General features: G+C 38.9%; 13 protein-coding genes across 32 annotated transcripts; 8 read left to right on the top strand and 5 right to left on the bottom strand.

Annotated features, from left to right (window-relative positions):
- Positions 1-299,160: 299,160 nt before the first annotated feature.
- On the top strand, positions 299,161-322,814 carry TMPO (thymopoietin). 5 transcript variants are annotated; one of them, XM_082308649.1, is made up of 11 exons: positions 299,163-299,705; positions 309,261-309,387; positions 311,035-311,193; positions 312,702-312,802; positions 317,302-317,421; positions 317,527-317,622; positions 318,175-318,285; positions 319,182-319,271; positions 319,354-319,419; positions 319,580-319,674; positions 320,953-322,813. In XM_082308649.1, exons 1-11 carry the CDS (start codon positions 299,466-299,468, stop codon positions 321,242-321,244), a joined length of 1,497 nt encoding a protein of 498 aa, XP_082164775.1. In that variant the 5' UTR covers positions 299,163-299,465; the 3' UTR covers positions 321,245-322,813. The 5 variants fall into 5 exon arrangements, with proteins under 5 accessions (XP_082164778.1, XP_082164775.1, XP_082164776.1 ...); XM_082308650.1 differs by lacking the exon at positions 317,302-317,421 and having other exon boundaries at positions 320,953-322,814; XM_082308652.1 differs by lacking the exons at positions 317,302-317,421; positions 317,527-317,622 and having other exon boundaries at positions 299,161-299,705; positions 320,953-322,814.
- Positions 322,815-327,632: 4,818 nt separating this feature from the next.
- SLC25A3 (solute carrier family 25 member 3) lies at positions 327,633-336,678 on the top strand. Of its 2 annotated transcripts, none has more exons than XM_082308218.1 (8): positions 327,633-327,762; positions 327,902-328,055; positions 331,156-331,277; positions 334,174-334,353; positions 334,471-334,652; positions 335,387-335,559; positions 336,123-336,233; positions 336,344-336,678. In XM_082308218.1, exons 2-8 carry the CDS (start codon positions 327,908-327,910, stop codon positions 336,502-336,504), a joined length of 1,077 nt encoding a protein of 358 aa, XP_082164344.1. In that variant the 5' UTR covers positions 327,633-327,762; positions 327,902-327,907; the 3' UTR covers positions 336,505-336,678. The 2 variants fall into 2 exon arrangements, with proteins under 2 accessions (XP_082164344.1, XP_082164343.1); XM_082308217.1 differs by lacking the exon at positions 331,156-331,277 and adding an exon at positions 331,443-331,564 and having other exon boundaries at positions 327,644-327,762.
- A 125-nt stretch (positions 336,679-336,803) lies between these two features.
- On the bottom strand, positions 336,804-349,625 carry LOC309588662 (inhibitor of nuclear factor kappa-B kinase-interacting protein-like). The gene is made up of 2 exons (XM_082308219.1): positions 349,538-349,625; positions 336,804-343,379 (listed from the first exon to the last, which is right to left on the bottom strand). The coding sequence occupies exon 2, from the start codon at positions 343,356-343,358 to the stop codon at positions 342,624-342,626; it is 735 nt and encodes a 244-aa protein (XP_082164345.1). The 5' UTR covers positions 343,359-343,379; positions 349,538-349,625; the 3' UTR covers positions 336,804-342,623.
- IKBIP (IKBKB interacting protein) lies at positions 343,388-351,676 on the bottom strand. 5 transcript variants are annotated; one of them, XM_082308215.1, is made up of 4 exons: positions 351,602-351,676; positions 349,542-349,770; positions 347,806-347,923; positions 343,388-346,921 (listed from the first exon to the last, which is right to left on the bottom strand). In XM_082308215.1, the coding sequence occupies exons 2-4, from the start codon at positions 349,733-349,735 to the stop codon at positions 346,094-346,096; spliced, it is 1,140 nt and encodes a 379-aa protein (XP_082164341.1). In that variant the 5' UTR covers positions 349,736-349,770; positions 351,602-351,676; the 3' UTR covers positions 343,388-346,093. The 5 variants fall into 5 exon arrangements, with proteins under 5 accessions (XP_082164341.1, XP_082164338.1, XP_082164340.1 ...); XM_082308212.1 differs by lacking the exon at positions 351,602-351,676 and adding an exon at positions 351,509-351,597; XM_082308214.1 differs by lacking the exon at positions 351,602-351,676 and adding an exon at positions 351,426-351,514.
- Positions 351,677-351,685: 9 nt separating this feature from the next.
- On the top strand, positions 351,686-390,699 carry APAF1 (apoptotic peptidase activating factor 1). Of its 7 annotated transcripts, none has more exons than XM_082308198.1 (27): positions 351,688-351,881; positions 353,703-353,844; positions 354,140-354,329; positions 355,600-355,797; positions 356,833-357,016; positions 360,852-360,964; positions 361,499-361,630; positions 362,033-362,271; positions 362,818-362,985; positions 363,821-363,952; positions 367,452-367,565; positions 368,158-368,336; positions 370,257-370,383; positions 372,463-372,588; positions 373,247-373,378; positions 375,325-375,450; positions 376,569-376,730; positions 377,041-377,169; positions 377,962-378,087; positions 378,952-379,071; positions 381,578-381,703; positions 382,068-382,193; positions 383,897-384,016; positions 384,347-384,472; positions 385,231-385,356; positions 385,800-385,946; positions 389,063-390,698. In XM_082308198.1, exons 2-27 carry the CDS (start codon positions 353,707-353,709, stop codon positions 389,204-389,206), a joined length of 3,750 nt encoding a protein of 1,249 aa, XP_082164324.1. In that variant the 5' UTR covers positions 351,688-351,881; positions 353,703-353,706; the 3' UTR covers positions 389,207-390,698. The 7 variants fall into 7 exon arrangements, with proteins under 7 accessions (XP_082164329.1, XP_082164328.1, XP_082164327.1 ...); XM_082308200.1 differs by lacking the exon at positions 351,688-351,881 and adding an exon at positions 351,920-352,159; XM_082308199.1 differs by lacking the exon at positions 351,688-351,881 and adding an exon at positions 351,920-352,176.
- Positions 390,700-406,357: 15,658 nt separating this feature from the next.
- On the bottom strand, positions 406,358-848,816 carry ANKS1B (ankyrin repeat and sterile alpha motif domain containing 1B; the record flags this gene model as incomplete). The annotated part of the gene is given in 28 exon segments (XM_082308774.1): positions 406,358-406,468; positions 407,684-407,851; positions 415,482-415,619; positions 420,182-420,268; positions 430,243-430,314; positions 434,498-434,626; positions 439,930-440,004; positions 442,590-442,637; positions 442,639-442,668; positions 453,357-453,536; positions 458,867-458,974; positions 564,429-564,581; positions 577,908-578,006; positions 604,811-604,917; positions 628,683-628,755; positions 630,795-631,378; positions 675,159-675,339; positions 690,671-690,807; positions 717,561-717,726; positions 740,394-740,534; positions 762,274-762,449; positions 765,526-765,636; positions 774,158-774,259; positions 776,499-776,574; positions 784,375-784,671; positions 795,331-795,487; positions 799,662-799,742; positions 848,683-848,816. Coding segments are annotated over 28 exon segments (3,921 nt in total).
- A 16,622-nt stretch (positions 848,817-865,438) lies between these two features.
- Positions 865,439-923,919, bottom strand: BLTP3B (bridge-like lipid transfer protein family member 3B). The gene is made up of 21 exons (XM_082309711.1): positions 923,778-923,919; positions 906,541-906,703; positions 905,403-905,441; positions 902,181-902,272; positions 900,449-900,638; positions 897,999-898,139; positions 897,261-897,431; positions 895,769-895,949; positions 894,316-894,399; positions 889,241-889,423; positions 889,019-889,137; positions 887,007-887,148; positions 886,062-886,255; positions 882,559-884,057; positions 881,947-882,122; positions 880,383-880,519; positions 878,643-878,793; positions 873,290-873,546; positions 871,006-871,114; positions 868,157-868,326; positions 865,439-867,433 (listed from the first exon to the last, which is right to left on the bottom strand). The coding sequence occupies exons 1-21, from the start codon at positions 923,819-923,821 to the stop codon at positions 867,308-867,310; spliced, it is 4,368 nt and encodes a 1,455-aa protein (XP_082165837.1). The 5' UTR covers positions 923,822-923,919; the 3' UTR covers positions 865,439-867,307.
- Positions 923,920-930,236: 6,317 nt separating this feature from the next.
- On the top strand, positions 930,237-940,914 carry ACTR6 (actin related protein 6). 3 transcript variants are annotated; one of them, XM_082310608.1, is made up of 12 exons: positions 930,237-930,480; positions 931,109-931,226; positions 932,414-932,482; positions 933,517-933,640; positions 934,455-934,590; positions 934,681-934,737; positions 935,424-935,522; positions 935,710-935,788; positions 936,498-936,669; positions 937,610-937,748; positions 939,089-939,218; positions 940,762-940,914. In XM_082310608.1, exons 1-11 carry the CDS (start codon positions 930,413-930,415, stop codon positions 939,216-939,218), a joined length of 1,191 nt encoding a protein of 396 aa, XP_082166734.1. In that variant the 5' UTR covers positions 930,237-930,412; the 3' UTR covers positions 940,762-940,914. The 3 variants fall into 3 exon arrangements, with proteins under 3 accessions (XP_082166734.1, XP_082166735.1, XP_082166733.1); XM_082310609.1 differs by lacking the exon at positions 939,089-939,218; XM_082310607.1 differs by lacking the exon at positions 940,762-940,914 and having other exon boundaries at positions 939,089-939,581.
- A 3,097-nt stretch (positions 940,915-944,011) lies between these two features.
- On the bottom strand, positions 944,012-957,001 carry DEPDC4 (DEP domain containing 4; the record flags this gene model as incomplete). The annotated part of the gene is made up of 9 exons (XM_082308563.1): positions 944,012-944,258; positions 946,640-946,718; positions 948,197-948,322; positions 948,542-948,684; positions 951,547-951,773; positions 954,093-954,279; positions 954,792-954,946; positions 955,476-955,902; positions 956,917-957,001. The coding sequence occupies 9 exons, from the start codon at positions 956,999-957,001 to the stop codon at positions 944,041-944,043; spliced, it is 1,647 nt and encodes a 548-aa protein (XP_082164689.1). The 3' UTR covers positions 944,012-944,040.
- A 74-nt stretch (positions 957,002-957,075) lies between these two features.
- On the top strand, positions 957,076-993,070 carry SCYL2 (SCY1 like pseudokinase 2). 2 transcript variants are annotated; one of them, XM_082311285.1, is made up of 18 exons: positions 957,076-957,276; positions 962,271-962,475; positions 970,227-970,384; positions 974,747-974,891; positions 975,481-975,630; positions 976,245-976,466; positions 977,347-977,463; positions 979,722-979,847; positions 981,328-981,504; positions 985,245-985,367; positions 985,953-986,066; positions 986,565-986,697; positions 988,519-988,637; positions 989,285-989,385; positions 990,147-990,213; positions 990,335-990,424; positions 991,513-991,632; positions 992,229-993,070. In XM_082311285.1, the coding sequence occupies exons 2-18, from the start codon at positions 962,299-962,301 to the stop codon at positions 992,877-992,879; spliced, it is 2,790 nt and encodes a 929-aa protein (XP_082167411.1). In that variant the 5' UTR covers positions 957,076-957,276; positions 962,271-962,298; the 3' UTR covers positions 992,880-993,070. The 2 variants fall into 2 exon arrangements, with proteins under 2 accessions (XP_082167411.1, XP_082167412.1); XM_082311286.1 differs by lacking the exon at positions 977,347-977,463.
- Positions 993,071-1,010,111: 17,041 nt separating this feature from the next.
- On the top strand, positions 1,010,112-1,035,083 carry SLC17A8 (solute carrier family 17 member 8; the record flags this gene model as incomplete). Its single annotated transcript, XM_082308089.1, has 12 exons — positions 1,010,112-1,010,254; positions 1,017,464-1,017,716; positions 1,018,624-1,018,742; positions 1,023,607-1,023,721; positions 1,024,195-1,024,282; positions 1,027,111-1,027,197; positions 1,028,116-1,028,255; positions 1,029,847-1,029,996; positions 1,031,074-1,031,206; positions 1,032,501-1,032,611; positions 1,033,999-1,034,126; positions 1,034,745-1,035,083. 12 exons carry the CDS (start codon positions 1,010,112-1,010,114, stop codon positions 1,035,081-1,035,083), a joined length of 1,806 nt encoding a protein of 601 aa, XP_082164215.1.
- A 25,743-nt stretch (positions 1,035,084-1,060,826) lies between these two features.
- On the top strand, positions 1,060,827-1,095,214 carry NR1H4 (nuclear receptor subfamily 1 group H member 4; the record flags this gene model as incomplete). Of its 2 annotated transcripts, none has more annotated exons than XM_082308408.1 (9): positions 1,060,827-1,060,911; positions 1,070,907-1,071,269; positions 1,076,840-1,076,980; positions 1,080,607-1,080,740; positions 1,081,257-1,081,355; positions 1,082,950-1,083,049; positions 1,084,892-1,085,038; positions 1,093,514-1,093,627; positions 1,094,976-1,095,214. In XM_082308408.1, 9 exons carry the CDS (start codon positions 1,060,827-1,060,829, stop codon positions 1,095,212-1,095,214), a joined length of 1,422 nt encoding a protein of 473 aa, XP_082164534.1. The 2 variants fall into 2 exon arrangements, with proteins under 2 accessions (XP_082164534.1, XP_082164533.1); XM_082308407.1 differs by having other exon boundaries at positions 1,076,840-1,076,992.
- A 7,034-nt stretch (positions 1,095,215-1,102,248) lies between these two features.
- GAS2L3 (growth arrest specific 2 like 3) lies at positions 1,102,249-1,115,204 on the top strand (the record flags this gene model as incomplete). Its single annotated transcript, XM_082308976.1, has 8 exons — positions 1,102,249-1,102,288; positions 1,103,244-1,103,412; positions 1,103,826-1,103,944; positions 1,105,760-1,105,901; positions 1,109,596-1,109,659; positions 1,111,584-1,111,722; positions 1,112,985-1,113,092; positions 1,113,816-1,115,204. The coding sequence occupies exons 1-8, from the start codon at positions 1,102,259-1,102,261 to the stop codon at positions 1,115,202-1,115,204; spliced, it is 2,160 nt and encodes a 719-aa protein (XP_082165102.1). The 5' UTR covers positions 1,102,249-1,102,258.
- Between the last annotated feature and the right edge of the window lie 38,229 nt (positions 1,115,205-1,153,433).

Here is a 1,153,433-nt window from a genome sequence, read left to right as displayed (position 1 = left end):
TTCAGGTAAGCCTACAGTGCTTTTAAGAGTTGTGTTGTCATCTACAGCTTTTAAAAATCGAGATAGCTTGCCAAAAGTTAACCTGTTCATGTGTCCATAGCCTAAGTAGTCAGGAAGGGTGGAACAGCAACTAAAGGGATGAATGCCACTTGTGTGAGACTGGAGTCAGAGAGGGTCCCCACTTGTCTGGTACAGTTGCACATCCCTGGTTTGGATTTTGCCAGTTCGGAGCAACTTGGTTGACTAATGGCTGCCTCCACTCCTCCCTCATCTCTGGTGGATACTGTACGTATTTTGAACCTGTTGTATTGGGTTTTTTTTTCTACCTGACACCAAAACCAGTTTTTATCAGAAAGCCCACTTCACAGTTGTAGCAATCAGGGTGGTACTCAGGGTAGTAGTGATCACACAGCATTAATGGAAAGTCTTGCTGATCTGTACCGTGGGGGTCCCAGAGGTTTTGAATCCACTCTATTGCCCTGTGCTAGCATGACGAAGCAGGAACAAGCACAGCTGGAGCTGTCAGGCTGTTTTAGTCTAGCTAGGTGCAAGCAGCAATGATAATGGCCAATCAAAACCAGGGAAATGGCTTTTTTAAACACCGAATATTGTCTACTCCTAATTTTACAGTATCTAGCACAGCTTCATTTCTCCAGGAAGGACAGCTATCCAGCTGTTGAAAGCTGTTCTTGGTGACCATGCGTACACTATGCTGGAGAGACAGCACAGCTAGGGTAGCTGCTCTTCTCTTTCTTCTTTCTGGCTAGGCAAAGTGGAGGAATGTGGGGAAGGGACTCAATCTCTTGCCAAGGCAGTGAAAGTTGTTCAAAATTCACTAGAAACAGGTGAAGCTTTACTTCCAGTAGAAAGCAAATGCTCCTTGAACAGTGATGGGGTTGTTCTACTGCACTTAACAAAGCAGGTCATTGTATGCCTGGTCACTTCAAGCAAGTGTTACTGGATTTTAAAGAATCTTCAGAAAACTAAAACCCAAAGGTAGCCCAGAACCTGATGCCCTACCACTCCAGCCACCTCAGGTTAGCATCTAGCAGCTAGATACACTGGGAGGGTATCAGAGAAACATTTCTTGTTTTGTTCTTTCTCAGCTGATGCAATCTAAGTTGGGCATGAATTTTGAAAGGTGCCACAGCCCCCTATTGCTTGCCCTGAAGAGTTGTTTCAGTGGTTAGAAAAGGGAAGCAGCTGCACCACGTCCTGAACAGCCTTTGCTCCGAACCTCTGACTCTGGCAGTCCCAAGAAGGGCTATTTAGAGCAGGGAAGACCCAGAATTTTAAGAGGAAGGCATGAAATCTGGTAAGAGAAACAGAAGTTGTTATAAGGAAAAGCCAGTACCATTTGTACATCGTTGAGACTGGACTGAATCTCTGCTGTTTGGAGTAGATTGCTTGTTTGGGTTTTTGAGGTTTTTTCTTACAGTTGTATAAGTAGCTATGTTTCCATTTAGAGAGGCTGACTGTTCAAGAGTTATGCCATGGAAAAGGAATTTATAGAGGGAGTATGGGATTTTGGTTATGGAAGAACACAGAGTGCAGCTTTGTAAGATCATTCCCCTTCCTGCGTGGGAGTGGCCATTTAGGGACCCACAGGGTCCGTACCACCCAGAAAGCCATCGCTCTGCAGAGCTGAGACTGGTGCTGAGAGATCCCTGCGGTCGTGCTCCCATGTCACCACTGTCATGATCTGCAAGCTCACCAGCTTTCTCTCCAAACTCTTCCCTCACCCCCTTCTGTGTGTATGTGTGCAGGTATATACAGAAATAATATCAGCAAACATAAACATAAAATAATTAAACACAGCAATAGTGAAAAATAGTGGTGGGAACTACTTTGCCAACCCTGATTTAGTCCTTTGTGAATTCCCAAGTATCCATATTTTACTAGCATTAGCTTGATCCCTGAAAAGGGACTTAAAGTGGGTTCTTTTTTTTTTTTTGCACTTGACTAATTTCCTGTGCAGTATTTTCAGCCTGCACCAAATGAGACGGCTGTTCCTTTACTTTTCAGCTGCAGAAGTTCAGCCTAAAGTTAGAGTTAGGCTCAGTTTTCCTGAGTCATCACTGGAAATATCAGTTTGGCTGGCAAAAGGGCAGTGACACCTGAGTAACCTCACAGACATCCAGGGTTTGTCCATGTGTGACAGGCTGGAACCTGGCAAGCAATTCAGATGGCAATGTGGTGTGATGTGGAGAGAAGAGCGCCCATCCATTCCTCCATCTGCCTGTCTGTCTCTTTTGATGTTGGGACTTCAAGGAAAGTAACAATGCTTTTTAAGTTTACATAAGTGGAAAGTGCCCATTTTGGGTAGCCATTTCCTGAATGAGAGCGCATTTTGATTCCAGGTTCCTTATTAGAGGAACACTAAGATAGGTCTAATCAGTGTTGTGTTTCGGGGGGCAGGGTGGGGGAGAGTTAAAACATTACACCTTTATTTATTTATTGCCTGTCTATGTATGTATCCACACATTATGCAGGAGTAACTTAGTTTTGCTTCCAATTGTTTTTTACTGGAAACTTAGAAGCCACACTGCACAGCTGGAATGAAGAGTAACTTTTAATTATTCATCACCTTGATTCCATCAAGAAAAATGTATGCTTTCTTTTATAATAATACAGTACCTTTGAAAGAAGTAATAATATGTTGAATATTTTTATGCCAAATAAAAAACTGGCATTTTATAACATTGTGATCACAAAATATCTGTATTATGTTAAAAAAAAAGTTTTACACTCATGAATGCATTCATTTACAGGAAACTTTGTTAAATACTTTGTGTTGGCACAGGCTGTTTTCTGCTGCTTTGTTAGAAGATATCCATTGCAGCCACTTCAACTTTTGATGTAGCTCTTATTTTAATCCCCCAAATGTTGTTGGCAGGGTTCTTTACCCTGAATCAAGGTTATCATTAAAAAAATTCCACAATTCTGCCAATGAGAATGAGATAGTAAGCTATCTTGGCAGGCTAATTTAGGTAACTTTTCAGGTATGCTTATTTAAACAAGAGATGCATGAGAAATGTGAAAAATGCTAGCACTTATCGGAAATGCAAATGTGGCATTTGTTCAGCTTAATATGAATGTCTCTGCACCAGGCAACAACACCAGTAGTGCCAATTAGGATGCAGTCATGGTTCCAAAAATTCACCCTTTCTTTTCAGCTAATATGACATTTATGTGTCGGGTCTTTTTCTTTTGAAGAGTGGCTGTGCTTCAACTTACCTGCACAGAAATGCCAGTCTGGCTTGAATTTTATTTTAACTAAAAACCTGTTATTGTGCCAGGCATCAATACAGAACTGTTATGCCTGTAATGTGTTTTATTACGGCTAGAATTTAAAGAGCTGTGCCATATAGGTCAATCAGTGTTACGAATGACAGCAGTTGTTATCTGCTAGTGAGGACAGCAGTATAATAATAATGTTTATTGCACATCATTTTTCAATGATTTTATGCTATCATTTAGGAGATGAATGAAATGGCTCTCTAGCAGACATGAATGTAAATAAATTAAACATTAAGAACCAGTGAGTTCTAATCATCTTTCTTTAAGATTGCACTAAATGGTTGCAATCAGTGAAATAGATGAGAGATTGCATTAAATTGCTCTTCCAGATACTATATCATGCCAGCTCAAACAAGGTTCACATGCATTACAAAACAGCTCAGGTTGAAGGAGCAGCTGGAATGCCTTATAGGCATGCATTAGCTGAGAGTAATGCACTGGTTGCGTACCGCTGCTTACAGTCTTTTATATTAACATTCACAGAGTGACAAAGAGAAACCCAAACAAATAAACAAGGGAAAACCTGTCCTGTTTTGTTCCAGGGCTTTACTCTTATTATAGATTTATATTAATATATGCCATGGTTTAGGGGATTATTCAGGAGCATAACATCGGTTGCAGTATTTTCTCAGCTCTTTCATTCAGCCTCTGCTGGTTTTTTAGGACGTTATTGGAAATTCACAGGGCGAAAAGATGACAGGTTGGAGAATGAAGGGAGGTTTGTTACTGCTATGAGGAGAGAATACAGGCGCTGTGATATGGGTAGCAGATAGGCAATATCTGAGAAGCTGTCAACAGGACATGTTAAGACTGGGTTTTCAGGAGCTGACCTCTTATTCTGCCAGCACAAATCCACAAATTAAATTGTGCGAGCAGTTAGGTCATAGAGAGGGAGACACTTCTGTATCCATCTGACCCAAGGTACACGCACGAAAGTGAACCTGAAATAGGGAGGGCCTCAGGGTCAGCAAAGACAGATTGGAAATCTGTCTCTTCAAGTCTTTAAACTGCAGCATGGTGAGTACGATTAAAATTGTGATCGTTCAGGTCCTCTGCTGCCAACAGTAGGAGCAGTGTCCCTTTTCATTTAAGGATAATAACGGCCCCAAGTTATTTCGTTACTGATAGTGTGCGGCGCTACCTTGGTGGGATGCTCCAGCACCCCTCCAGCAGCTGCTCTGGAGCCGGCTGCAGCACCAGCCCTTAGCACAAGGCTGTGCTGGGAGGAAAGGGAGAATATGGCATTTCCCAGCTTCTGTGTTCAAGTCCTGTTGGACAGTTGTCTTATTAAGAATAAAAAAAAATCCGTATTTCTAGATTTTCTTCCCTCCCTCCCCAGGCAGCTGCTGTTGACTGAATACTACTCACCTTCCTCCTCAGCCCTCTTACTTTCAGTACAGGAATATTCCCCAGCTCACTGCACATTGTGTGTTTCGAGAGGATTTTCCTGGAGTGCAGAGAAGAAGGCGGGAGTTAGCAGCGTACAAACCACCTGAGGTTTGGCATTCACCTCTTCCCTGAAACGTGCCTTGAACTTGCTCTCATGCTCTGCTGCTGCCTCTGAGGGATGCTGGCTTCACCCTGGACAGAAACACTCCTTTTGGGGAGGTTAAAATCTGGCATTTCAGTTTGTCTGGTTTTTGACATCTTCACCTTGATCCATAGTTCTAGACCAAATTCTGAATCCAGATGACCTGGTGCTCAGGTATCTGAAGACATGACTTGTGGCTTTGTCAAGTGTAGAAAAATGTGTTAATATTCCTATATTGTTTGTCTTAGTGCTTATTCATAGCATTTAATGAGAAAGGAAAAGAAGTCTGAGAACAAAGGGAACACTTCTTGAGACATTTTTTGTGAATGAGATATGTGTGAGAACGCTAAGGACCACCTAAAAACTGGCTGACACCCCCCCAAAAAAAGATTTTGCCTTTTTTTATATCACTGTGTTCTTTGTTTTCAATGCTTTTACACTTTTTCCTGTTATCCATCTCACTAACATTCATTTTGGTCTAGATTGGTGATTCAAACCTGTGTCAAACTTCAGTGCTGACTGGAGCACTGGGTGCTGGGGGCTCTCGGGTGGCAGGAGGAGCTGTGCTGGGCTCCGCACCCACCGCTGCTTCTAGTACAGAGCTACAGAAGCCAGTAGCGGGAGAGAGATGTGCTCTGCCCACTGTCCGGTACAGCCTGGTTTACAGTAATTAAACACTTCTTTTCCTGGACTTTCATTTTTAGTGTTTGATATCTCTTCCAACAGGAAAACCAAACATACTGCTGAAACATTCCTTGAATGTGCTACGCTGACATGCTATTTATCACCTAACTGAAATAATGAGTTTGTGGTGAATACTTGGATGTAGTATCTCTTCACCGCAGTAAGAGAAAAGAGTAGATGAAAGAAAAAGCTCCATCCTCGGGTTTTATCCAGTCTTTTCAGTGACTACTTAAATTGTAAAGCACTTTTTTTGTTTGTTGGGTTTGGTTTTGTTGGTTTTGCTATTTTTGTTGTACTGCACATTCATTGAGTAGCTTTTACTCAGGAGTAGACAGGAACCATCCAGGTCATATCCTACACAAATATCAGAAACAATCACTTGAGTCAGCATCTGGATATGTACCTTGTAATTGCTTGCTCTTCACAGTTCAATATCTTTTTCAAAGAGTGGCATCAAAATCTTTCTTTAAATGCCTTAAGATTCAATAAAGAAGACCTGCAATATGATAGCTCTTTCAAGCCACAGTGGGAGACAAAAGGAATGATTCTGGATTATTTTGTAGTATTACTCATCCTTATGAGTGGGCCAAAATTTATGGCAAGGAGCAGCAAGGTTAACAGAGGACTTCACCAAGTGTTTCCGAACAGATACTGACTCACTCCTCAAAGGGGAAAAACTTAATTCTTATCTCACAACTGCAGGGAAAAAAAGATGGGAACCCCTAAGTTCTCCCCGCAGCTCTGAACTTCACTTGTGATCACTGCAAACCTCCTTATCACTGAGTGGCTGCAGTGCCTGGTGCTTTTAAAATCCTGAAATACTCCCACTAAAAGTGCTTTTCTGAACCCAGCAAGAATTTTCTTTCCAGATTCAGAGTCTTCGGGCTACAGAGGATTTCCTTTCATGAACTTTCTGGCACAGGTGGTGTCTGAGGCGTGAAGAAGTTGGTGGACTATGTTGCAAGAAGACATCATCTGCATTTGGTAAGTGACAGCTGAACCTGTCACCTACTGAGGAATACAACATTTTGCCTGTCGCTTTCATATATGAGGTGAAATTTTCAGTGCTGCAGAAAGCTTCTGACTCCAGTCTCTAAAATGGGAAGTTTTAGACCCTGAATTCTCACTGAGGTAAATGGAAGGTGTGAGAGACCTGTACTTTAGAAAAATTCTGGTACCCAAGGGGTACTGAAACTTTTGTTACCTTTCCATTAATGCTAGCTATCACACTTGGGTGGCCTGCTGTCCTTTGGTTTATTTAAGTATTTAATCTTTTAACTTACAGGCAAAAATATGTGTTAGTCCTAAGCATGAAAGCTGGCTACATAACCAGTACCACTTGACTCATATAGATGACAGTTAGCTATCCACTGAAGGGAGACAGGACAGATAATCATAACACCTTTTAAATTTTTTTTTAAAAATAAATTTTTCCAGAATTTAACTGCAGAAGTTAGAGACTTCACCCCAGCAGGTATAGCCAGCACTGTTCAAGTGCGATTCTGCTCCTATTTCTTAAGTACTTTCTCATATTCCATTGAATTTCAGAGGTTTATTGCTTTAATCACTGATCGGGTAAATGAGATCAAAACTAGAACAATAGTGTGATGTGTAGAGGAATTCCAAGATGATTCTCTTTGAATCGTTAGTGAATATTTGGGATAACGGCTGTAGTCCTGAGCAGGAGGATGCAACATAGGCTCGATGGATGTGGCGACTGAGACTGAGATTCAGATTCCATGGCTGTTAAAGTTCTCAACAGAACCTCTAAAAAAGTAAGAATCACCAATTCCCAGTGTAGCTAAGAGCAGCCTCTCTTTCTGCATTTCCATGTCACTTACTTACTTTGGAAGTCTTATATTTTTGTTGTTGCAGTTTGTCATTATTTGAATGGTTTCTAAATCCTGTCTAGGTCAATTTTGATGCTAGTTACCCATATTACCATAGTCAGCAATTTGAAGGTGGTGCCTGTGGTCTGCAAAGGGAGCTTTTCAGCCAAACCCCACTCCAAGGGAGAAGTACACTGAAAATTATGGAAGGCACCCCAGCAAGATAAGACAGCCCATCTTTCATTTACCTGCGTAACACATAGGAAGAGAGCGGAGGGAATCAAGGATATTGCCAGTGTCTTGTGTCCCTGTAGTAGAAGTGATTTTGATAAGTGAAACTGTGGTTACGCTACAACAGAGGAGTAAAAGAAGGGTGGATATTGCTTGAAACTACGTACAGGTTTTGCTGACTGATATTCTAAGGGCATTGTGATACACATCTGGGTACTTGAGGCTGTAGCTAGACAACTAAAGGGAAAATGTGTAAAAAGGGATATACAATTTCTGTCCCCTTTTCAAAGCAGGTGGAAAGCAGTGAAATGGAATCTGGTGATGAAAACCTGTTTGTACAGTGCTAAAGAACTTGAAATATAGAAATGGAAGTAGATCTGTGTCTAGCTAGAAAGACAGACTAACAATGCATATATATAATTCTTCAAAATGATGATGGGGACAAGGCACCATCTCAGCTTGCAACTTCACAGTGCAAAACCTTTGCTAACAAACCAGGATAATGCCCCCCCAAAGGGTGTGTCCTCCTCTCCAGTAGTGCCAGCTCAACTGCTTGCATGTGGCCGCTCTGTGAGTTGAGGCAAAAGACCCAACAGCTTTCTCTTCCTCTTCACTTTCTGGGTTAATTTTTCAACCGATTAACCCCCACGCTGGTTTGCTGTGTGGTGCAGAAACAGCTGGGCTGATAATGCTGAAATGTGCGTGTGTGATTAGGTTGGGAGGTGGCCAGGAGAGCTGTGACTCTGTTTCAGGGATGTTGGCACCAGTCATCCTCCCTTGTGCACTCCCAGCTGGCCTGAGGTCCACAAAAGCAAAACGTCATCAGTTTTTGTGTAATGTGTATTGCTTATGTTGTTCTAGGCTTCCATTTGACTGCAGTTTTTTAATTGCTGTAACGCTGTCTGGTAGGGATATGAGATTTTGTCTCCCAAAGTTGTAACTCCAAGCACAGATACCATTAGACCAGCACCACAGTACCTTCTGCCAGTATGGTTTATTACCCTGTGGGAATTAAAACCAAAATCACTTGTGCTGACAAAGGCATTTTCTGTGGATGCATCTGTGTTCATGCCCAGTTTTGACCCTAGAGTATTAAGACCACACACGTGTCAGGGCTTTATCCTTTTATCCCCGAATGACTGTCAGGTTGCCTCACACTGCTGGGAAACTGCATTAACCTTTTATGGTGAAAAGAACAGTCCCTGGCAGTGTCACAAGGGGTGAGTGATATCTGCTGGGGATGCTGTTTTCAGGGTGAGCCTAGTGCTAAGGCTGAGACCCAGGTCAGCTGTGACTGGTAAAGAAGATGCAATTGTAATGTTGATGCCATGCTCTGAGATGACCAGTCCAGGCATGTTAGAAGTGCAACAGTTGTAAATACAACTGAGATAGATGCCCTGGAGAATGCTATTGGCTCAAGGACCATTGCCATTCCTCACAATTCAGAACCCCAGGAACCCTTATTTTCCAAAGTTTCTATAACCTCCTGCAGAGGCATTAGACATTTCTATGGAGTAGCTGCAAATGACCTATAGCTGGTGTCTGCATCACCACTGGTTTGCAGTCCACAGCCTGGAGGCACTGCTCTCTTGGTACTGTGCTTGCAGATCTGAAAGTCATCACACTTAGGACTGTCCTGAGACGTCTTTAAGATCCAGAGACCTTCACATTTCATCTCACCAAAGGAAAATGAGAGACCTGGAGGCTGCATGATTAACCTGGAAAAGATTCATGTCTCACACTGTTTTCAGAGTAGTAGAAGTCAAAGCTAAAATCAGTGACGGATATTCTAGAGGGAAAAACAGCAGGGGTTGTGTTATATGAGGGTACCAAAGCAATGTTTCTGCTAGCTTGGGTAAGTTACTATTGTAAGTACTCCAAACCCATCATCATGATGCCCTCAAAAGCTACTAAATATCCCCATAATCTTTAAAAAAAATTATTTGAGTGGGTCAAATTAAATCCAGTGACTTCGGGACAATTTACTGATTGTCATTAACTAAAATACAGAGTTCTGTTTCAGGTATCTCTTGCTTCTGAAATTTGTTTATCTTGAAAACAGATGGAGAGAGAGAGAAAGAAAGAAACACTTTCCACTGTTTTATGGAATGAAGGTCCTTGCAAATAATTACTTTGTCGACTAATTGCACATTTTCCATGGGGTTATTGTTGAGAAACAGTAGGTTTTGGTACCAAATATTTTAAATGCAAGGAATGTGAAATGTATTGCTAAACCACAGGCTTTGCTATTTTGTTGCACCAACACTGGGAAATTATGCTGGATGGGTGAAGGAAATTATATTTTGAAGACAAGCAATAGTGCTAGTAAAGGAACTGAAGCTTTACGCTGTTAAAGATGTTTCTCTCTACTGCTTGCTAAAGAATAAAAGGTGGGAATTGGAAGCTCCACAAGTCATCAGCTGGAATTATCTTCCTGGAGATCCAGGAGAAAATAGAAGTCTGCGGGCAAGACCACTTCTAACAGAACTGAACACTAAAAGCTAACTGAACAGGCTATTTTCCTTGCTGGTAAAAATGTTTTCTTCTAAAAGAGTTTTATTTCATCATCTCTTGTTCCTGATTTTTCTCTTGATTGAGCAGCTATTTTTCAAGGGGCAAATGAGAATAAACTGGTCTTTTATTTTGCTTTGATGATGGTTATCTTTACTCAACAATAATCTGTGTGTAGCCGGAATATAGACGTTCTCAAACATTTTACTCTTAAATCAATAAAAAGAATAAGGAAAAGTCTTAGAGCAGACAATGAAAATGGCTGGAGGACTGGTGGCAAGTATACCCTCTCCCTCACTGTAGTCATTTTGAGATTTTGATAATACGTTGTTAAATCTGCATTTTTCTTCACTCTGTCACAGTAGTCAAGGATTCCAAGGATGCAATGTTTTAAAGGGGGTATTAATGGCTTCTGATATTTTGAATTGTTTACACAGAATGGAAGGGCTGTGACGGTAAACACTGGAGGTAATTTCAGCGAGAACCTTGAGTGGAGCCAAGTTACACGGAGCAGATGAACAGAGGCTGATGTGGTGTCCCCCAAGACCGGGAGAGTTGACTCTCCTGCTCAGCTTTGGGACTCAGCTTTTGGATATCAGTAGCAAAAGTGCAGATACAATGAAGGATATAAGCAAATTCTTAATGGCTTGACCTTTCAGGAGACTGTATCTATGTGACTTTTGCCCTTTTCATTGTGACCATTCAGTAGCCTTTCCTTAGAAAAGAAAACTAAAAAAAAGATTCTGGGACAAAACAAACAAACCCTGAATTAATTAATGTGTATATGACAAGTTATAGGATGATCTCCTGGGAGCCAGGCAGAGATATGGCTGGGATTTTGAAGCATCTTGCTTGCATGTAAAGCACGACAATTTGCACAGTCCTCATCATTGCATATGATGAACTTTGTATCCAGGCTTAATGAGACTGTGTTTGGCTTTTGTGTTTGTTGGTTTGTTTGGTTTTTTTTTACAGAAACAGTTAGTAGAAATATAGAGGGAAGAAAGGAGCAACAAGGAAAGTCAGAACCCAACTATTTAAGAGAGAGAACCTGAGCAGAGCCCTAATGGACTTTGGCATGGGGCTTTTTCAATAACCAAAGGCAGACTCACAGAGGTTTCCTCTGACACAAATCCATAGCTTAGGGTTTCTTCACACACATCATTCCTCTCTGAGCATTTGGACTGAGAGCAGGCACAGCAGGACAGACTTTCCACCCTAAAGCATTTGCTAGCATAGTAGGATATGCCAGCCAAAACCCAACTAAATTCCTGTAAAATTTTTCCAATGATGTTTAACATTGTTCAAGTGTTTGTAAAAATAGAAACCTAGTGGATCCTCTGCGGACTTCTCTTAGTAAAAGCAGCCATCAGTGAAAATCCATACCCTATAAGTATATATCCTATAAAATGTAGCATGGGACACTGAAAGACGATGTAGCTAAACTCCTAGGAAATGGGCTGCAGGTTGACAGCAGCATGGTAAGGGGTAAATCGGTTGTGACAGGCAGCAGGCAGCAGGACAAAAGAGATGTACTGTGAGAGGTGTCGATGAGGTTTGATAATGGTATTTCCCATATAGTACTTGGAATATCCGAGCATCAAGGGAAGGAAACAATTGCTTATGACATTAAAAAAGGGCAGTAATGCTATCAAATAGGGGGCTGGAAAATTCTGTCTGACTCCTTGTAAATGCTGATTCTAGCAGCCATACCAGATGAGGGAATGACCTTTCGAGAAGCAGCATAGGATTGTTGTTGTATGGGCCATTTACAGTTATAAACAGGCACTTGGCACTATAGAATCGAATACAGAATTCTGTACAGTATTTCCCTTTATTTTTCAGGGATTAACTCTGAGAGCCACGATGATATACCACCTGAGATTTTCTCTGATGCTAAATCAATTTTCTTTTGCTCATATTTTATTGTTGTAGTTATTGGTTCTGAATAACCTCTGAAAGCTTACTGCCATACATGAAACTTTCCTTCATTAGTGTCTGACGATCCACAGGGATATTTTCACGGAAACTTCCACATCTTGACCTGTAATTTTTCTGGGATTTGAACAATCTTAATGTGAGCAAAAAACTCTGCTACTACAGGGAGGGGGAATTATTTATTTGTAGAGTCAGCAATGACTTTACTGCTAAGCTATAATAAAACTGTTAAAACCAAGTGTTCAGTAACTTCCCAGCTAGGAAACATTTTCTGAACCTTTCCCTGTATAGTTTTCTGTGGTTTGAATTATCATTTGTTAAATGTATTATGACATACTATTTACCACAGACCGCAGCTTTGAGACCTTTGTGTGGCTATGTCCCCCAGGAATTTCATAAATAAATCACTGAAAACTAGACATATACTTCAATCCCTTTTGCTGTATTTTTCGTCTTCTGAATGATATCTGCTTTGACTTGGATGAGACCAGGTTTATTAATGTTACTTTATCAGTTGCTAAGGGCTGTGATGTGTTGAAGTGGAATTCGGACATTGCTGCTTCTTAGCATGTGTGGCTTGTAGACCATAAAGCTATTATCCCAGCTGGAGGGAAAAAAAAAGGGGGGGAAAAAAAAAAAAGAAAGGGAAAAAAAGGTACTTATTATTCAAGACAGCTGAGCAAATTGAAAACTCTTGGTTCATCTGAAAACCTCTACTGAACTTTCCCCAAATAGGAAAATTAATGAAATGCTGCTTGACTATTTGGCTTTTTCTGCATTTTATTTTGACATTAATTTGATCTGAAATTTCATCTTGACTAATAGTCAGCATCCTTCATATTCATATTGCTTTGGTGGCCCAGGTCTGTGCACTCAAGGATTTGCTGCTGAAATAGCAGTGTTTTGTAAAAGTCAGTGCTTTTCCTTGGTTGCTTACAGAAAGTAAATTTAATAGAATTGGTCTATTACTGGATGTGCATCTGATTCTGAGTCAGTGAGAGCCGTAGATGTTCAGCATTTCTCATTATTGAGCTATACAAATAAGGAGGCACCTCAGACTAGCTCGTGATGGCTTTTGAAAAGAAAAAAGAAAAATTCCCTCATTCTGGGCAGCTCTGTTCAAATCTTCCTGCTTATCCTTCAGGCATCGTCCATGCAATAATGTAGCTTTATCATACAATACATTTAAACGCATATCTAATGGAGCCTTAATTCTTACTTTGGTGCAATACTGCATATGGATAGGCCTAAAGGATGGGGGTTTAGATCTTGTTGCTGGAGCATATGTGAACTCTACACAAGTAAGGCTCAGAACAGTGCTAACAAATGCCCGTGCTTACTGCCGTGCCACACTGGGACCAATTGCTGTCACCCTGTCCTGTAAAATGCATTCCCTGTCCTGATTTTGTTTGAATTCAATATGATGCCTTTTGCACAACTTTTGTCATATTCATTTTGTGAGCAAAAGAACAATTTTTAATCTGAGTGGCCTTTTTTGTCCTACCTCCATTAAATAACCAGCTGAAAATAAACCTGTTTAGAAGTTATGCTTATTTTTATAATAAAAATTAGACGTGATCCTTAGCTACCGTAATTATTTTTTAATCATGCATCATGCTATGGACCTCTTTGGCCATATAGAGACTCTTTGGCTATATTTATATACATATATATATATATATATTATGTATTTCAGCTATACTGAAATAGAAATTTTTAAGTTATTCTAATTCTTGTTACATAAAAATATTTTACTATTTTTCATGTCTAAATTTGGGAAGTTCTTTTTGTAAATCAGCTTATTGTATTGTTACTTTATATATTTCAGCAGAAGTCATACCGAAGTACTTTGGGCTGCAGTGTACTGAGATCAGCCATCCACTTATGAAATGCCCTCCTGGCATTTAGAAGCAGTATCCATTCTGCAAGAGCAACAATGTGTGAAAACCTGTAGGAAGGAACATAAATAATGGTTTATCCAGTTGAAACATAGAGCCACTGGTTTGTAAATACGACAGATGTAACTAATGTGCTACAATTTGGATGCTACTCTGTCAGAAAGCCAACTAACTTTTGCCATGTTTGAGACATGTATGTCACATAGTGTATCACCTGCTTCATACTCTATAGATGGTGGATCACCTTCAGTGATCTCTGAGAAATTAATTATTAGATCTAAGGGCTTTATGAGATTAGATAAATTCTCAAGCTGAAATACAACATCCCTAGCATATCTCCCTCTGTCTTGGGCCCTCTGAGTTGTCTCTCAAATAATAAATATCCTATTTATTCTTAATTACAAACAGGTGACATGTATTTGCATTAACCTTTGTTTATTCTGCCATTGGAGGAAGTAAATTAGTGGCACTGAGACTATAACCTTTATTAAACAGTGTAGCCAACTGATCTGCTGTAATCTCACAGTGCGAAGCTGACAAAGGTGTTCATGGAAACTTGCCGAGATTTTAAAACTTAACAGTAGAGAATTAAGCTTTTTGTGTGCTGTGGAATAATTTGTCTTGTAATTTAGCTTTAATTCACATTTTCACAATTAATTAAACATCAACCTAATCATTATACACATAAAGCATTTAAATTGATGTATGAAGAATGATGGGGAATGAATAATGCTTTGAAGATCCATTTCAAATTAGTTGTTTGATTAATGAATATTCCACAAGGGCATTTGTGTGATGACCTCTGTTGATGACTTAAGGAAAGGCATGTCTGTTTAGATAATGAGAAGACAAAGTGAGTGAGAGTTATCTCTGCAAGTAAGCAGTGTAGAATTACAAGGATTAATCTATACGAAGCATATTACTTCTTTGCATTGCTTGTAAGAGATAAAATAGAACTGTAAGTTCAGTAAATAAGTTTGGCATTTGAAAGATGCTCCTTAATGATAAAATGCACTAGCTGTATATGCCGATTGTCTTTCTCTGGTTAAGGAGGACGATAGTGGAGGGCTGTTCTCTCTTCCTAAGCCCATTACGATCCTTCACAGTACCTGACCTTTCAATTTCTTGCATGCAACAGAAGTAAAATGTTTCACACTGTAGCTCAGTCACTTCCCATTGCTTCTATAGTTATAAAGATGAAATACAAATGTTTTACCTGGTAACCTTACTTAATAGATTGGGTTTCCAGCCGTTTTACTTCAGCAGTGTACAAAATGTATGTATAAAAGTAGTGGTAATCTTATATATCAGAAATGCAGTGCACTTTGGCACCTAGAAGCATTTCCATGGTGCAGGGTTCCTGCGCGTGGCTCGGCACCCTTTGAGCTGCTGACTGTTTAAGGATACAGGATACAGCACTGGAGGGGCCAAGCAGGAGTTCAGTCTGGTCATGCCTACCTTCCACGACAACAAAAATGTTGGGAAGAAAATGTTGCTGGGTATCAGTTTGACCATTTTTTTATGTTTATTGCAAGATCCCCATGAAATATTTCATAAATATCTTGGGCAGCAGTTAGCCATGTCTCTGCTCCCTGCATTCAGTTCATAGCATTGGGGCAATGTAGGGACAATGAAGCCCTTTGGAGACCGCTCCTGAAAGCGATGGAGCCTGAGGAGCTCTTCAATGGGCAAGGGGTACATGGTGGGCACCCTGGCGTGTCCACCACTTCCCAGGTGCCATTTCCAGTGCTGTTGGCGTCACTTGCTGCTAGCGCGGCTGCCTTCAGTGATCTTACGGAAGGTGTAATTCAGGCAGAAAACCCAGTGGTATCAGCTTTTCCTTACTTTCCCTTCCCCTCAGCTGTCCTGACTGTGAAAAGTGGGTGCTGTTTCTAAGCAAGAATTCAGCAGGGTTAAGAAAAATTCAGTCCAGCCCCTCTTGAGGATACCTCTGAGTCCCCCAGCTGACAAGAATGTGGGCATTAGATCTGGTCATGAGTCTTTTCATAAAGCACTTTTTTTATTGTAAAATGCAGATCTGATGAAATAGGATTTTTTCTGCATGACTAGCCAAGATTTACCAATTAAATCTATTTCTTTTTTAAGAGATGTTTCTCGGGTCCAGGATAGAGCTTGCAGTCCAACCCTGACCCTCTGAGAACACAGAAAAGGATGCAATGGCTGAGACCAAAATACCCCAAATCCAATAGTCTATCTATCTCCATCAATGGCTAGTAGAGGATCAAGGGAATGCTAAACAGCTAGTTTATACTTCCTGAGCTTCCAGGAGGCTGGAGGTTTCCTTCAGCAAAGGTGATATCTTTGTGTTTAAAAAGATATATAGCCTGCTTGGTTCAGTCAGAGATTAGGATGGGATCTCCCACATCCTAGTCAATAATATTTGTATTCAATCTTTCCCTTTAGTTCAGGGAATACTGGGTAATGAAAAGAAAACCAGAATGCACAGATTGATCTAGAACAAAGGCATGAATGTCAGTTTCAGGCACCTTGTCTCTCTTTTTTTTGCCTTTCCCCTGAGTCCCTTTCTTCCAGCATCTTTTGTTCTCTTACTTGTAGTCTCTGCAAAAACTGAAAGAAAATTCTAATATTTCATCTTAACCCAGGCAGTCATGGAGCAGCCAGGTTTATTCTCTTGTCCCTTCCCCCTGAAGTAGAGAGGGCAGCCAGCACAAGCATGGCACCTTATCTCCTCTCCAGCTCATTCAAGCTTGAGTTGACAGCTTGGCGAAGATGTTTCAAATTTACTATCAAACGTAACATTTTTTCCTTAACCTGTGTGATTTCAAGTGCCACATCTGAGAATCTGAAAGGGGTCATGAGGGGTGGGGACCAGGACAGGGACAGGGTGCTCGTGGATTGAACATCCGCAGCTTTTAAACCATTCCATCAGAGAAAAATCCCATCTTTCTCAGGTGCTTATGCTCCCTACTTCCTCAGCACAACTGTAAAACTTTGCCTGGACCTGCACATCCACAGGTCTCTTGATTGGGAGGTAATATTTCAAACAACAGTTAATCCTGCTAGGATGACTCCTTGCATATCGGATGGGTTCTGAGATGATGCATTAGAACAAGACAGATCCTCTCCTCTTCCCCTTGGCATAACATCTCCTGCCTGCTGGCATCCCTGCTTTCTCAGGGCCTGGGCAGGAGGGACTTCTGCAAACTCTGGGTACAGGGAGAGCAAGAGCTCCCATTTCCCCAACTTAGACATTATCAAAAATAATTAGAAGGCAAATTAAATCAGACTTGAAGTAAGGGATAATGCAGTGAAAATGGTGAAATAAATTTAGAAGTAGAGAATATCAGCACACAGATGTCAATCACAGCAGGATAAACTGCAGTATTTACACAAAAGAAATCAGAATCATGCCCACTGTGCTGTCTGCCAATATGCTCCTTTGGAAAGGCACTATTTATAGCACAGTACTGTTACTACCAGTAGAAGCCTGTAAATATTAGTACTTAAAATACAGAATACTTTCCAGTCATCAATGGATAATCATTAATTGAAGTTTATACCCTTAAAAGTGATCTCTTTGAGCTTTGTCATTATTCTTTGATATATTTTTGAATTTTGTTGTTGATAAAATTAATTCTTATGATTGCAGTGAGTAAGTGAGAATGACAGGAAAATATATTTATTAATGAGTTCTTTTTAAATAACACTTTGAATCAATAAGTGCAGATGAAGCTGAACTTACACAGAACATTAAGCTGTGACCAGATGAAGATTTAAAAATAATATGACAACAATGTTAACGTAATAATTTGTTCACTGCTAACATTCATTTTGCATTGGGCCATAGATAAGGTATTCAGAATCATCTAAATCTACTTTTCAATACAATGAGCACTTAAAAGCTTATGACTGACTTTTGGTGAGACTTAAGGGCATATAGGATAAATTTCTTCTGCAACTGGGACACAAACTCATAAGTAAGATACTAACTTTAATCTTTACCTGGATTCTGATATAGAGTCCCTCAACAAAAATTAGGAAGTTACTACATTGTGGAAGTTAGAAAAGACACCTGCAATGAGATGCTAGCAAGTAGACGTGTTAGGCAAGGGAAATGCCATTTCTTGATTCACGCCGAACACCTGATTGCATCTAGTGTAATGTATGGCCTGTCATGTGGTATTGATTAAATTAAAAGTGTATCACTAGTTAAATAAAATGTCTTTAAAACATTCTGTATAATTAGTTCATTTCTAATGATCCATGTAGCCTACAGGAAAAATCCCAGGAAAGAAATAAGGAATCTTCTCCCTCAAGAAAAGAGAAAGTGAGTGCTCCACTCCCAGTCCTCAGCTGGTGTAAATCAGTGTCCTCCACTGACTTCACTGCTTGGGGATTTGTCGCATTATGTATTTGTCTTTGCTTGTGGTATAGCTGAAGTGAAAAGAAGGCAATTGTTTATCTCTAAGCTTCTTATCTTGTGAACAATATGCTGGGGGATGTGTGTGTATGTGTCTGTGTAGATTCAAAGTTATCATTGGAATAATTAAACTATCATTAACCAGAGAAGATTATTATAAAATTTTAATGCCCCCCTCCCTGCAAAAAACCCCACCCACTAAGTGTTACTAAAGCCCCATGATAGAAGATGAATGGAAAGATGAATGGAAGTTTTCAGCTCCCAGTGCCCAGTGGCAGCTGACCCTCACATGAATTACCCTCCTGGTCTCCCCAGGAGAGATGACTCCAGCAGGAGCAATTGGAGCAATCTGGCTCGGCTCAGCCAGCAGCCTGGAGTAACAACGGGCTGGCATTAATATGCCTTCACTAAAGGGTGAAACTCTTCGGCAGTTTCTTTGCCACGTCTGTATGTGATTTTTTTTTTTTTCCCTATACAGGTTTTTCATTAGCGTCCTAGAAAGAAATAGCCTTTCTGTGAAAATAAGATGTTGAAACTCTACTTCTAAGTGTGCACTGTTCCACCCTTGCATTTTCAGTGGTGAAAACCGGCTGTTACATCTACAGCTGAACCCTTCAAAATCCTGAGCTTATTGAAAGAAAAGGGATCAATTTTGAAACTGTGCTGGAAAAAAAAAAAAAAAAAAAGAGAGAAAGTATTCAATGACAAGGCATCCAGCCGTGCAAAGATGTTTGGAGGGTAGAGCTGCTGCCTTTATTCTTGAATGGCACAATTCAGAGAGCTTTTACAGCAATAAAATCACACCTTTGACAATCACGAGGGATGATTTCTGCACAGAAGTGTTGTAATGTAAAAATCTAGGCGATGGACCTTAGGCTTGTTTTCTCAGTCCACCCTGAGGGATCTGAGTTGTTGTTTATGCATCGCTGTCCTGGTTCTCCAAAGTTACCCACAGAAGCTATTCATTTCCAAAGAGCTGGGAGGTTCACCACCTGCATGCAGGGCCAGGTATGATCTACTTCTGCACTTTGCAAACCCTGGTACCAGCAAATTTTCAGCTTTCCAAGAAGGTGGATTCCTAAATTCTCATCCAAACTTTCACTGTGTTTTTGGTTTAACCAAAGGTAATATAGCAAAACGAAATTCAGCAAAGTAATAGCTTTATTTTGCCCAGTCTCATTTAAACACTGTTTGGACCATGAAGCACATGGTCTGTCAGGTACCTGTCTCTCAGAAGAGAATAAACTGTAGCTCCTGTGAAGCACTGTGGCAGTTCAAGGAAAGATTAATGTTGAACTGTCCTGAGACAAGATATTTTAATTGTATTTAGCAAACTAAATTAGTTCTGCATGGATCAATCCAACCTAAGCCAATCTGTTTAATTTTCATTTTGCATGTCAGAAATTGAAACATGACAGAAAAATTTCAATTCTCCCAAATTTGCTTTCTATTAAAACAAAGTTTTCCCCCTCAAATTCTCTACAAAATTCTCAACTGACATGTAATATTTACTTTTTCCTGCTCATGGCTGAAAGCCAACTTCCTTCAAGGTTACTGTTTGCAAAATCCTTTTGCTGGTGGAAGACATGCAAAGATCAAAGCTGTCCCTGAACTGCCTGGTTTCATCAGGGAAAGGTGCCTCTCCAGTTCATCAAAACATGCACTCTAAAACTGGGCAAACAGCTCAGAATAAATATTGTATGATGATTTCACTCAAAGGGGCAGTTTTGGGGTTGGAGCCATGCTGCCATGAACATGGATAGCTTTTGGTCAGATTGGACAGTGGGTTAATTGTGCTTGCTTCTGTCTGCAGTGAAATGAGCTGTTTTGAGGAATCACAAGCCAGCAAATTCAACAGCGGGAAGGAGAGAGAGAGGGCATTGCGGAGTCGTTGCACAAGGACTGGTAGCTGCTTACTGGTGAGAGCCATTCCAGACCTTATGCTTGTAATTGGCACTCTAAGATGCTTTTGCTTTTTATGTTTCCAAGTGAGCCATTCAGCTAACGCTAATTTCATTCAATGGCAATAAAGGTGAAATCTCTCTAAAAATAATTCTCTTCCTTTGCATCAAGATATGATCCCTAAGTAAACAGGCTTTAATTAATGGTAGAGAGTATCCTGTCAGCTAGCAACACTCCCTTCCTCTGTGGAGCTACACAGAATTCATGGAGCTTTTAAAATGATTCCTCAGACACAGTACCACTGTTTCTCTTTCTTCCTCCCGCCCAACACCCCTCTCTGCAGTGAGACGCAATGGTTTTGAGTGATATGATACAAAAATAGCACCTAAGCAGCTGAACTAAGTGAGTCTGCTGTGCCATTAGAAAGGAGAAAATCCTTCAGTTTGCTTTGTGGAGGTTTGTACAGTGGTGACATTTCAATATTTTTTAAAAACCTCTCATCTTTTTTCATGCCTATACTGAGAGGTGAACATGGTGTGCATACCATTGGTGGCCTTGTTTAGGAGTTATCCTCACCAGAAATCAGGGAATGAGGTTGTTTTGATGACTCACAGATTAGGTAAAATACTGTTGTACTTTTCATCAGCTGTGGGTTGTCTCTGTCTTGCCTTGGTGCTACGGGGACTGGAGAGACAGAGGAAGGGTCATCTTAGCCCTCAAAAGTGTTTGGCAGCAACCTGCTCCTGGCCCAATATATCCCACTTCCAGCTGCCTTTCCCTCCCCCGTGTGCCTGCAAGTTGGGTAGTGCAGACACTGGTGTTTCCAAGCATTTTCTCACTGCTTACAGCTATTTCAAATTAGCTCTCTGTGCTGATAATATTTCTGAACTGATGGTTGCCTGCTTGCTAGAGCACTGCTTAGTGCATGCAACTTGTCTTGCAAAATGTTGCTGGAAGGGTCCTATCTGTCAACACTGATGGAACCAAGCCATGCAAGCTCCCCTCTGCTGTGGAGGACCCATGTAATGCAAGGGAAAGGGCTTTGGGAAGTACTGCATCCCTGAAGACTTCAACACCTCCCCTCTGTTATGTCTCTGTAAAGGCACCTCATTGACAACCTGTGTGTGTTACCCGCTAGCGAGGTTGATCTCTACTCTGTGTCAGAAAGATGCTTAATTATCATTCAGGTTAATTTCCAAATGTCCTTGTGATATCTTGCAGGGAGGAAGACAAACAGTGGTTTTGCTATATTTAACTGGGTTTCGTGAGAGGTTTATTTTGCTGGTAGATCAAGTCAGTGAAGAAATGTTTGCCAGCAGTTATGACCTCATTGATGCCATTGAGCAAACGGAAGGATGGCTATTTATGTTGACCTGCTTGAGCGGGTGCTGGCACTTCTCCCTCTGCACAGAGAAATAGAGGCATTAGTGGTAAGTGGAGCTTAAGCCTTTACACACTAAAGAATTCATAGAATCATAGAATCATTAGGTTGGAAAAGACCTTTAAGATCATCGAGTCCAACCATTAACCTAGCACTGCCAAGTCCACCATTAAACCATGTCCCTAAGCACCACATCTACACATCTTTTAAATTCCTCCAGGGATGGGTTGCTTGCTTAGAAACACAAGAAAGGAGACAGAACTTCAATTATAGAGAGGACAATGAAAATCAAATAGGTGACAGGCAGCGTCCTGTGGGCACAGAGTGCTGAACAGCTTTTCTGTGGCCACACCAGCACAAGCAGTAGCTGCCCTTGCTGCTGGCTCTTGCCCTGTGTTTCATGCCTTTCTCCTCATCCCACAGTCTCATGCTGGCACAGCTTTTTTTCCAGGCAGACAGTGAAGCAGGCTGGAAAGTAAACACTCTTGTTCATTTTCTTCCAGAGGTTATTTTTCAGCTGGATCAAGTTTCTCTAGCCTACCTGACCACAGGGACACAAAGATTCACAGCCAGGAGCAAGCTGTTGGAAAGGACAGCTGGATGGGGCAGTAACTGGCCTGACGAGACCTGCCACCAAATGCCAGGCCACGGCTTCGGACCAGGCAGTATCATGGAAATGCTCTGTCTATTGATTTAACATGCAAAAACCTGCAAGGTAGAAATTATGCCAATTCACTAGCTGGATTTCTGGAAAGGAGCCCCTATTGTATCTTAAAGAACTTTGATCATACAGTCAAAGGAGCATATACGCATAGCTTTGGCTCTCCAGTATCTTTTCCCAGCAAAGAATCAATATAATTGCTGCAGATTTTCAAAGGAAAATGATAACTCCATGGCAACTGGTTGCTTGTAAAAATGTTTTATGGTGGATCTTGCCTTGCTTGACTGTGATGAATAATGAAGAGTTGGTTCTTGCCTTGCTTGACTATTACAAGTAATGAAGAGATGTATCCACCACACTGTTAATTGAGGAATTCTCTGGAGTTGCAGGTAGGCTCCTTGTCTGGTCCTCCCAGCGCCACAGGGAGCATCCCCTCATCCCACAATCGCATTACGGCCACTGGGCAGAGGTCAGGCCAGAGGGCTGTGAGGAAAACCTGACATCTCCTTATTCCCAGGCCAGGCCAGAAATCACAAACTGGGACTGTTTAAAACAAAAACTAAATATTAAATGAAAGCAAACCATAAAAATGGCTCTCTCCCACTTTGTACAGAAGACTGCAGAGGAGTTTAAAGGGGTCATTCACAGATGGCATAATCACCACATGGTGAAATAAACCAAAATTGCGGCTTTAATATCAGAGATATAATCAAGATTTGGCCTACTTGTTGCACATTTTGTTTTATAGGCAGAAGTTATGGGTTTATGTACTGGAACTCTCTTTATAACAGCTTACCAAAAGTGCTTCACATGAACATATGTTTTCCCATGGTTGCGTTTTCCGAGCATGCTGAACAATTTAGTAATACCAGCTAATGATGCAAAATGGGTTTCAATAGCAATTTTAGTGGCTAAATGAATCATACTTAGATAAGGGAAATCTGAAACATTCCAATTTATGCAAAATTGCTAAATGACCTATCCAACATATCTCTGAGGAGAAGTTAACACAGGGTGGTACATAGAACTGGAAAAATACAGCAGTGTTTTCTCCTTTACAAATGAATGGGATTTTAAAGAGAACTTTAACATGCAATACCAACTATTTTCTTTATGCTTGTTATCTGTAAAAAGATTCATGTAAGTCTTTGGAGATGAATTCTTTTCTTCCTTTTTGCATGTAATCTGCTGAAATACTGGTTTATTGTAATTTGTTTTCTTTTTCCTTTGATTTCTGTGTCTTTTTCTCTTTCTTCTTTCTCATTAGATATTAATAAATAGAGGAAAACAGAAAAATACAAGTGATGTGACTAGGCAAACAAATGCTGTAGTGCATATTTTATCCTACTTTATTTCATACACCTATCAAGTGAGGTGATTTCCTCCAAAAAGAGTTTTTCAAATCTGCTTAGGAAGTATGAGAAGATTTCTTACACAGTTTTGGACATGCCAGAGTTGATTAACAAACGCATTCATATTTGTGCAACTAAAATCAAATTACCATAAAACCTACAGAAAAGAAAAATGGAATTAGCTGAGTTCCATGCCATGATTTGTGTCAGAAAAGTATTTGGACTATCCGTCTGCTTTGTCCTTTTCCTAGGTCCCTATCCAAAAGAGGTGTTCTACTTGCTTGTTTGGGGAAACAATAAAAAAGGAAGGGACAGTAAACCAATGGAAAATCTTGTTGACAAAATACAAGACCAGCTGTCCAGAAAAGTAAGTGTTACTCTTGAGACACTAATCACTAAAGATGTTCATGGTATGTGAATTTCATTCAGTCTTGTAGTATCGGTAGATTGTATTTCTCAAAATGGTGCCTGAAAAAGTGCTTTATTAAGGAAGCATATACTATTTACTGCAGCACTGGGTAGCATTTTATATTGCAAAACACTTCTTAACTTTTAAATAAATTTTATCCCTGGTGACAAGTTAATAGATATCACACTAGGCTATTTGCTATGAATTGATTTATGTTCGTTGTAGGCAGAAACGGTAGCCTTCTTGTTCTGAGAGAAAATTGGGAGTGGGATGTGGAGGAGGAAGTAGAGGAAAAATGAATTTTATAGTGATCTTAATTAGAAAAATATTACACCACCAGGGTCACACAAAGGGAGTGAAACATTGTTCTACTTTATGGCAGAAAGATTGATAGATTCTGCCTAGGATTTGCGGCAAAAGCCCATTGTAAATTGTCATAAACTACAAATAAAAATTACAGCCAGAAACAATTTTTTTGTGTAACTGGCCTGCACAATCAGGATTTTTTTTTCTTTTTTAGGATGCTTCATATACACCTATCTAAGGAATCTCTGTATTTTCAAACCAGTCTCTGTTAAGACATGAAAAAACTAGCAATAGAATATAGGACTTAAAATGAGTCCGTGAGGGTAAGTTATCCTCAGTGCACACAATGAGAAAAATAGAATATTTAAAGTTGATGTTGCCCTATTTTAATTATTTATGTGCTTCTCAGACATTGAAACGTGAAGTTTGGGACCCGCGGCACTGAGAATGTGTCCTCTCAATAGGTTGGAAGTGTGCTCAGGGACTCCATTCAAGTGTAAAGGAACATTATAGGGTGGCACAATAACTGATAGAAGATTACAGATTCTGATTAAATTACTGCAAGCCAAAAGCAGTGAAAATAGAGCAAGAAATTAATTTACAGAAAGATTGGTTTTGAAATGTTCTCAAACAACACTAATTTAAGCTTTTCATTGCTTTGAAGAAATGATGTTGCATGAAACTCAGAACGCATTTCAAAGGCCTTCAAAACCCTATAGAGGCTAAAATGATTTTCAAATCACAGCCCTTCCTACCTCTCTTTTCTTTTGGTGTCACTTAGGAGCATGGTGGAAAGGTGGAGATCTGCATCAGGATAAGGTGCCTATACTTATTGTGTCTAGGAAGTAAAAAAAATCTCCTAGAAATCTCTGAGCCCTAGACCTAGGCACATCAAGTAATACTGTCAAATATTAAATCTGACTGCCAGATAAGAAAACAAATGTCAGCAAATAGCTCCATGACAGGAAAATTAAGCAAATTCATTATTTTTGTGGGCTTCAAATCTTTTTTTTCTCAAGGTTGCAACTTGCATTACTTCAAACATAACATGCCCAGGCCAGATCCTTGTTTTGTTCGGTGTACCTCCATGTGACACACTGCAGCATGTCACGCCCACAGTCCTAGTCTCTCTACTTTGTCTCTAAGAAAAGGGCATCTCAAATGGGAGATAATTTAGAGGATCGTGTTCTGAGGTAGTGGATACCTTAGACAGATGGAATGTAACCAGTATAAAGTCAGGTTCCTTCATTTAAACACCTAACTTCATATGGCTAATTGTTACCACGTGCTTCAAGGGAAAGGTTAGGGATTTCTTCCCGTGGTAGGCACGGGATATTCTGCCCTAATAATTTCCCTGTCTGCTTCCAACAGCGGCATCTAACCCCCACCTTGAAGCCTATTCCTTGCCTCCAAGATGCTTTTTATTTTTCAAGTCTTCTATAAGTTAAACGTTCATTGTGTGGAAAGGATTTCTCCTTGAATTTTTTAAATTTGATGTTATCATATTCCCATTCTTTCTTTCTCTTTGTGATTATTTTAATACCTGAAACATAGAAGCTTACAAAACAGGTTATTGCAATGATTCTGTATTGATATATTTCCAGAGAAAAAGGACGCCTTTGAATGCCAGAACAGAAATTGAGAGACAGAGTATATTATATATATATATTACATATATTGAGAGTAGAATATGTTTTAATGTAAATCTAATGATTAGTTCTAAAATCAGGAATTAAATACATTTCTTAGGAAACAGATTTACAATGTCAGTAACAGCTAATTGTACAGTGTTTATATTCTTACTCTCTTAAAGTAAATTGTTTTCTTTAATTTTTTTTTTAAGTCTCAAAGCAGCAACTGTCTAAAAAGAAGACTTACATTTTGCTTGAAAATTAATCCTGGGCATAGCAAATATTAGAAAAATGATAAAAAGCAAGATTGCATCCCCTTTTTTTTCCCCACTGTGAAATTATACAAACGACATTACAACATTTCAGAGTGTTTTTTATAAATAATTTTCACTTTACATTGAATATTTGCACATTAATAACTTGGGGATTTTGTCATTTTCAGTGTGCTCTTCTTTCATGAACACTGTGTGGTTATTCATAATGAGCAGCCGGTGTCTTTGAAAGTACTGTAGACTGTGCAAGTAAGATAAAAAAAATTATTTTTGTAGTGACTGCAAATGAAAGACCTCATTAATCAACTAGATTCCATTTAAGCATTAGCATTAGAAACTTCAGTATGTCATCATTATATGTTTAACCCCTTAAAAGCTGCACCCCTCAAAGTCACCCCCTGGAACCTGTGCAACAGCGTTGCACAGAGAATATGTACCCTGAGTTAACAAAATGTGTGCTCCAGACCAAAAGCAGAGCTGAAGCCTCCTCCTCGATGCATTCTCAGACCTCTCACTGTGTTTACTCAAAGCACTATTTGACCACTGATGGGAGAAACAGCTCCCTTTCCAAAGCATTTGGATGGGTTAAGAAACTGCTGATTCCCCAGTAAAGGGTATTTATGAAGCTAATGTGGATGGATTTTTGTATTATAAAGTTAGCCCAGTAATGCTGACTGCATTTGCCTTTCTCTGTGTGCGTGTGTGTATTAGCATCCAATTTTATAGCTCTTTGAAGAAATATTTGAAGTATTATAGAAATATACCACTTTTCTCTGAGGAAGCTATGGAGGTATCTGCTGCAGTCTGTGGTTAAAGCTGAGACGCATTTTGCATTTATTAGCCATTCAGCCCCTGTTAATTCTGAAATGTATATTTTGGAACCATATTCTGGAAACACCATAAGCGAAAGGGAAAACAGCCTGAAACTGTGTATCTTTCAACTCAGTTTAATCAGGAGATATGAGCGTAAACCACAAAGTCCCCTACTTGCAAATTATTACAGGGTGTCAGCAGAGATATTGCTTGCTTTATTTTTTTTTTTTAAAGAAAGTAAACCTGCTGGAGGCATAAAAGAAAAACAAACAAACTAAAAACTTCTATATTTTTCTCAGTTTAATGTGTTGCATCTGTATATGTTATACTCATCTGCTTTTTCCTGAACACTGCTGAGCCCCACTGGATTCAAGGTTGGATTTTGCCAGCCATTGCATCCCCACAAGAGACAGTTACTTCAGAGGGCCAAGGGCTCGGAGATCATCGAGCTCATAACTTGGTTTCTGCTTGCTTAGGGCCCTAAGGAAAAGAACAGAGACCTGAAACAGTGTCAGGCTAAAGAAACACTTGCTGTTGGTTAGGTAGCCACTGCCAATGGTGCAGTACTGCATTAGAGTCAGATCAAGCTGAGCAAAGCTGTAGCTTCCCTGGAGACCTCAGTACTTTTGAGGACGGAAGATTACTGTGATCCATGTGTGGTAGCATAGGACATGCACTATCATACCTGCTAATATAAAACTCGTATTGCTGTGTGATCTCAAGGTGCTGGTTGTAAGTTAGATTCTCTTAAAATCTTTATTTATACTAACTTCAGCTGGACTCTGCAGCTGAGAAGCTGCTGGGCAGAGAAGTCCATGACCCCAAGGCAACCCATAAACCATGCCTCTTGCACTGGAATAGGTGGGAGCTGGGACAAACATTGTCCTCACACCCTCCCCAAGGGAGCACACTTACCTGCATCACCCACGCAGTGTCATTTCCTCCTCTGCATTAACTTCCCACATTATGAGACAACAGAAGTGTCCATGCAGACAGGCAACTTGTGCTTGATTTATTGTCGCTGATGCTGACACAAGTAATAAATTCAAAAGAAGATGAAAATTGCCTAGCAAGAATGATTCAAATAACACCTGCGTTCCTGGGCAAAGGAGCACTTATTTGCTTCTCCTCCACTGACAACATACTCACTGACCTTTACAGGAATGGTGAAAACTGCACACATGCCAATATTTAAGAAATTAATGCCTTTTTATATCTTGTCTCTAAACAAACATAAAGGAAAGAGCAGGATCTGTGCTCTGGCACTTATTATATGGCAAAAATATGAAGATTAACTCTCCTACCAACAAAGGCTAGAAATACTATTTACTTAATAAAAATTTAAAGAGGTATTAGAATGATGTAGAAGATGTATCAGTTCTGAAATGATGAAAATTTTGAAATGATGTGTTGAATAAGTGCTTTTTGTAACTGCCAGTGCTCTCAGAAAAATGCCAATAAAAGTTTCTCTCCACATATTAAGTGCAAGTTGCAATTCTCCCAAGTGAATGAAATTAAGATTTGAAGTTGAAGAGCAATTTGCATCTTAAAACCACTATACCTCATTAAGCACAGTTGATAGTAGCATTCTGCCTATTTGCACACTTTCTGGGTTTCAAGACAGGAAATAATTGTTGGAAATGTAGTACGTCATTCTGCATCTTTATAGCTGGAGATGCTCCTACATAAAAATATAGACTAATACTCTTTTACACCCAAAGGCCTGCAGAGATGGTGGTATCTCCATGCCAGAGATTCAAAACTGAAGTTGAGAAGGCCTTGAGCAACGTTCCTTCACTGGACCCCCTTTGAGTGGGAGGCTGGATCAGAAGACCTCTGGAGATCCCTTCCAGCTACTTTACTCTGTGAGTTCGTGAAACACTTTGGGCTTCCTTGCCAGTTCATGCATGCATTGCTTTAAGAATTGTGTGATTTCTGAAGGAGTTAAAGGGCTAATAGATGATGCAAAGAAGGGGTGAGGGGAGAAGTCAAAGGCACAGATTTGTTAGGGTTAGGGCTGTCAACACTTCTAGTACCTCTCTACCCCGTTTTTTAATTAGGGCCAAAGTCTGGAACTGAACCTCTCCAAGAGAGTATAGAACAGTGTTGTGTAAAAGGTGTAATATAGATATGTGAAGCTCTCTTCAGGATGATGCTGTTGGTGGGGAGTACTTATCTTCTGGACTGGTCTAACTGAGAGCTCAGTGGAGAAGCAGCAATGGAGAATGCTGAGCTCTGGCATGTCATACACCCAAGAGCGGTCCTTCGAGGAGTGAGATAACCAGCATGTCACATAGATGCCTTACGGGCTGATACGCTTCCTGCCGTGTCCCAAAGCAGCAGGCAAAGGAAGGCAGAAAGATCACCAGGACTTTTATTTGTTCTCCTCTTCTCAATTGCACCGTGACTAAGAGGGTCAGCTTCAGCCATTAAAAGGCGGTCTAGTAATTTTATTTCGTCTTATAGGGACCCTGTCTTTACTAGGTGTATTCTTTTAATGCATAGATTTGTTAAAGGTGTTTCTTTGAAAGCAGAGTACTGTTTGGCTATTTTCTTTCTTCTTTTCTTTTTTTACCCTCCAGGATTTAGGTCAACACAACTATAGTCATGTACAAGCATTTAGGCAATTAGCACCAGGTATGTTTTAAAATAAATGGCAGTATGTTGGCTCAAGGTAGAAACACCGGCATAGAGACATTCAGGTATGGGTGGTACAAAGCAAAACTCAAAATATTTTTTACTATTTTATGATAAGATAGTACAATTTGAGGGAAATCTCTGTAGTTGGGTCCCTATCCCTTTCAGTTGTGAGAGCTTGAGATGGCTAGCGCACCAAAATGAAAAGAAATGGGCTGCCAATCTCTCCAGTCCCAAGAGGGTTGGATATGAACAGCTCTTCACACAGCTACAGCTGCGCACCAGGCACATGCTTTTCTTCATCTAGCACTTGGGACTGACCAAACCCGGAGTCTGATGGACTGCTCAGTAGATGAGTATAAAAGTTCTTCTTTATCATAATTTGCACTGCACTGTTTGGTCAGCTTCCATTATAACTGTCTCCTATGATGATAGATAGCCCATAACATTTGAGTCACCAAATATTTCTTCCCAAATTAAGTAAAGGAGGGAAAGAGCTTAAAATATTTATAATGAAAGCCTGCATATCAAGTTATAGATAACCTCAGTTCTGAGATGGACTCAGATATCCTCATTTTTCTTGTGTAATTCTGGACATTTTGGTATGAGTCTGACACAGGTCATAGCCCATGGGTTTCTGAGCAGGAGGTTGATAACACTATAAGTTGTGACTGTGGGACCGAGAGATAGGAATATCCTTTAAAGTGTGAGTAATAGACAGGAATGTTTTCTACAATGACCAAATATTATTTTTCATCAGCCCTCTAAAAAGTTTCAACCTGTCCTAATTTTCTCCATTGAATCTAATAGAACTGGATTAAACTACAGGGGAGATGAGAACATAAATTTGATTCCTTTCATTCCATGTAATATTAGGGTTTGTATTCTTTCAAGCTGTAATAACCTCTAGACTTCAGCAAAATTGAAAACCTTTAAATAGCCTTTCACAACCTTTCAGCGTAGTAATGAAGTTTTAAGTGCTCACTGGGGATTTTCAGTTCAGAAAAATCTAAGCAGCAGTAGATATTAAAATCTAATGTTTACTTCAACTCTTTTACAGCCTAATGGGTTTTTCTGACAGTGTAATTTTTAAAAGGTTGTGTTTCATTTATTAATATAGTATACTCACCCTGGAAATCTTTCTTCTTTAAGGACTCTGGTGGGAGCCTTATACTTACACTTTGTTGGAGCACCTGAAAAGCCAGCTAGAACAGGGAAAAGAGAAACTTGCTAAGACCCAACTAGAACAACAAGCAGGTTAAAAAAAAAAAAAGCCTCATGATTTAAACACCACAGGAGGCAAAAAACAAATTAAGGATGTAGATTCCCTGTGTGCACATAATTACAAGTATGTGAGTCACTGGAGTCAGCACGGTTGCTCATCTACCTAAAGACCTAGAGAGGATGTCTGGCTGCACTCAACTCGGGGAGCAGCTAAACGGATTTTATTTATTTATTTATTAAGCTGTTGCTCAAGGGGGTAGCAGTGGGGAGAGAAAATTGCAGGGTGAATTTACACTGATTAAAGAAACGCAATCTGTGTACACAGGCATTTCTGAGGCACAGTGTGGGACTGGAAGGATTCTGGTTTCGTGTGCTGCTAAATTAGTGGAGAAAAGAGGTTCTGAATTTCGTTGAGACAATAATAGTATAAGTCCCAGAGGGATATTTTTCATTGCTGTATCACTCTATATACAATGTTTTATACATATATATTTTTATTATGCATACAAACAGTTATTAGTATTTGCTGGGAACATATAGTAATGTGACTAGGAGCTTTGCATCCTTTTATAATAACGCATTCAGATGGCACTTAGATATCTTTTGTTGATAGTTTTTCATCTTCTTCTTAAATCATAAAATAAAAGCGGAAGGAAATACATAAATAAGGACAGAAGGAAATGATCTAAAATTCTTGTATCTGACAGATAAAAGCCCAGTGCTTCTAAAGCAACAAATTACAGTATATTTTCATTAAGAAAATAAACATGTAGGAGAGAGAGGTTTTGCTTATGAATATCTCTTAAGTATATAAACACATGCAAATGAAAAGAAACAGGTCCCAACACAGACATATATGTAATAGCAAAACATCCCATGGTTGGTTTCTAATTTCTAGCTAATTTTGACTCCTCAGTGTGTGCTTAACTTTAAGAGCATGTTTATTTCTATTGGTTAAACAAAATGCTATCGGGCTAACTACCAGTGCAATGCCCCAAGCCACCTACCGAAATCTCTGTTACAGGTCCTTGTTTACCCATTCGGGCCAGTGGCGTCTTCTCAGGGAAAGGAGCTTCCTGACTTGTCTATGATGCTCTGCTGTTGCACTCAGCCTATACTTCATGGAGAAGTACGAAGAGAGTCACAGATTGGTGGTCACAAGTAAGAGCTAAAGACTATTACTGAAGAACAGGAATGCCTGTGCTCAGCAACTTGCTCTTCCAGTTCCTGGAAGACATACTTAAACTATTCAGCACTCCTTGCTCAACAACAGCAAAGTGTTAGCATCTCAGAGGATGTCAATTGTCGAGCAGCACAAAATGGCACAACTCTTCAATCTTCCCACGTTGAAAAGAGACTAGAGACTTTAGATAAAGGGAAAAGCTAAGAAGCCAGAGAAGTGTTCACAATATGGGGAGAAAAGCATGAGAGAGCGAGGAAGAGAGGGAAAGCATACACTGAAAGAGGTTTGAGAGAGAGATTGCTGGTTCAGAAAATGCAATCATACAAACATTGCAGGGAAAGTTACTTCATGAGAAAGTCTAAGAGACTGAAATGTGGAATTTCCCATTTCATGTGTCATGTGATACTGAGGATTAAATACTTTTGTTAGCTGAGACATTTCCAAGGAGTCTTTTGAGCCCCTGTTATGGGTATGGTTGGGGCTGCTGCTTCTGCAAGGGACAAAAATCTCTGGTCAGCTTTCCTCCCTGTTTCCAGAGATATGAACTCTTTCTGACCACGTGAGTGTAGTTTTCTGCAGCATGTATGTTATAAAAGTGCCGTGCCAGTGGAGCAAGTCACTTGCTTTTAGTCTTTGCAGGCAAAAGTCTCATTCAAATGACTTTCCCGTGGATTTATTTAAATCAGTCTGGGACAGATAGCAGAAGGAAGAAAACAAAAGGTTAGGAGCAAGAGGGAATGTTGACAAAGAAGTAAAGCAGGTTAGAAAGAATAATTGAGACCTAGAAGAAAAAAATGACAAAATGGATTACCCACACCTCTGTTCTCACACAGTAACAGAAGGAAGCAGGGGAATGAACAAAAGGGAAAATGCAATGCAAAGAAATGATAGTCAAGGGATACAAAAAGCTCCGAACAGCTGGTAATACATGCTGGGCTAGCTCCCTCACTTGGTGTAACTCCACTAATTTTGTAGGTATTTGGAAGTGGCTTTACCAGAGCAGGCATGTGTGTCAGACCCACAGAGGGGAGCAAGCCCAGGTCTACTTCTAGAGAAGTCAAGATGAAGTCCTGGCCTTAGAGTTAAGACAGTGGTGTTCGGTCCCTGCTCTTGCAAGATTTGTGTGCCTCTGCCATTCCCCACTGGTCTCCAGCCTTGTGCCCCAATGGAGCAAAGCATGAAATTCAGTCAGAAAAAAATGAAAGCACCAGGCAGCACAGTGGCAAATGAAAACACTGCCGATGAAGACAGGCTAATGAACTTCAGAGAGAATAATCTGAGGTATTCATGCACATTGCTGCTTTGAAATTAGCAGGATGTCACTGTGGACAGGTCACTGTAAACCTTTGCTGAATATGCAAATATAAAGCATTAGATTAAGAAGCAACCCAGCCAAACTGGGTATCTGAGGAACTGGATACAGAATAATACTGAAAACATTGACAGTGCCATGATTTGAAAAGATTCCCTTCTCCCTCCAACTCTATGCTGTTCCTCAGCTCAAGCAACTCTGTCTTGGAAAGATATAACAAGAGAGAGAGGCTTCAAAAGACAAATTGCTGGCACAGTTTAAGACAGAGTGGGATTTTGGTTTGACCATATGATCTTTCAAGGTCACTTCCAACCTGGGCTGTTCTATGATTCTATGATTTTGAAATGAGAACAGGCTGAAAAATATCAGGACTGTTATGTATGGAAAGGGCATTGCCCAGGAAAGGTAGTTTACTCCTGTATCCCCTTTTGCTTAAAAACATATGTGAGAAGAGAAAGTAAAGCTGAAAAAATGAACTTAAAAAAAAAAAGATTATTTTAAGCAGTATATCCAGTCACTAAAGATCCTTCCAGATCCTGGGAGCTGAAACAAGAACTGAACATTTGCATGGGCAATGAAAAACTCCATCCTATCTCCAGATATACCATTCTTTTTACACAGTTCTTATTAATTTGGATTATAAATACTGAAGCTGTTGGGCATGAACCAACTCTCAGGGGCATGTCTCCATTGCAGGCGGGAGTTCTGTGCAGATATGATCAAATTAACTGAGCAAGAGGTGGACAGAATTGCACTCTGTGTCACTCCAGGCACTTGAGATTGCTATGTTTATAGAGAGTTGGGGTACGTCTTCATGGCACTGCACTGTGCCTGCTGCCTTAAAAGTGGCAATGCTAGATACAAACTTCTCTTGTCAGAGATTGACTCATACGCCTTGCACCATTGTCTGATTTTAGAATCATGTGAAAAGACAGACTGAGAAAAGAGTTCAAGATCATCCTAGTCTGTCTCTCTGACAGAGCTGGACCAACAAAGCCACGTGTCCTCATGCACATTTATCTATCTTTTAGGCCAATGCATGGACATTCCACAGCCTGCTCATTCACCACTGCCACGAAAAATAGACTATTTATTTTCTTTCTTTTTAAAGAAGCCTTTTTTCGGTGCTTGCTATTGTCTCTTTCAGTCTCATGAAATGATCCATTGTAGAACGTTTCCATTTCCCTTTCCAAATGCTCTCCAATAGTGTACAGTTTTCTTTAGTTTCTTCAAAACTTGGCATGGCATTTTAGCTGGAGATTCTTCAGTGCTGGATGATTATTTTGTAAGCATCTCTCTATGCTTCTTGACCTCTTATGACAGCATTTTTGAAACAACAGAGCTTTGGTTATTCACATTAGTAAGGTGGTATTCTTTTTAAGTTTTACACTCTGTTCTGTCATGCAGGTGGTTAATGGAAATATCAGAGAACAGCAGACTCAGGTGCAATGCACTGCAGAGCCCTGCTTGATACAGTCCTCTGTTTGATAATCAGTCACTGGTAGCTACATTTAAACTATGTTTTTCCGGCAGTTATACCCAGCCTGAAATAATTTCACACAGAACAGTTTTCCCTAGCTTTCTCATGAGACGGTGTCAAAAGCCTTACTGAAGAGAAGGTGTGTGACATCTACTATAGCTTCCATATCCACTAGTCATTCTCCTGTCGCAGGAAGAAATTGAATTGTTTTGATGTGATTGTTCCTGACAAATCAACTCAGACTGTTGCTTATCTTGTTTTCTTTTCAGGGCTTATGAAAAGTCCTTTGTTTAATTGTTTGTTCCACTGCTTTTTGGGGATTTGAAATTGAGCTGGTAATGCTCTGGCTCCTCCTGTATAAATATCAGCTTTCTGTTGGACCTTCACAGTTTTCTAATATCTCACTAGTCACCCATGAATCCTCAAAGATAGTGGGTAATGATTCTGACACTGCTTCAGCCAGATCTTCAAATACAATAACTGAGATCATTACTTTTTAACCTCTTATTTGCCTGCATTAACCTGAGGTATTACCCCACTGTCATTGGTATTGCTGGCTACCATATCGTAGCTGGCCTGTGTAGTAGACAGATACAAAAAAGCAGTAAGCTTTGGTCTTCTCATCACTACTTGTTGATAGTTTTTCCTTTACAATTTGTGTTCCAACACATTTTTTCATCTCTTAGTATTACCGATGTTCTTGGATGATTTCTAGTTATGCACCATGTCACTTCATAGTTGTATCTCATTTCATGCTTTTGTGAATCTCTCTCTATTGTCTTTTGCTATTTCTGTAAGCCTGTCTGTAAGCTGACAGAATTTTTGCCTCCTGTATGTCTTCAAGTATTCCTGGTAAGTGAAAAGATTATTGTTTACTGAACTCTCTCTGTTAGTTTCTCCTTATTACAGTTTGCATTTGTGTCCTTAGTACAGCCATGTTGAGGAACTGCTGTTCCTCCTTGACTATTTTTCCGTTTCAGCTTAGTTCCTGGAGGGCTGAGCAATTTTTTGAGGTTATCAATATCTTGAAGTCCATCGGTTTCTGTTTTGTTGTTCTTTCTCCATAATGATGCTCACTTGAACTGTTTTCTATATTCAGGTTCTCAAATGACTCATGCCATTAGTTAGAATCAAATGGAGAAATACTTTATTTCTGGAGGTTTCTCTGCCATCTGTATCAAGTAGTTGTTGCCAGAGCATCTGAAGGAGAATGGGATTCTGTGTCCTGGTATAGCCAGTTTCCATTAATCGCCTGCGTAGCTGAAATGTTTGCGTGCTGCCAAGTCCTTTCATTTAAATGATTCTGCTTATTGCTCATAAAAGTCTCTTCCGCTAGATCATCCTGTTTTGGTGAACTTTAATAGGTTCTCCACCACATGTATTTCCCTTTAATCATTACTTATGAGCTCTTCAGCTGCTCAAAAACCCTCTGCATTCTGGGATCTTAGAGCAAATAAATATGTCCTTAATATTTGAAATATCAGATCCTTCCTTTTTCCTCTAGCTGTGCTTCTTGAGCAAGTTTCGTATCACCTCATATGCTAGTTCTGAGAATGTGATTGAGTTAAGCCTCTTAGGCTAAGTCACGAATAATTTTGATCATGTATGAAGACTTCGGTCTTCACTTGTTTATTCCACATACTTGTGTATTGGTATGCACACGTCTAATATAATCACTGAATTTGATCCATTATTCTCTTTGTCTTATCTCTGATCCTATTTTCAATAGATCCACCCCGCCCCAAATGTTATGGCCTGACCAGATAACTCCTGTTAATACACATGTACCCATCGTGTCTTGCTTGCTTTGTCACCTCTCTCTCTCAGTTCCAAAGACTGGCTCATGTGCAAAATTTGACCTCTGACAGATTGGAGGGGCTACTGATGTGACCCATTTGGGCTGTTCCTGTATCTCCTATATATCTTTATACTTTGGAGCTGAGGTTCCTGAGAGTGGCAGGGGAGACTCCACTTGGTGTTTTCTGCGTCTGTATGAGCTGGATCCTGATGGCTCCACATGTGATCTGTCAAAGTCTCACTACTTCATTCGTCTTGAAATATAAACCTGAAAGTTTCAGATATGTTTTATTTATAAGCACAGCCCAGGGAGGGAAGTGTGGCAAGTGGGAAGCCAGGAGGAAATAACTTCTCTGCAGCTGCATTGGATGTCCTTCTGCGTCACCCATTCATCAAATCAAAAGTGCTGGTTACTTGTGGAAGAGCTTGTGAGTAGATGGCTGGACATCACGACATGGTCTTGAGCTTGCAATGTAGGCTCAGAACTTGGTCCTTCTCAGACTACCAGGCAGCCCAGTGGAAGAGGAAGACATGGGGATGGAGGAGGAGGTTAGCTCTTGCCCAAGTGCCTCATGGTGAGAGCGGTCACCTCGTCCTGGAGGGGTTTCCTTATGTCAGCAGAGAGAGGAGAGGAATCCAGGAACCTCTTTTCTCCCACTGTCTTTTTCAACCAAGAAACATTCCCCTCTCACCTGCTCGCTAGTTTTGGAGGGGTTTTGCATCTTTTTTTTTTTTTTCCTGAAAGTTACATGATTTCTTTAGAAGTATTGATTTTTCACTGAGGGATGCTGAGAAGCATATCCAAGTGCAGGAGTTGGGTGGACATGAAACTGCTGCTAGTCCTCTTTTAACTTTGTCTTCCTGCTGTTAGAGATTTATTTTTAAAATTGTGTGTAAATACATTTCACATGCTACTGTGAAAAATTGAGTTAGTTAAGAACTGCATGAGCTGCTTTTATATTACAGACTTATCTTGGACAAATAAGGGGAAATTCTGGGGCTGGGGAGTGGTGGTGGGAGAGGCCAAATTACAGGCAGTAAAAGTAACTGTTGCCAAATCCTATACATTTTAAACAACAAAAAATGATCTTTTTAAGCTCTTTTCTTTTGGCAGTGCATTGTGTTGAAGTGTTCTGATGGACGAGACTACAAAGCCATGGGGAAATTCTTCAAAGGTCTGGCACAATCTGGAGCCTTGGTGTGCTTTGATGAATTTAATCGTATAGAGCTGGAGGTAATTGTAGTACCAGTTTCTTAGCAAAGTTGGTATTCAACGAAAGTGACAAGCTTGACAACTTCATTAACAGTACTGACATTAAACAACATTGACTGAAGCTTACTGTTAAATGAAAAAAAAAATACAATTTTAGTACATTTTAATCAAACTCAACTTAGTTGTCTATGCCAAATCTGTCCTTGTGATTTTTTTATGGTTTCTGCATTCTCTACTGTAAATGTAGCCAGAGAAATATTGCTGTTGCAACCTTCTGAGCACAGTGACAGAGGGAGGTTTGTGGGGAGACATTGTATTTTGTTCGTGACAGATTAGCGGCGAGATTTCTCTTCCGCACTGGTATGCAACCTGCCACTCATAGTGTTTTGAAAGACAGGAGTTAACTTTCATCTACAGAAAGCTCACAGCCAGGGAGAGAGACTGCTTTAATACCACATTTATTAACTTGTTGGGGAGTGGGGGACAACAAAAAACCAAAAAGCAACCCTGCAAAGAGGAATCTGCAACAAATGAGAGCTCTGGGTGTTTTTTTTTTTTCATTCTTCAAAATAGTGTTTAAGAAGGTAATTTATTACACCTGCACAAAGCATAATTAAATGTCCATATAGGGAAATACTGCATAACCTATTTTGTTGTATAAACTGAGGTGATCTGGTTGATCTTTTATAGCTCCTGCATTTTTCTGATTTTTTTTTTTCTTTCTTTTTAAATCACAGCTCCTGGTAACCCTTGGTAGAAGGTATTGACATTGAATTACGTTATAACTATTCATTTAAATTTCTGCTTCTGAGGTAGCACAGAAATAGCCTTTAAAAATACAATATGCTTGCTGTATTTTCCATTATCTTGTATTAGACCATTAGAGATACATAGCTATTTCTGGAAGATGCTATGGCTTTAGCATTTTCATTCATTTACCAGGTTATCATTTGATGCATAGGGAATTTTCCAATGCATTGGGCAATTTATTAGCTTAAGAGTGTGATGGATTTTTGTTTTTATTACATTTAGTAGCACATTAAAATGTCTTTTTAAAGTTTAAAAACAAATGTACTGGTGTTTTCAAATCAAAAGTGTGTCGAAGTGCTCACTTTGCACTTCCCTGCAATGCTCTTTGTAGCTGTTCAGCAAATGTTGACCCTTAGGGCACCAGGTCTGATCAGGTGCAGGTGTAGGAAGATATGTCTGGACTTACCCCCCCACTATGTTAATTATCAGCAAGTTGGGTGGGCTGGCAGAGTGGAGCTGTCAAACAATCCAGAAGGAATAATAGTATAACAACTTTGCTAGGGTGGACAAAATTATAGGATCATTTCTTCCTTATCGCTGTTTGCTCCTCTGCTAGACTTTAGAAAGATTTTCTCACTAGATTGTGGTACCATAAAGAGCAACTGTGCCTGCGTTGGTTCTTTTTCAATAAAAGGGCAGCGTGCACTCCTTTTTATATTAGAGTGCAGCATACACCAAGTAAATGCCTGAGTGAAATCTCCTTTGCCTTTGTGCACTTTTTTCCTTTGCCGACTGACAGGAGATCCCTCAAGACCAGCACTAAGCTCCTCTTCATTAGAACCCAGTTTTCAATTTAAATTTTAATTAGAATGGATGACTAGAATACTTACCATTTGCTGTAATTTCTGCATGCCACTAATCAACAACCAGAAGAATACTTCTTGGTTTTATTTCTGAAAACCGAGTTCCTTTTCTGTAAAAGGTTTGTTGCTGGCAGTTAAAATTATTTTAGCTCATCCCATAGAGTTTCATTTCTGAATGGGATTTGTGCTTGCAAAGGGACATTTCTTTTTCATTCTTTCAACGTAAGGTCACTTAGAACCTGGATTCTTGCATTAACTTAGGGCTAGGGTGCAGTTAAGGTTAGGGTTAAACTGCATAAAAGTGCAGTCCTAAATGTGAATTTTAGCACTTTTATGATCCATTATGATATATTATATTATGTTTTATTAATACATTATCGTACACTGGATGTAATAATATACACTTGATGAGATTCAACTGGAGGATTACACCTCTCCGGTGTTGATTTTACTTGTCTTTTTTATCATTATTTTTTGTCTGTTTTTCTTCTGAGACCTAGCCTGAATTCTAGATATCTTCAAACTGGAAAATAAACCATTAGGAGATCTAAATATTACTTATGTGGTATTTTTGGTCCTCAAACTGCTGAAGAAACTTATTTCCAAAGAAAGAAATGCCATATAAATGGGAAAGAATTTTATCTAACCAAAAGGCAATACACCTGATTAGGGAATTTCTCAGCCTCTGGCACCCAGAGGCTGCCACAGGAGGAGCAAGCTGGTACGGGATATCTTTGGTAGAGGCCACCCAAATGGCCTGATATCATTCGAAGGCTTTTATAGCATATTTAGAACAGTGTCTGGAAATCCATCAGAGGCCAGTAGGTATTTTCTTCTGGTTCAGGTTGCTGGTCAATCCCCACAATCATTCCCAGCCACCACTCACTATCACTGTAATTGCCTGACAGTAAGATAGTTGTGTCTGTGTCGGAGCGCTAACATCAGAGCTGTGAGTCAGGAAAGACTTTGGGGGTTCTGAGGCTTTTTCATGTCCTAAAAAGAGCTCAGATCTTAGTCCTAGCAGCTCCTAGTCTGTAGACTTCAACTGCAAAAAAATATCATCTTTACAACATGTCAGGTTTCTTTCCTCAATCCAATACCGTGATGTCGGTCTCTGGACAAGCTCAGCTACGCCACTATCATCCACTCTTGAATGTAGAAATTCACAAAGTTATTCATTCCTCTGTAAGTGTCAAAATGGATGAGATAAAAACACAGAGACTGTAAATGTCCTGTAGGGAGAACCATTGGGAATTCTACTGGGAATTTTGCCATTAAAGTGAGCAGATCCAAAATTTTGCCTCATCATCTTTAATTGCTCTTCAAAGGCTCTAATACTGTCACTCTTAATTTTGTAGGAGTATTTGCACAACAACATTCAGAATACACAGTGGGTTTTTTGAAATTTCTAAATATTTTTAAAGTCACACACTTGAAAATTTTCTTAATGACACACTGTAGGAAAGAACAAATGGCAGAAATGTGAAATATAATATTCCCTTAGAATTCTGAGTACTAAGATCTAAATGTCTATAAGTTCACCACTGCTGTTGTACAGGGCCTGAAACTGTGTCACAGGGATAAGTATTTACAAGAATTTCAGACTGTAGAGGAATCTCGCTAATATGCCACCACATCAGGCCAGATATTACATTATAATGGATCACACAATTCAAATAACTTCAGAATTTCTCTCATTTCATAGAAAGATATTATGCTGCTTCTGCATGGTTAAAGAAAGTACACTTTGACACAGCTATAATCACAAGAAAAGTAATACTCTAACAGGAAAATGAAATAGGACATTATCATGCTGCTCAATAGCAAAAGAAGTGAACTCATCTTTTCTGCAAGTGCATTCCCCAAACTAGAGATAAAAACAGTGATTTAATTTCTGTAATAAATATTCTAAGAGAGAGAAATCCAACCTTTTGCTTTCTGACCCCAACAATATTTGTTATTCATAATAAAGTGTTTGGATTACTAGCCTCAGCTATTTTTCCTTTTTTTCTTTAATCTGTTCCTTTGTGTTCTGGTTTTTTGGTTTTGTTTTTTTGTTGTTGTTGTTGTTGTTGTTTTTTCTTTTTTTTTTTTTTTTTACAGTGCCTGAATAAGTAATACAATTCCAAGTGTGCAAACAGTAGCTTTGAGGGAGCTGTAGAGAAATAAGCAATACAGTCTTATAGTATATATCAATAGTATTTCTTTGTCATTCTCCTTCTGGAGCTCCCATAGAGTGCCACCCACCCTAAGGGTACCACCCACCCAGGTGCCCCGCTTGGACATAAGGGGGAAGGAGGCATTGCATCAGGCCATGAGATCACCATGAAGAGAGCACACCTGAATGAATCTGGTTTTGTCCAGATAGCCAACAGAAATAGAGGACAGGTGTGAAAGCTGTTTCACACACACTTTGGCTAAGCTAGTGCAAAGATCGTCACGTTATGAAGTATTCTTGAAGCAGGTGGTATCCACCAATGCAAAAATTTCTTCAGCCAATCATTGAGCTAGTGGTTGGTCTCAAGGTATCTAATATCTGCTTTACTATTGGCATTTATAAGTAAGAGAAATTGGTGGAATTATCTTAAAGGAGGGCTTTACTCCCAATTCACATCAGGTAAAACGGGAAATAAGTCTCTTCTTTTTGCCTCCCGACACCTGCTTGACTTGCACCCCATCATGTAATTTTCATCATTGCCAATTTTTGTATACCCATGTCCAGCAGCACACTTCTCTTCCTAGCTTCCTAACCTCACCTGCCCAGTCTCTGCCACTGATTAAAGTCTGTTTTGAGTTCCTTATTTCTAAACTGTAGAAGCTGAACCATGCACACAGGTTCAGATTTAACAGTATCTTCATAGCTATGTGCTCTATTGTGGGACAATGATAGAAATGTTAATTGGAAATTTGAGGGCCCTCAAATGATAACTTAGTAGTGCTACTTTCCACATCTGAGGAAAAAGACAGATTCTGCTTGATGCAACCTCCCCTCTCTGTTGCCCCAGGGCAAGTCTCTGCTCCCAGGGGTTTAATTCAAGCTGTCACACTGAGGTCTACAAGAGTGACCTGTGTTGCATGCAAAGAGTTTTGTACTGCAAGATCATCTCTCACTTTTTGAAACATTAATTTTTAGAAACACAAATGCTGTTTACTGGGAGAGGCTCACTTCCAGCCTGAGTCTTCCAGACCAAAATCAACAAGACTAAGACAGCTCATATTTTTTCCTTTGCTGAGACAGAGGTAAGGGAAGATCGATCCTGCTTTCAAGTGTGATTTCCTAATCTGTAACTAGTTCCCTCACTTGCAACCCGCTCTGGCACACTGATCTTTGTGCATTCAAAATATTGTTGAAATAGATTCCAGTACCATCCCCAGCTTTTCCGCCATCCTTAAAAGATATGACACCCTCGAAATATAGGATGTGGCTAGTTGAAGGCATTGAGTTGAGCAGGCAGAGTGCTAAGGGAATCTTGTACCATACCCATACACTGCCCAATGTTGTCCTGTAAATTTTGTGCATGAATTCTTTAAAAAATGTGCTTTTCCCATCAGTCAAACATCTTGTGGTGTGTATCATCTCTGTATATCAGTGATGGTTGTCTATCGTTTGTTAATTTTATAATACTTGTTTATTTTATGATAGCTTGCAAGGCTGTTCAATTTTCACTGCTGTTATTTGACATTCTCTGCTGCAAAGTAGCTCTTTGCTATTGTTCAGGGATGTTTTTGGTTTGTTTTTTTTTTTTTATTTTCACGTGTTCACACAGCAGCCTTGAGAAGAGTATGCCGTGATTGTTTTTCCTTACAAATGGAAGGAATGGCTGACTTTTCCTATTCATTTTCCAAATGTCACTTCATAAATTCAGCTGGTTTGTAACCACTGAAACCATCCTGGGTAGGTTCTGCTGTTTACTTATCTCCATAAGAAAACTTTTAAACTCATTTGTCCTGTTTCTAACATTTTCAATACTCCTTCTTTGAAACCTTCAAAGAAGACCCAGGATAATTAATTTAAATGCTGAAATCCCATTTTTTCTTACGGGTTGTCTTGATATTCATGACTATGGGGATGAAACTTCTACAGTTTATAGACTTTTTTCCAAAAAAATGAAGTACAAAAACATTTATTTTATTCTTAAAAACTAATTACACTTAAAAATAATCTTTTACCATACCCTCCTAAAATTCTCATGCAATGTACCTCTCACTATCTTTTATACCAAATGTGTTCAGTTTAGAATACTGAACACCAAACATCTTAAGATCTAACATCTGAAGATGGATCTGGACTTTTTTCTGCTACTTAAAATTTTATGCAGTGTAAAAAGTGCACTCCAGGAATGCTTGCCAGCACCTTTGCTAACAATGCAGAAGGCAGAAGAGGATTTAGATCATTCCTCCAAAGCTCTACAGCAGCTCTGCAGTACTAGTCTTGGTAAAAATATTTAACATATATGTAGTATAGCAACTTGAAATCCTGACCTTACAGCAGCCAAAGAAAGCCTCACCATTAATTTTGAAGGCATTATATGTGCCCTCTTTACTCCAATTGGATTACTTGACTGGGGCTTGGTTCTGTGCAGATTTCAAAACATATAAAATATATGTGCTTTTAAATTGCTTTTTCCCTTGTGACTACAGTCATATAAAATATTGAATCTTTATTGGAAAGTTGTTTTGTTTAGGATGGTCTTATCTTTAATTGCACAATTCACATGTCAGAGTGGTATTTTCTTCATGGACATATTGCCAAATTCATATCAAAATCCACTTTAAAATCTATTCTTCCCTCACTATATTTTTGCATATTTATTTTATGTGCAAGGAGTAGGTATTCTGAGTGGCCCAAAGATGATATTGTAGCAGAATTGTTCATTACCCTGGCCATTTTAGATGTAACTGCACACTAATTTTTCAAAAATTTTGATTATTTGTCATTAGAAGTATATGAAAGTTTCACTTGGGTAGTGGGACCGATATGTTTATAACATGTAAAAGACTCACTTGCATTTCAAATATGTATTTGACTACGCTGATATTTATTTCAAGTATATAAATTTCCCAAATTGATGACCACACATCTGTGTATATATTTCATCCTGATGAAAGCTTGCAATATTTTCCCCAAAGAAAATACATCCCATATTTCATTTCCTCATGCAGCTAATATTAGAGACTTGTTGGTTTTTTTTTTAAACTAAGGGTTCAAGACAATGATTATTTTCTTATTTGTTTATTTGTTTAAAAGAAGAGTTAGGTCACTATACTTAAGTGTACTGCCCTGTTTCTTTGAAAGTGACTGGAAAAACAAGCTTCTAGTTAAGTTGAATGTTTGAAAGGATTTCTTCTGAAAAGGAGGATTCTTCTGTTGGAATCTTATATTTCCTTACCTTCAGCAGGGCCAGACTTTAAAGGCCTGAAAGCAGTTCCCATTGATTTTTCTGAAAGTCCCTAATCAAGTATCCAAGAAAGAAATTTGACCCTAAATAGGGATTTCTAGGGCAAGGGGGATTTGTTTGGGCAGTCTACTTCTGAAGGAAGAAAGCTGTATTCTTTCCTCTCTTGAAAGGCAGTTGATGAAAGAAACATAAGGAACTGCTCCGCAAAAGGAAAACAAAAAGGTTCTAAACTGCAGGTAGAAACAATATATCTTTTGATAAAGCTAATGTTGCTTTGTGTTAAAAGCAGAGTTCAGATTGCCGGGAGTTACACTCTTTGTGTGATGATTTCCTGTCTCACCCCATCAAAGACTCACAAGCACCATGGTGAATAACTACCACTCGAAAAGAAAACCAGGAGAAAAAAAAACCCTGAAGGTGAGAGATGATGAACAGGTGTTGCACTGTCTTTTACAGAGAGAGTGATGCAGATCTCGAAGAGCAAGGTGATGGGGGCAGAGACATGGTGGGGTGGCATGTTTCAGCCACCGCAGTGGCTTGCCTCAGAGCAGAAATGCAGCACGCCTTTGAAACACTGGTCTGATGCTCAAGCAAAAAGCCTCCAAACCACCGCTACCCCAGAGAGAAAGTAAAAGAAGTGTTTGGACTTGGATTTTTGTGCAGAACAAGGACGGACCATACCCTACCCCAGCCCAGAGCAGCCTCTGGTTGGCCGTCCTGCCCCAGGGGGCTGTGCCCCCAAACCAGGCAGGGGACTGAGCCCTCTCCCCTACCTCCAGGCAGGATGGCTTTGGAGGTGTCACCCTGCCGTTGCAGGTGCCTTCCCTATGGCATGGAGACAGCCACTGCCGATGACACCAGAGAGAGGAATGACACCCTGAAGGCAGCAGGAGGAAAGTGTGGTACTGCACTGGAGGCTGCAGAGGTATACCCACAGAGATACCCAGCCCCAACCAAGTAGTTGCCTGTTTCCCTTTTTTTTAATGGTTGCTTGCTGTTTGTGGGAGTTTTTTTCTTCTTTTTTTAAACCACATTCCTAACCAAGGTAGTTTGTGATGTAAAAATCAACAAAACAAAATCCCAAACTTCTGAGTAAATTTTCTATCTGCTACTCCAGCTTCAATAAGCTAATAGCTCCATTTCAAGTAAGTCCTTTATTTTTGCCTGTTACAGTTTTAAGAAATAGGTTATATTTAGCATGCTTATATTAAAAAGGGACTGTTTATCTGTGTGTTATTTTTAATACAATATGGGGAAAGTTATTAAAACTCAAAATAAAATGGAATATTTATTATTTTGCCCATCTGTTAGTTACATTTGGTTTTTGCATCCCCGGACAGAATGGAAAACAAGTTTGCATTAATTAATTCAAGAAATTCTCTGTTCTATTATCCAAACATGATGTCTAATATTTGCAGCCTATTTCAGGTCTCAAAATGGGTGAAGGGGAAAGATACAGATATATTTGAACAGGTGTAGTTATAACTTAGCAGGGGATCTTTTAGGGGTGAGGGCAGTTGTGGTTTGGGGTTTTTTTTGGTTTGGCTTTGGTGTTGTTTTTTTTATTTCCTGGTGTAACTGCCTTCACACACACACACACACACAAAAACCCTGTAAAAATAATCACTGAACTTCCTCCTTGCTATCTGCAATTAAGTTGGAAACAATGCATTGTCTGTAGTTCTTGCCCCTGCCCTGTATGACAGCACTATATCTTTGATGCTAGATTTCCAGTAGGTAACCTTGTTACTTTGATGAAATGTCTTTGAGAGGTGGGTTCACAGTAGAGAGTTCGCTAGTCTTACTGTCATAAAATGGGAATTTTAAAAGAAACAACAAGAAGGTAAACTGCTTGCTCTTTAGGCTTAGGGAAGGCTTTGTTTCACTCCAAAGCCTGTAGATTTCATGCATAACCCAAATAGAAATAATTTTCCTATTAGCTAGGTCTCTTTTTCTGACCATTTTACTTTATTTTATTTTATTTTGTTTTATTTTATTTTATTTCTTACTGGCTCATTTCAGAGCTGTGTCCAGCAGCCTAGTATAGAGAGCAAGGCACATCACCACTTCTCTCCAAATGCCACTGCCACTCCCTAGGTTGGAAGAAGAAAAGGAGCCAGTATGGCTCCTACTGGGATCCTACCAATCCCCAGGAGGATGTCAGGATGGTCTACTGGTGAGGGTTGAAAATGTGGGAGTCAGCAGACTTCTAGTATCTATTGTAAACAAAGACACCATTTCATTACGTGGCTTGTGGCAACTCACCAGCTTTTCTTTTTAGCAGTCAACCTTGCTGTTAAATTGTGGAAAAACAAAACCTTTTGGAAAAGCAAATATTTCATCTAAGTTGAATTGTCCCTGGTAAATAAATTTTTTAAAGGTAATTTGCTTGAGGTTTGCCATTATATTCAGGAGAGATTTATCAAACCTTTTTCTTGTTTCTATGTGTAATTTTAGAAACTCCAACTAGTGAAACATTTTTACAGCTAAATAAGTAGCTCAGTTTCACTGGGGAGTAGGCTATGGAGACTGCAAGCGCTGACAGTTTTGCTGAGATAGTTTCATGGCCCTCTAGCACAAAGTGATGAGCAAAGAAAACACCAACTCTTGATTAAAAAGAAATCCACTTATTTAACATTCTTGCTTTTAATATCAATTTAGCCTTCAAGTAGCCAGTGTGAAAGCAGATGCAACATTGCGTGTCTTGCTGGTATGCATTAAGCCCTTGAATGCTTTCATTTTAATTTGAAGCTGAAGTTTGACCTAATTTAAAGTTTTCCAGTCTTATAATTATAAATTGGATGTATTCCAATGGCTAGTGCTATATCAGATATACTTTTAAAATGAGTTCCAGATTTTTAGTTCTTGTCACAAGATCTGTCTTTGCAACCCAATCTGTCCTTGTCCTCACTGGAAATCTGAAAGTTCATTTTCAGACATAGGAAGTGTTGGTTCCCAGCAAAACAATCTGCAATGTCAGCTTGCCAAAATTAACTCTTCATGATGGTAGCAGAGGGCATTTTACTTGGAGGCATCTATTTTATACTCACATTCTCTATTGTCTGCTTGTTCTGAAGAGGAACTGGTGGAGTGACAGAGCCAACTTCCTGCTGCCCCACTGCTGAAATGCCTTTTCTGACCATTATGGAGAAAATAGCTCTGTGAAACTATTTCAGTTACAAGTGTGTTAACACATTCAATCGTGACATATCAACTACTTCTTTACAATAGAAAGCTTCCTAGAATGTTTATGCTGTGTTTTTGCATTGCAAACGAGCTTCCTTTTTACACGTTAATTCATAGATTTAGCTTAAAAAAACTCTTAAAAAACTTAAAAAAACATGCAGAGGGCTGAGGGTTTCTGGGGTGCCGGGCTGGGAAGCGGGGAGCAAATGCCCTCCCACAGGAGCACTGACCACCTCCTCACCTACTACTCCAGGGCAAAACGTGCCTCTTGGACCTCTTGGCCCCTGACACAAGCACAGAGCAACGTGTGTTTAAAACCAGAACCAAACCAAAGGCCCTGACAAAACTGAGTGCTCCACTGCACTCCCTGCTCTCCCCCTGGAGAGAAGAGCAGACAGGGAATAAAACATAAATGGCAGGTATCACATGTGGTGCTGAACACGTGGCTGGAGGGTATGCCTATGAGAGCTATACTGTATACTGATAGAGAATATAAATACATAGTATATAATAAAATGATACATATAAATATATATTAACAATATGTTTGATTTCATATTTATGCTGTGCAGTAATATTATTGTTAAAAAACTAGTATGATATGTTGTTTAAAAATGAAAAGCAGGCATGTTTTGTCAGGATGATTTAAGACCATATACAGTAAAAACAATCTATCATAGAGAAGAATTAATCTTTGGCTGGAGACGAGACTAGCATGCGATCATCAGAGGTTAAGTACTGGCAGTGTAACGTGTTGCCACCTGTCAGAGGAGCTGCCCCAATTGGCCCTGTGTGCAGGGTGAGCCTGGCTGAACTGGGAGGTGAAGTGGGTTAGTCCAAACCTCAATAAAATAGGCTGAGGTTAATGCAGTTCGGAGGAAGTTTCAGCCGCTGCATTTTGGCTCATCGTTGGGGAAGGCTCCATCAAATCAAAGTTGGGGTTTGGTTGCTCAACGGAGAGGCAGTAAGTTGTTGTAATTCAGTCTCGTTCACTTGAGAGGTTGCGTCTGTCAGTGCCACTGTGGGTGGTTGAGAACCGACTCGCCTGTCCTGTGGATGCTGAGCACAACATGAGTGTGCAATGCTGCTGTTTCTTACAGCCTACCAACTCATACAAGGTTTCTTAGACCTCTTTTTTTTTCATTTGTTTTACTACTGTTGTTCCCCCACTTGTTTTTGGACAACTAAGAATATGTTTCTAGGTGTTATTCTCTGGGGAAATCTGCAGAAGGTTTTCTGGGAGGAGAACCATCCTAGCAAGTCACTGGGGAAAAAAACGTGCCTCTTTTAGATGAGCCAAATCCTGAACTGGGATTTCCACTATATTTAAACAAGCTATGATCTCCACATATCAGAAATCACATCTCAGTGGAGACTTTATCAGACATACTCAGTATGGCCCATTATGGTTGGCAATATGACCCTTTAAATCAAAATTATTTTAGGAGGCTATTTGTTGCTGGAAATGAAAAGTGATATATTCTAAATGGGCTTTTAAACTAGGGAAATAAAAGACTCAGTGCTTCATTGCTGGATTTGGAAATTCTCCAAGGAAGATTTTTAAAGTTTATATCCTGTTTGTAGTGTGTTCTCACTCACGTATCAGATAAAATGTTATGTTTTCTTACCTTAGCAGTTACTGATGAAAAAGTTTAACAGCCTAACACAGGAATATATGAAAAAAAATGTACAGAAGGATATAGAACACAGTTCTATCCAAGATGAACAGTGTAGCTCATCAGAGTAAAAGCATTTCATTTTATTTATTTTTACCATCAGTTTGGATGTAAATTCATGAGGATAACACCAAGTTTGAATTTGGTTCACTTTGTCTTATCTTTTTTTTAAAACAAGAAAATGAGAACAAAGCCATTAATATCTCTGGTTCATGTTTTCCCCAGTTTATAATGACATACCAAGAGACTCATAAGGACTAGAAATAAATGTCTGCAAAAAACCTCTGTGTTCTTTTTCTTCTTAGCAGGCAATTGTACAGTCAGAGGTGACTTTTTACTTCAATTGGTGTATGAAAAAAACCCTGTATAAAACATTGAAGATTCAATTCTAAAATCAATCAAGCATTTTGCCAACATGAAACCCCCGGTTCAGATCCACCTTATGTTGGAAATGATAAAGCAGGAGCAATTCCACTCTCTTGTTACAGTTTTGAAAAAAATTGTGAACTCTACGCAATGAGGTTTTAGCACCTACGTTCTGAAGGTGTAATCCTACAGGAGTTGCAATTTGCCAAAATTGAATAATTTTTATTTTTTTTTAATAGAGCTGGTGTTTTTTGTTTGTTTTGCACTCTGAAAGTGAGAGATGCAAATGATGATGGAAAGGGGTTGTCCCTTATAGTTGTAGCTGTACTATATTTATGAAGCCTTCTAAACCCAGTATGTACAGAGCCATCTTTTCAACTATTAAAAAGTTGCTGGTAAGCGGCCAACAATTACCACATAGACATGCAGACTAGAAAGTGGGCAAGGGTTGCTCTATCCAGGCTGAAAAGTGAACAAATGTGGGGTTTGTGGAACAGGTGGGGCACTATCCAAAGGATTTTTGTTACTTACAGATCTCCCTAACCTTGAGTGCATGCATAATAAACTGCGTCTGGTTAAAGAATCTCTTTGCTGAGCATATATTCCTTGTTTGTAACATAAGAAGTACATGATTTCTGGGTTAAATACAGGCTTGTTGGTATCTATTGTCAATTCTATTTACAAACACATGGCTGTTGGTTTGTTTTAGCTTGGCCAGACTTGGAAAGGTGCATCTTTTGGGCCGGGAACATCAGGCACAGCATTCTCAATAGAAGTAGCTAGAGCATTTTTTTTTATGTGATGCCTCTTTAAATCCTTATAGATTTTTAAGGTGAGACTTTGCAAGGAGGCTCTATTTATAAACAGATTATAAAAGATTAATGGCTTTTTTTACCTAGTGGTTAACCAAATTTTACAGCATACCTCCTGACAGGTTACTTATGTTGATTCTGTTTATGTCCTTGTGACCATTTGTACTGTGCAGCTGCCCTTTTCGTCACCTCATAAACATGTGGGACACTTTACGCTCATGCATCAAGTACACTGAACCATTAAGCTATCCAGTAATCTCTTCCAACTTGTATGTAAAAATGGGACCATGATGTACTCTGGATGCACTGACCCCCCTGAGATTCACCCCAAATAATTCTATGGCAATAATAGAATTATGAAGACCCACCTATAGATAATTTATAATAAAATCTTCTCTGATTTTGAAAGATACTGTAAATTCTGTATTAGAAACATTTTAAGTGATGATAATGTAAAAAAAACCCAAAAAACAACAACAAACAAAACTGCTACCAAACACTATATAAATCAAGTGTTTTTACTGCAAAATGCTCTCTAACTTTTCAATATGAGGAAATCATTGTCTAGTTAACCAGGCAGCAATGCTGGAGCATAAAAAATTTACATTATATAAGTACTACTTGAAACAATGGCTGTTGCTCCATTTTGAACTGGGGAAGAGAAAGAATAGTCTAGTATCTAGATGGGCTTGGAAAGATGAGATCTTTTTCCCGGTATTGCACTTTAGGTAAATCACTTGGGCTGGGCTACTTTTCGTCTGACTCTGATCTAATATTAAGATGTCTAAGTTTGAGCTGATGACTTTGCACTGCCCTGGCAGGAGAGGTAGAGACAGGGATATTTCCAGAGGGTTATTCAGTGGATGAGCCTGGGGTGACATCTAACTTTAGCTACTCAAATTAGGGCAGACAAACATTGTGCTTTGTTTCTGTGACTCATAGGATAATGGCACAGAGAGGCTGGGGAGTAAACGTGTTTAGTACAGAGAGGTACCCAGGAAGCCTGCTGTTGGAGGCAATATCAATATCTCAAATGGATAGACAGACAGATTTTGCCAGGACATTCCCAGACAGGAGAGCACTTCCAGGGGTTCTGGGATTTGTTCTGGTATATTTTTAGGGTTTGTTTGTTCAAAGTATGAGTGAGGCTGTAATTGAGTGGGAACTTGGGAGAATAAAGCTCCTTAGGTAAAATAATTAACTTTACTTCAATTAATGTTGAGTAATTAATGTTACTTTAATGTTAAGTGAGAGAAAAGAAATTTACTGCTCATGTGCTTTTTATGAATTAACCGCTTTTGTGGGAACTTTAAAGAAATGTTCACAATTTCATTAAGAATGTAAGTCTGAAGCTGCTGAGCTGCTGTGAACTGACTCACCTGGAAGTGGGGAAAATGAATCAGCAGTGCCAGATTTGCACTGATCTGGCTCTTCTTTATTATTCACATACCTGGTTAATTTACGAAGTTCCCACCCCACAGCCAAAGAAAATTCCTTTTAGAATAGGTGTTATCAGATTTATAATAACTGAAAGCACATCGCAGTGTTCACAGAAAGCTAGGATTTTTATTTTAGATAAATATTAAATAGAAAGTATAGCATTTAACATTTCAGTTTGTATACATTTTTATATCACCATTTTATTACCATTTTTGATATCCCTGTGAAGCTGTTCCAAGAAAAACCTTTATTTCCGTTGGAATTCATTTTTCTTCTCGATTTGCATGGTAAGAGGCATGGTTACTTGTATTAAACATGAGTATTCATAGCAACAGATTTCAACTTCACAAGGAAATTCCAAGTATCTATAAGGAACCTTAATACGATATACTTAAAATTCTGAGGAGGGCACTACTAGTCTGAAGCACAGTTTAGTGGTTCTGGAGAATAAATTGATAGAAATAAATTAAAAGTTAACTGAATTTTATTTAATTATCATGTCGCTAAAGTTTTAAATGGCAGATGTCACTTGTAATAGATCCTATTCTCCAGATCCACAATCAAAATAATCAATAAAACATATTCGCTTCAATGCTTTCTCTGCATGTAGAAAATAGAAATTGTCTCTCATCTGCAAGGTGCAGCTCCTGATTCTTATGTGTTAAAGGTGCTGTTTTCCATGATGAAAATGAAGAGGAAGAAGAAAACATTTTCTATATACCCAGCTATTTGAGCCTGCTCCAAGGAGCTGACTGGAACCAGCATTTTCACACAGGTGCAGGCAGCGATAGTCAGATGGCTCCGTAAGAGCTGCTGCTCAGTTTTGGGTGCAGTTCTGGCCGCGCTCAGGCTGTGATTTTTCTGTACAACAGCACTGTCCCTTATCACCTATATAAATCCCAGAAGGAGTAAGAAGGGATAAGTGGGAGAGGGGTATACATGCTCAGGATTTCATGGGAATAGCAGCCATTTCTATCCTATCTATCTGTCTTAAAATGGAGACCAGTCAGGGTTTGCTCGTTCTACAGAGAGATAATTTTCTGCTTGAGATCCTGCAAATTAATTGCCAAGTGTCTCAGCTATCCCAGGAGAGGCAGCTGAAGGTGTATTGATAGTACCTGCAGATAGCCGGGAGAGATGAGCAGTTAATGGGATTCACCAAGTCACCTCCCCAATGGGGGAACGTGCTTCTGGTCTTAACTTAAAAATCAAATTCACCCATTGGAGAAGCTCTCCAGCTTTGCAGGCTAAGCGTTTCCCTCCATACTCAGGATTTCTAGGCTTAACCGCATGATTTCTGCACAAAGAGGGGGGACTTTGTCAGGCCTCGTCCCTGTCACCGCAGTGCAAGTCCTTGGGATAGCCAGAGGAGATTGCCCTGCTAAAGGTCCTTTCTGACCTAGTCCTGGGGATGTGGTTTGGGAAGGGGTGGGAAAATTCCCTGCGGTGATGATACATGCTGTAAACGATGGACTTAACCAGGTATATGTTTCAGGGCTATCTAAGCAATGTGCAATGCTGCAGCCAGCTGCACTGAAGGAACTGCTGGACTCCCCGCCGTGTGTTGCCGCAGCGGGTGGGAGCGCTGCCTCTATTCCTCATCAGTCCCAGGGATATATCAATTAAAAGCTAGGAAACTACTGTCTCATGAGACTTTACTGGCGAGGCTTGTAAAGTGAATGGAGTGTCTCCCATTTTAGCACACTGGTGCCTGTGAAATCTGCAACGTCTTAAGAATCAGGGTAATTTTGCATAGCCTCTGCCCCGCTAGGTTGTGGAATTAATTCCCCACATACATAAACCCGGTGCTGCTGCAGACTCCAGCAGATTTCAATGGCAGGGTCACATGTTTTGGGAAGGTTTAAAGAACAGTGGAAGCATCTGCAGGCACAGGGCTGACAGCCAGACAACAAGGTAAGGTGCTAACGTCTGCAGGTTGTATTCAGCTGTGCAATTCAGTAGAGAGCAACCTGAGAGAGTTCAGCAAACTGTGGAGTAAGGAGGTGTTGAGCATTCAGGTAAAGTATGTGCAGTTCGGCAGAAAAGCCCATGTAGCAGTGATTTGGGTGAAAACACGTATGCTACAGACTCCTTGTTCACAAATTTTACTCAGAAAAATATACATGAAAGCAAGGTCACTGTCAACAACTAATTCAAGCAGAATGAAAGCCTTAAGAATTAAGAAATCAAGATTGTTTCTTGGATAACAAATAAGAGGCTTTTCTCAGTATTTTTATTAATGCCAATGAGTTTGGGTGTCTGGGGCTGAGAGACAGGGGTGATAGACACTAGATTGGATCAGCTGAACATACGTAGAGAAATGCTGCAAATCAGTTTTCCTTAAAACATGGACACATATACTAAGTTCTATAATATTGTCACCCCAAATGAGTGCCTGTAAGGCTTAGCAAATACTGCACTTACCTGTGTGTGTGGATGCTCAATGTGTCTGATGAAATAAGAAACGTTACGAGCTCTCATCTGCAAGTGAAAATGAAGTAAAGTCTTTCTCAAGTTTGAAAAGTTCAATTCTATGAATTTTTCAAATCATCATTGCCTTTTCAAACCATTCTGCACCATCAGGTAAGGGGGATTAAAAATGTTCACCGTCTCACAGTTAAGCTTGTTTACATGAGATTTAAGGTTGGTGTTACAGGTCCAAGGGGCTCAGCTAATCATCTGGACCATGTAGTGAAACTACCTCCGAACTGTTAGAAGTGCACTGATTGCTACTCAGCAGCAACACTAATGGGTACGATTATGTCTTTGTTTTCAGCTGGGGAGGGGGGCAGCCGTACTTGGCTCTGTGCTGTGTTTCGTACCATGCCACGCACGATGGGGTCCCTGCACCAGGATCTCTGAATCCCCCACCAAGTCTTTCTCTCTGCTTCCAGCCACCTTCCTTGCCTGCTCTCCTGGCTCTTCCCAGCTTCTGCTTCCAGCTCCGAGGCTGTTGTTAGTCCCAGCTGGGGGACTCCACACCTCATGGGCCCCAGCCAGGGTGTTTCAATTACTAAAGGTAACAGCTGATTTAGCACATTTGCCAATTACGATGTGCAAAGATGTCACGCAAAGCAACCCCCAAACTCCGTAAAAATTTTGCTTTTACAGAAATAGCAATGGAAGGAGCAAAACCTTCCAAGAGGCAGGAAAGGGGACATGGGATTGAGGCTGATGAGAGAGGTGTGAGGGGATGGAGCAGGACTGTACATCTGATCTGACTTACCTTGCACGACGGCTGGGCTGTGCAAGGTGTCCGAATGCCACCTCTCTATCAGCCATTCCAGCAGCTGCTTTTGAGATATGTGGGGAGAAGGACATTTTAAATGTCTTAGACTATTTCCTGCATGGAAAATTAATAGATCTTGGAAATTTCAGATCGGGTCTGTGAAGAACCTTGCTAGCTTCTTCCCTAATCACCCTCTTTCACACCCATCTCCTCCAGAGACCCCTTTGTATTTGGATCTTCCCCGCCAATGGGCTAAGGTTGGAGTTATATATGTATTTGGTAAATAAAGGCATGATTGCCATTGTATCAGAGAGCACAAGCAGTGGCTCTTCACAGAAAGTTACCTACTTGATACAAAAGGCCAGGGGGGAAACAGTGGGAAGAAGCCATTTCAACGGGGCTTAGCCACATCTTCCGACAAACAAAGAAAGCATACGTAAATATAACTAATTACAGAAAGAGGACCCTAATATTTGCCTAATTGGGAGGTGAAGTTCCTTGGAAAAAGGGGAAACAAACTGGGATGAATCTAGAGAAGGGAAGCAGACTATATTAATGCATCCTTAATAGACAACCCCCCCAACAGATGAATAAGAGAATCTATTTTCTTGCTCAGATATATATTGTCTATATGTATGTATATATAAATATAATCAAAGTTTTATACCCTACCATTCCATGTTCTCCTAATACAATTGCCTACTACAGTCCTACCAAATTCCTGCCTGCAGCTCTTGCTCTCTTCCCTCCCTGAGAAATATGGATTTGCAATGTCAGACAGGTCCACGTTGACTTTAACAGAATTAATTCCAGTCTATGCTGGCATCGATGAGAGGGACGTCTTGTCCTTTTCTGTGCCTATTGTCAGCAAAAAATCTTTCTTTCATAGTTACTACAATATGTGGATGAGGAGCGTCTGGGATACTGTTGCAGATATTGGGAATTCGAAAGTGAAAGGGTTTTACCTATGTGAATCTAGTCAGCCTAATCTATAAGAGAAATAGAACATAGAATTTCTTTGCTGATCAAACTTAATTTCATTAGCTAATGAGTCATGTAATTAAAAACAATGTGTCCATTTTCCTGTCTGGCCAGACAGCTCCTGGTAGGTGTCGCTGACGCCACCAAATTAAGGGGACCACTGAGAGCACAAAACTAGTTAGAGAGGAACTGAATACTGATGGCCTCATTGCAAGTCTAGTTCTCTACACTGTAGACACCTATAGCTTCTTTTTATGAAGTATGATCTCCGTGCTGGGCACCTTGTCCAATGATAATCCTTAATTTAAGAAGCATGCTGTCACAAGAGAGTGGAGTGAATAGGAAATTGCTACAGATATTCTCTCTTCCTAAAACAAGAGGTATTTTACTGTGAGAGAGATGTAAGTCACAGCACGGAAATTGGCCAACAAAACTACCAGGGGTCTAGGTCTGGGGAGGAATTAAAGTTAGTCTCTTTATTACATGCCTTATGAAGGTGCAACATTTGAGATGCAGCTACAAGGATGGCAACGTCATGTCTCCTGCGCCCACAGTCACACCAAGCTGCTCCTCTGGTCCCTCTTGGAGTGCCGGCTGCCCTGCAGGCTAGCTGCCTCAGGATGTGCTAGCCTCCCCAGGGGCTTCCTACTTGCTTGGACAGAAAGTCAGGTCCCAAGGGGAGCTCCAAGCCAACTTTTGTAAGACAGTCCAATTTCCCATAGATCCTGCAGCTTGCAGTGCCTCCAACCTGCTGCTGCCAGGGCCATGGAGCAAAAAGCGAAAAGTTTGTTTTCTGTACCCTTAGCCAACAGAGTCCTAAAGACATATTTTTTACCTTTTTGTGATCTTGCACAGAAGGACATGACTTGCAAATATGTCCCCCTATGCTAAATTCTATTTCTTTATTTCCATGACGTTCTGCATTGTGTATTTGCCAAGTAATTCCAGGTTGTAATTCATTGAAAACAAAGGGGTTTGTGTGGTGTTTATTCTTTAATGATTGGACAGTGGATTAGAGCAGACTTTTGGCAGAGATCCTTCAAACTTGTTTACATTTCCATCTGTCTCTGCATCTTCTTGAGGTTTTTCAGGTTATTGTGCATGTACCTTATTTCATATTCCTAAGAGGAACAGGCTTTTTAAAAATAGAAGTAAATTAGATATTTCAGGTTTTGAAATTTCACACTTAGGTATTCCTCAGTGTCTAACAGGCAGTTTTTTAGTTGCCTTAGAATTCTGAACACTTTTGTTTCTTCTACAGCTAATTTATTATGCCCTCCTTGAGAGAACCAGATTGCTTGTTTTTTAGCCTTTAAATGCTTTCGTATAGCTTTTAGTCGTTGTCTTGCATTAATGCGGTGGATCTATAGTTAGGAAGACTAAGAAATATTTCACTTTCATGTGTTGGTTTCAACACTTTGAAAAATAGATCTTAGACTTGGTGTTTCATATTCATCTCCATTTTGCTTTTGAACACGCATGGAAAAGTGGCATGGTAATTTAAGTTGTTTTGGCAGGAAATTTGCTAGTAGCCTTTACTCCTTGAAATGCATTTGGAAATGCTTTTTTATTGTTTGAAAAATCTCAAAGCATCATTACAGCCTTGTAGAGTTATTAAATATATATTTTAATGGAAGCTATGAACTGTTATTTTCCCGTAGATGCACATCTGTATGTGTGTGGGGTGGGGGGATTGACAGGCTTTTCTTCTGGAAGTTGCCATTCTCCTTGTTGATGTGAATTATGTTTATCGTGTAATAAATTTCTTCTTTTTTATGGTATGAAACCTTCCTTCAGTGTGTTTATACTGTCTTGCAGCCACCTGAGTGTTTTAAATGTCACAGTAAGCAGTTTAGTTCAAGGTATCTATGCGATTTGATCACAGAGTAGTTTTCAGCTCGCTCTTTTGGGCATGACTGCAACCCAATCTCTGATAGGACTAAAGGCACGCTGACAAACAAGATGGTTTTTTGCCATTTGAAATTTGAATTTTAGAGATTTTTGTGTGTTGAAGTAATATGGCATTTATGATCTTAGAAATGTGAATAATGTCACTTTTACATACTTTAGCTGAAATAGTAGCATTCTTTCAAACTACCTGTTTATGAAACCCATTCCAGAGGGTTAGTCTAGTCTACCTAGTCTTGTCTCAAGAGCAGAGATCAAATTAGGACATCTCAGAAAGCTAACTGTTCCAATCAAGTCTATTTAAATGCTATTAAACTGAACAACCAGAAACAAGTCACTGTTGAGAGTCTTTGGCATGTATATCCAACATACAATACACACGTACACTGTGTTTTGCTCTTTGTCCTTGCATATAAAGGTACATCATTTAACAGAGATACACAGCATATACACAGCATATACATAACATGTATACACAGCATATACTTCTGTACTGCAGTGGTAGAAACAAGAGATATGTCTGTTCAGGTATCCCGCTGAAAAACAACATCTTGCTGGTGCCGGCCATCTTCCATAGCTGCAATATCATCGCTAAAGTATCCTTAGCTTGTTTAATGGTCTCAGGGGATGCCCCTCCAGGGTCCCTCTCTGTGCAAGCGGTTGTCAGCAGGAGGGAGCGTCCCCTCCCATTCCCTACCTCTGCCTCATTCCAGTGCTGCACATTGGGAGGATGAGGCTGGAAACTAAGGAGCAGAGACAGGCACCAAAGAGGTGGTTTGTCTGAATCCAGGGAGGGTGTCATCTGCTTTCAAAGCCACAGGAGGAAAACTGTCCAAAATGCAGAAACTTTCTGGTTCAATTTCAAACATACTGTTGAAGAGAGACTGAGTATTTGACTGAGTGGACTGATCAAGAGTAGATTAATTTATTTACCTGGGTGCATACATCTATATATATATATACAATAAGAACAATAGAAATGACAAAGAGTAATGATGTGTCCTCTCATGTTAAAACAATACCATGTCCTAAATCTCTCAAGGCAGCACCACTGCTCACTGTAGGTCATTCTGATGGCAACAAGTTTAGAAGAAATATCCTTTATGGAGGGAAAAAAGGACAAACTTTTAGATGCACAGGTTCTTTTGTGGTTCTGAAACAGAATCAGGAAAGGGTCTCTTTTACACCTGTTGTTATTGTTAAGGTGTTTGGGCTGGGTTTTTTTTTTATGTATTCCCTCCAGAAACTATTACTAAACAACATTCAAAGGTGGAAGAGGTAGTCCTGGCTATACAACAGATAAAAAAAAAAAACAAAACAAAACAAAAAAATCAGATTAAAAGCAAATATGTAGAGAAGAATGGAAAATATCTTTTTTCCTATGGCAGTGCAACTCTGGAGCTGGTCCATGGTGCCTGCAGCACACTAGTGTCTTTTCACTAGCCTCTGGCTTTGGTCAGAAGGGTGACCCCATTTTGTAGCCCTTTTGACTCTTCCCTGCTCTGTTTGCCTTCAGTGTTACAGTCTCTCAGGCAGGCTAGTGAGCAGAGGGGGCTCTGTGCCCCCCAGGGGTGGCAGTGCCTACATGTCCCCTACTCACCCCACTGGCACCTTCCCATCCCTGGGCAGAGCGGCACTAGCTCCTTGGCCAGAGGTCTTCAGTAGCCAGAGATATCCAAGCAAGGCTTGTCCCACAGTACATCACCTCACCTGGAAGCCAGGCTGGAAGAAAAACAGAGGATGCAATATTTTTCTGATGGGACTGGCTGCATTCCCTCAGCTCCCAGTGCACAGGCTGAGACCAGCACGGGTCTGTGTTACTCTAAGAAAAGGAAGGCACACAGGCTCTCACCTTCCTTATGTACCGCGTCAGGCTTATCTCTGTATATTAAACAGGACTTTGTTTAGCAATCCAAGGCTGTGAAAACAGCCTTTTTGTGTGAGTTGCATGTGCAAATATCTCATCTGGGTCTAAAAGAGCACAAAATACGTGTATGCACAGTTCCTTTATTACATTGTTTTTATTGTCATTGCTGTTATGAGAGTCCACGTTTAACATTAATTTGGGGTTATTTCCCTGTACGTATTGCTTCCACCCTTCCATGTACCCAGTCTGTCTGACACTATTAGGTATGAGAAAGATAATTTTTGCACCTTTAATGGGTTACCTTTTATTTTAAATGAAAAATTATTTTCCAAAATAGATGGAACGCTTACTCTCTTTGATGCAGCTCAGTATACTACTGAGTATCATCTTGGCTTATATCTTCACTACTCTGTGGTGGGATTTTGACAATAAACTGTTAATTTTTGGCTGTTTTTTAACTTGTCACCCTCAGAGATGTTTGAAAGATACTTTTGATTCACAAAGTTTTATATATATTTTAGATGATGAAAGGCCAGAATTTTACTTTTATGTTTCAGCAATAAATGCGGAACCCTCTGAACTTCTTTTAAATAGCAAATCTTATTAATTGTAGAGGAAGGATTAAAGGAGAATTAAATAAGAGAAGCTAAAATGATTTGTTAGTGGTGGCCCTGGCCGCACATTCCTTATCTGTTTTTTTTTGTTTTTTTTTTTAATTTTCTGTGCCTGTCCCACAGCATTCTGTTCTCTGATAGCATCATTTCTGACCTCTTCCCAGGGGTTGTTTTACCAGCTCCTGACCATGGCATCCTGAAGGTATCCATCAGGGAAATCATACAGAAAATGAATCTGCAGCTGGTTCCCTGGTTCATTGGTTAGATAATACAAACCAGGACATCTTTCTATTTAATACTTTAAAATGTGAATGCAGAATTCTTTGGTTTCAGAAAATAATGTGAAAGCATTTCGGTGGAATCATACATAGCCTTTCATATCTTTGAACAGTTATTGTTTTGAACTATGTATATGCACTGTTTAAGCAAGATGATAAATGGACCTCTAGGGCAAAAGCTTTAGAAATGAAAAAGGGTATCCCTGGAGATAACGAACCTTTCCTTTAAATCCAGCCTTCTCTCCTTCCCTCCCCAGTATCCCACTCTTTATTTAGGAAAGTTGCAATATATTCCTTAGTGGATCTGCTACCTTTGTATATTTTTTGATATATTGAATCAATTTTATGTATTGCATGTTATAACTTTAGGGGTGTACTACCGGTCCTTCTGCCATCCTCCATTAGAGAACAAACAAACAAACAGATTCTTTTTTAGGGCATAATATAAATCTTGTCTTTTTAGGGGGGAATTTAGACTATGCATAGGAACTGCTGTCATGGAAAACTGAATGATCTCTTGGTGAAACATTTTTCCCCATAAATAAATGTGATTTTTTTTTTGTCTTTGAAAGGTCTATGAATGAGTGCTGGTTTGGTATGGTTTTATGTTGGTGGGAAGCCCTTTAGGGTGCAAAAACCTCTGCTTTGAAAGTACTTGCTGGATTCTTGAACAGCAGGAATGAAAAGGTCTAATGGATGAACATAGAGTAGAGCATGTTTTCATGCGCCCAAGAACTATCACTATGGAGCAGTTGTATAGCAGATTTGATCCAATTTCACATGAATGGAGCAATGGCTGGTGTTTCAGAGAGCAGAACAGGGCTCCTGTAGTGAAAACTACTAACCACTTTAATTATATTTTCATGCGTGGCCTATTTTATAGCGCAATTTTCCTGAAAGGCTTACAATTTGATTTTTCAGACTCAGGAGATTAGTTTGGTTAGGGTTTTCTTTGAAAACTAATGGACACCTGGCAAGATTTTTTTTCTTTTGCTTCATGTGTGAACATATGTTACAAATAAACCTTACAAATAAACCCTTAAAACTGTTTTTAAATGTGATAATGAGTAAAAGGGCAGTCTTAACCATCAGTGTTCAATGTGTGTAAGTGAACTACGGAAGACTGAGGCGCTGGTTGTGAAGAAGTGCTTGGCTACTGTTCACCTTGGTTCAGAAATTGTCTTTGTGGTGCAGGACTGAAGCAGGCAGGATGACTGTAAGCATACATGTGCATATCTATCAGTCGGTAAAGCAATGGCCTGGCCTTTCTGGATGGTTCCTGCTCTGACTTACAGGCTGCTGTGTCCCTGAGTAATAGCACAGTTAAGCGAGTTGAAGATCTGAACAGGATTTGGCTATGGGGTGGAGAATAAATTCTAAGTCCATGTTTCTGGCTGTATAAATACTGGAGGGAAAACTGTTATGGACCTACTCTATTTACAGAATGCATCTTCCTTTCAGTACAGTCCCTGTTAGTATTTGCTGTGAATTGGATAGTATAAAGAGATTATTTTGCAGTAAAGTTTAATCTGTTTCTGAAACAAACTGTCATAAGGGAGCACAATGCAGAAGCTGTCCAGAGATATCAAAAAGACAGACATTTAGCCAACATGATTTTCCAAAAGGAAAACAAAATTGTGTCTTGAATCAGTAGTGTATAATCATGAACAGACTCGTTTTCATAATGTCCTTGAAACAAATCTGCCATATGAGATAAAAACATAATGTATAAAGATACTGTGGCAAATGCAATACAACAAGCTACTTCAGTATAACCTGGGTCCAGGAACCTGAAACTACACTAAATAACAATATTAACATATAAAATGATATTGCTGAGAGAAAGGAAAAAGAATTAAGGAGGGCAAGGGAGAGAACATGTTGCCAGCAGTGAACTGAAGTGAGATAGAAAATGGGTGAGACAGATGATATAGGAAGAAGTTTCTCGCAGATGGTGGGAGTGTGGTGGGGAGGGGGGGGGTGAATGCTCCTGAGAGTAGCAGGCATTTCAGCAAAGGGGGGATGGCAGTGCCAGCTTAGTGGAGGGAAGGAGAGCACAACAGCAGAAAATAATTCCACATTCTACTATATGCACATTAAAAAACTGGCTCTGGTGTAATTTTGTGGCATGTCTGTGTGTTCATCAATGAAGACCCTGGTTTTAGTTTTGTAGGGGCAGCTGCTCAGGCTCTCAATAGTTCTCCTGCATGAGGATTGCCCGCTCACAAAGAACTGCAAATAATAATAGAATTTTTTTTCTCACTTTTTCAGGAAGATAAAAATCCATGGAGAACATGTTCATTATAACGAGGTCACAGGTTTGCCAATAGGACCGCTCTGAGACTTATTTGGCAAGAAATGGTTTGTTTGATGCAGGTCTTTTTTTTTCTGCCCCAGACTGCTCACCTGCTCTCAGTTTTTCAGCCAGCTAGGACTTCATTACCCACTTCCATACTGCTGGGCAAAGTGGCTTACCTTTTCTCATGTTGCAGTTCAGGGCACCCAACATGTTTCTTCAGCTCCAGTTTAGCGGGGCAGACCATGTGTTTCATACTGCCAGACTATGTAGAGTAGGGCAGAAGGACCTGACACAGTAACTTATGTGCAGCAGCAGTCTGCCCACTGCCTGCTGCAGTTTCCTCTGGGTCAACTTATCCTGCCAGCATGGGAGCTTCTCCCCCCTAACCAAATGGACATTTTCTAGACCTCTAGTCTTTAAGTGACTTGATTAAATTTTTCTCAGGAGTCTGTACGGATCCTGCCTTCAAGACCAAAAAAACCTTCATTTGTTCTTACTTTGAGGAATCTGTTCCATTCTTCTCCACTTCTCTCTTCTCAAGGATCATTGAGATGTACGATCTCAATGATCATACAACACAGATGCAGTAAGAGTAGCTATCAGCAGAGATGTCTGTCCTCAAGAAGGTTTCCAGAAATTCTAGAGCAGATACAGTAAAGCAGACCAGTACAATGCAAGGAGACATGACACAACGAGACAAAAAAAAGACAATTCAGAGACAGCAAGACAAGGAAAAAACAATTCAGAGGAAGAGATGATCCCAAAGATGAAGAGGAGGCCACAAAACCAGTTTTCTTCATGTGAGAAAAATCTCACTAAAGAGAATTAAAATCTGTAAATACTTCTATAATATGTCTATTCTGCACACACAGCTACTGCAAGTGCTCCAGGGATGTTGTGTAATCATGACTGGGAGGCTGGGAAAGAGGGTGATCGCTCTATTAGAATGTGGCCCACACTGTGAGAAAATAATAATAAATGGATTGCTGCATCTTCAACTCTTAATTTAATTTAATTTAATTGCGTTTAATTAATATGATTTTTTAATCAAGAAGCAAAATCTAATGTACGATAATAACTCTGCTCTTCAGGAGAGCCTGTGAAAATCATGCATCTTGTTTGTAGATGGTACCAAAAGCTGTTTAGCCTGGGGGATAGATGCCTTATATTTCAAGGATATTGAGTTCAAACCCTATGTAGTTTGTACTTTCATTAAAATTTCTATTAACTTTTTCCATTGGTATAGGACTTATGATTTAATTCTTTCTATTTTTTCCAAAACAGAAATTGATTTATAAGCTAGCTTATTTCTCATGTAAGAGAGATGATAAATTAACCGAGAGGCAAAGTAACTGTTCATCAGCTAGTGACTATCTTTATGCCATTTTGGTAATTTATTTGTTTATTTCCAATATTCAGGTTTCTTTTAATACATTAACCATTCTTTAAAATACTCAGAAAAGCTAAGATCTGATTCAGATGTTGTTCTGCTTTTTATCTTCTCATGCTATAAAGTCCACAACTCCACATTTGTATAAATATATATCATGGGAGTGAGGTGTCCAATACCTAAACTAAAATGCTGTAATGCTGAAATGCTGAACAAATAGCTTCACTTCATACCCTGGAACAGGACGGACTGTCAGTGAAAATCATATGTGATACTTCTTCTGTCTTTTTTCCTTGAACACAGTGAAATGATAAACCTTCAGAATGCTAATAAAGTCTGTAGGATGTGTTCTGCACTTGCTGCATTTGCTGACACCAAACTGTGAATTTTCATTACCATGGGGCAAATGCCAAGTCCACATTTGTGAAGCTCTTTTCTGGCTATGTAGATGAACATCCTGGTGGGGACAATTTGGCCTACAGCACCCACAACACACTTTAGAATTCTGTTCCATATGGCCCAGTTGCCTGGAGCTAAAATATCAATATAGAGCTGTAGGATGTCTTGTCCAGATGACAAGGGTGTTATTAACATGTTAGAAGAATAATAATAACTAAGTATTCAGTGCTGAGACAGTTCTTCTCATATACTATGGATAACTTTTTATTATTGTTGATATTTAAAAATGTACCTTTCAGGCTTGGTCCGGATTCTATTTGTCACATCATTGCTGGTTTTCAAGGTCTCTTTTTCCTACACTGATGTATTACTCTCCAGTGTCATGGTTTAACCCCAGCCAGCAACTAAGCACCACACAGCCAATCGTTCACTCCCCCGCAGTGGGATGGGGGAGAGAATCGGAATGGTAAAAGTGAGAAAACTCATGGGTTGAGATAAAGACAGTTTAATAGGTAAAGCAAAAGCCGCACACGCAAGCAAAGCAAACCAAGGAATTCATTCACTGCTTCCCACTGGCAGGCAGGTGTTCAACCATGTCCAGAAAAGCAGGGCTCCATCATGCGTAACGGCTACTTGGGAAGACAAATGCCATCACCCTGAATGTCCCCCCCCTTCCTTCTTCTTCCCCCAGCTTTATATGCTGAGCATGACGTCATATGGCATGGAATAGCCCTTTGGTCAGTTGGGGTCAGCTGTCCCAGCTGTGTCCCCTCCCAATTTCTTGTGCCCCCCCAGCCTCCTCGCTGGTGGGGTGGTGTGAGAAGCAGAAAAGGCCTTGACTCTGTGTGAGCACTGCTCAGCAGTAACTAAAACACCCCTGCGTTATCACCCCTGTTTTCAGTACAAATCCAAAACATAGTCCCATACAAGTTACTATGGAAAAAATGAACTCTATCCCAGTCAAAACCAGCACATCCAGTCTGAAAAGTAATTGCAAGACCTTGAGGCTCATAAGGGATTTGAATCCTTTGCTGACTAAGGATGTGATTTAAATAACTGCTGATCATTAAGCAGGTATGTAGAAGCTGTGTTACACTGGAATCTCAATATGTGCTCTAAGTGGAATTTGGTACTATAAAGCACAAAGATATTTTTCACAAAAGGACTCTTCTTGGAAAGGTCTCACATGAAGAAGAAATGAGTAAGAACTGAACTTTCTGAACCGCTCTTTCATAATCCTCCGTCTGTCCTTTCACTCCTCTCATCTTTAAAAGAAGTGACACAATTACCATTTTATTGCACTGTGAACAAAAAATGGCTAAACTCATCTTGTTTTCTCTGGATGTGGCAGACCAGCAATGTATGTATCTTCAGAACACAGGACCTGCACAGCCAGGGTGACCTTTGGCCACTCGTTAGCCCTTCAGGTTAGAGTTCCCTTCTCCAGGTAAATGCAGCAATGTTTTGTGGTTTGTGCTGCCCGTTCGTATTAAACATATACAAGGGTGCTGGGTATTAATATTATTATTATTATTCAGCTTTCCACCCACCCACACCCCTGCTGGTTTTCTCTGTTGTCTCTGTGGCTTTTCAGAACTGTCAGCAGCAATTTTGGCTAGTCTGTGAGGAGAGCACCACTCTACGCCTGGCATCAGGTGAAGCAACCTGCAAGAAAATGTTCTTCTCAACAACTTTGCTGAAAAATGCCCCTTATTGTTCTAAACACACGAAAGGGTGGTTAGGATGCAAAACAGATGACCCAGCCACGTACACGTGCACTGGTTCTCTCCCTGACATTTGATCACTGGCATTGCTCCTTTCTCTTCTGCCTGCAGGCTTTATAAAGCCAGAGAAGAGACAAGTCCCTCAGCTGCAGACTCTCTGGTTCTTTCCCTCTTTGGCACTGTAGTACTGGCTGCTCAAAGAACTGGGTCCTCAGTGACCACAGTGAAGCACGTGCTTATCCCTCCACAGCATAGTGGCATAGGGTAAAGCTCAGCTGCCCCTTCCTCTCTACCTCTGCTGTGTTCCATTTGCTCTGCTCAAGCTGTCCTCATGTTCTCCTCCTTCCCCTGCTAAATCTATGGTTCTCCCTACAGTGCTCAAATCCTGACTTTGGTTTTGCTTGGAAAAACATTAACGTGCCTCTGAGTACACGCCTGATATCTAGCAAGCAGCTGTCAAATGCAACAAGTTTTGCTGAACCTCTATGATAGTCATTGCTATTTGCAGTGAGTTCAGCAGAGTCAGGGGAAAGACCCCAGTCGTCAAATGCTCCTTGGTGTCCAGTTGTGGAAAGTCCAGAGGACTGGGACCGCAATTTCCCGTGTCAAACAGATCTGACCAAAGAGCAATGTCCCTTAGTAACTTACAGCCTCTCTCTATCACCTCACCGTACCTTTTCTTTTTCTTTCAGATGCCTGGCTCTAAGATAGTTAAATCACCTAAATGTCTTGGCATACTCCATTGCTACGACACCAGCTACCGTAGCCGTCGGGCCCTGAGATGTCAGGTAGAGGCATGGGGCTGTCAGCTGCAAGGGAGTACAGATCTCAGGTGAGGTTTCTGCATTTGGATACTAAACTGGTGGTGATGCTTTCAGGGGTAACTACTGGGCATGCTTAATTTTTACATTTCTTTTAATTTCAAGCTGCCTCAGCTAACCTGAAGATCCACAACTAGAGTAATTTCTGTCTGTGCTTGGACCTCAGGGAAGGTAGTGCTGCAATTTCATAGTGGTTTCTTTCAGCTTTTCTTGCATTCAGTCTTAAAAGCTCTTGCTGCTGCTGCTATGACCAATAGCTGAAGGAGACTGTGGGATAGGCATTGACTATGTGATTTGTATCTAGATCATTAAACCGTCTCTTTCCCATACTTTAAATGCATCCCAGAGATTCTCTAGGCTAATGGTATCTTGACCCTGGTTTCCTCCAGAAACAAGGTTTCTGTGATGCTGTCTGCATGTTTCTATGTCTAATGACTAGTGAACCAGTCGGTCAATGTCAATCAGATCTGCCATAGAGGCACAGGGATCAGAGAACACATTCACAGATTCACGCTTTCCTGCCCATGCGCGATACAGCCTGACCTGTGATCCTCGTACAAGAACAGGAATTCACCTTTTCTCCCTCCATACGGATTTTATTTCTGAGCCCAGGTGTTGCCCTGATGCATGGCACACTTGCACCAGAGACCATGAAGGGCTTCTGTGTTTCATGCTCCAGACAGGAAAAAAAAAATCATAAAATCCTTCAAGTTTTATGCAAATAGAAGGAGCAGGATAGGACCAAGATTTCTGGAGTGGCTCACATGGAGGGAAGGCTGTGTCATGATCCCATCCTGTGCTAGACTTCAGCAAATCTGTGCAAGTGAGATGTCCTCGCAGCATGCCATGCATGCATAACCCTCCCAGCTGCAGGGAAAGCTTTGCTTGCAGCTTGCACTTTGTTAGCCACTGGGCAGACCAAGCAGAAGCACCAAATATGTTGGAAACTCGTCTTCATTAGTTCTGCTGTTCACAAATACTTGTCTGAAGGAAGAAAAGCACAACACTGTTTCCTTCCTTCTTTCTTCCAACTCATATGGTTTTACTTTCTCACTGTGCTAGCCCTAAGCCTCAGCATGTGCAATATTTTGTTAGAGACTATAACTGTTTTAGAGGCTGAAAGTCAAAAGCTCTTGAGATTTAACCTCAAGCAATGTTTTCTTGGGAAAGGGGAAACTTTCAAAGGGCCTGAATGAACAGCAGAATTAGGTATTAGAAGTTAAATTTATTGAATTATTATACACAAAAAATCATTCTGGTAACTTCTATAAGTTTTCTCTTCCCTCAAGGCCTATAAAATAGCATTGGAGCATTAAAACATCTCCTGCTTTATAAATAAGTAGGTGGGAAAACAGTGTATTTAAAAAGCAGTGATTCAAAACATTTCTGAAACAGGTAATCTCTAAACTATGTATGTGGTTTATATAAAAAATGTATTAGTAAAGAATGATGTGTCAGTCTAGAAACTGGGACTGGAAACCAGAGGTTCCTTATCTGGGGCTAGAGCTGAGAAAAGTAGGGTCAGAAGAAAGCCCAAGGTGGACTGGGGACATTTCAGGATAAATTAGACTTTGTGCCCTGCCAGAAAGTTGCTAGGCAGCCATTTTCTCTGAGTGAGTTACAAACAACAGATTCCTCCTCTTGAAATACAGAAAGTTCCCAGTTTGATACTGCTAACAAAAATAACCCAAACAGGTATTTGCATTTTAAGTTGAGCACCCAGACAAATCTCATGAGCAGAAGCTCATGTAAGTAAAAGTAAATAGTTTTGTCTGCAAAGATTGACATGTGCAGAAAACAGAGCATGGGCCCATAGGGTGACGGCTGAGGATGCTGAATTTGGTCTTTGGTTAAAACCAGATTTCCTCGATCCTCATACTTGCAGGGTGGTTGCCTGAGGGTCATGTCCCTGCTAGGAGCAGGTCTCATGGCTGGGTCACCTCCATTCCAACATGGCCAGGGAACAGTCCTGGATGGGGTTTTCAGCCCCAGCTGTGCATTGGGACAGAGGTACTGGGACATCCTTTGCTCAGCCAGAACGTATGGAGGTCAACAAAGGAATAAACTTCCATTTCATTAAAAGCAAAAGTAGTTCCACTGAAAGGGCAATACACAGAAAGAGGAAGAATTTTTGTGGTTCAAGTTCAAACAACTTTATGGAGTCATTTACTTTACTGCTATGAACTTGTCTCTGTGACATTAACATTCTTTTAATATCCAGTTTATGTATGTGTAAAAGATGTGTGTGCATATGCACACATGCATGCATGTGTTAATATAAATACATTACTACAGTCATTTTCAATCATTTTCATACTGCTAGATATGCATAGGTATAGAGAGACGATCGATAAATCAAGGAGAAATAGTGCTGATGATAACAAGCAAGATCACCCCAGGGTAGAAGATGAGAAAAGGTGTTGCAATAGCTTAGGCAGAGAATAAACATGGAAAATTATTTAAAATTTCTTTGAGATTAAAGGAAAGAAAGAACAAGATAGAAAAAATAGTGTGGGATGAGTAGGATGTAGTCAAAGAATATAGAGTTTATTCAATAGAAGATTTGCTAACTAAAGTTTGTAATGAAATATAACCAGACTGCCCGTGAGGCAAGAGAAGGTGTGTACCAAGATCTAACCCTGACTTGCATCAGTGCCTATTATGTACAGGTCACAGGCTGATGATCCTTGGCCCTCAGACTTTATTTACCTTGCTTAGAGATTTTCAGTCCTACCCCTGTCCTCCTTTCAGCACTGCTCTGGGCTCCTCAGACACATGCAGTGGCTTTAATTTCGGTCCATTGGCTTGAAAGTTATTCTTATTCTTGTTTGGACGTGTGGCCAGAAGGATTATATTCTGCTATCTCCTATCATATGTCTTCACCTCTTGAAATACAGAAAACAGAAGGAAAAAAAAAAAAAAGGAAAAAGGAACATAAAAGTTGCGAAGTCCAGCATTAAAAAGTTAGGCAATGTCAGACTGAATTTCTCAAGGCATCCTTAATTTTGCCTCCTGGTGAATATGCATTATGATACAGTTTTAATTACAAGGTTGCATACTATTACTTTTCCCCAGGACACCTGCTTCAGCAGGGCACAGGATGGATGGTGCTCACTTAATGAGCAGCTATTCAATATGTTCTTTTATCCTCGTTGCTTGGCGTTTGGCCCCAGGCCTTATTTACTGCACACTGCTCAGGCATGGCTCTAAAGACAGAATTATTTATCTCCTACTCGACTGTTCTGCAGTTCTTCTCACTCTATCTGAACATGTTACAAACTTTAATGAATCTTTACAATGCCCTAGGAAGAGCAGGGTCAGCTGACCCCCTTTTATAGGTAGGGACCTGCAACATGTCCACTTAACCTTGGTTTTAACATTCATTTCAATTGCTTTCTTCTCCCTCCTTTCAAGAGAAATGTTTGGGGGTTTTTTTCAAGATGGGCAAGTCTTCTCCCCACATCTTATTTGCTGAATGTTGTGACTGAAAATTTCAAAAACCAGTGCAATTTGAGGTAGCAATCCCACACAGAGCAATAAGCTCTGTGAAAACACTGCACTGTCTCTGCAAGACACAAGAGTGACAGGAGTCACTCTCAGTTGCAGAAGCTGTGACTAGCCTTTACTGTAGTATTTATATAGGTGACAATTTATGTACGTGTGCATGAGATGTGACATGCAGACATCCATGTACAGGGGTACATATAGAAAGTCCTATGTACAGAGAAACAAAGGGAGTATATACAGAAACAAGGCTGAACTCTTCCCCAAGCAGCCCTTCCCTAGGCTTCAGCACAGCTTTGCCAAGTCCCTCCAGCTGAGGAGCTGGTCAGCGACTTCATGGCTGCTTCCTTAATGGTATAATGGACAGATTTGCTTACAAAATCTAAACCTCATGAATTATATTTATTTTAAACCCTGGACTCTTTGCCTGCATATTACACTCTAAAGCCTTCTATAGCATGCCTGTTTCTAGTAACATGTAGTTTTAAACCACCTTTGTCTAAAAAGAAAAGGAAACTGGGCACAAAAATTGGATCTTCCCTTTCCTTGCTTAACCTCTTCTGTTTACCACATAAAAGCAGTGAGTTAAAATAAAGACCTGGTGATATTCTACCCTGGGCCAGTGAAATTCAATATCCAATATCCTTTGGTGGATTTTTTGGCTTAAGAAGGTGGCAGTTTGCAGGTGCTTCAGAGAGATTAGTCTTGTTTAGGAATCACTGAGAGGAAATGGTAGAAATGATAGCAGAAAGAATCTCTTTGGTGTGCAGCTGGAAGAAGATTAAAACATTGACAAATTACTTAAGCACTGATGTATTTTTTTATTTTCTTTCATAGAAATTGGTACAGGCCAGTTGGGTAAGTTGTACAATTTTTTAGCTGAATATGTTTGCTGAAGTTCAGCAGAGAACTCAGCTAAATTGAGATTAGCTGAAGAATTACTGGCATGCAAGATGAGAAACCCTGAACCTCCAGAACCAGGTGATCAGCTTTTTTAATAAGCAGGTAGACAGGCATGAGGTTCAAAGCCAACAGCTTTTTGCCATTTTTCCTCTTTTATTTTTTTTCCTTTTGGCTGGTCAGAGCCTTCAAGCACTTTGAATATCCTGATCCATCTTCTCTGCATTCATCATGCCAGTCTGTGAATCTATGCTTTTAAATAGACCATTCTCATTGATGGTTTTCTGAACTTTGTTCTCTGTATAAGAATATATTCTTTTTCTAGACTATATGAATCTACCTAGTAGGAGAGGAGGATCCACTAGGTTACGGAATACTGTCTGTAGATAAACTTTTTGACTGTTCATGAATGCCCATATCTGATACTGCAGTTTTGAGTATCTCAGAGTTCAGATGCGAATTCAGATGTTCCCAGGTTCTGGTTAGTGCATACAAGTTTTGGAAATCAGTATTTGTTTGAAAGTCATAAAAGCATTCCTGGAGAGAGGACCCCAAAACAGCCCTACCCTCCATGGCCTTTGTGCAAGGATTTTGTAGTCACTTTGGTTTTCCAGTGGAGGACCTCTCCTCTTCTCTTTTGGCACTGAGGATATGTTGACATTTTTTTAGCTTTGGCAACTAATGAACACTGTCTTCTGAAATGCTATGAGATCAAGGAGAGAACTTTGGGTGAACTAGATTAATCAGAACTGTGTTGTTTTTCCCTTTTCCGGTTCATGGCATATTCTCATTTAGTTCACAGTGCAAGATGAATGGGCAAAATACAATTACAGGACACTGAATTTTCTTTCTTCTCTTGTCTGATATTTGTTGTGTGTACATTCTCTTTCTTTCCTGCTCTTAGGCTCAAAGAGAAACTGAATCTTTCCTGAGGAACTGATGAGAGAAGGAAAGTCTGTTCTCCTTAACACAAATGTATATTCAAAGACTTCACTAAAAATTTCTTAGACTGTAATTACAATTAAAAATAAACTGCACAATATGTGTAATTTGATTTTTGGATAGTTTGGACTTCCAGTTGGAACAAGAATATCAGATGTGCTCCATCTTGTTCTGTTGTGTCCCGTTCCATGCACATCTTTCTTTGATCATCTGCTGAACTACTTTTCAGAATGGCGGCCCAGATATTTTTGGCTTTTATTTTTCCTTTTTTTCCCCTTGGATTCTTAACAGCCTGTTTTTTAAATTATAGGGTATGTAACCTGGTTAGACAATAACCTCAGTTTGGATAGTAATATAATTTGCACTGATTCTGCACTATTAAATATAATATAGAGTATCACTGTAGTAGAGAAAAGGACTTTTGCTCCATAAGACTTCCTGGTATTTCTTTGTCCTTCACCATCAAAGATGTTCACACCCAGTTTGTTCAAATACCAAGGAAATGGCAAAATAGAGGAATAGTGATTGACAGGAACCTGGAAATTAAAAGGCAGCTTCATTGGACAGGTACTTCACTGCTCTGCTCTCCCTTTGATAAGCCTTAGCAAGTAAGTGCCTCCAACAGCAATAGGTTATTCTTAACATTGATCACCTCCCTCTACTTCTATAACTGTTTAAATCTTCAATATGTTTATCCCAAACTTTGCCATAAGAGTTTCAGCAGACTCCATTTGCAAGGAACTCAATCTGTTTTCTGTAATTAATACAATTCTGATACCAGGTATGCCTGGTTTTTATTTGAAAGAGGAATACATTAATCTGTCATAATACTTCTTTTTCACCTAAACAATGAGAGAAAAACAGATGCTGCGAAGGAAGGGGAAAAGTTCCTGTCCTTGTACCTCCCCTCTGGGGATGCTCCAAGCAACAAGATTCAAAAGATACTCTGAAAAATCCAGCAAGTTCAACATCAATTATCTTCCTGTGGCGTTTTCCCCATCCTGGTGGCTGGTGGCACACAATATGGTGCCAGAAAGTCATCAGTCTGGCAGCTGGGGTGTTTTTGTTTTGTTTTGCTTTGCTTTGCTTTGCTTTTCTAACACTGATCCAGTAAATATTTGCTGGGCCATTTGCACCATCTGCCATGCAAATGTTAGTCCAAGGAAGAATGGCAGACATAGGGGAATATCTATGTTAAAGCACCATTTAAAGTGGAAATGCTGGTGCCAGTGGCAGGAAACTATGAGAACAAAGAAGCTGAGCAAGAAATACAGAGGACAAAAGGACACAGCCTGTGCAGCTTTTTAGAGAATCATCTGCTTCCCAGCACCTCTGACAAAAGTAGGGACCAAGCATTTAACATGGTCCTGTTTCCCCAAGATATTATGAACATGGAAAACCAAGAACCTGCATGTGAGTGGCTTGGCAGTAGGAGAGGACAAACTGGTTTGGCTCAATTAAAAAACAAACTGAGCCTTTGTCCAATATCTGCAACTAAAAATACAAATTTAAGTAAGTGGCTCAAAACCATTTTGGTTTCTGTCTTTTGCTGTTGTGTGCTCAGGGGTTGCTGTCTGAGTCAGAAGCTGGAGGAGGCGTGATTTACAGCCAAGTAGGGATCATCTTGATCTTATGGCAGTGTTGTTATAAACAAAACACCATGAGATGCATTGATGTAATGAAATGCCCGTGTTGCCTCAGGCCAAAGAGGAGAACTTGTGATATTCTTATGATAAGTACCTGGGTTTTGGTCCCCTCCTCAATTGCGTGAGTCAGCTCCGCATTTAATAGATGAAAAACTCATGTTTCTGAATGCTTTTCCTCTTAATGGAACCAGCTTCCTTTTGAGTTTCTTTGATACCCACTGGATCACTGCAGATGAACTCTCAAAAAAAAAAAGGGAAGAAAATACACCTTCCTTTTTTTTGACCTGCTGTATAAAGAAAGGGGAAGAGACCATGATATCGATTTTCAGATGGCGCATACCTCACCACAGGTCAAGTCAGTTTACAGTAAAAGACAAGGATCTGTGTAACACAAAAGGAAACAATAAAAGGTGATTTCCTGGGCATCAGCTACTCACTGTTATTGTTGCTGCAGCCATACAAAACCCTGTGTACTCCTGATGCTTGACCTTCAATCACTGTAACGATGACGTGTGGTTATGAAAGTGCCAGATTTCACTTTCTTCCATTGTAGCATTCTCCAGTGGCATTTGTGACAGGCATGATTGCTGTCAGAGAAAATGAGGTGTCAAGATGCTTGGACAAACCCTCACAGACATCCATAGTGTTAGGAAATCACATAAACAAACCAACGATGTCATGACCAGTGTACATTAATGGAAGAATGATTGTTTCAACAGGGGGAAATAAAAACAACCCTCAAACCAGAAAACATCTTTCTTCTTTGGCAAAGTGATGAAGTAATTACCAGTGTTGTTGTTCTTATTAGTGACTCCTGCTTATATATTTCAAGCTAATATTTGATGCATTTTTGCAGCCTGGTGGTATTTCTGGTCATTTTTCTTCACTGTGGTGAAATCAAAAGGATACCTCTGTGCAACAAAATGCAAAGTACCAACCTTCTAGCTCAGCTCAGGTCATGGTGAGAGTTCACAAACAAAGGGACACCGATCAGCTGCATCTTTTGATGTTTCAATGGAAAGTAAAACCAAAACCAAGTAATCCTCCCCATTGGAAGAAAGTATAATAAATCAGAGTCTGGAAAGCCAGGGTTAAATGAACTTATTTACTTTTATTGCATAAACAATAAAATTGTTTTCCATATGCTTGACTGGATTGGGTTGATATTTCTCATTTGTATGCATGTGACAGTGAGAGAGAGTTCTAATTTTTTCTTTCCCATCCATTTTCTCAGCGAATTCACTGACTCTTTCAAATCTAAAAAATACAAATTATACTGTCAGAAGGGAAATCAGATGGCATGTCTTGCTTCCAGACTTTCTTTGCTGCCATGTAGGTTATGCTTGCCTGTGTTGGAATGGGGAGCATTATATGCTGTATCAGTGATGGAGTTGCTGTTGTAGATTTGCAAAAAGACAGTGATGTGAGTGAATCTGAAACTGTCATCTTTTTATTGTTTGGTGAGACAAAAGGTAATTTTTAACTCAGTCCCATGTGTCATTCACATGTGTTCAGCATTCTCTGCAGCACCATCCATCTGCCACCTTCACCCAACCTGAGGACTAGGAAGCCCACTTCTAGCAAATGGAAAGCATACATTAAAAATAATGAGCACTGGTTTTGCAGCATTCCAGAGCAATTTCTTCACTGATGTCTATGTGCAGGCTTATTTATTTCAATTGAATCTTGTTTCTATTGTTTGACTTTCATAATAGATATACCAGCTATCAACTGTTAATTGATTCGTCATAGATGCATCAATTAATCACAGATGTCGAAGAAGGTCAGTGACCAGCCTTTTCCACTTTTAATTCCAAATGATGACTTTTACCGTCTTGATTTAGTGGGCTCCCACTATATCCAGTTCTTTGTGTCTTGCTATGAGAGGGACGCATCTTCCTTTCCTTTCAAGCTGATTGACAGCCACTTCCAGGCAGGAGACAGCAGCTGCAGCAAACTCACATTCTTGTCTTCCTTGTTTGCCCCAAATGAGATGAAACTATATAAAGGGAGTTTATTCTCTGAGATCACTGACACTGAGACTTGGGGCACTGTTCTCTCATGTGCCACAGGGCTGCCACAGATAAGCCCTATAGTTTTCAGAGACAAAATTTCACCTGCTTTTCTGAAAGGGATTTAAAGTTTTGGAAAGATGAAACATTTCTGAAGGTACCTGTGTAATGATCAGATCTAGGAAGATGACTTTCATAAAGGGCATATTGTTACGTTAGATTTTGCGGTGTCATTGCTACTGGGACACTATAGATGTACGCAGTACTTCAAAGGGCCTGCATAGTTTAGCGGCTCACATATATGCATTTCTCAGAGCAATTGCCTGTTGCCTGAGGAGAAATTTACTATATTAAGCAATAAATATAATGTGTAATTGTGTCTAAATGTAAACTCATATTTTCATGTTATCCTTTTTTTTGAACAGGACACCCTGAAGGTAATAATCAATTATAAAGAATGACTGGACATCAGGAATGACTTTATGAAATTCTGAGACATCCCATGATATTCAAAATCTGTTGGTTTGTGGTGCCTGCACATGCCTGTTTTTCATTTCCTCACTTTTTCTGGATATCTAAGTTGGGGATGAACTGAACAACACATGATATCAATTGCAGACATACACAAGGTGCCAGAGCGCCAGAGCATTTAACCTTGTCAATGTGAGATCTATGGCAGGAAAGACAGCACTGTGAGGATCAGGTAGAGCATTTGGCATTTGTTCTGTGCCTGTGCCACTTCTGCATGCTTGTTTTGCCTTTCAGACAGATGGACCACAGCACAGCTTCGTTTAGGCCAGACTCCAACGTTTATATTCTCCAGGTAGGTTCTCACTCTCCGCAGCCCTCATCTTGGCTCTTGAGAAAAGTCACTCACACTACCCTTATTAACAACAGGAGTAGCTGAGGATGCAGCAAGGTTTCCCCTGTTCCGAGACTACATGCTATCATAGAATCATAGAATCATAGAATCGTTAAGGTTGGAAAAGACCCTTAAGATCATCGACTCCAACCGTTGGCATCCATCAGCATCATGGAGTTTCTAAAGGTGTACACGCTTGTCTTCGCTGGTTGGGTGATGTGGCAAAGTAATCTCTTGCCAACAGTGTAGACCTTTGGCTCAGTGCCGATATTGGACTTTTCCAAGAGCTGTGCTGTCAACTTCGAAGGTAGAAAGAGAGAATTGCAGGACTTCTGGCTCCTTTCTCCAGAGGGGAAACTCAGGGACTGGAGCTGACATGCCAGAACTTGATGGGGCTTTCTAGATGGCATGCTAACAAAAAAAAAAACTTCTTCACTGAGAGGGTGGTCAAGCATTGGAACAGGCTGCCCAGGGAAGTGGTTGAGTCTCCATCCCTGGAGGTATTTAAAGAATGGATAGATACGGTGCTCGAAGACATGGTATAGATGGACTTGGCAGTGATAGGTTAACAGTTGGACTCGATGATCTTAAGGGTCTTTTCCACCCTTTACGATTCTATGATTCTATGAGTCTAAGAAGGAAGAGGTAATTAGTATTAAGCCTTCAGGAAGTAAGTTAACTGAGTTAGGTTAAACAGTAGTATTTCTCAAACTATTTTGTTTCCTGATACCAATCAAGCATAATTAATCTGTATGTAAATATTATAGTTATGTGGGAAGATAAGGATACATGAATTGCACCTAGCTGAAGAGTTTTCTCTGAAATATTTCTTAAGAAATAAGTCCTTTTTCTAGTGCGTTTCTTTTTTGCTTGAAAATCAATTTTTATTCATGTCTGAGAAGGTGGGGAAAGGTGACTGAAATAATTGTTGACATTTTTTCTTTTATTCAGTGTATTTGCCTTGATTGAATCTAGTCAGTGAGCAAGCCACAGGTGACTCAGAGACTGGCTGTATGGAAATGGATGCTGTTGCTGGGAGGAAGTGTTTCTGAAGCAGGGGGACGGGAGTCTCATGTAAGTACAACTGCTCACATCCTGGTGTCTTTGAAGTTCTGGGCTTCCGTCTGTTACGTATTGCAACCTGCAAGGCAGATCATTTAGCAGCTGATGGAATTCGTTAGAGTAGAACAATGATGACATTTCTATTGGCAGCTGTCTAGCAGCAAATATTTTAGTTTCATGCTAAGCATGATCAAGCCAAACAGGAATTGATTATAAACCCAAGTCAATATTTTGCTGGCAAAAGTAAAGTATTCAGCGAGAAAAAAGTGGCCACTTTTCAGAGAAACTTATTGTAATGTATTATTAATGCAAAGATGATCAGATAAAAACTGGAACTTGGCAAGCTGTCAAAAACTCAGAGTGAATCAAAAATTTATAAAACGCTATTGAGTTATAACAATCCTATTATAGATCCCAGCAATCATTTTTGCTGAAGCACGCTTCTTAGATTATTTTACTGTTGAGACATTAGGATACAAGGATTTAAAGCTTTGAAGCTTCCCTCTCTCTCTCATTCACTCTCTTTTCTTTTGGAATAGCATAAAATTAAAAATGAAATTTACACAGTAAATTATTTAGCTTCAGTTCACATTTGGATTGAATAAGAACAATAGAGTTTAAAATAATGGCAGTATTTTTCCTTTATGGATTGTATTTTGCTGACTTACATGAAAAATTACTGCTATTACATTCAAGCAGAATGAATTGCTTTATGAAATCTGTAAACTTAATTTGTACATGCACTCAACCACTAGCTGCAGACATGATGCTTTCAGGAAAAAAAAAATAACCCTGGTGAAACACTTCTCCGTCTATGGATTTTCTCTGCTTGTGAATGTTTTAAATTTTTATTACCTGTGTCATTCTTATATATGAGATCCATTCTTCCCAAATGCTGGGCAGTGACATTAGGTGGATACATTCTGAAACAGGCACCTATAACCGTCCATATCTCTGAGTGTCTGTCCCTCTTTTTATGGGAATTTCTAAAGTGCCTATATCACTCTTGTATTTAAGCTTCATTTTTCTTGCAGATAGCTCAAAGCAAGGGATGTCTTGAAATATCAGTTCTTTTGCTAGATTTCAGCTTTGTCTGTCTCCCTTAGAACTAAGTAATTTTTGTTCCCTAAAAGTAAGGCCAGCCCTGAAGGTTTGCCAGTTTAAAGCAATGTAGTTCTGAAATAAGGATAAAACTTCACTTTCTTTCTTAACACAGGTGTCTCAGAGCAGAACATGAGCTTACCAGGTCTCGTCAGTCCTAGATACTGCAATACAACTGTCATAAATGGATAGAAGGGGGAAGGTGTTACCTGTACTTTCCTCTGCTGGGTTTTTGTCAGATTGCCAGCTCTTTCAATTTATATTCATATATTAATTTTTCTAAGTGATAAGGTAGCTGCTTTGTAATAATTGGCTTTCAGCATAGGGAGCAAGATGTTTAGAAGGGACCTGGAAGATCTTTCTTTTAAACAGCAGTTCTCCAAATGGCTAAGGCACGCCGTCACAGGAGAGTGCAGGCAGACATGGGCGAGGGTTTTCTGTGGGGTGCAAAACGGTTCCCATACAAAACGCAGGAAGCCACGTTGGCACGATACTGAGACTGAGCCAATGTCGCAGCTTCCCCAGCTGGCTGGCTAACCACCTTCAATGCCACGGTAGCCACGGGCTCCCAGCATCCTGTTCTGGGTTAATGCAGGCTCAGACAGCAAGCAGAGCCCACCAGCATTTGCCTGCCCCCCACTGTGCAGACCATCTTGTGTTCTCATTTTAGGAATGTGGGGAAAATAGAGACTCTTTGTAGGTATTTGAATAATTGATAATCTTAAAATGGAATAGATTAAGCTTTTCTTCACTTACCAGCTCACCTAACGTCTGAATGCCAGAGCAGCTTTCGTCTGCTCACAGACATAAAGTAATGAAACCACAGTTGATACTGTGACCCATGAATTGTTATTTTTAACTTGACATTTCTTTCACGTCACTGCAGATGTTTTGAGGAATGGGAAATAAATGAAATTACTGGGTTCTTTTGAACTAACAGTCTATTGTCAGGTTTATCATGTTACAGTGGTAACAGCAATTGCCTTAAGTGATTTTTAATGGATAACAGTACACATCAAGTTATGATCTTGTCAGATGTGAAAACTAACCAGGGTTAAGTTTCATCAATATTTGAATAGAAAACTAAAGAAAATCCTGAGGGCACAAGAAAACTGGGAGAACAAAAGGTTATTAGGAAAAGAAAATAACAACAGGAAAACTTATTACAGCTAATTAAAATTAATTGACCATACTGTTTTCAAAAAAATTAATGTGATTGCAGCTGTTTATGCAAAATACGGATGATTACTTTGTAATTAAGAAGAACAGAAATTTGATAAACACAGTCACAATTACTTCATTTACATATATATGTGTGTGTGTGTATATACATATATATATGATTGGCTTCATATTCTCCAGTCTGACTTTTGCCAGGTGAAGATGTCACACTGCAATTCTACGTATACACATCATGAAGAGCCAAGTTCTGCTGTTCTGACATCATATAGGATCTAATATATAACCAGTAGCTTAAGATCAGGAATATAAACTTGTATAGTGACGTAGTCCAAAAAGCCAATTGGTTCCTGGATCCCATTATGCTAGATTCTGGCAAGCATAAAAAAGAAACTATCCCCAGCTTTTCCAGTCAGACAGAGGCAAGGGGCCTGGAGATAGACTGTACAAACAAAGAAAGAAGAAGAAGAAGAATTAACTTCTGCTAATTTGCATGAATTACAATTTTGCTCATTTTTAACTAGGATTAATAAGGGCAAGAGAATAAGGGCAGCCACAAAGGAGAAGAGAAATAGTCACAGTGCATGATGTTTAGTTTAAGACGCCTAAATTTAGGTGGCTACATGTAAGTGTCTCTTCATCTGCTCTGCGTGTCTAAGCTACTGCTGTGTTCAGTGGTGATTTAGCTGAGACAGGGGAATCCAAAGAGACATTCAGCTTGCAGGTTTATCAGCCAGATTGCTCCCAGAGACAGTGCTAGGGACATGGAAAGGAAAGAACTTACTCCTGCACTGGAAGGGACTTACTCTTCCAGTAAACCATTATACTGAGTATGGTAATCACCTTCCTACCTGAATGCATTGCTTCGTAACATTCAAAATGCCCTTAATTTATTTTCTTAGTTGAGGCAATATTTGTATGAGGGAATATCTATGACATGGCTGCAGTATCACAGAGGCTTTCCTCTCATACTATGAGATGAAAGAGATCCAGCTCAGCCATAAAAATCTTCCCCAACCCTTCCAGAGCACAGGTGTGAATTTCTGTTTTGGATGTAACTGCTCATTTTTATTTATTTGACCTTTATTTTGTCTTATTTGGACTGCTCACTTGAATGACGTTCCACACATGTAAACTTAAAGAAGCTTTTTTTATTTGGGCTTTTCAAAAACACTCTTTGCTCTCAGCATCTGAACTCGGCACCCATGCAGAGTGAGTGAGCAGGAAACAATCTCCTGGAGTCATTTTAAGACCCTTTCTGTAAATGATATTGCACCAGTTACCTAACAGTGCATGAAAGCTACATAAAACTGGAGATGCTCTTACCAACGTTTCTGTGTAATCACAGCATTAGGACGTCAGCTCTTTGGGCTTGAACTTTTTGAGTGGCATAGTATAGTTCAAGTATCACTTGATGCTCAGGCCTGAGTCACCTTCCTTCTGTGCAGCAAGTGGCATTAAAGTCATGGCAGGATTGTAGTTGGTTTTCTCAGATGTTGTTTCAGCATCATGAATCAGATTTTTATAGGGAGAGAAGAATAGTTGCATGGCCAGAGCTGCCTTCTAACATTTGAGATTAATCTTGGTTCTCTCCATTTCCTACCTATATTAAAGATAAAGTTAATTGTTCCATGGGTACTGTTTCCACACAAGGATGCCACCAGCTACATCATTATCTCTGAGTTACCTAGAACCATGTTGTAGTTTCTTGAATGATCATGCTGCGCTTGCTGCCTCCTTCCCCCCTCTGCTCCCCTCTGTCCTATTTGGCTGTTATTTGCAGATCTGGGCTGTAGAAGGGGCCTACCACAGGACTTATGAGTAGAGTTTTCAGCTTATTAGCATCTCAGCCAGTAAAGCATCTGATTCCATAAGGGCTTGTCAGTAAACCTAAAGGAAGGTCTTGTCTGCATTAGTATCTGTTTGGCTATTTGTAAGTGTTGGCCAGCCCATTAAATTATCAGTAATAAGAACTACCAGCTGCATTTGAAGCCCTAGTACTTTACAAATCTTCAACATTCCTCCAACATGTATGGTGACCCATTATCTCAAATGAGCTCATCACAAATACAGCGTTTGGTGACTATTACCTCAGTGTGATTCACTAGAGCGCTGGCTAATGTGTTGCTTACTTCTGTTAGTTTCAAAAGAACAACTGTAATAATCAATTATCAGCGGGCGGTGGTTTCCTCCATGTTCAAATACATCAATTGCCAGTTGCTGCCAAACTCTGCTGGGTGCATCACAAATTGTCATAGCCTCCCGGTGCTTCTGTCTCTGGTACTTTGCACAGTGGCAATGATTTCTGACCATTTTTACTGTCTGTGCATTCATGTTGGCCCAATAAAGTCTGCTTGTTGCCCAGTCTTTTGCATAATGGCATCTGAGGTGTCCTCATGAATCTTTTTCAGACTCTTGGTGCATTTTAATTGGAGCCTCTGTTTTCCCCTCTTTCTGCACTTGCTCATTCTCTCAGTCACCTCTGGGTTTTTTCCATTCCAAAAGTCTCTGGTAGTCAAGGGAACTAGTTTCTGTGCAGCCCAGTCTGAGCTTATTATTTCTTTTAAAGGACTCATTGCATTGTCACTCTCAGTTTCTCTCTGTTTTTCAACTCGCATGTTTTGCAGATCTGGTAACCATTACAGCAGCGTGTGTGCTTGTTCTTCCAAATACTTTTCTTTGGCTTTTTTTTTCATTTTGTTCTGTTCTGCATTTTGTCCTTCTTTGAAATTACTCAGTTTTCTATTTCACATTTGAGATGTACTTTTATAACTCTAGCACCGAGCACGGAAATCACTGTGGTACAAAAGACAAAGGTTTGTCAAGAATGTCCGTGTATTCACATTAAATAATATAAGAGCAGCCAGACTGGGTTGAGCAAAGGTCTATCCAGGCCAGTATCTTACCCCTGGCAATGGCTGACAGCAGATGCCAAAGGACGAGTTTGAAAAGCTGTTGGCCATCTATGATAATACTGAAACATTCTCCTAGTGTCCTACAAGTTGCAGGTCAGTGGTTTCCTAAACTAATATATTGGGGGGTTTGGGGTGAGTTTTTTATTTATTTATTTTGCATTTAATTACCCTTGAACAATTTTTCTTCTCTTAATTGGACTGGTTGCTTTTTGAATCTACATAAACTTCTCTGTAAATCCCCAACAATCTGAAGCAAGAAATTCTGCAGCTGAAGTATAATCTGTGTGAAGAACAACTTTCTTTCTTTTTTTTTTTTTGTGAACCTACCACTTCCTAGTACCAATTGATGCTTTCTTGTTCTTGTACAGGAATAGATGGCAAATAGTTCTTTCCCAGCTGGTCTCTCCCTGCCCTTCACAATTTCATAATCTTCTATTATATACCTCCCTCACTCATTGCTTTTCAAAGCACAATGTTATTTTCCGTTTTGTTCCGTGTTCTTTTCCTGATAATTCTTTATGTTGTCTTTTTATTTTTTTAACCATAACTCCACACGTTGCCAACATTTTCAAGGAATTTTCTACTTATCCATTAGAAGCCTAGGATCTTGGTCCTGAATGTAAGATCAGATAAAATTGCACAGTTACATATCAGAAGTTTTTCCTCATTTTCCTGATTGTACATTTCTCTACATTGAGTTCTGACGTCCAGTCATTCAGCTTTAAGAGGTCCTTATACAGTTTTCTACTCTTGGTCTTCAACTTTTCTACCCTGAATAACCCAGTATTCTCAGTAAAGTTTGTCACTTCACCTCCCACCCTCTGTTTCACACCATTTAAGAATATGTTAAACAGCATGAGTCCCAGCACAGTCCCTGTGGGGCTCCATTGGTGACCTCCCTCCACTGTGAAAATTGGCCATTTACCCTTACCCTTTCTTCCAATTGTTTAATCAATTATTTATTCATGCAACAACCTTCCTTTTTATCCCATGCCTGTTTAGTTACTTTAGGAGCCTTTGTAGAAGGACCTTGCTGAATGTCTTTTGGAAATCCATGTAGACTGTGTCAGCCAGATCTCTTTTATCCACGTGAATGAAATAAGCAGTTTTTAAAGTGTGAATAATCTGACCTATTTCCAGTCACCTACATTAGGATGAAATGAAGTTACCCTTAGAGTGCTTTTTCACTCCATTGACTTGAGAGGGAATCTAGACATACAGCCATTGGCTTCAGTGAGCTTTCCACTAGGTACCACAGGTATCCCTGCCTTTCTGTATAAAACGTATGAGGTGATATGTCTCCAACTTCCTGGCCGACCGATCATTATCCATTGCTGGCCCACAGAAGTCAGCTCTTCTCTCCAAGTCCAGTTTTCTGAAATAGCTCTTGCTCCAGAATCCATCCATTTGTTCTCCTGTTCCTCTTGGTACCCAAATTTTGCCATTTTTCTGACTTTATGCCTTATTTGCTTTGAATGCTCACCAAAATGGAGAATTCCAAGCAGGACAGGGAAAACTAACGGAGAAATTTTAATAGGCCTTTTAAAGACTGATTTCACTCTTATCAGTTCAGATCCATACACCCGGACACAGAAGAAGAAGCAGGATCCCAAGACACTTCCTTTGGGCCCTCGAGGGTTCCCATCTGGCAACTTGTCACGTAATGCTGTCTGAACACATGTACTTTGCATTATTTAATATGTTTATTTTCAAAACTGTGGGGCTTGGTTTTAAACTGGCTTTTTGGTTTCTCTAGCTTGCCTTTTTTTGCATAGACTGTCTAATTTTCTTCCAGAATGACCCTTTTCCATGAATGAAAAGGTACAGATTAGCATGTTCAATGTCTAGCTTAAATATTTCATCTGCTTATATAAATTGAGAGAAGTATTGATATATCTGTCAGATATTCTTATTGTAACAGAGAAATAACCATTCATTTAATTCATTGTATTACTACAACAGCTATTACTATTTGACCTTGTGAATATGTTTCTGTAGATGCTTGTCATTTGAGAGTTTCTTTATTCAAAGGTTTCAAATGGTTGTTAGAATTAACCCAATCAGTTTTCCTTTATGTTAATGATATTAATTATTAGAACTCGGATAGCTGTGCTTCTCTGTCTGTATCATTTTAGCATATCAATTCAGATTTATGTAACAGTTTGGCTGGCTGAATTTCCACTGATAAAGAATTTGTGTGGAACAGCTCCTTGGTCCTTCTGGTCCACTGTCTTTTTTGTTTTCAGTTTCCTAACAGTGCCTGCTTATTATTTATATTTTGTTTTCCTTAATCTGCTGAATTTATTATTTAATATGATTAATTCTGAAGTATTTTCTTCCATATCTCAGGTCATATAGTAGTACCTATTTCAAAAGCTTGCTGGCAGTTTGTGATTAGGTAATTTTAGTTTGAATGAGCTTAAAGTCTTATATGTTATTCTTAGGCAACAACTACAGCTGTCTTTCTTGATTTAGACTAAATGCCTATAATTCTATAGCTAATTAAATTAAATCTTTGAATGCCCTATCTCTAGACTTAAATATCAGACTACTTTAGAATTATGAATATTTTAGGGGGTTAAAATTAGATGATTTGTCGTAATGTATCTGGGGATTTTATTATGCCTTCTTTGAAATACATAACATTATTTAATTCCAGATTAATATGTCTAGCAGCAAGTCCCTCAGTATTTCTGACTTGTCTTCACAAGCCCTTGTTCTAACATCTGGCTACTGTTGCTCTTGCCCATGCTCCCAGATCAGGCCTGTCAAATGTCACTTATTTTTGGCCTTGACCTCACACTCTTTCATGGTGGTATTTCTTCCTCACATGTTTGCATTATAGTGCTGAGGCATCTCTCCTGCTTTTGAGTCTCAGCAACAGCTGTGGAGCCTGGGTCTTCTAGCAAAGTGTGCCTGACACAGGGACCTCCTTTCAGGAATAGATATCAGTGCAGAGCTCCAGCCTCCAGCAGGACTTTCCTTGTCAGGATCACCCCTGCGGGTACTCCCTGTGGTGCCTGTCACTCTCTACTATGTGCGCTCCCACATGCACAGAACATGGTGCTTAGTCCCATCACATTGCACCAGCCTCAGAAGGTGGTTCCCCAGAGCAGGGACAGCTCCCACCAAGGGTAGGGCCACATCAGGATGGATGTGTACAAACACACCACATTACATTCCATTTTCTGCTTGTTTGACAAAGTAGGCAAAGGCTAGAGGAAATGGAGGCTGGTTGCTGCTATGTGTGTCATGAGAGAAGCAGAGTTATGGAGAGATGGACTTGCTTTCCCACTATTGCATGGGAAGCATGTGGCAGAGTGGGGAGTTAAACCCAGACCTCCCAACTGCCCAACAGTGTCCTAGCCATAAGACTGAATGTCTCCACTGTGATGATGAACTGCTTTTCAGATGAGTTGCAAAGCAGTTAGCTTGCTCCTCTGCAGTCATTAAAGATCCCAAGATTGCTTTTCATGAGCTTCCAGTAGCATTACTTAGCTGAGTGTCCTGGCTACAGTCCAGCCTGGCTTACTGCAGACTGCGTCTCTAGACTGCCGTCATTTCAGCTGTGTAACATAAACCATCTTAACACGTCACTCAGCGCTGCTGATGCTGCTAAGAAGTTACAAAGGGTTGCTCCATAGCCACTGTAAAGCCATGAAGTGAAGCAATCCTTCTATGCAAATGCTGTATGCAAAGTATAGTCTGTCTGTCTGCATTTCCAGTGCATGGAATTTTTTATTGTTTTTACTGTCATTGTTGTTATCATGTACATTCATATATAATCTCATGGAGCAAGGAGCTCTGTGAAATGGCAGTCTTTTGCCCTGAACTTGGAACTGATTATATACACAGAAGTCAAGGCTGTGTTTCAATAACGGCTTTTTTGGAAACTCTGGATACAGACAGAAAGGGGTGAATAATTGTGATGGTTCTTCAGACACTTAGGCAGAGTCCTAAGAAATTTCTGAGCACCTCTTGAGAATTTTCTCTTCATTTTTGTATTAAAACACCCATAGGGTCTGAATTTATCTTCTTCCTTTTCTGCCAGATGGTCCTCTCCAGACAAGCAATGCCAAGTTCTGTATGTGTGATCCTGGGGCATTCAGATCCAGTAGATCTGTTGTGTAGTTTTCTAGCTTTGACTGGCCTGTCTAATGCCAAGGTGAAGTCCCACATGGTCAACGATTTTCACTTTTCCATTCTTTGCTAATGGGGCAAGGCTGCATATTCAACACTTCATCTCCTTAGGGAGATAGTCAGGAAACAAGTCCCAACACAGGGTACAGCCTCCTTGGCTATAACCCGTACCAGGCACACCTTAGGCCAGCATTTACCAATTGCTCGCAACATGTATGCTAACCCCAGAACATATTATAAGCTTTGTATTTGTTTGTAGTTTTATTAGTTTTTAAAATACATCATGCTAATTTTATGAAAGTATTGCATTGACTCCATCTGAAAGTTTTTCATAGTCTGCTCTTAAGCACCAGCAAGATATTCATCAGCCTTCTTAAGAACTTTTGCCCACTTTCCATGCAGAGACTTTTGCCTCCCACTGCTTAAAATAGTGTTCAGGTTCAGCTTGAGTTTCTTCCATGGATTTTTCCACCATTCTATTTTTATGTACTCATTTCAAAGCCAGTATAGTTCTTTTTCAGATATGTAGAGAGGGCAAAAAATTCTCCAAGTGCAAGACCATCAATAGACTTCAGCTGCTTGCCTTCTTTCAAGCTAAGTGTATATAATTTGTCAACACTGGTTTGGGTTGTAAAGCCCTGTGTATGTTAAGCTGTTTTAGATTATCTGATTTTATTGCCTTCGTTCTTTCAGAGTCTAATCCATTATACTAATGCTGTATGATATGACTGGAATAGCATGTAAGACTTGATTGGAATATTAATTGTCCCTGAGAGTTATTTCTTTTCTGGGACAAAGATTTTGAAACTTTTCTGCATAAGAAGTGGTTGGTAATTTTTTCTTATTATCTTATTCCAATTGTATTTCTTACATTAGTCAGAAGTGTGAGTTAATATTTGAGACCTCTCAATAGGTCTTTTCACTTTCTAGAACCCTGACAAAGGTGCAATGGCATTGTCAGCCTGCCTTTTTGTTATACATCCTCAAAAAATTTGCCAAAAATATCCATTCTGGTTAAATGAAATCCAACATTTGTTATATATACTCACAGAAATGTGCTCTAGAAATTGCAAAATATAGCCAACTTGAGAAAATGAAATCAATCAGTACCTCATCCACTAGATTATCAGAGCTTGATTAAAAAAAAAAAAAAAAAAAAAAACAAAAAAACAAAAAAACACGCAGTTGCTAAAAAGAAAGGCCCAGAAAACCAAAACGTAAATTCCCCTTGTCATGTTCCTGTGTTATTGGCAGATGCCCCAGGCAACTCTGTTTTCCCTATCTCAGAAAGTAGAAACTATTACCCTAGTGCACAGTGTCTGAAGAGATCTCGGAGCTCAGATAAACTCCAGGGCGGCAGACTTGGTTAACAGGGATGAGGGAAGATGAGGGCAAGGATTTCCAAATCCCACCACCTGCAGTTCTCTTTTATTGGAAGCCTGAATGCTTGGGTGCATGTTTCAGTTTCAATACATTCTCTCCATGGCCAAAGAGGGTATCGAGCTGTTCACGGCTGTCGACTCAACCAGCTCTGTCTGTCCTTCTGTGCTGTTTGTCCTCCCAGCAGAACAAGCTAGGGACAAGCGTTGCTGACTAATGGCAACAATTTGCTCTTAATACCACATTTCTTCCATCCGCTCTTTATGCTCTGTCCTTCCAGAGAATACGAGTCTGCTTTCTTCAATCCATCTGCAGTAATTTGTGATGACACCAGATTCCATGTGGGGGGAGCAAGCATGACCCCACTGCAGGACTCTGGCTCCTGCCTAGCAACAGCATCCACTGGCGTGCTGATGGTGTGCTCTTCCTCCCCTCGCTAGAAGAACAAATGCTAATATTCTTCACATGTGACTCCAGAAACTGAATAATAGGAGCTGACCTGACCAGAAAAGCCAGGATCACAAAGTCTCAGGAGTTTAGTCGCTAGCATAATGCATCATTACGCTGGTGAACCAAACTCCTTGCTTGCTGTTTGCAACCACATTAAATATAAATAAGAGAAATAAACAAACCACTGAAAAATAGTCTAATTAAATTGTGCAGTGAGCTAGGCCCATGGCTTTTAGTGCTTTTAATTCCCCATGAAAAAAAATAAAACCCTATGCTCTTTCCTTCTTTTTCATGACATTTGTTCCCACACAGAAAACTAAAAGCAGCTGATGTTGGCTTGTTGTTAACAAAGGACTTTCTCCTGTGAACTTGCCTGTGAATGACTTTGCAGGGTTAAGCAAAGCATCTGCAGGACCAAAACAAGACTTAAATCAACAGTGAATATGATCAAACTTCATTTGTGTGCCCGCTGATCTCCTCTGCAGAATAACCCCAGTGTCTGGAAGGGCTCTTTGCTCTCTGGCCTGAAGAAGGAGGAAAGTCAGGGGCACAGCAGGTACGGCACGGCACGGCATGGCACGGCATGGCACACTGCCACTGTGCCAGGTCCTCTTCTCTGTCCAGGCTGAAGACCATGCTCAGTTGAAAACACGTCCTTTGGGATTCAGTGTTACTACTCACAGGCTGAAAGATAAGCAGGTGCCTAAGTGCTGTGTAAGCCTAGGTCTAATTGGGAGTACTTATATCTCCTCCATATGAAGCATTTCCTTTACAACTTTTATGAAAGTTAAAAGTGAAAGGCTCCATAAGTAGCACTTACAGTCTTTTAATTTTCAGTGCTCCCTCTCAATTGAAGGATTCGTAAAACAACTTTCTTCAGTTCTAGCTGTCTGCACTTCTCCCTAAAGCAGAAGTATCTATTAAACTTTTTATGATGTGTAAACAAGTTCATTTCCTTTAAAAATGACAGTGTTTTCACAAACAATGCCTCAGTCCCTGGCTTTAGCTCGAGAGAGGTATTTCATGGAAAATACCTTCCAGTCACTCTGCTTCTGATTACAATAGCAGATCTGAAAAATGGCCACTTGCCACATAGTCCTCCAAGCACTCGTAATATCCCCCATCTCCCAAATCAAATGTATTTGAATTTCTTTGCCTCATACAATCCAGCAGGTTTTTTGGGTGAGGAAAAACATGTATTCTGGAAAACGAGAGGCCGAATATTTCCCTCTGGAATCAGGTTGATAAATATTAAAGAATGGCAGCAGTTCTGATTTGCAGAGAAGAAAAAAGACACTACTCCAATCTCCTGAGCCATATTGGAAAGCTTATTTTATTTAGCAAAGAGAGTGATGAAAATTGCACTGGAGACGTCAACACTTTGGTAGCCCTGAAGCATTTTGGCACCCTCCGATCACAGGAACTGAATCGAGAGAGACTGCCCCATTGCTGTGCTCGCTGCCTGTCCTAACAGGTGTATCAGGGTACGTTTGCCAAAAAGGCGGAGAATGGTGCATTCCTGATGAGCCAGTGGATGCCATTTGGCCGGAGAAGTAGCTTGATGATAATAATATGTAAAAACACAAGCAAAACATAACCTTGTGTGAATCTCTGAGTGCTGTTGTTTTCCTGCAGTCTGTAGCCTCTTGAAAATATTAGGATTAGGCAATGTATTTTAAATCACATCAACAGCTGGTTTTAGAAAAGAACACGCTGTCTAGGCTCTACAGCTCACCAATCACATAACATGAAATAGGCCACAAACACCCAAACCAAACCCCTCTTTCAGTCCTTAATCAAAATGTATAGCATTTTGAAATTCTCTAGCTACAGTGTTTCTGAAAATAGACATTTAGGCCATCAGCACAGAGTGTTCTTCTAACCTTTTCAAGTGTTTGCAAATGACAAAATTGTTCCTATTGTAATTAATGGCATTATGTTGAGGAATATTGGGGAAACATACCTAAAGGCTCTGACAATAATTTTGTTACTAATATATTCCCCTGGTTTCCCTTTGAACTCTGTCATTCCTTGCCTTGCAGCTGTGTTTAATGAGTGGTGAGATTATTCAAATGAGCCCACAGCAGAACATTGTTTTCTTAGTTCCTAGATCTTGAGAAGACATCTCCTGCCACAGTCAGTAGGTAAAACCCAAATCACAACCTTAGCATCGAATTCAATTTTATGCTTAAGGGTTTGTAAGTACCTTTGTACCCTATAAATATAATTGCTCTCAGTTGTGATGGAGCTGATCTCTACTTACAGCAGCTGCCAATGAGCCAGCAATAAAACAAAGGGAGAAACAGCTCAGCCTGTCACCGATGAGTGAGAAGCCAAATGTGACTGTACTTATGCTGTGGTATACAAGCTTCTGTGAGTAGATTGCAAAGAGAGCTTACAGGATGCTGGGATGCAGCAGATTTGTATATGGGAGCTTGTTGCCATCTGTTATTTCCCATTCTTAACCACTGGTTTTAGTCCCTGGGAGAGAAAAGGGAGACAGAAAGAAATCTAATTCCCTACGAAGATATATTGCATGAGGGATATTTTCCAGCATGGAAAAAAATTAATAAGATCCAATTTAAAACTGATAAATAGTCAATTTAGTATGGTAGGATTAAGGATTTTTCCTAAGGAATTTACAGAGAGATAAGCATCTCATGAATAAATAAATTCAGCTGCAGCACACTAACATATTTATTGATTCACAAGCCATTTGTTTGAGAGTTTGCCCCTGAGGAGCAGAAGGTACCCTATTATTATTGATAATATAAGAGTTACAGTTATATTCAGAAACGACAAACTACATTTAAATGATGTCTCGGGGTTAGAACAAGAACCCACCCAAGCTAGGAAATTCAAAGTCTGACACTATGTCAGACTGCATGGTGTCAGGAAAAATGACAGTTGTGTCTTTGCATATCTTGGCTTCTGTGGTTTATATCTCAATTTTAATGGCATAGAAGTAATATAATTTCCCTCTAAATTCATTTTTGTTTTACTTTATCATAAATAAAAAAGAACCGTGCAGGACTCTGAATACGGAAACAGGCCACAACAGCTCTCCTAGGGTAATACCTGCCTGTGGTAGAAATTACTCTTTACCAGCTGTCTGAAGACCTACTTTCCAAATTGATTATTATTTATTAGTTGCATGTTTGCCTGGTTAAACAACTTGCTGATAGCTTTTGCAAGCAGATATAAGGACAAAATACTTGTCCAAGAAGCTCGTAGAGAGGACAGGCAACAGAAAAATGAGGCTTGCTAGGGAGGCAAGCAAAACCATGTGAGTGTGGCTCTGAGCGGTGCTGGGACTTTGAGCTTTTTCAGAGACAGAAAGATTTTTTTTTTTTTTTTCTGGTTATCCCTTTTGCTAACATTTGTTGGGGGAAAACACCTTAAAAACAACATTCACCGTCCTGGAGACTCAAATGTCACATCCACGCTCTGCCTTGAACAGCGGCTGCTGGTGCTCCTGTGTCCAGTTAGCTGCTGTACAGTCAGGGCAGCTGAGCTGGTTTGTACTGGCTGTCTTCACCAAGGAGCGCATACCCTCGCCTGAGGGGGTGTCAGGGGAGATCTTGCGAGAGACCTTTCATCTTTTCATAATCCACATCCTTAAAGGAAGAGAAGGATCTCCTGCCCGTGTACTAGCTAGCTGTGCTGTAGGTGTCATTTCCTTGCGGGTGGAAAAGGTTTAGCTAAAACTATGTTTTAATAGGTAGGGAAAAACCCGCATTTGCCTTTACTGTGCCCTGGGAGGCAATTCATGAAGCTTAAATTATAATTGGTAGGAATATGATACACTCCTAATCCTCTTTATTCGTGTATCCATCAGGGGTCTCTGAGGTTACATAAACTTTTACCCTTCTATATCTCAGCTCCTGGATCCAAACGAGAAACCTAGAGCTGTTTACACAGTGAATTTGTTGCATGTTGCAGAGGACGCTACATCTGTTCATCAATGGCGGGATTATATTCACAGATCAATGTATTCACAGAAATTACAAAGGTTACACTCCAGCTTAACTTCCAGGCAGCAAGTGGGGAATCCATCCACTTTAGGGATGATGGTTCAGGAATGCTGAACTATTTAAAGAGCTGACATAAGAAGTGTTCAATAGGTTGTTTTTCACATGTATGGCAAAACTGACAACCTAGACCCTTTCATGTATCTCAGTGCACTAAAAGATGCAAGGTAGATGTCCAAGTGAGGATCCTCTGTTTGAATATGAGGCCAAATAATTATATTTCCCTTGAAGGTACCCCAGGAGAGGTTTGCTATCAAAAACAAGCACTGTATATATTTTTTTCCCCACAGTGGGCAAATTGACAGGTAGCAGCTCTTCTGAGATGTTTATGGTGATGTTGACAAAAATCCATCACAGTAATAATTAGATTTTTCTCAGAGGTTGAAGAAATAAAGCCACGGATGTGATGAATTTCAGGTGGCCGTTAATAGTTTGAACTTGGCTAAGTTACAAAACTGCCAGAAATTCTCACCAAAAAAAAATATGAAAAGCTGGTGCAGGTGAGATCTGTTAGATCTGTTTATTGGAAGCAGGGTGGGAGATAATGTTCTTTGAAGGCAATTTTACAAATAATTTCTCCCTGCTAGACTTGGTCAGCATTTCAGCATGTGACTAATAACTAGGCTCACGGACAGGGTCTTTTTTTTTTTATCCCTGATACCCTTACAGCAGTAATCATGCATCTTCTCAGTTGTTATAAAGACAAATGTACTCCATTGCTGTACTGTCAGCGCATTTCAGTACAAGCAGAAGGGTAGCACAGCACACCTGTTAGATATGTGGAATATACCATTTGTCTTGTCATAACTGCAGAATCAGGTATACCCTGAGATGACAGGATCTTCAGCCCGGGAAAAAATTAGGTCTGCTCTTTACGTTGCCGTTGACCATTCTGCTGCCATCTGTGCACCTCCTCAAGGCTCTTCAATAAGGTAGGAGATAGGGAGCGAGATTCTATTCAAAACCGTTACTTTTTGCATGCGGAAAAATCTTACCTTTTAAGTTGGCACACATCACATCATAGAAAACCAATGAGCTATATATTCATTATGAAATACATGCAGTGTGACTTGGAGACAGAAGTTCATGATCGTGACCTTTCTTCTTTTATTACATTCAGCTTTTGAAGAAACAGATGGGGTTTAGCTTAACTGTTAACATAAATTGCCATATGGAACAAAACACAGCTGATTATTATATTAACACTGATTTTAATATGTTTCATCATGTTATTGCGGCTCCAGTTGTCATGCTATTCTGTTCAGTATATTCATTCAAGAAATTTAATGTTGTATCTTACAAATTGAGATCCTATTACAAACATATGGTGTATAAATAGATTTTGCCACCTGGTGACTGTTAAAAATCTGTAAGGAAGAGATTGCCATAGTGTTAACTCCTCCCTGCTGGAAGTCAATTTTCCAATTGTAGACATTTTAAAGAAACACTAAGAGGTGGAAACTCTTGATTTGCTGCTGTGACAAAGGGTTAATTGTGCTAATTGCATTGTAATACCTGCTCAGTTTAAAGTCTTTCCCCGTTGTGATTGTCTTGGGAGTCAAATTGTTTTTAAATTGGTTTGTCACTTGAATGCATTTGGAACTTTGTGATTAGGGTTGTGGAAACCGAGATAATGTCTAAGTTATATAACAGTTCCTTCCATAATCAATCACTGTCTCATTTTAGATCTACCTAAGAAGGTTCCTGCACACATGGGAATACGCCAATTGATGTAATGGATGAGGTAAGCTAGCTGCTTGCTGGCTGTGAATGTTTGCATTTCTTTCCACCAGTGAGTGCTGTATGGAATATTTGTGGGCTTTCTGCTTTCTAGAGTCAGGCCCATGACCTCCATGAGTTATGGTACACCATGAAATGAGCAGTTAAAAAAACCTTCTCTCCTAAATCTTAAGAATGTTTGCTTAATTGTGTTGCTCTTGTCTGCTCTAACAAACAAAGAAATAGGCAACAGACCCTATTCATTGACCACTCAAGTCAATGGACCGATTTTTATGGTCCATGTACCAGGTCTGGGGATCTGGCAATCTGCAAAGCAGGTGGGGAGCGTTGTTACTCATGCCAGCCTGTCCAGCTCTGCCCAGCAGAAAGTACCTACAAGTCCTGCAGACTTGTTGCTTTGTTTATAGATTGGTAAAGGTATTGAAATCCATATATGAGCTAGTGAGAAAGGGATAGGCTACTAGTAAGAATATCTAATTAATGGGTTGAGTTTTAAGGAAGTAGCTCCAATGGTAATTGGAGATCTTGGGAAAGGTAGCGGTGCCTATGCTCTGTAATGACCTGAGCGCCATAAACGCTGAAGATAGATGGGTAGACTTGATAGGAATACAGTTACTCCAACAGTGTTATAGGGGCCAAGTAAAGGGCAAGTAATTCCCTAGGGAGGAAACTGATAAAAGGCATCAGGGTAGATTGATGGAAGGAACAAGAAATGGGTTAACTGAAATTTATTGCAGACCTGGGCAGTGCTTGCTGTGGATAGAGTGGAAATATGAAAGAGAATCGAGTGGCAGTAACAGCCAGATAGACAAAGCGGAAGTGGCTAACAGGGAAAGGAGACTGAAGAGGTGATTCAGCTACTGGATGGAGAAATATGTATAGGTGGGAGCTGGGTGCACAAAAGGCAGGTGTGGGAGGCTGGGACATGGGGGATGAGCAGTTGAATGGGACATGGGTGGGGGTTCAGGGGCATGTGGGGATGAGCAGCGAAGAAGGGAGCAATGATGAAAGGGGACAGTGAGCGTTGCGAGTAGGCTGTGAATGTAGTGAGCTGTGATAGGGATAGAGGGATGAATTGAAAACTGTAGCATCCTTAGCATGCTGGGGACAAGGGGTAGGAAACACTTTCTCTTAGGTCTGTGTGCAGCTGAGGTGATGGGGCCTTTGCCCATGGCTATGGGGTGCCTAATAAAAAGTCATTGCCTTAGGTACAGACTGCTGAAAACACGGGGATAGTCAGCAGCAAAAGGTAAAGCAATAGCAATACAGAGAAGTGAATTCTCTTCCCAGCACATTCTCGATTCACTGCGCAGTCAGCCTCCTTAAACCAGCTGTGCCAGGTGACTAACAGGAGGACTATGGAAAAATTACCAAAGCTTTTTGTATCTAAAGCAAGTATCAGATGTGCTATCAGGGCTGGAAACAAAATGGATAAGACACAGAGGACTTGTCAGGCCATTCATGTGTCCCACTCCAATGCATTTGCGTCCAGTTGTTGCGTCACAGCAGCTTCTGGTTACCCAATGATCCTTGTTACCCAGTGATGCATGTTCATTGCGTTTCCTTGGCTGTTAACCCACAACTGAAGGGAAAGTCTAAAGATCATCAGAATTTCTGTCATAGCTTTGCAATAATCAGATCTCTCTCTGTTTTGATCTTTCTATGGACAATCTAGTCTAATTTTCACTACTGCAAGCAGGAGTATGTTTTTATTTGTTCTTTTTCTTACCTGCTCTGGACCTGGTTATTTTCCCTTGGCTTAGACTTTGTTGAAAATAGGAGCAAGTTTCTGCTGCAACCTTCTGTTGTGCATCTGACCCTACTTATGCTAATTCTTTTTCCTGTAGAAATGTTTAAATCACTACAGTAGTTGTTAATGATGAAAATATTATATAACATGATATCACGATGATCACATAGAATTTTACAATCAAGATAAATTACTGTCAGTATTTTTTCTAGTATTTTTTGTCAGATATAAAGTGCATATAACACAACTTATTAGTGAGACAGAAATGTACTGTATCCAGCTACTGTTCTGTGGCTTCCAAATGACTTTAAATCACGGTGTATCCGATAATTACTAATGCTCCATTAAAGATCGGAAAGGCAATTTATTAGGAACTCCCAAAAGTCTTCTTTAAGCAGTGCAATCTGTGTTTGGTTAAAAGTTTACATAAAATCAATACAAAATTATAGCAGCATAAATAGTTAAACAGCTCTCAGTTAATGTTGTACTTGAATCTGTTCTGCTCTTGACAGTTTGGAAAACGTAAGTTACAGAGGAAGGGTAGCTGAGATCTCACGGAAGGAGGATGCAAATGATTTTGCTGTTCTGAATGCCATGTGGAATGGAAGACCATCAATCTATTTCTTGCCAGTGATGTCTTTGTAGTCTTTTTTTCATCTCCTGGAGGAATCTTGAAAGTGTCATCAAAATAATAGCAAGAGAAAGTTTTTACTGCATGCTAGTTCTTGCTAGCAAAATGTTTAATATCATTCTGTGGTAAGAAGTGATTCCAATTTTAATTAAGGTCCAAATCATCTCCTCTCTACACAAAAATAAGAACAGTAAAGCAGCAGGTGCTGAGGCTGGGGAATAAGTGTTTCATCCCTTAAAATAAAATTGAGGACAAATAAACCCTCCAAACAAACCACAAGTGAAAAATAAACTAAGGAAAATTACTTTCACCTCCACCTACTCTGCCAATTTATTCACTAGGTCATTATTTACCTCTGTCTAAAAGTCTTATAACCTTAAAAAAAAAAAAAAAAAGAAAGGCTAAACGACTCATCAATTTTCCAGCCTTGCAGGGTAATTTCAGCTGTTTGATTATGAATTGAACGTATGTTCTACTTACTGAACTAAAGCAGTGGATTAGTCATAGCTGGTGTTGAAAGTTGTTTGTGTTTACAAAGTGGTGGTGGTGGGTATATCTAAAGAAAGACTCCCAAAAGTCACATTTGTACCACAAGCAAACAGTTCAAATCTCAAGCTGGAAACATACATATTAATTCTCTTTCTCTTCTTGGCAAGTAACATAAAAGAAATCATCTTGAAAGTCAGTTTGGAGCACTGTTGTTAAGAGGGACATAACAACTGTACAAAACAGAGCAGAGGCAGAGGCGGGTAGTCTGTTGATTCCCATTGTATTACTCAAGAATAAAGGAGGGCTGTTTTGTATCTGATTTGGAAGGGCATAAGCAGCAAAGTACTTGCAAAGGATTTAACCAGTTCCCCATATCACATGTGTCCCATTTGTTTCTCTAGCTGGGTGTTTGAAAGCCACCACTGTTGAGAAACCCAGGCAAAAGGACTTCCATTCTTTAGGGCTTTTCATCCTACCCAAAAGCAAAGCGACCTGTGGCTTTGCTCCACAGCAAGTTTCCATAACTATCTTCATGTGCATAACTTCTCTTGCCCATCAGTACTCTAGACACCACAGAGACATACGATTTTATGGCGAGTGAAGGACATGCAAAAGCGTTGCTTTTCTGGTAAAGCAGGCTGAAAGCCATGGTGTAATGAACTTGCTTGGTTTACCACAGATCAACCTTAGGAAGAAAAATCTATATTTAGGATTTATGAAAAAATCAGCAGTCCTTCCCTACCTGAACATCCTATTAGCTTTAGACATAAAATCTAATTTCTTAATGAGGGTATGTGTGGATCTTATCAACCTGCAGTTAATGATAAAAGCAAATCTTATAAACAGGCAGACTTTAAATAACACATTAAAGCTTATCACTGATGATATCTTTAATTATAGTAAAGCAAATTGTAAGACAGTCTAATGGGAAATACAAATTACTTGTTAAAATTATTAACAGAGTTAATGTGCTTACATTTGTTTATGTGTACAGGAATCATTTCAAATATTTGACTGCAATGACAATATGTGTAAAGATCAATTAAAAGTCAGGAAGATGAGATATTGGATTTTCAGACCTTAATAGGATTTCATCTGCACTTGTTATATTATGTTATCCACTTATAATTGAGCTTCCATCATATCATAGAATCTGTCACTTCACCAATTTATATTTCTAACCTCTAACGAAACTTCTATTTGCTAAGGAGAATTTTTGAAACCCATGATCCTGGTGTTGTCTGGTACAAGCATTAATCTACCTCACTCTGAGACTGGGGGTTCAGGCTTTCAACATGAAAAACAAACATAGCAGAGGCAATGCCTAGGTAGTTGCCTACTTCACAAGCATCGCTACTCTCGCAAGTTGATCTAATAAATATCTTAGGTGGAATAAAAGGCAGTTTTATGTATAACAAGCAAGGTAAACTGGTAATATGAAAATTGCCAGGAGTCTGCCTAATGTTAGTTTATTAAATTCAGCAGAATGAAAATAACCACTACAAATTCAACTAAAATACTTTTGTTTACTACGCTGTTGAGTCAGTCCTGCCCCAGCTGAAGCTTCGTCCCTGGAATGGGTCTGTGCTAATCCATCAGCACCATTTTGAGGGGTCCACTTGGAGTTGCTCAAACTCACTGGTGGTTTCCAGCAATGCGACATTGATGGGGATCCGCTACAAGCCATGGCCATGGCCTCACTTCATCCAGTCCTGCCTATCCTTTGCACTGGCCGACGAGATGCAGTCGCTCCAGTAGAGCGATCTTTTGGCACTTTGACTGGGGAAGCGTGAATGTTAGGATGAGCCCCCTGTTACATGAACACAGACTGAAAAATAGCGTAAAGTCAGGGTCTTTCAGTGTTCTCAGACTGAAGCTATTGTAAACAAAAGTTATTGCTCTAAACAAATATCCTTGTAATTTAGCTTATCTTTTCTTCTTGTTTCCATGCAGTATTCCAAGACAATAATTTGTGCATAAAGTGGACCTTGGCCAAGGTATTTCTACAGAGAGCCAACATTTTAGCAGTACTTTACTGTAACAGCAAGCTTAACCTTGAAACCAACAGATGTTGCTTTGAAACGATCTGATGTAGGGTAGTCTGTAAAGCCAAGCTTAAATGATAATGAAGAGAAAAACACCAGACACAGAGGATATACTGATGCTGTGTTTGAAAGCACCTATCCATATTAAATTTCCTGGCCAAACAATATATATATATTTAAAAACTTTTCAGAAAGCAGAAGAATTTAAGTTTTTCCTGACATCAGTCTGACCCTTATTTAAACTCTCCACTGCTAGAGATTGACTCAAGTGATTACACCAGGGACATTAAGCAATGTGCTACAAAGATACCACATTCCACTCTGTCTTCTCTGATATTTTGTAGAGTTGCTTAAAATAAAGAAATATTTTTTCAGAAAAAAAGCAGGAGGGAAAAAAAAAAAAAAAGGGGGGGAGAGAATATGAAAGAATATATGCCAGGTTCTCTGGCGGTATAAACTGGTATGGCTCCTAGTCTAGCCTCGGGTTTATTTACACAGCCAAATACTGCTGCTGAGCTGATTTTTAATGACATGAGAAAAAACTAAATAGAAATAGACTTGCAAAATAAGCCAAACCACATACAATTAAAACTACAACAACTTTTCTGAAAACAAGTCTCACACCATGGGTTGTCCATGCTGACCGGCGAGCATTCCCTGTGGTGCCCTGGTCACCAGCTGTATTGCTATTACCCAAGTGAACAATAACCCCATTTTAAACACTAAACATAGAGCAGCAAATGGTTTTTTATGAATGTAGGCACCCGCAGCCACGAGGAGCAGTTGTGTGCACGCTCATCCCCTAGCAGATGAGGTCAGGGAGGGCTCTGAAAGCCAGCAGGAACATCCCAGACCACCAGGCAGCCTCCCAATGCTCTGATTTAGGCCTGTCCTTTCTGAAATATTGGGGTCCTCATTCCCAGGTGAGTGTCCTGAGCACCACAGTTGCTCTGGGAGGTTAACAACTCAGCTCCCAGTGATGTTCCCCCCAGCCTGGGTGAGCACCCCACATTGCCTGTCACCTCACCACAGTGCTCCCTGTCTGGGCCTCTGGGGCAGAGACCCTTGTCCCAGGGATCATCCTTTTGGCATCTCACTGTCCCCCATGCTGGCAGGCTTGGGATGCTCCCTTCTTGTCCACTGCCTTTTTTCAGGCAACCTAGTCTCACCATGTCAGCTGCAACAGTTTAAGGTGCTGAGTTTTCTTCTGGCACCAAATGGGACTTCACGTTTCAAGCACAGGTCTCTGATTTTCCCGAGGCAGTACAAAACCCTACTCTGTTCCTTTTGTTGGTTTCACTCTAATTGACCTAATTGCTTTGGAAATGCCAAGCTATGCATCCGCATCCATTTCCACAAGAATGTGTTATTTGAAAATCTTTTCATTACCATTTTTGCACTGAAATTTCCTGATTTGGTGTGCTTTGCTTTTTGGCCTTAGTTTTCTTTTAATAAAGCATTTTGAATGGAGCTATCTAGGTTTTTAGAAAAAGAAAAAAAAACATCTCCACTCTTTGCAGGACTAGGTTCTGGGTGATGCTCAAATACCCATCTTGTGCGGCATGGGGCTCACTGGGGCAATTGATCCTGCACTCCTCTGAGTGCTAAAAATGATCGTATGGGGGAAATCAGGATCATGCACATCTCACATGTTGCAGGTGTAGGCATGAGTTAGAGTTGCCTCAGAGTGTACAAAGTGTTGAACTTTCAGAGCCAATAGGCTGAAATTTGTAGTTTCCCCCTTAAAAACAAGGAGCTCCTTTCATTATTTTATTTGCTGGCTTGTTACTATGGCAACATATATATGAATAATTCATTCCTTCTTCAACTTTATCTTAACAAAGTCAAAGTCTGCATCCTAAATATCAAAGCAGACCAAACTCTTTTTTTTTTCTTTCACTTTTTCCTGCTAAAATGGCATTGCTATCCTTTAGTATTATTATGCTTGAGACAAGTATTATTCTCAATTATTATTGGTCATGGCCTGAAATTATTAAGCATTCAGTCCTTTCCGTGATGCTTGCACTTAGAGATTATTTTAGTCTATTCTTTTTGTTAATTGATCTTCTTTATCCAAAACATTTTAAAAAATTATATTATGTGTGATATTAGCCTTTAAAAACCCTATAATTTCTCTGAGTTATTTTTCCCTTGCTGATATTTGCTAATTTAATGAGAAAGACTAGCCAGACATGGTCACTGAAAGCCCCAAATTTCGCTTTGACTATGAAATGCATCCCTGCATCTGCAGTGAAACTGCTAAATGTGTCAGACAGCAGCTGCCTTTGATCACACCAAGTCGGCCAGGAGAGATGCACTACAAAGCTCCAGGTACCTCAGAAAATGACACGGACCTAGCCAGCAGCTGAAGGGAAAATGATTTTGCAGAGGAAGCGAATAGTCTGGCACAGGACTTGGCAGCAAAGCTGGCATCAGAGGGGCAAAAGGCTTAAAGAAAAGCAGGAGAGATTCCCCCTGAGACCAGCCTGTGGGCAATCACCACGGTGGGACCACAGCACAAAGGTAGAAGGTGGGTGGCATCATGCAGTGGTCACAGAAACCCAGCATCCTGGTTACCACCTTGGGTTGCACTTTGACAACATCCTAAATTTTCTGTTGGTTTTAATTTACTGACTTTTTTCACCAGAAAACTCACAGGATTGCTAGGAGGGCCTTTTGCCCCCTGCTAAAATATTTCAAAGCCACTCGTACCTACAGTCAGAGGAGAAAGATGAACTCTTCAGATTGCATTTTGCAAAATATTTTTACTGTTGAAGGGATGTGGAGCTGTTTCAAAGATTTTTTGAGTGATTTCCAGTGTCTCAAAAATTTTGTTCTAATTTAGTAGATCTTTGAAAAGAAGCAATTCACTTGATGACTCTTCAGTTGTTTCACTTTTCATCCCATTTCCTCTGCATATAGCCTGATATTTATTGACTTAAAATCATACAAAAAAAAAAAAGATTTGCTGAACTTTCCTAGAGTTGCAAATGAGAAAGCCTGTCAATACTTTTCATAATCTAGAAAAAAGCCACTTAGGGATAGCTGACATTTTATAAAATCAAAACAACTCTTCTGCTATATTTTTAAAGATCTGGACAACTCCTGAAAAGAAAAATGGGGAAAAGTACTCCTGATTCTGAGTGAATACAGATTTTTTTTTTAATGACATTCTCAGTCAATTTCCTATGTAATATGAATGATCAGCAAGCAGAGTTGTCTGATTTTTGTCATATTTATTAATGATGTACAATACTAGCATGGTACCCTGTGCAAATTATAAGCTGATTTGTTTTCAGCCATGTCAGCTAGTACTTTGATCCTATCTGAATTGATATGCTAAGCAAGGAGAAACTAAATCATTGCTTAGGTGGAAGCCTATATCAATACCACATGCTTCTTAGCAAGGCAGGAGAGGAACAACATATAGTTCATCTGTTTCTTGTGCTTGAGCCTGCCCAGCCAGAGCTGGCTCAGGTACACTGAGCACTGTCAGCCTCTGCTGCATAAGCGTAGAGAAGAAACATCTCCGTGCTGCAGAAAACAGTGATGGACATTTGGTAGGTCCAGGCTGAGTCCAAAGTCCAAATGGCAGCAGAGATTGTGCTGCTGGAAATGCTCTGGTTTAACTGCGCCATGAAGCTTTGTGCAGTGCAGACAGCTTTGTCTTCAAGCCTCTGACTATTAATCCTGACGGCTTTGCCATATCTTGGTTTGTGACCCGTTTGCTACCTGCAGCTCCCCCTGTAGCCAAGCCCCCAACTTCTTAAAATTAATGTGCTTGACTGCATGCCATTAAATAGTTGCAAGATTTAACCCTCAAAGGTCATGTTTTATCGGTAGGCAGGGCACTTCTGTTGACAGCTTGAGTTAGGCAATGTGTGTATGCACATCTGGGCTTGCATATGTCTATGATGAAGTGCTGTGAGCAAGATACAACCATAATGCTGGGCAAAGGTTCAAAAAACTAGTCTCTGTTCTTTAGGTCAAAGCAACACTGTGCTTTAATGTAGCATTATAAAAGTGTGACACAGATAACTAGATTAAGAATCAGAACTTGAAACTAACTACTATAATTCAATAGTTATTTGAATTATAATACTGTGAAGATACATACCATGTCTTGTGACAGAAAAGAGAAAGGCTTTAATAGTTTCTATTTAACAACTGCAACACATCCTACAATTTAACTCTTCTTATTATGGCTTTTATTTTAATGCATTGTACAATATTTTCCTGTGAGAGACTCTGTATACCTGTGTGTATGAAATAAGGTGATGGCTTTACAAATATTTCATTCTGGCTGCATCCTGCAAATCATTGTGCAGAGAGGGAAGAAAGAAGGAGCAGATGAGTTGCATGGGAAATGACGGTAGAGCATAATCTTTTAAAGCACCTTGTCACAGAAGCACAGTTAGGACTGTATTGATCGCAAAACTCACTGCCTTGTAGGAATGATGCAGGATATGCTAAGGCATTGCAAACAATGGGAAATGAAACTTTCCATTATTAGACAAATGGTTTTATTATTCTTTAATGCTTTGTGGAAAACAAATAGGCTTTTTGTTGGGGTGGGAAAGGAAGGCAACAGAAAACACATTGTATTCTCATCATCAGATGAGGCCATCGTGTTTATTTCTCTTATTTTATGTGTTACAGTTTCAGTCTGCTGATACTTTCTCTGTTGAGAGGGCAGACCCAAAATGGATCTGCACCGAATATGAAAGCCCTTGATATATTTCTTTGCTCTGTTGGGTGCCTATAGTGAAGAGCATTTTATTTTTTAGTCATCTATGTTATACACAAGACTCCAATTTGGTGAAGTTTTCTTACTCAGAAAGCCATATAGGTATGGAGTTTAATCAACAGGATTTAAAGTGGGCTTTAATATAAGTCTTTAATAGTGTAGTCCTAGAGAGCAATGTAAATGGACTTCAATATATACATAAATGTATTCCTGAGCTAAAAATATAATTCACATGAGGAATCTCTGAGAAAACCAGTAAGCTCTCAGCTGCAGTTCTGTCCTCCGTAAAATGGGAGTAATTGTACTGATAGCATGAGCCTTTCGGGAAATCTGTGATATAACGTTGAAAACAGCTTGCATACAGCAGCCTCCCGAGGGACATGATTCCCTTTGCTGTCAGAGTGAAAGACATGCTCCCGAGGTGCCGACAACATTGCAGATTGCACGTGAGGATATGAACACGTATGACATAGGAGTGGGACACAGAGCAAGGGAGCCTGGCTTCAGAAACAAGGGGTATGAAATTTTGCCACTGGTGGTCCCAGAGCTGCCCTCCCTGACATTTTTAGCCACAACTGCTTTCCAAGCCTCCTTATCAGAAGCTGCTCCTACAGAAGGGAGGGAGGGTGACCGACTTTGCCTTTTGCTTGCTCTTTCTAGTGCCTTGCTGATGAGGCTTGGCTTATTCACTGAGAAGTGCTGGTTGAGGAATTGGGAAAGTAATGGAGGTGTAATTACAAATTTCCTTCTCAGTGGGAACTTGGTGTGTTACTTCCTCAAAAGAACCTGTTGGATCCATCTCGTCTGCAGCAGCTGGAGCAGGAAATCTCTGCTGGAGGGATTCAGTCTCCTTGTTCCTGGAAGGCATATGCACCGGCGGGAGCCAGCAGGGACACAGTGGAGGTCAAAATGAGCTGTTATATCAACTGCTGTCAAGTGGGGTACTGCTTGCCTGGCAGCCACATAATCTGTGAAGAAATCCAGAGATTTAAAATTTTGCTGACATCTTCTTGGTAACTTCTAAATTTAATTTTAAAATAAAATCTTGAGTCTGGATTCTGTAATTATTGTTTAGGAGTCAATTAGTATCCCAGACACTGTATTTTTCACAGAGGAACATCTAGGTTCAAACACAATGTCTGAGGGACCTAAATGGGATGCCTGTGGGATAGGCTAGTAATAACACTGTCCTTCAGTATATGCATATAGAGACAGGAAAAAAAAATTATACCTTTTCCAGACAATTTCTACATCATTTCTCATTCGCTGTGACCATGCTGATCCCATCACTTATTCTTCAGTATCATAAACAAGTCATAATATATTAGTGAAACCAGTTGCAAAGAGTTCATATAGCTGACAGGAATCCTGAGAAATAGGTTATACAGCATTGATCTCCCAGGAGGCCTTAAATAACAGTCTAAAATGTATGGGACGGTGATCACTGGGTTTGTTTCTGCCATTTCAGCTTTGTATTTTGCAATTTATAGTTTCTTGATAAATTGGAATCCATTCAGCTGGTTCATATTATGTGGAACTATGGAACTATCTACGTTACACTGAAGAATTAAAGTGAGATGCAAATGACTTGGAGGTGTCTAATGACTTTGCTTAGCAAATTAATGTAGATCTGAAATCATCTCTGCCCCGTTAGAAAGAATAAAATGCTACAAAACATCAACATGCAGACAATGCATTAGCACAGGGTGCCTTTCCACTCCAAGAGGACATTCCAGCCCCTATTTTCAGGATTTCCTACTTGATTGTTTGAAACTATTGCCTTAGGCTAAAACTTGTATTTGTAAAACAAGGTTTCAGGTTGGTGATATATTATTTTCCAGTCACATTTTTAACATTGCAGAAGCGGGTGGGGGTTGAAAATCAAGTTGTCATTCAATTTGTAATGCTCTGGGAGTATAAAAAGGAATACTTGCAGTTTGAAATGTACTTTTCCCTCATAATTAGTTTCTGGATGTTGGTAACAATCTGAATTTTCTGTTAAAGAATTCCACTGGTACAAGTGGACATACCATGAAACGTTTGCAAAATATTTTGGAAGGTTATGCTTTTCAAGCCAGCATCTTTGAGACTCCTAAGATTGAACAGGGATTGATGCCTTGGGAAAAGTTGGCTAAAAACATAAAAGTTGACAGTCTTTTTGTTTGAAAATCATTCTCCTACATGTGAGTGATAATTTTCTTTCAATGTGAAATACTTATGTATTTCGTGTGTTCAATATGGAAGCTTTTGCAGAATGTAACTAGTGATCTGCCACCATCAAGGGTTTGCAGAGTTCCTCTCTGCAGAAAGGACTCATTCCCTGACCCCAACACTCAGCGCAGCAGGACTGACTTTTAGGTGTCTCTGTCTTGTCACTTTGGGGACATCCTGCTGCTGGAGCAACTGACTGTCACTATCATTTCATTTTGTCCTCCTTTGCACAGCCACTGCACTGAAAATCCATTTGGCTGCTTTCCCACAGAAGTCATGTGGACAAAACCCACCCAGCAGCTGTTGCCCATCATTTGGAGCAGAGCAATATTTTGAGTAGATTTTTCTGCTTGGTTATTTTTAATTTAGATCATTTCAGCAACCTGTTTTACAACCTGGCTGCACAAAGAGAGGTGCCAGGACAGCCCTGGAGCAGCACTGGGAGGGCTGGCTGCCCTCCTGGGAGCAGAGGGAGAGCAGCAGGAGGTCTGGTGCCTTCAGACCATGGTACTTGACTAGAACTAAGCTGAAGCACCTTCACTTCCCCAAACGATGTACTGAAGATGTCAGATCTTCAGTACCATCCGTTTCGTTCTACAGGTCTGGTCCCATGCCACAACCTGGTAATTACAGGTGTAGCCAACAGCAAGTTTTGGCTGCTGTTATTGAGAAAAAAGTAAAAATGCTGAAAAATTGTAGTCTTTTTAAAGTAAGCGCTGTGCCACTCAGTTGAAGTATCCAGCTGGTCTTGCCATAATGCTACTGCAGAATTGGCATATTGCTAGTGACAGCACACTACCTATGAAGCTCTAATGGATTAAAAGCAATGTCTCTGATGAGTGTTTTGCTCATTTAGATATGTAGTTACTAGAAACCTCTCTTCCCTGGTTCTGTAATGATTCCTCTGCTTTCCTGCAGCCTCTTTATGCAGCGGTGCACTCTTGACTAGCACCACTCAGAGACAGTATACAGGACTCGGGACAGATGTAAAAGGCACGCCACTGGCAGGACTCTCACATGGAGTGGAAGTTGGGGTCAAGGTCATTTCCTTTCTTCCTGTTTCATCCTCTCCCCAGCGTGAAGGAGGTCACTCCCCCTTCATCTTCTCCATACAATTCATGTCTCTGTAGGCTTTAATCTTACCACCCCTCAGCCGACTCTCTTCCAGGCTGAGAAATTCTCATCTATTCGTCTCTTCTTGAAAGGATGACATAGCCTGGTTCTCTGTTTTCTTCTTCCTCCTTGTGTTAGCCAGTTCTCTCACATTGCTTCTGAGGTGACTAAAATTTCACATAGTCATAAAAATGTGTGTGCACCCTGAATTCATAAGTGACATAAGGTCTTTTCTGTTTTGCTCTGATAACTTTTCCAATAACTCTGAATATCTGATTTGCCTTTTTTACCCATCATTGTGCTGAGGTGCTTACAAATCCAGTAGCTCTTTCTGAGTAATAATTGCTAAGTTAGAGCTCATCCCTGTACATGTATAGTTTGGGTTATTTTCCACACACATACTCTGCTTCATATTTATTACCACGGAATGTCATTTGCTGTTTTATCACTCAGCCACATAATATCAGCAGATCCTTCTGCAATTATTCACAATCAACCGTAGTCTGCAAATGTGGTCACCTCGTTCCCATTTATAGCTCAGTTTCAAATATGCTGAAGGGCACAGATGCATCTGGGACCTCACAGTAACATTCCTGCACTGTGAAAACTAGGCATCTGGTACTTACCTTCTAGTACTTTGTTTCCGAGTACTAACTTTACCTTTTCATCTCAGATAATAACTTGCAGAAACTTAAAGCAATTTCATATCAAAATGATTGTAGCTCCTTGCCTCCAATTTGGAAGGCTGAGCCTGGGACTTCTGCTTGTAAGTGTTTTTCTGGGTTCCTCTCTAGGTTTTCTGGTATTTGTTTGAAATTCTGAGACTTGTTTGGGACTTCTTAATGATTTCTGCAAAGCTGCATTTTTATAAAGAAACAAAAGAAAGTATTTTTGTACTTTTGTGATGCAATGTACACGTATAGTTTTTATCAGGTTTCTAATATTATTATCATTATTATAAGTAGTTCCATGACTTGCAGAAATCATGCAGCCTCTTTTTTGTAGATTCTCCTAGGTCTAATAAGGATTGCCTTTATTAGTCTTTCAGTGGGATTACTGGTAAGGCTTCCTTCTGCATAGCTGTTTGTCTTTGCAAACCTTGTGGGAGATTAAAAACCTCTTTTTGTCTTTGTCAAATTTAGTTGAAATTGGGTTCAAAAGTTGCATGGGAAAGACAGATACACAGACATGTGCATGCATTGTGACAGCATGAGTCCTTTCCTTAGGCAGCTGGGCTAAAAGCAAAGTACAGAGGACGTACTCTGAATTGTCCTGTAGTCTCATATGCTCGCTCCATTGCCATGCATCTGGCTTTTTGTAGTCTTTGTCAGAAATCTGACATCTCTGGGTATGCATAATGCATACTTCAAGAAAAGACAAAAACCGCGTTGCTATATATATACAAGCATATAATAACAGTGATACATTAATTGTTTTGTGAGCTTCCAAAAGTATTTCTATAGTGTCAACTAATGTTGAATGGAATAATGTGAGTTTAAGCAAAAGCAGTTTCCATGGTTACACTGGAGGTATTCTAAATATAGCAGATGATGTAATCAGTTACAGGGACTAGATACAAGATTGCTGTGTATTTCAGTAAGAAGTTTCTTCTCTGGAGATACCTGTGAGAAAGTGTCTATATTACTTGAGAATACTATTTTTCAAATTATTTCTGTTGTCCCATGATTTTCTGCTCCTCAGAGCCTTTCCATTTTTCCATTTACAGGCTGGTAGCTTCTTTATAGTTATTATAAATCATATACACCAGATCACTTTAATGCTTTTACAGAATTCTTAACAGCAAATGCAACATTCCAGAAAACAGTTTCCACATCTGGCCAGAGGAAGATTGTAGTTTTTGTAATCTCTTCTACCCCATATATTAAAACCCTGTTATCAGAATCTGTCATATCTGTCTATCCATCTTATCTGTGTATATGTCCATCTATCTTTGCTCCCGTTGCTGTCATGTCTCCAGTGCCCTCTGATCTGATTTTGTCCAGAGAGAAAAGAATGGCTTAATGATCCAGACACATCTCCTTTTCCAAGATGTGTAATAAAACATTCCCCTTCCTCACCCCCAACTGAGCAATTATTTCCCAATGGAAAAAATTTCACTCCGTGAAATTCGGACTAACTACTTAGCACGCAATACACAAGAATGAGTAAATAGGTAGGAAGAAGATTTGTTGTCACTGGGGGGGAACAGGGGGCAGGAGAAAATATTCAGGGAATTTATTCACAGTTGTTTGTCCAGCTCTCCTTTGTGTCACCTTTCTGGCCTTACTGAGTCCTGTTAAAATTCTGATTTCTCTCTGAGAGTGTAATTCAGAGTAAGTGCTAAGGGAAAGTAAGTCAGTTGCCACAGAGAGAGCAGTTGTTTTCCACAGCAAGCTTTTTTAGTATATCTAGCTTCAGTCATTTCTGTTTTAATCGCGAATTCCTTTCCATTCCCACTGTTTCTTTTACTGTTCTACTCCATTTCAACCTTAATTCATTTTAAAAATGACACACTGCATTTCAGGAGTGCTAAAAAAATATGGTAGGTTAGATAAACTGGAAAAAATGTCCTTCTCAGAAAGCACTGCTATACTCCGACTCAGGATTTCATTGTTTATTAATAGCAACTGGTCAACAATTACTTGTCTTCTCAGAGCAGAGTGTTGTGAACGTGCCACGTTTCCAGTAGCAGCAGAAACAGCATTCCTGTTTTCGACAGGCAAAGAGTGCCAATGTATGTAACATGCTGCATTAACAGCTAGAGGCTAGAAATCATGCATCCTATTGCATTTTCACCCCTTCCAATAAACCTGTTATTAATTTTAGTTCCTAAACATTTTTTTTCTGGTGCAGATAGCCTGAAGATGATGATGTGACAGTGACGAAAGACTGCAATAAAGGGCAGCTGAAACTTTTTGGGGAGAAGTTTCTACTTTCACAAGGCAATAGGCAGTGGCAGCATTCAATGAACAGAAATGAATTTTATTTTTAAAATATGAAAGCTCATAGAATTATGGAAGAAAAAGATATATTGGGTCATCTTTTCCATACTGGAGGCTGTGGCAGCTTTGTCCCTGCCTTATAAGGTACTTTCTGAGTCTAGTTTTAAGGTCTCAGGAGACAGGGCTTAATGGCTTACTGTGAAAAACTCTTCTCCTATACAGCAAGTTCAATTATCAAAGCTTGGTTTTCTATTTAGCTGTGAATGTATCATTTCTGAAAAGTTGATTCTACTATTGCTCCTGCTTTTACCTCTGATACCACTTTAATCAATTCCTTTCCATCCTTAGTGTTCAGCTGTTTCTGGTACTTCTGGATGGTTCATGTGTCCTCCCACTCATTCTTGGTGCTCAGCCAACCTAGTCATATTTAGTTTTCTCACCTTTCCATATAAGTCAGGCCCTCTGATTGTCAATTAACCTGTCTTCGGAAATGCCTCTTCTTCCAGATAGGTTATTGACACAGTTGAGTAAGATTTTTACCTGAGAGTAAAATTGTTTCTGCAGCAGAGTTAACCACATTGAAGGCTACAGCCAGTGCCATATTCCTGACTGGAAGTTGACAGTAGTAGATTTGAGGGGAATGAAATGTAAAAAGTACCTGAGTATGGTAAATGTCAATTAAACTGATTCACTGGGTGAAATCCTAATGCCACTGAAGTCAAAGACAAGCTGCAACTGGCTATGATGTCTCTTTGCACTTGTAATCAAAGCAGAGCTGACTCTGAGGACTCCTTTTTCAAAAACGTTGTTCGATCAAGTCCAAATTACAGCTGTTAGGTGAGGACCTGTCTGCCACTGATCACTTTCAAAAACAATCCCTTTTTGTTTTGCTCATTCTTTTGAAGGCTTCCTGATCCTGCCTCTCCATATGTGTCAAAATGCCTGATTTGGCATTTGGCCCCCTGGAGAGGAGGATGAACAGGATGGATGGAGAACTGTCAAAGGCGGTCCTCCCCGATGGAATAGAGACTTCCTCCAGCAGCTGCCGATCTGCCCCAGAAAACTCCCAATGCAAACCACCGAGTCTCCATCCCTTTCCCTCCTGTAGCTGTGCCAGTTCAGCAGTTTATGTGGTTGAACTGTGAAGGGACAGAGAGAATACCTGTAATTTTCATGTTTTGTGGTGAGATTTTTTTTCAGTTGTGCCTACCAGGCAAAATTAACAACGCTAGTGTAAGTTAACTCACTTGGTTCTCTTACAGTCTGTATACTTGATTCAAAACCAGTGGGACTCATTTAGTGGCTTGTAACCTAGCAGTGATTTCTCTAAAACTTACCTATGGCTCCCACATGTGGAGTTTTGCCACTAATTTCAGCAGGATAATCGTGCACTCTACTGTGTGTCAGTTGAGTGAATTCTGCTCTCATTCTGGAGTCTGTGCAGAAAAGGTAATCAGAGTCATTGTGCAAATCTATACGAGAAGATGGCCCAGGAACCCTCTAAATGGACTGGCCATATGAGAGTTGGATGGGGATGAAATTGGGTACCTGGCCCTTTCTGCCCAGCTAGCACATTTGTACAACAGCCAGCAAGGAGTTTGGGAACATATTATCAGCCTTGGAAGGGAGCTGAGAAAGAGAATCATCCTTCCCCTCCAGTCTTTCAATGTTTCAGAGGCTCAGGATAAGATGAGAGATACATGGTTTAGGCAGCAAGTTTATTACCTTTCCTCATCATCATTAAGGAACCCAGGAATGGCTCTACAGTATAGGTCAGCCATCCTCCTTCATTAATTTCAGCCAATTTGAGGGCTGCTGCATCCACTCTTCAGGCATCACGCTAACCTGTTGTCGGTATCCCATTTTCCTCTCTTCATGCATGACTCATCAGGCTGGAGAGAGGGGGTTTTCTTCTTGTTTTGAAAGCAGAGCAAAAGAGTTTGGTACGGGGCAGGAGTCTACCTGTGGTGAGACAGAGGAAAAAGGAAGGAAGGGAAATGCTTGTTATGCTCAGGAGAAATTGATTAAATAGCAACAAACAGGGGTTTGCAGCAGAGACGGGGCAATGCAAGGCCATGGCACTTAGAGGCACGGAGAAGTTTCCAGAATGGCCCCATCCCTGTCCTCCTGCTATGCACAGCAACAGATAGGGGTCTCACCAAGCAATTGGGATATTTCTTTGCTCAGTGTGTTCCCTTAGTCCTCCCTTGCACAGGGTCTCAATTGGCAAAATGTTATCATGGACTTCAACTACACACAGGTCAATGGTGAAACTGCCAACCTAAAACGAGTTTCCTGCTACCACATGTGAGGTGGGCATTGGGAGACTCTAGGGGGTAATAGTGACCCTCTCCTCTATGAAGATGAGCGCACCAAAGCCCCCGAAACTGCTCTGCATCCTCTAAAGTTCCAGAGCCATGCAGGCTGCTGCAGCTCCATAGGACTAAATACTCATCCTCCTGGCACAAAATGTCCTCCCAGTATGGAGGGAATGAACTAGGCTACTACCTATGGGCAACAGCTGTGAGAAATATCCCTTGGAAGCATGCTTTCCATTTCCTGCAGATCAGGGACTGAAGGTATGTGAAGGCACTGGTGTGCGTGAAGACAGGCGTGCCGAGGGGCCTTAGCTTGTCTCTGATCTTATGCAACCTGTCTATTTGCAGTCCTGCCCTAACCCTTCCCATGCTACTCCTGGATGCATGTGAGTTTCAAGTCCTGGAATATTATAACCATCCTATAAGTCTCTGTCAAGGATTTCCTACAACTACTCTACATAAACCCAATGTCTGACTCTCATAAAAGTAGCCTATAGTTGCAACCTCACTCTCCTTCTCTTACTTCTCCATCTGTTGTGAAACCCAAGAGGCTAAGACTTGGGCTGGGAGGGCATTTTTCTATTGACAGCAAAGCCTGTGTTACCATTTCAGAAGTCCCAAGTTGGTGTAGTTATGGTTTTGGCACAACTAATAAAATATCAAGTACTGTGTTGATGGCCAAGATGGGGGCCAGACATACAGAAGTGGAGGGCAGGTCATGAGAGGCATGGGTCTGCTTCAAACTCTTTGCTTTTTGCAGATGTACAGGGTGTGAGCTCAAAGGAGGTGCAATGTTTTTGCATGGTTCGGTGTACACCTGCATCTGGCAGGCAAGTGGTGAGACTGAGAGCAACGTTCCTGCGTGTTGCTGGAAGCTGGGCACCCCAAACCACTGCTCTTCTGGCAGCTAGGGTGAACAGAGTACAGACAGCAGCTATCCCAGTTATCTTCTTGACCAGGGCTGTGGAGAAAAGGGATGCCAGAAAGCTGGAAGGGACCTTCTTCAAAAAGAAAATAATGGAAAGGGTGCTTCATGGAAAATAGTCTTTTCCAGAGGAAAAGAATGAAGTGGAAATTTCCAAGCAGGTCTAGTGTTTTTACCCATCAACTTTCTTCTGCTGTTTCATCTGTGGGTTATTTTTCTTTTCTATATGCACTTTGCTGTTTCTGACTCCTTAAAGCCCGTCTCTCTGTTCTGCTGTGCAAAGCATCAGAGATGCATGGCAAGTTGATTATCCTCGTGAAGCAGCCACCATAACATTGAGATTCAGGCATTTGCTTTATCATTAGCCTAACAAAGCATATAGAGTTGTAGCTAACTGGAAAGATACCGTACATTATTATTGTTATTATTTCCATTTTTGAAAACCAGGACATCATGGTGTGGGGAGGGGGTGGGCTGCATGAGTGCATAGACAGACAGTCATTTAATCTGAAATGGAGAGCAAAATGTAATTGGTAGGCTTAGACTCATTAGTATGCTGCAGCCTGGATCTATGATTCCTATTAGAAAAAATATTAAAGGGCCACTGTTCAGGGAATTGAAGGTGGCACAAACAATTTAGTGGAGTTTTTCATCAATATCTTCCAGAGGGGTTGCACCTTTTTGACTTTTAAGACTAGAATGCAATATTTAAGGAGAATGTACTCCATCAGCTGTACTTGCAACATAACACGTCATCCTTTGAAATATAAATCTTTTGAAAACAGAATAATTTCTTTGTTAGTCTTCAGTCTGTATCCTTGGGCTGGAATAGTTATTTGGGCTTTTGTTTTTATGTGGCTTATGTGCACCAAAGTAAAATACAAACAAAACAAAAAAACAAAGGGAAATGCCATTCATGTTCTTACAATCAGACAGAAAGAAAAAACATTAAAAAATCCAGATGTGTATGTTTCTTTTACATACTTCTAATCAGAAAATAGGGTGAATTATAATCTTTTCATTAAAACAGTGGTGCAAAGAAAACTTCAAGGCTTCAGACAAAATTAAACTCTTTTCTTTATAAAAATATGAAGTATTTAAAAGAGTTGAATTCTTTATGTATTATTTATAGTCAATAGTTCCATTTTTAATTGTGACTGAGTTGTTAGATTTGTTGCCAGACTTAATGATGAGCCGCTTAAAACGAGATATTTTCTCAGTGTGTTACAAATGATCGTAAACTCCCTGCTCTCCTGAGAAAAATAAGTCTATAAAAAACTTTACGTATATGATGGTAGTGGAGATACATGGTATTCAAGCACTTCATTGAACTGGTGTTATAAGGTAAGTTTGTTTTAATACACCAAGGTATGACTTAAAAGAGAGCAAATGAGAAAATTCTATATTAAGTCCCCAAAGATAGAATGTACGCATGCCAAAAGTCGCAGTTCAGAAGCTATAAAAGGATGGTATAGTTTCTTCCCTATTAATTATTTACATGTTTTAATGGTAAGTTTTATTTGGAAGAAACCCCTTCCAATTTTCCGAAACTATCACATATGCAGTTGCTAAAATATGTTTTAAAAACCCCCACACAAGCAAAGACTAAAGAATCACCCTAATTCCGTTCTAATACAGAGATGCCAGCAGAGACATTTTACTATGTTACATTTAATCACAGTATTGTAATCCATTCACCTAGAAATTCATTAATCATAATTCATGCTGCAAGAAAGCATATTAAAATATAGTGACAGTGGGCAAGCAAGACCTATGTTCACAGCAGTGTTATTTAAACAACTGTATACACTTGTAGTTATGCAATTAACCTTCAGTAATAATCTTTGTTACTACTATTATACATACCTCATCTGGAAGATGCCCTAAGCTCACAGTATAAATATCACTGAACTAATGGTTTTACCTCACCTGGTACACTATTTCTTCCCTGTAAATTGAACAGGCAACTTTTGGGGACCCCTGAACTCCTCATGTTTAGGCAGAGTTTTGGTCCCACTCATTTCAGGCTCTAACCCTGAGCCTGAAACAGAAGTGCTTACAGCTCATGGGTCAGAGATTCAGATACAATAGAAAGAAGGATACTTTTGCTTCTTTTGGTTTCTGTTTATACTTTTCTTTTTTATGATGTTTTTCATTTAGTACGGATAAGGCTTCTATCTGCCTATTTGGCTAGAATGAAAATGACAATTGTGAAAATTGTGAATAGTATTGTCATGTCATTAGGAACATTATGAATTATTTATATAGCATGCACAGGGTGCTAGACATTTTACATGCACATAATCAGACAACTCCCCATTCCTAAAGTCAGGAGTTGTTACTGAGGAGTTATTACTAATAAGTAAGAGGAGGCTGGGACAGGATACAAGCATACAAACCCATGACTGAAATATTTACTGTAAATTCTGTAGTCTTTTTCCTTTTGCCTTTTTCATGATTCTCTCTCATTTGCCCATCCCAGATAATTTCACAGCCAGCTGTGTACACAGCTGCCCCCATACTCGGTGAAAGCAGCCAGCAGATACCATAGCAGTGCACTGCTGGTCCCAGCTCTTTAGAGTGCTTTTGAGGCACTGAGGTTGCTCTGGGGTGTCCTATGGGATGATAAGTTTCTAACAAATGTCGTCTTTTTGCTCAGGAGATGCTGAACTGGTTCAGATCGTTGTGTTGGAGGCAGGAGCTAAGACCACGCCTAGGGGATCCGCGATCTCCACCACTCATTTCCAGTACTGGATCTCACAGCAGAGTCTAGAGGTACATCTTTATGGTGGGTGTACCACAGCATCCAGCTCACACAAGTGCTGGCACAGGCCTTCCTCTCTGTGTCAACCACACCAGCGTGTGCTGAGGCCGAAGCCCACCACAAGCAGCTCCTGTGAGCAGAGGAGATGAAGCAATGTCGCTGGCATGCAAAAGGGGTGGGGTGATGTTCAGCTCCAGAGCCCTGAGGACCTGAGGTGCTCAGGTAGCTCCAAGCACTTAGGTGGGAGCTTGTTACTCTGAGCTGAGAGAAGAAGAACAAAAAGCTTGTTCCCTTGGTAGCGTGACAAAGTAGGCTTGTGCCTCTCCCAGAAACTGTATGCTAGTAGGGTGGTTGACATTTAGTTTATTTGCAGAGACGATCTTTTTGCTGCTGCTGCTGGTCAATGGGGCACACTTCAAATGCTGCCTGTAGACCTAGAGGTGCTTTGTAATAGGTGACTCCTGTAAAAAATGACAGAAAACTCATTTGCTGACAGCTGTGGGAACAGAGGTTTTTAATAGAATAGCAGTTTCACAATACATTGCTTATCAAGTAATTCTTCTGTAATTATTATTTACAGTCAAGGAAATCAGCATTCAGCATCTAGCCAAACATGGGAGGCATCATATGATACTGGCGTGAGGAGGGGAGAATCTGACATTTCAGGAGCATCAGGCTGGTGCAGGCTTGACCAGGAGGCAGCGTGGTAAGCCTGACAGCAAGGCAAATATGAGGTGCCAAAAGATGTAGGCTGGGTTGTTCTTTTTGCACCAGTTGGCTACAAAAAGCCCTCCACAAATGCAAGTACCAAAACTCTGTATATGATATGAAAATCCAACAGATATTGTGGTAATTTCAGTGTGGGCGCAGGTGTGGAGGTGACTCAGGTGCAGCACTTGCAGCAGAGATCCAAGCATTCCCAACATTTTCTCTGTGAAAGCTTGCAGAAAATGCCGGACCCTGGGGTAGAACTGTCAGGGCCCTGTGCGGGCTGGGGCTCTCCGTGGGAGAGCCAGGGCCCGTCCCACTGCTCCAGCCAGGAGCAGGGCAGCCAGGGAGCACCGGGGCAGCCCCAGGCCTGGCCATCGGGCACCTCCCCGGAGACAGGTCAAGGCCAGACCAGGACATTAGCCTGTGGGTGGGGGTCAGGATCTGGGCTCAGACACAGCCCCAGGGTGGCCACACAGGGCCATGGGGAAGGGCCAAGGCCAGGCTGAGGCGTGGGCCTGCAAGTGGGTCTAGCTCAGGGGTCCTGCTGTGGCCTCCATGGGGCAGGGACTGACTGGGGCAGCGGGCTGAAATTTGGTCCTGGGACCTGGGCAGGGGGAACCCCAGGGGTCCAGACAGGGACAGCTGGTGCTGGGGGTGCCCTCAGGGCACTGGCAATAGTCACTCGCAGCTCTCTGTGTGTATGTAAGCACCCAATCTCTGGTTACAAACCAGACTCAGAAGTACGACTGTGAGCGCTTAGAAGCAATGGTATGGTGGGAAAATCGCTGTATGCTGCTATTTAGTCCTGTCTCTCCTGACTGGAAAGCACCTATTTTGACTGAGAGAGTAATTTATGTGCTTATGTTTGAAGGAAAAACACCTTGAGTGTATGCGTGCTGTTTAGATAGCGTATACATAAAAGCTTGTGATTCAAGGAGCTGACTGTCTAGCTGAGATAGGCACTACCAGAAGAAGCAGCATTAAACTAAGAGATGAGATAGCATGCAATAATGCAAAGGGAGACAAGCAAAATCCTCTTGGCGAGTGTATGCTGTGGGTGCAGATGTTGCGGCGTTAAGCTTACACTTCCCAGGTTTCCTTACGTATGGGCTGATAGACAAGTCTGGCACTGCAGTGATAGCAGAGGTTGTCCAGGGAACGGAGCACTGCGCTGGCTGAGAGGACCTGAACCGTAACCACAAGACTACTGTGCCCAGCGGAAGAGAGAAGATATTCAAATGACAAAAAGCACTGTTAGCAAAAGTTCAGGCATCTCAAATAGGAAGGGGAATAAGAACCGATACTTGATAAAATATTACGACTGTGAAGTTGCAGAGAAGGAGATGCAGAGAGTAAAAATAGAAAGAGTCCAGAAGAGAAGTCTGAGACAGCCGATGTAGAGGGATCTCTCAGGGACTGAAGGTCCCTGGATGTCTGGTTTACAGACAGGAGAGTCACTTGCAAAGGGTAGATTTTGTGGTTGGCTGTCAAAATGAGTATCAGCTTTGCTAAGGAAGGAATGTAGGGGTCAGTGAGAAAAAGAAAAGCTGCAGCAGATGTTGTTATGAGGATGACCTAGTAGGTCATCCTAGTACCTGGGGTGGGATACAAAGGAGGAAAAGAGAAGAAAATACATGAGGGGTACAGTCTCCCTCAGAGCAATGAGAACCAGCCTGGTGGGGCCTGCAGCTAAAACCAGAGCAGAGCACAGTAGATCAGACAGGCTGGGAAAGCTGGCAATAGAACATCACTGTATCTAAAATTAAAAAAAAAAAAAAAAAGACAGCTGTAAATGTGCTTTTGACAATTGATTTAACTGCTCACTTTTAATTATATTTTGTCATTTGAAGTGAAATGTATTCCCTTGAAATATTTTATCCACATAGCTCTTAGCCTTTCTTCCAATTACATCGCACCCATCCTCTTAAAGATTAACAAGCTTTAATGAACTCTATTGTTGCTAATTCATCTCCCTTTTATTTTGACAGTGTGACTTTTGTTTACAATTAGTACAGCTAACGTTATGCAGGGTCATGTGGGTCAAAATAAGATTTCTATTCAACATTGTAAGAAAACAAATGAGTCCTTTCCTCTGGAGTGCTTGTTAGTTTTGTTTTGTTTTGTTTTTAATGAAGAAAAATCTCCCAGAAATAGATCTTCTGGTGCAACTTAATCAAACTTGAGCATCCGATTCAAAAGATACTTTGAAAACTCCCCCTCACTGCGACCTACCTCTGGAAGTACCTAAGCTTCATAGGTACTGCGGATTTTTGCCTAGTTTCTTAAGGAAGTAAGACTGATGTGATCATCCAGTATACGTTTGTTTTACCTACAGATTGTCTTCAAGTACATTTTGAACTCATTATTTAGTTTCAAGTAGATTTGAAAGTGGAATGACAGTCTTAAATATATTAAATTCCACACATTTGATGAAAATAAACAGCTGTCTAGAGTAAGACTTTAATTAGGGTGCCCACTATGAGAATGCCTGCAGCATGAGCTTAATCCTTATTAGACACTGAGACTCTATGAGAGAGAGAAGGAGGGAATAACAAATCCCAGCTGTGGTCTCGGAAGTCTCCAGTCAGAACTCATATTCTATCAGAGAGTAGATAATCCAAGAAAGAAACCTGCTTTTGGATGCATTGCTTGCAGAATTTCTCCTTTTACTCTATTATTACTTTAGTTAATTATTTTATTTATTTGACTCTGAAAATGCCTAAAGACTGATTGATCCCTATCAACTTCCTCCAGTTTTGAAAGAGCTGAGCAGCCCATCCCCAGCCTGAGATCAAACCCAGAGGAGACTTTCCCTCTGAAGAGTCATTTGTGGGCCAGCCTGACCAGCCTTCGGAGATCATGGGCAGCCAGACTGGGCTCACTGGGGAGGCCAACCCAGCTGAATCCTCCTTCAGAACAGCTCTGAGAGCACCTGCTTCCTCTTTCCCTTAGTGTACAAGTATTGCTTATGGTTACTGTGCTCATCTGCCAAGTGGTCAACCGACCACTGCTCAGTTCTGCTTTGCCTGAAGGACCCTCTGAAATCCTCTAACCTTCAGGCCCAGGACTGCTCTGGGGCAAGGACAGAGGTGCTTCTGAGATTGTGCCAGTGTGCACTGAACAAGTTCACAGATAATGCCCGTAGACTGTGTATGATGCTATAGACTGCTAGTTCAGAAACTCACTTGGGGTGACAAACACTACACTTTGGTCCTTGTTCTGGGGTTGTTGGATTAAACAGTGCTGGAACCCAGGCCTCTCTTCTCACAGGTGAGCGTCTTTTCCTTAAGCTATGGGGTTTATATTTTCTTCAAGTTTGCTCTTTAAATACCTCTCGGCAGCCCCTTTTTACTGGTTCCTGTACCTATCTTGCATTATTTTTATATAGTGGCACACCTTCAACATAGGGGCTGCTTAGCATCCTTTCCTAAGCTAGCCTACAGCTTCTTGGTTTTGTCTTTGTCTAAGGAGTAAGGAGAATAATAAGTAATAAGAATTACCTCAGCAGTGGAATTGACATCAAGAACTCAGATCCTGCTCAGGCATTGGGAAGAAAGAAAGAGTACAGATGTCAGTCTTCAAGAGAGAGTTCCAGTGGTGACTTCTGCCTGAGGGACAGGACTTAAGACTTACTGTTGTCATTAGCTACATGTGTCAATTAGTCCTAGGCAGCTTCCTGCCCAGCATGCTGGTTATTTCTGAACCCGTGTTGCATCTGAGAATGCCTGTGACGCATGGTTTTGTGGTGCCATTGGAGACCAGGCTGGATGCACTCTCAATTGGGGAAATTGTGCTGTGTGTCATGCAGTCAGGGTGTAGTTATTGTGCAGGGCACTCCATGGCCATCTGAGTCTCTACCATGCTATGTTGGATCTGGATCTGTTGTTTACCCACTGCAGTGCAGAAGCACTGTAGCTCATGCCCATTTGCCCTCTTTCTCAAGGCTGCTTCAAATTCTGGAGATAGCTGAGAGAAACTTTGCATGGTGTTGCACTGCATGATGATGACATACAAGATCACCTATGCCAGCAGCCTTTTAGGTTGCATGAGGGATCTGGAATCTCAGAGGGAGAAGGCAACTAAGAGTTCAGCACTGTGAGATCTGGCTTTAGTCCATTTTATTTTGAACCTAACTTTTAGTCTTTGTCATTGCCTATCTGTCTTTTCATCAATTATTTTGGGTGTTCTGAAACTCCTTAATCTGTCAGTCTTTGTAGTTGTATAAGGAATTTAAACCTCCTGTAATTCAACCTGAAGAACTATAAATAGATTTTACTTTGGACTGCCTTTCATTTTCAGCAAGCCCAGTATTTGTGGCTAACTGATTGCTGTCTGCATTTTTACCTCTGAATATAATCAAGTAGGTACCATGTTCTCATTCCCTTATTGTTTCTGCTGGTGTTCTGCATTCTCACGCAGGGAGAAGTCTTTGCTCTAGTACAAGTGATAACAGTGCATCTTTTTCCCTGGCACGCTGCTGACTATTCAGGAATGCATGGGTCATACAGTCCTACAGCATCACTTCATAGGTCACACGCACACAGAGGTTCTGCGAGGTGCTGAGCTCCTTTAGTTCCTGCTGGAGCCCTGGTGTTTAAATTTGATGGGGGTGGGGAGCTGGCACTTCAACAGAGCGCCCCAGGGTAAATAATGATCACAAGGAGCACAAGTATGTGGCTTTCCAAACCTCTTCCAGATAATGTGAGAGGCTGATGAATGTAATCTCTTTCTCTTTAATGTTCAACTATCCTTGGCATTAAATCTTCTCAGGCCTATGGCGTCATGGAGGTGTCTGACTCAGAACAGTGAATAGCATGAAAAATGCAACATTCACAACTTCTTTTTTTATGCATTCCTGCAGAGGATGTACCTTTAGATTCCTCTGGTGGCTGGTGAAATCTAAACATAAAACAGTTCCTGTCTTTGATAAAGTCAAATATCAGACTCCTGAACTGAGATCAGACTCCACAGAGGAACATTTAGATGTAGGCACACACAACTTTGTTTGTTGTAAGTTTTCTCCCAGGAAAAAAGGAGATAATCGGTGGTTTCAAACTGAGCATAGATTTTAATTGCTTAGTTATTTGCCAGGAGGTAGTAGTCACTAATATGTGACTGCACTATACAAATTACTTCCATAAAGTAAACTGGTATTTTTACAGGAACGTGAATGAGATGCTCAAAGTGCATTTGAATAGAATTGGAGCAGCTGACTCCTCAAATCCCTTGTGAAAAGCATGGGCATAGCCTATTACCACTGTACCACAGCATGTTGGGAACGCTAAGGATTGGGATTTTTTTCAGAACATGCATACCGTTAAGTTTGAGCCATTTCCCATTCTGTGACAGCAAAACAGATTAATTGTATCTCAGGCTCCATTTTCAGTATGTTTGTCACCAGATTGGGTGAATAGGATCGTAATCCTTCTATTCAGCTGAACTGCAGCTTACTGCATGACCTTTTCAACAAATGTATTTTAATTAGCTGTATGTTCACCTTCTTCCTACTGCTGAAAGCAGGAAAAATGGATTATCGACAGTACGGGGTATTATATATTTAACCTTTCAGGCTGAGAATTTGGGCTGGAGTGAAACCAATCTGTAAGGACAGCTACCAATATTGTACAGGTCAAACTGTGGCTAATTCACAGCTTAATTTTATACACACAGGTGTATACAGTGCACATCTTTAGAGCCACAAAACATCTGTGGTAATTAAATAGTCTTTGGAGTTTTCTGTCCTTCCCTGATTCTTCTCTTTCCCCTTTTCTGTGGCAGCCTCAAGCTCTGCACCTAAAGGGCACAACAAGAGTCCCTGGTATGTGATTTGTGCAGGGGTGAGGCAATATACAAAACATTTGCCCATCTGCAAGGTTGTCTAATTCCAGCCCGTCGGTAATGTACAGCCCGGCCCAGGGCCAGCTTCTGGTCAGGGAGGGAGCTGATTAGACAGACAGTACTTCAGGACACACTCCAAACAGGACTAATTCATTTTTTTACTAAAACAGGTGGGAATCGCAGAGAAGAGGCCATATTCTACTGCTGGAGTGTTGGCGTCCTGCTTCCTCTTCAATCTACAGCTTTAAAAAGCTTCAAAGGCTTCTTGTTAAAATAAAAAGGACGTTGTTAGATCCCTATCCACGGGTGTATTTTGTATATTTGGCCATGGCTTTCTATAAATGTTACAGACATCCTCACTTAAGGATAGTAGGTGCAGCGCAAATGCATTGTCAGTGCTAATCCAGGACAAACAAGGGAGGAGGCCTGAGTGGTTTGACCTCCACCGAAGAAAGAGTTCATATGAAAAATACAGCATTACATGAGAGTTTTCTTTGTTCAGTCCTCTGCATTTCCACACCTTGACCTAAGTTACTGTACCAGAGCCCACACTGGCTGCTCGGAGGTTTGGTAGCTGTGCTGTAGTCAGGCTGAGCTGGAAGGAGAGACGCCAGCTCACACACTGGACCGGGCAGTGCAGCCATGGCACTGCATGCAGCCCTGGACAGCCAGAGAAAATGAGGTACTCACAGCCATGGTTGCTCAAAGCACAATTTGGACCCCAGTAGAGGGGACTGTGAATAGCTTCTGGTTTTCAGGAAACATAAGTGACAAGCTATCAACCCCAGCAATTGGTTTCTATCAGCTTACATTGGTTACATTTTCAAAGCTATGTTCAAAAGGAAAAGGGCAGGAAACATAATGCTTCAATGATACTGCCATTTGCTAGATTCCCTTAATAAGCCAGCTGTGAATAGATGAAATTGCTTTGTGAACCTGCTGCATGAAGCACACATTCCTTGTAGCTTTCTCATGCAGAGGAATAGCTGCTCAGGTTAGAAAATGCCCCGTGGATCAACAGAACAATTCTGCCACCAATACCCCAAGTTAAGGTAACACCTTTGGAAGGGTGTGAAGGAAGAGTGTGAGCAATGAGGTCATTTTGACCTCTCTCCAGCCAGACGCATGCACCTATAGCAGCGATGAGGGCAGGAGGCTAACCCAGATAAGGGAGAACAAAATAAGTGCCAGTTTGATATACGAGTACATACCAAGCTTTAAGCCTGGCTCCTGCCCTTTTCTGTGTGTGATAAATGAAATGACCTTCCAGTTAAAGTGTAAGAGGTTGGAAAAGACAAAGCAGAGCAGCAAGGCCCTTTTTCCCAGTGTATACTCGCATTAGAATTCTGTTCTCACACTCTTGCAAAGGAAAACTGTAGCTTGAAGAGAAAACAACATAGCATTAAGCCATCCTGGTGTCAAATATTGTAAAAGAAAACAGTTAACGACACTGCATTCTCATTACCAGCTTTGGGTATAATAGCTTCCCTCCCTCAATACCAAACAGGATTTCTTAGTGCTCTTTTGTGCTTAAGTCTCCAACTTGGCAATTCCACCCGGCCTGCTGCTCATAAACTGTAACTCCTTTGTCATTCCCAGGTATTTTCTGTGGTTTTTGCTTTTATTGTGACTCAAAACTATCCTATGACCGAGTTCTATTGTTGTTCTGTGTACAGTGGGTAATGAAACACCTTTATCTGCATCTTTTGGTTCTTTCTTTTATTCTCCCAGCTTAATGACATTACTGTGAGCACCACTGGGACTGTTATGCAGATGTACTGCGTACCAGAGAAGTTGCTGCTTCAGGATAAGCCATTACTTTTTGTTGCCCCCACAGGCCTGGGAAAGATAGCTATTACAAACAACTTCCTGCGACAGTTACCTCATGAAAAATATGTTGTATGTCAAATTAACTTCTCAGCACAGGCCTCAGCTAATCATACCCAGGACATCTTCCTAACGAAACTCGAAAGGCACCCAGAGTTTTAATTAAAATCAAATATGTAATTGCGCTTAGTTTACTCCACAGAGATTATCCACAAAATAATATGAAATGCTCTCCTTCCACTTCTGACAGAACAAATGAAAGCTGATTTGTTTCTCCATGTAATGTTTATTACCGGGGAAACTACACTTTAATTGATGTTGACAAATATTCTGATTTATGGGGTATATAGAACAGCACACAGTCCGGAATGCACGTCTACTTAACTTTATCTTCTTAGCTGTTTTTGCTTTAGGAGAATGAATCAGCTGCCTGTCCCTGGATATTCTTCAGTCTAAAGCATATTAAAGGGAATCACCAGATTGGGTCCCAACTAGTAAAGAGAGCCATCTGTTAGGGAAAGATCTGAGCAGTAGGCTATATATGGTACTCGCCAACACACGGAGGGCAAAAAGATCAACTGGAAGAATGGCAGCATCCAGGGGATTATATCTAGAAAATGGCTAGCTCTCCAGCATCTAAATCATGCATTTTTAATTCATCACATGGCAGGCAAACAAGTCAAACATTAATTGGCATGATAAAAGGGAGCTCATACCGTATTCTGCACCTTCCAATATGAAGAGCATTGCTCGCCAGCCAGCGCAGGCAAAACTTGGAACTTTGTATTTGCAAGCACCAGAAATGAGATCTGTGGGCAACAACATATATCAATTAATGCAAAAATAAATAAATAAATAAATAAATAAATGAAAGTAAGGAGGAAGTGCTGAAAGTGCTCAGTGTGGGCAGGAGTCGTTAAGAACATTATAGATGATATTTTTGGTGTTAAAACTTACTGTAATAATTGCAGCTTCCCTGAGCAAACAAAACTAAGAATTTGACTCAGCTGTAACATAAATAGTTCAACTACATAAAGGATACATTTTTGTGCACACTGGAGTTTGATAAATGCTATTATGAAAACTGACAGACTCTAGTGAATGAAGAAATATATCCTACCAACAGTACAAAGGACTAGAAAATGCCATGAGGGTATTTGCTGAGGGGCTCACAAGTCATGAACATTTTCATCTCTGGATAGTCAAGATAAAACCGCTTGCTCAATATATTTTTATTTATATTTGTATTTTTCTTTAAGCTGTGCTTCCAAACTTCTGTCATCAGAGAGGATGTTAAGGTAGTCTATGCAGAAGATTTGGAATAACTAGACACCCAAAAATGATCAGTTCCAATCCTAGCAAGGTCACTATAATCTTGTGCTCTCTGAGGCAGGCAGCTGCACTGTTGTGCTGGTTTTGGCTGGGGTAGAGTTAATTTTCTTCCTAGTAGCTGGTATAGTACTGTGTTTTGGATTTAAGATGAGAATAATGTTGATAACACACCGATGTTTTAGTTGCTGCTGAGCAGTGCTTACACTGAGGAGGCTGAGGAGACAGGAGGTTCACAAGAATCTGAGAAAGGACACAGCCAGGACAACTGACCCAAACTGGCCAAAGGGATACTCCATACCATATGACGTCGTGCTGAACAAAAAAATGGGGAGGTTGGCCGAGGGGGCACAGCCACTCCTCGGGAACCGGCTGGGCATCGGTCAGCAGGTGGTGAGCAACTGCATTGTGCATCACTTGTTTTGTATACACTTTTATCATTAGTATTTTTTTCCCTTCCTTTTCTGTCCTATTAAATTGTGTTTATCTCAACCCATGAGTTTTACCTTTTTTTCTGATTCTCTCCCCCATCCTACTGGGGGAGAGTGAGCAAACAGCTGTGTGGTGTTTAGCTGCCTGCCGGGTTAAACCACAACAGCCCCTTTTGGTGCCCAACATGGGGCTCAAACGGTTTGAGATAGCAACAGATTTTATTGGAATGTGCTAGATTGAATTTATAACTGTTATTGCTGTTTAGCTGTTATTAATCAGCAGGCTTCTGTGCTTGCCATGGGGCTTGCTTGCCTTTCTGTATATTAGAGTCTAGTGCTCGTTAGTGGCTGCTTTTTGCTTTTGCTGTTTGTTGTACTGCTTATCATCTTACTCTACTGTGCCTGGGAAATTTTGATAACAGCAGTGGCCATGTGCCTGGACTGGCAGATGGCCAGGCCATTGCTGCTGTTTCTGTGCTGCTGTACTGGACAGGCTGGAACTCCGGTGTGAACTTGAGTCGAAGAGGCTGCAACCTGTGGGTAAGTCCATGCAGGAACAGGATGCCTCAAAGCATCTGTGGCTGTGGATAAGCCCGTGCCAGAGCAGGTACATCTCGAAGTGCCTGTGGCCATGGTTATGTCTGTGCTGCAGCAGGTATACTTCTGAAGGGACTGTGGCCCAAGGATAAGTCCACACTGGAGAAGGGACACCTGGAAGCATCTGTGGCTGTGGATAAGTCCATGCTGCAGCAGGTGCACCTTGAAGCATTGGTGGCTGTGCATGAGGTCATGCTGGAGCACCTCAAAACATGTGGCCATGGATAAGCCCATGACAGAGCAGGTACAACCCTGGAGGGAATGCAGCCATGGATAAGGCCGTGTTGGAGCAGGTTTACTTTTGAAGGGATTGTGGCTGTGTGTAAGGCCACACTGGAGCAGCTATATCTCTGAAGGCATAGTGGCCCACGTTGGAACAGGTGCACTTCAAAGTGACTGTGGCTATGGATAAGTCAATGCCACAGCAGGTATACCCCTCGAGAGACTGTGGCTCATAGAAGAGGCTCCACTTGGAGCAGGTACACCCCTCAGGGACTGCAGTCCAAGCCAGAGCAGGGGCAAGGGGAAGAGTTCATTGCAATGTTAAACCCTATAACCTGGCCCAAAGGGAGCAGGGGTGGAGACTGTAATGGATATACCTTTAAATTGTTGTAACCTGGGATTTGGGTTGCATGTTATACGAATTACTATAGCAGGAACCACCTGAACCAATGGAGGACGAGCCTTACAAGAAGCAGTGAAAGTGCAGCAGTAACCTGACCTGAACTGGCTTTGGTGCCCAGTAACTCCGTGCAACACACCACCTCTCCTCTCCTGAGTGACCACCATAACAGATGGAGCCCAAAGTCATGGGCTAAATTAACTCAGTGGACATCTATGGACATTTTACAGACATTTCATAGAGGTGGTCCATAGACTAAGGGAATGATATCTGTGTACTGTATCAAAGGATGGGGGGGTGCAGGGGGGGAGTAATGAGGATGTATTGGATAGTGTGGGACCTGAGCATGACGTAAATGGTATGGCAATAACTGAAACATCCCTGTATTATCAACACTGTTTCCAGCACAAATCCAAAACATAGCCCCATACTAAAAGGACTATTGTGCTTTAACCCATCAGGCAGCTAAACACCACAAAGCTATTTGCTCACTCCCCCCCAGTGGGATGGGGGAGAGAATCAGAAAAAAAGGTAAAACTCATGGGTTGAGATAAACACAATTTAATAGGACAGAAAAGGAAGGGAAAAAAATACTAATGATAAAAGTGTATACAAAACAAGTGATGCACAATGCAGTTGCTCACCACCTGCTGACCGATGCCCAGCCGGTTCCCGAGCAGTGGCTGTGCCCCCACGGCCAACCTCCCCATTTTTTTATTCAGCACGACGTCATATGGTATGGAGTATCCCTTTGGCCAGTTTGGGTCAGTTGTCCTGGCTGTGTCCCTTCTCAGATTCTTGTGAACCTCCTGTCTCCTCAGCCTCCTCAGTGTAAGCACTGCTCAGCAGCAACTAAAACATCGGTGTGTTATCAACATTATTCTCATCTTAAATCCAAAACACAGTACTATACCATCTGCTAGGAAGAAAATTAACTCTACCTCAGCCAAAACCAGCATATCTGTTCTAGCCCACACTAAAAAAGGGATTTTTTCTCAAATGAGGAAAATTCTCAGGAGGGGATTGTTTTCAATTTATATAAAGTACATATGCAATGCCACAAGAAAGCCAATCCAGCTAGAGTTTATCTTATCTTAAATGAATAGTATGCAAAGAAAGATTGACAAAACTTGAGATTAAAAAAAAAAAAAGCCTAGTATGCATACATTAAAATACATTTTCCTCCCTTCCAGTACCTCTTCCCTTGGGTCCTGTCCTCATGCTTTCCATCACACACACACACACTGACTGCCTTGTTTGTGACCCAGCATATTTCTAAGTAAGGATGCTAACGAGTTGCATTACAGCACTCTGGATAGGCTACTCCTCTGGGTCTGGTTATAACTATAGAACTTGAGCAGATTCTAGGAAAGTGCTAGTTCAACACAGAGATGGTAAAAAATTGCCAATTTTTGATTACTCGCATTTTGATTTTCCAGTTCATAAAAATTATTTGAAAAGTCTATCTGTTTGGGTGATGCATTGCAGTGGACTAGCTGTGAAAAGAGGACATGAAGATTCTGAAAAATGTAATATATGTTTGGAAAAACTGTTAAATATTTTGAAAAAAATGCCTTTCATCCTCTTTTTATATCTGCTTCTGAGCCAAAAGATGCTGAAGAACCTGAAATGTGGTGTTCTAAAACTGTGTGAAAGAAATGTACTTTTTTTGAATGAGAAACACCAGCTACTCAGCTTAGATAGTTTTATGGACTAGATGAGATTTCTTCCCTGATTATGCCTGGCCAGGATCACTCGGGGTTATTTGTTAGAGGCCAGGATCATAGTGGTACAACTTGTAGCATAGTTTCCCAGAGTTACTTTCGCCCCCTTAACTGAAGCAGATTGTGAACATTTCAGAAATATTTACTCAAAGTGAGTGAAACTTTAATGTATGTGTCTACGAGCACTTCCTGGGAATGAAATCAAACTGTAGTACAGATGTTGCAGAGCTTCATTTTAAGGTTTCCAGTTGATCACAGAGACTTGTAAAAGCAAAGAACAGAGAAACTATTCTTGTAAGAAAGGTCATTGTTTGTATTTTATTAACTTTTTAATTGCTAAACATCTGCCACTAAAGGAAGCCAAAGTAACAAACCATGTTGCATTTTATGTACAAATCAACACAAACTAGTGTAGTAAAAGTCAATAATGGAATGACACAGCACCCAACTTGGTCCACATGGTATAGGTAGCTGTCATCGTGAGGCGGGTGCTGTGAAAGTTACATGTGTGGAAACACAGGTAGCCATTTGGAAAATGCAGCCTAGCTATTAAGGGAAGGCTATGGTTGGTCATGGCATCAGTGGAACCCCCACAAAACATCTCTAATGCAGATGTTCATGGGGGAGGACGAAAGGGAGCCTGGACAGGGTGCAGGGCTCTCCTGGGGGCACAGAAGTACTGGAGTAAGATGAAGGAAGCCAAATGAATACAGGTCCATCCAGACAGTCATCAGCTGAGACCAGGGAGGAGAGAGGTGGTGGTCCCAGAGGAGGCAGCAGGAGGGAGTCAGTCATACATGGTTTTCAGGCAGAGTGGAGGCAGCAGGTGGCTGTGACGGTGGTGCACAGTGTATCATCTTCAGCGTAACAAACACTGCCAAACTGCCTGATCAAAGATGCGCTTAAGTTACATACAGCACAAAGCAACTTTCTGGTCTATAAAGAAATCAGCTAAAGGAGAACCCATCCTGGATCTGTCAGAGTGATTCAGACAGTGATTATTTCAGTGGAGTATTTGATCAAATGACTCAAACTTCTAGGCATTTTGTCAGCTGACTGAAAATGAACACCAGACGTCTGACTACATGCCTGAAGTCACGTACTGAATTAAGCAGTCAAATAAATAAGGGGACTAACAGTTAGTGCACAGTGTGCTCTCAAAAATGAGATTTCTTTCATCCCCTGATGACAAAGATTGGACTGCCCGTCTTTGAACTGATGGAGGAGGAAGGACACCCTGTACTTCTTTGCTCGTGTCTGCTTGGTTTGTAACTTGTCGAAACCCTCTGCTGAAGGGCAGTGAGGGGGAGGCGAGGGCTGCAGTGTACCCGCTTCAGTGTCAGTCAAAATACTCTGGCCTGGAACATGAGGTGGGGAAAGATGGTCTTCAGGGGCTGGAGAAGCAACTTCATCTTCTTCCGTGGAGCTTTTCTTGTGCTGCCTCTCTCCGAGCAGATTGCATTTACCCACCTGCTGGAGCAAATCTGGGTTGAGTGATTTTCGTAGTTTGATTACAGCTTCTGTTTTGAAGTTCTTTGCCTGAGCTGTTTCACCATTCCTTGGTGACCACATTTAATTAATTCTTGAAAAAAAGGAGGTAGATCTTTGCCAAGTAACTTCTCTCACAGACAGGGTCTTTTCAGGGTGTAGACTGAGGCCCCTGAGTGGAAACTTAGCTGCTTGCAGCAATATTTTCCATCAGGGCGTATAGGCAGGTTGCACTGTTAAGCACATCACTTCACGCCTGGTTGGGGAATGTGAAGTGCTGTACTGAAAGGCAAGGAGCGAACTAGCAGTTTTCCATGCTTGTCTGCACAGCCCTCTGGTGAGCGAAGGGAACTCCAGATCCAAGTTCTCCCTGGAGAGTTAGTGATTAACGCAAACCTTTCTTGTGCTTCCTCCAGGAGAGGGATGAAGAAAAGAGACTGTCCTTACCAGCATCACTGGGCCCATCGGGCACTGCCGGAGCTGATGCGTGCTGCTGGCCCAGAGACGCAGCCTTATGAGAGATTAGAATATATTAAGAAGCTTCGTGGCAGATTTCCCAACATGCAGAAATCCAAAAAGGTACTTTAAGAACAGAAAATGAAACATGTCTGTCTTTGGGAGAAGGCTTTGCTTATCTAAGCATATTCCTGTGGATTTGTTTTGTGCTCAGCTTCAAGCAGGAAACAGCTTGCAGGAACCCTCCGAACTCCCAATCCCCCTTTTCCTTCGATGCAAAGAAACTGCCTGAGAATCCGTGGCTGTCCAGCTCTTCCACACGGAGTAAAAATGACCTGCTCTGAGTACTGCAGGCAGTTTCCTTCATTGCTAGAGAGAAGCCCCTCACAAATGGCATCCTGTTGATGTTCCTGCAGGACTCCCTCATCCAGAAGGTTTCAGAACAGATCTTACTCATCTGTATGAGTTACTGCTTCCATTTATTTCAGGCAAGAGGCCTAAGTTAAAATGGAAATTAATGTGTTTGTTAACTTCCCTCTCATTTATGTCTGTTAGCTTTTCTCTTATGCACAGTGTATATTACAATAAATTAAAAAATAATAATAGCTAATCACGGCCTGGCAGGGATTTTTAATGGATTTAATTTTTCTCTATCGTACTTACATGTAATCTCTAACATTCAGTGTTTTATGGGCTTGTTATCATTCTAGTAGTGCTTGCAGAGTGTGCCTGGAGTGCTTGCAGAATAACTGCGGGAAATACAAGCTCCCCCAAGACCAACAGGTGCTGGTTCCCATTCCCAAGCCAAGCAGCACATGTCCTGTGTCTGGATGGCTGATTTAGCATGATTCACATCATAGGGGGTTTTGTCTTTCCCACATCCACTTTGAGGGAAGGGAGCATTTAATGGAATGACTTACATCAGATAATCGGTAGGTGGCCTGGAAACACGCGCAGGCTCAGCCCTTGAACTGCCCTTGTTGTGCTGAAGCTGACAGACTCTGCATGCTTTTTGTCAAAATGAAAGGTGGCTACCTTTCATTACGTTGTGACATATTACATACGAAATTATGACATTATTACACATGAAATAGTAGAACCTGAATGTTGCCTATGTGGGTATGAATGATGTACATGTCAGCTGCACAGGGGATCAGGACCAGCTGGGGTTGTTCACTCTCCCCACACAGGTCCTGCCACTGCCTGGGGGGTATATTTAGGTTTCGCCACTCAGATTCTTTTTATAAAGCATGAATCCATTGTAATGCTCCAAAATAGTGAGATTTGTTGGTCCGTGCAGTGCAGGAAGCACTGTTGCTATGGTAACCAGTCCTGCATCATTTTTTGTGTGTTTCTGTAATAAAAAACAATATATATATATATGTGTGTGTGTGCATTACTTACATTAGATTATTGTACCTTTGAAAAGCATTGCTCAGCTTTCTACCTCAGAATCAACAGTTTAATTTCAGACTGGGTCGGTACCAAAATGATGATCATTATTATTCCAGATGCTTTTTTGGTGGCCTTTGTGAATTTACTGATGGTCCCAGCTCAATAGATAGTGACAGGTGTCTACACTATTAGTGTCTACTACAATTAGCACTAATTGGTACCTCTATTGGCAGCTGAGGTTGGCTAGGGATTTAATGGAGATGAGAGATGAACATGCTTTCTCTGTGTTCTTCCCTTCTTTCCCCAAATATAGAGCAAAACACATCTGAAATAAGTCCTCATGGTCAAAGTAAAGAAGAGAGAAAGTTTCAATATTTGTTACTTGGTTTGTTCCTGAGTGGTGCCTTAATGGAAGCATTCAATCTCTGAGACTTCCAATTTGGCACTTTTCAGGTGAAATTTTCATTACTAGCCTAATTTTTTCCAGGTGCACTTCTGCAGCTGCAATGTATTGTGCCATAATTCAGCACCTGCAGTTCTTTCTAAAAGCAAGAATTTCCAACCAGGAAAACAAAGGTTGGGTCCAGCCTTGATTTAAATAAATAAAATTAAAAAAACAACCCCATCGTGAAAAGAGCAACAACAAGCTGTTTTTAAAGAAGGTTTAATCAAGCAAAAGCGTTAGTGATACAATACTCTTTGCTGATAAGCATTAACAAAAAGAGGAAGGAATCTCTGTGTATTGCATTTTAAAGGATTTTCTACAAGACTGTTCGTTTGCTTAATTGTTACTTCCCTTTGTAGAAAAATCTCCCTCATTTGTTAATTTGTTTCTTTTCTTCTTATGCCTGACAAACAGCTCTAACCATGTTAAATTGTTCGCTTGTGATAGGGGAAAGGTTTTTTTTATTTATGCCTGTGAAGTTAGTTGAAAGTCTTAGAAACGTGAAATTTATAGCAAGTTCAAAACAGGTGAATTACACTCCAAGTAAGTGTTGGCAGCTCTTTATCTTTTCCTTGTTTTCCATATTTAATTCCACCCTTGAAAGATGGAATATGCATCATTTCCCCATCGTCTCTCTCTGGTTCACATTGAGTGAAGTGTTTTGAATTAATTATGTTAAATTATTAATAGCTCAAGATTTGAAAACATTACAGGATTCGAGTAATGTTTTATCAGGCGGTAGCTGTATGATAATTCTGACGTTTTCATACAGTAGAGTACACTTCCAGCTGATAGGTAAAAATTATGACTATATGCTGGAAGCACTGAATTCAGTTCATTGTGAAGTATAACAAGGTAATGAACGTTTAAGCTGCATATTAGAAAAAAAACCTCCTGTTAATGAATAGACTCCGGGAGAAACAATGAAAGCAGCATTTCTTAGGTCATGTAAAATGAACCGTACAGAAATATAGAATGCAAAAGAGCTCCATATTGGTAAAGACATGAATGACAGAAGAAGCCTTTTCTGCATCTAATTCCTGTGATTCTCTGATACAAAATATTATCTGATATATCACCTCTATCTGTCACTAATTAACTGATGGCTAACTAACAGTTCATTTGTCAGGGAAAAGGAAAAATACGGTTAACATTAGGCCCTGAAAACAAGGCATTGAGCTGCTAGAATTATTCTAGCGTAAAGGGCCAAATACAAAGTTTATCTTCTGTTAAACCTCCCTGACATTTTAACTAGGGCTATAAAATAAATGGTCATCTAAATCAAGCTGTGCTAATTTCAAGTATTATTTTGAACCTGTTTTATGGTACCACAGCCATCCAACACCGTTTAAGGGAGAGGCAAGACAGCTGAAAAAAGACCCAAGAATTAGTTCTATAATTATTTGCACAAGGAAAATGGCTTCTTTCCACATTCAGCCCACAGTGTAGTTCTTGATACATTTCATCGGCCTCACGTAATAAACCCTGTGGAGGAATTAAAGAGCCAGGAAATATAGGTTAGACTCACAAGACAGACGCTGGCACTTAGCGCTCATTTCAGCCCCCTGGCACACTTGCAGCCCTCCTCCCCTGCTCTGCCTCTGGCTCCCCAGATGCCTGCGCTTCGCCAGGTGGGAGCCAGGGGACCCGAGCTCAGGGCACCCCTCCACGTGGGCAGGGATTGATGCCATTTCTCAGGAGAGCTGCCCTACCCAGGGCATTTTCCTGGGGTTGGCACAGTTCCTGTTTCTTGTACCAAGTGACAAGCTATTACATGGGCTGATGAGAAATGAGAGCAGATAGGTGCCTAACTCTCCTTAAAAAAGTGGGATTTCGTCTTGCTCTGATACTTGCAGTCTCCTGGTGGATAAGGTCCTTGGATGGTGGCATTGGCAGGCAGTGGCTCTGAACCTGTTCTTCTCCCCACTGTATGGAGAAACCTCGAGCATCCAGCTTCGGGCTGTGGTTTCCTTAGGAAGGCAGAGTGCCTAAAAACTGTGTGCAGCATGACCTAAATCTTCCCTGTGGATCTAGACCTATCTGAGTAACGAGCCTTAGTGTGAGAGACAAAATATGTATACATCTGTCCTCATATATCTAACCATAAAGGGTTGTATTTCCTAAGGTATTTAGACATCTGTTGAGTCACGTAACTGCTAGAGTGATTTTCAAATGTACCTTAGTAGGTTTGACAGCCAGTTCTTATTTCAAAGTGTTATTTAGACAGCCAGCAAGATTTTCAAAGAGTTTATCTATTTGTCTGAGTATTGCACATCTACTGAAAACCCAGCCCACTGTCTTTTGCACAGAGAAGAATTATGCTATTCCTATGCATCTATAACATTAAAATACCCATTCACTGACTATTTTGTAATATATTCTATAAGCCTTGGTGTCTGATTCAGTGCTTGCAAGGACTCCTGCAGGACTGGGCTTCACTAAGATGACCTATGTCTTCTCCGAAATAAGCAAATGCTTTACTCCTCCTCCAGCCAGTAGGTTTTCAGGTTGTTTCACTGCTTTCAGTCTTGGTAGCTGGTATTTCAACACTATCTCCTGTCCTTGCATTGCCCAAACCTCCTGTCTCTTAGGTATGTCAGGTATTTCCCAGGGACTCAGCACAACAAGTCCAGCTTGAGTAGAAGTAGAACCAACGTCTTATTTTTGAATCCTTAGCTTACCTAGTACACACGCTGGAGCACAGTATCCTTTTGCAGACAGCCCAACCAGGTACTTTTGAGGGGGAAAACAAGGGGGAAATTCTTGCAAGGCCTACAATTAAAATCTGTTGTCATACTACATGCTGAAATGCAGGGTGTCATATCTCAGCTCTCTTCCATTTATGCTGTTATTTCACAGTGTCACAAGTGTTCATGGCGCAATCAGGATACAGACTGGCAGAACTGAAGCAATCTGCTCTATAGTTGCCTTTAGTTCAAGTTCTCATTGTCTTGTAATTAGCCGGAGTGAATGCGGCTCCCCAGCAGCACACTGCGCACCGTGACATGCTTTGGAACAAGGCACAGGGCTGGAAATAAAAGCATTTCACTCAGGGTGCCAAAGTGCCTACTGTAGGTGCAACACCGAAATTCGCTTATTATAATCCCTCTTGCCTAATTAATTCCATTGATAGCCATTCACATTCATCAGAGTTTTGTTGACAGTCTTTAACAAAGATTTTTTCTTTTCTTTTCCTTTTTTTTTTTTTTGTTTAAACTGGAATAGTTTTATTAGCTTGTTTACTTCAGAACAACGTGCCACCTTTGATTAAACTCCATGTGGATTTATAACTATGTCCTCCCCATGTTTCTGTGACCTTTACGGCACATCTGATAAAAATAAAAGGTCATGGATTCCAAAAGAACCGGTTCTAATAATAATGTCAGGCAGGCTCCCCTGAAAGTGTGTGATTTCCCTTCCTTCTTTCTTCTTTTCTTTTCTTCTCTTCCCCTCTCTCTCTCTCTTTTTCTGCTTTTTCAAACTACGATGAAAATTAACATGAATAAAATTAATGGTTTAATTTTGCGGGAGAAAGAAGAGGGTTTACAGTGCTCCACTGGGGAAAAGGGCTTTTGTCTTTGTTGATGACCTAAACATGCCTGCCAAGGAGAAATATGGTGCCCAGCCTCCCATTGAACTGCTGCAGCAATGGATTGACCATGGCTACTGGTTTGACAGGTGCAATAAATATTAATTAGTGTGCTTGGCTACAGAGGAGTAATGATATACACTGTTTCTCTGAAGCGTTAAATTGTAGTGTTAGTCTTTTATAATTCCTCATCTTCTCAGTCACAACAGGAAAACACTCCGAGTTACATGACTCCCTGTATAGGAAAAGGAATAAAGGCTTATATGTTGCAGTGAATTACAGCATGAGAAAGGCAAGCCTATGTGGGAGAGAGGCACAACATACATTTTCGTGTTTTTGAGAAAACATCATCAGTATTTAAGCCAGCACAAAACAGTTTCAAATAAATTTTTAGTTCTTGGTTGTTAAGGACTAAAACAAAACCATTTGTCTTTCAGCGAATGACTTCGAGGTTAAAATGCAGTTGAAGATGCTTTTCTAACATGCAGTCAGTGTTTAGAGGAAGAGTGTGTAATAGACTCAGGCACTTTTCTGCATGATTCATGTTAATACTGGTTGTTAGAAAGACTTCAAATTCTCCCTTGTTTATGTCTCGTATGTCTGAATTTAAAAGAAGTTTCTGTTGTTTAAGAGCAAACTTAGTTATTCTGCAGCTTTAAAAAAAATCTAGATTTGAACAGAAGAAGTAAAATAGCACTGAGCCATGGAGGCTCCATTCCAGTGCTCAATTATTAGACAAATGTAACCATACTTTGTGATATACTTAATTATATACACCTAAGGTATAAAGCAGCTGCACTTTTACCAAAAGAATGGGCCATTAATTAAGAACTGGTACTTTTTCATATTTTATTATTATTATGGTTCACAGCTATGCTTAAACCAGTCATTATACCCATTACTGAAGATTTTGTTTTCCAGTAATACGTGTTTAACACTGTATTACAACTTTACCTGGCAGTCTCAGCCTATGTTCCCTCTGTGCTTTTCAAAAGAGAGGCATGAAAGTTGGCAGGTAGTGTCTGCATTTCAATTGGAACTCCTACCTTTCTCTTTACCCTTAACCAAATAAAATAAAGTCTTCAGCTTTTCTGTAGTACAATACAAAAGAGCAAGGAAATAAAAGAGGAGAAATGTGGGTGTTTTCAAGTCTGATGTTTTCTCAAAACTATGGAATATTTCTTAATATTTGCAAAATGAAATTGCACTAGAAGCTTAAAGCATTAGGTAGAATCTTTTTATCATTTTATACTGAACTTAGGAAACAGTGATTGAAATGCATGTAATTTTCCTGCTCCAAAATCCCTCATTTTCTAACGAATACAGCAGAGTTTCTTTCCTTTTAGGAACAATAAGGCTTTTCATTTTCAGAAATGTTCATACTGCCCTCCCCTCTGTATAAACCACGAGATGGAGGTTGGGAAGAAGCAGGTGGGGACAATGAGAAAATAAACTCATGCCATTTAAAATACAAAGGTTTCGCTCCTTTATATACTCAGAATTACTTCTGCTTGTGGGTGCAGCTTGTCACTTGTCAGCCTGTCTGGATGAGCAATATACACAGAAAGAACAATTCAAGGAAGATGGTCTTCGCTGGATAAACAACAAAGCATTAGTTACCTGGAAGGCAAGAAGACTGGCATGTTTTTTCCCCCAATGACAGTCTATAACAAGCAAATATTTGCTGATAATGTCTGACAATATAGCCACAGGAAGAAGCAGCTGAGGTAATTCGAGGTAGTATCCTTTACTGTCAGAGGGATCCATGGCTTTCTAAGGTGATTAAACTGTTGGCAGCAAAGCCATTGAGGATGCTAAATAGGAAAGATTTGCTAGTAAAAGACCCACTACTGCCTCAGAGCCTGCTTTCTGTCACACTATCTGCATGGTTACTGCAGACAACGATAAAGGTTCCTGATTTCATGCAGGTAAGAAGTCCCAAGGAAATCATGCTCTTGTGTTTGCATTGTCTGTCAACCCCTGCTCCCTGGCAACTCGTGAACCAGTTTTGACACAGCTACTGCAGTCTCTCTCAGAGATGTAAAAGCATCCTCAACACATGAGGTGTGACCCCAGCGAGGGAAGGACAGGAGTGGTGCAGGAGCAGGCCCAACATGTAGTGTGCAGTGGGGTATTGGTGTGGGAGGGCTATGGGGGACCTGCTAGGGAACCTGAAGCTGTAGTGTTGTGTGAAGGGGCAAAAGCTCCCCTGGTTTCCCAGTCCATGAAACAAGTTCTTTTTTATAATAAATAGTCAAGAGAGCTTTGCAGCTGCTTGCCTGGACAATCTGCTTCATGGCATATATTCATTTCTCTACTGGTCTAAGGCCTTCTATAAATTTCAGTCTCCTAAAGACCCTTCTCCAGATTGCTGGAGCCCAACATATCAAGCTCTGCACTCAGACTGCCTTGAACATGCCCAAATACCTGTGTTGGAGGGAAAAGCAGATGGTGTTAACTTATTCATACCAGAATTATCCCACATGAAGGCTCCTCAGAGAATTCCCAGCTGGATGTGAGTAGCTCCATCACCTTTGCACCACCCAAGCAGAACGAAGGAGCAGGAGCCAGGAGCTAATATCTGACCTCTGGAATAGCTCCATCTGGCAGAAAACCACAGTTGAGCGTCTTTTGGTAAAGCTCCCTTCATGGCATGAGGAACACAACACTCTTTAAAGGGGATCATGAACTGCCAGAACAAAGTAACAAACAAGACTCCCTTTCTTACAACTAAAGCTGTTATGACTTTTAATCTCCTTTCTGGGAATTTGTTTAAAACCTGTTGCAAACCCACAAGGTATACTTGTGTTTGCTCATCTAGGTTTATTTGTTTGCGTCTGTGTGTATTGCATTCAAGTCTACTGAGGGTATGTCTTGAATACGCTAATGAAATGCTTTGATGAACATGTAGATGCCCTGTGCAAATGAGGTGTGGGAGGGGGAGCCACAAGTGCACTAATGAGGGAAGGAAGATCTAAGCTTAGTTTTGGATGAGGAAGCCTCGCTGGCTGGAGCCATACATATCGCCAGCAGAAGACAGGTGTGCTCCACAGGAGAAGCAGAATAAATCTGATTCTGAGCAGTATCATCATCATTTTGTATCCACAGCACGTTCATCCCCACGTTCGTTTGTGCATCTGTTGTATACTTAGATCTTTGTACTCCAGCAAGCCTTAAGTTATGTAAGCGGTTGCACGTTTGCACCTAATAGACCATATGTTACAAAATGGCTCTGAGGTGACAAAATAAGGATGGGCTCAACATGAAGCAGAGAGCTTAACTGCACTAGGAGTGGAGAAATGGAGGGGATGTGTAGCAATAAAAAGGAACAAATCCTGTCTTAAGATATGTACTGTGAGGCAGGTAGCTTTTCCCATGATGACACAACCCTATTATTTCCTGACGCTAGGAAAAAAAAGAAAGAAGAATGACCAGTTTTGTGAATCTCTCTTTCTCCCTCTTCCTCTCTCCCTTGTCTTCCTCCCCATACATGGGCATTGATTGCTTTATTTACCAATACTGTCCCTGAGGAAAGACTGTATTAAAAAGGTTAATTTTAAATGCAGTACAGCTCAGTCTGATTTCTTTCAGAAGCAGGTCCTACAGCCAGTGCTTGACCAGATGGCCTTGTGTCCTCAATTTACATCACTTTAAAACTACGGCTTTTCAGTGGCACAACTCTAGTGATCGATGAGAAACTTAGTGGATGTGTTTCTTAGATGGATCAGTCCTGATTTTGGAAGTTTTTTCATTAAGCAGGACTTGGCCTTTGAACTTGGTGTGAAGGAATGTGTAATTGGAGAATTTTATAAAGAAAGATGAGATGTGTTCACTTGGCCCTTTGTAGATCATATGGGTCGTTGAATTACTGGGCTGTTTGACTCAATCCATCTGAGACAGTCATGTTCAGCTCTAGGTAGAGTAAGAATCTGTGCTGCCTCCCAGGGCAGGCAAATGGATGGACAGCAGTTCTTGCTGGGGATGAGCAAATGAAAGTATGTCAGCCAGGCAGACAACAGAAGGCTTTCCTCACCAATCTTCTTCATCCAGGTATCCCATAAGACCCAGAAGATATTACACATTTGACAAAGGTCAGGATTCTGGCACATTTAGTGTAGTATATTCTGTTTCTGTAAATATCGTACATTTCCTGGATTAATCAAGAACCAGCTGATTCATCTGTCCACTGCTTGCTTCTAACCACTTTAAGGAAAAAGGCACATGCACATATATATTTCTCTCTCTCTCTGTCTCTGTGTATGCATATATATATATGTATGTACATACGAATATAGATAAATATAGTTAATATAATATCATACAGATAGCAAGTAGTTTTCTGGATTTTTTATGCCATTTTATGTAGATATGGACACAGTAGGGAAGCAGTCCATCATGTGGGGCTTTCCGTTATAACAGTTGTTCATCAAATCAGCATTTTTTCTTTCATTTGTCTCATTAGGAAAAGTCTTTGCCTCCTCCATGCCCATCGCTCAAGAATTCTGTGGCTTTGGTTGTTTGAACTCTGAAGACAGCAGTAGAGTCTAACCCAGATATCGCTGCAGGCTGTTCATTTTTGTAAGGGATGGAAAAATCCTAACTCACCAGCCATGCTGGATGAGGACAAGAGGTCTAGAGCATTACAGTTTGCATTACAGACCTGTGCGACTGTACTCTGAAGAGTCAGGCAGTGCCACTCTGCACTGCTGTCAGGTCTAAGCCTAAGGGCTGACTGCCTGGGCTGGCGCCACTGATGCTCACTTGAAGCAGCTTGAAGCTATGGGAAGGGCAGTCATGGCAACACAGGGCTTTGCATGGGCTTTGCATGAGCTGCAAATCCTTCCTGAAAATCAGTGCAAATGCTTAGTTGTTTGTGCCAATTTGTTGTCTGTGCTGCTTGTGCTGTCCCAGTTAAATAGTATTACCCAAGCTAACTCATCTGAGTTCAAGCATGTCTCTGGAGACAGTAGTCACGGCAGTATCTGTGGAGCAGAGCAATCCTAAGGATATACATATCTGGGGTTTGGGGTTTTGGTTCTGCTAATGAACAAAAAAGGTCATGAAATGTGGAAAACTTGGGTGGAGATTGGCTGACTTCTCTGCAACTTTTTGTCTCCTACATCCTGTCTCTATACCCATTGTTCCTCTGTTCCTACCCTGTCAATTTTCCCCCTTGTTTCCTTTTCAACCTCTATTTTTAAAAAATGAACCCTGAGTCACACTTTTTCAATTTTAGATCTAACATTTCATACTCTTCTATCTCAGGTAGTTCTGAGAAGTCATAGACATGTGAAACCAACAACATTTGGTCCCTGGCAGTTGTCCTTACCTTCTCCAGGCTGCACTCAGCCCAGAGTATTAAATCCCCAATGCAGACAGAGAAAACGAGGTGAGCTACCTGCAAAAGGACCACTGTAAATGGTTTGGCTTCTCTGTAGGGCACTGGGAGCAGGCACAGAAGGAAAAGAGAAAACGTCTTCCCCTTACTCCTCACGTGGTAGATGGTAAGAATCTTGCTACAGTAATAAAATATTCTGCCAGCACCTGAAGATGCATAACAGAGTGTATAATTTATTATTTCTTCATACAGTCATACTTATCATGAGATTATAAAGTTAAATTTATGTATATCATATTTTCAAAATTACCAGAGCCAACTGTGAGGGCTATTTATACATGATCTATTAATGAGAGAACTCACTTGGCAGGCACAAAATAAGAAAAGAAAAATATGTTTCAGTCCTTTCTTGGATTCTAGATTTCGGAGAGAATTTACACGTAGAAAAGTTTCAGAGCTTTAATCTTTTTAATCCCCCGTCATCTAGTGTGTTATTTTAGAAGGGCGGGAGGGAAGAGAGCGCACTGTTCTTCTCATGATCACAGTCCCCCCCTTAGAAAGCTGGTTCAAACTGTGCAAAGGACAGGAATGGGGAGACAAGATTAAGCTCAGAAACCCCTTTCTTTGGCTTGATTTGTACCTTGCCATTGCACTTGCGAAGTCTTTGTGTACATCACAGAACACCTCCAATAGGGAACTGTATAGTGGAAACACATGCATCTCTGTGGATTCCTTAATTGGTGATTTACAGGAGGTTTGAATGGATTTGTCCATCACCGCCTATCATGATAGAGCTTATACAGACTGTATGAGATTTAGCTGTGTGTTTTCCTTCTGCCCCTCTTCTCAGTGGCCTTATCCCACACAAATCCTTCCTTACATGATGCAAGATGACACTCTTTCTATGTGCTGTCCTGGCTGATTCTTCAGATAGCTGCCAGGCAGTTACTGACTGTTTCTTCCCCTCAAATGTAACCCCCAAAGGGCCCCTTGGTCCTTCAGACACTCATTGCAAAACTTTCCGTGGAGCCTAGGCAAGGATCCTAGCTGTATTTCTCTCTCTCCTTCTCTTGCTCTCGAATTCTTTCTCTATACCCACCACTCCTTGAACGATAGTTACTTCCCACTGTGTCTTACTGTCACTCCACAGTTTGAAAACACAGACTCCTGGAGGACACCAATGAATGAATGGAGTTTAAAAGTTATGTATAAAATCCAGAACTGTTGTTTCTGAAATGGTGGTATCAGAAGTGTTAGTCTAACATTTTGGGAGTGTTGCCATTTCTACTCCTTACATCAGTGCTCTTGGAAAACAGCATGTGCATTTAACAGAAAATTGAGATGCGCAAACAAGACCATATCCTTGGCCCTATCACTATTATTTTAGTTCTATTACTCACTGAATAAGACCATCAGTGTCAGACATTTCTAACAGCAAAAAAAGTTCTTGCCAAGAAATTAAGATGCTTTTTTAAAGAAGTGAGGACTTTTATTTCTCAGTCAGAAGTGCTCCCAAACTCAATAGTACAATTATATGTATAGCCTATACCCATCATGCAACTCACATTTTGAGTCAGGGCCTTGTTTAGCTTCTCCAGTGTGTTTTCATCTTCAGCTTGGGAACATTTCAGAGACAAAGAAGGGGACTGACCACGGAGAAAGGTTACACTTTGATAATTTTCTGTTGAAATGAAGCATTCTTGGTCAGAGGGTAGCCAGCTTAAAAAAGTCAATCCACTTATAGCCTCATAACATGGTGGGGGATTTCAATGAGCCTTCCTAGGGACAAAGGAGCCTGATGGGAAACCATGAAGGACAGGTTTATTCCACAGCCCAAGAAGAGAAGGAGGCAGGAGGAGCCCCAAGGATGGCAGATAAGATGCCTCCCGAATGCTTTAAAAGAGTCTGACACTTTAGACTGGTAAGGAAACTGCATTGGGGAAAAGCAGGTAGGAGTTCGACTATTTTGCATGTATTTCTTTATTTTCTGTGCAGTCTTGACATATAAGAGCAAAGCCTGTTGGATTTTTTGATTATTGCACATTTGTGGAGAACTAAATGGCAAATCAAAGAGCCTGCAAGACTTGAACACTGGTAAAATCTTGGGTTAAGTAGTGGAGAGGCTATCAGTGGCCCTGAGAGCATGGCGTTCACACCCCAGGTCCCTACCTCTGTAAGGGGCAAGAAGGAGCCTGTGCAGAGGAAGCCTGACAAGGAATCAGAAGACAGGGAGTTACCAAGCGCAGTCAAAGCAGGAGTGAACATTTCCATTCATTTTATTTGTAAATTCTTCCCAACTGTTAATAGCAATTTTCAGGGGAAGAATAGTTGCCCGACAAACACAGATGACTGGGAATCTTGTGTATCAGTGAAGAAAACAACATTGCTCTCTCACCCCCATTCAGGTTTTGCTGCCCCTCTCTCGCTGCTCTCTGCCTCTTGTCCCCGTAGGCTGGGGTGACACTCAGACTGTCAGTGGCATCAGACAGCACCACGTTTCTGATCACAGCGGCGACCCTCTGTCTTCTGCTTTTTTTCATGCATGAATGGAGCCGTGCTATTCTCTCACAGCAAGTCATAAAGAAGCTGAACCACCAGATGGACTGATCTAGCACCAGTCACGCTGTACTTTTCTAAGGCTCAGGCTTCATCCACTTCAGCCCCCCCATCCCACCCCCCCTAGGGTAGTAGCTTTACGAACTGGAACAAAAATGTGATGAGACTTTCAAGCTGCAGTCCAGGCTCTTTCCTTGCCCACTGCACATTTTCAGTTGAAATTTAGCAGCAGTTGTTTGGAGAATAGAGTTTGAGATCTGTGACATGGACACATTTCAATGACTTAAGATGGGCAACACATTGTTACTGTGGCAGCAGGGAGAAGGGGTGACATAAAGAAAAGTTGCGCTGAGCAGAGAGGAAAGGGACAGTGAGTTGACAGAATTACTGCCAAGGCTGTTTAAACAAAATAAAAGAAGCAAGCAAAACAAAAGCAAGGCAGAAGTACTGATTTTCAAGAGGGAGCCTGCGAATTGTCAGTAAACCAGGGACTAAGTCTCTGCTCTGTTAGTTCGGTGTAGCTGCGGGCACTGGTGGTGGCAAAGGCACCTAAGCAAAGTTCCAGAGGAAGGAGTCAGCTCCAGTGTACGAGCAGAGGGAAAGGAGGCTGCTGGGCTAGTGCAAACACTGAGGAAATGTTGCACATACGGACTGTTCCCTGCGACTATTACTGCATGTTACAAAAGAATGCCCTTTTTGGGGGAATAGTGCCTATCTCGGAGGACAAACCTGGATAAAGCATGTTCTCCTGGGGTGGTGGGTCTGTCCGTCTGGAGGCAGGCAGGAGGATTGGAGACAGCAATTTATTCCTTTAATGTTTTTCCTCTGCCTGATTGGCAGACCAGAGATTGGGCCTGTTCCAGTAATTTCTCTGAGAATGCAAATCTTAATTTGCTGTTTGTTAAATGCTTAACTAAAGTCTGAGGTCACTATTTTAAACTCAGACTGTTAGAATAAACAGTCAGGCATCCATTTGCTTTAGAGAATAGCTCTTCCTGACAGCAGTGGAGATACAGACAGTTACCTTTTAATACCAGGCTGTGAAAAGCTCACCCCCCAGCCCAGCCCCACTGCTTTCATTTGCAGTAAACGGCATAGCCTGTCCTTATTTTGTGCTGACTCTGTTCTGCTTTCTGAGGTGCACTTAATAGCAGAGGGATAGCGTGGGGTGCTTTACACTGTCCATTAAAGAGAGTTTGTGGAGGGAGAGCGGGCAAATTCATTGGGTTTGGGGGTTTGGCAACGACATGAAAAAAAATTAAGTCATTTTTGGTTTTGATGTAGGAAGACAGGGGTGTGGTACATCAAGGACATGCTCTTGGTTGCAGCTACGGCCCCTCCTGGTGGCAGAAGACATACAGAGTCTCCTCAGTCTCCCTGTCGTTTTTTGGTGTAATCTCCACAGATTTCTTCCCTAACGAAAACAGGACAAGTATCTTTCCATGAGGAGCTGATTGAGCATTTTGATGCGGAGTGTGACGCTTTTCTGAAATCATATCCAAGCTTAAAAGCTTAGTAACTATGTATCTTGCCTTCCCTGACCCTATTGACAGCAATATGAGCCAAATCCTGTGCCAAGGATTTGCACCCCAAGGAAGGGAATGGGACTTCTGCATTTGCCAGGGAAAAAGAAAACAGCACTATGATTATACTATTTTTTCCAATAAAAATAACAAAAAGCCCTTATATGACTTTGTTAAAATAATTTTCCAATGACTTCCAGGGCTGTAAGTCATGTATTGGCTTTTTCCTACATTTAGGTCAGAACCAAGGTCTGTTTAATGTGCTATTCTAGATCCAAAAGTAACTAAGAGCAAGTGTTTTGATAGGAAGGGATAAGACTTTCGCTGTAGGCAAACGCAGCATGCCCTGCTAAGCTCTTAGCTAACTTGATATATAGCCCTGTTCAGGAAAAGGGAATTGTCACTAAATTGTTGCCTTATTTTACCCTTCAGTAGGAATAAAATTGGCCTATAAGAATGAAAAATTTTAATACATCTCTATTACAATACACTCTCCTAATTGGTATTGATCTTCCCTGTGGTACCTGAAATGCAAGAAATTATTTCAGCGAGATTTGAGCTAACACAAATGGGAAATGGAGAGAAAGATTGACACCGAAGAAGGTGGTGGGGAGGGGTAGGTGCTGGCAGGATGTATGGCTTCAGCAGCAAATAAAGAAAATGCTTTTTACAAGGGAAGCAAGTATAAAGCAGTCTGAGATTGAAACTGCAATGATAAATAGCTTTAATAGGAGAGAAATAGAATAAAATATGGAGTAAGGAAAAAAAAATTAAGAGTCTCTAAAGAGGAAGGACATCTTTTCAGTGAGCTAGCTAGGTGGACAAGCTTCAGGAATGGATTTAGTTGGGAATGTAGTTCATGTCCAGCAAGATCGGATGAGGTGCGACAACTCCCTATTGGCAGGTCAGAGGCTCAGAAAAGCAGCCAGTGCCAGAACCCTGCCAAGAAATGCTTCTGCAGGTGGCAGTGACCTACAAAGAGGTAGGATTAAAGGAATTCTTGAGCTTAGTTGAAGCACATATGTCTTGGGATTTTTCTTTAGTTTGTGTTGCATCCCCTTCAGTTTACGAAGTTCAAATTATCCTAAACTCCATTGTGCCAAACAAGCAGAGATGCTCTCCTCTAATGCAAGCGGTGCTTGACAGCCCAATGGACTGCATACAAGATAATGATGTTGTTTGCTAATAATACAACCCCAAATGTATTCATCTTACAACAGAGCACCAGGTAAGTAATTAATTAAAAAGTTGATACATACAGCTCTCTTGAGAGAACAGCATTAGTTCTGAAACATAAGATTTGTTATTTAGTGAAGATATTCAATGTTCTGTGGAAAGCCTGGTTAATCACAGTTTTTCAAAAGTCTAGTCCCATCGTCGTAAACAGAACAGAGTAATAATGAGGCTCTCTGTCACTGTGTCATAATGGAGCAAGGAGGGCAAAACTTCATTACACTCTTTTGACTCACCTTCCATCAATGTGAGTGAGATAAACACAGGGACTCAAAATAGTCCATCAGTTTCCGGATGTGTAATTTAGTTCCTTGGTTGAAAGTTCTTCATTCTTCTTCAGCAAGTGAGGGAGAAATCACTGAGACAGTATAACCCTCAAACCCAAGCAAACTCGGCTGTATATAATTTTTCACAAAGTGTTATGCAGCTTTGAAGTGCAGGTCTTAAACAACTTGAACATGATGCATTTTTTTTGCCTGATTAACCTTATTTGCATGTATTCATCCACATTCTTCTGCAGTTGTACAGCTGCATTGGAGATGGTACTCCAGCTAGAATACAGGTGCTGAGTTTTGTCTCTGAAACCTTCCTGAATTGAATTTGGGCACAGCCCAAAGTGACATAGAATAAATTTGGTTCTCAGCCTTCATTCAGTATTCAACAGCATTAGGACATGAAAGGTCTGAATTATTTCTCTTCTTTGCCAGGTAAACTTCAAACTCTCTAAATTATTTCTAACTGGTGTGAATGTAAAGGAAGGGAAAGCAATTTTGGCATGCACACTCAAAAAGGAGAAATCGTGTTTTGCAAAGAGTTCAAAATTATACGGCTCATTTTTTTGTGATATTCCCAGGCTGCATGCAGTGAAGGTGCTTATTCAGGACCTAATTTTCATTTGCAAGACAACTGTAACACTGTATTTTGGGATATCATCTGGCCTCTAACTCTACCAGAGCTTCCCCACCCCCCGCCCCCCCACCCCCCAAAAAAAAAAAAAAAAAATCAATGCAATCCCTGGCTTTGCACGTCCTTGTTTGGGGACGCTGACATCCAGCCAACAGAGGGAGCACTAGTTTAATTAGCAAACCCAATTTCCAGCACTGCCAATGTTGCTGCTGGCTGCACAGGTAAGGAGGTCATTATAGAAAAGCTATGCAAGCCTTTTCCCCTAAGAACTGGAGAAGGACAAAACGATTGACAATTGTACAAAAAGCAAATCTAGTGAGGAATCGTTTTCAAGCCATTGTGTGGATTTGACAAAAAAAAAAAAAAGGACGGGGGGAACAAAAATCTGAAGCATTACCCATTAAAACAAAAGGCACTTCCCAGGGTGCAGCCCAGTCCTGGGGTTCAGCTGCTACATGTGAACAAGCAGAGCCCCCTGAGCCAGTACAACCTTGTATTGAATCTGGGGCCATCTGTCACCTCATTTATTAGAACTGGTTAAAAAAAGATGGAATTCTTTGCAAAGAGTCCTGCTGGTGAATTTTGGCATTTTTTTCAATGAGGACTTAATTGCAAATCTTATTTATCCAGTCTACAGATCTGTGACTCTCTTTCTACATGGTAATATGGCAGTACGCTGCTACTGTGAGCTGGAAAACCAAACGAAGCCAAATAAAGTTTTGTATGCTTCTTTGTTTTCTTCTTTCTAAAAAAGGTCTCTGGCACTGTTTTGACAGGGAGTTGTATTCAAAGATTTCATCTCCCGTAATATTTTTTCTTGTTCAGGGTTTACTTGCCTGCGTCTTTAAACTCAGGTTTATTCTTTCCATAGCTCTGAAGAAGAAATTAAATACAACAAATCTGTACTTAAATATATATATATACACACACACATACATATATATATATATATCTCCTAAGAACTGTGGTTGCATGAAATGAAGAACTTTTAACAAGGCAAACTCTCTGGTCCTGAATCCTACTGTGGAAATGAATACAGAAACTTTTCACAGAGGAGTCCCAACACTGCAGAGAGAGAAACACGCTTATGTCAAAAGAGCCCTGCGGACACTCATCTCTGCTTGCCTGGCTTTTTTTGTGGTGTAGGCCACTGCACAAAATAACCTGAGTAGGAGAATAAGACCCTGAGATAATAAGGCAACTGCAAATGGCCAGCCCTGAGGAAAAGTTAGGTTTTATTTGGATTTTCAGTCTTTCAGAAAAACCTTCCCTCCTGCTGATTAAAGGCTTATATCTCTGGCTTCTCTAGTGTACCTTTTCCAGTCTTTCCTGGCTGTAAAGGCTGGTAGAACCCTTAAAAATACCTGGAAAACATAAAAGGAGAAGGAAAAATGGGGAAGTTGCAAACAGACTTCGGTAATGTAGGAAGCAACACCTAAGAACAATGAAAATAGCAGAGGAAACCATGGATAAATTAGAAAGATAAAGTAATCATCACATTAATTTTTTATTTCTTTTTATCATTTACTTCTTCAAATTGATTCCCTTTCTCTTGTGTTTTGATTACATCCATGTTTAGTCCTGTTGTCTGATCCAACTTAGAGCTTCTCTGGCTTGATTGTCCAGAAATATGATCAAAGGACAGAAGTTTATAACTCCAGAAAGTTTCCTTTCACACAAGTTTATTGCTCTCCTTGGAGGCCAAGGACACAGGAAATGCAGGCTACGTCCAAGCTCACTTTATCACCAAAGGATTTCTAAGAACTGCATGCGCTCAGAAACAAGATTTAGCTGAACTCTTGACTGACAGGCTGGAGCTGCTGTTTGATATCAGTGTATCCAGTTTCCTGCTGATAAACCTGAGCTCTAATGTGGTGCTCTGAAACATCAATATAGGTGTGCTTTTAAATTTTTATTTTATTTTATTCTTAAAGTCTTCTCTTATTCCATTTCTCACCTTACCTTTATTCCACAACAGTTTTGGGCAACAACATACATGAATGAGCAAGCTGTGGCTGCCGTTTATGTAAACTTTTTACAGCTTCCCCAGAAGGGATTTTTCAGCATACTTTCTGGGTAGCATGTTCAGTTTGAAATAGTTAAATGTAATGCATGTGAAAATATTTTTGTGGCTCTGTAAAGATGTAAGTAGAAATTTGTATTCCCAAGGGAAAAAAAAAAGGCAGGATTGTTGGGTGGAAGAGGTTTTTTGTAAGGTGCTTTTTATATTCCTGGATCTGAGCATACTCAAAGGGATGAAATTGCAGAGCAGTTTAGGGTCCATTTTAAGTCATGCTTCACCAGCATATGGAGGACTGGGTTGCTGAGGGTGTCTACTCCGTTATGCTGTACTTGGAAATGGTCAAAACCACGGAAGGTCAATGTTGTGTACCTGGTCTTTCAGTTTTATGCACCAAGCCAATAGAAAGTAAGAACGTCAGAAACCAAGGCTAGACGTGAACAACCACTGCTGCTGCAGTGGGGGCAAATGTGAAAAGACACACTTTTGTGCCAGCCATCCTTATCTCCCGTCATTTCCTACTGCCAAACTTTTAGTACTTTCTTTGTAGGAAAGCAAAAGAATGCGAGTGTGGAGCTCAGAATGAGTGCTAAGAAAGACTTTACGAAATTCAGTCATAGCCTGCAAACATCTCAGATACAGAAAAGCCTCTGTATTTGAAAAGGTTGTACAGTTACATGGAAATTATTTGATATCTTGGAATTTGAAGACTGCAGGCTTCTTAAAAACACATGACATCGATGTATTATTTAGGAAGCAGTGCATTCCCTAGAGCACCCACCAGCTAACTTCCTAATATGTCTGAAAAACATTGTGAAGGAGTACCCCAGCCCTTCACCCAAGGGACTAGCTCCTCGCCGAACATGAACTTTCCAAGCTGCTTTCAGCTTGCATTGTTGCAATCATATCTAACTAGCCTCGTGATTTTTCCTTCTGTAAGGCTGCTTCATGAATCCTCTTTGTACCACATAAATGGCTAGTGTGAGGGGTTAGCACTCACATATGCTGTTTTGTTCTTTGCCACCTTGTCTGAACTCTGCCATTTCAATAGGCAGCCAGCAGTAGAAAGTTTTTGATCAAACTGAAAATCCTTGCATTTAAGTAGAGCCTGTTTTGTGAAAGCTGAGGGAATAGGCTGAGGAGTTAATACACCCACTCATCATCTAATCTTGACAGTGGTTCATACAAAAGTACAAGTGAATAAAACTGCATCATTTTCTGCTGGTTTCTGGAGGTTTTGAGATCATGGGTCTTGGGATTCACTTTGACACTCTGGCTGTCACTAGCATACTTGTGTAATTATTGTACATATTATCGATTTTGAGAGATTCATATTCTCTGCTTTTTTTATTGATCGGTAAGGGGTGATTTTATTGAAGGCAGAACAAGTACCTCAAGCTACTGAAGGAACACGAAAATTAATGCAACTATGGGTACAGGAAGTCTACTGGGTCCTTTATGATAAAGTTGTAGACAGTCAAACCTGGTAGAGAAGGAACTTTCCTTCCAGACTCTGAAGGTAATGAGAAAATCAGCTAATGATTTCAGGCAATTCTTGAAAGCCTTGGAGCTTCTAAAGGTAGAAATATTATGAAAGATGCACTGACTTTTCTTTCTTTTGCTTGCTTGATCTTTAACTTGATAAGCCCCAAATATGTTCAGGTTAATGAAATTCTGCCCTTGGAACATACATTGTACAATGCAAAGTCAAAATTGCTAATGGTAGTGTAGAAATGAGGTGTTCGGTCTAGCTGCCTGTAAGCTTAATTTCATTTCACAGGTGATTACTGCTAGTCTGCTCTCTGGTTTCTGAGACAGAAGTAGTCACCCATTCATTTAGCTTATAATAATAAGCAAAGTTTATATTTGATGTTATTCAGAATTTGCTTTGAACTGTTAAACGGTCAACAGTTACCATGCAACTGAAAGGCGATAACTTCCCCGTGATTCTTGTTTTAAAGGAAGAGAAATTCTTTGGTTTTAACTTAGTGATGCTGTTTGTGAAACATTCAGCTAAAGGTGTGAGCTATGAAATTCCCTCCCCTGCTGAGGACAAAGAGTCAACAAACACTGCAACCACACAGCCTCTTTCAGTCACGTGTGAAACAAAGCCTCTTCAGCTCTGTCAAGAGGATGTGTTCAGTGTTCAAAACAGGTTAAAATAGGAGAAAGAGTTCATCTCATTTTTTGGTAGTTCTTGCAGTGGAGCTTAGCATCATGCAATGATGCAGGAAGAGACCAGCAACATGAGAAAAAAATATATCTGAAGAGAATTCGTGTCTTCAGGCAAGCTCACTGCCAAGAAATGAAAGCAGGCATGTGCACTTTGTGAAGGTCCGGAGGGCCCTTTTTGAAGAATGAATAATGGGGCAACATCAAAAGTAGATTCCTGGAAATTATGGAACACCTGATTCAGGTTCCTGCATTTTGGAGATTTCATTATATTCAAGAGAGATTTTTTATGAAAAGTGAGTTGACACCATATTCATAACTCACCAGTGATGACCTGTGTTCTACTGAGCAAACACACTGAAGCTAGCGGGCCCTCAGGTCGCCATCAAATTTGCTCACTGGCAGATCACAGAATTACAGAATGGTTTGGGTTGGAAGGGACCCTCAAAGACAATCTAGTCCAACCCCCCTGCCATGGGCAGGGACATCTTTCACCAGATCAGGTTGCTCAAAGCCCTGTCCAGCCTGGCTTTGCCTTCCAGGGATGGGGCATCCACAGCTTCTCTGGGACACCTACTCCAGTGTCTCATCACCCTCATTATAAAAAATTTTTTGCTTATATCCAATCTAAATCTACCATCTTTCAGTTTAAAACTGTTGCTCCTTGTCCTGTCGCTACAGGTCCTGGTCAAAAACCTTTCTCCATGTTTTCTATAAGCCCCCTATGTATACTGAAAGGCAGCAATAAGGTCTCCCCAGAGCCTTCTCTTCTCCAGGCTGAACAACCCCAATTCTCTCAGCCTTTCTTCATGGGAGAGGTGTTCCAGGCCTCTGATCATTTTCGTGGCCCTCCTCTGGACCCACTCTAACAGATCCATGTCTTTCTTGTGCTGGGGACCCCACAGCTGGATGCAATACTCCAGCTGGGGTCTCACCAGAGCAGAGTAGAGGGGCAGAATCACCTCCTTCAACCTGCTGGCCACGCTTCTTTTGATGCAGCCCAGAGTACAGTTGGCTTTCTGGGCTGCAAGCGCACATTGCTGGCTTATACCAGCAACATTAACAGTGGAGAAGGTGTCGTGAAGCTGTGATTCTTTTTAATGAGCATTCTTTTTAATGGGCATATTCTCTGAAATTATTTTCTCTGATATTTTCTTTTCTCCCCTCCTTCGAATCTTGCTGCTTTTCTACCTCTGCTTTTTCCTCTCCATTCATCACCTCTCCAACAACCTGGTCCCCTTTAAAGAATGGGGTCTCATTTCTTCTGCTTTTAAGGTGTAGCAGCATTTTGTGGTTGTAAGGGAATCATTTCCCTGCAATGGAAAGTTGACAGATACTAGTAGACTGAGCTGCAGATATACACGGATATGGCTGTTCCTCATCCTAGTGGCTTGACAGCCACGTGATAGCTCTGCAATTATGTATCACTGGGGCTTTTTGGCAAGACGATGACTTTATCACAATGATGCCATTCCTCTACTTGTGCTTTAAGTCTTTTGTCTCATCCAAGATATGGGGGAAACAGGGTGGACCTATGACTAGAGATCCACCACAAGTATTGCCATAGAGATTAAAGGTTACCACCATTTTGCTAAAAGGCAGTCCCTTGAGGTTAACTGTTGTTTTAGCTGTGTTCTGGGCTTGATGGCTGGGTAATAGTGACAGTGAAATTCTCTGGGAGTCCATCACTGGATTCTTGAGACCTCCTGGAAGTTGCTTAGTCACCCATGCAACCATTGAACGAGGAGGACAACTCAGTTCATCTAGCAAAGTCACATAGCATGAATATGGTAAGGCATGCAGTAGGGCCTAGCAGGAAGCCTTCAGCTTTTGAAGTGCTACTGAAAAGCCAAGTCAATCTTATCTGAAAAAAAAAAAAAGTAAGGAAAAGTACTCTGAAAACCCCAAATAAAATGTCTCTGAAAGACAGTGTACAAGTATGGAAAAAGAAATAAGAACACACCAAAGCTGAGGCTGGATATAAAACCAGTCAAGGGGAGTCAGAAGGGCCTGTCTCTCTATGCCAGCAGAGCAGAAAGGGTTGACAGTGGGGCACATGGTCCTTCCAGGGCAACACCACTGATGGGAAAGAAATGTAATTACTACTCACAGTTTATTACAGACCTAGTCTTCTCTCCTCCTAGGTATGTCAACACCGCAAAATGGCAAGGGGAAGTACTGGAACCTGCATTATTTTATTAAGATATTTCACCCAGCTTGATTGATAGACTCTGTTTTTTAGAAGCAAATTAATGGTTCCAGCCAAAGTTTTCCGTTTTGCACAAGTAAGTACACTGGCATTCACAAGCGTAAGATTCATTTGCACGGCTTAGCTGGCAACATTCATGCTCCTGGTGATTAAATCTTAGCTGTAAAACCCCTACCATTGTAATACACTATAGCTCGTAATTGTGTCTGGGTGCGTGTGTCAAGAGCAGTCTCAGGCATGTCCATGTACTTTTCATCCCTTTATTGATTCCTTTGCACCTAAAAAGTCACAGCTGCTTCCATTTCAGGAGATGTACTATAGTTCTTCTTTTAAAACAGTATGACACAGTTCAGTAGCTGGAATGTGCCACAGAGCTGGGACTGCTAGATAGCTTGTTTTTAATTTTCTCCACAGGAAAGAGTAATGTGTAACTTCTCAGCAGAGTAACTGTCACAAAGAAAGAGGATAGAATAAAAGGCATATTTTGGCTCATGTCAAGATAAAACTGAACCAAAAAAAAAAAAAAATTCTTTCTCGCAGTTCTGTCTTTATAACTCTGAAACAGAATTTATATCAAGATTTCTGGTTCGAATGAGAAATCGGCCTCAGACACTCATTGGAGACATTGAGACAATTAGAACTTCCCAAGACTTTCAGTCTGTTGGTTTCGAGTATTTTGATTCAAACAGATCTCTAATTAATACTGTAAAAAATTCCTGTAAAGAAACCACTATCAGCAGAGAGTGCTGATGCAAGCATAGGGAAGAATAGTTAATTGGGGAAAAACTTCATTACACTTTTACATCTTGCAAACTGCCTTTCACAAATACCTGGGTAGCAATCTTAGCACTTGTGAGCAATGGCTAGGGGGGCACTCTGAAGCAATAGGAACTTGACCTCAGTGCTTTTATTTGCTAAAAATGTTTAACAACTGCTTTTAGATATTCTGCTAGCCTTGGAAGTAGTGATTTCTTTTTAATTAAAATCTCCTAAAAACTGATGTGACAGGGTTCTCGGAAAGAAAAAAAAAAAAAAAAAAAAAAAAAAAGAAAAGAAAAGAACTGGCAAATTAATTAACTAAACTAGAAGGTCAGTTTTAAAATCCTACTGCAGACTAATTAAATCCTAGACACCGACATTTTTGGCTAAAAATTGCAACCATAGTAATTAGTGTTGCAGGAAATTTCCATATGCCATTGTGCCAAATGAATGAGAGTATTTCATAATTGTTCCTGTAGGACTTCTTGCAAATAGCTGGGAGGGACATGATCCTATTGTAGGAAATATGCAAAGGCATTGTAGTTCTTTCATTCCAGTAATAGTAGCTCCCCAGGTCAGTTGTGTGAAGGAGGGAGAAGTCTGACCAATGTTAGGATTATTATAAATTACTATTATAGCAGTCTCTCCTTCTTGTTGCCTAACACTTTTACAAATACTGCTATTTAAAGAAACAACCACTACTTAAATAAATAGGGCAAGCTGTTAGTCAAAAGACTGTGGATAAATACATGCTGAATATGCAATTAAAAATCATCATAGTGAACAATTTTATATGATAAAACAAAAGGTGCTGCTAATTATTTTATTTGCATATATTTAAGTTAACTATGCAGAGAGATTTCTTTTTTTTTAATCATTAACTTTTTCAGGACTGCTAAGGATTTGTTAAATGTCAGGCAGTAAAATTAAAATGTCAGTATATGACATAAGGGTCAAGTAGACTTAATAAACCTGAACTACATCATTCCACATTTATTTCCATATTTTCTTTTTCTACTGGAAAATGTGGTAAAAATGTGAAATGTTTTTTTACAGCCCATGTGCCTTTTGGATACAATAGACTGAGTTATTCAGACCTTTTTCTTTTCAGAACGTTGTGCAAACTTCGCTCAAAGGGAAAAAGACTGCTCCCATCTCGAGGGGCATTGATACAAGATGGTGATTTGGGTAGCTTTTTCTTCAATAAATCTGTCTCTTCAAAGAAAATTAAAATGCCAGAATAAGAAAATGACCAATTTACCCAATAATTAAAATGAGTAAAAGATAAATGACTGTTTCAGATGAGAAGCTTAAAGAGATAGTGCTGCTGTGCTGAAGGACCAGCCTGAAGGACTGGGCAGCCTGGGCTCATATACCTTGCATGTGTGCCTGAAATGGTGCTCTCAGATGGGCCAGCTTCATCCTCTTGTTCCAGGGCACTGCTCGTTCCTGTTATGCCCCTCTTTTATTCTCCACAAAAGTGTCATGATTAGCACTTGGAAAAATAGTTGACAGTCTCCTCTGTGGCCAGCTAAACTGCAAAATGCTCAGCAGTGCCGCACGATATGAGCGGGGAGAGAAACTTTCAGAGTGTCTCCAAGCCCTGCTGGCCTAATGTCCTCAAGTCTCTGCAGTTAGTCTGCAGTTTCTTCTTTCAAAGACTAATCTGATGGTCTGTGACTGACTGCAGCAATCAAAGAGCATTCAGGTGCATGTAGAGAACAATTTTCTGGTTGATGTGTTCTTTCAAGTGAACTCATTCAGTAAAATGACATTTCATACTTCTCTTAGAAAATTTCAGTATTTTTTATTTTATTACAGGTGGAGAATATATGTCTTTCAAGCTATTGTTTCAGGCTCTATGCAAACTTAAGTCCTCTCATGGTAAAACTCAGGGTGAGAATGAATAGCAGGGGGATATAATCCAGGCTCTTAATGGCAGAACTTCAGACACATGCAGTCTTATAAAACTGGTCACCTGCACAGTGACCAGAGGGCAAGGCTGTTCCAAATCCCGAGTGCCCCAAGTTTTGCACAGGAACTTGAAGTCTTGGGGGATTGACACAAAGCCTGCTCCACAGGGTTGTCCAGTCTGTCCACTGAACCTCAGAGTGGGTTGGCTTTGGGGATGTGCCTGCTAAAGTGATGGGCTTCCTTTGCATTGCAGAAATGTAGTTTGGGGTAAAAAAAAAGTGTGTTCCAAGGCTAAATACTGTACAAACATACATACATACAAACAAACATAAAGTAGGAATAAATATAGAAACATATGATTAAAATACTTTTTTGGGCCTCTCCTGAACAATGTGACAAGCCTGGACAGGTTTTACAAATATAATGGTACCTATTTTTTCTGGGTGGCTCAGCATTGGTTTTCACTTGGGGGAACTTACTTCAGCAACGACCTCCCCCACCACCTGTGACACACATGTCCATCACATCCTCTGCTAGGTCAGTGGGACATTATCCTTCCACAAAGGAAAAGAAACACTAAATTGTAAGGAAATTTCAAGTGTTTTGCTGTAAGGATTTCAAAATCTCAACAAAAAGGGGCTTGTGATCTGCAGGGGCACAGGAGTCCTGTATTCAGGACCAAACTTGTAATAACAGGCATTTGTCGAGTGGCAAATGTTGCTGTTAACTTGATTTAGCTGTCTGTGTAGACATCATCACTGGAATGCATTTGTGTCAGCCATTTAGGAATATTTGATTAGGACACAGAGCAAGGAAATTTTTTATAGATCTGCTGCAGAACACTAGGATAGGTACCTCGCATCTCTGGGGTTTATTTCCTCAGCCCTAAATGGCAATACTGATGCAAAGCCATCCCTGCAACATAAACAGTATGTGTATGATGAGGGTACCTATACTGTTTTCACAGGTTTTGAAGTTTGGGAGGAGAAGACCATGGGAGGTCTTTGTAATGCACAATTTGTCCTTTTGCAGCTTTCAGAACACAACAGTATATTTTCACAAATGACCTGTTGTCATTTGTGTCCAAAAACATTTTCAGCACAAGTGTATATCTGGCATAGGCATGGTGGTATAGCCTCTGGATTTTGAATGCATATTTAAATGGCCTTTCAATATCTTCAAATAGCAGCAGGATGCTGGATAATTTACATTGTGCCTCATGCAGGCAGGCATATAATCCAGCACCCTGAATTTGTGCATGCCACACACCGAGTACTAAGAAGTTACTTGTGCTCGTAGCATGTCTGAGAGGAGAGACTGGTAAACTCAGCGCTTTTCTCAAGGCAGAATTCATCCTTTCTAAAGGCTTTGGAGCGGATGAAGCTGAGCTAATCATCAAGAAACCCTCTAATCTCTATCATTACTTAGGTTTTCATGTTAGGCATTGTGACAGCTTTTCCCCCTTGTCATCAGGAGGAGAAAGCAGTGGTTGGTGTTCTCTGGCGAGACTGGAGCCATTTATGGCAGGCTGTTTTTCCAAGTTAGTATTCAGGAGTCATACGCAGTCGGTGAATGGAAAGACGATCTCAAAAAGGTGTCGCGAAGGGCCTGGCACAATGGGGGAGCTTACGTCACGTTCCTCTCAGCTGATTGTCAAACAAAGGTAGAGCCAGCCATTACCGAAATGTATTAATTTGTGGAGAAATACAAAAATAAACTGGCTACTTAGGGCACTAACTGTTACAGGCAGAGAAATAATACCATAAATCACTGAAATGAAGAAATGTGGCAAGAGCCACTGAAAACTGAGAGATATTTTGTCACTAAATTGCAGCATTAATAGTGTTTTGAAGCTTCACATTTAAATTGCCTATTTCTGACATTCAAAATGCACATTAGGAAAATGATGCTTATTTTATAGTTACTCATTAAAAGGAAGGGGATAAATAAGATGGAGTTTTAAACTATAAATCTCTTTCATAACAAACAACCAATAAGAAAGCGTGGGGCAGCCACATAAATGGATAGTGAAAGAATGATTTTTAAAATGCTTTTGTAATCTGGGGTATAAATGAGTAACTGTCTCATCTGATCTAGGATGAGTCATTTTTAGAAGATCTGAGTATGATCCCGAAGGCGGGAGATATTCATATGTTACTTGATAATGAAGAAGAACTAGAAATAATAGAAAAGGTTATTTCTTTTCTGTTGCAATAATTCAAGCATCGTGCAATTATACTGTTTGTCTCTTCTTTACATGATTGCAATTCTACATGTATTTCCCCACCTACAGATACATCTTTCCCCAACTAACAAGGCATAACTTCAGATTACCTCATATAGCCTGTATGACAAATTCAAGGGAAAAATCAGAAGGAACTTATACATCACCATGGCATTTAGTCTTATTGGAAAGGTCTTTCATGATCACCTGTGTAACTTTCCAGCACTCGTTAATGGCTGCTCAGTAGCCTGCTGCTGATCGACTATTTGCATAGCATCTGCATTTCTCTAATCTTTATTTATTTTTTAAAGACTGCAGAGTTACAGCTCATTTGCAGTGCTTCAGGATTTGAGTATTAAACAAAAATGCAAATACAGCAGTAAGCCCTTAATGAGATGTATCCAGCTCATTTTTTTCGGCATTAACTCCATTCTTTATCTTGTTTGAGCATCCACAGTATAAACTATTCATCAGCTCCAAAACTTCATTTTATTATATCATCAGCTGCTGCCATATATTTTACAAGTTTAAATTCTAATTTTATCCACAATAAGAATAATAATGATGTTTCAAACTGGCATTTATAGTCCAAAGGAAAATAGTTGAAAAACTGTAAGAAACCATCTTTTCTTCTGCACCTTAGAGAGTTACCAAGCCAAAATGCAAGGATATGCACTCCTGGCTTGGTGGTACTTGACTGCTACTTTGCACTGACTTGAAAGATGGTGAACTCACAAGGTAAGGGAGATGCTAGTTCCACACACTTGTGGCTATAAAAGGAGGTCTGCTTGAGGCAATTTAGATGCCCTGAGGGAAGTTCCTACCTTTGGAAGTGTGTGAGCATACACCACATTTTAGCTCCTGATTTTAATCTTCTGAAGCAAATAGTATAAAACAAACTTTTGCCTCCAAGAAAAGGGAACACAGTTCTCTGCTTAATACTGCGGTGTGGACAAAACCCTCAGGTCCGGGCCACTGGATCGCTTGTGTTCCTGTGTCAAAAGCTGTGTCTCACCCCTGGAGCTCTGCTTAGCTTCCAGGTGTGCAGCAGCCCTTCCCCAGAGCCCTCAGAGATCTCCTTCACCACCTTCACTTTTCAGCTGGATTACCGGGGGTAAGGAGAAGGGATGAAAGGGAACATGGCTTCCTCTCTCTTCAGTACTAATATTTAGTTTTTGTCACTCCTGAGACATTAACTGTCCTGGAGAGAACAGCCTGCAGTTCAGGTCACCCATAAATATGACTTGTCAGTATCATTAGGGGCCAGAGCCTCTCCCCAGCCCTGCCAACAGCACCCATCTTTTTTCAGCCCCTTGAAAGCTGTGTGAGAGTCATGGCACCCATAAGGCAGTTTGCTGCCACTGCTGCAGAGTCACCCATGCCCAGAAGGATGACAACAAGTCTTTCATGTCTGGCTTTCTCAGCATTTCCTCTGTGATGATGTGGCCTGCAACAAGGACCATCGATCTCTCCACCAGCTTTGGGACATCAGGTCTGTCTCTGACCATATTGATGGTCCTTATTCTGCTGCTTTTTCCCCCCAAATCGAAAATGAAAGACAAACTTCAGAGCTAAAAAATACCTGAGTGTTTCATGAATGCTTCTATTGCAGCAATGATGCCAGTAAGCTTCCATGCCAAAGTGAACTCCACTGTGAGCTACAGAAACTCTTATTTTTTCCTCAGAAACTGTGCCCACATTCATTAGGGTTCAGTTTTATCTTTAATTTTTTAAAAACTCCATCCCCATTCTTCCTGTTGCCTCTATGTCTTGTGCTTTAATCTGCGGGTTTGTACATACTGCAGTTTTGATGAACAGGCTACAAGGTCCGGTGTGCATATTGCTCTGCATGCCTCATACCAAATTTCTATTCACATTAATTACAAGCAAAGGCTATAGGGCTCTATAGGTTTTTCTTGCAATTTTAAAACATTTTCATATGAGTTACTGAATTTTATGCCCAGGTTGGCTTTTATTGTTAATGGGTTTATTTGGGCAACAGAGGCCAAAACTTTGTCACTGTGACAACTCTTATAGCATCTTTGGTATCTTGCTTGGGAAAGAACAAGGTTTTGCAATAGCGGGTTGTTGGTCTTAAAATCCTCAAGACAAAGACTTCATCAGCGCATCAACTATAAAGCTGATACTATAATATATATGGTAATATAATAATACAATAAATATCGTAACATAAGTAATAAAATAAAGACGGTAATATAATACAATTCTGGGGGTTTTAATCTTCTACATTTTCTTTGGATGTTACAATGTTTCTGAATTTTCACAGTGGAAAATTTTATAAGTGGCTTGTCTTTATTGTTAGTTCATTTGCACTAAAGAATTATCAGCTTCACAAACTTCTTTGTAGCTCCCAGTGGAACTACTGCAATTATAAAGTTGTGCCAATTTGGCTTCTTAGCAGAAGGTATCTATTGGAAGAAAACAAATCTCTACATTAGATTCCATCATGAACAAACAAATCGTTTTAATTGGCTGCGTAATGAGATGGCCTTTCGTAAAGCACATACTTGGAAAGTTCACTGTTAAAGTGGATCTCAAGTTCTGCACAGGATGAGCGTTACAGCAAAACTAATTGTATGAAGTACAGCATGGCTATGTTTCAGCTTTTGAAATGTAGATCATTCATGTATTGCTTTTTATTATCTGTTTAGCTAATTTTAATAATTTAACAGGCTCTGAAATTCCACTATTTTACAACATTATGTACTTGGTCTTTATTTGTTTAAGAGAAAATGGTGAAGTGTTATACTGCAGTTATAGGTCAGCTTCATTTTAAAAGGACGTTATATTTAATTGATTCTTAAAACATAACTAATTTTAAACAGATAACTTCAGAGTTTCTAAGACATTATGTTTAGACTGCTTATTTCTACTGCAACCTTTTCTTTCTGTAGATGACTTTACTAATTGTGCAAACCGGTATCTTTCTGGTCGCGGAGCAGGGGCAGCTCTTTCTTACCTTTGAGATTATGGAATTCATCCACACAATAACTTCATCACCCCTTGTAATATCTTTCTTACTCCCCCCTTGTGGTGAGCGTGGCTGATGCCCATGTCAGCATCCAGCTCACAACACAACACAGCAGATGTGGCAGCACACCCACAGTGGCAAATTCCCTGGCTATCCCCAAGGTCACAGATGTGGGCATGTGCAGCTTGGGCTGAATGAAAGGAGGCTTTTAGGATATAATTAGAAGGTCCCAAAACCCCATCTGTCCTGTGATTTTGTTGGTGAGGTAAGCGGTAAGTATTTCTTGTATAACTGAGTCCTTCAGCTGTCAGTGAAGCTGAACAAAGTAGATTAGCTTTGTGTTGGAAAACAAGTTCAATAAACGTATTGCAGAGCTCTTGTGCATTTGTGTGCCTGTGTGGTAGGTAGCCCTTATTGGGCATTTTCTTGGCTGTCCCCAACCTCATAGAGATGGGCCTGTGGCAACTTGGCTGGAGCTTGAAAAGGGGTCACAGAAGAAAGTTAGAAGGGTCTTTACAGGATGTAAAGGAACATTTTGTCTGTTTTCCAAAGTCTAACCACTAGATATTTTTGTCTTGATAGGGTTATTGTTCTAATTAAAAACTCTACTGTTGTTTTGTACAACTTATGCCCTTGAACTTTGTTTGTGTAAAGCATATGCACATGCTCACAAACATCTACGACTGTTGAGATCCCCACCAGCTAAAACGTTTCAGCACCAGCACTGTGGTGGATAAGCATGGTCTCAGAAGACACAACCACAAAATCTTTCTGGGGTAAAGGCTTAGAAATGTCTAAATAATGAGAATGTGTCAAGGGAATTAAAAATGGAGTTGTACTTTTAATGCAAGTACTTCCATCCAGCTTTTAAAACATTTTCATAAGGTATCTTAAGATATCACATTTCTCTTTTCATTATGAACAATGTATCAGAAATTTTTAAACTTCTGCTTTACTATATATTTTTTGCTACTTTTCTATACTCACTTTTAATACTTAGAAGACATTGTCCCTGCTTGGGCTTTTTTGCCTTCTTAAGGAGGTGCTGCAGAACATAAAAGTAGAAAGCGGGAAAGCCATACTTGAAAACAAGATCTTTAAGGCAGAGATCTCAGTCAAGTCCTGATCCACTGAGACACTTAAACACATATATCTGTAAGCGCATGAACGGTCCCATTAACACCAAAGAGCATATGTGTGTGCTTAAGCTTAGTTTGAAGCTTTGCTGGTTCAGAAGCAGGTGGTGTTCAGGTTTGGGTTTTCAGCTGTAGCCTAAGTTGATGTCAACAACCAATTGTTATTTTTCTGTGAATATTTTAGTGCCATGTCAGAAATGGGATTGCTTGCTTCATATCATTGCAGAAATTGGCTTGCAAAATAAACCCCACTACCACAATCTGCATTAGTTAGTGCCTTTTTAGTAGAAAAGTCAAAAATTAGATGGGCCATAGAAATGAGGAACTTTTATGCCTTCAAAGTTGCTCCAGGTCAGCTGGCAGGACACTGCTGGGGTGGCCTGGCTGCTACCTTTGCTGTATTCAGCTGGCACCTTTGGTGCATTTGTTCTGTGGGGGGAAAAAAAAGAAGTCAGTTTCCATTGCAGTGTCTTTCAAAAGCACTGTGTTCACCAACATTAAAGATCTCTCTGTTTTATTTCAAAAGTACCTGTTCCTGTGGTAACTAAATGCAATACCCACCGTCATACTTAGCATTCAGCACATGCTTGCCTTGACCTCACCTCTCCAAGCATCCAAGGTTCATTCTTCTCCTTTGTATCCACCACACATCTCATAGCCTTTTGCAAAACCCCAGCTAAGCTTCTTGCTTGACAAACGCATCCTTTTCCCTTCAGTAGTGGTTAGATACAGGTATGAAGTTTGCATTGAAACTGAAAGATTGTTTGAGCCATACTAATATTGAGTTGCTGTATTGCTGCCAAAGCCAAGGTTGCACCCTGCCTGACGCTGGCACAGAGGTGCCTGGGCCACCAGGTCACTTCTTGGCCCTGAAAGTTCCCAGTGAAGCAGCAGTCCCTGTTGCAGCCCCAGGGCTTCTGAAGAGGCAGAAATCTAGGAACTGGTAACCCAGTCTCCATTTTGTATGAAATTACTTCTACGGGGTGTTTGGATGTGTTTTCATGAGTCAGATATGTTTGAATTATTTACAGAATGTGCTAGCTTCAAAGAACCTAATTAGAGTAGAGTAGAGTAGCATGTTTGAGGACCTAAAAAAGCAAGCTCTGCTCCTGTAAGTAATTACTGCTCTAATGAACAAACTCAGCAAAGTGAAATGCATAAACAGATTCTGTGGGATCAGGGCACAGAACATATTTTCAAGTCCAAGGAGTTTGCCAGTGTAATATCTATGAAATGTTACAAATATTTGAGGCAAAAGAAATAACAGTACTAAAACTTTATAGTGCAATATAGTCTATTCAACATCAAAGAGGCAAGTATCTTTTTTCAGTATGAATTAATACAAACCCAGTATTTACTCACCTAGAATGGAATTCAAATATTTGCAGAAAATACTATATTTGAATTTTACATCAAAATGGATTATATTTAGTCTCTGTGCTGCTGACACACCGGTTATCTCAAGTTCTTTGTCTTCATTTCAGCAGTCACAAACTCTACCATAAACCTTAAGGACTTTCATATTCCATAATTCAATTTATAGCAGCTTCAGTTACCATAAGAACTGTCCTTATAAAAATGACATCCAAACATTCCCTACATATTTCTGCACCATAAATTCCATATGAAATTCACTTGGTTTTAAAGTCAATTCAAGATTCTTTGATCAGGAGTGGAGATTCAGCCTGGTAGCTTCGAGTTAAACTGCGTTATTTCTGTACTTTATGTATCATTGCTGACTATAAAATTGTAGAATAAGAACTTAACTGGAAATTCTCCAGGGAAGTGTTTGAGACAGAATGCAGTATGTTCATGTGTAGCTATATTGCCTCTACTCTGGTGACAGAAAGAAAAATATGTTTTTTTCAGTGAACTGAATGCATATCTCTCAAAAGTCTCACAGGGAATGGGTATTTATAACACCAACCTGCCATTTTAAGATGGATACCTTTTTTTGGTTTTTGACTGCCACCAATAATAAGGATACCAGGCAGCAAATCAGATCCCATAATGAATATTTTACCACTTTCGTTCTTGTCAGTGTTTTAGAACGTAATCTTGAACTTCTGTTGAAATACTAAGGCTGAAATTTGCACCAGTTCTTGTCGTTAAAAACCCCTGGTCCTAAACATATTAGGTCTGTAAAATACTGCTATATTAGCGATCAAAAAACCCTCACCTGTGGACAGCTGTAAACCTATTTACTTATTACTGTTCTTAAATCCCTGCAGGGTGAAAGAGAAATGAAAGATGTCATAGCTCTCCCCTTTGTTTTATTTGTGGCATATCTGACCTGTACCTCAGCCCTTCAGTTGTGATTTTACTGTGCACTATTTACTAAGCACAGGTAACAGCAGCCTACCTTGTATACTCCCAATCAAAATCAAAGGACCTTCTGTATGTCAGGGATATTCTGCTATTAAACCCCAACGTTATTAGTTTTTCTTTCCTTTTGACAACAGATATAGAAACATGTCAGTGAGAGAAACTCTTCAATTATCTGGATTTTTTTGAAGGGCAGATCTGAGCCTTCTGAACCGTATCCTATTTTTAACAGAGTTTGCTACAAATAGGGAAGAAGTGGCCTGGCTGCTTGCCAAATCCTTCAGATCCAACTGAAACACCCCTTCCCTCTCACTGGCTTTGTCTAGACTAGGATCTGTAGGGGGTTCGTTTGCAAATGTTTGCTAACCCCTTCTAATCTGTGTGAAAATTCAGGCACTTTTAAGGCAGATTGCCTTTAACAATTACTGATCTGATCTGATCTAGCTAAAACTTCCCAGACATCCGTGGCCATGGTCAGCCACTGAAGCAGTGGCTGTGAGGGCTTCAGGCATTACTGCCTGGCAGCTCCTTGTTCCTATGCTGCTGAAAACATTACATCAGTGGCTTTTTCTCCCTCCGAGTGCAACATCAGCTCAAGCTACCACTAAATGCTGTTCAAAATAAGCCAGCAGATATTGCACTGAGGCAGACGAGAAGCATGGACATTGACTGCACATGACTCAACAGCAAAAAAGTCTTTGTGTGGTGGCTGTTTGATTAGCCTTGCAAAATCCTTAGATCTCAGTGAGGGTTCTCTCTGAGGCAGAACTGCAGGACTGTACCTGAACCAAATATTTGGGAAAAGAAAGCCCTCAAAGAACACAGGGGGACACACGTGCAGCCAGGGAGGAGATTCAGAAAAAGCGCACGTGATGCTCTGTCTTGCGATGTGCATGATCCTTGGGGATTCATTTAGGCACCCTTCACACAGAGCCAGACTCTGGGTCTCCTGAAGGTCATATTCAAAGCCTGCAGGTACCTAGCTTGCAGAAACTGTAAATGTTGAGCTGAAGGTCAGTTTCCATGTTTTACTGCGAGTTTCTGGTATTTCTCTTGAAAACATGGCCTAGTTATTAAATTCTTATCACAGGTACTTGTTCCTAAACATTAAGGGATGTTTATAGTCTCTGTCCACTACCATTGCCCTTAGGATCCCAGTATATAGAAACAGGCTTTGTCAGGATGGTGTATAAGGTTTTTCTTCCTTATGAAGAATCTCACTGATGTGAGTGGGGAGATGTTTATCACTGCCATGCAGAAACCCTCCTGCCAAAGAGAAAATTGCTTGCTGACTACCAAAGCCAGAGGAACAGGGAGAGATGGATCGATGGAGGAGTGAAGAAAGGGAGAGGGAGATGCCAGCCCCGAGAAAGATGTCGTTCTTTTCCATTGTGAAAGACACACTCGTTATTTTTGGAGTCCAAACAGTTACATAGCAGGACATTCTCTTGACCAGCTTTTACCTCATTTTTAAAATACAACTTTGATTACGTGTTAGAGCTCATACAATATTCATAAACACAAGTGTCTGCATTGCTTCCCCTCTGACCTCACCTTCAAGCTGCTGAAGTGGAAATTAGGTTTTGTTCTTGTTGCTGTTTTTAATTTGGCATAATGTTTGCAAATGATACTTTCTGGATTTGCTGAGGTGCAGAAGACTGGCTCTGCGGATCACACCTTCACTCCAGAATGGAAAGGATGGGCCAAACAAAAGCGGGGCACAGGAAACCTTTGTTTCTCTGACAGAGATAATTGTCACTCCAGCATGAAATTTTGGCTCATCCTCTACTTTGAACAAGTGGACAGATTCTTTGAATCCCTGCTGAGAAAAAAACTTACATGATTCTGACTCCTTACCTTGAATTAATTAAAAGTTTTTAAAAATGTTGGAACATAAGGCTTGAGTTGCTAACTAAGACACATGGTTAAGACTTCAAATATTATACTTTTCTGCTTTGCAAATATATCTGAAAGGTTAGCATTCAGTGAAGCATGCAGGGTCATCTTATAAAAACAAAATCTGAGGTGCATCCATAGAGATTTTTGGCCAAATTAAGACCTGATGTTTAAGCAGGTGCAGCTTCCCCATTTTGTGGATAGCATTTGCCATAAACTGCAGCCTAGAGTTATTGACATTAAAAAGCAGGTGGAATAAGTTTATCCTGGTTTAATTGGACTATAATATTCTCTCATTAGAAAACAAAGCAGCCACCTTGGCATCACAGGCACAGAAATCATCACGACTTTCTGCTGCCCAGAAAGGCTAGAAAGGTGCTGCTTTTTTGTTTTCTTGTCTTTTGATCAGGTATTTAGAACAGAAAGCGCATATTGTGGTTCTTTCTCTCACAGACCTGGTGACTTTTAATACAATTTTTCCACAGGCTGTGAAGCCTGAGCTCTTTTCTGGAAGAAAAGAGTAACCATTGTCTCTTGGTGACTATTGAGGCATGTCTGCAGATTGTGTTGCTGTACCCAAATTACCTTGACCTGAGATACTGGGCAAATTCTTGAAATACCATGTACTCATTCTCTGAATTAAGAATCCATTGGTGGTGTTTAATTTATGTAGGTGTCTTTTTATGTACAGATATTTATACTTTCATATACTGATGATATCTGAAAGGCGAGAAATGGTTTGAGTGTGAAGAATGTGACTGAGACTCGGGGGATCTGTGTCCTCCTCCTCCCCACCGCTACTCATTTCTCATCTGACTTTTGAGCAAGTCATTTACATCTCTTTGCATCAGTTTCCCAGTGCACATAAAGGAGATTTTACTGCTGCTTCAGAATAATTCATTAATAACACTAATATTATTTCCTATCATCTTCACCTATATTGTTCCATTGGGATACAGACTCTGTGCCTACACAGTAACTGGCAGGAGAAACCTGGTTGTAATTGGGGCTCTTTAAGTGTTTGTAAGTATCCAATTAGTAAAAGCTGGTTTGCCTAAACTACCCTGCCACATACGCAGATGTGGCACATGATCTGGCAATGAGACACCTCAGAAAGATGGCGATTCTCCAACATTGCTCATCATTCATCTGCCTCTGTTCTGCTTTCAACCTCCCTTCCAGTGGTAAGCCGGGAGACAACCCCTCCCATTTATAGCAAGTATGGGCTACAGACACAGAGTGCACATGTTTCCAGTTTCCATGCTACAACAACTGTAATGAACAACCACTTCTGACCTCCTACAGTGCTGTGTGCTCTCCGCTCCACATGAGGATGGAGAAAACTCAGTGTTTCTTTGGAGTCCTTCAATACCTTTCAGGTTTGTCCCCTTGGCAATTAATGGATGGCTTGAAAGCTTGCTAGAAAATGTGGTTCTTTAGCACTGCAGCAGTTCTTCATTTAGTACTTTGCAAGTGAGTTGTAAAAATTTGCCCTGGAGACAGGGAAATGCAAATATAAATTAGATGGAGCACTAATAACATTACATTACAGAACAATGCAAACCGTTTTGGACACCCCACAGAGAAGAAATCCATGCATTCCTTTCTGAATCATCTTTATGGAAATTTCTGTAAACGTGCTGTTATTAAAAGAGAGTAGCAATTATTTCCTTCTTTGGTTCATCAGTTGCAGGGAGGGGGAGAATCGGCAGGGGAATTAATTTTGTTTTCTTCCCTCGTCTTCTCTTTTTCTTCCATGTGCTTGTTGGAGAGCTCTCACACGACAGGAACCGACAGCGCGGAAGCCTCCACTGGTAGAAGGGAGCAAGAAGGACGGGAGAAGTGGTCAACATCGTTACAGATGGGGCTCCGTAGGTGGAAGTAGTTAAAAGAGTAGCAGAAGCAGACAAGGTTGCAGCTAACAAGGCTACTCAGGAAGCCAAAGCCATTAAGATATGTTGACATAACATTTGCAAGCTTCACAGGGGCCATCATTATAAATTAGATTTAGTATTGATCAGACAGTTCAGCATCAGGGCTGCCGCAAAACTGGACACAGAGTTCTTTACAAAATTGGCATTTCAGATTCTGCTTTCTGATTAACAAAGAAGAGCAGAAAACCCCCATCTCCTCACTGACCTCAAATGGTGTGACTGCTGTCCTCTTCCTGGGGGCAGTCAGAAAGTTGCAGTCATTTGGAGTCAGTATAATCTTTCAAAATTGCAGTTGCAGTCATAACAAGGACATTTAAAACGTGCCTGTAAGATACAAGTTACATCCAACACGTCTGCAAATGCTAGCAACTCCTGGCTAATGAGGCCTACTGGAGATTTTGCAAGCGTATCATTCAGGATGAAAACCAGCTGGCTGTGTGTTACAAGGTGTACAGGGGAAGGGATCTGGTGATTTAACACACAGGGAGAAAGCAGCTTGTGAGGCTCGTTAGATCAATGGGGATTCCAGCCTTATACCTCAAATTATATGCCCTCTCTTCTAACACTCACCTTTTGCTGTGCAACGCCCACGCCTTCCTCTTTTTTTCTCTTTTCTCTTTTTTTTGTCTTCTTTTGTTCCAGCAGTGTATTTTCATGCCTTTCCAGTGAGCACCACCAGAGCAGAAAATACTCGAGGTTTATAAGGAAGCCACAGGTAATTCACTGCAGCGGAAAGCTTCTTTGTCCAAAATGAAGGTTTCGTTGCTCTCTATATCACTTGGCAGTGTTTAAATTCCCAAAGAAAATTGCTGCCAACAGCTTGACAAGCTGCTCCACACCAGCCTCCCGCCCGGGTCCTGCAGCATGCAGGGACCAAGTACTCTCACCATACTGAGCCCCGCATGAAATGCAGCTGGCAGGGGGAGGTGATGGTGATCCACATCACCCTGCTCTCATCACCCAGTGGCCAAATACCCCTCCTGTGGTGCTCGAGACTGGTTCAGACTTTTTCCCCTGTCCAACTGACTTGAGTTCAAGCCCCAGATTTCTGAGGTGTGTGCAGGAGTGCAATGGTACTCCCGCCGCTTGCTTCTTCCTCATGCAAGAAAACAGCAACATTGTCCCAGGTGAGAGCACCATGGCACCCCCCTGCCTGCGACGTTTCTGGGTGGTTGGCCTTGGCATCTCATCATCAGACGGTAGGTCTTGTTGGTTCCATTTCTAACACTCAAATCACGGTTTGTTTGGGCATCCCAAACCACGCTGGCTGTGTAGGGGTTGCATGTTGTGTTCATGGCGTCCCCCTGTGTGTCCAGCCCTCCGTGGCTTGCTCTTCCCACCTCTTCCCATTCCCAGAGGTGGCACAGGGCATCTCTGTCCCTGAGCAGGTGTTCGTGGTCTCCTGGGCAGGACTGGCACTGGCTCTTCCTTACGCCTCTCACTTCACCCTTCTGGACTGCTGCCTCCACACAAACATCCTGTGTTTTAAAACACTTCATGTCCATTGGCAGCCAAGAGTCAGTGTTTGCTCTTAGGCAGCTGTGAGCTGCTACTGGGTCCCTGGAAGCAGCTGCTGTTAAAACGGAGAAACCCCAGATGCCATGTCAGCATTTAGCGATCAATACTTAATGAAGTATAACCTTCCTTTTCCTTGCCGGTGAGGAGAGATGAAGCTCCATGGACAGTGAGGCCCTGCTGGGCTTAGCCCTGGTTCCTGGGGATCTTGCCAGGCCACTGCCGCTGCCTTTCATCTGCTCCTCCAACCTCTGCTTGCAGGAGAAAGCGTCTTCCCAGAGTCGCTTCCCACCTCTGGGGTCTCTGGTGGGGAAGGGAAAGTGGGAAATGCCCTTTTGAAGACACACAGAGGAAACCAGGGCTGCTCTGGGGACCTGAGGGGTGGCTCAAAAGTAAATTAAACCCTTTAATTAGGAGGGACTGACTCTCTGCCGATCCCTACCGCATCAGGCTTCAATAAACCTTATGGTGTATTTTTAAACATCCCCTTGGCTTCAGAGAAGTGCAGGATGCTGGCGGCCGTGGCCTGGAGCCGGGGAGGGGGCCAGCACCGGGGCATGGGGTGGCCACCTCCTTGGGGAGCCAGGGGGCACATGCAGTTTCTCCAGAAGCGGAGGAGATCATCTCCCTCCGCCTGCGAGCCGAGGCGATGAATTATAGCTGAGCGGCATGGGGAAGCAGCAGGCGAGCAGGGGACAAAGGCTGGCAGCGGGAGAGGGGCCGCCAGCATCCTCCCACCGCTGCATTGTGGTGGCGCGAATGGGGGCTCGAATGCCCGACCGCAGAGAGGGCTGGGAGAAAGAGGGTCTTTAAGTGAGACTATTCAAGCCTTTATGTCTTGTCTCTTCACCCGCAGTGCCCCAGTAAGGAGCAGAGACTGCCCATAAATTGCAGTTTAAATCCATAATACCCCTGCACTAAACTGTCATCAAATGGTTACAGGTAAAATAACGAGACAAAAATGAAGGCTGGAGAAGGATTTTTATTGCTTTTAAAAGGTCTTTCTTGCAAGATGCTTGCCTTTTATTTCAAAGATGGTGCTGAAGAGTATTAAGAAGGCGGGGGGAAATAAAGCCCCCACGTTTGAAGTGGGGAAAAAACAATACTTTAATCACCACTCCTATTTATAACGTAATCTTTCCTACATTTTGTTTCAGGGTGTTTTATTCAGTACATCTTTCGTAACCATTTCTCTTTCGACTTTCTGGAAGATTATGCTAAATGTCAAAATGTCTCTTTGGGCTCATAAAATGATGCCATAATAAAGCATCATTTTAACTTAGAATGGGTAAAACAACCTATAAAATAAAATGGAACATTTTGACATTAATTGAAAAAGTTACCTGCTTTTCTAGTTTCAGCAGATTCATGTCAGCATTAAAAAAAATAAATTAGGTTACAGTTTATTACAACATGCGATGACCTTTAAGTAATTTTATAGCACTTTATGGTTCTGTTGCAGTGTTCTAATCAGCATTGTGTCTGAAGGAAATGATAAGCAGACTTTTTCCTTCCTCCAAAGTTCTGTTAATTTTAATCCCTATGCACAGAACAGGATTCCTGCTGCAGCCAGGTGAGTCAGTTTATTTTACAGTTATTTGAGCCTTATAATGTCCTCCTGATTACTTTTTTTTTTTTACATTTGTTAACTTTTGAGAGTTTCAGAGCTGTTTTATTGCCAACTAAATGTGAGTAAAAACCAAATGTGGCCACTACAGCATTCAGACCTGTTCCTCTAAATTTGAACACCAGTAAATAGTTCTGTTAGAAAGTGTGCATAATTTTCCATCGGAAGACTTCCTTGTACTAGCTGCCATTTATACAATGAATGTACCCTCAAGGTAAATTTATACCGGCAGTCTTGACGCATGTTTACAAAATGCACAACACCACACAAGCACATACACAGAAACACACACTAGGAGGGTGTTTTAATAAGGCTACAAAATTATTTTAGAAAATCTCTGCAGAAAGACACCCTGCAAGTTTTCCTAAGTGGGTTTTGCAAATTATATTTTTTTAAAAAGGAGAGAAAAATACATTAACCAAATGCTTGTAGTTTAAATTAAAATGTCCATGATACATTGCTTGAGGATAATAAATTTACCCCTTCTGTTTTTCCTGTGATCTAGTTATAACTGTCTTAGAATATAACAGAGGATACATGATTGAAATTAAAGAGGTCAGAATTGTACATTTTGGATAGTTCAATAAGAAGGAAAATAAAGCGGTGATGAAAAACAGCACAGCAAAGAAACCAGCAACCAAAAAGCCAGCAAGGGTGCTTCTGCCACCTTCTTGGTACAGGCTGGTAGCGGCTCCTAAGCCAAGGGAAACCTCAGCTGACTGCTTAGATCAGTTTTCTTCCCAGCATATCTCTCATCATTTCTGTTCATGTGTTAGATCTATTATTATAAAGCATTGTAATTTCCAGTCATACGACTAAGAGAAAATATTTCTAAAGCTTAGCAGTAAGAACACGTAATAGTTTAGATTCTATTGTCGTCTTTAATCTGCTGAAGCATTTAATTCCTTTTGTTATAACGAAAATACTATATTTCTGTTATCGTGTCCAGAGAATTCTGGTGGAAATTATAAGTTTTCTCAGACAAAGTTGTGTTTGACTATTTCTCTGACGAGGTGAAAGGTCAATTTGCTTATAGTTTCCATGCTTCATTAAAATTCAGCTTCTGTGCTGTGTAATGTGGGTAATATTAATTTTCTAAACATTGATGTACAGCAGCTGCTAACTAATTTCCATAATGGTTGTTCTATTCTAAGGGCATTAAACCTGAAACAAGGTGGATCCAAATGGAAAAAAATGTAGATGATTACTGGCCATCTGCCAAAAAGACGCTTGGGGATGTGAAATTTCTGGAATCACTGAAGGTTCATTTTGATCAAATATTCATATTCTGAGCCATGTGTCAACAATTTTACTATTTAAAGACAAGGAGGTTGTGGAGGGGAATATTGACACCATCCTTCACGTGGGAGTTTGCTTTCAGACTTCTTATATAAAGGAGAATATGTTGCTAAAGAAGAATGGAGTCAACCTTAAAAACATTAAGATGTGTTCAAAGGAAGGTGCAAAAGTAACGGAGACACGAATTTCTTCTCTTGGGAAAATGGAGTGTGGGAGGAGACAGGTCATAGTAATGCACTCAGCTTTGAAGTCAAGCATAACCATATGCGTGACCATTTGGGAAATGCTTCATGTATTTTCATTTCCACAGATTCATTATACTAATGCCAGTAGACAGGACTATGTTTTTTAACTGAGGAAGCCACAGTCCTACATTAATAGATTCACATGCCCAGGTGGAGTCCCAGGCTTGGGGGCCTGAACTGGTAAACCAGCTAGCACCTTCTGATTGCATCTACTCTGTAATACTTTACTGCTCTGCTCCCAAAAGGCACCTCCTTCTGGGCAAAATGGCCTACTCCGGCCCATTCAGTCCCGTTTTGCTTATTGCCAAACAGTTTACCAAGCTCCGTCTGCAATCAGCAATGAGGTTTTCCAGCAGACTATTTTTCTATTGCTGAGCATTTCACAAACCACCCCTCATTTTCTCAAGGGTATTTGATAAGCAATGTTACTCAAATATACATCAGCTCACGAGCTATGCATAGTGCGGTTGTGCGATTCGTCTTCATTACTGCTCCAGTTTGACTGCACATCTTGGTTATGTGGCACCGCACATGACAGAGCGTTTTCTTCTTGGTAAGCTAAGCCAAAATGTTATAATCCAGGGAAGCTCTGTACGCAAATGAAATGGTGATGAGGGCTGTTCTGCCAGCAGAGGATTGATTAGTGCTCCACCTATGCTAGGCCTGCTTTCTTATCACTTCCATGTCCTCAACGTATGTGCTATGAATATAATAGTGTGAAAAATTTAGTAAAAAGACAGCTACAGATGAAAGAATTCCTACCACTGGGAGATCCCTCTGGGCTTACCAAATACCAGTTGCAGTGTTGATTTCTTTGCTGGGAGCAATGGGAACCAAGACAGGGTTAGGCATTTGGGGCTATCCCTAGAAGAGGGTGATGGCATTCCCAGGGCTTATTAGCTTGGATTCATCACAGAGATAACCCACCTTCCACATCAGACCATGGGCAGAAATGAGGTTTTATACCTGCTCCTGACAGTGCAGACCTGTTCTAAACTGCCAGGGGTTTGCATGTGGGAAATGTCAAATACAGGTTGGTAGTGGTTTAATTTTTACCTTTAGTTTCCCTGCTGTCTAGGCTCCCCTGATTTCAGCCTTGCTCTCCCTCCCTTATCCCCATCCCAGCAATGATTAAGTTAGCCATGGTTAGGATTCAGCTGTGTGTAACCCATGATGAGAAAGGTTTAATGAACATCAGGAACAACTACCCAGCCTGTCTGGGAGCTGCACTCCCCACTTCTGAATATTTCTGTGGCTTTCTAACTCACTTGTCAAGGCCTTTCCCTGCACATGTGCAGACCTAACGAGAAGTTTCTCCATTGCCCATCTTCTTCTCTAACCTAGACAGAGCTGTGTGTTGCAGTGTGAAACACGGACTTCATACTCTGGGCCCTTAATGGTGTGCCTAGCAGCAACAACCCAGCTCTTCTGATGCAATACGTGCCAATGACATCCCCATGACAAATACTTTTAAAAGCTGGGTTTGGTTCCCCGTGCTCTGGTCTTATAAGATAAAAATGCCAAGCTGCATCCCATGGTGCATCTAGACCAGCTCCGTCTGGTCTAAAGCAAGATTAAATCAAGGCAAGAACCAAGTGATATTTCAGTTTCCAGTTGTCTTAGTGACTTAGCTTAGCCAAAAACTGAATTAGCACCTTTGTGATTAACAGTCCTTCATAGATGTTTCTTTTGTTAATTTATCTAACTGCCTTTTCAACTGCTTTATACTTGGGTCCCAGTGAAATGAAACGGGAAATGAAGACTGTCTTTATTAATGAGAATCTTCACTCTCTTATTTTTTTATATTGATATCATTTAAACACAAGTGTAACACTTTTTTTTTTTAAATCCTTCAGAATAGCTCATTTCTGAAATTAGGAGAAACATCCCAATTCCCAGCCAAAAAAGTAGTATTTTAGGAAAGCTGCATGTTGATGTAAATAAGGGCTTGGAACAAGAGGGAAAAAAAGAATTCTTAGCTTTAAATATAGCACTGTAATGAAAGATTATCACGTAGACAATTAATGACTGCATTTTACCAAGCTGAACTGACTCTCACCTTCTACCCTCAGAGTGGCCATTTGATTTTAACCCTACTAAGAGCACTACATAAATAATTAAAGCTACCTGTTGGGAGGAGCCTGAGGAAAGGGCAATGGGCAGGCAGGGCTGGGGACACTGCTCCCGCCCTGTATGGCTGCATCCCCACTGCTCTCTCCAGATATGAAGGACTTGGGGACTGCTCCCCATCAGCCCTTAATCTACCTCCTCTCCCTCCAGGGCAAGACAAGTCCGGAAATAATATCCTCATTTCAGGTAGGGAAAACTGAGTTTTCAATGTTTCTCACAGGAAAATAAGGACGAGCCGCGCAGGCATTACTTCGGCAGAAAATTAACAAGCTGGGAATGCCAGCACCCGTTGTGAAAGCTGTGCTCATGATCTACTCAAAATAAAGGTGTTATGAAAGGAGAGAGAGAGCATGGTTTTGTGTTCTCCATTAAAAGTGTTGTTATGGTGCTCCCTGTTCTGTTACACATTTTATTAGGATAATAATTTCAGTAAACTACATCTGGCTTTCCTGAGGGCTGTACCCTCAGGTTAAACAGGCTGTCTAAAAATATCTCCCTTTTTTTTTTTAATGTTCCTCCTTTTTATCTTCCTTTTGATGGCTTTTCATTTGAATTATTTCTCTTTTTTTTAAGATTACATTAGCACGTTTTTCCCCTTAATTCTATAATCTTTTCAACTCTAGGATCCTTTGTACTTTGTGCTTTTGTACCCTTTTCTTCTCAAGTCCTTTTCATGTTTCCTCCCTTTTGTTTTTCCCTGGGAGCCTTTATTGTCATTTTATCCTTTATTTTTAGTCTTGAGCTGTACAGTAGGAAGTAATGCTAAGAAAATTGAAAAGGAAAAAGCTGCATAAGCCAATGTAGGAAAGAACAGTCATATACTGAGCCATAGGAGAACTTACAAATGAAGGCATGGTGGTGAAGCCCATATACTTTTGGTCTCTGTGGTGCAATGCCCATGAAAAATAAAACAGTGACATTTCCCTTAAAAACAAAAAAGGCAAGCCAATAAACAAATAAAAATCCCACACCTGTGTGTGTCTATGACTTTGCTATAAAAATGGCCTGGAAATGGACCTCTTTGCGATGAGAATCTGAGCTAAATCCCCCACGCATTGAGATAAAACTATTTTTAAGGCACAGATGTGAGAGAATTTGCCTGGAGACTCCTACCAAGTGAGCAGAACCTGACAGTGCCTGATTTTGGCTTGTGTTGGAAGCAGACTTACTGTTTTATGAGTTGACAACTTATTGTTTAAATACTTTAATGCTGATTTATGCCAAGATTGCCTGCTTTGTATAAAGAGGTATAAAACCAGCTATCTTTTATATAAATCACATTCCTGAGAAAGTCTCTTTTGCACTGAGGAGATAAACGTGGCCAATTAATATTGGGAATTTAACAGATTGTTGCCACCATTAAACTGAACTATCTCTGCGTGCATCAAATCCCTTCCTCCTATTTTACTTTTCCATGCTGCAACTAAAATTGAAGAACAATAGAAGTTAAAAAGGGGAGACGCCTAGCAGCAGCTCTCATGGATGAGCTCTGCGTGCATGGTGCTGAGTATTTGTGCAGGCTCCCACCCTCACCCACCATGCAGATGCGAAGAGGAGCTGAGGACACCCAGCGCCTGCCCAGAGCACCGGGACTGGTCTCTCACTAGCTCTGATCTCACCAGGGCTAACAGAAAGACCTTGTTTTGTTTCTTGATTATTGTTTTTGTGCCCCTCCTTGTGAATTGCGACGTTGGTGCTGTTGGTTCCCACCAAGCCCAGAGACGTGGGCAGGTCCAGCCTCCACTCCCCTTGGCAGAGCTATTCCTTTACTCCTGTAGTCTGTGAAGGCCTTTGTGTCAGAGCTTATTTTTAAGTATTTGATAACATTAAGTATTGTTAAGATATATACGAAAATTTTCTCACTGTTTCAGTATGACTGGGTGCAAAACTATTAGCTGAAACTATGAACTGGGAGGAAAGAATGGAATTGGGTTTTGTAGTAAAGTCAATTCAAGTATTTTCTCATCAGTGTTTCAACCATAAAGACCAGACAGGTTCTAGATATATTTAAAGCAATAGGCAGGGAGCCTGGACTGGGATTCAGCTTCCAGTGTCTAGAAAGAGTCACTCACCAGCCACAGTACTGGCATTTGTAGCCAGCAGGGCAATGTCGAGGTAGAGCCAGTGTCCCATCCACAGGCTTGAGCTGGAGCTCGCGCTCAGGCTTGTAACCACTCCACTGCTCATCCCTTTTTGCACCAGGCCACTGTGGGAGGCAGGAGGCACAAAATGTCCAAAAAAAAATCTAAATGTCTGATGCTATGGATGTGTGGGGCTGATGTGATTAGCCACCTGCAACCAGCTGTTCTACAAATATTTTCCCCCCCACCTAAAAATCATAAATAACCATCTAAGTTAAAGTCTTCAGTCAGAAGCCCTGGCAAAATGACGCTGTCATAAATTTTTATGGAGACATAACCAGGGATGATGCGTTCTTGTGATGTTTATTAAAGTGTTTATTGGAACCTTGTGGTACAGTAACAAATGATATCATAAAACAAATTGCGCTGTTTCTAATCACCAAAACAACACAAAACTGGGATATCTGAGGCAGACTCATTTCTTCTTTTCTTTCAATTTCCATTCCATTAAAAATTACTGATATCTTTCTGAAATCTTTTCGATAACGTGGAATTTAGAGCAGTGTACTAGCAAGAATGTTCTTTCTCCTATCCTATATATTTCACCACCTATTCTGTAATTATCTTGGTCTGCTTCAGAGGTGACACATCCCTGCAGACAACCCCTCTGTCTCTGTTTTGAAAGCCTAAAATTTTTAATAGTCATAGCTTATAAACCCAGAGGGGACCACTGTGGATATTTAATGTTTTAATATTTTATTCAGACTGTAATGTCCTAAATTATTTTTCATGTGAGCTAGGTGTTTAGAGGGTTAAATTCAACCTTTTCGAGGATCACATGGTCTATCATAAAATCTTGGTAACCCTGCTTTCTGTGAGTGATGGTCTCCTAGCCATACCCTGTTCTTTTTGTGATGCAGGTCCATCTTAGCACATCTAGCTCTGAAGACATTACCGATGTCCTCTCTGTTGGGCTGTCATATTTCTTCTCTCTGCTTTCCTGTTTCCCTTCTCACAAGCCTCTGCTCATCCTGTCTGCTGAGACTGTAAATTCTTTGTCGCAGCGGCTTTCATGGCCAGAGCTTTTGTCAGCTTTGCACGGCTGGCATCACGGTGCTGTGGGGCTGCTGCACAGCTGACAGCTTTGGTTTGCTCCCCTTGGCCTTGCAGCGAGAGCTCGGGGTGGCAGCAGCTGTGCCAGTGCACGGGCAGAGCTAAGACACAGGGGGTTGGAGAAAAGGAGTACTTTGCTCAGAGTTCAGGAATGTTTATGTCAAGTGCTTAGGTAGAGGCATGCAAACCCAGAGTGAAAAGGGACAACTGGGTGCAGCATAGGGATTGTGGGGAAAGGTATGTGTCAGTTGGGGAAGAGAGGTATCAGGGACCAGGAATGGGAAATGCCTGGGGAGAAGGGAGAGAAGGAAGAGGCCTCAGTGGTGCAGAAGGTTGGAACATTTCAGTAGTTTGGGGAGGTTAGGGGAGACTACAAAAGACTTTTGGTGGTGCTAGGTGACAGTATAGGTCTGTTCCCTCTCCTCCCTTTTCCCTGTGAAGCTGTGCCCTCGCACAAATGGCATGGGGAAGAGGGGAAAGGTAAAGACATGGAGACTGGCAGTGCAACGAGCCTGTCCCTCTCTTCCAACCCTGGAGAAATCCCCCCTCCAGCACCACACCCTGACCCCAACCACAGGGCAGTGGCACATCCAGCTATGTAGGGAGAGAGAGGCGTCCACTCTGAGGGTAGCTCGGGTGGCTCAGACAGCCGGTCCCCATCCCTTCCAGGAGAAAGGACAGGCAAAAGCAGGCAAAAGAGCCAAAGTTGCCACAGCCAGGGCTGATCATAATTTTACAGCCACTAACAGTTAGCCATCCAAGGCAGCTACCTGCTCTGCCTGTGCCTGAGCTTTGCCCCAGCTGATCTCAAGGTGAAAGGATGATTCAAAATGATAAACTGTGTATGTGTATCTACTCGTAATAAGGGATATCTTTTAGTTTTGGAGATTGATGAGTGAGCTGAGGAAAATAAATAACATGAGATGTAGAAGCATATTTTATCTATTTATCAGCATTTAATCTAAACCTACTTATATCTATTTCTGAATAGCTACAGATGCAGAATTGAGGCTTAGAAGGAGTGGTGGTTTAGGCTGAGCCTGTTTGTCCTAAAACACCTCATCTTCCCCACAAACCACCCCTTCAAAATGCAAATCTGTGGAAAGAAGGTTCATGCTCACCCCAGCATGAACAAATGCTGAAGCTGCTGTCACACGCACTGTCACATCTCCAGCCACAGTCTTGCACCAGTACACAGGGCTCATTTTTCAGCCACAACTTTTACAATTTCCTGCCTAACACAAGTGTGACAGGGAATATCTTCCTTTGACATGCAGATTTTCTGTTTACATAGGTAACTTTTACCTTGGAGACCAGGGGGGTTCATCCCCATCAGAATTTTATAAATCTTGCTAAGATTTTTGCATTACCTCTCTGTCTTAATGGTAATATAAATAATGCCATGGAGGTAACTACAAGCTTCATTCAAACTTGTTGCAACAGGTAACAGTTTACAGCATGTAATAACTATTATAACATATAACAAAACTTCCATAGTTTTCCTTTTCCCTTTTTATTTTTAAGAGGCTGGAAGGCGTTAGTGAGTTCTCATGAGTTTGTGCACTGGCACAGTAGTCTTCAGTGGGAATTTTACTGGTTAATCCTTGCAGAGATTAACATGTGGTGACAGGGGCTGAGCATGAAAAGGAGCACATATTGGAGAAAGTTAAGATGCTAAAGGCCTTTTTTTTTTTTTTTCTCACATATAACAATTGAATATGTAACCTGTAGAGAATGGCTTTTCTTGCGCTCTGTGCCAGAGCTCTCTTGAATATCCTTGGAGTTCAACATGCAGACACACAAACACACCAAAAATTTTCAGTTGCAATCCCTACCAGCTAAATATTGTCTTTGTCCATGAGTCTGCTCTAGTGAGAAGTGAAGAAGATGTACAAAACTCAGGTTGAAATTTGGCTAGAAGGCAGCACCTTCTAACTGAGCAGAGAGGCCAATGCCAGCAACCTCTCCATGGAGAGAGATGTTTGATTTTTCTTAACTTGGACAACAAGTTAGTCAACCAGGAGGCTCAGGGCTGGCCCAGAGATACCATGTGAATATGTCATTAAAAGACAAACTTTTGATAACACTTGTTTTTAGCACTGCAGATAGAAAGACTTGGGAAATCATAGCAATATTTGTACATGTTATTCTCTAAATATTTCCTCACTACCACAATACAGTCGTACCTGTAATTTACTGCCCTCTCCAACAAAAGACAAGACTGGCCTTTTTTCACAAAATGAGGGCAGGGGATGGAAGGCAGGGACATAACTGACAAAAATAGAGAAAGGAGAAAGTTGTACGTCGAGTCCAAGACACAAGGCAAGAGCTTGCAGAGGCAATTAAGAGCTGGGGGTTGCAGCATGGGGCTCCCCCGTGGAGGTGGCATGGGGAGAGGCATGGGTGAGCCAGACAGGACTAAACAGCTACATTTGAGATGGTCCAGAGGGGAGGGAGTGTAATCACTGTTAATTAATTACACTGTGTTTATTTTTACTCTGTTATTCGGTGCCCCAGGTGCTTTACTGGTGGAGAGGGAGGGCACACTAATAAATTGGTATTGCTGCTTATTATTATGTACTAATTTGTAGCAGCAGTTTGTGGGCTTTTTTTTTAAAGCAAGTCAATAAAGATAATATTCCTCAAAGGTGATTTCCAGATAAGAAGGCAGTTTATCAGTACTCCCAAATTTCAGCCAGCTGTCATTAAGTGTGTCTCCTCAGCTTGTGAAGGGCTTTGTAGCTGGGTCAGGGCTGCTGGAGCCGGCTGCAAGGTTGCTAAGGGAACCGCTCTGTCCTGAGATTCTTCTTATGCATCAAACTTTCATCTTGCAAATTTCTGTAGGCAAATCACTGTGAGATGAATGCTAATATGCTGCACAACTGGGACAAGTGGGCTGAGGTAGCTAGAAGGACTGAGTCACATTTGTTTGATTTCATTTTTGTACTAGGTGTGTGCACAGATGCATACCTGAGAGGACATAAATATATGGTATTACACATGCATTTGTGCTTCTGCTATACTGTACTATAGGGATTGTCGTCAATATTTGGGTTTGGGGGGACACACCTAGGGTTTTTTCGAAAGTGCTGCACCAAAAAAAATCAATATAAAGGTTACAAGAACAACCTTAATTTTGATGGGCTTTGGATCAGGCTGAAGCACAGGTAGTCTCACTGGAGCATTTCTGTCTCTAAAACAGGAGGCAATTGTCACTCAGACGAGCGATATAGATTGAACTGCACAACTCTTGGATCTGAAAAATTTTGGCCAAGAATTTGAAACAAACTTACTTACCCTTAAGAAAAAGGCAATAAGCCCTTTAATGTGTGCAGAGAGTAGATCACATGTCTCTTTTTCAGGTCTCACCTTATCAGAGTGGTCCATAGATAGTCTAGCACACTGCACACCATTTATCTACCTCAAAAAGTGGAAGGGTTGAGTCAGCCCTGCTGGGATTTAAACCTTTGTTTCCAGGGTGTCTGGATATTTCAAAGCTGATACTTAGACTACTAAGCCAACCCCTCTGGCTTAGTTCATTATACAGTGGAGCAGCTTATAGTGAACTCTGACCTATAGTGAAACTGTTGAAAGTGAAAATCCAGAATAGTTCCAGTGATGGTGCTGGCTTCCAGCAAGAGTATAATTGGTTTATAAACAACTACCGAAGTTACAGAGTTTAGTGTACTTTAACTATTGCTTGCTGCAATCCTTCTTTAATGCAATATTTGAATTTTACAGAAGCCTTCATCTTAAATTAGTCTTACATTGAAATGACATGTTTATAACATGGGACACAGTCCATCAAGAGAGGACTGTGATTTGGTTTTGGCCTCAGAATTTCTGTTGTATTTCCAGCAACTAGCCAATGGGCTGATTTAAGATCAGTAAAAAATTAAAAATTAAATGTTTGAAAAGATTTCTTGTCAACCAAGATCACTAACCCTGAAGAATACTGGCTTGACAGACCATCTGACTATTATAAATTGCTCCGCTCTGCAATTTCCAGGAGCACAGAAGTCTGCTACAACATAGTCTTGTTTGTGTTTGTACTGACGAGTCTGAGATTGATGCAGTTCATAAAGACAGATAACTTTCAATGGCTGACTTCTTACATCAGCCTTCAGCAGACTGTAAGAAAGAGGTAAGTTTTGACCTATATCAGGATTAAGACCTGCAGCATTCCAAATTAGAGTAAATTAAACTTTTGTCATATCATCTGGCTCCACTAGAAAATTCAGTTTACAGGCAGAGTCTGGGCATGCACCTCCATATAGGGAAATGGGTGGTAGTGGAAGACAGGATTATGCATTTTTCTTTGAAAACATGGTTCTTTGAAATTATGTAATTCAGAAAAGTGTCATTGTTGTTGTAGCATGATAATCTATGGATACAAATGAGGCAAGGTTTGTGGGGGGAGATAATATCTTTTATTAGACCTAGCAGATTGTTGGAAAAAACCAGCCTTTCAGCTACAAGAGCCATTTTTCAAGGCTGAAATAAAAGCAGCATCTTTGGTGTTAAAGGCAACTGAACAGTTGGTCTAAGTTTAACTTGATTATGTTAAATAGTTAGACTATCTGGGTGAGAAAGTGGTTGGTTCCTGTGGAGCATGAGTGGTGTGAGCAAGGAAAAAGTTGATAAGGTCATTAGCTCCTATCGGGCAAAAAGAGAGAAAGACAGGTAATTCATTGTCTGTGAAAGATGAAGGGGCTTGAGGAAGGAATTACAATGTGCCATAAAGCCAATCTCCCTATTTAGTCTGTAAGTTTTAGTGTCCAGCAGGGGTGTGCATTTTAGTTCCCACACTCCTCTTCTGAAGGTGCTTTGTACACCTCCCCAGGGTTATGCCTGAGCATTTGCAGATATAGTGGCTATTTTGTGAAAAAAACCTTCTGCTAACCGAGAGCTTCTGTCCTTTACTGATGATCTCTGTGAGTTTTTGCAGTGTGTGGTTATTGTTATTTTACTGCCATGGAAACTGTGTGGTATCTATCTCACTGGCCAGTACATAGCGTATTCTGGGATGTGCTTGTGCAGGAGCCAGAGGTTTTGATGTTTCTGTAGCGGTGTATTTATCATGGTGGTCATGGAGACATGTTGGCAAGTCTTGCATGTATTGCTCAGATGCAGTATGGTTCACAGAGCCACTGAAATTTTGATTGGAAGAGTGCTCACTTAGTTCAGAGTCCTGCTTAAGCAGGTCTATTGCAAACACTATATCAGACTTTGTGGCTCTGTCTAGCCAAGCAAGTATTGAAAACTTGCAAAGGCAGAGATTCACCACCTTTCTGGGAAGCCTGTTCCACTGTTGCCCTATGCTCCTAGTCAATAAGTCATTCCTGATGTCCACTCTGAACCTTCAAAGCTGTGATTTGCGGTCATTGCACGTTTTTATACCATCTGCTGTCTACTAGAAGACTTTGGCTCTGTTGGCTTTGTAACTCTTCTTCAAGCTGTTGTAGGCTGCTCTTAGATTCTCCCCTTATGGATCCTCTTTATCAGACTAAACAAACCCAGCTCCTTCAGCCCCTTTTCATTGGCCATATGCCCCAAGCTCACGACTGTCATGGTGCACTCCACCAAACCTTCCACAGCTTTTTGAAGGTGCATTTTGTGTCATGACCCATGTTGCTGATGAAGATATTGGACAGTATCAGCCTCATTATCAAACCCTTGGGCACTCTGCTGCTGGCTGCTGTCTTGACCTTGAGCCATTGATTACTGTCTTTTCAGCCTGGTGGCCCAGACAATTTTCAGTTCTCCTAGGAGTCCATTTGTCAAGCCCATACTTCTTCAGTTTCCAGACAAGAATGATACAAGCCTATATTCACCACCATCCCCTCATCCATGCTGTCAGTCCTTTCACCACAGAAAGGAATCAGATTTTCTGAACACAGAATCAGAAAAACATTGAAAGGTTTCAGTTGGAAGTGAATTCAAGGTCACATAGTCCAAACTGCTGCTCAAAGCAGGGCTAACTTCAAAACTGAGATTAGATTGGTCAGGGGCTTTGGTCCAACTGTTCTTTGAATATTTCTGGTCATTCCAGTGACCAAAATTGCCTTCACTATAGCACCTACTTTTGCTACCTGTTTGTCTCTGCCTTCTCTATACTTTCCCATTAGGCAGTAGAAATCAACAATCAATCAGACCTCCCTGTAGTTTTCTCTTCTCCAGGTTGAACTAGCTGTGCTTCTCCCAGTCATTCTGGTGACCCTCCCCAAGACTCACTTTAATATATCAGTATTTTCTTTATAGTGAGGACATAGGGGAGAAACGGGGTGGTCAAACTGGTGTTCCAGATGTGGCCTCACAAGTGGCAAATAGAGGGAAATAATCAGCACCCCACCTCAATCGGCTGGCTGCAATCATTTAATGCAGCTCAGTACTCAGTCCAACTTCATCTCCATAAATGTGATTTGCTTTGATAAATCTGTTGACTGCTCCTAATTACCACCTGTCCTTCATGTGTTCAGAAATGGATGTGCTATTTTTCTAAGGACTGAAGTGGGGCTGATCAGCCTACAATTCCCTAGATCCTCCTTCTGGCCTTTCTTATAGTTGGGCGTAACATCAGCTCAGTCATCAGGGACCTCCCCCAACCCTCATGATTTTTCACAAATTATGGCAGCCTCTGAAGCATATCAGCCATATCTTTCAGCACCTGCTGAGGAGTCCCATCCAGCCCTATGGATTTCCTCCTTCCCATATAGCACTAGTGTGTGCAGAGATCTGGGAACAGGTTTTTCTGAGACAAAAAGTCATTGAGTACTTCAGCCTTTTCCATACTGTCCATCACTAGGTTTTCTCTCATTCAGAAATGGACATGCCTTTTCTCTGAGTTTCCTTTCACTTCTGTCATGCTTGTAAAATCGCATCTTGTTACCTTTTATGTTCCTCTCCAGTTTTAGCTCCAACTGGGCTTTGGTCTTTCTGGTTTTGTCCCAACATGTCTGAGCAGTACTTTTATATTTTTCCTTTGTTGTCTGCCCTTGTTTCCACTTCTTATGTGGTTTGCATTTTAGTTCATTAAGAAGCTCCTTGCTTAGCCAAGTGGGCCTCTGTCCAAAAGTCCCAGTCTTCCTGAACAATGCCGTGAACAAGTGGTGCATGTTGATCTCCAGGAAACTTGCTTTGGGCAATGAACTTAGTGAGACTGGAGGGGGTGGAGGTGTGGGAGGGAATGTGCTGCCAATTTATTTTCCAAGGAAGGAAATAAATTCCAACTTTCTTCCAGTATGGATGATTGATAATTCAGTATTATTTTCAAGGCTGGGATGTTACCCAGGCAGCTGCATACATTTGGTGTGACTTTTTAAATGAAGAGAGTTTGTATATGGCAGTGTGGTGGTTTGGTTAAACATGGGGGTCTATTTTCACAGAATTGCCTCACAGGTGATGATCCTGTTTTGGTAGCTCTGGGGGGATTTGGGTAGATATTGTGAGATTTCCTCAAAGCTCATACACCAGTGTTTCAGGATCTGAGTGTATACCCCAACCTTTGTGTTTTATTTTAAATGATTGATTGGTGATTAAATGATTGCAGATGTAGGTGCACTGGTCTTGGTTCCGGATGTATTCTATCTATTATTTTTTATGTTGCTGGTTGTGACTAGGAGATTAGTGTTTGTACAGAAAGTGATTAAAGAAGCTGTGGTGGAAATCAATAGGGATTCTAGGTTTTCAGTCCAGATGATGAAACTTGCTTAGGTTAGTTGGTAGTTATTTAGAATCTCTTTTTCATAGTGACTTCTACAGCATATTGTGGGTGCACATTGTTCTTCTGGCTGTGAAAATGTCTGAAGAAAGTGATTGTTATTGAAGGCAGAGTTTGGGAGGCTAACGGTAAAACGTATGAGCTGGTCTTGGTGTTGAAGTGCTCTTTCCATCCTACAGATGCTTCTCTGTTCTAGTCTAGGATTCTTCCTTGCTCTGAAAGTACCTACTACCTTTTTCCACTGCTAAATATAAACATGAAATTTAGAGCAATTGTTCTCTACTTGTTTTCTGTTTTGAAGAGCACTACTTCTCTTTCAAACCTAATAAATGATATATCTGTTTTTCTCTTCCAGCTGTATCAGTTGATCTAGTAAAATGTATTACTTCTCTCTACAATCCTCTTCTTCCTCTGGCTCAAAGAACATAGTGGAATGGATTTGAATAGCTGCTCAAATCTGCTCCTTCATTTGTATCTCCTCTCATTTAGCCACTTGCAGGACAAGAATAGTAAAATCACAGAATCACAGCATACTTTAAGTTGGGGGATTTCTTGAGGTCATCTGTTCCAATCAATTACTCAAAGTAGACCTAACTCAGGTTAGCTAAAGACCTTGTCCAGTTGTTTTAAATATCTCTCATTTTCTCCATGTTCCACAACTTTCTGAGCAACCTGTCCCATGTCTTATTACTCTCACTGTAGATTTTTTCCCTAATATCCAGTCAGAATTTGCATTACTGCAACTCATGTCTATTGCTTCTCGCCTGCCACTAAGCACCTCTGAGAAATCTGGTCCATCTTCTCTGTACACTTCCCCTAGGTAGATGAAGGCTGCACTAAGATCACCAGGTAGCCTTCTTGTCTTCAGAATTGACAAATGCATCTCTCTCAGCCTGTCATACATCATGTGCTCCAGTACCCAATCATCTTAGCAATCCTTCTCTGTCACAATCTTTCTCGTACTGGAGATTTCAAAACTGGATACAGTACTGCAAATATGGCCTCACTGGTACTAAGTATGGGGAGACAATAGCTTCACTTTCTAGTCTTGCTAGCTACACCCTTGCTAGTACAGCCTGTATGTGGTTGGTGTTTGAGGGCTCACTGCTGACTCATGTTCAACTTCTTGGTCACCAAAGCCCACAAGTCCTTTCCTGCAAAGCTGCTTTTTGTCCATTTGGTCCCTAGCCAGTACAGGACTTGTGCAGGGGATTATTCACTCCCAGATGCAGGACTTCTTTGCACTTACCTACCTTGAAATTCATGAGGTTCCCCTCAGCCCATTTCTCCAGCCTGTCCAGGTCTCTGAGCAGCAGCCCTGCTCCCCAGCATATCAGCCACCCTCCTGCTCCCCATTTATTGTCATCTATAAACTTGCTGAGGATGCACTCCATCCTAGTGACCAGGTTGTTAATGAAGACATTAAACGGTCTTAGCACCAGTATCAATTTCTGTGGGACTCCACCAGTAAGAGACCACCATTTGGACTTTGTACTGTTGATCACAACTCTCTAAGCCCAGCAGTCCAGTCAATTTTTTATTCACCGTACTGTGCACTTATGCCATCTGTTTTTCCCCAGTTTGGCTGTAAGGATACTATGGGAGACAATGTAAACAACCTCCACTGCTTTCAGCTCATCCATAGATCTATTCATGTCTTCATAAAAAAAAAATCAGGTTGGTTAGGCACAGTTTTCCCTTAGTGAATCCCTGCTGTTCTCAGTCACCTTCTCATCTTGCCTGTGCTCAGAAATGACAGAATCCTTCCAGGAGAATTTGCTTCATAATCTTCCCAGGGACTGAGGTGAGGCTGCCTGGCCTCTAGTTACATGGATCCCCCTTGCCCTTCTTGAAGACAGGTGTGACATTGGCCAGTCATTAAGAAGTCCCTCTGATCAAAGCCTTTGAAGGGTGATGGAGTCAGACGTCAGACAGACCTCTTGGCACCTTCACTTGCATCCCATCTGGCCATATACCTGGAAAATCACTTCTGAGCATGCTTGTATCTTCAGCTAAATATAAGCAGAATTAAGACAAGTCACTGAAAACAGTCCCTGAGACAATTCACAGGATGATAATGTAGATGTCTCATTGCACGCACACATGAAAGAATGCTTTGTCTTAAAGAAGTGAGAACGGTTTTCTGTAATAAACCACACTACTTTTATTTATATTCTTTAGCAATTTGTAAACTCTAACGGTGGCACTGGGATTTGGAGAGAGAGAGAGAAGGGGTGTTGTTGGTTTGTTTTTTTTTAAGTTAATAATTCAGTGTCTCTTCTATTTTAAAGGAAACCCTATAAGGGAATTTCAGCTCAGGCTAAAAAAGCTAACAGCCAAAAGGAGAAACCTGTGACATGGATCTGAGGATCATTGTAGCTCATGTTAGCATATAGAGACCCCTGGCATAACAAGAGCCTGGATTTTATTTCAGTCTGCATTATCAATATGTTTCTATGTCCACCGCTTTTCTGTCTTCTTGACTTTGTGATGCCCTTTCCTTACTGCTAACCACCTCCTCCAGTTTGAGGGCTGCATGAATCTGCCCAGTCCTGTCACGAGGGTGCCACAGGTAGAAATGAATGTCCTCTCACTGCATGCTAGAGCACAAAGTTGTTTTCTCCCCATTGCACCTACACTCCTTTGGAACAGAGTAGAAACCTTTCATCAAGTATTTCAAGGTTAAGCAAGCAGTGGTCTGCTGGCAAGACATTTAAGCTCAGATTTCCATGACTATTTCCTTTTTGGTTTGGCTGCCAAAATTATAACAAAGCCAAAAACTTCGAAAAGGCAAGCCAGATGGCATATGGGCTTACAGACTTCTGCTATGATGCTGGTCATAGCTGATGCCAAATGGTTGTGCCTTAATTGTCTGAAGTGGCTACCTTGCAGAGAGCGTATATGCTCAGTTCCAAACCTTGATAGGAACCAGAAATGAAGGAAATGTATCTCCTGAATCAGAAGCCAGCTGGCTTTATTTTGCATTCTGCAATTAGAACTTCAGTGTCTGTCATCCCAAGTTTGGAGGATGACTTCGTCCCATTAAAGGGGCTTCAAGCAGGTAGCTGCAAGATATGGCTGGCACCAGCTGAAAAGTCCCTGGAATCAACTAATTGCTTGACTGTGGACATGGGATATTCAGTCCCTTGCTGTGAGCTCTATGGATTGTCCTGCTTCCCATGCCACCCATCCACCTTTGGTCTTGCAAGCCTCAGCCTGCTCACCTGCTCTGATGCCAGGAGGTCAGTGTGGACAGATGACCTCATTCAGCACCATAGTCATTCATTCAAGGCTGTATAAGACTGTTACAGGTAAGCGTGTTGCAGACCACTTACAGAGAGGACAAATGCAAGAAGGTCCTTGCTAACAGTGATGTAAGTTGTTCTGGGATAGATATGAGACTTGTTGGAAGCCCAGATGGCTTGCAGCATGAATACAGATGAGGTACCCCAGAGGCACTGCAGGCCTGCAGGAAGAGCATGAATGATCATCTCCAGTGTGCTGTGTTGGCCATCAAAAGTAATCTCACAGGTGCCTTCATACCCACACACAAAAATGTCTGCCTGAAAGCACCACCACATACCCAAGCGTGCCAAAAAACTGTCAGTGCCTCCATTTTAAGTCAGAATTACCTGAGTATCTAAGCAAAAGCTTACAAATGTACTAAAAAAACATCATGTGTCAAGAGAAATAAACCTCCACTCCAGGCTCATTGCACTTCTGAAATAATTCATCTTTACTCCTCAAGGAGGCTGCAGCAGATTAGCTGTGGTAGCGCTCCAGGTTCACTTGAACTATGGTGAGTTCAATTAAATTCACAGCTGTGTCCACCTTTGGCATAGTGGTTGGTGCCGGGCAACTCCCCATCTGGAGCACAGGAGAGCTCCCAGGCAGGAGCCCAGGTTGTGCACTGCTCCCCTGGAGAAATTCTCTTCAGAGGACATTAGGAGCCACCTCAGTTCCCATTCAGCCAAAAAGCTCTCTCTGATAGCTTCTCCTGGGGCTGTGCACTCAAGACTTGTTCAGTCCATTTGGTGCTTCTTCTCTCTGCTTCATCCTTTTTCCAGCTGTCACTGCTTCTCTCTTCTTCCTCTGCTTCTCATGCAGAGACCATTGCAGCATGGAAAGCTGCAAATCCCCCTCGCCTTACACACGAAGCATGTGCTTTTGTTCTGGCTGATGCCACGTGTTGATGTTTGCAGCAGAGGCTGATGGTATTTTCAGGCCCTGGGTCTGCAGGACAGCTTAGCTGTTCCTTACAATTATCCTCAGTGAAGGCTAATGGTTAAGCCTATGTAATAATATTAAGCAATGACAGCTCTGTCTCTTCTCACTTCTGGTTTTAAAAAATAAATAAATAAACTCAAGTAAATGGAATGCAAAAAATGTCCCTGCAGTGTAAGATTGTGCAGTTAAGTTCTCCAAAAAGGCAGAATTTAACTTTCCAGGTTGACTGAGCCCTGCTACACATCTACTTTTCCTGCTTTTTCTAGTACTCAGTAAATATATTTTGTAACATCTACAATACTTCTCTATTAAAATTTTAAGAAATGCCCATGCATTTAAGCATCACAGTTCACCAAGTTATTGCTTATCTACCCGCAGCTGCAGTACAGAACATATGAAAAAGGTACAGTAAATAAAAAATGGTAATAAATTATCAGTCCCACTGCCACACATTTAATCCTATATTCTGACTACATGTGCTCCTCTCTAAAAGTTTATCATATATTCAATCCACAGTCAGACTGCTGTGCCTTTCTGGTTAAATTAAAGCAAAGAAAGATGGTTCATTTCCATCTATAAATTAATATACAAGGCAAATCAGAAGGTAGGATAATGCTTTCTGTTAAAGACCTGGGAGATATAAGAAGCAACAACATATTGAACAACCTGGCTAAAATTCTGTGTGTTTGCCTTCAAAAAGAAGCAAAAAATAATGTAAATAGCTCTCAGTTAAAAGAATAATAAAGTTTGTCATTTATAGTTGTATAATTACCCAGTTTTCTCCAACTTGGGCCATTCTCTAACTGTCTTTCATTGTTTGGCATGACTGACACATTGGATATTGATAGAACAGTATCTCCTGGAAAATCGCTTTAATTGTTCCACAGATAATGTAAACACATGCCAGATTTTGAGATCATTTACTTGGTTTTCACTAATTTGGTTTCTTTTAAATAGGATTTTTAAAACCCACATCAGAATACATTAATGAAGGAAATCCAGAATTGCTTCTCAAGCTTGTATGTCATTCTGGGCAAGAGATAATTGCTTTCTACATATATTTTCAAGAGCACTGCAAAGCAACAGTGACTGGAAGTTCAGAAAAACTATCTTAAACACACAGACAAATGAAAACAAACGAGACGCCAGTGGCACTCGTAGGGACTGAGTGGTGAAGTAGTGTCCTCCAGGCCCAGCTCTCTTGGATGCCCTCAGAGAAGAATACTGGGGGAAAACATTGAACTGAAAAAGTAAGTGATTTACAACCTCATTCTCATAAAATGACTGTCATTGTTCTCGCAGCTAAAAAACTAGAGCAAGCACAATGGGCCACTGAGCTAAAAATGCAGTACAAATGAATTTCTGTAATCACAGCCAGAAAAATCCTGCAGCTGGGAATATCTAACTTAGTCTTGCAAAGTATTAGGCTACCTTTGATATAGATATCATGTATCCATTGAATGAAATGGTACTTCAAAAATACCTTTTTAGTGTAGAGAAACCACAGGCAGGACTTGGAGATAAGGGAAAACATTAGAATTAATTTTGTGTTCTTTCACGTTCATTTCGTTTGGACTTTCTCTGCCATTCTTCTCCTTCTCAATGACTTGGGCACTACAAACCAGTGTAGTAATTTACACTATTTTGGTATGGTTTCCATAGATTTTTTCTCCCGTCTATAATCTGCATGTCTCACAGACAATGCCTGAATCCCCAGCCTTTCCTCTCAACAGCATAGTTTAAAAACAAACCATCAAACAAAACAGTTACTTCAGTATTGCTTTATTGTATGTGTCAATAGTGTTTAATCCGCTGCCATCCATTGAACTGCTGAATTTGGGCTTGGAAAAAAAATATAAGATTATCTGGTGTAAAACATATGAACCAAACAGTAATGATAACAAAAAAAGAGCATCAAAACCACCCCAAACCAAATATTTCCTTGTGGTCCCTATGGAGCTTCTGCTCCTCAAGCTTTACCAGAGATTTTTTCTTTGCGTCATTCCTGCAGCCTATCCCAGTTTACTGTTTCAGTTCTTTCATATAACACAGCTATTCACGTTGCTTCAGATCCTGCTGATTTCTTATTAGTGCACCTGCAGATCTTTAAATCTGCCATCACAGAGACCCAATGAGCAACTGATTGCTTTGCAGATTCGTAGACAGATTTTTATTTTAGGTGCCTAAAAATGCAGATGGGTATCATCTAGTGGGATTTTCAAACGCCCATTGTCACCTAGCTGCCATAGCTGTTATAATTTCTTCTGTATTTTCAGAAGACAGTTTATTTCTTTGGCAGGCCTCCAAGGTCAAGCTGGTACACAAATTAAAAACACAGGGGGAAATTAAAATCCATTTCTGCAAAGCTGATGATATTTGAACTTTGGAGCTTCTATTTAGGCACGGTTAAAAATGGAAATGCCCTATGTCTATTAAGCCATATTGTTTACCTAATAAATAATATGCAACTTCTGGTTTTAGAAGAAATTCCAATTTTCTTACAGTTTCTCATAGTATCTGACTTCCTGCAGACCTGCTGCATTGTTCATCCAAACACAAAACCCACATAAAGCAGCAAAAGAAAACATAAGTACATGAGTAATCAGAACTGCGCTTATTAAATCACTAGAAATTGTCCATCTGCTGATGACAAAGAGTTGATGTAACTTGGAGGGTTGCACTTTGGCATATATCATGAGAAGCCTACGTTCTGCAAATGTGTAACCGGAACTTCTTACAACAATAGAAAAAAATCCATGAATAAATTTCTGCAGATTAGGACCATATAAAATGCACAGGTTTTTGTGAAGTCTTACAAAGGGACATAACTAGCTTGTACTGCAGTCTCTCAGCTACTGAAGTAGGCAGAAGGTTGAACATGCTTTGGACCACCAGACCTTTACAACAATTACTGCTCTTTTTGTAGCATGTTAGGATGGTACCTGGCAAACCCTGGTACTTAACTAATGAATAGCAACCACCCCATTTAATTTTGTATAGACTCCCTGAAACATTGCGTTAAGTCCTGGGCACAGTTTCAGCTGACAGGTCTTTCCTTTGACATCTCTGGGTGTCAGCTCCTTTTTCCTCTCCAGCCAGTCAGTGAGGAAACTGTTGAGCTTGGTAGTAATTGAGCACTGAATGAAAGAGATTAATACAATCAAGCATGAAATATCAATGCAATTGAACAGAGTGGTCTAATTTCACTCCTGCCTTCAAACATACCAAGCATATGCAATATTTAAGTCTAAAATTCTTCTTTTTAGCTTGGTTTTCCCAGGAAATGAAGCTTCTGCAAATACACTACATCTTCAGATACATTTCCTCCTCTCTCTCCAAACAGCGTTGAACCCCATAGGCTAAATGTATTTAATAATAATCATATCTAACAGAAAGATAGTGATCTCAAAGCATTCAGCTTTGGTAAGAAGAAAGACTCCACTATCAAGTCTCTGGGGAAGGACTGCAGTGAACCTGCTCCTCCCTACGGAGAGGGGCAATCCCATGCCTGTGGCAATCCCATGCCTGTGGTTCCTTCCCTGGTCCTCTGCCAACGTGCCACCGGGCCAGAGTTTACCTGGAAACCTCTCCTCTCCAATGGGTTTGGATCACCAATAGTTAAGGAGAAAGATTTTCCTCAGACCTACCATAGGAGTTTTCTTTTCAATTGGCAATTTCATTTTCTGGAAATTTCAAACAAGTGAAAAGTTCAGTATTGGACTATTTTCTGCCAAAAGAATGCAGAGAATGTAAGCAAAACAATTCAGACAGGGTAGAAAATATTGCTATGTTAGGCACATTACTCCCAGGCTTCCAGGAGCATTAATTTATTTTAAACATGGTATTGCAAAATAAGTGTACAGGAGCTCATTCCTAATGTTTCTTTTGCCTCTTGGCTTGACTGCTCCTTGCATTGTCCTTCAGTTTCCTTGCACCATCACAAGATGGAGCGCCGCAAATTACATCCACCAACAGACAGTCAATTCCAGATGCTAACAGCTACTAATTAGTAAAGGAGAACGCTGTTTTGCTACCTGTTGCCATAGTATTTAATAGACTCTGCTCCCTCGAACCCCACAGTTTTCCATCCCTCCTGCTCCCCAGGTGCCATTAGTGGAGAATAATGGTTCCCAAACTGAGGTCTGCAGATCACAGATGGGCTGCAAAGCCACACTTTGAAAGGCTTCCTAATTGGTAGCACACACATCTTTTCCTGGCTGCAGCAGAGTATTAATGCTCCCTCCCTGGCTGGGTGAAAGCAGGTATATTCTCCAGCATGTGAAAGGCCCACGTTAGGTCCAGCTGTTACTTACTGGTCTGGGGAACTAATAGCAGAGGAGTTCAATAGATGAATTTCTTGTTGAGCAGTAATATGTTGCTGCAATACAAAGTTGTATCTAGAGGCAGTACTTCAAAAGTTTCCCAGTTCCTGTTATAAGCTTTCAAAACTATCAAACCAGGACAAAATATTTATGTTGTCACATACTTTTAAAACACACTAACAGCATTTCTGAAACATACGACTACTGTTTGTTCGTGCATTTGGGTTTTGACTTTGTGTCTGTGTTTGCTGAACATCCACTTGTACCCAGGGAAAGTGATATTTATTTGAAGGAAGCTTATTGCTGAAAGTCAGGGTAATCCTGCCAGATGGTGAGACTTCAAAACAGAGAGGAAAGACGTAGCTATTACTGTCATGTCCAGCGACACCATGAAATCTTTCTTCTACAGAATTGGTTTACCTGGAAAAGATGAATTCAGTTATGTGTTAGGAAATTCAAAGGCTGGCCTGTTTTCTATATTTATTCACTGACACTGGTCCCTGCTACTGTTTTCTATACAGAAGATGGAACATACCTGTTTCAAAATGCTTATCTTAATTGCATTTGCACAGTAGCAAGAATTTTGTGAGAAATACTAGCCACAAAGAAATACTAAAAAAGACCAGGAAATCCTTAACAACTTTTATCACCAGGAAAAAATGGACAGCATGTAACTTTATCTAATAAACCTGTTTTATTATTCTGAAGACATATCTATTATAAACATAACTGCTATAAATGGAGTGCATTATATTCATCACTTTGCATGAAGCAATTTGCTTCTCTAATTTTTCAGTGTATCAAATGCCTAACTTTTCAGACTATATTTTTATATTGCTGTGACCAGGTAAAATTTGCACCACTTCAAAGAATATTTTAAAGAAAAGTTGTTGATCGAGACTGTATCATCCTCTAAAATCCTGCACAAATTTTCCTTCTATATTAAATGGGTAATTAGGGCAAGAAATGGCCTTCTTCCTCCAGTCCCTGCAACACAGTTTGGATATGTAACTGCAGCTTTCCCTGTCACTGCAGACACAGCGGTGTTCTTGGCAGTCACAGCAGAGGACAGAGGGATTTCCATCTTTTCCCATCCATTCTCTATTCTGGTTTTATGTCTCCAGTTCCCACTTTGTTGCATGATAATTTCATCCACTCCCCTTTGTCTTACTATAACCATTCATTCTCTCATTCTTTTCCCTTTCTCCTGTTCCTCTTCACCTGCGTGCACCTTCAATCACTCACCTTCTTTTTTTATCATAAACCCATGGGCCTTGGGCGGTCCAAGGTCCTCTCATGCCCTCTGTGGCTTCTCTGGTCTCTCGGCACATGTCCATGCAACACTGAGGGCACAGTCACCACGCATTGCGGGAAGCTGAGGCACATAAGCACAGGAATAAACAACTTCATGACACTGATTTTAAGAGTCAGCTGATAACAACAACTGCTTGCCTTCCCCAAATCTCAGACCCAAGTGTCAGCTGTGATAATTCTGGTTTTTAATCAGCTAACTTTGCTGAAAAGGTTAGCTGAGTCCAAGACAGTTGCTCAGGAGAAAAGGATGCCAGTGCTACCTATCTTAACATTGGAGCTGACAAGAAAACACTGGAGTTTCAGGAGATGCCTAGGCTATTACAAGTGAAAACAAGCCCCACTCATCGCAGCAGTGAAATCCGTTAAGGAAAATCTTATGCTATAGCTTTTCACTGTGTTGCAAATCTCTTATAAACATTATGGGGTAGGCTGATGAGCTGTCAAGAAAGAAGGAAACAGTGTCAAATTCGGATCATGTCTCCAAATTCCTGTCTGCTGGGAAGCTTTTCAAGATGATGACAAACGGCCACTCTGCACGGAAAACTAGCCTCAGCCAGTATCCCATACCCAGGTTTGGGACGACGCACGACAAGAAAGAAAAAACATCACCTCCATAAAGTTCAAGAGCCCTCTTTTACCCACTAAATGCCTGCATTCCTGCTGAAGGGTGTGGGTGCAAAATGGCGCTGGCTGACTTGGGCGTCAGCCCCATGGGTTTTCATCCCTAGTGAGCAGCAATACAATACAGCTGGAAACATCTACCAATTCAGAAGGCGAGAGCTTTTTACCAAATCTCTTCATTTAGGTACCAGGACATTAATCTCTTGGAGTCTTTCCTTTCAGTAAAGCAACACCCGCTCCCACCTGACGGGACACTGCAGAAGGCCATCTCCTAAAGCCGCAATCAGGCAGTCAGCAGTCATCCAGTTTCACAGGGCTGTGTTTCAATCAATGTAATTACCCTTCTCATGCCAGGAGCTCCCACTGCATCGAGTACTTTAAATCTAGGGGCCAGCCTCCTGTGTTGCAGGTGTTGTGCTGCCATCCCACGCCCTGAGGTTTAAAAAGAAGGTAAACATCCAAAGTTGAGAAAAAAAAAAATTTCTAGAGCATTGTGAGTGGATGTAATACACTGACGAACAAAAATCAAGTCACATTCTCAGAGAAGAGGAGAACACTTTTCATCATCTGCTGATGCAAAGGAAACATTTTCTGCTCCCTGTCTTTTTTTTTTCTTATGCCAAATATACGATCTCAGTTTTCAATTAAAATGTTTCACTTATTTCTGCTCACTGCTTAGAAATAAAAGCAATGCATTGTATCGATTTAAAGGGGGGAAAAAAAAACAATGCTTGACAAGCACAGGACTGTCGAAATTAGTTCATTAGGCTCCATTCAAATGATGTTTCTTGCTATGCTAAGCAACCAAAGTGGTTTAAGGCTTTTGAAATAAACTTGTTAATTGTTTGCTTTTTTTTCCCCCCCTTCTGATACATTTTTGCTTTGATAGTTTGGGAACACGATGCTAATTGAAAACTTTTCAGAGGAACTCAATTCTACTCTATAGTCTGTGAAGCTGAGACAGACATTTAAACAAAGTGAAATGGAACACATCCAGTTGGGGAAAGGCTGTTATTCATTACAGCAGGGATTTCAAGCACCACATGACCACCCATCTCCAAAATCCTCATTATCTGCCTGAAGTATCTGACAAAGTATGTTTTCTCTATACAAGTTACTAGGAAAGGAAATCACAGGGACTAATCACATACTGTTGTTGTTGCAAAATTCTCGATAGAACAGATAGAAAGGAGAAATTATTCAAGAAGGGGGTAAAAAGAAAAAAAGGAAAGGAATAAGTAGCTGGAGACTATTGTTTAGGAGTTACAGAAAAAGGCAGAGCAGAACACTAAAGCTGAAAGGCATAACCAGGATGGTGGTGATGGCAACAAAGCGATGCACGCAGAAAGTATAAAGTGCTCAGTGTTTTGTTGGGGGAGCAAAAGAGGAGAGATAATGTTTGGAAGAACATATAAAAGTGTGCTTCATAAAAAGCATTATGGGTTCTTAGAATTAAAGACTATAGACTCTTTCCAGGGGCTAAAAGGCTGAGTTGCTTCTCTGCAGTGGAGGTCCAACAGTTAGGGTTGGGATACATAAGAGACTTTCAAAGCTGAAAATTTGGAGCAGCAATACTGAAAACATAGAAAAACTCTTGCTTTTTTAACAACTGTGTGCACCCATCGTGGCGCTGTGCATCTACCTTGTGTATAAAATAACCCAACATGCAAGGGCAGAGAGTGTCTGTGCATAATGAGGGAGCGGGGAGGGCATAGAGACAAAATATCTGTGATTCCTTCCCAGCTCTGGAAGCACAAACATATTCACTCCATTGCATAGCACCAGAAGCACCAAACCTGACTATTCTGACTCCGAAAACATCCTGGAATTACAAAAAGAAAAGAAAAAAAAGTAAACTGTGTATAGAAGGAAATCTTTTTTTAATTGTTTCAGTTTTAATTATTTCCAGTTGCTGTGACTAACCCAAGCAAATGCAATTTAGAAACATTTTCCCCTTTAACACAGTGTTTAATGTTAATCTGCTATTCTCGTCACTATATGGTGTTAATGGATACACCATCTAGTGTGTTTTATGGTACATTTAAACCAGACATCTGGAGAAATAGCCATCAGAGTACTTATCTCTAACACCTATTGTAAAAACAGACTTAATAAAATGAGAACAAATAACAGTGCTGGCAATTACCCTTATCGTGTGTATTCTGGCAAGAAAGGTCAAAAGGTTGTTGGTCTGTATATATATGAACTGATTTTCTCTAATACAGTTTCTCACCTGATTTCCCATAGGTTTTTAGAGGCTTTTTGTTTGAGGGAAAAGGGGGAGGGAAAGTTGGGTTAAGCTACAATATGCTAGACAATAATCGTGTAACTAATATGAGAATCTGGTCCCCCTACCAAGTAGTCATTTATGTTAACAAAGAGAGAAAGAACCTGTCAGAGTCTCAGAAGATAAAAGGTTCAGCAATTTCATGGATTTCACAGATATGTACAGTTGTGGACAGGGAAGTCACAGTCTCAGCTGCCATGCACTACTATCACACCAAACTTCAGCTATGATTTTAATATTATTTTTTGTTATAGATCTGTTCCAGGGAACATAATTTTATTGTTTTCACTTATTTTTTTTCTGATGGGTTCAGTACAGAGCTTATGTCTGTTGTATGCAGCTCCAAGCATCCTGATGCTCAATAACTCCAGAAGTATAACCAGATAGGAACTGAAGTAGTAAATACAAGGAAATAAGTTTAAATCAGTACACAGGTTGTTCTCCTTTTCTCGTAGTTCAGACCCAGGTTTAGAGGAACTACTACGAAGTCCTTTTCCTAAAAACAAAAAGTATGTTTTTTTCCAGGATGCCTGTAAGGAAATGAATCTGGATTAAATGCAGGCATGAGCAGAATGTGGAACAAGTTTGTGAGACTATTTCCCTTATGTATACACTCTAATTCTGCAATAAGAATGCCCTTTTTCTGTTTGATATTAACCCAGCATCTGTGTGGAGAATTAATCCAGAATAGCTATCGTAGTTAGTTTCCCCTGGTAGACATGCCCCAAACAAAAGAAATTATCTTTTCTTATAAATTGCATGTAAAGAGAGAAAGAATAGATCCTTTTTCCATATATTATATCTTAGAAAACTTAAGCCCTCCATCTAATGCAAGTTTATTTCTCTCTAGAACCCATCTAGAATACAAATACTTCTCTGCATTCATGCTAATACTTCTTTACCTTTGTTTTTAAAACAATACTATGAACATCACAGCGCATCCTCATATTGCATGGGCTAAGAAATATCTCACGGCCCCACGAAAATAGAAACTAGTTCTTAAATAAATATTCCAGCAGACTAGCCTACAGGTACACAAGGTTTAATTGCAAGTTTGATGAATATGTTGGTGAACTAAAAAAGAAAGCAAAGCAAAAAGCTCTTATCAGATGAACTTTGTCTAGCATTTACACTACTCTGAACTTAGTGCCTAAAATGGTCCGGAATTTCACCAATGGATTTTTGAAAGTTATAATCTATTTTAATATCCCTTTATACAAACCAACCAAAACCAGGATGTTATTACACAGCAGCCTTATTCAGATGATGTTCATGTTTCTTGAATTTTTTTTTTCCTTGATTTTACAGAAAAGAGGCAAAAGAACTAGATTAAATTTGGGGAGAATTCTCATTGTTGCAAGGAAACATCCTGGAGGACGAATGAGCTATTGACATTCTCTCCTCAAGCAAGAAGATGTCCCAGGAGATCCATAAGAAACAAGAAATAACAACAAAGACTGAAAAACAAATTGATGAAACCAGAGATGGCTGCAGACCTGTAAATAGCTTTTCACACTGTCGCAGTTACTGTTTGAATTGAATAGTTTAGATTTGCAAATTGATGGAGAAATCCACTCACTTCTTAAAAAAAAATCCTTGTGAAGAACAGATTTCACATTAAATCCAATTATAAAACAAATACCAATGCTTACATTTAGTCTGCAAAATCATACCTAGTGTAATATTACGGAGTGTTGAGAGGACAAACCATGGCAGAATTTGAAACATTGTTTTTAATACTTCAGCTGGGATTCATTGTTTCAGTGTTCATAAGTTTGGTTTCCAATGTTTTCTATAGGATTAGACTGTAAATCACTCACGCATGTTAATTAGCTTCTCCTCTAACCTGCTTTACATCAATTCCATGTATCAATACTCTTTGGCTTGGTTTATTAATCTCGCATCAGTCCTATTTACAACAGTGAAAAGTCTAATTCATTACACAGAGGATCAGCGACATTAAAGATCATTATACATACAGATGTATTTAAACATACATACCATTATAGCAAATTTGGGAAATCAAAGAGCTTGTAACTATTGAAGCCTTTAGCAGACATTAAAAATGCAAATATTTCATGAAAATTATTTAAAACTGAGCAGTGATTAAACTATATCAGGATTTGTCCTTGGTGAAGCCTGCTGTCGCAAGCACCGCCCTTTAATTCTTTGTTGCTCTCCTCACTGCAGGCTGCTGTCGATGTGCAGGTTCAAGTCATAAGCTTCAGCATCACTATGAATATTTCCCTCCTCACAAAGGACACCTTCACGTAAGAAATCTTCTCAACATTCCAAAATATTACAAAGACACAATAATTATGGCTAATTACTCACTCCCAGTACACTTATTTGTGGTCTACAATTTCAAAAGAGTGAATAGAAGACAGGTGCATAAAATAAGCTTAATGAGAACACTAGAAAATAGTTGCTTTAGCTGTAAATTACTACTTTTACATGCTGCATTTTATTTTTAAAAGTGAATGTGTTGCTCATAAAAGATATAAAATTAGTAGGGCTAGAAACTGAGTTCTTTTATTTCACCCCAGAAAAGGCATAACATACTGCCAGTGGTACTGAAAGCTCGCTAATGACATAATATTAATATTCACTAATACCTGGTGGGGTAAATTAATATTGCTTGGCATCAGCTGTAACAAGCACTGAGTCCCACTGTCTCTCTTAAAGAGTTTCATTCACCTTCTGCATTTAGTGCTTGCTGTTATGGTGCAAACTACATCGTTTCTCCCACTATGATTATTTTTCCTTCCCTAACTGAGAAACTCTTTCTTGGTCTGTCTTTCCTTTTGGTCTTATATTCTAAGCAGGGATACCACTCTCTTCTGCTTTTTCCTTCCAAGGAAATCCTTCATTCAAGATTACATTTCTGCCTTTCTCCTGGCTCAGAGGGTCCCTTCCTTCACAATATATAATTTCACTTCCTATTCTGTGGCCCCTATAAATACTGGACTTTTTCACAATGCTCCCACCTTCAGGCTCTTCCTCTTTTACCTAGCAAGGGACAAAGCCTTTAGACCGCATGCTCATGCCTTCCTCTCCTTCCTGGCACTGAGTATAAGCTACCGATGTAGAGGGAAGCGATTCCCCTTTGCCTCCTGGCTTTGTTATGCCTCATTTTGCAGGGTGTCTCTGACTGTCAGCTAGATGCTAGATCAGACAACATGAGATGAGAGACAGCAGCTGAAAGCAAAAAAGCTTTAACCTGTGTTGGGAGGCTTGCCTTTTAGCTGCAGATAATTCCTCCTTGCCTTCCTCGTTCTCCTGTTTGAGCACTTCTGCAGCCTCAGGTCAGATCTGTAGATGCAAAAACCTAGCCTTCGTCATCGAGCAAAGGCCTGAGACAAAAACATTCTCTTGCCTTCCGAGGATAAAAAATGTATTTTGATCACTGTTAATCTGAGCCAGACTCAAAAACTCTTCCCAAAAGATAGAAGACTCTTCAATTTTATCAGCTATACTGAAACTGTCTTAACTTTTTCTTTTTTGCTTATGTAGTTACTAATAAGATAGATTAACTTTGTCCCCCTTTTGGGGGAAGGTGCTAACATCTCCTGAAATCATCATGAAAACATTGCATAGCTGAATGCCTGCTTAGTGAGCTGGAGATCCCCTGCTCCCAGCCAAGGATGAAGGATCCTAAGATGTAGGAACTACTGCCTGAAATTCCCTGCTTATGGTCCTGGTGTTGGCCTGGGTGACCAGAAAAACACTACACTGGTCCCCAGGTTCATGCAGGTAGGTAATAGTCCTTGATTAAAAAGAAGCAATGAATTACCAGGAAAATTATGAAGACTGCAGCCTGGTTTAGTACCTCCAGCTGTGTCCCATGCACTCCTGGTTACTTGATGTGGCTGCAAGTCTTCCTCATTAATGTTGATGATGGATTATCTTTAAAGCTTCCTGTATTTTATGTTGTCCTGGTTTCAGCTGGGATAGAGTTAATTTTCGTCTTGGTAGCCGGTATGGGGCTGTGTTTTGGGTTTAGGATGAGAACAATGTCGATGATACACTGATGCTTTGGTTCTTGCTAAGTAGTGCTAAGCTGTCTCTAAATAGGTGCTAAGTGGCGCTCACACTGGTCAAGGACTTTTCAGCTTCCCCTGCTCTGCCGGGGGCACAAGAAGCTGGGAGGGGGCACAGCCAGGGGGAGGGCTGACCCAGACTGGCCCAAGGGCTATTCCATACCATATGACGTCATGCTCAGTATATATAAGCTGGGGGAAGAAGAAGGAAGGGGGGATATTGGGTATGATGGCGTTTGTCCTCCCAAGTAACCATTATGCGTGATGGAGCCCTGCTTTTCTGGAGCTGGCTGAACACCTGCCTGCCGATGGGAAGCAGCGAATGAATTCCTTGTTTTGTTTTGTTTGCGTGCACGGTTTTCGCTTTGCCTATTTAACTGTTCTAATTTATTTTACTTCAATTATTAAACTGTTCTTATCTCAACCCATGAGTTTTCTCCCTTTTACCCTTCTGATTCTTCCCCCATCCCACTGGTGGGGAGCGAGCGAGCGGCTGCGTGGTGCTTAGTTGCTGGCTGGGGTTAAACCACGACATATGTATATATGTATAAGTATGTGTCTGTGTGTGTTACTTTTTCCCTAAACTATGTTCTCTCTCAGAACAGTAAGCACTTGAGGTTTAGTTTTATTACAACACTCTCTTCTGACTATCTACCATCACATAATACCTCTGAACTTCGTTAGGCAACCAGTTAGATTTAGGATTCACTTTTCTCTCTCTGCCATACAGACCTGGTATTGCTTCTTCAGCATTTCTATCCCTCAGCAAAAGTAGCAATGAATTATGTCCTCTTAACTATAAGTAACCTTTCTTAAATTTTTATACATAATTCAAAATTCTAGTCTCTTTTAAATTGTAGTCTGTCTGGATATTTAATTGGTCCTAGATTTTAAAGAGTTTATCATCTTCAACACTGGATATTTGATAGATCCCAAGAGTCTTGTTGTTGGCAGCAAGAACTCTTTGCCTTGTGTATACTCAGGCTTAAATAATATCTTTCTAATTGCTTTTTTCCTTTAACTTAACTTCGATTGAAGAAAGTCTGTGGCGTAATTTGGAAAATAATTTCCTATCCTAATTCCTTATGGCCAGCCTCTTGTGGCTTACAGATTAGCGGTTGTGGTGGGTTGACATTGGCTGGATGCCAGGTGCCCACCAAGCCGCTCTATCACTCCTCTCCTCAGCAAGACAGGGGCAGGGAGAAAATAGGATGGGAAAAACTTGTGGGTCAAGATAAAGGCAGTTTAAGAAAGCAAAAGCAAAGGCCGCACATGGAAGCAAAGGAAAACAAAAGATTTATTCTCTACTTTCCATCAGCAGGTGATGTCCAGCCACTTGCTGGGAAGTAGGGCTTCAATACGTGTAGCGGTTGCTCTGGAAGACAAATGTTGTAATAACAAATGCCCCCCACCCCCCCTTTCTCTTTTATTGCTGAGCAGACGTCACATGGTATGGAATATCCCTTGGGTCAGTTTGGGTCAGCTGTCCTGGCTATGTCCCCTCCCAAGATCTTGCCCACCCCCAGCCTACTGGTTGAGGCAGGGGGAGTGTTGGAGAGACAGCCTTGATGCTGTGTGAACACTGCTCAGCAGTAGCCAAAACACTGATATGTCATCAACACCTTTTCTAGCTACCAGTACAAAGCACAGCACTATGAGGGCTGCTATGGGAAAAATTAACTCCATCTCAGCCAGCCCCAATACAGTGGTTGACCAATAGTTTGAATGTGTTAGAAATTCTCAATACAATGAATAAGGAAGACAGAAACAAATACTGCGTTCCCAGCTATTTCCTAGATTAATCTAGGAAAAAAGTGTAATGTCAATATATTCTATGGTAGTTGTATAAGTCTATCTGAAACAGATCCTAGAGGATGAAAAACATCAGGTAGGTGCAAGTACTGACAACATTTCAGCAAAATTCTCTTAGCTTAGGTACTATATAGCTGTTCTAGACCTCTAATACACTCCTTGCCATAATATCTCATTACTAAATACATACTCTTTCTCTGTTTCCCTTGCAAAAGCAAGCCAAATCCAAATTCTTCTGGACTTCATTTCAGGATGCAATTTCCAGATGTCATTGTCACATGCTCCTGGTTTCTTCTATCAGCCATTCCAGATAAGAGGGAAGTCTGTCCTGTCCTGAAGCTTTCTGCATGCCTGGAAAAGGATACCAGAGGCCCCCAGGCTTATAAAGGTACGTACGACTAGTCTGAAGCATGGGGATTGCCCCAGTATGCTCCAGAGGACCAGATAACGCAGATGTAAATACTCGGGAGGGTGTATCGGGATCTCAGCCCAAGTGGCATCAGGTTTGTGCAGGGTGTCCTCAGCAGTCTTGGCTTCTCTGCACACTGCTGAGGTGCAGCCAGTCAGGACCTGATTATCTGGAACATCTTCTTTCATGGCATCATGTTTCACTGTCTGATTTACTTTACTGTGCTAAGGACATTCTTATTTTTTTCTATTTTTAGTACCAATGTGACCATCAGGAGGGAGAGTTTCCTATAAGGAAGGATAAAGGTTAGAGGTCTGATAAAAATTAACTCCAAATGCTGCACGAGGCTCTCTGATTTGTCCTTATGTATGTTGTGACCTATTAAATGTCACTCCAGTAGCTTGTAAAAAGCTCATAGACTCTAGCTTTACATATCCCACAGAAAGCCATGCTGTGGGTCACAGAGGGAAGCGGCTGAGATCTCCCGGCTACCCAGGACTGACAAGAGCAAGGATGGATTCAGAGAAAAGCCCTCATAACCACGGCTAAGCCAAGCCCCAGACTGTAAAGAGAGAGTCCTCCACTCCTCCAGCCTCCCCAAAATACTCCTTCCCAGGCTTGACCTGGCCATTGCAGCCACCCAGATGAGCGGGCAGGCGCCTAGAGGGAGGCTGTGCACCCCTGCAAAGCAGCAGCCCGTCCATTCGGGTCCTGCCTCCAGTGTGGCAGGGTGAATAACGAGCCATGCTTCACTGCAAAGGCACACCAGAAACCAAAGAACAAAAATATTTAAAGAAATCAAATGTAGCCCAAGAGGAAAATTTCCTTATTTACCTTGCAGGTGAGCATCTGAACCTAAGCTTTTCAAAATTATTTTTGCCTGCATGTGGAGCTGTAAGCACCGGTGCCTCAAAGGGAGGGGAGAAACAGAGGGTCATGCATCCCCAGGTCCCAAGGCCAGGAATAAATAACCAGCCCACCTCTGTTCCTTCATAAAAAAATCAGAGCCAGGCATTTTAAAATTTGGGATTTCAAAATCAGATGATCAATTTTAAACAGCAGCTTGAGCTCGAGGTAGTCATGTACAGGAAAAAAGGGAATTCATTTCTTTCTTCCTCCTCCATGTGCCACTCAGGAGTTGTTTCAAATAGGATTATTTTGTCATTCAAGTTTCAAGGTTAATATTTGCTCCTATTTATGACTGCAACTCTAAAACCCTTCAAACCAGTAAACTATCACAGTAATTCCAGAAACAAAGGATGCATAATGAAAAAACTGAACTGAGAATTGAGAATCCTGTGGGCCACGAGAAGTGGAATATATTAACATTCACCTCTAAATGCTTTCCTTGGTTGCTTATATATTAAAAATATAATAATAAAAAAAAAATCCTTGAAGCATCTATGAGATTGCGTGTCTCCTTGTGAGAAACACAAATTACTCTTTATATTTCTTCTCTGTGAGGGTTTGCAGCAGAACAAAGGCCCAGTAAACAGTGATGAATGGCTCTTCCTTCTCCCTGGGGGAGCAGCTTTGGAGAGCCCACATGCTAATCCTGCCCTTACCTGGCTGAAAGATAAATCGCGGGGTGAAATTCTCTGACTTTCAACCCTACCAACCTCCTCTGGCTGAATGAGCCGCTTCTGTTCACATGTGAGTTGTTAAAGCATTTTGTTTTCCTCTTTCATTTTTTGCCTTTGAAGAGGGAGTAAATTGCAACTACCCATGCCTATTATTAAGACCTGAAGAGAAAATGTTTAAATTAAAGATTGTACAAACATTCAAGCAGCAGTGTAATAAGCTCCATTTGGGAGGCAATGTAGCAAATTCTGTATTTTTTATTTGGTTCATTACTTAAAACTAAATAACAATTGCTAGTTTTATTGCTGCCATTTAACAATGCTGGGATTTTCTCTGTTGGTGTTGAAATGTAGTATGATTTCAAATTTTTTTCTCCTTGACATTTTACTCTACTAGTTTAATATTGATCAGCAGATACATATTGTAATCCTTGCTTTCTGCGAGCTGTAACAAAGCAAGAAAACACAAAAAAATACCCTCTAGAGGAAGCCTAACCACATTGTTCTTTATTGTAAAATAAGGCTTACATCTGAGACTACTATATCCCTCAGGCTTTATCTCACTTGTTACCTTGAGTGAATTACTTAATGATGGGAGGCAAACCTTTGCTAAAAGGTAATGTGGTGATTAAATAGTTGGACCAAAATTCTAGCAAACTACACTTATTATTTCTGAAAAGGACTGTAAAAGGAAGTGCCATCTTCCAAAGCTGCTATTTTGAAATATGTTAGAAACAGATCAGAGTAAAAGACCAATTTTATCATCCGCCCATTTGTCTGTCTATACATTTCTGTCTGTCTGTTTACTTCTCAGAAGCAAACATTCATTCATTCTAGTTCTCAGAAAGAAAATAGCATTTGTTCACTTAGAAATGTTTTTCTTGCACCAAACACTTGCCATGATCCCAAACATTTAAACAGAGACACTGACAGAGATGCAGGATTACCTTGGCTTGGGTTATGAAATGGAGTGCCATGAATGGCTACCTGGAATAGCCCCTCTTTCATGCAAGATGCTGCAGGTGACCCAAGGACAATTTGTGCCTGCAGTGACTCTCTGAGACCTCCAGAGTCAGCAGCAATTTTATTACTTTCATGGATATTGTATAGATGGAAAAGTGAAACTTCAGCACAATGCAAGCTAGCTAGGGGATTGGGACAAACTAAAATATTTCTGGGTCTCTTTCTTGCTTTCTTTTTTGCTGGGACCATAGGCAAGACACTAGGTGTGCATGGCAAAGCTGGGGGATGTTTGAGTGCGGCACCCAGCAGGAGAGCCAGGAGGAGGGATGGTGCCAGGAGGTGTGGACTCGGTGCTCAGAAGTAGCACCCATTTAATGTAAATGACTTAGCAGGAAGGAGATGGTTCTTTTGGGGTAGTTTGTTCAGAAGTCAGAATTCCTGAAACCTTGCAACTTTGGGCAAATATTCTAGAAGGCTCGTGGAGTCCTTCTTACCATTTTAACCTGCTTGTTGAAATCTCAGTGCTGGTAATACCAGAAATCATCTGAGACAAAGTCAGTTTGTTTTTCCAAAACTTTTGTTCAAATATAGCACTACCAAAATTTCTCAGAACGCATTCCCTTCCTGAAGCCTTCAGTGGAAACCACCATAGAAAGCACTGTTTGATGTGGTACAAGAGACAGTGGTTTGGGAACTACTAGAATAAGTGATTTAATTTTAGGCAAAGAGGGAATGAATGAACAATGGCCATAACTAAGAATTTGTTGTTCTAGTTAGAAGGCAGGCAGGCTGAGAGAGACCTAGTGCTCCTCTGCCCTAAGAACAGCAAAGTCATTCCTTGCAGGACTTCTCTGGACTGTAAATCATTTTATAAACACAAAATGCCTCGGCGCATTCCCAGAACAGAACAGTTCTTGCTACGAGGAGCTATCAACTTGCTTTGCAAAGAAGAACTTGACATCTGGGATAGTCTATAAACACCAAGAAGAACAAGCTGAGAGTGCAACCAAAAGCACAAACCCATTCTTGCGAAGTACAGATGGGGCCTACAGAAATATCAAAGCAGAAGGATTGAATAAGTAAGTTACTCCTCTCTCTCACCCTCTCCCCCTCTATCTGTCTCTGTTTTTAACAATCCTGAGCTTTAGAAATGCCAGCTTTTTTAATCTATAAAACCATCTGTGTAGCTTTTCTCAGTGGTATCCTTTCACTTACAGCCTGTGTCATTGGTGTGTCTGTCTCTCTTGATGTTGATAATGTTGTTGGCAGCTTCTCTTGAAGTTTCCTATGAGCATACTTTGAATGACAAAGGGGGGGGGGGGGAGGACAGGCAATGCAAAGCGAGTACAGAGCTGATTTTTATAGCCTTGTGCATATAGATAGGTTTAGTTCTGTCTTGGTCCATTTTTCTTCAGCAGCAAAATTTTTAAACCACAGAAAATTTTGCAAGAACGGGCAGCTTCCCCCCAGCCACTTCCCCTCTGCCCTGCAGCAGGCTCCTTGGGGAGGACCTCGAAGCGCTGCAGAAGTCTGGTTATTGTGATACCATTGTCGGTTGTGTGATTATTTGACAAGTAAGTCTCCACGATGCTTTCACAAGCTTTGTAAGAAGAGGGCCCTTTGCTAACCACCTGAGGCAGGGGATGCTCTTAAAATCAGGGCGGTTTCTTTTAAATAACAAATTAACTGTTTAGTTGTCATGTAATCCTGACATTTAAATAATACTTCCTGAGCTACTCCTCTTTATGTCAAGTCTTTCTTTTTGCACAGACTAAGTGCCCCAAAGCCACTTAACTTTAGCCTGAAGTCTAAGGGGACTAAAATCCCTTTATTTCCCCCACCCTGCCAGGAATTCACACTAGCACTTTTCCTTTAAAATCGCTCATTTTGCTGTTTATGTCTCTCTGGTGAAGAAACTGTGCTGGTTGTGTGAGGAGTAGTTAATTCCACAGTTAACCTCTCTTGCTCTTTCTGCCACAGCAGAGGAGTCGGCCTCAAGATCAGGAGGCCAGGGAATAGGATGGTGAAGCAGCTATCAGCTTTAAAAATATACTGTTCTGTTCAGTTCTGTTCTGTTCTCTTCACGCCATGCCATTTCCACGCCATCCAGTCTGTATCATCAGCCTGGTGACTTAACCCTTCCTGATCAATCTCCCTTTAGCCCTTGGCAAAATTAGTAAGTCAGACAACTGCAGTCGGTCCAGCAACTGTGTCAGGGCTGGGCAGCCTCCTCCACAGAGAGGCAATAAAACAGGAATAGTGAAGCTGTCCAGAAGAATAGCTGGGCATCTTTATCACTGATAATCCCTGTTTCAAAGAATAATAGAGGACAAGACCCCTTTGCTGTCTCTCATTCCAGCACTGGGAGGTCTGTGCACCCCTGGAGCAGGACTGAGCTGCCTGGGGCACCGGGCACAGACAGGCAGCTGATGGCAGGTGTCCTGCCCAGCGCCAAGCCTACAGGCAGCCCCTCCACTTACCCTCCTGTCCCTGCAGCACCAGCGTCTAGGACAGATGTTCACTGCTGGACATGGATGTTGCTCCAAGCCCATCTCCTTGCTGCTCCTGGCACATGTGGAGTGTGTCTCACTGTGTCTCAGCCTGCATTTTCCCTGCCAAGAAACAGACACTTCTTTGAGGAAATAATAAACTACCTGCTTTCTGTGTCTTCAGCTGGCTACGGGCAGATGAAAACATAGACAGACAAGAAAAGATTTGGCCGGTGTTTTCTCTGTCTTGGGTATCTCCCAGTCTCCTGCAATGTTCATGCTTGCTGTAAGGAGTCTGAGACTGGACAGATAGGCAGAAAGACTCCTCACTCTCCCTCCATCTCTACGGTTCTCTCCCTATTTTTTCCCTGAGTTTTATAATAAACTTAGGAAACTGTTTCTACCTCATTGGCTAGGAAATAAGATCATTCTCATGGGAATGACCTACCACAAGGTCTTCAAACTCAGCAACCCAGGGAAGTCAAGATTGGCTTTCAACAGCAGGGACTCACAAAGGGTTTTCTGAGGCCCCTTCTGCAATGGCAGAAACTTGGGAAGTCACTCGGGAAGTGATTTGGGGGTCCTCATCCATCCCCCTGCACAGTTGCTGGTAGCCAAGAGCATGAAGGAAAGCAGGGTCTCTGTGGGGTGCCTACAATTCACAGAGAAAAACACTTCGCTTGTCGCACATATCCACAAATTCAGGAAGCTCAGGAACTCTTCTCCAACACGCAACAACAACAATAGCATGGCTGAAGGTTATTCAAAGCCACTGTGCTGTCCTGAAGGATACCACAGAGATAGGTCTCCTGATGGACAATTGCACATTAGCCTACACCACAGCAGGCAGACTGGTGGGATGTATTGCACATATCTTATCCATGCATTGCCAAATGATCTACCAAAAGAGATAGGCAAGAGTTTTGGCAAATGAACAGTTATACTCCATGTTTTTTATCTCAGAAATTGCCATACAACAGGGCAATTTCAAAGGGTAAGAAGAATCTGGTCTTTTTCCCTGAAGAAGTCTAAAAATAGGCAACTATTCCTCATCCTTGCATGTACCAAAGTAAAAAATGAAAAAAAGGTAATTCAAATAATGCCACAGCGATCCTGAGTTATTCTCTGAGGCAACGGATGCCACCTTCCTATGCCCTAACATTTAGGAACATCTCCTAAAATACAGTGTTCCTCTTTGTCCTCAGCTGGAGCAATCTGTACACTTAACAACTCGCTTCCTAAGAAATCTTATCCAAACAGGATAGTTTAAAGTTGCAATTATTGCACACAGGGGCTGATGCTGTGTCTCCACAGTATTCCATAATGGGAACACACCCTCTTTTTCTAGACCTAGGGACAAAACTAAGGCCCTGAAACCTTGCTGTCCTGACATATTTAGAGTCCTTGCAGCCCTCCACTATCAGAAGTCCATGGCCTTTTTCCTTGCTTCCCATTCACCCCTACAGTCTAGGTTTTGCAGTGAAAAGATCCAGCTGTCCTCACAGGCATCACAGAGTGCAGAATTTCAACCCTCACGTTGCCTTCGCACTGTGTCTTCAAACACCTGTCTGATCTTTCCTGGCAATACTGTTGTTACAAGTCTCCAGTCGTGTAGTTATCAGCCACGTATTTAATTAGAACGTGCTGGTTTAAATTCAGCTTCTATCTGCATGCCTGCCATTGTACTTCCACAACTAATTGTGAACACAAATACTGTTGCTCAGCAGTTAACAAAACTGATTGCACCAGCACAAATTCATTTTAAAATTCATTAAAAATCAGGATCATTAATGTGTTGCATATTTTTGCACAGCCTGGAAACCTTCTGCTGGCACAACATTGTGCTGGGCAAAACAAACCCCATGCAACAGCTTCTGTAACTTTGCTGACTGGTCCTTCCCTCCCCCTGCAAAACTGTACTCCTAGCTCTGATGCGATGTCCTTCAACAAGAAGAGCAGATGAGATATCTCATATTTGTGGGTGCAGAAGGGAGGGAGATGGAGGGTTTTCCTGTAAAAGGCAGGTATTTGCAGTTGGTTCTTGACAATGATTTCCGCAATAGTTTTCTGGCAATAATTTGTCTAGTCAAAAAAAGCTGAAAAAAAGAAGCGCAGAAAAGCAAAAGTCTCTGGCCTGCCCATCTGTAGATAAGCAGCAAAACTCATCCTGGTTTGAGCAGTGCAAACTCACCCTAATATTACTGATTGTGGGATACAGGCTCTCCTCCACTGACAGAGTCCAAACTCGGAGCGCTTGCTTCCCCAAAATGGTATTATTTTATCTACTAAATTGAAGTTCCTCCCATTTGAAAGAATTGCTCCAGCTTAATGTGACATTGCGTGTCACACCCACAATGCTGTGGGATCCAGTTAATCCAGTTAATTCCCTTCTTCTGTGGAGAAGGATGGAGGCAGATGGACAATGAAATCCAAGGAAGCAGGGTAGGGCTGTGGTTTTCCAAAAACTATCTTGCTTAATGATAATCTGAGAAATGAGCCAGGTGTTACGTGTCATAGTAGAGGGTAAATATCCTGTTCTTCAGGCAAGTAACCAAAAAGAAAAAAAGGGGATAGAGAGTCTCCCCTTGGGCACAGTGACAGTACAGGGATGACCTCAGAAGCACAGGACAGAGTTAAGCACAGGACAGAGGTCACAGTTTAAAATAGCTTTGACTCATCTTCTCATCATTCCCATTTTGAGCTTTCCAGAAGCCAGAGGGACTTACCTGGGATCCCCTGGTGAGACCCCAGTATGATCCCCACTGCATCAGGGGCTCCCAAGCGCTGCAGCCCCATGCCACCACGTCCAGCCTGGACACTTCACCCCTGAGCAACTTGCATCCACCACGCTTTGGTCATCTCAGGAGCAACGCCAGCCGCTTCGCTAAACAACACCCGGCTCCTTGAGCCCAGGTGGACTCACGCAGAGGAGGCAGTGGCAGGCACAATGCAAACTTACGGGTAGCCATAAAGGAGCTGTCGGGACCTCAGTGTACTCTAAGCCCAAAGAGGCTTTTGAGGTCAGTGCCTGTGACCAGAGTGCTGCTGACAGGCTCATCAGTAAATAAACTACGTGAAGGGCAAAAACTGTTATCATTCTGCAAAAATAAGGCTCCTAAAAATTAATGATCATGCTAGGAAGATAAGAGATGTTGTGTCAGGATCTGATCTTCCTGCCTTGCATTTATAGCCTGTATTGCTCACCGTCTTCAGACCCAAGGGTCTAGTCTGCCTTTTTAACTTGTAATTCCCTAACATACATACAGCTCAATGAATATTTGAGATCTCCTATCAGAATTTAGTGATGTTATCCTACTGATGTCTAAACGTTGCTATAACTTGTATATGTTCATCTGCAGGAGGTAAAAGCATACAGGCACTTAGCAGTGAGAGACACTTGGATTTGAGAGCATCTCAACAGTTCTCTGCATTGAAATCTCAGAGCTGCAATCCAAACTAAGGTTTTAAAGTACTGAACAACTTTATTATTCTTCAGTTTGTTTCATTAGCAGGAAAATGCAAGTTCTTTCATGTAGAGTTACTGATAACAAAAGCTGGCTAGTGCCGAATGCCCCGCTGAATTCACAGTGGGGTTTGTGGAACGGGATTGTATAGCAACAAATGCCAACTGCTTAATGTCTCACTGAATTATGGATTTTGGAAGACTGTTTAATAAGAAGGAAAACAGTTAAGATGGTTTCCACTGAATTTTACACATGTATAAAAAGTATGGGACTGGCATTGACAATATATCTCAGGAGGATTAAATTATTGTTTCACACTTTGTAAATTTGAGCCCTTACTGATACACACATTACCCCCACTTAGATTATGTATAAAGATACAATTAATATACAAAACATCTGGCAGGTCACTTTTTTAAAAGGCCTAACACTGTTTTTTTTCCATAGGCAAATGATTTTTTTTTTCTCCATGTCTCATGATTTTTCCTCCGAAGGTGTTACCACGTTTCCAAAAGAGGAATGACTGCAGTGAGTTCCTTCACTTTGTACTAAAGATGTTTGTATCATTCTGTGTTTACCATTTAAATTCAATTAATTTGAATTAGGCCACAACATGAAGCTTTAAGCAATTCTGCATTGGTGAAACATGAGGAGGTCCCAGCTCGTTCAGGATCCCATCCATCACTGGGGTGGGAGTCACCTTCTGCCGCAGTAGGTATGCTCAGCACGGTGCACAATTAATGCCATGGTATTCCTCTGGATTTATTCAGCATTGCCTTTTGATGGGTTCTGCTCTCACTGGATGAAAACTTACACCAATTTTATACAAACTCCTGCCGTTTCCATCCGCTCAGGATTAAAGCAAACTGTCTGCAAGATTAAGCTCTACAGAAAAGAACAAGTAAAATAAATGAGAGGGCATCCAGCGTTGTGCTAATTATTGTGCTTGTGTATGCGCACGTAGTCTGTGTGTGGGTGCATACATGCGTGTATATGCCTTCTTATTAGCAGCAAGGCCACTACAAGAACTACTCAATAGTAAAGTCATCCAGGATTTCCCTGCTTCATCTTGCTAACAATTTTGCTAGACTTTAACCTGTTGGGGCAGATTTCCCTGCAGGCTATATACTTAGGGAAAGATCCAAATCCACACTGTTCATGTTTTTTCTAAGAACAAGTTTAAGGAAAAATACATACCCTGGCCTTGTCTTCTTGGAAGGTTAACAGGTCATTTGCTACTCCTGTGCAAATCAACCCAAATTTGCCCGTGTTACACGCCTTCCTAAGATCACAGTCCGAGCACACTTAGCACAGGAAAGCAGTTAAATTCCTCAGTCTGTGCCCTCTGGGCATGGTCCCCCTGGAGTGCCTCGGCATCGCCCAGCAGCTGCTGCCCAAGGCTGCTGCCACCTGGCTGGGGACAGTCACCAGGGCTGGCAGCAGAGTCCCTGCTTGGCTTGCTTTCGGTGGCACAAGGATGAAACTGCCCTCTTCAGCTGGAGGCAAGGGTGGGAGTGGGGGAGCCGGCTGCCCACAGATCACTGTGCTGTGGAAGGGATCAGCAGACGGGCCCGTGTCTGTCTACAGCACATGTGCCTCAAAGGGTTTGGGAGGTGCTCAGGGCTCCACTGCCTCCCCCATCAGAAAATAGCTGGGACAGGCACTCATGAGGCTTTGTTAGCACTGGACCATATAAAGGCTATTGCTAACGCTATCAGCTTTCCACAAGGGTAATTAGCAGACATCTTTTTGGTGGCTGAAATTAGTGGAACCTCTGGACTTTAATCTTCCTGCCTCTTTTCGTTCCACCTGAAAAATGAAGATAACAATGTCCCCTCATCTCAGACACAGAAAACAGAATTCACCGCTATTCGCAAGCCACTTGAAAACAATAGCAGTGACTGCCACCAAAAAGCTGCTGATGAAATTAATAATTATGTATCCAGAGCACAGCTTGAATAGAGTGCAATACCCGAGACATGGGGCCACGTGCTGAACTATGAAGATAAAACAGAATATTGAAAAGCTGCCCAGCAAGTGATCCTAATCCATCCCAGGCACCTGTGGGTAAAAAAACATGTAGCTGTACGATCAAACACTCATCGTAATGCAAAAAGAGAACAGAACTCAATTAAACATGCAGAGGCAAACTTGATTCTGGCATTTCCTCAGTTTTAAGAGCTTGATTTTGCAAACAATCATATCTTTTCAACATGTATTTTTGAGCATGATATATGTATAGGTTTTGTGGTGTGTAAGCACACTTACTTCTCTGATTTGGCTTCTACCTCATTCTGTAAAAAAATATTGCCTACAAGTTATTCCTATGAGAGAGACACAGAGAGAGAGAGAGAGAGAGAGAGAGAGAAAGAAAGAAAGAAAGAAAGAAAGAAAGAAAGGCAAAGGAAGAAAGGGAAAGAAAGAAAGAAAGAAAGAAAGAAAGAAAGAAAGAAAGAAAGAAAGAAAGAAAGAAAGAAAGAAAGAAAGAAAGAAAGAAAGAAAGAAAGAGAAAGAAAGAAAGAGAAAGAAAGAGAGAGAAAGAGAGAAAGAGAGAAGAGAGAAAGAGAGAAAGAGAGAAAGAGAGAAAGAGAGAAAGAGAGAAAGAAAGAAAGAAAGAAAGAAAGAAAGAAAGAAAGAAAGAAAGAAAGAAAGAAAGAAAGAAAGAAAGAAAGAAAGAAAGAAAGAGAAAGAAAGAAAGAAAGAAAGAAGGAAGGAAGGAAGGAAGGAAGGAAGGAAGGAAGGAAGGAAGGAAGGAAGGAGTAGACGGTACTACTCGACCTATTAAAGTGAACAGTACAGCTAGTGATCTCCAGTGCTTTAAACAAAGTAAGGGATTAACAAGAGTGCTTATTTGCATGTTCAGCCTCCTTCCAAAGCCAGACATACTACGTGCCTGGGCATATACTTACCAACCTGATTATCATAGCAATCTCAAAATCTTGATCACACACTAAATCGGTGCAACTATCATGAATATCCTTGGGTGCACAGTTGCTTATGCCAGTAATTTTGAAGTTCAGCACATCTTTAATTTCAGTACACTGAAGACCACCAGGACAATCACTTTCAGCTGTAGAGACAGTTCATCCTGTGCAATTGAAACCATCTCAGTAGATTGTGTTTGCAACCCTCCTAAAAATTCCCCAAATTGGGGTGCTTGTTTTAGCTACTTGCAAAATCAGTCTTGGGAGAAATTGAACTCTTCTCTGGGTTTTGCTGCAGGGCAGCAGTGGCAGATTAGCCATCTGCAGCAGAAAATTGCCAGCTATTGTAGCTAAGGCAGCAGTAACACAAAGAGAGAGAGTTTGAAGGAAGAGTCCAAGTGTGCCTGCAGGGGTCCTGAAGTATGTAGATCCACTGACTAAAAATCAGTAAAGCATTCGCTATTCACAGTCACTGCCACAGTGGTTTTGCTGGGTTTCACAAGTTGCAGAGGAGGGATTTATTCTTGACTTGACCCCACTTCTGTCAACTCTGCAGAATCCTGGTTAATGTGCTGCTAAGTATCTCATTAGTGACCACCTCAAACACTATGGGGACATCCTCGGTCTGCTGCCCACAGTGTATTTGTGGAAGAGGACACCTACAAACATACACCACCCTAAACGACCACACCTGTGGGAACCGAGAAAATACCATCCCAACACAATTTTTTCCTTGCCAGAATCCTCTAACTGGCTGTAAATGAAACTGTATTAAGGAAAATGGACCAAAATAAAAAATCAAAGTAATTATTTTGAACATTTTAATGATTTAGGATTACTAAGACATTTGGACAAGATGAGTTCACTGCAGGCAGTAAGTTAAATGCAGTTTTCTACTACTGAAGCAAGCCAAACCTTTTGGTCAGGAAGAATTCACAAATACCCATAGCAAGTACATACCTGCCTTGCAATCCTGATGTTCTCTACAGTACTGAAGTATCTAGCACTTGAAGCAGAAATGACATGGCAGTGCTGTCCTTGCTGAAAATTACTGCCTGGGTAGGTTTGTCCAAAGATTCCCGGTGAAAATGCTGACCATCCTATAGTCCAAATATGTTTGCATTAAATCCTAAAGCCGCCTTCATTATTGGAAAAAGAAGAAATCCTTCCTTTTTCTTTTAGACAGGAATTAAAGCTTACCTTGTAAACACCACTGAGGATTTATTATCTAAATGAGTTCTACTGTGGTGAACTTCTCAGTGACCTGCCTGTCAATACTAATGAAATCAACCCATCTTTCTAGTTTTGAGCAGTGCCTTTAAATTCCTAATTGAGTCCTTACGGCCATGTACCATGCCTGACCAGTCAAAGCTCCTATCTCTAATGAGTTTAGACCATTTCAAACTTTGAAAACCGGTACAGTAGCTACCTCTGAACTTGGTGAAGGCAATAAAGTTGAAAAAAAATCTAAAATAAATCTGGTTACTTTGTCCGCCTGAAACGATTCTTGATATTCCTAGCATGAATGTCACAGATCTTTCAAAGGTAAAATATAGACAAATCATTGTAAGATTCCTTATCAGGAAGCTAATACTCCATGCTAAACAATGGAGCAATTTTTACACCTGAATAATGAAAGTGGGTAGTGAGAACACCTACAAATCAAGAATATTTTCTTAAGCAGACGTCTTCTGATAAGGTAGAGATTACACTAGTTTCTGGCTTCACTCACTATAGCTAAGTATAAATGTAATGTGAGGATATCTGATTTACAGTTATTTGGGTCTATAATTGATACCCCCTCCAGAGAAGGATTAATATATCAGAAGAAAATGAAAAGACTCTATTGATTTGTAAGTTGTTTGAAATATAATGATTTTTCCAAGTTGCCCAACTCCTTATTCCATATGTTGCTATTACAAAAGCATGTATAATGTGAATTAGAGAAAGAAAAAGAGGGTTGTATTCACATCCAGACTTCTAACTGTTACCATTTAAAAGGACCATGAGGTACCTGTAGGTACAACTCATTCTTTTTCCACCAGTGCATTTAGCAGTTTATTCATCTTGGGGAGAGTTTATTTGTTATTTTGCAGGCTGGACTACACTGGAACTTTGCAGGTTGCTATTCTGAGTGGAGTTTGATTTCCTGCTGTCTCTCTTCATCACCTCTGTCCTTTTGTATATTCCCCTGCCATTCTCCCGCTTGTATCTCTGAACAGTGGGCATGCTTTTCATTTTAAAAATTACTCCTACTGTGAGCTCACTTAACGGGATTGAACATTCGTGATTTCGCTCTTCAGAAGGTCTTTCCGCTTTTGAAGAAGAGTTCAGGGCTAGCCACTGTGTTCCGGCCATTGCTGCTTCCCTCCAAAATGAACTTCATTTACACTTTTTTTCCCCTGCTGCCTCCTTGTCTCATCGGTTTTGAGAAGTGCCAATGTTTCTGGTAGGCTGTACATGCAGACATTTGTTTTGCCTTTTAATTCTGACTCTCTACCCAAGAGACCCCCTGTTCGTGGCAGACACCTGCTGGGCCTGGTAGCCAGCAGCACGGGGACATCACATTGGCAGTCCTGTGCAGTGGAGCCTTTCCAGGCTTAGGACTGCTATGGAGACAATGATGTAACTAGTTTTGGGTTTTCTGACCGCAGCACCTGGGTGCTCCCCCTGCGAGGGAGCGTGGTTCTGACAACCCCTGGCGTGGCACTTCTTGCCCGGTATTGTACTGTAACCCTGCTGTACAAATGTACTTTGATGCCCTAAAAAACCATGTACTGCTGCTCTTAAGAAGCAGTATCACTTCTCAAATGACAGTTTGTGGTCATTCCTCATTGAATGCAGTATCAGGCAGTGAGAGCTGGCAAAATTGCTATTGTTTGCTCTACCTACTGGACTACCACTCAGTGCCCTACTGGTGGTAAATACAGCCTGGTAAAGCACCTTAGTCCTCTGTGAATAACTTTTATCCTGCTCTTTTGGTCCTTCCTTTATTCACTGTAAAGTCTAGCACACTCCTCAGTCAATGCTCAGTTGTCCTCCTCAGCCTAATATGCTTACATAGGATGAAGTTTTTGATTTGCTGCGTCTCTTGAAAGAAATATCGGAGCCTTAGAGCAGAGATATCCTTTCACCCCACCTTTTACTTATTGCATTGCAATGCTATTTCCATGGGGGTATTGCAGTGTTCTTTAAAATTCAGAAATGTGGGTTTCCTTTCGGACCTTTCGGAGTCAGGAACATGCTCCTGGGAATGCAGAGGTCTCACAGGGAGTGCTATGCACTGGGAGCACTGTGATTCGGCAAGTTTCAATCCCAGGTAGAGAGAGCTCTGAACTGTTATGCCCAAGTCCTGAATAGGAAATTAAAATTACAGTAGCACTATGCCAAGTGGAACAATTTAATTCTCTTAAATATCCTCCTACTGTACCTGTGCATTTCCCTTCTTTATGAAATAGAAACCTTTCCTAACAGTTAGGAAGGTGAAGAAAAATTAGAATGTGGAAGATGAAGGATAACAGAAGAAATCTCAAATAATAGTTTATCCCTTTTCATCCTCATGGAGTGATGTGCTCCCTCATGATGAAGGCGAGGGATTGTTATTGCCCTTGTTTGCACGAATATAGGTGGAATAGCATGGGGAAAGTCCTCTTCCACAGCCGTAGCGAGGCATGAGTTCAGAGGGTTCTGAACCATACTTAGACAGCACCTCTCCTAAATAATGGTCGTTATGGGAAGAGAGTTGTCAGCTACATTATCAAGTACCACATAGTACAGTGGAAAGAAATAAACTGGGAACTGTGAATTACATGTTACTTGTCACCTCCAGGCCACATATTCAGGCAGTTCTTTAGCTTACCAAGTGGTTTCTGAAAGGTCAAAATTAAGCTGGATGTTTCCACCCCTTTTACAGTAATATTACAAACTTCAGTGCAATTTAAGGGGATCTAGCCCTGCTCTCTGCAGGCTTAGGATGTAAAATTACAATATTTTGACTTTTATACGCCACTTACATTAAGAGTAACACTGGGGTACTGACACTGTTTTTGAAACCTTCTACTGGAAGGTCTACAGCCTCAGTCATCAGGCTTTTACATTACCCAGGAGAAAGTAACTACAAATGCAGAGGTATGAGTTGTATTAGGGACAAGATCAGAAGAAAAGCCTCTGCTCTTCATTGCATTCTCAGCTGCTGACTTTAAGCAGCACCCACGCTAAGGGATTGCTCCCTAGGGCTCCCTGGCATGTGGGAGCAAGAAAGATGTCTGAGGATACACACTTCAGAGAAACAGCAAGGAGGGGTTTGGGACTGCAAGTATAATGAGCTGAACTTGCCTTTGTTACACCAGTACAACTTCCTCGGTTGCACAAGTGTAACAGGAAGCTGAGCACTGCACTTTGCACGTTAGCAGTGAAATTTGTTGCTCCAAAAGGAACTTGTAGGAAGAGATGATTAGACAAGGTATAAAGCTTATTTTGAAAAGAGAGAGATTTTTGAAAGCTAGGCTAGAGGTTACCACAAATAAGAGCAGCATCGAGACGCAATAGCTATAGAAAGATAAAGAAAAGCTGAAGATGTGATAAAAGAAGATAGATGTACAGTAGAAAGCTGACTCCTAGTGCAGTGCCACATGAGGAGGCTAAGAATACTTTACCGCACAATTAAAGTTACAAAGGATAAGGCAAAAGTAGTTTAGTGTGCTTCAAGTCAAAGCTAAAGATGGTGTCCATGATCACAAATGATATCACTCCTCCTCGGAAATAAGATTTAGGGGAGACTTTTAATAGGTCTGCTCTGGAGCATTCTGCTAAAATAAGCACAGAAAAATCAGGTTGTCCTGTTTTTTTCAGAGGTGCTCTTGTCTTTTTACAGAAAAGCACTCCTTGTCCTTCCTCAAATTGTTATTTTCTGTCATTGGCCACTGCCATTTAAAAAGCAGAGTGTTTCTCTTAAGTGCTTTTTGTTCCCAGAGCACCTTGAACCTAAAAGAAATGGAGGCCTTTAGAAAGCTAATGGAACTTTCAGGTGCTCAACACCTGTGAAGAGAAGGCTCTGGTTTTCTAGTTTCTCTCAACTCCCCTTTAAGCTATACTTTTAATAAAAACATAATGTTGAACTGTTCACACTAATGTACACACACAGCATCCCTGGTTCAGCCATGATTCTTGTCTTTTGTTTCTGATGTTTGTGATATGGCCCTTTATTTCTGTTTCAGAAAGCTGAGGGGCAAGAGTGAGACACAACAACACAGAGCGTAACAACACAGAAAAGACAGGAATGTTAAAAGCTGTACAACAGATTCAAAATAGACAGTCACCTGATGCCTGTTCCATTCCTGGATTTATGCTGAAATATGAGGAAAAGTGCCAATGCATTTGTTGAATGCATAAAATCTGTGAGGCTGTCTGTCAGGTGGGAATCAGTCAGGAAGCCTGGAGCAAGGATACCCATAATTATGCCGTCAAAAGGCTTGCAATAAGCAGCAGAATATTCTATTTGCTGTCAATCCTACAAAAAGTCTTTTATAACATCTGTGTCAGCAGATTCCAGGTCCCAAGAGGTGCCACTTTTTGAAAGCAGCAGAGAGCTCAGTAAGGGTTTGTGGTGTGTTTGCCAAGTACATTTAGTGGAAAACCTCACTGGTTTAATGAAGTTACAGGTGGCAGAGGATATCTCAGGTTTTGTCTGCATTTGAGGCATTAATTGTTTCTCAAGGTGAGCTGGACTTTCACATTGATTGATGCTCAGTTAATTTTCATTGTTAGTGACGCCTGTTATCTATTACTTGTGCTTCAATAGCAGCTAAACCCTTTGGTCAACCCCCTCTCACCCCAGTGCTCTGCAGTGTGCAAACACCTAAGAAAAGACACCTCAAAGCTTGGGAAAGGACGTGCTGGCGGGGCACTGCACCATATGGTCATTTCCCCTAGCTAGCAGAGTCCCGAGCCAAAACCCCCACATGGGGATGCTGTCTATATTTACCAACTAAGGTTATTTCCGTGAGCTGCAGCGCCATGGCCTACCTACATCACCTCTGGGTGCACAGTGGCTTGCATCTGATGAGTGTGCATCCCTCTGTATGCCACATCCTTCTGCATGTTCAGTGCTGGAGATAGCCCAAAGGAAGCCAGTATTTCCGAATTAGCCATGCCTGCTGAGATGCTTTGCCAGAGTAGAGTGCTCTAACACAGGCACCATGAAATAGCCTGAAAGTCCAGTTACCAGCACTATTTACCGGAACATTGTTTTTGGCACAGAAGACAGTTCTTTGCCCTTTCTCTTTCTGGTATTGCAAGGCGCATCTGCATTAGTAAATAGGGATCGTTCTCTGGCCCTGAGGTCCACTGGCACAGCACCGCTCTGATCCATATGGCTAAACTCCTTTTCAAAACAGGGGGCCACATCTGGCCTGCAGTCGGGCAGGTCCTTAGCTTGTGCTAACCCTTGGGCTGTGCCTGAAACCTGGGGGGGACGCTAACTGCCCAAAACCATGTCAGGGACCTTGCTATGCAACTTCCAGTATGGATGATCCCAGGCCAACACGCAGACCCATGCCCTGGCCTGGTCTACTAGTGTAGACAAAGCCATATAATGTCACTTAGTGAACCTTCTGGTTCTGCTGTGCTCATGCACAGCAGGAGCTTGAAAATCTGGACCTTCCATTTTGGTGACTGTAAATCAAAACATCCCACCTCATCTTGAAGAAGTTGAAAAGAAGTTGAAAAACACAGCTTACCGTTTGCATTCAGAGTACTCGTATCTCTCTTAATTTATTTCTCCTGCCTTGATAAACCACTCTGGGGTCAATAGTATCTAATTCAGCTAAATTGTGTTATAAAACGTCTCTTATGACAATTTGTAGTTACGATGCAATTATCTTAATTTTGTATCTGATGAGTCTCTTTCACCAATTGAGGTTTTGATCGACTGTATCCATGCCTAAAAAGAAAAAAAAACGCAGCCATGCCTTGCTGAAGCTTTTTTCACTGGCTGTTTCATATGGTGCCTGCTCACTGGAGGTCTGTAAGTGATATGTGAAGCAAAAGATTCTGCTTGTCAGCCTGCTTCACAAATCCACTGAAAATAAACACATCAGATGCTGAGCTGAGCTAATGGCACACTTGCTTCTGGTTGCTCATTTTTGTTTCGGGTTAATGTCATGCCCCTGCATGTACCATCTGGAAAGGGGAAAGAAAGATTTAATCAAAAATAAAAATAGCTGGTTTAGGTTTAAGTTTTTCTTTTGTACTATGAAGTGCAGGAAGGGAAAATGAAAGGGTGTCATTTGCTGTGACCATTGAATAGAATAAGAGCTGTGAATGCCAGCAGGTCTGCTTCTCACCCATGAATCCAGCACTTCATTTGTTTGGGGGAAAAAGCTCCGCACATCTTTCCACTGAACCTCAGCAGTGCTTCTCGGTATAAACAATAGCTCATATTGTTGAGGAGGCTTATCGAGAAAGTTATGTCAGTAATGATGGGGATTTTCAGCTGGCGTTCCCCGGGATTTGTGAAGCATTTGCTGCCCGTAAGTGTGCTGTTAAGCTGCTCGCTGATTAGAATATTCTATCTGCAGTGCAATTGGGCTCCGTTTCTCTGACATGTCTCCTCTGTGTCTTAAAAATACCACTAGCACATCAACAGCTTATCACAAGAAGCTGTATGAATTCAGAACATGATTCTTTTGCAAGATCATTCAGGTTAGGTGTCAGCATAGACCGAAAAAACAAGGCGCTAGCAAGAGGTGAACATAACAAGCATATCTCATAATCTTTCGGTGTTCTAGCTCTCATTCTCTCATTCCTGTGCTTTTTGAATATTTGTAGCCTTCGCTATCCTGGTGTCTGCTTTTGACTGTAGGCTCCTCAGGGCAAGTGTGTCTTTGTGTCAGTAATACACTCTACCCACTAATGGCACTGCATGAGCAGTGATGAGTGAGGCCACTACAAGCAGCTGCAAATACAAGTAATAGCAATAGTCCGGATGCTCTGCTCAGTATCTAGACGCTTAAAACAGGAAATGAATCACCTGATTGCTCATCTGAATAATCACACGGAGGACCTGTATGTTTAACAAGTCTAACGCAAATCCACGAGCAGTCGTGCAGGAGACTCTCCCATCCTGATGATGGTGTCTAATGACAGAAGAGCTCTGAACGACTGCAGAGATGACTCCCGCAGGGAAAGCTGCCGTGCCTAAAACAATCATCACTGTCTGAGTTCACTGGGACGTTGTGGTGGACACTGCTGGGCTCTTGAAAACTTCACTGCTTCTTTTTTTTGTAGGTGTGGAGAAGGCCAAGGAGAAAAGGATGTGCACACCAACACACCCTCGGCACTTGTCGATGTCTTTTTCAGTTGCAAAGATAAAACGTTCCCAGTGTTGAAGCCCTCGTCTCAGTAGCTAATAGCTGCTCACTGTTAGGGCTTTCATTCCCTTTTTAAAAGCTCTTTTAAAATTGGTAGAATTTTGCTTCAGAATTGAAACTGTCATAATATCTTTGTTAGGCGAGGGGCAGAGTCTAGCAACGAAGCTTTCCTGTGTTGTCTTCACAGCAAATGTCTTCTTGTACAAATCTAGTTAAAATACATTGAAAACACTCATTTTAACCACATGTATGTTTAAAAACTCTGCATTTGCCATGTGTGTGTACAGAAAAACAGATTGGCCCAGTCAGATACCTAAGGTTCCATTTTATCTGCTGTATTTTATCTGCTATATTTATATTTTATATAATTCCTGCAATTTTGGGTATATCCAGGTTCTCTGGAGCCTGTAGGGTGGGTATTTACCTCATCCTTTACCTCTGAGGGCACTGAAGTCCTAACTTGGATATGTGGAATAGCCACGGGGTCATGTTGTAACTCAAATAACCTCAGTTCAGTTCCCTCTTTGTCTTTTCCTTCAAGCAGAGGGACCTTGGGCCAGCCCTGGAAGCAGTGAAGAGGATTTCCCGTGCCAGACCAGCAGGGATAGCCGCCTTGTAGCAGCAATACAGAGCGAATTCCCTTCTCTTCCCCGCCCCTGTGCAGAGCCCTGATGAGAGAGCTGCCTTCCTCCAGCCAGTTATATAAGGGATCGAGAGAGGAAGAAATACCCTGATATGAAGGGCCCACACAACAGAGGAAGAGATACCCTATTTCTTTCTCAGTATAAGCTGAAATTTCTTCAGTATTTTTTTTTTCCTCAGACTGCTCAGGCCAGAATTTCCATGAATTGCAATATGAATTTTTATTGTATAAAATACTAAGGGCCTGTCTCATCACTATTTGTATGCCCATTAAAGTACTTGTGCAGGAAAAACATTTAAGACAGTATCTCAAAACTACTTTTAAATTATTGGTTCTGGTTTTGAAACACTTTTAAATAGGCTCTGTTTTAGTGTCATGAAGACAAAAACCTTTGAAGAAGTTTTTTTTCTGTGAAAAGTGTGTTTCATTTAGCTAAGGGAACCTTAGAGCTTCATTTATTAGTGTACTTGTTAATGGCAAGCGCAAGCACCTGTACCTGCAGCAGAGCTATCACGAACAACAGCATCGATATACCCTAAAGCAATTTAGTTCAGCTGAAGTGGAGTGGGGGAGGACAAGTCATCTCTGACTGATACGTAGACTTCTTTTGTGGGAATGAAATTAGGATGCGTTGACTGCACAAGGAACAAGACCGGCTCCCTCTGTTAAACCTTTTTACCTACTCAGTGGCTGTAAGAAGAATTTAGGCTGTTCTCTATGCTCTTTTCTCATCTTGCCTGAGGTCTTGGGAACTTCTGCCCGGAGTTGGAGTGGCCCAGGTATAAATGAGATGCTTAACCATCAAACCCTTTCTTCTTCCCTTTGTTTGTAGTTGTAAGATCAAGGTAATCTTTCCATTAATGAGTTACCCCTGCAATCGAACAAAAAAAATCCTTTTATTTTCCAGAAAGCAGAGGGATAGATCTATACAAGCACTGAAATCCTGCTTCCAAAACTCAGGTCTTTGTAAACCCCATTCCCTTTACTCCAGAAGCACCTGAAGGCTGTAGCTTTTACGGTTTGAACATCACCTTTTTCTAGTCCAGTATCCGACTCTGCCTCTTCCCAGAGAAGCCTCTCTCCCAGCCCTGGTGAGCAGCTCAGCTCTGTCTCAGACAGGGGTGCAGTTGGAACCCCCAAACTAGGGGCTGCACTCTTCTGCAGGGCTTGCTGCAGTGGAGGTTCCCAGGAGTGTTTTTTCTAGCAGCACCAGTGCCCTGTTTCAGGGATTCAGCTGGGTTGTTGCCATCACTCACCTGTACCAGAAGGGATTAACTCATCGCACTGCCCAACAACCCTGAGGCAGCCCTAACCGCAGGCAGTTTGGACTAACTAACTCTGCTCTGGGCAAGTTGTGCTCTGCACAGAATAATCAAATACTTGTTGGAAACGGGAGAGGGAAAGGCAGCACTTGATACTCTCTTCGTGTTCTTCAGCTCTTCTTTGAAAGCAGAAGGGATGTGGTCTGAGGTCCCAGTTAGGGACGTAGTATTTTATAGTCAGTATCCAATAAGAGCCTGGGAGCAAGCTACCCAGAGCATCCTGCTATTTAGTAGCTTGAATGCAGGTTTCACGAACAGGGGAGACTCGACAGCCTGTCTCCAGAAAGGAAGAGCCTTCCTGAATGCTCAAGTTCAAGGGAGGAACAAAATTTAGACATGTGCACTATTTCTTAGTATTTGCTGTTGCCTATCTTCATCTTCTCACAGCAGAGCAGCTCCTTGGACTCCATCTCGAGGCAAGCACTTCTATGCATGTGCTGTATAGGGAGCCTTACACAGATCTAGAGGATGCTACAAGGCGACTAGGAGCGAGGCAATACAGTACTTGCGCTGTGATTCCCAAGTACACCTTTTGGCACCAGAAATACTTCTTATAGTGTTTTGAAAGCTTGTCAATGTTATGTGCATTTTCACAGTTTTCTCAACTTCAGTAAATGGTGGATGACATTTTTATATTTCATTTTTCCTGTCTATATGAGAAGGCGATAATTTCTAGACCCACATGATCATCAGTATATATTGTTAGATTAATATTCACGCAATATGCATTCAACGGAGCAGTTATCTGAGCTCTGAAATATTACCATGCACACAGCAATCATTTTTAAAAGAACAGAGGGCTTTTAGCTTGAATCTCTTTGAATCAAAATTACTTATCTGCAAAACTGGATACTACGTTTCAGAAAATGTAATTGCAATTGCAAAACTATTTACAAAAAATTAGAACTGGGTTTATTTTTCACAATGACTACATGACTTTAGCTCTTGTTTTGTGAATTGTTGGCAAACAACATAGAAGTTTTTCACCTCAATGTAATTCACTGCTAGAATTCATTTGTCATATAATTTGAGCATATATTCTTGATTTATAGTTTGTTCAAGAGAAATTTACAGCAGCATTCAACATTCTTTGTTGAGCTGTGTTGGTTAATATTGATTGATAGTGCATATCAGATGACAGTTTTCTGTTCCCTGATTAGATGACATTCTTATAGTAAGAGTTTTCCAATGCCAACTCTAATGCTTTTTAATTCCAAAATTACTTTCGATGAGAATTCTCTTGTAATCATTCAAAATGTCACTTGTTTCCCCTATCACTCTTGCTAGCTAATATATATCATAGAGTATTCAAACAAGGAAAGTAAAAAGGGAGCAAGCACATCTGAAACATGCTAATGGAATTTGCTGCATTTTTCACCTCTACTGAAAAAAACCACTCCACTTATTCACATCAGTGTACACATTCATAAGGTTTCAGAATTCTGGATTTAATGTCCTCCCAAAAAACCTCTACATGGAGAAGAACAATTTCCCCTTCAACTCTTTACGAAAGGAGTACTTACTTATAAGGGGAATTACTCAAGAGCATAAAAAAGTTCATATAAACCACAGATAGCAGTTTTCACCCAAGAGGGCATGAGTTGGGTGTGAAGAGTCCCTGAATCTTAAACACCTGATCAAACCCTAAACTAGGAGGGGGAGAGAATTCTGGCTCTGGCCTGAGCGCAGCTGAAAACCCAGTGAAAGGAGGATGCTTGTGAAGTTCTAGCCCAACTTGACAGTAATCGCATGAGAGAAGCTGATGCAAGTGCAAGCTGATGCAAAGCGAAACATCTTGCAAAACAGCACTGTAAAGCCACCGATCCCTAAATCCCACGCAGATCACGCCCGAGCCTCTTCCCTGTACGTCTCCCCAACTTCGGAGGGAGAAAACCATGGATGCGCTAGGCTCCCCGCTGAGGACCGGGAAGGGAGCTGGGTTTCACGGGGATGAGTGCTGTCGCATTACCTCAGCAGGTCGTTTCAGTTACCTGGGGGTTTTGCTTCATTTTTTTACACACACACCCCCTTTCCGGAGGTACGGCACCGGCGCTGCCCGCCCCGGGCTGCTGCGGGCGGCGCCGCCGGCTGCGGGCGGGGCCGGGCGCGGCGGCCGGGCGGGCAGCGCCCCCTGCTGCCCAGCGGCCCCGCCGCAGCAGCGCCGCCCCCGGCCCCGCCGCTGACGGCGCCCGCGCAGCTCCGGCGCCCGCCAAAGCCCTTTTGTCCTCCACAAACGCCTCTTCCCGGCGGACGGGCGCCTAGGGCTGAGCTGCGACAGATTCAGCCGAGGCTCCTCAGCTCCTCCGGGCTTTTTGCGGTGGGGAGTACCACACAGAAACAAATTGTTTCAGCTTGTTTAGGCTTTGTAGTTTTGCTTGCGTTGCTGGTTTCAGTTTGTGGTAACGAATGGGTTTTTAACTGCCAGCTGTGCACAGTCCCACATCGATCTTTTCTGAATGAGAGCCTCATATGGCCATGATAAACTTGACTCCAAAAGGTAATTTAATAACAACTAACCTGTTCTGCATGTTTGCCAGCCTAGAAGGCAATTTTAAATAAACAGAGTCTTTACAAACAGAGTGGAGATGCTTTTGGAAAACTGTGGTCCCATCTTGCAACCTAATAACCTGATCGTATTGAGTCCTGAGCAGCTCATCCCACCTCTGGAGCTGGGATGGAAACAGAGTCAGGGCTGATGAGGGCCATGAAGCTGCAGAAGGCAGCACAGCCCTGCAGAACTGTTGTGTCCCCCGTCCCCCTCCTTTTTACCCTCTGTGTAGAGTACCGCAATCTGCACTGCTACAGGCAGCAGTGGGTGCACAGGACCGGACCAGACTGGCAGAGGGTAGCTTTCTGCCGTGACAGTCACATGGAAAATCATCATTCAGGGACAAATGGCATAGGAGCCCTGCCACAGGAACACAATGCCATTTCTCCTCAGGGCTGGAGACGAGCCTGCCTGAGATGGTCCAGATGCTGGACTTTGTCAGCTAATGATGCCAGACCGAGAGTGGGGCATCAAAAAGCGAAGCGTGGAAGGAAAGCGGCCTGTGAAAGGGCAGTCATTTGTTGGTCAATCAGGCAGCTGAGAAGAGGGAGACGAAAGACTGCTGGAAGTTACTGTGTAGGCAGATGTTTCACATGTTATTTGTACAGCTGAACCATTGATTTGCTGCTGCTGCTGTTGTTGTTTTTCCCTAAATTAATGCTCCTTTCCTCCTCCTGTTAAAATTGTCTTTGTTTCAAACACAGGCTCATCATTCGCAAAGGGGAAAGTGTTTCTCAAGGGACACCAAAGAAGATACTTGTTTTTCCCAGTGTCAGAAGTTGGATGTCAGGCTGAAGACAACTGTTAACTTTTTGAGGCCAGCTCTACACTGCTGCTGCGTGGGTTACCCTTGTCATTCAGCCAGGGTCATCCTCCTAGAGGATGGGCTTCTGCAGCAGATCCCTCCAAAAGGCCTGATGGGCTGTAGAAAAATTGCCAATATCCAAGGACATCCATGTGCTGTGCTAGAAGCCATATGCTGTGGTTGTCTCCATGCAACAGTTCACTACCCCTTTATAGCCCTTTGTGCTTAAGAAACCTGTTGTCATGGGTTTCCTCTCTCAACCATCCTGAGCCTTCTGCCAAAGTTGTCCTTGTTCTTGACTCTAGGCCATGGCTTTTTGCCCATCTAGCAAACTTCTTAAACAGCTCCCGATTTTCAGGCATTTTTTTCTGCCTTGTATCGACCCTCTGGTCAAATTCTCTTAATATACCTTAATGATGTGAAGTTCAGTTCTGTGAAGCTCCAGATATAAATATTACTAGTTAGGACTGTCCTTTGTTTGTCCATAATGAATGTAACCATAAGCCTTAGGCAATCAACAACTCATAGTCCTAGAATTAACCTATTATCTGTTAGAATGAGTCTCCAAATAGATAGCTGTCAAGTGCAATCTCCTTTTGTGGAGAGAAAAAGAAAGGGAAAAAAAAAAAAGATTTATATCTCTGAAACTCGTCATGTTTTACTACCAGCTGCATGAGATCTTCTAAACTTAAGTTCCCTACAATAATGCAATTTTCACTCTACAGTGCAGACAGATGCTTTAGGAGTAATTCATCCTACTTTCTGGTTTGATTCAGTGTTTTGTAGCAGACATCATCTCTTCATTCCCCGTCACTCCCCCAGCATCCCTTCTGGAGTTTATCGTTTGCATGTCTTCACACTCCTCCAGCTACTGATCACTTTAAAAGGGGGTAGTGCAGGGTGCCATCCCTCCCCCTCAGTCCTACCTACAAGAACTATACCCTGAGATTTGGACATTTCGCTCACATGAATGACCCTATTAATGCTCTGCAATGACAGTTACATCAGACCTCCTCTCGTCAACGAGAATTTCCAAGTCCTTTTGCACAATAACTATCCAGCTAGTATTAGCGCATGAACTATTCAATTTCTTCCCTTCTCAGCCAGCTCCATCACTGTTCAATACAAACGTGACTTCCTGAGACTGAACTACATTTTCCTTCCTAGTATCCTTCATCTTTCACGCCCTCCTAGTTTCTTCCCTGATTAGACTATCCCTTTCCCCTTTCTTGCTATATTTTCTTGTCCAGGGGGAAAGTAGCACTGCAACCCTAAGGCATGATAGCTGCTGTGGGAGAGCAGCTCTATAGCTGGCGGGGAAGGGTTGCCCATGTCCCCGCTTGTAGATTTTGGGAGGCTACCCGACAGCAAAGCTAGTGAATACTCTCTTTGTCAGCACAGGGCAAAGCTAATAGCTGTGCTTTCCTGCTGAGGCAGAATGTTGTGCGTGGCACACATGGTATGCTGGGCTACTCCACTGAGAGTAAAGCTGTGAGAGTGCAGTGTGGTTATCTGTATCTTTGGGAGAGGCTCCGGTCCCAGAGCTCAGACTCTTCCTTTCGTTAGGCAGTGCATGGGAGGAAAGGGAAAGCGCAGCAGCTCGTCCGTCGTGCCCCAGGACCCCGAGTCTGCTCTGCCACTCCAGGCTGTCAGCAGCTCCCTCCGAGGCTGCCGACACCAGCTCTCTGCTCTACTTCCAGTCTTTGTAGTTTCTGCTCAGGAGGCCATGGGGGAATTAATGCCATTCCTGATACAGCACTGCCCAGGGCTAAGCAGCCTCTTGCAACATGATGCAAAATTATCAATTTGCAAATATACATTCAACTATAAACCGCTTGTGGTTAGAGGAGTCCCCTGAGAAACTGTGGAAAGTGTGTAATGCCTTACATCCTGCATAAGCAGGCAATGGGGGAGCTTGTAGGGACCCTCAAGGCAGCTGTGTAGAGAGGGATCAGGGACTCATCATGAGAAGGGAAAGATGGTAGGACAGACCTGTGGGGAAGACCACGGGATTCAGTCCACCAGCCCCCTTTTGGGAGAAAAGGGCTTTCCTGTCCTCCCCTCCTTGCCACCTCTGATGCTCCCTGCACAAAAGAGAGCAGAAAGGCTGCCTCCTCAGCAGAGGCACATCGAACCTATGGCAATTAAATCTTCCCGTTGGCGGATCCCAAAGGGTGAGTAACATTTAGCCTGACCAGCACAAGCAGAGCAAGACTAAACATGGCAGATGACAACTCGCTGTCTCTACACACAACTTCTCTGCTGCTGGGGTAAACAGGGTCTATTTGGCTTCCTAGGAATCTGAGTCCTTCTGAGATCCTCAGAAAATGGTGGTTTGGAGGTTTCTGGGTAGGCTATTGTGCCCTCAAAAAGGCAGTTCTTCAAAGTGATACCCATGTCTGTTTCCTTGGCTTTTAGTAGCTGGTACTCTATAGATAGGGTATGACCAAGACACAGCTAGTGCCTGAGGGACATTACTGTTTGAGCTGCAGTGGTGGCAGCACAGACCTTTGGATTGAGTTTGACACTTTGGATCCTCAATATGATCTATTCTATTCAGAAAAACTTCCTTGAACTATTCAGTAGTATTTTAAAGTTTAGTGTAAAGGTTTATTTTAGACTCACATTAAAAAATATTTCATCATGCAGGAAAAAGAAATTCAGAATTCATTCATTTTCCCTGTCCTGGCTGTAAGTCAGCTCTTCCGCAGTGGGATTTTCAGAGCCTTATTATGTTTCCCTGCCCTCTTCTCTGTGGTCACTTGACTGAAGCAGCTCCCTAGCTTCACATTTACATTTTTCACCTCTTTAGAGTTCCATTTGCCTTTAATTAGCTTCATGGAAACACTGCAGTCTTCTGTGAATGTACACAAGCAATGATATCTAGTAACCCCTCAGAAATCTCCAAGAGAAATGAGCAAAGAGGCCAATTTAGATAATCCAGACTGTGGATTTAAGGCCATGATGGATGAACGCACTACAGCTGGCGGTGTAGTAAATCCTCCAGCCTACCATCAAATTGTTTTGTATCCTATGATGGTTTTAGTTTCTGACATTCTGGGTGTCCAGAAGCTTGTTATTATGAAAAGAAGATATCTTCATTTGGTGCAAGTGTCAATACTTCTTGAAAGCTTCCCAGTGAAGCAAATGAAGGCCCTAACCTTCTCTACAGGCAGTTTTATTTATTCAGCTATTGTTTTCTGTGGTGTCCAACTTGGAAGAGCTGAGAGGACTTCAGCAGCTAACGTCTCCTGAGATTTCTGAATGGATGAAAGCATAGTTTTGTATCAATAGAGACTAGAGAGCTGGGACTCCTGGGCTCCACTGCTTCCTGAGGGAGGTGAAGCATAGGGGTCGAACAGGGAATCAACATTATGCTTTATTTTTACATCTGACAACAGTCTGGATCTGTTGATCTGAGTGACTTTGTAGCTGGTCACCCTCCTTTTCTGGGCATCAGATAATGGCAATAATAAAGACACTTCAGAGGACGTGTTAATTAGCACCTACTCATCTTCCAGCAAAGCAACCTCTTATGACTTCTGCTTTGGAAGCTGAATTCTGCCCCATATCTTCATGAGATGCAGCAGCTCTCAGGATGGTCCACGTAAGCATTTGGATTTCAGATCAGTTTCAGAAGTTGGCTGTTAACAGGCTACTCTCAGACTTAATTGTGGAGCTGTTTGTTACTGCCCTGCTGCAAGACTAAAGCTTTAAATAATGAATGTACAACAAAACACACACATGTCCTTGGGTATATGCAAAATAAATACAGAAAATATCTCACATTTTCATGGTAATAGGACGTATGTGAATACCACTCCACAATGAGATGACTGCTGCTGGTTAAAACATGCATTTTTTCCCATAATATTTTCCTAGTGTTTGATAATTCATTTTAAGAGAAAAATATGTCAAGTGAATTTGGATATGTTGGAAATTTGCATTTGAGCACCATTCTACATAAAAGTCCTTCCAAAGCCCTTGAATATAAATGAACCTAAGTTATTTCCATAACACGTTGAACCATTATGCCAATGAATGAAAAGCTCCTCCTAATGCTGTCAATTTATGTTCCAGATTGTGTAACAGGAGAGTAATCATACTGCAAAAGTTTCTGAAGCAGGAATACCCACATACACAGTGCTGTATGTTAGCCTAGTTTAAAATGGATTTTACTTATTCTTGTGCTGATAGAACTGCACCTTGCTGTAAATATTTCTGCAGTGATGGAGAATTTCTGTTAACCACTTTATGATCAGTCACATAAGATTCGGAAGATAGACTATTTCTGATTTTTCCCATCCAAAACAATAATCCTATCAGGCTTATCAGTAAATATTTTGAACATTTTTTTTTTCAGAAATTACCTGTGACACCTGAAGTATGTTCTCACGTATAAGAAGCAATAACATTGTCACTAGAAGCAACTTATTAATAGTGCTTCATGTAATGCAGAGTTATATTTATTACAATTTTGTGATACACTCCTATCTATTAGTCTAAAAGTAAAATCAGGAAAGGTATTTAAAATATATCTTCAGCTGAAATAATCTGCATCCTGGATTATTAAATGCAGTTTTCTGAATAACAATGCTAAGTCCAATCTTGTTTTATAGCCTCTGGGGCTATTCTGTCAGAAGTTCAGCTCTGATAAATCAGCTTAACCATACTTGTAGGTCCCAGGGATGAAGAAAATATAGGGAACTTTGTTTAAGTCTGCCAGCACAAGACCAGATATACTATCTTGTCCTGCAACCTCAGCTCTGCTATACAGCTTAAGAAGCTGGGATTAGGACTTTGTGTTAGGAGACTTGGGGAAATGGCAACTTTCTAAACGTTTATTGATTAGTTCACTTTAACCTTCCTTCCTGCAGATTCTGTTTATGTTCCCGATAAATTTCTTTTCTCCATTAAATCTGGTTCTCTGCTGAGACATCATTTCTCTTCAGAGATTTATTTCACTTATTTGACTGTCATTAACTTTGTTGTTCATTCACTTTATTACACTGTTTTCCAGTTTTTTCTATTACCATTAAGTCCGCAAAGCCTAACACTCCAAATCCATCTTCAAAGACTCATTCCTGAGGCAAATGACAAATCCTATGGTCTGGAAAGTCATTCGATCAGGACACCGAGAGCCATTCCAAATTTACCACTTGAACAAGATGCGATATGCTCTTCCACCAAGTGGCTAAGGAAATTATTACCTCCAGATGCCCCCTTTGCGGGATCTGGTAGCATGGTCTAGCATGGTCTCTTTGCCCATCTATGATTTACCCATTTTTCATAATTACCATAACAAGTGAGGTTACTAACTTTTTAAATAATCACTGCTGGACCCCAAGAGGACTTCTTGGGCAAAGTGAGGAGGGTGAGAGGCTGAGGGCTAATGAATCCAGCAAGGATTCTGCACCAGAGCTTTCCCATACCAGTTTTGGAGGCAGCTGCCCATCAGCCAAAAGGCCAGTTCTTGTCTCTCACTTCTGGATGCAGGGTCAGCTGTCTCAGCAATGCTGCCCTCAGGGTTTGACCATGATTCTGCTCTTCACTACAAGAGTGCAAGTGGGAGGCTCTGTTGACTCTCCTGTCACCATTCTCCAGTTCCTGCCTGACCAGGAAAACACCCATCCCCAAATCTCTCCTCTTTTCCCTTTAGGACAACACCAATGAATCAAGACTACAACCAGCCTGTCTTCCCAAAGGGCATATGAGGAAACTCAGTTTTGCTGTCACAATAAAGCCTCCAGTAGCCAGTATTTTACCAAGAAGAGTCTTCTCCTTCAGTCTGAGATTTGTATAATCTTCTTACTTATCTTTGTACACATAAATCTTTTGGCATAAATCTATTTTTATGGAATCTATCTTCCATGGGCCAGATGGCCTTTGTGTGTATTTTAGCACTAGTGCCAACAATCTCGGGAACTGGACAGAAATGAAACTCCTTTTCACAACTCCTATCAGTGCATTTTAATGATGTAAAGCTTCTAAAAAGCATCTATGATCAGATGGAACAAGGTTGGTCAGAGTTTTCTGAAGAAAAAAAGAGCATATTCATGAAGAGGAGGAAGGTACATGACACCTAGACTGTGCACCATCTATCATTGCTTCTGGTACACTTTCAGAAAGGAAATTGAAAATGGGCTTACTTTTGCATAAAGATTTTTCAGCCAGCATCATGCATTAGTCCCCAGGCTAGACAATCATCAAAAAACCTGACTATCAACCGTAATAAATGTCTTAAATTAGGATAAAAATACCTTGAAAAATATTTGGTTTTCCTAAGCTTTAATATGTCTGAAAGGGGCAGGTAGCAATTCTGATGGGTGCAGAAAAAATGATGAAATCATAGAACAGAACTGAATTAAAGCCTTGACTACCTGAAAAAAAAAACCAAACCAACCCTACAGTACCCCAGGGTCTGATTTGTTAAAACCATTTCAGTTTAACGCTAAATTATCTAGATTTTAAAAAGGCAATACAAATAAGATATGATCAAGAATAACAGGAAGAATATATTTGTTTGGGATATTAATGTAGACATTTCCTGCAATTCAGCAATTTGTAAGCAACAAAATAGGTCCCATTTGCATTGAGCTTCTGACCTGCAATATAGCTATAAAGATACCTTTGAGATTTGTCTGTTCTCCTGGAGCTAATCTGCTGGCTTGATTCCTGAAGTTTGTTAAGGAACATGATATGTATTGCACGATAAACACCACATAGAGGGTTTCCTGAGAAAGCTCTGTCTCAAAAATAAAATAGTGACATTTTAAATGCCAAGGATTATCAACAGGTGGGAAATAATAAGTTAAGATATCACTCTGTTTGGATTTCTTTAGTGCCTTTAATCCAGCAATGAAAATTCAGGACAGAGGTATATGGTTGAGTAAAAAAGGAGAAGCCTGATTCTTTAGCAAAAAATCTAGGTGAAACCTTTCTACATGCCATTCTTCTTGAAGAATGTTTAATATCCATTTACTTGATGTGCAGAGAAATCCTAAAGTACCTGGGGAAAAAAAAGGTTCTTATTTCTAACCTGATCGGAATTGGAATTACTAGGAATGCTATGAGAGAGCTTGTACTCAGGAGATCTGTGGACTGATGTCTTACCTGAAGAGGTCCAGAGAAGAGAATTAGAATTAGCCATAGACCTTCTGAACACCTGCCCAAATAAACCTCCAAACGTTTGGAGATTTGTCTATTCCTGTTTAAATATGACAAGACCTGCAATGGAAAGACATATATCAAGGCAAAAAAAAAGTCACAATTAATACTGATTAACATCACGTTTAGTTATCTGAGCAGATTCATTAGAATCTGACTAATCTTGGAGAATGAATTAACTTTTCAGACCAAGCATTCTTAGTCTGTCCAGTGTTGAGAAGCCTTCAGACCCCTGCACTTCACTCATTCTTGGTCTGGACTAAAGGACTTCAGACTGCAGGGTGACTGCCTGGTTCCACCAAAACTGGTGGCAAAGCTCTCACCGACTTCTGTGGAGCCAGAATTTCAGACTGGGGATCTCTACCACCATTTATGCACAGCATACTGCTGCTTACCTACATTTACAGACACGCACACATGCACAGCTGCACTGACTTTGTACAAAGGTGTACTACAGATTGGAACATTACTGGCCAGACAGAAAAATGCCTGGGTTTCTAAGGCAGCAAATTTCCTGAAGTCCAGCAAAAACAAAATATTGGCATCCTGAAACTGTTGCTTTTGATTTGTGTTTCAGCCAAAGCTAGGAGCTGCCTTGTTTCCTGGTTAGCTTTTAAAATGGGAAGCTTGAAGGGCAACAGTATGTCTGCATAAGAACCCAAGGCAGGGCTTGTCACAGTAAGGATGAGAGTCCTTCTGCCCTGCGACAATTTCCCACATCACTCAGTGCTCTGACTTCAGAGATCAGCCCCATTAGCATGCATACCACCTGTACACATTTTATTTGGAGAAGTAATGTAGAAGCAGAAAATGCATAGGTTCTCTGCTTGGGGAAAGGAGAGGGTGTGCTCTTCAATGCATTCAAATTATACTGCCTTTATGGACAGAAGTCCTACTTGTGTAATAAAAGGCAGGGCATTTATCAATGTTCCTCTTTCCTATTGCTATTCAATCCTTTATGAAACTCAGCCTGGAAACATCTGCTGAAACTTTCTCCCTTTTGCAATTTACCTGTTTTAAATAAAAAGAACTTTGGATAGAGCTAAACCATTTTCTTCTTTCATTGTTAATACTGACTTTTGCTTTCCAATTGCTGAAATCTGCAGCTCACTGCTTTCCTTTCTGAACATCTAGTTCCAAGACCTCCTTTTTTAACCAAAGAAGATTCACCTGGGGACTGTCTCCTAGGAGATTTAGATGAAGATTTAAGCAGAACATCACATTTTAATCAGATTTCTGCACTTTGCATACAAATAAACTGTCATGTAACAATGAAGGTCTTTCTATTAATAAGAAAATCTATTAATGTTAAAATGGAAAATACTAGCACAAGAGGCTGGCAGACATTTAGATCTTATTAAAAATTAAAGCAATCAACAAGTTCACAGTTATTCCAGAGTGGGAATCTGATTTAAATCGAGTTTTGATCTAATGCAATACCACTAACGTCTTTATGTGCAAAATAAGCCAATGAGTAGTATTTATAAGACAGTCCTGTATGCAACACTTTGGCCAGGTAAATACAAAAGGAACTAATTGAACTAAACCTAATATTCCTGGTTATTTAGTGGTTTTATTGTATTTGCTGGGTTTTATTTCATTTTCCATTTGACAAAAAATTCTGTTAGTTAAGTAAAAGACTCTGCTGGCGGAAAAAATATTAAAATAGCACATATCTGTGAAAAGGGTTTTAAAAGACGCTAGAGGTTTTGTTAGTATGAGGGTAATGAAGTTGTCGTTATAGCTTTTTTACCTGTTTTTTTATGATCTGCTCATAGCTACCGTTGGATTAAAAAGGGATTTTGCTTTGAATTGCCTGTTTTCCCTCTGCAAAATTGGCTCCCTATGCCTCTGCAGTCTGAAACAAAACCCCTTCTGAACAGGAATTCCAAATCTTCCAAATCACATTAGGAAGGAAGAACTTGGTATCAAAAGGCCAAGCTGCCACTATTTCTTCCTGATGACTCTCATTTAACAGCCATTAAAATGCAAATAGAACTATGATTTTCAGATCACAAAATTAACATTAACAGCTGGAATGATTGATTAAAGGTCATGGCAAACTGTATAACTTAATTTCTTACATAATTGTGTTCAGTTTTCTGCAGATTGTTTGGATTTGTGAATTAATTTTAGCTGTTGCTGAACACTGACAGGTGCATTTATTGGTCTCTCATTTTTGTTAATATCTTCCTGTGTGAATGATTCCCTTCTTTCCGGGAACCAGAAGAGTACCCAGAGGGGACACTCCAGAATTACTATCTTCAACTAACAGGTTTTGCAGCGTATTAGCAGATCTCTCAGAAGTTTTTTATTGACCCAGACAAGACCAAAATGACAATTCATGTGTAGCTAACAAGTTACTCCTCCAGGAGCTTTCTCATGCATGTGTTTACAGAACTGAATAAAAATGGCACATAAGTTCCCAAGAGGCTTTGAGCTAACGGCTCAGATCCTATCTGAGCAGACCATCTTAGATCTGGCTTGCTTTAATGGATTAAATAAGCCACAGGTAGACCAACTTTCATATTACTTTTGAGTCAAGACATCGATAGGATGAGAAAGGAAAGATTTCCGGCAGCACCTGGCTGTACTGTTCCTTAGATGTGCAAAAATGAAACTCAGCTGTAATTCTTATTCTACAGCAAGAGTCAGAGTCATTTTTCAAAAGCTCTCAGAGCAAGATCTGCAAATACTCACCACCCACAAATGCAGCCAGAATTTCAGAATAATCCAGCCCAAGAGGTTGAGCTTTTTTGAAATCTACCTGCTTATTTCAGTGCTCAACTGGAAGCACATCTAAAAAATCAGATCCCAGTGACAGGTGCTAAGCATTTACAAAAATACGACCCTAGTGAATATGACTTGAGGCCAGAGAGAGTCTAAGCTAGCATAACTTGTACCTGATCTCACTCCCACACCCCAGCAAGAACATGACATCAGATCCAACGCCCGCACCTCTCCCCAGTGAGAGCTCCGTTCACCCTCTTCGGTTGCTCAGTCCCGAGCCTGCCTGCTAAGACATGCAGTTGTTGTGTCTGTTGGGAGCTAGAAGAGATTACCAAAATATTTCAGCATTTGAAAAGATACGGGGAGTGTGTCAGTCTGAAATCAGGGCAAGACAAAGTGGCGCGGAGATAAAACATGACATATTTTATTTTTTATTTCCCTTGGTATCGCTGGGGACAGACCTCTTTCAGGAGCATTCAGACATTCTCACCTGACAAACTCCTTGTTTTTGGAAAAATGCAAGGCAGTGCTGATGCACCCGCTCCCTTCCTGGGGCAAAGAGTAGCTTCGCAGGCTTCTGCTCTTTCTACTGAAGCTTGCTATAGAGTATCAGAGAAGGATTATAGAGCGCAGGGGAGGCAAAGATCCCGGGCAGTGTGTGCACCTGCAGGCGACTTCTGATCCCGTACTGGGCTTTTTAGTCTTACATCTTCCTGACAAACTCCGTCTCACACCCTGTCTTTTCAGAAGGAGAAAAAGCAAATCTAGAACATCTGCATCAGGGCAGGGAGTGTTGCAACAGCAGTAAGCTAAGCAATCCCCCACATGGGGGAAGATGTTGGATAGCTTTTATTTTTGTAGGCTTCTGCAGCCCTTCAAGTATGAAGGTTTAGCTGTAAAAATCCAAGCCGCTTCAGCAATGCCCAAAGGTCTAATTGTTGTTAAAATCAGGAAACAGAGAGCCTGAAATTACCCTGTTCAGGCAAATGAGAGCAAACAGGAATTAGAACGGTTAGTTTTCCACAGGCAGACAAAAGGACTGAAATGAAATTAGCCTTTAAAGTTTTGTCACAGACAGCAGGATAATGAGTCCTTTTCTGTTTAAATGAACTGAGTGTTCTCACAGCAAAAGTCTCATCTCAAAGCCACATCACTGCTCTCATAGTCATTATTCTCTGCTACACACCTTCTGAGATGGCTCATGCATGAGGGAGAACAGAGTATCTTGACACGTATGAGAAGAGGATTTTACCTTGTGGGTTTACAACTAGCACATGTAAAAACCTGAACTTCTGCCCTTGAAATTCTTTGTTTGTCAGTCAAATACAGATTGCATGAGGAGCATGGCAAAAGCAGTCCCGTAGCCATTGTCCACATAGCATTATCCCAGTACAGAAGGGCTGTCTCTAGTGAGGAGAAGGTAATTATTTTCAGACACACTAAGTCTTGACTTCTATAGCAAAATTGCCAAAGGGGGGGCATCAATATAGGTTATAATGGACTTGATGGCTCCCACATCCCATCTTTTACGTATGCTATTCAACAGCTGTCAGATGGGATCCTTTTGGGTTATACAACATTATCATGGATAAACCAGCCTCTCTTCATGTGAAATTCAAATAAATCAGTCACATTTTTCAGGAGTTCATTAACATATAGAAAATTCCACCCTTTCACAAAATTAAATGTTATTGTCGTACATACTTTTCATTATGCAGCTGTCAGACAATGTTAGTAAAGTACCATAGTGGCTTTAGCTCACATCAATGTAGTTTCATAGACATATCTCACATTACACCTTTTATATATATATAAAAATTAGTTTTTAAAAATTATTTTTAATTAATTTTTAAAATATCAATTATTAATACATAGGGAGAATTGATCTGGATAAAAATAGCTTTGAATTTTTACAGTACTGCAGTTAGTGGACAAAAGGACATGTACTTTTGTCTGCATGGAAATACTTGGCAAAAATACACTTGTGAAAAATGTGCTTACTGGCCCAAGAATATTTTGCGTGTAGCAAGCAAAAGACAGTGAGAGCACCTAAAAACATGCCTGAAAAGAGATGGTTCAGGAACACAGAAAAACTTAAAGAAAACTGTCATTTCAGGATATGAGATCAGTACTGGATAACATAGAATTTTCTCTAAGTGCAGAGCAATGCTTTGCTCAGTATCAGTACAAATGTAAAATACAGTTTTAAGAATCATCCCAATTCAATGAAAATGTCCTTCTGGCTTAATCCGTCTGAGTAAATGATTCCTCATTTGCAGAAATGGTAAGGCTAAAATTATGCAAAAAGGTGCAGTTATATATACATATTAGAACAACTGGAAGGATTAATTAGCTGTTAGTAGAGCACTCTTGTGGAGCCAGAAATATGGATGATTCAGACCCAGAAAGGGAAGTTTTTAATATCCTAATATGAAATCCAATAACCTTTTGATACGCATGTTGACAATGCTCCTTTTTCTTCAGTCACAATTTTGCTAAGCTGCACTAGTACTGAGCCCTTGGCAAAAATGTTTCCTTCGTTATGTAAGTGATAAGTAGTCATATTATTATTCATTGAGATTCCCCAAATGGTTTTATTTTTGCAAGCACCTGCTTGCTTTGAAATATGCTTCTCCCTTTGTTTTGCCAATATATTCAGTACCTGTGGGTTTTCTGTGTATGTGGGGGAAAGTTTTCATATGGCAAGCATTTGGGTGGTTTGGATGTTTTATTGCTTTTCTTCGGTACTCTTACATATTTCATCTATACTCCTGCAATATCTCTCTTTCTAATTGAATCTATAACTCGGAAGTTTAAGTGCATTTATAGTACACTTTATACATATCATCATCTTGCTGCTACTTGCTTTCAATTAAGACAAAAAGCCCATATCTTTGTGTTGTTGGTAATGGTTCATGTTTCTGGAATTGTACATATTTTCATTTAAGGTTTTGACACTCTTCTGAAACACTAACTGAAGCCTCACAACCATTCCAGAAAGAAATGAAGACTATAAAGTAGAAATACCTTGCCCAAATTTACAGACTTGAGATTAGATGCCCTGGTTTCAGTCCCATGCCACCGAAGCCTGCAGATGACCTGCCATTGATTTCCTTTGGCTTTTGACCAGGTTTTGTATCATCTGTCTCTTCTCACTCTGATTTCATATGGTTCATTACTGTAATCTTGCTAGGGGTTATGAACTTCACTCTTTTCTAACATTGCAGTTAGTGCATGCCTGTGTTATGAGTCTTCAACTACTAGGTAAAAACAAAAAAATTTTTAAAAATTTAAACTGGTCCTTGCATGGATGGAAACAACCCTGGCTTAAATGGAGGGTACCGCAACCACACCAGGTAATGTAGGAGTGTGCATTTTACTAGCCACTGCTAGCGAAGGCTGTTGAAGCTTTCTTTCACTTTGCTGGTAATTCTGAAGCTGATCCCGCCTCTGAGCACCAAACTATTCTTGCAAGTGGAGAAGATATATATAATTTTTTCCCTTGTTATTATTTGACTATGGATTTCTTGAATGTATGCATTATTTCAAACACTATATACACTTCCTCAAAAAATAACTCCCCGTCTGCAGTTTATGCTTGAGTAATCCATAGAAGGGATTCACTGTTTGAAATGTCATGTTCTAACTCTTTGGAATGAGCACATAGTTTTCTTGGCATATTTTTATGCCCTGATTACATATTATAATTTTTAGACGAGTATTTCTACTTTAAAAGCTCACACTTTTTAAATCCAGTATTTTTTTTACTTATGAATTTATTTGTCAGTTTATGAAAATTGACTTAAAATATGAGCTTTCAATAAGCAATCTTGAAGGAAAGTTCAGTGGCCAAAGTTTCAATTTTGAATGATTATTCCGGCTGTAAGGTTTTAAACAGAGACTAAGGAGTTGAATAGTAAGGTTGCTAATACACATCAAAAAGTTTTAGGGACATTTACTCAACCCTCTTAGCTATATAAAGTACCAAAGCCACTATTAGAGATGATAGATTTCCATGCTGGCTCTAAGAGAGAGGACTTTTTTTTGCAGCAGATGCCTCTGCAGAATGAATTATAGAAGCGTATCAGAAATATAACTGAATCTTTTGACATCACAGAAATAGGATCAGAGTGATTTGATTCCTCTCTTCCATCTAAAACAAAGCACTTGTAGAAGTTAGAGAAACTAAAAGCTTTATGCAGCCCTATCTTGGGGAATATATAGTGGTAACATTAAATCAATTTTTTCATAGTGGTTCTTATAATTGGGAAAAGAGAGTATTTGTGTGTGAGAGAGACAGGAGACAGGGAGAAAGGAGGGAAATTCTGCAAACATTTGTTCCAAAGCCAGTAAACCCCCTGTGTTTCATGCTTATATTGTAACTTCTTTGAAGTTCAGACTATCACTTAGTTGTATGTTTTCACTATATTTTGAACGCTGAAAGAATATTAACACTGTCACACAATGAGTTATTATTAACAATAATAAGCAAACCCAAATTTGATTCATATGATTTGCCAATCTGACATCTTTGCTGTCAGTAAATATTCATGCAGTCAAGCTTCACTTCCACTGATGTTCAAAACATTGATTTTCACCTTTGCATTCTGAGATATTCAGAAAACAAACAAAAACCCCACATGTAAGTTTGATGATTGTCAATTTTCATTGACATGGTTGATTACCTAAGTCACTCAATCAGAGAGCAGACACTATGCATGTGACTTACATAATTAACACCAGGCTGGATAGTAGTAAATGTTTGTGACACCTCTTTGTGAGCTAGTCCAACACAGAAAAGATTTTGGGAAGAAATTCTTAACTGTTAGAAACATATGAAAAGTAGACCCCACTTACTCCCTTTTGTTCTCTGATCTTTCTCTGGATTAACAGAAATCCTGGTAGAGCTAGCCATGAAGTAGTCAATCACCCTTCTAATTTGCTTCAAATTTTTAAAACAACAGGGTTTCTCCACGTTGCTTAATAAAGACTGAGCTCCCAAAGGACCCTGTGTCTCAACCTTGCAATTGGCAGGGGCTAGGAGCCACTAAAGCTGTTTGAAAAGAGGCAGCTGCTGGCATCACATAACCTGCCATGACCAGCTGCTCCCATTATGCAAACAAGAGTGTCCCTTGGCAAAGCAATCCAACAGGCTCCAGAGTGTATGGCTGTGTTTCAGCTGGTAGCTTTGAATGAAAAAAAAAAAAAAAAAAAAAAAAGTTGTTGAAAGGAAAAGGTGCTGTGTATAAGTAGTTTTCACCTATACTCTCTCCAGTGTTGGCTGGTGAATGTGGCTCCAACCTTTTGCTGGAAAAGAGAGCTATTAATTACAGGCATCAAAGGGTTGTCCTGCAAAGCCAGCATGGACCACACGCTGGTCTGAGGAGTGAACCATCTTCGGAGCACCTTAGCTGTGACTGTAGTCACAGTGATCTGTTAATTTTCTCATGAGAAATACCTTAAAACCATTTCTCTCTCCTGTGAGGCTCTTACAGAACTGCTAACAAGAAGTGCGAATGTGTGATGATCAACCTTCCCCAGACCCACCAAACTCCAGACAAGCTGATATAAAGGCAACATTTTAGTGGGGCAATAAGACACCCACTGATCCCCCTTCTCAGTTTCCAGCATAAAAATTAAGCAACTGCTGAAAGTCATGGTGGCAATAAACGGTGTAGTTTGAATGGAAAACTGAGAAATACAGGAAAAGGAAAAGCAAGATGTAGTAGAGGTCTGGATTCACTGAACAAGATTGTCTTTTTCCTGCCTAGAATAATCTAATTTTTTAAACAATATTTCCCTAACAATCCCCTAACCCCACAAGTACGATTACTAGAGCTGCCCTAGAGAGTTATCCGGGCAATCCCCAGTGGCTTCAATAGACCTGTTGGCAAATCCATCATGAGCATAATTTTGTACAAAAAGATTGAGTTGCTATCAAGAACCAAGGTGCAAATTCCTTACATGGAGTAGGGCTAATCAATAGAAGCTTTTCCCTCTTGATGCTTTGCCTCAGACCACTCCTCAGACAGGCTAATGCTGGTAATGCACAAGAAAACTTGTTCTAGCATTTCAGTGTTATCAACATGCATTTTTACCTCTCGCTGTCCTGATCAGTGAAGGTGTTTTGTTTGTTTATGCAGCACGACAGGCATGTGGCACCTCACAGAACAGAAAAATAGAATCAAAAGATCGAGATTCCTGCTGATGGAGCTTTCAGGAACCACTGGAGCACTATCCTCTAGCTCTCCCAGGGCATCAGTTCAAATTCTGTTGCCACTTAAACATCCCAAACCAGGCTGTGATTGTGTACACTGAGTATGTCTAACACTAGGTTCTCCAAAGAGTGTATCCTCTTTGGTTTAAGAAAAAAAAAAAATACTGACTACTCTGTTATGAAAATAGGCAGGCGTATTCTAACACACACATTTCTTAGACATGATATAGTAATTTTCCCTTCGTTCATATGAGAAAAAGTTCCTCAGATCCAAAATAAAGCCTTCCTAAATATATGAACCTCTTTGCTTGTTCTTTCGTCTCTCATCATCATTCATAAGTCATAATGTAACAGATGCTGTTCCCTGTAGCTCCAGACTTAAAGATGTTTTTCACTTTCACAACAATTTTTTAAATTCTAAAAATGCTGAAGCTGGTTATTTTAAATCTCCCACTTACTTTCAAAGTTGCTGAGGCTGCAGAATCAATCTCTACAATGGTTACCTTCTTCAAGTCTCTCCCATATATCAGCAGAACAGGTATACAGTCTTCTCTTTATTCTGTTGAGTCTGGAATTAAGGTGGAAATTAGGCTTTCTTTATAGATTTACAGCTAAAGTCTTTTTCAAGATGTTGTCAAACAAAGCTAAGAAAGAGTACAATTCCACTGGGTGTTTAGAGAAGCCATTTATTGTATTAAAATTTAAGGGATTGTTTTTAAAAACATGAACTGCTAAGTGGTATCACAGCTAGAGATTATGCCACTGCTGGAGATGATATACTATAGCAAAACAGACAGCAACCAGAAATCTTGTCTACTCTGAAAACTGGATGCGAATCCAAAATCACTGGTATAAGCAGGAGAACAGCAGTGAGAGAGGGGACGCAACCACTTAGTGTTTGATTCTCTGACACTTTTCAGAGAAACTGCTTGAGCCACCTTCTCTTTATAAACCTGACAGAGGTTCTCTGCCAAAAAAACATTTTTGTAGGTCCATTTTGCAAAATTGTGTGTGAACCAATATCATGAAAGCAGGAAACAGCAAAATAAAGGACAGTTTAATGGACACTGTTGCAAGGATGTAAAAAGAAATGGATGAAAGCATTTTGCTAGGAAATGAAGATGCATAAAATAGCTGTGAAGGCTTTTGTTTTCTAGTAAAACACACAGTTTCTGCTGACAAAATAACCAAATCCAAAAATATTCCCTTTCAGCTTTCAAGACATTTGGTCTTTGGCTTACAAAACCCAAAAACATCCTCTCCATTTTAAAAGTTTTCTAAGGAATCCTTCTCTTTTTTCTTTCCCATGGGGAAAACCAAGCTTCTGCCAAGGCATAAAATATTTGATATTTCCCATGTTTTAATTTGCAGTGCAACTAAGAAAACAAAAAGTCAGCTTTCTTGTGAACGCTTTCAAGCTTCGAGCTCTCTCTGCCTCCCATTCTTGGTGCAGAAGGACTGGCCTCATGGGATTTCCTGGGAAATTTGCCTCTGACCTCAGTGTGCACAAGGTTTCACATTCCACCTCTTTTGCTCCTCTGTTCACAAGAATTTTTGTCTTCCCCATCTCCTTGCGAGGTGATCTTCTTGTTCCTCTCACAGCTGTCACAAGGCAGGGAAGGGACGTATTTCTGACATGCCCTCATTGCCCACAGCCTCCCTTTCTGGTCAAAGAGAAGAAAAGCTGCAGAAAGACTTGTCTGTCTGCATCAGTTTGACACTGAGTGGTGGATGGGACAGAGCGCCTTGTGGTGGGTGGCATAATGCATGGGATGAAGGTGTGGGGCAGACCAGAGGGCTCAGCAGAGGAGCCACTGCTGCCCAACTTTGAAGAACCATAGTCTGGAGTCCTGCTGACACCTTCCAGCCCTTGCTCAGCCTCAAAGCAAGGGGGCTGGGCTGGCATTTGCTAATGACAATTCCCTTCAGTCAGCTCTTCCATTAAAAGGTCTTTGTAGAAGATACTGGTGTCAACATCCCTGACACCCAGAGGTGTCACACTTTGAGGAGAGAAGCACCATTTTCCTAAAGCAGCCTGGAGGGGAAACACCCGTCCTGCATTAAAGAGGATAACTCTCTTCTAATCTCAATCTTTGTGCAGAGCTGATGAGCCAACAGCTGATGAAGCAAAGGAAGACTTTGTCTAGAAGGTCAATCATTCCCTGATTATCACATTTCTTGAAGCTTCCCTCAAAGCCTCAGGCATGGAGTAGCTGTCAGGTCCTGGAACAGCTGAGTCTCCATCTTGGCAGTCCTTCTGTCCACCCAGCTCTACAAGCACACAGCACTAAACAGTATCCTAGGTCTTATGTGTCCTCCCGTGCAGTCTTGCTCTTCCTTCTTCTTTTCCCATTATTTGATGAGCTCTTGGATTTGACAACTATTATCCCTAAACCGATGTCAGTACACAGAAAATTAACAAATCCAATGTGGAGAAAGTATCAGGATATTGTCATATTCGATAAGAAATAAATGCAATTTCTCAAGTCACTTTGATGTCATTAATATTGGCAAAAAATGTTAATAGTGACAATTTATATGATGATTTCACTGCATTTTCAAATCTGTCTATCATCTCCCCTACATCTAGTTGACTTCATAGGACAATAAAATTACCACACTGAAAAATTCTAGTCTCGTTTTACGTACTGCTTTACAGTGCCTCTGGACCACTTCTGTGTTTGGCGATGATGTACTACAGAAGGTTTCCCTCTAAGAAACTCTGAGTACTGCCTCTTAGAATATTTATACCGGGACATTAATTTCCCAAAGTTGTTTTGATTTTTGTAATTCCACAGGAAATACAGTGCTTATATCCAGAAGCTTGTCATAAGTGAGTAGAAATGTTTTCCAGATATGTTATTTTAAGTGCCCTCCTTCTAAAGTCACCCCCAACTTTTACTTCTGGAAGTACTGTTCTTCGTTGTTCTCTGTGTTTCCTTAATTTCATTTTCTTGCTGAGAGCTGATTATGTGCTGCTGCAGGGAGGGTATTTTAGAAATGTATTCTTTAACGACAGGAGAAAATTACCAGTTTGTTTGCCTTACCACAAATAGTGGGGAAAGTCTTACGCTCTTTATTCAGGAAAAGTCCTGATGACTTCAGTAAGAGGTTTGCTAAAATGTGAAATTGAAGGTACCATATTTTGGAAGTCTGCCTAATCTGAGCCCACCACAACATACTGAAAGAACTCCACTGTTGACATATAAGCTTGATGCTGAAGACTTAAATCTGCATGATTAGCTTCAAGCATATGCATAGTTAATTCAGGAACTATTCAATACTTGAAGGGATACACCGGGACAACTCTCATTGTGATTTGTACCCACATGTGTCAATATGCAGTCTGTCCTGATTTAAGGTCCCAAAATAAAATATTCCATTTTGATCCAGAGAGGCAAACTTTGATATTTTTGCAAAAGAAAAAAAATTACTTAAATCTTTTGTTATTTCAGTAGCACAAAGTATTCCCCTTTCCCTGCCAAAGAAGTCCTATCTGATTTTGGGCAGGGCATTTAGACTAAAATGTTAATAGGTGATCACTATTTGTGTGTTCCACATATACAGAGTGTGTAATCTGAATTCCTGGGGCCACATCTGCATGCATAGCTGCAGCTGTATATTAGACCTATGGCTTGAACTCACTCATTTCAATAAAATCACACACTGAAAAAAGTCAGGGCCCTGGGTATTTTGAGCAGCTTATGCAAACGGCTGTTGAGTGCTGTTGAGACTTACCCTTTCTGTATGACTGACGTACTGCATCAGCCAAGAACCTGAGCTCCTAGGCCGTCAACAGATGCTTGTTAACAAAAACCTGTTTATGATATACCCTGTAAAACATATTTGGGTAAAGTGTTCAGGGTTTTAACAATCTGCTTTAATTGCATGAACACTTAAAATAATTTTTAAAATATTTCCTTTTTTAAATAATTGACTTAAATATATGCAAACCGATGAAAGTCCTGTCAAAACAAATATTCACACTCAGATTACTAACACCTGAAGCAATAGTTCCTTAGAGAAATGGTGACCTTAGTAATGAATTTCAGTGACACAAATGGTATCACTATGCTACTGCTAGGACTAGGTTACATCATTTTCTCAGCACGGGCTAGGGATTGTAAGTCTAATTTATTTTCTGCCTTACTGCCTGGCCGTACCTCAGTTTTGTGTTATAACAGTTTATGTACTTTTGTAGCATGTCATCGTTCATGATTAAAAAAGGTGGAAGTGCCAAGTTTGAAATGGCTTGATCAAATACAGATTCACCTTCTGAATTTAGCTCTACACAGCAGCAAAGTAAAAGAAGTGATGCACTTCCTAGACACAAGCTTGTGTACAGCATAAGAATGCCTGTCAGTATCAGAGAAGTAAAATATAAGAGCACTTTAATTCTCTAAGAGAGCTATTACAAAGTTAGGGAACACATTGTAAGACTAAACTGAGAATGCTTGAAAGTGGAAATGGTGTTCAGGTGTAGTTCTAACCTTAGCTCTCTTCCACAGCGACACTAGGCTTTCAGTCCTCTCTCTGTACCTTTTTATCTGTTACACAAAATCTGCTAGGAGCATTCTCTATGATCCTTAGAAGTAAAGCAGAGGATTCAAAGGCTGTGCAAATATAGGAATGAGATTGGATTTTTCCCATATAGAGCAATTCCGAATTCTCTGAGGACAGGTATGAAAAGCTTGTTGCTCAAAACCAGTGGCAGAGTAGGAAACATATCCATTCCTGAATGACTGCAGCATCAAGAAATATCTCAAGAGACAATTCTCCTCCAAAGGAGTCAGTTTCCTCAGACCCGGTAAACACCATATTAAATTGGCCCAGATAGGAAGGAACGTACTGTAAACCTGATTCCCACAATTACTACTGAAACCTGCACTGAAACAAGAAACAAAGAAAGATTTATGAATAATTTCCTTTGAACAGTGATTTTCTGTTTTCTAGCCTGGTATATGCCATACCTGTCAGGTATGTGCTGGCCAGCAACAGATAACAAAAGCAGGTGTATGGTGAGAAAGGAGACTTTTGTAACATGGTAAGTGAAGCAAACTAAATATCATCAGTGATTTTTAGTGTTTTGCTTTTTCACAATAAATACTTCTAATGATCAGGATTCTTCAACTTTCTGATTTCATATTGCCTCCCAAAGTGTTACATTTTTCTTTTTAAAAGAAAAAAAAAAAGTGAATGGATATGCCACCTTAGCTCTCTAAGCATTCAGCATTTTCTTTTTGAGCCATGTTGGTCAGCTGTAATTTGCCAGCCAAGTCACCCGATTTGTGCTGTGCTTGTTTCCTAGCCGAATCCAGGTGTGAGTGCTCTCAGCATGAATACTGACAGATGAGTGTAAAAAATTGCTTCCTGAGAATACCTGCACCTGTCACTGTGTTACTTGTCACTAGGTTTTCATTTTCTGAAAATGTTCAGAAATGTTAGGTGAATTTCCACTGCAGGCAAACGTAAAGAAAGAAGGGTAAATTCAGCTGGCAGACCTTCACTTCCCATTTTACCTGAGCCTTTCAGCCCCAGCACATGATGCCCTCGGGGTCTTGAATTTCACAGAAAGTTTCACAGAGGAGACACGGCAAAGTGTGGCAAAATAAGTTAAAACATATTTTAACACCCAAGTATCCATAGACCTGAACCAAATGGATACCTTGCCTAACTTATCTGAAATGTGAACAAAACACCTTTCTTTGCTACTCGTTGTGGGCCCAATGTGTGAAAGAGGAATGGTCTTTACTGAGAATTTCAGAGGTGAGGCCAAGATTGAGTTTATAATGAAAAACAAGTTTCGACCTTAGCTACGCAGAGCCAGTAGCCTCTCCATAATACAACTGTCAGTTCAATTTTTGTCAGTGATATAAACATGGAATTGAAATAAGTGTTAGACTAGGATCTGGATGAAAGTTTTAATCAGATGAGCACCTGCACTCAAAATTTTATTAAACCGTTGAGACTGAAATTGTGTGTGAAACATTGCCATCCAGTGGCTGCTCATACAATTTCCAACCCTACCAAAAAACATTTGTGGAAGAGAAAAACGTTACAGATTATGGCATTTCTCCTCTTCTCTTTTATGAACCCACAGTGGTCTCTGCATTAGCACCGCAATTCTAGACAGAAAGTTCAAATACCGAGGGTCTGCAGTTCTTTCAAGTTGTGCACTTTTAAAGTAAACATTCGTTTCCTATAGCAAAGCACTGTATTGACATTTAGGTCTCAGAAAAAAATTTTCACTTCTGCATCTACGCTGTATCCCTTAAAAGAGGAGTCTGCAACTGAGGGGTGAAAGCCCAAAGGAATGAAGTGGCCAGCCAAAGGCCATGCAGCCCAGATCCTGAAATCACAACAAAACATCATTTTTCTAGCTGAATGTCATTGCTCACTCGCCTTTATCCCATCCTGCCAGTTCTGTGCCTTGGGTCCCCTGGAGTTTCCTCCTTCCTGAAAGCTCCACCACTGATTTTTCCCTCTTATAGGGGATTGAAACTTTTGAAAGCTCCACACGCTGCCCCTGGGAACTAACTCTTCTGCTTTACCAAAGGACATCTACAGTATGGGCAGATAGTGACTTTCCTTCTGCCACCTTGTCACCCACACTCAGCACTAATCTAGAGGGACCACATTTGGTCTTTGTCTCTAATAAGCCCTCTGGCCCTCTGTGGAGCTACCCTGGGATTTTCATAGGGCCAGAGGGAGTTAGAGGCACAGCTGCAGAAATTCAACCAAGGGCTTAATTTCTGTGGAGCACACTGCTGGTTGTCAGCAGCAGTAGCCACATCTTTGCAATGGAAGTGCTAATCCATAGGAAATGAGATTGAGAATAGCTGTGTTAGTTATTACTATGACTCAGTTCCTTTGCGTTATGGCCCACACTGGGTGGAAATTAAGAAGCTCTGCTCTTCTCCCAGGTCCGTAAACCACCTGGTTCTACTTTCTTCTTATCATCACATTCATCTGTGTAGATCTGTTTTCTCATTGCACACCGACAGTCATCGTGTTGCTATTTCTGGAATCCCATGACAATGAAATCCTGATCCCCATTAAGGAAAACTGATGCCCACAAGTACAGCCATCAAAGCAGTCCTTGTAGCATAAGATTAAAGCTTGTTCCTCAGCTCTATAGAGTTGCAGTATTTGGACTGGATGGTACATATCCCAAGGGACACAAGACCTTTGAGGGTAAATATTCGCTTTGTCTGCGGTATCAGGCTGGACGGTATATGGCAGCTAAGTTAAAGGTCACACTTATTACTAAAGATAAAAGGGTTAGTACAAAAATGTAGTTTATTTTGTTAAAAATAAAAGTAACTATAGGATTGCAATACTCAGGCAAGTAAAACAAAGAAATTAAAAGCTTTGAAATAGGCCTGTACTCCCAAACTTTTTCAAGTTTTTCCTTTTGGAGATCTGCCCTGGCTAGCCAAACTCAGGAGCAGTCTGACAGTCCTACTAAATGTTATGTTCATGGAATAAATCAAAAGAACACTAAATAACATGTAGCTCTGGGACTGATTCATGAAGCATTACCCTGTCTTATAAGTATGCCTTATAGATTATTCAGCTATGCATCTAAAGAGTCAAAATCACCAAGCAATAACCCATCCCCTACATTCTGCCATAAAGAAGAGGGATCCGTGAGTCTCGCTGTAAATCTGCAGAACATCAGAGGATTATAGTATTTAAACAAATCATCAGAGCCTTTCTAGGCTCTCTGCTTTCTTTGCTTTGCTAATTAACTTTTATGTAACTCATTGTATTACCTAGCTGCAACAGGGAGCTGGCACACTAATCCATCTGCAAGGTGACCCCTGTTGTGTGCTATGCAGATTGGGATATTGATATGCTGTTGTGGACTGCAAGACATATCTGTTTCTGTCCCTTGCCTGTCATTTGTAGATACAAAGCAGGGAATGGTTGAGAGTCTAACAGGAGAGCTTGATCCTACCATATCTCTAGACTAATGCAGGGAACAATGAGACTGGGATAACCATCCTCACTTAGACATTATGGTGATTGGCTTCGTTACCGTGCCTATGATTGATCTGTACTTTGAGAGATTTAGTCAAATCAAAGCTCTAAATAGATACAGCTTTTGTGATTGTTAATTTTAAGGCAGGATTCAGTGCTTTTTAGCTCCTGGGCTTATCTTGCTCTCTCTGCATTTGAATCTATATAATCAAAGCCCCTTTGGGAGCTGTGACTTATTGCAGTCAGACTCACTGCAGTTATGAAGGCCCACAGAAAAGATCAACACTTTTTCTTAAGTCCTCTGGACTTATTGTAAAGGCATCTGAAATGATGATCACTATAAATATTTTTCAGCGGGATTTACTCTGCTGTGAAAAAAAGGCAGGTGTTAAAGTTATTGGAAGTACGTCAAAAGTTTGCCACTTAATACCAGCCTAGACGTATGTTTACCAATGATAACACCAAAAATGAGAAAAAAGTTCTACAGGAATTAGGATTTGTCAGGTTATTTCAGAAAGTTTGGGATCATTTTGGGAAAACCAATTTTTAGAAGAGAAGGCTATATGAAAGCAGCATTTCAGCAATCAGACTCTCTAAATCCAAAATGTAGGAAACCTTTCTTGCATGAAATAGTGTGTTTCAGTTTCTAGTGATATCTTTTTTTAAAGAGTCAGTCAAAGATTATAGAGTTTACTTGCCCTGGGATCCCCAGGTGACAGCAGAAGTGTGGACAATGACTTTTAAAAAGTCATCTTTCACCTGCACAGAGCCCCTGCAGCACCAAGAATTTCCTGCCATTTCCAACACACCATTTAGAATTTGCATCTGAACCTCCTCCTTGCTCGTACAGCACCCTGCATGCTTTTATGCCTGCCAAAGAAACAGGAGTAATAACAGATTTGAGAGCCTGTTTGCCATTACATACAAATTATTCCCATATATATTATGTCCCATCAAAACAGTACTGCATATTCTTCTGTCCCCAGGTCAAAAAAAAAAAAAAAAGAAAAAAAAAAAAAGAAAAGCGTATTAATTCAAAAAGAGCTATGCGCAGATTTCTAGTGGTGTTGAGTTTTCCTGCTGCGATTGCTACAGCAGTCTTTTGAGCAGCCCAAATTTTGTAACCAGTTGCAGGGGGAGGAGGTTAAAAGCCAGAGAGATGTAAATTAATTGTCTGGAAAGTTCCTCAGTGGGTTTTTGAGTGTAGATTTCCAAGAATGTGCTCTTTTAGAGAAAGAAGTGATTTTTGCTGAGAGCAGCGAGTGTTACTGATTTACTAAAGTTGATATTGGCTAGCTGCCTGGTTACAGTCCCAGACACAGAATTATTTGCCTTCCAGGCTGCCAGCATTAAGTCCTTCAGCTCATCTCTATTTACTTCAGACACAGCCCAGGAGGTAGGAAAATAGATGCAGGCTTTCAAAAAGGAGTCAGGCCGCAGACAAGCTGGGGAAACAATGGTTACATTCACTGGCAGTCCCAGTTTTCACAGGTTTGTTCCAGATCCCGCAAGTCCATGTCCTGATCCTATGGAAGAGAACAGAGGGGAGTATTGCTGTGTCTCAGAGAGAAGTGGGGTGTCATGCAAGCAGCTCTTTTTAGGTTGTGCTTATCATGGGAACTAACCTGGTAGTCTGAAAAACCTTCACAACGCCAAGGATATTAGAACTTCATAACATGAAGGTATTCCTGCACACTGCAGTGGCCCATATCAAGATGAGGACCTGATAACACCATGCACTGATGAAGCTTCAGAGTTTGAAGAGGCTTTTGTCGCAGAGGTAACCCTGCAGTTCTTACTGGCATTCCTACTGTAGGCTTGGAAAGGATCTGATGACATTCACTACAGCCTCCTGTCGTGAAGAGGCACGCATTTATATACCCTACTCTGAAAAATTTTAGTAGAAGACATAACATCCCTCTATAACCTGTTCCAGAACATTAACACCTTTATAGCTGATGTTTTTTCCTAATATTTAGCCAAAGTAGCGTTTGCTGAAACTTGAGCTGCTATTTTCCTTGGTCTGCGCTGATGAGCAGAGAGAATGATTGATCACTGTCCTCTTTATAACAATCTTTTAAATTTTACAGGGTTGAAAGGTTATCAGCATTGCCTCTCCCCAGTCACAGTCATCTCTTTTCTGAAAGCAACAAATCCTTTCCTCTTTCATTTCTCACAGATAATGTTTTGTAAATGCCTCTGACTATTCTCATTGCTCTTTTTGGCAATGTCTTCCTTTTAACGTGTGGTGCTTTGACCTCTCCAAATGATGTCACACCAGCACTGCAAAAACTAAATTCTGTTCGGTTCAGTGACACTCTTGCTAATACATCCCAGAGGGAGACTGATTTTCTATGCAGCAGTATCTCACTGACTGATTTTTTTTCAGTTTGTGATCCAGTATAAACCCCAGACCATGTTCTGCATCTCTGCTATCTTGCCAGGCATTGGCCATTTTGTGCTTGATTTCACCTTATTATCATCTTCTACGTTTACTTCTACTAAACTTCACTTTGTTGACTTTAGATCTTGAGTTTCTTCACTCAGGCTGCTTCTCCAGTTAGTACAAAGCCATCAATTACAGTTGCAGGCACTGTTTTTACCTGTAGAGACTGCTGGTCAGCAAGTGTCCCAGCAAAGCAGGACCAAGACTGGAGTGGAGCTCTCCAGGATTAGGGCCCCTCATTAAGGAAGGCCCCCCAGAAGCACACAGAGGAGAAACAGCAATAATGTTACAGATGCAAGACTTTCTATCAATGTATTATTTCCTTTCGTTGCACCTCTAACAGCAAAAAAAGAAAAAAACCACAAACCCCACCTTCTTTCTTCTGCTGGTAACATCCCTCAAATGCTTTGGTCTTTCAAATATTAGCATCTGCCTGCAAACAAAGGGCTGGGTCCCATGCATGCTCAGTAGGTCACAGCTGAACTGATCCCTTTTAACTGGCAGCCTTCCGAAAGCGGTTCTCATGCTAATGCAAGAGAAAGAATGTCATAGACCAGGAAAGTCTTTGTAACTCGATGCACCTATCAACTCTTGAAAGCACACTTTATTGTACTCATGAGTAGAACGGGTTGCTTTTAAAATATGACTGTTGTTAAGACCTGTAGATACCAAATTAGAGTTAATGTACAATGCTTTTCAAAAGGGTATAAACCAGCAGATGCATAAATTAAAAATAATATTGACGCATGTATTCAGCAGATCTTTGGATTCTAGGAGAATGGAGCTTCCATCAAAGAGCAACAGTAGAGAAAAGATATTCTTGGACTTTGTGAAAAGACACAAGTTGAATAATATTACAGTCATAGGCAGGAATCAGCCTAGATTACTGTCCCAGTGGCCAAGTGATGATGCTTAATAAAATGCCTGCATAGATACCATGTCATAGCAGATGACATGAATATTTCACAGCGCTGAATGTTCTCTTTCTCCACCCCACAGCAAAAAAAGATACTGCTTACTTAGGTACTTATTACATTTGAACTACGCTCACTCAAGACTAAAGGAAAGCCTTTTTCCTCTTCTGACTCATCCTAACCTCCTTGTATTGTCTTTAATAATAGCTACCTTCAGGCATGTCCTGTACATAAGTACTTGAGCCAAGTGCGTTTGACCAAGTGGGCAGAGTATTCATTTTATGAAGACAATTTATAAATAAAAAGTTATGCATATGTTTCCTTTCATTTATAAAATGTGCCACAATTTAGTCTTTTAGGACCGCGTTACATTGGCCTAAGATCCTACAAAGTGAAAAGCTATCCAGAACTGCATTTTACTTTATCACAGAGAATATCCCTGGTATAAGAAGGGGATTTCCAACACTATCTCTGTTCCTCATGACTTCCCTTCATTCACTGTCTAGGATAGACAGTAAAGGATTCACGCATAGTACTGTTCTACTTTTAATTTTCTATAGCGTGCTTTGGAGTCTGACTCTTGTTTGGATCATAGACCGAATTCTCTGCATCTGGTAGCAACTGAAATTCCAGTGCAGCCGGAGGAGAATACCTGCTTTTGCACCAGACAGGGGCTTGATATGCCCCATGAAACAAGGACTCAGACACTTCTTGATATGCATGCTCTGCACACACACCATCACTCCTTCTAGTTAGAATGCGTATTAAGAATGGTATGAATTTTATTTTATGGATCAATCGTTATTAAAAATAATTACACAGCATTAGGCAGCAGCCACTTTCAAAAATGTCATTATCACAACTGCTGGATTCATCTAAAAAGGAATGCCAAAGTGATTCATTTACATTATGGAGGAATAGGCTGCAAGCTTTGATTTCAAAAATCAATTTTTTTATACAGAGAAATAAAACAAATGTATTAAAGTGCAGTGGCTTGTTACAAAACAGTTCTGATGACACATCATTAACACAGATGAGAAGAGCCTGGTCTGTGGTCCGCTCCAGCCATCAGTACCCATGCAGGCAGTACTCTGGGACCAGCAGCAGTGGCAAACGTTTTCCGAAAAATCATTGTGCAGGTTCAAATACACCAAAGGGCTCTGATTTGCAATTTATGGGGAGTTTCAGTCTCACAGATCTCCGTCCCATAACCTTCTGGAAGATTGTTTCCCACAGGTGAGACAACAGAAGCAGCTGTGTGATGGCTCTCAGCCATTGCACTTCAGACTCTGGTACAGCAGCTTAAACTATTCCTATCATTTACCTAAAACTGTGCAAAGTGATGTATTAGGCCATGAACCACATCAGCTGGGAAGCCATAACATACCATATCCTGAGCTACACTGTGCCCACTGATCTGAAACAACTGCAACAGCTATGTCTGCCACGGCACCGGTATCACTTCATGCTTTAGGGTCTTGTGCTATTATGGTGGTAAGGGGTGGCAAAAACTGCAGGATGGATATAACAGAAGTCAGATTAAAGGTGAGCTAAATCAGTGCAGTTATCTCCCTACCTGTAGGGGATTAGCAGTATAGTATGAAACAATATTTTTCCTGTGAAAGCACATAGATTCAAACCACATACAACTGTACGCTGCAGACATTTGAATGCTGTCTAGTTTTGATTCATAGGCCAAATATATTACAACATGCACAGAATCTGTTATACAATACTTGAGACAGAACTGTTAAATTTTACACATTCCTTTCAGTATAGATGTGCAAGACACAAAGAAAGCCATTCCCTAACTTTAGTGGGATATAAGATATACCTAAAGATACATTTGTGCCATGACTGTGCAAAATAAGTCTATTTTCTGTTGCAAATGTGATTAGATATGTGTTTAAAACGTGGATATTGATAGATATGCTCTGTATGTCAATAAGTCGGGCAAAAACAGACTATCAGGGAAGCTACTGTTCCCTGCAACTGGAAGAATTTTCGTTTCATTGCAGTTTGGTCTGGTTTCACATTTGTTTTTCTAGCCCCTACGGTTGCCCTTCTTGCCCTGGCAAAAGACCACCTGCGGATTACTCTTATTTCATCTCATAATGAAATATACAATATCTCACTCTGAGGAGAGAAATGTATACAACCTGCTCTAGAAGCAAACTGTGCAGACTGAAACAAAATGGTTTAAGATACAAACATCGGAAGAAGAAACTAAAAACAGTCCTGGAATTTAAATTATTTCTCACCATTGAGAAAAACACACATGGTTTTGGGGAGCCTACGGAATGATAAACAGAGAGGACTAGAACTGAAATAAGGCCAAAGGGCTTGTTAGTGGGATAGTCTTTCCACCTGCAAAATAAGCAAAAAGATTCTAATTTTAAAAACCCAACTCAAAGCTTAATATTCAAAGATCAAAGACAAACCAAGAAAATGTTGCATTTCAGTATTATATGAGGAGTTCTAACAGTAGAAAATGGGTATAATATTAAAAAACCTGAAACAGGAAATAGAAGATAATGCAGCCATAAAACAAAATTGCCCATGTTCCTGTACGCATACCAGTATTAGAGGCAAATCTTGTTTGTCTCCCTTAAGCTAGTTCTGTTTACTGAAACTGAATCCTGGATGGAAGTAGGCTGAGCAGAAATTTTCTTTTCATTGGTATTATTGTGCATATTTTTCCAGACATTAATAACAACTCCTACTTCTTCAGCAGCTGAGCTACATCTGTACAGAATTCTAAAGGAATGTTCAAGTTATTTTAAGCTGCAAGGATGAAGATTTCAAGGTGGTCTCTCAGGCAGCAGCAATGTCCATCAGAAGACTCGCTTCTGATTTCTGTCCACAATTCTCAGCTGTACAGTGCAGTAGGAGCTGGACATGCTGCTAAGGGCACATCATGTCAGCAAAATTCATGACCACTAAGTATAATACTGGTGTTACTGTAATTACTTCTGCCCTACTGTGGTAGTGCCTGTAGCCTCGGGATCTCGTTGCGTTAGGTATTGTATAAGAATATGAAAATTAGATGGACAGGTGTTTACATCATGTTATTACAGGTGGTGGCACAGGGGAGTGCAAGGAAAGAGTTAGATTGTAGTACTCACTGAAATAAAAGGTGTCCACAGTACAGTGGATGTCTGCCCAATCTTGGGATTTGCAGCAAAGAACTTAAGACAGGATTGTGGGGTAGAATTTTAAACGAAATGCCTTTGGACAACAAATGACCTAATGTAGCATCATCCCAACAAATTTATCTCTATTTTATTGAGCTGATATATCAAAATAAATGTTTGATTGCAGTGATTAAAACAGTCAAGTGTGCATCTGCTTACTCCATGTATAGAATTCAATTGAGATAAAACACAAGGCTCTGCATTTCTTCCATATTTGTTTTTGTCTAATCCATAAAAAGCAGACTTTACCAAGTTCAGTCAGCATGTCCTTCATGTGACTGATCTCACCTTTCTACACTAGACTGTCAAAATGTGGCAGCTGATCATTCTTAATCTATTTTTGGAAACATATAAAATCGATAAAAAACAGCCTCATTGTGGTAGACTTTGCACAAACACAATGCAGATACTCCTTGACCCAAAAGGGCATGTGAAGAATGGGGAGAAAGCATACAGACAGTTAAGTGCAGGTTTAGCTAATACCTTTTAAAGCACAGAGCAGGGCTTTCTGCTACCTGCTCCTAGAAAAGCCCAGCATGCTTTTCACTGCTGTTCCTTCATTTTGCTCTTTTCCTCCATCCTTCTCTTTTCCCTTTGGACATGTTTACCCAGTGGATTTTGAGGATTTGCTGTATTTGTTTTCGATTTCCATGTGTCAGGGTAGACAGAATTGGTGGGACACTGGTGCACACGGTCCAAAAGGAAAGCTGTGAGTAGAAATCTTAGTGATTTCCCATAGTATGAGCGTACTGTGCCGGTCCCTGTGCAACGTCCGTGCAGCACATATTCAGTGTGTCTGACATGAGTAGCGATGGTACCTGCAAACCTCTTTCTGCAGAGGACATCCCAGGCAGACACATGACAGTCCCATCCCTGATAAATTATTGCTTTTTTCTTCCTGTTCCTGACACTGCCAAGTGCCCAGTGCATGTCGGTGTGGGGACAGGAGGACGAACGCAGAAGACTGGTGACACCATTAGCTCTGATGGGACTTTGCAGGCAGGCAGCCCCGGGGACTCACTGCGCAGGCCACCAAACGGCACTGCTTTCAGTGCGGCCCAGCTGCCTCCTGCCCCCGGTTACCCCTACAGCACCTGAATGGGCCCGTTCGGCCTGGTCCCCTTTCGGCCTGGCCCCGTTCAGCTCGGCGCCCTGCGAGGCCAGCCCGGGTAAAGCCTGTGTGACCACGCTGCAGGCCCTGTTCTCGGTTCACAGTCATAATCCCACTAATTAGACTGTGATTATTGAATGCTAACAGCGTCCAGCTCCGGAGGCTTTGTCCCACTCCCCTGCCTCGGTTACATTTTCAAGGCAGGTTTTTATCCCTGCGTCCTGATGCGAGCTGCAGGACCGCCTGCTTCCCCACTGACACGAAACGCCCCCCACACGGAGCAACTTTGTTCAGGCTGACGGCTGCGGCTCCCAGGTGTACGTCAAGGAGAGAATAAATCCCTGTCAATGAACGCTGATCGCCGAAACGCAATTTTTCAGAAGCCCTGGGCACCTGCAGCTCCCGGACCTCAGCTGGGAACATGGATTCCCAGCTCGCTTCCCTGCCAGCCTCGCTTCACCGAGCGGACACCAGCGCCAGCTGACTGGAGGCTGCTCCTCTCTGTCAGATGTGGCTGAGCGCATTTGGGGGCTTCCCAGTTGCCAGGCAGGGCCGCGGCGAGTGTCTGGCTCGCCGGAGGAGCGGAGGGCTGCCAGCCTGCTGGGAGAGGGCGAGTTTTCCGCGCTGACCACAAGATGTCCTCCCTACCCCAACACAAGCCCTGCAACGCCGTGCCAGAACGCCAGCCTCAAAGGGGTTTTCACGCAGAGGCGGGGAGCTCTCAAAATCGTCTTAGAGCTGGACTAACTCTTCAGTGTAATATTTTTGATGATTTTTTTTTTCTTTACTGTTGTCCAGTCTGGGTTTTTGTATGCTGAAAACACGGGCAGCCTCTAGCTGGCGGGTTGCAGGCCCGGTCGCCAGGACTGCATGCTCCCCAGAGTACCTCAGGTGCTGCCGCTCACTTAAACAGTGCTGCATGGCTTTGAACATCTAATCAGATAAAAGAAAGACTTTATACTAAAAATAATAAACAGATAGAGAGCAAATAGTGTATTTGCAGTACTAACATTTTGGCAAAATGTTAATCGTGTTATTAATTAACTCTGATTTCCATTCATCTCCAGAGTTCGCCAATAAGGCTGGTAGGCACCGTGCATGCCGTCTCCCTTCCCATTCCTCCACGCTGACCATCAGCACCGGCCCGAGCCACAGAGGTGAAAATTTCAGTATAAAACCAGAGACAACCTGTGACAGGCAGAGGGGACAGCACAAAACCAAGAAACACAACCCCTCTGTACATTGGGTCATCTCACAACCACCACATAAGAGTGACAAGAAAAGTAATGAGAGCGTGCTGAAGGTCAGTGTCAACGCAGGCCACCATCTGTTTTAAATTCCAGTTTTAAGTTAACACTGCTTGGCTTCTGTACTCAGCAACCAGACTTTTCTGTCCCCGCAGGCAGATACAAGTAGGTGGAGGAAAGTACGTCAGTTATTTTTGGATATGGTCCAGCGAGTTCAAGCCCAAAATGAATGACGTCCGCTGACTGTGAACTGATCAATTTTATGTATTCAAACAAAAAAAAAAAAAGGTACTTCTGCCTAACCTTTTTAGATGATTCTCCCACATCTATGGAAATGCCACCACATTAGATTTAGCTCCAGCGCAGAGGTCACATGTCGTTACATGACATTCACAGCATTGGCTTTCTTTGAAAAACTTATTTGCATTCAAGGATAGAAAAGGGAATATAGGTGATACTAAAATAGTAAAATATGCCCAACTGTTTTATAATTTGGGAGTCAAATATCATTCACTATTGAGGAAAATGCAGAAATGTAGTTTCGTTATCCCAAATTTAAACACAAATTTGAATACGACTGACAATATTTCAGCTGTAAAAGCCCAGTAGTAACAACACTTACACAGATGTAAGAGTATCACGGGCAATATGAAAATGAATCATTTAATTACTAGAAAGATAGAAAGGGAAGTTATAAAATTTAAATTCACCTTTGAACTTTAAAGGGCTTCATTCTAGCTCCTGCTATGCCGGTATTAAATTCCACATATAATTAACCTTTAAGGACCTAATAAGCTATTTTCTGAATAAGTACTTTCCAAAATCCTGGTTGAGAGAAGAACCTCATGGCCTGACATGGACTGTGGAAATTTTGATTCCTATTAAAGAAGCAGAATCTAGACCAAAAGTGAAGAACCACTATATACTCTTCTGCTTCTCCATACAGGCTTCTAGGTTCATGAAAAGATAGGAATACTGCTCATTTTAAACACCAATACCATGCAAACTCTGTCTTTAGACATTCATAAACTTCGGATTATCAGAAGCCAGGAGCATGTACTGGGAACTACAGTTCTTCACATGCACTTTTATCACATTCCTTCCCAATTTGCCACTGCACAAACCAGCATTTTTTGGCCAATCAAGAATGAAAATTCATGTGTTATTTCCCAGCATACTTCAAGGAATGGCTGATAATCACGGCAGGCTTTTCAGTATGACTGTGTGGTGGTTGGGAAAGCAATATGAAATTAGAGTAAACCAATGGCCAGCAGCCTCAGGAAAGTGAGCGGCCCCCTTTTGATACTTGTTGCTCCTCTTCTGAGGTTAGCCACTACAGTCTGCCTCCTGGCACTTTACACTTTACTTTGCTTGTAGGGACAGGAGGACAAGTCTGAGAGGAGGCACTGGTCCATTCTGTATCAATCAAATTTTCACTCTACTGATCAGAGTACCTAAATACTGAAAGTTTCAAGTCCTAGCAAACACAATACTGTAGTCTAGCCAAGCCTTACATCATCACGTTGCTTTAAAAGAGATATAGAGCTGCAGGGGAAAAAAAGAAGACACTCATCCTGGGTGAGTTATACAAGTATTATCTTAGTGGTATAATTATGCTAGTGTAATTATGTAGACAAGTCCTTAGGTTGCCTTTGTCAGTGTCTCTTTTCTTTTATATAACTCCTCCCTATAAAACACTATTCAAACCAATGCTTTATAGTTCAGAGTATGTTGAATAGTAGGAGGTTGAGGTTTGGCTGCCAAGCAAATTAGAGAGATGAGTACTCTCCCTGGGTAAGAACAAAGGAGTCAGTTCAATAGCAAGCTTGTTCAGGGAATTGAGAGTAGTTATTTCACAGCTTCTGACCCTAGATCTTTAGAGTCACTGTTCAGGGGAACAGAGCAGATGCTCTGTTTGTGCTTTGTCCAAAGGCAAATACAACAAGGTGAAACTGCAAGTCTTAAATGTAGCAACCCAGAGCTGGAAAGAGTGGGACAGGGGTGTGTATGTACCCCAAAATTCCCGAGAATGGCATCTATTAATGCATGCATTCTTAGATTCCTTTCATAAAGCGGTGTAACGGCAATGTGGGATTTCTATTTGGCTACTACATACCATGCTGCTGCCTTAGCATTTTCCCTTGGTGACTGCTGCTGTGTGTCTCAGAACCTGTATTTCCATGTTTGAAACAGGTAGCGTTTAAGAAGGCCTGTGGAGACAGCTTCGGAAATGGGAAGCTAATGTTGTATACATACATTTGCAGGTATTATTGTCTAGAGACAGGAATTTTTCTGCTGAGAGAATGTAGAAAAGCCTCTTCTCTTTCAGACTAAAAACTCAAGTTGTCACAGCAAAGAAATCCTGAAATCACGGTTTTCAAAAGTACAGATCTCTCTGTATTTTTATCTTTCCACAAAGTTCCCTTATGCTCCCCAAGACTTTCTACAACAACGTCTAGGGCTGAACACTGAGGGTTTCCCCATTGCTGGCTCCTGGCAGCCCTGAGGTGAGATATACTTAAAAACTGAGAACAGAAAAGCTGAGTTTGCAAGGAGCCACAAGCCTGGCTCCAGGGCTGCATGCTCTCAACTTGCCGTTGCCCCTTGCTTAGTCAAACTTGCAGGTTCTCACACATGCCGCCTCAGCAGACAGCTCTATTCAATTTTTGCTAAAACATCTTCCCACAAAACACTTCAGTTTTGATAAGTCAGCGCTTTCAGATGAAAAATAGTTCTACCTAAAAATAAACAACTAGCTTCAGCTTTGAGAGATGTAGATTAGTTAATTGTATCAGCGAGTGCTGACTTTGAAGCTTAGATATAAACACATCCTTAATACCCAACCAAGCTCTGCTAAGAAGAAAGGATGATTTATAGAGTAATGCAGAAGCTGGCAGAGCCTGAGGCTTGAGATTAAGCCCTAGCTTAATACTTGTTGATATTACTGCATCCTACGCCTCCCCGAAGGGATGATACAATACAGCAGAGAGGGACCAGCTTTTAGTCATGTTGTTTTCTGTTCCTGTTAATTATCTCCCAGGTCAAGGTGTTTGTACTCCTCACATGTGTCTGCTAATGACAAAGGATCTGTTACGGTCACACTAAAAACATTTAGCAACCTGTCCTGAGTAATAAGCTAGAGCAATGTTTTGTCTTGTTTCCCGAAGAATGTGCTTCAGTTCAGGTTCACTTTACAAATTACATTCTAAATGTTTTTATCACACTATTTTGATCTCTAAAAGTGAACTCTAAAATTCATAGCTGTCTTCCTCTCCCATTTCAACTAAAATGCTTTCTTCATGTGCCTTCTTTGTATGCCACCTTTGAGCAGGTTTCATGGGAAACCGTGACAAGCTATTTGTATTAGAAACAGTTAAAAGGACACCTGGAAGGTTTAAAGTTCATGCCACCTGGCCACCGTGTGGGTTTTATTCTTAACATCATGAATGTAAGGTAGGGAAAATGCACCAAGAGCAGCTGAATATCTGATCCAGATTCCCCCCGGTTTTATGCAACCCTGCACAGAACAGGGAGCACAGTCAAAGCCACTGCAGCCCTTCGCTCCAACAGACACCAATGCCAAGAGTATGTGAAACTGCATTGGCATCATATTGGCTCAAAAAGTGGAGGTTAGGCATATATAGCCCTATGACTGTGAACATAGAGAGAGTGCTACTAGGGCAGTGGTTGGAATTTATAAACTCTGGAATATTTCTGTCAACTGCTCTGATCCCATAACTGCAAGTTGTGCAGCTAACTGGCTACATGTCCCAGTGCTGGCATTTTCTGCTTGGATAATAGGCAAAAGTCAAGTTTTCCTAATCATCCAACATTTTCAACTGTTTTTAATTTCAAAATAAATACAATTAAAATTGAATTTGGCAATATCATATGAGGTTTTCTTAATCAAATGCAAAATCTATTATATACATTATTCAGTGTGCGTAATCTCTCAGAGTCCACAAGCAGCATATCAAAATCTCCATATTGCAAAGAGCAACCCCCATGACAGCTGAAGAGAAGAGACATTCAGCACTGGTCCATAGACAGGTGGTTACAGTAGATACACAAGGTTCCACCGCCTCCTTCTCCCAGTTGAGGCTGGATTAGACAGACAGCCAAATCCTTCTGTGGCCCAGGATTGTCTGTCCCACCACATTGCTCCAGTGGCTGAGGGTTCAGGTCACCACACAGGCTCATTGCCAGTGCTACCCCATAACTCGCCACAGGACATAGCAGCAGCAGAGCAACTTCACTTCAATAGCTCATGAGCTGCCCAAGGCTCAAAAATCACATTTGGACAGTCTGGACAGAGGATGTGCATTATGAGAAGTTTGGGAGCTCAAGCTGGTGTTAGTACTCACTAACAAGCAATTTCCCAGCTGAACACTAGGCAAAGGACAGAAGGAGAAATTTTCTGTCCCAAAGCATCCTGTAGTTCAGCCTACCCACAGAAGCTGCACCAGTCTAAAGGCTGGAGTAGTCACTTTGGTGACATTATTTCTTTAGAAAAATCTCAAGGGAATTTGATAAGCTTCTCTGGCTGCCATCATCCTCAAGTTTGTCACAAGACAATCTTCTTCCAATCCCTGTAAGCTATGGCAAGGCAGTGTGTGCTGCTTAGGTGACACTCACATGCCAAGGCCCTTTGGGACTGTGCACAGTAGCCTATCTTATCCTCATTGCACAGCAAAGCTACATCACTTGCTGCACCTGCTGCAATCATAAAGAACGGCTTGCGCTGAAGCATACTTTGATCTCTGTTGCTATTTTTTCTTTCTTTATTCAGAAATTTGTTTTTCTTTCTCCCAGATTGCAAATCTCTCCTAACTACTGTCTGCAAGTGTAACTACTGAACAATTTAACTATCCCTCTGCAACATTTTTGAAGCTATTAAAGCACGCAGAGATTCAAAAAAGGGAAGAAAATCTGGTCCAGGAAATGGGAGGACTGTTGGAATTACAGTGTCATATTTTGAAATTCTCCTTGGAGAAAATATGTTGTTGGGAACAGCAAATGTATGTGCTAGTTATTTAAGAACTCCCCCCTTACATATCTTTCCCCCTGCCAGTTAATACACTCAAGTTTAATTAGATTCTTATTAAACATTGCTACTTTCTTGCCCAAATCATATTAAAACTTAATTGGCAATGCTTCTTTCCTACATATTTTTATTTATCCTATTTTTCTCTTCCTCCAGGCCAGCTGGGTTTAGCCATAGAGCCCCATTACCCTAACCTCAAAACCAACCAATTCCTTTTTACGTCTTCATTTTTTCCTGTTATTATGCACTTTTATCCTGTTGTGTTTTTATTCCTCTCCAGCTACTGTGTAATTTTTCCTGAGCACCAGCATTACACGGGCTTGATTCTTGACATAAATGTAATAACTCCAGAGAGTTTGTACATGCAGATCTGTGTTCTGAGGCTTTAATCTAGAAACGAGCACCAAATTTAGAACAAATCGATTACACAAATCAGCTGTTCATATAACCTTTTCCTAGTATCCTGAGACAGTGGTGCCATATGCAATCAGTAGAAGCCAGTTATCTCTCTGACACTCGCTGCAGGTGAATAAAAAACAGGAGAAACACACTGAGATCTCATTTTCTCCTCCTCATCATCCATGTCAGTGGCGAAGAACTGGTTATAATTAGAACCCTTAGATCTTCTGAATGTAAGTGTTGAAAGACTCTTTAGAGCTTTGGAAGGAGTTGTCTGGAAGGAGTTGAGAAAGAGCTGGGGAATAGTCCTTCCTCCCTATAGCTTGTTAACTAGTACCGCTATGGAGGGAAAGCATTCCATGCTGGTAAAGATCTATATGTACCTTCTGTTCTCCCCAGACGCCTGGGTGAATATTGAAATCCTGACTCAGCCACACAGGGGAATGGTGAAATTCTTAAACCATGTCTGAAGCCACTGGTACCTGAGGAATTAAAGGCTTTTTCTTGACCAGAACCAAAAGTAATTACTTTAGTAAAACATTATATAAAAAATATATAAATGCAAAACCTTAAGACATATTTATGATAGAAAGCAGGGACCCACATCCCTGTACATAGGTGACATTATTAAGTTTCCTTGTTAAAAAGCTGCAGTTTGGTTCAATCCAAATTATTTGGGTTTTTCAGTCTACAGATCTTGATTACAAAGCACTTTGCACCAAAGAATGCCTGACAATGCTTGATCATTTATTTGCCTTCCAATAATCTTCAAGGTCAAATGAAGAGCTATCTGTTTCCCTAAGTTAAAAATCAAAATTGTTCAGTCTTGGCTCGGAGTAGAATATTGATCTACCATGTCACAAGAAAGATGCTGCATGACCTCAATCCCCTCATAACTTGGATCAGATGAAAGGGTTTTGGAAGTTGACCCAAATACCCACCAATAAGTATATGTAGGCTGAATGTGTACTTGGATTCGTAGTGGCTGAACATGGATTGGCTTCCTTAGAATTTGTCTTTCTATCATTTCCATTAACATTTTCTGTTTGTCAGGTACAGCATTCGCATATAGTGCCCTATAACACATTTGCAATATAATGAGGCTAATGTACACCGAAGTACTTTAGCAACTTCATCTATTGTGCTTTCACCCTTTGACAGATAATTGCCATAATGGAGCACTTTACTATTTTGATCTTGTAGAACATGAAGTTCCATTACAATTGTACACTAATCAGGGCTGTCTATCAGTCCTTGCGCACATGAATAACTGTTTACAGACTCTGTTCCAAAATACTTTGACCCATGCTTTCTCTTCCTGTGGTTTCTGCTACTTCCACCTCCCTTTTCCTAATCATAAGATTTTAATGTAATTTACTGAAATGAAACATTAGTTTCTTCCTATGCCATACCTCTCTTCTCACCCCCCTTAAACAGTCTTCAAGTCACCCAAGGAGGGCAGGGGAGAGGAAGGTTTTCAGAAATAACTTCACAGGATCAGAGGATAATGCAGGTTGGAAGGGACCTTCAGAAGCTCTCTAGTGCAACCTCCTCATCAAACAAGGGGCAGCTGTGAGATCAGACCAGGTTGCTCAGGGGTTTATTCAGTCAGGTCTTGAAAACCTTCAAGGATAATGGCTACACAGCCTCTCTGGGCTCCTGTCCCACTTGGCTGTTTTCACAGGGAAAATAGCTTTCCTTACGTTCAGTCTGAACCTCTCTTGTTTCAATTGACAGCCCTTGTCTCCTGGCTTTCCACCATCCACTGCTATGAAGATCCTGGCTTCACCTCCTTAATCACCTCCTTGTAGGGAAGGCTGCTTTTAAGTCCCCTGAACCCATCTCTTCTCCAGGCTGAACAAGCCCCATTCCTTCAACTTCAGCTCACAGGGCAGGTCCTTCAGCCTGACTGCCATGGTGACATTTTGCTGAACTTGCTTGAGTTTATCAACGTCTTTTGTTTTGAAGAGCCCAAAACATGTACTATCTAGGTGTGATCTGGTAGAGGGAGATAAACACTCTTCAGTCTGCAAGCTGTGCTCCTGTTAATACAGGTCAGGATGCTTTCTCTGGTGCTAGGGCACACCACTGGCTCATGTTCAGCTTTCTGACTGCCAGTACCTTCAGGTCCTTCTTGCACAGAGTTCCTCCCAGCCTGTCAGTCCCCAGCTTGCATTCTTGCCTGTGGTTTGTCCTTCCCAGATGCAAGACTTTGCACTTGTCCTTGTTGAGGTTCATAAGGTTCCTGTTGGTCCGTCCCTCCAGCCCATCAGAACAGCAGCCCAGCTCTCAAGTGTACTGAACAGCCCCCTCGATCTGGTGTGATCTGCAAACTTGATGAGGATGCAGTCTGTCCCCTCTACAAGTCTGAAACGCAATCTGAGGACATGGCTGGAAATGAGTACAGAAAGATACTGCTGGGAAAGGTCTGAAGAAAAGCCATGAGACTGAGAGAAGATTTTAGACTTTGGGATATTTATATCTAATTATTATGTTCGGGACTCCTAAGGGCTACATATACAAGGGGGCATGGCAGGATGATGCAGCTGTTTTTCTGAGGACTGATATATTTTGCTATGTTTTTCTGGAGATTTATAGCATTGTAAGTAGGTGGAGTCCTGCACCAAGAACTGTTTTGTCTCAAGAAATCAGTAAAATTACTTGAGAAGACACTGAGCTCATTGTCCTTAAGGAAACAAGCAAGACTCTCTATTTTCTGATCACTTCAGTCTTGTGATGTTCATTTCAGTATCGTGGACTAACACTTCAACTTTGTCGTGACCCCTCAGGAGCTCTGACTAGAGGCCATTTGTCAATGATTTTTGTCAATACTCTGGTTCATACACCTCTTTCTTCTCATTAAGCATCAGCTTAGCCTCTCCCAAGTACGTCAGGAAGATGACGCAGAAGATTTGGGGAGCTGAAATTCATATTTGCAGAGAACTATCTCCCTAATGTTTCCACTTCAGAAGTACTGTGGCAGTACAATTAAAAATCAATGGCTAGCAACAGAATAAATTTCACAAAATGTACTTAACCAATATCTCAGCCATGGAGAATTTTTATATGAGGCCTCAAGGTGTCATGGTTTGTAATGAGAGATAACATCTTTTATTTTTGCAATTCATATAGCTGGAAAAAATTGAGACATTTTCAGACAACATAAGCCTTTCTTTTGGTCTGAAATCATGTCGGCAGAAGACCCACTGTTGCTGCCTGATGGAGGTATTCATATTTAATGACAAGTTCTGAGTGCCAGAAGTCAAAGATGTGAACTTCAGTCTTGGTGTTTTCTCCTTCAGTGGCTGAAACGGGGCTAAACAGAAACTCCCCATTTCAGATGTCTTAGCTGCAGAGAGGGAGGGATGAGGCACACAGACTTGCTCATGACCTGGAAGCCTGTCTTTACATTGTGCTAGAGCAATCGTCCGAGCTGACAATGTCTCCTCACCTGCTCTGCAGCTCTTATACAGCCTTCATGACCCTGCTGTAGGGTATGGTTCCTACCTGTCAATTGTTTTAAATCCTGTGATAAACTCTCTGTTTCCTGCTGACACTGTTGCCCCACTTGTTTTGCAGTGCCTTTATTGAGCATATCTCTAAGGGTCCTTGAGTGCATCCCCCCCCATCCGCAGATCTGGCAGTGGAGCTCAGGGCCAAGACAGAGCCAGCGCAGCCCCTTCCCACTGGTGCCCGTGGGGAGAGGCCCTGGCTGGCCATCCCAGGCGTGTGTCTGACCCCAGAGCTCCTCACCAGGCCTGATCCTGACCCACAACCATTGGCTGACGTCCCAGCACGGCCTCGGCCCATCCCCACAGAGGTGCCCAGAGCCCAGGGCTGGGGCTGCCCCAGTGCCCCCCGGCTGCCCTGCTCCTGGCTGGGGCGGTGGGACAGGCCTGGGCTGCCAGGCCCTGCTCTGCCACATCCCCAACCCCCACGGGGAGCCCCCAGCACCCTGGACCCAGGGAGCCACCTGCCCTTGTGGAGCACAGACAATATCCACTCAAATACAGCTTCTTATCTATATTATCTTATCTATATCCGGTCAAATACAGCTGTTGATCGATATTGCAGGGATGGCTTTTCCATGGAATCCACAGTCTGGCTGATTGAACAATTGAGTTCCTCTTCTTCTGCACATTCGGATACAAATTTCACATTTGGTGGAAGTTTCAGGTTCAATGGAAGCATATGTGTCCTCAGCCACTGCAAATACCATGAATGGCAGTAAAATGTATTTGCTGTCATCTTCTCATCTTAATTCTTCATGGCCATCTCCAAATACAAAGTCAACTGCTGCTCATGCCTCATGTTGCTGTCAGTCCAACACTGCTGGTGATCTGAGTTCCATCACACTGCTTTGCTCTGCTGTTAGCAAATACTGCTTTACTGTTCTCCTCCTTGCTGCTGGCTTCACAAGACTGAGTTCAGTCCCAGGGGTTGATGGGCTTTGTGCAAGCTAATAACATGAGGAGCCCTTAAAACTAAAGGCTCTTAAAACTGAACTGTAGAACTGTTAAATATTAGTGTGAGGTTTGCTTATTTGGTAGATCTTACCTTAGTGCCTGAATTTCACTGTTAATACAGTGCTACAACCTCTCTCACCTTCTGCACTCATGTAGGCAAATGCAGTTCTTTGGCGATCTCAGTATGAGCTGTATTTCAGGCCTGGGGTCCTGGAAAGAAAAAGATGCAACAGTATTGCATTGTAGCTCTTATATTCCTTGTCCCTGCATCGAAATTAGGCCCTGACAAGCACTGGCAAATGCAGCACCTCAGCTCTTCCTCTGTAAAATGACCAATACACCCAGCACATGCACCATGTCATGTACTTACATCCCTGAGCTCTCCATCACATGCCACCTTCTGTACCCCATCCCACACCAACATGGAGTCACAAACACACTGGGTCTCCAGGAAAATGAGAAATGGTTTGTAGGACTACTTAAAGAAATGTTGTAAATGGAGTACTCTTGCAGCACACCAGTTGTCTGCCTTTCCCATGCCTTCTCCAAACCCTTCCTCCTCTAAGATGTACTCCTCCTGTGAGTTCGTCATAAATGGCTATACCTAGGAGAAAATGATGCTGTCTGCAGAACAACAACAAAATCCTCTCCCATTGCAGGCTGTAGAAAAGCAAATAGTGGGTATATAAAAGGTTAACTATTTTAAGGCACTTCAAAAGACGATGAAAAATCTCTTCCCTTCAGAAAAATCTAGGAACCATCGCTAGATGCATGATAGAAGAACTCTTTGCAATAAAAATACCTCTAAGACCTCTTAGTCTTTAGTCTTTCTTCTGATGTTACCTTCTGCTACAAACTTTTTCTCTATTCCAGTTTATCTGCATTTAGAAAGCAAGGAATAGATAGTCATGTAATGAAATTAAGTCATATCACATCTTTAGGTGCTTGAAAGCAGTCTCATCTATGAAAAGCCATCTCATCTATGAAAATGTATTTGTACTCTATAAATTTATTTTTACAATTTGCAAAGATGGTGAGATGCATGCATCTTTCTGAGAACAATGCAGTTCAGTGGCTCTTCAGCGGCTGCTATTAGGCATCTGCTGTACAAATGACACTATCACTTGCATAAAACAATCAGTCCAGCAAGCCAAGAGTTTCTATGTCCTTTGGATAAGGTCTTTGATGAATAGACCCTCTTATCCTTCATTTCCAATCTATTATTAATAACATTCTCTGTGATCATCCAGACACAAAGAATTAAGACAATAACTCAGTAAGTGAATACCAGAGCCTTAGCTTGCCCAATGGAATAACAGTCATTAAGTTTCTGCCAGAAGACCATTGCTTCAGACATAATGATAAGCAATTACCGTACAGGCTTGGAAGGTGTTTATACATAGTATATTAAGTAAAAATATTCCCTTTTCTTGGGAATTGCCTTGTGGTAGCACCAAACCTATCAATTAAATTACCTAATGAAACACATTTCAATATAAAACAATCTTCATTCCCAGTGTAACCATCTCTTTAGCAATACTATAACAAGAATGTAAATTAAAGCTTTTGTCTATGGCCATCTTCCTGTAGACAAACTTAATGAAATAAAAAAATGGGTCAGGGTAGATAATATTTCTGTGTTGCTGAAATAATGAAAAACTTTTGGAACTAACTTCTTGGGACAAGGAGGGGGATATGAAACAACCAGGAACAACAATTTCCTAGTCAAACAAGCTTACCTTTATCCCACCTGACTTTGGACACTGTAGGCAGCCCAGAGTAACACTGTGCTAGCCTAACACTGAAAGGATGTCTCTGTCTCTCTGCTATGTCATGGTTTAACCCCAGGCGGCAACTAAGCACCCCACAGCCGCTCGCTCACTCCCCCGTGGTGGGATGGGGTAGAATCAGAAGAGCGAAGTGAGAAAACTCATGGGTTGAGATAAAGACAGTTTAATAAGTAAAGCAAAAGCCACGCACACAAACAAAGCAAACCAAGGAATTCATTCACTGCTTCCCATCGGGAGGCGGGTGTTCAGCCATCTCCAGGAAAGCAGGGCTCCTTCACGGGTAACAGTTACCTGGGAAGACAAACGCCATCACTCCAAACGTCCCCCCCGCCGCCTTCTTCCCCCAGCTTTTATATTGTTGAGCATGACGTCATATGGTGTGGGATATCCCTTTGGTCAGTTGGGGTCAGCTGTCCCAGCTGTGTCCCCTCCCAACTGCTTCTGCACCCCCAGCCTCCTCGCTGCTGGGGTGGGGTGAGAAGCAGCAAAGGCCTTGACTCTGTGTGAGCACTGCTCAGCAGGAACTAAAACATCCCTGTGTTATCAACCCTGTTTTCAGCACACATCCAAAACATAGCTCCATACCAGCTACTGTGAAGAAAATTAACTCTATCCCAGCCAAAACCGGTACAACTGACTATATAGGGAGGGAGTGTTCACGGTATTCTCATTAAGTATTGCAGTTAGGAGTTAGGAGGTAAGTGATTGCAATTTGGGCATGGCCGTTATGTGCATGCAGAGGGAGAAGATGAATGTAGGCACAAGAGCCTGGCGAGCTGCTGAGATCGCTGACCAGTAAACTTTTGGCAACGTGCATGGCATGCCTGCTGTTGTTGGACTGCCCTGATACCATCACCCATCCCCATCCTTTCTTTGTACCATATCCAAGTATTTAGGACTAGCCATGAAACTGCCATTCTTGATGCGTAACTTCATGCTGTTTTCCCTTTCAGAAAGGGACCTGGCAAAGGGAGAGAGCACACTGCACAATTACTGTCTCTTGGCTGTATCCTTTGAACACATGAAGAAAATGTTGTGGTTTATGGGCTGCAGAAACTGTAGTCGCAGCCTTTCAAATTTCATATCCTCTTTCCATGAGTTCTGTGCATATTTTCCTCTATAAACATAGCCTTCACTACCTCGTCTTTTCAAAAGCCATGAATTCTCTTTATTTCACTCACCAAAATCTCAAACTAAGTAATTGTTTTACCACAGAGGAAGTTTAAATATGGAACTAGCACAAGGCAACACCCAAATTCTGAATGCATCCTGAAACACAAAGGTATTCAAATCTGAGATATGTATCTATCCACAACATCCTTCTCCCGAATATCTCAGCTGAAGTTCTGCATCCGGTCTGCAGAACTGCAATGCTCTTCTGTCCCTCCTTAAATTGTAGGCAAACTCAGATCTAGATCTGAACTTTACACACAAGCATGTCTCCAGTTAAGAGAACAGGGGATATTATTAATTGGCCCAGTAGTGCCCATTTTTGAGTACAGTTGTTCTTTCACTTCCAAATATAGGGAAAACAGATTGCTACACTCTGCAGTTACAGGAGGTAGCATATGATAAGAATGGGTGTTGTGATAGGATATCCAAAATTCATTTACCTAAAAAAGCTGTATCGTTTTGGTATCTTAATCTTTCATCCTATGAAAATACAATGTTATTCTACAGGGATGGTCAGACTTTAGGAACTCTGTCACGTGCATACTAAGGATTTTTTTCTGAATAAAAGTGATGACCAGAAGATTGATTGATTAATCCATCAATCTATCTTCTGATATATCTTCTGCCCTGAATATACATCTTTTAGTCACATTCCCAGACTGATCTAAATAGTCTTGCAAATCTGCATCCCATCAACTTTGAAATCTTCTAGGGAATTGTACCAGATGATGGGCACTGTAAAAGTGATTCCGTTCCCAGGTTTAAGGACTGACACACCCCTAAGAGTTGAATGCCTTGGTGCTTGCCAATTATCCTGAAATTATCTTTAATATAACCCAGATTAAGACAGAAGCAAAACTAAAAAGCTTGGTTTCAGCGTCGTATTGGAATGGAGTCCCTCTGCAAACTGTTTGCTTTCACTCCTTTTTTTAAAAAAAAAAGCCTTCAGGAAAATATACATTCTAAATGTATTAATCATTATTTATTTAACGGGAGGGTGTGGAGGGGTATTTATTAGTAGTAAATAACTGCTATTAAAAATACTAATATAATTATTTGTTAGAAGTAAATTTTTAAAGCATTATGAGTTTACATTTTTAAGTCTCTATAGGAAGCAGAGTTGCTTTACAAATAGTTAGAAAGTTAAAATTTTACCTGCTTTAGCTTCTTTTGCCCCAATTTTACAATTTTGTATATGTCAGCAATTTGAACATGTTTTCCGGCTTCTAAATATTATCGTCACTCTTCATCCCTTTTCTTGTACTGTACAGGCTTCATTAACATGCACCTAATCTAGGAATGTACTAACAGTCAGGTTCTCTCATCAACGCATATTGCTCTTGACAGTGCTTAGCTATAAATAGTCAAGCTCAGCTTTTAATCATATGATGTAGAGTTATGAATGACTTTCTATTCTTAATGCACAGTTTCAATCATTTTTGCCTTTTAAACACAGCTGAAATTTCTTATATTCTTTCTTGGCTTAGAAGCCAGCTTTATTTAAAAATTGGTAACTTATTACTGGTTCAATTGATTTTAAAAACAAAAAGGCATTGTCCAAAACTAGTGAGTTTTGTAGATGTAAAACAAACACACATTGTGGAAATGTCAGGTAAAGAACTTGCTGAATAATAAAGGACTTCCTCATATGAAGAAATAAGATTTAGTAATACTAAAGTTCATATTAAATGTTTTAGAATAACATGCTGACACATGCAATATCTGGCTTATCTGATGGTGTGTGTCTTACAGGTTAAAGAAATGTTCGGAGAACTTGCAGGTGTGCAGAATTATGTAAATAGGCCTTAGGAATGCCAAGCTATTATGCTTAAATATACTAGTAAGTGAATCATAGAAAATTCTTCATTCTGTGGTAGACAAATATACACTATTCACAGATGTACAGCTTTTACTCATAGTATTGCCAGTTGTGGGGTTTTTTTTAAAAACTGAAATAACCTGTCTGAAATAATTCTGAAAAGCTGAAGTTTCAGACTCAGTAGACCAATAAGTTCATTAAAAAGTTATATAATAAGTTTGTTTAAATTCTTTTGCTTAAGCAGAAAAGTTTGTAGAATCAGGATTTTGCCCATGTCAGACTGGGCAAAATGTTGATATCTTCAGCTGAATTTTGTCAGAAGTGCAAAATATTATTGGTATTTAGCACTGAAGTCCTTTCAAAAAGCTTAGTCTTTGTGCCATTTAGAAAACAATTGTTCTAAAAAATATCTTTAGCATTTCCCTTTTTACTTTTCTTAAACTATGTCAGAAAAGATTATGGCCTCCTCATCCATTTAAACAGAAGATCCTAGACAATTTCTTCCAATAAGAGTAGTTAATCTACAGAAAACCTTGACTTTTTCCTGTTTTTTCCTTTTCATGGTTTCTACAGTGCTATAATTAAAAGTATATCAGTGTATCAACCCAAGAATGTTCATACAGGAGAGTCAAACTGACCAAAAAATACTCTACCTCTCTGGTTCCAGGCAATAGTCTTTGTACTCTCAGTTATTATTAAGTAAAAGAAGGGGCAAGAGCATTCATTCGTTTGGGAAACCTACCATGTTCAGTAAAGAGGACTTAAGCTGCAGAAATAGGGGACTGGGATGCAGTGGTGATGCAACTTTAATAATTTTCTTCCTCTCGGTCAGTCTTGCTACACTGAGAGTGGGCAACTGCAGAGTTACCCAACTCTAGGCGAAAGGGTTAGTTTCATCTTTTGCAAAATCCCCAAAATGTGGGTCCTTCCCACGTGCATAAATAGGGGAAATGATCTAACTGCTTCCCCATTTCCTGCTCCTCTTTATCCTTTCTTTCCTCTCTTTTCTGTATTCATTATTAATAACAAATGGACAAAACCAGGCATTAACTGCACATCTGGTTCAGCTCTGGCAAGAACTCTCAGGATGCAAGTGACCATAGCTGCCAAGCGCCTTAATTTCAAAATGGAAATTCTCCTATTAAAACTTTCTGTAAGAGACTGATTGGTTTTTGCTGCCAAGTGAAACAGGCCAGTTCCATAGTTAAGAAATTGTTGTAACTCCTCTCCTTTCCAAACACATACTAGCAAAATGCTATCCATGAATTCAGTTAAGAGAATATGAGGGAGAGGAAATGAATGATGTTTTCTCCAGCCATTTTGACCCAGATTGCTGGATTTTGATTTTATGAGCTGATTTTGTGTAAGCTGAATTGGATTTAAGAGAGATGATTATTTGTTTCTTCTATTTTTAATGTAACAATTGCATAAAATAGTAACCTCAAATTTCTGCTATCAAACTAATTTTGAATCAGTAATTTTACTGAACTATAAAGTAGAGCATTTCAGAATGCCACCAGAGGGAGCCAATGCAATTGCAAACTTGAAATTCTAGTTCTTTTGCAAAAAAAAACCCAAAACAACAAAACTTACGGAAAGATCATTATCCTGCAAAATAGCAGACAGTAAAAGAAATAAAGATTATGGCTCTGAAACACAGTGTTTGTGCCTTTTGAAGTAACAATCTCCACATTCCAATCACACATAATGAGGAACACTATTGTAAATGAAAAAAAAATTGCTTATATTTTTTTCCCAGGAATAGATGCATTATTTTGCATTGCATTGCACTGCACTTTAATAACCCCTTATTTTAATTGTTTATTATCACCTTAACAATATCTCCCTTCACATTTTGCCTCACACCAATTCCTCAGCCTTTTTCTCATCTCTTTAAACTGACATCTCCAAATCAGTGATTGCAGATCACCATCTCCCATCCTTATCATCTGCGAGAAAGCTGTAGAATGTCCTGTGTTCTCTGAATCTGACTCTACCTAGCAATGCATCTGATATTTTTTCTCTTGCTGCTTTTTCTTGGATTTTACTAGAATTAAGAGTAATTTTGTGATTGTCAGGCAATGTATTGCAGATACACAGTAGGGTTAAGCTCTTACTTCCAGCAGCTGTGCTCTAGGCACATCATTCTCAACAGTTCCTCATTTGTGGTTTTGGCTATTCAACTGACTTTAAATATTCATCCCTTGTTTCAAATTTAAAGTGCACTGTGATTCATTTCTGCATCTTTTTTTAAGTGTCAGGCTTTTACAATTGAGCGAGATGGTTAACCATCCATTACATCTTGAACAGTCTCTGGTGAATGTGCACATTTGCTTTTCTCTATCGTGAATAACATTGGAAATGGCAATTAATTTCTGTAAGGGCTTTTTAATGTTTTATTTTATACCATCTTCCTTCTTCCATCTGCTAAATCTAAAAACTTATCCACTTCCCTTCTATTGCTTGTCCACCCACTGAAAATTGTGTCAGAAGGAAAAGAAGCCAATCCCAGGACCTTCTCCTGTCACTGATGAACAGGACCAGCAGTTTTCTCCAGCCTTCAGGTCACTCTTTTGCACTCCCATAACTTGGACAAGACATGGGGCATCCTGTTTTTCCTCAAGGAGAAGGAGTAAAACAAAAAAAAAGGGAGGGGGGAAAGAAGAATAGTGAAAAGGAAGACAAAAAGACTGCAGAATGGAGAAGCCAGAAGTAGGAATAATAGTACAACACATGGCAAGGATAAAAACTAACTACTGAAATGAGAATTAAGCCTTACTGGGTTTTGTTAGTCACAAAGACCACTTGGGGTTTCTCAAGATTTCCCTGTGCACATGGATTACTGCAATCATTGGAGTACACCCCTGAGTAAGGAAAAGAAGAATGTGGTGTCCATGCCATGTGGCCCTTGTATTCTAAGGAAAGGAGAAGGGAGGAAACTATTACCCCATCAAGCCATAGTTTTGTCTAGAAAGGGAGCTATGCTTTTGTTCCCCATGCACAACACGATGAAGTAGTAAATGGTGGTGACTGGAGGACCAGGAATGCACAGTGAAGCCAGCACTGCAACAAATTGCTAGAGTGCTGGTAGCTTTGATCTAGTGCTTGGTTGTTAAAATAAATGAGTTGTCAACTTCATCTTTTGCTGAGACTATTCTTAGCACTTTTGGTTTTTTAACATTTATCATAATCTTTTTTTCAAAACATTCATCAAGCTCTGAAGGTCTTCTCTAATTGAACTGTTAGGGGAAGGTTGCTAACAGACATTATATTGTTCATATAAGCTTCAGTAACTCAGATGCCATTTAGAAGATTCCAAACTGTCATTTGTTATGCTTTCTACTTAATACCAAATGCTTTCACAGACCAAATGTACCTTGATGATGCACTATGATGCTTCAGTATCTGCTCACAATGCTGCTTTCTCTCTCAGCTACAGTGTTTTCTAAACTCTGGATTTTGTGAGTCATCAATACATTTTTCAGTGATGCATATCTGTCTGTCATGCTGACACTTCTCAAAACCTTCACAAAAGCAGCGAAATATACATAAATTTCCCTATATACTTCCATGACACATTCTGATAGTGTTTTCAAGGTGAGGTCAGTTTCCCTTGTGTTAACTACTAGATAAAAACTAAACTGACTTCTATTAATTCTTGGCTCAGCACACTGACTTTTTTTTTACCCACTGATTTTTCAGTACTACAGCAGTACAATCTGTCAAATGTAGAGAATAGCAAGCACTATTCAAGGTCTGGGGCATTAGAGAGTTCTGATGTGGGAGCATACGATTTCTTTTCAAGTCTTCTGCAGGATCTTTTCTGTATTTCTAATTTCATACCTTAAGCAAGCACAGAGGTTTTGGTTTTAATAGCACCTCCTCCCTATGCTCATCTTTGGTTTTGATGTCTGGTTTCCCCATCATAATTACTTGGCCTGCACTTGTCCATGATGTCTATATTGAGTGAGCATCGGAATGCATAAAAGAAGTTTAAGATGATCAGCTTTCTAAGATAAAGTTAAATTCATTGCATATTCCCTCATTTATAGTTTTGTAAAACCAATACCTTTAAATATCTCCCTATGCTCTTTACAGTATAATCAATTTCTTTCTGTGATGCCTTTATCTCATGACATCTTTGGTTTGGACACCTAACTTCAGTCTATGGTGCTTTTTCCTGTATTACTTTCTGTGGGTTTTCTATCCCATGTTTTTCCTGTCTCTACACTTTGTTTTGCTTTATTACATTCATGATCCCTTTTTGTTGAATGACAGTTGTTTATTCCTAGAACTGATATGATGAGAGAGTCAGACCTGATGATTATATTATAGCTGTATATGACAGTATTTGATTTTTTTCACGTTTGTCTCTAGAATTTTCCTTCTTAGGCACTACATGATTGGTCTCTTTTGAAGCAAATTATTGACAATTTCAAGATTCTCAGAAATGCCATATTTCAGACCAAGTCAGACCAATGGTGAAATTGTTTGGGTCCACTGCACAGCTAGAAAGTTATGACTGTTCTTGTCATATGGCAGGCATATTCAAGTATCAAGAACTGCATTACACAGGAATACTTACATTACTACACAATCTATTTGGGTTTTGGAGTGTCCTGATATGCCTCTAGAGGCTTTGCTGCATAAACAATCTTTTGAGATCACTCCAAAACAATACATCTCATACACCAAGAGAGGTGTATTCTGCATACAAACTTGATTAGTCGTCTTCCTTTTAATTACTGAGTCCTATCCTCTGATTTCTAAGCAGGACACCTCTCAGTTTTTGCTGTTCTAAAGTTGAAATTATTCATTAAAACCAGCCAGCCTCCACTTTTCCTGGTTTGAATTTTCCAGTTTTTTATGGTATCTCTTCAGTACATTTGCTTGGCAATCCCTTTTGAGGGGAAAAGTGATCAGGATGCAGATTCTCTCTGAGAAGGAGTTTATTCTTATTGTGAGTATCCATTGGATTTAAACCATGCTATAGGAATAGAAATGGCTAGATTCAACTATTCAACTTTTCTTTCAGAGTGCTTTTTACCTGAACAGAAAATGCAGTTCTGCCTGGGCACTTCTTGTCTATTTTATTTCACATTCTTAGGACATAAATTTTCAAGCCCTGAGATTCCTCCAACAAGTTTTTAAAAGGCTCCATTTATTAGACAGTTCACATGATGCAACACAGAGAGGAAGCTGCCCAGCTGTGTGGCTGCATTTAGTACTGTATAAACTATACTAGGCATGCTAATAGGGGAATGCCCCTTAAGTCCCTCCTCCCACTAATCCACCAGGCACTGACATACAATGTCACAGTCCCCTTTACCTTGAATTTCTTCAGCTCTTCAGCTGTTGATTTTACACAGGATGTCTGATCACTCATTCCCTGAAGTGATGTAAATTGATTTTTCTAATAACTTCTAAAACTTTGTTTTAGCTTGATCAAAATCCGTTAGCACAGAAAGAGATCACTAAGTCATACAGACCACAGAACAAATCCATTACACTGGACAGAAATTATATAAGGCAAAAAAATACACAGAAAGAAGTCCTGTAACTTAATATGCCATTTGATAACTCATACATTATTACTGAAAAGCTCATTAAATCCTGTGCTGCAAACTTCACAGGGTGAGGGTACAGACAAAAATTAAATGGAAAATAGAACACAAAGAGCAGACAGAGCGTTGGATTTGTGTGAATGGGCAGCCATAAGAGCGTACAAAATAGCTAGGAAGAGTAATCAGAATCAAATGTATTCAATTTGCAGCAGCTCTTCTGGACTGGGGCATCCTAAAGACCACACCAGTGAAGGGCTTCGCTTCTCAACTAGGGTTTGTGTTTTTACATTGATTTAGAAGTATTAATTTCTGCAGTTATAGATGTCTCCCCCCCCCCCCCCCCCCCCCCCGAATATAAAATTACAGTCATTGGGCTGAAATGACTTGTGCCATTTTACGGTCTGGCAAGGAGATGAGGACCTGACTTACTGATCACAAAATTTATCTGTCAGCAACTGCTGGTTCTGAGGACTGTCCTCATTTCTTTCAGGGCACCCGGATCCTTGTGGCAACTACAGCTAGGAGGGAACTGCTGGTGCAAGGAGCTGCCGTAACAACATTTTGTCCTACACTTAGCATATTCCCCCTGCTGACACCTTCCAGATCACTCCATAAACTGCAGGAGAGGCAAAATCACTTCTGTAGCTTTTAAAATTTTCCTCAGTGTGGACCCTTAACATTTTTCTAATGGGCTTATAGAACTCTGTACAACAAATCTAAACCCAATGACAATTGGTTTGCTTTCCCTAGCTTCCTTCATGGACTCTGGTTTCAAAAACCCAGAAGATAACTCTTCTGTATCAGGGCAGTTCTCCAGAAGGCTGTAATGCTTTGGGGGTGACACTGAGCAGGTGTCACTCAGTACTCACCTTGACTAATCTGAAGCAGATATATTTTTAAGTATGAATATATTTTAAGTTAACCAAAAGCTACCTCAAGAAAATGGAAAGTAATCACAATATCAAATAGCTTCCTATTTGTATAAAACGTGGTCATCAATACAGTTGTTTATGTGAAAGAGAAAGCTTAACATATTTAATAGAAGGCATCATTTTGAGAGTATGGTTCAACAAGCAGTTTATACTGAGAGACGCCCTAGTGTCAGAGGCTTGATCTAGTTCAAGACACTGTTACATGGCCAAATTTTAAGTGGCTTCTTCAAATTAGCGATAGTACCTTGACTTTGTACCAGTGTGATCCATGAGCATGTTGCTGGTATCCTGCATCGCACTGTGTCAAATCCACTGCTTATGGACTCTGGGATGCCAGCGCAGCTGCACTGTGAGGATATTTTGTGCAGCCCAGCCTTCTGCCCGTGGGACCAGGCAGTGCCTCCAAGGCAGCACTGCTGCACTTCACAGTTTGCATCTCCGATCTGCAAAAGGAAACCATGGCCTCAGCATCGCGCCTCAGCAACCACAGTGCTAGAAGCATGGGTAGTTAGTTCTACATGGCAGGAGGAGTATGAACAGCTGCCATAGCATGGATCCATCCCAGATCACGCTGCCAAGGATATCAATCAGCTGTGCTGAACCTCAACATGCCAATAACAATATATGTTCCTTGTCAAGGCAAATAAGTATCAGCAGGTGACACAGGTGGATGACATCAAATTGAGGGGAGTGGCTGATACACTCAAAGGCAGGGCTGTCATTCAGCTGGACTTTGAAAGGCTGGAGAAATGGGCCAACACGAATGTCTTCCAATTGAATGAAGGCAAATGTAAAATCCCGCACCTTGGATATAATAAACGCATACAAGAGCCAGGGGCTGACTGGGTAAACAGCAGCTTTGCAGAAAAGGTTTCTTTGCAGTGCAGTTCTTCACTTCTTTGCAGTGAAGAACAAGGACGGACTTGAGTGAGCAGTTGCTGTCATAGCAATGAAAGCTAATCATTGCTTTAGTAACTGCTGCATTAGTAACAGCATAGCCAGCAGATCAAGGGAAATGATTACTGCCCTTACCCCCATCTGGCATTTGTGAGACTGCCTATGGAGTGCTGTGCGCAGGCTGGGGCACTGCGATACAAGAAAGATATCAACAAACTAGAATGAGTCCAATGGAGGGTCACCAAAAGAATAGGGAGCTGGAGCAGGTGGCAAACGAGGAGATGCTGAGAGAGCTGGGTTTGTTGAGACTGAAAAAGGGAAGGCTACAGGACGATTGTTGTCTTCAGCTACCCAGTGGTAGGGAATAGAGAAGATGGAGCCGCACTCTTCTTGGAAGTGCACAGCAAAATGACAAAAGGCTGATGAAGTTGCAACACGACAAATTCCGAGTAGATATAAGGGAGGGAAAAATTCTTCACAGTGAGGGTGGACAACCTGTTGTGGCAAAGAGGTTGTGGAATCTCCCATCCATAAGGATATTCAAAACTCAACTGGACAAGTTGCAAGCTGAGCTCCAGCTAAGCAAGCTGAAGGAGAGGTAACTAGCTTCCAGTTACAATGATGCACTAGATCCCAGCCTTACTCCTGCTTGTGGTCATAAAGGGCCTCTTGCAGGTGGCTGTTGCTCCAAGGAGCAGGTTGTTAGTGGCTGCTGACCACAAAGCTGGTGCAATGATGAGGAAAGCATGGAACAAGATTGTTAGGACTGGACATGTGGAATAGCTGCATGCGACTCCTGAGGAGAAGGCAGATGCTTCACAGACTTTGGAACACTGATACTGGTTCCTAATACCTGTTCTGCTTTGTGCTTACATGTCTCTGTGACAAATCAACAGGGAATGCATGTGCTCTGTAACTGCGAGTCATTGCAGCCTTATAATAGTCCATCCACTTCAAAACGGCACTTTTGCTCTGCTGACTCATACCTCAATGTCTCTTCTTGCTCCCCTTCTTAGTCAGCTTCGGATAAATCATCTTCTTGGTTGGGGTACACAATGATGTCTTTGAAAGTCTGGCTTCAGAAATGCATATAGTCTTCACTGAGAAAACAAAGGCAGTCATTGTTTTCACCATAGCAGGACAGTTGGTTAACCCTTCTTTAAGGTTGTTTAAGAATTGCCATCACCAGTTCAGGTCGTAGTAGGTATTTTCAATAGATATGCTTGCTCTCCCTGCCAAACGGGGAGTGGGAGGAAGTTGTGCAAGAGCATGAGCCAGCACATTGGCTGGCACTTTTGGTTCAGGGTTGCCCTGGTTGGAAAAAGGTGTGGAGAATGTACAAGATGGCTGATGCAGTCAGAAGTAGCTGTCCCAAAATGGGAGTGGGTGTGCAGAAGCAGAGCAGTGAGTTGAGGCATAACCAAGGACTCTCGTTACTAAACTAGCTGCTTTCTGATAAAAACATCCTTAGCACTGTACTGAGATACTGAAAACAATGCTTTGAGAATCTGTCACACCATAGGCTTTCCCCATATCTCCAGCAGGTCCAGAACTCCCAGCCAGATCTGCTTTTGCCCCCATGGACAAAGTGAAGAACACAACAAAATGTCTACACAACTTATTGTGAGCCTGACTTCGGTATTGTGAAAGTGCTTAGCAATGCCAAAAATTTGCAAGAGGTGTTATGGAGATAGCAGAAGTCCTGTTCCAAGAGAAGACAGCCCAAGGATGTGCAGGAACCTGAGGCAAAACTAGCTCTGAGGTAAAGGGCAGCAGCTAAGGAAGGTCTGACTGCAGCAAGCACCACCACTCAGGCAAGCGGTCACATCTCAGCTACCTGGCCGCAGGGGTCAAGGAACAGACGGAACTGAGAAGTGACTGGCAAAAAGGTCTAAATTAGCTAAGTGCGAGTGGTCCCACAAAATGCAAACAAGCAACGGTTGATCCACCAGAAAGTTTCCCAGCTTAAAGTTAACCATCAACATCTTTTGAATGAAATTTCAACCTGCACAGCAGGTTTAGACCAGCCTAGCAGCACGGGTTTTGATCCCGCTCCGGGAGGTTTAAAGCCTATCACCTGATCACAGCCCTACCCGTTCATCTCATTACACTACCTCTAAAGTAATGAAATTGTTTACGAGACTTTAGTTGTTATTTGTCACTTGTCAGGACAAAATTTGAATCTGTTGCATCCACTGAGAAACACATGTTTATATTCAAATGCTTAAACGAGTAGGCCAATTTTTAGAAATGCTTCGCTTACAGGTCACTCATATTTAGATGTCTATGTTCTGTACGTAGACAATACACACAGCAATCTATTTGCTGTTTGTTCTTTAACTATGCTTGTCTGAAAAAGCTAAGTTGGGGTCCTTTTATCCACAGAAACATTAGCAGTAGCAGAGACCAACAAAAGAGAACACCGTTTGTTCCAATCACTTGTTTATTGTATGGCATTAATTCTTCATCTAACAAGCTAGCAAATTAAATACAGTTTCCTGTCTAATGTCACTGCGGTACAAACTTAGGGCCACGTTACTGCTGACCGAGTCAGCATCAAGCCGTATGGTCAGTATGTGTCCTTCTGCCTTTTACTCTCAAAGTAATTGGTTTCCATTTCTCTCGTTGCCTTTTTAGGTAGGTAAGAAGCAGGTGCTCGAGTCCCTTCACCCCAAGGACTGCTGACTCCGGGGCTTCTCAGGTTCCCGTAAAAAGAAACTGGCTGCGTGAACGAGATGCAAAAATACAAACGCAAAGACATCCGAGCCGCCGCTTTGCTCCGCACCGCCTGCAGCCGGGCAGCTCCCTTGCACCGCAGTTTTCACGGATCGGAGGGCGCAGGCCGCGGAGGGGGGAGGGACGGCAGGGGCTGCGGTGGGGGCCGCCACACCGCGCCCGCGGCCCCCAAGGACCCAGGCACACGCGGGCCGGGCCTGCAGCGCACAACGCACGCCCTTGGGCTTCTGCACATCGCGGCCGAGCCCAGGCGAAGGGCGGGAAGGGGGGCGCGGGGGGCTGCGGTGAGCCCCGAGAGCCTCCGGCGGCACCGGCCCCTCCCCGCGGAGCGGCGGGCAGGGCGGGGGCCCCGCGGCTCCTCGTTAGTATAGTGGTGAGTATCCCCGCCTGTCACGCGGGAGACCGGGGTTCGATTCCCCGACGGGGAGAGGCGCGCCAGAGCGCGCTTTTTTGTTTTCCCGCCTTTCCCGGCGCGAGCAGCTGCGAGGCCGGTCGGGGGCCCCCGGCGGCAAAATGCGCCCGCCGCGCCCTTCCGGAGATAAAAATGGTAGCCACGGCCTCCCCGTCGGGGAATCGAACCCCGGTCTCCCGCGTGACAGGCGGGGATACTCACCACTATACTAACGAGGAGCTGCCTCAAGAGAGGTCTTCGCGGGGCTGCCTTTATGGGCCATCCCACGCACCCCCTCCCCGCCGGCGGGCGATGGTAACGGAGGGGTCCGGGCGGAGGGGGCGATCTCCAGGAAGCGGGATCCGGGATCCACGAGCGCGCGTACGGCGGCGGTGTCGCGGGAGGCGAGCTCGGCCTGGCTGCCAGGGGCCAGTAGCGGGTGTGTGGGTGGGGAGAGTTAACCTGCTCGCGCGGGAAGGCGGGAAACGGAGCCGTGGCGGTGGAGGGGGGCCGGCGCGGGGGGTGGGGTTTTAATCGGTGCGGTTGCCGCAGCGGGTGAGAAGGGTCCTCGCCCGCGCCGTCCCCGCCCCCGCCCCCCCCCAGTCCCCGGCCCGGCCCCGCGGGGGCGGGGGCGGCGCGGCCGGCGCTGGGCGAGTTCTAACACCCTGCTTGCGGCTGCCCAGCAGGACCTCGTGGCGCAACGGTAGCGCGTCTGACTCCAGATCAGAAGGCTGCGTGTTCGAATCACGTCGGGGTCACTTCGTTTTCGTTTTGTTTCCTTTGTTTCGCCTTCAGCGGCTTCAGCTCGGAGGAAACGGAGGGACGTTAATTTTCTTTTTCCTTCCCTACAGCTTAGGGTCCCTTCCTTTTGCTTGAGCCTGAGAGGGAGAGCAGAAGTATAAAACGGGGTCCGTCTGAACAGTGTCACCGACGAGGCAGCCTGCGGAGAGAAACACCAGAAACAGGTGTTTGAAAGCATCTGGCTTTCAGATGTCGGCAGCAGCGGTTTGGGGAAGAGCTGGGGCGAAACAGAGCCAGGAGGGGAGAGGGAAGGAGGAAACGAGGCCGGGCGTGGGGGGCCCGGGGCGGCGCAGGATTCCTGCTGGGTCGGAGTAATCACAGAGATCCCGCGGGATAAAGGGGACGTGCCTTTGCGCTGGGTGTTTGTGTAGAGGGGGCTTTCTAACATCACGCTTGAACACAGAAGGCAAGAACGTGTCAAAGATCTGCTTTTAGGTTTTACAAAGACAACCCACTATGTGGAAATGATGAGAAAAAGTCAGAAAGATGTATAGAAAGAATAACTTTAAATTTTAAATGAGACAGAGGCCCAAAAAATGGCAGGGAGACCCTGTTTGCAGTAGAGAAGCTCGCGTGAAAAGGAGTGGCAGTAAAGGCAGGGGAAGCAAGTGGTCCGGGGGAGCCAAGGGCTTGGACGGACGCGGTGTTGAGAGCCCTGAAGGCGAAGGAAACCCTGGCGGGAAGGGAGCGGGGTGCGGGGTGCGGGGTGGGCGCCTCAGAGGGCAGGGGGTTCAGGCTGTGGAACAGAAGAGTTTTAGGAGGGAAACAGAATAGTTTGTCAAGGGCCTGAATTTGAGGGACAGAGAGAAACATGCCAGAGATACAATTCTAAGTTTGTCAGAATTGATTATTACTGTTGTAAACTATGGCAGAAAATGAAGAGAATACAGAAGTCTTAGAAACCAGAACCAGCAGAGTCATCAAATTACATGTGGGTTTTTTTTTAAGATAAATATTTTTGTTTTTACAGGCTAATATTTGTTCCATACACCCTTAAAACCTTTCAAATACAGAAATTCTGCATCTTCCTTAAGTGCTCTATTCCAGTGCTTTGCTATCTTTACAGTTATGAAGCCACTATGTGTAGTTTAACCCTGATGTCTCTTTTGCTGTAACTTAAATCCAGCCCTCGTGCTATTGCACTGGAGAACAGTTTATTCCCTTCCTTTTTATAGGTACTTCTTACATATTTGAAATTCGTTATGCCTCTCCATAGCTGTTCTAGAGTAACAGACCGTGTTTGCTGGGTCTCTGATTATTTGCATAGCTTGCCTCTGGAGCCTTTCCAAATGAGTTGCATTTTTAAGTACCCAGAACTGGTCACAGTATTTCAGCTGACTCAGATTTTCTATGATTCTACCAGGTGTGAATCGAAGAGGAGGACTGCCTCACGTGCTATGCTGACTGGACTTCCATTTATGTGGTTAGTCCTTTTTTTTTTATGCATAATCTGTTAGATGGATGCTTTTCTTTTATTGGATGCATAATCTGTTAGATGCTTCCCTGGTACCACATAATATATATATATACATAAATATCTTATGTCTCTGCCTTACCATCCATCAGGGATCTGGATGTAGGAAGCGGTGGCAATCTGCTTGCATTCCTGTACCACTGCCAAGGCAGGTGCGCTGCTCTAAGCATTCCAGCTTGTTGCCAGACAACATCTCTGGCTTGCAGTACGGGGGTTCATTTAATGACGATACAGAAGATCTATTAACAGGAGTCCAAGTTTTCAGGGTGTGGTTTCACACTAATACACCTAACGGAACGTGAGCGCAGGCTGTCACAGAATGGTCAGTCTCACTCTGCCCTGTCCATCCCCGCCTGTGTTTCCCCCGTTCCACTTGGCTCACGTCTTGCAGTTGTGCAGGAGCAGCTGCTGGCTCAGCAGGCAGATCTGGCAGCACAACTACTAGATCCAACACGAGGAAAGTGTCAGGAACGCGTGGCCTGGGACAGGACAGAGAGCAGGATCATCCCTTTCAACAACAACCACAGCTACCAATGGTTCGGTTAAATTTTTTGTCAGTTGTTCTTTGGAGGGAAAGCTTACTGTCCCTAAATCAAAATAGTGTAGTGATGTTTCAAAACTAGATGAAATAATTAAATGCGCCTTAGCTATGTGCAAACTCTCCCTCTCAATCTCCTGTTGGTAAAATGGGGATAATAATTCTCTTTAATTCCACAGCTGTTTTGTGGAGTTTACTCCGTTAATTCCAAGGCACTCAAGTATGCTGGTGGGTATTTGTCTCTCACCAGCACTTCTACAGTACATGTGCTTTTGTCCCTTTCTAACTTTTAAATACTTCATTTTGTAACCTGACTGATCTCTTAACACAGATGTTTTTTCTTATGAAATTGTTACCAGCTAAGTACAAACAATAACTTAAATCCACATAAGGTTCAAAAATCTTGGAGCTGAAGTAATAGCTTACATATGGTAAATATAGCTTCTGCAATATCTCTGTCTGTATATGATAAAAATAGATATCCAAATAATTCTTGTTTGGAAATGATTCGGTGTGGGAAAGTGCCTGGTAAATTGTCCTTTTCTGTCAGTTACTTCTGTTTTCAGTCCTTGTTGGTACCGGCCTTTGTCTATCACAATGTCAGCGGTAAGAAGTTTTAAAACAGTTGTACCACTCAAGTTGTACACCTTTTTTTCCCTGCCTGGGGACAGAGTCGTACAGACCACCCACAGCCTGGGCTCCCCTGTATTCACAACAAGGGCAACCACCCCTCTGTTTGCCACATCAGGCGACACAGATACAGCAGCATTCCCCAGCGAGTGCCAGTGAGAGCGCAGTCACCTGGCCTGTCCCCCTGGTGAAACTACAGCCATTGTCAAATTCAGCAGGAGATGTAAGTTTTTCTGTAAGAGCATTGCTCTAGAAGTGTGCTTTTTTCTTATCACTTTGCCATTTCAACTTGCATTATGCTTAAAAAGACATTTCTGATAAGCTAGAGCAGTTAAAAAGCCACCTAATTTTTCTAAATCAAGAATGTGAAGAAATGAGTGATTCTAGAAAGTACAGTTACACTGTGCCATAATGATTAGGCAACTGCTTATTTTATTTATAGTAATGCCTTCCAGTTTCTATTGCCTTTCTGAGAGGGAGTAGTATTTTGAAACTTGCTGTGCACCAAGACTGAATTAATACTTCATATAGGTTTTTTACATTTCCTTTAGCTAAGATTTCCATATCAGCTCAGTCTAAGACAAGGGCACGTCTGTAGTACTTCCTTAAATGCCATTGCCATGAAGGGATTTATAGCCTTCACAATTTTACTATGTATTATGAGGCAAATATTACATGTGAATGCAAATCATACATCTGTACTTCATTATGGATTCAATGTTATCCAAACTCTCCATTAAATTTAGGATACTTTTTTGAACACATAGATATAGAATTTTTTTTTTTTTCAGCGTAGCGCAGCATAAACTACCTGTCTCATTTTTATAGGTGGCATTAGAAGTTAGGAATCCTAAACTTGGGGAAACTCAAAGCTAGAAATCTGAGATAATTTAGAAGGCATTCAGTGTTTTCACATCAAAGACGACTGTATGACTGAAAAGCTCTTTCTCACACTTAAGGAAAGCTAACAAATTCCAGACATTTGGGAGGGTCCTACAAAGGAAGGATTTTTGGCTTCTGCTTTCAGCATATTTCACATTTTTAGGCAAGCTTACAGCAGTTTTTCAACCACTGAAAACAGCCATGGTGTTACACCATTTGCACTTTTTTCCTAAACTTTCCTTTTGTCGCTGTTTATACTGACAAGAGGTGAAATGTGACTACCTGTTTCTCAGGTAGAAGCAGGTATTCTGATCTTTGAAAACCAGAACTTGCTGTTAGGGATAAACATTTAAGTACTGGAATGCTTCACAGAAGGCAAGGCAAAACAACAGTTTTGTACGCCAACCTTTAAGATGCAAATAGTCTAATAGGCACATGGACACCTCGTGGTTTTTTTTCCCTGTAAAAACATTAGAAAGATCTTTTGAGCTCGTTGTTCCCTTATCCCCCTTGACTGCTGCCATTGGGCTACAAAATGCAAGCTTTCTTTCCTTCAAACAAAACAAACAATAAAGGTGCAGATCCTCATCTGTATTGAGGTCTAATTGTGGTGATAATTGCAGGTTTGCAGGTTGCAGTGTTAATCATTTTGTATATGCACACTTTGGCGCTTTCTCATGTTACTTTCCCTATCTTTACCTTGCCTGGAGAATGCCAATTGTTCCCAAGGAGCGACAATGAAAAGTGTAGAGCCAGGGAATAAAGGACAGTTTTGTGCCAAGGATTTTTTATGGACTTCCGCTTCCCAGAGAAGTCTACTGCTCTGAAATAGGGTGACACTAAAGTGTTATATGGTGCTTTTTTAGCTTTTGTCACTTTGGAAGCAGCTAAATGTAAGCCAATAAAAGCCCAGCGTCCATGCAAGGAAGTTATGTCAGTGTAAAAATGTAACTGAGAAAATCATTCATGAAAGATAATACATATTTCTATAGTTGGGGAAATAACTCTCAAAACGTAAGTGGACTGTAAATATGAACTGTAAGTAATGTCAACCTGAGGCTGTGGCCCCACAACCACTATATTGGATTTTGAACAATGAGCCAAAACATACGATGCTGAGTTTCTGCTGTCTTTCTGCTTCTATACCAGTTTTGCCTGACAGCAAAAAGACAAAAAATACAGATCCAGGATAAAGCCAGCTAACCCATCCATTTGTTATGACCAAAGCTGAGCTCGGAGTGTTCACACAAGTGTATCACAAAAGTGTAATTTTGTAGTGATTTACTACTTCATACCATACTGCATTTTTTATGCTACCCTTAATGCATTAAAACCAGACTTAGCATCAACGTACTTACATTGAAAGGTGTAAACTGACTTCAAGCTCAAGTTTTTGTTCCTTCCACTCCTAAGGATCACTCACAAGAAAAGCGAGCACCAACTGTATTGCATGTTCTGAACAGTACAATGCGTTGTAAATGGAGGCTGCGCTCCTCTAAGAAGCCGTGACAGAAAACAAGCTTCAGGCCTGAAGTATGATGTTATTGTCCATGGGGATGTTAGATGGTGTCTGCACCAATTTTTTAGATGGCATTTCCACTGTTAACTGGTTAAAATTTCCCAGACCCAGTTCCCCCTTACACTGCTTTAAAACTTTTTTACTTGATACGAATCGAGGTTGTTAGTTTTTACATTAGTATGATAGCTGAAGAATCTCTTCGCTGCTGCCTTTCTGAAGTATGCTGTGTCTGTCTGCAGCTGGTTTCATATCTGAATAAGATGCAAATTCTTAAAGATGGGTGAAGGATCTATTTTCCAAGGCACGACATACTATCTACACTTTAAATTATTACTATCAAATTTGGAGAGGAATTCAGTTTCCTTTAAGCATTTCCAAAACACTTGTCACATGATAGCCAAGTTCCAGGAAAAAGTTTGTGTAAGATATGCTGAAAAATAAACAGAACCGTCTAATTTGTTCTATTTGGGCTTACACGTGGTAGTCAATCCACATTGGCATACGAGTATTTGCTTTGTATGCATATGCTATCAATGGAAGGAAGATGTTTCTACCCACCGTTCAGCATCATTGCCTAACAAACTGAACAGGTAAAGTATATACAACACCAAGAACCAACTACTTTCAGATATAAATTGTAATGAACTGCAGATGATGGCCACATCATATCACTACTTGCACTACAAGGTAAATTCCCCAAGCAAAGCTTCTCCCTTGTATTAATTACTTTGTTACACCACACCAGTTCCTCAGTTGGAAGCATCAGGCTTCTTGTGGGTGGGTTCTTGGTTTGCCTCGAAATTACCTTTCACAAAAATAGCCCCCAGCACCTTCATCGAGCCGATACAGTGGTAATGGCTAGGTAAACAGGAATGACAGCCACCGTTTTCAGTGATGGAGCAAATCATAGCAGAGGAAATCCTTTTCCTCAACAGCAATTTAGAACTCTTTTTGGAACATAAAGAGCAGTGGGTGCAAACACTAACAATCCTGTTTCATGTCCCTGATTGACGGGCAAATTAAAATAGTCACATTTCAATTAATATCTCTGATACTGTAACACAGTTCTCAAAAGCATAGGATAGCCAGATCTAAATATTAAACCGTTCCCATCATAAAATACAGGAAAATTTTTAGCAGTGTATGTTCCCAGCAAGGAGCGTGTAAACACAGAGAGATTTAACTCGTTTGTTTAAAGACCGCGCAGTCTTAGACTCAGTCCTACTTCCCGAGCAGGGACACGCTTCTGAAATTTTTGCAGTCAGCTCAATAAAATGACTATGCGCCTTTCAAATTTTGCAGTACTATAGAAGCGATTCAATTTTTGTTTGTTTGTTTTTAAACGTTTAAGCCATCACAACGGCAGCAGTTACACTAACAGATCAGCTACCGATTTCGCGGTTGGGTTTCTTCTGAAGCCTGATAACGCGTGCCGTGAAGTGAGGCACTCGGCGGGCGATCGCAGCAAGTTCGGTTACCCTGGGCGAAAACTCCTGTCAGCGTACTTGCGAGGCAGCCGCCGCAGGAAACTGAAGGAAAGCCCGCGCAAGCCCTGCGAGCTGATCGCGCCGGGGAAGCCGGTGCCTGAGCCGCAGCGGCGGGGACAGAGCCGGTGGCGGTGTCACAGCAGGTCACGGGGATCACAGCAGGTCACGGGGAGCTCCTTAACCGCCGGCCACCCCCCGCCCCGCCCCACGGGGCCGGGCCCGAACCGCCATCCCGGCGGGGCGCTCCCGCCAGGGGAAAACCGCCCGCCGCTTCCTTATCAGCGGAAAGGGCGGCGGGGGGACGCCGGGAAGACCCCGGCGGTGGCGTTAAAGGGAGAAGCGCCGTTGCGAGGGCCCCGCCTCGGCGGGCGGGGGCAGGGCGGGGGCGGCAGCTGCCGCCGGGGGCAGCGCCCCCTCCCGCGCGCACGAGGGCCGCCCCTCGCGCCTCTCCCGCCTGAGCCGAATTTAAACTGCGTTACTCTCCCTCGCGCAAAGCACTAACGCTGGTGGGTCCCGCGCGCCTCTCCTCTTTTCCGCCCGGCAGCCAATAGAAGGGCCGCTTCGTTCTCCTCTCCGCCAATCGGGGCGCGGTTTATTGCTGGCTGGGAGAAGCGGTCGGTGCGCGCGCCTGTCCGCTGTGGAGCTGGGTCCCTGGCGCGGGGCAGGCGAGCCCTCCCTCCTCCTCCCCCGCCCCCTCTCCCTCTCCCCGCGCTTTGTTGGTGCCTCTCCCGGGAGGGCGGTGGCGGCGGCCGGCGGCGATGCCCGAGTTCCTGGCGGATCCGTCGGTGCTGACCAAGGAGAAGCTGAAGAGCGAGCTGATCGCTAACAATGTGAGCCTGCCGGGCGGCGAGCAGCGCAAGGACGTGTATGTGCAGCTCTACCTGCAGCACCTCACCGCCCGCAACCCGCCCGCCGTCGCGCAGCCCGACTTCTCCAGCGACGAGGAGCGGGAGCCCACGCCTCTGGGCGCCAGGAACCGCGGCGCTGCCGCCGGGCGGGTGAGTACAGCCGCCCCTCGCCCGCGCTCCCTCGGCTTCCCGGCGGCCTCGGGCCCGCTTTCCCGCCCGAACGGGTCCGTCCGGCCGCGGCTCGGAGGCTGGCGTGAGGCGCTGCGGCCCCCCGCGCGTTCTCCCGCCTGGCGCCGGGGACGGCTCCGCCTCGCCTCACTTGAGGCGCGGCCCGGCTCGGCTGAGGGCGCGATCGTGCCCGGCGGGGCCGGTCCGTGTCGGCTGGGGCACAGGGCAGGGGCGCGCTGCAGGCGTCCCCCCCGGGAGGCGAGCCGGGACCCGCCGTGTCGGTGCCGGGCAGCCGCCGGCTTCCCCTCCGGGTCGCGTCCCGCGTGTGCGCTTCTCGGCGGCGGCGGCTCCGGAGCGGTTCGGCCGCCGGGGGGGGGCGGGCTGCGCGATCGCGTGTGGAGCGTGAGACACATCCCCCGCCGGCAAGTTGGGAAGCCTTTACTTTGATTTGGCGGGAGGTCGCATAAGTGAAATACTTAGGTGTTGGAAGAATAAAGCAAGAGAAACTCTGCACGAGGCTGCAACTTTAGAAAGACGACTGCCATCAGCTGTCTCAGTTGTACTGAAGCAACGCTACTCTGTGTAAATACCTCCGGATGAAAGGATGAAGCTGTGAAGGAACAGCTTGTTTGTTTCGTTTAGTGAAGTGGACTGCTTAGTGTAAAGAGGGTCTGCTTAATGTAGCTGTCTCCCTCATACCTCTAAGCATATGTTTTATAGCAAAGTGCCTCTGCTGCATGTTCAGTCGGTCCACTGTGACTTGCTTTCTCAGACATACTTTCTCTTATCATGTAAGGAAAGAGGGGGGAAGCTGATGCCACTTGGAATTTTTCCCTTTTGGAAAATGTGATTTCCCCTTTAATTTTTAATAAGTGGTCTGCAAATTTGCATATATTGTGAAAGCAATCTTTTCATTCATAATTCTAAGCTGTTTGGTCTCGCGTGAAGGCTTGTATGATGATCGCCAGCTACCGGAGTTGTAATATGTGTGTGATATTACAAGTATTTAATGATAGTATCTGAAATACTGTTTTTCAAAGCTCATTTGTAAAGAGAGTTCAGGAAAGTGGACTTCTTTGAAGGTCTTTGATACTTTAATCTTTAAAATACCCAACAAACAGTTCTTGAATTAAGAAACTGAAAACTGCAACTAAAAGAGGAAAAGACTTCCAACCAAATTATTTATCTCTTTTTAACGTTTGTCTAATTCAAATACTTAACTGGCATTCACTGGAGAAACTTTACTGTGAACTAGACACTTCTCTGACTATAATGGTCTGCCTGTAGCATTCGTAAAGTGCTTGTGAGTAAAATAGGATGAGTTTGAATCGTGTTTCACGCTTGTAGGAGAAAGGAAGTCTCATAACTGCTGAAGTTCCTAGATCTGATTTTTCCTTTCCCCAGTGCTTAAGTTTAAACGATTACGGGTGACTTTTTTTTTTTTTTTTTTTTTATGTTTACAGAATGGGTGGTACTCTTACACTTTTCTTAACAGTGTCTGGAAGGCTCTAGCTCTTTCTGCTAGTCTTGTGTGTTACTATCAGAGCAGTGTATCATCATAACTGGCAAAACTTCAGCGAATATTTTAGTGACAGTTGCTTGGATTTGGGTCCATTGTGCGGCCCCCCCCCCCCCCCCTCCCCCCCCAAACCTCAGTTGATGTATGCTTGTTGTCTGCTTAGTACAACTTAGGTAGTTCTGAAACTGCTTGTAGCCTAAGTAGCTGTTGTCCCTGTTAATGCATTCTGGCGTAAGGGTGCTTCTCTGATCTGCTCTCCTTCCAAGAGAGTAACGTACAGGTCTCCAGAGTGACTTGCCCCCAAAACAGTTGGAAGGGAGAGGCAGAGGGAAAGAAGTCTGACATCCAGGGGAGTGGGATTCTGGTATGGAAACAAAGTGTAATATCTTGGTAAGATTAAGAGAGGACAGGAGGGAAAGCACTCAGACCTCTGGAAGAGAAGAAACTAGAAGAGGCAAAGGGAGGGAGCTGGGACTGCAAGGCGTTATGGGAAGGAGGAATACAATAAAGGAATCCTATATTTCCTGTAAGTCATTTTGTAGGCTCTGGAAACAAAGGTGGATTCAGCAACCTCTGTCTTTTACTCCTCTGTGTAACTTCATTGTTTTATCTTAAGTATTTCTTTTATGTGTATGTTTAAAAGGACCAGAAAACAATTTGCACTGGGTGCATGAAAGTGCTTTATAACAGGTACTGGTATAATAACATGGCTCTTTTCTGTTGTTAGGTGGAGATCTGAGTAACAAAATTGCAATGCTTTATTAGTTCTGTTTTTATGTACATTACAGGTCTTAGAAATTGTAGTATTGGTTTGTGTACATTGGGGGGTGTAAACCAGCTGTTGCAAACTTCTAGGCAATCAACTACTTAATGTTTCTAGAACACCAAAATACCTTACTATGTTACAAAGGTATCTTCTGTGGGATAAAAAAACTTGTGCTGCTCTATTCTGTGTTTCCTGTATCACTAAAAATTTTAATACCGCTTAACTTGAAAATTGGAAAAAGTCTCTTCAATCCAGATGACTCTGTCAAGGCTAGTATTAACTTGCACTTAAATAAGTTTGCATTTTGGAGGGTTCTGTCCCACTGTGCTTTCTGCGATTCCTTATTTTTGTTATTTCTTTGGATATAGCTTTATACTATATGATTCTTTAAAAAAAAAAAAAACAAAAAAAAAACCCACCAACCCACATTTTCTGGGGAATGATTTGGGAATGAAGACTCGCTCCCATTGCTGGGATGAATGAATGAATGCTGGATGCATAGAGGAAGAGGTAGAAAAGGGCCAGAATCACTCTTAGAGCAAAGAAATGGGTGCTTTTGAATAGAGATGAGCAACACAAATGAGAGATGTAATCTCTTTCTTCTTAAGTTTCTGCTTATTCAGTAGTAATACCAACACAACAGTTGTGAGTGCTGAACTTTTTGCGTGCCTGCCTGCTGAAGTCCAAGTGCCCCGAGTGAGCAGTCGTCTCGGTTGCTCAAGTCCTCTGAAAGGATTGGGATCACAGTCAAAAGGCAGGCTGTCCTTACTTCGTGGGCACAGGCTATCAAAGATGTGCAAAATACGTTGTTTAATATGGCTTTTAGTGTGAAAAATCGATCGTAATCGGGATACCACATTGGGCTGAGTGAGGGCGGTGCGGCCTTGCGGTCGCTGGGGCTTTGCTGGTGGCTGAGCCCGGGGTGAGGGGCCGGGCTGGCCGCCAGGGGGCGCCGCGGGGCCGCCGCCTCCCCCCGCCCCCGGGGGCGCGGCTCCCTCCGCACCCTCCGAGTAGGGGGCGGGGGGTGAGGCGGGGGGCTCGGTTTGGGGGGGGAGTAGCGGGTGCTCCTGTTTTTGAATCAATACCTTACTTGATCTGTCAGCTGACTTACGCATGCTGAAGGGGGGGAGAGCGGTGTTTTTCTTAAAATGGGCATGAGAAACGAGTTCAGGGGAATATACTATGAATATCTGTGTTGCAGTCATTGAAAAGACAGTAAAGTTAAACCAGGTCTCTTGATACTGACAGTTAATGTTTTGACATTGCTGTAGTCATTAGTAATTTTAAACTGTCTACACTGTCATTTTAGTGTTCTTTTTTCTAAGTTCTGGGCATTTGATAATGCATTTAGGTGCACATTTTCTATTGATAAAAGCTGTGCAGCAATGAGACAAAGCTCCATAGTTTTAATTCTACTACAAATTATGTCTTTTAAATCCATCATTCTTCCAGCACAGCTCTATCAATACTGCATTCAATCTATACCTCTCTTGGAACAAATAAAAACCTTATTATGCTAGTGATGTAAAGTTGATGTATTGTGAGACAAGTGTCATGCATCCATAGTGATGCTGCTGCTGTTTCATTCATATTTGTGTGGGTTTATTTTGACCTGTTTTTTTTAAGTCTGATACAGTAGTGAACATACAGATGATTAACATGCATGTATGAGCAGATCAAAACTTACAGGGGTTTTGTTCTGACTGCATTGTTTTCAGGCCTTGAAACCATCATGCTTTGAAACAGCAAATTCTTTAGGTAGTGAGCATTTTTTTGGCACCTAAAGCTAAAAATTAAACTATTTTACTGTACTAAGATCTTACTTCCCCTCGGTGAAACTCCGACGGCATTTTGTGCTTTGTAATTGATGCAGCAAAACCCCCTCCTGTTGTATAAAATGCAGTCTGCTTTGTAGAAGACAACTTCAAATGCTGTCAAATACATAAAATTCACTAAATCAAAGTAAGATTAAATGTTAGCCCAACTATATATATATATATATATATTTTTTTAAAGAGCTTTCCTGTGAAATATTTGAAAGTATCACTTCTCTAGATGTAATACTTCTCTGGGGGAGGAAGGGCTCACTTTGACTATGTACTTTTACCAGGAGAGGAAAAGCTTTTAAAATCATGCTTGTTTGGGCCTCAGTCTGTTAATATTGTCTGGAAGAGCCAGCTTCTCCAGCTCTGCTAATGTTTTTGAGCAACTTTTTTTTTTTTCTATGCCTGTTTAGCATAGTGGTGTGGGAGGACAGTGGCTGGTATGTGAGACACCTTTTTACTGCAGGGGGAACTATCTGCATCTGGATGCTCCTGGTCCTGGTCAGTTATGGGCTGAATATCAGGACAGATAGCTCAAGGGAAAAATAACTATGAAATGGCATTTTTGCCTCTTTAGGAGCGTTGTTTTAAAGCACATACCAAAAATATCATCTTGACACTGTTGACAAACAGGAGCTTGGAATGTGTAGGGTTTTATGACTTAGCTTATTGGTGCATTTCACGTCCTGGAAGAATCTCTTCTAAAACACTGAGTGATATTTTTTTACCTTCAAAGTGGTGATTTGAAAAAGATCAGTCAGCTGTCTCCTCCTCACTTCTGTTAATTAAGGTATAATGAGAGCATCTGGACCCAAAAGGCCTGTTTGAAAGTTTATAGAAGAGACCTATCAGGTAAAGATGGGGTTTGGGTTTGTTTTTTGTTTGTTTGTTTGTTTTAATCAAGTAGCTAAGTAAATTGAGAGGTAGCTGCAGCTCTTTATGGTCAGAATGGTGTGGTAGTGATAATATCTGTAGCTGAGGTAACTGTATGGTTTCAACCCCTTCCCTGTTGGAAATGGGAAAGTAATAGTAAAACTGGTAGTTTATGAAAATTAGGGGTGTGGAAGGTGAAACTGCATGCTCGGATAGGTGGGAGAATGTAAAGCATATATGCTACCTGCTGAAGGAAGAGAATCTGTGCAGTGTTTTTTATGATGTGCTGTAGAAATGTGACCCAGAATACAGATTAACACCTTTGTGGCCTTTTAAATGGCACTCATCTGCTGTCTGAGTGACAGCTGTGGGCAGTAGGGGTGAGGTGAGTGAGTAATTCCCACTGCAGTGAGAGGTCCTGCCATGCTGTTTTGCAGCTTCAGACTTTCTGCAGTTCTAGACTTATGAACTAGGGAGGCATGCTTGTTAGAGTGCTGGTGTAATAACGGTGGTTATATTTAAATAAAATAGTCCTGTTGAAGTAATTTTGGTTTAGTAATGTGTGTCAGTTGTTCAGCAGGGGCACATACACAAGCCAGATCTCCAGGTCAGCATTCACTTGATTGAGCCATGAGACCATCTGTTAGTTTGGTTTCTTGATTCGGTTTTTGTTGTGAATTTTTACTCAGGTTCTCTGGAAACAACTCTTCATTATGCGGCATTCATCCATTTTCAGAATGGGCACGTTCCCTTCACTGAGTAGCATGGGATTGAGTGTCTGGGAGGAAGGAGGGGGTGGAAGGGTTAGTTAGTCCCTGATCTTATAATTTAGGACTGTTACCATACATAGGCTTGGAAATTATAAGTCTGGCACTTACTAACTAAGGTTAAAAGGTAGAGAATTCTTGATGTTGAGTGTATCAGGATCTCTGAATTACTGCTGCATAATTTCCTTTTCATTGTTTATTTTGTCTGTCCTGTAGCTTTTGGTAAATATTCTCTGGAGGTGTTTGAGGTTAAACAGTTCAGTAGGACTCGGTTTTTAAAAAAAAAAAAAAAATTTACTGCAGGAAATGTTTGTGTATGATAGAATAAAAAGTGCAAGGGGAATAAAGACTGCTGTATTTCACCGTGTAAGTCTATTATTGAGACTTGGCATGCGCAGTTCCTTATCTTCCCTTCCCCTAAGAGAGATACTGTTATTTCTTACCAGAGAGGACACTGTACAAACCAGAGAATTAAAGAGCATTCTGTTGGCGTGATTTGGGCTTTCTTAGCCTGTCTTAACCTCATTCAGAGAAATAGTAAAGAAGCCCTGAGCCTTTCTGCTTCTAGTGATGAAGCTGCACCTGTTTGGGATTAAAGTCCTTGAATATCCTAATGTAGGTGCCATTTAACTTGGGACTTGAAAATGCTTCTTTTGGTGATATCCAATAGTTGTCATTTTATTTAATAGCTTCTTCAAGATGTTACTTATGCTTGTGTTTGGTGGAGTAGTGCTAGAACTAGTAAAGGTAGCCATAAAGTTAGTTTGATAAACTGGTCTGTGGCTGTTGGATTTCTGTCCAGCAGGAATGCCAAAGATGAGGTAAGGGATAGCTTCCAGGTCTGAATTCTCATCACTTGCATTTTTCTGCTCCTTTCATTAGTGAAAGAAAGTGAAAGCTTTTTTGCTGTGGAGAGATGACACTCTGAGGTAAACTCCTCTTGCACTCTGGTTTTCCGGTGGCCCTAGAACTGAGAATGCTGTGTGGGAGCCCCATGCCTATAATTCACTTCAGTACTTGTTTGAAGGGTTGGGTCCTAGTTGATCTGAAACAGAGCCTGACAGACAGCACTACCAAATTGCCATCCCTTTGGTGTGAACAAATCTCTCAAGTGAGGTATGCAGATCCTCTGGTATCTTCTGTTTTCTAGAAAATGGCAATGAGTAGAAACTTTTTTTTTTTTGTACTGCTAGCTCTGGATGGAATTAGATGATCTTCAGAAGGATTTAGTGGTCTGGGTATAGTTTTGCAAGAATATTTACATTTCATGCAAAGTGGTCAGCTGCACCACCTTACTTCAGCAAATCCTGGTGTTTGCCACAATTTCATTTTAAGCACTTCATCTCTGTACCACAATAAGACAACTTCAATTTTACTGATGGTCACCAGATCAGGAAAATGTGGATGTGTTTGGTTTTTTCTTTTTTTTTGTTTAGTTTTAATTTGCAGTGATAAATTTTAAAGGTAGCTCTTGTGATCTGTCTCACAAGGTAGTCCCATGGATAAGTTGTGACGATGCACAGAAAGTGTAGTGGTGTGTACTATGATAGTAGTGGTAATTAAAGCTAATGTTCTTGCTGAGGTTAATGCTGTCATACCACAGCCAATGTATGAGAGAAATTCTTCTCTCCTGCCTTATGCTTCTAGGAACTGATCTTGTGTTCCAGTGAGTGGTTACATGGCAGCTTTCTACTTGTACGAGTGAAGTCATTTGCTTCTGCTTTGATGAGAATAGGTATTCAAAAGTAAAAGTTGAAGACCTCGCAGAACACAAGGTAATCAATGCACCTGGCTATATTATTGAAGAACACAGATTACCTTCAACTTTTCAGCCCCTCCCTGACCTTTTTTCTCTGCTGAAACTGACTATTCTCATGGTATCAATGTGTGGTAATAAAAAAAAAAAAAAAAGGGTACTTGAGGAAAAAAAAAATTCTTCTGAAATATGGAAGTAGCATCTTAGTTAACCTGCTTGGTGATGTGTGCAAACACCAGAGCTGTCAATAATCTAAACAGATCCCAACAAGAAAATGCGGCATGTGTTTTGGAACTTTTTTCCATTGTTTCGACAGTTCAGTAGTCCAGAAAAAAATGCACTGAATATGAAGTTCTTTTTAATATGATACTTAACTTGAACTTGAAATACTGTTACGACCAACGCATTCAAAAGTAAATACAAGTCTCCTATAGCTGCAGGTTGGTTGTTTTTTGTGTACTAGGTAAGTAGACTCAGTTGCTTCAAAAAATAAGTAGATTTTTATGTGATAAAGGAATGGAATGATTGATAAAGTGAGCTGTAAATCTGTGACTAGTCAAATCTGCCACTTTAGTGATCCTATCCTTTCTTCAGACTGCTTGGAGTCTATTTCTTAGAATTAAGAAATAGCATAAGTTCTTGGAGATCCTGTTGCTTTTCAACAGCTGATAAGTTCATCATGCTGTTTTTTTTTTTCCACAATCCAGGAGTTAGAGGAAAATCTAATTTAATTAAGAAGTCAGTTATATTTGAGAAATCCTCATACAGTCCCTCTATAGCTTTTAAATATCAAGACACTTAAGGCAAGACAAAGCTTGCATGCAAACCAATATTGAACTGGCATTAATGGCTAGCTAGATACTGTTGACTCATGTCAGTCATCTTATAGTCTTTTAGTACTATCTTACTAAAGACAACAAGAACAAAACCTGTTAATTGTGACCGAGTGTTATAACGTATTTGTATTTGGAATTTTATTCTTTAGTAGGTACCAGAAAACCCAGATAGGCCCTCTGGGCAACCAAGCTGAGAAACATGTTAAGCATAGAAGTTGTATCTGTTTATATCCTACAACTTTGAGGTACAAATATGACTTATTTAAAAGCAGTATCAAGATCTTTCTTAGTTGAGAGCAAGCAGATCCTAAGCATATTTTTTCTGTCTTACCTCCTCACTCTCTTGCAGATCTTGGAGCTTGAAATGTCTATTGTAGTAATAAAGGCTTCCCAAGTTGAACAAATGTTATGATCACTCTGTTCGGATATAGTGGAAACTGCTAATTTAGGAGTAGCATCTTGGCAGATTATTTTGATAACCATCTGTATGTGGTGGTGGTGTGTTGCCAACTGTTCAAGCAGTGTTGCCAGAGTTGGGTTTAGGATTTGTTAGAGCTACAATAGCAGCGGCCTGAGCAGACAGGCAGGATTTTGAAAAAGTAAGGGTGTTTCTAGTTTTGCCTTTCCTGCACTCGGTTTGTAACATCATGTAATCTTACGGAGAACACCAGGATAAGTGGGAATGGGGATTTTGGGAACTTGGCTCAGAGGGTGTGGGTACTGAAGAACTTGTTCCATATCATTAGAGGAAAGAACTATTGACCTACTGGGTAGAAGAAAAATGTGAAGAAATGCCAATGGAACGTATATGTTTGTAATTTAGAGTAGTGATGGTGAAACAGCTAGAAGCTTACCTCTCCAGTCATAAGAAAGAAATCCTTTCCTGTTGTATACTTGAACTTCAAATTAAACCACAGGATCAGAATAATGAGCAAGGTATTTTTTTTTATATAGAGGAGGCTTGTAATGGATATTTCCTTATATAAGTAGGAAACTCATGTATGTTTGTTTAGTAGGTGTAAATGTTTGAAGTGTTTCACATAGGCGTTACAGTGGGAGGGATAGGGAGAATATAATTACTTTTCTGGTTTTGTATGTTTAGGACTCTCATATCTTCCAGTTCCCTTAGAAGAAAAAGATGTGTTCTGTATTAACTGGAAACGCTCTGTCTCTTGTTTGTCCCTCACACACTCGCAGAAAGCCACGAAGAAAACTGACAAACCCAGGGCAGAGGAGAAGGATGACCTAGATATAACAGAAATGAGTAATGAAGATCTTCAAGAGCAACTTGTGAAGTATGGACTAAATCCTGGCCCGATTGTAGGTAGGTCAACTGACCTGGCAAATATTCATCTGTTCAACATATTTCTCACTAAACCTCTGTTCTGAGTACTCTAAGCTTCTCTGATACAGTTGCTTATTAAGTTTAGTATCAATACTGTTACAATCCTGCTTCCCACTTACGATGTTTTCATTGAACTATTTACATTGAGAAGACTTGAAGCATTGCAGGGTAGGTAAGTCCACAGTTTGTTCCTTTTGTGTTCTGGGCCAGCTGGAGATGTTCCAACTTCTGTTCTGAAGCTGTGTAACTGTTAGTTAAAGCTCAGTGCTGGGGTAATTAGGTCTTCTGATACAGAGGTTGAGGTCTGAGGCCTGCTTAAACAGAAAATACATCTTACGTAATAAGCTAATAGCATTGAGAGCAGAATGAGAACATGGAACTTCCCCTTCCCTAGAGCATTTCCTACTCACTGTATTGCGCAGTAATGTTTTCCTTTCGATAATTTTTTTTTCTGGCCCCAAGAACCTAGTGTTCTGTCCTGCATGCTAACCTATGTCAGGAGAAGTCCTGACCCCAGCTTAATCTCCTGCCTTGGGCACTCACCTGTGATGGGGGATCAAAGCTCCTTGCCTTTCAGATTGTGCACTAGCCTAATGGCAAGGGACTTTGATTTCACAGCACTTCAAAGAAAGATGGTCACATGTAGTGTGCTGAGCCTGCTGTGGAATGTTCTTGAACTCCTGGCTGGAAGTGTCAGTGATGGAGCCTGGAGTCCTGTGTGCAGTCAGTCTTATGCGTAATATTTTCTGTTAGCTGTTTCTGTATGCCTTCCCATTCAACCTGTTCCTCTTGGATAGCACTCGAGTCTTCTGAAAAATTCAAGTACCTATGCAGTCTGCTGGGAAGATGTTCAAATTTGGTCTAAGTAAAAGCTTTAGTTCTTACAGAGTATGGATTCTGTTTCTTTTGAGAGTCTGCCACTTCTTTTCGAGGGTGGCTTCCTCTTACTTGAAATCGTCTAAGGTTAGACTTTTCTGCAGCTAAGAGCTCAGGCACCAGTCACCTCTATAGATTTTTGCCAGCACAGTAGTGGTGTGGAAGTATGTGTTAGACTTGATCTAAGAGGACAGCTGTTCAAAGGTATCAAGTGAGCCAACCTGATGGCTAGATGCAGCAAACGGGAAGTTCTGTTGTTTCTGCTTACTTGCAACGCCTTTCATGCTGCTTATTGGACTGAATTTGCCAACAGGGCAAAGGTTAAACTACAGGGGAAAGGGTGTTAATTCCAGGGTAAATCGATTAAGAGGATAATAGTTGAATCTGCCTGGAAACCATTGCCCTTGCAATATCAATCTCACTAATTTTTTTGTGAGGGCATAACTTGTGTATTGCAGCATATGAAACAAAACGTCTAAGAAGCAGGTAAGTTCCCTTTCCATAGATAAATGCTTGTAACTTCCAGTGTATTAACAGGTCTAAGTTTGTTTTAAGAATTCTCTTAAACCAAAAAGTTAGAAGCCTTAGAGGCAGAGTTATATACCTAGAGGTATATGGGCCATACAAATGGATTAAAAATAAAAAACATATGTTCAGAGATTCCTAAGGAATATACAACAGCCAAGTTCCAGCAATCAAGTCAGGAAAGATGAAAACTGTATCTTTAGCATGTATCCTTCCTTGTTCTAGCTACTACTAGGAAACTTTATGAGAAAAAGCTGTTGAAACTGATGGAACAAGGTCCAGAACCGAAGGCACCTGTGCCTCTCCCAGCAATTTCTTCAACTGCTGAGAACACCAGACAGAATGGAAATAATGATTCTGACCAGTACAGTGACAATGAAGAAGGTAAGACTTAAGTGGAACTTGCACGTGAACTATTCAAATTATACATCAGTAATAATTGCAGTCGAAGAAATATCTAAAGAGGGCATGATCCTGCTGTTAGCTGAGGCTTTAAGATACTGTTGTAGACCATGTGAGTCATGTACTTGATCATGCAGTACTAGCACAGTGATCCAGGTGCCTCTTCTGGGAAAGGAAACTTTTTGCTACTAAACTGTTCCCTTTTGTCCATTTTTCCCAGATTGGAACCTGTAAATCTGATAGGTAGGAGAACTGCGTATGAAGTGTTCCAGTGCTCTTTACGCTTCATCTTTAAGTGCAAATGCAATTTTGTCTCATGGTGCTTACAGTAGTTATCTTTACTGTAGGATAGTGTATGAATGTTTGTTTATTAAACTTCTGTACTTCTTAAATGTTGTTTAATGTCTCTCATGTATGACTCAATCCCTTTTATGCTCTGTTTCTTGTGGATTTAGTTTGGCGTGGGTTGATGTATTGGTCTTGGGTGTGGTTTTTGCAGTTTTAGTATCAAGTTTATATTAAAAAAAAAAGTATAGGAGTGGGGGAAGTGGAACCTAAAACACACCATCATACATCTTACAAAAAGTAAAAACAGTGTAGGCTTTAAAGAGTGTCTTGAGTGGAATGTTAGAAGGTGGTTATTTTGTGTGGTTTTGTTTCAGGGGTGGTTTGGTTTTGTTTTTACAAGAACTTCCAGGTCAAAATATAGCTAGGAACTCGATGGATCTCCCTTGCATATTTGGGCTTGTTTTTGAACTTTAATCTCTTGCACTTTTGGAGGGGGGAGGGATGTTAGAGATCTATTAATTTATTTTTAGGGCAGCCAAGAGCCCAGTCACAACTGATAGCTATCTCCTTATATTTACATATGCTTCATCTAATTACAAAAAAACAAAACCAAACAAACACTCCCCCCTGCCAAAAAAAAAAAAGGTTTCTATAAATAAACTCTAAATATGTTAGTGTAATGCTATTAGAATTTTAGAAAGGGGGTAGAAGATAATACATCCTCTTACTGGTAAGATGAGTGCTAACCACTCACCCTTCATCTGCATCAAAAAGGAGTTTTTATATAAGAGGACCTATTTTAAAGGAGATGAAACTAACAGCTTGAACAATGTTGAAAAGCTTCATTACCCTTACTACAATCAATAGTATAGTGGTACTTTGGTTAAAGGAATTGCAACTTGATACCAGTTTCTAAATGGAACTACTGGATTGGTCAAAGCTTATCTGAAATATAGGGTTTTTAGGACAAAACTGAAATACTCGGGTCAGTGATTAAAAATATTTTTTTAAGGTTATTCTTCAAGTCTTTGTTCTTTTACATTCAATGCAGAAACTTAACTGTATCTCACAACTTTTTAAGGAAATGGTAACTCAGAGTTACGTTGCCTCTTAAAATGAATTTTTATTAAAATACAATTGGTTTAAACTAGTACAACAACTAGTAGTATTATAGAAACTAGTTGTATTAAAACCGGTTACAGATCCGAAGACTGAGCTGAGGCTTGAGAAGAGAGAACCATTGAAAGCCAGGATGAAGACTCCAGTAGCACTCAAACAAAGAAGAGTTGTTGAACACAACCAGGTATGTTGAGTGGCATCTGGAATTGCTACTAACTGCAGGTGATGTGCTCACTAAACACTGTACTACTTTTAACATAATCCTATTTGACTAAGTGGGCTATGCTGTTTTTCAAAAGTTCTTTCAGAAAGCCTCTTCTAATACAGCATGAAAATCTTGTGAACTAACTATAGTTGCTGGTTTTAGCCTGTCTGATAACATTCAAAATTATGGTCTGCTAAAAGCTGTTTGTCTGACTTGCCAGCTGCTGTAGCACCTCTTAGAGAAAAATAATAGGCAACCTTAACATGTTTAGTTTTGGAATCCTGACAGGTTTTTAAGTCAGATGGGCTGATGTCATCCTGTTGGATGTTTGTAAACAACTTGATTCAATAAAAGAAGCAGTTTCTCAAAAAAAAAAAAGTTTGGAAAAAGGTTATTTTTTCATTATGTGGGTTTTTTTTTCTTTTTTTGGGTTTTTTTAGAATATATACACATATATTTTTGTCTATCTGGTTTTATATCTATAGATGTATCTATGCATTTTAAATACATCTGTTTAATGACTGTGATTTAAATATAGTACATGAAGTAATGTACTTCTGTATATGTCTATATATATAGAAGTGTGTGTATATGTGTACACACATGCACTAGCTATCTATGTAATATTTTTTCCTCAAATATGCTTGTAGCAGCAGTACTAGAGTAGACATTAATTTGTTGGAAAGCTTCTCCTAAGAAGAAAAATAATAAATAACAAGTTTTAAATCTTGCTGTATATACAGCTGTATGCTGTCTTGTCCTTTACTTATAAATAATATTAGTTCTGTTGTCTTGGTGAAAGAGGGATTTTACAGAAGCACCTCAGGTTTTCAAACTGCAGGCTGAATACTGGATTTGGTAGTTGGTGGCTGATCTGTCCTTATGATGTGACAGTGTCACTAAATACCCTGTTCCCCAGCTTAGGTTACTTACACAAAATATTCCTTAATTTATTCAGGCAACTTCTGCTCATGATGGTCTTTATAATGGGAATCTGAATCTTGAGGTTCTTGTATTTCAAGGATTACTGTTTTCTAAATTGCTATTCACCCACAAATCCCTGTCAGCCTCAGTGTAACAGAGGTATTTAATTCAGCTATCAACAAACAAAGCTTCTGAGTCTTTAGGAACCTATGTACAGAATAAAAAGGAAGAGATACAGTGATGTCTTTTTGTGTCATTTTCAAGCAATGAGTGCTTGCTCAATTTTTTGTCATCCAATTTCACTGTAATAACATTAGGTCATTACTGTAGTTTGTCTTGCAATCTTTTACATGTGCAGTATAGATGTAATATTTTGCAGCTTGCGTATTTTAATTACCAGTAGTTAATCAAAGGAATATCCCTTGATTAATCAAAAAATGATCTAATTTCAAAATGATGCCAAATTCTTCAGGAGCTCTACCTGTGTAGCTTGTTAAACCTTTTATCTTTCAACTCTTGACTGCTGTGTTTAAAAAAAAAAAAAAAAAAAAAAAAAAAAAAAAGGAAAACCCAACCAACCAAACAAAAAAATCCACCAACAAAAATTTACAGCTGCTTGAAGCCAAGAACAACTCAATGTTTTTGGTTAGCAAATGTGTGTAGTCATATATTTTGCTGAGAATAGAAGTGGAAGATGGGGAAGATGTTATCTTTTTTCTTCCTTCGTCCTGTGAAATTAGATCTTAAGTTTGCAGCTGATGTGTTAAGTGACCATACTGATTCTGCAGAATTATATGCGACTGTCATGCACTGTGTGGCATTGGCTCAAAGATTATGAGGCTCTGAAGAGTGGTGGGGCTGAATTGTTTGGTAGTGTGGTGTGAGCAGACTTGTTAGTCACATCTGGGTCCTATCCAACACTAGTCTTAGTCCAGATGTACACAGCTGAAAGGATTGTCTGTCATTTGGCACAGATGGGTGTTGCTGCTCTCTTAAGAAAAGAGTGCAAATAGATAGTCTTTAAGCAGTGTGGTGCAAAAGAAATTGGGTAGGGAGGTTGAGCAGGGTTATGGGTCTTATCAGCCAGTTAGCAGTAGAGGGCTAGATGAATTTGAGCTTGGCTGTTTGTGCTTAATTGTCTCCTCATAGAACTGGAAAAGTTGGAAGAAAACCCTAATTTGAATGCCCCCTTGCAAACAGGTATGTGAATATAGAGTTAGAGTTCAAAACTGAGCCTAAGGCCTCATAGTAGATGGCACTGAACAGAAAGAGGTGGGCTGAACAACTTACATGTTAAGGACTCCTAGCAACATAGAACTAGTCTCTCTGCTTGAGACTTTGTATAGTGACATTCTGCATGTGCTGTGGTCTTCTACTTCTTCTACTTCTCCCTGCATATCTGGGCTTCTTAAAAATAAAACATGCAGCATTGCAGCTGCTGGCGTACAAATTTCATGTGGCATACGCCCAATAAAAAACTTGGTAAGTGATGGCTGCGGTAAACTCATAATCTATAGCTTCACTGCTCATGAGTAATATGACAGCTAAAAGCACATGCTGAATAGTACTTGTGTACCACACCATTGTAACTTTCTGTGGTTATATACAGGGTGTTGGTATACTGAAATGTATTACATTCTAATAGGGTTTATTTAGTTCAGATATTTCTGGGATAAGCAGACAAGGCCTGCTCAATTGACAGTGAGGATAACTGTAACTGTAGACAACAATTTTTATTTTATTTTTTTTTTTTTAAATTTTGTCTGCTGAAGTCTGGATGGGTCTTAGGCAGTAGATTCTGTGTTTTTCCTAGTCTTTTCATACAAGAAAAAACTTGAAGCTTGGTACTTAAAACACATGACTGACAAGCATCCGAAGAACTAAGGAGAGAGGCGGTTATTTACTGAAGTACTTCTAACTTTTCATTAGAAGAATACCAGTTCCTAGTCAAACAGCAGGGGAGCTCTCCATTAGAAGGATGAGGGAATTGCCTTACTGCTTTCTTGAGTGGAATGTGTTTGAGTGGAACCACTCTGAAATTAGTGTTTTTCTGTAAGCTTGTAAAGAACACCTCTCAAATAGAAAGTGTATGGGTGTGAGGTGGGGAGCCATGATTAAGGTTGTGGGTTAAGCTTTTCTTAATAGGGAAGAGAAGCTAGTGTCTGAATATAAAGGGGTTGGGAGATGTTTCATCAGAAGTCTGTTTAAATTGAAAAGAATATTGGAGACTTACGCTGAAATCTACAATTCTATTTGAAACATCTGAATCTGTTTGGACTTGAGGTCTGTGCATAAATATACATCATTTGGTCTTCAAAGTATTTCAGTGACTTTGGAGTAAAGCGAAACACTTGTGCTCCCTCTGCTGGATATGTAGCAGCTGTAATACAGAACTTACATTAAGAATCATAAAGCTGCTCAGCTTCTAGTTTCACTGGAGTAACTTTGAAGATACAAGTGGGAATGGATAAGGGCATTGTTAGACTTTTTTTTTTTTTTTTTTCCTCCCCTTCTCAGTAAATAGATGCTTTCCTGCCTGCTCTCTTAATATGTTGTTTTGGGGCTAATACTGTTCCAGTGAAGTTATTTCTGCTGTTAGACCTGTAATTGACAATTGCACCAGTCTATATAACTTCCATCAGCACAGAGTGTTAACTTCCAAAAACTTGGTAATACATCAGTGCATGAGGTGTTAATGTGCAAAGATTTCAGTATTAACAAAGTAATAATTTTTATTTTTATTTCCAAACTTAACCAAATAAAAATGAAAATCTTGTATATAATTTAGAAGAAGCAGGCCCTCATCTCCCTTTCCCTCCAGGTCTACGTTTGGAATTAGTTTTGAGGAGGTTTTCTTTCAGTATAAAACTTGAAATAAGGCATAGGGAATGATCTGTGTTTGTTAATTGCTATAAAAGTTTGGTGTTTCATGTTGTTACTTAGATTTGTAAAGATCGGTGTCAGGCTTGATCATTTAAACCCACTGGTATGTGAAAATTGTGTGAGTTTCATCTCTTTATGTGGAAACTTCTAAGATTATAAAACATCTCCCCCTGCCCCCTGTGGCTGGAGATTAGTTCCTGTTGAAATGTCGGTGGCTGTGCCTAAACTATTCCCATCTCTGCTCGAGAGAATAGATCCCTGTCTGGGTAGAGAACAAGGTGATGCTTTCTGCTTATGCTTATAGATTAATATTTTATGTGTAGGCAGGTAATGGGCCTGAAAACTAGCTTATCTGCTGTCCATGACTTGCTGTAACTACTTGTGGCATTAGTTATTTCACGCTATTGCAGTGAGCAGATTATCAGTTTTTACTGTTGGGCATTGTCTAGTCAGCTCTGTATTTGAAAAATAATATGCTCTAACGTAAGTATTGTGGTCGATGCTACTAATCTAGCTAGCTATTCATTACTGAATGTATTCGGATTCAAAAGTTTTTTTGGATTGTAGACGCTGCTTCTGGAGTTTGCATGCTATTCTGGCTTTTGGTTGTGGGTATTCAATGTTGAGAGCTGGCTTTCATGTATTTGATCATGTGTTTGATGCTTAAATAGACCTATTCTCAAGATGGAGTTACTGAGACTGTCTGGACAAGTGGATCTTCAAAAAGTGGACCTCTGCAGGCATTTTCTAGGGAGTCTACAAGAGTGTCAAGAAGAACACCAAGGAAAAGGGTGATGAGAGGCTTATTATAATTAGACAAGCTTTTTTTTCTCACTGTTAGGGTCCCAGTGGCTATTTTATTCAATTGTTTTCTTTTGTTTGTTTTAAACAAACAGGTGGAAGCTACAGCACAGTTGCCTGTAGATGATGCTGTATTAACAGAGAGTACTCCCATAGCTGAAACTATATTGACTGCAAGCAACGAGACCCTAGTAAATATGCTTAGTAAATATGTTTAATAAATCATGCAAGTGGTATTCTTCTGTAATATATCTTTACTGACAGAATCATTCTGTTTTGAACAGATAGTCTTACTTTCCTTAAAAGGCTCTTCTATTCAGTAGTCTTTGAAACCATATATTCAGTATCTGTATTAGTACCTAATGCTGTTCGCTTTGAGATGGGACTAGATAGACACCTAGGTCCCATCTAATGTCTTTTTTGGGGGAGGGTTGAGAAGAACCGCTTTAAAAGCTCAGATCTTTATTTAAGTACATGCAGAATATCTGCTTTTAAGTTTGGCTTTTCTTGCGAACTAAATAGCCTTTATGTTTCTAAATGGCTTAAAAGAAACTACTTGGAATGATAAGCAATGTGTTTCCTGTGCTTATTTCAGGGTATCTGTTACATAACCTTCTTGAGTTAATTCCTAACATGCACATATGCAATGCACATAAAGGGTTTGTTGTTTGGTTCTGCCCCCTTCTCCCTTTTATTTTGTATTTTGGCTGATTCTGAGTTTGAACAATTTTGAATCTCGGCAGGTTGTCAATAGGGTGCCTGGAAATTTCAAGCATGCAGCTCCTACACTGTCAATCAGTGAACTCTCAGACATGCCCAGAAGAACACCAAAGAAACCATTGATGACAGCTGAAGTAAATAAATTAAAACTTAGATTGCTCTTGCTTACTCTTTGTGGACAAGATTCTTGTGTGTATGTGCTTACTCATTAGTACAAAAGGGGTGGAGGATGTCACTGCCCAGGTGGCACCAGTTAAAACAGACTAGCATAAAAGAGAGAATATAAACTTATTTTTATTTTCTCCTTTCAGATTTGGGAGGTGTGTGTGTGTGGAGATCCTGCTTTTCTCTCCCCGCCCCCCCCCCCCCCCCCCCCCCCGTTTTGATTTGTTCTTTCTCCTTGTGCTGCTATTTTTCTGTACAAAATGTAGAGGTTTTTTTCCTTTTAAATTCTTTGAATGACTCAAAGACAGAGCAAAATTGGCTTATCTATCTTTGATCTTGTAAATCAGCCTATCCTGAAAAACAACAACGTACCTTAATTTAGGGAATCAGAGAGTAGGATTACTTTAGACCAAAAGCCTGAATTTAAAAAGCATCTGTAGATTCCTGTCAGTTATCAAGCAAGAAAATACTTCTTTTACTGTTAACCTATTCAAGCTGTCAAAATTATATACATCCTGGAGAACTGTCTAAAGCACTTGCAAGTATACGTAGTATATGTAACGTATTAACGTAGTACTGTAATATTGTGGAAATTTACATTACAAGATAATACTTAGCTGAATTTAAATGGAGGTCATTGCTTCATGTAGTTACCGTAGATAAAACTTGTATTAACACTTGTGAAGCCTACTCTACCAGTGGGTCTGAGATATATGAAATAGGTTGCTTTATTTGCTTCTAACATGACTGCAATGTAGACTTAGTTGTCAAATAGAAGGCTGTGGGAAAACTTGATATTCTATTTCAGAGTGCGTAAGTTTTTTTCAGTTAGTATTCTACTGTACTGTGGCATTGTTTATTACAGCAAGAAGAAACAGATTGCCCACATCAATACTTTTTTAATCATGTTGGCTACAACCAGTCCTGTGATCTGCTCAACACAGCCATGATAGAGGTGATGGTTAAGTTTTTTTGATCATCTACATCATTGGCTGGCAGGTGTATTATATTTATACAACGTATTCTTTATCTTAAAGGAAACTGAGGAGAGCACCGAATACTTTAAGACACCAAAAGTGACCAGACAGCTGCCACTAACAAAGGTTAAACTAACTTTTAAAACCCAAGAAGTAAACTTCTTGAATGTCACTGGGTGACTCATTCATTCTTACAAATTGCACATGGTTATGGTCACTGAGATAGCTATGCAGGAGCTTTTTGTTTTGCGGTCTGTTAGGCCTATAACTGTGTTTTGTTTCCTAGGTGCTGGAGGGAACTCATACAGAAGAACGAAGAGTAGAAAGGGATATTCTTAAGGAAATGTTCCCTTACGAAGTATCAACACCTACAGGAATTAGGTATTACTAAGGTTTTCGGGGGCTTGTTTCTTGGTTCTTGTAAACCTGTTTAGGCTGAGATGTATCTTTTGATTATATTGCTAGATTTGTGAGGAACAGTTTTTGCACTCTGGCTCAATGACAGTTGAGATGACCACCTAGCTCTTTTGTTCTATGTACATAGTTTTGTTAGCCAAAACAGTCTCTTCTTTCTTTAAATTGGAGGTGGGAAGACAGAATAGTACTATAGTAGGAATTATTACTGGAACTTCTGGAAGGGGCTTCTCTGTGGTAATGGCTCACAATATTTAAGTTTTTGGCTAGATGCAACTGCTTTAAGTCTGCTGTTAAATTAAGGAAAGATCTTCCAGCATAGATTTGCGCTTTCTTTTTGAAAGCAAAAAAGAACTTTTGAATGCCCTATTTTTTCCTTTAAGTAGCAGTCCTGTTGTAGTCAAAGATTACCCTTAGCATGAATAAGGATGGCATCTAGGAAGGGCTGTTACATTTTTTTCTTTGCAAATTTCTATTTAAACAAAAATTGAAGCAACCCTCTGGATAATTAAGGAATTCACAAAACTTTGTTCTGTTTAGAGAATATGAGGAAAAGTTAAGATGTGAAATCAACTCCTGTGCTTCCAACATGTTTATTATAGCTTCAGTTTAAACTGAAATTGCATAAAGTCTTACCATAAGGAGAATATATGGTACCAGTTACTACTACTGTGGCGTATCTGCTTACCACTTAGCTTGCTTCTCTCTTGTTTTGAGGTCTATCAGTATAGTTAAGTCTATGCCACTTTTTAAAATAAAAATCATGCATGTGTACTCCTTGTATATAAGAAACCCACGTACGTTGCCAAGTCCTTAACCCTTACTGCTTTGTCTTCTGGCTCTGTGTGTTGCCTTAGCCATCAGTAGATATTTTAATGTCCAGGGACAGTCTTGGGTTTAAAAATCCCAGTGGGGCTGCATAAGTGATCATTAAAGATGCAGACAGAGAGAGACACTTCCTAGACTTTTATTGCCAGTTATGATCCATTGATTATGTGGATAGGGTGAAGTAAAGTGGCTTTTGAGTTTTTTTAAGGGGTGTTCAAACAAACACCGAATGATTAACTTTAAAAATAGAAAAAATAAAAATAATAGCCATGCTGGAGTTTGAGACAGATATTTCAGGTACTGCATTCACTAGAAATAACTTTTAGTTCTTCAATTATACTAAAAATTTCCTGTATACCTTAGATTGCTCTTTTAAGTATGCAATATTTTAATTTTTTTTTTTTTTTAAATTAACAGTGCTAGCTGCCGTAGACCAATCAAAGGAGCTGCTAGCCGGCCTATAGAGCACAGTGACTTCAGAATGGAGGAAAGTTTCTCTAAGTATGCTCCAAAATATGGTACCTCAACTGACATTAAGTCAGAGAAACCACCAACAAAAAAAGAACGCTCCATTCCCCTGTGGATAAAAATTCTTCTCTTTGTTGTCGTTTCAGTCTTCTTGTTTTTGGTTTATCAGTCTATGGAAACTAATCAAGGAAATCCTTTCTCTAAATATCTGAGTCTTGTCTCTCAGGACGGTGCCAAATGAGTATCTTTCTGAAAGGCACACCCGATTTGATCTCCTATTTTTAATTGTAGAGAACTCTTCTGCCCTCTCATTGGCTCAAGGACTTCTTACAAATAATGTGATTGGAACCTGATAAATTGGATAAATGAAGCAAGATAATATTAAATGGACATCGGTAACTTTCTGGACTTTGGACTAGTAGGAGATCACTTTGCCATAGGAGTAACATTTTTTTAGATCTTTGAACTTTTTGTAGGCTTTATTTTTTTAATGTGGACATCCTTTAAATTCATTTTTGAGAAACTGTATATTTGTTTTTGCAAGAACTTGGAAGCTGAGAAGGGCAAAAATGTAGTAAAATGTGAAGCTGTGTTTTTAAAGCTTTTCCTTTGTACAGAAGAGAAGTTGTACTTTTGTCTCTATAGATTATTGTGGAGAAGGATCGTAACAGAGGTGATAAAGGGAAATGCATTTTTGTATGCATTTTTTCAGTAACAACATAACTGAATTTGATCTCTTTTAGGATGTAGACAGAGTACAACGACAACCTTTTCTGTAGTTTACTGTAACTTTTTACTAAATGTAACTGTAAACCTGTTTGCATTTCTGTAAAAGTCTTAGTATCATATTAGTAACTCCGTTTAAGCGTAACATCATTTAAATGTATCCCTTCATTTTAGTGCTTACAGTGTTGTAGGAGCTGAATACAAATCTAATTGGCAAGAGATGTCTTAGAGGAACTTATTTATTAGTAATATGCGTGGAAAATAAAAATTGCATCAATATAATTTGCTACTAAAATACTTTTTTGGGTCAAGGTTGTTATCTGAAGTAGTCTAAATTCTGCCTTTAGCAGTGGTCTTTTTTCTTTTTAAAAAAAGCGAGGTCTTTCCAGTACAGCTTTATGTGATTATCTTTGAATATTCATGTAGAGAAGTATTCTCAAAGCGTGAAAATTCCATATGAAGTTTTATTCTTGTATGAAGAGGGCATTGCTGCATTTTCTGCTACCGTTTCATCTTCTAAGGTGAGATATACTACTTTCATACAGTTGAACATTTTTCTCAGTGGAAGCATGCTGAAACACTCTATTGTGTAACTTAGTTGAGCAGGCAGCTGACTTCACTACTACCAATGAAGAGTGATAAGCAACAATTTTTTTAAAGTGAATGTATACGTTTTGGTGTGCTTAAATCTGCAGCATACAGATGTTCAGTCTTATTGCTTGGTACAAGATCGCAATAAATCATACTACTTATTCTTTAAGTGCTACTTATAAAAAGCTGAGAACATTAGTTAATAGTCAATATCTTTTTACTCTAGGTACAATTATTGTGTAGACTATAGCTATGGGGAAGCTTTACTTTCTGTGAACTTTGGGACAAACATGATAATTTGTAGCAAAGCAATAGGGTTTTTTTTCTGTTAAGATTAATGTTTTTTTCCTTTTAATCTGCTTTTTTGAGTAATCCAAATCGCTAAACTTGTGTCCATCCTATAGAAAATTGTAATGTAAGACATTCACTTTTGGTGTCAAAATGCAGAAAATAAAAATGATTTTAATGTGTGTGGATTTTCCTTATCAAAATAAATGCATTGCTGAAAAGCAGCAAAAGCAAGACAACTGAGGTATCAGTGGTGTCATTTTGTGCTGCTACAGTCTTCCATGTTTAAAAACAAACAATCAGAAAATCTGACAGTAAAAACAGAGCAGTTTATGTCAGCACTTGGTAGGAGGAGTATTCGTACTTGCACTATAATAATAGTTTTGCACCATAATCCTTTAGGCTATGTTAGGCCTTTAATTTGGATGGGGGAGAAGCTACTCTTCATTTGCTTTTCAATGCTTAAGGAACTTCCTTTTCCCTCTAAATTATTTGTCACCCCACTTTGCTATATGTTTTAACATGAAATATATCTTTCTCTTCTAGTTACATGAAATACTTTCAGTTGACCTCCTTCAGGGATACTATTAGCATCATTAAAAAAACAAACAAACCCCAAACTGAACTGCAATGCAATTAAATGTCATCATTCTTTCATTTATGCCCTGTTTTGGAGAATCCTCTCAACTTCAGTGTTACTTCAGAGAAGGTAAAGACTCTTCTACGTAAGTCCTCAAAGTAACCGACATGTAGCTGAGTTGTAGTTGGAAGACAACGCATCTTCGAGAAATGAATGAGCTTCTCATACTTGAGGCAGTGAATGGTGTGAGGTAGCCTTAAGAGTAATCTCTTCCTTCTTTATTCCCTCTCTTCCTTCCTCCCCCAGCCCCAAATATGGATTTACCAGCGTTCTTAAAGCTATTCACATTATTCTAACGGTAACACATGTAGTAATAATGCTACTAGCTGAATAGTTGCATGTGCTTAAAGCCTTCTAAGTACTGCTGTGTAAGTTACACTGAAGTATACTATAGTCTTTGTATCAAAGTGCTGAAGCAACAGAAACTGTTTCTTGTGTTGTGGGTGTTTTGTTTTGGTTTTAAATAATCTCACTCTGGTTCCATTAGCTTATCTTGGCTTCTAGACAGAGCCAGGTTAAACTTTCAGAACCAATCACAAAATACAGCAATTTTGTGGACTGATATTAGTATCCAAATTCCAGTTGCAAAAATCAGTTGAGTTCTGCTATAGTAAATATTGCTTAAGTCCCTTTCAGGGCAAGGGCTACAAAAGGTCTGGAGAAAGGCCTGTGTAAGTTAATAGGCATGACAATGTGTTTTGGTTTCGGTGGGTTTTGTTCTCATTGGTCATGCTGTGCTGAAAACATGGCAGATGTTGATCTGCCTGTCTGAATTACAGCTTTCTAACACAGAGCTTGCGCTTTTCCCTTTAAATTGTGTCCTGATCTTTTAACATGAACCCAGTCTCAGGAGCCTGGTATCAGGCTGCGAGTCACTGGAGGGTATAACTTGCAGTGTTGAAACTTAATTTTATGGCACCTGATCCATGGTAAGGCTGTGAGAGCTTACCTAGTGTCTGAGACAAGAAACTCAAGGAAGATCTTAAATTTAAATTCTGTGTGTGTTTTGAAACCTTGATTTGTATTTAAGTAGGAAACAGTGTGAAGGAACTTTTTCTTCTCCAAGTTTGCTTGCTAGCAGTATGCTCACTACTGCCCTACAGAATGATTTCAGGTCCCTCCTAGGCTTGATATATGTGCGTTTTAGTTTGTTTCTTGCGGCACAACTTAGGAAAATCTTTATGGTATTAAAATCCTCATTTCTTGCTAATTACCTTCTCAAAGGGTTCTGTGGACAAAATATCTTTTAAAAAAAACAAAACAAAAAAAACCAACTAGTGTGTGCAGAGTTAAATCAGAAAAGCTGAGTACAAAAAGAATGCCTTTAAATAATAGAGCTCCAAAAGGAGGCTCTTCAGCAGAAAAAAATGTATAATTGTAGATGAAGCTTGTAAAATTGTGTGGCATGTCTTGTGCGTGGTATTTCTGGCTTGCTTTGATATGGCTGAAGTTGCATATTGGGCTGAAAAGCTTTTGAAAAAAAAATGTAAAACTTTCATCTGACTGATCAAAATAGATACAGGGGTGGGTTGTGATGTATAATTTTAGATCTTGTGTTTACAAACTTGGGCATTTCAGCATACCTGCATTGTTAATAGAGCTTTGACTGTATGTTTGGTAAATTACCTATGTTTGTCTAAAACTTTCCTATGACTTTTGCTTTTCTTTTTCTGTAGGGAGTATACCAGGTTGCTTTGCACCAGTGCAACAGCAAGCTACGACAGATGTATGCATACATGCATGTGTTCATACAGCACAGGGTCTACAAGTTAATTCAACTTGTAAAATAGTCCTAAGGTGCCATATATGCTTTTAAGTAGTATGTATATATTGATAGCTAAAAGAATAATTCCTCACATGTTCTGTTCTGCCTCACTTTGAAATTCTTTGTCAGGATTGGTAGTTTGTGGTTAAAAAGTATATTTGCATTGCCTTCTTTATTTAAGAAAAAATGTGATGTTTTATGGAGGAAAAACATGTAATGTCTGGGGAGAATTTAGATTAGAAAAGATTATCAGACAAGGACATTTATGGCAGTGACTAATAAGAATAGGAGAGGTTTCACTACTTCCTGGGTTCAGAGGATGCGACTGCTGTAGTTCAACCTAGTTAGCTGGGATCCTGTTGAAGGAGATGCTGCAGTGTTAAGGCTTCCCTTGGGCTGTGAAACCTACTTACAGCTTGAATTGATCTGTTACTGATTCTCTAGAATCACGGTCTAGTAGCTCTGGCGTTGAGACAATGAATGAGTACGTTTAAGATACGCTTAAAACAGGAGCAGATGCTGCTTGGGCTAACCTGATTAACAGAGGTGTGGATGGTTGTTTCATTCTCTCATTGTATATTTTTGAAAACAGTAAGTCACCTGGAGAACAAGCTTATAAGAGCTATGATTTTTACTTAGAGGCTTCACCAAAATGTTAGAACAGTGAAAAATCATTGTAAGACAGGAACTAGTCTGCTTGGGGGTGGGGAGGGAGGGAGGGGGTGTGTGGTGGGTGTTAATAGCAGAAGGAGAGATGTAATTAGGAAAACTTTGGAGTTGCCAAACTGACGTTTTCCTAAACTCCCAAAATTTGAAAAGCTACTGATTAAAAAGATGGATTTAATTTACAATAGCTCTTTTTACTGTGAATCTGATGGAGGTGGACACCAAAAGGTAACGTCTTTCAAGTCTTCATCTATTACTACCTTCAGTGTGTGTCAGAAATCAGATTAATCTAGATGGTTTGAATTACAGGCTATTGCTATTTTATTCTTTCACATCTGGGAAAAGTTGAGGATATTTTCTATGTAAAATGATATGCACTCAGCAGGAACATATATTATCCCTGTATTTTCACAGGGATATGTTAGACTGCTGTTTAATAGTACTTAGTAGTACAGCTGTTGTAAGTTAATTGTCAGCTAAAACCAAAGAAACAGATTGTTCCACAGACTGTAACTCTAAGTGACAGTACTAGTTGTGCACACAAATTGCCATTAGATCTATATAAATAAATATAGTCACATGTTAATCCTTTGTAATTGGAAGGAGCAGAGGTTTTCTGTATGTTAAAAATCAGAAATATAGCAAGTAGAGCCAAGCCCTAAGGCTGGTGTAGCAGGTCGTCCTCCAGGGAGGTTTGATAGGAGCCACTGAGCTGACCGAAGGGGTGTTCCTTCAGCGTGGTGGTGCAGGTGTGCTATCACTTGCGTTATGGCTCTGTGCCCAGAAGTAGTAGCTGGGATATTCGGTATGCGCCTCCTGCTTTGCTGTTTTCTGTGCTTACGTTGTTATGGAGGACGGCAGTGGAAGGGATGTGATCAAGATGGTGAAAACTTGGGAGTTCTTACCTCTTAAGGAACTGGAGAGCTGAACTGTGCTGTGTCAGTTTTGTACTATGTAAATCCACTAAAATGAGTGAACTCGCACTATGTTAGAAAAGGCGTAGTTTAAGGTAGTTAAGGCCAAGCATGGGTGCCGTGTTAAGTAACATTCTACTTTTAACAAACCAGTAACTAGCAATTCTGTGAGCAGCTGCAGCCGTCGTAGATGATGGCCATGTCAAGACGCGTTGCAAGCTTGTCCTCCAAAGGTGAGAGGCAGCTGTAGAGGCTGCAGCCAGTGCGTTTGGCGGCCTGCTTCCCGACCACGCTCTGTCTTAAACCGTGCTGGGGTGGGAGCCAGCTGAGAGGGGCAAACCTTTTGTTAAGAGTTGGTCTGTGAATAGAAAGTATTACTAGATGCTAGTAAACGGAACTGGAATCCGGGGCGATACTGAGGACTTTAACTTTAAACTTGTCTTAAAAACTGGGTGTGACTGGAAGTACAGCTGCTGCAGAGCCAGGAGCAGGCCGCTGCCGGGAGCGGGCTGCCGCCACACGGGGACGGTGCCTGTAGAGCAGGACCTGGGGCCCGTCGGCGGTTTGACATTGCCCGGGGCTGTAACAGCTGCCGGAAGGCTGCGGGAGGCACCCGGAGACGGGCGGTAAGAGGGATGAGAGGCCCTAGGCCCAGGGCTCGGCGCGGTGGCGCACCCCCCTGACTGCCCGGAAAGAAACGCCTCCCCGCCGCCGGGCCCCCAGCCAGAAGTCACCCCTCTCTCCGGCCTGTCGCTGCTGAGGCGCCAGCCTGACCTCGGCGAGGGCAAGGGCAGCCGGCGGCCGGACCGGGAGCCGAGGGGCAGCCGTGGGACGCTGACAGCGCGCTCGTACCGGCCCCCTCCTCAGGGCCTCTGCTCGCCGAGCCCCCGCCCGGGGCGCGGCCCGGCCCCGGGGACGGGCGGTGACCGCCCCTCCCCCAGCGCGGGGGCGCGGTGCGCAGGCGCGGGGGCAGGGCGTTGGCTCGGGCTGCGCGCGCGCGGTAGTGCCGGTTGGCAGCGCGCCTCCGCCAATCGCCCTGCAGCTTCTTGGGCCGTGGCTCCGCCCCTTGCGCCGGCGAAGGACAAAGTGACGGAGCGGGGCCCGCGGTCAGCCTCTGCGCCGAGCTGCCGCCCGAGCAGCGGTTCCGCGCGCTGCCGCCATCTTAGGAGGTGAGTCGGGGCGGCACGGGGGGGGGATCGGTCGTTCGCCCGAGGGCGACGGGGCCGCCTCGCGGGTGCGGGGCCATCGCGGCCGGGCCCGCGCGGGCCTCTCCGTCCCACGCCGCTCTGCTCTTCTCGCCCGCCGCAGGTCGCCATGTTCTCGTCCATCGCGCCGCTCGCCCGGCTCAACCCCTTCTACGCGCCGCACTTCCAGCTGGTCCAGGACGGGGTGAGGAAGCGCGCGGAGCCGGCGGGGGCGCCTACCACGCGGCGGAGCTTGGCGGCCGCGTCCGCCGCTGAAGGTGAGAGCGGGCGGGAGGGGGGGGCGGCGGAGGCGAGGCCGGTGGGCGGCGGAGGCGCCGGTGCCCGCGCTGCCTCCGCTGGCGCGGGCCGGTGCCCGTCGGGGTGGCGGAGGGAGGGTGGGGGCTCAGCGAGGCTCGGCCGGGCCGGGGAGGAGCCGGCGCTGGGCCTAGGCCCCCGCTTGGAGGACGAGGAAGGGCACGGGCGGGGGAGGCGCTGGCAGCCTCTTCCGCTCCCCGTGCGGCGTGTGCTGAGCGGCAGCAAGGAGCCGGTGTTAGCGGGAAAGGACACGGGAAGGTTCTGGTTCAGCGTAATTACAGAGACCCCTCCGATGGAGTCTTGTGGATAAGAGCGTGCTTTTCCTGGCTCTGCGGGGCCTGCAGCCTCGGGGACTAAGGCTGTAGGGCCGTACTTACTTCTTCCGTGGTGAAGAGCAGCATGTGAATCTGGATGGATTTGAAGGAAGATATCTCCCATCTTTTCGTCTCTTCTCCCCCCCCCCCCCCCCCCCCCCCCCGTTCATTCACAGCTGGACATCTGAACATCCAGACACATTAGAGGTGCCTGCAGCTGTTTTGTTTTTTGTTATTTTTTTTTTTTTTATTTTATTTTCTCCTTTGTAGTTGTGGGGCATACACCAGATAGCTCTGCTGTCTAAGGTGCAGTGGTGCATTTTAGATTTAAGTGTAACTGCTTTCCTGTAATTTTCCTCATCACTGTCATGACTTCCAAAGGTCAGACCTTGATGATACTCCTAATAGTGGAGGTAGATGTTAAAATCCTAATTCTTTTAAGCTGTCAATAACTTAAAAGCACCTTTCTGCTTGTCTTTAAAAAAAATGAAGTGCTTTCAGTAAGATATGTCTACTGAAGTATGTTAGTGCGCTTGCATGAACATTCATGTAATATGTGAAAGAGAGACAGGATTAGTTTTTAAAATCCAGTGTTGGATTTTATTAAGTTTTCAAGAAAATACTTCTGGCTTTCAGTGTAGTAACGTAAGCTTGTTGCTAGCTAACTAAAGCCCTGAATCACTCTCTGGTATGCTAAATATGTTCAGTATGTGCACTTATTTCTTAAAAGCATTATGTTAAATCTTCATCCTGTTTGTAGGCAGATGCTATCAAATGGGACCAGAGTTTCTTAGTCTTTCTAGTCTCTTCTGCTGTGTTCATTATGTCACATACCAGTTGGTTCCCTGGCCTTTGTGTTGGGAGAGTAACACGTTGCAGAAGATATCTGAGCTTATGCAAGGTCACACAAAGTCAGTACAAACCACAAGACCTTTTGGGTTCAGCTCAGGGCACAGCTCAGAGACAAAGTGTTTTATGATCAGCCCGTGGAATTTGTCCTTGTTAACGTGTCAGATCAGAAGGAAAGAAATGAAATAGTTCTGTCTTAACGGAGTAGGCGTGTTTTTGTGCTGTGCATTTATATTTGAGTAGCTTCAGGGTGTCAGGGTCTAGGTATGTTAGAATAACTTTCTTGCCCTCTGTACTCCATGTTTAGCCAGTTCTCTTCAGGTAACAGTTTTTAGGAAATTCAACTCTACTGAAATAGAAAGTCTGGGATTTACTATGGGTTTTTTTCCTAATACTGCTATATGACTACGAACTTAAGTACCTATAAAGAGCTCAAGCCTAATTGATACTGGCTTGCTTTTCTTTACTGTTTTTGAACACCTAGCCGACAGGTCAGTCCGAATACCATTGTAATAAAGCAGACACATAAAGCTCTACTTTTCTGTGGCTTCTACAAATGTCTGTCAGTTGAGGGGTATGACTTCTAACATTAAATTGTTGTGAAAAAGGGAGTGTGAACAAATGCTTCTGGTATCTGGGCAGCATGGTAACTACTGCAGTACTGTTGTGCTGCAGGCCAAAGATGCAGCGAGACAGAGCTGCCCCACTGTAGACTCAGAGTCTGTTCTCTGATTACACCTGCATAGAAAGCCTTGTTTGTGTTTGTTTAACCAGTCATTCTGGCAAGTTGTAAACAGAATATTACTGCTGTCTGCAAGCCTGCTAGCATAACTAAGCTATTTTAGAGGCATGTGTAAGTCCCAGACTAGCATATTTACAATCTTCAGCAGTATCTCAATTTAAAAAATTCTCATAGCTTGTGCATTATTCTGACTGTTAACTGATTCCTCGCTTTAAGTTTAGGCTTAAACCAGTGTATTTGTTATTTTAGAATAAAGAAAAAAAATGACATTTTTATTGTCTTGGTGATGCATTTTGAAGAGTAAGGTGAGAAATGTGAATGTAAAATGCAGTGTAAAATCTGGAACATTTGGGGGAAGAAATTCCCTTATAATAGTGAGGTTATGAGCTGGATAAGCCTGCTAGTGCTAACTGGTGCTCTGTAGATGCTGTTAAAATTAAATGTGATCTGAAAGATTCTTTAAAAAACCTTGTTTATGGGCATTGAATGTGATGATTGATTTAATAAAATTCTGCAATTTCATTAAACAAGCTGTATAAATCTGAGTTCTGTATTTGAAAGAAAATTTAAAAAAAAAAACAACCTGTATAAAGAAATCTAAAAAATTCCTGAATATATATATATATATGTATGTATATATACACACACACACATAAAGAAGAATCCAATACTGATCTTGTAGATCTGTATGGTCTCTACTTAAATACAGAAGTTGCACTATCACAGAATATTTAACCAAAGAATCTTTGTCTCCAGAATACTAGAGAAACACTCTCCTTGCTTAATTAATTCCTTGATATAGGAAAATGTTGGATGTTGCAACTTTGAGTGATAATTTCTACTAGCAGCTTCTGGGAATCATTTCTATGTTTTCAGTGTGGTGTGACCTAAAACTTGAGTGTTTCTTCCATTGCTTTTCTTAAAGGAGCAAACTTGATTCGGAAGGCCTAGAATCAAATCTTGTCAGCCCAAAAGGTGTTAATTTAAAGCAAGGGAATGATTTTTGAGTATAACACTACAGTTGAATAATATAGTGTGGGAGATTTATTTCAGCTTAATACTTTTGAGAAAGTAGCAGTCAATTTTATTTCTCTTCTGATCTTTGTTAACCATTTATGATTGATCCTATATATGTAATTTTTTTTTTCAATTAACTAGAATACAGCTGTGCATATGGCTCAGGCAGATTCTTTATGCTCTGTGGCCTTGGTGGGATTATTAGCTGTGGAACAACGCATACAGCACTGGTTCCTCTAGACCTGGTTAAATGCAGAATGCAGGTTGGTTCTACATGTTGGTATGTGGTGACATTTGACAAAGCATGTTTAGTGTGGTATAATTAATCTACTAATGAATTGGAGGCATAAACTATCCCCTGGACATCATTGTGCAACAGTGCATGGAGTTTATGTAAAAGCATGGTGTGTCTTTATTTTTTGCTGCAGAATACAGTTGCGAATATGGCTCGCTCAAGTTTTATGCTCTCTGTGGCGTTGGTGGGGTCCTAAGTTGTGGCTTGACACACACTGCTGTTGTACCTCTGGATTTAGTGAAATGTCGTATGCAGGTTCGTATTAACTTAAACATTTCTTAAACTTTTTCTCTATGTAGCCAGCCTATTAAGAGTTTATAGTAGGGATGCAGTCTTTTCTGGATGACAGGAAGTGAGTAAATTTGAATGCTACTTGATCAATTCTACTGCCGTGAGACTAACAAAATACTACTTTCAAGAGAAGCAGAGGCATTTAGGATAATCTGGATGAGTTATTTTTGACTACGTTTAAGGCACGTTTGACTGACTATATTTGCTAAAAGGCACCCACCACAATGTTACTCTTTGCTGTCTGGTAGGCTATCTAGCACTATTTGTGTCCTTTTGTAAGAAGGAAATACATCTTTGGTGTTTTCAAGATCTACGTTTTTTAGCCTGGAGTGACGTGCATGTATAATTTGAGCCATTAACATTGTGGATATCAACTGCATGGCTTATGTATTAGATACTTTCTAATGATGCCACTTGAATAGAATGGGTAAAACTTGAAATGGTCTTGGTAAGGCCATCAGTGCTTGTGGCTAGTTTCCGTGAAGTGGTTCTTGATTGAACTGAAAGGAGTGTCATTACATTGCACTCTAATTTGCAATACCAGCTTCCGCATTGAAATCATCTAGTGAACAGCCACGGATAAAAACGTACTCATGGATGTATTCAGGCAAATCTGTGCCTCAAGAATTAAGCAAATTAAAGCACACTTCTAAATTTCTGAAAATACAGGAGTTAATGACTTCCCTGTTGCATATGCTGATGCTGATTACAAAAGTGGTGATTTTGTAATGATAGAACTCCTGAAGTTAGGAGGAAACTATGAATTAGTCAGACCTACTGGTCAGACTAGGAGTACTACATGTGATATTCTTTAAAATTGTGTTCTTCTGGAAGGCCTTTATTTAGTATTCTTTACAAGAGAGGCTTTTTCACATACTTGAGAACACCTGAAATTCTGGTCTCAAACTAGTAATTCTGTAACACATCGGACAAACGCAGGGTGCATCAAATGAGGGCAACGTACTGCTTCCTACAAAATTTGCATCGAGACCAGGCTAACTGTGTAGGAATTCCCTATTTCTACTGGTAGGGAATAGCAGTAGCTGAGTATGTGTTTTATTTCTGAACATGTAGCTTAACTGCACTCTTCTGTTATTAAGGATTTCAAGATTGGTAGCTTGACTACCCATGCCTAAGGTTGAGTTTCCTGAGAAGGAGGAGATTGGTTGTGGGTAAAGAGGACGTAGTATCCCAAACAGTTCTTAATCTAACTGCAAATTGGGTTAATGGACACAAGGCCTGAGAGCTTTACAGTGCTGCATGTGCAACTGGGAGCAAGGCCTCATACTTCCCAGGCTTCAGCTGCTTGGTAGGTATGTTTGGCTTGGGCTACCAGTCCTGGGCTTCTTATGTGGTAAGGGTGGTGATACTTCCCCTTCCTTCTCCAGCACTAAGAGGAAGGTGCAAGAGGAGGGTTCTATGTGGATTCCAGGTGTGACCTTGTAGAACCTGTCAGCATTTATCTCTTTACGGATCTAGTACAGAGCATGTTACTAATCCTTCCTAGGTTGTCCAGGAAGAAACCTGTTGCCTGCCCTCTCATGTCTTTTTAAGAAGAGGTTACCTTTTATGTAGATAATTAAACGTGGTTCTGACATGAATATAGTCTCATTTTACAGTGCCTGATTTAAATATCCAATTTTCTGAAATTCTGAATATTTTAAAATTGACATGTTTAGGTGAACTAGTTCTCAAGTTCGTTGTTGACAGACCGCAAGACAAAATATCAGTCAGTGCAGTTTGGCATGCACATCCCATAGCTCTTTCTGAAAGCTTTGGTTGACTTCTAATTTGATATCTTTCTTATCCCTTTGAGGAAATGTTGGATGATGTCAAATATGAAAAGTAACAGTGTGATGTGACTTAAAATTTGTCAGAATGACCTGTTTAAGAATTTCTGTTAAATGGTTTCCTTTCACATGAAAGAAAATTATTCAAGTTTGCCTTTTTAAAATTTCTGACAAGTTATTAATGAAATATCACTCAACGTTCTGTGTGCAGAAAATATTTTGTATGTAGACTTTACTGTGAAGTCAGAGGACAAGCGTAGAAGTTCTTGAGTACTCTTTGATCTCCTTTGCTCCATCTGCCTTAGTCTGTGTGGAGGGATCAAACTAACAGTGGACGAATAACCTTTTCTGATTAAGAATCAAGTGAATCATCAGGTTTGGTTTGTGGTGACACTTGGTTGTACATAGGTGCAACGTGTAGAGTGGATGAGATTGCTGACAGAGGCTGTCAAATTTTTAAAGACTCTGGAATAGTGATTTCAGTAAATCTTTTGATAGATAAAATTTATTGTTGATTTGGAGAACTAATGTAAAGCAAAATTTAGACAGTTTGGTGGTTCCCGAGTATTGAGGAACATACTGGCTGTTAAAATAAGTTAGAATTTGAGACTAGCCAGTGACTATTACAGTTACATTAGTGTAACCTTGTGGTGAGTACATTGTCTGTCCAGGGAACCTTGGGAAGCCAGCTGTATGAGGAATTTAAGAATATTGTATTTCGGATGGTGGTGTGAGAAAGGAAATAGTAAGCTATGTAAGCAATTAACTGCCTATTCTGTTTAGGTTGATCCACAAAAATACAAGAGTATCTTCAATGGATTTTCAGTGACAGTCAAAGAAGATGGCGTTCGTGGCTTGGCTAAAGGATGGGCTCCAACCTTTATTGGCTATTCCATGCAGGGGCTTTGTAAATTTGGTTTCTATGAAGTTTTCAAAATCCTATATGGCAACATGCTGGGAGAGGTAAGCCTTAAGTGGTTTACACGAGGCTACATGCCTGCAACATAATGGTATTAGTAACGCAGGGTAATCACAAAAGCACGATCCATTAATAAAAATGTATGTTTAAATTCACTTCAGGAAAATGCATATTTGTGGCGTACTTCGCTATATTTAGCTGCATCTGCCAGTGCGGAGTTTTTTGCTGACATTGCTCTGGCTCCAATGGAAGCTGCTAAAGTTCGTATTCAGACACAGCCTGGATATGCTAACACTCTGCGTCAGGCTGTACCTAAAATGTTTGGAGAAGAAGGCATCTGGGCGTAAGTATCTCTTGATTTTAATTTTAATTTTTATTCAGGTTCTTGATGTGAGTATTTTTTCCTAATGAAAGACTGTTGTTAAAACTAACTGTGGCTTTAGCTTTTAATACTTTTTGGTCTTTGTACTTTAAGATAACAACTTAACATACTTTAAGGAATCTGTGCTGAACTGGCTGTTAATTCCACATGCTCCTTAGATCCATCTTTGTGAGTATCTTTGTGCTGAGTTCTGCTGGATAACTTCAGTTTCTAGCAGTTCCAGTCAGGGATACTCAGCAACTTTTTGGTTGTACAGTCAAAGATGCTTGAGTCATTGGCATGTAAGAGTAATACAACTGCATGTTAGCTTTCTGTTCTGATAGAAGTGGCTGTAAACGTACAAGTCATTTATCACTATCGGGACTTGGCTGGTATGCAGACATGTGCCTTGCTGCACTTGTAGTATCAGTACTACATTACTGCAACGCATTGTAATTTGAAAAGTGACTACAAAAACAGTTGTGCAGCATAGGGATCAGGTAAATTCTAGTTTGTGTTGCTGTTTTAAGTTAGTACTTGGGAACTAATAAAACTTAAATTTCTGTTCTGAAGGTATTGAGACAGTTAAGTCTTACAGTGTCAGTATTTAGAAGTTGTATTCCTGATAGCAATAATAAGCTAACGTTTTTTCAAGTTAGAAAGGTTCCTTAAATACTGGAGAAAATGAAACTGAGTTTGTCTGTTCTCTGGTTAAGTTTCTATAAAGGTGTTGCACCACTATGGATGAGACAGATTCCATACACCATGATGAAATTTGCCTGCTTTGAACGTACTGTTGAAGCTCTCTACAAGTACGTCGTTCCCAAGCCACGAAGTGAATGTACAAAAGCAGAACAGCTGGTAGTCACATTTATTGCAGGCTATATTGGTAAGGAATCTTTAAGTCCTATACTTCATTAATGGACTACTGCAACTCTAGAAGCCTTTTCAGAATATCAAATAGATGTACCTAGAATGGGAGAATTTACTTGTAACTTTAAAATGTGTAGGGGGAAAAAAACTATATTCAATCTGTAAGTGGACAGTGGGTCTGTAGTAGGACAATACTCTTAATTGTTCCTATGTATTACCAATGTTAATGTCCGAGTTTAGAAATTGCAGCTGATTTAAGTGAAAAAACTTGCATCTTTGCTAGGCTGGGGAAGGTTGAAGGAAGGAGAGAGAAATCTGGATGGAAGGGGGATTTTCAATATCCAGACATTCAGAAGGAGTTTTAGTAGAAGAGGTGCTGCAAGAGCAGAACCGAGGTGTTTTCTAATATTCACATCATATTATTAGTATGTACCTGCTGTCCTTTTAGGATACCAGGAGGCTTGGGGTAACTTCCGTGCAATTTATTAGAAGGTGTGGTTTCAGTTGTTGTTGTACGTAGTGTACACAGTAATGGTACAGCTAAAACACTACCAAACTAATGTCAAATTATTCTTTTAGCTGGAGTGTTCTGTGCAATTGTTTCCCATCCTGCTGACTCCGTGGTGTCCGTGTTGAACAAAGAAAAGGGCAGTTCTGCTTCACAGGTTCTTATGAGGCTTGGATTCAAAGGTACCTCCTTAGTTTCATGTATTTTGGATCAAGCTTTTGTGGTGTTTTGGGGAGGATTTCTTTTTTTCCTGGCTTCTTGCGCTACTCATGCTTTATGTTTTGCTCTGCAGGTGTATGGAAAGGTCTGTTTGCTCGTATCATTATGATTGGTACCCTGACTGCACTACAGTGGTTCATCTATGATTCTGTGAAGGTTTATTTCAGACTCCCTCGTCCACCTCCACCTGAAATGCCAGAATCTCTGAAGAAGAAGCTTGGTCTAACTGAATAGACAACTCATGGACTGACTATGCTGGCTGTCCCAGTGATGAGTTTCATGAAACTTTTATATATTTGACTATGTAGAAAACAAACTCTATATGACTTCATTATTGGCTGTGCCCTCATCCCACATGAGGGTTTAAATTCTACCGCTGTCATTGCCTGAAATAAATGAGAAACAGAGTGCTTAGTGTCTGTTTACTAGTTTACTACTGCGTATGTAAGCTTCATTTCACAGCGGCAAATACCTCAAATACTTCCTTCCCCCCTCCCCCCCACCCCCAATTAACCTATTCTACACTTTAGGAACTAGAGAATTATGAAACAATTGTAACAAAAATAGACTTTCACTGTTTCCAGAGAAGTGCCAAGAACCTATCCTTGCAGAACTGCAGTTCTATGCACTTTGAGTCCACTGTTTTATTTGCCTATAATAAGCTGTTACTGTAGAATAGCTGAACTCTTGAATGGCTGAGATGAGACTGCAGTCTGATAGGGCATCCTAGTGATAAATAGGTGTTCTCCATGGAGATAAAAGGAACCTTATGCATAATAGAGCTATTTCTGCTTTGGGGTGGTCATCCCAACATAATTAACTTATGCTTACTTGACTAATTTCTGCTTCTGTTGGCTTTGAACCGCACCAAAGAATTCAGTCCTTTTGGTTGTACTGTGGAATTAAACAGTAGCTGCTACCTTAACAAAAGAAAAGCTGATGTTAATAAAGATTCTCAAAGATATCCGACCACTAAAAGCTTACTACAGCTTCAGAGTAAAATAAAAACGGCTTGCCTCTTGTAGAGTTTGACAAACTTGACAGCTTTTCTCTACACTTGGTACTCCTGTAGTTTATTTTTTTTTTTTTTCTGAATTAGTATAACTAATGCTGAGTTTTGGTTGAACCATGCACTTCTGCAGTGCAAGAAGCCACACCAGTTTTTTTGGACCTTACTTGATGTGAAGAAATCTAGGCTCCTAGGTGTGCAAGAAGAGACCTCAGTCATGCAATGTTTTGTTAAGGCAATGAATTTGTTTTTTTCCAGTCTTTTACAGAAAGGCAAGCATGCTGCCTTCTGCGTTCTGCCTGTTCAAGAACCCACAGTTGATAATCACATTGAGAAAAATCCAGAAAATGCCTAGTAGTATATAAAGGGTTCACTGTATCCAGTACTACTTTGTTCACTCAGTAGAGCTGGAGCTTAAGTGTCTTTTGTGTAAAACTGGATATGCTGCCTTTCAGCATCTGAGCTAATGAGATTGAACTTAGCTTGGCGTTCATGTATGTTGTGCTGCTCATAGTTGTGTTGTCTTTCATAGTCAAAAAGGACAATTAAAGCAGGTGCCATGGGAGTAGCATAAATACACTGACCGCTGCATCTTACTGGAGTCTGATGTTCCTGCTACCATTTTACATAGCACTGAGCTTCTCACCCCCTGGGAAAATCCTCCAACTTCCAAGGTTTTGGATGGTTAAGCTAAGCAAGCAAGCTGAGCCTTACTTTGAATGGCTGCCTTTCAAAATGTGGAGTAAAATCTAAAACTGCTTTATTTCCTTGTCACCATGACACTAAACACACTCTTAGAGTGGTTGGTGTCAGCTGCATTATACAACAAAGACAAATTCCATAAGTCTAAATAAAACATTTGTACAAGTACTTTGGTGTTGAATATATTTCATGATATAAGTATTTACATCTTGTTGCGCCATCGTGAGTGGGAAGCTTTGAAATTATTTAACGAATCATTAAATGCTCCTAAGAGCTTCCTTTGAGAAGAGCATTAACTGACTTGATCTTGCATCAAGACCGTTGATGTTAAATCAGCTTTTGAAGTTAACTTTTGTACGTGGTTCAGCTTGTTAGAAAAAGCAGTATCACTTTTGTGTACTGAATATCATGGCTTCCTTAAAGGTGTGTTTTAACTCAGTAGACTTTTGTTTGCCAATCCTGGGAAAGTGAAGCACTTTTGTCAACTTTTAAAGGCTGGCAGAAGAGTGAGAAACTCGGCTCATACAGTGAGACTACAGGTAGTCTGATTGTCAAGTAGTCCAGTGACAAGCTAAATTTCTCAAGACTCTTGTCATTCTACGTGTGGAGCAAAATCACACAATTTTTGTCTAGAATTGGGTCACCTTTGTGCAGCTGTTTTAAATGTGTGCAGTAAGTAATAAGAGAATCTTAAATCCATTTTCTTACTGCTCAAGGGTAGACCTGACACTATCTTAAAGATGCTTAGATAATTTTACAGAGGTAGATCTGAGATAAGACTACAAGGGTCAGCTAGCTGTTCTTCTGTAACTGAGAAAGGGAAAATGTACTTAGTGCTACTTCCAGTGTTGTGTTTTGGTGGAAAATCCGAGAGGGGGAGAGAGTTGCCTGGCAGCTGCTGACGCTTCATTGACGTTCAGCCATAGGCTTGTTCGGATGCTTGCGATGAAGGGGTTTAACATATAAAATGCTGTTACTTAGAGGGTCACCCACTGGTATTTTAAATAAGCTTCAGCGGGAAAACTCTAGTATTAAAATGCATTTAAAAGGCCAACTTTGTTATTGATAACCGTGCTTTGTAGCACGATGCGTGGTATGTTTTCTGAAAGCTGAGAACGTGGGGCAGGGGAGCCGCGGTGCTTCAGATGGACTTGCGCTTTCACTGCCAGGAAAGTCCTGTATCGAAAAGGAGGACTCCATTTTGAACCAAGTATAACTTCGATAACTCCAGGCCAGTCGCTAAACCTAAAAGTGCTTTGTAAAATGTGGATTATGTATATGCTGCTTGCGTGTATTGTTTTATGAAGGAGAAAACATCCTTTCTTGCTATTGCTGGAGCGGAGATCAGCTTTCTGGTTTAAAGCATACTGTCTATATAAATTTGGAATAACAACTCCATTCACACCCTGTGTTTGTATCAGATTGTGCTACAGGTCAAATATGCTGATGTTGCCGATACTTGCTGAAATGCTTGTTACATATCATTTTAAAATGAGCTGTAATAATACAAATAGTTGTAATTCATTTGCATTTCTACATAGAAATTATGTAGTTCACAGTGAAAACAATAAACATCCTGCTTTTTTATAGCAAAGATGAGTACCTTGGATAGCTGAGCTTAGTAAGTACGTGGCGTTGTTACAGGATACGATTTTTGTGGCTCAAGTGATGTGGGAGAAGGATGTCGCTAGCAGAAACTTCTTGGTTGAGCTGATGATCCAGTGTCTAAAAGTGGATTTTAACATGCTGGGATTACTTTGCTTGTGTCATTTTTCAGCACTGATCACTTAATGCTGTTGCTGGTTTTGGGTTTTTTTGTTTTTTTTCCTTGTGAGTTGCTGGCTAGGATATAATTGGCCAGTTCTGTACCTGCATACTGAGTTAAAAGCAAAGATGTCCTGAGTATCACTACAAGTTGGGCTGCAAGGGGTGATATGGTTTAAGTAGCATAGCTGTAATTTTCTTTATTACCTGAATCTCTCAATCACTTAATAAAATCGTAGAGAGTATCGTTGAGTGCCCCTAGAAATGAGCTAAGTAAGGGGTTGTAGTTTTACTGGGTTGATATTCTCCCCACCGCTGGCGGGAGGCGAGATTAGTAGTCTCCTTTAAATTTATGAAAAGTACCTCACTCTCTGCCTCATCCACTGTAGAAAGAGCTTTTCCTCTGTCCTTAGACCACTTTAAGTACAAAACAACTCTAAAACGTGCACTTAATTTTTTAGCACAGTGGAGGTGTGTGCTTGATTTCCGCCCCCCCGGTAAACTTTACCTCTGTGACTTAAACTTTCTCTCTTGCTTGTAGCAACGAAGTTTGTGAAAGGATCATAATGCTTTGGACCTGCACTTCCTCGGAAGGAAGGGTGGGTGGTCTGTATACATCTATAGATAAATTAATGGTTCTGTAACATTTTTCGTATGCTTAACTTTCCATGGAGACCATGAACAGGACCGTATACTCTGCTTTTCACTGGTAGATGTATCCTAAGATTTAGAGGTTATTGATTTGGGGGTTGAAAGTGAAATCAACAGTTGTTTATCCTGGCTTATTTTCTGGTTACTGTTCCAAAGAGAGTATGCTCTTTTCATCCAGAAAGACCTCTTTACTGGGTCGTGACTTCTCTGATTAACTGAGCAGCTGGAATGTATTTTCCACTTCTCTTTGCTTGCGTAGATTGTGCTCTACTGGTTCTCCAGTTCTGCCTCTCCGGATTCTTTTTGGCTACTGACTGCAAATGATTCATTCATTAAATTGAAAACAGAATAAATAAAATTACTATAGCCCGTGATGCAATCAATCCACTGGTAACGGTTAGCTCTGTCACATGGGCCATAGTGAAAGACAGATTTCTCGCACAGCTGTGTCCATGTTCTTTTGGCAGCCATGTCTGTTGTGCCAAGCGCTCTCCCTGACGGCACTAACGTGAGCTTGCACACCCCTCCGCCCCCAGGATTGGAGTCAGTGAATATCAGGCTTTACTGTACAAATGAGATGTATTTATTATGTAACACCCAAACTCCTATGGTGTACGTATGTGCATATGTGTATATATATATTTTCAGGTACAATACACAACGCATGCTTTAGCATGGCTGATCATTCTGGATGTTCTTTAATTTTTCTGTCTCCTTCAAATGCCATTTGGTTATTTTCAGGGGCTTGCTTAAGAATTGTGTGAAAGAGCAAAGGGAAACTGGTTGGTAAATAGTATCTGTGGATGCTTTCTAGGAAAACTTGTCTTTTGCAGTCTGTCAGGTGGACTGGAAAGGGGTAAAAGAAAATTGGGAGGTAGGAATGGACCTATACCAAAAAGAGAAAAACTTGATGAAACAAAGCATTCGAGGTTGACCGAGGGCAATGAAGCAAGCAAGGTACGGAAGAACAGCAACATGAAGCAGGCCAAAAGATGGGGAATGCTGAATGAGGAGGAGAATAGCAAGGGAGGGGAGTGGTTATACCTTCCATATGATCAACAGTCTGGCAGCTGCAAGATGTTCAGGTATGACCGACTAAAACAACTGAGAAGTTATAAAGGCCTTACTGTATGCTTATACTTCTTGATGTAATTTCATTTATAGGGATTTTCTTAATAGCTGTATCTCTCCTAATTGGTTTTTATAGTCATTTTTATTCCTATTTAATGCACTTTTCCTCCTTTACTCTGCTAAACCCATTCCCATTATCTTGTCACTTCAGTCTACCGCCTACTGCATTTAAGATCTCTTAAACTCTTGCTCTTCACCGCAGAAATGCTGCCAGCGGCTCCTGTCAGTCTAACCTTTTGGGACCTAAGTAGCTTCTCTTTGCTAATTCTGCTGCTCACTATAGTATTTTACAGGCTAAGAAACAATGAATAATGAATAACACTGTTACGATTCCTCAACAGATACCATGACACTGGGTGAAATCCATCAGTAGGCTCAGTAGGTCTTTCAGAGCATTGTCCCCGTGTAGAGTTCTGTGTTTTAAAGACATAACGGTGCTGCACAGTAATTATAATTATAAAGCCTCACAGAAAACCTTATACAAATTATTCCATCTAAATGTGTGACAAACTTTTTGCAAGGCATCGGCAATATTTCTGGGCATTGTTTGCTTCACTGCATTTATCTCTTTAAATATTATTTAAAAAAAAAAAGGAAAGTGCTATAGTTTACAAAAATCATAGAGTGACTATATTGAGACAAATACTAAATTGCTACTGCAGTTTGACTAACTCTTGTTTAACTCTATCTGGAAACCACAATTTTCTTCTTTCCTTTGGAGCACGAAAGGAAAGCTGAAGATCTGTCAGTCTTGGGTCCTGCTTTCTTCATGAAAGCAAACTCTAAAGGTAAGAACATTTTATGCTTTAACACTGTTTTATTGTAGAAAACAAATGATTTATTAAATATAGCACGTCATCCTTCAGAAAGACAAATACACGCACAGAGACCTGTTTTTTGCTCACCTTATAGCTTGGCCCTTGAAATCAGTATGACTTTTCTGTCCTTTTCAAAGGAACAGGACAAATCTCTAGTTGAATTTCGGTGTGCTTCTAAGAGAAGCCTTTAAATATTGTCTTTCTTCTTAGTACTACACGTGATGGAGCTAAGACTCCTTGAACACTACTATTCTTTGGGCAGTGACATTTCACAGTGATCAATTCATGTCTGAAATCTTGGATATTTCATCTTTCATACCTTTGATCTCAGTTTGAACTCTTGTTAGATTGGCCAGGTTCTCATTCAGTAAAGCAATTTCCTTCTCCCGTTGTAATACATCCTCCACTAATCTTCCTATTCTCAGTGTTAGGTCATTTATTAATGGTTCCAAGATGGCAAAATCCTTTTTAAGTTTGTACATCTTGGGTTTTAAATCATTTGCAAATGTAACCGTCTTCAGAACTTTTGCTCTGTCACCTTCGAGATTCAAAAGTCTATCCGAATGCTTGTTAAAATCACTCCTTAACTCAGATAATGCCGTCTTAATTTGCTCAATTTTTCTTGCGTTACTGGATGCCAAGCTTTGTAGTTTTGTACTTCGGTCAATGCTACTGGTAAGCAGGTCACCTATGTTTTTTACTATCTTCTTTTCACCTTTTTCTACTTTATCTTCTAGTGTTTGCAAAGAATCTGTCAACGCAGTCGCATCTGAGACTAGGCCTGAAATGCGCCTTACGTCAGTTTTTACTGTCACGATCGTCAAAGTTACGTTTTTTACTACAGAAGCTGCATTCTGTTCAACACTCGAAACTGCATGAAAGAGAGTTGTTAAATTCTTCTGCAGTTCTTCTTGTTTTTTAATTATGCTGCTAGACCATGTTTTCATTGTATAAATATCTTCCTGCAGGTGTTTAATGTGAGAAATTATTGGAAGATCTTCCAGCTGTTCCATTAAGTTCCAAGTCTTTTCACACTAGAGGGATACAAATAAAAATATTTGACAAGATTTCTAGCTTAACAACTCGCATCAAAATTAAAGCAATGCTCTACTGAAATATCTTACTATTCTGATACTGAAATTGAGCGCAAACTCTGTCTTTAGGAAATAAACTTCTGTTGCAACAGAACCAAAATTTTCATTTTTTTTCCTTTCAGTATACATAACAAATTCAAATGTTACTACTTTTTCTACTGTAACTATTTCTATTATAACAAAAATAACAGGAAGGTGCTATATGACTTTCTGAAAACGCAAATCATAAAATACAATCTTCTTCTGATTTACAGAAATTTTTGTCTTAAGTCTATAACCTGCGTGACCCAGAAAGACACATGTAGAAAGATGCCTACTTTAAAATTCTCTTTGGTAACCATAATATGTATTTTGAACGTGACATTCACAGAAGAAAAAGCCAAAGGAATTAGGCATGGTTCCCTTTTGTTTAAACAGCCACCAAAATTTCACAGGAAAAGCATTACTTAAACAGCCTGCCTCCATAAAACCTACGTTAATATTGGATTTTTGGATGAATTTTCTAGTTCACTTTTTTTTTTGTTTGATTCTTGGTTTTCAAATTTGAGAGGAAGAAAGGAAAATATCCGAGTGATACTATTCTGCTCAATTCCCAAGAACTCAATTCTCAAGAACTTGGAGAAAAAACACCAAATGGGCAAGCTGAAACACATTCTAAGAGGCTATAATTAGTTTCATACTAATCCTTTTCCTGATACTAGTAGTAAAAATATCACCAGAGAAACAAATGTTTTTAACTTTTTGATGGTGTTGGTCATTCCTCACTAGCACAGAACTGTTTGGTTAAAAACAAAATCCCAAAATTTACATTGTAGAGAGTTGTGCTGGTTTCTTAAGTAATGCCCTCTAAGGATGAGGATTACCTGTTCAATCTTGTGTACATTCAGCTTTCACTAGGGTTGATGAAAGACATTAAATTGGGGAGCATACCACTGGTAATTTAGCCACCCTTCCCCAAAAATATATGAAGTAGAAACACACTGGAACGCACTTGTGAAAAGTACTTAAACATTTCTGTATAGAAGAGTATTTCTTAATGGAACACTGAACACTCAAGTATTTATTCCATACCCTTTCTGGAAGAGCAATTTATTTTGAACTAGATTATGCACCAGGACAGGGCAATCCACTACAATATATTTTTATTGAAAATTACTGTAAACAGATACAAATCTATACATAAGTAATAAATATATGAAACTGACAGACGTTGTAACATTGAGAAATGGTGGTTTAATAGTCTCTTGAATGGGCAGCAGTAACTGTTTAGTGAAGATTTTAGTAGCGTTCTAGATAAATGAATGTACAAAACCAGAATAACTTAACTTAAGCCTGATTAAGTCATAAATGTTGTGGGTTCATACTGTCTACTAAGCAATCTCCTTTTCTGAGTTCAGAAATCAGGAATCGGAAATTATCAAGACATAAGTCTGTAGACACAAATTTACAGTGGACTGGAGATCCAAGTTTCAATGAACACCTACCAGGCCTATTAAGTAGTACTATGTCCCGTGTAAGCAGATCTATTAGATCTAGGAATAAATCAGATATTCCCTGCCCCCAAGTATATAACTCCATGGCTTTCATTAATTGCTTTTGCAGCTTTTGGTTCACCAAACTTTGGGAAACAATGCCAGTGATGCTGCTAAGTTTTTTTCCCTTTGAAATGCAAAGCAATACCAGACATGCCACGTAATGCCTAACAGAGAACATTCTGCAGAAGAAAAGGTTAAAACTTGTTTCTAACAGCACCGAAATAAACAAACAAACCCACCCCCCCAAACTAATACAGTGACTGATCACACCAAACTTGCAAATTAAATGATGGAAGAATCAAACAGGAATATCTGTTAGTAAGAACTTCAGTCTCTATGTAATCCAATGACTTCAACGGCAGAACAAAACTACGCCAGTGATTTTAGAAAGTTTGAAAAGGCTGGAAGTGAGACCTAAGGAGGCTATTTGCATGGGGTCAAAGAAATAAAAGATAATGCCCGCTGCTATGAAACCCCCTGCATATTAATACCAGTACAAGAGAAGGTTCTCAGTAAGGGGTACTTTACTACTGTTTTCTGTAATGCAGCTGTATATAAGCTTCAGCTGTTAAAGGTGTACTTGCTGCTTTCCTGCACATAAAATATGTAGATCCCAGTAACAACTCTGACATTGACAAGTCTGTACCGTAACCACAAACACATTATGGTATATAATACATTAAAAGCAAGGTACGTGTATATCTGCCTAGAGATATGAACTTAATTGTTCATTGTGTTACAAGTCCATAGAATATAATACAAAAAGTAAAAATATAAAAAAAAAAACGTAGTGAGAACTAAATATAAATTTTAATCTGATGTCTCCAGGTTTTTTTTCTTAAATCTAAGTACTTTGCTTCAAATTCCATTTTAATAAAAACGATCTTTTAATAAATAAGCTGAAAATAATCCTTAATTTATTTAAGAAAATACTCCTTGCCTCCTCCAACACAGTATTTCTTGCTCTCTATCCTCTTTATTCTGAGTTTGCCTTTCAGTCTGATCCAATGCCTATTTAAATTAATGACAATATTTCAGCTGTCCTTAACATACATTGGAGTCACATTATTTATAATAAATTAAAGTGCTCTTTCATCAATGAAAACCTTAAGTCCAAATTCATTTATCCCCATTCTGGTCATTTTCAAAGTTACAGCGTTCTAAAGTTATTTCTTTTGCTTTTGAAGATACTTTTATGTCATGCACTACTTCTAAAACCACTATTTCATTTTGCACTTTCAATATGCTGTCATTGTACTGTATGCCTTCAAGAACTTTTTGCATTGCCATTGTATCAGAAACAGTTTTCAGCATATCATTTTCCACAGTATATAGCTGTGTTGTCAAGTCCTCTATCTTTTTCTCCGTACTTAGCAATTCACTTGATAATCTAAGAATAGAGTGAATAGCATTTTCAATTGTTGGCAAATGGGTCTTGCACTCCTCAATTTTAGGTTCATAGTTCGCAAGTTTCTGATTCAGGTCTGCGTCCTTGGCTACCAGACTATTCTGTTCTTCTTCTAGCTTTTCAACTGCCTTTGCATATAAGTCCAACTTTTGTTCAACTCTAGAGAATTCATCATCTTCTTGCCTTTTTAGTGTTTTAATATTTCTGGCTGTACTGTCTTCCAAATCTCTTACTCTTTCTGAAAGGGATTTAATTCTTTGGTCAACTTCATTAATTTGGGAAGTAACTTCGGTATGTATGAACTTCGCTTCAGATTTTAAACCACTAGTGTTTGTGTTCATTTCATCCAAGCTGCTTCTCCACGAATTGGTAACATTTTGGAACTTCTCATTAATGCTCTGCATCTTTATAGAGAGAGTCTGTTCATTGTTCTGAATATCATTTATGATGTTATGAAGAGAAGATATTTCCTGCTCAAACTCAGTCATCACAGAGATGGATGAGGCAGCTTCTCGTAGAATACTTTCAGAAGACTCAAGCTGCATTTATAACACAAAACAATGTCTATGTCTACTTAACAAAAGTAAGAACAGAAAACCACTTGCATTTATTGAACAGAGAATAAAGTCCCTTAGAAGCTACTTTACTTGTTACAAAGTTCCTATAAGATCTGTTTCCATATTTTATCTTTAAAATATTGTTGATTAAACTAGCATGAAAAAGTCACAGAAAAGGGTATGTTTGTTGTTGATTTTCTACAGGATACATGCCATTTTCTTTGTTGTCAATCCCCTATTTTCCATGGTGGTTTTGTGGTGGTTTTTTTTTTTTTTTTTTTTTTTTTTTTTTTGTAAAATATATCACACTACCTAGATCCCATGCAACATTTTGCAATCTGTAGTATATAAATATCCAAATTACATCATGTATAAATGACATAATTATGAGATCAGTGCTAAAACAACATCACTGGCATAAGCCATGCTGTACTCCCATTGTTATCTGTAAGATATAGGGGATAATTCGGTAGCCAGCCCAAGTTTTCTAGTTGATAATATCACACATAAATAAGAAAATAAATAGCAATGAAAAAATATTACTATCACTTCATTATGTCTTTTATATTATTAGAACAGGTCTTCTACATAAAAATGCCTGTAAATTTTCTTCAATATATATTTTTAAAAATAGTTTAGCATCTAAAAAATAATACTGAGATACAACCACTACATTCACATACTCGAACAATGGTATGGATTGACACATTTAGTCACATGAAATATTCTCCAAAAGTCTATTCACAGGGAAGTAGAACACATTATGAAAAATTATTTTAAAATAGTCAAATTTAACTAAATGACAACAAAGTAAAACAATGGCAAATGTTCACCAGAGATTATCCAATTAAGTTGTTAATGATTACCTTTTCAGAAATTAAGTTAACTTTATTTTCCATGTCCAGGAATTTTTCAGCTTCTTGCTGTAAAAAATTGTACTTTTTTTCCATATCAGCAAATTGACCTGACTGCTGAAATAGGAACCTGCAAATTACAAGTAAATAAATAGTAAACATAACTACATAACATGACCAGAGTCACAGCAATCTGTTACTGCAGGGATTTGTATTCACAGAATTTGCTAGATCAATACATGAGAGAAAAAAAAAAAATTAGGATTTAATGAAGTTGATCTGTCTTCATACTGCGGTTACCTTCCAATAGAGATGGAAAAATAAGGAAACATCCATAGATGTGCTTTGTTTTTACATTGTATGCCATTCAAACAGGAAAAACTTCCGATAAGACTGCTGACATAGGGAGGCCGTTACATGCTTGTAATGCATTGCCTCACAATGTATTTTATGGGTAAAGTATTATTTAACCAGTGGAAATAAAACACAAAAATATAATTTGTACTTTCTTGCAAAGCATCACAAATCATGCATAGAAGCCTTTGGATTTAGAAAGGCTGGTTAACTCTAACGTTGTTTAATTGTAACCATTCAAGAACATACAGTGCATTGTGGCAAAGCTTGCATAGCTACTGTTAGGATGATGCTAGCTTTGTGAACAGACAGCAGAGATCTCAATCCTGTACTTTATGTACATTCTATATTTATTTACAGTGAACTTAGGAGCTTTCTGAACTGTAAGCACTTCATACAGTTAAGAAGGAAATGAGACAACCAAACGAGAACCCTGAATTTTGCTGGATGTTTATTAATCCCAAAACAAGGTTTATTGTAGACTATGCAGGGGTCCTCTCAGTAGTAAGAACAATGTTATCTAGCACAATAGAGTTTATTTAAAATACTTGTGTTTTCATTAATTGATATTTATTAGTATATTGCATAGCAATTAGAAGTTTCAAAAGATGTACAACAGTCTATACAGATTAAGTTAGGCAATAAAAGCTAAAATGCTAGCTATAGACACATGCAAAACAGACATAAACAGATATACATAAAACAGTGAGCAGAAGCATCACTAAGCATTTTATTCTACTATGTTGCTCTGTTTCTCAAAGATTTAGATAATGAAGTCTGGGTGATGTTAAAATAAGAACAATTTTACCTCAATTTTCAGATTGATGTCTAGAGTGTAATAATCCAGACTAATTTCTTGCACTAGAGTGCTGAGAATTTCATATCATTTCTGCAAGAAGCTCTGTTTCTGATGGAACTAAGGTACCGATGCTGCTAAGATATTCTAAAATGTCTTTTACAAAGATATTTGACCTTTACTTGAAGACTCCACCTGATGAACAATTTACCACACTGCTGAGCAAACTATTTACAGAAAACTACTTCACTTCTGCTGTTATTTATTTATTACCTGCCAAATGAGCCTTGTTGTACTTATTGTGAGATTAAGTTGCTCTTCACAGTCAGATATAGTCTCCAAAGCAGGTATTTATAATTCATGAGCAAGGTACCTTTTAAACTTTCAACATGATAGAACAGATTAAGCTTCTATAATCCCTCACTGTATGCCAATGTTTCCACATTTGTCAATACTACTATTCTTTTCTTGATCCTTCTAGCTTTAATAAGTTTCTACGGTCACTTAACCCAAACGCTATATTCAGATGTAACTAATCATATTGCCTGTGACAATATACAAAAGACAATATTAAAATCCACTTTAGAGGCTTACCTACCAGGTCAGCACTAGGCAAACAGCAAGGGAAATTATGCTCAAGCTTGTCCGTGAGTCCACCCCAAAGGAACACCGATTATTGCTGGTCCGAGGACTTGCCAGCTTCTCACAATTACTGTGCTTCTCAACCTTTTGTGAACCTTCACTGATCTTGGATGAAGACGTACCTTTTTTCCTCTGTTTAACTTCAGACATTTTGTGTTTTTAAAAAGCAGAAGCAAAAGAGAGAGCTAGGGAAAAAAAAAAACCAAACCAAGAGACTAGTTACTTCTAAACATCCCCAAATATAACCTTTTGCCCTTTAGTTACACAAATACACCCCCAAAAATGTTTCCTTCAGTGTTTATTATGTTTTCTAGTTACATGAACTTTTGTAAAGTGTCATAATACTTTCATAAGATTTTGTGAAAAATTGTTTTCTATACTATAGAGCACTGCTTTCGTATTTTCTCAAACTGAACTGACTTTTCAAACTGTAGCTAATTTCACTTTTCCAGAAATATTTCCTCTGTTGTACAATAAGCCATTTTGAAGATACATTTAAAATCACAAGGACTGAAAGAATATTTCTTTTTATAGCTGATTATTGTCACAATTTCATCAGCAATTTCACTATCCTGTTTTACTGGTATTTATTTTTTTAAAATAATTTTTACTGCTATTTAAAATTTTTTTTTAAATTATTACCTACTCCAGATTAAAGGGGAAAATAAATTTTCTCATTTTAAAAAAAATGGGATTGCAAATCAAGATTTAATTTAGCAATAGTTCTGTTGTAATGGTTTCAGGTCATCTGTAAAACCATAGACATCAGTTAATAGGAAGCCATTAATAGCAAAATACAGAAGATTAATGAAATAATGCATCTAGATAAAAGAAAAGCTGTAACTTGCTCTTTGCTAAAATTAAGGTTAGAACAGATTCAGGCAAAATGAATCTCCAGTTTCAGGCAAGATGAATCTCCAGTTTCAAAGAGTGCAAGAGCTCATATTCTAACCAAGCGGAAGTGCAGAGTGGAATTTTTAAGCCTAAAATCTTCCACTATACTGCTCAAAGTAGACTAGATCCTTGGTGGATTCAGTTTAGCACAATTTGAGTCAAAAATGTTGTGCTTCTTACTGGATCATTTTGCAGTATTGCCACTTAGTCACATGCCAAAATATAAATATTTAAATATTAGACACTTACATAGTCACATACATGCGTAAAAGGCATTGTTTAAAATCTAAGTCTGTCACAAAAGCATGAAGCTTAGAGCTGTTTGTGAGTCACAGTACTAGGAAGCATGCCCTGATGAAGTATGTAGGAAAAAAACACCTCTTGCTCTCCAAAAAAATAGCAAAAATTCTATTTTGTAACTTTTAAAACGCCTTCGGGATTGAGAGCACATATTATGAAGTTAAAATTAAAAAAAAAAAAAAAAAAGAGGGATCTGAATGGTAGTTAGGGAAATAGTTTACTACAGGAACAACTCAGCTCCAATAAGGACAACTTCAGAGCGCAGGCCGGCGCAGCGCAGCGGACCGAGCCGCAGCCCCCCGCAGCCCCTCCCGCACCCCTCCTCGCCCCTCTCCCCCCGGGACGGCCCTGCCTGCGCTCGGCCCGGGGCACCGACAGCCACCGCCTGCCCCCTCCCCTGCAGGGCACCTCCACCGCCCTCGGGGCTCCCGGGAAACCCCCCGCCCGCCCGCCCGCCCTCGGAGCAGGCCTGCGGGCCGCCAGCCGGCCCCGGCGATACCCCTTCTCCCGCCGCCCCGTTGCTCCCGCCGCCCGCGGCGCCACCGACCCCCAGCGCTTCGGGCCGCCTTTCCCCCTCCGGCGGCGGCAGCAGCCCCGCACCCGCTCCAGCCGCTGCCGCGCTCCTCCGCCGGGCCACCCTCCCTACCCTCAGCGCTGCCTCCGGCCTCAGCTGCAAGGCGGAGGGGGTGGGGAGGGCCGCTACCACGTTTACACGCCGCGGAGCCCCACCTCCGGCCCGGGCGCGGGCCCGGCCCAGCGCCTCGCCCGTTGCAGCCGTTGGCTGCCGCTGCCGCTCCCCCAGCCTGTGGCGCGGCGCCCCACCTCTGGCGCTGCTGCCTCCACCGAGGCGGCCGAGCCTCTGCGCCGGCGCGGGAGCGACGGGCTTTGTTCCGTGCGGGGCAGGCGGGGGCCGGGCTGCTGCCGGCCGCCGGGGAGGGCAGCGGGCCGCCCCGGCCCGGCCCGGCCCTTCGCCCGCCCCCGGCGCCGGAAGGAGGAAGTGCTGGCGGCGCGCCGCTTCCCCGGTGCGGGGCAGGGGCTTCTCCTCAGGGCGAGGCGAGGGCTTGTTGCCGGCGGCCCCTGGCGGCCCCGCGCTGTCGGCCAGGTGAGCGGCCGTGGCCGTGGCGGGGGCAGGGGACGAGGAAGGGCCGTGCCCGGGCGGTTTGCCCGCGGCGCCCCTGAGGCTGACTCCAGCCCGCGGCTCCGGAGCCCTCCGCGGGGGAGGCGGCTTGCGCCCCCCGCCTGGGGGGGAGAGTTGCGGAGGTGGCCGGGCAGAGCCCCCCGGCCCGGCCCGGCGGCGTGGGAGTCGGCGGCGGGCGGGCGGCTGCTCGGAGCGCTCCGGTTTCTCTTTCGTTCTCCCTGCGGCCGGTAACGGCGGCTCCGGTGAGGCGTGGCTGGGGGTGAGGTGGCCCTTTGTTTTGTGTGTCGGTGGCTTGTGTTTGTGGCGTGTTTTCTTTCTGAAGTTGCTTTACCTATATATTATTATTATTTTTAACGTGGGCATTTTTCGACTGGGAGTAGTGGAGAGCTTTCACGTCCCCTTCCTAAGCGGTGCGGTGGGGTAAGGGTAGGGTGGGAGACTTTCCTGACCACGTAATTTTCAGGGAAAATAGGTAATTCTGTCAGTACGCGGGCTTATCCAAAGGCAGCTGTTGGGCATCGACCCAGCCTCTGAAGGAGGGGGTGGAGGAACAGGCGAGCGCTTCTGCAGCGTTGCTCTGTGCAGGAGCTTGCAGTTGCCTGCGGAGCCTTGGGTCCTGCTTGCGCAGGAGCGTGGTCGGAGAGATCGTTTTGATAGTTAGGGACTCCCAGGGGCAGCTGGTCAGTACTGAAAAACCTTTGCATGGGAGAGAATAGTTTTCACCTTATATCGTCTTCAGGCAAATTTTTTTCCTGTGATGTGGAGGAAGAATGCAAATTTATAGTTGTCTATCAGATGCTGACAAAGGAAGGTATAGCTCAGGCATTGGGTGCTCCATCTTCCATCGTGTGTAGAGATCCGAGTGTACTTGTGCGGAGTCCTGGAGTTGGAGACAAAATTGAGTTTATCTTGTAGGATTTGATACATAGGGAGTTTATTTTCTGTTGTTATTCTATCCAGTGCTGTCGGCCACAAGACCGATCCTCTTTCTCGTCCTGTTGTCCCAATCACATGATCCTAGGATTTCAAAAATTTGAGGGATGTAGTGGGAGGGGAGAAGACTTTTCATAGAGACATTTAGCAAGTTTCTAGCGTAGGAGAAGCTTGCACAGACTGTGATTCTTTAGTTCTGCAAGTGTTTGTAAGCATAAATTCATAGAAATGTGGAAAAGTACTCAGATTTTTTTTTTTTTCCTCCATAAATTAGAGGTACATATCTGCTTTTTTAATGAGAACTTCCATTCATGTAGTGAGCACAAGAGTTTTACTATGAGTCTAATTAGTTGTTAAAGATTTAAATTCTTTTTATACCTGCTTTATATGCCTCCAAGTTTTTATTAAACATAATAGCATATGGCATCTAAATAATATTTCAAGAATACTATTCATATTCACAGTAGCTTATGAACTATTACAACTTAACTATTAATATGCCTTTTTTTACTCTATTGAAAACGAATTATATTAGATTGTCCCAGTGTTTTCGTGATGATACTGTACTGTCCAGCCAAGTTGGACTAGTGGGTCATAAACAGTGTAAGTAAATTCATATAGCAATAGTATGAAAGTCTCTTTATAAAGACAGAAAGTAAAAAAAACAACTAAATTTTTTAGCTTTCTGCAGTTTGTAGTATGAGCTTGCCTGAAACTTCACTGTTGTCCACTAATGCAGCTGCTCTGCTGCTTTTTCTGACTTTAAAACCAAAATTCATAAGCTATTTTAAAACTCTTTTCCTTGTAAGTTATGTTCTGATTCTGCCTTGACTTTTATTTTAAATGCTGAAGAAATATGGATGTGAAGAGTAGGAATTATTTACTTAAGAATCGCCAAGCATTGGAAAAAGACATCAAGACCTCTTATATTATGGATCGTATGATTTCTGACGAAGTTCTGACATTACAGGAGGAGGAGAAAGTGAAACAACAGGTAGAATTGTCTCTCACTGGTTTTTATTTTCCTAGTCTGCTCATGTGTTTTATCGTTCTTTTAAAAAATAATACTTTCTGTCTATCTCATTCCTGGATTCAGCAAATTCTTAAGCATATGCCTAGCATGCAGTTCTTATCACACTTTGTAAGGTCCAGATAAGGGCGTGGTCAAGTTGAAGGCTCTTTCACAGTTGAAGGCTATAAACACAGTCTGTAATTGACAGAGTGATAGATTAGATGATTTCTAAGGTCTCTTAAGTTTTTTATAACATCTCTTTTGATGTTTTTTCTAGAATACACAGAAGGAACGAGCAGCTATGCTAATAAACATTATTCTTACAAAAGATAATAATTCATATAGATCTTTTTATAATGCACTACTTCATGAAGGGTACAGAGATCTTGCTGCGCTTCTTCAGGACGGCATCCCTGCCATCTCCTCTGGTAACAGAAAGAGTTCAATGGATGGAATGACTTCATATGGTCAGTATAACTACAGCAGCCCTGTGCTTGAAAGTAAAGACAAGTTGTAATTTTTATTCCTTACTAAGTGACTATCTATAATACCTGTTCCAATGAAAAAGGACTAGTTGGTGCATTCACTTGTTTTGGTAGTGTAGTAGTCAGTATTTCTGTATTTCATGTATTTAATATGGCAGGAGAGTTACAGCAATTATGACTTTCATAGGTCATCTTGAAAATGTTCATATTTAGTAATGTCTATTTTAAAAGACAGGAAATGCAAAGTTCTCACAGATTTCTCTAAATTGTAACATTTTTGTTGTACGTGAAAGAATGACTCTTATTTGTATATATTAAAGAAGTTGAATCTAACATAAAAAATTGTAGCCTCCAAAATCCTGACATTTCCCTTGAAGAGTAATCTGTAATCTCTCAGTCTACATTTCAATAGTTGATCTAGTTATTAGGTTGCTTAATTCTCTCCACCAGATCTTCTAATTACCCTGTGTAAGTTCCTAACTTTTATCTACATTGTCATCAGTGTCATCTTTAATTGACATGAAATAAATTGGTAGTTTCTAATGGGATGAACCTTCTAACTGCATATTACTAAATGCCATATTTACTGTCACTCTACACTTCAAGAAGTGTCGTAGACATGGGGAATTTTGCTTACTTGAGTAAGATTTCCCAAAGCTTACCAGTATAACAGGGCACTGCATATGGCCGCTTTGTGGACAGCAGTGAACAGATAAAGTGCACATTTCCTTTCCTGCTATGCTTTACCTGCTCTATTGTAAGTTGTGCTATCTTAGCTGAAATCAAAGGAAGTCTTGCTTGGACCACAATGCTGTGCTGTTAACTACAAAGTAAAAGCCTTACACAGCATGCTTTCTTTTCTGCTGCATCCATTGGGGCAGTAACTTATGGCTGAGAAGGTGACTTGACAGTTCGGTATCGTAATGTTGAGCTCCTGTGTTTCTTTGCCACAGTTTCTACTGCAGCTGTTATCTTTTCACTTCTAGGGACTGATGTAACTAGCTGGCAGAAAATGTAGTAATTAATTGGGACGCTATTTTAGGTGGGAAGCTAGTTACCTGTTAAGTAATTTATTTCCAAAAAGCAGTATTTTTTCAGTGTTGTGAGTCCAGTAGTTTTTAGAGCCTTTGTATGGGACACAAGTCTGGTGGGGGAGCCCACTAGTTATTTGGTGTGGGGAGTTGTTTGGTTTGAAGAGACATCGCATTTACAAATTACTTTTTATTTTCATGTTTCTTGTTTTTAACTTTAGTTAAGACAATTCTCTGCGAAGGAGGTGTACCCCAGAGACCGGTTGTGTTTGTCACTCGGCCAAAACTGGTAGATGCTATTAAACAGAAACTGTGCTGCTTGGGAGGTGATCCAGGCTGGGTCACAGTTTATGGAATGGCAGGTTGTGGGAAGACTGTTTTAACAGCAGAAGCTTTAAGGGATCATCAGCTCTTGGAAGGTACTTCTAGGAAAACGTCTGTATTTTTAGAAAAATTGGTACAGGTACACGCGTATTGAACATATACGGATAAGTATCTTATGTCATCTTGAAAGTAATTTAGGATATAGGCTTCTAAATTCCTTAGGTTCTTCTGAAATATTGACTTGCAACTCATAGCTTTCATAACCATTTAGTGGTGTAGGGCCACTAAATATTTTACTAATTTATGGGAAAAGATTCTGAATAGCTTTTCACCTTGGAATCTGCTTTGGTTTTTGAGAGTAGATACATCCTTAATTAACTTGAAATTGTTATTTCTGTTAGTGCAAAATAATCATATTTAGTTTATATTTCTTCTGGGCATTTCTTGTTAAGTCCTTAGACTCCTCGCTTTGCTATGTGGGTTTAAAAAATCTTGCTCTAACTTTTGCATATATTTTAATAATCACAGGCATTTGTGGAGTGATTACACCAGTATCACTTCAGCTTAAAGCAGATCATAAATTAAACCATTTAATGATTTTTTTCCCCCCACCCCCGCTGCATAGAACACTTGGAGGCAAAAGTGGGACTTGGGTATTGGAAAACATGATGTAGGGATAGAAACTACAGCATCCTCTGCTGCAGTTGACTCTTCTTGATGCCTTCTTGTTCACTGTTTTGAGATAATTTTCACATCCCAGACTCCGAACTCCTGCAATAGTACATGGTGAAAAAAGTAAACATTAGGTCAGGCTAGCAGGAAAATGGATGCAGAAGGGGTTGTTGAGGGACAGGCAGGAAGGCATGTAGAGGGGAGAGATGACAGCATCAGTGGCAGTGTGAGTTTTCTGTGGGAACTTGCCATACAGAGCCTGTTCCTTTAAAAATAAAATATAGTGGTCTTGTAGAACCATCCTTCTGTGTTAATGGTAGAGTTGCAAGATTGGCTTGCAATAGACTTTACAGTTTTATATTTTAATTGAAATTGAGTTATTGATTGCTATTGTAAGCTGCTATTAAATATTTTTGATTTTAAATGTATAGCATAATTGATATCGCTTTTCTTGTTAGATTACTTTCCAGGAGGAGTTCACTGGATCTCTGTTGGAAAACAGGACAAAGCAGGGCTCCTAATAAAACTTCAGAATCTCTGTAGTAGATTAGAACATGACTCTACTCTTTCACAAAGGCCACCACTTAACATTGAGGAGGCTAAAGATCGTCTTCGTTTGCTGATGCTACGCAAATATCCCAGGTGATGTCAGTAAATTAAACGCTCTTCTTTTAACTGATAAAACTTTGCAGAGTATCTTTGGTCTAATTGTCTAAGGTGTCTGTGTTGTGGTTACATGTCTCTGTGGTGTGGGGTTTTGTTTGTTTGTTTGTTTGCTTTAAAAAACCAACTTCCTAACTCTTCCACTTTTTGCTTCCCTTTCACTTCAAGGTGAAGCTAACAATACTTCTAGAATTTTAATTCTTGTGTAGGGGTTCCTGTTAAAATTTTCTAAATTACTGACTTGCATATGATAAAAGAATAAGTTCAGGTAAGTGTGCAAAAGCTGAAGGGTAAATAGTTGCTAGAGGCAGGTGTATAATATACATAGTATAACTCTGTCCCTGTTTAGATTTTTTTTTTTTTTTTTTTAAAAATGGAGTAACTTAAGGGACACACTGTAGGCTTGTCCTGGATATGAATATATTTCGTAGGCTAATAAGGCTTCTGCTAACAAAATATGTTTAACTAGCTGTGCAAGTGTCACATTCGCTTGAAAAGTTATTAGTCGCTGAATAATGAAGATTAGGAATGAACAGCTGGAAATAAGAATTGCTCTAACTTTCAGTGTTCTCATTGTGTATGTAGAATGCTTCCCTGATGTGAGGATCATACAGCAGTAAAAGGATGTGTATCACTGCAGAAAACTTTTCCTTTCCAGAACAGCTTATGCCTTTTTAAAGTGTTTGGTCTCGAGTTATCAAAGCAAAAGCAAGTTTTTGTGATATGATCAATTATCACCAAGAAGCCAATTGCTTTCAGACCTTAGGAGAAGTGACTTGATTTAGTCAACCAGCGTCTTAGTCGCTGTGTAGCTTTTTTTCATCTTTGAGGAATAGTTTTTGTTATTTGTTGAGGATTTCATTACTCTCTGGGAAAATCTGTACTAAACTAAATGAGCCTGCACCCGAGTGAGATATCTCGGGAATAATACTCCAACCTTGTGATCTTTATAGATGACATAAAGTAGAAGAATACTGGCGTTTTTGTACAGGGGGAAAAGTGCAAACAAGACACTTTCAACTGAAAGTGCAGGTTTCCCTGAAGTATGTTAAGTGGTTATCTCCATTGACACAATTCTTACTATTTTTTTGTGCATTAACAAACAAAACAAAACTCTTCAATACAGAAAAATTTGGTTGTTTAATTCATGCACAACCTTACAGTCTCTTCTAAGTAGAAGGGAGAACTGTGTGCTATTTTCTGGTAAGATGTATCCCTATGGCATCATGAACTGTTCCAGAAGTTGGCAGCTACTGTATAGCCAACTGTCATGACAACCTAACATGGTTAATATACTGTGCTATGCTATATTGACTTTAGTGCACAAAGTGAACCATTTAAGGGATACTTACTGTGTTTTGTCAAAAGAGCACCTGTATGCTGAGGAAACTAAGGGGAAAAGAGAGAATGCCAGCTTTGGAAACAATTAAGCACTTGGTTTTATTTGAGGGCATTTCAATGCCAGCCATGGCAGTGTCTTCCTTATAGACTGCCAGATATCTCATGTAGGGTGCTGTTGACCTGGCAATGTTCATTAATCTGTTTCAAGATAAAGTAACAGATGTTAGATAGGAGTATTGCAGAGAATGACTGCACCTCAAGGAAAAGGGACAAGAATTGATTATAAAACTTTTCTAGTCTTGACTGCTTTTTGTAATTTCGAAACCATGTTAATGTGATCACTCTGTTCATCTTAGTCCTGTTTATCCTTTCCCTCCTCCTCCTCCGTCCTAAACAGTTTGGACAAATTGACTCTAAAGGTAGGAACTTTGTATCTTTGAAAATTCTCTAAGTTTAAGAAAATTGACGGTTGGATAAAGAAGAGAAATGCAAGTAGGTGCCTTCAGTGTCAAAAAGGAGTATACAGAATGAATTGAAGGGAAACATATTTTGTTGTCTTGCTAATTGGCCAGCTTGGATACGTGAGCTGGGAACAGGCTACAGCCTGCCCAGTTAGGTATATGTGAGAATGTCGTAAGAACAAACTGAAAGTCTTGCTGATGATGGGTTGTCTGGGAAATCATAACAGGCATGGGAGGAGGTAGAGGGGAATGTACTGGAGAGTGAGGTTCATATGGTGCAAGTGTATTGGAAACCAGGCTTCAGGAGTTCTGCAGCTTGTGGAACTTGCTCTGCACTGGAATTCTCTTTGGTAACAAAAAGTCATTTCAGCTATTTCTGGATTCAAATAGTCAACCCAGTACATTTCTTGGGAATAAAGTATTAGTCAAAAGATTCAAATTGTGAATCCAGTACATTTCTTGGGATTAAATGATTAGTCAAATGAAAACTTTCAGAGCACAATAGCATTATGTATTTTGTTGGATTATGGTTGAAGAAATTGAAGCTATGATATTCTTTAAAGTAAGAAATTTCAGATTTAAATCTCCTGTGATTGTTATCACAGTGTTTTGCGGTTTTTGGTTTGTTTTTTTGGGAGGTTTTATTTGGGTTTTTTTGTTTTTGTTTTTTTTTGTTCTTTTTTTAAAATTTTTTTTTAATAATCCTAATTAGGATTTAATATTTGTTAGTGTGGTTGAGGAAGAAAGTCACTGGTACCAAAAGACTGGGAGGACTTTGAAGTTCTCAGACTAATTAAAAACATAAAATCAGGCTGTAATTCATGCTCCCCAACATATTTTCAAGTGTGAAAGTACCACAAGATCAGTAATTTATGGCTATGATAGTATTCTTGTAAAACCTCTGATTTATCAAAAGGATGTTAATAGAGGAATTACATAAAAATGAAATATAGGTATCCAATACTTATACCACATTTTCAAAGTTGCATATAATGTGTATGCACTTGTTTATGAAGGATAAAGTCCTTGTTTATAGGCATTGATGGAACAAGCATTATTTAGCTGAAGAAAAATGTGGAAGTCTTGGCAGGCTTCAGTGGGAATTGGACAATTTAACCAATGATTAGTGTAGCTGAAAAGTCCATCCCTTTTTTTTTTTTTTTTTTTTAAAAAAAAAAAAGAGGCAGTAAATGTAAACAATTTACAGGATTGGATTTCAATAACTTTCTTTCCTCCACAAAACACACAGAATGCAGACAACTGATATTTCTTTTCATAAATCTACTTGCCAGCCAATCTTTTTGACTTCTTGCTCCCTTGGAACCAACCTTTAAAACCAGTTTTCAGTAACTTCTTTGTCAGATATAGGCAGGGGTAGGGAAGTCTACTATACATTATTCTGGTGAGATTCCATGTAGTAACCTACAAACATGACTAGCCATAGGATTTGAATATGTAGTCATTATAAAATGCTGTTTATGTAAAAAGAGCCTCATCATCCAAGACAATTCCTCCGCAAGAGGATTAATTTCATATAGCTTTCCAAAGATACAAAAACAGAACTGAAAACTCTCAAGTCAAAAGGAAACTGAAATGGTTTCTCCCACAAAGCTTATCACTAGCCTGTGTCAAGCAGAGTTATTATCTAGTCCTATACAACTTTTTCTTCATTTATGGTATCTGATGACATGAAAAACGAAGTAAATATTTCTGTTTTTCCTGGCATCTACTAATGGAAATACTTCTCAAAACTTTATTGTTTACGCTTCAATTGTAGCTATAAAGCAATAAATGGTAAAAACTTTTTTTTTTGAGATACTTGCATTCAGCTCAGTCTTAGCTTTCTTGGACAGTGTTTAATGCCCTCTTTAAGATATTTTACATGTTAATATAAAAAAATTATGCAGTGATACATTTTAAATTCTGAAAACATTCTTTCATTATTAAAATTAAATACTGTATTTTAGCACTAATAGTTGATCTGAAATCTTCAATATTTCTTCTTGCACTAGATCTCTTTTGATCCTGGATGACATTTGGGATTCCTGGGTATTAAAAGCATTTGATAATCAATGTCAGGTTCTTATCACCAGCAGGGACAGGAGTGTAACAGATGCTGTGGCTGGTAAGGAACAGTTTCCTCTCTTGCACCACAGATTGTGTGTATATGTATGCAATTTGTTCTTGTGAACTTTTAAAAGAATCTGATAGAATCTATGTCTATTAACTTGTGCACAAGTGGCAAAGTTTTAGAATTGTGCTCTGTAAGACTTTATGCTCTACGTGAAATAATGTTATATGTTATTCTGAAAGTTATATGTCTAAATTGAAGAGTGGAATGATTCTTAACAGGATAAATTAACGTGTGTGACACTGCTGCTGTTGGACTGATTATCTCTATGCTATTAAGCAGTCACTGCTATGACATGCCCATAATGCATTTTTAATTATTAGATTATTGTCTAATTTTTTTTGTCTCTCTAGTGCAAACTTGGTTCTGATAAGTAGAATTTATACTCTTCTTAGTACTAAGCATATAAAATACTATGCATAAAATAATGAGCCAGGTCCTTTGCTCCAGATTTTACTTGGAAAATACTCTCAATTTCTACAGGATTTTTCACATTTTTAAAAATTTTTTCCATGTTTCTATGTCTAGGTAATAAATATGAGGTTCATGTCGAAAGTGGACTAGCGCATGAGAAAGGACTGGAGATTTTATCCCTATTTGTGAATATGAAAATATCAGAACTGCCAGAACAAGCTAACTGCCTTGTAAGGGAATGCAAAGGTATACTTGCCAATCTTTAACGTACCGTTTACCACCTAATGTATTTTTTTTCTTCTAGGTTTTGACCTAGAAAGAGGAGAGAACGTTCTTTAATACTGTATGCCTTAAGTAAAACACAAGTGTTTGCTAAATGCTTTTGGTTTTTTAAACTAAACAGAAATGTCTCATTTTGATTTTTAAGTAGTTTTCTTCAGTGTATCTTCCTCCCACCTCCCTGTTACACTTAAATTTGGTGAGTTTGCAGATGTCTACGTGGATGACGTGTTTTGTTTGCCTGTTCTCCACACCTCAAGAATTTAATCAATGTATTGGGAAATTTACCTGATTTATTCAACTGCTTGACTAAACTATTGGATCGTGTTCCTTGAAAACCTCTAAGATTAATTTAATCTTTTCCTTCAGGTTCTCCTCTTGTGATATCCTTGATAGGTGCATTGTTACGAGACTTCCCTAGTCGTTGGGAATACTATCTCAAACAGCTGCAGAATAAGCAGTTTAAAAGAATAAGAAAGTCGTCGTCTTATGATTATGAAGCCCTTGATGAAGCAATGTCCATAAGTGTTGAGCAACTGAATGACAATTATAAAGACTACTATAAAGACCTCTCTATCCTCCCAAAAGATGTTAAAGTACCTACTAAGGTAATAACAGCAATGCAGAAATTTCATTGTTTTTAGTGAGATACAAGCAATAACTTTAAAGAATTCATAAAATTTATAATTTTTGTGTGTAACTTATGTTGTATGTAACTTAGTGGTAATTGCTAGATTGGGTAGGTCAGGTCCATTATTGTAACATGACTTTTATTGTAGTGAAACTTTTTAAAAAATTGTAACTGAATAAAGGTATTCATAATGTTAGTTTAATGTGCATTCCATATATAGCTCTTTAATTAGATAGTAATTGAGCTCTCTGAAGGCTTAAAAACTGTCATGTGAAATTCGTTTCCTTTAAGAAGAAGGTATGATCACCATAAATCAGCACAAATAAACAAAAGATGGGATAACTTGTATTATCTGTCCTATAGTTTGGTAGGGAAGAATTGGTAACTTACTGAATTTATTACCATTTGTAGTATGTCTGTATTTGTTAGAATGTGTTTTGTTGTCAGTTAATTGGTAGCCTTTTATGATATTCATACAGTATGTACAGTTCTGATTCTTTTCTGTCTTAATGTGCTTTTTTAGGTTCTCTGTATTCTTTGGGATATGGAAACTGAAGAAGTTGAAGATATACTACAGGAATTTGTTAACAAATCGCTATTGTTCTGTGATCGTAATGGGAAGTCATTCCATTATTATTTACATGATCTTCAACTTGACTTTCTTACAGAGAAGAATCACAACCAGCTTCAGGTAGGGTATTGACTAATCTACTTTTAACTTTACTCTCCAGAGCTGGGCATTCTTCAGAAAATACTCCTCTGTTTAAGTAGTATCCAGAATGCCTTCATAGAATAGGTCCACAATGCAGTTAAATTTAATGGTGACTAATTAAAAACATTTATTTTCAACTTGAAACTGTGGAGTGATTTCATGATGGTTCCATTTGGAGTTAAGAAACTAAACTGAGAGAAGACTCTATATCCATTATTTCTCAAAGACAGCAGGAGGTGGAATGTTCCACTGATGATTCCAAAGGCATCAAGACCCTACCAGAATAGAAGTTTCTTCTTTAATACAGAGAAGGGCTTTCTATTCCTTTTTTTTTTTTTTCAATTTAAGGCAATACTGGCAGGGAGAAGACCTGTAAGTCGGGCCCAATAAGTCTATCAGTTCTGAAGGACTGGGCAGAAAGAGTAGATATGAAGAAAAAGCAAGTGTTTAGACTTGCTTTAGATCTAAATATGTAAGGGTCCTTTTTTGTTGGCTATCCACATTTAATGTGAAGAGTGACTTGATAGTTGTTCTCAACTTAAGAAGGAAGTTTAACAGCTTGCTTTTCTGTCTTTTAATATCCAGAGAATGTTTCTGGAGAAGTTTTAAGCAATAAATTAGGTTAAGTGTACAGTTTTGGAAGGTAAGCTTTTCTTATTTCATTTGTTGACATATAACGATTGAGAAATAATAATATTATTCCTCAATACTATGTACAATATAATATTAATAATAATTATAATTTCTCAATACTGAAACCAGTCCATATCTTGGTATAGTATTAACTGAAAATGCGTTTTGATTCACGTTGCAGGAGCTACATAAAAACATAGTAAAACAGTACAAGAAATATTACAAACTTAGTACGCCTGTTCCATCTCAAGAGGATTGCATGTACTGGTATAACTTTCTTGCATATCACATGGCTGGTGCCAACATGCAGCAGGTGAGTTCTGACTAGTGTCCTGTGTTTCTCTTCTTGACCCACCCTTACCCCTGCCTTTCCCCCCAGGCTTCTTCCCACTTGAACCTCTCTTCTCCCAGGCTTTTGTGCCGATAGGTAAATGCTCGACATAGAGTCCTTTGGGGACTCCACTGGTAATCAATGTCTGTTATGAAAACTACTTTATTTCTACCCTTTGTGTCTTGTCTTTTCAACCAGTTCTTGAGAAGATTTCTTATTTTGTATCATAATAGCTTGTGTTTTTCTTTTCCTTTTGAAGAAGCTTTGATAAGAAATCTCTAAACTTTTTTGAAAACCCAAGCTTGCTTTATTGTATGATAATACAAGTAAATTGATTTCTTCAGAGAATTTGAATGGATTAGTTACTTTTTTCTACAGAAGTCTTGTTAGTTTTTTTTTCCCTGTCATACTGATTTTATGTGTAAAAGTTCATTCTATGTATTACCAGATTTTAACAGCAATAAAAAAATCTAGCAAGAGTTAGATGGGCAAACCTCTTGTTCCCAGGATTGCCTTGGTGCCTTTAAAAAATTGCTGTAATTTTTTACCACCTACTGTTCTTTAGGTACTGAGTTAGTATAAGACGCGAATCATGCAGCAAGATTAATACTTCAGTAGTTTCACTTGAATGTCTTTAGAATTCTTGCCTTGAATAGCATTTGGTCCTGGTTGCTAATTGCTTTATTTCACATGTACTCAAACCTTTTCAGCTGAACCTCTTTTGAGATGGTTTGTCTGACTCATCATACAAAATATACTTTGTGTACTTATATCTTATAGGAACCTTCATAATTAATGTGGGCTACAGATCTAGGGTTTTTGGATCATACTTATTTCATTATCTCAGTCTCTTTAATTTCAATGTATTGGAAAAATGTTTTTATTATCAGCCTTTCTACATTTTGTAGAATTAGCTTCTGAGAGTTCTTTACCCTGTCTCATTACGACTGTATGCTTCCCAGAGTTTACGCTCTTTATATTACTTATTTCTCATTATTTAAACATGATTTCTATTTGTTGGAAGGCTAATAAAGACAGTAGGTATTCTTTTTATTTGTTTAACCATGATAATCTTTTAATCCTTCTGGTATTTACTGATTTTAAATTGTAATGTACTTTGAGCCTGTGTAGTGTTGGCTCTAAGCAGTTTTTCTGATCTTAGCAAGTATGTTTTTTTTTTTTTTAACAAGAAGGGCTTTTTTACATATGTTAATAGCAAGAGGAGGTCTAAAGAAAACATTGGACTGATACTTGTTGAAGATGGCCATCTGACTAATAGGGGTGAAAAAAAGTGGAGGCACTCAATGCTTTTTTTGCCTCAGTCTTTAATAACACTGACAGACCTTGGGCTGCCCCGTTCCCCTGAGCCAGAGGGCCACAAGTGTGGGAACAGTGACTTTCCATTTATGGACACTGAAATTGTAAGGGACCAGCTGTGTCAGCTGAATGTTCACAAGTCCATGGGGCCTGATGGGATTCATCCCAGAGTACTGAAGGAGCTAGCGGATATTATGGCAGGACCCTTCTCGATCATCTACCAAAGGTCTTGAGAGTCTGGGGAGGTCCCCGCTGACTGGAAGCGAGCCAGTGTTATTCCAGTCTGCAAAAAGGGTGTGAGGGAAGACCCAGGAAACTACAGACCTATTAGTCTAACGTCAGTTCCTGGAAAAATTATGGAGAAGATTATACTGGGTACTATTGAAAAGCATTTAAAGAATAATGCAATCATCAGGCACGGTCAACGTGGGTTCACAAAGGGAAAGTCCTGTTTAACTAATTTGATATCCTTCTATGATAAGGCCACCCCCTTAGTGGATGAAGGGAAGGAGGTGGATATAGTTTTTCTGGACTTCAGTAAGGCTTTTGATGCTGTTCCTCACAGCATCCTTCTGGACAAGTTGTCCAACTGCGGGATGAGAGGGCTCACGGCACGCTGGGTGAAGAACTGGCTGAATGGCAGGGCTCAAAGGGTTGTAGCAAATGGGGCTACATCCAGCTGGCAACCAGCCACCAGCTGTGTTCCTTGGGGTTCAATTCTAGGTCCAGTTCTGTTCAATATATTTATCAACGATCTGGATGCAGGAGTTGAATGCACCATTAGCAAGTTTGCTGATGATACCAAACTGGGAGGTGCTGTTGACTCTCTTGAGGGACAAGAGGCCTGGCAGAGGGATCTAGGTAGATTGGAGCATTGGGTAATTATTAATGGGATGAAATTTAATAAGTCCAAATGCCAGATTCTGTGCCTGGGACGGAGTAACACTGGGCACAAGTATAGACTGGGAGAGGAGTGGCTGGAGAGCAGCCCTGCAGAAAGGGATCTGGGGGTGCTGGTCGACAGCAGACAGCAGGCTCGGTACGAGTCAGCAGCGTGCCCTCGCAGCCCAGAGGGCAAACCGCCTCCTGGGGTGCATCAAACGCAGCATAATCAGTCCATCAAAAGAGGTGATCATCCTGCTGTACTCAGCGTTGGTGTGGCCTCACCTGGAGTACTGTGTGCAGTTCTGGGCCCCACAGTTTAAGAAGGATGTGAAGGTCCTTGCATGCATCCAGAGGAGGGCAACAAAGCTGGAGAAAGGGCTGGAAGGCAAGTCCTGTGAGGAGCGGCTAAGGACTGTGGGCTTGTCTAGTTTGGAGAAAAGGAGACTGAGGGGTGACCCCATTGCTCTCTTCCTGAGGAGGGGAAGTGGAGAGGGAGGTGCTGAGCTCTTCTCCCTGGTATCCAGTGATGGAACATGTGGGAATCGTTCAAAGCTGTGCTAGGGGAGGCTCAGACTTGACATTAGGAAGCATTTCTTTACCAAGAGGGTGGTGAGACACTGGGGCAGGCTTCCTAGAGAGGTGTTCAGTACCCCAAGCCTGCCAGTGTTTGAGGCATTTGAACAATGCCCTCAGTAACATGCTCTAGCTTTTGGTCAGCCCTGAAGTGGTCAGGCAGTTGGACTAGGTGATCATTGTAGGTCCTTTCCAACTGAAATAGTGTATTCTATTCTAATAATTCTGTTTGTAGTTTCTGATTGCCTTTTAAGGAGCTTTCTCATTTTTAAGTGAAACACAACTATACCAGATCTTTTTGTTTTCATTCAAATTCAGCATCTGTTAGGAAGAACAACAGGTCACTATTAGCAGAGTGATCTTTGACAGACTGGACTAGAAGAAGCTTTTTCAGAGTTGTATCTTAAACCAGGTCTTGTGTGCTATGAAAGTCAAGATTTGCTTTGTACCTCCATCCCTTCTTTCACTAGCTGTATCAAAGAGTAGTCCTTTGCATTAAACCAACAAGCTTAGCCTTCTATACCCAGAATTTTCATACCTGATCGAGTAAGATGCAGGAAACAGAAAACTGCCTAAGTTTTTAAGGGGACACAATTGTCCCAAAGCATATTAAATGCCTAATGTATTTCCTGTGCTTTTCTTTTTACCTTTAAGTAGATTCTGTTGTGGAACTCATGCTCTGAACTTAAATTTGTATTTCTTGTAGGAACTCCATGATCTTATGTTTTCTTTAGATTGGATTAAAGCTAAAACAGAATTGCTAGGGCCTGCTCATCTGATTCATGAATATGTAGAATATAGTTCAATCCTGGATCAAAAGGTATGATACTAAAAGGTAAATGATTAGTCTGTTCAAAATATATTTTTCCATGTTTAATTGCATTTTGTTGGATGTATGCATATATGAGAGAGATATAGGAACCTTAAAAAACTGAAACATAAAAACAGTACCAAGTTAAACTTTAACTTGGAGAAGAGAAAAATTAAGAAAACTTAGTTTTCAGTTTTAGTTGTAACTTCAGTGTGTACCCAAGTAATTGACCATGGAACTCAATTAACTAAGGTGAACAACAATAACTAATGGTGGGTTCATATGGTACTCTGCTTTTGAGGAGGGGTAGAATTTTGTTCATCACTTGGAATAGTCTTTCTGATACTTCACACTGACTGCTTATTGAGTAAATCACTGTTGCCAATATCCTTTATTTGAAAAATAAGGATAATATGCTTTCCTGAATAGGATAATGAAATATTTCAGTCTATGAGATGTACTTGCTAGTAGAACTAAATAGAAAAATAGAACTAAGTGCTTCTGTAAGAATATTAGCTGTATAGAAAATTTAAAAAGCAAAGAGCACTTATGAAATAAATCCACTTTTGATGTTATCAAATATTATCTGCTCTGTACATAGAATAGCACAGTACGTGAGAACTTCCAGGAATTTCTGTCTTTAAATGGGCACCTTCTTGGACGGCAACCGTTTCCTGACATTATACAGCTGGGTCTTTGCCAACCAGAGACATCAGAGGTGTATCAACAAGCCAAGCTACATGCTCAAAGAGAAACAGGAGCATTTTACTTGGAATGGATGTAAGTAGCTGCATTCAATCTGCTGATATGCTCATCCCTTGATCCAAGAAAATACTTTAATGTACACCTAAATACAATGTATGTCTAATATAAGGACCTTTTTAAGAACTGCTCTGTTTTTTCTGGGGCAAGAAAGTGAAATAATTTTCAAGAACTTATGGGAGGAGGGGAACTCTGGATATGTAAGGCCACAAATTAGTAATAATTACATGTGAATGTATTCCTCTCTTTCTTTCTTTCTGTACTCAACGATTGTTCCTTTTAAGTAACTATACAAAGATGAAAGTAAGATACTTTGAAACTTCTCTAAATACATGGATTTGGGGGCGCTTTTTTGAAATAAGTTAGAATTGTAGTGCAAGTATTGGGTATGTTACAGTATGGTTTTAGGTTTTCTAGTAAAATGTACACTTTAAAAAGGAGAGCATTTGTGTTAACTTGCAAAGTTTTTGAAAGTAGCAAGATGGGAAATACTAAAAGGCTCTGTCATCTCTACCCAATCTTGAAATTTCTCCTATTTAAATAATTGTTTGCTGGTTTCATATTTTTGGAAGTTGTTTAAGGAAAAAATATACATATCAAAACATTTTTCCAGCATAGTTCAGTAGCTATCTGACCATGTAACTGTCTCTGTTAGATTCTTCTGTTTGGTGTTTCTGTTCCGATATCTGCAGTACTTGGTGGTAAAAAACCAGAATGACTCAATGTCAGGTAATTATGGTAATAACCAGGCAGATTAATCCAGGCATACTTGAATTCAGGTCTTCTCTTTGAATATTTGGCTATTTCATTTTGCATAGCTAACAGAATTCTAACAAAAATGCTTGGCAGTTGCACAATTCAGGAGAGTCAATCTCCAGGTAGTTCAGGGCTTTCACCTCGGATGTGGGAGACTTATGCTGAAGAACAGAGTGAACTTATGACTGAAATCAACAGAACAGACTCATATGTTTTTTGTCTCCCATCCTAGGGCAAGGTTCTAAAAATGGTTTGTAGGATATGTAGGTGGATACACTGCTCTCTTGGCCAGCAATTTTAGCTTTATTAAAATACAAAAAAAAAATATGTTGCCTTAGATGAGTCAGTATTTTGCAGTGAAAAATTGCTTTCGTTCCAAAGCGCAGCTACTTTGAGATGTTTTACCCATTATTTAAATGCTAAGCCTGAAGATTGAAACTGGTAATGATCAAAAGTTGAAGTACATTGTTTCATTTTGACTCTAGAAAAAAATTAATCTTGTAACAATCTATTCATCACCAAAAATCATCTTATTACAGTGACAGCTTTCTGTGTTACGATCTAGCTAAACAGGATGATTATGATTGCTACTAATTCTAAGTTTTTGTTAAAGTGAGGCAAGAGTAATCTAAGGTGTGTTAGATTCTGTGCTTAATCTCTGATTGAAATGCAGTGATAGTCGTAGATTTCATTTAAGTATCTAGTGATAAGAATCGAGTCATTGCTGTGAAAATTAAGTATACTAAGATCTAAACAAATTTACAAGTATTTTTGAGTAGGCTTGAAAAGGAACCTGCAGGAGAACAAGAATTCTCAGGAAAAAATTTATATTTGGAAATAGTGCATATCAGATCATAAAATGTCATCAGGCAGTCTGTGTCTTACTTTATGGGCAAAGCTGTTGCACTGCATCATGTTAATTTCTCATGCATGTATTATCTTTCTTGATCTCTAAGCTGTAATATTGGAGTGCAGTAAAAACTCTGAGTGAATGTTGGAATTTGTTTCCCTTATTACTTCAGTGGAAAGGCTGAGAAGTAAGGTATAGTCGGTTGGTTGGTTTGTTATAAAGCTTGCTGCTCAAGGTGTGTGAAAAAATGTTATCTTTTTATAGAGGATTTTGACTAATAAAAAGGTACTATGAAATCCTACTCATCTAAAATCAACTGTCTTACCCTGTAGAAACAAAAAATCCTTGAAAAACCTCTACCGTCTGGTTGTTCGTCCACATAGAGATGCAGTTTATCATGCCTGCTTTTCTAAGGATAGACAAAGAATAGCATCATGTGGAGCTGATAAAACACTTCAGGTAAGATACGTATGCATGAGTGAAAAGAGATGCTGTGTACTATTTTGGTAACATTTGTTAACAGTCCTTTCGCTTTTCTTGTGCTGTTATGTAGAGATAGAAAGGATCTAGAACATACTGGAGACAAATGATTGAGCAGGATGTATTATTACACAAGCATCAAGCTGCATGTTTAGAATAGTAAGCATTATCTTCTAGTTCAAAAGCTAAACTGTGTGATTTCAGGGTTTATACCCTTACCAGTGTAATACATGAATGTGAAACGCCTTTTAATGATACAAAAAAGCTCACAGCCTAAGTAATGCGCCCCAGCGTATTTAATACTTGCCTAAAAAATGTTATTTCCAGTCACAGTAGACCTTCTACAGAACGGAGAAACAGTAAGACGTTCTAGTTATAGCTTTACTATTTCCATGGAATGGTAATGGACATTATGCTACTTTGGTGCTTAATTAGTAAATTGTCATATGCAAAAGAAATAAATCTGGGGAGAAAAATGAACCCCTGAAGTTGAGGACAGTATTAGTTTGGAAACGGGCCCAAAGTGCTTAGGAAATGGATTAGGGGAGACAGAGAGGAAAGTGACTAATATAAATTTGCCAGCAGTCTGCCTGGAGGGGAGCCAGCCAGCTCTCAAGAAAACTAGCAATCAGCCAGCCAGTAACCTGGTAAAGTATCCGTATTCCAGACAGCCAAAGGTAAGGGAAAAGAACAACTTTTCTGCAAGCCTTTGGTATTGTTTTGGGTGCTTGATAAGTTGAATACTAAAGTAATAATATTAGTGGTGCTTAGTTGCTGTTCATTTGGCTACTTAATGTGGTGTTATTGTGGTTTTATTTATTTATTTTTTTTGCTGGCTTCTACAGTATTATGATCATGGCATCCACTTAAGGAGATGCCTGGTGGATGTACCCATTTTATGCTGTGCTGAAGTTACTGTGCTGGGCTTCTGTATTTAATGGCCTCATTATTGACACTGCAGATTGCTTATTTTTCCCTTCATTTTCTGCCCAAAAAAGTAAAATCTGTGGATTGTGATTGCATTTAAACTAAACTTTTGTTGAAGAAGTAATAGGAAAATTAGCAATAATCCTTTTTCATTGTTTAGCTTTGAACTTATTCATGTTTTTTCTAATAGTTACCTAAGCTTTTCAGTTTTCAAGGCTACTTCTACTGTTTCTATAAAATAAAAAAATAATGATTGCTACATTAAGAACAGATATTCTGCAGAATTTACTGTAAATGTAGATTTTCTGTTACTTCAGTATTTATGTTCTTATTTGAACAAATACCAACCATTTCATTGTCATTGATATTCCCATTCAATGAAAAAGGAAAAAACAGGGACTTCACAACTGCAGTATCCCGAACGCTGCTGTAAAGAACACTTTGTGATTTGTTTTAATAATTAAGAATATGTAACCTAAGGAGGAAAGGGAGACCTGATTTCCCCCCTGCATCACCCCACCATTTTAAAGTTAAATCCCAGAATTTTGGGAAATTGATTAATATGTGACACTTTTCCTCATCTGCCTTTTTATTGCCTATGACTAGCTCAAGACTGAGACTTCTGTCATCCTGTATGACTTTTCACTACTTCTTTTTTCTAGTTTGTCCCCCAAATCATCAATTGCTGCTGAAATTCTTACTTTCCACAGAAGGATATCATATATACATAAACCTGGAATTGGTAGTTTTAAGAATAGTTTAGATTTTGTTAATAGGTACAGTGTTTTGCAGTACTATTAAAAAATACTGAGAAAGGACATGGATTTAGGCTTGAAGAGTGAGGGTAGAAAAAGTCGTTAATGAAACACACATTGCATACAGAAATATTTTTTTTAAATCAGTTTTCACTATTTCTCTCCCTAACAATTTCTATCATCCTTACAAAATTGAAGCTCAAATTAAATATTTTTATAATTATTGTGTTAATTTCCCTGAAATTATAAATGCTTTCAAAAGTAAACCATTTTTATGAAGAGCTTATATAAAGAGAGCTGTTTGAGAGAAAACAAACTTATATTTGTGTTTTAAAATTGTATGTGAGTTACAAGATTTTATTGTTTATTGTTTTAGGTGTTTAAAGCAGAAAGTGGAGAGAGACTCCTGGAAATAAGTGCCCATGATGATGAAATACTTTGTTGCGCTTTCTCTGCAGATGGTGAATTTGTAGCAACTTGTTCAGCTGATAAAAAAGTGAAGGTAAGGAAATGGGCAGCAGACAATTTTTTTTTCAAATTAATAATCCTAATTTCATTTTTAACCAACTCAGGCAGAGCAGATTGTTAAGACTAAAGGTTTTTTTAACTGTCTTAAATCTTATGTGGATACTTCACTACTTAACCAACCGACAAACAGAAAAGCCCCACTTGTTACATAACGTAAAAGATGCTTAATGTTAAGATCATACTTACAGAAAGATGCGTAATGTTAACATCATACTTACAGAATTACCACTTATTTTACTTGTATTATCAGATGATTCTTTTTAAGTAGAACATAATGTGTGAGTCCAATCCTGTCCATCACATGAGATGAATGTATCCATAATTCTTTTTTTTATGTTTTTTTTTTTTTTCTGTTACATGTAAATTATTTGGAATTTTTAATTCCTCGGTATTGTAGCAAAACCTTCGTGAAATTCCAGTATTTATCAGATTCTAATCTGAATGATGACCTTTCCTCTCATAACTTCTTGTAATTGTAAATAAATATGCTTTCCCTTTTATCTTCAAAACATTTTTGAGGTGTTATTAAGATGTTTTAGGCCTTTATCTGTATTTCAACATAGTTTAGATTTTTTAAATTAAGTACTTTAAATACATTTAAAAGTCTTTTTTCATTCTTCAATTCTATCTAGATCTGGAATTCAAGAACAGGCCAGTGTAGGTGTGTATATGAAGAACACACAGAGCAGGTCAATTGCTGCCAGTTCAATAACAGAAGTGGTCAGTATCTTTTAGCCACCTGCTCAAACGACACTTTCATCAAAGTAAGTGGAAAAGGTTGAGATTATTCTCATGCTGCTTATCATAACAGGATAATTATTGATGTATAAATATGTTTAAACACTATAAATTAAGTTTTTTTTAATGAGCCTGGTAGAAGAGAGACGGCAACAGAGTAAGAGTACTGACTACAGCTCTGTAATCAGATTTCAACAAGGCAGACCAGGAATGTTTGCGCTCAGCGAAGGAGAATGGGCAAGTCCTCTATTGGTAGGGCATGAAGGTGAGGGCTTTGGCAAAGCTTTTGGAGGGTGGAATGGGAATGGGAGCATATGGGAGTGAAATACCTGATTAAAAACAGCATAAGAAAAATGAAGACAGAAATTTAGGGTTGAAAACATTAATAACGTAAAAAACTGGACGTGGAAAGATTGGGGGGGGGGGGGGGGGAAAGCACTATGGAAGTGTAGCAAGTACATTTTTTTTATTAAAATGGTTGGACATAATAAAGAAATGAAGGTGGAAGCCAACAAAATAACAGTAATCAAAGCAAGAGGTTTGTCAGGTTAACCAGCTGGCACTGTTCAGATTGGGAGGCAGTATGTATACACAGAAAGAACAGAAACCAGGCAACTGAAGTCTGCATCTGAGGGAAGGGGGAAAACAGAAGAATCAAGTAAGACCTAGATTGTGGCAAATAAGAGTGCAATTTCACAGTACAACTAAGCAAATCATGTAGTTAACTGACACTGAAGATGATGGTCCTACTGCCCTGGCTGCATATTCTTGCCTTTGTTGCAGTGCATGTGCTGATCTGCAGTGGTATGGTCCAAGGAGCCAACTTGGCAAAACCCTCTGTTTGGTGGGATTGGTTTTCTGCTTGTTTAGTTCCCTGTAGTGGCTGAATCGTCCAGTTCCAGTGCAAGAGAACTGTTGCGGGTAGACAGCAAGGAGTGAGATTGTTAGTGGGGGGGGGCAACTGTCTCTTCCAGCTGTAGCTAGCAGGATGTGAGGTGTTTTAATTGTAATGTGAAGTCTCATCTGAAGAGGTCTTGCAAGAGCTTCTGTTTGTGTGTAAACCAGAGGTAAAATACAGTTACGATCTGATGTCAGGGTGGAAAGAAGAGGCTTTCATGCTGACCTCCTGGATGTCTCAGGAGATGCATTTGCTGTCTGAGACTGACACCTTGGAACAGGTAGATTTAGAAGGGACTTGTTTAAAATGATGATTTTTATACTGTAAATGTGGTTAAGATTTTAGACAGTGTTTGACACTTTCATGAGTAATGAATAACAGAACTGAAGTATGCACAGTAATCCAAAGGGCCTGATTTTTTTTAGAGAACACCGTACAAGTGACTATTCTTGTTGAGCTCTCACTTGAACAGTCACATGCATGATTTTTTTTTTTTTTTTCTGTAGGAGAAAGGGAAAAAAAATTGGAAACAGAGAATGGAAGTGTGGGCTATAGGCTTGGAAAATAGTGTGTGTCACAGGGGTGGGGAGGAGGAGCCCTTAACAAAAAACCATGGAACGTTCTTTTAACTTTGTTAGTGTTGATGTGGCAGGAATGATATTCAGACTGTCCAAGACTAACCTGAGGGACTTCATTTTTTTTTTTATGTATAAGCCACATAAGTCTGAACTTCAAAGTTGAAAGGGAATAGAGGCAAGAGGAAGCTTCTTCCTCAGTCTGAGGAAACTTTCCGTAACTTTGTGCCATTCAAGGGCCTTGTCTGCACTGTACAGAAAGTTTAACTAACTAGTTCTATGTAATTCTGATGTTAATAGTTTTCATGCACATTAGCAGATGGAGGTAAATTGTGGGGTAGCCTGGGGCGCAGGATCAAGTCCATGAGCATGTGGGTAAAACTAAGAAAAAAGAATTGAGGTTTTGGTTGCCAGTGCATGATTTTGAGAAGAACATGAACAATTTGTCTTTGAATAATCCATGAATATAATGATATTTATATGTTTATTTCTCATGCAGCTTTGGGATTTGAACAAAAAGTATTGTAGAAATACGATGATGGGTCATGTAAATTCCGTCAGTCACTGTAGATTTTCACCAAATGATGAGTATGTTGCTAGCTGCTCAACAGATGGAACAGTAAAGGTACGCAGTGTATTTTTAAATCAACTGTTTGTTTTGATGATGGATTTTTTGTTTTATAAAATGCAAAATATGTATAAGAAAACTCTGTGTCTGCATGGTCAGTTTTAATGAATTAAATACTGAAAGAGTTGATTATTGGTCCCATTTTTAATGCAAGATTTTGAAATGAATTGTCCAGTACCAGGGAAAAACAGTTGGGTGCCTGTAGTTGTAAATAAATCCTAGCTAGCATCATTTTGAATCCTTTACTTTTCACCATCTTTTTTTTCCTTCCCCCCCCCCCCCCCCCCAATGTACTTAGGGGAAGAAACTTGGGGGAGGGAATGAAACTTGTTTAAAAAAAAAAAAAACAAACCACTTTTAGATTAATTGAAAGTTCTGTCATCTCTGAAAATGAATATCAGTAGACATAAAAGTTAAAAGCAATTTCTATGTGCCATTTTTCACGTATGCACTAGAAGAGACTTGAGAGGTTTATGTTTTGTTTTTCCTCAGAAAGTAAATATTCTTTTTATTGCCATTGGTTGCAACAGAACTATGCTATTTCAGAATTGCAGTTCTTAAAACACTGTTATCTTTCTGTAGAGTTGCTAAATCAGGAAAGAAGAGTTGCTGTAGTTGTCATTCAGAAGGAAAATTGTAGTGGAGGGAACAGAAATATTCAGTAGACTTTTGACAGGTGTCTCAATGAAATTAGGGTGCAAAGTTAGATGTATACCAGATTTCTCATGGTGAGCGGGCTTTTAATAGAGTTGCAGAGCAGGTGTTATTTTTGTTTTTATTCTTCTGTTAAGAGACAGTATTGTAGCTGGAATGATAGGAGGGAAAAACCCAGGGAGAGTGCTACTCTTTGTTTTTTTTGGTTTTGTTGGGTTCTTTTTCTATGTTGGTTGTTTTTTTTTGTTTGTTTGTTTGGTTGGTTTTTTGTCTAAGCTGTCTGGGCTTGTGAATATTCTAATGCTATTTCTTGACTGGGAAAAATAGCAAAGGATTTTTTGTATTCTATCCCCATCTTCCTTCTTCCTTAGAAGTGGTTGGGAGTTAGCTCTCCCCTGTTGTATCCTGTATCCACATCAGTAAAAAGAGATTTTGTGTATTTCCTTTACTTTTTATTGCAGCTTTGGGAAGCGCGCTCAGCAAATGAACTGAAAAGTATTGAGATAAAAGATTTCTTCAAAAATGCAGATGAGTCACCAGATGATGTGGATGTTTTAGTAAAATGTTGTGCTTGGTCCAGAAACGGTGACATGATTTTGGTAGTTGCCAAAAATAAGCTTTTGGTAAGTACCTCACTTCAATAATTTTCTTGAGGTAGTATAGAGTCATAGAATGGTTTGGGTTGGAATGGACCTTAAAGACCATCTAGTTAGAAATTATGATTAAAGATAAAATTCTAGGCCATTAAGATGTTTCAAATAGAAGGTGCCTGGTTTCAAGTGTGTGTAAAGTAAAAATATGTGGGCAACAAACTTGTTGACCAAGAGAAACACCTTCTAAATTCAAGAATGTATGCTGTTGAGCATATAACCTATTTGTGTATAGTGAAGTCATACAGACTGGGTGCTAACTGATGTAATTATGTGTTCACAGCTTTTTGATGTTAAAACATGCAATTTGTTAACTGAAGTCATCGTAAGTCATCACAGTACAATCCAATACTGTGACTTTTGTCCTGGTGATGAGTTAGTAGCAGTTGCTTTGTCTCACTGTTCTGTTGAGGTAAGTGATTGTCTTTGCTAGAGTATACCAGGAAAGACTATTTGTAATATAAAATGTTATGTTTGTCTTAATACTTTCTTGTATGCAGAGGTAAAACAAACATAGCTATTTTAGCAGGCTTTCAATGTACTTCATTCTTTTTAATAGTTTGTTTCTGAAATGTAAAATATCAATTGGGAAATAACGTTTCGAAGTTGTACATTCGTTTTGAACAACACAACTCACATTTACATAAAAAGACTAGGCTACTAAATTTCTTTAAAGTTACTGTTGTCACTCTCATGAGTATAGGCCTTCCCATTGCTTAACTCAAACAAAACCCCCTCTCCTTCTATATGCTGCTACAGAATATGGCAACTCATTACAAAGGAATAAAACAGCTAGAATGAGTTTGTGATTAGCACAGCTAGAGTAAGCCTGTACAAGTATCAGTTTTGGGGTTGTTTTTTTTTTTGTTGTTGTTTGGGTTTTTTTTGTTTCTGCACTCTACATGGTCAGTTGAACTTGTGTGTGGTCTTTTGTTGTTGTTTTTTCATTGTGAGTGATTTTTAATTTTCTCCCCCCGCCCCCCCCCCCCCCCTTTTAAAATTATAGCAGTCAAAGAGGCTGCTGATTCAATTTCCCTGACCATCGAAATGTGATAAGCAGGCACAATTCTTGTTACACCTGATTTCAGAATGAAAAGAAAATATTAGAAGAAATAGTAATTAAGTATACTACTTGTTTTGCACTGTTTTCCCTGTAAATGCCATCTAAATCCATTTGAGTTCTTCCTTCATATTTTTGTTGTAGTTATGGAATATTAAATCTTTATCGAAAGTAGCATATTGCAGGGGACACATGAGCTGGGTTCACTGTGTGACATTTTCACCAGATGGATCTTTATTTCTAACATCATCTGATGACCAGACAATACGCGTAAGACGACATCTTTCTTTTTCGAAAAATGTGTATTTATATAGATATTATTAAGTTATTCATTTAAGGAATAGGTTATTATAAAATTACATAATATATTATGTTTATATTATATATGATATATATTTAGTATTTATGTATGTTTATAAATTTAAATATTTTTTATAAAATTATAAAATTATATATACAGTAAAATGAACTGGCTTTTTCACTTCATTTACCGTATATCTAAATTTACTGTATATCTATATGATTTTATTAAGTCCAGTGACTGTTCAAGAGTAATTGTAACCTCCTATTTTGTTTTAGATTTTATCTGAATCAGGAATTATGAAGTTTTTTTTGAGGATCCTATCAGATTTGATATTACTTTCATTGTTAGATATATTTGCATGTTAATATTTAGGATAGATTTCTGTAATTGTAATGCCTCATTAAAACCTGTCAAAGTAGAACTATCATTTACCAAAGTAACCTTTCCTTTTCTCCCAAGTTAATACTTACATTCTTGGAATTTTGAAAGCAGTTAAAGTATAGAAATCTGTACTTTGTATTTTTTGTAATTGGATTTTAATGCTCTTCTTTGCATGAGAAAATTGTGGACTTTATAGCTATGACCCTAAACACAGGGAAGTCTGCTAGTCAGCCTGGAAAAAATTAGTTCTGTTTCATTTTTTGGAATCACTATAGTAATTGCACAACTTTCCCTAGTAAATAAAAATAGCAGAAGCATAATTTTCGTGGATTTAAAAAAATCAGTGTTACTTGCAAGCTTATAAGACTTTGGTTTACAGGTACTCTTACTCAGTAAGTTTTATATCTTGTTCTTTAATAAAACTAATGAAATACTGTGTTCTTTAACAGATTTGGGAAACAAAGAAGGTGTGCAAGTCTTCTGATGCAGTGCTAAAAAGTGAACTAGATGTTGTATTTCACAATGATGAAGTGATGATTTTAGCAATTTACAATCAGAAGCATTTACAAGTAAGCCGTATTTCTCAATATGTTAGTACATTTGAATGTTATCTGCAAATCTCAATTGGAAATGGAGGAAGCACTGAAAGAACTGCTTGTTCATGGCTTTCAACAGTTGAATCTGTAGCAGATGACTCTTAATGTATGATAACATTTTTATATTTAGAGGCTCTGCCTGGTTTAGTAAGCAAAAAATGAAGTTTGAGGGGAAATTTCCACATAGATGCCAAAACTAAAGCTGGATGCAGAGGAACAAAACTGTTTTCTCTTCACGACTGGGGAGGCTGTGTGCCCTCCAAGTGGCTTAGCTGTGTGTAGCAGTGTGTAACGTGTGCAGCGCGTATCAACCAGGTGTTACGCAGCACATGTACGTAATGCATCAGAGCTACTGTGTGACAGCTGAAGGAATCGTCTCAAATTGGGGGAATGAAAGGTGTGAGCCAAGGTCTACCTATAGCCTTAGGAGAGCATGGGGTCTTTTATAGCCTAAAGAAAATACTAATAGTGGATACACTCTTACTACTTGGTGGAGTGGTCCACAGTAATAAGTACACTAACATCCAAAATATATTTTTCCATTCCATGACAGCAAATGCATGCACATCTTTTTTGTACCGTGATTCTCTAATAACATCAAATAAAGTCAGCTGAGAGGACTTTCTTTGAAGTGAAGGCAATACAGTTCATTCAGATTATGCTTCTACCTGGTTGTAACTGTTTAAAAGCAGAAACACTTTAATATTTGTTGCAGAATGCTGCTTACGCAAACAGATTGCGTGTTAACCCACAAAATGGGCAATGCCATATCTTTGGCCACGAGGTAGCTATTTCAGGTGTTTAGCCTAAAGCAGCATCTGAATAGGAATAAACCTTTGTTCTGGACTGTGAAAGCAATGAATTCTTACTGCTGGATGTATAGGTGAGTGTTGGAATAGATTCTGCTGCTTTGCACTGAGCGACACTGTGCAGATAATCTTTCTGTGTAGGGTCACGTCCCTTCTCCTAATTTGGCCGAAGGCAAACATGTAAGCTATATAACCCTGGCTAATCAGCATGACCGCTGCCTTTATTTCTAGTCCTAAGAGATGCTCACCTTTTCCTAGGCTGTTATTAGAATGAGAGCTTCCTTTGCAGAAACTTTTTTTCTTGTTTGCCCTGTACTTCCTGTTTCTCTCTTCCTGATTATTTTCTGTCCTCCTTCTTTTGTCTGTCCTGTCAATAAATTAGCCTGTTCTTTACCTAAAAATCATATTAAAAAAAAAAACTTAAGTGGAATGGTGATGATATTTGAATAGTGGGGAATATAGATGTGGAAATAGTTAGCGTCTCCAGTGGAGCCTTGGCAATACAAAGATTTCAGACTTTGAGCCAACAGAAAGCGGTCAATGTTGAAACTAAAATTTATGTGAACAAATAATATGTGAGAAAAGAGAAGCTGCATCTGTTGCAGTGAAGAGATGGGAGAAACCACAGCAAAAGGAGTTACACCTGTTTATGTGTGGGGAGCAGTTTAGGATCATCACTACTTTTTAATGTTCCTGAATTGTAAAATCTGTAGCAACTACTATGTAATGGTGTAGTCTGGCTCTCATTTGAATTAGTAGACCCAATCTGTTTGTTTATGATTAGTATGTTTCTATTGTAACTTTACTTGAACCATTTCCTAGATGGAAAGATGGTGCTTAGATTTTCTGCCCTAAATACAGTATTCTGATATCCTGTAGAGGTGCAGTCATGAGAGAAGACTCCATTGTAGACAGAGAATAGATTTTTTTCACTCTTGTGCAAGAAGGGAAATTGACTGAAAAGACTGTTCAGCATGTGTACTGTAATTTTACAGTATATATCTGCTATCACATTTCTAAAAGTAGTTTTTCTTGCAACCATGAGGTTTTACCCTTGGTAATTTGTAATCTCTCAGAATTGGGGTCCTAGTCACCTTTTGATGTGCAGTGTGTTCATTTTTAGAAAGCTACCAGTGTCAAGTGTTTAAACTTAAACTTTGTTTGTAAATCATTGTATTCTAAAGATTTTTTTTCTTTTCCCCCCCGGGGAACTGATTTGAGGGCAATACTGAGTTGAGATTTGGTGTATTGTGTGTGCTAGTAAGTTTAAAGTCATGCTTACAGGAGGCACTTAAAATATTTTATGCTTCATTTGAATTGACCTGTAGAATCTGGCTGGCAAGGTAAATTTGAGCGTGAAGCTCGCTATATGGCTTTTGAAATTTGGGAGTAGCATTTTGAGTTACTGTTTTCTGTAGTCAGACAAACTTTAAAATGCCTTCTAATACTGAGATGTTTCCTTCTGCCAATTTGTCCTGTTCAGAGAGCGTTCTATGAAGATAGTTGCACTGACCTTCAAAGCAATTGGTTTATGAAAGTAACTGATCCTTGTAACTCAAAGTTTGAAACTGGTACACTGTTCTCTTTAGCATTTGTAGCTCTGTATTGTAATTTATTTAAGTTTAAATTTTAAAATATTGTAATAACTTAGTTAACTTCCAATCTTGCAGCTTATCAATGGAAATACAGACAGTGTTGTTATGCATACAGCAGCTCAAGAATCCCCCATTTCCTGCTGTTGCTTAAGTGGAGATCTTAAATTTGCAGCTTTTGGACAGGAGAGTGGAACAATAAAGGTATTAAATCCTGAATTTGATTTTTAAAATAGTAGGAAAACAACCTTATTGGTGCTTTTTCTTTTTAAAGAAATGTCATTTGATTGACTTTGTACAATAATATTCTTCAACATAGTACATTAAAGTTTTTACATTTGTGAGTGATGCCTAAATGACAATAATTTAAAGCTAATGCTAATAATGTAGCTCTGAATTTCATTTTACCAAGGACTAAGCTAATATGAATTTTTGGTTGTTCCAATCCATTGACCAAGAATCATGTATTTACAATCTCGTGTTATTTCAAAAAGAATTTGCATGTTCTTTTCTTCCTTTTCCTCAAGTATGTAAAATAAATGTAATTATTGCATTCTTCATTGTAAAGGTATTACAGTTGTTGGATGGGAAAGTTCTGAAGTCCCAGGAGGCCTACAGGACATCTGTGCAGCATTGTCGATTTACCTCTGACTGTCAGACTCTCATTTCAAGTGCTCATGATTCAGTTATACAGGTTTGGAAGATATTTAAAAAGATTATGTTGTAACTTACTCTATAATTTATTTAAAAATATCTTATATACTATAGGTAATGTGAACTCAGTAAATGACTACTGTATTCTGTATTGCTCCATCTTGGGCCAAGGGACTGTAGAAACTGTAGCCTCTATTTATACCTTATGTGATAATGAATGTTACACAATTTCTGTTTCTAATGCTGTGGATTACAGAAAGGCACCAACTATTTTAAGACAGAGGAAAGGAACGTTAATTTTCAAACCAGATAACTCAACAGTTCTGAGTGCATAAGTGAGGGGTTTGGGATGTGACCCAGCACTGTCTCTATATGGTAGGTCTGTCAGTGGGCTTGCTTACACTGTCTGAAGGAATGAGGTAAAAAGACCTGTCTCTAAGCGGGCTGGTGTGTCTACCTAGTCCAGTACAGTGCTGAATACAGATACTAGCTAGAAGTAGAATGGCTGCACTAATGTAGTCTCAAATTAATAAGCTCTGCCTCTCAGCAAGGTAGATTGGCTCCAGAGAAGCATTCTGGTGTGTCTATATTAGCATTTTAGCTCACCTCAGGGATGCACTTTTGAAGTGGACGTCTTGATCGTTTATGCTTACTGTGCTTTAGTTTGCACTGCAGCGCCGTTGCAGGCATGCTGACAGGATTCCTAAACTAGAGCACATGCTCCAGCTACTAATAAGCATTCAGTCCACACAACAAAAGTTGAGCTGGTTTGAAGTAAAACCTCCAAAACATGTGTGGGTGCTGGTCCTCAGCACTGTTTTGCGCACCAAATCTGTTCCAACTTCAGTGTTGTACCTACTTGCTGATATAAGTGTAACCTATGCTGCATCTCACGTTGGTGTTTGTTTCACTCTAACTCTGCATTGAACTCGTGGATCTGAAGCTAGCTTGAGTGCCATCACTGTGGTCAATTAAGCAGTACAGACAGCTCACCAGTTTATGAGCTTTTGGATCCATCTTTCAGGTCCACCGTGGGTAGCTTTTCTTCTGGGTCCTCAGCTCCCTCTAGTGGACAGTGCCTCAGTTAAGCCTCCAGATTGTCATCTGAATACCTCTGCTTTCTGTTCTTTCTTTGATGCAGAAAACCTATTAATTTGAAAACTCTTAAATCATTGTCGTTTAAATTGATGCTCAATAGCTTCTGTAAAATAAAATGACATGTCTTCAGTTTTCAGTGAATAGTTGAATTAAAAATAGAAGTATCATTTTGTTATGAAAATGCGAACCAAAATGGCATTTCATTAAAAATATGCTTTAAAAATATAAAATACAGTTAATTTAAGTATGGAAAATATGAGGTCTACCAGATGATGGAAGTCTATTTGTTGCAATAATCAAAGGTTTAAAACCCAAAACTTCTGGGGTGTCTAGAAAATTATTGGTTTGCTGCTTCTTTTTAAATTAGCAGTGAATTTTAAGCATCAAATTCACTTTGAAGGTCAGATTATGTGTGTATTATAAGGAACTCTCTCATAGGTTGACTATTAAATACTATGGCATTCTCAATCTTCAGCGTCTCTGCTATGGCTATCTTCAATATCTAACCTTTTAATTAGTTGTCACCTCCATAAGAACGTTTTATTATTCCTGTGACTTAAAAATCAATCAGTTAGTTCATTCTTCTTAACTTATGTTTGCCATTAAAATTTTTTTTTTTTAAAAGTATTCCATCTTTATGATTAGGTATGGAATTGGCAGTTGAACGAATGTATATTTCTAAGAGGGCACAAGGAAGCAATCAAGGATTTTAGACTTCTGGAAGATTCAAAACTTCTTTCTTGGTCATTTGATGGAACCGTTAAGGTAAATAAAAGGCTGTGAACTGACAAATTGCATAAAATACATTTTACTGTCCCTTCTAACATTTGATATTTCTTGCACTTCATGTTGACTCACTTTTTATTGGATTGATCCTAAAGTGTAAGCTGACTTTTAAGTCACAATTTTGCATTTTCTATTTCTAGTAAGATTTACATTCTTGTTGTATTTTAACTATGCCAGTAAGTATAGCAAGATGTTGGCCATGTTAGAACCGTGTAGCTGAGCTTTGTCTCCTATATTGTGTAAGAGGCAGGTTTTTTAACCCATTTACAGTGTTACAAAAGTAACCTGTTTTTCCTATATATTTGGTAGGTTTGGAATATCACTACTGGAAACATAGAAAAAGATTTTGCTTGCCATGGAGGTGCTGTTCTTTCCTGTGCTGTTTCACCTGATGGTAGTAAATTTTCATCTACCTCTGCTGACAAAACTGCAAAGGTCGGTTACTTTCTGTATAAATATAAAAATGGTGCCTTATTTGTGCTGAAATGTGTGCTATATTTTTTTATTATGAGGTAATTATTATTTAAGTTCTCCTGTTGTATTTCTAGTGTTAAATTTCCTGTATCTGTGAACACGTTTCTAAAGCCATTAGTCATTCACAATTGATCTTGGATATAACTTGAGGCTGTCCTGGTGACTTCTGTACAAATAAAATGCATGTTTAATGCACAAGTTTGTACAGAACACTTTTTTTAGTTCTCCGTATTGAGTTGTTAATAGCCTAACATTCTTAATTTGGAAACCTAAGTTAAGAAAAATTTCTGGAACTTCCAGTGAAAGTGCTGTCCATAGTTTCTGGTAATCCTGTTCAGAAGCAAGGTGCAAAAAGAAGTGAACTGTGTAATATTTTGGGGCTGCCCCATTAGAATTTTAAAATATAGCTTTAAATTGATTGATGAATCCTTTTTCTATTAGCAGCTTTAAACTTTATTGTAAATGAATCCGTTTCATTACAGAGTATATTCCAAAGAAAAAAATACACTCGCAGTTGGTTCAGTAATTTGTAGCAAATGCGTTCTTGTGTGATTCAGATAGTAAAAACAGACTACAGTATAATACATACATAAATGCACACACATATATGCATATATACAAAAAGTCTCGTACTTTTGAATACTAATGCCTTTTTAGAAAGCAGTCATCATTGTTCTTGAACTTTTGTTTTTCACTCTTCTGTAATGTTTTCCATTTAGATATGGAGCTTTGAAAGTTCATCTGTTCTTCATGAGCTGAAAGGTCATGAAGCCTGTGTGCGGTGCTGTATTTTCTCTCCTAATAACAAATTATTGGCCACTGGAGATGACAAAGGAGAAATAAGGGTACTGCTTTAACCTTGCTGTTTATTTTATAATTCAACTGATAGTCAGTTCACAGTTAGAAGAGTTCTCACAGTTTGTGTTCTGCCTGTCTGATTCGTTAGCATTGTGGTGAACATCAGGGAGTTGAAAATAGCAAAGTTTGCCACATGAGACAGTAGTTTGTAACCATATTGATAGATTTATGTTCCATGAATGCTCAGGAACTGATTCACATGATTTACTAATAATTCTACTGTGAATTGCATGTGTGATTAAATCCTCCATATATGATACATTTCTAAGAGAAGAATTAATTTTTTGGATTATTCTGTCACTTCAAGTAGAATGCTTATTTACAAGGCTTTTTTTTTCTCTAATATAGAAAAATAAATTTCAGCTTTCCTTACTGGAGATTTTTTTCCCCATTAAGTTTACTTATATACATAATCTTCTCTCTCTTTTAGATTTGGGATATTTTAACAGGTACATTACTTCACTTCTGCTCCCCGGTTACGGTAGATGAAGAAGAACCAACACATGGTGGCTGGGTAACAGACGTCTCCTTTTCTCCTGACAGTGAAATGCTTGTGTCATCTGGAGGCTATCTTAAGGTAAGCCTTGAAATAATAAAATATCTTAACATACCTAATTAAATGGCAATACTCTGATAATTCTAAAGGAAAATGCAGACTAATTCAAAGAAAAAAAAACTGAAACATTTTACTTCACACAAAGCTGCTCAGTTTTCATGACTGTCTAGCAGTTTTCACTCCTTTTCTTTCCAAATATGAAAGCCCCCTGAAAAGGTCTCTTAAGAATTCAGACTTCAGGCTTGCAGTTTGTTTTTGAACTCCATATATTCCATTTTTATTAGCTTCAGATTTCTATTAGCAATGTCCTTCATCAATATCTTTAATATTAAAAGATCCCAGTATTTTTTTGTCTTCCTTAACAATCACACAATTTCAGCAGCAATTGTGTTCTTTATAATGAGCAGAAAAATGCTCTATGTCAGGCTTTTTTTTTTTTTTTTTAAAGATACAGAGTTTTAAATTTTTTCATAAATAGAAATTCAGAAGGAATTGCAAGTGACAGTTTTCTGCCTGGAAAGACATTCTGTAAGTAATCTTTGGAAGAGGGCATGTTGAAACTGAGGAAATCAGCCTTGTCATCAGTCTTTCATAGGTTCAGACGTCTACTGGGCATATGATTTTCTGGGAAGGGGAAGAGGTGGTCTGTCTTTCAGTCTGTGAATTGGTTCTTCATAATTGTAAATTTCTTATGATGTTGTGGGTTGGTTGGTTTGTTTGTTTTGTTTTGTTTTGTTGTTTTTTTTTTCCCCCCCCTCATGCGATGGCTAATACCTGTTAGTAGAAACTGTGTGTGTATGTGAAATGACAGGTTGTGGAGTTCTCATCTCCTGAGTGCTGGAGGCTGGTTGATGGTCAGTGTTTAGCTGTTGGACATGCTGCCAGACTAATTCTTCGAAGTCAGTTAGTAACCATTTAACAAAGACCGTTGAATTTTCTAATTTAGCATTGAAAACATCTTCTGACGTTCATTTCATATTAAAGAACAAGACATGCATCGTGTTTCTAGCTTCATTCCCATTTTGTCTTGTGGTTACACAGTATGGTGTTGTGATGCTTCTTAGAGTCATAGAATGGTTTAGGACATTACGGACTTCTGGAACTCATCTAGTCCAGCCCCTTGCTAGAAGCAGTTTGCAGAGTTAGGTGAAGTTGCTTAGGGCCTGGCCCCATCAAGTTTTGGCCCCCACTCCAACAGGGGTGCCTCTGGGCCCTGAGAGGAGAGTCTGACTCTGTCATCTGTAACCCTCTTTTTGGTAGCTGAAGACAGCACTTAGCAGCCTTCTCTTTAGGCTAAACACATTCAGTGCTCTGTCTGTCTTCTATGAGACCTGTTCTAGGTGTCCAGCCATCTCAGTGACCATGTGCTGGGCTTGCTCCAGTTTGTCAGTGTCTTTCTTGTACTAGTGTGGGGCTCAACACACAGTGACTGAACTGCTGACTACTACTTTTTGAATCCAGCAGCCACCCCAGTTTGTTACCTACCTTGTATTCCACCCATCCAGTCTCTATCTCTCCAGTTTGACTATAGGGACACTATGGGAGACCATGCTGAAGGCTTAGCTAAAGTCAAGGGTAATCACATCCACTGCTTTTGTCATGCGGTTTGCAGAGCCACCATTATTGTCAGTAGAAGTCAATTGGGTGGTTCAGCATGATTTACCTTTGGTGAATCTGTGCTAGTTGTTCGTGATCACCTTCTTGTCCTTCACGTGAGTTGAAATGGCTTCCAGAAAACTTGTTGCATAATAATCACAGACACTGGAGTGAAGATTACTGGCCTGTAGTTCCCAGCATATTCTTTGCCCTTTGTGAAAATAGGTATGGCATTTGCCTTTTTCCAGTCATTGGGACCAGATTCAATCACCACGTCTTCTCAAAGTGTTGTATTTCTACTTTTCTTTCAAGATCTACAGATGGACGTGTATGATGTGCATGAAAGCGCGCACACACGCATGCACCCCTTTTGTAGGGAGATACTAGTCGGTGAAAGTCTAAAACATTTCAGAAGTTTGGACCTCTAGAAACTGGACTGAGTTGGATTGTAGAGTTACATGGAAGACAGCTTTAAACAAATGAGTCATCTTATTCATAGATGAGGTGCATCCAGCTATGTACTGTTGAATTTGCTGTGTGAGTGGTACCCACTGGCCCAGCACCTGATCGTTTATCCACCAAAAAAGGTTCAGGAGCTAATTAAGATCCTCCTTCCCCCCTTCCCACCCTGGGTGTCCATCAAATAACAGACACTTTAGGAAAGGTGTTTTTAATCAGAACATTATAGCTGTGTAGTTGCAAATTTGTGTTATGCACACAATTATGATGATACATATTTCATGGGATGAGTAAGCTAAAAAGTAGTAATACCACCTGCTTTTATACATGATCAAAGCTGAAGGTAATTTGTTTCGCTGTTTTGCTACTGCACTCAGATGTTGCAAGAATAGAGGGTAGACTTCTTATTGGAACAATCAAGTAACAGCTTTGTGCTGGGTTGCATTTGGTTCAGTTTTGCATTGGTCTACGTTTTTTCTGAGAAATGTGAAATTTCAGTCTACAGTCATGGACTAAACTGATGGTCGAAGGTTTCTCTGTATCTTTGTTATTAGTGCTTACTGTATATTCTAAAAAAAAAAAAAATTCTAGTCTCACTGGAAAAAAGTCTGTCCTACTAACAAAACTGCAAATGGTTTCAACTGTGTACATCACTGATCCTCTTAGGAGTCCAGCTATTTTTTTCAAATCCAGCTATAGTTTCAATTATATTGTCTGGCAATGTGTTTCATGTATTCATTTGGTTATATAAAAATACATAATTTTTTGCATTTTGGACGTGTTACAGTTTACGTCTGATCTCATTTTGTGATGGGGTAAGGGGCAGTACCTGAATTTATTATTTTGTATGCTTTCCTGAAATTGAACAGCTTCTGTCTTTTTGAAGTTTGTTTTCATCTGAAAGTCTTATATCTCTAGTAACTGGTCCTAAACATTTTCTACTTAAGATTGCTTGTATTTTTATTTTTAATTCTACCTCTTTGGGGAAAGCAGTCAACTGGGTTTGTCATGCTAAGCCTGTTTATAGAATTTATTCTAAGCTTCTTTCAGCTAATTGAAAGTGTGTTGTTATTTTTTTATAGTGGTGGAATGTAACTACTGGAGAATCCTTACAAACCTTCTACACAAATGGAACGAACCTCAAGTCGATACATGTGTCCCCTAATTTCGAAGTGTACGTGACTGTTGATAATCTTGGCATTCTGTATGTATTACAGAAGTTGTGATTAACGCGCTGAACGCTGCAAAGATAATTCATTTTTTTGAGCTGGAAACAAAATTCTGCTAAATGTTTGTCTGACACTCATTAAGCTGTGAATTATATTTCATTGTTGAATTCATGATGCTTTCATGTATATTTATGTACATTTATGCATGTTTTTTCAAATGAACTAGGATTTAATCTTGTTTTTAATAAGCATTGTTATAATCCTTAAGTCTTGATTTGCATCTTAAGTATGTTGCTTACAATTTTGTAAAGAAATGATATTAAGATTTATTCATATTAGTTGAAATTAATATTAATAGCAGTAAAGAAATAATAAGGATATAATACTTTGAAATTATATTTTTTGCTAAGGCTGATGGGTAAATGCTCTCTAGCCAGGCTGATGGCTAAATGCTCTCTAGCCATGAACACAAGTGTGTAAGGTACAAAAAAAATTTTTTTTTACTGTGATGCAAGGATTTTCATTTAGTACAGAATGGAAAGAATCAGGAACATCAGGTTAATTTGAAAAATGAAACTAGCTGTCTTGGTGCTTGACGTTCAAAGCAAATCAAGTAGCTGTTCAGTTTACAGCAGCAGTGCTTCCCGCTTGTGGTAAGAACGTTCATGCTTCTAACGCTGTGGAGATAAAGTGCGTTGTAACACATATGAGCTATTCTTATTACGGGGAACATCTTGAGTCTTGTTTTCTCAAGGCAAGATCTGAAAGGATGTAGCAATTGAAGTGGAAGAGATTGTGCCACGTTTCCAATCAAAGGATGGTAATCAGCTAAGCTGAGAATGGAAATAGTTTAAAAGCTATATATTGAAAAACATAAGAAGGTGTGAATTTTTGTTATTTTTCCTTTTGGAATTTACATTCAGTTTATACTATGGAGACATGTTATTGTCATCAGCTTTGTTTACATGGGATTCTATGCACAGGGATCTCTTGCCTGGTAATATGTGATATTCTGTTTGGTTTTTTTGTTTTTCAGGGGTTTTTTTACAATATATTTATAGATTCAATAGAAGGTTGAAATTTTGACTTTTTGTACTAATTATACTTGACATATCTTTTGTGAATAATTAGATAACGATTTTTCTTAGGTACCTAGTAAGTCTTGTTCTAGCAAATTGCCTGTCAACTGCTATAAGCAACTGCACAAGCATTAATATCATGGGTTTCATGTTTTTGTAGTTTGCAGTAGAACACTCCAAGTACTTGATTGTAAAAAGCACATTAGCAAGTGTCTCAACTGATATCGAATAATTAAATTCTCACTTTGAGTGAAGATTTAATATGCATTCTTAGTATTCCTCTGTTTTTGACAATCACCAGTTTTTCCTCTTTTTTAACTTGAAATTCCACGATTTCTAAGGTGCTATTGAATACGGGTTGGTATAATCAAAGTACTGCTGGCAGAAACATAAAGAGAAGAAATTCAATAGAAAAAACATGATGTTTTATATTCTAAAGATGTACAGCATTCAATAAAGATAATCCAGGCAATATTGGCCAAAGTTGTAAATGAATTTGAGTTATTGAGTGCTTTTTTTTACAGGGTAGAAGGGAGGGGGGAGTGCTGCCTCTTTTATTGTCTTTTATTGTGGTTTTATTCTCAATCTAAACATAATGCTGCTTTACAAACTACACCAAAAATACTTTCACGGGTAAGCAACAGTATTAAATATGAGGATGGAGGAAAAAAGTGAACAAAGGGAAACTGAAGTCTTGGAACATGTCCTGCTGTGTTCAGGACAGAGTTGCTTCAACTGCCTAGTTTGTGCAGACCTCATCAGTACCCGCCCTGAATAGGTGGAGATTCAAGGAGCTGGAAGCTCCTCTCGGCCAGTGGCCCTTGATTGCATAGGCTGTGCTGTCCTTACTGCACAGGACCGCGTTGGTCTGAACGTACACACCCAACTAGGTAAAAAGACATAGGATAAACATTTCGCGTGAGGAACCGGGGCAGAAAACTGTCTTTTGTGACACCACTAATGAAACTCTGCTGATAGGAAAAACTGATCACGGTTTAATGAAGAAAATGACCTGTGAACGAGTGGAGTTCATAGACTACTTCAATTTTGAAGCGAGTAGGAAGCAAGTAGCACAGAAGCTTGAAGAACTGTGAGATAAATAGTGCATTCTTGAATTATTCTGCAAGAATGACAACACAGCACCATTATACTTGTTGCTGGAACTGAGGGAGCTGTGCTTCATAGAAGGTGGTGTTAATGGAGTCAGGATGGTTGCGTTCATGTGCAAATGTATGGAGTTGGCTGTAAGTCTTTGTAGCTGAGGTGGAAGAAGAGAAACAGTGATGAGAAAGTCTGGAGAGCCAAAGAATAGATAAGATTCGCAGAAAGAGGATGACAAAATTTAACTGAAAAATTGACAAAATAGGGGCCAACCAAGACAGTAACTTCTTTAATTTAAAAGAAGGTTAAGCAGTTTACTGCAATAAAAAATAAAGTCCTGCTGTATCATTAGATTTAGCTGTTCTCTTTGGTGTTAGATGTATTTTAAAGGAAACAAAAGAAAGTTTGGCCAGAAGCAATTTTTGTGTAGATTGAACATTACTGCTTCCATTATCTCTTGTAATGCCAAATCAAATTGAGTCAGTCTGCATTCAAATTTAACTAATGAGCGTTGCCAATTTTATCTAGTTCTTTAACTGAAATTATAATATGCTTTTGTGTAAACAATTTTTAGGTACACTTCCCATTAACAATGCCTATCAGTTTCTGTAGAAGTTTTGAGTCTCTTCACTTTGGCAATTAGACCTACAGCTCCTTCACAAATCTCTTTTCTCTTTCCTTTATTAACAAGGAATTGTACCCACGTGCAATACAGCTGCTGAAGAGGATGCCTTATATTGCCTTAAATTGTACCATTCCTTTTAACTACAGTCTTCCCCTTCCCACTCTCTTACCTCACACAGTTGTCTGAAATGGAACTGTGTGGTTGTTGCCTGAGGTTTTTCCATGTAAAGGTTTACAGATCTCTTGTAGTGCTGCAGTGTGTGGGTCCAGCTGCACCTGGTAACCTGTTGCCAGTAGAGGAGCATCCTCCACCCCAAAATTATTCTGCCTCCCCTAAAAAATGATGCAGTTAAACTCCCTATAACAGAATACTGTGCAAATTGCTGATTTTTTTCCCCTCAGTTTTTTGTTTAGTGAAGTCTCTGTATGGGACCCAGTTCCCCAGGTTGTATGTAGCTACGACAGAGTGTGTGTCCTCATCTCTGCTCTCCTGAGGTGTTCTACAGAAGCTGATGCCTTTGAAGGTTTCAGGGGAAAGCCAGGCTGAGAAAGCAGTCTGACTCAGGTGATGTCTTCTTGCTCTCCTGAAACGGAACATTGCAGGGAGACCACTCTGCCCCATCTTCAAGAAGCCGGTAAATCCAGAATACCAGTATGTCACAGAGAATTCAGGTATGTTCTTCCAATTGCTAGTAGAACATGAACCCCTTACCGAACTGTTCGGTTGCCCTTTCTCCTTCACAGCAAGTATAGGTGCCTTGGCAGTGCCAAGGAGTGCAAAAGTCAGCCTGGGGGCTGAGAGGTGCTTTCTGGTGTTGCCCTGTGATAGCACACACGCAGGTTTATTTGTCCACATGTTGCTCTCTTCCTTCTTCTGTCTACTACAAAGATGCAAATTTATTTGGGCTCATAGATGGTGGAGATGATACCCAAGCTCTGAGGACCTGGGATGCCTTATTTCTGTTGTGATTTCAAGAAGAGCAGAAGCCAAATGAACCTTACTGTTTGGAGAGCAGGGAGTGTGCCAGCTACTCAGAACGCTTCCAGTGTGATTTTTGGGCTGAATTTCACTTTGCTCTTTCGAGCTAGGAATGGGACAGAATCACTGGCTCTGCCAATGTGCAATAAGATGTTAAGCTGAGACCAGGCTGGTTTGTGGCATGAACTCTGCAGTAGGTTGACGATTTTTCAGCCCTTCCAAAGCTGCTGTGCAGTGTGCTGCTATCCATGTCTGCATGTTGGTGTGGGTTTTTTTGGGGGGGTGGGGAGAGGTGGGTTTGGAGGAGGGGTTTTGGGTTTTCTTGGGTTTTGACGGTTTTTTTCCACATTAACTTACTGCACACCTTTCTTCTAAGGGGGCTTTTTGTGAGAAACCTTGCAACTAGATTTAATAGAGGCCCAAGCTGGGGCTGTTAGCATGCATCCTAAAAAGATCCAATGAGTATAAAGGAGTAAGATTTTCACTCTGCGTGTGTTATTGACAACTTCAGCACTTCCTATGTCATCTGCTATGGTTACGCTTGCGGGATATAGCAGAACTTTGTGATAGTTGGAGTCGTTGGACTATTTAAGTGGCACGTGTGCGTTCACTCAGAAGGGTGAGAAAGCTAAAGTATCTTATAAGTGTTTCAATAGGCAGTTTCTCTCTTGCGGCCTGAGTGTTTACAGAACAAATTAGCTTCCTGTGCTTGTTTCCATTTAACAAACCATACATTGTACGTATAACAAGTACTCCGAGGACAGTTAGATTCAAGTCCTTCAGGCTAGAGAGGATTCTTGTTCCGTACTCAAGAGGGATCATCAGAGTACTTACTTAGGATGCCACAATTAGACTCCGTGTGTTTGTTTGTGGTATTTTTCATTTCTTGTATTTACTTCTTTCAGTTTATTTGTATCCCTCTGATTTTTTTTTCTTTGTCCGGTTTCTTTAACATATGAACTCAGGCAAATTTTGAAAATCATGATGTTTAAAATGACTCAAAAGGAGGCAAAGACAAATTTACCCAATCCAGCTGCGTAAAAGTAAATACAATGCTGTTGAGGTAAAGCATGTGTTATTTCTAATGCATAAATGCACTAGAAGTGCATTAAGCATAAAGTATGCTTAATATTCAAAATAACTTAAAAAAAAAAAAGGTATTTTACATTACTCACATTTCTAAAGCAATAGGCTCTTTTAATTGGTCTCTGCTACAAATTTCATTTCTACAGATAACCGGTACTTTCCAGCAAATGAGAGCAGGGATTTCCTATAGTTCTAAAAATTGCATTATTTGTCTGTAATAGTCTCCAAAGATAGTAATAACTGGTCCGTACTCTTGTTCCTCACTAGAGTCAATGTTCAGGTTTATGTGTGGTCAGACTTTGTAGCCTGCTGGTTCAAATTCATATTCCAGTGCTAAGAAATCTTAGTCTTGTCATCTTCTGAGAGCAAGTTTTCTGGTCCCAGAGACACAATGACAGGGACATTTATTTCTACGCTTCCCAGTTAGAACCGCTTAAATTCATCTTTTAATACTATGATCGGTATCGGCTGTTGCTTATAAGCTCCTTGGCAGAAGTAGTGGAGGAAAAAAAGATCAAGGAAACGCTGAAAAATACACTTTTGGTTTAACAGCACTGCAATAATGCATGAGAGGAATGGTGTATTTTTAACATGAGATTTGGAAATGCTTACAGTATTCTCTTTTTAACAGTTTTTGGTTTGTGGTGTGGGTTTTTTTGGTTTTGGGGGGGGGGTTCTTTTTTTTTTTTTTTTAATTTTTAATTTTAGTAGAGAATAGATGAATCAACAGACATAGGCATAGGTCAGTGGAAATCTGTCTGTAAATCCAGATCAAACATTTTGCTTTAAAGAATCCAATCTGAAGCTGATAGTCATGTCTTGATGGTTAAGCAGTCAGCACTGTAATGTAAGATATACTTATGCAAGCAGTAGCTCCTAAATTTCCAGTGTATTTGTGTGAGTTCTTGCAAGGTGCTGTGGAGTTTGTTTATATTCAGTACCGGAGAGCAATTATGCATTTTATATTTCTAGCTATAAAAATGAGAGTGAAGGAAATGTGTGGAAGGGATCCTATCAATATGTGACTTAAACTTCAGAACTGGGAAATGTGAGGAGGAACAGTTTCAAAGAGATTGAACAGATTAAATGTTGGTTAAATTTTCCCTCTGTTTGAGTATATGTTTAACAATAGCATGAAAAAAGGCCACCTGAGTGCGTCTGAATTTTCAAAGCATTTAAAGAAATATTTTAAAAATCTTGCAAATGTTGCACTCTCAATTTCTCAAAGCCAAACAGTTGTGGTTTTGTCCCCTCTAAAAATTATAGAGCAGATAGATAGTAATTTTTTTTTTCTTTTTACAGTATCAAGGATTCAGCTATTAAATTGCTGTTCTTGACTCAGCAGCTGGTTTTTCATAGTCTGGAGCACTGTGTTTGAGGTAGATATTCTGGGGTACACGTTCATTCAAAAAGAAGAATGGTAAGTGGCCAAACTGAATCTGTGGAAGGAAAGTTTGTTTTTCACTGCAAGATTGTAACAGTGAATACCTGCCAGAGACAGGTACAATTCAACTGAACTACACATGATGTGGAATTTTCTTCATAGCGTATCTTGAGCATTTAAATTTGGTTTAAAATATATTAAACACAGTAGATGGCAATAAGCTAAAAGTCTACCGATTTGATTGTTTTATCTCCTTTTTCCAGAAAAATCTTTGTTCAAAGGGTTAAAATTTTGGTTATGGTAGGCATGGGAAAAAAAGTCTATTCCTTGAAGTTATGGTCTATTCTTCCTCTTAAACTCCTAGCTGTGGAGCTCTTTACACTTTGCAGTTTCTCAAGCTGCTTTACTCATCATTGCATCTCATATTTAGTCCTTTAGTTACTATTGTCAACCTGCTTTCAAATGGGAGTTCCACTGTTCAGGGTTCTAGTATTGGTAATGTTAGGGGAAGATTTGTTGGAGCAAAGTTGTACTTTGCTATCCTTTCTCCTTTCTTTTATCACAAAGTGGCTCCGTGGAATGGAGCATTTTCTCTTTGTGTCCTGGATCTCTCCAGTTTCTTCAATGTGTATTAGTGAAAAAAAGAATGATCTTTAACAAGCTGTTAGATAAGTGTATTATGCATCATATTGCCTCCCCCCCCCCCCCCCCCCCCCCCGAAAATGTGAATCTAGGAAATTAAGGTCATCTTCTCTAAAAATGATAATCCTTCCTATATTTTTTATTTTTAGCTTGCATACAAATTATATGTACTGCTTTTCAAAAATTAAACCACAGTGCCTCCAGCTCATGCAGCTTGTGCCTCCATTTTGCATTACTTATTTTGCTCTTTATTTGACTTCTGTCATGGGTTAGGAATTATTTTAGGATAATACTATGTATCTGTCCATGTGGTTGTTTTGTTAAGGAGGAACCTATCCAGAAAATGAGAATTCGTCACTGTGAATACTTCGAGCAGTTAGCAGCAAATACAAGAGGTCTTAACTTTGATATATTCTTCTTCCTCAGAAAAGCAAAGTTTCGATGTCTAAATTGGAATTGATAACTATGACAAGTAGCGAGGGCCTTCGAGCTTGGGTGCCTTCTGTTTTGAATGTGTTTTGTGCAGCGTTTGAGTTCTAACAAAGTGGTTTTCCGTACTGAAATGACCGTACCGAGATATTTTTTGCTATTTCTAAGGTGACTGTCCGTTCATGGCTGCTGAGATTCCTTGAAGGGAAAAATTGGAAGTTCCTAAACACAGTCAAAACTTCAAAGTGAGAACAGCTGAATTAGGTATCGTAACCCAAGGACTTGGCCCAAATGGGAGGACTGCAAAACTTCTTCCCCAGAGGAAGTAAAGACAAAATTATAAGTGACTGCGGTCAGAGATCAGTAGTGCAGATAATCCAGTAGCAGTGGCACGTTAAAGGTAAAGGTGTAATTGTAATGGTGGTGTTTGTACAGTGACTGACAGAAACAGTACTATTTTAACAGTTAAGTGCTTTTTGCTTTCCATTTGGAACACAAGTTTTGCTCTTGCGGATTCTTGGACTTTGCTTTTTCTTCCTCTAAGTTTTAGAGGCTATTTTGAATAGGATATTCAAATAATTCTGGTATTTTTCCTTAAAAACTGGGTAGACTTTAAAAACTGGGTACCTTAATCTATCCTCCCCTTTCAGAGTTGTTTTTTCCCGACAGATTCTTGCTATGTTAAACAAGTGAAGCCATATAACAAACATTTCGGTAATCAGGCCAACATAAAGTACTCATAAATTATCACCAGGCAGCTCTAAATCTGTCATGAATTCTTACTGACTTGTTCACAGGAATGTTTATGTAATTGAAAGAAAATATAGAGAGGAAGTTAAGTCTCCTTTTTACAAGTTAAATCAACTATAGCGAGATGAAAAACACCCACACACTTGGCTTTGGATCAGCGGAGGCATTCTTGAAAAGCAAACCTTCATGAAATCTTTATTATGAAATCAAATTATGAAATCAAATTCAAGGTGTAAAAATTAGCAGTTTTCCAGGTGTCACTGATCGTACTCTGCTTGCATATTCCTTGTATAACAGAATATCACCTCAGTCAGAGAGGTGCAGATTTGGAATCATTCCAGCAAAATAATTTTTGGCATAGCTAGGAACATAGATGTCATGTAGGATGTGTTAAAGCTGAGTATCATTGAAGGGAGTCCAAGGAGTCACTGCAGATGTGAAAAAAAAACCACCAAAGCACCAAAACACCTGCTGGATGAGATGCTATCTTACATGACATTCCTTAAAAAGAGGTGAGGAAGCTGCAGTGAAACAGAGATAAATATATTAGGAGAGGTTTATGATATTTTAGAGTACAAATTACAAAGTAAAGTATAGGAGCAACTGATAGGGGTTTGTGCACCAATGAGTGAAATATCAATAAGCAAAGTAAATGAGAGGTCATTTAATATTAAACACTAAGCAGCTTAGTCCATTGATCACAGTGACACAGTTGTGAAATATGATGTTGGAAAGACAAAATATTTCGAATATATTAATCACAGGGATATGAGGCTTATAATCTTAACAGAACAGGTGGCAAGGATGCATTTGTTCAAACTAAAGAATTTTGAATCAGCAAGTCCAGACAACAAATAGCCAAATGTCTGAGATGGACAAGATGAAGTGTCTTTTGAATTACACCTGGTAAAATTCATCGCGTCTTGAAAGAATGAGACATTTCTAAAGGGTTGTGAATCATGACAATTCTGGTGTTTTGAAAGAGGTGACCAAGGCAACTATTGACCTGAAGTCAGTGCTGACTCAAATAGTGGAACGGCAGATTTAGGGCTGTATGAAAAGTAGAGTCTACTCTGAACATCACAGAATTTTTCTAGGCATTGCTGATTGTTGTGGTTTTATGAGAGACTGGTTTCAGCAAACATTGCTGACAGATTTCTAATTGTTTTGCTTGTGTTTGGTTTTTTTTTTTTTAACCTGTCAGTGTCAATACATGAACTTTGGATTTTTTTAGGGAATATGATTTATTATCACACAGCGTTTTGATTTAAAAGAGTTTCTATTCTATAGCACTGGTAGAGAACATATGAGATGGATTAAAATATGGGTCACATTATTGGTACAGTGTTATTTAATGTTTTTGTCCGTGATCTATAAAACCTTTGACAATAAAGCTGCAGATGATATAAATTGGCTAAAGAGTGAACTGCAAGAATAAGTAGCTATTACAGTATGATGTGTGTCTGCTTTCAACATCCAACAGTATGTTTTTGTTACCTTATGGACAAAGTATAGCTTTGTCATTCATAGTGAACTTAAAAATGCCAGTGAGACCATCTTGAGAATAGTGGTGTGGAAATGAAAGTAGATGGTATCATCCATACAAACGCCAAAGTGTCTGCAGTGGTACATAAGATCTGTCTTGAAGAACTGAGGAAGTGATCTATGCACTTCATTAATAAGACAGCAGCAGCAGTAGTACATAAAGCTCTGGTATTTGTATTTCAAGGACAAAATGGATTCAACCAAAATTTAGAAGAGGACCACAAAAAGTGATCCAAGAGCTGGGCAAAATTCTTGTAGTGTAAAGTTTGAGTTGAATTTGTTTTGTTGAATTGGAGAGAAGGCTGAGAAGTGACATATTTGTGAGGTGTGAGAGAGAGGCAGAGCCTTGCAGACAAAAGAATAACAAGTTCTGTTGGCTGGAAGAAAAAAACACCTTGTAAAATCATGTAAAGCAAGGGAATTAGTTCTTAATTTCTACTTCTCTATGCAGAACTGAGTCTAAACAAGTGTCTCAGAAAAACATTCAGTTTCTACTTAAATGCTCCCAGCTGTTCTGTATGCTTCAAATGTTATAGATTATTATAAAGCTAAGATCTTTATTCCCTTGCTTTGCATGTCTCACCTAAAAATAGGTACAGGAAGGAACTTAAGAGACCCCTGATAAAGTTCCTTGTCTCAGGTCTGCATAGTCTTTGCTAGGAGAATGATTGTAATGAAACACTAAGATTCAGGGGTTCTGTTGGTCACCTGTGGATCAGGAAAGAACTTCTTTCTTGTACTGTATAATTTGGCCTTTAAATCTTTTCACCTTCCTTTGAGATTGGCCACTTTAGGAAGTGCAGTATTGAACACAGGTGAGCTGTGCCTTCAGGTGTGACAGGTATTCATCTTTTTGTTTTTCTAGCAATCAGTTTAATATTCTAGTTTTCAGATAGTTGGCCTAGGTAGTTCTTGAAGGTTGAAGCAAGTATAGCTGAGTGAAATGTAATGGCTGTGACAGAGAGATGGCCGTGGTGAATGATCTAACATCTTTTCATATTGACCTCCAGTCATATACAGAATTCCTAGATACTAGGAGGTTTCAGTAGATTCACTCACGAGGGAAGAGCTACGGATGTCATCTATCTGGACTTCTGTAAGGCCTTTGACATGGTCCCCTGCAATATCCTCCTCTCTAAGTTGGAAGGATATGGATTTGATGGGTGGACTGTTCAGTGGATAAGGAATTGGCTGAATCGTCACATCCAGAGGGTAGTGGTCAATGGCTCGATGTCCGGATGGAGAACAGTGACGAGTGGTGTCCCTCAGGGGTCCATTCTGCAGCCAGTGCTGTTCAATATCTTCATCAATGACATAGCGGGATTGAGTGCACCCTCAGAAAGTTTGCAGATGACATCGAGCTGAGTGGTGCAGTTGACACGCCTGAGGGATGGGATGCCATCCAGAGGGACCCGGATGGGCTGGAGAGGTGGCCCTGTGTGAACTTCATGAAGTTCAACAAGGACAAGTGCAGGGTCCTGCACTTGAGTCAGGGTAATCCCCAGTATCAGTACAGGCTGGGGGATGAAGGGATTGAGTGCAGCCCTGCCAAGAAGGACTTGGGGGTACTGACAGATGAAAAGCTGGACATGAGCCAGCAATGTGCTCTCGCAGCCCCGAAGGCCAACCACATCCTGGGCTGCATCAAAAGAAGCATGGCCAGCAGGTCAAGGGAGGTGATTCTGCCCCTCTACTCTGCTCTGGTGAGACCCCACCTAGAGTACTGTGTCCAGCTCTGGGGTCCTCAGTACAAGAAGGACATGGACCCATTGGAGAGAGTCCAGAGCAGGGCCACAAAAATGATCAGAGGGATGGAGCACCTCTCTTATGAGGAAAGGCTGAAAGAGCTGGGGTTGTTCAGCCTGGAGAAGAGAAGGCTGCGGGGATACCTTATTGCGGCCTTTCGGTACTTAAAGGGGGCTTATAAAAAAGATGGGGACAGACTTTTTAGCAGGGCCAGTAGCGATAAGACAAGGCGTAATGGTTTTAAACTAAAAGAGGGTAGATTCAGAACTGGATATAAGGAAGACATTTTTTACAATGAGGGTGATGAAACACTGGAACGGGTTGCCCAGAGAGGCTGTAGATGCCCCATCCTTGGAAACATTCAAGGACAGGCTGGATGGGGCTCTGAGCAACCTGATCTAGTTGAAGATGTCCCTGCTCATTGCAGGGGGGATGGACTAGATGACCTTTAAAGGTCCCTTCCATCCCAAAGCATTCTATGATTCTATGAATTCCAGTGCAGAATTATTCACCTAATCCATCACTGATACCTTCCAGACAGTATATAACAGTGTAAGTATATAAAGTAAGTTAAAGTAAAAAAATATTAATCTTCTTTGCAACATAAACTCAAGAAATAAGTAGCGCTAGCCTCAATTATATACATCAGGACATTTTTGCTTAGGACATGCCCAAACCCTTAATTCTGCAGCCTAGCAATTATCATTATCCAATAATCACAAGTGCAAGAATGAAGACTGCACTGCATCTAATGTATCATTAAAATTAGTGTAGTCTATTTGTTTTTTCCTCATGGTGTCACTATAGGATAAAGTTAATGCGCTTTGGGTATTCTCTATACTGGAACAGATTTCCATGTCCTTTGTCTCATCCTGAATTTCATGGGTTTTCTAATACTCGTTTAGAAAAGATGATAATAAATATACTGCCTTCAAATTCGGACATGTTCTCTCAATCATTGACCCATCCTTAACATTGTGTATTAATTTTTCATTTTGTTTTTTAAAAGGATTTAATATTAGAATAAATTTAGCTTGGGATAAGGATCTGGAGAATTTCAGCAGTTCTTCCAATGACATGAAGGTAGGAATCGCCATGTTTAAAAAAATTACAAAAAGGCATGTATCTTACAATTAAGTGAGCTTATGACGTTAAATCTGTGATATATTTTCTGTGTGTGAGGAAGAAGTCTAAGGCCCTCAGTTTCTGTCTAAGCTTCACTTTTTCTTATGTGGTTGTAGAGTGGTTTGAATTCAGCTTTCTTGATTGATAGAAAAAGCAGTTTTCTTTTCCAAGCTTTTGGTGGCAAGAGCAGAGAGAGACAGAATTTTGTTTTGTTTACATACCGATAGAATTTTTGTCTGTCTCATAGTTACCACTTTACCCAGACCCATGTTCTCAAAGATACCTAGGTACCTGACTTCCACAGCAGAAGGGTGAAAGATGTGGCACTAGCAAATGCTTATAAACGTTAAGTAGGACTGAACTGAAATTTGCTTGTGGTGTTGTACAAGAGCGGGAGCCAGGCATGGAGGTGCTATTTCCCATTCCTGCATTTGGAGCATATCCTTCCTGAAAGGCAAGGACCATAGGTCATTTCCCTGATTTGTCTTTTCTGTCTCTTCAGGACAGTGGTGTTTGGGCTGGTTGCATTCAGGATTGTAATGAGGATGAGTGTGATCGCCTAGTCAGTAGGAAGGAAATCATCGACCAGTTCCACAAAATCTAGGTCCTAGTGTGAACTCCGGCTGCAAGTGAATCTTGTATGTTTGTTTCAGTTAGCTGAGCCTGTGATCAGCCTCTGTCTAGCTTGGGTTATCAGCTCACCGGTATGAAAATTAACTAGAACCAGTGTATTCAAGGGTGGACTTGGTAGCAGTATGGTCAGTTTGCTAGTTTATCAAAGAAGTTGGTTCACCTAAAGAAGTTACAGAGTTTTTCAGTAGAAGCCTGAGCGTTATCCCCCTGTGCTTTCTAGTGAGCTGAAAATCCTGTCACTATTTCCAGCCAGTTAAGAGTCATTTTTTCTCCCACTGTCTTCAGCTGGCCTTTTTACATGAGATAACGGATATCCCTCTTCTTAGATAAGTGCCCACATCTAAATATTGTCTCTAATCCTTATGCCGTGTCTTTCACTTACATGCTTGTCACTGCCACACAGTTCTCTCGCAGAGCCAATTGTTCTCTGGGCTGGTAGTTTGGAGACAGCTGAAGTTACTATTTCTAGACTGTTGTCTTGATAACATCTTAGACATCATCCTCCAGTGAAGTGTGAAGTGGGACAGCTGAACAGCACACATTGAAAGAAATCTAGGGCAAAATTAAATGAGAGTTCTGCACATGGCACAAACTGCCTGTTTCAATCTAGAATGGAAGCTATAAACTATTTCACAGTTGGATGTGAAAGTTTATTATTCGTCTAGCATGCTGCTTTCTTTTCCAAAGGACTGACACAACTTTCTTCATGACCTGCTAATTCTCTTCCCAATGGTCACCATTTCATGGCTGTGCCAGGCTTTGATGCTGAGATGTTGGCTTCAAACTGCAAGGCATGTGTAACATTGTGGTTCTGCAAGAGAAGCAGACTCTCATAAACTTATTGGGAGAATACCAGAACCAGATATGCTGAGTGTCTCCTCCTGCCAGCTGTGACCAGTAGCTCCTCTGGCTTTTAATAAACACCAGGCCAGGTTGGAGGAGTTACCATGTCCAGTCTGAAATGCAACATCTGCTTTAGGAAAACCTCCACAACACAGAACTTCCCTGTTGTTTCCTCAGGAGTTTCTCCAGTCTTTAAGCCTTCTCCCAGAAGCAGCTTTTTTACCTTGCATATTGGAGACCTCACTACCTAAATGATTATCAAAATCCTTTGTCACACACACTTACCTCACTTTGATTCCAATTTCCTTATCTTCTCACATCATGCAACCTGCTTCCGTATCATCTCTCTTCTTTTGCCTGTTCTCCACCCTCCTACTGTAAGAAAGTTGTTGCAATTAACCCCTGGTTTTGCAACATCCAGATGATCCAGTTTCTTCACATACTCTCCTTGACTGCCTCTGCTTCCCTTTTACCTTCAGTAGAGGTCCAGAATAGCAATTCTCCTCACTTTCTGATCTTTTGGAGGTGTCTGGCTTTTTCCCTACCTTCACTTTTAAGACTGACCATTGTACCCTTAATGCCTATACACTTCCAGCATACTAGGAACTTTAATGTAAAGTCACCTTGACCAAAAAGGACTAGAGATCAAGTGGTAACTGCTTTGGGTTAGTGCAGGTTTGTAGAAGGCTCTTTGGATCTGAAGAAGGAATGCAGACCCACTGTCACGTGCCAGAGGGGACTCCATGGACTTCTCTCCAACTGGATTACACTAGTATCAGTTAGTGAGGGAAACGTTTCCCTCTAAACTCCCAGGTTTCTGCAAATACAGAAGTGCCTTATGCCTGTTAACTCCTCTATCTCCTTCCAGTTTCAATTTATATCTGCTGTGGGGGCTCCAGTCGTTCAGTGACTCAACTGCATCCCAAAACTTTTCTCTTCATGCTCATTCCCTGCCCCACCAGTCTTTCATCTGTCTCATCTTTCATCAGTCTTGCTAGCCATCTTCAGTCTCTTTTGCCCTGATTATCCCTCCCAAACAACTCCGTCAGCTTACTGTGCCACCTTACCTGCTTGACATCTCTTTGATGAACCCAGATCAAATTCTTCTTGCAAGCTGCCAGTTCTTCCTGTTGTTTCACTCCTTTCCCTTACATCTGCTTAGACTTGTGTTGTGGCTCCTGTCTCATCCTTTAATTTTAGGGGTCGCTCAGCTACCGATTAATTAAGGCCTTTAAAGTATGAAGTATTTACCATCCATAAACAAAATCTGTATTCTAAACCAAAACTGTCTCCACAGCAATGCCTGGGTTTATGCAGGACAAGATCCAAAGCCCAATGAAATTGGGGAAAGAGGAGGGGAGGACCTTTCACTGATTTCAGTATACTTTGAATCAGGCCCCTTATGTCCTTTAGCAATGATAAAATGATGCACAAAGCACTGGGACTGTACAACTTCATTTTATTTTGTGTGCTTTTATAGGATATAAATAAATGACAAAATTACAAAATTTATAACTGGAAGCCCAAGCATATTTACATAAGTATTTGTTGCAGTGAGGCTACTATTTACTGTTCTCCTATACAATTTTCCTTTTGGTACCATATTTTTAGTGTTAATTTTTTTACTGTCAGTTGACTACGTACATATCAACAGTGAATAGGCAAAATATGTACACGGAACTCTTTTGTTCAAGTAAATTGAATACTGTATTAAAAGTATGTCATCACTCAGCGCTATGATTAGGTGTAACTAAACCGTATACAATTATCAGGTTTAAACCAAGTTCAATTATCCATTTTTTGGAATTTACCAACTGATGATTCTAACTGAAAACCTCAGCTGGATATGAAATAAGAATAAAAAAAACATTAAGACAACCACACAATTTATCAATATCTCTATAATGAACTTCAAAATGATTCACAATTTGACTGGATAGAACAATATACGTTAAAATGTCATTTTTCTCCTATAGTGATATTTTTACTGTTATAATTTCAGTTCTACATAAATATACATCATGGTATTATACAAATACTCCACAGACATTAAAAAAATTAAAACACTTCAAAGAAAATGTAAGTAAATCTTATTTAATCAAATAGTAAGCAAATGCTAACTATTTTGTTCCATGAAAACATTTTTATTACTTTGGAATTTTTTTCTTTTTCTTGCTATTTTTACTTAGAAAATGTTTTGCAGTAGAATTTTATCACCACTCTTCCAAACAAGCTTTCTGTGACAGAAATCTTGATAGCAAAATCCACGTTTTTGACTTTTTTTAGAACCACTGAGATTATTTTTTTAAAAATACTAGTAGAATTCATGGCTATAGCAATGTTGAACTGCATAAACTATACGTAGGTGTAGTAGAATGAGCATTCCACTTTCATTCCAAACTGATCACATGGAACATCCAGTGCACTGATGCTACAACTCTTATAATTTTCATAATGCTGCAATAGCAGTGGTTTACTTAACTTTAAAATAAACAATATTTGTCATAATTAATCTGGCTTCCTTCCATAAATATTCATATGTTTTCCTATAGTACTTCTCTTCCATAAAAATATCTAATAAAGGTTTTCTGTGCATTATTAATCCCTTTTTCTAACTATTCATAAAACTCTGATCCTTTGTTACAATGCAAGAGGTTCCTATTTCTGTAGAGGATCAAAGGACACCAATGATTACATATAAAACCAGCGCACACAGAAATCAGGGTGCCTAATTTCTTGTCACTTTAATGAGTTCTTATTTCAACACAGTAATTATTAATGAGTTCAGTGGTTTCACAAATACTCTACTTATTAATTCTGGTTCTATTTCAATTAAAAACTGCCAAGATTTAAATAAAAAACCAATCAAATATTTTACTCATAGGCAGCATTAGTGTTAGTTTAGAGACCTTTTGTTTCTTTTAAAAAGTAGAATTCTAAAATAAGAAATCAAAGAAAGCACTGTGGCAGAGTCACAAGGGAGAACTGCGTGAAAAATAAGGTTTCTCACTCCTCTTGTGGACTGTAATTTCAAAAGTCTTCATATAGTGTCATTCTTCTGTCAGTGCTGCAGGAAGAAGAACATCACCAGAAATGACTGTCAGCCTTTTTTGTTAGTTACAAGGCCACTCATACAGTGCAGTCTTCCTCTCTGCTGGATTGAAACGTTGCCATAAAGGAAAGGCTGTGCTGTGACTGCTTGGCGTGCAAGGCACAACAAGGAACAGGGGGACAGTTTTGTATCAGAAAATTGTAGTTTCATACTTGGTATTAATGCCTCTTTTGGCTTCTTGTCCAGGTTCAACAATCCATGGTAGATTCGCAAGAGTCTTTTGTTCAGATGGATCTATCTGCTGCAAGACAAATGCAAACATACAGACGGGTTACCATCTCTGCGCACAGTGTTTCCAGCCAAAGTTTTTTCTTTAAACAAACAGAATGCAGAATAAATCCTGTATCGACAAGGTCTTAAAGCAGCGAGTGCAGTGGTCTACGCTCCCATGTACCCACAGTTGCCTCCTTTTTCCTCTTTAGATCAGAGCTGTGTCTATCCCGAAGCTATAGGGCATCATAGGTTGTTAAAGCTATGTTTAAAGCTAGACTTGGTCTTGAGAAGTCCTTTTGTTACTAAGACAGATGATTGCATCAGGAAATGTTCTTTCTCTAAAATTTTATGGATGAAGATTCTGTGGCAATGGACAACAAAGTGTACAGCCATACATTTTTTTCCCCCTTCCTCTCATCCAATAACTAGATATCATGGAGTATGGTTCTCCCTTTATAGCCACTGAATATAATACACCGTGCGGTCATTTTTCCCCTTTCCTTCCCAAGTCACCCTGTGCCTGTATTCTCACTTGATTTAAAATAGTTTTCACGATTTTTTTTAAAAGCTCTACCATAAAAGAATATTTATCTATCATCTATGCACTTCAGGAAGGCACTTTAAAGACAATCAATATGTAGGCTCCAATAAGCTTGGACTCAGGAGTTTGGGATTAAAAAGAAAATATTGAAAAGGTACATTGAATCCCAGTTTTGGAACAGGAGGGTCTGCCAAGGGTCAAAAAAAAAAAAAAAAGGTAAGAATAGAAGTTGCTTGGTGTGACAAGGTAATTGTAAATTGATTTGGATTTGTAATTTGATTCAGATACATATGCAGTGATCATGTATCAAAAGTTTGGTGCTGATTTTATTTCTTGATGCAAGATCAGGAAAGTCCACACAATTGCACAGTTTTAGAGTTATGCATTGGCTGTCATCCTCAGCACTTAAAAAAGCACAATACATTAGAATTAGATTGAATCAATTAAAGCTCTGCAATTACTATAAAAGACACATGCGCAACACTAGCCAAGCAACACCTTAAACTGGAGGAATCTGAAATGAGCAGTTGTTCGAAGTGGTTGCCCTTGTTGCCGTGACAAAACCCTACCAGCTGATGAGAAGAGACATGGAGCATTTCTGACTCCACAAGTATATTTATTTATACAGCTTCTATGTATATCAACTCTTAACTGTATAGCTGAATTTTTTTTTGTTTGCATGCACCACTACTTTCTACTTACCACTGACTTCCGAATACTAACACGTGGTTTGGGAATAGGCTTGGAGGGTTTATTTTCAAAGCTTTCTGGGAGGGTTGAAGAATGGCCCCCTTTTCGTGCTTGTAGTGCAAGCTGATAGGCCACCTCAAATGCTTGTCCTAGTGTAAGAATGATTTCGTAAGCTAAATTCTGGAACAAAACAAAAGCAGTTAAAATTGGAGTGAGGTTGAATTATCATCAGATACATGAAGTGGGGTAATACTGTCTACAGAAGTGATTTGTAATGTAAATAATTAAAATCACACTGGTAATAACTTCCTAAGCCTCTGCAATATATACATCTGTCATTTGATTTCTCATTGATTAAAAACAATCTAAATGTAATTTATTGTACTGAAAGTAATTACTTCTAAAAACCTTGCAAACACTGTCTCACTAAACATGAAAACAGGAGTGGGTGAGTGTGTGTCATCTCTTTTTAGAACAAGTACATTAATCCCCCCGACTTCCCAGCTCACCCCGTAGCTGCTGCTCTCAAGGTCACCACCCATCTTGCACTACTGCGCCTATCTGACATTCCACCTTGCTCTATTTCGGACCTCCTCTGCTGACCCGTTCTCCTCCAGAGCTGGCAGCCCGATGCCCACCTTCCCCGGGAGTGCACCTCGGGATGCTCTGTGCTCTCACCGAACAGCACGGGAAGAGGATGCAGCGTTGGTGTGATGCTTCCAAATGGACAAAAAGCAAATGTTGAAAGCGCATGCTCTGCTTCGCAGGTGTGGTGCACCTATGCATGCGTGGAAGTCAGTGCTCTGCTTTGGATGCATGTTTCAAGTGCTGGGGCAACCTTCTCATGGTTTTGTTTTCTAGAGGTAAAAATGTTTGAGCTTAAACTGGTTTGTTAGCATATTCTTGTAAGCAGGGGGGTTAGTGTTTATGACCAAAGAAGTCAGGCTCTTAAGACTAAGACCAGTTTGGTGGTAAGTTCTCATTGCATATGTGCAAGAAAACCTGTTGAAAAGTTTATAAAGCGTGAATAAGGATCCAGGGGGGCTGGTATAAATATTTTTTCAGTACAGTTTTGCATCAACTAAAAAGCAGCTGCGAGTTCAAATTTGACCTTAATCTAAACCACAAGTGAATTTCTATGGTAATTTTTTTTTCAGGTTTGTGGGTTTGTTTTGCAGGCTCCCACTAGAGCCTATTTCTAGGCTCCTAACTTTCCAATAATGTTTTGACACCCTGCAGAGCCTGCAGGCTTGCTTCCTTATGTCCTACAGTCTCCTCAGAATAATTCATAAATCTTTGATGTAATTCAGAAGTTACCCTCTCCTTCCTGAACCTCTGCAGCCCATAGTTGGAAGCAATCCTGCATTGCTTTGAAACTAGGTGATCCCTTAAAATTCTGACATGTTTCTGATATAATTTCAAATGAGGTATCTCTCTAGCTAGTCAAGTCTGTCTGTTGAGTTTGCAATAAGCCAGAAAGCAATGCAAGACAGACACTTGGCAGTACACTATCTGCCCTTCAATCATTAAAACACAGTTAAAAGGATAAGCATTTTCTTTCATGCCCTACACTGTAATGTCACTGTAGTCATAAAGAAATTCCATCCCTTTGTTATCACATGTGTATACTGAGATAGTATAGGCTAAATTCAGCATATTTAGCTCATTATAAGAGCTTCTTATAAAGGTGCCAGCTCTGGTCTTTGTTAGGTCAGACAGAAAACAATTATATTCCTCCACTGGGATATGCTCTCAGCTGTTACAACTGCAGTCACAACAGCAAGCTAGCCAAAGTTTCAGAGCTTCCCAAATAGAAATGTCCGCCTGATTTGATAGCAGTAGTCTCCAAATAGTCTCCCCTTTAACTTAAGGAAACTGGCCAGGACCGAGAAACACTGAGGATGCAGTTTTCCAGTGGAGTAATAAACGAAAGGCTAAAGAGACTATTATAAAGTGCCCTGCCTTTTAGCAGAACGCTGGCTATGGAATTAAGACCAATGGAGTATAATTGTTAAAAATGTACAGAATAATATTATTTGAAATTGAGTGCACTTATTAGTAGCACAAGAATATTATTCTAAAGACATCTTAATCTGCTGTCGTGACAGTAAGATAGTGTACTACATCGTCACGAGATTGTCTACAGTGGGTATTATTATTGCTAGGGAATACATTGATGGGACAGGGTGTAGTAATGGCTTGGAGAAAAAGTAGACTGTAATACTAGTGGGACTGAGAAAATGCACCATCTAGTGTGCATACAAAAGGTCATTGAGAGACAGGCTTGAAAAACTCTGAGATAAGAGTGGAGACAAGCAGAGAGCTTGCCATGCTGAGCCATAAATCTAGTCTGGGTCCTGCATCTTGTCAGAAGCCACTATGTTTTATTTTCTTTCGTAATGTGTCGAATGAAAAAAAAAATAGGCCTGCCTGGAGCCTGAAAGCCATTGGAAACATGTAACTGTTTCTATGGTTAAAAAATATTTGAAATATAGAAAATAAAACAGAACATTCACTGTTCTGTTCAATATTCAAAATGTAAACTGAACTGTAACTTGTACATAAATTTCATACATTGTGTTCTGCAGTAGAGCCTTGAAGAAGAGACGTCTGCAAATGGAGGCAAGGAGGGCTTTAAAATTGTACCTTGTCAAATTTAAAAAAGGCATCTGCAAAATTGTATTTTGAAACAAACAGAAGTGAGTAAGTTTGGTTTGAGGAATTTCTCACCTGTAGTCCTGGGAGAGGAATATGAGGGTTAGAGTTTGTATGGATTCTTGCATGGGCTATACTGGAGAGGTAAGAGCAGAATCTCTTAGGGATGAGGGTGGAAAACCAAACCAAACCAAAACACAAAAGCCGTCGTGCAAATTCTTCTGATGGAGTGAGGAGACTATTTGATATTTTTACATGTGGCAGAAAAGGAAGGAATCAGGTCTGCCTCCCTGAAAGATGCTTAGCACAAAAGTTGTAGACCCCCTGGTCACTGTAGAAGACATTGACCCTTACAGCACCCCATCAAGCTCCTAGGAAAGGAGGCAAAACTTTGAGGACCGCTGTGGTTCTGAGGCTACCACAAGCCTGTTCTTTGCTCAGCACAGCAGAGGAGGAAAGTGAGTAAGCTAACGCCTTTAAGCAACAATTTCTGGGAGATGAGAAATTGAAGTCAATTGCCTTGTTTGCCACGTAATGTAACAATTCAATGCCCCAGTGAAGTCTGAGTCAGGATTCTTCAGCGGCTTTAATTCAGCCAACTTATTACGATTGCTAATTGTTCTGTTACACTTTAACTGACTTTTTTACTGCATAAGTTGCAGCAGGCACTGTTTCTTCATTGTGTTTTCACGCTTCTATAAAGCTATGTTGAGGCTTCAGGAATATTTTAATAAATAGAATAAGTTTTCTGTCCTTTGAGCTATAAAAACGTAAAATGTCATTGCAAAGGAATTTTTGGAAAAACTAACATTTTGCCTTTTTGGGAAAGCATTTTTCCATATAATGAGGATTTTACGGGTTTTTGCTTTTAGGTGATGCTTTTTTTCCTTCTTTAAGATCAATGTCAAATCTGGTCTTTTTTGAAGACTGAATTTACTGAAGAAGCTTCCTTTGGAGCCTCTCAGATGATCAGTGTGAGCTACCCATCACACTGGATGTGTAGGAATGTCAATTAGGACACCCTGTGTTCAAGGTACCAAACTTAAAATTGCAGATGGCAAAAATCAAACAGAACAGAGTATATGCAACCTTAACTTGAAAAATCTGAAAAATCCCAACCCAGTTTAAAATATCCATCCCCTGAGATAAAAATCAGTTGCCTGCTTCTTAGTTGCAACAAAATCTTCAAGGCCAAATGTTGAGGATTTCTACTGTAAGAGCCTGACAAGAAGAGAAGGTTACTTACTAGTAACGGGAGTTTTTTCAGATGCAAAGCTGACATACATATACATTTACACTCTTAAGTGTACATATGCTTTATCCCTCCAGACCTCAAAACATTTACTTTTGGGGGGATCTAGGAAGGACATGGATTTGTCTGTGCTTTCCAACGTGTCAGCCTTTGTGTATTCAAGGGGAAGAAAGCTCAGGTTGCTAAAGATGGTACGATGAGACCAACATGGCTGACATTTGCTTGTAACATCTGTGGACTCCTGGGCTACATGAGGCTTTCACCATCAGGCACCTGCAACTTAAATTCTTGATCCTTTCTCATTCTGGATTTAAAGCAATCGTGGAAGGCAAACTCTTCTGAATCCATCCCTCTCTTCTAATGCTGCACAGAAAGATATATTGTATGCAATGGGAGGATGGAAACAAGCCTTCAAAGTGGGCCTTCTAGACTGTTGCAAAACCCATTGATGTAGACAAGAGAGGAGAGATTCATTTGCTCCTGACCTGAAAGCTCCTTGCACCCGAGTGTGCTCCATCTCAAGAAGTTTGCCAGGAGTAACTGAAATGAAAACATTCCACCTAATATTCCTCAGAGAGGGGAACTGTCTGGGCATGCTGTCTCTGGATACTGCAAAGGAAAGAAGTTTTCTGTTCTGGAGACATGGGGATGCCACACTGATTGTACCTGGATGATCCCATGAACAGAGAAAAATTTTATAAAGTCCCCTAATCCCCTGGAAGAAGGCAATGAACAGAACTTTGAGACCTGAATGCACTCTTTTTCTTCTCTGCTAAGTATGTATACTAACAGTTTCCAATTCTCATCCAGCTTACGTCTGTGCAATGAAGGACAAAAGAATATAGAAAAGAAGAAAAAAGTCTTTGTGTTATGTAAAGCACCAGTCTAATCCTTGGCATGAGCAAGAGCAGAAATTGTTCCAATTTATGCCGGTTGTCTTCTACTCATAGGTGCATTGGGCAATGAAGGAATATCTGATGGAAATTATTTGGATGTCTCCCATATATGAACCAGAATTTGGTATAGGAATTGTTATGGTGGTTTGTTTCTCCAGAGGGAATCCTTTAGTGGTAATTTTAGGGCTGCTTTGTAAGTGAATGAGAGTGAAGTGGATTTCAAATATTGAGCAGTAAATCCTCTTCTTCCCCCAAACCTCGTCCCCTTCAGTATTTAATCAAGTCTGATGTTTTTGCAATTTTGATTATAGAATTTTAACTCTGAGTAGAGAAGTTACATGTACAGTCACTCCTGAACAGTTAAGTATCAGTAATGCTGGTAGTTGACATGTCACTACACTAAAATGCTTTCCTATCTGCAAAAAAATTGTTCTTGCCCACATTTCATGAGGAACTGAAGGACCTGAGAGAGTGAAATTTTTTTCACACCATTGCATATATTGTATTACCATAATATAGATGATTTAAAATGCATCTTTTTTACACCTTATTGTGGATTTCTACCACTTTAAACCTTATTTTTCTTAATACGATTGAACTTCTATCCATTGACAAATGGATAGGACTGTTTCTATAGCAAACTGGAAGATCAGGCTAACATAAGTGTTAGACTTTAAATAGAAAATTTAATTTACTGTATGCTTGTGTTCTGAATATCTAGCTATTTTTATGGAGCTTGTACTTGCATCAGAAATGCTAGATCCTGAGAAATAAAATAACACAAAAAGAGAATATTTGAGTAGGTAACACCCCACTGAGGATTATGTTGCAGGAGAAAACTAAGTTAAGACAGTTAGACATTAAAGTTTCTGTAGTGCTTAAAATAGCCATTTAAAGTGCTTGGGGTATTAAATGCTCCTCCTAAGGTACAGGAAGTGAGCAAAATGTTGTAACTATTCCTGGATCACTATTCTTTCCTTGCCAAGCAAGGAGAAAATGAATTTCATCTGCTACACCTGCGTCTATGTTTGTGCTTGATTATTAAACCTATAAATGAAACTGCAGTACTTTGAAACCATTAAGAAGTATTTAAATGGATCGGGAGAAATAATAACCTCACTCAATCAGTCTAATTTCAGTTGATTCACTTACCACTAAAATCTATATAATGTAACATCTTGTTGACCATGGTCTTTCTATTTTTAACAGAATTTTGAAGTACTTTCTACTCCCTGTGGACACTAAAATGTCAGCAGAGAAGTTAAACAACAAAAGCACTGAGCCAAAATGCTAAAATTCCTTCTAACCTACCTTCCTGTACATCTTTTTATTTAAACTATCCTACATTCTGTCACTCTGCAATGTTGACTACTTCCCCAGTCACAAATAAAATGTCTCAGTTCAGACATATCTGTTTTTTTAACTTATTTACATTTGTGTAAGCATGTTTCAAGAATTCATACACATTATACTATATTAAAATATTTTTTTCTTGAATTATTTAAAGTTTTAATAGCATTTTAAATTTCTCTTGTGCTTAACTCAAATGGCAAGTATTCGTGAACTTTTTGGACAATAAGCCCTCTTAGTCCTAAAAATTAGAGCCACTACTTATTTCACCAAATTTAGCTGAAAACAATATGACTGATTAATTGATATGTACTCATGATTTCTTGAAACACTAGTAGTTTGTGCATCACCATCTGAGAAGCATAAATATAGGAAGAACTTAGTCATTTCCCACCAAAATAACAGGAGCTGTGAGGACTTTTGCTGAAATAACAGTTTTGAGATTTTTTTTTTTAGGCAAGAAGGTTAGAACAAGAAAGTAAGAATTATAGCATTAATTTGCTGTTTTCAAAATAAATGCATCTTTTTTTGAAAAGGGAAAGGTGCTGCTAAAATAAAATTTCCCCAAGTTCCATATCTGCCTTATTTGTTAAGCTAAAACTCCCACTGACATGTCAGAGAGCAGAGAACAACAGAGGGGTCATCTAACAATAATATTCTGTTGACGGTTACAGGGGTAACCTCTTACACAGGAACACAGAAAGGACAATGCTCTGCACAGATCTCTATCACAGATGTTTCAAATCTTTCAGATTCAGTGTGGTAGCCAAATATTCCTAGGACCTCTTGAGATACGTAATTAGCTACCTGTGTGGTCTCTTCTTTCTCAGATCTGTAAGTGTTTCAGTTCTCTGGTTAAAGTAAATACAAAACTTTTCATACATTCTCTACACATTTGCAGAGGAAGCTTCAGTTTTCCAGTTCATTCAATATAATGTCAAAAATTCTAAAAAATATTTAGAGAGATGTTTGAGTTATTGGGACTGATCCAGCTTAACACTAAGACTCATGGAACAGCAGGGCTAATGCATGGGGGATGTGTCCAAGCTCAAAGGGCCCCCCCGAGAAAGTGTCCAGCCCTCTCAGCCCTTGTTGGCTGGCATGGGATGGACCCATGAGGGTAAAAGCCAAAAGGCTGGACATCACCAAACCAGTCCTTCCCTGACTAAACAGGCACTACAACATAGTCAAAAACGCAGGACACCCTGCAGACTTTGTTTAAGCTAGTTCCTGAACCTACCTCTTAGCACTGTATATAATGCGCATTGACCCAGTTCTGATTTGTTTATTTGGTGTGTGCTGAGTTTTCAGAATGGGTGGCCAAACCTGCTTGTTACAAACTTCTCGGAAGGCTACAGCTTAGGTTAGAAGAATTACATGTCAAGACTTGCATGAAAAGCTACTTGCTAAATTTACAGCCAACAGCTGAGATTACAGAGGTAAGTTATTTCAGATGGGAAATGAGATAATATCAAAGAAAATCTTTGCTCTTCTCCAGAAATGTTCTTTTACTATCCCATAGTAGATTAGTCTTTTCATGTGGTAAATGAATGATACCTTCCATTAATCACCACATACCCTGAAGATGTTTTAACAGAATTAAAGAACTGCTATTATTACAAAGAACTATGAAATGAAGTATCTTCTAGAAACTGACCACATCAAACGCAGTGAATACATGGCAGTAGTGATGATTAGTCTTCAAGTCTTTAGTGATGTACGCAAATGTAGAAAGGTCTTCAGGGTCTTGTGCAGCACAGGAAATGTTACGGATTTCATGTTCAGCAATAATATTCTGTTTAAAAAAAATATTTTCAATCAATTTAGGAATTAAATGTAAGAGAGCCGTAAAAGGTGTGGTTTTAGATTTGCATTTATGCTTATCTGCTGTGTTTAAGTATTTCAGAAGTTTCTTAATAAGAAGAGATTTAATACATCCCATGTGTGATCCTACACGGGTCATTGGAATTTTGACCCTCTCCAATGATATCTAAAATTGCCAGTAATCTGGTAAGAAACAATTAAATTCTAGAGTCCTCCCTATGAGTCCACTTGAGTCTTGTACAGTTTATTCAGTAGCCTATGACAAAGAGACATCTTTCCTGGCATACAGCTGTAAACACTGTTTCAAAGCACTATACAAGCATCTTATGATGCTGCTGGTTTTCTGTATAATGATCACTACATTACACTGTTTCAGTCTACTGACAGACAGGATCCGGTGAAACCCAACAGGCTTAATATCCAGTTTTTTGCACGTGTTGTTTGACAAATTTCAGCTACACGTTTTCAAAAGAATAAGATACCAAACATCACTTATAATCGAAACCCTGAGCTCTTGAAAGGCTTCTGCTTAGTAAAAAGATAACTACAGGAGGATCTGGCAACTTTTCTCCACTTACTGACAACAGCATCCTGTAAGAGAGATGTAGAAAAATTAAACCATTCATGCACCGAGCAACACTATTTGCAACAGCCAATGTAAGCTATAGCATACTACTGAGAGAGAGGTGGGGCATGTCTGTCCGATGAAATAAAAAAAAGCTGTCTTAAAGCTTTGGAGAAAATTATGAATATTCATTACATAAATTGCTGATATGTAATTATTGTGTTCAGGCCAACGGAACCATGAAGCCAGAGAAGAAGATACTGCAGAGTGGCTTATGATTAGGCCTTGCTTCAGCAACACACGCATTTCAAATGATTTATTTAAACAGAAGAATGATTCATTGAATATGAATTTACTTAGTGGTTAGTTTATACGCTTTTCTGAATTGTGGCCCTGCTGGCTGTAGCTCTGGGTTTTCCACAAAACCCCAAAGTGAACAAGCCTGCTGCAGCGTGACATCGCTATCGCACCACAGAACACGTGACATCTGTAGCGTCCTGGTCCCTCGCAGAGCCACCGTTTGCTGCTGCCTCAGTGGCATCTGTCCAAGTTAAAACAATCTCTGAGCATCTCTGGTTTTTCCTCACCCCTCTCTTTTTCTTCCCACCTCCTCTCCTCCCCCTCTTTTTTTTTTTTAAAGACAGGAAATATATGCAACCAAGTCACTTAAGAAGCTTTGCCGTATCTTCTTTCATTTGCTAAGTGGCAACTTTCCCCCTTGCATGTAGGTGTCAAGTTTTTGAAAAGACGTATTAATATATCTAATTGAAGAAATCATGGCTTAGGAAAAATCTTAATAAAAAGCATTCCAAATTTCAAACCATGGAAAAACCAAGATAAGGAAACTGTTACTGAAGAAATGAAATAATCCTCTTAATCTTAAATTGTTGCAAAATACTTGATTATTTCTGTTTAATGCATTATTCATAAAAATGACAAAACCAGTACTGTTTCAATATATGCCAATTTATAACGACACGTATAATCTCTGCTTAACAATCATTGGCTTTTTATGTTACCTTAAGCATTTTATTTGCTTTGTTCTCAAATTGATAAATTTTACCCTCAATAAAGATTTTGATGAGAATTACAATTATGCCAAAACCAGGGATTTAGATATCCACAGATACAGCTGTAATACACTGTCATTGATGTTGTATTGGCAACATTGTGGTTTAGGAGGCAAAAAATGAAAGCTTGGAAGGTCTTAAAATCATGTGAAATATTTATGCCAAATCATGAGCCACAAAGTAATCACCTGACTTTAAGAGAGCTCTGCTATGCTGAAACTCTTCCCAGGTGACCTGGCGTTGACACAGGGCTTTGCACTTTAGTCAAAACTCATGGAGATTATTTTAATGCTTTAACTTTAAACCAAGTGAAGTTTGGAAACATATCCATATCAAGTTTGTTTCAAATAAAATCAGCTATGCCTAAAATAAATCTTCTGGATGAAAATTAGTAGTAAAATTGAGCTTTTTCTCTAGCTTCTATAGGATATTCTCTGTGATCACCTTTCAAAATTAAACATGTGCACGCGTTTACTGTTTCCTAGGGTCACTAGTCCAGTAGACCCATAGTCTTATTCTGTGGAAATTACAAGGCTATGAACCAGCTCGCCATTCTGGGTACACTCCTCAGGCATTGACTGACACTGTACAGTCGTTGTTCTAAAATTTGTCACTCAGTTTGTCAAGAGAAACCTCGGGTGCTTCCAAAAGAGCAGGGAAGCTGAAAGCTGGTTCTGCTTCTGCCAAGGAAATACCTTTGAGAGATCAGGCTTTTGCTAAGCAGCCTTCCTTTTGCTTGCCTACCTCGTGTCAGACAACCCCCCTGCTGGCAGAAATCATCCAGAAGTTAGGGTTAGCTGTGACCCACGAGAAAATTCTGCAAGTCTGCTTTTTCCTAAGCAGCAATTTCTTTCTGGCCTCACTTGCAAAGAAATGGTGTCATGTCAAAGTGGTGTCATGCCAAGCTTCAAGGTGCCACTGAAATAGCTGTCGTGGAATGAGGTCAGGGCCCCTTTGTCACCTGAAGCTTTGCCTGCTACGACTCAGAATACAAATTCTTAGCTTGGTGGCATAAAGGAAAAGGATGAACAGCCATGAGAGCTGAGTTTTCAAGCACATAACTGCTAGCTATTTTTGTCATTAAAAGGTATGCATTTATTGCTAAGTGGTGCCCAGCGCTGTCAACTACAAGCTCATATGGAAGCGGTACAAGTCTGAATAGGATCTCACCTTAGTGCTAATCTGTTTTGGGTCTTGAAGGAATTGGGTACAGCACACTGTGGACAAGGATGATAACAACGCTCCTGGGAGAGTTGCAGGCTATTACCTGGTTTTTACAGAAGGGAAAGGCAGTGCAGACTTTGAACTGGAGAGAAAGCAATCTACCACTTGAGAAAAAACACAGGACTGTGGCATTATTTACCTCCATCAAATACATCTATTTCACTACTAGGCATAAGATTTCAGTGGGACTGGTCTAGAGCCACCTTTAATGCAATTTGCCAAACTTCTTTCAAGTTTCCATCTTACGTAAGATTATATGCACTGTGCAAAGAGATACCGGAAGCTCCTTCTGTTCTCCTGTAAACCTAAGGACATTGCAGTTACATCCTTTACACCACAGAGGAAATTTAAGAGCTGAAAACAGCCTTATCCAAGTTAAGAGTTAACAGCATTACAACATCCTGATTTATGCCCTGCACATGAGAGAACATAAAGGAAATGAGGGTTGTAGAAGCTCCATTTTGAATCAATGGAAGAAAAAGGAGCTGACAGGAATCCCTGGCCTCTCTGCTCTGGCAAATACGCCAGACTTGACATAACAGTAATTTCACCTCTGTTTTTCTTTCATGCCATCTTCTAACCCTAGACATGGCTTCCAAACTCTAGCAGAAGTTCACAAATCTGCTTTCATTCCTTTACTTAAAACCCAGTTCTAGTTAAAGACCTTTAAAAACTGACTGATTTGGCAAGTTTGATGGATACTGGGTTAGACGTATCGCGTGGTCTGAATGTTCAGCAACACAAAGCATTTGTATACATTATTAACCTGGTCAGGTAGCTGGGCTGTCAGATTTATTTTTTATATTGATTAGTGAGTTTTAGTCACATAACAGAAAAGATAATTTCTTTTCTATTCATATGCAAGCATCAGTATGGATTGCATTTTCTTGCCATTTTAGACATCCGAAGAAGAGAAATTCATGCATTACTTTATTCCTGCTTACAGAGCTTGTACATTTTAGTTCGGCTACGCAATAACCCATTGCTCTACCCATCACTGAGTACTCTGATCTCTCAATTTCTGCCCTTTTTTTTTTTAAAACAAAAAAAAAAAAAGATGTTGCCTGTATTTTAAAATGTAAGAAACAAAGCACAGGGGCATTGCCACACAGGAAGATGAAAAAAGCAGCTGCTGTTCAGGGCGTCAAATGGTTAGTACCAGGAAGACAGCACTCAGAGAGGCTCTGACATTTGAAAAGGACATTCAAGGCTCATGGTTTTTTACTCTTACAATGGCTGGTCCTGGATAAAACCTTGCATCTTTATTCTTCATTGAGACATTTCCCCCCCCCCCCCCCCCCCCCAATTATATTAATGAACAAATATATATATATTTTCTGCATATTTAAGGAACTGTATAGGGAAGAATATAGTAAAGGATTCCACAGAGGCTCCCTGCCAAATGTCTTTTGTGATAAGCTTGCCTTTTAATGGCAGAAGGTTGGACACAATGTTCTCCAAATGAGCTATTAAAGCTGCTTCACTTGTCCTCCAGACTGAGTTTCTGGAGAATGACAATGAGATTACATCCATTTTGGAGAGAAGAGAAGAGAAAAAAGAGAGGAAAACACAAATGCAACTGTCTTGTCACTGGCCTGGTGCTCTTACAGAGCCAGCCTCATAGGTATTCCTATTTGTGAGAAATAAAAGCTAATATTGAACAATTGCACATACCTTATTTGTTGCATCAATAAATTTCACTCCCTTGTAAGAGACAGACAGGACAATGGTTGGTACTTTCTTCATTTGTTCTGTAGACTTCTGAAATCAAAATGAAGATGTTGTTAGAGTTGTGTTGCATTGCAAGAACGGTGCCGTTCTTCTTCTGACAAAATACGTAAGTTAAACAAAAGGTACTTTTATCCAAATATTTGACTTTATCTTGAGCTGACTGTGCTCTGGGCTTTTGAAATAGCTGCCTTGTAGTTACAAAACTAAAAGGAGCTTTACAGTTTGTTGTGAGGATGGTAAAAATTCTCCCTTTTCCTAGCACAATGGGAAGAGAATGAAATAAGTTTGCCAGGCTTAAAAAGACCACTCACGCAATCAGGGGTTTCCCAAAACGTGTGTGTTTAAGACACCTATCTGATACGCTCCATTCATTGCTGCCTCCCCTCCCCTCTTCCTGCCCGTCCCAGCTGTAAAAACCAACAGTGCGGTACTTCTCGTCGTACTGTTTCTTTGCTGCAATTAGTTGTTACTTAGAAATATTTCACTCTCTTGCCTTCTTGCAGTTGTATTTGTGACATGAGGTATCCCTGCAGCCCTCTAGGCCTGCCAGTCAATCTGTCAGTCCAGCGTTGTATCTTGTCACATCTGACCTTCTGCACTTCCTCGAGTGCAGCTGCTACTGGAAGCTGCTTTACACATGAATTAGCATGGAGGCTTATTCTGCATTCCCTCAGTGCCAGGTTCTCCTACCTACAGCTCATGTCTTCCTATAAGGCTATTTTTTCTTTTGTGCTAGTCTACTTCTGTGTGCCTTCAACGTGATGCACACAGCAAAGATATTTCCTGCTGAACAGATTGGGCAAATATTTGGGATAGATTCTCTGCAGAAAAACCTGTTGGCTAGTTTACAGATTAAATTTACTAAAACAACCCCAAAACCAACCAGTCAAAAAACCAAAGATGGCATAATAGTGTATAGCTGATTTCAATTCTTTTAAGGTGGAAGGCAATGACTGACTAGACTATTCTATAGAAAACTACTGCAGATAAATAAAGTAGATGATAACATTCAGAGAACGCTCACTCATGGGATTATCTGCAAACAATCACAGAGATTAATCAAACATTTTCTTGAGAGGAAAGAGTAAGTTCAGTTACAGCTAAACATGAAGAAACATCGGCATACAGAATGAGAGTGTTAACATATAGAATTGGCACCTAGGAAGATCATTAGAGCAACTGAACAAAAGTAGCAGCGGTGGTTTTCAAGAAATATAAAACAGCATAGATACAAGCTTGAAAACACAGACTGTATCTGAAAAAAAAAAGTCTGAAAAATAGGTGATGCTAACACTAGAGAGCAAAACAAACAAGAGCTTAACAGAAAAAAACCTGTAATCAAGTCCCCTTATCAGATCTCGTTCCTTCCAGAATCAAATGAGACTCCGTTTTTGCCAGCATAAAATTCAAAGCTACAGATCCAGCTACGTTCTGCAATTAGTGTCCGTGCCATGAAGGCTAAAACCTCTAATTAAAGTTTCAAGGAGAGCCCCACCCATCCGTGTAATAGAGAGGACTGTTGCATCTTTCAGTATCAAATGACAAGAGACTCAAGATGACAATCAAGTGTCAATTTATCCCGGAGGAAGTGTCTTTCACTCAGAAGGCTAGGCACTTTTAAAAAATGAAAGCTTGAATGGTAAAACATGCTGAAGAATCTAACAAAATCTGAAGGAAGACACTAATCTGATTTGCGTGTCTCTGAACTGAGTGGAGAAAGAACCAGTATCCCTGCCAAAAGCAGAGCAAGTACATACCTGTGTGTATGTGTGTGCGTGTCTCTAGAATGGACCTCAAAGGAACCTTTTCATAAAATTCCACTTCAACGCACAGAAAGCATGACAGTGACTGTACGGAAGCTGCAGTACATACATCTATCAGAATAACAAGCAATATACTCCGCATACGCTCATAACCAGACAAAATATTCACAAATATGACAACATCACTTTAATCATCTGGCAACCCAGCAATCATCCAACTTTTGTCCTTTCTTTCTATCCCGACAGCTACATTCAGGAGCTCTTTGTCTCCCATTTTGATTATTGTAATTATCTCCTTCCTCGCCTCCTTAGCAGAAAAATTCCTCTTCTCCTCCAACACGCTATACAAACACAGCTACTAAGTTCATTTATTTTAGCTTTTTGGTCTAATTTGCACTCTCTTCCATTTGCCATAAAGGTGAAGCTTCCTGTTGGCAAGGCCACGTTGTACTAACCATCTGGGAGTCCTCTTTCAGCTAGACCAGTAGTTTGTAATTTAATCATCTTCCTTATCTGCTCCACATTCACCTGAGTTTGTCTAAAGCAGACCTGATCTTTAGTATTTAATCGAGGTCGTGAACTGCCAGAAGACTCTATCTGAGCGAAATAGCTCATCAAGATACTATTAAATTATAGCTGGCAAATTAGGAAATGAACCAGAGACTGATGGACATTTGTAATTTATTAAGCCAAACTGTCTCAGCTGGTAAGGAGCAGGGGATGTCCCTTATCAGCTTGCAAACCATGCAAACCACAGGATTTGTGCAAAGGTGTTCTGGAAGACTCTAGTCCAGTGTAGAAACATGATTTTGGGAAACAGTTCTCCACTGGTACCCCCGCTGCAACAAACAGTCGGGCAGTGGAATAACATCCTTTGCTATTATGACAGTGCTATCATGAAAAACACACAGCTCTCTTCCCCCCACTCAACTCTCAGTGATACAGTAACTGAAGTCCACCATATAATTATTATTTCCAAGCAGTTTCCAGACTTCAACAGTTGTGAGCTGTCTTGGTGAGCTCATACCATTTGTTTGTTGTTCCTTTCTTTTTAAATGGAGGAGGTGGTTGCCAGTATGTGTAATGTGAGTTTTCAGAGATACAATATGGATATCATTCGCTCAGGCACTGTAAGTGCTTTGGCTCTAAATTCTAGGATGTTGAGATGAAGTCCCACAGCTTTCATGGTCAGACATTTCACACCTCTGTGCAGGCCAAGTGGGCATCTCTCCCTGTGCCTGCGACGAGAATCTGAGAAGAAGGTGGGACACAGGAGTCAGTATTCCCTTTTCTTGGGCTTTTCAGGTTCTAGCTACCGTATCAACTCCGTGAGGACGTGATGAGATGACAAAATATTCTTGTCCATCTGGTGCCTCTATGGGAAGCATATGGACTTGAGCCAAAGTTATAGGAGCCACAGCTGAAGGCTGGCATTGGATGTCATGTGCATGCTGACATATGGTATAATGCTCCAAGGCATGTTCATACCATAGTAGCAGGATTAGATTTTATCTCATGTAGAAGCAATCATAGTGACAGGACCCCATCTTTGGGCAAGTGCTCACTAGCCTGGAACTGGTCATAGTTGATATGAACTCCATCGTTTGTGACTATAACATTGGCTTCTTGTTTTAATATACTTTAGGAGAATCATCTGGATGAACAGCAAGCATATTCTAGGCTCGATGCCAGTGCCTGTCTCTGATCAGCTGGTCATCTACGTAAGGACAGATGTGCATGTCCTGTCTCCTCAGGTGCACTGCTCCTGCAGTGAGGAGTCTGCAATGCCAGAGAGACTGAGCTTTGGTCCCACTTCTGAAATACTTCCTACCGGACAGGTAGATGACTACATGGAAGTAGGCCATGTGTAACTCAAGAACCATAAAGCAGGCTTGACTGCAGACACAGGAAGATGGGAGAAAGCATCACCATCCTAAATCTAATGTGACATATGTTCAGCTTCCCCAGACACTCCAAGAGACACAGAGCCTCTTTTTCTTCAGAATAAAGAATATCAGGAATAGCAGCCTTGCCTGTATTTTGATGGAGCTGCTGTGATGAAGCTGCTTCATGCCCTCAGCACCCAGAATGGAGATCACTCCAGTGGAAGGAGGTGGATGGCATCTTCTGCATAATTGCCTAGTTATTACAGTGCTTGCTTTTACAATAAAGGTCTGGATTTAAGACCCTTCTGAGTTTGCATCTGAACCCACTGCTGCCATTATGCAGGACAGTGCCGAAACCCTGAATAGCCTTGGACAGGGCTGCTCCCAGTTTGTCCTTTTGAAACTGGTCATAAAGGGATGCAAGAGCCGTGGTGCCAGAGAGAGAGAGAGAGAGAGAGAGAAAGAGAGAGAGAGAAAGCTAGTGCAAGATTGCTTCTGATCTTGTTTATGAATTTTGTTTAGTTTCACTGAAAAAACCACCATACTCACAAGCAGACTCTAAACAGAGTTCCATAGCATCGTACTACACATTTTCTTAAGTGGGTAAAGCATTTCCACCTGTATTTTGAGTTAAAGGCTGTGCAGAACTGCTAGACATTTATTTAGAATATAAACTAAAATCCAACTAATTTGAGATCCACCCAGCCAGTGTGCCTAACAAATCAAGGTAATTAACAATGGCTTAAGAGACAGAGGACTTTGTTCTATGAATAAAGCAATATAAACTACCGGTTTATTTTTAAAAAGCAAATATATGCAAATACGAAACCTATAACCCTAAAGGGCCTTTAACCCTTTCAAGACAGAATTGTACTGCAATACCTTGTTCTGTGCAGAACTGAGAGCACTAATTCAACACTTCTGAATACTCCTGCAGGGTACAAAACATGGTATCTCTGTGTGTACACACACACGCGCGCGCGCGCGCACAAAGCAGCTGAATAAGAAATTCAGGAGCATACGTAGAATGGTGTCCGAGCAAGATGCTCACACATTCACTTGATATACTGTAGCACACGGTGTAATCCAGCCCACTCTCAAAATGCTTTCATCTCATCTATTTATTTTATTTATTTCCTGCCAAGACGAAATGGGATACACTGGTACTTCTACTTTGCTAGGTTGACCACTTTCATGTACTTCTATACATATTTATAACTGGATCACTCAGCTCTCATACAGTGGCCAAAATGAAACCATGTTAATTTTTAGGTTTTACTGCATATGTAATCATACTCAATCTTGCAAATACACAGTAAAAAGACATTATTCAACTATTCCAAGTCACTAACAATTCCATACATAAATTTTGAGTACAATTTTATGAGCCTGTAAAATCTTAAGTTTTCATCTTGGCTTTTTATTTTTGCAAATGAATCTGCTAATTCTGTCCTATACTGGTTTTTAATAGCTATCTGAAGACTGTAGCTGGCAATTTTACTATTCAGTTATGTACTGGAATCCACTTCACTATGAGAATCTGAACATTTTCCCATACTGGTAGCAACTATTAATTCCAAATGGCATCAGACTCCACATTTCAAAATATGTATTGGTACCACCTACTATCATACTCATAAGTCTGTTACTTATTTAAGGCTTATGAAGCCTCATTAAACAATTCCTGTTGAGTGAATCACTTTGACAATATCATGCAGGAGATGAAATTGAAATAAAAAGTCAAAGTTCACATTTGACCAGTTAGTTTTGAAGCCAATTTTGAAACTACAATCTGCCTTATAACAAATATTTACTAATTTCTCTCAGTCCACGAGGCTTAAAAATGCATCACTGACATAATTTCATACCTCTCAGAATAAGATAGCATCTGTAATCCCTGTGGTACAAGACTGTTTACTTCTCTACAATTAGTGGATGCCTCCAAGCTACATCATTAATATGAACAATGCACTGGGGATGCACCTGCAACTCATCTGCTTGAGAATGAGAGTTTTTTTGCTTTTGCAATATCTGTACACACTCATCTTCTGCTGAAAGGGCAGCGCATTCGTCCTGCACCTTGGATTCCTTTCAGCCACAGAGTTCAAGGACATACAATCCTCTGAAAAACACGGGATGGCATGATGTGGATATGCATAAGGACTGAACATCTTTAAGACCTCCTACCACTTCTTTTTTCCTTTTGAGTGCCTGTTCCACTGCAGACCCTCCCAAAGCAGTGGCCACACGAGAGAGACAGAGCTACAAGTCCCAGGAGAACAGAGACCGAAGAATGTAAATTCTCAAATACAGTATTTGATCCTGACATGGTATTTCCTTGGCTAGTTTCACTAGGAGGCCTATGGAGGGCACTTCTACTTTTGGGGGAGAAATGAAACAGAGATTGAAAAGTAGAAAGGCATTAGCAGAAACAAGGAGACTGCCATCTATAGCCAGGTCCTCCTTCTTTATGTAAGAAGAAATGAGGAAGGAATGCCCCAGACACTGCCTATTTTCAGTGAAAGAGTCAACTCTGCTTCATCTTCCTCTTCAGAGATAAGAGAAGCACATTTCGTAACAATTCCAACTTTGACATTTTGATCTTAAGTCAGCAAGATATTTAAACACCTGCTTTGTGAATAGAGTTATGTTGCCGATTCCCCAGAACTTTGACTTGAAATGTAAGAACCGCTTTTCTGACAAGAAAACCTTTAAGAAAGATACATAATATTCAGGAAGTGGCAGGATCCAAGAACAAAATCTAAGTTCCCTACTGCTGCAGTAAATATCTGATTGGTTCAGACTGTGCAATTGGTGTATGCAACATTAGTGATTGCACATTACTGCGAGAAAGAGTCTACCTTGCTGCTGTGCTCATGCCTTAAGTATAAAACCATCCCCTTCCTACCTGGTCAAGGAATTGAGATGTGTAAATGCCAGACGGAGTCTACTGTAGAGAATAAGTCTCTTCCTAGCTGCAATTAAACTTTACTCCTTTTCTTTATTTTGATGTAAACACATTTTATTCTCGCTTCCTGTTCCTATGGTGATATGAAGTGAAGGCAGTAATCTGATTGAAAACACAGCTTGTAATATTTCCTATTCCATGCTGAAAAAGATGAAAGCTCTTAAATTCTTGAAGGCACCTCTCAAATATAATTAATAAATCTATTCTGGCCAGGACAGCAAGATTTAATCTTCAAGTAGCAAAGGACAGTTTACAGAAGGTGGGGAATGGAAATAAGGAGACAGTGCTGTCGACTGCAGAGGGAGTTTGTGAGAGAAAATAGCTGAAAACAAATAGGAAACCATAAAACATAAATCCATCCTTGGAGCGCTAATATATGAATGGAAAAATAAAGTATAATCCCTCTAATAAGCACAGTTCTTGTCAAATATCCATAATTTTGGATGGCTACAAGAGTCTGCAATTTGGGTGCGAACAAAAAGCATGTATAACCTTGACCCCTGTGCTGAGCTCAATCTATTGCATCTGCACGATTTTCCCCAAACAAATCCATCATCTGCCCTGCTGGAGCATGCTGCTGCACAATGCTGAGAAGCACAGTGGATAGCCAAGAAGAGTTATTAGGACAGAGGTTCCCAGGTTTGGGGTTTTTGTTTGTTTGTTTGTTTGTTTTTTACATTACAGAAGATTTGGGATCTCCCTTCACTCTTATAGCTTAAGAGAAGGAGGCTGCTGTAAGCCCCTCTGTGCAGAGATGCGAGGGATATCTGCATGACACTCCCCTTGAGAACCAAACCCATCAACGGCAACAACTGAAAGCACAGGAAGCATCTACAACTAACAGGGAGGGATCTGCAGTCAGCAAACATGTCATTTTTGTTATTTCTCTGTATCTACGAATGATTAAGGAAGATCAAGATATGTTTTTTTCACTGATAAGCTTCTTTTGCCCTTGTGCATCTGCTGACTGGAAGACATCCAGTGAATATCAACACTGTTTTGAGCAGCATTAGGTTAGAGATGGAGAAACTAAAGCCACATTGACAGAAAAATTAGGTACCTAATTTTCAGAAATTCTCCTTAAAAACCATTATGTGGCTGACTCCAGAAAGATTTAAAAATTGTGGGGAAGGACCTCAACATCGTTCAAGGTTACATGTGACGTACTGCCCCACAACATGTTTCAGATTGCAGCATGCTATAGATTTGAAATATATAAATGGAAAAAAAAAAACCTAAAACACGTTGCTCTATCACATTAGTACAACCCTCTGTAAAAATCTTACTCACTCTAAAGACACTGGACAAGTGGATAGAATTCAGTACCTGAGAAGCAGTCAAATAATATATCTAGCTTTTCACTTCTTTTGTTGTAAGTGAAATGTCCCTTTCAGTACATTTAAAGTAAAATGTAACTATAAAAGAAGCCACATGTTCAATGACAACCCAGTAGTACTTAAATACAATAATGAATATCACAGCAAAACTTCAGGATGATTTAGGACAACCTGGACTCCCAATTCATAGACACCAACCTTCAGAACACAACCAGAGGGAAAAAGTTTTGGAAAAAGACACATTTTTCTCACTGGGAAACTTATGCTAAATCATAATCTGTTCCCATTAAGTCAATGTTTTTTGCTTCTGACTTGAATAGGAATATGATTAAAAGGACTACATAGAAAGAATAGATGAAATCCTGATTAAAAGCTGTTTTATTCAAACCTCTTTGCAATAAAAACCCCTCAAACCAGAAAAACCATTCTCACAGCACAATGGTTTCAAAAGAGTATGTAAAAAATAAATGTATATAAACCCCATCAATGTATTATATAAGTGTGGCATTATAGACTACTAGTGCAACCCCATTATTTTTATAGAAAAATTGTGTTTTAAATTAAATTTACTTTAAAAAAATTAATTTTTCAGGTATATAATTTAAATTTGCCAGGTTTCTTAAAAAAAAAAAAATCTTCAAATGTCTATAAATTATTTAGAGTGACTTTTTTGATATTAAGCTTCCTAGTTCAGTCAAATAACTTACTGAAGTTGTCATATGCTACTATGGTGTCAAGTTCTGCCCTAAGATCTGCACAGGCAAATGCCTAAAAAATTGAACTGCTAAGTCTGACAGTTTGAAAACTGGATTGGAAGATGGTATGCTTGCAGCTTCAATTAATTCCTCAGAACATGTGTATGTGACTGTAGATCCCTCTGTGTCAAGTTCTTGGGTTTTTTTAGAGGAGTTTAAGCCCAGGTAAGGAATGACTAGCACGTAATTAGCTGAAAAGCCACAGATCTTCAGGCAATCTAGTAAGCATGAATTACTGCCAGCTTAGCTAAAACGGCTTGTACAAAAGTCTGTGTGCTGCACGTATGTAACCAATAGGAAACAGTTGTCTGATTGCATGAGTTTTACACATCTTCCAGCTTTCTAATTGATCCGAATGGTATGTCTAGTGCTCAGAGGCATCTTGCATAAACGACTTACGATCCACAGAAGAAAGGATTTCACTCATTCATCTATGTAATTTTACACATTTGGTAGGTTACTAAACAATTATATTCTTCATTAATTAATCATGCCAGACCATAATATGTTCACCATTTCTACGAACAGGTGAGTTCCATGAACTTATTACAACTACAGTGGGGAATAAATCATGTACCTGGCCTGTGGCTTGTTTGAGTTTCCAGCAGCAGTATGTTTCTTGGAGGTAGACTGAGCCTCATTGTCATTTTCTACAAAGCAGTATATCAGGCCAAAGAGCCATAGGAAAGCATATTCTTACCAGTTTGAAGGAAAACTAACTGCTTTTCCACCATCAGTTGCAACCCAATTAGATCCTTTTTCATCCTTCAATCAATAAGCATGTAAGTAATTCATAATTAATGGGAATAATCATGTGAGTAAAAGCATCCATAGGATTATGTGACTGTAGGATTAGACCATATGTAAAAACCAATGGCTTTGGGAACGTGTTATTTACTAGTACATATTTTCATATAGTAAATTCAATCTAGATTATCATACATGAGCTACAAATTCTGTTTATAAAACCAATGTGATATGGGTACATTTAAAGTGTGCGGAAAGTACTTTGAAACATACGTGAAGATTCAAGAGAAAACATGATGCATAAATGTGGTTTTTTTCTTAGATACAACATGCAAAATAAAAATCTACCTTTAAATTTTGGTATTACTTGAAATTATGACAAAAGGCAGAACAGACTTCCTACTGAATACCAATGTAAATGCAAGGGAAATGGAAAACAAATGGATAACAGAACATTATAAAAGCAAAAAGGGCACAGTACAAGTAAACACAAGTTGATATTATTTAATATTATGATGATAGAGAAAGGAGTAGGTTTACTAACTTACCCTCATCTTTGCACACGCATCCTGTGTTGACTCTGTGCCTCTTAACTCTTTTACCAGCATAGAACCTAAATACTAAAATAAAAATCCATTAAACTTAATTTAACTAAAATTCCAGAACAGACAAACATCTGCAGAAATGCACTAAAAACACTTCGAAAAACATAGTGGTAGCAGCCAACTTAATATATTGCTTTAGAGTTTTTCTTACTCTGCAGTTCTCTGATAAATCATGTAAACCAGTGTGTTAATCAGCCTATGAAACAGGAATGCACAGCAACAAGTGTATTTAATCAGATGGACCCCTTTGAAATGATATCTGAAAGTCTTCTAGCTTATCACCTCAGTCACTCAAACAACAAGCAAATACAGATTCAATCTTAAAAAAGCCATTTGATTAAAAAATGGAGAATCTGCTTTTTTTAGCTGCCATCTGCCAAACTCATATTGCTATATGTGCAATCGCGTGGACATGAAGGCCAGCAGCGATGTTAACCTCTGTGTACTCGATCTGTAACTAATTTATGTACAAATAGCAGAGCCCAATGTCAGCAAACAGAGAAAATAAATCTGAACCGAAAACTAGTTTAGATCATTATTTCTTCCCAAGAAAAGGCTGACCCTGAACTATTATTTTGAAGCCTTTACTGATCTGAAGGGGTGCTGGGTGAGAGGGAGCAGCAGGGTGCTGGTGCTGGGGCCTGGCTCAGCTCACTGAAAGCCACCATGCTCTCAGAGGAGCCTGCTCATCTCCAAGGGTACACAAGGCAGCAAGTGCCTCACCGACACATCCCCTTTCCAACCTGCCTCTTCCTCACTGTCACTTGCCGGCACGTGCAGTTTGAGCCCTCCCGCACCCTGACAGCAGGCTCTGCTCCTCTGGATTTGTTCCTCTGGGGTCTCAGTACCTCTCTACACCGTGTTTGCATGGTGCTGCTCCTCCAGGGATGGAGCTGGCTGTATCATCCCTGCCATTCTCGCCCAGCAGCGAGCGGTCTTGTTACTGCTAACAGGGCTGTGCAAGAGCCATGCTCTGCATTTCTCCTGTAGATGCTACAGGCGTGTGCATTTGTGGATGTGCACATGTTCATATAGCTCTGTGCAAACAGAATGTCTCTGTATTTCTAGACAGTGTCACACGCAAGTCTGACTTAATTGGGAAAGAGGACAACAAGCCACCCCTTGTCTTCTCCTCCCCATGCAGAGATGTCTCTCTTTGCATTCTCACTGCAGCACAATGCCATGGCTTCTCTTAAGCCTTCAGTCCTAAGTGAGCAACACGGGAGCTGAAGAGAAGCCATGCCACTGACAGAAAGCGCCGTGGGCAGGAGCTTCTTCCCAGAGGATGTTGCAGCCCACCACCGCTGCCTGACCCCTTTCATTCTACCACACTGACTCCCCTTGGGAACAGTCTAAGCTGACCCAACCAGATAGTGAACTAGCTTCATCTTAAACAAGAACCTATCAAAAATATCTTCAGTTATCAGCTGAACGCAAGCTGGAAGTGAACAGAACAGAACAGAAATTGTACTGGTTCAACTCTCTGGTCTCCTGACCTAAACTGAGATATTTTCTTGAAAGCCTTCAGTTCACACTGTGTACCGCAGGAGTCTCTGACTTGCAAGAAAATGCATAAATATTTCAATGTAGACAGTAGCCAAGATGGTAATTAGTGAGAAACACTTTACAGGGCATTATAAATGGAAGGGTGAGCAACACCAACACTACCAGATAAGCACAAGCAGAAAGGAACGAATGAAGGGCATTCCTGGAGGACTGCAGATGTGAAAGATTCATAAACCAAGCAGCTGCAAGTCCAGCTGGGGGCTCGATGGTGACATGAATAGGGCTTTGGCCATTAATTTGATGGGATGGCTTGATATTGCCCTTGCAGAAGAGCAACGAATTTAAAGCAAGCTCTGAAATTAGAAAATTAAACAAAAGCATATTGAGTTGAACTATATCTTTCTCTGGATCCTGCTGTCTGACACCTTTGGCATCCTTAGACTTCTCTGGGATGGATGTAATTAATTTTTTCAGTTTTTTAATTTTATTATTTTTATATGGACTACGGCACAACAAATTGGTATTTCCCTGAAAGCTACCAGTTAGCTAGGCATCAGGGGAAAAAAGCAGTGCTTTTGAGCTCATGGCAGAACAAGAAGAAAGAGAAGAGATGGGAAGCTCCTGTGGCATCTGCACAGCAGCAAAAAGCCTCAGCTGCAGGCATTCAGAAATGCTTCCAAGGGTGGACTGTGGAATAGACAAACAAATCACAGAGGTACCGTCCAATTTAGTTGTCAGAAAAATCTGAAATTCTAGGAGGGCATTTTGCTTTCCTTTGACTTGCTATGCTTTTGGGAATGTTCCTTCTCAAAGACCCAGAGCATGTGGGAGCGACGCAGAGGACATCCAACAGTTCAATGGAGTGATGTGGCATACAATGAAAGCTGCCTCCATTATAACTTCCAAGCCAGGGTTTTACTCTAGAAAGCTAAGGTCAATACAGCTCAGGGAGTTGAGACAATGCAGTGACACACGGTCCTTAGGAAAGGACGCTGTTTCCTTAATCACTAGTAACTTGGATATTTTGATTTGGTGATTCCTTAATCACCAGGAACTTGGATATTCCTGGTCATCCCAACTTCATTTCTTTAATGATCCACACACCTTCCAATCTACTACAAAGGTTATATCTGATTACGAATTTACTGCTGGATCAAGTATTGAGATAAGAGGCACTCTTGAGATAAACCTGTTCACTTTACTGAAAACTATGAAAAATATTCAAAGAACTAGAAGTCACTAAGCTTCCTTTTCAGTTTGAGGTGCTGCACAGGAGCAGAGCGAGACTGAGAGCAGGCGAGCTGGACCTTGACTGTGACTTGCTGAGGAAGGCAGAGGTTCCAGTTACTGTCCAGGGACAATCACTGCATTCATGGCAATTTCTACCCCATGAAGGTCTGATGGAAGCTACAGACATGGTCCACCAAGACAGGCCTGTAACACCCCTTCTGCCCCTCCTCAGGGGGAGCCAAGCTGTCTCACCTACACTTAGTCTCTAACTCCTATCTTTCCGGATATGCTTTAAATCAGGTCCAGCAGCCCCCAACGCACCCCCAAAATGCTCCAGTGTTTGGTGAACAAAGCATTATCCTAAAAAGCACTAAGGATCCAAGCTCCTTCAGGTAGAAAGAGGATCTAAAACCCATGTCCTGGACAAGCGGTTAACCCCCAGCTATTATGCTAAAGGCACAAGTACTGAGTCCCTTTCCTTTGTAAAATAAGTCAGCCTTGCTTCATTAGGTGGCCACCTCCAAAGAGGACACAGTGGACTGGGAAGCACCTTCAGCAAGTTTAACAGCTCTTTCCAGCAAAGTCAGAAAGGGAAATGTAAGAGTTTAAATAGGTGGGCTGAGGCACCTCCCCAGATGCACCAGCCCCTCCACCCTGCTGACAGGTAACTCAAGGCTTCAGAAAAGTGTTTTTCATTTAAAAAACAGTGTCTTCCAATATGACTTTCTGTACTTCAGGAGACCTTCCTCTCCTTCACAAGCATTTATAACAGCTGAAGAAAACTAATCGTCCTTAGCTGTACAGGGAAGCTCCGTTTCTCCAGGGACGGGACGTGGGAATTGGTTACAGCTATTGGGAGGTAAAAATAAATCCTCCCTGCCCTGAAGGAACTGACTGCTACTGGTACTTCAAGTACTCATCAGTTTGGGAGAGGTCTGAACGTGCCCTTGTCCCATGGATGGAAAACACTGCTTCAGGACCTTGATGTCCATCTTCCCTAGCTCCCTTCCCCAAAAACAGGTGTATAAAATTCAGGCAAGGCAATACTTACTTTAACTACTGTGCACACAGCATTAAGGTGGGCATGAGGATCCCATATTATGTTTAATTGTTTTTCCATACGTACTAGACAGGGATTTGTGACAGAAGAGAAGGAGGGGTGTTTGCTCTCACTGTCACTTCTATAACACTTAGCTGCTTATTCACAGTGTCATTTCTCTAACACTATTGCTATATGGACTGCAATATATCACAAAATTCATAGCAAAAAGTACTGTGCATCCTTGTTTCTCATTTATTAAAGTACAGTATTTCAGAGGAAGTGGCGTGTCTCATTAAAAGTGACTGAAAAAAATATTATAAATGAAAAAAACCCAACAGTCTATCAAAATCTAAGATTAATACATCTACCCCAAATAAAACCATTAAAATTATCAACACCACTAAATTTATCAACACTTACAAATGCTTTATAATCGCATGATTGGAAGATAAGTTTCTCTGGATGATGTTGCCAATATTGTACAGGCGTTGATGCTGTGGCTTCATTTGGAGGTCGCAAGGTAATTGAAGGCTCTCCCCAGTCTCCTGTCTGAAAATCACAGTTGTTTGAGATATAAGAGAAGTTGCAGGCAAATTTGCTATAAAGTATCCGTCCATTGTTGTGCTCAATTAACAATTTATTTTCTACACGTAGAGCCATGTTACTAAAATAATGGAATACAACTCCTACAACATTTTTCATTGGATTTAATTTATAATTCAAAGTCATCTACTGTAGTGGTTAATGAGGCTTTAATTAAATCTATTGCTTTGAGAATAAAATCGTTAGGCACTGGAAATGTTCCTTAAAAATAACTGTTTACAATACATATATGATGATGAGAGCACTTGAAAAAGTCATGAGTTGCACAAAAATGCCATTCACAAATTCCGCTATGTGTTTTACAAGCTTTTCTACACAGTTAATGTGTCTTCCATTATCCAGCACATATAACCGATAACTAACTTTCCTAAATGGCTAAACAACTGAGACTTTGCTTTGATCTGAAGACTTATACATTCTTCAAATATATGAGGCATTCTTTAATCTCTTTACGAATATTTACTTTGATCACTTTCTCTTGATGTCTCATTGTAGACTTACTAACATTGCCCTTTCACATTCATCATTCTCATTGATACAGGTGATTGCCTTCCTGAGCTGTCATTTCCCCTCTTTCCTCAAAGCCCTCAGAGAACACGGGTAGGACTGCAGTTTGCTGCCAAATCCCTTTGCAGGACACTCTTCTCCCTTCCAAAAAGAGCTAACGCAGGCATCGGTACAGGAACGCCCCCAGCATGGCAGTGCTGGTCTGGGTCTCACCCGCCATTGTGTGTTTTCAGACATGGCTTTATTGGACCCAGACTGACCTCTGGGCCCTTGGGGGCTCCTTCCACCTCACAGGCCATTATTATTATGAGGTTATTTATTTTTTAACTGTGATCTCTCCTACTTTTGGTTCACAGGCACCCACGCTGCCCATGCCCTCAACATGAGGGATGCTGCCAAACCAGCGTCAGCTCACTTTAACTGAAAATGACCCATGGATGGAATTCTCCTCTTCCCAAGCCCTCTACTCTCTGTCCCCAGTCCCACTTCTCCCCTCCCCTGTCTGGTCTGGACTGTCTCTGAATTTCCCTCTCCTGTCCACTCTGTCTTTTGGAGATCAGATTTCTCCTTTCTGATCCTCCTTCCTCCCCTGCTTGTTGTCTCTCAAACTATTTTGCCCTCTCCTATATGGTTATTTCAATTTGGATTATGCTACTTCTTTCTTTACCTGCACTTCTCTCTGTGTATTTTCTGTGCATGTCATATTGTTAAAATATGTGTTGAAGCTGGCAAGGAATTGCCATCAGCATTTCACACAGAATATGGCTAGAAGTTAAGATTTTTAAAGCAAAAAGAAGTTAAGCATCAAAAACACATGAAAAAAATCTTATCGAAGACATTCAAAAGTCTGGCAAACTATCACATCCTACTAATTAAATCAGGACAGAGTAAACAAAACAAGTACATCATTTTCATGTGTCACAAAATAATGAAATGACACACATTTGCACAACTCTGCAATGAAAAGCAAGAGATAAATCTGCAAACATCAACATTACCCTGCTGATATGGTAACTTCAAGCAAGTGAACATCATAAAACAAGTCGAACCTAGTTAATGTTGGCACTATTAGCACATCTACAAATTATACAGTATTGTAATTTGTTTTGCCTAGTTAAGTTGCATATATGCTATGGATATGACTTCAACCTCAGATTTTGAAAGGAAAGCAGCAGGAGCAATTGCTCCAATTTTTGGCATTCTATATCCACAGAAATGAATCCATCTGACCACTAACGTGTAAAAGCCTTCTATCATCTTTAACCTGAAGTGGGAATTTGATTTCTTTAAGAAGCAGTTCTCCTTATAAAATAAGGTTTCAATCATATTACAAGGGGTAAGGATCTGCACCCTTATTAGTGGAGTTTGTATTTGACTACAAGGGAAGATGGATCGCATCCATCACAAATTCTCACAGTGTGCTCAGCTGTCTCTTATGAACCGTTCACGGCCATAGCTAACAGGCCACTTGAAACAGTCCTTCTTTTCCCTAATAAAGATACACTCCTGCATGTTCTGTGTAAGGAAGTAGATCTCAGGAGGTCATCCTATCCATTTAGCAAAAGGTTACTACGATGGAATAGGAGTAAATTCAGGACGGAGAAGCTATAAAAGTATGTCTTTTGACCACCAGTCTTTCCACCAAGGAAGCACGGGGATGGCTGTGAGGTAGGACCAGAATTTTTACGGAATAAGTGACCCTGCGTAGTGCTCCTGCACTGGTCTGCAGGTGACTTTCCTCACATGCAGAAAATGGACAGTATGGACAAATTAAGTAGGGTACGTAAGGAGCGAAATGAATACATAATTTTACATTTTGACTCGCCTTTACATGAAAGATATTAAAAACATGGAGAATCACATTGTTTCTGTCTGTAAATGAAGGGCAGTAACAAGAGGAACAGTGATTACCGCTCATATTGATTCAATTTTATAAAGGAGCTAGGAAGCAATAACCACGAGGAAATGAGAAATAATCTTCAACCAGGCTAATAAAACTAGTGTATGAGACACTTACAGAGGGACTATGTGGAGACCATTGGTTTGTATCCATTAATTGCTCTATAAATATATACAATCATCCTAGTACCTACTCATTTTAAATTAGACAAAACAGAATTGATATGACTGCTGTACATGTCTCTAGGATGATCTAAACATGCAATACAGCTGAGGTTAAGGGAACGCAAAGATACAGCATTTCTGCTGTTCCTGACGGACCACTGCACCCAATGCCCTTTCATGTATTTCAGTGTGTCTTGCAGAGGGAGCAGCTACTAAGAAAAGCTGCATAAAATTAAACATCTTAGGTATAGATTATTATGATGGATGAAGAAGACATGTTATGCATAGTCATAACGTTTTTTAATATTCAGCAGAAGTGGCTTCTGGTCTCCTTTCCTTTTGCTTCTTACCAAACTCCCTAGATTTTTAAACCATACTATTGCTATTATTCATTACCTATTTAGACTGAGTTATAACAGGGTAGTCTCCAAAGCCTAGATCCATGAAGATGTTTAGAAGTGTAATTCCTATTACACATTCCCCATGCAATTTCCTTTCCTTTTCTTTTTTTTTTAAAGGGAAGAAAGGATTTTAAACAAGATTTAGACAGCTAAATACTTTCATAAATCTGGGCCTAAAAACCTCTACAGGAAGAAAAGATGCTCCTCAGCTGACTGACTCTAGTCAAATACTGAAATTCTGAAATTTAGGATGTGATGATGGCAATTAACTTCAGATAAAATACAAAGTAGGAACATCTTTGACCTAGAGAATATTTGAAACGACCAGTCTCAAGTCTGGGGTAGAAAAATAGGAACTACTATTAGTTCTAAACCTGAGGAATTGGTGTGGAAGAACTCATGGGTGATGTATTGAGATTCAGGACCTTCATAAGCACCTAAAACACTTCCAGCAGTATAGAGATGTTCATAAATTGCCGTGCAGGACCAACTATGATGTTTGATTTCATTTTTAAAAATAGATAGGATAGGATAAGGATTTTCTGATTTGAATATTTAATTTGCAATTATAAGAAATAATCAAACATTTAAGCTTATGTATTTTTTATGACACAATATACGTATGGAGATTTTGATATTTCTGATGAAGTAGAAAGGCAAGAGATAATTTATTCCTCATCTAACTTTACAGCTCATCAGACAGCTGTGCAATTTATCCCGTGTTTTTTGCTGTACTGCCTGTGTTTTAGTATTCTAACCTCCCTTTAACCAGTGCCTTTCCTCTCTCTGGCCTCAGTCACATTGAGAAAGAAGATTTTTTTGCTCCACATTTTGCAGATAAAGAATTTACAGTCACCAAATGGTCTCAAGTCAGGTGCCAGAGTGGAAAAGATTCAATCCTTGTACAGTGACAACTTTTAACCATAAAGGTCATAGCTTTAAAGACCAATACCTCATGCTCTTCCATCTTCATAACCCTGAAAATGGGCAGATGTGCACTTCTCAGTGCTCTAGAAAGGGTCAGATACTTGATGTCAAATGAGCTACAGAAGCAGATTACTGCTATTAGGTAATTTTTTACAATTGTTGCACATTTTTCTATCTCATCCCATTCTCTGAGAACTGTATTTGACTCACATTAAAGGCACCTGGATGCAGAGGTAGTCACAGGTGAGAAGTAATCTCAATACAACTTCTATAAAATCTAACACCTGCCTCATCTTTTTATAAAAATGTCAAGTTAAAAACCCTCCATGGTACAGGAAAAAAAAAAAAGGCCTGGTTCTGAGTGGCTTAAATGTAGTCATTTTTAATAAGGACCACATCTTATGGTCCTTATATCTTTTCACCTGTTAAAGCCTCCTGCCTAGTTATGGTAACATGCATTAGTCACCATGACAACAATAAATTGGAGCACACATAGATACAACACTTCTGGCTGAAAAATTAGTAATTTTCTCCTTGTAAGAATTTTAAATGTTCTGTGGACCAGCCAAATCCTCATGATTTGCTTACGTTTTAATTCCTAGAGCGAGAGAATTTTTTTTAGCTCCTCGTATCTTCGGCTTCTGAAATAATGGAAACAGGTTCATGGCGTACTTACATTTTAAAAGCTTCTAAAGCTCGGTAGCCAAAACGGCCCCTCTCTGGTAGAAAAGCTACAAGGAGGCAGTTATATCACAGAAATTAGGAGAAATCTACAGTTCCTCTGAAATACTATGCTTAGCAAAATCTGGACAAGTGGCTGTTGTCCTTACCACACTGCAGTACGGATCACCAGGTTTGCTCTCACGTGCACAGCAGATGTGCCTCTGTCACAGAAGTGATGAAAATTCAGAGCACCATCAGCATTACCTCTAATTCCCCCAAAGCGCCTCTGCAAACACGGCGTGCTCCTCAGCTAGGCAAAGCCCGTAGCTTAACACAGAAAGGGCAGCACAACACACTGTGGGGGTGAAACTGTGCAAACCGAGCTGTTTGCACGGTTTCTCGCTTTGGAAAAGTGAGCAAACAAAAACATCAGGAACAGAAGTCAAAGCTCCCCCTGAGCGAGACTGCTGCTGGCAATCCCCCCACGTCCTGTATGTACACCATACAGCCAACAGATGCTAACCACACGGCATGATACACGAATGCGCGCACACAGAATCCCAAAAGAGGGCGGACAAGTTACGAACTTTTTTGTCATTTCAGCGACGTGACACCCGTAGATAACACCACGGCAACAGACTGTACATCCATAGAGTGACAACATAGCCATTTATCACTGTATCTTACATTATGAACCTGATGAATCGATGAGAAAGGATATCCTGCATTCTGGTTGGTCCAGATCTCACAGACAGAGGACTGCTAATATAAACAGAAAACTACATCTCATCTTGTAAATATTAATGCACCGCAACTGCCAAAAGGCAAGAATAATTAAGAAAAGGCTTGCAATAACATTAAAGAAGGAAGTAAAACAGCTGTTAAAAGTAATTTTTATTTATTTGCTGACAAAATATTTTTGGACTGACTGGAAGGAAACATAGCTTATTCAGAGACTTTAGAAGAGGTTTCAAACTGTGAGTACAAGAAAACAGTTTAGTCAGAAGCGCTGGTGATGTGAAGAGATAAAGTTATGCAGGCAAAAACAGAAAATGCAGAGAGCAGAAGGAATATTTGTAACTTTCAGTTTTTGGCAGGGAAGAAGTTTGAAGTCAACATCCCAATTAAGTTTTGAGATTTGAATCTCTCTCTGTTGGAGACTTTCACAGGGAGAGAGGAAGGGAAAAATCTGGCAATACTGTCAACAGGAAAAATACGTTTTCTTTGCAACAATTACCAGAAGAGAATGCATTGCAATTAAGTGAAGCAGTTGCCCACCATCTCCTTCCAACAACAGTTCCTTTGCATACAAAGATACAGATAATATTACCTTTGGTATTGACCATGACCTTGCTGTGTAAATGAAAGGTTTCAGTCTACCTTCTACATTATTGTACAGAGAGTCTGTAGTAGCAAAGCGAAGTAAGCATACTGTAGCATCTCTAGCAAAAGCAACAGAACCAGGCAAGCACAGCATTCACCAGCATCTTTTACATATTTCCTTGTTTGGACATTCATCAAGAAAGCATCTGTGACACCTCAGCAAAAGCTAAGATAACATTTTACAGTAGCCAGGCAACTAAAACAAAGCATCAGACGTAGGATCTGCCCACAGTATCTTCGGCAGGCATCAACAAAAGGCAATAAACACGCATGAAAAATGCAACTGCAGCATCCAGAATAGATAGAAATTAATAGGTCAGTAATTTAACAACAGCAAGAATGTGCATTGCTGGTTCTTGTCAGCGGCAGCAGCAGGAATTTAGCACCGATGCTCAAAACAACCCACAGAAGTGCAACTCTTCTTAGAAATATGGCTCTTGCTCTTACCTTTTGCAGCCTGAAACCTGGCTGCCTGGCTGGTAACAGACTAGGTTATCACTTCTGGTTACTGTCAGGGCAGGCTGGCATCCTCTGGACTGACTACGGAGCGCTGCCAGACAGGCTGGTGGCTGCCTAATGTTGTTAATTGTCCCTTATTTCCTTCATGATTTGAAATGCAGATGCACGCATCCCTTCCCCCAGCTTCAGTAATTCTTAAACTTTCTCTTATCCGGTTAATTTCTTCTCCCCCGTCTTGTTTTCAAAGTTATTTGCTTCTCTTTCGTGATGCGCAGGGCTCTATATTTTGATAGCGTTAGCTAATAAAAACTTTTACTTTATTTCACAGTCTTCTACCTCATCCTCTGCAACTTGCTACAAAACAGTCCTCCTCCATGTGATGAACACGTACTCCCAGTGCAAGGCCGGTAGCAAACACCGCTCCAGCTGCTTCTGCTCTGCTGTTATTAGGACATTGCACTAGCTGGCAGTAATGACCTTTTTTTTTGTATGTCAAGCAAACTGACTTCTGGATGCTCGGGCGATGCCCATCACTGTGATGCCTACATTTGTTTGCTGGGAGGGGATTCCTGAATGGGAATCCATGGCAGGAGGTTGTGCCTCTGCTTTTCAAGACAAGAGTAAAAAAGAAGGCATTTCCATGCCAGGTGCAGCATCTCCAAGCATCTGGTAACCAAGAAAACATACTGCAGTGCTATTTGGACACACTTGCTGAGGTCCTGAAAGGAGTAAGGTAAGGCAGCATGGTACCGTATGCTAGCAGACGTTTTATTTCTCCCCGGCGCTAGCGGTGCTGGCATGGGGTTGCCGTGATGCTGTTGTGTCGTACAGCCAGTTCTCACCATCTTGGTATTCTGGAGACAAAGGCGTATCCTTAAATCCTGCCCCTGACGAGGACTTGCCTTTAGGGAGCGGTGAGGTGCCTCAGCCAGATCAGCCGGGAGCGGGTGCCTGTCCCCGCGCAGCAGAGGCGCGCGGGGCTCTCCCGGCAGCGCTGCCTCAGCCGCAGAGTGGCACAGCTGCTGCACCGACACAGCCATGCTGCGATAGCGGCCCTACCGTACTGCAGCACGGAAACGCATAAATACACCAGATGATATACATCTATCGGCTGCTTCGGTGCTGACTCAGGAGCAGTAACGTGACACTGCAGTAAGCGTGTATGCAAGCTTTAAGTTGCTCCATTTTTAAAAAGGGCAGGGAATCAATCCTTTCTTACACACGCTAATGGTACCCACCCTGCCCCTCCCTCCCCAGCTTATCTTCTCCCAAACATAAACTCACGGGTTAGCGCACTCCCCGCAAGAGTTGGGAGCTCTCAATTTGGTGCCCTTCTCCACCTGAGGGAATTCACACCTATGTATTTCACCTTCCTCTTTCACAGGTTAAAGCAGCAGAAGATAGGCTGTCTTCGATCCCTTTTATAAATGAAGGGAAGCCCTTCTTATTATTTTTAATTCTTGGAGAAAGAAGAGTGCATAAAAGCAGATCTTTGGAGCACTAACCTGCGAGAGACAAGTTCTGGGTCCAGCTCTCTGCTCCAAGGACTGTTCAAAGTGAACTGCCCCCATCACACAGACCTACCTCCAGAACTAAAGGTTTGGAAGATCTAGGATTAAGCTAATTCATCTTTAAATACAGGTGAATTGATTTATTAAATCAATAATAAATCAAGCCAACCAGCAGAGACCAAGAATTTCCCACGACTGTATGAATGCCCAGTCAGAAGGGCAGCAGTGCAAAACTCATTACTCAGTTCTGCACTCATTAATGTCTGAATGACTAAAGTACTGAAATACAGTACAGAAGGAACATTAATTTTACGGAAGATAATGAATTCAAATTCCGAAACCAACCTTTTCCTTGCACCACTGTAAAAATATTTACCATTTACTATATACATATTTTATGTCTTTGAAGTGCTGAAATTTTCTAATGAATTATGAAATCCTGAGACGTACTTAAAGTTGCATATCCCTGTGCTGAAGAGGAAGTAACCAAAGAAAGGAAAAAGGTTAAGTGAGTATCTGAGGCCAGAAAATAAGCAGTAGGAGGGAGAATTGGGATTAGGCTTCAAACACTCCTAATTTTCAGCTCCCAAAACATATGCCTTCAAAAAGAAGGAAAAGAATTCAATCTGTGCATGCACTTCCACCATAATAAACACAAATACACTTGGGCACTTAATACCACTGACATAGAAGGTTCTGTGAAAAAAAGAGTTTAACAAAGAACATTTTCCTAAGTAATATGGTAAAGGAAGCAAAAAAGTAGCATCAGCTATTGCCTGGCTAGTATCAAACATGCACGGATCTTCCCAAAAGATAAATATGTACATGTAACATTGCAACGAGTCTCTGCTATCATGATACCATTTTTGTGATAGCTATCGATGTCCCATGCGTAAAGGATTTCCCCAGCTAGTCACCATGGGACACAACTCTGAGGGGCAGGAGGGACAAAGGAAGGGGGAAACGGAATGGCCTGCACTGCACAGCTCCTGCCATCTGCTGTTCATGATACAGGTGGCTGGTTGACGGTGTGAGAGGGAAGGACGGAGGGAGGGAGGTGAGGAGGGAAGGAGGTGAGGCTTCGCGTTATCTGCTCTCCACTCATCCACCTCCCTCCCCTTCCCAGCAATCGCAGTTCTGACATGGTCTCCTAATCACTTTATGACTGTCTTTTAACAGAATTAAGGACTTTTTCAATTCTATTTATTTAACTTAATCTGCTTGATTTCAAGAAAACACAACTCACATAAGAAAAATTATTTCTTATTCTTCTTGCTAACTTCCTCTGTGACAGAAGACAAGAGGGCATAATTATTACAGACACCTGTTATAAAGTCAGTACCCAATCATGTTACAAAGTGTACATTTCTATCTCCTTCAAGTCTTTCTAATTACTCATATATTTACTGGAAAAGCTGTAGGACAGCACATATACAGGTCTTCAAGGTCATGGACTGTGTTGGAGACAGCTTAGTGTTTCATACGGTGAACAAAATTATCTAAGGAGAACTTACTTTAGGCTTCATCTCTATAGACAGGGAAGACTTGGGTGATAATCTGAAGACAGAAAGTAACTGTACTGAAAGTGATCACAAACCAGTAAGATTGATCATGGAAATTATATACTTTCTAAGGAGAAGAAAGGAGGAAAGCAACAGAAAAGAATACCTGGACAGCATATGCAAAAGGAACAGGAGCTGGGTGGTAGGCAGTCCTGATGTATTCAGCACAGCTTAACTAACTTCATTCGATGGCACTTCAGGAGATGTCATGGATTGACCTAAACTAGGAACAATTATCCTCAGGAAGTCATAGAAGATACTGAAAGGACCAAAGAAGGGCTAAAAGAATATTTAAGATTGGAGAAAAGGAAGATTCAGAAAGTACAGCTAGCCTAATGGCAGGGACCAGCAAGTTACTAGTAAAGTTCTTTAAAAATCCAGTCACCATCCACTGGTCCTTGTGGCCTATGACACCTTTTGATATTGCTCCTGGCCACCCGAAATGAACACTTAGGAATATGTGCATGTATGTATGTATGTCTACATCTATGTATATGTTATTCAGGATAACAAAGAAAAAGCATAATATTGCCTGCCATGTGTTACCTGACAGAGCTTCTATGGGCCGAGAAAAATTCAAGTTGTTTATAATGAGGATGCTCAGCATGAATCATCTCAGATCAAATTTCTTTCCTTTGTTGGAAAACTGGCCAACTAAATCAGCAGCAGCAAGGAGAAGCCCGGCAGGACTTGGACACTGATGGTGCCACTCCTGATGCGGTGACACATGACATGCCCCATACACAAACTAGCTTCAGTCAAAATGCAGTGGTTGCACAAGAAGTTGAAATGCACATTTAGAGAATAATTATTGGTATTGAAGCACAAGTGGACTGGAACACACCGAGGGAATCTGCAATGACCTGCTCCATGCCGTGGCTTGGAGGAGAGATCAGGCTCTCTGGGGAGGATCCGGGAGCCATGGACTTTCCAGAACAGGGTAAGAACTGCAAATGGATTTGATGAACTACAGAAATCAGTCAGATGAAATTCAGTAAGACAAGAGCATTCCTTGGGGAAGTAAGATTAAATACATAAATAAAATAGCAAATAAATTAGGAGAGCAATTTAACAGGGAGATGGGGAGAGGACACAAAAAGATTTGGAAGTTTTAGTATACTTCAAATTAAATGCAGCGGTCTTGCAAAAGAATAAACAAATAAATCACAGGATAATTCAAGTTGGAAGGGAGCTCAAGAAGTTTCCTTTCCAACCCCAGCTCAAAGCAGGACCAGTTGTCAGATGAGACCAGGTTGCTCAGGGCTTTATCCAGTCAGATCTTGAAAATCTCCAAGTACAGAGACTGGACAGCCTCTGTGAGCAACCTGTCCCCCGCCTTGCCTGTGCTCCTGGGGAGGGAGTTTCTCTTGCCATCCAGTCAGCACCTTTCTTCTTTCAATTTTTCTACCCAAAGTCGTGTTTTCTCCAGCCAGCCCTGGTCCCCCAGCCTCTCCTCAGAGGGCAAGTACTCCAGCCCCCGACCATCTTGGTGGGCCTTCGCTGAACTCCCCTCTCCTAAATAAAAAAGGAGGTATTTAATAAAAGTAGCATATTGTAACACATGGGAAGGAACTTTTGTGACATACACAGCCACCAGTGAGGTCTCATATGGGGTGGCGTCCAGTTTTAGCCACTGCACTTCAAGGAGGATGGAGGCACACTGAGGGAATCCAGAAGAGACTAACAACAGCAAACAGAAGTCTAGTAAACAGCAGGGCATGGCCCTGGTGAGGTAAACGTAGGTCCCCAATGGACTGTTCACCCCGAGCTGGTCCAAGAAGTTCATTGGTGACTCCCGATTTTCTGCTGCCTTCTCCACCTCTCCCCAGCAAGGCTTGTCCTCTCTTGCATTTCCACATCGCAGAGCCAGTGCACGGGGAGAAGAGGAGCTGATGAACATAACCTCCGGGCTTATTCCCCTGCTGTCTCCCCCTCTGTGCATCACTGCAGCGCTGAGCCTCACGAAATCGCTCCCGTCTCCTGGTGCTGCAGCCCCAACGAGGCGCAGGAGGGAAGGAGAGCAACAGCAGCAAACCCCACTCCCACTGATGCACATTATCTAACTCGCTAACTATAATACAGTCTAGCTCCAGAAATGAGGAGAATTTTGGATCAAATCCCAGAAAAATCACTCTTGGCATGGCAAACAATCTTTAAAGGTGCAACAGCTGAAAGAAACAAATGAAAATCAGATGAATGGGGCTGTCTGGCCCCTTTTGTAATTGTCACTCCAAATGTTTTAGGACCGTGGGAGAGCAGTTGTGCTGTCTCAATAGATGTTGCTTCCCTGAATGTTCCCAAAGCTCTGGGGAGAGTTTGTTTTACTGGTAGGAATAATCGCAGGTCCTCCTTTGAAAACAAGATCTTCAGAGATGGAGAGTGAAATTTGAAATTAGTATTTCTTTTAGAGAGGCAGAAACTAGAAATAACACTTCTTATTAGAATAAGTATATATGTTTTGCATTGGTATATTTGTTTCTCCTGAAAATACTTTACATGATTTTTTCCAGAAAATCACCAGCCATCTTGGACCAGCTTTCTTGCAGGCAGGCAGTGGGTGACAGTCATGAGCAGCAACACCACGATCCAGGTCAGTGCACCCTGTCAGCAGCTCCCAGTGAGGTTTCACAAGGCATATGCCATGGCCAGCACACCCCGGGAAGGCAGACGACTGGCCCAGGACCACAGCAAGCCTGGAAAGATTGTCCCCTCCAGCCGGCGGCAGGGCGAGAAGGAAAGCCAACCTCCCATGCCAGGGTCGATGCTCTAGGTCCTGTGCACCTCCAGCTCTTCCTCCACACAGAGCCATACTTTGCACATTTTTCTCTGACGAGAAAAGACTAATAACACAGCTGTGCTTCTCTCTCACCCAGCTGACACCCTCCTTCCTGCGATGGTGACCTTCTCTGATAGGCAGTCAGTTTTCATTTGATTTTGATCCAGTAACCCAGGAGTTGGGTTCCTGCTGGGGAGGACCAGCTGAGGGTCTTCCCAGCAGTTTGCTAAGGCTACAGCTGCCCTGCCCAGCTCCTGGAGGTGCAGCTTTACAGCCACAGCTCTGGCCCCGCGAGCCATGGTGAGCAGCCAAGCCTCTTCTGATTGACAACACCCCTTCTGCTGGCGCTGCTGGCTACAAGTGCGCCCCAGCCTTTTAGGCTTGCATAGGGGATACAAACTTCTGGACAAATACCACCAGTAAAGACTATGAGACTTTCGTCCCTGAACATTAGGTACAGGTATCTACATTTTAGCAAACAAACAAACAAACAAAATTCTTCCTTCAGAAGAGCACCCCAAACTCTAAGTACAACTTTTCCAGCAGCTCAAAAATGTAAATGTTAGATATTAAAATTCAGCTTTGACTCTGAAATATTCAGATTTTCCATAAGAATAGTTTATTTGACAGTAGAAACTACCTCGTCTTCTCCACTTTTCATACAATCCTCCTGCATTTTTCATACAATCTTTCCAATGTAGAGCTTCTAGCTCACAAGACTGAGTGTGAAAAACAGTAAATTAATAAAGAACATCTGTCTCCATCTTGAAAGAACATCTGTCCCCTTCTTGGTGTAGTATTTATGGCTTTAGTTTGGATCATTAATACCAAATATAGAAGCAGCTTCCGTAATTCCATATGCTGAAGCAGCATGTAGGTATGATCCACATCCTACGACTTTATTTCTAAAATGCTAGCTTCTGTAACATTCTTGAAAAAGTTGTATCTCTCTATTCAGGCAGAAATTACTTATATTTTTCATAATGTCTTTATCAGTTTACTTGCCCATTAAATACACAATAGTCAAGGGATCGACAGATGAAAGTTTGCTGAAATTTACAGTTCAAGATACAGCCCTCTATGGCATTAATATCTATCTGAAGTAGAAAGATAACTGTCGGTAGTAACATCTATACCATGCAATAAAAATAGATTCAGCTAAGCATTTTTCTTTTGATGGTAAATTGAAGGTCTTCATAGTTCAGTCATCTCTCCATATTAAAAATAAAATGCACCTAAAAATACTTTGTTTGGATTTTACATACTTGTCTTTAAAATGGCTGTCTGTTCATCCTTACAACATACACTATTTTATGCTTATAAAAAATGTTAGTAAGAAACCTTAGAAATAACAACAGAATGAAATAACCTAGACAACTGTATTTTTGTATTTATTGCTTCTTAAATCTACTAGTAAAGAATTCTGCTATTTCACCAGTAATTTCAACCATTGATAAAACCCATTCTTCATTGCTTCTCAGATAATCTCATTTTACACACCAATATTCTCCTGGGTATATTTTCCTTCATTCACCATAATCTTTAAATCCTTTCAAAGCAGAGAAGGAGACAGGAAAACAAACAGGAAACAAGCAAATAAAAAAGTGTTATACTGTGGTTAAAAGTTAAAAACCTAACGGTGGGTCTTATGGGACAAGAGTTTTATTTTTGGCTACTTCAAACTTTCAGTGTCATCTCAGCCAACCTGCAACATCCCTGTATCTCAATTTTCTTAGCTGTAAAATGCAAAACATGATTTTAAACCACATAGCCCCACAGTGCACTGGAAATATGATTGCATTAGTATCTGTGAATTATTGGAAGGTATTATTAAGTTGAAGGTATTACTGCTGAAAGCAGCCAAATTATTTAACAATTCTGCTATAAACCTGCCTTCGCTAATTCTGTCTCTTGTTTTTATTACACTTTTCTTCTATTGTAGATAAAGGATCTCTGGTACTAACTCCATTTAAATGACTGTCTCCTGCATATCAATCCTAATCCTGCAATGAATTATTATATCTCACAAAATAATGTGACAAGGCAGAATCCCAACAATCGGGGTAGCTTTACTTCAAACTTAATACCCAGTCATTACAATGACCTTACATTTAAGTTATCTGTCTTGTGTTTTAGAAAAAAAAAAAAATATAGTAAGAGCCCTCAGACTGTGGGACCAAAGAACCCAGAAAGGCTTTCAAAATTAAGTCTGGGTTCAGCATCTCTGAGAAAGAACTTCTCCTGCCAGCCTTTGTGAATAATTTTTCCAACTCTCTGAGATCTTCAAGGATTCTCTTCCTTCCATCACAGCCCACTGGGGTGCCCCCCATATGGGCTATGACTAGGTTTATCCTACCAGAAAGCCTACTCTGACTCATTACCAGTTTTTTCTCCCAGAGGCAGACACAGCCCAGAGCTTTCCCCAGAGCCCTAAAGAGGCACCCACCCACCACCTCCTGAAACAACAGACCGCAGGTTCAGCCCCGTGGGGAGAGCGTGCGTCAGCGTCGGGGTGATGCCTGATCCAGCTCTGCTTCTGCAAGGAGCGGCGTGGGCAGAGGCTCTCCCCGCACCTCCCTGCCCGCCTGCTGCAGGGAGGACGCTTTCGGCCCTCACTCCTGGTTCGAGGCAGGGTGCAGCACTCTGAACAGCATGGTGAGAGGTCTTATGGACCACGGTGGCTAAAAGCACCGCATGTCACTGGCTGGAGCAATAAATAGCAATAGCCTCAGGGCTGGCAGTCTGGGATATGCTTGCAGCTACTACCTAAAGCTTCTGTGCTGCCTGCAGAATTACAAATCCTAAAGACCTGACATTTTAATTGGTGTATTTTAATGAACTTAGCTATGCTTCCTTTTAACCTCTAAAGTTCTTCCCCACAAATACATATTTCCACCCTCTGCCATGATTTCAGGGGTGAATGAAGAGCTCAATCCCTTCAGTGGGACTCCTCCTATTGATTTTGGTTCCAGAGTCCTTAGGCTTTGCCTGTATGATTTCAGTTCTATTTTAAAGGTTTAGGCAATCCTAAGAGCAACCTCAGCTATTTTAAACTACGTTAATTTGAACATATTAATCTACAGTTTGCAGGCTCAGAATTCAACATCCACAGTCAAAGATGACTCAGACTACTCAATCCTTTCTGGTTGGTTTTGTTTTTGTGGTTTTTTCCTTTTTTTTTTTTTTGGAAAACAAACCATCTCACAACCTTCTGTATTACCTTCTTGGCAGTTGTGATTTTTCCAACCAAGCATCAAAGACTTTCAAAGTTGGACGACCAACTGGAGAGTTTGATGACCAAACCTACTCCAGTGGGGAATCTACACTGGTTAGCTTCATTGTTTATATTAGGATTTTCCCCCTCTTAGGTCGCAAACAGTCTGCTAGGGAACTGTGAATGAAGGTACACGCTGGCCTTGAGACAAAACCACCCACATTAAGTAAATTTAAATCAGCGCTTCCTCCAGGAAACAAAGTGTTGTAATACTTACAAGCAGATTTGATTATGGTTTAGAGAATTGTTTAAAACCATTTAGACTGATGTGTTCATTGTTTTAACAAACACTGGTTAATATCTGATGCAAAGATCAACATGCTTGATGACTCCCACGTAGAAGTTTAGTGAAAACACAGGCCATAATAAAGCTGGAAACATCAGATCTCACCATTTTCTCAAAATACCTTCAGGTTTTATATTTTAAATTGAGGCTAAAAATAGTCTTTTCCTAACATTTCTAAAATAAAATCAAGTTCATGAAAGCAATACCATGAATAAGCTCTCAATACCGTGTTGGCCTCACTCTTCAAGGCCATAGAAATACCCATTAATCTCATCATCAAGAACACATCTAAAACCCTTTCAAAAAATCACAGCATCAAAGATGTCTTTAGGCACATCTGTCTACTATGGCATCCAGTAAACATGCAGATTCATACGGCAGCATGCAAACAGCCTAGCAAAGAAAGGGTTAAGACAAAGAATATCCTCAAAGCAATTCCAATAATCCCTCTAGATCATTCTGTTTGTGAGAAGTATTCTAGCTGGAAAGCTGGACTGGTATCAGCTCAGAAGTTGTTGTTGATCTGACATAAGCCAAAGGAACCTGCAAACTGCAAGGAGGAAGTTGCTAGATAAAAAAAAAAAAACCATGGAGCAGAAGGCTCATGTTAAGAATCAGTTGGATCTCCTTTATTTTCCAGAAACAATTATTTTACCTTTAATTACAAGGGGGCTTTGGGGGAAAAGACTGAAGGAAATATAGTTCATTTTAGCAAAGCACATATTGCAAAAAATAAATTTAAAAATCTATTTTTGGGCTAGAATGGTTGAAGAATCCCTGATTAGCCTCTTAATGGGGTGAGTCCAATTTAGTGAGAATGATCACCAGAGGGAGTCATTGACTTTCCTGTTAAAGTCAAAGGGAATTTTACATACATCAGGAGTGCAGAATTTGGGGGCAGAGCTGAGAAAGACTCGGAACAGAGTGGAGTTCAGGGACTAACACAAAACACTGTTTTATGGATTTCATCTGAATCCACTTTCCCCTTTGGAGTCGCAAAGGATGGCTGTTATATTCCACCGTGACAGTTCGAGAGAAGGCATTGAAGTCATTCATTCAGTGGGTACACACTCCCACAAAAAAAAAAAAAAAAAAAATCGCAGCATTTAATTGGTTTTAAAGTGCTTTGGAGTAGTGTAAGTACTAACTGCTCAGTTTTCTCTTTGGATATGCAACATATCACAGTCCTTCTGGAAAAGCAATTTTTAACAGCCCCCAGAAAATCTCCAGGTGCCATATATGGGAGTATATCATACCTCTTGGGAATATCAGGACTTCAAACAGGAAAAGAAAAGAGGGAAATGGAGACAGGAAGAATGGCTAGTATGTTTTTTTGGGTTGTTTTGGTTGTTCGGTTTTTTTTTTCTTCGATGTTAGTGACTAAAAGAGTAAGTGAGAATAGGCTTTGTGAACCAAGTGATAAAATGAGCTAAGTAGATGAACCAGTCTACTCAGCCATGAGCAAGTGTGTATTTCACGCTCAAACGCCTAAATTTCATGACCTTCAAAGAAATATTTTCATGTTAAGAACTGAGTTTTTCCTTGCTGGACTTCAGCTCAACCTTGTTCTTGCCACAAAAGTCCAGGTTTGAAGACAAGCTCATTCACTAGGCAACTTTCCTCTTAATTCTGTACAATAAGATTATATAGCAGAAAACTAGGAGATTAAAAAAAGGCAAGGAAACAGCCCCACCCAACCAAATGCAATTTCACTTCCCTAGAAATGTCCTCTGAACAAATGGAATTCAATTTATTTCTGTGTTCCCAGGTAACGGCAGCACCTTGTTTTGCTTGTTTATTTAATTACTTCTTGTTCATGCAATTAGCTGAGAGACTGCAGCTTTTTGTTCATTATGTTAACCATAACACAGTTATTTGCATAGCTGTTTCCATTTTGAGGCTGAATTTTAGATAGAGGCTCTATTTTGGGCTGTGGCAGGCAAAGAACCGCTGGGAAGCCTCATGCAAGGCAGCATGCAGCAACCTGCTCCTTCATGGAGTGAGTCGCTCCAGGAGCCACACTGACTGCCCGTCTGCTTCCGACAGCAAATCAAAGCCCTGTTTCCAACATGCGCTGCAAAGCACTGCATGGCTTAAGACCTGGTTGTCTTTCATCATATGTACCACCAAAAAACAGCTGAGTTCACCCTAAAGCATTTTCGCCAACAGGCTGTCCAAGCTTAACTTTACTGCCCTTTAGAATGGTACAAGACACCACTCTGGTCAACGTATGCATGATTTAAAATTATCAGTACTCTCATTGTGGTTGGGCGAAAAAATTTAGAGATGAAGGCTACTTTAGGCTTTCTTTCATGAACAGTTTGATTTAACATCAGTTGAGTCTAGCGCTGTTGCAATGCTCAAATGAGTTGTTGCGCAGTTAAATCTTTTTTTTAAACACTCAACATACATCCCCAGATCACAAAATTTAGCAGAATGCTGACCCTCTCCATTAATAAATGCAGCAATCACCACCCGCCAAGTCCTCTGAGTTTCTGGCAGTGAACTGAAGTCAGCTTATTTTTATCTAGGTTGCTCAGAAATTGAGGAATCTGCACCTTCTTACAGAAATGAGAGGCAGAGTCAGTGCTGGTGGGAGTCTGCCTGCTCTGGTGCACAGGAGGCACCTTCACCTCAGCCTCCAGGCACCTAAACACCCCCAAAACTCTGCCTCTCAGGAGAAACTGCACACCAACTTACACTATTTGAAATATAGAGAACTGGAACAGATAGCTTGGAAAAATTGTCAATCTTTGTAGTTTACAATTCAATCTTCATATATGACCCACAGCTATGGTTAGGATTAGTTCTGTAACCAATTGCAGCAAGACGCAGCCTTTTAATGGCATCGTTTTAACCCTACCTGTGCCATCTGTCTCTCCAACTTTGACCGGGGAATATCATCAAAATAGTTTTCATTTCTTCTTCTCCTTGCATCGCCCTGCATGATAATGTGGGGAACGTCCAGGGAGCCACCAGTAGTGAAAGTGCTTTGGCTAAGTGATGGAGACAACTGAGGAGGAGTGTGGTTACCGCTGGGTTCCTGGACAGAGAGGAGAAAAATGCAGCTTAAGAAGAACAGCATATTGCTGACGTCAAACCACACATTTAAAAGTGTATTTGAATTATTTATACTAAAAAAATTAAGGAATAATTCCTCAAGTAGAGGTTACTGTGGATGAACTTTGAGATTTGCTACCTAAGGTGCAGAGCCCATGTGGAAGGAAAAATAATTCACTATTTACATGAACTAGTGGCAAATTCCCTCTCCAAAACCTCCTTGTGTAATATATACTCCCTTCTAGGACTGCTAGAGAGATAAAACAGTGAGTTACTTCTTGTCAAGGCCCAAATAAAGCCATGATTTAGGACTAGCTATTCGTAAGATGAAATACATTCTCACCACTTCTGAGCAGCCACTCTGAGCAGTGAAAGTGATTTGAAAGTGATTTGAACTCTAGCAACATCTCTTGCTGGAAGAAAGACATGCATGAACATTTACAAAACATAGACGCTTTGTTTGCAATTTTTATAGATCTTGCAGAACATTTGTTTAACTGGAAGTACTGGATATCAGAAATCAGCTAAGTAACAATTCCTAGAATGCATGAAAGCATCAGAGTACAAAAATTTTACCAGGCTTTTCTTGCAATCTGTGCTGACCTGTGACCTTGTACCAGTGTGCAAATACCACAGCGAATTGGTACATGAACTCTATCTAATAAACAGCTAAACATGTCCTCCTGATCATACATTCTACCAGGATCTGCCACCACACTGCTCACAGCCAGCCACCTTATGTATGTTTGGAAACATCTATTCTCATGCACATCACATCACTTGTTCAAACACCAGTTACAAACATTGGTGCCCAGCTCCACCATTCAACACTGTCTTGGAGATTGCAACCAGCAGGAGCAGAGCTATAGCGTACTGGCCAGCCAGTCCGCACACATACCACCCCAGTGCAGACTATAAAACACCGTCATAGCAACTGGATGGAGAAACATATTCCTCTCTCACGGTGTAGGTTACTGGGCTCAATTTATCTGACAGTAGAGATTTCTCTGATAGTAAATTCTTTGGAGGCATAACATAGCCAGGAGTGTGTTTGCACAGTGCAGACCTTGTCTAAATTACCTATTGCTGTAATACTGTGTTTCAATACCGAACAACAAGAAGGGACCTGAAGATATTAGAGGAAGCAAAGACCTGCTCCTGTGTGCATGGAGGGTAAAAAACCCTGCCTTTTTATTTAAAGAAAGAATTAAAGTGGATATTTCATGCACAATTACATTGAAGCAACCCTAATTCTGAAAAGCATCAAGGTACTTTACTCCATGCTGTTAAGAAACAAGATCTGGTGTAAGAAATCAGAGAGCTGTAATCTCTTCCAAATGGAAAGGAAAGTTGCAATTCTCTGTATGCGTTCAAGTGATAGTAACATCTGATGTTAATATTTGAAATGTAGGAGTCTACATGACGTTATTCCTTGCAATCACAATAACAGATTAGTATTTTTCTTGTTGGTTAACTAAAATCAGGGATATATAGTTGTTTAGCAACTTTTAATTAACTGGGATTTTTTTTTGTTTTTTAATTCTCTAGCTTTCCTATGATCTGAGACAAGCACTTGACATTTCCCAGGGCAAAGAAAGGAGTGTTTTCCTCTTAGGAATAGTCTTTTTCCCTCCTTCATGAAAATCCACCTACATTTGGCCCAGTTAAAAGCTTCTGAAAAGATGTAATCCGCAGACACTCAGAAGGTTTGGTGAGGCATTATGTCTAAGGCTTACCCCCGGTTCTTCCACGGGCCCAATTCTGACTAGATGGTGCAGATGCCTCTACCCTGAAAGCAACCTGAGTGCAGGGGCACCAAACGAGATCTTTTCTAATGACTGCTACCTGCCACTCCAGCCAGGTAGGTAACCTCTCTCTGCTCCCAAACACGATTCACCCACTGTTAGTAGATTGATAGGGCCATCAGAGCATCGAAGTGACAGATGACCGTGCAACGGACGTACTGATTCCAGCTCTCATTGAGCTTTTCATATTTTATCAAACTGCACATAAAGAGGAAATTCACTCAGAAATCTATATCGGAAGACTGCTGGCAAGGCAATACAGATAAGAATTACAAAGTCAAGAAATAAAAGAATTACAGTGCCTCTGCATTATGGAACAGTATGTAATTGTATGATTTTATGCTATTTTCTCAAAGTCGTCCTTCACAGCACAGATGGATCCTCAACTGTGCAGCATGTTGTCATATACTCAGCACTGCGTTATCATTAGTTATCGTGTAGTCAGTATTTTATTCTCACCTCTTTTTGTGGCCCCAAACCCCTTCCCTAAACTCTGTTCAAATCCTGTTCTGAAGATAGGATGACTAATATTGTCATTTTCATGATGCTCGTAAGTGCTTTACAAACGTCAATCAATTTATTTTCACCACAGTCTGTGACTTCTGGCATTTTATAATCACCACTTGAGTGTGGGGGACCTGAGGCACACAGACAAAGGTTAAAAAATACCAGTCACTTTGGATGCCCAATTACAGTATCTATTGCCTGATTTTCCAAGTGCTTGTATTCAAAACTCCATTTCTATTGATCTAATTTGCAGCACTGTGTGTTCAGCACTTGTATAAATCAGACTCCAGACTCCAGTCAAATATGCAGAATGTCAGTAACACACAATTAGGGACTGTTTATGAGGCAATTACCTAAATAACTTACCAAGCATCATCCAAGGGCTTTGTGGCAAAAGCAGGTGTAAATCTGTATTTTCATAGCTACAGCTATTCCCTTAATCGTGAGTCTCTCTCCCATTCTTCCTTCATTCCTCACTCCATACCCACGTTCTCATCTCCTTTACACTCTGCAGACCAGGCATGGATGCCCGTGCAGGTGCTATCATGTACTCAGTACCATGCTACTGTTTGTCACCAGGTATTCATGTCATGTTTCCACTCTGTTGTGAATGCATGGATACATGTCCTGCAGTGATGCCTGATCATGTATTTCACTACTGAAATCTGCATCATCTTCCCACCTCTCAGTCCTGCTGGTCACGTAATGCTGGAATCACACAGGTCAAGGCTGGAAAGGAGCTTAACAAATCCTTCCCCAGGCTGCCTAGGTGCACTGCATGCCCCACAGATGTTTGTCTAACCAGTTCCTAAAAACAGGAATTCTCTCTAGTGAATTAATTCTTGTGTTAAACTATCATTACTATTGTAATGCTGCTTCTCCAAATTTTCAGCCTAAATTGTTTTCCTTCAGTTTAAATTCCAGCCTCCAGTGCTGACTGGGTGAGGATGGGGTTCCATGAATAACATGGGAACTGGTCCTGTAATTAAAGATTATAATGCACTCAAGGAAGGAAAGCAAGATTGCATAGGTAACCAGAGATACAGTATTTTCTAACTTTTGAGTGTATGACTTTGAAATCAAAATAACTTCTCCTTAGTACATAGTTATTGTGAGAATAACATATTTTGTGGATATTTTTAATGTTGCTCTTCCTCAATAAAACCATTTTTTCCTTTGAAATATTTTAAAAGCTAATTAATAGGAAAAGAGTCAAAAAAGATGAAGTGCTAGCCATGCTTAGGTTGACCTTGGGACCTTAAAAGTAGACTCTTTAAACAACAAACTATCTTTTCTACTGATCTAGAGCAACCAGATCTAGTGGAAGGTATCCCTTCCCATGGCAGGGGGGTTGGTACTAGATCATCTTTAAGGTCCCTTCCAACCCAAACCGTTTTATGCTTCTGTACAACTCGATCTTCTAGTAGCAGCAGACAGTTTATTTAAACCATTTTTCAAGCTAAAAATTATTTCAAACTACAGACTAAATACTATGTCCTCATTTCACGTAAAATGGCATAGTAGCCGTTGATGGGAGAGAAAACCATAATCCAAACTCATGTCCTCCTCTTTAGGATTCTCTGTGAAGACTCCAATACCACAAGGTGATGAATGACATTTAGCACTTGCCCGCATCAGTAGCTCTAGCTGTGGAGCAGCAGACTACTTTTTGTCATTTTGACTACAGATGGAGGACATCCAGTTTTCTCCTCACTATTAACTGAGAATATACAGTCCTAACCAATAACATGGGCTGTGGAAACTTTCCCACCTGCTGAAGAGGAACTAATTCCCCAGTCCAGAGCACTGAATGTATTGAGCAAAAATGTGCGACTTTCAAATGATTCCTCTTTCCTGGGAGTGTTTTAACACCTGCCATGCATCAGGAATCATTCACATAATACATAAAAAATAAAATACAAGAAAAATATCCACATGTTTGTGCAATGTGCCTTAGAGCAGGACATTATAGACCTGTGAGACATTTTTCAACATGGCATTAGGAATAGGTTGTATTTGGGGGGGGGGGGATCTAAAATGTCTATATGTGGCATTTGAGAATAAGCAGGGTGAAAACAGGCTGCTCACAGAAACTGTACGTGTATGTAAAAATAAGCCCTCATTCTGTCTTTCTCTATTTCTCTTTACACCAAGAAATTTAACTTGGAAGCACAGACACTCTCTGACATTTGGAAATTTAGTCCCAAATGAGATTCCAGTCAGAAATGCAGCCCCATTAAAATAATCAGATCCAATCAAATGCAAAAGGTGTGACCTAAAATATCACAATAAAAAGTGTTGATATGAACTCTCTTGAAGAGAACACAGTAGGAATGGGTCAGCAGACCGTAACTCGATAAGGGTAACAGACAGCAAGGAAGCAAAGGCATTGGATCAGAGAAACTGAGTGAAGGTGGTGTAACGAGAGGAGACTAAATCTGGTCAAGTGTGGAAAAACCCCAGGGACATTGCAACAAGGATTCTGAAAGAGGGAATACAAATGAAAATTAAAAACACAACAAAACTTTTGATACACAGAAACATCTTAATGGCATTTGTATCTCAACAATTTCCAGAGGCTCTCTTTAAAGAAAGCATAAAGCGTACATCTGAAAAGTGCAAGCACTTGAAAACATGAAAGGAAAATGGTAACTCTCCTTCCACAATATTGATCGCCTGGGCTGGGATTCCTGTGGGCAAATGTAGATGTGCAGCTTGTACACACCTGCTCCTGAGCTAGTTCCTTGAGCAAAGAAGATAAGCTGGTACTTCTAAGATACTACTTATCTCATCCTAAGGTAGACATCTGAAACAGGTCAGATGAATCACCCTGTAAAAATGTCAATTTATCTCCGCTGGCTATACAGGGAGGTGCAACTGAGCAGGTCAGCCTAAGACGTCTACACTCTAAACTTCTGAAGTGGCTTTTGTTTTGATGTGAATGTTATGAAACGCTTGCTGACTTTTCGAGAAATGCAAACAAATTTTCATGGGGACTCACCCTGAGGGTTATTGACCGAGGTGGTTTCTGAGGAGGATCTTCGTGAAGCCTGTCTCCCAAAGATGCCAGAACGCGCTTCCGGTGGCCAATCAAGCTAATTTTTAAGACCTGAAATCATAACAAAAATACCTCGTTAAAAAGAGCACACTGCAATCATTAAATGAAGATCCATTCAGAGTGAAGCCATTTTCTCTTTAAACCTTTTAACATGTTAGTCCACTACACAGGCTAAGCAGACAGAGAGCACTGCGAGGCAAACAATCAGCAGAGAAAATGAGAGGTGAGATCAAACAGAGGAAAAACCCTGTAAAATGAAGGAAGAAATCAAAGTGGGTATAGATGTGGAAAACTGAAAAAACAATAGGCTCAAAAATGAGTAAGGAGGAAAGGAAAATGAAAGAGGAAGAGAAGGCAGCAGAGAGGGAGCAAAAACAAGGGAAGGGGAGGAGGAGACTGGAGAAGGAAATGTAGAGGTGCAGGCAAACAGTGAGTGATGAGGATTAAAGGGATTCACAGGATGGATGAGGAAGAGAGTGAGGAAGAGCCAGCAAATGCTTAGAGAGGGCAAGAAGGGAGAAAAGGAACCACACAATGAATAAATGTTATCGCTTTTAAATCTATTCACCATGTCTTTCCTGGGTAAACTCCGAATGAGACGTACAGTTTGCACTATCGTGTAGAATCATCCTTGTGTAAGAAACACAGGATGGACAAACTATGTCCTGGAGGTCTATTACTTTTATCAGATGCAATGAAATAATCTCTGTTGCACACAAATGTGACCATCAGCGGATGGGTTCAAATACCTCGTGCTTGTCCACACTCCAAGCATGCTGCCAAAAAGGTGTTCCAAATTTACTGCAACTACTCCCCACTTGTATGTGTCTCTGTCCCTGCCACATACAAAACCACCACCGCTCTCAGGAAAACAGAAAGGGCAGAAAGAGCAAGTTGGAAACTTAAGCATTAGTGGGAAAAAAATCGTATTTCGCTGCTATTCTTTAATGGCTACAATGGCTTCAAAGTGTAAAGCAGCCCTAATTGTAGAAGCAAGCCTCAGCTCTGAGAACAGCAGTGTCCTCATGTAACTCTTCCAGACTGTATATATGGTTTCATACACCAGAGCTGCCTCCATTCCCTCTCAGAAGACAGTACTTCCCACTATATTTAGGACCACCTTGTGTCAACACGCTTCAGTCGAGAGGAATTTCTCACTCAACCTAGAAAAAGTAATAGTCCCCCAAAACCCCTGAAAATGCTACCTCTTAAGTGAACAAATACCTCAATTTAAGCAGTACTACTAAGAGCTACCATTCATGAGAACAAACAAACAAACAAAAAAACCCCAAACCCCAACAACTCTCCTACGGCATGTCTTAGATCCAGTATCTCAGGATATGGTACAGCAAAATGCCATCATTATTCTGGCGGGTGAACTCCTGCCTATCCATGGGCACGTGAAATCGTCTACACTTCCTCTGTTGGATGTCTCTGTGCTATCTGATATTGTTGGACATCAAGAACATCTTGTTCGCCCGCATCTACAAAGCGATGGGCTATAACATGAAACAGATCGAGGCCTTCCTCTGAGGGGCAGCTTACAGGGTTGTTGCAGACCCTGCAGCTCAACAGCAGGCCCAAGCTGCAGAGTCCCACAAGCCTGCTATGTGCTCTCCTATTAACCTAAATCTGGAGAAGCACGAGTGAAGCTGAGGTAATGCAGCACACACAAAAATGCCGGAGGCATGCAGGAGACTTAGTTATGTATTCAGTTTACATTGAATGTTAAACAGGAGGGTGCACAGTTTATCTCCATATTTAACTATATGAAACACGTGAATGAACTACAGCTGCTTTAAGCATTACTCAGGTAATGCACTTCAGTGAACTTGCTTCTTTCATAATGCTCCCCCATCATCAAGTGCATTTACCCAGAGATTTTTAAGTCAAGCTGCAGTTCTTGGGTTGTTTCGAGGTCCTCAGTGCTCTGCCTGCCTTATTAGCTATATCAAACCACACAAAGCAATTCTCTTTGACTTCACAGAGCTGTCGAACAACAGGAGAGAAAACGACATGAGTCTTGAGGGACTTCGCACATAAGAGATCAGCAGACGGGTCTAAATGGTTATATTATTTCAAAAACTGTGCTCAATTTGAAAGCAATAGAGATCTTTGAACACCATAAGCACTCCTGAGTTTATTCCACATTTTATTTTTCTATTAAAATGGTGGTCACCCCAAATCTGAAGTGGTAGGGACTTAAAGATGCAATCTACAGAAAAGTACGGTCCTCAGCCAATAGGCAGAGGTAATCCAGTCTCATCTGGACCACATACTCTGTTAAGTGAAGGCAGCTGTATTCTTCTGGAAATGGACGCCCTAGTAATTTTCTTACTTGGAAAACCTGTTACTCAACTTTTATAAAATACTGTTTTCTGAAACACTTCTATATTTGAGTTATGAGCATTTAACAAACACCCTGAAATTCTGAAAACTTGTTCTATGATGGATTATCCTTGACAGTATTTATGAAAAATGTCAAATATCACAAATATAGGTCAACGGTGTACAATGGTAAAGTTGCCTAAAGCAGTATCTTAGAAATATCTTAATGTTGTATATCAAATAACCTTTAAAAGTCTTGCACATATCTAGCCCACAAGTTAGTTCCTCATGAATATTTTCTATATACCAGGTAAGAGCGAACACAGTAACACTGAACTACAGGGACAGTCAATACAATGCACCTAAGTGCTATGCAGTGAAGCATTTTGTCAAATGGATTTTAGCCTACTTCACATATGACAATGAAATGAGCTTTGCAGTGCGGCTGCAGGAATCAGCTTCAACACGTCATGAAACCATTAAGAGTAGCTTAAGGCCCTCCCCAACCTGCTATTTTGTGACTGGGACAAAAAAACAAGCGTGTACATGACATGCCTCTTTCCACACCAACAGTAGGATACCTGAGACAAAAATAATGCAACTCCATCTCATATATTTTCTTATATTTGATGTTCTAATATAATTGAAGGAGAACGGGGCAAGTCATTTGTCCAAAGAAATGATACATGCATACAAATTTAATCCTATTTTTACCTCCGTATTCTCCAACGATTAGCATACAAAATGAAATTCCACTAGGAATTTTAAGAAATCCACAAATGTAACCAATGCAATACTTTGCATTTAGATTCTGACTTAGTTGACAGATGTTTTAAAAAACAAACACATGTAGCCCAGTAACTCCCTGATGACTGTATATGTGCAGATGCTGGAATTAACAAGTTATTCCATCTAAAACCAAACATTATTTCTGCAACATTCTTCTGGCTAATCTTTTTTTCTGATTGAATAATATGATCCAATACTGTATTTTTATAATTATTCTACATTTTTTAAAATGGGTATTATAAAGACTACTTAAATTCAAGACATTAATTCCCTTTCTTTTAGAATAATCTGGAAAGTTACTGTATGGGGTAAAATTAGTACCATAATAGTGCAAGTGGTCTGGACTAAACATGCAGTGGCAATCAAACACTAGGAACTAGCTACAAAGTGGAAAACTAGAGAGTGATCAGAATAGTAACAGTAATTCTCTAGTGGCAGCATCAGATACTTCAGAATTCAAGAAGAAAAAATGGTAAATACAAGCCAACAAGGTGTGATCTTCCTATTTCTGCAAGTATAGAGCCTGAAACACTAGCTAAATTCAATTTTATTAACCATTTTACTGCTCCTCATATTGGAATAAACTCCAGGCTATCTGGAATTGCAGGTGAAGAATACACTGATCATTACCACTTTCCTACCACAATGCCACCCCACAGGGCTAATCCTAAAACACGACAGTGCCCAGAATACCCAGGAAGCAAGCCCAGACCAACCAGTACAGCTCACCTGATCATCATGACTGGTTTAACTGAAAATTTGAGAATGGATTAAATACACTTGGCTATATAAATTCCCAGCATGGACAACTGTTCAAAATTTTACAAATCTTATCCATAGAATTGCTGTCAATGACCAACAGTTACAACAACAACAAAAAAGCCAAAAAACCCTACCCCACATACTGATCATGATTACATGGTGTAATAATTGGCATATTTTGAAAGATAAATATGCTTGAGTCATTAAACTTTCATAAAAACAACTACTGTCACTACATTGCAGAGCTGATAATTGATCCCATGCCCCAGTACTCCAGCTGTGCTAAAGCCTGCTGTGGGATGCTGCAGATGCCGGAGTCCCATTTACCAAGTGGGCTCGTTAATCTTATCCTCCACGTAGGCAAGGCCCTGTGGGATCACCCTAGACCCAAAGTAACTCGGAGCGGTAGAAAAAGGCATGCTCTGCATCTCTCCCACCCCCTTCTCCCCTCTTGCCGTCAGGATCACAAAATGTGCAGGCAGAAGAAAGCAAAAGCTGTGCCACACAGCTGCAACATTGAACACCCGGTGGCTTACTGATACCAGACACAGCCAAATCCAGCCCAAACCATATTAAACTTCTGTTGGATTTTTTTTCGCATAGGGTTACTTTAAGATGTTTCTCATCCTGATTGCAACTGCTGATTCCTTCCAACCCTAAATTATCACAAACACTTCCCAGTTTTAACAGTGCAGGGCTTTCCCTGTAGAGCCCTGACCGCCCAGCAAAGTGCAGGCATGTGAAAATGGAGAGGGTCCAAAGCACCTGCAGATCAGAGACTTGCTGCAACTCTGTTAGATGCAAGACTTCTCTGGTTTCTACAACTGCAGTGGAAGTAATTGTTTATTATGCCTATGAAGAGACTTGTAAGAGACTTATGATTTCACATCATAATGACACGAAATGTGCACCATTATCCCCCTGAATTAATTACCCAACTGGAAACAGATGTCACTTGTCTTGGTGACAGCATTTCACAAAGACAGATGGCTGCCTAGTAAGTCCCATTTCTATACATCACCAATAGGAACTGACGTTTGATTCCCCCCCCTTTAAATATGTAATTTAGTTGCAGATCTCCAGTTTAACGGTACTGAGAAGTCAGAGGCCAAAAGTCTTCTCCAAGTAAAGGTAATTTTGAATCCCGGGTTGTTACACTCCTCTGAGCTGCACTGCTGCAGATTAGCTTGCTGCCAGAGCAGTGGTGCTACAACGCCATTCAGCCGTTGCCATCACAGATGAGATTCAGGAGGGTGAGGATTTATTACTTTTTGCAGAAGTTCTCAGGACAGCCTTTGATACTACCAAGGCTGCTGGAATTTTTGCTCTGACTTCACCAGACAAGCCATTTTTGTCATTAAACTGTTTTTCAAGTTCTCCTTAGTTTAAGAATTGGCTGTCTGAAAATATCAGGTGCTAGTACTTTCAGCTCCACTAGAGATAAAAAAAAGTAATTGTAATCTTGTGCTTGTAATCAATAACCCTTAATTTTTCAGTGGAAAAATATTAATTTAATTTTTCATTAATAAAAATCAGGAAAATACAATGAAACAAGACCTGGCCAATACTGAGACCTGGCCACTTCACCTCCTGAGGATGTGTCTTAGGCTATGTGCTGAACCGCTTTTTAAAAATATTTTTTTAATTAAAAAGAAGTTAAATCCATGGCCTTTAATAAAAAAAAAACAAAACAAAAAAACCAAACAGCAATTTAGTGATTCTGCAAGCCTCAGATGTAATGACAAATATTACATATGTGCATTTTTATTACATGAGGCTCAAAAAACCATAAATCAGAAATCCTAAAAGTCTATTATACAAACACAAAGATTACTACCGTAATGATTACCTATTCTAAGTGCCAAGGCTGAAAATATTATTTATGTGAAAAATAGCAAGCACGAAGCAGGTCCGTACATAAAGTGAAAACATTCCCTCTGTTTTCACAAGCAGCAAGTGGAAAAAATGTTGGACAGTTTGAAAGGTGGAATAAATTCCCAAATTGAGTCCCAGAGGATAGACTTCTTAGACTGTTCCCTCTGCTAGTGACTTGCATTTCCACCTGTGTGTCGAGCTAATGACAGGTCCAGTCACTGGTTCAGATCAGATTTGGAAAATGTGTGGTCACAGAGATCAGGAATATTCCCAGCCAACCTCCTGGAGGTCTTCAATGTTAATCATATAGCACTACAAGAGAGCAATTGCAATACCAATATGTTATCCCACAATAATTTGCAGGATTACTTACATAGCAGATAAATTATAATTAAAGTTACTGGTACTACAACACATTTCATAATGAGCTAATCATTTATTTATCTATTTTTAATACGCAATTATCAGCAAAGCACATTAATCTGTACACAAGCATGAAATACAGCTAGTGTAATAAGAAATAAGAGATAAAATAGATCTCCATAGAAAATTTTAACAGCTCTAGAATTGATCCTTTTTCTGATCTTGATTCAATTTCATCACAGATTTAATTCCAAGGAAAAGGAAAAAAAACCCACATTCAAGCCCCTTTAAAGAATGGGACATTTGTCTACTAAATAAATAGCTTTTTTGTTTTTTAAACACACTCAAGCTTTCTAATAACATACAGTAATGAATGTTTTCATAATACCAGAAGAAGCAAACAGCCATTCACTGCTTGGAGTAAAAAATGCAGATTACTCTAGCTCACAGTTATAACTAACACAGTTATTAAAAGGTAAGCTCTGTAACATGAGAATAATATCAGTTAATTATACAGATATTAATATATTAGAATTGAAAATTGATTGTTTATCTCCATATCTTGCAATTATATACTCTGGTAAAAATGGCAGTAAAAATAATGAAAAAAACTAAGATGGTGTTAAATATCTCCTTCTAATAGGACAATTTAATGGAGGTCCTTCTATGCATTTTGGTTTTTTAATCACCATCATCTTGTGGATACACAACGACCACAGAAAGAATGTCTTCAACATACAGAAATAAAAGCCAAATACTGGACAGGAGAACCTGGACCACACATCAGAACAAATGTTGTTAAGAGCTCTTATTTAGCATACATTCAGTTTCCTAGTATATTTCCAAGTTACCAGCTGTATGCGTGAAGATCTAATCATTATTGTATTAAAGCATTTTCAGTTTAATAAAATTATTTTTCTGCATTGTAAAACATTCACATTAAAAGCATGGGCTCCACATTTGAACATCTAGTTCAAGCCAAATTGACGCACAAAGGCTACCTGTGGCTTGCATTCAGGCTGTGCTATGGAGCGGTTCGCACAGAACACCACACGCAGCAATCCAGAATACACTTATCCCCTAAAGTATTAAATATCCCAGAGTTACAAACTTGATCATGCATTATTGTCTTACTGCTAGCATTAATATTTATCCACTTTTTTAAGGGAAGAGCTGTAGAAGAATCATAAAGATAAAAACGTGAAAAGCATTTGTAACCTTCGGTACAAAAGCCTTCACTGGCAATGTCAATACTCTACTAGTATGAACTGACAGCGTGATGCTAAGGACACAACCCATCCCAATACACTGCCAAAGTACGGCTGAATTGTCCTATAAGTCTTGTGAAAACTGCTTCCTTAAAAGAAAGAAGATCTGCAGAAGAAAATACCAGGGTTCAGTCTGACCGGAGGGGTGCTGGGCTCCAGAGCGGGAGCAGCTGCAGCAGAGTGACCTCCCAGGGATCTCATCCGCCTTAAAAATGGACCTGGGAGTCAGGCAGGGAGCAGTTCTCTGCATGGCCAGCTCCTCATCTGCTTCCTTACTTGGCCACAGAAGAGCTAACACTGGCACCAGTAAATAGGCGGGAAAGTACGACCAAGGATGGGGGAAAGGGGAAGAGGTGGAAAACTCATTTTCAGCAGCTGCTTGTGCTTACAGTGGTGCAAGCCAAACATGAGATGCATCCACCACAGTGAAACTGCAGCTTCTTTCACACCAGACCACCCAAAGGAAGAGGGCAGCTAGCATAAACAAATAAATCTGTAAAGAACCCTAAAGCCAATGTTTTAACAGAAACCAGTCTATGAGCCTATGCTTTTTAGTACTCGGCAGTTAGTAAATTTAGTTGTCTAGTTTGTCTGTCAGGTTTCTGCCATTTTCTCCATGAGCACTGGAACAAACAAGCCTGTCAGAGACAGGGTAGCCATTTCATGAAAAATGTTTTTCTTCTCATAACTGTTTCTGTCTTACCAGTAATCGGTGTGGATTCACTCTACTGCAGAGTGGTTGCTTAGCCTCAGCCATACCGCTTTCTTTGACAGCATTTGGCACCCTGGACGAAGTAAAACACATTTTGTGATGTGCTAGTATAGGTGCCATTGACTCTATTTTGGGTACCACGTGTTATGCTGTTCAGGGACGTCACCTCTATCAAGATCTTCATTTCACTACTTTACAGGAAATATGCACCTATACATACGACGAGATGTAAAGAGGGTCCTCAGTTATCGCTCTACCTGCTCTGCAGCAGCAGCCAGCTGACCAATTTCATCACTTTCAGCAAGGACGCTCCCCAAAAGAATAAACTTTGAATGACCGATAACCTCAGTATAGGTTATGACATGACATACAACCTTAGCATAAAAACAATAAATTAAAAAAACCCTCCATCAACTTATTTTCCCAGTTGTCTTATACTACCCTGGTTTTCAATCTTTGCTCATTAAACCATTTTTTAATTAAACTCATTAAAACAATTACTACAGGTTCTGGAAGAAAATCATGGCTTGAAATAAATTGTACCAGCCCCTCTCCCCAGGTTTCACATCCCCCTCCACCTTCACCAATCTCATCCTTTAACACCAAATGGAAGAAGCTACTACATATGTAAAAGCTACCAATTCATCTCAACTGCAGCTATAGTAATCTACTGTCTTCTTTCAAGTAGTCTAATTGACTAGCATAATTAAAATAAATTAAGAGCAATTTTGTCTAGCCCACGTTTGGTCTGGATTGTGAGGTCGCTTGTCAGATTCTGAACCCCAAACCTTGTCCATTTTCCAACTACATGATACGGCTTTAAAAAAAGCTATTAGTTCTCCCTTAGATCCTTGCTTCGTCTATATCCTTTATTGCGATCGCAACTGTAGCAACGCTACTACTATCTTAAAAAAGGCAATGGCCACCATGGCAGAGCAGAATCATACATCATAGGCAGAGCCGGCGTCATGCTGTACTTTGACTCTTAATCTGTGAGGAGGAAGCACCGTGGGTGGGAGAGAACAGGCTCTATGAGCACAGCAGGATGGCTGGATTAACTCTGCCAGGGGCAGCAAGGGGACAGCAAAAGCATTTCTCAAAATATCTTTTTCTTTCATGCCTTGAGGTAAGAGCAGGAAGGAACACCATCAAAAAGTGGGGTTACAAAAGGATACAAGTAAAGTGGCAAAAATATTCATCCGCCAATAGCTCAAGTAAGTTCTTGCCTTGTGGCTCTGAGCAACACGACAAATTCCAGCATGAAAGATTATTGTCTGCATGATTTGAGATAAATTGAAACCGCAAGGCCGTTCAGATCACACACATCTTCTTATGCAGATTCCTTCATTAAACATTCAACATTAGTCTGGCTTAAGGAAGAAACATTTTTGTACATAACCAAATTAGAACAAAGCAAGTGGGCAAGCTGTGCTGAAGAGCTCTCCAAACAGGAGGCTGATTTTGTACTACGGTTAAAAAAAAGATAAACTGAACTTCATATTAACAGTGAAAACCAGCAAAGCTTTGGTCATCTCAAACTTGTTGTCCTTAAAGCTATTTTATAAATTAAAAAGAATATAGATGCGTGTATCTTTTTGAATTCCACAGTTTGGGCAGATACATCATTAATGAAGCATTCTGGCAAAACCCACTAGTGAATGGGTTATCATGGGAAAGGCTTTCTTGCTATAAATTCTATTTGAATTTTCTCAGCAATAAGGGCTGCACAGGACTCCTCGTACAAGGTAGTGTAGCATCTTTTCTTCACCTCTGCTCTTCCTCTCTTTTTTCTTCAGCCTTATCAAAAGTTCCTGAAAAAGGAAAGTTCTCTTCAAAGGGATTGTCAAAAAGGGGATAAACCTAATCTCCATGGCTCAGGCTTTGCTTTTCTTGTTATTTAACTTAGGCCCATCCAACCCATGCAATAAAGTCGAAAGAAGGAAAGACAGTGCCAAGGAGTTCATTCCCCATTTTTCTCATCAGTAGTACCAACACCAGCAGTCATTATTTTGCAGAGAGTGTTACATGAGAGGATTTTTGGACCTCCATGAAACCAAAATGACCTAGCAGACCTGTGGATGCAGCTAACTGCAGGACAACGGCCCCATGTTGCAAGAAGTCAGAGGCCCCAAATCATGTCTATAATGATTCCCGAACCACTCTTAATGTTGTCAAGAATCTCTCCAATGTCTAGTCATGCCTTTTTATAATTCTAAATATTGTAATTTAGCAAATATCCTTAATCCAATGATTAACCATTCTGATTCTTGAATTATGTTTTCGTTAATATTTAACCTAAATTGTCTCTTCTTTAGCTCTTGTTCTGTTCTCACTGATTTATGAAAATAATTCATCATTATCTCTTTTATAACATCCACTTACATGTTGGCAGAAAGTTATGTTTGCCCTCAATCTTGTTCCCCCTAGAAGGAACATGCTCATTATACTAGGTATCTGGTTACAAGTTGAGACACAGCCATGATTTCTAACATACAACATGAGCAGAAAAAAGCCAGCAATTCCTCTTCCCCTCATCTAAAAAGCAATATAAACACATAAAATTTTTACTTTAAAAATAAATAATATAAAACAGAAAAAAGAACAGTTTTCCTTTCTTTTGCAAGTCATTTATCATCATAACATACATGCAATTCTTCTAGCAAGAATAACTCTCGCTCCTAAATTTGTTTTAACTGGACATAAAGAATCAGACATATAAGCACATTATCCCAGCTGAAACATAAAGGGAACCACACCAAAGGACAGAAATCTACAAGTTTTTATACACACTCCTCTTGTTAGTATGCACAACATTCATACATCACTGTCCTTTTTTTTGCGTTATGCTGTTGACTGATGTTCAATTAAATATCGAGTAGCTCTACTCCTCCTGCCCAGATTATTCCACCAGTACTGCTGTTCAGTACTATACTCAGAGCTCGTTATATTCTCATGTGATCTGTACTTCCAAAATAAATCACTTTCACATTTCTTCAATTAAATCTTGTATAACTGATTCAGCCCATTTATGCGTTACGAAGATCATACTTTATTTTAATCCTATTTTACAAATGTTACTACAACGTTAAATAATCATCCGTCAGATCAGAAATAATGCCATGAGAATCCACACTTGTTTGGGATGACAAGTTTGCAGACCTTTAATTTTGCTAGAGCTTGAAATGTTAAAGCAGAAGAGAGATCAGTTTATATGTATATTTATATCCATTAATTCATAGTATTGGGTGTAATAGCCAGTGGTATTATTGTGAAGCCAAATAAGTTTCTACATAATTTTGTCATAAACGTGCTCTACAGTACAGATCACATTAACTCACTATAACATAAGAAATCCTGTCATGAACATTTTACACCAAATCACCACATGAACTATGATTAATAATGAATCAGAAGAGTAGATTTATATGAATAACAAGCAAAGTGAAAAAAACCTCTTATTATCGACAATTAGATGATAATGTAACTTACATATTTGCTATGTTCTAATATGCAGCCGCTTGGGATATCTTCACATGACTGACTTAAGACTTAAAATGTATTTCTGAGTTGTACTAAAGAATTAACTAACATTTTGGGTTTTTCAAATGAATAAGTAAGCCTAAATTTAGTCACTGTTAATTATGTATACTTTTAGAAACTGTACTATTCAAGTACACATCTCATTTAAGTGGGTCTTTTTAATTCTTCCTGTATTTGTGATCCAGATGTGGATCCAGAAAAGTGTAAGGCTTTTCTCATTTTAAGAACCCTGACATTTAAACTTGTTTCTGCTGTAATATGAACATTTGAATCATAAAATATTTCCATTCATGATTTGTGTTCATATTATCAAACAGATTTCTCACAGATAACTCAACAGCATAAGTAAACCAAATTTTTGCACAGAACTGAAAGTAAATTACTGTGTTACTTTAGTAGTAGGAATGAAAAATACTTAAGGAAAAGGTTAAAATATGCTTTTGAAATGTTATGTTACATTTCTGTATCACATACAATGGGCTTACTCAGCTGCAGACGATTTTTTAATATTCAGGAACTCATTCTGTGTTTCACCTTAATTTGGTCCGAGATAGGTACAGCTCATCTTTTCTGAATTAATACCTATCACAAGAAATCTACCAAGTGCCGGTGTTCCCACTGAGCCCCAAGGACTTGGGTGCCCCCCCGGCCATGAGCCCAGAGGACAGAACCAACATGAGAGCAGTGCAGCCAGGTTTTCCCATGGAAGTGCAGCACAGATGGACCGGGAAAAATTCTCCAGATTCTTCACAGTTGAAGATTTAGAACGATATGTAAAGTTAACAAAACTTTTTAAAAGAAAATATTAGACGTACTGGCACTTCAGAGCTGCCCAGGAGATAAAAATCCATATATCAATTTGGAAAACAGAGGGAGCACAGCATGGTGCACCCACTACCACCCTGAAATTTCGAAATGTGTTCTCAGAAAATAGCTCTCTGGGGATTGATACAGAAGTGCCAGTTCAAAACCAGCATACTGGGAGGCCACTGGATGGAGGAGTTTGAAGCACAGCAGGATGCTTTAACGCACGCATTTCCCCGCCACCACCCCGGTGTGCCCCTCCTGCTTGGAGCTACTTCACAGCCGTCCCGCAATCCGACTGCTGCAAACTAGCGCTGCTCGGGGTCACACTGAATGCGTCGCTGCGTGCTTCAACGCTGGGACACACAGGCAGCAATGAACACCTTCAGAGAGAGCTACAGCTATGTAATATTACAATCTATATTTGTGTTACAGACCAATGTGAACTAAGACCTCGCATGGGCGGGGGGTTCCTCCGCATCCGTGGTCAGGGAGCAAAGGGGAAGACAAATATATGACAAAACATCATGTGCAAATCATAAACCAAAAAATGGTGAGAGACAGCATGAGTTACAACTAAGTCCTAACTGTACGAGGAATTATACCTGTTGAGAACTTAAAATGCAAATGTTAAGTTTTATTAATCCACTTAACCGCAGATACAACCAACGCAAGCTCCTGAAATAATAAGGTAAAATGGGAATTTGGAACCTATGAGAGATAAAATGAGTGCCAGAAATTTTAAGAGGATGAATAACACAGGAGAAGAATAGGGAGACCAGAAAATGGGTCATTATAGTAATCAGATGAGAAATAGCTAATGGAAGGATTTACATTTCACAATTAATAAAATCAAAAGCTATTTGAAGGACACCAAGTAGGTGACATCTACAAGGCATTTGTGATAAACCAGAGTACATTATTTTATTTGTCTGTTCTGGCTGTTCGGATAACTTCCCTATTTTCTTCTCTGCAAATTCAACTTCCTTCTCTCTCAATCTGTCAACCTTCTCCTTCTCTCTCTTCACATCTTATTTTCAGCTCAACAGAGCCCAAATTCCTTTTCCCCTTGCAGCTTTGCTCCAGGTCCCCTTTATTTCTTTTCCACTCCCCACCCAGCTCAGCAATTTAATCTGATTTGCAACCATATTCCCACCTTGTCCAGCTGACCACTACAGAGGTGACAGGGAGAAATGACAACAAAAGAATGAGCAAAAACTGCTGACCAATGAATAATGTAAAAAGCCCGAGGGAAAATGGAAAGGAAGCTGTTGGATTAATAATAAAATCAAATTTGATTTAACGGCATCTGCTCTCCTCCACAAGCAGTGAAATAACCACGTAATAAACATTTTTAATGTACGTTTAATGTCTATTATGTATGTCATTTATGGGATAACCACCCAAGCTTGCAGAAAAAGACCACCTCACTCTTCAGCAATCTCTGTCCTTATTTTGCACCTCTAGGATACCGTTAAAACGAAGAGAACAAACACCCACATACGTTTCTATTCTTTCGTAGTCTGTACAGTGAGTCTTCTGTACAAGTGGTGCTGCTAGGAGCACTGCAGCCAGCTCCCCTCATCAGCTGTGACCTAGAACGACTTAGTATACTATCAGGCATAGTACGATTGTTTAATTCTTTATTGAGATAAAACATATAGAGAAAACAATGTTTTAACAATAAAAAGCATTTTGCAGAACAGTTATTCAATAATGTTGTAAAGAAAGAAGTGATTTTGTGAACATGGGTTCATGCTATAGATTTTTTTTTAAATTGTGCATCTAATTTTGTAAAAAAAAAATCTTGTAAAATCTCTTCACTAAGATACATTTTCTTACTGTCCAAACCAAAAATTATTATAGTGACATGATGCAAGAAATACTTGGAAAACATCAAAATTCACTTCTGTATGTTACTATTGTATTATTTTGCTAATAAATTTTGTAAGCCCCCTGTAATTGGCTTGTATGTTAAAAGCATCTAGGGTCAGCATTAGCAATGTACAAGCTTCAGTGGTTCAGAATTTTATATTTTTAAGAAACATGGCATGTGTTTGTATCAGCAAGTTTCATCCGTCATTATCCATCTCCCTCCTACACCTCTCTAGTATAAAAACCCCTTCTGCTTGCTGACAGAATACTAATTTGGCTTCATTTAAATGCTAAAGCAGCATAGTCCAGCTATCTCATTTAAAATATGTGTAAATCTGTGAAACAATTGACAAGCACAATGAAGAGTGTCTACCGTAAGATCTGCATGGAATTATTTTCAATAGACACTAAAAAGCCAAAAGCCTACACTACCCAAAATTTTTTTCCATGCGTATCTCTTAAAATCAGGGAAGGAAAAAGGGTAATATTTACCTACTGCACCACTTCATACCACTTGTTAAGATTAAAGGCCAGGTGATGTATACCTAGAATATATATAGAGAGAGAGGCTTCTATTTGTGTAAGGGTGGTCACTCATTCTTGTAACTACAACCACATTTTTATTCTATGTGTGTAATAAGAAAATGTGCATTAACAAAGCCTGCATCAAACATAAATGGAAGGCAAGTGGAATTTCCATATATGAATAGTACAAAAACCCTAAATATAGAGCGCTCTACGCACAAGACCTGGGCTGGTATCCCTCAGCGGTACCTTCCAGTGACCTGCGTTGACGATCTCCCAAGCCACCCTCCTCATAAAGGCGTAGTTTTATGGCATAAAATGGAGAGTACAATGAAACTTGAACAGGCATGATTCGTTGAGTTGATTCCAAATACTTGGTGTGCGAGTGTGTATGTGGCATTTAAATGCAGACACCTTTATACAAAAAATGCATGATATGTGTTATCATCTTCATACACACCCACATGACTAGAAAGCAGGGAAGAAAAATGTGCAAGGGACCCCCTCATACCACTGCAGAAGAGCTAGCCACAACACACCTGAGAAACCAAGGCCTGGGTGTGATTCGCATCAAACTGCTCCATGCCAGAGCAAACTGGGAGTTAAGCCTCATATTTCTGGGGTGTGCAACTGAAGAATAACTCATTCAGGTGTGCTCACAGAGGCTCACACAGTCTATGTCAAGTTCAAAATGAAGGCAGCTTAGCTTCCCCCCCAAGCAAAAATGCAGACACAAGCTAGTGTGCTAAAATGTTCCTCACAATGGCAGAGAAAGTACATGGACAAATGAATGATAGCAAAACCTGTTAAACTTTACAACTGAGATTAAGTTGAGAAGAAAGTAACCGTCTGTTCTCTTTAAACTCTCTAATTCCTGAAAGGTTAAAAAACCACAGAGATTTATCAGCAGAACAATCACTAGTAAAAATAATTTGTTTCAGAGGATACACAACTTTTGTTGTGTAGATTGCAAGAAGACAATAACTGTCATTGGACACCTCTGTATTTCTAGATATAAACATCTCATTTACAGTTCAGTATGCTAAAGAAACGAAAACATGGAAGACCTCATCACAGTTCTAAACCTGCTTTGTGCAACAAGACTAATGCAGGACTGAGTTAAGGAGCTGACCCATATACTGAAAAATAGGATCTAAAATTAAATGGGAAAATGTACATCATTATTTTAACGTAGCTCAAAGTTGCACAGCTAAATCTCTGTGCAGCAAACTGAAAAGTTATCTATACACTGCAGATTATTATGCACTCACTGAACACAACATTTAAATCATTTTTGCTATGTTAGTGGTATTGAATTTTTCATGCATTTTAAAGTTGGATAAATGGTTAGGAAAATAATTCAATAGGTCAGACATTTCATTAACTTAAATATTAACAACAAAATCCTCCAAGCAGAATAAAAATGCCACCCCATTTTTTTTACCCTTGCCTGTGGACCTATGTACTTGTCCAGGGCAGCAGAACCCACTGATAATCCTTCTTAGCTTGCCAGAAGTACCAGGGTGCTAGACATCTGGGGCTGCACAACCTATATTCCCTGTTGAAATTGTTCCCATTTAGCTTCTAGGTAACGCTTTGCCTTTCGTCTAGATTTACACATATGTTCTTGGTCCAAGGTGCCTCGTTCCCAAAGGAACCTTTGCTTTGCTTTAATTTCTGAATGTACACTGAATATCAGCTTAACACTGTTTAATAACTTAATCAAGCATACATGCATTAGAACTTCGATCGTATCTAAAATATTTTCCACAAATTTATAAATTACCTGCCTGCAATGATCTAATGTCAGTGAAAGAGTCTCTTTCAAATACCACTTATTGTTAACAAGAATGAGATCTTGGATTTCTTGATGTCAATGGCAAAACACCATTAACTGCAATGAAGCCAGTGTCTCACTTGGACATGCTGTATTCCAATAAAATAGGGATTACACTGCATTGCAGAACTGAAAAGGATGGGTACAGTTAAAATGAAATGCTAGAATGAAAGCTGACTGTGTAAAAATAGTATTTTCTTATTCAGCAGACCTACCCTACAAATACATTCAATCTCATAGCTGCTTATACTCACGGCTAGAAAAAAAACCCTAGGATTACTTTTTATTTCCATTTCAGAGATGGCACATTTATGGTGAGAGCAAGCAGACCCTGTTTTTATTGTCTCTCACTCTTGTGATTTCATCATGAGTCTCACCAAAGTCTGTCTTCTTCCCAAAACCACAAACTTCTGAGTCTCAGCTTCCGTTAGGAAGAAAAATGCACAAGTCCCATGACTGCATAGAAAACTTTGAATGATCATATTGGGGGGTGAGGGAGGGCACCCCCCCATCTTAATTTTCCTGATATTTGAAACCCTGAGGCTGACTAGCTTTTCATCATCTATATAACCACTAATTAAAGGACAACTGAACTTCTAAATTCTACACACAGGAACAGTCTACACAAGCTGGAGCAGCCCTACTGAAAATACTGCCTGCAGAATCTTTATTACCATGTAAAAGCGAGAAAGACAGCCTTTCAGACACCAAATTAGACTTGCAGGCAACATGCACACTGTAGTTAGGGGAAACCTTTTATTTCCAAACTTGACAATTTTTACCTTGTGGTCCCTAAGACAAAACAAACATGGCACTTTGTTACCCTTCAATAAATCTTTGGGTTTTCACAGCGCTGGGTTATGAAAGGTTCTAACTTTCACTTAGGTAAAAGGAATTTATAATCTCTCAGGGATGCAAAGAAAAGCTTGGACACAACCCAAGAGTAATCAAACTACGGAAACGAAAAACCACATGCAAAGACGAATGAGAAAAGTTGTATGGTGATATTTCTCCCTGGCTGTGCTCTGTAAAGGACTCTGTTGAGACCCAGGTGTAAAGGACACTGTTGTTAGTGCTAATCCTCTCCTCCCGAGCCACTGATATAGCGTGTAAAACTGAGGCAGACCTGAGGACAACCTGCAGTTTTGACACGTCTCCTTCCTCTTGACCCTACAGGAACCTCTCCCAGGCTGTTGGTGTCAGTGGTAAGCAAGAGCCACAGATCAGCTCATCCCAGCCACAACATTAATGATACACTAGCATAAGTTGCAGGCGATAGCAACTTTTACTAATAGCTGCTCTTGATCCTATATTGTCAACTCTCAACCTTTCCAGCCTGCTTTGTTAACACCCGTGTTTTACTACAGCAGAAGCCTACAAGGAGCTAAAGCAGCCCAGGTCTCGAGAAGAATGACGCTGACAGTGGAATGAAGGGAACCAGATGCATCCAATTTGGTAAGATTTGTCTTTGAATCTTAGGCATCGAGGACTTCTATCACTCTATGGCAAAGTATGAGAGAAGACACAACCCAGCAAGACAAAATGAAAAAAGTCTGTAAACTGAATATCAAATGAGTTTGGAACTGGAGAGCAGGGTGCAAAGTACATGTGCTCAGACATGGCCTTCTTCTTCACTAGATAAATAAGAATAGGATTGAGCGACGTGATTTAAGAAGAAAATATGGCACAGTATGTTTTATTTTCACAGCACGCTAAAAATGATTAAAGAAATGTGAAGAAGAGTGAAATATTTGCTCTTTTAGCTTTACTTTCAAATACAGCAATATAACACAGAACCATTCTGATATGCTGCTGTATGCACCACTTCTATGCCTATTATCCAGCTTCTTAAAAAATGAAATCCAAACCTACACATTTTATCTTAGAGCAGCAGCACAGGTTCTGTAGAGTGAGAGCTTATGAATGGTGAAACAGGAATTTAGCACAGTGAAAACACAGTCCAAGCTCAGGGGTCTATTCTCTTCTCATTGCTTTTATATACTCCCAGTACTCAGGAAAATTGCGTAGAAGCATTAAGAGTAGAATAGACTCCTGTGAAATGAGCTCACAAATTAAACGAAGAGAGGGAGAGAGCAGTGAATAACTGAATCCCCTGAGCCAGAAGAATGCCATGCTGGAGGGTCACAGAAGGATATACAACATGTGCTACTGTGCACCCACTTTTCAGTGGACCTGTGTAATTTATGAACCTGACAGCAATGCCATACATACCCACAGGCTCTTCCTAACCTCCCTCCCGCCCATCAGCATGCTTCCACAGAGAACTGCCAAGGAGACTGATACAATGAAAATGCAGTAGTTTGGCTGCCTTTCAACCTTCTATATACCCTGGAGACAGAAGGATTACTTATTATTAGCAATTATGAAATTTAATCCACTATACTACATTGCATATGATCAAGCTTTATTGTACTCTAGTGAGTCTTACCATAATATAAACATCAGATTATAAACCTATTTTTTAATGCATTGATTTAAATTTTATATAGCATCAACTTTCCCTGTTGCAATGTGGTCACTTCATTCTGTACTGCTGATACAGTGTGGCTCTTGAGTCACTGAAGAATATAAGTGTATGCTTCTATTCGTGCAGAGGAGACAAAAAATATTAACTTCATTTCTCGTTCCTATTTTCTTTTTAACAAATGAAAACCTGAAGTACGTGTGGATTAACTGATAAACTTAAGGCTGCAGATAAAACTTGGCATTCTAATAGGAATGAAACCCACATCTCCTAAATCCTAATGCCATGCTTTATTCACAAAATCATCCTGGCCTTACTTGCTGTATCCACACAATCAGAATGGGTGAAATAAGAGACATAAAAAACATCCACCCTGTGTGGAGTCTGGCCAGGCATTACAAGGTGTGGTTCACAGTCTTCACTCTCTGCAAGCCTGAAATCAGATGTTCCACATTGTTTTCTTATACTGCTCTTCGTTCTCATAGACTAACGATGATACTGAGGAAAATCACAACACTCTTTCTCATGGACCACTAGTTTAAATGAAAGATTATGATTACGTAAGTGACATTGCATTTACTGATCACAAATAGAAAGGAAAAAAATGTTATAAAAATATGTACTCTTTGCCCAATCAAGGATTAGCAAACATTAACACTTGTAAAACAGTAAAATATCTGACTAAAAGGAGACAAGAAAGCAAAAGTGAATTTTTAACACAGCCATCGATCATGCCACTCTGCCACCTTCCACTCTGGGTGGAAGGCGTATTTATCTGCCTTTGCTTTCCCTACCCACTACATAGCAACACAAACACTGAGGAACCCTTTCACACAAACCGTAACGCTCTGGTAAATCCAGCTACTCTGTGGCATACGCTTTTCCCCTGGGCAGAAGACGAGAGTGCTAGGTGCTCGTGGCCCTTGTTAGTCATGTCGCACTACCGGAGGGCACTTAGCACAGTAAGGAGAGTGGTATGAGAAGCTACATACAAGCGAGTGAGTGCTTTTTCTTAAGCCAATATGCCATTCATCACACAGTGACTTATTTTAAAGAGGCATCTGGTGATTGACATGTGCCACCAGCAGCACAAGTAATCATGGTGCAGTTTGCTATGGATTTGCACTTATGTCTCAACAACCCTTCCCTTGCCCCAGACCACAACTCCTCCTTTCTCCATATCTCTTTCTCCTCCGTATTATCTCCAGCTTCTCCCATCCTCCTAGTAATTTCTGCTTCCCACCATGGCTCTACTACTCCTTACCTGCAGATTTTCTTACCCCCAGCACTGCAAGCCACAATATCGCTGTCACAATTAAATATTTTAATAATAATTATAGCTCAGAGCAAGAACCTTAAATCTTGTTTCTTATGTAACATCAATGAAACTGCAGTTATTTAATCATTGTTCACCTCATAAAATAAAAGGAGCGTGATACTCTTTTGCTACAAACAGAAAAGTTAAAGCATCCCACATTTAGATTCAATTCTGTCCTTCAGCAGTGATAAACACAACTCGGCAAAACAAACCTAGGCTGTGCATTCGTGTCTACATAAACGACATGACATTCATGTAGAGTGAATGTCATTCCACACTCATGCCAGAACAGCGATTAATTAAGCAACTGTCTTCAGTGATTTCTCTCACCTGAGCATGCACATCCAGAATTTCTACGCAGGATTCTTTCAATGGAGATTCGAAAGAGAGGTCTGCTGCTTAAGACAAGCAAGCATCGGATTGATTTCAAAGTTTATAACACACCAATTTAAAGCATTTTGAAATTAGAAACAATCCAGTTCTTTGATGATTTATCCACTAAGAAAAGAATTTCTAGCAAAATAGCCATACAGATAATCTTCTATTCAGGGAAGAACCAACTTGTAAACCTGACTGTTCAAATAACGAAAATATCAAGCAGGCAAATGTTGCCCTTTGTCAGAGTCTGATTATTATGACCGGGGAATTTTAAACAGCAGTGAAATGAATTACACAAAGCTCACTAAATCTGGGGAGTTAAGGGAGTCCTATAGTCCAGGTTAGTATGCCCCTGTGTGATGATAATGATCCAAGGACTCTCTAGATGCTCCTCTGCCAAGATAAAGCACCCAGGGCAGCTGCACATCGAGCACCAAGGAGCTGCAGCTAGGCACTGTCATAAAAAGTGAAACTTCTGAAACTGAAGGCAAGGATGAGCAGACAGGTAGTGACCGACCCTGTCTGCATAATCTTCCTTAATCCACAGCTTTCACTTGATAGTACATGAAAATGTAAAAAAATTATTTCCTCTAACTTCAAGACAATAGAATTGTATATTCTGAAGGCCTTATCCTGCAATGGCTCCAAATACCTGCCTTTTGATGATTCACAGAAGAGTACCATCCTCGTGTGTCCTTTTGACTCATGCTGAAGCATAATTGCTGCTCTTTTTTTATTGCTGCACCCATTTCCTCTCATCTGTCCTTTTTGTTTTCCTTTTATTTCTTTTAATCTTCTAAATTTATAGATATAGAAATAGATTTCTAACTTTTATTCTTTTTAATTCTCTTGTGCTTTGGCTTTTCTTTCTCTTCTGCAAATTTTCAGGAAGCCAGATACTGTCTGAGTGCCATTTTGCCTCTTTTTATTTAATCCACTAAATTCTTTTGCTGAAATGAAAGCCAAAGGATCAGGAATACTTCAGTTGTTAAGACACTGTCCAAGCCTGCAGCTATTTACTTATGAACTGATTATGTGAATGACTGTGTTAGAAGCCATTAGAGGTCTAAGAGATGTCATGTATGATAGAATATAAAAGCTACAAATAAGTTTTCAAGCAGCAACATAATATGTTACCCACAGCTGCAAGTGCTTGTTTGCATAGGTGAGGCACATCGAGATCAACTTTGCCATCTATACTGTCCCGTTTTTGCCTGCCCATCAACTGTGGCTTGTAGATTTATCTTGCTCTCCATCACAGACTGATAAACACTACTTAATTCTGTTCAAATAAAGAAGGATCTTGCTTTGTAAAAAAACCAAACTGAATGATCCAGACTGTAGATAATAGCCTTTTGAAAGGTAAATCCACCAGGATGAGAAAATCAGTATGAGAAATAACTCCTGAGTGGAGGTGAACTGTAGCTTTCTGGAGCAATGTGTGAATGTCTGAGAATCAAGTTCAGAGTCCAACAGGTGAGCTTGTGGGTTAAAAAGATTTGCAACTGCTAAAAACTGATTGATGTGGGGAAAAGGTCAATGTTTGCTCTAAAAATAGCAGAATTATACATGTGATGTATTATTAAACTTCAGTCCTTGTAAGGAGGAAAGGTGTCAAAAATTTGGGCAAGAGTGACTTGAATCATACTAAAAAAATGCTCAGCTATACTACACTCACTAATTTGGCTAATGCCAAAGACAGCTTTCCTCTAAGTCAATATGGCTTCCATCATCCTGAAAGAACAACTCTTCTTCTTCAGTGTGACCACAAAAATCCTGCTCCATGCAGTCAAACGTAGTCTTCCTGGATCCATGAACAGCAGTGAGATCTGGTTAATACATCTCATATAACAGTTACCTGGCTAAGAGTAACCTGATCTAAGAGGAGCATCAAGACGATGGGGAATCCACTAGGACCATATATGCTTCCCTCTCCCAAGTAACAGCAAAACTGAACAAGATGAACGGCAGTGACATTTTTGGTCATGGATACAGCATCCAGCACCACCTAGCCAGTCACATGCCAGGAGTGGAAGCAGGTGGCATTAGCATTTGCCCTGAAGGCAACTCCGATCATTCTGAATTTCCAGACTTGTGTGAGAAAGGAGGTGGTGGAGTGGCCTCCAGACCACCTGCTGGTCTTCTTGGAGGCAGAACCGAGATGGCAGCCTGCCACCTGGAACGAGCCAACTTCTGCCCTGGTGACTGACAGGTTTGGTCTTGATCCCTGGAGGAAAACGTATTGCTGCTGGAAAAGCAAGCCCATCCACGAAAGGCCAAAAAAAAAATGTATGAATGGACAACTGAGGGAAATAACTACTCCTTAAAAATTCCCTTTTTGTGTTACCACTTCTTGTTTTGTTTGTGAAAGAACTCATTTTAAGACACTAAATAAACAATACAGATCCTGCTGCTTCACTAAATAACTGGACATTCGTAGTAATTAAGCAGTTTTTCTACACACAGCAGAAGGAAATATTCTAATGAACTGATTATATTTTTCCATGGCATAGAGCACATAAAAATAAGCAATTTCAATAATCATTATTACTGCTACAGTATATATTAATACATTTCATATAAATCATTGCCCCTACTACCAACTCAGCTCCTGCTCCTGCAAATAAAGCAATACCTTGTTACCTAGCAACTGAGCAAGTCCCTGCTACACTGAAAAAAAAAAAACAAAAAAGAAAAAAAGGAAATATATATATATATATTTATATATCCCCTTGGTTTCATGTTGAGAGAACATCCATAAAGAACAAAGAATAATCCACTCAAATGCCCTGAAATTCAATATTTACATAAAACACTTCATCCTTCACGTTTCATGAGTATCTTCAGAAGCTAGGTCTAGATTAAACATGCATTACCTCTTACTGACAATATAATGTTCTTGCTATGCATTTCTGGGAATATTTTATTAATGCATACGTAAGTACACAGACATTACACGTATAAGTCATGACAGGCTCTTAATGCTACATCTGATCTGTATTAGAATAGGAATAGCTATCACATGGCTTTTTTAAAGTCCGTTTGCTTATGCTAAATCAGTTCCTTTCCCATTTAACATAGCAATGCACAGTATTACCTCTTACTGATGCAATGTCTCTTTTTAGGGTTCTGTCATTTGTATGAATTATTCCTTGTGCTGCATAAAAAAAAAAGTATGTACTACAAAACCCACCACTTTGTTGCTTTACATTTCATGTCTGTTTAGGAGTCCTGCTTGCATGGATGAGCTACTGCCCTGGGCAACACACAAATTCGGCAGCAGCCTCTGAACCCTCTGGTTACCAGCGTGTGTCTGGTCCATGCTCTACCCCGAGTTGAAAAAGGCAGCAGAAGGATTCATGACCCCATGACTACACAGTGTGAAGACATACCCTTCACTGCAACAAGGACGGCCAATAAGCTTGTGCAACAGAGAGTATATGAAGTCACGAAAATTGCTGTCCTGAAGGCCCACAGTTTCATTGGTAGGTAACGGTTCTCACATTCAATATTGTCGAGGTCATCACACTGCCCCCAGATCCAATGTGCAATACCTCTGAAGACAATGCAAATTTCACTTCAAATTTCGTGGCTAATCACAAACTGCTACTGCTCATCACAAATTAGATGCTCACTAAACACCACGCAAAAATTTTGAGTGCTGCTCCTGGTAGCAACTTCTGTAGTGAAAGTATTCCTGAAACATGCTGTTAATGTTCTCTTGAAACTTTTTGAAGTCACCTACCTCTTAGTATACAAGGATATTGGCTCAGCTAATCATAACACAAAAGAATACACAATCTATATCATGCTGCCTCAAACATCTGCTGCTGCTGTAATCCTTGATAATTCATAGCAAAAATATTCAGAAAATGATATGCTTGCAGCCAAAGGCACCTCATTTTGTGTGGCTCTTACCATTATCTCCGAGCACTCTATACTAGTTTGAAATCTTTTGCAGCTTGGTTTTGCCCATTTTTTAACATTCTTGCAGCCTTTAACAACTAGGTACCACAGTTCACCTCCCAGAGGAATGTGTGGAGTTCAGTAAAATGCATAATGCATACAGATGGGCGAGGATGAAGGATCAGCTACCGTGGCATTCAGAAGCCTCTTGCAATAAAAATTTTAGAAGTTGGTGAACAACCTATACATCTTACAAGGATAAAGCAAACATCAGAGACCATACCCTACAGGCTTTGCATGACGAAGTCTGTGCATATTGCCTCTCCCTCTGGAACGCAGTCTTCAGTGACAGATGGCACAACCACTACCTACAGATGGCTCAAATGGGGGCTCCATAGCTTTGATAAATACTGCAATCAACTCCTAGGATAGGTACGGTTCAGGAAGCAGAGGAAACACAGGGAATAAATCCCTCAAGAACTTCTTAACTGTAGAATAATCACACACATAGTATTATCCTAAACAGACAGATGAAAGTCCTAGGCTCTTCCTGAGCTGACAGAAATTCAGGACTACTTAAAAGGAGGTCAGTAGTTTAGGATAAAAGTGTTTGAAACAAGCATCACTCAATTTCTTATCTACTTCATCCAGAAAACCATTTCCACTTTCATCATGGACCAAGCGCTCCTGGTGAAAGTATTCTTGCTTTCCAGTGGGATTTGTTATACTTTGGAGGAGCAATCAACCCTATCACTGACAGAGCCTTCGTTTGGTTGGTAGAAAACATCCTTGCCTCAGACGGATGATTCACTACAGTGAGCAGAAGTATCTGAATCACTACTACAAGAGAATCAAAACTCGTGGACCGATACTGGGGCTATTTGTAGCAGACTAGCATAATCTTTTCTAATCTTCTATAGAAAGCTGGGAATAAGAGCAACCGGAATGATTTCATGAAGGAGCATTTGCTTTAGTTGAGCACACATCTCAGAGACCCTGCTCTCTCACTCCCTACTGCTGAAAAAACAGATATGACTTTGCAACGCCTTTTGTGGCAACACAGGACTAGTGATGGGCCATGTTTGTTACCTGCCTTCAGCCACTCACACTTTGTGCCATTTGGGCAAGAGTTTTCTACCAAGTGGCATCTACCAGAATGTTCTCATTGACCAAGCACTGCGATGCTATCGGCACATACACAATACCAAATACACCAGTTCCAGACATTTGTGGACATTCAGCTAAATAACAGGAATATTGCATTTTCAAGTTGATGTCAGGACACAGAAGGGATGCTCTCTGAAAAAACTGACATGCCCTTCCTTTGCTCTAATATGCATACTCCCTGTTATGTAGAAGTATCTTACATACCCAAGATAAACATACGGAGGTATAAAAATACCTCCCAGATACATTAGGGAGGGTGGACTAAAGCTCCATTCAGAGTCCTTGGATTACACAAGTTTGCCAGCCCACACCTGGAGTATAATAGAAAATAATATCTTTGCAGAATCCTCACAAATATAGCTCAGTACATCTTGTATCCCAAAAAGTAAAACAACCCAACCCCACCATTAACAGGCAATATGATGTTTTAAAGCAGCCCTACCAAAATCTAAATTAGAATATGCCTACTGGATTCTTGTCTGTGAAAGAACATACCAGAATATAAATAAAAACTGTAATCATTTAAACCTAGATTACAGTCCAATTACTACAGTATCTAGAATCTTTCCTGCAGACCTGAAGTTTCTATTCCCTTCTGCCATCACTATCTTTTCCAGAATACAAACAAACAACATTAAAATTGCCTGTTTTGAACTACTCCTGTCCACAATTTAACAAGTTTACTGTCCCTAACGTCCAAGTTTCACAGCCTGAAAATGTACTGTAGAGTTAGGAGGGTGTCCACTTTGTCAGAGCTTCAAGAAATAGAAAAAACTGTATCAAAATTTTTTATTTATGATGAACTACCTCAACTTTTATCCCTCTTCAGATTATAGAAAACCATGACTGACATTCCGCTTTTTGAGGAACTGCTGTGTAGAAAAGGGAGACAGAGACTGCTATAGTGTCAATGTAATTTCTGAATGCATCACACAATCTTTTGTAATATGTCAAAAGTATAAACAAAAACACTCCATGTGTCACAGTCTACAAAAGGTATCAGGTTTTGCAGCATAATAATGCATGACAGCTCTCTTAATACTTCTGATAATTCAGTAATTATGTAAATACCTTCAAATTTGATTACACAGACACACACACCCCATTAAAGTTTGAGCCAAACTCAGACTGCTTTACCTGTGAATGCAGCAACATGAAAACCTTTAGACTGAACTCAGTTACATCAGTTTTCATTCTGCTGTACACCTCTGCTCACCGCAGCAATGTGCGACAAAGACTGACTTGAAGTTACATTTACGATCCCCTAATCCTCAGTTTGAACCTGTAGGACATGGAGATACCTCAAGGCTGAGCTAAGCTTCAATCATCTGCTCCCTCTGACGGGCAGGGAGATCCAGACCATTATCTCATCCTCTTCAGTGAATCCCTATGCTGAGGTGGGAGAGCAGGAACAGGAGGAACGATGGGAAGCTGGATGGCGAGATCCACCTTGGAGACCATCAGTCAAGGGGATTCTCCACACACACTCCAATAGTGCAGCTCCACTTCTCCTTCACTCATGGAGAAGCACAAAGGCTCCGGGGCAAAAGGTTAGGATTTGTTTTTTGGAAATGGTAGATGTGAATAATGAAGTATAAAATGCATAATATAAAAGTATAAACTTCAGACTAAAGAACCGGGGGGAGGTGAGTGGCAGAAAAATGTAAGATAAACGGGAAGTGCTAAATTCCACTTAATTTACATATTTGAATTGACTGTTTTCTTGCTATTAGCACCTCTTTAGGAGCACCTGACTTGTAAGGATTTCCTACATTCCCAATAAATTAAAGTAATACTTCAGGGATGTTACTAGCTTTTAACTGGCCCCCTCACCCTCTTAGTTATGTCATCACTGTATTAGGATCAACATAACAGGGTTTTAACCAGAACAGGTTGTGGTGGCTGAATAAGATATTCTAAAAATAAGATTTATAAAAATGTGACACATCAGCCCCTAGCAATAGCAACAATACCAGATATAGCTTCTGTATAATGCATGAACACAGGATTACTTCCATGAATCAACAGTTTTGCATTAAAGTATAAAATCATCATCATCACATACAGATAACTAAAAGTGAAGATTGGTTAGAAAAGAAGAAATTTTATTTTACATGAGTATTTGTACCTCCAGTGGTATAATAAGATTATGAAGGTCAAATAACAATCCTATTACTTAAGTTACATAACTCAAAATAGGGTGCATGTCAATGTAAGAACCACATGGAAAGACGACTGCTGTTTTGTATTTATTCACTGCTTCTAATTCAGCTTGTTTCTTTTACAGTATTTCTGTTCTAAACTGCGTCTGCAAAAAACATTTTCTTAGACAAACTCCAAGTTTTTATACCATAAGGCAAGAAAGACATTTTTAAAAACAAATTCTATGCTATGCTCTGCAGATAAAAAGGGATTCTTCTCTTGCAAAAGTCACAGCATAGATTACCAACCTTGGACACCAAAGAGCAGCAAGCTGAGGAATCACTTCCCAGCCTGACCAAGCTACTGTCCTCAGCTGGTGTGGTCTGACTGCTACAGGGCATTACCAAGTCCTCAGGTACCACACATGTACAATGCTGCACCACACCAAGAGTCAGGAGAAGTAAGTGGTAGCTTTTCTTTACTTGGGAAAATAATTAGGAAACTGTTCAAACATAAAGAAGCTTTCCAACTTTCTGTTGACTGGAGTGGTCTTTGGTACACATAATAACAAAGAAAATAGAATCTCAATGCAGCCAACTATTTAAACAGGAAAAATTGCTATTTTTGGGGATATGACTTGCTCTTTAGCTTATGTTTTAAATTACATTTATTTTTTAATGAACATTACCAATACTCTTATTACAGAAGTACAGTCCTGCAGTACCATCCTTAAATATCAAGACCAAAGGATTTCAACAAAATTTTTGACCTAGGAAGGTCACTGGCTTGTATATATAGTAGAACACAGCATATTTAATGAAATACAGTTCGAAGGGAAACTTAACACTCTGTAGCTAAGCCTTCCAGATTAGCACTGCCTAATATTAGTTTCCTATTTCCACAGCTGGGCATTTACAGAGAATATCAACCACACTAATGCTTCCTCTAAAGGCACCTTTCCCTTTGAAAACTGCATATTGAATTACAAAGTTTAGAGCCTAATTTTTAAGCCACAAAGATGGAAAATATTGGTCTCGAGCTTTCCTGTTCAACATTTCATTTCCTCTGAAGTTTTAGCCAATTAATTGGTCAATGCAAATGAATCAAGAAGTAAATAAAATCACATTAAAAGATGGCATCTTTAGCAAGAGTCCATGGGGCTTCTATCAGTGTTACGGCTTTCACGGTCAGGATAGCAATAGGGGGATGCTTACTACCTTCAGAAACGTATGTCAGGAGCTGCCCAAATACCGCTTCACTGCAGTTATAACTGAGCTTAGTCTACTGTTTGTCCTTCTTCCTAGCATCCAGGAATATACTCCTGACAAAGTATGCGGGACGTGATCTTCAGCCTGTGCAGTCAATGAAATCTATGGTGCTATGACAATTTACACCAGCTGAGAACCTTGTTCAAAATCTCTGAGTGCAACCCCTCGGGGTACATGATGCGTTCTCCTCCTGCCCTACACTTCCTTGTGTGTATCATCACTGCAGAGCTACCGCTTAGTCCCAGAGAGCTCTGTAAAGAACAAAAATGGTGACAGCAAGCCTTGGAGAGGGAGCAGGAATGGGCACAGCCAAGCGCTAGAGGTGGAAAGGGCGTATTTCATCCAGGTCAACCCCAAAGACTATCCCGTGCTGATTGGTAGACACTTATGAAATGAACATGATGTGGACAGTACTAAATAAAATACTTGTTATTACTTTGCTGTGATTGTGAATAACACATCCACAAAGTATTTAAAGGATAAGTATGGAGCTGTCTGGTGATGTGCGGAGATGGTTGGGTGCAGACAGCATTTTGGAAACACTCAAGTCACGGCACCAGAAAATTACCCCAAAATCAGTATCTTGTGCTAAGGCAAAGGGCCTGTTAATCTCTCAAACAAGTCATAAAGATACTATTTCAAACAACAAAAATTAGGATCAATAGAATCCAATTAGAAAATGATATTCATAATATTTAGTACTCTTCCCATGCTTTCATGCTTAAAGAAATGCAACTTTGCAGTATTCAGACAATATAAAAGATTTATTGCCATTTTGCACAAGTACTTAAAACTGACAGGGAGAGTCAATTAAATAAATAAGCAGCGGGGAAACCCCTAGGAAAGGTTAGTGCAACAGATTTTCAAACCTGTGAGCACCTGTTAAGCTTAGTATTTTAACTATGAGTTTTTAAATGAAGATGAAGTTTGGAAGTCTTTGTATAACGTGCCTTCTGTAGAGCCAATCTTTGCTTCCGAGACACCTGAGCTGGGCATAACATGGATTAGGATTGAGAAGTACTCACAAAGGTCTATGAAAATCCTTGAATTCTTGTTTCTTGCTAGTGCTAAGAGCAGGAACACCACCACATTCAGATTTTAAAGAAAAATAATAAGTTGCATTCAGTTTTGTAATGGCTTCAGTAAAAATACAAATGAGTCATACAATACTTCCCTTAGGTTTTGCTGAAGTATTTTTCTGTGTGACAATTCACTCCAATATCCACTTACCTCTGTGGTGGTTTATAAATATTAGTACAGAATGCTTAAGTTCTATGTATTTTTATCATATAATAACGCAGGTGTTTCACAAACCAACTGAGTATTCATTAATAATGAGCTTTCTAGGTGACTGCAGTATTAACAAAGTAACACTTTTCCTAGATTTTAGAATTACCTCTGAAAACATACCTGGAAAACAAAAGCATTAACAAAGCATGACAATGGTATAACAGCTCTTTGACTATGGGATCCTGAAGGAGATAATTAGACAGTTTTCAGTTATCTTCAGTATTTTAACTATTTGCAAACTGACACCCAGGGTATTTATTTATGCAATAAGTGACATTATCTAAGACTTTATAAAACAGTAAGAAGTTGCTAGATTATTTCTACAAGCACTTTTTATGAATCTATTTAAAATTATGAAAACTTTAATATCAATTTCAATGGGGCAAGATGAAGCCTAAAAACAGTCAGATGCTGCATTACAGCAGTAAATTTTTTATAATTAAAGTTATTCTTAGTATACATGTATACACACATACATCTACACACGCACATTTCAGTATTATATAATAAATCTTGATGAACACTGGAACTGATTTTGCATTTTCCTGTATTAGGAGTAATTACATGCAACCATTTTTGTGACTTATCAATTTACCAGTGGCTTTTACCGTCATTCAAAATACTTAGAAATAAAAAGATACTATGTGTAATAGTGTTCTTGACTGAACAGATACACAAAGAAGGAAGAAATTATCTTCAGTATACCCTTGGTAAAAGACACATATATTCTCACTGACATCTTTGCAAAAGCTTTACTTCAAAGCATACAGAACCAGCCAACGTGGCATACAGGTAAATACCCAGAAGCGTTGAAGGCCTAACTCCACGCTGCATATTGGAGGACCAGTCAACCAAATGAAGAGTTTAGATGATCATCCACAGTCGGACAAGCAAAACAAGTGTTTATCACCTTCATGTTTCACGATTGTTTAAATGTACTGAAAAACTAAATGTTTATTCCCCACTGTAGAGAAACACTTTTTGGAAAAAAGTACTTCAGAAATTAAACAGTGGGCTAAAATCTGCTGTCAAAACAGGCAAAAGTCCCTGCTGACTTCATCTGCTACTACTGCAGCTACTATTAAATTTACCCTTTTTACAGCATCAGAACTTAAGATATTCTAAACAACAGAAAAACCTCTTTGGATGTTTGCTGACTGCAGGAACCAGGAACAGAATGAAGAAGAACAAACCAATTACATTTAACAAACCTCATACAAATCACCTTGGATTTCCTACATCAAAAAGCTGGAAAAACATAAGCAAAGAGATACATGTCTCCTTCACACGTCCCAGTTTCATGTTCCGAGAAAGAGAAAACTCCAAAGGCAAAGGCCTGGGAGAAAGAACTTCCATCTCAAGCCTCCTAAGGCCTTTTTTCCCCACTGGACACTTATTTTGGGCACTGCTAATAAGCATATAGCATGTGTGGTACATTTAGAAGAAGTAGGATGGTTACAATTACTTAGTTCTGGACCAGCTGGAATTTCCAATTGGTCTTCCCAAAGGGAAACTGCCCTTCTTTTGGTAGTTTAGCAAGGGATCATGCAAGTCTTGGAAACAAGTCAAGATATGAGTATCTACAAGCGGAAAAAAAGTACAAATCTTAACCATCCGCAGAGTGAATATGGCCCAGTGTTGAAGACCACTGCATAAGGTTGAGCAAGTGCCCTCAAGTGACAGAACAGTCAGAGACTTTAGAAGAGCCTCAGATACACTGTCCTTGCTCATCACCTCTTCTCTTGACCAAGCTGTGTTTCAGCCATTTGACTTTAACCCAATCTCAGTTCTCAGTGCTCGGATATGTTGGGATTTGAGTCCTAACGAAAAAGAGACAAATACTGGGTATCATCATTACACTAATAATACAGCAGCCTGTATGTTCTTATGATTTCTCTAGAGGTATAACAGAGATACTATCCAACCCCACAGGAATGGGCCAAGCAAGGACTATGCAAATATCATCTGTCTTTGAGAAAGGCATTGCAAAAACTCTCCAAGATGTTCCTCAGTGAATTGAGTTAGAAATATCCCACTAGTAGGCGGTTGAAGGCAGTAAGGAAGGAATGGAGGAAAACCAGAGATGGTCCTGGATTTTCTCCTTCGTGCTTGAAAATTTCCATGACAATAAGAACCTGTTTCACTCTGTGATCCAAGGACAGAGATAGTCTCCAGGAGGTCTGCCAGCACTTCTCAACCCAGAATCACTATTCTTTTACCAAGAAAGGAAGGCTACCTCTCTGATTATTTTCTTTTTGTTAAGGTTTGTTCAACACTAGTATCATCTCTCCCTTATGCTAGACATGATTGCTATCTGCAGCTAACATGAAGTTGGGCACAAATGCCATTTGCAATGTCGCAAGATACTTCACTTTAGAGAAATTCATTGGGGGGGTGACAACGTCAACAAGGTCCTTTCTTTAACACTATGCTCAAACTTGTGAGAGTGAATCCAGCCCAAATTTGAGGATTTTTTAAATGAAGAATCTTTGGAGAGAGGAAGAAATGTTTCCTAGTTGACTGAAGGACTTCTAGAAAAATTCTATTGCTCCAGAATACATAAACAGAAAGGCAGGAAAAACAAAAAAAACAACATCAGGTATCTCCTCTTCTTCGCCCAGACCACTGAGCAGTATATAACTCCATGTCAAACGCCCCACTGTCTTTGCACGTAATCCGTAAACCAAGACTATCTCTGAGAGCAATTCAAACAAGGGAGCAGACTGACAGAGTATAGAGCTAAACTGTTGAGAATAAGGTATTTGAAGACCTGCATCTTTGAATCTCAGTGCTCAAAATACTCAATTTAACACGCTCAAACACTCTCCCGACATTATCACATTTTGAAGCTTTTCTCTTCAAAGGCAAAAAATACAGAAAGACTATGGATAGAGGCAGCAATCAAACTATGACAACGAAATGCTTTCCCTAGCTTGATTACCTTGTCAAAGCCAGGTTTATCTAAAGCATAACCCTTTGATACTTGGAAACAAGACTACTCTCTTGTAGACAAGCTGGCATAGTTGGCACGTGGACTAAAAGATCAAGTACAAGCAGCCCTCTGTTATTGCCTACACAAAGGGAAAAATTACATTGGATTGTGAAGAGTGCCAGGCTGGTACAATTTTCTGAAGGTGTTATTCTCCAGAATTTGACTGTGATTTCTTAAAAATAAGCTTGTAGCTCATATAACTGTGAAGACAACATTGAAAATGTGAACTAGTATAAACCAACATGTTCCAAATGTGAAAACAATCCCAGATCATATCTCTCAGAGTAAAAATTGGCCAGTTCATTACAATGATTGTTGATTCAGAAGACTGAAATAAATTTTCAACGTTTAGTAAGCAAAGCATTGTGATAATAGAATGATCAACAAAAAAGTCCAGTGTTATAAATGTAATATAGTCATGCTTGGTATTTGGCAAATGAATAAGACTGGACTGAGAATGATACCATTCACTCTCATCTCTGCTTTAACTTCCAGTCTGCATGCAGAGCAGGTCTCTCAGGACCAAGAGCCAAGAGAGCTTAAGTCCAAGGCTTGGCAGTTTCTCAATCTGCTCAAAGCAAGGTGGAAGTTTACTATTTGTCAATAATATTCTTCTTTATGCCTGTCATTAACATTTAACAAATAAATACAAAGATCCTTATCAAAACGCCAGTTGTTCAATGTAAAACAAAGCAAAATCTGCATCCTCCTGATTGCTGGAAATAGTTTAAATTAAGCATTTCCAACATGGAATTCTGATTCCTCCGGCATTAAAATATCTTGCTCTTGGAATGTAAGTCAAATCGTGACTGACCTGGGCCACAGCTCCTTCCTCAAGTTCCTCAGGAGCAAAACTCTTACCTAGAGCCGATCTGCTTTAGTTTCTTAGTTCAGCGCAGCCTTCTTTGATAGCAGTTTCATTGACAGCTCTGTTCCTAATTTCCTCATTTTCTACCCTCCCTTTTTAACTCCATGTGTGCCCACTTCTAGCTAGAGGTGTCATCCTCCCCCCCCCCTTCCCCAAAGAAAAATGCTAAGAGAAAAAGCGTCAAGCCCTCAGCTTTCCGAATTCATTTTGGGGTACTGCATTTAAATGCCTTCTAAATAGAATGAATATGCATAGTATATTTTAATTTGCCTTCTTACTGGATAAATTTATCTCTTCCTGACTATCACCTCTTCTTTCTCTGGAAAAAAAAATATAAAGGAGCTCACCAATATTACAGAAAGCAGAGCTTACTCTGAATACATCAGCGAGTTCTTGCAACTCTCATCTGTCAACCATTTGCACAAATTCTTGAAATGGAACTTCTCAGGTGTGTAAGATTAGGAGGGTCTGCGAGCGACCACACTACCACAGCTTGTGCGAGTTACATACAGGTGTGAAAAAGAACAGACCTCTTAGCGAACAAGCGTCGCCAAACCAAAATTCATCAGTTAAAATCACTTCCTTCCCATTCTCTTCAGACTATCACTGAAATTTGTAGGATGCCATCAGAACAGAGTTTTAACTCATTATGGTAATTACACATCGTAGGATCAAGGTTTCATACTTGGCCAACGAGTATCAACTTTACATGAATGCTTACAATTTGTATTCATATTTATTCAGGAAAAAATGTCCCCATTATCACGCGACAACCTTCCACTGAGGTTTTTTTTTTTAGCAGATTATTGTATTTTATATTTTGGCATATACAGAAGATGACACAAATTGGTTCTTAATGCGTATTCAAATGAGAAGTTACTATCTGTCACGTCAGGGTCTACTTGAACACTAGTTTGTGCCTCATTAATGGAATACGTTAAAATGTTCTTTAAGGAATCATTATGATCCGTTATGTCAGTAGTCCTGCCACAATGGACACTGTAGCTTTCCTCATTAATGCTGTTGCTGTCAAGAACGGTATGGAGCACACCTTGATTTTGTGCATGTGGGCACACATCGCCACTGATCACGGAGCAAAACGAAATTTTGCAAGGCACATGGCAACATGCATCAGTCCACATGCTAAAAATCCTCAGGAAAAGCGTTACTGCACGTGTGCAGCAAATTCAGTTCCCAATGAAATTCTCAGGTATCATTTTTTTCTCTCCCAATACCAACACTGCCTTCTCGCCATAAGGTAAAATAACTGTTCGTTAAGATGCATTTTTCAAACACAAGCCTTTTCTGAGATACCGAAGCATGAACCATCATTCTGATCTCTACACACTTCTGCTTTTCAACCCCCCCCCCCCCCCCCTTTTTTTTTTAAACAACCGTAGCACTTCGCTCAACTAGCGTTCTCTAAATAACCGAAAGGACAAATAGCGGTGCCTTGAAGCCGAGACCTCGCTCGACAAGTTTTAGACCAGGGCACATCACGGCCAAGTTCAGAGAGCTCAGCGAGCAGAGGTTTGCAACGCGAGCGCCGCGGCGGCCCCCCGCCAGCGGCAGCTGCGGGCTCCGCGCGCCGTCCTCCCGCTCCCCGCGGGCCGCACGCGGGGCGGGTGCCCCCTTTCTCCCCCATCCCCGCGATCAACCGCGGCTCGCAAACGCCGGGAGGGAGCTGCCCGGGCCGCCCTCCTCCCCCTACCGCGCCGGCCCGGTGAAAACTCACCGGCCGAGAGCACCGGCTCCGTCAGGCGGCTGAAACTCCGGCCGCCCCGCTGCCCCCCGCCCGCCCCGGCAGCGCGGCGCCCCGCAGCGCCGCCGGGCGGGAGCCGCCGCCGCCGCCCGCCCCAGCGCCGGCGGAGGGGGCACCGGCGAGGCAAGGGCTGACATAATCCTGCGAAAGCGGCAACCGCAGGCGCCGCCGGCTCCCGCCCGCCCCCCGGGGTCCGCTGCCGGCGCTTCCCCTCCCCGGGGGGGGGCCCGCGCCGTGTCCCCGTCCCCCGCCCCCCGCTCCAGGCTGCACGGCGGGGCGGGGGCGGCGCCCGGTGGCCCCGTGCCCGGCCCCCCGTGCGCGCCCAGGGCTCGCCCAGCCCTCCCCTGCCCCCCGGTCTCACCTAGGAGCGGCGGCGGCGGCGGCAGGCTCAGCTGCCGAGCCCGGCGGGGGCGGGGAGGGAGGGGAGGGGAGGGGGGGGGGGCCCGACGTCTGCTCCGCAGCCGCTACCCCTCCGCGCTGAGCATCTTCCCCGCGCCCCGCGGTGAGTCAGGCAGGGAGAGCGCCGCGGAGCCGCGCGCACCGGAGCCCCCGCCGCCCTCCCCGTCCAGCCGCCGCCGCGCGCGCCCCCGCCGCCCCCCCCCCGCTCCCCCCTCCCTCCCCGCCTTCCGCGGGGGCGCGCGCGCGCGCACGCCGGGCCGCGCTGCCCGCGGGGCGGGGGCGCGCGCGGCGGCGCGCGCTCACCGCGGCTCGGTGCGGTCCCGGCGCCGCGCGGGCTGCGGCGGGCGGGGAGCTGCCGCGGCGCCTCCCCCCGGCCCCCGCCGTTACTATGGATATGGGCCCTGCCGCTCCCCCGCGCCCACCCGCGCGGGCGGGCCGGCAGCGCGGCGGGCGGCGGGGAGCTCCCGGAGGGCGCCGCTGCCCCGGGCCTGGCGGGGGCCGCGGTGCGGGGCCGGGGCGCCTCCGGCGCCGAGGGAGCCGCCGGCGAAACTCCGTCCCCGCCGCCGGCTGGCGAACACCTTCCCGTGCTCCCTCGGCGAAACCGCTCTTTTATTTTCCCTTTTTTAACACCGGTGTCTAAATAAATCTCAGCAGAGCTCGAATTCCTGCGTTAATACGAACAAATAAGCATCCCACGGGATTGTTTACTTCGGTAACTGCATCCCATTAAGCAGCACCCGCGCCGTCTAATAGGGGAAATAAAATACGAAAGATAACGCCTCTGTAATTTAACTTTACAAAATGTCAGAGGACGGAGTTGCACTTTCAGTCCCCCATGGCGGCTCTTATCTCTTACTCTGCTTCCCCGAGGAAGTTATACACTTGATGGCTGAGCACATTATCTGACAAGCTCAGCCAGCGGAGGCTAGAAGAAACATTTTACCACGTCAAAAAATTTTACTCTGTTACAGCAGGTAAAGCGACCAGGAGTATACGGTTTCTAACGCAGGCTGCATTTCTCTGGCCCGCTCCCGGCAGACCCATCCAAGACGCCCGCTGGTGAGGTGCCCCAGGCCCTGATTCTGCCTTTGGAGCTACCAAGTCTCAAGGAGAACTGGCTTTTCCGTCTTCCGCGGAATAAAAGGCTTAATAAAAGAGTGGAAGAAAAATTAAGAGTGTCGCTCTCCAGGCACGCTTTTACACAGCCAATACACAGTGCTGACATTCACAGTCACTTTCAGCCTCTGCAAGATGTAGAAGCTGCAGACCCTGTACGCCAGCAAGGCGTACTTTCCAAGCACACATGCAAGTCCATAGTCTACATTTCTCAGAGACCTCACATTAACTAAATGTAGAAATGTAATTCACTCGCCCTTTTGTCTGGCATCTCCTACTGCATGTGCTTATATAGAACTTCAAGCATAGATGGCTTTGTGCACCAAAATAAATCCTATTTGAGGCTCTTTTGAGTGTATGTCCCTCAGAGCTTTCGTTAGGTCTTAAACTAGTGCTAAGCGGCATTTTTTCAAAAGGAAATCTTTCAAGAAGTAACCGATCATACTCGTAAATGGTTCGCTTGGTTATAAACAATGTTGATAACACCCTTTCACTACAAAAAGCACTGCTGGGGCTTGCACATAGCCACCGAGCTCAGCGACGTGTAACGGGTCAGCTGGATTGCCTCAACTCAACCCCAGTACAGCGCTGACTTTGAATGCACTAGTATGTGTGCAGGTAAAGGCAGCAGAGTAAGTTTTCCTATGAATCACTAAAAGCAACTGTTGATTATTTGAGAGTTGAAGGGAATGCTTGAAGTAGTAATGCAAGCTCCTAGAGATACCGTTTTCTTTATCATAACTGATTTTAGTTAATTAGTGCTGTCACATTAATGTTGGGGAACCCTAAGCATTAATTCAAAAGCACATCTTAGGATGAGGTTTGGAAAATTATTTTGATTTGAACTGAATTCACTCTGCTTCTTCCCACAGCTCCAGTTTTTCAAGAAAATCTTACAGATGCAGTCTGGTGTTTATATAGATTTGATGTAGCCCATACAGAGAAGGACTGAACAGAATACAAAAGTTTAGTTTCATCCTGAATCAGGAGAAAACATAAACATTTACAATGTTTCCTGAATAGAATTCCAAAGATTTAGACTGTAAATATGAAAATGACCATTTCAAAACATTTCTTTTTCATCTGTTCAAAACATGTTAATGCAGTATAAAATGTTACACCTAAATTGTCAATGTCATTTTTGTTCTGACATGAACAGGTCTTTTCAAAGCAGACGTTTTGGCAGTATTTCCTTAAAATGTCTAATGTTGGTTATGGATTTGTCTAAACTTTTCCAATACCTTGGATCCCCACATCTCTATCCCTTCAGCTAACAGGACTTTCTGCACAGTTCCAGCTCACTTTGTCCTGGATTTTGTGATCTGCATTTTTAAATTGAAATCAGATCTTTAGTATAGGTGGGATGTGATCCATTAACAGCTTTCTGAGTTAGGAGCAATACTTTAATGGAGTTGCTAAGCCAAAGGAGGAACAAGTTAAGGGTGTCAGCGTGAGCCCGATGTGATGATGGCAGAGCGCGGTAGAAGTGCCAGCCGGTTTCTATACCTGCCATAAACTTCATTACTTCCATTGATTGTAACATATTGCAGACTATAGCAGCTCTGCATGAAGGAAGGAAGTGTGTAACAACTAGCAAGTCCTAGGAAAGGAGGAAGGTTTCTAGCAAGATGGTGAAAGAAAGGGCATTTGTAGAAATTTAGAAGCTCGGTGAAGAGGCAAACGTGAACCCAGGTTGTTGTGCTATTTTGACAGGGAAGATCTGCATGATTTCAGCACGAGGTACATCTCCCATTCAGTCACTCTCACCTTCATCTTGCCTGGATGCCTTTCCAGCCGGCAGCTCCTTCTCTAAGGTCTGACCGCCTGTAGCTGAGTAGGTGTCACGGCTGTGTCAGCGATGAGTGAGACGTATCTGCACCTGCATGCTGTCATCAGCCGAGACACTGGTACCTGATGCTCTCACCCTGCTTTTGTTTTGGAATTGAAGAGAAGGCTGGCTACCCTACATCCTGACAGGACCAGATAAGTAAAGATAAAAATAAGTGAAGTGCTGGACCGTTCACCTCTGTCACAGCAGGATACTTCACAGTCTGTTCTGTCAGAGAGATCTGTTATTATAAAGAGAAAAAAATTGTCTCCCTCATGGCCATGAATGGGCCATTTCTTCGGTTAATGTTCTTGTGGATGTTACAGGTTGGGCAGAAATGGGGTGTGAGAACTGGGGACTGTTGACAGGCTGCAGTCTGGGTTTGAGGGCTGTGTGGGCCACTGTGTGTTTCAACAAGTGTGGTGAATATCTTTTCCTGAAGGCAGATTAACAACTTATTTTAGTAATAGGGATCTAGTTAGAAGGGACAGGGATCCATTTAATGAGTTTTAGCAAATATTTTTTAAAGCTCCAAAATCTCAGAAGTGTATGTTGAGGCCAAACTGTCAGTGATTGATAGTATGGGTGGATGCGATCAGATCAGAAATAGGGTCTTTTCTTTGAAATTCCCTGTGTTTTTCCTTGAACTGATCAGCAAAGTACGCTGATGTGCTGATCACAGTGATCAGAGCTTGGCCCAACACTTCCTTCGTGCAGTCTCTGTAGATCACTACGAGGAGCTGCTCTGGTGGCCATGGTTCTTCTTGTAAGGTAATTAGGCAGCTTGCTTTCTCTTTTACAGCAATGGGACAACCCTGTCAAGTTGTTTGTTCTTCTTGTGAATGGCTTCAGAATTTTTTGGGTGCCATTATACTTTCCTGAAAGCTTGTGGCCCTGTGCCTGATTTGTGGGCCTGGTTCTCTTAGCTGATGTGATGCTAGAGAGAAACTTGTAACTCCTAAAAGATGGAGAATGGTAGACACCATGTGATTCTCCTAACCTGGCAGTGGCTTAGGCTGAGCAGCAGTGATTCAACTAGGGTGTGTTCAGTAATTTCAGATGAGCAGGGCTAGTTGTTAACTAGCCTCATGGGAAAAGACTGACATTACCATATTTGTCTAAATCAAAAAAAATACCTGGCCAGTAGGGTAGTAAGATGAAGAAGTCTCCATTCCTGGCTAGAACTGGTTTCCTATGCTTGTTGTTACATCTATATGTACCTTACAATTCATGACCACAGACTCTAGACCTGAGGCACCTCTATGTAAAGTAACAGAAAGGTCTTATACAAATGAGATTTCAGAAATTGGAGGGTTAGGTTATTTCTGGAAAAGGATCATCTTAATCTATAGCAAAAAAGATGATTTTAAGTAAAGAAACCAGTTATCAATCACATCCACAGAGTTAATTGCACCCCAGATTTCCCAGGCTCAAACCATGGGTAAGTGTCACCACACTGCTCTTTGATGAACAAGTCAAGATAGACTTAGATTTTTAACAAAATGGCCCCTAACAGTTATTTTTCCTACTGACAAACAATGTTACACATATTCTCAGGGAAAATGCAATCTGTTGGAACAAAGGGAGGAAATTTGTTTTCTACTTAAAATTCGTTGTTAATAAACACTTAGTTAGCTTCATACTGGGAATTTTTAGTCATAGAAAATTATTGTTCTTTAGCAATAAAGTTTATTTCTGAAAATAAGTTGAAGCAGCTTCTTTTTAGTAAAATTTAAAAATATTATATCCTGATTGTTCAAATAACTTCTCCAAAAACTTGTGCTGATTTTTTTTTTTCTTTCAACAGAGCTGAAAAGTTCTGTGTTATAATAATTTGACTCTTTGTTAGAGAGAAGTATTTGCTAATTTGAACTGCTTTGCTGCTATCCATACCCTTACTGGTATCCTTACCCATACTCTATCCAGGGATCTAGAAAGTAATAGATAAAATTAATTCTTGTTTGCAAGTAGGGAAGTGATCTTTAATAAAAAGCAAGATAAAATGGTTTAAAATATTTAACAGGGCTTCTTTTACAATCCTTTCTCAGAGCCAAATACATTGATTTTGAATTTCCTGAATAGGGACCAAGCAGATTGACTCCATATCATAGGTTATTATAAGTACACATAAACATAATAATGTTCAGATATTGAGGTAAAATAATTGTTTAGATATGTTTACTGATCAAGCAAAACCATATTGTGAATCCAACAGATGATAAACAAAAAATGTACTAGAAATTTTTACTAGCAAATTATACTTGCTGAAATGAGATGCCAGAAGGCTCTATAGCTGGCTAAGGGTGAGTATACAGGTGAGAAAGGAAGCAGGGGAGAGGGAGAGCTGCAAACAAGAGTTGCAGAAGTCTGTTATTGGAATTATGTGCTATGCATGGTCTTTAAAGAAAGTTAAGAATGCAATGAAGACTATGCACTTGGTAAAATATATGTACATAATTCCTAGGATATATAACTTGACAGAGACTGTAACACTTCCAACCGTGCTGTAGCAGATAAGGACAAAGGGAGCACACTAACTGAAGATAGATGAAGAAGCTTTAGCGGCTTGGGTAAGAAGCAGGGACTTAAGTTTAAAGTGGGGAAGAGAAAGGAAGTTGTCATCTTTTGAACACAGAAAGCTAACAGAATGCTGTTTTAAGCAGGGAAGTCTCATGGGGAATTTACTGCCAGTCCTGCAAGCTGGCTTTATTTTCAGCTCTGGGTCAGCGCTCAGAGGATGGGATCTTGCTGTACAGGACAAACACTTCAGATGATAGCTTAAATATCCTAGAGGAGAAAAGTTAACAACTAGAAAGAAATCTAGGTATTATACTAAAACCAGAGTTGTCTTTATACATTTCTTTTAATTCCAATCTCATAATTAGAAGCTGAAGTCCCTGTGTTTCAGAATAATTCAGAATTAATTTTTATTTTTATTCTTAAAATTGTCCAGTGTTGGAAAGAAGTCCAAAGAAATTGATAAATTTGGGCTACACAGTCTCTTTGGAAATAGCAAGTCCAACTGAAGTTGTGTGGACATGCAGTTACTGTGGGACCCATACCCAAAGAGATAACTGGGGCTATCATCTGAAACTGCTGGAGTCTTTGCAGCGGCTGGTGCTGCAGTGTGCTAGGGTTTGGGAAAGAATTCTCACTGGCAAACACAGATTATGCTCTTTTTTTTTTCACAGGACAATCTCATGGGTCTATGAAAAAAAAAAATTAAACATCAATCAAAGAAGAAATCTAATATCTGAAGATCACCTGAATAGGCAAATAGAGATGTCTGGTTCATAAAGGCTCACACAACATCTGGTTCTTGCTTCCCAAGAACTAGCTAGTACCTGAGTGCTAAAGGGATGGAGTAACTACAAACCACCTTAACCTGCCTTTGAATAAGGTGTCAAGAAATGAGCTGGGCAATTACTGGTGGTGGTTATAAACATGGAATATTTGTAAAAACAGTTTCTCTGAGAGCAGAAGACAACACAAGGGAGTTCCTGAGATAGATAGTACAGGTTTCAGGCTTTTCATTTTTGTTTATTTCACTAAGAGGATCCCAAGACTGAGGAGGCATTAGAACCCAAATTGATGCAAAAAAGATATAAAAATAGTTTCTAAAAGGCTGTATAGAATCTAGTTTGAAGTCTCTCTGATGTTTCCATATGGAATATCCACATGAGTATAAAGTATAATCTGGTTTCAAGTAGGTTAATGATTCTTGAAATCTTTAAAAGAAATTCAGGAAAAGTACATAGATCAATTTTATTCTTGTAACCACAATGGTTATTCTACCTTTGACTAACTAGAAAAGAAAATAAAGAGATGAATGGATAGATATAATCTAATGTGTGATCAGAAAGAAAAGCAATGAAATAGAGTGAAAATCTGCTGTTAATCCTCACTAAGAAATCTATAAACTGGAATATTACCTCAGAGCTGTAGAACAGAGTATTTGCTTCCTAGTAATTGGATAACTAAACAGGGACCCATGAAGCGAATGTACATGAATGTTAGTGTGCATGTTTTTATTGGGAGAAAGGGAGAAATAACGGAGTATTGAAATTTAGGAGTAAAGAGGCACCTGGCTTGGTTGGTTGGCTGTCTTCGTGTAGAAAAAGAAAGCATGAAATCATAAAAGTTGTTTTGTTCTATTATTTTTCCTGTAAATATACTATTTTTAAAACTCATAAGTCACAGAGGAAAGAATAAATGGTTCACAGAGAGTTAGAGATAGAAGACTAGTTGAGAAAATTAATTTTGAGCTAGACAGTATAGTTAGTCCGAAAATACCATGAGATGATCAGCTTTTAAGAGAAAGGAAACTTTCCTTGACTTTAGAAATGCATGTGTATGCATGCAGAGTATATATGAACACTAAATATATGGCTTCAAATGTATTTTTAATGTTACTGTGATGCATGTCCATGTTTAAAAAAATCTAAATACTGAATACTGAATATTGGTAATGGTGTCAAAGGCCATGCTGCAAATAATTACTGTATTGTAATGGTGGCCATAATATATTGGCACTATTCAAATACTAGATACAAATGGTCTATTTCTGAGACTCTGCAGTGTAAAATTTGTCAATATATTATTAACAGATTGATAGATGGATTATAAAGTAGAGTGATCAGAAAAAACTCAGAAGACAATCAAAAGATACACAGTATCATTACTAGGTAGCCTATTTGGATATCCTAATTTATTGATAGATGTAGTTTCTTCATAATTAAAATGTCCATTAAAAATACTGAATTTTCATGTGGCAAATCTAGTGGAAGAATTTCTTCCTGGAATGGTGTGTTTTGCATAAGTAAAACAAAACGAAATATTCCATTTGAAGAACTTTTTTTTCCAAGTCGAAAAAACATTGACCATCTTTCCAAATCAGTGACTTTCTCACAGGATCTATAATTAAGATTTCTACGTTTTCCCAGAAGGGTAGAGTCTCTCAAGGTCTGTCTTTCACTACAGTACGAGATTCCTTCTGAACAAGTACCATAGTGAATCAGAGGAGTCACTGGACTACGGACTGTTATGAAATATGTCTATGAAGATCGATCCCACAAGAAAATGAATGCAGTAGGCTTTTAAATGACAATGCTTCTATTTTGTTTTGACTGAAAACTCAAAACAAACATCTGGCTATGTCCAAATTAAACTTTTTCAGAATATTTTCTCTGTTAAATATTTTGTGATTTTAGTTTCTTGCCATGAATCAGAGTTAAAAGAAATTTTAAAGTTACAGAATATTCACTGGATGAAAAATCTTTATTTTTATCATTTTAAGAAAAAAATCTATTCAAATTTTAGGAAGTAATCAAAGACAAAACATACATTGTAAAAATACAAAGCCACAGTAATGATTCAGAAAATTCTTATCTTTTAGGGCCAGAAGGGATTGCTACATAATAAATGCAAAGCAAAGGTACAATGACCTTTAATTGTCTCCCCAGGATCAAATATAAATTGATCCTATGTTAATATTTCACACTACTGCAAAAGAGAGAAATGCATTGGTTTTCTGTATTAACATACTGGAATGTCATACCATAAGACAGTTTATGGCAAAGGGGATGATCTAAGGAAACTGCCTCCGATCTTGGGAACACTTGTATGCAAGAAAGCCGATAATATATACGCTCCTCTTGGGCTCATCAGAACAACATAAGCTCTTGCTGTTCTATGGTTACACCTGACTGACATGAGTAAACCAGAGGAGCGAATTTCAGGCCTCTCGCAGCTGCTGCCCGTCTTAACATCACTCTTAATTTTCCCCTCAAATTGGCCTTTTCCTCCTCCTTGTTTTTAGGCTTTCCTTTAGTCTCAGATGTTATTTTTCATTCACTCTGGAAAAGCACAACCCACATACTGAGCAAGATGGCTATGCAGTACTCAACAGTGATTAAAGATCAGAGAACTGTCTTGGGACACAGTGTTTAAAAGGATGCGCTCTGGCCAAGGAAGCTGCGTAGACTGCGGCTGAACAGAGATGTTTGGGAAACAAGATCTATGTGGGATTATAGAGTTAAGCAAGTGCCATCCAGACGAAAATGACATAACAGGAACTGTCTACAAATAATTAAAGGCATGTCATAAAGTAGGCCATTTTTTGGATTAATCAAAGAAGACCGAGGAACTCATTTAACATGTAGAAGGAAAAATTTAGGTTACACATTAGGAAAGACTGTATAAGATCTGAATAAATAAGAGTTCATAAACAGAACAGAGTGTGCTATCACTAGCTTAAAGTGAAAAACTGTTCAAGAAGTCTCTAATTTCTTGGGGTGATTTAGAAATAATTAAATAAATCCTGTGCTTTATAAGAGAAAGTACAGGTGACCCCTAGAGGTCGTCTCAAGCCCAAGCAACTCTGTAGCTACAATAACCTATGACTTTTGTTAAAAGGCAACAAAAATATAAGACTGATTTACACTTTTGTACTGTATACAGTTATACTGTATTTTAACCACCTTCTAGGTACTTTAGACATTTACCACTACGTATGCAAACCATTCATTTTCATAAATGTTTTGCTTCAAATACTGTTACATTAAGGATGTTAGTGTAACCTTATAATATAAACAGAAAATGGTGACTTATGGGCATGAGTGAATGAAAAGCAGTCTGAAAAGCCAGATTATGAAAGAATACATTTGGTTTTGTAAATAACAACTTTTGCAAGGCTGTACAAATTAAATAAAAATTGCTGTAACATTGAATTGTGCATGACAGTGACTACTTAGGCCCCAGTCTTGTAATATGCATTGCAGTGAGACAATCACCTCCACTATGCTGCAAAGCCTAGGCCCTGGCAACTGCCACTGGATGTGGCATGTTTTCCTTCATTAAAAAGATTTCTAAGAAATGCCTTTTCTCCCCTCTTCCATTTCATATTATTTTCTTTGGAGATCTTATGAATTTCTTTCTCATTTCTAATGAGCTTTTGTGGACAATGGGTATAGTCTTTTTTCGTTTTAAATGCTGCCTGTTCCTCCCAAATTAGTCAGTGACAATTTTAGCAATCACATTTCTGTCAAGGTAGAATCTTGTAGATGCTTCAACTCATTATTTTTAAATAGCATTCATAATTACCTATCCAAATTATTTCTTGAATTCGGCATAGTATTAACTACAAAGGCCAGAAGGGCTGTTAATTAGCTGTTAATTAAATCTGAAGATCTGATCGTTCTTATGAATATGGTTCCAGCATTAGATCAGCACTCCACGGTGCACATGGCAGTAGGAATGTAGGAAGGGCCTCAAAGACAAAAATCTGTCAGGAGATTGAGATGTGACCTAATTCTCTAGCTGTTCATTTGTGGTGGGGCAAATGGATGTATCAGAGGGTGGAGTTTTTAGAAAGTGGATTTGACTGCCTGGAAGGAGACAAAAGCAAGGCAGCCAGGTCAATTCATATTTTTGTTATCAAAATTCTGCCAGATGATAAAGTATCCTCCCCACAATTAGAAATAGAGAGGAGTTTAGCTGCCTGTATGACTTGGCTTGATTCACCTGTTTTATGCCAGTTTTTAATGGTACCAGTATCTATATTAATGACACGAGTACATAACAAACTGCAAACTCCAAGTATAAGCACAGAAAAATGTAACTCTTTGGTAATCCATCTTTCTGGGCAGTTTAGTTTGAAATAGTTTTTGGTCCAACAGCCTGAAATCTACCCACACATTTGCAGTCCAATACAGCCTCACCTACAGCAGTCAAAGGGGTTTGAGTTCCTTTTTGTACAAGTTTTTCTCAGCCATTCTGTTGCGTTTGTGTTGTTTCAGGCAGAATGGGGCAAAATACCAGTAAGCTTGAGCCCGTTCCTGAATGGATACTGGTTTTCTTGTACTCCGCTGAATCTGGACATGCTAGAAAGAAACCCTGCTTATTTTTTTTTTTCCCTTCAGTGGTGCATAATTTTGATAGTTATTTTTTTCATTAGAATATGGGAAGATTCACTGGTTACAATTTTCATCTTCACCTACGAAACTGTAATAGCAATGGCAGGTGGTGATAATGAAACAAGAGCTTTCAGGGTGTCAGAAAAGGTAGCTCTGGGATAATCAGCATTTTGAAATTGTTTTCCAATCTGGAACATGAAATCAGGCTGCTTCTGTTTACCATCGATACAGGCAGTTTTGCTGTTGATAAATAAATATAATGTGTATAACCTTTTGCAGCATTTAAATAATGGATATATCAACTGGTATTTACTCAAGTAAAGCACCGTGTCTTATCAGATAAATGACATCTTGTAGAGGCCAAATCACTAAAGCCAATTATAACTTGAAATCAATTTTAACAATATATTTAATTCTGCTAAAATAACCTAACAAAAGACAATATTAAATAAACATATTGAGCTCAATTAGAAAATCTTAATGACATTTGTACTACTTTCAAATTTTGAACTTTTTTTTCTCTTTTTTTTTTCATAATACCTTGCATTTTTGCCACATGCACACCACTACAGATCTCAGCAAATGAAGAATAATGGAATTACAAAACAGAATAAAATTACTCTTTACCAATCTGGAGTGTAGTATAGTGATTAAAGTAAGCGGGCCATGCCACTGCAGTAACCTACCACAACTATAAAATTATTCAAAAGCAAAACACTTTTCTTAAGTCTGAGCCTAGAGAGGAACAGAGCCTTCCTGGATAAAAATAGAGGGGAAAATATGCTAATAGCTCAGTTGAGATGCTCAATCTGTTTTTGGTGGAAAATTAAGGTGAAGAAAACTTGTTCCTGCAAAACTACTTATTTTCTTTTTAGCTTTTCTTTAGAAGTTACTGCTGTCTTGGGATTTACGTAGAAATTAATTCAGCTTTACTATTTTTGTATACCATTTTATAAAAACACAAACTGCTGCGTTATCTATAATTATTTTTTGCTATCCACTGTTGATTATGCAACAGTGGATAAATCAACATCTCTAAATTTTCTCTCCCCTGCGTTAGCAGCAGCTGAAATGGTGATTAGTGGAATGAAAAATCATATATATTACTGGGTGAAAACTTATGTTAAATTCTGCCACCAATGTGCTCAGACCTAACTATAATAGCTGGTTTCCAGAATTACAGTTCTCATGTGAAAAACTAACTTTTGCTGATATTTTAGAAATATAAAATAAAGTATATTTCCTTACCTCTTTTAGCAGAATGGGAGCTCTTTCAAACTTGAAAAACTGATTTGCTGCTCCGTATTTTTGATATTCCAGGACAAAAATTAAGTTCTTTTTCCACCTTTCCCCGGATTCTTCATTAACTGCATTACAGTACTGTCTAGTGGCAGACTTCACGTATTTCTCTAGCGAGGCCTATTGCCAAACATGCAAAAAACCCCCAAACCTGTAACCAAATAAACTAGCCTTCTGGATTTCAGTGACACTACATGTATATTTACAGTTACATGCTTATCTAATGTATTGGGTAAAAAAGAAATAAAGAAAAGAAAAGGATGACAGCATGAGGATAAGAGTCTGTCTTAAATATGTGTGGCTGGCAAGGGGTACTTTAAATTAGGTCTTAAGCAATGACAGCAGCAGCAAAGGCTAATAACATTGTCTGACTCTAAGATCTGAGCAAAGAGTTGCGAAGAGCAAGAATTCCAAGCTGGGGCCAGTGTGGTCTTCATGAAGCAGAAGATGATTGCCTTTCCAGGAAGAAAATAATTCAGTTAGAGAGAAACTGGATGATTCATTTTCTTGGAAATACTTCGGTTTATCAGGGTTGGATAAACGAAGGCAATCACAAGAAATATTTTCTGTTCTTATTCTCCACACAAGATTGCTTAGTAAAAAATACTTCAAATCAGTTAACTAATTGCTGTTATGGTTCTCCAATGAAGGCCAATTTTGAGATAAGAAAGGAAGAAAATCTTCCACCAAGAAGGAACTTGCAGTAAGAACTTTCCCTGAAAAAGAAGTTCCTGATCCTGATGGAAAGACTGGATCAATGAGATGATAGCTTAAATACTACTGTAAGACATTTTGGATGTGTTAAATGACAAGGAACTCCCCAGCACATCTAAATGAGTGTTGACTGAGCTTCATTTTCTTACAGTCAAGTCAGCTGTTCAACATTTTTGTCTGTCTATGCTGAAAATATCATTTGGCTTGTGAGTATCTGAACATGGTTGGTCCTGGAGATGATGACTCAGTCTGAGGTCACAGTCACATATTTCTTAAGGCTATGGAGCATAGATTTAATGACACAAAATCCCCACCAAAACCACGAGTATCAAAGTAGTTAGAAAACAGCTAATGCCAACTTAATACACAACAGACTTTTTCAATATCCTTGCTTCAATTTTTACAGGATCTTTTCTTCTGAATATCAGGGAAAAGGGTGCTAAGACTGTCCAAGCTGACAGTCTGCACACTGCTGCAGCATTCATAAGGAGATTTCACAGTTCAGAACAAAATTTTTCCTTTTCTGATATTATATTTCTCCCCCTCGGATCCCCTCCCTTACGGAGCAGCCGTCCCTTGCTGCACTCTGACAAAAACAAGAAACTGAGAAATGTATCACATGTTTTCTGGGTAATATTTACATTCCTGATAGGCCTCTAAAAATTTCCGAAAATACACATGCGTTCAAAACTGACCATACAGGATGAAAATGTTGAAGTGCTTTATATTTTTAGAGATTATTGCAGGTTACAGTCTACTGGAATCATAGTTAAACAGCTTTTAAATTTATCACTTGGTTTGTGTAGTTGTCAGATCTTAATAATTGCATCCTCTTTATTGTGATAGATCTCCTGTTAGGAAAACCCATAACACTGCACAAAATGCTTCTGGTGGTTTAATGAATGGTGTTCTTTCTTGTGAGTAAATAACAAATTAGTAAACAAACCACAAGCCATATTATATAAACATTATACCTAATTACTTGCAATTGTAAGGAGAAAAATACTTCTTAAAAGTTTCTCAGAAAAGAGATAAATTTTGCTGACTGACTCTTATTTTGGATAATTTGCTTCGCTTTATTCAATAAATTACCTAAATTGTCTAATTCTCATACTTTTTTCATTTGATACATCACCAACTCTTTGATCATTATAAATTTTTTTCTGTTACTTCCCTTTTTTTCTGCCTATTCTCCACATTTATTTTCTACATCTTGTGTTCTCTGATCTGCACTTAAAATTTTTTAAAAAAAGCTATTTTAATTAAAAAAAAAAAAGTTTGCAGTAATGTTAAAATACACATGAAGTGAGTATATTCCAGATAACTGAATGCAACATTTGATCTTAATTACAAGTCAGAATTTATGAAAGTTCCTAATGAGATATCAAGGAGTTGGGTGAAAATGTTCTAATATTTTACCACTTCTACTAATTTACTAGAATTTTAATTATTACATTTATCTAGAAGCATTTTAGTAAAGGAATACGTACACTCACAGGCAGTTATTCTATGAAGTTAATCAAAGGGTTTGAGATTAAATTTTAGTACTGACAAAATACAAAAATACTGCTAAAAAGATCAGAGCATCTAAATAAAAGAAGGTTAGAGAAGAATCAGCAGCAATGAGACCCTACTGTACAGTTTTTCTTGGAATAACCACTGAAATAAACAGGACTAATTCTGCGCATGGTTGCAGGACAGAAGCTTCAGGTGATGAAAAAGTACCAGCAGTAAAGGGCAAACTGAATACATATGAAATATTGTTGGGAACTCTGTATTAGTCTGAAATGAGTTTTTATTACATCTTCCAAACTATTAGAAGGTTTAACCTCTTGGGAAATTTTCATTAGTTGTACAAAAAAATTCCATCAGCCAGCTTCTCTTTTCCAGTCAGGGATTCCTCTCAAGAAACTCTGTGTAGCTGCTGGCTTTGATCTTTGTCCCATTATTTCAGTCTCATGCTTCCTCTCAAAGAGTCTCATAATATCAACTTTATGATAAAAATAATTTAACTGCCAAATGAGAACTCCCCTGATAAATGTAGAGTTGCTGGATGTTATTAAAAACATCATAGAATACAGTAAAAATTACAATAAAACACACCCTTTTAACATCTGAAATAAGCAAGACAAATTGCATTACAAAATAAAGAATTAAAAAGGGTGTCTGGGACAAAAGAGCAATCATGGTAAATACGAGCAAGAGTTACAGTAACATCCCCTTTGGAACAGTATCTCAAGATTTGGTACAAATTGGAAATGTGAAAAGGAATTTGTTAACAGTGAGGAAGTCTGGCGTCCAGGGTGCTTCTACATCCAAGATACAATAATTTTCTGTCCTAAATTTCATGGTAGGAACCCTAAAAAGGTGATGGTCATGGAAGGTCAAACAGCAGACATTTGAGGTCCATAAATGAATGTCCCAAATGGAGACTAGACTTTCACATTAAGACATTTAAGAGTCAAATTTTGCAAACTGGAATTGAACTTGCTTACATTTTTAGTATAAAAATCTTATAACAGGGAATCTTATTAATTTGTTTTTTTTCCTAAGGAACTTCAGCATAACCATGTGTCCTCAGAAGTAAGGCTTGCTTGTCTTTACAAGCCTAATTTGTGTCTATAGTATAGTGCCACTGGCCAAGCAAAGTACTTTACGGTTGTCTTACTGGATCTCTGTGTAGTAGTTTCTTCTGGTTATTGCTCTTGTGCTCTGCTAACACATCCCTGCAATTTGTTTACTTTCCTAACCAGTATGAGATATTGCATCAATGGCTTTGAGTTTCTATCTAACATCAACTTTGTAATTTTTTTTAATGATCAGTGTCCATATCTGTGACCATTTCAAGCATAATCTCTTTTGTCATTTTCTGTCTTTGACATCAACATTTTGGACTTCCCTGCATTAAATTGATTCAAAGAAGTCAGAGCTGGAGAAAATCTTTATTTATGTCCCATTAGCTCTTTGCAAATACAAAGCTATTCCCTATATTTTCTAGTTTTTGTCCAGTCTAGATTAGAAGGTCCCAAATGAGAAAGTTTCAGCTACTTCCACAACAGTCTTATACACTGTATCTCTACCTCACTGATACTGAACTCTCAGGGTTTTTTTTCTTTTACTAATCTTATGCCTTTGCTGCCATATATTCTTCTGTGAATAAAATTCTTCTCCTTCTTTGGTATTTCAGTCATTTGCAGACTGTTATGTTACTGCTCATGTATCAAAAGTTACAAAAATATTCCCAAAATCTGTGCCCTTAGACGAACCAGATCAATTTAATGCTTTATTATTTTTGTATTTAATCTCTCAGGCCCAAGGTTTATTTGCTCCACTGTAGTTTTTGTTATTTCCCTGACAGTGTTGGTCTCATAATAAAGCTTGACATTATTTTTGCATCCTATTTCTATAGAGATGGTTCAAAGTAAGACAGCAGCCATCCTAGAGTCTAATCAAATTTTCAATTTGGTTTAAATAAAGCATTTATAAAGCTGAGTGAAACCACTGTTCTATCGGACTGACTGATAAATACAACAACATAAGGAACGTAACCACTAGAGCCACTGAGAACTACCACTGAAGAAATTACGAAAGAACTATAGCAGAAGATAGACTACAAAGTGAATATAACCAGATGCTGCCAATGCAAATAGGTATGTTAGATCTGGAGCAGAAAGATAGACAGACAGAAAGAAGTAGACAACAATCCCTAATAAGTACGCTATAGACACTAGGGCCATATAGATTCCTGATATTAATCTCTACAGTAGGAAAAGCAGACATTTAAATAAAATCACATTGCACACTGAGTATTTGTTGTGGGTTTCCTGAATGCAGAAGGCTGAACCCTGTCATGGCTGTTCTCCTCAAAGTCACATATTCATTTATGTGTCCCCTTCCCTGTCCTATTCCTGTTTCCTCGTCTGTTTTCCTTCCCCTTCCCCACAAATATTTTGCTTGTGAGCAAAGAGAGATTCTCTTTGCCCAGGATAAACTCTGGCTGCAAAAAGGGCAAAGCAGAAAATTTACGTCATTGTGAAATGGGGTGTTTTTAGTGTTCTGACAAAGAAGGCAAGGAAGAGAATTGGCACAAATTAGCTAGCTTGGATGATAATAATAATGAAGTTTAACAGACTAGTCCGAAAGTGACAGTTATTTTTGACATGTAGTGGACAGCTGAGGAAAAGCAAATGAGAAAGGAAGTGCAGACCCAGCAATTTGCTACTTTGCAGTCCTTTATTACTACCCCCAGCTTCCTTGCTCCCAGAACAGGGAGGAGTCATGCTGCTACTTATGGCAGAGGCTGTTGTTTGACAACACCAAATGGAGCAGCCACTTTTGACAGGTCTTGTAACTCCTTTCTGAGAAGTTTTTATACTTCTGCCAGAGACTTTACGTAATCCGAGTAAGTCATTTCACTCCCTGTGCTCACTACAGAAGGGAAGGAACAGTAGTCACCTGTCCATCATATTGAAGAAAACATTTGGGATTTTCCCCAAACTGAAGATGACACAGAAAGACAAAGTAAAAGTGCTGGAAGTAGTTACCATAAAAGTAGCTAGATTTTGATTTGTGAGGGAATTGTAAAAGAAAGCATCCTAGGTTTTTGTAGGACAAATCTTGACTGAAAACTTATTTCCTTTCTTGAGAGAATTATTAAGATACTAGAAGTAAAAGCACAATAACAGCTTTTTCATTGAGCCCATGTTCAAGTCATTGGAAAGACAAAAGCAAAAAGAAAAGAAGAAAAAAAGTTGTTGTCTTTGGAGCAGAACTGCTTCCAATACCACTTTTGCTGTACTGTACGTGTTGCTGCTGTAGCGGGGTCAGATAGACAGGCAGCTACACAAACCACCTATGAGCAGACTTCTATGGTATTCCAAAACTGACCGAAGGAAGTTGAGCAGGAACAGCCTCCACCAGCAGATACCTGTGAATTTCTGACCAGAGAGCAGAGCTGCTCAGCTGCAGGAGACATTGCTGAGAAGAGTGTTACTACCCAAGCACAGAAACTGCTTGACTCAAGCTTTTAAATTAGATTACACTTCTTTATGCTAGTGCATGGATAGCATAGTAATGCAGTGCTTTTTAAATGCTTAGAAAAAAATCTGATATATTTATGAAATTGTACATCGGATCAAGAAAGGTTTTTTTGTCTTTCTTTATGAAAGAAGTAATGCCTTTTAATGTGAAAAGGTTGTTTTATGGTAAAAGGAGTATACCATTGAATATAAATGGTGCAGTGACACATAAAACCTCAGGTTCTAATGTATATTCCCAGTTGTACCTGAGGACTTCAGTATTTGAAAACATATTTTTCTGGTCCTGTTTCCTTCCAGGGCTCTCAACCAGCATAACTGAGAAGGAGGGAGCTGGACAGTGTCCACTTGTATGAGCTGTTAGTGAAGCTGTAGGTAAGCTCAAGCAGTTGCACTTGCACATCAGCCCTCCACATGAGCAGAGGCTGGGGGAACTGTGCTTGTTCAGTCCTGGGAAAAAAAGGGTAAGTGAGGATGCTATTGCTATCTTCAGCAACCTAATGGGAGCATATAGAGGAGGTGTCACCTGACTCTTCTTGGAGGTGCACAGTGATAGGATGAGGGGCCAACAGACACAGGTTGCAACACTGGAAATCCTAGATAACAGAAAAAAAAGGTTCACAAGGACAGTAGAGAAATACTGGAATGGTTACCCAGAGAAGCTATTGAATCTCCATCCTTGGAGATATTTACACTTTACTGGACAAGACCCTGAGCAAGCTGATTTAACCTGGCTCTGCTTTGAGCAGGTGTTTGGCCCAGATGACTTCCAAGGGTCCCTTCCAACTTAAATTACTTCTGACCCTATGCAAGAGACAGGGCAGCACAGGAGTCAAACCAAATAAAACCTGCAGATATTTTGTTGCTAACTATATATAAAAAAATAAACTCTAGCTTCAGTGTTCACAGCTGGCATTTAGAAACATGTCTCTATTTGAATGATGAATTTATATGAGCCAAGTTTTGCCCTCAGTTACCCAGACACCTTCCCACTGACTTTGTCGGACACTGGAATGTGTTTAAGCAGGATATAAATTAGCTTGGTAAACACAGTGTGCCACCAGGCCAATTCATTCTGGGATATTTATATAGTGTCTTTTAATAAGTAAATGATTTGGGGTCAGACACAGATACATTTACTTAGAAGGATTTCAGTGACATTACCATTTAAAGAGAAACTCAGCTGACCATAACCAAGAAAGGCAGAAAGGAACTTTGAAAGGTTTTCCAAAATAAAATAAAATATAGTTCAAGAAAGTAGTCTTCTCTTTAACCTCTTGGAAATATCTTATTTGACAACTAGCAATCATATTATTCTCAAATTGCTGTTCCTTGTAATATTTGCAATTAGATGTGAGCATTATACAATATGTTTATGTTTATTATATTCTTATAATTTCTATACGAACGTGTGAAGGTTTCCCTATCAGTAAGTTACACAAAATCTCAAGCAAACTGTAATGTGCAATAACAACTAGTCTACTTAAATGACAAAATATTTGCCACATTGAATTGTTATTGCACAATAATTACCAGAAATTAATGTAACATTTAAAATGTTATTCTTTCACTACAAATCTCTTTGAGAATGGCTACAGCACATTTCTAATCAGCATACTTCATCTTGTGAAAAGTCTACTGAATATATTACTTAGCCTGAGGCATTAAGGCAGGTATGCCTCAAGGACTCACACCCAAATGGCAGGTGGGGTATTTGGATCTAAGCAGGGATCATGTCCAGCTCTGTTACAGAATGAAAACTCCCTGCATTCAACATGACAAGCCCCACAAATCCAAGGGATTTGCCTTTGCCAGTGACCTTTAGCCAAGTCCTGGATATGTCAGAATAAATTATTAAAGGCCAAATGCTCCTATCTAGACAGATAACTCACTTTATTTTTTTTTTCTCATTTCAGTAATGTATAGAATTCATATCAAATTTGCTGTGATAATTCCACCAGTGTGTGTAATTCAAAGTACTTTCATGGCAGTAAAGAAATTTGGGGAAAATACCTTGACTCTTCCAGTCTCTATCCATGGGGAAACAAACTAATATGATACTTTCAGCAGAAGGTACTCTTACTTAAATGATGATCATGTGTGTTCGCTGTCCTCTGCAAATTAGCACTGGTCTACCTTTTCCTCAGTAAGGCTCAGATGGTTTGCTGGACTTTACTTCATTCCTTTTGAGTGACAGTAAAAAGCAGAAGTAATTCCTAAGTCCAAATACCTGTATCAACAATGAGCTGCCATTCAGGATATGATTTGTAACCTCCAGATTGTACTCCTTCACTTCCCTTTTTCTTCATTTGATGGACTTAAATACTGAGGTAAACTGCTATTCATAACTCTCAATCCTTAAAATCCAACTTGGAAGTTTTAAGTTCTCCGTGCAAACATAGGTAGACATGCTGCATCATTTTTCTTCTATTTCACATATTAATTTTCTTTCCACACAGCTTTTAGGGCTATAGGTTTTGTGAAATAAAATTCAAGTTCTGGAAAAGAAGAGCTGTTCAGAAGAAATACTAATTTAGCCAATGACCATAAATATCTTAAAAATCAAGCTGAAGAAAAATCAATGCATCCAATGGCACAAATTGAAAAGTTATGTGAAATGCAAATTTAAAGGATGCTAGAAGTTACTTCTGATGTGTCCACTAGCACTCCACAATGACTGTATTTTGTAAACTATTATATGTAAAGTACTACTATTTGATCCTTCAGTGAATACAGTAATATCAATGATAACCCACATATAATCAGAAACATCTGTCATTTATGCTTCCAAATGCATACAGAATAACCAATGCCCTTTACAAGCAAAATACACCCCATAAAAGGGAAGCAGTCAAAACACTAGGATGCATACTAAATATAAAACATACCAAGTAAACCAGATAATCTCCTACAGTAGAAAGCATTATCAGTTCCTCTCCACAATCTAGCAATCACTTTTTCTTATCTGTCTTTTACAGTCCCAGTTTCAGTAGGGGCACAGTATCTCTCTCTGGGTTTATGCCTCTGAATGTGGTAACCCAAAGCAAGCCAGTGGGAGCCACAGGTGCTTGGGAAATTGCTTAGCACTTTGCAGAACTGAAATCATTGAAGAGTTCCTGGGCAAGCACTCTGACAGTATGAAGTATGCATGATCATCCCTACAGAGTATATCTGCGCTCACAACGGTGATACGTGGCATACTTAGTTGAAATCAATCTGGTGTTGATAATTTGGGTTTTGTTACAGCTGAGTTCTGAATTTCTGCCACATTCTCTCTCTTTACTCTAGGAAATGTTTATTCTTACATAACTGTCAAATGAAACTAGCAATATTTTGTGGGAAAACAGTGATTTAAATGCCTAAGGGATCCACCTCCCATCAGGCTAGAACACAAGGTCCAGTCCCCCCACCATCGATGTCTGTGGAGAAGCCAGTGAGCCTGAATTCCTCCCTTTTGGACCAAATTCTAATCAGCTTAGTTTAATCGATTTACTGCTTTTAAAGGGATGGTCAGTGAGTTCTAATTCATTATGTTTTAATGACACTTGTTCGTACCTATATTGGACATACCAAGAGCAAGACTCCTCTAAAATAGCTTAAATTGAGCAACAGCATTCTAAAATATAAGCTCAATGGCTTTAATTTGGTAACATTTTTTAACAAATTAAAATCTCCAAGCTACTATTTGCTTTTACCTGAAACCATGCACATGCCATTAAAAAAAAAAAAAAGTTGACAGTTGCTCCCATGGCCCACTGATAATTACTTTCCTTGCCTTATCATGAAGAAGATTTAGCATCAACATCATGCCCAGGTTTCTCAATTTAAAGATGAATGGGCCTGCAGATGCCAAATGCTCAATCCCTACAGGTGAGGAGGTGTCCATATTGCCCAGCAGTAATTCTTCCAGGTAACTACATGGTGTTAATGGGTTCTCAAGAGAATCCTGTTTTCCTAGATCAGGAGTCAGTGATCAACATTAAAATGTTATTTAGGGTCTTGTCCACAACAGGAGAAAGAGCAAAGCAAGAATTTTAAATTGGGAACCTGAGAAGCTCTTCTGAGGCACATTTTATTACCCATATATTCTGAAAAATACTCTGCTCAAGTTTTCCTTGAACTTCAGGGGATTACGGATAAATCATGAGGAGAACGCAAATGTTGCTTTAGCTTTTTCAAAGAATGAAAGCATAAATGAAAAGTTCTGTCACCGGGGGAGGAGAGGAAGGGGAAGGGATGACTAAGCCCTGCAGTTCTGGCACATTTAGGGGAGGGGAGGACTGTCCTGAAGCAGGAAAACAATAACCTAAAAAATAAGAAGAAAAGAAAAATTATTAAAGCAGGCAGAAGAATTCTTCTTTATTTGACTGTTAGTTCAGTTCATCATCAGAATTTTTTTTCTATTTAATACTGATTTTTAATAAGAACTCTGTGGTTTATTGATTTAGAATAACAGTAATATTTCAGTAGGTATTTTTCTAATTCCAAAAAGAGTTCCAGGGCACGTACTGGGCAGAATGTCACCGGAAAGGACTTCAATAGTTTCAGCTGTTAGCTCAAGGTCCAGACATTGCAGCCTTTCATAGTAAAATATACACTACCATCCCTTCTTGCAGAAATTTCAGCAATACGGAATGTCTTCAAAAAGAAACAGTCAGCTGCTAGCATGACAAGAGTTAGTTAAGAAACTAGACAGAGCATGCTAACAGAGACTAATTTACAAAAAAAATGGATGATGTACAAAGAATAAACAGACCTTTTTTCTTCAGAAAAGCTTTTTTAATTAAAAGTAAACAAACTTGCATTTGATAAAGCAGACCAATTTCTTTAACATCTATATTTATTATCACCCTCACTTCATGCTTGCAATAGAAAACTCAGTAGAAAGGAGTTCAGATGTCATCTCCAAGGAGACTAATTTCATAACGATCTGATGGGTTTCAGGAAGATATCATTACTTTTCCTTCCTGTTGCCATGGGCTTTGGATGATGCCCATATTGAATTATAAAAAAACACAACAGTGATACTTATTACTGAAAATTTGCATATTATTTGATTAACTACTGGAATAAAGACCTGTACTGTTAACAGTTTTCTGCTAATCAGATAGTATATCCAGTGTGAGGAAGGAGGAACTATTTTAAAGTGCTCTAAAGTGAAACATTATTTTCTGTTTGGATCATGATTTGAATTGACAGTATTATGTTAGTGCTTTGGCTGACACTCTTTGATAGCCAGTTCCTCCAGATTTAAGAGAAGCTTTTGAAGTTGTTGCGGAAGTGCTTTTGCTGGCTTCACCTGAATGATTATACAGAAATGTGAAGTTTTAACAAAAACTGAAAGTCTGTTATGCACAAAAATTAAATGTATATATTTGATTATGTGAAGCTTATAGAGTTTTGTTTTTTTTTTTTCCTGAAAAGTTGAAAGTAAGCCTTTCGGCAAATGGAGTCTTTTCTATCAAAATGCAGGTCATCATTTTCACCTTATGCAAAAATGTGTCCTACATTGGTCTATTTTATCATGAGTTAGGTTGTTTTAACTGTTTCAATTATCTCTTCAAGTAGTCCTCACCACTGTTATCACAAACTGCATTGCTCCACATCTGATCTGCTCTGCTTAGAGAACTATGTGTTCTCCTCCATTCTACAGTCCCCTTCATCCTATGTCCCACCCCATTTATTTAAATGTAGACATATTCAAAACTTGGCGGTTGCTAATTCCAGCTCATGACAAGGTCATCGACGGTGAATCAGCTGCATACAGAAGTCCCGTGCTTCTGAACAACCACGACACAAGATCCTGGTGTTTCATGCCTTTGAGAAGAGGCACATCTTTAACTTTGTTTCATGTATGTCCTAGCACATTACAGCTAATGGCGGAAGCACAGAAATCCTGTTTCCATGAGGCAAGTTCCTTGTCAAAGCGCTCAGGGCGAATTACCAAACACCAAAGACAAAATACCTTTCTCAGTGCAGCTGTATATTTCCATATGCACTCCAGATTTTTACCTGGGGTCACCACAGAATCATGATGTGTGTTGAATATTTTGGGTCTGACCTGCAATACATCAAACATTTCTCTGAGACCATGTAAGCCATCAGAGAGTCCAGCCAAGAGAAATATCTGCTTTCAGCTGTCTTCAGCCTGTTATCTATCCAGTGAGAGGCCCAACATCAGATAGCCTATGAGAAAGCCAAGTAACAATACTGCAGAAAGTCTCAAATCCAGTAGGTACAAAGTGCTTTAAAATAATTAGCTCCCATTAGTGATTGCTGAATAGGATTTGAAAACTTCTGTGCTACCTCCATGTTTTGTAAGTAATGACAGGACAGAAGACAGATATATCCAAGACTCCAATGCCCTTAAGTCCTCCAGCTGCTTAGTTTTTTTTCTAATGCTATAGCACATTCAGAGAATTACTCAAGCAAGAAAACAGAGCAGTAAAAACGGCGACATTTTTTCCCCCACTTCATATTGTAATCCCTTATCTGTAAATCAAAATTTAGTACTTCTCCCTCCTTTTCTGATTTGCTTGACTATTTCCTATCTTGTAACTGCTTCTGATCCTCATTTTTCCACTTGGCAATGGAACACATTCAGAAATAAATATTAATGTCCTTGAACTTACCATGGCCATGTATCAAAGCAAAAGAAAAAAAGTCCAAGAAATATACCAGTAGAAAATTAACATAAGGTCACAAATTTGGTGCTATCCTGAACTTTTAGAGATAATAAGATTTTCTTATACATAAAATGAAATTAAATTGCACATTTGAGGTTAAATTGTTTTAAGCTTTCTTTTAAAAACCATATAAATGTGGTAAGATATTATTAGAACAAGGATTACAAATGTTTTTTCAACAAACATTCATTTGTAAATAGCACTTAAACTTGTGCCAGGACATATACATCATGATAACTAAATAATTACTACAGATATTACTACTTTGCTTTGCTTTGGAGCTGGGGTTATAAAAGAAAAGTCCAAGCAAAGAGATCTAGAGGCTTGGCTGCATGCTACATAGATAGTCTTTCCCCTACTTCATCACTGTCTTGTGAAAACAGAGGCTGCTTCTGCAGTGTTAAATCAGAGTTAAGAGAGAGGCCAAAGCTTCATACCCAGAGAATGGCTGTTCAGACTTCCTTTTAACAGGCTTGTGTGCCCCTATTAGCCCTCCCTTCTGAATTCATGCCTATCTTGAAAGCCAGGCCACTAAAGGAAGGCCATGGTATTTCCAACGTCTCAGGTCTTTTTTCTCTGCCAACTTGTGGACCTCTTTTGACCTTATTAACATTCTGGCCAGAATCCCTTTCCCTCCCACTCAAAAAAGATAAGGTGAGTGGAACCTGAAAGTACATAAATATGTAACATCCATTCCTTCTTCAGGTGTCCTCTACATACACTGCCAGTCACAGTATATTTGAATCACTGTTGAACCGGTATTGAAATACTGCTCTGCTGAGAACTAAGCAGCGGACCCAGAAGCCAGATCTAATTAATACTGTTTTGTATAGTATGAATAGAGATCCTTCAAGAACAGGAATATGTTAGAGATGTGCTAACTATATGTCCACTGCTGCTGTCATCAATTTAATCCAAATTCTCAGAGAAGGAAGAAGTGATACTGCCCTATATCCCTTTTCCATATCCTGAATAATTCACCTATATTAATGACTGAGAAATAATATCTTTCTACAGTCGTCATAACAATAGGAGATAAAACATAATCATGAGAAATACAAATCTAGGCTGTTTTAGAAAATTCTCTTATTCATATTGTAAATTAACTGTTGATTAACTTGAAACATATATTTTTATTCTTCTTTATGAATAGGCAGTCTTAGAAAGATAAATCACAAATAAATTGATAAGACTAACATGATAGTCAGAGGCTCCCTTATCGAAAGGATTCTAGGGGAGGTTAACTTTTTGAAAAAGAGCAGCTGCCACCATAGGTAGCAAATTCCTCTAACCTTGCAGATTTCATGAGTCTTACAAAAGCTGTTGAAAAATAGATAAATGAAATAAAAAATAATCCACCATGTTTTCAAATGGATCCAGGCTATATCCTTGCCAAATTAAGTTCCCATGGCAGAACTTCATCTTTTACTGCTGAGTACAAATTAACAAGACCTTTCATACATTTTTAAACTATATCATGTGCAAAAGCAAATTTATTGTCTGCAGGGATAAAACGTGCTGCAGCTGCTCAGTGATACTCCAGAAGATAGAAATTTGTCTAGACCCTTTAAATAGTGCAAATATGCAAAAATGCATTGTACTGGCACTCACATGGGATCAAGATGCTGGTCAGGGTCTACTTTAAACATTTAGCTCCCATGATATCTTCCTGGAATTAATCATTCTACATCTCAAAGAGAAAGATTTTTCAAGGACCATTTAAATCCTTTATCCCCTGTATAATAAGAGGGCCTGGGTGATAAATTTTCTTGTCCTGTTTATGAACTGCATCTGGTATCACTGGCAGAACATTGCTAGAGAAATGAAGAAACTTCACGTATCTCTTTATCTTGTTCATAGAGAATCAATTAGTAATACTGTAAGTTATATCTTAATCATGTGTTGTTTAAAAGGAAAGAGCATTTCTCCCGTGTAATGTATTTTTCCTCCAGTTTGGAAGAATCTGATAATGGCAGCTTATCTTTGGCAGTTCTGGGCTGAAGAAAAGGTTAAATATATCTCATTGAACTAGATCTCTTTGAGCCTATTCATGCATATGCACTGTTCCCTGCTGACTCGATCCTCTATGTCATTATCCTTGCTTACAAAAAGCAGGAAAATGTTGTTTAACAGTCAGTGGTCACTCTCAAGTTTTATGCCATTTGCTACATTCTTGTTCTCCAGACACTGAGGAACTTTAGAGGAAGAGCTGGAAAGGATTCACAGGAATAGAGTAATTTTCTGATGGTGTGTCCCATGATCATTATTGTGTAGGGAACACTCAAACAGTACAAATGCAGTGCATCTTTCCAGTTTTTGCTTTTTTGATTAAGAGCATACTTTAATTCTGGAGATACACTGGCAGGTACTATCTTCGGTATAAGAACAGCCTGTTTTGGATGGGTTAAAATGAAGTTAATATTCTTACTGCTTTTGAATCCTTTGCCTCTGCTTAGGAAGACGTGGTAGTCATTGAAAGGCTATTGTTAGACTGTATTTAGAGAAAACATACTAGAATGAAAAAAAAAAAAAACCAAAACACCTTTAAAATCTTACTCTTCTTCCCAGAAAATACACCACAGAAAGGGAATCAAAAATATTTCTTTTTTTAGCACCAATCACAGCACAACATGAAGGGAAAAAACAGGTATCAGTAGTTAACACCTTGCTACATCTCTAAGGGATGACAAAAGGAATGAAGGAAGAGAATTGTGTTGCTTTAACAAAACCCAGATATGCCTCCAAGTCAGCAGCTGAACAATAGCAGAAGACTTACATTAGAAGAGAAGAATGAAGGAGAAGAACTAGAAAAATGCCAGAAATTATAGTCAAGAAAAGGAAGACTGGACAGAAAAAGGTATATTCGGGAATGGATGCTGGATATGATGCAGAAGAGGTGAGCTCACTAAAGAACAGTGGTTGACAATGCATTAAGTGTATTGGCCTATCTAACCCTGTCCTGAAGCCTACTGAGAATACAGATCACTGAAAGCCTTTTCATTCTTCTAGTTGCATGGGACAGACAGACTGTCTCCATGTTAAGAATCACAACAAGAACAGCTATGGTCCCCCCTACAAATTGTTGTGGTCCACAGTTGTACAAATATGCATTCATCTTGCACATTGACTATTTCTGTGTTACTTTAGTCTTCCAGTCTACTATGTTGTTATAAAAAAAAAAGCTATAGTTTTATTACTCTTTAGATTTGCATTTAACTGAAAAATGCCATTAAGTTGCATATCTCCCTAATAATGTATTTTACTAACAAAATCAAAGCAGATACCATAGTGTGTAATAATTTCATACACAACGTTATCCATTCGCAACATAAAGTCTGCTTTCCAAATAAAGCACAGTGTTTACCTGGTCATGACCCCAAAGTCCAAGAGGACATCTGAAGAAAGAGCTTTGCAGCCTATTGGGAGCATTCTGAAAGACTATATCTGGTCTCCATCCATCACTGTGTAAACATCTTTCTGATGTGCAAACGCTACAAACATCTACCATATGAAATGAATATCACTTGGTAATTTGGATACAAGTAACATCTTTCAGCACACAAATAGCAGTGATTTTTGTGAAACAGGGAAGCATGACACCAGGTGGATCTTTTAGAATAAGGTCTGGAATTATAGCACCATTAACGTCTATATTAGGCAAGAGTTTAATTTTTCATTGTGTGGAGCAGGGTGAAATTTAAAAATGTCATGGTACAATGGACCTTTTCAGATATTTATTAATGTTAGTGGATCAATCATACCTAATCAACTGGAACTTGCAGTGTCTTTTGTCCAGTGAGGAGAGGGCAAATATTAGCTATATATGACTATATAATTTAGGGACTAAAAACTGTAATTCATCTTTTTTACTCCAAGTTTTCTGGCCGGTACAGACATATATTGACTTATCATAGTACCTGCCCTTATTAAAACACCTCCAGTCATTGATTTACCAACATTAAAATGGCTGACTATAGGCTGATGCAACTGGAAAAGAAGCAGGTTTCCAGACGGCAACAGCTAAACACTTCACACCTAGAGAAGACAAAAAATGCACTCCTACTACAGCCCAAGCTACAGCTTCATCTAGGTTGCCAGGCCTATGTTCTATGTTCAGACTTCTGTGTTCTGAAGTCTCAGAAAATAGCCCTGTCCCACCATCTGAAGCCACGTCAGAAAAGAATCCTGTAGAAGTAATACCTATTCTCACGTCCATTCTCTTCTTGATGCATGAAGGTTCTGGTGATCTTCCATGCTTTCCAAAGTCATTAGTCATCATGATTGCTAATCTGTTCCGAGCAACCTATTCATATGAATTGCACTGTTAATTACCAATGTTCCCACCTGCTGTTTAACATCATTTTGAAATAATGTTTTGAAATCTGTTTTGAAATAATTTGAAAATACTGCTAGCTAGGGGGGAAAAGAATGAAGGAATCAGTGGAGTTTGATTGTAATTTCAGGAATTTTACTCAGTAGATATCTCAATAATTCACCATGGTAAAATCCCTCAATGTGTCAATGTCTGTCCAGAATATTATGTAATTGTTCTTCAAAGCACTCTTCAAGACATATCAGCTTCCTAACATCGTGAATTCTAATGAGAGAAGGAGAAATGCCTGCAAAATTTGTGACTTAGTAAAATTAGTTCATTTGAAAAAAAAAAGTAATCTTGCTGGATATCCCCTAAATAAATTATTGCTGATTTTAAGTGTGAGTTTATGTGCATGTGAAAATGGTTTTTATAATATGAAACTTGAACTATCTTTAATAATGGAAGAAGTAATGTCCCATACTAGGATCTTATCACTAGCTCTCACTTTATCACTATCACCTTATTATTAACTTAAAAAATATGTAAACAGGCTTTTGTGGCCAGAAAAGATACCTTTTTTCTTTTTTTGGTTGTTGAATAATAAGTGGAAAGTGAAAAAAACTGCCTTTAATATTAAAATATACTTGAAATGTATTTTTGCAGGTACCATAAAAATGTAAAAAAGATGATCCAGCTATCTAGGTATAGAGTATCTGTCAGTAACGAGCTTAGAGAAAAAAAAATAGAGTTAAAAATAATCTTCTCTCAGGGGTGTAAATAGCAATTAATTATACAGTAATTTTGAAATTTTCTCCCTTTTGATCCTATTCATTATTCATTGTCCTGTAAATTGTTGTTTCTAATTTTCCCTATAGTAATCATTATTCAGTTTATTATTATATTTTCTTTTTTTGTTCATGTTCACACTTAACTCAGCTTTTCTCTTTTAACTTCTTCCAAATGTCTATGTATTTCTCCAGACCTTTTTTGGTCATTTTGCTCATTCTTTCAAGCTCACATTCCCCCCACTGGATAAGTATATCAGATCCCATTGCAAACTTCCCCACAGCCCTGCCAGCCCTCTTCAAACCATTTTTGGAAGCATCAGCTCCACAGACATGCAAATAATCTTGCCTTTGAGTACACATAGTCTTTAACCAACAACACTGACAATTTGTGACAAATATAGAAGCTAGAATGGCAGCCATGAAATACATTTCATATAGTCCACTCCAGTCATCAAATGGCAGTATTAACAACTCAGTATTAACAGCTTGTGTCAGCTTTGAAGGATTTCAGATCCAAAAAGAAAGAACAGGCTCTGTATGATGCTCCTAATTCCTCAGCTTATCTAGCTGCAAGAAAATGTGAATGTGTATGTATGACCTGAAAGGAGTTCACTCTTCCTTGCTACTCAAAAAACCCCAATATCCTCATCAGTGTAGACATAATATCACCATATATTACCATACTACACAACTAACAGCACTGAGATTTTAAAACTATGCAATACTAAACTGTACCAGAATTGTTAGGCACTGATATCACTGTAGCATCACAGTCACCATGACATGAATCTTCTTCTTGGTTCTGCACAGTACTCCCCAGTCCACTAGTGTTCATCTGCTTTTGCTCCCTTGACCGCTTAATACAATTTCTCCTGAACGCTGCAGAGATGCTACCTCCATAGTGACCCTACAGAGCGGATGTAAAATGCCTGAAACATATAATTCGCCACAGCCTGTAGTGTTGCTCCCTCTCCCTCGCAAATGCTGAAGCAGATAATAGCTGTGAGCTGGTGTCGTAAAGTCCCAGAAGAGAGTGAGTGAAAAACATTTAGGAGCCCATATCCCAGGAAAAGAGTCTAGGAGGAGAGTACTATGACAGCATACAAACATCATTAGCTTCAGCCACCACCGTATGGTAAAGTTTCCCCGTGAGCCTAGTCCACTGAGATCAGACCGGCTGGACAGTAGGAGAGGGAGAGAGAGAAAAATCCCATCTACGGCCCCTGAAGCCTTGGTGACTCTCTGTCCAAAGATTTATTAGAACTGTGATAACTTAAGGCTATCATGATTCATTTTTGTTACCATCTTTATCAAGACAGCATCAAGTTATATAGTTCATTACTAATCCGATGATGCTCTTCTACGATATTAATGCTTATCTGCTGTGCTGTGCTCCATGAGCCATTTTCCACAATTACATATCATATCAGAATATCTTGCTACAAGTCCTAAGCATTAAAAAGGGAATGGAAACAGGAATAAAACTCTAACATTAAGCAACGCTTACTTTTAGAAGTAGATGCAGTGTCAATGCCTAAGCAATGGAATAGATAGAAGTTTTACTAACGATGTTTTGTTGGACTTCATGTTGATTCCTACTGCCACCTCTCCTCTCTCTCTTGAAATCTTGTTTTTGCTTATCTTTATGTCTATTTTTACTTTTCACTCTTATTTCTCAGATGTTCAGTGTACCACCATTTTTCCTACATCTTCTAAAGTGACAGCGAAAGTAAAGTTATTTGGGCTGTGCTCCTGTACAACAGCACTTTCCCTTTGGCAAAGGGCCAAAAAGAAAGGCTCTCATCAGTGTCACAGCATTGCTACCATGCAATCAAGTGCACCTTTAAAAGTCTGGGGTGGGTTATCTCACCCAAGAGAAAAAAACATGTGCCCCACTGTATACCTGACAGTATTTATGCTCATTTCACTGCTTCTTGGTTATTTTTTTCCTGGTGAAATTCTCCACCCCTGAAAGAAAGAGAATGGTATGATTTCTCCCATGAAAACAAAACCAAAATGCTCTCTCCTCCCTTTCTAATGAACACTTTTTAGTAAGCCTAGAGTTTTATTGAACTTTTTTTCTTTTCTTGTATGCCCCTACAATTATGCAATAGTGATTTATGATTTCTTTTCTTGCCAGTCCAGTCTCTAAGGAAAAATGCCTTTCAAATTTCTCATTTTCAAAACTTTACTGTTTTCTATCAGTGCAAGGAAGTCTAAAATGTAACCTTGCAATGTGAATCCATCAAAATTACTGCCACCTCAAATAAAAGGAAATGACAGAACATTCAGAGTACTTATAAAATAATTTCAGATATATTTTTGGAGTCATCTGGGAAAAATGGCACTATGGTATCTAAAAATACTGATTTTTACCCTGAGGCAGACTACCTACTGCAAATGAGAGACTTTTACTTTGAGAATGATTTTGAATTTTTACAGTAACTGTATTGACTAATTCTGAGTCTTATTTGAAGAGAAACGGAGGGAAAAACAGGAAGGAATAACATAAACAGTCCAACTGAGCAGAAGAAATCCTAAGATGAGAAAAGGAAATGTGCGCCATCTGGAAAAGAAGTTTCTAAACATAGACCATTAGGTTATATGGTTCATGATTAAGATCTGGCAAAAGCCTTCTTTTCTCTGGCAGAACAGACAGTATCTTGACTTTTGAATAATATTCATGATACTGCTGCAGAACAGAGAAGAATATTAGCTTCTAGGGATATGAAGTTCTGGATCCCCTGGGAAGGGGCCAATCTCTTGAGTTGAATACATTTCACAGATGAAGAGGAGGAAAAAGAGAGAAAAAGATCTTGCCTGTTTACCCCGGATGTTATCACTTGAGGAAGGCAGTTTGGCATAGCTCCCTACAGTGGGCTGACATCTTTGGGCTAGCAAATATCAGTAATAGTTTTATTTCTTTGGTCGAAAGGACATGACTATCTGAGTCTGTCCCATAAATTATCTGAATTTGTAATTAATCAACATCTATAGTTCAAACTGGAGCAATGAAAAGACTGCTTGAAATGTATTTAAAAAAATATAAACTTAGGACTAATTTCTATAGTCATGTTCTGTAGGCAGCTGTCCCTAATTAGTGAAATTATGCAAGATAATCTTGAAAAATATCCTGGGTATCACAGGGGATTTGGGAGTGACGATACCTGACGAATCATTTTCCCAGGCACTACACCAGAATTTCCTCTATGTGAGGAAAAAAAGGAGACTAGAATGAGGAACAGGTAATATCACTCGGAATAATGTATGAAAGAAGAAAATCTTTTATAATTGCTTATCTTTACATTTTTATCCGAGAAGAAACCTTTTCAATGATGGCTATGCAGCACAATTCAGCACACAGTAGATCGGTGACTATCATCAGCATCATAGTCACACCAGAGTGGGGATGTGCCTTGTCCCACATCATACACAACTTCTTGGCAGAACAAATTAAAGCAAGCAGAGTACAATAATGCAGCTATATTGCTTCTTGCTAGGTAAGTTGCCACTGTCTCTTGTAAATACCCTAGAGGTTAAGGCTTCACAAAGCCATCTACCTCAGGGACTGCAGCTCCCTTTAAGATTATGTTCCATGTTCAACTATTACCTTGATTAGTCAAGAAACAGAAGTATTGAACTTAGGAAAACGCACATATTTTTTCTATCTATCTAATTCTTTTATTTTTAGAGATATTTTTGCACTAATTATGTCAATTATTTTTGGGATCACTCTCAATTCACAAATTTAAAGTATCAAAGATAAGATAGTCTCGCTATGTTTTACATTCTCATCCTCATATTCTAAGTAAGTAAGTTACTTATGGTGGTAATATTTTCAGTTAAATGAATATCTTGTCTTCCTGAATCAGTCTCCATGTGCACAATAGAATATGAGCATAAAGTGGATAAAAAAGGTGCATGTGGGATAGTTTATTCATCTTGGAGACATTTGGACAAGATGTCTTTTAATACTTAACTATTTTCTTAGATTTCTCAGAGGCTGCAGGATATTCAGGGTCACCTTGCCTTTACAAGGAGAACAAGCAGGCTAGAATCCCCGCAGGTCAGGAACTATCATGAATGAAGAATCTCTTTCTAAAACAGATGTGAAAAAAAGATAAACCACAACTAATGCAACCGTATGGTAGTCTAAAGTTTCCAGCATGCAGGATGCATGAAGGAATTTTCAGATCATGCATCTGATTAAGAATCAGAGGAATTAGTTCCATGAAGTATAAGAGATGGTTGGATAGATTAGATAGCATAACTGTTAAGTAAAATTTGATGAAAACAATTTAGGAAGATTTAATGAGCAGATTGGTTTCTGTTGGTCTGTTAAGAATGTCAGCAATGTTTTCTTCAGCCAGAGTATGGAAGCTTTTTCCCTCTCAAGAAGAAACGTTGGAGGTTTCTGATTTACTGCAGACCAGCTGAATGCAGGAGGCACCTTCCTCTGGAAGGCTGCAGACAGCCACTTTTCACTGTAGGCCTTGGGCAGCTGATTTAGCAGGGAAGTGAAGAGAATGAAGGTAAAATGAGCTAAAATAGCTAGGAAAGTGGCTTCTAGTATTTGAATGCAGAAATACACATACTGCAGCTGTGGCATTACAGAGGCAATTAAATGGGTGTTCCATAATCTTCGCTTGACTCACAAGCCGAATGGGACGTACCATTTTAAAATTCTGCCTTCATGCACTACATACGTGAATAAGTGCTGTATAATAATGTTCCATCTCCAGATTAGTGGATACAACATGACTAAGCGTGCTATTTTAATCACCTTTGCAATGATGATTACTCTACTGTAAGACACTTCTGAGAATCTTTAATCTAAGACTAGTCATTCATCTCCATTTCTTCCTTGTCACAATCCACCCAGATGCTGTCTAATGTGACCTTTCTGCTCTTATTTCACTGTGCTGTTTGCCAGAAGATTATTTTTAATCTGTACGTTCCCTCATAACAAATATGCCTTATCTCTCTCTTTATATAGACTGAAAAAGAGAGTGGTTATCTTGATATCTATGATAATCCGTTTAAAGTAGTACAGTGAAGGGGACTGCACAGGAAATAATACTTTTATGTCATTTAGTTCTGCCTCTTCTATCTGCTCCACCTTTGTCTTTAAAAAGGGAGAAAAGAAGCAGACACAGGGTATTTTTTGTGGAAGGCAAAGAATATTGGATAAAGCTGCTCTATTTGTTAAAGGATTGTCAGTGGGATACTATCTCTGCAAAGCCATTTGCTGAGGAAATAACCTTTTTATTCCTTTTATGGTACCAAATTTGTATACTGATAAATAATAATGATCTTTAGCTATTGTCTGCGGATATGAAGCTCATATATGAACAAAAATTGCAAAACCTGCGTTCATTTGGTGCCAGTTAGTTTGCTACATCTTCACTACTTCATTTTTACTTAATATAATAAAATAGTGGTGATCACAAACTGGTGATCTCGGAGGGCCTCAGGTAAGCCAGCAACATCCTCGTATAAGAATTATGTTAAAGGGGCTTACCCAAAATTCAAATGGAGGGCTGTGTGTTATCTTCTGTTCTTTACAGAAAGTGTAGAAGAGGTGATGGACCAAAACCTCCTATATATCTGAGAGCTCCCATTCTGCTATGCTCCAACAGATGGCAGGGCTTCCAGGAATTTCTAGGGCTTTTCCTGCTGGGTTCCTATGTAAGGTATGGTTGTCCCTCTGCGTGAAAAAAAGGCAGAAGAACAAGCCATCATAAAACATAAGGGTGTTTATTGTGTTTATTTTGTTAAATGAATTTACAGAGTTAGAGAAGGAGAAAGCTATAATTACTCTTTTTGGTTGCTAGATGGTGTTGCTGATTGTTTTAAGCACATCTCTACAAAGGGCAAAATATAAAAGTTCATCTTGTTCTACAGATAGTATTTGTTGTCAGAGCATTACCTGTTCTAAGTGGTGGAATAGCTCTGGAAAAATAACATGCATTTAATTGTGTCTATTGCATATTCCAGACAATAATTTATTTACTGGGAACAGCTTCATAGTTTTGTTTTAGGTTGCCAGAAGGAGCATCTGCTAACTACTTGAAATAAAATCAGGCAATTGTGATATACAGATAGGAGAAGGCTAGTAGTTTATGGAAACTCTGGCCATACTCTGCCCTCAGTTACCTTCCTGCAGTTCCAGAATAACTCTTCAGGAAGTTAATAGTTACTTTGAAATGAGAGTATATAAATGAAAGCAGTATTTGCTGTATGTTTTGGAAACACACTGTTAATTTCCACCTGAGACTACAGAAGTGAATGAAAATGGAGGTTAAAATATACCAACTTCAGTAAAGCTGACTGATATTATTTAAGACACCACTTTACTAGTTGCCTTGCTGGTAACAGTAGCCCTAGAAACACTACTTGAAAAGAGTCTTTAAGATCATTGGCAATTAAAATGTATGAATAAATGTTTCTGATGTAGCAAACTTACAGAATATTGGATTGGGTTGAATGAACTCCATGGAACACTTGAAGCTTGCTGTAAAATATATGTAATTTCCTCTGGTTAGACTAGTATATGCTTGTTTTTAGTTACCACAGAGCAGGAAGAGCCACAGTGGAAATCAGAGTATTTGCAAGTCTTATATGTTTCAAGTCTATAAAGAATTTAAGCATATTCTGAATTTTGAACTAGTCCCACTGAAGTATTTTTTTATAAATTGAATTACTTATGGTTAAATTACATGATATTAAATGCCATTCTGGATGTGACCCTAATGGCATCAGGGGTAAGAGTCTATACTAATGAACATATTCTCATGCATAACTTTTTTTAAAAATTATACTCACACCTACACAACTGTGGATATGTGATCAATAGATTTTGTTTGTTTCTGTCTCTTACACAAATTATTAGAAGTAAAGGGCAGGTCAACCAAAATGTAATAAAGTATGTCTTTCCATTAGGGAGTATGTGAATTAGGTGAGCAGGCCAAAAGTGACGAGCTTAATTCAGCATGATGTATCAGCAAAACAGAATAGCTGCCTTGGGATATTAATTTTTAATCATACATATAATTACTCCTATGTCAGAAGTACACTTTTGATTTAGTTATAGAACTTAGAGTAAGAGAAACATATATACCTCTTAACCCTATCCTACAATCAACTATGAGTTCAAGGGCTAGTTCCTTTAGTGGTATCAAAGTAGGCAAACTGTGAATGCAAAAATGAGTATATAGTTTCATCCAGTTATTTTGGGCTAGTGTTCAGTGTTGATTATATGAACTCAGACACTAAGGAACACTAAATGCCTTTCCTTAACTACAGCATAAAATAACAAAGAATTGCAGACGACCTTTTCTACCCTCCCTCCTCCCCCCAGTTTTCAAGATCTAAATAATCCAGTCATAAAGTCACTTAAAATAAAATATGTCAAAGTACATTTGAAATGGCCAGTTGATGAAACATATATCTACCTGAGTAGAATTTCCAGAAATATTTACTTGGAAAAATGCTGACTCTACTGTGGCTGTGTTTGGACTAATTTTGAGTATAATTTTGTGTGCCTATTCAGACAAAGGAGTCAAATAGCAGAATAGTTCACAGAAAAGGACCTTTTAAAATGAATATTAGAGAATAAGAACACAGCAAATTCTGAACTTGTAAATGTGACTAGTCATAAAAATTTATAAGTTTCTTTTAACCAGTCCTGGAACAGAAAAATACTATATGACTCATACACCCAATCACAGCTCTTTAAAACAGCTTAGATGTTGAATTTCAAATATTTGCAGTTGTGAACAATATATACACTGAAACTTACTCAGAGAAATTATCTCATGAATACATTTGAGAAAATTATAAGATGTTCATGACAAAATCACATGCAGAAACAGAGCTAAACCTAATTAAATCCATTATTCACCATGAATTATTTGAAACTTCTAGTCATCACCAATATCAGATACTAAACTTGTGAAGCAAAAGTAAAAATACTTTAAAGCAAGAATAGTATCATTCATAGTAGCCAACATTCACACCTTTCCTCACAATTATATTATTTATATATATTTCTAGGTACGACAGAATACAATCAGTCATTTTTACACAGTCTTCCATTTTTATTAAAATTTTTTTTGAAAGAGCTCAGCATTGTTACAACTGTTGGAAGCATGCTGCATGACTTACAGTACAAACAGAAGAAAATTAACTTCGTGCCAATGAGTTTATTGTAAGAATGTTTTTGCTTTAGCTTTCTGGCAATTTCTTGGAAAAAAAAAAAAGACAAAGTGATTGATTATTTGCATATAATCAATATGCACTATATATTTGGATAAACAATAGGGTCACAGACTTCTGTGCAAACAGATCATGAAGCAGCAAAAGAAAAACTTAATTTGTTGAATTTGATAATGTCCAGAAAAATGACTTGTAACGTTTAAAACTGTTCATTTAGCATGAAGCCTTAAATCATAACGTAAGCCCAAGCAGATATGCTCCATCAACCCAACAGTGTGGCTTTAGACATACAATCAGTGAAGTGGTCTGGGCATGGATCACTTAACCTCCACTAAAACTGTTTCCTATTGCTGGGTAATCACTAGAGACAGAAAGAAACCTGAGTGAGAAAAGCAGCCTTTAAATTGGAGATGCGCTAATATGTTCACACCTAATGGGGGATGGACTAGATGACCTTTAGAGGTCCCTTCCATCCCAAAGCATTCTCTGATTCTGTGAATCAATAACAAATGGCTAATGTGATAGTGCTTTGAGAAGGAGCTGTGAATTCCCCCAAAAGAAATCTATTTCAGATGTGCTCCAGAGGAATGGGGAAAGTTGTTCTGGGAGCCAGGACCTCAGTTTGAACTTTGGGGATGATGGCCCACAGTAGGGCTTTTGAATGTTTTCTCTCTCTACCCAAGAAACACTGAGGAGACTGCTCTCCCTCAAGTCTACAAAACACAGTTACATACAGTTGCAAGGTGGAACAGCTGGATTAGTAGGCATTAAAAACAATTCATTTGAGTAATCTTTACCTCAGTGCTTGCAATTTTTAAATTCACATTCATAATTCAAGTAGATGACTCTGAGGATGGCCTGAGAGACACAGTAATGCAGGAAGAAGAGACATGATATCCGGTATCTCATACAGGCGGAACCTTTTTGGAGTAAAAGGTAAAGGGGAAGAGAGAGACACAGAAAGGGCAGTGCAATGCACTGCAAAGACGACACGTATTAATGGACTAAATTATTAAAATGGATGTTAATAGTTGTGAAACGTGAAAATTGATCGTTTCTATAATTCAGTGCTGTCCTGTAATTCAGTCTCATAATTCACTACTGGACATAATAACATGAAAATTTGCCAATAGGTTACTTCTCATTCACCCTTACTTCTCCCAGAGAAGACAGAAGGATAATAGGAAGGGCAAGCAGTCTGTGGAAATAAAGAAATGGTTTCAGAGAAAAACTAGTCTTTGCTCACTAGCAGCAAAACTGTGATTCCTCTTCATATTTTGTTACAGTCCTGACAAAACTCAGCCAAAAAAAGTGAGTCTGTGCTTACCTTTCCTATAGATATAGGTGAATGATGTTATCAAGAACTGAAAGTTCAGGATATTCTGAAAGACTTAGTTTTATTCCCTGAAGAAAGGCCAGCCACACTATGCTGGATACATGGTAAACAGGCAGGCATATGCCACTTCAGACTGGCATGTTGGCAGAAAAGCACAGTGTGGAGACAAACATGGATACCATTCTCTAAAGGGCAAAAAGCTAGATATATTACAGCAACTTGAATATCTTAAAATACAGACACCTATGTTTGTATGATACCAGGAAAGAAAGAAGAAATTTGTTGCTTGTATTTTTGTTTTTAATGAAAGAAGCCAATAAGGAGCTTGGAGGACTTTGCCTTCTGGGGGGTACAGATTCCTCCCAAAGGTTCTCAGAGCTCTTCAGTCTCAAAAGCAGAACCAAGATACTCATGGAATATCACACATTGTAGAAGAAAGGACTGTTATGCACATTATTTTTGCATATATCTTATTGGATAACAGGCACTTTGGTTTTAAAGAAAATCTTTTTCCACCTTTGCTTTTTTTTTTTTTCCCCCTACCACTTTTACAGGGGACAGAAGTTTTCTGCTTCTCTGCTAATTCGGATTTGATATACAACACACTTGAACAGGGACATTGACAATACAAGAAAATTCACAACTTAGCTAAGTATTTTGCTAAGTGTCTTCAGTCTTCAAACAACCAATCCTGGGACATTATTTTCTCTTTCTATCTTACTTTCTTCTGCAGTATTTCTTTCTGTTGTTTTTGTTCCCCTTTTTTTCCAGTACTGTTTTGATATGCTGAGCATGCAATCTCTATGGAAAGTCAAAGGGGTTCACATCCTATTCTTGCGTACTCTCTTCCCCTTCCTTATTCTCCTGGGCTTTCGCAATTCAGGCTATCTTCATGGTTCCTTGCATAAAAGGAGAAAGACACGGTCCCTCAGTCTTCTGTTCTTCCAAAAGTTCAGTTGCTGTGCAGCTGACCTCTCCTCTGGCCTCCTTCTGTTGTTGTATGACCATATGTAATGTCTTCTCACTTTCAACTGCAACATCTTGAAAAAAAAAAGAAAGGTATGAGGGGGTTAGCAGCGATATTGTGTACTGCATTTCTCATCAAGTTTTAGATATGCGATATGTGAAAGATAAGTTGACAGTGGAGCAACACTGATTCAGATCCTCTGAGGACCTCAATGTTAATATTGATAAATACCCTCTATGGAAATTTTCCTTTTTAGAGGACCAAATGCTAAATCAGAGTGCAGCAGTAGATACTGCAAACCTGCACACTCAGTCCTAATCCGGAAGGTCCTGCTTGCACTGGTTGCATCAGTTATAGAAGATGTGGAAGTCCTCTTGGCCTTGCCAGCTTTAGCTTTCGGTATTAGTAAATTCAGTAGACAAAAGTCAAACTTACTAAACCAGCACAGTGAAAAAATCTTGATAATGTGAAGCAGCCAACTAAGCAATTACAGACTGAAAACTGGATAGGCAGCTATTCCAGTGCCATCATCTAAGCATGTTGGTCAATTCATTAATAGCAAATAGTAGATAGGTCACAAATAACTAAGTAGGCTAGTTACTTTCAAGTAAATGGATTTAATGTTTGCTATTTCTTCTCTGGAATACTCACGTTCTGTAAGGCATGTATCTTTTACAGTAACAATGAGATTCAGTTTTCACTTTGGAGGCCAGCATACTTCTTACATCAGAAGAGGATATTAAAAAACCAGCAGCTTCTTGAAGTGAAATGTAAAACTAAGAAATGGTCTATAAAGGATATTGTGATTGGCTTATGTGGGTGGTTAGCAGAGACATTAATGAAAAAATATATCATGTCCTGGATGCCGTCTGCTGAAATTATAATATATGGCATCTATTCCCACAAAAAACACATACCCATAAGAGCTGTGACATTAAAAAGCAAAATACCTTGTATGGTGGCTTCATTTTTTTCGATAGCTCTCTGTTTCACTTCTTAGAGTAAGCTCTCTTGCAGGTCCAGAGAGGTGCTTTCCCTTCCGGAACAGGTGTGCTCTTTTTCTTGATCAACTTTTTGAATGCTTTCTGTAATACCTGCCCTCCCCTCATTATACAGGAGATGAGTGTTCTTTGGTGCTGTTCAATAACATGGTAGGCTCTGCAAATGCAAAAAACTTCACAATCTATTCCAAATCATTTAGGAAGAAGCAGATGTATTACCCTACCACAGAGACTCATTTGTTTTCCAAACTTAGACAGGGTTTAGTATTCAGTCCCATCATTTCTTGTTGCTGTGACCAACTTCTGAGTGATACCTGATGAACAGTTGGAATAATCAAAATGACAAGTTGCGAGTGTTTCTTAATGTTCCTCCAAGACACGAGAGCCAGTGCATCTTCTGGTTGGTTGAGGATTTTAGTAAAACCAGCTTATCTAGTCGTGACTAATATGTAAATAGGTCTTTTGGTCAAAAGGAAGCAATCTCACCTACAAATACTGATCATACAGGTTGCAGAACCCAACTAAGTAATTAGAATGAATTCATTAAGCCTCAAGGTGTAACCACTTGCCTCAGCATGGCTCAGGAAGGACCTGTTGCTGTAAACCATCCAGACAGAAGAAGAGTCATATCATCCTGGAACTACTACTATGGCACAGGAGAGTGAACTGGGGCAGAGTCTGAACAAAAGCTAAAGGCTGGGACTACAGCGTCAGATTTTCCTGGTGTTTTTCTCTAAGCTCTTCTAGGAAAATAGTCCTTTTTGTGCAGCAGGGAAAGAAAGAATTATAGTTCTCATAAAAACAAATACAGACTGCTGCAAATCTAATTCACCCATTGCACCCAAGAGAAAAAGATCAGAGATCTGGATTTGATAAGCTGCTATATATATATTCAAATATTTATTTTTTTTTTTTCTTCCTGTAGAACAGGACTTGTGACTGTGTGCCAGGGCATTTTTTTCTGTACACACAGAACCAGATTATTTGGCTAGGTTGCTCAGGAGTTGTCTTTATCTTGTAACAAAAATGCAGCAAGACTGCATGGAAGAGAATGAGGTAGAAGCTGGTCTTTTACCTGCCATCTCAAGCACCAAGTTCTGCCAATGCTCCAACAGAAGAGCTCCCATCAATTTGTGTTACAAAGCAAAGCAAGAGAAGCAAAGAACCCACTGAACGAGACTAAATCACAACTTGCCTTTGGATCAATCAGCAATGCCCATTAGTGAGCCTGCAGAGAAAAGCTGCTCACTCCAGAAAGGATACCTCTGTTTATAGCTAAACTGCTCAGTGGAACAGAGCCAGGGAGTGAGCCCAGGCACCACACTGCTGACCATCCACGTTAATTAACTGATAGCCTTCTCCCTGGGATGGCCAATTAGCACTCTCTGAGGCATAGTTCACAGCACAGCCTGCTCCAGGGACCATTCTTGCTAGCTAGTTAAGACATGATCACTTGTTTTTTTGAGGGTAAGAATGAGATTTTTGCTGAACAGATACAAGTCAGCTCATGCCACTTCATTTCAGAGCCCACAAACAGTCCCTTAGCAATCTAACTCAGCCTCTGTATCACTAGCCCTCTCAAAAAACTTCCTTTAAATAATCTAACCTTACCAGTACATACCTTACCCTATCTAAGTCCATCATCCAAGAATGGCCTTGACTGCTTTCCAATACCTATACACTGTTTCAATCATACACAGGACCTAACTGCTTTCCCTAAATCCTTAAAAAGCTCACATGCACTGCTAGTTTGTCAGAGTTCTTAAGGCAGCTGAAAATAGGAAGGAAGAAAATTCAAGCTTCAAAGTTGTAAATACTACTTGATAACAAGAAATGTCGACCAGAGGATTTCCACAAACCTGTTACATACTGTTAGCATGAAAGTTGCAGAAATATCAAACAGTACTAAATTTTTTGCATATGCATCAATTTTCAAACTCAGAAATATCTCCACAACTATAGTATATATGACCTGTTCCTGAGTGGATTTGCTTCAGAAATAAGCTAAGTTGTTTTCAAATCTTTTAGAAGAAACTTCCTGCCCTCTGAATTAACCCCCAAATCAAAATCCCTGGAAAACTTGACCTCAAAAAGCATACAGATTCTGACTCCTCTGGCTGCTGGCTGCTTCTGTTAGTGAGTAAGAACATTTCTTTGCTCAACATATATGATGTATTTAATGTAGTAGAAACTTGATTACAAGAAGCTCCTGGGTCACTTCAAGATGATTATAGGAATGATCAGAAACATTCTGAAATGCTTTCTGCCCTCCCCTCCAAATCAGCCCAGAGGATCTCCACACCACTCAGGTTTGGTGACTCACAAAGCTCAGAAGTTTTCTGGCATATTACTCAACACTCACTGCTATGATGCAAACATTGCTGTCATCCCCAACCACTGCAGAAGAGATCATTATCCAGAGGTGATGAGGTAATTTTTCATTGGGACAGAGCTCCGTAGCACGGAATCTGGATATTTTCTTAGTGTAATTTTTATTGCCCATCATATGGTAGCCTTTGAACGGTGGAGGTCAAAAGCACCATCACAAAATAAACCAACAGTTTAGCATAGGATAGTCATGGGAGGTACCTATTTTCCTCCACTGACCCTGGAGAGTGCCTAAAATTAGCCAGGATAATAAACTAATACACTTATATCAAAGAGTAAACTTTCCAAACCATCTATCTACATTTTCAGGAACTTAAATATTACAATAACTAACAAATATCTTGCTTTGTTAATAATAAACACGAAATGTCATCTAACATAACTTATTTTCTTATCCTTGAAACTGAAAAAGAAGTAAATTGTAAGGATGTGATATTTTGTGGAAAGTGTCAGCTTTCTACGAGCAAGCATAGTCTGATCAACTGAAAATCTAGAAACCTGTTACTAAGTTTGAAATTAATTTACAGAAATGTAGACAAAACAAACAAGAACAAAATCACCATGCTTCATATACATCTCAGTTAAAAGAGCTGGACTATCACACACAAAGAAAAGACAAGTAAAAGTCAGATATACTAGAAGTGACTCTTGAGTAGAAACACTTAAAATGTTCCTGTATGATTACCTACACCCTAAAGAGATTCTCAATAGAAAATGGCAGCCTGCTCTGTCTACATACCAGTGACCCTCAGTAAAGTGATACCTGTTACACCCAGATTTTGTCAGAAAGGATGTAAGCAAGAACACCACTGCATCCAAATCTATGAACTTGTAGAAAGATCTAAACAGTCTAGAATCACCAATACAAAATGGTGTACGGAAAATTATCGATATAGTGTAAACTATGTAAGCAGCAAGGTTATTACATTCTGGAGGACTTTAACTGTAGCAAAAAAAGGAGTCACCATGCACCATGCCATTATCATGTGGCATTCAGCTATCTCTGCACTTCTGGTAATGGCCCAGAACACATCCCCTCTGGTGTCCGTGGGCTCATGGAGGCCCCCAGACGGCACGGCAGGGCAGCCCTGCATGACCATCCTGGGGCCATGTCTGAGCCCAGTCCCCCCACCATGCCTGATCCTGACACCCACCCATGGGCCGACATCCTGGCCCAGCCCTGGCCTGTCCCTGTCCCCAGGGAGGTGCCTGATGCCCAGGGCTGGTGCTGCCCTGCTCCCCCCGCAGCTGCCCTGCTCCTGGCTGGGGCGGTGGGACGGGCCTGGGCTGCCAGGCCCGGCTCTGCCAGGCCCTGCTCTGCCACCCTGGGGAGGCCCCGGCCCCAGGGAGGCCCCAGCCTTGTGGGATCCTGACAATTCTAGACTCTTGCTAAATCATGTTATTCCTCTATCGATTCTCAAAATCCATTCTTTCCTTTTCATCACTGATGGTAAAACATTGCTTTAAATCTTCTGCAAAGTGACTCCATAAAACAGACCATGGATCTCTGGGGCTTGCATTACATGTCAGCTTAGTTCAGCTTTGAATTGCTATGATTTTAAATAACAGTGCTCGAGACTTCCGTCGGTATCTTATAGAAAAGTTGAGTCATTTCTGGCTCAGGCGCTGCCAGTAGTAGGGAAAGACGCTGCAGCCGCAATAGAGGGTGTTGTCTGCACCCACACCGCCCCACCTGCAAGGCACGTCTGACTGTTGGAGTGCTGCAGCACAGTCAACGTGGCGTCATGCTCCCCCTGCGCCACTTCTGCCGTACCATGAGACGGGCAAAGAATTCCTGATGGAAGCGAGTCACGAGCTGAGACGTATGTAAGCGCCAACTTCACAGCTACCCAGATGCGTGACCTCAGCCTCTGCTGACATACCCAGGTACACAGCTACTGACAGCACTGCACCTGTGATACTACGGATTTCAACAGATAACCCCCTGGATAAAACTTGCGATTGAACAATTCAGCTATAAAGGATAAACCAGCTTCCCCTGGGTAAGCCAGGATGTACGAGACCTCTGAAATCACACCTTCGCACTGCAGTGCAGACAATCAGAGCCACCCTGTTGATGCAGGACAGCAGGGAAAGTCCGGTTTGCTTGCTTTTTACCTGATTAAATGGAAATAAAATTAAAATCACCCATAATAAAAAATGGATATTGCTAATGGTTCTTCTACTGGAGTGGACAGAAACACTGATCAGGAAGTCACTGTGCTAAGTATTGTGCAGACAATAAGGCAATCTCTGCTCTGAGAAGTTTAGAGTATTAACGTAGTAATGTCTACAGAGTGAGCAACGGAAGAAGTAGCAGACTTTAATTTACGGTTGATGTCAAAGTTAGAAAGCAATCCAAAAACCTGGGTATTGCAGAATGTGAACTTGCTGAAAAACAGAGCAAAAATGTTGGAAAGAAACAAGATGATAATGGAAGATGTATCACAGCAAATACCTAGATCATTCTTGCCCATATTTTGTATCAACTTTTAAAGTAATTTTTTTGAAGTTATGTATAGTAATAAAGTAAAACACAGTAATAAGAGCAGGCTGCCAAATAGTATTTACAACACAAATCAAAGGGGTATGCTGGAGTACACATTAAAATTTAAACCTTTCATCTGCTGCGTGTATGACAGTATTGTGAGAAAGATAGAAATGGAATACTTTTGGCACTAATTATAACACCCCGTTGAGATCCAAGTAGTTAGAATTTCATATAAAGTGTTGTTATAGCAAGACAGTAATCAAGATGAGTTTTGGTATAACTGAGACAGAAAGGACTGGTAGTTAAATATAGGCGTTTGTCATTGCAGACAGCTCAGGAGATTTTTAAGGTGGTTTAATGCATGTATATACCTTATGATACGAGGGTAAAAATCATGTTGAGGGCACAAATGCTCCTGCCTTTTCTGGAATACTAGGATACAATGCAATGAGCAGAAAAGTAGAGGAAGAAGCAAAAAAGAATCTATATTTTTTCAAGCAGCTCTTCTTAAAAATATTCTAAGAACTAGGTTTGAGAGGACTGTGAAGAGGAAAAGTGTCGTTGTTAGGTATCATTGTTGACCTGTCCTAATAAATTACTGGTACTTAATTGTTTTTAAATACCCACTTTATGTTAGCAATTTTATGGCTTCTCTATGTTGGTCTAAGAACATTTAGCAAACTGTTAAAAAATGAGATAGCATGAAAAACAAAAATTACAGTCAAATAAACTAAAAGAGGACAACATTCTAAAAACAGATGATAGTTGAAAAATATAATTTCCAGGTTGACAGTGTCCATGTAAGTTCATAACAGTGTCATGTTTGAGATACTCTCTGAGTCTGAAGCGTGGATCTATAGCCACAGCAATAAATTATATATGCCCAAGAAAATTCCTGGGCATCAAGGCCAAATTGTATTAAATGGTCTGCATCTATGTTAGTAAACTCTGACTCTGCAAAGCCGAGGAACAGCACGGCTGTTCGGAATGGCCTCTAAAACATCCTAGCTCCAGATCTGTGTCTGGGAATTGTTGGGGAGAATGGTAGTTGGTATACGCCAAAAGTGTACCCAGGTCCTTCTGAATGTGTGCTCTAGTGCCTGAAGACACTTTCTGAACACTGTTTAATTTACTAATATAGATATAGCTGGGGAGTTCCTTGTCCTAAAGTCACAACTAATTTGGTAATGTACCATAAGCCAGAGAGGCTATGTCAGTTGTTTGCTTATTATTGCAGGTAGTACAAAGCCGTCAGGAATAACGGAAGTTTACATGGAATTTAAGAGGTAATATCCTGAGTGCTCCTGGTAGAAAGGCATGCAATAATGGCTTTGCAAAACACATGTGAAATCAGAATCCTAATCAAACCCATCCTTAAAGTTTTCTGGTTCTAGTGGTGTGCTAAGGTGTCTTGGTGTGTTAAGAACCACCAAGACAATTTAAAATCTGCCAGGCTGATCTGTGCCATTTTATGTGTTCTCCTGAGAAAAACATACCATAAGAGGTTACTCTAGAAATAAAGTGCACAATGACAAACACTGTTTAAAATATTATAGAAATATTCTTTTGAAATACAAAGAGCAAAGAAATATACTTTCAGGCTTCTGAGTTTGAGGTCAATTCTGGTAATACCAATTAAGAACCATAGGAAAAAGTTGTTCATGCCAACATGACTCACCTCTGTGTTCTTTATCTCAAGGAGTAAGACAAGCTTGAAATGTCCAAATGTTGACAGAAAATTATCTTGTTTTCACATAACACATAAATTTTGTAGATCATGAATAATGGCATTCTAAAAGTATGTACTATTCCTTTGTTTAAAGTAGGGCTTGTGGGCAGAACTGAAGCACTCTAGTGTTTCTTCACCTATTGTACCACTTAGGGGGGAAAAAAAAAAAAAGAGAGAGAGAATGCTCCTTGCTAGTTCTTCACATCCACAAATGCCTTAGTATTGGTTGCAATGATAGTCCCTGGATATGTCAAGCAACAGCAGTCAAAATATTTGAAAAGTAAACTTCTGCTACTGGTTAACTCATGAGATGCTGTGTTTTAATCATAAAGTCTTTTTGTATTTCAAAGGCATGTCTGTTCCAACTTCTCTAACAAACTGCCAGAAATAAATGTTGCAAATCCATGTATTCCTGCATCCAGAACTGGCTACTGAGTGCTTAATTACATTACACTGAATGCATGGCTACAAAGAGAATTTCTCTCCATACACACATTTCTGTGTTGTAATATGTAGTTCTAAGTGGTCTCATGTCCTTCTAGAGTAACAGAGGTCACAAGGGTATTTCTACACATAAATCACAATCCATTGCACATTTGATCTTCTATTTATGTGGTATTTTTAGGTGAGCTTTCTAGAGCTTAGAAAGCATTTACATCACAGCTTTACAATACTTCTGATATGGATGGTTGGCTATGGCAGGATGAAAGAATGAGTATGAGTTTTAGAAAAAGTGTACTGCTTTTTCTGATAAGGATTTTCCTAAGGTGCCTTCTCCCTTTGTATGGAAAGATGGTACTTTCTATGACTGCCAGCCAAATCAGAGCATTTTTAAGCATGTCATAAGGCTTTTCAGACTGGTTTACTCTCCTCAATGAAAGGTTTTTGGATTTTTTTTTTTTTTTCAAAAAAACTCATCAAATGTTTGCAATGATTGCAATATGTTTTGCAATCTTTTGAGATCCTTGTGTACAGGGAAATACCTCTAGTTCTAGTCTTGTTCAATGACTGAAGTAGATCTCCATTCTACACCTACCTGTTCTACTCCATTCTACACCTACCTACCTCTACACCTATGAAAAGAAGCAAGAAGGTTATTCTGGTCAAGTGGCGTACCAATCCAGTTTAAATTCCATGCATAGGTTGTGTGGCATGGCATCAGATGAATATAGCTGCAAGTAGATGTTCTGCAACTTTATATTTAATATCAATTGCACAGCCTGATTTTACAAGCTTTCTTAACAGTGGGCTAAAGAAATAAAAACATAACCTGTAGAAAGTATTCACAAGTTCTGGAGATGATGATCATGTTAATTACAGGAGTGCTATTAATCCCTAGATACAAACCAGCACAAACATGAGCTAAGAAAAGTGTGGCCCAAGCACAAATTAGCAGTGATTGTGTTATACGACGTGTTTGTAAAATGGACAATGTCTTCCAAAAGGTAGGTTCAAGAACTAGAAAGGGCAGCAAAAATGGAAGAACTTAGGAAATGTGTTTGCCTTTTGCTTCCTACTTTTTGTGACATTTGATCCAAGGGCATTTAAAAGGACTTATTTTTGTGAGTAGTCAATATTTAAATTGGAAAACTAATGACAGATGAATTGTAACTGTCGCTAGTACATGCTATGAGCTCTCATTCCTGGCCTGATGGGAGTCTGTGTTGTATTGTAGAGCTCTGTGGGTCTGTCCATGATTTCTAATGGATCAGCAGGGCTACTGTCAATAGGCTTATATTTCCTACATATGAGCCTACACCTCCACCAGAAAAAAATGAAAGAGCACAAATACTGAAGTAGTTTAAAAAATATTAATTATCAGAATCAGTCTTCTGATGTGCAGACTTGGAATTTATCATATCTGTTCTGTAGTATTCTCTGTAATATTCTCCATAATATGCTGTAAATTTCTCCCACGAACACTCCTATAAAACTCATTCATTAGCGTATTAAGAAAAAGCAAACACAGCTGAAGCAAACTGAGTTCTGTAGTCTGTTTGTGGAAATATTTGGAGTAGTTACCTAGCATTAATAACATGTACCATGGTAGCAAAAATAACCAGCTGTGTAACACCAGAAATGACAAGAAAAGACAGAAAAAAAATTTCATACTCTTTTTTTAAAAAAAAACAAAACAACCTTTTGTAGAATCAGTAACACACTCTAAACCTACTCAATAGGGCGAGATCTGTAGTAATAATAACACCTTTTACTAGACCAGTTTGACACATTTGGGAGATACAAGATACAGGCATTTGGGCACCAAGGCCTTTCTTCAGGTCTAAAATAGCAACAGCAGCCTTTAAAGATGAATACACGCTGAGAATATGCAAGCTGCATATCTCAAGTTGCATATCTCAGACCATCTGAGAGAAAAAGTAGTTGATATTTGTGAAACAGAGGAATTGCAAAGGGAAAAGGCAATAAATATAATCTGATTTTAATAAAAATGCAAGAGTGGCTGCACTGGGCCATAGCAGAGCTCTAGAGCAGAGAGGTGTTTAAATCCATATTCTATCTTAAACAATGGCCCATGCAAAAAGAAAGTTCCCATGATTGCACAGTTGTTCACGGTCTGTTGTCATGTACCACCTCAGATGATAGCAATGTTTTACATGCAATAAATATACTAATTTAAAATTCTACTAGATTGCTGATACCTCACATAAAAATCCTAATTACAAGTCCATTGTGATTACAGTTCAAGTTTACAAGTTCAAGAAGGTAATTTCTGAGGCTAAAGTAAAACATAGCTCTAGGAGTTTAACTAATAAATACTAACTACCTACCAATGGAATTTCACAATATTAGTCTCATACCTTGGTCTTATTCGACCAAGGGTATTTTATCCTTAATCAAGAAATATACTATCAATACCACCATTCAGAATATAACTAAATGTTTGGATTCTGACATACTCAGAACAGTTAGGAAAACAGTATAGCAAAAAAAGAACATAGAATTGCCGTGCACCAACATTCTCGATCCTTGTTAGAAGAGCAGCAGAACCACCTAGTGGAATTTTCTTTTATTACAATGACTCTAAAATGCCATCTTGTAAGCAGTGTAGCAATATATGCTGCTTTATGGGAAAGTTAATATGTGGTATCACCACTGAATCACGAAATTAGGACTGGGGAGACTCCTACTACGTTTCCAACCCATCTTCCTGTCATGCAGGGCTATTACTCTATTGTACACTGTTTTTCACCTACTATAAATGTATCAAAGGATGATTGCACTGCTCGTTCTGAGATACAGTTTTCTAACTTTTCATATGTCATGAACAATTTTGCCCTTTAATTAATTTAAAAGTGTCTTTTTTATGTAATCTTATTTTCTTTAAATTTGAATACATTCCTCCAACACCTTTCTGGTTTTACACTTCAAACCTATAAAGTTCTGTCATGTCCCTTCTGTACTCCATAGCAGTATTGGTAACAGTGTTAAATTCTTTTACTGATATCTTCTAAATTGGCTTTGTCAACTATCTATCTGGTGAGCTTTTTGCTTCTTCTCTCAATTCCCAGAAGCACATCTTAGAATCTTTCTGGTGATGTGTGCAAAACTGTATGAAAATGATGCACAGAAATATCAAGGACAATTTAAAATATGTCTTGATAACAAGTCTTTTTATAACTGTAAAAACATATTCAAACTTTTTTGTATATTAAACTAATGTCAGGAATATGAGCAGGAGTTGGTGATTCTGCAGATATGGCTCCCCTGTTTTCAGTGAGTAGGAAAGCATAACCAAATTTCAGTCCTTCTTTGTTATATATGTACACATTCTCTAAGAGACTACTAGAACAATGTTTGTAAAAGTTTTCTAGGTCTCAAATGTAAAGCAGATATATTAGTTGAACGTGGGAGACGTACAGAGTGATACTTTCAGCAAGCACTTGGTTTAACTGCCAAACACAGATTAACTTCTATTATCTTATGATTAAGTTTACAAAGATAAAATTTATCCTTAGGAAGTGCACATAGGTTCCAATCTGTAGGCATAGCTGTAAAGAGCACAGCCCTTAGAAAATCAGGATCTGTGCTACTTGTATGGGACTTCTTGCCTGAATAAGAAACACAGGTCCTGGATAGGACACAGGAATTTAAAAAGAGAATCTGAAAATCTACTCTATATGGGACTATTCTAGACTTTTTCACAAAAATGGCATGTCAGAAAAATGAGACTAAAGATGAAGCACTATTTACTTTGGCCACACTTTGAATACATAACTAACAGTGTGGGTTTAAAAAGATATGGCAAAAGTTGTTCTGTTTTGTGACACAACTGCCATAGAAGTAAATGAGGCATATAGTTGTGGGACTGAAAAAACCCCAGATGTATGATACATGACTTTCCTAAGGAGTAGGCAGAATTTAGCGGTCTGGTACATCCAGTGATTGTTAATGACAAAATGTGTTGGTATACCATGGTGAGCTACAATAACTTTCAGAACATGCCAAGACTTCCCAGTATGTTTCCACAAATGAGAAACAGGTTTCTAGGGGAAACAGTGTTCATCTCAGAAGTTTCAATACTGGGACTTTTTTTTTTCCCTTTCTTTTTTTTCCCACGCCCTGACTATAGCTTATTATTTTTCCTGGATATCACATTTTTAGTCAATAATTTCTGTTCTCTTTTCTCATTTATGAAGCCACATTCAGGTTAAGAGTGATATTCATCTTATGAAATGCACAATATCCACAATAGAGACCTCAGTACTCACATAAGGGTCCCTTTATGTTAACAGAGAGAAGTAGGCACCTTTAAGGCATGACTCATCTGATGTAATTTAAGCATTTGCTTTAGGACAGGATGAATCATATCAAAGAAATGACTGCATAACTTCAATGATTATAGCAAGAATCTAGACATGTATCTCCTATGACTATGTCTGAGTCATAAATATGAATTTCACGGACATAGCCAGCAACTGAAATTTTATCCCTTCATAGGTCCCTCTTTTGCTAAAGTAGAATATGATCTAGCATGTTCGTACAGGTCAAAGAAAACACTAATGACTTCGTTCCAATTGTCTGAAATTTCAAATGATCACCTAGCTATATGAAATATATTTTCAAGATGATACTTTTGTATATGTTATATTTTTTAAAGTAATTTTTAAAATTTTGTACATTTTACAATTTTTAAATTTTGAAAAATAAATTTAAAAAAGAAAGTTGAATTTTCTTTTCAAAACTGTGATACTATTATGAAAAATAGTTTCTTAAGCCAATTTGTTCCTTTGCTTTAGCAGAAATAAAATAATCTGGAAAGTTTCCAGTATATCCATGATTGAGTACTGTAGCACCAATCATTGCAAGGAACTTAAAAATTAACACATGTATATGAAAAGCATAGGCTTTTCCAACAATGCAATGCCTTGCTACACTTCTGCCCACTGAATGACTGGAATATGTAAAAAGACTAATTAATATAATGCACAGATGAAAGACACAGTTGTGAATTGTGCCCAACATTGCCCTTTTTTTGGCATAATTTAGTAAAGATGTGCCTTAAAACCCTTTTTGGAAACTTGAAGCATTTTGGGAATGGCTGATTAGATGATGCACTCTAAAATACTGAACAATGTAACTGAGGTTCCTTCCATTTATCTATGAGAAGAGAGAGACTGGTTGGGTCAAAACACTGTGAGAATGTCAACGGTCTTGTTTTTTATTGCTCGTGCTGTAATATCACATGAAGGCTGGCAAAGGAAAAGTCTTAAAAAATAAAAGCCGGGGAGGGAGGACATCAGCAAGTTAAACATAACAAAAGAAACAGATTGGATAAGTATACATTAAATTATATTACCCTATTCAATGACTATGTAATGCTTCTTTTTTCATGTTACTCTGTATACAGATTTACTTATCACCTATACATCTCATGGTACCTTACTGCAACAGTCACTTCAGTTCATACATTTAAAACTTTCTCAAGAGCCTCACGGCAAAGAATGCACTGAATAAACATGCTGGGTTACTAAAATATCAATAAATTTTATAGGAGATATAGAAGATCTCCAGAACTTTACACACTCAGATGCACACACACACAATGACACATGTACCGCCAGGCCAACTTTTCAGCTGCTTGCAAGACTTCTTTGGTGAAAACACTGAAGATACAAAGCCTCCAGATATGTCCCAGAATGTACATTGTACTGACCAGTGTTTGTTCTTTATGCACCATTACAACTTACTTTCATCATGTCAGCTAAACAGGATTAAGAACTCAGGTGGGAAACTCACAGTGAGAGCAAACAGAGCTCCGAAACATTTTCATGGAAACTGCCCTTGAGATAAAAAGGTGAAGCAGAAAACAAAATGAACAATAAAAAGAATTGATTCCACAAGGTATTTTTCAAAGACAAGTTTCAGCTAGCTTCTGAAATAAATAAAGCATGCTACATTCTTCTTATTATTTTACTAGTTGCATGTAAAAACTGACCGTGGGTATTATCAGTAATACTTATCTCTTTTACAATTCAGTAAAATGATTTGTTATACAGAGATATCTCCTTTACCACATCATCCTACACTCACTTTGACAGATAATTGGGAAAAGTATTCTTTTTTTTTTTTTTTTTAATCATTTTGCCACTTTCAAGACATCAGTAGGACATGACAAAGATTGAATCTGAGTACAAGATTTCAGATATTCAGAATTATGTCTGTTGTGATTCTGATGACAGATTTCTGCAGTACCAGTAAACACATTTCTGACTCTCTTATTCATTTAAACTTACCTTGACATTTTACCATCAGAAGATTTCTATTTCAGGCCCTCTAAGTATATTTACTGTCTTGATAATTGCTACATGCACAGTCAAACCAAATCAGTGAGTTTCAGGACCAAATAAAATTCTTCACTGCCCTATTAATGGGTCTGTACTAAATTATAAGCAATATCTTCTTTGGTTCTCAGAAGAAAAATACAGTAGCTCATTGCATACTTACACAGAAAAAAATACTTATGAGAACAAAACCAAATGGAATGCTAAAATGCTGTTGCCTATGGAAATATCTGAAATTGTCAGCAATAAACACAAAATCTCAGCCATTTTGCTTAACAGCACCTCTTGCAAAACAGCGAGGGGGTTTTATCCTTGACACATTGGAATAATCTGTGCTAAAACCCTGGGGAAATGCAGAGAAGATAGCAGCCAGTTTGCTTCTCTTCTTTATCTGAATTCCAGACACCATTGGAAATCCTATGGTGAAAAGCTGAAGTACCTTATACTGAAATCCCCACGAAAATATTTTGCCCAGAACCTTAGCTTAAATGAAACATCTTCAAAGAATGTTTTTTAAACTCTTTCTCACATCAAGGTATTCTTGACACAAATCTTCTTACCTGAAACACTATCCAATGTTTTATTCCTTCTATAATATAGAAGACACATGGTCATCTTTCACATTTTCTGTAAATCATCATTTTGATATCCTGTAATTGTTTATTAATAACAGTAGTAAAAATACCAAAACTATAATTTTAGATCATATTTTAGAGAGTGTTCTAGGAGCTCTCTATCAACCCATGAAGATGATGCCCTGCTGCAAAGAGCCAGCAAGCTAATTTGAAGACTAAAGGAAAACAGAGAAAACCTAATTGTGAAAATAATTTTGAATATTTGAAACTCTATATAGCTGTGTAGTCATTTGTTTACATTTTAGATAGACATAAAGTAAGGACTTGAACTTAAGCTTTTTCTGTTTTATATGATACTTATATACTCTGTGTATGTTACTTCATTATGTATTTCTAGTCTTTCTTGCTAAGCCCATTAGCATCTAATGGCAGTTGTTTCCCACTCTTGTCATCTCATCCTTGCATATAACTCCCTCATTTACTACTAACTCTCCTCAGTTCTCAGTTTCCTCTTTCCCACGCTTCAGTTCTAGTGAATTTCCAAAGCCAACCACTCCATATGCTTAGAGGCATATTAAACTTCTGTCATTTTTTTTGCTCTCACATTAAGTCAGATCTTATGCTTCTGCTTCCCAGGGAGCCACAAATTAACAAAAAAAATGTTCACAGATCAGAGCAGATAACCCAAGATAATGAACTTTTTTTCTGGATGTCATGTACTAGTGCTACTGTATACTTTGCTATTAAAAGCAGGTAAGAAGAATTATGTCTGCTTGCAAATTGCTGCTCAGCTTCAACAAAAGAAGCAGCGTAGATCTATCACTACTCTTCAATAATGTAAATTTATGAACTAGCCCAGTGTTTTGCCATCCATCCTCCTCGGCTATGGCTTTGATGCTTATCTATTGCTTATATAAATCTTACATAAATTTAACTCATAAGACAGGAAGCACAAACTACCTTGTGTTTGGTTACATTCACTGAAAACATAGTAGAACCATATTGCGTGTGGGAACACAAATGTTTAAAATACATAGCTCTGCATAATTCTTGTTCTTTTGCTTTATGTGTGCACGTGAGTGCATATCCATTTCTTTGTGGCTTACTGGAGGGGTAAGTATTTTAAAGGAAGACATTATGACTGTGTTTTCCATCTTCAGGTAGATCATGCGTGTGGAAGAGGGAATGATGTGAAAACCTTTTTGATAATAGAGACTGCTAGTCATTAGCAGCTCACCTGCAACTACCCAATATGTTTATTATTGAATTTGTTTAAATGGTAGCATGGAGTCTAGACCCTGAGAAAATCAGGATGGCTGGGAGCTTGGGCTGACTCCTCCAGAATGATAAAAATTGCTATTTGGAAAACTGATGTATACCCTTTCCTGATGAGTGTGTTCATGTAACCTGACTGGCTCAGACAGGTTCTGATCCAGCTTTCAATACCTGAACAAAAGCATAAGTAAAGTCTAACTATATTTTTCGAGTAGCTTCTGTCATTACTGCATCTGTATCAGGTGTTTAATTCATTGATGAAAAAACACAGATAAAACACTGTAAGAGATCTGGAAACTGACTTTCTGTTTTGAACCCCATAAAACTAGAAAGATCTCTCATTTTCTATTAAGAGTAACAGATTTGCAACAGCTATATTGTAATTCATTATCTGAATACCATTTTAAATATCACTGCACACAGAAACATGTTCAACTGCATTTTCTCAAATTCTTTTTAAAATTATGGCAGTGAATTCAAATCCATACAACATACTACTTTTGGATGAATACTGCATTTTTAAGATCTCTACGTGATATGACGGACATTCTTTAAAATAAGCAATGAATAAGAAAAAGTACAAACTGAAGTAAGAATATAAATCAGGAATTAAATGTACATAACCTTGCAATGACTTGATCATTATGAAAGGGATCACAAATACCTGCCAATAACTATTTCAAGGCTGTAAACATTGGGGCTGCCAATGTGTTATTTACATTTGTAGAAAATTGATAACTGGAGATAATGGTATGTAATTTTGAAATAATACAGACTGAATATGAAAGGTTTCTTGGCACCACCAGCTATTAGAATTTTGAATTGCCCTTTATGGGAAGTGACTGAAACCTTATTCCTTTGAAAGTTAAAAACAACAAAGGACAAAATCCTTGAAGATGACTTTAAGGACTCAAGCCCTGTCGGCTGTAGGCTGCAATAGAACCTTCTATAGCTAAGTGAATAATTCCCTTCCCCTCATCTTTATTGTGTTGAAAAATTCTGACCTTACTTCTGTTAATAATCTTGGCACAATACTTTTCACTCTTTCTTGAAATCCAGGACTGTGTCTGTATGATACAAATGCAGTGGATTGCAGGGATATCCAAGCTAGCTCTGAACAATGTAAGAAGGGAAAATCAGGCAGAAGACACAGAATAATGCTGCTGTCCTATTTCTGGCACATTAATCACTCTGATAAGTCTATATGGCACAGCACTGCATTTGCTCTTACACCTGAGAATGTTAACAAAATCTGCTGTACAGGGAAAATATTTCTAAAGTGTTTCTGATCTTCAACATCCTTATAGCTAAAATGATTGCCATTCAGTCCTCTTTACCTTTACCTATTAAAACCAGTCATGAACAGAAGACAAATGATGCTAGTCAAGATCTGATACACTCTTGGGAATCTCTATTGGAAATATCAGCTCTTCACAATATCCTATAAAGCAATGAAGAAGCAGGAAAAAAAAAGATTTTGAAGAGGAACAATTTCTCCTTTGCACATTGCTGAATGGGAGAGTTAGTTGAAAAACACAGTATTCTTTTAAAAGCATCAAAATAGTACTGCAGTCTTTGAAAACATTATGTAATAAATTCTGCAGCTTTATTTCTTTGCAATCAGGGGATACTTCTTTATAATTTTTAGCAGTGCAAATTTCTTCAAAGTAAAGGCAGAAGTATTGCTTTACAACATTAACATCACTGCGTTCATTTGCTTGTATCTACCACAAACTTCAAATATTTTACGTTGACCTTCAATCAACATAATTTGTTTTAAAATGCCATAAGCTAGAACTATGAGAGGTAGGGTTTGGGGGCAGCAAATGCCAACATTTGAAATAAGCAATTTATTCCAGCAAAACTAGCACAAATATTGTCTAGAAAACAAAATTTAAATACTCACAATGAAATTATTTTAGAGGAACTACCTTTTATTACAATCTACAATTACTATTGCAATGAAGGATGCTATTCTAAGACTGCATGTTTAGGGGACCAAATTCAAAATAGGCTGTGTCTAAAATTTTTAAATTAATTTGAGATTAAAGGACCTGAAAAAGGACATTATATTAAAATAGAAATCCAATTTTCTTGCTGGCTCACCAACACTGAAAAGGTTAAGCTGGTAAAATATAACTCTTTATCCAGGGCTCTTCTAAGCTACTGAAGGCAGAACAAGTTGTTGCCTAGGACAACAAAATATTTAGTGACTGTTTATTTTATCTGTTTTTGTAGAGAACTCGTGGGCTGGGACGAGAGGTTATTTTCTATCTTTTTTAAAGGGAACAAGAAGCCTTGGGTTGGGCTGCTTCTGCTGTACTCCCTGGAAAGGAGATCATATTCTGAAACTTGAAATATGAACCTTCTTATAGAACACTAAGATTTTAGACAGAAAATCAGATGATAAGGCAATTTATTTGCTGCCTGAATGGAGGGGGATTTTGTTAGGATACTTCAGAGAGAATACCCTCTCTGGCACTAGGCAGAGTAGGTTGCTTTAATAAAAAAATTATCTTGCATTATAAATCAATCATTTGTGCTACCTAGTGTGTTACAGGACAAGAAAATGATCCTGCAGGTGGAACACAATAGGTGCTAAAATTGCTCAGCTTTGATTATTAGTGCTAAAAATTGCTGCCAATCACTACCTGATTATAATTTGTTTTGAAGAGAGCGTGGGGTAGAGGGAAAGAAAAAGAGAAAAAGAGAGAGGGGAAAAAACCTCTGGTTTTAAGAATTCTAATATAAGAGCAAAGATTTACCTCAGAAAAGAGGTAAAAGTGATTGTTAAGATATTATATCATTTTAATATGACTAAAATCCTTACATTTAAAAATAAATGCAGGAAACGGAAACTTATTAAAAGAAATCTGCAAATTTCAATGGCTAGATTTACTGATCAAACATGGCTATTTTACTATCATTTTTTAATCAGAAAACAATATTTTTTTTTATTATTGCCATAATATAAGGAAATATAAATATAGAATCAGGGAAATGATTTCAAAGTACTTATATAATGTCTTCTATTTAAATAACCTCTAGTGCAAAATGACACCAGATGGATTACAAAAGAATCATTATACTACCAAAAAATAAATGCTGTGAAAATGTCCACAGTGCAAATGCTTTTTCTTTCTTTCTTTACTGTGTTGTATTGTAAACTGAATAAAGCACTGTATTTGAACTAAAAGAAGTGTTTTTCCTCCCACTTATCCTGAGTCTGAGCACTGCCATGATCCAAGGTGGGAGTGGAAAGAGGTAAACAGTGGATGGTTTGAAGAAATTGCCATGGTTTATGTCGTCTCCTGATCTTTTGCAAGTAACAGTATAGAGGGAACAGGATGATGTATTTAAAAAGTATTTTGCATTACCATGAGGAACACATGGAAGTTTGCACATCAAATCACTCAAAGGCTATGAGATCACTACCTATGCAAAATGTTACACGCAGAAACTGTACATAACTGTTAAACGTTATGAAGTTACAATACTGGCACATGGATTTGTTGAGGATAAAGAGCTTCCAACAAGATTTCTAGAAACAGCCACTGCAATACTACAACATAACAACAGTTTCTAAATGATCAGTAACATCCACAATCATTTAGGGACTGAATGACTGATGGAGCTGCTACCAGTATTCAAAGCAGAAAGAATCATTTTCAAATGACTGCAAGATTCAATGGAGCAAATTTACTGTATGATTGTAATTGGTAAGTATTTCATTCTTGCAAAAGAAACAAAGATGTGCATTATTAAAACCCTTTTGAGACCTCTGTGGGTGCCCTGGATGACCAAAATCTACACAACTATTGTGTATGGAAAGAATTTGCTATTTATATAATATCTCATAACTTTTTTTTGTATATGCAATGAACCTACTGATCCCATTTCAAATGGAACAAAGAGTAATTCAGGGAGTTATCCTTTGTATTTACAACTGTAGCAGCAAACACATATTAATGTAATCTCATTTGCAGCATTGCTCTACTAATGTAGGAGCAACTGAGCAAATCCATATACATGTCTTACCTCATGAAGAAATAATACATCATGATGAAAACTATTCAGTTCCAGATCCATCTTCAGAGTATTTGATTTGAAATATACAAGCAACTATCCTGTTGTCAAAAAAATGCTTAATACTTGGTCCTACTTACATTAATTAGGATAGTTTTGTGAACAGATAAGCCAGAGAATTTGAATGGATATTGAAAGTTTCTTTCATATTTCCTCAAACCAATCAAGGTTGTGCATTAACCACTTCAAAATCATAGTTATTTAACATAAAAACCACCACAAATGTAGTAGGAAAGATCTTCTTAAATGTCTTAATGCATCCTATACATAGACTACTACTTTACTAATGAATGAGAAAACCCAAAGTTCAGCCTGCCTGGCAGAGAACTTTAAAGATTCCCATAAAACTTTCAAAGGCTAGAAATATCTGTTTCTCAGTACAACAGGCACATTTGTTTTTGCAGAATGTCAGAGAGATTCTCAAGCGTTTTATGCTACCTAAAAACTTTGAAATACAAGACTTCTGGTTTTGCACCAGTACATCAACATGGTTGTCTCTACAGAAGTGGCATTCACATTTGAAGTGTGATAGTCCATCATTTAGCTTGCTGGAGAATTCTTACTTTCAATTATATACATTTATATATAAATACATACACACACACATATGTGCGTGTGCACGTTTATATACGTAGCTGTTTTAAAAGTATTGGTTCACATAAGTTAACTTCAAGTACTTTCTTAATCAAGTACACTAGTAATATGCTCCTGAATGTTTGGAAAGAGTGAACAAAGAAAAAGTCATACAGAGAATTTTCTAAACTCAACAACTATAGAAGTTATTTTTAGTAAAAAAATACCTAATAAGTTGAGATCCCATACTCTATTGCTAATGCAGACTCATAGTCGTGAAAGCTCTTCTGACTATCAAAATTGTTGGAGCCATTTAGAAAGCAACTACAGGAAGAGCTATTGTCATCTTTATCAGTCAGCAGTGTCTCTGGGAGATCAGAAAGGACTGTGGCTCCAAGCAGTCTTAATTCTTTTCAGTGATCTGAAATCTAGTACAGGGCTCTGAGGCAGAGAGGAAAAGGAACAGGAATTGTAGATTTGCAGTCGCAATGTCTGAGAATATGTTATTGAGATGTAATGTTTCATTCCTCTTAAAAAACTGCCTCTGCAGAGTGGCACGCTTGGGAAATTAAGTAATAACAAGAGAAGAAGAGTCGCAGAGTAATTTGTCAAACAGAATCTGAAGGACAGCCCTCCTAAGAAAAAGGTATCTTTTCATGCTATAGAGCATGGGAAATTAAGCTGTCAAGGGAGCACAGTACAAAATCAATCCATTTGGTGTGTATTACCCGATCAAGCTGTGGAGTTGCTATCTGCTTTGCTGGAGTAGATCGGAAGGCTGCTAAGTGAGACACTAACCTGGTCAAGGAATCTGAATTCAGTATGTGGTCCATTTTTAAGTTCTTTAAGCAGAGACTATAAGTTGTACTGACATTGTAGGTGCATTAGTTGGCTAAGGTGTCATGAGAGCTGTGAGAACTAAGTTCAATACAGTGGTTGCTATTATGTAGAGCTATAGGCTCAAACTAAATATTTATAAAGCAGTTCTGACTTTGAAATTAGACATGTATAGCTGGCACTCTGTATTGGAGCTGTACAGAGAAGGACTACAAAGATACAGAGACAAGATTTCTGGAAGTATGGAATGGCTAAATGGACTAAGACTCTTCAGTTTGCAAATGACATGAGTGCAAGGAGAAATGATAGAAGTGTGCAAAATGAACCATAGCACAGGAAAGATAAACAAAGAAGGAATTCAGGGATGAACTTGCTGAATTGTTCGCAATGGTGTGTAACTTTTCCCTTAAAACCTTCTTGTTTTCTGAGGACTGGAGGGTGATAAAATTGATGACAATTTTTGAAAAGAGGTCATGGAAGATGCATGGAAACATCGGCCTCTAAGCCTGTCCCAGGCAAATTAGTAGGAGTTCAATAATGCATACTAGTAGAGGACACACAGATAAATACAACCAGGAAGAGTTAAAGTGACTGCATGTAAAGGCATCTCATATCTCAAAAGGCTATTGGAGTTCTTTGAAACAGTCAAAAAATACATTGATGAAGTTGATGATGGATAAAATAGCTGGTTAAACCAGGAGACTGTAGGAGAAAATGAAGTTTTCACAGTGGAAGAAAGTTCTTAGTGAACTTCTGAAGAGATCTGTGAATGGACCTCTGCTCTTCAATATATTTATAAATTCCATAAGAAAGAAAACTAGCAGTAAGATCACAAAACTTGGTAAGGATAATAACTCATTCAAGGTAAGAAAGACAAGGACCAGCTGGGAAGAACTTGCCCAATTTCAGAAGTCCGAGCTGAAAATTATTAATAACTAGAAGAATGCTATGCAGATGATAGTTCATAATATGCTTGTCCTATCTGCGTAGCCTTCCCTGGTCATCTGTTTAAGGCCATTTTTATAGGCTGGTTAGGTAGAGCCTCTGATCTGTTTCAGTATGGCCATTTTCATGCTCTTTCACTCCTCAAAATCTAGTGGGCTGCAGTGAGATGATCATGTAGCAGCCTTTAAGATAACTAAAGAATCACTTTTTCACACAGTATATAATTAAATTAAATTGTGGAACTTGTCGATGATGTTGTGGAGGGTTGAAGATATTTAGCTATAAACTAATGGAAGGCAGTCCATTGGTAGTTATTTTCTCTCTCTAGTATCTTTGATCTGATCCTGAACAACAATCATTATTATACCCTAGTGTAAACCAGGAATGCAATTTGTGAGTGACAGTATCAAGAACACTTGCCCAAAAGCTCAAAATCTGGACAGTAATTGAGTTTAAGAAACCATTTGGTAAATATTAATTTTGCAGGAGACAAAGACTGAATCATCTATGTGGAAGATGGATGTATAAAAATAGAAGAAGCTCACAGTGCAGGATGAACTAATTGAGAAGAAATGTAAACCAGGCCACTTACATGTAACCCTCCTCCCAGGAGTTCAACTATCTGTGATTCAAGGCCTACTTTCAGTACAGCGCAGCTGTGCAACTGTTCTCAGTTTTCTTCTGAGAAAATTGTTAGGGCGTGAGAAGCTGTGAGAGAGTGCACAGGCTGGAAGCATGCGAGATAAGAAAGGTAAAGTTGCAGACATAAGTAAGATTGTTGAGACGGAGAAACTGGCACCTCAAGCATTCAAGGATAACAACACTTACATGAAAAGGTATAAAATCCCAAGACAAAAAAGGGAAATCAGAAGACAGCAACTCAGCAACATCATAGATCAGCCTGTTCCAGGGAGCAACAGAGGCCAGCCCTCCCCTACCTGAGTGATGACTACTTGCCCAGTAGACTTAGTGACTCATTTGGTGGGGGTTGATTTAATGCCTAGTTCATTAGTCCTACAATGTATTGTGTGTGTTAGACAATAAATAACTTGCTTTGTGCTTTTAAGCTGTTTATATCTTGCCTGAAGAATCTTTCTGGTAAAAGTTCCCTGCAGAGTGACTCCCCGAGGGGGAGGGTTATGTAAGTAATCCAGAATAACAGACAAGAATAATATGATTAGTCATGTAGAAGAGCATTTATACTTTAAAGCACAGGTGCACATTTTAGATGGATTAGGGGATTTCAGAACATAGTGGACTTTTTTTCAGCAGGTTATATATATTTCAGAAAAGTTCCATGTAGCTACAAAATCGAATAAATGATATCTGAATCTGGGTAGAGAATCTGACCTCTCTAATGAGCCAAGAAGCCTGGGAGACAAAACCAAAAGTGTTGGGAAAGCCAATGCTGGGAAAAGGCATTCTGAATATTTACAATCCCAGGATAAGGAAATTAGAACAACACTTCCCAGGAAGCACATACCTGAGAAAATAACAAAGCAAATGTATCTGGGAAAGTTCTTGATCTAAATGACAAACAAATTAGTGAAACAGAATCTAAATTTCAAAGTCTGGCTTGTTGAAAAAAGACTGAGAATGCTGGTGGGAGCTCACAAGAAACACAAATGAATAACTTTTAAAATGACTCTTCTGATTCAAATGCTTTAAGTAATTGCTGTTTGATTGTGCTTGAAGCAACACACACACTATATATGTATACATAAAAGTCTGAAAGGAACTAGCACGTAAGTTAGAGCAGACATTACCGTTCTGGAGTAATGTGCAATAAATTGCAGGAAGCTGCATATTGAATTTGCTCCTTAATGCAAATGATGAAGCTGGAGGACCAGAGAAGCTGAAGGAAGATGGCCTTTACCACTCATGTCTCAGACCTTCTCCCTCTCTCTTATGCTTGACATTCTCACAGTTTTTTTTTTAAATTTGCTTGCCTAGATGATAACTTCTAAGGATGGTAAAACAGTGTTGGAAAATAGAGTAAGAACTGTTCTTTTTTAGGAAGATAAGATTCAAAGCTCTGATCATTCCAGTGTCCTATGGGAGTAAGGGGTAACTCACAATGGTTAACTTTAATCATAGAATCATAGAATCATTTAGGTTGGAAAAGACCCTTAAGATCATCGAGTCCAACCATAAACCTAACACTGCCAAGTCTACCACTAAACCATGTCCCTCAGCACCACATCTACACATCTTTTAAATACCTCCAGGGGTGGTGTCTCAACCACTTCCCTGGGAAGCCTGTTCCAGTGCTTGATAGCCCTGTCAGTGAAGAAAATTTTCCTAATATCCAATCTAAACCTTCCCTGGCGCAACCTGAGGCCGTTTCCTCTTGCCCTATCGCTTGCTACTTGGGAAAAGAGACAGACCCCCACCTCGCTACAACCTCCTTTCAGGTAGTTTTAGAGAACAATAAGGTCTCCCCTCAGCCTCCTCTTCTCCAGACTAAACAGCCCCAGCTCCCTCAGCTGCTCCTCATAGGACTTGTTTTCTGGGCCCTTCACCAGCTTCGTTGCTCTTCTTTGGACGCACTCCAGCACCTCAATGTCTTTCTTGTAGTGAGGGGCCCAAAACTGAACACAGTATTTGAGGTGAGGCCTCACCAACGCTGAGAACAGGGAGATAATCACTTCCCTAGTCCTGCTGGCTGCACTGTTTCTGATCCAAGCCAGGATCAGAACCTCAGTGAACCTCATACAATTGGCCTTGGCCTATCGATCCAGCCTGTCCAGATCCCTCTGAAGAGCCTTCCTACCCTCTAGCAGATCAAAACTCATACTAAAGCTAATCTTAGCATCTCTGTATGTCAGTAGGGAGAGACAAACTCCCCTAGGAAGCAATCCAGATAATTAACCATAATTTAACCACCCTGAATCATCCTCTGGATGGTCGTTTCTTTCACCATCTTTTACAGTTTATAAAGGGAATTTAGGGAGGCTAGCTTCATCCAGCTGCAGAGAGACTTTCAGAATATTCTTTCTTCTTTCTGTCTTGCAAAAAATGAACTGTTTGTTTAATAACTTAATTGAATAGATTTATGCCCTGAAGTAGAAGAAAAGTATCTTGGTCAGCATCACACATGGAAGTTCAGAGGCATGTGGTAAGTAAAACTCCTAGTAGTATAGTGAGATGCATTATGATAAAGGATGACCTTATTACTAGTTTAGATCTATGAAAAAAATCTAAAACTTCACGAACTTCATCCACAGGCATGTGAATTGATGATCCCAAAAGAAAGATGATAATAAAGAATTTTCATTTTTTGAGATGTAAAGAAGGGCTTGTGAAAAATTAAATGTCCCCTTCTCTCCCCTGTCCTTTCAGCTATGGTAGTTTACTTAATAAAAGATATTATCTCTACTTTCAAATCTGTTTCTCCCCCTCCAGAAGACATGGATGATTTCCCAATGGCTTAATGGAAAGGAGCACCAAATACGAACTAAAGGATTCCTTGCATCAAAGCAGGAATGGCTTTTACGTCAAATTCAGTGGCTGCAACTGTTTAAACTGATGGCTAAAATGAAAAAGTTATCATACATGTAGCCCTTGATACATTTTTATTGCATATTTGGTGTAAGTGCAAATGAAACTTCTTGCTCCATCTACAACTTAAGCACCAAGAACCACCAAACCAAGGGTAGTCTGAATTCTTTTCAAGATGTTGAGTCTATTTTTTCTCTTATTTTTCAAGCACCTGGATTCTGACCTACTCAAGTCAGGAGTCCTATTCCAGAGTTAGTGGCTTTGACCTTTATGCATTCCTTTATGAAAAACTTTCTGTAATAAGCTCTTGTTTGCCATCGCCTGAATGGGAAGTGAGACCTTTGAAATCGATTTCAGACAGAAGGCCTGCTGGTCAGAGATAAGTATCTTGTTCTGCCAGACTGCACAATGCTTCAAACCAATTTCTTGTCCATTTCTGAAAGATTCCCTTCAATTGAAACAAAAAAATGACAGTAAATACTTTTCTAAGCTACAGATTTTCTCAGTAAACATTATTTCATTACAGTTAGCTACTACTGATTGGTGGGAATTAAATATATACTGAGTGGACTAAAATAGAAATTCAGAGAATGTAGAACTGTTTTATTTACTATGCTCTTGAACAACATAATCCAATAATATATCAGAGGAGAGAAATATTTATCTCTGTAGGTATCTATATCTATACAAATATTTAAACAACTGTTTAACAGCTTCTTCTTGCAACTGATGGCAAAAGGAAGCGTTTTCCCAAGAAGTACAGGCCTTAAACGAGAACATGATGTTCAGCTGTAAAGTTAGAGGGACATATACTGGTCTGGTTCATACTAATTTTACAGAAGTGTATTCCTGTTAGCTTCAGTGCAGGTACTTCCCTTTTCATCAGTTTAAGCAAATTTGGAATCAAACCACAAGCCTTTAATGAGGTTTTAATGATCCACTTGGGGGAGCTAAAGGGTAATTTGTTTCCGAATTGATTATAGGAAAATGTTTGGGATGCAAAATTAAGTTGCAGAAGACAATGTGAGCAGAGACTTCCACTTTTTTCAACTCTGTGCTGGTTGTTAATCTATATTAGCTTCTGGAGCAAAGGGTCCCCAGTTCTTATTAAAATTCCAGCCACTTATAGAAAAAAGACTCATAGTTATAAATAGCTTAGCAGCAGACACCTGTAATAGCATCAGTCATATCCTGACTTCAATTATACACCTACCACATACATTGAATGCAACAGACATAACATGTAAAGCAGAGTTTGGTCCTCCTTAGTCTACATTTTTGTGCTAGTCAACATTAATTGTAATGTGACAGTAAGAAAAGAAATTCTAACATACAATGGTTTTGTCTTTCAGTTAATATGAAATACCTCCTTTTTTTTTTTTTTTCTTTTCTTTAAATGCTGGTCTTGAGCTATACCTGCTTGGGCTTCCTGCACCAGTTACTGTGTTGAAACTTGGCTTTGCATCATCATTATGTTCTCCATTTCTCCAGCCTGGGACACACTGGGAACTGTTTCCCAGTATAAAGCCATATCAGCTGCTCTATCTTATGCTTGATTGGCTATGGTTACTGGTAGCCCTTTGACTGTTCTGGAAGTTAAGCTCTAATTAGAGGCAGAGATGCAGTACCTCCTATATGGGAACGAAGAGCACAGCCCTTTGTCTGTGAAGAGTGAATAAAATATGACATTGGGCTTTTCTCCATGTAGAGATTGCCCTAAAGTTCAGATAAACTGACAATACAGTTGATTTTAAAAGCCACAGCAGATCCAAAGCTATAATCATCTATCTTTTATAAAAGGAAACAACTCAGTTTCAGACATATAACTCACATGAAAATTCTATTGGCAAAGCTGTACTGTCAATGTCTTCACTGTAATAGTACAAAATTAATCCCATTCCAAATTACTCTGCAGTGCAGTCCACATGGTTGCCCATATGTGGGCATCTAATTTAACTGACTCATGTAAACAAAGTTTCAAGCAAGAGTGATAATTAAATAAAATATTTTGTTCCTTTAGTATAACTTATTAACTATATTTAAGGTTTCCTTATTTTATGTTTAATTTAGCCAGAGCATGTGGAAGAAGTAAACTGTAAGTATCTTTACAAGAAGTACTGTTACTAGGCACTTTAAAAGCAAAGACTTATGCTTTGTAGCTATAAACTACCAAAATACATCTTTAAATGTCATTCAGCATCCTGAATGGGTGACACAATCATGCTGATTGAATACCATGCTAAAGACAATGGCAAAGCAAATGGAAGCAAAGGATACAGTCAACCCAGGTATAGGCATGAAAGCTGTAATCATTAACAGTACTTGATGACAGTATTTGTAGTGCAATTTGCTTTTGTGCTTTCTCTTTGATATGTAAGGGCAAGTACTATAATGTATTTAGGAGGAACTACTGCCATAAATTGATCAACTTACATTAATTAATTCAATCTCCCAGATTTTTTTCACAAGGTCCATCGATGTATAGCCATTAATTAGAAAGGATTTGGTATAGTCACCCAGTTCAATGGAATCCAGCCATTCAGCTACAGAGGTGGGGTTGTAGCCATCGTGACCAATCTGCTTCATCTGAAAAACAAGAATGAGTAAGAATTACTGATAATATTCATTAAACATCTTTCAGAACAGCAGTTATTTATATTATTTTCTTTGGGTTAGAGTTATCTTATTCTCTGATCAACATTCTTTTAATGATTGAATGATTGAATGAAACAATTTTGTGAGCAAAAGCACTAATAAAACTTAGTTTTCACTGGATCTTTTTCTTATGTCTGCTTGCCTTTTAATCCAGAGTATACTAAGATTGTAGCATGAGTTCAATTCTTACTAGATATCAGAGAATCCATAACTGAGGGAAGGCAAAAGAGTGAGAAAGAGACATTATTAATATACTGACTGCACAAAAATGTCAGATTTGCACCTAAGATTTCACAGAAGGGGAATAAATTAGACTGAGGAATAGATCTTTTGCTATCAAACTGCAAATGAAACATATTGCCTTGGTTATATTATTCCTAATTTATCTCTCCTAGTAGGTTATCTGGTATTTTATAATGGTTGAAGCCACACTATATTTTTCTGTCCCCAGAGGAGGCTTAAAAAAGTCTCCTTCCTCTACCTGGTCACATTTTTCATGGAACTCCTGGGAATTTAATATTTTAGATTGCTCTCTGTCTGTAAAGTCACTTGAGATTGGACAATCGAACCAAATATTATTGGAATGGAATTGACAGAAAGACGTACACAGAAGCGCACCACCTGCATTGATATAGCAACATGGGCACAGAAAACATAATCACATAAATATTGTTTTCAAACTAAGAAATACCACTGACATCTTATTTTTCTGAATTTTGTTAAGCTACTAAGAAGTGAAGAGCTGCAATTTATCTTTCACAATTCACAAGTGAAGATTTTCAAGCTAGCCATTAAAGATAAAAATTTATAAAGCCTCTACCTGTGCAGCTTGTTACACCACAGTGTTTTTATGAATTTTAAAGTAATTTGCAATAGTGGCAGAAGTAGAACAATGTAGAAAAAATTATGCAATAGCCTCAATATTCAACAGTATTATACGCATATCATCTTTCTATAGAAGTGTAACTATTGCTAACTTGATAATACACCGAACTAGCAAACTGTTAAGAAGCTTTAGAGGTTTAGAAACCTTGTGTTTTGCATAGGATCTCCTGACTGTGCAAGAGTGACACTGCGCATGGTGAAAGCCAGTCTCCCATTTCTGCCTGCATACATGCATTCCTACTTTCTGAGAAACAAGGGAAATGTGACAGAAACATAATGGTTTGAGCTTAAGTTTGAAGTGAGTGTCAAAGTAATTTAAAAAGGAGAGAATTCTGATCTTAATATCTTGCCCGAACCAATATATTTCTCACAGTTTATTTGAAATATGATTTGAATTCAAAGCAGAGAAAAAAAATAAAGTCTGCATTTGAAAGCCACAGTAGTGTTTGTCGATCTGTCTGTTCAAATGCAGAAAGCTAGCATGTCATGATCTTGATCTTGGTTTCCTGCAGTATCAGAGAGGAGTGATGCAGGCACACTGCATCATGGATATGACAGTTTACTCTTTGGTCTTTTGCTGCAGATGTTGGATATAAAATATTAATGGAAATATTTAAATGATATAGTGAAATTATTATCTTAAATCATAAAAGAGAGACAAGAGAAATCACATAATTAACAATGGGAATCATAGCCTTTCAGGTCACTTCTGTAACAGAAGAGTCATTAGAAAGTGAGAGTTCAGGTTTGTTGTTGAACTTGACATTTTGGACTTTAGTTTCATCCTAATTTAGAATGAAGTTCTTTCTTAGATGTCAAAAGCATGGCAAACTCTCCTTTCATTGTCATTCAGACTTACTTCAAATATTAGATTGACAGTAGTCTGTCCAGCAGACTGCAACAATGTTGGAGGACCCTGGTAGCTCTGACTCCTGGGAAGCTTATTTCAAGAGCTGATTTGAAATGAGGTATGCTTAAACAACTGACACTTGAAAAGAAAGGACCCAATAAACTGAAGAAGAAAAATCTAATACAGAGAAGACATGAAGAAGATGTACAGGGCCCACAGGGAACACATGACTTTTGAAAGATATAAGGTATTTTTGTTTTCTTTCTCTAACAAAGAAAAGCGAAGCACCTTCGAAACAATTTTCAGTGTATCCAGATGGGACATGTTATGAAAATTATTTCTTTTGTTTATTCCTATTTGATCTTTATGTTTAATAAATCCTGATGATTTTAACATGATTTTTTTTTGACCTGCTGATTGAGAAATCTCATGCAGTCTGGTCCACAATTCCGGTAACCCATCAGCCTCTATAAAAAAGAAGCACAGCACGGGAAGTTTCTGAATTCTCAATTCCCACTGGAGATGTCCATCAGAAGGGTTGTTAAAATAGATATCACTCTACTATGGTGTGTTGCAAAGGGCTGCAGGCAAGCAAACACAGCTGAACAATTCAATAAGCAAAAGACAAAGAACAACTGAAATGTATGTGACAATTTCACTCTTTGGATTTGGTGCCAATAGACAAAATTGTCATGAGGTCACTCAATAGGCTACGTGAAATGAAACATTGCTCTGTTGTGAGGCAGCAGCAGGCTCTGCAAGCATTTTCCCTCTCTCTGCCCCAGAGATTTGACTGCCTGTGTTCAGGACCATGTCAGGGATGGTGCAGTTGCATAGCCTTGGATCAGACCTGTGTGAGAAAGAGCAGCGAGAAGGTCGGGGCCACCCCACCTTCTGCAGGAGCTGCATGTGAACTCAGGTCCATGTCCCTGACACTCACCTGAGCTATGCCATAGGTACATCTGTGCCCAGCAAAGGACCTTGCTGATCCTCACCCACTGACTCACCCTTCCAAATCGACCTTGTCCCGCCCTTGTCCCTGTGGATTTGCCCTGGGACATGGCTGTCCACAGTCACTGCCACTGTCCCTGCCCCGCTTGCCTTGTGTGGGTGCTCCCTCTCTGCCCCACTGTCCCCCCTCAGCTCCCAGCCCACCTGCCCTGGCAGAGCAGCCCCTTCCTGCTGCTCCTGTTGCAGAAAATTAATCTCAGAACTAGAATATTTGCCAGCAGTTTCAGCACAAGAGCAGTATTTTGTTTTGTCATGAACCAAGAACCAATCTCTTATCTAAAACAGATTTTCTAAAGTATGTCTAATATATGAAAATTAATAAAATTTCAGTATCCATCCTCTAGTATGGAAAGTTTTGTTCTGTCTGTTAATAATATCAACTAGCTTATAAACTGTCATTCATAGCTGGCTGAATGTTTTCCTTTCAAATATTTATTGACAGGCAGATTGGTTATCTAGACATGACAGTATCGTTAATAGTATCCGCTTTTCATATATAATGTTATGGAGTTTTTAAATAAAAAAAAAACCACTTTGAAATATCTGTCTGGAAGTGCTGCCCCTTGCTTTATTAGAGCTGCAGTTTAGTTGCATCTTATCCCGGTCCTCAGTAATAGGTCACGGCTCTTGGATTGTTTGTATTTTTTTTTCTATACTGCACCATAATCTTAGACTCCTCTCACAGATCATTTACACCCTGTAGGCTTCCTTGCTGATGCTATTTGCTGATTGATTTTTTTTTTTGAAAGAAAAAAACCCTCCTATCTACTGACTGTATTTCCATGTATAATATTTAAATCATTTTGCACCAGCTACAACACATATACCAGTGGTGTCAAACATCTAAGCAGCTATGTGCACACTGATTGACTCAGAGCAGTATAAAATCTCTAAGCTTCAAGTCACGACAGCCATTCAAATATTAACTGCTCATAAATAGGGGCAGTATTGTTCTTCTGCAGACACTGCTACTAGTTAATTTGGTTGTTATCTTTAAAGAACAATATCAATGATGTTAGCTGTTTCATTGCAGATGATTTTAGCATGCCGACTATGGAAAAGGCTAGGAATGAAGCCCATAGGATTTAGAGAAAAAGAAATGATTAAGAAAATATGATATAAACGAAGCATGGAAGAAGACACAAACCATAGGAGATTTCTCTCCTAGGTCCGATTGATCTGTCACTAGTATTGCTTCCTTTGAAATGAATAGAAAGCAGAAGCCAGAAACAGCTGTTTCTCATAATAAAACAGTAATGTCTAGTAGCATCCTAATGGGCTGAGAAATCCTTTACAAGAGACTGTGTGTACATCAGTCTTTTTACAGTTGCATCACTGCAATATCTATATAGTATTTTACATTAGGATAGAAGGTACTTGAGTTTTTGTCTTGGAAAGGTAGCCAAATAAACACTAATGGAGCTTCAAAGTAATCACATATGCACCAGAAGCATCAAGGTGAATTCACTAACATGGACTATTACCAGTTTTCTCTGATCTTCTCAGACAGATGGGGAACTAAGGCTATTTTCTCCACAGGTAATATCACTATCTGGTGGATCTCAACACTGCATGTATTAAAATCAAGCTTTTTATCCGCTGTATAACAGAAAGAGATGACTTGACTTTCACAGCTTTTTAAAAGATGGCTATGATTACTATGAATTTACACTTGTGTTGGTTTGCAAGAAAGATCTTTTTAGCAAGCACATAATGCTTTCTTTTAAACTGCTGGCCTATCTGAGAGATTTAAGCAGCACCTTTGGGAACTTGTATGAAACCATCAACTACCAATCTGAGTAATTCTGGATGATTGTAACGGGGGGGTATCAGTTCTTTTTTTCCTGTCTTTGTGAGTTGTCTGTTATATATTATGTATTTTACAAACGTGATCGGTTGGACTCATGTTGTTGGAAGAGGAGATCGTTCCTCCTCTTGAATGGTGAAAGAAAAGGCTCGGGAGAGTGACACTTCTGAAGATCACGGGGCCTGGCTGGCACAGGGGCACCACGTGGAGCTGGTGCCTGCAGCGCCCGTGCAGAAATTGAGCCTGCAGTCAGGGGCAGAGAGGCAGCTCTCATGGGGGACGGGCACAACTCTCTAAGGACCTGAGAAGACTTTGCTGCTGTTGAGAAAGCCACTGAGTGAAAACAGGCACCTGCCTGCAGAGACCCAGTGGGTGAGGAAGAGCTGTATAGCAACCGTTTGGTTTTCTATTTGTCTACCTTGTCACATATTTAAAAAGTTAACTATTCAAGCTTGTGTTCTAATAATGTTTGACTTTTCTTTCCGCTAATCAAAAGCCTTCTGTCTTCTTGTGGAGCTTACTATAAAAAGACAGTATAGGCACGTTCACTTCACAGCACTGCCTGATTCAGGGTCCTTCCCCGATGGTAAATCCAGAATACCATGAACCGAGTTCAGAGTTTCCTACCTAAGATTGCCAGCATTGCAATAGGCACCCTTTCTATGATTTTTGCAGTTGGAATCTATCATCTTCTGAATTTAAAGGAAAACGGATGTGCACACACATTTTTTTTTCTGGAAAAATTTAAACAGATCCACATCCAGAAGACTGAAAAGACCTCCTAGTTCTTCATCAGACGCAATGTCTGGGACAAGGGAAGAACAGGTCTCATTCAGTATTACTGAGGATGATGTATGCAACAGTTCAGGACATTTCAATTTTATATAATGTAATCTTAAGAAGACCTAAATCTGGAATTTGTGGACTAAGTGGAAGCTATGGCCTTTGATCTCAAGAGTTTCTATGAGTATATAATTTCTAAAAGAAGTCCTGTGGGTATTTGTTGGTGTTTCAGTGCATAGAGCTAGAGGTTTACAGGCATGCTTTCAAAAACCGGGTATTAGCACAGACTGGCATCTCCAAAGTCAAACTTTCATCCTTTGCTGGATCCCGAGTAGATCTGCCTGTTTTACTTTAGATATTATGCTATCAACTGCACCTTTAGTTTTTTATCCCACTCAGGCGTTGAATTAGTGGTGATCTTTTTGGCCCAACAGTACTATGGTTTGGTGCCACAGTACGATTTAAAAGTAACCTACTTTGCATTAGTTTGCTTTGCAGAATAGTCTGGGTACACACTATCCAGTTTTCTTTTTGGAGGAAAGTAAACCAGAAGATCAGCACCAGTCATGCACTAAACACATTTCAACCCCTAATAGGGACACAAAGATCTGAATCAAGTGGCTGATAAACTTACTACCTTCAATGGGAGAAAACACACATGCACACATGGACCAAATGGTGGAGGCAGTACTTGCTGTCAACTGCCTTTAGCTCTTCATGACTCATATAATTTCCTTCCTTGATGCTTTTTCTGATTTAATTGCCTCACTTTCTGTTGCCTAGCTCAGAACTGGTCGCTGAATTTCCTGTTGCTACTGTAACGATTTTATTATCATCCACCTTTTACTAATGCTATTTTTTGTGATGGTCAAAAAACCCATCAATCTCCTCACCTTCACAGAAGATCCCACAGAGTGCTAACTAGAGCCCCAAGGAAATGATGCTGTTCATCAGCCTGTGCTGTAAGAAAGCTGAAAGCTTCCTGATAGCAGGATAACCTGGTGTCAGTATCAGGAGGCTGCTGACCTCATGACTGCTGTGAGGAGTCCGGAGGTGTCTAACTGTGCTTCTGTGCAGTGACCAGTGGGCCAGCTGCAGAAGCAACCAGAGACAGACAAAGAAGGAGGCAGGGCCCATCCTGAGGAAGAAATGCTGCTTCCATGGATAGACACTCTTATATATCTCATTCTTGCAGACCCTTCCTGGGTGTTCAAGTTGCAACAGACTGTGGTGACTGCTGGAACCTCTTCTGTTCTTCCCACAACTGCAAGTTCTGCTCCTGCCTCTTCTGTTAGGCCACACTGACCAGCTTCTGTCATTGCCAGTCCATAGTGGGCTGTGCCAGCCCTCAGGAAAATGTTTGTGTCATTAGTCACTATAATTTTTAGCTTTTGTTTAATGCTGGATGTCTTCCTAGCAAATGCATTCTCTGGGGCTGGGCAGCAGCAATTATGAACCACTGGCTGTTCATGGCACCTCTGGAGGCCACCTTGGTGCCTCTCTGGAGACCTTTGAACCCCTGCATGTGAGACAGCTACAGAGAACTTGGCCACGGCATGCTGTGCAGACAGAGATCATTTCTGAGACTGAAGAGGTACCGCTGGGGACCCTCTGGGCACAATGCCTTGAATACAATGTACTAACAGCCCATCCTACGACTGAGAGAGGAGAGGCAGTCTCTGAATGGAGTGTTTCAACTAAAGGCATAGGCACAGGGGAGATGAATCATTTCTCTTGATAGATGAAAAGTGGGAGGGGATGGGACAAAAGCTCTTATCTCACTGGAGGAGGTGGAAGAGGACATAGAGAAGGGTTTCTTGGTGAGAGGGAACACAGAAAAGTATCCTCTGACCTAGTCAGCCCTGAATCTCTAGCTGTCTTCAAGTTTTACTCCTCCTCCCTCCCCAAGTCATGGCAGTCACTTACATAGGCCTTGTGAGCCTTCTATTCCTCCCGCCTCCCCAACCATCTTCTAGCAGCTACAGCTGGAGTTTTTTTATAGTGAAATGGCCTGCACAGTTTCCAGATGGCACTGGAGACAGAAGTTAACAGCCACACACCAGTAAGCAGAATAAATATATTTATTAACCCAGTGCCACTGGGGAGCGAATGGGTGAAGCAAGTAAGCCTCAGAGGCCATGAAGACATCTTCACTCCCTTGTGTGGAGGCGGGAGTGGGGATAGAAATTCAATGACACAAGGAGACAGAGATCCATTTCTTTGTAATCTTCCTATTACATTTGAAACACTGCAAAAGACATTCAGTGGCAATCACATTTTCCTTGTCTTACTCCAGGCACTCCTGGTTGGTCTTCCTTTCATCTGGGAAGGTGCAGTGGCCTGGAGACAAGCACCATCCTGGATGCTCTGAGAAGATTCAAAGAGAACAGAGGGCTGTGCTTGTGGGTGTTGAAGAAACTAGTCTTTGCTATTTCAGTCTGTTAGAAAGTTAAAAAGACTTAACTGAGTCCTTGCAGGGGCAGTGCAGAACACAGCCCAGACCTATAGTTTGGGAAACATTGGAAATGTTTGTGTCCAGTCTGTCACGCAGCCTGCTATCTTGCAGGTGAAAGTCATAGTGTCCTTTCACACAGCATGTAAGAGAGTTACAGTTAAACTGGGTGCTTGCTCCATTTCTGGATACGTATGGTCTCACGACCTTGTGATACAGAGGGTACATAGCATTTCCCAAGAGGTAGGCAGTATCCAGATGATGCTAACACTATTGCTGCTAGTGAGAAGATGCTAGTGTTCCCTCTGAATCCAGCACTGGAATTATGGACCATATGAGTACCGGAAGTCCTTTTGATGACCTGAAAATATGTTCATAAACATGCCTCAATAAGTAAAGGTGCGGGACAACTGAGTGGTAGTCTTTGTGATTTATAGCTGCCTGTGGACAGGTTGCAGGCAGGAATGTGGATCCCATCAGTGGCCCTTATGGAGCTCATGAACACATGAAGGGTGAAGGCCTGGGGCAGAACAGCTACACCAGCAAATACTCCCAGAAAGCAATTGTCTGTGTCTTCTTTCTCAGACAAAAGGATGTGCAGAAAGTCTAAGTCAGCTCATTCAGGTTGTCATCCTAGTCTAGTTGACATAGAAAGAGAATAGCGCTTCCCCTCTTATAGCCTTGCCTGCTGACTATTCTCAGAACAGGCAGTAGGCATTGCGGAGTCAACCAAAAAAAAGAAAGTATAAAAGAAGCAGGAAGAGAAATAATACTGTATGGGCAACGGTGACAGGACCACTGACATGCTACTATTATCTACATGGTACAGATAAATGACAGCATGTCATGTCTAGAGTGGCTCACTGATAGGCTCAGTTAAGAAGGAAAATGTTTGTGAGAGTGCTTTCATCAGACAGTTTTGAAGCACATACATGGAAGGGACATTTGGTCTATGGAACCAGTCTAAAGCTAGTCTGAAGTAAACACCCTGAACTATAGCATGGATGTATCTAACTGCTTTGTTTTACCGATCCATTGTGCTGCATTACTTAAATAATGTAGACTATGCCTTTGTGTTTCAGAGTTGAAAAGTTCATGTGTTATGCTGGATTCTAACACTTTTTTCTCTTTGTGGTTAAAGGTCTTACAAGCAGTGCAATGAGCAGGTGAGTGACCTCCTTCCAAATCAGGAAAGTAATTCCCAGAGGCATTAGAAGGAGGAAAACCAGCAGGGTAGAAAGCACTTCCTTTGAATTCTGTTTTTCATCTTCACTTCTAGCAGACCAGAACCAAGGAGTCATAGCCAGAAAGGGTTATAAATGTTATGATACCCACTTTGCAGCATCTCCTAGTTTGGACACTATCTTTAGGAATGGCAGCTGGAATGATCTACCTATTATCCGTGCTGACTGGGAGAGAATTAAACACCAGGATTCAAATCAGCTTGCTAAGCTCTGGGATGTCTAAGCCAATAGCAATATAGCAATAGCAAACATATGATGTGGTCTTTCTCTGTTACGTACACAGCATAGTTAATGTGCACATGCACAGTAGTTCTGTTTTCCTAAATGCCAGACTTACTGTGCTTGCACAAAAGAGTGTTACATATGAGTAATAGATCCAGCACTTTTTGGAAGCACAGCTTTACTGCTCATATAACACTACTCACAGAGAGCATGTGCTCATAGCCTGCTCATATCCTACTTATCTGGTTCTGCAAAGCACCCAGGAAAGCGTCTGGCTGTCTGCACACCATTGCTACAATATTCCCAAACTTGCTTTGTGCTGAGACCTCTCCACGCAGGAAGGAACAAGCTGCATACTTTAAGAATAGCTCTGAAGCCAGGAGAAAGCTGCTTTCAGCTAACATCTTTCTTCCATCTGTCAAATGAGAGAATGTGTTCCCATTATGCGCTGGGAGAAGCAGCCATACACTGAGCATCCCACACAAAACCAATCCTTTTTCTTATCCAAGTTCTCAGATAAGCTAGGATAATTCTCATTTCCGAAAATATTTTAGCTTTTGAGGAACCCATTGAGAAGTCGCTTGCACACAGGTTTTGGATGCCAAAATAACTTGACACTGCTCTTTAGGTTTCCTATGTCACTTAAGTGGGGCTAAAACGTTACGTCATGACTGCTATTATTTTCTTAGTCAATTAAGCATATCCTGCACACAGTTCTTTTCTCAGTATTAATTTTTTTCTCAAGTCCTTGTGCTTGCAACTTCAGTATCTTTTTAGACATTGTCTCTACTTCTTGACATGTCTGAAATTCCTTTTAATAAAACATATAAAATCCTTCTCCAAACATTTATTGATTTCATTCTCTTCACACAAAAAATCTTAAATGCAATATCAAACTATGCTACGAAATTTGCTCTAAGACTGATGTCATGTATAAAATATTTCCATTTAAAGAATTAACTTTACAAATTATATTTCTGCTGGAGTGTCTTAACCTTATCTAATAATAATAAGACATAAAGTGCTCTAGTTAATATTAATGTGAAACTTGAATAACTTAAATTACATTAGTGCAAGATGAGAATTTGGGCTACTAGCTCTAATCCAACAAAAATAAAAGGTGTTTTGAAAAGCAGAAATCTAACGGAAAGATTTCAACTCTGCCTGTCTTTTACCAACATACCAGTTTACCCTCTGATGAAATGTTCTCCTCAAATACAGAATCATTAGGGGAAAATATTTTGAGAAATCTGGGTAAACATACCTTTTTATACTGGTTAAACACTGCATAAGAAACTACAATCATTAATTCATCTATATTTGGACAGATATGTGGGGTTTTTTCCTATTTAAAACTACTTCAAGCTCTAGAACTTGGTTCCTAAACAGGCTACTGGTGTTTGAAATTCATCACTCTTTAGGAAACCAGCAATTATGAGTAAAAAAAGACAGTCTTTCTTTTCAGCCACTAAATGCCTGTTGCATTTTCAGGCTGCAGAGATGAATATTGATGAGAATAAAAAAAAAGAACTCTAAAAAAAGAGTATTTTAAAACCTTGGAAATAGATTTGTTGCTTGATTTTTACCCTCTAGGCTTATTCAATACTGCCTGAGTATATGGCTCTAAGGAAGTCTTGTTCCATAGATGTTTTTTAAAGCACTTAAATTCCACCTCAAAATCTGAGTTAAAAAGTATCACAAGACAGGAAACATTAATAGTAAAACTAAAAATAACATCATCAGCAATGTTATTAAGTACTAAAACACAAGGAGTCATCAAGTTTTAAATTAAATGAGGAACAGAAAAGAGGTACATGTTCAAAACAAACAAACTAAAAGAATTTTTATCTAATGAGATTGAAATTAGTAAGACTCCAATTATGGTTTGAGATCTTAAAATATTTAGATGGTATGCACTATTTTGAATGCATGATGACAGACCTAAACTTATCAACAAACAAATAGGTATACAGAAATGTTTCATGGTTCCTTGCAGGATGTGAAAGTTTTTTAGGTCTTCAGCAAGCTGTTGTGAATACAGCAAGGGTGGGTTGCATTAGATAAAACTTAGCATGATCCCTATTTTTGGGCCCCATAACTATTCCAACAGCTGTGCCTTTCAGAAAACCTGGTTTTGAATAGGAAATTATGTATTTTTACTATGTAAGCTCTCTTGTGTTGCTGAGTCATTTAAGTGAAGAAACGTGATGCACAGCTTCAGCTTTCGACTGCCTTTGTTTTGGTGTAACATTCTTGCATCAAAGATATGTTAAAAACGTGGTCCTTAAGGACTGTTTTTTCTAGGTCAAGAGGGAAGCTGCTAAAGACTACCTCACCGTTATTCAGCCCATGTTTCAAGCCATTCTGTGTTGATTCTTCCAAGCAACTTCATAACTATCTTGTTCTCAACTGGTTTCAAGAGTATCTCTAGATCTTGATTCTGTCCTCCTTTCTCACATTATGCACATTTTAAAGAGACCTCGGTTGGAATTTTATGAAAGAATCTGGTCTCAACATTAGTCCAAAAGCACACATTATTAACAATGTTTTCATAAACACCAGTTACTGAGTGCAGATAGCACTAAAATTATGATATATTAACAATCCCTTCATGAATTTTGAAAAATTTAAACAAGAATACAAGAAAGCTGATCTCTCTAAGAAGTATGAAAACCAGAAAAAATACTTCATCAGCTAAGAGCAGGGATTAAGATTACAAAATTTTGTTTGAATGATAGCATTGCTGAAAAATTCATGAATTCATAGTTAAACCTTAAATATCTACTGTAATTCATCAAATGCTACTTTTATATACCCTACTACTTGTACCATTTATCGCACTTGCCTAATATGGTATGTGGAATATTATTTTCTTTAATAATCTTTGGTGTTTCCGTGCACAGACTCATATTGTAGTATATAAGGATTGACTAACACATCCACATACAGAAATTGTTCACAACTTCTAATTTTTCCCATACAAAAGAAATCGTTGTTCTCTTCTACAAGTGATCCATCCAGTAAGCCATGATGCATCAAAAAGCCTCTTCCAGCAATGTCAGCCTCATGCTCTAGACTGAAAAGTCCTTTAATAACTCTTCTCATTCTCCAGTATTATCAAACTGCAAGCAGCCTAATCTCTGTTTACCTCAATTATTCTACACATGCTGCTCCCAGAACACTCCACACACTTTACACTAGGTTGTATTCCTGCCCTAGTGTTTTGCACTAAGTATCTGCATCACATGTGGCAGTCTTCTTAGCCTTACTGGTGTCTACTTCTCCTCATTCCTTCTCCTTATACAGCTTTCCAAAATCAAATAGTAAGTTTTCACGCTAGGCCCACTCTCTCTCTTGTTTGGAATGCTAGTAGAAGCCTCCACTGATATATTCTGGTACACAAAATATAAGAACAATCCCTTTCTATCACTGATTTTAAAATCTATAGCTTAAATCAGCTAGCACCAAAAATGATTGGGAAAATGACTGCAAGTTATTCTGTCCACAGCTGAGAAGCAAAATTCATGTACACAGCAGCAAATCAAATATGAAGCCTGCAGGAAGTCTCTGCATCTTACATGAAAGGCAGGTATTAGGAAAACAATGTTTCATCCAAGGCTTTTAAGAATACTTATAGGGGCAGAGTATTTCCAGGCCAACTGCTATGTAAAGACAAACATCTGAAATTCATTGACAGCCTTATTTACACATACATAATCTCAATCTATAAACAGATTGAAAAGCCAAAAATAATGAAAATAAATTCTAAACAGCTGTCACTTCAAATTACAGATTTTACTCTCCTTTGCTTTGTTTGTCAATTACATCTATACAAAGTGAGTCCAATGCAATGACATTACATTATACCACATTTGCATATGCAAAAAAACATATCTACAAAACCAGTAGAGAGTTATATTTATCTCCATTCAAAAAAGTGTTTTAAATAATGTGAAAGCTGTAGGTGTTAGTTCCCTCGCTTGGATAATAACAGAAACTATACCTTTGGGAGAAGCTGGATTGCTTGGAGTATTCTCTGCCTGTGTCCAGAGTTAAGGATTCCTATTTCCAAGAGATCCTGGTCCTCCATTACATTGCTTCCCTAAAAATGGAAAAAAAAGGTAGAATAAAAATGAAAAAATAGCAGATGCCTTCAATAGCCTGAAACAAGCCCTCCTGTTCCGTTTAAAAGAGAGCATTTTGCTTAACTTATAGTATCTGACAAGAATTATAAATTACCAATGATTGCATTCATGTTCATGATGACAAAATATGGTGGAAGGCGCTTGAACTCACGGACAATTACTATACTGCTGGCAGCACTGCCAGTGGAGAAATTGTAGCTCTCACTCGAGCCAAATACCAGATGTGAACCTTCTTTCATTTGATTGAAACCAAGGACATGACTAGAGAAATATTCAGAAACTTCATTTTTTTCATTCCCCTCCTACCTCACCCAGCTATATATGATGTTCATTTTCTCCAGACTTAGCACAGAATAAGATGAGCAGAGTGGATGAGGATAAAATTATTTAGTTCCTTGCTAGTAAAATGGTGAAGATACCAAAGAGGGGGAGTGGTATCAACAAACCCCATACGGTCCTCAACCCCCTGAATTTAACTGTACCAGTGCAGTCCTAACTTTACCCATCATTGCTCTTATCTCCCTGATTGCAGGCAGGTCAAATAACTCCTAACATGCAAGCAGCTGAAAAAGACCATCTGTTCAAACAATGCATGAAATAAGTGCCCACAAAAGTCCATAAAATAAGACTCCACAATTCAAGCCTCTATTCTTAGGAGTTGCTACCACTAGGAGAGGACCTATAGCTCCACAAACAGGATAATACAACTCCTAAGTTCAAGGAGTCTGACACCATCTAGATAGTAAGTTCAGCATTTGAAGGTTAAGGTACTTGATTAGCTGACAGCGACTATTGGGAATCACAGGAGGCACAACAGTAGCTCAGAAAGGGAATTGCAGCCAGGGATCAAATCATGATGGTTCAAAGTAGGTTGGCAATCTTGTATTGCTTTTTTAGACTACCTAATTTCAGACAAAACTCTTTTTTTTTTTTTTTTATTTTTGAAAAAGCTTCTAACTATTACAGTTGTGAAAAAATCCTGCAAAAATCAGATGACCTGTCTGAACTCTTACCCCTGTTGGAGTCCCATAACACTAATTTGCTAGAAGCAAGAATTCTTATTATTTGTACTAATTTAACATCATCATGAAATAGGCTTTACATGAGCAAATCCATGAAAAACTTCATCTCCACCTTTCCATTTGGCTTGCTGCTTCTGACTCAGTAGAGCTCTTAAGCAGCAGCAAAATGAAAAGCTAATAGGTCCATAACAGAACATACTTAAATACTTTGCTGAATCAGGTCTTAATAATGAATACGAATTCTTTCTGAATATCAAATCTCCTGTCCCACAGCAACATAGCTTTCTTTCAAAAGCACACTGGCATATGCAATACTTCACCCTGTTCAGCTGCTAAATCTTCTTTTCAGATGGACTGATTAGTTTACAGATGTACTCTTGAGGACTCTCAAGCGCTACTCTGCAGAGTATCGTGCAAAATCTAGGGGAGGTCTTTTTTAAGGCAATCATGGAAACTTTGCAAAGCTATTACATTTAAAATTATATTTCACAGTAAGTGGTATGATTTAAGACTACAAGTCTGCAAATCATATCCTGAAAGAATTTGTGTGCAGCATTCAGAACAGGGGCAGGCAAAGACCTGCTCTAAAGGGAGAAGCTGTGCAATCATGCCGGTTTAAGTAAATCACATGGTGTAAGAGTGCATGCAGCACAGGCTGTGCAAACAGTGATAGCGATGAGGTGGGGTTAGTACCCCCTTCATCTCCCTGGTAAACACATACAAAATACAATTTCCCCTTTCTTCATTTCTCCTTTAATAACCTAAATGAGGCTGTAAACCTAGAGGAAGAACTGTGGAAAAAAACCCTGCATTTTGGGCTGGATTCTTCAGCTGCTGGAAATAGCTAGCGTAAATTGATACAAGCAAACTGAGCCAACTGAGGCTCCAGTCCAAAACAAAGACTATACATTTTCGTTCATTTTAATAAATGCAGCTATATTGTTTAGAGCTATTGCTTTCACTTCATTTCACTGTTTTTCAGATTTCACCTTTCATCACTGCATGATGTTTACATACAATGACGGTAGACTCATCACTGAGCTACTACACACTGTTTACTGGTGTCAGTAACCTTGGCATCCAGCTTCAAATATTGTAATGTTTAAACCCCAATTCATTAACACTTAAGCACAGGAAAAATCCTGTCTATTTACACAAAGTTGCTGCATAGCAGAGACAGCATTATTTTATTAATTCTTTCCTATTGTTTTTTCCTTATATATTAGGTTCATATATTTTGTTTCTTTGCAGTTGGTATTATATATTTTTGAAAGTATGTTAAGGTTACAAAATCAAACATTTAAAACTCAGGAAAGCCTGGAATTCTTGTTGCCTCCTTCTCCCCTGTCTGAGGAGGCAACAACCTGGTCTTTAAGTGTGCTCAGGTTTTGGAGCTTTTCCTGTGTGTTACCATCAGTGTCAACAGTAGCAGACATCCCTCCTGTAAAACAGACTTCATTGTCTCCTGCCATGGAGCTAAACCAGCTCCTCATCTTTCCACCAGAGCAAACCAGGAAACTTTAGATACTCAGTATATACTCACTATTGCTTAACATAGAGGAGTAAACAGATAGTAGTAGAAAGCTGCTGTTTCCTTTGCAGACATGCCTCTGAAGAGAAAGAAATAGTCCCCCTTATTCCTGTCTCCCTGGTGTTTGCTCCCATTCTCCCCTTAATCCCAGTCCCTGATTCTTTTTTTACCTGATTCCTCTTCTTGCGCTCCTCCAGTCTCCTTCCATAGGCTCCTACGTTGAGAATGAGGAAAACCTCACTTCCTTCGGCAGCATATCAGAGACAAGAGGAGAAATTCTCTCCCTGCTCTTAGCTGCCATGCACACATTTTTTATAAGCTGGGCCAAATTTAACCTCAATTAACTTTACAGCAATGACATGGTAAATGTAATTAAAATGAATATTAATGCAAGAATGTCTTTTCACATTATTTCAGTCTTTAAAATAGCTGAGCTATGTTAGCTGAAACATTCACCGAAACGAAATTATTCTAGTAGACACCTAGAGAATGTGAGTCCAAAGATTTAACTTTGATATGCTTATATACAGAACTGGGTCTTGTAACAGGAAATATGGGACAGCAATCTCTACTGGGGTTATTATGCTTTTATTATGTAATAAAAACATAAAAGGCTTTGTGATATTGTAGTTTCTTAAGTCTATGGGAAAACTTAGTTGGAAGGAAAATTTACTTCTCGGAATTAAAGCAATAAGAATATATCAAAATTGCTTATACTAGGACAGATTCAGATCTCATTCACTTCACCTTACACTGCTGAAGTTCCTGTCTTGTTAATGCATAAGAGAGAGTATTACTTATGAATTAGAAAGATTCTGGTTCTGAAGTTCCAGTTAGAAAAGAGTGTAGCTGCCCCCACCGGGATCTGTAATTCTGCACAACTCTCAGGAATATAATCTTTTTCCCTGTAAGCACATACAGGAAGCCAATCTCCTGAGTAAGAAGGCAGGAGTTTCACAGAACAGTTGGGCTCAAGAAGGAAGGAAAAATGACTGCATGTGGGAGACTGGAGGCATATGAAAAACAACACAATTTAAAAAACCCAGAAATTTTGCCAAAATCTGAGATAGTTCCTATAAATAAGTTCAGAACAAAATACATAATGGTAGACTACAAGATAAAGATTTTACTGTTATTTATTTGGGTTGTTCCACACAAAATCACCTCTGGCACTCTCTACCTGAAGTTAATATAGCTTTCCGCAAAACTGCTGGGTTAGACCTTTATACCAGATTCCAAATGTATGTAAGTACAGATAAATGTATACAGAATCTTTAGAAAACAATTTAATCTGAAGTATGTCAGATTTATAGCAAAAAAATTACTCTCTCTATTAAAAACAGCCTAATTGCAATACATTAAACAGCTCAAAGAACCTCTAAAATCCAATCAAAGCAAAAGATTCATAAACTTGTAGACAATTTCATTTACTATCAAAAGAGAACAACTTTCAAGATTCTTAAGAAAAAAAAAAAGACTAATACGCATTCTACATCCTGCAGGAACAAAAGCACTTTGAATATTTGTCTCTGAAGGTAATAAAATATGGGGATTAGAAGAACGTATTAGGATGGCAGGCATGACTGTATGTTTCTCATTGTGCCCCTTTTGTACCTATGTTTTTAATCTTCATATATTTTCTGCGCATGAGACCTATGGTGAAAAATTCCAATGTCTGATTCTGTCATCTAAATAAAATAAAAATGGTACAGAAGCTTTAAAACAGCTGGAAGATGTATCACTAGACTTATCTGAAAACTCAACCACTGAAGCTGGAAGAGAGAGGGTGTGGGGAACAAACCACCTGCATATGCTTTTTGGTCTTATTCTTGCTCTTCATCTTGGGTAATAGATTGAAAGCCCGATAAAGGCTGGAGAGAGGTTTCATAGATTTTCATTGCAATCAAAGTTCTGGAAAAAAAATCTCAATGGGGAGGTAAATGCATATGAATTACTTTACGTAAACTGAGTAAAAACTGGCTGGAAAAAAAAAAATTAATTTTGCATTTGAAGCTTTTTTCTCTCTTACAAAAGAAAAGATTGTTATGTAAGAAATAGAAGATTTAGGAGAGTTCTGGCTATAGGCTGGCAACTAACCCAGCTTTTTCTATGCTCAACTATGTCAGCTAGAGAACGAAAAGTAGTGAATCTGGTGTCTAAGAGCTGCTACCCACCAGGCTGAGTTGAATTCATTGGCTGAGCAGCCATTATTGAGATAAACTTCAACTGGAGATGCCAAGTGCTACTGGAAGTGGCAACAACTTCTGGTAACCATTTTATGCTTTTGGTGTATTGGAAATTGGTTTGCCCAAGAGCAGAGTTGGTGTGGGTCAGGGAAGGATGACTTCTGAGGTAAATACAGTATAGACTGGGTAGCACTGGTGGTTGCATCAGTCTTGTTGCTTGGGGAGCACTATACACTCTCCTTTGCCCTCTCCCAGCCACCCAGGTAGTAATCTGCTGCACCATCAACATTTTGTATTTGCACTGAATCTCATCCTGGCTGATTGAGACCTGAGACTGCAGGAGCACAGCTGGGGGGATCTGAATGGAGTTGGGGCAACAGGCCTCATACTTGGGTTTTCAGGGTTGCTGGAAATATGACTTGGCGCAGAAAGGAATAAAAGAGAATTTGGGAGGTAGTACAGTTAGCTGGGGTACCTGAGAGTACCATCATTCCTGCCTCAGATAAGAGAGGTAGGAGCAGGGCAGGGACAGATGGGAATGTTCTGCCATTATATATGCTTGGAGACTGAAGTCAGAGATGATAGAAAACAGACCAACAGCATCAAAGAGCTCTATTGTTCCTTACCCCTTCCACCCCAAATGCATAACTGGGAAGGAAGGGAGCAGGCATCTGGTACCAATGGGAACAAGGACACATTGAATAACCAGGACTTTTCTTTTTTGTTGTCTAAATCGTATGCCAGAAGGTTTATAAATTTTCATCACAACATAGCTTTTCCACAAGGTAAGAGAGTTTATTTCTTAGAGACTTGCAAGAAATGACTAGAGAAATGTAGTTTTCAATAATGAAAACTGCTTCTTGTTAGTGCAAAAAATTCAGGCAATGTGTCACATATTTCATTTCCAAACAAGAACTGGCAAACGACCAGAATTTAGCAAGCTTCAGTATGAGTGAAAAGGTTGCCTCTCATTAGTACTGCCACTGTTAACATGAAAACAAGATCTGTAAGAATGATTATTGAGTGAAGCGCTTAACTTGTACTTTGAGGTCAGAAAGATTTATCATATTCCTGGAGATAGTGCAGAAATTGTTATTTCACCTACAAACCTGACAAGACTATGTTAGAAAAATCCCCTGCAGAAGCATGAAATTTTGCCTTTGGGAAAAGAGATTGATTATAAAATACGTTAGGAAGAAAGGACCGAGCATATTGCAAAATAATTATTTGATAATGTTCTTCCAAAATTATTTTATTTTTAAACTACTGATACTGATAATCATTCTCAATCCTCACCTTGCTCTCTTGTCAGTCTTTACATTTATGACTTTCTTAGCAATTAAAAACCCCACAAAACCAAAGAGAAAACTGAAAGAAAGTTTTCCATATTACTGTCATTTTGTCAGGAAGTAATAATAAACTACTATTGAAACGTTAACTAAAAAAAGGCCATTTCACTCATAGATAAGAGTGACGTGATAGCAGTTCAGAGCCCTAATTCACAAACTATGCATAAAGATAGAAGGTCATGTAAGTAGGCTCAGTTTAAAAAGGAGTCCCAACAGACCCCTAGTCCCACTCTACCTATGTTTTAAAGATTTCTCTCTGGTTTACTTTCAGCTCTTCCAGAAGTGAACCTGAAGTAACCGGTGCCATCAAAAGCTTTTCAAATATTGATATTCAAATGAACATATAGTCACAGACCTTTCACACAACAGTAATCGTTAATTAAAGTATAGTGATAATTAAACAATACTGATAGCTGGGACAAGGATCCTTGTAGGAAGAATTTCTGCTATTTTTATCCCCTCTTCCTTGTAACACTGATTCATTACAACCAACACAATTGTCACATGCAAATTAGCTGCACAGATAAGGTGGCAATTGAAAAAAATTACCTCTAATGTCGCACTTGGCCCACTTAATTACTAACGCTGTTGACCCAACTCTGTCTGCCTATTTAGTCATAACAATTCAATAAAATAATTATTAATACTTACCTAAATTACATCTTAATGTCTTGAATGTATATTGTGAAGATAATTTCACTTCATCTGAGTAATGAAAATTCCAGACAGTCTATATTGTACCATTATTCAGATTACTTGAGATAAATGCTAGTTAGCTTAGATGCTAAATTTCTCAAAGGACCCACTTTAAAATCAATATTACTGTGAGCTAATTAACAGACTTATAAATTCTCAGAAAAATATTCCTTTCTCCAATAAGTGTGTAAGTCTGGGGAGTGCAGGAAGGGGTAAACATGATATTTTCAGACAACAAAAATGCTGAATACCTGCTCTGCACATAACATGGAGTTCTGTTTAACCTTGGAGCTAACACTGGTGTTTTTGTAATAAATGTAAAAACTCTGTTTGCGTCCCAGAATATCTCACAGCAGTATTTCCTTCCTCACATTTTTATCAACCTTCATCATGTTGTTTAAAATGTGAGCCACCCAAATCAGCCCAGAGAGTACAAAACAGAGTCAAAGACTTCAACTATAAAATTCTGGGCAGGATCCATGTCTTAAAAATAGGTTATTCACAGAAAGGGCCTGTGAAATAGCAGCAAGGAAAACACACGCTCAAGAAAATACTTAAGCCTTCACATACTTACGCCCTAAAGTTACAACTGAGGTCTTGGAAGCACTTGTTCATCTCCTGCCTGCAGCTGAATCCCACTCACACTGGCAGCTTTACCTTTGGGCTGCCTGGTGTTCAAGCTGTCCATTCTGAGCAGACAGAGCAGCTTGGAAACCACATCAGACCTTCAAGTGAGTCTAGAAAGTAGGTCCTCCTCTTAGATGCCATCAGAGCTTGATCTGGTAGGAAGTCTCAGAGCATGCCCAAGGCAGAAACACAGGAGCACAGCATAAATTGGCAGCTGCTCTTTCTTACAAACGTGACAGAAGGAGGAAGAATTGCTTTATCTTTCTCATAGCACAGCCCAGCCATTAGAGGATTCATGCAGAAGGCGGGAGATCAGATTCACGTGTCTTTCTCAAACTCAAATTTCCTAAAACAAGAGGGAGCTATGCAACAACTGATAGGAAAGGGAATTCTGGGATTGAGGAGGAATCATTCACTGGTCCTGCTGGAAGTAAATTGCTGTGAAGTTTAGTCAGTAAGCCAGACAGGAATATTATCCTTTAGATCAGTGACAGCTGGCTGTGCTAAGTCAATCTTCTTGTGCTGTTGCTAGAAATGTTTCTGGTTTACATTGAGTGACTGCCAAATATAAAAAGCAGAGAAAAAGCTAAAATTTCAGGACTTTCTATTTCTTTCAACCAAGTATCCTAACTTCTGAGCAACAGACTCATGCTTCTGGTGCATACTGTAATTTGAAAGAAAACAGTAAGCCAGCTGTCCTCATCCAAAGGGATGACTTGGATGTCAAGGTCCAGGGAGCAGCATGGGAAATCCGGCCTCCAAATGGTGTCTAATGCAGGGCTGCAAAGGGAGGAAAAACTTTCAGGTATAACTCCTGCTTTGGAGTACCCTACTGGCTTCCGCTGCTGAGCATTGCAAACGCCTTTCCTAAGTGCCCTTCTCCTCCTGTTAAGTTATGCAGGGTCTTGTGTGCCTAATTCAATTGTAGGGATCCTGCTGCAGCTAACTGCATTTTCAGTAGGGTCTTGGAGGTCTCACCTGGCTGTTTGGAGTCCACTTTGTGCGCTGCAAAATGAAGGCACTGCCTTTCAGGTGCCCAAACCATTTTCAGGATCTAGCTGCTAGTAATTGGAGGCTGTTAGGTCAACTGAACTTGCTGTTTTGTTTAATATTATATTAATAAATATAATAAAATATGAAGCAGCTCCAAAAAATGAGAAATACTGGAAAATTAATGGTGTTTTCTATGTGTCACTGATTCACTATGTTTAAATGCGTTTCACGTTCCACCATGCTGCTTTTGACCTGTAGTGGTGAAGCAAGGGTAAAAGGTAAGAGAGCTTGTAAGCTAATAAGGAACTGGAATATATTAACTTTCTCTAGGTGAAAACTAAAAGAGTGTGGGGAAAATACACAGCCAGGCTTGCCTGCTAAATACAGTCGTTATGTTAGCACCCATTTTAATGTGTTCCTACAGATTTTGTTTGCTAAGGCAGGCACAACGAATAGCAAGACTGAATAAGGTATTGTCATCTCCCACTGCACACAGATGAGATTTCTGTTACATGTGATTTTTCTTATACAAACTGTTGTGATTTATTTCCATGGTATGTACAGAGATATTACTAGCGAGGTCCCTGAAGCCCAAGAGGTAAGTGGAGATGGCCTCCATTTTCTTCAAACCCTTTCTAAAAATATAAGAACATTTGATTAAGGGTTGACAATTTTCTTTTCTTCCTTTGCTTGTTCTTGTAATTCATTTCGCATGGGAAGTGGGCTGTGTTTTTCTTATCCCTTCCAATTCAGCAGCCGGGCGGCTGGCTTTGCAGGCCCACTCCCGTCACCACGGCAACCAGCAGATCGCTGTGATGTGATCCCATGTGCTTTATGTCACTACACGGTGCTATTGTTCTCCGGTAATGATTTGGGAGATGCATTTCCCTATTCTCATAAAGGAGGATTAATTATCATGCCACTGGATGGTCATCCCACATGTCACGTGTGGACTACAGCATCATATTAGGATGCATTTTGCTTCACATGAAGTGACTTCAGGAACGACTGGTTTCCACCGTGAAGCCTATGTTCAGCATCAAGCAGACACTGCTCCTCAGAAACATGCTAGAGAATCTGAATCGAGGCTTAGTACTCAAGAACCATCAATATGACCATACTAGGTGAGATCAAAGGTCTCTCTAACTCATTGGTTCAGTGTCTCTGCTAGTGACCAAAAGTGCCCAGAAAAGCAAAATATATATAAATAATTTGTCTTATATAATTTTTTTCAGTCTTTGGGCTAATTTAAAGTTAAGCATATGGGCATTTAGCTACACTAGAGACTGAGTGCTGGATATATAGCAGGCAGAAGACCTGATTTTGCTAAATACAAATCCACCATAGATTTCAACAGATACATAAGGCTCAGCTGTTCTTTAGCATTTGGAAGAAGTTGATTTACCATCCCTTTTCTAGATTGCAGCAAATCATCCCTGCACTGCAAAGCTTGTTTCTTTTTATGTGTTACAGAGATGGCAGAAGGCCTGGACTAGCCTTCTTACAAATTAACTTTGAGATTATGTATTCCAAAAGAATCAAAATAAGAGCAGTCCCTTCAAAACTGTGCTATGATGACAGGCCCAAACTTGTAGAGTGCATGGAAGAAAGGATACCTAGAATCACAGAATGGTTTGGGTCAGAAGAGATCTTCAAAGATCACCTAGTCCATCCCCCCTGCCATAGGCAGGGACACCTTTCCTGTTGCTCAAAACCCCATCCAACCTGACTTTGAACACTTCCACGGATGGGGCACCCACAGCTTGTCTGGGCAACCTGTTCCAGTGTACCACCACCCTCATCATAAAAAAAGTTCTTCCTTATGTCCAATCTGAATCTACCCTCTTTCAGTTTAAAACCATTGTCCCTTGTCCCCTACAGGCCTTGGTAAAAAGTCTCTCTCTGTCTTTCCTATAAGCCCCCTTTATATACTGGAAGGCTGCAATAAGGTCTCCCTGCAGCCTTCTCTTCTCCAGGTTGAACAACCCCAGCTCTCTCAGCCTTTCCTTATAGAGAGGTGTTTCATCCCTCTGATCATTTTTGTGGCTCTCCTCTGGACCTGCTCTAACAGGTCCATGTCATCCTTGTGCTGGGGACCCCAGAGCTGGATGCAGTACTCCAGGGGGGTCTCACCAGAGCAGAATAAAGGGGGAGAATCACCTCCCTTGACCTGCTGACCAGGCTTCCTTTTATGCAGCCCAGGATAGGACTGGCTTTCTGGGCTGCAAGCGCATGTTGCCAGCTCGTGTCCAGTTTTTCATCCATCAGTATCCCCAAGTCCTTCTCTGCAGGGCTGCTCTCAATCAGTACATCCCCCAGCCTGTACTGATATTGGGGATTGCCCCAACCCAGGTGCAGGAACTTGACTTGGCCTTGTTGAACTGCATGAGATTCACACGGGCCCACTTGTCAAACCTCCCGCCTATGCATAAGGGGGATATTTCACTCTCTGTCCTTTACTGATCCCTAAAACATTTGAACAAGGTATACTGGACAATGAGTCCAAAGAATGAGGAAAAGACATTCCATTTATGCTAACTTTATCTAAAAATTAAAGGTTCCATTTTGGAAAACAACTGGATAGCCACTGATAAGTAAGAAGTGCACTTTGCAGTGACTCACTGATCACTGCATTTCTTAATATTTCTTTGTCAACCTATGACATTTTTTATTTTTAATATTAAACAGTAGCATTTCATGTAGCATGGTCTAGCTATGTCACCAATAATATAGCAACTATCACTCAGAACCTATAAAAAAAAATGTGTAGCTATTGACTGGATCCCATATAAAATATTAATTACCACAGGCATCAAAAGTTTGCCCACAATTTTTAAGTATCTTGCCATTGAACAATAACATTTATAATTCTGAAATGTAAAAATAAACAAACACATTCAATAATTAAACAAACAAATGCAAAATCAGATTTCTGGCTCTGTGAGCCAGATAGTAAACTCTCTACTTTCTTTTCCCTTCCTCCTTTTGTATCTGTTTTTCTTCCCTGTGCAACTTATTCCCAATCCACATATTGTATTCAGATATAGTTCAAATACTGCAACCGACCTTTCTGTTCACATTCTCTGCTTTATTTAAACATTTCTCACTCTTTTGCAAATATTCTTGTATTGTTTATCTCGGCTACAACACAAAAGCAGTAATTAGTGTGACTACCATAGTTCCGTGTTTTCTACCCATAACTGAGTAGTTAGAAGTTACAAATACTCACACAACATGACATTTTTACACCAATCCATAAATTACTTGTATATATAATTTCAGGCATAATATTTTATTACCAGTGAATATAAGAAAAAAATCCATGCATGTGAAAAAGTCTGTTCTCAGAAACTGAACTATGTAACTTGTCTCCAGCCAAAGCAAGTACTAGCTGTGAAGCTTAAAGTCACATAATGGTCTCATACAGACATTCCTAGCATCTTGATATAGCCCTTTGAACTATTCTTCCTGCCTAGCAAATAGTATTTGGTTTCAAGAATCTTGTATGTAAAGGTAAACTTGTTATTTATCTGAGGGGCTGATTATTCTTCCCATAGACATGCTGCATTTTCTTAAAAATCTGAGTTAACGTGTTCAAAATTAATGAGGACAACTTGATATATTCTTAGGGTAGTATTACCTGTATGCAGACTGATCCAGTCCCAAAACAGTGTGGAAGCACTCTGCAATGTTGCTACACAGCTGATTTTCCAAGTACATGTGTTGGGTTGTCTACTGTCAGAGTCCGGCAATCTGACACTAGTATTTTATTTCCCTCAGTCATAGGAAACCTTCATGCAAGTCAGTCCACCTTGTATGGCACCCTCCTTCCTGATGCTACTGTGATGAGTGTTTCCACCAATCCACTTCCTATACAAGGATACTGCATTCAACAACTAATATTTAGGGAGTCTTTGGGACCTCCCCCATCCAAATTCAAGCAGTTCTTTTACTGATGTTTTGAAGATTTATTTGTGGGCAAGCTTTTTCTAACTTTTCTTTGCAATAAAGAAATGCTCCTAATGGTCCTGATGAATACTTGTGAGTCTCGCTGCCCCCTTCTGCCTCTAATATCAGGTCCAAACCAGACCAGCGCTACCAACAAATTGGATATTAAAACTGTGTGCTCCTGATCTAGTGACACAAGATTGCGGGAGACTGTAACTTCACTTGATATAATTTCTGTATTTCAGTACACCTTCTTAAAAGGAAAAGTTACTGCAATGAATAAAACAGACAAAATAAGAGCTGCTGATCCCCACTACACATTAAAGGAACGTTGCAAAGTTACAAAGCTGCAGAACACCAGAATGAAGACTGTTCAGCGTTGGCTTACCACCCTTCACGCCAGGATACATATTCTACATGGCATCATACACACAGTATAATTATATTTATGAATAATCCATGAATTCAGTGCAGGGGGTTGGATGGTACTTATGAAATAAGATAGCTGATATTTCTTTTTTTAGCCTTTATCATTCTCTGTGTGGGTCCATGTCTTATATATAGTTTTCCATTGAAGACCTCACCAGTAAGAATGACTCACTTTCTTCAGACTTTTTTTAGACATTCATTGAAATAATATTAGACAGGTCCAAAACAGGAATTAATGTATTTTATAAGACTCCTTCAAGGCAAGGTGGCATTTTTATACCCATTATACAGATAAATAATTAAAGTAGGACTAATTAGGGCCAGAATTAAAAAAAAAATCTATTAGTTCTCAGTGCCTAAATGCAGGGATTGTTTTCTTCCATTTCAATGAGTACTTAGTATCTATCTACATGTGTATTCAAAGGACGACTGTAGTCGAATGCAGTTTTAGCTGTGAGCACTCACACTTCAGCAAGTCCAAATTCTGCTCCTTCTCTTGCACATGTGTATAAAAGGGTTTTCAGTGCAAAAGTTTTATCAGAAAAGCTTGTCACAATTTGTAGCTAGCTGTCCAGGTAAATCAGAAGCCTAAGACACCTTGGGAAATGGAAAAATCTGAATAATATGGTACTACAAAGCATGCTGGAGAGCACAGCCAGCTTTCTGCAAGGAGTCAGCTTAAGCCCAGCCAAGCAAACTAGGTCTCACTCAGCACCAGCTCTGTTGGGCCAGAGTTGTCTCTCAAAGAGTGACAAGAATATCTCTTTGAAAACCATCCAGTTAAATGTCCCTCTGCTTTTATTCAGGATTCCCTAAAATGTTTTAAGTCAGTAAAAGAACTTAGATGTGAAGCAGATATCCTTCATCCCCCTCTTTGTTTTGTTTTATTCCCCTTCCTTTCTTCCTCTTCTTCCTCCCTTCCTCTCTCCTTCCCTCCCTCCCTCCCTCCCTCCTTCCTTCCTTTTTTCCTTCCTTCCTTCCTTTTTTCCTTCCTTCCTTCCTTTTTTCCTTCCTTCCTTTTTTCCTTTCCTTTCTTCCCTCCTTCCTTCCTTCCTTTGATTTGGAGACAAAAAAGACACACAGTAATTTCTACTGAGGAAAGAGGAAATGCAGAAAAGGAGGAGACAGGGAGCACAACAAGAGTCCAGCCTGCAGGGATAATGTGGCAGGGAGAGAGCTCAGAAACATAAATGCACTTTGGGGGAGAGGGTTGGACACAGAAAATCTCAGAAGAAATGAAGAGTGGTACCCGGGTAGCTCCAGGACAGATAAGAGGAATGCTAAGAAACAGTTTCTGCCATGAATTTGGCTTATAGAAGCAATAAAATGCATGACTTCAAGATTAAAGTAATGAAATTGCATATAGCTAGCTCATACACAGAAAATGTTCCCAATTCATTTTGTTTGGGGCATAAAAATATTAATAAGTATTAAATAATTGTTTTGTTTTCTTGCACTATTTTTAGCTTGAGTCCAATCATTGCCACTGAATTTATTCCGAACTCAACTGAAGGTACTCAGTGAGATTCCTCAGGCTATCTGGTTACCTCTGGCTCTCTCCTGAGAAACTGTGCTTTCCAACTGCAGGTACTTAGAAACCTGTACCGTGAAAGGACAGACACAAGCAGATAATTGTCCACAAGATAGCTCTTAATATACAGATATTTCTGTCCCAGGATCCTCTCTTGATTTCATATATGTGAGCCAGGAATATTACGTAATTTCCTAGCCGGATAATTAAGGGAATAGAGAAGCGTCTTCCCCAAACTCATAATCCAAATCAAAGACTGACCTCAGGAAAGACCCTTAGATATATTGTCCTATGCATTCACCACAGACCAGGCTTCTTCTGCATATGCTAGCAGGTGTTTTCTTTATCCTCTCTTCTCCTCAGTCTCCATTTCTTATTGTTCAAGAAGGAAGGAAATCAGCATGCACTTTAAATAAATACATATATGAAGCAAGATGCTATTAAATATCTAGCAGAATTAAGAGACAGAGAGAAATCAAACCATACAATCAGGAACTGCAAAATTTGCTGACAGAAAGCCTGATATTACAGGGAGCCAAAGATTTGTCTGTATCTGGGTTCTTTGGCACAATATTCCACTCTTGCTGCATAAAGTTATTTTTCTGGGCAGAAAGTGAAGACCTACTATTTCTACAGGCAGTAAAACAAGTACTTAAAAAATCAGAACGTCAGGAAATAAAAAGCTCATGGACAGAATAGACACATTTCCAAATTCCAAGAGAGATGGAAAATGAAATAAAATAACTTGCATTGTCAATTTATAATTCCTTTCTGGCAACAAGAAGGATGCCTAGGGAGTTCAGAGAAGCTAACAGAACTATAATATTCATACTATATTTAAAAATGGATCAAGGCTAAAAACCAACTCAGTATTGTGCAATCTTTTATCCTAATGCAGCACAGCAGCTAAGAACTATTATTTCTTTACAAACGCCATCTTAACTTCAAGAAGTGGGCCTTCTATGTGATTAAAAGGGGAGCTGTTTGGAGAGAGCATACCTGAAGCAGTGAAAAAGCTGTTAAATAGTGTGGCTACTGAAGAATAGAAGCTATCAATCATTTCAGAGATTTTAAGAGCTGTAGCCAGCTGCACATGTATTTGTTTTTAGCATGAGCTGTAAGGTTCCAGTGAATAAGATGCAGATTTTCCCCCCCTCTTCCTAATTGCAAAGGGGGATTGTGCACAGAGGGCCACTCTTTACCAATTCATGGCTGCTAACTAGGCAGTCATAGAAAATACTGTTTGGGATTTATATCAGAAAAGTCATTTGATAGGTGTTTATCCAGCATACTTTTATTTGTGGTACTCCAGTTTTTAATATTTAAACTGACTGTTAGCACTTGTATGCACAGTAACCTTATCCCTCAACATCTGCCACCTGGGCAAATACTTTAGCTTTTATATTTCAAAACTTCCGTCTAGATCTGGTCTTTGGATCAAAAACTTTCAACATAAATCTAGAGCAGGTATGGTATAACTCGCAAATTTAACCCATTGTTGTTCCCATCAATAATGCTATTAAATCATTCAGTTTCCAATAATTCAATAAAATACTGCATAAAGATAATACTAATAAGCATCTGTAACATGAGATTTCAGTTAAGTCATGGGTTGTATGTACAAGTGTATATACCATCAGTTTCATCAGTACCAGCCAGTCTAAAACAAAAATACAGTGTATTGTTGCATGGAGATTTTATCCCATATGCACAGTAATTGGAGCTTAATGAGGGACAGCAAAAGATACAGAACATAATACGTTCCATAGTGAATAAAATGTTTGAAATGTTTAATGTAGTGTTTTAAAGTCTACAGAAGTAAATTATTTGGGGGGTAAAGTAGCATTTGTATTACTTGTTTTCCTGAAAATAGATTTCAGTCAGGAGTGGATGACGACCAGAGATCAGGTGTGAATTTCATTGTGTGACCTTGTATTTATGATGAATAAAAGCTTGTTGTTGATTCAATCAATTATGCTTATGTAGAATAAAATCATAGTTAAGACAAGTCAGTTTGCTTTGTCTGCACTGGGCCTTTACATTACTTTCAGCAGTTGAAGGATATATCTTTTTTCCCATTGAAAATCAAGAACATCAAACTTTCTTAGAACTGAACCTGTGCTTAGACCCATATAAAACACTCGGGCAAAGTTTTTGGAGGTGACCTCCGATGCACAGTGTTCAGCATCTGAAAAATCATGAAAAAAAGTGTTTCTAACTGAATATATTCATTTTTAATTGTCTAAAGTTATCATCTGAAGTGTTATCCTTTTATCTTTTCTAACTCTTTATAACCAGTTTCTAAAACGCAAAGGAGAAGCATGTTTGGATGTGTAAGTACTTTAGAATGATAACACAATTCTAATGTTCCGGATGAATGATACTACACAAGTGTAAATCACTGCTGAATGAGAAGAGAAGGCAGTTTGGGAGTCTCATCATTGTTTTAAATAACCATTGGGCTAAGGTTGTAAAATCATTAAGCAATGCAACATTAGAAAAATAAAAACAAGTTTTGTTTTTAACTGCTCATTCTTTGAAATGTGTGCTTGTGCATACTTAAATCTCAGTACACTGAATGAGGAAGGAATTTTGAGGGAAAAAAATAGTAGAGAAACCTGTGATTGAAGACTTATCATAAGACATGAATGAGAGGGATAAACTGAGGTTGCAGAGGTACTGTAACTCTCCAGTTCTTTATTTCTGAGCACGTGGAATTTTTCACCTTGGTGAAAATTCACCTTACCTTTTTGCGTAATGTGTGTATGTCTGTGTGCACGTGTGAGTGTGTGCATAGGCAGAACAGAGAGCACATCGTGAAGGGCAGGCAGAATGGACAGCACGTTGATAAAGGCTTCATGGGTTTCATTGCTTTTGTCATTAAAAAGGTTAAAACTGATGGAGTGTTGGTGTCATTAAAAATATATGGGCACGGAATATGGGAGAAGGAAACATTTTCACCAATGTGTGGGAAAACAGGAGATTCCTAAACTGAAGGAGAGAAAGTTTAGGTGCGCAGGACATTTAGAAGTGGTCAGAAAAACTCTATACCAGGAATGGGTTGCTAGCATGGCAATTCTGGTACATCATATCCTAGAACAGCTTTTAAAAGGTAGCTGTAGTTTTACTAACAAAATTAAGTTTGTCTCCTTTGTCAAAATTTTAATTGTTGATGGAAGGAAAGGTTCTCATCTACGTGATGAGAGGCACAATGTGTTATACAATGCATCTGTTTCTTTACTGGTTTCCCTTAAGCATTTTGTTAATCTCCTGACTGCACAGTTACTTCATTTGGCTTTATTCTCTTCCCATTACATCCTATTGCGACATTCTGTTCACTTCCTCATTTTCTCCCCACCAGACTTGGTACTGATGACAGTAACTCTGTGGTGCTAATAACATCACCATCCATTTCCTTCTTGAATAAGGCATTAGTTGTATGGTGAAAGGTTGATGACAAAGAGGTCAGGAGTCTGGAAATCTATACTGAGGGTGAATCCTGTGATCTGAAATACGTATTGGTACTATATTCGTATTTTATTTGTCGTCTAATAATTCATTCATTCTCCAGGAGTTCTCAAAGATGATTGCTAAAGGATCTAGTATTTCCTCTTCAGTTTCTTAAGACTCTTCATCAAACATCACCTAACCTAGATGATTTGGATATTTTAATTAACCAAGTACTCTTTTATCTGCTTGCAGTATGATCGCTGTTTCTCTCCCTCGCTCTCTAATATCTCAGTGGTCTTCATTAACACTGTATTTCACTAATTCTCGTACTTTGTTCTTTATGCTAAAACTAAAATGACTCTTATCTGACTTATAGCAGTGGTCACAACTTTCTTAATATTCCTTTTAGCTATAGCATATTGATAAAACCTTTTCTGAATGTATTCCACTCACAGTTAATGAAATGTCATTTTCTCTCCTCATATTTTCCTTGTTGCATTTTCGTTATTTACCTATTCTTTCATGATGTATTCTCTCTTTTCTTTATTTTAAGTTGTTTCAATTTTATTCATCTGCATTAACACTTGTTCATATAACTACCTGAGCTTTTGTTACATCACCCAGTCTTCCTTCCTAAAGGATAACATGTCCAAGAATCTTATGCTTATTTCCAGTTATGTTAGTACCCATTAATCTTTACCTGATAACTCCTTCAGAATCCTACAATGTAATTATCTGTAATCAAGCTCCTCTGTACTGCTGTGTCCTTCAAACATCTTTAATTTAGTCAAGGAAGTCTGTAATTGCTTGAGATTAATTTACCTATTGGTTCAGATTCCATTTAATTGTTTCGTGTTAGACAATATTGTTCTAAAACAGTAATATACACAACTGTATATTGTGTTTGTTTTAAGATTCCTTTTATTGTTTTTTTGGTTTTGGATTTTTTTAAAATTTATTTTATTAAGAAGTATTCCCATATGAAATAACTAAGAATAAGCTGTAACTTTCATCATATACAGGCCACTGGTTTTAAGTCTACCATTGCCTTCCATTGCAAAGCTTTCCATTATTTACCTGCAATGTAAATACAATTATAAACTGTCACTCTGAAGAGTAAAAACTCTTAGTCTTTCCACCTCTCTTAACCTTTAAACTTTCTGTTACTTTTAATGACCCTTACATATTATCATGTTTTCCATATCTTTCATAAGTTATGAAAAATAGCATTATACACATCATTCTATACACAAACATTTCTAATTCTTGAAGATTTAGCATTATCCTTTTTGGTAACAAAAGCAGCTGGAAGGTTTTGACCTTAAATACATACATAGCAAGAACACTGTATCGGCATTACGTCTCTTATTTTATCAGTTATTAAAATGTCATGCTTTATTATATCATTATTAGAATTTTCACCTGCTTTATCAACCTAACTTTCAGATTAAATATTTGTGACTAGTTTCTCATAAATTTGCATTTAGGGACAATAGAAAATTCCTCACATATGTAGTCTCAGAATACAGTTCATCAGTGTTTGTACACCGAAATGAAGGCCAGTCTCTGCACTAGGCAGGCTTTTAGCTCAAGCACAACATTTCATATTAACATTTAACATATTGTTAGAACAGATGGGACTAATTCCAGTCCTCAAGTACCATACTCACAGATATGTACCATGAAACAGTTTCACTTTTAGTGGTGATGGTACATGCAATGGCTTTCAGCGTCTGTATTTGGCCCTCTGTTCTTAGTGAGGGTAAGACTGAACCCAGTACATTGATATGTACATTGGACAAGCTCTTTTCGCTCAGACTGCTGTAGAGGGAGCTTTCCAAAGAGGCACATATACACTGGATGTCACTAACCTGAATGGCAGAGGTGAGTGGAAGGGCCTTCCACTGCATATACTGGCACCTGGATTGTCTACCAAGCGTACAGCCTGAAGTCCTGCCTGTGTGCCTTGTATGTACAACCTTGTGTGGAGCAAAATTTAAAGAGAGATGGCCAAATATTCCAGAACAACCACAGAAACCCTCACCTAAAGGCTAACTTAGCAGAACCTAGCAGACAGGCAGATGGAGCCATCCCTGATTATACCTTCAAGATATACAACTGTTGAGACAGGTTTAGATGAAAACATACTCACTCTGACTCTCAACGTATCCACCATACCCAGGATGCCTTAATGAAGTCAACAGCCTGTTTGGAGATGGGTTCCTTATGAATCAATTGTTCAAGTGAAATACACAAAAATTCTGTTGTGTTTTTCTTTCCTCTGTTGAGCAGTTGTTACTGTCAAAATTTTCATAAAGACCTTTGTCAAGTGCAGGATCAGTCATTAGCCTGCAGTGCCTGTGTTTTTCACACACACACACACACACACACACACACACACACACACTACATATATAGATATATAAATGTGAAGCGGATTCCTCTAAAATCCCTTTCCACTGAATGGGAATGAATACTGCCTCTCCAGATCTGCATGCACTCACACAGGAGGGTGAAGAATGGTCTGAGACCTCAAGACAGAACGACAGTGCCAGCTATTATTTACACATGTGATATTGAGGAGTACATTAATAAGCCCTTCTGTCTCTCGACCAGCTTGAGGGATACCATGACAGAATCATTAACTGGAGCATGTGGAATGGGATTATTTGTTAGACCTGCTGCTGTTGCAGGATGACAGGCACAATCTTCATCTCTGGCACTCACCTGAGCTCTACTTTACAGGTTTTATAGTAAGAATCCCTACTAGGATGAAAAAGATCTTGAAGCCTCAGGGCTGGATGTTCTGAGGGAGAAGAAAAAGCTTTAATAAAAATATTTTGTGTTTCCTTTTCAGTGAAACCTGGATGGATTCTAGCCCAAATTGAGCCATCGAAATTTTTGTGTCTACATGATAGCTTAAGGAGACCTAGTAAAAAAAATCAATACAGCCTAGACAGTGATTCAGCTGACCATATGAATCTACTTTAATTTATCCTAAAATAAGTACCCTAATAGTCAGCCAGTCAGCTAAATTGCATTCTATGCTCCATTGGCTTTAATGGCTGATTAGGTCCTTCACCTAGTTGCCCACAGATACGAATTTAGAGTCTTTTGAAGTGCTGCAAACATACATTGCCTGGAATCCAACTGAAACTCCAGACAGGTATGGGTTTTCCATAGATCCTGTACGATATATTCCAGGCCTACACAGATGTCTCAGACATCTCAAGTGATTCCAGTATGTGGACAACTGAACCGAGTGCTAAACATCTACTGACTGGTACACATGTAGATGTCTATATTTGAACTTTAACTTTGCCCCACTCTATGTTTGGCTAACAGGTTGGACTAAGGGAAGAGTTGGTCTGTCTCCAGAGCCACAGTCACAAAGGGTTACCGAGGGAAGGAGAGGAAGACTCAGAAGAGAGAGAGTGACAAGGAGACACTGCTCAGGTAAGAAGCCAGGGCCACACTGGCACTGAGAGGAGCTCCACAGTTTTAGTGTCAAGTTCTGTAGATCTGCCATGAAACTAAAAGCAAGTCCTGGGGTTTGCAAGTGAGGTCCAGATGAGGGGATTCAAACTTGTGGTTCCAGGCATATATTCTAAGATTTTACTAGATGTACAGAAAATCTTAAACCGCAGCTTATTCCAGCATCAGTGGGACTCATATTCCTTCTAATCTGCTAAAAATGTGGCTTGCTGCATATCACTGACTGCCAGTTTTAAGGTTGCCTTAAACAGTTCTTCATTTCTGGGAAAACTACACACAGACAATGCTCTCTAAATCTTCTTACACTTCAGACGATGCATGAGTGCCCTGATGAGTCTCTGCAGTAGGCATTATGGGTCTGGAGAGCTCAGAGCCTGGATGTTGCAAAGGTTGATCTGCTCTCCTAAGCCCGTTAGGAGTTGGCTTCTGAAAGTCACTAAAGTCACTACAGACTAGAACCCTTGTCAAACATTGGCCTCTTTTTCATCATCTGCAGCATGGCTAATTTAAGAAAGGTGTTGGCAGACTGACTCACTCTTTCAAGCTTTCATATAATGCCCAAATCATCACTCTCTGCACCAGGTATTTTTGGATAAAAGCTGTGGTGGTTTCTACAAGTGCAGGACTGGGAGCCAATGCACACAGAGAATTTCTTTTGGGTGCATTTCACTCTAAAGAAATAAAATTGCTTCTGTCCTTTATACTTGATACAGAGTTTAAGATCCTCCAGAGAGATTAAAGGCAAGAAGAATTACTGGGTATTCCAGGACAGCAAATCCCAGGAATGACACCTGAGAGAGGATAATCTCCAAATAAACTTCAGCTGACTAATAAACCTCCAGACCTAGTAAAAAATGAAAGAAAAGAAAGAAAGAAAGAAAGAGAGAGAGGAAGGAAGAAAGAAAAGCCAAAACTTAACTCAAAACTAAATCCAGAACAGGCAGCTAAGGGGAACTGAGAAGGCTGTTCATGCCTAGCACTGCGAAACCAGGTAAACTTGTGCAGGTAAAGTTCACAGGATGAATACAAATAACAGAAAATTATTAGAAGGAAAAGAAATGCATATGCAACTAAGATACTAGGTGGAAACTCAAGACATCTATATTCAATTCCTAGACATGTCACAAGTTCTGTGTTACCTACAACATTTAAGATTCATTTCAGCTGCATAAGCATCAGGACTCTAGAGTCACCTGAGAGGCTCGGTGGTATCCTACCTGCACTCCAGCTGCTAATCATGAAGGGTCTGTCTGTCTCTGGTCCTCAGTAATATCTGTCAGCCCTGTCTGGATCTCCTGGATCCCCTGCCGTATCTCAATTGGTACTAGAAACCTATGTTTAAGCAACTGATTGATCTGTTAAACATTATGTGAGTAGCTATTTTAAGAACCAGTGCCCCTTATCTCAAATTTATAAGCAGTTTTAAATTCCACCCTGCAGTCACTCTATGCCTCAGTTTCCCAATAGTGAAAATGACAGAATTTTAAAAAAAATACTTTGGTAATACTTAGATCCTCAGGCACTGCAAGCCATTTAAGTACTTGAAGGGGTAGAGGTGCATGTCTGTAAGTTCACAGAAGCAATGAAAGTCTAGTGTCTAATGCCAACTCAGGTTATTAACTTACTAGCGAACAATATTTTGGAATGTCAAAAAATATAATAAAATGCTTCATATTTTTCTGTTAACCTGGTCCCTGTTTCTCTCATACAGTGTTTTATAAAACTTTTAAAGAGATACTATCTTCACCAAATTGCAATATTAAGCAAGTGATAAAATTTCATAATCTCTTAAACGGGTAGAACAACCTAAAAATAGATAGTCATATGCAGTACTTAATCAGAACTAGTCCCCACTGGGCAGTGATTTGATTGAACTGCTTTTATCTCTGTGAATCCAGAATGGAGTCTTTGATGAAACTCCAGAGTTGTAGAAAGCTGCATGCAAGGACCTAGTGACCTCGCGCACTTGTGTATTTTCATCTGTTTCTCTGCAATTTAACTTTTTTTCTCAGCATACTGAGTGATGTAGGCCTGCAAGTCTGTATAAAGATTATAGCTTGTCCCAGGGATATCCGTGGCACCTATGCATCAAAAGGTGTTCACGGATTCATTGTTTCCTTATTGTTTATATCTAGTTTATATACTCCAATTTACGACTGACCTAATTGTTTTCTTGCACTTTAGAATTAGTTTAACTGCAAAATCACTTTTACATTATGAAACTGCAGTATCATCTGCATCTTCAAATATAGAGTATCTCTGCACCAAGTCACTACAAATTTTTACATCTGAAGGACGCTGAAGCCTATTACACAACAAATTATCAAAGTTAATAATGACTGCATATATATATACACACATATTCAAGTACGATTCTACTCCTACAAGCATGCGTGAACCAAGTCTTAGGACTGAATCTGCCTTGGGCCTACTAAATATTATGCAAGTGTCATTCCTGCACGACACTAATAGTAGGTAGGAACTGCATTCGCTATGGGTGGAAATACGTGTTATGTAGAAATAAAGTAGTTCATGAAAACACAACTGATTTTTTAATACTATTTTTCAACCTATTTTTAAAACATCTATATTGATGAACTATGGAAAAAATATTCATACTGTGAAGTTAATAGGAAACAGGCTGTTTCTTACTGTAAAGTCCACACACCTCAGGTAACATAAACAAATCTTCCTAATTCTAAGCATAGTCTAGTGACTAACTTTCCTAATGCTCAAGGGGGACTAAACACAAGGAGTTAATTTCTATGATCTAATGAATGATTAACCATGAAATCTTTTGATCTGAAAAACACCTTTTTATTAGAATGCTAATTTAATTAATAGAATTTTGCTGTTGAGAGTAGTATAAATAGGATACATTTGTTCTCAGATGTATGTTATTCCATGGACATTAATTATATCATTGTGATATTCCCTCTCCTGAACGTCTAGTAAGACCTGTACTACTAAATCATACTTAATAGGAGTGTGATGGTTGTTGCTTAGGCAACAGAATGAATAAATGCAGGTCAGAATGTGCTTCTAGAGAAACAAAAGCAGGAATATGATACAGAATAAAGAACAAATATGTCTAACTGATTTTTACTGCATTGAAGTATTAGAGTTGTTCAATGTAAAGTAGCTAACCTCTCTGAAGCATTTGATTTAATAAGCTTGTAAAATATAGCTTAATATGCAAACCACTTTAATAAAGGTAAAGCAGTTCTCTCATATTAAGGAAGACTATAACACATTTAAGTTTGGAGTAATCTGAATTTTTCTCTTAGCACAGCAGGTCTTTCTTCTCTCATTTTCCTATATACTTTCCAAGTTTAATTTTCTCTTCAACATTTTGGCTAGAATGGAAAATATTTTTAAAAACACTCATTTAATTTTTCAGGAGAGGTTTTCCTTACTTATGCTGATATATTCAAAATATTCAAAATACTTCTGCTGATATATTCAGAAGAATAATATATAAAGAAACTGATGTTTTCTGATCATTTTTATTTCCAATAAAATATGGGAACTATTCAATTTCTGGTACAAACAAAAACTGGAAAGTGTAACAGCATGATGAACAGTGTGAAATTAATAAATTAGGAATTACTAAATTACTGAAATGATACATTTTTTATTACTAGGCAATTTTCCAGCTTTTTGCTTATTATTGGATTTAAGAGTCTAATCTTCCATTCACATATGCATGCTACCCCAACTAATATTAAGAGTAATTATGTATTTTACCTGCGATATATATTTAAAACCAAACCACGTCAGAAAAGGCTTAAATTAAAATGACCGGAAAACATTAGCTAACACACAAGTATGCAGGCATAACTTAATCTGCCTGATACCTGAAAAGTTTGATTTGTGTGTATTGAATAATAGACTCTCGTATATAATTTTTACGTTTACTTAAGTATACTAGTAAGAGATGTAGGAAATTAAAGTCTTATAAATTCCCCAAGAACGTGGTTCGGGCCCCTTCAGAGCCAGGGGACGACTGGAATGCCCTCCAGGGCAGTTTCTTTGGCTTCTCTGGTGCTCATCATTTACCTGTGGTAGGTGTACCCCTCTGCATTTGTTATGCCACCTACAGCCTCTTGTGAACAATTTCCCTCTGTAATCTCTTTAAGACTAAACGATCATCTACTTATGCAACTAACGCTACAACATATATAAGAATACGTGGTTACATTTTGGGAAACTGTAGCTTGAAATGCATTTTTGATTTTTTTTTTTTTTTTTACATTGCTAGGCTGACAGCAGACCCTTGCAGCTTTGTTTTCAAGAATATTTAAAGGTAAAGATTCTAATGGTTTTTACTGATATAAGCAAAAGATCACATGGCAGCCATGTAAAAACAGTAAGAAATCTCTACACTGTTATAATGTGGAAATGGCAGAGATCTGTGCCTTCATTTTCTGATCAGTAACCCATAGGCATATAATGATGTTGGCAAAAGAAATCAAATAGGAAAAACACAACTCGTGATGATTTTATAGTCATAATACTCATGCTGTTTCATTTCTGTTTCTTATATGCTAGGTGTAAGTTATGAAAAGTTAGAATTGTTGCAAGATATACATGGTTACTAAATATCTTAAAAAAGGGGTGATTAATAATATTTTAAGCTCTGATACTTTATAAGAAATGTGGTCAGGATTTTTGCAAGATGTTCAAGTAATGGGAATACTGGAGCAGGTAGAAAAGTGATTATATAACAACCTTAGAAGTAAGCTTCTCTCTTTACTGTCAATATTCATTTAAACTGAAAGTTTGTGCATGACAGGTCTATGTTACTTTACACCACATGGTAATACTGTAAATTCTGAAGTACATAAAATTTTATTTCATTCATATGTTCCTGATAAATGCCTAGAGTTAAAACATGAAAATGGAACTATCAAAAGGAATGCATTACTTTTTCACACAGGGCATAAGTTTCAACAAGTGAATCCCACAGTCTGATTACCTAAGATGCAAAAACATTTAACTGAGGCATCCAGAATCACTTGCAGAGAGAGCACACTTCATTAAATAATTTTCTGGTATTAAAATACCTCTCAATGCAAGACTGGCATTGCATGTTACTTAATTATTATTACAATGATGTTAATGTTTAAATAAAAGTAATAACGTGATGTATTGCAGATAGGGGTGTTGACAGCTTTTACATACTGTGAAAATCCTGCAATGGATTAGAAGAACTGTGCATTTTTCTTTTTTAATCTGAAGACTGATGAGGGGGAGAGAGAGCCTTAATATTCAGTTTTTCTTTTACCATATTTCTGGCTAGAATATTTTGTAACGTGTACACTTTGGAAGTTTATACAAGGACAATTTATATATTAATTTAGCTAGACATAGAAAAGTGAAACACTAAACAGATCTTCTTAGTGCAATGCAGAATAGCTCTAAGGTTTTTATAAGCACATAAGAGACAGACAAAAAAGGCAGCTACAGTGTATATACACAGCTATGCACAGAAGATTTCTTACCATAAACTGCACATTGTCAAATCCATTAGCCAGCAAGTGGTTTTCATACTGAGGTAGCCCAATATTTTCCAACCATTGTCCCACTGTCTGGACAGGGCATCGGGGTCCTGTAGGAGGGTGAAGAGGGAGGCGTTTAAGCAACGAATAACCATCCACTGGATAATAGCGGTAGTCCTGGGCTGAGAGGTGGCATTGCCACATCGTGTTCCTGGGAAAGTTGGTATCAAAGGAGCCCGCCAGCTTGACAGATTAATGTTTTCAGCAAGCAGAAAAGTCAGAAGTAAAACATAGTTTACAGGGCAGTATATAGCGTAAGATCTGATCCTAGCTCTACATTTCTTAGTTATTAATCTTTACTACAGACCAGTACGTCATACAGTAGGGGGAAAAAAAAAAAAGCGCATATCAAGCTGTCAGCTAAGCTGTTCTCCGTTATATGTGATTGTTGGAATACTCCACAATGAGCAATGCACTGCCAGCAGCAAGAATTCTTTTTATCAAGTACTCCTACACTCATCAGTATGCAGCTCCATGCTTCTTGCTCCCCCTCGCTCTCTCCCCTTCATTACCCAGCCTAGGCTACACCTCGCATTTTCAATAATAGCCATCAGATAAGGCAGATTTTTTTTTTGTCTGCAAGCTGTAAGCCTGCTGCTGCTGCTTCCTCCTACACACCCATCCAAGCGTCAATCTTGAATGATGAGAGCAGTCAAAACAAATGCAGAAAATAGCAAGATTCAAAAGCAACCTAGAGCACTTAAATCTGAATAGAATCTTCATACCAGTTACGCTTTACATATCTGTTTGTTGTAGATTTTTACGTTTCACAAGACATTAAGAAATGCAATACATAAACCATAGCCTATGGCATGGTTTACTATGCCTTCCCCTTTCCCCTTTTAATACAAGATAGGTAGTGGACTGCATCTCTGCTTATATAATAGCAAAAACCTTTAATGAATCGATAATGAATACGTTTCACAGTTTCTCTCCTGTAGTACAGCAAAAGACATAAACGGCACAACAATTTTAGTCAAAGTAATTAGATTATCTGCATGATTTCTTCAACCGTAAAATATTATAAGACACAAGAAAACCTTCATGCCAACATATAATAATTCAACTTGAAAAGGTCACCATTTCAAATGAATAATTAAAAGAATATTTTTACTAAATAAAATTTTAAGTTCATATCCTTTCCTTACAAAAATGTGAATGATAGCAGGCAGACATATAAGATTTGCATGATTTCTAGAGAGGATGTATATTTTATCAACTATAACTGGAAAAAATTTAATAAAAGATGATAATTTTGAAATGAAAGCAAAGTTCATTTTCTGCACAGGAAGCCAAATACCTCATGATGTATTTTCCATCAATGTTCCATTTTTAAGACAGTTTCTCTCAAGATTGAAATATTTTACACCTTTGTTCTGAGAGGAATGTTTGCTAAACTTTTGCTTTTCATAACAGGATCAAAGGACTTAGCAAAAAAGGCAGAAAATGGGTATATTCAGGGTACAATTCTAAGATGAATCCTGTCCAGTAGAACTTCATTTATTGAACATATTAATTACATTTTTTTGTTTTTCTTGTCCATTGTGAATCTCAAGCAATGACCATCTCTAAGGAGGACTGTAATTCCAGGCACAAGGAAATTATAGATATCTGTCAAGGCCATCATTTGGGATTGAGGATACTATGGCAGAAAACTGTTTCATAGAAATCCAAACCTACAGTCTGACCGACATGTTATGATACAAAGTTTCTGCAAGTGACATGCAGAGGCTCCCTGAGCAGTCACAGAACAGACTCTTAGCTGGATATTTAAAATTAACAATATTATAAGAGTTTCAACTCCAACATGACTAGTCCTTGGACTACAACTGGATGACCTTTCACTCTGATATTGCTGCTTGGATTTGTGGAACATCTAATGCAAACTGAAGTCCATAATGATTTTGTAGAATAATTTTAGTTGAACCATAGAAGATCTTTCGTGAGGTTGGAAAGTTGCCTAAGGTCTGTTATGAGAGCTTACATTACTCCAGGTCTTCTTACTGATTTGATACATTACTACATGAAGTTCGTTACATCTCTCAAAAAAGTACTGAAAGCTTATCAGGCACTGGTAAATCTGTAATTGCTGAAGAAACTTTTAGGAGTTTTCTCAAGTATTTAATAACAATAGCATGTGAATATATGCAATATAGAGCATATATTTTTGGTAAGAGTACAGTGTGCACAAATAGCTAAACAGATTAATGGATAATTCATTTTTTCTCGGAGAAAGTAGATATACCAAACTGATAGGAATCTAGGTCTCACAGAGATACAAATGCATTTGTTCACACCTGTCTGTAACTCTTCCCTATTTTGCAGACTTTTTTCTACTGTGAATCAATATCTTTGCATATAAACGGAGCATAATCCCTTCAGGGTTGTGCCCAGTCAGTAGCAAGGCTGTTAGGAGGAGGGTAGGCTAGGTTGAGTTGAAATATAGTGGACTTCCCTTTGGTAAGCAAATTTGAAAGGCTGGGCCAGCTCTTCAGAAAACAAATTGAGAACAAAATTATCTTAAACAAGATGAGAATTAAATCCTTGATGAATTTTTCTTAGTTGACAGAAATCCTGAATTCCTTTGAAAAGGAATCCTGACTTTGTCTTCCCCTTTCCCCCATAAGCAGAAAAGTTGATACTGGAAAGAGACCTAGTGAAGCATAATCCCACTCTTTGAGAGGATCATGCATGATTGACTCCTGTATTTCCCATACATGCATAGACACAAATGTCTCTGCATCTTGTGTCCCCCACCAACAAAAATGTTCTGCCCACAATAAGGCACAGCCAATAATCAATATACCAGTTTCATGGTCAAACTGCTTCTTCCTTACCTTACTATAAACAGCATGGAAGTTATGCTGCCAGTGATGAGAAGTGCTTGGCTCAATGCCTAGCAACAGTGTAGGCAAAATTCAGTTTTTGAGTGGCTCCGCAGACACATCTCCTCATGTGGCTGTTGGTACTGTGTCTAACTATCTCCATGGCCCCAGCACTGGATGATTATAGCACTGCTGGTCCCACTGCACACTCTCCTCCAACTCTGTCCCCTGCCAGTACAACTACATGTCTGAGCCCATCAACACAACATAAGGTTGCTCAGCAAGAGGAAAGAAAATAAGTAGAAACAGTCAGCTTGCCACCTTGTCTTCATCCCTGACTATCATCTCATTGCTAGAGTACCCTGTTATCTGCAAGACTTTTTTTCCCTCCTTCTTCCACCAAAGGTAGTAGTAAGGCAAAGACAAAGGAAGGCACAGAGCAGAGCCAGGAATGCGGGGATTAGAGTCATGTCTTTCATTATGGGAACTTGCAGCTCTTTAGATCTCCTTGTTCGTTGCCAGTCCAGGAGACTTATCTTAGGGGGGCTCCTTGGACAGTTTTTCCGAGCCAGTGCAAGTGGAACCTGGAGCAGATGCTACTGCTTTGAGACTAGAAGGCTATCTCTTCATTTTGCTGGTCTATGATTCAGTGCCAACCCCAGCAGTGTGCTGCTGCAGGCAGTGCCTACTTTGCCTAGGCCTAAAGCTGGTCCTGACATTGAAAAATGTTGTATAGACTGTATGAGATGGTCTCACCTGCAACACATTTACATACTACTGTACTTTCCTATGATTTCAAAGAACATAAATCCCATGATAATCCTCCTGTGATACCACAATCAAAAAAGATGTACCTATTGCTGCATGGGAAAACTGACGCATAAGTCTCTTACAGGGATAGCAATACTTGGTTTTTTTCTTCTCCAAGGCAATAGAAGAAGCACATTGAAGTGATGTCTGCAAGAAAGATGCCATCTGGTATGCTATACGGTAATTTCTACAAGACGTCTCGTTCCCAATGAGACTCAGAATATCTTTATTGTGGGGTTTGGAATTGACTGAATCTGTGATACCAGAAAGCACATGATTTCAAACATGTTGTAAGGCAGATTTGCTCTAAATGCAAAGGAATTTGGGGTCTCTATTTTATTGTCTCTACTGTTAACAATGTGGATTTTTCTCTCTTGATTTTTCTTTATTTTTCAAGTGAGGAAAAGAAAGAAATGCAGTGATTATTTGTAGAGGAGGTGCTCCCCCAGTCATCATGAGTAGATTATTATAAACCATTTTCTTAGGTAGGTCAATACCTGTTGATTGCTAAACACTTCTGGTGTTAAGGAATCAAAAACTGGAGAATTTTAGTAGCTACTGACCAAGAAATTTCTGAGTGGAGACTATACCACAATATGAAAGGATGAATCTTTTAAGTAAGTTGGCAGCCAATTTAGCAGAGCTCGAGAAGACATTGATGCTAAAGTAAGGAAGGTAAACTTTTTTTTTTTTTTAATTAAAGCTTTCAGCCTTGTCCAACACTAAAAGCGATGTAATTTTCCTCTCTGTATTTATGATTTCAGCCAGATAAAAAAGTTATGTCTCGACATTGTGACAGAACTTGTGCTACAGCAGAGTTAGCGTGACTGGGTATTCTAGTGAATAAACTAATCTAATGACACGTATTCCTGGAGAGGAGTTAAGAATAGCTAGGAAAGGATGTCGTATGAGAAAAACTATGCCTAACATCCAGCAGACCAATATAATTAAAGTTAATTACAGAAGAAGTGTAGTAGGTTCTAAGAAGTGTATGCAAGGTTCTGCTTTATCTTATGCATTTCAGTTATATTAGGCTACTCAAAATGCTTAGATTTTAAATGATCTTTTTCATAAAACTCTGAAAAACCTGGATGCCTTACATAAAATCTGTAACTTCTGTCAGCAGCCTAGCTCTTTGGATGATAACGTCACTTTGGATGATTGTGTTTGGTGATGCTGAATATTTTCCTGAAAGTACTTTTAGAGACATTTTTCATGGCATATACAGAAACAAACCAAAATCAGTCGAAACAGCTTGAATTTAAATAACACTATCTAGTATCTATAATCTAAAGGTTACATTCCATTGCTTATGTGTGGCTCAGAACGCACAAAAATAATTCTCAGACCACAGCTAACGCAAGCTAATGGAACAACCTTCATTGACTAGGAAAATCATCCTTGCAGTTCTTTTCTGATTTTTATACCAATATTTATTATAACTCTACATTACCACTATGTAAGTACAACAACTGTATCTATAATAACTATAACTATAAAGTCAGCAAAGACAATTCATTTTACTTGACAGATGATTTGTCAACAGTGAACTGTACTTTGTGAACTGCACTGGCCTTTCTATGAGTTCGTGTTTCTGACTATTGATGTATTATTTACCCAGAAACAGCTCAGTCGAAGTACTCCACTCCATCATGAAACATATATTTATTACAGACACTTCAAAGTTAGGATATTTTTCATGTTCAGTTGATTGCTTTGGCAACTTCGATTTAGTCTCCTTCAGAACCCATCCTGTTCAGTGAATGAAGGACAGACCTTACTGGAAAATTAAAAGATCTGTTTCCTAGAGCACAGCCACTGGACTAGGACTCAGGGCACCTTGTTCTATTCAAGACTGTCATTACTATGATGCTGAGCAATATATATATGGCGTATGGTAACATATATCACCATACAGCAAGATTTCTTGAGATACAGTTAGTCTTTCTTGATTCTGATTTTGTATTTTAAATGAATAAATTGGGGGGGGGGTAATTTCTTTCTAAAGACAACAGGAGAATAAAACTATATTATATAGCATTGTAATAGTCACGACTTTAGTCAGATTTATATCCTTGGCCTACAGGACAGAAATACAAGATGCAACCTACTGAATTGCAAGAATTAGTTAAGAACAGATGGATGTTTCACTGCGAGACCACAGGATCAACTTCCTTGGATCGCACCACAGCTTCATCTAGGTTCATGTGGGTTCACCCATTCACCAGCTTCATTCACAGTGGCTAGTGATGCTACAGAAGAGCACAAGAATAAGAAGGACATGCAGTGATCCTTTCCTAGCATTTTCCCAGTTTCCAGCAATTTGCTGCTCAATGCCTTCCTGAAAGAGAAATAGCATCTTTTTCCTTAATAGTCCTTCATGGATTTTTCTGCCATAATTTCGTCTAATTTTAGAGATAAACTAGACAGTTTGGTGGTTGATGAAATATGCTGGGAGAAAGAGGGTTGCAGGGAGAACTGGATTAATTTTCCACCTTCCCGCTGTAACTCTGTTCCATGGGAAATGGAGGAAATGAAGGGAATGTGACTGCTTTTTGGATGCCACCACAAGAGTAACAGGTTCCTGTAACCTTGTATTGCACTTAGGAAAGACACAGTTAAGATGAATTCAGCTGCTTTTTTTCCTCTCTTCATGAGCACTGAAGGAGCTCCTACTGCTGAAGGCAGTGGGGAGCAGGTGATATGAATCCAAATCTCAGTGGATCCCCACTATACTATGAGATTATTCTATCTAATACAAAGTCCTTTGGTAGGACAAAGAGCTTTCAGTTGCCTGTCATTTTTTCAGGAATCATATTCACATCCAAGAGGTAAATGTGTACATCCTTATTCTGGCTTCAATGAAAGTTACATTTTCTGAAAAAAGGAGTTAGTTTTATAGAGCAATTTCTGTGCTTGCCTCAGGAACTTTTACAGGATAATAGTAACACTACACTCACCACCTATGAGTAATCATTTTCACTGTTTTCATCTAACAAGAAAAAAAAAAACCCTGAAAATTTACGTGACACCAGGACCAATCAAAATATTTTATTTAATTCAGTAAAAATTTTAGACTACTGTTAAAAACTAGTATACTAAGTGTATATATATATATAAACGTATACTACATAGTCTTGCTAAAAATACTATGCAAGCCCAACCCTTTATGCTATAATGCCTGGCACCATAAAAACAAATTTATGTAATTTCAAATTTGAGCGAATCTCTGTACAGCTCTGTGCTAAGCAACACTGGACTAGCAAACAAGCAGAACTGGGTAACAGAGAAATATTTGAAGTAACTGTTCAAAACAGATTTGACAGAACACTCACTGCACAGAGATATCTCAAGAAGTTAAATACAGCCGTTAAATAAATGGTAACCGTAATTTCATAGATTTGGTAACTGCTGCAAGGTCCTGTGGAGAGCTGTGGAAACGAGATGCCTGTACTGACACTGCAGTAAACTATCATATCTTTGAAATTATGCATATTGAAAGTATACGTGATGGAAGGTTAAGGATTTCTCCTGGGGTTATTTTACAAATCAGATTCAACCTGAGACAGTGTGGCACTTTGTCTTCTGTTTTCTTTTGCCTAGTTGGGCTCAGAGGCTTCCTTGCCCCCAATGCACCAGATTTTAGAGTGATCTCCTCCTTTGAACAACTGATCAGCTGAATTCCCTTCTCTCCTTCCTGTTCTTTCTAGCTTCATTTTATCATTCCTTTTCTACATTCCCTATTTATCTCACTTCTTATTCTCCTTGCAAGTTGTGATCATTTGCTCCTTTGTCATCCTTCATCTGCAGCTACAACAATCTGTTGTTTTGTTTCACATCTGCCTTTTTCCTTTTACTTATTTTTTTTCTCCCACTTCCCCTTTCAAGCCTTTTAAAACAGGTAAAAATGTTCATTTTAAAATTAAATTACTTATCTGAGATTAGATTACCCCCTGAGATTTGTCTAGAGTTGAGACTAGATTGGATTTAGGTATTTGAGGTAATCCTAATTTACCTTCAACATTTTTCAAGATTAGATACCGGACAATATCTGCTACATGCATTAGCTCTTCAACGTTAACCAGCAGCTAATTGTAAAGATGATACTCTAAATCTGTACTAGAAAAAGTATGTTTAAATGGGAGCAAAGGTAACTTGAAGCTCTTTACTAAAAATTAACACTGAACTACCGCTCACCTAGTTCTTTCCTAGAACATTCAAAATCTCAGAAAATAATAATATATAAATCAGAGACAACTTACCACATTTCACTGATATGATAAGACAAAATTATAATAATGAATAAAAAACAGAAGTGTCAGGGCTCTGAGGGCACCAATGGGCCTTGCTGTCCAGGCTCAGCATCAGCCCAGGCCTCCCCCACCCTGCCCATGGCCCAGGACCAACATTTCAGCTCAGCCTGGGGCCATCAGTCTCTGGCCCTGCCTCTGGTCCTAACTACTGGATTGATGCTGGACCTACACTGTAGGTACTTGTCCCCTGGATGGACCCCTCAGACATACATAGTGGCTTTTTTCCAGTCCTATCTGCAGCCCTGCCTCCTGCATAAACTATGAACCTATGCTACAGCCTTGTCTCCATTCCTATCTCAGACCCAATCTCCTTTTGCTCCTGGCTGGGCTCCCTCAATGAACCCCGGACCTGAGTCATCTCTCAGGGGCCTGTCTGGGGTGGTCAATGGAGCATGTTACCAGTACCTGGCTCTGCCCACTGGGTGCAGACCCCATGGGACTGCGCCCCATGGGTGAGGGCCATTAGGGAACAAACAGCCCTCTCTGCTCCCTCACAAAACGTCAGGTTCTCAATAGGAACTTGCTTTATTACATAAAAACTCTATAACCACCTTCTGTAATATTTATCCCCCACTAACACAGGCTCTGCAACACCCAAAGAAAACTGCAGCATCTTTCAATGAATAATAAAGATGTTACTTGAGTGGGTGGCATGCTGGCACAGCTCTGGCAACTCACTGGACTGTTTGCATATGGATGAGGTTATATAAACCCTGTTCATCCTGTCTGTGAGCTCCCTCATGCCGACTGCTCGACTCTCACTCTCCCACCTCTGGAGTAAGAACTCTGAACTGGCCTCCCCTACCCACAGATGAAGCCTAGGATCCTGTTTCAGGAATTTGTGTTGATGCCTACAGACAGTGCAAACACGTCTCATGGCATTGTACTTAGTCCTGCATGCCTTTTTGTTTTAGAGATCAGAATGATTGATAGAAATGCAACTTTCCAGACAAGTTTAATGAACTGTACTCCAGGCATCATTCCTTCCATTGTTCCTTTGTCAAGGCTAATGGATCTCAGCAAGAGCTCAAGTGGTCCTGCAGGTACAGGTTAGCTGAAAATGTACTCGTCAGACTGGCTTCGCTAACGTTTTGTAACATGTTAATGATTATTTCCTATACTGCAAACAAGATCAAAACTAGACCTGGTTTAATAAACAAAACCAACACCTACAATTATTCTCTTAAATTCTGGTCTAGAGCTGTTTAGCTACATTCCTTGCTATTCATTGTTTGAAAACTTTCATGAACATGGATTTTCGCTTGCATAAGTTTGAGAAGAATGTCTGGTCTCTAGATGAATGCCATATTCATATGCAAATAAGGGGATTCATGTACCGATAAGATAATTTACTCTTTGGAATTATGCTCTATAAAACATTTCAAATAGCCTACCAGAAAACAGAAGTAGCATTAAGTAACTGAGATATAGTCTGTCACATCCCATAAACAGAAAAACAGTCAAATTGCAGAGTTCATAAAAAATATTTATCTAAACTCATGCATGAAGTCATGAATAATAAATATACTTTAGAAATAGATACCAGAACAATTCAAAACTTTACACTAAATGCTATTATTAGCATTTAATGCAAATTCACATTAGTAATCAATAATTAACCTCAGCCATCCCAGTTTTGTAATAGTGCAATAACCTAAAATAAAGAGCTAAAGGCAGCAGTGGATAAAAGTACAAAAACAGTTCTGGGAAGTTCCTGGTATCATCGGTTATGACGTAGGGGTGGTAAGTAATTTTTGAAGGATTTGAAGGCATTCCATATCTTCCTGAATATAGGGCAATGAAATGAGAAAATACTGATTCTAGTGTTACGATCATGAACTCAGGTTAACAGTCTGGGTTAGAAAGCAAATGAATACACTTTAGTTAGTTCAATATTCTAAATTACTTCATTTTCTGTAGGTGGAACTAAAACTAGAAACAATTCTGTATGCTGTAAATTCTATAATAAGCCAAAGATTTTTAACTAGCATGTGATGTTCTTGTGATTACTAGAAATGTGAGCTTCCAAGGATTCATATCCATTTAAATCTAAAGACTACTAGATTAAGAAGGAAACATGAGTGAATCAACTGAACTTTCAAGAAACTGTTGGTAATTCAGTTTTAGTAGACTTAGTTCTCTATATAATTTATGAAAGATAAACTTCATCATAGTCTCACTGGCCACATCTCTAACCCCAACATATTTTGTATGCGTAATACCCATATCATCTCATACAAAAGATCACCAGAGATATTGAACAAAGTTTTAGAGATTTGCCCTTAGTAATCACTTTATGGCTTTCATACAGTCTATTTTAGAAGTTAGGAATATTCTGTTCTCTTTAAAGTATTTCCTGGCCACAGGTTGTGAAAGCATCATTTTTCATCAGATACTTTTAACTCCACTGACGTGCTAATTCCTATTCTGCATACATTTTTAACCTGGTATTGAACTTGATTCTGCTTTAAGGAATAAATGCTGTTCAATTTAGTGACATCAATTGAATTAAATATTAATATACATCGGAGTAAATGATTATATAGTTGCAAGGTTCACATTAAACTGCAAGGAAAAAGCTGAACCTAAGCAAATGAATTCCAAAACTCTCAAGTAATCTGATCATCCTTTTCATATCATTTATCATGGCTTGAAAAAAATATCTCTTAACCTCTGGAATTACAGTAGGATGATTATAAGAGCATTATAGAGTGAGGGCACCGTTAGCTTGTCACTTTTTAGGCACACCAACAAACACTCTGGCATTAACTTTGTGAAATATAACCAAACTCTCCTTGTGGAGATGACATAGATTATTCGTATTGCCCCTGAACTGTCGTGGTTCAGTGGAGAAACAGGGAAGACCTCAGTCCTACTGGAAATAACTTTGAAAAATGTTTTACTCCATTTTTTTTCAAGTTCTGAAGTCTTCAATCTACCTTTGTTGATCCTTTTATCTCCTATCTAGATGGGCATAGCTCAGCAATATTCAACTCCATGGTGCAAAAAAGAGTTATGTACAGCTCAGTGACTTCAGATATAGGTCTGACAGAGGAGACAATTGACCAGGAAGAGCAGATTGCAGTGTTAACATTATCATACCCAGAAATGTTTTCAAATCCACTTAAGAATTAGGGACATTTACTACCAATAGAATCCAGGAGGTAATGTGAGTAATATTAATTTTAAGCAACTTTCACAACCAATTTATTTGAGTTCTGACTAGTTTTGTTTGTATCAGTGCAATTTTGTAAGGCTAGGCTATAGGCAGGTATATCTAAACTTTAAAGTGAGAATAACTTTTACTCACTTAATTTGATTTTCTGTACAGTAATGTATACAGTTCTTCTTAGCATTGCCCCCAAACATGCTTAAACATCATACTATTTCACTCTCCATTTTACTATTAGTTGTCAATATTTCTGAGCTGCACACCCTTGGAAGTCAATGAAAATCTGATTTTCTGAGTTTTGCATTCTATGTATTCATATCATTCTGCACTCTGTCTCAAAACAATTATTATGGGTGTATATGAATATGGTATAGGTCTACTTCATGCCATATGTACTTATTAACATGCGTGTCGTCTTTATAACTCAATATCTCTCACTCCTCCTAAAGAGAAATTATTTAATGTAAGAATATTTTAAAAATACTGAAACAAGGCTCTAACAACAGTGGTAAGTACACTATTTGAATTTTCATAGATTTGAGTACTATATTTGAACTGCACGTAAATTGTTCATGTCTGTAGTCATACAGACTTCTATTCTAACCACATTTAACAGCTGAATGTAAGGATCAGATATTAGGTTAATAACAAAATGAAAGAAGAGATGGTAGGGATTCAGTATGCATTACTCTTCTTTCTGAGATTAAGTCTTTCTGCAAATAAAAAAAAAAGTATCTTTAGGTCTGACAAACATTTTCCTATATGCTCTCCAAGGAAGAATACACCTTTTGTATTAATTGTGTGAGAAAAAAAATATAGTTTGGTTACTCAGAAATAACAGTACAACTGACCAGACTGCCAAGGTTTAAACTTTTTCCAAAGGAGAAAAAAATCGGTACCGGAGTAGGGTCTGAATCTCCTATGCTGTTTCACTAAAATGTTACATCTGATGTGGGGAAATACCTCTGAAAAGTCTCAGTATATTAAGTCAGTCAAAATTACATGTTAATGCTTCAATTAAAAGAGAGTTTGTAGAAAAGTCCTTTGCTCAAGCAGTTCTATTGCACAGTATCTAAATTTAGCATGACAAGATCTGATGGTCACAAGTAGACTATAAAAAAAAATTGACAAGAATTAGGCTATACATTTACTCACTAATGAATGTCAATATTCATGATATTATAGTTTCATTTTCTTAAGTTTCTCTGTTTGCTGTCTATCTTCTCTATTCCTTCTAGAAGACATATACCAGAAATTTATTCAAGTCTGTGAATATAATGATTGAATTGTTTTGCAAACAGTTTTGGAAAAAGAAGCCTAATATTGAACACGAAAAGCAGGGACAGAGGTAAAAGGTATATGTTGATAGGCACTTATAGAGAGAGTGGAAATGTAAAAAGAAAATGTATCAGAGTTAGAGACTACATGAGTAAATATGGTCTGATGACTTACATTTTTACTGTATTTTGAGATTAGCCTGTGTCTTCATTTGTAGGAAGCTGTTTCAAAAACAGCTCTGATTAATTGTTGTATGAAGAGCATATAGCTGAATATTATGTTTATGACACTACAGGGTAAAATTGCCAATATAATAGGAATACATGAATAACAGAAAATAAAAGAAATGCTTGCAGCTTTTTACATCCAACTCCCATTGACTTTATAATAAAAACACAGCTAAAAGCTCTACAGTTATCCTGCAGTTTGCCCAGTCTTCTGTAAGGTTTGTTTTGGGATTCAATGGATCATTAAAACAGATGCATCTTTATCTCTTGTTTAGGCTTTTACAATGTAGAAGTCAACGAAACATTAATCCAATTATTTGTGATTTCTTCTGTAGAATTTATATGATCTTTGGGTAAGTTCAGTGGCATGCAATGCATTATGACTATCATGTTCTCAGTAAATAAATGCTCAAAATATTTCTTCTACATATTTTACAGTTACATGGCTTCTGTTCTCCACCATTTTATAATCTAGTTGATTACATACACTTAAATTACCATTCAAATAATTTGAAATGCAGAGATTTGTAAAAGAAATATGAAGATTGGTATGAATAATGCATGAATAGAAATGCATGTGTGAAAGCACCAGAAGAAACAGTGCTATGAAGGGTTAAAGGTATGGTCTGTATTGATAACCAAGGACACAGCTGACAGGGGTAAAACACTAAGGAATGTGTTTCTGTCAAGAAAAGGAGGAGTGTGCTCTGATAAAACAACAGCACAAGTATTTATCAGCAGAAGACCCTACACTACATAGGAGGACAGCAACAACATTACAGCATATTGCATGTGATATTCATCTTCCTGTTATTCCAAAAGGAAGACAGACTCTAGCCCTAAAATATCCAAGATAAGGAAGAAAAAACAATGAGCACCACTGAAGTAAACAAAATTTTGGATCAAAAGGACCATACGATAGCAACTGTTGACTCCTAAAGATCTATCCAAAAACCAGTTTGCTATTGCTAATCAAAAGGAACCCAACAGATGCAATGAGAATGCAATAGTCAGCCTTCCATGTCACACACAAGTGACTATGGACAGGCAACTTGGACACACATGCATGCACAGCTTGGTGCTTTTGGGTATTGAGTGTGAGAGTGAGTGACGTTCGTAAGAGAAAGTGAGTGACTGTAAACACTTTTGCCTGGAACAAGAATCACCTTCATCTTCCATAACATTTCGTATTGACTTTAGCTGCATGAATTCCCCCTAGCAGTTCTGCCATTTCAACTTAAAATTCCACGTTCATTTTGCAGTTGTTAATAAGACACAAAGAAGTGCAGAATCAAACCCAAATGTGTCGCTCTGTTCCCTACAGTGCAGTCCTATAATTGATGGTAAAGGGTTGACAAACTTGTAGTTTAAAAATTTCAAACTGCATATGCATTTCCTATTGAGGAGGCATCAAATAGCACTGGGAGCAGAGACCAGCTGCTGGAGCCGTCTCCTCTCACTGGGTCCCTCTTCTATCAGCTACAGAGTCAGGTTCCCTCTGCATTTTCTTTTTTTTCCTCTTTATGATGCTACAGATATTTTGGTCCTTTTGTACAGAATATCAGCTTCAATGGGAAGGTGGGAGTTGGGAGGGAAGTGATATTATCCTTATTTTGCAGTCTGGTTGTTGTGGTTGGCTATTGCAAAATTAGAATTCTGGGTTCAAAACTGTAAGCTTAAGAGGTCTCCCACTTTGTGAGAGGGTGCATGGCTCATTTTATTAAAATCTATGAATTAAATCCACTTTATCAAAGTGCTTAGTTTAACCACATGGACATTTAAAAAGGGGAAGCAACTGCTGCAAAACACACTAAATTATAATCAAAGTATATACTTTCAAGTATATAACTTACCACTGTGAAAACTGCCTTATGCCAACATGCCTACACATATCTAATTAAAATTCTGCCTTAATTAAGTACTTATATTTTATCTGGTTTCTGCCCTTGGAGGAGGGAAGATATTAACAGCTTTGGAGGAAGACCACTTTGCCAAAACTGCAACCATATGGCAGCAAACAGAAAAGGGCCAGCCTAACAAGGCTTCATTTGTTAAAAGAAAGTTTGACGTCTTCTGAGTGAAATTTTAGCTTCTAGAGGCAGAACTGTACTAGGGAAGATGAAGGCTTCATGTCTGAGTAGTGGCAGTGGAACAGATGGAAAAAGAGAGGAAACTGAGCATGTAGCTTCTGGCAGTCAAAGGTCTGCACAATTTCCATTACATGTTACAGCTGTACAGTGCATAACGTGAACTCTTACTCCTCTCATTCAGCTTTTCTGGCTGTGGCCCCACCTGATTCCATCTTTTCCTAGTCTGCTGAAGTCATGTCGTCTTTACTTTCCCAACCTTTGCACTCAAACTCATGTCCCTCACAAATCTGAAGAGCAAAATTTCTTGCAATTTTTACCCAAACTGCGAAGGAGTTTGAGGGAAGGATAACAATAGCCTTGGCCACATCAGTAGAGAAGGCAAAATGAACAAAGAAAATAACTTTTGTATGGTGACAGCATACAACTTTCATCCCAATATGAAAGATCAGAGAAAGTACCCTACAAAATGTATTCTAATATAGTGCTTCGTGACCTACTATGAATCCTTGGCATTACATTTTTACTACATGACATAGAAACGTGCATATGTAGTGGGCACATCCAGAAGCAATAAAGTCTTGCTTGTGGAAAAAACTGAGGTAAACTGGAGTTGTAGGGTTTATTCTGAAAACAGCAAACCCCACTGCAGCTCTGCTACTTTCAAATGGGATATGGCTCACATGGAGTCCACCCAGACATAGATGTCCGTGTACCCGAGTCGTCGTGGTTTCCAAGTAGCTCTAGAGGAGCCAACTCATGGGTCTCTCTGAAGTTGTAGACATGATAATAAATACTGCTAACGTAAATATTTCAGAAGATTTGCTAGCTCCCTTGAAAGTGATTGTTTTACATGGTATAATTCTGTTGCATACACCTCTTCCAGTAACAAGCAGCATTAATCTTTGAAAGGCACTCACTCAGGTAGCCTTAGTGAGCAAAGTTTGGAGCCTTGATATTGATATTAAGACATAGGTGCTGAATGTGATGCTAGGATTATCTCCAAGCATAGGGAAAGGCACAGTTCTCACAAAAGGTCAACAAGTAAACTTCATAAAATCCAAACTTGCTAAATGTAATAAGAAATTTGCTTATTTCAGCTGTATGAAAAAGGCTTGTCAGTATATTATGTTCCAAGCCAAAACTGTAGATCAAGAAACTGAAGGATATTTCAGGAAACTGTACCCTGTATGCCTTTAGGTGGAAAAACGAGGGCACTCGAGGATAGGTACATGCTCAGCTGACCAAAGAAATTCTGACTGCAGTGCACTTGTATGCACACAGCAACTGGATAGTGCATTTATCGATAGCATCCAAAAAAGAATTCATGATTAGCAGAATTACAAAATTGTAAATCACTCTCCATGTGCTAGAACATATTTGACAGAAGTGGTTCTCTCAAAAGCCGAGCTCAGTCCTAAACTGATTGTAGATTATTTTGATATGGAATGACCTTCAACGATTATTTTCCTTGTCATTATTTTAATTGCTCTGACTTGAAACAATTCTTACTTTAATCATGATGATGATCTGATACCCATTACCCATGTTAAAAAAAATTATCTGTGAAGTACATTATTTCTTCATTATGCCCTTTCAAGTGACTTGCAAGTGTAAGTAAACTCTGAATCACACACCTCTGAACAGCTACTGGGCTCTAACTAACACAGAAATACTGTTATGCATGCCATGAAAGACGTCTTTTATTGTAGAAAAAAATTGTTTATAATTAGGCAAAGAAAATATGAAATTGAAGTGTTTCTTCTTTTTACCAGAGAAGTGCAGATGGCTGATATTTAAACATATTATCTTTTCTAAATCCTTTGAGAAATGTATGTTACTAATCAGTGTAAGTATCTACTATGCCAAAAAAAAGACAGCTGTTCCATTTACTAAACTACCTTGTAGACAGGTTCCATCTAAATCATGTTATCACAGTAGTCACAGAATCATTACAAAATAGACTCAAAGTGACTTAGAACAGTGGCTTAATCCATTCAACTGACTCAAGCTAAAGTCAGTTATACACCAACCGTTATTGTTTTAATTCTGGCAAATATCCAGAAGTCTTTAAGATGCTGCCGAATGTAACAGAGGTTATAATCTCCCCAATAATCTATTTGGATGCTTCACTATACTGCCTTTATAATTTTGTCCTGGGGAGCAGAGGGGGAGATTCATTTCAGCTAGTTTTAGACAGCTACCTTTGAGGAGGTCCTCTAGCTCCCTTTATAGATACTTCTAGGGCCATTTACCATGTTTCAGACATTTAGATATGATGAACGATATCAAAGAAGTACCTGCTTATCTAACTCAGTATTAGTAGCTCAGACGTACTCAATGCAGTCTACACTGCAGCAGTCTGAATTTAGACATTAAGAATAAGATTTACCTGTCTGACCTACCATTAGTTTCATCAAGCCCACGTTTCCTTAATTTGCTTACAGGAAAAACACATGAGACAATGTCAAAACCTTAACTGAAGTCCAAATACTGGGCATCTGCTGCTCTTTCCTTACCTACAAAATCTGATATCTGCTCCTAGCAGGGAATTAGATTGCTTTAATAGGTTTGCCTTTGGCAAATCCATGTTGTCTCTTATTTCTTTGCTATTTTCTAGCTGCTTTAAGTAGTTTATCTGTTCACCGACTTTTTCTATGAATTGAAAATAATTCCCCACATTCTCCTTCCTTTCCCCTTTTAAAGATAAGTTCTACATCATTCTCTTTTAGTCTGTTGGTACCCTCATTCATCCTCCAAAAATTCTCACAGAAACCCATTAACAGGTCTACATTTTTCAGACAGTTAGGTAACACAAAATGAAGTTCATTAAATAAATTTTAAGATACCTAACCTATATAACCTGTTCTTTCCTTATCTACAGTTGAGGTTCTAGTCCTAGGATTAGCTGTGCGTGTCATATGCTCACCAATGACCTTTTCAGTAAATGTCTGATAAAAAGTCATTGCATGTTTTTGCCTTCTCTGCACCTACTATGAGCAGCTTTTCCTTTCCTGCTGTACCTCTCTTACGTGCCAAAGATTTCTTTGTTCTTCTTCTCCCTATTAATGTACTAATATAATTACATTATATTAATCTTCATTTCTCTTGCTAGTTGCATCTCATTGAGTGCTTTGGCACTTCTGACTTGTCTCTACATCCATGTGTTATTCTACCATGCTTAGTAAATAGAGAAATTTTTCTCATTATGCCTAAGGTGAAATAAAAGATGACAATTTAGCCAAGCTGGTCTTTTACACTTTCTTTTCTTCACATTGGTGAAGTTTGTACTATAGTCTTTAGTACTGTTCTGTTGAAGAACCCACAGATTTCTCTTTCACTTGCACCCTAGATATTTTTTTTTTAAATAAATTCTCTGAATTTATTGACATCTACCTTCTTGAGACTTTTTTTTCCTGGGCAGTTTATCAATGTAATTTCTTTCCCAACAAGTGCTGTGGTAACTAAAGTCTCCCATTACTATCAAGTCCAATGGCTTTGGATATGTACCAAGAATAACCATGTTCTTTTCTGCTTTCCTGGATACCAACAGATATTTAACAGCTCTAACTAATCCTGTTTTTGAGATCTCAAAGCAACCATCGTATTTTTTGAAATACAAGCCAACATTTCCTCTCTTCTTTCCTTCTTACTGAAGAAGTTATATCCTCTACGTGACTAGACTACTAGTGTAATATATATGATAAATTCTCAACAATGCCAATTTTTTCATAATCTTCAATTAACTCTTGTCTATTCCTCATTAATTCTTCTGTTAATTCTTCTCTGTTCCTCCTTCTTTTACCATTAGTATACAAACAGCTAAGATACCTGACAAACTGACCCATGACTCTTTGTCTAGTCACTTCTTTAATCCTGTTTTAAATAATCCTGTCTTTCTCAGGGGTTAGACATACTCCAACTTGCATTATTTAAGATGAAGATTTTTGTCCTTGCCACATGATTCGTAATTTAAAGTTCTCTTCTCTCAGAATAGAAGTCATGTAGTTATATTTAGGGTCTATCCGACTGATGCTTGACTTGGACGTGAGAGGAGAGACAATAAGATCTCTTGAATCTTCAACCTCTTTATCCACTGCCACAGAGCCTTATAAGCACTTTTTATTTGCTTAGGATCATTCTTGGCGGTATCATTAGTGTTCTTTATCATATGCTAGTGATTGGTAGAATCCTTTGCAAGTTGGCAAATTTGGACTCTTGTGAAGAAACACACCAGCCATAATGTAAGTGTCAGGTGGTGCAGATGTCTCCACACCACCTTGAGCAGAAGATCACTAGCCAGCACCATCTTTTATTTCCTCTTGGTAACAGAGATTTTGTACTCCTTGGAGTAATGGGGTTTTTTGTTATCATTGAGATTAGTTCTTACTTGCTCCTTGGTCAGCACTCCTGCTTTTGATTTCAGTGGTAAGGTATTCAGTTGTTGAATGCTACGTGCCCTCAGAGGACATTGGCAGCCATCTTCCTCTCTGTAGTTTCAAGTTTACACCTCCAGTACTGGTACTGCTACCAAACTGAAAGTTCTGCTTTAATTTTTTTGTTTCCAAATGCATGTTGTGCATTAAGTCCTGATGACCGTACTCAGCCAGTTTTGATTCTCTCCTTTCACTGCTCCTCGAATTGCTTAAGAGATTCCCCTGGAGATCTAAAAAAAGTCTTTCCAGATTTCACCAGTGTTGTGGTTTAACCCCAGCCGGCAACTAAGAACCACACAACTGATAGCCCACTCACCCTAGTGGGATGGGGGAGAGAATCGGAAGAGTAAAAGTGAGAAAACTCATGGGTTGAGATAAAGACAGTTTAATAAGTAAAGCAAAAGCCACGCACGCAAGCAAAGCAAAGCACGGAATTCATTCAACTACTTCGCATCGGCAGCCATCCTCAGGAAAGCAGGGCTCCATCACGGGTAACGGTTACTTGGGAAGACAAACGCCATCACTCTGAACGTCCTCCCCTTCCTTCTTCTTCCCCCAGCTTATATACTGAGCATGATGTCACATGATATGGCATAGCCCTTTGGCCAGTCTGGGTCAGCTGTCCTGGCTGTGTCCCCTCCCAGCTTCTTGTGCACCGGGCAGAGCACAAGAAGCTGAAAAGTCCTTGGCTAGTGTAAACTCTAGTCAGCAAGAACCAAAACATCAGTGTGTTATCAACATTATTCTCATCCTAAATCCAAAACACAGCACTATACCAGCTACTAAGAAGAAAATTAACTCTATACCAGCTGAAACCAGGACAACCAGTAGGAAAATATAGGCCAAAGTTCCTGTAAATCCATTCAAGGATTTCATCACAAGATGTCATCATTGTCTAATTTTAAATATAGCTATTGAATTATCAGTGTATAATATATTTCTTCTGAAATATTTTTCACTGAGAATGAGCTACTATTAGTATAAAAAGCTCTTCATGCTTGGTAGATTAAGAATATTTGTGCTTGACTAATATATTTTTCTTTTTACTAACAGTTCACTGTTAAACACTGAAGTATAATATGAAGTATAGGACTGAGTAAATACTAAAATGAAGGATTACATCTCAAGCTACATTTGCTATTCATTATTATCAGAAATTTTACTGTTTGCTAAAAAGTTATTAGACAAGGGAAATTTCCTGAATATAGTGCTCAATAATCTAGATGCTTTCAGTTCAACACTAAGAGAAATCTCTTTGACCTGTACACTCTGAACATTAAATACATTATTTTTAATCTCTACTGGATAATCTTTTTTACACATACAGAATCATAGAATAGTTTGGGTTGGAAGGGACCTTTAAAGGTCATCTGGTCCATCCCCCCTGCAATGAGCAGGGACATCTTCAACTAGATCAGGGTGCTCAGAGCCCCATCCAGCCTGACCTTGAATGTTTCCAGGGATGGGACATCTACCACCTCTCTGGGCAACTTGTTCCAGTGTTTCACTACCCTCATTGTAAAAAATTTCTTCCTTATATCTAGTCTGAATCTACCCTCTTTTAGTTCAAAACCATTACCCCTTGTCCTATTGCAACAGGCCCTACTAAAAAGTTTGTCCCCATCTTTTTTATAAGCCCCCTTTAAGTACTGAAAGGCTGCAATAAGGTCTTCCTAGATCCTTCCCTTCTCCAGGCTGAACAACCCCAACTCTTTCAGCCTTTCTTCATAGGAGAGGTGTTCCATCCCTCTGATCATTTTTGTGGCCCTCCTCTGGACCCGCTCCAACAGGTCCATGTCTTTCCTGTGCTGAGGGCTCCAGAGCTGGACACAAATATATTCAAGTAAAACAAACAAAACTCATATTTATATTTAAACTGATGAAGTATTTCAAAATTATATTAACTCATACCATACTACTAAATTTTTATTCCTAAGCATAGGCCAGATCTTTACATTTAGCTGTGTTATGCTTAGCACAGAGCCAAGAAGGAGAAGAGGGAAGCTGAACAAGAAGTTCTGAGATGGAATTTATGTCCTCAGCACTATAATGCTTGGGCAGATAAAACCCTACATAAAACACATAGGGACCCAGACAATGCCAGCATCTGTAAGTAATTAGAAGGGGCTATGTGATGCTTCTTGCCAATTTGCTGCAGAAAACTTCAAAGCAACCCCTTCATTGAGGCCAAAGACCTAAAAAAAAAAAAATCTCTTAGGTTGTTTTAGCAGTAAGAAAATCCTGTGTATTGCCTTGTGGTAATTAATAAGTGGTAATTAACACAAGCTAAAAATCTTAAGTCAAGTAAAATCTGTTGTTAAAGACACAAATATCATTGTAATAAGGCTCCACTTGATTGGTTACTCCAGTCTGCTAACAGTGAGAAATAAAGACTCCTTATTTTCTGCTAGATAACCCTATTACTTTGTTAATAAAAAAATAAGAATATACTTGAAGTATAACATGTTTGATATAATGCATTTGGTATTATAATAGGTCCCTTTAATTTGCTGCCTAAACTGTATTTGACTGAAAAGGCGTAGAATCATAGAATGCTTTGGGATGGAATGGACCTTTGAAGGTCATCTAGTCCATCCCCCCTGCAATGAGCAAGGACATCTACAACTAGATCAGGTTGCTCAGAGCCCCATCCAGCCTGTCCTTGAACATTTCCAAGGACAGGGCATCTACCACCTCTCTGGGCAACCCGTTCCAGTGTTTCACTACCCTCATTGTAAAAAATTTCTTCCTTATATCTAGTCTAAATCTACCTCTTTTAGTTCAAAACCATTACCTCTTGTCCTATCGCTATTGGCCCTGCTAAAAAGTACCCCCAAGTCCTTCTCGGCAGGGCTGTACTCAATCCCTTCATATAGGGAATATATAAATAAAAGAATGAAAAGTGGAAAACATACATGTGAAGCTGCATATAGCTAGCTCTATAACAGAAAGAAATGTCTTTATTGCAGTCTGCATGTACAGCAATATTGATTAAATTTAAGAAAAGTAGTTGTATTTTGATTAACAGTACATAACTTGATTGCTTCATTAAGAGCAAAAGCAGATTATCATTCTAAACTAGCTAAAGACCATTAAGGGGTTGACAGAAAAGATGTTGGTTTGCAGGAAGCTGTACACTGACTAGAAAAAAAGTTGGGGCTCAGAGTCCCCTTTGGGAGAAGACGAAGCAAAGAAAAGAATAGATCTCCTGCCAACTGAAAGAGCTGAAGTACCAAATGCCACATTTGAATGCCAAGAAAAATAAGACATGCAGTAGAAGCCACAAAATGGCTGATGACAAGAGTTGTGAGATATTTTCTGATCTTAAAAGAGAAAAGTAGAAAAAGACAAGCAGTGGTCAGTCATAGGAAGGGACAGAGTAGTACTTACACATCACTAAGTTATGCAAATTTGCATACACATGCTGTTGCTTTTGTCACCTTTTCATAGCTTTTACTTGCTGTGCAACTTCTTAACGGATGCCTGATTTTGCATTTTGTGCCTGTATACTACCATGATAGAAAATAATAAGCAGCAAATCCTGAATTACTTATAGTATCTTCAGAAATTATTAACTATCTCCTAACCTGGAGTTTCTCTATGAATAATTCTCCCTTCCAACACTGCAAGTTTCAGAAAGAAAAAATAGCCTGCCAGGACAACATGCCTAGCACTCTTCATTATATTGCCCCTTACTCTTTTAGAAAAAAAATAATCTGAATTTGCTTGTTTTATCTGCAATTATATTTGTATTCAAATCAGTTATTTTCTCTTCTTCCTAGATTCTCTTCTCACTGTCCAGCGACTGTTAAAATAGCTGTGTCAACTCTATTTAGTTGGTAAGACACAGTTCCGTCCTGTACAGATATAATGCTCCAAGAAACGGACAGTTGTTAAAATACTTACTTTTTAAATTTAAAATGATAAGGTACATAGTCTCCTGTCCAATATGTAAACCCAAGTAATTGCACGCAATTGCTAGCAGGGATGTACCAGTAAAGGTGAGTTAACATAGCTTTGCCTCAAGACCAAATTATTCAGACATACAAGTCAGTTCTCTTTGCGTGAGTTAGGAAGAAGACATAGTAAAATACTTTAAAAATTCTTATCAGCACAGTTGCATAGGTTTATGCTGACAGACCAACAAGCTAGTCATGACTTAAGAGTTCTTAGAATTCAACATGGTAGGGAAGCTTTGCAAATTTTCCTCTCATTGCTAACACCAGTCACTGTCCGTCAGCAACATTTTCAGCCCTGTGCCAAATATTTGCTCAAAGCAGCATTAGATAATATAATTCTTTAAAAAGTGTCAACAGCTATTGGATTATATATACTCAGGGTCCCATCATTCCAAACAAAAACTCAGCTGAAAAAGATTGGAAAATATCCCCCTAGTAGAAAGGCTTCAATATGAAGACATTAATGGAATATTTTTTCTGGTGAGATTTCAAAACAACATTCATGACTCCAATATGCTATTTAAAGTAACAGCTCCAGGATACTGGGCCTAATGCATCTCTAAGAGTAAACAACATTGATTCCGTTCATGGTTATTCAAATACCTACAAATTATTTCAACACAGTGGGTTACTTAGCAATCTCTCATCCACAGTTTCCCTATAGACAGTTAAGTCAAAATTAAACAATAGTTAGTTGCTTTGCCTTACTTGTAGTGTGATCATTCATCTCCCCCAGTCCAGTATTAATTCCAGCATCTATTGAACTCATGATTTTATCAATCTACAAAAGAGAGAACAGATGGGCCCCATGTTTGTTATTCTATTTTATAGCTTTTCATGCATAAATTTATGGCATTATTACTCTCATTAGGAAAACAACAATCAAGATTGCAAAGTGCAAAAGTCAAAGGTAGACAACCAATTTCTCCACTTTGATTTTTATTTTATAACATTTGTACGCTAGCAAAAGCTAAAGCTTGAGACGAGTATTTCTTTTTCTACAGTACAGTTCCTTTCATACTGACGACTCTGGTCATCTAGGTATATCTCATTCTTTGAAACTACTTTGTCATATTTCAGTATACAAATACAGAGGAGAAAAATGCATATATTAAAGTATATGATGGAATAGATTTTAATTTTATAGGCTCGTTTCATTTGATAACAGTGAACGACTAGATGTTTATTTAAGCAGTAATATTAATGCATAAGAATATTGTTTTGAGGGTTATAAAGTACTAAAGCAATTGATCAATTAAGATTTCCAGAGAATTTCCTAGCTCCCTTTTTTCCATCTGCCCGAAGGCCACTGATAGCTGTGTACCCACATACTGCAGAATGATATTGTTTGTGAAACAGCACTACATTGATCCCAAAACTCTTTTGTCCATTTCTGAATTACGTTGAACTTACTATGTCAAAACTATTAATTATACCTATTTTATTTTCCATAAGAACAGGACAAAACAAAAAGTGAATCAAAAGGCTGGTGCTGTCTAAGAAGGCAGACACAGAGAACCATGTTTTACTGAGCTTAATATTAGGACTATGAGGAAAACTGTCTCTTTTTAAAATCTATGTATTAGTCACTGGTGACAGGAGAAAATCTGGGAATTTTGTCAGAACTTGCAGATTTAGAATTCACACCTGTTTTTTTGTTTTTTTTTTTTTTTTTAAATCAACTACATTTTTCTTACTCTTAAGAACAATCAAACCTTGATGTCCCCCTAAAAAGGCAAACTTGGACCTGACTTGTTTCAGGATTTCATAACAATGTATCCAAGTTATTAAGATCAAAATCTGATCCTAAGTACCCTTCCACTGAGAAAGTATCTCCTTTACAACAAAAACTACCTTCAGATGCCCTATCAAATCAGACATTTAGATGAGCTGGAAACCTTTTTCTAGAAAAATAATCACACAAACAAGCTCTAGGTTCTTTCTGAAATAAAATGGCATTCTGGAGATATATACATTTCCCCATGGCAGTCATTTTAAAGAGAAATGCTTGCTTCTCTGTAATAGCAGTAAAGATCTAAACATTTCCCATTCTTAATTTACCTCTGTAAGATGGGAACTTTTGTGTTGATAAAGAATCATTTACCTTCTTGAAATTTAGCACAGGAGAAAAAGAAGAATTAAAAACAAGGTGTCTAAAAATTATTTTAAATCTAGTTCTAAAACTAAAATGAAGTCTCTTGTATGAGCAAGCACGTGCACTACAACCTCAGTGTGGCCATTTCCTTTAATAGTTCCAAATTCATTGTAGCCATAAGTATATTCCCACTTCACACAAGAGTCAGGTATATGCCAAGCATTCGGTACACAGGCTACATACCAGTTAGAGGATATGTTATATAGGGAGGGTTTGTAGATGCACAATCAAACTAAAGATCTTGGACTCTCCATTCCTGCCATTTTCTCTTGTCTCTTGCTGACAGGCATTGCCATGGTGGGAAATAATTAACAAATATGTAAATAATGGGCATAGCTACAAAGAATTTTACCAATTTTATTAGTGTCAGTGGTGAGGGCTTTAGCAGAAAACAATTTCGACGTCACAACAAATTGTAGAATTACTTCTGGTTATCTTCATTCACTAGTGAAACAATAGACTTCATTAAGTGTGCAGCATTTTGAATAGAAATGCATCGCATTTTGTACCAGCTGTCAAACTACCATGCATTACACTATGACATACTCTCTGAGGATTTGCAGTGTGGAAGATTTACTTTTTATTTCATCTCTGAAGGTGAAAACAATAACAGCATTTTCACAATACCATATATTTGCTTGTACTTAAAAATGAACAAAACTTACTTCTTCCCATTCTGATGTGAAGGAAGGTGTTCTCTCCGAATTCCCTTTGGAGCACTGTTGGTTTGGTGTGGGTTCGCTCCAGTTGCTTCTTGCTTTTTTGTCATTTGGTGGATGGGTGATAAGATTAGAATCAGATTTTGAAACATTTTTGCACAAATGCATTTCAAGCAAAGTCTTTGGTAAGGATCGTATTCTCCCAAGTGTGCATGCTCGCTCCACAAATCCCCCAGTAGTAATAACCCACTGTTCACTTATCCTTGTTGATGTGCCAACCAATGTATGATTTTCTACTGGTTTAGTTTTAGTATGAAATATGGTTCTGTTTACAACTGGTGGCTTTTTTTTCTTAACAGGAGGATCAGCATTGCTTTCTTTCCGTAGCTGTATCTGCTGCACTGTGCTCTTGCTCAAAATGCTTTTCTCTAGTGGACCACTGCATTGGTTTGCTTTGCTGTAGAGCTGGAGTGGATTATCAGGTGGGTCACATGCAGGTGATGATCCATGAAGCAAACCTGCAAACTGTTCAGCAGGGTGTCCTTCAGGAAGCTCACTTTCAGTGGATGTTTCTCCCTGGCAAGGACGCTCTGAAATGAGAGAGTACCTTGTAAAAAACCAGGGTGATAAAATACTGCAAACAACAAAACCCTTACTCTCCACAAAATGACTTTTGTATGCTGTTTGGTTCTTTCTTATGTACAGAAACAAAAGATGCTTATGCCATGAATTGATTTCTTATTCTCTTAAAAAACAATTCTTTCCTTAAACTTGAAAATTTTATCCTGACTGGTTGAAAAATCACCAAAACCACTCAGTGCTACATATAAATTCCAGGAAAAAACAAATTTATAAAATAAAATAGGTCATTCCTATTCCATCAACTTGATGGTGTCTCTTTTAATTTGTTATTGAGGTGAAATATGTACAAATTATACAGTTTAGTATGATGAATTAGCTAGTTACTTTATAGGTAGTAAAACACATGAAGAACCAGTATTGTCAGGAGTATTGTTAGTAATTTTTCTTTTTATAGTCATTGTAATAATAGTGAATTTACCCTATGATGCCTTTTTACTGACAGTCTCTAAAGAACAGATCTGAGTGTTGTTTTTATTTCTGGGAACTTCTGAGAACAGATTCAGAGCAACAGTAACCATTGGAAAAAAAGAGCAGGAAATCAAGTCTTTTTGAAATAACGTTTACATGCAATTTAGCACACACACAAAAAAAAGGAACTACAGAAAAAAATGCACTTTTTGGCACAGTTCAGAGTGGATTATTAAAAATTTATAGCTCTTTTTATGCCTGTTTCTGTAAGGACCAGGAGAAAAAAAAAAAAAAAAAGATACTTTTTTCTACCTGTGCTGCCTCATTTAAAGTGTTGGTGTGGATAACATCACTCTATCCACATGGCATTAATTTTGCATATTCTACTCAGAATAACTGTATCCCCACTAACAGTTAACATCTCTATAACTACTTCATTAGAGATCAATACATTCATCTCGTTCCTGCTAGAAGTTGTATGTTCATATGTAGACTCAAACTGCAGGACTGGTATGCACAGCACTAGCTACCAGAAGGAATCAAACATAGTGAGTGTCATGTCATAATTTTCAAAGAAATTGAACAGTTTCCTCCTATTTGCTAAAATATCTGCTTGTAATAAACCCCCACAAATTCCAAAATATCACTTCTAAAAGAAGACAGTATTTGATTGTATGAATGACAGAAGATTTTGGTGTGTACTTCAAAACACCATCAGCTCTTTTACTAGTCAGCAGCTTAAAAGTGTAATATTACATGGTTTTCTCATTTGTTAAAATACCAGGATAAAATTCTAATCAAGATTAAGAGTGCAACCTAAGAAAGTCTACTTTTCTTCTTTGGGAAACAACTGACTAGAATATACACTTAAGACATTTTGCAACTGCAAAGATGTGGGGTGTTACGGTGAAAGGTTGAATGTGGGACGTGACAGAGCTTAAGGAATCAATAATGCCAGAGAAGTTGGTTTGGGAGGAAAAAGCAGGGGAAGAAAAGGACATGGGACATTCTCACTTTCTTTGATTTCTGAAAGCTGCTGAATTAACTGTATGTCTGCAGTTTTTAAGGTGAACTTAAAATGAAAAATAAATGATGCAAATAATGTTTGACTTTGGTGTTTTTCCCTTACATGAAAAACTCAGTAGCCGGGATTCAGCTCCAGATTAAGACATCTCATTTTACATATCTACATAGGTAAGAAGTATGTAAGCTCCCACCATAGTCACAGATCAGGTTGATAAAGTCAATGGATCCTAGAGAGTGATGCCACTCACTGTACGTTGTGGCTGGTCAGCTCAATCACTCCCTGTGCTCTGTTAACTGTATTGACTAGACTGCCAGTGACTATAATGGGAGATGGCATCCAGTTTGCATTCAGGTACCTACATTTAGGTGTCTTAATCATGAACTGAATTCTATTCTGCTGTTCCAGAGATGACTCTTAGCAGTTGTCTATTGAACTTACTTAAGAGAGAAATGTTTTTGTCAGGACAAAGGAAGAAAGAAGACTAAATCAGGAAAAATAAAAGCTTACAGACACCTGGAATGTAAGGATTTCACTAACGTCTACATTACCTTCACTAATATCTTTGCTACATCTATACTACTAAATAAAACTTTTCTTTGATACCTTTTGCTTTAACTAAGAGCTTTGTTAATTATATGACAAAGGAAGCAAAGATCTCATAGCTATGCCTTTTTCACCACATGCTTTTGAGCAATGCAAACCACATCTATACTAGGCAATGAAAAAGCCTGGAGTTGTCAGGAAAAAAATAGTACTATTTTGTACTATGTCATGATAAAGGTTAAGAAGCAAGCAGTGCAAGCAAGAAGCGGTGTTAAGAAGCAAGCAAGCAGTGTTGCATGCTGCACTGCAGCCCTAGAACAGGCTACCCAGAGAGTTGGCATCTCCATCCTTGGAGGTTTTCAAGACCTGGCTAGGAAAAGCCAGGTCTGATCTGATGACAACAGTCCTGCTCCAAACAGGAAGATGAACTAGATGATCTCCAGACGTCCCTTCCAACTAACACTTTAATCATCCAATTATAATTCTGAATCTTTTGACTTTTGAATTGATAACTGTTAAGTCTAATGCTCTTTTAATACAGATTTGTATTATTATTTTAGTTTCCTAATGCAGTTAATGCTTAATACTTTTATATTCAGAGAATAATGAGAGTACAGAGATGGACTATACCACTCCTCTAAATAGTATAGTAGCCTACCACTCACTGTATGGTTCTAAAGAAATCATAGAAGGAAAAAAATAATCCATGCAATAGATAGTCATGAAATAATTTGCCAGAGTACTCGTTTCTTTCTTATTCCAAGTCAGTATCTGTTGACATAAGACCTGAAGCATGAGCTATTAAATAACCTCTTCAAACTGCACCGTATCTAAAACTGCAACTGCATGTCTTCATTGCTCATGTGAATGTTCAAGATCTCAATCTCAAGAACTTAAAGTATGAAAAACTCTAAACAGGATAATAAAATGCTGCTTCTATTTCCTTGCTAAAATAGGCAACTTTACTTAAAGAAAATCCTTCCTTAGCTTTTAATAATTACCCATATCTGAGATTTGTGTCTTTTTATTGTTGCATATTTCTGCCATAAATTTTAAGACAACTGATACCGAAATCTATATTTCTTCTGAAACTTAGTAGTGATGCAAAAAATGTGATGTTTTATGTATTATTTTCTGTCTGGTTTTAAACATACCAAAATGATTCTTGTTCTTTTGAATACTGCTGTGCATTGAAAAAAAAATCCTTTCATTAAGTTGTCTATACTGATGATCAATGTTCTGTATGGTTAGAATGAATCTTAAATCTACTGATATATCTGAGAAATTCAGACTCACCATTCCTATTATGTTCTATCCCCTAACTTTATCATATGCTTTGGAACCTTTGCATTAGATGCTTTATTTTTATTTGTTTCAACCAACTTAATGGGCAGTAAGAAACTATATGATATGCAATTATATTGCATAGGTCTATATTCAGTGAACAGTAAGTTAATGATACAAGTTTTGATTTCTCATGGGCTTTTGAATAAATCTTCTGAGAACGGACTTTAAGAAAGAGCATGAGGATACCAGAGAGAGAGAACAGGTGGAGAAGTTCAAGCTCTTGGATTGTATCCCAATGGAGAGAAGTTTTCTGCTTATGATAATTTTTTTTTCTTTTTGCAAGAACATTTATTTTTCAATCTTAAGATCCTCGCCTGTTGGCTTTTTTTTTTTTTGCTTCCTCACCAGATACTGCTTTTCTTACCACCTTATCTTTTTACTTGTAAGTAGTATCCTAAATACCAACACATAAACAGATGTCATTTCTACAGATCTTTAGTGTTATTACAAGTGCATGTACAGCTTACCCATCTGAGTGGATTACTTCTGAAAATCACTGTGATACTGCCATATCTGTGTTGCATGGAAAACATTTACATTTGGAACTACAAATAAATTCAGTTCTGCCATAATCTCAAAGCCACAGATACATATTGCTATTATCACCCATTTATATAGAACCAAACTGGCATTTAGGCAGCAGATTGCAATTCAATCAGCTATTTATTTACACACTGATGCACCCCAGCAGTTGCTTGTGGTACATATATAGAACTCTGGGGAATACCATTTCTCACTTTCAGTATTTGAGAGTTATAATTTACAGATGCTTCATCAAACACACACATCTATTTTCTGAATCTGACTCCAAGACTACAGAGCACATTAAGAAAATCAGGAGCATACTAAATACTGTGAATTTGGCATTCATGTAAAGTTGGATATCAGCTTATTCACATTTGTATCTCAAGAGCTTCCATGTTCAAAACTAAAGTACATTCAGGAGAATAACAGTTGTTAATAATAGTAATGAAAAGAGCCGTAATAGATAAATTATAACAACAGTTACATCTTTAACAGGCATTGCTGTTGCCATGGCACAAGTTTCTAATGCAAAATAAAAATCCACTAGAAATTTATTCTATAGCTATGGTAACAACTGTATGGTGACACCTACAGTGTTAATCTAGTCAAGTTCTGTTTTCATTTGATCCAGAAAGATTTTTTTAGCAGCACACTCTGCACATGTGTAATATCTGCCCAAAAATGTATTCTCAACTCCCTTTTCCACACACTCGGTTGATTGATAAAACTAACAGTCACAGCTGAGTAATATTTGGAGAGTCATAGAAGGATGGTAAGCAAAGAAGTCATCTTATCTGCATGGTAAAGATTGCTTTGGACACACTAGAATACCTTCAGTAGTGATGATATTGGTTGTATTGCCAAAGCGATATCATAAAATGGGATGATCAGCAAGAAAAGGTGCAAGACAGAAAATTCATAGTATTTAAAAACTGAAGTCGCAATATTCAGGAAGGCATTTTTTCACACAGCAAACAACATGGTGCTCTGACCGAGCTTCAGCTCTTTGATGGCAGTATGTTGGCTGCAGATATCTTTGATGAGGCAGTGCAATGTTTTCTCACTCTAGTAAATGTTATAGCAAGGTACCATGGACCTGTGTGGGAGATATAACAACACGATTACTAAGCAACTGATGAAGAATGTGGGCTTCTACTGTCACCAGCAACAACACAGAAAAGGAGCAACTGTCCAGCCAGATTGCTGTTTCTCCTTCTGCTTCGTCCTAAATCTAAAGAAACCACCAGAAGGTGGCTTGCAAGGTTGGGGTCAGTGGTCTCCAGGCTCTGTGCCCAGGTTCCAACATCACCAGCTTCTCAAAGCCATACGGTCCCTTAGAAATCACAGTAAAAGTCTCCGTGAATTATGTGTTTTCTCTTACTAGCTTCATAACTGCCAATTCAACCCCTTAACATCGCAGTCTGCACTTGACTGTGTACTGAAGGATTTTACTGCCTCATTACCGCTACCTTCTTGGTAGTTTCACTGCCCACATTTTACTCATCTGTTTCACAATGACCCATCAGGAACCGCAAAAGGTGAGAAAGATTTTGGTGGAAAGATAGCTCTGTATGGAGTTTTCTGAACATTGCTTGCCAGCCTCTAATGAAGAAAAAAGCTTTCAGTGAGGAAGGATGTTGGCTGGTAATTACTGGTAATTCTAAGCACATTATAATATGCAAATATAGTTCTTGCCCAAAATTTCAGCAATAGGAGTGTAATCTGGTGCAAATAGAGTTAATTTTAATTAACTATTTTTATTTACATCTATAAGAGATGTATTGACTCTCCTGTAAATTTTCAGAAATTTGTTTTGATACTCAGAGTATATTCTGTATTTGAGGGGGACATAAATGTAATTTTTACATAGATCACATAAAAGGTTAATCTTTAACTGCAAAATTCAACCTAGACAAAAATATAGGGCTGCAGCTGCCACCTCCATAATGCCGTTTCCATAAGAATTTCTTTCGATGTGACTACATAAGGCATGGTACCTAGACATTTTAGTGATAGACAGCCTCTCATGAACCATCACATTTTACAGCACAAGAATCTACCTTATACCTGCTCATCAAAATAAGAATCCTGCAGAAAACTAACATGTTAACATGTTTATGGACTAAAAATTTCAGGCAGATAAAATAATGTTCAACATTGTCCCGATGAAACACAGGACTACTTCAACATCCGTGTTCAAGCGAAAATTCTACTAGAATATTTCAGCTCTACCATGCAGCAAAAAGGAGAAAAAAAAACTCACAGTATTTCTTTGGAACACTCAAGCAATCTTTCATAAGAAATTCTGAGAAATGAATGGAAATTGATGCAAAATGTAATTTTGCAGAAAGATCACATATAATTGCATTGAGAAATTCTGTGGTAATCTCTTCTTGCAGGAGAAAACTAGCAGTTGAGTGGGCTGTGGCTGTGCTCAGAAAGTACATGTTAATTTGACAATGTAGTACAGCAGGGAAGAGTAATAGAAGAGGAAAATTTGGTGACACTTAATAACCAAAATCAGTGCAAAGCAATATGAATGCGACAGATGAGCTCTTGAAACCATATCCTTTTGTTGAAGACTCTAACGAAACCTCATTAACTGTTCCACTTCTGATATTTCACACATCAAACGCAAAGAAGGAATGACAAAGTCCTCCACCAACTAGGAACAAAACTTACTAATTGTCAAGGCAAAAGAGAGTGGAAAAATAATGGATGGTTTTTAGAATGCTGTTTCTAAAAGGAGATGTTGCTCAACAATTTCAACATTTGCATTTGGAAGGAAGGATTTGCCTAAGTAACAACTCTGTTTCCCCATGCACGAGATAAAAGCAGAAAGACTACAGAATATATATTCTGGCATTTGCGCTGATCATACACTTCTGTCTTTCCTACCTTGATAAAGAATATATTTCTGATCTGAGAAGTATTTTTAAGATACTTAAGATGTGATACAGAGTAGTTTGCCACTCCTCATTCCACATACAAGCTAATCTATGCTCTGTTTCATCTTATAATTATGTTTCAAAGATAGCAAGAATGCAAACAGTGATTTCATAAGAAATAATGTAAAATAAAGACCCACCCCCCCCCCAAATGGCCTCATTTAATTTTTGCAAAATTTCCAGTTAGGTAGTAGAAACAAAGCTGTAACAACAGAAAGTGTATAAATATTAAAAATGTCTAGAAAATACCTCTGGCTGTAGGATTACAGTCCAGTTCTAGATGTAGATACATGCAGTCATGGAAGATTTCATCCAGAATTGCAAAGTTTTTCAACTCTGTGTGGAACACTTACTGAAATTTTATATAATTACTTACATATAGCTGTTTTGAAACTAATCACTAAAAATCATGGTCTTTTAGCAAGCTTGCAACTCACTGTATCTTTTTTGTTGTAAATACTGGGTGGGGAAAGTGAAGGAATAAAAAGTAGATTCTGTATATTCATTTTCCCCTAATGATTTATTTAGGGGTTGCAAATGTGAAAGGATAACCATATAAACTCTTTTGAAAAGTATTTACAAAACATAAATGATCTTTAAAAAAAAAAAAATCAATCTAAACGATTATGTGCAAAAGAATTTAGCTAAGAATATTAATTTTCTATGCAGATTGACAATCTCTAAAAGATGTTTACATTTCACAAATACCGACAGTTACTTTAAAAAGTAACATCACATGCAGGGTGCTTAAAAGCAGATTCTGTGAAAAGAAGGGAAGAGATTCAGGTGACTAAACACAGACATATATGGCCATTTTAGACACAGTAAGGTATCCAAGGTGACTGCAAGGGCTGACAGACATGACACACAACTTACTGGAAAGCTGGGTCTTTCTGGGAAAGTAGCTAGAGGCCAGAAAGGGTATCTGGAGTGTCCAAATTGGTCTAGACATCTCTGTTTAGGCACTTGAACTGTTTCTTAGAGGTCAAATGGTAGCTGACAAGGAGTACTGATGCTGATACCCATGTAGACAATACATCTCAAAGAATCCATTACTGTAGAATAAATAATTCCTTGAAGCGATTCCATGCATATACCCCACTTCAGATGACTCAGATACACTTACCTTAGACAGGAACTGAAAACTTGTCAGCATTTTAAGTAATGATTGTTGGATACTTCTACCAAACTAGCCATCAGGTTAAGAAGCCAGATCACCCGAGTGGCACAGAGCATGAAAGGTTGGCTGACCCTAGGTATCAGGGGAGACCTTATAGTAGCCTTCCAATACTTAAAGGGGGCTTATATAAAAGAGGCGGAGGGACTCTTTTTAAGGGCAGATAGTGATAGGACAAGGGGGAACAGTTTAAAACTGAAAGAAGGGAAATTTAGATTAGATGTTAGGAAAAAATGCTTTACTCAGAGGGCGGTGAGGCACTGGAACAGGTTGCGTAGAGAGGCTGTGGACGCCCTGTCCCTGGCATGTTAAAGGTCAGGTTGGACGGGGCCCTGAGCAACCTGGTCTAGTGGGTGGCATCCCTGCCCATGGCAGGGGGGCTGGAGTTAGATGATCTTTAAGGTCCCTTCCAGCCCAAGCCATTCTATAATCAGCTCAAGACATTTTGGAAACATATGTGCATTTGGAACGTGGAATTAACCTGCTATGAATTGACTATGACCACTAGGAGAGTCAATGTGTAGCTTTATTAAGCTACTAGGATGCAGAAAAGCACTAGTTCAATTTCAGATTTAGTTACAGGAAAAACAAGCATTAGACTACAATAGTTCAGACATGGAAAAGCAGTGAATGAACTTGGAAGACAATTATCAACTTTCAGGCTCCAGCACAAATGACACTTTACTAAGCTCTCTTACTAACACAGAGAAAAAAAGTACCTAAGGAGCTAAAATGACCAGTTGAAAAAAGGGAAGAGAAATGATTAATCTGCAACTGCCTGATGCAAAAGTTGCAAGCCAGCCTCTTTTAGGCTATTTGCAGGAGCAAAACTTACAGAAACTTTCTCCTTGTCTTAAAAGAGAAGCTATAGGTAAGAAAAGTTCATTTCAATACTTTTCTCTGACTGCTTTGTATACTTACGTGAATAAAAAAATATTATTATGAAAAACTGTGTGAATCATCAACTAATTGCTGGTCACAAGCTCCCACAGAGATATTCCTTGATATTTCCAAACACAGGTCAGTTCCTTTGGTTAGAAACAAAGGGTTTGCCATCCACATTTCTGAACTACAGAGTTTGATACAGAGAGGCACAGTTTAATCCAATTAAAACCCTACTTACCTAACTGGTGGAAAATTCACACAATGTAAGTGCTACACGTAGAAATCCTGAATGATTTATCTTCTGTTAGGATCACGTGAAAGTCAGAGGACAGAGTTTCCTTTAGTGAATAGCTGTGGCAACAGAAAATATTATCACCCACCCTGCTGCTCTTCAGCCAGAAGGCATCATTCAATAGCTCCACTGACAGCTGTTTGTAAGAATGGCCACTGATCTGCTTAGCACAAATCAGCTGTACCGATTTGGGTAAAGCAGTTAAGTTCACCTGGCTTATTTTGCTTGAGATGGATTAGAAAGCACTCACAGAAACTCTTCAGCTGAAGCCAGATCTGGGGGTGGCCACCTATGAAAGAACTGCAATGACAAAGCGGTGCTGGTAACATCTTCAGTCACCTCCACAGAATTCTGCCATTCATGAAAGGATGATACTTATCTGCAATGTAAGGGTCATCCTTCCTCTCTGAAACGTATCAGGTGGATACACCCTTAAGGCACCAAATAGTTCTGCTTTTCAAACATGTTACACCTACCGAGAATACCATTTTCTTAGGTGGAATAATGTGCCTGATGACAGTAAATATTAGTATGGTCTGAAGAGGACTAATTTACCAAGCTAAAAGGATTTAAGATAGTACAGCTTTCAAAGACCTCCTCCAGCCTGGTAGAAACACATGAATAAAATAATTTAAGAGTCTAGGAACTGTAAACAGGAAAACAGGATGTGAGTCTAAGCAATCAGAAACTACACTAATATTGGTGGGAATTGTCCCATTATAGGCCCATAATCAACAGACCAGATTCTGTTCAGGTAACACCCTGATCAGAATATCAGGAATAACAGGTTGTAGAAAACTCTTCCCCACCAGAGAGCTCCATCCAATTGTTGGCACATCTTTAATAAGTACACGAAACTTCCTTACTCTGTAATGAGATACTTTGGATTTAGAAAGCAACTTATTTTCAAGAATAACTAGTTCTTATCTACAGTGTGAGAGGAAATAAATGCTTCAATATAGATTATAACAAATTCATCAGGTCCTTAAACCACAAATATCTCAAGTAAGACAGGCCTAGAATGGTATTATTACTTCATTCTGCTCTAATTTACTTATGTTTCACTCAGTATGAGGAAGACTGATGAACAGACATCAATAATTATGTTTACCTGTGAACTAAGGACTTAGATCAGCCAGATCTGATCTTCCTACCATACGTGTATTTCGGCTGTTTAAGCAAGTGTGCTTACATTTCACCTGAGGAACAGGTGAGGAGAGAACAAACCACTGTCATCCTGTTTTGTAGATACATGGATGGGCAGAATCTGCATCAACAGGGAATTCCCATGTGAATACCAGGTGAGCTGATATATGAACACATACCTCCTGCAGACAGAGATGTGAAGTCTGTCTTGATTCACTGATTTCATATCTAGGGATTCCCATTTTCAACTGGAAACATCAGATGAAGCTGAGGAAGATTTCACTTCTTGCCATAATGGATTCTCAAGAGAGAACTCTGACAAAGGGCAGGGAATTGCAACTAGGAAAGCTCAAAAATTGCATGGAATAATCCATATTTATGAACTGTAATATACAACAGTTTAAAATTATAGGATTTTTAAAGGAGGACTGTGTATCTAAGAGGGCAGGCATAGAGGAGAGGCAAAAAAGTAGTACAGATTTCCTAAAAGCTTTGTACAGTCATGATGGCTATTCAGACAGGCTACTATGAAGTGGATGCTTGTATGAATGCAGAGAAATAATTATGGAATCACCATTGCCTAAGTTTTTTATTCTTCTTTAGAAGAATCCCTTCAAAATCTTTGTGGAATGAACCAACAGTTAGAAGACTTACATTTGAAACAATTCGGTAAGCTCACCTGCCTCCTTCAAAGATCAGGGCAACTGAGAATGGAAAACACAGAGATGGCAATTTTTTTTCATTGGATAGGTCATAATCTATTGGACCTCCTTGGACCCATAATTTTATTCCTAATCCAGTGAATCATTAGGACCTTCCTCTAGGGGGAAGTCCATTGGAGATACCTGGACTTCCTTTGAACTGTAAACAACAAACAATGAAGTTCTGTTCACAGCAATGCATTTGTCTATTGGCCACACCAGAATTTTGTGCATGTTGAATACTGTCTATGAAGGTATCTGAACCACCATTTGCCTTTCAGGTATAACAGCCCCCCTTTCTTCTAGTTCTGATCACTGTGGTCAGTCAGGAAGTAGATGGTTCTTTCCATTCATGGTGTGATTCCTGACTGTAAGGTTTGAGTGGGTAAGGTGAAAGAACGTGCTACATTTCACTCAGCATTTCTCACTGCAAACTTAGAACTGTTGCTCTTTCATTTCACATGACAACAAACTTCCAAACCTCAGTATTTTTCATAATAGAAGTATCTCCCAGATGATGATTTCAAACACTTCCTCAGTATTGGATGGCAGAGTCAAAAGCTAAAGTGTTCACACTTCTCCTTTGAGCTTTTAGGATATCTCTTTCTGTTGTTTCTGTTTTGGAAAGGGACTCACTCTCAGCAAGTATATATTAATTTTGGTGGGAGTGGCCTGCTTCAAACCATCCCTTATGGAATACTTGTTTTCAGTCACTACAGAAAAAAGGTCTGAGCTCTTGGACTCAGCTTCCTTGCACACACTCCCTCTCCACTCTCTCCTTCTTTCCCCTTCTTACCCACAAAGAAAAGAAAAATCATTAAAACTGACAGAGTGGCTAAGTTCTTCATCAGTCAGACATGCAAACAAAGTAGGAAAGAGCAGACCTACTGTTTTCTCACATGCATTGTTCTGTAGCTTGCATGCTAAGTTATCTCTTACTTCCATAGATTAACACATTCATACTGTGTTTAAGCCTCAACACTTCTTCCTGCAGAGTATTTCTAAAATGTAGTCTCTACCTGCCCAGCTAAAAATTGCTACCCAAACCATTGTCTTGTATCTATTAAACTTCAGGCCCTCTGATCTTGACCCATTCAAGAACTCTTCTACAAAAGTCACCTTGTTGGTCCATTGCACTGAGCATGTTACGTGCTTTGGTTCTCACTGTTACTTTTAAGGCAATTTGTGGCATACAAATTCTTTCTTAATAAACCTTCAAAGTCATCAAATAATTGATTCCTGTCTTTCATGTGCTGGCAATGCCCCATTATTACTGTTTTGCTATTTCTACTTCTGCTGAGAGGTCATGTAGAAGAATTGAATTGTTCCAATATTTCATGTTTCAAAGGGACTGTAAAACAACCGTATATTTCAACTAAATTGACGGCTGTAGAAAAATCAATGTTGGTATACATTATGTTGCTGAAAAAGACAATTCCTTGCATTGCCTCAAGCCCACTGTTGCTGCTATACAGACCTGTGGGGGTTCAGGATCAACTTGCTTTGAAATAACACTGATTCTTCCAGTGTTTTCTTTGATGAAATTCTGCTCTGGCAAATTGTCTAACCTACCAAACACACTCAGGAGAATGGAGTATGCAGAAGTAGTTCATTAAGTCAATCATAATTAACAAATAATTGCAGAAACAATATTACAATTGTTTTAATTAGCATATTCTTCATTTGGAATAAATTGGAAATCAAATGATCACAGTCTCCTGAGAAATTTACACAAGTCACTTCTTCCTCTCTTTAAAAAAGCAAACAAGCATCACTAGTAGCTCCACATATCAGAAAGCACCATAACAGATACCAGAACAAAACCTGGCAGGTGTTTTCTTTTTTTCTTTTTTTTTTTAAATTTTTCTTTAAAAGCTTTTATTGTTAAAATAATGAGAAATGACAATGAAAATATTTTAATCACTTTTCTGATTAAAAGTGGGCAAACACCTTATTGCTCTCCTTTTGTAACTAATAGGAAAGAAAAAAGACAGGGAGAAGAAGGGAAGAGAGAAGAGAGTTAAGAACAAGACGAAAAGAAAGGAGCCATCCTGAAGATCAAAGATTCAAAACCCAGAAACTTCTGATGAGATTTTCAAATTACAATTGGTCCTAAAAAGGACTTTTTTAATGTGCAAAGTGTTTTTATGATTTTTTTATTAGTTTTCAAAAATCTCATGAAGATACAAAGATGAAATGGCAAGTATTTAGCCAATACTTGCACCCTGAAAGCATAATATTTTTAGGTCAGCACCTAAGGTAAAGAAGGACAGTCAGAAAAAGTCAAGACGGTCACTCCTGGAATAGGTTACCTTGAACATTATAGTATTATTAGCACTTCAGCTTATGTTATTTAATTATTCTGCCTGTCTGCACCAACGCAAATGAAAGAAGGCTGATGAGAGTGGTGGGAATAAGTGACATGCATTAGGTATTTCCGAGGAGAATGACAGGAGTTCTTAAATGAACAAGGAGTGAACTACCAATTGGGACATGTATACTGGCCTCTATTTAGCCCAGTTAACAGGTAATTGAATTTTCTTCAAGTCTTTTGATGGAAAACAAGGCATTAACCTATTAAAGTCTTCTCTGCTCAGAGACTAAAGGGTGAGCCAAAATTTAAAGTAATTGGGATAGTTACAGTACTAGTAAACAAAGAACAAATCTGCATATAGGCTTTTTTTTTTTTTGAAAGCAACTTCCTTTCTTCCAACCTTCTCTATGGATATTTATTATAATTTGGACAAACTTAAAAAAAAAAAATCTACAAATCTACGAGGAAATATGCTACATGTTTCCAAACCAAAATTAACTTCACAGATATGGCAATTGATCAGTGAAGTTTAAAAGTAAATTTTAAGTGAAACTTGCTTTAAGTTCACCTAACCTCTCAGGCTGACTGTCAATATAAAGACTAAAAGTCTGTAATTTGCAAGTGGCTTCAAAATATCTCTAATTAATCTGAACTTTGTTTTTATCATTTGGTAGCAGCCCAAGATATGCAGTAATCACAATACAGAAGTACAGAGGACTGAATCAAAGTAACTGCCTGCTTCTTAAAATTGGCATCTTACTTCTACTTCAGTTAAACCATACTTTATACTAAAGACAACACAGCAATGTTTTTACCACATAAAAGCAAAAGGTTCAGCAAAAATCAGTCATTTCCAAGGTCTGATACTTTTTGCCAGTTTTTTAAGTCAATTCATTCATAAAGACTATTAAAAAAGAAAGACCATCACATTTGTACAACTTTACTTTGCAATTCTCGGGTGAAGAGTTGCAGAGCAATATGGTTTTTTTCCCTACATGGCTAACCCTCTAAGAATTCCTATTGAAAAGTAAGAACTCTAAGCCTTTTTGTGGTAAGAGTTCTCCTTAATTTATCTTGACAGTTAGAGAGACTGACTCAGGGCAAGTAAAAATATTCCATCTTCATTGTGGGTGTGGAAGTATCACTATACACCAAGATGTGAGAGGTGCATAGTGAGGAGGTGGTTTTGCCACTCTACTCCACTCTGGCGAGACCCCACCTGGAGCACTGCATCGAGCTCTGGAGCCCTCAGCACAGGAAAGACATGGACCTGTTCGAGCGAGCCCAGAGGAGGGCCACAAAAATGATCAGAGGGATGGAACACTCCTATGAAGAAAGGCTGAAAGAGTTGGGGTTGTTCATCCTGGAGATTGGAAAACTCTGGGGAGACCTTATTGTGGCCTTTCAATAATTAAAGGGGGCTTATAAGAAAGATGGGGACAGACTTCTTAGTAGGGCCTGTTGCGATAGGACAAGAGGTAATGGTTTTGAACTAAAAGAGGTAGATTTAGACTAGATATAAGGAAGAAATTTTTTTACAATGAGGGTGGTGAAACACTGGAACGGGTTGCCCAGAGAGGTGGTAGATGCCCTGTCCCTGGAAACATTCAAGGTCAGGCTGGATGGGGCTCTGAGCAACCTGATCTAGTTGAAGATGTCCTTGTTCATTGCAGAGGGGTTGGACTAGATCAGCTTTAAAGGTCCCTTCCAGCCCAAACCATTTTATGATTCTAGGATTCTATGAATTTTAAAGGTAGGCATCAGACAAAGGCTCTCGGCTGGTCAAAGTGGACTACAGTTTAAGGCAATGCTAGCCTGTCTTTTCCTGAAGCTGACATGTATGCTACAATGTCTTTAAAGAGAAAATATACACAGCAGTTGGTAACTCAAATTCATAAACTTAAGGTCAGAAAGTGCCATTTGTACCTGTCCTGCATATAAGAGCATAGAATAAGGAGGTTCGTCTCCCTGAACAATATGCACATCCAGTAGCAGACCCAAAGGAGCTAAAAAAGAAGATGAACGCAGCTCTTAGGCATTGTACAGATCAGCTAGTGCCCCCACTCCAAGGACACTAAATATGAAACTTAATTTTCAGTTTTAATCATGGGATCATTCTTTCACAATTTAATGTTTATTGAAGTATTTGTAAACGGCAAAGCCCCTATGATCTCACTTAATTTCTATTTCACACTGCACTCTAAACGGAATATACAAAAAACGCTGCTTGAAGATTTTTGAAAAAAAAAAAAATTGAAAAAAAAAAAGAGAGCACTTTAAAGAAGAGCTAAAACACCTGAGAAATAAAAAATATTCAAGAATAATGAATTAGAAAAGGAGAGTGGGAAAACACAGAAACAGAAGCTAAGGGGGAATCTGAATTCTAATTCCAAGGAACTATTGCAGGTTACCAGAACTGCACTGCTCAGCAAGTGCTTTCAGTCTTCTTGCTACATCTGTACCTCCTGTCAGGAAGCTCATTTGATCAAGATATTGAAATTAGATGCTCTGTCTTTCATTTCTGCCATGTTCCTCTCCCATATTATCACAGTCGCTGCAAATCTAAATTACTGTCCAAGTGCAAGCTGAGGTTTTCAAATACTTGTTGAATGGACACTGCTCAGTTTGCTGTCTCTCTATAGCTGAAGTGAACTGAATGGAGTTATTAGTTTTACTGCATACCTTGCCTGAGGTCAATTATGTTTAAATGCAACTTTTCTTACACAAATAACAATGACATTATTTTTGGTGTTACGTTTGATTTTGCTGCTCTAATTAGACCTATAGATTTGTCATAGACAATTTCTGGAATAAGGCATAATAATGTCAATATCACAATCATGACAATCATAGGAAAACTTATGAAAAAATCAATTACAAGTTTAAAGCAGCTCAAGTACCTTTCAAAAACTATATATTGACTCAAAAATAATACAATAACCCCAAATACTTTTTAGTTATTCTCTGATAGGTACTTTATTTTTGCTATCATAACTACATGACAGATGTCTTTTTGTATTAAAGCTTCATCTTCCTCAGATGTTTAGCTGTGTCAACAGTGAATTTTCTTAACATTTTGCATAGCCACTCACCAATTCTTTCAGCTATGCCATGTGGGAAGCCCAGCCATGCTGTTCTGAGTTGTAAACCAGGTTGTAAAGACAACTGATTGTTAAGCCAAGATAACCTTCGGTCATGAAGCCAGAATTTTTTCAAAATAATCAGAGACACCTTCTCAGTCCTTATACACTTATTCCTTTGCTGTGCAATTTTACATATCACCTGTGTTTCGACTCCTGAACAAGGATCACTGTATTCATAGGCCTCAGCTCAAAATCCTCAGTCCCAAGTGCTTTCTTCTCCTTCAGTCATTGAAAGTGTCCAGAACCATAAGAAAACAAAGAAACAACATCCCAAACCAAAGAAATAGTACAAAGCTCAGGCAGTAAAAAGTGGGAAGCCAAGCTTCCAGCATCGCTGGAAGTCAATACCAAGATCATAGCTGATTTCTGGACCAACACAAGGAAAAGTCACCACTTTGTGTCCTTGAAGAGAAATCTTCAAGAATTCCAGTAATATCTGAAAAACTGAGGGCAAAGGAGGCAAAGCTCAACCAAGCAACAGTTTGAAAAGAAGCCAGAAGGGTCAAAGTGAATGAACAGAATACCAAAGGCATTTTTGACCTGTTTCATGAACCCATGTCTGTCTTGTGAATTAGAAGATAATTATGCATACACTTACAGAATCTGCTTTTCCTTATGCTAACTTTACAGAGAGAACTTCAGCCTTAAAATATAAAGTTTCATCCTACATTCTTATGTTACTACAAAAGCATTCATGGAGGTTACACCAAAGAAACAGATAGGAGTGGAGGGAAAAGGGAAAAATAGTTTAATCAGGTAAAGGAGTCATTATGTTGTATCACTCTAAAGAGTATTACAAAATCTAAGGATGAATTTTATCCTTTTCACAATGCCCTTCAGCCTTTTGATGAAAAGGTTACTTGATGAGCTACACAATTGCACACCCTATCTATCTGCTGCATTCTTCAGAAAATGGAAATACTGACAATATGCAGGTCCAATGTTTGTGACAGAGCACAAGAAAAGTTTGGAAGTGTGATGACTGAGATTGTTATTGTTCTGCTTCCTCTACAACTTCAAATACTGTTAATACAGTTAGGTTCCCACATGTTCTTATACTGGTGAACTAGGCAGACTTCTTTCTTAATTTCGTGTACAAACACCATGATTGATTTGAAAGCATCAGCCCTAACAGAGTGCTAGATGTAGCTATCATCCGTTGCACACCCTCTACGTGACTAAACAATACCAACACAGAGATACCGTGTAGAGCCTTTGCTGTAGCTCACAGTAGTATCAAGAGCACTTAATTGACAGCTGGGATCTTAGAGACACCAACAATCATTTTTTAGATGTAGTCCATCTTCTCTCATATTCCACTCCAATGACACATCTGGCATAAAAGGCACCACTCTCTACAGTGGTGTCCAAGCGGTTGCTTCTAATAATCCTCTCTCCAGCTTGAAGATTACCATATTCTTAGAAAAAAAATGTCCTTCGCACAATTTCAGTGGGAATACTGCAAATCTGTGAGTAAGTACATTGTAAATGTTCCTCTCATTAATCTGTCATCATGTCAAATTTCCACTATCCTAATTTAAGAGTAGTTTTCAAGGTAACAACTGCTTTTGCTTGAGAATTTGGGAAGGCAAAGGTGCTTTCTTGGAAGATATCTTTGCACATGTGACACAGACTAGCTGAATAATAGTAATGATTCAACTACATTCACCAATATGAAGCTATTTTGTATTGGAAGAAAAATGTAGTTCAGTTGATTTTTTCACAGTAGAACATTCAAAACCTACCAAATCAACACCTAAATGTTTAGAAAGAAACTTGATTTTTACATATTCCACTGGAGAGGAATTGATTTTCTTGAAAGAGAGCAATTATTTATTAGAATGTTACACATTGTCAAGAATTACGTAAATCAAGAGATTAAGATATAGGTCATTTATTTCCGAAGAAAACATTTTTTGAAGTATGAAGGGAGAAAAATTGAACACAATTTAAGCTTCTAGTCTTGGTATCAAACTAAGGCTGAGTCATAAAATCACTTTGAAGACAGCTGTAATGATATAAAATGTTACTGTGTACCAGCTGTTCACTGAGAGTATTCTGTTAAGAGATTGCCCCTTCTAAATATAAATTATGGTATCCAGTGAAAAATCTGAACTACCTGAAGTGGTAATTTCCCTCCCACTAAGGGAAAATAAGGTTTTACACAATCCCTTCTAGATACAACAGGGGATACATAGACCTTGTTGATGAAACATAGACAATGGTTTCATTACCGAGTTTAATGGCAAATTTGCTTCTTGTCTGAAAGACCCTAGATGATGGAAAAAGTGTAAGAGACAAAAACTTAATTTGACTGAAAATAAGAGTATGTATTGAAATTCTGTAAAATATCCCTCTGCTCTAAGTATTAATACAAGTGTACACTAGAAATAAGCTCTGCAGGCATAAATGCTTCAACACCGTCTTGTTTAATGGCTGCATACCTGCACGCCTAGAGAAAATCCACAAAAATCCCAGTTCCCAAGCTAGAGGCAGTTTAAAGATGGCACAATTGCCAGTTTTGTAGAAATATCCTTTACAATTTAAATAAAATACTGGGGCTGCCAAGGAAGACTAAGGGAGTTAGTTTTTGCCTCAATTTGCCTAGCTCGCTCAGATACCTTTAAAAATACCAAGCATTATATAAGACAAGAATAATGTTACAAATTATTAAAAGCAACCTATTTCTCTTAATGGAAGACTGTCAAACTAAAGCAAATCATAATGCAGAAGAGAACACTGTTGTCTGATGTAAAATCTGCTATATTGTGACTCAGGAGTTACTCCTAGCCTTTTCAGTAGTGTACCAGGTGACTTCAGAAAATCAATTTAGTATTAGTTTGCCTGAATTTCCTTGGCTGCAATAACACCAATCCTTCTAAAGGGCTTTAAGACCTGTAAATGAAAACAGCACTATATGAGAGCTAAGTATTATCAGCATCTTTTAAGATGCTTATCAAATTTCATCATAAAACCTGAATTTTTCAGAAGTCCTTTAAAAATGCTTATACTGTGCTTTTATGCTTCTCTACTAATGTCTGTAGGAATCTTTTTTAACATGAAAGGAAATGAATATATGAGAAAACAAATTCAACTACGGAGTATACAAAGTGTCATTATATATATAATAAATTGAAAAATTAGAGAATGTTTTATAAAGCCCTTTGGCTGTAATAATGATGTGTTACTTCTAGGCACACATACTTCAATAGAAAATCTGAAGTTTCATGATTATGGTTTAACTCTAATGGAATAATTTTAAAAGATTTAAATGATTAAATATTATTTTGCAAGACATGACTTTTCACACAGTGTGATACAATGAATTTAAATCAGAGGCAGATGGTACCTAGTATTCTTACAACTGAGAAGACTGGTATGTCAGACAATCTACTGTTTTGTTCTGTTTAAGATAAACAGGCTCTCTAGGGTCCTTGAAAGCCATTTTTTTACTGGAAGGGGAGCTAGAAATACAGTGTTCATTTAAAAGTTTATTTATTGTGTTTGCAGCAACTACACAGAGAAAACTATGGAGAAAAATTGTATCAGGAATCTGCAATGTTGTCATGATTGCCATGTTCAATTAAATACCTGACCCTTTTATGATCCCTTCCACAGCAACCCATTTACCTCTTAAAACTTCTATTCGTAATCAAATTTTTGTAATAAAAATTGTATTCATCTTCTTTTTCCTCCTGAAAAAAACCCAAATTATCGCAGAATATATGAGCTTATTTCAGAAGCTGTGGCCAGCTTGCTAACAAGCTATGACAAAGCTGACCACTGACAAGACAGCTTTCTAAAAAACAAAGCAATATTTATTTAGAAAGACATTTTGAAGAAGCTCTCTTACAACATTATAAATCCCTTCTATACATGTCGAGGTAACTAGGCAGTCATTGAGCTTATTGCCTAGAGCCTGATATGATTTAAGGTCATCTGGGTGACCTAAAGAATTTAATTCCATATGAAAAAAGTCACATCACTTGAGATTTTATACCCACCTCGGTTACGAGAGCTAACCTTAGAAAATATGAGAGTCAAGACACTATCAATGCATCTGTGAAACTGCCATCTAAAACGCTGTTCTTAACCTTCTCACTGCACAACTCCAGCTTCCCAAACAGGGTATCAACCCTGTGCTGTGCAGTCTTCCCTCATTGCTCCAAATTATGATCCCAATCCATATCACCTGCCTCCTCCCCTTTCCTACACATTTAATCCTCCCAGAAAATGACTCAATACCTATGCTTTCTAACACTTCTTATCCGACATCACTACCAAGGAAAGCACACCAAGCACCAAATGCTGCACAGCTGTTTAATGTGATTTATCTAACTCTGAATGCAACTCTAAGCCTAACATCACCATACAATGTCATGCAAAAATAGAAGTTCAGGTCTGAGATATAGTCTTACTTGTCAATATAACTTTTGTCTATTTAGTGCATTTTGTCTGTTTTGTGCTCTCTCTCAGGACTAACTAGTCCTCACACAGGTCTACAGATGAATTGCTTTTTAGTTCCTGAATTATTGGTTTTATCTTCACATGTTCATTGTACCATACAGAAATATTGTAAAATGGGGACAATACTGACCTTTGTAAGATGGCAGAAGAAATAATTAATACAAGTACATGTTTAAGAACTAGATATTTTTATACTACTACTACTATCATTAATGTTAAAGACTATAAAACTATCTTACAAGCCCTTACTTTACTGTGCACCATCTGTTTGTCTTTGGATTGAAGGAAAAAGGACATTTATATTAACTCAGAGTGATTGCTTTTTATTTCCAGGTCTTTGTTTTCTGTGTTTCCTGGACTCATTTTTTCTTATTCCAATAGTGGCTAAAATTTCACAGAGGAGATGCTTGTTCTGTACCAAAACATGTAATTTGTATTAACTACCATCCATTAACTTCAGTTCCAGGGCGAAAATGTGACATTGATGGAGGAATACCATCATTAAAGGCTGCACAAAGGAACCCTGGACAGGGTCACAGCATCTAGTCCTTCATAAGAACAGGCACTGGTGCTGCAGAACATCAGTACTGAAGAGTTCAGAGACCATTCGCAGGCATGCCATGAACTACAGGTCCCAAAACAGCTCCTCAAAACACTTTAAGACATACAGTACAAAACCGAGAGCTTACGCTGCAGTAAATTGGCAGGAGAGATCAACAATACTTCAGATGTCCTTGGCGCTTTCATCCCCACAGAATTCTTGGGGTGAAAATACCCAGAGGATCCTCTGATATACCTAACGTTCATGAAGCTGTTACAATAGTTCCTGACTAATCCATATGGAGTTAACATCTGCCACTTTTCAATATAATATTCATTATTTCCAGTGTCACATTTCTCACAGATAGCATGAATGACTACAAAATAATGATTTTGTAGTAATTCTGCTTCTGAGAAAACATTAAATGGTGATAAACTGCCATTAACTTTGACATGTGAAGCCTTGTACAAAGCCTGCTGAAGTCAATGAATATATGATGCTGCCTCAGAACAAATTTAAGCACTGTATTTCTTAACATGACAGTTTGGCTGATTTTTTTTTTAATGTTTTAGTGCTAATACTTTTTATAACAATTAAAATCTGTGGCTTTAATGAATAGCTAGTAAATAAAATAGATTGTCAAAGTATTTTTAGAAGCAACTCATTTTTTCCTAGCAATACACAATTATAACTGCCAGAATTCTCTGGCATTTTTCAGCAACAGATATGTAGCAATTTAACGCTTTATTTTGGAAGCCTAATATTATATTAAGCTACATTTTTCTATTCTGTCCTCACTACTAATATGTAGAGTTTTAAGAGGATGCAAGCCTTCTGTTTATTTATTACATTTACTTATGTTATGCTGTAAAGGCACACAAGCCTCTAAAAAGCAAACCATATAATGAAACAGTTCAGAAATAGAATGCATACCTGTACATGGTTTAAATGCAGTTTATTAAGCTTTCAAATATTGAAAACTAAATAAAGCCATAAATCCAATTTTATTTGGTATTTACATTTGAGTATAGATCTATTTTTCAATGTGGTCTGCAAGTGATTAGTCAGTGTTTTCCCCTGCAGTAAGTGTATTAATATTGCTCATTAGCTATCAGGCACATAAACAGATTTGTTCAGTCTGTATGAAGAAGGGACTAATAATATGATAAAAAACTGAGATCACTATTTTGCTGTCAATTCTATATCCTGGCAATTACCTCTTAAATAGGCTGCACTTTTCTTATGCTAATTAGTGATGTTTCAAAAACCTTAAATTGTAGAAAAACATTTTATTTATTTTTTTCAAGAAAAAGCAATGTATTTTGACACTTTTTCTAGAAAAATACCAGGTTTATACATAATTATGTATATGGGTAACTTCATTCATTCGAGCTGACCAGTTAATTTCAACTTATGTGTGTGTGAGCAAAGCCACCTGTATATGGAACATGGATTGGTGTCTCTCTATAAAGACTGACTTCTCCTGATACTAAAATAGCCACAGGTCTGGACTTTCAGTTTAGCTCTAAGTTTTTTAGAAGACATACACATACACCCCCCCATAAAGAACAGACAGTTTACACAAGCAAAAAGCAAAATCATCAGCTACTTTCGCAAAAGGGCTGTTTTCAAATAATAAGTTGCCTTTGTACACAGTTCTTTGGTAGCAGAAACATGTTGAACAGAGACATGGCTTTTTCATACTCCCACCCAGCCTGGCTATGTAAGAAAAACTTGTAGAGAGCCCCTGTCACAGTGTTTTAATGTTTTGGGGATTGCGAAATGCTCTCTGTTACACTATGGACCACTGGGGTTCCTAGCTGATGGAAGACGAAGAAAAGAAAAACATGACCTTCAACCCCAGCATCTCTCCCTCCAGGTACCAGAACTGTGCACTCAAACAAGTGAGCTAAAAACATGAGAGTTCCTTATTCGCATATGAAGGAAACTTACACTCCATTGGTTTATGCTAAATTCACATTCTATTTTCTCCACTGCTAAAAGGAATAAAAAAAGGAATAAAAGTTTTCAATTTTCCTTCCACTGTACATAAGCATCTTCTTCTTAAAATACCTTCTTATTGCCTCAATTTTTACTGAAAATGAAGTAAATAAGATCTGCTATTACAGCCCTGTGGAAAATATTAATAAACAAATTAAAAAAAAAAAGGCATGACAAAAACTGCTTCAAAAATGAATGTGAGATATCAAGTAATTAAAGCCAGGAAAGGCAGTGTAAGAATTTCAACTTTTCTCATTGTATACACTCAAAAAACCCAAATCTTTTTAATATATCATTTCTCTGTTTTTCATGTTACAGCATCTGATCTGAAGAGTACTTAATCTAATTAATACATTTAAGAACAAGTTAAGAACACAACATGGTTATTTCTGATCTTCCACATATTTCAACGTACTCTACCAATGAAATTTTGCTGTGGATTAAACAGAGGTAGAAAATTTACTTCAAACAATTTGATATTTTCAATTTGTAGCAAAACAAATTAGACCAATAAATTTTGTTGAAGTATTGGGCCTACCATCCACTTTCTGTTTAATCCAAACAGAGGAGCAGTTAAGTGCCTCTTTACCAAACAACAGCCGAAATGTGAAAACCACTGACAGGACTCCTAAAAAATATCCTCCCCAGGAACATCGCTTCACAGAGCTACACGTCTTTTGAGCAAGACTCAATTTATATGCAGAGAAAGTGAAGCCCTAGCAAGAGTTTGTGATTGTCAACACATCTCTCTGTTACGCATATGCTATGTGTATCTCCCACCAAGTCACACCATTTCTCGGTGCTTCAGTTTTCTCCCTGATAACTTCCCCTATGAGAACAGAGCTAAAGAAACTTCACGTCCTCAGATGTGCGCCTTTGGTTCTCTGACCTCACCCAAAGCAACAGCTCCAGCACCATATTTCCTAGGCGACCCCTCAACATGAAACAGCACAGATTTTGTCTACTCCAGGGGAGTTTATTCACTTTACGCTTTGTAAAGTGTGATGGGCAATGCTTTCCTTACACGGGCACTCGAGACTGGGAGCTCTGCATGGCACTGACTGCGTTCAGGCTAGGAGAGGGAGGAAGAAAGCAGCAGCCACGTCCCAGTCCTGGTATTTTACTGGTTGCTTAGGCAACCCAGCTCCACTGCGATGAAACAAAACATGGAAAAAGTAATCTCACTGAATGGGAATCCACTTAATTCAGAATCAGTAACCAGTTTATGAAGTAGTATGTTTTTACATAAGATCAGAAAAACTGTCTGGTTTTTATGTGTATTTTATGCCAACAAAATTGGAAAAGAACTGATATCAACAACTTACATTATTTCCAAAATGCATCGAATCATTAAGGAAGCTGCATTTTAAGTTAACTGTTCAGACAAAAATACTCATTGATATTTTGCAACTTCTTCATTATAAGTAAAGCATTAAAATATTTTGGATTAATTTCTGTGATATATATGCAAGATTTATGGAAGCCATTCTCTTATTAATTTCACAGGAAGTTTGACGTCAGTAAGACATAATGGATAAGCTCTTCTTAAGCTGAATTACCCAGCTGATGCCCTGAACAGCAAAGCACAGGCTTTATAAAATCACTGCAATCTAAACACTAGTACTAGGGTACTACTAGTACCAAATCAAGGTAGTCATAGCACAGTTCTGGTACTGTCTTTCATTGTGCTGATGTGATTCTGGTGATGTCTCACCAAAAAAATTCCAGTAATCTATATTTGCACTATTTAAATATGCATTAGTAATGGAATAAAGAATATTAATTGTAGCATTAATATTACTTCCCCTATAGTATTTTAAAAATAGTATTTACAATAAAGCTAGCTCTAATATTAGCAATCATTCTATAGCAGTATCCTAAAGAGTGTAGTCTTCCTAGATACTCTGAATTTCATTTGAACAAATGAATATCATTCGATACAGAAGGAAATGTAGTCAGGGTATGTTAAGCTAGAAGTTCAATACATGCAATTTAAGAGTCAACACGGGTTCGCAGCCAAGAGCTCAGTATTTAGCATATTCAACCGAATTAGAAAAAAAGTAAATGCATGGTCATTCCTTGTGTTTTAAAAAGGGAGGGGCTCCATCTAAAGACCAGATCAGTGATAAAGATATTAGGAAAACAGTGATTAATTCTCAGCAACTATGTCTTAGAATAAGTCATTTTCAAAACATCAAACACAGAAAAATACTTTAAATCATAGCAAACACTAAGTAGATACTGAAGCTGCTAACAGCTTTTCTTTACATAGCTTAGTTTAAATGTAAAATTCTAAGAATCAGCACTTAACCCATTTTCTCAACTACATGCTAAAAATACATACTTGATTTTTTATGTATGATTTCCACTAATAAGAAATCTGACAATAAATATGTCACCTACTATAGTGGCTGAATTTCATATTTTATGCTTAATGTCTCTTTAAAGATAAAACAATTATTAATTTACTGGTGTGTCACAGGTTAGCTTACAGTCAGACACATCCCTCTACTGTTGGGTATATTCTTTTCTTGCTCTCTTTATTTGATATAAATGCTCAAGAAGTCTGGATCCATATTTCAGCTTTTAGGAGAAAGGGAAATTAATACTTCTGTATTATTTTATTTTAAACCATGGTTGCTGTGAGAACCTCATCTTTGGCTGCTTTATAAAACAAATTGGATTAATCTCTCCATTTTTCAGGTTTTCCTCTAGTATTTTACTGTCAGCTTTAAAAAAACCAAACCAGAACAATCATCATCTTTAAACAGCACCTTCATTTCTCAATATCACAAACTGAAAGGCTTATATTGCTTGCTTTCACAATGCTGTACTATCTGTACACAGAAATGTATGCAATAATTCTCCTTGCAAAATGCACAGAAATAAATTAATAATTAGACGCACAGTCATTCATACAACTGCTTTGATCCAAATACCATGAAACACATTTTAACTACCACTAACAGGCAGCTACCTCTGAAGAACACAATGGAAACTATTCAGCAGACTATGAGCAGTATCACATATTTTTCTGCCACAGAAATTAAATAACATACTTCCCTTCCTTAGCATTTTAGATAGACAAACTATTGTGACCTATATGGGTGAAACTGAGATCAGCTTCTGAATGATGCATGAGCAAGGAGAGAATTAGGATCAGTCACAGCTGAAGTCCTTTTGCTCTTGTTTGTTTTTCATAAAACATTGAAGTTCTGTATTGGAAATCCTGGGGAAACAGGGCATGTCTATGCAGGAGCATGTACAAGTACTTGCTTAACTTAGAAAAACCTTTCTCTGCATTGAGTTTATAGATATTTTAATTATGGAGGTACTTAATTTTGTTTTTCCAATGTAAGTCACATTTGACAAAGAATGTGCTGTTTATTATATGAATTAGTTCTGATTATTATGCTGATAATACCAAATTAAATCTGTATGTTTCTGTTCTTTAATCAAGTAAGGATTACTTGCATGACTCATTTTGCATAAAGCACATATCAAATGTTAGATAAGAAAATGTTATGCAAAATTTGGAAAAAAAAAGGTCCAATGGTAGCCATCAATTGAGTACTTTAGACAGCAAAACAATTTAAACCAGTAAGACTATTGCAAAGTTAAGGAATTTGAAGGAAGGTTTATATTAGATTGTTACCCTAAACTGACTGAAATATTTCAAACACAATAATGAATCCTTTGATTAAAAATATTTTTTAGAAACTAATACTTACATCAAGAGATCATAAGAAATCTTGCTTACACTGAAGGAAATGTCTCTGTAACTAAATTAACACTGACAGTTGTTTCATAAGGGCATGGTGTTTTTTTACTGATATTTCCCTGAAGAAAGCTCAGTTTCATAATAATATAGCAAAAATAGGTCAAAACTTGAAAGATGAGGATATCATACTGCAAGTTTTTAATGCAGGGAGAGATCAAATTTCCACCTGCAATTTTCGTGTTCATTTAATCTTCCCTGTAATAAATTACGGTACAATTGGCAGTGATTAGAGTACATTGCAATTTTCTTTTTAAAGATGCAAAAGGAGCTTCATGAACACAGCAACATTTTGAGTATCAATTTAAATTCCTGGGAGTGAATTTTTACCATCTGGGAAATGCTTCACACTTAACTTATTTTCAGTAACTCTTTGCAAAATATCAGGGCAGCACAGTTTTCACCAAATCTTTCTTTATCACAATTCTATAATTCCAATATGCTATCTAATTATAAAAAAAATATGCAGAATCACACTTGAGCCATAATTAGGACAACTTTTGCGTCTGTTTTGCTTATTCAGGCTTTGAGCTTCAAACAGTTTTATTAAATACCTCGTTGGAAAGGTACCTTTCTATTATTAACCACGCTTTTCAAAACAGCCTTCACATTTACTGTGCATTTCTAGGTCCAGACAGAAGTTCAAAGTCGCCAAAAGATAATCCCATAAGAGAATATTGTATATACTTTCATTTCCCAAACATTATGCCACATACCATTAAACAATGCAACCACCTTTCAAATTTTGGATAAGCATCTTCTATCCTGTTACATGTCCTCATACATGGTATTCTAAAGCATTTAGCAGTACATCCAGTGTACTCATTACAGAAATCTGGATGCTCAGAAAAGAATGTCAGATTAATTTCCACATTTTATATATTCTCAACTGTACTTTAGATTTTATATCATCAAACGAATTCACTAATGTTTTATGCAGACAAAAGCTCCAATGATGGGTCATTAAAAGAAAATGTGTCCTCCCAACCTCAAGCCAGGAAGGGATTACACTAAATCTGGGAAGGCCGTGAATAGAAGGGTGGCAAAATTCAAAGATCCACTCTAGCCACTGATGAAACCCTTTTGGTATCCTGGACAACTCTAGACCTGTCTCCAGCATGATTCACAGATCCTATCCTAAGTGATAACATGCCCTGCCTTCACTTTATATGAAATCTCTTTATAATCCATACTATCAAAGGAAAATATAATTGACCCTTAATGCCTCAGCAACAGAGATGATGACATAACACTTCATTGCAACGATCTCATAATATTCCAGAATTCAGAGTTATGCAGAAAATTGGTAAGAAAATGTCCTGAAAACCAGATAGTAGTAATGTGACTACAGCTGTGAGGGTCTGAACTAGATGTCTCTTTCAAATAAAACATAATTCTACATTTTCTATTTATATACTGCTCTGAATCCACACAGGGCCAGACTATGTACTGCTCCTGATCTTCTGTGTATGTGTGAAAGCCTGCCGTAAGACCTTGCAGCAGCTAGCAAGACAGCTGTTCAAGAACAGCAGACAGCAACTCTCCCTGAACTCTTTTCATGCTAGGGACTGAAGAGATAAACCAATCCTCTTTTCTTTTGGCACATTATACATTACATATCTGAGAACACCAGGCAAGGAGGTAACAGGCTCAAATCATTTCGCATGAACTTGCACTCTTAAGAAAGGGTCAAAAATACTGGAAATGGAACAAATTTTTCTAACACCCCCATGCTTTTCTAATAACCACCTATCCAGCAGGATTCGAGTAAACTTCTTCATTGGCATAACATGCAATGGACAACTGACCCTCCTCTTTCTCTTATTTCCCAGAGCAGATTGTACCCAGCTGAGACAGATCATTTTTGATGCACTGCCGTCAGAAGAGCTCGTGACTATGTGCCACAATTTAGCCCATAATGTTTTCTGAACGCTAAGTGCTAAACTTAAAATTAGGAGTTACATATTATTCTATTTTTAAAAATGATATTTTTCCTGAGCAGAGATTGACTCCACATCTGAGGAAGCCACAGAGAATGAGTTATTTCATCTATGGGCAGAAATAATTTTGCTTCTGGCATATACTTCAAAGCAATTTTTAGAATGTGAAACAGAAATAAGTGATGTACTGTGCTAAAATGCCCCAAATTGATCTCTAGCCTTAGAAAAAAAGGAAGCATGCAGATTTAAATGCTTTTTTAGAACACAGAATAATCCCAAGTCTTGTCAGTTAAGTGTGCCAGTCCAATTCAAATCTGTTTTAAATCACTGTTCAGACCTATCATGCACATGTTCTACTTTAGCATTATAGATTTAGTTCAGAATGATATCCCACTGGTTTTGAACTAATGTATTTGCCTCCAGTGTTTTTAGAAAGAAAAAGCGCTTCCACACTAGTAATTTTTAATGTGTTGGAGTCTGATTCTATCTGAAATCTGCTAAACTCAGTATGAATATTTCCACTAATACCAATAAGCTTTGGATCAGATCCCTAGAGAATTTTAACTGGTAATCAGCATTTAAAGACATTTTCTTACTGAATTGCATATATTGTCAGTATCAAATATTCTGTGACATCTTCTGAAGCTAATCATAGCCATAGATATCTTACCAAATATTTTATTTTGCAAAATATATTTGCACATTTTGGTCTATACAGTGACTTCAAAGAATAATATAGAATATGTAACTACAGCATTTAATTAAAATTTCTTTATAAAAAGTATAATTTGTTTTTCAGGTTATGAACACGAGTGGTAGCATGCAGAACAATTTGCTATATCCATTAAAAAACAGCAGCAATTTATTTTACCTCTCTTGTAAGATAATGTAACTGCATTTATTTGATTTTACAGAAAAGGATAATTTAGGACTTTTTCACATAATTTTCTGCTCTTTTTGGTGGAAAATTTTAATTCATCTAACAAAAGATTCATGAGATGTAGTTGTTGGTTTCCGTAATGCTTTCCTGGCAAAAGGTTTCTCAGCTCCAGAAAAGAAAGAAACTAGAGAACGTATGAACGTACAAGAGTCTGAGGTATTCATTGGTGATGGGGAAAACAGATTTAAATCCCTGCTCAGACCAGGTACTTGAAAGAAGGATTTTATAGCATAGATAAGTATCCTAACCACCAAGCTGTTGACTATTTGCTTTCTCTTCTCTCTCCTGTTTCTGACCTATCTCATTTTTCTTGTTCCCTTTCTCACACAGTTTTGACAGGTGACAGTATTCCTAAGACAGAACACAAAATACTTCTAAATTTCTCATCAGATTTAGTATAATCATATCATTGACATTTACTTAAGAGAACCACTGGACCTACTGCCATATCTTTAGTTTATTTCAAGCTTAGCTCTCAAGTTTCCAGGGAATAAATGAGGGGTATAATGAATGCTAAGAAATACATTTCTATTAGATGAGAAATTATTTGCTCAGAAATATTTTTTTTTTCCTGCATCATCAGTGTTGTCACCATTGGGTTATCAGATTTAGGACTAAAATGACTAACAGCTGTGAAATATAGTTAATGTCCTTTTACTATTTTGTGTATTTTTTTCCTAATACTACTTCAATGACAGTATTAAGTAATCAATTCTTTAAGCTTAATTTGCTTACAGATAGGATGCTAATCATACAAGATCTGTTCTCTGTGGTGTTGAGGCAGAACTTAATTATACACAGACTGATGGGTGGGGTTTTCTTTCATCAAAATTATTGCAGCTCAGTATCAGTATATGAATATGGTGTTTAGTGGCATGAGTGGTCTTATAGGTTGTGGTGCAAAAGAACAGAATGCAAGGAAAGTGCGTATCCAAAAACCAAGCTCGGATTGTAAGTCCTAAGAAGAGTATATATAGCTGCCATAAAAAGAAGTAAGACTCTCATAAGGAAAACACAACACAATATCTAATTATAACGAGAAGTTAAAAAATTATTCAAGACATAATAATCTGTGATTATGATTTAAATCCCAAAAAGCAGAGAAAGGAAACAACGCTATGATACTTTCTAAAGTAATTGTGCTGATTATTTATGTAGCTGATATAAGTATTTAAGGCAACCCAATATCAGCCATGGAGTAATAAGAGGCAGAGTAGTCTAGACCAAAATACATGACATTGTTAAACTCAAAGTGTATCACTTAAAAATCTAAAAAACTAAAATATGCATTCAGAATGTATACTTCACCAAGATTCCAGGTAAGCACCATCATGAGATATTCTTGCTTTGATATTATTGTATGTACTACATTTTCTGATAGTCGTTTGCTTTCACTGCTGGAGAAAAAATATTTCCCCATGGCTACTGTTGCTATAGGTGATGTTCCAATTGCTGCTATACTGTGGAAGAATGTTCTTGAGAGAAAGAATGCATCAGTTCAGAATTTTCTGAAATCCTGGAATAATCCTAAGTCTGAATATTTCCTGAAATAATCGTAAGTCTGATTATGACACTTGATTGGAATTGAAAAAGGTTTGTTCCAAAATTTTTCTTCAAAATTAAGCAAGGCACTTAGTACTTTGGTGCTGCTCACCGTATCTTTAATTGAGATTAGTGATATTTCCATTTCCCCATCCTTTTTCAAACTATAGCTACATGATAAGGGGCAACATGTCACTTGAGCATCAATGCTCTTGTAGTAACTGGCCACGAGCATACTCTTAGCACTCCTACATGGATGGTAAGGAACAGTACTCCAGCTCTATTTCACTGTGAAGTAGAATAATTCAACATTTGCTGTAGAGTGAAAGCATGAAGATACAGCAGATGAGGTGAGGACCAGCTACTTGTTAAAGCACCAAAATGTAGCTGCCTGCCTAAATTCTCTGAGTACTTCTGAGTAAGTGATATACTTGTCCAAGGAGAACTTCCCCGGACAACACATAGACACACCAGGTAGGCAGATATGGGCTGTCAGTTCCATTGACTTGGAATGACATCATCAGGGTTTTTTTGCCTATAGGAATTATTAGAGTATGGTAAGCTCTGAAGGGGAGTACATCACTCACTCAGAAAGGGAAAGAAAAGATGGACAGACCATATATCATTTTACAGTATGAAAAAAAAAATTGTGATGAGTATTTATTTTTCTGTGATCATGATACAAAACTACCTCCTGAGCTACAAAAAAGCTTGGGGTAGAATAGTCCATGCAGTCCATGTTGCTCAAGAGAAATAATGTATGTTTTTACCTTTGTGAAAAATGCCTGGTGATAAAAGAGAGAACAGTCTTCTGAACCTGTATTTTTAGCAGCAGTTTTCTTTTTTATTTTGTTAACCAATTTCTTTCTTTTTCAGTGTCGTCCTTCTCTTGCCTATGAAGATGGCATGGATACCTTCTACAGCAGGGGGGAGAAGAGGGCAGTTATCAGTATCATCTCACTTTTTCAGAGGGATCTGAGCGAGCTAGCAAGCAGGTAGGGTTATTCTAATTGCTTCAATAAATGGCAAGCAATTCAAATAATTGAATATTTATGGTTTTAACAATTGGCTTTCCTGGAATTTCTCTCAGAAAAGAAAAGCAAAACAATAAGCTTGGTTTTACAAAACCTGTATCTCATAGTCAGGCTTTCTGATATTCAACACAGTAAAAGGGACAATTAGAGTTTTTTTATAGCTGAAATATTCAGAATCTCTCCTTTCTCATTGTTTTCATTCTTCTGATTCTTTTGTAGTTAATGGGAGCTGATTTATACTGAAGGCTTACAGGTGCATCTACTTTAGTGTTTTAGGTTGGCTGGGAAATCTCCTGACAGTTCCCATTTATTGTGTTTTCGTTTACATCCTGGAGCAATCTCAGAGTGCATGAACTGTATTCCTTTGGGCTGAAATTAAATGGGAAGATGGGCTTCAATGTGAGTACTATACCTTTGTTGACTTTTTTTTTTTTTTTTTAGAAAATACACATGATTTGTTCTTCCAACATTTTTAAGGTGCCACTAAACATTCTAAGACAACATTTTAAGATCCAGCAAGTATATGATATACAGGATTCATTTGAAGGATAGCTGGTTTTTACTTTTGCCTTAGTAATAACAATGTTAAACTGCCTCTTAGCGGCCTGTTGCATAGGTAAATGTAGATATTTCATAATTTAAACCCGTTTATCAGAAACAAAAATCCCCAACAACAACCCCACTGTCCTACTACGGGAAACACCAAAACTAGTAACAAAAAAGTAAATTAACTTTTAATCATTTGTTATTGAATTATTATTGAATTATAGTATTGGTTTACAATATTCTGTGGAATCCAGTGAATATTAAAACTGAATAAACCTACATCTACCTTTCTCCTAATTACAGCTCATGTAAGCTAAGCGTAACAATAACAAGACAGCTCTCAAGCATGAATATATATATATATATGTCTGATACCTTGATAGCTTGATAAATGAAAAGCTGCTAGGGGAGCATTATATTTGCAGAAAAACTGAAATTTGAATTTAAAAAAGCAAGCATACTGGGCCACAGAGAATTCAACTAAGTTGAATTTAAACTAAACTAGATTTTAATTAAAGTGGTACTAAAAACGCGACAATGAAATTATTTTTTGTATGTGTTTGGGTTTTCACATATAGCTTGTGGTTTTGCATGGAGATTCTTCTTTCTTGACAAGTCAGCATCTTGCAAACAATTGTTCAAGGACATACTTCTCTACAGCCACTTAAAGCCTGACTGATACCTGAAGCACGGATCTTATTATCAAAGCTACAAGCTACTAGATACATTAAAAAAGAGACGGCAGGTAGCATTACAAATTACTGATCATCAGAAGTGTGACACAAACTCCTCGGCAAGACTATGTAGAAGTCTATGTTTGATTTTTTTGATGACACGAGACATGTGTTTTCTCTGCTGTTGCCAATATGGATTCTGGGGAAGGAGGATTATAGAGAATCTTGCCATTCCTATGAGATATGTCTGGAGACAGCAATTCTTAAATATTTTCTTAAAAAAAAAGGCTTAGGAGATGAGTAATATTCCTTGTGAGCTGTACAAGATTGACCCAGAGTTCTTCTTAACAGGGTACTTCAGCATGACTTAAATATTAAGAGATAACATACATAAATGATGCTGCTACAGAGTAAGTCTTCAATACTTTCACTCTTGTAAATGTACAAATGGTAAATAGCCACTAATAAGCTCTACGAAACATCAACAAAAGTGGGAATAAGACTTTTCTTTCAAATGATTTAACAAAGGGCTTCTCTTGATACAAGAAAAAAAGGCCACAATCCAAAAGAAAATTATTCTGTCTCAGGAATTAAGAATCTTAGTTCTATGAGCAGTGCTGCTGAAATGCAGAAAATTGGCAACAGCTGGTGTCACAATCTGCTAGGTGCAAGTCACACAAATGAAAGCTCTAGAACATAAACAATGGACCTAGTTTTCAGCCTTCTGAATTTTTAAATGACTGGAAACAAAAGGTGCAACCCTCTCATGGGGATTAGATATTTAGTTAACTGTGGAACTCCTTGCAATAATATCTCGTGGGTACAAAAATTATACATGGGTTTAATAGAGAAAAATCCATAGAACATAAATCTACTAAGGTTATGTAACACGTAGGAAACATCCAGGAAGACCTTGGGCTGCAAATAGTTGAAGGCTGTAATGACATTCTGAAGAGGTGTCACTATGCATTTTTTTTGCAATTACACATTTCCCAAAGGCATTCATATTTGGTCATTGTCAAACAGGACACAGGGTAGACAAAACTTTACTCTTAATCAGGCAAACCTTTCTAATGCTTTTTATTTTATGTCCTGTTTTTGTTAAACTTCTGAGAATTTATTCATTTGGGTCTCTGACAGCTTTGATATATTTTCAGAGTACAGCTTTGCATCTTCCCTAGACGTGGCCATCTGCCCCTATCTTCATCTGAAGAAGTCCAAACTCTCAGTGAATCTTCTGCATAACTCTAAGAATATATTGAGTCTCTCACTATGTAAAGATTACAAAATGGAAGAAAAATCCTTTCAATTTATACAACTTTACAATTAGAGGTACAACTAGAAATACAAAATGTAATAGTAAGATCTATTCAGTCATTCTGAAACTATTCATGAAAGTGTCACAGATCTATTGACTAATTCCTGCTGAAAAAAACGTGTTCGAGGCTGGAATCAAAATTCTGGAACTCATGGTGTCATCTCCATTTTAGACAAAATTATAGCAGCTATTCCAGAATGAGGGAGATCTGGGTTCAATTTTCCCCTTTCACTAAATGGCATCAAACTTTCATTTTCCACAAGAATACTACCAACTGCAATGTACTCTGATATGTGTCTGTCTTACATTGTTCAACTAGAGCTGGTTACAAAATACCTAGTTAATTAGCTAATGAGTAAGACTGACTCTACCCTAGTTATTGGATATTCACCAAAGGTACAGAAGGCTTGTTTTCCCACCCATAGAGACCATTTTTTTAACAGTGCGGAACAACATAAAAAGAGAGATTTATTACAGCAAATGATAGCACCATTACAATGGGATAGCAAGGAACAGCAAAAAGAAAAAGATGTAGTTGAGTTACATGCACAGAGAGTAAGAAAGAGAAATAAAAATTGTCTTTTATTTCAGAATGGTCTTAGGAGAAAAGAAAATAGAGAAAGTTCTTTGTTACTGGTTGGTATGTAATACAGAGAGTTTTGTTTTCTTCTTTTAAACTGGAGGTCACTAAGTATGCTCGGAGGACTAAAAGTTCTTTTAAAAAAACAGGCACGTTTTTGCCATTTCCTTCTAGTTCTAATCATCTCATGTAGGGCTCAGAAATATAGCTGGTGAGAAGAAAGCTTTCTAAAAGATACGAGCATTCTGGTAAGCAGGAGAAGCAGAAAAGCAATTAAATATGAATAAGAGGACATGGTAACAAGAAAAGAAAAATAGATTTAAATGTAAGATATAATAGTCTAAATAATGCTACAATCAGTTTAAATGCATTCACAGAGTGAAAGAAAACTGTACCACAAACAATACTGTGAGGAACTGAAGACTGAAACATCTTAGTGCTCTTTTCTCATAGCCCTCATCTTGCAATGGCAATTCTTCTGACTGATAAAGTTTTCATGAGCATCCCTCCAGAGCTTGGTCAGTCTTATTTACAAAATGTCCACAGGAAAGATAAGGAAACAATACAAGGCATGCTGACAGCCTAAAGACTAAAACAATCTGTCTCTGCAAATGGTCCCACTACAAGTTAAGGAGTTATTTTGCTTCCAGCTTAGTAAAAACAAAAAAAACAAAACCAAAAACAAACCCAAACCAAACAGCAAAGCAAAGAGTTGACTAAGATGACAATCAGATAAATATGAGTATTGCCTATAGTTGCTGTGCTTCTAGAAATGGCTAAGAATTGTAAATGAAACATTACAGAAAATATTTTTTTCATTTGATCTTACATGTCAGGATAATTATTATAACTGGAAAAATGCACATCAGATATGTATAGTTAAAAATGTAAATTATATTGCTTCTAACAATTGCATTCATAACCTGTTCCTCCAAAGAAGCTGTTTAAAAATCTTTTATAGGATTACTGTTGTAATATCTGGTATTCCTTCAGGAAAACATTTTATGATTTGATGAACCACTGTTACATGTCTGTTCTGTCATCTCACAAAGAAGAGGACGTGTGCAACTAAATGAAGTGTAATAGATTTTAATAGCACTAATAGACATGTATACAAACATGCATACATTACTTTGTGTTTACTCTAGAGGCAAAAAGAGAGTTGAAGAAATAGCTAATACCTGAAGCTGACTGTAGCGTAATGCATTGTGTTCCTAAGGATCCTGAGGGAAATCTTCCCCAATTTTAGGACAGTCTCTAAGAAATTCTTATCTCCAGCATCATCACAGCATTGCTCTATTTCCTACCTTCCTGCTTGCCAGATTGAGGCCTAAGAAATTAGGCTTTCAAAATTAGTAAATGTATTTTACATATTAAATGGGATTTTTTTCCCCCTGTATTGTCAACAGTTGCTAATTGGCTTTATTCACAGCAAGGAAATAATGTCAGGGGAAAGAGCAAATCCTCTAAGAATAGCCATTTGAATGAAAGATAGGTACGCACATTGCTCAACACATGCCTATTCACATGTGGTCAGATGGTTCAGAATTTAATTTGAAAAGACGTTAGCTGTTCATCTCATTTCTTGTTTTATTAACACATCCAATGCTATATCTGACAACAAGGCTTAGAGACCCATCTGCAGTTTTATTCCTTCAATATGCCTGCTTCAAATTGTTTTATTTTCATATTAGTTTACTATTGACTTAACAATCAGAATGTCCACATAGTTAGTGACATGTGAGACAGTATGTTTGGAGAGCAGGTTCACACTAACAGCTACTAAGTGGGTTTAGCCCATATAATTCATTTAAGCCTGAGGAAACACTGAAAGATAACACTGTACAGGCATTACTGAAGAGCTAGGTAACACTGTCATGAACTTTAAGTTGGAAAGATATAACTATCTCCAAGAAGATTATTTTTAAGTTTAGGTGGCATGGGATTTAGGGGCTTATTGTATCTAACGTTTCATGCAAGCACTAGTACAGAAGATCAGTTTCTTGCAAAAAGATATATTGTTTTTGAATGGAACAACAGGAGTCAGTTTCGTCTACAGCTTTCCAGGCATCGCCTTGCTTGATCTTTCTGCTATCAGATTTTTGGACATTATACACTGCACGTTGACATATTTGTAACGGTGAGATATACTTACAATGAGCTTCATGAAGTATGTTGTTTTGAAACTGGAAGGTGTAAAGACAATAATAGTTAACAAGTAGAAATTTATAATATTAATTAACCCTACATTTCTCTGTTCCTGTGGGACAGACTGTATCTTTGCCTTGGATAACTGTGCAAAGGCTGAAATTAGAAGCAGCAAAAAGAAGGGCAACATAAGGAGACCTTAACATGCTACATCTGCTGGACAACTTAATTAGAACAAAAAAGAAATTGTTTGAGACAGTACCGAGTATGATCCCCAGTAGCATTTCCTGGAATAGCTCTACTACTTCTTACTAATTGCACTGAGTTGAACTTGGCTATAAATTGAAGGGAAAAAACATATAATCTTTGCAGATGAAAAGGCTCAAATTAACCTGGTTTGAAGAATGCCGTGGCAGATTTTAGAATCATAGAATTGTTTAGGTTGGAAAAGACCTTTAAGATCAAGTCCAACCATTAACCTAGCTGTATTGTAATGGTTAACCTTGTTGTATTGTAATCAAGAAGATGATGAAGAAAATTAAAAACCAAAGAAAAGAGGGCTTGAATTTTACCTTCTCAGGCATTTAATCTGGAAAAGAGCTCTCAATGATAGGTCCGTACAGGCTCATAATACCATATTTTTCAGATATTCCCTCACTGGAGCTATAGGTGTCCATATACAGGAGATGGGAATGGTTTATTTACCAGCATTTGTTAATTATGCTTCTTTCATTACATGTGAATATTTTCCCCTTTCTCTGTCACTGGAAAACCATGTGTTCTTTTGGTAATTAGTAAAGGTATTGTTAATAGACAAGGACAGTGTACCATGAACTTACATATAGCACACCTAAAAATACCCTCTAGCAATAAAAGGTATTTTCTTTTTTCTTTGCATTCCTTTCATTTTGTATTTCACTTCTAGTAATGCCAAAACTTTTTATAATTGAAGAAACAAGACTTGAAGAGTCTACAAAGGCACTACAGTTTGATCTTTTCATATCAGATCTTAATAAATGAGATATTTGAATAAGAAAGTAATGTTGACAAATGTGTGACCTACTTGAAACAGCAGCTTTGCTAATGTCACATAAAGGAACATTCCTGCAGCAGAATAAATTTTGACTGTATCTAGGAACACAACATAGCCAGGAATTTTAGACCAGACCTCTGAACTAAGTTTCTAATACTTTCTAACAGCCACAGTAATATGCTGAATATCTTGATTCTCTCAAAAGAGGAAAATAAAACTACAAGCTCATGTTTAAGTGTAAGGCTGCTTTTGCTTCAGAAAAATTGGGCTTGTGAGACAAAACAATTTGATCAGATATTTGCTTTAAAGAAAGATCTGAAAACACTTCTAGAAAAAAACTAAGGTGTGACTTAAATACTTTTTTGTTGTAGAAGAGAAAAAATTATAGTCCACATATTAAAGATTGAATTCTTGAATTGCACATTCTGGGTTGTTCTAAGGAACAATGTAGCCTTCTTAGATGAATGAAATAATGTTACGCAAAGTCAGAAAACAAGACATGTAAAAAGAATAAGAGCTACATTAAGGTCCTACAGTGGAGGTAGACTTTGTAACTAAGAGAGAAACTCAGTAAATACCTTTAGGTACCACAACAAGATGAGAGAAAAACTGTATGCTCTTTTACAATGAATGGCATACAGAATTTATTGAAAATTTAAAGATTTTCATGGACTGAAAATAAAGACTGCAATGGGATTACCTACAGACAACTGCTGACATTTTTGCTGCATACATGCATCTGAGTACAGATCTATTTTCTGATCTGAAACAGAACAAGAATACCTGCAGAATTGTCTTTTTAATTTCACAGCCCAGTTATACTCAGTACAAGAAGACATAATGAAGTTAATATGGGTTAGAGAAAGATCCATTATTCTGACTGATCAAGCAGAAATGAAAAATAAAATAATCTGGAGTGACAATTTCAGCTGCAAGTGTGTTTGTTGATTGTGCCAAGCTGACATTACCAAGATGGCCACAATTTTGCCATCTTCAATCTTTAAGATTTACAGTTTCAAAAGAACTTCATGGATGTATATAACAAGGCATAGAGCTATATTAAAGAGGCATCTCTCTGAAAACCCAGACTGCCCTCTTCTGGAGTGAATGATCTTGCACATCTAGTGGTCTGTTCACGGTCAAAGTTGTATGAGGAACATCTCACAAACAGAACCATCACCTGATTATCAGGTCTTTAATTTTTCATACAAAACACCTACTAAACATGTATTCAGATGATCGAGAAAATGACTAGCATCTTGCCATGACAGAGTTACATACAGTAATGATTTCCTTGTGCAACGGAGTGGACTCACTTTTAGTACAGAAAGTTTAACGGTAGTAGCTGACATTATTTGGATCCAGTGACCTCCAACTTGAGGTGAAATGCAATGCTATAAAAGCATGATCATTCACTCTGAATTCAAGAACATTTCTATGAAGTCAATGTTCTTGCTGCAAATAAAGCTGTGAAAATAGGCCACGCCAAAGCTGCATTCGCAGTCTGCCCTATGTATACCGGAGTGAGAGAAGAGTTTCCATCAACTTGTTGTAGGTTCTTCCACCAGTTAAAGTTCAAAATAAATAACAGAATCTTTATCCTTACATTTTAGTTGCAGGAAACCTGATATTAACGTATCTTCTGCCATCCATGTGGGCAACATACACAGTTTTGTTTATGCTACAAGACCATCTGATCCCAAAGCTAAAGCACATACTTACCATTATATGTGGATTGTTCTCCAGCTAATTAATCAGAAAATGTTGTCATATGCTGTCAGTCGGATAATATAGTGCTGTGGTAGAGTTCTGTGGTTTTCTACTTGATAGAAATACATTTCTTGAAAATCGGGATCCCTGTTTCAAATCAGGGGATGTAGGGAATTAGCAAACACCAAGAGTAAAACTGCGATTCCCAAATATAAAAAGGAATTTTCTCTAATGTACCAAAAGTTACAAGATACTGATTCTTCTTTGGTAGCAGATTATTGAGGTAGAAGTAAAATGATGAAGATTTTAGAATTAGAATAATTATTTTGTTGTATTCATTTCCCACTCTCATCTGAATGATAATGAATCATTGCAAGTTTCCTGAAGAAAACATAAAAAGCACTGAAATTGAGTAGGGAAATACTAATGCCTTATTTAGATGGCAGTTCCTGATTTAGAAATCCTGTAAAAAGCATTTTGATTGTTTCAAAGAAGGCAACAGAAAACTACTAGCTCCAGTTACTATGAAAATGGGTTCCTTCTGTATATTGTTTCTTTCTGGTCAGCCAGAAGACCCTTGAACTCAATAAGCATGATAAAATAATTCATTGCTTTTTGCTGATGATGCTTTTAAAAAAACCCATGAGGCACATAAATGCCCAAGAATATAATATAGTAAGAAACACTCAAATGCACACAAATCCTCAATTACTATTGAACTAAACATTTTTTAAGGTGCAGATATTCCATGAATTTTCAGAACAAGTTGGCAATTCAGACGATTATAATAAAGACATATGATGAATTGTAATTGTTGTCACTGTAGATCTGAAAAAGGAACAAGAAACCTTTCAGTGAAACAACAGCTAGCTAAAGCAGAAAAAACACTGTAGCAGAACACTGCTTCTGCTACTCCTTGCTGACTGTTATTATTCAAAGTTCAGCTTTTAACAGTCTAGGTAAGAGACAAGCCTCAGAGACACAATTTTGATCTGTTCTTTCTGGATTTTGCTATTCTCTTTACAGATTAGTACTCCTTGCCTCTTGCAGAATTACAGTGCATTGTCTATCATTAAGGAGTCGAAAGGACCTTAATGAGCACAATAAAATGTTGGTTTTATCATTCAGACTAAGATTGTGTCTAATCTGTGATCCTATATATTACTTAAATAATTCTAGAATAGAAACCATCTGAGAAGGGGGGTGGGGAATTGCACTTTTACTATCATTATTTCATTTACTGATGGTAAATTAATGATTTGCTTATGGTAAACCATACTCTTGAAAAACTTGTAGAAGATGCCCAGAGCTAGAGAACCAGTCATTTTGCCTTCATTATTTTTTCTTAGCTTTCCAGGCAGAGACAAGAGGAAATTCAGCTTCCACTCAATCCATAAATCAAATCATCCACAAATTAGGAATGTACAGTTCTAATAAGCATGAGATTATAGTTCCAATTTCAGACCAAATGAAATGCAGTGATTAAAAGTTACTGAGTGCAGTCCATTGCAAATTTAACCAAAGAAGATAAAAGTAAAGCAGATCCAGACATTATGAAGAACTGAACCAGAACTGTGCAACAGCAGAAATCCGGAGAAGTGCGTTATCTGTCTCCAAGGAATGTTCTTTCTGTTTTCTTATTTTTGCTTTTAAACATGAAGACATATTTAGTATCATTCAACTACCCAGAATCAAACTGTGATCACTGAAGAGAATTTACAATAGAAAAAACAATAACAATAAAAAACACCCAAAACCCTAAAGAATCAAATGACCCCAGACCTAGGAATAAAAGATACCATTAAAATTAATTATTTCCAGTTAGGCTTGAAAAGATTTGCTATATCCATGAATATAAGCACGTGCTTTTAGATTCAAAGATAATGACACAGCCAGTCCAAGAAAAACAATATGAATAATTTCTGATCATTTTAACTGTTTCTTCATCATAACAGATAGGATTTCTCGCTCAACTTATTTCATGACAGTTCTTTAACAATATAGTTTTCCTTTGATCTAACTATGAAATTAATTAATTTTTGATCATTTAAAAGCAAGTTTTCACAATTTTCAAACCCTATCCACTTGAAATGTAGAGGATTCATCTCATTTGAAGACCAATGCTACAGAAGCCAATTGGTAAGTTTGTACTGAATTTCAACATTTGTGTAAGTTTTTATTTTATAGTAATCTACTTCTATTTATGTCTTAAATACAGTATCCCTTTAAAAGAAATAATACCATCTGCAGATCACATAAACTAGCTATCAAAAACATTTGTTTCAATACATTAGCTTTCCCAAATACTATCCTCTTCTGCTACAAGTTTAGCCTAAATCAATAAACTCGCATATGAAATTTGAAGGGACAGAAGAAGCTAAATGCATGGTTTACTGAGACTTTCTCGCTCCTGAAGTTTTGATCTGTAAAGAAGAAAACATTTTAATCCTTTTTAAAGCATTTTCATTATGTAAACCTCTATACACAGATAAAACCTTCGCAGTTACAATCACATTATCACTCTATTCAATTCTTATCATCAGAGCAAATATATTAAAGTTTTGCTTTAATGAAACCCATTACTACTGCAGAAACAATGTCAGGTTACTTAGAAATCTTCCCTTCCTCATCTTTACTGATGGTTACATAATGATTTCTAATTACTTATTTCCAACTTAAAATTCATATTAGAGTATGCTGATCACACAATGACGAAAGTAGATGTGCACCTGAATCACTGTAATTTCAAAAACTACAATATCTAAATTCTAGGTATTTCTGTAAAACAAAGTTTAGTTTACTCAAAATATAACATTCAGTAAAAAGTATATTTTAATAATATCGGTCATGAAATATGAGAACCCTTTGTTGAGCAGCAGAAAAAAAAATCAGGACTAATTTTGTGTATTTATGATAAATGTATTTCACTACCAAAGACAACAGCAATTGCAGCTTAAACCCGCAGATGAATAGTTTTATAAAGCTTTGTTGACAGGCAAAGTAAGCTTTTTTTTCTATACCTGGAAGTTCTCTCTCTTCAATACTGTATTCCAGAGATCCAAAGGAATAATTAGCTGGACTGATTGCAGGAGTAGAAATAAAACTTGTACAGCCAATGGATGAGTTGATTTCAAAATAATTGTGGCTGTGATTCATTCGGTGAAATTCCAGAGAAGATACTATTGATGTGCGCTGCTTGGGCTACAAGAAAAATAGAAGTTTGGAGTGAAAAATACAGACTTTTTGTATAGCTTTCATTACTTGACATTTAATAAATTCACTTAGGGTTTCTCTCTTTTTACTCTTTTTATTTGGCTCAAAGGTTATACTAGTAAAAATCATTTTGTATGACAAGCTGTGATGTGTAGAGATAATCTCCTTCCAAAATTTGGATTAATCTTTATTAGAAAAAATGCACGTCTTCATTCTAATCAATTTAATTCAAAATAAAATAGGGTTTTACAGCCTTGCATATAATAATTGCAATCATCTTTTGATAAGAAAGGGAGCTCTTCACCAGCTGCATTGCTGGGTACATCTTGCAAAACAAATAGACCGCTGATGCCTGTATAACTAAAGTTACAAAATAATACCAAGCACTCATCACTCGAAAGAAACCCTCTGCTTTTTATTCAATTTATGAAGGGCTGCCTCAAATACTCAAAGACTTAAATGTCTAAAAGCTTAGGGGAAAAGTGTCAGCTGAAAAAACACACATGAATATCAAACTTTCTTCATGAGCTTTCATGGAATAGTGAAAAACTTGATACTAGTTTGTATCAAACGTTTACTTTTGAAGTGAACCTCTTCATTGACCCCATTTAATGGCTGTGCTTTGGGTTGCAGAGCAGCTTCAGAGCATGAGAAACTCATTCCTTTTGGGTGGACCTACACCATAAGGTACATTACAGGACTGTACAAAATGTGCTCCAACTCCTTATGGCCTTTTGACCATAGGACCACACTAAAGCTAGCTCAAATTAAAAGCATATATATATTACATAAATCTATATAGTGTGATCATCAGGTCAGCAACAACTTTTTCACTACACAGATCTGTTCCCATTGCACTGCACTACTTATTAATATAGACATAACCTTAGTGCTTGATGTCACGGACTATAAGCCACAGACCACTGGTGGTTTGCAATGTCATGCTAAATAGTCTGTTGCAGCACTCATCTGGCTCCATACTCAAAATATCCTATCCCCACAATGCTCCTTGCTGCTTCAAGACCAATGACCTGAAACATTAAACATATCTTCCAAAATAAAGGAGGCCCTGCATCCAGGTGTATAGCTGTCTGTATATTTATTTCATGACAGTGAAAAACATCTTAGGAACTGCTGCCTTAGGTAACTAAAGCTGTGAAGAGTAAATAGAAAAAGAGAGTAAAGGGTGCTTTAACTCTTCTTGTTTTAGCATGTCAGGCTTAACAGGTCAGAATATTTGTAAAGGTTAAGAATTTGCTACTTATTAGTGTCAAAACCAAATTATTGCCCTGGAAGCAATAAGATCTTCCTTTGACCATGAAGCCATTCACCAACCCTTACTTAGAACTACCTGTTAAAATACAATCTATCCCAGTGGAGTAATTTTCAATTTTGTTTGTGGTCTATTTCATTTCTAGGTTATGAGCTCTGCAATGTTTGTGTTACAAATACAGAAACAGACCGCTTTCACTAAAAATTCACTCTTTCTATCAGAATGTCAAACCAAAACTTAAATAGACTTAGGTTCGCATAATGTTGATTGCTAAAGTTGTGTTGGGCACAATGTGAATTAACTGTGTCCTCTTAAAACTGAGAAAAATTGCAAAGGGTAAATTTGGGCATTCATCTGGAACTCATCTACAGTCTATTGAGGGGATTTACTTTCTTTAATAATTAAAAACAACTTCTGCTTTGAAAGGATGACTCCTAGGGCTAGTAATTTCATGGGAGAGTTCAATGCACAGAACAATGGACAGACTCCAACATCAAACAGTCTGGTTAAAAGTCATTGTTTGGGACTTGAGCCAAAATAACTCTCTGATCAGACCAAAAATATTCATGTGTACTAATTAAACCTAAACTGCACACTTTTGCTAGACAACAAATTCATCAATGACCTAATTATTTCTAAAACTGAAAAAGATCTCCAGTCATTTAGAAACATGCTCCTGGCCCTCTCCCAAGCAATGCTGTCTTTGTGGTTTTGCAGGAATTCAGCTTCTGAGTTGAAAAGGTGACACTTCAAGTAACATGATGTGCAGGATCTCTGATTATTTCAAAACTGAGACAGTTCCTACCTAAAAAGGCAGCTGGGATGGTCCAGCTCAGTCTTTCTAATCAGCTTCAAAAACTGATCTGGCCTTTGTCCAGTCAGGTGTCCAGCTACTGCTTCAACTGTGTGCCCCCTTCTTGGAGTCAGAATAGCAGTATCTGATGTATCATATGGCCTTTTACTAACTTATGGCTGATCAGCTGTTTCAGTACACCTTAGTGTAGTATTACAAGCTACTGTAAAATCTTTAAAAAGTTTCACAAAAATACCTGCAAGGTCTTGGTGGGGGATAGAGAGAGGGGGGAAACAAACCAGAAAAGCCCCAAACTGTTCTGAAGCATTTTTAAAGATCAGTTTAGTTTGCAAATGCTCACAGATTCTGAAAATGTGTCCATCAATAAAGAGCTATGATTTGCTCTGGAGACATGGGTTATGATATAAAATAACTCTAGAGTGATTTTCAAAGATGATTATGGAAGCTAGAAACATGTTTTGTGTTTGTTCATGCTAACATGCAACCATCTGCTGACCTGGGTGCTACAAAATACCCCCTATATTATTTTGGGCTTTGACAGTATTATTATTAATTCAGACAAACATATCTCAGTTTAATATGTCTCCCCAATCTAAGGATTCTGTACAGAACCTCACACAGCCTCTTGTGCTCTACAGCATAACACTTCTGCTATATTGTTTGGAGTTAACAAGGTCCATCTGTCAACATGCGCCAATAATTTTTCTACATAATTACACAGAAATCCAGCATCTGAGCTTTTGTAGCTAACTAGAGGAGCCTTTTGCACCTTTTCTGGGTCCTGTTAAATGTTATGTTGTTAAAGTATGCTAATTATTCATTAATATACACTAAGAGAGCTGCAGTAAACCAGTTTGTGTTTACTGCATCCCTCCGTCTGTGTCTCTCTAAAGTACAGTTTGCACAATTGTTTTTTTTTTACAGTTAGGATTAAATTCAGTTCCAGATTTAGATGACTAAATTTATAGCATAGCTATTTACATCTACACTAGGTATCTAAGCTCCCATTACAGGCAATTGAGATCTAGTCAATACAATCGAGTCCAGAGAACAATTCACCTCACTCAGTCACCTTGGTTCACTTGCCTTAACGCAGGTATCCACCATCACTGGAGATTCCCTGGGGCATCCCACCTGGCCTCCAGCTGCCATCCAAAAGAATGCAGGTGTCTCTTATGTACGCCCTATATCATACCTGACAGCCTCCGTGTGCGTGTCAAAGACACCTTTATGGCACCTCAAGTGACATCAGATGCCTATTTTTAGGCAACTGAATTGAATCCTACATCTCTCCTGAGCATGATGGGAGATTAGATATGCAAACCAGACAGAGATTCTTATATACAGAGATGAAAGCACAGGTGTTTTAGTCCCAGACTGAATCCCACTTCTAGCTCACATGTGGACACTCTGGATACCTTACTTCATTTATTAGAATCTGGAGCCAAATTTCAGCCTTACTGGCAAAATGTGTAGCCAGCAATTAACAAGTCACTTACTGGAGTCTTGTACCTTGGTTTCCTGGATTGCATCTCTCAAGATAGGTCCTGAATAATTCTAAGATGACTATTTACAATATGCAATACCATAATATCAAGGAAATGTAGTCAGGGGTCAAGGCTTCGTAGCTGCGGAGACTGTACAAACACAAAACTCTGTCCCAAAGAGGTGATGCTTCCTTTATTCTTTGTACCAAAGCCAGCTTTGTCAGTCATTACATTACATGCCTGCCTCATACTACTCAGAAGGTCTGCACACACTTAGATAACCCTTGTGAAACTGTAGCATACTTATGGCTTAACTTCACCCCGGTATGTATGCTACATAACCACATGCAGATTTGTCCTTAGTAAATTTTCTTTATTTATTACATTCATATATTAAATTTACTTGTTATGTGTAAATCTCTTTAATGACTGATTTTGTTTACTTTAAAATGTTTTTTTCATTACTGTTATTTCAATTGTCAGAATACCAACCTAGAAAACCCTAGACTATCCTAAAACAGCATACCAAATCAGGCTAATGAAGAAACCTTATCATCAATGCAAAAGCAAAAATATATCAATAAAAATCTTTAAAGATATTGCAATAACAAGATTTAAATAACTTTCAAATCAGGTCTAATAAGAATAATATTTTCATGTTAAGTCAGTAGTAAACATATATCAATGAAAGATACCATTTTAAACACTGCAAAACAAGAAAGGCATCAAAATACACATACTGAATTACCTTTCTATTAAAAAGACAAGTAAGGACTTACTTAATGCTCCCATGAATGGAAGTTGCATGCAAATTCTGTAAGGCTACCATGATGCGCATGTAGAACTATGAGCATGCAAGGGATCATTCAAATATTTCTCACAACGTTTAGCAGAGGGAGTAGGGCAAAATTCCTTTCTCAATTTAACACCAAAATATTTCTCCAGTCTTGAAGCACTCTGCAATACAAGCTTGTGACTCCATCTCCTTTTATCTTTGGGATTTGTGGCACCATCATAGTCTTTAAAGAATTAATTCTCACAACACTCCTCTGCAATATGGCAGAGCTATTAGCCCCATTTTACAGATGCTGAACTAGGGTATAGAGCTCTCCCAAGGGACAGAAGTGTGGCTCATTAAATCACTGCGAACCAATGAGCCTGAGGAAATTCTGCATTTGGCAAATCCTGCCAAATTCCAGCTGCCCTATGCAATGTAAAAACTGGTTTCAGTTGCGTTATACCATGCAGAAAATGTATGATAGAATAGAGAACTGAACCCACACACATTCACAAATTCTAGCTAGCACATAAAATACAGACTTACCAAAGAAAGTAAGAGGCTGTAGCCCCTTCCCCCAGGCTCCTCTCACATACGTAACACAGTGTGAGTGTAGCCATGTGGCTACACAAATCCCTCATTTTGGTACCTGCCCAGATGATTCCATTCTTCTTGTTCTCTGATCAACTCACTCCTACTTCAGAAATTTTCCTTTCTCCAGCTTCCTTCTTTCTTAAGATCCCATTCTTTTTCTACACACTCATTTTCCCTTTCACCCCTTTCTTTTTATCAGTTTTCTCCTATTTATTGTTATATTCCCTCCAAAACTACTTTTTTTACTCTAAAACACCCTTCACAGTATCCTAGCTGATGCCAGTTCTACTTATTCTTCCAAAATTTGCTTCTCTGCTTTCTCTGTGGTTTTGTCATCAAGGTCTCTCAAATGAACTCATTAATGGTCCTATCTCCCACTGACTTTATCAGTCACTACATCCCTCTCATTGTCCTTCAATGCATCCAATTTTAACCTCTGCCCTCCCTTTCAGATACAACTTTCACATCACTTTTATGGTTTCCTAGTGTCTGTCCTCTGCCTCAACATCCCAACATACCACCTCTGTTTCTATTTTTGTCTCTTTTGCTCACATACAATTACATAAAATCCCATAACATTCATAAATTTGTTGGTAAAATACAGACTGTGAGAGGACAGGCTTCTTCACTTACTCCTGTCCCCAGTACCTCAGTTTTGATTTGCAGAAATCAGCAGGTCTGATACATCCTCATCAGTCAATGCTGCTGTCAAGAGTTATCTGATTTATAGGATATGAACTAAGATGATCAAATAGCCTTGAAATTGCAAAAACTGGAGATTACAATGGATCTGGGTTTGATTGTTCTATGTCACCTAGAAGTGAAAGACTGCACTTTTACTAGACTCCTGAATCAATTATTCTGTCAAGCCTCAAAATACCATGTTAAACAAGATGAAGACACATTGTCTTTTTAATAAGGTAATATAATTTTCTTTTTTAATTTCATAGAACCTTATCTTAAATTATGACTACAATTAAAAATAAAATAAAGGCAGTTTCAGCACCCATCTTGACATTCTTGTTTTTACTTCTCAACATCTTAATTTAGTTTAAGAGCAGAAGGCAGAAATTTCACAGTGGCTGGCAACAAATATATCCCAAGCAGCCACAACAGGGAGCTTACAAGATCATGGGAATTTAAACAAAAAAAAAAAAGAAAGGACAAAAGAAAAAGAAAAAAAAAAGAGATAAATGGTTTCACTGTTTTTTAACTGTAGATCCTTTTCATTACTAAAAGCATAATGCATTTTAAAACTAAATTCATTTTTAATGGCATCATAGTGCCAAAGTCCTAGAAATTTCTGTTTGATTGATTTTTAATTTAGAGAAAGACACCTCTTGCATCCTGCGTGAGCAGCAAGTGTGTACTTCTTTACAGTAATCTCATGGCCCATCAGCATACTTCGATCATTTCACTATTAGTGACACGCTGAAGGATGGCACAGACATATAGCTCTTTCCTGTAGCCTGTGGTTAGGAAGTCTTGCACTGTGGCTCTAGGTACCAAATATCCATAGTGCTTTCTGTTCCTGTGGTTCTGTTCCCCTCTGTGCATGTTATACTAGCTCCTCCTTTAGGCGTCCTCCACTGGAGTACGTAACTAAAGGTCAGGACATTGCTGCCCCCTTTCATTTTCCACTTCTGGTCTTATATCAGATGACAAATCAGACTGGGAATAAATAAGAGAAAAAAAAGATCTTCTCCCAGTTTCCATTTTCCTTGACTTCTACTTTCATGTTAATTGCAACCATATTGCAGCTGTGGGTGGTGAGGTATAGCAGTCCTGAACGCTAAAAACTGTAACACCTTTGTAGCGGTTTCCCTCTTTGACAGACGTGACCAGATTTTGAAGACACACTATTATTCCTATCATGGGAAAACGTTGCTTGAAATGAGCTCCAAATTATGAGAGATAAATTTGATAAATAAGAGGAAGTCTTATTCCTCAGCTATAAAATTTTCTAACTTTCAAAGATTAAAAAAAGGTGTTATTTTCACTGAAACAGTTGGAAAATGGATGTAAGGCCATTTTCTTCAAAAAAAGTTCAGCTTCCAGCTGTTAGCAACATCCCATTTTGACCTACAGATTATGAAAATTGCTTATATCATTACATTTGTGTATTAAAAATTTTGAAGGGTCAAGGTGATAGCTGTTTTTTAAGTTGCATGCTACGGATAGCATCTATGTGTGAAAATGCAGTGCACTTTCAGATGGTGATAGAGGATTACTCAATAACTAAGGTGCTCAAACCCTCCCAGTACTACACAGAAACAAAAGAAAATGCCATGAATCTGGAGAGATACCCATCAAAGTACAACAGGCAAGGCTTTAACCTTCCAGATTCTCAGTGTGCTACTGCTTCCAAGCATTACATGTACTAGGGCAGGGCAATTGGCGTGGATTGGTTCACATCCCTACTGTTAAACTTCATTAGCCATCAGAACAGGGTCTTCAAAGCAGAATTACCTACCAGGAATGGTCCTTGGCCCATTCAAATTCCCAGTCAGGCCTGACAGTGGATACTTTTGGAGAGAGAGAACTGCACAGGACCAAAACTATACCCAGGACTGTGTTAAAAATTCAACAGTATAGATGACAACCTTCCAGAGCTCAGAAGCTTATTTTACTAGTGTAGATGTACATACCTACCTTTCAGTATCTGAACTATATGCTCAGTATTTCACCAATTTGGTCTGTTACAAGTTCAGATATGAAAAACGTTCAATTCTTCTGTATGATTTATGTTTATATTGAATCAGGAAACACAACCTAGAGAATCTCTCCAGGTAAGCAACCAACTTCAACCACGAAAACATATGCATGTAGAAGTGATATTCTAAAAACATAACACTCCTGACAATAAAGAGTGTTCTTCTGCTTTAATTTATACTTGTACTTTAGTATTCTGTTGAACTGCAATTAAATGCACTCACACATACTGTTTGCTGTTTTCATTAGTACTGTGTGTTGGGTAGATGTGTTTATGTTTTCATATTATCTCAGCTCTAATTAAAATAATCTAAATAGAATTATGTTTTATAGTTACTTGTCAAAGGAGATTTTTTACAATGCATCTCTTCAATAATATTTTGGTTAATGTTGTTATTAAGTAGTAACAGAGTATCCATTATGCTCTAAGGAAATTTTTTTAAGATGTCCTCCTCAGGAGCTGTTACGTGTCTTCTAGCCATTAATTCTGTGGTGATACAGGGGGAAAAAAATCAGTCCTGTGAGACAATTCCAACCATAACTTTTTTTTGTAATTGGTACTAAGTATTTCAGAATAACAGAATTTCATAATGTCTGTCCTGTTTTCAGTCACGCATAGATGAATTGCTAACCACATCTTAATGGCATCGACAGTATATCTTTTACTTCTTTGTTTTCCTTTTTTAAAGGGCTATTTAGGAGCTTTATTTATGTTTTTTTTTATTCTTTGTTTATTCACTTCAACATCACTAGAATGAGAAGATATCAAACTGTGTGCAGTAGATTTGCATAGACACTTTAAAGGTTTAGAAACAAATACACAGACCGAGAATTTTTTGAAATATATCTCCATACCTAGAATCAAGGTCAGTGACTGCTGTCAACTGCCTTAAAGTGCTCGCAGCCCTAATGGATACATGCAACCTTGGAAACACTACATAACACAGATCTCTAGACCACGCAGACTAATGATGACGGCTAAATCTACCCATCTGTGGACCACAGAATACATCTTTATTTTAGTGGGTTTTGGGAATGCTCAGCACCTTTCAAATGCTCAGCACCTTTCAGAACTTCACAAAATCATGTTGTCCTGGTTTCAGCTGGGATAGAGTTAATTTTCTTCTTAGTAGCTGGTATAGTGCTGTGTTTTGGATTTAGGATGAGAATAATGTTGATAATACACTGATGTTTTAGTTATTGCTAAGTGGCGCTCACACTCGTCAAGGACTTTTCAGCTTCCCATGCTCTGCCAGGTGCACAAGAAGCTGGGAGGGGGCACAGCCAGGACAGCTGACCCAGACTGGCCAAAGGGCTATGCCATACCGTATGACGTCATGCTCAGCATATAAAGCTGGGGGAAGAAGAAGGAAGGGGAGGACGTTCAGAGTGATGGCGTTTGTCTTCCCAAGTAACCGTTACCCGTGAAGGAGCCCTGCTTTCCTGAAGATGGCTGAACACCTGCCTGCCGATGGGAAGTAGTGAATGAATTCCTTGCTTTGCTTTGCTTGCATGTGCTGATTTTGCTTTACTTGTTAAACTGCCTTTATCTCAACCCATGAGTTTTCTCACTTTTGCTCTTCTGATTCTTTCCCTCATCCCACTAGGGGGGGAGTGAGCGATCAGCTGTGTGGTGCTTACTTGCCGGCTGGGGTTAAACCACAACACATGTACACAGGGGTGGCTTTTACCTTGGAGATAACAGGTTTGATCCCCTACAAAATCATAACTCGCAATAAAATCTTTTTAAGTTTTATTTGCCTCTTGTGCTAACCATGGACATTGCACAGAGTTGCACAAAGTCCAGCACCAAAACATACCAGAAAAAGAAGTGTGCACCCAAACAGGAAGCATAGTGTGCCTGCACGGTATTTCTCCATGGTGATTTTCCTGGTTTTTCCCTGCCTGGCTGAGCATGTCGTAACTTGGGCTGAGCACAGAGAGCAGTTCACGAGAGAAAGAAGGTCCTTACACTACAGCTGTCCTGTGATCTCATTCAGAAAGTGAGTGGCAAGAACTTGCTGTGTAACTGTGTTCTCCAATCCTCTTTTTTATGATAAAATGTAACAAAGCAGACTTTTTTGTGCTGCAAAACAAATTCAAGAGATGCATCACAGAGTTGTCATGCATTTGTGCACTGGTGCAACAGCCTGCAGTGTGGATTTCGCTGGCATTCCCTAAGCTTGCAGAGACAGGCATGTGCCAACTCAAGCTAAGTGTGACAAGGGATGTATTTCATTTGGGAAGAACTAAGGGTACTGTAGTAGGGTGTTGGCACAGGGGAGAAACCAGAGTTATTTTACCATGGGGAAACAGTGACACTAATCCACTTGAAAATCTTGTTTATGGAACAATTAGTTTTGAAAATTCATTTTCTGGAACTGTGATTTTCCAGAGCTGCCTCTAAGATTATTTTTTGTTTGTTTGTTTGTGTTTGAAGTAATTCCTGCACCAGCTGCAAAAAGGATTCAATATAATTTCCTTTAATGTAAATTACTGACAGTTTTCAGGTTAACTAGAGAGGCTCTGGAGCACATATCTCCTACGGTTGGTCTATCCATTCATGTCCAGGCTGCTATAGGGGTTGAATTGTCATGGTCCGTGTCTTTCCCTATGCCTAAATGAACTACATCTACCACGTATGCCAGGCGCACTGCGCTTGCACAGAATAGTTGTACATTAGGCAAGGCACAACTGGTAGCCGAAACAAGAGGGATAGGTCTATCGGAAGATACAGATGTCCTGCAGGATTCTATTACTGCTTGCAGAAAAATGAGGCAGTTTCTTTTGTCCTCTAACATTTATACTATTTTCTTCTATTATACTGCTAGATGTCTTAGCCAGAGGAATGATGAAACATAGATGGAACTGTAATTTTTTTTAAAGAGATTAAAAAAGATAAATAGAAAAAATGACGACTAATGTAAAGACAGCACATCCAAACCCACAAGAAAAAAAACATGTTATAATGAATAGATTATTGCAGATTTTAGCAATAAAACCAGCAAGAACAAGATGATGGAATTCCATTATGTCAGAAACACTGAAATTCTCTGTTCCTTTGTCTTTCTACCACAAGCCCTCTTCATATCACTGAAATACTCTTAGGGAGTTAGACATCAAAAGCTGTACCTACAGTTACCCATTTGAATCATATGTTAGAAAGACAAGAAGAGAATATGCAAATGTTGGATTATATTTGATAAAGAATTTAAAAGGTGAGAAGTCAGAATTTTATTTTATAAGAATTGGCCAATGACCCACAAGTGAACACCACTGACAAAAGAAACAGTCTTAGGAAAAAGATGTGTTCTTTCTTTCTCTGTGTATATAGTTTACTTGTTCCAGTGCAGCTGAACAAATAAATATGTTAAAGTAAGGAGAGTCTTAAATTAAGTGGTTAATATAAAAAATATATGAAGTGTCACATGCAGCCCAATTTTGTTCAGGCTTCATCCAGATTGAGAGCTGTAGGAACTGTAGAACAAGCTCAATTTTACTATTACTTTCTAAAATTCCAGTTCTGATAAGGTAAGTTATATTTTACTATTTGTACTAACATAACTAAGTTAAAACTTGGAAGAGGGCCTAAAATTTCAGACAACTTTAGTTAACACATTGTCGTGGTTTAACCCCAGCCAGCAACTAAGCACCACACAGCCGCTCGCTCATTCCCTGCCTGCACTGGGACGGGGGAGAGAATTGGAAGGGTAAAAGTAAGAAAACTCGTGAGTTGAGATAGGAACAGTTTAATAATTTCAATAAAGTAAAATAGTAGTAGTAGTAGTAATAATAATAATATACAAAGCAAGCGATGCATGATGCAATTGCTCACCACCCGCTGACCAATGCCCAGCCCGTCTCTGAGCAGCGATCGCTGCCCCCCAGCCAACCCCCCCCAGTTTATATACTGAGCATGACGTCATACGGTACGGCATAGCCCTTTGGCCAGTCTGGGTCAGCTGTCCTGGCTGTGCCCCCTCCCAGCTTCTTGTGCACCAGGCAGAGCACGGGAAGCTGAAAAGTCCTTGACCAGTGTAAGCACTACTTAGCAACAACTAAAACATCAGTGTGTTATCAACATCATTCTCATCCTAAATCCAAAACACAGCACTATACCAGCTACTAGGAATTAAAGGAACTCTGTCCCAGCTGAAACCAGGGCACACATTAACCTACTTGGTCTTCTACCATATCTCATTTTTTCTCCCATGAGCTCTAAGTATACTTCACAGAGGCATATTCTTTAACTTGAAAGTGTATTATTTTCTCAAAGTCTTCATTAATCAGCAATTCATGAGTTAAAAACTTACTAAGATTTGTCTGAATAATCTGGAAAAAAATTATCAAGTGATTCAAACTCTGAAATGAATTGTTTGGTTTTTATCTGCATATATGTAACTTTTCAACAAATCCTCTTTTTCAGAGACTGACCCTGTGAAAATTTGAAAACAAGACAGTTTTTTGCAAAATGCTAGATCACAGGTACAGGCCATAGCTAAGGTGCACAGATAACAGCACACATCCCTGAATTACTGTTAAGTGAGCTATCTGCAGGACTGGAACCAGCAGAGGTGGGTGGCACTGTGGCACTGAACTTAATACTGCTTCTGAGATCTGAGTTAGCATATCTCCAGAGTGCTTCACTGTGCCAGGGAGATACACCATTTCAGTTAAAATAGACTTCAGCTTTAGTAATAGGACACTGAATTGAATAGTTGAGATGTATTCAAAGAGAGTTTTTAGACAGATTTGAGAGAGGTACTTTCACCCCATGGGCTGGCAGTGCAGCATCACAACCTCCTCCCTCTTCAGGGACTCTACGTAGCAGGTGTAGCTGACAGATTCCCCCACCAAGCTGGGTTTGGTACGTGAGTGTCTGGAACAGGAGAGGGGAGAGGCCACCGTGCTGTGCTAAACCTCATATTCATACAAACAGCTTCAGAATCTGTCACGAGTTGAAGCATGTATATGCACTGCCATCATGTGAGCTGGCACACAGTCTTAGGCACCTGGCCAAAGAAAACAGGAGGCAGAATGACCCCCACCTCTGCCTCCAAACCCAGCTCACCAGGTTTCTTTTTTTGCACTCTTTGCCACTGCCTGCCCTCACCATACTGATGGGAGGAAGGAATCTTTAGTCCCCTCTGCTGCTGCTTACACGGATCACAGAGAGTATTTAACACAGTGTTTCTCCTCGCTGCGGGTAAACTGTTAAATGCACAACCCTCCAGAAAAGATAAGGCTATAAATGAAAATAACAGTACAAGTTGAAAGGCCAGACTTCCCTGGCAGTTTCATCCAAGCTACCAAAGCCTGTGTAGTGCAAAACTGACTGTTAAAGAGTTTTCCATTCTGCCTTTCACTGGCACCTTCAATGCTGGATGCCCAAGCCATATGAAAAGGGGAAAGGAGTGCCAGCTGTTTTGGAAATTTACATGATCCCTGTTTTAGATCTGCTTAAATCTGTTTATTTTGCTAGAGAACTGCAAAGAGGCCCTGGCAGACAACAGAAAATTAATTATTTTGCATGCATTGTGTAACACTATTCATTAGTTTTACATGAGTGGTGAGAGGTCAGTCAAGAATAGAATCCCATTGTGTTAACCTTCAAAGAGCTTGCCATGTAATTGAATGCAGCATGCATGGAATAAAGGAATTAAATATGCAGGCAGAATTAACATTAATGGTTTGCAAACACCACATGGCAAACATCTACAACTTCTTTGTCTAAATTCTTGGGTTGAGATCTTGGGGGGAGGTGATTAGATAAGCAACAAAAACAAAGAAAAGCAAGAATACTGAAGCAATGTGCATAAAACACATGGAGAAAGGAGAAGCATAATGGGACCTGAATGCTATAGTGCATCCAGCTTCTCATGTATTAGCGCATACATTTACAACATACCTTAAGCACTAGGCTACATGTGCCTTTCTGCTTTTGTTTTCTGCATAGGAAGTATGCCACATGTAGGGCCACAAGAGAGACATTTTAGCAAACGTGATAAAGTTCTGACCATATATATCGCACAGCTAGCTTTTGTTCTGCAGAACGATGAGAACACTGGGAGTCAGTAAATGGTATGATTTAAATTTGAAAATAGCTCCCCAGAATCTGCTGAATCCATTCAGAGTTAACTAGCAGGAGAACATCACCATTCAGTGTTCTGGGTCCATCTGTTGGCAATATCATGATGGAAACAGCTTTTTAAATGCTATTTTCAATAAGCTATCACACAACAGCTTGTTCCAACAATATTCCAATACCTTTCTGTTTGCTTGCCGCCTACTATAAAAAACAGCTTAGAGGGAAGGAGGCATTTCAGTACTATACTGATGTAGGGTGGGAGGGACAGAGAGACTACAGGAACAAGCAAAACAAGAAGCAACTATAAAAAGAGAAAAGGAGAAGAAGCTGTTATTTTAGACCCCCTGCAATCTAGATTTAAACCAGGATGTGGAACCCAAACAACCGTAGTGTCACAGAGGGATGGGCTGCACGAGCCAGTTGTTACAATTATTGTGCACTGACAGTGTCAGCCATAGGAAACCAATGGCTCCTAGAGAGAATGGCAGGTGCACCTAGTAATTACCTTTAATTCTGCAAGACCTTCTGAACTGTGTGCTGGAACGAGTGTTGAAAGGAAGATCTACCTCCATCACTGTAACACACTCGCTTGTACGGCACCAAAACAATCTGCCCTATATAATTATCACAAAAATATCATACATCCATCAGCTTTCTTCTCAAGCAACACAAATGCCAGCAACATACTGATGATACAAAGCCTGCATCCACTAGCATCAAAGTGGCTCTGTTGCAGAGATCAGCTCAGCAATGAAGAACAGATGGCTGCATTTGAACCCAATAACTGGTAGGAGAGGAATAGAAGTTCTTTTGGTTCACACCAAAAAAGTTTCACAATTAGTCAATTCAGTGTGTAGCTGTCACAGCTAGCTCTGGCACACCTAATGTCATGCCTGTTTAAGCAGGGAACTGATAATCCCCTGAGGTTTCTTCTGATCTATGTTATCCTATGATCCCGTCATTCTAATTACCTCTATAATACTGAATCAAACTCTAAGATTTATTTATTTTAAAGCTTCTATTTTAAAAGGCTGTACTCCTTAAAGAATTACAAGGGGCACTCAAGTCTCCCACACATTAAGCATCTTGTTTACCAAACACTATTAGAAATACATATAGTTAGGAAGGATGAAAGTCGAGAAGCATACTATACAAGAAGCTAAACTAAAGAAGGTATGAAACATTATGCGACCATGTAAATGGAGATACAGAAAGAGCAAAGAAAACCTGAAAAAGTAACAGGGAATTAATACTGATAAAAACAGAACATAAAGTTGGAAGAAAACTAGTAGTACATAAAAATACAAAATATTACATAAAGACTTCATTATTAATGCTATAAGAAAAATCTACTGATACCTCCCTGTACATTGTTGGGCTCATTCATAAAATATTCTATCTTCTGCTATCAAGATTGCTTCCTAAATATAAAAAATACTTCATGTTCTGTTTATCTGTCTTTGACCTATTCATATGTGTATAGTGATAACATCCTCTTAAAATACATGCATCATATCCTGCTTTTAAAATGAAAAATACAACTAATAAGAGGATTCTTATGGTGATCACCTACCTGAGGACGTATAACTTTCACTATATTTTTAAGTGCAGTGTCTGGTGATGGAGGAGAGCAGTCAGGTGTTGGGCCTGTCGAGCTGTTTCTATGGTTACCAGATCCTGGTGCAGTAATTGCTACCTGAGGTGCATTATCTGTGAATAAAAATAGCATTTATATGAACTTACAAATTCTTCATACATTTTAAAATAAAAAATTATTTTGAAAACAGAATGCTACTATTTCAACTTACAAAACCTATTATAATTCAAACGTATTTGGTAAGAAATATATTGCATATCTGCACTTATTTTATCAGCTCATACATTCATTCTGTGTTAAGGCAGGATATCGCACTCTCTTAATACCTAAATAAAATAAGGCACAAAACAAACACTAATATTTTACTTTTGTGACTCTGAATTACCGATTGTGAATCCAAGTACTACCACTATAACAGGGGTGCTTTCTAATGCAACTTATATCTCATCCTGGAAATTCCTAACACATATGACCCAGTTCAACAAGCTATATAAACACATACTCAACTTGGAGCATGCTAATAGCCGTCAGTGACAACTTTCCTGAACACTGTGAGACATGTAACGGATCAGCGAGGATTAATTGCACAAGAATGTACTCAGCTCCTCTGATGAAATTTCCATCCTCCCTAGAGCTGTGCACTGCAGTAGCTACCTTTCTAGCAGTATCTCAGGTAGATAACCTACAGCTGCCTTAAAAATGTCCACATACCTGCAGGTACATAGGAAACTGCTGTTTGGACATATTTTGCGATGTTGTCACCATTTTATGGCACTGTGAAGGACGATTAAAGGGACTTAAAATATCATTCTTACCTTCTCTAAATGTTAATGCTGTTTGAACAATGTAACGTTAGCGCAAATCAGGTCAGAAGATAGAGAGAACTATGAAATAAGGCATAGCTTCCCAGCTGTGATGGTAACCAAGCACCAGAATGACTTAGCAGGAGGCCAAAAGCTCCACATTACTTCATGCCATTACTTCATACCTTTAGAATTGTATTATTAAAGAAATGTTTTAGTTCAGATTCTGCGGAAAATGCCTTTGCCTGTGCATAGTCATGGTGGTCTTTACAGTGTCTGTGAATTTACAGAGTACCTTTCTTTGTGGGTCACAAAGACATGTGCTCCATGTTCCTAAATGTGCTATAACACCTGCAGCTCTGCATTAAGACTGATTACATTCAAATCTCACGTCTGTGGACCTCAACTGACAGCCTGCAGAGTTCACAGAAGAAAGCCTATTTATTTGTAATTGAGGTGAATCTCTAATACATACTTCCACTCTGTGGGCAAATCCACTCCAAAAAAACCCAAACTCCAAATAAACAAAAGCAGCTCTAATGCTGTAAGCTAGACAATTTTTGCCTAACCAACTTCTGCAGGAACACAAATAATCTCCTCCATCTGCACAAGTCACAAATGCCTCCGTGAAAGCAATGACAGAATCTTCTCCCTCTCAGTCCTACTGACCTGAAAGAATTCTTGGAAGTATAACAGAGATTTCAAAGGGAAGGAAATAGCCAGTTACATTAACGTAGCTAACAAAGGATAAAGAAGAATAGTTGCAAGAATGTAAACTTTATGGCCTTTCCAACTTACAGATACTTTCATAGCATGCATGATTCTAAGAAATACTCCCCATAGGAACACTACATATCTGAATGAGGTCTTAAAGATTCTGGTCAAATACAGACCGACAAACGGTTCTTCTAAAGGAAATACCAGGCTGGAATGTTTCCGCAATACTGTTACACTTGATGAAAGTGTAACCGAAAGTTCAGGTGGCAGTCTGGCAGACATCCAAAATAAAGGCATCCTGTTCATAACCTCAGGTGTTACCTGAGGTCTGAGAGAGTGAACCCTCCTTGTCACAGGCACGGACAATTCCAACTTTGTTGAAAAGCATCTGCATCAAAACTGCCAGTCCTTTAGGTATGCAGTCTTAAGACATAAAAGGGCTCTTCCTTAATCATTGCAAGTGTGCAAAGAAATCTTGGATCTGAATGAATTTCATTCAGAAAGTAATATATATGTGTTAATATGATGAACCAAACAAATTTTTATACAGCCTTACAAAGGAACTTAAGGTGAATCCTCATAATAACATCCCTAACATGGAAGAACTTGGATGGCATTCCAGAAAGACTTAAGTCTCTCTTATGCTTTCCTGTCTGGCCTGGCATCTACCTGGAAAACTGTTTACATGCAGAATGTGAATGAATATCCTGTGATTTGAAAGCCTCGCTCATCAAAGGAGGGACAGGGATTTGACAAGAAGACACACACCGAGGCCTTGCCATAGTCTTCGGAAATGTCATAGTGAGGATGAAGACTAAATATGAGTGTTAGGAGCATCTTAATTGAGCTGGAAGTCTTATCTTCTTTTGCTCCAGAATATGAAATATCATCTTCTTTCATTCTATGGACAGACTCATCCATAGATAATTATCAATGAACCTCCTTGACTGAGGAATCAAAGACTTGCTTTGAAAAAGCCCTGCGCTGTGTATGGAGATACCAACAAGGGACTATACTGCTGCTGAGACACATGGTAATACAGGCACCATCTAGAAAGCTAAGAAATGACTTCTAGAGTGAGAAATGTTCCACACAACTCTAGTGAAGTGTACTTAGTGCACTTATTTACTTACTGATGTGAGAAACAAACAGAACGATTGTCTCTGACAAAGAGCTAAACCTGTAAAGAACACAAACTCCCCGGTACTTCAGCAGTCCCTGAGTTTCTGTCACTGTTCTTTTGCTGTGAAGCTTGTGTGGCTCTGCTTAAGCACAGCTGCCCTTTAGCTGTTTAGCACATGAAAGCCTTGCAAGTGAAATCAGGAAGTCTTGCAGATGTGGAAGTATCTCAAAGATGCATCACTCAAAGGACAGATAGTTAGAAATACAGATTGGTGCTGATGGTAATGAACACAGTTTTCTGCCCACCATTTCATTCTGTTTCAAGCCCTTGATGATAGTCACCTCAGCTTAGTTTACTCACACTTTAAATAGTCAGAAGACATTTATAGAGGGGTCAAGTTGTATGAGCAAGATTTTGGTCTTTCCACAGGAAAGACCACAGCTGCTTGTTGACCCTGTTCAATGATAGGTCACTGAAGACTAGGTTTTGCCCCTAGATACAGTCCCACCTGAGAAGCATCGAACTGACTGGAAGTGAAATTCTTGTAATGAAAATTTATTGGAAGATATTAATGAGGAGAGGCAGGGCTGTTATATGCCCCACAAGACAGGGCTGAGAAAAACTTCTCCAGCTACAGTGTATGCATACAACCATAACAAATTCAGGAACATATGTACTATGCAGCAATCTCAAAAAAGAGTAGTTACAGTCTTTCCTTCCAAGCAAACTAAAGTGGTAATACAAAAAAAGATCATGCTATTAGAATATAAAAATAAAGCTTTAAAAAAAAAGTTCAAATATTTTTCTTTGAAATAAACATCGCAGAAAAAATCCAACTGCTCAGTATTTCATGCCTTTGCTCCTTTCTCAAGGGAATGAAGTGTCTGACATGTAATGGTTTCTTGTAAACAATGTCTTTATTGTGGACAGCTGTTTATTTTCACAGTAGGATCTTCTCATTAGGCAACCAGTAATGATTTACTACCTGGGTCTGCTCCATCAGAGAGAGAATATCACCATCAAATTAGTTCCTGCAACCAATTTGGGCGACTTCTCTCTTTATGTATACAGTACTCATAGTTTCATCAAGAATAGATTTGAATACATTTTCTTTTGTAATTAAATGATACAATAATTATGTTTTCATTTTCTTTTCTCTTTCTCTGGTAACAAAACTAAAGCAAACATTATTTTTTTTCCCTTTAGGTAACCATAATGGTAATACTGTAAGATTCAGTGGAACATTTCATGGCAAAAAGAATTTGGAAATTTGAGAACCTACCAAATTTACCTTGGAAAGATTATCTCCTATGCTGAGTTTCTGATAGGTGCTATAGACGGGGCCAACAGGGAAGTATTTATGGCTATCATTCTCTTCTAGTTCCTGGCTCAAGTTGCAATAAGCCAAGAGATGTTTCTGTACAAGTCAGATAACATCAGGCTCCAGGGATCATCTGGCAGCTAAAAATTACTGAACTGCAGCATGCTCTAACAATATTCCTTCCTGCCTCCATCATACATGAGAAACTGTCACAAGGATTATGTAATTGGAGTTTACTCTGATTTTTAAAAAATGGTCACTGAGGACCTTCCATCCTCCATTTCCTTTGTTTCACGGCAAAGGAAATAGAATAGAATAAGATACAGAAAATATACTATGTTATGTTCTATATGTTCAGAATAAGTAAAAAAAAATTTAAAAGGTCAGATAAACGCAGGTTTTGGATTAACTGGACTCATCTAGTATGGACTATAAAAATAGCTGTGCTGATTTACATCCTGGCAAATCTTACTAATTTGCTTTGTTTGTTGGTTGATTGACTGGCTCAGCACACAAGGTTTTAAAGGACAGAAAGTGTTACAATGCCATCATGATCACATTTACTACTAACCATCTCATCAACATATGAAAAAAGATGGTAATTCTTAAATTTCTCACAGGATTAGACAGGTTTCCACATCTTAATCTTAATTTCCAAATCTTAATACCTCTTAAAATTCTATTTGCTACTTTTCCCAATTTTTGAAATATTTACAGTAGAAGCAGACTCAGTATTTACAGCAATGGTCACACTAGTGCTTCATTCAACTTGCCTGTGCATATTAGTCTTTTCCTTATGCATCAAAAGGCTGTAATTACAGATGATGACATCATTGCTTGGAGGTTGAAGGTCAGGTTGTTCCTACCATCATTTAAAAAAAATCTTTTTACTCTCAAGCCATGCTAGCATTGTTTAAATTTGAGCTACACCCTTTGACTACGGACAGGTTGCTTGATTTCAGTTACACTAAAACCTATTGATATTGAATCAACTCCACCAAATCCAGAAATCCAGATTAGCTTTTTACTGGTCTATTCCAGTTATTCCATATTTCACCAACAGTTATTTTATATATTCTAACAGGAAAATGACAAGAAGAAATTGAATAGCATTGAATAAGAACTAATTCACATAATTGGTTTTTTGAAATTTACAAATTTAAGAGTTTTTAAGTAATTTCATATTGGAAATGTTTATTTTTTCAGCACCCTGTTATGAGAACATTAAGGGAGGAAGGAAGCAGCAAGACAAACACTTCACAAAATCTATTTTTCACCACGCTGTCATATATAATACAATTGCAAAAAAAAGAGATGCTTTTTGCGCACAGTGTTGTTTTACCTATTATTCAGTTCAATGTTATTGAAGCCTAATTAATATGAGCATACTGTTATCTTGTTCATAAAAATGTGTAACTATGAAGGTACTCTAACCTCATGTCTCACACAAAAGACATTATATAAGACTTAAGATCATAACCAATCCTTTCATAGGAAGAAAAGTTGGTCTGCTATCACTGACATTATAAGTATTCAGTGATTCATTCGCAATGCAGTCTTTCAGTACAAAAGAATTTCTGAATAAAATGAAAACAACATTATGTAATGTGTTATATATGTCTGTCTAATAAGACTGATTTTTGGAACCAAAATTCAGGATCTGAAGTTAAACTTACGTATTCATATGCTAGCGACTAAATTGCTTTCCAAAGAAATAGCAGTAATTTGTTCTCAAAGTCTTGAGCAATTCAGAAACTGATCTTCAGACTTGCAAGGTGGGATTTCTTGAAATACAGCCACATTTCAGTGAGCATGCTAAACTCCTCTTTAAGTCAATGAAAACCAGTTAAAACAGTATTAATTAGAATTTAGAATATATTCTATATTTAAATGTATTATACTGAAGAAATATTAGGTCAGAGGAACAAGCCCTAAACTTCATTGATTATACTAAGGTATGCATTAGTTTTAAACAAATTCTGGGTAGCTAGCTCAGACACTTCTGTTGCAGACACATAGGGCAAGATTCAACTGCCAAGGCACGGTTAACTAATGCCATCTCAGTGGTCCAAGGCTACAGTAAGCTTTTTTCTCAAGTTTACAGAATAACAGGAGGTCAGCAAAAGAGGGTAGTGCAAGGAGCTCCCATTCATGGATATGGTGACTGCTTTACACTTTTAAGGATCATTCAGATGTGTGTCTGGAGAGAGCAAAATGAAAGCGAATATTGTCTTCTTTTAGTACATTGTAAGAGCAGACTATGGTGTTCTTTTACTGCTATCACCTACTAAGATGTCAGACAAAAACATAAAAATGTTAACTGTTTAACTGAAACTACAAAAAAAATCATACACTGGGAACTTTGCCTTTTACTGTGCTGTGTGACATCAGTGGTCAGTTAGTGGATGATTGTCTTCTTTCATATGGTATGCTGCATAGAGAAAAATGTTCTTATGGATAGTAATAGACCCTATCACCACAGTTCACCAAGTGTTTCATCAAAATTTTCATCCCACTGTCCATGTACTGTGAGGACAAACTGTTCACTGGAACTTTTCTAGTAGATATTTTTTCTCATAACGTGCTCAAAGAAAATGCAGTATATGTATACAATGCAACAATATTAACTATTGGGCAGATATCAAGTATACCAACCAGAACACTTCCTACCACATCTCAACCAGCAAAATCTCAAAAGCCAAAAGTCAGCCCATATTCCAGAAATGTAGTTATAATTAGATCTCACCTCAGAAACAAATCTTCACAATGGAACACACAGTTAATCTTTAGTTTTCCACTTTCATCATGGAAACATCCTAGCATCCTTTTCAAAATCTACAGTTATGTCTATATTAGCTATTACATCAGTTATTTCTACAATTTAGTGTAATGGCAATGGATGAGCAGATCAAAGCAGCTGATCCTCGTGACATACCATTCAGAATATATGTGGGTTTGAATTTTTAGGACTATATGGCATCTTATTTATTCTACCAAACACCCCCACCATACACGTACCTCACAGCTTCCAGAAGGACCCCATACTTTTGGTGTCCACCTCAAATGGAGCTTCAGATCAAAAAGGAGTCTGGTTTATGTGCTCCAAAACCAGCCCGTGACTGGTAACTAGGAACTACAATTTATTTCAAATTCACATGCAGTGCTCTGAACCAAAATGCAAATGTATAGTCAGCCTATTTTACTTCCACATTCCAATTATTTGTGGAGTCACTTAAATACTATATGCTCAGATTTACAATTTGTTGTAAGAACAGAAGAAATATATGTTTAACTTTAGAGGTGTGGACCAGTAATAATCTAGAACTAGATTATATGCTACACATCTAATAGTGTGCGTATAAATATACACACTAACTTCTACAACCTCTGAAAATATAACACTAGACATGAACAAAATATTTAAAGCACAAAGCCTACTCATTATGACCTTGTAGAGCTTTATAGTAGAACCTCAGGACTTGGACAGATTTGTACACTGCCACTCCAGGAGAAAGAAAAAGGGTGGAAAACGAATGTGCACATATATACTTATGCATAATTATATACAGATGCACCTGCATACGTATATAGACAACAACTTCAAAGGCACCCTACTACCAGTAAATAACTTCCTTTTATTCCTCAAGCTCTGCTGAGTGTGGAAGATTTTATGCAATGTTTCAAACTACTTGAAGGCAGGCCAAAACCCTGTCCTGTTTTGAACACCCCAGCATCAGGATAATGTAAAAATGTAAATAAAGCTCCAGATGGCTTGGTGTTGTCTGGGATCAAAATGTTTTTTAGTGTGACATCAAGACAGACCTAAGTTTGATCAGTTATAGCAGACTCAATTTGCTAGACTATTAGAAAACTACTACAGAAACACTTATCCAGTCTGACAATTTTTATGGTTTTGGATCTGTCTTTAGAAAAAATATGTTGGAATGCCTTTGTCTGTACATGTTATATGTCCTCTTTACATCAAATGTGTTATATGGAGGCACAAAGCTCTGAAAAGAACATGGCAACGCTAATCATCTCTCTCGGACAGAAATCAATCATAATCACAACAGAAATCTTGGAAGACTACCAAAGGAGATAATATGGAAATAGTGCTGTTTCTGGAGGATCAGTCGCCAGTGACTGAATTTAAAAACATCTCCTTGCAGAGGTCACGGCCACCAGAAGGGCTAGTTTCATTGACTGGCTAAGAAATGAACAGGTAAATGTAGGTCCCATCATGGATGGTACCATAAGGACTAGATTTTAGTGCTCTTCAGTAATGGGGGAATGATCATCTAGTCCTTTAAAAAGCTTCATAACTGGAAAGAAAGATGACTTGCCGCTTATAACTACACTGGAGTGATAGATAAACCAGTATTTTCTGATTCCAGGGATAATCAAAGATATGGAAGTTTTATGAGGGATACGCTGATATCCTCATGCTGAGGAGAAGACCAAGAAACTTGCCCAGATTATGCCTCACGGAATCTTTCCTACTGTTGCTGAGCTTTATCTAAAAGTGAGAGAGAGACTCAGGCCCACATGAAGAATCATCTGAATCTTATTCCTTATGGTAAAGAGAATTCGGGCACAGTGATCTTCCTGAAGCTTACAGAGGGCTCATTAAAATACAATCAACCCTTTCTAAGGCAGAGCAAGGAGAATCACCCCATTACACTAAAACATACCCATAGACAGATTTCAGTGCAAGTCTTAAAACAATTTATCTGAACATTTTGTATAGAGACAGCACTACTTAGGCTCAGTTCATTCATCGTGGGTCGATCTAGGCTGCTGTAAATCTACCAGCAGTAGATTTACAAGGCAGGAGCCCAAGCCAACAAGTAGGAAGAAACTAACAAAGACCTAAAATGGAGCAGAGTAGGTCACAAAATAGTAGGAATTGCCCTGATTTGATACAGAGCTGCCACGTATAAGATTTCTTGGATAGCATGTGTGATAAAAATGTGATGTCTCTTTTAAGTGGCAAAGATTCACAGCAATTGCATACAGTAAATTAAGCCAGACTGCAGTTCATACCAAAATCCAGGAAAAAATTAGAAAATCTCCTATTTTGTCAGGCAGATAAGAAAAACATTCATGTTATATAGTAGTCCAAATTGAGGCACTAGGCAGTTTTCCACAGTATAGGATTCAGCTTTAAGATTGTTTTAACTTGACTAAAACCCCAAAACAAATCTCTCCTACATGACTATTCAACATGGCATAAATCTAGGAACTACAGATAAGGACAATCATGTATTTCAGGATTTCAAGGAACGAACATTACAAGAGACATTTCAAAAGAGCAGATGGAATACTGAATAATAGAATCAGTAGGTAGCTACACTGGATGCATAGAGAGAACGGTTGGCCTAAACTGTTTGAATTTGCTCTTTTGAATTTGTTTTGTTTCCCACGCACTTAAACCTGAATAACCATTGTTCTGAGTAGGATTGTAAATATATATCTGCAACTGTCTTGTTGAAAGCACTTGAAGCTATAACTGGCTCAGTCTTGGATGTAGCAGCTATTTCAGGATTGTGTTTGGAATTAATTACCAGTGAAGTGCATTCCAGTGGCAGCAGGGGTCTGCTTAGTTGTTTCTGCATCATCCACGAGAGTTGGGTATGACTATTATCAACTTTTTATTTCCTCTAATCACCCACCTGCACAAATAGACTTTGGAACTGCTTCAAGCTTGCATAACCCTTGTAATACCAGGCAACTGTCTGGAAAAACATCTCTCATTAAGTACTAATGAGAGATGATGGGTGATTTCCACCATTTCCTGAGTAACCTTTTGAGACTGCCTCTGCAAGCTGTTGATGTCTAATTGAGCATTCAAAAACAATGCTACACAGTTGCCATATACTTATTTTTTTGTAAAATGGGGTTTTTGTTGGCTTTTCCATGTATAAAAGGTTTGTAGTGAAATGACTGCACTTGCCTATGACAGATACTTGATAGATTTCTACATTTGCCTTGTCTCAGCATGTCGTCATCATGTTTCTGGAAGTTCAATGAAAAGCACAGGGTGCCAGAATATTTTTGTTTATTTCAGTCATTCACTAAAAACTGGAATGCCTAGTATTTTTGTAAAAAAAAATCCTCCAAAAAAGAATGATACATATTGGGGATGTCTGTGCTTATTTTTAAATTTAACTCATCAATGAGAGGCCACTGAATGCTACCGTACGCATGCCTTCTTAGTATTTCACAAGGCTTCTATAATCCAAAGAGAATAACCAAACTGCAGTGCAGAGAAAGTATTCTACTATTGCAAATGCAATACATGATTAGTGAATTAGGCTACATTTTCAAATTATCTCAGAATATAAACTGCAAAAGGTGATGACAGTAAGTGCTCTCATATCATTTAAATAATACTGATGATAGCCATACTCCCCAGGAATCGAGCTCAGTTAATAAATAATTTAAGCAATCTTGAAGATAAACCTTCCAATGTGCACCTATCTTTAGTTGCAATGAAATGCAATTTATGGACAAAACTATATTTTCATGAGCTTCAGTTCTTCTGAAGTATCAATTAGTTAATAAAGCTCTTTATCAGAACACTGAAGTCAAAAAGCTAACCAAAATATTTTAAAGCTAGAGAGCTAGAAATGATGTTTTGCAATGTTTCAATATCCAGTTATTCTTATTCAAAGGATCTAAATTTTAGAGTGACTTCAGAGAGCTCAACTCTCACTCTGAAAATTTATGTTTTTGTATTTAATATATATTTACATGGAAAAAAGTATTTTGTTCCAAACTCAAAATGTATCTTGTATCCAGTGTGACAGTATACTCATTAAGCATAAAGAATTTGTCCAGCAGATAGTGTGCACTACTAAGACACAGTCAGAATTCAGGGAATCTTAAAAGTGTTTGCTGTTCATTTTGAAAGCAATATGGAAACATCTGTACCAGAGTGGACCAGCTATCTAGTTCAATATGTTGCCCTGATAACGTTCAAATGATTTGAGAAAGATAAAGGAAATACTGTAGATAATTTTCGAATAACACAATCCAGTTTCCAACTCTAATTTGTGGCACTACAGCATTAGAGTTTTTAGTAACTAAAAAAACCCAAACACTTGATTGTATTTTTTAATTTCCAAATTATCCTTTTTACAATTAATATGCCAAAACAATTCTGCCATATATTACTTTTACATATTTTTATTTATACTTAGCATTTTCTTCTGAAAAATACTCAAACTCTACCCTTTTTACTAATATTCCTGAATTAATTTATTTTCTGTCTGCTACAAAGACAACCTATATAATTGATCAGAAAAAAAGTATTTTTTGCAAATTTTACTTACACAAAATTCATAGAAAGTTTTGATATTTTTTCATTATAACGTAAGACAGACATAGATGTCAAAATAATGGAAATGCTCTCGGAGAAAAACTTAGTTTTGATCCCAGCACTACTGGTAAGAAACTAGTTTTAATTGTACTATATTACTTAAGTATCTTCTAGCATGAAGGGAATGATACCTGAAAGAAAAAGGACATGGAGTGAACAGCTGGATCTGGAGTGGAAAGAATATTTTTACTAACAGTTGTTTTAATATCCTCATCCAGAACAGATACTACTGCATACAATGATATATTGTATTATAGAAAGAATAATACAACCTGCCCTGGAGCACAAAATATGAAATGGTCCTTCTGAAGACTTTTCCTGCCTTCTGAAAACAATGAAGTAACTGAGTCTGAAAATATTCTTTCGTATGGGTTCTTCCAAATCTGACGTATTTGAAGGCATAACAGAAAAAAAATGAAAAGACTAGTTTGATATCCTCTTGCAGTAGAAAATTATTATATCATTAGCTGCTAGTAAAGATATGCTACATCTGTATGTGGATTGGCAATAAAAACCCATTCCCATCCTATTTTGATATATAGCAAAATCCTACATCTCTTGCATACTTCAAATTTCCTTTTGAGGTGGCATGAAAATGAAAATGGTATAAAAAGAACAAAAATGAAATCTCTGTAAAGTAATAGAAGGAAACTTTTTGGCAGCAAGCTACACACTGCCATCAGGACTAGCAGATGCAGTAAGGGAGACAGAAGCAGAGAAAATGGAAGTAAATGAGTGATTTTTATTTAACTTAAAATAGAACAGGAGGGAAAATCTTTTTTTTTTTTACAGAATGCAACACTGATTACCTTCACTAGGAATCAATGTTTTTCTATTTTTTAATCATCTCTGACACTGAATAAAACAAATAAATCTGTTCATTATGTACAAAAATGGTTTATTTTAGTAATTGCTTAATATTTTCACAAATATTTTGATTTTAACAAAATCTAGCAAGCTATGCCAAGATTTCCACTTTCCAAACGTACTGAAGTTAGTAGAAAAGTTTATTAAAAAAAACTCATAAAACGTATGTTTGTTTTGTTCTGTTTAGTATCTTTATCAGGGCTCTGGACAAGGGGATCGAGTGTACCCTCAGTAAGTTTACAGACAACACCAAGCTGGCTGGGAGTGTTGATCTGCTGGAGGGTAGGAAGGCCCTACAGAGGGACCTGGACAGGCTGGATCGATGGGCTGAGGCGACTTGTATGAGGTTCAACAAGGCCAAGTACTGGGTCCTGCACTTGGGTCACAACAACCCCATGCAACGCTACAGGCTTGGGGAGGAGTGGCTGGAGAGCTGCCTGGCAGAAAAGGAGCTGGGGGTGCTGTTTGACAGCCGGCTGAATATGAACCAGCAACGTGCCCAGGTGGCCAAGAAGGCCAATGGCATCCTGGCTTGCATCAGAAAGAGTGGCCAGCAGGATTAGGGAAGCGATTGGCCCCTTGTACTTGGCACTAGTGAGGCCATACCTTTACTACTGTGTTCAGTTTTGGGCCCCTCACTACAAGACAGACATTGAGGTGCTGGAGTGCATCCAAGGAATGGCAACGAAGCTGGTGAAGGGTCTAGAGAACAAGTCCTATGAGGAGCAGCTGAGGGAACTGAGGCTGTTTAGTCTGGAGAAAAGGAGGCCAACGGGAGACCTTATTGCTCTCTACAACTACCTGAAAGGAGGCTTTAGCGAGATGGGGGTCAGTCTCTTTTCCCAAGTAATAAGTGATAGGACGAGACGAAATGGCCTCAAGTTGTGCCAGGGCAGGTTTAGGTTGGATATCAGGAAAAACTTCTTCACCGAAAGGGTAGTCAGGCACTGGAACAGGCTGCCCAGGGAAGTGGTTGAGTACCCACCCCTGGAGGTATTTAAAAGAAATGTAGATGTGGTGCTTAGGGACATGGTTTAGTGGTGGACTTGGCAGTGCTAGGTTAATGGTTGGACTTGATGATCTTAAAGGTCTTTTCCAACCTAAACGATTCTATGATTCTATAAGTCTATATCATATGCTCTTGAAAAAGTGAGTTCCCAGTAGAACACAACTAAAGCTTGAAATGTTAAATACAGTAACTTAAATTTTTCACAAAATGACCACATTTAAGTTGTTACTTTCTAGAAAAGTAGACAGTAGAAATAGGATATGATATTTTTATCCTAAAATATAGTATTTCAGATCTGATTCTGGTCAATGATTAAATAAAATTATTAGCATGCATATTCAGTTGATTGTATGATATAAGCTAACAATTTTTTTCAGTTTCTTTGGCAGTGGGTAGGGGGAGGAGTTATTGCTATGCTAGTTCTACTAGAACTGTGGAAAAGAGAGTGAGGTTACTAACTGCATTCATATCAAAGCCAGTGACTCTTCACTACTATTTGAAAAAGCACAGTAACTGTGTGGCAGTAGATGATCCCTACAGAGAAGCAGTGATGGAAAACAGGGAGAGGGGAGCAGGCAGAGCTATGATCCAGAGACCTCAGTATCTGTCTGTTAGCAGAGCCATCAAACTGACATATGAATGCAGTGTATAGCTGGTCGTGAATCTTTTGACAAATTATTCTCACCGTATAAAAACTGATTAATCCAAATTGATTTTCTTGGGGAAATGTACCATTTTCAGGATATTTTCATCAGAAATAATTCTCGGAGCAGGATGGAAGGTCTTTTGCAAGAAAGACTAATGGGGAATAGAAAGACAAAGACTGAAGGGCAGGTATCCCACAGACCTGATCTTTTGATCATTCAGTTCATGGGTCCTCCTGGAGCTCAACCCTATTCTAACAGAGCGGGGCAGGGATTAAGTTCATGTATCTTGGTCTGACATGGAGCTGGGATGAAGATAAGATGTGAAACACGGGCCCAGTGCTGAACAGCATTGTCATGTCCTGTGATACAGATATAGTCACTAACATTATAGCCTAGTACTTAGGGTTCTCAGCTTGATCCCCCACATCCCAGATAAGTGCCCTGATATGGGACGTAGAAATAGAAAGGATTGCCCAAGTCATCAAATCTAATACCTAGACTGAAGGCAATCACATAGTAAAAACTATGCTACAAGGCACCCGTAGACTACACTTCTATTCACCATCTACAGCAAGTCACAAACCACTCCTAATAAACTGTATTAAACTTTCAATCTTTAATACAAGATATCAAAAACAGCCTGAAAAACTACACAAGGAGCAGGAAAGTCAGGAGCATTGTTAATGTCATAACTTTCTGCAACAGCTGAGAATGTCTAGATGATCCTAAAATATGTATACTGCAGCATCTAATGATTAATCAGAGTTGAGCTTTATCATCTGAAATTGATAAAACTAACAGTGGAGAATTTAATCTTCCACAAGAGACAGCTGAGTTCTTTGTGTGATTCAAGACATATCTATATTGCCTTTCCTGTTATATCTACAGTGTTTCTGAAAACCAGTTTAGCTTTTTTTTTTTATAGTGTTTGAACTTTATTGCATTACAGACATAAGTCAAGTGAATCACTAACTCTTGAGCACTGGATCTCTCAAATTTTAGGACTCAGTTTCACCTTAATGCAAAATAGGACAATATGCAAAGTCTTGACTATAACAGAATAAAAAAAGTAGGAAGTCAAGACAACTGGTTCCTCCCACCTTCTAATATGGAGTAAGACTCAACCTTAAAACCTTCGTAGAAAATTCAATTTAAGGTTTGTAGAAAATTCACAGGTGCACCAGGAGACACATAATATTAGCTAAATGCCTACTGAAGATCTCCATGCAGTGCTATACCCATTACACAAGCTTATATTCCTCTGGAGTATACCAGATGCATGTAAAATGTCAACAAATTAATGGTAAGATGAAGTTTTACTATTACTGCTAATATCAGCAATTTGATGGGTTTTATAGCAATATTATTCCTCAAATATCTATTAAATTATTACCACTTACAAAAGGCACTATCACTTACATCTGCTCAATTATGAAACAATCTCAGGAGCATTTTGAAGCGTAGGATTACTTACTAGACTACGTATTACATGGAATATGTTGTATATGGTCTATGTATATTTCATCCCTGACTCAAAAGTACTTGCAAAGGATGCTGTAACTAATAGTCATTTAACAAAGAAAAACTCAAATCCTGCTAAATAATATTTGCATATGGGCTTTAAAATGCAAAATACCTCAAAATAATTATGTTCCTTTGAATTATTGTCTTGATTTGAAAAAGAGGTTTTGTCTGACAGCATGCAGTCAAGTGTATAATGAGATCATTCTAGATGGTAATCACACCGGCATGGATGAAACTGAGTGTTGGTCAGAATGCATGCTCTTTGATGAGCACTCATTTGCAAAAATTGCCCAAAAGTCCCAGGAAAGCTGATTTTTTTCAACTGTACTTTAATGAATAATAATAAAAAGTAATGAATCATCAGAAAATGTTTAACATATGTCAAGCAGCAGCCTTTTTCTCTCACTTTGCAGAGAAAATGTAAGATAGTCGTTTGGAAAGTGGAATTACTTTAACAACATAAACGTATTTACTGGCACATACTGGATGGGAGGAGACCTGCATGTATTTTGATAACGAACTGGTCATGTGATATCAGTCATTCCCACATGCTTTAACTTCAGAAATGCCAGAGTATTTTTAAGAATAACATCTCATTCTTAAGGATGTTATCAGAGACGTTATCCAGAGGAGCATATGATGGGGAGTAATTATCTTAATTATATACTAAAAACCTCTTAGAGGGATGATAAGGTTGTAAAGGAAAGTACATTAGAGCTGCAATATGTAAGAATTGACGTGGCTTGTGCAACCTCAATTCAGCTTTCTGTGCATATGCATTCTGAAGAAGTCTTTTAATGATTATTATAATGATGTTTCTCCACAAGACCTCTGCTGCATCAAGGACATAAAGGAGTAGTAGAAATGGACAAAGGAACAAACCAGATTATGGCACATTACTCTAGAAATGTGGCAGGAGAAATAATACTATAAAACAACAGAGATGTGAAAAATTTTCCCTAAATATCAACAGAAACTCAGATGAAAATATGCTCATATGAAAATATCCAAAGGGAATGTTAAATGAGAGTTACTAAAGCTAGAAATGTTTAATCAAGATATCTATCTAATTTCTATCCATGAGTTTAAAAAGATCTGGCCAGAGGTTATCTCAACAAATAGTGCCGTTTCTTAATAGCACTTGGAATATTGATAAGATTTGAGATGACTAAAAGGAAGCTAATGGAGTAACCTTAGTAGTTATAGGATTTCAGCCTGACATCTGAAATAATGGAATAGCTGATATGGATCACCATTAACAATAAACGAAATAGGCATAGGTCATGCAAATTAGCATTGCTTCAGAGAAACTGGATCTTATTAGTTAACCTGTTTTTTAAAACAAATTATAAGTTTGTTCAATACAAGTAAATAGAGTTAATTTGACATTCACTTTTATAATACATTTGGTTTATTAAAATTTATGAAAGCAGTCTATGTTTGCAACTGAGGTAATTTTAAAAAGTTAATAATGAATGGTTCCAGATGTACGTGCATAAGAAGTATCCGCTGTATATATCACTCATTTGCTCTTTCCAGACTACCCAGATGAAAAAAAAGGTAACAGTTTTACCCATCTTTATCCTACAAATACCACTGGGTGTAGGAGGAGGGTCAAAAAACTTGTATAAGCCTCATTTCTCTTAATGCTCTTTGTTGGGATTCTGAATGCTGCCAGTTAAATAGGCAAGAATCAGTCAAGAAAGTATGACACAAGAAACAGTGATCACTGAATGCTTCCACTTGATTCTCAGTTTGTGATACTGATGTTATATTTTTGCTTTGCTGGATAAATTCTGCTTTTGTCGAAAGGCAAGAAGTGAAATAAAACAAAAAAGCAGAACTTTTTTTATTCCCCACACAGCAAAGAATCAATTTTTAAAGTAGTGCTTTGCAGTTAGAGTCTGCCACTCGAGTGATGGCAAAATTGGAGGATTTAAATTTTCTAGTTATCGTTTAATACAAGAATTTTATGATAACAGAAATTTGTCCAAATACAAAATTGCTCTGTTTAAAATATAGAATAACTAAGGGAACAGTTGTGTTAGGGGAACCTATGGCTTTATCTCATGCTGCCCAGGACTGCTTAGAGTGGAAGCAGACAGTGGATGAGCTATTATTGAAATCTTTTATCATTCATCTTCTCTCATTTATTCATTTGTTCTGTTAATATATTTATAATTTGAGTCACACCCTAATAAAAATGGCGCTTATTTTTCACCACAGGAGTTAAATTTATTTTTCATCTCCCTTTGTAACTTCTATCAAGCAAGCTGATTCCCACACTGTAACAATGAAGAGAAATTGAAACAATAAATAGTGGATATGTTTTCTTCTTTAAACATTAGATAGGGGATATATATGCACTGTTGGTATAACTCTACTGACAGCAGGCTACAGCCATATCAAGAAAGAATATGGAACAGGACCTGTATACATAAAGTGTATATGGATCACCTGGATCTTTTTCTTAGGTGATATCAGAAACCTGGCTTACCTGAACTACCTAGGAATGAACTTCACTGCAGAAGGAATTTTCAGGCTGTCTCACCCATCTCCTGAAACCTACCCAAAGATAATTAAAATGGGTCATACCTTTCACATGCTGGCAGAATGTGATTTTAGGGAGGTAGCTAACTGGGCAGAAATCAAAAATGCACACTGCACCCATCTACAACCGCTTCCAACTACAACAGCTTTATAATACCTTAAGAGGTATGCTGTCCTGATTTTAGATGAAATCAAAAGAAAAGGGAAATATTCTCACAGACAGTACCTCATTTTTCATCTTATACTACAAGACACATTTTTTTCCTGATCTCATATCAATACTTAATTGACTAATTCCTAACTTTAATAAAGACTCTTCTTTTGGAAGAAGATATATACGGTGAAAATCTAACCCAACTGAAATCAATGGCAAAACTTGCCCTAACATCAGTGAGGTTAGGAATACATGCCAGCCTCTGAGACTCAGATCACTTGAAGGCCTACTGGTCAAAATCAGTAGGTTAAAAACACCTGTCAACAAAACAGTAATCAACATAGGACCAGAAACACAAGTGAACTGTGCTCCTCTAAGAGATACAGTACTAAAAAAGCATCCTAATTGTGCTCCAAGAACTACGTACACAACATCAGAAATGCAGAAAAAGGGTATGAAAATGTCATTATGATGAAACAGAACACCCAAGCTGCATATATTTTGTGGATTTGTACTTAGAGAAAATAAAAAGAACTATAAAATGCCAGAAAATACTTAAAAATAGAAAATAAATTATAAATTTATAATTTATATTATAGGAACAACTATATCAGCAAACACTCTCCAGGCATAATTTTCAGAAATCTTTTCTTTTACATTTTTGAAAGGTACTTAAAACAAGTACTAGCTGTACTGAAGAAAAAAACAACAAAATGCATGATAGAAGAGCTATTGTATATTTTATTCTTCCATCAGCACTCCCTTAACCTTTATTAAAATGTCACGTGAAATTAAAAAATCCGAACTGCAAACATATGCTAGTGCATTAGACAAAATTGCTTCTGATAAGAAGTGTGCACTCTATACTGTGGCAGTAGGAATGACAAATACGAAATGTGTCATCACTGAAACTCAGTCAGAAGGTTAGTTTGGTTTCCAATACACTGTGTTCTGGCAAAGATTTATATCTTGAAGCTCTGAATGTGATCCTTACATCTTTACAAATTAACCTGTTAAAACAAGTAAATTGAGAAATTCTCTATCATAGCCAAATTCTCTCCATATGGCTCAGACACAGGTTAAAAGAGGACAAAGAAGAGTGGTGGAAAAGTATGTATAGGTCTTATAACTAAGGCTGGGCATTATATTTCACTATTAATAAGTTCTTGACTGAAAAATACAACTGAAAATTGTTTGATAATTTTCAATTTTCACTTTAAAGTAAATTTCACTAAAAAGCAGGTAAATAAACAGCAAAACCAAAAAAATATTTTCAGATGGACTAAACATAACATTTAATTGATAAAATATATCTGTTTTTCAGTTCAACCACTTCAGGTCTTCTTATTATAACTTCACTCTCCTCTTCTTACCCAGAAAAAGGGAAGGATATTAGGGCACAGTATGTTGATAACATCATCCAGATTTCTATAGAGGCCAATACCTTAAATGGATGCATACATACAGAAGTAAGACAAAATAACTTGAACATACTGTGATACAGAGTACACACGTTTGGAAGACCTCCATGCAACACTTTACCACCCTTTGGAGTTCTCTAGCCACCGTGACAAGGCAGTACATATAGACATGCGTAAGAGCAATAAGAAATTTTCAGAATCGTTCAGAGGCTGCCCAGAATTGCTTCTTGAAGAGTTGCTGGAGAGCCCTGACTTAGCCAAAGACAGTATGTTAGGGTTCCTCTGTCTTGACTTCAGTTGGCCATGAATACACTGAGGCTGGAAATGAAAAGCTTCTTAATCACTAGCACAGAAATCAGTGGTTCTGAAACAGACTTCTATTCAGAGTAACAGGCACAAAACCCCAACTATTTTTAAGATGTATCTCGAGAGGTTTATTAAAGGAACTACACAAAGGCTAGAACCTAAGATTTCTCCTTCTAAGGGGAGTATCCCCATCATGTCAGGGCACTGTGAGACTCTTACTCATTCTTCTCATGGCCTATGAATCTTTTTCTGTGCTAAAGGTAAAGGGGGATTAGACTGTATAAAACAGCCTGAGAAATGGAAACTTTACTTAATAATGGGAGCATTTCTCTAAGGCCAAAAATTACTTAGAAGAGAAACCACTTGCTGCCTAAGAAAGACTTCAGCTATTAGGTTGTTATGGAAACACAAGCCCCTCTTGTCAGTTATCTACTCCACCAAACCAATGTACGACTCACATTACAATACACACCTATGCTTTGTGTTCCTTATTGACAAGCTCTGAGTGGCTCTTCACTTCTCAGTCAACATACAGATGAATTATACTTTTTCAAGATACTGTTTCCTTGAGTGACAGATGGAAGAATAAGGGACATTGATTATCATTCATACATCATGTCAGGCCCTGAGGAATTAATAAGCTTTAATGGCCCTGACCAGCCTTCTGAGGTTCTCTATTCACATCCCCCTTCCTGGAGACACCATTTCAGCTCAGCCTGAGGCCTTTAGTTTCTGCCTGAGCTATGCTGAAGGAGTGCCTGTCTTGTGCTTATACCTGTGTGTGTGCATCCAGACCCCAACTCATGGGCTAACTTCCCAGCTTGACCTTGGACCTGGTCTTGTCATCAGGAACCTTCCCGGCCATCACCAAATCTGATCCTGACCTGCATATTGACTTTCTAGCTTTACTTTAGACCTACCTCATCAGCACAAACTTGCTTGATGATCTGGGCTCTTGGCTGAACCTGGCCATGATCTCTAGGTCTGCTCTGCTCATGGGTGGTGAGATAGGGACCTGACTAGTGAGGTCCCTGCCCTGCCGGCTGTGGTAGTCCCCTTCATTCCTGCCTCCCCATCCCTGAAGGAGCAGCTGGCCCTTGCTGCTCCCTGACACATCAGGTCTGAGACTCAGTACTTAGGAAATCCAGCACTCATGGCAGGTAGGTAGTAATGATTTTGATTATGCACCACAATACCAAAGGCTTTCATGGACAATCAGCTGCTTCAGAAACATTGGTGTCAAATTAGGCTAAATTTCATAGACTCCAGCTATTTTCAGATGGTTCTAGATAACCTGTTATATATTGCAGTTACCCTGCTTGATAAGAGACTCCCTTCATTATTATGCTCTTCTCTCTACACAGCTGAGATGATCTTTCTTGATCCCCAAAAGTATATAATCCTGAGGAGTTATACTGTAGGTCATGTGTTTATGTGCACTATATCCTGCTATCTCTGGTTTAAAAAGTGTGCTTAAATGAAATACAGCTCTACTAGGAGTCCTTCTGTTTGAAGCAATTTGGGTGAGTGGACTTTAGAAAGGTTAGCGCATGATCCTTCAGATCAATTATAGTTTCAAAATGATGAAGCATGGGTGACTAAGGCTAGCCTCTTGAATTTCCATTCATGCAGGCAATTTTGTACATCTGGCAGTGTGATGGTTCCTTCTTGTGGCCACTTTGCACTGGTTTGCTTATAGCTAGAAAATAACTGCAGAAAAGTGAAGGTATAAATTCATTAAATAAGAAAAGATTCATTTGCTATCTTAGTCTCAATGTGGAGAATTGAAATGTCCAAATATTCAGGATAGGTGCTGTGAAGACTTGTTACTGAAGTCAATCAGGAACTGATGACTTGACAAATAGCACTTTATTTACTAAGCCAAGTATTTAAGGATTCTGGAAACTGTGTAGAAGATTCGTATTTTAATTTTGATAAAAATGTTATCACAGCTAGGCTATTTTTCAATTCAGGTTTCTAAAGAACTATCTCCTAGATATCTGTATGAGATTGCTGACACAGCGTTATACAGTAGACACAAGAATGCAAGCAGAGGTGAGCTGATAGGCTGGCTACAAATTTTCAAGTTCATTTTCACTGTAATGACAGGAGAGGAATGCCAGGCTGAGAAAGCAAAAAAACCCCTAATATTTCAGTAGATAGGCCAGCTTGGGGACAGTTTGATATGTTGTAATAATTCAGTGACAAGCATTTTTTGTTAGTTTCCCTGCTGTGATTATGAGGCTATAAGAAAAGGGTATCATTAATTACAGATTTATTATCTTGCATGGTCCTCCTTACAAGTTACTGGCATTTAAGTGCAAATTAAGTAATTTTTCTAAATAACAAAAACATCATGAGTGACGACAGCAAGATTTCTCTAAAGTACATGTAGCTGGGTAGAAGACCAGAAGAGCTGCTAAGTTATTTCTTCCTTTATGTTTCAATTCCTTGCCTTGTGTTTGCCTGCTACAGACTAGGGGCAACACATCACGTATCTAAGGACATTTTTATCCCCTTGACAGAAGCCATATCTTAGACGTAATGAGGTAGAGTAGTCATACCAGAGCTCTTTAAAATTGCTGACTTGGGAATTGCTGACTGTGTGGTGGCTGAGAGTTCAGCATAAGTGCAGCCCCTAAGTATTCACCTTATTTCTCAGCTGGATTTTGCAGCCAATACTGAGTTCTGCATTGCTACAGCTGAGCTGTTTCCAGATTTGAAGATGGCTCACTAGGTCCCCTCGACCTGCAGCCACAGTAAAGTAATACAACTGGAAAAAATAGGTCCTTGAACTAGAACTCCCTTATCCAGGAATGATTTTCATGCAGTTTACAGACAACAATGCCTCTTCCTGTTACTGAGATGCTGTATTAAAACCTTCGTTAATCTGCACGGCCCCAATACTGAGCCGTGGGGAACACCACTTGTGGCTGGCCACCAACTGGATTTAATTCCATTTACTGCAACTCTTTGGGCCCAGCCATCCAGCCAGTTTTTTACCCACCAAAGAGTACACTTGTCCAAGCCATGAGCAGCCAATTTCTCCAGGAGAATCCTGTGGGAGACAGTGTCAAAGGCCTTACTAAAGTCCAGGTAGACAACGTCCACATCTTTTCCCTCATCCACTAAGCAGCTCACCTTGTCATAAAAGGACATCAGGTTAATCAAGCAGGACCTGCCTCTCATAGACCCATGCTGACTGGGCCTGATCCCCTGGTTGTCCCGTACGTGCCTCGTGATGACACTCAGGATGACCTGCTCCATAACCTTCCCCGGCACCGAGGTCAGGCTGACAGGCCTGTAGTTCCCCAGATCCTCCTTCTGACCCTTCTTGTAGACGGGCATCACGTTTGCTAACCTCCAGTCAACTGGGACCTCACCAGTTAGCCAGGACTGCTGATAGGTGATGGAGAGTGGCTTGGGGAGCACCTCAGGCAGCTCCCTCAGTACCCTTGGGTGGATCCCATCTGGCCCCATAGACTTGCTGGATGCAAGTTAAATCTGTAAGGGTCTTCAACAGCACAGGCTCAAATGCAGCATGGTGTTGCACCTAAACTTCTGCTACCAGTATTTAGACACTAGATGATAACTGATCAAAACCACACTAACTTCATGAAGATACTCGACAATGCCTACTTTAGCATTAGAATTATCCAGTACATTGAGCTTCAGAAGCTTATTAAAACTTTACACCTTTTCCAAGATGATTGGTTGCTATAGTTCGCAAAATTTAATTACATCCTTAAGATGACAAGGGCAATACTAATGTGTGCCTTATGAACTAATTAAATTTTTCTGGCTATTTTTCAAGGTTAAATATGTCATGTGATTTTTTTTTTAATGGAAGGGCAGTCTAAAAATTAAAATGACTAGTAGAAATGTCTAGTTTAAGGAATGAGGATACTGTTCTGGAATAGCCCAACAAAAAGTTTAGTAAGATTGATTCATGAATGAATTAATTTGTGAAATTAATTTTATGAGATTGATTTATGAAATTTTATATCCAAATTTATATTTTACTTAGCAGAAAAATTTGTCTCAGAGTGCAGTATTTCCGAATATTCCTATCAAGTCTTAACTGTTAGTTTAAAAGCAGAGATACTGAGACAGAGATGCTAACGCCCTCTATCAACTTTGTCCTATCAATCTACCACAGAAACAAAGAACAGCTTAACTTGAACTGAGGCACATATGCAGTCTTTTTTACTCTTAGATCAGTCCTAATTAGAACCAATTGTTTTAACTGCCAGCATAAACCAATAATGTAACAGTTGTTCTTCCTATATAAGCCTAATTTCTTGCAAACAGACATAAAACTCATACAACACAGGATTTCAGAAGTGGAAGTAACAAACTTTATGACTACTTTTATTTCCTTTCTGCTCAGTTTTTCTCCCTTATATCTAACAATCTTTTACTATTGGGTGCATGGAGTTCTCATCCTCTGCTATTCCTTACCAGTTCAATAATAAGATTCAGGAAATTAAAAATAACATGGAGAACTACAGAGCAGTCTGTTTTTTTCCCCAGTAGATCAGAGAATGATTACTGGCAAGGTGACTATTCCCAACCTGTCAGGAGTTTACTGGCAGGGCAGATAATAGTTACAACATGCAGCTCTACAGCTTGAAAGGCCAGCCAGAATGACCTTTCCTCACAATATAGGAAAGAAGAATTTTCAATCACTGAGTGCAGTCAGTCTCATTTCTACTGCCAAGCGGTAGTAATACCCCAGACAGTGGGGAGAGTTGATCAGTGTCCTACCACCTAGGGAAAGGAGACTGACAGATGCAATTTTATGTTCAAAGTGCTGCCTCATGCTCTGAAATGAACACTACACATGACATAGTACAGCAATTTGAAACAGTATTCCCAAAGCCAGCATGTCTCAGTGATACAAAAACAGGGAAATTCAGGAAAAAAGGCATGCAAATTACATATTTGTTTTAAATGAACAATCTCTGTAATCATACATAACTTATTCAAGCAATATATCTGTATGAACTGAAGTGGAAGGCTGACATTCACATACGATTACGCGTGGTGCTAAGTACCTTATAACTGTGAGTGACATGGTTGATTTCATTAGGCCATTTGTAGTATAAGATAACAGCCAACATGATTACAGATATGGCTTACGAGCCAGGCCAATTAAATAACTACTACATTTATAGCTTAAAATAAAATCACATTTTGGAATCTGCTTATCCATATAGCCAAATGTTCTTCCCAATAAAATGCCAAGGAAAAGATCATAGTGGTATATGGAAAACTAAGACAGAAGGAATTATAGTACATTTGTATTGCCAACTCATTGACCTTGTTAGATCTTATAAAGATGAAGGGTGCCCTCATGAACATCCTACAGCTTCCTTGGTTATTCTCTGGGCCTCTGATACACACCATATTTAACCACACACAAAACATACTTCCAGATTAAGACCTAAAAATGTCCTTTTTAGGATCTGTTTTTCATAACAGTCTTAACAGACTTACTATGCCTAAGAAAAATGCCTATGTTCAGAAGACAGCACACTTCCAAAGCCTGGTACTTTAACTAGCGAAAAGGCTATCTTTTTTTTTTTTTTTTATTTTTTTTTTTTTTATTAATTACAATGGAAAGCTTTGTAGTTGAGCCCCATTACTGTGGAGGCAGATAATGAACTCCCTTGGCCAATTTACGGGGTAGAGGTATGGCAGTCTTCCCATTGCAATAAGTATGTTTATGGTGATTAATCAAGTAGAAGTATGAAAAACAAGGATAATTTGGTATTTTCTTCCTTTACTGAATGACAACCCATAATATTGTCCTGCACAGTCTGCTAATTTTTTAGATTATCAGAGCCAAAAAACCATCAACAAAGTAAACCTTCAGCTACACAAGTGGTCATGCTGGTGTTCAAGTCAGATTCTGGTCTACTCTGTGCAACTACACTATAAGGATGCTATTATATTTTGTGCCACCTTTTAGATCACTGTTCATAATGCAGGTTCCCTCAAGTCTTCTTTAGCCCAAATTTTATGGAGAGGTGGGAATTATGATCCACTCCACCTCACCTTGCAGACTCCAAAGCTGTATCTTGATATCTGGCCCTTATATACTATGCCTGATATAGCTCTGTCACTCTTCCAATTCTAGTTCAGCTGTGAAATCAAGAAGGTGCTTCCCCTTACACAGACTAGATAGGTAACATGATGTTAGTCAACAGTCATCTGTCATTCCTGTATATTTCCCAAATCATGATTCATAATCAAGATAGCACAGGTCAAAAGTCAACTGCCCATTTCAAATAGGTCTGTGCTGCTGAGAACTGTCATTTGTCAAAGCATACTCTCAGCCCAATTACTTACAGTGAAATGATTATATTCTGAAATTCCTGTACCAGGTGGTGACTAATGAAGAGTTCAAACAAGGATAATGGAAGAGAGCACATAATTTTGGAGAACATAAGTAGAATCCTTACAGATAATATCATTCATCTGACTCAGCATAATTCTATTGTTTTTTAACTATAGTAACTCATTGCTGTTCAAACCTGTAAAATACAAACAGCACTCTGCTAAAGTGTCATTTAATATTTCTATCAGTTCTTATTCACTGTTTCATTTTCAAAAACAGAGCAGATCTTCCTTTATGTAACATGGAAATATAGAGTACTTTAAATTTTGAATTAGTTATATAATGTTGTTGCTAAGCACTTCATTAAAAAACAGAAACAGGTTGGTAAATAGATTACTGCAAAAGGCTGGGCTTAAAGAAATTCGATTTCCAATTCAGCTTTTTGCAATCTTCTCATATTTATCTAGGAAATTATTTAAACCTCTGCTTTGTTTTCCCTTCTACAGCATTTTGTTATCAATCTTTATTCTAATATTAAGCTCTTATGGTAGCTAATGGAAGACTATAATCATGCTGTGATAAGTAAACAGAGTAGTGTATTCTTAAAAATATAAACCTATACCTTCTATATATAATTCTATACCTTTTATAACATTACACTTACACCAAAGACTATGTAAAGGATTATTTGATGATTTACCTGGTCTTGAGGAAGGTACTCTTGCTATCTCTAGGGAACAAGGTTTTTTGGTCACTGCTATGTCTATTGAATCACAAAGACTGCTGTCATTTTCTGAAGGAACTGCATCCAGAGGTACAGAGGGTATTGCTTCCAATGCATAACCTCTCTTCTTTGAATAAGATTCCTGAAATGCAAAAATTTAAGTAGGTAAGAGAGATATTTCTCAAACGACTCAGGAAAAGAGCCAGGTTCAATAACTCCGGCTAGCAGGGTTTAAAATTCAGCAAATTAAACAACACATTCTGCTGAAATCCAAATTGTAACAGACTGAAAGAATTACTTACATGCTAGAAGATAACATTTCTTGTTTCTTTAAATTGTTGTGTAATATAGTTCTTGTTTAGTTACAGAAATGTCTTTATTCATCGAACTTTGTATTTAGCAAACGTTCCAACATAACTGGTCTTGCCATACCTGCTTTGCAACAGTTAGACCAGCACAAGACCAGGACAAGCACGTAGTAGTACTTCTCCTTCTACAACCCTTTGAGGGTCCCACACTTCATAATCAGAAGGTGCTGACTTTGTTTTGCATGTCCACCAATCAAACTTTCTAAAATTACCTTCTCAAATTGCCTTTAGAGCATGTCACTTTTTACAGTCTGCATGCACCCCATTTTGGTTTTAGCCATCTCACCAAGTTTGACATCCCTAATTCTTGTACTTTAGAAGGCAAGGAATGGTTGTTCTTTACTTATCCTCTCCTTGTGATTTCACAGACCTCTGTCACACTTTCCTTGCCCTCTCCTTTAGAGAGAGAGAGACATTCTAATCTACTCACCCAGCTGTTCCAGGCTTTTGACCATCCCTGTCACCCCTCACCCTCTCAGTCTTCAGTGATGTGACAGGGATCAGATTTTCAAAATGGCATTCAAGATGAGGGCTCACCAAGTATTCATACTGACATAATGATGTTCCCTCTTTTGTACTCTACTCATTTCCTAATTGCTCTTAACATTCAAGTTGATTTTCTGAATGTTATTCAACATTCTGTAATTATCATTGCAAGAATATAAATGTCAGAGAAGAATAAATAAAAATGATGGCGTTACTGAGAAAATGGTTGGAATGTAAATTACTGACAAGTAAATTCTTCATAAATCTCTCCCTAATAAAGCAAATATGATAGTAGCATGCCAAGCAGAACTTAAGTAAGTTAGAGTCAAAAAAGAATTGTTAATACTTTAAAAAGTCTGGAATTCTATCAACTGATTAAGTGAAGACGGTAAGCCTTAATTAAAAAGTGCATATGTAGCAAAAAAAGACAAACTTCTCATTGCTGGAGAAAAGCAATGTAAAGTCTTCTGGTTGCTGCCATGTGTTCTCCACTTTGCAGGTACTGAGCATATTCTAGAAATTTCTAAGCTCTAAACTAATTCAAGTATCAGGCATCGAGCAATGTGATTCTGTTTTTTTTCTAAGACTAAAAGCTCTTCAGCATTCTTCTCAATAATATCAGTTCTGTTGTCTCACCTCACCCACTGCAATGAGCAGCAACTCTACAGTAATCCTACATGTCCTAGATATTTTCATCTGCATAATAAAACCTTCTGAAGAAATACTCTTCCATTATAGTTGAATAATCTTTAGTCCTGAAATTGAAAGAATTTTAGTTTATTTTTTTTTTAAATTAGAGATTATTCAATCTCGAATTTCTGTAAACTAATCCAAAAAGTTGAAGATGACACATGTAACTGACCACCACTATCAAGTCAGAATTAGTCTTTATTTGAAATTACAGTTTCATAAAAGTAATGTGCTGGGCTGCCAGTACATTAAAATAAGTATTTTTGTGGAAAGGATAAAAATACATACACAATAGAAGTGAGAGAAAAAGAGAAGAGTGAGAGTGGGTGAGTCACTGGGAAAGCATTAGAGAACAGTTGCCCATACTGTTAAAATATAAATTAGATTTTTGCCTTGTAGAAAGAAACAGCAATGCAAGATTGAAGTTGCAGAGCACATGCCAGGCACACACCATGGCCCTTACTCAGAGGCCTCCAGCCAGCTGGGTCTCTTCTGAGCATGTCCTTGATGGTAGTACCTATCGTATGCAACCTGAAACCTAAACAGGACTAGAAAATAGAAACGGGGGGAGGAGGAGGATGTGATTGTTGATCAGTGGGAATGAATTTGCTTCTAAAATAGCTATATGGCAATTACAAATGGTTACATACAAGCATGAAACAATATTCCATAACATGACGAAATCTTCAGTAACTACATAATGTTGAGTTAGGCCTTTTTGCTGTGTTTCTGCCAAGCTTCTAGGTACCCTTGCTCTGCCTTCTAGATACTCTTGCATTCCTTATAAGGATCAATCTGAACGATGTATACTCAAGGACTGAGATATAAGTAGTATATACAAATTTGTGTTTGTATGACCTAAGAATAAAATGATAGAAGCTCCGTAGGCATCTAATCTGAACTGACATTCTGACAAGAAGATAGATTTTGTATTTAACTGAAAAATTTTCATATCATCCATCTCCTTTCCTATATAAATCAGGTCAGCTGAAGTTTTATTACTTCCCTGGAACATGGGACAACACATCAGACATAAGTGCCAGATGAGGAACATCCGAAAAACTGTTCTTTAAAGATGTATTGTTACATCTTATTCATCAGAGTGATAATTGATGTAGGTATGCTGTGTCTCACCAGACAATTATTTATTTATAACTTATAAATTCTAAATTTATTAACAGTTGTCTTGAGCTCCTGGAGTCTAGGCTATTCACAGTTGAAGGCCACACCGTATCCTGTTATTTGAAAATTTACTAGATCTGTATTTGCTTAAGTCTCTCTTTTGATATACGACTTCCTTCTCATTAAACACTGACTGTCCTCACAATTTATGTAAGACATCTAATAAGAATCACAACCATTAGAAAAAATAGTTATTTTAGACCTAAGGCACTTTTTTAGAAAGTTTGGGGAGCAAGAATGCCCTTAAGCATATTTATACTTGAAAATATAAGTTAAGGACACTGGTTTAGAAAGAGAATGATTAGGGAGGAGTTTCAATGGTCTTAAATTATATTTTCAGATAATTCAGACTTTTAAAGAAAACTTTACAGCTATAATTATTGATTATCTGCAAACAAGAAGTGGAAGTAAGATATCCAGGGTTTCCTTTCTTCTGAATAATAAACCTTAAAGGAGAAATATTCTCATAAATGTAGAAAGGAAGAATGCAATATATCTGCCATCTTTAGAAAATTTCTGTTTCATTTATATAGATAATGAAGTAATGCTATTACATTCTGACATACCCCTTGAGATCCACCAGGGTGTCATATCTTCTCCCCTGGCTTGCTGCATGCCAGAGGACCAGCATGAAGAATCCAAGTGGCTCTTCTTCCACCACAGTGCAATAAATCCTGCCTATTTGTTCTTTAGGAGAGTACTATGATACTTCTATTAATAAAACTTTGGAGAGTTATTGATCCCAAACCTTCTGTCAACCCAAAGCTGATGAATATCATGAGAGTGAGCAATGACTATTGCATTTATCCCATTTATGTCATAGAATCATAGAATTATAGAATCGTTTGAGTTGGAAGGGACCTTTAAAGGTCATCTAGTCCAACCGCCCTGCAATGAGCAGGGACATCTTCACCTACATCAGGTTACTCAGAGCCCCATCCAACCTGACCTGAATGGTTCCAGGAATGGGGCATCTACCACCTCTCTGGGGAACCTGTTCCAGTGTAAACGACCCTCATTGTAAAAAATGTCTTCCTTATATCTAGTCTGAATGTTTTTGCATCAAACATACTACTTGATGTTTGTAAACAGACTGACGTATAACATCGTTAGATTGGGACACTTTACACTGAAATATTCATGATAAGTAATGAAAGGTTGCTGAGAGGAATCAAGAATTCAAGCAAGAAAGAAGTCCTGACCAGTGAAGATAATTAGGTTAGTTTTTCAACATGCAGCAAGGTGGTGGGGAGAATGCCCAGACCTGAAGGGTGTTGTGCGAGTTTGTCACAATAATGTACCAAGCAAAAACAATTAAAAGTATTTCCTATGTCATCATAACCCCAAAACACAATTAGATGGAGAAATATTTATTTTGACTGCCTCTCCATTGAAAGAAATCAGGAATATTACTATAATTTTATGGCTAGTAAAAACACTTTTATCTATTACTAATAATTTAACGGAAGTAATTTTTATAGTATGGTGTAATTAGAATCTTTTTTCATGAGTCAAACTAAGATAAATGTTCATTGTTATGACAGCTAGAAACACTTGAATATGTAATTTGTCATAGAACAGATAATAAGGTTCACTTCATCGTATATTACAGAATCTGGAAAATCCTCAGTAATCTCATTTAAGGGTAATGACACTGGAGGATCTACTCTAGTCTGCACAAAGTATTTATAATATAGATTTTAGAAGGGTATTCTCTTTTACCCTCTCACCAAGCATCTGAAACAGTGGGTTTGCTGTTGTAGGAATAATACATGTACAAAGATATCTGAAATAATTCTCTCCCTCCAGCACCTGAAACAGCCTTTGTGAGTAAGTTTCAGTAAGCCTTCCACAGAGCTGAGAAAAATGTTCATTTTAAAAAACATGCTAGATTTGTTGTTCTGTATATTTATATTGTTAGAAATGTAAAGATGAATATTTTTTCAGAAACCATTTTAAAAAGTTAGATCTGCTTTTTCAAACTTTGTGTTTGAGGAAAAACGAGCATTATTTACATAGCACCCCAAATGTAGGTTTAAATGTTAGGTCCTTTTCAAATGCATATTTTCACATATCTTGTTTAGAATCTAAAATTTCATATGAAAACTCTACAGACGTCAGTCCCTGAAAGCTAAAGGTCCTACAAAGCTTTACAATACAAAACTCACTAATGTAGCCTAAACTATAAATGTCTGAAAATATGGGTAAATTGTGAGCATAATGAATGCAGTGTTAACCTCAGCAGCAGAAACATATCACTGTGTTTTATGCAGAGTTTTCATAATTCTATCTGGCAGATATTCAGAATTTCAAATGAAGTTAGATTGTTGTAGTCATGTTACATGCTTTCCCATGCATACAACGTTCAGGCCATGAAAAAGAGCAGATGCTTCCTCTAATAAATAACTCACCGTGACAAAGAACATACCACAAGTCTACATAATCTGGTTTATGCAAATGCTAATGGTTATGTGTGGCAATGTAGCATAATATAATAACTGGTTTAATAAATGATTCTTAGTTTAGCTGAACAAAATGCAATTACAAACTAGAAAGTAATTTCCAGGTTAAATATCCTCCCATTTTTTTTGGTTTTCATGAACAACGTTAAACAAAAAAACATGTCGTTTGAATATCAAGCTATAGGAAAATGCCTATTTAAAATAAAGGCTATTATATTAAAAAGATAAAATGAGCTGAAACCTGAGCTCCATGGAAACAATACTTGTCTGCAAGTTGCTTATGTTCTAATGCCTAGGTTTTAAACGCGCACACACACACACACACACCCCCCAAGCAGTTAGCTCAATACATGGGGCAAATTTTGGTAAATTAAAAAAATTGGGAAGAAAAAAATTAATAATAGAATATTTTGCATTACTAAGTATGATAACAAAACTACGAATTAATCTTTGTCAAAGTATTCGGATACCCTTTCATAGCTCATACAAGACTTTCTCCAGTAAGAGATAAAATAACTCATTGAAAAGTGAGACGTTTGGGCCAGAAGATGTCTCAGAAGGTGACTGAAGAGGTTCAGAAGAGTGTCACAGTTTCAAGGGTGTCAGCTTCAAAGTTCAAAACACATAGAACAACAGGAGGAAGGCTCTTCTGGTATCTACTGGGGTCAGAAGAAAGAAACTGCTTTCCACTTTCACAGAGACTGATACATACATGTGTACTTTGTCAGGCTCTGGATTTCATTCAGTAACAGCCCAAATATTTGAAGGTGGTTATGAAGGGACATTTTACACAATATCTGTTTGTTACATAATCAGACGTCTTCACTAAAAAAAAAAAAAAAAAAACAAAGCGCGTTTTCTTATTTGTAAGAAAAGGATCACAACAGTTTTATAGAAAGTGTGGTAGATATCCTGACTTACAAGGATACCAATAGTATGCGACTAACAACTGACAGATTCATCTTGAGCATCACAAAAAAATTTTTTTAAAGTCACTATTAAATCACTTTCCCCTAAGCCAATATAAGAAATATTTTGCACTTTGGGTTAACATTTTTGAATGGGCTTCTGAGTAGGTGTGAAATATGCACAGAAAGAGCAAATGAGAATTTATTATTCTGCCTTTGGACCACAAGGCAGTGAACCATTCATGCTTCTCCCCAGCTGAAATACACACAGGCTTGGTCCAGCTCTTCAAGTTTTGTCTCCTACTCTACTAAAACATACCAATCTTAGCTTTCCAACAGAAGCAGTAAACATGAAGTAAAAATAATCCCTCATGTTATAAATATTATATTAGATGGCCAAAACCATAGAAAATGTTAGATATTGAGAAACCCTTAAGTGGAGTTATTATTTACTAGACAGAAAATGCAGAAAAAAATTAGCACACTATATTAAGCAGACAGGCTGAAATTTTCTCACATTTTATAGCTCCATTCCTATCAATTACTGTGCTAGTAAATGAAAAATATATGGGTTGCTATGGAGGGGAGAGAGGAATTGAACACCTAAGTAGATCTGGAAGCAAAACACGTCATCTGTGTGAACAGTAGTTTTCACTATTAACATAAAGCAGAAAAGAATGCTAGAACTGCAAACTGACTTGATTGGAGGGCAGATAACATCACTAGAAAGAGACATTATGGAAGACATTTGCTTTGAAAAGAAAGCTTTAGCACCAAAGTGTATTAATCCATTACCTGTTACAAATAATCTCTGCATTTTCAGAAAATATTCTGTATCTGTCCATGCATCTTGTTCTGAAGCCATGTAAATACTTTCACAAATTTGCACAGTAGAAACCAATTACTTGATGCCATACACAATGGATTTAATAGAAGCTACAAATAAACATTTGCTATTTCAGGAAAGGGAATCTCCCATGTTTAAAAGTTTTTCAGTTAGATACTGAAGAAATAAAAATTTAATTATGTTTGGTATAAAAGTTATTATTGCAATAGTGTAAGCCAAGACTCTCTTAAAAGAAACCCCTCCTACACATGCTCCCACAGTAAAGCAGAAAGAACAAGAAAATGTTTTTCCAAATATTAAAGTTATTGAAAGTCATATTATGAGAAATGAACAACTTTGTTGTGAATCATACCTTTATCTGGTACACAACTGAAGAGAAAATGATATATAAGATCAACAGAAGAACATTTTGAAGTTGTTCTTTAAAAGTCCCAGGATCATGCAAATTTTGTAAAAGTTAGTACTTTCTAACTAAATAGAACATAATAACCTTTGTCTACAGTAAGTATGGTATTTCAGCAGTGTGAAAATTGAACCTAACAGTAAGAGACAATCAGAGGCAAATTCATACTGTAAGTTAGAATCAGTATTTGAAAAACTGTAAAATAAATAAATACAACAGGAGAAATATGCACAATAGTAGTAGAGAAATGTTAATACAATGCTGTCCATATCTCCCATGTTCTTAAAGAACCCAGTAATTTCCTATTTCGAACCACAGTTCAGAACCATAGTTCTGAATGGGATCCTATGAACTCTGCTGTTTCCTGGCCAAAAGTGTGCCAAAGCCCACTAACATTTATACCATGGATAACATGGATACTTAGTTTTATGGATACAAAAAGTTCCATCATCCAGTGCTATCTTATCATTCTGCCTACATACTTGACAATTGTATGAAGACTGACTTGGACATGTTTAATTCAATTCGCTAAGACTGAAATATAAGGACATGTGCTGGTTTTGGCTGGAATAGAGTTAGTTTTCTTCACAGTAGCTGGTATGGGACTATGTTTTGGATTTGTGCTGAAAACAGGGTTGACAGCACAGAGATGTTTTTGTTATTGCTGAGCAGTGCTTACACAGAGTCAAGGCCTTTTCTGCTTCTCACCCCACCCCACCAGCGAGGAGGCTGGGGGGGCACAAGAAATTGGGGAGGGGACACAGCTGGGACAGCTGACCCCAACTGACCAAAGGGATATTCCATACCATATGATGTCATGCTCAGCATACAAAGCTGGGGGAAGAAGAAGGAAGAGGGAGAACATTCAGAGTTATGGCGTTTTTCTTCCCAAGTAACTGTTACACGTGATGGAGCCCTGCCTGCTTTCCTGGAGATGGCTGAACACCTGCCTGCTGATGGGAAGCAGTGAATGAATTCCTTGGTTTGCTTTGCTTGCGTGCACGGCTTTTGCTTTACATTACAATGTCTTGACCTCAACCCACGAGTTTTCTCACTTTTACTCTTCTGATTCTCTCCCCCATCCCATTGGGAGGTAGTGAGCTTGTGGCTGTGTGGTGCTTAGTTGCCAGCTGGGGTTAAACCACGACAGGACAATACATCAGCATAGTTACCTAATTCACTACTCATCACTGAAGGAGAAACATTCAGCTAATAAACATGCTACTTCCTTACAGCTCTTTAAATAAGGAATCCCACTGTTTTATCTCAAAGCTCTACTGCTTTAATTGTTACTATAATGATTTCTATGGTATGAAAATCTACTTATTTATTACAAATATGCAGCCTTAGTGATAGTGAAAATTGAAAAGCCTGGTCTTTATTTTGCACACAAATTCAGCTCAAAAGCATAATGGAAACTGAGAATGAGGAGATTGTATAAAATGAAGTGAATAAGGATTATAAGGGAACCAATGTCACATTTTCAATGAAATTTGCACTTAGAAAACTTTCTGTAGGTTCAGTGCAAGATTCCAGTTTCAGAACAGCTACCACAGAGTCATGTGTCTATTTGGCCAGAATTCAGGAATCTTGCCCCAGATTTGCAGTCACAGTAGCTGTATGTAATACTTTTACCACAGATATTCTCTATTAAGGCTGTGTCACCTTCCTTCATATGCGAACAAACTACTATGTCAGTGTTTCACACAAACTAGATTGTAAAAAAACACACAAAACTCTTTACCTACTGATTCTATCGCTCTAGGTTCCGATTCAACTAATTTCTGATATTTCAACAAATCAGTAACTTGACTTCAAAATAGCAATGTAAATGCTTAAAGTTAATATACACTCAAGTAATTTGCAAACTTAAGATCCTTTCATAATTTCATGATGAGGAAACAGAGTTGGTCAGAAAAAGAAATCTGCTACTCAGAAAGCCTGCATGTTTTGTGGAACCACCTAAAGCTGGACAACAGGAAACACCTGGCAGTGGATCCTTCTGGGTCAAAAATGAGATTCTAGCCGCTTACAATACAAACTGTGGAGCGTCTGCAGTTCTTCTTTGGTCATACAGTCCTGATGAGAAATAATTGTCCTTAGAAGAGAGATGTTAAGATAGCTATCCTTAAGAGGCAGCTCAAAAATTGTTCATGCACTTTACAATAGAGCATTATTACATTCAAAAGAAACATAAAAACCATACACTCAATCCGTCCACTTTGGGAGTGGGCAGAAAGGAGTGAAGGAAGGCCTCCTGCTCTGTCAGCTGCGTACCCTCTGTAAGTGCCCTGGTCTTTAATTTGCACACAAATTCAGCTCAAAAGCTAGGCACGTAGTCAAACACATCCCTCTACTTCATGTCTCATGCTGGCTGGCTTCCAGTGGCTTCCTGTTCAACATAAAAGAGCAATCAATTGAACATCTTCAGAGATGTCCACACTTTCTCATTGATACAGGGAGCACAAGCACCCAGATAGGTTTCTGAATGAACTTTCTGCTGTCAATATTTATTCATCACAATGCAAAAACAATAACTCTATAAAATTATTAATTTACCTCAGTGTCTTCACACTTACATCCTTTATGTTGAAAAACTCTGCAAAATGCCTGATGGACTGTTCTGGTTATACAGAGAGACATTTATAACGTTTTTTAAAAAGCTATCTCCCTCTTTTTCCAAATTAACACAACTATTCCCTGTATTATTAGTAGTATTACTGTTATTTCTGCTTATTATTGTAAGATTTTATGGATCAGGACTGCTTATTGCTTCTGGAAAGTGAATAGAGCATTTGCATTCTACAGCAATACAAATGATTAACGCCATTCTAAGTAGAAAAATACAAAGCATGCCATTACTCATTTACTAGCTGAATTGCCTTTCTGACACGCCTTAAAGTGAAAACATGTATTTGACTAGAATTGGCAGATCACATTTTCTGTCAATAAACAAATCCAAAACACCTTATCATGAAAACATGCAACAATGTACTCTTACATATTTCCCTTTGATATCTCAAATATGGACTCTCCTTAACTTCAGTTTCAATTTATTTGACTTCCAATTCATGAGTTTACCTTAATTATGAATTATTAATAGTGGAAAAGTCATAACAATCAGTTTCAGATTTTACGAAACTCTTAGCCTTAGACTGGGTTTGGATTTTTGTGAACACATGTCTCCTGATAAAGTTTTATATGTATGGAAGCCCAAACGAGATTAAGCACATTAATGCTTATGCTGAAGTAGCCTTAAGTAATTTGTTGAATCAGGGTTTATTTCATTTTCAGACTCAGTATAATGGGTACTGGTAATAAAAGTTTTCAGTGAAATACAACAGCCAGACATGACATTAAACCCAAGGCATGCAATTTCTTTCGTACAGCAAGAGAGGATTCACAGTTACAGACTAGAAAGTTGTTTGTTTTAAATGCTCAGTTTTCAGTCAGGTCTTTTCTTCAGAAAGAAATCAGGTTCTATCAGTTTTACAGACTTCTCCAGGGACTTACTCTATGCAGCCATAAGTTTCCCTACTACTAAAAACCAAAGTAAAAAAAAAAACAAAAAAAACCAAAAAAAACCAAAAAACAGTATTAGCTTGCCAGTGGCTCTCAAATATATTTGAGAAAAAAACCAAAACAAAACAACACCAAAACAAACAACAAAACAACCAAACCAAAAAACAAACCCCAAACGAGAAAAAAAGTTGCTAGGCTCAAAAAAGGTCCCAAAATGTCAAGTGCCTTTAAATAGCCCTTCATAGAACTGCAACCTTACTGCAGCATGACTTAATAGCTAATCTGTGTAGTAAATCCAGGTAGTAATCACATGTGCCCAGATATCACAACCCAACTGATCTCTTAACTCCAGATACCTCAAATACCAGCCTTTTTGTCCATAAACTCTTCTCCTCCTCTTACTATCATAGAAACAACTACAAAGTATATATGATGGCTTTTTTCCCCAAAAATGTAATACTGAACAGTAAACACGATTTGGTCAGACTAATCAGGAACTTCTACATAAGTTTTCAAGTTTCAACATACTGCTTTAACATTTCTGTTAGGAAGCAGCTGAAGTTCAAACATGAAGTTTTTAATACGAAGTTGAACTTCTTTCATGTACAAAACTATTTGCTATGCATTATTGCTATCCATTTGCTGTGCAACTCAAATTGATTTTTTTTTTCCATTTTCCCATAATTTGTCAGGCAGTACTGAAAGCAAAAACATTGTGAAAGTGTGTCTTCTGGTTATGACTAAATTGCAAACCACAAAATAACAAAACGTAACATACTTACACTATTTAAGATCTTCCCAGTTGATCACTGTGCCATATTTCAGTTAGGAATGTGACAGTGTTCAACTCAACATTAATTTGAATATCTTTTATAGTAATTGAAGTCCACCTTGAAAACTACTATAGTCATCGATACTTCAGATGATTTCTGACATGTATCAACAATTCCAGTATCATTTGACACCTCCCTTCTTTCTCTATCTCATCCCATTTGATTTTGCTGTTTCATGATCCCACCAAGAGACAACACAGACCAGCGGTACACAGATTTACACAGTGCTGGACAGGGATAGCTGTACTTTCACAAACAGTAATTTATGAACTGAAGAAAATGGAGTCAGTCCTAAATTTTTAAAGAAATTACCTCATCTGAGGTCACATATCTAGAATTTTACAGAGAATTATAGAATGCAGATGTTCATATATAATTATATGAAAGAGATCTCTGGAAATCATCTCATCCAAACTCTCAGTCAAAGCAGAGCTATCTTAACCATTAGGTTGCTCTGGGCCTTGTCCAGTCAATTCTGAAAATACCCAAGGATAAATAGAGTACATCTCTGGTTACATTACATACCTGTGTGGTGGTGTCTAGATTGTACAACTAGTACAGTAAAAATGCATTTGCCACAAGACATCTGAAATCATGGGCAACTGGAAATTTACATTAGAAATTAAGAAGCTACATACTATATGCAAGAACAAAATGCCTAGCTTCATTCCTTAAAACACAGTCAGAAAATGCAGCATAGCACTAAATTAAGCCACGTTTTTTTTCCATATACTTATTTCCCATCACTGTTCAGCAGGGTATAATCATCACCTGCTGATTCTTTCTAGGCAGAATACATATTGCACTTTTCAGTAGCTGCTTCAGTGTGTGGGTGGCATGTTCCTGAAATTACCAATAAAACTTCAGCTTACTGCAGAACAGACAACACTGCAAATCAAGAGTTTAATAGAAATATTTTTTTATGGGTAATATAGCTATCCATGTCAATGCCATTTAAGTAAACTCATCATTTAATCTACTAAATTAAGAAGTGAAAAAAATAATCATGTTTTTCACTGAAGGTTAGAAACTATATGAAAATATTATATATAATATAACAACCTTACTCTGGCTATTCATGTTCCAGGTATACAATATGCCAAAGTTTTCCTGGCTAACGGTGGTCCTTCCTGGAAAATAATTCTGTCTCTACCATGTCTATGTCATCACCTATTAAATTAGTACATCACCAAAAAAGATAACAGGTTTCCTCCCCTGTAACACATAAATTAGATAATGCCACAAAGCTTTCTATTTCTAATTTTGGTGAACTTCGACACCAAATAATATTAGCCAAATTTGTTTCTTTACCACTCTAATCTAAAATGTACTTCCACTGCATGCATTACTTATCTTTTAGTAAAGAGCAAAGAAGAAAAACTCCCTCTTTTATACTCCCTTATCTGCACCTCAGCAGTTCAAAAAGTTACTATAGCAGTCACACTGAGCTTAAAATCCAAGAAAATTTTTAGAGGCAACTGAAAATAGGAGTTCAAACTGGAAGAATAAGTTAAAATGAAAATAAATAATGCCCAAGAAGTTTCCCAATTTTGTAATTCTCCAGAGAGAGAGACAACATAGAGTCATGCTGTTTCCCTCCAGAGAGTTATCAATACAGAGATTTTTTTTTTTAGGAATAGACCTGATCTCTATACAAAAACTAAGTTAGCGCCTTATTTAATTTCTTCATTCATCTCTTGTGTATCCAGGACTGTCTTTGCAATTGTAAACATAATTGCAAAATAATGATTTTCAATGTCAGGCTTTCTGTAGAATAACCTTAACCCTCTTCTACAATCCAAACACAATACAAAATTCCTTCCCATTAAAAATTACTTGTTAAAATTATATAAAAAGAAGTACAGACATGATGATCTTCTAGAAGTCAGACATGAAATACATAACCTTATTTACTGATGCATCAAACTCCAAACTCTAAGTATTCCTATCACAGCCTATACTGATAAAGAAACAGTATCATTTACAGTTTATCTCCTAAAATCCTGACGCAGCTGGTAAGCGAGCCAACCAGGGGAGGTGCCCCGCTGGACCTGCTGTTTACGAACAGAGGAGGACTGGTGGGTGATGTGGTGGTTGGAGGCCGTCTTGGGCACAGCAACCATGAAATTATGATAGAGTTTTCGATTCTTGGAGCAGTAAGGAGGGGGTCAGCAAAACCACTACCCTGGACTTTAGAAAGGCAGACTTTGGCCTGTTTAGGAGTCTGGTTGAGAGAGTCCCTTGGGAGGCAAAGCAGTCCAGGAAGGCTGGACATTTTTCAAGAAGGAAGTCTTAAAGGCACAGGAGCAGGCTGTTCTCATGTGCCAAAAGATGAAAAGATGAGCAGGCGGGGAAGAAGACCAGCCTGGCTGAACAGAGAGCTTTGGCTGGAACTCAGGGGAAAAAAAAAAAAAAAAGAAAAAAAAAGAGAGTTTACCATCTTTGGAAGAAGAGGCAGGCAACTCAGGAAGACTACAAGGATATTGTCAGGTTATGCAGGGAGAAAATTAGAAAGGCAAAAGCCCAGCTAGAACTTAAACTGGACGTGGCAGTTAAAGATAACAAAAAATGTTTTTACAAGTATATCAGCAACAAAAGGAGGGCCAAGGAGAATCTCCATCCTTTATTGGATGTGAAGGGAAACATCGCCACAAAGGATGAGGAGAAGGCTGAGGTACTTAATGCCTTCTTTGCCTCAGTCTTTAATAGTCAGACTGGTCATCCTTAGGGTATTCAGGCCCCTGAGCTGGGGGACAAAGATGGGAAGCAGAATAAAGCCCCAATAATCCAAGAGGTAACAGCGACCTGCTACTCCACCTGGATGCCCACAAGTCTATAGGGCCAGAGGGGATCCACCTGAGGATACTGAGGGAGCTGACAGACGTGCTCACCAAGCCACTTTCCATCATTTATCAGCAGTCCTGGTCAACCGGGGAAGGTCCCAGATGACTGGAAGTTAGCTAATGTGAAACCCATCTACAAGAAGGGTCAGAAGGAGGATCCGGGGTACTACAGGCCTGTCAGCCTGACCTCAGTGCTGGGGAAGGTCATGGAGCAGATCATCCTGAGTGTCATCACACAGCACGTGCGGGCCAACTGGGGGATCAGGCCCAGTCAGCATGGGTTCATGAAGGGAAGGTCCTACTTGACCAACCTGATCTCCTTCTATGACAAGGTGACCCGCTTGGTGGATGAGGGAAAGGCTGTGGATGTTGTCTACCTGGACTTTAGTAAGGTCTTTGACACTGTCTCCCACAGCATTCTCCTGGAGAAACTGGCTGCTCATGGCTTAGATAAGTGCACTCTTCACTGGGTAAAAAAACTGGCTGAATGGCCGAGCCCAGAGAGTGGTGCTGAATGGAGTCAAATCCAGTTGGCGACCGGTCACAAGTGATGTTCCCCAGGGCTCAGTATTGGGGTCAGTTCTGTGTAATATCTTTATCAATGATCTTGATGAGAGGATTGAGTGCACCCTCAGTAAGTTTGCAGATGACACCAAGTTGGGTGGAAGTGTTGATCTGCTGGAGGGTAGGAAAGCTCTACAGAGGGACCTGAGACAGGCTGGATTGATGGGCCGAGGCCATTTATATGAGGTTCAACAAGGCCAACTGCTAGGTCCTGCACTTGGGTCACAGTAACCCCATGCAACGCTACAGGCTTGGGGAAGAGTGGCTGGAGAGCTGCCTGGCAGAAAAGGACCTCTCTTCTACAGGAGAACCCGTGACAAAGTTGCTGGATTTCCTACCTCTAGGAATCCTGGAGTTGTATAAGCAAAATATAGATCAGTTGTAAAAGTAAATGTGAAGTTTATTATTTCTAAAAAGATGAATATCTGACACTAAGCTAGAAACACGGTGCTTCTTTAAATATTTAAGTAAACTTTCCGTATCTGTCTGTATTTTTGTAAATAGCCACACATCCTGGCAACATGATGATTTATACTTATGGCTTTTAAATCAAAGTTCAGTTTTTCCATAGCAAATGCACTGTTCTCTTTACAGATATTACTTTCATTTTTTAATAATTAAACAAATGTGGCGTTCCTGGTCAGCCATCATGTCAAACATAGGGAATAACTGTCAGGATTTTTAAGTTATACATACAACACTTAATTCAAGAGACAGTGCAGTTAAGCTGATCCGGCAGCTTCCTAAATGGGACATAGCTAAACCTACCTTATCTCACAATTACTTCATATCACAATTAGGAAAATATGCTGGCATGCCTGTCAAGATTAAGGTGTGCAGACTGCTTGCTTTAAACTGATAATATTGCTATGATCACACAGGACTCTGCACCACCACTCACTCCGACATTGCAGACAGCCCTGTGTTTATCTCTGTACATCAGGCCCTGTTTGTCCTTTAGCAGAGAAATATGCAAAGCACACTATCCATGAAAAAGAAAATGGAATGAAAACTACAGAATTTCATACATTTGGAGTATGCTGCTTTATTCCAAAGAAAATGTGAGTATGTATATATGTGGGCATTGCTAAACTTTGTAAAATAAATATATTAGGAAATTAATAGTAAATTAACCTACACTGCAGAATAGAAGATTAAGAGCAAGAAACAATTCTATTACTGCCACACAAGACTGCTCTACACTTACTTGCCATATTCCTTACCCCTTCCTTACCTTAACCAATCGATAAAGCAAACAAATTCTCTCGCCAAACTGGTCTTTGTTCAAATTGCTTCCTACTACTTTACCAAAAATTATGTTCAGGCAAACTAGGTGAGAGAGCAGCTATCCCTTGTCCAATCTTCCAGGTTTCTGCTATAAGGAGACTTTATGGGAAAAATGGCTGAATTATTCCAATCCCTTCACCTCCAAGACCTGAGCTGCTTAATGCCTATTTCACATTTAAATATAATGAGATTGCAGAAGTTAAGGTTCTGTCTTCTCCGTAAGGCAGGAGTAGACTAACGTGCACAGCGCTCTAAATAGTTCATGCACAGCATGCACAGCACTCTTAATAGTTCAGGCCCTACGGTTACCAGTATTGTCCCTGTACTTTGGTACCGCATAGCTAGACCATTAAAAGTCACGCAAACATGGGTTTTTACAAATCCTATCTGCTCTTGCAGCATGCAGCACTGGGAATCTTCAGGAAGGGATCCTGTGGTGGAATACTCTCTCTATGCACATGCCAGCCAAGACATACAGCTATAAATGCAGATGAAATATGCTCACACACATATATTGAGAACCTGTATATGAAGTACATGCAAAGCAATCTACTAAGTGTTCCTTGTTGATCTTACTCTTCTTTTCTGCAATAACAGGTCAAATAACAACCACATTTCAATTCAGCTTCCAGTTTATGTATTTTATCGCTTTTATCAGTATCTGTCACAGTGCTGAGTACAGCAATAGGTCTTACTGTCCCTGAACAGCCTCACCTGGGGCCCCTACCCACACTCATGCCCATGGGCCCAGCAGCCCCATTTCAACTCAGCCCTGGGCCCTCAGTTCCTGCCTGAGACAAGCTGTGGGAGTGTCCATCTCTAACTGCCACATCTGTGCCCATACCTGGCCAAGGACCCCAATGGTCTGGACCCTGACTTGCAGACTGACTTCCCAGCTTCACTTCAGACCTGCCTCATCACCGTGGATGTCCTGGTGATCTGCTCTTGGTTCCTGATTAACCTCACCAGGCCTGATCCTGACCCCAACGTGTGGACTGACTTCCTGGCTTGACATTGGACCTGCCTTAGGATCACGTACTTGCCTAATGCGCTGTGCTCAGGGCTGCCCCCAGCTGCCCCCCCAGCCTGCCCTGCTCCCTCACAGCAGTGGTGGGACAAACCCTAGCTGGTGAAGGCCTGCCCTGCCACCCCAGGTAGCCCCTGTGGCTCCTGACACCTTCGCCCCCAGGGAGTCACCAGCCCTGAGTGCACCCTGACGATACCCACATATTAAAACTTTTCCTTTGAATAAAGCAGCATATCTCAAACATGTGAAACTCTGTAGTTTTTATTCCATCTTGTCTTTTGACCGGTGTGCACTGAATGTTTCTCTATCAAGGCGCAGAACTTGGTGTAGCTCATCTATACACATACAAGAAAACATAGGCTTTGCTTGTGCTAGGGCAGTCTGGGAGCAGCTTTTTTTCTCAGCATGTCTCAAAGTTCTCTTAAGAACTTTGTCTCAATGTTAGTTTGCATTAAAACAAGGTAGACCAAAATGCCCCTGAACCTTTGTGAACTATCTAGAAATACACTATCCAGATAGAAGCACACTGCCTTCTCTGGGAATTTGTGATCTTCCTGTCCCTAGAAAATACATCACATCCCTACTGGATGAGGCTTCTTCCAGAACACAGTGGAAACAGCTAGCTACGTTTTGGGGGTTGTTTTGTTTTTATTTTTAATCTAGGCTGGTAGAAGTGCCTGTCTTGCACAAAATGATACAGAAATTAGAGCACTCACAGGAGATATACGATCAAATTTCAGTTTTTTTTCTGCTTTAGAAATCCACATCCACAGCCTCTATCTATTACTAGATTATAGGCTTTTCTGATATGGGGGTACTTTCGAACCTTTTATTATGCTGAAAAAAAAGTTTGATACAAGTTGAAATTTGACCAGAGGAAAAAGCAGCACCCAAAAATGACCATAACTCTGTAGTCTTCTGCTTATGGCAGTCCACATAAACTGTCATGACTGTATACAAACATAGAGCAGCGACCAGAATTCAAACTCCTTTTACCAAAAATATAAAGGGATGAATCCTTACTCAACCGAAATTTGCTGTTCTTGCCTTTGTGATGACAGAAACTTAACTCCATTCACTGACTAACCAAAGGCAATGTGGAATAGCAAAGTGCCTGAACCAAAACAAGGTAACAACAACAGATAGACTGGCATGGAGAAGATATGCATTGGAAAGAAGTAGATTGGGATGAGAAGCTTGTTGAAACTCAGATTGGGAAGAAAAAAAAAAAAAAAAAAAAAATCAGTTGAATGCTAGATTTCAGAGGAGTCAGTCTCACACTAAAACCACAGGAGTAATACAAGTTGAAAAATAGGAGCTGTGGCACATGTACCCAATAACTGAAGGTCTGACTGCTAGCGAGGCTGTAGCTGTGTATCTACAGTTATATTGTAGCTCTCGCTACAATTTACGAACTGCAGACAATGTGGTGGTACAGTCTTACAACCTGACTCTGGCTAGCAGTCTCAGCAGGTTTGTAGTCGAGGTCAGTCACTGTGCTGAAGCCCCTGTTCCTACGTCTTCACTGCTGTCATTATCTGTGCTGTGATTCCTTCACAAAGAGCATAAACAAAGCTGTAGTGTCAACCCAATTATCTGCAGAACTCTGTCCTGGCAGCCTGTGTGCCTTCAGAATTCCTCATAACTGTAACTACCCATATGTATATGAAGTTGATTATGCTATTTCTACTTCTAAACTTTCCCATTCTACATTTAGCTGAATTACCAGTCTCTTGACTAATTCCTCATTTAAGATGGTCAATAATAATGACACTACAATGCTTCCAGCTTTTTTTATCATTAGCAGGCATTGCTCAAAAATATTTTTTAAGGATCATATCTCAGTTTTCTTTCCAGTACTTACCTACAGCATAGTGAGATCTCTCCAGCTAAATGTTACACTTTATCACATAATTCCTACTTTTGTGGCTATTCTGAGCGAAAGCTACATATGAAATATCATATTCTCTTATTCCAGCTCTTGGACAGGAAGAATGCTCATTACAATCATACTTTTATTGATGGCCAGAAATGCAACCATTAAAACATTAAGAATCTTGGTAGTTACTGTAGGAAAATTTTACAAGAACTGGAGATCCACAGAAGAGGATCTAGTACTATCATACCATCAAAGATTTGTCTCAGTTTAACAGACATGTCATTGCAGAGTAAATTGTTTTCAATTAAGCCTGCAATGCTAGAATTTGAGACTGCTGTAGAAGCACTTTTGGGGTTTTACATCTTTGCAAGTTTTCAAAACTGTTTTTACTGTGCTGATATTTAAGATTATTAGAAATTCTGGAATGTGTAAAAAAATAGTTATTCAGTTATAAAGGTGGAAAAAAGTTTTTTCTTTTGTACTGACTGACAGCCAGAAAATACAGAATCTGGAATTTCCTAAGAAAGATTTTTTTTACATATAAAATACTTATTTGTGGAAGTCAACTTTTTTCACAAAAATGTGCATCAGTTTTACCAAGGATGGAATTTCTGCCCAAAAAGAAAGATTAATTTCAGAAAAAAGCAATAGCCCTACGTTAACCATGAATCATAATCTACAAGTGGAATTCACTCTCTGCTAAAATAAGAGGCGGCATTTAAATTTCAGTCTCCCAAAATCCAGCTGGGTAGCCTTGCTCTCTGGCTTTTTCTTTGTTTTGGGGATGGATGAAGCTGGTTGTTAGCTCCATTCTGATGTAGAATTGGGCACTTTCTAAAACCCTGAAATTTTTACAGGACACAAAGATTTTCCATCAATTCACCAACTGTGAGACTGTACAAGAGTTGCTTATTCTGAGAATACCTGTATTACTGCTATGTTTGGTTTTAAATGATATCTGCAGAACAATTTACACAGTACTTTCTATAACAGTCCTTTCTAAAATGACACTTCCCAGCACAGTACAGACAGAAATGACATACTGCAGTACCTCCAGCCAAGCCTTTTTCCGTAACTGCAATAAAGAAATCAAGTTTGTCAAGGAGATAACTGCTCTTTTCTTTGGCATATAGAAAACTGTTAGCTCATGGGGTCACAGATGGACACTGTCATAATCTCACCTAAAATTCACTTTCATTCTACCATTGTACCTCTGACTGTGTATATAAACCAAGAATCAATCTTTATGTTTGTTCTCCTTTGCTGTGTAAACACAGTATATTTATATAACTGTAAAATCTATTTTTAACTAGAAGAGAACTGGAAAAATGAACTTGTCATTTGTGTTCAAGAGTAATTGATAGACCCTTTTCCCTATTTTGGGATCTTTGGTAGAGTATGGATTTCAAGACTGTCAAGTACGCTTATCTCATTGTTTCTTCATGATGAAGACTACATTTTCTGATATGCTAGTGGACTGACATAAGTATCAGAAACATATTTTTGTACTTTTACCTAAAACATGATGTTGCAGATTATATCTATCATAATTTGTTAGACCAATTCAATATATTGGTCTTAATCTAAAAATTGAAATAAATAATTTGTGTTCTTGATCCCTTAGAACAAGATGTTCTCTGCCGCATCCTGAAGTAAATGTGAAAGATCCAACAGATTAGCTAACAGCTTGAAAGACTGCATACATAGATGGCAACACTTTATAAACTGAATTCACTGCTTTGAAATTTGAAGATTTTTCACTACTTAACTTCTTTCTTTTCTTTCATAAAAAGAAAAAAACCCAACAAAAACACCAAACTATCTCTGTCTTCAATTTTTATGGAGAGAAACAATCTAGAAAGGCAATCTGTCATTTCATGAATGAACACAGAATAAATATACTCTTTTTTTGTACCCATAATTAAAAATCATGTTAGTTCTCAGAGCAAGAAAGATGAGATATTGTAAGGTTGAGTTTAAAACTTAAGTCCAATGAATAAAATGAATTCAGGAGTCACTATCTTAAAACTTACATTGTTCTTCAAATGAATCTCTCTTTATAAAAAGGAAAGAGATACCAACCAATAAAGCTAATTTTATTCTATTTTTCAAATGTGTTCCTCAATTTTATAACACACTTTACATATACCTTACATTGAAAAGAAACAAGGAAAATGAAAATGTTTTTTAAAATTGGGAAATCACTCCAAAATGCCGTATGTGCTCATCATAGGAAAGTTTAACTATAATTAAACCATAGGTGATACATATTTAAATAAGAAAAGTTCCATTTATGAAATTTTTTTGAAACAAATTCTTAAAAATGAGGAATTAGTAACTACGGCACTCCTATTGCAAATCAGGATAATTCTGACAGCTCTGCACCTTGCCAAATGCCTAAAATGAAAGATAGTATGAAGCAGTAAACAGCTACTGAAAGGGGAAAGGAATATAAAAGCTCCTTATAAAAAGATAGGGCAGCGCTCATTGTTATTCAAGCACATCAGTTGCCATATCCTGTTTCCATTGACTACAGTGGAAGCTTCAAACAGGTGCAAGTCCCATGAGACTAAAAGGAATAAAACGTACAGTCATGGTATGAAAGCAACAGTGTATAAAGTGTGGTGAGACAGGATATGTAATTCCAATCTGGTACACAAGAATCTAACAAAACTATTTAAATGCAGTGCCAAGTAAAGATGCAACTGAAAAAACAGACATTTCTAAACAGAAATTTGGCAGGTCTCCATTCAATACTACAAGAAAACCGCAGGAAAATGTTACAGAAATGAGAATGCAAAACTATAGTGGGGGGAGAGAACAAGGGAGACCCAAAAGCAGCCATAAGCATCATCCTGTTCTGTAGCAATACAATATCACTTGTTCAGGTCACAGCTGTTGGCATGCCTTGGTGGGTACTGCAGACTGGTCTGCTCTGAGAATTGTCGGGACTTAAACCCAAGTATGTTACCCATTTTTATTTATTCTCTTCTGTATTATCATGAGCATTTGAAAATGTTTGGGACTTTTTTTTTTTAACTTATATATTCTTCAAAGAGAAGTCTTAGGCTATATTCTTACATCAGTTGAGTTATGCATGATGTCCTCAATTAATTCTATAAAGAAAGTAGCTGAGCATTATAGCATTATATTAATTAGAAGCTGGTCAAAAATAGAGTACTTATCCCAAAGGAAACTACGCAACTTCAAAATTTCTCTTCAGGCTGAATCAGAAGAGAAAGCTATGCAACATAAAAACTATCTGTCTAAAATGGCAGTAATAAACACCAAACAGTCTCATAAACTAATCTGGATGAGTATTACAGCAGGATGACCGAACTTTGACATTTAATTTTAAAACTGGATTTTGAGGTTAAAATGAAGACTGAAGGTAACAATTATGAAGGGAATAAGGCAAGACCAGAAATTACCGTAAGAGGTAAGAAAGAGAAGAGATTAAGCAGCTCTTCTGTAGTTAATGTTTTATGATGAAAAGGTAAACATATACCTGTGCAAGCATAGGAAATCCGAGGTTCCTGCATCCATTACAAGGTGTCAATGCCTCCCATAAACCTGAAGGACCACAAGTATTTTCACCTGCATCATCATCTTCTTCCTCTCTTGGTGATAAACATGTTGAAGGCGGCCTCTGTGAATAAAGAAACAGTACTTTCAAATTAAACAGTGATATATTCTAAAGAAACATTTTACTTAATGAAAAGAACTTAAAAGATACCTGCTTATAAATTTCAAAAGATAAAGTGCTGTTTTAATACAAAGTAACTACTCAACTATCTATCTGCTGTATGAAAATCACACTTTCTAAGGAAAGTGCATGTTGATCTATCTGCAATTATACTTTAAATATGAGTAAACATAGTATCTTACATTAAAAATATGTATTTATTTTCTTCATTATCAAGTAATGGGCAATTTCTACTTCATTCTACTTTAAAGTTTGCTTTAACATCACTAAGTTTAGGATATCCCACAGAGAATAAAAACTAACATTCATATAAAAAAAAAATACTATCCCCAAGAAGGAAATAATATAAACTAAGAGGATCTTGCTTCAATAGTCATCTGCTGTGTTCAGAAAAGAAAAGTACAGCTGTATTATATTTGCCTGGATCAGTCCAAGGTTTTTGCAGAAAAAAAAGATAAATTCCATCAAAATATGAGATTTCAATTTTTATTTTATATTTACCAATAATAAATTAGCTAGAAGGGATGAAAGGTATGGGAAAAAGTCATTCAGTTGTGAGCATTAAGGCTTCCATATTGGTCTCAGTGATAAGGGAATAATGCTGATTTTTGCTTAAACCACTATCCTAATTTTTTAGGACAGCCAGAAACAGGAAGAGGGGACAGTTCCCATTTATTTATGTTATTTTGCTACACAGGATAGTCCACCCCAACTGAATGAATCGCAGTGGCAGTTTTTATTGATTTCAGGAGGAGGAGGAGAAAAGTTAAGCCAGTAATAAATGATTTTTAAAATCTCATGTTAAAAAAAATTATGATAACAACAACAAAAAAGTAAATTTTTCTCACATCTTAATTCTTTGTCCATATTTAAATTGGAATATGTAATAGCTGTTCTAGCCTGCTTGACATTTGTTTGTGCAGCCTACCAGATATTCAGATACTAAATGCTGTCTTTAGGAACACTTGTTTATCTTCAACAATCTTTCAGAAGTGGCTGGATTTTTGCCTGACCAACACAATGCTGTTTGAGACTATGGCTGACCACATCTATTAATCTGGTGGTAACATTAACTCTAAAGCACTGCTATGAGGCCCATATAAAAATAAAAAAACCCTACCACTTAACTGCAGATTATTCTGGCCAATAGAATAAAGAAATGTGTGGAGTCTGCTGCAAGAAAGGGAATGCAGAGGTGAAGGAAAAGTAGGGGGGGAAAGAGGTGGAGAAACAGCAGCAGTTCTGAAGATGAACACAAGTTGACAGAAACTGTAAGAGAAGCAAAGGCTCCGCACCGTCAGATACTAACTCATATTGTGTAATATCTGAGGATCATTTAACCTTTGACTCTCGTGCTAACTTCTTATACACAGATGTGGTTGATATACCATTAATTTAAGCAGAAAAAAATATTTCAAATTCTCTGTCAGCTCACTCACCAAAGATGAGAAACACGATACATCCATCGCTACTAGTCTGACACCCCTCAGTTCGAAAATGGTTGTTCCCTTGTTGCAGACTTCATGAATTTAGCCATATCTTCTAAAGTTAGGTGGATTTATTTACTTTTTATTTTAAAAGTAAATTTATGAAACATTCTTAGCATGATATTTCATGAGGTTATTTTGACAGTCAAGTGGTACCACAGACTGTGTTGCCATAGCAACCAATATTCTTACACAGATTATCAAAAGGATTGGGTTAACCCTGCAGAGTGTGGGTCGTGAAGGACTATTATTGCTATGCATTTACATACACAAAAGGAAGCAGACTACAGGTCTTTCCCTTCTATTTATGATGCCATCTTCCATGGTGCTTGCCCTACGTTTATATTTTAAATCTCAGAATTGTTGTACCAGAAAATAAAGTGCTTCTTGCCCCCTGGAGCAAAAAGCAAAGAACTGCAGCAGTGCTAGGTACAGTAAAGCAGGTAATGCACATTAGATGTGACCTTACAATCCAATGTAAGTGAATGAAGACAAGTAATAAAAAAAAAAAAAAAAGTACAGTCAATGCACCTTCTAAAGCTAAAAAATGCACTCACATAATATCAGAGAGAATTTTTTAACACAACTAAAGGAAGATGAATAATGAAATTCAATACATTTGACTCATTCAAGGGAGAACATGTGAATATTTAGCCATTACAGGAAGAGAGTAGAAAAAAATTATAGCGAAAATATTATTGAACAATGGAAAAAAATACACAAGCAAAATGAGACTTGTATTATTTCCATTAGATTTATTTCATGTAAATAGCCTAAGATAGAGTGGGGATCTCACAAATTTAAATTAATGTTGTCAATATGAATGAGAAGAAGTGGGGAATATTATACAGGCAGATCTCCTGATCATTCAAAAAAGGACCAGTCGATGTCAGAGTTCATAAGACACATTATTGAAATAAATTGACTAGTACTCTTATGCAACTAGAGAATCCACGTATGAATTATACAATACAGGCTAATTTACAGACTACTGCAGAATAGGGTTGACTCTTTTTATACTTAATGACTGATTTCTCTTTTCTTGCCCAGATTTCTGCTACTGATAAAGCACTAAAAAGGAAGCATTAGGAGAAATATATGCAAAGGGTCAAGAAACAGTTATCGCTGTCACCTTTCTCACCCACCCCTGCTGCCAGGAGCCCAGTTCTTGCCAGACAACAGGTGCAAAGGGATAAGTGGGAGTTGCTGCAGGGAGACAGCTGCATTTGCAAAGAGGAGAAAAGGAGTTAATAGTTGCATCAAAGGGGAGTCAGAAGTCCCCCAAATGGGGTAGACTGGGTTTGCATACCCCAGGGAGAGGGATGCACCTGGAGGAGACAGATGTTATACAGAAAGATCTACAATCAATCCACAGACCTCAGACTGTCACACAAGCCCATAAAACTCCCAACCCAGACCACCCAGATTCCTGCTATTCTCTCCCAGCCTTCATTCCTTTCCCAGAACTCCCTCATTTTTCTGTTCTGTTTCATAATTTAATTTTGCCTCCTCAGAGATCCTTTGGACATGAAAATCTAATTCTGCGTGTGCTGCTGGAGAGCCTTGAAACAGCCCTGTGGGGAGAGTTTTAGTGAAACTGAAGTTATTCATGCCCACTTCTCAGAAAAAAAGAAATAAATAAAGAGAGAGGAAGAGATTTCTGTCACCTAAAGAAAAACAGACACAATTGAGACCCTTTTATTCATGCCTCTTTTGACTCCAAAAAAAAAAGTAAACGTAGTTAGAAAATGCCACCTAGATCATAGTTGCTCAATTAATTGAATTTGCCATTATGAAATGGTGAAGTCAACATATTAAGCTTATAAAAGGCCAACTCTGCCTAAGCTAGAAGAGACACGAGTATAAGCATCATATATCCTCAAAAAAACCAAGACAGAAAACCCTTAAAAAAATATTAGATATAATATATTAAAAGGAAAAATTGGTAGGGAAACTACAAGAGTGATACAGAATAAAAGATTTCATAAAAGTTCTGGTTTTTACTGGAACATTGAACTAAGTGTTAAAAATTGCTTATAGCAGTAAGACACTAACAATATAATTTCTCTATACATAAAAAAGAGAGAATAATAATATAGCAGTAAGGGAGTAGTAAGATCTAGCATAAGGACTTTGGACTATTACAATTAGTGGCAAGCTTTCCCCAGATTCTACTGGGCCTGACACATCACCTCTGATTTTCATATCTGATGAGCATTTAGATTATGCCTTTGAAAATTTAGGTATGGAAGTCTTCCTCTTCGTGTCTCCATCTACACAAAAGGCAAAATTTGCCCAGTAGGATACATTAGACTAAAGGATGCTTTATTCTGTAAACAGGCTATTTGTTCTCCTGGTATATGGATGTACATCAAATTGGCTATCACAATAACTTGACATCTCTCTCCTGATCTAACAGAGCAAGCCAATATTTAGCAACAGACAGAATGATGAGTACAGACAAAAAGAAGCAGAGAAAGTCTGTTCCACTCTTAACAGTCAACAGGAAAAGAAAAAGAGAGCACCTTTAATCTTAACTATTACTTAACGCTGCCAAGTTCACAGCTCAAGAAGCTTTACTCTATGTATAAACCATACAAAGTTTTGGCCTTCCTTTTTACAGATGTCAATGATTTCCTGACTACCATATGACCTCATTATCTAGAGAGGTTTTCTCTATGAATGCAGGAAGTCATACAAAACCTCTTATTTCCTTTTATTCCCTCTTTTTCTCAGTTTTTAATGAAAACTCGTCTGCTTTCTGCCTTGACATTTGTAAGCAGCCATTGCTAGGCAAAACATGATTTAATTCCCTCATTTCAGGATACAGAGGAGACTTTCCTGTAGTAGTCCGGTGAAATCTAAAACCAAACATAAAAATCTTTCTTTACTTCTTGTATCTCTGTTTTTGCATAATTATCATCTGTTTGCAGTATACCCTTTCAGGCAGTATCCACTAGAGCAAGATAGCACCAGTAAAACTGTAAGAGATATAAAATAATAGGACCTTTACCATTTGCTATTGCCTCATAGTTCTGGACACTAATGCTAACTATTCATTTATCTTACAGCATATCACATATCAAGAAAATAAGCTTTTTGAAATGGAACAGCAAAGACAAAATCCGAAAGGCAATCTCCTTCTGCTTATGGAAGGTAGAAAGCAACCAGACATTTGATAAGCTAAATGCTACCACTTAGTCTGCAACAATGAAGTCAGTAGGAGGTTTCTTCTGAAGAAATAGTTTGTCAGACAGAGGACCATGCAAATATTTCATATGATCCTAACCACTGGATTACAGAGGCATGTCTCTACCTCTCCTTTGCCTGGGCCAAGGGATATGTAACTCATGTCGTGAAATACAAGTGAAAAAAAAATACAGTTCTATAGTCTAATACTCTTAATTTTACATTATACTAAGAACTAACAAAGAAGGAAACTGCTCCTGAATATCCTCTATAAATTAGGCTGAGCAGGTTGTTCTCTGCTGCTGCTGTTCCCAGCAGCTGTGGCAGCCAAGCCAGGGACAGCGGAGCCGGGATAGTATTCCTGTGCTCTCACTGCTCCCCCTGCTGCTGCCCAGGCTGCTCCCAGGGGAAAATGCCTGATGGATACAGAAGAGAAAAAAGCAGCATTTGGGCATGAAACGTAACACCATCAGTTACTATTTTTCCACAGCAGGATCCCCACATTAACCAAATGTACCCTTCTGGGATTCAGTAAGGATCCTGACAAGGAGGAGCCTCATTTACAAGACACATGCTATGTCTTACAGAGGAACAACAGTGAAACGTTTTGGTGGCCTGGGCACACCTTTCCCACATCCCCCAAGGCAGCCTTCTCCCTGCTTGGTGTTTTTCCATTTTCCATCCTCGTTATCTTGTCCTCCACCTAACACTGCGCATCTGCAGCCATTCTTTCACAAATATGTTCCTAGTTTACATTTCTTTCGTCATTTCATTCGCTATGAGTCTGGTTAGAGTTTGATTGCACCTCCTGTATTCAGCAAGGGAATACCAGGAGAACAAGGATGGTCTTGTACCTAAAGCAGCTGAATGTTGAAGAAGTGTACTCGGTACCTGCCTCTGCCATAACCCCTTTGGGATGCCGGACATGTCATTTAAACTTTTCCAAGATGGTCACTAAGTTTGTGTTCCTTATTTCCTGGCTATGTTGAAATTGTGAAGGCAAGTTTGCAGAAGTGCCAGATGACATCAGGAACAAGCATGAGATATTCTGTGACCATATTCAATGGTATGTGAGACTAAGTGCTCTGAAAATCCAAGCTCTAGCAGTCCCAGATAGGGAGAATCTTGACCTCTACACCACTGCACATGATAGTATTTTCTGACTGGGGCTCTGTAAAACAAACAAACAAACCCACACACACACACAAAAAAAACCCCAAACTTTGTCTGAAGCAGTCAAACACTTTGAACTCAAGCACAGTACTGTCTGAACTGAACCTGGGAAGAAATTACTGTAACTCAAAGTCATCAGAAGGTCAGCAGAGTCATGGTAATTGACTACATGTAACAACAGCAAAATGTATTAACTTTAGGTAAACATGATTAATTCACATACGTGACGAAAAATACATGAATGTGTAGTTACTGCCCCTCAGTGGGCAAGTGCTATTGACATCTATCATGATGAGCACTCCAGAAATTAATCATTCTGTCTTCAGAGCAGGATCTGACAGTATGCAGCAAATACATCCTGGAACTAGATGGCAAGTACAATGTACACTGAATAAGCCCAAAATTTAAGTAAAAATGAGATTATAAAATGAATGAGTACATCTGAATGTGTATTCAAAGCAGGACCATATGCTTCGATTTTTTAATTCATCCTTGCATGCAACATAAATAATGACAATTAAGACAACTCTGAATCTTTGCACTACTCTCATAAAAGGATGCATACATACAATACGACAAAAGTTTTAGGACTTAAAAACCTAAGCAGCTATTAATTAATTGGGAAATACCAGGCATAAACTAAAAAAAGGATACTAATTCCTTTATCAATGGAAGAAAAGGTATCTAAGACTTAAGGTGGCTTTTCATTTGCTAAAAAATAACCATAAAAGAAAAAATGGCCCATCAACAGTGTCATGTATTAATAAAAAGGTTGATCTTGCCCAATTTATTTTTCACTAAACATAAAAGCTTTTCAACTAAGTCTGGTTATCTTCATATGAAGAGTATTTCATCGCTATATAAAAGCCACTACCAGGATGCTCATATTTAGTGATCTGATATTTTGTGTGTATACCTTAAGTGCAAAGCAAAAGACACCTCAATGTAGTTCAGTAAGAATCTTCACTCTTTTCTAACTGCTGCTTAATTTTGCCATGTGGGTGAAGATTTTCAAGTGACAGAAAATTCAAGAATTCAATAAATCGAAAAATTGCAGAGAATGGAACACTAAGTGCTTTTAGTAATTATAATTTAACCACAATAAGAAGGTATTTGCTAAGAATGATGCAATAGATGGAGCCTATAGAATTTTCATGTTTAAATATCTTGGGAAGCATATACCACATTTGTTTTTCAGTGTGAAATTAACGGGACGAAATATTAGCTGCTTGAAGCTGCAACATGCACTGTCCTGATTCAAAAAGGCACTTAGAACATCATTCTTTTAAACTAGTTTGAACTGTTTGAAAGCTAAGCATTTCATCTGAGCTATTTGTTTAATCTATGGATTAAACTAATTTATGGATTGTTTAATCTATGGATTAAACTAGTTGTCTTTAACACATGGAAATATAGGCACTGCTACAACTTATTTACCCCATCCTAATATCTGTGTTTGGGACAGGATTGAATTGCCTTCCAAATTAATTTCTCCCTCTTAACATTAGGTAAAATAAAGTTAACCTGCCTTTTAAGCACTTGTCTGACTTTGAGCATGTACCTCATACACATAGATCAGACTATTCACACACTTGGTATCAATTTCAAATACTTAACATCAAAGCACTTCAAGTGCTTTGCTGGACCAAGTAAAAAGAACTTAGCACATTGAAGCATAAAGCCCCAAGACAGAATTCAACCTAGCAAGGACAGTTTATGCTACAGAAATGTATTTCTAGGGATGCCTTTCCATCCCACAGGCATAGTAATTTGACCTAAGTTGGTATGTAGGAAGCGCATGCACAAATGTAAGCTGTGCAAAAATGCAGGAATTCGGTAACTTTTTTTTTGAGTCTTGAAGTTTAAGCACATGAATAGTTCCAATTAAGTTAATGGGATTTCTCATGTTAATGACAGGCTTATGTGTCTCCCTGAATCAATATGCACATGACTCATTCCAAAGTGTGACTCACTGTGAAAAACTCATATACCAGTTGAAAAAAGACACTGATAATGAAGGGTATAGGAGCCTGCAGAAAAGCGAAATCAAGTGTTAATATTTTTAGAAATATTAAATAGAATTAAAAGCTTAAGCATATTTACCTTTGCATAAAGGAAAAAAAATAATTCAAAGTAAAGACCAGCATTTTTGGCTTTAAATGTCACAGAAAGAAAATACTGCTTGGAGAATAACTACAGAGGCATCTCAGTATTTAACATCCCTATACTATCTGAATGTTATCATATAACATTTGAAAAACTCAGTGCAATGTAATCGCAAAGCAAATCAGCTGTAAAACATGTATTTTTCCTTTTTTAAAGTTGTGAAAGAGAGGGTGGATAAGTGGGTAGCAGAATGATGAAGCTTATAGAAAATACATTATTTGTCATGAAATAGAGCAGAAGGAACAGAAATTAAAAGTAGGGGAAAAATCAGATGGTAAGTGAGTAGGCAGAAGTCACCACTTTATTACTCCTCCAGTGCACAGTTTTCTATTTAGCATACATATTCTCAGTAAAAGCGTGTTCCTGAAAATGCAGCTGTTATTCCATTAAGTTGCTGTTGGCTTAATGAAGGACATAAGAGAAAATCATACCTGAATAGACAAAGCCAATCTAAAGAGGAACTATATACAGCACTGAGTTAGTCATCTGAAGATGAATGCTGGTTAAGAGTGGACAATCAAAAAGGCCAATCTACAGATCCATCAATAACAAGTCACTAGTAGTTTGTCATATTGGCACGTAAGTACTAAATATAATATAAAAACAATGCAGTAGAATAGCTGACAATCAGTTGAAACATGTGAACAGGCAAGTCAGTGTGCTATAGAAGTTGAAGGCCTAACTGGAAAAGACCAGTCAAATAGTAATCTACCTTTTGATCTCAGTAAAACATGCAAGAGCTCAGACTCTTCTAGAGGTATTGGAAAAAAGGATCACACATACACACTCCCCATAAGAGATTCAGAATACTATCAACTGGACAACAGCTCTCAGTGCAGCCTGATTTACATGGCAGGTGGAAGCAGAATTCAAAATCATCTTCGCTAGGAAGGCAAAGGTTTTGCTATGGCTTGTAGGAAAAACTGCTTGTGTGAAGCTCACATATTGCAAGCTGCTGCTTTTTTCTGTCTTATATAATTAAAACAGTGATTTCACTGCAGTCATCTCAATAACCATCACTACCAGAAGATTTAGGAGAGTGGTTGCTCTTCCTGTGCTAGCTCATCTGCACTGTTCTTTTTGCCTGTGGTAGATTCAACATAGTATGTACAGATCTATCGCAATACAAGCACACCTTTATGTTGTTTTCCAGACATACTCCTAGGTAGCTGAAGAGCTAATACTTAAAATCTTTCTTCAGCCAGTCATCATATACTGTCTTAAAGGTCCTGTAAAATACAGATAAACAAGTCAGTCAGTAACATGCCTTCATCTCTGCCTCCTGGGTTACACTATATGTCTTACTAAAGTAGCCATGGCTAAATAAGTCATCTGTTAAAATTATTGAGATTCCTTAAAGGAAACACCATTTTGGACAGAGATAAGGGCAAGGTAGTAAATATTCCAATAGCCATAAGGAATCAACTATTAATAATTAAAAGAAAGACCAGCTTAGGAATAAAACTTTTTTACATTTTAATATTATTTTTGTCTAAGATTGACAGGCAGTGCTGAGGCTGCTTCTTTGCAGGCTGTGAACAGTTCATATTCCAGAGATATTGGGCAGCGGACCAACATCAACAGAAATAATAGCAGTAGTATTAATAGAAACTGTTCAATCTCAAATAACTACTGAAGCAAATAAAATTGAAGAGCCTCTTCTGAGATCTTCCCTCATGGCACTAAACTGAAACTTATTATAAGTTTAGGAAGGACAGATGCCAAGAGAAAAGAAAATAGATGATCAAAAAAGGTGTAAATCATTCAACTCTTACATCCCTCTGGAAAAGTAAAGAAACTGGTATAAAAACAGATGCATGCATGGTCAAGTAACCCTGGTTTCTGTTTCCAATCTCAGTTTAAAAATTTATACCACTGAAATCAGCCAAAGGTTTCAGTATATAGTGAAGTTACAGAAAAGCTAAGGGGTGCATTTATAGCACACTGTTGATCTGTATTAATTCCATGGGCAAACATTTCTAATGCATAGTAAATATTAGGCAGTTGCCGCTTAACTCTGAATTACTCCTGATCTTATATTTTATAGAGGTATAAGAATCTGGTCCAATATATTTTTCTGCTGTTCATTTTCTACTTGCTGAGCTTATTCACAGGGACTGAAAAAAATCAGCAAACAGAATGCAATGAAACTCTATGAGTGGTCAACTACTTCAAGACTTAAAGAAAAAAGTACTTAATCTTTTTTATATGTCAGTTATAAAATAGATGTGTTTTTTGCCATTAGGATAGAATAAAAATGAAATTAAGCAAGTAGTCCAAGAAAGTTGCCCCATGTTCTAATTTCAGCTACTAAACAATTTTTAAAGAAAGTGTTCTTTTGTATTAGCTTATCATGGGTGGTCATTTTGCCCTGTGAAATACGGCAGAATATTTACCATTAGCATTACTTTTATACTTCTTATTAAGAAGTAGTGAAGAAGGGAAACTAGGACTGCTGCTGCTAAGAGAGTACCTACTTATTCAACTTCAAAAGAATCATAGAATACAATACAGTGAAACCATACATTTACACTTATCTCCATCCCTTAATGGATCCTGTAGGGGTTCACATAGCTCTGATGGATTAGTAGGCTCCATCTTCTGTTTAAACCATAGGGATAAAACCATGCTGTTCGCCTCACTACAGAAAACAACTGAGAGACATACCCATATGGTTCTCACTCTTCTCATGCATTTCCTATCAGATGATGATCATCAGGCTTTACTGTCAGTTCCAAGCTTAATGACTTTATTCTTATACTAATAGAGTAGATATGAAATCAGTGTTGACTTTAGGTATATACAAAAGTTATTTAAGATTTTTTTTCCTTTACTGTTTGTATCCTCTTGGCTAGGTAGAACACTCATTTATTCTAAGATCACTATGTATTAAAAACCACAATCAAACCTGCATTGGTACCTGCTGACAACAATGACAGACTTCTAGAAATATTACAGAAATACCAACCTCTGTAACATGCGGAAACATCAAAAGCTAAAAAGTTCTAGAATGATGTATTCCTTGTTTAAGACTGCAGGACAGAAAAGAGTACATTTTAAAGCATTCTTTCTCCTTCTTTCCTTATTAACTCAGTTTTCTTTCCCCTAGGGTAAATATTTACATATGACTGTGAAAAATACATCTCCCACATATTCAAGCTCAGGCTTTTTACAAACTATCAAAACTAATTTTTCAAGAGAGCAAAAATACGTTTTTGAAATTAAAATCTAATTGTACTTAAATGTTAGAGAAGTCCTTCATACTCCTTAGAGATCTCGTACATTGTTACACACTCTACCGCTCAAACGCGATAAACCAAAGAGATTACTAAAATTTCACAAACATTTCTCAATCCTTAATGTTAACATTGCCAATCTACTGGAGGGACATTTGGATCTTGATTAAGTTGCCTCTACACTGAGGTTCAGTGTCTGTCTTTGGGCACCCTGCCTAGCCTCTAACTGCCACTTCAGAACACTGTGACTTTCCAAGTCCTTTGTCACATCTGCCAGCCTCATATAGATGTCTCATCTGCTGACCAGAACTGCACTAGATGCCTATGTTTATGCAACAGACTTGAGGGGTTATGGTGGGATTCACCTGCCAAGCCCAGGCATCCAGTGTCATTTTAGATACTACAGGGTAGCTGTTGACCCTTAATCACGGCTCCTGTAGTCATGACTGCGCCCACGTTAGCCCCATGCAAAAGGCACCTTGCACATCCACAGTGACATGAGATACTTAACATTAAGGCAGCTGGATCCCACCTTTGGAATTTCAGCACCCCTACTGGTGATACTCTGATCAAACAGGGAGAAAATTAATTTTAAGAGAACCAAGCAAGATCATGATGAAAAGAACTTTTTGTTCTCTTATGAGGGAGAAGTTGAAAACCTGATTCTGGCTGGAACACTGGAGAAAAGTCTGAGCAGAGGAGAAACCCAAGGGAAATGCAGGGCAGGAGTCCATGACAGGTTTTTGGCAGACTTCTAGGGAAGGCCAGGGCTTGAGGGAAACATCTCTGGTGACTGATATCCTAGCAATAGCAAAAGTCATCAGTCTTCCTGATTATTTGGTTTTGTAATAATATGACAAAGAGAGAGTTGAGGTTAATACTGCAAAATCACCTGTCTGGGTGGAAATCTCATGGTATTATCTTCTCTTTCTGTTCTTCAGAAGTGACTGAAATTCTCTCAGAAGATCCCAAATGAAGCTGGAGACTGTAGCTTAAAAATGGACATCATGTTGTACACTATTGCATACTCACAGGATGATGGACACTGAGGGTATGGAAGAAATGGAAGAGACAAGTGTTCTGCTATGCAAGCCTGGCAACAGTGTCCACAATGGCAGAGGCAGCTCAGGGATGTTAAAAAAAAAAAAAAAAAAAAAAAAAAAAAAGGCACAAATAGGGATGAAAAAGAAGGTTCTCTAAAGCACTGAATAACACACAAAAAGATATTTAACTAAAGCAAATATACTTCATATTTGGAAGATGATCTCAAGATCAGTCCTCACAGAGTCCTCAGATCCTGGCTAATCCTGTTGAGATTAGTAGATTTCTTTGGTATTCATCCAAGTATAATGAAACAGAGGTTAGTCTTCAAATTACATATGTCCTCAGTACTACAACATATGACAGTCTCTGAACTAAAATGGTCCTTGTGAAAAAAATGCAAAAATCTACTGTGGTTAATTTAATAACACATAGCTCTCCAACAGGATTCTTGAGTAGATAAAATATTACTAATCATTTCCAGAGCACCCTGAATTTACATACAGCTTTATAGCCATAAAGACAAACAAGCTCTTTGATCTTAAAAGCTTATATTATAATTACTTTATATGGAAAAAATGCTACACCCATATCTGAGATCCTTATGTAAAAGAGATTTAGCCAAGATGAAAGAGTCCACAGCAGGGCAAGTGAAGTAGTTGGTAGCATGGCAAGATTTACATACAAAATAAACTTGAAAATGCAAGGATTACTTAGTCAGGAAAAAGAAAGCTTTAAGAAAGAACAAGCCTGAAGTATTGCAAGTTATGGAGGGTGTGCACAAACTATTTGTTCTTTTCTAGTCTTTCAGGTTTTACTATATAAGAATAAATGGAAGCATATACTCAGCAAATAAAAGAAAATGCCTGTACATACAGCACGTTCTGCAAAACATAGTAATACAGGGTCATCACAGTAAACAATGTGACAGATTGGAGCAAAAGGATTAGATACATTTAGGATTCACCAGTCCAAGCTAAACACATAACAGCATTCAGAGAGATTCATTTGTCTGTAAGCTATTTTCCTGCAAGTATCTGATAGTCAAGGAATTTGCCACACACATACATAATTGGACAGACTGGTAAAATATTCCAGAAAATCATTCTAGTGGAAAAGGAGTAGGTACTTTTTAATGCAGATTAGATGAACTGGTGGCTTGGCCAGAACCTTCCCCTAGTTATACTTTACTCCATACAGTTTAAACCATACTAAGTGTTGTCACGTTTCGGGATTTTATATTCTTAAATAAGTGCTGACTATCTCACAGGGTATGTCTACGCAGCACGCTGGAGGATTGTCTAGCAATACTTCTTCCAGAAATCACAGCAGCAGGGAGCTGCAGGCTAATTTAGTTGGCTGTGAAGCACGCCACCAGGCAAATTATTGTGTGTAGAGTTCCACACGGCTGCTGTTAGGATCCCTCCACCACAGAAATCTTTACAACACTACTGAAGCATAGTATAACCTATAGATACAAAAAATTTTTTAAAATAAAAAATATTTTAATATTTTAAGTAATTTAATTTTAAATTAAACTTTTTAAAATAAAAAATATTTTAATAACTATAGAACATACGTTAGGAAAGGATACATTAAAAATGTCTGAACTTCCCTCAGCTAGGTAAGCTACCTAACAGAAGGGACAAAAATTTGAATGAAGTTGGTACACTTCACTCTGCTTCTTTGTAATGACCAGCTCACGTTTAGATAGAATTTAGAAATCATTTTGTAAAGTAGCTTAGAGCAAGTATATCATTCTATATTGACCAAGTGGGTGCTTGGTACTGGATGTCACATTATAAATGTCTAATGAAAAAAATAACAGCAACAACAGTTCTTCTCAGTGGGAAATACCGCTGTGCGCATTAAAAACTGGGACTAACAGATGGCTTTTAGTTGGGTGGTAGCTTTTAAAAACAATTTTTAAAGTTATATAATCTTATCTTCAGAGAGTGGGTAGACCTTCGCAACAAGGGAAAAGTAAGGTTTATATACCCTGGGAGAGATGGCCTTCATATTTTTACTTCCCACGGAAATAAGAGTCAGTATATGCCTGTAAAACTAGATTCATAACTGAACTACATCTAAGAGTTAAAGAGCAATTTAATACAAGATTCTTGCAATATCAAAATTTGGCAATACATAAATTATCTATCACTATTATAAAAGGGGAATTAAGTAAAGCAACAATATTCCAAACACTGACCCTCAGTACAATTCTCCTCTTTTTTTTTTAACATCATAAATACCTGCAAAATATAGTGAAGCTGTATTATCAAATTCAATAAATGTTACTATATTAAGTAATTTAAAATTTATCTGCTTCTCTCCGTGAAGTCCCAAACAATCAGGCCTGATTGTCTTACTATTCCCTAACGAATAAGTAACCAAAATTGTTCTTGAATGTGTTTTTAATGTATCCTCATTAGTCAGCCATTGTATATACTTATGGCTTGCTCATCATCATCGTCACGTGGAATTTTGTCTCATTCTCTCAATAATGCCTATATGCAATTGCGTGATATTGTTAAATGCTACCACTTTTGATCCAAGACAGCAATCATTTTACTCCAGCGTATTTGGTCACTCTTAGCCATTACAATATTTCAGCCCAGCCACTATTTATTTAAATATGTTAAAAAAAAAAAAAAATCAGTATTATTGAATAATGTTACTAAATCGTTTACCTCAATATTTTTCAACAAATTCCAATGATTATTACTTTGCAAAATTAAAAAAAATTTTTTTTATATGTGTGCTTTTTATCAAAAATAATTATTCATTTTTTTCCTCTAAGGCAAAGAACAAGAATAACTGACTTCTAAAGGACCATGCATAAATCTTATTCACCTCTAATATATTCATTCTTGCCATCTTCTATCAAAACCACACAATTCTATCTTTCAAATTTCCCCTTAGATACAAACCAAACATGGTCATAGTTTTATTGCCTTTACGTACCCTCATCTTCTTGATTTTCTGACATGAGAGCAAAAAGTGAATCTTCTCTTTGAATATGTATCATCACTGTTTTCAACAATGCTAATATAAGGTGGTTTTAAGTATATTTTTTTCACTCTCTCTTAATGTACATAAGTATCAACTTCCCTTTCTGGATGACAGCAGTAAGCAGAAATTGGCATTTATATGCCTGTGATGAAATCTAAATCTTTTTCCTGAGACAACACAGAACCTTTCTTCATGTTTAAATTTAAATTACTGCTGCCAGCCTTTATTATCTATTATATAACCACATTAAATTTAATCAGATATACTGCTGCCACTTCTGTGAAATCCCTCTGTAGTGCAGTCACTATAATCCCACATGTTTTTACTATTTTCAGTTTTATTCTGTAAGCAAATAAAAAAAGGGGGAGGGGGCCACCTTACAACTTAAGTTTCTCAGTATTTATTCCAGGTAATTAAGTAAAATCCTTTAACATATACTCTGCTGTTAACAGCACAAAAGCACTTTCTGGAACTATGTCTTCTTTAATCTAAACTCATGTCACATATCCAAAGACAGTAAGATATTGCATTTGCACTTACAAATCAATAATGTAGTTTATGTATTATGCTTCTGAACACAACAGCATAAATGTAAAAGAAAACATTGCAAGCAACCCCATACTACACCAGATTAAAGGAACTGATCTGAACAAAATACTTAATTTGGAGCTTCAGTTTTATTAAGTTTATATGGCAGATTTTAAGTATTTTTAAATTAGTTTCAGTTCAAAAAAAATCTCATGACCTCAAAAAAGACAGAGAATAGTTATTGTTACTGAGTGAAAAGAAAACAACACTTTTCAAATTCATTCTTAAGTAAGGACTGGAAATATATAATAAACTTTTGAACACAGAATAAGATGAACCTCTTTTAAGAGCCAATTTTAAGAAAAAATCATTAAAACAAAATATCAAATTTATGAAAAGATTGAGATGTATTGTATCAATATGCACATCTTGCAAATACATATATATACACTCATACACACACATACGGAAGTGTAGAAGTTCTCAATATCTTATTTTTTGTTTTGCAACCACAGGCTGTCCAAAGCAAATATAAAGTAACATATCATTCTCTGGTATCCACAGGAGCTTTTTCTTACATGGACATAAAGCCCATACTTCTTTTTTCTCTTTTTTTTTTTTTTTTAATTAAGAAACACAATGAGCAAATACATTGCAATAAATACAGCATATTTCTGTTTTTAATATTACATTTAGAATAATTTGTTCTCACATGAATACATACACAGGAACCTCAAACCTGACAAGAAACCGTTAATGATGTTAGTACTCCAAGGACAGAGGAGTTTAAATTAAAGCAATTTACTCGCAGGAGCTCAGGAACATTCCTCACAATATACACTTTGACATTCTTCTGTTCATGTTCCTGACACTTAATTTTTCTGGATCCCTGCTTTGCATGTTATACCTATTTACATTTTCTTACTTGCTCTTGAATTCACACAGATTTTTTTGAATACACACTTGATGTGTAACCTCTGCGTTATAATGCACCTCTAAATTTAGCCCTGATATTTTAGTTTGTAGTTCAAATGTATACCATGATGTTCAATAAATTTTCCTCTTATAAGAATTACAGCTGTTTAATTTTAAGCAGTTTGTACTATCAACTGTGTTAAAATGCATGATTTTAACGTAGCAATGAAAAAAAGTTGGAAAACTCTTATACAAGATGGCTGCTTTTGTTCTTGAAATTACTGAGCCAGACTGCCATCTATTGGAAAATAAATATTTTTTAAATCATACTTAAAAAAAAAAAAAAAAAAAAAAAAAAAACCTGAAACTACTGTGAGTTATTGTCAAAAGCTAATTTTGCTAGCAATCATACTTAAAACAGCTTATTTTTTTAAAAAGGAAACACTTAAGTTAACTAAACTGCAATACAATCAAGGATTTCCCTACATCTTTTTCCACTTCATGTTTTCTGGAATATGTTTTGAAGCACAATTCCTTTTCTGACTTGCTGAACAATTAAATCCGAGTTACTTGGAGTGCAAGTTTTGTATTTATCAAACATAGAAAATATATGCAATATGTCAGCACTGAACAACACACAAGTATAAAGCTTTCCCAGATCGTCTGTGCAGCAGCTATCAGGGCTTTCCATGTCTTTGCATGCACAGGGGAACTAAAGAGTGTATTTAAGTCACAATGACCAAAATTGGAAAAAGAGGCAGAAAGGAACTGGGAGTAAAAAAAAAAAAAAAAAAAAAAAAAAAAAAAAAAAAAAAAAAAAATCTATGAGTCCACTATCTATCAACCCCACCCAGTGTACAAGCCTTTGAGAAAAATGAGCAATTCCAACTGAAATGATGCCTAGGTATATAAATGCCTTTTTGGAGTTCTCTCCAAAGTAGCATAATAACCCACATTTTCAGTTGCAAAATTATGTTCAATCTGGCCTTTAATTTTGTGTAGACAACAAACAGGGGGGTTGTTGTGTGATATCTCATAATATACATATTTTAATGACTGGTGAAAATAGACTAAGAAACATGGAACTAATATTTTACATGACAGCACATCAAAAGTACAGTGAAACATAGCCAGAGTTGCAAAATCAAGCACTGAAACGATAAAGTTTCCAGTGTAGCTTTAACTTGACTATTTTATTCTTTATAATGTACTCTTCAAACAAAAGATCACATTAACTTATTCTCCTCTGACTTTGTGCTATTCAACAAACAAGCATGCACAGTTTTCCTCCTCTTCATTAGCTGCTCTCCTCATTCAGGAAGCTAACACAGTCTGCTTTTCCAGAACCCCAAAATTTTCCCAGTTTCCCTTTAAGCTTTTGGAATGGAAGTGTCCTGTGGGGACACTTTTATTCATCTCCAGATCTGTACCTATTCACATCTACGCTGTGATGTCTATTCTCATTCTCCTTACTCCTACTGCTCCATTGTACCCTCTCCCTCCCAGATGTTCATGCCTTCCAGTCCTCAATTTTCCTATTTAGCTCTTCCATGTCCTGAGGAAACTTAAGAGTCAATACAGAGCTGGCTAGTAATTTGGAGTTAGGGTGACTAAATTCAAAATTTTCATCCAGCAAGCTCTTTTTCAGTTTCACCTAACCTCAGAGTTGTGCAAACTCTGCTTCGTATGCGACTCTGAAATACCATAAGCACATAAACCTCTGGTTTTGTTAACACCTTGCACCACACGTCGCACACCTGGTCAACAGAAACATATTAAGTAATAAAATGTGTAGTGTTTTCAATGCAAAATTTGATGAAAAGAAGGAAGTCCATTAGTCCAAACATAACAGAACAACTTGCTAAGTGGTTGGATAACTAATTGTCCAATAACTCAGCAAATGGAAGAATGGATTCAGTTCTGTCCTTGGCCTAAGAGAGTTCCAACCCACAACTTCTTCAAAAGAAAATGTAGTATTCTACCAGTGCTGTATCACTGAGCAACAAACAATGCAAGACATCTGAGGCCAGAAAAGGAACAGAATTTACTAGTGAATAGGGAGTCTCAAGTCTTGCTCTCAGGATTGCACTGGTATTTTTCCAGTGGTTGTAAAATTCAGAAAGAATACTGGAGGGGATCAATAGGCTGATGCTCTGTCCTTTTATTTGGGAGACTATAAATGCGATGTTAAAACCCACCCTTACGCCACAGAGAGAACGGAACCCCACTCTTCCACTTTCCAGATGAAGCCTTTTACTTTTGTTAGTGCATTAAAAGCAGGCATCCTCACTACCCTTACACTAAACAAAAACAGTGAGCCTTGCTCTTTCAAATAAAAGAGGTTGGCACTTAGATTCAGGAGAGAATTCCAGGCTTGGATCCTAGACAGACAGACACTCCTTTCTGCAGTCCTGAATCAATCTAAACCTTATTTAGCCAGAGCAGTACCACAGGTGATTTGGCTCTCTTCAAAAGAATCTGTTACAAAAACCAAAACAAACAAACAAAAAAACCAACAAAAAAAACCAAAACGCTTTGAAACACACTCTGCTTCCTGATGCTTTCTCTTTCACATGCCCATGCTAGCCTGACTAGGTGGTTCCTAACATTCTTTGCTCCAACTTATTAAGTTTTTGACCCACAAGTATTATTCCAAGCAGAAATTCCCCAGTCTTGACCTCCTATTTCTCTGAACAAAAGTATGATGCAAAAAATGCAGATGTCTGCTAACAGCCAGTTCCTTTGCAGAATCTCCCCAAGGGTCACAAAGTGTCATGACTTGGGTTTCAGATCACTGGACTACAGGAGATGTTGAAAAGCAGTCATTGTCTCTGGAAGCAACACTTGTCCAGGAAATGGCATCATCTCACGCATTACCAGGGACCCGACTTCTACACCTCTACAGAGCTGATGCTGGCACAGCATACAATGAATAACAGAGAAGACCCCGCTTACTCTACTGAGATTTTTACAGAAGCTTCCCAGGGAGGAGAAAGCTAAAGTCAGGAAAAGCTGTAAGAAGCTTTCTCTTCTTTAATACATATCCAAAGAATCTATTTCTGACTCTCCATATCTATATCTGTCTCCATTTCTCTCTTTCTCTCTGTATCTCCACATTCTCATACATAAATATTCATTTAAGTTTCTTCAGTCATCACCCTACTGTCACACTTCTTCCACCACCATGCCTGCTGGTCCTGCCCCCAGAGTAGTTTGGCAGCATTCACCTTTGCCCCCATTTTCAGAGCTAAACGTATCTCTTCATTTTAGTGCTTCTTCCTGATTACTCTCTCATGGCTCCTTACAGCACATGTGGGGTTTGATATCACCCATGCACTATACAGGGAGTCTACACACTAAGGGAAAGCAGCACATCCCCAAAACTAAAAGAGTGTGTCAAAACAGGGAGCAACTTCCTTTTTTTGACGCAAGGCAGCCAGGTAGCAAATGAACAGATTTATTGACTTTACAATACTTTAAAAAATGAAATGGATGTTTTCGATCAAACAGGAAAATCCCACATCACAGCAAAGAGTCCTCTCCATATAGGCCTATATAGTTGGGTTTATTTTAGGGGAAAACGTGCTCTTCCCTGCATCCTGACTTCATACTGGGAGTGTGTACCCATCATCCTGATTCTAGTTTTCTTTGAAAGAAAAGCTGGGTGCACTAGTAGGAGAGAGCCACAAAATGCTTTAAATAGTCCTTATTTTTGAAGATTTGTTTTCACATCTAGTTCAATACACAAACAGATGAAATCTCAAAAAATGTATTGCCTATATTACCTTTGTATTTGCTTGCTGCACGTAAATTACAGATTTAGTGTCTGAATACTTCCTATTCACATTGCATTTCATTTAGGTCTGTGAAAATTTCAGTCTGAGTAGACAGAATCAGATGGATTACATTTTCTGCAAAACAGCAGCTGAGCAGATTTAAATAGCAGTTAACACCTAAATACAGAGAGACACTAGAAAGTTGTATAAAAATGCTTAAATGAGATCAGTACTTTGTTCAGACTGACTTCAATATGGGGTACGTATCTAATCATCCAAACATCTAGAAGGGCTTTACAAAAGCATCTACTGCATTTCAGGGCAGCTAACCATCTTTGTAAATCTCATTCTGTCTACATATATTGTAATAAGTCTTCTAGAACATAAAAGTCCTTAACTTGCCATGTTTTTCCCCCACATATGAGAGCATAATTTTTCTTAACTTACGAACACCAATTGAAATTTAGCACTTTTAGCATTTTCCCTCTGTTCTGTGTTTTATTCCCTGGGTAATCCCATTTACTTATTTATTGAGGAAGAGAATTCAATTAAAAAAAAGAAAAAAAAACTAAACCTTGTTACACTGTAAAGAAAAAATGAATCCTAGAGCACTTTATTCACAGGATTAGTAGTAATGAAGTCATATTTTCAGCTGCAGTTGGAGATCACCGAAGTATCACAACCACAACAATTTTCAGTTCTAAAGACTCAGTCTTTAATACCATTAGGCTACTGGGGAAGCTATATAATAATAAAATGTATAAGAATCATAACTGAAGATGCTTAGCTGCTTCCTTTGGGGGACACTTCTGATCAGATTCTGCAAGCATTTAGTCTTCGGTATAGCACTGAGCATACCAATTTCAATTTATTTCTCAAAAACCCTTCCTTGTACTCCCCACGGTCAAAAGAACAACTAACCTGAACTTTTGGTCATATTAGTGGTACCATAAAAAGCCATTCTGAGGTGTGGTGAGCAATATCTTTGTAAAATAAGGGGAACATCAAATTCTAAATCTGCAAGGAGCACATACTATATTTTTTCTATTAAAATGTTAGACTTGTACTATTCTGACTCTTGTACTATTTCTTTCTTGAATGTGCCATAAATAAAGCAGATATAACTGAATATATTGTCTTTGTATCCCATCTTACTTACTACATTAAGCTTGGTTTGGCTTCCACTGGTCATAAGTTCTTCCTCTGATACTTTACTAAAATTGTCCAGATAATGGTCTGATATTGTATGAGACAGATCTTCAAAAGAGTATTCCTTTTCTTGGCACAATTTGATTTCATTTAAGAGCTTTGATAATTCTCCAGTCACAGCTTCACCTTTAAAAACAGACACATCATTAGTCAATAATTAGAATACCAGGGGCAATTTATGCCTTAAAAGGAAATGCACATTCTTTAAATTTTATTGAGTATCTGTTATATTCCATGCCTTATCATCTAAGCAGGTATCTTCATGCACAATTCTCCCCTCAAAAATAATGGCATCTCATTCCAGAATGGGAATCACTGGAGGTAATCTACATAATTCTACATTCCCCTATACCTTGCATTTAATTAGGATGAATTACAATATATACTTACCCTTTCTCTGTTTTCTAATCCTGAAAATTGGCTAGAAATAGCAACTATCCAAGAATGTAAAATTAATCCAGGAAAGGAAAGTTTCTACAAACATACAAAATCAGTGTCCCATACTCTGCAGCAGGTTCATGTTTGCTGCCGTGATCAATTAATACACTACACAGGTTCCATAAAATGTAAGTACGTTGGAACTGAGTTTCCAAGAACGCACATCTATCCCATCAAAGCAGCTATGTTTTATAAATAGTTCTTGTTCACTTTCCCAGGATTAAATGGAATGGTGGAAGGATATACTGGGCAAACCCACAAGTTTAAAACATGCCTCCCTATGGCAGTCTATCAGAAATCTATGTTTAGTGCATTCTCCATTGTGTTTCATGTTTTCTCCTTAATTTATCAGGTATCTTTAGTTAAGAAGTCTACCAAAATAGTAAGACAATGGGCTTCATATGTCTATACTAACTGAGGGCCACTGTTAGAAATACTAGTAGTAATAAGTATTAGAATCACAGTGAGTGCTAACTTTTCTGCAAATAGCCCAGTGGCAGCAGCAAGACCTCCATAGAGTAAAAAGCTACTTATTATGAGTAACTGCATTAGGTTCTGATAATTTATTGCATATGTGTAACACAGCTACCTTCAGTAATAGCAATGAAAATGTGAGTGAAAGCCAAGTTTTTCCAGGGGCAAATAAGAAAACTCTTCTCTTGACTAGGTTTATAAGAGTCATATTGTTGCAAACTACAGTTCTTAGACTTGACAAAATACAGAGATAATTCCATTTTATTCCATCTTTGGGAATAAAATGCTGAAAAGGAAAAGCAGAGCAAGTATATTAAGCTCAGCATACATACAACGCGCATACGTATATCCTTGTAACTAAAGAAGTCACGGATAAGATTCTATCTGCTTAGCCTAGAGCTCTTTTTGCATCATTTTTGTTTATAGTCACTGTTTGTTATGCTAGGTAAACATAAATATTCTAAAATATTTTTTAAATTACAACTATGGCCAGTTATGACTGAAATTTTCAGAGCCGAGAACACAAATTGTTAATTAAAAGCATCTAATTGCTTTTTAATATCTAAGTAACAGAAATTTTGTGTTCAAAACTCCTGTTACTCTTACTCAGGGGTAACTTTGCACAAAACTTGTAAATTAAACAAAGATATAATCAGGTTTATTTATATTCTGCCTTTTTAATTAGAAAATTGAAATTATTCCAGATTATTATAATAAATAAAAATTGGACGTAAAATACCTAAATATTAAGAACTATTCTATAATCATGATACAGTGCCCTAAAAAGAAACAGGACTACTGTTTCCTACAGAATTATGTTCATGTCCCCATCCCATTGTATCCCACATGTGGCCTGAAATAGTTCTTACTGGGCAAGAATGAATTCTGTGTGACAAAACTGGAACTGCAAGGGTGCTGACTGACCTGCAAGTAAGCGTTCGCTAACTGCCTGGCTGATTGCTGCCACAACAAATACATGAAAGACAAATTTTGCCTGTTTCTTTCAGTGCAGGCACTAATTAAGGTCTCTCTCCTCTCTCTAGCTACCTATTTTCATGAAAGTCACAGAAAGGTAATTGATACTGCTATCCCTCTTCCAAATTTGGTTTAAATTATTTGAAATTAGATTGTCAAAGAATGGTAGACGGATGGGAAGCACAATCAAGTACAATTTCTTTCCTTTAGAATCAGATTACAAAATAGACAAGCAAAAGCCAGCTAGCATGTTTTACAGTATTTATACCTTGAAAGCGGAAACAAGGAATGTGAGATCATGACCTTATCGTTAAGAAATAAAACATATTTTAAATTTAATACTTAATTTCAGGACAGACATTTCTATTGCATAGGGTAGTTGACTTCATGATTCTACTAATCTCAGAGGAACTATTTATCTTCATACACCATATGTCTGTTAAGTACCCCAATGGGAAACATGAATGGAACTAGAGCATTTGTTTACAATTACCATGAAGATCATAATCCAGCATGCAGCAGTAAGCTTAGTTTTCTCATGAATGAAAACTCTCCCTGTAAAGGTGTTTAAAAAACAAACAAACCAACCAAACAAACCCCACACAACTAAAACAAAGAAGAGCAGCTTAGTTATTTGCCAGCAGTCAATTACATTTACTTTGGATGATTAGAGAAGGTCAGGTTTAGTTCTACAGGAAGATGATTTTCATGGAAGAGCAGGACAACACAACACTCGGGAAATGCCCTATTCAAGTGGCTCTGGTGCGTGAAGGGTGAATCGGAACATAAGACGAAAGCACATGCACACAACAGTGATAGTCACAGTATATGAAAGATATGTTAGAAGATGAATGGAAGAGCAGTACACACATGATCTTTGAAAGAGGCATCCAAATGTAACACAACTGAAAGAGGTACTCGCTGGGAAAGATAAAGGAAATTCAGTCTTTAACTTGAATGTGAACAATGTCTGCAAAGTATTTTGACATATCTAGTATCCTTTTGTTTTACCTGATTATGAAATATGTAAGGTCAGATAAAGTAAAAAGATTTAAGATCAAATAATGTAATACATTGTAGTCCGTCAGTGACTTGTCCTTTCTGAGAATACAGTTCTTTGCTTTCCTATATGACATGGATTACAGTGTATGTAGTCAAGATAGGTAATTCATGCTGAAAAAAACATCTCTGTATCAATAACTTTCTTAATCTCTCTTTTTCATTTGTATGTTTGTATGGATGTGTTAGAAATATAACTTTAATATTAAAGAGAAGTTCAGTACAGTTTCTGTATTCACTGAGTACATGTATTTACTTTTAGCCTTTGGAGACGGAGGAACTTCTGGGGACAAAATGCAAGACTGATGTTCTGCGCATTCCAGTGGGCGTTCCTCTGAAATACTTGCATTTCCTGTTTCCATATATTCTGTAATTTAAAGATACACATACACTTAAAACTCCTGAATTAAGGGGGTTTATTCTAATCAAAAGTATATTTGCCACTTCATTTTTCATTAAAGCCTTTCCAGTTTTTCATATTACAACCTTGTAATTATTCACAAACATTGCTGCAAGGCAATCATTTATTGAAATTATTATAAAACACTATAATGGCCAGTTCTTTAATCTGCTGAAACTGTTACAGAAATCTCATTGTAGGAGTAAGGAGTTGCGACCATCCCTGTTTTTTTCCTGTCTTCTTGAAATATCTATGTAACTGTTCCATTATATTATTACTGTTGAAATAGTCTTCTTTTGCTCTAAATTTGTTAAGAGTTTTTAGTCAAGATATTCAGGATGTTCACAATAAGTAGATATACTGATACCGCTAAGGAAATCAAATATTCTGCTTGCAGCACAGAGACAGTACATAAGAAAAAAAATGCAATCTCAAAAATTTAGTTAAAACTAGCAGCCTAAAAAGCAGTGTTCTAAAATTTTGTGCTTTTCCTCCTTAAAACTTCTCTTGTCCCACCTTCATGACAATGTTTATAAAAACCGAAAAATGTGGAATGACAACCATGCTAAACTTCAATTTCATTACGATTATTTTTGTGTAAATATATACATTATTTTCATGTGCTTTTGTACACAGGCTAGCTCAATGGAACACCAAGACCTTAATGAATGTTATTGTAGGACGAATATTAAATAATAAATTAGAAATTAATTGATGCAATAGTGACACTTTTTTTGCAGCAGGTTGACTGGTTCTCAGTTCAGGCAGTTATTCTGCATCTGCATTTTCTTGATTTTCTGAAGTTGCTTAAACAAGTTTTTTCTGATACCAGATAGTAACAACAACAGTACATGTTGCAACACACACAAAAGCAAACTACAATAACTGCCTTCATCAATATCACACTGAAGAGCTAAAGAGTTTCTGGGAAGTGAAATCTCCCTGATTTAATTTCTACAGTCTACAACGCACTTGTTTAGCTTGCTGTTATTCTTGATTGAATAACAAATCCCAAAACCCAAATAAAATCTGTGATAGACATGCGAGAAAATGAAATTGGAAGTGGCAGAGAACAGCATGCAGTTTCAGAAAGCTTTGCAGATTGTTGTTTTTTTTTTTAAAAGAATGTATGACTTGAAAATGTCATATATTAAGTTTGATGGCTGGCAATGGTCCACTAAGTAATCTGTCATACGTGTCTTCATATGAAAATGGGCACTTGTATTTTTTTGTGTAGTGCTGAAAGCAAATAAGAGCTGTAAGAGACCATGAGAAAACCAGCAGCATGACAAAATGCTCTGGAATGTTTTTCAGCTTTGTCAGCTATATTCTATGTCAAGTTAATGTGCAAGATGGAGGAGAAATAAAAAGAAAGCTATACCCAAAGAAAAATAAAAGGAAAAAAGGAATTCATGCCTGAAAATATTTGCTTGATAATCGTGCAACTGTCCAAAAGCAAACCTAAAATGAAGTTCTACCAGGTGGGAGTGTTAAAATTATTGGATCAATACAAATATTATTAGGAAAGGAAATGCAGGGGAGATTGTGAAGTACTTTAACCTTGCTGTCTAATATTCATATAAGACTGTGGTTTTAAAATAATACTCTATTTTTATTCTTTGTCAGACCCCACTTTCACACCAATGCACTTACCTGCTGAAGGCTAGTTCTGAGGAGGAAATCCCAAGTTCAACATAAGTCTCATAAATACTTACTTTAAGAACAGCAGAGTTCCTTCCAGAAAACCTCTACAAAAGACTCAGCACCAGGTACGGTGTAGAGGTTTAGAACAGGCCAACAATGTGCCATCCTTCTAAGAGTGCAACCCTTAAAACTTTGAAATTCTGTGGGACTTCTATTCCTAATTTGGTTTTATACTAATGAAAATTCTACCAGATATGTACGAGACAAATAGAGACATGTACTCAGTTGTGAGAGGCTTAGAGTCTAGGTAAATGCATACTTACCTATAATATCATCAAAGAAACAGACACAAAACAGGGGATCTATGTCAAGAGCCAAAGACAAAGCACACACAAGCAGTGGATGCTTTCAGCAGCAAACAAATTCTATTCACCTGCAGCTGGCCAGAAATTAATCTTCAAAGCCTGCCCAAACTTATTGAAAAAGACTATACTGTTAACCACCATTTGCTCTGACTATGGTGTACTTGAGAGACTGCTCTGGATTCTATCACTTTCCTCAAAAAAAAAAAAAAAAAAAAAAAAAAAAATCAGAACAAAGCCAAGCTTAGTCAATTAATACCACTTAATGACCAGAACAGTTTCCCCAGCTGTGGTCTCACAGAGTTTAGAGAAAAGCCTGTTATTCTTATGATACAGTAAAGGCTGTTTGGGACATGACATGTCAGATTCATAACACTTCTTCACCAGCTTTCTGTCATCCTGTTCCATGTTTCAAAGACAGCTAGCATGACTAACATGCAAGGGGTGAAGGAAGCATATGTTAATACACACTTCAGAGATGTTTCCTCATAGTACTGGTTTGGGAAAAATAGAGTATTTTACTTCTGTTGACTCAAATAGCAGACTACAGTTCAGTGAGGATTAATACTAAGAATCTCAAAAAACTTTGCCTGCTTAGTAGCATTCTTTTTTTACACATTTGATTTTAACATAGCCGCACTCAATCTAAATAGGGCCATGTGCACAAAAAGTAATAGCATAAAAGTGGTCACACAACAGTGGACATAAAAGCAGTGGGGTATATGAACCCAAGAAGGTAACAAGCATTAGAGAGTTTGAACTGCTGGAACTCCAGCTTTCTCAGTTTCTGTAACACTGGTTAGACCAAAGCCAAGCAGAAGGGAAAGTGTTAACACGTAAGCAGGGAAACACAGCTGCTCTCCACAGAGCCGCCAGAGCCAGGAAGGTCAGTCATGAAGAGAACATGGCCCAGGTCAGCTGGAGCTGCAGCTGACCTTCCAGGGGCAATAGAAGCTCAGGCTTTAGAGCACAGCTTATTTTAACTTCAGCTCCTGTATGTCCCAATTCCTCAGTGAAGTGAGTGGGTCAAAATTTTTGCTTTATTTATAAACCTTGGCTTTTAGGGTAATGGCTACGTTAGCATCAGAGAACTTTTTACTTTTTCTTTTAATGGAAAAAAATGAACCAACCAAACAAATTTTTTTTAAATGAAGTATGAGCTCCTTTCCCTTTTGTTTTGAGAGCCTACTTCAGCCATGCCATGGGGTGGAATTGCATAGAGTTCCTCCCTAGAATGACTTCCTTTAAAGAGACCAAAAGGCTTTTTAAACTCTAAAAAAGCCAATATTGATTAGAATAAAAATCTGAACACTCACCTTTTCAAACAGAAGACTCTGCAATTAAGTAGATTGGAGGAATAAAACTGGTTTAGAAACCACTCCCCTCCACAGCCCATATCCCTGCAGGGAGATCCTTACTCCTTCTTCACTCCATGTCTTCCTGAAGGGCGGTAATCTTCAGAGCACCCTCTGCCCTCCCCAGGGCTCTCCCACCATCTGACTGAGGATCCTGCAGCTCCATTAAGTCCTGCCCCAGCACATGAGCTTTCTAAAAGCTCCTCCCAAAACAGCTCACTTGCTCCCCCAGGAAGAACCCCACCTGAGGCTTCATGACCCAATTCCTCTTCTTTTTACAGCAGCAACATCCTCTTCTTTTTACAGCAGCAACAGTTACAGAAAACCGACTGGTAACTGCTACCTTCAGGTGTGCTAAGGTGACAGACTTGAGCTGAGATGGAGGCTGGGCTGACTACAGTCTCCTAAATTTCAGAGGACAATTCTGAATGACTCATGTTTGACTTAATCCCAGAGAAACCTGAAATCACTAGATGTTTAAGTTAGTGGCAGGAGATAACAAAAGGAGACTTTTGGGCACGTGTTCAGGGAAGATAAACAGAAAGAAGCACTCAAGTACTGCTATGATCCTGAGATAGGTAAGGGTACAGCTAAACTTTCAGTCCCCAAAACAACAGAAGTTAAATTAATTCATAAACGTAGTTAATACTCTACAGCTTTTGCACAATAGCCTATAAAAGGAGCTGAGAAGTCCCCAGAGAAAAAAACAAACAAACAAACAAAAAACCAACAAAGGGGAACTGAAATCCCAATTCTTTTCATCCCACACAGCTGTAATTAAATCCTTGACTGGAATCTTATTCCATCCTTCCAGTGAGGCTGGCCTCCTGTACTCAAGGGAATGGAAGATCTAGTTGTCCGCAGAAAGCGAGAGAAAGAGAGTGTGAGGATACACAAAAGAAAGCCTGTGCTAATGACACCAAAGCTATTTAAGCAGAGGGGAGAAGAAAGGATTCCTGGTTCTGCAGCTGCATTTTCCATTTATGAATAATTAGGTACATGTACAAACAATGTTAGGTTCTTAAGCAGCTTCAGCAGAAGAGAGAGGAAACAGCTTTCCATTGCATCTCCCTCCATACTGTCTATGCAGCAGAGCTTATTGTGCCTTCCCAGGGCTCGTGTCATTTTTCATCTGTTTATCTACTATATCCTCTTTTTCATAATAACAAGAATTCTGCTTCCAGAAATAGTAAAAGAGCAAGATTCTAATAGAGAGCATAGTGGGCTGTGGAGAAAGAGTTGAAAGATGCTATAGCATGCACCTGCGTCACATTCACATGTGCTAAAACTAAAACACAGCTGGTCTGTTTAATTTTAGGCCTACTAGCCTTGGCAACATCCCTTTTATCTTCAAAGCCTAATTATAAAGCCCTAAGTGCCAATACTGTTAACTGCTTCAGCACTGAATGCTGTTGTTTCACTACATCCATGAAATGCATCCAGTAGACTGGCCTTACTTGGCACAGTATTCTAATTCTCTGCTCTTTAGTACGTAATGCCTGAACAGCTATTTCTTCATTACCATGTAAAGAACCTAAACTGCAGTAAGTATTTTTAATTGAGTTCAGTGCAACTCAGACCTGAGCAAGACAGAAAATGATGGGACTTATATAAATCACAAAGAATTAAAACTTAGTCATTTCTAATAATTCCATCTATAATTAGCAGGCAGGAAAAAAATGTTCAGGTGGCATATAGTTTACTCAGCCTTTTCCACGTTGCTCTTCAAAGTGATTTTGTTATTTATTTTCCTTCTATCAGATAATGTGCCAAAATCTCCAAAAAGATAGGAGACTTTGCAAACACAAAACATATATTTTTGCAGAAACTTCAATTACTATTTTCTCAGGATAGTGAGAAGAGATGTAAAGTAAAGATCACAAAAACACTAGGATCACTTCTAAAACCTCTCTGGCAAAAGGTTTTATTTCTTTTTAACCTATAATCTGTAAAAAGTAGTTTTGTAAATATTCTTAAAAAAAAGGGCGAACACCAATAGAAACTTCTATCCACAAGTCTTAAATTCTGGAGGCCTCATTCACAGGAGACTACCAGTCCTATAGGTTTTAGTATCAGCTGAATGGATTTAGTATTACTGCCTCCATGAACTGCTTCTAAAGACACAAATTACTTTCTCCTCCTTCAAAGAAGTTTCTCATCAATATCCTTAAAGCCAACTCATTTTCTTTCAAAACTTTTCTTACAACTCTGTTACCCCTTTGCATATAGGACAGAACACTACCTATCAGGCCCACCAGTAATACCTAAGTCACATTACTTCCTTGTCCATTTCTGCCAGTCTGTTTATATGCATCTTTCAGCCTTTGTTTTATATTTTGAAAGCTAATGTCTTGTGGCAGGGACAAATATTATACTATGTTAATACTATAAACTGTACAGTAGCAGTCATAACAATACAAGGGGGAAATGGTAAAAATGAGAATGCCAGGTGATAAAATCTTACTCTATCCTAGCAACAAGGTGAAAGAATCAATTTAATGCCATTGTGTCTGCATAAAGAAAAAGATTAGGAAGAAACTTACAAAACCCAGTCAGTAATTGTCTGACGCCATTAACTTACTTACTTAATTTCTTTTTTCTGTAAAAGTCTACATGAAGGAGACATGAAGCTTCTCTAGAAAATCATCTGAAGACAGGAGCTTTAACAGGAGTGTATTTGGAAGCCACTAACTCTCTCTCGGCAATTGCCCTTTCTTTGCATAGAATTCATTACCCACTGAAGTCAAATTCAGTTACAGTACATTCAGGTTTCCCAAAATCCCAGTGCTTCACTGATTTTTCAGCTACAACAGAACAAATGCCCACACTTCACTGAAGAGTATACTCAACTGGCGTTTTAGAGGAGGGTAGATCTAGTGTATCATCAGCAGTGCTAGTACTGAATCCTGCCACTTGTGGTTTTATTTTTCAACTTCAGCTCACAGTTCAAACTTTATCATTGATGATTAAAGTTTCAGTGAACCCTTTGCTGATGAAAAAGAATCTCAGTGGGTTCCACAAGGGAGTTCTGAAGGGGCTCCTCAGGTTTCCTTAAGACTCAGAATGCCATCTTTGTAAACATTTTTCATCCTTGCACATCACTTCTGACTATAAGGCAGACAGAGCAAAAATAAACAGCTGCTTGTTACAAGCACAGTTTCGTCATACTAATATGAGCTGAAACTACTAAGCAGTCTTCTTTATATTTTCAAGGCACACATGTGAAAAAGATTGCATGTCAAAGCACCAAAAAGCCTTGAAATTGATGTATTTCTATTTTGTGGTAAAAACTAAGGGCAGATACTGATCCATCAACATGACAAACCCTTGAGAGGGGTTTGGGTGCTCTATTTTTCGTAGAGCAAGGTACTTTGAAAAAACTTCGTCAGTGGGGTTGAGACTGCAAGGTTATCACACTAAGGAGAAAATGGAATAATGCAGAGATACTAAAATGAAAATTAGTTTATTTGGTGATGGGACATTACAATGAATCTTAGATTAATATCTGAAGGATGATTGATTTGGATGTCTAAGAAAGTGGAAGCTCTGACTGACCCTTTTGCTGCTGAAGAAGTTTCGGTATGATATTTTCCCTCTTTTCCTCTACATAGTGGTACGTTCATGTTGCAGCTCAGTGAGGACATAAAGGCTGAAGTTTCGCCATACATTCTGAGTCAAATTAAGAACTCCCTTCCGCTGACAGGGGGAAGTCCTACTTCCCTCACCCATATCTTCCTCCCCTCTTTTTGAAGCACATTTCTGCCAGTTACCTGGGACAGAGCTAACTCTGGGACCTGAATCACATAGGAGGCAAGTTCATTAAAATAAACAAATGTATATTTATATAATTACAATCTTATTTTTTATTATCATTACATACTATTAAATATAGATAATACAATAAATTATATATTTTACATATTACTAATCCATGAACTGAATCAGATCACTTTGCAATCTCCTGTAAGCAGGGAAAATGGAAAGGAACTGTGTAGCTAGAAGTAGGGGAAGAAGAAGGGGAGGAATGGGGGAAACGGAAAAGGAAAATAGGAAGGAGGGAGAGAAGGAGACCTCAAGGCAAGCTGTTAATTCAGTTCAGCTGTAACATGAGTCTGCTCCTTAAGAGAATACCTCTCCTCCAGCCTGCAAAATTTTCATTATACTTATAGGAGCTTTGTACCTTCAGTCCATCATCTCACTGGAAAACTTTACTGAAGCTGGCTAACAAGTTTGGAAATTATTCAGAAAAGAAAACATGAAGAACACAATGTGGCCACGTGACCTCATTTTCTCTAGGAAATGTTCTTATGAAATATAGTTAGGTGGGAAACTGAAGCATGAGATAGTTCATATGTAGAACCAACACTGAACTGATTAAAATGTCTTATTTAAAGACGGAAATAATCAATACAGGTGGAGATGCAGCAGGGAACTTCTCTGTCAAACACAGTTAATGAAGGACTAATCTGAAAATGCAGGGGACAAATTCCATAGAAGAGAAGGAATGATGTTTAACACTGAGTTATGTACTAGCTCATGTTTCATCACTTTACTGCTACCTTCTAGAGTAAAAAATTGAAGTAAACAATGGAGTTCCATCAGTTTTACACCATTAAAGTAAGATGGGGAATGAGAACAAATGTATGCACAACAAAATTATATTATTTCTGCTATAATGACAAGAGTTACTGCCTGGTTTAATTTTTTTTAAATTTAAGGAAAATGAGAAAAATGTAATTAAATGTTTTGAAAATGTCATCATCTTTCAGTCATAGTTGTTATTTATGAACGAATGAAGCATTTCAATTGTAGTTTACCATCACAATTTAATGGAACTGCAGTGAAATATTAAAATATGTCATTTCGTAATGAAGAATGTACAAAGAGTAACTATAAGTGACACAACATGCTCATGACTATTGTCAGAAAAAAAGGTTTACTCTGAAATTCAGATATTCATTCACTTATTTTTGTATATCTAGCAAACAAGAACTTTGTCTTTTTAATTCAAAAGACTCCTCTTTTGTATAATGAAATATTTAAAGAGTAGAAATTACTATGTATCTTAATATTCCTCCATGCTATTCTGATTTGTCTCTAACAAAGGTATAACTGAATATGACTTACCTTGAAGTAGAGCCACAATTTGGAGCGACTGCTGAGATGGATGTTCTTTAAGAATATCTAAAACCGTTCTACCCAAACTGTCCTTTATGTTGGTATCAATTCCTGAAAAAGAAAATTATCTGTGGTGGAATTTTTAACCCCAAGTACGTCTGATTATAAATCTGATACATCAGACTCAATTATCTGGCAAATTGAATGCAAGCGGTTTTACAACTGTAGCAGATTAACAGCTGTGTTATAGTTGAAGTACAGCATCCATTTCTGTTTAAAGCTTAAGCAGCCTAGAATTCACCTGCTGACACGGATTGTTTTCATATTTCTGTAACTCATGGGCATATAAAGTAAGCTTCTTAAACTAAACTTGGGATTATTTTAACAGACTGTTCCTAAGAAACAGCCATCCTGAAAATAATGTTTTATAAAATCAAGAACATGTCTCAATGTTTTTCCTACATTCCTGAATTCTAATTCTCCCCAGCTGCTCTGATTCATTGGGGATTTTCTAGTCCATAGTACAGTATGTGTTTTAGGAGCAATACTGAAAAAGTTATTAACCTTAAAAGTTTTGTACTTCATGGCAACATGTTTGAAAATCATGCTCTGAGTAGACTGAAATACCCATATGTAGTATAAGGGCTGTGTGAGTAGCCAGAGCGTTTCCTCACAGACTGTTCAGATTGTTGACAAAGTGATTGTTTGGCTCAAACTGTGAACATAACCATAAATAAATTTGAGGCTTATCCTGGATGTCAGAGAACCTGTTGTACATGATACTGCATGACTCTCCACCTTTGTCTTGTAGGGGCTACTTTGGAAATGTTTGCCTTATGGTAGAAGACTGAAGTTGTTTTTTAGTTTAGATGTACCTTCATAAAAAGTAAAGGCATGAAAGGTCCTAAGGAATGCGATTCTTCTTGGGACACTGAATAGAGGAAATCAGAGGAAGTAGGATTTATAAGGACATTCTGGAAGCATGGAAGGATTTCTCTACTCACCAGAAAAGGCTGCAGTTCTTGTCATTTCCTGATCTGATGGAGAGTTTCCTAATTTGTTTTCTGAGAAACAGATATTTGTTTTCTCACTGAAAATAAAGCCAAAATATTGCTGGGCTAATTACCAGTGGCAGCTGATTTTCAGAGGCCAGAGACACCAACTTACACCTTTCCTTTGCAGTAGCTACTTATAACATCTTCTGAGTCTTTTTAAGAAGAACTAGAGGAAAAGGGGATCGTTACATAAAAAAGGCAGAAGGTGGGGAGTGTTGCAGAAGTCCAGAGCATTTGGGGTTGAAGGAGTTCACAGTGAAGATTCTACTCCACTGTCTTGTACAAGTGTACTCTGGAAGAGGCTATAATGTGTACTAGTCTATAAGAGGTATTCTTTATCTGTGGTCTAAGGGCTTCCTATGTTTCTGTGATGTTCTCCAGTCCTTCCTCTTTTAGGTGAATTAATATAAAAAGGCCCTGCCTTTTTGAGGGCAGGTGAAGATCCCTTTCTGCCTCCTTCTTATTCATCCAAACAGGAAAGCATCTTGCAAGGACCTTTTTTTCTGAAAACAGATCTCAGATCTGGTATGCACTAGCTGAGATTCAGATGAGGAGCTGTGAGTAGGACATACCTTCTTTTGCAATATATAACCCCACAAGCACTGATAATAAAGATCAATGAGATCCCTCAGTGTAATGGAAGTTCACTTAGAGAAGTAATTTCTAGATATTTTCATTTTCATTGGTCTTCTCATTTATCTGAGAAGACAGTTGTTTAGATGAATAATTTACCTGCAACAATTCTGAAACTCTTATTATGTAGTAGATGGGTTTGTTGGGACTCTATATCCCTGTTCTCCTGTCCTTTCAGGACAAATGCAATTCTCGGAGACACAGTGCCTTCCCCTTTCTTCACAGGCACTCAAAGTTTATCCAGGAAATGCAGGAGCAAGCAGGATGGTGTATCTGTTAGGAATAGCTAAGTGAAGGAAATAAATGTGAGCATGAGTCTTCTGGCCTCTAGATCAAAGAATATTCTTGGCTGTCTTTCAGAATGAATAACAAAATTTTATGTAGCCATTTTGTTCTCAGAATACATTTATTCTTGGAATACAGTGGCATACACTGAGTCATATATGGAATTTCTGAGCCTCAGTGAAAACATTCCTTTTGTTCTCTGTGTACAGTAATTTCTTATTCTAAAAGAACACTGTTTTAAGGAGTGGTACATGTGATTAGATTTGCAAAGGCTGAGAAAGATAACAGTAATTTGTATAACCAAAACTTGAGGAGGCATACAACAGATTAGGAATATTAAGGATATTGGTTCAGTGTTACCTGTAAATTAGATTTACCTGTTTCAAGCAAAATGCGTACCACCTCCACCTTTCCAAATAGGGCTGCTTCATGTAGTGCGCTCCCTTTTTCTGTCTAGAAAAAAAAAAATATTGTGACATTTAAAATACAAATTAAAATACCAATGAATCCTTTTGAAAAGAATACATTTAGAAAAGAAGTATTTATTTTTTTCCCCTGTGTTTTATCTACACATAAAAAACATTGAATGGGCAAGAACAAATACTACCATAATTTTTTTATTATTATTCAAGATAACAACATAAATGCTGTCAGTTCTACTATAAAAATTAATAACTATATAAGAAAATATAGTAGGGATGTAATACAACTCCCAGTTAAGAAGCCTGCATTTGTGTAAAATCTCTAAACTCCTATTATAGGCAGTGAAAATCTAGTCAATACCATCAGTGGAACATAGCTGTTCAGCAGAGTCAGCCAGTTTACATGTGGACATCTACACTTAGGTGTTTTAATCTGAAACTGGATCATGCCCCAGAAGGTCAATTCAGTTCCACAGTGAGACATGCCCTAGGATATCCCACCTGGCCTCCAGCTGATGTTCCACTTGATGTTCACAGTTGATCTGCATCATATCTGCCCATACAGATGTCTTGGATACCCTAAGGCACCTCCAACAGCATTAGATGTCTATGTTTAGATCACTTAAATTCTACCTTAGAAGTCTGTGAACCTGATTTTGCAGATTTCTTTGACACAAAATTCTTTGTGAATGGACTTCTGCTCAAATAAAATTTACAGTAGTGATAAACAAACTACCTCTCTTAACAAGCTACTTTTCTTAGTATTTTATACTGCTGACTGTTACTGAAAAATCTGAACAGAATGCCTTTCCATACAATAGCATTACCACTAGTTAAAGCACTACTAGATCTTACTGAATCTCTGACTCATCTCCTTTTTTTGACGGTAAATTAGATTTTGAGTGTTTTTTATTTGTGGGCAAATGTTAAATGTTTTACTGCTTGAATTTGTTTTTTCTATATTTTATCCAAATGCACCATTGTCATGCTTTCTATGGTGGAAAGACTGTAAAGACACACAAAAAAATTAACTCTGAAATAAAATAGTGATTCATTATTTATTAGCTGTATCAGAATGCACCAGTGTTACAGCAATGCAATGACAGGATATTTAGAAGTAATCAGAGATCCTGAGATGGGATGTGAGCACACAGTAAGTGTACATGTGTCCTACCAATTGAGCCTGAAAACTCTGTTATGTCCATAATAGGAACACTCACTTTTTATCTTTCTTCATACTTAGCACATGGACGTATAAAGTAGAGCATGCCCAATGTCATTTACATCCAGCACATCAGGTATACTAACAGTATAATGGAGAGGAGAAGGAAGTCAGTAAGAGAATACACATATGAAATACATATCTCAAAACAATTTCTAATCTTTCCATTTTCAGAAGCAATCCAGATGAACATCCAGACACTTATTCTGAACAAGAAGACTAAATACTCAGATTTACTTAGAGATGGTTTCAGAATCCTGAACAACATCTACAGGACTTTTCCAGTACCTGTAACTGATCTTAACACTGGATAACTCTGCAATGACATAGAGCAACCACAAAGGTACACACAGAGCTCAAGGTGCAGCTCAGAAATTTCTGGGAATGAAAACAGTTCTCAGAAAAGTCACTGATAGCTATAGGTCTGATTACTAAAAAGGCTTGGCATCAGCAATCTTGAAAAAGGTTTTGACACAGCCTCTTATCCTCTTTGGTATTTGTGTAGATATGGCATTTACTTTGGATTGGTCACTTACGGACATGAATAAACCTCAAGACTATTGAGTGGACCTGGTACTATTAACATAGAGTTCCCTGTCATCAAGGATATGAAATACATCTTTGACTCCCAAAATATTTGATTTTCGGAAAGACAGGTGGTGAAATTCAAAAGCCACAATGGGGAGAAGTTTGGCATGGCAACCTGCCAGAGAAGAACACCAAAACAGGGGCTCAATCACAATTCATCACTCGCTGTTTTGAGAAAAGAGGAATGTCTCATATTTGAACTTATTCACGACAGTTGAACATATTCTGTCATATTTGAACATGCACTAGCAATGTGTCCTTGCAGCAAAAGAGCTAATGGTATCCTGGGCTGCACTAAGAGGAGTGTTGCCAGAAGGTCGAGGGAGGTGACCTTCCCTTTTGTTCACCACTGGTGAGGCCACGCCTGGAGTACTCCATCCAGTTGTGGGCTCCCCAGTACAAGATAGATATGGAGCTACTAGAGAAAGTCACTAAGATGATTAAGAGACTGGAACATCTCTCCTAAGAGGAAAAGCTGAGAGAGCTGGGACTGTTTAGCCTAGACAAGAGAAGGCTCACAGGGGATCTCATCAATGTGTACAAATATCTGAAGGGAGGGTGTAAAGAAGACTGAACAAGGCTCGGTGGTGTCCAGTGACAGAAGAGGTAAGCGGAAAACCTGAAACACAGGAGGTTCTGTTTGAACATAAGGAAACATTTTTTTGCTGTACAGGTAACTGAGCCCTGGTACAGGTTTCCCATGAAGGTTGTAGAGTCTCAGTCCTTGAAGATATTCAAAAGCTGTCTGGACACGGTCCTGGGCAACCTGTTCTAGGTGACCCTGCTTGAAAGGGGGGGGTTGGACCAGATGACCTCTAGAGTTACCTTCCAACCTCAACTATTCTGTGATTCTGCCAGGGATAATAATTAGTGATGTATACACCAACAATGAAATCCACAGAGGTTCAAATGTTACAGGAGGCCTCAGCAGTAAATTTTAGTCCTACTGAGGATGAACTGCAGAGATGGGAACCAGCTGCACCTTGACTAAAATTGTAGAGATCATTCTGTATTAATATTAATAAGGAACCTTTTTTAATGGAAAAAATGGACATACTTTAGTGACAACAGCTATCTAGGATCTATTCCTTCGGCGTGATCTGAGACTGAGAAAGATTACTGTTCCAGCATGCTGAATCAACAGCTTTGAAGACAAGGGAGAGGATCTATCCTCAGACTTCTCAGTTAAGGGGTGGAAAAGATTCTGGTATGATAATTGTCAGAACTGGCAGCAGTCCTTTCTATTGATTAAAATTCCCCACTGGAGGAAAAGCAAGTAATATTTTCCTTGATGAAAGCATACATCTCAAAAGAAATGAAATGAAAACTAACATAAGAAGAAATTTCCTGTAGATGTCTAAGGCAAACAAATCTATCTGGGGACAACTTGAGAGCCAGAAGATAGTTTTGTAACAATGAACCAAAGCTCTGCTATGCATAAAGGAAGTAGAGAAACTTAAGCCACCTACATATGTAATTCATAGTGTTGGAAGAAGAATCCAAAGCCAAATGCCAGTTTTTTCATTTTATACTTTCTCGCTTCTTGGTCTATTCTACTGTGATATTTCCTGTCATATCTGAACATGATCCTGAAATGCTTTACAGGCATTCTGCACTGCCCTGAGTTCTGGGGCAGTCTTTGCTTTACAACTCCAAGCTATCAGACGATGCTAATGAATGCCATATGCCAGAAATGAGGTATATATTACAAACAGTCTGTTCAAAAGAGGAATTTGAAAGGCACACCATATAAATAGTGGACTGATCTGTCCACTATGTAGGTGATTTTCTGAGCAAGAAGGGAAATATTACCATGAAACTGAAAGAAAATCAATCCGGGAACATGGAGATTGAAAGCACACTTGCAAAATGCAGATGTGTAATCCTGCATGAGATGTCACGAAGATGGATGCTGACGTAAATCTTAAAAGCTCTAGGCAGGATTTCATGGCAATAGCGAATAACTAACGAGTGAATCAGATCCCTCGACCCAAAAACTGTCCAGAAGGCAGAAACGTCCTTGTTACCAGAGAGTTCAGTTACCAAACTCTGTTTTAACACAGGCAAAATGCTGAGCCTCAGTATGAACAGGGCCAAGAGAAACTCGGAGGACTGGCTGAGTAGATATGTATCTCTTTGTAAACGCACATGTGGACTACTACTTAAAGATAGAAATAACGTCGGGGGTTTTTTTCTGGTGCAATAGAGCATGTTACACCAATTGGAAGGATTAAAAGCTGTAGTTCCAAATAATTTCTATATATTATTTAAGATGTGCTAGAGTTTTTAGGTAGATCTTTTTCACTTATAATGGTGTACCTATGCACTAATATACTCTTGTTGTCTATACTACAGTAAGGAAACTTAAGATTTATAGACAATATTCACTGCTTTACTTCTTGAAACTTTCATTGCCTTGGATCTTATTTTTCTGGCAAAGTGAACACTACCATTATATTTGGAAATTCTTCCACAGTGATATTTAATGCAAAAAATGCTGGTATTTTTCCATGAACACAGTGAGCTGAAGTCTGCTTGAGTTTGTATCAATGGATTATATATTGATTCCCTGGCATAAGTTCTCTGTGTATCAAGTATAGAGAACTATAGCACAAATTGTGCTAAGCATATAATAAAACAGTCCTTGCCCCAAGTAGCTTACAGCTAAATACAGGTACAATGTCCCATCTGGACACACAATACAAGCAAGGATAGAAGGACATTGTCAGTAGGAACACCAGGATACACAAATCAACTTGGTGTACAATTTGCAGGCTCACGTAAAAGCAACAAGGGTTTTATTAATTAGAGATTTTTTTAACCATGTAAATATGCAAGAGCGTGTAATTAGGTCACTTGTCTAGTCCTTATTCACAGGCAGTTTACTATAGTTTTCATATGGATTTCAAGCATAATCTGAAGGACGGAATGGTAGCTTTGCAAATTGATTCCTGGAATATCCTCCATACGTAGTGACAGTAAAAAGGAAGGGGCATAGCTCTTTGCAGAACTACAGTGATAAGCAATGGAAATTGCCATCATTACTGGAACAGACAGGGAAGGTAAATAGGGATAGACAAAAGTTGGATAAGCAGAAGGGGCCAAGTTTTTAAGGTATTTACAATTATAAAATTACTGTTTACATGAAACACACTGAACTGTGCAGTATCTTATTTTAGTGAGGGCCCAAAATCTATCACTCACCCAAAACCTGTGTTTTTTTCATATGTTTCAATTTAAATGAAAACTTCAAAGCATAAAGAGATGAAGCAGATTTGTATTGCCCACTTCTAAATAATTTCAGATTGAAGGATATTGGATACACCTGGGAAATGAATAAAATGTGTGATTAATTCAATCAAAAAATTAAATGCTGTCTATTATTAGTCCAAATATTTGCTATGATTAAAAGTGCTTGGGGAGTACAGAAGAGAAAGATAACATGGCTAAAGTAAACTTTCCATTTAAACAAATAAATATTTACAATTACAGAGTGATAGCAGATAGGCTACTTCTATAATTGTCTCAACATTCTGAGAGCTCTTTACTGCTGATAAGCTGAATTTATTTAACGTGTATGAATGTGTACAATTTTATTTACCACATGGGATTTATACTTTGTATATTGTTCTTTCCCAATCAGTGATGCAGAGCAATTTAATTAATATTAAAAGAGCCAAGTTCAGTTTTACGTAACAGGCTGATATTGTATGCTCTGCTCAGTTTAATAAGCTGCCAGTAATCACCAACAAAGAATTTTTCAGATGTTACAGAAGTAATGTTAACGATATGTACAGAGCCAACTTGCCAATATACTAAGATGCTGAATGAAAAGGAACATATTGATGGAGAATATGTATACCGGTGAGAAAATAAATAAATGATATTTCCTTATGGCAAGTAGGACAAACACAGAAAAAACAAGATTACCCAGTGCAAAAAATAAAACAAAACAAAACAAAATTTAAAAAATCCTCCCTGCCTAAGAATAACTAAGAAAAATATGAATATAAATTATTTAAAACAAATTAGAATTTAAAAAAAAAGAAAAAAAGGCCTAGAATTTTAGTGCAGATGGAAAACAGATCACCATTACTAAAAGAACCTCTCATTTCTTAAAAGAAGATTGTATAAAATTTGCAGCCACAATATTTTTTAAAGACCAGCCAAAAACTTTTGGTATAACTATAGATAGAAATGGCTTAGGAGAATTCACAGTAGTGCTAAAATTATCTAGATTACATAAGAGGAAGAACACATTTCATAAAAGCATTGTGTAATATTCAACCCTCATGTAACCATCAGTTGTAAGTTGCCATGACAGAGACTATTTTTCTTCAATTATTCTATTTCTTAAGCATCAATTCAGGGATCAGTTCAGTTTCTTTCTGACTTTTTCTTCACTCATATGCTCGAGATATAGAAGAGAAATTATACATTCAGAAACATGTATTCAAGGGTTCCATTATGGGTTGCTTTAACATTAAACTTTTCTAAATTACTGAGGATGTAGTAATAGTAAAGGGCAGCTGAAACAAAAGAGCTGCTTGTATTAACCTTTGCAAGTATATCACTTTCTAGTAAAGAAAATCAAAAGCAAATTAAATTGGAAGCATAATGGTAGGCAAATATACAAGTAAGCAAATGACAGAAAAAAACGTGTTTCAGTTTGAAATAGTTTGAAGCAAGTAACAATGCTAACTCAAAAGATACTAGAGCTAATAAAAGTAGCAAAACAATTTTACTACATTTTCATTTTGAAGGCATTTGAGAATATCCATTGTTAATCTTCAAATATGCTAATATTTTCTCTTCTGCTTTGATGGGCTTTTTTAATCTATCTTTTCTTTCCCATTTCATATTCTTTTCCTCAAAAGTTGAAAAACGTGACCTTGATGGAAGAATCCAGAAATAACAAAAGTGCATGGAATCCAGGTGCAATCTTTCTATACAAAAGGGAATTATGTGTACAAAGGTGTTTGATTAAAGCTTAAAATGGTTATAAAACTTAGTCAAAGTTTCAGCAAAGTTCACAAGATTTATTAAATCACCTATTGGTAGAGAATGCCTGGATGTGACTCTAAAATATATGTAATTGTGTTTGTTTGGTTAGTTTATCTGAAAATAGATATAAAGCTGAAACAACCTTAATTTGAAACATATTATATACACTCAGAGAGCAAGAAGGCTGCTTTAAATCTGAAGATAAAATACTCTTTAAACTCAAATACAGCAATCAAATCAAGGGAAATGATAAGACTGAGGCAAGACATTACACATAACAGAATCAGGTCCTCTGTAGTTAAAAGGCTTGTACACTTTCCACTGCAAAGAACTGGACATAAAATTTACAGCTGCTGTACCTTGTATCTGCTCTCACCTATGTCTCTTTTATTTAAAGTTATCCCTTTTACACCATTATAATTTACTGTGCATAGAACTAGATGCACTAAACAGCTAACAGGTTGGAGTCAGTAGCTGCAAAAGTGTATTGCTATAGAATTTTCTTTTACATTTATACAACAAGTGTTTAGAAAAGCAGAAAATAAAAATTATTATTATTTAGTAACGTTGGATTTAGAATGGGATAATCCTGGGCAAATGAGTCCTCAGTCAAACATTGTTTCAGATTGCTACGACCATTAAGAGCCATAGCTTTAGCAAGTCAGCTTAGTATCATTAAAGCCAATGTTGTAAAAAAAATATATATACACCTACATGAACGGTTGATATGATTTGTGTATCTGCATGTCTCAAGACAACATTAAAATATACACTCAGCTTTGAAGACGTGTGTCTTTCTTGAGTTATCCCTTTGAACACATCAGCTGGGTCGTAAAAAATAGATTTGTATTATACATCACCTTGCAGCATTTCTAACAAAGTAAATGCAAGTGTATTTTAAAAGAAAAAATGTAAGAAGTTATTTCATTTGAATCATATTCTAATGATAAAGGTAAGTAAGGTAAGAAAGGAAGAAAGGAGGAAAGGAAGAAGAGAAGAAAGAAATTACACACTAACTTGGCAGCTGACATCCATTCCAGCCTCCAGAAGCACCTGTACAACAGCTTTGTGGCCATTACGTGCAGCGAGATGCAAAGGAGTGTGTTTTCTTGTATTACAGTTCATCAGGTTTGGATATGCTTTGATGATCATTTTTACAACACGCAGACGTCCATAAAGTGCTGCCAGATCCAGAGGTGTTTCTAGTTTGTTGTTCCTTATTGTTGGGTCTGTTAGCTCTTCTAACAGAACAGCAACTACTTCTGAATGACCATATTGAGCGGCACAATGCAGGGCTGTTTCATTTTCATTGTTCTGTTAAAACAAAACAAAAGCTTCAGAAATTCATGTCTAATAACACAAGAAAACTGCTCAGCTTCTATAAATTGCCTCCATGAGATCGCTACACAGGCAGGGTTTGCAATATAACATATGGTAATGCATGTTAAATGCTTCAGAATGACTCCACTAAAATTTTACTAATAATACATTAATACTTCAGCTTTGTGGCCCTTAAGCAGATCAGGTCCCTATGTGTCCACATTGCTCCCAATCCATTTTTAACAACATTCCCCAAAAAACCTTGTTGCTCATGATATGCCGAAATATGTAACCCTTCTTGATTCAACTGTTCCTGAAATCATAGTTGAATCCTTCTCTCAGAAATGCTCTGACACTTATCTGAAGTCTCTCTTCTTAACTGGTTTTAAATTGTAGCAGTTTGTTATTAGAGTAGGGAAATTACAGAGAAAAACTGTGTAATGAAAATGCATCAGGCTCATGGCTAGTTTCACATATCACGATAAAAAGTTACTATCAAGACAACAATCAAAGCTTGGAAGAAGGCACAATAGCAAATGTAGATATTAGAAAGACTTAGCATATCACGTAAGCAGCTAGTCTTCGCAGGGCTCCAGGGAGATGTGCGTGTGCATTTTAAGGCATATGCGTACTTGTATGCTGTGGACTGAATAAGTTTTTGCTTTATAAAGCAATGCCCCCCCAAGTCTTTCCCCAAAAACTATTTAATAATCTTAATAATAAATAAATATTGAGAATAAGCAGTATCTTCTTTAATTGTTTTCTTCCGGTTCTGCCTGTACACTTGCAATCCTAAACAGACAAATAACTTCAGGCAGAAAGGAAAGAAATAATTTATAGAGCTCTCTGAATTCTATATGCCATCTATATTATTAATATACCTTATGTAGTCTCTACGAAGCCTTGAAATAGACTAGACACTATAAATTTTAAAAGTATGTACATTGAATGCCTCTTCTGATATATGATTTATAAAATTTTGTGACAGTTTTGAAAATGCTGTAAAAGTAGAAAGCCAATAAGCTAATATGTCATATAAAGAAATAAAAAATTAATGTAACTTCAGAAAAGATACTAGAGAAAGGTAGAAATATAATTCTAAAGAAAGAAGAAGAGATAAATCTGAATCCATAGGCTGTATTTCTCAAGGAAACAACTGAAGAAAGTTCTGGGGACAGAGAACTGAAAATAGAAAAAAAGATTTGTCTTTAGAAAGACAGAAAGGGTGAGAGAATCAGAGAAATGAGGCTTTGGCCTCTTACTCAAAAGCTAGCTAGGATAAGAAAATCCATGTTGCACAGTAATATCTAGAAAGGCGGAACGAGGGAAAACTTTTTTTTTCTTTTTGGTAGCAGTGCTTCGAATTCTATAATCAAGAACTTAAATCTTGGGTTTGTGATTTTAACAACATTGCTGTCATTTTAATGTGATCTTGTAATTTAAAACGACTCAGATGAACCTGGGAGACAGAAGAGACAGATCAACACATTCAGATAAATTAATGTTGCAGATATACTCCTCAGCTGTCTACAACACTACACAAGATCCCAGAGACTGGAATGTGTTTCCTGCTAAACTGCAAGACGGAAGCTGGAAAGTAGGAAGAGCCAATTGTAGGAAGTTTCCATTGGCAGACATGGCTTGATGACTAATAAATATTTGAATCATTGTGCATTATTCAGACCACCACATCGTCTTTCTCTATTACATAGACCATAAATTCAGGTTAATATATGTACTATCACAGTGCTACATGGCTGCAATGATCTATCAACTACCTATGATATACTTTTTGTGCGCTAGTGACTTCTAACATATCCTTTATACAGGACTGGGGAAAGCAATTTTTTTATGTACAGTGGTATACCCCAAATCACAAGCTTAGTTTATTAGAATTTATTTTTAGATTGTCAGTATTTCATGGACAGAACTGCATAGATGAACAAGCAATTGCAGTCTAATTTTGTGTACGATTACCACAATTAAGTATGAAAATCAGATAATTGCACATAAAATGGCCAATTATGGTAATTTGTGCCTACAGTTACTGTATTTACATATCCAATAGAAATAGTTACACAAAGAAATTAGATATATCACTATATCCACATTCTGTGAGGTAAATACCAAATACACGTTTACTATACAATTGTCAGATATATCTATCTATCCAATACCCGTTTATGTTTGAAATTTTTTCAAGCATTTCTGGATAATATATAAAGTATCTGCAGTCTTATGCCAATAATCTAATATTGTAGTTTAAAGGTATTCTGATTAAATTTTCAAAGAGACGTAAAAATTAAACTGGCTATGGCCTTTTTCTCAAAATGAGGTGACTGGCCAAAATTTCAGCCACAGATAAAATCACATAGAGGCCAACCAGTCCAAATCACTGCTGCTGTGCAGCAAACTGAAATTTGCTCCCTCTAAATAAAGAATATCCAACTGAATTTTCATGCAAAGGCATATTTACAGAAAAGTATATTTTAAAACAGCATGGTGCATAAAAGCATCTGTAAATGTGAAGAAAATGTTATTATTTTCAAATGAACATTGTTGAATATTTTTGTATGGTTTGTTGCTTTGCATTTCCCATATTAAAGCTACATTTCAGTTAATGACAAATCAAGCTGATTCAAAATTAAAAAGAACTAGGTACCACTGAAATAAAATAGAAGAATCCAACCTGGACAAACATGATGATTAAATTACCTACATGCAGTCAGAACAGGCATTGTATATATTGTGTTATCAGAGCTGAGAGGTACTACCTAATTAAAACTTAATAATACAACATCCTTCCCTTTTTAAAATGTAAATTAATCAACTCATTTCAGGTATAAAAGAAAGAATGATTTTTAACTTTCAAAGAGAGAATTACAACTTGTTTAACTGCCCTCTGAATTTATCCACTTTGACAATTTAGTACTAGTTACATAAAATAAGTCACCTTAGAAGCAAGAGGTTTTACTGAGGAGAGAGGATAGTTTTTAAGTAGGTTTTGACAGAGTCTGCCATCTTCAAATTTAGGAAAAGAGGGAATGCCTACCAGCTAGACACAGTTGGTTCAGCATTCCCAGAAAGAACCCTAAGATGGAGGAGGCTATAACAGTGCCTAATGTATATTTCCTGGACTGGAAGAAGCATTATCTTCTTCCTCTTACCCCTCATGGAAAGATGGACATGGATGTCTCAGTGTCACGAACTTCCTCCTTCAGGCATTTGTTTATAGAAGACATACAGTAAGAATAAAAAAAACCACCAAACACAACATATGATGATATTTTAAGAGTTGAAGTTATGTGATTTCCTTGGTCCCAAAAACGCTGTTACTTCTGACTTGTCTTCTGTGTGGACAAAGCTAACCCAGGTGTAACTCTACTGATTTTAAGGTACTGTTTGTCCTCATATCTCTAAAATAGCTTATTACTTTGAAGAAATATTTGAAAGACACAAAAAATTATTCTTGAAGAAATTAATAATAATTTAGTACTATTGCCTACATTTTCAGTCCCAAATGTAAACAGCTGTTTCTGGAGTACAGAAAGTTTATACGCTAATGCTCATTGCCATGAACAGTTAACCTGCTATGAAAAGACAAATGTCTGCATGCATGTTACCATTGTGTGATTAGATCTTCAAATCTGATGTCCAAGGGCTAATAAGGCATCTAGCGCTCAAGAAACCAGAATGCTTTTAGAAATTTCAGATACTTCATTACATGTTAGAAACTACAAGATAGATCCTAAGACTGAATGAGTCAAGAAAAAGAAGGATCTAGAAATCAGAACCAGGTAAGACATACAAAATGTAAGACAAAAAGAGAAGAGTAGACCAATATTATGCAAAAATAGTATAAAACAGAAGTCCCTAATATTCATAATTAATAATATTTTAAACAAGCATTTATTCATATGGCCCAATGGACCTCTTTCAGAAATAAGGAAGGTATCTTATGATTCAGCTTTTAACCTTCTGTAATTTTCCTCTTCATTATTTGTTACATGGGTCTCTTCATGGGCACGATCCTGACATTTTCTAGCCTTTCTGTTCATCTGTTCTCTTCCACATACAGCGAGAACTCGGACTTCTGTTGCTGCAAACTGATTGTGCCTTCACAGCATTGCATCTTGTCAGTACTGCAGGCTGTACTACATCATTTAGCTACTGAGAACGCATGCCACCACAAAATCTATAATGTCTCTTAAGGTCTATTCATTGGAGGACAGATTAGCAAGTATGTTATAGAGACAATCATTGTAGCTTGGCAGTCTGATAGAGGTACAGGAAATACCAAGAGAATGAATTGCTCTCATGAATATTATATAGGTCCTTGTAAAGACATTATTACACAGTGGGTATATTTAGGACTTATACTGCATAGTTGTGTAGTTTAAAGCTCCTAAAGTCCATGCAAGTACTGTACAAGCAACAATGACTATCAAGTAGTGATTTTACAGACCTTTCCAAAGAATGCTCAACTCTTTTATTATCTAAGCATTTTTATGATGAACTTGAAAAGGAAGACTTCCTAAATCACTGAGGCATTTCTTTGTCACATAAGCCCAATGTCAAGTAACTGAACAAGACAATATATCCAAGACAGAGAAAGGAATGATCTCAGGATGGTCTTACTTCATCTATTAAAATAGGAAGGCAGTTTCCTGAGAAGTTCCACCAATATAAGTTAATTATTCTGAAAAAAATAAGGAAGTTTGCCTGAATGATTCGGCAAGTAGCATGTCACTGTATTTAATTACAATGGGAATTAAAGTGCTTTCCTGGATGTCTAGGGCAAAGGCTGAACAATGTTACAATAGAACCACTAAACACAGACAAGAATGAGGAGAGCTCTTGGGAACAACATTGTAACTTTATTGTGCATTCTCTTTGAGGCAGGGAATGGGTTTTTACATGGTGCATGGATTTTTACAGTTTATGTGGAAAAACAGCTAATGACATCCTTCTTATCACACATCATCAATGAACCTGTCTAATTTGAAAGTCATGAAAGAAATAAAAAGCCCATAAATTTCCTTATCAAATGCTCTCTTAAACACAAACCCAAGCATTAGAATTTAGGCATCTCTAATATTTCCAGATATATTTTCAAAACTGATTTAAAAATCAAAGCATTTAAGACAAGACTAAATATTTTCCTTCTTCATTCTGCTACAACTGTAATTGTACTCAGACGAAAAATTATTCACAACTTTGCTTACATTCAAAAATTTAGAAACCTGAGAGTTCATACCTATTAGGTATTTAAAAGAAGCTGTATATTTTATCACTGCATGTGTTTCTCTAACTTTGTTGGTTTTTTTTTAAGACCTACCATTCCTGAGTGATTGAATTTTTTCTTTACTGCATGCTACTCTGCTCCATTTCTATTTTTTCCTTCTCGGTGCAGTTTAAGCTTCTGTATTCTAATCCCTAATGAACATTCCAGTAACAAGTGATGTCCCCCTAGGGTCTGTACTGGGACCAATACTATTTAATGTCATCATCAATGACATAGATAATGGGATGGAGTGCATCCTCAGCAAGTTTGTGGATGACACCAAGCTGAGTGGTGCAGTTGCTATGCTAGAGGGAAGGGATGCCATCCAGAGGGACATTGACAGGCTGGAGGAGCGGGCCCATGTGAACCTCAGGAAGTTCAACAAGGCCAAGTGCAAGGTCCTGCACCTGGGTCAGGGCAATCCCCAATATCAGTACAGACTCAATAATGAAATACCCAGGAGCAGCCCTGCAGAGAAGGACTTGGGGATACTGGTGGATGAAAAATTTGATACGAGCTGGCAATGTGTGCTCGCAGCCCAGAAAGCCAATCCTATCCTGGGCTGCATAAAAAGAAGCGCGGCCAGCAGGTTGAGGGAGGTGATTCTCATCATCTACCCTGCTCTTGTGAGACCCCACCTGAAGTACTGCATCCAGCTCTGGGGTCCCCAGCACAAGGACTACATGGACCTGTTAGAGCAGGTCCAGAGGAAGGCTGTGAAAATGATCAGAGGCCTGGAACACTTCTCCTATGAAGAACAACTGAGAAAGCTGGGGTCATTCAGCCTGGAAAAGAGAAGGCTCTGGGGAGACCTTATTGCAGCCTTTCAATATATAAAGGGGGCTTGTAAGAAAGACGGAGACTTTTTACCAGGGCCTGTAGTGACAGGACAAGGGGCAATGGTTTTAAACCGAAAGAGGGTAGATTCAGACTGGATATAAGGAAGACATTTTTTATGATGAGGGTGGTGAGATTTTGGAACAGGTTGCCCGGAGAAATTGTGGATGCTCCATTACTGAAAGTGTTCAAGGTCAGGTTGGAGAAGACTTTGAGCAACCTGATCTAGTAAAAGATGTCTCTGTCCACGGCAAGCGGGTTGGACTAGATGATCTCTGAAGGTCCCTTCTGACCCAAACCATTCTATGATTCTGTGATTCTATGAACATGTTCTAATGAGTATCTTTACCATATAAGAACAATATGATGACAAATAAAGATGCCATTGTCCCATAATTTAGAGAATACTTGGATTTAGATAGTAATATTTTTCAAAAAGACAATTTTTGTAAAAGTTATTGGGAAAAATTCTGCTGCAAATTACCCAGTGTGAATCAAAATCAAACCTACTGAACTCCCATTGAAATTAACCTTTACTTATGTGGAATCAAAATTAAAAAGTAATTCTATAATTTGTTGACTACTTTGAATAAAGGTTTTCTTCAAATTTATTGCTGTGATCGGCTCAAATCAAAAAGATTCCCTCTGCACATTTTTTTTCTTCTATAAAGGGTACAATAAAAGCTACAATTTAAGGGGAGGGGGGGAACATCAAATGCAGAACATGAAAATGATTGTTTTTGCAGGCTACTTTGGAACCGAATTGTACTTCTGGAAGTCCCTGAGGTGTCACTGAGAGAAGCATATAATGTCTGTGCTTCATTTTGATGATTTGGGGAAGACAGTAAATATGTTAGCTGTTAGGTGGTTACATACTATGCACGCATCCTGAACTCTTTTCCTTCACATTTCAGAAGAAGTGTCAAATGGCATTAAGGAAATGTGAGTGGTTTTTATGACAATTACAATTTGATGCACAAAAAAATTCTACAGTACATTAAATACATAAATGTAAGGAAAAAGACATGCTATGTGCATAAAGAAAAACAGGCAGAATCACAAAACAGAGAACATCATTGAGAAATTTCAGAATTGTTCACATTTTTTCCTGTCAATGTTTTACTACTCATATTCTGTCAATATATATTAAAAATACATTTTGAACTTGATATTTATTCCTGATGTCATTCACCTTTTTTGCATGTGATTTCCTGCACTAATACCAGGCACTACATATTGACCTATATGTGGCTGTTATTTATTATTAATTTTTTCATAGATTAGGATTTCTTATCAATTATGTAATTTTATGCTGAGAGCTGCCATAATAAATGTTTGTGCTACCCAGATGTCTTTACATAAACATGTAAGTAGCCTGACTGTTAACAGCACACCTTTTTATTATATTTGGTATTAACCTACTAACAAATCTTGATCTCATACTACCTACTTGATCTTCATTCAATTTATAATTTACATATTTTCAAGTCTTCATCAATGAAGTTTAAACACTTACATGTTTTGTAATTTCACCATATTTTGTAATTTCAAACATACACCATGGATGTCAACTAAGACACCTGTATTAAACAGTGATAGAATTATTCTTACGTAATTGTTATGCTGTAACCATTTTCTGTGTGTAGAGTTACCAGCCCACATGGCACCACTCCCATAAAATAATTGTCATTTAACTGTTTGCCTCTTTACTGTTTTTTTCAACTTTATGTAATAGGAACAGTAGGGGGCATTCAGAGCTTTAGATGCTGGATATGGCTGGATATGATCCTATGACGCTAGTTAACTGCATTTTAAATGTGTAGAATGCAGTTCAAGTAATTTACAGTATACCATATTAAATCCATTAATTCATGTAGGATACATTTATGCATCATGAGCTTCTCATTTACTTCTTTGTTGTGTTGTTCGTTACTTTCACTTAAGTTCTTAGAAGCATTTCTTTTACATGGAATTTTAATAAAATAGGTGAAAACCAAAGATGTATTACAAATTAGTTGCAACAATTTTTAAATAATGAACAAAATTATTTTCTTAAACTGATAGCACATACATTCTTAATGTGATCCTTACTAAAAAAAAAAAAAAAAAAAAAAACCAAACCAAAACCAGGAAAAAAAGTCTGACTTGAGTATATTATTTGCTGTGGGCAAAAAGTGTCAGGAAAAATACCCATCTTTCTCCCCAATTCTCAGATGAAAAAAGAAGGAAGAAAAATAGCCCAGGATTTCTTATAAGCTGTAGCTTCAGCTCCACAGATCTGAGAGAAGATATGAGAGCTATGAGAAGCCAACTGCCTTATACAGCCTATCAGCAAATAAGCAAAAGCCTCAGAAACCTATAGACTCATAAGAATGTACAATAGGTACGAGGGTGAGGATGCCACTCTGGTGTTATTTGAGGATATGTGGGTGGAAATGGCTTTATATCAGCATGGTATTTCCCTCATTCCATGATATGGATAATATTCTCCTGTGTAGAGTGCTAATTAGCATGGGAAATTTGGTGCCAGCAAAGTGGTCCACCTACGAAAGCTGGCCACTGCCTACAGTGGAACACCACTGGATTTACAAGGTCAGAAGAACTATGTATGTATGAGTTTAACTTCAAAGTTTAATATATCCAATATTTCTTGTGAGGATTGCTCACGCATTTTCCATTATAAATTTTTTGGGTAAAATGCATAAACAGCAGGAGATCTAATGACAAGACCTTTTTTTAGTCAGTGGGGTACAGAATCAGATGCTTCCCTGCTTATGTTCTCCAGCGATCAAACCAGAGAAACTGGACAGCACGCCTAATCAACCTCGAGAATATTCTAGAAGTTTGGATATATATGTGGGATTGGGAAGAAGTAGGTTTGAATTTACATTTCTCTTTCTGATCTTACTGAAATATCTTTTTCACTATCCCTCTCTGAAGTTTCTGCATAGCTTCCAGTTTTCTGTCAGTAGAGTACAAGCAAATGGATAACATACAATCAGAAAGCTGCTTTTTTATTTCGTTGCAGAAATAAAACTGAAAAAAACCTTCTCCTTGACAAAAGGTAATCCTGCAATTCAACTGGTTTCATCCTACATGAAACAGCTGATGAGAATGAGAAACTCGGAGAAACTCCTAATCTGCAACTCAGACCACAGAATGACAAGTCTTGGTTTTTGTATTTTTTCTTGGATGAGCCAGGGTATTACAGGATTTCCCAGAAGACTGTCACGTGGGCATATTTTATTACTTTATTTTCCTATATTTCCTGCACTAATACTTGATATTCGTATTATATTTATTGTATGGATTCCAAAGACTAAGTGTATAACCTCAAATATAAATGGATTATTCAAGGAATGGCACCTCACACTTGGTTAAGTGTTTGTAGTTTAGGTCTAACATTTCTTATTTTCTCACAGTTTGCCTTCCAGACACACTAACATAGACACTGAGAGTGCAATTCATTTGCTAGATTGTACTTTGCCATTTGAGGTGCTGTAGAGTACCCTACCTGGAGTCCATCAGCCACTCCACAAGGACATTGAAATTTTGAGCATCCTCTGTCATACCTTCAGGCCAGTGCAGATGTCTCTGTTACTGCAGAGCCTTAGAAGATACTGGATTTCTGTGTTTGGGCAAATGAATCTTGCCTTACTTTTGGTCACCTGAATAACCCTGTTGGCTCCTGTGATTACACTGACTAGACCTCTGTGGAATAAAATGGTGCATATGCAGGCAATGTAGACACTAAAATTTAGATCTGAATCTGGAGCTGACTCCCACCTTTACATTCCAATAACTTCCTGATTACCCTGGCAAATTCAATAGCTTATGGTCACTAGTCATATTTCACAGCCTACTTCCAGTCCTCAAGAAGTTCAGATAGTGTCAGATTTTAATCACGTTCTTTCTTTCTATTTCTAAATACTAACCCTACAAATGGACCATATAAGAATATACAGAATGAAAACAGAAGGTGTGCCATATGCTTGACAACAGAATGCAACATATTTATCCTGCCCTTACCCACTGTAATACTCTCACCATTTTTTCCTAGTATTTATGTGTCCTTTCTGCTGCACATGCTTACATGCAGTCCATCTGGTTTGTCATTTATCTCTGCATATCAGTTCATTTACAGTACACTCAAAATATACCACAAATATTAATTTTATCTCAAACTTTTTCAGGAATTTAATATCTAATAAAGTTAAAAAGATAAAGGGTTTATGCAAATTTACATCACTATATATAATATGCATAGTTAGAATATGTCTTCATACAATTTTTCAGAAACAAGCAGAAGGTTTTCTCATACTTTTAAAATCTAAGTTCCTTTAGGTCAGTGTCCATCCAGAAGAAAGATACCTGGTATGCTTATATTGGAAGATTTTATCAGTCTTGGAGAAGAAATTACTGAAACAATGGAAAATAGATTTTTTTTTTAATTTGGCTATAAATTTGCCAGATCTAAAGAATATATGCTTCTCTTTTCTGATGATGTACATAAATATTTTTTATCACTTCACCTGTTCATTCACTCTGGAGTGTGATGGGCCATGATGGATGAGAATCTTCACAATGTCTACATCTCCTCTCCAAGCAGCCAAGTGAATAGGAAAATAACCTTTATTATCTGCCACATTAGTTGATGCTTCATACTGAAGTAATTTGAGAACTATATCCCTGGAAAACAGGAAGTAAATCTAAAAATTGACAGGAAGTTTATTTTATTAAGTTTTTACATGAACATACATATTATAATTTTTCTTACCCTGAAAAACAGAAAAAAAAATATATTTCAAGTGAAAATTGCTATAAAAATGAAGACCAAGAATTTCTAAAAATGAAATAGATAGTAAAACATAGCCAAAATGTTATTCATTGTAATGATTCTTACTTCTTATTAATACCTGTCAACAATATTATCATCAGCTCTCTGAATCTGTTTCTTTCAATGGGATCACCTGGCCATGGAACCATTTTTTGAATTTGCCAGTCAAGGCCACATGCATGTCCCTCAAGACAAACCTTCCAGGTACTAAAGGCAGAGAAGTACTCCTATCCCCATCATTGCTGAGTTCTGGAGGCAAGGAGATGAGAGGGTAGCTTTATGGACACGGTTCTTGCAGTAAGGCTTAAAAGCAACATGTTTTCTTCTTCTTTAAGGCATTATGTCAGAGAGTTCTTTTGGAGGAAACGATTTAATGATGACCTAGTTAGAGATATACCATCTTCTCTGGAATAACTGTTTCTATTTTCATTTCCCACACCCAGCTTCCTGAGAGCAGTGAAGAAAAAAGTGATCTTATTATTTTAGTTCTTATTATATTGCTTTCAGTATTTTCAGAGTGGCTTATCATACATTAAACGAAAGATTAGTATAAGCTGGTATATTGCATCCCTGATTTTTAAACAGTCTCCTGTACTTAACTTCAAAGGTTAAACTTAAAAATCAACTGTGTGGTATGACCATTGGTTATCAAGTAGGTCAAAAAGTAAATAAATTCTGTCTTATCTCTCCATTTGTCTTCTCATAGTTTGACACAGACAGGCCTCATTAGTTATTAAGTTAATAGCATCTATGATCCAGTATGGGCAGTTCCATGCACATTTTTGCTGAATATGGAAACACTGGCTCTTACCAATTTTGCTCAAAAAATCGGGGGCGGGCGGGCATGAAAGGAATTCAGTGCAGCCTATGTTATGACTCTAAATGAAGGCCTTGACTACAAATTAAGACAGAAGGCAAATCCCGAGGCAATTGTTCTCCCAACCTTGATGGAACCTTATTTAATTGCCTGTTGAGAAAAAAATGTGGCAAGTAAGAGTGAATATATCCAGGTCAAAACAAACTCCCAATTGTCTCCAAAAGAAATCATAGACATACTGGAGTCATCACATCTAAGCTTTGAGGGAGACTTTAAGCTGGATTTTGCTTACTCCTGACAATGTCAAATAACATGAAAACAACCAAGAAAGAGCAGCTCCACTACAGAGTGATTTTTCCTACACCAAAAGTTCCAGAAAAGTGACTCCCGAGACTTTGTAGTACAACTAAGGTTTGAGAGGCTTCTTGTGTCATAATAGTTGGTCTTGCAGTAGATGGTCTAACGAAGGCTAGAGATACAGAGTAGTTTGAAAGGGATACAAATCAAAGGAAACAGAAATTGAAATATGTAGGGGAAAAACAGCAAAAAAACCCTCCACAACTGAAATCTATAGATAATGATATACAGCAACTATTGGGAAGAGTCTGTTGCAAGATTCAAGCTACAAAATAGAACCTAGGTCTCCTTCATCCTTCAATAATGTCCTGACCCATCACACTTCTCTAGGGTGAGTCTTTTTTAGTGCTCTGTCAGAACTTTTTCATTTTGTAGAAATAAATTTCAGAGGGAAGACTGAGAGTCCTTAGCCCAGTAACATTACTGGGCTAAGTAAAATTACTTAGAGAGACTGGATTCAAGTCCCTGCCCCAGATATGATTTAATTACTTACATAAAGCAGAACAGTTTCAAAAGGAAAGAGAACTATCCCAGAATAACCAAGGAGGGAATTCATCACATACACTGATCAAGCAGGGACTTGAACACTAGTGTCCAACAAGTGTCCCAGCCACAAATTATTGATTGGGTCATTAAGTCTTATGTTCTCACTTTTCCTGAAAAACTTAGAAATCTCTCAAGTCCATCCCAATGTAAAGTGTGAAAAAATAAAACCTCAAAAGTTTTCAAAGGACAAGAACTTCTCTTAAGTGGGAAGGCTCTCATGTCAACAGACTGTACCCAATATTGATTTTGAATATCAAGTTTCAAATCTGAAACAGAGTGTAAAGCTATTAATTTGTTATTTGTGGTGACTAATGAAATTACAACCACCAGATGTCTGTCCAGTTCTATTGCTGACAGTGCTACCGTTGTAGCAGGATCAGTATGACGGCTTTGATAGCAGGTCCTGAACCATCATGATTTATCATGAAATACGTCATGATGTATTTCAGTTTACTTTACTATAACAAGCTATAAATGTGATGTCAATAACTGCTACTTACCCTGCTGTGAGGGTAAGGGGTCATAGCAGCCAGTGGCTGTTATGACCTTTTCAAAAGCTGCAGTTATATCGGCTGCTGTACATACGTCCACATCTTGAAGTTCTCTCTGTCTTCAGCAGAAGTTTGGCCTGGAAATGCTGAAAATGCTATTTGGCTTTTGTATGTTTGGGGATTTTACAGTTTATATTGCTAGGATTCACTTGAAATCTCCAACAGATTCAGTGTTTTTACAAAAATACTTTTACTTTTCTGGGTAACTATTGGTTTATAGTCAGTATTAAACATGCTAAAGCCAGTTTTCATCTATTTAAAACTAGCAATCTTTGCAAGCGAAGGCTTGGGCTTCTGTCAGTCAAAAATGTGCAATGGCACAAGAAACAATCCATAAACTATAAACAAGAGAAATGTGATTTTCTCTCTCTTTAAAAAATGCTGAGTTTAATAGACCATATTAAGGACTTAGACCTAATTCTATGGAGGTAAAATATATTAATGGATGATTCTGAATCTTGCTACAGAACTGAAATTTTGGGAAATGCACAATATATAGCTTAACAGTATTTTAACTTCATTTATTTTTTCAGAAACAGAATATCCTATATTCACCAAAAGATTAATCTGGTCTTAAGAAAATATGCAGGTTTCTAGAATACAATTAAAGACACATCCTAAAGTTTTAATTTTTCCAAGGAAGGATGCAAAAATTGTGAAATGAGTAAACTAAACATATAATTATTATGGATTTATATGTTATCTTATGGACAGTCCAAAATCACATTAAGGTTAGTGCAAATCACTCTCAGTTTCAGTTGGTTTTTGATCAGTTCCTTATCTCCCACAGAGGAATAACCCAAAGCCTTACGTCAAAATTTTCCTCAGTGAAAATCCAGACAGTGTTAACACCGTCAGTGTACAAACAAGGTAGCCAGACTGCGTTAAGTGGGGCAGCTCTTACCTTGGTTACAGTGGGGTCCGTCCCACTAGAACTTTATAGACCTCATTAAAATCTTTCTTTCTTTCTTTTTCTGCCTTAATAACAACATGCAGTTGGCAGCATAATACAATGGAGGTAACGTAGCAAGGGGCAACATGTCATAACAGAGGTAACACAGAACAAATTACGAGGTGTTAATAACAAAATATGTAGCAAGTTTCCAGTTTTTTACTGACACGTCAATGTGTTTAAGAGTTCACCTACACTGGTATGCCTGTGCAGTACTCCTCAGTGGGGATTTTTCAGGCCTTCCCCAAGCTTGTTGAGACATGCATGTGGTAACTTGGATGGACAGCAGGGAGGGAAAAGCTACAAGGTCCCATACAATTTTTCTGCTTTCAAGTGTATAACTACTAAATATTCTTATCATGCTACTTTTACTTTGATAATGATTAATCTATACTGTTCTTTTGTTCCACGATATCGTTTCCTTAAACATTCAACACACTCTACATTTGTACATACACACAAAAGTATACTACAAAATTTTCTGTTGTAATTTCCCACCAGCTAAAAAGCACTAGAGCCACCACTAGCAATAATAATAAATTTACTCAAAATTAAGCAAGAATTTGGAAGAACCAGCATAGAATCAATAACTTCTAAACTGCATTTCACATTTTGTATTATTACATGCTGATATCAATGACAGTGTCAAAAATTCTTATATTAATATATCCCATGGGAAATAAGATCATTTTAGTAAGACAGGGTTTGTCAATTTTCTGTGAAAATCTCAGTGCTATGCTACATATTTTTAAGTTATGCAGTTAAATACCATTCTACATAAAAACTAAATGTGAGGCACTTACTTGTGTCCATTTAAAGCTGCATGATGTAAAGCAGTATAACCTGAACTGTCTGTGCAGTTTATATTGGGTCCTCGCCAGATGCTGCAAATAAAGCACAATTGTAAAGTTATTTTTTTGGCTTGGCAAGTACAGAAATATCATAAATCTGATGTATATATAATCTAAAGATCACTTCAACAAGTGTGATTAAACTTTAAGAGACAAATTATCTTGAAAAGAACTTAAAATGTCATGTTGATATCAATATAATTTATTTATAAAAATAATTTTACACATTCATCTTTATAGCAGTCCTGAACTTTATGTAGGGCAGTCTCAAAGACTAATAACTATTCTGTCATTTCAATTAGATCTGTTCTCCCAGTATTACTGTGGTAATTACACTGAGGTTATAATCTGATTTTGCACTACTTTTTTCAAAAGTATATATTCATTGACTTTAGGTCAGTTAGTCTAGATTCATACAAGCGTAAGATTAGTGAGATCCAATCATATCCTTTAAAGAGACAGTAAATTTATTCTTTTTACTTGGCCTCATATTTTAGCTCCCATTTTAACCAATTATATTTTTAAATAAATTATATATATATAAAACAAAAGTTTAATAAATCATGTTTCTTTTCTTTTTGTTATCTTTCTGTATTTTACAGCACTTATTTTACAGTCAGCTTCATTATGTAACCAGCTTCACAATCTATTATGGACTCTTCACAAAACAGTAAAGGAGATTTTTTGTTTCAAAGTAGAAAAATGTGACGGCTAATCTACAAAAAAAAAAAAAAAAAAAAAAACCAAACCAAAGCGTGGAAATTGCATACCAGAGACATATTGACTATCTGCAGGTTTTTTGCTAACTGACTACATGTGAAGCTGACTGTATCCTTTGTGGAAGCAATTTTCTACCTTTTTTTTATTCTCTAGCACTGTTTTCAATCATTAGTATTACAACTTCTAGGACACAAGATTATGAGTCCTGAATTACATTCTGTTTTCTTCAGCTTCTAATACAGTGTTAAACAGTCATTGGCAAGCAATATTTTCTCTTCACTTCATACCTTAGAATCAAGTGCTGCATTTTAAAGAAAATAATCTGAAGCTAATGGGTAAAAAGAGTTTTTTATACTGACATTTTTCATTATCTACATAAATAAAATGGCATGTTATGCTTACCATATGCTTTTTAAGAATTCTTTACTACTGAATCTGTATTTTATTACCAATGGAATATTGGTGTTGCAGACTGGTCTCTTTTTCATTGTGTATATTTGAATGATTAATTAGCTCATAAATTTAAAAAGTTGTTTTCCCATAAGTAATACTGCATGCATACAGAATTATTTGTGTGACACATATTGTGTTCTGCAGTGAGCATAATTCTACATAGTGCTGGCTACCTCACCTCTCCCTGCAATTTAATTTCTTGGAAGAACAGGACTGAAATATTTTCTCAGGTGCAGAGAAGCAAAAAATGAAGTAATCTTTTTTTTAATCTGCTCAGAAGTCTACAGATATTCTTTTCTACAGAAGGCAACTTTCAGCTATGAAAGTCACTCTAATCTTTCCAATTAAAAGAAATTATTTTAACTTCATGAATGATAGCTCTTCCATAATAGAGAGATGTTATTTATATGGCAAAGACAGGCTGTCCTTATCTATTGGAAGGAAAGAAGTCCTTATCTATCAATATTCTACAACCTCTTTTATACTTTTGCATAATACTTTATTAGTTGTTTTCTTATTTATTGGATTCTACTATCTTCCTTTGATTTGTACCAGATTATAGGAGAATGAAGCAGAAAATTGAAAGTGGTATAGAAAGTCATATTTTAAATATTAAAATAAATACATAAACAACCAGAATATTAATTTCTTGGTTTTGATTGCTTGCTTGCTTGCTTTGGTTTACAGTTGTTAGGATTTGCCTGTTAGTTGTTTTTTTCAAAATGCAAGGGATCCATGAGTTCATATATCATTCATGATGCATTAGACCTTTAAAAAAATTAATTAAACAACCCCAAAACCAAAAATACCCAAAACCTAGTTCTTTTCTCCCATAATTTTCTCCTTTAACCCAAGCACTCTTTAATGTATTGTTGCACTTCCTGACTCTGGTCTTAGGAAATTTTTTTTAATTGAGATTTTTTTTTGAAAACTGAAAATTTATTAATGAGTATATAAATGCATCTATATGAAGCTTCTCAGGACACTCAGGTTGGGAGACAAAGGACAAAAGTAAATCCTGATGACTCAGAGAGATGAGACAGGATGGAGAGACTAATCACTGCCAGCTCCCAAACAGTACAGAAAGACATGCTTAAAATCAGAACTTGGTTATCAAGCTAAAGAACACAGGAGACATGAGCAGGACTTGGCTGCAGGCATTTCTTTTCCCTTGGGCCAGTGCAGAAATCCCCTCCTAGGAGGTCTTGCATTGCTACAGTATTGCAAAATTATTTCCTAAGAAATGAATGCAGGTTCAGTAGATACACTGGATATTTATGTTTTAATAACTGACAATCAAATTCAAATTGGACAGTCTGCAAATAGATATTTTTATCTACCCTAAAAGTCCCAGCTGTGGTGAACAGTTCATCTAAAGCTCTTCTCTTGTAATCAGAATACAGTAAGGCAAAAGTATAGTGGTGTATTAGCTCTGTAAAAAAGCATCTAATTTCATAGAAAAGTGGGGTGGAGAAAGAGAAAAAGCCTAGAGAGCCCTTCTTTGGCATTGTAAACACATACAATAAATGAGCAATTACCAAACATATTGATTCATCTGTGTATTAAAACACTTCAACAGTTACTGTGAAAGCAACATTAAGGAGAGCTTGGAACAAAACAAATTACCATTCAACCTCCAGAAAAGAAGATTTTGAGAGAAGATTAGCAGCTCTTTAGATTACCGTTAATATTGAATGTTCTCAAAAACATGTTTCTCCTAATTCTTTGATGCAGTCAATAATCAAGCTTCTTAATTTTACACACATTAGTAAGTTAGGATTTTTTTTCCTATGTACATCAGTAAATTAGGAAAATCTTTCTATCACGTAATGAATTTTAAGAAAGTAATTGAACCTACTTTTTGTGCAAAAAATCAGTTTTCAGTCACTGATGAATTAAAGCTCTGAATAAAACATGATCATCAATTAGTTTCTTCCATTGTAAAACTTGCCAAAGTGAGGCACAAAGAAACTGAAGTCTGTTATGCTACTTACACTATTGCCAAAAGCAGAAAGACCTTATTACAGTTTGCTCTCACTGTGGACAAAGAATATTCACCTTTTGAACTCATGTCAAATATTAACTGGAAATACCCTTTACTTGGTAAGAAAATTATCTTTTTTTCTTTTTTATGAGGTGAAGATAATTATATATAAAGAGTAGAATTTCAAAAATGATATGAAAATGACAGACAAAAGAAAAAGACAGTTAGTTGATTGATTTGTTATTTTGCTATGCTTTTTGCTATATGCAAAAAAATAACTGTGAAGTGGCTGTTGTTACACCCACATGAACACAAAACCAAGGAAATCAGAAGTTAATTCAGCTAATCTTCATCACACAGGCACACTCCCTATCAACAGTACAAGAACCATGCATACATGCACAGAATGTCCATCACAACTTTAAATCTGTTTCCATCATATTTCCCCTCTGTACATATACTTTCATTATATTATTTCATTATTATTTCATTATCCATGCACTAATATTTATGGTCTTTATGGTAGTTTTGCCAAGGTGAAAATAAAAAAATTTTGGTAAAACAATGATAAGAGTCTTTAAAAGCCGTAGAAAGCCACCTGATGACATCAGTGTCTGTCCGCTCATTGGTTTCCCTTAAATCTTATCTGACAACTGACCGGTAACTCTCTTTCTTTGGAATTTATTTCTTCCCTGTAACAAAGTGGCAAGGAAGAGGATGACACTGTCTGGATGGAATCAGTTCCTCCAGAGGAAATGGACAGACCATAGTGTTATGCCTGCATATTTTAGGGTCTAAACCCTGTTGAGGGCTGAGAGAGGCTTAGCATATGCCTAATCCTCACCCGTCCCACTCCTCTCCCCACCTTCTTTCCCAGGCCTTCAATATCTTTGGAAGCTCTTCCTAGAGACGCCCTGGCACTTCAGGACTATAGAAGTAGTGAATCTCATCTTGCCAGGTCAGTTTTACTAGCGAGAAATCCTAAGCTTCATCCTGTTCCCATTGATGTCAGTGGCAAACACCAAGCAGCTCAGATGATAGATAAATCTAGTTTCCTTATTGTTTCTGTGTTCCATAGAGTAAATAAGTATTACAGGAATTTGTGTTGTTCTGAGCCACAATTTACCAAAATTTCCATGTTTATTGTTGTTAATCTGACAGGAACACATTGCCTAAAGTTATTAGAGCACATCATAGCCAGTCTCCTATATTCGTTAGTGCTCTGTCTACATTCATAAACATTTTCAGTCATGTAAACTGAGCTTATACAAAATATATGGACATTTTTACAGAGCATTTTTCAAAATGCAAACTTTTACACAATAATATGTATCATTGGTTATTCAAACACAAAATAATAATGTTACTTATTGTGAACAGCAGCAAAATAGCTCCCATTCTCTGTTTTATGTACAAATAAATCAAATTGACAACTATGTTACCCTAACCTGTATAAATTAATAATGTTACTTATCAAATATAGAAGTGTTTCATTTTAGTAAATGTGATACTTTTCTCTTTCTACGGATTCCTCTCTGATGGAATCCAGTGTTATATAAGATATATTATCCTGCAAGAAGTATGTATGTCTCTTTCATGTATGGTTTTACATATTATTTACACTGCTTTGCTGAATGTGAGATACATTTTCAAATTTTTTCAAGGAAAGTAAATTTAAATATTTGCCTTTAGTGACAGTGGGAAAAAAACTTCTAGAAAGTCACATTTGAAAGCATAACAAATAATTAATAAATAACAATGTTATACGTGGAAAACCAACATTAAAAATGCATTCTAGGATTCTTTTTGAGCAAGTGCAGCTATAGGTCTTAAATTGACAAAAGTAGTCTTGAGTAAGGCTATCTTAGATCTTCTTTTCAGTATTAAAAACATCTGTTCCATGTAGCAACTGAGAGTTAAAAATTCAAAAATGAAAATAATAATAATAAAAACTGATTTTTATTATTTTTTCATTTTTTTAATTTAAAAAGGAGAAGGCCAGAGGGATTATCCATTCAATTAATGTTAACTGTATTTTTAAAGCTTATTGTATATATAATTCCAATTGTTACTGAAGTGTTTTTGTTGTATCAGTGTGAAATGTGACTCAAAAACATTTCATTTTTGAACGTGTGGAATGTGCTTATCTTGTTTTGATTCCTGCTGTTTAGTTGTCTCAGTATAAATAATACAACAAAATTTGTGGTCAACTGATTTATGCGATTAAGTATGTATGTTATTAAAGTTCAGGCTCTAAAGCAGCTTATTCCACTTGTTTTCTTTAACCTTGATCTGTTTACAGTCTTGGCCATAAATAGTCCAAGTCTGGAAAACTGGGGAACTTCACCGAATTGTGATTTTATTTCCATACTGATTCTGTTCAACTGGTGACTTCTATTTAATACGACATATTGAATATAGTAAATATTACAAGTTTGATTATATATTATACAACATTTACTTATTACTATACTTAGAGTGACTCCTGTACAAGTAGGTCTCAATCCTACACAGTGGTTTGATAATGAGGTAGAGTTATGTACAATCAGCTACTTCCTCCTTCAATAGCTTATGCAAAATTTTATCTATCTATCTCACTGAGAAACTGTGAGTGTTCATATATCTAGGGACTGTTACCTTGAAGTCTCCTCATAGCTGGATATCATGAATGAATTTCATTGCAAGTACACATTGCCTGTGATCAAAACAGAGAAGATTACAACCATAGGTTGTTCTTCCTCTTTATCGGTGTATGATCAAGTTAATCCAACAATTCTTATTTCAGCAAAAGGCCAGGGTTTTACAAGGTCATTACCTGTACAAGATCTACAGGTGTGGCCTATATTCCCTAAGTTTAAGATTTATCATGGTAACATGAAATTAATATTCGAAAAGAGCGCAGACAGTAATTAAAGGTAAATCCAGCCTCTACCTCTCTTTGGCATGGAATTACGCACTTCAACTTGGAAACTTGAAGAACCAGTTGGGATAAGCTAAGAAAGGAGTGTATAGAGAGCCATTTGATTCCTCATTAGGGAGATACAGAAAACATTCACAAAAAATACTACTGGGATGCTTTTGGGGTGTTTATCTGTGATTCTATGTCTCTCTGAAACACAGAGAAGGGTTTCTTCCTCCCAGCTGTTCTAGAAGCCTCCAGTATACATATAACCCCTTTTGAATGTTAACTGGGAACAGAAACATGAAGACAAATTAGAAAAAGAAGAGTCATTCACTCCCATCTAGGTTACCTAAGGCATGAGCATCAACAGCTACCTAATAATGCTCAACTTCACAGAGTATTCCTGCTACATCTGTTGTGATTGAATTCAGAATTTAGTTTTGCTTTTGAAAACCTGTCTAAGGAATGATATGTGCAGTAACAGTAATATCCATAAAGATGGATATCAAGCAGTACAAAAAGAGAAAAAATTCATGAACTCACAACATTGTGAATTTACCATTGTTATGTTTATCTCCAAATACACAAACAGCAGGATCAGCACTTAAAGTCATATCACAAGCATGGAAGTAAAAAGGGTAATTTAAAAAAGCATGTAGAACAAAGGCATCATGTCCAACAATGTAAGACTCAAAAACCAGTATCTTACCTGTGATTACTGTTTTTCAAGTTTTGTAAAATATAACTGCTAAATGAACACTGACAGATTTAACAGACTACATCTGCCCAGGGTAAAATTTGGAGTAGGGTGGCAGCATTTGAAAGTATACAAATAACCTTAGTGCCAAATAGATAACCTAGTATACTTGCCCATTACCATTCTTGCTGTTATAACTACATTTTTGATTGGAGAAGTACAAGAAGTACAAGTACAGCCAGTAATCCAATCTGCCATCCACACTTTCTCCAGTGGAAAGAACTAAGAAAAGGCTGATTATAAATGACAGAAGTTCAGTGTGTGGCTGAGGAGAGGCAGAATCCCAGACACAGAGAGACACACAAGTCTTGGATATCCAGGATACCCTTAGCTATGATGAGTCTCACAGAGTCAATGTGAGCCGTGCCTCACAGAGTCAATGTGGCCTTATCCTTTGAATAACCTTAGGGCAACAGAAGAATTGCAATTGAAGGAAATCGAAAAGGTCTTACGAAAGCATATTTTGATAGAGTTAGGACTTAAGAAGCAACTCTAAACAAACTTCTGAGGCAAGAAATTACAGAACCTGTATAGGAGAACATTGTGATTGTGAAGTACACAAAGAACAGGCTAGAACAGTACTGAGATAGATAGAAACTACAAGATTTCATACACGTGAGTGTTATGTGATAAACAGTTCCTGTGTACATCCACGAAGGAGCACAAAGAGACAACAGCAGGTGGGATAATCAAGTAATACCCTGGCCCAGCTACTCTCATCACAGAAGAGCCACTAGCGCATTAAAGGCCCACCTCTACAAGTCCATCAGAGCACAGCAGCACAACGGCAGGCAGGAACCCAAATTACAGACTCAGAGGAAGGGCACACTGTTGGGGCCCCTCCCGGGGCTGTCCTGCGAGAGCCTCCACTCCAGTGTCCAGGGGTAACACCCATTAAGATGAGGCAATGCTGGAGCACATTTCAGACAGAGATGGGTTACTGTCTAGGGGTACGGGACACATGGGATTGAGCAAGACTTCCCGTGGGATGTTTAGGGGAGGAACCAAAGGCAGGGAAAGGGATGGATTTAGGTGATTTGGGGAGGAATAAGTGTGAGAAAATAGAGGCATAAGGAGACAAAAAGGGCCGATAACATGTATATAGTTGGCTCTACAGTACAACTGTCTGGACATGTCCTGCACTCAATCTTATTAAATTCCATTTCTATTTCTCTGGGTGAGGGACTCTATTCTGTGTCCATGTATGTATGTGAGGGTCCAACTGCCAGCAACTGGGTCAGGTGACGGGTTAGTGAGCCCATGTGTCTGTGTTGCCACAAACTAGTGCAAATGAGGGACTGGGTACCAGAAACTGGAGTGGAACCATGGGTCAGAGGGCCCATATGTCCACGGAGCCTGCAACTGTAGGGAGTGTGAGTGTGCGAGACAGTGTGTGATTGCTAGTGAAGATCAAGCTGTACTAGTCAGCAAGCAGGTGAAGTGGCCTGGGAGCCAGTTGTGTGTCTGCATGTCTCTGAGGTTGAGACCCCACAAGGAGCTGGCTGTCACATCAGACCAGGGTGACAGTTAAATTTTGCAGACAAAAAGCTGAGCAGTGAGCTTCTGCAGAAACCATGAAAAGTATTTTGTTTTCTTAGCCAACTTTGAACATCTGTATTGAAAACACTAGAGAAATAAGTGGTCTTGTATGGCAGACTTAGGCCACTGAGAGTCGTGTTCTAGGAATCTGCAGATTAGACAGTCTGTGCATGTGTAAGTACATGCAAATGCAGATATGTTCAGTTTGGGAAAGAATCTACCTAGAAAAACATGTTGAGGAGCACTCAGTCTCTCCAGTTAAGTACAATATATGGTAAAAACTAAATAAACTAAACCTGAACAAAAGTTACATGAACTAGTTTAACTGAACTAGAACTAGGTTTACTTGAAGTTGGAATCAATTTCATTTGAAGGTATATCATTTTATTCCAATAGAGTTAACAGTTGTATCAGTTTAAATGTTATAAAAATCAGGTAATATGCAAAAATGTAAGGGAGAAATACTTTGACTTCTTGATGATGTCACGCAAAAGAATAGGCAACAAATTAGTCATGCTTTATTAAAAGAATCTGTCATATATATAAGGTCACTTTGCATTTGACCTTTATCTAACCAGCTTGGCTTCATTCTTCACAGACTACTCACCTGGAAGTACGCTGGCTGGGTATACTGCATAATACTGTGGCTATATTCAGAGAGCAATATGTTCCTGACTAATACTGGTTAGCTTTGGCTTATTCTTACAGTCAAGATCAATTTGCCTGGAGTGGCTAAAAGAGAGAAAGCTTTCATCAGTTATGACAGCAGGGTTCCTCTGTATTCCAGTTGTCTACAGGGACAAACTGGGGTTTTGTTTAGTTCATAGCGAACCTTAGTAACTCCAGCTTGTCAATGATGAGTCAGACAGATCCTTGGATCTACTCCAGAGTTCTGTCCTTGAGAATCCAGTCATCCTGATAGGAAAAAATGTTAACTCTCATTTGGCATCATCCTGCACAAGAACACTGTAAGAATAACTAACTAAATTATGAAAATACTCAGTCCAAAACCAGATCGGCAGGCGGTATCTTTAATAAGTAAAATCAGTCACGTTTAAGCAATGTGAACCATGTTTTAAAACTGTTGTAAATGATATCTCCAGGTATGATCTTATGTGATCTGAGCAATCTGCAGGGATGCCATATGGCTAATGCTGAAGATCAGTGCATCAGATATTAACTGTTCCTATGGAGGGCAACTCCATACCCTAAGTATCATGTGTTTGGGCTCCCTACACATATGAGGTAGATGGGTTCTACACATTTGTTATGAATCAGACCTATAGGCTTTGTATGAGATCTATAGATTGATCAAGATCAACCAGGAACAGGGCTCCACTGTGTTAGGTAATATTAGGCCATACAGTAAAGAAAAACAATCAGACATACTTGACTGTATCTTTTTTCGAGATATATATATATAATATACATATGTGTATATATATATATTGAGCTCCCCTTATAAATAAATGCTGGGTCCTTTCAACTCTTTCCAGACAACTGCTATTTAGTGAAATTATATAAACAATAATTATTTTTCTGTAAGCACAGCAAAGGAAGTGGATCTTCTGAAGGGTTTTGAAAGCCCTTGCATATCTCATGATTGTAAGATACACTTACATGAATGTACCCATGGATACTGAACTACAGGATATATCATCAGTATTTTCTTTGGAAGAACAGAACACGTTCTCAGATAGGCCACTCTTGACTGCTTGCTTTGTAAAAATTAGATGACACTAAAATCCAAAAAAACCCACTCTAATATTTCTCATCTCAGAAACAAACTGAAGCAAAGTCCCATTTCTGTTTCGCTCAGGAATACAGATATGATGACATATTTTGGTAGGAGAGATATTCCTTTAGCCATTCTTTTTCCTAATTCAACTGACCTTGAATCTTTAGTACGAAAAGTTATAGAGGGTTTTTCCAGAACATGTTTTTGGAGGTCCAACATAGTATTCTCATCCATCATAAATTCATGGTGTTTGCAATTTTAAACACATTCTTATCATGCACAGGCAAAGTCAATATTTATTATAAAAGGAGATTTAAAAGCCTCTAAATGATTAATTATGCATCCTGGAACGCTTACTGACACTTGTTTAAGTGGAATAAAAATTCCTGAAGCTCTGGCACTGGAAGCAGCACTGGGAAGAGTAACAATATATATCACAAATTTTTGAAATATGGATGCTGTTAGAACTATGACCTCATTCCAGAATTAAAGACTGTTTATCCTAGAAACCAACCTGAGATGACACTCTTTGTTATAGCTCTAGAACACACAGAACAGAACTTGCTATCTATAGAGTCTGCAATTCAGCTGGCTTTAATACCTTTTCCTTCTTAATCTGGGTTTCCACAAATGTAGAGTAATTCTATCACACACCAGCAAAACAGACATCAGAAAAAATAGGTGATTCCATTTCCTCTTGATTCTTGAAGGCCATCCCACACCTCATTCTCAGTTTATGCTGAGATTTGCAATGGAGATTCGGAAATCAACCTATAGTAGAGTCTTAATCCCTGCTTTAATGAAATCAATCACTAGCTATTTTGACATATGAGAATCTAACAGACGTAAGACTCTCACATCTTGTGTTTACATCCACATGGTATTACATCAACTATCCACATGATTTCCCACAGTCTCAGTCCAAAGCTTCCATATCTTCATCTCATAACAGCAGCAACAATGTCCAACCCTTTTGGACAACCTACCATAAACTTAACCTAAACTCAGAACAGTGAAAGAGTGCAGCTCTAGCAACTAACTTGCAAAATATGAATCCTGAGATATTAAGGCTCTTGAAGTCTATCAATGACCTATAAAGTACATACAACATATAGCCAATATTTGTGCTTTCTGGTAGAATACTTCCTCAATAACTCCATAGCTCTAAGCAGACAATGAGCAAGGCAGACAATATCAGAAGCCTGCAACAGCACATTTTTGCAAGATACAAGGTAACTGAAAGGAACCTTGATCAAAATGAATTGAAAATAGTACTAAAACACCTTCTTATCCATAACATAAAATATTAAACAATTTGAGTCTGTTCTCTGCAGTAACATAGTTTCAAAACAGAGGTGCACTTAATGTCTTTGCTAGAATGCTAACATAGAGTATCTGCATGTTACCTGGCTCCATCGAAGTGCTAACACTCATTCTTTCCATCAGCATTACGTTAACTTTGTTAACAAGAACACAACCTAGGACAGACATTTGAAAGATAAAGACAGATATGACAAATATATAATAGAAATGATAGTTACTGCACAGAAAAAAAAAATAGCACCTGTTCAGATTATATCAATTAGGTATTTCTTTTCTTTACTTCTTTTAACTGGATTAACACGCTAAATAAGAAAGCTGATTAGTGTGAAATTAGCTATTGCAATAAGTACAACTGAGCAAAACCAATCCACTGATCATGTTTTCTCAGAGGCTTAAACATTGTATTACAGAATACTGGCTATATCAGACATACTGCATAACCTAAAATGGAATCTTTGCAACAACCAATCTTTAACACATAGAGCTATTACAATGTGACATGTTCAAATGTTGTTGGCATAGTATAGAAAATCTGGATAAGAAAGACATTGGATGAAACTGTGTTCTCCGGTACAAAAATTACTAAACCAGGACAGTTTGAGCATAAATCCTCTATCCTATGCTCAAGCTAATCACAATGGTAGGACAAAAAAAGCTTTCCAACAATAAAATCATAGAATTAATGCCTTAATTTCTCCTCTCTGCAACATATCATGTCTGAAATAAATAACGGCAAAACAGAAGTGTGCTACTGAGCACGCATTTCATTTGCTGTGCTTTGCCAACAGAGGTCAGAATTACCTCAGGAGCATCCAAAGCATTACTATGATCATGACTGGAATTACTTTATCAGCACAAAATTACTTTCACAAAGACAAATAACATACTTTAACTAGAGAGGCTAAAGTTTCACAACTTTACTTATTACAAAGGTCTTCCAGAGCTTTTGGGTATGCAACAAGAATATCATCACTTAAAATTTCATGAACGCTGTTACTGAAGTAATTACAAAGGTCATATCCATCACATCACCAACAAAATATTTGGTAAGATGTACTAGTAATCACTTGGATCACTCAGAAAAAACAAATTCATCCAACATGATGCCTTTTATTGAACAAAATCATTTATGACACATAGCTTAGAAGGCAAAATGTAATTACAGTAAAAATATTCACTAAATCTGCAGTCTATTTATGTTAGAATTCCCTATTCAAATCCATTAGGAGTTATTGTTTCTATTCTATTTAAAAGCCTTATCAAATGTAGAAATGAAATCCAAGACTGAGAGGTTTAAATGACACAGAAGCTTCTACTATAAAGGAAGATCTGGCTGATGTAGAGCTTCAAACAGCTGAAAAAGAACAAAAAAACCCCACTTATTTCTAGATGTATCTAAAGTGAACACTATGTTTCTTAACTCTAGAAAAACAATGAAATACTAACAAAGAAACTAAACATTCTTTGTACCTCAAATAGTTCTACTGGGGCATGTTTTCTAGAAAATGAAGCAGCCATCTACTCTATAAGTATTGCAAGTGCTCTGTTCAATTGCAGCCCCATGGATCATAAACTTTTCAGCACTCTTAAAATAAAAATGCTAAATTTGGGCGAAAATATTTTGAGAATGTTAACTGAATAATCTTGTCATCTTTCTGCTCCTTAAAATAGAAGTGATAGGATACTCCACAAAATCTGTTTTGGCAGATACCTTTATGTAAAAGATAAGACTCAGCCATTACAGGAATAATTTAATGTTCTTTCTGAAGGGCTTTTTAGTAAGAGATATCTGGAGAATCCAAATTTGGGTGCAAATATTCCTCCCAGTACCATAGATTTTGAGAAACAATGGAGAAGAAATCCCAGATCCACAATAAGACACCATGCAAAATGATTCATTCCAACTCTCTCTCCCTATAATCTACTATTAGCATCACAGTACATGCAGGGCTCTTGAAACCATTACTATGATTTGTTCAGCTGTCTTTAATGCAAATAGTGTTCCTAGGTCTTTATATAATACAGCAATAAAAGAACAATCCCTGACTAAATATCTTAGGTACTAAACTAAACGTAAGATGTAAGGATAGACTGGCCTACCACATAAAAAGGGGAAGTGATACACCAAAAAATGTTATGAAATGCACTTGTGAGATGGCAGATTCCATCTTGTTTTCCTTTACTATATCTATAAATCATAGTTATTCTGTTGTTTTACATTAAAAGTCATTAAACTTAGATCATTTGCAGAGAGGAAGGGATCCTTGTTTGTGAAATCTCTAGAATGGTGTAGATTTTTAGAGAATGATGGAAATGGAAGGCCTGTGACATACATATGGGCTAGGTTCTCTGGAAGCTACGTAATAGTAACTGTTAAAAGAATCCAGACCCTGAAAAACAGGCCCCTGTTGAATTTGCCTTATACTGAATTCACTTTAAATTTTGATTATCTTTAATCTTGGAAAGAAAGATCTTTTTCCACATCTCCTTTTAAGGGCACTTTGAACAAGTAGCATTGATTGTTAGTTCAATCTTGACAGTATAATTATTCTGTTAAATGAAGAAATAATAATTTCACCAGAGGGTGCACAATCTGATTTCAAGTAGTAAGAAGAGAGACGTTTTCCTCCAAGTGCTGAAGCCTGACCAAAAAAATGCTTGTAATACTTGGAGTCATATCAGAAAAAAATATATCTGTCCTCCTAGTGGAATTAAATTTAAAAAGTGGCTGAGGCTTCACCCGGGAAAGTATTAAATGGAACCAAGACTTTGTTTAGGTCAGCTTTCCTGAGTAGCTGGATACGCAGCACCCGGCAAGAACTATAGAAAAAGAGATTCACTCCTTAAATTGCCCTGCTCATGTAAGGCCTGACTAGTTGCTGGTTCATGGTTGGTCTCCCTTGGTCCCACTATCCAGGCAAAAAAGCTCCTACAGGTGTGTCTGACATAACTTAAGTTAGTGCAATTCAAGGAACATTTCTTTCCCAGTGGGGGGGAGGTGTAGTAAATGGTAAATGTTTAAAAACTACCTAGTCACTAGAATATCCATCTCTTCTGGATTTTCAAGAAGCCAACTGAACAGTGCAAAGTCATCTGAAGGAACCTGGCATCTTAAAAGGCATGAGAGCTCATCCCAGATTTATATGAAATACTTACACTGATAACACGCTTATGATTCAAAAAAAGATTGTACCACAGCAGTACTCCTTTAATATTGATAACTGAGACACTGAATTAATTGGGGGTACCTTACTATCATAAAGAATTGCCAGCCATGATCAAAATAATTCCATACAGACTTTGATCATGCCAGTTCAGAGTAGTCTGAATGCACAGACAACCTGTAAAAATTTTGAATAAAAGAGTAATCAAACAAAGCTGAAAGGTTAATTTCTCCTTGGACACAGAAACAGAATACCAGGATGCAGTTTATGGTTGTAGAAATGTTAAAACTATACCAAATCTACAGCAAACAAAAACAGAAACAAAACTTCTGACCTATTTGTAAAACAGAAAACTTTAACAGTTCAATAGCCAATGAAGGAATAGATTCTCATTACAGTGAAATACAAATTTTAACCTAGTTGATCATATAGTTCTGCCACATAGGAGACAAAAATTTAGTAACAAATCCAGGGCATGAAACCATTTCAGAATGGCTTTGGAGGCTTTTTTAAAAGGCCAGATGAATTTTACAACTTCAGTTTTGTAGCCACCACAGTTACAAAAATCTGCACCTAAAGGTAAACCGATACTGGATTGTCTCTTTAAGTTTCAAAACAGAAACTGTTTTTCTGATAGGCTTTCATATATCCCCCAGTCACTCTGAACAGTCTAAAATCCATAACAAATTTTCCAGACAATCATGTTTAGGTAGTGCAATTTTGAGTACTTGTCTTCCATGTAACAAAGATGCAATTGTTTTAGACCTCATTGCACATTTTGATTTACAAAATGGCAGTGGGCAATCTGGGATCTAGAATTTTTATATACTGTTGAGATTGAAGTACAATCTGGATCATTAAAACTATCTGGTTCTGCTTAGGTCCCAGAAGTTATGTCATGGGTTGTACGCAGGTTAGAACACTCCATTCTGCCAGACTCTGAATGCCATGTCAGTTCCCTTGTCACTTCCAGTCTGAACCATCTAGGACCTCAGGCTGCATCAGCAACAGTAAATTAAACATGTTTGGAACTATTTTCTGGCATTGAGATCATGCTGGCATAGAACACTCCACACCTACACTACTCAAACCGTCCAAACAGGATAGCTGCATCCCAACTGTCTATCAGGCCCTAGGCCCATACTAATTCTTCAGCTGTGCCTGGTAGCTTATTCCTTGGGAGAATGCCACATGGCATATTCCAGTACCCAGAAATGTTCCCTAGCATGTAAAAGTTAGATGTGGCCTCACGTTGCTGTCTCCTGTCTCCGCAGAAGCCTGTCTCCCAACAACAGCATTTCTCAGCTTAGAGGATACAAGAGCAATACTGTCTGAGTTTGGGTCCAGATAGATCTGATGAGCATCTGTCCACAGTTCATGTTTGTGCTTTATGCCTTTGATCCTCCCAGCAGAGGGCACAGAAGGGAGGAGTGGAAAACTGACGCCACCTCCTTTTTTAGCCCTTTGCCTGACTCCAGGATAGAGTGTAAGAGGAAGGAAAGTTATATACATGAATATTCCAAAAAATATACTGTTGCTGGTAAGTCAACTTCTTTACTTCTTTTCTTCTTCTTCACATGCACACTCATGTTGATGGAAATTCCTAGCAGTGCATCCATAATTGTCCAGTTTACCTGCAAGGTAGTCTAGTAGTCTCCTTCTGGTGTCAAGCTAAGAAAGGAATCTAGAATGGACTCAGAGTGACCTTATTCCAGGAAAAGATTGTTAATGGCTACAGAGGCAGGAATCTCCTCAACTTCTTAGCAGAAAGAATACTTACAAAAAAAAAGCAGTGTTTAGAAAATGGTTCAGAAAAAACAAGGTAGGTATAGACCTGAAAAAGTCTCACATGAAAAATACCCAAATTTAGGTTCTATAGAGGAATGGGAGCTCTTGGAAAAAACTCCCATTCCAATTCTATGGGAGGAATCCAGAAGTGACTGGGTGGGAAAAAAGAATTACTCCCACCAGTACATAACGAGTTGAAATTAAGGGCAGCAAAAGCCTTTACTAAATTGACAGATTTCTCACTTCTGATTTCCCAATCATCACAAATCAAGGAGAAAGAAGCCTTCTTAGGTGAGAGGGACCTAGTTAAACACTGGAAATTTGGCCTACTTATCAGAGAGAGTATTTCCTGTAATTAATTAGATGGTCTCTCCAGAAGGAAGAAGAAGTCTGTGTCTTGTGAGAACAGGTTAAGGATGAAAGTGAGAGTTGGATATCCACACCCACGATGAAGGAGGTCCGGGAACCAGGCACTTCCGTAGTGCCAGCCTGTCATACTGTCTCTGAGAATCCCTGGAAGAAATGGAAATGAAAGGAAAGTATACATCAGGGAATTTAATCAGAGAAGGAATCAATAATAGAGATTCCAAGGCCTGACTACAGTTGAAGCAGGGTAGGGGAACTTTCTATTGATCTCTGAGACAAAAATACCAGCTTCTGGAAGGCTCAGGTCATAAGATTAAATTTTAGAATGTTGTCCTAAATCACCCACTCATAGTTCACAAGCCTAAAATAGGTCAAATTGTCTGATAGTGTATTCAGAGCTTCTAGGAATTCATAAGGCAAATCTTACACTGGATGTACTGATCTGAAAGATTAACCAGCTCCCAATACAGGAGAAAGAATTTCGTATCTCCTTGTTTATGTATCACACTATGGCAGTGCCATGTGCAAGCTCCATGTATCTTTTGATTTGGCAAAGAAATATTTGGCATATACTTTGAACAGGATATTTGTATAGACATGAGTCTAACATGAATACCAGAGAGTCTTTGCTGCAAGGCTTAGTGGTATCTCCAGGGAAGGAAAGAGACATGGGCAGGAATTTGGAATGAAAGAGCATCCTTTTAGAGCCACTGAATAGGATGTGCCGCCATTATGGAAAATTTGAATCGTACAGGCAAAATTATGGTCTAAATAGTCTTAAAGTGCTTTTCAGGGCCACAAGTAATCAAAAATCAAGTTTATAATGTCTGTGGATTCTGACAAGAAAGGTCATTAAATGACACCAGGTAGTCCAGCACAACCTGACAGAAATTTGAAGAGCTGTTGGAAACGTCCTCATTTTTAGAAATTATGAGGAATGTAATTTCTAGGAGCTCTTATAAGGTTTCTGCAGAGCAACTCTAGTCAACTCTACTCAATACAGTAGAAGAGATGCAAATGAAAACTTAATACCTGTTCAAGAGAGATACCTTTCCACACCTAATTATCATAGTGAGGATAAAAAGGCACTCCAGTCCACCTGAGAATGGGAAACTGTCACTGAGGACACGTGGAGTCATGAAGAGTCCAAACTGCAGGATTCTATAGTGGAATTGGTCATAACCAATTTTAAGTAAAAGATATTTCCCACAGATAAATCACACTATGGAAAAGAGGATCTTACAAACCAAGAGATACAAAGCAGTCCTGTTTCTATAAACATAAAATAGCATTGTATTTTATCATTTGAACTCTTCTTTAAGTTCAAGGTAGATGTCTAGTTTTTTTCAAACTTGAAAGTAGCTTGTTTACTATTGTTTTCCTATGCAACAAAACGGAACTGATTTCTTGGCCACTTTCACCCAAAGCTGAAAGAAAACGGGAATGGTTCTGTACAATAATGGGGCTGGGAGGAGACACATAAGTGGATGTTTTAACCAATGCCAGTGATGTCCAGTAGGAAGATATGCGTCAAAATACAGTCCCCCTAGTCCCCCCCCAAACATAACTTAGATGAATTCAAAGTGACTTATATTATTATTTCTCCCTGTTTCTGGCACAAAAAGGTATGACAGTCTCTTAGTATACTAGACATATAGCAATATTTTATGCTTCAAACACTGTTGGCAGCTTGGCTGTGCACAGAACCACAAGGGAATTTTATTCTGCAGTGTGCTGCCTCATGTAGCCAAACTGCCAGCAAAGTTTGCAGCACAGAACAGCACAAAACAGTATTTTCCTGGAAATGTGAGACAGAACCCTGACCCTAATCACTAAAGAGCAACGTTACAGAGATATGAGCTCTCCTTGATATGGCATTTTCCTTCTGCTGATACTCTTTAGATTGTGAGCTTTGTAATTAATGAGACAAGTTATCGTTCATATAACCTAGGGGATCATCCATTTAATATTATAATTTCCTGAAAAACTCCAATGTTACATTTCTGGCATCAATAACCAGAAACTGGAAGTACTCGTACCACTTTTTTTGGACACAGATGAGTGCTGTGACAACACCATCAGCCTTCACATTAAGAATGACTATGGTAAGTCCAAGATTCTCACTGCTTTTCTCCAGTATCCTCTACATGCTGCAACAACTCAGAGTATTTGATAAGAGAAGATGAGATCACTGTCTTGACCACCATGCACACTGGAGATATGTTCCTAAAGACTCCTGATTTCTTCTTCCCAGGCTGTGAAGACTTCACAGAAGTGGTGTCACTACTTGGTTCCAATGAAAGGGATCTAGAAGAGAGAAAGGGCTGAAGCTTTTACAGTTCTCCCTTCTCTTCTGATGACTTGAAGCCCTAATAAGTACATAATGGTACAAACTAAAACACTCACAAAAAACTAAATGCAATTAATACTATGTATTAGAAATAAACTAAATACAACACAAGAAAAAGGAAGAAAGAAATCAGAAATTCAAATGATTTGAACTGAGCTCCAACTAGTTCAATCCTATAATTACAAGCATTAAAAGAGCATGAAGACTCGTTAGCTGGCTGTACCATCTTCTTTACACTTGTACATGGTGGATGTAATGAATTACAGACACTGGTGGTCAAAGAGTTCTGATTTCAGCCTCATGGCCTTATGTGTGCAGAAGTCAAGCATGGAGCAAAATTTAGGAAGAATAATATTTTCAAGTGCTCAAGGGATGAGACAATGGAATAGAAGTCAAGCCCTCATAGATGGGATTGGGTGTTGTCTGTGTAAGGAGAAAAGAGAAAGAAATAGGATGCTAGTACGAGAAGAATAATGATACAAAAGAAGGCAAGGGAAAGAAGAGAAAAAAATAGCTCTGGTCCTACTCAGTTACACAGAATACTGGTCAACCACAAGATTACAAATAATAATAACTAAAGTTAGTTATAGTATAAAAGTCATATTCTTTTGTTACTCTTTGTTTACCCTTTCTAGTGATGTGGTTCACAGTGAACCACAAGAAGTATATAGTTCTAAACTTAGACTCCAATCCATGGATTTCAAATTAAATATAAAAGAAGAACAATAATCCATATACATACAATCCACAGTTAGAAACTACATATCTCTTGGCACATTGTATAATGTAACCTTACTTTAAATTGAAATAATTTTAAATATAGTATTGCTATAAGCAAAGACAGATATCTAAAAACACAGGATAAAATAATCTTCTAAATGCTACATACTGTGGAGGGTTTTGTAAATAAGAAGTATATGCATATAGTATGATTATTAACTTCTTCCCAAGGCCATTTCCCTTCTTTGGAAATCACTTCCATACTTAGACATCAAGCTACATCAAGCAGAACTCACATTTGTAACATATCTGAGGAAAGTAGTTTCATATTCTCCAAAAGACAATATGTGGATTTTATCCTTATGAAGGTGCCATGTGAAGTCTTACTACACCGAACTCAACCTAAGCTTTGAATGAATAAGATATATATACAAAAGTCAACCTAGTTACTATACAAATCATCATCAATATTTCAGCATTGTAAAGACAGCAATATAAAATTATTTTTTACTTCAACATTTGGTACTATCCTATGAAACATAACTTATGCATAAAATATTCTGAAGTTGAATGAGCAAAGTTGCTTTGTCAATAATTCAGGCAATACAAGAACAGTAATTCCTCATGTATCAGTGCTTCCAACAGTATTTGGTTCTATTTTTATTGGTTCTATTGTTATTTCTTTTTTCTTGTAGTTAAGGTGAAAACATAAAATGAGGGTAAGTTATAGTTGTGTAATACATAAATAAAACAGTGATTTTTTTTTCCTGATAATTCTTTTTATGTGAAGGGATAAAGCTTCCTTAAATAAAGCTATCTTTTCAGGATAAAATAAATTAAAATAAAAAGATTTTACAAATTTAAGTCCAAGCCATCAACATAGCTACTTCCCAGTTGTTACTGAGAGAAAAAAATAATTTGTTTGACTTCCAAAACTAATGGGCTGGAGTACCTTTCATAAGAGTACAGGTTGGAGAAGGCTTGGGAAGGATCTTATCAATAAGTATCTGATGGGAGGGTGTAAAGAAGACAAAGCCAGACTGTTCTCAATGGTGCCCAGTGACAGGACAAGAGGCAATAGGCACAAACTTCAACACATGAAATTCCATCTGAAAATAAGAAAACACTTTTTTACTGTAAGGGTGGTTGAACACTAGAGTGGGATGCCCTAAGAGGTTGTAGAGTCTCCACCCCTGGAGATACTCAAAATCTCACTGGACATGGTCCTGGGCAACCTGTTCCAGCTGACCTCTGCGGATGATCTCCAGAGGTGCCTTCCAACATCAACTGTTCTGTGATTCTGTAAATTAATTTTACATGAAGATGTATTTTTTTTTTTTTTTTACCAAGAGGTCCACCTCTTGATGTCATGTATAAAAGTACACATAATAATAGAAAATGGATCTGTAATCTTTGTTCTTCAAATCCAGAGATTTCAAATTCTCATCTTCAACTATACTGAACTTCATTTAAAAAATAAAGCTAGACACCAGTAAGCAGACCACATCAAGATTAACTCTCATATTATAATGATGGAGTAAATATACCCAATCGTTTGAAACAAGGGAGGTTTTTTCCCTTCTAATACATGTAAGGCCAGATGCACCACATGTCCCATCCTACATACACTTTCTATGAAAATTGAAGCTAGGACACATGATGCATTAATAACATCTAGGCTGCTTCTGGCTGTCCTAAATAGAAACATGGGACATATATTGAACTGCATTCAGTACTGCCATGAAGTCCTCCCATTAATCACTGGGATAAGAATTATGAGACTGGTCAAAAGTTAGTCAAATGACTTGTACCAAAAGTGACACCACAATACGTGACAATATCCAAGCAAACCTGTGAACACGCTTATTTCTTTTCTCCTGAAAATCTAAATATTTGTGGTCCGGATAGCAAGCCAATTTGAACAATTTCATCTTTTCAGAGTGTCTGTGACAATGTAGGTAATGGGCTGACTGCGAGAACAGACGTTCAGCCCCACTAAAAGATACATCCCTAATTTTCAGAGGCTGAAGGAGCTTCTAGGTACCAGAAGGCACCTAGGATAATGCCACCTTTAACAATGACAGACTTTGCAGCAGAAAACAAAGATCATCTCTATCAACTCTTAATAAAGAAAGTAACAGATGAGGAAAGTTCCTAAATTAAAGCACCTTAAATTAGTGGATGAGAAAAAAAGACTATCAAAAAGATAGTTAAGGAGGAGAACAGCACTCTTGTCCAAGAGTCTCACTGATTAAGAAGCTGAGTAACACTAGCAACTAGTGGACATGGCTGATCATGATCAATCCTATGCCCAAGCATGAGCACTAAAAGAACTTGGCAGCTGTAGATACTGTTGCCAGGAAAGACACAATGGTCATGGTCAGAAAGCACATTTTGGAAATAACATGCACAGAATGTAACTGTGAACACTCATAGAATATATGAAATGGACCTTTGGAATCATCTGATTCAACCACTTTCTCCAGGATGGGAAAACTTCAAAGTTGGAGCTAATTTTGAAGTTAGATCAGTTTGCTTGGGAACCTGTGCAGTCAAGTTTCAAATATCTTCAATGGAGATTTCACCACCTCTTTTGCCAATCTTTTCCTGTGCTTGATTACCCTCGCTGTGATTTTTATCCCTAATATCTATCATAAATTTCCTTGTTGTAGTTTTTATCTGTCCCCCTCTTCCCTTTGCTGTGCACACCTGAGAAGAGCACCAAATGAAGTAGTTGAGGACACCTTAATGAGATCCTGTTTAGTCTTCTTTTCTTCAGACAGAACAAACAGCTCTTCCAATTTCTTGTATGTCAGTGCTCCAGCCTCCTAATGATCTTGGTGTCTCTCTCTGCTAGATTTGCTCCTGCTTGTCCGTGTCTTCCATTGCGGAGTCCAAAACTGTACACCTCTCTGAATAAAGGTGAATACATACTTTCCTCAACTTGCTGGCCATGTATACTGTTGGCCTTCTCTGCTGTGAGGGTACACTGCTGACTCATATTCTCATCACAGATGGCAGTCAGGTTAGCCAAGTACAATTTAGTCTTGGTAAATCCATGCTGATTTCTTCACTCATCCCCTTTTCCTTCATGTACTTGGACATGGCCTCCTGAAGAAAATACAGATACACTGATGGGGCTGAAGATACTAAAAAAAAATTAAGATGATTCAAGAAAGGAATAATTATTTTACGTTCTTTATTCTATACATGGTTTAATAGAAGTCCATGATTACAATGATTGTCTTTCAAATCTTGATCTTACTTCCTTATTGATAGACTGAAGCCTAGATATTGTCCTTAAATTAACTATTGCAAAGCCCTTTTATTTTCCCAGATTTCTTCTAAAAAGAAGGGCATACCAAATTGTAAGCAAATATTACCTGGCTGAAGCTGAAAGGCTTCTATGTTCTGTGCTTTGTACTCAGGTTCCCATGACCTGAAATTCTTTTTCATTCATTTTAAAGTGCAGTTTTGCTATTTCCTAAGGCCTAGAATTATGAAAAGGACAGCACATATGAGACAGATAGGTAACACATAAATTTTAGATATCTGTGTCCCTAGAATGAACCCTGAGTTACATACCTATGTTACCCACACATATATTGCATTGCCAGAATTAGGCACTCAGCTAACACTTCAGCAGATTATCCTCTAAAATGAGAGCAGTTCTTTGAAACTAGTCAAGAGAAAACACTGAAGACATGCATGTCTCTGAATACCCCTCTTGTTTCAAGGATGAGGCATCTCAAGACTAAAAAAAAAATGTCCTCCATTTAAGACCCATAGTTCAGAGGGCCTTTCATGACTATAAGCAGCCATCTCCTCTTCCAAAAGAACTGAGAAAAGCTGACTTCTTTCTTTTCAAGGTGCTCAGTGATGGTGGCAAATCCTTAAAAAGGGAGATTAGAGCATTCTCCTGGGAAAGAAACAACCTAGCCTCCAGTCCCTTAACTAGCAAATGGCTCTATATTTTATCTTTGGGTAATTCTACATAAAATACAGAAACAATCATAAGAATAATAGATCAGTTGACACTGGCTTTGCAACAGAACATTTCAAGCACAAAGAAGAGCAAGGGATTTCTCTCAGTAACTATGACTAGTCTCTATGAGAAAGCTTACATGGAATCTCTGAACGTAGGCTAATACGTTGCAGAAGATGCTGTGAATGGCTTGTGGTTTTAATGTCAGCTAGTTCAATTAAAATCAGTCAAACAAAAATAATAAATACACAGTTTGTGGTAAGATATCTGTTTAAAAAAAATCATCTGTGGAGTCACACCAAGGGAAAATGAGAACATGTCAATTTTGCCTACAGTAGGTGTCAGAAGTTATTCCTGAAATGCACCATACTTTCATGATTGACTTGCTTCTTGGATTTAAGACTGATAGATTACTACATATCAGAATGCATGAAATAAATATTGTCCTACACTCCAAATGATCTGAAATCCTTCCAGACCCAAATAACAACAAATTCCAGGTTCTACTACTGCTGGCCCTCCTTGCAGGAAGCAGGAAAGGATGCACATCTCTCAGAGTCAGCTCAGAGAGAAGAGAGCAGAACAGTCAAAGGATCCAGAATACTTCAGCATGAGGGTGCTTGCTTACCAAGTGAGTAGAAAAAGCAAACGGAAGTTAACTTCATTTAGCTGTGCAGATTTTATCTGGGAAAAGAGCAGTAGGCATCTCTCAGAAGGAAAGAAGATTAAGAGAAGAGTAAGATTATGCTGTGAGAGCATATGAGAGAAAGCTGGAAAAAGGTATGGGATCTGTATTAACTGAGAATCTTAAGGACTGAGACACTTGTTTTATGGGATTAAAGGGTTAAAGCAACAGATGATAGTCTCGTTGCTGTCAGCCTGGTCTGTTAGAGTTCAAATTTACCAATTATCCTGAAGCCAGCTGCCCCTACTATTCCATTCTAAATTTAATAGTCTTGGAAAAATGTTATCTTTCTAAATTAAAATGATTTGCAAAAGACAGGGTAAATCACTGCCAAGTAAGATATCCACTTAGCCACACACATACACACTTTTTCACTCTCACTGAACACATCCTCCCTGCTTTTACTATCTCACACTGTACACTTGTTCCTGAAGAGCATCTACAGTTTTAAAGAAGACATTTCAGCACTTTCATCCTTTCCACCTTTACTCCCTTCCTCCTACTTTATTTCTCCCCATGACAAATCAATTTTGACAGAAGCTTCCATTTTCCAGATGCTTATGCATATACTTAGTTCTCTGACTGTGGATGCCTACAGAAATATGAAATTTGTTCAGATTTAATGAAATTCTTGCTTTCCTAGTTTATCTTGAATTTTGCAATTGTCAGTCAACTAATACATTTTTAATTCTGTGCTCGTAAACTAATGGTTAGTCTTACATTTTCATCTTTAAAACTGACTGAAATTGAAGTTCAGTTGAAAACACTGCCATTAAAAATGTGATTTTAGGGCAAAAGATCATGATAAATAGAGAACAATTTGATAATAAAACTTGGTATGATATTACATTAATAACGCAAACTAGAAGACAAACATTAACAATAATTATTATACTTACAGGAACTACTTAAATCTTATTAAGATGTATTCCTAAAAAAATGTATTTGAATAGTTGATCTATTTATAAATAAGTAATTAATGATAATTTTAAACTGTCTTCTGAATTTTGTTCAATTTTAAGCCTGAGAGAGAACGAGAGCTTTGTTTTACTTTGACCACAACTGCCACAAAATCACTTTAGAAGGCAAACTACATGCATGGAAGATTTTTGGGGGATGGGTAATGCTAGATCTGTTTAAATTAAGCCTTAATTTATTTGATTAATCTCGTATCAGTCAACTGTATGATATTTCACTGACATTACTCCTTGTCATTTCTAATTCACTGTCTATTACGCTTTCCATGAATTTTCAATCATGCACTTCACTAAACATATTCATAAACACCTGAATAGGAAATCATCTAATACATCTGAAATGGAATAATGTAATACAAAACTAATATATGATGCACCCATTCCAACAGTTTAAATACAACACACAGAATGTCAGCACAAAACTCTGAAGATGTGCTTAAGGTCCTGTTGGCTTCAATAGCCTTGGTGATGTACTGAAAGTGAAACTTACTTATATCTCTTGAAGTTCATAGAAGCATTTCAGTTCTCAGAGTCAGCCTCAAACACCACCAGCTGAAGGTGATTTTGTAACTTCATTGCAAATTAGATCTTCAGTGTGGAAGGACAGGGAGGACAGTTGTCACAGATCCAGTATAAAACCTAAGGATCTATTTCAAAACATAGGCACCTAGATATCAAGTGTAAGTTACAAATAAACATGTTAGGTGCTGCCTATAGTCACTAACCTTCACTATAGTGAAAGTCAGATTATCATTAGATTTGATACAGCTTCTGAAAATGAAATAGCAAACCTGTAGTTGCAGGACATAATTTTATCAAGTGAAAGTAGCACAGATTAGATCAGCAATCTACTATCATGAGAAAATTTTCACCAATCTGAGGATCTGCTTTAACATCAAATAATTTAAGAAATTATTGAAAAGATATCACAACTTAGTGATAATATGCTAATCTTAATACACCATTTAAGTAAAAAAATGTTAATTATTTGAGATGTCGAGGATAGATCCTGGTGTATTGTGCTAGATCAGCTACACAGCTAAATAACAGATTTTGCCCCAACTACCTGCAAGTACTGCCAGATATGAATCCCTCTAGGTGTTTCAACACAAAACGCACAAGGCACCAAAATGCCTCCCAGGCACCAGCTGTATAAGTGACGCCATTTTTATTACAGACATCAAAGAAGAGGAAAACAAATACCAAGATGCAACAACTCCTACAGGGGAACTGGGGAAAAAAAAAAAAAGACTGAAAGTAGACAAGCTGAAGTTGAAAGGAACTGAATACCAAAATGCAGATATCCGAGGAACTCTAGAGAGACTCTAAAAAGACAAGAACCACTTCCCCATACTAAAAGATGTGAAAAGAAATCACAATTCTGGCACACCCTTCTTTTGTAGCCCTGAGGAAAAATTGAGATAAAGTGTTGGGGCTTTTTCTATGACTTCTGTTTGCCTGTGGTTTTGTATTGTAAACTGTTTGGGATTAGGTGTTTTCTTACTATATGTTGCTAGAGAATTTAGGTACCCTGAGCTTTCTTGAGATCTCTCAATTCTTTTGATAGTATAAACAGAAGTATCTGTATAGAGTGGTTATCTAAAATATCTGATATCAACTTCTGCATACTCAGTATTCTTTATATAATCTGTCTTTATCATTTAATTTGTATTATTATAAATATTCTTTAATTATCAAACTGTTTTATTGAGCTCAAGCCATTCCTGCAGATTATCAAGGTTTTACTACAGTCTAATTCTGTCCTATAAAGTATTTTGTAATTGTTTCCAGTTTTTCAGCATCTGTCAATTTGATTAATGTAATTTTGGTTCCTCCTCCAAAATGAAAATACTCAGCAGAATCAAACTTTGGCATGTCCCCAAGTGACAACTTATTTCAAGACACTGAACAAAGGAAAAAAACAGGTTGGAGGAACATGACAGCTTTCATACCAGACTTTCTTGAGATTAGCTTGGGAGTCAGCCACATTTAAATGCATCTTCCTCTTTGTTTTACTTCTAGAGTAACCCTCCAGTTACTAACCTTAAAATTTGGTAGAATAACCTATCATTTATAGTCTCTATTTTTAAAGTCTCTTATTCAGTAAAACTTCAATCCATTACATCATTCATATTCAAGCTAATGCAATGGATTTTTTTTCATAATTAAGGTTTTAAGAATCAGAGTATCATTTGGTTTACTTAAATCCAATTATATACTTAAAATAAAAATGTTGCATATTCTGTATTCCTTTCATTATCTAATTTTATAATTCTGTTTTAAAATGGAACTGAGTTTTTCACAAATTATGATTCATGAATCATTAATGCTTCTGTCCAGGTTCTAGATAATTAATGATTTTTTTTCCTCATATTCAAAGTATAATGATAGTAAAATATTATATTAGACTTACAGAAAGCAATATTTATCATCGTATTTTTCCTTTTTGAAAACTATAAACCATTCTGTGGGATGATTTCAGTTCTTCACAATTTTCTTTAAAAAAGAATTCTCAGATGTGGAGTACATTTTCAAGCTAATATCCTTAATAGAATAAAACATCCAGCCTATATAACAAAAAGTGTTTAAGTTTGAGTGCTGGATTTTTTTTGAGAAATTTTACAAGGTATTCTCCCATTACTTATCAGTCAAATACTTTGAGAATATATCTTTCATAGTCAAGACTGATTTATAAAGGTGTTCAACGTACTGGCATTCTGAAGCTAGTTCTCCACTTGAAACATGTTACTACTACAGCAGTACTATTGTAATACAAAGTACCTGTAACATGCATATATGTTGGATGTGAGCAAAACAGTGTTTTTACTGGCACAAAGGTCTTTTCCCATTCACTCTCCAGAGTAACTAGTTAAACCAATAAAATTAACCTCATTTACTGAAGGATTTAATTCTTCCTTTTATATATATATACACACATATAAATAAATGCCCTTTCTTACCCTTTCAACCAGCAGGTTTTTAATCCACAAATTTTTATGCACTTTCATGCATGATTTTTTGAAAAGTCTCATATCTTAAGAGTATTTTAGGGTTTCTCAAACTATTTCCATATGGTAGTATGAAATATACATACTTGATCACAGTATTCCCTTCATTCTGCTATAATAATCAGATTGTCTTTTATAAACACTAAGTTCCTTGAGTGTACTGTTCACGCACTAATGCATTCTACAAATCTGTTCATCCTACCATGCAGAATTAAATAAATCATGGTCTCCTGTACAAACCATGCTAAAAAGTTACTGCCCATCAGTAAAAAACAGATCCAGGGATGTTCTTTCTCTAGCTAACTTTTCTTCTTGATGGATGGTAAATTTAGAAAGTGCCCTAGCAACACTGCCTATTCTTAAGCATTACTTCCAGTCCCCAGTGTAAAATCACATTTTACTTTGCTTATGACTACAACTGCTTTATCTGAGTTGGAATTTCATATGTCAGACATCTACCTCAGACTAAAGAGTTCTAAGAAAGGAGATCTAGAGTCATGGGAGAAAATATGGGATTTCTGAGGGCAGGAAATGCAAGTGAGCAGATGAAGGGAAATTCACAGAATATTAAAATAAAACTAAATGAGAAGACAGAAGAGATGACCAAACTAGAACAGGCAAGACCAGAAATTTGGAGAGGGGTTGTTGAAAAAATTAAAATAGTTGAGTAAAAATAGTGGAAGCATCAGCCTCCACAGTAAGACTAAAAGAGCTGTGAAAGGACACAAAGATGCACAAGATATTTGGAGTAAAAGCTAAAGCTAAAAAGACAGTTGGACAGATTAGAAGAGTTGAATTTCCATTGAGTGAGCAGAAACATTTATTAGACACTCTGCTAGAACACATTTTCCTAAACTGAATCCCATGATAACTGAGCAAATGTCAGCAACGGTTTCAGCAAAATAATAATGCACATGACCACTGACTACTCCTACCAAGTATTCCACTAAAGCACATAGAGTTCTGTGCAGCATATCTTAAAGTGCCATCTCTGTTACTGACCTACATCAGGTCCATCTAGTTAGTGGCTTGCAAGCTTGATCAGGCCTAAAAGATTACTTCTTTGGCCAGGTTCTTAGCCCCATGAGCTGTTACCAAGCAGCTGGTCAGCTGTGATGCAAAAAATGCACAGGTCTAATGTATATGAGCGCTCATGCCACAAACACAATGGAATTTCTAATGTATCAGGTTGTTTTTACAAAAAAAAAAAAAAAAAGGAAATTACATAGATACAATCATGTCAAAATATTAAAACAAGTCACACTGAAAAGTCAAGAAGTAGCACAAATAAGACTTTATGATCTTAATTCAATTCCTGCTTATGTATGCATAATCTTTGATGCCATGATCTATTAATTGCATGGGTTTTTTTTCCTCAGTAAACCTGACTCTGCCTGTCTATGTAACCTACTCTAAAGGTAGGTCATGATTCTGCAGCAACAGAACCTGTTGAATGTAAACTTAAACAGAAAGGGGAATATATTCTGAATGGACTAGAGGACTGCAAGGGGAAAAAGAAGAACTTCGTATGCAGGGTAGTGCAATGTTGCCCTAGAGATGTAGACTTTTTCTACCAGAGAGGTTTTTTTGACAGGAAAGTCTCTTAAATCCAACTTTGCAAGAAAGCATGTAACTTTCAGGGTGCCCAAATTCACATCCTGAGTTTTTACTGTAAAAGCACTACTTGCAGTTGCCTTGCACAGGAAATTGTGCTTTGCACTTTTAAATGGTATGTGATGACATATTCTGCAAAATCAGAAACCAGGTTTTAGGTGGCTTGAACTACGCATCTAAAATTACCCAATAACATCGACCTTAATGTCTCAGGGCTTCACAGATCCATTTGTAAAATGGAGTAACAATACCCTGTCATCAAACAAGGTTGTTTTGAAAATAAATGCATTATGTTTGCAAAACTCTACTGAGAATCATGTGAGGAAAATAATTCTCTTTACAGAAACATCTGCATAATATGCACTAAAGGCATAAGCCCACACTAACAATGAGGAAATAAAACACTAAATAGCAACTAAGGGAGAACTATCCATCTTGTACTAGGAAAGGGGAGTGAATTTTATCTGGAGAATACCATGCAATAATGTACAACACTCAATGGTACATACAACATGCCGTCAATACAGTCCACATGCCACAGTTCATGGGCAGGCCATCTGCAGACAAATATGGGTACAGAGACATAGGAACTGTGTGCATAAACCCAGTCTGGATCTAATAGCGCCTCTTAGTCAACCACATGCAGTTATAACGCTTCCAAAGCTAGCACAGATCTGGAAGAATTGTAGTCACATTTGCACACCACTGAATCTGAGCTAAGAAGTCCTGCTAGACCCAAGCTTGCTCTGCGCAGATTTAGGCTGGGTGTCATTCCTCCATGCATGTGAATCTAAGCAGAGCCAGATATAGAACATTAGCTGGCTCCGTTGACCCTGACACAGATAATGTACTCCACAGATAATGTAGGTGACTGTTACTTCATCATGCTTCCCAGTGCTTCTGGGTCTGAGAGACTCTAAACGTGCTTTCTCCAATTCTATGGCTCTGTGCCTAGACTTAAGATCTTTCAGTAGCGGAGAGGCTTAGGAAGTGGAGTGCAGAAGTACATGACCTCGATCTTTGCAAGACAACTTTTTTACCCATTACGTGAATTACCTCTTTCTCAAGACAACTGCAAACTTACTTACTGTAAAGGACTTCCCTTCCATATCTTCTCTTTATATCTCTTCTGAACAGAATATACTCATCCCTACCTATGTTTTAACTGACAAAATCATCTCCCCAGGTTTGTTATAAACCACTAAATTAGCCAGTCACTTTACTTTTCCCCACTCTTTTTACTTTTCTATACAAATCATTACTTTAATTATCTTATTCTTTGTGCTTATTCCAAAGCAGCTCCATTGTAAATCTGAAGCAATTGTTAAATTTTGTTTACAATACATTAAAAAGAAAGGCATTTCTGAACATGTGATACCCATCCAACACAATCTAGTAATATCACCAAAGTCAATATCAAATGCTTGTGAATCTAAAACTTTTCTCTCTTTACTGCCAGTAATCCCTAGTCACACTTTTTTTTCTTTCCACTTGTAGCTGTCATCTAAATTATCTCCAAAAATATATCAGACATTCCCATCTTAAGCTCTTTTCTTAAATGTCTGAAGTACTTCATGTTCCTATCAGGTATTTCACCACAGGCTTTTATTCCTTCATGAACTTAAGTATAATCAGTCAAATACTCCAGCAATTCTTTAGAATATTTGCTATTCTTATTATGGTAAGTCTCAGTTCATAGAAAAGACTATACAACCCAAGCAGATTTCCATATTCTAAGTAAAACATGTCTTCTCCTCTATTTCACTCTTTTCCTTTTTAATGTTGGATGGGATTATGGGTTACTTGTCCTGTTTTAGTCTAATCATACTTGTCATTGCCTCATCCTCAGGGAAGAACACCAAGTTTTTCTAAACAAAGACATTAACTTCTCTCTTTTCAGACTACTTCTTCTCACTATAACCTTCCATCTAATTATTTCCAGTTCAATAGGCAATGCTTCCTGATTTGTGTTCTTGTATTATTTTGTTTCAGGTGATTCTCTTTATGATTTAAACTGGTAGAGGGAGAGACAAAGAGAGAGGCAGAGAGAGATGTGGATGGAGGGGGGGCAGGGGAGAGAGACGTGTAGAGAGAGAGGCGTGGATGGAAAGATAGATTAATGGAGAGAGTCATGGGGAGAGAGAGGCAGAGAGAGGCAGAGAGGCTGGAAGGGGGAACAGGGAGGGGGGAGAAAGGTGGACAGAGAAACAAAGAGAGAGAGAGATGGGGGATAGGGAGAGAAAGAAAAGGAGACACTTAAGAGAGACCTCTATACTCTAAATTGACATATTTCAGCAATGTAATATTTTAATGAACATATTTTTCCCCAAACAGTTCAGCTAGAAGTCATGTATGAACAGGAATTACTTCAGCAGATGAAAATTATTGTACAAATATAAAACTTCACCATGGACAAGAATGGACTGATGATACCCATCTGAAAAGGGAACAGTTTTAAATCTCGTTCAATGCCTAAACAAATCAAACCTATGGCTGATAACATGCATAATTGTGTCTTGCTAAGTCTATAAAAATATAGTCATAAGACTTTGAGAAGTTTAGGGTTCTGTACTTCTTTGAAGTCCATGCCACAAAGAAAATAAAACTGCAAGTCCACTTCAAACAGTGCTAACATTTCTGAAGCTACCATCAAAGCTCTAACACATTTCTTACTCATTCAGAAAAGTTATCACACAAAAATAATGGAGTTGAGAAGTGTAGTTTAGAAAGGATTCAATATAGTAAAAATAGAACACTCCCTTACTTTGCAACATATTGCCTTTAGAATCCAGTAAAGTTCTTGACTTCCACTTTTTGAGTTTTTGATAATTCCACTTTTCTGTGTGAAACTTAAACTAAGATTCATTCTGGTTTTGTTTCTTTTTTTTTTTTTTTCCTACTTTTTTTAAAAAGGAAAGAACAGAATGTGAATCTCAAGACTGCTGGATTATGGTGGGAAGATTAAAGTCCCCCTTTACCATTGTTCTGCTTTCCAAGCAAGTGTCCTGACCAATAATGCTTGTAAGTTTTGGTTTTAAGTCTTTTTGAAACTATTTCAATATGTTTATGGAACTACATATAATCTTTGGACCAGGGAAAAAGTGTGTGTTGCGTAAACCAGTGGTTAGAGAACTCTCTTGGCATAATGAATGACAGACCAGAGACTCGCACCTGAGTCTCCACATCAGAGGTGATACGGTTACCAGCTTAACTACTGTTTTGGATTCTCTTACACTCCATGTAATTTCTATGCTGAGAAACTTATATCACTACAAGTATCATAAAAACCAGTGCAGTTCAAGGGAAAAAGCTGGTAAAAGATAGGGGTGGGGGGAAAAGGACATGTAGCTTCAATGTCATCGTCTCATTTGAGGAATGCATGCCTCTAGGGAAAGGAACTTGCTCTTTTCACGGAAGCACAGATCTACAAAACGGAAACATACGTGCCTAACTGTGACTGAGCTCATTTCCAGATTTTTCAAGGTTTCCTTATAGGCAAGACACCATTCAAATTTATTTGCAAAATTTCTTCAGTATGTTTTCTCCTACTTGCATTATTTTCTGGAGGATGGTGATACCAAGCCCTGTCTCATTAGCATTAAAGTAACATCCCTAAACAGAAAAAAGTGTGAAGATAAAGTGAACAATTATTTACATTTAAGTTTTTAAGCTGTAGTGGAAAATACTGACCTATTGAGAAACTGATAGGCTAGCTCATTAATAGTGAAACACATAAACACAACTTGATAGTGTTTAAATCAGAAAAGAGAATCTAATGATCAAAGCACTAACAGAATTTGTGATGTGTAATATTTAGCACAAATGGGAGCAGTAACACTCAGTTACACAGTATCATTAATATGCTCAGTGTCTAGTTACAGAATACATTGCTGTGAGTCAAAATACATTTTGTTCACTTGGAATGTGAATTAATGTTTAGGTGTGCAAGTCTTCAGCTGTTATGCTAAAGATAAATGATCACAGCTTAAGCCTGAGAATCAATTTTAAGGGATGCATGGCAAACTTCTCTTTGTGTACAGTAATTGCTACTCAGAGCATATGCTTACTGACCAAAAAATCTGTTCAAAAATCAAACAATCACTTCAATATGATGGAAAAAAAAATCAGATACTGTATTACATCCAGCCAACTTCAGCACAGCAACACAATACCAAATTAAAAGACAGATTACGTTTCAAATGAGAAGTTAAAGTCAGGCCATTATTTCCTTTTCTGACAATTTTTAAGGTGGGTCACAGATCACTAATCTTAGTCCAACATGTTTTGTTTACAGGTTCTTCAGCATTTTCAAATCTAGCTAAATCTCTTTGCATGACACCCATCAAAACTAAACTGAAAACACTTCTAGAAAGAAAATAATTCTTCATAAATTACCCAAGTGTTTTAAATACCAACTTTAAATGAAAAACAAATATTTTAATCATTCATGTTATTGGCAAGTTCTGTATGCTTAGATGTACAATAATGAGCCCTAATAGAGTTGCAAAGGGAAAGAGATTTGTCATCAAAACTACAGTGCATCTGCCTGTGATGATCTGAATGTTAGGCCATGTGACTAAAATTGCATATGATTAGAAGAATGCACTGAGCAGTGCTAACACAGACAGGACAGCCGCCTTCGCTGCTCTGATAAATCTGCACTCATTTAAATAGTTCCTGACAACTCCCTGTGTGAGTGTCAATCCCACTGCTTTGAAAGCATCTGCTTTTTAGTTACAGTGAAAATAAAGCAATCCTTTCCAGAGTTTCATGTGCTTTACAGGAGACTCATCTGATGCCCAATAAATGTGGTAGTGCAATAGTCTGAAATGAACCTGGCATATAGATTGCTTTCTATGGAGCTGAGAAAGGAAGTCCCCAAAGACCCCAAAATAACTGAAGATACTTTTCAGGAATATAATGAATTGTCAATTTTACCAAAAAGGTTTATTCTTCTCAGTAAGATCTCAGCTGTATTCTGGACTTTTCCAAGAATCTCAGAAGATTGTAACAGTGCATGCTGCATGATGGTTGCTGAAACAACCAACAATGCCACAGCATCTCACAAGTCAAGTGAAACTTGGAGAGAGATGTGTGCTATGACCTTCTGGAATAATTGTTCTTAATTCCTCTTTAGAGTTTATTGGGAACTTATCCAGAAATGGTGACATCTTGTGTCATTTAAGAAAGTCATATTTTCAAAGGAGATTTGAGTAATGACCTACTATGAATTGAAGGCTAGCCAAAGTAGTATACTTCCTTCCAAAGAGGTCTAGACACTCTGGCTCCATCCTTTAAAGAGTGATCCTGAGGCCTGCTGTCTCATTCTCTCTTGAATTTTTTTTTAACTCAAGAACACATTTAAACAGAAATACCACAAAGGGACTCAGCTCCTTCCTTCTGCCTTTTTTCAGAGCTGGTGGTTTTGGTTTTGGCATTTTCCCAAGCAGCTAGGCAGATTCATTCACATATGCTACAGGTCTGTTGGGCAAAGACCACACAACATCCAACCACTCGTGTGTATTTTCTGGCCACTCTTTAAATAAATTTATTTGCCACTTCTTAGTTTTCATAAGTCTTTGAGGAAGGTTCTGAAAGTGGATCTCTTCCTCTCTCTCCAGGAAGTTATCATGCTCCACTTCCCAAATCAATCCTGTATCCCTGATCTTATCACTTCTGCCCAGCACTGCGTCTGTTCTTTCAAGCTTCCCAATGAATTTTGCCCTGATTGTGTCCTACTTTTCCATGCCATTGTCAAGTCTACCGCCTTCCGCATTCTCCAAAAGCATTAACTTAGATCTTCAATTTTTTCATACTGGACTCCCTGGCCTTGGGGTGAGTATCTGCAGCAAGATCCTCTTTTTCAAGGCTGGCATAAAGAATTTCAGGATTCTTCACTTCCTAACTTTTTCCTCGTTTTCAAGCTGGGTCTCACAGTGAGAGAAAGGAAGGGGAGAAAAACGTTATACTGGGAAAAGGAGGAATGATGAGGAGAAAAAATTCTATGAAAACAATATTTAGTTACTGATGGATGCTCCCTTGGCTGTTTAAAAAGCAGACATTTCTTAGCAACCTCACTTGCTTTTCTCAAAACTTATTTCCTGAGTCTGTGCCCTGTTACCACCAGGTGAGTTTTAAAGCAAGAGGACGAGAAGCAAATGTTGCAACAGGAACTCTAGCCTGGGAAGTTCTGGATCTCACTGCATTTCTCATTACTCCACTCCCTCTGTCTCAGTAGTCCACCTCTAAACCCAGCTGATGCCCAAGCCTGAACCTGCTCCCCAAGATCAGTTTCTTGGGACTCAGAAGAGATCAAACAAATGGCATCCTACTGAGTATCTCTCATTGTTTCTCCAGGATTTTCTGCAAAATCTGCATCTGGACCCAAATCCTCTTTCTTGATTGCATTTCTGATAATTTTCACCATAATTCACAAAGTGCACAAAATTAGTATCACAATAATGTCACAATCAAGAATATTTTTAGACTGTTAGAAGCAGCTCCAGATCAATCACGTATATTCTCCTTCAGATCACACAGGATGAGTGCGTCCTCAAACACTGGCATTATGTCAAAATTCTTGGGCCTGCAAGAGTATAATGAACTTTTCACTTTACCTTTCTTTCAATTTATTCTTGCCTGAATGACAGAGACATGGAGGCTGAATGCTTAAGTTTCTCTCTCTTTTGGTTAAGCAGTACCAACATGGTAAGTACCAGTGACCAGGACTGGCTTAATATACTGTAAAGCTTACTCCTGAAGTAATTCATTAACTCTGATTTGCCAATTTAAGTGGGAAAATGATACACATCCCATTTATGCCTCAGACTGTCTTTCTAGGGCATGACATATAACAGGAAATATTTCATCACTGGGAATGACCTTTCTCTTTCCTCAACAACTGAAGAGAAGAAAGAACAAAAGAAGAGAGGAAAGTAACATCCCCTACACGCAGCTGTTTCATTTCCATCTTCACAAATTACTTTCAACAATTAAAGTTTGATTTTCCTTGCCTCACCTTTGCTGTTTCAGGTAATATAATGGGAATCTTGTTCAAATGAATACCACTACTTGCCAAAAAGAATAAAAAAAAAAAAAAAAAAAATCCTCCAGCCTCTAAGTCCACATCATTTTTTCTAAGGATATTAGATACACATCAGGAGTTCTATTTTTTGTAAAATAACAGAGGCATCTCCAAATTCATTATGTTCTGTTCACCACCACACAGGTAATGTACATCTACATTCTCTAAATAAATATATTTTTCTGATGAAAAAATATATATTTTTCTGTAGAAACGTATATATATCAATATATAAAGAAAAGTGCATTAAAAAAATTATTGAGGTTGCAAAGGCAAGGATTAAAGTGCTGATGCTAAGTCATCCTGCTTACACATATGTATTAGCCTTGCTAATTACATGATTCCATATTATTTTTCCCTGTGCAATGAACGCTGATCTTGGAACAGTTGAAGGCCTATCCCCTATAATGGGGATGACTCAATAAGAACTCTTTTCTTTTTGAAAATCAAAGGTATTAAAAGGTGCATCGGTATTTACTAAATCAATTAAGCAAGAACAGGAACAGCAGTTTAATGCAGTACCACAGAACTGGATTCCATCTGTGTACTCCAGAAACAAGCCTCTGAACAGCTGAACAGATCTTTATACATGTGAACATATAAAATGCTACTTAATTCATAGAGAATGTTCTTCACATAATACTTCATTAAGATGTGAAACCCTTGCTGTGAGATGCTATGAATGCTAAAAATTTGCATTGCTTCAAAGACCAATTGAACAAATGCATGGAAGAAAAATCCACTGGAGCTATTAAATACAAGGACAATACATCTGTCTCAGAAAGCTGCTGTAAATTGTTGGAAGCTGTGAGAGTACACTGGAGGAAGTATTACTGACTATATGCTTGCTTTGCTACTATATTCTTCTAAGATCAGCCTCTTAACTCCCAGTCACTGCTGAAGAGTACTTGGCTAGATGGACCTTCATTCTGACCAAGAAGAGCCATTCCTGTTTTTACACTAACTATATTAATACTGTGAAAAATGAGCTCCTTGTAGTCACCAGTTAGAAACATCAAGTCAGTGGATACTTCTCACCATAATCTAACTGTGCGTCAGTTAGCATTTGTGAACTGCAGTTATTAACACCCTTACTGTGTCATGGAAGTACTGTGACAGTAAACTCATTAATGTTGTGAAGCAGTCAGATACTATAGTGACAAACACCACCAAAAAGCCCAGTAGAAAAAATAATCATTCTTTTTCTAGAGAAGAGTTTGAATTGTGTGCAGTAAATAAGGCTCAGAGCTAAGCACTGAAGAGTAAGAATAAAAAATATCGAGTAACTGCTTATTCAATGAGCACTGTCTATTCTGGGCCGCAACTGAGATAAGGACCTTGTGAAAGAAAAGACTGCAGGATTGTGTCATTAAAAAAAATATATATATATAATGCCTACATTCAGGGGGATAAATAAAAATGGCACTGGCAAACTTTTTTTTACTATTCATAAAAAAGCAAACTAAAATTCCTGGAATTTCACCATGTGGTGTCATCTTGGCAAAACTTTACCAGATGATTTAGGATCTCCATATCCATCACAACAACCTCTTCCACTTAAACTAATGGAATGACTGATGGCACTTTATTTACCACTGTCTATTTTAGCACTAAAAGAAAATGAGACAGTTTGCAAATGCATTTCAGAAATAGTTATAGCAAGGAAATATGAAAATGTCAGGCTTTGAATGAAAATGGTATTTCAGTGGATGTACATTTTCTCTTTATTCTGCTGAATGTAAGTCCTTTTGACCTGTTCCTTGTATCGTCTCCTAAACTTGCCTCTTCTGCTCCTCACTAGTGCTAACCTCCATGGTTAACCAGTCTCAGTTCTTATACCCATTTCCTTTACCAACCATTTCTGGCATTCCAGCCTTTTCAGATTTTTATATACAGCCTGCTTGCCAAAACACTTCAAGTACCCCTATTCAGGTCTCTCTCCCTCCACCTGTCTTCTAGCCACATCTCCTCACCTAGAACGCGTCTATTCCATTCTTTTAGAGGCTTTATTTTCTACTTATGTCATGACTCCTATTCTTCTGAAATCAAGACCTACATAGTCTACATGAAAGTAAAAATAGAGGGGATAGATTTAACTATTGTGACAGGCAAACAACAGATTTGTAACATATATATATACTACATACCATATGCTTAATTTCTACATTTGGTATATTTGGTTCTCTGAACTGTTACTTGTGCACATTATGTGAGAAGATCCCTGGCAGATCATTAGACCACTTGGTTATGCAAGATACTGCTCCGCAATAAATGTGCATGAAACAGGAAGCAGAGTGATTGCAAATTACTTACAAGCATAATCTGACAAATTAGCTATACAGATGACAAGGAGGATATGGAAGTGGATAAATAATTACTTGAGAAAATTGTAAACTAAAAATAAGTGTAAATTACGTTTTTAGGAAACCTTACCAATGACTTAATTGAGATTCTGGGGTCAAACTGCTAATATTAATGTGTTGGGGGTTTTAATCTGCAAAAATAACCTAGACACACAGATTCACTACTCATATCTAGTGACATCTAAAAATACAAAACAATGACCCTGACAAGTCATCAAGTAAACATGGAAGACATGAAACTCACAGTTAACTCTCAGAACTACCAGTAACAAACACACTAGAAAGTTACATCACAAAGATTTGAAATTCAGGCAATATGCAGAGGGAAAATACCTATTCCAGAAGATATTCCCAATTCTAATTTATAAAACTCTACTTTTTTTTACCTTCCCTAAAAGGCATCTATTTCCTGGACATACAGCGTCTCATATAGTGACAACATGAATACTTTACAGCTTAACCTATTTCAGCACTTGTCTGGGCTATGAAGGGTTAGGGAAAAATCCACACACCAATCACATCATTTTTACAGGAGCAAGAAGTTACTAATGTGTAAATGCAAAGACTAAATGTGATATTGATGCTTTTGTAATGACTAATATGGCAGAAAAAGAAGAAAAACACAAAAAATTGTCCAACTCCAGCATAAGAGCCTGTAGTAGTGCAAGAGGTTATTTGCTCCCAGCTGCAGGACTTCACAATGGCTTTAGCTGAATTTTTTGAGGCTCCAGTCAGCCCATTCCTCCAGCCTGCCCAGATCCCTCCTAATAACGATTCTTCATGTGAGTTGTTTCTCCCCAATTTGGTACCATCTACAAACCTGCTACACTTGATATACTGCAATCAGTACTGGCCCCTGAATCCTGAGGAAACCCTCTAGTAAACCCCAACAGTAGAATTTTGTACTGTTGATCACAACCTTCAGAGCCATGCAGTCCAGCCAAGTTTCCACCCATCTTACCATCCTCTTATTCAGTCCATAGCTCACCATTTTGACTGAAAGAGACTGCTCTAAAGTAAAGTTAAACAGCATTCATAGTTCTCCCCTTGTCCACAGAGGCAGTTATCTCATTGTAGAAAGCAACTGAGGTTGGTCAGGCATGATTTGAGCTTGGTAAATCCATGCTGGCTTTTCCCAATCATGTTCTTGTCTTTGTGTGCCCGGAAATTACTTCCGTGAGAATATGCTCTGTAACTTTCCCTAGGACTTAGGTTAGACTGATGAGCCTGATGACCCCAGAACCTTCCTCTTGCCCTTTCTGAAGACAGGTGTGACATTTTCCTTTTCCAGTCATCAGAAACTTCCCATGTTTGACATAATCTTCCAAAGACAACAGTGGCCTCACAGTAACATTGGTCCCTTGAATTTAAGTGTTCCCCTGATCTTTCTCTACTGTGGGTAATGTTTCATTGCCACACAAATTTTGACAGTAGGCTCAGGAACCTGGGAAGTCAAACTTTACCACCAAAAAAACAAAGCAGAAAAGGCAATGAGTGCTTTGCCTTTTCCATGTGCTTTGTCACTAGGTCTCCTGCCCCACTGAGCACACTGAGTCCACATTTCCTTTTGCTGTCAACATATTTACTTATGTCAACGTATTTACTTTTCCCCTTCCCATCTCTCACTAGTTTCAACTCCAGCTAAGGTTTTTCTAATTCTGTTCTTGCTCACTTGGTGCATTTGCAACAAACTTCATGTGATACAACATCATGCATTTTATGTATTTTTCATGTACTTATAACTTCAACCATCCAGGATTCTGTCTCTTGACCAGATAATCAATAGATCAGTACCTAATGCCTACTACTTCTGAATTCATCCAAATCAGCTATAAAATACGAAAGGACAGAAATTCTACCTTAACCTAGCTATTTAAGTGGTCATTTATATTTTTTTTTTTTTCCCACACATACCTTCAATTAGAATTGTTTTCCTGTTCTTCACTGAAATATTTTTACCTACAAAAATATTTAAATTAGGGATGTGGTTCAGTTTGAAATAAAATCATTCAATATCTACTTTGGAGTGAGCTGAATTACTCTGTATGCTCCCTAACTGTATTGACTAGATCTCCATTGGCTATAATGGGAACTTAGATATCTAGCACAGCCATCAACACCTATAGAAACATAGCTACCACTAGGTGTTTTAAGTTGGAACTAAACTGCACACAAAATGTCATTTTTAGCATTTCTTCTTTCTTTAGAAAACGTATGTGCAATAAACGGGAAACAGTGTAAAATGATTTTAATAAAAGCACAACCTCATGGAATTAAATCTCACAGAACCTTTCTTATATTAGATACATGTACATTATTAGAAATTCATAGATGTTAAATTAGGTACAGAAGAGTTGTTATATCACTTCTTAAATGCAAAATGAACAAGTAATGAAAAGTAATTAAAAAGTAATAAAAGTCTTCCCATAAAGGCTATAAAGTTCAAACAAAATGTATTCCCTACTTCCCAAAAGGATCCATGTACATGAAAATGTCATATCAGTAGGCAGGAATTAACACTGCTTATTATGCCTTATACATTTAACGTTAAAAGTTGTCAAAATATTTTACCTTGAAGTAATAAAAAGGATTTGTGTGTGTACATGTCTACTCTGATTGGAAGTGGTCAGCAGAAAAATTCCATGGCAGAAGGGAATTCCAGCTGTGGAACTCCTGTATGTGTCACCTCCGGAGGCGAGCAGGCTAAGCTTGCTGAAGGAAAGGGAGTGTAACTGCACTCTACACTGTATTGTCCCTTAGGGATTATATACCAGTAGCATAAATAAAAGCAGTTTATAGGATGCTTCAACTAGTGCCTATGTTACAGCAATAAAAAAATGGCCTAGAGCTACAAGCAGTTCCTTAATAGCTCATCCATGAATACCCATACAAACTAAAACTGAGGCAAACAAAAGAATCTACCTGTAGATTTTTAGAAACATGGTTACGTTCTTCTTGATCACTAGTGCAGTGACGGTGAAAATGCTTGTCTTAAAAGCATCTGTATTTGCTCATCATAACATTTCCAACCTTGACAAGTCACAAGATAGCAGACCTTTCAGATTACATCATTCTTCATTTTATTTCATTTATTTCTTCCTTTAGTTCTGCTATAACACTACCACTTAAAAGCAGCAATGTCATATATCAATTTTAAAAATGTATAAAGCAGCATTAATTCTATTGAATTACCAAACTACTAAAATCATCTATGTCAGACAAGGGGGTAAACAAGATGGTGATCAAAATGCATTTATATGGTCCTCTGCAGAGTTAGACACTAGCCATCTAGTGGCTAAGAATTCTAGAAGAATTCTAAAAGAATTCTTTTAAGTTAGACACTTCAACTTTCTGGGGTTTTTCCTTACCTTCTCCTTAACATGTTTGTAAAGTTTCTCTTATTATTCTTCCTGACTCCATCATAAACTCCATCAGTCCTCCCAGCACTTCTGCATCTCATATCTTGATCCTGTCTATGGGCAGATAATATGACCTCAGTAGATTTTACACTAAATCTACAGTTCATGGTCATTTTTTACATTTGGTCTAACATTTCAGAAAATTAATAGAATGTACACTTGAACGATACTCAGAAAACAAGATCTGGCCTAAGGAGAAGTGAGACGTTTATCGACAGAGATTAACTACAGAGCTGTGAATCCAGGATCAAGCTGAGCTCCTAGGGAAGATTTATTACACAAACTTTGTGAATTGCGTTGCCCTTAACGATGAAATTTCTACCAGATGTCCTGGATACTGCCCATATTGCTACCTTTGTATATAGTAGATGTTTCAAACTTGCAAAGAAATCTAAGGAATTCCAAGAATAAAATTTTGTATAAACTTTGATTGAAAGCATTTATCAGAAATAATAATAAGTCTAAGAAAGGTAGAAAATAACAAAATGAAGGTTAAGTTTTAAGAGAAGCTCATACGTTTGAAAGAGCAAACATGCAGAATCAAGACAACAATCAATTATCACTAATACCGAACAGCATAAACTGAGTTGTAATGATCATTAATTTGCATTTCAAGCTGAAAGACAAAAGGAAGAAAAATTAAGCATGTCCCCCAAAGACTTAAGTCTCCTAGTGTAACAGGATAAAGAAGGTAATTGGAGAATCTAGGAATGCTGGTCTCTGCTTGGGACAACAGTACAAAACCTCCATGTATTAATTAAAAGTAGTGTAACTGAAATTAGTAATAAGTATAGATTAATTGGATGCCCCATTGACCTATATGTAACAAATACTTGCCATTTTATTATCATCTGCACTGCTTGTCTGAAATAAATACCTTCTAACGTAGAAACGAGTGTCATCAGAACTATGTGAGCCCAGAATCCTGCTACTGCAAGCCTCATAAAATACATTCTCTTTATAAAATCAACCTGAGAAAGTTTCTCTTACTTTAAACAACGCTATTTGTAATGAAAAACAGAACTAGTGCCTTAATTTTTGTTGATAAGGTGATCCATTAGTTATTTAACTTATAACATGAAAACAACTTTGTTAACAATTTTAACTAAAGCTTCATAAAGTATTTCAATATTTTAAATACTTTCTGCTTTACAACCTGTATCTAAATGTGATCTGATTTTGCACAGGAAGCTGAATGAATCACAGGGCTCTGCACAAGGATAGAAGTAGAATTGTCTGGTTCTCAGCGTGCACTGAGGCCATCAGGCTACACTGTGGCTTTGCTGCGAGCAAGACACTGCTCTGAGAAACAGATGAGGAAACAGATTGCAACTCGCAGACTGACAATCTGCTTGCTGGGTTTCTTATACTTTAGAGGAGAAATATCTTGGGCCAGGCCTATACATGGTGTAGCTGTGCTAAGTAAGGATAAGCAAAGAATGGAGCCATTCCCTGCCACAGTCTGCCAAGTGTAGAAGGGGAAAAAAACAGCTCCATGCAGGCTGCTCCGCCCTCCCATGCTGTGTAATGGCAGTAGCCAACAAAGAGCAAGAAGGGGCCAACTCACCCTTCCCTACTACTCTCTGCCAGTTTGCATTAACTCATATTCTATCCCATACTCCTGTTAAAAATCCAAGGCTCTTTTAACATGTAAAGTTTAAAAAGACTAAATATTAGCATTTAATCAAGAACTATCCATTTTTCTTTAGGTTGTAACATATTAGTAGGGCAAAAAGGCACGTATGTGATTGCATGTGGCAAAATGATACAAGGTCTCTGAGATACAGGAAAACCTTCAAAGTTATTTTTCCTAAAACACTTTGAAAGAAATGAAGCCTGTTTCTATCCAATAATGAAAAACTGGTTGGTCAATTAAAACATGTTCTGTATATGCAGATAATCAAAGTAAACAAATTAAAAATACCGGTTTTGTTAGAAACATTTTCCTCTTCTTATGTGTTAAATCATTTAACGTACATTTAAGGATTTGGGATACAGGAATTGAATTATACATTCTGTTAGAGGGACTGTGGGATTTCACTCTCAAGTCTTTATTATTATACTAGAATAATATAAAAGCCATGAAATTATGAAATAATTTAAAAATCTGAAAAATCTCTTTGCTATCTATTATACACCTAAAAACTGCATTTTTTCTTAATATGAAACATAGTTAATATACTCATGTGTGACAATTCCAGGAAGTGGAATCCCAGAAGAAACAGAGAAAAGCAACTTCCTTTACAGTTCGGTCTTCTAAACTCTGAATGTTTTCTGAGGTGTCTCAAAATATCCTCATTTCATAGTAAAAGAACAGATCCCAGCCCTGCTCTACTGTTTTGGGTTGGCGATTGTAGCCTATACACACGTATGACACATCTTTAGATGTCCTGGTGTATCCCACCTGGAATTTAGCTCTATCTCCACAGGGCATGGTTCTTTGTTAATGCCCATCAGCCCTTGAAGATGCCTCAGAAACTCACGGGCATCTAAAATGCCAATAAATACCCAGGTCTAAGCAACTGAATTACCCTACGCCAGGTGTTTACTGAGGATTATACTTGCTCTAGTATGTTGCAATGCCTTATGCCAACTTCTGCATGTGAGGAATTCACCCTCAGTATATTCACCCACAATCTTTATATTCCAAAGCAAAGTATGGAGATTGAAGTAAGGGGCCACAAACGGACCCAGAGCCTTTCGATGCTTCTCCTGAACTGAAACAAGTTATACTGTCCACACAGTAAAACATCACTGATTTGTTGTCATTGCTTTAGATATATCAGTTTGGGCATGAGGTCTAACATAGCATCTATTACAGATATCTGGGTGCATATAACCTCTTAATTAAGCACATATCATTTTTATGCACTTCGCACATACTCTGCTTTAAGCATGTGTTTAAATCCTCACAGGAATTCATTCATATATTTATATGTGTGCCTAAATAGCCTTCCGGAACAGTGTTGTTTTCCTGAACCGTTGTCATGATTTAATACAATGACTTGTAAGTTAGAAGTCAGCCCTTTAAAAATTAGATGATTTACTCTGCAATTAACATCAATTAATAGGTTCAACTATAAAACAACCATACAAAAGCTTGCCCTATTTTTCCCCCAAGTACCATAAAATACACTAAGAGTCAGAAAAAAAAGTTATAAAAATGTAAGTAGGAGATCAGAGCTCAGATAGTTTGTTCCTTGGTTCAGATAACAATTGATGTGTATTTGTCAATTCATGAATATTAGATTTCATTCACAAGGTACATAATTACTGCAAAGCAAATTTCCACAAAAAAAAAGCATCAGGCCATGGAGTGTTCAGCCACATAAACTGAGTTGTCTCCAACACTTAGAAGAAATCCAAAGGGAAAGTGTTATTTGGACCAACATATCAGGCACAGTATTAGTTCATTTGTATGCTGAAAGACTCGGACTTTTCCAGCCTAATGCTAGGAACAGCATTGCCAAAAGGAGAAAGAAAAAGCAACATGGACCTTTCTCACCACAACGGGACAGGTACAGTTCTGGGGCACCATTTTAGGAATCAAGCAATAATTATGGTCAATGAAACACCAGGAGTCACTGTCAAACACAATGTCTCCTAAAGATTCTATACAAAGTAGAAAAATATGTCCCTATATTCTTTCTGTTGCTTTCTCTTTATTATAATTTTGAAAAGCAGTTTTTAGTCTAGTAAGCTGTATGCAAAAAATACTAGTATAGCTCCACTAGTAAGCTACTTCAATTGATTTTCTATTAAAAAAACCTTCAGATCCCCCCAACCTCAGACTCAAACTTTTATACCGTACAATTATGGCTCTTCTACACCTTTGCTATTTTCAGTAAGTGTTGATTTCCTAAACAGGATCAAGATGTTAGTATGACTCCTTTTCAGTACCTTCTTTTGTTTCCATGTGTTCTGTACCAAGATAGATCCAACCTTAATCTTGCATGTCATTCTGGACTTAATCCATAATTACTGGCATCAGTTAGATCTTGCCAAATCTCAAAAAAAAGGTATGTTAAAATACCTAGCACATATAATTCTTTCTTGAAAACACCTTCTATAATGCACAGTAGCTTCTACTTTGAGCATTCCTGGTGAAGTCAATGAAATTATTAAGATTCCCTTTAAAAAGCATTATGTTCAATAGGGTGTTAGATTGTGAATGTTTGTGCATCAATCCATTACTGAATTCTTTTTAAATGTATTCAAATAACTTCTTTAAAATTAGAAATATTTTAGCAGTTGTATGCTAAATTTTTAATTTTTGAAGTTATGTTTACAGAAGCCATAGACATTCTTTATAACCTTAGTAAGAAATATCATAAATAAAACAGTACGGTTTACTTTGCTTTACTTCTCTTTAAGCTAAGTGCACTTCCAGGAAAAAAAAGACTACAGTTGAGTTTACAACCTAAAATACTTAAATTCTGAGTAACAAACAATGACTGTCATGACCCATCTGTATATACAAAACACACGGTTAATGTGTTCCGTATACACAAAGTAAAACACTGCTGTTTAATAAAAAATACAAGCAAATACACTCCCTCTGGATATACAGAACTTACGGTATACAACATGAAAGTAACAGTGCAAGAATATAGCACAGGCACTAGCCCTGGAGAAAGTCACTACACAAATCATGCAGTAGAGCTGGATGATAAATGGCTAGTCATTGTACTGAAGTGAACTTACTTCTGTACTTACAAAAAATGGATATCACATTTTAAGAAGACTCATGTTTTAAATTCAACCAATTATCTGGCATACTCCTTGCTAAGCAGCCTATTCAAGTACCGTACAAAAAGCAGTTGCAGGGTGTGTTTTGATTTTGGTCAATGGGTGAGTAATTAAACAATGGTGCAATAACTAATTGAACTGGGGCACCATAGAACTTTGGTAAACTATTAATATCTGAACTGTTGTTTACAACACTAAACCCAGCTTTAAAATAGCATGACTTTATTATAATAGAGTTTAAACAGCTATAATTTGGACAGATACACTAGATTTCCTCTGATAGGGAACATCGAAATAATATATTGATGAGGAGGTACTGGCAATAGAATCACAAATATATTTTCATTTAAGCAATTTCCATTTCTCTAGGCCTTTTCTTTCGTTCCAGAAAAAAAAAACAACCCAAACCAAAACCCCAATTTATTCAAGTTCTAGGTCAACAGTGTTTCAGTTCATTTTGTCTTCTTTTGCTATGCCTAGTGTAGTATTGAACACTAGCACTGGACTGTGTGCTGCAGACCTTCTCTTGTTTGAATACTGTCAAATGTCATACATGCTTGTGATAATGCTCTTACTCAAGAACGTGATGAAACTTAACATCAAAGCCATGCTGTAGATTGCCTGAGATATGGCTAACGACTAAAGTTAGGTCCTTTCACCCAACATGGCCAATAACCCAGTTTCACTCCACTAAATCCAGGCACCTTGAAAGTAACGCTGCTCTTACCTAACCTGCTCCATAAGTTTTACACCTCCTCTGCCTCGATGATCTCTCATAAAAAAGATTCCCTTTCTTTGTTTTGTAGGCTCATTACTACAGCATGCCTAATTTCTTCTGCAAGTGAGGGTGGCAACTATGGGTGAGGGTATGGGGTGAAGCTATGGCTTTTTACACAGAATTCCACAATGCAATGCCTTGTCTGTGATTAACGCTCCCATCTGTGATTAAAAGTAGCAATCTGAAGATGAAATATCAAAGGAAGGGTAATTAGTATATTGTGCATATTAGCCCAGCAAAAAAAATGTAAGTTCTGCACCACAGCTAGTAACAGAATGAACAAGTACCTTACAGACGCATTGAAGGCAAGAAATTCAGTATCACTATATCAATAAAATGACTGCCTGTGACTTTAAACACAGGCACACTTGTACTTGGCTAGAGAGTGAACGATTTATTGTTACTATGAAGGATGCAGGAATGGAAATGAAGATGAGAGGGGCGATGATGATGACAGGGAAGAAGAGGTTAATATCCCCAGCATCGGATGGGGAACGATGTCCCTACCTCAGTAAGCTGGATAAGGGAATAGCTCCAGATCCACTGCCCAGGATCCCTCCTTTCCTCCCAGAGAGGAGTTTCTCCACCAGAGCCACATTCCCAGTGCGAGCAGCTTCCAGCAGTTCCTGGTCCTTCCCCATGGTCAGGAACCAAGCAGCCCCCCACGCACCCCGCCGCGCCCTAGGAGAGCTACACCCCGGGCCACGGCGGCCCCCTCTCTCCACAGAACGATCTCCCCGCCCCAGACCCTGCCTGGGAGCAGAGCAGAGCAGAGATTCCTGCAGTCCCTTCCAGACCAGCAGGAGGAGCGGCAGGAGGGAGGAGGAGAATCACCTCCTCCTAGTTTCACTGGATCATTTCTGGGTGGAGTGTGGATGAGAAGCGGGGGGAGGACGAGGCCGATAAAGAACCTCCCCCCCACTCCCATGCACACACCCCGAGCCCCGGCCCGGAGGACTGGGGGGAGGGGGGCGGGGGCACGGGCTGCCTCAGCCCCCGTGCCCGTGGCCCGCCGGGCTGAGGGGGGATAACGACCCTCACGGACGGAGGGACGGACGGAAGAAGGGAGGGACGGAGGGAGGAGGCGCAGCCCTGACTTGCCAGGCCCGTTGCGGGGGAGACGCGGCTGCCGCGCTCTCAGTGGCTGCCCGGGCTGGGTGCCCCCTCCGCCCTCCCGGCCCGGGGGGCCCCGCCCCGCCCGCCCCTCGCCAACGGCAGCGCCTCGCGCTCCACTGCGGTGCAGCGCGCCGACCGTTGCTGCGGAGGAGGGGGGCGCGCGCGCGCGCGCGGGGGGGAGCGGCGCCCGCCCCGCCAGGTGCATCGCTCTCGCCCCCCCGGCGGCGGGAGCGCTCTGCGGGGCGGCCGCGGCAGCGGCACAGCCGGCCGCCGCAGGTGCTCCGGGGCAGCTCCGGGGAGGCGGCGCCTCCTCGCGCTGCGGAAGGGGAAGGGAGGGACCTGGGTGCCGGGGCGAGGGCGGCGGAGGGCGAGGCGGGGGGGGGGCGGTTCTCCCGCCGCCGAGGAGGCCGTGCGCGCCTTTGGGTGCGGCAAGGGGCGAGGCCGCGCTGGCCCGCGGCGGGCGGGCGGGTTCCTGCGGGGCGCGGGCAGGTCGGAGGTGGGTGCCGAGGCACGCGCGCCCCGAGGCGAATTCGCAGCAGGTAGGGGCGGGGCGGGGCGGGGCGGGGCGGGGTTGGGGTGCCGCGGCATCAGGCGTGTGCGTCTGGGGAGATGCCCCGACCGGGGCTCCAGCCCCATCCGGGGACACGGCAGGGCGCTCCAGCACGGATACGAGCCTGCTTCGTTGAGCAAGCCGGTGTAGACAAAAAAGAAAATCGGGGCCCCGCTAAGGTCGGGAGCAAGACTGAGTTGTTGGCTTGGCAAATGAGGCAGGTGGGACTGCTCACGCCCATCAAACGCCGGCATCCTGGCTTCTTAATGTTGCAAAGGATGAGAGGTATAACTCAAAATATTCGGTGTCAGATCCAGTCATCCCTAGTTCTGGTACTCCTGGTTCTGTTACGGGTTTCAAACATGTAACCCTCTGAATTGTAGGGCTTTTCCAGGCAGCAAAATTAATCATTCCTTATGGCTTTTGGGTTCTTACAAGCTATGCTGAAAATACTCAGTGCTGGCCAGCTCATAAGCATATCCTTGTTTAATGCACCATTTGATACTGTGCATGTGTGAAAAGCCAAATGACAGCCCCATGTTCTTGTTTCAGTTTAGTGATTTGTGTAGGTAGAACCATAGGTATAACAGGCAAATAAGTTAAGACCTCTTCCCATTCCCCCACTGAGATCAGTGGCATTCTCCCATGAACTGTGCTCACAAGGTGTAAAGCACAGCAATGGCAAAATAGCATTGTGGTAGGCAGGATTTTAATGTTACGCTTTCACAGAGAGTCTTAGTTACTCCAGACGTGTGGTACATTCAAGTCAATGGTAAAGTCCTTGTTGATTTCACGAATGATTGGTTTTAGTCCCTGTCAGTAACAGTTTTACAGGTATTTTCATATTTTTATTAGCTAATTAAACAATTTTAAAAATCAATAGAAATTTCTAGGGTCAGATTTTGTCTTGCAAAGGAAAAAAATTATCAACATGGAGACCTATTGTTCCAATATAGTTGTCCACAGCAACAAAACAGTATCTATATTTTAGCTAGAAAATGTAATGTACATAGTTTGGCATTTTCAGAATGTGAAATGTTGTCTTCTCCAATGTTGTCAACGGGACATGGAATTGAGCACTGGCATAAAATAATTAGGTGGCGAAACTCTATAACTATGGCCTTTCTGATTGAAAGTGTCTGATATAAATAGCAATTTTAAGGTCTGATTCTGTGATCACAAGTGTTTCATTATAGTTCGAATAAATAAATGTATAATTACATGAATTAGGATTTACAGTTTAAGTCCTTAGTCACAGCAGAGTCACAGTGGAAAACAGTAATTTAAAGCTGGAGTAAAAAGTTATGTATCTTGTTACCAGCCACTTGAGCATTAACTAGTTCCAAAGAAGTTAGCCGTAAACTAAGAATACCCCTGCATCCGGAAGCTTCTTGATGTCCTCTGTTAAGGTAGCCATGATTTCTCTTTATTTCTGCCTTGCATTTGACTTTTTCTGCGATCACATGCATTGCCTGATAAATACTTTCTCACATGTATCCTCTGCATGCTCTGCATGAATAGGCTTCTTCGAGTTTGCTGAGAGCCTCTGAAGAGGTGCCAGTATTCTGTGAAGAGCTAATCGTAAGGCAGGGGTATATGCATTTGTGAAAAATCAGATTAGAAGGAGATACTAAGGAAAACTCAGGTTTTTAAGAATTTGGATTGTTTATGTGGTTGGATCAGCAGATGGCAAATATGACTCAGTATAAACGTTACATAATTCTTCTTGGGAAAATAAAATCTCAAGACTGTGCTCTAATTGAAAAGATCATCCAGAAAGCTGTTGAAGAACAGCATGGAGAATTGGGATAGAAATATCAATGGAACAGATGTATGCAGTAACCAGCAAATTGAGTAAGATTTTATGAATGTAGCGAGGCTCAAAACATACCCCAGTAAACCCGTCAGCCTAGTGCCCAACAAAACTGTGAAGGCCAAACAGAAGATTTAGTTTCATTAGCAAATAGAGCAGAAAACGGTTATTCTATCAATTTGAAAAGCAAAAAGGAATTTAAGCAGCACTATTTAATGGAAGGGTCAAACATGGATAAATTCTAAGGGCTACTGAAGCAAAGAATTCAGAACATGGGTTGGTCTCTTTCCAGAGATGAAATCAATAGTGGACTGTAGTAAGAAAAAAACCAACCAAATGTACCAAGACTGAGTTGAATGTAAATGTTGAAACCTATTAAATCAGGTGGACTCCTTTGTGTTTTTAAATGTCTTATGTTCTTTGTTCCTGGTAATATCAGGACAACACTGTGAAGTGTTAAGAATTACGTGTATGATAAATATGTTAACTAGACATAGAAAGTAGAAACATAGCCTTATAATTTGCAGCAGTTACAGATGAGAAAAATAATTCGTGAAACAGCCAAGAGATCTTTCAAAACATTGCATGCTTTTCGAGCAGTGTTGTTCCATACCACAGCAGAATTTTGATTCTATGATTTTAATATTTGCGAAGACATTTTAAGTTATGACCACTGCAGCTGTCAGTGTCTAAGTGGCATCACACCTTCAATCTCAAAATTTCTCTTAACACAACATATGCCTTACCTTCTGTTTTCTTCCATTTTCTAAAATACCAAAGAAAGCAGTTAGCCTACCTAGAAATTCTTTAACTGGTTTGTCATTTGAAAGGACTGGGATTGACTGTAATAAGCAAGGACTTTCCTTAATGTTTTTACAATGCAACTATCACTTGGCTTTGTTCTCATTTCAGGGTGACAACTTCTTGATTTCCTCCTCCTGCAGCCTGCCATACTTAAAGGCACATTAAATGAGTGCTTTCTAACATTCTGTGACTTTCCCTCTCTATTTTCTAGCAGGAGCATGGAAGGAATATGAAAAACTGAGTTGCAAGTATTGAAAAAACCCACATCTGTGATATTAAAAATAGTTGTGTAGAATAGCAAACATACTAACATCATATTTCAGGACTGCCTGTTATCAATTCTCTCATGTAAAGATATAAGGAAGGTCTAAGATCCCTATTACAAATTCTGATAGATATACTGAGAGCGAGCTCAAAATGCTGGAATAAACCACCAGATCAGTTTGACGGTAGAAAATAAATTAGCATTAAATAGGCCTAATTATTATTCTCATTTTTATACACCCATGGTAAGTCAGGGACAAAGGTTGCGAAGTGCCTGAGAGAAAGTGCTATTTCTCATGCACCTAGGTGGCACGAGTTTTTCAGGCTTGATATTGTCTTTTGCTCTTTCCAGTATATACATAGTGTAAAAAAGACACAGCGAACTTCAAGCAACCATGGCTAGCTTTGTGTGTGCACTGCTCATCTAGGAGATACCTAAACATGGGGCTCAGAGGCCAAGTCCAACATGGAGGTCCCAGCAACACGTCTGAGCTCTTGAGGACAGGTGTGAAGCATTCGCCCATTGTGTCCTGGTTCCCCGTCAGGGTGAAACCAAGATGCACATCAGCCTTCCTCTGAAGGCCTTCCTCAGTGGTAGGCTCAGAAGGCAGATGGACACAGTGGACAGGTCCTCAGTTTAGATAACGGGAACATACCACAATACTTACATGCTGCTTAGTTTAGCTCTCACCACTGAAATAGGCAAAAGGACTTACATCCTCCTCCACTGTAAAAGAAAATTATAGAAACTAAAGGTATTAAACCTAACTCATGAGGAATATAAAAACACCAAGAGTGCTATGGTTTCAAAAGAGCACATGAATACTTGGACTCATCAGATTAAGTAGAAGCTGAAGTAACACGTAAGGAAAAAGCCATTTGTGATGACTTGTCCACAGCACTCCTATCTCTGACTATACAGTTCTGACTAGATCGTGTTTTCGGTAAACACTTACTTGCTTTGAGGGATGGTGTCATGGTGTAAATTTGTAATGGAAAAGAACACGCAAGGAAATGGTCCTTTAGTGGTGTTGCACAGCAGCAAGACCGTGTTTCAGCATTTGCACTGCCTGACCCCACTACATCATTCTCATGGGGCTCCGAACACACTGAAGAAGAGCAAGAAATGAAACTATTATTCTCTCACCCAGATGCTGACCTACAGAGTCATCCGGACATAGCATGGGAAGCATGGTGCATTCCCCAGAGGGCTGTAATGTCCCACTGCTCGAAAGTCTCGAGTACATACAGGCTGCAGGTTGTGTCTGCACTGGAGAGCTGAGCCTCCAGAAAACAGTGATGGGATAGTACTGACAGTAAGTCAAATCTGTCTGCCATGCCATTTCCAGTGCGATTGCAATTGTGCTCTGATGGCAGATGCTAAGATTAACTAACTGGTATATCTATACATTTCTTTACATGTATTTTTTGTGTGACAGCAGGTGGGATTAGCAGTATAATTATTCATCCAATCCTTCTGCTCTGTCGTAGGTTTACATCAGTTTGCTATCAAAATATGCCTAAGACTATTTTTCATGCATTAGAGAGAAATGCAGAATGAAATATGAATACAAGTAGGTAAGAGCAGCATGCTGATTAGATGCCCCAATCCAGTGTGTGCTGACAGATACAATACAGTATTAAAGCTTTGCCTGCACTGCTCAATGCACAGCTTGTTGCAATAAAAATAACTCGTTTCTACCTTTGATACGGTGCAACCTCTTTTGGACTTTAAAACATTTTCCCCTTCTTGTCTTCCCTTTAAGATATGTACAACATAGCCTACATATCAGATTTTGACTGCCTGAAAGAAGGATGATGGAGAAATCTCAGCTGAAACATGCTAGTGATGAGGGACCGCAACTGAAAGTACAGACAGCTGCTAAAATTGTGCACAAATATTATCCTTGGCCTTGAACAGCAGCATACAGGAATGCCACCACAGGGGAACTGGTGCACTGTAGGGCAATAGCATAGCTAGAGGTATTCTGCCAGTGGTTTCCATTCTGTTTGTGTCTCTACTAATAGCAACTGTTATATAGGAATATATAGTGGTAAATCAGTCCTCAGGATTAACAGAAATGGTTGAGCAAACAAACACTTGCGCATCATACATGCTTCAGGTATGTTTATGCTTGTGGATACACATTATGATGACCAATAAGGCAGAATGTATTTGAAATTCCAACTGTGCTGCTCTGCAACACATAGCGTCAGACCTCCTTGGCTCCAAAAGAGAGAGCAGTTACTGGAAATTAGTCGTGCACACAGAAGAAAATAGAATATATTTAGGTAATGATCTGGAAAGGCTCAGAACTGTCTATGTATTTAAAAGGTATGAATCTCAGACTGAGAGCTGGGCAGTAAGAGGCTGATACAATTAGGCATAATAGGAAGACATTTGAAAGGAGAAATACATGACAAAGAGAAATTTATGATTAACGTTGCAGTAGGAATTAACATGGAACCAAATGGACACAGCACTGGTGTTTTTTTTTCTCAAAAATCAAATTGATATAGTGCTGTCAAACATACAATGGAGAACAATCTTCCACTGATTATCTTACTAGCTGTAATTTACCAGATCTTTGCAATTTCTAATTTTGATAGCCAGCTGCATCATTTGTGTTAAGAATAACTAACTTTGCACTGGATTCTTGGGTCTGGCCAGTTCTTTTTGAGTGAACGTAACTATTTGTGGTGAAAAAGTGGTTGTCATTTCAACTACCAGGGCCTTTTGTTACAGGTCAAGTCCAAGGGGTTAACTCAAGTTACAGTCCCATAAGAAAAGTTTTTTTTGAAACAAATCAATAAATAAAAACTACTTGCCTGGACCAGCTTAAACTCCCCAGAGTCTGAAGGAACCTCAAATCTAACACTCATGAAATTAGTGAGGTAACACTCATGAAATGGTGAGGTGCAAGCTGCTGTTTCAATTGGCCTTGGTACTAGATGAGTGGAAGGTAGCAAATGTGATGCTAATAACTTTTAAGGGGCTTGAAGGGGAATTTGGAGAACTACTGAGTCTGATTTCCATGCCTGGCAAATTGGTGGGCATCCGGCTACAGACAATAGTGAAGATTCAGTACAGCTTTTAGAGAAGGAAGTCATGTCTTATATATCCATTAGAGTTCTTTGAAGGAGTCAAAGAGCATATGGAAAATGGCAATTCAATCAATAGATTCTATTTAGCTTTCCAAAAAGCTTTTGACAAGGTCCTTACTGAATACTTTCAAAGAAACTAAACTGTTGTCAAGTAAGAGGGAGGGTTCTCTTGTGAATGGACAATTGGTTGAAGGAGAGAAAGTAAAATGGAAGAATGGCCAGTTTTCACAATGGTGAGAGGTTGTCAGGACAGCTGTGTAGAGGTCTCTCCTAGGCCCTGCACGGTCCAGACATCACATGAAGAGTCTCTGAAGAGAATATAAAGTGAAGTTTGCTAGCAAACAACAGGTTTCTTAATAGCTTGAACTAAAAGTGGGCATGAAAGAGTACATCATGGCATTGTTCCAGTAGATAGTAAAATCAGAGGTGGCATTCAACATTGACAAAAGAAAGTAATAATTTCTCTGTTGCAACACAGGAAGAAGATTTTGGATTCCCCTTTTACAATTCCAAAACTGCTGTTACATCTCCATAATCTCAAGTTATTGGGGATATTTCTATGAAAATGTCTGTTTAATGCTATATGGTAATCAAAATGACAAATAAAATCATTGGGAATTATTACGAAAGGAAATGACCATCATTATGTCAATGTATAAAACCATTGTGTTTGTCCTGTCTTGAAAAGATTACATCAGAACTAAGCAAGATACAGTAAAGGAGAAGAGGTATATTCAGATGTATAGTACAGCATTCGTATAGACTAGGCCACTTCAGCTTTAAAAAAATGATAACCATAGGGAGATATAATAGAAGCACATAAAACCATAAGTGGTATGGAAAAGGTAAATATAAAACCATTATCCATTATTTTTTCCTAAACAAGAACTAGGGAAACACAATGAAATTATCAGTGGACAGGCTTAAAACACATTAATGTATTTTTCATTCAAACATTTTAATTTAGAATAGGCTTAGTGGTGCTTTGTATTATGCTTGGTTGCATGTGCTCTTATTCTGATAAATTACCTTTTAGCATGGAGGCTGCTACCTATGCGTGCACACTGATAGCAACATAGCACAAGCAATAGGTATGTAAGCTTTGCTCATCATCTTGCTAATCTGTCTTGACTCAGGATACTGCCTTGTGTGAGAGCGTAGTTTAATGTAGTCTTCATATGTAAATTTAAATACACAGAGTATTGCTTACTGTGTTTTTGTACAGTACGTATACAGCCACACAGTGATTCTGATGTTAAGGGTACATCCGCTATCTGCGAAGAGAAACAATTAATACCAAATTTGTCAGAGAATGATTTTGTGAAGCTGATACTTTGCTCCCAGCAGAAGATTAGGGCCCCTGACATATTTTATTCAGTTAGCCTGACAGTAAAAACGTTCTTCATTCTTAATTACTTCTCCAAGCCCCACAAAACAACATTCTAGAGTGTTTATTAAAATTTGAAAGCTAGTCCTGTACTGCCTAGGGAAGAAAGTTATTGCTTTTTGCATGAGAGGATGTGGTTATGCAGTGAATTTCTAAATCTCATTTATCTCTTGTGTAACTGGATTACAGAGGAAAATATTAGCACAAATAATTTGTTTGCTAATGTGACAACTCTCTCATTTTCAGCCTTCAGACAATACAATAGATTTTGGTCAAAAATAATAATTGGTAAAGTCTATGGCTAAACCAGCCAATTCATTTGATTTATTATTTATCTGAAATGAAGGTGACTATGGACCCCAGGCAAAAAGCCCTAGTAATTTTAATTCAGCAGCTAAGTTGAAGCTAAGATCTCAGAGGCAGAAACATACACAAAAAAATATTAAATGCAAGATAAATGTTTTAAGAACACAATAGCGTATTGACCTGCACCAGAGCATCAGTAGCAAAAGTAGCAGAGAGGATTACAGGAATACCAGCATATCCATGACACTCTTCTAACTGGAGCTGATTCAGCAAAACACATTTAGGAATTAATCTTTGGATTCTTTTCCGTAGGAAGAAAACTGGTACAGCTATTTGTGATAGATGTTCTATTTCCATATTCTATTAAGAGGATAGGGAGTACAGAGACACACTCTGCTACAGATATGCAAATAGGCTGGCATCATCCTAGAAAAATATGCAATAATTAATGCAAAGTAATCTTTAATCAAATAATTAAGTATACCACAAATTGCAGCTAAAAAGATCCCCCTCCAATAAAGAGATGCAGTGTAAGAAGAGTGTATGAAACTGTATTAAAGCAGGGTGAATAACTAAAGTAGGATGAATAATTCAAGTATCAAAATTCTTAAGTCACATACATCTGATAACTACTGTGATTAATTTTTTCTTACATTTGTTTCTCCTTTCTCACCTCTGAACCTGCCAAGCACCGTAGTTTCTTGAAAATAGGTTTTGTAATGGTAAATTAGTGAGCTGATGTGACACTACTATTTTATCACATAATTTCTTTTTATGGTGAAGATACCATAAAACATTTTTAAAATTGAAACAGCAAAATATGGAACTGCCCAGTTTTATTTTGATGTTAGCATTCATCAAACTATTGCTTCTCTGAGAGATATCCCGGTGAAGGCACTACCCTGCATTAGCCTAATACCTTTTTGTGATGCGGTTTGTTTCCCCGCCACTGCCATTTCAGCAAGGAAACAACAATTCAGATTTGCTGTAGAAGCCAAGTCAATTTCTTTAGTTTCAGGTAGGATTGTTTTTACATCAAATTATCTTTTCCAGTTATTTTGAATCTTTTGGTACATTTTGTAATGTACCTGATCTAATCTGCATTGTGTATGCACGTCTTCATAGTACCTAAACATTCATACCACCTGACTTAGTATTCAGCATGCCTTCATTTATTGTGCATTTCTCTCTTGCTGCAATTTTTAAACTTCCTTTCATAAAAATTCTCTTTGTCTCTCTTTTCTACTTCCTTCTCTTCTTTAATATCACTCCATATTTTTCAGAGGGAAGATGACCCTGTTAGGATGGCTGTAGTGAAAACGTACATCATGCTTAGGACCCGTTTGAGTCACAGCTCTGCCTCATCCTTTTTTATGTGCAGCTTCAGTTAACTTCAGCCAGTAACTTAACCTCCAGTGCTTCAGTCTCAGATTCTTCTGGCAGGCCCATTTCCGATGGATCTCGGGAATGGTACTATGGACGAGATCTCACAGTATCTGATATAACAGAGTCTCCTGTTATTCATAAATCTCACTTTATGTAGGTTCTCCTGATTGGCATAAGGAGTTTCCAAGTGTGCTTAAAGTGAAGGGACATCAGCAACGTGGGAGATTATGGCAGTGATACTCTTAATGGCAGTGTTTGTCAGTTAGTAGCCAGCTACTACATAACAGTATGGCATTGCTCCATATACAAGTTTCTGTCACCAGGTGGTGAAGAAAAAAAATAAATCTGTTACTGCCTATAAATCACTAATTGCTGCTAGGTAAAAATCTTGCTTTTGACTCCAGCAGCTGTAGATTTAAAGGCAGCCACAATGACATTAAAGATGACAGCTATTCAGCCAGATAGGAACAAGTTTTCCCGAATAAGGTGCCCAGAATTTGTTCTACTGTATTGTTTTCCCTACACTCATTTCAAATACTCGCCCTTTTTCCTCTTTCCTGACAGTAGTGACTTACAGTAGCTAAATAAGGGACATGTTTTGCATAATGGAAAGGCAAAGAGATTAACTCTACGTTGTCTTTGCCTGTTGAAATATTTTGTCAAGTCCCATTTCAAGGAGTCTTTTTAAATCTTCTTAGCGTTACGACTTTGAAGGAATACTTTCCTGTTGCATAAGCAGAAAATGCTTCTGGTAATTGCAAAGGAAGGTTTAAGAACCTCACCGTTCAGGTCATGACCACTCTCAGAGATATCTTCAGATTAATATGAGCTGGAAACTTAACTTGCAGTTTTCCATGAGAGTTACATGTTTCCAGCTGTTAGTGATTTGGAAGAATTTAGGATCCAGTTAAAGTAAATAGCTCTGCTACTGCTTTAAAGAATTTCTCAATGACTGTTTGCAACTCACCATATTTCTTACTTTACTCCTGGATAGGAAATGAAATGCTGGACATTATATATTTTTTATAATTTTTAAGAAATCTGTTGTATAAATATTTTCAAGTGCTCAAGAGGTCTGTAAATAGATATTTTTTTTGTGAATATCGCAGCAATATTGAATCTTATGTTTTAGATGCAAACAGTTTTTCAGGACTCTTCCTGCTAAGTGTGACCAAAGAAGAAGCCTCATTTCTACACCAAATTCAGTTCAGGTAACTGGCTGTGATTGTGTTGGTATCCAGTATATTGTTAAATTCTGCAATATGTTCTAGTATGTGGCATTGCAGGATGACACCTTAAAAAAGTCTCCATCATACCTATCTCCTGAGTTACAGTCTCTTATTAAAAATAAAATTTAAAAATAAGTGGAAGGAACAAACCACATTAAGATTCCAGAGGAATGAAAAGACATCTGCTTTCTATGCTATTTTCTCTAACTATTTGACAAAAATAAAGCGACCCCAATTCCTACAGTAAATTTTATATAGATTGCTTTTCTCTCTGCTTAGTCATGCTGCCTGTAAGTTTTTGAATAACCAAACAGGATATAAAAAGAAATGACTCCAGATCACTTACCACACACTATAGTGTTAATATAAAGTATTTTGTTAGATTACCATCTGGTGAAGGTGGGTAAGGTGAGCATTTGTAAAGGATTACGTTTGGTTATTCCCAAAGAAACATAGGAAACCTCTGTATATGTTCCTTTTATTAAAAATGAGTAGAATAAAATCAGAGTTTTTTCTAGTTAGCAAGGAAATTGAACAAATAAATTTGTCATGTCAAGGTGGAGCTGTTCATCTATGCAGTGATAGGAAAACCAGAAAAATTCCCTAAACTCTTTATTTTAACAGATAATGACGAAGCACAACAAATATGATAAACATTTCACTATAAAAAGGTCAATATGTACAAAAATATGTTTTTAGAATTTATTTAAACCTAAAAGGGGGAAGAAAGTCTTTCTTCTAACAATATTCAGGCAGTTCATATGATTTATTTAAATAGGAAAAAAATTAATATGCCATAAAGGCAGCAGAAACAAAGATAAGTGATCTAAATTAAAAGTGAAAAAAAGCCTGATTTAAAATCATGTTATGAAATTAATCATCAAAAGTTTATAAAAACTCCAAATTGTATCCTGACATTTTCTAGTTTAATGAGACTGTTCACGAGTCAAGAAGCAGGACATGCTGATACCCACGAGGAAATGAAGCCACAAGTGACTTCTTGGACTGCCATCTAGTGGTGGATGGCTGAGGAGAGTTCTGCTCACCATGTTTTATTCGTGTTTAAAAGGAGGATGACTGAAAAATGCGTAATTCTGAGAACTGGTTAAGCACTGTTTTTCTTATTAGTAAAACATAAACCATCATAGACTTCAATATTATAATTCTCATTGCAAAAGTATTTTCCAGTGCTCAAAGACCTCAGCAGTTCCTAGACCAATATAATTACACTGTGATAAAAATTTTTACAACAGTTGCACCTTCCATGGTAATGGTGTATTGAGGTTTGCAGACAATCATAGAATCATAGAATTGTTAAGGTTGGAAAAGACCCTTAAGATCATCGAGTCCAACCGTTAACCTAGCACTGCCAAGTGTGACAAGGTGAAGACATCCAGATTTGTTCCACAAATAAGTTGCTTAGAGGCTGCTTCTTTATTCAGCACTTACTGGCTCAGACCACCACTTCTGAAGTGCTTATTTGTTCATGTGTCTGTCAAATGTTTGAAATACTTACCAATTATCCTACTCAAATCAAATCATGGTGGTTTCAAACATGCTCTGACCTAGAAGAACTATATTAACCAGTTCAGGAATTATGCTCCACACACTACCAGCTTACTGTCACAGAAGATACAGCATTTGTCCTTATCGCATACACCTTATAAAGCAACCAGCATTTTCAATGGTTTCTTACCTAGTTGTGGTGCATCTTATTTTTACTTCTAAAATTATGCTCTCAGAAATTCTTAGACAACATACAACTTAATACTGAGATTACATGGGGAAAGCTTTGGGAAATACATATACTCCGCTTCTGCTCATATTAAAATGAGCAATGGCAACAAAAAAAAAAAGGCAGGAGATAGCGAAGAAATAACAAAATACAGATACTTTAATGTAACTGGTTAGGTATGGCTTGGACAATGACAAGCAAACCAAAATGACCTTTTAACAAAGTTATTTACCCATTTAAGTAGCTGGCAATATGAGAGATGCATCTCTTTGGGATGCAAAAGTTTCCCCTTATTTTGGGAGAGAACACAGGCTATCGAGATTCTAGCTGATTTTTGAAGATTCACTTCCTGCAACTTGTTTCAGCTAGCAAGTAGTGTGACACATACTTGCAAGACGTTCTATTGTATGTGAGAAGCTGAAAGTTGCAAAGATCTTTTTAAAATATTAATTTTAAAGTGTTCCAAAAATACCTCTCATAATTAAAATTGTTCTGATTTTTTATATCTAAAACACACAATAGCCAATAAGCAGATTTTAATTAGAACCAGACAATTCAAAGATATGTCTAACCCTTGCTTACACTCATGAAGCAGTGTAAGCTGCTTGAAACTTGTATAAACCCATAATTACTTCACTAAAGTGACAACAGGTTTGGCCCTCTACATGCAATGAGGAGACCATCATGAATTTAAATAATTCACTAAAACAAATTTCAGAGAAAATAATTTTAGAAATATGAGGTTTTAAAATTTAAGTTTTTACATAAGAATGCTAAAAAATACATAGAACTGTAACTACACAGCTTCTATTTACAGTAATCTTAAGATTTATGCTTCTTCTTGATTTGAGAAACAGAGCTTTGTTCCTCCAGCACAAGACCACTATTCCTAGCTTTTCACTATGCATTTTTTGCATCCCTTAATCCTGATTAAGATGATCTTCGTGCTGCTCATGCTTTGAGATTCCATGTCGTTAGTAAGTAATACAAGATCAGCAGGTACACTACCACAAAACTAAACAGAGTGCAGCTTAGTGCAGATTGCCTGCACCAGGTGAAGCCATGGGTTTGCCTCAATACGTTAGAGAGGTGCTCCAGCACTACGAAGCCTGCTACTAGGTTCACAGCGACAGGCATCTGAAGGCAGGGGAAACGGGGCTGCTATTCAAAAGATAGCCAGCAAAAATGAAGTGGCATGGGTTGGAATGAGAAGAAGAAAAAAAAAAAAAAAAAAAAGGTTGTGTTGCAGGGCTGTCAAAAAACTCATTTCCCTATTGGGAGGGATGAATTAGTCGATTTTGCAGCAAGTACCCACAACTTCATTGCTACTTAACATACTAGCAAGGTCAGTTTCTGTTCCTACAATAGGTAAAAAGACATTGATTTATATCAACGTCTGAATTGGAATCTGAAGTACTCTCTAAAATCTGCAGATAAGAAGTGAGCTGAAAATCTACTTCAAGCATTTTGTGATGAATGTTTTAAGAACTAGACCAATATGAGCACATTTTTTATATTGAAACTATTTTCTCCATTGTTACTTACCTGAAATCTGGTCACTGCAAAGGAGCTTGCTTCTGCAGTACATTCGAACATTTTGTACTCTTGGAATTGTAGATGCTTGATAAAGTCTTTACCTTTATTATCACATTCCCCTTACATTTATTATGAATTTATTATGAATAAAGGTAACCATTATCATGTCAGACTTGGAAAGCATTCTGTAGCTAGCAATTATCCTTTAGAGATCAATTATGATCCCAGTTTAAAACTCCAAGTCAATTCCTAGGGGAGAAAGCATACAAACAGCCATGGCTAATGGGACCAGGAAATAAAGGACTTAGGCAGGGGGGCGGGGGAGGGAAAAGCAGTTCCCTCCCAGCCAGAACCATGGTCCCCTCTGCCAACAGCTGTGGTGGGTTTAATCCAGGGACTGGAATAGCTACTGTCACGAAGCTGGAGCAGGGGCATCAGAGAACAGGCATAATCTCTATGAAGCGGCCTCTCCAACAGGCCTTTTATAATTAATTCTGTAAGGCCACATAATTTTGATTTAAAATTGATGCTTACCAATAATGTTAGAGTTACTGTGAGAACTGGAACAGTGCATGCCAGAATGATTCAATGACCTAACCAGGGAAAGGGCACAGCTTCTTCAAGGTGAGCTAACTTGAAAGCTTTATTAGACATTAAAACAGTATTTCATAGCATCATAGAATCGCTTAGGTTGGAAAAGATCTTTAAGATCATCGAGTCCAACCGTTAACCTAGTACTGCCAAGTCCACCCCTAAACCATGTCCCTAAGCACCACATCTACATTTTTTTTTTAAATACCTCCAGGGGTGGGGACTCAACCACTTCCCTGGGAAGCCTGTTCCAGTGCCTGAATACCCTGTCAGTGAAGAAATTTTCCTTAATATCCAAACCTAAACCTGCCCTGGCGCACCTTGAGGCCATTTTCTCTCATCCAATCACTTGTTACTTGGGAAAAGAGACTGACTCCCACCTCGCTACAGCCTCCTTTCAGGTAGTTGTAGAGAGCAATAAGGTCTACTGTCAGCCTCCTCCTCTCCAGGCCAAACAACCCCAGCTCCCTCAGCTGCTCCTCATAAGACTTGTGCTCCAGACCCTTCACCAGCCTCGTTGCCCTTCTTTGGACACGCTCCAGCACCTTAATGTCTTTCTTGTAGTGAGGGGCCCAAAACTGAACACAGCAGTCGGGGTGCGGCCTCACCTGTGCCGAGGGGGCCGATGACTTCCCTAGTCCTCCTGGCCACACTATTCCTGATACAAGCCAGGATGCCATTGGCCTTCTTGGCCACCTGGGCACACTGCTGGCTCATGTTCATATTTCTAAAAAAGCTGAATGAGTGTTAAGCTAATCTGTAGACCAGTTTAAATTTCCACAGAAAACATAAAATAAAACTTGGTAACACTTTGCCTCCAAGACTTCTAGAGTCAGTTTTCCGTAGACACTGAAGTTCTCCAAACTCTGTTGCATTTAGTTCTTTGCAGAATAAAAGCAGTGATTCATTCAAGAGGCTCTACTGATGGTACACATTTCATATCTAGGATTTAAGGAGGTTATGAACACTAGCAGAGCCCTGAGAATGAATTAAGCCTTTTTATTTAATCTGAGGCCTTTAATCGCTATTTTTAGTATAACCTATTAAGGCTTAGTTTAACTTTGTACTTTCAAACATTAATAAACTAACTCTCCCTCTGCATTTTTTCAACAGCAAAACACAGCACTGTCACTCTCAGTAATGTCAAGTCCACAGCCAAGCACACCCATCTCTTCTGAAGTGTTCACAGATGATGCTCATTACTGCAAAACTGCCATGAAGTAGAAATGTATTCAGTTATAATGAAGTGCAAGAAAGTGATACCCTGAATTTCAACATCTGTACTGAGAAGAGCTGGTTTGGGCTGTTGTTTTGGGTTTAGGTCGCGTCTGTTTTTTGTTAAAAGAAGCAAGTATTAGCTTGTGCAGTAATAAGGACCGGCATTTGATATTGCTGTTTATTTCTTTTTAAAAATTAGACAATTCTCAATGTATTATTCCAGCAACATGCTACTAAGCACTCTATACATTCCTTTCTTCAGAATAATTCTAACTAGATCTTGGTAGGGATAAGCCAAGTAAGAATTACTGACTTTAATAGTACCAATCAGAATTAAACCAGTTGAGAACTCCTCCCCTGAATCTGACGTGATACTTGTGTGAAATTGGCCTACTCATATTTAATACTGTATTGTCTTAAATACCTTTTGAAATATAAATATTTCATTTATCTGTTAGAAACAGTTGTGTGTATATTTTTTCATCTTATTCAGAATAATAAGATAAAAATTTCCATGGGCATTAAAGGGAGTTTCAACTAGGGTTTCATAAGGCAGGCTTTAAAATAGTGCCTGAACCAGTTCTTCCACAGAGTTCTTGATTAAAATCTACATACTTTCAATAACTATTTTCAGTAGTGTAAATTATGTGTCCTCCAAAAAGTTTTAATGAAAACCATTTTAATTAAAACCAGTTTGACAGCCTGAATATGCAAAGTCAAACCACAGGATACTAAATACTTTTTGAGATTTGTCTGCATATCTACAAACAAAACTTCCCTCAAACATCCCATGGAGCAGAAACAATTGTGGCAGCAATTAAAAGATTTTCAGTTGTCAGATTCAAGGTCACTAGTTAAATTATTCAGTCATTTTTACTTCTACCAAAAACAATCTCTTACAGGCATGTATGATTTTGTATGTTGTTTCCTAAACTGTTTAGAAGCACACTCTTATATTCTCTATTTTACAGTGTTGTGCTTTTTTATTTAGTCATCCGTACTAGGTTTTAGCTGAAAATTATTGTTCCATTTGTACAAATCACCCATGATTTAAACTGTATAATTACATTTCATGTAATCTCACAATTTCATTGGGTAATCAAATGATTCTCTACAGCTTTTTTATCAAAAAAAAGCAATATACAATTCATAAATCCCTGTAGGATTTTCCCCCCTCACAAGCATTGACATTACATATTTAAATACATTGGACCAAATCCTTGGGCATGTCTGATGAGTTGTGCAGAAATCAGACATGCATGCAAAATAGCTCAAAGCTCACCTTTCACAAAGGGCTGGATCCTGCTGCAGGGCTATATCCTCATCACAGAGAGAGAGGAAAAAAAAAAGTGTGACTGTCTAAATTATATCAGCTGTACAGACACAGTGGACCTTCATGCAGAAGGAAAGCCCAGTAGTATGCCCTCTTACTTAAATTCTCCAGCATTTACTGTGGTATTTTAGGAGTGCATACGGAAAGGGTATAGGGAACTCTATAGCACCAGAGGATTATTCTTAAAATCCTCTCTGGGCAAATTACACTGAATTTAGGGCCAGTTTAGGGCTGGTATTTTAATTTTCAGGAGCTATACTATTCTAGAGGATCTAGCCCGTATCATCGTAGTGCAAATGTAACCTCCTGTATAAATACCTTCTGGTAACAATAAAACAACATAACCTTAACAAACAGAGGTACGGTTTGTTAATGAGGCGTGGTACATTTTATTCAGTTATGCACCTAGGCACCTTCTGTCATTGCTGACCCATCCACTTTTCAGAAAACACTTAAAAAATAACATCTCCTTTGATAATATTAAAGTAGATATGATTTTTTTCTTCAGTAAATTAATAAAGTACAGTATAAACTGATTTTTCCAAAGTCATTTCAGTTTAAAGTGGGCTGAAAAAAATTACAATGTTTAATGATAATTTCGGAATAGTAACTAGTTCACAAACATTTTGTTCGTAATGACAAAACTTTGTCTGCGACAAAAAAACTAACCATGTCTTCCAGCGATTTACAAACAGTATTTTAGATGCCACCATCACCTGAAGTTCTGTTGATGATGCCTTGCACCAACAGAACACTGTCCTACTGATGATCAACGTTCATCTTCTTTATACGATGAAGCAGGGCATCTTTTTCCATTTGGACCTCAGCGAGAGCCATTTTGGCTTTGGCTAGTTCCTGTTTGAGACATTCATTTTCTTCAACAAGCTGAAATGATCAGGTTAGAAAAGAGCATTATTAGTATTCCTGCATACTGACAACTTTTTCCATTACAGTAACTTTTAAAATACCATATGCTCACATTGATTGCTGAGTGCAGGTTTATTGGGGCTGAGTCAATTGCGACCGATTCCCAGTCAACGAGTGCAGAAGATGGAGAGAGTTGATGGAGTTAGCTCGAAAGGCAAGATACCCAATGTTTTAGCTATGCCATTTCCATTCTGAAATGGAGTGGAAATGACACGAGGTTCTGAGCTCTAGGAATGGATTCTTACCCAGTGGAAAAAAAATCAGCTAAATTGATGTGCGGGTTCTGTCATCATCAATTCCAAATCCAGGTATGACTGACAGATTAGTAATGGTCTAACTTAACAGTCTAGTCCTTTGTCTTTGGCAGTTGTGTTGCACAGAGATGAGGGAGATGGGGAGAAGGGACTTGCTCCCTCATAGAACTCCCTCTGATGTAAAGGAGAAGAATTAGTCTGCAGTGTATTATTACCCTATTGAGAAAGTAGTATTAAACTTATTTTGCATGCTTAAGTACTGAACCATACTATAATATCCATAATTCATATTTTCCATCTCGAACAGATTTCTAAGCGGAAGTAACCCCCAAGACCACCCCCAGATAATCTAACAATTATGATGATTAATGATTATAACATAATTTGGGGGGTGGGAGGGGAAGGAGTCAAAAGGAATGCTTAATACCTCATTTTTAAGGAAGTCAGCTGAATCCCTGCTTGATTTAGGTGGTCTGGGAATTTCAGAAGTAGTCTGCGTGGCTTGGTCCTGTGTTTTATGTCCAACAGGTCCAGTTGCTTGCTGCAATGCACTACTTGAATTCTTCATCTTTGACACATCATTTACTCTTTGATTGTCTATATCACAGAAAGATACTTAAGAGTAGTGCTTAGGGTTTTCTGTCTTTTCTTTTTTTTTTTAAAGTTTGATTCTCATCAGAACAAAATTAAAACCACCTAAATAAATATATTTGTAATATTAAGTACATTTATGTTTACCTCCCAAAATCAAATTTAAGAATAAAAAATTAATTAAAAGTCATATACCCTTTTGGAAGAAGAGAGAAAGGAAAGAAGGCATGAGAAGAAGCAATATGTAGCTTCCACCTTCAAGAAAATTATCACATTTTTATACTGACCAATATCATCACCACAGAATATGCATTCTCAATAATTATAAGTTTGAGAACTATTAATATTGCTATTAATATACTGTTTCCAGGTCCAAATCAGATCTGAAAACTGCATTTACATTTGAAGACACAGTGAGATAAACCTGCAGGATCAAGTTTTTAAATTAGAAAATAACTTAAATGACTTGGCATTAAAGGAACTTTCTAGCATTTATAACTGAAGTGCACTGTAACATCTATTAAAATACACTGCTGTACACCAAGGGAAAAAATGAGGGTCATGGTTCGTAGTAGTCTAAAAAATAGTCTGGGTTGTTTTTTTTTCCTTTTTTAAACATTTCCTTCTAAACAAGAGTTTTATGTTCATTACTCCCTCCTCCCACCACACACACACACACACGAGGACTCAAAAATGTAGCATACAAATATAGATACATAAATCACTGCAGTGCAGATAGCATTTGACCTGTGCCTTTGAAGTCACTGTACCTGAGCAGTCCGTGACAAGAATAGGGATCAAAGCACTTCAGCAAAAAGGGGGAAAAATATGAGCTGAAAGAAACCTTAAAACTAAGTGTTTTCTCACTAAATTACTACTTCTTCCAAAGTTTAGTATAAAAAGATGACCAAAATGCACTGAACATCTTTAAACACTCAAACAATGTATTAGATAATGTGGAGGAATTAAAATACAATCAAATCATGCCACAGCATACCTCTGAGAAGTCTGGTCCATCTTTGCTACACCTTCCCATTAGGTGGTGAAGGGGGCATTAAGATCACCCTGCAGCCTCCTCTTCCTCAAGTCATACACTACATTGCATATTGTTGGATTAATATATTCAGGACCTGGATGAAAGGGTGGGTGCACCCTCTGCAATTTTGTGAACAATACCAAATTGAAGCGTGACTGACACACTGAGGGGCAAGGCTGTTTTTCAGAGGAACCTGGACAGGCTGGAGAAATGGGCTGACTGGAGCCTCATGAAGGTCAGCTGAAGCCAGTGTGAAGTCCTGCAGCTGGGAGTAAATAACCTCTTGGTCCACTACAGGTTGGGGACCAACTGGACAGAAAGCAACTTTGCAGGAAGTGACCTGTAGGCCTTGGTCAACAAGATTTATCATGCGTCAGCAGTGAGCTCTGACAGCAAAGACCAGGCACATACAAGCTGTACTAGCAAGGGTATAGCTAGCAAGATGAGGGAAGTTATTATTCCCCTATACTCAGCACCAGTAAGACCACATCTGGAATACTAGATCTAGTTTTGGATTCCCTAGCATGAGAAAGATACTGACAACAGAGGACCACCAAGGTGACTGTGGCCAGGAGCACACAATGTACAAATGAGAGCCTCAGAGAGATGCAATTGTCAAATCTGAAGATGAGAAGTCTATGGGATGATCTTAATGCTCCCTTTGCCTACCTAGTGGAAGGGTATAGAGAAGATGGACCAGACTTCCCTGAGGTGCTCAAGCACCTCTGCCTTGAGGTGGCAGGACAGGAAGCAACAGACACAAGCTGCAGCAAAGGAAATTCCAATTAGATATTACCAAAAAAATTAACCATAACAGTGGTCAAACACTGGGACAAATTATTTAGGGCAGGTTGTGGTATCACTTTTTTGATGCTTAAAACTTGATTGGACAGGGCATTGAGCAACTTGATCTAATCTGCCCCCACCTTGAGCAAGGAGTAGGACCAAATGACCTCTAGAGGCTTCTTCCAACCTAGATTACTCTATGATTCTTTGACATATCTGTGAAAGACAACAGTAAAGTTCCAGCTCTAAATGTATTGCCTTATTACGAGTATTTAGTGTTTGTCCATCCATGTAGAAAAAAAATTGTGTATACATGTTTCATGAAAAGTACGAAGTTAAGTCACTGTTCGAAATACAAGTCCCAGTGCAATCTCAGCCATGAGCTGCCAGGACGCCACCATAATATACAGAATTGAAAACTGCTGCTTGTACTTCTCAAATAGTCTTTTGTCCTACAATATTCTCTATTACTACCCATAACACAAAGACAACAGGTAACCACCTTGGTAATTTGTAAAGAAAGGCAATTTTTTTGTTTGGTTTGTAGTCAATCAAGGGAACCTTAGACATCATGACGAAGTGATATGCACTGATGAAGCATATCCTTATGAAGTTACATGCATATTTTTATTTCTCTCAGATTGATTCAGCTGTGGGTTGTTATCACAGCCAATACACTATTCAAATAGGTTATTTTCCTCACATGGCTACATTTAGAATTAAGGTATATGGCAACACAACTTACACAAATTGTCATCAGTTATCTTTTCATTTTTAGCCACATGTCTGCACAAAGGAGAAAAACAGTATTAATAATAATTAGATTATAATATTGAGATATCAAGGTGCAGGAACATACAAACCTCTAATGAGAAAAGAGCCATCATCATTTCTTTCTATCCAGAGTATGTCAATATGTAGTTTTATCGGTACCAGCTCAGATGCCTTGAGATTTTCACGTGGACTGTCATCCTAAAAAATACAAGTATTCAAAAATGAGTTTACCTGGAAATCGAAATAGCTAATTAAGATGTTCAATTAAACATAAGTGGATTTAACGAAACTTGAAAGTGAACATTTCAGAGTAGAGTTTTCTAATGGGATCTCCACTAAACTTCTGCTCCTTTTTTTTTTCCAGGGGATCATATTAAAGGCCCAAATTTATCTCTGGAGTAAGTCTGCTGAACTCAATATATACAGTCTGACTGAAATACTTCAAAGTATTTTTACAGACATCTCAATAAGATTATATCCCAATTCGAGACATTCTTTAGCTCAGGAGCTCTCAGAGTCAGAGATAAGAAGCCTGCACTATATAGTATCTGATTTTCCCTTGAACTATTTAAAGATTGAATGGGTACATCTATCATCATCCTTGAGCGGATTTTGCCTTTTTAGAACTTAGTCTGGGATGACACCAGCTGCAGTTCAGTTATATTACTATACTCAACAGAAGAGAAACTTTACAAATTACTTCTTTTGGGGTCTCCCCAGGAAGTCTTTATAGTTCATCCCTGTCAAGCAGAATAACGCAGCCAGTATAATCAGAAACTATATATATCAGCATTAAGCACGTAGCAAGAAAGCTGTTGAGATATAACTGCCAAAGTTTCTTGAAGCAGCACTGAGATTGCAGTAAAAAATGCAAAAAATAACCTTTCCTAAATTCTACCCCCCCAAGAAACACACTGCATCAAGTCTCATGCAGAAGAAATCAAAGAATATACTGCATTGAACAGGCAATGCAGCATAAATTTGAACAATATCCTCTTGCTCTTTATTACCCAACAACTCTATAGAAATTAATCATCTGTATGTCAAATTTGCAGTTTGTCAACCATCGTGAGTAACTTGACTGACTTGTGTGCACTGCTGAGTGAGCACTTCAGTGCTTTCGCTGCCAAGCAGACTTATTGCTGGTTTATTAATGTATTTTCCCCACCTCAAACAGCTGCCTGCTCAAGAACGTTTTGCTGAAGTCCACCTTCTTGCCAATAAACCAGCACAATCCTGTTTTTAAATTTAAATGACTGCACGTTAAGACTTTCCTTTTTGCATTGAGGCATTCACATCTGTGATACATTGAAATCTGAGGAACAGATCCACAGCCCTTACAGAAAGTGTTTGTGCTACTCCTGTAGTAGAAACAGCCCTAAAGGAGTGCCTAAGGATCCTCAGGGGATGGAAAAGCTGCATCACGGAGGGAGGGAATACTGATGCACTTTGAGTAGAACAACACAGAGATAACAATTGCCCTTCCAGTCAAGAATGATCTTAGCAGAATCAAGGCCTTAGCCCCAGATGCAGAACTGGAGCTGCTATTCCAGTCCTCACTTTGTTCAAAGTTTATATGGGTGATTATTAATTTCCAAAGCAATGTTATAATTATCTTATCTTTACATTTGTTTAGTTTTTTGTTGTTCTCCCCCCCACCCCTCCAAAAAAAGTGTCCTTATCTTTATATTCAATGGCTGTGCAGCACAAAACTCACCATCTCCTTTAAATGTCTGAAAGAAAATCCCCTAGGAGACTTGAGCAGGAGTGTCCTCTTAACATTACTATTTTAAGCTACAGTGGTGAGAAAAGCTTGCATTATTTAGCATCTGTTTCTAGGTAGGGCAGAACTTGAAATCTGGGTTCTAAGAAACAGTATTCAAGTGGTTTGACCTGGAATTCCCATAACCTTTTTCCTTCTTTTGTACTGAACTTTCATTGCAAGAACTATTCTCTAAGTAGGAGAGAGAATTAACCTCTAAAATCTGCGTTTTGTAACTAGAAAACCATTACTATGCTAAGCAAAAAAAGCCCAACCAGAAAAAAACACATTGTGCCTCCAGGAACTTGGTATACCTTACCTATAAAACTCCCAGACTCTGTCACTCTACAAAAGAGACTGGGAGAGGAGGAAGAAAAGTATAAAATATTAATTCATATAAATAGCTTGGTCATGCAGATAATTCCCCTCTAGGCATACCACAGAGCTAACCAAATCTATGGATTTTTAAATTGTTTTAGTGTTATCTAAAGACCTTCCAGAGCACGATAGCAGTTTCTTTGAAGTTAGCTGTATCCAGATTAGTAGTTTATCATCAAAGAAACAAGAACACAGTTTCTTTAGAGCAGCCAAATAGCCCATTGTTAACATACTTTTAAATTAATCCTTGCATTAGAAACTTTTATCTTCATAGGCATCACTTCTGCGACAGTTTCATCTTCTAGAAAATGCTGAATGTTTGTGAGGGAAGACGTTAGAAATTCAGCACTGAAGTTCTCTACATGACACTGAAGAAAACCGTTTTTTACAGCCAGCAGAGAATGTATGACAGCACTAGGCCCACTTTCCCATCTCAAACTAATCTCAGGTGATGAATTAACTGGTCCAGCCACAGATTTACAGTCAGAACCTGTTGCAAAAGGAAAACAAATTTGCATTAAAATTTTGCAATGTACAAAAAAAGGAATTATGATGCAATTACTTCTACCTCTATTGTCCAACTGATTTTCCAAAAGTACTTTACAAGCATTATCCATGAATTACAGCGTTGCAAATACAGAACTTCAGAGCAAATTTCTAAGTATATCACTTCAAAGTACTAAAGAGAAATAAACAGTACATACAAGGACTAGTACCTCACTGTGACAACAGAAAAGGACAATACAGAAGTATCACCGTACACAAAAAACTTGTGTTTCCTCAATGTCTTGATGATGGCAAAAACAATTATTTTGCATACTTTTCCACTAACTCCTTCAATTTTAATTCAGAAAAAAATTTAAGTCAGTTCACTCTGTCAGGAGAGCAGGTATTCTCTTGGAAAGGCAGAATTTCCTGACTCAGGAACTTACTTGCTAACACACAGGAACATAAACAGCAATGCACTAAGATGGAGAACACAACCACATGGTGCTTCCATTATTTGGGTGGCAGTAGATTTGAACCTTAAAAACCCCCTAGCAGTTTCTTGTTACTTTCAGTATCTTTAACCAGTAAGGACAACTGCAACATTCAACTAAACAGTTCTAAAAATAAAATAAAATAAAGATTTAAGGTAACCAGATACCAGGGCGGAGGCGGGGGAAATGGCCAGTATCCATTTGTTGCACAAAAAAGAGGGTTCACCACCAGGAATAATTACCCCATGAGATTCTCAAGTCATTTGGTTACTATGATGGCTGACCTACAGAGATTATCTGTATGACAAAAAGCATGTTCATAGTAATTCACAGTAAGTCCATTAAGAAGCAAACCTTGAAACTTGAAAGATAGCTGAAATCAAAGTAACTCAAGTAAGATCAACTGAATTATGTCAATTTTTATTAGTAGAGCCTCTAACTCAAATTTGAGAGAATGAAAACAACAACAAAAAAAAGCTTCTTGGTTTAAACTCTGGTTCCCTCAGGAAAGTCCAATGTTTACAAGCTTAGAAATTGGAAAAAAGAAGTGGATGAAGTTAAATTTAAGATGAAGTAAGACTTCCTTTTTCTATTTTTGTTTCTTTAATACTATTCTTTCTCCTCTCCCCATATGACTGACATGCAGTTTATTGTAATCTCCCTTCTTGATTTCTCCTTGTAGATATATGAGCAATTACCAGAAAGATGAAGAGAAGGTGCACGGGAAATCTACTAGCAGCCTTCCAATACCTACGATGAGGTTTTAAAGACAGAGCCAGGCTCTTCACAGTGGTGCTCGTCAGAAGGTTGAGAGACAACAGCTCAAATTACAACAAAAGAAGTTCAAACTGAATATAAGGAATGAGGGAAACGAAGTAGTGGTGCAGGCTTCCTAGAAAGGTGATGCAGTCTCTGCCCTTGGAGGTCCTTTCCAAGACCTGATGGGATAAAGCCCTGAGCAACCTGGCCTGATCTCAGAGCTGACCCTGATTTGAGAACAGGATTGGACTAGAGACGTCTTGACATCGCCTCCACTCCTCTTCCCTCAATTATCCCATGATCCTATGAAGTGCCGGTTTCCTCTGTGGTGGCTTCTTTGCTGTGTACTATCTAATGTTAAGTAATAATGCATACTGTAATGAATGCAGCATACTTTACCCCTCCATTTCAGAGATCACCTACTCTGAATAATCTGACATGTACTAGAAAAGAAAAACACAGTACACAGGTGGGCTGCAAGTTACATTGCTTCTCTTCAGTAAAGCTTATCCTGGATGCCTTTATATAAAGGAAAACCACAGAATTAGTTTTCCTTCTGAAATTACAGATCTGGTTTACAAGGCACTTGGTTAAAAGTCCAAGGTGTCACTGCTGAACACATTACATCTGTAAGACACAAGCTTTTTTGATATATCAAGTCTCTATAGATACACTCAGGTATCCTGTTAAAGAGAAGACATTTGCAGCATGTGAACATATTTTTAAAAGGTATCATTAGTATATTGATAATTGCTACTGCATTAGCATTTAAGGGTTCAGGTTCTTGATATGCTAAACCAGATGGAGCACAGATCAAAACTGTAGAAACCAGATCACAATTCACTAAGTCACACTGACACTATGCTAGGTCAGATTCATTCAAAAAACTTAGGAGCTTAGCTTTGAGTGAATAAAAGTTATGCAGATTAGGCAACTAAACATGCCATTTCCAGGAAAACAGCTCCAGGAGAGTACTGGGAAGAAGGTTTTGAGCAGTCAGGAGGAACTGTATCTGTGTCTGTTTTGTATATGTCTATTTTAAAAAGAAAAAAAAAAAGTGGGGTAAGAGGAGGGGTGAGAAGGAGGATAATTAACTTTCTGTATTCATCCCAGAAAACATGCAGGCTAGTCAACTGTTCTAGATTAAGTGCAGTCAGACAGACGTATAGCAAGAGGCAGTAACTTTATTCAACTAATACTGCCCCAGCCTGAACGTAGCACAGGTCTGAAATCTCACATTTCCTCCACCAAAAAAAAAAGGGGGGGGGGGGGGGGGGGGGGGCAGGGAAGCACGCACACTGCAAGTATCAGGTACCTTTTGTGGCTCTAGTCCAGACAGAAGAGAATTAGCTACCAACAGTCCTTGAGAAGAAGGACAACTCTCCAGATGGGAGAACAATGCCCACTCCGTCCAATGAGTCTCTGCAATTAGTTTGGGAAACTTTGTTTCCCTCAAGGATCTATATTCTTCCCACAGATACAAAGAAAGAAATAAGCATTATGTGCCCTAACTATTTCTGGACCAGAAAAGAGTGCCTGCGTCATTGCCGGAAGAGTCTGCCAAAGTGTAGAAAAACAGCAGAAGAGAAGACCACACATTCAGTCTCAGCCATGAAGTCAATCTTGGGTTATCTTGCAGATATCTGAAAGGGCCACAGTCAAAAGAGGATGGAGTAAAAATTTCATTAAACAATTCGGAAGCTGCTATGAGCTGCCGTTCCCTTCTCCAAGCATGACAAGGTCTCAGTAAAAGCACTGTCCTTCCCAGAGTGCCTCTGCCATGTTCTATCCCCCCCGCTTTTGTTATTGCTGCCAGACAAGGTCTGATAAAGGCATCGTCCCTCAGCCAGCCCTGCACAGAAGTGCATGGCTGCCACATTGCCTTCAAACTTATTCCAGCTACTAGGCACACTTTTCCCTTTCTACTCCTACTGCATTTACAGTATAGTATGTTTTACATGGTTATTTTTACCCATAACACCTTTGTAAGCAGTAATTATGACTTGATTATTCATGGCTTTGCATGGTTCCTCAGTTTACTGGTTACAGTTGTTAATTCAGTGCTTGAATCAAGTTTTATTAAAGGCCTTGGGGGGGTTGCTTTTATTGGGATATTTTCTTACGCTTTTGCTCACTGGTTCTTTTAGTTGTGTTTTGTTACTGTTAAGTCATTTACATTGTTTCTTTTGATTTAATTCTCAAGCTTTTTCCCAACCTTGATCCTCCGGATTTTTTTTTATTTTTTTTTTTTTTTTAATGGGGAGTAGCAGTGGCTGCAGAAGATTCCTGACTCAGTACAGAAAGCACAGCCCTACAGTGGAGAGAAGATCAGTGGAGAGAAGATGTACATTACAGAATGGGAGTGACCAGTGATGTACAAAAAAAAAATAATGTTGTTGGCCCACGCATCCAGATACCCACCGGAAAGAGAAAGGAAGAGATATGAAGTGGAAATACTTGGAGATTCCAATCACATTATAATCTTTTGTCCATAAAATAATCAGCCAGTGCACAAGCCTCTCCATCAGCTGAATCAGAGGAAGCAGGTTCTAGTTTTAGATCCACATGAGAGCAGGAAGGTGGCATGTTCTTACTATTTACTCCCTCTTGCTTTTACAGAGGATATGACAGGTAACAGAAATCAGTTTTCCTGCTGCATGAACTGAAGGTCAGCCATGAGTCTTCCCTGCTGGACCTCCCTCTTGCCTTCAGATGCCTGAATGCAACTGCAACATCATGCAACAGCTGCTCAGGCAGCAGCTGCTGGCAACTGCTCAGCTTACCAGTAAATGGGTTCTTTAGCTAGGGTATCAGAGGCTGTACCGCCAAGCACAACTTCCTGAAGAAAATCTATGCTGCTGGAAGGCTGGAAATAAATGGCAGCCAACAGCTGCTATAGCTGTTTCCTGGGAAAGGAGATGAACCAGAAGCAGGAAGCAGGTGCATCAGGGATCTGCCCCAAAAACCCTACAGCGCAACAGAGCTGGCATCCAGCAATCTGTGTGGAAGGCTGGCAGAGGGGAGCAAAGCAAGCTGTGACATGAAGTGGTACGCCAATACATCATGCCAAGAAAAAAACCTCACAGTATGTGAACTAGGTTTTCTGGCAGAGAATGTATATGTACTCATGCCCAAGAAGAGCTCTGACAATACACTGGTTGATCTAGCTGTGCAAATATCTGGCATGAAACTACACCCTGTGTTCCTATCAAGCTTTAAAAAAAAGGAAAAAAAAGGGGGGAAAAAAAAAAAGAAAAAATGAAAAAAGAAAAGAAAAAAAAAGAAAAAAAAAAAAAAAAAAAGGCTGTCCTTGCAGCTCATCTTTCCTGACACAGTCAATTTTTAACTTTTCTTAAACCACAGATTATAAATCCGTTTAAACTGTGGGTATTAATTTAATCTAGAGAAATAGATCTTGAAGAAAAAAAACAGCCCTTCAAACCAAGGTACATTTAAACAAAGCATCATTAGAGCAATAAGGGAGTTCCATCTTCATAAAACAACAACATAATGTAATGCAATTTATTTGATTTAAAAAAACCAACCAACCAAACAAAAAAAACCAAAACACAAAACCAAAAACAGACTAGTGACCAGAATTCAATGCAATGCATTTTTTTTACGCGCACTATCAGAAATGGTTCCATTTTTGTTTCCTTCCCTTTAAATGTATGGCAATTAGGAAAGAAATTAGGAGTAGATATTCTAAACCAGCATATAAAGGATGCTATTGTACTAACATGAAACGGGTTTTGTGCTTTAAGGGTGATACGCTGTTTTTATTTACTTAGAACAAATGTTTCCAACTCCAATTTCACAACACTGAGATCTCATTGTTAGGTCTTACCAACAGTTCTGTTGCAAAGATAGTGTCGAACACTGATATTTCCCAATTGATTTGGTATCACTTGGTTGACCTGTAGGCATATTTCTGTGTCTTCACCTCTGATATCAATTTCACCATTAACACCAAATATTTGGAAAACCACAACAGACATCTGTCAACAAAATCAAGATAAAACAACAAGATTATAAATTGCATTTACAGTGGTTATTGTTTTTTAAGTTCTGTCTAAACTTTTTCCCCCACAAAAGGAAAAGAATCTTTGTATCCATAACCCTTGCTCACAGAAAAGCAGAAAAAGTTTTCTCATTTCTTCTTCTTTTCTTTGTGCCCATTGGCTTGACAAAGCATCAAGCTTGTCCAAAGACAGACACTTGTATTTATAACCTACTAATACCAATTCAGAATTGGCCAGAAAAGCCATGAAAGTGACAGACTTTTCCCACTCTGACAAAGAAGCACACGACCTCTATGACACCTGAAATTTTCTAAGGCTGCATTCAACTTCATGCATATCGTAAGCACAACCAAGCATTTGCTGTGCTGAATCAGACCAGGTTAAAGAACTAGGACAGGCTACTAAACTTTGGCTATCTGCGTAGTAGTCAGCCCTTTCTCTCCATTTATTGGATTGCAGTATCTTTCCAAAAAAAGTAGCAGCCAGTTTCAAAAGTCAGCTTTGATATCAGAAGATATATGTCCATCATCATTATTACTATTTTGGTCTCATTTTTCTAATGACTTTTTAGTTATATTCTACAAGTAGAAAAAAATATGCTAACATACATTTGTATAACAATCTGAATGAATTCTGGTTTTTCCGTATTACCTATATGCACAGATGATTGAAAATTTATTTAAAACGAACCTATCATTTAAGTGAGCTGCTTTTATTCTTTTTTTTTTTTAAATGAAGGTGATCCACAAATATTTTAAAGCAAAGGTAGGATTACATGACTAACGTTACTAAAAAGGAAAATACATCAGCAAGCACACAACAGATTTCAGTAAATTCACTGTCTTTCTTTGGGCCCATATACTTTCAGGTTTCCAGTTCGTGACCTTAACCGATACAAGAATATAATTTAAGAAGCATTGATTAGGGCAAGGATCAGCACGGAACAAGTAGATAGGCAGATGGAAAAAGCTGGACCCTGCATGGTGTCTCAGGGAGGGAATCTCTCTCTACATGCACTGTTCTTATAATCTTCTCTAAATACTGGGCATTGTCCTGCCATAAGCCTGGACAAGAGGCATCTCTGATCTGACCCAGTAGGGTAGTTGTTATGCTCCGATTTGCAAATACTACAGAATGCTACCAGTGCTGAGAAAAGATCTCCATATAAGAGATGTCAGAGTTACGGTGCTTTCTTTTATCTATACTTGATGATGTTAAAAAGCTCATTTTAAATATCATATTCAACAGAGCATAAAAGAACATGATATTACAAAATATTGCTATGTACTAAAGCAGAAATATTTTCTGGCATTTTTAAGTGGCTACTATCATTTATCAACAGTGGCTATAGAGGAGATAACAGGGACAGAGAATGCTCAGTGTAACTTGGATTATAATCTTCATTTGTACTTAATACAAGTGCACTAGATCTACAGGCTTACATAATGTACTAACAAAAGCTCCCAGAACTACTTGAAAAATCACCTCTAAAAGCATTCCTTTTAGCTCTATTTTAAGGTTTAATTTACTGAAGCATGTATTCTAATGGAATTCAATAGTATTACCATTTCTTCACTAGTCTCATGGGCATTCTCTGAAGCAGCGCTCATGGCATCTGGAGATGACCCATCACAATTTTCAATCACTGTGCCTCCTTCATGGGCATTTTCTGATGGGCTTTGATAGTTTGTGGCTGTAATACCTTCCGTATATACATCAGAAAAAACGCAAAGTTAGCATAGCATAACCTGAATCACTCCTGCATTAAGAATAAAGTCAGTGTCTGTTACTGTATGCATACATTAACACATTTTTTAAGATGAGTTGAATGGCTTATTAAACAAATATTTATGATTGAACTGCCAAATTCATTCCTCTTACAGCGAGTCAAAAGTTCTAGATGCTATGCAAATAAGGCAGGCTATAGTGACAAAATCAAATTGGCATTCTACATGCATTGTTTAAAAAATTGTGAAGGGCCTTTTTTAGTCTTCCAAATATAAAACTGATAAACAGAAAAAAATGTTAAGGATTCCAAGCCATATATCTAAAAGACTGCACAGTACCTTTAGAACACATGTTTGTGGTTTTATGTTTAGAGAAATAAGCTATATATATTTTCGTTAGAGTGATCATGGTAGTGTTTCCTTGACAACTAGGAAGCATGCAGACTGAACCTGCAGTTAAATATTGTTTAACAAGCTAAAAAGACATATAAAGGTTATTTAAAATGGAAAATGTATTTTATGGCATACTCCCACGTAAGCACATGTATGAATACTCCTACAATTCAAATATATAACAGGTTTGCAAGTAAAGCATTCTTCTCATTATTGGTCTAGAATGGAAAGAAACCCGACAGAAAAAAATATTGTCATTCTTTATTCACAGTAGAATTTATCAGAAAAGAAGTACCAAGAAAGTCGTCTTATTGTATTTCCTGACATTGGAAAGTTATTTAATCAGTTTTTCCAGTGAGCTACTAGATCATTACAATTGCAGAAGTCCAGACTATAGACTATATAGACATAATTGCCATATGCCAGAATTCCTCCCTCGGATCAAGAGCAAACTCATGCACAGCTGAGCAAAAATTAAGACAAATACCTGCCGTTAGTTCCAATAGCTAGGAGCTGCTCTGTAAGAAACAAGCTGCAAGGAGACTACAAAATCTATCTGTCTGGTAATTAGCATAGTGAGTATTAGTGAAAATCCGTTTGTTCTTCATCTACTTTTAAAATTAAAGCTTCTTTACCGCTTCAAGCATAACACTGATTCAGGATACAAACCTGTAAACACTTAGAGCCAAAGCAACAGCTTTTAAGCAAAGCAGGGAACAGTTCTGCTTAATTCAGAGTTGCAACATAGCACTGCAATGCTTTTACTCTCCTCAAGAAAGGAAAATTAAGTAGCATTTAATTAAGTAGCACTACTTAAGTAGCACACCTTATTGCTTTCCCTTGAAATGATGTGCTGTAAATATACTTCATATTACTGACTGGAAAAGCTAACAGAAATAGTGCTGTAAAGTCTCCAGGATTTGCTGCACTACAATCCTTTTGAGTGTTAGTTTAGTAACAAACAACATTTTCATGTATTGCTTAGAAATATTTTGTTAAACCTACTTACCTTTCTCCAGAAAGCTTTGGCTGTCACTTCCATCACTCTCTATCAAATGATCCTCTAGCATCATACTATCAATAGAGATCGTATCCAGAGAGACTTGTGATGGACTTCTCTTCATATTCTTGTAAGAAACAGAGAATGCAGGGAGGTTGGACGGGCAGCGTTCCTTAGGCTTTGCACTTTTTAAATACAAAGATATTAGGAAATTATTATTTAAAATTAAAGGAATTGCATAGAAGTTACTTTAAAAAAATTTGCTCTAAACCAGGCAAGATATGAAAGAAAAAAAATCTGATTATTCAATAATCCTTTGGCAAGAAAGAGATAAGTGTAGAAACAACATGCGTTCCTGTAGAGATTTGTGTCAATATTTTTCTCAATACATATTTCGTAACATTTAAACTGAAAGTAAATAGTTTAAATCAATTAACTAACAGTTAATTTTAGCTTTCATTGAATGCTGCATATGGCATATCTTATATCTTTATGTACTTTTAAAACTTTCATCTACTAGATCTTCACTTCCGTTTACCATTACTAGAAGTATGTGGCCAACAAGACTGATAAATATTTTCAAATAGTAGGAAAAATGATTTAGTATTAAATCTTCTATACCTTGATGAAGACTGGGATGCAAACATTCTAACTGAAGTCACTTTCTCTTTGTTGATTTCAAGCTCTTCAGATTCTAAGGCAGTTTCTGTTGCCAAGTCAGTGACTTGGTTAGGACAGCCTTCAGTTGTGCCTTCCTGTTCATTTAACTTATTTGAGAGTATGTTTTTGTCATCCTCTTTATCAATGAAAAATTCAGTAGAATCTTCTCTCTTATTTAAAATGGATGCTGAATCCCTAGGGTGCAAGCTACTTTTCTCACTTAGAGGTCCACAGACCTCCTCTGAATCACTTCTACTAAAAAGTCCACTGCTTCCTCCTTCACTCGTATCTCCCAAACCTTTATCTGATGCATCATCTGAAAATGACATTCCTTTCTGAAAATCCATATTACTGTCTGATTTAAACAAAAGAGGATCTATCAAAATTCCTTTATTAGCTTCAGCATTCAGAGGCTTGCAGTCATTTACATAATCAAAATTAGTAATACCAGCTTGCACTATCTTATTACCAACTAATTTACTCTCTGAAGTATGAGCTTCCCCATTTCCCAAAGGGGAGAGTTCTGACGCCACTGGACTTCCTTCTTCCACAACTGGAGACTTACAAGGGTTTCCCTGAGTCACTGGATGGAGTAGTAAGGCTAGTTCTGCACTTTTCAGTAGGAACCCAATGCAGACATCTGTTTGCTTTGCAGGTTCTCCTGTCACTGCTTCTACATCATTCCTTAAGTTTTCCAGGAGCAATACAAGAGATTCATGGAGAAACAGCAAAAAAAGATACTGGTAATGATTCAGCTGCATGCTTACATGTTTTTGAACATGGACAAGAACATGTACATCTGCATCAGAGGAAGAAGTTTCAGAAAGCACTCCTGAAGTGTCTGACATTTGAATGCTATTGGTCAAGGGCTCCGTTTCACTGCTGTAATATTCCTTTAGAAGTTTTTTGCGTTGCAGTCTATTAGCAAGATCACTAGATTCACTTTTTGGAATGTTTAAAGCTGTCTGATTATGTGATAAAAGCTCTTTTTGTGACTTTGCAAATCTTACTGGCTGGCAAATCCAAAGTGAAAGTGGGAATGAGTCCACAAAGCTTATTGGTCGGCCTTTCCCACTTTTCGTTCCTTCATAATCTATCCAAAACTGGGAAAAATGCAAGGCCCAAACATCAGTAGCTGCAGATGTCTTTAATGCATATTTATTCAATCTTGGGATGATATAACCTTTATAAACATCATGCATTTTAGTATCTTGTTCATGAGCATGTCTTTGGAAGATTGGATGCAAGAGATTAAAATTCTTCTGGGACTTAGGAAAAGCGGTGAAAGTTCTACTGAAAAATTCACAGTCTTTGAAGTTCTGAAACAGAGCTTCTAGATCAGAGTGTCTGCAGTTTGCCGAGTATCTTGTATTTGTAGCAATCATCTCTGAACTTTGAATGGAAAGTGCACGAGGTTGATCTTTATGAATTTCAGGTTTGTTTTCAGATGGGATGATGAACTGCAAGACACAAATATATTTTGTCTTGTTAGAAATATGTAGATTAAGAAGGTATACAATTAAAGAAACCAAGTAATCGCCATGACAGCTAAAATAAAGGAATGTAATTATAATTTTATGAGAACTCAAGTATACTAACACAGAACAGAGATAAGTCAGGCTCACAGATTACCATTTGTATTTCCTCCCATTTTTAAGAAGGATGCTGTGGCATCTAAAACTCAATGTTTGTACAAAAACATAAGGGTCTCAGGCTTTTCTTGTCTGAAAGATTTAGATTTAGGTCAACTATATTAGGCTGAAGTGTCTCATTTCTTCAACTCAGAAACAGCTTGGCAGAAAGTTTCTTCAAGTGTTCCAAGTATTTACAACTTTGAACTCCAAATTATAATTCTCTGTTTTTCAATCTGATTTGTCAAATAGGGTTTTTCACTACACTGAGTACTACAGTAATTTATTTCTATGTTAAGGTACAAGGAAACAATTAAACGTGCTAACACAGCTAATATTCTGAACGTGGCAGATTACAGAACAGGTATTTTATGAACATTATCTGATAATCATAATAAATTTTTTTCATCACAAAAATAAAAATATACTCCAACTCCTAAAAAACAATAAAATAGTTCAGTATACTGGATTTAATATAACTTGCATATCTTTAGTGCAAGTTTTAAAGGAAATAGATGTTTCATGCCAAATCCTATATCTGATGTTGTTAACATGGACCTTGGCCACACTAGTTTTGCTTCTATCAGTGACGCTACCTTCTGTCACATCATCTCCATGCTGAATCTAGAAAGATCAGAGTAAAAAAAGTCATCCTAAAGACACTTAAATGATGGAAGTGATGAAGCTTCTTCATGCAAATAAAAGGACTCAGAACAAAATAACCAAATATGCAACTACATAATAATTAACTATATGATATGTAAACATCAAGCACACCAATAATAAAAGATTCATAATTTGCTAGAATAAAAATAATGCAGTTAATACAGGGATGAAATAATTAATACCAATCAAGGTTTGAGGGATTTAAGAATACTTTTACCTTCTCTTAGTTTAGTGGGCTATTTACATATAGTAATTCAATATTAGATCAGTCTGTATTTGTAGTTGCCTGGTTGGTAGCTCTCACTAATTGTTTTCATTCAGTACAAACCACGTCCATTTAAATATGCACCAAGAGCCTTAGGAAGATAGCCATCTCTCCATATGCTGAATTTTTAGAACACTTGAAACCTCTCCTGTGGGCACCATCGAAAAGACTCATTGTTTTGTTCACCTCTGAACCTTGGAAATCAATGCCCAATGCAAACTGGGGATGGGGGAGGGGGACGGGGACAGAATTTATCTGCTCAATAATCCTTCTCTTCCAAAGAAGGAGAAGACAAGGGAAGCAAGAACCCGATGTTCAGCTGCATTAACAAGCACCACTCCTCTGGAATAAACATATAGAGAGCTTGTGTACCTCAATTATAGCCAAGGGCCAGCATGAAACAGAAAACAATAAGAATGGGTTTTGGAGAAGGCAATAAACCTTCAGATGAACTGCTTTCTTTACTCCAGGCATTCACTAACAAGACGAAAGAGTTTTGATATACTACAACCAGGGGAACAAGGGAGGGCCCTTGCATTAATATAGAGTGCAAATATTAATTTTTTGCAAGTTATTTTAACTTCAGCGCTCTATTTTTTTCTTCTGCTATGTCAGCTTCATTGAACACATTGAAATAATTTTTTAATACTCCCATTCAGGTCTTCAATACAAAAATCAAAATACCCTTAGGACACAGATGATGTAGTATGGAATACAGGTGTCTGTCTTCAAACCATCACATTCTGCATAGGTTTCCAGAGCAGCATTGCTTATTGCATGGGTTGCTTGTTCATTTATTTGTCCATTTATTCCTTAAGCTGCTTTGCTAACAGCTTTTCAGAATAAGAGAAAAAGTATTTTCTTCCAAGGAACCACAAAACCCCTCCTCAACGACAGCGTACCTTTAACATTAGTCCATCAACTCTAACATCAACATGTTCATCTGATTTTGAATTGTCATTTAACTTGTACATGGCCATGAACTGAATAAGACTCTGTTTCAAATCCAACACAAACTGATTTAGCCAAAGAATACTTCTCTCATCCAGGGTGAACTGTAAAGCATTCAGCTGGCCATACAAATTTGGACATGGAACTAAAAGAGAAAACAAAACAAAATCATGAGAATAAATAAAATGTTTAGGGATTTTTTTTTTTTTTTTTTAAACGAGTGCAGACTTACATTTTCACCAGTATTTTACATCATAGAAAGAATGGAAACCCACTCCTTTGGTCCTAATGAAGAATAAATTGTTATTTATTCTAAATACCTAAAGTGATGCTTCTTTCTCTCACTCCAAGCAAGTAACTGAATTTTTGAATGTAAAAGCTAGTATCAGAATAGAATGAAGACTGAGGAGAGGAGCAGAATGTCCTCATTACAGAGGAAGGGCAGGAACAAGGAGATTTGCTGTCCTCAAGTCTCATCCCCAAGAAATCCACTGACATTTCTGTATATAAAACAGGGCCAGCCCCATAACACATAAGTAAAAATAACTCCAGCAGATCTTCCTTGCATCTTAGGTACTACTGCAATAGTTTGAGTTCTTTTATGTAGCCAGACAGTGGAACCGCAGAAACAATACATGTATGTTGGAGAATTAATAATTTATGTGTCAGTAAAAATGCCGTGAGTGTTTTCAGACTTGAAAACATGTTTATAAAAAACAGGATTTATAGGAGTTTGGCAGGAGCAAGCACTGTGGAAATGGAGCATTGTTCTATTCCTTCCATTTTAGAAAGCCGTTACCTATTTCCAATTGTCAACCTGGAACCAGTATTAAGCTTCATAAAGGTGAAAGTAACACACAAAATTTATGGTTCAGTACAAAAAAAAAAAGCCTTACTAGGAAAGTCCTTTCCATCTGGGTAGTAATATTCAGTGAATTCAATATGAATAGCTGGCATTTCTGGTGGAAGATAAAGTGACTTTTTATTGCAAGAGATCAGAGCTTTAGGGGAAGAACGACACTGGTCTGCTGTTGAAACCTGCAAAGATAAAAGATTAATTTCATGAATACATTACATTTTTATGATCCATTAAGCATTTGTAGTTGCAAGGCACTGCCCCTAGTAGGGTAACATTCCACTGCTCTCAGATGTAGATCCCCAACTACACAAAGTGCTGACAATGAGAAACACCTAGTTGCCTTGTAGTAGAAGCAATCCACATAGAACAGTTTCACGAGAAAACTATATAGTATTAACGGTACCAGATCCCCTTCCTTCATGTGAGGCAGGAGGCAGCAGGTCACTGTCAAAGGCATACAGTAGAAGCCTAGAATGATCTGGTATCTTTATTGCAAACACTACAGCTCCTGTATAAGCAATTATGCTAGGACATGGTATATTTGCATACCATCTGTCCAAAAGGATCCATATCTAGATGATAAGGGATAGGTAAACTAGATAAGTTTATTGCACAAGTGTTACGAAGTCCTTGTACTGTCGTAAGGACAGATTCCAGTACATGGGCCAACTCTCAACTGTATACTGCTAAGCAAGGTGTTCAGCATGCACCTGGCAGAGATATGCATGCTTGGCTATGCCCAAAGGTCTACTTCACAGGAGAATCAAGACACTCTAGAACAGTAATCCTCCATTTCTGTTTCCTTCCAATGTAAATTATGAAACAAGAAAAAGAGATCACCTTTTGATATATATTTTTGACCATAAATTTCTTGGAATGTACCCTAGTTTAAAAAGTATGTTGTCAAAACAAAGCTCTTTCATCCAACGCTTAGCAGGTCAGACTGCTAGTCCGAAATTAGCCAACTTATTAATATTGAATACATGATGATGTCTACTTGTATTAGTTTCACTGGAAATAATAAATATATAACCTTTATAAGCCTGCTTCGCTCTATGTAGCTGTTTTCAAGCTGCAAACATCTCTGTATTAACACACACAAAAATCCAAGTAATAACAGATCTATTTAGAAAAATAGCTTTTTGTAAATTATATAGAAATAATGACAATTTAAAAAAATTGAAAATGTATTTGTGTAGGGAGGAGGAAGAGACAAGCATCTGAAGAGTAGAAGGCAAATGAAAAAACCAACAGTACAAATTATATTATAAAACCTCTTCAAACCCAGATGAAGGCTCCTGACAGCAAGCTGCAACCTCCCACTCCACCAGAAGTGATATGGCAAAAAAGCATTGAAAATTGGAACAAGAACAAGTAGAAGCCACAATGACTAAGGGAACACAGTAAGCATTTTTGTTAGGACCTGAAATTTAGAGTAGATACTCCTGTAACACAAAGATATACTCTTTCTCTATTCCAGTTGCATCCTATTTGCACCAAAGAATGAATCTGGACCACAACCAGCAACTAAAACTACTCACTCAAACAAATGGGGGGGACAGATGAGAAAAAAGGAGGGGGGAAGAATGGTCAACGTGTCTACTCAAAATATCACTGGGGGAGGCAGAGGCTAGAGAAAAAATTAAAAACCTCTTAATTTAACATTTAAAAAAAAAAAACAAACACAAAAACATGTACTTTGAAAAAGATAACAACACAAAAAGCATGAAATATAAAAACCTCATATTAAAGTACTGGGTACCTAACATAGTACAATGAAAAGATGAAATTCCAAATGTCAGGATTTGGGGAACAGTAGAACTTGGATCCAAAACATAACTGTGATAGGGTATCATCTAATATAAAGTCGATAAGAAAATATCCACCAATTTTAACAGAGCAGAAGCAGGCCCATAAAGGTCTAATCCAATAATGAATGGAAAGACTTCTATTAATTTCAATGGGCTTCGGAACTGTCCCTTAAAAACCGTAGTTACGTAACAGTCAAGGGCAAAGTAGCCCCAGTTTTACTAACTCGAAGAAATGTACCTGATATATATTGAAATCTGCAAGTCTAACCACAATAGGACTAGACATCAGTTTGCCCTTTGGTTGTTGGGAAGATACAGAGGAAGCCCTAGATGTTCCTTTCGGTATCTGTTCTTTGCCTGTAGGAAAGAATAGTGATGGAATCATTGAAAAGAACGGTCTTTTTTTAGAAAAGTTTTAACATTTAATGGAATTAGAGCATTAGTGATGCAAACAAAGTACCTGTTTGTAGGTTCTGAGAAGATACAGCAGGTGGTGATTTGGGAGGAGAATCTATGACCTGGTCCTTCACAGCCTGCTTAAGCAATTCAACATTGCTTTTGAATTCATTTAATAATTCTTTGGCCCATCCACTTCTGGTTTTAGTGGCATCGCTATAATGCATCCAGTGATTGCAGCTGTCTCCTGCAAATAAGAGGAATAGGGGAAATATTAACTCATTTGAAAGTTTGCTTCTAACTGGATAACAAGCTTCCATTATTTCACAATTATTCTTCAAAATATAAACTCATTGCATGCTGTAACTATAAAACAACAGAAGTTATAACACGTTAAAACAGAAGTTATATATTACATAAAAACAGTCTCACTGCTTAACAAAATCACTCAGAAACCAATATTGCCACCTGACTTTTAGCACCACTAACTAATGCTCAAAACATCACTGAATATTTCCAGTTCAGAGAGATTTGATGACACATTAATATCATATGTGAGAACATGCAAAAAAAATGTTTAATTGAAAAAAAAATGTGAGAGCAAGTAACAGAACAATGTTCTCATGCTCACTTTTTCCAAGCTTATCTTTCCTGCCAGAACTGTGTCCTAAGAAGTTCCTGGTCCCTTTCCAGAAATGTATTCTTTTTGTCTTGGCTCTCTAGCACCTTTATGGCACACAAACAAGAAGGTAAGTTCAATCAGTGCTGCAGCACGACCAGCCTCAAAAATCAAGCCCAGTGGAAATTCTTTTATTCCTAACATGTTTCTGTTGGTCAAGCATTTAAACCTCTGAAAGAAATTGAGAGCTCTTCAAATAGTCCCTGTGAAGACAGTCTACTAACCTGTTCAATAATAAGGATGCAATACAAATAACTATCAAGTGGTACATCACTCTTTAAATACCAGCATGTGAAAACTTACTTTATTTGGGGCTTAAAGAGGTTTTGGATACTTACGCTGGGGATGAGTAGATATGGTTGCTACTAAAATAGAAAAATGCTTTGGGAAAATATTGTGATTTCAAGTCTAAATGCAAAGATTTCAACATGGAAGAAACTTGGGGGAGGCCCTATCACAAGAGATTTCATTTTTCCCCACCCTCCTGCCTCACAGCCTTTTGATGGTTATTCACATCCTTCTAGCTAAAGAAGAAGAGAAAGGAAGAGGGAAGAAAACAGAAAGAGAGCAAGACGGCAGATACATTAAATTCAAGTCCATGAAGCTGGGATTCTCCAAAACAGGGCTGAAGTGGGGTCTCCCCAAGCATACACACACAAACTCTGAAGTACCTACAGGACAGCAGCATTATAGGGAAAGCTCTCATACTCCTTCTGGGAAGTCAGTATGGGCAGGTGCCTCTCTGAAGTGCTTGCACACTAACACATGCAGCATGAGGAACATGTGGGAGTAGGAGGAATTAGAGATCTGCATGCAGTTGCAGGGCTATGATCTCATTGGGATCACAGAGACTTAGTGAGATAGCACACACACAACAAAGTGCTGCGAAGAATGGACACAGGCTCTTTGGGAAGCACAGGCCAAGAAGGCAAGCGGGGTGAGTTGCCCCTTCAGTGAGATCAGTGGGAACACATGGAGCTCTGTCTTGGGATGAATGATCAGCCAGCTGAGCACTTACAGGTTGGGATTAGAGGGCAGACCAACATGGATGATGTCGTGGTGGATGTCTGCTACAGACCATCTGATTAGGAAGATGATGAGGCTCTCTTCAGACAACTGGAAGAAGTATCATGTTCACAGAGCCTGGTCCTCATTAGGAACTTTAGCCACCCCAGTATCCACTGGAGGGACGACACAGCGAGACACAAGCAATCCATTCAGTGCATTGATGTCTGCCTCCTAATCAAGGAGCCAAAGAGAGCACGTGCTCTGCTGGACCCAATTCTTACAAAAAAAAAAAAAAAAAAAAAAAAAAAAAAAAAAAAAAAGGAAGAACTGGTCAGTGATGTGAAGGGTCGGGGCAACCCTGGCTGCAGTGACCATGACATGTCGGAGTTCAGGATTCCAAGGTGAAGGAACAAAGCAAAAAGCTGAATGACAACCCAGGACTTCAGGAGAGTAGCCTTTGGCCTGCCTGAAAGAATCTCGTGGGATATAACCCTGGCCAGAAGAGGGGTCCAGGAGAGCTGGTTGATGTTCAAGAATCACCTCCAAGCCAAAGAACAGTCCGCCCTGAGAAGCAGGAAATCTAGCAAATGTGGAAGGAGGCCTGTGTGGATGAACCAGGAGCTCCTGACTAAATTCAACGATAAAAAGGAAGTATACTAAGATGCGGAAACAGCATCAGGTTACCCAAAAAGAATATGGAGGATGATGTTAGGAACGCCAAAACCTATCTGGAGTTGAATCTAATGAGCAGCATTAAGGACAACAAGAAAGGCTTCTATAGCTGTATCACCAGCAAAAGGAAGAGTAAGGAAAGCTTGGGCTTGCTGCTGAATGGGACGGGGACCTGGTGACAAACAACATGGAGAAGGCTGAGGTAACCAATGCCTTCTTCGCCTCAGTCTTCACTGGTGACACTTGCCTTCAGAATTCCCAGGTCCTTGAGACCTTTGGGAAAGTCTGGAGCACAGAAACCTTCCACCTTCCCCTCAGCAGAGAAGCATTAACTATGGAAACATTTAAACAGCTCAGACATGCGCCAGTCCATGGGATCCTGATGAGATGCAAACAAGTGCTGAGAGAGCTGACCAATGTCATAGGGAGGCCACTCTGAATTATCTTTGAAAGGTTACCATTGAATAGTGATCAGGAAAGGTTCCTGAGGACTGGAAGAAATTGAATGTCATTCCTATCTTCAAGAAGGAGGATGAAAAGAACAACAGGCTGGTCAGCCTCACCTCAAAGAAGGTAATGGAAGAAGGTAACAGAAGGAAACAGGAGCAGATAATCCTGGAAACCATTTCAAAATACATTAAGGACAGGAAGGTGAGTGGGAGTACACATGCATGGATTTATGATGGAGAAATCATGCCTGATGAACTTCACAGCCTTCTATGAGATGACTGGCTTGATGGATGAGGGGAGAGCAGTGGATGTCATTTACTTCAGCTTCAGCAAGGCTTCAATACTGTCTGTAACATGCTCAGTGACAAAATGATGAAGTACTGACTAGGTAAGTACACAGTGAGGTGGACTGGAAAACGGCTAAACTGTTAGTCTTCAAGGGTTGGGATCAGCAGCATGAAGTCCAGTTGGAGGCAATCACCCATAGTAGACCCCCAGGGCCAATACTTGGGCTATCTTCATTAATAACCTGGATGATGGGACAGAGTGCACCCTCAACAGCTTTGCAGATGGTACAAAACTAGGAGGAATGTTTGATACACCAGGTGGTTGTGCTACCATTCAGAGAGACCTCAAAAGGCTAGAAAAATGACCCACCAGTAACCTCATGAACTTCAAAGTGAAATCTAAGTCAAGCATCTGGAGTACAGGCTAGAGGCTGACCAGGTGCAAAGCACTTTTGCAGAAAAAAAAAAACCAACAAACCTGAGACGATAAGTTCAACGTGAACCAGCAACGTGTCCTTGATGCAAAGAAAGCCAACAGCACCTTGGGCTGCTTAGGAAAAGCATTGCCAGCAGGTCAAGGGAGGTGATCCATGCCCTATGCTCAACCCTGGTGAGACTACATCTAGTCCAGTTCTGGGCTCCCCAGTACAAGCTGACCATGGACTTACTGGAGTGAGTCCAGCAAACGGTCACAAAGATACTTAAGGGACTGGAACACCTTTCAAGGAAAGGCTGACATAGCTGGGATCATTTAGCCTGGAGAAGAGAAGAGTTATGTCCTATGTAGCCATTACCTAAAAGCATTCTCAGTGAGCTTCTAATGTGCCCATCCAAGAGCCTACAGTGCACGGTTCAATCCGGCTAAGAATCCTTCCAAAAAACCCAATTTATTTATTTTCCTGGTTCTCTACATTTTCTCTGAGGAGAGCTCACAGAAATCATAGACAGATCAGACCCTGATTTAGACACAGTAGGAATCAGAAGTGACAGTAAATGAAAACCATAGCTGGGTCACAAAACAGGCATGTGTTAAACCTCTGTAACTTAAGGTCCCACTTTTATAGGGCACAAAACCAATATCACAAATTTCAAACCATATTAGGCCAATCTATAGCAAAGGACGAATACTGGTTTTCTTAAGCATATTCTTTTCTGTGGCTGTGTATGTTTATTTGACCTATGCTAAATTACATTTTTTTTTAAGGTGCAAAAACTATACTTGGTACTTATGAACGAAATAGATTGACATTACAGGATTCCACCTGCAACCATGAGTGACAAGAAGGACATGAGGCAAGTTACAGCTAATGCACATCTTTAACGTATGCGGATAATCACTCCAAAATGACTGACTGATCTGTGTTAGTAAAAAGCAAAACAAAGCACAACCAAACCCCTACCAACTAAAAGCCCCTCCACTGTACTGGATTGCCTTTGATCTCAAATTCAACCACAAACTTATTTTGTCTCTCCTAAATTTTTTAGATTTCTGAAAAACATATTTACTAGAAATGATTTCTAAGAAATGCTTCTTTAGAAATTGCTAACATCTGTTTAATAACAATTCCTTAACAAAAGGCTATACAATTGAACCTCTACACACTGGGATTCTTTTTTAGCAAAATAAAATATAAACCAAAACATTGCTTGGAAATGGACATAAAATGATAGACTTCTATATGGAAAAAAAATCTAGCAGATTGACTCTTGCAAATATCCAATTAGTGCATTCTCATTCTGCCATATTGCCTTCCTCTGTCAACACACTATTCTTTTCATGTCAGAAATGTGTAAACACTGGTTTGTTAACCAAACAGAACAGTGAAAAGTGTTTGGTCTAAAATAGCTCATTCACAGAAATTGAATTGGTTCCCAGGTTGTTGCTTTTGTTGTTTGTTTTTGCATATAGAAAGAAATAAAAAGGTGTGTATTTCAAATGCTTAGAACATCATTATCCAAGCCGTACACGCACACGCAAATTTTTTAGTATTGAAGCAAGATAGTTACATTCACAGGTGGTTCATAAAATGCTCACTTTCATACCTGCTTTGTGAAATGGATAATAGTCCACTGTTAAATAGCTGAAGGAAAGCTGCATGGCCCCTCCTGTAACACGTCTATTTGAGTCTGTAAAATGAAACAATGCTCAGCTCTGCAGATATTGTATTTAGCATGTTAGTTCTCATGTTGGTGCATTCCTTTAAACACTTAACAGCTACTTCTTCCTCCCCTTTACTGGTTCTCCTTACAACCTCATTATCTTCCCTCAAAATTTTCATTCAGGCAGTCTTCACTGGTTTCTAAAGATCAGCTTGTAGAACTCCGTGTTCTGTACTCGGTCACTACTAACAAATTGCATATTGTTTTAAATACTATTAAAAAGTAAAGACAACTCTTTGAACACATAATTACTGCAGTTTTTCTGAAACAAAAAACTTTTCACACTGAATATATGATTATGATCAGTCATTCAAAGTCAACATTTACTTTCAAGACTACTGTAAATATAATTTGTTTTCTTTTATTTGACAAATATTATTGCAGTGAAGAGGTCTTCTGAGAGTCCTCTGTTCTGATTTTTCCGCTGCTAAATTTAAAGACCAATAAAGAAATCTCACCAAGAATGATAAAAATCCCAACTGCAGTAGATATGCCACAAGTAAGGAAATACGTCTCTAGCCAGTTAACCTTATGCTCTGCTGCTCTGCAAGTATCTTCCCTAATCAAAGAAACACATTTGCTAAAACCTAAGTTTTTCGTACTCTTTTCTTCAGCAGACCTTGTGTGCCTCTATAATTTTTTCAGTGACTACCCAGCTCCTTGGATATACACTGGTATGTCACTCTCTTCTAATCACTTTTAAAAGGCATGAAAGAAGTGTCATTTGTCTTCTTTTTTCTGATTCTAAATATGGCAATATGCAATAGCCTTTCATCTAAAAAAAAAAAACAAAAACCAACAACCAAAGTACAAGTATTACACACAAAATTGTAAGGCCACAGAACACTTGTTCCATTCTTTGTATGTGCTGCAGAGCATAGCAAATTCTCTAATTTAGTAACACAAAGAGGACTGCTCTTTTATTAGTCTGTATTTTATAAGAGTATTACAGAAGCAGATTGTATAGTGACCCTTTCAAGCCACAGTAATGTTGCAACTGCATTCTTTATAAACCAGTTAGCTTATAATATAAAAGAAAAAAACAGCAGTAACAATCAGACTGGACAGAATCAGTTTCTAGAGTACAGGAAATGCACTGAAGCTACTAGCACTCTTAGCAGTTTTTATTACATTTATTCTAAAATAATTACATTTAATAATGAAATGTTGTCCTAATAGAGGCATCTAGCTAATTTTAAATGTGTCTACAGACACTGAAGAGAATTCTGAATATTCTTCTAAAATAATTACAGATTCTTGATTAACATTATTATATTCCTCAAAATGTCTTCTAAAGACTATTACAGTTCACAGGCATATTTAAAAAAAAAGTTACCTTTTTCCTTAGAATGGATATCATCACATATATGTAGGTCCAAATGGGAAATTACTAAGTGATGAGAAGTTTCCTTAACATCAAAATCATTAAACAATTTTACTATTGCATCATTTTGATCAGGTGCTGCTGTTGTCTGGTGCGCTTTCACCTGCTGAGAGCTGGGTGCAGGGGCAGAGCTCTGAAAAAATAGTCATATTGATTTATAAAGTTTATCCTTCCTTTCAAGCATAAGTAGCCTTTTACCTACTCAAAACAGGCCTTTGAAATACGGAAAAATCTGCACCACATGCATTCACCTTGGATCGTTAGTGAGATTTAAGTGTGCTGTTTTAGAATAAAGCTAAGTTAGGCTAATAGCTAGGTGTCACAAAGAGGCAATGCCAGTGCATCCCCTGTTCCCCCTTTCTCCCACACTTCTTTACACGTCTGTCACTTGCAGCACTGGTATTTTTCTAACTTTTGTTGCAAGCTGCTCAGGGAACTAAACCAGCAGAAAACAATCAATTTTTTGTTGGGCTCATTTCTGCTGGTTCAGTTCCCCAAACTACATCACAATAGGGTCAAACGTGGGCCAGTACCAGGGAATTGGTGAGAAGTAAGTACAGGGAATTGAAGAATCAGGACCTCCCTGCTCAGTAACAGCTAACCATTAGACTGCTGTAGCTAAACCATCAAATCACATTGTAAGTCACCAGGACCACCACAAGAACGGAACTCTCCATTACAGTACACTAGCTTTAGTGTAAGAGATTCTATATAAATTTCTTCACTCAATCAGCCTTAGTAATAAATTATGTTTTATTTTTATAGGACTATCTTTTATCAGTGGATTTGTGCTGCTTCTTCACAGACAAGAAGAGGTCCCTCCCTCTAACACTCACAAAGCCCAGTTGGTCTAGTCGGCTGTGCATGCTGAAAGACGACCAAGATTTACATAAGACTATCTTACATGCAGCATCAATATCACATCTATGTCAGCAGAAATACGTTAGAAGTAGAATTATTTTTACACTATATATTCCAACAAGAGAGCTGCATGAAGGAAAGCTCTTACTAAAAGCTAATTTTTTCACTACCATGAAAACAAACTGGACAAGCACTTTAAATCATTATAGTAAGCATATCTATCCACCCATTAAGGTTACCTTCGTGTGTCTTAATTATTTTAATTCATAAGCAGAAAAGATTTGGAGGGCAAATTTACTAAACAGTTAATCAACTGTTAAGTAAATACAGAAGTCTAAATACTCTGTACATGGATAAAGAAATACAACTGTTTTCTTTCCTGCGATTAACACCAACACACAAAACCTTGTAAAATAAAGTCTGTTTTGTACTACTGTGATTCATTCCCAATGTAATTTAAGATATACAGCTGAACAAAAATGAGTAACTGAACATTCTCTGAAATAAATTAACACAACTAACCACACTGTGTTGTATTTTAGAACACCTGATAATGATATAGTGAGACAATCAATTATCATACCTGTGCTGTTTCAGAAGCCAAGCTTTTTCTCTGTTCTGTTGATTTCTCTATGGCTTCACTAAGAGATTTGGCATACTGCACCATGGCTTTCAACTGAGAATCAGTCAAGACCCACAACAAATCATCCAGAATCAGAACCAGCTTTGATGCCACTACATTACAATCCTTCAACTGTAGAATAAAAATTTAAACAAGTCAAATGGGTCCGTTAAATACTTACATTTCTTATATCAAATACAAGGAAAAAGTTGAATGCAAAACCACACTTCCCAAAAAGCAAATTTCTTCCATATAAATAACAAACATATTTTTTATTTTAAATTTTATTCCTCTCATTAACTAAAAAGTACCTAAGATATAGTATATTTATGCCTCACTTGATATTTCTTTGGCATGAGTTAATATTAAACCGATGCATTTCTCTAAACTTAAGTAATGTAAATATTGCCCAAATCTAGAGAGGTAAGACAATATGCATCATCATAAACAAAGCTCTGCAGATCAAACAATTTCATTAGTAGGACCTGTACAAAGTCTTCGTCTTCAAATTCTGCCTGCAATATTTCTTGCAAACGCTACAGTCTTACCAATTATATGTTATTAAAAATTTAGTTCAGGGAATTCTACCTTTTATATGGCTTAAATTTAAAACCTTTACTATGCACATGTATGCATTAAGAGCATGAGTTAAAAATGAATTCATAAAATAATAAAAGATTTCAAACTTTTCAAGTTTACCCTTCTTTTAAGCGTGACCCTAATTTTTGATTGGTTAGTAATCAGTCGAACTGGAGCACTCATGATTTCATGCTTAGAACTCTGGATTGCATCTGCTTCTATTCTGATCATCTGCCAGTTGATTTCTTTAAAAGTCAAAACCTTTAAAGAGAGAGAAAAAAACACCTTCATGTGATATGATAGTTCACTTGCACCTAAGCATGTGCATGTGTATGTATATACACACACATACACACACACACACTCACTCACGTGTATCCTTCATGCAGAGCCATATGAACAGAACAAATAAAAGTCACTTGCTATTCCACTTACAGGTGTCAGGAAGTAAAGCCCTGATCCTTCTCCCTACCTCCAAAATGTCACAGAAATGTTAAGCTAGTTCCATGCAGGCAGAGGTAACAAGCAGTATTCAAAATATTCGGAAGAAAACAAAGGTCATAATTACTGCGTACTGCGTAGTTTAGTTTCAAAATGCTAAATCCTAGTATATAGGAAAAGAGAAGGGAGGGAAGCAAAGCTACAGGATGGGAGAGGTTTTTGGAGTGTTTTATGTCAGTTAAAAGAGAAAGTTAAACATTGAGCACATTGTATGCCATGTAGACCCCAAAAGCTTTGAATCCATTACATGGATTTCTAGAAGACACAGCAAGCAAATGTTAGAATAATGCTACAAGAGCAGCAAGTACAAATGGATATTGAAAATCAAATACAGGAAAATGAGCGATTGTCCAGCAGCAACATCATGGAGAACATCAAATCAACAGGACATCAAAAGGAGAAAATGTTAATTCTAGCTTCCCTAAAACTTCCTCCTGCATTACTCTCTGAAGAAAAAAAAATAAAAAAAGATCAGCCATGGGGAAAGCAGAAGAGGAAAGAGTTTGTTTCATATGTGTCTTATTTTTCAGCTGTCGTTCTCTAGTCAATTTGAAAACTGTACAGCTTATGTTCTGCAAATATAAGCAGAGACTTAAGTAAAACGTACCCAGTGTGTTTGGGAAGGAGGCACACACAGTAAGTGAGCAAGACGGAAAGGCACAATGCAAAGTAGCCTGAAAAATACTATTTGCAGAAAAGCAGAATACCTACCCTCCTCATCCAGGAGATACAGCATGAATGGAATCTTCTAAAAACATTCTAAGGAGATTCCTTACTACGTTAAGAGTGTAACTACAGTGCAAAGCTAAAAGCTTACTCCCTTAAAAATGTAGTTTAGCCCAAGTTATCTTTATAGTACAGTGTCGGTTTTGTTTTTTCACCTTTTCACGCAATTTACTGCTAACAAATCATTCACTGCAGTTTCTAGGCATTTGTATTTCCAGAATTCATTGCACTAAAAAGAACATTCCCCAAGGAAAGCCCTGTGGTGTATGGGGTGACTATTCAGAATCAAATTCTTCCTAAAAAGCACAAAATCAAAAAACATGGCAATACAAAATTCCATCTAGTCAAACTTTAATTCTTCCTCTTTAGACCTCCTTAACACATGAGTATTAGCACACAGATAAGCTGCAGGAAAGACAAACTGTCAGAAAAATAGTTTTCAACTTACTGTTTTTGTGGTATTTTTAACTAACATTCTCTTGCAGTTTCTTTCCCAACATAAAAAGCAACTACCAGACTCCTTAACTCTGAGTAAACTGTTTGTTCCGGAATAATCATCTCTAAATGGGCAAACATGGGCAAAATTTGAAACACCTATTTATCCAAGGCCAGATACATGCTAAAATAAGTCTTTCTCAATACAACATACAATATTTAGAATCAACCCTGCACTCAGTATACATCTTACTTTGGTTACATGGGAGAAAGCAAAAGAATGGTGTACACCAGTCTAGGACTTACATGTTAAATTCTCCCAGACAGTAGAAAAGAATGCACTTTACTTCTATTATTTATTTGTATACATACGATTTCGTTATTCCAAGAAAAAATATTTAATTCTTGCATAGGAACTTTATTAAAATTCAGTTAAAACTGCTTAAAGAAAAAAAAAAATTCCTTACTAGGTAAACCCTCACAAGCAAATAAATAATGAGTTAAAGCTTTAAAAATAATAATTAAAAAAATAGCACAACGCCTTATCCTTCCACATTTAATATACTATTCTTTTTTCTTTCAGTACTCTTCAAGTCTGGTCTAGTTTGTATTTTAAAATGGTCACAAGCTTGGAGAACATAAGAGGGGAACAGTACATATGCTTGCCCTGGTCTTGGCTCTTCCCTAAGCACCCACTTTGGCCCCTGCCAGAGACATGACATTTGATCTGACTCACATCCACCATTTTTACATCCTCGTGTTCCTGGAGGACAGCTGAAATTACTGAGCACAGAATGCCTCCATTCCCAGTCACAGCATGTTTCCTAGACTGTATAAGGTTGCAATTCAACTTCTTCCTCCTTTACCACAATAACAAGGAAAAAGAATTAGTAAAAGATAGTATTTACCTCTCCACGTTGAGCTTCTTGTATTCTGGTAAATCTGAGGTCAGCATGTTCCCAGTTTGCGTTTACACTATATATTCTCAGCTGGGAAAGTTCAAATGAAGCATTAAAGGCTTTTGCACCAATCCTTATTATAATGGAGTTCACAGAAACTGAAATGCCTTCTACCACTTTTTCAGCAAAGCCATATTCACTAAAAAGTGAAATGTCAACATATTAAATACACACCTAATGAAAGGGCACAAAATTAAACTTATTAAACAGTTGAAATACAACATGAAACAAATCATAAAATAAGTTCCTAATGTATTCTCCAGTTATGAATTTTTGTTAAATATACTCGATCTAGTTTACAATAATTTCCACCCTATGATCCTAATCTCAAAATAGTCGTTAAAGAACTTATTTTGGACCAAGATCAATCTCCATGAAGCATAACAATTAATGCAATTTTTTCCATGATATTTTTATACATATACATAAATGCATAAAAAGTAAAATATGTAAGAATAACAGCCAACAGCATTACATGGAAATCTTACTCTTCTTTATGTATACATAAGGAGTAATTAATGTCAACTGAATTATTTGACAATTCCAATCTGGTTAGTATTTATCTCTATAAGCCAAGTTATTCCGCCCATTAAAACGAGTATCTTTCATATATGCAAAACAGTATAAAAACTTTGCTTTGTTTCATTTCATAAAAGAAAGGCATCCTAAATGGTGGTTACATTTCTACACCAAATCAACATGCATTCCAGTACTAAAAACGATAAAGCAGTTGCAATTAATTTTTTAATAAAAATATCTTATGCGTTCTGAATCTTTTAGATTAGTGAATGGAAAATTGTATTTTAAATATTCTTTTAACATCTAAATTTTTTTGTCTTTGGCATTTTTTTTTTCTGCTTATTTTAAAAGTACAGTTTATGTGGTTTGTCATTCCTTTTCCTTTTTATAACTTACATCCTACACAGAATCTCTATGGCAATGATTTTCAAGCTGTACCCTAGGAGACATAGAGGCTCAAGGACTACTTCTACATATTACGCAGAAGTTAAAATAAGAAAAGCAATTGTATCATCAAATTTGTTTCTCTGTATATGGGTCCCTATGCCCACTGAAAAATGCTCTGGGTTCATAAAAAGGAAGTGATTGGGGGGGTGGGGGATGTGGAAATCACTGACATAATGCTATATTGTCCCACCAAATTACTTGACTTTTGGGCTATATAGTGTGCATTAAATCTTTCAGTAAGATTTGGCTGATACAATAAAGGAAATAGAACTTTAAAACACCACACTAACAAATAGCCCTTAATACTGTTTTTTAGACCAAACAAAGTAAAAATATAAATTTTTAAAAACCCACGCACCCCAACATTATATGTATTTTCCAAACAGGTTGAAGGCAAGATATCTTTAATTTTCAAAAGACTTAATATCAATTAAACTTGGTAAATTTGTGATGCAGTAGTTGCACCCATATGAAACACGCTTAGGAAGCTCCACACATAGTTCAGATGTTCTTTCCAGGCTTGGGTCTGGATAGTTCCATTATCACTATACATATGTAACTCCACCCACAAGGAATAAAATTTTGGAGAGATGGAAATGGCAAGCTGCAAGCCTATATACTTCTGGAAATTCACAGGGGATCTAACTGTTTTATAGTAATTCAAAATTTAATTTAAACTTTTTTTGATCAATTACATGTAAGTATCATCACTGACCTCTGTCCGGATGCAGTTGCTATAGGAGAGGGTCCATTAGGGGCACGTGGCTCTTCACATGTGCTCATTTCCATTACAACTTTGTCCAAAGACTTGAAAAACAAAACAAAACAAAAAATTGGAGACCTAAGAGGTAACAAAGTAAATAGATGACATATGAAGAACAAAAAACAACCAACCAAACAAAAAAAAATCACTTGAATAATTTTTCTGAAATATACATAAAACATTTCTTACCATGTCAATTTCCACAGAAACTTTTGTAACGTACCAGAATTCTCTTTTTTTTTTAATTTGGTCATATAAATTCTTAAATTTTGTGAATTCTAACAGACCTTCCCAGTCAAATATTGGATTACAGAATTCTTGGCCCCTGAGTATTATTTATCCATCAAACACACTTTCGAAAATTGCATTTCTTAAAGGGCATGATTTAATGCTTATTCATCTAGGTTTTCTTCCTATATGGTTGTTCTTTCAGTGAAATACGTAATACCCTCCGAGTTTTCTAAATGGTTCAATAAGTTCAGAAAATTTTAATGGAAAATACTTGAAACTAGTCCACTAAAATTCATCATAGTAGATGAAGTTTTGTGCTGCATCTTTAAAACAAAATCTAAATATACATAATATATACATGAGTGTGTATACACTCTGTGTGTGTATATGAATCCCTAGGCGATCTAGTAAAACAAGTAATTTCTAAAAAGATATATTCTAGTGTAATTTGCAACACATCACATTACAGTAAAATAGTATGCTATTATTGTATTCTTTGTACTTGAGGTGGGACCCTTACAAAAGAAGCTGAGAATTAAGGGAATGAGACGCCTAAATCCTATTTTAACTGAAGGCTGTATTTAAATAGCAGAACTATAACACACATTATAAATAATGTATACTAACAGGAGGGTGAACAGAATGGGAACGAACCAAATGCAAAACCTTATTCCCAGCAACTGAATAAATTCAAGAATCTCCTAACTTACATTACAATGTTTGTGACCTAAATTTATCATACAACCTGGGAAGGCTCTTAATTTAAGGCTTATAGTTCTGAAATCTTGTCCCATTGGAAGCTCATTCAAAACACAACAGCTAATATTACTTCCCTGTCTAGTTCTGACTTTATACCACCCCTTCTGAATTCCTCCACTTACCATCTCTTTAGTCAGACAAACCATGCTAAAAAGCTTAGTCCTCAATTTTGGATTTTTCATCATTCAACCTGCCCTACCTACTGGATTTATTATTATATTGTGTTAATTGTGCCTGTCTTACAATCCACTTGCTCCACAAACATTTTTCTGTGCTACCCTTATCCATGAAATGCCCTGACTACTACCTAGGAATTCATAAACTCTCTAGTCTGGATTTATTTATACTTCACTATATTTTGATGCTTAAAGGGAAGCATTAGCTGTTAACAATAAATTTGGACATTTTAAAATTATTTTCTCAGCTGTCTCAATGAATAACTTGCCTTGCAAACCAACAACAGAGCAAAAAACAACAAGAAAAAAACCAGTCCCTTAGTCTGAGGATGGTGGGGGGTGGGGGAAGCCAAGATTTCTCCTGGTTATCCTAACATTTTTGGATGTTTGACCACTCTTTTAAGGTTTCTTAAATTAAGACCTTTGGAACAATTTCCTTCACTACATGACTACTGCAAAGAACAGTAGGGCAGTGATTTAAGGAGTTGTGTAATATAAATAGGAGTTAACAAAGAACACCTGGATGTAGATATCTGCCTATTCTTTTCTCACTGGCAACTACAGTACTTTGATAGAGGAAAAACTGCTGCATAGCATCCCTGGGTCCCCAAAGCACCCTCAAAATTATATTGTTTATCATATAGAAACAGAAATTGATTATGAGCAAAGATAACTTAGCCACTATGTTCACAGACAGATTTTCATAAAGGGCAACTCAGCTCGGTGAAAGTACCTTTGGCTAGACGAGTGGGTTCTAGTTACCTCCTAAGTTATGCAAACAGAGGATGCTGTTCCAATTTAATCAAACTCTCAGCAGCAAAAATATCCCCACCAAAATAGCGGAAGTTCAGTGATGTAATAAAGGGCTGAAATGGGACATTTAGGCCATTGAATTCACCTGCCTTTAGAAGTCAAAAAGGCGGTTGTGCAGTCTACCACTGAAGAGTGAACTTTTGTTATCAATTTAATGCACTTATTCAAGGCAGGCTTTATGTAAAAAAGGTGACCTTGAAAGTTATCTTAGCCTCAAAGACTGCTAATGTAAGTTCAATAGGAGCAAAGCAAACAATCAGGCCTTGCTACCATAGGTCAAAGTATGTAATCTTTAAGAATAGCACGGCTTAAACTGCTTTCCTAATCTGGCAGTTGCATCTTACAGTCAAGAGGTTGACTCATCCCACCTCAGCATTACCACACTTTAAGCTCTGCGTGTCAGGAAGAAGCGGTACAGACATTGGTACATTACAACTGGCTCACTAGCAAATGCATCAAGTATTTAAAACAACATGTCCTTCCCAAGTCTGATTCAGAACTAAGGAATGACAAGCACATTCAGGAATCCACTGCACGTCTGGGAAGCATGACAGTTAAAGGAATATTCATTCCTAAGTAAACAATATTAAGAAAGTTTAGCCACCATCAAGCAAATCACTTCTAGTGCTACCACATTTCTTAGTATACTTAAAGAACAAAATTAAACAAATGCAATAATTTGCATTACTTCTAATTGTTGTTGAGTCCTATTTACACATTTTACATCCCATTTATATCCAGCCTGAATCCTAGCCTGTTACAGAAACCCTGTAAATGTTAATATGCATCAAACCTGCTGTAACTGACATCATCGGGTAGAGTACAGATGTAGAATACAAAAGTCCTTAGAAAAGATAGCTCCAAAAGACAGGTAAGAACTTGTAAAAGGATTAGTTGGACAAATAACTTCCCTTCAGGCGAACCCAAATTAAAATGTAATGACTGAAGAACTTGACAGAAATTAGGTAACAGTCAAACATTATAGTGATGATGCCCAAAGCCACAGATTAAGAAAACAAACCTACCAACCAAAACTCTAAAGCATTTTGTCTTGATCTGCCACTACCCAGAGAACACTTAGTAAAGGCCCATTAATGTGTCAGTTATTTCTAGAGTCAAGTCAAGAGAACTATATAAATATTTGAGATAAATTCTGCTACACAGAGTATATTTAGGAGTTGATCTCAGAACTCACCAAAGAGATGGGATGTGTTTTCAATTTTGTCCATGGTATCTGCAAGGGAAAACATTATTCTAAAGCAAAGTAAATATTAAAAATACAGTAAAATAAAGCATTTGTTTAGAATGTGTTTTATGTATTTAAATTATATTTGTAACTCCTGAACTCAGAATAGCATTACTTTCAAAATATCAAGTTTATCTGAAAATACTCTAAATTTATGCACATACATAAATTTATTTTAGGTGTTAAAAACAGAACTTCAAAATCTACTTAATCCCTGAGCAGAAAACAGAGAAACAAAATAGACTGCCTCTTTAATACTGAGTTGTCTAGCATCAGAAAAAGCAACACCGTCTTCCACATTCTTTCCTTTAAAAGGAAAGAAAACCCACATTTGCTTTGTCGGCCTACAAGTAATTGGATGCCTGCAACAAAGCATCAAGTTCACTGTATTCAGAAAAATCACGACAATCTCCCATGGGGGGGGGGGGGGGGCCCAGGGGTGCAGAAAGACTGAAGAAGTACCAAAGTTTGACCAGATCATAACTTGTGTCAAAACCAAGCCATAGCTTCATTTCTTACTCTCATATTAGTATAATCTAGGAGAGATGATATACATTGCTTCAATTCTTAGCAGCCACAAAGGACCAAAATAGCAATGTCTACTAGATGTAGAGTGTTTCCACATTTCCCATAGAGACCAGAATCCCTCAGAAAGATATTTTTGGGAATAGGAAAGGAACAAGCGGGAAAGCAATAGAAAGACAGGGGTAAAGAGAAGAAATAACACATAAAAAAAGAGAATAATAAATAATTATAGTAGACTAATTACCATGGGCAAACACAAGCTTTTATCTCTACCCCTATTTTAGAACATGCAAGAATAAATTCTACTCAGAAAGAAAAAAAAAAAAATTAAAAAACCCCACAGCTTATTTTCATCATTTCCATACATATTTCATGTCATCACATGAGAAATAAAAATTAGTAAGAAATTATTGATGGTAACATCTTTGTTTTTCTCTAAAATTTTATCAAGCACTCATCACAATTTTCTATTAAAACAAAGTTGCTTGAAAGTTTGCAGAGATAGAAGGAAAAAAAAAGAATAATTTGGCTAATTACTATTCCAGCACAATAAAATACTCACCCTAATGGACGCTTTATTGCAAAAGACCTTGTTTATAGCAAGCCATGTTGGAAGATCCAGCATGTTCTGAAGCACCTCTTGATCCAGCTCTAAATTGGTCAGCTGACCTTCCCCCTTTAATGTGCTCAGGTTGATCTTGTCAGGCGACAGATTTTTGGTGAACCTAAAAGCAAACATGCACCTTAAGGAAATGCATATAAAGCAATCAGAGCTGCTCCGCATACAGCTGACAATTGGAGTTAAAGCAATGGTCCGGGGGTGAGGAAATCATCTTAGGTACAATTTCACCCCCAAAAGAAATGGTACCATGGAATTGCTTTGTCCCTCTAAATCTTTGCATCTCATTAACTCCACTTAAAAATACATAAACAAAATTAAATATATTATGAGGTATCTTCTAATTTGTCCATCACCCAGAAAAACAAGTCCTTGATTCAAAGTATTTAACTATTTATTTTAAACTATATAGGGTAGAAGTGAATCTATTTCACTCTCTAGTTTTTCAAAAGGAGAAAACAAAAAAAAAAACCTCTACAACTTATACTGTCATTCTTAGAGCAAGCAGGAGTGGCTTAGAATTCACTCAGGAGGAGTAAGAAAAAGCTACTCCTTATAAGTAGTATCTTTCTACATATATTTACAGTTAAAATCTTGAAATGAAGAGCTTTATTTACAATATTCATTAGGTTTAATCATAGAATTTCATAACATAAATTAGAAATATACATACAGACATATTTACACACACATAGCATGGTGTATATAAAATATCGGATGAAAACTTGAAAGGTCAATCTGATATACAGGGGCTAAGAAATGTAACTATTTAAAAGAGCACACACGCAATAAAATTCATTATACTTCAAAGGCGCTATGATTTGCTGATACAATAGAATAATCTCTGGGACTGAGTCAAATGGTTCACATCCTTGTGAGATAACATCACAAAATCATGGGTACTCCACCCTCAAACCAACAGCTGTAGCATTATATCTACCACAAGCTGAAGAATAGGCTATACTTAACCACACTTGCCTTCTGCCACAGAAAACTGTTTCTGCTCATGAACTGGGTCTAATTTTACAAGACTTAGTAGTAGAAACTACTACTGTTTGCATTACGCTTTGTGACTTTTCACACTGAAATCTCCCCGCACTGTTATTCTGCGGGCAGAGAGGAACGAGGGGTTTGTCTGTCCACAACGAGGGAACACCGCCCTGAAGTAACACCCCAGGAGGTGCAACCCCGACATTTGCTTCCCATTCAAGAGACCAATTTCTAACCGAATTACAAGGTCCTTCAGTCAGATACTCAGGGGGAGATGGTGGAAGAAGGTGAAAAAGGCTGGCAAGCTTTTCCTCTTAACAGTTTCCAAGCGTGGCTGGAAACATGGCAGGCATTTTCTCAGTCCAACTGCTTTACTGCATTCTTGTGATGGTAAGCTTTGGAAATGCATTTACCTAGCCTGACAACATGTAAACATCCATTTTACCACTCCTATGAAACATTCAGCCAGACTTCGTAAACTTAGAGTTTCATCACCTGTCAGTTTAATCATGAAGAGGAACTCTGAAAGATCAAGACATCTGGGGGTGAAGGTGCACAGGGGAAGAAGTTTGTTCAGAATTAAAAGTTTGGTTAATTTTTTTTTTTTTTTTACTATACCAAGTCTGAAATTATTCAGGATGTACTTACAAATACTACTAGACATGTTTCTTATGACAGAAGTGTTGCAGTTATTTCTATATTGCTTACAAGGCATAAATTATCCAGAAGGAATGAGCTTTGATTCATGAATAATATATTTTAATAATTTCAGTACCAAAAATATATTTAAGATAAGGCTATTGACAAATATATTTTCCTTGACAACTAATGTACTTCTAAATGCTCCATTTAGAAAGATTATGAGGAGAATAAAGGACTTAAAATTATTTCATTTTCTGGTTACCCTTCTTTGTTCCTTTTCACAAGAAACAGTAATGAGAAGACCTGAATAACCTGCCTCAGCAACACATCCCATCAGTAACTGCAAAATATAAAGCCTCTTATCTCAGAAATCATATTGACAAGTCTCATCTGACTCAGCTAATTCAAATTCCTAGGAGAAAAAAAGCAGCCATTGAATGTTTTCAGTCACATCATAGTATCTCTCACTCTTGACTTTCTAGATGAGGGTCAGCATAAGAATCACAAATTGGTGTTATTTTAAAGTCACACTCATACAGCAAATGCCAAAACATTCTGCCATTACACACATGCACAGAGTCTCCTGAGACTCGTGCTCTGTAGAAGAAGTCCCCCCTCAGGGTTCCCTGTTGCTATGCCACACCAGAAATGCCACTCAACTTGAAGACAGATCTAACCATTATCTTGGTCTCAACTGCAGACACATCACAGCGAAATCCAGAGGATCTACAGTAATGGGTTTCCAAACGTCGCAGTGCGAAAGACACCAAAATACCATTAAGGAGGAAAATGGAGACAGCAAAGTCAATCTTGAGTTACTTCCGATATCCTTCAAACAGACAAAATAAGAGCCAGTCCCTCCCAACAAGGAGCAGAAGGACAAGGAAAGCAATCTCAACAAGGAACATCATTTTTCCCCCATTTCTACATGTTTTTTTTAATTCTTCTGAAAGTGTTGCTTTGAATTTGTTAGCTCTCCTGCAGTCAGCAAAAGCAAAAATGCTCTGAGTGCTGCTTCATTCAGCACAGACCAGCATAAGAGGATCTCCACCTGTAAGACTACACCCTTCATCTCAAGAGTCACATAAAGAAATTCTTAACAGGTGAGTTGTAAGAAGGTATTTCAGGTGTAGGCACCTCTAGAAGCAGATCTCTTCCTTCCACTTCCATGGCTGGAATGTGACTGATGAGTGGATGCTGAGATGACTGTGGCATTTCCCCAAAACCCATAGTAACTTCATAATATACAACAACCACATCTGCTTTGTCCAGAGACAGTTTTCCACTGAGGATGCCAACGCTTTAAGTTTCTGTGCCAGTTCCCAGCTCCTTCTAAACTCAGTTGTTCCATAGAACACACTTTTGTTTGCCTGATGGATATTTTCAGCACTTTAGAACCATTTCATACTACTTGCAGGAAAACCTTTTAGTTTTATACAGTGGCCTCTAACTTAAAAACTAAATAATTAGAAGTTGGCCTATTTGGGCAGCTAGCCCTGCAAAACATAATGAGATCATACCCATTAGTTAGAATTTACAAGAATTCAGACCTTCATGCATAAAATTAAAAGAAGAGTCAAACAAGAACAACAGCATTTTGAATTAAAAATTAAAAAAAGCCTTAGGGCAACCACAACTCTCCAAATGGTATTGTTCTAGGATCCCACAGTACATCAAACCAGGACATGCCCCGCTGAGCCAGAGTACTTTGACTCTTCTTTCTGGTGTGCTTTGCACTCAGTCAACAGAGTCTCAGGGAGAAGATGTACCACAGACACGCTGACGTGTGTCTAGTGCAACCTCTAGCGAGCTTGGCATGAGTCGGTATAATCATCACTGACAAAATTGTTACCCAGATAAAAATCTGCAATTTAGTATTTTAATACTAATAACTTTTAATTTTATTATTAAATTAAATGTTAATATTATTCTAAATATTCTAGTGTTGGAGGAGTTTTCTAATATTTATTGCCAGGCAAAATCTAAGGAGGAGGCAGCATAGCTTTGGAGGTTGGCAAGTTATCTCTATGTCTAAAGAACTACTGTGTTTCTTAGTCAGCACTGTAACCTAGAATGCTTAATTGCTTGAACTTTGAGAACTTATTAGGCTATCATATTTATGATACAATTTTTAGGTAAACCAGAGAGGTACTTGCCATAAAATTAGGGTAGAATCATGTAATTCTGAATACATAGTAATTAGAAATCTTTGTTCGTGTCAAGATATTTCATGATGAGAAATCTTTGGGGAAAAACATTTAAAAATTCTCTATGAGCTTTTCATATAACTACTCAGAACTAACAATGTCACCAACTTCATGACATGCACATGTTCTTCTCTCTGACTTGGCGCAAGCAAACAGCTCCCTGCCAGCTTGCCATTTGTTTTTCACCCTGGTGTTCATTCCTTAGTACGAGTTAATCACTCCTTAAAAACTGGGTCAAACTGGGAGCAGAGGCCTCGACAACAGGGCCATTTGCCTACACAACATCCCATGAACTCCTGACTTAACGTTCCTTTTCCAGGGAACAGACTGAGTGTTAATACCCACTACTTGGTACAAGAAATGAATAAAGCAGAACAGAGAAAAGTAAAAGGGAAGGGCAAGAGGAACGGAAATAAAGGACATGGTTGAGTTCACCAAAATTTCTGTTACACTGTTATGCTGTGGCACTAAGATATCATTGTTATTGAGGCAATACATACTTGGTTTGCTAATACCACAAGATATTCTTAGCAAAACTGTTTTCACAGATTTAGTTTTCATTTCATAAACTACCCTTCCTTTCTCAAAACATACAATTTGAGGTTTGAATTACTATATTTGATCTCATGAATTTCAATTAAGTTTTAATATTCAATTCCATAAGGTAGACTAATGCTATAAAATATTTTACACTTTAAATGCAAGAATCCAGAAATATGAAGTTATCAATATCACAAGCAGCTTGATATAGCTCCCTTGGGTATATATCTATATATATATATACACACACACACACACATAGTTAGATAGATGGTTCAACTTTAATTGACAGAGTACAGACTAAGAGTTTAGTGAAAAGCGTGAAAGACTGCACAATTACAGCACAGGAGTAAGAATCATATGTAGAATAATAAATTACAATCATTGTATTTTGTCAGGACCACAACAGTTCTTTTAGTTCTTTTCTCTCTAAAACAACTAAAAACCTACACAGAAGATAAATATTTCAGACAAGGGAAAAAATTTATTTTCTAAAGTTTGCTTGTGACAATGCAGGCTTGGCGCTCTGAATGGAGCACTCCACCATGCTTGCGGAGAAGATGGCCACGAAGTGAAACTAAAAACAAAAAAAAACCAAAAAACCAAAAACAAACAAACAAACAAAAACCACCAAAAACAACAACACAAAACAGTAGAGAATACAGGGGAAAACACTCCTCTGAAAGCACAAGTTTATCGTTTGTATAATGAAGGCCACAGACCACATGAAGCTTAGAGCAGCACTCCACAAAGGTTTGGAGAGAATACCGGATGCCTTGTCAAGTTCATCAACAGAAACTCCAACCTCTGGATTTAACAGAGAAATAACAGAAGTCTGGATTGCATGTGGATACAGGATTCTCAGCTGTTTTGCACATCTACTGAATATACAATCTCTTCCACCTGGCTCTACCATATGCCTCCCCTGCTTTATAAATAAAATTCCTTCAGCAATTTAATCCTACATGTATGCTCTAATCACAACAGACTATTAAATCATAATATGTGCCACATGTTTTGCTTATCTCCTTGTTATGAACTACAACTCCTTAAAAAGATGTACGGTTCAAAACAACCGGTTCCGAAAAAAGGAAAGCATGTCCTACCAAGCACTGGCAACTCTATCAACAGTTGAAGGCAGAAATGGAACAGAAAGATAACTGTCTTTTTTCCTGTTCCACCTGGCTGAACCATGTTATTAGATCACTAATGACCTCTATATGATTTCTGAAGCAAGAAAAACAGCCTTTTTTCAATTGAGTTTCTGAGGAAGATATTGGTTTCCCATGACTCTAGGCAACAGAGAGAAGGAGGTCTACTATCATTCTGCTCACTGTACTACTTGAAATTTTAAGACTTCGTGTTTAAATAGAAGAGGAACAGAACTAACTCTTTGTCATATCTGCCACAGAAACAAAGCATTGGGATCACCAGAGTGTGTACTGTTATGAGTGAGCTCCTCTCATCTGGTGTAACACCACAAATCGAAGCTGATTTTCAATAACTGGTTTGACCTGGAAAAAAAAAATCCAAATCCTTCCCAGCTTTAAATAAGGAAAAAAAAAAAAAAAAGTCACAGCAAATAGTGTGCGGCAGGCATCATAACAATTTCCTTTCTCATACTTTCTTTCCTGTAGCCAGAAGAAAAAACAGTGTCTCAGGAACAAAACATCACCTGCAAATACTGAGTTCAGGAGCATTGCTATACTTTTCCCTGTGGCAGCACATCATTAGCTAAGTCCAAAGTACCCAGATGCTTAGATCTATTTAGATGGCAGCAAGTCCTAGATGAGAAAAAGACAGACCCCCTAGATTAAAAAGCAACTCTACATACCATTAAGCACAATGACATTCAGAAGAGTTCTTAGTAGCATTCCCTTCTCGATCCAGGTATGACAGGAGAGAAAAGAAAAGGTGAGACAGACTACAGTCATACAGGATTAAAGATTTAGCTGCCGTTAAGTAAATGGCAGACAGACCAAAGACAGACTTTACAGATGCAACAAGTGATTGACCTTTATCGAAACAGTAAGGCACTAAGGAAAATTTTGCATGGCTGTGATAGACCAGGGAAAAAACACAAATACAAAAACCAAACTTCTGTAGAAGAAGTCTATTTTAATCCTTCAGACCTATGAAACAAGATTAGAATCAAGCAACTGATACTTTCTCTTGGCACTTTAAAAAACTTCAACCAAAAAGCATCACAAAAGCTGCTACAAAAATTAACTATACAGTAAAGGCTTAAGGTTAGTAGAAATTGGTCAGAAGACTGCAAGAGCAACAATATCTAATATGTCCAAAGGATATGTAGAAATCCAAAGGCACTGAATATATTTGGTAATGCCCTAGAAAAAGTTGGTGAACTGTGAAGTAACAGAAACCTTTGAGTGAATCCTGGCTGTCCTAGAGATGTCCTAATTTTAGTGCAGTGTATGAAAGTAGTATTTCATCCAGCAAGAAACTATTAACTATGGTTTATGTAAGATTTAGAGTAAATGACTCCTAGCTCTGCAGGCTGAGTTAAAATGTGTAAAAGCTGACAGGTAACATTAAAGTCACATTCATCAAATCCACAGAAAACTGACCTTCTAAGGAACCCAAGACATCAGCAAATGGCTTTGCAGCAACAGCTGACTCATTGATGATGCAAGATACTGAACAGATCTGACGATATAATTCATGGAAACTACTGGGTTCTAAGTGAAAGATACGTTTTTAGGAAATAAAGTGGGAAGATAAGAGACAACTGATGAAAAACTGCCTGGGATACATGAAGGTTAAAGTACTTCTATGTGTAAAAAATGAATGGTAAGTAGTACTAAATATCACCACAAAATATTATGGCATACGCTCATCTTGGACACTATATCCATTTCTGAAAATATTAAAACTAATTTAGAAACAGAGAGGATAAACAAAAACATTAACAACAAAGTAATGAACACTGCACAAAAAGTTAATTGGATGCTCGTTTATCTTAACCTAAGAACAGAAACACACACAAAACTAAAAGAGAACATTTAAAGCCAGCAGAAGGAAACATTCATTGCAGAACATTTTAATGCCCATGAAAACATCAGGATAAAATACAGTACCAAAATCAAAAGCTTAAAATAATTTAAAAAGAAAAAAAAAATTAAGGCACTTGTGGTAGGGTTTGTAGGGAGAGGCAACACCTTTTATGCCTACAACATAGTAGGATTAACCAGACACACTCTGACACATAAACACTTAAGTTCTTTACTTAAGAATATTCATAGTACATTAGGTTGAAAATAAACACTTGTAAGGATAAATTTTAATATTTCTGGACATAAAACCTCCCACAAACAATGGCACTGTCACAGTCTGCACCAGGAAGAGAGCATTGTCACACCACTGTAAAATCTCACCACCATTGTCAGCAGCCAGTGGGTAACCAGTAGGCAAGCCCATAGCAGACATAACTTTGGTGGTCTGAGAGGCTATTCTCCAGCCTTTATCCAGAAGTCATCTGTATCAGCAATACTGCGTCCTGCACGGATTCCCAAATGCCATGCAGTTTCCTCCCAAGAAGCCCCTATCTGTAGATGAACTGCAAGGACTACCGTTCCCTCATTCTGCAAGCTATAGGGAATCACAGGGGACTCCAAAATAGCAATACCAACTGCAGCAGCTACACCTGCCACCAAACGTTTCAAGTACACCCCTCACTGCCTATGATACCTGACTGGCACTTTCTTACACCCTCCAACATCAATTTGTACAGAAGGGTATCACCCCTTTACCCATGGGTAATGTGGCCACCCCACACGAATGCCTGCGTGCTCTTTTTAAATCACACCTTGACTTCTGTAGAATTGTCAAGTGCGGATTTGGTGGCTGAGTACAAGATGGAAAACCCTGCATGGCCTGCTGGATGTCCAGCATGGAGAGGATCTGCATGATCTGCTGCGCAGCATCTTGCGAAGGTGCTGACGGGCCAGCCCTCTGAAGCAGGACAGGGCATTCTCCTGTTTGCACACCCAGCCTGGACCTACTGCTCTCAGCTGGCCACAAGTTATAGCACACTAGACAAGTCCAAAACACTACCTACAATCCTACAGCTTCAGGTGGGACTTTTCGGGCTACTATACGCGACCTGAACAACCTAACACTCGTCAGGCCTTTTGTCTTATCATAGTCTTATCACAGAAGACAGATTTCTTATTTCTTATCATAGTCTTATCATAGAAGACAGATCTTTCTTTCCAGGCAAATCACTAATTAGGACCCTGAATCAACAACCAGCCCATACTTGTGTAAGGCATCTGGTGCAGTGTCACACCATCTCCCTTATCTCTCCCATCCTAGGAGGTGGAGCGCTGAATAGTACATCTGCTTTGCTGATGCTTTCCAAATAACTGCTTCCATTTCATCACGACACAGAAGGACTTCAGCGTGGACTCCTACTCTAGCTGACTTCCTGAAGACAGCTTGGTACACTTATCCATGCACTCTAGGACCCATTCCATACTTTCTCAAATACTGACATCCCCACCAACTTTCTTGACAGTATATAAAGCTTCCCCTAGTTAGTTCTGTAATAGTACATACAGGAAATAATTTTCTTTCCATTTGGAAAAACACTATTGGTTGCTCTTTGGGTACAGGCAGAACTGAAACAGCTGCTGTCATCAATGGCTATTATTTAATTATGTCTCATGCAGCAGATCTGCTCAGACATAGCCAAGCACTGTGCATAAATGAGGAGCTTACACTGCATGAATGATAATCATCTTGTAAGTAAAATACTGCTCAAGCAATTTCTCTTTCTTTTATGATAAATCCTCACACAGACCAGTATTAGCTTTTCTATTCCGTGAATCTTGTCCCTTATCACTTACACAAGCATAGAAATAGTCAATATTATCAAACCCAAAAAACTTGTTTCAAACATGACTATCCTGTACACACAGACCTTAATGCATATGTTGAGCACAAGATAACATAAAATCCTTAATATACCAAACCATATGTGGCAAGGTATATGCAACTTCCACATTGTAGGCTGCAACACCTCACATTTTGAGAATTTGCTTATACTTGATAACGATTAAATTCCACTCAAAATACAACATTCTGTACCTAATGCAAAGAAAAGCCACTTGATGCAAAATAACTTTATAAATTTAAAATCAAGAAATAATGGTGCAGTGTAAAAGCATGACAACATCTGCCTTTCAGAAACGGCATCATTTATTTATGTGACATTAGCAGATATCTTTTTAATGGTAACTGATCAGAACTCACAAGAAAATAAGCTTTTCGCTAAACAATTAACTATAAGGATTACTTTAATAAAAAAAAAATCAGCTATTCTCTTATGCAAACTAGGTAAAAAGCTGACCAATCCTTCAAATATCTATCAATACAGAGATATTAAACATCAAGTTATGAAAAGGAATTAAGTAGGTTTAAATGATAAACAGCAAATGTCAAATAGCCTAAAGATATTGAGAAACACTTAGACGATTACATTTAGAAAATACACATAAAGGTTTGTTTATAATGGGATGGCTGATTTACTTCACAAGCTAGTTTTGCAAACTTAGTTTAGGACTTAAAAAAAATCAAAACGAAACAAAACAAAACAAAAAAACATAGCTGCATAGCAAACAATTCTCTTTTGCAAATCTGTAAGTTACAAAAACAAACAGGAGAGAAAACTCAATTAACATTTTATAGAGCTCATTTCACTCCCAAATTTATATAAATGCATACCACCTCTTACATTTACTCTACAAAGGTGGGAGAGGGGAAGTTACCTGAGGGCAAGGTATTCAGACAAAAGGCCCCTATTCCTGGTGAAAGCAAGTGGTCAGTTGCCACGGCTTCTGAGAAGCTTCTGGTGCGCATTTTGGTAGTAAGGATATTCACAGCAAACCAATCTCCACCAGAGCCAGCTGGGATCGCTGCAGGGAACGGGACACAGGGGACACACAAGGGATCAAGTTCAAAGGGAAAAAGGAGTGATACAATAATGTAAGAGAGTTTTAGCTAAAGATAACTGCAGTTACAACAGTTTGTTACACATCATGACATTATAGAACTAAAAAGGAAACAGACGTGTGTAAAATGCTAGATTCCCATGAGAATATCCCTTGCTGTCTGATACTACAATACCACAGCCATGTTTAGATGAACAGCTTATGGAGAAAATTTTAATCATGCAGAAAAGATCTATATAATACAGCCAAGTGGTTTCAGAGATACTCCGTAAGCATATTTGGAATGTGAGAAGAAACGTAGCCCGGAGATGCAGCATAAGAGGTTATTATTTTATTTTGAAATGGGAGACAACTTTTCAGTTTTGTTTTGCCTAGCCTGAGATTTCTCAGCCCACATTATTTGTTCCTATTCACAGTTTCTCAACCTCATCTACTCAAAGTTCACACTAAAAAAACATGACTCTACAGACGTAAGGGAATGGGACTTCTTGGATTTTTTTCCTCTCCTGTTTCTTCTCATGAAAAGAGGAGAGAATGGAGAGATCTGAACCGGGTTAGCACCAGCTCCACAAAGGTGTACAGAAGAACTCCTGCAGGAGCTATCGGATTGAGAAACCTGGGTTCCCCTGCAAGCAGCCAAAACCTAAATACGTTGTGTAATTACTTGTTAGCAATTATTCTCATGATTTGCAAGGAATCTGTGAAACAAATCACCCATGGGTAAAGGGGTGATACCCAAATCACTTGCAGAAGCAAGCAGAAAATAAAACAAAGTACACTTTAACAGGCACCTCTCGCTCTGAAAGTTATTTAGTACATACTTTTATAATCCTTTCATATAAAAAAAAAAAACAAAAAACATCAAGGCTTCGGCAGGAGAAATACCAAATTTCAAAAAATGTAACTGTGGGCTTTTTTTTGAATCTTACAAACTCCATAATCATTTGAACATAAGACACAATTTTATTCCTCACAGGCTTTATTTAAATACCCTTTTTCCTGAGAGTGCTTCACACTAGCATATCAGCTACTTGAAAACAAAGTAATCTTCAACATCATCTTCATTCTGAAACTTACTTCCCAGTAAAACTATTCTGAGAGTCGTTTAAAGAAAACGACCACATACTATACAAGTAAAATGGTGTTGATTAATTCCTGTTGATTCTGCAAATGCTTTAATTTTTATTATGTATACGTAAGAGTTGTCCAACTTCAACAAAGCCTCAGGAGAACTTTAATTGTACAAATAAAATGCCTGCAGAATCAACATCCAGATTTATAATACATTTCAAAAATAATGTAAAACAAACTGAAAACTAGAAGTCAAATTCTGTGAGCTTTGTTAACCCAAATGCTACTGAAATCTTAAGAGATTGTTCTGAAATGTAACACAAGATTTAATATTAAGTCTTAATAAATGTAATGATTAAGAATTCTACCAGAAAACACATTATTGCTGGTTTATCTCCAAAATACCTTTATGATTTCATAACGCACCACAGCGATTTTAGTTTGGCCTTTTGGAAGACGTTCTGTTACAGAAGTTTAAAATGCAATACGATACTACTAACAAAAACAGAAGAAAGTGAATGTTTTTTATTTTTGTTGGAAAAAATCATTTATTGATTCCTTTATGCTCATCAGAACACTACCAGCACATTCACACAGACAAAAACTGTTGGCATGAAGTCTCCACTTAAATACAAAAAGTACTGTATTTCAAACGTAAGGGAATTTAAGAAATACAAGATTTAATAAAACTTTAAATTGCTCTTTCTCCTCGTTCTCTTCTGCTGTCTCAAGCAGTTCTGCTTTACTACCTGTCCTTTTTCAGACTCATTCTTTCACTAGGTGCGGCATTTGTTTTAGATAGACATTATGCTAATGCTTTCCGTAAGCATTCAGATTCAACACAGATTCATTCAGAACAACGTAGACAGTTATGTCTACATTGTGTTTTGCAACTTTCCCACATACTACACAAGCCAATAAAGTCAGTCACGTAGAATATGCTCTGTAAAATCTTCAGTACAAGCAAAGAGAGAAGCTGTTTTATGCTTAGTCTAGGAAAAGTACACAGTTTGTGTTCTTTGGCTGGCTAAAATAATTGGATAACTTCCATGAAACTGAAGTGACATAGAAGTGGAATACACAAAACTGAAAATAAGCAAAAATTCTACTTATTTTTCTACTAGCAGAAGTTTCAAAGTTCATCCAAAGAATTTTGGTCATTTAGTTACAGGAAGCAACGAGGCCATTCTGGCCAGATAAAGGTGTTACACTGGTAGATTCTAAAAGGAGTCACCTCAGATCTCACCAAACAGGCGTATCTTACTGGTATAAAAGCAGTGTGATGGGCAGGTCAAATATTTAGGTAGGATATGTATCAGTGAAGTTGTACCAGATGATGTAGTATACCACTGTTTACAGCAGGATCAGCTGATTCCTGATATCCATACAATTAGTATGCTATTCTTTGTAAAACCAATCTTCATATGCATTTTAGAATGATTTCCCAACTATGAGGTGAAAAAAATTGTCACAAAATTTACTGCAATTTTCTTCTATTGAAATCTTAGCATTTTCACATCTATTGCTTCAGGTGAGCAAAAGCAAAGGCCTAAGTTCACGCAGAACATTAACTAATGACACAGACTGAAAACAATTTGGGTTTCTGCCATACCAAACACTTCTAAACCTCTTACTGTTTTCTTTGTGAAAATAGCAAATAAGATTCAAGCAAAGAATGTAATTTTTTAAGATGAAGTATGTGTTATCATTGGTAAACTTAAGAGTTAACATCTAATTGAGATGAAGAATGTCATATTCAGTGGAGATACTTAACTCAAAGCAGAGGCAAAGCTTGTAAGCTTTCCTTCATGCTTCTGAAGACATATTTTGATAAACAAAACTGTTTTTCACAGAAAGGCAAGGATATTGCAGACACTTACACAGAAGACACAGTTAGACTGCTCATTTACTAGAAAAGGAATTTCAGTCAATGCTACTAAAAGCCAAAACCAAAACAGACCTGACAAACCCCTTATATAAGTCTGTGTCAGTAACACTCAAGCTCTGTCAGTACTTTGGATCCAAACAACCCAAGATTCAAACCCCTGTGATGGAGATGATCCCCTTATAACTACAGATAGTATAACAGCAACACTGCTGTGAACTTGCATAGTGCAATCTAGAGTCCTACTGGAAATCTTTAACACCATTGTTTTATACACTTGTCTACAAAGTCTAACTGAGGAAAAAGTAACGCTGAAGGGTATCTGCTATTGTCATAGCAGAGCAGTGCACAGAAAATCTTGCAATAAAAGGGGCTGTTCAACAAGAAATCTCTCACCCATGAAAACATGTAACAGCACATATGGAGACTCAACAGAAGTTTCAGTTCACTGGGGAAGACCTTGACAGCAAGAGTAAGTGATCCCAACACTACACGGAAGACTCCTAGGCACAGCGTCTCATTCCTGCCTTTGTAAAGGATAATGCCATTATCCAGATACTTGTTTCATTTTAGGCCATGTATATTATGAAATAAAGACACCACTATCCGCATTCACAAAAAACACACCTAACACAATATGGAACTGATAAAAATTCAAGCCTCTAAATGACAAACTCATCTCTTCAGCTTAGCAGAGAGCATTTAGTTCTATATCCTATGCCAAGCACCACGTAATCTGAAGAACAACAAAAAATGTATTTTGTTGCCCCCCCTTCCCTCCTTCTCATTTTCTTCCACAGCCTTGGAGAAGAGCAATGCGTGTTGAAGACAGAGGACATAGCTTATATTTTAAAAGTTTTTAAAAGACTGTGGGAAAGCCAAAAACTCATCGCCAGATCCTGACATAAAATACAAGCTTGTTACAATCTGAGTAAATAAGCTCTACTACCTTCACTGTTCTTAAGCTGTAACACAGCAAGAAGAAAAACCTTTTACAAAGGTGAAAAGTCATTTAGATACCAAAACTGTTCCAAAATGCAGTTTGCATCTTCCTCCTCTTCTTGTTCTCGGACCTTAAAGACTCATAGCTATGTAAAAATTTTCCCTAGCTAACAAACATAGAATGATAAGCCTCCTTCACCACACCAGTGTCCATATCAGTTCATCTAAAAGCACTGTAAACTGCTAAATGGAAACTACACTGCTGAATGACACGACACTTTTAAATTTGCATATACAGTATCTAGATAGCAAGAAAGCTGAAAATTTCTCACACATAAGTAACGGATATTGCAGCAATCTTCATGGCAAATATTGCTAAATTGATGATTTGAGGGAGCTGGACGAGATGACCTCCAGAGATCCCTTCCAACCTCAGCCATTCTGCGGTTTGTGGCAAAAAAGGGAAGTACTTCTCTGTAACTGAAGATACAAGTTCATATCTTCTATTTGTTCACTGAAGTACATATTAGATTTGGCTTTGTTCAAACACAAAGAGAATATAATCATCAAAAATGAAAGTAAATCGAGATAACAAGATAATTCTTGCCACTCTTCCTTTATTATATATGGACTTCTTCCAGTACATTTTAATCCTGCCACTAATACCTGGTTTGCTGAAGATGGCAAACAGGCATCAGTTTTGAGGAACTATGAAAACTGCAGAACAGGAACCAATATAGTAATAGAGCACAAAGTGAAAGTGTCCTTTGTCATCCTCTGTATGATAGCAAATTCCTTATATATTTGGCTCCACGCTGAAATAAAACAGTGTGTGAAGCCTACCTTAATCATGTACTTATAAAACATATTAAAGAAAATCCTGAAATAAAGAACAACATTATAATTTTTGTTGAAAAAACAAGTTCCTGAAATTTAACAAGCCACCATATTTACAGGTGCTTGTGTCACTTGAACTCTGTTTTCTTGTGTAACCAACTTCTGCAACCACTGAAGCACCAGTTCTGCAGGGAGAAAATATATTATCCGATCATGTGATTAACACCACCCATAATAAAGGGCTTAATAATAATACTGTCTATATTTTAAGTAGCAAACACACTCTTTTAATGTCAACATGGTGTGGATCGCGAGCCTTAACTTCAACCTGCAAACCTCAGATTGTTAGATATATCCCATAAGCTTTTTAAAAATGATGAAACTTGTCACAGTTATTTGACGTAGTCTTGTTGAATGAGCATTATCACATCACACAAGAAAGCAAACACAAACTTCTCAACATTAAAAAGTACTTAATTCTAATCTATTTATTTGAAAAAGTAGACAAAAACCAGCTCATGTTACTCATGCCCAGCTCCCAGGCACATTTCAGACTTTAACCTGTAGCACAGACTAAAGTTCACTTCTCTTTCAAGACAGCTTGCTAAATAGTAGTATAGGAAGTGAGCTGTACCAGTGAATTAAGTCCAGTGATTCCATGCACACTTCTGATTAGAAAACTGACTCAAGGCTGATGACATCTTCGTATTGCATTTCCATTCGCAAAGTGCTCAGTTATTTCCATGTGAAGACAAGATTTCTTCACCAGCATTCCTAGCTACAAAACTCATGAGTGGGGTGGAAGATAAAAATTGTTCTATTACTGCTTCATACATCATCTTTAGCAGATAAGATATCAAAGGATTTGGAATGAGAATTGTGTTTTCCCTGTGCATCATCAACAAATCAGTCAAATGACAACCTATCATTTCATTTTGCTTGATTTACTCTATTTATTAGCACTGATGAAAATAAACACCTTTCAGAAATACCACACAAAAACAGAATAAAGCATTTGGAAAAAATAAGCAAATAAGGGACCAATATTTCAGGTTAAATTTTTTAATTTATAAAAGTAAGCTCTGAAGAATAACAACGCTGTGGTACCGTGACAGATCAAGGACCTAATAGGTTTTTGTCTCTCTTTAGAAAATGGGAGAAATGTAACGTGGCTTTTTAAAATCGTATCAATCAGATTGTGTACTTTCTGCAGTTTTTCCATCTTCCAAGCACACGACATTGACAGCTACAAAATTTTACAGTAGGTTTTTTTCTGTTCGTTTTTTGTTTCAACCCACGAGGCACGTTAGATATGATCTCAGTCACGCAGAAAGCGCCGCGCTTATTTCATCCCTTCGCGTGCACCAGAACGCATCTCTTTGTCACCTGCGTGTGCAACAGCTCAGATGTCGCGACCAGACCTGCAAGGACACCCGCCGAGCTCCCTCACCGCCAGCCAGCAAGCGAACTGGGACGGCTTGTGTCAAGCCCCCCGCCGCCTCTGAACGACGACGGGGCCTGGGGTGTTCCCCCTTTCTTTTCCACGCTCCCCCTCGCACGCCTTCTCGCCGCCACCGGCGGCTCCGGGGGGCGCCCCCCGCCGAGGGGCTGCGCCGCCGCCGCCGCCGCCTCCCGGGGGCCGCGGGCCCGCTGACAGGGCAGCCCCCGCCCGGCTCGGCCCGGCTGGGCCCGGCTCGGCGGCGTGCGGCGGGGGCGAGCGCCGTCTGCCCGGCGGGGAGGCGACCGGCGCCCGGCGGTGACTCACTCGGTGGCTCCTTTCTGCGCCAGGCAGACCGAGCCCCCTCCTGCGCCCCCCCTGCGCCGCCGGGCACCGAGCGAGGGGGCTAGGGGCCATTTATGCGGCTGTCACGGCCGGGCAGCCCCCCACGGGCAGCCGGCCTCCCCCTCCACCTCCACCAGTCACCCCGAGGAGGCGGCTCCAGCTCCACCCTCCGCGGGCTGAATGAAGCCCGGTCCCCCCGCCCTGCGCCAGGCCCCGGGGGCCGCTCTCCGCCGGGAGTCGCGGGACCGGAGCTGCCGCCGCCGCCCCCCCGCACACCCCTCAGCCTGCCCGGGGCACGGCGCCCCACTGACCTGGAGAGATGCTTCAGGATCTGCTTCTTGATAATCCCCGCCATGCTGTCTGCCGGCCCGCGCCCCTCACGACGACCAGCCGGGACCGGGGACGTGCCTCATCCCTCCGCCTCCCCCTGCCCCTGCCCGAGGCGGGGAGACCGCCGGGAGCGGAGCCGCTGCCTCCGCCCGCGCTCACTCGGCGCCCGCCGCCATCTTGGCTGCAGCATCGCCTAGTGACGGGGGGCGGGGGCGGCGGCGGGGCGGTAGCGGGGAGGGCCGGGCCCGGAGCCACCGCCCCGCGCGGGGAGCGGCGGCCCCGGGCAGGCGGAGGCGGAGGCGGGGTAGGGGCGGCTCCTGCCCTCGCTCGCTCGCAGACCCTCTCCCCGCCGCAGCCGGCGTCCGTCTGGTCAGCGCCGCCGTGCACCCTCAGCGTCTGCCCGCCCCGGGCCGCACCGCCCGCCTTTCCTCCGCTCTCCTCCGCCTGCTGCTTCTTTCCTCCCTCCTCACCCTTCCCACCTCCAAAACTCTGAAAGTGTCTCCTTGCGTCCCCGCCCGGGCTCCATCCTCCTCCCGCCTGTGGCGCCTGTCCCCCCGGGGCCCGGCCTCCGCCTCCCCTTCACCCCCATGCGCCCAGCCCGCTCTCCCCCGAGTGACCGGTAGCGGCTGTTATTTTTGTTGAAAATCTGTTACAAAGTGCCACTAAAAGGTGTTATGTGTAACAACACGGACAAAATAAACCTGGTTCTAGTATGCAGCAAGACTTCCTCTTGATAAAATCCTTCGTTATCTATGCGCGTTAATACTTGGCATCAATACCTGCGTGTCATGCTCTTCCCAAGTGATCGGCAGAGCTCATTCACAGAAGCAATATTTAAAGTTACTTTAAGTTTTTCAGATAAACTCCATTACTCTAGCTCTTTCATAATACATTCACCCCAATTAGCCAAGTGAGACATTCATCCTTTTTATACCTCTGTTTTATAAGCAATATTCATTTCCAGCTACTAAAAGCAATCCTCATATTTGTTTCCATCTGGGATCCCCAAAATCATCGCAAAACGTTACGAGCCAGCGAACAACCCCAGAAGCAACAAATTCAACTCCCGTCTATTCTTCCAGAGGAAGGTGGAAGAGTTGTTCAGGCAGCAATCCCTGCCCGAACGGCCGCACGCCTTCTCCCGAGCCTGATCTTGGCCCAGCTGAAAGCCAGGACAGCTACTGCTCCTACAGCACCACACAAAAGGAACAAGGCCAGACAAAAAGAAGAAAAGCTTGCTGACAGAAACTTACAATGATACGGCAATAAATTCATATGTATATACACATATATAATATTTCCCTTAACCCAAACTTCTCAGCAATGACTCAAACCCACAGACTTGTAAAATCGGGTTGTTCCCCAGGTGCTTCCATTTCACTGGGTATCTGTGGCAAGTATAAAGCCTACAAGTTGTTTTAATTTTGAGAGAATAGCTTCTCACGCTGTAGCAAAATTTCCAAGTCAGTTAAAAAATAAATGTCTTGTATTAGTTTTGTTCATCTGGTAACCCCTTCTCTGGGGGTCCCTCATTCAGAGAAGCTATCTTGAAGAATTTCAGTGGTGGGTAACCAGGTACCCTAAATAGTAGTATTAACTGGAATAAGAAAAAAATTAACAATTCTAAAACTAACAAGCTTTTCAGATGTGACCTCTACATGAAGGATGGCTTGCTGCCTCTATAGTATAGTCTAGAGCTGCAGAGGAAAGACATCAGATACTATTTTCTTTGCTTCTCATATACATAACAGATTAATAATTTACATGCAATGAACCAAAACCCCAAGGACCTTAAAGTCAGAAATGTGAAGCAGTAACAGAAAAAATAGGTCAGGAGATGAACATTTTCAACTGATTTTTCCAAGCATTTAAAAATCAGTCAGTTGTGTAATACTGACCTCATTATATTCTTTAAAGAGATTTATAAAGTGGAATGAGCTGTGTATGAAGCTAACACTTCTATTCCTGTTTTAAGTTCAATTTTCTCAACCAGAAAAAACTCTACCAGTATCTTGGAGAAACGATGTTCATCATAATGACGGATCAGCTTCTCATCAAGAAAGAAAATACGAGGGGCAAGGAAAGCAGGACCCATGCTGTGCGTTCCTTTCAAGTGTCCTGCAAGCATAGCTCTGGCAGAAAAGGGAAAGTCCAGAGGCTTTTCACTGACATGAGAACTGGAAACCAGAAGTATTCCTGTCTGGCAGGAGTGATCTGAATCGTGACCTCATGTTTTCCCCCATCTCCTGGAGCACACTGAATGGAGGAACGGAGGAAAATGCACAGACCAACATCCCCCCCACCCCAGGGAATTAGAAGGGCATGTGATAAGGAGCCCAGCTTATCCCTTGGTTCGAGCAGAGTATCTGACACTTCTTTTTAGAGCCTGATGCAAATTAATATCAGGATATCCCCAGACTACGTTTATTAAGACTTTGGACTGATTGATTCTCCAAATCACAGTTGCATGTTTGCCAGCAGATGAATTTCTGCTAGCATATTCATGATAATTAGACCACTGCTGTGTGAAAATGGCGCTTGACACGAAGTCCCAAAGACTGACTCCTGCTCTGAACAGAGGAAGACAACCATTTGTGAAGAACCTTGTGGGAGTGTCATCAGCTGTCACCTTAATATGAAAACCACAAAGAGGAAAGAGTGGCTTAGCCTTCCTGACTGCTTTGCACTTATAAACACTGCTATGTAGGAGTTCTTCATCTAGCAGCCAAGGCTATTTCCTCTTCATTTACCAAAATGACTCCCCACCCAGTGAGAAGAAACTGTGTCACAGGAGAAGAAAAGGGGCGGCTGTAGTGGCAGATCATCACCTGTATTGCCATGGGTCCTGCTGATCTGGACCCTGCTGATCTGGACCCTGACCCACCAACTTTCCCTGTTGACTTCAGAACTGCCCAGTCACCATAGCCCTGCCTGGTGATCCCTGGGCTGTGTCTGGCCCTTGTTCGCCCCACCAGACCTGATCCTAACCCTGACTTGAGGCTTGACTTACGTGCTTGACCTCAGACGTGCTTCATCATCACACACTTGCCTGATGACCCGGGCTCTGGGCTGCCCTCCCACCCCTGCCTGCCTTGCTCCCTGGCTGGAGGTGGTGGGGCAGGCCCTGGCTGGCAAGGTTCTGCCCTGCTGGCCACAGTAGCCCCCTCAGCTCCAGGCTTCCCTCCTTCACGGAGCAGCTGGCACTCATGTCACCAAGGAAGAACCCTACTTGTGAGTGCATCCAGGATACTGAAATGAACTCAAAGAATAATTTTGGCTTGTATTTACCACAGGTAATTTCAAGGGCCTATTTGTGAACTCTTTCAATTCAACAGAAGACCCAAGAACCCAAGGATGTACAAAGTTTCCCATCAGGCAGTCATCTCACCCACCAGCCTGCCCTTCACCATCACCTAAATAAGGAAAGGTGCATGGAGCTCAGTTTACGGATGTTAAGACCAGGATAATGCCCCCCCATATCAGGGTCAAAGAATGCAATAACTTCTTCCTCAAGGATAACTTTCTTTGGATTCACTAAACAACTTGCAAATTCTGTAGTTGGCACCATTCAATCATTCTGAGGCTGCACATTCCCACAGAGCAGGGCAAATAAGCAGCTGGGTGCTTTGCATAGGGTGTGCAGATGGAGTTTGACTTTTTGTGTGGTCATGTGGATTCCTTAACTGTAAAAACTGGAATGGAGTTGAGAGGGAAAAAAAAAACCAAACAAAAACAACTAGAGCCCAAGTGACTTGAGAAGCATGAAGGTCACAGAATTATCAAAAAATATTTGTTGTTTTTCCCATTAAATAAAGCAGTGGGAAATGTGGAAAAAGAACAAATAAAATGTGCCCTAAGAAGTTCTGATTTAGTTTCAGTGAGTGCTCTGTTTCATACTTGCAGCATGAGAAATTTGGCATGGCTTCATATGGATAATGCAAAAGATAATGGTCTGTCTTCAAATGCAGACGTGCAAGGCTTAAGTAGTCTGACAGACCATTACTCAAAGTTAAAGAGCATCACAAAATATCAATTCTAAGCTACCGTAAGAGGCAATGTACGAAGTTTACTACCACGTGGGCATTTGAAAGTCCTATTTATGTGTCCTTGCTATCACCTTGCCTTTGTTAGGTACTCTGCCAACAACAACAGAAAGTATTATCAGAAGCTTCATTGCAATATATGGGTGAATATGTAAACAAACTCAATAAATACGTATGTGAGTTGCCCTTAGTTAGCAATGACAGTACATATACCAACTTCAGTTCTGAGAGATTTTAAATATTTATGTATATGAACCACTACACATAAATCTAAGTGAACTGTTAAAAGCCTGGCACTTGTCCTGTAGGTCCCTCCCCCCAAAAAAACCCCAAAAGTAACTGAATTCAATACAAGTCACTGAATGATAACAGATGAAGTCTCGTAGAACTGGAGCTAGTATCTAGAAGAGAAAAAGTAAGTAATTAAATTCTGGCTTTCACTTTTATTTTCACAAGGTAGAAGTTAGCAATAGCTATAATGATTTTTTGTGTCTAAAGTATTCTTCTAAGAACTTTATGTTATTAATAAAAGGATAAAGTAAAAACGATGTGATTGTAAGAGTAATAATTTACGTTTCTCTGTAACACTGTGAATACCTAAGCATTTGTCACAATTCTATGTTTTGTGTATTCTGGGTTTTAATCACAAAACCAAAATCTACTATTAGTATACCTGTCGGTGGGCAAAGAAGGAGAACAACCAATACTTTACAGTGTTCTTTGAAAGAATCCAGAAACTCCTGAACTAGAAAAACAGGCTTTTGATAATTCCTGTGACCTCTCCTCAAGAACCAAAGAATGCATCTGCTAGCGCAGGGATTAAGGATACTGTCCTTAAGATACTGACAAGCACGTAAAGAGGATTGGTCTAAAATCAGATTGCTGTGCATTCTGCTGAACATCCTGGCTTATGGACAGACATTTGATATTTGTTAGGGTAAAGAGTCATCATACAGAGTAGCAGTTATTTTTAAGTTCTGGTATTTCTGGGAAAGCCAATTACATACAGATACAAAACTGTAATGCACTTTCTCTTTTATTGGATAACAACAAATATACTAGTGATGGTAAGTAAAAAATATAAATAAAGCAAAATTCATCATAAAGACAAGTGCAAGATCCTGCACCTGAGACAACATAACCAAAGAGCCCAGTCATGGCTCAGATCTGTGTGGCAGGGGAGCCGCCTTGCTGAAAGGGACCCGAGGGCCTGGTGGACAGCAAGCTGAACGGGGGGCTGCAGTGAACCGCTGCAGCAACAAGGGCAAATCAGATCCTGGGCTGCATCCACAGGGGCATTGCTAGCAGACAGAGAGAGAGAGAGAGAGAGAGGATCATCCCACTCTGCTCAGCGCTTGTCAGGCCACACCGGAGTACTGTGTCCATTTCTGGTCCCCACAATTCAAAAAAGATGCGGACAGACTGGAGAGGGTCGAAATGAAGGCCATGAAGATGATCAAAGGGCTGGAGAACCTGCCCTGTGAGGAAAGACCGAAGGAGTTACATCTTTTCTCCCTGGAGAGGGCTCAGGGGGGAACCTCATCACAGTATTCCAGTACTTAAAAGGGTGGCTACGAAGAAGATGGAGGCTCTCTCTTCACAAGAAGACAAGGTACAAGTGGCACCGGGAGAGGTTTCATCTTGATATAAAGAACTTTTTTTATAGCAAGAATAATCAATCACTGAAACAACCTCCCCAGGGATGTGGTAGTCCCCATTGCTGGAGGTTTTCAAGATGCGGTTGGACACGGTGCCAGATCATCTCGGCTCGGCTCCCTTTCCCACAGAAGGTTGGACCAGACGATCTTTTGAGGTCCTTTCCAGCCTCGGCTGTTCTGTGGTTCTGCGATTCTATAAAGATGTGTGGTACATGACACAGACTTAAGTAGAACAACAGCTGGTCAGTGACAGCAAACACCAACAGCACTGTTTTTTGTACTATTTAGAATAAAAGCGTGTTAATTACAGCAGGCCTAGAAAAAAGAGCAAAATAATCACATTGAAATTTAAAGTCTTCTCCTTTTTCATTTTGTAACACTCTTACACAGGAAAGGCCTGCCCCCCCCACGCCGGGCTCTCGCATTATCAGCCCCGTGCCCGCTGTGCCCCTGCCAGGAGGGCGCGACGCGCCGATCCCCCTCAACGATCGCCCCGCACGGCTGGGGCTGAGCGGCGGCCACCCGTACCCGCCGCCCGCGGCCGCTAGGGGGCGGCGCGGCCCCAGGCCGGGAAGGGTCCATCCGCGCAGGCGCACTGGGGCGCAGGGAACGGAACCGGAGGTGGCGCTCGACGAGGTGACGCCATGTCACCTCCCCCCGCCCGGCCCTTTGGCGAGAGCTTCCGGGTCACGCCCGACCAATAGCCTCCGCAGCTTCGCCAGCGTCACCGGCGCCACGTGAGCGGCGAGCGTCTCGCGCCAGAGGCGGGTGAGCTGCCGGAGGCGGTTCCCGCGGCACTCCTGCGTCCCATCAGGCAACGCGCGGCGCTGCTCCTCCGCTCTATGGTAACCATAGAGATCCACGGCGGTGGCGGATCAATACTGGGACGGCGGCGGCCGTGGCGCCGTGGGGAACATGGCGACGCTGGTGCTGGATAACGGCGCCTACAACGCCAAGATCGGCTACAGCCACGCGAGCGTCAGGTGAGGGCCCGGGAGGGGAGGAGGCGGGACGGGACGGGCGGGCGTCCCCTTATCGCATCCTCTCGGCGCACCTGCCCTCCCGCCGCTCCCCGCCGGCGCCTGGGCGCACGGGAGGCCGCCCCTCCTCTCCCGCAGCCCCTCACCGGCGAGCGGGCCGCCAGCGCGCCTGCGCTCGCCGCCGAGAGGCCGGGCCTGGCCCCGCCCCTGCGGCGGGTGCCAGGCCCCGCCCCTGCGGCGCGCGCCGACCTGCCCGGCGGGACCGTTACGCCGTTCCCCGCCGCCCATGGCGGGGGTGCGTGGGTGGCGGTCCCGGGGGTGGCGGTGCCTGGGCGCGGAGGAGCCCCCAGCGCCCTTTTTGTCGTGCTGGCGGCGGGGGGGGAGGTGGTTGCTCAGTGCAGTGTGCGGGGGGTGGGGGGGTGGGGGGTGTTTTGTTTTCCTAAAAGGTGCCTCGTCTGCACCGGAGGTGTCAGGAATTAGAGATTTCCCTCGTAACTGGCTCCAATAAATGGATTAAAACCAAAAACAGCAGCAAAAATGTTATTGAACGTATATTATTTATGAAAGTAGCCTAAAGACAATGAATGTGTCTCATATCATGATGAACAGGAAACTTACCAATCTTTTCCAGCGTTATTCCCAACTGTCAGTTCAGATCAAAGACTGCACGCTTGAAAACCTTTACGGCAAATCAACTGGATGAAATTAAAGATCCCTCTGGTCTTTTTTATATTCTCCCTTTTCAGAAAGTAAGTAAGATATCCTGAGGTTAACGTTATAGCCAAATGTAAATTGTTTTAAGGAATAGTTTTCATACAATATGCCCCAACTGCAGCGTTATATGTAGTATCATACAAGAATCGAATTCAGCAGTGTGAAGTTTAACAATCACAGAATCATTTAGGTTGGAAGAGACCTTTAAGATCATCAGGTCCAACTGTAAACCTAACAATGCCTAGTCCACCCCTAAACTGTGTCTCAAAGCACCACATCTACCCATCTTCTAAATACCTTCAGGAATGAGGACTCAACCACTTCCCTGGGCAACCTGTTCCAGTGCTTGATAGCCCTGTCAGTGAAGAAATTTTTCCTAATATCGAATCTAAACCTCCCCTGGTACAACTTGAGGCTGTTTCCTCTTGTCCTAGTGCTTGCTACTTGGCGAAAGAGACTGACTCCCACCTCGATACAACCTCCCTTCAGGTAGTTGTAGAGAGCGATAAGGTCTCCCATCAGCCTCCTTTTCTCCAGGCCAAACAACCCCAGTTCCCTCAGCTGCTCCTTATAGGACTTGTTCTCTAGACCCTTCACCAACTTCGTTGCTCTTCTCTGGACACGCTCCAGCACCTCGATGTCCTTCTTGTAGTGAGGGGCCCAAAACTGAACACAGTACTCGAGGTGCGGCCTCTCCAGTGCCGAGTACAGGGGGACAATCCCTTCCCTAGTCCCGCTGGCCACACTATTCCTGATGTAAGCCAGGATGCTATTGGCCTTCTTGGCCACCTGGGCACACTGCTGGTCATATTCAGTCAAGCAGGACCTGCCTTTCATAAACCCATGGTGACTAGGCCTGATCGCCTGGTTGTCCCATATGTGCCGTGTGATGGCACTCAAGACGATCTGCTCCATAACCGTCCCCAGCACCGAGGTCAGACTGACAGGCTTCTGTCAAAGAGAATAATGTATATAGGAAACATAATTTACATTGGTTTTGTAGTGTAGTAATTAACGTATTGATAGGGAATGTTTGTAACATTCTTTATCCTATGTAACATTTACTCCTTGGCATAGAAATGTGAATTTAAACATTTTTACTCTCAAATTTCTTTATTCTACCAGTCTATCAATCACTTGACATTTTTTCATTTCTAGTAATTTTTTTTTAAGTATGATTTTATTTTCCAAATAGTGTAATTTTTTTTCTAAATTCCTACAGGGTTACTTGGTGAACTGGGATGTCCAGAGACAGGTTTGGGATTATCTTTTTGGAAAAGAAATGTATCAAGTAAGAGCCCTTTATTAATTACAGATTTTGTGTAGGTTAAATACTGACTAATGGAATTAACATAAGTACGTCAAATATTAAATAGAACTGGTGAGCTTACTGTTCTCTTTAAAAGTGCCTTCAATTAGAAATCACAGGGATTTATTTTTTTGCAGACTGAAGAAAATTTTTACTTTGAGCTCTGGTGTAGGAATTTAAAAACATTTGACTTGTGTGTATTCATACTGAGTTCAGTTCATGTATGTTAAGAAATTCACATCAATATAATTAAGAGTTCAAGTTAGTAAAAAATAATAATTGTAGATGGATACAATGTGGTTTAGAGATCAAGAAACTGTTGATGTAAAAGAGAGTGATGAGTTAGGTCAGTAGGCTGGAAGACATGCACATTAAGTAACCATCTTTGGCTGACCATTTTCTACCTATGAGTAAGTTGAATGTATAAAATATAAATACCTGATACTTAATTTTTCTTACTTATCACATGAACTGGATTTAGCACAAGAAGTGTAGAAAGGCTTCCCTTTTATTTTTTCTTTAAAAATATGTTATATACTCTGACAGTTTTTGGTTTTTGTAACAGCTAGAAGGCAGAATGGTACTGAGAATGAAAGTAATGCCTCAAAATATCTTAGTCTCCATACCTAAAAATACACAGTGCTGGCTTTGGATACTTTGATTTTAGTTTTGGAACTAGTTTCAATTTAGTCATGGTTTCAAGGAGAATTTTTTTAATTCTTTTTCACGAGTGAAGACTGCAGAGAGATACAGCGGCTAATATGTTTAGGGCCATATCTAGTTATGAATGAAGTAACCCACTGAAGTCCTCTCTAAAGGAGTTTGAGATACCAGTAAATGCAGAAAGTCCAGGATCTTTTGCTGGCCTCACTAAAACTTTCTAAGCCTAGCTTCTACAAACAGATACAGCAAGTGGTATTCATGTCTTCAAATTTACATCATCTTCAACTGCTGCAAAATACAGTAATGGAGTATTAATTTCTAAGTTTTGTGTAATGACAATATATTTTTCATAGGTGGATTTTGTAGATACCAATATTATTATTACCGAACCTTATTTTAACTTCAGTTCAATACAAGAATCCATGAATGAAATTCTATTTGAAGAATATCAGTTTCAAGCAGTTCTTAGAGTAAATGGTGAGTCTGTCTCCTTCTAGTTTGCATTTATATATTTTGAAGGTTAACCTTGTAAATAAAAGAATAAATAAGCATGTATGCCTGTATGCGCACACACGTGTATATATAAAGGTAAAGAAATTACTTCATTTCCTTCCTGGCTCTTGAGTAATATGCTCCTATATGTGCTCTAACTGGATTAAACTTTTTTTTTTTTTTTTAAATTCCAGCTATACTCTTACACTACTTTCTTAAGAGTGTCATATGTAATTAAAGGAAATTTGAGCAGAGTCAGAATGACAGAGATAACAGATGGATTTTGAAAGAGGATAGTATTTGAGAAAGTCTACCAAAAATTTGCATGAAGTCTTTGATAGCCTTCCTTTTTTTGGGGGGGGGTGTGTGTGGTTTTTTTGTTTGGTTTTGTTTTGTATCAGCAAATAAAATGCAGCATTACAATCATGAAATGTATTGTATCTTATAAGGAATGTACAAATAACATCACAACCCTTCTGAAAGATAGCTGGACATAGGATGCTCCTTTAGATAGGTCTTCAGATAGGTTTGATAAATTGTGGTGTGATCAGTCTGCTTGGACTTCAGGAGAGGAAACTGAACATGGACTGGAGTTACTGAAAAAGAATAAATGGGGCATATATGATACTTAATTTTATCCACTGTCAAAATGAATTCATGTGTTGGCTGTAGTATTGTATTAAGGTCTTGGAAATCTGTCAAAGGCATTTAAAATATGAAGCAAGTACACTTTCATGTCAGTGTAAATTCTAAAAGTGTATATTCATATAAAAATTGAATGAAATTTTCTGTATTTCAGCTGGAGCTCTTAGTGCGCACAGGTATTTCCGGGATAATCCATCTGAGCTATGTTGTATCATTGTGGATAGTGGATACTCCTTTACACACATTGTACCTTATTGTAGAAGTAAAAAGAAGAAAGAGGCAATCATCAGGTAAACTGGAGTATATATTTTCTAGAAGAATTGTTTGCTGTGCCTGAAGTTAATAATGACAGAATTCCTTGTGTTACTCCTTTTCTGTAGGATTAATGTTGGAGGAAAACTCTTAACCAACCATCTGAAGGAGATAATCTCTTACAGGTAAAGCATGCTCATCATCATCTTGAGACCTGGTATGAAATGAGCTAGAAGTTTGTGGGGGTATTCTTACTGGTTCTGTGAATTTTAGATCAAATGCTGTTTAAAGGAGAAGGGAATTTCTGTCTGTTATAATCTGCTAGCTGCCATCTTGAGCTTAAGCTCATGAATTAAGATGATCTTAAGCTCTTTGAAGAATTAGGCTGTTAGTTTTTAAAGTGCCAGTGCTTTTGAAGTCGCTGAGGTTACCTGTGTGTTCAGAATTACACAGGTCCTTACATATTTTCTGAGATGTCTCAGTGGATCATCAGTAACTAACTGATTCTATCAGTACCACAAATAAAATTCAATATGATCAACTTTTCATTAGGATCCTTTAGCTTGGAATTCTATCTGGGTAAAGGTCTTTGCTAGTAGAGCTAATTGCAGGATTATGGCTGTACTTGTTATGAAGACATTGGGCTAATGCAGGTAGATGTTTATATATATTGAACTGTGAAATAGGAAAATATTAAACTCCAGTAGGCCAGGAATGCTTTCATAAATTGAATACAAGTTTTAGATATCGAGACAGTAGCTTTCTGTGATTTGAAAACTATGGATGCTCATCTCCAGTGGAAAACTGGACAGATAATGCTAAGACTTAATTACTCTCAAACTTCTGTGTTTTTGGTTTTTGTTTTTCACAGGCAGCTACATGTTATGGATGAAACGCATGTAATTAATCAAGTGAAAGAAGATGTGTGTTATGTTTCTCAAGACTTTTACAAGGACATGGACATTGCCAAGTATGTATACAATGGTACTAAATGTAAAAGTTGGTACTTCCGAACAATCTATTTGTATAAACAACTAAAACTATACTCTTAATCAGAAAATTTTCCGGTTAAGTCAAGGGCAGTCTTGGCAGTATAAAATAGTTGGAATTTAGAACTTGTTTTTTATTCTGTTGTATTTCGCGTTCTTCTCTTTCAGATTGAAAGGAGAGGAAAATACTGTAATGGTAGATTATGTTTTGCCAGACTTCAGCACAATTAAAAAAGGATTTTGTAAGGTAATGATGGTATGGTTTTTGAAGTATTCTTTGGACTGTTGCCCTGCACAAGTCTAGTAGAGAGGTTAAAAAGACTTTCTTTTTTCTAATGCTGCATTGTAACTTCTTTCTGTGCTATGCATTAATTGGTAAAGTTTTCCTTAGGAAGTTGAGATGACAATTAAATACTGTTTTTCCAGCATTGCATTTTATGTTCTATTATTTGATACTTGTAGCTTTCTATGCTTGTGCTCTGTCATACAACCTATCTGTATCATTATTGTTGGGGTTTTTTTAAGTTGAGTTGGAAGTTTTCTCTGCTTTAATACTTTTTAAAAGTCTCTCTGAATTTCATTTCAATATCCTAATAGGTAGAAGGTTCAAAGTCATGTTATAGAAGAGCCTGAAAAGTCTTCATACCAATGAAGACAATTTAACAACTTTTATCTCGTACTGAGTTGGCCGTAGTTTCATAAGCAGTCCCAGTATTTTAAGGCCACTCTCGTGCATACCTGTTGTATTACGCTTAAGGCAAAACTGCAGTTGATAAGAGCAAAGTCATTTCAGACTTAATACCAGAGTATGTATTATTCTTGAAAGATAAGTTAATAATACAGCTTAACATAGAATATACTGCCTACCTCTGCAGTACATGAAAAAGATTAGCTGAATGTTGTACGATGCAATTTCTTTTCCTAAGCAGTGGCTACTATTCATGTTTTTAATTTAGCCAAGGGAAGAGATGGTGTTAAGTGGAAAATACAAGACTGGTGAACAAATACTTCGTCTAACAAATGAAAGATTCGCAGTTCCAGAAATACTCTTCCATCCTTCGGATATTGGTATTCAAGAGATGGGAATTCCTGAAGCCATTGTTTATTCTATTCAGAATTTACCTGAAGGTATAACCTAGAAGTATTATGAAAGGGGGGGGGGGGGGTGTTGGGTTAGGTTGGGTTTTTTGTTGTTGTTTTGGGGTTGTTTTGTTTTGTTTTTTAAGCATCCAAAGTGTCTTAAGAAGCTAGTACTCTCAATATGCTACTTACTAAGGTGTTGTGAACTGCTCTGTCTTCTGGTGAGCGTCATATACTCTAGAACTGATTGTCTACAAGATTCTCTGTTAGGCAAACACAGTTTTGTGGCGATTCATTGATTGGTTTCTACTCTTGTTTCAGTTAATCGCTGCAGACTTAATTCTTCTTATCCTTCTCTAACGTGATCTATGTCTTTGACACTGATGATGGAATATACTTGAAATTAGTTTTAGTTGTATTTTAAAATATCTTTCTCCATTGGAAGAAAAGAAAAATGAAACTGACGAGAAAAATGAAACTGGCCAAACTCAGTAATTTAAGTATCAAAGTATAAAACCTTTCTCACTGCTGTGTTTGTCAGAAGTGATACTAAAGCTTTCATTTTATAGATGATGTACATATAATTAATGTTATTACTACAAAGAAGACTTCCATAGGTTTTATGATACCACATAAGTATGGCAGCATTGAGGCTATTATTTTGTGCTCCTAAAAAAACTGCATGATTTAAAATCCCTTGTGAAAGAGGAATTGTGTTGGCAGACATGAAATTTAACAGACAATATAAGAAAACTGTAGTTATCAAAGCCAAATTCTAAAAATCACAAAGAACAGAGTGTGATTGATCACCTTCTTGTGTTTCTCACTAAAACTATTTAACTGATGTGATCATTAGATGATCATAAAATTCTTTTATGCATATTTCTTACTTCTGTTCTAAATCATAACAAAAATGGGGAAAAAAACCTTTTAATCTTTAAATATATATTCAGTCTCTAATTACAGATTTACTTGTTTTATTTTACAGAAATGCAGCCTCATTTCTTCAAGAACATAGTTCTGACTGGGGGAAACACCCTTTTTCCGGGCTTCAGAGATCGGGTTTATTCTGAAGTTCGATGTCTTACTCCAACTGATTATGATGTTTCCGTTGTTCTTCCTGAAAAGTAAGTCCTAAACTGTACAGAACAAGCTTTGTTCTTGTAGCAGAACAAACTATAAAGTAGGATTTCTTTTGCTAATTTAAAAGATAGATTGAGTAAAGGGGTTAATTTAAATATTAAGTGAACCAAAATTGTACAAGACTGTTTTAGATGAGGATATTTTCAGAAAAAACAAATAAATTAGAGACCATTTGCTTTCCCTGTGCTTTGGCTGATAAAGTTAAGCATATAAGTAAGTGTTTTCCGGATCAGTCTTTTTATTGTAAACAGATAAATAAGACTGTATTGTCATTAAGTGGATACATAAGTATACAAGATTAGAGTTTAGTCTTTTACTTAGAAGAATTTTCAGCATCTGAATGCTGCCATGTCATTATTAATGTAGCTGCTTCAGGGATTTGGAAAAGGTAACATCTTTGCAGAGACAGAGTTTACAGCTGACACAAAACAAGTATACCTTGAAAGTACAAAAAAATCTTCACTTTTTTAAAAGTATTATTAAAGAGCATTTTTAAATATTATTAAAGAATCATTATCTGGGCAAAGTAAATACAAAGACATCTCCACTTCCTGCCCTCTTCACACCTGCCTCCAAAGAGACACTTGCTTTTTATAAAAAGCAAAGTCAGTTAGCCCTGCAAGTATTTCAGACTTTGTCTCATAACTTGTCTGGAGCTGGGTGGTTTGATTTACCCATCAAAAATGTATTTTTAAATAGGTATGGCTAAATAAAAGTCTTGGAAATCATCACTGCATACTTCTATTTTAAATGAACTTACAGAGCAGGCAGCTAAACACCACACAGCTGCTCGCTTACTCCTACTGCTCCCCAGTGGGATGGGGGAGAGAATCAGGGGGGGAAAAAAGTAGAATTCGTGGGTTGAGATAAAGACAGTTTAATAGGACAGAAAAGGAAGGGAAATAATAATAATAATAATAATCATAAAAGAGTATACAAAACAAGTGATGCACAATGCAGTTGCTCACCACCTGCTGACCGATGCCCAGCTAGTTCCCGATCAGCGGTCACTGCCCCCCCCCGGCTTACTCCCCCAGTTTATACACGGAGCATGACATCATACGGCATGGCATAGCCCTTTGGCCAGTCTGGTCAGCTGTCCTCCCCCTCCCAGCTTCTTGTGCACCGGGCAGAGCATGGGAAGCTGAGAAGTCCTTGACCAGTGTAAGCAGTACTTAGCAACAACTAAAGCACCAGTGTGTTATCAACATTATTCTCATCCTAAATCCAAAACACAGGACTATACCTGCTACTAGGAAGAAAATTAACTCTGTCCCAACTGAAACCAGGACAATGAGTAACAATAACTTTGTTCATTTTTCAGCCCTATTACTTATTCTTGGGAAGGTGGAAAGCTCATTTCTGAAAATGATGATTTTGAAGACATGGTAGTAACTAGAGAAGATTATGAAGAACATGGACACAATATCTGTGAAGAGAAATTTGATATATAGGTAGCATAATTGGATACGTTGTTATTCTATTGTTTTACTCAGAATGGAACTCTCTGAACTACAACCTGTTTTCTATCAGTTAGGATTGTGTTTTAGCTTTCCTGTATTTAAGCAGGTTGGGAAAAAATAATTTTCAGAGTTTAAAAATAAAGTTTTACAAGCCTAATACTATGAAATAATAAGTTCATTGTCATTTCATTATGTTCTCATCTTTTACTGATAGCTTCATTGTATTCTTACTGCAGAAAACCTCAATGCATGAGGCAATAAAAATATTGAATGCTTGTACTCGTGTGACACTAATAGATAGTGAGAAGAAATCAAGATTATTTTTTTTTCTAAATGAGTATTCTAACTTGTGCATGCAATTGAATGGACATTAAACATCTCAAAAAGTCTCTTTGAGCTTGCCTATCCTGATAAGGAATACATGAGTTTTATTTTTGGTTATTTTAGTGAATAGCCACGAGAGGAATATACTTGAAATGTGACCACTGCTATTGAAAGTATACTTAGGCTTTGAGGAAAGAGTAATTTCATAGAATCATGGAGTTGTTAAGGTTGGAAAAGACCCTTAGGATCATCGAGTCCAACTGTTAATTTGAACAATTTCTTTTTAAAAAGGGGGTTTGGGTTAGTTGGGTGTGGGGTTTTTTGTTTGTTTTTTGTTTTTAAACAATGTCTGAGCAAATAAGCTTCCTGCCGCTCCCTCGCCTTTCTGAAAAGGTGATGTCAGAAGCTGTCTGAGGTGAACGAAGCTTGCAGCAGTGTCCTGCTTAATCCCATCTCTGTCTTATCCATGCACTCAATAAACACAGCTGCCCCAGCCTGTACTTGTTATTTCTGTTCACAGAGCAAAGGTGGCATGAGAAGCTCTGCTACTGTGCCACCAGTCTGTGCAGCACTGCGTGCAGGAGGGGAAAGGGCAGCTGTACAGGCTAATAGCCAGGCAGGAGCCCCCGGGGGCTGCACGAGCAGCGGGTGCCCCACCTGGCTTGCCTGGGGGCCAGGACAGAGGCGGGCACTCGCGCAGGGTGGATAATGGACTCACCGGTGCTGACACTGATCTGCACCCGATGCAGCTGGTGGCCACAGGGGAATTGCCCTTTTCGGAGGGCCGGTGATATTCCACCGTCTCATATTTGCAGAAGAGCATCCTATTCTCAGCTGAAGTCTCATATTCCCTCTCTTGTCTGCCCCTACGTAAAACGGTAAGTATACTCACGCAGTACGCTTACCTAGCTTGGAACAAAGAGCACTGACGGACTTCGGCAGTTGGCGGCAGGGATCAAGCAGAGGCTTCACTGGCTTTCACTTCCCTCCAGTGATCCTTGACAAGGTCCAGAGAGGGGCACTCTGAAGCACAACTGTTACCTTCTGAAAAATTGTTCTCTGTGACCCAAGGGTAATTGATGTAGTTGAACGGTCAGGGCTGTGAACAGGGAAAACAAAGGTGTGTACCGCCAGCCTCTGGGCTCACTGATGATAGCGTTAAGATACAGAGGTATCCTCACCTCTGGCTTCCATTTCTTCTCTACTTCAGGTAAGCGCATGGAGTTAGAGCCACCTTGTTCTGACCCTCATTCCAGATTCTCGTGGGCTCTTCCTGTTGCTACCCAGAAGTCTCAGCGTAAGGGCAATACAGAAGAGAAGCCAACACTCCAGAGAACGGGAGATCTTGATGATGAGCTGCCCCAATTAAACAGTAGCCTGAGATGACCTTTCTTCTTGAATATGATCTTTTTTACTTTGGACTGCCAGCTCATGGTGGCTTTCCTCCAGACTAACCTGCTGAAATGAATGGAAGAGATACCCTCTTCCTCCTGTTAACAGCTACATGGACTTAAAATAAGGAAATATGCACTATAGTTCTCATAATATAGTTATATAGCAATATATATTATTAATATAATATATATTTATATAATATTTATAAATATAATATATATTTATATAATTTTATATATATATAATATATATATTATATAATTAATATAAGTAATATAGCAATATAGTTCTCATAAAAGCAACAATGAACCTTTTCCTTGGTAGGAGTAAACATGAATGCTCTATGAGTAGAAGTAAGCTGCCTTTGAAGGTGGCGGCACTTGTTCTTTGATAAGACTGCACTGGAAAGTACCTCTAGACTAAACTCTTCACTCCAGAAATTTTATACTTCAAATACAAATTCATACTGGCAATTAATTTGATAGGTCTATGCTAGAAATCATAAATAGAAATGAGTGAGAGGTCCAAGTTTCCCTACCAGATGATTCTGTGTCAAATACTGTTAAAGATAATTGACAGGACTTTTCTAAAGTCCAATAAAGTTTTCGTAATTTTGGAATGTAACTGAAAGTTTAACAAAAACAGTAATCTGTAGTTCACCAAACTTGTTCTGTTCAACAGGCCCCTATAAATGTAAAATATCACATTTCTTTCAACAGAAGATTAAAAATTAGTAGATGTTCCTGTCAGGGTAGGTGAATAAAATAGCTCGAGCTCTTCCTTTCCTTTGCAGAACTAGATCAATCCTGACTTCTTGTCCCATGAACTGAAGGAAACTCCAGCTGTCCATTTGAAGCAATTCCTTACTGTTTGAGACCTGGTTCTCCACCCACTGAGCTGCTTCTTCATTATGAAAGCACTATGAAATGATAGACCGATTCATCACTTTGTATGCAAGGCTTTATTATCATCTTTAAATTAGCACAAGAAAATTCTACTCAAGTCACAAAGTGCAAGAATGTTTTTTAAAAATACAGTTTTTCCCAAAGCAATTCCCAGTCCATCTAGCCTACAAATTACCATGTTATCACTCCTCCCTCTTACCAGGTTCAGTATTTTGAGTGAGACCCAGTAAAGGGACTGGAGAGAAAGGAAAAAAAACCAAACCAAAACAAAAAAACCCACACAAAACTAAAATCCCCTTCTCCCACTACTCAACACCAGAAGCACTTAATCAGGAAATACTTTCCTATTTACAATTCCCAATAACTTACTTCTGTATGTGCTCCCTTTTCTGGGAGAATGACCAAAACCCCCCCACAGTGCTAGAAAAAGAATACGTGGCCCTGTAGCCTAGCAATTAGGGCATTCACCTCTGAAAGGTGAAAGTTGGTCTTTTTTACTCCTCCAGAAGTTATTTATTTTACACTGGACAGTCACTGTTAAATAACAAGTGCATAATCAGGGACACATGGTCAGAGATTTCAACTACATTCCCTGACTTCTAATAGGGCCAGGTCATTTAAATAAGGGTGCTTGAAATATGCAAGTTAACACAACCTATTACCTGTACGCATAGTTGGTTATATTTAACAGTGTAACCACTTCAATTTATAAAAGAAAAGAAAACAGAACTTGTTTTCAGAAAGCTGGTAACTTGACCACATGTTTGAAGAGCAGTTGAGGATGTATATACCTAAAGAAGCATATTCACAGTCAAAAATCACAGTCATAGTGGAGCTAGTCCAGCAAAGGGGCCATGAAAATGATAAGGGATTGGAGCATCTGTCATACAAGCAGCTGAGAGCGCTGCGATTGTTTAGCCTTGAGAAGGCTCAGGAGAGGGAGTAAAGACGACTGAGCCAGACACTTCTCAGTGGTGCCCAGTGAAAGGACAGGAGGCAACGGGCACAAACTGAAATGCAAGAAATTCTACCTAAATGTAAGGTTTGGGCTTTTTTTGGTGGTTGGGGTTGTTTTGTTTGTTTGTTTCTTTTATTTTGTTTTAAATACTGTGAGGCTGGTCAAACTCTGGACCAGATTCACCTAAGAGGTTGTGGCATCTCCATCCTTGAAGATATTCTAAGCTCAACTGGAAAAGGCCCTGAGCAGCCTGCACTAATTGACTCCACTTTGAGCTGGGAGGTGGGACTAGACCAGCGGTCCCTTCCAATCTCAAGTCTATGTTTCTATGTCCAATACATGATCAAATGTCTGTCATGAGGATGGAAGAAGTAATTTAACCCCTATAACATTGTATTGCATATTTATTTAATGATTTCAATCAACATTTCCTTGTCAATGTACAGTTGCCCATCAATGTGTCAAGACAGGCCAGCGTGCGTTCTAGCTTTGCCCTACAAATCCATAAAGGCTATCAAAGTATTTATGACAAATAACTGGACACTATCAAAGTATCCTCATGTTAAAATAAATTGCTTAAGTACACCAAGATATCTAAACCAAGATTATTATTCCTCAATTTTTTTCAGAATGTAATTTTTTACTTGCTTTTGCATAACCGCCAGCTCAGCAGCAGCTCAGCCTGCCAGAGTGGGGAAGGAGTAACAGGCTGTAATTACTGACAAGCACACACAGCTCCCCTGCCTAACAAATCTTGCCTGTCACAGATTCAAAACCCACTGACGTGCTCCTAACATTTTTGACACACTTTGTACACTTTTACAATACTCATAGGAGTCATAATCTATAGTTTAAGATTAGATTACAGTTAAATTATGAACTATAGATAGAAGAGATTAAAAGCTTATCAGTACAAGCATAGCTCTGAATGTAGACTTGGCTCAGCTAGAAAGCTATGGGGTTGTGGGACAGAAGGCAAAAAAGTGCCAAACCCTGAACTCAAAGCAGCACAAGCAGTGTGCTGTTATTACCAACTTAAAAGTAATCAAGTACATTTTGCTTAAAAGAGTGATTAATCAGAATTAATGCTTTTTAGCAGCATAGTAATTTTGATAGTTGCAGTATCCCGTAACTGAAGATGTAAGGACACAAAAAGAAAATGGTTTGTACCATGAGTAGTTTTCATATGCATCCCCCTTTAACAAAAAAAAAAAAAAGGCTGTATTGATGTCTAACCATTTAAAGTACAAAATTCACATGTAGTTTTACAACCACTACAATAGATGACAGAATGGTATTTTCTTAATTCTTTAATTAATTTCTTCTTCTGCTTCAAAGGAATATTGGGGTCATTGTCCATCTCCTGAGCCAATGCAAGAAGATGCTGATTTATTTGTTGTTTTTGATCTTCATATTCTTTAGTTGTCACGCGCTGACAGAAGGTGAAGCCTTTGTAAGAAATCAGAGGTTCAGAGTAAGTTTAATGCATCATATAAGAGCCTGATTAAAAAAATATGATCAGAAACATAGGTATATTGATATTCCAGTTCAGACTGCGACTACGATTCTCTACAAACAATGTGAAACATACAGCCTTCCACTGAGCATGGATGAACATCTAAACATTAATTGCATAAATAAAATTGAAAAGCAGCATTACAGTTGCAATATCACACATGATTTTGTATTGCAAACAGACCTGCAAGACAAAGAGTCAACATAGTTCTTGCAAACAGAAGCCCTAATGAAGAATGTTACATCACAAGAATGGCACCTTGCAGTTGTCATGGTCCAGTAATTCCCTGAGTGAGTCTGCTGTAGCAAGGCCCAGTACATAATGCAAGTGAATAAATACTTCGGAGAAACAGTTGCCTCTGAACCACACCTCTGAATTCAGAAACAGAACCCAGGAACTTCTAGGCAACTAGACAGCTCAGCATGGTTTGGGCAGCAGTTCAGGGTGAGGGCAGAGCAAGGAACTGGAGCCCGAGAGAGACGCAACTTAAGCACTATTTAGCTTAAGTACTACTCTGCAAGGCTTCAAGCCCCATCATTGGAGAGGTGAGTTCTGGCCTGAGGAAAGACTGGCATTCAGCTACTCCACACATTAGTGAGCAAGTTGATTGAACAAATGTCAATTGCCCAAAGGAGAAGAAATTCTTACTATTGGTTCTGTACAAACACCATCTTCTTAAGGCTTCACATAGAGAGCGTCAATAACCTGAGCTGCCAGAATTTTCATGTGGACCTGTCCTTCCCTTCTTTTACAATGAGTCTGTCAAACACCAAATGTGAAAGACTTTTTATGGTTTAGTAGAGTCAGATCAAGAAAACATAGCTCTTTCAAAAGGGAAAACTTAGCAACTTCTGGCAAAGAGATTAACTCTTAAAACTTCAGGGTGGATCCTTTGGTCCAGTGGTTTCAAGCTGTTTACTAGATTAAAACCAACCCCAGAGTTCCCTCAGTGTTTTTAGGAACGTTTATTTGAAGCAGACCTAATGATTACCTTCCTGCAACAGACAGACTCCTTTTCTTGTCAGCATCCCCCAGCCTTTCCTCCTGCTCCCACCTGCACTTCAGAAGTTCACCAGCTAAGAACACTCACTAGCTCTCAGGAAAGATTTTCCTCCTGTCTCCTCCATGAGAAAAGGGAAAGTGACACCAGAATATGAGGCACACAGGAAAACAGGAATATGCCACGCTGGAGAGCTTACAATCAGATCAAACTAGCTATTTCAACAAGTAGATGGGATCTATATGCATTTACAGATTGAAACTCCAAAACTTAGTAGGGAGAGTATAGTATGGGGTTTGTACTTCAGTTGTCTGTTCAATCGGCTGATGGAGATCACACAGGCTCCACGAATACTGCAGACAGGCAACTCCTTCCTCTGTTGCTCATCTCTGTATTCTTTGGCTACACAATATGCGATACTCAGAATGTTGAACTGGAAGGAATTTGGACATGTTCCAGAACCCACCAGAGATGGTAGAAGATTCTGTACCAAAACTACTTCTCAGACAGCCGCTCTATTAAATATATTATTAAACAGCACAATAACCTACAGTATTATTCAGTTCCCTAATGGCTTCCCTTCAATGTTTAAGCACATAGTGCACTGGCAATACAGAAGTCAAAAAGAAGCAGCTAAAGAGTCAGAGAGAAATTCAATTATTTAAGCCAACCCTTTTAATCACAGTGCTGAAAGATATTTTTGGCAGCAAGGCCAGATGGAGTGTTCGCTCGTAAAAGAAATGAGCTGGAAAACACTAATCCCACGTACACACCAAGTGTCAAATGCCTTCCTTTTAGGCTACATTACCCTTCTCTAAGTCTTAAGCTCTTAATAAACTTCGTGCTTACACAGAAAAGGAAGACTTCTTCAAACACTAAACAATCAAGGTCTGTGCTCAAGACATCTACTAGAACCTCAAACTACTGAGCTCTATGAGAATTTTTAGGTGTCTTGTGGCAGAAATGTAAGAATGCTGTTCCTAAATATAAAAGTCACATCTAATTCACAAGCCAAATTATAAGCAAGTCACTTCAGGAAACACATTTTGAATTAATTTCTCCAGAAGTAGTTATTCAGTAAAAAATTTTATAATGTGTTCGAAGTAGATAATTAATAGAATCCTTGTTCTCTAATATTCAGAGGTCAGTGTTTTGCTTATAGCAGATAATTATTTGGTGAATTAGCCACTAGTCACTTTAATGCTTCACTTCTAACAAACAAAAAGAACATAGTCTATGCAAAATTATAGTCAACTGATGATAAATTGATTTGTATAGAAAGGTTTATATAAAAATGTGTATCACATCATCTACCTGAATCGATATCTGGATCTTGTCCTTCTAGCAAACTCTCAAATCTCCTACTAGTTAGTTCCAGAAGAGTTAAAGGAGTCTGAAAATACAATCCGACAAAGAAAAAGTTACAAAACCAATACTTTTGTATTTTGAGACTCTAAAGCTTTCAGATGATCAATTTAAAAATCACATAATTAACTGCAGAAGAATCTATGCCTAGATTTATTTAGGTACACATTCAAAATATCTCAAAAAATTGCACTAAAACACATATAAATATGCTTGTTCCTGATATTTCTGGCCAAAGAAATAGGAGGCAAGATATTCTAGATGTTGTTTTCTAGTGAACTACAGCAAAAACTGTAGCGTAGACCTTGAACTCATTTCAGCTTATATAATACAAAAAGCTTTCAGCTGCAGTTGCGAAAAAGTGAGCCACCATCCACTCTGCTGTCACTGCTATGAAGCAGTGGGCACTTCACTTGTCAGATCTGGCTCCATCTCCAATCACGAATCAAAGCCCTAACCCTCATGTCAGAACCCTTAGCAACAAAAAACAAAACAAAACCAAAAAAACCCAAACCAAAACAAGAAAACCCACAACAAAAAGTATTTGGTTTTGGCTGTATATTAACATATACAAAACTCCCAGTAACCACTTGATACTTTAAACTAAACTGGAGCTAACTAAAAAGATAAAAATCTCCCATGTCTCTTCAGTTGAGGTCAGAAGTGGAAATGAATGTGTTGTACAAAAACTAAATATCTTATGAAACGAAATCAGTGTTTCTGTGAGGCTTATTTGTAACTGGACAATAGGTGTCTAGAGCATTTTACAGCTATCTTGCAACACCTGAGACAATTAGTTCATCTCTGTCTAGTGTTTTAATAAGGAATTTTATAGTTGAGGAAAACAGTAGTGAAACATTACAACTTTCATGCATTGGTTGAATTCAGAAAGTCAATATAGGGTCTGGGAAGGTTGCATCTTTTCACATGTGTGACAGTATGATAGGAAGTAAATAAATGAGACTGTAAGATATATCTGTATATTTACATAACTGATCAAGTTAAATAGAAAGCCCATTTCATTTTGTAGTTCTATTTATTTTCTTTAATTTGGAAGTTAACATTTCAAAATGCCAAAAGGAACTCTTAAGAGTCGTTGAAGCTGTACATGTACACTGGGGCACCAGAGCATGCCATCTTATATATCACTCAGGGTATGTCAGCTGACTTCCAAAGGCAAAAGACGCTAAGAAGCCTAAAAATTTAGTAGACAGCCATCAGAAACAAGGTGCCAAAAGGTCTCTATAAAAGTTTCTTAATACTGCAAATGTTTTCTTAACACAAATGATGCAAATAAAGAGAGGATATTATATGTAAGGGATTGCAAAGCTCTCAAAGCTGTCCTCCATAGCCTGAAATAGTTTCTTACCCTACTTGACTGTACCATTAAACTGTAACAGAAGGAATATTAAACTCTGCTGTCAGACCGCTCATCTCCACAAAGGCACTTAATGGCATTTAACATTTAAAATTATAAAGCTGACGAGGTAAAAAAAAAAATGCTACCTTGAAGAGCTCAGAGTGATTGTCCATCAGAAACTGAGTCAGCAGTTCTACCCGTGATTTTGACAATGTCTTATTTTGTAAGATGAACTTTGTGCAAGTCTTGATGATCACCAATCTGTTATCAAACTAGAAAAAGAATCACCCAGATTTGGCATTAGATTTACTTGCAATGTGTCAGCAAAGACTAAGAATAAAGGGATGCTATTAGTGGGCAGAACATCTTGATATTTGTTTTACAACAAATCACATCAGAAGGAAGTAAAGAGAATACTTCTAACTCTGAAAAAAAGTTAGCTTTACTATAGCAAAGTGCTATTTCCCACACTAAACACAACAGATACTTACTTGTTTTTGTAATTTGTAGCCCTCAGATTTGGATGCAATGGCTATGAATGTCAGGAGTCTATGCAGTTCTTCTCGGATATTTGGTGCTAATAATTTCAAATAAAGTTGTGATGCCTCTAGAGCTTGATCCATTTTTCCTTTCTCTGTGATGGAGTAAAACAATAAAAATGAACAGTTGCATTGGATACAGAGTCAAGAATACATATTTAAATTCCAATATTAATCCCATTTTTTTTTGTTTTTCCCTCCAAACAAAGCAGGTTATCTCGATGATGTCTAAAACCTTTTGACAAGACTCAATACAGCATTTAATCAATATAAGCTTAAAACCTTTGTCCCATAGCTAGTCAAGGAACAGATGTACTTGGACAATATATACAGGACATTACCATGTTCTGTGTACAATGTGCAAACACTGAAGTGATGTTTGCACTGTTTGTGTTTACACATCTTCGTATTATATTCCAGGATTAATCTCAAAGTAATTAATGAGCTGAACAATTTTAACTTTCTCATTGCTTTGAGGTTTTGTTTGTTTGGGGGTTTTTGTTTTGGTTTGGTTTTTGTTTTCTTTTTTTGTTTGTTTGTTTCTTTTTTGTTGTTGGTTCATTGGTTGGTGTCCTGTGTGTGTCCCCCACCACCACCTTTTTAAGCCATTAGGTTATAAGTTTCTCAAGGAAATGTGATAAGGTGGAAATAATCTTCTATAAAAACCCTGTTAGATGATAATTCTAATTATTTTCACTTTGACAGTGAGGAACTATCAAAATGCCAAATAACTTTCTTAAAGCAAGAGCAAGACAAGGACAGATACAGGAATAGAAGCTACGTATGATTTTCTGGCCTCTGTCTTATCACTGCGACAGAGGTTATATTTTACAAGAAATAATCCAGAACTTTCAGGGGTGTACCACAAGCCATTTGACACCATCTTTGTTTAAAAAGAACACCAAAAGAGCAAGTAAGTGACCCTTTTGCAAAAGAAGGGCAGAGAAAAAGGCAGGAAAGAGAACTGGACATGATCAAGACAGGTAGAAGTATACATATAAAGACTGGAAGTTAAATCATTTCTAGATAAAAGTTTCTCTGATCCGTGCTTAAAGCTTTACTGAGTTACTTTAAAAGACTGCAGGAAAAAAAAAAAGAAAAAGTTCCAATGTAAAAAGGTTCAATAAGCCACATAGACTAGTTTGACCAACTTCATTCTTCTGTAACACAACTCAAGTACTCTAGATCTGTTTATTTTAAAGGCAACAAGCACAGCAACATGTTTGCCTTCACAACAGATCTGTATTACCAGCCATCTTAAATCAAACTGTTTAACAACTGAGGAAGATACAGTTACAACCGTATATACGTTGATAACAAAATGAAGTTGTACTTTAGCTAACTGCAGTACTTCTCAAATTAATTTTGAAAGTATTTAAATATGTAAATGTTCATAGTTAGTTTGAGCTCTCTTGCACTAGAATCAGAATAACAGTACTTTATCAAAGTAAGGTTAACTGCACTGGATTCTACTTGAAAATTATTATTAGAATCCAAGTTGCTATGCACTGATGACCATAATCTATTCCATAGCACTGAGAGGGGAAAATGGTTGTAAAGTAGTTAAGCACAGTCTCCTAACAGTGATTTAGTATGAACTAGAACACACAGCTGAGGACCCAAGATAAAATTAAGGCTACTACTTCATCAAAAGGAAATAAAGCATTAGAAACTGCTTGTGAGATAATCTTACTCAAGTTGGAAAGATGACAAAATTAGAGCAAGAATAAGAAAGCAGAATAGCCTGGACATTCACAGGTCATGTAGTTTAGATCAAGCAGGTACTTAATCATAGAATCAGAGAATAGTTTGGGTTGGAAGGGACCTTTAAAGGTCATCTAGTCCTACCCCCGCTTAATAAGGAAAGACCTACAGGCTACTAAAGCACTAGAGTAATTCTGCAGAATTATGACACTGTTTTCCCTTGCCTACAGATTTGGCTGTTTTGATTCTCTCATTTAGTAATACTCTACAATATTGGTTTATATCAGTTTTGTATTTAAAGTGTGTATACAAACCATAACATCTTTGATTTAAGTGAACATTTAGCAGAAGTTACCAGTAGTTAAGTCAGTTATTTCAAATTAGCATTCTTTTTTTAGGGATGGGTTATGTAATTTTGCAATAGTTTCCCTTTCATGACTTCTATTATAATTTGATTTTTTTTTTCTTCTCCTTAGCAAAGTACTACTGATAAAAATATTGCCTTTTATATTTTCATAAGGTTTTGGCCACAGGATCCACCACTCTGCTCCAATTTTTACACAGGCCAACTGTGCTCCTATGCCAGTAAGCTTGTCATAGTTCTCTAAAAACTGAAACTTTTGATAACACTCCATAAACCGTACAGAACTAAAGAAGTAACAGGACCTATTTAGGATAGGATTAATCTTAAACTTCTACTTAATCTAAACCCTTCTGTTTTACTTGTGAGCATATGTAGGGAGGGTTTTTTTTGGGGAATCACAACCTGAATCATAATCTCAACAGCCCCTTTTATCATTTTAAATAACTTCTATTACTAAAAAAGCCCTAAGACCAGAACTTACAAAATCTTACTCTGATTAACAAGAAAACTTTATAGCAATGATTTTACTTTTATGTTATTAGTCATAAGCAGCAATAAGGGAAATTCTGACTAGTGGTAAGAAATTTTCACGAGAGTAGTTATATATGCTGAAACAGGTTACCCACAGAGGCTGGTGACTCTCTATCCTTGCAGATTTTCAAAATTCAGCTGGACCAAACCCCAACCAACTTGATCTAACTTTGAAATTTGTCCTTGCCTTAAGCAGAGGTTCTAGCTAGCGACCACGAGCGTTCCCTTCCAACCTACAAATTAAAGTGCATCTGCAATAGCATTGCAAATGGTATTATGATTCAGTCAATTAACACTTAGTAAGTTACATCCTTTATACAGCTTTCACTTGTGTTTTTTTGTTCCAGGTTGCTCTTACCTATAAGTTCTATAATTCCTGAATGAATATTGAGATCCTGAGTGGCAAGAAGGGAGTCCTTCTTTTGACTATAATACTTTATTATAATGTCAAAAAGAATCTTCTTGTATGTATTCAGACTGCTGGGTTTGTTAGTGCTTTGAGGTAACTGCTGACTAACCATCACTATGAATTGGTCTGGGAAATACTCCAAGCATTCAATTGCAGCATAGAGCCATTTGTCAAGCCTGTAGAAGGAAAAGTTAGTTTTAGTGTTTACTTTAAAGTGTTCTGCCTAGTCTTATTTAATCCTTTAAAGAAAATTAGATAGAAATAACCATGCAGGTATAGTCACATATTTGAACTACAGCATTACACTTGTTGCTTATTAAGCAGTTTATGTAACTTATTTCACTATAGTAGTTCAAGGTCCTGCTCACAACAAGCAACTTCCATGGTTTTCCTATGCTACAGACAATACACCTGAGGTACGCCCAGATCAAAACAAGCTGCAATCATGCCAGACTGTCACTGACCCCAGGGCACTTGCCTGATTCAGCTAGTATTTCAAACCAAACACCACCCCACTATTACTCCAACACACACAATGAAAACCCAACAGAGCTAACCAGGGTGAAAAAGCAAGGGACTGGATCTTTACAGAAAAGAAAGACGACAATTAGTTCGAAAACAGAAAAAAATAAAAACAGTTTAAATACCAGAAGGTTGTGGAAGCAGTTTATTCTATGACCTACTATAAAGGCATGAGTTTTCTTAAACATTTGTTGCCTGTATGACTTAACTAGGGAGAGAAAAATGTAAGGAGAACTTAAAATTCAGGTAGACAACTTATTGTTCAAAGAGACTGTAAGGTCAGAGGAAAAAGCCACTAACTCAACCATTTTGTACAGAAGAAATCTAAAATTATAGAACTGTAGGGGGCAGAGGGAGAATTATTTTTATCTGACTCTCCGGCTATAAAATAATTTGAACTGAATCAATAACTTATGAGAAGATGCAAATATTAAAGATCCACAGAATCTTATTTTTATCATGAAGAGCAGAAACAAAGATTTTAAACTTGCTGCTGGAAAGCTAGATAAACATGAACTTTTGTTAGAACCAACAAGGATTGTATAACTCTTGGATGCATAAATGGGGTAATACAGTAAAGCAGAAATAGGATCATGACCTCCCTTTAGTTATGAATCCATGAGCAGTGCAATCACTGCAAGCAGGATTTGATTACAGTTTTTAAATACCTACATGGAGAGCAGGTATTTGATTATTTCAAGCATAACATGACATTATTTGAAAACTGAAGCCAGAAAATTTGATATGTAAATTGTGCTTACTCCCCTGCCTTCACACTGGGGGCAATTAATCCTACAACTTCTTTTAATACTGGTGGCTATTCTTCATACCTGGAATTTTCCATTTCTCTGGCACACTATAAGCCAGACCTAAATAATATACTGTCCACAAAGATGCTACTCCAGCCACCCCAGTTAAGTAATTGTAGAATAAAGTAGTGAAGCAAGCATTTAATTTTCTTAACACTTATCTGCTATACTAGCAAAGACCCAAATGTTAGAGACACTTAACACAGAATAATACAGAGTAAGAACCACATATGAGATCTTTTAAGAGACATAAACCCACCAATCACCCAAGAATCAAGTACAACAGAAATATAAAGCTCAAAAGAAACAGAGTTCATTAAACCATTCTAAGAGGAAAAACCTGTGGAGTTAAGATGCTATCCAGCAATAAACCTAGTTTGGAACCAGGAGTTTCATTAGCTTATATAAAACTCTAAACATATGTAAAAATAGTAATATTTTCTCCCTAAAGCAAGAATACATAAAAACTGTAAGAAAGTCTCTTCAGGTACACAGATTGACCTCGATCTCACAAACAGGTAAAAATTGTATTGATTTTACAGAAATAAGTATTACTAAGACATATACACATGAGGAGACATGCCTTAACATATTCATTAAAGGTACATGCTAAGACAGAGATCAGGCCAAGTGCAATCAATATGAACACTACAAAAATAAGAGAACATTTAAGGAAAAGAGCACTGATGACATGCAGCCACTTTCACTTTTACATTCTCACGATATAAGCATTCTTCAATGCTACAACTTAGCTTCTCCTTTTCTGTTGCTAACAATAGATGCCTTATTGACTTTATAGCTTCACAGCACCACCACCAGAAACTGTGACAAACAAATAAAAAGATTCAGAATTTTTTTTTTCAAGTTCTAATATCTGTTATAGAGACTTAAGAGTGAAGTGTCTGGTCTAGAAACTAGGAGTGTTTTTGACACTTGAGGTTAAAGTTTTAATGTATGCTTACAATCCTCAAATGTCCAATCCTAAACATATACTTTTTGTGAATTCCCTTACCACTTCAGAAAAGAAGTCAAAGGAAAGCACATTAATGCCACCCCTGTCTACAAGTGTAACGATGTCTAATTTGTTCGCTTAACACAAATGTTTGATCAAGAGTAAAAATAAAGCATTTACTAACAAATCCATTTTATAGATGTATAACTTACTCAGGCAAGTTTAAGCTACATGTAACCTCTCTGTCCAGGAAAGTATTTGAGATAATCAGGTCTTCCTCTTTGCCAAAACAGTCTGGTTTTGCCTTCACTGAAGACACCAAGATATCTTCTAGAAGCGGAACATCAATTAACTGCAGCAGTCGTAGCAGAGTTTGCTGTTTCCAGACATCTTCTATTACTGATACCATAAACACACAAAAAAACATCCTCAGAAATAAGATCTTATGTAAAACACTAACCTTTATTTTTACTCACTCAAGAATGTTTTAAGTGTTCAAAGAAAACAAAGTAACAGCACAGTGTGAGAAAGAAGGCTTTAAAGAGAACATCTCTCTCCCCAATAACATTAGAATTAGTAATAACCTACTCCAATTAGTAATATGTACAAGAAAAGACAAGTGAATAGCAAAGGAATCGTAATACAGATGTATTTAATCTTAAAACCTATCTCCTTCTGAAGTGGTATTTGAATAAACAGAATAACACTATCCTGCAAAAACTTAATCCCCTTTTATTTCCTTCAGTTTACTTACTATGAGCATTTACCCATTTAGCATTCATTTAGCTGTTCTGTCATTAGTGACATGTTAAATTTAGGACTCTGAGGGGCAGTGTTTAACAGAAATGAGGTACTCCAAATAGATACAGTGAAGAACAATCAAGATTTAAAATGAAAAATTCAATCCTCACCTCTTTTTGAAAGCAGATGAGTTGGTTCATTAACCATGATCTTTGGAGGTAAAGATGTGTGAACATTTATTGATTGAAGAAGCTCCTCTACCCTCTTTTTATCAGCTGCTTCTAATGCTAAAGGGTTTGAAAGTGTTCTTTCACACTTCATTCTGCTTGGGGGGGGGGGGGGGGGGGGGGGGGAGGATGCATAACAAGTATGATTAGGACACATTTATCTTTCTGTCACTTCCTAAATTGCTGTTAAATCAGCACGTTAGGGCTTCATTGTTTCTGGGGTCTATCCCGCTGCTAGAAAACCAATCATCCACATCTGCTTTGTGAAAATGGCAAGGATATTGATTCCAAATAACGTTTATTAATTCCATTTCTTTTACCAGCTTCCAGCAAGTAGCTCATTCATGCTAATTGTCATATTTCAGCACAATTGACTGCAAAACAAAACATTTCCTGGGCTTATGCTACTGTGCCAGACTCTATTCTAAATAACAAAGAGCAGATCAAAGCAGCTTAACATTACCAAGAAATATTAGGTAGCACCTGTGATTTAGACATGACATTTCTCAAAACCAGCATGTAGTTTTCAAAAGTCTCCAATACTTGGATTAGACAGATATAACTTCATCTACAGTTATCCCACGTTAACTTAAAAAAAAAAAATTAGAACAGTTCAGAGTAACTCACCTGGAACGTCTTTTTGCCTTCTGTTTGCAGATTTGCTCAGGAGACAAACTCTCATCATCTTTATGCTTTTTCGGGAGAAGAGGAGTAAGACTGCTATCTACAAATTTATAGAGACTAGTGTTTGTGTCTTCAAACTCTGTTTCTTTCTCATTCTTGAATAAATAAAGCTTTGCTCCAACTGGTTCAAACACCTTGTGATCCATCAATGCTTGGCACACACGGACTCCCTTCAGCCGAGAAATATCATTGCAGCTTAGGTACATGCTTTGCATAAGATGGCTCAGTACCACATCAACAGCATTTGAGCCAGTGAAACAGTTTTTATATGTTTTCAGATGTTGCCTACGTCTTTTGATTTCCACCTGACTGTGAAGAGCATGAATAATACTATTCCACAGCTGAGTTGCTTGAAAAGGACCATCACAATCTGCAAAATATTTATATGAAAGTTTTACAGATGTTTATAAAGCTTTACTTTAACATTTTAAAAAATATTTTTACTCTGTGAAATTAGTTATGTGTATATATATTTAAAAATTCTGCAGAAATCAGCTTAATTTTACAAAGACAGAGAAAGATAATACTTCATAAATCAGTCCTTCTTGTAAGTTGACTCACTCCCACTAGGGTAGAATCAACAGAAGAGAACAAAGAGACACTAAAACCAGGTGAGGAAGGCTTTTTTGTTATTAGCACACATACTGTATGTATGTACACATACACATTAATTCATTACAGAAACACAGAATGGCCGAGGCTTGCAGGGACCTCTGGGATCCATCTGGTTCAACCTCCCCTGCTCAAGCAGGGTCACTCAGATCTGGTCGCCCAGGACCATGTCCAGACAGCTTTTGAATATCTCCAAAGGTGGAGCGCCCACAACCTCTCTGGGCACCAGTGAGAAGAGCCTGGCTCCGTCCTCTTTGCACTCTCCCTTCAGGTACTTGTAGACATTGATGAGAACACCCTGAGCCCTCTCTTCTCCAGGCTGAGCAGTCCCAGCTCTCTCAGCCTCGCCTAGGGGAGATGCTCCTCCAGTCCCCGGTTTCTCCTCCACATATCACTCTCAGCTCTGCAGACGCCAAACCACCATTCGCAACACATTAAACCTGCCCGCCCCCCCAACCTTTCGCTCCGAACACTTCGACGCAGCTCCACGCTCAGCCCTAGCGGCCGCACCCTTGCGGGGGTACAGCCGGAGGAGGCTCCTCTCTCCTCGGTACGGCTGCCGACCCCCGCGCTAGCTCCTTCCCGCCCGCCGGCCAACGGCCTCTCCCGCGGCACCGGCAGCCGGAGGCACCCCTCCAACGGGCGGGCGCGCGGCGGCCCCTCAGAGCCCGCTCCGCTCCCCGGCGAGACACGGAGCCGCCGCCAGCCCCACAGCCGCTGCGGAAGAAAAAGCCGCGGCAGCGAAGAGACGGGGATGACTCTCTTCCCCCACCTCGCCGCCGCCCGCTCCCCCGCCGCGGCTCTAACTCGCTCTGACTCCGGAGCCTCCTGAACCGCGGAGTCAAATAAGCCGCCATCACCGCGGCTGGCGGAAGCCGGGAGAGTGCATCACTTCCCGCCCTCCGCCGCCTCCCCCGGCCGCCGCCCCAGCACCGCCCCTCCGGGGCGGAAGTGAGGCGCGCTCCGGCCGCCCCCTCCCCCGGCGCTGTGGCTGTCGCTATGGAGTAGCTGGAGCGGGACGGGGCCGAGCTGGGGCCGGAGCGAGAGACGGAGCCGGCGTGACAGGCGTCCCGCCGGGCCCACAGAGCGACGGGCAGCCGGGCGCTGCGCCGGCAGCTTCCCGCGGGCTCAGGTAAGAGGCCTGTCCCCCGCGCCCCGGGGCAGGAGGGGCTGCCCGTGGCCTAGTGCCGCTGCGCGGGGCGCGCAGGGCCGGCTGGCTCCGCAGGGACTGGCGATGGCGGTCTCGGGTCCCGGGAGCCCGGCGCTGAGGGGTGGAGGGGAAGGGGGCCGCCCTGGAGGCGCGATCGTTGCGTGAGCAGGGCCTGGCGGGGACCGTTGAGCCGCCCGAGCCGGCGGGTCGCGGGTCACCTGCCCGCAAGCGCCGCTCGCCGCCGCTCGGCTCTGCCCGCGGCGGCCGCCCGCCCCAGGCGCGCTCCCTCCCGGCTGCCCCGCCGAGCAGCGAGCGCAGTCACCGGCCCTGCGGCGGCGGGAAGGAGGGGGTTCCCTGCGCGCCGCTGGAGGGGGTTTCTCGGCGGAACGGTGCGAGTCCGGTGTCACTGTAAACAACAGTAAATACTTGGTCCGGTAGGACCGTCCCGCAGGGTGCAGTTCAGGGGTTTGTGCAGCATATAGGTTAGCTTTCTCCTGTCAGCAGGTGACAGACAGATCCCCGTGCATGGATCTCGTTCCGTGAGTTTTTGTTAGGCTTTCGGTTGCAGCTCAGTACTGAAATGGTGAATAAAAATCATGAAGGTGACTTGCTCTGAGGGCAGCTACACCGTGCACAGTGCATCACTGCATTTGATCCTCCCGTTGTTTTTGTAACAAATGCAAAAGGTTGGTTGTGCCTGATTTTTTTTTTATTTTTTTTTTTTTTTTTTTTTTTTGGTGAGACTTGGTTGTTCTAGCACCTGTTTCTTCTGTGAATTCATCATTGTTTGGGTCTGATGGATAGGATGGAAGTTTGGGTTGGGTGGCATGAAGTACCCACACACCTGCCTGCTGCCTTGGTTCACAAACAGGACTCCCAGCTTGTTACAGGTCACAATACCACAGATGATGCACCGCTGTACAGTGTGCACCCATGTCTGTGCATCAGATAAAGCTATGAATCAGTTCAAGGATAAATTAACAGTTTTAAATCATGCGGTTGTTTTACATGAGTGAGAATTAAACAATGGTGAGGAATCTTTGTTTTGGATTTACCTTTATTTCAACAATTTGAATGTTTTTGCCTCATTTCTTATTGCTGTGTTGCCTGTGTTGCCAAGTGATTAGGTCGTCATTGTGCTGATGTGTTGTCGCTGATGTACATCAACATGAAGACCATTATTGATTGTGAGGGGAATTAATGAAAACAACACATTGACCACCCAGATTTCTTATTATTATTATGTTCCATGTTTCATGGACTTAGTAGCATTAATACTACCCATGAAATTCAAACAGGAAGAAATCAAAGTTCTTAAACATTTATTGCATGTCCTGTGTTGCTTGTCTGAACAGTTACTCTTAAGACCTTGTACTTTTCTCATTTATTACCTGTTAAATTGAAATGAAAGTTTCACTGTGGGTGACTGACTTTTCTTTATTGTCCCATGGCTGTTAATTTTTCTATAAATAGTAGTTCAGTCTTAAAAGAATGGAACAAACCAGTTTTCGTACAGTTGAGAACTAAAGTTGCATATTTCAGATGTGGTTAAATCATCATGATTTGTGGTATTATAGATACTACCCAAAATAGGTGGGGTTTTTTTTTGGCATGGATTTTCTAGGTACGTTATTCCTGTTGACATATACTGAGTTTTTACTGAAGTTCGTAACAACAATCATTTTTATAAAGCAAAATACGCTATTTTAGATTACAGTCCAAATGTTAAAATGAGGATTTCTACGAATTTACAGTGTTAGATGGACTTAAACTTAAAACCCAAGCTGCTTATTGAGAAGTAAGTTTCTCAGTACTCCTTACACAGTAGCTAAATTAAACAGTAGTTTGCATACTGTCAGGCTGGGGAGGAACAGGTTGGACAGGGCCTACCAGGCTTGCTTTTTAAATCCTAACCCTTCAGACACTGGAATGCTATTAACATTCTCAGCTAGTGGCTTTCCAGGCTTCTCACTGCAGTTAGTCTGTCACCCATAGCAGAAGGCACTTCTGATTTAATCAATACTACACCATGTTTGCACCACCTGTGTAGAGAAGCTCCCTTTCAGATTTATACAAAGGAATTTGAACATGCATGCACATGCATTTTCTTCCTAATATCTCCACACTTAATTTTGCAAATCATCTCTTCACTTTTGGGAGTTCTAACACAAGATTGTTTTGCATTGATATTAGAGAAGGTTTGATGGCTGGGAGTGAATGAAACAATGCAAAAAGCACAAGATTTGAAACCAAATAAATTAGATTTGTGGTTATCTTAAACTCATTAGGATTGATTTTATAGTCCTTTAGCATATAGAGTTTGCCCCATGGAATAGAATAAAATCTCTGAGAGCTGGAAATACCTATAGCTACTATTTAGAATACTCCATGGTCCTTGTTTCTACCTATTTATCAGGCTAATGAAAAGTTCCTTTATGCAGGGATATTAGCCAGTGTCTAATAGCTGTTTGGTCTTGGGCTGCACAGTTAGGAATTGCATGCGTTTTTCCATAGCGCAATTCATAAAGTAAAATTAATATATTGTAATAAAATGTCATATACTGTAATAAAATTACTTAATAAAGGAATTCTATGTTTCCATAATTTATTTCCAGCTATGTTCTCAACAAAACACTTAATACATACCAAGCAAGTACATAATTATTCTTAAGGTTATCTCATTGTATTCAGACTCACCTTCTCATATCTAAAACTCTCAGTCCCTATAATTAAGACTGACTCCACCCTGAACATGCTTGTAGTCGTATCTGGTTCTGCTCCTGAGTAGTCCCATTGAAGCCATAACTACTTTTTCTGATTTTAAAGTTGAGTATTTGCAAGACTGAGATCTGTACAGTTGGATACCTTTCTTTTTTATAATATATTTCCTTAAAACTCCTTCATTTAGTAGCACAAAGTTATGTAGCTGGCATGGAAATTGGAGAAATATCTATGGAGCCACAGCATTAGTGTCTTTCTGAATTTCACTTTGGAAGAATATGGAAGGTGGGATATAACTGCAACAATACTCAAGATAGAGCAGCATAGCTGTATTGCTTCCAGTACTGTGCTAGTTTGCTTAGGACTAGGTTAATACTGTTGTACACATTTGCACTGGAGTGAATTGTTCGGTAACTCATATAACTTTTTAAGAAGTTTTGTTTAGTGTGTTTATTACCTCTTTTAGAAAACAAGTCTATCTTTCCAATTTAATACTAATCAGATTATTTGTCCTGATTTTTAATGGAACCAGATCTACAGTACCAGGGGGAGAAAGTGTGCATGTCCAAATAACTTTAGTGTGGTTGATTTCAGTCAAGTTTGACTGAGGTATACAGGTGTCAAAAATAAGTTGCTACAGGTTTTGTGAGACTAAGGAGCTGTGGAGAGGAAACAAAATCCATCTGTGTCTTAAATGTGGAAAAAGATGTGGCATAAATGCATATATTAATAGATACCAGATAATCTATGTAGACCAGAACATTGCCTTATAATTGTATATAATACAGTGGGAAGGGCTTTAGTTCATACAAGCAAGCACCTCACATCTGATCAGAAGGACTAATCAGAGGGGCTGATTAGTCCCAATGCTCACTGGATTATTTGTTAGTGCCTTCTGCTTTTTTTGTTCTTGTTACCGTGACTTGGCAAACATCTTTATCACAACAGAATCTTGTCTCTTCCATTTGAATAGGAATGACATTCTATATTTTTCAAAGAAGTAGTTTTACACAAATTATATACCAATGAGTTGAGGATAGGGCAAATAAGGCCATAAAGGAAAATAGTATTTCTGCAGATTTCACTGCATTTGCTGATGTGCTATCTTAGGTTTATTTTACTATAGGTTGAAGAAATTTGTACTCTTCATGCCTTATTTGAAAGAGACTGTGAAGAAATATCCTTAAATGTTGCTTTTGAATTTACCACATAATACCGATTCCAGGAAATAACTACTTCTTGCATTCTCTCTCCATCTTTGCTCACACTGATAAGGAAGATAAATGTCTCCCTCTTTTTACCACTGTTTCTTTCCTGTCTTCATTCTTTCTTGTGTATCCATTATCAGAGAGAGAATTGTATGAATGGGACATAGGCTTCAGAACTATCTGGCAGAATAGGCAAGTCAGGTTTTTTGGCACTAATTACGACAACTTAGGAAACTGTGGAAGTACACACTACAGTGGAAGATGAACTAAATTGTAAGCTGCCGCAGACTTTTGCCTCTTAAATTTGGAAGGTGATGTAAAAAACTTCCTTGCACAATTTCGTTAAAGTGTAAAAAGATGATTTCTTGTTTCTTTCCTCTGCAGCAGCTGATCAGCTCATTAATACTTAGGTCCTACAAATAGTAATGTCAGCAATCTGATGGGAAAATACTGAATTTTGAGCTTGTATTTTGACAGGCACAGTGTAGGAAAGAACACATTTTTTAATTGTCTTCTGTGTAATACATGTCTGTTCTTTTGCTGGTCTGGAATCTTAAGCAATCCTTCCCTTCAGAAAATGTGTAGTTCCATAAGCACTGGGATTAAAGGAGCCTGGTTTCCTTCAGATTTGGTTCTCTTTGTTGATTGTTATTGATATACAAGGTGTGAACCTTTCCCTTCATGGGAGCAGTTTATAGACTTTCTACTTTATTCAATCACCTGTTTTCAAGAAATGGTTGAATTTCTCAGTCCTTGATTGCTTTGTTAGATCTAAGGAAGAATGACTAACAGATTCAAAAGTTTTGGAAGAGGAGTAGAAGCAATGGCATATAATCCCCAGGCATGCTTGCACAAATATGTGTATGCAGTGTGAACATGTATAATTGCAAAGCCCTGGAAGTTATATTTCAGTATCCTTTTTGTGGGTTACTCCTATATCCTATTGCACCCTTGGTTAGATGTCCTTTAACATTAGTTTTCAACATAAGTCTTATGTTAACAGAAATTGTGAAAGGACTGTGAAGCTTTTTTTTCTTGTCTTTGTAGGATAATACATTGGTGTACAGTTGAAACAATGGAGTCCATGCTGAATAAATTGAAGAGTACCGTTACGAAAGTAACGGCTGATGTCACCAGTGCTGTCATGGGAAATCCTGTTACCAGGGAATTTGATGTTGGCCGACATATTGCCAGTGGTGGTAATGGTCTTGCTTGGAAGATATTTAATGGAACTAAGAAATCAACCAAACAGGTGGGTTGTCAAATAAAGACCTAAGTTTATAAGCATTAGATAACAGACTGATAGGTAGCAGCTGGTAAGTGGCATTTAAAAACAAAATCCAACTGAGCAGACTAATGCTAAGGGTAGTACTTTAAGTAAAATGAAACGAAGAACTCGACATTATTTAAATATAACGTTCTCAGCTATATAGGTGATAGTTGCTTTAAGCCTTCACTGCTGGAGAAGGAGGTGGTTCTGCATTCATAGCATATAGTTCGAGACCAAGACCAAGAATTAATCTGAGTTAAAACTGATCTGACAAGAAGGAAGAAGTTTGTTTTCACGTGGATGTATTCCCCAGTTTGTTTTACCTTGCAGCTTTTTTTGGCAGCAGTACTGGCTTTTTACAGTTTAAAATAATTATGAAGTATGCCATCATTTTTTCTCAGCAAAAGAGACTGTAGTTTTTTTGCTTAGCTGCCATACAGAAGTTGAGGGGTTAGAGGTGTTAAGTCATGAGGTACAGTAACAGGAAGGCATGAGGTAGAGGAGGAGGTTGTGGAGGAAATGAGTTGTGCCTTCCCTGTGCTGCTTTCAGATCACTATTGTTCCCTTTTAGTTTCCTTAAAGTATTAGGGTTTAGAGCACTAGATTATAAACTTTTGACTCACTTGAAGTCACATGTGTAAATGAAAATGGGATTTTGACTTGGGAAGAAGGTTTGCCAGAAACAGAGTTTAAGAACTGCTAGTACGGAAAATTATTTTGTTGTACTGGAGAAATGTAAAATGTCTTTTTTCAAACTTGGAGAGGAAATAGAATTTTAAACGAGTAAATAGAAGAGTTAATAAGTTATGGCCTTCAGTTAAACTTGATGCTGAAGTGATGTGAAGTCACTTAGACAATGAATCAGCTTGCTACAGATGTACCAAAAAGAAATGGACACAAAGGAATAACTTTGGAAAACATATATACAATCTATTAGATGGTAGGAAAATAAACTGTAGCAAATAGAGAAGAAGTATACTATGCAGAATAAATAATCTGTGGAGAATGCGTGATCTGATGATGACAGAATCTTAATAATGTTAAGCAGGAACTTTTACCATATTCTCAAGCATCTGTCTAGCTGTTGTAGGAGTCTATACATGTAGTATTTACTGAATTTACCAAATGTACCAATTGTGGTGGGGTTTTTTTTGTCTTATTCAACTATACAAAGGAGTGATAACATTGAAAGTATGGTAATTTTGTTAGGTTTTATACAATATCTGTGCCCAGTAAGCATTTGAGCAGGTGTAGCTTTGAGGGTCTGGAGAGTTGTAGCAAGTTTCTTTCATTTCTTTCCTGATTGACAGAGCATATGTAATTTGGTTCCTGTCAAGCATGTTTTTCAAGCTTTGAATGGGTGTTCTGACCACTGATTTTGCAGAGTTTTAGTTCAGGTGTTACCACGTGATCCTGCAGTATCTCTGGAAACCCTGACTAACGTGTACATTTGTATGTCATCATTAGTCATTAAAAATACAGCAGCAGTTGTATTGCAGAGAATTTTAGTTGGCTGGTGATTTGACATGCAATTACCATTCATTGTTAATATTACCAGTTAGGTAACGTCATGTCAGCATTGAGTTTGTCTTTGCAAAATGAAACTACATAGTAGTACAACTTGTGTTGTATTGCGATATATCTGTTCTCTAACATTATTTTTTATTTCTTTTGCATGTACCTTTTGAATGTTGGCTGGGCAATATGGAAGTAGCTGGCTATCATTTTCCAAGTGGTAGCAGTCACTTTTGTGAAGTGATGCACGTATTTGCTGTACTGCAAGTGTGTATATCTAATTGGAAGCTACAAGCACTTAGCTTTTTTACAGTAAATGTATATTGTGATCAAACAAGTACGGATGTAAGGGCTTAATTGCCCATGTTGTTGCCACTTTACAACAACACACGTAATAATTTAAGTCCTTGTAGCCAGATAAAATATATACATTTGGAGTTTTAGCATTACAGCAGTAGAGCTGATGAGAAATCTTTGTTCTCAGGACAAATGGAAGTCAGCAGTCTTATAGAAGTTGGTCAGCTGAAGTTAAGATTTCAAATATGGATTAATTTGCTTCCTATTTTAAGTCAGTGAACAGTTACAAATATTCCATCTCTGGTGACAGTAGATATGTATGATTTTATTCCTCTTTTTAGAGTTCCACCTGGTTCCTGCCGTGCTCGTTTTCCTGGATTTCTGAGTGTTTATATATGTTTTTTTTTTAATGTGTCTTGTCTTTTCTTGCTTACTTTGTAGGTGACTGAATAACAACCTAACAGAATGTGAGGAAATTACTTACCTGTGTGCATATGTTTGTCTAGTGCTATTTGATAGCTGATTTGCTGCTGTTTGTTTGAAAGATTTGAGTCTTTCTGGTTGTACGTGTATACATGATGTAACATGTTGCTAATTTTACAGTATGTACTTCTGCTCATCTTGGATTTGTTAATGTAGTCTTTATGTGCTTATATTTTTTTTCTGGCGTAATATGGCACTTGTCCTTTTTTCTGCTTAGAAAGTGCAATCATAAAGAAATAGATAGGGTGAGGTCACTCCAATATTTTTGTTGGCAGCTCAGTCATAAAAACTAGCAGAATTAAGGACATAATGGTTTGCACTTCAAGACTACTGTTATGTTTAACTTTTATTGTGATAGTACTAAATATATTAATGGTAGGTATGTCAGCTTTCTGTTGTTTTGGCTGTGCATACAGTAGCTTTGAAATGAAAGCTTCCTACTATTCAAACTTTAAAGGCTAATTCCTTTTAAAACTTAAATAGTTGTATACCTTATGACTGAAACAAACTGATGGTAAAGTAGGGTTATACAAAAGCATTGGCAAACTTCTAAAAATAAAACCCCCAAAAGCTGCAGGAAAATCTGTTTCTGGCAAAAGACCAGAGTAATACTGGAATGCTTGCCAGTATTTTAGTTCACAGACTATTTTGCTTTGCGCAGTGGGAGGCTTTGGTAAAACATCATGTGTTTGCGTATTGAGTTACATTTGATTATTGATTAAAAAAAAGTCAGAGTGCATATGGGTAAAATAGAGAACAAAAATGAAAGGGAAAACAAACATAAAGTTTCTAAAATCAAGCACTCTGACTGGTACCTTAACATTTCCTTTGTTTTTATGTTCATGACTTAGTCTTTAACAAGATCACATTTAATTTTTTTTCCGCAAGAGCACTACATCATTCAGTTCACAGCATAGATGGTGAACTGTAGTTATTAAATTTTTTGTGGTTTGGTTTTTTTTTTTTTCTTCTTCATTATTGTTCTGTGCTTAGTCTCTGGCATTATTACTCCACACTATTCAGAATGTCATTGAAAAAAGAAGGATTAGAGTTAGATCCTGTAGTTAGTTTCTGTAGCATTCATCACTTATAGTGCTTGAATGTTTTACAGGTATTTTTAACATGCTTTCTCAGTATGCAGTGAGATGAATAGGAAGAGGTATTGCTATTCCATTATCATTACATTTCCACAGCTTTCAGCCTTTAATTTAGAAATACTTTCTGGTTTTGTTTGCATCTTTTTTGACACACAAACCCAGTATGTTTCTGAATTCTTGCCTTCCTCTTGGGGGCAGGAGAGAAAGTGTGACATGCCTTGGTTGCCTCATTGCCTTTTTCTGGTTAGGGGCAGAGGACATCAGGAGCCGGAATGGAAGTGATGGGGCACAGCTTGCTAAGAAGCAACAAGGATAGATGTACTATTTGTATTTCTTTCCCTTGGTCATGACCTTTGTTGATGGACATCAGCAGTACTTCTTTTTCCTTGCATGAGAACAGAGTAGGACTTGCTTTTAACTTTGACTACCCGCTTTCTTAAGATCTGAGAATTATTTCTCTCTCCCCCACCCCCCCATATTTTTTTAGCAGTTGCATTGGCTAAGATAAGAGCAGGATTTTTGCATTCTCTTTGGTTTATAAGGTATTTACGTGAGTAAATAAGGACACGTGTTTTAAACTGTCAGTGTGTGTTTCAAACTGATGTGTGTTTCATAAGGAATGCAGGATTGCAAATGGACTTGGAGGATGTGGTGGGTTGACCCCGACCAGCAGCAAGCACCCACACAGCTACTCACTCACTTCCCCACTCCCAGCAGGATGGGGGCAGAAAATAGGAAGAAGAAAAGCAAGAAATCTCATAGGTCAAGATCCAGACAGTTTAATAGGTGAAAGAAGAAGGGGGGAAAAACCAAGCAAAGCAAATGAAATTGCTCACCACATCCCACAGGCAGACCGATGCTCAGCTAGTCTCCAAACAATAGCTACTTCGGAAGTCAAAACCCCATCCTTCTTGCTCTACCCTAGTTTTTATCACTGAGCATGATGTTATATGATATGGAATAGCCCTTTGGCCAGTTCAGGTTAGCTGTCCCAGCTGTGTCCCATCCCAGTCTCCTGCCTACCCACAGCCTATGCACTGTGGGGACAGAGTGGGAAAAAGAGAAAGCCTTGACCCTGTGCAAGGACTGTTGAGCAATAGCCAAAACATTGGTGTGTTATCAACGCTGTTTTAGCCACAAATCTAAAACACAGCATGGTATGGGATGCTATGAAGAAAGTTAACTCCAATCACAGCCAGACCCAGTACAAACGAAAACTGCCCAAAGAAGCTGGGAAAAGGAAATTGAGGCATTTAGTGATTAAAACTACAAGGATATAAAACCTTTATGAAGGGATATATTAGTGAATACCGGGTCTTTGAGACAATGGTCAGCAGGATTCCTCTGAAATACATGAGCACAATCAAAGAGAACTGATTTACACTTTTCTTTTCAGTGTCTAGAAGTGTTCTAGATGAGTTAATATGATTATTGCCCAGTTAAACCATGTCCTGTGTCTTGCATGTTGTGGACAATGCTTACTCCTGTTTGCACAGGTGACATTTAATTCCTTGGCAAAGGCATTGTAGAACTTAAACACTGATCTCTTCAGTGATTCATGTTAAAAATTCTAAATTCTTGGCAGTAACAACAGATGTTTTCTTGAAGGTCTTCATCCTGGCAAATATTTACACGGTACACATCATAACATACAACTGTCTCGATGTCATCACTGGGCTTTACCTAACCCCTTTGAAGTAAAGTGCTTAGCTTAAACATGTGGAAGGTGAGAGAAAAGGTGCGAACTAGCTCATGCTTGTGAACAGAAAGAGATTTAAACTTGGATCTCTTGAGGGGCCAGTCTAGTCCCCTACATACTTGTCCATACTTCCTAACCCAGGTAGTAGCATTACCAGTATACTGTGTTGAGACAAGAGCATGGTGAGCAAGGTGTGTATACTTCCTATCGCATAATGAATGCAAATTTGTGTCGTTAAAGATACGGGTTGTTTTGTCTCCAATTTTTCACTTTCTTTGTGGAGAGCAGTCATATTTTTTTAACGTATTTTAGTCTTTTTATGTTAGTTTTATTTTTATATCACAAAGTTGGAATTACAGCACAACTGTAGAATTAAATAACAAGTAGACATCTGCAGGAGGGAGCTACTCTTCCTTCAAACCTATGAAATAAAAAAACAAAGTGGAAGCTCCTCTAGAGCTTTCTGTGGAAAGAAGTAGTAGCTATGTAAGCCTTTGCAGGCTTTCATCTCAGTAAGTTTCCATGGAAGTAGTTACAGGAAATGGGATCCTTACCAGCTACAGTCAGTAGCCCTCCTTTTTGGAGTTGAATATCAGTTCTTGTAAAACAGAAAAGGAAAAACAGAAATAATGTGCTCATAGTCAAAAATTGACATGGTTATTTGGTTCACACAGCATAAAGCCATTAACACTTTTAAATGTTTCCAAGCGTACTATACAGTTTCAGTAATTTTTGTGCATTGAGAGTATGTTCTATAGCCCATGACTCAGCTATCTCTTCATTCGTCTGTAAAATAATACCTGGTGACTTACGGGGATACGGAATTCTGCATATAAAAATCAATGTTGATTATGGAATTTAATTTCAGAATGCCATATTTTGAATTATTAATATCAGAACACATTTAAAGTTTTAGTGTCCATGAGCAGACAGAGACGGCTGTATGCTTTCTTCTTGTATCAGACATGTTACATGAAAATGAAGGTATTGGAAACAAGTTGTCACACAGCTCAAACTATTTTGATTCTTGATACTCTGCAATAACTAAGTCTACAAAATCAATGTGATAGCAATCATTTTCATACCTAGAATACTACAATTTCATATACATACTTATATGTGAGCTAATTTTGGATATGTAAAAATTCTGTCAAGCTTCAAACAAACAGTGCAGGATCACAGCAAACACCAATAGAACTTATTTATAACCATCATAAAATATTCAAACCATAGCTGATGTCCCATACTACCCAATTTAAATATTCACTTTCTGATTCTTTTGACTTGTCATTAAACAGAAGTGCTTTTCAGAAGTGCAGTATTAGTTTGAAATTTTGTTATTGGTCACGTACTGCTCAATATATTCACACTTTGTACTGGAAAATGTGTATTTTTTAAATAGTGAGTATAGTGTATGTCTTGCATCCCCTGTCTTTGGTTCCTCCGTGCCTTGTGTCAATGTTAATGTTTGATCCATCACACTTAAGAGTTGGAGCAGGGGGCTGGTACGGATAGAAGCAGAAGTGTACTTAGTTGAGTTAGTTATTAGCTTGCTAATAGCTTAATGAAACACGTACCAGCTAAAAAATATAAACCAATTTTTTGTGTATTGTACTGAATTTCTTTTTTTGTAGAGCCTATTTTTAGAAGTCTTTTTTTTTTTTAAATCAATAATGTAACTGTTCCTGTGAGATTGTAATTAGAATAATGGTTATAAAATGTGCAGTACAAGAGCATAGACTTCCTCTTGGGACTGAAAACTGTGTTTTCATATTGTTTTCTGCTGGTTTCTAACCTTTATTATTATTCATAATGCTGTTGTAGGAGAATAAGAAAGTCTCTGTTTCATGATGAAGTTTTTAATTCCTTTTTTCCTCAATTGATTTATTTCTCTTTAATGGCTTCCAAGATGGCGATGTAATCTAATTTTTTGTTTCACATCCACCTCTGTAATTTCAAAATTTCATATAAATTTCTTAATTTTCTCCCACACCATTTGCAGAGGTTGGTTGGAAGAACTATATTATCTGTTTTTAACATCTACTGCATTTCTGAGACTTCTTTTTACCTGTTTAAGCATTAAAAAATTCTTAATGTTTTATCATGTGAATGGTCCGATCAGATTAATTCATTACTGTGACTATAAATTATCTTTCATGTATGTCTAGTTTAATATAGATCGTACTGGTTTGGAGCAGAATGCTGAGACAGGGTCTAGTTTAATAAATCACCACTTGATATATTTCATGCCAAATCAATGCATATATGGTCAGAATATTTTAATTGTTCATAGTTGATGTAAATGCTTTCATCTACATAAAATCAAGCTGATTTCTGTCTTGTGGATCTGCTGCTTTATCACTGTGTAGGTAGTGGTTATAGTTTACGTATTAATGTTTGTAAGCTAAGGAGCAGTAGTACCTTAATTCTTAAAATATGTATTCCAGAGGTTATATACAGTAACCTGTGTGATTATGACTGGGACAAAGTAAGCACAATATGTATATATACATACACATTGAAATACTTATTGCATTGGTGGTATTGTACTGTTGATTCAAAAAATGTGTTTGTGTAAGTTGTGTATAGGCTTGTTTTTTGGCTGTGTTATATGCTGAGTGAATTTTGTTGTTTATTTCTAGGAAGTGGCTGTTTTTGTCTTTGATAAGAAGCTAATAGACAAGTATCAAAAATTTGAAAAGGATCAGATTATTGATTCTTTAAAACGAGGTGTTCAACAGCTAACCAGACTTCGACACCCTCGACTACTTACTGTTCAACATCCATTGGAAGAATCCAGGTAAGCTGTAGTAAAGTTGAGAACAGATTTTCTTAATCATTGTTTTGTTACTGGACGTAAAGTATCTGGAACATTCAACACATACATCTTAGGAGATTCAAGTTTACTGTATTTACTCATGTGAGAATGGTATTCACTCCACCCTCAGATTTTTTTCCCCCCAAGCCATAGGATGCATTTCTGATGTGAATCTAGTGAATCTAATTAATAATCTATTGCACGATCTTAGTCCAGTTGCAGCTATAAGGCTACACATGACCCTTACAGCATGAAAATTTGGTAGTTCAATTAATTTCACTTCTAAAGAACTCTCTTAAAAATTGTTTTCTTTCAAAAAGTTGATCATACATTTATTTCATTTATGAGATGTATGTACTTAGTGCACATGAGACTGGAGATTTTTGGTAAATTCTATGTGTTGTGGCCACATACGTGTTTAAAAGGTCCTCAAATGCCAATCAAGGGAGATAAAATTCAGTGTGTTTTTGTAGTGTTTATTTGATTTATGTAAGGTTGGTCATGAGGAACAGTAGTGGGTTAGTCTTATAGATTTATCGTTCAACTGTAGTGATAACAGCGTACTAAACCTAACAAATAAAATTAAGGTTTCTTTTTAAAATAAGAAGCTGATCCTGATCCTACTGAGGAAGATCATGAAGGTTTTAGAGGTTTTTTTCCCCAAGTCGTTTATCTAAATGGTAGCCTAACAAAGAATCACGTACATTGCCTTTCAAACTTCTACATCTTTGATTGTGTCTGTTAACCTGTATTTTTCCAAATGTACTGGCTTCTAGGAGCTGAGAATACTGTAGGAATGTTTCTTCATCTTTGCAATGCCTACTTTGGGAAAGATTTCTTGGATTAAATGACGCTTGCATATTCATATATATCTTTCCTCCAGTACTAAACACATTTCGCATTAACAAGGGTTCAAAGCTGTCGTTGCCCCTATGGTTCAGTATGCCCCTCACAAAAGCCTAAGGAAGATTAATTAGGTAATTGAAGACAGCTGTCAGTACTCTACAACAGTAAATACACTATTACATGCTAAAGGGCCTAGGGTCATCTCAGTCATAGTGTATGCAAGTGAATCCCAGAGTATATCCCGGGCTTCTTCCTAAAATTGTCACAGTATTTCAATTGACTCAGCAACTGCATCTGTAATTATTTTTTCCCTGAACTCTGCACTTCACAAGAAAAGTCTAAGATTCATAGCTTGGAGTGCTAAGAAAGCTCTGGTGTTCTTGTGAAGAATTTAAGGCTTTTGACTAAAATTAACAGTGTAGTTATGTCAGAGTTCTTGTTTGTGAGTTTTTAGTAATGCCCTGTGCTTTGCTCCAATCATTCTTTCCATACTCGGCACACTCAGCTACTGGTAGAAACACCAGTAGCCCAAAACCTGTCCAGTTGCTTGCTATGCCAGAAACTGATGTAACGGTTTTTGGAGGGGGTTCATAAAAGAAAAGTTTGCTTAGAATATTTGTGTGTGTGACCTCGTGCAAGCATGCTGTAAGATATCTTTAGAATTGCAGGTCTTTCCAGAGTGCTTATTCTTGAAATCCGTCATGGGTTCCTTCTGGCTAGACTGTACCTGGTCTTTTTTTGTGTCTCCAAAGTAACATACAGTTGTGTTGAACTGCTTGCAAGTCACCCTTTATTCCTCATTTGTGGGGCAAAGGGATACTTGGTGTACCTCCACAGCTGAAGTAGATATAGAAAGAAGGGACATAACTTTCTGACCCTAGTGTGTAGATAGTTTTTCCACCATTAATAGAATGTTTCTACTCCAGATTATTGGTATTCAATACAATTGTATTTAATATAAATATATATAGTATATATTATGATGTATACGTTTTTACATGCATTTATATAATGAATAACTTTATTTATACTGAATATTTAATATAAATACAATATATTTACTTACATCTGGTCTTGAATTCCAGTAACAGCACAGATGAGCAATATTATTCCATATTTAACTCGTTATTGAAGAAAAGGATAAAAAAAGCTGTATTATAAGTTCACTCATAATGTCATTACAACCCATTAAAAATAGTAGTAGCGTGAAGAGTCCCAGATACTTAATTTACTAGACATTCCATCTGTTGCGGTTTTTCCCAAAGCGTATGCATTTTTAGCCATCGCTTTTATTTTTAACGTGTTTTCTTTTTATTATGTTACTCTGAATTTCATTTTTATATTATTCAGGGAACTGTTAAAGAAGCTGCACTGTTATGGCAGACATCAGCTTCTGCAATATTCAATTGCTTTAATTAGATTTGCCCCATCCTTCTCTTACTCTGGTTTGGGTCCTTATTTAGTTAGCTTCTAAAGTAAAAAATAAACAGCTGTCTGTTTATTCCCTCAAAACAACAGCAATCAGAGGTTATGTTATGAAAACCACTGAGTAATTGTTCCCTAGGTATTTTCTATCATCTATACTTTAACCGTAACTAAGTGTATAAGCTCTCTGGTAAAGTTGAAGTCAGATTGAAAATGAAGGACTTTGTCTTTCTGTGCTCTGATTCTTCCTTGCCATTACTACAGAAACAAGTTCTATAGCCCTGGTTGTGGTTAATAGAAACATGAAAGGGATGGTGTTAACAGAATGGTAGGGAGGAAACCAAGCAAAGAAGTTCTGTCAGGTTGGCTGACACTTAGGAGTCAATGTATTTTGATTTTCAGTTGTTTTTCCTTCAGAAAGACGGTAGATAAAACTGAAGTAAAACTAAAACGTGGATGAGTAATAAGAGGTTTGCATGTTTTGTCAGCCTTATTTTACTTCAGAGAGCAAGCTTGTTAATTGTTGAGATACATAAAAACTGTGTGGTAGATTCATGGTGAGGCATTGTGTCTCCTGTGATATTTTTAAGGAATGAACAAAAAGTTAGGCTTCTGTCTTCTTGCCTGTAACTTTATTATTCAAAAATGTATCTTTATTACTGTTAATCAGTCTCAGTTTTCTGTGTTCATACTGGTGCAGTATTTAGTGTTCTCATGAATTATTCATCCTTAAACCACATATGTGTGCTACCATTCATGTAATGCTTTCTCCAAAAAAAACTTTAAAACAATTAATAAGTGAGGTACAATGACTGCCCAGGGCCTCCAGCACTGTGCAGACCAGTAGGAAGAATGTGGATATAAAGAATGACTATGTCCATGTTACATGAATTTTGTGAAACTGACACATACATTGTTTTCAGGACTTTGAAATTTGAAATTTTGAAGCACAGTGTTACAACCAGTAATTTCGTAGAATCATAGAATCATTTAGGTTGGAAAAGACCTTTAAGATCATTGAGTCCAACCGTTAACCTAGCACTGCTAAGTCCACCGCTAGACCACGTCCCTAAGCGCCACATCTACACATCTTTTAAATACCTCCGGGGTTGGGGACTCAACCACTTCCCTGGGCAGGAAGAGTGGCTGGAGAGCTGCCTGGCAGAAAAGGACCTGGGGGTATTGGTCGACAGCTGGCTGAATATGAGCTGGCAGTGTGCCCAGGTGGCCAACGAGGCCAGTAGCATCCTGGCTTGTATCAGGAATAGTGTGGCCAGCAGGACTGGGGAAGTGATTGTCCCCTTGTATTTGGCACTGGTGAGGCTGCACCTCGACTACTGTGTTCAGTTTTGGGCCCCTCACTACAAGACAGACATAGAGGTGCTGGAGCATATGTGCAGAAGTTTGCTTCATCTGTGCTTTTCAAACACTGTTAACACAAAAATACATAAACAAGACCTGTAGATTTTCATGAAGAAAGCAGTAGATAAAATAATTTAGAAAAAAGTCACTTCACATGCAAACTGCAGTTCATACAATAAGCATAATTTTGTTTGCACCTATTCTTTTCTATTCATTTGCAAAGTAAAAGAATATTCAGATGCTACCTTACATTTTATTAATTTTGTTTCTGATCATTGTCTGACCACGTTAAGTATTGCTTTACTCAGGGACATATCAGTTCTAGGCACAGCTAAAAGCCTGATTTTACAAGTTTTAATAATAGTAAGAATTATTTGTTTGATTTTTCTGGATCAGGACAAGAAAAGCGTTGTTTTTTTTAAAACTTTTTTATGACGCATTGTGTGCATCTTTAGTGATGTATGTGAATATTAGAGAATAACTTAAGCTGATTTCTATATTCGAATATTTTTTGAATACTTCAGATATTTATATATTTCTCTCTAGTAGAATATTACTTATAATGATTCAAAATCTGAACTATCACATGTTTTTAGGTAATACCAAGTGCTTGGGTAATGTATAATATGATGTCTGTGTGGTTCTTTATTTGCAGTCAAGCTATTTATTACATTTATTTACAAGAAATGTTTTTATGTATTTTCTCTGTAGAGATTGCTTGGCATTTTGTACAGAACCAGTCTGTGCAAGTTTAGCTAATGTTCTTGGCAGCTGGGACAACCTACCTTCTCCTTTACCATCTGACATTAAAGAATACAATCTTTATGATGTGGAGACCAAATATGGTTTGCTGCAGGTATGACACAGGTTGTCCTTACAATTTTCATGTGCTTTTAGTATTAACGATTGTTTTATGAAGTTTGTAAACTGCCAAAGTTTTACCTGCCTATAGTAAATTAAATAATTGGGAAGTGAGAAATGATAGTGCTCTGATCACTCTAAGTATAAGAGAGGATGAACACTGGAGCCTCTAAGTTGCTACTGGTTTTGCTTATTCTGACCTGGAAAATATGAAATCAAATTAATTTTTATTTTCCATATAAATGTCTGTGCTACATCTGTCTCTCCCACATGTGAATTTTTTCTTTACTTTCTGTGGAGGAACAGTAGCTCCCAGGTTTTATTTGGTGAATATGTTGATCAACTTTGAAAAGCATTTTTGTTCTTATGCTGTGATAGTTAATTGGCATTAGTAATCTCATCTACTGATTGCCCATCTGTGTTAAATTTCCTTCATACATAATTTTTAAGACATAGCCTAAAATAGTGCTGAAAAATTGTTCTTGATTAACTTACCAATTTAACTGTGACCACAGGAACAGAATTTTTGTAAATGTCTTACAGGATATTTGGGGAAATATTTAACCTGAAATAATTATTAACAGGTTTCAGAAGGCTTGTCATTTTTGCATAGCAGTGTGAAAATGGTCCATGGAAATATTACTCCTGAAAATATAATTTTGAATAAGAGTGGAGCATGGAAAATTATGGGCTTCGATTTTTGTATCCAGTCAACAAATCCATCTGAACAGGAGGTAATAGATCTTTACATTTATCATCATTAAATTTCAAATACAGATCTTTGTCTGAAACCAGTTTCATGACCTTGCATTTCAGTACAGAACCATTTATTTAATATTCACCTCTATATTTTGTTGGCAGGAAGTTTGAATATACGGCACAGGTCTGGATTGAAGTGATGCCTTTGGCCATCACAGAAAAAGAGCCTGAGAGGCTCAGCGGAGTCAAAATAGACTAGTGATGGTTTCAGACAGAGTCTGAAGCCTGTGCCACTTCTGCTCACCTGCATGTTGGATGACATGCAAAGCTACCTAATTTAGTGTGTCGCATCCACTCAGTGCCTGGTTGCTACCTCGTAAAATGAATTCCCATCATAGCTCATGTTCCCCTCTTACAGCAGCGCTTTGATTTTACGTTACAGTTCCCAAATCTAATATTCAGACTTAACTGCATCAGCTAATCACTCTAGGTTACAGGCACAGATTCATAACAGTTTTGCTTTACTCCATTTCTGTTTCATTCATAATTGAATTTGAGTGGATTAATTATTTTTTGCTGCTCGAGTTTCTTATTTAAAATGTTCTTTAAACATCCCTAATAAATGTATTTTCTTTTACTTCTCTTCTAGCCAAAGTTCCCTTGTAAGGAATGGGATCCAAACTTGCCATCCTTGTGTCTTCCAAATCCTGAATATTTGGCACCAGAATATATTCTCTCCGTGAGCTGTGAGACAGCCAGTGATATGTACTCTCTAGGAGCTGTTATGTATGCAGTGTTTAATAAAGGGAAACCAATTTTTGAGGTCAACAAACAGGATATTTATAAAAGCTTTAGTAGACAGCTGGATCAGGTATTTGTTCTATTTGTGACTATTATTCATTGATTTTCATATTTGAAAAGTTACTGTTTTAAAATAGATTTAGATATTTAGAACACAATACCATTGCTCCAACATAAACAATCTGATAATAGTATCTTACCTTGCATGCTATCTTTATAACAATAAAAAAAGAATCCTAGCAAAATATGGGAAATAAGAATATGTGTAGAGAAGGTTACATACACCAATTTTATAAACTACAAATTTCATTTTTTACCTGATTTCTCTGTAAACCTGTTGAATGCTGGTCTTGTGGAATAAGTACTTTACCTGTTGGGGTGAACAGTGTGAAACACGAAGCAGTGAATGACATGTAGGACTGTTGAAGATGGCTGAGTTTAGAGTGATTTCGTTACTTGACATTGCAATTGGTGTCCACTTAGCTATCAGCTATTTCACATTCTTTATGGACTATGAATATTAACAGGTACCTGCATCAGCTGACATAATATGTGTTCATATGCAAGTTTCCTTTGTTGTAACTTCTTTGAGTGCCCATTGCCTTAGTTGTGTGTACTGTATTTTAATGTGTGTAGGTGTGTAGACAGCTCCTCAGATAATAACATGTACCTGTTTAAAAATACTGGGTTTATGTTCTGCGATAACCTGAACACAATGAGAAGCTGGAAATAGGGGAATGTGACCTGAAGCAGGTAGGCTGTTGGGAGACAGAAAGAAGACTATGAGGGGTCAGAAGCAAATGGGTTATAAAAGGGGAGAAGGGAGGGATATCAAAGGTGTGGGTAGAGAAACCATCCAGAGGATGAAGTATAGTCCTATTGTATATTGGAAATAGTTATATGCAGGATTTTCTGACTTCATGGTGCATGTGCTTAAATTACTTACGCAGCTGAGCCGTTTAAGCTCCAGTACTCTTCAGAATATACCAGAGGAGGTGCGTGAACATGTAAAGCTACTCTTAAATGTAGCTCCAGCAGTCAGACCAGACGCAGATCAAATGACGAAGGTCAGTTCATGGAAAATACAGTAGCCACAGGAAAGAGGGAAAATAGTGTTTGATTTGTAGAAACAATAGAGCTATTTTAAAGTGCTTTCCTGTTAATCATTTTAGTTGAAATGTTAAATATTTTTAACTATTTTGGAAATAATGATGTTAGTTGATGCCAAAAGTTGTCCTTATGCTGACCTTTATTAATATAGAAGAAGTGGGTGCTGAGACAGAATTTAGAATAATCATTCAATGCAACACTATTTTGTTGCTTTCCGATACAGTTGGAAGTATTTTCTATGCTCTGTTTTTACACAATTCAGTCTTAAAAACTGTATTGGAAGGATTTTAAAGCCATAAAATGATAAAGGGCAATAAATGTAAGGATTAACTTTTGGCTTATGATTTTCAGTGTATTCTTAAATATGCAGAAGAATAGCTTAAAATGTATTCAGAGCTTACTTGCCATAATAAAGCAAAAATTAATTGCAAGTAGGATAATTTTAAGTTTTAATTTGACAAACTCTTCCTCCGCTTTCCTATCTGAAAGTAGAACTTAGAAGCATGATTCTTCCTTTGTCTTATACCCTATTTTCTCATATCTGATAGCCTTTCAGGTTCCTGCTTATAGATTTGCTTAGCTAAATAATTTTCTTCTTTTCCTGTCATATAAAAAGATTGTATGCAGAGAGAGAAATCAGTGTCTTAACAGTTGGAAGAAATAGTGAGTGAAGAAGGGAGGGGGAACAGGTAATGGTTCTGCCAACATACATACTGAAAGATGGGAAGTGAGGAAATTGGCAAATATTACTCAGGTATCAACTCACTTGTCTGAAGTACTACAACAAACCAATCTGTAAATGGTTGTATTAAGCAGTATGGCTTTATAAAGATGTTAAGTCTCTTTTACCACATCTGCACTGCAGACTGAATTGTAGGGTAGAGATATGAGAGCTTTAGTTCTAAAAGCAGTTTGTTATGCCCAGCGTGACATAAGCTAAAATGAAGCTTGACATGGTCAAGTTTACCTTGCTAGTTTTAACTAGTTTGTGTTAACCTGTGTAGAATTCCACGATGGCGTACATTTTGATGTGTGATCTAGAAGACAGAATTTAAGCCCACAGTGCAGACTAGCTTGAATTCTCTGCTGATAGATTCTTTTCTTCTGTATTGCCCTGCTCCAATCTGCTTTTCTGATTCTTTTTTTTCTTTATTGCCCTACTCTTATTGGCTTCTCTTTCTGCCTTACGGCAGAGCTTCTTCAAATGTTTTTATATCCTTTCTTTTTGCACAAATTTTTCAACTGAAAACAAGTGTCTAGATAGTCTGAGAGACCATGCTCTGTCTTTAACTCTTGCGAGCCCGTGAAGTTTGATATATCCCTCCCTAAAATTGAGAGCTAGCAGGAAGGAGGAATCTTACACATGCAAGTTTTTGAATGCAGAACTTTTCATTCCAGTCTGTGTAGGTCTGGGATAGACACTCTTCTACTCTTTTCGTTCATCTGCTAACTGAAAGCTGAATATTTGGGGATGGATTTTTATATAAACAATCTTGTTATCATTATGCATTTTTCTCAGTCTTTCATTAACGATGAAGCAGCTCTATCAGTATTAATATGATATACCACGGCTGTAGATGAAACCCGCTGCTATTTTTTTGGTGCCATCTTTATAAGCCTGGTCTACGTATATGCCTTTTTACACAATACTTGAGAAGGCCTGTGCCCTCTTTGCTGAAGTCATGCAGTCAGGAGATCATGTGAGAAATTACAGTGGATAGGATTTACAAGTGGGTCTGAACATTGGAGAGAAATTTATATAATTACACATTTATTGCATATAAATGCTTATTGGTTCATTTTAAGTTTTGAGGGGAGGTAGCCAGATCTGGATGGCCTAGTGGCTAATCCTTCGTTGTAATATTAAATAGCATAATTATTCCTAGGAGAACTTTTAATCAAGGTTTTTACTTTTCATTCCATTTTTTGTAGACAAAACATTATTTCATATACAATAAGTTAACTTAGAAACACATAACATGCATGGGTTTCTTTAAAATGCTAGGAAAATTCCATCTTAATAATCAACCTTTATCTGTGGATATTATACTACTTAGTATGTAAAAATGTACTTTTCTAATTGTTAGTTGCAGGCACATTATTGTAAATGTTTACTATAGTGCATTGAAAAGGTAAATAGATGGTTATATTTTGGAATCTTTGTAACAGTGTCAATGTCCCCCTCCAGATCACAAGCTTTTAATCTTATTTTTAGATACCGTTCTTCGATGATGTGGGAGCAATGACGCTTCAGTATTTTGATTCATTATTTCAAAGGGATAACCTTCAGAAATCACAGTTTTTTAAAGGGCTACCAAAGGTTCTGCCAAAACTACCTAAGGTATGTCTGTATGATGTCTTGAAATAGTTTAAAAGTATGTGAACATCTATTAACATTCTGAGTCTCAGAACGCTGGACTTTATGGAGCATTGTACCATAACAGACTGCCATGAGACTGTCAGAGTAGAGTCGTAGGAAAGAAGGGGAGATTAGAAAATAATTGGTGTGGAAATAGCCCTCAGCTATCAATAATTCTTTAAACAGAAAATGGTAAATTGTGCTATCAGTGTGTGTAAGGAACCATCATTTGCATGTCCTCTTGTAGTTCATCCTGCTTTGAAAGGGAGTTGTCTTCTCTCCACTTACAAGGTCTTCCCTTTGTTTCCGGATGCTATCATAGCTCTTTGAAGTCATCTTGCCACCTTTTCTCCCAATAAGATTGCTCCAAATTTTTTCATAGCAGGGCAGTACTTTGATGTTGAATGATGCAAATCTTCCTTCCCTCAACAGACTAAGTGCTTTCTTGTGCTAGCAGTGCCCAGAAGCCTCAAAGGCAAATGTCTGTCATTACAGATTTCTTCTGTGTGGTGTTAGACACTATGTCTAGACTGACTCGTTTTCCTTTTGTTGTGTTCTTTAATTTATGTAAGGCATAATGCTTATGTGACACAAAAATAGTATTAGTTTAATACATAATAGAATAGCTGAGGTTCTCAACCATTGCATTAAATTTCTTTATTTTTAATTCTGTTTTGAACTACACAGGGTAAAATTCAGACTTCATGTTTAATACTCTCTTCTTTTTAATTTAGTGATTTTTTTCCTTTTATCAGAACTCATTGATGCTTTGAATTTGGAAATAGATGGGATGTATTTCACCTAACTGTAGACAGCCACTGACTGACCTAATCATCTTTAGGGCATTCATTATTTTTTTTCTGTCTTGAAAGTGTATTTTATGAGGGAATGGACTGTGCCCTTGAACTGTGTATTTCTCTTTATTGACTTTAAAAGCATTTAAGGATGTCTAACTCTACGGTAGACATCCACAGTGTAAATACCTATTTTGTCAGCAGAATCTCATTTAGGGAATGTATCTGGAGTTTTGCAGGGAGGTATAGTAGGATTATGTGTTTGTTCAGTGAGTGATGGGGTACTGAAAAACTGATTATTTTGGGGGGGTGATAGGGTCTTTTTAGGGTCTTTTTTAAGAAAGCACATAGAATAAGGTTTTCATAATTCACGTATGTGGATGAAAGTCCTATTTTCTGTACAGTTGGTTGCTTTTTGTTGACCTTCACAGTTGTTACAGTCTCCAGTTATGTTTTGAGTGCAAACAGAGAAAAGTAAGCAAAGTAGCACAGTGTAAATTAGCTAGAGAAACAGAAGAGTGAACATGTGAACGTAAGAGTTCAAAATTGAAAACTGTCTTTCTGCTTTTTTCTAAATATCAGGTTAATACAGAAGCTGTTAAGCTGGCACAATAGTAACTTACTGTAACGCAGTACAATGTGATGCGTGCTTGTTTTTTTTCTTTTAGCGTGTTATAATTCAGCGAATTTTGCCTTGCTTGACTTCTGAATTTGTGAATCCTGATATGGTACCCTTTGTCTTGCCTAATGTTCTCCTAATTGCTGAGGAATGCACCAAAGAAGAATATATCAGGCTCATTCTGCCTGATCTTGGTCCTGTTTTTAAGCAGCAAGAACCAATCCAGGTATGTTAATATTGTTAGATTACAATTTTTCTCTTTGGTGTTTTTTCCCCTGAAAAATGACTAATTGTTCTATTTCCCTTTTCCAGCTTCACACAGATTGCCCAACCTGCTCTGTAGTTGTCCAGGCAGTCAGTCTTGATTCATATGAAACAGATTTTTTCCAGGAAATTCACAAAGCTTCTACCCCTGCTTTTTTAAATGGGTTTTCTGAGGATCTGTTTGCATTTATAGATGAGGTTAGATTAGCAAAAAAGGAAACATTTAATTTGCCACTCAATTCTTATTTTTGGTTGGTTGTAGAAGGTATATTTGTAAGCATTTTATCACTTATCTAGCCAATCTGATAATACAATATTTACACATATGCTACCAATAGCTGAACCTATGATTTTTTTTTTTTTTTTTTCCTTGTATCCAGATTGCTGACACTGGGATTATGGGGTGGAAAAGTTGTAACTTTGACACTCTCTTAAAAGTGCTGTTTATTGATGATAATAAAACAGTGTTTATTTGAGGGCTGTGCACAAATTTGTGAAATTTGTTTCATTTTATTTGACACATTTATTGTGTAAGTAAAATACATTTTTTTCTGTTGTTAACATGCATAAAAGTAGTAAGACATTATCATTACTGTAAAGGAGCAAAACATTTGCGTCCTTTTGTCAACACCACGTGCATGATGATTCCTGAGAATTCTGTCACTAAGTTAGGCATTGTGCCTCCACAGATAAAAGGCAGCTATGCATTCCTTCTAGCTCATCTTTTGTTACTGTTGGATGCTGTTATTTCTCTGAAGAGCACTTAAGGGGCAAGATAAACATAGGAATGAACAAGTAGACCTTTTATTTCTGGGTTTCAGAAAAATAGATCAGAGAACTCTCAGTATACTGGGGAGGAGGGAAAGGGGACAATTGTGTAACTGAGAATACCTCAGAAAATTAGAGCTACTTAATGCTGTTTACTTTTGGTACGCTGAAGCTTTATGTTAACTTTGTTGTTGTCTTGAAAAAATTAAACGTCTAACTGACTGAGAGCCAGCTTATTTGTGCTGTTTCATCCTAAAAGGTAACATTATGTTTTGCTACATTTAACATCAGATTTGTGAGACAATCCTCACTGCAAAAAGTTTCTCACAAAGTTATAGCTGGAGCATAATGGACATAAAAGCTGTTTTATTTCTTGAGAAATGAGGGAAGCAAAATACAGACTTGAGGTCAGCTCATAAAGAGTGAGCTTTGCAAAGTTTTCCTGTAGCTTTCTAGATACATTAAATTCTTATGACATTTTCAGTGCATGCTAAGTACTAGATGGCTTATTCCACTATTATTTCTGTGGTCTTTCTAGTATGGCAAAGTTTGTTTAAGTATCTGGGACAGGTTTTCAAAGTTAATATACCAGGAATTCAGGAAAAAAATATAAAGGTTCAGAGTGCCAGAGGACAGAACTCCAGGTCTGACTCTCTTTGTGCAAGGCAAAAATGTCCAGTTGCTGTGTGCTTGTAACTCATGGAGAGGGGCGGATGACCAAGGTGCCAGTGTTGCTTCCAAACACCCTCTCAGGATGTTTTAGATTTGTATAAGGGGCCTGTTGCTTGGCTTTCATAGGATGCTTGAGTTAGGAAATGAATGTATCATAGGCAAGCTGCTATAATTCAGTGTGAATAAATTGTTATCCAGTATTCACAATGTCTTTGTATGAGGTAATTTATAATATGAAAATGGAATATTTAGTTAAACTACTCATTCATGTCGTACTCCTGGAGTTAGCATGGAGTAACAGGTGTGCTGTAAATTAACATCCTAGCTTACTCTGACATAGGTTCCCAGTGTAGACAAACCCTTAATTTATATCTAGAGGAATCCATAGAGAGTTAGCATATCATGTGCTGTAAATTCGTATTCTAATTCAGTACACCAAAGTGTACCCTGACAAGTACTGGGCTCTGTATTAATGAATGAAGCACATCTTTAGCATTATTGTTCAGAGTGCAACTGCTGCTGCTTACTTATTAGATGGTGTCTATGAATCTGTGACTGTAACATCTTAGTTTCTACTTAAATAGATAAGAAGTGTCAAATGTGACCCTAGAAAGCTAAAAATAAAAGGGGTTCATTGGAACAGCATGAACTACATTCTAGTTAAAGACAGGTAGAGAAAGATATCAAAAACGATTCAGCTTTATGTTTTCTTAGTTGAAAAGCATTGACAGCCAGTGGAAAACAGCTGAACTGCTTCTGTGAAATCTAAATGACTATATAGTATAATGTTTAACTTAAAAGCAGTCTGTTATGTGTTCAAACATCTGGTTCTTATTTTAAATGAGATTTTCTAGTTGTTAAATAACAGGTTTCTTTCATGCCCTTTTCAAATTTGCAAAACCAGTCAAGTGATCCTTCTCCAAAACTATACATTTAACTAACATAGAAACTGTCATGCCACAGTATTACGGGGTTGCTAGACAAAAGAAGAACAGTGTTATGAGCACATGTAGGTTTCTAAAAGCCAAGTCTAGGACAAATAAAAATTCTTTATACAAGAATAATTGTAAAATCTAACTTTAAAACTGATCTAGTCTATCTCATCCTAATTCTCCCAAATTTGGGGATATTGCATCAGAATCCATGTTCATGGAATGAATGAATGAGTTTGTGTGTGTATGTGTACAGTTTAGGTAATTATAAATATACAATAAGAAAACACACATTAGCTGCAGTTTAAAAGAATTTATTTTTCTTCCCTGTAAAGGAAAGCAAATGAAAGGGGGAAAATTGTAATGTGGTCTTGGTACACTTGTATTTCTACACTTTGGTGGTTCTGTTTATTTGACATTCAGTCACCGATTCCTACGTATTTTTAGACTTAAAAGTTGAAATCTTTTCCTCCTATGAAATACTTGGCTTTTTATTACTAATGTGATACCATTCACCACAATTTATCCATCTAGTCTAACCCATTTTCTAAAAGGAGTCTAGATATAAATGGAGAGTCGATGTCCCCTGTAGCAAGTTGTCTCACATATCTGAGATGAGACATGAGTCTTATGAGTTATGTAGCTCTCTGTATTGGAGACTGAGCCTGGATGAGTAACTTAGAATAGCAGCTAACTTTTAGATGACTAAGCCTAAGCAGGGTGAATGCCACTATGTAAATGTGCTTAATGTTATGTGATTTTTTTGTTTGTTTTGGATTTTTCGTTTTATGATATACAATTTCCATGTGAAATAGAATAAAGGTATTTTGTGTCCATATAGGAGCTGCAATATTTTTTTCATTGTGTCCCTGTTTTGATTCTAGGTACGGATGGAAAACAGGTTTTATATGTGGAGTTGTGATCAAATGCTTTGAGGACAGCATTTGAGCCATAGTTTTTTGAAAGTTTAGCTTTTTCAATAGTGATGTGCGTACAAAGATTTTCTGTGGGTCAGTTTTAACAAAAGACCATGTTGTGAGTAGGAACAAGAGCTCCTTCCTTACCCATTGTAATTTCTTATTTCAGAAGGGTTAGTCTAGAACATGCATATTTTGTTTGATTTGTATTTGCTGTTTTTAAAATGCAATAATATGTCAAAGTGTTTTTTGTCTTCCATGCCTTCAGGCAAGCAACATGGTAAGTGATCACATTTACTGAGTTAAAAGAAAACTTCTGAAGTTTTTATGATATGATACAACACACTTTAAACTGTAATTGTATGTTTCTGGAGTTAAAACTTTTGGCTTCTGAATTGTCCTTCTTTTAATAGATCTTGTTGATCTTCCTGCAAAAAATGGACTTGCTTCTAACCAAAACTCCACCAGATGAAATAAAGAACAGTGTTCTACCAATGGTTTATAGAGCCTTGGAAGCACCTTCAATTCAGATCCAGGTATAGTAGTTGCAGCCTTTATTTAAAACAATTTTTTTCTCTTGCAACATGTACTTAATATTGCTGTCTCTTATTTTTTGAGATTCGGCTGAAATGGTTTGGTTTGTTTTTTTTTTTCTCTGTTGCTTAAGTATGTTTAATCTTGATATGCTCCTTTATCCTTCAGCCTATCATTGTGCTGCTGCAGTGTTGTTGATAGTACTCATTCAGATTTGCTTGACTTATGTAGGAAAATGTTAGTTTGACGTAATAAAAGTTGGTTTTTAGATGAAGGTGTTTTGTGAAAATGCAAGATATTCTTGCTATCCAAATATTTTATTACAAATTTATGAATACTCTTTTTGAAATCCATTTTCCAAGGTTCTGTATACATATCATGATGCTTTCTTATTCTAGCTATTTTTACGTGAGTCTGATAGATTTAAGGTCAGCTTAGTTGAACATGATATTTCCTTAAATATTTCCTTAAAAGGAAAGCTTAAGAAGACATTTTAAACTAATTTTGATCTTGAGTAATATTAGTACTAATTTTATAATAAACATGCATGTTTCTTTTTAAACTTACGCCGATTTTTTTTTTAATAGGAGCTTTGCCTAAACATAATTCCCACATTTGCCAATTTAATAGATTACCCATCAATGAAAAATTCATTAATTCCAAGAATTAAAAATGCATGTTTGCAAACTTCTTCTCTTGCTGTAAGTATCCGAATAATTTTATCTCTCAGTCCTCAAAAAACGTTGTTACCTTTAATTACTTTGGCTTTTCTGCTGTTGCGTCTTTAAAGAAAAGCCCATGAATGTGCTCTGATTTCTTTTTGAGTTTTTTTTTTTTTTTACTTTTTACAAATACAAAAGCACTGTTCACTTTTTTACTCTAACAATTTTTAAAGTTGTTAACAACTTATTGCATTAATAATACTGTAAAAATTGAAGTGTGCGCCACAATAATAAACATTAACAGTGTTTGTCCTGCAGAAAAGCCAAGGTTTTGTGAGCAGTGTGTAACTGTATGTATTTTCCTTTCATGACAGAAAAGTTTTTTTTTTTAACTTAACTTGAATATTCAGTTATGAAGGTTGTAGTTTCAGTAGCATCTGTTTTCTTCTAAGTATGAGTTTTGTAAGGTTTGTTTTTTTTTTTTCCTTAGGCAAAAGTATAGTAAAAAGTTTGTTTAATTCTTATCATACTTCACAGGTCCGGGTAAACTCACTAGTGTGCTTAGGCAAGATTTTGGAGTACTTGGATAAATGGTTTGTGCTTGATGATATTTTACCTTTTCTACAACAAATTCCATCCAAGGAACCTGCAGTGCTAATGGGAATTTTAGGTAATTAATACTTTCAACTTTCTCCTCTTTTGTGCTTTGATGTTGTAAATCTGTAAGGTTTCTGTATTATCATTGATAATGTTTACGTAGTGTATCGCTAAAATGACTATTAAAAACTTGCTGTTTCTGGTTCTTTAGTATGCCCCTGTTCAGTTACCTTATGTATTGCTGGTACTTCTGAACACTAGTACATACATTTGTAGTCTACGAGGCCCAGTGCAGTTCTGAGTACTCATTGCAGTTCTTGGGCTGTGACACCTTCATGGACTGTATGGTCCACACAGCCAGAAAGGCCGTTTTCCTCAGAAAAGTATATGATCTGTCTTCTTTCAGATGCTGAGCACCTTGCTGGATCTTTTAGGATGTTACTGTTGCCTTCTCTTACCACTCTTGCATGTCAGATGCTATAAATGATTGTCTACAAATCTACTGCTCTTCACTGCAGGTTTTGTTAGACTCATTTTGTTGGACATTTAAGCAAACATGGCTGCCTTTGCACTGAAATGGAGCATAGTCTGGGTGAGGTTTCACAAAACAGCTAACAAAACCTAATGGCTTGCTACTTCTGGAACGGGAGGCTCACTCCCAGTTGTGCTTTCCTAGTGCCGCTCTGGTGCTTGGATGTGTGATTTTAACAACTTGAATGGGCTCAAGGAGACCCGATGACCAGAGTCACCGCCAAGAAAGAGGTGTGACTGCATGGCCAAGTCTGGAAGACAGTGACCATTTCTCTTACCAACAACAAAGTAGTAGACAGAAGACGATTTGTAACAAGCTGAGCTGTACCAGCAGCAGCCCTCATTAAACACTGAATAATATGTGATGGTAGCATTATTTTGATTTGCTCAAAATTAGCAAGAGGGCATCTATCAGTACTAATTTAAAGCTGTCTGTTTCCTTTAATCTTTGCAGCTTTGACTTGTGTTTGCTGTCTGAGAGTGAGGGACAGTGTATCTTTTACTTTAGTTGTATTACTCCTGAATTCTACTTGGATACAGTGGATAAGTGAACCCTACTTTGGAAATGATGGGCTGAAATAAATTTTATGTACTTGGGCTCTCCCGTTTTCCGGAATCATAATACCTTCTAGCTTGTGTGTAATATCTTCTCTGGCCAGCTGACAGCTCTATTCTAATACAAACCATAGAAAGTGAGGAAAGCTGCTTCTTTTATGCTAGTATGTTCGGTGTTCACCACCAGAGGTGGACTATTGAAGTGGAGGAATCCTCCTGTCAGAAACGCTGTAGAACTTGTAGGCTTAACATTGGATCCCTCGTGCCTGCCAGTATTCTTTTTTCAGTGATTTTAGAACAGATAAAGACTATGCATGATTTCTGATCCTATGTGTAACACAGCCCCAAACATTTAGGTAAGGATCTTTGTAAAATGCAATCAGAGAGCAGTGTCATAGTTACTCGTACGCACTGCAGTATGCCAAGAGAGAACACATGCTTAGTTAATGCAGCTTAATTTCTCAGTGGCAATTTGTCAGTTTGTGGTAACTCAGTTGCTCATGATCTGTTCAAAGATGCATATTCTCAGATAATTGACCAGGACAACGCATTGCCTAATGTCAGGTTTCATATCTGCAAAGTATTACTTTGGACCTTCTCCTGTTCTGAACTTTGGCAAAGCCTCTTGCTATAATAGGTTTGTGTTGTGGATGAGTACTTAGCTTTTACGATTCTGTTGGTCACGTTTGTCCCTTCTTGCATACAGAGCCAATGTATGTTCAGATGATCGATACATATAGAGAGTGCTACTTTGTTCACATTGTTTACTAATCTTAACAATTTTTGCTGTTTTGATGTTACATATCAGGTATTTACAAATGTACATTTACTCATAAGAAGTTGGGAATTACCAAAGAACAGCTTGCAGGAAAAGTATTGCCCCACCTGATTCCTCTTAGTATTGAGAACAATCTTAATCTCAATCAGGTAGGAACATGACTATGTTGCCTGCTTTTACTTGATAAATTGACAAAGAATAGATTTAAACTGTTGTCAGAGAAAAATTCATACATTACTGTATGTCTGTGTCTGTTGTAAAAGCAAACAAACAAAACCAAGAAACCTTCCAGTATTACTGTATTTGCATGTTTAAAGCTTGTTATTTTTCAGTGGATCTGAAAAATCTAGTATAAAATTTCAAAGATAATACTATCACCTTCCAAATATCCTGCAAAAGCAGGTGGCTACTAATATAATTACAACTCAGATTAAAAGCTGAAGTACAATATTGATGTTTCTTCCCTTGTGCTTGTTTGTAAATGTTGCAGGTTAATGTAGAAGGGCAATCATAGGATTTTTTTTGAAAATTAATCTGGTAATATTCATCTGTGGTTTTTTTGTCTGGGTTGCCCCACTTTTTTTTAGTGATATATATTTTTCACTGTTTCAGTATACACTCTGCTTGTAGTTGGGTATCTAGTGGAAGATAGTGAAGGTGGATTATAAATTATTTAAAAATCTGCCGTTTATCTGACATTGTATATTGTAAGTTTTATGAGATATTACCTTTTAAGTTATACATGTCTGAATTCTATCACTGCAAAATCCAAACTTCTTGCATATTTCTTTTACAGTTCAATTCTTTTATTTGTGTTATAAAAGATATGCTTAATAGACTGGAGGCAGAGCATAAAACAAAACTTGAGCAACTTCATGTCATGCAAGAGCAACAGAAGTAAGTGTTTATTTACATGTGTTTTAGAGAAGGAACAAGTGAGCAGAGATAAATTTCAGTTAATTTTTTAGCAATTGTGAGAAAATTCTAGCCATAGCAATAAAAAATCTAGGTAATTCTTATTTCAGTAGCTGAGAATTACGTCAAATAAGCACAGTTGTCAGCAAGGATTTATTAGTCCTAGAATGATAATAATATTGTGATGTCAATGGTTTTATAGAGTAAAATCCTTCACTTTTATACAGTTCAGTCACAGTTTATTATTTTGAGTCAATAATTTTTAATAAATTCATTAAATGTAAAAGTTCATACTGAGCTCCACTAGTACAGTTTATGTCTTGCTTCTATATGCTAAGTTGCTTTTCTGTAGTTGTTGAGAACATAAACCATGCTGGAGAAACATAAACATTGCAGCCTTTTAGAAGGCAGTGATATTTGAAGATATTTAGAGCTATTGTATGGAGTCTGATATGAGGTGAGATTTCTGAGTCAAATTAACTTGGACTACCCAAAGTCTGTGTCACCTCATTCAAAAGGAGGAACTAAGACCATGAGAAATGATCATTAGGAAACCTTTACAATTGAGAATATTACCATTTTCCAGTCTCCTGCAGTCATTCTATAAAAATGGCAGTGCTTTCATAATGCAGGTTTTTTTGGTATTATTTGAACGCAGAAGAATAATCTGCATTGCTGAATTAGTGTTGTGGACGTGACTGTAAAGTTATCTTTTTGTAATATGTGTACTCTGCACTATATAGATCTTTGGATATAGCTAACCAAATGAGTGTGTCTGAAGAGGCAAGATCTAGTAGTACAAGTAATCAGGTAAGCAACAATATTTTATTGCGTTACTTATATATAGAAATTTAAAATTACTTAGTCAATATTTATGTTACCTTAAATTAAATTTCAAATAACTAAGTTTTGTTTCTTTGAACTTAAACAGATTGACAAGGTATTTAATACCAGTGGAACTGACCTTCTAACTAGTGGATCTGATAGTAAAGAGAATGAGATGTCATCAAAACAGAAAAAGGTGTGTTTTACTTTGTTTTGGAATCCTGTTAGATCCATCTGTCTAATACAAGGCTGATATGGTTGCATAAAGAGTATAGGTAAATACTTACCATATTTAAAGCTTCAAAAGAAAAACTAACTGCTGTTGTATAGCACAGCACCATACATAGTCACATGTGAAGGTCCACTGAAAAATGTTCAAATCATATCCTTGAAAATAGCTTTGTACAAAGCAGGCAGCAATGAGGATTATAAATTTTTCATCATTTTCTTTCTCCTTAATTATAGATTTCAATGAAACTGAAACTCAGCAGTGGATTTAGATGGGAAGATCAAAATAGGCAACTTTATGATAAAATTACTAACAGAGATGAAGATAAAATGTAGAATTTCCTGTAGTGGCAGAGACTAACATGTACTGTACAATTCAAAGTTAAATGAAAATGAACAGTCAATATGGGGATAAATACAAGAAGCAAAGAAAAAGCATGACATGACATAGAATATTAAACATAAGCATAAACTGTTGTAAGATTCTTTTCATGCTATTAATTATGTAAATGGCTCCCCAGAATCTATACATTTTACCGTTTTCATTTCTAGTTATCTGAACCCTCTCAGTAATTTTGGACTAAGGGGGAATGATTTTATGATTTTATCCTTCATCATTAACAAAAGTAGAGTTAAAATCCTGAAAAGCCTCTTAAGCAATCTTAAAATTCCCTTTCCAACTCTGTGGTCAGTTGCAGTTCTATATCAAGTGCCAGCTGGTAACCATATGAAAACAAAAAACTGTGAAGAACACTTTTTCTTTTGCCCAACATTAAGAAGACAAAGCTAAAACGGTTTTGTTGATACCTCTTTATTTGAGATCTGCTCAGATTTCTCATTATGCTACTTTTAATATTGTATTTATTTGGTTTAAGTACTTTTTAGCAATATGATAAATATTATAATAAATTTTGTGCTTACCTACTTTCTCTTTTGTATAAATAATATGCATTGTTCTACCACATATTGAAACGACAGTGCTATTTATGAAATACAAATATCAACGTAAGAATAACCATTCTGTGCAACTTAGTGTCAATACTTTCCCTTTTAAAGGCATCACTTACACTTGAAGAGAAGCAAAAGTTAGCTAAAGAACAAGAACAGGCACAGAAACTGAAAAGCCAGCAACCTCTTAAGCCACAAGCAACTGCAATAACACCTCCAGTGAAGCAGGTGAGAAAGAACAAACTACCGCACTGTTTCCATTGGAGCTGTGATGCTTTTTTCCATTCAGATGCTCTATGCATTTAGCATTTTTTTCTCCTATGAGTCACCTTTGTTTTCACTAATAATACAATGGCACAGCTGAGAAAAACTAAAACAAATTTTAATGTGCCTTCCATTTGCATCGTTAGCAATATTTCCCACTTCTTAAATTGCAGGAGTTTCCAACGGAATAATTATTATTGGAAGGCCGTTGTTCTAGAGAAGGAAAAAGCACATATTAAAAAAGGTTTTGCTCCAAAGAGTTTGTTCACTAAATATATAAAGGGCTTGGGGATAGGAATGAGGCATGTAAGAAAATGTCACAGTAGTACATCGTGTATAGTCTTAGTTGTCAAATTAAAGCTGCATAAAAATTAGTTCTAAGAATGAAAATAACCTAATTGCTTTTGTGTATAATTACATTTCATGCCCAATTCCATGCAGTAAATTCTAATTTCTGGGGAAAAAAAAAAAAATCTAATTTCTGCAGGAGCAATGATAAAGACTGTTGCTAGAGTGTTTGTACAGAAAAAGCATTTAACTGCATTTTATGTATTTTGCAGACAAAAGACTTGACAGATACCTTGATAGATAATATGTCATCTTTGACTAGCCATTCTATCAACAAAGCTAAAGTTGCATCTTCAAACAGCTTCTCTTCTGTCCCTTCTATGGGTGTTGGAATGGGATTTTCATCACCTATTGACAACACAAAGAGAAATGTAACAAATGGACTAAATACTAATATGGGTTTTCAGACTGCTGGATTCAGTATGGGAGCTGGTCCCACCACTCAGAATTTCTTCAGTTGTCCAAGTGCAACAGCAACAACCAAGATGAACATTGTACCGACTGCCAACATGCCAAATTACAGTCCTATGAATGCTGCGTCTGCAATCTCTCCACTGACACAACAAAACAGACCCCCAGATATGTCTGCTTTAGATAATCTTTTTGGTCCTCAAAAACCCAAAGTTAGTATGAAACAGTTGGCTCAACAGAAATCAAGCCAGTGGGTTAATCAGTTTGTACCCCCTCAAGGGTCCCCAGGTGCGAGCAGTTCAGCCTTGGCACCTCAGATGAACATGATAGGACAGCCTGGCTTTGGTATACAGGGTAATCCTTTCTTTGCTCCTCAGAACTTTGCACAACCAGCAAACACAATGACAAACAGCAGTTCAGCTAGTAATGACTTAAAAGATCTTTTTGGGTAAAATGTTTTGTTTTCTTCTTTCAAAGTTTGATGAAATTTGGATCATGGGTAAGCTGATTAACATCTTTTTTTGATTAGTAAAAGCATGACTTGGGGAAACTTTCAGCCCAGCAAAGTAAAGACACTTGCACTGGAAAAAAGACTTGATTTTGCATTCACCTGGTACTGCAGTGTAATTGCGTAAGTGCAGAGTCATCTTACATGCTAAAGATTTCCTCTCTCTTTGCTGAACATCAGAGCACTGAAGGTAGGATGCATATATTCAATCGAAAAAGAAGCAGCTAAGTATTTCAAAATTATTCAGAAGTGTACTCAATCAACTCCTGTGAAATTTCCTACAAAATTTTGTTTCTTAAATTCAACACAAATCCTTAAGGGGTAATAACACTAGTGAATGCAATTCTGCAGCCCAATCCTTTCCATGTCTGCTAAATTCTTACTGATGATATGTGTTGCCTGAATTTGGCACAAACTCGTTTTGCCATATGACAGTTTGCAAAAAGTAAATTCTTACGCGGCCTCAAAAAGTTTTGTTAGCCATGTTACGTAGAAAGATCTCTAACCAGTAACTGTGTAAGAGGCTAAGAAGACAAAAATATTTTTTATTTCTTCTCTTATAAGATAGTTAAAATTAGTGTGGTAGTAAACGACAACAAGATTCAGGAGGCATAAGCAGTTGTTTTAAAATTTTGTGCAAGTTTGGGACAGAGTAAGAACACTGCTCCAGTGGTCATGCTGGTTTACAACCTGTTTTATAATGCCTTGTTACCAGCCACGTAACAAAAGCAACGTACCACTTAAGGAGGGTTTTAAAATACATATGGTGACATGATCACATTTATTATATATTCCAGTGTTTTGGCTAATTTGATGCTGCTTCTGACTGGTGTGAAAAAAGAATATGAGTAGTTCTGGAACCTCCTCAAAAGAATGTTCTCTGTAAAATTCAGATGTTGACTGCCACACTGTTTAGTGACACACACTGTTTAGTTACACAGAAATTTCTTGAATGGCTTCATAGATTTTGGCTCCATTGGGAAGATGGAAAAGGATTGCCTTGTACAAGTTGCACATGGTTGTGTGAAAAAGTAGACTGCCATAAATTGCCTTGACTAGAATAAACAATTTCATTTTAATTTTAACTCAAGTCCTTATGAAGGATAGATGAATATGAAGCAAGTTCTCAAATACAGATTTGTAAGCTCTAGAATATAAGTATTTCAGATCCTTTTTATTGTATTACTCCAAATTTAATAAAGCTCTCCAGAACACCAAACAGTAGTTTCTTCTACTTCCCAGAAGGTGTATGTTCAGCTTGCCCATGATAGAATCTCTGCTCTGTCAGATACTACTCTTGGGTTTTAACTTTTTCCTTCCTAGGAATTTCAGGAGCTTTCTTACATAATATTTTGAAGACTATAGCTGGCTATTTTGAGAAGGAAAGAGCTAGTTACCTTTTTTATGGAAAGCCTACATGCTTTATTTTTCAAAGCCTTTCACTGAAGAAATTGTTCTTTCATTTGCTGCTTAAGAAACCAAAGGGCCTTATGCTGTAAATGTGACTTGTATTTTGTTATATTTCCACAGTTCTAAGCGGTAATAGCATTAAGCATATTTCTTAAATAATTGTTTATGTATTATAGCTGCTGCCTTAGTCCTATTATTTTAAAATACCTGGGACCAGTGAAATTGTGGTTTAGAAAACAATACCTAACACATTGTGATGCTTATGTGCTGTTAATATTCATGGTAAACATTGTAGGTTATGTTAAGATATCCGTGTAAACTTATGACAATACTAGAACTGTTAAACTATTTAAGTTCATTTATGGTTACTGGTACTCTATACTCTCAATCACACTAATGTCTTCTTTTATGTCAACTTTGGAAAGCTACGTTTTGTTAGGGTATCTTAGGCAAGCCTTTGAAGAATTACTTGAATCTGTATTCCTCTAAATTATTTGGAAAATAAGTTTATATTAAGAATAACACCTCTTAGGACTCTACAATGTATTAAATTAATACATCCATGGTAAAGGCAGTCTTAAACGTCAGTGTCCTGATCTGGAGTTTCAGTCCCTGATCCCCCTGGACTGGGGGCTTTTCAGAACTGGATTTTAATTTAACCTATTGGAGGGAAAATTAACTGAAAAAATTGCTTAATTTTATATGCTAGACCTCCTAAAGTGTGGGATTTGGAGTATGTGCTTTTGGCATGGGCTATCTGAGAATATAATCTAATTTGTAAGAACTAAGTAAAAAAAAATCCTGCAAGTTCAAATTGAGAGGCTCTTCTATGCAATGGTAATGTGATGGAATAAGATCTTTATCTGGCTCAAGTAATATGATTTTTTTCCTACTTATATTTGAGAACATAATTTTTATTTCTCTTGTTTGATGCAATTTTCAGAATGACCAGAGTAGAAGAGTAATAACAAAAAAAGCTGAAAAGGGTGCTTATGAAAGTTATAACAAATTTTTCCAGTTATTTAAAAATAAAAAAAGAAAAAACAGATAAAATCAGAGGGTCTAATCCCTCTTCCCTGTAGATGCTTCCTGCTTAGGGTGTCAGGAAACTGGGTGTATGTGAAGTTCACTAATTATTTCTTCTTAACTTAAAGGAAACAGGTAAGTCACCAAGCCCATGTGCCAATTGGCTACTGGTACAATAGTTTTTCTTTAGGAAGCCTTGTCCACTTGATCTCTCCACTTCCAAGTCGTCATTCCGAGGCCCTGCAAGAGGCTGGAAGACTCATGTTGTGGCCAGAGTGAATACCATTGTTTGAGAGCAACAGTTGTACTTCACATCCAGGTTGTTGTATGAGAAATAGGAGGAGGAACGAACAACATTACAAAATGTGGGCATTCCAGGGGCCTTCTGTTTCTGGACTTGGAAAGCAGTGTTATATATAGCTTGGCCTGAAGCAGAGGGACTGTCTACCCCTAATGCAAAACAAAATGGAGAATACAGGTTTGAAATTGGTATCTGATTAAGAAATTGCAAATTCTGTTACTGAAAAAGTAACCTGATATAAAATAAGTTCTTATGACAGTGTCTTGAACAATTCTGTAAATTACGCAAAATTTCTGCCCTTTGTATTCAACGTAATTTAAAGGAAAAAATATGGAAGCCTGGCAGGTTATATCATAACCTTACAGCCTCCACCCTGTGCACCCACTGTGCTCAGGCACTGCAAGCAGATCTTTATTCCACTGTGGAAATTAGAGCAGGGTCTGGGCTGAACTGCTGAGCCCACCTGGTTTACTTTACATTCATTTGTAAAGGAGAGGTAAAGAGAAGGGAATAAGTTCCTATTCTTAAATTGATTTATCTATATTATGTTTACTCCAAAAGGAGAAAAGAAGGAGAAATAGCTGCCTGTCTTAAGTATAAGCATCAGTTGTCCCTTGGCTGCTCTGGTGTATGCTAAATGAACGTGACTGCATGAAGACAGCAGTGTTTTCCGTATTAGAACTGTTGGTTCCGTTTGCTTTTAAGTATGAAAGTCTCTGAGGCATCCTCTGAAAACTCAGTCTTAGAAAACAAACTAATCCTGCTAGACGGAAGGATTGTGTAAAAGAGGCTTGAAAAACTTTGTCTGCTGGGGCTGATGGAGAGGAACCTTGAAACTACTGAGTTACAGATTAGCTTAGAAGCCCCTAGGTCTGCCACTCTCAAGAGGAGAGAAACAGGGAGTGAAACAGCACGTGTCATTTCAAGGATGGAGGGGGAAGCAGATTTTGTTCCTTTTCACACAAGCGTTCTGAATGCGGCACAGAACCGCCTGTGGAACCTGCTTATGCAGGAGGACGGCGGTACCAGAGGAGTCTTTTGGAAGGTAAAGGAGTCCACCAATTATTTGGACGATGGGGAGAGAAATGTTATTGGGAAGACGGGTAGAATGCCGTAGTTTGTTTTAATGAAGATACTATGTCTCCCTCTCTCAATGGTGATGTGAATTAGAAATGTCTTGGGGAAGTCGTGGCCTTACAGGTCTGCACAGATGCTGAATACCCCAAGCAAAAGGCTGAATTTTTGGATGTATAGGTGCATAACATTTCAAACTTTATTATTTAAAACTTTCCTTTTCTGTTAAGTTTTGTCTTTTTAGCAACACCTGTTTCACATTTATGTGGAACTTTAACAAATACCCTGATGGCCTTTTAAAGTAAGAAAAACGTGTTAACTTTTGTATTATAACCCCTGTTATAATGTTATCTATGTCTGTAGATAGATAAGTAAGTGTGTATATAGTTTACAGGATTTTAGAATTTTCAGTTCAATTGCGCCAAAAGAGCAAAGATTAAATGAGAAGTTAGATTTGAATCAAATTCCACAAGGCTTCCATACAGGCTAACAATGATATGATACTTTTGTTATCTATTATAAATTTACATGCTTAGTCTGCCTGTATCTACGTGACTTGAGCAGAAAAGGAAAGTTTTTAAAACATAAGCTTATGACCACTGGATCTCTCATTGCAGATGAAGATTTTGGACTTTAGAGTGACCTTTGTTTATTGATTAGGAGTTTTTTTATTGGGGGTGGGTGGGATATTGCTGATTTGTGCCATTTCCAGTGAAAGAAATATAGGGAGGAGGAGTACAGAAAAAATACCCTGTTGTATATGTGACCCTTTTTTGTTCTTTGTTAAGAGATATGCTGCATTTTATATACTCATTGTGAACTTTTACTCTGAAATAGCTGTGAGGAAACCTATCTGGAGAATTTCAGATGAGTTAGCTGATTTTCAAGTGAGGTCCTGCCTTGTACCTAACTTTCCATTAGGTTTTCACTGCTTTTCAAGAAAATTACCCAAGGCAGTAAAACCTTGGATTCATACACCAAATCCTCTTGCCTTCCAGGCCTCACACTTGTATCAACAGAACAAATAAGCCCCTGAGGTTGTATTGTCTTTAAGTTCTCTGAAACAGTTCTAACTGCTGTACAGATTTCTGAGATGAAGTTGTAAATCAAAATGTGTTATAGTGAACTCAGGCCTTGTGCAAAATATTTAATACTTGTTTATTTGTCTAATCGTACAGTCTCTGTACTAGTGGCAGTTTTATGTTTTGATTGTAAAACATTAGAATTCTCATGAGATTTATAAAGTGATGTTACTGTAGTGTCAGCTGTGATTCATAATTAGAACTGTCATAGCATGGCATTAGTGTATATCTGGTTTATTGGACAGCTCTTCAAAAACAAATTTATTCTTGTATCAACTTTTAGATCAGCTACTTAGAAAATATGTAAAAGGTACAGTGACAGTTTCGAGAAATTCATATCACTTTGTACTGTGAATGAGATTGCCTATGGAAATAAATGAACTTTTCATATTTTCATGTTGGAAGATATTTTTATTTAAAATTTCCATAAAGTTAACTAATAGTATCTTATTTAGAAAACTTTATCACTTTGTATTTTGTTTGAAATACATTTTATCCCATGTAATTTTGAGTTCATTTGTTAGAATGATTGCTGTCCAGACATCTGTAAAATGTGATCACATACTGCCTTCATGCAAAGAATAAAAGTCCTGGGGAAAAACTGACGCACTTTAAAATGAGCATTTACTTTTTCTGAAAGCACACTAAGCCCATGTCAGAATCTGGGATTCTGATGCCACAGAGCGATCTCAATTTGTATTTTCATTGCTCATTTACCCAGAAACCAGCCCTTTCTCTAAATCTGGGTTTCAAGATACACTGCTTTGTCAGGCTTAGAGTCTGTCAGCACTCTGAAGGAAGCTAGTACTCAGCTTTTCGTAAGGTATAAATTGATCAAGTATGAGACATCTGAGATCTGATCTGCTTAGAAGCGTCGTTGTTGGCTGGAGAAGGTATGGGAGGAGAGAGTAAAAGAAGAAAGAGATGGGTTAGGTGGAAATAGGTAGCATCAGGTGGCTCCATTTCCCTCTTCATTTTCATTTGCTAAGGAAGACAGCATCCCCATTCCTTCCACGGCTTTATCCATCAGGGGAGCACAGCTGCCTTTTATGCCAGCTTTCAGTCAATAGGAGCAGAAGACAAGAGAGTGAACTTCCAGTAAGGTGGAGACATACTTGATGGCACCCTGCAGAGAAAACGTCTGCCTTGAGTTGCTCAGCAGATCACAGATCAATTACCCCCAAACTTATAAACCAGGAATTAAGAAATAGACTCCTATCCATGCCCAAACCTAAGAGCAGCTAAATAAATACTAGTTATTCAAGCTCTAAAATAATTTACGAAGTATTTTAGGCATGAATTTTAGAGTTAAATGATAGACTTACTTACTTAAAAAAAAAAAATCTTTCCTTTTCTTCCTCTGTAGGACACCTGCCTATGAACTATATTATTATGGCTCTAATGCGGTTTCTTCCTGCAAATTAAGGCAGTCGTGAACATGAAGCAACCTGGAACTTAGAAACGACAGCGATTTAATGGCCTGCCTATATCTACTTACCAATTTTTGACATTTTTTTGGTCAGGCTTTTTAATAACTGGCTTACTTTCCAAACAGAAAAATCAAATACTGGAGAAGAGAACTCAAAAAACTACAAAAGAAACCAAAAACCAGAGAGATTTCTGCCCCTACTATGCTGACAAAATAAATGCTTACTTACAGCACCAGAGCTGTAACTGCTTAGCTGATGACACAGAAGTGATTTCAAATAAGTACAAATAAGCAAAAATGCTAATGAAGCAATCAGATACATCTGTAACTAGAGCAATAAACTTCTATTTAAACAATCTATCCTAACAGGGTACTAGATAGTTTTTGTGGGGTTTTGTGTTTGTTTTGTTGGGATTATTTTTAAGAATTTATAAAAATAATTGTATCCTACATCTATTGTATCTTACAATAATCGTACCTTACAAAATAAGAGCAGGAAAATCAGGAAAAATAAAATTACACTAAAATGTCCTTTGCATACTTCTGTTATTAAACAGGAACCTTAAATGTAGCATTTCCCCAAAAAGCCTTATGTTACAAACCCTCACTTTACTTGGTTATAAAATAGAAAAAATCTGTATCTAAAAAAGTAAAAATACAATTTGAAATATTCGGAACACACTACATACAACTTTGATGTGTTGGGATAAAGCCCAATATAGCAGCTGCGCTCAAAGCCTTGATAAAAATAGCAAAATAGGTTTTGGTGTGGCTTTGCGACTTGATAGATACTAAACGCCACTTCTGCTATCTGAGTGATTTCAATATAAAGCATTAATGTATTTTCATTGTTATCCCATACAGGATTTGGTTATTGATTATTCTGGTTTTTATCATGTAACTTGGCAAGCAGGAAACTCTTTAAAATTAGTTGAGTTTTTTGTAGTTCAATTGTACACATGTGCTTTGTGTTTCTGAAAGAATTTATTGCTTGATTCTTACTGACAACCATTACAAGAAACAGATTTGCAAGGAAATACCACCTTTGCGTTATATATGCCGCAGAACCACACAGTTGAAGCTCTTTGATTAAACAAGCCCTATAAATGCTACTTAAGCTGATCAAATCATTAACTGGCTGCTGGGTAGGAGGTGTTTCCTTGTTCTTTTCATTACATAGATAGTACAAAGCCTTGATTTTCTGCACATGGGAGAAATTAAATAAGTGGAGGTCTCTTCACACATAATTGCCAGCTTAACTGAGCTCAATCCCATGTATAGCACTTTTTTCATCAGAATTTTTCGTAGGATTCTGTGCCTGCTACTTTTCCAGGCCCTTTTGGTGCACCCATCTCTTGCAGCTCCTCTCTCTTCGATTTTCTTTCCTGCATCGATGCCCACAGGCAGCACGTGGCTATGTAAAATTGTGGAAGAGCAACAAAAATCAGAGGGCTCTGACAATTTTTTTTTTTCTGGTGATACTTGGTAAGAGAATGCTGAATTTAAGACAGCGGCAGCCTGAACTTTGTGCCTGTTGCTCTCCAGCTGGAGAGCGTTGCTTTGCCATCAGGGGCTGCAGAAGGGAACCTCACCCAAGGCTCTACGTTTCTGCTTGATGGTCCAGCCCTGGCAAGCTGCCAGACTGCGCGATGGAGGTGGCTGATGAATAGGCATGGGTTTCCTTTGCTACCTGTTCTACAGGCAGTGTGAGACTGAAGGAGAAAGGTTAAAAGCAGCTGCAGGTAAGCGATCCAGAGGATTACCGAATCCAGATCCTAGAGTGATACAGCAACCGGTCAGGGTAGACAGGGAGATTGCAGGGAATGGCTGAAAAAAAAAAAAGAAAGGAGACTGGAAACTGTCATCTGCCAAAATGGCAGAATATCCAGTGCCAGCCCCATAGGCATGGACCTGTTTTCTTTGAGATCGTGTCCCCCGCCCACCCGCTCTGTTCAAATTCCTAACTTGCCTCTGCAGACGGTGCTGGCTGCTGCTGTCTCATGAAAGAGCTTAACCGGTCCTGACAACTACTGCTGCTGACGGGCAGCTGCTTGAGCTCAAATTTAATTTAGCCATAACACACTTGTTGGAATGTTTCATTTCTGTGTGTTTATTTTTGTTGGAAGGGACTACTTTGTTAGATTGAATGACTGTGATTAGAAAGTTGAATAAATTACTCATTTTTTCCTGTATTGCTGTAGCAGACATTTTCTGGTGAAAGGTAGGTAAAATATACAGTATATAAAACTACATAGAGATTAGATTCATAAAAAAGGAACTTCATTAAACCTGTGTGTTTTAAAACAAATTTATTTGAATGGAAGTATTAGCATTAGTAATTAAAAGTGCTGTCCTGAACTGTGTTACTGGTCGCCATGTCCTTCAAGATGCCGCAGTTGATGAATTGCATTCTTCTTCAGTTCTTTTTTTTATGCATGCATTGTAAGGGAAGAGAAGATGTTGCTTCTTCAGTGTTGCTCAGTTTCTTAACTTCGAAAAACTAGTGTTTTTAAATGGAAATAGAACTGATATCCTTTCCACTCTTTCAAAAAAACTGCAGCTGATGCCAGGTGCCTAGCCAGTGATTTCAGCTAGCTTAGCAATATGAATATCTTTAAAAGTCTGGCAAAAACATGTGTTTTTTTAAGTTTTTAATTTATATATTGTAAGAGATGACATTATAGTCACTGACATAGGTTGTCAGGACTTAAAATATTAATTTTAAACAGACTTATTTTGCTCAATGAAACAAAAAGTTGACTTACCCTTCTAAGCTGTGTTTCTCTCTATGCCATAATCAATTCTTTAATTAAAAGGGGCTACATAAAAGGTATTCTGGATCTTGTTTTATTCTAAAATAAATAAGCCTTAAGTGCAGTTCAGCATAAACACAACTCCCCCTTCTGAGGAAACTGTAGCATATGTAGATTTTCAGCTCTGTTATTAAGATTAATGTGACTTCTCAGTCATCCTTCTCCCTCATTCCCTCTCAGTCCTTTGCAGCTTTGAACCTATTGCCCACTTTCAACCCTTGTTTGATGAGAATGTGATTAAAATACTAAAGGTAAGGAATTCATATAAGTTTTATGGAAACCATTGGCTCATTAGAAGGACAAACTTTGCACTGCAAGTGAGGGAAAGGCTGTAGAGTGAGATAGTTCATATATTAGACACTAGAAAATTCATGTAAGGGAGAGTCCCAGGAAGGCAGGTTTTATAAATTCTGATCTTCACATAGTAGCTGGTTTGGATATTTACTTATATATTCCACAGGTTTGGTTTTCAACAGTATTTAAAAGGAAAGAGGTTTTTCATTAACTTCTATCATGATGTTTTCTTTTAAAGAGTTCAGATCTGGGATTAGAGGAACACAGTGAACTCCATGCTATAATTTGGTGAATCAGTCCAGTAGGAGACTGTACTCACAATCCGGGTATCACCACAGATAATCTTGAATAGCATGTGATGTATGTACTGCCTGGCATAGATTATCTGTCAAACATGGAGAGAAGACAGTACCAAAGACTATTCCCCTTTAAAATCTATTTTCCTAGTAAGGGCAAAAGGGAAACCAGACAAATTTGAAGAGATGGAATGATCTTTTGAGTAACTTGTAACAAAAAGATTTCTAAAAACATCAGAACAGTTCCTTGCTGTTAGTGACAGGCTGTAAAAGGCCGTAAGAGATCTTAACCTTCAAAACGATCTGTAAAATATAATAGAACTACCATAAGGTGTCACTATAACCCAAGCAACTTTCAAATAAATTGCAAACGTTATAGGAATGTTCCTATCCAGGTACAAGGCTTTCCTTATACTGCTTATACTGCTTCTTCCCTTTCTTAGCATTTAGACCTATTCACTTTTGGGAGAGCAGTGAAGAGTGTTTGCAAAGTCAGCCACAAAAATATCAGATTTAGAAAACTACATTTTACACAGTGATTATTGGCTCTATATATGGAACTTTTTTTTACTTTAGAGAGGGCTTCTATTGAAGAAGTTCATGCTTAACATATTTACTTGTAAGAAATTGAAAATAAAAAAATGTTTTCTATATCTGTAGTAGTTAGTGCAATGATACGGAAGCTCTGTCCTTTTGAGGGGAAACAGATGTACTTCACATAATAGCTTTCCACATAGAAATGCTTTTAAAAGCCCTCCTACTTACTGTGTAAGGTGTAATAAATTACCATTTAATTAGCAGTTTCCAGTAGGAAAACTATAAATAAGAATTCCTATTTCCATTATTGGTTTATTTGTTGTTAGCATCCCAGGAGCCGCTATTTTAATTTCTTATCCAACTGTGATCAAGTTTCTTTCCTATCAGCTACCTGATCAGGAAGCAGAAACTAAAGATGAATTTTTTAACCATTTGAAATTAATGACGGTTTTGCCACAGACATCAGGGAAACAAACATATCATCTGAAAATTTGATTTGGGCTGACTCAACACAAAGCATTTTGACACAGCAGGAAAGGACTCAGTTCTCATATATGGTAAAATAGAAATCAGAATCCTGAAGTCTTTGAATACATTTTCATTTATGGAGGAAAAGTGCAGATGTTGTAAAGCCATATATTTCAAAACCTGAAGGACCATTTTGATCATTTAATCCAAATCCTTGTATAACATGGAATCCCAGGTCACCCTTTTTATCTTTGACATCAGATGCTGTTGATCTCAAAGGCTGAATTCCTATAGTAATTTAATGTAATGTTATGATGACTCCTACAGATGCCAATAGAAATAGGGTCTCCGGTACACCAGGCACTATATAAGCGCAAAGGGAGAAATGGTTTCACCCCAGAGTTTCATGTCTAATGATAAAATATGCTTGTCATCTGAGTGGACCTTTGCACGTGCAAAGTGCTGAAAGGAACTCCTTTGAGAAGGTAATATGGAAACTCACCTAGGAGCCCTGATCTTACTCTCTGAATCCTGACCTCATACCTCGATGCTGATAATCCCATGTTTCCAGGGAGCACATAGCTAACGCAGGCTCCAGCAAGCACATATGGTGGTAAGGTTTGTGATTTGAAAAGTGCTATCGCTCAGTATCAACTCTGGTTGATACTCAGTTACGTGATGAATGAAATGATCTTCACTCACACTTAATCTTTACGCGGCCACTTCTGTGGCATGTCTAAAGGTGCGTTCTTTTTGTCGTGTCTGGACACTTCTTTTCTTGTTTCTTTTATTTGCTGTATCTACAGTTGCAATTTCTGTTGGAAGTATAATGAAAGATGAAAGAGACTGTCATATGAAATTCATGGTTGCCATTTTTTCTTCGGAAATAATCGGTTTCAGGAGAAAGCTAAGGCTGCTGCAGTCCCCTCCCCTGAAGAAGCTGACCATGGGCAAGAATCATGTGAGCATTTTTGTTCCCGGAGTCCTGTGCCCCAGTCTCAGGAGAAGTGCAGTGTTACAACTCGTCTCCTATTGTAGGATTTTTATTTGCCATATTTAATGCTCTGCCTCCTGAAGTGAAATGACAATTTCAGCTTTGAGTGACTTTAATGCTCCCTGAAACTTCAGAAAGGAAGGTAAAATAAACCCATTTAGAGAAGAACTCTCATGCTTTCTAAGCTGTAATCTTGTGATTTCTTAAGGCCCAAAATGTGGTTTTAGCTTTGTATCCTACTGATACAAAACATATGTGATCATCCTGACTCTTCCCCTGTGTCCTCTCTTAACTTTTGAGCCAATTTCAATCCTTTTCACAAGAGTAAAAATTTCTAGGATCCTAAGTTGCTACATTTTATAAAAAATAAGCAGCAGGGTAGCACACACTTGACAAGATACCAACAAATCTATCAGACAACTTTTACAAAGGTCTTGTCCATGGAAAAAGCATTGTCAAACTCACACTGCTGTAGACATCAAAGTCTACCAATCATATGGCCTACGTGCAGATGAAACCAGTATTCACTACTTCTGCTTCATTACTTTGCTCCATTTGGAAGAAAAAGTAGGTATTTAAAACTTCCAAAGAGATTTAATTTTGAAATATTGAAATGTTTTAATTCAATTTAATTTATAGAAATCTTAAGTTAGGAAGACAGGGCACCCAGGATTTTCTAGCCTTTGAGCTCTTGGTAAGAGCTAAAAGACAAACTCACCTGGGAAGCCCAGAGCCACAGATAAGTAACTCGCTTTACCAAAGGAAAGTTCCTCCAAAGGAATAACAAGAGCGATCCATGATCCAACAAGCAGCTCACAAGCACCGTGGATGTGATCACATGGTCTCCAACTGAAAAGAAACCAATTAAAAACTAACAAGGTTTTATTCTAGTCTGACTACGACTGCCCAGGCTGAGACAATGCTTTTCACTTGCATGTGTTTCCACTGGAGGACACCAGCAGCCTTTGGTTATTATTAAGGCTGACCACACAGCATGAAGTGAAGCAGCTTTATGTTAATTCAGCAGAGACACCAAAAGGTTAAATTGACTTTCCCAGGATGTTAGTGTCAGGGTGTGAATGACTATGATGATTAAATATTTGTAAAGGGTTCAAAATTTTATATTTTACAAACATTGGGAGAAGTGGCTGCTTGCAAGGCTGTAGCAGGAAGCGTAGTTCACAGAAGCACACTGTCTGAATGACACCTGCGCATGAAATGTGTATGCTATCCAGTTTGCACTGAAACCAGTAGCAAAATTCTCCCTTTAAATGTGGCAAAGACTTTACCCCAACCATTATTTTGAGGAATTAACAGTAGGAGTAGCATAAAGATGATTTTTCCAGGCTTTTCAACAAAAGAAATAACTGTAACAAAGTAGATGATAGCCTCTAGGTGTACATTTACTTGCACCTGTAGAAACTATTCTTCCAGGTGAGAGTTATGTTTATTGCTTGCTCTGACATTTTCATGCTTAGTTTTCTTAAGGGGATGCCGCAATCCCGAATCTAGCCCTCTGTCTGCAAGGCACAGCTAGTGTTAGCACGGCACATCTCCTAGACATGCACTTGATCAGTTTCCAAGTTTTCTTACAACTTGTTTTATTCTTGAGTACCCGAGGTAATGACAGTATAAGAGCCCACAGGAGTGGCTCTCTGCATGCTGGTTTTATGTCCATATTGGCTCTAAAATACAGTTTTAATACAGCCTTACTAGAGGTCTTTGGAGATATGAGTCTGTAGTTTCAGCTGTAGCTACAAGTTGTATGATCCAGGAGTAGTTTTAATTTTGCAAAATATTTCTTTGCAAGTGCAGGCCTAAATCATGCTGTGTCTTGGACTTAGATTCCAGCTTGCAAGCAGCAAGCTTACAGTCATATAACATAATATGTTTTAAGAAGATCTGAGACATCAGAAGAAGAATCGTAATGGGGTAATTTAATTTCTGCAAAAGAAATTTAAGGCATAGGGTTAAAACAGGGGAAAAAAAGTAGGAACAATGACACTCGGGGCCAGCAAGGTTAGTGTTAGGTCTTGTTAAGGAAGACATGAGATTTCCTTAGCTCACGCTCCAAAATGTGTACTGGGATTAGTTGCATAGGGATTGCCATGGCCTCATCCAGCGCATCCTTGTGGGGAATTGGGTGGTGCCCCTGTGGACAGTGCCCCCACAGGAGCAGGGCACTGCAAAGCTGCTGTGACACTCTCCGCAGCAGCATTTTGGAGTCCAGGCTTTTTACTGCTCCTGCGGACCTAGGGAGGAGGAAGCGGAGAAGCAGCGCTGCTGCTGTCTAGCAGCCTCCCTGCAGAGAAGCAAGAGTGAGTACCACCCTTTCTTTAAGCCTTGGGGAAAGGGTCAGTGAATTTCAAAAGGGGCCACGGCTGCAGCACTGCAGAACTACAGGCAGTGAAAGGATTGCAAAGCGTAAAGAGTAGGGAGAGATGAAACCTGCTGTGAGAAATGGACAATTCTGCTAGGGGTGAGGTGGGCAATATTGCTAATGAGAGCCCTTCCATCCGTGAGGGGAACGTACCCTGCCAGGTACCAGCCAGGACGTATCTCTGAGGGAGCTGCTTGAAGCCCTCCCAAATGCACAAAGGACAGACCGAAGAATTCCGTGCTGAATGCAATTAGAGAATGTGTGCATAAGTGAACAAAGCACTAAATTTTGAGCGTAGCTCCTTTCTTGTGTCTGCTCTGTGCTCTCTTTAACTGAAGCAGAACCAGAAGTACAGAAAGAAGGGAGAACTAAAAACCTCTGTTCCATAGCTGCCGGGAGATACCAGTTTTGAACACCACTTTCCGACGTGAGCCCCCAGTCTTTCAAGGCAAATTCCTTGCACTGGGATTTGCACCATTTCCAGGTTGGAGCTGGGTTCTTACACGGTCTCAGGTGTTCAGCTGCCCTAAGAGCATTCAGGAAACTATCCCAAATGTTAGCAAATGGACTTTTGCATAAATGGAAGACAATTTCATTATACACTTCTACATATATATATGTCGGTACAAATATACATACCTCTGATGTTTGGCAGTTAACCTGCTAGTGTTCGTTTTCTGTGTGCCCTCTGAAAACTGGACACCTTCTTTTAATGTGTGCATGTGATTGTGTTGGGCCTGTGCTCCTTCCCACAGTGGTGACCAGGGTGTGCCAGGGCCAGGGATCTGGAGTGAGAAACCAGGAGGAATTGCCTCCTCTTGCTCAGCTGTGGAGATGGCCAGATTCAAGCCTGAGCAGTGTGACAAGGAGGTGCAGCTGCTCCCAGGGCAACAAGACATGCTGCATGGAGGGTTTACCAGGCAGTCCTTGAGTTGGCAATGAGAGCAGTTGCTCTTCAACCCAACTAAACAGAAATACACCCAAAGAAGCTCTGCTACCAGCACATGGGTAAGTAGTGCTGGGAGCTGGCTGGCCCCACAGACCTTAGCTGTATTTACTGCTCACTATGGGGGGAGTCTCTGCTAGGACAGATGTGTAAGCCTGGAGTTTTCCAACACTGCTCTACAGTACATGAATTATTCAAAGAGGAGAAAGAAACTGTAACCAGTTCTGCAATAAAAGAGACTCCAGCCAAGCAAAACTTCCTCAAGTCCCAAGTACTGCTTCCCCTTCCCCTTCCCCTTCCCCTTCCCCTTCCCCTTCCCCTTCCCCTTCCCTTCATGTTTATACTAGGAATAAAAGATTTCAGTGCATGCTGTTTGTGTGCCTCACCTAATCACGAGGAAGTGTTTTTTCCAATATTGCCTTCCTCATAGTGGAGCTGGGACAATCCAGATGTTTGATATTTGTATTATGGAGACATCTAAAACCCAGAGACTGGTGGCCTATGCAAGGAGCCAGGGGAGGAATGGAGGGACAGATAGCCCTTGCCCAAATTTAGCATTGGCCCCCAGATAGCATTGGCCCAAATTTACATCCCACTCAATCCTACTCACTCAGGTCAAACACCCAAATGAGTCTTCAGCTGCCTTAGGGCACTTACAAACAACTCAGATCTGGTTTGTTTCTCTGGAGGAATAACTTTCTTGCTTTCTTTTTCCTTCTCTCTCTGTAGAGTCTGGGTAGACCAAGCTCTGAACAGAAGTTAGGGGAAAAAGTGTGGCCCTTGTGCCTGGAAGGATAATAACAAGTACAGGGCAAGAGCGAGGGACCAGAACCACAGCATCTTGCTCAGGGGCACCAGGCGGCTGGTGGCAGAGCAGGAGCCAGGGTTCATGGGTGGGCAGCTCCTTGCCTGCCCCACCTGCAGCATGTGGCTGCTCACAGCTGGGGGCTTCTAGGGGAATACAGTTCTTCTCCTGTCGGTGGCCTGATGAGGCACTGATGGGCTCTTAATTTAACTTTCCTTGGGAGCAAGGGGAACAGGGAATGGCTGACAGGAGCCCAAAACCAATATGAAAAGGGGCTGCTTTTTTTTTTTTTTTTTTTTTTTTTTGTCTCTTGTCATCCATAACCCAAACCCAATAACAGAGGCCTTGCCAAAAGCAGAATTTCTTTATTTGACTCCAACCATCACGCAGGCTTTACGAGCGTACTGGCAGGCTGCATTTCCACAAGTGTTTTCATTAAATACTTTCCGCCGTGCTAGGAAAAGTGTGTTATTGTCATGAAGTCACGTTGAATTGGACTGGTTCACCTCTTTCAGCCACTTTGTGTTTCAAAAATGCAATACATTCAATTTATAGCCGGTCTTTCATTGCTTATTCAAACAACATCGCACCAATGCACCTCTGCATCTGTCTGCCCAAGGGCCCAGGAATATCAATAATAAATGACCAGGCTGGGGAAGGTGGCTCTGGGTTCAAACCAGCAGGTGCATTGGGGTAGAGGGGCTCCTCTGGGCAGCGGGTACATAGTGAATGGGGACTGTAGCTTGCAATAATTCCCTCCCTGCAGAAAGGACTCATAAATGTTTAATAAACTTCTTGCCCTTGCCATAGATGAGGTCTTATTAATGAACTGGAGTGGCTTGAGGACAGGTATTGTGTCTGTTACTATAGCACCACCTTGCACGGGATCTCTCCGTGAAAGAGGCAGGGGAGGGAGGGAGGGAGGCAGGCACTGAGGATGAGCCCCAGCGAGCCAGCCTGAGGTTCGCCCCTGGTGCAGGCAGCAGCATCCTGCCTAGGGACATCGGCCACCGGCAGCACCTCCAGCTCGCCAGCTGCAGCCTCCGGACTAGCTGCCCCTGTACAGGTACCCGACCCTGCACGGATGCACAGCAGAGCTGCTGCAAGTGCACCGCCGAGTCCCTGAGCGCTTCTGAGGGGGTTTTGCTCCAGAGCTCTCCCCAGCTGACTTTCTGGCTTTAGAAGATCTGTTTTGATTTTTTTTTTTTTTTTTTTTTTTTCTATGCTCCTTTCTTGAGCAACTGGTTGCTATTGCAGAGGCCACCGAGGGGACTGGCAGAGGCTCCTGAGCTGGCATCAGGAAATATGACAGCAGAAGTGAATGCTTGTTAACATAAGGAATTTACTGAAGAAGAAAGACAAAATGCCTTTCAAAGGGTTCAGTTCACTGAAGGAAAGATTTTTTAACCCAGGAAAGGAAGAGGTGAAGAACATCGTTAGTGACTCGCTGGGGAATCTGAGAAGGTAAAATCCAACAGAAAATTCCCAGACAGGTCCATTGGTTCAATATATTAAAAAGAAATGAAGTATAGAAAAATATATAAACATAAAACAGAATTTAGAGTTGCAAAATTAATATCTGAGTTCAGATAGTGAGAGACACCTTGCTGCAAGACAGAAGATGTAAAAGGAGCACTGTTACAACAGCATATGACTATAGATGATTGATAGAATATTTATATTAAACAAAAAAAGGTGAAAATAAGTTATAAAATAGAGCATGAAAAAGTGTTTTAATTAAAAAAAAAACTTTTAAATAATTAAATGTGAATAATTCTGTGGTTTAGCTTGCATGAGAAAAACTGATGATTTAATGGGAATTAATGCTCCCAAATGATGCCACTCTTGAAATTAGACTTAATGATCTTAAATTACAGGGGCTTTTTCAAAAATCTTGTTCCAAATCAGTAAGAGAAAATGTATTAAGTAGAGATGTGTATGTGTGTTTTTACTGAGACTAACAAATCAGAAAGAGAAAAAGGAGAAGCAGCTGTTTGCTAGCAAAAAAGAGAAAAAAGATTAAAGATTTTTATCTTAATCTGACAGTTTCTGAAACAACAAACTGAAAGATTTTTATTCTTTTATAAATGAAAATATGATGTAACAAATGACCAGCTTCATAAAAGGAAAGAGATTTCTCATTTAAATGGAAGATTATTTCTATTAGTAATGGCCACTGACAACATTTATTTGTATAATCAATAGATGAGAGCCAGAGCGTTCAGTGGCATTTCTTGCATGCTTGGTGTTAAGTGTTTTAAATCTTTGTATGGATCAGGCCAACATTTTAACTGAATGTATTTTTAGTGATTGAATTATATTTGCTTTCATATCCATGCCGTTACCTTCTTTTGGGAATGCTATTTTGAGTCGAGATATTGGCACATCTAAACATACCTTTAATCACAAGAAAATGGATAATAATTTACATGTATTATACTACAGCATGTATATGCAAGAAAATAAGCATGTACACTTTTAAAGAAGTTACTAATATGCACTGGTAGATTGCCAGTTACACTATTTCTATACCATGTGAACAGAGTATTTGTGTTCCACAGAGTTTCAACTTAACTTTTCTTCATTTACAGTATTATAGATGAAGTCTGACATTTTGCTTTTTTTACTTTTATGATACTCTACATTAATTCCAGGGATTCCGTTTTCCTTTTAAAGCATCAAGTTAAAAGTAAATCATTTATTCAATCATAAATTCCCTTTGCTGTGGGCTCTGCTGGCCAATTTGACCAAATACATGTAGGGTTTGTATTTAGTGAGTATGTGATGTGGCAGTACACTGGGTTTGCTACGTGGAAATGGTATGCAAACTTTAAATTATCCAGATTGCTCTCCTCTTGTAGCCATGTATCAAGGATGTCATGCTGGTTCCTACATAGTCAATAGTATTGGCACCCAACTTCAGCAACATTGCTACTGAATCAAACCAAACCAAATCTGAGTTGAGATATACGAAAGTTTGCTGGACTTTTAATTCTTTTCTGTTTTAAACATATGTATACCAGTGCCTTTCTTAGATGCACTAGTCAGTGGAGGAAATAATCCAAACAATAAAAGTTTTTTTTACTATGATGTCTGCAATCAGATCTAAGTAAGAATTGCTGCAAGTTGAGCGGTCTCTTAGGAAATAGTCAGTCATGTATGAAGGTTTCTGTAAGGACTGAAACGTGCATGTTTTTAACTTGAACTTCATTCTCTACAGCTTAGCCTGCAAATGAGAGCGTACACTTCTATTTTTACATGACGGTACATATGTCTATGTACCAGCTGCAACCTCGACTTTGCTCTTCATCCAATCCAATCCAATTGGCCTTAATATGGTGTTAATCACCAAAGAATTTGTTTTCTCTTCTAGCATTTGATAGGTGATTAATTATATTAATGTGCATACTTGATTAGGTCTCCAAGTGTGATTTCACTGACTGCCGTGTGTTGATGTAGGATCAAAACTAGCAAAGTGGGTAGAAAAATACTTTTAACTTTGGTAAATATGACACGTCTATGCCTTCCTACCACATTTCCTCTGCCTTGCAAACAACAGAGCAGATCCAGAAGCCAGTGGCTGGCAAGACCAGCTGCCAGAGACCGGCTGCTCCATAGCGATTGTCCACAGACAAGTTCAAGTGCTAAAGCACAAGCAGCATAAAGCAACTTACTGCCTCCTCACAGGTGTGTAGCAACTTCAAATTATTTTGTGGGTGCTGCAAAACAAGAGTCTGCCCACAGGAGGTTACTTTAGTGTAGCTGGATCCTGGAAGCGAGGCAAAGGGGACTGATCTGGAGAGACTCAAGAGGCATCCTTTCTTTAGGCTGTTGCCAGTGGTTTCATCTGTGCGATTTTAGAAGATGTTTTAGAAAATGTATTAGATGTTTTGTAAAAATAATTTTTTATGCAAAATTGGGTTTGTTCTTGATTAGTTAAATACAGTGGGGCACCAAAAAAAAAATTAGAGGATTCAAGGCTTGGGTGAATGAATATCAGAGCTGGGGCTCTGCAAGCCTTATAAGTTTCCCAGAAAAGAAAGCTTTTTCTGCAGAGCTTTTTGGCATGCACCAACACTTTGGGCCTTCTGTGAACTTAGTGTAGTCAAAGAAAAATTCATGAACTAAAGTAAAATCTCAGACTCTGCCTACTCTGAGGATTTCAGGAGTCTTGGACCAGCTAACAGCAACTGTGGGCTTATTGATAAAGTGGGAAGTGACTAAGTGGGTTTACAACTCAATAATGTTGCTGCTAATGCGAAAAGTTGTATAGGCCATGTCACACAGCTGCTGTATGTAGTCTGGGCCCTGATAGGTGTAGCTCTGGTTGCTGCAGATGCCTCTTGATGAATTAGACAGCCTAAACTGCTAAAAACTGCAACTTGAAGCTGGGTGATATACCCTTGCATTGGACAGGGCTCCTCCACCTGTGCTGGATCATAGCCTTATTCCTCTCAAATTTTACTTTTGCACACAAGTACAGAATGTTTAGTGCACCACAGACGATGCAGCACTGTGAACACAATGTGGGGTGTCCAGACTCGGCTTGTCTTGTGAGTCGTGCAAGGCCCCTTGTAGAACAGTGTTAGTGGAAGGGCACAATACACATGTGCAGCACTGCGCTGGAGCACCCATGGGGCATCCCTCCAGTGCACTGAGGCTGTGCTGAGGAGACACTGCGGGGCTGCCCTGCAGCCTGGAAGCACGGCACCTGTGAGATGCAGTCCCCTGGTGCGTACCTTTGAGACACAGCTTGTGTTTCATGCAAGAAACCAGCTGGAGAGGTCCGATGCACCGAGCGACTTAAGAGGGTTTGCCTGTTTGTACTGGGATTTGTACCAATGCATCAATTGAAGGATTTGGTGTGGACAATTTTCACCTGGGCAAATCACCAGAGAGTAAATGAGATCTCAGAAGATTGTATCTGCTTTTCAATATTTTTCAGTAGTCACTGTGTAGGTTTCTGAAGCTATGCCAGGATCATCAATAATTGTTGCATGTGGTGACTGATGCTGGATTTGTAGGTGTGAGGTTTGAACATTGTGTATGATTGTGCTGCAGCTGCCTGTGAAAGACTGTAATATCTGGTAAAAGTTATTCTAGAATGTGTTCTAACACGCGGCAAGTATTAACATTTGCCCATTATTGAAGAATCTATGTGTTTTTAATCAAATGAAATGAAATGGTATGATTCTAGTCCACCTACTCTATCATTTGAAGAAATAACTAATTCCTATGCTAAAATCCCATAAATAGAGATTGGTGAATACATATGTGTTCTAGGGATTTTATTTATTACTGATGGGAATTTTTGAAATTTCTTTCATTCTTCCAAAACTCTGTATATGCCAGAGCAAAGTCATTCAATAAAGAACAGAAGTTTTGTATACAGTTATTATGACATTTGGGCACAGATATCTTCAAATAGCTTAGCATTTCTTACTTGCCAAGTGTTGTACGTTTGCTGAAAAAAGGAAACAGGTTGATTTAAGGACTGAACATTTCCCATGCCGCAAAATGCTCTCCTGTGTTAGTCAGTTAATTAGATGAGAGCCTTGGCTCTGAAGCAGTTTTCTTCTATATCATTGGTGTACAACAAGTGAAAATTTTCAATGGTGCTACAAAAATACACAGATCATTGGAAGATGCGTTCCTCATCTTTTCATGGAGTCGTCACACCTTCATTATACACCTGTTCAACAAAATAAGGCCAAAAAGCTAGGTCAAACACTGGCTCTGTGAACGTGTGCCCTGCTAATGCTTCATCCCAGCTCCACATTTGGACTGCTATTGCAAGACAGTTTCCTCCAAGAAAAATCTGCTACAGAGGGGTTAATGTTAAGCTTTGCAGGTATGAAAAATACGGTGTGAATTTGGGGTCATGGATCAGTCCTCAACCTGCTTTTATTAATAAGTAGTTGAATACAATAGCAAAACAATTAATTTCTCCGCAGAGGCATTGTTGGCCCATAGTGCTAGTCCTGACTCACCACTTTTAACAGTGAATTTGGAGCAGAAGAATGTTTTCATGCTTATGTGAAACAGCCGGCTGAAAATGTCCAGATTGGAATAGATGTTTTGGCTTTGCATGATGTGTATAATCTTTGCCAGCTGCCCAAAATAATGCACCAATTAAAGTCTAATGTCTCTCTAATAAATAGAGAGCCTGGTAGAGGTATAAAAATTTGAGGAACTGTGCTTTGATTTAATTCAATCAGTATCTTAGATTATGTTAGAGGAAGACAATTAAATTACTTCTTTTGGTTTGTTAATAACTCTTTTGAGATGACAACAGCCCTACAAAATAATTATTCAATTGTCTTTTCACTTCCTGAGGTCTTTATTTCTGATATTTTATTCAGTTTACACCTACCTATATAGAGAGCATGGAATATATGGTGTCTTTTTTTTAAAGTGCCTGACTGCATTACTCTCTGTACTTTCATTTCACTAACAAATGCTGTTTCCCTGTCAGTGAATCATAAGATCTCAATCACCTTCAATAACACCAGAGTAATATCACATTTCCTGTGTTACCTTGTTTTAATGCAAAGCCTTCCCTCCAGCCTGACAATGAGCTAATGATCTAACGTTGCAGTTAGCACTGCTTTGAGCAAGGAGTTAAATCAAATAATCCCTGGGGTTCCCTTCTGGCCCAAAAGTTTCATGGAAATGTGAGGTGATGGACTGTAACATACTTTTTTTTTCTTGTTGCTTAGAATAAGGCTGGAGTAACCGTTTGATGATACGATGTAAAAAGGAGTAAATAGTAAATGATGCACCAGTTAGCCTGTAGCTGTAAAGCCAGAAATGCTGAGATTTTTAAGTGAAATTTCATATTGGAAAGTGACATTTCATATGGCACCCCAGCAAGCCATACTTACCACCTATGTTTGCAAAACCACTAGTATAGAGTATTATCTGCTAGATTATGGGTAGTACATTAGATTTACAGCAACTGGAGAAAGCTGTGATTAAACCAGCACTGTTCTCCCAAAAAACCCAACCAGATGCTGTGTAGGTTGGCCAAGTGTAGCCCATCCATATATGCTCTGGCAACATTTCTTTATAGCCAATTTTTATATGGAAGACTGAAGTGCATTAGAATTCAAACACATTCAGCCAGATGTGTGAAAGAAGGAAATAAGTTACTCCTTATCAGAAAAGAGTGAATGAAATCATTTCATCATCTTACATGGCAAGCTGAGCTTCCTTTAAATTAAGTAACTGTTCATATTTTCACAGTACTGAGAGTAACTCCATGGCAGACACAAAAGGACCTTGATCCTGAGCTCACTGCTTCAGGGCAATGCCAAAACTGAAAGGCTTTGTAATGTAACTACTGATCGAGGCCATCCTTTAGTATTAACCTTAAGCTCGCGGGTCGTGTTCAGTGGGCTAGTCATGTGTTCACAGCTAACCACGTGCTTAAGTGTTTCAGCATGTCAGAAAATTCATATTTTGCATTTAAAACAAAGGCATTGGAAGTTAATGTTAGGAAAGGAAGTATTTAACCGTGTTCAGTTCTTTCTGGCCTCACCTCTTCTACCAGAGACATTCCCTGGTCCTGCAGCACAGGATGTTGATATCTGCAAATCAGATTGGGAGACCAAATTAATTTTTAATTGCGCTATCATGCAATTCCAGATGACATGGAAGTGCCATTTTGTTTAATATGAATCTCTCAACTGGATTGTTTATAGGAAAAGGAAAGGCCGGATACGCAAAGCCGGAGGAGCTGCCCTCCCATGTCAGCTGGTAGCTGGTGGGCAGCCTCTCACAGGCTGAAGTGGCTGGGTACCATTTGCCCCTATCCCGAGTAAATGGGAGAGCTCGCATCCCTGGCCCCTTTCCTCCCGTTTCCTCTCAATCGCACTGCAGTTGCCACACCAAATTTGATGCAGGCAATGCCTTTTCAGCCTCTGCTGCTGAGGATTGGTGAATCAACAGCCCAGAAAGTCCCTGCCTTCCTTCAGATCTCATTTAATATTAAGTGTTTTAAACAAAAGTTCAATATGTTCAACAATAGGAGTTGCGGGGCTTCCCTTTGCAATGACCTAAGTCCTTGTGGTGAGAGGATGTTTCAGAGAAGAGAGGACATGTGGCTTCAAATCCCTTCAGGCAGAGAAAGTCTGGGCCTGGCTCTTTTACATCTTAAGTAGGTGCTTTGACACCAGAGCCTCTTCTCCTCTTCAGTCTAGCTCTGATTTTTGTCTCACAAGTGAAAACAAATTCACGGGGAGTTTTGGGCTGAGCAAAACCATGCTTTGTACTGTATTTGCCCTTTTCTTAAAACCTACTGCCAGGTCTGCTTAGTGGGTCTAATTAGAAATTATGATGAATTTCTTCATACGTATATTTTCCTAACTACCTGCAGAATTTAGCACAACAGAGCTCAATTTAGCTCATGAATAGCCTGTGAACATTGTTCCAGCTAGCTGTTTGGCTAGGTGGCTTGGATTTACAAACTTCAGAGGTCATTCATGAAAAAGTGCAGGCTATGCTAACCTTTCAAAGCCTGCCCAGCATTAACTCATCACACAACCAAGAGACAAATGCCTCGCGAGGAAATGATTTAGCAGTTGACTGGAGCACGTAACCGCCCATCTACATTTCAGCAAATCTTACTGAGACAGTAAGGCATTTTCATTTTCTCTTTCTTCATCCATTTAGGAAAATCGATGGCACCAACGTAGAGGAGGATCACATTGAGCTGACGGAAGAGGGGCGGCCTGTGCAGGCAAGCACCCGCAAGCCGGCACCGTGCGACTGCCACTGCTGCGGGCTGCCCAAGCGCTACATCATTGCCATAATGAGTGGTCTGGGCTTTTGCATCTCCTTTGGAATTAGGTGCAACCTGGGTGTTGCCATCGTGGAAATGGTGAACAATAACACTGTTTATGTTAATGGAAAACCAGAGCTGCAGGTGAGAAAACATCTTCCTTTCACTGTTCTGAGTGGACCCCGTTGCAAAATCATCAAAGTGCCACATATTGAAGTACTCTATATACATAGATCAAAACTAGAGACGTGAATCCGGATTCACATACATGTGTAGGGGCTTAATTCCTATTTAGGTCTCTAAATCACATTAAAAATCTGTAAGATCCGAGGATTTGCAATGTCACAGAGGATGTAAGTAACAGAAATGAGAACTGAATTGACTTGCATGTCTATCCGATCCCTGATCTTTCAGTTGTAGACAGATTTTGTTGTGGTGGCAGAAGCTTTTGCTATTTACTGTCTCTCAGGGAAGTGCGCTCTGATGCTGCTACAGAAGGAATGATTAATTGCTGTATGTAGCACTGCCCTCACTCTATTCAGATCAGTAGATGACTTTCAAGACCTTAAAGTAGTCACTGGCAATAAGGCAACAGGTTTTTACAGGTTATTGACAATGTGGATTGCTGTCTAGATGTATTTGGATGTAGGTGCCAAGCTATTTTCAAATTTGCAGTCGATGGCATGTGTTTCAAAGCAGATGCCTACAAACCTTTAACAATGCACCCAAGGAACTGCAGGTTCAATGCAATGTTTCAGGACTAAGCAGCCCAGGGGAAAGCAGTGACAAGTGGCAAAGATGAAGCTCCAGCATTAGCTGCCCTCTGGCTGAAACCTTTCCCCCCTCCTATCCACCTGACTGAAAGCTAAGAGCAAAAGTGGTAATCTCAAATGGCAATCCGACATCCTTTTACCTTAACTGGGGGGATTCAAGCTCAGCAACACCGATGTAAAGAGACTGCCTTGATTTGGAGGATGAGTGACTTCCAAACAGTGGTTATCTTACAATAAGTATGCTTCATCTTACAGCATTTTTTCTGTTTCTTTTACAGAAAGCCCAATTCAACTGGGATCCAGAGACAGTGGGACTCATTCATGGCTCTTTTTTCTGGGGTTACATTGTGACACAAATTCCAGGAGGGTTCATCTCAAACAAATTGGCTGCTAACAGGTGAGAAAACAATAATCAAAAGAATTAAGCTTTACAGACTGATGACTGTGTTGTTACACTGTTTAAATGATGATTACCAAAATAGTGAATTAATGTGTTTCAGGAATACACATCTGAAACGGAATATGCAGTATTTAGTCTATAACCAAAAATGAGACCATATTTCCATTACAGGTCTATTGCTGGTTCTGCCAATTTATCTTCTTCATCTCAAATATTTACACATTTCTTCTCTAAACAATAATGCTTTCTGGAGAGTGTTAGGAAAATCACACCTAATGCTTCAGACAATGATTGTAGCATTTGTCTTTCAGAAGTTGCATAGTGCTTTTTAGCTCAACTTAACACCAAACAAAAAAATTCCAACCAAGTTTGACTTTTCTCCTTTAAAAATTCCCTGTGGACTGAAGCTGGGCATGTAGGAATTACAGAACTATTTATGTTCTAAAGACACAAATCCATCCTCATGCACATGGATATCCTTGCCACGGCTGGATACAGTACTGACTGTCTGTAATTTGGATTGCCTAGAATTTCTAATAGAGCTTCATGATTTCTGTTTGGTGAACTCTGAGCATCTATACAGATTTCTTCCATGCTCATATTTTTTTTTTTAATTCAACTGGGCTGATTTTTTTTTTTTAATTCAACTGCTTTTGAAAACGAAAGTAAGAAAAGTAGCTAATTTTGCCAAAGCTAACTTTGGTTTTGGTTTTGGGCTTTACTTCAAAAAGTCTTCAGAACTTGCAATATGATCACAACAGAGAGAGGGAGATTGTTTGAAGAGAGCTGGTTGTGAATGAGCTCATGAGATGTGCATGTTAAGGGCATTTGGGATCTACAGATAAAAAAGACGGTTGGTACTCGTTTCATTCTCTGCAAACAAGACATGACTTATCTACAAACACTCGCAGAATTGGAAAAGGTCTTTAAGACTAGTTATATATTGTTTTGCCCCAAATCAAAGTATTTTGCTCTCTGCATTCTGCAAAGAGCTATAGGGGTTACAAGACTGCCTGGGAATTCTTCCCAGCCATATGCCCTTATGGAAATGACTCCAGGACAGAGTCATCCCATAGAATTGCCCAGAAGTTCAGTCCCAACTCCCCTCTGTCCATAGCCAAAAGTTACTCAGAGTTCAGTTTGCACTGCTTCTTCAAAACTACTAGCATCCTCAATTATTAATTTCTCTACCATGCAAAAGTGCCTAAGCAGAGTATTTTTCCATCTGCTTAATAAGCCAAACGAATTAGCTAAGCTTAATAATTTCTCCAGCCTTTTTAGTCTTGCCACCAGCTTTTGCACCAGAAGGGCCCCAAAACACAGATGGGTGAATAATTCAGCATATTATTAATTTGGCTTATCTTTCCTTAATTTTCTTGCAAACAGTAAAATCAACCATGTTTACACTGTAACTCAATGTATTCTGTCAGCTGACTACTTCCTTAGGTATGTGTTGTGCATATGCACAGAAAGCTATATTTCTGTCCCCATGAGACTTTCAGACTCAACCTAATACTATAACACAACATAAAATTATGGATTTGACTATCATAATTGGATTTAGGAGTAGGATTTGCTGAGGAGCAACAATATCCCAAAGACTGGGCTCAAAGAGAATTTCTGTTTGTAGTAATAGGATTCATGGGTCTGGCTAACACCAAATTTTTCCTTTATTCCTTGTTTACCCAACCAATTTCAGCTTGGGTAGATTCACCAGTGGTGCCGAGTTTCTGTTTCAGAGGGGTTACTTGCCAAGACACAGGGCAGGAAGGCAGGAGATCTGGGGCCAGTCCGTGAACCCACTCCCCCTAGAAAGACAAATATGTTTTCTTTTGTCCCAGCTGCACTCTGGCAATGATATGTATTATTTTATCCTATTATTGACATTATAGATTTAGGTACAGACTCTTTTGTCACCTGTTTAAATCCTGCTCAGCACTGTGCAACCTTGAACATACATGGACGCCCCTGCCCCAGGCACTTCTCTAATGCAAATAGTTATCTGTAATAATGAGGGATTCCAATGGATCTCAGAACAGCTGGAAATATTGAGTGCTTTATGTTTTTTCACCAAAACTATCTAACACCACGTAATTTGCTTTATACATTCGTCCAAATTTGTGTAGGTCTGCATTCCACCAAGAAGTTCGTGAATCATTTAGTGACAATATCCCTTTAACTTGCTGCTTATCCTCAAACATGCATCCAAACGTAGTTTCATCATTGTTTGGTGGCAACAAGGATACATGAAACATAAGGCACCTCCTGATATTGGTTTTCAGTAACAGCACCCTGCTGGGCAGAGTCGTCCGTCGCTGAAGAAGTCTGTTTGGATCCCAAAGTGGCAGCTGGCTGGGGATCACAGCAGTGAGGAGAGAAGAATATGCAAATGAATTGAACAGAACTGGAATATTTTTAGTCATGGTGGTGACCACCATCTTTGGGATAAATGGCAGTGAACTGCTCGAAAGATGCTGGCTCTTTGTGGAAACACTACTCACCCTCTTAAATAGTAGCAGAAGTGTGACTGGTTCTAACTCAGTAGAAATGATGCATTTACAACCTAGGCATATTAGGATTTCTTACTAAATGAAGTAGCAGAGATTGGAAACTCAGTCTTCAGAGCCAGCTCTTTGGATAATTAAATATGTTCTCTTTCTTATGGCTTATTCTTTCACGTACTTATTCATTTACATAATTTGCTGTAGTTCCCCAAGACTGTCAATAGTGATATGATAACAGACCTGATATTTCTCTTAGTGGCAAGGAAGCAAGGTGCAAAACTCTTTTCTTCCCCAGTCATAACAGGGAGCTAATACTTATTTCTCAGCTAAATGTTTACTTGGCTTTGAAAGCAGTCTCCTAAATGTCAAGATATGATCATAGGCTTTGCATTCCAGTTCAGAATTTCAGACCACTTTCTAAATGATTCTATGATTCTATGAAATACAAATCCGTTCCTTTGTCACCTCCCTCCACCAGCCTACCCAGCCTCTTTGCTTTTGTGTTCATCTGTTGAGTTCTTTCTTGTCATTCAGATTATGAGCTTTCTAGGCATGGACTGTTGTTTTTGTCAATAGGTGTACAGAATTTAGATAAAACAGTGTTAATCTCTGACTGTAGATTCTTCGTGCTATAATACTACCATTAATCCTACTGTGAATAATAAGCCTAGATTAAAAAACTGAGGTGACATACATTTCCTGTGAATAAGTTTTCAAAAGAGACTGAAATGGAAACAATTGAAATCCTTATTTAAGAAAAAAAGAAGAAAAGAATGGCAACAAAAGGTTTTAAAAGTTTTTAAATATTTTGAAGTGGAGCATGATAAACAGCTATGCATAATAAGACCTGTGTATGTCTTTGGCAGAAAAATCAAAAGGGAGAGAAATACTGCTGTTGTCCAAATCATATGATTTCAGATCAAATGTCTGTCTAATACCATTCATATATCAAAATGAAGCTTAATCTGTCTTTTTGAAATGCCACATGCATAACAAGACAATTCAAAACTTGTTAAACGTCACTGAATTTCAGTAGCTTGAAAAAGGAACATGAGTGATGGTCCACTAATAGCAGCGTGCTGCTAGCTAACATCAGTGTAGCTAGGAGTTGAGGGCCTTTGACAAAACGGACTGCTTTATTCTCAGGGTGTCACCTTGAGTCTTGGAGCAAGATGGGGCAGCTTTGGGCTGACCTCCCATCTCCTAAATGCTGTGGTCCCCAGGGCCACCAACTGCTGCAACATTCTATCTGCAGAATGAAAGATCTCCCACACAAAAGAAGTCTGCAGGGAGACACGCATGGTTGCTTTGAATTGCAGACAACACAAAGAAGACAGTAAACTACTGAGGATTAGCAGTAATCCATTCAATTTAAATGGTGCTTGGCAGTTGTGGAGAACCCCTACTGCCAGTTTTTCAGTGCTGTAACAGGATCTTAGAGGGGATCCTCATGCATATCAGCTTCCACAGATGCTGAGGGAATGAACCCTTGATATTGAGAATGCATGACACAGCTATTGAACCCCTTTCCTCGCACAGAAAGGAAGCCTGAGGCTTCAGATATATGAAACCTAATCAGTTAAGTACAGCTCATTCTTACTAATCAGAGAATTATAGGATCATTTAGGTTGGAAAAGACCCTTAAGATCATTGCATCCAACTGTAAACCTAACACTGCCAAGTTCACCCCTAAACCATGTCCCTAAGCACCACATCTACGCATCTTCTAAATCCCTCCTGGGGTGGTGACTCAACTACTTCTCTGGGCAGCCTGTTCCAGTGCTTGACAACCCTTTTGGTGAAGAAATTTTTCCTAATATCCAATCTAAACCTCCCCTGGTGCAACTTGAAGCCATTTCCTCTTGTCCTATTGTTTGCCACTTGAGAAAAGAGACTGACCTCCACCTCATCACAACCTCCTTTCAGGTAGTCGTAGAGAGTGATAAGGTCTCCCCTGAGCCTCCTTTTCTCCAGGCCAAACAACCCCAGTTCCCTCAGCTGCTCCTCACAGGACTTGTTCTCTAGACCATTCACCAGCTTTGTTGCTCTCAGGTGAGGACTCTCATAAACAGCTTAGCCTCAAGTACCAACACCCATGTCTATTCCTCTGATGATACAAATTAAAATCCAGCACCTTTGTTTAAGTATGTATAAAACTTCTGTTCCATTCAGAGAAGAAAATGTATTGACCATATGGGGATTTACCCCCTTTTGCCAATAAGGGGACTTTACAAATATTTGGGTTGGTGAGATGGTGGTATGTAAGGTGATTGTCTCTGCAACTGTACCTGAGAGAAGCTTTGCTTCTGTAAAGTAGACAATAAGTGTATTCCTTTTCATGTTACCTTTTTCCATAGGGTATTTGGAGCAGCTATCTTTCTAACATCTACACTGAACATGTTCATCCCTTCTGCAGCAAGAGTGCATTATGGCTGTGTGATGCTTGTAAGGATTCTGCAAGGTCTGGTGGAGGTAGGAACACTCACCATTTTGGTGCTTTCATACATCATTTGGTTTTGGAGAGTTGGCTCTAAAAAGTCATAAGATCTTTTGGTCAGGTTTTCTGATCAATCTACATTTTTACTTGTTGCTCCTTTTTAGGATGACAATTTTTTAATCATAGCGATTTATATTTTTAAGTTTACTTAAAAGGAAATAAAAAGTTTAGGTTTCTGGTGCTGCAGGTTGAGCTATTTTAGTTTCCTTGTGCCATCCACTGCATGTACTAAACAGTGTTTATACCCCAGAACACATTACCATTTAAGTGATTACCCAAATTGGTTTGACATCTTCATACCCAAACAACAGAGCTCTTCCAGGCTTACCTAACCTTTCCTACATCATTCCACGGTGACAAACAGCTAGACAGGTTGGACAGTATCAGCAACTGCTTGAAGTAGGAATGCAGTGAAAGTAAATCACATGATGTGTGAAATGTCTGCCAGGGCGTCACCTACCCAGCCTGCCACGGGATGTGGAGTAAGTGGGCTCCTCCACTGGAGAGAAGCAGGTTGGCCACCACATCGTTCTGTGGTAAGTTGATAGGCTTATACGACTTACGTAAGTACATATTCCTATTAGACATATTTTATTCATTTAATGATTTAAAAGAGAAATGCAAACCCTCTGCCCTTTGCTGTACTTGCCCACATACCCATTCAGCTTGTACTCTGAGCTCAGGAACCTGAGAGTCTTTTTTGTCACCATTTTATGATTTAAAGCCAGCCCTCAGAATGACTCTCCTAGTAAACTAAAATGGGTCTAGAGGTGTCAGATGAGAGAAATCACACCTTTTGTTTTTTTTCATTTGCTCCATCTTTAGGGATTCCATTTATTATACGTATTGAATTGACTCTCCTAATCAAGCATGCATTTAAAAAATAATTTTGAAAGGACTTGAGTACTTTAGGCTGGCTGCTCAATATACTGCAGTGGAGGTGATGTAACTTGTTGCCACTGGCTGTTCTGCTTTACTCTGTTTTGAATTATGATCAGGCTTGTACTTTGCTCTCTTCTCTGGGTCCCTTTCCAATGCTGACAGCTGGCCTTCTGGAAGATGGCTGGTGGGAAATTTCAGAAGACTTTGAGGAGAGGAACCCAGTGGAAAGATGGGAGAAATCAAACTGTCTCATTCCCTTTGGAATGTTTCTAGCCTTTGGCAAGAGCCTTAAACCTTGTTATGAAGCAGGGAGCAGGAAAAATACTCAGGTTTTACACCTTGTTCTTCAAGGAAGATAGATACCCTCTTTTCACTTACAGCCACACTAATGAAGAGGAAACGCTTTTTTTTTTTTTTTTTTTCCTCCTTCTTTTAATTCCATCCTCTGGGTAGCAGTTTTTGAAAAGAGGTGACACAGGTCACTCTGTGCTACCTCAGGTTCTTGCCGGAAAAGAGTACTGTGAGTGTTATAACTGTCTGGCTCTTTCCCAAGGTCTAGTTTGAGCTGCCCCCCCCCCCATACACTCTCCTACCTAATGTTGTCTTCTTCTTCTGGTAACCCTGCAATCTTCAATTATCTGCTAATTCCAGGGAAAACTGTGGATATTAGAATCTCCTTACCAGCTCCAGGTTGGATTTAGGTAGATGGCTAAATGTAAGGAAGATAAGGCATAATCCAAATGTACTCACTCTGCTTTCGTACCCTAAAAGGTCCAGATATGCAGAGTGCAGAGCAGGAATGGTTCTGCTGTAATTTCAAATGCACTGTGTTGGCAGTGAAGGAAAAGGCCCTGCTTGTTAACTCACTCTGTCATTTCCCATCCTCTAAGACACCCTTATCATCTGTATTTGGTGTGTCCTTTCCCATTTGTAACAGGGTAATTGGAATGGTGAGTGGATGTCTAAAAACACTGAAGAAAAATCAGAAATAGTAGGACTTTGAAGAGTAAGCAGTTGGGAAAAGTGGAAGAGAAAATAGTGAAAATAAATGAAGGTGGTGGGGTAAAGCCAGCTGAAGATGAATGTCTGAGAGAGAATATTCAATAGAAAAGGTAAATTCACAGGAAAAAACAGTCTGCCCATCAGCAGTGGAACTGAAAGGCTAGGGAAAATACAGCACTAAAATACAGGAGAAAGGGTAAAAGGGGGAGTGAAACACGAGTAAACAAAAAGCAGCTTTTCATATTATGGGAATTTTATTTTTACTACAAATGACTCCAGGATTTAGTGATTATTTAGATCATTCCATTTTCTGTAGAACAGACCAAAGAAGCCTCTCCACCCTCAATGCTCTCTCCTTGAAATCCTAGCACCAGGTAGAGAAAAATCCATCCTGCAGCTCAGCACCCATTTTTGTGGCTGCAGATCACCAATTCTTGTACTTGAAAGGTGCACAAGAACAGTGGAAAAATTAGGAAACTCCATGTTAACCAGGCTCCTGTTTTTTTCTGATTGTATTCTTGCCTGGGGCTTTGCTATTGCTCTAGGAAAAATGAATTATACAGAGACGAGGGAGAAGGGTCACTGTGAACCATTGCAGAGAAGTATTTGCTAATGAGTAGAGCATTAACAAATGTTCATTAACAAAGTATGTAATACTCTCAAAACCACAAGTATCTCATGTCCTAGAATAATTCAAAGCAACACTTCTTGCATGTGAAGCCATTGGCACTGTCTTGCTCTGAAACCAAGTGTCCAGATTGCATGAATTCTCCCTAGGGTCTTCATCGAAATTCCTTTCCAAGCACTTAAATACTCAGCTCTTTCTACAAGTGACTCAGAAATATATTTCACCAGTATTATATATTTCCCAATCAGAAACCTTGGCACAGACAACTTTTTTATCCTTTTTTTCCCTGTCAACTTTTGCCTATTTATTCCAGCTGTTTGTTCATGCCGCTGATATGAACTAAACATGGTTAAACAGACTCAGGGTTGGCCTGAACAACCCCTTCGCTAGCAGCACTTGTGGGGCCACATGGCTAGAGCCACAACAAGAGCCTCCCAGCATATCTGCAACCATCAGGATTTCTGGACACCAAGAAGGCTTCAGAAATTTGGGCCATTAGCTTCTCCGGAGCTCACCTTATATGCCACGGGGTTAGGTGGGATTCCCCACCTCAGTGCATACAGCTTACGCCTGTGTGGTGGCTTACCATCAGTTTCAGCTTTGCAAATCCCATTTACCTACAGGGCACAGCGCTTCTAGATGCAAAATGAGATTCGTGATCCCACACCAGTGAGGGCTAGTCCTTCCCACCACCCCAAGCTAAATTTTTCAGTAGCCATCCTATTCCCCATGTTCACAAGAAATCATGGTGCCAATCAGCCAGAGGTGTCCCTCCAGTTCTGCCCCCGTGAGCACCTGCACTGGAGTGCATAGTCATAGCTGACATGTTTTCTTAATCCTTTTTCTCCTCAGGGTCTTACGCAGGTGCGGTGATTGCCATGCCACTGGCAGGTGTGCTGGTACAGTATATAGGATGGTCATCAGTCTTTTATATTTATGGTGAGTTGCTTAACGTGAAGGATCTCTGCGACTAGACTGGTACTGCCAGCAATTTTGTTAAACTTGTGTAACAAGCATGGATGAAAGTTGTTCTAGTGAATCAAGAGGTTGCAAATGGGTATTCTAATTTATTCCCTACTTATTGCAGCTTCTGAAAGCTTTTATTTTGTAATCATCTGTTGTAAAATGTTTTAAAATTGTAATGACCAGGCTACAGCCCATGGTCACCCAGTGACAGGGTTGGATGCAGTTGCAAAGGTTGCTCTGTAGCACAAATACGTGATACATGTCCCAGAGCGCACACTAACAGCGAACACTACAGCATATGCTGCTGATGGGGAGCCAAATGCCTCTGAAACCTTCTGCCCTGAGACGACTGCCCCATGCTGCCCACCCTCGGTAAAAGCATTGCCATCTTTACAAAGTGGTCCCATCACACAGGTACAGCCTCATGGCTGATCTGTGGTGCCTTGTGCTTTCCCCTGTGGTACGTGGCAGAGCTGGCTCAAACGTGGCCTTGCACATCAGCAAACCAGCTAAGATGGGTTTTCTCTGAAGACACAGAATGCACCATAAGATTTGCCATTGCAATTTGATTGTGAAGTTCTTTTATGCAGACTGCGACCATGTTATGACCGGTCTGCGTTTTTCCTTCCCCAGGTCCCACGTAAAGCTTTGCTTCTGCCTTTTCTCCGCCTCATGCATATCACATAATACAAGTGACAAAATGCTCAAGCACTTTGCAAGCAGGCATACAATATACACAGAGTTAGTTATCATATTTTCTTACTTCCCTGGGCATATTTTCTGCACAAGTTTTGTTTAATGGGCTCTTGGAACAAACTTCAGGGCCTGTAGATACTGAAGTGTGGCTTTATTGTTTTTTAAAACCGAGTGTTGCTTTTCCTGCCTCTCCAGGAATGTTTGGGATTGTTTGGTACATGTTCTGGCTGCTTCATGCCTATGAAAGCCCTGCTGCACATCCAACAATAACCAATGAAGAAAGGGTATATATAGAAACAAGTATCGGAGAAGGAGCTAGCCTAGCTAGTGCAAGCGTAAGTAAAAAAGGGTTTCTGGCTGTAATTTGTGAGCTCTTTACACAAGATCAGTGTATGACTGGATGGATACTATTAGCTGCATAAGAGCAGCGGAACTGTTTGCTGTTGATGTTTAGGGGCTTTTCCTTTTATGAAAACTACAGGATCAGACTCATGCAGCTGGACAGGACGAGTTCAGCTAGAGGCAAAACACATAGTGCTGTTTCAGCTCTCAGTTTATAGGGTCTCCCTGATCTAGGGAGGCAAAGGGACTGGGGAGAGAGGGGGAACCACACGCTCTGATCTCCTGCTCTTGAGTAACCATCATGTTTGTTCTAAAAAATTATTAATCGAAATACCTAAATAAGAAACTGGCTGCAGATGTTAAATTATCCAGCTGCCTTTTGAGCTCATATTAAGGATGACTGAAATTCTGAAAGCTTAAGGACAGGGTGTCTGCCCTGCTCATTCTCACAGCAGCTTAGCTCATTGTTTTAAAACTGCTCTCCTCTCTCTGAGAGGATCCTGGAAGATCCTGGAAACGTAAAACTAAAATCTATTTTCCCATCACACTTCTCTCCATTTCCTTAGATAACTCATTTTTGCTAGTGGTGAAAAACAAAGCTCTTTCTTGATAAACTGTTCCTTCTTGGCTTTTACTCTAGAACATTCTGGAGCAAAATAACTCCAAACTCTTTTCTCTACGTGTTTTGTGTAATAGCCTTTCTGAGAGTATAAAGTACCAGACTCTCCTTTTGGCCATGCTCCTGAAGTTTGGCTGAAGTCACTCAGGTCTTGGCTGGAGACACACACACTCATTCCAGGTCTTGGTTTTCCCTTTGCTGTACAGTGGTTTTACTGCAGAGGACACTAGAACCACCACCATGTGTTCACACACGACCGCAGGCATATGGTTGCCTGTAGAACACAACTACCATTTAAAAAAAAAAAAAAAAGAATGTCACTGTATATTGCCATAGTTACATATTTCAACTTCTGATTTGAATTGTATTATAAATGAATAGGGCTCAGAAGTGTTTTTTGTTTCTCCTGTATGGAGTATTGAGGTATAAATAGAAACTCAAAATGCCAAAATCAAATTATAGAAATTAAATCCTCTACCACAGACTTTTTTGCTGAATGAAATGAATTGGGTTGAAGCAGGGAGCTGCCTGTTGCTGCGTTACCACATATTTCTTAGCTTGGATAATCCTTTTTTCACAATCCTTTCAGTGGAATGTCTCAAACTGCATCATGCCAAAAAGTGGGGAATGGCACAAGGTTTTCTCTAGTTTTCTTTGATTCTGTTATTGATCCTGTTATCCCAGCAGCAGGATTCCAGAACATGTTGTGTAATTTCAGTAAGTAGAGAAATAATAGTACAGTAGTCATCTTAAAAATCCTAACTATTCTAAGAAAGTTTCTCTAGTTGTCTTTTGCCAGTAATCCAGGAGATATCTTTCACTTGCACTGTAAGTGATTTGCAGTGTAAATTGGATGCAATATACTGGATAGTCCAGATACTAAAAGATACCAGGCTCTTTATTCTGCCTTCTGCCTACTCAAAAATGCCTTCAATTGGGTTTTTTTGTTTGTTTTTTGTTCCTAGAAATTTAGTACTCCCTGGAAGAGATTTTTCACTTCAATGCCAGTTTATGCAATCATTGTGGCAAACTTTTGCAGAAGCTGGACCTTCTATTTGCTTCTTATAAGTCAGCCTGCTTACTTCGAAGAAGTCTTTGGGTTTGCAATAAGCAAGGTAAATGTCTGAGATGAAGCAGTGACCTTCAGACCTCACCCTAGGAGATGTGATGTGTTTGGAGATCTCCCGATCTCTCTGGAGTCATTATAGTAGATTATTCACAGTAGTTGGGATGACATACTTCTGGTGATCTGGTAGAAATAAAAGCTTGCTAGCATCAAATTATTAGGAAAAGGAAAGAACTGAAAAGTTGTTTTGGGAAAGAGTTGATTAAGAAAAACGCATATCATGAAAATCACAATGTAAGTAAATAGAAATGCACATTTTGTTTAGTGCTGGCAGTTTAGCATTACTTGCCAGGTAATTTTTATCCTCTTCTTTTTTTTTTTTTTTTTTATTTCATTACTTTTCATTGACAATGAGGGGTCAAATTCTGTATGGATTGATATTCCCTGCCACTGCCACTCCATTAAAGCCAGTATTGTTACACTCCCTCTTCAGAGCATGAATGAGGACTTCAGAATATTTGTTCCAGAAAAGTTTTCCCAACATTGCTTTAAAAAAACTACTTGCTGTATTGTAAATTATTTTCAAGCAAGTGTAATCCTGCAAACTGATAACAAACATCATCGTTATCTGTGTGGTCTGGGAGCACCAGTGTGCCCAGGTTCTGCAATGCTGTTGTAGCAATGACACTCTGAATGCCCAAGCACAGCATGGAGATGAAGAACAGGGGTATTAAGACAAAATAGGTTTGTTTATGCTGAATTGCCTTTCATAAATGCTAGAGTTGCCCAGTGACAGGACCAGAGGCAATGAGCACATTCTGAAATGCAAGAGGTCCCATCTGAACATCAGAAAACACTTTTTCATGCTGAGCACTTGCACAGCTTGCCAAGAGAGGTTGTGGAGTCTCCATCCTGAGGTCACTCCATCCTAAGGTCACCTAGGTCTTGGTTGCAGGTTCTGTTAGAGGAAAGGTCTGCAATCCTCCCACACAAGGATCCAGGATAAAAATGTGTCCAATGGGGGTGGGGGTGTGGAAAAGGTGAAGAAAAGGTATGATTCCTATTCTCTTCCCCCTAAATCCTGAGGGAGGACATGAGCAGTAAGCACTCATTTGTCTAATTGCAGGTTGGCCTTTTGTCGGCAGTTCCTCACATGGTCATGACAATCATCGTACCTATTGGAGGGCAGCTAGCTGACTTCTTACGGAGCAGGAAGATTTTAACCACTACCACTGTAAGGAAGGTCATGAATTGTGGAGGTACTATTGGATTCTGAAAATACAATATTTCAATTTTGTGCTGCAGCTGATGCAAATATCATAGTTTGGTCCATGTTTAACTGTAACAAGGGACAAATTACTCTAGATTGCATTTGCAGCTAGTTAATCTGAAGCATTTAATGGAGAGCTGATGTTAGATGTCCTCATGGTATAAGTATAAATCCTTACTCATATGAGTGTGCCTTTAAAAAGGGAGGAGGCAAGAAGCCTGGTTAATAATTAAAAGAGCAATAGGGATTGGCCCAGAAGATTAGTGTGATCAAATAGGCCTCATCCTGCAACCTTGAACAGACAAAGGTAACCATGTACCATGGTGCTGGAGAGATCCTTTAGCAGTGGATACAGCCTTGCAATAACTGGCCATGTTCCCATGTGCCACTTCCAGCAGAACCCACTGGCAAGTTTAGGCTGGAAGGGTTAGGTAAAAAAAAAGACAAGGGACAGACAGACTCATTTTACTCAGCACAAATAATTTGTTTCCAGTTCAGTCACTGAACTGAACAATCAGTGACATCTACATGTAAGGAAGATACTAAATTAGAGCAAAAATTTCAAGCCAGATAGCCTGTGGAGTTGCTCTCCTCTGCCAGTTCCTGGCTTACATTATTTATGGAAGGCACAGGCTGCCTGAAATAGAGACGCCTGCAGTTGGAGATGCCATGCAGCTTGGCTATGCATCTTCACAAAGGATTCTCAAAGTCATTGTGTTTTCAGGGCGTGTTTTCAGTGGCATTCAAAAAAAATAAACAGAAGGACTGTAATGTTACATACTAGAAAATGTTAATTTGCAGTAATGGCAGAGACTGGAAGTTCCCAGTGATATTCAGGGCTGTCCTATTGTGTTGGTGGCACACTTGTCTGAAAAATGCTCTTGTGCTCCATTTGCTAAGAGTATCTCAAATCACTACAACCATAAGAAAATTAAGGCAAGAAGTATTTTTCTCCTTTCCCTACCACGTTTGTGTGTTTGTGAATTTTTCAGTGCTTTCCACTGAGTCACTTTCTCATTGTTTCCCTGTGCTGCTCAGTGAGTTAATGTCACCAATTGCTTGGGTCATTTACATAGTAATGAGGAGAAAAAAGTATATTCTCAAACAATAAATATTCAAATGTTTCTGTGAATCCACAAAGATGCCAAGTATGTTCAAGAATAGCTATAAGATATGAAAGAATTTTGTCTCATTTTAAGTTGCTATTCTGGCTAGACCTTATTGGTATCTCTGTAACCAATAATAATTCAAATGTAATTTATTCTTATGTGTTTAATTTGAAGGCTTTGGGATGGAAGCAACCTTGCTTTTGGTGGTTGGCTATTCTCATACAAAAGGCGTGGCTATTTCCTTTTTGGTGTTAGCAGTAGGCTTCAGTGGCTTTGCAATTTCAGGTAAGAATCTTATTATTGGTTTTACTATTAGTGATAAAAGTGATGTTACTATCCTCACTGTTGTTACTGTCATCGTTTCTATTATTCTGTTTCCTCTTAATGTGGCTGCTTATGGGGTATTTCCTATTTCTTCCTATATCAGAAATAATTTACTTCATTATCTATGAAACGTGTCACACATTGGACTTGAAGCTTTGAAAGAACCTGCTCTTTATTGATTCCAGTTTACATCAGCTTTGTGCTGTTATTTTCTAATATACTTTTACAGTGTCAGCCGCCTTTTCTTCTTGCATATACAGTATCCCTAAAAGGAAAAAGACAGAATTACTCTGGAATGAATAGTTGCTCAAAGGCTATCAGTTGCAACCCTGCTCCCAGCCCTAGCTGCCAGTTTCTGCTTTCTAGGTCAGTCCTCTCTCTGTTGTGTCCTATAACCAGCCCTTCTTCAGAACAGCTGTTTCTAACACTTTCATGGGTCTCACCAGTCTCAGACTGACTCTTGTAGCTCCACCAGTACCATCATTATTAAAAAAACCCCTTTTGTTATGAAGATGGAAGGCCATCAGCTAGCAGACTGCCAAGAAGATGGACCTATTGAGCAAAATTGACGAGCAAAGTAACTGCTGGTCTTCAGTTGTTTCAGGGTTATGCAGATGGAAAGTAGTTTTGCTACTCAGTTATGAGGTGATTTCATAGCAGGCCATTTCTATCAATCAATTTTTATTGCAGGATTTTCCCAGTACTCAACTTTTTATTGTACTTAGTCCCATGGACTTGGAATTCATCATCCTTTCTTGTGATCATCCATAGCTCATATGACTAATTTTCATTACCTAAAGCAAGATAATTATCTGAGCTGACTTTTACTATTTTGTTTTTATTTCTTAATAAAATATGTACCCAGAAGATACGCTACAGTAAGGGTAAATATTTTTCCTACTGGTTTATATTCTGGTTTTTTATCATGTTGTTAAACTGCTACTTAAAGTACCAGAAAACATGTATTAAAAACACTACCACCTAAATAAAAAGATATCAGATATTTGACAAACATGAGGCATTCATTCCTTAATTAAAAATGTTTGCTGAGTGCATTGTTTCAGTATAAGATGGGAAGCACCAATACTTTAAATGAGGTCAAAACAAACTATATTTTCTATACAACATGATCCCCATAGGTGGGGAAAAAAGAGGTTTTGAAAAAGAATAGAGTTACAACATATCTTCCATCTTTATCACCAGGAAAATACTACCCTTCTTTCTCATATACATGGTAATGGTGTTTCCTACCTTTTTCAGGCTTTTTCAGCCAGAATGGCTGTAGAAAACCCTGCTGACCTGGTAGCGCAAAGCTGTATAGTTGACTGTTGTCTCTCATTTGTCGTAGGATTCAACGTGAATCACTTAGACATAGCCCCACGTTACGCCAGCATTCTGATGGGAATCTCCAACGGTGTGGGGACGCTGTCAGGCATGGTGTGCCCACTCATTGTTGGTGCAATGACAAAACATAAGGTAACATTTCTCCATGTTTTCTAGGAAAAGGATTAGGTAATGCAACAAAAGTTAAGACATTTCAAAGCTTCCTGGGAAGTCCATTTCATCATTTATCTCTGCAGCTGTTTTTTGTTGTTGTTTGTTTTAAACATTCACTTTTACAATACCACAGGGGCCAGATTCTCAGCTATTATAAACTATCTGTGTAGGGAGATATTATTTTATACCACCTGAGGCCAGGTCTCCGCAATATCTCCGTACTACTGGGTAATGCTTATAGGACTTGGGAAACTCCTCTACAACACATCCCTGATACAGTTCCTAAGCAATCACTGATCTACCGTAAGATTAACTTAGTTGTTAGAGAAACCCCTGCATTTCCAAATCCATGAATATTTCACATGCAAGAGAGGAACTTCACTGTGAGAAAAAAAAAAATCCCATGTTTTATTTTATTAGCCATTGTTATGAAAAAAAAGAATCTTCACAATGACTCTCATGAATTGTTCTATCTGTAGCATCAGGAATCAAACAGTGATCACAGTTACTGTTCAATATGTGCTAATTCATGGCCTAATTCAGAGAGTAATATTTCTTTTTACTGCAAACTTAATGCGACCTGCACCGTTGTTTCAGACCCGGGAAGAATGGCAAAACGTCTTTCTGATCGCAGCCCTGGTGCATTACAGTGGAGTGATATTCTACGCCGTCTTTGCTTCTGGGGAGAAGCAGGAATGGGCCGACCCTGAAAACCTCAATGAAGAGAAATGTGGCATAATTGATCAGGATGAACTAGCTGAAGAAACAGAGACGAACAATGAAACTTTTGTAAGTCCAAAGAAAATGTATGGTGCTACCAGTCAAAACAGTGAAGTACAGAGAAGGGAATGGAGAAAGCAAAAGCAAGTAACTCAAGACATGGAAGAACAGACTTCTTACCATTATGAAAATGGAAATTTTCAAGATTTGTCATAATACTTGAAATTGTAAGGTTTGTATAGCAGCTGCTCCCATTCCCCCTTCTGCCTAGCTGCCCCAAATCATCTGGTATCCATATTTATTTTCTTATTCAATCATGTAACATCTGGCCATGTGGCTAGATACAAGGGGTGGTAGTTCCCTTCTAATAGTATGGAAGAGGGTAACAAGAATGGGACTGGGAGAAGTGATACTAAATCCTTGCTCAGGCATTGTATCCCCTTGAGATGAGCTCCTGCACCTATTAGGAGATGACCAGCCCTGGCAGAGCTCCTGCCTGGTGCAAGCCTATGACTGTAGGAGCAAAGAGTGCTCTCATCTTCTCACCTGAACAGAGAAAGGACAAGGTCGTATCAAATGGTGGATCCACAGTGATATATGTAATTACTGGGACTCCAGTGGCATGAAAGTCTGCCCTGAGTGGCCCTGCTTTGCCTTTTTAGGATTCCTTTGGGTTGGCGTTTGAGCTGCTTAACCCATGTCAAACTGCAAGCTCGTACTGAAAGAAAAACAGTTTTATGGCAGTAGGCTGTAATTAATTACTAATGGTCACTCAACAACAGGAAGAGGAACATAGAGCAGAGATGGCACAGTATTGCTTCAACAGTTCCTTCAAACTGATTGACCGGCTGCTTTATATGCATAGCCCACAGAGCCTGGATAAGGCAATAAAATGGATACTTGTGAGATTTCTCCCCCTCCAATGATTTTGTGCTGGCATGAAATAATTTTGAATACAAAATCATCGTTAGTGATGCAATATTATTAATCCTTATAAAAGGAAATCTTAGTCCTGTTGGGATTAGGTTTCTCACTCAATTCATTATTGTGAAGTAATTTAAATATATTTTTCTAGTATTATACTGATAGAGTTCTGGCCTCAACCCCAACAGTCCTCATTTAGGTGAATGAGCTTACTTACACAAGTAAAGTCTTTAGTTCTGGATCTGTAACTTTTCAATGCCTCAGTCTTGCTGTTGCTACAAATGAAGTACTGTACCATTTGAGAGTTAACAAAGTATCTATGTCTGAAAGTAATTTTCTTTTGCCATTGGTATACGTTTAACAGTATAAAGTGGCTTTAGCCTTTTTCTATCATTTTTAGAATCAAACAGTGGAGCATGCTGTATCATCCCAAGCAGTTAGCGGCAACTCAGAGACTCATTGTGGCATTAATACTCTTTCAGAATGGAGAATTTCAGTAAGCTGTGATTTAATTTGTCTTTCATTATGATTACTGCCTCATTAAATTCAAGTGAAAGCTATCCTGTCTAGCCTACAATGTGCTTTGTGATGTTTCAGTATTATTGTTCTCATGTACCATATATAGCCACTGTGATGCACACATGATTTGAACATTTCTAATATGCATTTTGCTATTTTGTTGAAGTGCAATTGAATACCATGAGTGGAATTACACTTGTACATTCATTTGAATCCATGGATGATTTATCTTCCCTACAAATGTAATTAAACACGGAGACCAGGAAGTTAGCTGATTCTCTTTTCATGTCTCTGGTTCCTTTCCTACCCAGCAAAATCCAATCTACAACTGTATACGGATGAGAAGTAAAGTAAGGTGAATAGATGCATGCCTAATTTGACTCCAGTGAGGATTTTTTAATTGGTATCAGCAGATAATTTAATGATATGGGTATTATTATGGTACAGTTCAATCCTACCTTGACACAATGCAGTTTATTAATAAGCCACTCAAAAATATTTATAGTTTTATTCTGTTAGGACAGAAAAGAATATTTTTTCAAAATTCTAAAATTCAGTTGAGACTAGAGTTGCTTATTTCACTACTGATGTTTAGAACAGGCATAAGAAAATATCTTCTTTCTTGCAGGTTATAGTCAACATTTGGGGATTTAAATGGCAGGAGCTTAAGTCAAATGTTCTCACCAGTCTATCAGAAAAGCCGGACCAGCTGCTGGCAAACTATTTTGCAACGTCCTCCACATCTTATGAAAGAGCGAGGACCTCTTCTTTGCACACGTACAAACCAAACAGCTTCTTCCTCCCCCTCCAACCATGTAGCATGCATGTAGTTACTACAGGAAATCTTAATAGGGAAAATAGTATTATGAAAGGATTTAATATAAGAATCTGTGTAAGTATAATCTGGCAGACAGGAAAGAATAAGAGAATCATCTGGACTTAGTAAAGAGAAGACCAGACAATGGACTATTCTAGAAACAGTAATGTTTTCTGAGAAGCACCGTTTTTTCAGTAATCATAAAGGGTAACTTCACTGTCTCGCTAAGAGCAACACAAAGAGAGTGAATGTCGTTGTTATGACAAAGAATTACAAACACCTCAAAAGTCTGGGAAATGGTCAGCCGGCAATGAGACCTCAGTTGCCTCTGTGGTGAGTGTAGCTGCCATTTCTTACTCTTATAGATATGCACCACAGCTGTCACAAGTGACATGCGATACAGTGAGGAGTTCAGTTTAGCAGGTTCATTTTGTATCCGCAGACTGCACTGATTTAGTTCAGTGGAAGTTTGACTTCAATGGACATTTGAGCATTATTTAATGCCCTGAAAGAAATGGTGTAAAAACATTTGGACAAGCTTTTGGATTTAAGTAAGCACTTTCTTTCTTTTCTAAATTTAACTGCTTCCAGAGGCAGAATATCATCTCTGACAAGATGAAGTTATGCACAGACCACAATGCTTTTCCAGGCAATCACATACAGATATTTGGGCTGTCTTTCTCCCTTTCCTTTTAATCTGTTTAAAATTGTTAAGGTCCATTGCATGAAGTGTAAACATCAGCACTGGTTGGAAGTTAGTTTTGTTTCCTGGAAATCTTTGTTACTTAATCAACTCTTTGATCTACACTGTGGCTTCCACTATACTGTATGACCAAGAATAAAGCCAACTTATTGGGATCAAAGAGGCTTTATTACTCCAGTTTTGCTGGATGTCTCTATCTGCAACATGCTCCAGCAACCTTTTCTTGTGGGATTTGAGAGAGTGCAATCACTGAGGCTGTTTCTGCTAAAACTGTCTTCCTAAAATATGTTAGAACTTGGAACATTTAAAGAATCAGGCAAACAGCTGGCATATCCCAACCTGACTCCAAAAGAATCACAGCTCTAATGCTAGTGGATGCAAATAACTCAAATGATATTTTCTAAAGAGAAATATTAGCTTGATTAAACTTCATTTATTGCATTATTTGCATATTTTTCTGTCCCCATGTCCAAAATAACTTTTGCATAGTTTCAAATATAAGACAGTGCTCATACCCTTAGAGTTTGATTTGAAAATGGCTTTCTGATTGCAGAAGGAAGCCAAATTTGGCTTATATTGGTAAAGAGATCTTAAGCAAGCTAGGGGAAGAGTCAGTTCTCCATCACGTGAAATGCTAGGATAGGCCACAGAATATTAACTTAAGTCTGAGAAGAGAGAAAGTAGGACAGTAAGTCCTAGGTATATGTTGTTCAGTGTTGTTCAGTATTGTTATCCACTGATCTTTCTTAACAAAGAAAGCTGCAGCTTTTATTTCCTTTACACCTGATGTTTTCCAGGCACTACTAGCAGAAGTTTATTGGTAATTAATAGTCCTCTTATATTTACATAAGAGTTAAACAAAATGTTCCTTGTAGTGAGAAAGGAAAAATTAACGACAGAAACAATGAAAATTCACCTGAATAAGAACTTACCCAGGGAAATAATCACCTGGTCCAAAAGAATATACAGACTTTTGGGTAAAAAATATAACAAGGGCATCCAGATGTTAACAAAGTGCCAGGAGGAGTCTCATGTGTGTAACATAATTAATTTGAAAGTAGCAAGGCAAAAATTAATTCAAGGTCACGCAAAATGTGTCATGGCTTCACATGAATATTTCCAGTTGACTCCTGTTTTCAGATAGTTACAGAGATCTTTAAGTTTAGTCATTATTTTGAGGATTTTTTAAGGAAAATTTTGTAAAAACAGATTTCTTATCTTATTTTTCTTACCATTTTCCTTTAAAGACCTTAATTTGAGTGTGCTATTTAATTATTCATATTTTAAGAGAGAGGAGTGAGTATTTCTTGTGGTTAAAAGAACAGAAAGGTGGAAAGAGAAAAAGAGAAAGCAAGTTGCAGCTAAGAGCCAATGCAGACAGAGGGTTGAGGAAGGACAAGAAATCAGTTTCCAAATCCTGGAAACAGAACTTGGAGTTTCTAGATACTTGAGTTAAAAACCTACAGGATGGGTCAAGACCTGATATTCTGCATCATCCCAAGGTTCAGGGAGTTCACTCAAGTCTCATTTTAAAGCTTAACTCTCATGAAATTAGGAATAAATAAATGGAGAGATTAAAAACTCATTCTTATGTCATCCAAATGCTTATGTTGGATTAGGTAACACTACTAGTGAGATAACACTATGAACACTACTGCAGCTCTACATGTACATGTACAGTCTGGTAGGCTTCTTTGTAAAAATGCTTTTAATTACTCACATACTTATATCAGTTATTTCTTCCATTCGATAACAATGTTTAGCTGTGACAGGAAAAATTGTCCCTTTTTTATCTCAGCCTTTTTTGGTTTTAGTGTTTATATTGCTTAGCATTTTTACAGCTCGTCTATATGCAAAATTATATAAGTAAAGGAATAAATTTATGTAAGAAATGTAGTAAGACTGTACTTCTTCAGGCTGAACTATCTTTAAAATAACATAATAAGAGCCAACACATTTTTCCCCAAGAGCATACCATTTGGATATTTTAAGTCTCCATTGTAATAAAAGCTTGACCCATTTAACTTGTTTCCCTCCTCATTTAATTAGTGTGTTGGATATCTGCAGCAGCCAACAGACTACATTTGTTAATGTACAACTGCATTTATCTGCTCAATAAAGTCAGTGCTCAGACTCTTGCTGTACAAACTTTTGGCATCTACATGGCTCCTTGTTTTAGGCTTAGTTCTGCCTGCACAACAAATTCAGAGCTCCTTGGAGCAGGTCATGGCTGTTTTGTTCATTATGTGTTCGGAAAACACTGGCACTCATGAAAAATAAATCTGTGTTGGCTCAGAGCTGGGGTTGCCCAGAGGTGTCTCATGAATCTTTGGAACACCAACCTCAGGAAGACAACAACTTTTGTAAACCAGGAAATATTTAAGGTACCCAATAAAGATAACTCTGCTCTCAGGAGCTGGCAGTCATCACCAGAAGCACCATGCCAGGTGCTTTCTCTTTGCTGGGCATAGCTGTAATGAACAGCAAGGGAGAAGTCAGAGAAACCTACGGATGAGTAAGTAACTTATGTGATTAAGACAAAGGGAATGGGACTTGCTCTTCTTTTTGGCAGGGGACTCTGATCTCATCTGCTTGTTCCCTGCCCCCTCCCCATGCATGTAATCAAAAGAAAGATGTCTGTATGTCCTGAAAAACCCAGTCTATTTTCTGATAGTGATCAGTTCTGTAGTTTGGGCTGGTAGAAATCTGCAGGGGGATGGAAGCGGCTTATGGGTCCCTGCTGATTCATGGTGGGCAAGGGAAAATCATAGTACTAATGTGCAACTTGAACTTAGACATGAAAGACGTTAACATTAAAGACAAAAACAAATGAAGGACAATCACCTTGAATGGGTGTAATGTTACTCCTGTATATATTCCAGACTGAATAATGCTACTGTATGGGGCAGGCAAAGGCAGCTGAAAGTAACCCCAGCAGGTAGGTTTTACCTCAGCAAGGGAATGCAATATCCTGTATCCGGCAGTGTTCACTCCCATTTCCCATTGCTCTGTACTGGCTGCAGGTTTACCTGTTACATAGGTTTGGGCATAGCACAGAAAAGAGCTACAGTTGCACTGGACCTTATCTTTACTCTTTATTTTCTTGCTTTCACATGTGGCTTCTCCTGACCCTTGGTAACTCATGGAATGGTACATGAGACCCCAGGTCAACACAGAGTTTGCTTTTTAGCAAATTCCTGAATTATTTTTTTTTGCCAGAAGAAGGGACGTTTTGGGCCGAGGTTCCTGCTCGCAGCAGCAGCTGCAGCAGCCGGGCTGCAGCAGGTAGCTGAGGTGTTACCCTGGCTGGCCAAAGGTCAAGGCCGCGCTGGCCTGCTCTGCACACTCTGCTCTGCCAGAGCACAAGGGGAAACGTCACTCTTGGACAGAGCTGGAGGGCAAAGTCGCTGGCAAAGCTGGGCGGGAAACTACAGTCAGGATCTCTGTCCCCCACCCTTGCTGGCTGCATCAGTTACAGGAACTGTCAGAGCACGAGAAGCCGCCGGTGTTTCTAAGTCATTTTATGCATCCCTCATCCACATTTTTACTATTTCCAAGCAACCACTTCTATCCCAATTTCATTAAAAGCTGTGAGCAGCTTAAAATGCCCCTTGCTGACTGGCATACTCTGCTGTTATATTTGTTTATGACAAGGAGCAGCCCACAGCTAACTCCTTCTGTCTCCTAAGCTGCACCCAGAGATGAGCACCCATCCTTCCCAGTGCTCCCAGCCCATCCCTCCTTCAGCGCTCTTGAGCTGTACCTTTGGCCTATGCACCCCTCTGCACCTAGCCCCCCCTGCACCTAACCTTGCACATGTGGAGCAGGAGGACATATTTTTATCCCTGCTGTGCAGGAGCTTGAATGACACCAGCTGGCTCTGGTGACTCTTCTCCTCTTTAACACTGCAGGGTTCCCACAAATTGAAGCAAGCATAAGGCAGGGGTGAGGGCAGGCCCAAAGCCCACCAACCTGCTGGCTCTCTCATGCCGTGGCTCAGGCAGGAGGATTATCTAACATTTGTCCTTGGGCAATTTTATGTCTTTCAGGGAAGATACGGTGCTAACTCGTGCCAATTATTGGGAAAGACTTCCCCAAAGTTTAACAAAAGAATCTGCCTCTTCAAAAAGGTATGTAGCAGAAGTTTGCTAACAGGTTGTTCTCTGGCTTGTGTCAATGGTTGGGATTGGTTTTAGAGGACACAGGCACATGTTAGTTGGAAAAAAATCACAGGATGTTTTCTTGAGCCATCAAATTACTGCAACAGCTGAAGGTCAGCAAACCCTCCAACCCAGCACACGACACATGCAGATTTCCTCATCAGGAATGGTTGGTACAAATACTTCTAGGGAGCATAGCATTTCCTTCAGTAATACTTTCGTTAGTGCTTCCCCCAAGAAATTATGAAATAGATAACAATGAGCAACTGAAATTTGTCAAACTTGTGCAGAGATTGAGTTTCCGCACCTGGTGTGCCCCCCAAAGTGAGAGTAGACTCAACATTTTAATTTATTTTGTGATGCTACATTTTCTTTGGGGAGCTAGGTTTCTGTAGCTAGTGCCTTAGTGAAAGGTGCCCAGGTTAATTTGGTTACTCCACAACACATCATTTCTTACAGCATCACAGAATAGTTGAGGTTGGTAGGGACCTCTGGACATCATCTAGTCCAACCCCTCCTGCTCAAAGCAAGGTCAGTTAGAGCCAGTTGCCCAGGACTGTGTCCAGCTGTGTTTTGAATATCTCCAAATGTACAGACTCCACAACCCCTCTGGGCAACCTGGTCCGGTGGTTGACCACTCTCACAGTGAAAAAAGGTTTTTTTGTACGTTTAAGTGTTTTTTCCTGTATTTCAATTAATGCCTGCTGCCCGTTGTCCTCTCACTGGCTATCACTGAGAAGAGTCTGGCTCCATCTTCTTTACTTCACCCTATCGGTTATTCATACACATTGATGAGATCCCCCTTGCACCTTCTCCAGGCTGAACAGTCCCAGCTCTCTCAGTGTCTCCTCACGTCAGATGCTTCAACCCCTTAAACATCTTTATGGGTCTTCACTGGAATCATCACAGTAACTCCATGTCCTGCTTGCACTGGGGAGCCCAGAACTGGACCTAGCAGTCCAGCTGGGACTCACCAGGGCTGAGCAAGGGGGAGGGATCACCTCCCTTGACCTGTTGGCAATACTCTTCCTAATACAGCCCATGGGGCCGCTGGCCTTTTTTACAATAAAGGCACATTGCTGGCTCATGTTCAACTTGTTGTCCACCAGGATGCCCAGGGTCTTCTCTGCTAAGCTGCTTTCCAGCCTGCCAGCCCCCAGCATCTACTGGTGCATGGGGTTATTCCTCCCCAGGTGCAGGATTTTAATTTCCCTTTGTTGAAGTTAACAAAATTCCTGCTGGGCCATTTCTCCAACCTGTCAAGGCCCCTCTGAATGACAGTACAACCACCTGGTGTATCAACCACTCCTCCCAGTTTTGTATCATCTGCAAAGCTGTTGAAGGTGCACTATGTCCCATCACGCAGGTTATTAACGAAGATATATTGGTCCCAGTATTGACCCCTGGGATATACCACAGACTACTGCCTCCAGCTGGGCTTCATGCTGCTGATCCCAAATCTTTGTGATCAACAGTTTAGTGAGTTTTAAATCCACCTCACTGTGTCCTTATCTAGTGTATCTACTTCATTTTGTCAATGATGTTGTTATGGGAGGCAGTGCTGAAAGCCTTGATAAGTCAAGCTCTCCCCTTGTTCATTGAGCCAGTCTTCTCATCGTAGAAATCTATCAGGTTCATTGCCTTCTTCAAGATAGGAGTGATTGCTTTTTTCCTAGTCATTAGGAACCTTTCCCAATTGCTATGACCCTTCAAAGGCAATTGAAAGTGGCCTCACAGTGACATCAGGAGCTCCCTCAGCACTTTTGGTACATTCCATCAGGACCCATGGGCCTGTGCATGTCCAATCGATTTAGATGTTCCCTAAGTTGATTCTGCTCCATGGAGGGTAAGTCTTTCTTGCTCTTGACTTTCACACTGGTCTCAGGGACCTGGAATTCCTGGAGGCTGGTCTTACCAGTGAAGACTGAGGCAAAGAAGGCATCGAACACCTTGGCTTTCTCTATGTCTTTCGTCACCCGGTCCCCTGCCCAATTCAGCAGCCAGCCCAAATTTTCCCTAGTTTTGCTTTTGCTGCTGATACACCTGTAGCAGCCTTTCTTGTTGCCCTTCACATCTCTCACCAGATGCAATGTCAGGTGGGCTTTGGCTTTATTAACACCATCTCTGCATGCTTTGCATACTTCATATTCCTCCTCAGTCACCTGACACTGCTTCCACCACTTGTATGCTTCTTTTCTATGTTTGATTTTAGTTAGGAGCTCCTTGTTCATCCATGCGGGCCTTCTGATGCCTTTGCTTGACTTCCTGCTTTTCAGGATGGACTGTTCTTCAGCTTGGAGGAGGTGATTTTTGAATGCTAACCAGCTCTTCCGGACTTCTCTTCTCTCCAAGTCCATATTCCATGAGATTCTTCCAAGCAGGTCTTCAAAAGGCCAAATTATGTTCTCCTGGTGCAGGGTTATGCTTTTTGCCTTGTTTCTGCCTCTTCAGATCTTAAACTTCACTATCCCATTGTCACTGCAACCAAAGCTGCCCGTGACCTTCATGCGTTCAAGCAGTTCTTCCTTGTTTTAAAGAATCAGGTCCAGCAGAGCATGTCCTCTCTTCAGCTCCTCAATCACTTGTTATCAGTTATAATCAGTTATCAGCTATCAACAATGCACTCCAGAAACTATCTATGTGGATTGCTTGTCCCTGCTGTGTTGTCCCTCCAGTGGTTAAAAAGTCCTTCATGAGGACCATGGGCTGCACACATGAGAATTCTTCCAGTTGTCCAAAGAAGGTCTTGTCTACTTCTTCCTCTTCAGACAGTCTGCTAGAGACACCTACCACAACATTGCCCTCATTGGTCTTCCTCTAAGCTCTCAGCTGCCTCAACCTCCATCTCAAGGCAGAGCTCCATGCATGCCTGCTTCTTTCATGTACAGGCAATTCCACCTCCTTGCTGACCTGGTTTGTCCTTCCTAAAAAGCCTATATCCATCCAAGGCAGCACTCCAATAATATGAGCTATACCACTATAACTCCATGACCCCAATAAGATCAGAGCTCTTCAAGTGCACACAGACCTCTAATTCCTTTTATTCCCTCTGCCATGCTGCATCAGGGAGCAGCTAATTTTTCAGCAGGAAGTGAGTGAGTATCCACCATTCAAGCAAAACTTAGAGGCACCTCAAATTTTTAATTAATTTCTAGAAGTCTAGACTAGGAAGTAGATTGCTCAAATACTGTTAAATTATGATATTAAGTGGAGGGATCAAGAGTGGGTACAGGAAAACAGTGCTTTTTCACACCTCAGTTATTGCCTTGAAGTAATCCAAGGTCAGTGTTAAGTGAGTCAAGGTCTCATTTCATTTTAGCGCCTGCTGGCTGACATTCCTGTTACAGAAATCGTCATGTCTCTGCCCACTTTTACTGGCAATCTCAAAAAAGAGAAGAACTGTATCTGGGCCATTATAGATCAAGCTTTACCACTTGAAGAAATGAGGAGCAGTATATTTACAGAACAGAGATTTATTACATTCAAGAAACCTAAATTATCTGGTTAATTACAGTTAAATTCCCGGAATAATTTGACAATATTCCAAACAAGACTTTATCAGCTTCTTTGCAATTCAGTCCATTTTACTGGCATGCCGTTCAAAGGTTTCTGTTGCAACTCATATTTAGGAGAGTTACGTAAAACTTGATGTAGGAATGAGTGACAAAGGTTTTATTTATTTCATATTATTATCTGTTGACTTTTAAAGACCTAAGTAACAAGACAGGTTAAGCAATAAGTCAATGATTAAACTGATAAAATGAGTATCAACTATGCTAGTTTTAAAAGAGATTTAGAAAACATGAAGTATAAAAAATACAGTTTTCTGAGTTGTAAGTAAGTTGAAGTACTAAGATTTTCAGCTTCAGTTATATTTTTCTGTTCTACTCCTTATTTACAGTCTCTGATATTTATTAATTATCCTCTTTCTCAGGAAATTTATTTTTTTATAATCTTTAATGTCAGAGGAGAGATATATGTTTGGTAAATCTATTTTTTAGATAAACTTCACAACATGACTGGATTATGCTTTGTCAAATTTTCCAAAAAGATTTAAGAATTGATGTTTCTTCAAGCAAATACTGTTAAATATAGAGGTCATTGTGCTATAGCAGTGACATCGGGGTCTTGCATAGTTCAAGGTTACAGTTCATCACCTACTTGAATAGCAGATCCATCACTGGGAAAATAGCAGTTCCCTCACCTTTTCTACTTTTGACTTGTCTTTCTTGGACTAACTTGAAAGCGGTAAGATATAGGTATACCCTTCCTTGTCTTTCTCTGGAATGAACTGGACGCGCAGAAAAAAAGAATGCGGTTCCAGGGTTTACGTACATTTCCAGGTTGATATCACACATCCAGGAGAAAATTATTTTCTGTTTTTAAAAACTAATGTTGCTACATGCATTTTCTTTCCTCTATCAGTCTTTTATTTGGCAGGATGTATGCTTATTTGCTGCACATTAATGAGACACAATCTGAGATGTGGTGCTTAGGGACATGGTTTAGAGGTGGACCAGGCAGTTAGGTTAACAGGTTGGACTCGATGATCTCAGAGGTCCTTTCCAACCTTAACGATTCTATGCTTCTATGAAATACAGAATCATCTGTTAGTATCTGGGTAACTTCCATGCATACAGGAAGGAATCCCTTTTGTTGTGTTTACATGAGGATGACTTTCTGGCAGCATGCATTACATGTGGAAAGTCATCGGTTTAACAATGTTGGAACAGCATCATATATCAGTATCTAATAATCATACTATTACTCCAGTATTTGGTACCTTTGACGCTCCTATCAACTTCTACTACTGTGTTTATCATCATCAGATATTACAGGGGAAAGACTACTGGAAAAATAATAGGGCATGATTTTTGCCCCTCAGTTGTCAGTGACATTAATTTCTTTGTTAATCACATGTACGGATTCTATTCTATTTCCTTTGAGTAGAAATAGCAACACTTGCACATAGACACACACATGCGCTTCAGCCAAAAAAAATTTCATGTGTAAGTTTGCTGCAGCTAAGACTCAGCTGTAGTCCACACGATAACCAGAACAGCAGCTCTCTAGTTATCAGTCATTGGTGCTGTCTTGTTTTAATTTTTCACTCAAATTTAAGAGATCAGAAACTGGAACTTCATTCTCCACACTACATGGGAGCTGGTTCGCGTGGGCTGGAGATGTCTTTGCCAAGTAGTTCTGTACATCAAAGTCATTGGTAGGAGGGCTCCTAATTCCTGCTGGAGCCCAATTCTCTGCTAGTTCCTGCCAGACAAAGGAGTTAACACCAGGGCTGGCTGCTCAGTCCAGCCTTTGCTCCGAAGAACTTCCTAGCTGGTATTTCCATAACACCTTGCTTTCCCAGTTTGCCATAGCAGTAATCAGTTTCTATTGATTAGAAGAAATGCAAATATGGCTAAAATGGGCTGGTGAAACATAGGGACTGATCCCACAGGCCCTTGAGAACCTATTCCACCATGGGTTATCAGCTGAGAAAGGGCTGTCTCCTGCATGAGCATGGCTCTTCCTCTGGGTGGGCAACTCCATTGCTCAGGGGAAATAATATCAGTTTTGGGGGAAGCCTTGTAAATTCAGAGAGTTATAGCCACAGTCCCCCACTAGCTTGATGCAATTTTGAGGAAACCTTGAGGGAAAGGACAGAAACCTCTAATTTGGCTCTATATTTGTGAGGAGCCAGTGCAGAGGGAGGAACAATGGCTTATGCTGCTGAGTAGGTGAACTGCCATTCTTTGAACTTTTTTTTTGCCCTTTTTCACATAAATTGTCTCATCTTACACACCTATTTAGAGAAGCAGTTAAAGCCTAAAATTCATGAATTTGCAAGACTCCCTTCCTTGTGAAGGTTTGGTAGGAGGTGTCACTAAAGACAAGAAACAGAACTAGACAAATTTCCCACACATGTAATTTACTCTATCACTATTCTCTAGATAACCTGTTTTTGTTACACCTTTTCTGTTGTGGGATGAGATGGGAACATGAAATGTATCTGCCAAGTGAGATTTGAGATAAATGAGGGATCTGCCAATGCCAATGATTCACATTTTGGGATATGACCCAATTTTGGACAAAGAGGGTATTCAGATTAGGTTTTGATAAATGAAGCTCTTCAGAGTGAGCCTAAGTCAATACTTCCACGAGATAAGTAACCTCTGCATTTCCTGATTTGTGTTATTTAAATTTAATAAAATTCATATTGCATTTAATTTCTTTCTTCCAAAAAGGGAAGTAATTTGTTTTCAGAATGCAATGATGTAAACTGAAGATTAGGAAAGAAAGGAGAAAAACTAAATCCTTAAATTCTCTCAAGAGCTATTGTTTAAGATCCCCTTAACTTCCTCGTCAACCACCCCACTTTTCTTTGGCCTTCAGATCTTCTTCTCTCCTCAGTATCAACTGTTTTCTAGGTGGAAACGAAGAGGATGATCTGACTGACCTGGGCCCTAGTACATGAAATAAGGATCCTCTGCCCAGTTGTCTGTGGTCTCCCTCACTCTCTTCTATTTCAGTCCTTTGTTTCTTAGCCCCTACTACATGGGCACTGCATGCTCACTTGGTTGTTACTGCTAATTATGGCAGTAAGCATCTCGTGCTTTTTTTGCACCTCCATGGCTAAGGATACAATTGTCCTAGGAGAGCCATGGCCACTTCAGAGCTCTTTGCTGTAATGTGCCTAGGAGCTGTGCACCAGTTATCCCACTAACATCTTCCACAATGAGGTGGGAAGGGCTCCACCAACACAGTCATTGGCCGACTTCCTTGGAATTAGGGTGGAGGCGATTGGAAGATAATATGATATACTTTCTAACTTTTCTGAGTGTGGCAACATCTGAGCTATGTCCAGGTCCCAACGTTATCTAATTTCCAGCCCCTTTCATTTTTCCTTAGCTGGGTGGAGTCACGACTACTCTTCAGCTGAACCTGTGTTGTTGACTTTCTAGTATCTCAGTCATTCCAGTGCAAGTTGGACATTAAGGGTCTAGTCCTACTTCTACTGCTTCTCTTGCCTGCCACAAGTGACCATAACCATCTTCATCATTTGCCCAAATTCTAGTAGGGAACAGGGAAGAGCCAACAAAAGTTTTGAGAGCTGCTCTACATCAGGGTCCTGAGGACACTAATAGGCTTTAACAGCCCTGATCAGCCTCACCTGGGGTCTCCCACACACCCTGCCCATGGGCTCAGGATGCTATTTAAGCTCAAGCCTGGGCCTTTAATCCTGGCCTGTGACAAGCTGGAGGTGTGCTTGGTGTTGTCTCTTCATGTCCTGGCTCACTGGTGGATTTTTCCCAGGTGGACTGCAGGTGTAAGCTGTGGTCTGCATTATCTCCAGTCCTGCCTCTGCTCTACCTCCTGGGTGGACATCAGGCTAATACTGCAGGTAGTGCGTCTTCAGTCTTGCATCTGGCCCTATCTCTTTCTGCTGCTCTTGGCTGATCCCTGGAGGGCCCCTGGTCCTGATTTAGCACCTTGCCTCCTTTGGGCCTGTTGCTATCAGCACCTTGGCCCCACTCAGGTACTGTGGGGCTATCCTCAGCTCCTGGCTTATCCTCCTTGTGGAGCAGCCCTGTTCCTCCCTGATGTACAAGTGTCTTCCTTGCAGAAGGAAGAAGGCAGCTTCTTCCAAACTGAGTCCTGCATGATTCTGTGTAGCCAAATCTGGCTGCTCCTCCTCCTCGATATATAGGCAGGTGTAATGAGCTTTCCATCAGCTGCTGTGTGTGCGATGTCCCCCTGTTCCCTGGGTGGTTATGAACCTCTTGGGGCAGGACAGGCCAGTTCTCCGGGGATTTGCTCTGGGTATTTGTCTGGGGTCTGATGCCTGCTCTGCAGCGCTCCCTCTCAATAAGCAATGAGAGCAGTCATTTGCCTGCAATGTTTCAGAGCACAGTAGAGCCTTCTGTAGAATGATGAAGTACAGAACTGAGGGTTTAAAAGGCTAACAGTGACTTTGGCTTGCCAAATAGCATTAGCAGAGGCTCCTCCTGCACCTTCAATTGCTTACAGTGTCCATTCATATGATGTCTGGACTGCATTTCCTCTCTCATCATGAAAGAAATGGTTTCTTGTTAGCTACTGAACTAGTCCTTCTAAACATCTTTCTTTTCCTTGACACTAAACACAGTATGAGAAACAAGCAGAGGTTTAAAATTTTGCAGAATGAATTTACTTAGTGTGACTATTTTAGCAATTCAAAAGCCCATCTAAAAATATCTTAATATTTATTTTTTAATACTTCACTCATCACCTTTGACATTTAGTTTAAAATAACTACTTATTAATGAAAGGACAGTGCATTTGTTTACTGGAATAGATCAACATGTCATAATATTTTTATCTCTCCAAATATTTACATTAATGAAGGCTAACCCTTACTGAACTCAATCACTATCATACTGTATAACATCAAAATTTCAAGAGGAAAAAATTGAAAGAATAAAGTATATATTTACTCTGAGGCCTCTAGGACAACTTATCAGCTGATACTGTACTAACATATTTAACATAGAACTGTGATTCCTCGAGGAACTTTTAAACGTGTAACCCCTAGCAGGAGTGGGGGAAAACAAAGAGCATGTCATACCAGTACCTTAATTAAAATTTAAAATAATGAGAGAGAATCTAATGTGGAATAACCAGAACTTATTTATAGAAAAACACATCCTGAATTTCAGTTGAAGTCAGCTAGGGGGAGGCAGAACAAGTTCCCCATACTGAAGTTTAGTATCTGATGCTGTAGCTGATTCCACATATGCTCAGCTCTCCTCTTGCACCCAGGCAGCTGTAAGATGGTATCTTGTTAATAACATATATGCCCTTGCTAGAGCTTGTTGGTTAACTATTAACTGCCTGCCATCAGGGAGGACTTCCCACTCTTAGCACAGATTGTTCCATGGTTATTTTACCCTTCATGACACTCCACTTCAAATATGTGAGTGATAAAGACAGAATATTGGATTTCATCAGGGCACAACATAGGATTGTTGAACAAATTTTGCCCTGTTTGGAAACTGAATTTTCAGAAAGCAACTTATAATGAAGAAGCTCTGATTAACGAAGGACTTATTCAATAAGCTACACTAATCTTAAAAGCAGAGTTATTCCTTCACTTTTGAAATGCAGGAAGAAAAAAAAAAAGAACAGCTATTAGAGTTAACTCACTGAAACTTTGCACCCCATTGCTTTCCTATTTTTTTAGCCTGTACAGAAGCAGCCTTATCTATTAAGATTACTTAATTATCTTCATATGATAAAATTTATTGTAAGATGGTGATAATTTGGCCATCCTTCAAGAAATGAAAAGCTTCCTTTATTCATTAGAGTGGTGAACAGTGATATTTCTGAGAATGCCTAAGAGTAAGGAATGGCCAGTCTGAGGGGACAGACCATGACCCAAAATGGTGTAGATGATGTGTGTCCTCTGTGTAGCAATAATAAATAAGGGGTGCTGCAGGGATGAAAGAAAAGCTGCAGGTAACTCTGCTGTTTAGTGGCAACTGTTTATAATCAAGTCGGCAACGCTTTCTGAGCTGTAACTGATGGTTTGTGCCGAGGCACAATTTGGTTCAGATGAGCTCGCAGGTGTCTGCAGTACTATTTATGCTGGGAGCTATCAGTATGAGGGAAAGAGGTTCCTGAGCATAAGCAGATCTCAGTAAAGACACATGGCCCTTGGTCTATCAAACAAACACAGAGCCAAAGTCTCTCACTAGTTGTGACTGGTTGTCATCTGTACAATGCTGCTGGAGCTCCAAGCAACTGGCTGTGAGTAAGCAGAAAGTTGTACAGCTGTTGCAAAGATTTTCTACGCAAAAAGGAGAAGGTACTGGTCATTTGTGGGTGTATTATTTTCATATTTTTTAATGTGTGGTGATGCATTCATAGGGGTGTGAAGAGAAGGAAATGTTGAAGATGAACGCCCAAGCTACCTCTTGTTCCTTTCCCCCTATCTCCTTCTGTGCTAGATTTTTCCCATCCACACTTTTGATGACAAAATACTTTGTTGCCAGGATTTGCCTTTCCTTTCCATGGCTGAGGCCATGGAGCTACCTTGTCAGTGCCAGTGTGGGATGGCAATTATTTCAGTGGAGAAAAGGCAGAGTAGCAGGAGGAGGAGCAAATAGGAGCTCCAACAAAGCCTCCAATTCTTTCATGGAGTGTGGAGTTTATGAAGTGGTATTTTCTAGGCAGACAGATCTCTAGCCCTGAATGTTATATATATTCCTATTTTTGTAGCTAAACATGTATTTGCACTGATAATGGCATGGATGTATTTTAGAATATGTGTTATTTGTCAGTTACAGAAGTAATGTTAGTATTGTCTAGAGAAGTTTTAGGATGTCAATTTTCTGAAATTTTAAAAATTATAGCATGTAATGCTATCTTAAAAAAAGCTATTCTATTTATAAGTAACTGGATTTGAATCTTTCCCCTTCCTCTTCTCTCCCTTGATGCTGTGTAGGTAGTCTCTCGTAACACTACAGAAGGTATTTTTGATTTGCTCTAATTCCTTTCTGTTCAATTTTCATTTGCAGTTCAGCCACAATAAAATACGAACACCTGGCTTGAACTAGTAATGCCACATGTCGTTGCTACAGGCAACATCTCCTCTTTTGATCATGTGAATTCTTTCTTTGCTTTTTCCAATAATGTCTTGAAAGTATTGATTAGTGGACAAAGCACCACTTTGCCACTTGCCTGTTTATTATTGTAAGGAAAGGAAAAATGTTTTAATGTAACATATTTGTTAATGAATTGGGGTACTAAATTTGGTTTCCTTTGTGGTGAGCTCTTTGCTGTCTGACAAAGAGCATCCACACAGTGGAAAATTCTTTTTGGGGAAGAACCGTTATTGAAGATTGGTCTCTAGGGATTTCTAAATAGCAATTGCTCTGTGCCACCAACTGTCTAGGACCAATGCTGCAGGAGGCTGAAAGGTGAAAGCAAGATTTAAGGTCTTCAGAACTAGCGAAGAGATGGAAAGCTCCATGAGACATAATATGACATTTGTTGGACTTCTTGGCTTAGCCTCTGCTTCTTCACCTGGTAAGGGACAAATCCCATCACTGGCCTTGGGATGACCAAAGACAGAGGAGTTTTTTTGGCATGTGTTTCCTAGGCACCACTGGAGTAGACATTTACTGGAAAGTGTCAGATGGGATGTTGGCATGTTTGGAGTTGTGGAGATTGCCTGTCTCCTGTGGGTAGGCTTGTTTTGGAAGAATTCTCTTATTTGAAAGTACTTTGTCAATTTTGCTAAACACGAATTTGTAAAACAGAAATCTCATCGTTTACAGTAGTGATGGCTTTCAGAGAGTCAAATAAGGACTGAGAGAACCTTAGCCTTAAATGTATCTACCATATGGCCAGTGCCTGCTGGAATGAACTGTAGGCATAAATCCCTGAAAAAAGTACCCCCTTGGAAGTGCTAGTGTCCAGTGACAGCCTTATGGCATCATTCTCCTATTGATCTCCTCAATAACCTGTCATACCACGTGTGTTTGGCTGGCTACCAGGTGAATTTGCAAGGGACTGAACACATAAGACCCTTTATTAATTATATTTTAAAGATAAGGATAGAGAGTTTCAATTTCCTTGATATAAGCTTGAGGATGAATATAGCTTTTAAATTTTTTTTTTCTCCTTAACTGGGGGGAAAGTGAGGGAATTTTACTTTGGTAACTTCAGGGTCAGCAGCTGTCACCTTTCTCCTAGAGAGGACTGTGTTGCCCAATGCCTCTCTTCTAGAGTAGGAGGTACAGCTTGTGTCTCTGTATTCACTCTTGATCAGACAGTACAAATATGTAGAGAAGGATGGAGAGCATATACCATGTGGCAGACATGAACTCGTTTACCATGAGTGATGCTGCCAGCTGTCCCCTCTGGCTGAAATTTGCCTCAATACCACTGCCAGATTAACTCATCCCCACTGGATATGTTTAGCAATGCAAACCAGGGAATTATTACCCCTGCTGTGTAGGTGGGATGTTGAAACAGAACAGCCTGGATTTGTTCCACTTTACTTTAAATTCCTCTACTGGGTAAGTGGGGATGCAGTTGTTGAAGGTCCCCTTTCTGCCAGTGGCAAGAGATCAGCATTTTTGGATGCAGTGCAGCCCACCCAGGATGTGGTTCACCATCTACAGGTATCAGTTTCTTCCCCTTGTGCACAAAAGGTGGATGAGTCTACTAGGTTTAAAGTTAAGGGCCTCAGTTTCATGCCTAAAGCTTTATGGGATGAGCCCAAATCAAAATGATGCAGTTTGTCAGAGAGCGTGGCAGTTCCAGGAACCAAACTTTAATGTCCCCAAATCCATGTTTATAGCCCATTCTTCTTCTTCAGTACTCAGTGTAATGCTCAGTTCCCCTAAAAAGTGTAAAGAATAACAGAAATACTTAGAAGTCACGTATATGTCTTGAAATGACATCTGGGCTCCTTGGGTGGGAAAGACAAGGAGGTTGCGTGTCATAAAAATGTATATGTGCAAGAAAAGTGTTATAATCAGCAACAAGGTACTATCACCCCACTTTTTGAGCCTACTTCCCCCCTGCACGCAGCCAGAGTATTATTGAGCATCTCAAGTCTCTGTGCTGATGGGCAAGCTGGGATTCACAATGTTTTAATACAGACTGTGTTTGGAGAGTTTCGCAAAGAAAGAATTGTTAATGAGTAATCCTTGTCCATTAGGGCACTGAGCCAGTGAGCCCAAGCTTTGATTCATTGTGTTATCACTACAGGCTTCTGCTAAACCTAAAAAACAAAACAAAACAAAAATGTTCCTGTGTGAGAATCGTTAGGATACTGAACTGCGCGCAGAACTGTCTTACATCCTGCCATCCGCAGCCTTCCAGAAAAGAACAGTAAGTAATAATTCCTTAAACTGATAGCTCTTGCTGTTGTGTAGTATAAAAGCAATTTTCTCACCTGAATTATTTAGTGGACGTTAATGGATTTTTGACCAGAAAAAAAAAAAGGATTTTTTTTAAGCTAGTGTTTTATTGAAGAATAATATAAGGAGAAGTAATTTCAGCTATAAAATCAGTGCAAGAGCAGGCATTCCCCTTGGGAAAAAATATTAACGTCATGAAAAATAATGACAGTGTTGGAATTTGTCTTTAGAAAGCTGGCATCTGTGTGTCACTGGAAAAGAAAGCATAACTTTGATACTGAGTCTTTCCTGCAATAACACTATCTAGTTGATTATGTACATCAGCTTTAAAATTGTACTGGTTTGTTATTTTTTTATCCTTTTAGGAACAGAAAATGTTTTAAATGTGATTAATGGGAGAACAAGGACAGTCCAGAATGGAACAGTTATATTTGTTTTATGTAATTTCTTTGTTTGATGGTTTTGTGTACAGATTCCAGGTGCATCTTCCGAAGTCCAGGACTTTAGCACTTATTTCACATAACTAGCACAAGCAAAAGGGGGTTTCACATTTCAAGCAATTACTATTTGAATACATTACCAGTTTTTAAGAAAATGTCAGTTTATTCTGAGTGCTAGCCATTTATCTTCAGAAAACTATAATTGTGGTGGGACACATTTAGCTTTTGTTATTTTTATTGCTAATGCTTGTGGTACAGAGAACCTACGGAGGCCAAACTAGATTGGGATCCCACTAGGTTAGATGGGAGTCCAAAAACAGGTTAAGAAAGGAGGGCTTGCAGTTTTACCAGGTGAGACAGAAAAAAAGATGCTGGAGAAAGGAAGGCACAGAGAAATGGTGTTCAGCAGGTCACCCCAGGGACAGTCAGAAGTTGGCCCTGATCTTTGAATTTACTTACCTACCTACAGAAACGCCATTGAGACTTTTGGCAGAGTTTTCAGTTCTGCTTGTGACTGACTTAAAGGTATATATTTTCCTTTCAGAATAAGCTGTAAGAATATCTTATATTTTTTTCTGTGTCCTGTGTCTCTTTGCTCCTCTGATTTTTAAATGTCATATTAAAAAAATCTAACCAGTAAATTTAAAACAAAGACAGTAACACCAGTCCTGCCTCTGTCTTCCTAACGCTTTCATGTCTCTTTGATACACTTTAAAACAAACAAGCAAGCAAATAAAAAAGCCTCTCAAATAAGTGAGGCACTGCATTAAATATTCTACAAAAAGGCTATGAGGCCAGATCAAAAGCCTGTGAACTAGATGGGAATCTTCCCATTGATGTTAACAGTGTTTGGATCGGGCCATAGATTAATGATGTTACTGAAATTTCTCTTTGAGCAATTGGCAGCCGGATGTGTAAAGAATAGGACAATATCAAAGGATGGAAGGAGGGAAATGTACCTCACTAATATTTGAGAAAAATTTTGTCAGCGCTTTGATATATTTTCCTTTACTGAGTACTTGAAATAGGTTCAATCATTCTTCTTTTTAAGGTAAAATGCAAATAGACTATCATGGAGATTTCCTGATGATCAAACATATTTTTACTTTACCTGAAAGTATGAGGCTATGATGCTTTTGTCCTTCAGTGAGCCCAGTGGATTTTAACTTTAATTATTTAAGAGGTTTGGTTTTGCTTACACAGAAGCCAGGGGAAACTTTACTTTCGACCGTAGTAGAGTCGGAGGTAGTCCGCTGCTAAAAGTCCACAATAAATCTGAAACCTACACCCAGACACATGTGCATATGCGTAGACATATGTATTTGTATACACCCATGAACAGATATACCATAAGAAAGCTGAATAAACATGCATGCACATACGTTTGATGAAAGAACAAGTCACATATAATATGTATCTCAATTTTCTCAGTTCAACGTAGAATAGAAAACATACATTGATTGACTGTTCTGAAGTATGCTAAAGCATACATGTAACAAAATTGTATGTAATTCAGAGCTCTTAATATGCAATTGATGAAAATAACCTCAAGCAATTCGGCATAGATTTTATTTTATACATACAGATCTCTGTTTTTCTTTGCTGTATAATTTTGAACTATGAAAATAATCTAAAAGCTGGTGGAGTAAGTAGTTTTTTAAAAAGTTAATTAAAATACTTCTTGGGAAAAAAAAAAGCAACCACCTTTTTAACTTTTTCCATACCTCTTACCTTCTCCTGAGGGGCTCTTATTTTGGAGAACAATATTGATTTCCTGTGCACCTATTGCCTTTATTTCAGCTTTTATCTGATCTGATGCATTTTGTTGTTACACCTCAAGATCAGTCAAGTTGGCTAAGATATTCCAGATTCATCTTGATAGAAGTAGCTAAAAGATGCACTTTATGTAAGCAAGGAAGCATGAGGTAGAAATACCTATGAATGTTTAGTCTGTCTGCAAATATCAAGAAGCATTTCATTACTATGTGGTTTTAGTGGATAAAGAAATCTGAATTAAGAGAGTGGTTACTGATCCCAGTTCATGCAGATAAACTGATTCTGGAAGCTGAGATGACATAGCTTTATGTCACCAGCCTCTATCTTTGGAAAGAATGCTTCTGCCAAAAGGTTCTGTGCATAGGTGCTGCAGACGGCACCCTTTGTCATCTGGCTGCATTGCTAGCAATTTGGGTGCCTCTGTATGTCTGCTGGGTGGGACTATCCCAGTGGCCAGAGCAATGCTTCTGGAGTTGCTCCATGGGAGTTGCAGCCAGAGGGGACCACAGTTGTTTAACTCGGCAACAGCCTGGGAGGATTAGGCTGAGAAGAGGCTAATGACAGGGTGTGTGTTGTGGAACCAGCTCTTTGAAAGCGGAGTCCACCCCTGGGTGTGCGATGCCTTGCAACACCAACTTATGGTGACCTATACTATTTCCCAGAACTGAACAATGTGTGGAATAAGTGGTGCTTAAATGCTCTATATTGTGTACCTGGTGTAGGTCTGAAAGCTGGAAATCAGTAGCTGCTGCTTTTAAATACTGATGAACTTAATTGGATAAATCTAAGATAGGATAGATGGCTCACAGCAGGCTGGATTCAGGGGCAAATCAAAGAAAAATGTCAATCAGTATTTAATGAAGAGTTTGGTGTTCAGGCAAATTTACAGTAACAATGCTACATGTAATGGAAAATATATTTCCAGCCTTTTTAATGGTGATCATGTCTTGTGCCTTGCAGAAATCCCCAGAAGATAGGATTAATTTCTTCTATGAGATCCAGTAAATGGTCTACATCAGCTGGATATATTAAAGAAAATGAAGTATTAAAATAAAAAAAAAGGTGGGAACTGTATAATCATGAACATTTGATTCGAACTGAATCCATCCTGATCAAAATTAATGTGGCAGGAGGGGTAGAGTTACAAAATCTGTAACATCCTAGCATACTGAGAGGTGGTGACAAATACATCCTCAAGTTTCTTACTATAAACAAGACAGTATCAATGGCACCAGGTTTTTTTGTGTATGTAAAGAATAATAGATTCTAAGTCTATCTTCAGGTTAGAGTGATGTTATCTAATGACATGTTAAAAAATGGAATAGCCTCAAAGGAACAGGAAATAAGTTTATAGACATTTCAAAGAGACTGTAAAAACACAAACACTATATTAGGGTTTAAAAATACAGCTTGCTTACTTTCTCCTTATTTGCAGCACAGACTAGACAGATGCAGGATATATACGCTAGAAGCTATTGAAGCTGCACATTGCAAGTCTGACTGTATACTGACAGTCTGACAAAATACTTTGGTATGGATGTTGTCTTGGGATTGTGTTTAAAATATCATGATATAACATCCAAAATTCCCTAAGAAGATAAGTTCTAGGCTCTGTATGTACATACAGAAATTCACAATCCCAAAGCTGACATGTTAGCACTTGCAGTGTTAGCTCCTCATATAGGATCTGAGAAGGAAACATGAGAAATACCAGTAGTGATGGAACGTAATCTTCAAGTCTGGCTGCAGGGAGAGTTAATCCTGCAAGGGTTGCATGCCTGTAGGCTGTAAGAAAGCTATTGAAGGGCTTGCACATGAGGAGAGGGTGGAGATGGCCTCTCTCCTCTAGTCTTCAGCAAGAAAATCCAGAGAAGCATTCAGGAGCCATCTGAGGATGCCTCATTTTGATGTTTCTCTTACTGACCATTATAAGGGCCCTGACTGTGCTGTGGTCTTCTCCCATGGCAGAACCCTTGTACCAGGCTGTAAGAGGAACCCCCTCCCAAGGGTCTGTCATGGGCGGTTCATGAGAAAACTGTCTTGCAATTCCTGACAGCCCTTTGCAGCCATGTGGACAGCCCCACCTCTTGGGCAGCAGATACCTTCCCCAGCAAATGTGGTGGTGAGGCAGTAAAATGGTTGGAAGTAGATGTGGGCCTACTGGGGTGGCTGGGCTGTTTGCCAACCCCCATCCCAAGACACATGGAGTTTTTTGCTGTTGCAAAACTGTGTTTCTGTGCTAAACTTGAGACTGTGTGTTTACATGTTGTTTGCAGCAAGAACGCTATCTGGTCTGTGATACAAGTAGCTTTTGACATTTCTGAGTAAACTGTTTAAATTATCCGTCGGCAGACATTTAAAATGCATCTGTCTAATTAGAGAGCCTTTGTTTATGTTAAGGAAGAACTTAATGAATCCTTATGGACAAATCTGAGTATAATTACACAGTGTGCTTACTGCACTCACAAGCTACTTCCCAGTCTGCTCAGCACTGGGGGCTCCTGCTGCATTCACGTTGTTGTCAGATGACTTCACTTCTGTTCAAGAAACATGCTGAGCCCTCACTGGGAAGTAGACTGGGCTATAACTCTCAAACACGTTTGGTGAGGGGAAAAGTAGTCCCAGGGACAGTCCCATAGGAATAACACCGAATAAGGAATTAAGGTTATAAAACAAAGCAAAACAGATTTCTGTCAACTTTATGCAGAATCCTCTTGGTGTCTGCATAAACCCTTGAGACATCTCCTTGTTGGAGCTGTATGTTCTCCTGTTGCTGATGGTCCTGCCCCAAATGCAATCTTGAGGTGCCCCATCCCACCCACATGAGCCAGACCTGGGCAGGGGAGCCTCTTGCATGCCTTCCTCCTGGATGAGGTGCCGCTCTAGCTATAGGCTCTGCTTGAGTAGGAGGCAATGGCAGGTCTCTTGCCTCTTATTAAATAGCCTAGTGGTGGGAGCGGGAAGGAGAAGACCTGGGTACAGTGCCACTGACAACCTCAGGAGATGAAATCTGCTCTATCTGACCCGCTAGGATAGTATGCTAGTGAGCAGGCACAAGCATCTCCCAGCTGTCCCAAGAGAGAGTTGTACGGCTGCTTGAGACCACAAAGGGAGCAGGTGGGAGAGCTTAGACCAAGGCTTTGCTTTCTGTTTTTGCCATCATTTTTTCTTGTTCAGACAGTAATTACTGAAGGCAAGGTAAAGAGTCAGTCACTGGAAATTAAACTCAGCTTTCCTGGCTTGGACTCTTCTGTCCTAACAATAAACTTGCACTTTTTCAGTAAGTCAAAACAATGAAATGATGAAAGGGTGATGAAAAAATAATGCAGGCAATGGGTATTCCCTGGAAGTGGGGGCTGGGCAGCATGCCCTCAGCAGGTCAGGCCAGTGCTTCAGTCTGTGAAGGCTGAGCATAAACTGTCATTAGTTTTAAATGAACAGCAGAAAGATGGCAAATAAAATATGCCACAGCAAGGAAAAAAACAAACAAACCAGATGCAGCATTTTATTTAAAGGCTGAATTAGATATTGTAACTTCAAGCCAATGTTTATTACAGTAAATATTGAAACAACCTCCTGAATCCTGCCTTACAATAGGTACACAAAAATGAGTTATCTTGTTTTTAAATATTCTTTTTGCTTTACATCTTTCAGGGTCTCCTTTCAACCTATTTCTTGGTTAACAAATTCCTCCTGAACTGAAGAACAAATGGGATCTGAAATGAATTTAATAGGACATCACCAGCTAGCCACTGCTGATGGATTTTCTCTTGCTGAAGGTCCTCATTTGTTTGGTAAGTCACCAAATTAGGTTAAAACAGAAAGCCATCTTTTACTCAGAAACCTAGAAGAAAATGCACAGAGATCTCAAGTCAAGGACATGTGATTGACATGTGCCAGCCCTCTTGAATCTTCAGTACCTATGGAAGGAATAACAAATAATGGGCCTGTGGTGTTAATGTAACCCTGCACAGTATTGCTTTCATCACTGCTTATAGCAGAGCTTTTAAGGTTGTTTTTATAATACCATTCTAATACCTGAAATCATTCAGCACAGAGAGACCTTTGTATGTAGGCTGGATGTTATCTTCATGTGAATCATTTAAGTCAAGCTGAGCAGATATATTTCCAGTTAATTTGTAATAAAATTATACTGCAATGTATTTGCATTGTCATATTATGCAAATTTATGAAAGTAATTTCACCAAATTAAAACCATTGTCTTATTGAGACCATTAAAAACTTATGCTATTAACTACAATGCACAAGAAAATTTATAATGCAGGCTGGAAAATTCTCCTTGCTACAGTTCCACTGAATTTTTCAAGGCATGGGTTTGTTAATGAATGAAGAATTCTTGGTCAATATTTTATAAGCATGAGGAAGCTGTCTTCTGTTATATGGACTGCTAAGGAAAAAAAAAAGAATAATACATTTTTTTAGCCTTTCTTTTGGCAGCAGAGGGGGACCTTCGTTGAGTAACATGATACATTCAGGGCCTCACACACAACACAGATCCCCAACAGAAAGCTGCAACACTTTAGAAGTTTCCAGTCCAAATAAGAACAGAATTCTGTCTTTTTGGATGCTGGAAAAATTTAAAACATTTCAGTTTCATCTATCTGAAACAAGAACAGTGGCTTGGGCATGGAGGGACTCTAATATGCGGAACCACTCCTGCTGCAGAGCTCTTAGAAGTCAGAAGCATCTCTCCAAATCAGATCACTTCCAGTGTCTGGGCTCCATACAGCTAAACTAAAGCGCTGTCACTAATAATAAGCAAACCCCATTGCATTACTGTGTGTTATTGTTTGTTTGATTTTTTTTCCCTAAATGTGTTGGGTTTTGGTGGGAGAAATATTTATGCAGTTGTTAAAAAAGTACATGTAAATAGCTAAACCATGTCCTTGCTACCTGTTAATTCCAATGTCAGGCCATGATATACAAAGAGGAGGATGATGTTCAAATCTAGGGTCCAAATTTTATATTCAGTCATCCCTTTAAAAGTCCTGCATAATTGAACTACTTCAGATTTTTGTCAAGAAGATTCTCCCCCGATGTCTACTTTTTCACTAATTATTTCATTATTTTTAGAGAGTAATGATCAGGTAGCTTCAAAATACAAGGAAGCATGTTAATGTAAAATACTTTCCCTCCACACTGAAATCTTATTCAGAAATTGTGAGGTCATCGGAAGAGGGATTGTGTCTCCTGTTACAGAGCTTAGCACAATGGAGATTTAATTCAAACTGACATTTCTGTAACAGAAAGAAACAATGTATTAAGGGGTTGAATCAGGGGTCCCATTGGGAAGGAGATTTGGCAATCCTGCTGTGTTTCACTTAAGCTGATGTCTGTTTTGTACAGCCACTTGGTCTTGTTTTGTGGGATGTCACTCAAGTCTCAGAAGTGAATTCTTTACAAATTTGGCGTCTTTTGCTTTTATAGCTGGAAAAAAAGCATCAGAAATAATATGCAACTGAGTCCACAGAGAACATTGTGAAAATATGACTCCATCTCTTCAAGATGCTTGTAGGAAATGGTTTTACCTCTCAATTTTATATCTGTAAACTACTTGCATTTTTTGACATTCAATTTTGGCAGGTAGAGACTTGTGAACCAAGGAAACAGGAAGAAAGCTGTTCTTTTAAATGACCCTTAGAATATACATTTCTTCCAGGACTTCTCACACATTACAGCTCTGACGTAATACAAGTGAGAAACTGCTGGCTTAGAAACATCAGCCTTTATACAAAACAGTCTCCTTTTTCAAAGATGCATACTCACATTCTGTAAAAAACCTTGGAAATATATTATCTTTTCATTATGCTTCACTCAGTCTATGGGAAGAGTGTTCTTAGACCTTCAAAAATAAATCTAAGTGCATCTCCAAACATTAGCACCAGGTCCAGGTATCTCAAAAGAAATGTTGTCAATCATGAGTTGCTTGTGCTGTGAGCCTCATCACCATGGTAATTCCAGGGCACTTCTACATACTCACCCTCAAGATTTCCAGTTGCAGCAGGTTTCATAAGAGCTTAAAGAAAAACAAGGTTTTTTACCTTTCAGTGGTTGGAAATTGTATGTTGCTATTTTAACAGTATATGTCTAAGGTAAATTATCTCCTTGTCTTTGGAGTTAGTGTGTTTTAACTGTAGTTTTTCACTTCTGTAGTTATGAGTCCCTGCAAAAAGGGGCTCAAAATGCAAATAAGGAAGGATCTTTAACCTAGAAGAAGTCAGGGTCCTACCCTTCCAATCTGTTTTCTTGGAAAACTGCTTCTATTTTTCTACCTCACTACTCAGGTGATTTAGAAACATCCTAGATTTCTTTACAGAAAACTTTTTTTTTAAGTGGCCAAAACCATATAAGTAAAATGTATCCTCATTAGCATCTGCATGCAAGATCAGCTTTTTCTTCCTTGCAGCTCTGGTTTTCCCAGTGAGGGAAAGGGACTCTTGATGACAAGAAATCCCAGAGGTGCATGGGTCTCCACGGGACCTGTCCTGTTAAGATATTTCTCTTCCTCAGTCAAACCCTGTTTTTATTTCATAAGCCCCATTGAATTGAATCGGGCCAGCTGTGTGAAGACTCTTCCTCATATCCTGAACTAAAATCAAGTGACACACCTACTAATCTTCATTTTTGAACCCTGTAATTTAGGACTGAAATCTTGATCTCCTTTAAAACCTTTGGGAGCTTTGTAGTTCACTTTAGAGCCATGAATTTGTCCTGTGGGCACTTCCACCACGATAGACGTAGACTGATATGAGCTCCTCCGCTTTGCTCCAAAGTGGCTGGACACAACCTGTGACCTAGAAGATGCTGAGGTGCATTAGCAGAGCACTGTGCTGAAGCTGACAAGCCTTGCTCTAAGGCAATAAGGCAATTCAGCTGGAACAGCAAGACTGTTGCAAAAAGGTATTTGATAACATCTTTCAATTGCCCTTGAAAGTTTTTCATTTTAGGGCCAATACATGTGTTAAATACCCATATCTCCATTCCCTTATTTCTTCCAATGGTTATCACTTGCCCTTTTTTACAAGGGACTGAACTAATTTTCAAACACCAAAAATGACTCCTTCATATTTTAAATGTGGAGGGTAAGCTTATGTATTTTTATGACATCTGAAATATATACAGCATTTGACTCAAACTGTCATTTATATGATAAGTAAGTAGCAGGCCTTTAAAGTAATAGCCCCATTTTATTTTCTGTGAAAGTACCTTATATAGGAGTTATTAATATGCAAGATATTAAGTGTGGAACTTCAGTTATCAGAGGTGGAATTATTTCTAAGAATCTGGAAAGATAAGTCAGTAGTATTACATGTTTAATTTGAATAAAGACCTATTGTAAGTATTTTTTGATGGCTTGACAATGTTTTCTTGTAATGTGACATCAAAATATAACAAGACAAGAAATGCCACCCTCATTGTACATGTTCCTAGCTGAGAAAAGTTTTTTGGGGTGAATGAGCACCCTTAAAAGCTGTATTGAAATGGACAAGGAAGAATAAACAAAAAAGGAAACCTAGACAAAGGGGGAAAGAAAGCAATACATTTAAAGTTGTCTTAATTATTTGACAATGTAGGAACAACAAAATGCTATTGAAAATTGTCATAGGCATAGAACAGTGTCTAAGATGAGCTTACTCCTTTTAGATAAATTTGGTTTTGTTCTCGTTATGCTTTTTTTTTTTTTTTTAAAAAAGTAGTAGGATCAAGTGTCCAAACTGATTAAACAGCTTCAAGATCATGAGATGTTAAATAACTACTTGTCTTTAGCAGCACCTGGCAGGTGATGCAGCATCTGGCTTCATTCCTGCAGAGAAGATAATTAGGCCCGTAACAGACCCCCAAATCAAAAGGGAACAAACCAACACAAATTAAAACAGAAAATTGTGTATGCATAATAATTATGAAGAGAGCCAAACCAAACAATCTGAGGGAAAAAATGTAATGAGAAGGAATGCAGATGAACGGGGCTCTGAGGGTGAAGGTTGCACCACTGAGCAAGGCAAAAACAAAATGCATTTGTGCAATGCTTTCTTTTGTGCATGTGTGAGTCATTTGTGGATCTTAGCCTGGAAAGGAGACTGTTCCATGAAATAAGGGGAATCTTGCAGTCTGGGGCTTGACTATCTGCCTATTTACTTCAGGTGTGATCCTCAGACATACTTCTGGTCACAAATCTGATGTTGGGTCTTAGTGGGCTCATCCACAGTGCTTAACAAAAGAGGCTGAAGACTGAAAGAGGCACAGCACCCTTGACTGTCCATCTTGACACTACTCAACTCTTATTTTGCTCAGGGGCTCTGTTTTGGATTGCTTTAGTAGGTGTCTTTAAGATGTGGGCTTTCTCCAGGGACTGTTCCCAAAAAGGCAGCATAGACAAGACTGCAGTAGGTTTGGCTCCCTTTACCCTACACTGTCCTCTAACGCTGTATCAGTGGGGTCTGTACCTTCATACCTTAGCTGCCATCAAACCAAGGCATGCCACACAATCTTCTGACTTCGTGCTGCCCCAGTACTGCTGTGGTGGCATCCAACACAGCCCTCACAATGTTACAGATGCTTTGAAGTGAAATGACATACATTAAACAATACTATCTGAAAGCTACAGGGAAGCTACGTGGGCCCGAAGAGTAAGGTCAGCATCAAAGGCTACATAGTGTAGATGCATCCTGCCCACTCTAGAGAGAGTTAGAGTTACTCCTAAGCTACACAGATGAGAATTGATCCTTGACCTTTGGCCCTGGGGCAAGGACATCTCTCTGGCACTCTTTTTTCTTGTCATACAGGTGTATCTGCTGTGGCCTGAGCACTTTGGCCTTTTTTTGAGAATACAACATTTCTGTGCTTAAAAAACATGTGTTAATCCAGTCAGCTAAAACCTGCTTCTTGTGATATTGAACTGGTAAATTTACTGCACAGAATCACCTGACATTACTATATACTTATTGATACACTTTTTGTTGTAAATAAACTGCAATAGGTGCAAAATTACAATGGCTAGGCTACTTGGAGGCATCCCCTTGAATGGTAACCAAATTTTATCCAGGTAAAGCCACACTGGGAATGGACATTGCTATTGTTTCAGACATTTACAAACAAGTTTCGCTGTAATGAAGTTAATCAGTAAACTATATAACCTCTGGCCTGTGTCACTCCTTTGCTAGTCTTAAAGAAAGTTCTCACAGTAAAGAAGTCAACAGGATACAGACAAAGCAGAATTAAGAAGTTTTATTTATACATAGTCTTTAGGGGAAAAAAGAAAAAAAGAGGGAAAGGAGGACTGAGTACCTTAAGGAGAGTATTTGTCTTCAAGAAATGGTCAGACCGAAGACAGCCTAAGGTAGGATATTGTCGTGTTCTTGCTTGGACATGTTTGTCATCTGATCTTGTATTCTTCCTTGAAACTTTAGGATGCTAGAAGGTTGCTTAAACCAAATGATCTTTAAAGATCTACAAATAATTTGTTTAGAGTTAAATCAGGACTTCATTAATGGTTATGTTACGATTTCCAAATTACTTAATCCTGAATTTTGTTCTTATATTTTTAAGTTCCTTCATGAATATCCTATGGAGAGCCGGAGGTTCATATTTTAAACCTGCTTAGAATTCTTTTCCCTTTAATTAGCTTTATACTAATGGAACAATAACTTTTACATTGAAACGTGATCTCATTGTAATTTCTGTAATATTCTGAAAAAAACCCATGTTATTCTTTGATATGCACGTAACCTCAATATAATTCCACAAATTGAAAATGCTTTCTTTAATTCCTGCAAAGAAAATTCCCTCTCATTCTACAAGCAGTTAAGCCTATGTCAAATATTTTTTCAAGTCTTATGTAAAATATTCTGTGTAAAATTTAAAGGAACAAAAGCAAAACTCTCCAATGAGTTTCAGTTGCAAGTGGTATTGTGGAAAAATATTCGTTAAAATGATGACCATATGCATGTGAAGGTTTCACTTTGATATTGGTAAGCTTTCCAGATTTCCGTAAAATTTGCAAAACATAATCTAAAAGATCTACAGCTGGAAGTAACATCACATTTGTGTGTGCTTAAGTAGTTTTTCTTTAAAGATGTAAAAAGTATGTTTCCAAAAGGAAAAACAGATAAATGTTTCAAAATAGTTAAGGCGACACAAACATCAAATATTGCTGTATTCCAGTGAGCTTGTTTCTGATTTCACTTTCACTGCTTTATACTACTGCAACTCCAGCAATTTCAGTGGGCTGGCTCATGCCTTTCAGTGGCAGGAGACCAGCCTATCTCAGACTTCTGCAAATATCTGCATAAAAGCATATGTACATTCCGGTTGGCAAGATAAGATTAGTTTTCTTTTGTGATAAGAAACGATTTGTTCTAGACTCTCATGTACTTTGCAAAGCATAATTCCAAAAAATCAGCGTGGTTTTCAAATATCACACAGAACAGAGCAGCACGCCGTATGTGTCTGAAAGCAGAACCCCTTCAGCTTTTGTTGGAAGCCTCGTGCATGCAGAGGGCTGAGGAACACAGCTCAGACCATGTTTTTTGGATCAGGTCATAGAAATACTTTGTCCCACTAATTTCAAGGCATCTAGTTTCTATATCAACCTCACCACTTGTTTCAATTTTTTAAAATAATATTTCCAAGTAAAAGGACATTTCAACAAAAAAACTGAAAGAGTTTCATTTTGAAATCATCTTTATGGAACACCTAAACAGTTTTAAACAATTATTTTTAGGAATTATTTTAGATCACTAATGCTTTGGAGCAAACTATTTCTTGCAATGTTTAATTCTAGACTTATTGTCAATTTTGTGGGAAAAAAAAAAAATTGACAACTGTTTTTGATCTGATCTGGATAGAGAATGGTGTCTCACTGAGTCAGCCCAAGTTGGCTGATATCTAAGGATGAAATACAGATACTCACCAAGCCCTTCAAACAGGTCTACTTAAAAAAAAAAAAAAAAGGAAAAAACCCCCACCTTTAAGCTAAAGTGGGAAAACCTACATAGTTACAACCTAATTATCTCTAAAAATCAGTCTGGTCTTCATAACTGTAGTATCCGAGCACTTCCCAGAGTTTTAGCTGTAAACTAGTTTTACATAAAACAAGACCATGTTCTCTCAGTCTCTTTCCACCCTGCCTGTTCTCCCTCTTCCTTTCCATTGCTCTGAGCATGGACTCAATTCAGCTGAATTGTATAACATGTGCCTGACACAGAAGAAAAAAGGAGGAGATACAGGCTGGTTGGGTTTTTCCCCTGTATTTAACTTTATACATTAAGACTCAGATTTTTTTGTTTCCTCCAGAAGTAGAGTAGAATTAATGATTGTTAAGATTTTTCTAAACATATCTGTAATCTAAATGAATCTACAGTGGTTTAAACACCCAATATTGTCTCAGCATGTGCAGCAATTCTTTAGCAGTCCGGAATTTTTTTAACAAGCCCTGAGATTATTTTTTTGCTGTGGAAGGAGTGTTGCCTTCTCTTCTTGCTCTTTCAGAGGCCCAAGCAGTTCAGGAGGCTGGTATAGAGCTTTTGTGGAATTTCCTGTGGATGACATAAAATTAAAAATCAACAGTTTCTTCCTTCTCATTTTGGGATCATCCCACTTTCCTTTAGCAAACTCAATCATCTAAGTAATTGTTAACTAGCAAATGACAATTTAGGTCTCCATGGCGAACAGATTCCTTTCCAAAAAGAGACTGAATGATTTGTATAATGATCGTGTATCTCACAATTAACACTAGTTTTTGTATCTGAAGTACCTTGACCAGTCTTAATGAACAGCAGACTCAACAAATGGCAAATATAATTAAACAAAGACCACCCACTCATTAAACCTATATTGAACAATAAAGGTCAGCATGAAATCATTGCTGTCCTCACCCTTACAGGTTTTGTCAGCTCTGCAGCTGGCAGGTATCAGTGACAGTTTGCATTTGAGGCATGAAGCTGTAACTTCACCTCCAGGCTCTTCCATAGAGTCCCCAGATACCTGTATACTGTCTCAGATCTCTGTATGTCTATGCTCTTTATTTAAAGGGCATAAACTTGGGTTTGGGGAGTGCCTTCTGCTATTCTGCTTCTCCTAGTGTAGTACTCAGGGCCTTGGCTTCTTCTGGAGCAACTAAATGCAACCATAATTAAAGTAATCATTAATAGTAAATGGCACCATTATTCTCATTTGGTTTTGTGTCACATTTTTCCAGATGTACATCTTGCTGCTTATTCTTGAACTGGGACCTCAACATTTGCTATTGGCAAGATGCACTGTGGACAATACAGCAATCACATAAATCCAAAACACTTGTATGGCTCCTGCAGCATGGTAAAGTAGTAAAGTAGGAAGGGGAGAAGGCTGCAGAGCAAGAGCATGAGACCTTGAAAGTGAAAAAGTAGGTGAAACGAAAAGTTAGTTTCTGGCACTAACTGAAGTGAGACAAAGAAGAGGGAAGAAAGATTTTTATTCTTTGTTTTCATTACAGATGTTCCCTCTTCTTAACTGTTAGCATTTCTTCCTTGCTTCTCATTCCTCAGAAGTGAAGGAGACTTGCCAGGGAACCGATTTTATGTCAGCAAAAATGTTTTTGGAGTGCTTCTGAAGCACTGTTAAGTAATGGTCACCAATGAACATTAATCTATGATTTCCTTGTAAATACTGCTGTTGACTCCAATAAAAGTGGGACTCAGCATCTTCCTGGAAATATGCACTATTTTTCTCAGATTCTCTTCTTGGAACTAATGAAGGAATTGTGTCACTGTTTTCGTGAAACAGCAAGATGTGGCTTTCTCCAACAGAAAATATGAAATAGTTTGCAAATAACTTCTAAATTACTCTTTTCAGCTGGTTGACATGGGCTTGATTTTAATTGCACCATCCAAAGACTGCTAGATGTTGTTGTACTTGTAGTATAGAAAAAAAGAGACTTAAGTTGTTTGCTTTTTTAAACCTGGCATTGGGCAAAGTTAAGGTAGCCTCCAGATACTGTGTCAATCCCAACAGGAAAGGTTGCCGTTCCTTGTACCACTGCCAGGTTTGTTGTTGGCTCAGAGGTGCTTCACATGAGAACCACCCAACTGCAGTGAGTGTCACAGGCTTGTAGGGGCTGGGGACCAGGCTGCAGAGGCTGGCTGGGTGGCCGCTGGAGGCTGGATGGCAAGAAGGTTGCATTTCACCACTTATATTAGGGAATATCTTGCCTGCTCCTTCACGGTAACCCCACTTTTCCCTTTCAGGCTCTTCTAAAAGGTGTATTTCATAGTCTTCTAATTAAGCCTCACTCTTGTTGTCTTTCCTTGGTGCAATTTTTCCCTATCATGACATATTCATTCAGCATTAAACAGAAATTAACAGGATGTTTGAGTCTTGATCTAACTTTCACCAGTGCCATCAGATTTTTGGCTTTTGTTTGGATTTCTTTTATCCCGCTGGGGGACCTAATTCGGATTGCTAGCTTCTCTGTGGTGTGGATTGCTCTTTCTTGTAAACTGAACATTTATACAATTAGCTGCATGGTATGTTTCAAGATTTTTTTTATGTACGTGCCAGTGCCAGACATTTCCACCAATAATAAAGGAGTGGCTGAGAATGACTAAGTTACTTTTAAAGTATCTTGCAATGTATTTGTGTAGGACCAGGACCACAGCAAATCTAAGCTCAGATAATGCAATCTTTATGATTATGTCTTGTTTTTGAGATGGATGTCTGGAAGTGGAAACTTCTCTGACAACTGCAGTTTCATACTAGTAATAGAAATTGTTTTTGCATTATTATTTTCCAGGTGTCCTTTCAGAGCCAATGAGTTCTCCAGTGCAAGAGGTAGATGTGTCACCTTACACACAGTACAACAGTGTGCCATTTCCCCAAGTTCAGCCTCAGATTTCATCGCCGCCTTATTACTCCAACCTAGGCTTCTACCCTCCACAGCATGAAGAATGGTATTCCCCCGGGATGTACGAGCTCAGGAGAATACCCTCAGAGACGTTTTTCACAAGGGAGACAGAGATAACGGATATCCCTGCAGCCAAAAAGCCTAGACTGGGTCACTCCACGGGAAGAGTGAAAGGAGAAGAGCTCTGTGTGGTCTGTGGTGACAAAGCCTCTGGGTACCACTACAATGCTCTTACTTGTGAAGGATGCAAAGGTAGGATGAAATCAATTACAGAATACAATTCGGCTAATAAGCACAGCAGTTTCTGAATTTTTATTTTTTCTTTCTTGTTCATTTTCTCTGAATCATTAATCATTTTAGAGATTTAAGTTTGTATCTGGTGTACGCTATTCTGTATTTTCCCAAGACAGATTGGCAGTGTCTTCCACCATTGGCCTGTGAATATAGAGCACGGGTGGCTAACCTATGGCTCTTAAACCTTCCATAGCTCTTGGTAAACTGAAGAACAGTTTCCATGTGGGGGCCTGGCAGCCTGGCTCCGCTGTCTTGGCAGTTGTTGATGCTGATCTGTGCCTGTGGAAGGAACCAACCCATGGAGGCCCCTGGGAGTTTAGTGCTAGGCTGCCCTAGAAATCAGCTGCAAACCCAGCCCAAATGCCTCCTGTAGTGCACATTGAAAGGACGTGAAAGCTGTCAGCTCCTACCTGCAGACTGTTCCCACAGAACTTCTTTCTCTCAGCTCCCAAAGGATATGGTGGTTGCCTTCAAGTTTGTGAAAGGAAAGGATTTCTAATTCTAAACTTGCTTCTAGGGATAGCCCCTATTCCTAGGGAGGGAGCTTCTTCAGGAAACAGGTGGTATCTGTAGGATAAATATCTTGGTTCTTAGGAGAACAGTATTCACAAGCTGGTGTCAGGATAAATGGGATATAGAAAATCATTGGCATTATTAGAAACATGATGACCAGATATTTTAGCAGAGAGGAACAAAAAGGTTATGCTGATGAAATAACTATTATACCTAAAGATGGTTACTTTGTCACAGGGCTGAGGTACATTATAGAAAGAAAAATAATGCCCCAGTTTTTCATTCTATTCTGTGAATAAATATTTCATTATCATTTCTGTTCTATGGATAAAGGCTAAAGCATGGACATTACTGAAGCACTAAAATATCTTAATGTGGAGCCCACTGTCACTGAAAGTGGAATTTGAAGTAATTTGGGGGTTTTGCTTTATCTATTACAAATTCATTTCTGAGGGCAAAACAAACCACACTGGTCAACCACTCTAAACATGAATACAGTCAAGGGTCATATAATTTACCTCAATAATTCCAATAAATAAGAGATTTGTTTCTTTCTGCTGTCTGTGTGAATAGTCTCAAAGTCAAAAAGTATGAATTAACTCATATGAATGCAGTCATTATAAACCAGATTAAACTCAATTTTAATGTGAAGATTCAAGTAATTATATATTTACTCTGTTAGTAAGCTATTCCTGCTGTTTATTAACTTCATTATTAAACGTCTTAGTAATTTTTCAAAGACTTAAAATTAAAAACTATGGAATTTGTAAAGAATGTTTCTAGGACAGAGATTAAAACCACCAGGTAAATACTCAGACTAAAACCCATGGTGAAAGGAAATATACATTCATCTCTCTACTGATTCAGTTTGAATCACTCTATGTAACCATAATTTTACTGCTTTATTGGGATAATGTATTTTATGTTTTCACTCTGTTTCATGACTGCAACATCAATTACAAAGAATAGTACTCGTGATCAAACATAGTAAAAGTTGATTTAAAGATAATGCATTCTGTTTCTACAGTAAACTTTAGAGGTGATTAAAGTACCAGGTGATTCAGTAAAAAGATGTGCTGAGGACAGTAATTCTGTTTGACAAGGTGAAGAGCATACTATGTTTTCTAGGCCTCTGATCATTCTTGTGTATCTGTGGAATTTTTCACATAGGTATACATTACCCTCAAAGCACGGTGACCAAAACTGGGCTCAGTACTTCTGTTGTGCTCTTATCAATGCAGCAGAAGAACTACCTCACGTATCTCATATCCAAGTATGAGATTAGTGCTTCTTTTTGGCGACAGGACTGTTAATTCGTGCTCAGTGTGTGTCCAAAGTAATATGCAGATCCCTTTCTGCAGGACTAGTGCTCACCTTGCAGCACCCCTGCTCCATTGATGCTGTGGACATTCTTATTCAAAGGGGGAGGCTTTGCGCATATTTTCATGGGATTCAATCCGCTGTGATGAATATGTTAATTTTTTTTTTTTTTTTTTTTTTTCATTTCTTTCTTGGGTAATGCATTCAGCAACATCTTCCATTCTTTTTGTTTTTCTTTCTTGGGCAGAAGGAACAAAGATTAAGATCTTATTTGTCATCCCTCATGAGAATATTACTCTAAAGATATGGGCAGCAGTATACACTTCTATATATTTTTTAATACATTACCATCCATTAACAAATAAGTATGAATGATTTCATTAATAGTTTACGTATTATGCAAAAGCAGAATAAACAGAACATTTGCTCTCATACAACATTTGCCTGTGGTACTATAATAAAAAAGAAAAAGCTTCCTTGAGGTTTCTCTCACCTTTAATATATCACTTTAGAAAATGCTGCCTTGATTAACCATAATAGCATCACAGTTGTGGTCCATAAAGGATGAGGCAGTTCACAGGCATTGCTACAGTGTAGCGACCAATATGCAATGCTTTAAAGCCTGCTGTTGTAGATGTCATTTCTGAGACAACCTTTGCAGAAAGACATCAAAGATTTTTGGTATAGCCTTCGTCTGTATAGTGATACTGCTTTTTAAGGGACATTTTCAGGTGTATCACGCTTGTTTGATAAAGCCACAGAATAAGTTCTGCTGAGAGAAAAGCTAGTTGTGAACTCCCTCTGCACAGGCTGGCGGTATGAGTTTCTGCAGTCTTCAAACCACTACTGATAATCCTTGATGTCACGTCAAGCCAGACTGAGAATACCTCCTGCAAATAAGAGTCCCGCTTTAATCTTCTCCTCGCGCTAACACCCACCACGTGGGCATGGGGGGAACGAACACTGTGGCATGGCTCGACAGAGCAGAGCAAGTGCTTTGCTAGCAATTATGAACTTCAAAAACTTTTAAATTGAAAAACCCAAAGCAGTTGGCCATCAGGATGGCAAACGCAGATATTTACAAAGCTTTCATCTACACTTTTAACAGCTGTCCTCATTCAGCGTTCATAATTTCCATAAGAAAAATCAGCATCAGTAGCACTGGATCAGCTCTAGCCATAATTAATCATATTCATGACCAGCTAAGAGAACAAAGCAAATTCAACATTTCCAGCCAACATGAGCTTTTTGTAATTTGGCAAGATCAGATAAAAGTTAGACTGTGCCAGAAAAACCTTCAGCTTTTGGGGCTGCCCCATCACTGGTTTAACAGATAACGTTTCTGAATTACCTCTGAATTTTTGTTAAACTCCTCCTGTTATAGAAGGTCACACATAAAATATTTCGGGCAGTTTAAGTTAATTTTGAATTATTAGTGAATAATATATAGAGAAATTCCATTCATACCAAAAAGCTAATTTCAAAATTAATTATGAAGAAGTCTGTTCAAGAAGACAATGATTCAAGAGTCACTTCATGATAAAACTGAAGTGAGAGTAGGGTTAAAACTACTTTTTGCCAAAAGATATTTCACTTTTCATTTCACATCATTCATTTTTTGAAAAACTTTGTTTTCAAGAGAAAATATTTGACTGCTTGAATTTTATCGGCTCCTACCTTTTTGCATCCCTAGTTTTGTGTTTGTCTTTCACATTCTTACAAACTTCTAAAAAATTCATTTACTAAAGTTCTTTTTATTTGCTCTTCCATGAAAAAAACAAACACACATTTTGTGGACAGAGTGAGCGATAAAGTCATCAATCACAGTTAGAATGTCATAAATACTTGTGCAGAACTTTTCAACATTTACTACTAATTAATGTCATGAATTACAGGATTTAAATTAAACAAATAAAATTTATAAATTATGTAAAGCAGATGCAGTTGCCTTTAACTGACACTGAGAACCAACAGCTTAAATCCAGGCCTTTTTCTCCCTTCCCAGTAAATGGTAATGTATTAAACACCACGTGAATGATGAATAAAAATAATGCCTGGGGCTGCTGGAGGTTCTAAGCAATCTGCATTTCAAAAGAGACTGATGTCAGTCAAGTGTATTTATCTGAAAAGAAGCCAGTAAAACAGACAGCATGGAAGAGATTTCAAGCAGAAAATACAGCAGATTCAGAGAAATGTCAGATTTTTTGTGACCAGATAGTGGAATTGTTTTACTGGTAGCTACACACTGGTGCTTGGAAGAGATTATGCAATTATAAAAACATGGGCTGAAGTTGAGAAATTGTCATCTGACAATGGAAAAATCATCACATCATCTGTTTTCTTGCCTAGATTCAGTGGGATGGTATCTTAGCTCAATGCATTCTGAAAACACACAGATAAATCCTGCAATGGACAACAATTCAGATTCACATCTGAATTTTCCCTATGATTTGAGTATGGGAGACTGGGTCTTATCTGGTGCCTCTCTCAGTGCATCAAAGTGCCACACTGGAAAACAATGGTGTTTTTATTGTGCCGGCCAGTGGCAATGAGAAAGCAAAAGGTTTGTGAATAGCTCTGGTTAATGTAAATTTACACAGAGCTCTAGTTTGAAGTACACTGTAAATCAGTGATACGCCAGAGGAAGCTCCCAAGAATCTATTTGAGAAACCTGCCTTCAGATGGGGAGGAGAACTGAGCTTCCCTCCTATGCTAGAGAGACTTAATTCCCTCTGTAGTTGATGCTAAATAGTCTCTGCCATATGAAGGACAATGTAAAGAGATTGTGACGGCACAGTGAGTCACAGTAAAAATTCAGGAAACATTCAGCTCTTGATTGGCAGCAAAGACTCTGTTGATTTGTGATGACTTTTTTATTCAATTACATTTCATATCTTGAGCACTCCTCATTTTGCCTACGGTGCCGCTCTCAGAGGTGTGATAGGCAGCGGCCAAACAGGAGACTCAGATAGACTGAGGAAAGGTCCTCTCGATTTCTTGGATCAGTTGCTGTTTGCAGTTACCACCGTGATACTTTGGAGTGAATCCAGTGATGATACCAATAGAACTGCCTGTGCAGGTGAAATTAGGTGACTGCTTAACTCATTAGGTGGCCATTATTTAGTGAATGAGGCTGGAGTATCCTACAAATGGGAGAGGAGGCCACATGTACAATAGGCAGATACGATGCAGCTTCCTTATTAAACTTGGGGGTGGGCAAGCAGTCCAGTACGTGGAGCTTCTGCAGCTCCCAGGAGCTGAGGGAACTGTGACGAGTTACTCAACTCTCTTTCTGTGAATCCTGTACCTCAAGAGACTTAACAGACATATTTTTTTCACTGGCTATTTGGATGGTATCAGCCTACAGTTCTAGTGCTGGTGCTCAACCTGCTCCTGGCAGGTTTCAGATATGGGTCTGAATTTTCCCAACATTCACAGTTCCAGGACCTTACTTTGGGCTACTGTCTAATGTTTGGGCACATGATTTATCATGTTGATTTATTAAATTATATTACTTGAATACTATTCTCAGTACAAATATCAAGAATATAGTCATCCAGGCACTGAAAGAAACTCACAGTGCAGCAGAACATGTGTTATTCAGAAAACCCAATGGAGACGGAGGTGCTCCTCAACTTGACTACTTTGCTTCTTTGAGTGTTTTCTTTTATCTATGTCACTGCTGTGTTGCGCAGGGTTCTTCAGAAGAAGCATCACAAAAAACGCGGTATACAAGTGTAAAAATGGAGGCAACTGCGAGATGGACATGTACATGAGGAGAAAATGCCAGGAGTGCCGCCTAAGGAAATGCAAGCAAATGGGCATGTTGGCTGAATGTATGTATACAGGTATTTGCATCATACAGTCAGAGTGTGCAGAGAACGCATCAAATACTGTATTTGTTTAATTGGGCTGGTTTTAATGATAAAGCTATAAAAGATGTCACCTGGCAGGTGGAAGGCACATTAAAGATGATGCTGTTTCTGTGCATCAAATCCTGTTGAAAAAGGCAAATGCACTTATAAGCAACAGGTTTTAGTTGGTGGTCAGGGACACAAGGGTATAAGAGCTCAGCAAATTGTGAAGGAGGGGCTGTCCTGCACTAGGTGACAGCCATTAGTCTGCTTGAGTAGGAAGAAAAAGCAGTTGGGGGAAGCAAATCTATGAGAGACTCCCCAGGAGTGAGGCGTTTGCAGTGTTGTGGAAGCCAGAGCAGGAAAGCCCTGGCGCTTCCTTTTGCTACTCTTTTTGGGGCTCTCCCTGTCAAGTTCTTGCTAGCCAAGTCCAAATTTTTGCATTCAAACAATGACATTTTCAAGAAAAGAGGAGGACTGCCGCTAGCAGGAAGTGTCTGTGGACTTGCCAAGTCTATGTTCCCAGACCTCACCCAGCAATCAGGCAACGCCTGCTGAGGGCTAGCCCTTTTTTATAGTCTCATTAGCTTTTCTCATGGTGCTTAGATTTTCCTGCTTTGCATATAGGCACATAGGTAGAACCGTCTCCAGAAATGAAGCTGATGGACTTTAATAATGTTTCATATTAAAGCGAATACACTGTTCAGACTGACAGCTTATAAACTTCATTGAACTTCACATTGGATAACTTAGAACAACAGGGATATTGGAGTGCAACTTTAAAACATGTTTAAAATTCCATTTTGAGTAAAATGTTGGCCAATCAATTATTTTTGCAAGCTTGCTCCTGTAAACATCTGTCTGTAAACATCTGCTCTTCTGCCTTCCATGAACAGGGCTACAATTTATTTTTCTTGATGGTTCCAATCATTTTAGCATACACGTATGTGTGAAACCAATTTAGGTTCATACAGGAAATTAATCTACTTGGAATTTTTAATATACTTCTATCCCTCAATCTGATCAGAAGATGCTATATTAACTGTTGGTTTTGTGAGAAACAATAAGCTCCATCAATATTTGGAATGCATTGCCAGCATAATGTAATTAATCTTTCATTCTGCAAATTGAACAGGCTACAAAGATCCTGAGATACGACATATTCTCGTGCAGTATGTAAATATATAGGCAGACACCACCACTTGATGACAGCACTCCATGTGTCCCTAAGTGCCAGGGGAAAATAACTCCCCTGTGGTGCTGATCCCAGATCCATTGTTCCAAAATTTTAAGAGCTCAAAATAGCCTGAGTGACTCAGTACGACAGAAAAACAACCCACCATCGAAAAAAATAGGTCAGCGTAAATAATACTGACTGGGCCCACATGAAACTTTTAAACTGGCCTATCGTTTTCACAAACTGGCATATGTGAAATAAAAGCCAGCGAGTGCCACTGCCATCTGACTCTCTCTCTGCAATGGAAACACTGGGTATCTTGTGTTGCTCATGACTTAACCATAACCATGCTCTAATGCACTGCAATGAGGACGTTTGGCAAGGTCCCATTTAATGGCTTTTAAGTAGGAGTGTGCTGTATAATTGCTTTTAGTTCAAGGCAATCCAGGACAGTAAAACACAAAGCTTCTAGGAGCATAGAGCATTTATTTGGAAAAAAAAAGACTAGGAAATAAGAGGTTACCTTGAACTTTGTTTCACTTACTCATTTTGTAGGATTGTAATTGCAAGCTCTATGGATTCTTTTTCCCTCTGAACAAGGATGGAAAGTCTTATAAACATTTATGGCACGGCTACTCAACAATCTTAATCCTGCCCTTTATACATAAATCACAGACAGATCAAAATTACTGACCATGAATTTCAGTCATTTGCTGTGGTTTTGATAGAAACTGAAAGTTTCTTGGGTGAAATGTCTACCTACGGAAGACCTAGGTTCTGCCACTCTTCCTGGAAGGTAATACACATTTAATACCCATTGAAACCTAGCTATCTCTGAGGTAAAAAGTAAAGTCCTGTCTTTCACGTGAATTTTCCAGCTAACTTAAATGGAGCCAGAATAAGATGTCAAGGTACTACTCAGTAACAGGAAGCATGAGAAAAATCTGTCTTACTGCTTAAGGCAAATGTAAACTGAATTTTCCCTAGGAAGGTAGTAGACCAGATTCTAAGCTGGTGGAAAACAGTACAAGCCCATTAACACCGCCAAAGGATGCACTGAATAATTTAGAAAAAGAAATCTACGATGCTGTGTGGCAGCACAAATTACATGGCTCAATACCAATTATTATCTCCATCATTTCTATTCCCCCCTTTCAAGGTATTATTTGCAGGTCTTATTTTAATCATGTAAATTTCCTCTTCTCTCAGCGGTTCAGGTAGGTTATTTTATATAGTGCTTAAACAGGAAATTAAAAACATTCACAACGAAATTCACTGTTTTCATGGTATCTTCCTCCACTATCATATACTCACTGAATGTGCCTCTTTTCCTTCTCTGCATTTTCAAAGGTGAAGAATGGGAAGGATACTTGAAAGAAACTCAACAAAAAAAAAAAAAGGCAAGAAAGAAAGAAAGTCCTGTGCTGATAGGTTTATTTTTAGATGAATACTTAGCTGTTTACTTTTTCATTTGTGCTTTCTGGCTGTCTTCCACGGGTTGTGTAGGGTACCTATTGTCTCTTTCTTTTGTTAGCACAAGCAAATTGCTAGTTTTTATGACATCCACACAAGGATGCTCCCTGGTTCAAGGTACTGAAATGTAGTCTAGAACAAAAAAAAAAAAATAACACCACAAATGCAAAAATCCTTTCATTAGGGCAAGTGAACCTCTGTAGTAAAACCAGGGCTTTGTTCAGTACTCTAATATAATGAAATGCAAAATAGCAAGACCAACCAGGTAACATTTTAAACAAATATATTTTTCAAGTACATTTGCCAGCCTGAGTTACTTCTGAGCCCACGTTTTCAGCTGTTGGTCTGTATAGTGACACTGTAATGGCTAAAGCCCTGGAGTCCTCTCTTCTGAGAGGGCTTTCTGTGCGAAGATTCTGCACTACAGCCATAATAATGCTTAAAGATTATTGAAAACATTCACTGTTCTTTGTGTAAGAACAGCTGTACCTTTGTTACTGTTTTGGATTGGATGAGGAGCACGCTTTTGATGACAGTCTTCCAATTGTCTCCATTTATTGCACTCTGGTTCAGGTGTTGGAGCACATGAAGGGGTTTTCTTTTGGCTGAAACTAAACCAAAGACACACTCCAGCACACTCACATCACTAATGGGTCTTCTGTCTGCAAGACCAGATTAGAGCTGGTCCAAAGCAAGACTCCTGACATGCACACTGTGTGGATGCTGGGTCACCAGAACCGTTTTGCTCTGCAGATGGGCTCCTTCTGGGCTAGACTACTCAGTGTGTGCTTAGTATGTCTCATTAGACTCACATCCAAAGATATGATGTTCAGGAAATGACCTGCACAGGTAAGTGGGTTTGTTAGTGTAAAGGGCATTCATGTGCATGTTTATGTACGTATTGAGTGTCTGAGGCATATGTAAATCCAATTGCTATCTGCTGCATTATATGTTCTAGGTCTGTTAACAGAAATACAATGCAAGTCAAAAAGGCTACGGAAAAATGTGAAACAGCCCCCAGATCAGACAGTCAATGAAGATAACGAGGGCCATGACATGAAACAAGTGACATCTACAACTAAAATATACAGGGTAAGAAAATTCTTGTAATAGTTTGTACCGTAGTGGTGATGTTTGAGATAAATGTGGCTAGTACAGTGAATATAGAGTACTTGCAATCTCTCTGGAGCTGTCTGTATTAATTAAAACTCCATCTCCCATCAAGTCAAGAAAACACCTTGAGTATAGAAGCAGTTCTGATATTTTTAGTCAAAACTCAGTAAAGCATCCATAAAATCCATATTCTGTGATACATATGTCAGGTATATATCACATACTGTGAGGTGTGATATTAAAGTTTGAGCATACCTAGTTATTTGCTAAACATTTCCTTATTTCTACTAATAAACCACACAAACTCACGCAGTTTAGAAGCATTATACACCTCTCTTCTGTACATTACTATAGAAATCTCAGTGACAAGCAAACCTCTTGTCTGCTTGATCTCCAAGTATGAGAAATAGATATATAGCTTTTGCCTAAAGCAAGACATGCTAGATCATTTCTATGACTGCATTTCATGATGGGCTTTTTTTTTTGCCAGTATAGGAGAAAGTAGAATTTACCCCAGAACAGCAGAACCTTCTTGATTACATCATGGATTCATACAGTAAACAACAAATACCACAGGAGGTGTCAAAAAAGCTAGTAAGTACATTGATGAATTCATTTTTGAGATGCGGATGACAAAGCTGAGGATTACACAGCAAAAAATATTTGTACTCAGCATAATTAGGTGTAGTAAGTAGTAGAGCAAACTATGGGTAAAAGCTTACAGTTAAAACATGCTGCAAGGGGGGCAGAATCTCTCCCATTCAGTCAACAGTTAGACCACATCTTTGTTTATCAAACTTAAATGCCAAGAAAAAGCTTTCAACTCTGGAAATACACTTTTATGCTCAAATCTAACCTTTGCTTATTGGAGCTTTGTTTTTTGCATTGTCAGTATAGGCAGTGATTTGAGTTTGACTTGCAGTCAAGCTTCCTTTCTATAAAGATACCAGCCTGGATTCTTGAAAATATTTCATTTTTTGGAACCCCAATTCCCAACATTTTCCAGGTTTGGATTTTTGTTTCATCCCCTCTTCTTCCCTTTTCCTCTCTACCTTCTAGAAATTCCATTTTCCCTCTAAGAGTTCCCAGTTTTCATGGTAGGATGGAAAAAGGTTGGGAAACAGGGAGAAGAGGAAAAAAGAGTTTAAAAGAGATACAAATTTTTTTTTACAAAACTGTCATGTTCAGTCTTAAAAAAAAAAAAACAACAAAACCAAAACAACTGTAGAAAATTATTTCCTAAGTCATCAACTTTGAAAACTAATCATAGAATCATAGAATCATAGAATACCAGGTTGGAAGGGACCTCAGGGATCATCTGGTCCAACCTTTCTAGCACAATCTAGACGAGATGGCCCAGCACCATGTCCACCTGAGTCTTAAACATGTTCAGCGGAGCGGAGTCAACCACTTCCCTGGGGAGATTATTCCAATGACTGTTCTCATTGTGAAAAATTTACCTCTCGTGTCCAATCGGAATCTCCCTGGGAGTAACTTGTACCCGTTACCCCTTGTCCTCACCATGTGACTCCTTGTAAAAAGGGAGTCTCCATCTTCTTTGTAGCTCCCCTGTAAGTACTGGGACATGGTGATGAGATCACCTCTAAGCCTCCTTTTCTCAAGGCTGAACAAGCGCAGCTCTCAGCCTATCCTCATACAGCAGGCTGCCCAGACCCTTGATCATCTTGGTGGCCCTTCTCTGGACCCCCTCCAGACTGTCCACATGTTTTTTGTATAAAGGGGACCAGAACTAAAAGGAAGACACTTGCGGGGGGGGTGGGGTGGGGTTGAATAACCCATAACTAACTTGTGGAACTTATTTCCATGAGAGGTTGAGGAGGTCAAAACCAAAAATATAGTAAAAGAAGAAATAGACAAAATCATGGATAACAAGGCTTTTGGTTATGGTACACATAGAACTTCTAGCTCAGGAAGTGCCTAAATCATTGATTGCTAGACATGACACTGAAAGTGAGAGAGATATTCCAGAGGAAAGGACACTGTCTACTTCTTTTACTACTTAAGTTGCCTTCCAAAATACCTGTTTTTGACAACCACTGGAGACAAATTATAGGGTTAGATGGACCTCTTGCCTGATCCAGTCTAATAATTCTTGTATTTTATACTCTTAAATGTGAAGTGACAATGAATATTAACAGATTTTTTTTGTTTGTTTGAATTTTAACAGTTACATGAGGAATTCAGTGCTGAAGGAAATTTTCTGATTTTAACAGAAATGGCTACCAGTCACGTGCAGGTTCTTGTGGAATTCACTAAAAAACTACCAGGTACATCCAGTGTGTTGGGGCAAATTTTATTATTGCAAAGCTTACATGCCTTTCAGTTGCCATTTGGTAGTTGTTGTGTATATTTTGAAGACTATATAAAAATGCCTCCTCCTCTGACACATATACATTCTTCAGACTCTGTCTAAAGAAAGAGAGTTTTGTGCTCTGAGGAATAATACGTTGAATAATTCAAACTCTGCCACTCTGAGATGTGCCACTCTTTACCTATTGACAAACAAAACGCTCAGAGAAGGGGTTGTGTCTCTAGAGAGATTTTATTTTCCTGTATCACTGCAATGCCAAATAGTCTGCCTCTAAATTACCTCTAACACTTGCCAGACTCTGCTTCACTGGCTTTGCTGCCTTTCTAGCAAAGCCTCTAGGTCATGGCATCCACTGAATTGTGAGTTCTAAACAAGAACTTTCCCTAGTTGGCGGCACCAATCGTTATGGTCCTTGCAGCATATGTTATGGACAAGCACTGAAAACCCGAGTTGATCATTAGTATTTTTTTACCTCCCAAGTTGATGTTATTTCAAGAGTGAACATTGGGCATGGCACAGGTTCCTTGTAAGACAAGTAATGCTTAGCTGTATGAAAACATTATTTTCCTGGTATTCCCATGATACTGACCCTTTCTCTGTGTGTTATGGGCTTGCTTCACAGCCTAGCACTGCAGTTGTAACTATATTTTTTTATGCTAACTGGAATACTGGCTTGCAAGAAATGAACAGAGCACAAATTAAGCAAAGGGGTACAGCAATGTCAGCAGAAAGATGCTAATACCGCTCCTTAATGGACCAAAAGAAAAAATTTGCTACGTGCCACTCTGGCTGAACGCAGTCACTGCTCAAGCACAGGGTTATGTGTGCACATCCACACCTAACAGGAAGTGAAGCTATGAGCTGGACACTTGATGGTTGTTTCATAAGAGGGAAAAAATCCCCTACCAGACTTCTGCAATCCAAGTGGTCTTATGCTGAGGAAAAGGCAAAGGGGTCTTAAAGTCAGAAGTACAGAAAAAGATACAGGTTCTGCTGTTAAGTTTAAGTTGAGAAAGACGAAGGGAGGAGCTTTGTAATTGAATAATCTCATATTTTCAGTGTTGACTTAGAGTCCATCTGGCACAATTTATCACCTTTTTGTTTCATTCTCTACATTATCTTTTTCTGTGCTTCCCCACAGAATCACGGGGTGGGTATCAGGCAAGTACCTGCATTGGCAAGTATGAGGAGAGTTTGCCATGATCTTCAGCTCCCCGTTTGTCTTCAGAGGAGCACCTCTGTATTCACACAAGTTACCAAATTCTTTCTGATTTCTTCAGTGGGTTTTAGAGTCCTTCCCTTCCAAGAAGAGAAACACATATTTAAAACACAGCAAGAAAGCCTCTATGTAAAGCCACATCTTAGTCCAAATGCAAGGTGAAATATTTAAAATTAGATGCTTCAAATGCTGATTTTTGCCATCAGAGCACGGAAAGAGCTGAAAGCATCATGGCAGAGGGAGAGTCACAGAGAGCTCTGGTGGAAACATGGCAGAAGATGTTAGGCAGTGCCATCAGGCTAGACAAAATCTCCACTATTGGTTGTGCTACGCCACTAAATTTTGCTTATCATGTTCCTCTTAAAGTACCATGAACACTGAAACACAAGTCTAATTCTCAGACTCCAATCTGTGTAATTTTCTGGAATCTATGTTTCAATTTCTGCAGCACTTGGCAACCCTGCTGACATCAACATCAAGGTTATGCAGATGTGTAGCACCTCATGTGCAAGAATTTCAAGACAGAAAGTAGCAGGGACTTTTCTGTTGCTGCCTTACTTATCTCTGACATCTCCCCAGGCTTCCAAACCCTTGATCATGAAGATCAGATTGCTTTGCTGAAAGGCTCAGCAGTAGAAGCCATGTTCCTCCGTTCAGCTGAGATCTTCAGTAGGAAACTTCCTACAGGACATACTGTCCTTTTAGAAGAAAGAATTCGCAACAGTGGTAAGTATCTTGTTTAATGAGGAAAAAACAAACACCACCATTGCACTTCTGTGTCAGTATTTTGCCCTTGAAAAGCTAGTAAAATTGTTTATTAGCTATTAAAGCTAGTAAAATTGTTCTGTATATTAACTAGAACAAATCTTAACTCAGCCTTGAGTCTAAAGGTCATAAGGTAAAGGTTTATTTATAAATACATTGCAAGTATTATGAATGACACTGTAGCAAACAAACCTGGTGCAAGTCTCAAATTATAAGCATTAAAGAACAACAAAGTACTACCATTTCAAATTATTCATATAAAATATCAATATTTATGCTTTCAAATGCAATCACTATAAGAAAGAAAAAATGTTAGGATGTTACTGGAGATGACTGTAGGGAAACACATATTCTTAGGGTCAATTTGGTAAAATTAAATCACACTGCACAAGGTGCATAGAAGAATTATAAACATGGCATGTTCTCAGTATGTTTTCTGCTTCTTAAAGTCCATCAAAGGTTCAGTGGCTATGACAAATTCTATCAGTTCTAGACATAAATCTTAATAATTATGAAAAGCCAAACAGGGCTGGATATTGTTTGTTCCTTAAAGCACGAAAAGTTGTGTTTTGCATTGTTATGTATTCTTTGTACTCCGCTGATGCAATACTGAATGTTTTGCCTTTTTCTGTATTGACCAGCAAACTTTATCTACCCCTCAGCTACCTATTGTTCAAAATCCAAATGTAATAAAAATTCTGAATCAAAGAGTCTCTCTACAGTCAGAGAGTGCTTTGACTCAGGCTTCTGGCCTTCCTTTTTAATGGTCAAAAGGAGAAGAGATTGTATAACATTTAACCTCAATACTAGTCATAGAAATGGGCTTGAACGCAGTTACGAAACACTTACAATCAGTAATGTGAAGGTACTACTGATGTAAGCAAAATTAGGTGAATACTTACATATTTGAAACCCTGAAAAGAAGTTAGGAAACATGAGCATAGCTCGCTTGCTGAAGATATGTATTTAGTCTGGCTTAGCACACTCAGTTCTAGGTTTATATTTTATAGTTTTTAATATTTCTTTCATTTTGATTTATTATAAGAGGCTATTGTTTGATCGACTGGAAATTGTGACTTTGAGCATGACATGGATGGCTTCTGGTCCAGGTTCTGCAGGCAGAGAAGTATGCCAAGAAGGCCAGAGATATTGTTATGATACTATGATATTAATATTACATTTTATTTCTCCACTCTGTGCAAACTCAAGCCTACTTAAACACATTTTCCTTGGCTGCACTTAATGGGGCTGTGACAGTAAACAAAAGCAGCTTGTAAATCTTTGCATTTGTAGCAGTGTTAACTTAATTGCTGCTACCAATGCTATTTAACTGTTAGTGCTACTGCACAGACCCAGAAGTCACTCAAAATTTCCAGAGTCTCTCATTTTGGACTGACATTTCTGCATGCTAGAGGTTATCTGTCAACCTGGCAATGCCCCTTGCATGAAAAAGGCTTAAAAGTGTTTTTTAAATGCCCCTCTGCCTACGTTTTCAGTACTGGTAACTGCCTGTCAGTTAGTGGTATCACTTCATTTGCACCAAAAAAGCAAGCAGATTGGTTTATAAGAGGAAGGAATTTTACTAGGTAGGTTTGACTCTCTCATGCCTCGCAGGTGTATTTCTCAGTGTTCACTGAATTTTCATAGGAATCCTGTTTGTCGTCAACAAGCTACCAGAGTTTTTTGTTTTGACTTTAAGAGCTCGCATTGGCACAATTTTTCGGCACATTTTGTCTTAGTTTATGGCAAATTCCAGAATTACACATTTAGGCAAATTGAATAATTGTTGGAAATGCCTACTACTGAAACATCTTATTTTTGTTGTTTAAATCATGGTCATTTTCAGGTGTCACGAGTTTAAACAAAATGAAAGAAAGGCATCCAAATTCTTCTGTTATCATTGCTTACACATACAGCTTTCAAAAATATTAACTATGCAGTTCACACCCCTGCATGTCATAGGACTCAGCACCAGGGCTCTAGGTTGAATAATAGCCTGTACTAAATGGGATATTAGGATAGAAACTTAAGCAGCCTCTTCCAGCCTTAACCAGTAAGGACACACTACGAAAAACTGCGGCTGGCCATTATCATGTTATAGACTGGTCCAAGAGATAAAACCCAAATCAAATAAAGAAGAAAACCCATGAGAATTACACATAAATTTGGAGATAGCGACTTTTTTTTTTGCATACACCTCACTGAAAAACAAGACTAAATACAGCAAACTGAAACACCCTGCAAAGACAATAGAGAGCAGCAGAGGAAATGCAGTGATAGCTGAGTGAGAGTTTAGAAATTAAATTTATAGTTAATGAATGATGAAGAAGCATCAGGATTATTCATGGCTCCTAGTGAGGTTCCAAACACTCTCAGGGCATCAACCATAAATCATTGCTGTTAGTCAGAACTTCTGTCCACATATTTTTAGGTGCAGACAATTGTCTGAATGTCACATAAGTCCTATTGTCAAGCCTTGATGTCTGTATCCATAAAATCGGGGGTGGGGATCCTGCCTAAAAGTCACAAGCTGTCCAGACTTCTGTCACCTGCCAGCATGTCCGCTTGGAAGCTACTCTCATGTATTAATATTTATGCCTTCCCCAGTCTGTTTGTATGGAAAGGATTTTTTTTTTTTTTTCTGATAAAAAAGCCAGAGATCTGGTGGTGATGACCTTTCAGCATTAGCAGCCTTCATTTTTATTCTGATGTTGATGAGGTGTATTTTTATTTCTTAGCTTGAGCATATTGCTTAAGTCCTGGTGCATCTCAGTGACCGCCTTTGTTTGTGCCCTTATGGTCTTTTTCCATAAGGTGTTATGGGAATTCTTTCATTAGCTGCTCCTGAGACAGAAATCCTCTCCTACTCACTCTAATATTGAGACTTAATGAGAAATACAGACATTTTATTTAATGTTAATGAGAGCTTGTGCCACTTACTCATCTTATTTGATGCTTTGCTATGCATACACAAAGTTGTGACTGATTCATTCTGTGAAAGGCTGACATCCTAGTAATCTAAAGCTTAATTTATTTCTGTTATTTTGAAAGCAAACTCTCCCCATTATCTAGCTGTACAATATTTTTAAAAACAGTGTTGAAATACTGAATATTTTCTCAGTGAGCATTTATAGCTTGTTTTTCTAAGGACACCTGCTTTCAGCAGTCATGAAGAGCCAGGGATTTTTATTTCATCATTTTATTCTACAGAGACGTTCTACTAATTTCAGTATCATCAGGGAATAAGATACTATCTGATACAGACGGAAATGGAAAAATCTGGATCCAAATTTTCAGTTGGCAGCAGGACACCCGACATTGTGAAATATCCTGTTGTCTTCCTAGATAGGTTACAGGTGCTGAAGTACAGTGAGATCCAAGGAAAAAAAAAGAAATAGCCACAATTTCAAAGCCCTGGCAAAAGGCCACCTTTTGCCCTTGAATGTGGGATACAAAGTTCCCATTGATTTGGACAAGGGACTCTAGTAACCAAGGGCAAAATCTGGCACTGGAACAATGGATACCTAATAACTTCTGCTGCCTTTGGCTTTTATTATTTGATTATTAGTACTGAGTAACGGTGGTGCTTCAAAACCCCATTGTGCTGGAGTTTGTGCAGAGAAACAAACCAAAATTATCTGCACTGCTGAGTCCAGATAATCTAATCTAAGAGAGAGCAACCTGGCCAGTATCTAGCCCCTTGTTTCTAAACGTACCTGCAAATCTGCAAAACACGTACCTGTGTCTACCCCTCCAAATGGCCATATGCACCCACACAGAAGGAGACACCATCCTGTGACTCGACTCAAAACTGGCACACTGCCCAAAATATTTAGAAATTAGGACCACTTTAAATTACAGAGTATAGGAAAGAGCTTTTCTGTTTGTATGTGGTACTGCACAAACTACCTCACTGAGTTAGCCAGTGCCATGTTCTTGAATTACAAATAAAATTGATAAAAGTGTTTATATCGTATCTACAGAGTTAATTTATACCCATGAAAACAAGAACAGATGTCAGAGGACCCAATCTCTTTTCTTCTGCATAAGTCTGCTTCTCCAGGCCAAAAACTTATTTAAATAGACTCAATGTATGAAGACTAGCTCAAGGCAGTGCAGATGCTGCTGCTGTGTGCCAGACCACACTTCCCTCCTGACTGCAGGCACTCAGGCCACTGCCAAAGGATGGTATGTGGCAATGTCATTTGTGTCCTCCTTGCAGGTTTGGTTGGTTTGTTGTTTTGGGATTTTTTTTTTGGTTTGGTGTTTTTTTGTTTTTGTTTTTTAACTAAGGTTTCTTTGCTTGTAATGGTGGCTTTACAGCAGTCCTATTGATTGCTTTTGAGAAGACGTTTTTTCGCTATCCTGCTTGTGAGTTCTCCTTGGCACATGCTAACCTCTCATTTAAGTCGGCCATTTAACCTCTACAAGATGATGATAGAGGTCACATGAACATGCTCTGGTGTATCTTCTCTACTGGCTACATTTTCCCCTTTTCGGCTCTCAGCACTGACACTGTGAATTTGGTCAGTGTTTAAAGGGCCACTGATGCATTTGAACAGGTTAGAAGGCAGAGCTCATAAGCAGCATGGAAAGCAGTTCCGGTAGATGAAACACTGTGAAAGATAAGATGTAATTTTGTGAGTAATTAATACATTTTATTTTCATAAAACAGCTACTAATATACCCTAGGTTTAATAACCACTGGCACCCCCATGTTTACCAAGAAAAAAAGATCTCTTTATTCATATTAATCACATAATGCTAGTTACTGCTAATTAGTACTTACTCTCAAGCTTTCCTCTTGCAATAGATTAATCTATTCAGTTTTAATCAACAGCCAAAATAGAAAAGAGAATACTGGTCTCAAAAAGCTGGCAATACTGACTCAATATCACAGTAAAAACATCTATTCCAGGATTATGTTAACCAGATAATTATTTATGGCTTGAAACTGCAAACCTTATGAAAGCAACAGTCACCTTCAGAGAGAAATCATAGGAACGAAACGCTGAAAAAGGCAAGGTCTAAAACAATGCTGTGTCCTAAGCTACAGATAGGAATGAAATTGTGCAAAAAGTAAGGGGTGCTGAATGAATAACACTCATGGGTTTAAATCTGCTCCAGTCTAATGCCAGAAGGCCATACTCAGTAAAGCCAGTATTTCCCGTTCACTACCCTGGGGTTTACAGCCAGTCATCCAGTAATATAGCGAAATCAGTCAAATGAATTGTGGTATCTTCCGCAGATCATAGAGTTGGGCTGGTGGTCAGGAAGAAATCTGGGCAGTTCAGAACGACGCATAATGAAACACAAAGGAGGGGCATGCTCTTATTGCCGTAATGCCGCATGAAACAAAGTTTTTGAAACCTTTTTGAAAAAAAAGTTAAGAAGGAGGCACCATTAACACCGGCCAGGAAGCTCTGCCTATCTGACACAGTACTATGCAGCGCTCTTGTCTGATCTAAATAAAGAGGGCTAGACGGAGCTAACTTTTCAGTTCTCGCTGAGGCCAGAAGTACATTGTAACTTCATCTATTGGATTTTTTTCACTTTGGAGTATGATTTGTAACAATGACATTTGAGAAGTCATATAATTCGTTTCTCCTCTAGCCTTTCCAGTTACGAGCACCAAATCGCCTTTAATTCTTTTTCTGATAACCTGAATTGAAGTGACAACATCTTGTACAGTAGATAAGAAAAAAAAAGCAAGAACTATAAACATCTGTTTCCTGCTTTTTTGCTTTCTGGTGGAGCTTATTAAATCCAAACTGAAGCATTTCAATCCCATTAGAAAACAGCCCCCTCTTGTGATGGAACAGTGGTTTGTGTAACGTGCATACAGGATGATGAAATAACTGGGAAAATCCAGCACAGATGGGATGAGGGCAAAACGAGTAACCAAGCAAAAATTCCATTATCCTAGTCTCAAAATTGCTCATTTTGCATGGTTTCATTCATAATTCTCTTGTGACATATATCTATTTAAAGATTTCAAAGTTCTGTTCTCTTTAGTAAAAGCAGCAAATCAGTTGCATTGCTGAAACACCCCTTTTTGCTACCTTTCACCTCTTCTGTTTTGTTTTATTTCTCTGTTTGGAGTACAGTAGTGCAGAGAAGCTCTCTGTCGTAATTTCATTTGCTTCCACATCTATACTCAGTTTTTACTTCACCCATGCATGCTTTAGTTTCTTAATGTTAGATTATAAGCATCCTGGGGCAAGGATTGTTTTACTGCATGCTTATACAGTGCCTGGACCAGTGAGGACCTGATTTAGTTATTCCACACCCTGTTGACCAGCATCATTTTTATCCCACTTCTGCTATATTGACGGTAGGACTCAAGGAGCTTTGCGGTCAGCAAAACAGTGAATTCATCCAGCTGAAAACTAACATGACTGTAAAAAAAAGGAGAAAAAAAAATCAAATTATGAATATGAGAACCAAATGATGGGAGTCTTAGTCACAGCCCACTTCCTCCCATTTCCTGTCTGCTGCCAAGACGATTGTGCCCAGCGGCGCGATACCTTGCACAGAGACTTCTAAAAATATCCAGTTTGTCTTGGACTTTTTTCATGTCATTGCTGAACTACTCACTTCCACGAAAGGAATTTGCTTGCTCTGCTTTAGGGCTCAGCTAGACTTATTTTTTTTTCCTGTTTTTAGATTCACGCAAACTTTAAGACTTTGGTGTGTCATATGGATGTGTTCCTTACATATGTCATAGTGTAAGGAACTTTGACATTTAAAATTGCCCAAGAGAGAGACAGGTGGGTCCCCAAAAGTTAGCAATAACAAGTGTTCAAAATTTTAAATAGTTAACGCTGATGACTAATAACATAAACCTCGCAGAATATTAGATGCTATGACTATTGTTTGCTCTATATAAAGCTCCAGCTGTGTTACTAACTTCCACAGGATGAGCTGACTCGCATCATATATATTTGCTTAATTGACTTAGACTCTTCTCAATAGTGTTGAACTTGTTATAGAAATAAGATTTGTGGCTTGTAATCTGAAGTGACCACAAGTTGCTCATGTCACATGTCACGTCACATGAAACACATCATTCAGCCACAAAATAAACCACACCCTGCAAGACCATACTTTCACTCTGTTGGGACTCATAACTATTCCACTGAATAAGTTCTCACTGTCACAGCAAAATGTGACTTGTTCGTAGTTAAGTCAAGTGACTTCATGTTTCCTTCCTTTGAGTTCCACCTGCTGAGTTTCATTTCGAATTTCCCCTGTTGGAGGCATTCCAAACCTTACCAGCCCTGGACTTGAGCTTCATGTTGTATATTCACTCAAAATCACATTATTTCATGCAGTTTCCACACCGAGTTATAAAGTCTTCTCCCAGAACAGCTCAAAATTAAGAGTAAAATGACAAGAAATCCTATGGCCCTCATCTGTGGGAACAGAGGAAGTTTCCATCCTTTCAGCCAAGGAAGACCAAAAGGCTTCTTGCTGCAGAACCACTGGTTCAGCTCTCTACACCTCATCGGTGCCACTGCTTCAGAGTTGCAAGCAACCGTTGTCAACAGTCTAGTGGCTGCTTTGAGTGGCTCACACACCAGTTTAAAAAAAAAAATAAATTTGATGTCACAGGACCTACTTCTCTTTTACCCCAAAAAGCAGAATGAAGTACATCTGTAATTTACGGCTAACAACATTGTGACCTGATGACAAAGTCAGTAAGAGGAAGCCCAGTCGGCATGCCCCAGTTCGGTAACGCCAAAGGGTTTTGCTGATGGCGAGAGAATTGCATGATCTGGGCTGGATTTTAATCATTTATGGCTCTCTACTTTATAATACACCAGTTTATGCTTTAAGGTAGTAGTAGTTGCAAGCAAGTTGATCTTGGACTACAGGTAATCCTAGACCTAGCTAAAGTTTTAGGCTACATAAAAGGAGCAATTAAGACTCTTTATGGAGACAACTGAAGCAGCTGCCCAAGGCAGTTAGCTGTAGAGTAGAGTTGGGCTAGAATTAAACCATACACCCTGAGAGGTTTCCATATAACTAATGTAAAGATAGGGAACATGGGGACTGTTTTGCAAACTCTGCATACTGGAAACAGAAAACAGAAGACAGTTAGAATATCAGCAGACAGCGAGAAAAACATGTATGATGTGACTTGTCCTGAAGAGCTAGATGGACAAACCTGCAGAGAAAAAGGAATTGCTTGAAAGAAAGACTTTGACGCCATGTGAAAAGAAATTGCCCGCGCTTGCCTGTTTCTACTCTGATCTGGAAAACAAAAATGTGCTTGCACTTTTGTAACTATTCTCTTGCATCAGGCCTGATTTGTGTAGTAAATTTCTCCCACCAAGACAGTCAAGGCTTTAGTATTTCTAAATAATTGTTCTGTGGCAATAAACCAGATTATTTCAATAATTAAGAAATATTATAACTTTTTTTTTCTCACAGGTATCTCAGATGAATTCATAACTCCCATGTTTAATTTTTATAAAAGCATTGGAGAGCTGAAGATGACACAGGAAGAATATGCGCTGCTCACAGCCATAGTTATCCTGTCTCCAGGTAACTTCTAATCCAGAATTAAATATTAGTGGTTTTGGAAAGAAAGCATGAGGATTGTGACCTGAAACTTGTAAAAACTTACATTCTACGTAGAGTAAGTGAGCATACACGCTTATCCAGTATATTCAGCTGTTAAACCAAAAACCAAGCACATAAATCCAAACTCCAAATGTCCTGCTACACCTTCTGGTTTTGCATACAAGGAAAAAAAGTGCCTAAATAGCCTGCTTAAAAATTACTGGTGTCTCTTCACTGCTTAGCAGGACAGGCTTCTTCCTTCAGAAAACCCCAGTTGTGGTTACATGCACATCACTACAGACCATTGTGGAACGTCACATTTTTTAGAAGGAAATTGGGAAACCCTATAACTTAGAATAGAGAATGGCAGTGAAGGTCGTCAGCCTTCATTGAACAAACACGAGCTGGCAAGAGCAGAAGGACAGTAGCAAGTTGCCCTCTCGACTATAAAGTGGTGGAAACTGACCTTTCACAAGTATCGGCGTAGTAGTGTCTCAGCCCTGATTACGGGCTTTGCTGTAAAACCTAATTCTTTGACAACACAAAACTAACCAGCTCTGCCTACAACATACGGACAAATGTATAGTGCCTCAAACAGACTATCATAGCGATGGGAGAAGAGAAGCCTGACGCTTCAGGACAAAAGACAGACACTGAGGTTCCCAAATCGGGTTTCATGGAAGATGGGAAGGTGAAGCAATTCCATGGCTCTTTGAGTCAGTGTGGCTCAGGAAATTTTTTTACACCAAAAATTCCAGTGACAAAAAAACCCCATCCTCCTCTTTTCCTCCGTCTCCAAATACCCAAACAAACACATACTTCCATATGAACAAAATAAAAAGACAAGTATTTTCTAGGAAACAAATTTCATCCGAGGATGAAGATGCTTGATTCCTCCCTGGTGACCTGTATGCACACTCTTCGCTACTGGTCAAATTCCCTGGTTGTACTACATGTCCAAGAACTTATGCTGTGCTGCTCAGTTGTTGCAATGCATCGCAGGACGTACTCAGGTGCAGAATGGCATTGGGAGATGATGGTACAACCCCAGAGAAACATTTCTGAGTTAAAAGTCTTCAGTTTTTGAAAAGGTTTAAAGTTTTCCCTAGCTAGAAGTGGGAAGCTTACGTGAAAACCCCGAACCAAAAATACCATGTTAAAGCACTTCTATTCCCTCTCAATTTGAAAAGAAATATTCTTGGCAGGTGTGAACATCAGTGCCCAGTGTAAATATCTGAATATTTTGATATTCATTTATCGGTGTAAATATTTACATTGTATCAGAGCATGTATTTGCTAATTACTTCTTTTCTTTTAAAACCATAACCAGATCGACAATACATAAAGGACAGAGAGTCTGTGGAAAGGCTTCAAGAACCCCTGCTGGATATTCTACAAAAAGTCTGCAAACTTCACCACCCAGATAACCCTCAACACTTTGCGTGTCTTCTGGGCCGTCTTACAGAATTACGGACATTTAACCATCATCACGCAGAGATGCTGATGTCATGGAGAGTGAATGATCACAAATTCACACCTCTTCTCTGTGAGATCTGGGATGTGCAGTGATGGATACTTTTTATTTTGTTTTAGGAAAAATATCTTTTTAAAGGACCACATAGCATTTATTTTCATAGAAAAATATCCCACAGTACATTAAATTTTCTTTACTGCATTTTTATAGAAACATGCCATGGATTCATAAAAGCCATTTTGTTCACTATACACAGAATATTGTATAGCTATCAGATTTTCACACGTGAGTATAATTCTCTCTGTATTTACATTCTCTGATCAGAAAAGAGTCCACCAGCTCCTCAGAGGAACCCTGTTAATTCCTGCTGCAATTAAGCTGATCGCAGTTACAGTTCCTCTTGACAAATGGGGAAATGCAGGTTTCCATTCATATTTTTTCATTGCAGTGTTTTTGTGCTTGGCCTCCATTAAAGAATATATTCCAGATATTTATGCTAATAAACTAGCTGAAATGGTTAATGCCATAGTCATTTGCTGTTCAACTGTGAAACGTGTTCACATAAGATGCACAAGCTCTTATTTCTTCAGAAGATGAAAAATTATGTCATGGAGAAAAGCCACACACACACAAAAAAACCCTTCTCATGATATAAACATTTAACTTCATTTGCATTATTATTTCAAAGTAAAAATTATACAGTACTGAGACTTTGTGAAAGTGCATCACAGGTGGTTTTACTTTACAACTCTCGATTGTTGGTGCTTAGCGACTCTGAAAAACACCATCGGCAACATCCCCAAAACCTGAAACAGGTAACGCTGTGCGAGGCGGCGCGGGCTCCCCGACGCTAACAGGGGCTGTAGGCAGGGTGGGTGGTTTCCTTATGCCTGGATCTGCTCCGAGGAACGTGAAACCGGACAGCAGGGACCCCGATGTGCCGACCATGCCGTCCTCCGAACTGCTGGCAGCGCTAGGAAGACGCGGGGGCAGGCACAGCCCTCGGCCCTGCTGCAGAAAGGCCTCTCCGGGCGCAAGGCGGGCAGCCGCTTCCCCTGGCCGCCGCGCAGCTGCCACCCCGCTCCCACCGCCCGTGGCCAAAGCGGCCACCGCTGCCGCGGGGAAGCAGAACTGCGTTCAGACGCAGCTGGCGACAGGAGGAGGGGACGCTGAAGCCCGTGCTTTCGTGACGGCCGAAGCGGCCCGGGGGCGGGGGGGCCATCTGCCGCAGCGCCCGAGGGGCAGCCCTCTGCCCGTGCCGCCGCAGCGGGCGCGACACCGAGGCCTGACCTGGCCTCCGTGGGGGCCTGACGGGGTCGGGGTCGCGGGTCCGGCTGCCAGCGGCGCCGTGACCCTGCGCCCTGCACCGCCTCAAAGGCCGCGTCCCTGGGGGAGGCCGGAGGGGCCGCTGCGCTACGCAGCGCCCTCACCCAAACCGGCGGCGGCTCCGGGGGCGACCCCCAGGCTGTACCCTCGTCAATGGGGTACGGCGGAGAGCCGCGAGGGGCTGCGGGGGTCGGGGACGGGAGACAGACAGGCGGCGGCGGGAGTCCTGCAGCCGCCCGGAGCCGCCCCGGGGGCTCAGGGCCGGGCGGTGGCGCGGCCTCGGGCCAGGTGCGGCGGGCACGGCCCCGCCCGTCCGGCCCGGCCCCGCCCCGCGGGCGCTGATTGGCCCTTTCGAACGGAGCGGCCGGCGCGGGGCGGGTGGGGGCGCCCTGGTGCCCGGCGCGGGGGGAGCGCGGCGAGGCGCGGCGCGGCGGCAGCTGCCGGTGAGTACCGCGGGGCGCGGCCCGGCGCGGGGCCGGGGAGCGGCGGCAGCGGGAGGGGAGGGGAGGGGAGGGGAGGGGAGGGGAGGGCGGCGGCGGCGGCGGCGCGCGGCGGCGCGCGGCAGCGGCGGCGCGCGGCTTCCCCCCATACTGGGGTGTGGCCGGGGGTGGCGGTACCCCGGACCCGGCCCGCGGGGAAGGTGAGGGGCGCCCGAGCGGCGGCGGCGGCGGCGGCAGCGGGTCCGGCCCGGCGTGGGGACCGGGGCGCTGTTGCGGGGTCCCGCTTGCGGCGGTGCGTCGGGCGCGCAGCTCCGGAGCGGTAGCAGTCGGTCAGTTACGCCTGTCGGTGGGGGCAGCGCTGGAAACGTGTTGAGCACCGCACGTCGCGGGGAGCCCCGTGCAGCCGGGACAGACCCCAGTGCGGGGCTAAGCCCGTTACCGGGATCGGCTCGGTCACCCTGCCGGGGGCAGCAGCTCCCATCCGGCCGGGTTAGCCTCACTGGCATCGATGTTGGAAGTGAAGTGCTGTGAAACTGACCCTGGGGAAGGGAGAGGGGAGTTTTTGCATAACACCCTTCAAACCAGTCTCTCCTGTGCCTCACACAAGCGTTTGAGGATGCGGTGCTGTTTTTGTAGGAAATTTGCCCTAATGCTCTTGGCTAAAATACTCATTCAGATTGCCTAGTAAGCAGAAAAAAAGTCTGGCTCCTTTCTTTGCCCAAAAGCTGGCTGTATGCCAGGGATGCTGTGTGTCACCTTTGGCATAGTATCAGATCAAGACATGGGAAAAAGTACATGTATACCTTTAGGACGTATAAGGCATAGCTGGCCTATGCATTTGTAATTCTAAATGTACTGGGTGGATCTTTCATAATAAGGCAGGATTTTATATTTAAGTCATAATAAATGACTGCAGCCAGACAGTAGCCTGCTTCTTGGCCATCAAGTGATGCTCGCTTCAGTGTTGCTTTGCTGGAAGAGGTGTGGGGTGGCAATGGGAGGAAGAGTTTGTGAACGTGAGTGAGCAGCAGGGGTAGTGTGTCTCATGTTAACCAGCCTCTCCCCAAACTGGATGCTCTTGTGGTAAAGGAGCTGTCTGCACGTCTCCTGCGGAGATGCCAATTGTTGAGATGAAGTGCTCCTCCCTGATTTCAAGTGGGTTTCTCTGCCCTGACAAGTGAATCCAGGGCCTTTGCCGCCCTTTGGAAGGGGAGAGCAGGCTGGCTGCCACATGCTGCGTGCACTGTCACCGAAAGGTGTGGAAAGGCAGTCTTCATGAAGAGCAGTCAGCGTGCCTTAATGTAAGGAGTTGGTTGTCACCTTAAAGCCCTTCACCTTGGACGGACAGACTAGTCTGGTTCTTTCTCTTTCATGCCTCTGAGGCCTCCCCAGGGAAGCAGAGCTCCTGCTGACTCAGTAATGCAACAAAAAAGGGCTCTGTAATTGCTGTAGTGACGGAGAGAGTAGTGCTCCATAGATGCCTCTTGTTGTGCCTACCTCTTTTCTTCTGCATGTTAGGATATGTTGTTGTGTTTTAACCATGTGTATCAAAAAAAATCTTGGCTGTCCTGTAGTGGGTTTCAACAGATAGTGACTTGACAGCTTCTTTCATTTCAGAGTGTTTAAAAACATGGGTTTCACTAGGTACTGTCAAGACTAATCTACAGTTTCCAGCTGTTCTGGGTTAGTCTGTTGTGATTGCCTTTGGGCGTTGATGGAATAGAAGATGATGTGTGATATATCTTAAATATAGGGTGAAGATGTAGAAGTGTTTCTACCCAAGGTTTTTTCAATGAGTCTGTGAACCCAAGGCTTTTTAATGAGTCTGTGAATCCCTTTAGGTTCCACTTAAGCTAGGTCAATGGCTGCTTCATATATGTTTTAGGTATCTGTGGAGTTGTGGATTATTTTTTTTTGTTTGTTTCTTTGTAAACTGTGCAGTTGAGTAAAATGGGACTTGGACTCGGTTCATCTTGTGCTACAGAATAGCTTGTATTCAGTGTAGCGCGTCTTGCTGGTTTGTCCACGCTGAATGATCTATAAAACCTAATACAACTGATGCTATGCAGGCTATCTTGTGTAGCATCTAAGAGCATGTGTTTAGCACCCTGAAGTATTTGCGTAAAGTACTTTAGTATTTGCTGACTTTACTGTTTCTCAGGTTGCCTGGGGGCAAAGTGGTGGGCATCTCTGGAGAGCAGAAGCAGACTACAGCCTTGTGAGACTGTTCTGTGCGGGTCATGTCCGGGGTATGTCTGCACTCCCTTTCCTGAGAAATGTCTGTCCCTATGCCACGTGTCAGAAGATAGGTACCTTTTTTTCCTCATCTCTCTTTCCTAATGTTGATCCATAGCTCTAGTCCTTTATTGGAGGTTTGGCAGTCGGCCAGCCAAAGGCAGCTCGTGCCTTCCCCAATATATAATTTGGGGCTGACCGCCTGTCTCCCAGTAAATCAGTGTCGCTGTATTGATCCAGCCGTAAAGCACTACTAGGCAGCCTTTCTCCTCTCCTCCCATCTTGCGGAGCCTGTTGGCAGCAGAAGCGCCAGCAGAAATGAGGTGTTTTCTGGGAGTGGTGCTGGGCGTCAGGGACCTCTACATTTGCTGAGCTCGGAGCTGGGTGGGTTGCCCCCCTGGTTGGGAAGCGCTTGCAAGTTTCTCCTGCTTCCCCTGTTTTCAGGGGTGAAGCAGGTGGAGAGCCCTCCTAGGCACCTTGGGAATATCAGCTGGGCTGGAGACGGGAATGGCATGGCCTGAGGCTACACGTGGGACGTGATACCGTACATTCTCATTCTGGGTTCTTTTCTTTCACAGCTGTGAGCCCTGAACACCAAATGCCTGTTGAATGAAGGTGAGTTGAAAAAACTGGTATGCATAGAAACTGATATGGTTCTAGCTGGAGCTGACTGAATTCAATATCAAATACTTGAATCATTCATTATGCACAACTTCTTGATGCAGGGAACCCAACTGGTTTTAGAAGAAGTCAGATTTGGTTATGACTCTACCTGGTACTGCAGTATTTGCCTCACCACGGCATCTTCTGCACCTTTGCAGGCTGGCTACTTGAACGTGGCAGACTTCTGGGTCTTCTCATCCCATGCCTCTCCCCGTAAGTGATAAGGCTACGTTAATCTGTATTCCCTGTGATCTCAGACCTGGACTGTTTGGGATCTGAAAATGGGTAATTGTTACTATATTAATTTTTCAACTCAAAATTCATGCAGGGTAGTCTGTATCATCAGAGGTTTTTTTGTTAAACGCCATTCAGATGCCCTCATAATAAGCGAAACTGTTTGACTTTCTAGATAGCCCTTTGGCATATGGGCTTACAAAATAACTTGTTTCAGAAGAGCAGGCCCTTGAAGTTCAAGTGCCACAATTTTCCTCAATCTCCTCTTTTTTTTTCTTTCCTTTTTTTTTTTTTTTAGACTAGTTTTTGTTAGGCATGCCACAAAACTGCAGATGCTGAGCATTCTTGTGATAGCTGCTGTGTGAATATTTTGCTTTGTTCGTGTTTTGAGTGCTCCCTGTGAATTAGGCTGCCTTTTGTTTTCCCTTGGCAGTTAGTATGCTAGAGCTCTTGTTAGCCTATATGGAGCTCCTTATTTTAATGAGACCAACTTCTCTACTGGCTGTTCTGCTGTTGTTTTATTTATTTTTTTAATCAATGAAGCCTCTTACTGCAACTCTTTTGGGACAATAGCTTTCTTATGCTAAAGGAAAATGTATTCCCTTGGACAAAGCTGTGGGAAGCATAACATGCCCATTAGTAATGCTTGGTATATACACTGCCCTTCCCTTGTTCATTCATAGAAGGAAAAATGACATCAAGGAGAGGATGTCTCTTCTTTTTTTTTTTCTTTTTTTTTTTTTCTTTTTTTTTTTTTTTTTCCTTCCCTAGAAATAAAAGGAGGGGGGAAGATATCACTTGAAGTGTCTCTGATAAAGTTTGAGAAGTGCTAGCAGTTCTGATACAAGGAAGTGGCTTCAGTCTTGAAAACAAACTGGTTGCTTCTCTGCTGGTTGTAGAGGTAAGTTGTTTGAAATGTCTGACATGCGTGGTCCTGTGTAGCATGTGAGGTTCAAGGCAGTGGGAGGGAAGAATGGGAAGGAAATGGCACTGTTCTGCTTTCTGGGTAAGAGGAAGGGGGAGAATTTTTATGAAAATTGGGTCTTCTGTGATGGGCTATTTTGCCTTTTGGCATAGGAAGGTGAGGTTGTGCAACAGATGGGAGAGGAGAGAAGAATACCGTCTATGTATATAGCTTAAACATCTGGGACAGAAGAGGGGAGTTATTCATTTTTAAAGGAAAACAGATGAGTTAAAATTGTCTGACTATGTCTGCAATCTGGTTTCCAGCCTAATCAGTAAGATGAAGTTTTATTGCAGCTATTAAGTAACAGAGCAAGGAAGTTGTTTTTAACTGGTTTCAAGACACAGGTAGGTACATTTTGAGGTTGTAATGCCCTCCACTACCACTGTGGATAATTATGCTGAGGAAATTCCTTCTGGTGCGTGTGTACGCAGCTAACCTGGTAATACCGCACATTTCTAGACCTTGAGCCTACGTGGAGAGACTTAGTGATCCCCAGCCCAGTGTAGAGTTTGTGCTGGTTTTTCCTGTGATTGAAAGCATTGCCGGAAAATACTGTGTTGGCTTCGGGAGAGAAGGGGTTGACCAGATTGCCTTTAAAACTTTCCTTAAGGATTGTTTTGCCAGGGGATTGTCCTGATAACAATATTGCTGCAATACTTTGCAGCATTCTGTTGAAAACTTGGGCATGTGCTAGCTGCCTGGAAATCTAAGTCAAAATCCCAATAGAAATTAATAAAAACATTGGTTTCTCTCATGTATCTATGCAAGAAGAAATCTCATTCTTCAAAATGATTTTCTTGCTTTAAGATTTTCATAATCTTCAAAGTATGTAATGGAAACTCAGGATGCTTATATTGTATGCACACATGTACAAGATACACTTGTGATAGCTGAGAAGGAAGGAGTGAATGCCAACATTGTTAAATCCAAGAATGGTTTGAAGTATTAATATTTCTCTTTGGCAAGGTAAATGCCTTACAGCTCCTTAAAATCATGCAAACTTTTGAGTATTATTTATGCATATGAAGTTAGTTGCTACTTTGTGCTGTAATAACTGCTGCTTTATTTAAGGGCAGAGAACTGAAGTTGACTGAATACTGAATCAAAACCTTAGCTGCTAAGATACTTCCCTCTTTCCCCCCTCCGTTCCTGATTAGACTCGCTTGGATTTTGCCAAAACAGCACCACTGTTTTTTTCTTGGGATTTTCATGAAAGCAGGAGGGCCTGTATTAAAAATTCTCTTCTCTTTCCCCAGGGGGAGAAGCTAATGTAAATGCAGATGACGATGCAGAATGCGGTTCAGGTAAATGCCTTGTGTAATGTTTGAATTCTGCATAATACTTTTTTTATTCAAAGGTGTACCCTGAAGCAGATGAAATGCTAGAATCCCCAGAGTTATCTCTAGTTAAAAAAAAAAAAAAAAGTAATAATTTTCTTATTTTACAAATGGAGCAGTGTGACAAGATAGATAATCCAGTGTTATATCAGATAGGTGATCCTTTCTCTTCCTAAGTGCTGTTACCTAAGAAGGTTTTGAAGTCAAAGGCTGAGATTGTTTAAAAACTTGCTTGATGATTAAGATGTTTTTAAAAACCCTATATTCTAGTTAATCACTTAAGTATAAATAAATGAATATATTTTATACACACATTGAACTGAAGGAAAGTAGTTAAGCATACCAGAAGGACTCTTTGTCTTTGGGAATTTTGTACATGAAGTTTCAGTGTGGTGCTTTTCTTGAAATGTAAAGGTACCTCTCAGTTTGAAAATATGCAGTCCTTAAGAAAAATGCTGAAGGCTCATGTTCAAAAAGTGTGTTATATTCTTGCATGGGAATATATTTCCTCTTATAACATTGTCATTTTAATGATTTAAATACAAAACACCTCTGAAATGTTTGATCAGAGAAATCAGTAGTCCGTAGTAAATTATATGATAAACTGCAGATTTCATTACTTAAAATGTGCTGAGGAAAAAAAAAAACCACAAATTTAATTCATGTTTTCTTTATTTAATATTCAGGAAAGTATGTAATTTTAAACCCAAAGAAGTCAAGAGAATGAATGTAGTAGTACTTTTGATACAGGAGTTACTAATGAGCTGCACCATTTGTGATTACTGTTGTGTTGGTTTGGTGTATCTGTCTGAACTTACTCTTTGAATAATAGATCTTTAGCATAATTCAGAACTGCAAGTTTTCGTCATGTGACTGCAAATATTAGGGCTTGCTGTCTTCAGCTTACTGAAATCTTCTGCAGGTGTGGTTTGGAGATGACCTTCCCTTAAGTCCCCGAAGTCCTCTGACTCCCAGACATGGGCCAGGTTTGGCAGATGTCTGCCTGTATGACCAATGGATATCTGTGCGGCATGAAGCAACTTTGGTGCCTATGCAAGAAGATCTGTCAATCTGGCTGTCTGGCTTGCTGGGTGAGGTTAAAAATAAATCACTGCCTAATAAATTTCAAAGCACTTTCCAATATTCCAGTCAATGCTGACACTTAATATCTATAGTACTGTTAAGATCTGGTGTATTTGAGCCTGAATGGCTAGGAGAATTGCATTAAAATGCATGCTTTGGTTTCGGATTTTATTAGCTGCCACCTCTTAGAGGTAGGATGATTAATCGTTCTAATTTATATTTCTGAATTTTGTTAGTCTAATTAAAATCTAATTAAGTGGATATTTGATTTTAGTTTACTCATGTATTTCTACTAATTTTCAGTCTTGAACACTGAAGTAAATGATATGATGGATGGAATGCTGTTTGAGTTGCCTCTAAGTTCATATGAAACTTCTTTATCCTTTCTGGAGTAAGTCTAATGTTGATCTTCTTTTTTTAGGAATAGAAGTCAAAGCAGAACAACTGCTAGAAGAACTTGATAATGGGGTACTACTCTGCCAGTTGGTTGGTGTTCTTCAAAACACAATTGAAAAATGTTGTAGCTCGAACAATTTAAGGGTGAGTCATACTGTGATTTTTAATACATATATAAAGTCTTTAATTGTAAGTAGTAGTAAAAGGAAAGCAGGTGAGTGAGGCTTCCCAAAGTGGCATTCTGTATGCTGTGTATCCGGAGATTGATTAACAAAAGTGTGGCGTTATACATGGATAAACTGTCCTTATGCAACAAGTAACTTAGTCACTTTGTTAATCAAATCCTAACGCCCTTACTAGTTTTTTAGTTTGATTTCAGTAAAAGTCTTGCCAGAGGAAGATCTAGTCCAAGTCTGGAGTTTGTTCCCCTGATAACATCAGTGTGGTTTGGTAACAAGATATCTGTTGGCACTTGGTGGAATGTTTTATTGCAGAAACTGGTGGCTGAACTCTGGTATATGGGTTAGCCATGAAAATATCCGTATTGAGATGTACCTGGAGATGGGCTTCAGTGTTTTTTGTTAGGAGTCAAGGCTGAGCTGAAATGTGAATCTCAAGCAACTTGCAGTCTGTGTTTGTACAATGAAAAATAGGGATGTGTTGCTTTGGCGTATAAAACCATGTAACACTGGTGCAGGTAGCATATGTTCAGTGTACAGATACCCAGTATAGCTACAGCAATGCTTGGATTTGTCAAATAGTAGATCACCAACTAATGTGCCCTGATTGGTAGTGTTTACCTTGGGGGCAGGAGGAACTGCTTCACCATATCCAAACCATTTTTTTTGTGTTTACATTTTACTGTTTTATGTAGTAAAACAGTACTTTTAAATAATGAATATTTACCAGTAAGTAATATAATAACTAATATTAGAATTATTATTAACTGGGGGGGGACGACAAGACAGGAGTCTTAGGATGCTACATGGTATTTAGACAAGAGCCGTACGAATGCTGCAAATCCTTAGGGTTTTTTTAAGGAGGACAAGATGCCCAACTTGTGTACCTTTGAACTGTTTCTTTAGTTTTGAAGATACCAATTTAAAAACAAATAAGTGCTTAATTGTTTTAAAGGAAACTGCCCTTTGCTCCCTTCTGATTCCCTCCGCTTTCTAGAACAGGCTCTAAAATGTTGAAATCTGGCAGCTAAGTATAGTTTAGTTGATTTGGGGTTCTCTCTGCTCATTCTGCTGCTATGAATAGAGCTTGGGAAGGGGGAATAATTATCTAGACCTGTGAAACCACCAGTAAGACTCTTACCCCAGGATGTGGGGATATGGGGAAGCAAGTGTATGGGCAGTTCTGTGAGAGGTTGCAGAGCTAAGGATTGTTCACTCAGTGACTGTTCACAAAGACAAGGTGGAATGCCTTCTACATTAGCATAGGTTTGTTGTTTGTTTTTTTTTTTTTTATAGAATCATAGAATCATTAAGGTTGGAAAAGACCCTTAAGATCATCTCCCTGGTTCTGCTGGCCACACTATTCTTGATACAGGCCAGGATGCCATTGGCCCTCTTGGCCACCTGAGCACACTGCTGGCTCATGTTCAGGAGGCTGTCAACCAACACCCCCAGGTCCTTTTCCGCCAGGCAGCTCTCCAGCCGCTCCTCCCCAAGCCTGTAGCGTTGCATGGGGTGGTTGTGACCGAAGTGCAGGACCTGGCACTTAGCCTTGTTGAATCTCATACAGTTGGTCCCAGCCCATCGATCCAGCCTGTCCAGGTCCCTCTGTAGGGCCTTCCTACCCTCCAGCAATACATGGTGGCTTGAACACAAAATAGTTACTAACCGCTGTTTCTGTACTCTGAATTTAGAGTTTGTTTTCCTTTGCAAATATGCTTTGAAATCTGTTGGCAATGTTGACGTGCACAATGTACTTTTTGTTTTCTTCCCTTGCCAGAATTTTCCCATGAGAAAAGTTCCGTGTAAGAAGGATGCTCCATCAGGATCTTTTTTTGCCAGAGATAATACAGCCAACTTTCTTAACTGGTGTAGGGCCATTGGAGTTGATGAGACTTATCTGTTTGAATCTGAAGGTTTAGGTAAATCTATCTTTTTGTAAGACTTGCTTTGATCTGTATGTGAATAACTACCTGGTCAGGGAGATCTCTTTGTGTATAATCTTGTGAAGCCTTTGTCACAACTGTACCTGTCTTGTGCAAGCTATTAATGTTTTTATTTATTTTAAGGCAGTGTTCACATAAAAGCCTTGAAAAATCAGTTCAGTGACTGCTCTAACTTGCATGATGCTTTTCCAGCCTTCTAAAAGTTGCTGTGTGGGAGGGAGGAGTGACAGCTGTGCAGCAAACTCACATGTTTTCCTTCAGTAAAAAGGCCCACTGAGAAACAGAGGAGAAAAGCATGGTTTGCTTTCCCTGTGCGGGAAGACCACAGGGCCATGGAGTCAACTCACAATAAGATCCTTTATTTGGTATTAGAGCTCATTCTTGTTGCAGAAAGTCCGCAGAATAATGCATTCATGACTGCTAAATTTGGTAACTGTATCAGGGCGTTGTGCCTGAAGTGACAACAATCTGTTGGTAATTAACATTTACTTCAGGACCTGCTTGACATGACTCTAAACCATTTTTATTTTCCCATTTAATAAGATAGTTATAAAAATAAATATTGCCAACTGTGTGTATACCTGCTCCAGTGCACAGTATGTCCCTTATAACAGCTTCTAGACTGATACTTCCAGATTGAATAAAATTTTTTTGACTGTTAATTAAGAGGAACTGAGCTTTCATTGCATGGTAAATAATGAAATGCTCTTCTACCAGCTATTATGTCACTAAAAATTAATTAATACAAACCTTCCTGTGGCAAGCCAAATACTGGGGGGTTTTTGTGTTGTTTTTTGTTTTTTTTAAAAAAAGGGAAAATATCTGCCTGTTGAGCAGAATAGCAAAAAATTGCAAAGTACCTTTATTTTCAGTAATCAGATGGATTTGTCACGGTATTTACTAGATTTTCTTAAAGTCTTTGTGCCATTTAATGCTATTTAAATGGGAGGCACTGTTTTCATTAACTGCTTTTCTTTTAAGCTCTCCTCCCTGCTGGTTGAACTGCCCATGCCTTCTCTACTGGATAAGTCATCTTTTAAAATAGTTGAGAAAATATCCTCATTTGCATCTCTCTCATTCTGATTTAACTAGGGAGTGTATCTTTTTCAGTGCCATGAAATACAGATGAGTAGGAGAACTGAGCTATAAGAAAATTAGTTTTAATGTTTTTTTCAGTTCAACTTGTATGAACTGCATTGCTTAAACATCTTAGTTCCTGTAAGTGGATGGGTAATTAGAACCTGTTTAGCCTCCCTGAGATAAGCAGACAGGATTTCCTAACGCTGTGGCTTTCCCTCATAGCCAAGAAGTGTTTTGAAGTCTGATTGTAACTCTTGACACAAGCTTGCTTTGTGGCATAAATATCTTCTGTGAGCCTTTTTGGCAGTTGAAATGACCAGACTTGCAGCCTCCTTGATGAAACATTCTTTCCACTGATGTTCTCCATCAAACTTTCAAGCCATTCTTTATGAGTGAAATATGGGAAAGACAATTTGACAATTGTCCTTTTCCCATTAGATACATATAGCAGCACCTCCTGAAAAGTGTGGATGGCTGTGAAGGAAATAAATTAAGCGACTCCTGAGACAGCAGAAAGGGAGAGTAGCCATCATGGGATGCCCTTTGACATCAAGCCAAATGTCTGGATCTCTGCTAGGGATTTTTCTTTTCTGTATTCAGGCAAATTATGTCTCTTCTGTTACAGCTGACAAAAACACTTATAAAAAAAGAAAATGAAATGACCTCTAGTACCTTTTAGATTATGGCTGTGCCAACATTCTTTTCTAGATTTACCCTTCATAATCAGATCTTTTAAAAAGTTGACTTACAAACTGGAGTAGATGAGGTAAACAAGAACATCTGACTTCATACTCAGCTTATACTTTAGGAAACACTTCAGTCTCATTTAAAGCAAAGTCATTTTAAATATCAAATTAAACATCAGAAAGATGTTAGATTCCATCTGTAAATATAGAGCTCATTAGGCTTCTCTTCAGAGTGAATTTCCAATTTTTACTGAATATTGTTACTGCACAGTATGAAGAAAGTCAGACTTGTTTATATAAATGTTACACCATAAGAAAATTGTATCTTCGGCTTTTCATGTTTCTTATACCTGGTGGGGGGCGGGGAAAGAATGGTGCCATGTGTGGGTGGAGGGAAGTTGAATGACCTTTCTCCCAGCCTTTGGTTTCTGAGTTATTAGGCAGTATACCTAGTTGGCTAAGAAAGCACAGGGATGGTTTGTTTTCTAGAGCATTCGTACAACTATGTTCTTAGAACATGTTGAGAGCATCTGAATTTTGAGGCTTAAATGGGGGCAGAGGAGGAAGTAGTTACTTGTGTGTGAAATTTTTAAACTATTTTCCTTCTCTGTTCATGGCCCTTGTTTCTTTTTCCTTGCACACCTAAAGATGGAAGTTGCAAGAAAACAAAACAGGCATTGCTTTCCTTCTGCCTCTTCTGTTCTCCAGTGCAGCAGTAAAAATAAGTGAATGTTTTCATTTCAAAGTTGTCAGGAAAGCCCAGAACTGCCACGGTCACCTACACACTGTTTGGCTATTGCTCCACTCTTCCATCTCATTCTTCAGCTCTCCTGATCATGATTAAGTGTGTCTACACAGTCAAGTGCATGCAGCTGTTAGAGCTGCTCTGAACTGAGGGGTGCAAAGCCGCCTCTGTGCTGGGCACTAGCTGGGTTAATGTGGGCACAGTCCTTCAGAAGCAAAGCCTAGTGCAAAACTCTGTGCTACTATCTGAAATAGTGTTGCATCTTTTCTGTGATCACAGCCAGTATCTGATGTCTGCATCTGAGTGTTTGCCTCTTAAACCAACGTCATTCTTACTTCCTTCTTATGGTCAGGGGTTTTGACCCTCTGTCTCAGATAGATCCTCACAAATGTATCAAATTCTGAAGAAAACCTTTGGGTGGATGGGGCAGGAGGTGGGGGCTGATGGGGAGGGGTGAAATGAGGGTATAGCATGGGGTAGGGGAGCTGCCACTGGCAAAGTGGTATCTTCTAGCGCAACTGGGTGAATCTGCCATATGGATGGACTCTGCTGGCACCCAGAACTTTTAAAGTGATAAGAAAAAGGATCTGTTGCTTACTGAAACGGTAACAATCATCTGGATTATTCTTTCACAGCCAAGGGTTTAAACCACTTAGGCTGACTGGCTGCATAGCCATCCACTTGTCAGCTAGATCCCTTGCAGTGTATTCTCCTGCAGTTGTTCACCCATAGAGTGTGTGTGCCTATCTGTGTCTGTATGCACAAGCATGAACAGATGGAGTATGTTTTCCTATTTGCAGTTGTTGAATGCTTTTCGTCTTTAAGACCACTATAATATATATGGGGATAGGGAACGGTCTTTCTTTCCAGTTCACATCAAGAAAGGACAGCATAAAATCAAATAAAGTGTATTTCTCGTAGGAGGTGGAGAAGAGTTTGATTTCAGGAGTCCCAGCATGGGTTTAAACACTTTATGGAACAGAAAATTAGCGTTGGAAAGCATATAGTGCTTTATCCATGATAACATAGCTTGCCTCTGGGTAGAATGAGGCAAAGTTATAGTCCTCTATTCCTTATCTTCCCTTCTCTGTACCTAATTGCATGGGCCTCCTCACAGTACATATGAGCTGTAACTCCCTTTTATTCTCTTCCCTTTTAGTTTTGCACAAAGATCCAAGACAAGTGTATCTTTGCTTGTTGGAAATTGGACGCATTGTATCCAGGTATGTGATCCACACATGTTCCTAACAAGAAATTGAAGAACATACTATGAAGTAAAACCTAAGACAAAATTAAGACAATCTGCAATCATTAAGTGCAATGCAGTAGATGTTAATTCCGTGCAGAAAGTAATGAGTAGCTTTTCTAGGACCACCGTACATTATGAGTATTTTTTCAAGTATTTATCAGACTCTTTTCATGGAGAAGTGCTGATCCACACTGTTTTTTATAGCTGTATGTTTAAATGCTACATTCAGCTTATAGATACGTGTACATCTTAGAACAACTTGCTGAACATTAAATACAGTTTTAAGGTCTTTATTTTTTAAGCTTTTTGGCAGGTATCTCTTTATCATTCTCTCAATTTAGACTTCTAGTTTATTTCTAGTGCAGAGCTGGAAGCTTTAAGATAGTTTATCTAAATTGGATGTGATGTAAATTGTATTGTATTAAAAATACTTCGCTAGTTTTTCAGGATTCTGCATTTGTTCAGGGGTGAAGTTCCAAAACATTGGAGGTGCCCCTGTCCTAGGTACTTGTCCATACTATCCCACATACCCTGCCACTATCCAGCCTTGGGGCAGATCTCTGGATGATATTCTGAAACTGCTTATTAACTCTAGACAAAACCGAAACAATATACCCAAGAAATACCAATAGATATATCTTAACTACCCAAGGATGTTCAAGATACTGAAAAGTTGTAATGAAGGAGGAAACATCATAGAAGAAGGCAGCAAAGGTGCCATTCTCCATAAAAAAAAAAACCTCTCAGAGGAATAGGTATAATTGCTACTTGTCTCCATGAGGTGGTACCTGAAGTACAGTAATGGCTTCAGTACAAAACCCAAATACCAGATAACCCTCAAGGCCAGTGTTTTAAAAATCTCCCAGGCAAAACATCGCTAATCACTGCAGAACAAAGCAAACTGCAAAAACCAACACCAATCTTTAACATGTACAGCAAAAACAAGAGCATGGTGCAGACCAGGTAGACTAATATCGAGAACAGATGAATCAATATTATGACTAGCAATTGTTAACAGATATAAATTCCTTAATACACTCTGGTTAAGCTGTTACTATCTCAAACCCTTTGAGCCCCATGTTGGGCGCCAAAAAGGACTGTCATGGTTTAACCCCAGCCAGCAACTAAGCACCACACTGCTGCTCGCTCACTCCTCCCACCCCAGTGGGATGGGGGAGAGAATTGGAAGGGTAAAAGTGAGAAAATTCGTGGGTTGAGATAAGAATAGTTTAATAATTGAAGTAAAATAAAATAGAATAGTAGTAATAGTAGTAGTAGTAATAATAATGATAATATAATAATAATACAATAATAATATACAAAGCAAGTGATACACGATACAATGGCTCACCACCCGCCAAACAATACCCAGTCCATCCCCAAGTAGCGATCGCTGCTCCCAGGCCGACTCCCCCAGTTTATATACTGAGCATGACGTCATACGGTATGGCATAGCCCTTTGGCCAGTCTGGGTCAGCTGTCCTGGCTGTGCCCCCTCCCAGCTTCTTGCTGACAGGGCAGGGGAAGCTGAAAAGTCTTTGACTAGTGTAAGCACTACTTAGCAACAACTAAAACATCAGTGTGTTATCAACATTATTCTCGTACTAAATCCAAGACATGGCACTATACCAGCTACTAGGAAGAAAACTAACTCTATCCCAGCTGAAACCAGGACAGTAGGTTTTTTACTGCCTTCTGTGGTAGCTCCAAGACCACCTTTGGGAGGACTTGTATCAGAAACGCAAGAGTTGCTCCTTCTCTTTGCATTATCAAGGCAGTTATTCCTCTGACTGATGTGCTGTTCCCTATCAGTCAAGCTACTCAGAATTTTGCATGTTTATCAGCTTCTTTTTGTTTGCTTTAGCAATTAAACTCTCTACTTTTGTATTTGTGTTGAGGTATGGAGTTGAACCTCCTGTACTGGTAAAACTAGAGAAGGAAATTGAGCTAGAAGAAACACTGCTGATGACCTCTGGACCACCATCGCCTATTAGCACAGCAAAGTCATGTTGTCACCATGGGGAGCTACATGAGGCAGTAAGTACTGCTTATTTATTATGATATGGGCTTTAAATAAAACTCTTAGTTTAGTACTTGTATGATCTGGCTCAGTAAACATAGGCTGTTTTTCATCTAATATCTGTGAGCCTCCTTAAATAGAAAACGGAAGGGTATGCACCTTTTTCGAACAACTATTTTTTTTTTTTTTTGAAAATGTAAGCAAAATGCTGTCATATATATTTTTGAGTTAATGCATCAGTGCATATAACTTTCCTTGATTTCTCCCTCCCCCTTTCATTGCTGCTTTGAGTATAAGAAATACTCTAATTCAGTTTTTCTGGTGCATCAATATTCTATGACTGTAATGTATGCTTCTCTTCAATTTGATGTTTTCATAGAACTTCATCACATGTTAAAGTAGGCTTTGAAACTCTTTTGAAAAAGACTTTAAATAAAACCTCTGTAGCTGTACCAACTGGAAATGAATATGTATGCAGAAAAGGAAATTATTTGTGTATCTTGTGAATTGGCCCAAAAGGAATGATGAACAACTTTCCTATTTTGCTTAAAAATGCATGTTGAGACTTCAATTTAAAGGTCCTCTGTGTTGTAATGTAAAACTTCTGCTGCTTTGGAATGTCAGCCACCAGATCCTTGCTCTCTTTGGAAAGTCTCATAATTTTTTCCTGCTTGGCAATAGTCTCGACCTTCCAATTTGTTGTGTTTCTAAGTGGCTGTAGGAGTCACGTTTTCTCTAACCCTGGACTTACTTGGGGACTACCTTTCTCCTTTTTTCAGTTTCCTTCTTGGGTGTCACATAGAAGATTAACTTATAAAAGCCGTATAAAAAGTTAGGGAGAATGCAGAAGTAGCCCTGGGTCAGGTGCAGCAATGGATTCGCTCGCAGGAGAGACCCAGGCACTTGTTTCAATTTCTAGAGACCATAACAGTGTCTTTACAAGGTCGTGGTTGGAATTTGATGCTGCTATGCGTAGTGTTATGGACAGATCTTAAAAAGGAAAGTAAAAATAACTTAAAATTGAAGAAATCATGAAAATTGGATTGGAACAACTTGAAATATTTGTCTGTACATACAGTTTGTTCTTTCTTTTAATCTTTTATTTTACGTTTGGAAGCTCTATGTAGCTGAAATTTTCTTGTGAGGGAATAGAATTCTAGTGTTTTCTTAGATTATGAGATGAAGATATCAGTATCTTTTCTTGTATTAAATATCTCAATAAACTGTTAAATACGTTTCTGTCAAAATACTAACGAATGCTTTCAATTTTAATAACTAGGTTAAACATATAGCAGAAGATCCTCCCTGCAGTTGTTCCCATCGATTTTCGATTGAATACTTATCGGAGGGACGTTATAGACTGGGAGATAAAATACTCTTCATCCGAGTAAGTAGTTCCTCAGAATTCCAATTTATATTCATAATGGAGAGACAAATGCTTTTAAGTGGAATACCTCGTTTTTATGGTATTGATTTAGAGTTACAGAATGATTTAAGTTAGGACACCACGTCATCCAATCTCCTGTTCAAAGTAGGTGTAGCTAGTTAGATCTTACAACTATTGATTTTACAACCACGCTAAACTAAGCAAGTTAATGTTTTCTGTGGTGTTTCTAAAATTTCAGTAGCAACTTGCAATATAACTAAGCGTACCGCAATAGAATATACTGAGAATGTTGCTTGTTCAAAATCTGGATGCTTGGGGTTTATAATTTGTAGGATAGTTGAGCGCTGTCTTCAGCAGGCATAAGAGTTTCTGGGATTAAAATGTTATGAGAACATCCATAATTTGAACAAAACCTGTATCCAAAACTCTGTATACTAAATAAAGATGCTGACAGAATGGTTAAAATGTCTTCTGTATATACGCTTTCATTACTTCCTGACACATAATGACTGTCTCTGCAGGAGAAACTATCTAATAAAAGAATTGGGAAGTATAAGCGTTATTTATAACATAATTTCTCTTTTTAAAAATGTTTCTCTGTAAGAAAGGAGGTCCTATTTTTAGTCAATTTTAATATAAGATGAAGACATCGTTCTGCGTAAAACAAGATAGAAGTTTCTCTTGTTCTTCTCCTGCTCCCACCCCCTCTTTCCCCATTCTCAGATGCTACATGGCAAGCATGTGATGGTACGTGTTGGTGGAGGCTGGGACACTCTTCAAGGTTTTCTGCTTAAATATGATCCGTGCCGAGTTCTTCAGTTTGCAACTCTGGAACAAAAAATCCTGGCGTTTCAGAAAGGGGTCACCAGTGACAGTGTCCCCAACTCATCAGCTAGAATTCAGGAGCCTCCTGTCATGAATCCAATGTCAGCTGTCAATATGTTTCAAAAGCAGCCATCAAAACCCCCTACTCCTGTTTCAGCTCTTGGGGCCAGTGCCAAGAAGGCTTTATCTAAACATCCTCAGTCCCCTGCCCTGGCATCACCAAAAGTGTCAGTGCCCCCATCCTCCACAGCCAAGGCATTGACAGTCAGGTCCAAATTACAAGGGTCTTCAGTGACAGGCGTGCAGTCTCCTTTCAAACCATTAGCTGGCACCTCAAAGAAACTGGAGTCTCCTGCACACAACTCACCAGCTTCTGCTCCTTTGCAGCCCGTAAGCAAAAGCTCTTCGTCTGCAGGAACGAGAATGGCTCTTGTTCACTCTGAAACACTGCGCAAACGTATTCGGTCCCCTGATGCTCCCAAGGAGAAATTTGCCCTGGCTCAGAGCTCCCCGGCACCGGCGCTGCATCCTGCCCTCTCATCTTCTAAAAAACAGCTGTCTCACTTGCCGGGGACAGCTGAAATGATGGCTTTGAAACAGAAGCGTGTCGCTACTAAATGCAAACCTGTATCTGTCACTAAAACCAAAGTGAATTCGGTTGCTCCGAGGGCTGCCCAGCCACCTGTTACAAATCTGCGTGCTGTTGCCAAGTTTGCACATTCTCAGCAGCTCCTTGCAAAACCTCCTTCTGAAAATACTCTTCAGACCTCAGGAACTGGGTCTCAGCATCCTCAGAAAGCTCCACAAACAGCTTCTGACCTGGCAAGGAACCTGAAAACTGCTTCAGTCCTAAAACACTCAGCTTCTGCACCTTCCCTTGCTGTTAGCAAAGCATCAAAGTCACCACCTACTCTGGTACCTACAAGCAAAAATGTATCATCAGCTGTCAATAAGCAGACAAATGTCAGTAAATCCCCTCAGGTTGGACCCACTTCATCCAAACCTCTTGAACGCACTCCCTTATCTGCCGTACGGCTTCCTCAAACTTCAGCCAAAACGGCAGTGACCAAAAAGCCAGTGCAGCCTTCCACAAAAGGTCAGCCTTCAACCAAAAACTTGCAAGCAAATGAAAGCTTGGCCCCAGCAGCCAAGAAGCCTCTCCCTAAGGGAAAATCAGCAACGGTGTGTAATAAAGGAACGCCTGGTGTATCAAAAGGTCCTCTTATGAAGAGCAGGCAAGATGATCACTATTTTGTTATGACAGGGAGTAAAAAACCCAGAAAGTAAACTTATTTGTTACTTTCTGTGGAAGTCTTGATTTCATTCAAATGGGCCGCTAGTACCTGCTACACTGAGGACAAGGAAAAAAGTTAAATAACACTACATTTACCATGAAATATTAGGTATAACCTACATTTTTCTGCATAACTTACAGTAAGAACTGTATTTATTTTGCAGTTTAGAAACTTCTGCTTGAATATATTTAGAAGTGAGCTTGCTTGCTGTGTAGCACCGTGGAATAGAGAATATCCCTGTTTGCTGCTAGCCTGACCTGCTGTGGCAAAGGCAGGAGAGAGGAAAGGGGAGCTAGGGCTGCTGCTTTTGCTGCTGCTCGTTTTCAAGGGAGCGAAGGCTGCCGAATAAACGTCCACCCAGAGCAGAGCCTGAGCGATTCTGGTGGTTCTGGCACATCACAGCCCGTGGCAAGAAAGCTGTGCACAAGCTGTAAAAGTTCTAATACCTCAAACAAAGCTATAGGGTTTTTTTTTTTTTTTTTTTTTTAGTTCACCAGTGTCCCAGAACCCAAATTTGGGTCACCTGCATGTATTAGAGAAAAGAAATCTCTAGTCATGTTTAGATTTGACAGCTGCTCTTATCAGTGTTCACTGTGCCCCCCCATATGCCTTAAAGTGGCTTCAGCTCACTTGGACATGGAGCCTTCTTGGTTTGTGTTAGGTTAGACATGGAAAATTATGGCCTTGATCACTCTCTCTTGTTGTGCCTTAGCCTCTCAAATTCATGACAGATCTATTTAGTGAGCAATGCTACTTTTAAAACCGTGGGCAGATAACCTTGCTTAGTTCATGTTCAAATCTGACTATAAGTGAGCTCAGTCTTTCCTAGAAAGCTCTTGCTGCATGGAGAGAAGCGCCTGAGTTGCTGGGAGGGCACTTTCCCCTGGGATGGAGCCCCAAAGCAGCTGCTGCCCTAGCGATGCAGAGCTGCAAGTACTGACCTGCACTGGCAGAGCCTTACTGCTCTGCAGGAGTGGCCTTTACATGTAAAACTGAATCACTAAATACTTCTCAGTGCTACAGGTTAATTTTTGTGGGCAGTCTTAGTCTGCAGTGGCCTTTTTTGTTTTTATTGGCGGAGACCTTCTTACTGGCTCTCCTGTATTACTTTCTGGAGGTGAGGAGTAGTTTTCCAAAGAGATAATGAGAGACTACATTTGCCTTTAAACATCTGAAAGTGCCAGAAAGCTATGCACTGTTTACACTCTCAACTCCTGAAGGCTTTCAGTGGGTTAAACATCTGTGGTGCTCACCACCTTTACCCTTAACAGAAGTGAGTTTCATGGTAGATGAATAAAAACTACTGCCTTTGGGGGTGGCCTTCTTTGAGATATTTTGGGTCTAATGAACAGTCATTCCTACAAACACCAAGGAGCTCTCAGGATCTGTGAAGAGACACTGCTGACTTCCACAGACCATCACTTCTGCTCTCCCCTCCCAGGATATTTACTTATGGGCAGCAGAAAAGATGCATGGGAACTGCAGCTTCTGATGTTGTATATTTAATTTTTTTTTTCCCCCTGGAACTAAAGGAAGCAAGCATCATAAACTAATAATGAGTTCTCATGTGCAGCGGCAAAGTCATTGAGCTGCCTTTCTGAGCACCTTGTTAGCTTTTTTAATTTATGATTCTATTTATGCATATCTACTGTACAATACTGCTTACAACCTGCTGGGAGTAAACAGTAAATAACAATATCCAAACTATAGGAGGAAAGCAGATCAATTTTAATAACGTGGACACAAGTCCCACAAGCTCACATACAAAGCTGTATGTTTGGGGAAGGCCTTACCGCTTACTTGTTTTACAAATACACTGGTCAAAGCCACTACTGCAAATATTAAGAATAGTATTGACTGTAGTGGACTGCTTTCAGGTTTGATAAATTTGGCACACTGTTTCATATGCTGAAAGCATTTTGCAGTAGATGACTTGCTTTTGATTTTGGGCTTCCAGATAGTGAGCTATAATATATCTCATGCAGATTAATAGCTGAATTCTTGGGTTTTCTTTCTGTACTGGGTCTAGCTGGAGATGGCGTTAACTTTCTTCACAGCATCCCATATGGTGCTGTTTCAGATTTGTGACTAAAACAGTGTTGATAACACACCAGTGTTTTGACCGTTGCTGAGCAGTGCTTGCACAGGGTCAAGGCTTTTTTTTCCTGCTCTGTCCCCACAGCAAGTAGGCTGGGGGTAGGCAAGAGTTTGGGAGGGATACACGGCTGGGACATCTGACCTGAACTGGCCAAGGGGCTATTCCATATGAGATAATGTCATGCTCAGCAATAAAAACGGGGTAGAGGAAGAAGGTGTGCGGATGGGGTTGGCTTCCAAGCTGGCTGTTGTTTGCAGACTGGCTGGGCATCCATCTGCCTGTGGGAGGTAATGAGTGATTGCCTTTGCATTGTGTGGTGGTTTGGGTTTTTCCTCTTCACTTATTAAACTGCCTTTATCTCCACCTGTGAGTTTTCTTGCTTTTGCTCTTTTCTTCCCTGTCCTTCTGGGGATGGATGGGAGAGAGAGTGAGCAGCTGTATGGGTGCTTGGCTGCTGGCTGGGGTCAACCCACAACACCTTTTGAACCTTCTACAAGTTTTAGTAGTAATTTAAACACTGAGACTCTTGGATCTCGGTATAAAGCTACCTTTTTGAACTATAACTTCAGAGAAAATGAGGTGGATGGCTTCATCTTTGTGATCCGTTATCTCATGTAATAGACTGAATTCTGTGGTTCAAAGTGAAATAAAAAGTGTAAGTTGGGAAACTAGCACTGGTAAAGGCAAAAGATTTCCTTTTACAGTTGAAACCTTAATCAGCTAATCTAAAGATGGTTCACCTGTTACATATGGGTAGGCTTGGTTTGATTACAAAAAATAGTATATTTGAGCATGGTCCAACTTCTGTGAATATTACTCCAACTTTATAGTCATATTCCAACTACAGGTCTTATGTAACATGAGGTGAGCCAAGAATTAAAATGTAACAAAGTACCTCCTAATGGAAACACATACTCTTTTTTGCTATGTTTACATTGCCAAATAGCAAGTCTAATTTTCAGCTTGTATTACTTTTTGTGAGAGAAAGATAACTTGGAGCAAGAATCTGACTGAATTCTCCATGTGTTATCGATGTCCTTATGTATGAGTACTTATTTTAAATAAACATATACTGCACCTTTTTTACATGCACACATTTTTTTTTTACTACTCTCATCTTTTTGCAGGGAGGGAATGTATTTCAGAAGGCTTAGCTTATGTTTTTGCTCTACCCCCACATAAATAGTAGCTTCCATCTCAGGCTATTATAAAGACATAAATAGCTGCTTCTAATCCATTGCTTTGTTTGGAGTTCAAGACCTCTTTACTCTGGTCCTAGTTTGAGTATGACTAATTGAGTAGAAGGGGATTCCTACTCTTCCCTAGCTGACAGTGTGCCCGAGTAGTTTCAGATACACGTCTGAGAGTTTTATTCTTTGCAGCACTACTTGAAATATAAAGCACTTGTGTGCCAATATTCTCCATGCTTACATCTTGTCAACAAACTTTAGACCCATCTCTGCTTCTATTGCCATCAATAATAGAAAATCATTGGTTTTATTGAGATGAGAATTGAGTCTTCTCACTGGAGTCACCTAATTCACTTTTTTTTTTCCCCTCCCTATTTTATTAAAAAAAAAAAAATGTTTTAACACCTGCAGTTCTCTGCCTGTTCCAAAGTGGCTTCAGTTTCTGCCAGTCTGATGCTGGTGCCTAATCATATAGATATACTTACCCTTCCACTTCAGCTTTGTCTAGTAAGTGCATCCTTGCGGCATCTACCATACTCGTTCCTACAGGACCAGGCTCTGCAGAGATGTCAGTTACGGCTTACTTTTAAGAGATGGTGGCATTACAGCTGGCCAATAAAATACAAAGACAGTCCAAGACTCTCTCAGGTAAGTATCCTAACCATCAGACCACAACATCATGCTTCCTTGTCCCAGCAAATCTTAAATCACTTACTGTCCACTAGTAAAGCTTTAAAAGGAGATATGGAAGACTTTTTTCTCCTACTCCCAAACTGCCTTCATTGCTGGTAGGTATTACACATTCTGGTGAAATTGCATGTTGTATTCTGAATGAGGACAAAGTGAGGTGGTCCCCTTCCTGGCTTAGCTTTCTAGCCTTTAGGCCTTAATAGAAAAGATGGGATTATTCACACTTTTTATGAGTAGGTATATAGGATTGGTATTCGCTTTTTTGAAAAAAGGGGCTTACTTCAAGTATCCACAGTCCAAAGCCATTCTTCTAACTCAGTGGAGAGGCATTGCTGAAGTCTTAAGCTCTTGATTTTCAAACTCCATTGAAGAGTGTAATTTCAGGTTGTGGCCCTGCTCACAACTAGGTAATGGGAAATGCTAGTTCCTCACTAAACCTATAGGTGCATCAAAATCAGAATAGCCTCTCTGGCGCATTCTATGTGCTTAACTTAGGACTCCAGGTACTACTCCTGCATGGAGTTCCTAACTTGGGGAAGCCAGGCATTTCTGCACTCTACCTTGTGCTGACAGTGCTCAACTCCCGAACAAAATGTCTTGCAACCACATTTTCATTTCGATTGCCAGAAGGATATTGCTCAGTGCAACTGCCATGCTCTTCACAAAGTTATCTATACTTTTCTAGTAATTGCGTGGCTGTTATATTGTCTTGTACTTAACAGATTTCCTACAGTAGTCACCAAAATGCTCTATTCCTCATTAAGATACTGTAAGTCTGGCTGTCAGAAAAGTACAATTTTTTGTATTCTGACAATATACTGCATGTACTCAACAAAAGTTCAGCTGTTCAGTCAACAGAACACCTTTCTTTTCTCCCTCTTGTTCTCATCATGATCCCTCTGTGGCCAAAACAAGTCTGGATCCTGTATGCCCTATGGGTTTTGTACAGCTAACTGTGGCCTTTAAATCTCTTTTTGAATCTGCTGTTCTGAAGAGAAGAAAGGAAGGATGCTTGAAGTTGCATCTGCGCTCCCTTTACTTGGTAACGTTTAAGCTGGAGAAGTGCTGTATAGAGTGATCCTGCTTGTCATTACTGCGTGGTAGTGAGAGTTAGGTAAATAAAGTTTATGTGCTTTAGTTAAACCAGATTCCCTTTGGTACAAGGAGAAATCCTTGCAATACTCTGTTAATATTTGCTTCTGGAATGACAAACTGAATTAGATCCTGTTCTTCATGTTGATCAAAGTGTAGCTAGCAGTGATTTTTACTGTACTAAAACTTGAAGGAGTCTAAGCATACTTGTGGTAAAGGTTCCCATCTAGTCACCTCAGTCTAGTTCTTTCAGTTTGTGTAGGTCCCTCGCTTGAACCAGTAGAATTGCTTTCTTTGACGCCATTGCTATTGAAGTCCTTTGGTAGCCAATGTTTTATCACCCATTAAAAATGTATGAACTGGATCAGGTACCCTGAAGACATTATTCCAGAGCCATACTGAAGCATGCAAAAGAGCTCATGTGAAGCTACCCATCAATCTTTCTGTTTTTTTCCTAAAGCCCTACATATTTCACATAGTGAAATCTGGCTGTGCTACCAATGGGTGTTTTACTTAAAATAAACAAAGCCAACTGGACCATCCTGTAGGCAAATTCTGTTCAAAACGAAATGAGCAAAAGGCAAAGGCCATCCAAATTGATTTTGGGCACCATAGGAAGATGCCTTGAGATGGCTAAAATGTACCTCACTTAGGACTGACAGCAAAAAGTTCAAGAAACAGCAGGCAAGTTACTGAAAACTAGCTGCCTTAGACTTTGTGGTGCCTGATACAAGGGCCCTGCAGAACTGGGCTGCTCTGTGACACCTTAAAACCTCATTCTCCTTTCTATGCCAGTATCTGACACAGAAAAAAACTCCAAAACATGAGCACCACATACCTACTAACATTTGGAAAACTCCTGAGTTTGGCTTAGTGAAGTACATATGCATGAATGCACAGTAAAGTATGTATGCATTTCAAAGAACTTCAGTTATGGCTCAGCAATTTCATATATATATACACACACACACACACACACACACACACGTATGTAAGTCTGATAAAATTCAAGGCAGTTTTCCTTCTAAAACTTCAAGCAGCCATAACTTTGAACATCAAACTATACAGCTCCTTCCCTATTTCCCTCCAGGGAAACTGAAATCTGTTTGTTAGATGAGTGAGTGCTATGGGGCCACCTGGTGCCTATGAAATTAATAGAGGCTACTCTGCTAGCATAAGACCTTTAACTTCTCTTAAAATCCATGGGCAAAACCTTTCTCTTTGATTCAAAATAAACCTTTTAGCTAGCAAAATCCAGATGTGGCATGCAATAAATAATGCAAGAGACGTTTAATTTTTTAAGACCCTTTCATTTCATGCAAATACATTTTTGAAAACCTCCTTTTCATTATTTTCTTTTTTTAAGAGCCAAGATTGAAGATCACTTCCTTACTAAAAGTTTTGAAAAATAAATTGTGTGAAATGTAAATAAGTTTGACACTTTTATACGTTTCAGACATCTTAAGAAAAAGTAAAACATTAAAATATTTGAGAGGTGAATCTGCTTACAGTACAGATCTAGCTAGCCAGAAATCCCCATTAACTCAGAAGTGAACTTTCAGGTGTGTCACTGGTGGGAATGGCAGCAGCGGATGGCTTTCTAGTTGGGGAGGGGAACTGATGTTGTCTAAATCAATGCTGTTACAGCACTTTGTGCAAAATATTGTGCCCCAGATGGAAGAAAAACCTTACAGGATGGGAGCAGCTGGCCATTTCTCTGAGGAATGTAGCTAGGCAGAAAATATTGACAGATTAGTTGCGCTGAGAGTTTTTAAGAAGTAGGATTGCAGCATAGAACTTAGGTATCAAATTGACCTTTAGTGCTGAGTCAGAAAGTACTGTGCAAAGCTGAGATCCTACAAAACAAAGCCAAACTTGCATGTTTCCTCAGAAAAAAAAAAAAAAAGATGACCATGTTTGGATATTCACACAGGAAAATTAGCACGTATTAGTGTTTGTCAAAGTACTCAAACATGGCATCTCATAAGAACCATATTAAGATCAGTTACATGCATATTTACAGTGTGAAATCATATGCTTTACCTCTTGCATTCGAAAGGAAAAGTAATTGTTGAAATTCAGATTTAGAATTTTGTAATTTGCTGATCTTTTATATAAGCATTATTATCTCTTACTTTTCTGAAGCAAGGCTGCTGTAACAGAAAGTTCCTTGTACTGGAACCTATATTCGCAAAAAACATAAATAATTACCATGGTGTGTCATTCTGATGAATGGTATACTTCTTCACAGCTTTTTTTTTTTTTTTTTTTTTTTTTTGCTGAGTATACTATTCTATAGACACCTGTGAAGCAAGACCATAATAAATTACTTTTATTGTGTACACACTGCAGCATTGACCGTTGCGGTACCTTGACGTTATTTATTGCTGCATCCAAAGAAAAGAGTAGCAGAATGAGTTTATTTAAAAATCAAACTAAATATACATGCTTTGGGTCTATAGTCCTGGAATTAGGCTCCTGTACATTACATTAGACTTGGGAGGGTTTTGTGAATACACAGTTGTATGGTCTGGATCCTCATCTGTAGTAGGATATTCAGCTATGTCAAATTACTTACAAATATATACGTGAAGAAGCATTTTTGGTATTCAGCAATCTATATGAAAATGGTCATAGGAACAGCTATGCTAGATTATGCCTGTTTCTGACTGTATAAAGAAAAATGTTCGGAAGTTTTTTGTGATTTCCTGCTTAAAAACATTCTAGTTTCCTTGAAGACTTGGGTCCTTAAGTCACAGTCCATTTACGCTGGAATGTAAAATTAACATGTTAGGACTGTAAAGTCAAACACTCACTATTTTAAATATTCACAGAAAATGTTATAATTGAGATGGTCAGCGCAGCTGTTTCACTCACATACATGCAAGCATGCATTTTGACATGCACTTTCATTAGAAGTTATAATTTCATCAGGATGCTGTTTCACTCAGCATGTAGAAGAGACAGTGCTGACTGCATGAGCAGTTGTTCAGTATTTGGGATTCTCCCTGTACTTTAGTGTGTGACCCCTTGCCTAATTCTCTACCCTGTGCTGAAGACAATGATTCACTGTCATATGAGTCCTTCCAGGATCTCATCACCAGCACCTGAGTGTTTCTTGAGGTGTAAAGTCAAACAGGCTTATCTCCTTAATTAGAAGGAAAATCAAGGCTGAAAGTCACTGAGATTAGAGCATCCACTCAGCTGAGGTAATTAACTTGAGTTGTCTTGCATTTCACTTCAAACTGGTCAGTGTGATACAGGACTGAATAACTTAAAAACTGCAGGTGACTTTACTTACAGCTGGGAGTGTTTAGGAGCATTGCCAATTTGACTAATGGTCTTAAGTCCCTTGTGAAACGGTAAGCTTAACTTATTTGTCTGGTATTGTGCAGGGTAGGGAGAGAGAGAAAGAAAAGAACATATAAATCCTGTTCCTAGAGGCTAAAATTAGATGCCTGAAGCAAGAGGTGAGAGATTTGTCCAGCTTTCCTGTATTACCTAAGTGTGTTTATCCCCACTCATCAGTCCCATGGAAGCAGAACCAGTCTTCAAGAAGTTACAGCTCCTCTCATCTTAAATGCATATAAGAGATCTGAGTTCTGGAGTCACAAGCAATTGCGACCAATTTGTTATTTCCTAAACTTACAAGATCTGACTCCTCAACATTATTTATATTTTTTAATATGGTTTTGTATGTTGCTGTGTAGAATGAAACCCAAAGTATCTCTTGGTCTTCTACAAGCTCTGGATCACGCTATAAGTATTGTTGGACTAGATGATTGTTGTAGGTCCCTTCCAACCGAGCTGTTCTGCTCTACATGTTACTCCCATAAGTGTTCCTGTTCAAATCAAGCCAAAGTAGGTTTGTGTTTGTGAAAGATTAAGTTAGATTCAGACATGGTTTGAGTTATTCAGATAGGTTTGGGCTATAAGGGGACAGTACAGTCCTTGTGCCAAAGGTGAAAGAAAATAAGTAAGAGTAACTGCAAACAACATACAACTGATGTTTTATTATTTACCTTTTGTGGATTATTTATCTTCTTAGTGATTACTAGCTCAGTCAACAAACTTCTTGTGAACATTTTAACAGAAATGGGTACCTGGACAACCATAATTAGTGAGAGAATATTGCTCTTACTGTGCCAGTGCAAAAATGCATTGCATGATTGGTTTTCCAAGAACTGGGTTTTAGTGTGATTTATAAAGTTTTTAAAAAAGCATGTAAACTTATTTTAGGTCCTTTACTGCCCACCCCCCCCCCTTTCCCCAATAAGACAATTATATTAATCAGTCACAAATTCATATCTATGGTCTCAAAATGCTATGTTGAAGTTTCTATAAGAATGTCGTTCAGACCTTACTTTCTTCCTTTTCACCCCCAGAATGACAGTCGCAACCTCAGCCACATACTATACGCTGATCCCTGGGACAAGAAGTGTTGTCACACTTGGAAGATTAAAAAGCTGTATCTCTATAGCAACTCTCAAAACCTAAAAATAATAAACTAAGAAATTTTGACCAAGAACAACTTGGTGACTGCCAAAGGGTTGGATTAGAGGAAGGCTGCCTTCGGGGTGCTGGATGACTAAGATGCCTGCAAAGCAAAGGCATGCAGTTTGCAGGTGAGCTCGTTCCTGCTCTCAGCTCAGCTTTCTACTTCTCTGGGAAGAATCTTCTTTGGAAATGCTCATCACCAAATATTCTAGTAGGTAATGAATTAAGGTAGCATTTGGCTTAGCTTGCCTTTCACTTGACACACAGATAAACACAAATGAAATTTTAAAAACACATTAGAAATCTGGGTTTTGGAAAATATTGCAGTGTCTGTAAAAACAAATGAAGCAGTATTGTGACAATAAAGCATTTGGTTTTAGCTGAACAAGTACTGCCCTCTGTAAAATCTGATTCTGCACAGACAGACTAATGAAAATTCAAGGGCATGTGCTGTTACACTGCCTGAGTTTTTGCAGATTTCTGCAATTCATAAAGCATAAGACAAACATGACATGTACTGATGTCTCTTGATGCTAGGTTAACCTAGTGTTTTAACTGGAGCTGGATATGTCGTGGTGGTTTGATAGGTTATTTGGAAACAAGGCTCAGGTTCTTTGTTTGCATGCTTTATTCCTATACAGGAGGAATTCTCCAGCTGTGTTTGGGCCAATGGGATTCTTTCATGCATAAACCTAAGATCATGCTCAACAGGTTGCAAGAATGTACCTTAATGAGCAATCTGCCAAGTGAGTCTGCCCTTCTTTCATCTTTTTCCTAAGTGATGCCTATGCAATAAAATGTAGTGAAAATTTAAGCTTGCCATTAAATTCAACAGATGCAAGTCAGTAATAACAAATGAGAGTTTTAAGCTGAAAGTAGCTATTTTATATACCTGTTCTTTTGCTCATAATCATATACCAAGAACTAGAAAACAATCCCACGATTTTTTTTTTAACAATGAAACCTTCCTAAGACTCAGTAATGTAGGGGTAAAAGATGGAATAACGGGACAGAAATATGTGTTTTGGGATAGAAGTAAAAACACCAGGAGTCTGTGTGTGTGCTGAGATCAGGAGAGGGTTCAGAAAAGCTGAATAATCATTCAAATTTGGATGAAATTTCCAGTAAGACTGCATTACCCAATGACAAAGAAAAACAAGGTGCTCCATTTGCCACCAATCAAATTGTTCATTTTAGCTTGGCAAACCTGAGTGATATGTTATGGGACCTGTTACATTCAGCTGATGCTCCTCTTGCAGAGGAGCGAGAAAGACTGCCCTACATTCGAATGGCAGGGTCTGTAATGTGGAGCAGACGTACCTGAGCCTTTGGAGACAACAGAGAATCTTCTTAGGAGCTTGCAGAGAGCTGTGTGGAGTCTGTTGCAAGCCAGGAAATTGACAAAAGTTGCTCAGCTGAGGAGAGGACCTGTTCTACACCGGGCAATGGGAAGGCTTTATTTTAGTCTGTCTCACTGGCAGAGCAAAGCGGTCTCTCTTTAAAGGCTTGGCATGTACTTCAGTCTCGTATCTTTTATGAGGAGACCTTGCTGTGCCATTCAAGGCCTCTCTGTGTCTCTGGACATGCTCACTTCCAGGCAAAGGTAAGACCTACGCTGCCAAGGCTCTTGGGCCAGGACCCACGTGGGGAAAATGACTCAGACACTGTAAAGGACATGGAAGAGTCTGAAGTGTGGAGTAAATGAATGGAAAGGGAAGAAAGATAGATACAGGGAAGAGGATGATGTACAGGCAGCTGACTGTATTTCAGGAGCTGAGGAAGGAAAAAGAGGAGTCTTCCTTTCAAGCAGAAGATGAGGAGAGTCACCCACTTTTATAGGCAGATAAATTTAACATTTGAATCTAGTATTGATGTTGTACCCTTAGTCTCCCCTTAAAGGTACAAAAATAGGAAGGCTACTTAAAAAAATAAGTCTCCTAACACACTTTTGCCCCTCAATTTTAAGATGCTTACTTTCTAAGCTTTTCCTCTATTTGTGTGTTGTTTTGAAACACTTGGGGTTATCAGTACTGGCCTAAAAATATGAAGGGAGAGTGGATCTCAATGAAAAGGAGCCAGAGGGAAAGAAGTTGAAGATAATTGCTCAAAGTACACAAGAATTTATGCCAAGATAGAATTTATTTTTCTTCTCTTTAAGTAAAAAGTTAACGTTGAACTGATATTTAAATAATATGTGATCATGTCAGGTCATACATTACGGGCAGCTGGCATTCTGCATCTAAGAGGAATGAAGGGTTAGATGAATTAGGGAGGTGCATTCATAACTTGCATCGACAACTTGTATCCACAGTGAGATTTCACAAATAGATTGTGACTGATGTTCTTGTTTATTTTTTGTCAAGGTCTATAGCAAACCCCATGTTATCCATTTCTCAGCACTTGCAACAAGGCTGTTTTCTGAACACAGTTCTCATTTTTCTAGATATGAAAATGTGAATAGAGAGACCTAGGTGAATTTCATGCTCTTGTGAACTCTTATCTTTTAGTCTCCACTTCCACAGTTAAAAGCAAAGCTTCTAGGATTTATTTAATTTTTATGCAGCTAGAATATCGCAGTTGCTGATGGGAAGAAAAAGCTGTTAGGATTGTGTATTTTGGTACTGCTAGATGTCAAAGCATTTAAAGGTTTCTTCTTGTATAGGCTACAGAATGCAGCAAGTCAGTCTCTTCTTGAACTAATTGTCTTTTCATTAAAATGCTAATATGTATTACCAGTAAAATATTTTTTAAAAAATTAATACAAATAACTTAAAGGTTTATAACCTGGTACTGGGAAAGAGGACAACTAATAACTCCTCACCTTTAGTTGTCTAGGTTCCAGACTCTATGAATACTTCCTGCTAGGGCCTGTCCTTCAGTGCCTTGGCCTTACTTGAATAGACCTAGCAAATATATGCCACATGTAAGGACATGAACAAAAGAGAATAAAAATAAAATTGGCAGAATGCTTTTTACTGTTAAATGCTTGAAAAAGCCATTGAACTACAGGTGGAGTGATGACCAGACAAAGAATTAAAGAAAGAGCTCTGTTCCTGCCTGGGCTCTCGCAAAATGCCTGGTTTGTACTTGGGACTGTAGATCAGTGAGGGGAAAAATAATGGGGAGGAAGTGGGAGTCAGACTATTTCATACTGCCTGCAGTGCTGGAGACTTAAGTGGATTTTAGCTCCGGCATAGGAGAGGAGCAAATGGCTTTTAGAGACCCTCTTAGGCAGTGATTTTGCTCTCTCTGTGAGATATTAAGGATGTGAGTAAGAACAACTCCATTAGGCTGTGCATTAAGCATTTTCGGGGAGGATGTTTGTAATGATTGTTCTCCTGGGCTTTTTCTGCAGTGGGGATTTTTAATGAAGTCACAGTCTTTAATGTAGATACAAATTATTGTTGTAAATTAAATCTTTTTCCCATGCAGTATGCTCAAACTCTCCCTAGTCACTCTTCTATGGTATATCCATAGCAGGGATTTGCAGTGCTTCTACCACATCTTGTGTAGCTGAACAGACTAGCAAAAAAATCCATCTTGTCAATCCCACCACTAATAGAGTGGACATCCATAACAGTCTACTGTATTGCACTAACATGAAAAGACTCACCAAGGGCTCTCAATCAAGTTGAAGTCATCTGACAGATAAACACAGTCTGGGTTGATCAGCTGAAGACCAAGGCTTTTGTTACTGACATAGATCCTTCTTTCTGTGTGCAAGCAGAAGAAAAGGTTTTCTTGTTATTTTCTTTTAAGTGTTTCCAAAACTGCTACTTCAACTCTCTCCTTCCATAGGAAGCAGTCTCAAAATCCTTAGGTAAGAAGACTCTGCCCCCCCCCGCCCCAGTTTTTGAACCCTTTGGCTGTTCTGCCCAGTGCCCTGCAATGAGATCTGGTGAAACAACACCTTGTCCTTAATATCATATTTTGCCTTGAGCTGTATAGATGGCCAGCATGATCTCTATCATCTGTTCATGATTTGGTCTCTGTCCTGATCTTGGTGCATCCCCTGGGCAGAAGAGGACAAGCTGCAATGGTGGAGGCTGGTGCTGCTCTTTCCCACAGAACTGGGAAATGCACTTGTGGAATTGCCTCTCTGCAATAAGCTCTTCAGTGCTTATTGAATCCAGCAAAAATCGGAAGGAGACTGAATCACAAAATGGATACTTGAGGTCATTGTTTACACTTCCGGTCTTCAGGAAACTAATTTAGCCAGCTAAATTAGGTAGCTAGTTCCTTTGTGCTCTATCTGTACTTAATGGAGACAGAGAAAAAAATCTTATCGAGAATGAGTCACAGACCACAGTTATGATTTTACTACAAATTACTCTTGAGTTGATCCTTGCTGTCTCCATTTATTACAGAAACTTATGTAGACCAGCCATCTAACTCAGCTAACTGAGGCTAGGCCGTGAGAATATGCCCTTCTGCTGTATGCCATATGGTCTGCTGTGTGTCTCTTTTGTGACTGAACCCAAAACTCTGTCCTGGGATGTGCATGTGTAGTCTTGACATGAACCATAGGAAATTACTCACATGTCAGCAGGTGCAATGTGGCCAAGGTACACAATAATACTACTTTTCTATTTGTTTCTTAAATATATGCATACATGACAGTTAGATCTTTAGTACAGGAAACATAAATTGCTATCTTTATTTTTTACCACAAGTTTGCATAACTTTCAGTTTTTGACTAGTCTACATGTGAAACAATTAATAACCATGGGAAATCTGGCTTTCCCTTGAGTATGTATCCAAATGGGAAGCACCTAAAGGATAATTCCCTTTCCATAAAGGGGAAAGGATAGAGTGATTGCCAAGACGGAAAACAAATTAGCCTCTTCAAATCCCTGTTAACATAACATGGTCAAGTTGCTCTTTGTATCTGGTTAGGTGTTAGACAGTCTACCAGCTAACACCAGTATTTCAAAGCTGGGCAAGGAGATGTTAAGCTCAAAAGCTTGAACTGGGGCATATATAGATAGTTTAAGGCTAAAAGCTGCTTTTCTGCTTAACCCAAACTTTTAAAAAAGTCCCACGTATGCACTTTCAGTTTTATGCTGTGTGCAAATGTCAAATATGCTTAGCTGGAACAGAATTTCTTGAAAGTAATTATTGTCATCCCATTTGGCTAAATATAGCTATATACGTACCAGAAATATGCAAGACTAAAAAATGCTGATATAGACTTATGAGAACTTATTTTTTTAATTTAAAGCCTAGTACTGTTGGTCTGTTATTGTGATTTTTGTTGCCGTGTTACCTATATGTCACCTATTCCCAAAATGTATCTTTCCAGTGGAAAGAAATACAAAGGTTTATCCAGAACAAATTATTTCAAAGAAGGAAACTAAATTTAGAAATGAGGTGTCTAAACCCCTTTAACTGCTTAGAAGGGTCAGAGAATATGGAGATATTTTCTGGAGTAGGTACTCCTAGGAAGTATTTCAGGTTATGTTTGTAAGCAAGCTGAGCAGGCAGCACGGCAAGCTTTGATCCCAGGCATGGTTCTCCTCCTGTTCTACCCTCCCTCCCTGCATTGCAGAGCTTTTGATTAGCCTCCTGGGACAAACCCAGAACTGTTACTGGGGGAGTTTTACCCCAGGAGACAAGGGGTGTCCTGCCTTGCCTGGTCCAGCTATGACCAGCAGTGACAGGTCTTCCCTAGCATGTTGAGGCCTTTCAGAATGTTACTCTGTTAGAGGGGTTCAGTGGGATGGTCTGGGAAGGGGTTTTAGGAGCTTCCAGCAAGCTGCAAGCTGGGCGCCCACAGCCAGGCTTAAGCTTTTGGAGGAAAGCAGCAGGGTGTGCAACTCATGTGGCCGCAGTCTCCCTCCCGTGGCCTCGGTGGAGGAGAGGATCTGGCTGGGTCCTGACCCTGACTAAACATCAGGCCCAGCTAATCTGTTGGGCTTTCTGCCTCCTGCTCTGAACGGGGGCAGGTGAGGTGGGAGAGCATCTCAGGTGGTAATGTAGCAGTGAAACTTGTCACCCAAGTCTCTTGGACTCAGCTTTGTTTTGTTGTAGTATGTTCTATGTGGGGGCTTTCTCCCCATGTCTACACTTCTTTTTAATGTACAATCTTTTATGCAGATGCATTTGGCCCATCCTGCAGCAGCCTCATGCAAGGTGGGTGTGTCTTGTTATCCTTTACCACCATGACTCATGGAGGGTTTTGCACTGAGAAGGTGTTAGGTGCATAAACACACGTGTATCTTTGCAAATCCTCCCGTGCGTGTTGGTGCCTTTTTCCGCCCCCTCCCTGAGGGAGTTCGGTTCCCTACGGAACAGCCTGGCTGGAGCAGCAGCCACGTGAAGAGACGGCAGCTTGTGCTCCACCTCGGTTGCAGGAGCAGAAAGGTGTGCCTGATTGCTAGGATCAGGACTAGCTGGAGAAGTGAGAGAGGAAAGGGGGGGGTGGGGAGGGGAGGGCGGAAAAAAAAGCTTTAAATGGCAAGACTGAGCTTATAGCATGTGGCCAGCATGTGCCATACAGGCTTCAGGAGGTAGCAGGAGCACACGCAAGAGGCTCTGGCTGGGCAGCAGCAGAGAGGAGAAGAGGTGTTGCAGGATGGGGGATTCCCGGACAGCAGCAAACAGGAGAGGTCTGCAGGTGCACAGGACACAACTGATGGTCCACTGTCACCCTGCTTCAAACTCAGCCTGGAGCCCAGGTAGGGCAAATGCATGGACTGTGTAGGGTATAAATTATTTTTTTGATCTCTCTTAGATAATTTTGGCTCATGATGTTATTGGGCAGAGGCAAGAGTTTACCGAGTTATGTGGTTACTCTTTGGCATTACTGCATTTGTGGGGGAGAAGGAATATTAGGGGATTGGTTTTGAGGATTACTGCTTCAGGAGGAGGTACAAAATTTTAGGTTTTCAGGAAGAATTTTTGGGCATGGTGTCATCTGTGAGAGAACAAGCCTGGGGGCAATCCAGGCACAACAGAGAGAAAACTCGGAGATGCAAATCAATCACTGTACAGAAAACTGCAGAGAGAAAGGAAAACATCTGTAACAGTCAAGGGAGTGCATAAAAGGTGGTTGTCTGATAGGAAAACCTGAGGGACCAGGGTAGCCAGGTTTGTATCAGTTTTCAAGCTTTAAGATTTACTCCTCAGGGAATTGCATCTGCAAAGCTCTGAGGGACTATCAAGCCCCTTTCAGTCCTCTTCACTAGGAGAAACAGTTCCAGGATATAAAATTTAATCTAATTTCCATATTGCTAATAAAGTGTGCATGTGCTTGTTTTTCCGCAAAGTGTAGTTGTATCTAAACACCTGGGAACGGCATTAGGCTTGCGGCAGGAACACTGTCTGCAGATTCATAGGTGTCCTTGTGTTTCCAACAACAAATTCTATTAGGCTGCTAAGCAGCCTCCTTCAGCATGTCTCAACAGCCCTTTCCCTGCCTTGCTGTCGAGAAGCTGTGTTGAGAGCTAGATACTGCTTTCCTTCACTGTTATAACTTTGAAACTCTTGGCACAACTTAAAAAAAAAACATGTAAATGCTGCAGAAGTTTCTTTTTTGGATACTTTCTTCTGTTTCAGCTGTTGGTTTGCTGTCAGCTGGTAAAGCAAAGCAGGCAGAAACAGCCGATGCATGTATTGTGCAGGCAAGCGCATCTGTCTACTGCTGCAGGGTTAGCCAGTATTCCTTGCCTTTTGCAATGATCCATGGTGTTGAGCTCTACCTTGAAACATATGTTTTTGAACTCTGACAACTTTTTAAAGTGACTTTTGCTTTTTTTAACTGAAACAACTTCAGGGCCTTCCCCCACCCTCCCCCCCCCCCCCCCCCCGAAAAAAAAAAGCTTTCTGCCTCTTCACCATGGAAACTACTGTTATGGCTTTGCAATTTAATAATTTAAAACTATTAATTACATTCACTTTCTGAGTGTCTCAGCTTCTCATACGCACACACTCTTGTGCTTTCATGGGTACGTGTGTATATATATATTCATATCTAGGTACACTTATATGTATCATCAATATATATGTGTTTCTGTATGTATTACTTTTATTAGACAATTATTTTAATGTGACTACAAGAAGTGGTTATGGTGAAAGCTGTTATTAACCAATGGGACTAATGAGGTTAAACAAAGTAAAAAACTTGGAGAGCTTGCCTTCACTCAAGAGTCCCGAGTAGTTTTATTTATAAACTTTTTATAGTCTAGCTTAGTTTTTTCAGTCTCAGAGTCTGTATGGTATATGCTTACAGCTGCAGTGTATGCTCCCTTGCAGGCAAAACTCAAAGTGAAGCTGGAGGTTTTAGTATAGGCAAAATGGCCTTGCACTGGTGAACAGATAAGTAAGATAACAAATAGTCTCTTTGATGTGATGTATCTGTGTTGGGTTTTTTTTCCCAGAAACGATCAATTCCATGTACTTTCAGGTGAGTTTATGAAATGACTCTTTATTGGTAAAGGTGAAAATCAATGTCTACTGGAAAAGATACTGGAGAAAGGAGTGCCTGCAAGCGTATGTAAAAAATCTGAACATAAAGTAGGATGCTAGAAGTGCTTATGGATTTTTCATTATTATATCGACAGTTAAAAACAACCATAAATTTCATATCCTATATACACAGGTACATATTAATGCTCTCATTTTCCTGAGCATTATGATAAAGCAGTCAGGCACTATTGGATAACTGTAGTCTTTAGTTAGTGGGTATCTATCTGTATACAAAGAAATCCAAATTACAACTAGGAAAGCTGAGTAAAAAGCTGTGTCCTTTAAGGTACAGCCAAAGCTGTGTGCTGCTAATCCATGTTCAGTGTTATCGATAGGCTCAAATGTGTTTTATATTTGCAAGAGAAACATAATAATATATTGACAGCTAACTCCCTAGAAAATCCATCAGTTTTATGTTTCAAAAAAAGCATGAACCAAAGTTTTGTATAAAGAAAAGGATGAAAGTAGGGAGGATGGGGGCTTGTTGTTAAACGTGATGTCTACTGCAATACTGGCTAGTATTGAACAGTATTTTACTACAGTTCACTGAACTTTCTGCAGTGCCACCCAGCTCTTTCTCTGGAGTGGACACACTTGAGAGCCCTTCATGTATGTATCTGTCTGTCTAGTGGGTAGCTCAAATAACTCTTGGTGAACACACATTTATTTAAAGAGGTTTATTTCCTAACTCCCAGAGGCTCCTCTTCTGAAAGACCTGATGAACAATTTCTGTTTTGTTGTTCCCTTTTAAGGGATCTACATTTAGACAACTGCCACTCTTCATGTGCATTTGTTGATGCTTAGTTACAGTACCTGAGAGAATTGTGTTTAGAGCAACTAAAATGTAATATTGTATTAGATACTCTCATACTGCTCTTGCAGAAGTTATGCGCCAGTAGTATGGCTTACCAGTTCCACTCAGGCAAGCTCTACTGTTAAATACTTTGTTTTCTGTAGAATTCATGACATGATCATGTCTGAAGTCTGAGTTGTTGCATCATATTTCAGTGCTTGATGCAGCAGCACTTGTGGTCTCAAGTGAGTGTTAACTATAATTGCCTGAGGGTGCTTGTAGGACCATCACAGATTTGAAGCATTTGTCCGCATTTGAGAGTCCAATTTTGTGTATGCGACATTTTGTATTCAGATGCTGCCAGTCTTGCAAATACCACAAACCTGAGAGTTAAAAAGTAAGAAGATAATACTTACAGGAGAGATATATAGAAGTCCCTTTATTTTGCAGTTATAGGTAATCAACACTACAAAGGTATTGTCTTTTTTTTTTTTCTGTGGTTTTTGGGGGAGGCAGTGGAGGTGATATCACTTGCAGCAGAACGGTCTCTACAGGGCAGCTCTCCTCCACAGTCTTGTGGCATACTGTCATAATAAGCCCTATTGTTTTGTGTCACAATGTCATATACTGTTGGGCTATTAGGAAGATGGAACATAGGTCTTCAGAAAGTGCGAAAATATTTAAAGAATACAAAATAAAGAGTAATTTAAAGAGAGTGAAATAGATTGAAAAAATTCCAAGCCATTGATTGATGGACAAGAGAATTGCTGAGCACTACAGCAAAAGAACAGAGTTGCATTGGGGTAGAGCCTGCGCATCTAACAGCAGAGCAGGATCTGAAGTCGCAGTGGAGTGGCTGTGCCTCCCACTTCCCAATTTCCACTGAGCTCTGAACCTCACAGGGGTCAGAACAATGGCAGCAAGGTGCTGGTTTAAAAAAAAAAAAAACCAAAAAAATCAACACTGTCTTTCCAGTCTCGCTGACAAACCTTCAGGTTGTAATGTGTGAGTGGGGTCCTGCAGAAATTTGGGTATAAGCAAGACCACAACAAATTGTAGGTTTGTATTGGAATTACGATGACTTATTTCATGCTAAATGCTGTCTTGTTCTGTGCAAGGAGAACATATACTGTAAATATACTTTCAGTGTTACACCAGCATTTAACAGCATTACTGATAGTGGACCAGAATAAAATATGGCATTCCCTTTCAAGGGGCAGGCTAACTTCATGATCAAAACAGGAATTGATATTACCTTATCATAGCTTCCTTCTCCAAAATTATAAGCTGCTACAATATAAGGGCGCAGGTTTTAACTCCCGATGTTTGTTGTCAGGTTCTGATGCTGTTGGCCCTCTTGCGATAGGACTGCTTCGTTGGAAAAATCCATATGTGTATGGGAACCCTCACCTCCCTCTCACCTTCTCTGAAGATGCCTGTGTTCCTGTATTTCAATGTTTTGCTACACAAAATGACTTCTCATATCCATTATCTTGCCCAGCTTCACTTTCTATCACTCCAGTGCCTTCTTACAGCAGTAGTAGTCAAGAAACTTTGAGTCAAGACTCTACAGGTAAGTGATTTTCTTTTTTACATGCCAGAGCTTAGTTTAATCAGTTGTTTTAGATCTCAAGTTAAATAGCTGTTTCTGCTGCCAGACTGCTTTGACTGTTCCTAAGGAAGGATTAGACCACAGAAACTTCGTGAAAGAATTTGTTTATGCCAAGTAATCCTTATTCAAACAATTTGCCTTATGGTTTAAAAAGTATTAGAAACAAAGAGCATCATGTTGTCAGCCAAAATAATATAATTTGTGTATGTTTGCTTTAAAACTGGTAGACCAGCTGTTTGATGAGGGTGGATCCATGGTAGCATATGAAGGCATTTGAGGACAGTATTCTCTCTTCTGTGCCTGTCATAAACCTTGCATGATGGAGGATACCTTGATATGTCCGTCATGTATCCAAAATGCTACAAGCACGTGGCTAATCACAAAATAGGATGTACAAGGAGCATCCGATTACATCCATGGGAACACACTTGTGCTCCCACCCTGTTAAAAGGCTTATGTCTATCAGAAGCTATCAGAGACAGCAGCATGCTGATCAGTAATGAGGTGCTTCCAGACTGGGGTTTGGAGATGTCTCGGAGGCTGCAGGAAAGGTGACAGCTGAGAAAGGGTTGTGGTGTTAGGACAAATCACTTGACCCATAGTCTGCTCTCATTTGTATCCGAGAGTTTTTGATCATGATGGTGATAGGAAGTGGGTCATGAGCTCAGTGAATTTTTCTGGCTGGTGGATGAGGCCCTGATGTACATGCTTGCTAACTGAACCCCTGTAAAAGGGTTTTAATTCATGCTGCCTTTTTTGTGTTGCTAAGTGGGAGGAATTGTTCCGCCTGGGTGCCAGGTAGCAGAAAGGTATATATGGAGAGCGGGGTCTTAGTGCATCCAGTATTGAAAGGGGTAATGCTAGAAAAGGAGTGGTCTAAATACCTAGTACTGACCTAGTTCTTAAAATGTCTGTAATAATTGCTGACAACAGTGGCTGAATGTAATCTGTAATAAAAATTATAATCAAATATGTATATTACTGTTGTTTGTATTACTGCTTTTTTCATTGTAAGTATTGTAGTACATTAATGTAATTTAGTGTTAACTGATGTAGTCATTACTGCACATTGCCAAAAAATAATGGGCGTGAAACTCTGTGGTGGTGCTGAAATCCAGACAAAACTGATTTGTCCCTTCCTAGAACCTTCTGGTCTAATGGCTCATCCTCCAGAGCTGGCTGGCTGCTCATGGCAGCCGAAAATCCCGGGCTCCAGCACTTCAAGTACCATTCCTAGTGCCTGCTCTGATGGTTGACACTTGCAAAGCAGGAGTGTTAGGGCACATGCTAAACAATTCATGCAAGATTACATGTTGTGACTTTCATTTATCTTTTTTCCCCCCCCCCCTGCTTCTAATTAAGAGCAGTGTAAATCTGCACCTCCTGTTCACAATGCAGCGTTGTTTGTTTGAACTCTGTGACTGTATTCTGGAAGCTGAATTTGTATCATAGTTTATTTTGCCACCTATTTTACTGATAGAAATACTGTATCTGCTGTGAGATACTTAATATATTCCCCATACGAGGAATGACAACTCTGGTTTTAATTGTGAAGTTGTTTTGGGACAGTGAGCCTTACTGTAAGGTTCACAGGCACCTGCCACTTGAGGTGATGTTGTGGAGAAGCAGAGAAATGTTAATTAAAACAAAACAGTAGTAGTGTAATAAAACTTGATAAGGAGCTGCTGGCAATGCAGAACAATTTCTGAGTTCTAAAGTATGGATGCATATAGACAATGGTGCCAGTATGATATTACATTAGCAAGTCAAATACAAATGCCCTAATTTTGATCTTAATTTAAGAAGCTACAGGGTCTTTGAAGAGTTCACAGTGCGATGTTTATGGAAGTATTGCACTGAAGAGCAGCATAGCAGCATGGTGACAGGTCAGCACAGGAGTAATGTCCACTTCCAACAGGGCTGGGAGATGCTGGTGCAAATCATGACTCATAGCACAAGAAGAGACAATCTTCATCCTGAGGAGTTAATGTCTTAATTTCTATATCCAATGAAACAATTGATAATCTATGGGATTATCTTAAATCTAAATGTCTCCCACAGCAGAGGGAGAGGGTACTGCATGTGAGCAGGGTGAAGTGTTTCATATATACTGATTAGAAGTGTTTTACCCTGTTGCATAGGGATAGAAGGGTGTTGTGTCAGCAGCTTCTCTGTGTGACTGGATGTCGTGTCTGCAACACCAGTGATAATCCATATCACTGGGCGTTATTATAATGCTTGTAATGCAAAGATTCCTCAAGTTTTTTAAACTTTATCAGTTTTCAGGGACTGTCTTGCCGTGATTGAGAAGCTTGTTTGCAGTGAAGATAACAGCTGTTCAGCAGCATACAGCACATCTGTGGAAGCTCGGGCAAGAGTGCTGCATCAGCTGAAATGGGCAATTTTTTGAAAAGACAGAGGGTAACTCAGAGATTGATTAATGAGGTAGGGTATATCTTAAAGTTATGTCCAGGCTCATTTGTGTCCAAGGCTACTCGATCAGCTCGTTTACAGGAACCTGATATGCAAAAGAATACCATGCCAGAGGCTTGCTGTGCTGCTTCTCTCTTGTGAATTTACATCAAACTCTCTATAACATTTTAATAACAAATTCTTAAAAACCAAACTGTGCTAAACCACCAGTATATAATGCATACAATACATACATTGTAGTTTCAAAATAATTCTTTTTTTAACTACTGATGGTGGGGAAAATTCTGTCTGCTTCTTCCCGAGCAGGGCATGTTTGGGCCCTTGTAATAAGCTGTGCTTGGGGATGTCCGAGATGAATTTCGATGTTCAGAGCAACAAGACAGTGATGCAGAAAATAAGGTATCGACACAACAAAACTCCATGTATTAGGATACACAGTATGAAAGACATAGAACTGCAGCTAATAGCATTTGGGGAGCAGGTCTTAGTGGGTGCTTTGCATCCTACTTGAAACATTGGTCTCACTTTAGTGCTTTTGTTGCTTCACAGCATTCTGCAATGCTAGATAATTTACAGAGTAATGTCAAATTTTGTCCTGGGATATAGGAGTATAATTGACATCAGAATCAATCAATTTCATATACTCTGGAAAGGAATTCTTGAACTTCTGATATTACTTGTGATTTGAAATAATGTTTTTTTGAGAGGACCGCACTGGTTAATAAAAACTATGCTTCTGTTGAGAATGGGACAAAACATGAGGAATTATTCTGTACTGATTTCCTAACCTGGAAATCTTATGAGGGAGTACCAGAGAGGAATGTAGTTTTGATAACTATTTCATAACTACATATCAGTTTTTGAACTGAGTCCTGAAGAGTTCCTGTTAACTTTGTCTCTTCTTATGATCATTATCCAACGCTTAATTACAACGAACAATATATCCCAGAATATCCAGAAGACTTTCCTAGACAACACCAGCTGGATTGAGAGGAATAGATTTGCACTAGGTAGAAATGCGTCAGGACCTGAACAATACCTGCCAAGTTTGTGTCATCTGCAAATTTTAAAGAAACAAAAAACTATCATATTTCATTAAAATATTGAATATAACAAGACCACTGTGTATTCTTGAAATGAATTCCCATTTTTACCAATAATAACCTGAATCTTTTCTTTCGATCACTTCTGACCTGAAATTAGTGCACCTTCATCTAGACTGTATTTCTGTTGTTTGTTCATTACAGGGACCTGTCCCCTTGTATGCTAGATCAGCTGTTCTGAAAATATATTGATTTTCCATGAATTATTCTTGACAATTCTGTTGGCTCTTTGTTATCATCTTGTTTTCTTCAAGGTGCTTACAGACTGCTTGATTTATTGCTTGCTTACTAATTTGTCACCATCTCTTTTCAACTATTGATGTTAGGCTGACTGGGCTGTAATTACCTAAAGCACTTTATTTGCCCTTCTCCACTGTTATGGGACCTTACTCCATCCTTACTTGGATGGATTCTTCCTTAAAATGTATTTAGGTTCCTAAATCACAGCAAGGCAACTGAAATGTGAAGTAGGCACCTACGTGTCTTTTCTGAGTCTGTGCCTGATCCCTGGTGTGTGAATGTATGGAACAGAGATATTTCAGGAGAACTTGTATGCCCAGCAGAGACAGGGAAAATGCAGAGGACTCGAGTGAGCTGGACCTTCTTCAGGGATGCATGTGGGTCTGTCTTGTAGTTGGTCAGAAACACACACTTCTGGAAAAAATAGCATTTGTACAATTGTGGTACACAACTTTTTGCAAACATAAGAAAATCTGAAAGAGTGTTCCAGCTTCATTGCTCAAATCTGTTGAAAGCTTGGCTACAGCTCGAGTTACCTGTTTTGTTCACGTAAATTCCCGTGACCTCTCCATTTTATTTTGCTGGTACAATCATAGCATCAAACCTTTTCCCTTTGTTTCTACACTGCAAGATATTGTTGCCTGCTGCGAATGCTATATAGACAAAAATCAAATTAATTTGTTATGTATTTCTTGATTTGTATGTAAGTGCATACTTAAATGCATACTTAAATAGATTCTTTGATTCTGCAGCATCCATATATTTTTTTGACAGAGCTGCCTTGTCTCATGCAGCTTTTAAGGCCTGTTTTAAATCACACAATAACATTAAAAAGCTATATAAAGAAATAAATTGTGACATTTAAATTATGACATTGACTACTTTTTACTATGGTCTAGGGCTCCAGTTAAATTTATTTGATAAGCTAGATGCAAAGGAACTGAGTGCAACAGATCTAATGTTAGCTGAATTCTGTAAGAGGAACAGTATTGGCCTGCCTAGGAAGTTATTTGTTCACCTGGAGAAAAATGAGACTTAGAAGAATTATAATGTGAATAAGGACATGATAAAGGGGGACTTGACAACAGTCTTGGGAGGGGGAGTACTAAATGGAAGGTAGATTAATAGTGGAGTTTTCCCAGTACTGGTTTGGAAACAAGGTTAATATTTTTATGGATGACTTCTGCCTGGAAAGGGGGAGTGCATTGATGAGATGTGCTAATGAGTCTAAGCTGGGAGACATCTTCACTACAGAGGAGAATCTGAATGTCAGGTAGGAAGAAATGAATGGCTTTTGGGAACAGAAAAAGGGAAAAGTGGTGAAATACAATAGCGCAGGTTTCAAGACTGTGCATAACAGGATTTTTTTTTTTCTCCTGTGGGCTGGGAGTCCTCAGCTGGAAATAGCAGAGGAAGATAAATCCAGCTGCTAATCAGAAGTGTGCTGCAGCTGTGAAAAAACAAATGGAAACCTGAGGTGTCTCAGGTGAAATATTTGCCACAGAGGGAGAGATTAAAGTTGTTTACCCAAATTGACTGCTTATTTTGAAAAAAGATAGAGATGTACTGGGGCTTAAGCAGAGAAGAACTACCAGAATGATATGGGAGAGGAGAGCTCATCTTACAAGAGGAGAATAAAAAAGTTTGCTGTGTTTACACTAGCAAAACAAAAGTTATTTAAAAAAAAGAAAAAACAAGACAGTAGGTTTCAGTTTCTGTTTATTTAATAATTTAATTTTTATAAAGGTTGAGAAATAGCTGGTTCTGAAGAACAGGCATCTGATCCATTTGCTTATCCTGATCAGCAGCCTTCAGAGTCTGAAGAAACCACTAAGCGACCCTGGAGATGCAACTGCTGGTGTTAGCGCTTAAAGTTAACGGGTTCCAGTTGCAAATCTTAATTTGAGGGGCTTATAAACTGCCTAACTCCTGGGGACTGCATACAAAAGTGAGAGCCACAAGATGGTGCTGATGCTCCTTACCATGGTTGAAAGCCTTATCAAAGATGCAGAGCAACGTGCAGTGGCCTGGGTGCAACCAGACAAAATTTCCATGGAGCTTGCTGCATATTAACCTGTTAAAAAGTGATAAAGTCAGTGGCTCAGTTTGGTCTACAGTTTGTAGTTATGCATTGATTTTTGTTAAGGAGTCCTAATACATGCTCTGTATATTGGAGGGAAAGAGGGAGGTGAAGACAAAGAAGCGAATTGGAAAGGTGATGGTTATTTCTGAGGTTGTACCCTCTTTTTGCTTGGCTTTTAGCTACAAAGGGATTGATAAAATTACAAAACTAAGAAGTAGAAACAAAACACATCTGTGTTATCTCTGATTAGAATCCTCACTTGGATTTCCATGCTCTTTAACTGCCAAGGGCAAAATCTGCTGTACCTACAGTGTTGCTGACTGCTTGTGCTTCTCTGCCTGTTTTCTTTTTATGCTTGCATGGAGGCAGGGACCATTTTGGGCGGTTTGTTTGGTATTCTTTGTACAGCGTCTTAAAAGGGAGTGGAATAGAGAGAGGTTTCTGCAGTTTATTAGTGTCTAATAGAGAGCTCCTAGTGAGGTTTATAAAGAGGAAAAATATCATTTGCAAAAATGTTACTTGGGAGCTCTGAAGTCAGCTGAACCCAAGAAACAATGCAGCCCAGCTGACAACTGGATAGACTTATCTCAGTGCCCTGACTGCCAACAGCCTGCCTTTGCTCCTGGCCTGTACTGTCTGCTAACACAGGCATTGTGTCTCTGTTTATTAAACAGTGTGGCCGTGAAGAGGAGAGGTTTATCTTTCTCAATTCTTTCATTCAGCCACCAGCAGAATCTCCCAATGATGTTATGAATGGCAACTGCTGACTACTTTTATCAAAATTAGTGGGGATTGCAGTTTGTTACAGAATGCCTCTCCTGCAGTGCTGTGTCATCTTTTGCTCCTGAAATGCAGCGTATGCATTTTTCCCCTGAATAAAATGAGACTAAATGTGTTTAAGTCTAAACCTGAAATGGCTAAAAAGCATACTGCATTCAATAAGTATGATGAATTAGGATCTTAAAAAGAATATTAAGTATTTTGGTAACATTAGTGTCCTTGCTGACTCTTGGGACAGAGTGCCATTAAGTCTATACTTCCAAAGATTTAAATACATGTACTGAAGCAATTTCAAGGCTTTGGCTACCAATAGGATTACTTTTATGATTCAAAGATGTGAATATTGTTTAGTCAAAATTCTGGCTTATATTAAGTGCACAGATCATTCTAAAAACTCACGTTTAAAAGGAAGGAAATAAAAATTGTGAAACTTCTGTAGCTGTCCGACCTTATCATAGGATCAAGCCTAGAAGCTGCTGAGCTGCCTGATTCTGATCCAGCAAAGCAATTAAGTATATGCTTAATTTTGGACTTGAGAGTTGTGCCACTGAAATCAATTTATCTGATTCTCTAATGGTTCTTACCACTTACCAATGAGAAACCAAAATTTGCCTGAGCTGGTAGTTCCTGTTATAACGTGTATTTAGAAATGCTAACCAGCACTGATCATGCTTTGTTGGTTGAAGGCATTTAACACTGGCAAAGCTAACACGTGCCTCCTGTAGTGCTGTATCAGTGTGCTTCAATCTTGTCTTTAGAGAGCATCTTTAGAGCTGGAAGTGCATTTACTCTCCAGCATTCTCTTTCTGCTAACATCTTTTTTTTTGAAATTAACTACAAGGCCTGGCCTTTCTTTTTATCTAGAATGTAGATATTGGCCCTTTTTGCTGATCTGATGTTGGCACGTCATTGCACAAATTTAAACTGGAATCTGATGCTATCACCATTTGCTCATTGCTGATGCACATGAAATTAAACTCAGGAAGGTCTGTAATACACAGCCTCCTTCTGAAATTGCTACTTAGCTAACACAGACTTGGATTTATAAGTTTTCATTCTTTTTGGTTGCCTTATTCTTTCTTGAATACATTTCTGCAGTGTCCATTGACCCCAGCTGGTGCAACAAGAATGGATTTGAATGTCAGATTTCATGGAGACCCCTTTTCTCTGGGCAATAATCTGGTTTTGTATGCTAACCAGTTAATACAGAAAAGGGTTAGGATGGAGTTCTGGTCAGTAACAGAACTGCTTTTTACATAAGGATGTGTCTCTGTACCACTTTTCCAATTGCAGCCTTCTAGTGCTAGAGAATCTTTAAGACTTTTAGTGCAAGAAGGAAATGTTTAATGAGCTCTTTAAATCTAACAACATGGGTTTACTGATGCTGTGCAAAACAGCAATCTGTTTCATTCGTCTGTCAATGACATGCCTTTCTTTGTGAACACTGTACCTATCTTGCATATTTTATAACCAAAATACTAATGTATAGTAAAAGACAAGCATAAAATTATTATTTAATATGTTCTTGTTAACTTTACAGAATCAAAATAGGACATTTCCCAACTTTATCTTCAGAGAAATTAAGTGTCTGCAAATAGAATGCTTTTTATTTTGTGGCTCATTAGAGAATACAGCACAGTTAAACCTTGAAGTGTTGTATGTGTAAGTAACTGATATATCCTTGTGCTGGAAAAACCTATTTAAATAAAAATACCTAATAAATCTCCTTTTGATAGTCATGTTAAAGAGAGTGAACCAGAAAAAGTCTAATTTTGGAAAACCATAAAGAAAACACAATTTTTAACGAGCTTTTTCAATCTGATATGGATAATGAAGTCTTGGTCCTTTGAAAGAGAAAGGACATGTGTCAGAGTTTCAGACGTCAAGTAGGAAGCGTTCATGTGTAGTACTGCAGTACGTGACTGAGACAGAGAGCAAGAGCCATATAATTAAAATGGAATGAACTATGCACAATAACTCGAATAAAGCCCTTATTTATTTTCTTCCTCTGTCTTTAAAGCTTGGTTTAAGATAACTTGTTTTGTTTGCCATCACTCCCCCCATTAAAAGAAGGATAACCAATTTCCACAAAAGCCTGGAGATACCAATTTGAAAAATGCAATGCTGTCTACTCTTTCACCTACTGTATTTTCTTCTCTTTGCTCATTTTTCCCTCACATTTTTATGTTTCTTCCTCTTTAGTCATTCCCCTAATATTCATTGCATACCTCTGAAAATCTCTTCCTATTTTCCTTCTCTTTCCTGCCCAGCTCTTTCTTCTATGTACATACTGTGAATTTGTCCTCCCTTTCCTATCTATTCTTTTGCTTTCCTCATTTATACAGTTTCCAGGCAAGAGGCACTTCCAGCTCTGTATCTCTGATTGCCCTCAGCCTGCTTCTGCTCAGCTCTGAGGAGGAGATATCTGGAGGAAGCTCCATGTAGCTTTTCCTCCCATGTTGGCTGCTGGAAGAGAAGTGGTTTCCCACCCCCTGGCTCACAGGCAAGGTGCTTTGCTTAACTTGTGGCTTCGGGAAACTAAAAGGTTAGAATTGAGACCAATAAGGAGAGCAAATCATGGTGTTGCCTGTGGCTCTCACTTGGTCAGGATGGATGTCCGTGGGCCTGTGGACAGGCTGCTGAATTGGCTGATTAGGGCTGAGGTGAAAGTGGATCAGCACTCTCTAGAGAGCTGGTCTGTGACCGGCTTCCAGCTGCAAGCCTCTGTTTCTATAACAGGTAAGTAGGGGGCTTATTTGGCATTTGCTGATCTAGCGTCCAGTAGATTATCTGCTGCTTTGTGCTTGCCTCTGATCAGTTTTAATATCTCTGTGGCATTTATGTCTAAGTAATGTCTTTTGGTTGAGAAGTCTGAGAAGCTGTTATTGGGGGGGGAGCAAAAAACCCTCGGACAGAATTCTAAAGTCTACTGGCTTGCTGGTAGTTGAATCCTCATTACCAGAATGCAGGAGCCCCCTTACTTTGTTTTTTAGTTTGAAATTCAGGACTTTGTTTAAGCTCCATTGGAATCAATGGAAAGACCCACTCAGGCTGCAGTATAAGGTAATCTAACCGAGGATGATCAAAACTTTTACTCAAATATAGCATAACTTGTTTACACATATTTTAGAACCACCCCCTGCTGCCTCCTGTCAGTTCATGCATTTGCCTTTGGTACTCCTATGCTTATAGAACAAGCCTTCTTTTGCTGTCGCACAACTGCTCTCTCTGCACTTTCTATGCTTCCTTTTTTTTCTGTTGTTTCCTATCCCCTTGTTTCATTTCTATCCTGGAAATAAAGCTGCAGAAATCCCCTGAAATGGGCACATACTCCCTGTTGCCTGCATGGAAAACAAAAACCCACACCTATCAGATACCACTCTGGAGTTACAGAAGTAATTGCTGCTTTGCAAATGACAAGTTCTCAAAGCCCAGTCATCTTTTCCACATCAAGAGTAAAAACTGTAAACATACCTCATGCACAAATATCTACGTGCTTCTTTCTTATTTCTTTTAAATACATCCCCTGGGTGCTTCTTTCTCCCTTGCCAAAAATACTGTCATTCGCATACTTGAAAAACTTCAGTCTGTAAGGTGAAAATACTGCAGGATGAAAATAAATTATTGGAGATTAAGTTTGTGGGGGAAGGGAGAGCATCAGTGCAGCTCCATACATAAAGGTAAGAGCATGCTGCACCTAAAGCTTGTTGAAAATAGGCTTTTATTATTTTTTTTTTTTCATAGGCAGATACTACACTGTGCCATTCTGTGGATGGTAGGTGAGGGAGGAAGAAACAGAAAGGTGGAGCAATTATCCAACTATTCTGCAAGGTCACAAGAGTAGTGTTTGATAGAGCAGAAATCGGACCCTCTAGGTGATCTTCAGGATAGCAGATTAAACAAAATATTCTCTCTTGTGTTGTTAGTAGAGCTGATAGTTTAGAACCTATATTAATAAACATCCTCTGTTACACTGGAGTAAAAGACATCTTTGCCATAAATTATGAGCAAGCAATGAAACTGTAACAGTAAAAATTTTTAGCTATATATTTTGCTGGGTTGAGTTATATAATAGTCTTGAACTGAGACCACAAGAGGGTGAGGATGAAATTAAATGAGTCATTGTTAAAAATAGGATGTGGATCTGAATTGGATGTTGAGTGTGCTGGGCAGCTGAATAGAGGATGCAATTTGCTGTGAGGAATAGGCTGTGTCTGTACTATGTAAATTTTTAATGCTATGTAAACTCGTAGTGGTTAGGGGTTACTGGTGATTTTAGTTAGTTGTAAAAACAGCTTGAAAACTGAAATAATCTGGGAATTGTGTGTATTGTTACAACTGATATTGCGGGGACAAGAAAAGCATCTGACTGGTCCGGTGATAGGTGTTTTGTCCTATACAAGGAGATGAGGCGCAACACTTTTTAATCTTTCTTTGTATTAAATATCATGAGCGGCAAGTGGGGAAGTAACTGTATGAGCCAAGTGGAAACAGCAAAAGTAAAAAGCAACTATGTTGGTAAATACAGGAAATCATGAGTTCAACTTGGTTTTAAGCTATAGCTGGTTAGAATGGGGTTTGTATCATGGCTAGGAGGCTGCGATGGTTCAGTTTATAGGGTGAGGGAAGAAGTGGTCACTTTTAATGATGATAAAATACCAGGAAATTATGACCTCTGGCTATTACTGGGGACAGTATGCTTCAGCAAGTGGACTAGAAGGCTTCTAGTCTGACCCAGGACACCAAATTGTAGGTTATGTTCTGACACAATTTAAAGCTGGAGCATGATGACCTTGAGCAGTGGTTCACCTGCTTGTCACTGTCATCCAGATGGCTTTACAGAATTATTTGATGGATATTTTCATCAGAGTAGCTACTAGTAACTCTGTTGGATGCGTGAGTTTTCATTAGAGAAAAAGCACCATGTATTATGCTGGTGCTGTGTGGGCATCCAAGTCCTCCACTTGGTTTAGGTATTGGAGGGGGAAAAAAAAAGCACATTTCTCTGAGCTTATCTTGCATCCTAATTGTGGGGACGGGTGACACTCAAGAACAAGGTCTTTAAAAAAAACCAAAACAAAACAGCAGAGGATATGCTGGTCACCATGGAAACCAGGCTTTTGATGAAGAGGTTGTATATCCGGTAATACTTTATACTAAGTTCTGATTATAATAAAGATCTATGTTATTTTTTCAAATTCTTCCATTTCCTCTTCTGCTCTCTAATTTACTTTTTAGATGACAGAAAGGAGGAAACTGCAAAATATGGACATTTTTCTTTAAAGTACAGTAAAATACTTATTTCAGCAAAATAGTAACCCATTTTGCAGAAACAAGGGTTTTATGTAAGGCTAGAACATGCAAATGGAAACTATACCAAAGGAATTCAGTGCTTAACAGCTCTTTGGACATGCATCAAGTTTAAAGGCCAATTACTTCAAAGATTATGTGGAAAATTCTGTCAACAAAGCAGTGGCTAAAATTGGCCATTTGTAGAAATAATGCCTCTGCATTTGTAAACATCCAGACATCCGGCACAGTCTCTCATGATCTCAGTAAAGTTATTCATGCATGCCTGCACACTGTGGGCTCTTAGTCCAGAAACACTACCTTCGTATAACATACCAACCTTGAATTTTGTGGTATGTTAGCAGTTTTTATCAAAAATATTATTGAAACTCTGTCAGTCAAGGTTTTTCTGAGCTCAGGTATATGAATCAGGCAGTAAATATTTGAAAGCTGAACCAGAAGAACCATCTATGGCTGAATAAAATGGTTTTACATAAAAATCTGGGCATTGACTGATGTAAGCTTCAGTGAAATAGCATCTGAGACATTTCAGAATAACATCAGATAAGGTTATCTTCACAGAAATGGGCCCCTGAAATTCTCATTTAATGGGCTTATGTATATAGGAGAATTGATACAGGACTAAGGTAGTTCCAGTGCATATTTTAGGATGCAGTCTTTTCATTGCCTGCAGTTTTGTGAGCACAGTGATAGTGTTCTTGGATCATGAACACACTGTTCACTCTTATTTAGAGCAACTTACTAACTGAATATTAAAGTAATAGTAAATCCAACTCTGAAAAAAAATTAAATGTAAATTTTAATGCACGTAAACTTGACTGGTAATATACATGGTTTTTTTCTTTAAATAAGGAATTTGTATTATCAATTATTATCAATAAATTCTTTATCAGTGTTTATTAAATTTATATCTTAGTACAATTTTAATACAATATTTTTTAGTATAGTATTTCCTGATCAGGTGATACAATTCTGATCAGCAGTATGCGTCTGACAATGACTCCATCTTCTTTCACTACTTCCTGTGTGCATTCAAAGTCTTGTTTTTCTTCTTTAGCTGTGAAAGTACTGTAGGATTTTGCCACACTATTCTTTTGAAGTTGACAGGGTCTGTTGAGTTTCTGTAGAATGAGTTGCCCCCACGACCTCTAGCTCAAGAGTAATCAAACATGTTTTTACTTTTTATTGATAGAATCCTTTTTTAGCTGAAGACTATAGGACCTTGTTTTGTAATTCTTTAAAATATCTGTGCGTCTCAGGCATATAAAGAGGAGGGTTTGGCCCAGAGAAAAAAAAAAGGTTCATTTTTCATTTTCAGGCATACTGTTTAAAATTCTCACTGGCAACTGAGGAGACATGACATAGAAGGTTGCAAGACTTAATAGATGTATTTTATTCTTAACATTGTTTTACACTGATTTAGGTTTCATTCTGAAGCAACTTAAAGATGCATTTCACTTCAGGCATGCCAGTTGTCTAGAAATTGCTTGCATGCATGATTATTTGCAGATTTGGATATTTAATTTAAAAATACGTTTACACCTGTTTCAACAACTGTGTGATAAACATTCATTTGACTCTGCAAATCCTGTGCATGGCTGTCTTTAAAAAAAAACAAACAAAAAACCAAACCAAACAAACCAAACAAACCCCAACCAAACCAAAAAACCACCCAAAAACCCCTCTGCTAACATACAACAAAATTCAGGGTTGGTAAGTTATAAAAACAAACAAACAGAAAAGCAAAACAAAAAACCCCAAACTAAAAAAAAATCCAATAAAACCAAAACAAAACCCCTCCGGCAACAGTCATCTTTACAAAAGTGTTCTATTGCATTTAAGACATTTATTTTTGTGTTAAATTCCTCCTGTTCTTTCAACCTGTTCCTTCCATACAAATAAAGATGCTCTTGCTTTCTACAGTGTGCTTAATAAATTTAGAATTTTCTATGATGATGGTGACAAATGTATTAATTTAATAAGCTGGGCTAATTTTCTATATTAATATGTCTTTATGCAGAGCACTTTTGGGAAAAGTAAAATAGTTAATCAGTGTAAACGTGTTAGTAAACCAGTCTGAAAATACTAATATCTTATTATTCATACCTACATTATTTACAGTTATTAGAATAGTTGCTTTTTCTTTTTTAGCCAAATTAAAACATAGGCATATTTGAGGTCTAGATCTTACGTTTGGTATTTGAAGAGGCCCTTAATTTTATTAAATAAAGAAGCTAATTAATCATACATACTGCTGAGCATCATGGATGATCTAGCAAAACATTTTAGCTAATGTGAGGTTTTTAGTATGTGAGTAATCTTTTGAATTCAGTGGTGCTTTTGTGTGCTTCAGGATTAATGTTAAAATGTTTTGGTCAGTTAGGTCTTGAGTGCTCAGTATCTTGGTCGATGCCTCTCCAGTGCGGACATTTGTTTCTCTGTGCACATGACCTCAGATTGCACCTTTGCTCGTTGCAGGGAAACTTGTCAGTAGGAGACTTCCAGGAGGTTTTACTCATGAAAACTGTTCTAGCAGCTTAAGTAAAGAAAGAACTTGGTCTGCATTGAAATAGAAACAAAGTTCTTTACCGGTGCTACAACTTTTTGCTGAGAGGTTGGACTTAGTGGTCTCAAAATGCATTTACTTTGACATTCTATAATGTTGGGTACCTGCAGAAACACTTGTGGGTATTTAAAAATGATGATAATTGACTTCTGACAATTGACTTCTACTTTCAGACCTCAGAAAAAGTTTTTTTTCTCCTTCATTTTATTCAATAACAACTTGCAGCTGAGAAACTCTGTGCTTGACTCTGCTGGCAGCCTATGTGTGGAGACAGGTGTGCTGAGGAAGTTAGCCTGTACAAGAAAAACTTATGTGAGTTGTGATTCAGTGGGACACCTGGAAGGCTCCTTTTGAATGCCAGACCTGTCCCCTCAATTTTTATTCTGCAGTGTGGTTATTGTGGAGGGCTGAAAGCAAACAAAAAATGGCAAGTTTTATAACGTAAGCGTATGAAAAATATTCCTGATGGTTTGTTATTTATGAAAAAATGGGATGGTCCTGAGGGCACTGCAACCACCTGAAAACCTACCTAAGCTTCGAGAAATGTAGTAGAGAGCACGATGGCACTGTATGATCAGAGAAGCTGCAGGGACAGGAGGGGCCTCACTCCTGTGCTTTTGTATCCCAGAGTCTGGGGACGAGACTTGGAAAATGGCAGCCTTGGTTATGAAGAGGAACGTGAAGCCCGGAGTGGCTTTCCCGCTTGTTAAGAAAGCAGATGAGAACAGCAACAACGGAAAGGCAGGAAGCTGTGAATAAATGTGGGTATGAGAGCTGGGAGGCTCTGCTTGGGCAGGAGACAAGTGGTTTGATGCACCAGCTGTAGGGTGTGCTGCCTGTAGGGTTCAGCTCTGAGGGGCTACAGTTGCCCTATTCCCCCTGCCACCTTCCCTAGCAAAAAAGGTGCTTCAGGAGTTTCAAGCGACAGCTCAGGGAAGGATCTGTCACCTTATAAAACAGGTTTTGGTTCTTTTCTTCTCCTCTGCAACTTCATCATCAGGAACAAGCTTTTGGCTCTGACAGAATGCATTTGTACTGCTTTCACCTTTTCAGTCTGGTTATTAAAAATGAATCCCAATGAAGCTGGCAAACTTAATGTACGTTACTCCTCCAATTTCCTCCAATTACAGTGAGCATGTACAGGCAGACACTGGGGAGGTGTAAGAGGAGGGGATGGATGCCTTCTGCCAAACTGCAAGGGTAGTTTAAGGACTGGTATCATGAGAGGCCAAGTTACAGGGAGAAACTTTCACGTCTGCCATAGATTAGTGTGCCCTCACAAGCAGAGGTGGTGGAAAAACAGCTCCATCCTTCATTGGCCACCTCACATCGTGTTTGAGAAAAGGTGTTGTAGAAGCTGAAACGGCTTCACTGCCATGACGGGCTGTTGAGAGACTTTGATTTTTGCACCAAGGAGAAACCTGTGCTGCCCTGGCACTGGCGGTGCAGTCTTTTCAGTGGGATTTGTGGCTTGCAGCCCCTTTCTCCCAGAGAAAGTGCTGCTGCCGTGGCAGAGGCAGGTCGGCCCTGGGAGGAGGAGCAGCAGTGCTTTGTGAGGAGACCTGCGCCCTGGCCCTGCAGCGGCGAAGCTGCGGGTAGATCCATGGCAACCTACTTCAGCTCACTTCCACATCTGCCTAGACAACGATGCCAAAAATGTGCTGTTAAACGTGAGTGTGTGTAAGGGACAGGACAGCTTAACTCAACCAAAGGAGAGAACATGGACGTTGGGTTTGGCCGGCCTCTGTCCCAGGGGGATGATCGTGCATAAGGGCCTAGGGCTGTGCTGCTCTGCACAGCCTTCTGTGCTTAATGTCTGAATTTATTAAATAAATATCCTGAAGCAGGGCAGCTGGGGGGCACTGGGACAGCCCTGGTCATTAGGCATCTCCCTGGGGACAGGCCAAGGCTGGGCTGGGCTGGTGGCCTGTGGGTGAGGTCAGGATCAGGCCCGGTGAGGGCCACCCGCAGGCTGACGGCCTGGCCCAGCCTTGGTCTCTATAAGGCTCATGGTGGTGATCTCCCTGTCACCTTCCTCACTGACCTGACTTGATGCTGGAGGGCGGTTTTGTAATTGCTTTGGTCAAATTCAGGCTGGGATCAGAAAATGGAGGTGTTTCATCTAGTCAGGAATTTATTGCCTGAACTAGCATCTCTGAAAGGGACGCCGGTGATAAATTGGAAGGTGCTGAGGAGTAAAACCCACCTCATTTTCCTCCAGCCTGCTCTGTAGTGGCAGTGGTCAGGACAGCATGACCCCACATCGTCTTGGGGACATGTGGAAGTGTGAATGTAAGCTGATTTTCTGACTTTAACTGTATGCCGAGTCTGGCTACCTTTAAACTTAGCAACATGTTTTTCTGAGTTTTTGGCTACGAGACTAACTGTTCTGCTGCTTTATAGAAATTTAACAAAATCTTCCTTTCCGAGCCCCAGGCAATAAAGTGACTGAAATGTGAGGGAGGAAGGTGAAAGGGGAAAAAAAAAAAAGTTTTCTAGTAAGAATTGATATTACTCATTTTTTTGATTTATTTTCTGCATGTCACAGATTATTTTAGTCAATTGATCAGAGTCTCATTTGGTTTTCCACATATATAGGTGAAAAATTATCTTTTTGCTGGCTTATCATTACTTTTTGCTCTACAGCTACTTATGATGATCATTTTTTCTTAAGTCACTTCCTGATGGTCTTTGTTTAGTGTGGAAATTGCCATTAATTTGAATAACAAAACAATTACTTCTTCAAGGGTGACACTAGCACTTCAAATCCACAACTGATAGGTATAAAAATGAGGCAGAACAGCAACATTAGAAAATTATTCTTCTGAATCTGTGGCTTTTGGAAGCATGGAGCATGTCAAAAAGTCAGTTTTGGGAGTCTGTTGCTTTTAAGGAGCCTTTTTCAGGCTAAGATGGGGAAAGAGAGACAGAGGATGTCTGGATACAAAATTTCTTCCTGCTTTCAGGACTGTCTTCAAATAGTGGTTTACTTCAGATGATAATAGTATTTAAGCTGAAAAAATGTAAGTGCAAATGGCAGCTAATACTTCCAAGCGTGCACTGGTCATTAATCAGTATTTGGTGGTATTGGGGAAGCTGAGGGTGGATCACGATAAGCAAAAAATGTTTTATGTTTGGTTTGTCGTTCTAGCCTCTCTTGCTCAATTATCTCCTGTACTTTGCACAGGACATTCCCCCCACAGCATGCACATGGGGAGCCGCAGATGTAGCGTTGCGATGTGTCATTAGTGCCAGCTGGACGCTGCTG

The sequence above is a fragment of the Platalea leucorodia genome (assembly GCF_965183815.1).
Source record: "Platalea leucorodia genome assembly, chromosome: 4".
Taxonomy (NCBI): domain Eukaryota; kingdom Metazoa; phylum Chordata; class Aves; order Pelecaniformes; family Threskiornithidae; genus Platalea; species Platalea leucorodia.
The sequence above is the reverse complement of the archived record's forward strand: the minus strand, read 5'-3'. Positions and strand labels throughout refer to the sequence as shown.

Coding starts and splice junctions, on each gene's coding strand:
- TMPO (XM_082308649.1), top strand. CDS start 299,466: ATGCCCGAGTTCCTGGCGGATCCGTCGGTGCTGACCAAGGAGAAGCTG. Junction 311,194..312,701: donor GTACAGTGACAATGAAGAAG/GTAAGACTTAAG, acceptor AACCGGTTACAG/ATCCGAAGACTGAGCTGAGG. Junction 317,623..318,174: donor CTGCAAGCAACGAGACCCTA/GTAAATATGCTT, acceptor GAATCTCGGCAG/GTTGTCAATAGGGTGCCTGG.
- SLC25A3 (XM_082308218.1), top strand. CDS start 327,908: ATGTTCTCGTCCATCGCGCCGCTCGCCCGGCTCAACCCCTTCTACGCG. Junction 334,653..335,386: donor GGAGAAGAAGGCATCTGGGC/GTAAGTATCTCT, acceptor TCTCTGGTTAAG/TTTCTATAAAGGTGTTGCAC. Junction 336,234..336,343: donor TATGAGGCTTGGATTCAAAG/GTACCTCCTTAG, acceptor TTTGCTCTGCAG/GTGTATGGAAAGGTCTGTTT.
- LOC309588662 (XM_082308219.1), bottom strand. CDS start 343,358: ATGGAACAGCTGGAAGATCTTCCAATAATTTCTCACATTAAACACCTG.
- IKBIP (XM_082308215.1), bottom strand. CDS start 349,735: ATGTCTGAAGTTAAACAGAGGAAAAAAGGTACGTCTTCATCCAAGATC. Junction 347,924..349,541: donor GTTTGCCTAGTGCTGACCTG/GTAGGTAAGCCT, acceptor TGTAATTTGCAG/GTTCCTATTTCAGCAGTCAG. Junction 346,922..347,805: donor TTAACTTAATTTCTGAAAAG/GTAATCATTAAC, acceptor TTATAAATGCAG/CTTGAGTCTTCTGAAAGTAT.
- APAF1 (XM_082308198.1), top strand. CDS start 353,707: ATGGATGTGAAGAGTAGGAATTATTTACTTAAGAATCGCCAAGCATTG. Junction 376,731..377,040: donor TTGCCAAAAATAAGCTTTTG/GTAAGTACCTCA, acceptor ATGTGTTCACAG/CTTTTTGATGTTAAAACATG. Junction 378,088..378,951: donor CTGATGACCAGACAATACGC/GTAAGACGACAT, acceptor GTTCTTTAACAG/ATTTGGGAAACAAAGAAGGT.
- BLTP3B (XM_082309711.1), bottom strand. CDS start 923,821: ATGGCGGGGATTATCAAGAAGCAGATCCTGAAGCATCTCTCCAG. Junction 895,950..897,260: donor TGGCTTCTGAAACAGCACAG/GTATGATAATTG, acceptor CTATTTTTTCAG/AGCTCTGCCCCTGCACCCAG. Junction 871,115..873,289: donor ATGCAAGGATTAATTTAAAA/GTATGTTAACAA, acceptor TGTATTTTTTAG/GATGACAGTCCACGTGAAAA.
- ACTR6 (XM_082310608.1), top strand. CDS start 930,413: ATGGCGACGCTGGTGCTGGATAACGGCGCCTACAACGCCAAGATCGGC. Junction 931,227..932,413: donor ATATTCTCCCTTTTCAGAAA/GTAAGTAAGATA, acceptor AAATTCCTACAG/GGTTACTTGGTGAACTGGGA. Junction 933,641..934,454: donor AGCAGTTCTTAGAGTAAATG/GTGAGTCTGTCT, acceptor TCTGTATTTCAG/CTGGAGCTCTTAGTGCGCAC.
- SCYL2 (XM_082311285.1), top strand. CDS start 962,299: ATGGAGTCCATGCTGAATAAATTGAAGAGTACCGTTACGAAAGTAACG. Junction 970,385..974,746: donor CATCCATTGGAAGAATCCAG/GTAAGCTGTAGT, acceptor TTTTCTCTGTAG/AGATTGCTTGGCATTTTGTA. Junction 990,214..990,334: donor CTAGTAGTACAAGTAATCAG/GTAAGCAACAAT, acceptor GAACTTAAACAG/ATTGACAAGGTATTTAATAC.